General features: G+C 38.4%; 51 protein-coding genes and 4 long non-coding RNA genes across 101 annotated transcripts in view; 27 read left to right on the top strand and 28 right to left on the bottom strand.

The window, feature by feature from the left end:
• The window catches only part of supt6h (SPT6 homolog, histone chaperone and transcription elongation factor), a 17,347-nt gene extending 4,565 nt beyond the window's left edge, over positions 1 to 12,782 (top strand). For both annotated transcript variants that reach the window (XM_082140520.1, XM_082140519.1), the window contains exons 10-37: positions 245 to 334; positions 435 to 577; positions 657 to 805; positions 889 to 999; positions 1,207 to 1,336; positions 1,483 to 1,633; positions 1,989 to 2,143; positions 2,259 to 2,451; positions 2,551 to 2,690; positions 2,887 to 3,004; positions 3,114 to 3,190; positions 3,277 to 3,412; positions 3,511 to 3,648; positions 6,017 to 6,184; positions 6,287 to 6,414; positions 6,517 to 6,724; positions 6,894 to 7,041; positions 7,192 to 7,334; positions 7,434 to 7,574; positions 7,715 to 7,910; positions 7,995 to 8,233; positions 8,855 to 8,968; positions 9,092 to 9,216; positions 9,296 to 9,408; positions 9,491 to 9,565; positions 9,682 to 9,860; positions 9,958 to 10,154; positions 11,396 to 12,782. In XM_082140520.1, the coding sequence (XP_081996646.1) occupies positions 245 to 334; positions 435 to 577; positions 657 to 805; positions 889 to 999; positions 1,207 to 1,336; positions 1,483 to 1,633; positions 1,989 to 2,143; positions 2,259 to 2,451; positions 2,551 to 2,690; positions 2,887 to 3,004; positions 3,114 to 3,190; positions 3,277 to 3,412; positions 3,511 to 3,648; positions 6,017 to 6,184; positions 6,287 to 6,414; positions 6,517 to 6,724; positions 6,894 to 7,041; positions 7,192 to 7,334; positions 7,434 to 7,574; positions 7,715 to 7,910; positions 7,995 to 8,233; positions 8,855 to 8,968; positions 9,092 to 9,216; positions 9,296 to 9,408; positions 9,491 to 9,565; positions 9,682 to 9,860; positions 9,958 to 10,154; positions 11,396 to 11,585 (4,095 nt within the window). In that variant the 3' untranslated portion in view covers positions 11,586 to 12,782. The remainder of the gene's footprint in view (positions 1 to 244; positions 335 to 434; positions 578 to 656; positions 806 to 888; positions 1,000 to 1,206; positions 1,337 to 1,482; positions 1,634 to 1,988; positions 2,144 to 2,258; positions 2,452 to 2,550; positions 2,691 to 2,886; positions 3,005 to 3,113; positions 3,191 to 3,276; positions 3,413 to 3,510; positions 3,649 to 6,016; positions 6,185 to 6,286; positions 6,415 to 6,516; positions 6,725 to 6,893; positions 7,042 to 7,191; positions 7,335 to 7,433; positions 7,575 to 7,714; positions 7,911 to 7,994; positions 8,234 to 8,854; positions 8,969 to 9,091; positions 9,217 to 9,295; positions 9,409 to 9,490; positions 9,566 to 9,681; positions 9,861 to 9,957; positions 10,155 to 11,395) is intronic.
• Positions 12,783 to 13,027: 245 nt separating this feature from the next.
• Positions 13,028 to 17,796, bottom strand: rab34b (RAB34, member RAS oncogene family b). Its single transcript, XM_082140534.1, has 11 exons — positions 17,566 to 17,796; positions 17,383 to 17,490; positions 17,029 to 17,111; positions 16,719 to 16,784; positions 16,462 to 16,563; positions 16,317 to 16,381; positions 15,555 to 15,606; positions 15,385 to 15,466; positions 15,109 to 15,199; positions 13,975 to 14,082; positions 13,028 to 13,481 (listed from the first exon to the last, which is right to left on the bottom strand). Exons 2-11 carry the CDS (start codon positions 17,434 to 17,436, stop codon positions 13,423 to 13,425), a joined length of 762 nt encoding a protein of 253 aa, XP_081996660.1. The 5' UTR covers positions 17,437 to 17,490; positions 17,566 to 17,796; the 3' UTR covers positions 13,028 to 13,422.
• Positions 17,797 to 17,856: 60 nt separating this feature from the next.
• On the top strand, positions 17,857 to 20,095 carry rpl23a (ribosomal protein L23a). The gene is made up of 5 exons (XM_082140379.1): positions 17,857 to 17,940; positions 18,567 to 18,747; positions 19,039 to 19,215; positions 19,749 to 19,818; positions 20,034 to 20,095. The coding sequence occupies exons 1-5, from the start codon at positions 17,916 to 17,918 to the stop codon at positions 20,046 to 20,048; spliced, it is 468 nt and encodes a 155-aa protein (XP_081996505.1). The 5' UTR covers positions 17,857 to 17,915; the 3' UTR covers positions 20,049 to 20,095.
• A 1,336-nt stretch (positions 20,096 to 21,431) lies between these two features.
• Positions 21,432 to 26,018, bottom strand: tlcd1 (TLC domain containing 1). Its single transcript, XM_082140378.1, has 4 exons — positions 25,428 to 26,018; positions 24,392 to 24,474; positions 22,975 to 23,057; positions 21,432 to 22,013 (listed from the first exon to the last, which is right to left on the bottom strand). Exons 1-4 carry the CDS (start codon positions 25,631 to 25,633, stop codon positions 21,630 to 21,632), a joined length of 756 nt encoding a protein of 251 aa, XP_081996504.1. The 5' UTR covers positions 25,634 to 26,018; the 3' UTR covers positions 21,432 to 21,629.
• A 2,911-nt stretch (positions 26,019 to 28,929) lies between these two features.
• nipal4 (NIPA like domain containing 4) lies at positions 28,930 to 34,754 on the bottom strand. Its single transcript, XM_082140377.1, has 6 exons — positions 34,488 to 34,754; positions 32,529 to 32,786; positions 32,180 to 32,236; positions 32,004 to 32,094; positions 29,973 to 30,133; positions 28,930 to 29,891 (listed from the first exon to the last, which is right to left on the bottom strand). Exons 1-6 carry the CDS (start codon positions 34,537 to 34,539, stop codon positions 29,293 to 29,295), a joined length of 1,218 nt encoding a protein of 405 aa, XP_081996503.1. The 5' UTR covers positions 34,540 to 34,754; the 3' UTR covers positions 28,930 to 29,292.
• LOC309477212 lies at positions 30,140 to 31,878 on the top strand. The gene is made up of 2 exons (XR_014198577.1): positions 30,140 to 30,677; positions 30,737 to 31,878. It is a non-coding gene; the product is annotated as an uncharacterized lncRNA (long non-coding RNA).
• Positions 34,755 to 39,543: 4,789 nt separating the features above from the next.
• On the bottom strand, positions 39,544 to 96,719 carry gria1b (glutamate receptor, ionotropic, AMPA 1b). Of its 4 annotated transcripts, none has more exons than XM_082140521.1 (16): positions 96,352 to 96,719; positions 96,065 to 96,199; positions 87,244 to 87,483; positions 72,248 to 72,432; positions 70,320 to 70,373; positions 68,684 to 68,842; positions 68,206 to 68,373; positions 66,824 to 66,928; positions 66,357 to 66,467; positions 63,476 to 63,682; positions 61,966 to 62,432; positions 50,934 to 51,144; positions 49,567 to 49,814; positions 47,472 to 47,586; positions 44,437 to 44,571; positions 39,544 to 42,762 (listed from the first exon to the last, which is right to left on the bottom strand). In XM_082140521.1, exons 1-16 carry the CDS (start codon positions 96,479 to 96,481, stop codon positions 42,604 to 42,606), a joined length of 2,829 nt encoding a protein of 942 aa, XP_081996647.1. In that variant the 5' UTR covers positions 96,482 to 96,719; the 3' UTR covers positions 39,544 to 42,603. The 4 variants fall into 4 exon arrangements, with proteins under 4 accessions (XP_081996647.1, XP_081996648.1, XP_081996649.1 ...); XM_082140522.1 differs by lacking the exon at positions 47,472 to 47,586 and adding an exon at positions 46,852 to 46,966; XM_082140523.1 differs by having other exon boundaries at positions 50,946 to 51,144.
• A 95,015-nt stretch (positions 96,720 to 191,734) lies between these two features.
• Positions 191,735 to 194,887, top strand: LOC309476818. Its single transcript, XR_014198381.1, has 3 exons — positions 191,735 to 191,864; positions 193,601 to 193,728; positions 194,869 to 194,887. It is a non-coding gene; the product is annotated as an uncharacterized lncRNA (long non-coding RNA).
• Positions 194,888 to 205,870: 10,983 nt separating this feature from the next.
• eif4ebp3 (eukaryotic translation initiation factor 4E binding protein 3) lies at positions 205,871 to 211,090 on the bottom strand. Its single transcript, XM_082140548.1, has 3 exons — positions 210,558 to 211,090; positions 208,859 to 209,011; positions 205,871 to 206,348 (listed from the first exon to the last, which is right to left on the bottom strand). Exons 1-3 carry the CDS (start codon positions 210,688 to 210,690, stop codon positions 206,317 to 206,319), a joined length of 318 nt encoding a protein of 105 aa, XP_081996674.1. The 5' UTR covers positions 210,691 to 211,090; the 3' UTR covers positions 205,871 to 206,316.
• Positions 211,091 to 211,380: 290 nt separating this feature from the next.
• Positions 211,381 to 270,156, bottom strand: ankhd1 (ankyrin repeat and KH domain containing 1). Of its 6 annotated transcripts, none has more exons than XM_082140513.1 (34): positions 269,726 to 270,156; positions 245,687 to 245,840; positions 234,625 to 234,781; positions 234,193 to 234,355; positions 233,152 to 233,299; positions 232,751 to 232,984; positions 231,886 to 231,980; positions 231,553 to 231,790; positions 231,157 to 231,348; positions 230,959 to 231,068; positions 230,761 to 230,848; positions 229,025 to 229,152; positions 228,774 to 228,917; positions 228,481 to 228,583; positions 226,697 to 227,569; positions 225,687 to 225,820; positions 225,419 to 225,530; positions 225,183 to 225,328; positions 224,936 to 225,078; positions 224,607 to 224,820; positions 222,146 to 222,321; positions 221,889 to 222,051; positions 221,657 to 221,752; positions 221,441 to 221,557; positions 221,147 to 221,312; positions 216,085 to 216,589; positions 215,641 to 215,796; positions 215,275 to 215,424; positions 213,502 to 215,165; positions 213,052 to 213,228; positions 212,697 to 212,951; positions 212,348 to 212,523; positions 212,055 to 212,219; positions 211,381 to 211,966 (listed from the first exon to the last, which is right to left on the bottom strand). In XM_082140513.1, exons 1-34 carry the CDS (start codon positions 269,987 to 269,989, stop codon positions 211,907 to 211,909), a joined length of 7,866 nt encoding a protein of 2,621 aa, XP_081996639.1. In that variant the 5' UTR covers positions 269,990 to 270,156; the 3' UTR covers positions 211,381 to 211,906. The 6 variants fall into 6 exon arrangements, with proteins under 6 accessions (XP_081996639.1, XP_081996640.1, XP_081996641.1 ...); XM_082140514.1 differs by having other exon boundaries at positions 213,064 to 213,228; XM_082140515.1 differs by having other exon boundaries at positions 234,193 to 234,340.
• LOC309477332 lies at positions 254,615 to 255,308 on the bottom strand. Its single transcript, XR_014198608.1, has 2 exons — positions 255,169 to 255,308; positions 254,615 to 254,744 (listed from the first exon to the last, which is right to left on the bottom strand). It is a non-coding gene; the product is annotated as an uncharacterized lncRNA (long non-coding RNA).
• Positions 270,157 to 271,154: 998 nt separating the features above from the next.
• On the bottom strand, positions 271,155 to 275,187 carry LOC309477318 (deoxycytidine kinase 2). Its single transcript, XM_082140533.1, has 7 exons — positions 274,927 to 275,187; positions 274,242 to 274,357; positions 273,938 to 274,131; positions 273,690 to 273,837; positions 273,466 to 273,581; positions 273,278 to 273,377; positions 271,155 to 272,288 (listed from the first exon to the last, which is right to left on the bottom strand). The coding sequence occupies exons 1-7, from the start codon at positions 275,018 to 275,020 to the stop codon at positions 272,262 to 272,264; spliced, it is 795 nt and encodes a 264-aa protein (XP_081996659.1). The 5' UTR covers positions 275,021 to 275,187; the 3' UTR covers positions 271,155 to 272,261.
• A 1,632-nt stretch (positions 275,188 to 276,819) lies between these two features.
• Positions 276,820 to 280,958, bottom strand: cd248b (CD248 molecule, endosialin b). Its single transcript, XM_082140525.1, has one exon. The coding sequence runs from the start codon at positions 279,971 to 279,973 to the stop codon at positions 277,934 to 277,936; it is 2,040 nt and encodes a 679-aa protein (XP_081996651.1). The 5' UTR covers positions 279,974 to 280,958; the 3' UTR covers positions 276,820 to 277,933.
• A 15,913-nt stretch (positions 280,959 to 296,871) lies between these two features.
• Positions 296,872 to 300,205, bottom strand: LOC309477588 (CAAX prenyl protease 2). The gene is made up of 2 exons (XM_082140863.1): positions 299,205 to 300,205; positions 296,872 to 297,821 (listed from the first exon to the last, which is right to left on the bottom strand). The coding sequence occupies exons 1-2, from the start codon at positions 299,361 to 299,363 to the stop codon at positions 297,627 to 297,629; spliced, it is 354 nt and encodes a 117-aa protein (XP_081996989.1). The 5' UTR covers positions 299,364 to 300,205; the 3' UTR covers positions 296,872 to 297,626.
• Positions 300,206 to 300,353: 148 nt separating this feature from the next.
• adssl (adenylosuccinate synthase, like) lies at positions 300,354 to 306,095 on the top strand. The gene is made up of 13 exons (XM_082140528.1): positions 300,354 to 300,615; positions 300,910 to 301,012; positions 301,224 to 301,292; positions 302,628 to 302,678; positions 302,839 to 302,905; positions 302,988 to 303,095; positions 303,259 to 303,340; positions 303,428 to 303,554; positions 303,698 to 303,852; positions 303,949 to 304,073; positions 304,754 to 304,851; positions 304,994 to 305,143; positions 305,282 to 306,095. Exons 1-13 carry the CDS (start codon positions 300,397 to 300,399, stop codon positions 305,332 to 305,334), a joined length of 1,407 nt encoding a protein of 468 aa, XP_081996654.1. The 5' UTR covers positions 300,354 to 300,396; the 3' UTR covers positions 305,335 to 306,095.
• Positions 306,096 to 306,248: 153 nt separating this feature from the next.
• On the top strand, positions 306,249 to 308,391 carry LOC309477330 (snake venom vascular endothelial growth factor toxin VR-1'-like). 2 transcript variants are annotated; one of them, XM_082140547.1, is made up of 5 exons: positions 306,249 to 306,469; positions 307,152 to 307,191; positions 307,362 to 307,549; positions 307,653 to 307,713; positions 307,954 to 308,391. In XM_082140547.1, the coding sequence occupies exons 1-5, from the start codon at positions 306,317 to 306,319 to the stop codon at positions 307,968 to 307,970; spliced, it is 459 nt and encodes a 152-aa protein (XP_081996673.1). In that variant the 5' UTR covers positions 306,249 to 306,316; the 3' UTR covers positions 307,971 to 308,391. The 2 variants fall into 2 exon arrangements, with proteins under 2 accessions (XP_081996673.1, XP_081996672.1); XM_082140546.1 differs by having other exon boundaries at positions 307,653 to 307,729.
• Positions 308,392 to 308,544: 153 nt separating this feature from the next.
• On the top strand, positions 308,545 to 316,078 carry stx5al (syntaxin 5A, like). Of its 2 annotated transcripts, none has more exons than XM_082140529.1 (11): positions 308,545 to 308,648; positions 309,357 to 309,585; positions 309,740 to 309,810; positions 311,026 to 311,081; positions 311,168 to 311,238; positions 311,336 to 311,452; positions 311,542 to 311,598; positions 311,693 to 311,774; positions 311,867 to 311,964; positions 312,057 to 312,178; positions 314,879 to 316,078. In XM_082140529.1, exons 2-11 carry the CDS (start codon positions 309,376 to 309,378, stop codon positions 315,036 to 315,038), a joined length of 1,044 nt encoding a protein of 347 aa, XP_081996655.1. In that variant the 5' UTR covers positions 308,545 to 308,648; positions 309,357 to 309,375; the 3' UTR covers positions 315,039 to 316,078. The 2 variants fall into 2 exon arrangements, with proteins under 2 accessions (XP_081996655.1, XP_081996656.1); XM_082140530.1 differs by lacking the exon at positions 308,545 to 308,648 and adding an exon at positions 308,712 to 308,975.
• Positions 315,853 to 332,222, bottom strand: LOC309477328 (protein RD3). The gene is given in 4 exon segments (XM_082140544.1): positions 315,853 to 316,988; positions 316,990 to 317,049; positions 319,251 to 319,546; positions 332,111 to 332,222. Coding segments are annotated over 3 exon segments (621 nt in total). The 5' UTR covers positions 332,111 to 332,222; the 3' UTR covers positions 315,853 to 316,723.
• kcnk4b (potassium channel, subfamily K, member 4b) lies at positions 325,291 to 338,576 on the top strand. The gene is made up of 8 exons (XM_082140526.1): positions 325,291 to 325,828; positions 332,970 to 333,078; positions 333,257 to 333,518; positions 334,674 to 334,794; positions 334,943 to 335,103; positions 335,494 to 335,680; positions 336,775 to 336,914; positions 337,234 to 338,576. The coding sequence occupies exons 1-8, from the start codon at positions 325,438 to 325,440 to the stop codon at positions 337,879 to 337,881; spliced, it is 2,019 nt and encodes a 672-aa protein (XP_081996652.1). The 5' UTR covers positions 325,291 to 325,437; the 3' UTR covers positions 337,882 to 338,576.
• Positions 338,577 to 339,454: 878 nt separating this feature from the next.
• LOC309477317 (hatching enzyme 1.2-like) lies at positions 339,455 to 345,454 on the bottom strand. The gene is made up of 9 exons (XM_082140532.1): positions 342,041 to 345,454; positions 341,858 to 341,876; positions 341,534 to 341,596; positions 341,099 to 341,239; positions 340,897 to 341,014; positions 340,184 to 340,362; positions 339,975 to 340,056; positions 339,752 to 339,879; positions 339,455 to 339,629 (listed from the first exon to the last, which is right to left on the bottom strand). Exons 1-9 carry the CDS (start codon positions 342,188 to 342,190, stop codon positions 339,622 to 339,624), a joined length of 888 nt encoding a protein of 295 aa, XP_081996658.1. The 5' UTR covers positions 342,191 to 345,454; the 3' UTR covers positions 339,455 to 339,621.
• A 956-nt stretch (positions 345,455 to 346,410) lies between these two features.
• esrra (estrogen-related receptor alpha) lies at positions 346,411 to 365,124 on the top strand. 2 transcript variants are annotated; one of them, XM_082140179.1, is made up of 8 exons: positions 346,411 to 346,870; positions 350,847 to 350,957; positions 355,074 to 355,487; positions 355,863 to 355,979; positions 356,115 to 356,228; positions 356,391 to 356,558; positions 359,736 to 360,005; positions 361,863 to 365,124. In XM_082140179.1, the coding sequence occupies exons 3-8, from the start codon at positions 355,079 to 355,081 to the stop codon at positions 362,114 to 362,116; spliced, it is 1,332 nt and encodes a 443-aa protein (XP_081996305.1). In that variant the 5' UTR covers positions 346,411 to 346,870; positions 350,847 to 350,957; positions 355,074 to 355,078; the 3' UTR covers positions 362,117 to 365,124. The 2 variants fall into 2 exon arrangements, with proteins under 2 accessions (XP_081996305.1, XP_081996306.1); XM_082140180.1 differs by lacking the exons at positions 346,411 to 346,870; positions 350,847 to 350,957 and adding an exon at positions 351,244 to 351,540.
• A 2,768-nt stretch (positions 365,125 to 367,892) lies between these two features.
• prdx5 (peroxiredoxin 5) lies at positions 367,893 to 373,552 on the top strand. The gene is made up of 6 exons (XM_082139987.1): positions 367,893 to 368,050; positions 369,311 to 369,445; positions 372,223 to 372,354; positions 372,463 to 372,501; positions 372,711 to 372,775; positions 373,184 to 373,552. Exons 1-6 carry the CDS (start codon positions 367,958 to 367,960, stop codon positions 373,287 to 373,289), a joined length of 570 nt encoding a protein of 189 aa, XP_081996113.1. The 5' UTR covers positions 367,893 to 367,957; the 3' UTR covers positions 373,290 to 373,552.
• Positions 373,553 to 373,683: 131 nt separating this feature from the next.
• On the bottom strand, positions 373,684 to 383,655 carry nxf1b (nuclear RNA export factor 1b). Its single transcript, XM_082139984.1, has 21 exons — positions 383,426 to 383,655; positions 381,480 to 381,735; positions 381,218 to 381,392; positions 381,018 to 381,101; positions 380,814 to 380,918; positions 380,523 to 380,603; positions 380,367 to 380,436; positions 380,181 to 380,269; positions 379,868 to 379,975; positions 379,673 to 379,782; positions 376,082 to 376,118; positions 375,855 to 375,926; positions 375,714 to 375,769; positions 375,517 to 375,624; positions 375,368 to 375,426; positions 374,962 to 375,077; positions 374,839 to 374,881; positions 374,667 to 374,736; positions 374,380 to 374,562; positions 374,213 to 374,273; positions 373,684 to 374,111 (listed from the first exon to the last, which is right to left on the bottom strand). The coding sequence occupies exons 1-21, from the start codon at positions 383,457 to 383,459 to the stop codon at positions 374,073 to 374,075; spliced, it is 1,956 nt and encodes a 651-aa protein (XP_081996110.1). The 5' UTR covers positions 383,460 to 383,655; the 3' UTR covers positions 373,684 to 374,072.
• An 80-nt stretch (positions 383,656 to 383,735) lies between these two features.
• bscl2 (BSCL2 lipid droplet biogenesis associated, seipin) lies at positions 383,736 to 389,571 on the bottom strand. Of its 2 annotated transcripts, none has more exons than XM_082139986.1 (11): positions 389,330 to 389,571; positions 388,290 to 388,869; positions 388,022 to 388,103; positions 387,498 to 387,641; positions 386,497 to 386,631; positions 386,307 to 386,404; positions 386,074 to 386,203; positions 385,892 to 385,973; positions 385,724 to 385,798; positions 385,537 to 385,602; positions 383,736 to 384,810 (listed from the first exon to the last, which is right to left on the bottom strand). In XM_082139986.1, exons 2-11 carry the CDS (start codon positions 388,604 to 388,606, stop codon positions 384,611 to 384,613), a joined length of 1,329 nt encoding a protein of 442 aa, XP_081996112.1. In that variant the 5' UTR covers positions 388,607 to 388,869; positions 389,330 to 389,571; the 3' UTR covers positions 383,736 to 384,610. The 2 variants fall into 2 exon arrangements, with proteins under 2 accessions (XP_081996112.1, XP_081996111.1); XM_082139985.1 differs by having other exon boundaries at positions 386,062 to 386,203; positions 389,330 to 389,570.
• Positions 389,572 to 390,722: 1,151 nt separating this feature from the next.
• Positions 390,723 to 396,449, top strand: gng3 (guanine nucleotide binding protein (G protein), gamma 3). The gene is made up of 3 exons (XM_082142153.1): positions 390,723 to 390,895; positions 392,550 to 392,649; positions 394,580 to 396,449. Exons 2-3 carry the CDS (start codon positions 392,551 to 392,553, stop codon positions 394,706 to 394,708), a joined length of 228 nt encoding a protein of 75 aa, XP_081998279.1. The 5' UTR covers positions 390,723 to 390,895; position 392,550; the 3' UTR covers positions 394,709 to 396,449.
• Positions 396,251 to 397,996, bottom strand: banf1 (barrier to autointegration nuclear assembly factor 1). Its single transcript, XM_082142152.1, has 3 exons — positions 397,846 to 397,996; positions 397,022 to 397,201; positions 396,251 to 396,927 (listed from the first exon to the last, which is right to left on the bottom strand). The coding sequence occupies exons 2-3, from the start codon at positions 397,145 to 397,147 to the stop codon at positions 396,781 to 396,783; spliced, it is 273 nt and encodes a 90-aa protein (XP_081998278.1). The 5' UTR covers positions 397,148 to 397,201; positions 397,846 to 397,996; the 3' UTR covers positions 396,251 to 396,780.
• A 3,353-nt stretch (positions 397,997 to 401,349) lies between these two features.
• Positions 401,350 to 406,035, top strand: slc3a2b (solute carrier family 3 member 2b). Its single transcript, XM_082141076.1, has 9 exons — positions 401,350 to 401,504; positions 402,481 to 402,718; positions 402,833 to 403,017; positions 403,265 to 403,438; positions 404,175 to 404,263; positions 404,388 to 404,533; positions 404,748 to 405,057; positions 405,152 to 405,208; positions 405,303 to 406,035. Exons 2-9 carry the CDS (start codon positions 402,504 to 402,506, stop codon positions 405,645 to 405,647), a joined length of 1,521 nt encoding a protein of 506 aa, XP_081997202.1. The 5' UTR covers positions 401,350 to 401,504; positions 402,481 to 402,503; the 3' UTR covers positions 405,648 to 406,035.
• A 1,369-nt stretch (positions 406,036 to 407,404) lies between these two features.
• On the top strand, positions 407,405 to 411,464 carry calm3b (calmodulin 3b (phosphorylase kinase, delta)). 2 transcript variants are annotated; one of them, XM_082141080.1, is made up of 6 exons: positions 407,413 to 407,743; positions 408,576 to 408,606; positions 409,018 to 409,161; positions 409,237 to 409,343; positions 409,436 to 409,571; positions 409,825 to 411,464. In XM_082141080.1, the coding sequence occupies exons 1-6, from the start codon at positions 407,741 to 407,743 to the stop codon at positions 409,851 to 409,853; spliced, it is 450 nt and encodes a 149-aa protein (XP_081997206.1). In that variant the 5' UTR covers positions 407,413 to 407,740; the 3' UTR covers positions 409,854 to 411,464. The 2 variants fall into 2 exon arrangements, with proteins under 2 accessions (XP_081997205.1, XP_081997206.1); XM_082141079.1 differs by having other exon boundaries at positions 407,405 to 407,743; positions 409,018 to 409,343.
• A 558-nt stretch (positions 411,465 to 412,022) lies between these two features.
• Positions 412,023 to 531,956, top strand: pcxa (pyruvate carboxylase a). Its single transcript, XM_082141057.1, has 21 exons — positions 412,023 to 412,370; positions 417,043 to 417,190; positions 418,035 to 418,219; positions 420,360 to 420,525; positions 421,484 to 421,629; positions 421,864 to 421,981; positions 423,671 to 423,822; positions 436,885 to 437,003; positions 452,281 to 452,443; positions 478,022 to 478,204; positions 510,811 to 510,955; positions 512,982 to 513,071; positions 513,613 to 513,834; positions 514,862 to 515,018; positions 516,618 to 516,858; positions 517,061 to 517,310; positions 523,330 to 523,574; positions 526,151 to 526,330; positions 527,957 to 528,205; positions 528,368 to 528,508; positions 529,614 to 531,956. Exons 2-21 carry the CDS (start codon positions 417,043 to 417,045, stop codon positions 529,863 to 529,865), a joined length of 3,552 nt encoding a protein of 1,183 aa, XP_081997183.1. The 5' UTR covers positions 412,023 to 412,370; the 3' UTR covers positions 529,866 to 531,956.
• Positions 493,820 to 506,021, bottom strand: lrfn4a (leucine rich repeat and fibronectin type III domain containing 4a). 2 transcript variants are annotated; one of them, XM_082141060.1, is made up of 4 exons: positions 503,280 to 506,021; positions 502,239 to 502,742; positions 499,324 to 500,988; positions 493,820 to 495,652 (listed from the first exon to the last, which is right to left on the bottom strand). In XM_082141060.1, exons 3-4 carry the CDS (start codon positions 500,964 to 500,966, stop codon positions 494,608 to 494,610), a joined length of 2,688 nt encoding a protein of 895 aa, XP_081997186.1. In that variant the 5' UTR covers positions 500,967 to 500,988; positions 502,239 to 502,742; positions 503,280 to 506,021; the 3' UTR covers positions 493,820 to 494,607. The 2 variants fall into 2 exon arrangements, with proteins under 2 accessions (XP_081997186.1, XP_081997187.1); XM_082141061.1 differs by lacking the exon at positions 502,239 to 502,742.
• A 13,987-nt stretch (positions 531,957 to 545,943) lies between the features above and the next one.
• fkbp2 (FKBP prolyl isomerase 2) lies at positions 545,944 to 548,294 on the top strand. Its single transcript, XM_082140512.1, has 6 exons — positions 545,944 to 546,094; positions 546,633 to 546,793; positions 546,873 to 546,985; positions 547,189 to 547,235; positions 547,342 to 547,377; positions 547,910 to 548,294. Exons 2-6 carry the CDS (start codon positions 546,635 to 546,637, stop codon positions 547,969 to 547,971), a joined length of 417 nt encoding a protein of 138 aa, XP_081996638.1. The 5' UTR covers positions 545,944 to 546,094; positions 546,633 to 546,634; the 3' UTR covers positions 547,972 to 548,294.
• Positions 548,147 to 554,185, bottom strand: ppp1r14ba (protein phosphatase 1, regulatory (inhibitor) subunit 14Ba). The gene is made up of 5 exons (XM_082140511.1): positions 553,996 to 554,185; positions 553,670 to 553,866; positions 549,695 to 549,778; positions 549,384 to 549,416; positions 548,147 to 549,248 (listed from the first exon to the last, which is right to left on the bottom strand). Exons 1-5 carry the CDS (start codon positions 554,039 to 554,041, stop codon positions 549,165 to 549,167), a joined length of 444 nt encoding a protein of 147 aa, XP_081996637.1. The 5' UTR covers positions 554,042 to 554,185; the 3' UTR covers positions 548,147 to 549,164.
• Positions 554,186 to 576,727: 22,542 nt separating this feature from the next.
• slc8a4a (solute carrier family 8 member 4a) lies at positions 576,728 to 634,189 on the bottom strand. 2 transcript variants are annotated; one of them, XM_082141058.1, is made up of 9 exons: positions 632,433 to 634,189; positions 632,081 to 632,170; positions 611,981 to 613,340; positions 610,739 to 611,253; positions 584,050 to 584,156; positions 581,619 to 581,743; positions 581,084 to 581,183; positions 579,972 to 580,244; positions 576,728 to 578,121 (listed from the first exon to the last, which is right to left on the bottom strand). In XM_082141058.1, exons 3-9 carry the CDS (start codon positions 613,280 to 613,282, stop codon positions 577,742 to 577,744), a joined length of 2,802 nt encoding a protein of 933 aa, XP_081997184.1. In that variant the 5' UTR covers positions 613,283 to 613,340; positions 632,081 to 632,170; positions 632,433 to 634,189; the 3' UTR covers positions 576,728 to 577,741. The 2 variants fall into 2 exon arrangements, with proteins under 2 accessions (XP_081997184.1, XP_081997185.1); XM_082141059.1 differs by lacking the exon at positions 632,081 to 632,170.
• A 994-nt stretch (positions 634,190 to 635,183) lies between these two features.
• Positions 635,184 to 637,479, top strand: bada (BCL2 associated agonist of cell death a). Its single transcript, XM_082141081.1, has 4 exons — positions 635,184 to 635,600; positions 635,775 to 635,915; positions 636,028 to 636,251; positions 636,359 to 637,479. The coding sequence occupies exons 2-4, from the start codon at positions 635,783 to 635,785 to the stop codon at positions 636,446 to 636,448; spliced, it is 447 nt and encodes a 148-aa protein (XP_081997207.1). The 5' UTR covers positions 635,184 to 635,600; positions 635,775 to 635,782; the 3' UTR covers positions 636,449 to 637,479.
• Positions 637,480 to 637,984: 505 nt separating this feature from the next.
• Positions 637,985 to 642,499, bottom strand: LOC309477711 (putative oxidoreductase YtbE). The gene is made up of 2 exons (XM_082141078.1): positions 640,324 to 642,499; positions 637,985 to 638,945 (listed from the first exon to the last, which is right to left on the bottom strand). Exons 1-2 carry the CDS (start codon positions 640,340 to 640,342, stop codon positions 638,056 to 638,058), a joined length of 909 nt encoding a protein of 302 aa, XP_081997204.1. The 5' UTR covers positions 640,343 to 642,499; the 3' UTR covers positions 637,985 to 638,055.
• A 154-nt stretch (positions 642,500 to 642,653) lies between these two features.
• Positions 642,654 to 646,358, bottom strand: LOC309477710 (uncharacterized protein). Its single transcript, XM_082141077.1, has 2 exons — positions 646,233 to 646,358; positions 642,654 to 645,050 (listed from the first exon to the last, which is right to left on the bottom strand). Exon 2 carries the CDS (start codon positions 644,967 to 644,969, stop codon positions 643,971 to 643,973), a length of 999 nt encoding a protein of 332 aa, XP_081997203.1. The 5' UTR covers positions 644,970 to 645,050; positions 646,233 to 646,358; the 3' UTR covers positions 642,654 to 643,970.
• A 2,659-nt stretch (positions 646,359 to 649,017) lies between these two features.
• Positions 649,018 to 683,757, bottom strand: mark2a (MAP/microtubule affinity-regulating kinase 2a). Of its 13 annotated transcripts, none has more exons than XM_082141062.1 (19): positions 682,669 to 683,757; positions 668,825 to 668,980; positions 666,638 to 666,691; positions 666,212 to 666,260; positions 665,844 to 665,909; positions 665,005 to 665,075; positions 664,630 to 664,686; positions 664,266 to 664,502; positions 664,070 to 664,189; positions 663,046 to 663,184; positions 662,463 to 662,575; positions 661,373 to 661,493; positions 661,158 to 661,285; positions 660,971 to 661,059; positions 658,155 to 658,292; positions 655,958 to 656,212; positions 655,148 to 655,174; positions 651,704 to 651,742; positions 649,018 to 650,680 (listed from the first exon to the last, which is right to left on the bottom strand). In XM_082141062.1, the coding sequence occupies exons 1-19, from the start codon at positions 682,717 to 682,719 to the stop codon at positions 650,245 to 650,247; spliced, it is 2,346 nt and encodes a 781-aa protein (XP_081997188.1). In that variant the 5' UTR covers positions 682,720 to 683,757; the 3' UTR covers positions 649,018 to 650,244. The 13 variants fall into 13 exon arrangements, with proteins under 13 accessions (XP_081997188.1, XP_081997193.1, XP_081997197.1 ...); XM_082141067.1 differs by having other exon boundaries at positions 651,704 to 651,739; XM_082141071.1 differs by having other exon boundaries at positions 663,082 to 663,184.
• A 4,197-nt stretch (positions 683,758 to 687,954) lies between these two features.
• On the top strand, positions 687,955 to 700,774 carry LOC309476847 (uncharacterized protein). 3 transcript variants are annotated; one of them, XM_082139982.1, is made up of 5 exons: positions 687,955 to 688,250; positions 690,138 to 690,195; positions 692,334 to 694,495; positions 695,191 to 695,496; positions 695,796 to 700,774. In XM_082139982.1, the coding sequence occupies exons 3-5, from the start codon at positions 692,350 to 692,352 to the stop codon at positions 696,059 to 696,061; spliced, it is 2,718 nt and encodes a 905-aa protein (XP_081996108.1). In that variant the 5' UTR covers positions 687,955 to 688,250; positions 690,138 to 690,195; positions 692,334 to 692,349; the 3' UTR covers positions 696,062 to 700,774. The 3 variants fall into 3 exon arrangements, with proteins under 3 accessions (XP_081996108.1, XP_081996107.1, XP_081996106.1); XM_082139981.1 differs by having other exon boundaries at positions 690,138 to 691,475; XM_082139980.1 differs by lacking the exon at positions 690,138 to 690,195.
• A 1,879-nt stretch (positions 700,775 to 702,653) lies between these two features.
• LOC309477301 (N-acetyllactosaminide beta-1,3-N-acetylglucosaminyltransferase 2) lies at positions 702,654 to 705,744 on the top strand. Its single transcript, XM_082140508.1, has 2 exons — positions 702,654 to 702,948; positions 703,607 to 705,744. The coding sequence occupies exon 2, from the start codon at positions 703,610 to 703,612 to the stop codon at positions 704,933 to 704,935; it is 1,326 nt and encodes a 441-aa protein (XP_081996634.1). The 5' UTR covers positions 702,654 to 702,948; positions 703,607 to 703,609; the 3' UTR covers positions 704,936 to 705,744.
• A 1,145-nt stretch (positions 705,745 to 706,889) lies between these two features.
• On the top strand, positions 706,890 to 717,153 carry sart1 (spliceosome associated factor 1, recruiter of U4/U6.U5 tri-snRNP). The gene is made up of 20 exons (XM_082142081.1): positions 706,890 to 707,398; positions 707,883 to 707,937; positions 708,104 to 708,159; positions 710,644 to 710,770; positions 710,882 to 710,987; positions 711,091 to 711,168; positions 712,487 to 712,586; positions 712,748 to 712,890; positions 713,517 to 713,723; positions 713,808 to 713,911; positions 713,992 to 714,146; positions 714,276 to 714,400; positions 715,346 to 715,510; positions 715,596 to 715,706; positions 715,795 to 715,882; positions 715,970 to 716,060; positions 716,154 to 716,289; positions 716,372 to 716,461; positions 716,708 to 716,829; positions 716,910 to 717,153. The coding sequence occupies exons 1-20, from the start codon at positions 707,137 to 707,139 to the stop codon at positions 716,926 to 716,928; spliced, it is 2,340 nt and encodes a 779-aa protein (XP_081998207.1). The 5' UTR covers positions 706,890 to 707,136; the 3' UTR covers positions 716,929 to 717,153.
• A 1,093-nt stretch (positions 717,154 to 718,246) lies between these two features.
• Positions 718,247 to 727,491, bottom strand: hif1al2 (hypoxia inducible factor 1 subunit alpha, like 2). 3 transcript variants are annotated; one of them, XM_082142084.1, is made up of 15 exons: positions 727,132 to 727,491; positions 725,211 to 726,517; positions 724,831 to 725,057; positions 724,625 to 724,755; positions 724,454 to 724,538; positions 724,272 to 724,348; positions 723,621 to 723,796; positions 723,419 to 723,525; positions 722,890 to 723,037; positions 721,858 to 722,015; positions 721,700 to 721,773; positions 719,986 to 720,233; positions 719,817 to 719,889; positions 719,319 to 719,436; positions 718,247 to 719,237 (listed from the first exon to the last, which is right to left on the bottom strand). In XM_082142084.1, the coding sequence occupies exons 2-15, from the start codon at positions 725,225 to 725,227 to the stop codon at positions 718,972 to 718,974; spliced, it is 1,905 nt and encodes a 634-aa protein (XP_081998210.1). In that variant the 5' UTR covers positions 725,228 to 726,517; positions 727,132 to 727,491; the 3' UTR covers positions 718,247 to 718,971. The 3 variants fall into 3 exon arrangements, with proteins under 3 accessions (XP_081998210.1, XP_081998208.1, XP_081998209.1); XM_082142082.1 differs by having other exon boundaries at positions 726,232 to 726,517; XM_082142083.1 differs by having other exon boundaries at positions 726,410 to 726,517.
• Positions 727,492 to 728,717: 1,226 nt separating this feature from the next.
• Positions 728,718 to 740,699, top strand: dpp3 (dipeptidyl-peptidase 3). The gene is made up of 18 exons (XM_082141024.1): positions 728,718 to 728,862; positions 730,694 to 730,994; positions 731,074 to 731,163; positions 731,266 to 731,403; positions 731,486 to 731,560; positions 733,584 to 733,674; positions 733,790 to 733,923; positions 734,049 to 734,179; positions 735,873 to 735,931; positions 736,348 to 736,542; positions 736,638 to 736,750; positions 737,171 to 737,263; positions 738,176 to 738,238; positions 738,352 to 738,476; positions 738,553 to 738,673; positions 738,760 to 738,939; positions 739,674 to 739,836; positions 739,960 to 740,699. Exons 1-18 carry the CDS (start codon positions 728,792 to 728,794, stop codon positions 740,100 to 740,102), a joined length of 2,286 nt encoding a protein of 761 aa, XP_081997150.1. The 5' UTR covers positions 728,718 to 728,791; the 3' UTR covers positions 740,103 to 740,699.
• Positions 740,700 to 740,701: 2 nt separating this feature from the next.
• Positions 740,702 to 749,386, bottom strand: rin1a (Ras and Rab interactor 1a). Its single transcript, XM_082141023.1, has 11 exons — positions 749,116 to 749,386; positions 746,278 to 746,469; positions 746,063 to 746,177; positions 745,847 to 745,919; positions 745,660 to 745,751; positions 744,073 to 744,635; positions 743,491 to 743,989; positions 743,105 to 743,413; positions 742,130 to 742,261; positions 741,878 to 742,044; positions 740,702 to 741,758 (listed from the first exon to the last, which is right to left on the bottom strand). The coding sequence occupies exons 2-11, from the start codon at positions 746,464 to 746,466 to the stop codon at positions 741,444 to 741,446; spliced, it is 2,454 nt and encodes an 817-aa protein (XP_081997149.1). The 5' UTR covers positions 746,467 to 746,469; positions 749,116 to 749,386; the 3' UTR covers positions 740,702 to 741,443.
• Positions 749,387 to 749,967: 581 nt separating this feature from the next.
• On the top strand, positions 749,968 to 757,091 carry rbm14a (RNA binding motif protein 14a). 2 transcript variants are annotated; one of them, XM_082141046.1, is made up of 4 exons: positions 749,968 to 750,046; positions 750,932 to 751,295; positions 751,378 to 752,227; positions 752,342 to 757,091. In XM_082141046.1, the coding sequence occupies exons 2-4, from the start codon at positions 750,947 to 750,949 to the stop codon at positions 752,622 to 752,624; spliced, it is 1,482 nt and encodes a 493-aa protein (XP_081997172.1). In that variant the 5' UTR covers positions 749,968 to 750,046; positions 750,932 to 750,946; the 3' UTR covers positions 752,625 to 757,091. The 2 variants fall into 2 exon arrangements, with proteins under 2 accessions (XP_081997172.1, XP_081997171.1); XM_082141045.1 differs by having other exon boundaries at positions 749,997 to 750,158.
• Positions 757,092 to 757,268: 177 nt separating this feature from the next.
• actn3a (actinin alpha 3a) lies at positions 757,269 to 770,763 on the top strand. The gene is made up of 21 exons (XM_082141022.1): positions 757,269 to 757,727; positions 763,093 to 763,207; positions 763,746 to 763,865; positions 763,997 to 764,083; positions 765,010 to 765,097; positions 765,371 to 765,449; positions 766,130 to 766,211; positions 766,301 to 766,386; positions 766,499 to 766,591; positions 766,725 to 766,955; positions 767,067 to 767,214; positions 767,319 to 767,469; positions 767,571 to 767,679; positions 768,278 to 768,418; positions 768,646 to 768,828; positions 768,956 to 769,090; positions 769,192 to 769,371; positions 769,532 to 769,678; positions 769,779 to 769,844; positions 769,984 to 770,142; positions 770,247 to 770,763. Exons 1-21 carry the CDS (start codon positions 757,599 to 757,601, stop codon positions 770,403 to 770,405), a joined length of 2,688 nt encoding a protein of 895 aa, XP_081997148.1. The 5' UTR covers positions 757,269 to 757,598; the 3' UTR covers positions 770,406 to 770,763.
• A 379-nt stretch (positions 770,764 to 771,142) lies between these two features.
• slc29a2 (solute carrier family 29 member 2) lies at positions 771,143 to 775,948 on the bottom strand. Its single transcript, XM_082140763.1, has 13 exons — positions 775,843 to 775,948; positions 774,812 to 774,854; positions 774,567 to 774,645; positions 774,348 to 774,481; positions 774,084 to 774,223; positions 773,792 to 773,926; positions 773,278 to 773,375; positions 773,017 to 773,095; positions 772,796 to 772,929; positions 772,553 to 772,652; positions 772,391 to 772,476; positions 772,083 to 772,282; positions 771,143 to 771,919 (listed from the first exon to the last, which is right to left on the bottom strand). The coding sequence occupies exons 2-13, from the start codon at positions 774,841 to 774,843 to the stop codon at positions 771,808 to 771,810; spliced, it is 1,329 nt and encodes a 442-aa protein (XP_081996889.1). The 5' UTR covers positions 774,844 to 774,854; positions 775,843 to 775,948; the 3' UTR covers positions 771,143 to 771,807.
• Positions 775,949 to 778,673: 2,725 nt separating this feature from the next.
• cfb (complement factor B) lies at positions 778,674 to 788,258 on the top strand. 2 transcript variants are annotated; one of them, XM_082140715.1, is made up of 18 exons: positions 778,674 to 778,826; positions 779,082 to 779,282; positions 779,817 to 780,002; positions 780,314 to 780,487; positions 780,610 to 780,705; positions 780,847 to 780,980; positions 782,707 to 782,857; positions 783,280 to 783,411; positions 783,689 to 783,781; positions 783,973 to 784,110; positions 784,491 to 784,585; positions 784,768 to 784,900; positions 785,013 to 785,145; positions 785,236 to 785,315; positions 785,485 to 785,597; positions 787,121 to 787,250; positions 787,408 to 787,457; positions 787,994 to 788,258. In XM_082140715.1, the coding sequence occupies exons 1-18, from the start codon at positions 778,766 to 778,768 to the stop codon at positions 788,165 to 788,167; spliced, it is 2,274 nt and encodes a 757-aa protein (XP_081996841.1). In that variant the 5' UTR covers positions 778,674 to 778,765; the 3' UTR covers positions 788,168 to 788,258. The 2 variants fall into 2 exon arrangements, with proteins under 2 accessions (XP_081996841.1, XP_081996842.1); XM_082140716.1 differs by lacking the exon at positions 779,817 to 780,002.
• Positions 788,192 to 790,589, bottom strand: LOC309477454. Its single transcript, XR_014198642.1, has 2 exons — positions 789,489 to 790,589; positions 788,192 to 788,695 (listed from the first exon to the last, which is right to left on the bottom strand). It is a non-coding gene; the product is annotated as an uncharacterized lncRNA (long non-coding RNA).
• Positions 790,590 to 792,316: 1,727 nt separating this feature from the next.
• LOC309477145 (complement factor B-like) lies at positions 792,317 to 797,974 on the top strand. The gene is made up of 18 exons (XM_082140294.1): positions 792,317 to 792,430; positions 792,896 to 793,084; positions 793,194 to 793,379; positions 793,520 to 793,693; positions 793,782 to 793,877; positions 793,979 to 794,112; positions 794,306 to 794,453; positions 794,568 to 794,699; positions 795,174 to 795,266; positions 795,395 to 795,532; positions 795,716 to 795,825; positions 795,978 to 796,110; positions 796,194 to 796,332; positions 796,424 to 796,503; positions 796,847 to 796,947; positions 797,148 to 797,277; positions 797,436 to 797,485; positions 797,638 to 797,974. Exons 1-18 carry the CDS (start codon positions 792,370 to 792,372, stop codon positions 797,809 to 797,811), a joined length of 2,268 nt encoding a protein of 755 aa, XP_081996420.1. The 5' UTR covers positions 792,317 to 792,369; the 3' UTR covers positions 797,812 to 797,974.
• Positions 797,975 to 798,927: 953 nt separating this feature from the next.
• On the top strand, positions 798,928 to 808,708 carry bbs1 (Bardet-Biedl syndrome 1). 2 transcript variants are annotated; one of them, XM_082141039.1, is made up of 17 exons: positions 798,928 to 799,064; positions 799,395 to 799,471; positions 799,578 to 799,612; positions 800,880 to 801,152; positions 801,515 to 801,561; positions 801,699 to 801,737; positions 803,230 to 803,302; positions 803,397 to 803,528; positions 803,669 to 803,775; positions 804,288 to 804,408; positions 804,495 to 804,653; positions 804,755 to 804,824; positions 804,915 to 805,073; positions 806,084 to 806,217; positions 806,305 to 806,439; positions 807,151 to 807,237; positions 808,241 to 808,708. In XM_082141039.1, exons 1-17 carry the CDS (start codon positions 799,033 to 799,035, stop codon positions 808,325 to 808,327), a joined length of 1,767 nt encoding a protein of 588 aa, XP_081997165.1. In that variant the 5' UTR covers positions 798,928 to 799,032; the 3' UTR covers positions 808,328 to 808,708. The 2 variants fall into 2 exon arrangements, with proteins under 2 accessions (XP_081997165.1, XP_081997166.1); XM_082141040.1 differs by having other exon boundaries at positions 798,941 to 799,064; positions 799,400 to 799,471.
• A 2,091-nt stretch (positions 808,709 to 810,799) lies between these two features.
• Positions 810,800 to 822,854, bottom strand: LOC309477688 (calpain-1 catalytic subunit). Of its 3 annotated transcripts, XM_082141027.1 has the most exons (22): positions 822,310 to 822,854; positions 821,671 to 821,933; positions 821,461 to 821,530; positions 821,152 to 821,270; positions 819,616 to 819,749; positions 819,354 to 819,522; positions 818,204 to 818,287; positions 818,031 to 818,116; positions 817,859 to 817,933; positions 817,268 to 817,428; positions 817,026 to 817,186; positions 816,617 to 816,628; positions 816,245 to 816,456; positions 815,386 to 815,425; positions 815,228 to 815,293; positions 815,093 to 815,150; positions 814,877 to 814,941; positions 814,698 to 814,766; positions 813,578 to 813,656; positions 813,365 to 813,481; positions 813,189 to 813,247; positions 810,802 to 813,084 (listed from the first exon to the last, which is right to left on the bottom strand). In XM_082141027.1, exons 2-22 carry the CDS (start codon positions 821,920 to 821,922, stop codon positions 813,058 to 813,060), a joined length of 2,115 nt encoding a protein of 704 aa, XP_081997153.1. In that variant the 5' UTR covers positions 821,923 to 821,933; positions 822,310 to 822,854; the 3' UTR covers positions 810,802 to 813,057. The 3 variants fall into 3 exon arrangements, with proteins under 3 accessions (XP_081997151.1, XP_081997152.1, XP_081997153.1); XM_082141025.1 differs by having other exon boundaries at positions 810,800 to 813,247; XM_082141026.1 differs by having other exon boundaries at positions 810,800 to 813,247; positions 821,671 to 822,854.
• Positions 822,855 to 828,120: 5,266 nt separating this feature from the next.
• pacs1a (phosphofurin acidic cluster sorting protein 1a) lies at positions 828,121 to 847,459 on the top strand. Of its 7 annotated transcripts, none has more exons than XM_082141015.1 (24): positions 828,121 to 828,824; positions 833,375 to 833,462; positions 833,545 to 833,634; positions 833,827 to 833,952; positions 834,495 to 834,639; positions 834,806 to 834,897; positions 836,319 to 836,411; positions 836,882 to 836,941; positions 837,411 to 837,571; positions 837,884 to 837,977; positions 838,946 to 839,029; positions 839,159 to 839,271; positions 839,949 to 840,099; positions 842,120 to 842,224; positions 842,417 to 842,523; positions 842,727 to 842,881; positions 842,995 to 843,105; positions 843,243 to 843,360; positions 843,444 to 843,486; positions 843,753 to 843,798; positions 844,221 to 844,362; positions 844,482 to 844,714; positions 844,942 to 845,061; positions 846,320 to 847,459. In XM_082141015.1, the coding sequence occupies exons 1-24, from the start codon at positions 828,646 to 828,648 to the stop codon at positions 846,436 to 846,438; spliced, it is 2,775 nt and encodes a 924-aa protein (XP_081997141.1). In that variant the 5' UTR covers positions 828,121 to 828,645; the 3' UTR covers positions 846,439 to 847,459. The 7 variants fall into 7 exon arrangements, with proteins under 7 accessions (XP_081997141.1, XP_081997145.1, XP_081997142.1 ...); XM_082141016.1 differs by having other exon boundaries at positions 828,122 to 828,824; positions 836,319 to 836,402; XM_082141017.1 differs by having other exon boundaries at positions 828,124 to 828,824; positions 839,967 to 840,099.
• A 3,092-nt stretch (positions 847,460 to 850,551) lies between these two features.
• Positions 850,552 to 857,967, top strand: LOC309477635 (immunoglobulin superfamily member 11). Its single transcript, XM_082140939.1, has 6 exons — positions 850,552 to 850,717; positions 851,395 to 851,549; positions 853,176 to 853,374; positions 856,691 to 856,846; positions 856,921 to 857,043; positions 857,229 to 857,967. Exons 1-6 carry the CDS (start codon positions 850,654 to 850,656, stop codon positions 857,426 to 857,428), a joined length of 897 nt encoding a protein of 298 aa, XP_081997065.1. The 5' UTR covers positions 850,552 to 850,653; the 3' UTR covers positions 857,429 to 857,967.
• Positions 857,968 to 859,319: 1,352 nt separating this feature from the next.
• LOC309477680 (pecanex-like protein 3) lies at positions 859,320 to 884,465 on the bottom strand. Of its 2 annotated transcripts, XM_082141007.1 has the most exons (33): positions 882,529 to 884,465; positions 880,090 to 880,298; positions 879,774 to 879,879; positions 879,635 to 879,674; positions 879,420 to 879,515; positions 876,251 to 877,963; positions 875,400 to 875,699; positions 875,254 to 875,311; positions 875,037 to 875,178; positions 874,640 to 874,951; positions 874,488 to 874,520; positions 874,225 to 874,396; positions 874,019 to 874,129; positions 873,463 to 873,554; positions 873,267 to 873,376; positions 873,059 to 873,164; positions 872,881 to 872,973; positions 872,513 to 872,663; positions 872,288 to 872,432; positions 871,935 to 872,112; positions 869,609 to 869,717; positions 869,169 to 869,298; positions 869,005 to 869,063; positions 868,693 to 868,908; positions 867,269 to 867,522; positions 866,530 to 866,760; positions 866,322 to 866,425; positions 864,814 to 864,961; positions 864,345 to 864,575; positions 863,962 to 864,236; positions 863,702 to 863,868; positions 863,206 to 863,600; positions 859,320 to 862,223 (listed from the first exon to the last, which is right to left on the bottom strand). In XM_082141007.1, the coding sequence occupies exons 1-33, from the start codon at positions 882,679 to 882,681 to the stop codon at positions 862,062 to 862,064; spliced, it is 6,801 nt and encodes a 2,266-aa protein (XP_081997133.1). In that variant the 5' UTR covers positions 882,682 to 884,465; the 3' UTR covers positions 859,320 to 862,061. The 2 variants fall into 2 exon arrangements, with proteins under 2 accessions (XP_081997133.1, XP_081997134.1); XM_082141008.1 differs by lacking the exon at positions 879,420 to 879,515.
• Positions 884,466 to 891,152: 6,687 nt separating this feature from the next.
• Positions 891,153 to 1,152,228, bottom strand: part of nrxn2a (neurexin 2a) — a 390,641-nt gene continuing 129,565 nt past the window's right edge. For 2 of the 3 annotated variants that reach the window (XM_082141011.1, XM_082141009.1), the window contains 18 exons: positions 1,132,087 to 1,132,388; positions 1,128,199 to 1,128,243; positions 1,124,998 to 1,125,159; positions 1,119,097 to 1,119,523; positions 1,116,842 to 1,117,225; positions 1,114,978 to 1,115,181; positions 1,111,664 to 1,111,690; positions 1,103,771 to 1,103,890; positions 1,102,012 to 1,102,393; positions 1,096,289 to 1,096,479; positions 1,086,534 to 1,086,707; positions 1,085,150 to 1,085,272; positions 942,048 to 942,229; positions 913,235 to 913,406; positions 909,906 to 909,995; positions 906,122 to 906,450; positions 896,721 to 896,799; positions 891,153 to 894,123 (listed from right to left, as the gene is read on the bottom strand). In XM_082141011.1, coding sequence (XP_081997137.1) covers positions 893,333 to 894,123; positions 896,721 to 896,799; positions 906,122 to 906,450; positions 909,906 to 909,995; positions 913,235 to 913,406; positions 942,048 to 942,229; positions 1,085,150 to 1,085,272; positions 1,086,534 to 1,086,707; positions 1,096,289 to 1,096,479; positions 1,102,012 to 1,102,393; positions 1,103,771 to 1,103,890; positions 1,111,664 to 1,111,690; positions 1,114,978 to 1,115,181; positions 1,116,842 to 1,117,225; positions 1,119,097 to 1,119,523; positions 1,124,998 to 1,125,159; positions 1,128,199 to 1,128,243; positions 1,132,087 to 1,132,388 — 4,184 coding nt within the window. In that variant the 3' untranslated portion in view covers positions 891,153 to 893,332. Of the gene's footprint in view, positions 894,124 to 896,720; positions 896,800 to 906,121; positions 906,451 to 909,905; positions 909,996 to 913,234; positions 913,407 to 942,047; positions 942,230 to 1,014,104; positions 1,015,651 to 1,085,149; positions 1,085,273 to 1,086,533; positions 1,086,708 to 1,096,288; positions 1,096,480 to 1,102,011; positions 1,102,394 to 1,103,770; positions 1,103,891 to 1,111,663; positions 1,111,691 to 1,114,977; positions 1,115,182 to 1,116,841; positions 1,117,226 to 1,119,096; positions 1,119,524 to 1,124,997; positions 1,125,160 to 1,128,198; positions 1,128,244 to 1,132,086; positions 1,132,389 to 1,152,228 lie in introns of those variants that run through there. The other variant, XM_082141010.1, reaches the window with a different exon arrangement.

Here is a 1,152,228-nt window from a genome sequence, read left to right as displayed (position 1 = left end):
TAGTTGTTATTTCCTTACACGCACACAGGTGCAGAATGCACATGCTAGTTGACAGTTGCCTGTAGTCCTTTTGGTGTGTTCAAGCTCAGATTTTTGTTACAGATGCAGCCGACGCAAGGCGACAACAGTCGGCTTTAGTCGCCGCTAGTTCTTTGACGTCGGCTTGGTGTGTCACTGCCTTTAAACTTACTTGATAGACAGATCATCTGGCATTAACTTGTCCCTTCTCTCTTCCATCCTACAGGTTCCCTTCATTGCATTCTACAGGAAGGAATATGTGGAGCCAGAGCTGAACATTAATGATCTGTGGAAGGTGTGGCAGTGGGATGAGAAGGTAAGGGCCCAAACAGAATGTTCTCAGAATGCATTGTGGTTGCTGCTTTTTGTTTTAATTTAACAGTTAAATGTGTCTGTTTATGCTGTCCTCTCTTCAGTGGACCCAGCTGAAGACCAGAAAGCAGAACCTGACACGTCTTTTCCAGCGAATGCAGTCTTATCAATTTGAGCAGATCTCAGCTGACCCTGACAAGCCACTGGCTGACTCGACTCGTCCCCTAGACACTGCTGATATGGAGAGGTATGAGTACCTACCTAACAAACTTTCTAACATATTATGCTGTGTCCACAGCAGTCACTTGTTTCTTCTGCTTTGACAGACTGAAAGATGTCCAGTCTCTTGATGAGCTGGGAGACGTCTACAACCACTTCCTGCTCTATTATGGCCGAGACATTCCTAAGATGCAGAATGCAACCAAGGTTAACAAAAAGAAACTGAAGAAGATCAAGGAAGTGTCAGAGGAAGATGGTACAGCCGTGTTTTCACTGAATGAGCCAAGTATGATGTTCAACCATACATTAGACTAACACCGTTTTTTTTTTTTCTGCTAGGGGAAGAACCAGAAGTGGAAGAGGAAGAGGAAGAAGAGGAGCAGAAAGGGCCTGATCTGAAACAAGCCTCCCGTAGAGATATGTACAGCATTTGCCAGAGCGCAGGCCTTGGTGTGTACATCCTGCAAATATAAATAAGACTTAACAATATATGTATTTTTGAACAAAAAAATGTCAGAAATATGTTCTATATTATGTAAATTGGGGGAATTTTTTTAAAGTTATTATTTTAATATTGTATGTAATTATATGCAGAATATATAATGACAATGCAACTCCTTGAAAGTTATGAATTCATACACACTTTTTTTTTATTAGATGGTCTTGCCAAGAAGTTTGGTCTGACCCCAGAGCAGTTTGGAGAAAACTTGCGAGACAGTTATCAGAGGCACGAAACTGAGCAGTTCCCTGCAGAGCCTTTGGAGCTGGCCAAGGACTATGTGTGCAGGTAATGGATCAATGAAAACTTGAAAATGTATCTTATAAAAAAAAAAATCCTGTGATACTCAAGTATTTTACCCACTGCTTTCTGAATAATAAGTTTGCAATTTGCATATTTATTCATAAATCATACATTTATTCATGTTTTCATAGCCAATTTAGCACCCCAGAGGCTGTTCTGGAAGGCGCTCGCTACATGGTGGCCATGCAGATTGCCCGTGAACCGCTGGTCAGGCACGTGCTCAGACAGACCTTCCAGGAGAGGGCCAAGATTAACATCAAGCCAACTAAGAAGGGAAAGAAGGTTGGTTCTTAGGATTTACTGACCTACCTTATATTATGCAGAAAGTGTCCGTTTTCTACCATCATTTTATTAACTGTTGTATTTTTGTTTATCTTCTACTCTTTTGCTTAACCATATTCATCAAGGAAAGGGTATTAGCAAAATAGCAACTTTCCCATCCCAGCAGAGTTCTGTTGTAGTTGAGCTTTAGCTAGAATGAATTCTGTTGATGCATGTAGGTATTGTTATTGCTTTGCTACAGTGTTACCGTAGTGAACTCCTATTCAAACCCAGACTGAACTGATGTGCCAGTGACTGCATTGTTCGCTCTTTTGTCAGTAATTCCACATCAGCTAATGTCTGTCATGTTTCCCAGGATGTGGATGAGGCGCACTATGCTTATTCCTTCAAGTACCTGAAGAACAAGCCTGTGAAAGAGCTCAGTGGAGATCAGTTCTTGAAGATGTGCCTGGCTGAGGAGGAAGGCCTGCTCGCCATAGACATCTGCATTGACCTTGTGGGAGTCAAAGGGTATAGTTGTGTCCTGAACATTTTAGCTTGATTAAAAACCTGGAAACAATTCATGCGTTGTTAAGGATTATATACAAGAGGTACTAAGAAGTAACATTTTTTGTCATCTCTACAGGTATGGAGATCAGACATACTTTGATGAGATTAAGCAGTTCTACTACAGGGATGAGTTCAGTCACCAGGTGCAGGAATGGAACAAGCAGAGAACACTTGCTATTGAACGTTCCCTTCAGCAGTTCCTGTATCCACAGATGGCCAAGGAACTGAAAAATAAGCTTATTGCCGAAGCCAAGGACAATATTGTTAAGGTGCCACATTGACATTTCCTTAAAAACCTACCCAACAGTTTCTGTGCTGAATTGTGGGCTAAAACATATTGATTTGTGTTTCTTGTGTCTGTGGTACAGTCTTGCTGCAAGAAGCTGTATAACTGCCTGAAGGTGGCTCCTTATCGACCTGATCAGCAGGTAGAGGAGGACGATGACCTTATGGATGAGTCACAAGGAAAGGGTATCCGTGTACTTGGGGTGGCCTTTGCTACTGGCAGGTACATATTTGTACTAAGTGAGAGAATACTTCACTTGATTTTAAATAGGGATGCATCAGCACCACATCGGTTATTGGCAAATATTTGGTATTTAATTTGCGTTAAGGTTCACTAAATCTCACTTAAAGTGAATCACACTTCAGCGAATAACACTAATCGTTTAATAATTTGTTGCTATGTTCTTGTGTTTCTATAGAGACACACCAGTTTTCTGCTCCCTCATCAATGGTGAAGGAGAGGTTGTGGACTTCCTCAGGCTACCTTATTTCCTTAAGAGGAGAAATGCATGGAGAGAGGATGAAAGAGAGAAAAAGGTGAAGAAACAGAAGCCCTGCAAACCATTTACTAATTACCATTTACCATTTATTAACTCAAGTTGATTTCAGTATTGTGGCTTTTAAAACATATGTTGTGTTTCCATAGCTTCAAGACATTGAAAACCTCAAGAAATTCCTCCTTAGTAAGAAGCCACATGTTGTTGCAGTTGCTGGGGAGAATCGGTATGTTTATTGTTGCTCCTTTTGTTTTAAAAATGCCATAAACTTTTATTGGGCCACATGTTAATCCTGTTTCTGGATGTGTGTAGTGATGCTCATATGGTGTTGGAGGACATCAAGCGCACCATCAGTGAGCTGGAGCAGGACTCCTCTCTGCCTGCGGTGGGAGTGGAGCTGGTGGACAACGAGCTGGCTATGCTTTATATGAACAGCAAGAAGTCTGAGGTCAGTGTAGTGCGATAAAAACAAATTTGACAAATAAACTGTTGTTGAAGGCTCTATACCTTTCCTAATGTTTCTTTCACATGCTGCTCTTCTCATAGGCGGACTTCAGAGACTACCCACCCCTGCTTCGGCAGGCTGTGTCTGTGGCTCGCAAGATTCAGGACCCCCTAGTGGAGTTTGCCCAAGTCTGCAGCTCCGATGAGGACATCCTGTGTTTGAAACTGCATCCCCTACAGGTACCAGCCCATTCTTTCATCTAATGACTTACTTTCTGCCATTTATGCTTAAAAACATGACGGGATTAAACCGATAAATTATGTCAACACGTCGTTCCACTTCCAGCCCTATTAATTACTTCTGAATTAGGGCCCGAGCACCGATGGTGTGAGGATCCTCTTGGAATTGCTCCGTTTATTCCTCATTGTATTTGTGTAAAGCCTTGCAATGTCTGTCAATGTTATTAAATTATTTTTTTTTATTTTTTTTGCATTTCTATGTAGTTTTTAATGTATTTTATTTGTTTAATTTTAGTTCTTCTTTTAGATTCTCATTCTTATCAAACATTTATTTTTCTGTTCATTTTTAAGGTCCCATATATGGTTCATTCTCAGAGATATTGGGATCTTAATGCGACTCCATGTGCAAATTGTTGAACTTTTCAAATATGGGTAACTTTTCAAACAGCTGATGCTTATTGTATTTAAGGAGGAATGTCTGAAGAACAGATAATGTTAAAACTAGAAATGTCTTCTATCAAAACTAGGGATGGGCATGATTAATCGACGATCAATAATTGATCGTTAAGAATTTCGTCGATCACGTTTATTTGTTATCGATTAAACTAATGCAGGTTGCGTTGCGTAGTGTGAGTCTTGAAGCAATGGAATTAATTTTAGCGCGGAGGTACCTGTGCATCCCGGCAACGTCAGTCCCCTCAGAGCGGGTGTTTTCGGCGGCTGGACTGGCTGTCACCAGGTTGCGGTCGCGTCTGATCCCAGATCATGTCAACATGCTTATCTTTCTCAACAGAAATCAGTAGACTGGTGCAGAAGTTCTATGGGAACTTCATGCGTTTTCTCAGATCGGATAGCTATCTGATTTATCAAAACGATTCCATTTACACCTGGTCACATAAATGTGTTTTTGCAAAACGGATATAAATCCGATCTTGAATTCCCGCGCTGTATGCATATTTAAATTGTTGCACGTCATCGAAAGCAACTGATATGAGCTGCATTTTATTGATCATCAGCGAAAATTTCTAAATCAAAGACCGCAACAAGATATTGCGGCAACAGCTCTGGTAAGATCATTTCGGTTCTTTACTTTTAATGAAGATGATTGTGTGTTGATGAATGACTTTCACTTTGATTTGCGATAGTTTGCACGTTGGCTTGATGAATAGATGCTCATCTCTGGTGATGCGTATTGAAGTAGCGTCGTCATATCTGGATATAACATGACATATAGCCTATAACACGCTCTCACACGTTTATTTCTTATCATTTTTGGGATAAGTCAAATTTGCATATGTGGTTTCAACAACCAGATGCATTTACTCTTGTCCAGTTTCGTCTGGAATGCGTCTCAGATCTCCTCCTGAAGTGGTTTGAGCGATCGGATTTAAATCCGTCTCGAATGCGTTTCGGAGGGCATTTAGATTTGGTCTTTTCACGACCGGATAGCTATCCGATCACAGAAAACGGATGAAGTGGCCATGGGTCTCTGTTTAAGAACGCCGGCTCGCAGCTGCAGGTTCCGCTGAGCACCGCAGGAATCTTCAAGTCTACCGAACGTCCAGTTTCACTGCCACAAGTTGATCTTCTTGTAATAAAGATCTCATCGAGGACAAACAAACTGTATTTTTGTATTTTCAGTGCATTTTTAATTTATAAAAAGTTAAAGAAATAATGAATTTCAATATAAAAATATTAATGATTAATCGATAGTCGATCGTTAATTCTCCCGACGATCGACTAAGAAAATTTAATCGAATGCCCATCCCTAATCAAAACAACTGCATAGAACATACCAATTTTAACAATATTTCAGTGCCAAACTGAAATGGTCAAGTTGAGGCACATTAATTTGCTTTCAATAGTTTATTCATAAGATTCTATAATTGAATCAATCTTAGAGAAAATTGGAAAAAGGGATTTTGTTTATTTTTACTGAATCTGATGAGCATGAAAAGTGTCCATTGGCATATAATGCAACAGAGATTGCTTAAGTCAACAGATTTTACTAATAGACCTATCAATCTCTGTAAAAATGAAATGATACTGCAATACTTTTGACTACAATGTCATTTTCTCCCCCCTGTAATGTGGATTTAGATTTTATGTGAAAATTGCCATTTTGAACCCCCTCTACAAAATAGTGGATTACTCAGTCTTTATCCATGGCATTTAATATTTTGGCTTTCATCACTATTTATGGAAGTGTTTCTTCAGATTCTTTTTTTTTAACAAAATAAAAAATTAGATTTTGGGGCTTCTGGTTGAATTGACACAGAATGACCCTATATTAAGATTTTTTTTCAGGTTTGAGATGAAGGCTATTTGTGAATCAATTCTCATGTATTATCATTTAAATGTTATTCAGGAGCATGTAGTGAAAGAGGAGCTGCTGGGCGCTCTCTACTGTGAGTTTATAAACCGGGTGAACGAGGTTGGTGTGGATGTGAACCGTGCCATTGCTCACCCTTACACCCAGAGCCTAGTCCAGTACATCTGTGGCCTTGGATCTAGGAAAGGCTCACACCTGCTCAAGGTGAGAACACTCACTTTTGGTGTTCGCTGTTCTCTATTTGTAAGATATTTTGCTAGAACTAAATGCTGAAATTATCTTCTGCACCTTCCCAATGTTCCTCAGATTCTTAAACAGAACAACACTAGGTTAGAGAACCGTACCCAGTTGGTCACCATGTGTCATATGGGACCCAAAGTTTTTATAAACTGTGCTGGCTTTATCAAGATCGACACTGCCTCTCTGGGTGACAGGTAAGATGCTAAACATAATGTGTGTGAATGACCACCAGCTCACTCTGAATTATGCTGCATACTGCCAGACGAGATGAAAAAATGTCTTCTTTCACTCTGCAGCACTGACTCCTACATTGAGGTTCTGGACGGTTCCCGAGTGCACCCTGAAACGTACGAGTGGGCGCGTAAAATGGCAGTGGATGCTCTAGAGTACGACGAGTCGGCAGAAGATGCCAATCCAGCCGGAGCGCTAGAGGAGATCCTTGAGAACCCAGAGAGACTGAAGGACCTGGATCTGGATGCCTTTGCTGAGGAGCTGGAGAGACAGGTGAGCTTTGTTTTGGTCTTAATTTTGGATAGTATGCTTATGTTTGTTCTGTTTGCAGGCGCATTTATCCAAAGCTACAATCGAGGAATACAGCATAAGCTGTTCAACCATATACTTGACTGAACTAAACCTTTTTCCTGTAACCATATACATTTTTTCTTTCGTTCAGGGTTATGGCAATAAGGGAATTACGCTGTATGACATCCGTGCGGAGCTCAGTTGTAGGTATAAAGATTTGAGAGCCCCTTACAGACCTCCCAACACTGAAGAGGTCTATAACATGCTTACCAAGGAGACACCCGAGACCTTCTATATTGGTAAATACTACCTGAACGTTTTGATCATAGAGTAAAATATAATTATAAACCTACAGATTTACATATTTTATAGTGTTCTGTGGTGTTTGTGGTCTCTGTCCTGATACTGTTGGCACAAAAAAATATGTTTGAATCTTATTGCACATATAGGTAAACTCATCACCTGTGTGGTGACTGGCATCGCTCACAGAAGGCCACAGGGTGAGAGTTACGACCAGGCCATTCGTAATGATGAGACGGGACTCTGGCAGTGTCCTTTTTGCCAGCAGGACAACTTTCCTGAGCTCAGTGAGGTGGGAATCTTTTGTTACCTTTCAATGGATTGAGATCATGGAAATTTTAGCTTTTGCACATTTTGCCAAATGCTCATATCATGATGTTGTTTTTCTCAGGTGTGGAATCACTTTGACAGCGGCTCCTGTCCTGGTCAAGCCATCGGAGTGAGAACCAGGTTAGATAACGCCGTCATGGGCTTTATCCCAACCAAGTTTCTTAGTGACAAGGTGGTCAAACACCCTGAGGAGAGGGTCAAGGTGAGCTAATCTCAAATTTCCTTTCTTTACTTTATCTGTCATTCATTTATATGCAATATACATTAAATATGTCGCCCTACAAAAGATCTCGAAGTCTGAATCTCCTTTTGACATACTTATGCCTGGAACTCCACTTATAGGTTGGCATGACTGTGCACTGCCGCATCATGAAGATTGACATCGAGAAGTTCAATGTGGACCTCACTTGTAGAACATCTGATCTGAGCGACAAGAACAATGAATGGAAGCTTCCCAAAGACACCTACTATGACTTTGATGCTGAGACAGATGATGTCAAACAGGAAGAGGAGCTTAAGAAGAAACAGCAGAGAACCAGTCAGTATTGACAAAACCTCTTTTTGAGAGCATTTACCATATTTTCAAGTGATGCAGGTATGACTTTCGTTTTCTTTTCACTAGCTTACATTAAGCGTGTGATCGCTCACCCGTCCTTCCACAACATCAACTTCAAACAAGCGGAGAAGATGATGGAAACCATGGACCAGGGTGACGTAGTTATTCGACCCAGCAGTAAAGGGGAGAACCACCTGACGGTCACGTGGAAGGTGGCTGATGGGATCTATCAGCATGTGGATGTGCGTGAGGAGGGCAAAGAGAATGCCTTCAGCCTTGGACACACTCTCTGGATCAACAATGAGGTGAGCTGTTGCTACATCTTGCACATACATCACCATTGAAAGGTTTGGGGTCTAAACTAGATTTTCAGTTACAGAAATAGTAATCAAATGTAAAATATCTGTATAAATATAGATGAACCCTGATTAAAGTTATTATTTTTTTCTGTCTGTTGTTTGATTAAAATATAAAAACAGACAGCGGCAGGAATATTAGGCTGCTGCCACTCCTAAGAGTTGCACAGATCCAATACACTGTTACACATGCATTTTATTTATCACGTATTTATGTTCACTTATGACATAACCGACTATGTTTACGATATTACTCGACGTGAATAATTTTGTGTGAATGTCTGTTCAAGCTCAGGAAGATGTGAAAGAGTAACTTTTTTTGTGGAAACTGATACATTGGTTTCAGGATTATTTGATACATTGAAAGTTCAAAAGAACAGAAAACATTTGTAATACTATAAACGTCATTACTGCCACTTTTGATAATTATACTGCATTCTTGCTAAATAAAAGTATACTTTTTTTTTCTTTCTTTTTTTTCTTGACCCTGAACTTTTGAACTATAGTGGAGAAGCACAATTCGTTCATGCAGTATATCTGAAATCTAATGGTAGTCGTGGTTATCTGCAGGAATTTGAGGATCTGGATGAAATAACAGCCAGATATGTGCAGCCCATGGCTGCGTTTGCACGAGATCTGCTCGGCCACAAGTACTTCCACGACTGCAATGGAGGTGATAGGAAGGTATGTTATAATTCTGAGGAACTACCATTTTTCTGTTCTCTTCATCTAGATATATACTATGAAATGGCCTCTGCAAATTGTAGATGAGGAGTTGTTTATTTATCCTTTCTTCCGTTTGTACAGAAAATGGAGGAGCTTCTCATAAGGTCCAAGAAAGAGAAGCCGACATTCATCCCCTACTACGTTTCAGCTTGTAGAGACCTACCGGGCAAATTTCTCCTGGGTTACCAGCCTAGAGGGAAGCCGAGGTAACGCTCACTACCCAACCAGAACAGAGCACTAGACACGTCAACATTTTTTTAATAGCGCTTTGCTTTTGTTTTGCAGGATAGAATATGTAACCATCACTCCAGATGGCTTTAGGTACCGGTCTCAGGTATTCTCTACGGTCAATGGTCTCTTCCGCTGGTTCAAGGACCACTACCAGGATCCTGTACCGGGTTAGTATTCTCTATCTAAACCCCAGCTCTGGCCTAGCATCATTATTATTCCTTTTAATGCAGCGTTGTTGTCTTTCTAAAGGTGTTACACCAACCAGCAGCAGGACGCGAACACCAGCATCAGTGAACGCCACACCTGCCAACATTAACATTGCGGGTATGTCAGACATGCTGACTTCTCATCTGAAATCAACAGGGCTTTCTAAAGCTTCTCAAATGATTCTTCTCATGAATGTATTTTAAAACGCATACCTGTCATACCCTCACTCTCAGACTTGACTCGAGCCGTCAATGCTCTTCCACGAAACATGACATCCCAGATGTTCAGCGCCATAGCGGCGGTTACAGGGCAGGGCCAGAATCCCAACACAACGCCGGCCCAGTGGGCCTCCAGTCAGTATGGTTACAGCGGCGGCAGCAGTGGAGGAGGAGGTGGCAGCAGCAGCGCTTATGTACGAGACCTGCACCTATTTGCTTCTTTATCATACTGAGTCAAAACAGAGCATGCTAATATTTAATATTCTTTCCTTGCCTTTCCATATTTTCAAGGTATTCGCAACGCCCCAGCAGCCAATGGCCACACCTTTGATGACGCCCAGCTACTCTTACACCACACCTGGCCAACAGCAGGCCATGACCACGCCCCAGTATCCCAGCAGTACACCACAGTCCTCACACGGACACCATCAGCATTCGTCCTCCACTCCATCGTCCTCGTCATCGAGAGTGCGGACGCCACAGCCCAAGTGAGTGCTACTGCTTTCTTCAATACACAGAACCTTGTTAGCCACATCACTCAAGTTTCTCACACAAAGTTTCTTTTATGGAGAGGTGTTCCAATCTCTCTTCCATCGCACTTCAAAGAAAATTGGCCAACCAATAAGATTCTGGTTTTGTCGCATGACCAGAGCTGTTACTTGCAACTACAAGTTTGTGACGCTCATGAGTATTTGGCTAAGTGATAGTTAATGACAGAGAAAGAATCTGGAACCGGGTCTCTTGTCTCCGCACTCATGTATTTGGTGTGGTTTGATAAACACCATATCAAATACAAAAAAACCGAATGGCATTTGAAAGCGTAAATACTGTTTGACTTCCGTTTTGAATCAAAGTTACGCAATGCTTTGTGTACCAGATTAACTATATTTCTGCATTTCCATAAGCACCATCTACTTTCAGAGTATGAATTTGCATTTTCTTTAAGCCTGTGACATTTTTTACGCATTGGAAATTTAATTTCAGTAGGAATCCACATGTTCGGGGGTTTTGCGCAAAAACGTTTCCTACACAGATTTTGCTAATGTTTAAGTTTGTCACGTCAATTTGCTGTGCTGACCAATAGAAAGCTGCTTGGTTTTGTTATGGCAGTTTAATTCACTAAACAATCATCTTTGGCGTAAGAGACAGTCTGGAATCAAATGATCGTCAAAAAGTAATTTATTCTTGCAAGAAGGCCCAGTTGCCACACAGAAGTCACAAGTGTACAGTCTGTGGAACAAGTGCGACCAGGAGGGAGGGGCAGGCCAATCTTTATACTCTGTTATTGTTATCTTCCAAGGTTCTTTAAACTCCAGAGATGGATAAGACACCACCAGTGATCCTATTATACTGAACTTTAGTTTAGCTTAACTTACAGCCTGCAAGTCCTAAATTGGACAGCCCTTTGACCTTAGGGGTCAGGGCTTCAGCCTTCAAAGCTCTCCCCCTCTTTCTCCTGCTTCGCAGGCGTTTCACATCAATCATTATATCACATAGTCAGCAACACACATAGTAGTCAATCTAGTGTATGTTAATGAAAATCAAAGTAAGTAATGAAAATCAAAAATCTCCCATTACAGTTTGAAAGAGACTTCTGTGTGAGAAGCGCTTCATACATTGCTATGCAATTGACAACGGGCATTTCACAATATTTTTTTCACTTTTTTTGTGTGTGTAATTGTATTAATATGGGGTACGATGTAGTAAAACTCATCTGTGTTCCCTGCAGGACAAGTTCCCACACTGCCGTGGATTGGGGTAAGATGGCTGAACAGTGGCTGCAGGAGAAAGAAGCTGAGCGGCGAAAGCAAAAGACGCCCCGCATGACACCCCGACCTTCACCCAGTCCCATGATCGAAAGCACGCCCATGTCCATCGCAGGAGACGCCACTCCCCTCTTGGACGAGATGGACCGATAGGAGGAGAGAAGGAGGGTGCTCAGACATCTAAATATAAAACCCAATCCATCCACGTCCCATCTCACACCCTACGTCTTGCTCTTTCGCTGCTAGAAGTATTTCTTTGAGTCATTCAGAGCTACTGATACAATGACAAACACTTGAAACATGATGACAAACAGATTTAGGAAATGGACCTACAATATAAGTTTGTCACAAGGGTTTTCTTTTCTTTTTTTAAGTGTGTGCAGAATGCACCCCCTTTTTCATTTTGTTTTTTAACTAAATTTAAAAGGAAAGGCTTAAAGCATGAGACGCTGCATGATTGTGCCCATGGGAGTTGGTATTCAATTCATCGTAAGATCATTAGTTCAGGCCCACTCAGAGAGCTTTTCTTTTTGTATCTGGCTTAAACATCTAAATAAAACCCTGTTTCAGTATGAACCAGAGCACTGTAATGATTCAAAATCTGTGTTCTGTTGAGCTGTTACACAAAACTCTGAGAATAAAGCACTCAAGAGATTTGTAAAGCTGTTTAGCTACACGTTTATCTACTCTAAAATGAAGTATGTGACTTCAAAAGACATCTTGTAAATGCCATGTTTTTGTGTGGACCATTACAGTGATCAAAACGTATGCATTTTAAATTCTACACTTTGAAAAATGATGTTTTTAAGGTTTGCTGAACCCATTAATTTTGCTGTTCATTTTTGAAGCTACAGAATCAGTTGTCACTGCTAATAATGTGCTTATACAAGTAAACTGAACTATTGTGCTATAAGGTATTGAGCTTTTTCAGTTTGGATGCTGTTTGTGTGTATGTAAATGCATCTTTGCTGGCCAGACCTCCTGAAGGTGTTTGCACACATGCTGTTTGCTTTGTCTTCTTTCCTTTATGTACAATCCTATGTATCACTATAGACAAAAAGTGTGACATTTAAGCAAAGAGAACTTTATGAACAGGCTCCTTATACTGTGAAAATAATTTTCACACACCAAACAGTTATTCGTATTATGACTTCCCAACCCCCACAACCCATTTAGTGAATCTTCCAAGCTCTGGGAAGAGTTTCTGACCTGATCATGTGTTCTTTTAGCACCGAGGCTGCACTATGCCTTTAGGTCAGGAAGTGAGCTCCAAGTGTCTGTTCTGTTCAGTGTAATTTCACTGCTGACATCCATTTCATTTCTTTCTTTGATAAAGTTGTCAAAATTAAACTTCTGATTCAAGTGTTTTTATTTAAGTAGTCGGTTTCTTATCCGTCTATACTTATTTCAGTTAGTAAAGAAGAGGTTTGAGTGTTTGTATTGAAGCTTCAGAACTTAATTCATTTCAGGCATCTGTGATTTTAAGAGGTGGCGTTATTCCCTTTTCCATGTGACATTTGTTGGAATTTTAATGCCTCTGATGCTTAGAGACTACCAACAATTTCTAATTTATTTTGACAGAATCCATACTTAAATACTTTTTTAAAAATGTTAGCCTTTATTGTCTCATGAATCAACACTTCAGAACAGAATACAACGCTGTATACATGTTTGTCGAGTTGCTCATTTTTGCTTCGCAATTTTTGCTTGAGCGATTTACGTCCAACAATCCTTCCATTTAGCTCACAGTGGGAGTCTTGTGTCCGAGCAGACGGCAGCAGAGCCTGTGGTCATGAGTCTTGGCATATGTATCATATTAGCCAAAGAAACGCATGATGCAATGAAAACAAGGGCTGCATTTACAAAAAAAATCCATTCAGAACCACCAGGAGGGCTTTTAGTGACCTCTTAAGTACACTGCATTCTGTATTCAAGGATCACTTCAATTCCCATTTGATCAGATCCATTGAAACATGTTACATATGTTCAGTCAAGGACAGCAGTTTGATTGCCTCTTCTTAAAATTTCCATCACAATTATTAGAAATTTCTGTGGAGTGAACAACATATTTCCAACTGTAAGACAATATGACCATGGTGAAAGATTTTCTTGGTAAAACAAATACAATTTTTAAAATAAGCCCAAAGGGTGAATGTTAAACTTGTTAAAGGAATAGTCCACCCAAAAATTAAAATTCTGCCATTATTTACTCACCCTCAAGCCTTTCCAAACATGTATGACTTTCTCACTTCTGGGGAAAATAATAGATCATATTTTGACAGTTTTGGTTCCAATTGAAGTCCATTATTATGGTCAAAAATATATAATGGAAGTCAATGGGAACCGAAATTGTTTGGTTACCAACATTATTCAAAATATCATCTCAGAAATATATATCAGAAAAAAGTCATAAATGTCATACATGTTTGAAATGACATGAGGCCCGGGGTGAGTAAATCCTTACAGAATTTTCGTTTTTTGGGAGCAGGCATTTTAAGACATTTGTGATACATTACTTGGACTTTATAGAAAAAGAACTTACTGACAATATCACCAACTTGTCTAGAATTGTTCCTCTCCAGCTCAGATAATACAGTCGCCTCAAACGTAAGTGATGCAACCCGGAGGAAGAAGTCTCTCACACTTTCCCCTATGGAGGACGACAGAAATTATACATCTGATGTCATCAAAAATATGGAATCATTTGGAATTGTTGAAAGAAAAAGAAATCTCTTATGTTCACCAAGACTGCATTTATTTGATCAAAATACATTAAAAACAGCAATACAGTGAAATATTATTATAATTTAAAATTTGTGTTTTCTATTTTAATAAACAATTTAAATGTATATTGCCATATTCCTGTGTTTTCAGCATCATTACTCCAGTCTCCAGTGTCACATGATCCTTCAGAAATCATTCTAATATGCTGATTTGCTGCTCAATTATCAATTATTGGTGCTCAGTTATTAATAATGGTCCTTATTATTATTATCAATGACGATTACAGTTTTGCTGGAAACCATGATCATTTTTTTCTTATATACTGTAAATTTATTTACATTTATTTGAAACAGAAATGTTACATTATATTACAACATCATATATGTCGTTACTGTCACTTTTGAACAATTTAATGCATCCTTGCTGAATAAAAGTATTAATTTATGTATATACAGTATATTTTTATATATATATATATATATATATATTTTTTTTTTTTTTTTTTTTTTTTTTTTTTTCTGTTTTCAGCATTGATAATAATCAGAACTATTTCTAGAGCAGCAAATCAGCATATTAGAATGATTTCTGAAGACTCACGTGACACTGAAGACTGGAATAATGATGTAATGAGAAAAGACTGGAGTAAAAATGCAGCTTTGCCATCACAGGAATAAAGTACATTTTAAAATATATTAAAACAGAAAAAAATATATAAATGACATGATAATATATTCAGTAGGTTATGGTGCTACAAACCCTCTCTTGGATTGGGCACTGCAGTGGTGGTTTTATACAGACAAAGATGTTTAGTGAGATTATTGCATTTATTACAACACTTCATTCTAGATAGTATTGCAACCTCACAATATTTCTGGCATCAGCTTAGACATACCAAGTAGTTTGATGGCATTCAAAACCCCTGCTGTTAAAAGTCTTTAACACTTTACTGTACCTGACAGGGCAGAGACGGCCCAATATTCTGCTCTGATCTCTTCAGAGAGTCTAACAGCCTCTTGCTCCATTTGGGCCAACTGATCTGGGTGCTATGGAGAGAAATACTCACCTAGACTCAAGGAAACACTATTTTGGGATTATCAGTACAATTTTATGCATCCACATCCAGTTTTTCTTTAAAAGGTTAATGAGACCCCTCTATGCCAACATAGTGTGAAAGTCGCAGTGTGGCCATGGCTTTTAATATCTTACAGGTGATAATTTGATAACTCACACTAAGATCCTTCTTGGTTCCCACGAGGAAGAGGAGAACACTAGAAGGGTCATTGTCTCTCATGGCATCTTCAAGCCACTCTCTGAATAAACAGACAGGTGAGAGAAAACAGACATGATTCATGACTATTTAAACATGTGTTTCAAACCAAATAAGTGATCATACTGTACCTCGCATTATCCAAAGAGTTATAATTGCTCAGGTCAAACACAACGATGATGGCTGGAAACAAAAGACAAATGGTTTTTGCACAATCCACAGCAAGCGTATACAGCAAGCGTTAGTGTGTAATGTTGCTGTCTGAACATAAACAACATCTGTAAAGTTACGACGCTAAAAGTTCAAAGCAAAGGGAGATATTTGCTTAAAAAAATTTTTTTAAGGACTACAACAAACGGCTGGTAGGGACTACACGACATTCCTCCCGGGTTAGTGACATCACCAACCCTAAAATGTACATAAACCCCGCCCCCGGGAACACGACTTATAGATTATCATGACCGAATATGATAATCAATGACTAGAAGATAACTACACATAAGCTACCTAAATTCATCAACTAACCATTCAGAAATGTTGTCTACACGTTGTCACTTCTTCTTGAGTCTCTCCATCTTTGTCTGACTCCGGTTTGAACATAAAAGGCTAAAAGTTTTTGGTGCATGTCTGTGTGAGGTAAAAGGACAGGAGCTGTTGAAGCTCCGCCCCCTGTGCCGGGAGCAGCAGCTCATTTGCTTTTAAAGGGACAGACACAAAAACTGTGTGTTTTTGCTCACCCTCAAAAAGTGTCAATTTTAACATGCTATTTAAAAATATCTGTGGGGTATTTGGAGCTAAAACTTCACATACACACTCTGGGGACATCAAAGACTTATTTAAGAGGTTGTGAAAAGGGCATTATACCACCCCTTTAATATAGTCTGTTTTATTACCTTGAGCTCCTCTGTAGTATGTGGATGCAATACATCTAAATCTTTCTTGACCTGCTGTGTCCCACCTGCAAAGGGAGAGAGGTCCATGATCGAAGGATGCAACCATACGAATGACTGTTAAAACTATAAAAAACACAAAACTCACAACTGCAAACTGAAGGGCACCCCGAGAACCTCAAATCTCTCCATCTCAAAATCCACTCCAATAGTCGCCTTGTACGTCTTGTCAAATGTGTCTTTGCAGAATCTTCAGGTCAGAAATATTAACAATTATAGTTAATCAAGCTGTTTGTAATTTATTTTTACGCACTGTTGGGATTCATTTAGTAAAATGTAAATGTATCAGTAAAAGCACTATGAGATCTGAATAGAGAATAGTACATTAACATTACAGACTCTCACCTATTTATTAAACAGGTCTTCCCAACTGCTACATCACCAACTACAATGACCTTGGCTACATTCAGTCTGAAAATATAGTGAACATTTACAATAAAATAATGTTCATTCATGCTGCACTGCGCATTTGTATCACATATACAATCTAAACCAATCTAGAGGGTTTGTGTGTGAGATTTTGCCTACATTGTGGGGGAAATGGCTTAATAAATGTTAATGGAAAATATCAAAACAACTGGGTTAATGGAAAGCCTCCACCATAATAGCAAAACATAATTGCATGTGTGTGTGAAAGAGAAAAAGAGTAACTTACCCTGATTTCTGTCCTTGACATGCCTCTCTAACAGTAATATTAAAGCCATCTTTGGTGTGCACTGCAGCGTCCCTTGTAAAGTACTGAATAAATAAACCAATATAAATTAGTTAGGTTAGGCTTTAAAAAATGTAAACAAAACAGCAAAAAATATCGTTTTACATAATAATCTGGTCCAGTTGAGTCTGGTTTATAGAATTACACTCAGTGGGTAATTCAACACAATAATCCTCTACTTGTTAAGTGTTGTAATTCTGAGAGAGAGAAAACTAGGGAGAAGTATAAAGATGTGAAAGTATATAGATGTGCATTGAGACAACATTTAAAACTAACTAAAAATACAGAAAGTGTTACCAAAGGGAGTTCACAGATGATCCTGTCTCCTTTCACAGGGGGTAGAGAGCTCATCGTGTGAGAGCTTTAACAACACCAATACAAACACTGAACCATTCTGTCCTGTGACTAGTGGGATAAACAAACATAAAACATTAATAAACATATTAATAAATACAAATAAAATAATTTTTTACAACTTACCTAAAGGCAGAAGTAGCCTATTTTATACTTTTCTAAATTCGCATTAGGCTATTATTTAGTCGACACATTGTTGTTAAGGCAACTATTAATTTGTAGGCTATTAGGTTAATTTGCGGCAAATGCATGAAATATATAAACAAGTAGGCTAGTCGTATTAAAGTTTTACTGCGTGACTGTGCTCAACACAAGCACTCTCGCCCCTGCATACTGTGGCGGCGCTCGATATTTACAGTGCGCAATTGAACTACAGAACCCATAATGCCTAGCGGTGTTCTCGCGATGACTGCATCTGTTAACGCGAACCCCTGTGATATACTGAAGGAAACCCTTCTCGTTCTTCCTTTCCCAACATGGCCCCGAAGGCGAAGAAGGAAGGTGCGTTCGTTTTATAGGTTTTACATTATAAAAATAAAGTTTATTCTGATATATACATCTACATTTTCGCCTAGATGTAGTTGATATAGTTATGTTTGTGTCTAGTGGTTTTATTGGGCGAATGGAGTGAAATAACATTGGTTTTAATTCAATAAGTGCCGGAGTGAGACGTCCTTAGTCGGCTTGGCGGTTAGCAAGCTAACATAATTGAGCTGCATGCGCTCTTAGTGCGTCATTCTGTTAGACTAGCCGCGTGTTAAAACTATTAACCAGTTGGCATAAACTGTTTTTTTACCTTCCATTTGAGTTGAACGGAGTAAAACACAAGTATGACATCTCATTAGCTTGTCATCGTTAGCTAGTAAACACACGTGGCTATACATATCCATCCATTTCTTATTCATTATCAGTCAGTTTAGTGATTTAAAGAGTCATTCACTCAGCCTCGAACACGAAATCATTGTTAAATATCAGCATTTTTATGTATTGATGCATTTTATAGCTGCTACCTTAATATTCATGTAACGTTACACTGATGTGACTCTGAAAGTCCATTACCTTTCATAATAAAGCAACATAATGCTTTAGTAATATTGTATGGTCATAATTTGTAATTCTTTCTACAGCCGTCCCGGCCAAGACTGAGGCCAAATCCAAGGCCCTTAAAGCCAAGAAAGCTGTGTTGAAGGGTGTCCACAGCCAGAGGAAGAAGAAGATCAGGACCACCCCAACCTTCCGCCGGCCCAAGACCCTGCGTCTGAGGAGGCAGCCTAAGTACCCTAGGAAGAGCGCTCCACGCAGAAACAAGTGAGACCCACATGCTATTTTCTGCTTTGTGACTCCCTTAAGTCCAGAGTGCATTGTTACTTTGCTGTGTTGAATTATAGTTGACGAATGTCAGATTGTCTTAAAACCAGATGTTTTAGGATGACCAGATGGTTTAGGATGCAAATGATGGGAATTGCGATCAAAGCATGAAATTATGTGATTACAAATTTTTAAAACGCTGATGCATCCTCATTTCAACATTGAAAAAGTTGAAGCTAAAGCATACAGTGCAGAGCTTGCATGAGTTTGACATCTTTCTCATTCTGCCAGGCTCGACCATTATGCCATCATCAAGTTCCCCCTGACCACTGAGTCCGCCATGAAGAAGATTGAGGACAACAACACTCTGGTGTTCATTGTTGACGTCAAGGCTAACAAGCATCAGATTAAACACGCCGTCAAGAAACTGTACGACATCGATGTGGCTAAAGTCAACACACTGATCAGGTAGGTTTGTTTTTCAAGTCTTTTAAAGCAGTGGTTCTCAACCAGGGGTCCGGGGACCTCCGTGAACTTCCAAGGCAACCTCAAGATGACAAAAAAAAAAATTTGCTTAAACATGCATTTTAGTCCTGGACTAGCTTAAGCCTTTTCTGTGAAACCAGGGTTTAAAATGTCAATGCTCCCAATTTCTGGGAAAAAAAGTTAAAAAAAACGAAAGAGTTTGGTCAATTACAGCATTTCTGACAATATCTGAAATGGACATAGACAATATCTGGAAGCCTTTGAATATTGTTGCTAATAGAGGGGCTTTGAGTCCAAAAGTTTGAGAACCACTGTTTTAAATCAATGCTTTTCTTGCCAATGAAGTCTGCTAGAATGATGGTCATTGTGGGAGACGCCCTGCTGTGCAATGATGTAAAGATAATCATTACTCTGAAATTTGATGTTACCAAAGGAACCTCTGATGCACAGGAAGAGCATTGTCAGATTTGTGAAGATGCGATGAAATGTTCTAAATGCTTTATTACTCCCTGCAGGCCTGATGGCGAAAAGAAGGCATACGTTCGTCTTGCACCAGATTACGATGCTTTGGATGTTGCAAACAAGGTGAATTTGTAAATGTGATGTTCACACGTGTATCAAACAATAGATGTATTGTCAGTTTCATGTTGCTAGACTGTCAATCTCTGCAAATGATGTAAACTTTGTTTTTGCCTGAATAATTCTGATGCATTCAAAGGAACCACTGATGCTCTGTCGTCTTTCTTTTGTGAAATGTTTGTGCTCTGAACTGTGCTGATTGTCATCTTCTTTTCTTACAGATCGGCATCATCTAAAGTGCTCTTGGTCAGATGTACAGAAGAATAAATGTTTGTAAAAACTATTTTTGTTGTTGTGGCTTCATTTGTTTGCATTTAAAACGAGTTTAGAATTAATCTGTGGTTTGAGAATTTGGGTTTTTTTATACCCAAAAATGTTCGTTTATGTAAGCTAGAGCATCAGCAGGTTTATCTGCTATCATAATTTAATCATTAATTTAAGATGTATTAAATGTCAGAATTATTGGTGCAGCCTATTGAGTGCAGGGCACTTAGGGTTAGGGCTAATGTTTTTAGGTTGATCTTTAGGGGAGAAATTAAAAATGGCATAGTGACTTACCTTAAGTTTTCCTTGTTGTGAGGAGAAATGGAGGTTACAAAATATTTCAGTTATATCAATGCAACAAGCCTGAAAATGGTTGACTCCTGAATTAAATATGAAATGCAAACTCAAATGATTTTTGCATATAGTAATTCGCTGTCCCATTCCAAACTCTTTTATTGTTGAACATTTATTTGCATTTTCTTAAATATATTCATAACAGCCTGGGAAAGGTTAACTAATTCTGTTTTAATGTAAAGCATTTTCAACATTTTGTTTTTGCATGTTAAATTCTTAATAGAAAAAAAAATATATATATCTATTTGAATGAATGAACATTCCTACCATCATGTGTTCAGAGAAATATGAAATGGTGCTCCATTTCTGCAGAACTGAGTTTGCTGAGAGAGCTTCATGCCTAATACATAATTTAATAGGACAAATACTTCTGTCATTTGATCATTTTCTTTGAAGGTTGAGTTCCCCTTCAGTGCTCTCTCAGAAGGAATTTAAAAAGCTGGTTTAAATTTCTGCATTTGGGTGCAAAGCTTGATGTCAGTATTACTTCAGATTAGAATCTGGCAGCTACAGATACCATTTTGGGAGAATGCTTTAACAAACTGTTAAACGACAAATTATTTGAATTAGCGAGTTTAAATTAAGATGACCCTTGCCTTGGATGCACTACAAACATTTATTTTCTTAGTATTGTTTAGTTTCCCAGTATAAACATCTTAACAGTCGTAAATCAAGATACATTAACATGAAATGCAAAATTACATTATATATTCATATATAATATAGTCCTGTTTTCTGAAAAAAATCTGGCAGTGGGGAAAGAAAGAAGTTTATTTTTCTTAACCCATTGGCAGAATTTTTTTCTTGTTTTTTGCATAAATACATTTTATTTAATTTTTTAAGAAAATATCAGACTTGTCTTAACGTCATTTTGTTCCTCAAGGAAATGCTTCTTTTGCAATATTTGTACTGGAAAAAAAGGCAAAAATGCTAAGAAAATCACATTTTGCAGTGTAAAACCCTTTTGTAACAGATACTTAAACAATTGGCTACCATGAATCTTGAGTTTAAATTTGTTTATTGAGTGTTTTAAACATTTTTTTTATTGTAAATATGTTTTATTCTAACATGTTTTAAATGTCCCTGATTGGCCACAGACTGTGTCTGGTGAGGTCTGTCTGTTCAGTACAGATATCCTATGGATAAATGTTGAATGCAGCCTTTGGTTTATGGACCGATAGACATCAGCATCTGTTAGTTTAGTCCTCAGCGAATTTAGGAACGCTGTTGTGAGGACGCCTCTTGTTGAAGAAGTCTGTTCGGAGGAGGCGGTAGAAATAGATGAGAATCATAATGTTCATTAGCATCATGGTCATCAGGAAGTAGAGAGCATGATCCAACGACGAGAAGTGATATATGAGGTACCAGGTGAGGTAAAACTGTGCTCCAAGCCGGAAGGTCACGTAGGTCCCCACATTCAACAGTTTGTTAACGGTGTACATGAAAGAGTTTTGGGCCACCTTGGCCAGTTTGAGCAGTAAACGTGTGTGCAGGAACACGCTGTTCACCTCCACAAATAAAGCCACCACTGCACCCGCCACATACTGATGTGTGAACACGGCGTACAGGAAACACCAGATCACCTACAGGAAAAGATACAAGAGACACCCCAGGTGAATAGGGGGAAAAATCAAACCAATAGATTTCCCCAGTTGCTTGATTACATAAAGAATTGTGAACATTTTATACGTTAATGGAAATGTTTAAATATTCAATTATCGAATTAAATATATACTCATTTGAATATATTTCCACAACAGAAATCTGAAGATTGGATAAAGCAATATAGGCCTACATATATATACATGCGGGAATGTATTTAATGTAGTATTTTGTGGTTATGTAGAGGGAGTGTATTTTAGGTGTTTTCTATTCCCCTAGTCTGAAACAACACGTTGTGGAAAGCCATTAGGCCAAAATGTACAAGTACATGAAAAACAATGTTTTTGCCTGTAGTCTTTCAACCTAGTTTGCTGTAGTAAATATATAGCTACGTGTATGAATTAAGCCAATCTTAGTGATAACTGAGTAACACTTTCAAAGTGTTTTAAACTCTTTATTTGTTGCTTATAGTGCTTATGGTGTCTTTCTGGCGGGATTGTTTGTCATTATTGAACATTGTTTCAACTTGCTATAACTGCATGGATTTATTTCTTCAGGATGAGGCCTTGCCAAATAAGGAATCAAGTACAAAAAGTAAAAGAAACTAACACACAATACTGTATGTTCAAAGTACAAAAGGCCAATTTCCTTGGAGTATACTGGGAATGATGTGTAATCAATCATTGTGTCTGTACACACACACACACACACACACACACACACACACACACACACACACACACAACTTCAGGATTAAGTTTGAGCCCCCTCTAATCTGTGTTCAAAATCAATAACTCCATTGCTTTGTTCTGAATCTCAAGTTTCTTCATCTGGAACAAGTTGTGACATTATCCAGGTCTAAATAATAGACTTTTTATGACTTTGCCTATAGCACTTAAAACATTTTTCATGGCCTTGTATTGCACCCGTGTATTGACTTACCATAACGTGGTGAAGTAAAAACTCCCAAGATGCTTTTGCGTACCCACTAAAAATAATGTCACCAGCATCCTGAATGAAGTACCCTGTTGAAAGAGATGAATGCTTAATTAATTGACAAAACCCTTAACATATTTTTTTTGTTGTTGTAAGAGGGTTCCATTTTACATTTCAATTGAATTTTACAATTTCCAGCCCGTGTCGCTGTATGTGAATCAGGTTCACTGTAGTGTCCCTCAATCAGTGTCAACGTTTGGCACAGTTTCTATTATCAGATGAATCTCTGGGGTTTCAGTCCTTTCAGCATTGTTTGTACAAAACTTTTTATTGACTATAATTATCTTTTAATTAATAAAAGTTTGGGGTCAGTTTGAAAGAAATTAAAGCAATAAGCCCCTTGAAGCCGTGATTTACTGTGAATTTAGGCACGACGCGGAGCGGCTTTTATAAATACATATATTTATGCTTCTATAAAACGGTTAACTTTACTCCATAAAAAATATTCATTTTAATATTTATTTTATTCATAGAATAAACACCAGCAACAAAAAATTAGCGTTATAACACATGTATTCCTCCGCCCAGCAATGTAGTTCCAAAGAGGTTGCCAAGCAACACGTGCAGAAACGAAGAATCACAAACGGCAGTTGCACAGTAATACTAATGTAAGGCGGTCACAGTTATGTTTGTTGTGTAATATTTTTGTTAATTAATTTGCAACGGGTTCGAACGCGGCTTAACCAATCAGAATCAAGGACCGGAACTATCCGTTTTATAATAATACTTTTATTCAGCAAGGATACATCAAACAGATCAACAGTGTTAGTAAAGACCTGGGGGATTGTTTCACAGTTTCCACAAAAATATTAATCATTAACTGTTAATAATATAAAATGTTTCTTGAGCACCAAATCAGCATATTAAAATGATTTCTGAAGGATCATGTGACACTGAAGACTGGAGTAATGATGCTGAAAATTCAGCTTTGCCATCATCACAGGAATACATTATTTTTTATATTTCACAATATTACTGTTTGTGGCCTACTGAAATAGCCTTGGTGAACTTGAGATATGTCTTTCAAAAACATAAAACAAAAAACAAAAAAAACATTAAAAAAAACTGACCCCAAATGTTTGAATGGTTATGTATAATATATGCATACATAACGTTACACATCTATTCTCACATGTACAGTATATATAATATACACTGTATGTATGTATGCACAGCTTTAAGGTGCTAATCATTTTCTACGCCATTATTCCAAAGACATGAGTCAACAGCTTAAACTCTTATCATTAGATCAGAGGCAGGACATTATGTTCTATATGCTTGAACACACAGGAGAACATGAGCATCACATAAACAAGGTGTGAGCTGCATTTTACTGTATGGATATGATGACGTGTTTACTGACCAGATGAGACGATGACTAGCATGTAGGCTGAAGGGGTGTAGGTTGAGTGGATTTCATGCACCATCACAGGATGCTGAATAATACTGTCGGCACACACACACAGATTCATGCCCGATCAAGATACAACAGACATGTGCTCAGTAACAGACACAGTTCACATGAGTTCACACAAATAATCAGATAGAGTAAAAGAGTATGTGGCGTGCTCTCCGAGGGAAGGGCCCAGAGCTCGGAATTTGGCTCGAACCCAGAGTACTCCCTCGTAGCCCTGGCTGGGATAGGAACCAGCCAATAGAGAGGAGTCGGAATGGCAGAGGGATGCAAAAAACTGTAGAGGAACATGTATATGATTGGATAGATCATTTGAACTTGTTTCTCCTGGACATTGTTAATAAAACATCATAAAAAAGAGTGAAAAAATCCATTGCTGATAGAAACTCTTGCTTGGGTTGTGGTATGAAGTGATTCATACTCTGTACAAAATTACAACACCATTATTGTCCATCACTCATTCTCTCAATCCATGCCGGTCCAGCAGGTTCTTCCTGTTTCTAAACCGAAAGATCTGTAACTAAAGGTTAAGTGCTGTTCATAAACATTCAAAAACTTGTGTTTATTCTTACACAGTGCTATTAGTACAAACTAGACAAAAATGTCAAACAATAAACAAGTTATTACGATTTCAACACAACAACTATAATATGCTTTGATTCTGTATGTACTGTGCCGTGTCTTATTCAATATTTTGCCTTGTAAAAATATTTAAACATCCTTAAAATACACTAAACGTACTACGACAATTAGATATTTTTTATTTTTAAAGTTTCATTAAATTGTTCAAAATTTTAGATTCTAAATAATAAAACCTGTTTTGAAGAATATATCAATATATATATTGAAATTTTTCAATTGGAATTTTTTGCTTTACAGAGTTATTTAGATGCTAAAACTGCATTTAAGTTGTGTGGTGCTTTGTTGCTCTTATTGTAAAACAATTCAATGAAAAAAATGAATGAAAACTAAAAGTGCAGCTCACCAGGTGACGGCCCAGATGCCGGTAAGCAGTGAGTGGACGAGTGACACTGAGAGGTTCCTCCATTTCCACGTCTTCCAGGGGTCTGTGTCCACAATGCCGGGGCAGGGCACAGTCTGCAGGAACTTGTGAAGAATCCTGAAGGTCACAGAACAGAACAAGACATACAGGGCTGGATGCTTCTGGACTTCATTCAGCCATGTGTCCATCCTCCACACTTTGTCCTGTGCCTCTCCCTTTCTCGGACAACGAGTCCTTGTTATGCTGTTCCCTTGCTGATCTAAACTTTCTGTGCCCTTTCCAACAGTGTCCACATTAATTGCAGTCAGATTCTTGAAGCGACGCCCGTTTTCTTCCACTTTTTCCTTGAGTCTCAGGCTCTTTGTATCTATTCTCCACCTTCTCGCTCTTTTCTCCACGTGCCGGTGCCTGTCATAGGTGTGGTATCTGTCACTACCTGTTTGTTCAACACTGATTGGCTGATGATGAATATATCTGTGGTACAGTTGCAACAGGAAATTATGGTTATATCTCTTTCCCTTGAACTTTCTGTGTCCATCTCCCTGTATTCCACAATCCAGGAAAAATGTTCCGTGCTTGCAGTGATGCAGTTGTGTCAAGTGTGTGTGTGTGTGTGTGGGAACACAATAGAACAATAGAAGCCATTTAAACTCACAGTCATACTGCTGTCCCTAATAAAAGAAATGGCCTCTGTCCTGCAGCTGGATCAAATGACTTCACTCACACTGTCACAACAGGGAGGAATGGCTTACATAAAACACTTTGTTGTGTCAGTTGTGTTATGGGATAAAAACTCTGCCACAACTCAATTCATGTTTACTGGCCAAATGTTTGATGAATTTGACTTAACACTGTGCTCAATGTCATATAAAGTGGCCCCAAAAGTATTTGGGCATCATTTGGGACACTTTAGTCCAACATAAATGTTTAAATGTCACTGCATTAGATGCAAAATGTAAAAACCAAGTGGCATCTGTGAACAAATGATGCAAAAAAAAAAAAAAAAACTTTACTTTTTCTCAGAAGTAACTTAAATGTTTAAACAGTTCAGACAGGTCTAACCTTAACCCTTAGGATTTAAAGGGATAGTTCACCCCAAAAGTACACTCCAATTTGTAAGTCGCTTTGGACAAAAGCGTCTGCTAAATGACTAAATGTAAATGTAAATGTAAAAGGAATATACTGTCATCATATACTCAGCTCAAGTTGTTCCAAACTTGTAAACATTTATTTCTTCTGTTGGACACAAAAGAATATATTTTGAAGAATGTCGGAAACCATCAGAGGTAGACAAAGTACACAACTTCCTTACTTGAGTAAAAGTACAGATACTACTGGTAAAATATTACCCCGTTACAAGTAAAAGTTGTAAGGACAAATGTTTACTTAAGTAAAAGTACAGAAGTACTTGTTTTTAAAAGTACTTAAGTATCAAAAGTAAAAAGTAAATGTCAATGCATTGTTTTATTATTGTTGCATTGTTGTATGTAATACTTACTGTAGGCCTACCTTATGCTTCTGAATCTATGCCTGCCTACCCTCATATCAATATCAAATTTATTTATAACACAGTTCCAGTAGTGGGATTGAATGTGAGATTGAATAAGTGCACTCAATAACGTCCACAATGGTTCCTTCAAATAGTGGCCTATAAAAAAATTAATAAAATGCTTTTACTATTAATATGTTAGCCTTACAATGTTAATATGTTAGCAAAACAATGACAAAATTCACATTTAGAAGACCAAACCCAACGTTGAAAATGAAAATCAGGTTGATGTCAGAATCCAACGTCAGATTGACATAAATCTCCAACGTTGGACAGACGTTGTATTGTTGTTGAAAATGAAAATCGGTTTGACGTCAATCCGACTTTAATTTCCAGCCAAAATCATCCCCTGACTGACGTTACTACTTTCTACTCAAGGACCTTGACAGAATTGTAGTGGAGTTGAAGTAAAAAGTTTCCAGAAAAAATAATAATCAAGTAAAGTACAGATTTTGGTTATAAAATAAAGCCAGATTGACGTCAACATCCAACGTCGGACAGACGTTGGATTTTAGCTTTGAAATGAAAGTCGGATTGACGTCAGAACCCACGTTGGAATCTGACATCATCCTGATTTTCATTTTCAACGTTGGGTTTGGTCTTCTAAATGCGATTTTTTTCATTGTTTTGGAGCACACTACCTTATAGATAACAGTAAGGCTAACATATTCATACTAAAAGCAAAAAAACGTTTCTTAGAAACTTTAAATAGGGGACTAGGCCTATTTGAGGGACATTTGGGTGTCCGAAACCACTGTGGAGGTTATTGAGTGCACTTATTCAATCTCACATTCAATCCCACAACTGGAACTGAGTTCTAGACATACATTTTATATTGATATGAGGGTACGGGGCGATTTCGGACACAACCAGTATCTGATTAACGTGAATATTATTAGGCTACTAGTCTTCTCGACTAGATGTCATTCTTTTTTTTTTTTTTACCTTGTAGGATGTTACAAAAGAAGTCCCTGTCAGAAGAAAGAAATGTATACAGGTTTGGAACAACTTGAGCTGAGTATATGATGACAGAATTTTTCTTTTTGCGTGAACTATCACTTTAAGCATCTTTGCCCCCCTTTTTTACTATCATAGCAGCACTAAGCACAGTGAGCAATTTGATTGGCTAAAAGAGGCAAACTTTCGGGCACACCTATGCAAAACTCTGTGTAATAGGTTGTTTAGGCAGTTTGGAGACCTGAATGCCTGAGTGATGATGTGGGACTGTCTGGTGTGTAGAGTTTGCCATCTACTGGTGAAACTGAGAAAGACAATTTTGCACTATGAGCTGTTGTTCTTGCAATGACCTATAGGAGATTAAGATTTTAGGTGAGAAATCTGCATGTGTGGTGCTCCAACTCCTTTGACTGTGAATGAATACTAGAGCACAGAGTGAAAATAATAAGAATTCTGTACCCTTTACTTTCAAATATATTTCATTAACATTCAAAAGTTTTATTCAATATTTTTCTTAATGTTCTTCTTCCTGAGTATTAATAACCTGAACTTTAAATTCTAATATACAACAAGATTTTAATGCATTTGACTAGGATTTCTCAGAGAAATGTCATTGTAATGATTAATTCAAACAGTGATCACTAAGTGTAAAGGTTTTTAAAAAATAAATACAAATAAAAGCTTAAAAAATCGTTATCTAAAAGACTTTGATCTTTTCAGTTCAAACCAAATGGTACTTTAGAGACACAGACGCCAACTGTCACACAGGCTCCAGTTCTGTTGACAGAGTCATTTGACCCAGTGCTCTTCAGGTCAATGATTTAAAATGTAAATACAGTCTTCTCAACTTGTCTCTCCTGATGTTTGGAGCTATCCGATATACTGTACAGGAACACTGGCAGCACAGTCTCAAATAACCCACAATGCAGAGGATGTCTGTTTTCAAAGCTGAATAAATATAATATGGAAAGTCAGGTGCTGAATGTGATACCGCTTTATAGTAGAAGCAAAAAAGCATTATCAAATTAGCCAAAACATTCAATAATAGTTTAAAAAAAAATGTTTTGAACTTTACACCTTCTTTCAAGCCAAACTACAATAAAATCTGCTGTGTCATGTTCTGTATATGCTGTTTCAATCTTTAAATATTTCCAAGTTCATTCAATCACAACAGCAAAATAATATATTTTTTTGAAGAAAATGTCTGCGTCATCACTGTACTCGGCAGCAGCCAATCCAAACTACTGTGTCATGGTATAACAGCCTTCAGCAGAGGAAATGAACGATTAAAACAGTGAGGATATTACTAAACTGCATATTCCAAATATATTTGATACAATATCAGCTGATGATGAAGACTCTGGGCCCTTCCTCTCTCATGGGTGGCAGGATGTCTATGTTCTCTATGAGGATGTGCTTGTCTTCCCTCTTCGACGGGCTCGGCTGACAGAGATTGCTCCTCAGATCTTCAAAAGATATGTTCAAGTCTTTGAAGAGGTGCAGCATGCTCACCCCGACCACGATCACCAAGAAGCCCCCGATGGTGCCCACCACATCCACTCCTGACATGGCTCCCCACTCTTTGAACAGAATCACAGAGGTGCTCAGGACCACAGTAGTGAAGAAGACGTAGTAGATGGGGTACACCAAGAGCGTATTGAAGGTGTCTAGTGACTTATTCAGATAGTTGATCTGGATGATGATGGATCCGATTAAAGTCAGCAAAAGAATCCAGGTGAGAGGGTGACGGACCACCGAAAGGTCGGAGAACATCGTGCGGATCGCAATGCCGAGGCCCTTGACCGAGGACACGGTGAACGCTCCGAGCAGAGAGCAGATGCTGATGTAGATTAATATGTTGGACTGACCGAAGCGAGGAGAGACGTAGAAGATTAGGATCATACAGGCGACCAGCAGGATGCTGGCAAACACCAGAAAACCTTCAGGAGAAGCAGAAAAAGACGTTGTTATACATGACAACGTGTTTTCGGTTCAGTAACTAAAGGTATCGTAACACTAACCAGGATCTAGCAGTTTCTCTGTCATTTCTGTAAGCGTCGTCACTTCTTCTTCTTCAGGTGCATGTATGACCATTAAAGTGCTTCCCAGTATGCTGAGCATGCAGCCAAGTTTTCCTAGCAGATTCATTGTTTCTCCGAACAAGTGGGAGGACAGCACTGCACTGAAGAGAGTAAATAAACATTAACATTAACACCTTTCCATTTAGTTCCAATGAAAACACCAGAAAGAAACAAAAAAGGCCATTACTAGAATTCACTCACACTGAGAGAGGGACATTCGAGGGATTCAACTATGATCTTGTAACTTCAGTAGGTAAAAGATCAGTGCATGAGATATTCTTAGTATATGTTTATAATAATGATAATCTCATGATGAACTGACTGTTTGTTATTGACATAGTCAATTGACATGTTCTTTAAAGGAACACTCCGACTTTTTGGGACTTTAGCTTATTCAAGGTATCCCCCAGAGTTAGATAAGTCCATACATACCTTTTTCATTTCTGTGCGTTCTGTAAGTGTTATTTGACGCACCCACCGCTAGCCTAGCTTAGCACAAAGACTGGATGTAAATGGATAAGGTAGCATACTAATCCCAATAAGTGACAAAATAATGCAAACATTTTCCTATTTATGTGTTGTGATCTGTATAGTCACAGCGTGTACAAATAACAAGGCTATATGAGACAGAGACCATTTTTAATCGTATAAATACTGGGAACTATATTCTCACTAGGCGTAGGAGCACAGCTACTTGGGCGGAGTGGCTACTTGGGCGGAGTGATTAGCGCAGCACACGAGACGCCCTGTGGTGAGGAGCAGAGAGTTCGTTTGTTTTGTTTACGGAACCATCACCAGGGCGTCTCGTGTGCTGCGCTAATCACTCCGCCCAAGTAGCCACTCCGCCAAGTAACGTTAGCTGTGCTCCTACGCCTAGTGAGAATATAGTTCCCAGTATTTAACGTTATACGATTAAAAATGGTCTCTGTATCATATAGCCTTGTTATTTGTACACGCTGTGACTATACAGATCACAACATGTAAATAGGAAAATGTTTGCATTATTTTGTCACTTATTGGGATTAGTATGCTACCTTATCCATTTACATCCAGTCTTTGTGCTAAGCTAGGCTAGCGGTGGGTGCGTCAAATAACACTTACAGAACGCACAGAAATGAAAAAGGTAACTTATGTATGGACTTATCTAACTCTGGGGGATACTGTGAATAAGCTAAAGTCCCAAAAAGTCGGAGTGTTCCTTTAAACACATATAGATAGTATCTGTTAAAATGACATTTGCCAGTGAATTGGAAATGATTCGCCATCATTTGGACCTCTGACTCTGTTAACCCTTAAATGTTTTTCAAAAGCGACAGTGAAGATAATTATTATTTTACTGAAGATTTCGATAAATGCTGCTGTTTTGAACTTTCTATTTATCAAAGAATCCGGAAAAAAAACGTATCACGGTTTTCACAAAAATATTAAGCAGCACAACTGTTTTCAACATTGATAATAATAATAAGAAATGTTTCTTGAGCAGCAAATCAGCATAGTAGTATGATTTCTGAAGGATCATGCTGAAAATTCAGCTTTGCCATCAGAATAAATTACATTTTAAAATATATTCAAATAGAAAACATAATATATTTGATATTGCAATAATAATTCACTATATTACTTTCTTACTGTATTTTTGATCAAATAAATGCAGCCTTTATGAGCATAAGATGCTTCTTTCAAAAAATATTACAAATTCTTACAGACCCCAAATTGAAAACAAAAGCAATGTTTCAAAGACAATATGAAAATATGAAACTATCTTATTTTAGCCAGAAATTGTTGAAAAATTACATTTAATATTCATAACTCCACAATCCCACAAGCGTCAGTACTATAGCATGACTAGGGTCTCAGCTGGGCCCTAGCTCAACTAAATTTGAATGAATTGCACAAAAAATATTGCACTTCAGGATGTTTACCATTATCTACACGGTTTGTTGGCGAGTGTAAATAAGGGTGTGCCGTTACCTGATAAGAACACTGAGAGCTCCTAAAGGGGTCACCACTGTGGCTGGAGCAAACATGTACGCTGTGAAGTTTGCTGCTTCACCTCCACCCACTTCAAAAGAAAAGCAGGATGTTAACTGAGTCTGTCAGAAATCATGAAAGGATGATGATTTACAGTTGCTTTGCATTGGACTTACTTGTCAAAAGGCCTCCCCACCACATCCAGTCCTTCAGGTACCCATGACCTCCTTCAGCTGAACAGGCATCAAAAAACATTTATTAAGGATCATGAAACAGAGCCTGCTGGTAATTCTCTGAGTATTAGCTAAGCACAAACAAAGAAGGAACCGGTTTCAACCAATTTCGCAATTGCTATTCAGTCAAGTAAAATAATTGTCATTGAATCAAATACCTTCATATACATAACTGGTCACTCTAACGGTCTGAACATTGAAGCATAAACATCAAACAAGCTTCAATTTGTCAGAATTTGATGGAGCTTTTAATGTCTTTGTATTATGTAAATACTGATGTAAATGACCTGACCTGCTCTCGTCTCCCCAGTTCCGGCCAAACGAAGCAATGCTTTCTTTTTCAGGATAATACTTCCACCTATGAGGAAAGCTGACAGCACGGCCAGCATCAAGCCCATCCAGAAATTGAAGTTGTTCCATTTGTCAATGGCAAGAACTGCTGTGTTGACTGTAGAGTTTTTATTGTCAACACTAAAAGACGTGTTGCCAACACCCGAGTCAAACACACAAACAGAAGCAAACGTGGGACAGAAGATCCTTATTACTGAACCTGATCAAAAGAAGAAAGAAGAACTGAATGTTACAACAATAGGCTAAATTGATGCTTATGCTTATTCATATTACATATATATTTTAGTGACATGAAACAGCTAAATCAACATTGCTAAAACAACAGCATTTTGTCCTTGAGAGCATGACAAAATAGGGCAATGAACGTACTACAGTTAGTCATTTTGTTCATTTCTATTTCACATTTTAAAGTCTATGTATGTATATATGTATATATATTAGCCTATTTACATTTTAGTAGGTTGAAAATGACAGAATTTTCATTTGATTTTTATTCAGGTTAATAAAGGATCTAACAACAGCTACACAACATAGTCAACATACACAACCGTCACGTTTAGGTCTTGTTTCTCATTGTTTCCTTTGTTCAGTGTTGGGTCTTGTTTATGTTAATGTTGTATGTGGTTGTATTGTAATTCCTGAGAACTCCCTTATTTTTTCGAGTATTAAAGAGTTTTCTATTATATCCTTATCGTTATGCACTTCATTGCAGCCACTCAACCCGTGACAACAGCTACTTTAATGACAACCATAATCATCATCATCTGATTTCTAGCATCTACATTTATAAAGCACTTTTTAAAAGACGGTTTAAGTGTTTAAACCAGTTACTCGGTTACGTAGTGTTTTATAGGTAACAATGCAACCAAATTTCCGGGCGTAAACAATCATCTGTCATTAAGTGAAAGGCTGACATACATGCAATAAAGAATGTTTGTCCTTTAAACAAGTGATATCATATGTTAATAAAGAGGATGTCATTCAGCGGTAACACTTTAGAATATTGTTCCATCATTAATCAAAAAACTACACAGGAACAAATGAGAAATGCAATATTAACACTCTAGTAACTACTATCAACTTACAAGAAACTCTGATTAACGAATTAGTAAGTAATAGTGCTTAGTTGAACGAGTTAGTTCACTATTAGCTAATTAATAACTACTTTTTTTTTTCATACCTCCCAGATGACTATAAGAACTACAGGTTCATATTAACATGAATAATGCATAATGTATAATTAATTCTAAAGTGAAGGTCATGGTAACCCACTAGTAATGACTCATGTATTACCAGATCCTTTCATTTGGATCAGTACTGTAAAGTGAAAAGCGTGATAACTCCTATCCAATGATAAGTCATTGCAAGCTTTCAAGGTTTCAAGTTTTTGGATAGTAATTACTTCCAATGGATTTGGTAACACTTGAGTCATTACTAGTGGGCTACCATGATGTTCACTTTAAAACCATGATCCAAATAATTAGTAGTTCCTTTAGAAGGATGTAGTAACACTTGAGTCATTACTCCAAAACCGTACAAAAACCTCAACCGTTTACAATGACTTCAGTCATTAGAGATTTATCATGTTTTTCCACTTTAGAGTACTGATCCAAATAATAAGCAAATCCTTCTGAAGGACTTAATAATTAGTAATAATTCAAATTAATTATAAACCTGTAGTAGTTCTTAGCTAGTTCTCTGGGAGGTATCACAAAAAAATAGTAGCCTAGTTATTGATTATAATAGTGAACTACCACATTCAACTAAGCATTACTAATTTGTTAATCAGAGTTTCTTGTTAGTTAATAGTAGTTACTATGTTAATAGTGCTTTACTCGTTTGTTCCTATTAAGTTATATTACTTTACGGTAGTTACTAAACAAACAACAAACTCTCTTACCATTGGTACATGAATCGGATGGCAGGTGTATGTCTTTCATTGTATTGCTCATTAAACGACGGGTTAAAACTTATCGAAATAAAGCCATTTAAAAACAAAACAAAACCATTATTTTGTATCAGAATAAACTACGAAAGGAACATATTTCTTTCGTATTTCGCCTCGGTTCATCTGAATTCGCCAGAATCAACTTTCTGCATCGGTGCCATCCGCGTGCGTAAATTCATGGAAGATATGACACCTGAGATGCGCGCGCACACGGACACGAGCAAAACAGGTATCTACTGCCACGCCCGAGCAGCGCCTCGTCTCACGTAATAACGCGCGAGCCTTGTCAACAGGAGTACACAGTAATAACCTTCCTTGTATTACAATACACGGAACTCAAACACGTACAACTTCCTATTTAAACATGACATTAATATTGATATAGGGGGAAGACATGATGTTTTGTCACAAATTTTACAATGTAAAGTATATTGTAGGATAAATCATATTAAATTGAGAGTAGGCCTATAGGCCTATGTTTTGAATTCATTAATTTTTTTTATTTTATTTATTAATTGAACCTGTCAGACACCTGATACTGAGGTGGTGATGGTGTTGGCTGACATAAGAAGTTTCTCCCTTAAAGCTGGAGAACCAGTTTGGCTTATAACGGGTTTGAACAGAGATGAAGAAAGATATTCTTTTGATCACAGTGAAGTGTTGTTTATATATTGAAGAGACAGTTTTGCAGGCTTACTATATTTTGATCACTGCATGGCCTAAACTCATTAAACTTTAATCTCTCTCTGTGCTATTTGATATGTTGTTTGTTGTTTTGCAATGTTCCTCATTTCGTTTAGAGAAGGATCGTGATATGCTTGATCACTGGTTGTTGTACTACATGCAAATCAATTTAGACACTCGTTGTCCCTCCAACATTTCGAGAACACGATTGGTGTAACCTGTTAGAAGGAGATTTGTAGGCAGTTATTCTGTTGCCCCTGGTGTGTCAGAATCTTCTTCTTCTTTTCTTTTTTTAAAATAGAGCACATGGGGCCGTTGCAGACCGCCTGGAGACTGGTTACCTAGAGCAAGTGTGCTCACACAAAAGTCCCTAGCCACTGGCTACATGATAACCTCGTGTTTAACACAACACAACGCAACACAACAACATTCCCAGTTGCAAAATGCAAAAAAAGAAGAAAAAAAGGACAAAATATTATGGTCAATTCTGTAAATGCCCAGCTGATGTCACTGCAGACTAAATGACAGAAAACACAGCTTCAGCCTTGCTATTCAACTACTGTCGAAGACAAAATCATCTAAAGTCAAACCAGGTGATAAAATTGTCTTGTTGTTGAGAGATCATCTTTAAACGATCTATTTTAAAGGTCACATGGGGTGGATTAGGGTTTTGTTCTGCTCTGCGGCTCCATCTAAACAGAATGTTTAGTGTGATTACATGAATAAAAGAAGGTGCTGAAAAACATTTTAAATTCATTAGAATCCAGACCGGGGATAAACAAGCTATGTTTAAGCTGTTTGAGTTAAAAGGGCCAACGTCAGTTCAGTTTCATTCTTCAGCTGTAGAGTCTGTCAAATCAATACTCCAAATGATAGATGCTTGAGCCTATAAACCTGTCATTTTATTTCTCCTCTTTGACAAACAACGCAATCCTGTGACATAGTTGTTGGCGTGGTCCCATCATACCTTTCCTCTCCTGTCCATCTATTAATGCTCATGCAGTAAAAGATAAAATGTCAGATTAGCCAGAGATAGAGAAGGAAAAAACATGTCACTCATAGTAATACACTGCTTTAATTTGTCAGTGCATGCTCTATTTTCAAGATGGCTTTTGTTCAGTGTGTGCGTTGCACTAATTACCATGATCATTCAAAACGCAGCACTACTCTTGCTTGCAGCCTCCCACACGAGCTCTGAAAAACAAATCATACTGCCACACAGACAGATGCACAGATGACATCTACTCTTTTAGGACAGATAGGTATAGCAAACATAATTTCAATAACAGAACAGCACTGGATGAGGTTATTATTAGCAGGTCAGATGGCAATGCCAATCAACATGAATTAACATCATTAATGACAAGGGCACTTGACAAATTATGGTCGTTAGATATCAGACCTCAGTGTGCTTGTCATCCATTGGAAGTCTGATGTCTGTATTGGTGACTTTATTATGCATAAACCCCCCCTTATGAATCGCATGCAGCTCTTGGGTTAGATAATCAAGTCTTGTATCTTTAAACGCTATGCATCCATGAGTGATCATTACTAAACACGCTGAAGTTGGACACTTTGATATTAGCATTCATGTTTTTGTTTTCACTTAGCTCAAATGATCTGAAGGCAATCTGCTTGTTTGAATATGTGAGAGGGAGAAATAAATGACATGAAAAACAGCTTACGGACAGAAGTTGGTTACACTGAGGCTCTTTCCCAAGTTAAGGCATGGAATTGCATGGGTTGGCATGGCAACCGTTTTAGGAGAACTGAGGGGGTATGGGGGGTGAGGTTTTGCTTACAGAATGATGAAGTTCTGAGTGAGGCATCAGTCTGGCTTATAACAGCCCTGTGTTGCAACCTTTCTAATATAGACATTTAAAAACGGGTTTCAAGCCATGATATGTTGCTATCACTTTTTACACTTAGTGCATTGCATTAGAGATAAAATAAAATCTTATAAAATGTCCAATCTTATAAAACTATACAATGATAATATTGAGTTTGGCTTTTTAATAGTTTAATATAATATATATGCACGCACCCTGCCCCGTTTCATGCTATGGAGAGTTGGACAGACGTCAGTCATCACGCACTGCAACCGAAATTCATTATTATTGTAATGTTATGTGCTTTGAGACATGAGGTAGTTTAACGCCATTGAAAACTCTGCTGTGTGCGTTCATGTGTTTTGAAGAAGGCGTGGCTTTGGAGACGCTCTGAAGTGAGGGTGGGATATTATGCTTTCAAAGCTAACTTGCTATTGCTAGCCACTCTGAAAATTGCTTACCCTAACTTTTTTGACAATGATAAGTGTGTTTCAAACATCCACCTAAATGATATTTACGATTTAAACATGATCTCACAGGGGCCAGCCCTATGTTCCCACAGCCCTATGTTCCCATGGCCCTATGTTCCCACATTTCTAAGAACATTTTTTTACAGAAAATTTGGAAAATTAGGCCCAATGTTCCCACAGCCCTATGTTCCCACAACCATATGTTCCCACAGTCCTATGTTCTCCCCTATGAAGGGTAGGTTTTAGTGCTTGTGCTGGTACAGGGATAGCCCAATTACATCCCAGAAAAGTCTCCCTCCTGTGAGGGGTAGGTTTTAGGTATGTCAAACAATCAAGCCTAATTCCCCCACGAAGGGTAGGTTTTAGTGCTTGTACTGGTACAGGGATAGCCCAATAACATCCCAGACAAGTCTTCCTCCTGTGAGGGGTAGGTTTAGGTATGTTAGGGTTAGGGTTAGGGCTGTGGGAACATAGACATGCTCCCATCTCACATTTGATTTTAAAAGGAAATGGATAGGAATTTTGGGGATGCTAAATTCACCCTGCAACAGAAGTGGTAAAGCAAATTTTATAGGAAGGTTATGGAAAAGCAATGTGAACTGTATTGAGCCCAATAAATGTGACACACCATTTCAGAATATTCACTTTAAAATTATTCAAATTACAAACCTTGAGGCTTTTACCCCCCAGAATGGTGTAGTTACAACATCTACCAGCAAGGGCTAACTGTGTCATACTAACCAGCCAAACCATGACCATTAATTATGCACCTCCTTGGTAAATACATGCGTGAATAGCATAATTAAAGCTCACTCCTGCACACACACATGGTTTCTGAGGAGGCGAGTCTGCTTATGATTGTGATACTCTGTTCTGTTCTGTTATTGTAAGTGACTGTGGATTGTCGTGTTTAGAACATTTGGGGAATTTGTATAATTTTTTTCTATTCTGATGCATTTAAGAAACTTTGAGAGCAGGACATGATTGAGTGATAGAGAGCAGGATGTGAATTAATATGTGAAATTCAAGTTTTTCCAGAAGTCTAATAGACTTTATTCACAGCAGCACCATCTTTGATTTTTAACGGGAATGAAAGCGAGCCTGTGAGAGATACATATCTTCAGTGGGTTGTACTGTTATTTAATGTGTTTTTGGATTGCTCTGCCGATGAAACACTGCAAAAATATCTTTCTAGTAAATTTCAGTAGACGAAAAACCTCCAGACATCATGAGCTGTGGAAAATTATATAGCTTTTTACAGCGGATTCCATTGAAAACACGGTATAAGTCTATCCCTCACTGCCTCGCTTTCATACCCGTCATGGCGCTGCTCACAATAAGGTCTATAATGACTTCTGTTTTGTAGAGTTTGAACAAATGGTTAGATAATGTTTTCAATTCTAAATCCAAGCAGATATATGCAGACATGTCCAAGTCTTTAGTTTTGCAAGTGTTTCGTATGCCAATTGTCGTTTCAGCTGCACCAAACAGAACTGCAGCTCAAGCTGGGTCTTAAATTTAGACACCTCCTCAGTAGCCATACAAAAATTCTCCGCTTCAGCTCTCAGAGATGAATGCATACCTGTAGGCACACAATTAGCTGAGTTCAGATAGTGCTGAATTTCTGAACACTTGCAAATGCAAAAGCACAAAAGCCTCTGGCACTTTATATGTCTTGAACATGAGCTGGGAGTGAGTGAGTGAAAGGCCAGGCCTATGGGGGAAACAGAAGGAAGAGAACAAATGTGGCATTTATCGAGATCAATACAGCACTCTGAGAACCAACAGAGCTCAAATAAGATGTTCTGAATCAGTGCAGCTCAGTCGTGAACATGAATTCATCTGATGATGACGTTGAGCAGAAAGACAGAGATAGATCAGATAGATCACTTGGCTGTAGATTCAGGTATCATTCATTCTTTAAACATATGCAAACATTAACTGGCTAAGAAGAGAGAAACAAGAGAAAATATAGACTTACTGTATATTAAAAAAGCAAATAAATTGATAGAATACAAAAAAGCGTTCAGTAAGAAAAGTTTATTTCTGAATACTCCTCATCAACATGTTGGTTCTTGTCATTACATCTTGCTGCTGTTTTTAAAAGGTATTTTGTGAGGTGAATGTGAAAAAGAGGAGATTTTTGTATAACTAGGGCTGTCAATGTGATATGTTGATTTAGTGTAAAATAAGCAATAATAAAATAAACAATGAAAAGACTTCTGTTTCCTGATTGACAAACCAATTGCAAAATTATGAATTATGGACTGAGCGCTTATGTTCAATGATATGGAAAGAAACAATATACTGACTTATTGACAATATATAAATGACTTTTTGTAAATTCTTAACGCTGCCATGCCACAACAATGTTGTATTTGTAAACAATTAATGAATTTAAAATTCGTTTTATTTCTCAGCACACATGGAAATACACAGTATGCTATTAATTCGATTAATTAATCAGCATATCGTAATTCATTCGATTAAAATGTTTAATCGATTGACAGCCCTATTTAAAACTAGAAGTGCGAAACCAACAAAAAACATCTAAAATACAGAATTTCACTTTAAATACAAGACCAGAAATAATTCAAAATATAATCAACGAAACAAATAACCCATATAATGGAAAACAAAGGCCACAAAGTGCCGTTTTGTCAGCACAAATGTTCCACGTCATGTCATGGTTGATTCTCTCTACTTTGTACAAACGGAATCGACAATAAAAAGGACAGACGACGTAAGGACTGCGGAAAGTCCACTGGCAAAGTATCGAGGAAGGATACAAACAGAGAAAAGCTCCACCACTGAGCCTCAGAGAAAGTTCTCCTGTATGGCTGAATGAAGATCTTGTGCTTAGAGTATTGACATTCAGTTTTACCTGTGCTCGTTCAAAGTATCTGATAATCAAGTCCATTAGAGCTCATCTCATCCATCTCGCATCCTGTTCTGTGCTTGAATCAGTGCGTCCAGTCTGGTAGAGAAACACAAGGCCTGATGTGGCACCTCCAAATTCTAAAAGTCAGTTTAAGATGCAATAGGTTTGAGTATCATCATTTGCTAATGACATCATTTCTATCATGTCTATGTATCCAAAAGTGTTCATTTTATTGGAGCATAAAGCAATGATTGTAGCAAACAAGCCGTCGCCAGCGTGCTTTGTTCCTCTCAAATGGACTGTTAGAGTCAGGCTATTAATCTCACAGCACGAGCAATTTATGTTGTTGTCCCTGTGTCCGCTATTAGGCGGATTTCCATAAAATTCTTTTCATGGAATCGTTGTCTACGTGACAATATTTAAACTGTTATTACAATGACAATATTATTACAAACAGAAGTTTTAGGGTTTCTAGGTAGACGGTCTGCTGGGTGCTCATGCTGCCCTTGAATCTGTTAATACTGTCACAACTTATTCGCCGTTCAGTGTGGGAATGATGTACTATACATATCATCAGCTACTTCAAAAGAAAAATGTCATGTACACCAGGAAAGGAAGACTGAACGGAAGTGGCACAATAACAATAAAACAAAAAGTAATAAAAACAAAAAGCGTAGTCTACACCCCCTTTCTCTCTCTGACGTTTTTAACTCTCAGACTCTATTGAGCAGCATGGATAGGGGAAGCGGTGATTGATCCAAAGTGTTCATAAGTAAAGGGTGAGACTGTGAGCTACAGCAGTAACAATGACAGGACTGGTAATCAGCCTCTCCGCACCTATGGAAGAACTCACCTTCCCTAGAGAGGCTTGCCAATCAAACCCGTTGGAAAGGAAGACATTTGTAGACTGTGCAATGAAGCTGACACACTGATGTAGCACACTTCCTAGTTTTTCCTGGGACGACATCAAACAAACATTCAATTCATTCATAATTTTTTACTTAAAGGTGAAGTGTGTAATTTTTTTTCAATCTTAAAGTGATAGTACACTCAAAAAATGAAAATTGCATCATCATTTACTCAACCTCATGTTGTTTCAAACCTGCATGGCTTTCTTTCTTATGTGGAACATAAGAGAAGATATTTTGAAGAAGGTTTCAAATTAAGTCCATACAATGACAGTCAATGGAGAGACAAAAACTAGGGTTGCACAATATATCGGCCAATATATGTTCCTTTTTAATGTTAGCGTTATCAGCCCGATCAGAAAATTTGGCCAATGTATTAAAGCTGATAAATAATGGAATATTTCCTTCAGCTGAGACACTTCAGATGCACACTGTTTGCCATTATAGTTTTGAATCACTTCAAAAAAGAATAGGGGGGGGGGGGGGGGGGGGGGGGGGGATAGAAATCAGAAAGAAGAAATAGAAAGTCATACAGGTTTGGAATGACACAATGCTGAGTAAATGACAGAATTTTCATTTTTGGATGAGCTATACCTTTATGATACTTTTTCCTTTCCCAGATTAATATGCAACTATTTAGTAAGCGCTATGCACTATGTGCATCCTAACCCACCTGAATGGGGTGGGATGTTTGTCTGACCAATGGCAGACAAAGGTTATTATTTTGCAATTCTGCTTGGTGATGCTAGTGGCACAGAAATGACACACTTCATCTGAACTACTTGATAAATAATGATGTGTAACTATGGTTGAAGAAAAATGTTGTGTAAAAATGTTCCTCTTACAGAGATGGAGTCAAAGATATATCATAAGGCAGAGGAAAAGAATAAAATAAGCACAACTGGAAAATTGTGATTTGGGGGAAACGAGACAATAAAGAAACATTGCAGTTAAATTGTCAGTAATTTATGAGATTGAGGGACAACTCAGTTTTCTCAAAAAATGATGCTTCATACAAAAACACCTCACGCATGGTCTCCTTCTCCTGCACCAGAGAAATCCCCCCCCCCCCGAAAAAACAAAACAAAAATCAAAACAAAACAAAAAACACATCTTATTATTAGAAAAGTAATTTTCCTCCATCCTTATCTAAATTCATTTGGAGCTCAAAGTGTGTCCATGAATCCATTTGGCAGTACTTTAGTGGCAGGTGAGCTGTACGCTGCAGTGTCTCTCACATCCTCTCCCACTCTTGGTCTCCTGATGTCCCCTGATCTCAGAGAGGCTGATGGCCGTTTACATCCCAGTGGTGCTGAGGCCCATGGCGGCCGCCTGGCCCATACATGGCAGAGTCTGTGCCGCTTTGGGGAAGTCATGGGCCATCACGCGTCCGTTCTCACCTCCGCTGCCCATCCTGGTCAGAGTGGAGCTGAGCATGGCTGCGTCAATGATTTGCTAGGACAAAAAAAAAAAAAAACACAAAGAAGCTGCTCAGCACATTGCACAGGCATTGCAACACAAACGACAAGAGAGAGCTTTTTTAAAGCCGGCTAACTGTACTCACCAGCTCTGACCTCAATTACGCGTAAACATATTTCATTTGATCTAAGGATTTGCTCCAGTCGGTACAGGCAATGATTCATGATAAGAAATGGTGAAAAATAACAGCCATCAAGTGCAGCAAGGATGAGACCAGTGCCACACTAACTTAAAGCCACTCTCTCATGTAGCAATTTTACATAATGAAACCCTGTAGGCTTGAAACTGGAGCTAATGATGTGGATGTTGGCTTGCACATCCTTGACGAATAAATGATTTAAATCCAGCACACTTCAGTGGATTGCTGGGGATTATGTTGCTCAGGCTCATGCAGACTAATTGGCCTGCAAGCAACAGCGATTTGTTGCTGTGATATTTTAAATGTGGCTGTTATGCGATTGTAATGTCTTAACACTTGAAGAATGAAGAAGAATGTCACATAGCGGAAGAAGACAAAAAAAAAACAAGGTGAAATACATAACAGTGTTAAACTTAAAGGGATAGTTGACCCAAAAACTAAAATTCTGTCATCGTTTACTCTCCCTCTTGCCGTTCTCATGTTTGTTAACTTTTTTTATTCTGCAGAACACATATTTTGAAGATTCTTTCAATTATTTTTGTCCATACAGTGAAAGTGACTTTCAATGACTTTCCTTGTATGGACAAAAAAAAGAGATTTTTCTAAATATTTTCTTTTGTGTTCCACTGAAGAAAATAAGTCATATTAGGTCTATTTCGATATGTCCCACCAAAATGTACTGTTTCAGTAAGAAATACATAAACACAGGAAAAGAAAACGTACTCAAGTTATCATGGCAATCTAATCATTTTAAAATTGCGGTCACACTTTATATTAGGTGGCCTTACTTAACCATTTGATAAAATTTACGCATGTACATACATGTTGTTGCATTGTAATTACATTTAAAGTACTTACATTTAAATAAGATTTGTACTGTTAACTTTACCCCTAACCGTAACCTAACCATAACCCTACCCTACTCCTAAACATAACCATTCCTCAAACTCATTAGCAGTAAATGTGGGAATTTTCAGAACAACATGTAGTTACACAGTAAATCCATAGTCTTGTAGGTATTTAATGCTATTACATAGAGGTTAAGGCTACTTAATGTAAAGTGTGACCAAAATTGCGGTTCCTACATGCTGTCTGAAAAAGATATTTAGGCAACGCTGTGTTTCGTAAACCATGTCTTAAAATTACCTCTCAGATTTCCCTTTGAAAGACCTTAAATTAAAATGATGAGTCACCACATGGGTTTGTGGGTAATTAAATCTATATAAGTCACTGTATTCTTCTTAATTTTGTAAGCATTTGAGAGCAATGTGCTCCAGGATTAGAGAGAGGCGCAGTGGGTGGTATGATGTTTACACCCACCCACAATTACTTCTTAAATGCCAACACGTTCCTCTGCCAGATCCCCAAGAGGAAGTGAGGTCAGTATACGATAGAAGTTATAAAACAATATAAGTGCCAAATGCAAAGCCCATAATTAAATGTGGATGGATCTACATACGGCACTATACTGGGCTGTAGATGCTAAATGGGTTATAATGGTTTTTACACACCTTCATCCTTCGAGACTCGATTCTGGATTTGTAACAGAACTCAACAAGGGCCACCAGCATGGCAAGCCCAAGCCCACCAATCAGAATGTAGAAAACTCCAGCCACATTACTGAGGCTCAGAGCGCTGGTCTTATCCTGCAGAGCAGAGACGACAATCAAACACTCGAACTGTGATCTGTCACACAAACACATTAACACACACAAATCTACAGGACAGCAACAAACATAAATGATCTCTTTCTATTACAGCTATTCAATAAACACACAACATGATCTTTACAGCTATAAGATATAATGTACACTTAATGTACACAACCAAATCTAGACACTTATACATTCGCTATATATTTATATTATGATAACTATGGTATTCATTCTGTCACAGTATTTAAAATTAATCAGCAATAAAAAAGAGCTGCCTAAATCATGCAAACGCATGCGTCAGCTTGGAACAAACAATCTTTCAGGAATTTCTGACTGTCTTGGCATAGTGGTTTCAATTTGAACAAATAATTATAAATAAACAAATAAATAAATAAATAATATGAATATTTAATAATAAAATATGAATAAAATCAAAGATATCTCCCTGTTTACATTTGAACTATACCTCTGAAATAAAATATATAGTCCTTATTATTTAAAAACATGCAGGTATAAACCAAGTTTTTTGTCTTGTTTATAGAATTTCTTGGCTTCTGTGTTAAGAGTTCTTGCCCAAAGGTCATTACTGAGACCCTTTGGCGTCTCTCTCTGTCTCTGGTGGCAGAGACGTCACGTCAGGGGTGGTGGGAGTCAGTGACATGCATCTGTTTGGTGACCGTATTGAGGTCTCATCCATTGGCATGCACATTGTCTTTGGACAGAGACAAGACAGCATTGAAGGACTCTAAGGGAAAGAGCAATCCTGTTAGAGGGCATTCCATGGCAACGCTTTTCTCTCCAGACTGCCATTTACTCATGCTGAGATGAATGGGTGGCTTTAGGCTTTATATGTTGCTGTTGTTATGAGGGGGAGTTTAGGAAGAAGCAGATACCATGGGGGAAAAAAATACCGAACAGCAACTATACTGAGCACCTCAGTGTATCATATTGGTTTTTCTTAATTATTGAAATTCTGTGGATTTTTTTTTATTGTCCATTTAATGTATTGTCCATTTAACATGTAGGCCTATTGGTATAATTCCTCTAGAATAAAGGCAAGGTCGGAATATCTCTTTGCTAATTACTTGTATGGCTTCATGTATAAATTCACTGGAGTAATGGAGCTGAATTTTAAAGGGATGGTTCAGAGTAAAATCAACCTAGGGTCCTTTGCAACATGACCTCGAGCCAAACATTATTTTAAAATAAACTCCTGTACATCAGGAGTTTATTTAAAAATAATGTGCCATACAAGTAGCCATGAAGCCATACAAGTACAGAACCTATTTGTACTACCGTAAAAGTTTAGAATCATTCTGGGCATTATTAGTAGGGTGATTTACGAGATATAACCTTGGATCCATTAGCGCCTGCACTAAGCCGGCTGATATCTCTAAATAAGCTCTAACTTTAATAATGTTCGACCAAGGGAAAAAAGGCTTCTGGGGGGTGTTTGGCTCGAGGTCATGGTGCAAAGGAGCCTAGGTTGATTTTACTCCGAACCATCCCTTTAATATACTTATGAAATTAGCATAATTCAAGACTATAATAGTAGTATTCTGATGTAATGTAAACTAATTAAGATTAGCTACTCTTCAATATTAATATTTCTGACCTCTCTTTTCTGAAGTATAATAGTTTATTAATGTTATATCTGAATAATAGTTTAAAACAGATGTGACTGCTAATATATTTATATATATATATATATATATATATATATATATATATATATATATATATATATAAAATTTACTTCATTCATTTATATAATAACATTTTATATTTGTAATAATATAATGTAATATAATATAATATAATACAACATAACTCTTGGACCCAGAGTCTGATTTTATCCTTAAGCAAGTTAATTTATTGATGAACACATGATTTATGAGTGAAGAGGTTTGAGTTTTCCACATGAATATGTACGTACGCACGGTTAGAGAATGCGACCAAATGAGCAGGAAAAGCTCAATAATTTGTAAATGAGGCAAGCTCAGAACCAAGCACTGAAGTGAGTGAAAAAAAAAAAACGATGTTGCCTATTTCTATAAATACACCACAAGCATCACATCTATTTTGTAATGTGGGAAGTAATAGGGGCCAGACAGCAACATGATGACAGTGCGCACAAGTCTCTTTGTAAATGGCAGATTGGAGACAGAGCGTTGGCTGTGGTGCGTGTTTGAGAGAGAGGAGGACAGGGCCTTTAGTAAAGCACTAAAGCTGTATCTCTAAGTGAGGGAAAGGACCAATGAGTGAACTGACCTTTCTGGCGGAGTCCTTGCTTCCACACTCCCCCTTATCGTACCACCATTTGTTTTTCAGTTTGTCTAAGACGGCTTGCTCATTGAGTTTCAACACCGCTAGGTTTACGGGGATTCTTCAACCAGGAAAATAACATAAATAACATTACCCATGTTATCTTATGTTATTCAGCATTTAAGCAAACATACCATAATTACTTTTTGATGTGTTCTACATGTCTACAGATAAATAGAAAACAAAACAAACAAAACAAAAGCAGAAAAAAAGGAAAGAACAGCACAGTCACAGAGTTTGAAAACTGTCACTGCCAAAGTGATATGCATTAATACTCCATCTAGCTTTTGTGACCTTTCTCCCTACTGCAAGATGTGTATTACTATATCACTTTGGGTAACCGGCAAAAGAGATCGAAAACACTCGGATTTGCACAATTTTGAGTATGATACTCAATGTTATAATTGACTGTCAATCATTTAAACGCCTCAGTTGCATTAAACAAAAAACGAGTTGGAATATGTTCAAATGGTGTACAACTGCAGCCGAGGTGTTTGTTAACTGAGGTTGCCGGTTACCCCCCCAAGGTGGTGGTTACCCGCTGGATAGCTCATATTGGGGCTGACCTTGGAATCACCTCCTCCGCTGCCACACTCTCCCTTGTCGTACCACCATTTGTTTTTCAATTTGTCCAACAGGCCCTGCTCGTTCAGTTTTAACACTGCCAGGTTTACTGGGTTTCTTGAAATGATAATAAAATAAGCTGGGTCAGCATTGGTGATATGATACGGCGAGGCAGAGGTTGTGTCAAATAAAAGTGAGTCTATTAAGTCGTAGAGGAAGTGAACAGAACATAAAACTGATCTGACTGTATGCCTGGCTCTGCTGGGCTTGTTGATGTAATATTAGTTGTCTTGTGTTGTGCTAAAGTGTAAAAAAAAAAAAAAAAAGTACTGTGACCAAATTATGAGAGATTTTACTGAGCAAGACCTCGTATTGTGGGAGAGGAAACGGGACGAATTAGCAATGCTCTGGATTTAAGCCCTTTGTCACAGCGTGGTCTGCGTAAGAGGATTCCCAGATAAAGTCAATATTACTGTAGATTAGCTCTGGAAAATCGAATACGCCGTGGTTGCCTTCCATATTTTGGGAAATCCCAACACTGCAATCAAACCCAGAGCGCTCTTAATGCGGCCCATTCTCATATGTGTGGCGGTGTCTTTCTCTGTAAAATCCCTGACTTCTTTCTGTACCCCTCGAGACAGGGGGAGAAAGAGGCCGATGTGCTTATGGATGACTAAAACAAAGCCAGACTTCATCCATGAACGTTAATCTGAAATCGGCAGAGTACACAAGACAACAAGGATGTCAGGGAGGATAATGATAGGTAAAACCATCACAACATCTAAAATGGAGCACATGAGAGGAGAATTTAGGAGAAAGATGGTGAAAATGCCAGAAGTTGATGGTCAACATTTACGTTCATCAGCTTTGGACTAGTAGGAAAGAAACATTTGTGTTACTGTTTGAAAGGCCTTTATGAGTCATAAGAATGCAATTTAAGTGTCTGTGAGACAATATTTTAGGTGTATGGGATACATTAAAGCGGATAAATGTTAAAAATAAATTGCTTTTTTCTATTTATCAAAGAATCCTGAAAAAGTATCACAGTTTCCACAAAAATATTAAGCAGCACAACTGGTTTTCAACATTGATAATAATCAGAAATGTTTCTTGAGCAGCAAATCAGCATATTAGAATGATTTCTGAAGGATCATGTGACACTGAAGACTGGAGTAATGATGCTGAAAATCCAGCTTTGCCATCACAGAATAAATAACATAAAAAAGAAAATGATTATTTTATATTGTAATAGTATTACTGTTTTACTGTGTTTTTGATTAAATAAGTCTTGGTGCAGTCAAAAACATTAAAAAAATCGTACCGACCCCAAACTTTTGAACAGTAGTGTATCTGTATTGTTAAATGGAGTCTAGATGTTGAAATCCACTCTTACAAAATGTTTTCTATACTTGAATGCTACTGAACAGGCACACAGCTCTAATTCAAATCAGAGTTTAGCATTTAAAAAAGCACAATGGGCTTTGTGGGCCGCTTTGGTCATTATTCTCAAGGATGTGTTCTTTGAAGTATGTATAAAAGAAAAGAAGTATTGAAATGCATTTAGTCAATGTGGTGAGATGCAAGTATGAGACGTGATAATAACACATACACATTAAAAATAGCGATCTTGATGATAGAATTATGATAAGCAGGAGTATACATTTTGTGGTAATGAGAGTTGATGGTACAGAACATAAACAGACAATTATAACTAATTTCAGTCAACACATAAAATCAGAGGTTACAGAGGAGATTCTTCTTTGAAAAATGATAAGCTCGGTCCTACAGAACTCTTAAGCTAAGTCTTATTTAACATTAGTTGTGGCTACTTTATTACATTAATTTCAAAATAGACATTTTAAAGCTGAAGTGTACAATTTTTTGGATACTAAATACTTTGGATACTTAGAATTGTCTATGCATATTAACCTGAATAAGGAGAAACATTTTAAGTTAGCCATTTGTAGGAGAAGCCCTTACACTCTTGTAATGCCTTCAGAAATCTCTCCAATGTAAACTCTCATACTTTTAACGATTCATAATCATTGTCAAAAAAGAAAACATTTTTGGTTGAAGTATTAGGGGGCTCAGGTGTACCTCAAGGCGGATCCTTTGGGTGTGGCTACTCCATAGCCCTTTGAGTCCAGGTTTCCTCCCACCTTCATGGTGTCACATGGTTTGCGCTGTTCAATGTATTCATTCATAGTGGATTCCAGCAGATAAGCATACTTCCCTTTGGACTTCCTCACCCGCACGACACCGTCGTCTGTCGTCTTCACAAATACAGAAGGCTCTGCAGACTTCATGTAGGACCACATCTTCTCAAACACTGCGATCTTTGATCTCTGAGGAAGGGGGTAATAATGAAGTCAGGTTAAGAAGTCCGATTTCTGTGTTTGCCTCAATATGTTTGGTGTACACGATGCATCGATCAAAGGTAATAGTTCAAAAGAACTGCTGTTTTGAAAAAATACACTACAGTTTGGGGTATTAAAAAAAAACAAAAAAAACTTTTATTCTGCAAGGATGCATTAAATTGATCATAAGTGACTTTCATAACTTTATAACTTTACCACTATAACTTTATAACTCTATTTTAAATAAAAGCTTCTATTTAAAAATTTCCATACCTCAAAGAATTCTGAAAAAAGTATCATGATTTCCACAATAATGTTAAGCAACACTGTTTTTAACACTGATAATAATAAGAAATGTTTCTTGAGCAGCAAATGCTGAAAATTCAGTTTTGCCATGAGAGAAATAAATTGCATTTAAATAAAATTTAAATTGCAAATAAAACAGTTATTTTAAATTGTAATAATATTTCACTATATCGCTGTTTTTACTGTATTCTTGATAAAATATGTGCAGCCTTGGTGAACATAAGAGACTAAAAAATCTTTAACCCCAAACTTTTAAACGTAGTGTACATGAATAAAGTTTGAAAGATGTCGATTATAATTGAATAACATCTTAAAACATCAATTTCTGGCTTTTCCTCACATAAATCTGCCACAAACAGTCTGTCTATATACTCCCACACAGAACTGAAGATAGCAAATATACCACGTGAAACACAGACATAGACGGAAGGCGTCCTTCTTCTTTTTTACATTTCTAAACTTGAATTTAAAATACACAAAGTACCTGATATCGTGGTCCTTCAGCGTGTCAATTCAGGACATTTAGATTAATTCTGTTTGTATTCTTGGTGTATGGATAAAATGTGCAAAAATTTTACGTTTAGCTTCAACAAAAGCTTCTCACCATAGTAGTACTCTCATATTTGTACCTTATCTTCTCCAAAGGGTGCATATTAATACCTTAGAGGTGAATATTGGTACATTGAAATATTAATATGCACCTTTTAGTGGTAGATAAGGTACAAAGCTAAGGCACAATCTTTGAGAGTACTGATAAAAGCAAAATTTTTGCACATTTTGAATAAGAGTATAGTAACATACTTTTTCTCTTACCCTGAAGAACTCTTTGGTGGATCCTCCATCCAGAGTTCCATAAGCAATCTCTGTTTGCTTGGCTAGATCCTCGGCACTCTCAATGGGTGACACCATCCTTTCCACAGTGAGGAAGGCAGCCAAATTGGCTGTGTACGAGGAGATGATAATCAGAGTGAAGAACCACCACACACCTCCAACTATACGACCAGAGAGAGATCTGGGGGGTACAGTTTAACAACAAACAGGTGGTTAATTGTCTGGAATATTGCAGTGATCCCTATCAAATTAGACTCATTATGAAGTGTCTGAATTTTAATATGATTTCCATTTCTAGCTGTGCACACAGTGGAAAGATAACAGATTAATTAATAAATGAATGACTTTATCAGCAGGCATATATGATGAAAAAAGATCTTCTTATTGGCCAATCTAGTCATAAATCAGATCTGGATCAGAGTTTAAACAAAATTAAAGTAATTTACAGTCTTTGTATGGCAGAATTTAATTATCATCACAGCTCGAAATGTCTGAAATATCACCTATATATGAGCTTAATGAACAGACCGGATGACTGCTGAAGTTACAATAAAACATCTTTGTAATATATAATTGTGTTTCTTTCCTGGAAAGGAACTGGATGTAGTCAAACTGATCCTGAAACTGAACAGTTTTATGAGAGTCGGTATGCAAGAAAAATTCACAAGTTTTTTAAAATAATTTCCCCAAAGCCTAAATTAAAAAAAAATAGATGTTATTTTTCATTTTGAATATATTAAGTTGTGCAATAACATCAACATCAAAAGTGATAGAAATAAATTAAAAGTATGAAACTTAAAAAAAACTAGTTAAACATTAAAAGTTGACTTTTGCTTGTATAACTAATAACAATAACAACAGTAATAATATTTTAAAAACATGATATAACCCCCTCATGCTCTTTTTCCACAAGATATGACTTGGTTTGATCTCTGACTTCTCTATGCATAGGCTATGTTTATTAATCTGACTGTCCTCAAATGTTATAAACATTGTTCATCTTTCACTGCTCCCTTTGAATGAAAGTCTTAAATTTAATCAAAGATCCTGTTCTGCCAAGCTTGCACTAAAGTTCTGCTTTCCAATACATGCTGCGCACAATTCCGCCCTTTTTCACTTTCAAGGGAAATATACATTCTCTTCACAGCCTCCAATGATATTATCAGTTATATTAAAGGGGCCCATAAACCACTTTGAATTTTTATAGGGAAGCAAAATGTCCTGCATTACAAAGTTGTTGGAACATTGTTGGAATGTTAATAGATCCAAAACAAAAATTATAGTTCATGCTTTCTAATAAAAGTCTGCATTCAACTTAACTGCCATTAACAGAACCATACCTTCTATTACCTTGGAAAAAACAGCACACATTTAACTTTAGCATGTGAAGAGTTAAGTAAAATGACAAATGGATGAAAGTTATTTGTATATGCAGGAAAATTACTTGGGAGGGTCTTACATTTTGTAAAAGATTATTTGATCAACAATACACTATGAAACAGTAATATTTGTGAAATATTATATTACACATTAAAATAATATGTTCCTTCAGAAATCATTTCTTTTGCTGATTTGACGCTGCTCTTATTTCTTGAAACATTTGTTATTATGATCACTGTTGAAAATAGTAATAGCTTAATATTTTTGTTGAACAAAGAACAGCATTTATTTGAAACATTGAAATATTCAGTAACATTATAAATGTCTTTACTGTAACTTTTGATCGATATAATGCATCCTTGCTAAAAAAAATTAAAATTCTTTAAACTTTTGAACTGCAGAGTATTTTCAAACAGGAATGACTTCATTATGTCCTACAATATCAAAGATCACAATATTTGAGAGGTTTTGAACCAATTTAATGTGTCCTGCTGAGTAAAAAAGTGTGTGTATATATATATAGTATAACAAAAAAGGGTAACAAATAAAGTCAAATGCCACCCCTCAAAAATTCTGGGTCTGTCTCGACTCTCTACCTAGCCTGGGAAAACCCAGACAACTTCCGGCAAATTTAGATTTGCTCTGCAAGTAGTCTGGCAAAGAGCTCATTCAAGCCCACTTCTAATCCGTCGAAATCGCGGCACTAATCAGAAACGTTGGGGCGGGCTTTACACAATGACGATCGCTCTGATTGGTTTTAGGTCTATCCAATTGCGCCCAGAGGCATTTGAGCGACGTCCGTTGGTGAAGCGCACCAACTTTTAAATGCATTATTATATTCAAATTGCAAACACATGAGGACAGTCTCCATGAAAGACCCACTGGCAGATGAACGTGCTACTACATTTCTCTCAGAAATGGTAGGAAATTAAATTAAATTTAATAGAGATTTTAACTGTGACAAGATGATTGACAGGGCAGTTTACGTGACAGGATGCACGCGACAGATCCGTCCGATAAAGATGACGAAGTAGTATGTCCCAAAGCTTGCCTACTTTTTTGCTACACATTCAAAAGTAAATACCTTTTCTTCACAAAAAGAGTACATACTTTTATGGCGTAGTGTAACTTAGGCGAATTGGGACGCAGCATATGGCTTTACACGATGACGATCGCTCTGATTGGTTTAGGTCTATCCAATTGCGCCCAGAGGCATTTGAGCGACGTCCGTTGGTGACGCCCCTTTGGAAATGAGTTATTAATGAAGCTTTGCCAGACCATAACTCAGTTACTGCTGAGAATGGTCTGGTTTTAACCAGGCTACTCTCTACCTACTTCAGCTTAAACTGTCTCTCTTTCTCTCTTTCAGGTGTACTCTGCTCATCTCTCTCACCAGACCTGTCTCCCTATTTTCACATTTCTGCTCAGCTGTGAGGAGTGTGTTATGAAGTTGACTTCCATTCAGTCTGTCAAACAGACGAGTGCAGCTGTTTTGTGAAGTACGTCCACCTTTGTAACCAAAGTCAGTATTGTGTTTGCAAACAAAATTATCGCCATAAAATCATCATTGTTGTATCTGATCTTAAAAAAGCAGAATAGCCTAAGGATATCTGTATCTGCATTTTCATATGTCAGAGGTCATGTAACACCTTTAAGAAACTATTACGGGGCTCAAAAATATTTGAACACACACAACTTGCACATTAGAAGAATACCATGCAAATCCCCTAATGAATACTCAAAATGAATTATCAATCTAATCCGGAGAATTTGGGTCACTCCTACACTGAAAGCAAAGTAAAAGGTTCTCGTGGACAAACACTGTTTCAAACACACTCAATCACGTCTCCATGGAGACACGGCGACTCACAATAGAGCTGTAACTAAAAATAATAGTCTCCTTGTCGTTCTACATTGTAATGCTGCAAAATGTCCGTTCCATTACAGAAACTTTGAAGCGCGCTGTTGAGAACGTTGTGACATGCTGATCATCTCTTCGTACTCTGGTGTCACAGTTCAGTTAAACACTGCAGAACATTTCCAAACACTCGGGATGGCAAGGTCACCTCGACAGTGGGAAAGGCCCGAGCAAGACCTCCCTCCAGGCTTCTGTGTATGTGTGTTTGTATTGTGAAATTACACTAATGTGCTTGTGACCTAAACGTAATGTGTATGTGACCTGCTAGTGTCATTGCGTATGGAAGTGTTTGTAAACCGGAGAGTATTTTTGTACGGGGGAAAGGGAATCTGGACAAAGCTGAAGTGACAGTCGGAGGCCCACGGGAGGAAGGGGGCACCACGGCGCCTGGGTTGAACTGTCATGCTCGCTGAAAGCCTGATGGTCTGACCCCGCACAAACACAGACACAAAGACACACTCCACATCTCAAATAATGTTCCTAAGGCACACAACATGTATCGCTTCCTCGGGGTAACTGCTCTCTCTATTTCTCTGTCTCACACACACACACACACACTTCTCCGTGCTCATATCCTGGAGTGCTCTTGGTTTATTCTTCAGCAGGTGTGAACAGACAGATCATCGCCTCCAGGCCAATTTAACTCGTTGGAAAATTCATTGGGCCTTTATGTGACAGCTTTCTTAGGAGTCACATCTACACCATCCCTCATGGTGAGTACTCTTCATACCAAGATTCACAGTAGTAGTTCAGTAGAGGTCATTCTGTCTACAGTAATGAGGGCACTGGGTTTTACTGCTGAAAAAACTGACATCTGTGGCTAAAATTACTTAAAGGGACCGTGTGAATTTTCCAAGGCGTCAATGTTTGGCTGGTTAGCACGGCTAAGTTAGCTTATATCATACTTCCTGGTGGTATTTCAACAAATGTAAAGTTACTACACACTTAATTCAAATAATGTAAGTTTCAGTGATGCAGACCAAAGAAATTAATCACATTAATGAATCTAGTACCGGTAGCACTTTTTCTCAGTCCTGTTGCCGATGTACATGCTATGTACTTATTATAGTAATTACAGTCAAAACTAGGTACTAACCCTGAACCTACCCCTAAACCTAACCTTAACCCATGAAGTTACCTTTACTTAGTATTACCTAGTACTTTCTTAGGTAAGTTAAGTACACTAAGTACACACAAGTGCAGGTACTGTTAAATTAAGGTAAACGTGATTTCACCAAGTACAACATGTTCTTGGATCAGCATCTTTGTTGATCCTAGAACATAGAACAACATTCCAATCAACAAATCAGAAGTTTACAGTTCATGTCAAGTAGGGCTTATGTCACGATATCAGATTTTTCACTACATGGTTATCGTGGCCAAAAGAATTCATGATAACGATATATTGCGATATCTATAGAAATCTTGCAAAAATATAAAAAAATAATACTACCAGTCAAATTTAAATTAAAAAGATATTATCTTATTTTTTTACTATTATATACAGTGATAAAGGCTGTCGATTGGCTTTGTATTATAAATACATTATCCTTATGAAAATATCAGACATGACTTGAAGAACACAGTTAAACCATAATACTGTAGCAATGGTGTGTTAATTCTCTTCCTGTTAAATCAGTCAAAATGTCTCTATCTGCGTTTTATTCAGCCAAAGTGATCGCAAATATTTTTCTCCATATTATGGATTTCCTGGAACTTATTACTCATGAGTCTCACTCCGGAATCGAGTATGAATGAAACATAAATTATATGTAAAAGTTTAACGCTCCATAATGCTCACATCGTCTTATTTTGGGCAAAAATGGAAAAAAATACTAAACATAGGATAATCCACAAGTTTTTGTCCAAATGAGCACACATTTGCACTAAAAGCACAGAGGGATTCAAAAGGATAGGGGCAGTCATGGCCTAATGATAAGAGAGTCAGACTAGTAACCTGAAGGTTATGGGTTCGATTCTCAATACCGGCAGGAAATGGCTGAGTTGCCCTTAAGCGAGGCACCTAACCCACAAACGCTCCCCACTGCTCTGGATGTGTGTGTCCACGGTTTGCAGCGTGTGTGTGTGAATTCTCTACTTACTACTCCTATTGTGTGGGGCCAAAACTGTAAGATAACGGAGGCGGAGGTGGGTGAATAGGTTGGTGGTTTTGCCCCCTTTTGCGCTCACTGTTGATTGGCAGGTGCAGACTGAGGTAATTAACGAGTTTTAATCGGAAACTCACGGAATCCATAAAACTTCCACACTGGTGAGCTAACTTTCTTAGAGTGCGGGTAGAGTGTCTCGTCTGTCATATCCCACAACATGCATTTATGCGGCAGTAGCAGCTGCGTGCTGTGACTGCTTGTGTTTTATGACATGTGGCAACCAGCAATAAGGTGCAATACCGCCACCTACTGTTCGTTGGGATGTCAACCAGATACTGGCGCTGGATTATTTACGTGTAATATTATCATACACTAAAAAAAATGATTAGTTGAAATGAATCAATTTTTTTATCGTAAGTGGTTGCATTCAATTGATTTTATCTACATTTAAACAAATGCATTAAGTTGAACTTAATCAATTTTAGTTCAACTTAATGCATTTGTTTAAATGTAGATAAAATCAATTGAATGCAACCACTTACGATAAAAAAATTTATTCATTTCAACTAATCATTTTTTTAAGTGTATGTTTACGATTCATTTGAAATATTACGGTTATCGCCAATACCAATTAACATGATAACGATTTTTCATTTTTTTAAATATCACAGATTACGTCAATACCGGTATTTTGTGACTCCTAGGGCCCTATCTTGCACCCAGCGCAATTGACTTTGTACACCGACGCATGTATCATTCCTATTTTGCACCCGCGCAAAGCGGACTTTTCCCTCCACAGAAGCACGTCGGTAAGTTAGGAAATACACTTGCACTTTGATTCTCTCATCTACACAGAAGCAGCAGTTTTCATTTTTGCAAATCATACATTATTACGATAGATAGATAGATAGATAGATAGATAGATAGATAGATAGATAGATAGACAATTTATTATAAAAGCATACATCTAACTTACACATTTACCCAAATTATCATACGCCTGTTTAACCGAAGTTAATTTGGGTGGGTTTCTCCATCCTCAATGTCCCTGACGAGAACGTCGGTCTCCTCGGCTGTGAACCGCTCCAGGCGCGCGCCTGACAAATCCGCCGTTATAATAGGAATCCGCTTTAGAACAAGCGTGCCTGCTCTTAAAGGGAATGTGAGATGTCGCTCTGATTGGTTTATTTCACGTTACTCCCAAACCACACCTATGAATAATGAAGCTACTTCAGACCAACCCATTTTAGATTTGCGCCTGGCGCAAGAGTCATTTATCCCGCCGGGAAAATAGCAACAGTGCCCAAGACACGCCCACAAAGTTACTTGCGCTTTGCGCTTGACACTTGCGTTTCAGATCGTTAAAATAGGGCCCCAAATGTCAAGTTTAGGCTTAGGCAAGGGTTATGTGCTTCTACATCAGTGCTATTCACCTATCATTTCCCTCTGAGTTTAGGGATAAGTTATGGGTAGGGATATGAAAGTTGTTCCAGGTCCAGGATCAACAAAATACATTGATCAAGGAACATTTCTTATTTGTCAAAATCACGGTGACCCTAAACTAATGTTACAGCACTCAAGATGTGTGCTTCAAATAAAGCACACATCTCTCTGCAGACGAACACAGGCAGTTTCAACTAACAGGTGTTTTTTAGCAGTCAGAATCTAAAAAGACAGTTCACATAAGCATACTGTTTACATAGCCTAGCTGCTGCAACACTCAAATGTGCTATGAAATGCTACAGTGTTGATGCTAGTGGACGTGACAGAGATAGTGAATTATATGCATAGTAAACAGTCTGCAATTCCCACTTCTGGGTGAACCACTAAAAGAGGAGCAGCAATCATACCGTGTCGAGTTAATTTATAAACCATCAGAGCTGTGTCAGGCTGCTGGGCTTCAGCAATTCTCTACTCACATTTTGCGCTTGCTAATCATCTGTGCCATCTTCTCATGAGTTCAGATTACGGCACAGCTCGAACCAAGTTAATTGCTTTGATTGCCCGTGTGCTTACTGTAGCTTCTCTATTTGCTACCGGTCTCTAGAGACGTCAAAGAGACTTTGTTTTTGGCACCTTTATAAGAAATAATGAATTAATGAAATTCCTTCATAAGCACCTCATCAGAAACTAATCAGAATCAGAAAGGCTAGATGAGGTAACTGGGATTTTTATGAAGCAATGGCACAGATGAGCTGGAGTGAATAACAATGTGAACAGTCAGAGCTCTGAGTGGCAGCTCTGACATTTGTTGAGGACAAACACATTTTCTGTCAGAGATAAATACTGTAAGCAGCCTGGTGCCTTCTGTCTGGCCAACACAATCCTCATTACCAAAACACTCATGCCAAATAACTTTTCTTTTTTTTTCTTTTTTATAAAGGATTCTGAGATGGTTGACAAATAGCCTCACATTACAAAAAAAAAAACACACAAGCACCTTTATGTAAAACCATAACCACCGGTTTCACAGACAAGGCATAAGCCTAGTCCCAGACTAAAATGCATGTTTGAGCTGTTTTAACTGAAAGTAACTTGCATTGACAAATCTTAAAATATGTCAGTGCCATGTTTTTTTCTCAAGATGCACATCAATAATTTTTTTTTTTTTTCTAAAGCAGGTTTATAAAAGCTACTTAAAAGCCCTAATTAAACTAAGGCCAAATCCTGCCTAAATCTAAGCCTTGTCTGTGAAACCAGGCCCAAGAGTATTAAAAAGTTAAAACTATTACAGACATAACTGCCCACCAACACGAAAACAAGCCGATTTGATTGCATCTGTCATGGAAATCTTTCTGCCATTTTGAATTCTCAGAAAAACCTACTTTTTCAAACTCCTCCTAGACGGTTATTCCAATTTTCACGAAAATTGAACCAGATCATCTTCAGACCATGCCAACAAAAGGTTATGGAATTCAAGTTGATTCGTCAAACCGTTCTCAAATACAGCGCAAACTAATTTTACGTAGCGCTTGCGAAAACAGACTCAAGGCTGTATCTCTGCAACGCTTTATCGTATTCAGACAAAACTTGGTACATGTCATCACAAGCATGACCTGAGACGACATGCTGCGTTTTGGCGCAGCGCCACCTACTGGTCCGGATATACGAAAAATGGCTATTTTTGCTTATAACTTCTGAACGAATTGTCCAAAAATCATAAAAGTGGTCTCGTTAGATTCAGGGCGTCATGCGGAGTGGACTAATATCTAATTTTCCCATATCGGCCATTTTGAATTTTGTACTAAAATGCTGTATTTTATGAACGCATGAACGTATCATTATGAAACTCGGTATGGGTCATCAATACAATGTCCTGAAGGAGCCTGAGAAGTTTCGAACCAGCGCTACCTAGTGGTAAAATAAATTTTTCAAATGCTTATAACTGGTTGTGGTTGACTTATTTTCACGCGAGTCATCTCCTTAGGTTCCTGAATCCTTGCCAAGTCCAACGATACCAAACATGCTAGGTTTCGCCTTACTGTTTGTGTAGCGTTGTGATTTAGCGCTTAAAAAACATTTGCCGAAACCACCGTAGGAAGTTTGGAAACATAGGTCGTTTGAAAAATGCTAACACCCAAATGTCAAAGTTTTGATAGTAAGTGGCAAAAAAATCCAATCAAAGTCACCCATGGGTCATTCATATAAATGTCTGTAACTCTAAAACAAAATGAGATATTTGCACCAAATTTGACACACACATGTATGGGCTCACTCTGAGAACACATAAAAAAGCGGAACTGCACCACTTGGTGGCGCTATAATAGAACAAAACAAGGACATTGCCATTAATTACAATATAATATCATGATATTAAATGCTACACTTTGCGAATGCATTGTGGCTCTTCAGCTATCAGGTTAACCATAAGCTACATTAGCATTAAGAATTTTTATTATTAAATTGTCATATTTATAAAGTTGTTCTAACAACAACAACAATAATAATTATTATTATTATTGGATTTTTTATAGCCTAATGATTTAGCCACTATGATGTAAAAAAGTGTTATCACTGTGTGTAGTAACTGTTATCAGATTAGTTATCATTAAAAAAAATTAAGAATGCATAAAATATACTTCTGGAGGCCATGAAAGATTGGACATGTTTCCTTATCACTGTCTAAAGCTCTTAGGTAAAAAGAGCATGATGATTCAGTTCCATGTTAATTAAATCTAAGACTCTCTAGCCATAAAATCCAACTAAACTCCCTCACGCATTGAGAGCAGATCACAGAATTCCGAATTATTTCATAACGGCCTCATTTCTACCCAGAACTTCAGCATTCCTCCTTTAGCTCAAAGGGGAGGTGAATAATTTTTCCATGGAAGTCCTCAGCTAGCATGGAGAAACACTGTCAAGCTGAGTGCTCTGACTCAGACAATCACATCTGTCATGAAACGCTCTCTGGCAGTGTAATCTAATTTGAGTGTGTTGCTTCCTTCCCTCAAGCCAAGGATATACATGTCCAACCAAAATGTCAAACACTAGCAGAGGAGCCAGCACACCCAGAGGCTCAAGGCCAATCAGCACATAATGAGGCTAGAAGACCCTATCAGGGGTGTCAGCACTAGCCTAACCATTGGTTACGGTTATACTTTCCTCATGACTAATGCTAAAAAAAAATGGTGAGAACAAGCGTCAGTTCAGTCAAAGAGACAGCGCAGAATCAAATAAGGTGCCAGGAGTAAAAAGGTCAGGGAATTTTGAGCCTCAGGATGATTCCTACATCGGATGATTCCACAGAAACATGTGACATAAACAGAGAAAGGTTTAATACTACTTCAAAACAAAGACCATGAGTGAAATTTGAGAGGTAGAGACAGAAATACACTTTTTTATTTGTTTCATCTTTTTAGATGCATGAGCTATATGTTTTCAAGGCCTTAATTAATCAGGCTTTGGTTCTTTAATATTGAGTGCACCAATTAATGCCACCATTTAGTGGCTCTGTATTGTTTGGATAATTACTAAAAACTTCTTAAATAATGTTTTAAATGTGTAAATGAACAATTAGACAGCCAAAAATATAAAAAATATATTTGCAAATATTTAAATCACAAAACAATATTGGATAAATATAAATGGCATATATAACATCAACATAGTTATATAGTAATATTATATTATAAAATACATATTTATATTATAAACAAATGGCCATTAGTAGTAAATGTTATTGTTGTAGTACATTGATCATGTAGTTAGTATATATCATAATAATAGTTATATGTCAAAAAGCTGAAATAAAAAAAATAGTTCTGCATATATGTGATCAGACAACATCAAATCTGTATCTGTATTGGTCATAAAAATCAGTCAATATCTAATCTTTACCTTTAAAATCTTTAAAATTATTAAATCTTCTATCTTAATATAACCTGAGAATCTTTTCATCATGATGTGCATTTCAGATGTAGTTCAGGGACGGTGTAATGCAGCAGGCGATTAAAGAGATCATCTTTATTTTACAACCCATTTTCTCTCACACAGATGTTGTTTGTGGAGTATGAGCCAAATGAAAAAGTAGCAGTGGAAGATGAAAAAATTATGACAATGCTGATCAAAATGGCTCTTTTTTTTCATCGCCACCTACCTTGGAGAGATATCACATCCTTGCTGCATAAAGGCTCCCAGGGAAAACCACAGGCTGTTGAAGATCCCAAACTCATTGTTGTGTTCAGGTTGCTTCTCCTGCTTCTCCTCTCGCTGATTCTGATTTTGACCGTGCTGATTTGGTGACTGGTTGGCCTCTGGTGACGGTGCTTGGTTCTGGTTCTGGTTTTGCTGCTCCATTCCATCCTCTTCGTCATCTGCGTGCCACTCATACGGACTGAAGCGACTCACCAAGAATAGCACCACACTCACGCCAATGTAGGCAAACACAATACACATCCAGATCTCGTACGCTAGTGGGTCCAGGAAGGAGAAGACACCTGGCTTGGACTTTGTGGGCTTCTTGATCATGATGGATATACCTAAGCTCATGAAGGGCTTGGAGAAATCGATGACCTCCTCTCTGACCAAAGTGATGGTAAGGGGGGCAACAGCTACGTCTGCTTTCTACAAGACAATATGATTACATCTTTAAGGATGGATAGAGTGCCTATTGACATTCAAGCATAACATTCATGTTTTCAACAGCTTCTCAGAAAGTGATGAAATCAAACATTCAGAATGTGTTTCATGAAGCTTTGTGATCCAGTTTGCATACAACAAGGCTGTTCCTCTGTAGGTTTTCAGAAAACACTAGAATTACAAATCAAGCGCAAACCAACAAAAAGATTTTCTACCATTTTAGAAGCAGCTGAACATATAAATAACTTCAAGTGTTATGAATCACCACAGAGTCAGTTCTACTCAATGCTGCATCCTCAAGAGAATCCCTCATACATTACGCTTCATAATAATGCCATATTTTCTTCAAGCAGAAGAGAAATCTAACGAACACCGCTTGACAACACTGAGCTGGAGTGTTCGCATTTAGCCCAATAAAGACAGACTACATCTGACACTGCTTAGCATTCCAAAGCCAATAATGCTGCAGCCTTAGGGTAAAAATCCACTGAATAAGAAACGGAGTGCCTACAAAAGCGAACCTCACATGCATCTAAGTTTTGCTATTATAAATTATATCTATTTGCCTTCGTTAGCAGTTATAAGACTCTTTGTTATGTTGCGAAATTGCCAGAAAGTCAGACATTGCACTAACATGCTCGGACAGTAGAGAAAAACTACTTCATAAGTGATGAGACAAAAAACTTTTGTTCAACCTGAGGCATTGAGGTTCGGACACACCGTGTGCTGTTCTCTTTTCTGCGGCACTCTTTGCCAGCTTTGCTACTTATTTCGGAAAAGATTCCTGTCACTGTAACAAATCTTACCTCCAAGGAATGGATAAAAATGCAGCTTTAAGCCAAAGTGAATCTTAATGTATGCTAGAGACACAAATTTAATATGTCATGTCTGTAAAATAAAAATAAAATAAAATGATAAAAAAATAAAATAAAATAAAATACAGACAAACACGAAAGGTTAAAATAATTAAATAAATAAAAATCCTTACAACACAGAAATGACAACAATCAGAGATAATAGCTACTTACGCCATACACTAATTCTCCAACCATCCCATTCCACATCAATGTCTCTGCGTCTCTGGCTCCATACTTTCCGTCTCCCACGAGTTCTAGCCTGTAGGAATAGCCAACGTGCTTGGCGATCTCTGCAGCCAGCTCCACGCAATATCCCTCATATCTGTCATTCCCCACCAGCTGCTCATGATTCTTCTTCAGCATCACATATGGAGATTCCTAAGGACGAAGAACATGTTTCAGGTGCAGGTTATTTCCCTTTTCGTGTGGTAGCATGGGCCAGATCAGTCTAGTTGTTTGGTTAAGAGGCTTGAAAGGAAATCTTGCATCAACTACATCAAATGTTTTCTGCATTTTTCTGCATATTTCTTGGCTTATAAATTATTGAAGAGTTGCATTTCAGCTCAATCATATAGAATGCACAGAACAACATCAACTGAACAAAACATCCAAAAACCATTTAGGTACATGTACAGTACAGTATATATACTAGGGGTGTGACGAGATACTCAGCTCATGAGACGAGACGAGACGAGACACGAGATTGGGTTCACAAGAACGAGACGAGATGAGATTTGTGCACAGAATTTTTAAGAAATCCTCAATGACAAAATTCATGACTGGAAAAATAGTCTGCAGGTGCTATTTGAAATGTTTTAATTAATCATCTTGTAATGAATGTCATTTCAGTTCTACATTCTGAGTATGAATTATCATATGCATTGAAAGACAACCATATCCAAGCACTGTAAAAGGTTTTGCCACAAACTCAACTGACTGGCTTCTCTTCAGACCTTATACATGAATTATGAGCTTCCAGAACTTCTGATTGAGGCTGTGTGTGACCTCCTTTCCACAAATTGAACAAAGAAATAAAAACAGTATAAATAAATCAAAATAAAAAAGTTTTTTCTTAGTCTTAAGTGCAAACAATAAGTAAAACCATAATAAAAGCACTCTCTCAATATTCAAAGTGCTAAGAGCTAATGGCACAACTACAACTACACAGCCTAAGATAGGTCTGATATTGGAAGACAGGCTATTGTATGTAGCCTAATTTGCGTGCATCAGGGAGCTTGCATTTTACTTTCGCTTTCAAATACGTGATCACACGTACTCTGTGTATAGGGAGCGGTGGTGCTGAGTGCGCATTCTACAAGAAAAGACATTTATCAGACACTTAGGCTCTGTTGCACAATGAATCCTCCATCATGGTCTTTCTTGTCAGTCATCTCGCCTTGCTCTCGTCACGTGATTAGTGAACTGTGATTCCCGCTGAACTGTGTGTGACTCTGCAGCTTGTACTGGATGAGCAAAGGAGATGTTTATAATAGATTACAATTAAGACGACTGTTATCCAACTGAAATTAAATGTTTTTTACTTCATTAAAAAAAGCTAAACGACAGCGGAGGCAAAACTTTGCAGTGTCATATTCTATGCTAATTTCAACCTCACGATCCGTCATGTCGATATCGCGAGACAGCTTTTCACATTTTAATATCGTGAGATCTTGTGGCATGAGATCTCGTCACAACCCTAATATATACTTACAAGTACATCTATGAAATGTGTGTAAGAGGAAACACACTACTATAAAAAACAATACAAATCAATACTCCAGCTGCCTAACCACAGTCAAAGAAGACTCCTTAAGGGAAGAGGGTATTTCATTTTGGAGTTCCAATGAAATAAGATCAATAGCCACTCAAAACTCTCGAGTCAAACCTCAAACTGTGCCCGTAATGAGCAGAACAGTAAACTCAGCATGGTTCAAAAGATTCACACTACCTCTCACCTTCCTGAAAGGATGGTGATTCACCCCAGAGGCAAAGAACAAACTCTTCTGAGAGAGGGATCATGTGGTGACAATCTTTGTAGAATTTGCATCATTTCTTAGTATGAAACAAATAATAACCTACTAGGAGCACAAACATATCACAATGTACACTGCGACAGTAGTGTTGTTAAGGCTTTTTATGTCTTTGTTGTATGCTCTAGCAAGTTTGTGGCTACAGAGTAAAATGGGAGCGAATGGACCTGAAGGAGAGCAGCCCAGAACCTATTTTAAATATAACTGAAATCCATTTCAATCTTAGTTAAAAAAAAGTAATAGCCATGGTTATTATAGTTAACTGAAACTAAAACCATAAAAATGCTTGAAATCAAATATTTCAAAATCTTAAACTTTTTTTATTACAGCTAGATTCCAAGGCAGCATTTCTCAATTTTATTTAGTTTAACTTGATTTACAGAAATAACTCAAACTGAAATAAAAATGAATATAAACTATATACTTTAGATAAAAAAAAGAAAACAACAACACTAAGACTCTTTATCTCTAACTATATATTGCAAAACTTTGACTTAAATATCCTTTACTTTTATTTTAAACTCACTCAATTACCCTTTTTTATTTTTACTTTGAGGAAACAAGCCATATAAAATGCACAGACAGCTATAAGCCATTTGTAGTTTAAATGAACTGGTAAAAATTCATAGCCTTGCAAAGCAATATAGGCAACCACTGGAAAGAATGTGGGTTGAAACTATCCGTTTGGATAACCAAAACAATCATGTTCATAATCCTGTTTAGTGAGAACTGGTGAAAAAAATGTGCACACTTCAGCTTAATGATACTCACCTCAGGATCATTATGTGCTTACAAACACAAATTGGAAAACATGCACACCATTTCATCTTGATGACACTGATGACTTGTAATCCACACTCATGTGACACATTTCCAGATCAGAACAGAAAAAGTAAGAAGTCTGAAGAGCCATATGGCCCTATCTTTTGAATTACGCTTTAAAAGAAAAATGGATAAAAAGCATAACTAACTGTAACTCTACTATTTTTTCATAACAATTGTAGTTGTATTGAAAAACTCACCAGGATGGTGGTGACTACGTAGGTCCGGTTTTGCAGCCCGAATGACTCATTGAGTACGTTGGTGTAAGTAGCTGTGTTCACATATTTCTCATGTTGGTTCCAGTAGCCCACCTGCAGGCAGAAGGGAGGAATATCACAGCAGTGCACAGGAATTTCAGAGACACTATTTTTAGAATGTTAAATATTCATATTGACGGCTTAAGAGGAGCTGTAATCACATGAAATGCATACACGGCTCTTTAAGCCTTCCTGTGACTAACACTTCATTCGCTTTCACCACAGTCAGTGCTAAAGTTTCAGGCACAACCTCAGGTTAATCATCACAAATCAAATTTCTGTCAGGAGAATATCAAGCACTGATGCATTTACAAATTTTGAGTGAGATGTAAGAATGTTCGGTTATTGGGATGCATTGGTTAGTGTGAACCCCATTTGTGTGCAAGCCAAGAAAAAAAGATTTGATTTACTTTCATAGGTCCATTTGGGCCAAATTCCATCACACTGACAGTGAAATTGGTCCGATGTCCTTTGTCATTAAACTGAACATGTCCTGTAAGTCCTTCAAACTGCACCTACAGAGAGAATCACACATAATCGTTTTGTTCATAATTTCATTTTAGCACACACAGAACTTGATCAGATTTACATTTTTTTACAAGAAGCCAAATAACAGTTATGTTTTGGCTGCATTATTAATCAAAATAAAATTTAAATCGCCATATGGCTTAAGGCGATTGGCAAATCGCAAAGGCTGTGATTTAATTAAATAAATATATGCACTACGTGTTTCAGATTGAAGCGCAGCACCGTGTTCATTTATACACAGTAAATGCTGTTCCACTCAAACTCATCTTTGCATGTGCTCTGAGTTTGGGATGCTTATAACATGCATTTGGGAACGTAACATGCACCAACTAAAATAATCACAAGCACAGCAAACTTGGAGCAAAAAAAAAAAAAAACTCAACTATATTTTTCCCATTTCCCATTTTTTTCTGTGCATTTTAAATGCTGAATGGCCAGATCTGGGTGATCAAATAGGCTCTGCTCAAGCCCCTAAAAACTTTTGGTCTTGAACCAGAATCCCAATAAGAAAAGAAATGCTGACAAGGAGTTTGTCTAAAATGTTGGGCTGTAACTAATGATTATTTTGATAATCGATTAATCTGTCGCTTATTTTTTTATTTGATTGATTGATCAGATGAAAAAATCAAAACATTATTATACTTTAAAATAATTTTTTTATTATTAAAAATGAATTTTAATCCATTATATATATATATATATTCTACTGCGCTCCGTCTGTTTGACGCGTATGTGCGCACCGGCGCTCGTTCATTGAAGTTTAACAAGACTCGCTTGTTGACAGAATATGCTAAATGGAAATACTCGCGGGACTTTCTAACATTTACAGATAAGGATATAACCATAAAATGTAAGTTATGAGCTGAGGAAAACAAGAGACTGGCTGATGTTTCCGAGCACAGCGCGCAGACGCCATGTTTCAATATCGATAATACTCGATTTTATCTATTAGCCTTACTAAAATGATTGTATTCACAAACAACATATCTTTGAATGATTGCCGAGAATTTCATCAGATAACCGATGAAACAAAAGCAGCTTGTGATTGCATAAACACGTTGAATCAAATTAATTTGGATGTTAAGATGACCCTGATGCTTTGTTTGTGGGCAGGTTATATAGAAGCGTAGTGTGTTATTTCATCATTCGATCCTTAAGTCTGTAGAAATACAAGACCAGTTCTGAGGTTTACAGGTCCCCCGAACAAGTACCAGGTCTGGCATGAGAACTAGCATTCTTTTGGTGTAAAAAAGGGGCTGGTTACCTGTTGTAAAGCTCTCTGAATGTCGATGCCCTGGCCCCAGGGTGCAGGAGGGTTAGCCAGACACTCTCCTGCATTCCCTCTGCGAGATATATCAATGCGCTGCTTTCTCAGGTTCTGGAAAGCAGTGGCCATGACAGTCACCCCATCATACGTGAGTGCTCCAGTGTACTGAGACGTTCCACAGACACAGGTTCAAAATGAAAATTTAGGGAAACAAGAAAGGAATTTATTCACAACATTTGGATTTCACAGTGAGTATCATGCCCTGCTGAAAAGACCTGCATATGTTGGTATGTTTGTTTAGTTTAAGTAGCAACATTCCCTTGATCAATCATCTTTACCTCTAAAATGCATTACCTATGCTGGATCAAAGTGGGAATTCAAGGTCTTTTCAGCAGGATACATAGCTTTTTAAGTCCATCATGAGAACATTTACAATTATATTTTTATGACTCATATTTTTAAGACCTTGCTTTACCTTGAGCCTCCTTTTGGGACTTTTCAAGTCTTTACTGTCAAACACCAGCCAGTCCTGTATTGTCCTGCTGACAGTAGGATTAGTGTAGTTCATGAGCTGGAAGCCTGTCACATTGGCACCTCCCTTCCTGAATTCTGTGAGATTAAGATCCAGAAATCCCTGAAGACAAACACATCAAAATCTCCATTTATTCACATTTATTCACATACCATTGTGTAACATAGAAAGTTTCAGGACTTTGTGTACTCTAATGAAAAAAGAATAAGCTAGAGTTAGAATCTATTGCAGCAATAAGTAAAAATTTTACAGAAAAATTGTCAAATAGACCTACAAAACACAAAATGAACCCATAATTAAAGTCAGAACACTTTTTAGACATAATTACATCCTCTTAGACTAAATCTTATAAAAATACCCAAGGGCTGTATGGTTATCAGTATAATATTACATGGATACAAGAGAGTCAGTGTTAAAGTGCTAAAGCCTGGGACACACCAAACTGACGCCAAAGAACTAGCGCTGATGAAAGCCGACTGTGTTGTCGCCTCGCGTCGCCTTCGTCGGGGGGAAAAGCCGCACTTGAACACACCGAGATAACTACTGCCGACTGTCAGCTAGAATGCGCGTTCTGCGCCTGCGTGTAAATGAGACAACTGTCTATTTCTGCAGATATTCGTCTATATTCGTCATTCAAAAAGGGAAACCGACGCTGCAAGGAACCTATTTGCCAAGGAACACTCAGGTAAGATGACGTAACATTAGAACAGCCTTCTATCTGTACTGTTTTGACTTCTTTGCTCGCTGTTTTGTTATTATTCTCGTGCACTGACTTGTTCACTAAGCTGAACAGCCAATCAGAGTTCCCTCCTTCACCGATGGCCCGACACCGATTCAACATGTCGAATCGGCCGAAAAAAAAGCAGACGAAGACCAATTTCTGCCGACGGTGCAGAACACACTGAGAAAACTTAGTCGGCCGACGCACAAAAACTGCCCGACGGCCGTCCGTCGGCTTGGTGTGTCCTGGGCTTAATGATTCAGTGACTGACATGCATAGACATACATAGCATGCTGGGTAAATATCATATCTGTGTAATAACAGCTAATTGTATCTGTGTTTGTGTGTATCTTTGCTCATTTGGGTGTCCCATGCAGCGATGAACCCCAGGGGACTCTATCATGGAAAGTGTTGCATCCTTGCTGCTTTCATCATAACTGGTTATGGGATGATATCTTTTTTTTTATCATTGCTGAATTATGCACTTGGCAAAAGAGTGTTGCAGTTTGGAGTATTTTCTTTTCTTCCTCTCACAGAACCCAATTATAAATTTACAATGCTTCCTGTGAAGTCACAGTTCATGAGTGCTGTATTACAGTTTCTTCAGTCAGCCAATTAAACTATTATTTTGCTACTCCGCTGAACTGCTTAATGCAGAGTATTAATTATATTAAAACAGAAACTGAAATAGAAATAGAAATATAAAAACTGAAGCTAGGAATAATAAAATAAAAAAAAATGTCTGAGCGTTCCCTTGCGATTCCAGTCAATGTGCAAGTGGTTAACCGACAACACATCTTAAGTAGCCTCAAGGCTCATAGTTCATTTATGCAGTAAGAGACAGGATGCTTCACTTACCAGGTTTGCTAGAATGTAGTGATAGTTCTTCATGTTCTTTTTTTGCGCTGCAATCTGAAAGACAAATGCAACATGCATGAGAGCGTAAAAGAGCACCTCTCCCTCACCATCAGCTAATGGCAGGCCTCTTTCATTCAGCGCCAGTTAAAGTATCATTTTTAGCCTGGCTCTCTAAATAGAAATGAATAGGTTCGGGAATAGTCCCATCATTCGAGACTTAATTGTACACCCTCCAAAGCTCACTGAGTGTGGAATATCTGTGATCAGAAGGGGCAGTCGGAACTACACGAGAAGGAAGGGAGGAAAGAAAGATTTGGCATCTGTCACCATGGGAAGTCCAATTATAGGACTTAATGACTACATGGGCATGAAGACCACAGGAACACCTGTGAACAGCAGCGGGCCTCTGGAAGCACACCGCCAGGGTTAATTGTATCGGATACTGATTTCTGATCATTTGGATTGGCAGTGGTTTCTTTGAGATCTTGACAGTCTGGATGGTGATTACTAGTGAGAAGAGTAATTGCCTTGGTGTGCCTGAAGGAGGAATTCATTGTTTCTCAAATCATTTTCTCGCCTCTCTTGGAAAGGCATGACGTAACTTTAAAGTGTACAGAAATATCACCTGCTTTTTTAAGACGACATGTAATGTTCTATAATTAACTCAACATACCATTTCAAACTGTCTAAAAATGAACTGAGATGTCCCCGAGTAACTTATTTAGCCAATAAAGTCCAGAGAATACACTGCATTATGAAAGATAAAAACAGAAATGTCCTCCTAAGAAATGAAATGGGGATAGAGCAAATAAAATAAATGCTTGACAGAGGAATAAATGTAAAGCAGTACAGTGTTGTAATAGGAAGCATCTTGATATGTGTGATAAGTCTGTTTTTTTAACGTTAAAAAATAATTCAGTGTCCTGCTTTTCTAAATGTTAAGGTCAGATGAAATTCCACAGAAGTTTCCACCTTTTTCGAACAATGAATTTCCATCACATTCACTTGTGACATTTGCCTGTCGATTGTGATTACTAGACAAATTTGTTTTTATTTTAATTATTTTAATAAAAAAAACAAAATCTAATATGCTGATTTGCTGCTCAAGAAACATTTATTATTATTATTATTATTATCAATGTTGAAAACAGATTTGCTGCTTTTTTCTGAAAGATCATGTGACACTGAAGACTGTAGTAATAATGCAGAAAATGCAGCTTTGCCGTCACAAGAAATAAATTACATTTTTTTTAAATAATTCAAAGCATTAGAATCTTCTTTTTTTTTTATTGCAATGTTTCCAAACTTTTGACAGGCACTGTAATTTTATAAACATAATAAAATTATAATTAGATATGATTATATAAATAAATCAATAATAATATTATTTATTTAATTCAATTTATATAAGTTTTTTTTCTTCAATGGGCCTCATTTACTAAGCATGTGTATGCACAAATTTGTGATTTAAATCTGCATACAAATGTTTTCAAAAACAAATCATGATTCATTATTAACTTTCGTTCTAAAATTTATTCTAAATTTACGAAAAAAATGTAAGAACAACTGAAACCAGTCCTATGCAAAAATCACATACTCTTGGTGGCCTTATAAACATGTTAAGATGACATTTTAAACATAGATAAAGATTTTGAATATATTTCATCATATATATTTCATATATATATATATATATATATATATATATATATACACATACATACATAGGCTATCAGTAAAAAGTAATAGCGTTATAGCTAATTGTTTTATTGAAATTATTTACCTTGTTCCCTCAAAATCAATGCAGAAAATTAAAAACTGTCAGGGTCAAACACCTGGTTATTGGTTCATTGTATAATGCACTAGATACAAAAATGAAACGCTTTCCTAATCTTTGTTCAACCCTAAGAAATGTATGAAGCATTTACCAAGTTTAAAATGGAATTGAGTCTCTCCAGCTCACAGTCCAGAATGATCTTGTACTCCTTCTTATTTTCCAGATCTTGGATGGTTTTCAAGAATGCCGCCTCTGTCAGGGTGTCAAAGTTTATGGATGTCACCTGCCAGGTCTTCTCGGAAGCAGTGTCCAAAATCTTCTGCAGCACTGTCAGACCTTCAAAAACAAAAACAAAAATCCCAATAAAAAGACTCATATGTCTATAATTGAATATTTCTAACAGGCATCTGCTTGCATTGATGCCACATTTGTTGCAGCACAATATGTTGAAGCATCTGTACCTTTTCAAAATATCAGTATTTTAAGACAGTGATGCAGCTCTATGAATATCACTTTAGTGAGGTACCGTACTGTAACATTCTGTAACATTCAAAACCCACATGCTCCGGTGAGTCACATACTCCTGAGGAGAAGCTCTGTCTCTACATTCAGCAGGGGGTCTCCGCTGTTCTGCTCCAGCTCTGATGAACATCTGCTTTCATATAACTAAGAAACTCCTACTTAGAATTTGGACAGCTAAACACTGAACTTTAAATGTTCCTTCTTCAGCTTAGAGAAAATTCTGGGTGTTTTTGTGAGGAGGAGGACCAGTAAAGACGTGTTTGAAGTTGTTTAGTCTGGACACATTTAGAAAAACCTTGAGTGATCATAGTTAAATAAAGTATTTAGATATGTAACCTTCCTTTTTTTCACTAAACAGTGCTCTACCATTACTTCTAGCTTGCTTACGCCTGATTCTCAGCATCACATCCTCTTATATCCTTGGATGTTTTTCCTCTGGTGCTTATCTTTTCAAGGAAAACAGAACCTCACGTTGAGGAACTGCCTTTTGTAATCCGGTAGATCAAAGCCACTACCACCAATTGTATAAATTGGATATCTATGCTTTTCTTAGAGGAAATTAAACCATTTGATATTAATGGACATTACTCTGCTGAGAGTCAGCTTTTGGATGGCTTGCTGTGAATTTCATTAGAACTGAACAACATATTGTACTGTATGTCTCTCGCCATGCAGAGATGCAATGTATGAATAAACGCACCATTTCAGATCATTTGACTTTTTATTTCAGGCTGTTTATCAAGTACCTGCTTGTCTGCATGTCACGTGATGGCATCTTGCATTTTGAGAGAAACTAATAAAAGAAAACGACTGAATGCTCCTCAAAAAGGAACTGTTTGAATCTGACAGCTTTTTTTCCTGTGTATCAGACACATTGATAGGTAGTTTAATGAAAGATGATCGTTCCTCAGTAGCATTTGTATTCTTAAGGTGAGTGCTTTCCTAGCCTCCTCAGATCTATTGATTTTAACAATTAATTGAACAGAATTAAGCAAATTCCTCCATTTATTAGACTGTTACCTAGGTCAATGACAAATAATAGTTTCCCAGATAAAGTAAAGTAAATTAGTTTTATATACAAAATGTAGCAAGCTTTCAGAAATGTTTTTGCATTCATGGTTTTATATGGTTTTGTTAAACATTTATACCACTTTCAACAAAAGTTTAAATTTAAACTTTTATGACATAACATTACGTAAAAAGTAAATAATACTTAATTAATGATTACTTGAAAAACATCATTTTAATAAATAAATAGTTTTAACAAAACATAAAACATAAATCCTAAGGAACGGTAATTAAAGATTATTCCAAACTGCTTAAAGGGATAGTTCACTTTGAAATTAAATTTTGGTATGTTTTAGCTTACCTCAAGGGCATCCAAGATGTAGGTGTCTTTTTTTCCGCAGTAGTTTCAATTTTGCTATTTTTAGGTCAAACCGTTCTTGTCTGTCAGTCATATAATGCAGGTCGATGGTCACTGTCTCAAAGAGCATGCACAGAGTCCAAATTAAAACAATTCCCCATCGTCCAAATTAAACAATTCCCCATCGTAAGTACACATTGATGGCCCAAGACACGAAACGAGCGGTTTGTGTGAGAAAACGAACTGCGAAACCGTAGCCAATGCGACATCTAGTGTATATATCTATACCCGCCCGCGCTCTCAGATCACTCGGACGCAGCTGTGTTCAAGAGGTAAAAACGATATCAATACTGTTAGTTTTCTCACACAAACCGCTCGTTTCGTGTCTTGGGCCATCAATGTGTACTTACGATGGGGAATTGTTTAATTTGGACGATGGGGAATTGTTTTAATTTGGACTCTGTGCATGCTCTTTGAGACAGTGACCATCGACCTGCATTATATGACTGACAGACAAGAACGGTTTGACCTAAAAATAGCAAAATTGAAACTACTGCGGAAAAAAAGACACCTACATCTTGGATGCCCTTGAGGTAAGCTAAAACATACCAAAATTTAATTTCAAAGTGAACTATCCCTTTAAGTCATAAGGTTTTTTTTTCAAGAATTGAATCCATTTAATGAGGATTCCCTTTCGTCAGCAGGGAACTCCGACGCCTCGTCGGGGGAGTTCCCCTGACGAATTGGGATCACGCTAGGGAGCCAATTGCCTTCGAGAGAGTTAACAACGAGCCAATGAAGAGAAACTGAATTGGCATGCAATATTTGCATTCCGCGGCCCGCCTACCAGCGCGGGTATAAAAGGCGGAAGTAAACATTGCGCAATGCTTATCGCCTCAGAGCCGAACAGGATTCAACATTGAAGTTTGCTGCTGTTTCCTTCACCTGAGAGCTTTCAAAAAGAGTTTTTCACAACGAGTCCTCTTCAAGGAAAGAGTCCTCTCTCTGCCGGTGTTACAGCTCTCATCAGCGATCGCCGCTTCCTGTTGCCAGCCGTGCTTGTTTTGAGTAAATCAAAAGCCGTTTTCACGGCTGGTATTGAGTGCCCACACGGGCTTGCAGTTTCCCCGTGTGTGGCCGCGGTGGGTCCCTGTGTGCTTCGGCATGTAAAAGAGAGGTTTTCTCTCTTTCCTAAAAGAGCTTTTTCGGGCGCCTTGCGTCTTTGTCTACGTGACAAAGATGTCATCTCGGCCGTGCGTTTCTGGATGCGGTAGACTTCTGTCGCAGGGTGATGGTCACAAATACTGTGTCTCGTGCTTGGGCTTAGCGCACGCAGAGGCAGCATTTGTGAACGAGTCATGTTCTCATTGTGGGAACATGACTCTGGCGGCGCTCCGCTCAAGACTAAGAATCCTTCAGCAGAAACTTGCTGAGGGTGTCCCTTCAGTCTACACCCGGTCTAGTTCGTCTGCTGGTTCAGTCCAGCAGGCGGCTACTTCGGTTGTGCCTGTTGGTGAGCGAATGAGGGTTACAGTGCGGAATATCTCGCCAGGTGAAAGATCCTCACGAGGTTCCCACAGCGCCGTTGCCATCAGTGCCCCCGTTGGAGCCGCCCCGTGCGGTTCCGGTAGTCTCCTTCGGGGCGCCACCTGACGATGCGATGTTATCGCTGCATCGGAGGGAGAGCGGTCATCCTCAGGTGACGACTCGGCGGGTCTACCCCCTTCGGGTGTGGTGGCTGCGGTCACGCCGGATCCTGAGTTGGCCGCTATGCTTGCCCGGGCGGCCGCGAAGGTCGGGCTCGTGTGGAACCCTCCACCGTGTCCCGAACCTTCGCGGCTTGATGATTGGTGTATCGGGGCGGCCCGCGCTGGTTCTCAGCGTCCCGCTCCGGTCCCATTCTTCCCGGAAGTGCATGAGGAGTTGACGAAGTCATGGACGGCACCTCTGACTGCCAGACATAGACCGACTCATTCCTCCTCCCTCACCACCCTGGATGGTGGAGCGGTGAAGGGATACGAGGGAATCCCCCCAGTGGAGCGATCAGTAGCGATGCAGTTGTGTCCGAAGGTCGCTTCCACTTCGCGGGGTGCCCCTTCACTCCCCTCCCGCGCCTGTAGATTCTCTTCCGGTCTGACCGCGAAGGCCTACACGGCGTGTGGAGAAGCCGCTTCCGCCCTGCATGCCATGGCGTTGCTTCAGGTTCACCAGGCCAAAGCACTTCATGACATGCAGCAGGGTGGTCCCGACCCAGGGGTGCTGCAGGAGCTGCGTGTGGCGACGGACTTCGCCCTACGGGCGACGAAAGTCACCGCACGTTCTCTGGGACGGGCGATGTCCACTTTGGTGGTCCAGGAGCGCCAACTTTGGCTTACCCTCGCGGATTTGCGAGATTCAGAGAAAGCCAGGTTTCTGAATGCCCCCGTATCCCGAGGGGGCCTTTTCGGCGACGCGGTGGGGGACTTCGCCCAAGAGCCCAAGAGTTCTCCATGTCCTGCCCAGAAAGCGGACTGCTGCTGGTCCGTCTTCTGCGGCCAAGGAACCTCAGACTGCTCGTCGCCGAGGGCGCCCTCCTGCGGCCCTCCTCCTCCTGGGCAGCAGTCTAACCCCAGGAGGCGGGGTGCCGGTCGCAAGAGGGCTCCCCCGCCCGCTCAGCCGTCTTCGACCCCCAAGAAGAACACCAGGGGGAAGAAGCGTTCCTGAGACGGGCGACCCGGAGGACCGAACAGCTGCTCTTCAGGAGGGGGCCTCTGCTCCTCTCCTTCCCCCGGGGGAGGGCCGGGTGGAGAATCCTGTGTTTGTTCTTTCTGTTCCGCCGCCGACCAGCCGGTGACAGCCCGCAGCAGAACACTCTCGGGTCTTCTCTGCCGTCTGTCCCTCGGTGGAAGCAGGTAGGTGTTGTTCAAGTACACACTCAGACCCCGCTCTCGGCCGCTACAATGCCACCGGAGCCGTTTCCCTGCCTTCCGCCTCGCTGCCCCTCCGCGGGTACGCCGGCGGTGCGGGTGGGCTCGTTGCGGCAGTTTCTCGGAGCCTGGCTAGCGCTCCCGAGGCAGTCGCACTGGCTCATTCGCACCATCCGGCTCGGCTATGCAATTCAGTTTGCACGCCGGCCTCCCAAGTTCAGGGGCATCCACTTCACCCGTGTGCGTCCAGTGGATGCTCCTGTCTTGCGGAAAGAGATCGACGCCCTGCTGGCGAAGGACGCGATCGAGCCGGTCCCTTCAGCCGATATGAGGTCAGGGTTTTACAGCCCTTACTTCATTGTACCCAAGAAAGGCGGTGGGTTACGGCCAATCCTGGACCTGCGTGTATTGAATCGGGCCCTGCAAAAAAAACAAAAAAAACAAGCTCCCGTTCAAGATGCTCACGCAGAAACGCATTTTCGAATGCATCCGTCCGCAGGATTGGTTTGCAGCGATCGACCTGAAGGACGCGTACTTTCATGTCTCGATTCTTCCCCGACACAGACCATTTCTTCGGTTTGCTTTCGAGGGTCGAGCATATCAGTACAAGGTCCTACCCTTCGGGCTGGCCCTGTCGCCCCGTGTCTTCACGAAAGTCGCGGAGGCAGCCATTGTTCCCATGAGAGAGCAAGGTGTTCGCATTCTCAACTATCTCGACGACTGGCTCATTCTGGCGCACTCGCGGGATGTGTTGTGCGATCACAGGGACATGGTGCTCCGGCACCTCAGTCAGTTGGGGCTTCGGGTCAACTGGGACAAGAGCAAACTCTCCCCTGTGCAGAGGATCTCTTATCTCGGTATGGAACTGGACTCGGTCGCCCAGACTGCGCGCCTCACGGAGGAACGCGTCCAGTCAGTGCTCAACTGCCTCAAGTTTTTTCGAGGCAAGTCAGCGGTCCCACTGAAACAGTTTCAGAGGCTCCTGGGGCATATGGCAGCCGCAGCCGCAGTAACGCCGCTCGGTCTGTTGCATATGAGACCGCTCCAGCACTGGCTTCACGATCGAGTCCCGAGGTGGGCGTGGCAGAGCGGCAAGTTCCGGGTCAAAGTCACCCCGCACTGTCGCCAAACCTTCACCCCTTGGTCGGATCCTGGGTTTCCACGGGCCGGAGTGCCCCTAGTCCAGGTTTCCAGGCATGCTGTGGTTTTCACAGATGCTTCTGCCAAGGGCTGGGGGGCCACGTACAAAGGGCATGCAGTCTCGGGTCTGTGGACGGGGCCCCAGCTGCATTGGCACATCAACTGCCTAGAGTTGCAAGCAGTACGCCTAGCTTTGTGTCGCCTCAAGGGGTTTCTCAGACACAAACATGTACTGGTCCGTACGGACAGCACTGCGACCGTTGCGTACATCAACAGACAAGGTGGTCTATGCTCCCGTCGTATGTCGCGACTCGCCTCCCACCTCCTCCTGTGGAGTCAGAAGCATCTGAGGTCGCTTCGTGCCGTTCATGTCCCCGGGGAGCTCAATCGTGTGGCCGACGAGCTTTCACGTCGGTCCCCCCTTCCGGGAGAATGGCGACTCCATCCCCAGGTGGTCCAGCTGATTTGGCGAATCTTCGGAGCCGCACAGGTAGACCTGTTTGCCTCTCCGGACACGACCCATTGCCAGTGGTATTACTCCCTGACCGAGGGAACTCTCGGCACGGATGCCCCGGCACACAGCTGGCCCCCCCTCTACGAGGCGCCTCTATGCTCTGAATTGGAACCTGTTCGTCGGCTGGTGTTCTTCCCACAGGGAGAACCCACGAACTTGCCCGATCAGAGTTGTGCTCTCCTTCCTACAAGAGGGCTTGGAGCGAAGGCTGTCTCCCTCCACCCTCAAAGTGTATGTTGCTGCAATATCCGCACATCACGATGTAGTTGATGATAAGTCCGTGGGGAAGCACAACCTGGTCATCAGATTCCTCAAGGGTGCTAGGAGGTTAAATCCACCTCGCGATTTGCACCCTGTACCCTCTTGGGACTTGACTTTAGTGCTTAGAGCGCTTCAAAGTCCTCCCTTTGAGCCTTTGCTGACAGTCGAGCTTAATATCCTGTCCATTAAGACAGCGCTCCTGTTAGCATTGGCTTCCTTCAAGAGGGTGGGGGATCTGCAGGCATTTTCGGTCGACAAATCGTGCCTAGAGTTCGGGCCTGGCCTTTCTCATGTTATATTGAGACCCCGGCTCGGATATGTGCCCAAGGTTCCTACCACTCCCTTCGCGGACCAGGTAGTGAACCTGCAAGCGCTGCCCCAGGAGGAGGCAGACCCAGCCCTAGCTTTTCTCTGTCCCGTCCGGGCCCTCCGGGTTTATATAGACAGAACGCAAAGCTTTAGGACCTCAGATCAGCTCTTTGTTTGTTACGGAGGCCAGCAGAAGGGGAAGGCTGTCTCCAAGCAGAGGTTAGCCCACTGGCTAGTGGATGCTATCACCAGGGCTTATGAGTCCCAGGGTTGCGGGCTCATTCCACTAGGAGTGTTGCCGCTTCTTGGGCTCTGGCACAAGGCGCCTCGCTAACAGACATTTGTAGAGCTGCGGGCTGGGCGACACCGAACACGTTCGCTAGGTTTTATAGCCTACGTGTGGAACCTATTTCCTCCCGAGTACTCGCTACGGCCAGTAATTAGAGGGAATAGGTGTGTCGGCTTGCGACGCCATTCCGTGAGCGGATACGTGCGTCTTTTGCTCCGTTGGTTACCCAGCAAACGGCTAACCTCGTGAGTTCCTCCATCATCCCCTCCGGTGCCAGGCGTTGCGGACCGCCGGCACCAGGTCTGCTACCTTCAGTAAGGAGTTGCTAGTAGACTGGGTGCCTTTTCCAGTGGTCCCTGCGGCGACCCATGATTGCCACGTGCAGTTCAGCCGTGTCTTCCCCTTGACAGACTCATTCTGTCGTCCCTGTTGAGTACGCTCCTCACTCCTCCGGACTGGGACTACCTTCAAGGACTGCCATATGTTTCACTACCCTACGTGGTTAGTACATGTGTGTATTTGAGGGCCTTCCTCTGGGCTGCCTCAGCTTCCGCAGCGTTCCCCCCCCCCTTATTATTTTCCTTGGGGATGGGCACGCTTTCCCAGTGATATCCAATATCCACTGATTGGGTCTTGCGGAACAGCAGTGTGATTCCCTAGCTAGCTCCCGCAAAATTTTTGGAAACTGCTGCAGGGTAGCTTAGCTGGGCGCTGGAAGGGGCCAGCACCATGGCGTTTTGGTAGGGATCCCAATTCGTCAGGGGAACTCCCCCGACGAGGCGTCGGAGTTCCCTGCTGACGAAAGGGAACGTCTCGGTTACGTATGGTAACCCTCGTTCCCTGAGTCCAGGGAACGGAGACGCCTCGTCCCGTCGCCATGTTGCTGTACCTTCGCGGAGGACTGGACACTGTTCGGCTCCTCAGCGAAAAGCATTGCGCAATGTTTACTTCCGCCTTTTATACCCGCGCTGGTAGGCGGGCCGCGGAATGCAAATATTGCATGCCAATTCAGTTTCTCTTCATTGGCTCGTTGTTAACTCTCTCGAAGGCAATTGGCTCCCTAGCGTGATCCCAATTCGTCAGGGGAACTCCCCCGACGAGGCGTCTCCGTTCCCTGGACTCAGGGAACGAGGGTTACCATACGTAACCGAGACGTTTTTTTTTACTTTATGCCACAAAAAAAGAAAAGAAAAATGACTTATTTCAGAAATTATTATTATTCAAACATAGCAAATTTTTTTAAATGGCTATTTTAAAATTCCTCACAAAATGTCAGTTTCTTCAGCATGAATACTTTTATATATTTTATTGACCAATGTCTTTAAATCCCCACCAATAACAACAAATAGAAAACAAAACGCTGCTAAGTGCCACTACAGTGTTAAATCGAAAAGCAGACAGCATTTAAAAGTCATCTCATCAGTAATACGAATGCTGATCAAAAGTGATATACTGTGTTTTAAAAGAGAACTGGGTGGTCATTTATTTTTATTTTGTTTGTTTATTTGACAGGGACAATTGTTACACATAGACAACCGATGCCGTGTACATAGGGCATATAGCGTAAAACTAGTTTGCGGCCCGCGTCCTTGGTTAGGCTTTTACATAAAATAAAACCATCCAAAATAAAAAAACATACACAATCATCACAAGAAACAAAACTGTGAGTTCTGGTTGCAACTTTAGATCTATAGGCATGGTGTTCCATAGATGTGCACCTTTCACTGAAAAGGATGATTGACCCACAGCAGTTCTGCATCTCCGAACTCTACAGTTCCCACTTACTGCCCCTCTGGTCTTTACCCCATCACTGCTGTATTTTTCTATCAACTGACAGATTACATCAGGGGCAAGGCCATTTATACACTTAAATACTGTTTTTATAAATGAGAACTTTAAAAAATTATCAAAACTTAACAAATCATACTTCTGAACAATTTGACAATTATGCCATTTCATTGGTTTCTGATCCATCACTTTTAAAGTTTGTTTATATAATGACATTGTGGGTTTAACAACTGATTGAGAAGCCTGACCCCATTATTGCACAATAAGTCATATGTGATAAAATCATAGTATGCATATACATTTGAGCTGCTTTAAGAGATATACATGGTCTTATCATACGAAAACAGTTCAAATTTGTCTTGCAGCACTTACCAATTTCAAAAGACCATCTCATTCAGTCATGCTGACCATGTTAAGTAAGTTCCCTGTCCCTGTCCCTGTCCCTGTCCTTTACATAGAGGAACAGGATCAAAGCCTGTGCATTTAAAAAATATATATTTTCATAATTATGATCCATTGAAACAACGATCAGCGTTATGATAAGTTTACTGGTCAATATGAAGGACGAATTCTGCAGGCAGCAGAATTTCAACTTCAAAGACATCAAATCTCCAATTCAACCAAAGGCAACTGCTTTCAAAGCAAAAGCTAGATCAATGCGGACACCTATAACCACACACATCAGTGTTCGAGCAGCACAAATGTAAAAAAAGAAAACCGCAAAAACAAACGACCAACCTCCTAATAAAGCCTGACTATGCATTCAGTGGAAAATTAGGGCATGCAAAAGTTCAGCAAGTGAGATGTTTTAATGCAATCTAGCTGGCACATTTAAATGGGTCAGGAAAGCAACATAAACTCAAAGATATTAATCCAAGACAACGTTAATAAGCCAATTTATGTCTTTAAATGAATTTGCATTTATTGTGAATGCTTGGTTGCACTTTCTGTCATGGGTTTGGCTAATAATTGGTGCTGTCATCACATTTGCTCGTACATTACGGTCCAGTCTTCAACAAGGATTCTTGGTGTTAAAAAAAAATTATGCATTTTGCTTCATTGTCAAAATATGTATCAAAATTTGTCCATTTGTGTTAACACCATGTCTTTTGAACAGCTCTTGCATTATTTGTTTTCCCAAATGGAGCAAAAAAAAAGGTTTTGGCACAGAGTCAACAATATCTAGAGATGAGCAGATAGAAACATTATAAATATAGACACTGATCTTGGCCCACTGCATTCTATTAGCATAATATGTTAACAATGCATATCATTAACTAAAACAAGACTACAATCTGGACTGCAGCAAGCGTAGAAAGATACACTTAGGTCTCTGCATCATATTCATTGAAGCTTTTGTCATTAGGATGAAATTTTGTATAATTTTGCATACTACCTACACTCTTCACTTCACTGTTGTCAATATTAGTCCAAAGAAATCTTTCATTCCACACCTCTCTGTAAAATAACAGATTTTCTAATTATAGAATCAGTACTTGGATTATTATGCAACAGAAGCCAGAATTAGGTTTGTCATTGAAGGAGCGGTGAGACAGCCATTGCATTCACTGGCATTCATTAAAAGACTGTATCAGATTGCCTTTCGAAACGCCTCTACAGCCACACCAACGCTCTACCCTCTCCTGACGCCTGCATCTTGGCAGCTATGAAATTGTCTCGTGCCACAGAGCAAACCAGCTTTATCTCCCACCGAGCAGCACTAACCCCCAGATAAGAAGGAGGGAGAAACGGACAGTGCATTCTGTCCGTCTCCTGTTAGTGTCGTGTACCGCCACTGCGCCGTGGATGATAAGGCAGGAAAAGGGAAGGAGATGAGAGTATGGATTGTCTTGGAAGAGCAGAACTGGCTTGATATCACCTGTTCTCTCTGTGCTTCTTCAAATATCTCACGTACAGGAACAAATTGAATTTCCCTCCATGTCCTTTTGAGTCCAAAGCAGTGTGTTTTACTCGCCTTCTTCAATAAAGCCGGCTGTGTGTTTAAAGGCCCTAACTCTATTATCTGGGTCTTTGAGGAGATAGCGCACATGCGCCCGGCTCATCATGCTTCAGCTTGGTAAACATCTGTGTGAGTTGGCAAGGGCAGATTTAGGGGGTTGTGATCACTAAACTGCTGCTAGCTCCACAGATGATGCTCGTCCCATCTGCAACGGCTTTGAGATGTCATCTCTGTGCACCTTGACAAATGACGCAGTAAACATTTTAATGTGAGACCAGGTTATTGTAGCAGTGTTTACGCATGGTAACAGAGAAAACACAACACCTCATCTCATTAGACTTGAAGCATTTCTAAAGGTTGGACTATTTTAACCATGACATGTTGCATTTATATAAAAATGCAGCACGCTAATTACAGCACCGCCATAAAAAATAAACATCTAGATGAACATGTCAACCTAAATAATAGAAAAAAGTTATGCTGAAAACAGTGATGCACAAGCACTGGACAAAGACGACCATCTGGATTATGTACATTAAAAGAAATATGGCTGAATTAGGAACGTATGGTATTAAAATTCCAACTGATTACTGATAAGGAGAGTTATTCATGTTATGGGTGATAACAGATAATGGCCGATATTAAAATTCTATATTATTTTGTCTAATAGTATAGAAATAAATCACAAAAAACTAAAATCAGTCTTTTAAATAATACAAGTGAAATTACTCATCACAACATTATAAGTACACTATGAAATATGGATATTAATTTTGAGATTAAAGATTACATTTAACAGTGATTAAAATTATTAGTGTCGAGTGTTAGACGACAGCAAACATAATCTAAATATGAAAATAGAGGAAGCACACTTAAATACGTATTGTAAAAAATAAAATATTACAAATTTCTATCACCGCTAACCGATATGTTACCAATATACTATGCATAAAATTAATCGGCATGTCATATAAATAATTTGATTAAAACAAGGGAAAAAACAGACTCTCTGACAAATTTTGTGTCAGCAAAGACAAAGTACAGTTAGGATTATATCCACCAGTTCAACATATGACATGACATAAACATTTCACACACACACACACACACACACACACACACACACACACACACACACACACACACACACACACACACACGTTACTTAAAAGGTTTAAAATAACCTGGAGACTGAGTACTGCTGTATCTAGGCAACAGGAGAGCAGTGGGGGCTTCTAGAGGTAGTAGTTGTATTTGTGTGTGGATAAAACACTCAGTGACCTTGTGTTCCTAGTTCAGTACTGGCAAACATGTGAATGTGAATCAATAACATGTTTCATGATTGAGATTTTAAATTCCCTCAGCTTTATATTAATCAAAAGTGGGGTGTGGGGTGTAGAAAAATGTAATATTGTGTAACATTATGGGGGGATTCATTTGTTATTTGCACATGCTCTTTGTGTTGTTTTAGTGCTGATTCACTAAAGGAATTATGCAAACCAGATTATGCACAAATGCTGCCACAAAATCATCACTGTGCAGCATCTCTCCACCACTGCAATCCAGACACCTAACTCTTTAAAATGCTCGACTACACCATGCATATGGATATATGGCCGGTTATGACGTTTTTCTCCATCCTTGGATGAGTAATTCCTGCCATAATGAATAGACAATGCACACAGATACCTGTTTTAAATGAAGTCCTGTGTACCAACTGCTTCCTGTGAATGGTAATGATGGGATGGGAAGTTAATTTCACCATGCAAACAGAGCTGTTCAGTTTGTAGTCTCAAAACCAGGAAGAGAATTAGCATTTTCTAGTCATGGGATCCCATGGGAACTTCCTTTAGGTTTGTAGATTAGTATTTAACTTTAGTAAAACAAGGTCTGCACTTAAGATTATTTAACAAGTCCATTTCATCAGGCCTGATTTTTGCATGTTGATACAAGTTTATAAAAATGAATTTATAAAATGGAATTAGGGGTGTCACGATATACTGGTATTGACGATAACCGTGATATTTTGAAAAAATTAAATATTGATGATATGTTAATACTACAGTATTGCCACCCGCCATAAAACGGAAAAGAAAAAGATGACGACAATGGCGCAAAGAGATGGGTAACTTCAACTGGAACACAAAATCATGTCGTCGGAGACAAAAGAGAGACACTCTTTCTGTACCCAAAAAGTTTGCTCGCCAATGTGTGAGTGTTTTGGATTACTTTTAAATTGTAGTCGGTTACTGATTCCACATTTTTCACAGAAAATTTTAAGGTAATATAATCAGACTACTTTTTGATTACTTTTAGGTTACTTTTGACATAACTTGTTTATCGTATTGAAAGTAAATATGTTAGGTCAAAGGTTCAGCTGACAAATAAAGTTATGTGACATGAATTTGTACATTTGTGTTTGAAAGACAAAAGCTTTACAAAGACAGCAAAACAATTATTCAAATAAAAATGAATGTGTTCGTGAGTTGATTAGATATGCAATGTTGGATTGTTGAGAAACATGCTATTAATTCAATAAAGTGAAATTATTTCTGTAAATCCAGTGGTCAAATTCTGTGTGGGTCTCAGTTTTCAGTGATAGTCACATGACGAGTGGCTGGTCTGAGGCCTGGAAAACCTGAACATATAAAAGGATACATATAAAACGTATAAAATTAGGAACAATTTACTGCCATTGTGAGAATAACGTAAGCATGTAATCAATAAAAAAGTAACTGTAGTCTGATTATGAGTATTTTAAAACATAATCTAATCTAATTACAAGTACTTAATTTTTTTTTTCTGATTATGTAATCCAGGTTACATGTAATCGGTTACTACCCAGTACGGCTTGTCAGCTAAAATGTGTGTTTGTTTGTTTTTTTACTAAAATTACATGCTATGTAGTACAGGATATTTTCATCAAAAGACAAAAACTATATCTTAAACAAAAAACTGCCGCAAATCACTACAACTACCATAAAGATGTGAGTTTACATACTTGAGGGAATGGATAACTGTTGTAGTCCTAATATAGAGCCTTCAGAATTCACAACTGAGGTCAGACTGTGTATAATGTATGCTGTAGAACAGAACATTAAAGTCTCTTCAAGTAGCCTAACATGAACCACAGACCTTATTTTACTCACAAATGGAAGACTGTTATTCTAAACCCCCTTTGGGAAATTCCCAAGGGAAGCCATGGTGAATTAGTCTTCCAGGTTGGTCTACAAATTGATTTCATGACTGAATAGTTCTATAGCACTGAGTTTTGTGAATAGGGCGCAATCAATAATGAGCCTAATTTACATAGAAATGAGGCATGTTTGTGCAAAAAACAATGACATCATTTAAATATGGCGCAACGCTATTCCAATGCGTTTAGCACCTGGTTAAACTGGATTGTGGGTGGTTAATGGATAGATGCAGGAATACTGTGCACGACATTGGCACAAATGTTAAATGGATTCGCTCACTTCCTATGGTCTGATGCTCTCATTTGCATTGCACGGTTCTGGTCGTGAGGATCCGTAAATGATCGCAGTAATGATTTAGAGTTATTCTCTAATGACAACATGGCAATTTGATAATGATTGGATATGGTAAATATGATGGAGCACCACACACGTGTCTCCACTCACAGGAGATATTATGGTGCAGCCAGCGCTCCTTCATACTTAAATCACAATAGAAGATCTTTCAGTGAACTTCAAACTGATTATAAGAACAATCCTGCAGGAATCAGGGAGTCATAAGTAAAATTATTACACCCGAGGCACTGGAAATGTCAAAGTATAACCCTATTACAAGACAAGCATGAGCACCTCAACAGGATTATAACAAATCATCACCTTTTTCAAACTTTCCCAGCAATATCCTCTAAAGCTCCTAAATCACAAATCACTAAATCATCTTCGTGACATCCCGAGCAACCTTACAGAGTATTACAACATTTAATCACAACTGCAACTGCAGTGGCAATGCAGATACAGAAAAAAGCAAATGAAATATTTACCTCACCCTGAAAACTTATAAATTCAGGTTCCGTTATTGTACTTTTGAAACGGCACGTTAGCAAGATAAAAAGCCAACCTGAGTCCGAGCTGTACATGTAGACGAACTTAGTCCACTTGTAGTGCTCGACAAGGGCGATCAGAGCATCCTGGAGCTCAGGTCTCAGCTGGATCACAAACTGGTTGTTGGTATCGATGGGGAAGCTGGGTGTGACGAAGCACACGTGCAGAGCGCCGCAGAACGACATGAGCATGTTCATGGTCTTCCTGTCATACAGACCAATTATGGCGTAGACTCCTTTGGAGAACTGTGAACAAACTGGGAAGAAAACAGAAGAAATGTAAGACTAATGTAATGGACATTAGATTTGGATTATAAAATGCATTTTTGAAGAATGTGAAAGTAAGTTGTAAAAAACATTTTTTTTTTTAAATGCTGCTTTGGAACTGTTGTGATAAGCAATATGCAAAGTGGGTGAAAAAAAAAACTATGAAAAAAAGATACAAATGTAAATATTTTCCAAATCATATTTTAATAACTTGGCCTGGCTTTACAGTGACAACATACTAGCCAATTATATATTTTTAAAAATATATCATATTTCAAGTCTTTATAGTTGAAAATAATTTGTTTAATTTTGTAATTTATTTTTAGGAAGGGGTTCCTCACAAAAAGCCTGGTCATATTTAGAGTGCTTGGCATTAAAACATGAAAACCTCTGGGGGGAAAAAGTTAACATTTTGTTTTAAGGATGTTTGGGTATTTTTGCTACAAACAAACAAAAAAAACAGCTGATGCAACTGCATATATACATCTGAATTAAAACATCAGCTCATCGACAATATAAAACTTGTGAAACATTCATTAGCACTATACTGTACTTCCAACATCTTTCAATCAATACCCAGGGTTTACACAAGAAAGCAAGTCAATATGTTATCTAAAGTTCTGTCATGATCACCCCCAAAGCACTTCCTCTAGAAAAAACAAGACCTCAATATGTCTTGCCCTGCATTCTTCTTTGTAATTACAGTGACAGTGAAACCTCCACCCACCAATCATCTCTCCTCCAGCCCCCTCACAGCCGGCTAAACCCTGTGTGCTTCAGAAGCACATGGCAATTGATTTGTATTGCAGTACTCCAGAAGGGGGTCCGTTTCATTTACTTGTGAGTCTTTTGTTACAGACGGTGTCAAATCTGGGTCTTCTCAAACAGAAAAGCTCCAGAACACCCTGGAAACATTGAGCGTATTGAATTTCCTACATTTTCACCTCAACTCCAAACTGTATCCTACTTCGTTCCCTTTACTTATATTCTGTAATTATATAAATGTTCCTCTGGGACATTTCACTGCTCCACTGTCTTTTTTAAACCCTTGTACACTGCATTCATTAATAATAATGCAGGCGTTTTTAGATCTAATTATTGCGCATTTATTATAAAACTATATGAGAGCCTTGCTTACCATAAATTTAAATCTCAGCAGCTAAAATTCAAAAGTGTTTTCAAGCCAACACCTTGCATTGGTTCCAGTTATCGTATAATTCCAGGGAAGATACGTGCCATTTGCATTCAGACATTGGTTCCCTGGGGCTTCGAGCATGTGAATGAGGGATGTGCCACAGTTGTGACATTCTTCAGCTCCAAATCTTCCCCTTAGGCGAGCAAACTTTCAAATCAGCCTCAGAACACAACCCAGAAGGCAGATAGCTTTCTCTGCTATGCATCTACAATAGCATGCACTATTTAAGCTTCATTCCCCTATAATAATGACCCTCATTCTCCCCTCCACAGCACTGATAGTGAGGATTGACAAAATGTACTGTCACTGCGAGATATGTATCTTTTAAAACAGGCGATAAAGAGTCAATGCGAGGCTGCACAATGCATTTATCTCAACCATTTGGAAAGATAACGCAAGATTTCTGTGTGCACATCTTCTTTATCAGCGTTCTTCATGCCTACCGCAGATAAAGTGTGTGTGTGTGTTGGGGGGGGAGTCGAAAAGAACAACGCATTTTTATGTAGTGCTGTTTGGAAGGAGTATCAGGGTTTGAATCTCTGTGTTCGGGTACAGAGCATGTGTATGAATGTATAGTCGGGTTGGGGAGGAGAAAACAACTTTTCTGCCTGCGGTGATCTCCACGATGCTGAAAGATGTTTGTGACAGGTGGGTCCAGTATGAGTGATCTCGTCTGATCTTCAGTCACTGCGGTGAAGATGAGAAGAGCTCTGCTGCATCAATCTGTTCCAGCAGCCTCTGTTCTCCTTGCCTTAGGTTATTGAGAATCTGAGGTAAAAAAGGGTGTTTGAACTGATGTGCAGTCCTAAGGGAGCTGTGACATGGCTGATAAACCAAAATGGAGACAGGAGCCATTTGTGCCAGCCATGGTTAATCAGAGATGCGGTTTTATGCTGAGGATATTTGAACTAAAATGAGTCATTCCTGATGAAGGTATAGTTTACCCCAAAATTTACATTTTGGCATTAGTAACCTAACCCTCATGTCATTCTCACACTTTCTTCATATGCCGTGAAACCCAAAATGCAGATTTTAGGCAGAATGTCCAAGCTTCACCATCTGTTTTCCTAAATGCGGATAGTGATTTTTACTGACAAGCACCAAAAATGACAAAAATAAAGCACCATATAAGTGATCCATATGACTCATGCACTATATTCCAAGTCTTCTCAAGACATACAGTACTATACACTCAAAAAAGTGTAACAGGCAATCGTTACCTTAAAGGGTTAGTTTACCCAAAAATGAACATTTCTGTCATTAATTACTCACCCTCATGTCGTTCCAAACCCCTAAGACCTTCATTCATCTTCGGAACACAAATTAAGATATTTTTGATGAAATCTGAGAGCTTTCTGTCCCTCCATTGACAGCAACGTCATTGCAACTTTCAAGGCCCAGAAAGGTAGTAAAAACATCGTTAAAATAGTCCATGTAACTACTCTGGTTCAACCTTAATATTATGAAGCGACGAGAATTAGGGCTGGGTGATAAAACGATAACGATATGTCTCGCGATAGACACGTAATCAATATCAATAAAAAAAAATCAATAAAACATTCGATTATTTGGGCGTTGCTAACACAATGCTAAATCATAAATCAGTTGTATGTACATTAACATTACAATGTCCAGCAATCAATTTAAATAGTACATTGGGTTTAATTTGGGATTTAATGAGGTCTAATATATGTTGTTAGTGGTGAAAATTTTCACTGAAATGGTCCAGTGGCAGTACTTTTGCCAATCGTGTCAGAGATTCTGGGTTCTAATCCGCACTCATATACGTTTTTTTTTCCTCATCAAAACCGATCATGTTTATCAGTAGTTGTATATCAGGCAGGGACACGTGCATTTTGTTTTGTAATTTCACCGGAAATTTCAGTATCCACGCCACTGATTGCAGCAGCAACAAGCACTTTGATCACTTGATTTCAAAAACAACACATTTCAGCACTAGATCGCCTCTTATTTAACAAACAGACTAAATGAATGCTCTGCTAGTTAACTGGAGATGTTTTATTTATTTGCACCGGTACATTCGTGCCGCGAGATGTTTCAAAAGTGGTGGGGACAATATCGACCTTAGCAAAAAGTGGTGGGGACATGTCCCAGTCCCAGTCCCACCCGTCCCACCCGGAAATTTCGCCTATGAGTCTGACTGTAGTCAGACCAATGTCATCTGCAAATTATGCAAGACAGTCGTCGGTTTCTCTATGTTTATATTTAACACTTTGCATTGTATTACACTTTATTAAGCATTTCTTATTTATTCTTTAATTTTGCATCTTAATGTTAAGAGATAACTGTTAAGTGTTCATTGTGATTTTAGACTTATGTTTACATTTTAATTATTTGAGTGTTATCCATGGTTGTGTTGACATTTCTGCCTTTATAACTGAGGGGATTATAATCAGAGGAAGGTTAAGTTTAAAATAAAAATGTTAAAATGTAATATATTTTTCTCCTGGTCCTTATTTTAAATAGGTCATAAAAAATATCAATAATTATCGATATCGACAGATATGAAACACTTATATCGTGATACAGTTTTCAGACATATCGCCCAGCCCTAACGAGAATACTTTTTGTGCGCGAACGGGTTTGGAACCACATCAGGGTGAGTAATTAATGACAGAATTTAAATTTTTGGGTGAACTAAACCTTTAAGGAGCAATTTCTACCTGATCTGACCTCAAAATGTAGTCAGGTTAGTAAATATAGTTAGATATTAATTATTATTTTTTCCCCCCATTTTTTCTCATTTTTGGGGGGATAGCCTATGGTGGTTACGGCCCTGGAACACACATGGAACGATAATTTAGAGAATTCTCTCCTGAAGCTTGACTGTGTGTATGTGGGCAATACCCATTATTTGTATAGAAATCAGAAGCTTGTTCAAGATTTCCTTGCATGTTTCACAAAGAACATAATACAAGGTTGAAATGTCATGAAAGTGAGTTAAGGTCATTTTTAGGTAAACTGCCCCTTACAAAAGAATGAAAAGGTGGCAGCTCATCCTGAATTCTGTAACATTAGGGCCCAGCGTTTCACTGAAAATACCTAGATCATTTCAGAGATTACAGCCAAGCGGGCTTTTTTTGTCACCTAACAGAATCAGATTTTATCCCTGGTGTCCTCTAAGCGGCTTGTAGCCTCAGTCTTTGCAAGATGATATATTTGATAAGGTAAATTTTTATCACTGTATCATTCCAGCCCAGTGAAGGTCGGGGAGCATGTAGCCCTACAGGCACATATCCTGAAATCACCACTGCTAACCTCAGAGCCATTCCCTCTGAACTGCATCCAGTTCCTAACGGCTAATGAAGCTAATGACATACCCGTCATCTATGATCAACGATCAAGCATCCAAAGCTTACTGGTATCAAAAAAGCCAGTCATATTTCACAATGCATCATTTTAAATCCGTCTAATGGCTGGACGTCCTTGCTAATGAATATGCAGCTGATGCTAACGTGGCTACGGATATTCAAGTAGGAGCTTATTGCCTTTAAAGTCTTCCATCACTTGTATATAAAGCTTCAAATTAAGGCAACCACACAGGTAAAAGCTCTTCAGAGGTCTATGTGAATTCCACAGGGAAGAGACACAAAACAGTGTTTGTTCCTGAACTCGCTGTGACATGAGCTTCAATGGGTCTCTTTGGAGCTCGCCTGATTGACATGCTGTGGACATTTGGCCCGACTGCATGTCAATGTGATGAAAGGACTGATACATGCTGAAAGGAGGACCACGGGGCCGAACGGGACTAATGCCAAAAACTGACTGTCATAAAGGCTTGTGATATGGCAAAAGCAGAAACGTTCTTAAAATAATTCATGTATGGAAGAAAAGGGAATCTGTCCTATTCACAACAGACAAAAGCCTGTTTGCCAGATTTAAAATGATGTGATGAGGGGTTTTATTCAACTAGAGAGGCGAGAGGAGAAACACTCATCACCATCATGACAGACGTTGACTGGTTATTTCAACTGTCTTGGAGAGGTCGACGTACTGCATGTAACTCACTATTCATCAGTGCAACTGACAACTCAAATCAAAGGTGCATGCAATTCTTGAACATGAATATTGTATGGCAATTTTCATGTGGTCGGATATTCTGTTTGAAAACTTCTAAGGGCCCAGACAATTCTAATAAACTGTTTACTGTGAAGTAATGTGCTGCATTCCAAATGAAAGCTGAAATATAGCATTCAAACCGATTGAGATCATATTAAAAGGATAGTTCACCTGAAAATGAAATTTCTGTCATCATTTACTCACAGTCACTCTTAAACCTGGATGACTTCCTTCTGCTAAACACAAAATAATGATTTTGAGGAATGTTTCAATGTCTCTATTGACTTTCATTGTATGGACACAACTTTTTTCAAAACTGTATCTAGACAGGTTTGAAGCAACATGGCAGTGAGTAAATGATGACAGGAGGCTCACATTGCCCTATATAAACATACTACATCATGGGACCTCTATAACTGAGCTTTAATTTCTGTTCCCATCAACACTTTCACTATTCAACTTCCCTGTCCTGAAGACATTTTCAGAACAGTATTCTAGGATATGTCCACTGCAATCTAATCTTAACACTCCAGTAGTTTTACACTGTACAGTGTGTTGCCATTTATGTAGGATAAAGCCCACTATTATGTGGTAATTTGGGGAACAATTTTCCTTCCCCAGAACACCTGTCCAACTCCAGCTAAATATTGTCAATTCCCTCCCACCTAAGTGGATTTTTCATGATAACTCCCTTTGTGGCTCTGCTCCCACATGCATACATCAAAACCCCTGAAAATAATCACTTTGGCTATGATGCAATGAATAATAGATTAAATGAATCTATTTGAGCTGTGCTAAACGGTTACTGTAGCTCTTCAGAGTTAAGGCATCTTCGGCAACTGGTTCAGGCGCATATCTAAGAAAATAAGAGTCTGTACAGCTCTGTGTGCCATTTCTGCCATGCATGTCATCTATTTTAGTATTGTAAATATGATAACAGATAATGATTCACAGTTATGGGAACACGCCTATATGTCTTATTAATAAAATATAAAACCCTTACATGTGTTATACAAAGAAATATACATTTTTTCTTTGCTCTTTTCAGATTATCTGACAGCATTAAAAAATTTAGAAATGCAAAGTCGTACACTATAACAGATTTCAGCTGATCTGATTTGCAGCAGAAACGCATGTGACCACATTGCACTTGTAGTATAGACGCTACTCTGTCATGATGTCAACCCAGACAACAGCAAAGGACCGCACACTCACCTGTCAATCAACCATTGCACTAAAACAGTGGTTCTCAGTCTCAGCTGACCACTTGTGATTGGATCACTCAAGACGAAAGCTAATTCCAGGTGTAAACAAAACTTAAGACGGCACCATTGCCGAGGTGAGCACATTAAGAGTAAACATGCTGTTTTTGAAGTACTCAGCTATCTTCAATGGCTGTTTATGTTAATATTTTAACGTAAACGGCAATTACTAATCCATCTGTCAATTATTGGGCAAAAATGGACACTGAAGAAAACAGTGTTGAAACAGGCTTGAAATGATAAATGTCTGCATTACTGTATTGCCATTACTGCTGGTATTTTTTAACAAAAATGTACTCAACTCTCCACAGTTTTCATGAACATATCAATCAAGTGACAAAAACACTGATTTTCTTTTGTTCTGTTTCTTAAAGACCCATTCATTGTTCTCTATAGTTCTGGTTTTTCTTCTTGCGGCAAAAGAGGAAAATGATCAAATTATAATCAAACTGAATTTGGTTGCACTTTCTGCCACACAAATTGCTCAAGTGCTCTTGGGTTCTGGGATGGTGTATACAGCGATTAGAGGATAAGACAGCAGCCATACACAATCGCCCCAGATGAGCCAACTCTCTGCATGAAGATGTAATTAGCTCCATATAATTACTTTCACACTTCCCTGTGACAAGAACATACGTACTCAGCCCTTACGTTAAACTTTCCTTTGATAGCCTCCCAAGACCCTCTCCGATGTCACCCAATAAAAATGCCTTAAGGAGTCCCCTAAAATGGAAAACATCGCTGCAGCCCCAGTTTCTTTGCTCAGCTTTCAAGTAAACAGCATACTCTGCTTTGAGGCGCTGAGACTCACTTAAAAAGGCACCAGTGATGTGTACATGAGAGAGGTTTATCACACGTACTATCTGGGAGAGACTATATAGCCCATATGACTTCTCTGAACTTCCGATCAGTCTACTCAGCTAGTGTCGAAGTATCTCAAACATCTGAAATATTTTCTCTCTCTTCATCAGAAGCTGTCTGCATGCTAAGCTTTATGTTGTACGACGCTGGCAGGGTTGAACACAAACATGGAAAGGTTGCATGTGTCAATCTCAGACATCAAAGGGCAACATTTGTGATTGACAGCCAGCTGAGACAGGAATGAGGATGTTTTCTCTGTTCAGCTTGTCTAAAAATGTTCAAATTAGCAATACGTTTCATATTCCAATTCATGACAGAAAATATGTTGTCTAATCTGTTAAAAAAAAAAAAAAACATGTTAAATGTAACAACTGTGGTGCCAGAAATTTGCTGTAAAAAATGTGGTGATGATGCTTCAGGCAATGTTTCAACAGAAATAAACTAAAGCCAAAAATAATGCATTAAACAACATAAAATGCATATCCTTACAAAACTGATAACAAAAATAAGCGGAAACATAACTATTTAAACTATTTAAAGACTTATATAAAGATTTTATTTGACAATAATTTACTGGAAAAGTAAATGTATTGCCTTGTTAAATATAATATTTTGTACAATAAATAAAATGGTGATTTAGGCAAAAAATAATAATACATGCACCGTTTTGTTCAATCTAATATAGCCTAAGTATTAAAGTATTTGGTAAGGTAACTGCATTTTTACATTTTCCCTTAAAATGACAAAAAAAATTTAAATTAAGAAAACATGATAAATGCATAAATCTATTTTGTGAACACGTAAAAAGCACATGAATATGAAAGTAGTGAAATTAAACAAACTACTGTGGCAAATTGAAATGAAGCATCTGGAAATGTGAAAAAACACCATTGGCTCCTGTCAAAATCAACCTCAGGTGTTCTAGAACATTTTGCCAGCTTTGCAGTTCCACCTGACAGTAATCCAGCTGGGTTTAAGACTATTAGTGAAGACACGTTTACAGCACGTTTACTTAACTAAGCCTGCACTATTTCACTGGCACAAATCATCTGTGCAGAGTCGTAAATTTAGCAAAGCAACAAGGTTGATAGAAACAGGTCGCGTGCGCACTGCAGAGATTTGGCTTTGGGAAGAATAACAGACCTATGACATATATATTAATACAGAACTTACAGGCGTATGTCATGGCGAAGCTGCTCCCCGTGTCCACCATGTCCACTTGTGGTACCAGTTTAGGAACATCATTGTGTTGAGAGAGCGCGAAACGGAACACGTCGTATTCATGGGAGTCGGTTGGAAACAAACCTCCTGTCGAGATTACAAAAAAAAGTAATTCAGGGAAAATAACAGCAGAATGGGAATATTTAAACCCAAATGGTTAACTGTACCTCACCCTGTGCGACTGAAACTTTAAATCTCTGTCAGGACACGGTTATGAACAATAGCCGCCGAGTACTCACCTATGTTGATGTTACTTGGGAAACTTGAACATGAACACAACCCAAGCAAACCGGTTAAGAGAAAGACGAAGCTTTGCCGCATATTTCCGTTTGCATTTGAGAAACTGACGAAAAGCCAAATGCCAAACATATATGTATATCCCAAAGTCTTTGCCTCTTCACTCACACTGAGCCCATAGCGGTAACACAGAGCCAGCAGAGCGCAGTGAATCCCAGTCAGTCCTGTTGGCAATAGCGGTGGTGAGTGAATAAGCGCGTCTCTGACAGCTCTACTTACAAATGAACACAACACTCTCTGTAGTGTCAGCAGAAGAAAGAAAAAGCGCTCTTGATCGCTTTCTTAACATCACCGCGCGCTCCCGCTAGCTCGTTACTCTACTCAGAGTAGAAGAGCATATGACTGGGGGTAAACTTGAATCCGTGCGCAGACTGTACCATTTTATTACAGCACGATTTTCTCCAATTTGCAAATGTGTAGCTATGTAAGATTATTAGCTATACATCAATTTAAACTGCACAAAATATATATATTGGGAGTAGAGGAGCCTCGAGTCTGATCAGTTAAAAGCTTCTGATGTTATCCAACAAGAAATCAAACACACCACTTTTTTTTCTGTATATGGATGCCAAATATGAATATCTGAGGGGGATTTTTTTTTTTTTTTTTTACATTTAAAAAGTTCTTAAAAATAAAATGTCATCATAGGCTACATATAAAAAAACGTTTTTTTTCCCCAAACATTTTGAGTTGACTATGTCAATGTCAAGTATAGTCATCAAGTAAAAAATAAAAAAGTAACACTTTCATTGCACTATTAATTTTAATTAATATTATGAATCTTTAACTCAAATTACGCAAAATTTTACATTTGCATCTAGAGTAAACAAACAGGCAATTGGTTCTTTTAACTTTAAGCCACACTGAGTTTGGTAAAAAAAAAAAAAAAATCAACACATCTCATCAGTTAGGTCATCAAGACAGTTATCTATCTTGCCCCTTTAGATATCTTCCCAAATTCTAACCAATATAACTAAAGGAAGGCAATTATTTTTCTCTCTATGCAGGTTCATTACTGCATTGAATAATCACCCTGACCCACCATCTCTTTTCACAAAACAGTTTATTTTGGAATTAAATCACATGGCTAAGCCCACAAAACACTCCACTAAAATGAAATAATGCTATGAAACCCCTCTAATGAATCTGAGGTTCGTATAATTGCATTGCACAAAAACAGCAGAGAATGGAATAGATCGCGACTTTACCATTCCATGAATTAATAAATAATATAATGCATATTGTATTCACATCTATATTACATGTAATGCATTTCAGACTGAATCTGTCAGCACTTTCTGTACTTAGGCTTTTTTACACTGTTCCAATGAAATGTACGAGCAAAAACATGGCCCTTATATATACAGATTCCATGTTTTTACACCTAGTTTCTACACCTTTTATCTAATTCATATTCAGTCATCCAAGTATGCTCTTAAAACTACAGTGGTTTAATATAATCATAACATTGGGTTGAAGATGAGGGCTGTCCACTGAGATTAAATATATTAACAGTGACATAGCCCTATATAATTAAGACGGCTTCATCAACTTCAGGATGTAATGACATTAACATCCATGACACAGACCAATTATAGTGTGGTGGAGCTCCAGTCCCCTTGGCACACCAACAGAAGGAGGAACTCCTACTATTCCCATGGTTTTTTGTGTTGCACTGGCGAGTGCTGAGAAAATGCCTAACGCGAATCGGGAACACAAGTTTCTTCAAGTTAGTTGAAACAAAAAAACAAAACAAAAAAATGAATTATTGAACACCCATAAATAAAACATTAATGTTGTAAATAAAATAAGTGAGGTTTGCTATGTTATGTTATGTTATGTTATGTTTGTAAACTGGGGGGCTTCAGAATTTAATTAGCTTTGTGACAATGTCAGTGTAATTTTTAAAACACATGCATTGAAATTTCTTCTTTTTTTGAGTTAAATGTAAATAAAACAGATAGGATAGGATTGGTATGATGTACACTACAGTGTGATGCTATATATGTATGTATGAGGGCCACACGAAGCTGGGCCTGGTGGATCGAAACACTACGGAATCAGAGCAGCACATTTACATCCTGGTTACAAGAGGATCCATCCAGATATTCTTGTAAGCGCTGGAACAAATATTAATGCTGCTCTTTGATGTTACTCCACATCTTAGAAAATCAGCTAAGAATATGTACTGTCAGTGAGCTTAAATCCACCACGCTTTATGATTGTCCTAATCTTCATTCAAATACCTGTGAACCAGATTTAGAGAAGAGAAATGCACATTCAGCTTTTTCCCAACAGCATCCCTATCTCCTAGCGGTCTGAAGAGCATTTCTTGGTTTATCCATAGGCACTCGAGCATCTTCTGAGAAGTCAAATTAACCTGACAAAGCATTGTTAGTAATCAAATCAATTGATCCTGAAGATCTTAATGCTAATGAATAAACGGTGCCAAAGCTATATTGGATTTTAAGTGAGAATAAATAGCCAAAGCTATCCCACATTAAAAGTGCTATGTATGCAATTTGTCCTGAAGTTCACAGCAATTCTTTGACATAAAGGTACAAGTGAATTAAATATTTAGTGAGTGAATAAGGCAGCACAACCTGAGGTTAGTTGACACTTACTATTACAGAAGCCTTGATTGTGCACTTGTGTTCTTAAAGGGGGAGTGCTCTCAAAGAAAGACCCATTTGAGCTCAGGTACTGCCCTCAGTCCAGAATGTTTCTCTCCCCATTAGTTGTTAAAGGTGATGAGGCATAGCTAATTCAGCAGCACTGGAAGTAACATTTGCGTCTCCATTATACCTTAAAAGCTTTTCACCTTTGGAAGTCAGACAGTGAAGCGAGAGGTCTTTCAACAGGAAGCACTGAAGCCATTACCATCATTATAGAACAAAGCTCTGTGGAAAGGGGGGGAAAAGACGTCATTCATTTCATTTTAATTTGGCCAGTGTCTTAACTGTCATGCACAGTTTTCATGAAAGTTAAGGGAAGAGGCAAGTGTTTGACCCAAAAAGATGAGAGTGAGTTATTTTTTTGAATAAGGACTATGAAAGATTTTGATTTTGTGTTCTGTACACTCAAACATAATTCTGTGGCAGAAGTTAATTTAGTTGGCTGCACCCTGGAAACGAGTTTTCTTAACATTAAATTAAATTGTGAACTCTATTCAGATGCCTGGTGTAGCAGCAACTAAATTAATTAAAACAATAAAATTAGACGTCAAAGTAACCCAACTGGATTTCTTGCAGTTAGCTATTAGGGGTGTAACAATATATTGTGTCACAAAATATCGCAATACAAAAATGCAACAATATGTATCATGTATAGTGACAATCTGTATTGTGTATAGTTCGCCCAAAATAAAAAAATTACTGTGTGAGAAAAAATTCAAGTTTACAGAGTTTTAGTGTCAGCACTATTAAACTATATATAATGTTGAATATAATGTATAATAATGAAATGGGGGAATATTTGTGGGTCCTGAAAATGCCAAATGTCTTTTTTATTTACCAGTAAAAAGTGGCCTACATTATTTTAAAGTTCCCATATTGTCAAAACTGAAATTTCCTGGCTTTTTTCATGATAACAGAGGTCCAGGGGCTTTGAAACTACCATATAAGTTTCAAAACAGTCAATCCACAGACAAATGCACACAGCCTGCATAAAGTAGCAGTGCCTTTTAACAAGCCGTTGTGACTTCCGTATAAATGTGATGTCAGAAGAACTACTCAGTCACCGGCCGCCTTCAGTCCCACCCTGAGCACTGACCACCGTCAGGAAACTACATCACTGCACAGGCTTCCGAACAAAATTAATAATAGAGAACAGTGGCTAATGTTTATTTATTCAGAAACGCCACAGCAATGTAGTTCGACCACCATCTGTTCTGCATATTTCACAAGTGACTGCTTCGTCAATCAGGCACAGTTCAATGCCGGTTTTTCAAAGAAGCTACTCCTCAAAGATGCTGCAGTCCCTATAGTTCATAGTTCTCTTACGAGAGGTTCTCTCGTACTTGCGTAAGATATCTTACGCTAGGGGAAAACCTCTTTTCCTTGAGATATTGAAGCCAAAAATTATCCTTAATTTTGCAATAATGTAAAACGCATTGCAGCAGCATGCAGACATGGGCGAGACAGCTCGCACGCCCATAGGCTGCTCTGCGGCAACTGCACCAGCCTATCGATAGAGGCCCCTCATGACGTCAGAACCAATGAGGGTGCTTCGCGCCCAATACGTCATGTCCCGCCGAAAGCGGGTGGGGCTAGGGCTATAAATACGGCCCCGAGAGGCTGGTTTGGTCAGTTTTTTATCTCTTCAGCGAGCTACGCATCGCTGGATCCTGAGAGGAAGCCGCGCCGTCTGACTCAAGCACCCAGCGGGATTTATCTGCATCTGAAGCTGCCGGTCGACAACTCGCCGCCTTCAGTCGCCGTTCCTGCTGACGCTTTCCGGCGTACATATCCTTTTCTCTGCTACTGTGTTTTGTGTATGTGTGTGTGTTCGCCGCCGCGACACACACTCTCATTGCACTTTTTCAAGACGCCCCTTTCCCCCCCAAACCGCAAAGCTCGCCGGTGCGCCCGCTTGCCTTGCCTGCTTGGAGGATGATACCTGCTCTCCCTCTGTTCGAGCCGCGCAAACCGCGCCGTTCACAGGGGATGTCAGGAGCGGACGGTCACGGGGCTAGCTTTCTCTCTCCCTCTGTTCGAGCCGCGCAAAATGCGCCGTTCACAGGGGAGGCTGGAAGCGGACGGTCGGGGTTAGTTTTTCTTTACGTACAAGAAAGCTACCCTGCCTCTGCGCCCCATTCACGCGTCAATCACCAGCGAAAGGAGAAAATACTGTTTTAGTCCCGCCGAGGCTGGACTGACCTGAATTTTCTCACACATTTCTCAGTTCCCTGATCAGGCGACTGGAAATATAAATACTGCAGCGCCGGCAAGCAAACGCCGAAGAAAACATGTTGACGCTCTTATATGCTCGTGCATCTGAAAGCCTTTGTGTTCCCCCCTGTGGCTCAGTGGCGGAATCTTTGGTTTTTCACACGAGAAACCGGTGTTCGAATCTCGGTCTAACGGCAGATTAATTATGCCTCCAATGCTTCGCTCTGTCAGTTCCCTGAAAGGCGACTGCAGATGTGCATTTTGCAGCCAACGAGCGCGTTGTACAACCCGCTCGCCTGCACCCAAACACCGTTTCTATGGTTCCCGTGCGTCACTGGCGAAAGGAGAAAAGAGCGTTAATGTCCCGCTGCGGCCGGGACGAATTCTATTTCTCACACATTTCTCATTCCCCTCTGAAGTTCAGGCGACTGGAAATGTCATACTGCAGTGAGCGAGCCTGTTGTAATGCACGCACGCCTGCAGACAAACGCCAGCATGTTGACGCTTTCTGTTTCTATGGCAACTTCTCGCTCGTTCAGTTCCAGTAAATGCGACTGTTCCAGTGTATTCTGCAGTAAACAAGTCGGCGACACAGCCCGCTTGCCTGCTCACAAACGCCGCTTTACGGCTACCCAGATAAATCCCATAGAGTGTATTTTCTGGTGTTCCGGCCACGGCCGATGGTGTTATGAGTGTAGACGAAATGCCCACTGCCCAGTGCTCATTCCTACACAGAAACACAGCCCGTTGACAGGGCTCGCGCACATGAAATCGACCCAGATCGATTGCGCATTAAATGTGGTAAATGTGCCCACTGCCCAGTGCCCACAAACACTACGTTCTACATGTCTCAAGGTTTCTGCAAAACGAAACCAACATGCATTCGCTCTGCTCAGGCAGACAATGCTCTCAGTGTTGTAAATGTGCCCACTATCCCACGCCCACATTCACACATAGACATGACAGGTCTTACGGGACTCGCCCAGCCCTCCCCCTCTCGGTTGACCACCGCAGAGGAGTCGAGCGCGGGCAATCTGCCCGCTGTTATCAGCGCGCCCCCTGCCTCAAATGTCATAAGCGCGACGCTTATGTTGCAGCACACTGAAGCCCCTCTGTCGCTGAGCGACCAGAGCGCGCTTCGCATTCAACCCCTAGCCATTCGTGCAAACGCATGGGCAAGGCTACCCGGGGTTTCGAAGTGGGTGCTAGACATTATAGAAAGAGGCTATTCGCAACAGTTCGGTCGACGCCCGCAACGCAAAGCGGCGCGAATCGATACTACGGCGAAAAAGGAAGTAGCACACCTACTTCGGGCCGAAATAGCGAAGTTACTGAGCAAAGGGGCTATAAAACCCCTATCACAAGCTCAGAGCGAAGGGGGCATGTACAGCAGATATTTTCTGGTACCCAAAAAAGACGGGGGTCTCAGACCCATTTTAGATCTAAGACGACTAAACAAAGCACTTCTGAAACGACAGTTCAGAATGCTCACGACCAAGAAAATCCTCTCGGAAATTTGCCAAGGGGACTGGTTCATGTCGATAGATCTGAAAGACGCTTATTTTCAAATACAAATAGCGTCACGTCACAGGCGATTTTTGAGATTCGCCTTCGAGGGCCAGGCATATCAGTACACAGTCCTGCCATTTGGCCTATCCCTGGCACCTCGCGTATTCACGATGTGCATGGATGCAGCGCTCGCCCCCCTCAGGCTCCAAGGCATACGAGTGCTGAATTATTTGGACGATTGGCTGGTTCTAGCTCGATCACAGTCGGAGCTCATAGAACACAGGACCATATTACTCGATCACCTCGAGAATTTTAGGTCTCACAGTCAATTGGGCAAAGAGTTCACTGTCTCCCAGTCAGAAAATATCTTTTCTGGGCACAGATCTGGACTCGCTGTCTATGACAGCACAGCTGTCGCCGCAGCGCAGACTAAGTATTCAGCGCATGACAGAGATTTTTCGCCACGCCGCTTATTTAGTCCCGCTCAAAAAGCTTCAAAGGATGCTGGGTCTCATGGCTTCAGCATCCTCAGTGCTTCAGCTGGGTCTGCTTCGCATGCGCCCGCTGCAGTATTGGTTGAAAGCGCGCGCCGCGCAGAGCTTGGACCTCCGGTCTCGCGCGCCTCAAGGTCGATCAGAAATGCGTCGCAGCTCTGAAACCTTGGACAGTGACCGACTGGTACCGGTCAGGTGTAAGCCTGGGGACTTCCTCGAGTGTGAAGGTGGTGTCTACAGACGCCTCAACCTCGGGATGGGGAGCGCTGCTCGAGGGCAGACCGTTATTCGGCCAGTGGTCGGAACGTGAAAAGCTTCTGCATATAAACTGCCTGGAAATGATGGCAGTCGACAACACGCTGAGGCGCTTTTGTCCTCAGATAAAAAGACACCACGTCTTGGTCCGTTCGGACAGCATGTCAGTGGTGGCTTATATAAATCACCAAGGAGGTATCAGATCCAGAATCCTTCACAGGCTGACGGAACGCCTCCTGGTCTGGGCTCAGCACAATCTGCGCTCGCTCAGGGCAGCGCATGTGCCCGGCCATCTGAATGTGGGACCAGACAGACTGTCCAGAAACAATCTGCCGACAGGAGAATGGTCTTTACATCCACAGACAGTCAAAATGCTATGGAGGACATTTGGCAGAGCGGAAATAGACCTATTTGCGTCTCAAGAGAACGCTCATTGTCAGGAATTCTTCTCCAAGAGCAGGGATGCGCTGGCTCACGTCTGGCCCTGCTGCCCGCTCTATGCGTTTCCCCCTGTCACGCTCCTACCCCAGGTGTTAGAGCGAATCAGGGAGAGCGGATGCCCAGTGCTACTCGTCGCCCCATTTTGGACAAACCAAGTCTGGTTTCCAGTCCTGATGCAGCTGACGAGTACCGCCCCGTGGCCGATACCGGTGAGGAGGGATCTCCTCTCGCAGGCGAACGGCTCGATCTGGCATCCTCGCCCGGAGCTTTGGTCCCTACATGTGTGGGCCATCAACGGGTACCTGTTAACCTCCCAGCGGGAGTGTTAAACACGATCACGCAGGCTAGAGCTCCATCTACGAGGCGGCTCTATTCCTCAAAATGGTCTGTGTTCACTAGCTGGTGTACAGCGAGTGGCACTTCACCCTCACGCTGTGGGGTGCCGGAGGTTCTCTCCTTTTTACAAGAGCTTCTGGATAAGGGCAGAACCCCATCCACGCTCAAAGTTTATGTGGCGGCCATAGCAGCGTTCGCTGAACCACCGCTTGGCCAGTCATTAGGAAGGAACGATCTGGTCATTCGCTTCCTTAGAGGAGCTAAGAGGCTGAACCCTCCCAGACCACCCTCAGTTCCCGTTTGGGACCTTTCCACGGTTCTGGAAGCCATGAAAGGTGCCCCATTCGAGCCAATACAGTCAATAGACCTGAAACTCTTGTCTTTCAAAACAGTGTTTCTTCTGGCTCTCGCTTCAGTGAAGCGCATAGGGGATTTGCAAGCGCTCTCAGTGAGCGCGACGTGTATGAAGTTTGGGCCGAATGACTCGAGAGTCATACTCAAACCAAAGCACGGATATGTTCCTAAATCCCTCAACACACCGTTTAGGGCACAGGTTATCCCCCTGTCGGCCCTGCCGGTATCTGAAGAGGAAGGGGACGCAGGCTTCCTTTGCCCGGTCAGGGCGTTAAGATACCTATGTGTCTCGCTCATCTGTTTTCAGACAGACGGAGCAGCTCTTTGTTTTGTTTTGTTCAGCGGACGTTCTAAGGGACTAGCTGCGTCAAAACAGAGTCTATCCAGATGGATAGTTGATGCTATAGCGCTAGCTTACACATCCAAGGGCCTGCAATGCCCGATAGGTGTCAAAGCGCACTCCACAAGAGGCATGGCCTCGTCGTGGGCTTGGTCCAGTGGGATTGCCTTGCAAGATATCTGTATGGCGGCAGGCTGGGCCTCCCCGTCTACATTTATAAGGTTTTATAACCTTGAGGTTCCCGCTTTACAAGCTAGGTTGCTCTCGGTTTAAACTTTCAGTATTGCCCGCCCGATCCTATCGGCTCAGGATGCTGAAACCGCTAGAGCGTCGATCACTGATCGTATGTATACTTCTGTGGGCAGTGCGTAAGTCCCCCATATTTATCAGTCCAGGCCGTGTTCGCCCTGGCTGTGTGGAACACTTGATATAATATGCTCTTATCAGAGCTCTATATTACAGGAATGATGCTATTCTAGCCCCTCTTCCCGGATTCTCTGTGAGTCCCTTGTGATTAGGCACTATATGAGCCCCGGGCACCTGCCCTTGGGACTTTAGTGTTATGTCTCAAGCACGCACGGCGTTTTACACTGTGTTCCCCTAGCGTAAGATATCTTACGCAAGTACGAGAGAACCTCTCGTAAGAGAACGTACTCGGTTACTAACGTAACCTCGGTTCTCTCTAGAAGAGGGAACGAGTACTTGCGTATCTTGCCGTGCATGCGTCACGTTCTGATTCGCTTCAGCGATGAAAAAACTGACCAAACCAGCCTCTCGGGGCCGTATTTATAGCCCTAGCCCCACCCGCTTTCGGCGGGACATGACGTATTGGGCGCGAAGCACCCTCATTGGTTCTGACGTCATGAGGGGCCTCTATCGATAGGCTGGTGCAGTTGCCGCAGAGCAGCCTATGGGCGCGCGAGCTGTCTCGCCCATGTCTGCATGCTGCTGCAATGCGTTTTACATTATTGCAAAATTAAGGATAATTTTTGGCTTCAATATCTCGAGGAAAAGAGGTTTTCCCCTAGCGTAAGATATCTTTCGCAAGTACTCGTTCCCTCTTCTAGAGAGAACCGAGGTTACGTTAGTAACCGAGTACGTTTTACAAGTTTACCATGGGCGTCAATTGCAGCATATGTTCTCGCGTTCTGTGGGCATCTTTGCACATTTACCAAAAGTAGAGGAGAGCGGGGCACAAAGTAACGCTTTTTGACTTTCTCAGTTTGTGTAAATCTACTTATGGATCAGAGTGTTTATTTTTTCCCACATTAATTTCCCACATGTCTAGTACAATTATGTGTTTTTGTTTTATTAATACAGTATATACTTTTTTCTTGATATACCCCGAAAGAATGGAAGTGAAATGTGACAACATGCCCCATAGGTGGGGTACATTGTAACATGACCATATGACAGCTTAAAATGTTATCTGATCTAATAAATAAAAAAATACAAGACAAACTAAAATATTTTATAAATAAAATACAACTATTAACTTTTTCATATAAAATAATGGCATTTTTTAATAATTAAATATAAACTCATTTTTGAGTTTTGACTACGAACACAGGAAAACACAGCTATACAACATAGTTCAAAACAAATAAATAATGAGTAATTTCTGAACATTGACTCTCAGTCTTTTTTCACCTTTTTCTCATGTTTTCTCGATAGAATTAATAAAAGTATAGAATATAATAGCATATTTCTAATAGGGGCACATTGTAATGCAGTGTGACAACATGCCTCCCCTGCACAACTGGGATTTAAACCCAGCTAGTGTCTTCTGCTAGTTAACGAAGCATTAAAGAACTATCTCAAATGTTAAATAACATATTGGAGATTAAAATAATATCAGATTTGTCTAATTTTAAATAAATGTAACGGGTCCCGGCCATGGGTCCGCTAGCAGATGTATAGATACTTCTGGTCTAAGTGCTCTGGAAATATATTAAATATTAAAGAGAAATCAGTGACGCAGGAACACAGTTGCTCATTCTCCATTAACTTGGATTATGAGCTCATCTTGCTCTGCGCATCGCTAAATGTCCCCGTGTGACGCTACTCGCGATTACTGCCACCCTGTGTCCATTTTAGGAAATACATGTTGTGTGCTTTTTCCGTACTCTCTCATTAATATTCAATTATATAAATCAGAATAAAATAAAATACTATTGCAATAGAAGGAAAGGAAACAAAAAGTAAAATCTCAGCAAAACTTATTTTGTGAGTGTCACATCCACCCCGACAAACAAAAATGGCTCCCGACATTTTCCCATGAAAACAAAACTAACACTCCTACTCTGTTTGTTGTCTAGTAAATGTGTGTAGTAACGGGCATGTAATATGTATAAGGCATGTACATATGAGGTGTATAAGCAGTAGGTAAAATGAACTGGCTATGCATATGTGGCATGAAAGGTAGGGGGGGTGAGGTAGACTGTGAGGAAATAGACTCTGCATGGGTTTGTAATGAGGGTTGGCCCAGTGACTCATAAGTGAATATCGGCCTCGGCCTTCTCTCTCTGGCTGACCTCCTAACCTCTCTGTGTGTCTCTTCTGCAGGCCAAGCCATAGTAGATGGAGAACTCTGTCTTTCCTCTTGTACTTGCTCCTCATGTCCATTTGTATCTTCAAGCTGAGATAGGTAAGTATTCTCAAGTTGTTCACTTGTCTGTGATTCCTCTCCCACTACTTCCACTTCTCTATCCATTGAGCTTTGTTTATCCTGTTTTTCAGGATTTTTTTGTTTGTGCTCTCTTCCAGGTAGGGTTGCCTCACCCGTGTGTATGTAGTCTCTTACAGGTGTCTCTCGTCCATCTGGTAAGTATGCGTCCATCGGTTCGGTTTCCCTCATCAGTAATGTATCTGGACATTCTTTGTGGGTCATGGTCAGTTTCTTTGGAGTCCGACCAGGCACTGTTGTAGGAGATGACTTTGGCACCGTACTTTGCTCTCTCCCAGAGGCCGCTGATCTGTCATGTCCAACTTGATCGTTTTCCTTCCTGACTACAGGTGTTCTCAGCCAATAACCTCCTATCCACTCATCCTCCTCATCAGTGTCCGATATCCCATCCTTGTCAGCAGAGTTTACCTTCTGTTGAGGCTGCTTTTGCCTCTGACGGGGGGTTACAACAGAGTCAGCTGGCTGTGCCGGGTTTTCAACAGGCAAGTCATTCACTAACAGCAGCAAGTTTCTGTGTATGGTTCTGTTCTTTGTATTTGAGTCTCCCTCAGGATGAATGACATACACCGGATTGTCTGAGATTTGCTCCTTCACCACATAGATCCTCTTCTCCCAGTATGAGCGTAGCTTGCCGGGTCCACCTCGCTCACCCATGTTTCGGACCAGTACTCGATCTCCTGGTTTAAGGACCACGCCCCTCACCTTTTGATCATAGTAGGACTTGTTCTTTGCACTTGATGACAGGCTGGATTTGTTGGCAATCTTATACGCTTCCGTCATCCTTTTTGACCATTTATCCACATATCCTTTGTGTGTCACAGATTCGTTGTTTCCCAATAATCCAAACAAGAGATCCACGGGGAGACGGGGGTGTTGCCCATACAGCAGGTAATGAGGTGAGTATCCGGTGGACTCGTGGCGAGTACAGTTATATGCATGTATCATTTGTGGCAAATGTTCTTTCCATCTCTCCTTTTCTCTGTCTGTCAATGTCCGTAACATTTGCAGCAGTGTATGGTTGAACCTCTCAGCAGGGTTACACTGTGGGTGGTATGGAGATGTTCGTGAGTGTCCGACCCCTGACAGCCGTCCAAGAGTGCGAAACAGATTGTTCTCGAACTCACGTCCTTGATCATGGTGGAGACGATTTGGATAACCCAAACGAGGTATGTAGTCATTGTATATCCGTTCAGCTGCAGTTTGTCCTGATTTGTTTTTGGTGGGGTAAGCCTGGGCAAATCTGGTAAAGTGGTCTATTACTACCAGAATGTACTCATAGCCTCCTTTGCTTTTTTCCAGATGTAGGTAGTCAATGCAAACCAGATCAAGAGGGGAAGTAGAAGTCAGACCACCCATTGGCGCACGTACATGTGTGGTGGGTTTCTTTTGCTTTATACAGCTGCATTTCCTGGTGACATACTCCTCTATACACCTCTTCATGTGTGGCCAATAGAAACGTTCTCTGGCGAGATGAAGCACACGTTCAGTGCCAACGTGTCCCATGGTGTCATGGAGATGCTTTAGGGCAACCGGCCGATACTTGGTAGGTAAGACTAACTGTTTTCGCTCTGATGTTTGGCGGTACAGGACTCCATTCTCCACATGTAGTTGATTCCACTCATGAAGAAGCTTGCGAGTGAGCCCACTTACTGAACTTCTTACCTCATCAGTAAGAACATTATTTGCCTCTTTCAATCTAATTATTTCCCCTATTCCAGGGTCCTCTCGTTGGGCTTTTGCCAGCTCTTCATGGCTTATTTCGGGCAAGAGTGAATGAGGCTGTGGTATCACATCAGCCGAGGAGGTGTAAAGTGCAGCTATCCATGCTACATCTTTCTTTTGGGCTGCTCGACCCCCTTCCCAAGTCGCATGCAGCACCTCCTGAGACAGCTCCTCCGTGCATGTAGCTATATAGTTGTCAATATCTAGTGGGATGCGTGAGAGCGTGTCGGCATCTATATTGTTTTTCCCAGGTCTGTATTTAATATTGAAGTGGAACTCTGACAATTCTCCAACCCAGCGATGTCCAACTGCATTGAGTTTCGCAGTGCTCATGACATAAGTAAGCGGATTGTTGTCAGTGTAAATGGTGAAATGTGGAGCATAGAAGAGATAGTCTCTAAATTTCTCACACACTGCCCACTTCAGAGCAAGGAACTCGAGTTTTCCGCTGTGAAGCCGGTAATTCTTCTCCGCCGGTGTCAGAGTTCGTGATCCATATCCGATGACTCGCATCTTCCCATCTTGTCGTTGATAGAGGATTGCACCGAGTCCTTTCTCCGATGCATCCGTGTGTAAGACGAATGGTTCCTCGAAGTTAGGGTATGCCAGTACTGGAGGTTTGGTCAGCATACTAACAAGTCTTTCCAAAGTACTCTGATGCTCACCTGTCCATAAGATGGGTGTTTTGGACGGAAGTTGTGGACCCTTGGACTTGTGGTGATGTGGAAGAGGTTGGGGCATGGAGGACTTCACTTGTAGCAATTCATACAACGGCTTTGCTATTTTGGCGAAATCCTGTATGTAGGAACGATAGTAACTCAGAAAGCCGAGAACCCGTCGGAGGTCACCAACTGTTTGGGGTGTTTTGGTTTTTAAAGCCATCACTGCCTCGAGGTCTTTAGGGTCAATTCGAACTCCCTCAGCCGATACCAAGCGTCCAACATAGCGAACCTCGTTCTGGAACATTTCGCACTTCTCTGCTCGTAGCTTCACTCCATGATGCTGCAGCGCTCTGAGGACTTTGCGGATCACGTCCACATGGTCACTGAAAGATCTAGAGTAGCACAGAAGATCATCCAGGTACGGGATGCAGCACTCATCTCTCAGAGAGCCTAACATTTCCTCCATGCTCCTTTGAAACGCTGCGGGTGCGTTAGATAGTCCAAACGGAATCCTTACCCATTCGTAAAGACCCCAGGGGGTGATGAAGGCTGTGAGATGACGTGACCCTTCTGCCATGAACCCCTGGTGGTAAGCTTTACCTTGGTCCAGTATGCTGAACATGGAATATCCTCCTAGCGTGTCTATCAAATCCCGTATTCGTGGCAGGGGATGTCTGTCGGGTACGGTCTTTTGATTCAGAAGACGATAGTCTATGCAAAGACGAAGTGTGCCGTCTTTCTTCCGTACACACACCACTGGTGCAGAATAGGCAGACTTAGATTTCACTATCCAACCCTTCACAAGAAGATCTTGAATGTATTCTTTCACTTCTTTAAACAAAGGTTTGGGAATGGATGTGTATGCTCTTTGCACCGGAATATCGTCGTTGAGATTGATCACCATCTGTAGGTTTGGGATACAGCCAAGGTCATTTCCGTCTCTTGCAAAGGCGTTTGACTCCTCGTGAAGCATCTTCCTAGCAGCCTCTTGCTGTTCTTCCTCCAGATGGTCAAGGCTTACAGGTGGGTCCCACAGTGGTGAGTCTGAGTTGCTGTCTTGAGTGGTGGTGACCTGACTGATAGTCGCTGCAGGCTGTGACCTGTCCAGGATATCTCCCTCCACCACATTTTCAACACGCTGCAGGATCCCTAAAGCTGTTCTACGTGGTATTGTGATGTCATGGTTGGTGTTATTACCAATTGGGATGGTGACATAGGGCTTTGTCGGGTTCTGGATTTCAAACAACCCTGGCCCTGTATCCCACTGTCCAGGAGATAAGCTATCTTCATCTGTCTCGAACAACATTAGTCGGGTGGAGGCGTCCATGTTTGTAGCTGTAGTGTACTTGATGTCAGTATCAGCTAATCTTGATGTCAATAGAACATGTTGTTTTAGACCGATCACACGATAAAGGAACTGTTGTGGTGTCTCGTTCTCGTCTTGCTTCGTGCACATCAACTCTTGAAATAACTCTGTGCTGTTTTTTTCTCTTAGGTGAGTTTGAAGAAACCCCTTGAGTTCAGTCACTGTCATGTCGTCTTTGTTTATCAACATTTCTTTGAATATGCCTGGTTTCATGATTCTCAGCACACCACGAACAATCTCTGAATCGGGGAATCCTTCTTTGATTCTATCATCAATTTGTCTACAGACATTATTGTAGCTAATGTCTGAAGATTGGTCACCGATCTGTCCGCCTTGCACTTTGAACTCTCTCCGAGGCAGGTAGCTGAGTTCCCTTAAGGACACCATCCCCTCACGCGTTGACTGAGAGACAAGTTCACTCGGTGGTTTTCTGTCTTGCTGTTGAAGAGGGCCTGAGGATTGGGTTAACTGTGCCTGTGGCGATACAGCATGTGTTGGTAAGCACTGCATGAGTTTCTTACTAACCTCTTCATAGCTAGCTAGCACTTTAAGTAACTCAGCGTTAGCTGGGTCAGGTGTATTTAACATGGCTGCTCCTATTGGGCCTGAATCTAGTTCAGCAATATCACTAGGTGACGCAGCACTAGCTAAGTTGAATGTGTGGTGGCTCTGTTTGTGGGTGTCTGTGGTGTTTTCAGGGGCTGTTTGGGTAATGACTGAACCTTCAATAAAATCAACACGGTCATCTAGCTTACCCCAACCCTGCTCAGTATGTAACTCAGAACCACCTTTTACATTTGACATCGACACATCATCATCACAACATTTCACCACATCGTCAATAGCGTCTTTCAATATCAACAACTGAACCATTCCCTCGTCCTCCGTGTCAAGTAACTGCTTACTGTACATGAACGAGTTGATGTAATCGTAACATCCTTCCTCGTCTCCCTCCACAAGCTCTGACTGGTCCTCGCTCGACACTGGCTCCACCGCTCTGGCGACCTGAAGAAGCTCTCCAGCTGACAGGGTGAGTAAGCTTTTCCTAATGTCCCACACTAGGCTTTTCCTCCCACCACGCGACATGATGGCTTCTCGTCTCCCCACGGCTAGCAACACAATTCGGCGATGATGCAGTCAGCTCCGGATCGTAGACCTCCACTCGTTCGCAGTTCAACGGCTGGACAGGGTTAATCACTGGTCAGCGTTGTCATCATTCGGCTCCCGCTCCGCTAGGTGGCGCCGAAGGATCCCGGACGAGCCCCCAAGAATCTGTAACGGGTCCCGGCCAGGGGTCCGCTAGCAGATGTATAGATACTTCTGGTCGAAGTGCTCTGGAAATATATTAAATATTAAAGAGAAATCAGTGACGCAGGAACACAGTTGCTCATTCTCCATTAACTTGGATTATGAGCTCATCTTGCTCTGCGCATCGCTAAATGTCCCCGTGTGACGCTACTCGCGATTACTGCCACCCTGTGTCCATTTTAGGAAATACATGTTGTGTGCTTTTTCCGTACTCTCTCATTAATATTCAATTATATAAATCAGAATAAAATAAAATACTATTGCAATAGAAGGAAAGGAAACAAAAAGTAAAATCTCAACAAAACTTATTTTGTGAGTGTCACATAAACACAAAAAATAGAGATGAAAAATTTACTTAAGTAAGAAATTTACTTTTGCTATGGTTTAATAAATGTGTATGGATATCTTTCAAAAAAAAAAATTTTGGCGCAATTTTTTCTCTATATAGTGTTGATATGGCTACTAGTAAATACACCAAGTTTCGTCATGCTAGCATGTGTGGAAGTATTTAAAACAAGTGTGTTACAACTAGGCCCGCGTTGTGCCCCGCACTCCCCTACACCACAAGTTACAGCTTACTGCATTCGGTGTCTGTCTGCTAACGTTACATTATAAAGCAGTTAAGTGTTTCAAAATCAGTGTATAACTAACTATTAACGTACATATTTGGGAGATTTAAATCGAATTTGACAACAACAAAAAAAGTCTGAGTTTAGACAGACAGTTTAAATTAGCGTTAACGTTAAATCTGCGTGCAGAATTGATGTAAATGCTAATTATAATACTCTAACAATAACGCCGAAAGTAAGGAGGTGGTTTGTCTCCTGTCGTCGCCGATTCTGGGTCTGAGTCCGTCTCGAACATATAAGGCCGGATAACATTTCCCTCACCAATGTCCATCACTACAGGTGTTTTATTTACCTTACTTATGAGCATCACCAAGCCAGGGCAGGCTACAGCATACATATGACCCTAGTTACCTGTGGTTGACCTGACCGTGCGTCACTCAGAAAAAAAAACAGGCCAATCAGAAGAGAGGCTCATGAATATTAATTAGAAAGGCCAAAATCTACCTGTTCCTTAGTAGAGCTCCTGAGAAAGGAGCTGTAAAAATGTATTTACTTATACCGCAAATATATATTCTTAAGGACATCAAAACCTAAAAATACAACTTCAGAAAAGTGTACAATATGGGACCTTTAAATATATCTAGTCAGTGAAAGAGTGCAATAATATTTGTCTAGTATTATACTGTAGTGTGTAGTAATATAATAATATGAAAACATGACTTGAGTTTCTGGGATGTCAAATTAATAACAACCCTGCCTTCAAAGTATCAGTCAGTTATCTTATGTAAAAAAGTTTTAGTTTAAAACAAGAAGGATAAAACCTTAATTTAAACCATAATATAAACAGCATGTGTGCTTGAATGCAAGTGCTAACTGAAATAGGTCATGTTTAGCATCTTCCTGACCAAACTAGGAGTTGAATGCTCTCGTTTCATGTTTGATTTCCCTGTCATACTGCACATCCTCCGAAATGTTCTGTTAATCTTTACAAGCGAGCAGGGATGACAGTGTACTTAACAGGGCACTAGGAACATCAAATTATGTGGCTGATGGAATGAGACGGATGCAGCTTTGTCAGCATTACTCCAGCAGGTGTCATTCTATGGAACATGAGGCATGAATCTGGGCGACTGCACAGGCTTAAAGGTGCCAGAAGCCATTTCTGTCATTTTTCTAACTTCCACCAGACTTAGCCACTGTATTTGACCACCCTCCATCTCTTCAATTATCCCCAAATGTTACCCAATCCGATAAAAGCAAACCTGAACATATAAAAAGCAGAGAAGCACAGATTTTCTTCTGATTAATGTATTAAAGAGGCCACATTATGCCTTTCTACAAAGTTTTGATTTTGTTTTTAGAATAGTTTTATATGCTTGTTATAAAAAAAAGTTTACATATTTTTCATTGTTGCACCACTATGAGTAACTCTCTGTTTAGTTCCAATCTCTATGAAGCCCCTCCTTCACAAAGCACAATGTGCTCTGATTGGTCGGTTGGTCCAGTGTGTTGTGATTGGTCACCCGTTCGAGTGTGTTTTGGAAATGTCACGCTTCTTACCATAACGGCGCGTTTCAACCTTAGACTGTTAAAAAAGATGGACGACGCACCTTCACTCTCTTCCATTGTAGAAAAGTGAAGCCGCCAATGTCCCAATATGGCGCTGACATCTTGCGCTGATTACGTAGACTCTGAGCCCGAGTATGCGCAGAGGTGAGCATGAAGTGGAGCCGCAGTATCCCCGCAGTAAGGCGGCCCTGCGCACACTCTTGCAGAATCAATTGCAAGCTCATTATGTCGGTGTGAAATAAACAGTTATGTAAATGTAGAAATTAAAGCTCCAATCTCCTTCTGAGGATCCCGAAAAAAAGTCAGTTGGTGCCTCAGTAACTACTTCGCACTCGTAACATTGTGTTAATGGTGCATGTACATTTTAAATAACCATAACTTGCAAAATTTTCTACCGATTTTCAAACGGTTTGGTTTGTCATAAACGTCAGAGATGTAGTTATGACACTGCATACTTATCAATAAATATAATATTATATATTTAAACATGTTCAAGCATCCAGAATTATAGCCACATTTATAACATTTGTAAGAAACCAAACCGTTTGTAAATCCGTCAAGATTTCAGCGAGATAAGAGGATTTGTGTTCGTGCTGATCACTCACCTTACTTCAGATACCACAGAGCTCGCCAGAAAGCTTCCCTGTGACAAGATGGCCGCCGGTGTGATGGCGTTCGAGACTCCGCTTTAAGACATCTAGCCTTATATGGATATCTACGGAGGGGAGTTTATGTGGATAGGCCCTCGTCCCCTCGATTTGTACTCTTCAAGCAGCTCTATATCCCACAATTTAACCCAATTGTGACATCACAGATCATGCTTAACTGTAGTGTATGATAATGAGAATTATGAGAATTAATCACATAATAGTGTATAATATATTAATTATGTTGAGATTTAATCGCATAATACTTGTAGCTACCTTATGTTCACAGTCAAAGTTTATACTATATTTACATCTTATTTGGTGTAATTTTATTTTTCTTCAAAAACTTATATGCATTATAGAATGGTGCATAAAACATGAAAAATCCATAAGTAAAAAAGGGGTTTAAATAATAAATAATTTCCATCAGCTTAGTGCTTCCATTTAAACCTTATGGACATGTTCCGCCAGAAGTGGGCACTCGTGCAACATAAGCAATGACGCACATCCGAGTCCACGAGACAGAGGGAGGTTAGCGAGTGAAGGGCATCAAAATGTGGAGTGGAATGCAGCCTACCAAAGTAACTCAGCCAGGCCTCACCCCTTTTTTAGCATTTGCTTTGGGCGGGAATTATTTAAATGAGGAATACTGTGATGTTTACTCAAGACTACATTCAAGGCGTTTCAGGGAGTTCAGCTTTGTAGCTTTGCAGACATGTTTCATGCTCAAACAGCAACATTGCGCACTAAAGAAAGTTGAACATGTAAAAAAAAACAAAAAACTTAACTGGTCATCTTTAGATCAAGCATTTTCTTTATATTTTAGCAGATATTTGTCCATAGTTTGGCAAAAGTACAACAGAGATGCTGAAATCACGATAAAGATTACCAAGTGAGGATTAGCAGAAAAGAAAAATCAGGCAGTCAGCATTATTTTCATATGTATCATTTAATTCTTCATTAAGTCTATTCGCTCTCCTTTTGTACTAGCTCAAGGCACCCTAAAACAGTAGCCTTGTTCATTTGTCAGCACTTTAGTCTTGTTACACAGGATGACGCACAAAGAGATAAGCGTGTAAAGGATCACTTCAACGCATTGCAGAATTGAGAGGGCTATGTGCAAACTTGGATCTGCCTTTCCTACTTAAATCATCCTTAATTGCTTTTATTTCAGTTGTCATAGCAACTGAGCAGCTCTTTTGTGGGTTCGGTGGGGTTGTAATGACTCTCAGCTTTATGGGTCGACAAACATACTGTGAAGTGCAGGAACACAAGCACAACACATCAAGGGCTGAGAGACTAATGGGCCGAAGAACTGCTGCGTGTGGAGGAATGTGAAGACAGGCTGGTCTTGGTTTTGAGAGACTCCCTTTACAAACCTCTGTTATTTTATTTGGACCATCATTTGTTAATGTGGTAGGTAAAGAAACGTACAGTGCATCCGGAAAGTATTCACAGCGCTTCACTTTTTCCACATTTTTTTATGTTACAGCCTTATTCCAAAATGGATTACCCACCAAACAATACCCAATAATGACAACATGAAAGAAGGTTGTTTGAAATCTGAGCAAATTTATTAAAAATAAAAAACACAAAAAATCACATGTACATATAAGTATTCACAGCCTTTGCCATGACACTCAAAATTTAGCTCAGGTGCATCCTGTTTCCACTGGTCATCCTTGAGATGTTTCTACAACTTGATTGGCGTCCACCTGTGGGAAATTCAGTTGATTGGACATGATTTGGAAAGGCACACGCCTGTCTATATAAGGTCCCACAGTTAACAGTGCATGTCAGAGCACAAACCAAGTAGATCTCTGAGACAGCATTATATGGAGGCACAGGTCTCAGGCAACTTTCTGCAGCATTGAAGGTCACAGTGAGCACAGTGGCCTCCATCATCTGTAAATGGAAGAAGTTTGGAACCATCAGGACTCTTCCTAGAGCTGGCTGCCTGGTCAAACTGATCGATCGGGGGAGAAGGACCTTAGGGAGGTGACCAAAAACCCAATGGTCACTCTGACAGAGCTCCAGCATTTCTCTGTGGAGAGAGGAGAACCTTCCAGAAGAACAACCATCTCTATAGCACTCCACCAATCAGCCCTGTATGGTGACCAGAGTGACTCAGCCCTGAGTGACCAGACGGAAGCCACTCCTCAGCAAAAGGCACATGACAGCCCGCCTGGAGCTTGCCAAAAGGCAAGGACTCGCAGACCATGAGAACCAAAATGATCTGGTCTGATGAAACAAAGAATGAACTCTTTGGCCTGAATGGCAAGTGTCATGTCTGGAGGAAACCAGGCACCGCTCATCACCTGGCCAATACCATCCCTACAGTGAAGCATGGTGGTGGCAGGGACTGGGAGACTAGTCAGGATTGAGGGAAAGATGAATGCAGCAATGTACAGAGACATCCTTGATAGAAAACCTGCTTCAGAGCGCTCTGGACCGGACATCTTCCAACAGGACAACGACCCTAAGCACACGACCAAGATAACAAAGGAGTGGCTACGGGACAACTCTGTGAATGTCCTTGAGTGGCCCAGCCAGAGCCCAGACTTGAACCCGATTGAACATCTCTGGAGAGATCTGAAAATGCCTGTGCACCGATGCTCCCCATCCAACCTGATGGAGCTTGATAGGTTCTGCAAAGAAGAATGGGAGAAACTGTCCAAAAATAGGTGTGCCAAGCTTGTAGCATATACTCAAAAAGCCTTGAGGCTGTAATTGGTGCCAAAGGTACTTCAACGAAGTACATGTATTGAGCAAAGGCTGTGAATACTTATGTGTACATGTGTTTTGTTGTTGTTGTTGTTTTTATAAATTTGCAAAGATTTCAAACAAACTTCTTCATTATGGGGTATTGTTTGTAGAATTGAGGAAAATAATAAATTTAATCAATTTTGGTATAAGGCTTTAACATAACAAAATGTGGAAAAAGTGAAGCGCTGTGAATGCTTTCCGGATGCACTGTATCAGCAACATAAGAAAAAAAGAAAAGCTGTGATGACTTTCACCCCCACTGTGTCTCTGAAGAACATGCAGCTTGAAACCAATATTACAAAGTGATGATACAAAACTGCTGGTTGGAGCCGAAAAGCCCAAATGCTCATCGTATTTCACTGGAGTCCAATTAATACTGCACGGAGGAGTCAGCATTTTCTTGGCGTTAAGATACCAGCTTGGTTAATTCAATGAATTATGATTCATAAAAAAAAAAAAAGATTAGCCAAAACTGCTGCAGCTTTGGACTTTCACTAATTGCAATTACTAACTCACCCACTGCTTATTTGAAGAACATATTGGCATGACATAAAACAGGTGCGGTTTACTGGCAGGAACAAGTGCTGAAAAGGGTGAATATCAGAAGAAAATATTTGTATGTATATATATATAATTAAATGTATTAATATTTTATTATTTATTATTTTATAAAGATTTATGATATTTTCCAAAAGCTCTATTACAGTTTTTTCCTATTGCTAACGCACTAAAATGACATGCACAGCACAATTATTTAAACTGACACACAGAGAGCAAAATCTCTTCTCAAGTCTCCAAAAGTCTAAACAAATGTTCTGCTTTACACACATTTTGCAATTCAAAATGGCACTTTTTAAAAGCACTGAACACGTTTCTCTGCATAAGACACAACAATCTGACATAAAGTCAAATGTTTGCCATTTCAAAACACTGCCATTCAAAATGACACTATATGAGGTAATTGGCCAATACATGTGCCACCTGGCCAAACACCTCAATGGTTAACTGTTAACACTTCAATCTTTTTCAGTTTACTGTTTTTTGTGAGCATATTTGTGTTCAGTCCAATGTAAATGTATCTGCTGTGCATATGTTGCACTGACTTTTTTGGTAAAAAAAACCCCATATTTTCACCAGTATGTGTGTGTACCTGCAAATATGTCCGTCCTTGTGAAGAATCTGAAGAATTTTCTACAATTTGAACTATTTTAGTATTATGGCAAAGGATACTAAAGATGAGAGCGCTTTTCATTATGCCCAACAGTGTGTAGTTGGTTAGACAAAAATCTGGTAATATGAATGAAGTGTGTGCCATTTCATAACAATACGAAATATTGCAATATGTGCAATAAAGTAACTTGACCTTGAACTTGATTTCATGCAAAAGTTTGATTTTGATAATGATATAGTTTTGGTTGCAGTGCTTCATTTTGCATGATATATTGGGTATTTTGCAGTTTGGGTGTGTGGTTTTGTGAATTGTGTTAAGTATTTTGATAAAAACCCAGCCTAGTTTGCAAAATTGAGTTAGCAATTGGGAACAACTGTAACCTATACTGTAAAATGGGCTTTTTACATACTTAGACGTACAGTTTTGCATGGTTTTATACTTTAGGTCAGCATAACATTTCTGGACCATTACCACAAAGCATGACACTTTAAAAAAAATTATAAAATATAGAATGTTATAGGCTTTACCAGTGTCAACAGTTAAGAGATCAAAAGTTCACATGACAGCCAGTTATGAAGACATTCATACAATACACATGTAATTGGAGAGTTTTTGTGCATAGTGCCATGCACTATTTTAGATTAAATTAATGAATGGTTACAGGACATTTAGAAAAGGTGATGGCTAGTTCTGGTTTTATTCAATTGGAGACCATTGATAAGCAGGCCGATATGCTCATGGGATGGCTACAACTTTAAGGATCTGTCAGTAAGGCCAATTAGAAAGCTAGCAATGGCACTACTGAGAGTGTTTTTATGCTTAGTTCTCCAGCCGCCTCCAGCGAAGCTGTCAGCCCTGTCTGTGCGATAGATGGGCTCGAGCACACCTACAGTCAAAGTTCCAGATCCTTCCCTCGGTTACCTCTCCGCAACTTCTGCTACGCTTGCATATCTAATGCATAATGCATTAAATAATGTGATGAATAATTTGTAATCTGACAATTAGTAATGTGTTTCTCGGCTGAAACCAGAGGATGAAGCCCATGTTGAGGTGATGTTATTTTTAATGTTATTTTATTCATGAAGCAACAAAATGCAGAGTTGTGCAACCAAAAAGGGGAGAGACCAATGAGAAACTTCCATAAAAATGAAAAATGCAAAGCAAAGTTGCCATCTAGTCTGTTGGGAAGGTAGTACACACACACACAATGGGTGAAGTGTGTCTTCAAGAGCTTTCTTCATGCATCGGCGGTGTCACAAAAACTTCTGTGGCGGTGGAACAGATAATGTGTCTGAATGCATTATGCATTAGAGTACACATACAATGAATGGTAGTTGTACAGTATACGCACAGCAGATTCAGACATAGACCACATTTCAGCTATCATTATTACATCCTTCATAAAAGCTTATTAATAGAAAAAAAATACTTTTGATCTTAGCCATTTTTATCATTTAACTAGGCCTATATACTGTTGAAACAGACCTTTATTCCATTAAAGAGAGTGTGTGTCCTAATGATTTGTGTTTAATCTAATCCAATTTGCATGCTCAACAGTGCAGAATGCAAACAAGAGCAACACAACATAAGCTGTGGTTCAGTCACTTATTTAAACCTTGTTTTTTTCTCAGCCGTTGACAAAAACACAGTTCAGACATCTCTCACAACTCCAGCCACGGTTCAAGACATTTGTGCATTGCAATATGTTTTTGTTGCTCAAGAAAATAAGAATGTCATTTTTTGCACCCTTTTGTTTCTTTATTTTTTTATTTATCTTATTTTGCAAAGCTACAAAAGCGTGTGTTCTCTCACATAAATATACTATAACAAACAATCTGTTTGTTTGTTTGTTTGTTAATTTAAAGGTACAATATGTAAGAATTTTGCATTAAAATATCCCAAAATCTCAAGGCCAGTGTTATATATTTTGTTAAGTTGATTACTTACAATATCCCAAATGTTTCCAACTATTTTTAAATCGTGAGAAAATTGCGATTTTAACCAAGGAAACGGGGCGTTAGAGCAGGGGGGAGCTGGGAGTCGCCAGTCAATTGCGTCATATCCGCGTCACCCTCGGTTTCCGCTCGTACTGTGTGGAGTCCTGGACAAATGCGGAAGTTGTAGTTGTAGCGTCTATCAAGCTACAAACTTTAGCTTGTTTCTTGCAGTCGTTATGGGACACAATTATTCTTTACCGATTGCAGCTGGTTCTGTCGACAAAGCATGCTTAATTTTATATTTTCCAAATGTAGCATTCGGTAATAGTTATGTTTATGTAAGGAAAGTATTATTGCTTTAGATTTGTGTTTAGTTTATTGACATTGTTTATCACGTCTGGTGTTTATGGCCATGTAAATAAACATAGCATGTGTTATACATAAAGATGAATCAGTATTTTGGCAAATGATGTGGGCATGTTCGAATGTACTTTTACAACAATTGTTTAGAACATGTAAAACTGCGCAGCGTTATCACAACAATGAATTCAACAAATACAGTAACATCTATGAAGTATAAAACCTTACTTTTCATGCGGTTAATTCATTTTAATGAAATAATAGTGTGATGAGGTTTAATTAAGAGTCAGGAAGGAAGAAGACGGGTCGTTGTGACTGGGACTCGTACTTTATTAAAATAAAGCAAAACAAACAAAAGCCGCGCACAACGCGCATTCACCGTGGCAACCGCGACGGCACAAAACAGTTCAAAAATGAGAGCTCGGATCCACCGGTTTTCTTCCTCTGCGTCCAATTTTCTCTCCAGTCTCTCTCTCGTTCCAGCGCGGCTTATAAGCGGCCTCTCCACGCCGATCACTGCAATAAGACACAGGTGCATTTGCACTTGACCTACTTGCTCGTCTCTTCTCTCTCCCATCACAGACCGCGCTGAACCACGCCCCCCTCGCCACAAAAAGCATGTCATTAAACGCAACATTTATAAAAATAGAACTTAGCCTCATCCATGAACATGATTTTTCGATTCCCGTCTGACTGATTTACATCCACGGTGGAGTTTAAAACGACAGTTCCCATCATTCCACGCTCCTTCACATCGTCATCAAGCTACGCCGTTGTTGTTGTTTGGAATGTAGCGCCCTCTAGCGGCAAAAATTCTTGCATATTGTACCTTTAAGTTTAAAACAGGACAGTCTCATGGTTTTTGCTAATCTTTGAATGGGAACTAACTTTTTTTTTTTTAGCAAAACTGCAACTTGACAACCAGTGATCAACTTGCATTTTCATTGTATGAAACGGGGCAGATCTGACATTTTGTTCCCAGTGAAAAAGGCATATGACTTTGGAGCGACATGAAGGTGGGTGGATGATAACAGTTTAAAAAAGTTTAAAAAACGATCAGTGGAAAGTCCGACAAGATGTTTGAAAGTGTTATGTCAGCAACAGCATTTTAATTAAACTCTGTTTTCACATACTGTACAATAAAATCAAAAGATACAAAAATCAATTTGCCGCAAAAAATAAATAAATCTTAGAGTGATGTTTGAGTGGGCATGACACTTCTGAAGCTTGGTGTTAGAGAAGGACCACACACTTTCCTCCTGCAAATTCCTCAATATTTTAGAAAAAATGAAGTGATTAAACAAGCCTTCTGCAGCCTAATCAGTTTAATTGGAGCATGTGTTGTATAATCAGGTCATTAAAACTATAGATCATCTGTCATGTGCTTCTACTTCTCCAATTGTGATCTTCTTTCTAATCTCTTCATCCACAGCAGTTTTATTCCTGATAGTTCTGCATTCCAGAGAGCTTCTAATTAACAGCATTAGCAAGCATGCTTTGAAGTTAATTACACTTCCAGAGACCCATTACTGTACACAACCTCCAATATAGCGTCATGCCTGTTCCCATTCACAGAAATATTCCTAGTTCAGCACAAGTTAAGCTTATCGACAGCATTTGTGGCATAATAGCGATCACCACAATATATATCAGTATAAATAATTAAATAATTATGTTTCTTCATTTTATGGTGGTTGTCAGTATATTATAAAGATACAAAACAGATTAAAACAGATAGTACTTCAGTAGACTGGTATATTAACATTATATCAGCCACTTTTTTCAATCAGAAAAACCTAAAATGTTGCTTCCTTATATTTTGACTGTAAAGTTCTGCAACACAACTGCTTTTTTTCTTGTTTTTTTTTTTACAGTGTATACGTGTCCCACTGAATAGGAGGGACAAAGTGGAAAAATGTTTTGTTCTAATCAACATTATGCCACAAATGCTGTCAGTTGAGCTTCACTCATAGTGACTTGGACTGTTCCTGTAGGAACAATAGACTGAAACAAAAACACGTTCTGTTTTCACCCCGTTTTTGATTACTGTAAGAAAACTAAATGAAATTTCCCCATGGTTTAAAGTGGAGCTACTCATTAACCTTTTGAACGGTCAGCTGTGAACTGAGATTTTAAAAGTGGTGACCACAGGGAAACTTGAACTTGAGGCTTTAGTGAATTCTGTTCAAACTCGGAGGTCTAATTAGCTCTTGCTGAACAGTGCTACTGGCACTGTGCATTAATGCTCAAAACGCTTTTCTGCTAAACTCTTGTTTATGTGTGTGTGTGTGTGTGTGTGTGTGTGTGTGTGTGTGTGTGTGTGTGTGTGTGTGTGTGTGTGTGTGTGTGTGTGTGTGTGTGTGTGTGTGTGTGTGTGTGTGTGTGTGTGTGTGTGTCTATATGAAAGCACAACTGACGAAAGGCCCAGGGCAGAACAGAAGCGCCTCCCAGCTGTGAGCCCGTAGGCTGGGTTGCAGAAGCAGCATTGAGCTCCTCTTAACCGTCCTCCCTCTTCTCTTTCACTCTCTTCTTTTACTTCTTTATAATCTGTATGTCTTGGGGGTGGGCTGGGGCAGTGGGTCCCAAAAGTCTGAAACCACTAGGGAAAATTCTTATATTCTGCAGCTTTCTAATTTAATGAAATAACTTTTTTAATTACACATTTTATTATTAGCATAACTTGAGTGAAAGTTTAATTAAGAATTGAACATCAATTTCAGAATATTTGCTTTATAACAGCCACACTTAATCTAACATGAATTGGACTAATCATCATGTTCTCCAGAATGATTTGAGAATGATTCAAAGAGCACCTTCTGCTTTAATCGAAGCGGGATCATCTTACCATCTGTACAAAGGATCAATGGCATCTCAGATTTTTGGACCCTATTGTATATCTCTGATCCTTGTGTAACAGGTCCTATTCAAACCGGGTCTCCGGCGTGGGAGGCGGGCGTGATAACAAGGACGCTAAAGACCGCAGCCGATATAGCATCATTCGCTAGCGCCTCTTGAGGCCAGGGGAGTGAGGTTTACGCACACAATTCTTTCTGGCCTAGGACAGTTACACTTGCTAAAAAAAAAAAGAAGAAAATATTAATATTTTATAATTATTATTAATATTATGTTCCCTGCAAATACCTTGCTAATAATTGTTTACAAACTAGGTCTTTGTGTATGTAATTTGATTGGTTTTATTTATAAGATCACCTTCATCTGTCCTGTGCCCTTTGAATATATTTAGTGTTGTCAGATTTTGTAGAGAGCGCAAAACTGCACATCGCAGACAGGTACCGAGCTGTTCGTCATCTTTCGCTTCATAGAAAACAGATGGATGATTTGAGAGAAAGTCTGTCAGACCAAATGATGAAAATGAAGTTAGGAGGGAAATGCCTTCCGCTGTTTTTGCATTTGCTCTACCCAGCTGTACAGGGACAGATTGGTTAAATTGGGTTAAGGGTGTATTTTCACTCAAAGTCTGTTCTTGGAAGTCTGAAACTGCTATTTCTTGATGCCATTTAGTCAAAGGGCAGTACGTTACTTATTTTTGTGTTGTGTGTCGAGCTGAGTGGAATTTGAATGAAACTTTTTGATAATTTTTGTATAAAATATAATAATCTCATTCTAACGTGATTACGTAATGCGTGGCACATCGCAGAGCTAGTGCAATATGAGCATTTGTGGTTAAAAAGTATGTACATTTTTATTTTATTTTTGAAAATGACAGATCATTTCACTAGATAAGATCCTTATTCCTCGGCTGGGATCGTGTAGAGCCCTTTGAAGCTGCATTGAAACTGCAATTTGGACCTTCAACCTGTTGAAGTCCACTATATGGAGAAAAATCCTGGAATGTTTTCCTCAAAAACCTTAATTTCTTTTCAACTGAAGAAATCTTGGATGACATGGGAGTAAATTATCAGGAAATTCTAATTCTGAAGTGAACTAATCCTTTAATATTTTTGTGGAAACCGTGATAAAAAAAAAAAAAAAAAAGATTTTTTGAAAATAATCTATAAATGTGTTCATAGTCACTTTTGATGTACTGCAAAAAAAGAAAAAAGAAAAGGCACATGCCTGCATACTCTAGGTTGAACAGATAATTGTTAGGACCATGCAAGAATGCCTGCCATGCTTCATTTAAAGAGGAACCAAGACTGGAAAATCATATGAATCATGTGGCATATGAAGATGATTCCAATTAAGGAACATATCCTTTGCACTTTATTTGGCTCATCAGCCTCTGTCAGATGTAATTTCCTTTCAAGCCATCTGCATACAAGTGAGTTAATCATTTTTACCTCTGACAAGGAAGATTTGCTAAATAGAGACACCTCTCGTCATACAATGCATGAACACATTCATGAATCTGAATTTAGTATTCATAGTCCTCACTCTGCCTCTCATAACCAGCACATCAAATGAAGGTTTAAAGTCAACCTCAAGGGAGCTAAAAAGGACATTACAAGAACAACTGCTTATGCATTTAAAAGGATCTATACACACAATTTATTATAGTGCTGAAAAGAAGATATTTACTCTATTTATACCTCATCTATCATCTTCCTATATCCCACAAAAGAGAGCCTACCACAAGAACAAGCAGCTGTCCGCCTTGTGAAAGCTTTCCTGGATTGTGTCTGATTTGAGTCAGTTCTTTGGGCAGAGACCCAGGGAGAGACAGTCTTGTCTGCACAAGCATGTGGGACGGAGCTGAGTGGGCTTTCAGTCACGGTGAATTGTCACAGTGATTCACCCTTGCAGCTCCGCCAAGCACGGTGCTATCTCTTCTCCACAGTGCTGTATTCAGGACCATGGACAGGGACAGTCACAGTAAGACAGTAAGACGTTACAATGGGCTGCCAAATCAGGAGCAAGTGTGACATTCTTATGAAAGAAATTCCAAAATGGAGTATCTTCCATAGGGGGTCCTATTCTCATCAAGCAACCCACTGCCGGAACACAGGGTGGAAAAAAGACTTTGTGACAACAGCTGGCCCTGTCTGTGTGTTGGCAGATATACAGATGTCGAATTTGAGCTTTTATATTCTAGTGGCAGACCAGCTTATATGGTTTTTAAAGGGTCTCTTTGGTAATATTTCGACTGAGGAAAACTTTCATAAAGTCTTTGTTTAAAGCTGAAATGCCACTGGTGTCAACAAATGGAACTGCTAGAGATTATCACATTTAAAAGATTTTCTGAATTAAGTATTTCCTACAGCAGTAGCCAGTTGTCTATTAAGATATATTTTATTGTCTTTTTTCTACAGGGGTCAAACTGACCCTAAACAGAAGCGAAATGAGTATGGAATAACAGTCACATTTATGAAACGTGCATGTTTACTTTATATGACAAAATAATTAAGTAATTGAGTATCAATAACTGTTAAATGAGGTCAGAGGAAGCTTAAAAGGAACATAAGAGGTTAATTTTAAGTATGAATACAGTATATTAGCCTTACTGTAAAGCTAGTGTACTCCAAAACAATGACAAAAGTCTCATTTAGAAGACCAAACCCAACATTGAAAATGAAAATCAGGTTGATGTCAGAATCCAACGTCAGATTGACGTTAATCTCCAACGTTAGACAGACGTTGTATTGTGGTTGAAAATGAAAATCAAGTTCTGACGTCAACCCGATTTTCATTTCCAACCAAAACTGATATTGACGTCAACTTGACGCCGGCTTCTAAAATTTTACTTAAGTACAGTACTCAATTAAATATACTTTGTTACTGTCCACCTCTGAATATAAGACGTGTAAAGAAACTAAGAAAAATTAAGGTAAATATACCTTGAATATAGGGGTGTAACAATAGGCTATATCGCAATACAAAAAAATGTAACGTGGATTGCGACAATATGCATCACATTACCCAAAATGAATGTTTAGACAGGTTTAATTTAGCATCAAATATTGTAATGGAAAATATGGTAAACACGGAAGGTCACACATGAGCTTTTATGTAAATGTAAAATAAAATGCTTTATTCAATAAAACACAATATTTAAAATGAATGTGTGCAGTCAGTGACTGAGTGACATAATTCTGTATTTTCAGCTAAGCAGAATCATGAATATTTCTATTCTGGTGTCATCATTTCCCTGTGCATGGAGTAGAAGGAAAAAAGTCCAAGCCTTTTCAATTCCATTCCTGATGTAATACCAAATTTAGCATTTTTAATAAACAGTTAACTGTTTCTCATGTCTAAGAAATAATCATTTTAAAATGTAACTATATTTTGGCTTTAAAGTAACGTGTGATCAGTCTTTTGTATCGAACTGAATCATGACACAAGTGTATTGTTACACCCTTAGTAAATATCACATGTGAGCAGAATAATTTTTTGTTGTATTTCCAGCCAAGCTGTAAATTTAAAGTGTGCAAATATTATTTTTTAATTATATGCTTCTTTAAGATACATAAAATGCTAGTTATGAAATTAGCCTTAGCAAGACAAAAGAGTTCAAAAATGTCATTTCAATCACAGATTTTTGAGATGTGGTGGAAATGACACTGTGGTGAGAAATTCAATTCATTAGTTGAGAGTGTGAAAATTATGATTTAAGAGTCCAGAGAGCCAAAATTGCAAGTATACTAATAAAAGATGTCAAAACATCTAAATGTCATTAAAAAAAAAACTGAATTATGAGTTAAGGCTTGGCTGTAAGTATATTTGCTCAGTTTTAAAAGCTCCTCCAAAGTTAAGCATATGCTCCTCATGGACCCATTTAAGTGTCTGTTCACATCAAGTCAATTGTATCACGACTCCATTCTCACCAGAACACATTTCTCATTTTACACTCAAACACTCAGTCATGTTAGCATTACACGTCTGTTGTTAAGATCAAAAGTGTGTGCATTTCCCACTGGATTTTTTTTTAGGACGGAATCCTGCTTTGATCCCCCATTTCCTTCTGTCAGCAGATTCTCCCCATCTCTGTCTCTCTCGTTCTCTCTCGCTCAGGCAAGTCACACAGAGAAACAGACAGCATAGCATGATCGCAATAAGATTATAGATTTGCTGGAGTAGAATCAAGCCTGTGTGAAATTGTCTACAGAACAAACAATTCCAGAGAGGATGTTCTCCAAATGACTTCCTCTGCACATGAGTTCACAAGCAACCTGGCAAATACATTATGTGCATGCAAAGAACAAATGTAGATGCTTCTGATAGCTTTGGGTCATACTCGGTTTCCCAAGCTTAAACTGGTAAAGTAGGATTTCAAATGTAAAACTATAGGTACTCGACGCTGCGTCGTAATGTTGACGCTATGGGAATGCCCCTTGCGTGACCAGTGTCTGATGCATGTGTGAAAACACGGCAATTGATTGGCAGATGACAGGCCTATGACATCACAAGAAGCACCCGTGAGTATAAAAGGGCGCATGCCTTGGACGTCATCAGCCTTTTTGTCTTCACGATTCGCTTGTCTAAGTGTGTGAGTGTAAAGGTATTGCCTGCATGTAAGCTTGATAGCAGAGTGAGTGCTTTCAGCTCTTGAGGGAACTGTATATGCATGAACTGCGAGGAGTCGTAGTGGGGAAGTCGGGTTCAGGTTAATGTTTACAGAATAGCCTCCAGTTCGGGTCGGGTTTGGGTTTGTAACAAAGAAAAACTATATAGGCTATAAATATATATAGTTTGCGTGCCATGTGCTTGCCTACTTGCTGTGTTGTGACCGAAAATAAGAGCACGCGAGAGAGAAAGTATGTGAGCAGTTTCAGCGCCGCCGTCCTCCTCTGTTTACTGTGTTGTGACCGAAATAGTGCACGCGGGAGCACACGCGCAAAACAGTTTTGTAAAATGATATATGAATCATTTTTATTTTTCAGGTTGGGTTCGGGTTTAAAATATAACTGTAATGGTCGGGTCAGGTCGGGTCGGGTTAAATGATTTCAGGTATGGGCCGGGTTCAGGCTTCAGTTTAAAGCCTGTGCAGACCTCCACTCCCCGCGCTGTATTCTCTTTGCCAATACAATACTTGCCAATACTAGTTACTCAGCTCTTGAGGGAGCTCAATGCATTCACTATGACGGAACACGGTGAGAGAGCTCAGCTCTTGCTCGATTCTTTTCTTGAGAGATTAGAATCGACTCGTCTGCATCTCGCAGCTCGTGCTCCGTGTTTCCTTGTGCAACGTGGCAGTTTTGAACAGCTGAGAGCAGCGTAGGTCAATGTTTTTGGCTTCTTCAGACTGCCTGTGAGACGGTCCGTCATGATTGAAGGATTAATATGTAGCAGAGGTGGAGGAAACATTTCTCTCACGCTTTATATGCCTCCAGCTATGCCAATGTTGGGGTCGGCTTTCATGGACCCGCAGGGTTTTTCCTATGGAGAAGTTTAAGAACAGCTCTATTGCAGATATATTGGACATAGTGGATCTAGGTAACACATTTCCTAAGGTCTGTAAGGAGTATGAAGACAGAGTATAAAAGTTGCATTGCGCTGTGGTGGCCTACTCTCTGTCCTCTTCACTGGAGCTATGGGAATAGGCAACCATTAACTGAGGAGGCTAAGGATTAGAGCTTAGTCCTCCTCTCCAAGCATTTTTGGCTGAGAGTAGGATTTATAGGCTCCCCTCTGTATGGGTTGCTGTTAATAATGCCCTTCCTCGAGAGGTCACAGTGATATGCCTTAATTTTGGTGCTAGCTCACTATGATTGTGCATATCTTCACAGCTTAGTGAGGCAGGCACTTGTGTAGCATGAGGAAGTGGGTTTTTATGTTCCCATAGCATCAATATTATGACACAGCGTTGAGTTCCCTCAAAAGGGAAAGTCTAGATTATGAATATAACCTGGGAACTAATGATAAATGATGAGGTTCTAAGAAACGGATAATTTTGTATTATTACGATGGATAAACCCTCTTGAGTTCTGTGCTGATGTAATATGGTCCTGATAAATGGGCACTTGCTCATCCTATTACAATACAATGACTCTTAAAAATAAGCATATTATACATATATTATTAGAAATAGCCACCGTAATAGAACATTATTAAGAACAATCAGGTTCTTACAACAGTTTATAATTACTCATTAGTTCCCAATAAATAAAAACATTAATAAATGATGTAGAAAATACACAAATATCCTTATATTTCTCTTCAACTATAATCTTTCTCTAGTACAAAAAGAAAGTAACGATTTTGGACACCAATCAGTCATGATATAAACTTGGCACAGGGGACTAATATCATGTTTAGGAACTTGGTTGGAGCGAAAATGTTTTATTGTGAGCGCTGACAGTCAGAGGCTGTTGTCATGTAATGGTCCATCAGTTCCTTATGTGGGCCTTGGTAGAATTAGCTATCCAGGACAGGCTGCTGAGAAATGATCTCAGATGGCCATATGCAGCGACGCACACACCTAACAGAGCAGATACAAAAAAGAAAAGAAAAGCTTCTGGCATGCAAGAACTGCCAGTCAGTCTTTTTTTTTAATGGTGTGATTAATTGCCATATGAGTTCTGTTTCATCACACATGTAATTAGGAGTCAGACAGTAAATCAACTAGAGTTGATTTACATTTGTTTTGATTGTGGGAGAATGTATTTAACTAAATATGTTTAATGCATATAGACAAATGTATGAAAAGTATTGAGACATCCAATGTGGAAAAACACATGCAAGTATTTTCTTTCAGTATCAGTTCTTTCGTCACATACTCTAAAATGTGTTAAAAGAAACTGAATTTATCAAGTCGTTGGCCCTGCAGCCTGAGGCTCTTATACATTTTTAAAGATGTGTAGGAAGGGTGATAATTTGTTCGCAGTGTGTGTTCACAAAGGTATCTGTTTTACCAACTAGAGCCAATAATTATGTCATTATCGCTAATAGCACCATTCATAACTTGGATAGCAGTTCAATTTGGGCTGAGACATGTTTCGTTTCTGCTTCTGTCTTTTCCCATCTGCAGGTAGAAGCATGCCAATGAAATATAGCTATTTCTAAAGTTGGCAAAATGAAAGAAGGAAGTGTTCAGAACATTTTTGTCCAGATTATTGGCTCAAAGCTGATCATGTAACTGTCACAAAATAGGAAATCCTTCATATTTGTACAATACTTCCGGAGTAGTCTGAGCCTGAAAAGTAGATTTTATATAAAACATATTAAATATATGCCATATCAGCATAAAATTATATGCAAATGATGTATATCAAATGCTATATTAACAGAAAAAATGTAAACTATACCACCTTATTTTGAGTTCATAAAAGCTCAGGTGAGTAAGAAACACTCAACAAACACGGTGAGTAATGTCTTGTCCTGTTATTATCATGCGTCGCGTCTGAATACGTTGTTGTTTTTGGAGCTCTATCGATTTGATTTATAATTCTTGATTTTTCTCGCTGCCTGCTGTGAGTGTGTCTGCTTCGGTGCTGTAAGCTCCGTCTTAGCCTCGTATTTCCTTGTTTTGAACCATCATTTACTACAATTTCTAGTTGTTTATATTACTACGAAATACAGCTTACCCAACCCTGACATCGCTAGCTTACGTTACTACTAGCACAACACGCTAGTAATTCGCTAGCCTGTAAACACGCCACCCGTGTGCGCTCAGCTATTTTTATTTATTTATTTTCTCTCGCGCGCTCGCGCCTTTGAGTTCAGAAAAGCTCAGGTGAGTAAGAAACACTCAACAAACACGGTGAGTAATGTCTTGTCCTGTTATTATCATGCGTTGCGTCTGAATGCGTTGTTGTTTTTGGAGCTCTATCGATTTGATTTATAATTCTTGATTTTTCTCTTTAAACTCGCTTACAACGAACATTTTCTACTTTTCCTCACTGAGAAGCACTAATGTTACTGCTCAAACCTCATTGTTACAACGCGGACTGTTGAGCAGACGCGTCTCAAGCCTATTAGTGATCCAACGCTGCATACTCTTAAAGGTTACGTCCGTGGATCACGGCTGAACGCGTCTTCTCCACACTCACTTATAAACAAACATTTTTTTTTTCGCCTATCGTGCGTCTACTCTACACCCCTACCACTAAAAAACCTAAAAAACCTCATAGTTACAACGCGGACTGTTGAGCAGACGCGTCTCAAGCCTATTAGTGATCCAACGCTGCATACTCTTAAAGGTTACGTCCATGGATCACGGCTGAACGCGTCTTCTCCACACTCACTTACAAACAAACTTATAATATAAATTAGTATTAATATTGATAGCATCACTGGTAGCTTCGTTGCTAACTCACTGTCCATCTGTTAAAATGGCGAATATATCAGATGTAAGTAGTCTACCGCTTGGTGCAGGTGAGGACACATTTGAGCTTCACGCACTGCAGTCTGAGCTGGAAGCTGTTGAGAAACAGATCCACAACCTTTTATTGAGACAGGCCGAGCTGAGAGACCGGTGTTTGGCTCTTGAAACATCACGCGCCGATGCACACAAATCAGTGTTTAACGTTACTAACCCGCTGACTCCGACCGCGTCTACTCCGTGCGTTCCTCAGCATCGGTCGAAATCAGCCATGGTCTCGTTCACTCCGGCTCCAACACGCCACCACGAAGCCTGGGTGGTTCCGCAGCGGAAGACGCGAGTCAGGTTTAGACCAAGACTTTCTCCGACCCTCCCGGTTTTCGAGTTATCGACACAAAACCGCTTCTCCCCTCTACGCGAAACAGAACGCGATGCTGTGATCATCGGCGATTCCATCGTTCGGCATGTACACGCTACGTTAGGTAAAAGTAAGGTGCAAAGTCACTGCTTTCCTGGTGCTCGTGTTTCTGAAATCGCTGCTCGCGTTCCCGAGATCCTGAACGGTGACGAGCGCGTCGGAACTGTGGTCCTGCACGCGGGAGTGAACGACATCAGGCTGCGCCAGACGGAGATTCTGAAGAAAGACTTCAGGAATCTAATCGATACGGTACGCAGCACATCGCCTGAAACAACGATCATTGTGTCAGGACCGCTTCCCACGTACCGACTAGGGCATGAAAAGTTCAGCAGATTATTTGCGCTAAATGAATGGTTAATGTCATGGTGCAATGAGCAGAAACTGCTCTTTGTAAATAATTGGAATCTGTTTTGGGAGAGTCCTAGGCTTTTCCGTGCTGATGGCTTACACCCAAGCAGATTCGGAGCGGCTCTTCTGTCAGATAACATCTCCAAAATGTTAAATACCCTTTGACTAGTAACCAAAAGTCCAAATCATAGTCTCTGCTGCACCAATTCAACTGATATAAATACTAGTGTAGAACATTGCATAGAAACAGTGTCTATTCCTCGTTTAGTGAGATCAAATAATAAATCTAATGCAGGATCTAGGAAAAATCTAATTGTTATTAAAACAGAAAATGTTGCTATTAGTAAACAAAAACTATTTCTAAAGCTAGGTCTTCTAAACATTAGATCACTCACACCTAAGGCAGTTATTGTAAATGAAATAGTCACAGATAATAGCTTCGATATACTTTGCCTTACTGAAACCTGGCTTAAACCAAATGATTATTTCGGTCTAAATGAGTCTACTCCATCTGGATACTGTTATAAGCATGAGCCCCGTCTGATTGGTCGTGGCGGAGGTGTTGCAACCATTTATAAAGATATTCTAAATGTTACCCAGAAAACGGGTTATAAGTTTATTTCATTTGAAGTACTTGTACTAAATGTTACGCTCTTAGATGTTAGAAAAACATCCCTATTATCTCTAGCCTTGGCTACCGTATATAGACCGCCAGGGCCTTACGCTGATTTCCTAAAAGAGTTTGCAGATTTTCTCTCAGACCTATTAGTCAATGTCGATAAAGCACTAATTGTTGGAGATTTTAACTTACACGTAGATAATCCAAATGATGCGTTAGGAGCTGCGTTTACAGATTTATTAAATTCATTTGGGGTCAAGCAAAACGTCACCGGACCAACACATCGTCTTAATCATACACTCGATTTAATTATATCACATGGAACCGATCCAACCGATATAGATATCATTCCACAAAGTGATGAAGTCACTGATCACTACATGGTAACTTGCATATTACGTACTGCTGTAATATGTCATGCGGCGTCGCGTTATCAACCAGGCAGAACAATCCTCCCATCCACCATAGATAATTTCTCAAATTGCTTATCTAATCTGTCTCAGCTGCTGCCTGAACCCAAACAAACAGATGAACTAGAAGAACTAACTAGCACTATGAGCACCATTCTCTCTAGAACATTGGATGTGGTTGCACCTATTAAATTAAAAAAGGTCAGAGAGAAAAATAAAGCACCATGGTATAACAATCCTACGCATGTTTTAAAGAGAGAAACGCGTATTTTAGAGCGTAAATGGAAACAAACTAATTTAGAGGTCTTTAGAATCGCGTGGAAAGACAGTATGTCACGTTATAAAAAGGCCCTAAAAGCGGCCAGGGCTGAGCACCTCCGCAAACTAATAGAAAACAACCAAAACAATCCAAGGTTTTTATTTAACACCGTGGCTAGACTAACAAATAAACAGACGTCACCCGAACAAAATATCCCGTTACAGTTCAGTAGTAATGATTTCATGAACTTCTTCACTGAGAAAATAGAAAGCATCAGAACCACAATTGTAAACGTTCAATCTTCAATCGCGCCTTATAATTCAGCTTCAATTATCACCCCGAAAGAACAATTACAGTGCTTTACAACTATAGAACAAAAAGAGTTAAATAAACTTATCACTTCATCTAAAACAACAACATGTTTATTAGATCCTATACCAACTAAACTACTGAAAGAAGTGTTACCTGTAGTGGAAGATCCTCTCCTCAATATTATTAACTCGTCTTTATCTTTAGGTCATGTTCCAAGAACATTTAAACTGGCAGTTATAAAACCTCTCATTAAGAAACCACAATTAGATCATAATAATCTAGCAAATTATAGACCCATTTCAAATCTTCCATTTATGTCTAAAATATTAGAAAAAGTGGTGTCCGCTCAACTGGGCTCTTTCTTGCAACAAAATGAGATCTATGAAAAGTTTCAGTCTGGATTCAGACCGCATCATAGCACTGAAACTGCGCTCGTTAAAATCACAAATGATTTACTTTTAGCTTCTGACCAAGGCTGTATCTCAATACTAGTTTTACTTGATCTTAGTGCTGCGTTCGATACTATAGATCATACATTACTCTTAGATCGACTACAAAATGATACTGGTGTTCAAGGACAAGCACTAAGCTGGTTCAAATCATACCTATCTGACCGCTACCATTTTGTCTATTTAAATGGAGAAAAATCGATCATAACTCCAGTAAACTATGGAGTGCCGCAGGGATCTGTATTAGGCCCTCTGTTATTTTCAATATATATGATGCCACTTGGAAATATTATAAGGAAACATGGAATTAGTTTCCATTGTTATGCTGATGACACTCAAATATATATTTCATCACGGCCGGATGAAAACGCAAAATTTTCCAAATTGACAGAGTGTGTTAAAGATATAAAAGATTGGATGACCCGTAATTTTCTTTTATTAAATCCAGACAAGACAGAGGTAATACTTATCGGTTCAAAAAACCGCCCACAAAACCTCGCACAATACAACTTTAACATCATAGGATGTCCTGTTACTTTATCCTCTACAGTAAAAGACCTGGGTGTTATACTCGATTGCAACCTGTCTTTTGAAAATCATATTTCATATGTTACAAAAACAGCATTTTTCCACCTTAGAAACATTGCTAAGCTACGTAATATGCTATCAGTTTCTGATGCAGAAAAGTTAGTTCATGCATTCATGACCTCGAGACTGGATTACTGTAATGCTTTACTAGCTGGTTGTCCTGCATCCTCAATAAACAAGCTACAGTTAGTCCAAAATGCCGCCGCTAGAGTTCTTACTAGATCAAGAAAATATGATCATATAACACCGATTTTATCATCACTGCATTGGTTACCTATAAAGTTCCGTATTAATTATAAGGTATTGCTACTGACTTATAAAGCCCTAAACGGCTTAGCTCCAGTCTATTTAACGGATCTTTTATCACCCTATAATCCATCGCGCTCTTTAAGATCACTAAATTCAAGGCTTTTGGTCATACCTAGGATATCCAGAACCACCAAAGGAGGGAGAGCATTCTCACATTTGGCTCCAAAACTCTGGAATAGTCTTCCTGATACTGTTCGTTGCTCAGACTCGCTCTCCCAGTTTAAAACTAGATTAAAGTCGCATCTCTTCAGCCAGGCATTCATATAATCCTACAGTTCAAACTACAATCCGGCCTCTAGCTCATAAATGCCAGAGGAGAACTGGCCCCCGACTGAGCCTGGGTTCTCCCAAGGTTTTTTTTCTCCATTAGGTCACCTGATGGAGTTTTAGGACACCATTAGGTCACTTGATGAAGTTTTTCGGTTCCTTGCCACTGTTGCCTTTGGCTTGCTCAGTTGGGGATATTTTGGGGATATTTAATTTAATTTTATCAATCAATAAATTCCTCTTGAAACAAACTTTGTTGTATTATTTTAATTTAATACTGTGAAGCTGCTTTGATACAATCTGTATTGTGAAAAGCGCTATACAAATAAACTTGACTTGACTTCACTTGACTTATATATATACCCGTCTTTCGGATGAGACGTTAAATCGAGGTCCTGACTCTCTGTGGTCATTAAAAATCCCAGGATGTCCTTCAAAAAAGAGTAGGGGTGTAACCCCGGCATCCTGGCCAAATTTGCCCCTTGGCCTCTGTCCATCATGGCCTCCTAATCATCCCCATATACTGATTGGCTTCATCGCTCTGTCTCCTCTCCACCAGTAAGCTGGTGTGTGGTGGGCGTTCTGGCGCAGTATGGCTGCCGTCGCATCATCCAAGTGGATGCTGCACATTGGTGGTGGTTGAGGAGATTCCCCCCTTCTATGTAAAGCGCTTTGAGGTCTCAGAAAAAGCGCTATATAAATGTAACAAATTATATATATATATATATATATATATATATATATATATATATATATATATATATATATACTCACCTCAAGGATTATTAGGAACACCTGTTCAATTTCTCATTAATGCAATTATCTAATCAACCAATCACATGGCAGTTGCTTCAATGCATTTAGGGGTGTGGTCCTGGTCAAGACAATCTCCTGAACTCCAAACTGAATGTCAGAATGGGAAAGAAAGGTGATTTAAGCAATTTTGATCGTGGCATGGTTGTTGGTGCCAGACGGGCCGGTCTGAGTATTTCACAATCTGCTCAGTTACTGGGATTTTCACGCACAACCATTTCTAGGGTTTACAAAGAATGGTGTGAAAAGGGAAAAACATCCAGTATGCGGCAGTCCTGTGGGCGAAAATGCCTTGTTGATGCTAGAGGTCAGAGGAGAATGGGCCGACTGATTCAAGCTGATAGAAGAGTAACTTTGACTGAAATAACCACTCGTTACAACCGAGGTATGCAGCAAAGCATTTGTGAAGCCACAACACGCACAACCTTGAGGCGGATGGGCTACAACAGCAGAAGACCCCACCGGGTACCACTCATCTCCACAAATAGGAAAAAGAGGCTACAATTTGCACGAGCTCACCAAAATTGGACAGTTGAAGATTGGAAAAATGTTGCCTGGTCTGATGAGTCTCGATTTCTGTTGAGACATTCAGATGGTAGAGTCAGAATTTGGCGTAAACAGAATGAGAACATGGATCCATCATGCCTTGTTACCACTGTGCAGGCTCGTGGTGGTGGTGTAATGGTGTGGGGGATGTTTTCTTGGCACACTTTAGGCCCCTTAGTGCCAATTGGGCATCGTTTAAATGCCACGGCCTACCTGAGCATTGTTTCTGACCATGTCCATCTCTTTATGACCACCATGTACCCATCCTCTGATGGCTACTTCCAGCAGGATAATGCACCATGTCACAAAGCTCGAATTATTTTAAATTGGTTTCTTGAACATGACAATGAGTTCACTGTACTAAAATGGCCCCCACAGTCACCAGATCTATACCCAATAGAGCATCTTTGGGATGTGGTGGAACGGGAGCTTCGTGCCCTGGATGTGCATCCCACAAATCTCCATCAACTGCAAGATGCTATCCTATCAATATGGGCCAACATTTCAAAGAATGCTTTCAGCACCTTGTTGAATCAATGCCACGTAGAATTAAGGCAGTTCTGAAGGCGAAAGGGGGTCAAACACAGTATTAGTATGGTGTTCCTAATAATCCTTTAGGTGAGTATATATATATATATATATATATATATATATATATATATATATATATATATATATATATATATATATAATATATATGACGAAATAGAGTTGGGTGGTGGTCAGCAGGTGTAGATCCAGGACGCTGGATCTGCTGTCGAGCCCTCCCGAGGTGTTGTGGGCTTAAATCGATGAAACACCAAGGAAGGGGGGTGCCTATCTGATGACCGGCTGTAGCCACAAAACTCTTGTATTAATTGTTGAGAGATGTAGCCAAGCCTTGAGCTGGCCCAGGGAGAAGTACGGTGCTTGAGAGGAGGAGAGAGCGATACCACTGGCTCACAGATGGGGCAGGGCAGAGTACCTGTAAAGGTGGGCCAGTTGCGATGATCACATCGTATTTTGCATATATATATATATATGTATATATATATATATACACATATACATATACATATATACATATACATATACACATATATATATATATCATATATACACACACACACACACTACTGTTCAAAAGTTTGTGGTAAACTTTTATTCAGAAAGGATGGACAAAGTCACCATAGTGATGCATCAGCTCTTCTTGTCCAGAAAATCATAATGAGTTGCTTATATAGCTCTCCAGTCACTAATATACTGCAAATGTTTTCCTGTGACCACGTGTAATGAGAGTTTCTGTAATAATAATCACCCAGCTGAGCTGTTTACCATCCTTCATTATGAATATCACACCAAGAGTCTTTTCATCTTCATCAATGCTGACCCACGAGAGAGCCAGGAGTCCCTTTTTGGAGAAACGAGGAGTATCTCTGATCCGTAATTAAAAACTTCCAGAAATTTTTTTTTAATGAGGACATGAAAAAAATTAAAAAATAATAATTTTTTCATCAAACAAAGATTATACTCAGTTTTAAGGGTCATTTCAAATTAAAGCAAAGATCAATATCTTTTACCATTTTTGTATGATGGAATGAGAATGTTTTCCAGATGTAAGTACCATTGTTGTGGCACTGTGTACTTTATGCAATCACAAGCAAATGCATTATTCACCCAATGTATTATTCACATTAAGTGAGGAAACGTTCAGCAGAGTACAAAGGTACACAACTTCAAAGCTCAGCCTTTCCCAGCATGCATTTCCTATGATGTTATGGAGTCTTCCAAACTGAGGGACTGCTCTGGACAAAAGACTCAAAATAATTTAAATTTAACAAAATATTTTAACCGCAATGGATTTAGAACTGCAAAAAAACAGAATGTGCTAAGTGTCTTTGACTTGACTATACCGCAGAAAAGCCTATGTTGAAGCAGTCAAGCAATAAGAAATAGATCCTCATGCTACCAGATGGAAGGAATGAGTCTTGCCATCCTCTCTTGATGTTGTACAGTATTTATTCGTCAGAGCCCATTACAACCTCTGTGGAACGATATGTGGGACATTTTAACTCAGCACAGCTTTTAAGAATAGATAAAACTTACAATCATTGAGCTACTTGAAGGGTAACAAACAGAAGAGAAAAAAAATCAATTAAAGCACTCTAATGCACTTCTTTGGCAAAACAGTTCCCAGTCAAGGACTTTTGAAGCATAATTCTCCTGCCATAATTACCTTTTTGTTTATGATGGCTGTTTCTCCTCCAAAAATGACTGTTGAGAACTCTTAAACACCTTTCCTCTTCATTAACATGCAAAATTCAAATGTACAGATCTGACTTGCAAATGCTGCCATTTATATTCCCTAATGTGACCAACATCACAGTGGTGTTTAAACAGCAAGTACAACTACAAAGGAAGCTCCCATTACAAAATATTCAAAGGTAAAAAATGAAGCAAGAATGATGTGAAGGTCATTATCATGTTCTGCTTGATTTTAACCAATATATCCCTTTAGTGCAGGGCCAAACAGCAGGCACACTTTCATCTCAAACAGAAGCCATAAAGCAGATTACATTTTAAAATGAGAACTTGTGGCATCATCCACATCTAGAAAATACAAATCTCTGGCTACAGTGAAACTGAACTGCTGAATGTGGCATATGTCGCCAAACCCGCCACATTCACTCAAAAAAATAAGCTGTTGAACTAACAGTCTTAATCTTTTCCACGAAAATGAATTACATTTTTCCAACAAAATGTAATTTGTTTGAAATGATTTATTGTAATCTTATTGTATGAACTTAAATTCATTTAGTCATTCCTGCTAGATAAAGTTTTGTCAAGTTGACTGCATTTAATTTTTGCCCTGCCTAAAATCGCCAACATTATAATTTTAGCTATTTTGACTCTACAGTTATTTCCAATGATAGAAGCTACTCGTGTTCAATCAAATTAAAACCACTTTTTACAGAGTAATATTGAATATTACTTATGCAGGTCTGCGAAAGAGGTTTAATATAGTGTATACTGAGTGTCCACAGCCCTCTTCTGCATAATGGTAACCACAAAATTCAAAAATATTACAGAAAGTCCTCTAAGTTTCTAACACTGAATATTAAACACTAACATTAACTAACAACATCTTTCCATTTACAGAAAAACACATAAAATAACACTTTAATCCCTAAATTTACCCTCCTTGTGCAGTCCCTTGCAAAGGATGCTGGGAACTACAGATGCACTGCCCAGTTAGTTGTCAACAAAAATTATTCATGTAGTTTTCACACAAATTAATTAAGTAAACTTCAGTTTTAAATATATTAGGTTGATTGAACACAATTAAATTAAGTTGTGACAAAATATTAAACAATCGTGTTACTTTATCTTATTTTAATTTATTAAATTTAACAAGAGGCAAAATTAAATTTTTTGAGTGTTGGCTCATGCAAGATTATGGATGTAATGGATGTTTACTTCATTCACGACACGAAAGACAACATTACACCACATTCAAATTAGTCTTGTCTTTAATAGGAATGCATTAATATTAAAATGCTGGTCTATACTGATCAGCCCATAATTATTTTTATGCAATGACCAACAACTAATAAACTTGAAATAAGTTGAAAACTGAAATTAAAATTAGCCTACTTAAGCTAAATAGAAATACTATTTTGACAGAATGGTTTGATGAACATGATAGTGAAGTTGAACATCTCCCATGGCCTGCTCAATCACCAGATCTAAATATTATTGAGACACATTTGGGTGTTTTAGAGGAGCCAGTCAGAAAACGTTGAAAACGTCACTGTGAAGGATTTGTGTCTGTCATTTCCAAGACAAAGTGATGCTGTATTGGCTGCAAAAGGAGGCCTGGCTTACACCATACTAATAAATTACTGTGGTCTAAAACATATATACCCTCTCTAATACCAGAAAGAAAATCTCGGATAACCAATTTGGTTGCACTATTGTGCATCCCAAGTAGTTACAGCAGCAAGAACCTTTATTTATAAATTTTTTTTACAGTACTAGCAACTCATGGAAGTTTTCTCAAGAGCATTTTAAATGCCTCATGTTAAAACTAAAAATTATTCTTGGTGTTCCTTTTCAGCCTATGTGCATTTCTGTTTACATGACAGAGAGACGGAAATAGGGACGGATGGAGCTTCCTGAGTCACCAGTAGTTTTTAACCTATTGGCCCCTCCACTTTTACTGTTTGTACACCTACTATGTGCTCTATATTCTCTACAGAGCATAAATGCTCAGTTGACTAACAGGATTTCAGAGCCTGTCCAAAGCTGATGTGTGTGCATTTCTCCTTCTGGTGAAATATAAGGAATCGTAATCGAGAAAGTGTCTGGGAAAGCATTTCTACAGCAAGAAAGTGCCACACATGCAGAACACCACTCACTTATAAACCCACTGAGACCCCAGTGGAGCTCTAAACGCTCAAACAAGAAAAAAAAGTCGACATGAAGGAGTCCTGCTAGCCTTGCATTGTGTTTCGTCCAGCCTTGACTAAAGTTAAAAAAAAAAAAACAGCCTTAGGTAAGAGCAGTAGAACGCCAAGATGCCACAGAAAATAGAGGCACTTCTCTTTACTTAAAGCCCCCCTGTGGTGAAAACCAAGTTTTTAATGTTGTTTATATGTCTATGTGGTGTTTTTAATGTGCTTTAAGACAAACCATGTGCAAATTCACAAGTTAACACCATTCCTGAGTATTTTCTCTTTAAAACTACTGTGATCTAAAGACAGTTTCTGAAATCGCTGGTGTTTCTGACATCACAAACTACCTTGTAACCAATCACGTCATTAGGGGGCGGGCTTTAGCATATCATTAACTATTCTCTGAAGCAGTGGAATCTCAAGAGAAGCCAGGTTATCCCGGTATATTTTTCTGTTGATCTAAAAAATCGGGTCGATTTAGCAATATACTGTAGCGGGTGAATTATGTATATGATGTTATGATGAACTATATGCCTTTCTCCACTAAGGTTCTATGAAGTTCAAAACGTTTTTAAGGATACTGATTGTTAAAAGGCAGTTGTCTAACGCTGAGATGGTGAACGGGAACATGGTTTGTGTAACATTAGCAGCACATTATAAGTTGTTAGATAATGTAGTCATGCAAAAGGCTAATCGTATAAATTACCATTATGTGTCCGACATTGTAAAGAGCGATACCATTGTGCAGCGTTTACCTCAGTATTTTGACAGAGTGAATCTCTGAGCTGGTATGAGTGAATGCAGGCGGGGCTAATTTGCATTACTAATTTGCGTACACTAAATGAAGCAAGGGTGCAGAGTTACATTCAAGCTATTTTAACGCATTAAGAAAAAAAAATTCACAGGAAGATCAAAGATGAGTTTTAAGAGATAGAATTATTGACTACAGGGAGACTTTAAGATAGAGAATTTTTCAAAATGCACCAGACAGTGAATAAATAATTGTTTACTAGGGCTTTTCCTCAGGCAATTCAGTTCTCTTCTCAACTTAGTTTTGCATTTTATTTGCATCTTCTTCTTTTTTTCTTCTTTTTTTTTTTTGCTCTCTTAATATTTTACCATTTTCTTGCATCTCATGTTATATTTATGTGAGTGTTTATGTACAGAGCCCTCAAAAATGTTGGAAACACCATAGGTTATAACAATATCAGCTACAGAATATGATTCCACATTCCATTCAGTATATAAAAAAAAAATGAATCCAGAACACAGGAAAATAATTGTGCTATTTGGAAGTGATTGAGATGATCTCTGACTGTCATCACTAGCTAAATCCAAAATCCTGTATCAACTAGTAGCTACAGCCACTAGCAACAAAAAGCATCTTAAAAATGTAAATAAGGGAAATGATCAAATTTGTCAACTATTTTAAAGAAAGTAAAAGTCCATTAGCTCCCGCAGTAGGCCAAGTATTAGAAATACATGAAACAGTTTGGCCTTCTGCACATGCTAATCTTATGCGATTAGCATTCTCAAAGCACAAGCCACCTGAAACCGGACTGAAATTTCAGCTTAAGAAGTTCAGCGAATCCTCTGGCAGACAGTTCCTGGAGCCGAGTCAGCTCTCTGTCCCTCATGTCAAGCCAATGATAGAAAGTCAGAAATAGTGGAATCATAACAGGAAATGGAACATCTGCTGACAGCATGACACATCTTCATCACCAACCCTCAGAAAATCTGTCCGTGGAGAAGTGAGAACTAAAAAGAGTGCAGCGATGCTCTCGACAGCCAAAAAGATCACGGAAAAGAGATGGAAAGATGAAGTCCAAGAGCTGCCAAAAACCATCCAAACGCTATATTTGACAAAAAAAAAAAAGATAAATAACCCCAGAGATGTTGTTCTAATGGCTTTCCCACATTTTATTTTAGAAGTGTTACAGCACTGCTCACAGATGGAGAGGGGCTCCCTGTGTTTTGTTTTTTTGTGTCAGGAGACATGGTGCCGTTCAGAAACATTTCCTGACATGACTGAATGAGTAATAGGTTCCTGAGCTGCCCATTCCCTTAATCCATATTTAGCCTTACATTTGCAGACTATATTCCATAGTGCTGTTAACTATCACAGTTAATGCTAATTTAAACCCACAGGGACATCGCCACCTGCAAATAGACTGCTAAATGCATGTGACTAAAGAAGAAGGCTATTTTATACACCAGCTATATGTTTTATGATTTTAAAATTCAAGTCAACAATAATTTTCTTGTTGGTGGTGATAACGGTTAAAGGTGCTCTAAGCGATGTCACACGTTTTTTAGGCCAAACATTTTTTTGTCAGATACAGCAAACATCTCCTCACTATCCGCTAGCTGCCTGTTCCCTGAACACACTGTAAAAAAATGCGATCTCTGTTGACAGTCCAGGCTCCACAAACGGCAAGAAAAACAAACTGGCCCAGCCTGGACAAACGAAACATAACAAACAGTGTTCCAGCCAATAACCGACATGAATGATTTGGGGGTGGGGGTTGGGGGGTTAGTGCGCGTGCACATGAAGGGGGGTGTGGGGAGTGGAGGAGAGAGAAGCATGAAGAGGAGTTAGCTAGAGGAGAAATGTCCTAGACAACGACAACGACTAACGTTAAAAATTTATAACGACGGGATGGGGAGGAGGGAGGGTCGAGCTAGCCTCCGTTTTGTTTGAGAATACTTTAAACGTCAGCAAGAAGTGACTTCACCCAACCTTTAAGTAGCCAATATTAAATGTATATACTATTTTGTGAAAATGAATTAAAAATAAAAGGCTAAAAACTCAAATTATTATTTAAAAGTAAATTTAGGCATCACAACTCAATGTACAGTATGAGAAATAAATATTCATTCATGTTCATTACATTTTATGACACTAAACACATGCATTGTGCATCAGCCCATAATTATTTTCATGTTCAGGTAGAAAACTGATAAATGTAAAAAATCTATATAAATTAAAACTAAAATGCTAAAAACTAAAATCAGTAATTTTGAATGATACAAGAGAATTTAGGCATTGTAACATTATAATGTAAAGTATATAAAAAATTTAAAAAAGGATATTCACAAGTATTCACAATGTAACTGAGCATTTCATGACTAAATTAAATATCCAATAAAAATCTAAAATATTGGCCGATAACCTATATGGTGCCTACATGTTGTGCAGCCCTATATTTTTGCATGGTCTATAAAAATCACCCCCAAAATCATTGAAAAATAGCTAAGGAAAGAGTGAAAAAAAATTGGCATCTGAATAATTTGAATTTTTGCTTATGCCACACGCCACAAGGAGTCAAACGTGTGGATGAAGTTTGCAGCACGAATTAGTTACCGGCTAAACCAATCAACAAACATCCTGAAGCCATGAAGCAAAACTAACTTTGAAGACTGAATTATCGTATGCTGCAGTGTCACAAACCAGGTTTAAGAGATTATTCAAATAGTGAACAAGTGTCTGAATATTCTTCATAAATATCCTTCTAGACATTCATTTGTCAAGCTTTGACTCTTAAATGATTTTCTGAAAACAGAAAACATAAACAGGGAAGGTAAAGATGAAGCAGAATTACATAACTTCATCTATGTTCTACTTATTATGGGCTTTATGCCAAACGTCACATGAACAAACAGGAAAACCGGTCTCATTTTATCTGCTTGTAGGTGAAAGTGTTAACAGCAGTACAAACTTACAGAGATATCCATGGACTTTAAGGTAATCATCTAACCGAGCTAGATCTTTTAATTTTTGCAGATTTATTCATTTTAAATGTCTAAATGTTAGTGAAAAAAAAAAAAATTGTTTATGGTCATCTTTGCTTGCTCCTTTGAAGGCATCTTGAAAACGGCTATGTAACGAAGCACATACAAAAGACCTGAACCAGAAATGATGCAACCTGTTTTACAGAATATGGAAGTTTTGGCACATAACCCCTATTCTCCTATCCGCAAGGATGCAATACTCCCTTTATGGACTATGAAATTATGATTTTTATGAAATCGTGAATTGGTTTGCTCCTTTATTTCTAAATATCTCTAATTATTATTTTTTATTTTTTTGTACATAATTATCTAGAATGTGGGGTAAGGGAACTGATTATCTTTGCATACAACACCTGTGAACTTTTTTGACTTTGAAATATAATAACATATGATCCATAGATGAGATCTAAAGTAAAAAAAAAAAAAGAAGATCATATACCCCACTCATTAAACAACTTTAGTCACATGAGTGGGAGGACGATGTAAGGGAGGGAAATTTATGCACTATTGACAGAGGGAACGCAATTTCATCCCTGTTCTCTAATGACTGTAATCAAGAACCGAGAAATATGGAGAGTAGGCCATTTCAGACATGCTTAATTATTGCTCAAGGTTAGTTATCCAGTTAATGGGACATTTGGGATATAAAGATGGTGTAATATGCAGTGATTCTAAATCTAATATTATAACTTGTGTGGGAACAAACAGATGCATTGCTTGTTTTCAACTCATCAAAAAATATTAATAAACCATTCTGTTTGTCCTAATTGCTTGGTTTTATTACATTGATAAATTGCATTGAATTTGATATTCGGGTGGTAGGGATTAGAGAGAACGCCGCTTTTCCCCAAGGAAATATTGCTTACCTGGCTTATTTACCATTCGGGAAAGACAGACAACCAATCGTGAGTTCCTCAGTACTTACCTCATTAAATATTCATGGACTTTGTATAGGAAAGCAAAAACTCTACCGCAGTGTTTTGAGGGGATCCATTTGAAGAACAGCGACTTCAAACGCAACAAACTGGGGTGATGATGCGACACTATTTTGTAGTATGTTTCCGAACACTTAAGACATCCAGAGAGGATTTGCATGGCAATATTTCCAAAAACTCGAGCGCACGTCGTGAATTGATTTCATTCAATCAACGTTACTGATCTTATTAATATGTAAATAAGAGCTTTAACTCAAAAGGTATGAAATCTTGAAACAAAACAAAAAACAAAAAAGACTAACCCACATTAAAGTAGGCAGGCCCATGAACAGTGTGAACTAATATTATATATGTTAATTAATAATGCATTTTCTGTATGGAACAAGTTCTCTCATTTGAGCAGTTCCTGGATCACCTCTACTTGAACTAAACCTGCAAACCTTTGCGATGTTGACTGCTAGTCTTCTTTGCCCATCTTTTGTAGCCAGCAGGAGGGAGACACACAGTAGTTCTGTCAGTGCACTTTGACCAGCCTTTGACAGGAGCTTGCCCCGTCTCTCTCTGGAAGCAGAGAGTTCTTCCGAATCGTCCTACCCTGAACATCAGTTCTGCTGAGGTCTTTTGTGATGCCTCAGGCTCAGGCATTTCTGCTGTCAGTCTCATCAGAGTCTGCAGACACTCACACATGTTTGTTTGGGACTTCCTGGATGCTTCTGTACGACTTTGTTCTTTTAAAAATGTTCAGTTTAGTTGTTGTTAGGGAAACTTTCTGACCACTCTCACACTTTTTGAGAACTGACTCTGCAATTCATTTCTGAATACTGAAATCTTCTCAAAGGCCTGTAAATCCAAAACTTTATTGTCGTCTGCACCACTGCAATGCATTTTAGTAGAATTTGTAAATGGTCTTAAAATGCTGGATGTAGATGTTACTCTACAGTATTATATTGCGTGTGTGGGTATCAGTATAGTGAGCAAGTGAGCAAAAGGGTGATGTTGTTCAATGTGTTTATAGTGTTATAGTTGTTATGTTTACTTGCTTGTTCTCTTTTCTGGTTCTTGTTCCACTTTCCATTTTCCTCTTGCAGATTCTGTTAAATAACACTTATTAACATCAGTGATGATGACACCCCTGGTGTGATTGGTCAGGGAAAATGACACCCAGCAAACACTAAACCGGCATTACAACTAAACCTCCCTTCTCCTTATTCAGTCTGCTGTTGTAGCTTATTGTTGTCTTTATGCTTTGTTTGAATGGCAAAGAGCCTTAAGTTTGGTAGACTCCATTAAAATTCTCAATTGTTTTTCCTTCGTTGAGATTGTTGTAAACAGAAGTAAAAGGTGGCCGTAAGGAGTGCAATTTGGGGGCTGGGTGCAATTTTCTTTTTTAGCAACATTGTTTTCACCTGTTGTTTGCCAGAAAGGTATAGATGCAACCATAGTTTCCATTTATTTGTGTTTTTCTCTTAATCAGTAAAAAAAAAAAAAAAGATTTCCCCCATATCAAAATTGTTTTGCAATTTTCAATAAATGGTTAGTTTGGCTTTGCAAAACCTCACCGTGAACTTGAAGTGTTGGAATGGGAGAAGGGGCTCAGACTGCAACCTTTTTAACTTCTCCCCGACGCTAGACTGGAAAGAGAAAGGATGGATTTGTTATTGATTGGTGAAAACTTGCCAAGGACAGGCATGACTGTTCAGACAGTAAGCTGACAGGAAATGAAGACCAGGAGGACATAACTCTCTTAACAAAGTCACACACATGCACATACTCATTTATACATTTATGGGATTACATAATACAAACATCAGGTGATCAGGACAAACATCACTGATTTATTAAATATGACAAATCCTTAAACCCTTAATTAAACCATGTCAAGCTCACACAGTTTTTATAAACAACCACTCCTTTCTAAGGTTAAACCACATTTATATTTGAATTATTTGAGCTAATTCACTCTTTTCTCAGTGGAATATTCAATTTTTATCCGTGCATCTCAAAAACATTATAGGCTAGCACTCTATGGGGAAAATGCTTATGTGTTTGGAACAGGGTTTAAAAGTCAATTTATTGACTTTTTTTATTGACTAAAATGACTTGTCGCAGGTCATTCGGGTCAACAAAATGCCAAGCTGTGAGTGTTGGCAAAATTCTGAAATTTGGTGGGTCAATGCAGAAGCAAAAAGACTCATGATGAGTGTCTCATGAAGAGTGGTAACCATAGCAACAAGCATCCAAAGACGAGTCCCAGCTGAAAATCAAAGTTCTCTTAATGTGTATCATCAGAGAAAAGCACTCTATCCCACAAAAATCTGACCAACGCTGACTACAAGCATGTCTGAGTGAAGTAAATAAATAGTGCACATTAATCACAATTGATGATTAAAGCATTTCACGGCCCAGAAAAATAAAAGTTTAGCATTCATTCTCACAAATTTAGCCAGATTTGATATTGAGGATGATGGTATAAATTGAAAAGTATATTCTTTGTATTCTAAAATGTATGCATTTGATCAATACTGTCATTGTGACAAACTATTACAACTCACTTATTTGAGTTTCATATTAAAAACGGTCAAAGGCCACAACAACATAAGAACAGATCAATCCCAGACTTACAGAACAGGTCTAAACAGGTAAAAAGGAGTTTTATCCTTTCGACCTCATTGATTTATCACAAAAGCCTCTTGGGAATTTGATGAGCTGGCTACATGTACAGTAGATGGGAGTTTTACCTTACAATGTGGCTAATCACAAAGAAATAATGCATTTTTACTCATTAGCCTGGCAGCTTAAGGCTTAAAATTATTAACTTTTTAATATAATCAAGAATAACAGTTGAGCGGATAATATGATGGATTTGGAGCCTAACGTTTTCTGTTATATCTGCTCTACTGATATACGATGCAGGTAAGGTGTAAAGCATCAGCATGCAATGCATTTTTATGATATTAATTAATTTGCTTATATTATACAGTGGGGGAAATATTTGATCCCTTGCTGATTTTGTAAGTTTGCCCACTCACAAATAAATGAAGGGTCTATAATTTTGATGGTAGGTTTATTTTAACGGATAGAGACAGAATATCAACAAAAAAATCCAGAAAATCATTTTATAAAGGTTGTAAATTGATTAGCATTTGATCGAGTGAAATAAGTATTTGATTCCCAATCAACCAGCAAAAACTCTGCCTCCCACAGATTGGTTATGTGCCCATGTGGAACACAGATTAGTCCTGTCACTTTAAGAAAGTACTCCTAATGTCCTAATGTCAGTGGACACCTGTCCACAGAATCTGTATCTTCCATTCCAACCTCTCCACCGCCATGGGCAATACCAAAGAGCTGTCAAACGTCAGGGACAAGACTGTAGACCTGCACAAGGCTGAAATGGGCAACAAGATCATCAGCCAGAAGTTTGGAGAGAAGGAGACTTGTTGGTGTGATTATTTGGAAATGGAAGAAATACAAAATGAAAAATCAATCGCCCTTGGTCTGGAGCTCCATGCAAGATCTCGCCTCATGGGGTAAGGATGATCATGAGAAAGGTGAGGGATCAGCCCAGAACTACACAGTCCACAGACCACAGTCACCAAGCAAACCATTGGTAACACACTATGCCACAATGGATTGAAATTCTGCAGTGCCCGCGAGGTCCCCCTGCTCAAGAAGGCACATGTATTAGCCCATCTGAAGTTTGCCAATAAACATCTAATAATTCAGAGAAGGCTTGGGAGAAAGTGCTGTGTCAGATGAGACCAAAACTGAGCTCTTTGGCATCAACTCAACTCACCGTGTTTGGAGGAAGAGAAATGCTGACTTTGACCCCAGGAACACCATCCCTATAGTCAAGCATGGAGGTGGAAACATCATGCTTTTGGACTGTTTCTCTGCTAAGGGTACAGGACGACCTCACCGTATTGAAGGACCTCACCGTTCAAGGCCCATGTACCCTCAAATCTTGGACGAGAACCTCCTTTCCTTCAGCCAGAACACTGAAAATGGGTCGTGGATGGGTCTTCCAGCATGACAGTGACCCAAAACATACCTCCAAGGCAACAAAGGAGAGTGCTCAAGGCACATTAAGGTCATGGAGTGGCCTAGCCAGTCTCCAGACCTTAATCCTATAATAAATCTGTGGAGGGAGCCGAAACTTTGAGTTGCCAAGCGACAGCCAAGAAACCTTAAGGATTCAGAGAGTATCTGTACAGAGGAATGGACCGGACCAAAATCCCTCCTGAGATGTGTGCAAACCTGGTGACCAACTACAAGAAATGTCTTACCTCTGTGCTTGCCAACAAAGGTTTCTCCACAAGTACTAAGGCATGTTTTGCTTGGGGATCAAATACTTATTTCACTCACTGAAATGAAAATCAATTTCGATCAAATGCTAATCAATTTACCTTTATATAATGTGTTTTTCTGGATTTTTTGGGTTGATATTCTGTCTCTATCTTTTAAAATAAACCTACCATCAAAATTATAGACCCTTCATTTCTTTGTAAGTGGGCGGACTTACAAAATCAGCAGGGGATCAAATAATTATTTATAATTATTTCCCCCTCTGTATAAGGATGAAAGAAATTTGAGTTCACCCAAAAATGAAAATTCTTTCATCATTTAAACCCTCATGTAATTCCAAACTTTTTTGTGACTTTCTTTCTTCTGTAGAACACACACTGTAAAAAATTATTATTTTCATGATTTATTGCAGCTTTTTCTTTCGTCAAATCAACTTAGATAATAATGTGGTTCAGATAACATCATATTTTGAGTTTCTATTTATTAAACCAATCTCCTTCATTGTGTTAAAGGGATGGTTCGGAGTAAAATCAACCTAGGCTCCTTTGCACCATGACCTCGAGCCAAACACCCCCCAGAAGCCTTTTTTCCCTTGGTCGAACATTATTAAAGCTAGAGCTTATTTAGAGATATCAGCCGAATGGCTTAGTGCAGGCGCTAACGGATCCAAGGATGTATCTCGTAAATTACCCCACTTATAATGCCCAGAATGGTACCAAACTTCTACAGTAGTACAAATATAGGTTCTGTACTCATAAAACGAGGCATTGGAAAGTTTGTAAGTACATCAGGAGTTTATTTAAATAACACTTGCCTGATGGCTCATGCTACCGCTAACCCGGACGTCGAAGTCACTTCCGTGATTTGGGAAAAGCACGTAAAAGTCCTGGCAGAAAGCGATGCATAAGGATGCAGTGTAACAACGCCCAGTTCCAGGAATGCACTAATATTTGTTGGTAGTACCAGTTTGCAACAATTATTAGTTAACACTAAGTTGTCAACACTTCGGAAAAAAATGATAATTTGTCGTTACACTACATCCTTATGCATCGCTTTCTGCCAGGACGTTTATGTGCTTTTCCCAAATCACGGAAGTGACCTCGACGACCGGATTAGCAGTAGCATGAGCCGTCAGGCAAGGTTTATTTAAATAAACTTTCCAATGCCTCGTTTTATGAGTACAGAAACTATTTGTCCTACTGTAGAAGTTTGGTACCATTCCGGGCATTATTAGTGGGGTGATTTACGAGATAAAACTTGGATCCATTAGCACCTGCACTAAGCCATTCGGCTCATATCTCTAAATAAGCTCTAACTTTAATAATGTTCGACCAAGGGAAAAAAAGCTTCTGGGGGGTGTTTGGCTCGAGGTCACGGTGCAAATCAAACTAGGTTGATTTTACTCCGAACCATCCCTTTAACAAAAAATGTTAATTTCAATGAACTCAAAATTTTAAGGTAACCAGGCAACTTAATTTTTTAAGTTAAACCAACAATTACAGTGAACATACACACAGAGCTATTTTGGAAACTATCTTTTTTTTCATACAATGAAAGTCAATAACAATATTCAAAATATCTTTCTTTTGTGTTTTCTCTTATGTTTCACAGAAGAAAGTAAGTCGTACAGGTTTGGAATTAGATGAGGGTGAGTAAACAATGACAAAATTTTCATTTTTGGTTGAACTATCTCTTTAATGTATAGCCAGTCAATCATTATCATATAATGGACCAATTTTAATAATGTCTTCTTTTGTCTAATGTTCTAATGCTTCTGAAACTTGCTACTTAAATTGTGAGCGAAAACTCATTTGGCCGCCCACTCACTCCATTAACACACAAGCACAAAGAAATGTCCTACTGATACAAAAATCCCCGCTTTTCCTTTTCTTTGTTATTGCTTGGATCATGTTTTTAGTCTTTTGCTTCCTGTAGCCTCTTCCCATAATCCTTTGTAGTTTGTCTGTCCAGACTGCTACTATAATGAAGAGAAGAACTGCGGGAAATGCAAGGAAAGACCATTATATTCCAGTCCGAGATTAAATAAACATCCGTGCTTAGGTCTGAAATGCAGCAGCTCTGCCACTGCCAGATAAGACATCACTGTCAAAGATGTTCTGTCACACAAATGGAAATGAAGACATTCAGAAAGCTTACTGGATTGTGCCAACAGGAAAAAACAGTGCTGCATCTAAACGAGTGAATAATAAGTGTCTGAGCGGAGAGTGTGGATAGCGCTTCAGTGGTCATTGATTTAAACAGCCATCACCAACAGCACCAGCTGCAACCCAATAATTGAGTGGAGTTGAGAAGTCGTTCACATTCAGGCCTATTTGAAGATGTTTTAATGGATAGACGCAGATGCAGTTTATTCCTACAGCGGTCAAACTGTGGAACTGAGTATACAGACTTGGCAGCAGGTGGTAATAGTGTGTTCAAAAGAGATTTAGCAGTCCATAACATGACTAGCGGAGCTGCACACTGCAGTTAAAAAAAGGCTCTTTGTGTCAGGAAGCAGATAAGACGCTCCTGATACCACCACACTGTTCTTCTGGGAGTTGGAGTTGATACAAGGCAGAGAATAGAACGGAATAACAAGATTGTATAGAATTGAGAAGTGAAGATTCAGCTTCTTTTCATCCCACAAGAAGTTGAACTGGAATTGGAATTGGAATGACAGGAGTAGAAATTTGCTCAATTTCACAGCCTGGTATACAAAAGTAAATTTTCAAATATGATGAAATATTTGAACTAAAAAACAATCTGTCTATCTGTCTATGTGTCTTTTTAGAAATTCGCTTCTCTTATCATAAGAAGACTCTGAAGAACAAAGCTGAAGTGTGTGTTGCACGCCGGCCGCCTTATGTCTGGGGGAGTGGCCAGACATGCAAATTCCACACACCAATTCCATTGGCCTTTTCTGAATAATTCAGAGGTATTTGGGGCTCCCAAGAGTGACCTCTCATGTCCGTATTCCAACATAACATTGAAAGTGACCGACAGAAAGGAAACCAATGTTACTCACTTATGAAGCAGAAACAACGTAACCTCTGCTTTTGTTTTCAGGCCTTCCCGCTTAGGTCTCTCCAGTGCTGGAAAGCTTTTCTAATATCAACGTGGGTCCTAAAGCTCTTGCCTGATCATAACCCTTTTGTAATGTCAACTCTGTACAACTCTTTTGTAATGTCTCTCAGCCGTCTGTCTTTCTACAGTCTTTCTTCAAATCTCCATCTTGCTCACTCTCTCTCCTCCCCTCTCAGGGTTCTGTCACTTCTGTCTAGTTTATATCTTGGTTTGGTGACAGAGCTCTGACACTCCCAGTTTGTCATGTGTTTGTGTTATAGTCCTGTTTGTTGTGAGCACATGGCTTGTCTTCTGTTTCCTTGTGCCATGTGCTCTCCTGTGATTGTCTAGCCCCTTCCATCTTGTTACCTGATTATTGATTCATTTTCCCAACCTGCCTTCCCTTGTTACCCTCTTTTGTTTGCTTCCCTATGTAGTCTCCCTGTGTTTGCAGTCCTGGGTTGGCTCGGCCTGATCCACTTTCAACAGCGTTTCTCAGAAATCGCTTACTTTAGCTTGCGTGAAATATATGCCCAGTTTCAAAAATACAAATATGTGAAGTGAACAGAGCTTAGGGACATTGACAGCAGTGATATTGCTTAGAAACAAATATTAGAAACTGTCTTTACATTTGTCTACATAAAAAAAAATATATAGCTACTTATTAGCGGTGAGCTGACATGACTTTTAAATGATGTTATTCAGTGAAATTAAGGATTTGGAGCTTAGGGAAAGGTTTATTTCATACTTTTTTTATAACTTTTTTAAAAGTTTGTCATGATTAATTTTTCATTAAAGCAGTATGAATTTATTTTACATTAGAATGTTATAATTTGAATTGCAAATCTGCATCCTGCTTATCAATTCAAATTCAGGAATTGAATTGGAATTTAAAAGGCATTCTCAATTCAGTTCTGAATGTCGCCAAAGTCTGAATGGGATGAGATTTCGGTCCTCCGGTCATAGTCAACAAGACACACAAGTCACATTCGAAAGACATTTGCTACACAAGTCTCAATCCCACTTGAGGTCGTCTATAACAGTATTGATCTGGATATAAATAAACCCTCTCTGGCAGGCATTTACGTAAGCTGACATTTGTGAGGATCAGTGACAGTAGATCATAGGTCATTCACAGAGGACATCAAAGCTAATGTAGTCATAGTCACATTCAGTTTCAATGTTTGTCACCTATTCATAATTGAGGGCAGCAAAGACGCATCTTTTCCTTTAAAGCATCTATTAAAAACTTCATAGAGATTTTGCAAATGGCTCCTTAAGAACTCATTTAGGGCTTAATTGAGGGCACAAACGATTTCCTTTCCCCTCGCTGAAATTCAAAGCGCGGTTCTAATTCAGAGATGCTTTTCGAAGCTCAGACGGGGAGGAAAACTGACGGCTGCTTTATCTGTGCCGTTTCAGTGTGACTGTAGCAGGCATTAATCATGTCTGTCAAGTCATGAAGGCAGTGCTTAGAACGGTGAGGAATGAGAATGCTTCATATGTTAGGTGACATTCATTAAGTATTAATACAAACTATGCAGAATCTATGAGGGCAATTTAAACAGAATGACAGCTGTGAGCCACTGGGAATCCAACTGCACAGTACAGTGTGTTCTGCTGTACATTCCTGTGGGCCTGAACTACAATATCAGAGGTCACCAATCCAGATCCAAACTTGGGATTGGTTCCATTCGGACTGCAAATCAATTCTCTTAATTTAACAGAATTTCAATCATGACAACTCTTGGAATAGTTTTAGCATGTTATTGATCTTGGCGGAGTAGATCTGCTACTGCTGTTGATTATTGCTGCTGCTGCTAAAGAGCAATGGACTTGCTACTGCTAATAGATACACAGATACACACTGCTGTGCGCATGCAAAATATGCTGCTGCTTCATGAATAGACATACATAAATCCCGTAGCAGATCTAGGCAGGTGGAGATGGGGGAGGTGGAGGGTTTCAGATGAACCCTGAACTCTGCAGGACTAGCTTACAGTAAATCACTATGAAACAGACTATTTCAATGTTGGGCAAGCAATCTCATTGGCTGCAGGATCAGCAGAGGCCAATAAGCTTGTGCCATATAATGCTGTGATTGCTTGCAGATTGCATGCAAAGGTCCAGAATGTGCCATCTAGAGTTTCATGAAAAGTAGATATTATAAACTCAGCATTTCTTTTCTCTAAACTGAACAGTTTACACTGAAATTGCAACACAGGAGCTGCATCTGAAGCAGTGAACACTGCAAACTTGACTTTGTTTTTCAGTAGTGCAACAGTACCTCTACTGCTTTAAAAGTATTACAGATTTTCCAGTAACAGGATACTTTTGGCAAGATTCATTATTAATGTTAATTTATATTCAAATATTCATATTTAATTTAAATGTATTGTTATTGTTTATTAGTATTGTTATTATTTATTATTATTATTAGTTTTTGTCAATTGATTTGTTCAGATAATTAAAATAAATGTCAAAATAGACTTACGGATTCATTGCATGTCCCGGCAAAAATAACCAGTTTAGAGTCTTTTTTTTATTTATTTTTTTATAGTTTTATCCGTTTTATTTAGTGTTAAAAAAGTTTAATGTTGTCATAAATAAGATTCTCATTGTTTTCGAGTAGTATTTATATTAAATAGGCTACTACTTGGATCAGCATTGTTATTGTTAACTAAAACTATAAAAAATCCTCCTTTTTTTGGTAATTGAAATAAAGCTGAATAAATATTAAATGAAAAACGTTAAACTTAAAAAAATATATATATTAAAATTATAAATGTTGACATGGGAACTAACTGAAATAAATAAGTTTATGCTGAAATACTAAAACTAAAGTGAAAACTGAATATATAAAATAAAAGCATGTAATATAATAGTATATAAATAATACTAAAATAACACTGTTTTAATTACAAAAGGGTATATAATCTAAAAAGATATTGCTCCCTTAATTAGCTTCGATGGGTTTAGTTGATTTTGTCAGTGGCCTTCAGTAGCTAACTACTTGAAAAGTGCACTTTAACTACATCAGATTATGAATTGCTTCAAATCTACAATGTTTCACTGGACTTTTTTAATGTAGTGAAACAGCAGAAACGTATAAGCGGTTGATTCTGCTGCACTGTTTATACCCCTGGCATATACGGTGGCTTTACATACAAATGAACTGGACTTTTTTTTATCACTTTCTCATCTTTTCTGTGACTTTTAACTCCATTTCCAAGCCGAGGCATTTGTCACAGGCCACAGCAATCCGAGCGTTATCTCCCCAGAGGCTCAATGTGTCCTTAACTCATTGGCTCATTAGGTAAAACCCCTGCCCTCTGGCTCAGAGAAACATGACATGAGACAATCTCACACTCCACCGTCATCTTTTCAAGCCCTCCTGTAATTAAATCTGTCCATGCTAATCACAGCTGACCGTCACCATGACAACACACAAGGGGCTAATTATGGTCAACATGAGTTTAACTGCAGGGCGCACTTGCAAAGTTTTGGATTCAGGCAGTAAGTACCGACATAAATTGCATTACAGCTGTGGTCTCAGGACATGGGAGGGCAGCGGTGGCTGATTTTACTCACTCAATGTCTATGAAACCATGCATTAAAACTCAGATCAATGGTCTCAGCTTTTGTTATGCAGCTAAAACAGCCAAACAGTGGGTGGAAGGGGCAGTTTCGTTCAATTATTTCGCTGGGTGACAGAAGTGCTGGTAATTTGAAGCGCTCATTCCCAGGTGCAGCATACAATCAGATGTAGAGATATGTCACTCATTTCTATATGGAAAGTGCAGCTCTCCACGCCTACTTCAGAGAACATGACCTTCAACGAGAAGAACTGCATTAACAGGTCCTGGTTATTTCATTTTTCTTCCTTACTTTATTCATTATCACACAGATCAACGTTTGCATAGGTTTTTCTAAAACAGTTTTATTTGGAAAGTTTGGGAGGATTCTGTAAATGTATTCAAAGTTGTTTAACTGCTTTCATATTTCCTCTAGCTTCTCCGTCTTTAATTTCAGCAATAAGATTGATAATTTGAGGAAGCAGCTCTCATTCATTCATGTTGGAATTTCCAATTCCACAGGACATTGCATTGGAACTTGAATTGGAATGATAGGAAGAAGAATTTACAGAACTGCAATTAAAAGAAATTCCACACAACAGGAATTTGTCAGAATTTAGTTCAAAGTAAAAGGATAAAACATATAATTAAATCATTACTTTTGACTAATCACACCAAATTATTTATGTCACATTTTTTTTCCTCAATTGATTAAAATAGACATCAAAACACTTTATTTTTGTTGTTATCTAGAACAATACCATTTGATCTAAATAATATATCTCTATAAATAAATGAATATGTATTAATAAAGCATTGTATTAATACAAATAATAATTATCATGTATTATCCTTATCTGCAATACATTTGTTAACTTTTGTTAACATGAACTAACAATGAAAAATACTTCTAAAGCATTTATTAATATTAGTGTTAATCTCAGCATTTACAACTAAAATAAAAAGTTATATCTAAAATTATGGTTCTGAGCAAACATGAACTAACAATAAGCAGTTTTAATTTAATGAGTAACATTAATAAAGATGAATAAATACTGTAACAAATGCATTGCTCATTGTTAGTTACTGCATTATCTAATATGAGTATAAAAAAAAAACTAATTTTGAGTAAAAAGAATCACTCGTCTCATCTGTCTTTAAAAGCCAATGAATAATTCTCATCTCCCAACACTGAGAATGGAGAGATCTGTATTACTATTGGACAATACGTTAAGACGAGAATAAGCTGTAAGATGGGGTTTCAGATGAGTTTGAGAACTGCTGCTAAGTAAATAGTTTGTGAAGGAACAAAAGGAATGAGGAAACAGACAGCAGGTTCATTCAGGGATTGCAAAGATCAATCAAAAACAACAGAGGCCTGAAGATTTGAACATGGCTGATTTCCCTCCAAAAAATGAAATCTTTGTCTAGCTGTGAGACTATGAATACAAATAGAGGCACAGTGCATTTCATTGGTCTTTGAGACATTTCTCTGGAAAGTTCCTCACAGAAAATGAAATATATTCCAATGGCATAATCCATAGAATATTCTACTGAAGTTGGAATGCAAAATATCCAAGTATTCGAGGCTGAAGATGTGGACCAAATATAATAGTTTAAAAAAATAAAACATACTTAATATATTTAAAACTTCATTTATTTAATACTTATGGTGTTATTCTGCTGGAGGACATGTGAAAAACAGTGATGTACAAGTGGGACACACGTTATGATACATGGTGCTTAATATTTATGCACAGGGACGTGACTCGCATATATATTTCAAGAGGAGCATACAGGCCTGTCTCTGTTTATCTCTCTCTCTTTCCTTGCATTTTGCTGCACTTGTCATTTTACAAGTAGAAAGAGAAATGTGAAAGTTAATCCACAAGGTGCTGTCATTAATATGTTGGCAAGAGTTCGATTTACAATTCTAATGTGTTGATTTGCACAAAATCCTGCTCTGCAGAGATATTATAGCCGCAGAAGTCACTGGAAACCAGAAGCAATGTATAGAATGGGTAAGTTGGCACTTCTTTGATCAGCACAACAAAGGAAATAGCGCATTCTGCTCAGTCATGAGGATGATACGGGCTGTTTATAGCGAGGCAGTAAACACGAGACTAACTTAATCTCATGACATCCCTCTCTGACTTTCCCAGCTGCAGACATTTAAATTTTTTATGTTTATAAGCCACTTATTGTGTTTCTACGTTGACTTCTGTCCAGAAAGCCAGTCATGCTCTATTTACTGAGCAGTATGAACAGCGGTAGCTCTGTGATCCTCTGCTCTACCTCAGGGCCACATGCTGCCCTCACAGAGCTTCTGTTCACCAGCTGCCTGCCTGGAATGTGATAGTAGCCTAGGCTGCTTTCTCAGAGGACTTGAGCCCCGCAACATCTGTAACAGCTTCAGCACTGGAGAACTCAGGTGTCAGAACATTTAAAACCACTTCTCTGGGGTGCATAAGGAAAAATAGCACAGATGAAACCTGCAGCAAAATATTCCTGTCCAAAATGAAATCACAGAAATTTGTTTCCAGGTCTCCGTCTTGGCTCCTATGTAGGTTTTTTGTTTCATCCCAACAGTGAGGGAAATAGGTATGATAATTACAAGAGGATCTGAAGGCAGCTAAAAGGACGAAACTGTTTGTATGAGCTACTGTAAATCTTCACTCTATAGAAACAATTATTCCTTCTTTCAGTTAATGGTTCCTCAATCCATTCATGAACAATGTGTGCAGTGTGCCAGGGTGAGTTATCCTTCAGAAAGAGGCCACTTCCACCACTGTCATGAAGAGGTGTCCCTGTTCTGCAACAGTGTTTAGGCACGTGTCAATTTTACATCTTCATGAATGGCCGGACCCAAGGTTTCCCAGCAGAACATTGCCCAGAGCATCACACTCCCTGCACTGGCTTGTCGTCATTCCACAGTGCATCCTGGTTCCATCACTTCCCCAGGTAAACTTTCGACAGTGGATATGGTTCATCATAGGTACTCTGATTGGTCTGCGGCTACTGAGCCCCATATGGAGCAGAGTGCGATGCACTGTGTGTTGACACATTCCTCACAAAAATCATAATTTAAATTTTGTGTGACTTCTGCCACAGAAGACCTTCTGTTGGCTCGGACTAGCTTTCGTTGCCCTTGTGCATCAATGAGCCTTGGGTGCTCAACACCTTTTTGCCGGTTTATGGTTTGTTCCTCCTCGGACCACTGTAGGTAAATTGTCACCACTGCTGACCGGGACCAACCCACAAGTCTTGCCGTTTCAGAGATATTCTGACTCTGTTGCTCTGCCATAACAATTTGGCCTTTGAAAATCTTTATTCATGCCCATTTCTTCTCTATCCATCATATTTTCTACAACAAATCGTTTGCTTACCATCTAATCTACCCAGAACTTGACATGTGACCTTGTTGGGAGATAATCAACTAAATTTGCTTCACCTATGGATGGACATAATGTTTTGGCTTGTCAGTCCCCCTGTAGTCAATAATTGTATCCCTTAAAACTCATCTTTGATCACCAAAACATTTTTACCTGTGAAAAAAAATTCTTCATGCCTTAAAATAGCTTGAATGTAATTCTACACCCTTGCTTTATTTAGTATTCGCAGATCCATAATTTTGCAAATTAGCCCCTCCTCCACTCACACAAGCTCAGAGATCCACTCGGTTAACTTTGCTGTAAATGGAAATACTGGTTTAATTCAGCCATATATGATTGAACTAGAAACTGATTCAGAGAAAGTGGAAAAGTGAATTATACAGGCTCGTCTGTGGCTCAACAAAGTCAATGTATCAGAATGATGTAGTTAATGATATGCTAAAGCCCGCCCACACGTTGATGTGATTGGTTAGAAGGTAGTTCGTGACGTAAGAAACACCAGCGATTTCAAACCGCGTTTTTGAGACTGTCTTTGGTTCAGTCTGCAGTTTTAAAGAGTAAATACTCAGCAATGGTGTTGACTTATGAGTTTGCACATGGTTTGTCTTAAAGCATTTTAAAAACACAACATAGACATATAAACAACATTAAAAACGTGATTTTTCACCATAGATAAATTATTGTATTTACATAATTCATATTCAAAATATATTAATATGATTTGATCTATTCATACACCATACACTTCTAATGAAAAAGAAACAAACACCAACCTCTCATTGCTGGGATACATAGCCCTCACTGCCAGTCTTTATCATCTTTCCTATACCATCACCAGCTCTAAAAGCCCACTCTGTAATAAAACCAAGTAATACAATGTCAATGACACCATAGAGAAATTAGCCTATATCTAGTTGATACAACAGAGCATAAAATAGACAGGCATGATGGGACCACAGTCCACATCTATGATCAGAAAGTCCCACTGGGATCTATTTCTCGGTCTTGAATTGTGCTTATGAAGACGGCATGCGGTTACTGCACACGCAAGATACGGGCGACTGAACGAAGATGAAGCACAAGGACATTCGCTGTCATGGATTATTGCTACTCTACAGGGGATGATGCCCTACATGTGACCTTAGAACAATGGAGGAATAAAAAAGAGAGCAATGGTTTAATGCAAACATTAGCTATATGCTGAAATGCTCTACATCACAGTGCTATTGTTATAACAGAAATGCAGCCACAAAACTCCCTGTTGAAGAAAAGCATGTCATATCAAACATGTCAAAAGCATGTCCCAAAAGCATGACATGTACAAGCGTTTAATCTACACTGTCAGTTGACATTTTAAAAACCTTTATATTTGTACAATCATAACAAGGGGGTTTTCGCAGTGATGCCATAGAAGAATTTTTGGTTCCCCAAAGAACCTTTCAGTGATCAGTTCTTAAAAAAAACAAAAAACATTTTCAAAATATTTGATCACTATAAAGATCTTTTTGTAGAATGGAAAGATTTCATGGATGTTAATGGAACCACAGATGCTAATATAGAACATTTATTTTCAAGAGTATCAGCATGCCACATCTACTATTCCTCGTTTAGTGAGATCAAATAATAAATCTACTGCAGGATCTAGGAAAAATCGAATTGTTATTATAACAGAAAATGTTGCTATTAGTAAACAAAAACTATTTCTAAAGCTAGGTCTTCTAAACATTAGATCACTCACACCTAAGGCAGTTATTGTAAATGAAATAGTCACAGATAATAGCTTCGATGTACTTTGCCTTACTGAAACCTGGCTTAAACCAAATGATTATTTCGGTCTAAATGAGTCTACTCCTCCTGGATACTGTTATAAGCATGAGCCCCGTCTGATTGGCCGTGGCGGCGGTGTTGCAACCATCTATAGAGATATTCAGAATCAGAATCAGAAAGAGCTTTATTGCCAAGTATGCTTGTGCATACGAGGAATTTGTCTTGGTGACAGTAGCTTCCAGTACACATACAATACAAAGTGACAAGACAAGTGACAAGTAACAGGTATAAATAAAAAAATAAAAAAATAAAAAAAAAGATTATAAATTATAAATATATATAAAGTTATAAGGTGCTATAATGAAATGTCTGAGGGAAGTATTGCACATGTTTGTTCCACAGTAGGGGAACATTTAAGTGTTCATGAGGTAGATGGCCTGGGGAAAGAAACTTTTCCTGTGTCTGGTTGTTTTTGTGCTCGGTGCTCTGTAGCGTCGACCAGACGGTAACAGTTCAAACAGAGAGTGTGCTGGGTGTGACGGGTCCAGAGTGATTTTGCGAGCCCTTTTACTCACTCTGGATGAGTGCAGTGCTTTGAGTGTGGGAAGGGTAGTGCCAGTGATTCGCTCAGCAGTCCGAACTATCCGCTGTAGTCTACGGAGGTCGGTTTTGGTAGCAGAGCCGAACCAGACGGTGATGGAAGTGCAGAGGATGGACTGGATGACAGCTGAGTAGAACTGTACGAGCAGCTCCTGTGGCAGGTTGAATTTCCTCAGCTGACGCAGGAAGTACAGTCTCTGTTGGGCTTTCTTCACAATAGAGTATATGTGAGTGTCCCACTTCAGATCCTGAGAGATGGTGGTGCCCAGGAACCTGAATGACTCTACTGCAGTCACAGTGCTGTCCATGATGGTGAGTGAAGGGAGTGCAGGGGGGTTTCTCCTGAAGTCCACGATCATCTCCACTGTTTTGAGCGTGTTCAGCTCCAGGTTGTTATAACTGCACCAAAGAGCCAGCTGCTCCACCTCCTGTCTGTACGCAGATTCTCAATGTTAATCAGAAAACGGGTTATAAGTTTATTTCATTTGAAGTACTTGTACTAAATGTTACGCTCTTAGATGTTAGAAAAACATCCCTATTATCTCTATACGGCTACCGTATATAGACCGCCAGGGCCTTACGCTGATTTCCTAAAATAGTTTGCAGATTTTCTCTCAGACCTATTAGTCAATGTCGATAAAGCATTAATTGTTGGAGATTTTAACATACACGTAGATAATCCAAATGATGCGTTAGGGGCTGCGTTTACAGATTTATTAAATTCATTTGGGGTCAAGCAAAACGTCACCGGACCAACTCATCGTCTTAATCATACACTCGATTTAATTATATCACATGGAACCGATCCAACCGATATAGATATCATTCCACAAAGTGATGATGTCACTGATCACTACATGGTAACTTGCATATTACGTACTGCTGTAATATGTCATGCGGCGCCGCGTTATCAACCAGGCAGAACAATCCTCCCATCCACCATAGATAATTTCTCTAATTGCTTATCGAATCTGTCTCAGCTGCTGCCTGAACCCAAACAAACAGATGAACTAGAAGAACTAACTAGCACTATGAGCACCATTCTCTCTAGAACATTGGATGTGGTTGCACCTATTAAATTAAAAAAGGTCAGAGAGAAAATTAAAGCACCATGGTATAACAATACTACGCATGTTTTAAAGAGAGAAACCCGTATTTTAGAGCGTAAATGGAAACAAACTAATTTAGAGGTCTTTAGAATCGTGTGGAAAGACAGTATGTCACGTTATAAAAAGGCCCTAAAAGCGGCCAGGGCTGAGCACCTCCGCAAACTAATAGAAAACAACCAAAACAATCCAAGGTTTTTATTTAACACCGTGGCTAGACTAACAAATAAACAGACGTCACCCGAACAAAATATCCCGTTACAGTTCAGTAGTAATGATTTCATGAACTTCTTCACTGAGAAAATTGAAAGCATCAGAACCACAATTGTAAACGTTCAATCTTCAATTGCGCCTTATAATTCAGCTTCAATTATCACCCCGCAAGAACAATTACAGTGCTTTACAACTATGGAACAAAAAGAGTTAAATAAACGTATCACTTCATCTAAAACAACAACATGTTTATTAGATCCTATACCAACTAAACTACTGAAAGAAGTGTTACCTGTAGTGGAAGTGTCACGTAACGGATGAATATGAGACGAGGATTCAAATGCAGAGGAATTTATTGATGACATGCAGACAGGGTAACAAACTCAAAAAACACAGAGCTCCAGGAACACGCAACAAGGACAACGAACCAGCACAAGACTACAAACACAAGGAGGCTAAATAGGGGAACAAACAAAGGAGGGTAACGAGACAAACAGGTGGGAAATTAACCAATAATCAGATAACAAGATGGGAGGGGCTAGACCAGGGGTCGGCAACCCAAAATGTTTAAAGAGCCATATTGTACCAAAAAAAAAAATAAATAAATCTGTCTGGAGCCGCAAAAAATGTAAGCCTTATATAAGCCTTATAATGAAGGCAACACAATGCTGTAAGTGTCTATATTAGCTTTATTAGCCCCCTAGTATCAAAATGATAAGTAGCCTAGGCTACAAATACATAATGAGCATTCATGATTAAATGTTTATTTTCCCTGCAGCGCATCCTGGAGAGAATGACGCACCACGTGACTACTCTACGATGGTGCTTTAAGTTTAACTTCCATTATAATTTTAATGTATTACGTTTTATTTATTTGTGTATTATTTTTACAACGTTGAAAAACTTTAACCCTTTCACACGTAAGTTTAAAATATTCTGACTGACCCCCCCAGCGTGAGTTTTTCAAGGCGACCGTTATTTAGAATGTGTCACTTTATGGTTTCCAAGGTGACGCGTCATTGCGTGTCACGTGACACACCGCAGCAACAACAGAGCTGAATGAATGATGATCTGCTTTTATGTCATTTTTCCTTTTTATTCAAAATATTCACACATTTGTTAGATATGGCATGAAATATCTGATATTCCGATTGTCAAATATATGCAAGTGGAAGTGTTTTGTTGTTTAAACACCTTTATAACGATCGCGTTAGTTGAGCTGTATGCGCTGCCATCTTAGTTTGTGCCGCAGACGCAGTTCAGAGAATCGGATCTGTTGGATTTACAACACGTGAATGCATCCACTTCTCCCGAAATACATCAAAGTAAGTGGCTGGTGAACTGGGAGAAGAATAGAGTAAACTTTAAAGTTACTTACACAATGTATATCTGATATGAATAAAACGTGTCTAATTATAATGGAAAGGATTATTGCCTCTTCCTTTAACATGCAGTGTGTATTTTACAAACTCTAAATGTATTGTTTTTTTAGTACTTATATGTCTGAAACCTAAAATAAACATTATGTGGTTGAAAACACTGAAAAGTTGTGATATATGACAGCTGAGCGCGCCTGTCTCTGGCTCAGCGCCAGCCAACGCGCGAGAGCACATTTGAATTTAGCAGTTGATCACGTCATGCACTGACTGTTCTGATCACACCGATGCGATCGTACGTGCGAAAGGGTTAAGAATGTTTGTCATGTTTTTCCTCCTACAGAAATTATATTAAAACAAAAAATATTTTTTCCATTTTCATATTTTTTAAAAAGCTCCAGGGAGCCACTAGGGCGGCGCTTAAGAGCCGCATGTGGCTCTAGAGCCGCGGGTTGCCGACCCCCGGGCTAGACAATAGACACGAGCACATGGCCCAAAATAACAAAACACCCATGTGCATAACAAGACAGGACAGGCATGTGACATTACCCCCTCCCTACGGAGCGGCTACCAGACGCTCCATAAGGGACGGGAGGGACAGACCAGGTAGGGACGGGAGGGACAGATCAGGTAGGGACGGGAGGGACAGACCAGGTAGGGACGGGAGGGACAGACCAGGGTGAAACAAGGGGAATGGACAGTTCAGAAGGCACACAACGTTCGGGAGACCAGGGCAGAGCAGACAGTCCATCTGGCGGCCAAGGCGGAGACGACAGTCCATCTGGCGGCCAGGGCGGAGAAGACAGTCCATTGGCCGGCCAGGGCGGAGACTCTCCCTCGGGCGGCCAGGGCGGAGACTTTCCCTTGGGCGGCCAGGGCGGAGACTCTCCCTCGGGCGGCCAGGGCACAGGAACAGACACCACCGGCTCAGGCTCAGGAACAGACACCACCGGCTCAGGAACAGACACCACCGGCTCAGGCACTGGAACTGGCACCAACGGCTCAGGCACTGGAACTGGCACCAACGGCTCAGGCACTGGAACTGGCACCAACGGCTCAGGCACTGGAACTGGCACCAACGGCTCAGGCACTGGAACTGGCACCAACGGCTCAGGCACAGACACCTCGGGCTCAGGAACTGGCACCACCGGCTCGGGCTCAGGAACTGGCACCACCGGCTCGGGCTCAGGAACTGGCACCACCGGCTCGGGCTCAGGAACTGGCACCACCGGCTCGGGCTCGGGAACTGGCACCACCGGCTCGGGCTCAGGAACTGGCACCACCGGCTCGGGCACTGGAACAGACACCTCAGGCTCAGGAACAGACACCACCGGTTCAGGAACAGATACCACCGGCCCAGGAACAGACACCTCAGGCTCAGGAACAGACACCACCGGTTCAGGAACAGATACCACCGGCCCAGGAACAGACACCACCGGCTCAGGCTCAGGAACAGACCCAGGCTCGACTGCGGCCATCTTGTCAGGGGACACAGGCTCGGCGAACGTGACGTGTACACTCTCGGCGGTGGCCATCTTGTCCGAAGACCCAGGCTCGGCAGGCGTGAGGTGAACAGGCTCGGCGCCGGCCATCTTGTCTGAAGACACAGGCTCGGCAAACGTGACGTGAACACTCTCGGCGGCGGCCATCTTGTCCGAAGACCCAGGCTCGGCAGGCGTGATGTGAACAGGCTCGGCGGCGGCCATCTTGTCTGAAGACACAGGCTCGGCAGGCATGACGTGAACGGTCTCTGGCTGGGCAGACGTGACGTGAACAGTCTCTGGCTGGGCAGACGTGACGTGAACAGTCTCTGGCTGGGCAGACGTGACGTGAACAGTCTCTGGCTGGGCAGACGTGACGTGAACAGTCTCTGGCTGGGCAGACGTGACGTGAACAGTCTCTGGCTGGGCAGACGTGACGTGAACAGTCTCTGGCTGGGCAGACGTGACGTGAACAGTCTCTGGCTGGGCAGACGTGACCTGAACAGTCTCTGGCTGGGCAGACGTGACCTGAACAGTCTCTGGGAAACTCTAGGATCTTGTATAGTTTTTCGAAGTAATCCAACAGAGTCTCAGCTGCTCTGTCTATCTCAGACTGCACAGGGACCTCCGAGACTGGGACCACTGGAACTGGGATCACCGGACTTGGGATCACCAGAACTGGGACCAACGGAACTGGGACCACCGGAACAGGGACCACCGGAACAGGGACCACCGGCACAGGGACCACCGGCACAGGGACCACCGGAACTGGCATGGAGGAAGTCTTCCTTCTCCTCCTCCGTTTCGGGACCACCGGAACTGGGACCACCGGACTCGGGGCCACTGGAACTGGGACCACCAGACTCGGGGCCACCGGAACTGGGACCACCGGAACTGGAACCACCGGACTCGGGATCACCGGAACTGGGACCACCGGAACAGTCACGGAGGGGTTCTTCCTTCCTCTCCTCCGTTTCGGGACCAGCGGTGAAGGCTTGCCTTTCTGCTGACCGTCATCTGCCATGGTCCTCTCCTCCTCCATAGTCCTTTGAGCACATCTGGCGAAATATTCAAACAAGGAAATTGAAGATCCCTTATCCTCACCAGAAAAAATTTCACTCCGCTGAATCCACATATTTGGCTGGTTCGTTCTGTCACGTAACGGATGAATATGAGACGAGGATTCAAATGCAGAGGAATTTATTGATGACATGCAGACAGGGTAACAAACTCAAAAAACACAGAGCTCCAGGAACACGCAACAAGGACAACGAACCAGCACAAGACTACAAACACAAGGAGGCTAAATAGGGGAACAAACAAAGGAGGGTAACGAGACAAACAGGTGGGAAATTAACCAATAATCAGATAACAAGATGGGAGGGGCTAGACAATAGACACGAGCACATGGCCCAAAATAACAAAACACCCATGTGCATAACAAGACAGGACAGGCATGTGACAGGAAGAGCCTCTCCTCAATATTATTAACTCGTCTTTATCTTTAGGTCATGTTCCAAGAACATTTAAACTGGCAGTTATAAAACCTCTCATTAAGAAACCACAATTAGATGATAATAATCTAGCAAATTATAGACCCATTTCAAATCTTCCATTTATGTCTAAAATATTAGAAAAAGTGGTGTCCGCTCAACTGGGCTCTTTCTTGCAACAAAATGATATCTATGAAAAGTTTCAGTCTGGATTCAGACTGCATCATAGCACTGAAACTGTGCTCGTTAAAATCACAAATGATTTACTTTTAGCTTCTGACCAAGGCTGTATCTCAATACTAGTTTTACTTGATCTTAGTGCTGCGTTCGATACTATAGATCATACATTACTCTTAGATCGACTACAAAATTATACTGGTGTTGAAGGACAAGCATTAAGCTGGTTCAAATCATACCTATCTGACCGCTACCATTTTGTCTATTTAAATGGAGAAAAATCGATCATAACTCCTGTAAACTATGGAGTGCCGCAGGGATCTGTGTTAGGCCCTCTGTTATTCTCAATATATATGATGCCACTTGGAAATATTATAAGGAAACATGGAATTAGTTTCCATTGTTATGCTGATGACACTCAAATATATATTTCATCACGGCCGGATGAAAACGCTAAATTTTCCAAATTGACAGAGTGTGTTAAAGATATAAAAGATTGGATGACGCGTAATTTTCTTTTATTAAATCCAGACAAGACAGAGGTAATACTTATCGGTTAAAAAAAACGCCCACAAAACCTCGCACAATACAACTTTAGCTGGTTTATTAGCTGGTTGTCCTGCATCCTCAATAAACAAGCTACAGTTAGTCCAAAATGCCGCCGCTAGAATTCTTACGAGATAAAAAAATATGATCATATAACACCGATTTTATCATCACTGCATTGGTTACCTATAAAGTTCCGTATTAATTACAAGGTATTGCTACTGACTTATAAAGCCCTAAACGGCTTAGCTCCAGTCTATTTAACGGATCTTCTATCGCCCTATAATCCATCGCGCTCTTTAAGATCACTAAATTCAAGGCTTTTGGTCAAACCTAGGATATCCAGAACCGTCAAAGGAGGGAGAGCATTTTCACATTTGGCTCCAAAACTCTGGAATAGTCTTCCTGATACTGTTCGTTGCTCAGACTCGCTCTCCCAGTTTAAAACTAGATTAAAGTCGCATCTCTTCAGCCAGGCATTCATATAATCTTACAGTTTTACAATCCTACAATCCGGCCTCTAGCTCATAAATGCCAGAGGAGAACTGGCCCCCGACTGAGCCTGGGTTCTCCCAAGGTTTTTTTTCTCCATTAGGTCACCTGATGGAGTTTTAGGACACCATTAGGTCACTTGATGGAGTTTTTCGGTTTCTTGCCACTGTTGCCTTTGGCTTGCTCAGTTGGGGATATTTTGGGGATATTTAATTTAATTTTATCAATCAATAAATTCCTCTTGAAACAAACTTTGTTGTATTATTTTAATTTAATACTGTGAAGCTGCTTTGATACAATCTTTATTGTGAAAAGCGCTATACAAATATACTTGACTTGACTTGACTTGACTTGACACAACTACAAGCCAAATATACTTTGAATATTAATTATACTTTTAAGTATATCTCGATCAAAAGATTGAGTACAAGTACAAGGCTTTTCTCTCAGTATAAGTCAAGTACACTTAAGTGTAATTTAAATATATTTCTGAGAAGTACATAAAGTATATTTTTGAGAAGTATATAAAATGTAGACTGAAAGTATTCTTTCTTATTTTCAGTTGAAAAGAAGTGTACTAATAGAACACTTTAATAAACTTTAAATTATTATTATCGCTGTATACAAGATCAGGTTCAGTTCCATGCTCATTTTATTTACTCTATAAGCTATTCCACATGAAAGCTTGTTACTATATAAACATGAACATGATAGTTTATAAGACAGTGTGTAATATTATGTTTTTAAAAAAGCATTTAATAAGCTACTCAATCAAAATAGTAAATACAAGTCCAAGCCAAGAATACTTAGAATACTTAATTATACTTTTAAGTATATCTCGATCAACAAGTATAGGCCAAATATACTTAGACTTTTCTGTCAGTACAAGTCAAGTATACTTAAGTGCAATTTGAAGTATATTTCTGATAAGTACATAAAGTATATTTCTGAGAAGTACATAAAAAGTAGACTGAAAGTAAACTTTCTTATTTTTAGTTTAAAAGAAGTATACTAATAGCACACTTGAATAAACTTCTTTTTCGTAAGGGTATAAATGTTATATATTTAATTCATATTATACCTAAACAGATAATGACTAAATAGATTCTGGAGACCACAACAAAAAATGTGTGAAAGTTGCACATTTTTTAGGAACTCAGTCAAAACAGTTCCTCTTCTGACAGGAAGAAGAACCTGATGGAAAGGCGAGACAAAGCCTCTGAAAGCTTCAATGGCGGTTTCTCACACTTCAGATTATCTGAGAACTTTTATGACAAGGCAGGTATTCATCTAGAGAGAAACGTTTTGGGAGATTTTGCAATTACTATTCAGGTTTTGTGTCTGTTGTCAAATTTCAAATTCTGAACTCGCCGCTATTTTGTTGTGTTTGCAAGCGCCATGCAACCAAAGCAAAAATGGTGACGGGGAGCTGTGGTGAATGTTTTGATGATTTAAGCAGTACGGCAATGTTTCGAGCATCTTTCCCTTGAGAGAGATAACAGAAAGTGAAATGAACAGCCTCTTAGGCACAACACAAACCTGACCGTGTGACATTTCACACTTTTGCAGCTGTCATTGGGTGTAAAGGGAACAGAGTATGAAAACTTCAGAGTTGCTTAATATACTGAATGTATAATGAGAGATAGTGAGAGCAGAATTTCAACAACTTGAGAGTCTAGGAACATTTTAGGAAACAATTTCACAAATTTTGCTGATATTTAAGAAAACTATAGTGATATTGCATTAAGTGACATATTTATAAATCATTAGCCAGCAAGTGGCTAGCTAGATGAAGCAAGATGTTCAAGCACGCAAATCTCATCATTTTGGCAAAATAGTTTTAATATAAAGTTTTTTGCTAGCCTTGTTTTGGTTTAGATTTACTCTTTTTTGTTGCAGTCAGTCTTATTCTTTCAGACTCAATATGTGCTTCCATTTATAAATATAAGATGGCATATCCCGTAAGATTGTTGTTTTCATATTCTCCCTAATACTCTGAATAGTTTTGTATCGAGTATATATATATATATATATATGGCTCTGAAGAAGATCACTGTGGGTGCGGATTTACAGTATATGTATTTGTGGCTAAAAGTTGTCAATTCATTACAATTAAAAATGACTACTGTATACTGTGACTCAAGTACGTCAAGTAGGCCTAAATATTTACCTTATATACTTCAATTACTGTGTATTTGTAGTATAAAGTTTAATGCCAAAAGGAGCACTAATCCCCATTTTTTGCAATCCAATCCAAACATTTTTATGGTTTCCTGAGATATTATCCATTCAAAAGTTTTCAAGCCTGGTTATCTCCAGTCAGCTGGATGATATTTCGTCCTTATCACATGCAAAAAAAAAAACAGAAAAAAATCTATGCACCAGAATGAATAAATATTTTTGAAAAGAAATTAGAGAGCTCCGATATAGACCTACTTGTGCATCATTTTATGAGTTCAGTCTCACCCACAAGCATGCAGATGACAAATTAAATGCAACACTCTGATTGTTCCTCCTCCTTTATTCATATCTCACTGGAAGCATACTGTTCGGGAAGCGAGATCAAAATGGCTCCACTTAATCTATGCCTCTGAAAATATTTCCGAGAAGCCTTTGCCGAAGCTTTCAGCATGACTCAGTCACCGCAGTCCATTTATACCATCAAAGTTGATCCTCTCAAAGCACGGTTGGAAAGAAAAAGTCAGCGTGCAGATTTGTAGCAGGAATACTGCCTGTAAGGTGCTCGTATGTGCAAACATGTGTGTAGCTCTGCATCAAGACCAAAAAGGACTTTATGTACCATTTTTGGTTGTTGTTCAAGCTAAGTAAAGAAAGCAACATAGCATTTTCATCCCACTGAAACTGCTCACATGCAGAGTTATCGGCAAATTCAACGTCTGTCTTTTCGTAGTACAATATGTAATTGCTGCTGACCCCCTCATCATTGATCTGTGAGAATGTTGATGAAAAATGTCTAGACTCCCCTTTGTAAACCTTATGATTTCAGATTATTATAGTTAACCCAGCCATGAAAATTCAATAAAAAAGAGGAATAGCAGCATGTACTCTGTACTGAAATTGGTGCCTTCAACTTTAATGACTCATCAAATATTGTCTAAACAAAATGGCTCCTTCTTCGCAGACTCTCAGTAAATCTGTGAGAAATAGTCTTCTGTGCACCAACTGAGCCATTTATTTTCATTACCTTAATCACCGAATCAATAGAGTGCCAAATGGCCCACATTCATCTCAGCAGAAAATAATATATGGTCTTACATGCAAATACACAGCATTGCACAAGGCACAACCAGATTAACAGCACAGAATGGAAAATGATTTGAGGTGTACAAGGAGGCAGGGGCTAAACAAACATTTTGTTTCTTTGTTGACAGAACTGTGGAGAGGCATCACTCTTTTCAAATGGTTTCCTGTTCGTATATTAATAACAGTACCAAGCGTGTAGGCTAAAAAGGAGACAGGCTAGTGCCTAAAATAATCATGAAAATGTTATTACTGGAGGATATGGTCTAATTCCCAGATGAAAATGAACTGAATTAAGGTGTTCCAAAATAAAGGGACACCTTATTTAGAGTAAAGAGAATTGATCATAAAAGTGAACTGTGGATTTTTGTTTGGGTAAAATGAACACAGAAATTATTGAATTATTCTGTTATTGAACAAGTAAATTAAAATGTGTTCCTGCTCAATTAGGTGTACCTACAATGATGATTTAATTTTGAGCAGTCAGTCCAGTTTGGCAGGAAACCTTAGGTTGCGTCATTCATCCTTGTGTGTTATGTCATGTATGTAACTATACTCAAATAAAAGAAAAAAATATTATATTAATTAAAATTTTAGCTTAATATACATAAAAGTAAAAGTTTTATTCTTGATCAAGAGATTTAAGGGGTCTTTTATGCTTTATCACTTTTTCAACTTTAGTTAGTGTGTAATGTTGCTGTTTGAGCATAAAAAAGATCTGCAAGGTTACAAAGCTCAAAGTCCACTCCAAAGGATGATATTTTATTTAACAAAATTCACTTTACAAGAACTACAACAAACCACTATTTGGACTACAACGTGTTTTTTCCGGGCTTTGTGAAGTCACAATGTTACTCATTTAAATAATTCCCGCCCACGAAATAAGCAAAAAAGTGGGCGAGGCCTGGATGAGCAGCTGCTAAGTCAGAGATGCTGTTTTTTCCACCCCTTTTCCAAAACTCATTTGTTTGACCTTCCAAAGGCTGATAAACTTTGATTAAAATTTATTTTAAACACTGTTCCTAAACATTATAATCCCAATGTTTATCTGTGTGCAGCACATTTTGAGAACAGAGAACAGCTTCTAGAACCTAAGAGAGTATACAATTGCAGGCTACGCACAAAAGCTTCTCCTGAAATGGAGCAGTTCCCAATGTCGGGACAATCTGTTGTTTGTGGATCACAACTTGTAAGTATGTCTCATCTTTTTTGAATAAGAAACAATATCAAGACTATAAAACTCATCTAAACTCTGCGAATCACAACAAGCGTATCAGTGAGAACACTCGTTCAAACAGCGCACACACTCAAACCTGACTGCACATCACTGACTTTATTGATTCTGCTTTTATTCGTAATGCAATGGACCGGTCAACAGGACATAAATTAAGCCTTTAAAGAAAAGGGTTCTTGGGCTGAACTTACACAACACTGACAGTGGACTTGCGCTCAGGAGTAGCTCTGTTTTTTTTTTGTGTTTTTTTGAGCGGCTGCGGACAAATTCTTTCGACGCACACACAATATTTTAAAAACATAATTTAGCCCACTTAAAGTGTTTATTACAAATAAATTACTAAATGCTAAAATTGAATAAATGTTAATGAACAAACATTTGCGTTGCATTTACAATTCTGTGAAAACAGCAGCACCGCTTAACTGGTTTGCACCCAGTGGGATTATAGAAAGAGTAAAAATACGGAAAAATATTTAAACGGGTTGATAGCGGGATAGCAAGGTAAAATACGGGAGAATCCTGGGAAAAATGGGAGGGTTGACAAGTATGTTATAACCTACTGACGTTTCTCTGACGGCATTTGTCGCATACTCGCTTCTTAAAATGGCGGAGGGAGGCAAAACACAAAAGCGAGTAATACAAAAATACACCCACTATTTTAACATTTACAGCGTGTGAGCGTGTGCGTGTATGTATGTTTACGAGCATGTGCTTCTGTGTGCGAGGGTGTGCGAGAGTTATTGTAACTTAAGTACACTACTTGACAGTTTCATGTGCTTTTAGTATTTTCTAGTGTTTATTAGTTCTAAATGCTCCTGTTGTCTGCTATTTTCAGACTTAAGTTTTGTTTGATGTTTGCTACATTCAGGAAGTGTACTTTCTTGGAGCAGATAGAATAAAAAGGGAGTTCATACATCTGACTGCTTGTATTCATGAAAATGTAGCCATGTGCAGTAATATTGAAAATTGAGGATGCAACTATATTGAATCGTGAGACAGGTGAAGATTCACACCCCTAGTAAAGCCCTGACTTCATATCACCTGGACGGACAGGCACTATTGCATCCTTTGCCAAGAGGGCCGAAATCTCTTCTTGCAGGACAGAGGTGTCTTTGCCTGCCACCGAGGTAAATAGGATGCTGCTGATGCAGGGGGCACCTGGTGAACTGAATCGCATAGCTGAGTCTAATTTTACGAATGAGCCAGCGGGATTTGCTGGGAAGCGCTAGCCAGGCTCCCAGACTCGGCGCGAGCGGCACCAGAGAGACAACCAACATACCTGCGGAGGGGGCAGAGAGGAGGAGCGCGGGGCCCAACCCGGGAAATGTAATGTCCCGAAGTAGAGGCAGTGAGTATGGTGTGACACTTACCTGGCTCCAAGGATCCCGCCAGGAGGTGGCTAGAGATGAAACCTGACTTCTTGGCTTGTGGCAAAAGGGGTGTCGAGGCTGGGAGTGAAGAAGCGTAGCATCGCTCACTGCTAGACCACACCCAGTATGATCCAAAGATTGGGGAAGCTGCTCTTTTATTGAAAATTTGGGCCAGCAGCGGAACAGAAATAAACCTCTGGGGGAAGGAGTGTTGCGATCAACACCTCCTGGTTCAGACCAGCTCCTCCATCTCTGGGTCATCTCATGGCCACAGGGGGATACCCTCGCCGACGAGCAGACTGGGGGCCAACCCTTGGCGAACACAGATGACACAGATGTGTCTGACTGTGCGTTCACACGCATCTTGCAAACAGACAAGCGGATTTCGCCTCAGACGCGCGTCAATTTCGCTTCAAACTTATGCTTTTTACGCACGTCAATTTTGCTCTGGACGCGCGAATGGATTAAAAATGTTCAAGCATCCAACTAGACGCGGTAGATGCGAATTTGACGCGCTATTCGGGTTTGGTGATGTTGGCTGATGTTGATCGAGCATTCATCGAGAGAGTTACCGCATCGAAGCGAGGATCACCCTTCAGGACACCAACTATAGGCGCTCTATCCCAGCTGCAGAGCGCCTGTCCATCTGTCTTCGGTTAGAAAATGTATTTATTTTAAATACAATATATTAAATATTGAAAAACTATCCATGTTTTTCAAACTGTGGTACGGATACCACTGTTGGTGCTCTTTCTAGTGATACTCACTAGTATATACTCACTTTCTAGTGATACTCAGTTAAAGATACAATATGTAATTTTTTTCGGCGCTAGGGGTCGCTAACCACTTACAATAACAAAGGCGTAGGTTGATGACGCAAAATTTCCTGCGGAATTATGGAACTTGTCGTCAAGCTGAAGGATCTACTAATGTTTATGGATGAGTGAATACATTGATGTTTTTATCATGACTGTGGTTTGAAGCAGGGCGCGATTGCTAATAAGAGACAGGTATCAGCGCCACACGCGAGCCTCGCGGATATAAAGGAATAAGGACATTTCATTTCACCAAACTACCCGCAAGTGCTGAATTAATACTCACACAGGTTAGTTTATTAGACAAATTAAACTTGTGAGGTAACGCAGCACTGTTTCTACATTATCACACTAAACTGCATTTGAGTGTGTTGAAAGTTATAATGTTATTCTATGTGTTAGTTTGGCTGTATGAAACTAGCAGTAAGCTAGATCAACATTAGAATAACCTACTGATCATATTCTAACATTTCATCATGTTGAGCTGAATAACATTGATTAGTTTTATGTACATTTGCTCACCTGTCTAATAAAGTACATGTAAGAGCTCTGTCAAGTCGAAGTTAGTTGCAGACGTGGAGCTCTCGGCATCTCGGCTTGCCATGATCCATAATGTTTGAACGAAACAACAACAACAGCGTGAGCGTGCCGCTAAACATAACGCTGTTGTCCACGTCTGTCGCCATGGTTACTGTGGCAGTACGAGCGGAAACCAGGGATAACGCGGATATTACGTCAGTGACAGGCGACAAGTGAACAGGGATTCCGGGACGGCCAATTATTTAAAATTGGAATTTCTCTGAAATTAAAAATCTTTGGGAACTTTTGGGATATTGTAAGTACACAACTGCAGGAAAAATATCACACTGTGCAAGTGATTTTGGGATATTTTATTATAAAATTCTTACATATTGTACCTTTAACTGCTATATTGAATATTATATTCTGCTATATTGCTATATTGCTATACTCCATTTTGAATGAGTGACTCCGGGCGGGAGTTTATCCCGTCACTTCACCACGTGACAGCAGCAAGTAGGCTCCTAATTGGTTAACGCGGCGCGAACAGACGCCAAAGTTCAGATTTTTCAACTCGGGCGTCAGACGCGAATTTGCGTCAAAAACGTGTGAATGCACAAAAAGCACCAAATAAAATCATTCACACGTAACGCGCCAGACGCGAATGAGGCGAATTCGCATCCACTGCGCCGCGCTAAATGCCTAATTCGCGCCGCAGGACCTCCAGACGCGTGTAAACGCGTCTTTACATTGACTTAACATTGAAATCACTCGCGACAGACGCTCTATTCGCGTTTAGTGTGAACGCAGCATGATGGTCTCTGTCTGCTTTTGGACTGCCAAGAACTGCTGTGCAAAGTCCTCAATGTCAAAAAGTGCATTGAGAAAGTGAGAAGGGGCTGAACCTTAGCATCCCACTTCTCTGCAAGGTTCAGCCAGAGATGGCATTCATGGACCAACCCCGGCTCAGAACTACCCTCGTGCATTTCTTTAAATGTGCTTTGGCCTGATGTACTTGCAGGATGGCCATCGCATGCAGGGCGGAGGTGGCTTCTCCACCGGCACTGTAAGCCTTAGCAGCCAGGGCTGACGTCAGCTTACAGGCCTTGGACGGGAGACACGGAAGGTTGTGACAGAGGTGCACTACGAGAAAGCGTAGTCGTCAACTCTGAATCTGACTCAGCGTGAGCGACCACCCCAGAGCAGGGAAGCTCAGCCTCGTCTTCATCCCCAGAGGGCAATAGCCCACTCTCTGATGTAGCTATCGACATCTGGTCCCCGGCCGGAGTCCTAAATGACACGCAAGAGAGATCTTCCAGCAAGAAAGTGGATGCGTTCCGCCATCTTATATACTCATATGTACGGGGGAGTGGCTTGTCATGCAAATTCCACTTGACAATTTCATTGGCCATTTTTCTAAAACTCAGGAGTGTTTTGGGCTCACAAGTGAGACCTCTTTTGTCAGTCGAAATAATGTTGAACGTGACTGACAAAAAGGGAACTGTACAAAACATGTGAAAGACATTATTACTGTTTAGAAAAAAACCTACTAATAACAATTTATGCATAGCCCATTGACATATTCCCTTTAAGAAAATATTACTACATTTCAGTTGCTGCAGTCCTGGAGCTACAGACTTCTGCAAAGGCAAAGCATATGCTCTCCTCAGAAGTGCATCTTAGCCCATCTGCAGGCATGAGGGAACATCTTTATTCTGTGTGTGCTCTATCTGTAGCCATAGCTGCAGGGCAAAAAAAAAAAAAAAAATGTGCCTACCAACAGTACCCCAACAAATGCTCAGCAAGTACTGGCTTCATCAGAAAGTTGCACATAAACGCTGTACAAAATTATATATATATACTGTATATGTATATAGCGAGAGAGAGACAGAGAGAGAGAGAGAGAGAGAGAGAGAGACAGCGAGAGAGAAAGAGAGAGAGAGAGAGAGGTAGAAGGAAGAGAGTAATTTCTTTAACATAAAACTTAATAAACCCCTGTAATTTAGTCACTATATAAACAGATTATGTGAACTCCATATATTACTATGTTCCAGTTTGGTACCAAGTTAATTCCCCTGTCACTCACCACATCAGGATTACTGAGCACCTCCCCCTGGCAGACTCGTCAACGTTTCTCCATCAAGTCAGTTTCACAGTCTAAAACAGTCATTTTCTTAAAGGGAATATATCAATCGCTTTATGCATAAAGTGACTTGAAGTCAAAACACTAGTAGTTTTTGTCTAGCATTACCTTTTCATATGTCTAAAGGAAGTCAAATGTTAATAATGTTGGAGATCATACAGTTTATACAGTTTAAATGCTGCTGTCATTAAAACAAAATACAAATAGACATTCTAAAATTCATGCACTTTTAAGTTGATAATATAATTTATAATACACTTTTGTATTAAAGGAGAAAAAATGCAAAAAAGAAGCATTTTGACTACTGGTATTTTTTTGGACCCCATTACATGTAAACATGTGTAACACACACAGTTGCATCTATATTAAAGAAAAGCAAACCATATATGGTCAGCATCGAAGAGGGAGACGGGCCGTGGCACCAGTGAGCCTGATGGATTTCTGAAAAATATCACTAAATTGGCCTCCCTCATTCCAAATTACAACAAATGTCCTTCCAATTGCTCGTAATCTGGAGGTCAGGCTCCGGTGGCTGTGGTAATTGGGTACATGCGATTTAGGGCAGAGTGAGTCTAAGCAATTCAGAACTCCAATTCATCTGCTTATATTCATGTTGGTCTACCAGGACAGTGCCAGAAAACCACAGCATTCAAACGCCATTTACCTGGATTGAAATTAGATTATGCAAGATAAAAAACATAGGTTTGAAATAGAAGGCCTACCAATTTTGTGACCATTTATTTCACATTTCTAGTTTAATCGCTGACAGCAGAAAGAAGAGTCAAAGAGTTGGTTTACTCACAACGCATTTTTGAGTTGCGCTCCATCTGAATTGCACCATTCCACCGTTTTGTCAACATACTGCACATGTGGAGTAAAAAAAAAAAAAAACTTCGAAAAAACGTTCAATAGACAAAAACTAAAAAAACAATTCTGAGTTGTGAAAATTACGTGATCTAAGACCTTAGAGTGCATGCCACTGTAAAGACTGTCTATCCTGCACAGTCTTGTTTTCATCTACGTTAAATTCAATTTGGTGTCTAACCTGATTAAGGTCTGTAATCCGGACATACTTGTACATTTGTCATTATCATGTGACATTATCATGTTATCCTCACCCATGGCCTTATGGGATAGTACAGTGTCATTGGATGCACAATTTAGTATCTCACCGGAAGTAGTAGGTTATCCTGTTACTTTTTGCCTATTGTTTTATGAATGCTGTAAATTCAAACATACTACTATTTATAGGCTATAGCAGGGAAGTATGCATATTTGGATGTATATATGAGTGTGAAGTGCCTTAACACCCTGCAATCTCGTCTCGCATTTTTAAAGGAAAAGACGAGTTCTGTATAAAAGGCACCTGCAACCACACGCAGCCTCTGAGTTGACTGATGTACAGCTGCTTTATCATACACCTGTCAACATGTTTCACAATATAATATGAGGTCTATATTTCACACACCCACACTTCTTCCTGTCATTTTTCAAAAGGATTGCCTTCTTTGTGATATTATAGTTCATTGTGGAAGTCAGATGAAAAATGTGGTCCAGTAGGTGGCAGGAAGTTCACTGACACTTGGGGATGATAGATTTTTGAGCGGGGGGTTACAAATCTGTTTTAGCAGTCACAGTTTCCTCTCTTTCCCTTTGTCTTCTCTCGAAGGACCCTGATGTTATAACCAGTGGTTATGCATATTGCACAAAAATGCAGCTGAAAGGTATTGAGCAATGGGCTGCTATGTTTCTTCATCACTGTCCCTGTAGGGCCTCCTAGAGAGCTGTGACGCTGAGTCATTTTGATTTGATAATAACAGCCATAGATTCTTTACGAAGTGGGCGTCTTAATTTTGAGTCACACATTTGTGCTTTTGAATGCTTTTGTTTTATCGTTCTTTGAGAAGGGTGGCCTTTTCCTGCCATCTTTCAAGTCAGACTCAGCAGTGCTTATGAATAGGATTGAAAGGCACAGAAGGCAGCTTCCTGAAACAAAAGATTCCTGTGTGACACTAATTTATGCCCTCATTATAACATTCATGCAAGTTCATCTAAGCCAATCTAATCAAACCCTACTAGGATTTATATAATGGCAATGTTTGTGTTATTATTCTGTGGAAAATGTGAAATAATGTAAACTCCAGGGAGATTTGAATAGGATGTCATGGTGTCTCTCCTTCTCTTTTTCTCAGTCCCTGAACATATTTGCCAACAGACCATAAGGCTCTCCTGGGGAAACAAAGGTAAAACTCCTGGGACCTTGTGTTTCTGATGTTGCCACACACCATCCCTGTGGGTATTTTCTAAGAACAGATGTTTCTGTGTTAGTGCATCAGCTAAAGGCAGTTTGAGCAACCAAAGGACCTTACAGCTGACCGTAAACAAAGTTCCTTTCAGGCAAGTCATTTCACTCAGCGGCCATCTTTGAAACACCTCCCAGGCCGCTATTTCAGTCGTGCAAGTGTCGCTATATCTCTTTAAATGGGAAAACATCAAATTATCCAAAGCTGTTCTCCAAGCTTATGATTAAATTTCATTGTACTCACCAATGAAATCTGACAACAACTGTCCAATAAACTTTGTTTCTAAACGCTGAACCAGCCAATGTACATGCGGAGTCCTAGGCAACACTGAGATTGTGTCCGAAATCATTACCTTTAAATTGGGCACTATTTGAGGGGACAGCCATTTGTTGTGGTGTCCGAAACCATAGTGGACGTTATCGAGTGCACTCATTCAATTCCATAATGCACTGCAATAACGAGTGTACAACCGATGTACATTCAACAGCTAGAGAATAGCCATAATACACTGTAACGGTCACACCGAATGAATTCCCGCATCTGACCAGAAGATGGCGCCAGCAGCTGAATCATCCATCCATCCATCCATTTTCCAAACCGCTGGTCCAATATGGCTACATAATATCATACAGATATAAATTCCTTTTTAATTGATTATTAAAGGATGTTTTACTAACAAAGTTCAGGAGTACCACGTTCAAATGATCTACCCAATCAATACGATTGTAGGCTTATACTGTATGAATAGCCGACTCACCTTCGTTCCTTGACAGTCTTTTCTACATCACTCCGCCACCCTGACGACTCACTATCAGCTAGTTACTATCCCAGCCAGGGATATGGGGGAGTACTCTGGGTTCTGGCCACATTCCAAGTTTGGAGCTCTCCCCCAGAACAGCACGCCATACACATACTCATTTAGTATATAATTATTTGTAAGTGTGAACTCGTGAAATTGTTTAATTTAAGGTATAGCGGAGGATTTTCCCGAATTTTAGAAAAGAACCGCCCTCTCCACTTTTTGAAAAAATGCACATGCGCAACACTCTACCTGCTCCCGAGAGGGAACGCCTATTAAACGCTATGAAGGGGGTGGATTGGAATCCACTGCTGCTTCAATGTACATGAAATGAGTGATTATAATCAAGGTATTAATTAATATTTTTCGTTCTAAATATCAAATGAGTTGAATGACTTCTCTGGAGATTTTATTTTGTTATTGAAGTTACAGTGTGATCACTGAAATGTTCTTTTCATGTATTCTTTTTAATGTCAGTATTTGATATTTGAATGTAGTAACAGTGCTTGCCTATTTATCCCAGCTTCCAGAAATTAAATAGGAACTGGTTTTGTGTTTGAGTGTGTCTTCAACGTTCAAACAAATAGGGGTTATTGAAGTCTATTGTTTAAGGGACCATTTGTCAGATAAAGCCTATAGTTTCCATTTAGACTAAAGTGTCATATCCTGAGAGAAAGAACTTGTTATCTTGATGTTTTGAGATGAGACTTCTGTTTATAGTTAGAGCCTTGCCAAATCCAACCTTGGAAAAGATGTGTGTCGGTGTGTGTGTGTCAGTCTTCTTGCTTACAGGTTAAGGAACCACTGGCATTATTGGAGATTGACTGAGTTGTTGTTCGGGACATGCTGGCACCCAGCACCCAGTCACGGCGTGCCTAACTTCAGGGTCCAAGTGTCAGCGGCATAATCTATGGAGATATGCTTCTGTCTATCTGTATATGTGTGGAAAATTACTTTGTTTATCAATTAGCCAATCAGAATCATTCAACCTGTAAGCAATGACGTAGCTTAGTCCTTGGAAATGGTATAACTGCTGTGATCTTTGTAACTGTAAGCGGGGCGGCCTACGAACTCCTGTGTGAGTCTTGAAGCTGACTTCTGCTGATGAAACTGCAAACTATCTTCAGTAAAACTTTTCTTCAATTTTTTATAATTCTGACTCCGGGTCTTCTTTCAAACATCTAGTCCATGGGTCCTAAACTGTTAACCCCCAACAGCTAGCATCGCTAATCATAGCTTACATTAACTTTTACTAGCAGTGATTTTAAATGGATTTCTCCAAATAGCATGCCAAACTTTACATGTCGAGTAGAAACTTCGCGACTGAGGCATCGGTGGGAAGCCCAACCTGTGCTTTTAGCGCACGCCAGCGTGTGAAATATTCTCCCAAAAACACTCTGGTCTTGTTTCTTTCTTCAGAGGCCTTTCTCTTCTTGTCATACAATTCGTAGACACTTTTTCTCTTGCGACCCTCAGACATTTTGAAAAAACCCGGTGAGAACGGCGAGCTTCAATGAATGGCTGAAACCATAGCTCACCACACATATACACCTGAAAGTGCGCATGCACAGAAAGGACGAGCACGTACGACGGCCTTACGTAAACATATCACCAGAATGATTGACAATTAGGAGGATCAATAGTCTTGATGATCCACCCGGAAAAAGAAAATCCTCCACTATACCTTTAAGGTTTATACATGCAAGTTTTCATGACAGAGCTCAAGATCAATATTTTCATTACTACTGGGGCTTCCAGTTTGCTAAGTTTCAAAATGATTATTAAACAGCAAGTACAAAATACCCAGCAGTGGGCAGCCATTTGCAGCAGCGCCTGGGGAACGATTGGGGGTTAGGTGCCTTGCCCAAGGGCACCTCATTCGTTTCCTGCCGGTATTGAGAATAGAGTCCGAGAGCTTCTAATGGCAGCTGCAGTCATGCAATGACTTTACCAGTTACCAGTAATGTAATACTTAAATGTCCTAATTGAACTATAGGGCCTAATCCCAACTTTATCTAAGCCCTGTCTGTGAAACCAGGCCTTAGATTTTATAAATGTGCCCTGGTGTGCATCTTGAGACAAAACAATGGCAGTGACATATTTTAAGATATGTCAGTGCAAGTTACTTTCAGTTAAAACAGCTCAAACATGCATTTTAGTCTGGGACTAGGCTTAAGCCTTGTCTGTGAAACCGGAGGTTAAAGTATCTGATTTTAACAGTATTTAAATATTTTACTAGTGCTGAATATATACGGCTCAACACCTAAGAGACATGCCAGTGAAAACAAGAAACAGTTGACTTGTAAGGAGAGCAATTACATGTTTTTTTCTAAAATCTAAATAAAATGAAACACCTCAATATTGCAATAAATCAAGGTCGACACAACACAACAGCCTGCTAATGCCCTTGCATTGAAGTAAAAAATAAAATAAAATAAAAAACATTAAATACATTAAAGTAGCCTTGATGACAAGTTTGAGCAAAACACAAAGGAGTACCTTCAATGTCCTGTAGATGGCAATATCACTTCTTTTGTAGCAGAAATAAACTGCAGCAGAAAAAGTTAGGTGCCATGCAATATGTTACAAGTAATTGCATTACTCATCATCACAAATGTATTGGGGTAAATGTTACCGGCCTCATACCTAGGGGATATCTGGGCTGGCAGCAAAGGACACACAGGCAGTGAAGCACTGTGTGCACCTATGAAAACACTGTGAAACAATAAAAGAGACAGACGAAATCAGTGTCATTCCCTTTTTACTTCTGAGATCATAAAACAAGCATTTCTTGAGTTACATACAAAAATAAATTCATCTGCACATTAACTGACATCGGACTGATATGAATCATATGTACACAAAAGGTATATGAATACATACACACCTGTATTCCTTAGCCTGTCTCACATAAAGGCAATATATGAGTTACATATGGGTGCTCGAGCCCCTGCCCTATTTCAAAATTAATCAAAAGTCATATCAAAAGCCATTTCGTTTTAAAATGAAAATGCACTAGTGTAAACGTAGGTATCCCACAGTCTGCTCGGGAACCGATGCACAACCGGTTCTTTCAGTGAGTATAGCCTATGGCTCGACGGCAGGAAAAATAAATAAACCAAACAATTTTTAAACTTTTTTTTTTTCAATAATAAAAGGTTTTGTGTCGATTCAATTAAAAATCCACATATCACATATTTAAAAATATTACATAATTCATTGAAGCCTGTTTGTCATGTATAATACACCGACCAATCGTCATCTGGCACAACAAGTTCAAATTTCATTGGACAATGTGAAGTGGAGCGGTAATTTTCCGGTCATTTATCATTTGATCATTTGAAAATTACATGGACAGACGAATTTACATTTATGAAGCGATCTGAATCTGCGTCGTTGAACTAATGGATGTTAATTGACTACAGAGCACTGCACAAAACCAGCACCAAAAGTAGCAGTAAGTAGGCTATAGTCACTTATTTAATCTATATTGATAGCCTACATCGTTTACCAGTTGATGAAACTATCATAGTTTGTTAAATGAAGCCCTGGGCCTACAGGCCTATTATGTGAAGTGTAGGCTGACAACAACACGCAAAATGGGGACTTTATTATTGTAACATTTTTGCAGCAATAGTATAATAGTACAGGACTACTGGTCAAAAAATTTGCACACACACTACTATTTTTTTTTTTTAAGAAGTCCCTTATAAATGCGCATCAAGCCTGCATTTATTTGATCAAAAATACAGAAAAAATGATTACAATTTAAAATGTTTTTCTATTTTAATATACTTTTTAATATCATTTATATCTTTGATGCAAAGCATATATGCCCCTTTTTTACATTTGAGCCCCTGCCCCTGCAAATCCTTGCTTTACACCACTGCACTACATGGAGATCGTAAAGCACTTTCGGTTACACTTTATTTTAAGGTGTCATTGTTACTGTGTAATTATATATTTAAGTACTGAGTAATAATAATTAACAACATGTACTTACTATAGGGTTAGGGTTGGATTAGGATTTGGTTGAGGGTTAATTGCATGTAATTATGCATAATTTACTCTTATTGCTATGGTAAGTACATGTAACCTATGTAACAAGGACACTGTAAAATAAAGTGTTACCGCACTTTCTTGTGTTTCATACTCAGATTCAGATTTCAGAGTAGGATTTTACCAGCTAGAGATTTTAACTTTTATTTAGCCAAGGTGTCTATAAACCCATGTTCTGATTGAAAACGTTGTCGTAAGGGAGAAAGAAAGGTCTGGTGACCGGGGTGCCATATTGAACCCCGGGAGAATTGCAGGTGAGTGCTTCTCTCCCGTGAGCCAGTCACGAGTTGTTTCCCAACAAGTGCCTTACTCTTCAGGCATAGTTGGGAAAGAGATGTCTGAGTTACTGCAGGCAAATCACCCCCGTTACTCCAATTGACAGGAGATGAAGAAAGACAGGATGCGTCTCATAAGCAGGGGGAACATGGTGTTATTTGTCAGGCACAATGCAGCATTGTAACGGAGCCTTGCACTACAGCACTTATGTAAACCTCCTTCACATCCACAGCTTGTTTACGTAACAGTGCGCGAGAGAACGCACCTTCAGACACAGACTCTGATCTCTCATGCGCTCAGACTGCTCGTCTCCTTTCAGCCACTAAAAAAAATCCATCTGAAGACAGCTGGCCGTTCAATACTGTTACAAACATGTCCAGCCTTTGACACATTCTTGCACAAAACCAGCCTCTTCACCATTTCCACTCTGCTTTTGTCCTTCACAGCCGTTTGCATGTGACTCCGTCAGACCTGGACGGCGTGTGCAATCCCTTTGTCATGAGTTCCATTAGTACACAGTTGCCATGACAACTGGCTCTTATGAAAGCTCTCCACGGTTTCCAAGGATGGATGTTCTATTGGCTCTTTTGAGATTTAAACGAAGCTTTTTGGCGCAGACTGACTCGCACGTCAGTGCTGCCCTAGATTAGTTTAAGCAGCAGAACGCTTTGTGATTCACACCTGTTAGCTGTTTTAAATCTGTTTGAGCCATTTCAGTAGTACAAGGTCAGGAGAGTTTTTAATGCTAACTGAGGTACAAATGAACAGGAGTTAACGGAACAGTCCAGATTAGGTAGACTACTAGTTAAGGCATTTATGGTATATGTTGATTACCACAAAAATACTTCTGGCTTGTTCTTTGTTTTCTTTTTAAAAAGTTTTTAGTTGTTTCTGTTTTTTACGCATTATGTTGGCAATGAAAAAAAGTTTAACACTAAAATCATGCAACATGCATATTTGTTTACTTCTTGTAGCAATACTTTTGAAACAGTGAATATTTAACCATTTACAGATTGGCCCCGATCATTTCCATTGTAAGTAGGCCTACCTCTGTAACCCAGATTTTTCTTTTTGAGGGTCAAGTCGAAATACATTTTTGTGGTAATCAACATTATGTCACAAGTGCCACAATCCTGTATTTCTGACTTTCTTCTGCAGAACACAAAAGAAGATATTTTGAGAAATGTCCATACATACAATGGAAGTCAATGGTAACCAACATTTTTTAAGATAGGCTAATCTTTTAGGTTCCACAGAAGAAAGAAAGTCATACAGGTTTGAAACGACATGAGGGAGAGTAACTGATGACAGATTTTATTTTTTTTGGTGAACTTTAACTTCTATATTCTCTAAGGCTACAGTTGCACAAATAAACAGGGTTCTTTTGATGTCCATGAAATGCTCACTGAGATTAAATTGTTTCAGAGTAATTGTGCCAGAACACAATCCTTCCAGCGTTGAAACCTATTCATGTTTTTTTAATAGGTTTAGCTGAAATAAGCAATTGAAATATTTGTGGCAGAGAGCTGGCGGTTAATAGGTGATTCGCTTCACTGCTTTGTTTGTGAACGTTTGTTTCTATCCAGCACTCTTTATTGATGCCAGCTGCATAAGGCCGGCTTGTTTCATCCCAGCTTTAAATTTTTTTATACATTCCTATGGCTCTTTTATTACTCTGTGATGAAGACCAGCACTTTAAACTCCCATAATGCACTTAAGAACTTGCATTTTTGTTTCCATCTATAGGCTACTGAATTGGGCCTTGGAAATGTAATCCCATTTACAAACCAATGGATGAATGGATCAACCAATGGATAAAACATCTGATTTCAGGTCTGGAGCTTCTATCTGCATTAAGTGTGTGCAGGTGGTTTCTGTGTTAGTTATATTAAGCATTATTTCATGTCCCTCCTTTTATAATCTGCCATTGACAATTTTAAAAAAGGTGATTCATGGACGTATCAAGTTGTTGCTCTTGGAGTTTATAAATCACTTTTTAAGATGCACTACAGACGACACTCTCAATGACGATGGTTGATGTTGTATGGATGAAGAGGTGCAGGGGTGGAGGCAGGGTTCATGTGGGAAGTGGACTTTAAAAAGGGTGAACATTGCAATGCTCTGTTGAGCACAGCTGCGGCACGTCGAGCGGCAGCAAGGAGGAGGAAAGGGGCCGATTTTTCTGCAAATGTGAGGACAAATCTCTTAACGCAGCCCCAGGGCTTTTATGGGGTTATTCAAAGGTTATGAATAAACTCTCTCTCCATTCAACTCTTTAATTGTGACTAAAAGTCAGTCGGGTCGCTATATTCAGTCATTTGCCGTTGGACCAGCTGTCCACAAAGCAGATTATATTGTGAGGATTTTTGCTTGAACATGAAAAGCATGTTCCATTGTTCCAGGATTATAAACTTGGAGTTATTTGGGTCATTTTGAATGTGCAAGTTTAAGAGCAATGAGCAATGCTAAACAATTATATGCAGAGCACAATAGATTAAATCCATCACCTTAATGATTTGGCCACCTCATCTCCCTCTACTGGCTGGCTGTTTTCCCAAGGGCTTCACCCACACCTGTCATTTCAACCAAAGACATGTTGAACTAATTGGTTCTATTTCATAAACTGTAAATTATACCCTTTATATGGGGATAGTGAAGCGAATCTCAGTATAGATGATGCACATGCTGTGTAACAACAAACAAATGATACTCCCCAACACACACACACACACACAATAGCTCAACTACAGTTTTCTCAGATTGAGTCTTTCAATACCAGACGTTGAAAGAGTGTGTGAGCTATGAATCGTAAAGGGCAATGGTATTTACGAAGATTCAACTTTCAATGAAAAACACTTTATCTTAAATCCTTCCCACATGTTCTAATGCATTATTTCAGGAAAATGTGCTGTGGTGATTATGCGTAGGTGAGCACAGAGAAACTTACATTTCTGTTTCTCTGGATCCATCTGGTGGTGAGAATGGAAAAATATGTGTGTGTGTGTGTGTGTGTGTGTGTCTCTCTCTCTCTCTCTCTCTCTCTCTCTCTCTCTCTCTCTCTCTCTCTCGCTCTCGCTCTCTCTCTCTCTCTCTCTCTCTCTCTCTCTCAGTGTCAGCTGCCATATCACCCTGTAGCCAAAGACTGGTTGGAAATCCAGGTTGCTGCTGGAAGAGGTGTTAGTGAGGCCAGCAGGGGGCGCTATCCCTGTGGTCTTTGTGGGTCCTAACACCCCAGTAGTGATGGGGACACTACACTCTAACAAGCACCGTCCTTCGGATGAGACGTTAAACTGAGGTCCTGACTCTCTGTGGTCATTAAAAATCCCAGGATGTCTTTCGAAAGAGTAGGGGTGTAACCCCAGCATCCTGGCCAAAATGTCCTAGCCCAATGGCCTCTATCCATCATGGCCTCCTAATCATCCCCCATGTATACTCATAATAATGTAACTTCTGTTGCTGTTTACAGCTATGGGACTATTTTTTCCAGCGGAAGGAAGGCTTTTAGTGATTTAAATTTACTTTATAAAAGTTGCATTGATACATAGTTTTTGGATTTAATATTTTTTATTGTATGGTAACTGTTTTATGAAAGCAATAAGGTACTCGAGGCTAGTGCTTATCATGAATAAGTCACGGCTGAAGGGGTTGCAGGCACTCAAACTAGCCTGGTAACCAGGCTAACAACTAGCCTGGTCCTACCAGACTCTCGTACATTTCATTTGTACAGAGAGTCTGGCCACTCCCCATACATACTACCGGCACATCCGGGAACTTAACTGTCAATTTTGTCACCACCTCTTTTTTTAAACATGTCAAGTAATTATATGTCCACCCTGCCTGCCATAGAGCATGAAAGATACATCCACAAACTTAATTTGGTCAATTTAAAAACATGTCCCTTCATTCTCCCAGCGTCAAATTGGTGTAACAACCCCACCCAGTGGCCAGAGGTGTCTTACCCGGACATGTACTCGTACCTCATCGAGTCACCAGGTAAGCCAGTGAATGATTTTACTTTGTTTTTTAAAGTAAACATCTTTAAATGTATATATTGTCTTTATATTTAGAGTACTGAGTGCACTTTTCTGTCCAGCCATACAACTAGCCTAACTTAGCTTTCAATAGCATCATCCGTAATTGATGGCAGGTAGCCTGGGCTAGTTTATAACGGACATACACTAAGACAGCCCAGCTGTTATCTATCTAAAATAACACGATGACCATGATAGATTGTAAAATATTGGAGTTGTGGGAAGCTTACATAACTTAAACTGTATGTTTAAGGTTGCTAGTGTCCTGCTTTCTAATCAAGCTTGAGATGTCATGCAGTACATTATTATTGAGATAATATTGTTCAAAAATGTTTAGCCTGTCTGTGCTGTGAAGAGTAGATCATACTTTATTTTAATGATGGTGGTGTTTCATTTATAGGAATTTACATGGCAAGTAAAATGAAAAACTACAAATCATTAGAAGCGTGCACATTTTTTATATGAAATATTGTCCGTAAACATAAGTGCAGTGGTGGTTCTACATTGAATTACACCCTGGGCGAGACCCCCTTCGAGCTTGTCCGTTCCATTTGGGAGAGACCCAGAGGTGAACTGTCATCCACGGCCAAAAACCGCTACTGCATAAGTGTGTGAAGATACAGGATCCCACAGCCTCCTGTTGCTGTCTTCTCAACGTATCGCGCTGCAGCCATAATTGCCTTCTGTCCGGATATTTCTTTTTACATGGCAAAGCAATGAATAAAAAATGTGGGGTTTTACAAACATTATTGGTGCACCCAATCACACAACAACTCTTTGGCATGTTGTTGTAAGGTTAGTCCACTTCCTCGATTCGATACTGTATGGCGGTTTGTTTTCCCCCTAAAAGTGGGCGTGAATCTGTTCAGAGACATTCTATGACGTTGCGCCGGTTGTGAGTATTGACAAGCGTTAACTTCCTTGAAGGCGGGTACTCTGTTGAAGTTTAAAACTATTGGATCTGCCCAGAGCCACTCTGGATCTGCCATAACCAATCGCTAACATTTGGTTGTGACGTATGTCATGAAGAGCGTACGTCATCGTTCTCAGCCACTCCCTCTGTTCGCTGATTGGACCGGTTAAAAATTGGCCAGAGAAAACCCGTGAATATACTGCAAACCCAGACGACGTTGGCCCTGTCCCAAATGCCACACTTCATGTGCACTTGTGGACATACAATGGCTGCCGCGTGTGCTTGTCCGTTAAGTCCGTGAGACCGTAGGGTGTCCCATTTGTCATTTTAGGTCTCAGAAGGGTGTTCGCGAGCTATGCGGTCGATTTGCACCCTCGATGCACACTTTTGACTTCTTCCCGACAGTCAAAACGACGTTACGTCACGAAAGTGCGGACTCAGAGGAAGACCGCGAGTGTTTAGGGTGCCATTTGGGACAGGGCCCTACTGAAGAAAAATGAAAATTGAGCGGAAGTGCTTTGGAGGGCGGAGCCAGGCTAGCTAAAAATGCTTTTCAGCCGTGATTATTCACGATACAGCCTCTTGTACCACATTGCTCATTGCATAATGTATTCAAAATGTATAAAAAATGTAATGCTCCAAATAAAATCAAATTCAGATAAAGATGCTGAAAGAGATCTGATTTCTCTAGGCCTTCTGAAAGGTCAGAGGTCTGTCTCTTGGTCTGGAGAGCAGGAACAGCTGTGTGGTGCTTATATAGATCTCTGGTCATTTCCTCCCTATAGGGATCAGCTCAGACACAGCTGCTCTGAGGCACCATGCGTCTAGTGTTGGATGACTCTCTCTGTGTATGGGACACAGCAGCTGAGCCGGGACACACACACCACTCTGTGGTCTGAAGCAACTGGTTCATGTATGTACACACTAAACCTTATGTTTGCCCAGAGAGTCATGCAAGTCGAGACATCCTTTGTCTGAAATCATATAAAAAGGGCCACTTACCAAATAAAGCAAATATTTATTTAGATATGTACATATACACACACACGTCAGGATCCTGTCACCAAACTAAGAACAAGACCAATCAAGGTGACAGGATCCTGACACTCATCTGTTTGTCTCGTGTTTGTGTGAGTGTACGGCTTTGGGGTTGTTCTCTGGGCCTTGCATGTTCGAGGGATGCTGTCTGGACCCTGAAACTTCGGTCTAGTCTTGGTTCAGTTTTGGTGTCGGGGTCCTGACTTAAGATTAAATTAAATTATATTATATTCAACCAGAAAACATTGATATATAATCATAATATTTAACACTACTGTTTTTGTCTTTCTTTCTTTCTTTCTTTCTTTGAGGTTGTCCACTCCCTGAATCTTTCACATAATTGTGTCTCATTTCCCTAACTGAATAAAATCTGCTACACCCCTCTGCATGTGCAAGGTCAGCAGATTTACAATTTGAAATCTGCCCCTCCCTTCCAAGTTCATGAATATTTCATGGCATGTGAGGGTAAAAGAAAGACAAAGGGGGGTTGTAGCCAATCAAATAACCCTGTGGACAGTGAGGCGGTGTAACCCCCTCCTCATCCCACATACACACGCATAAGGCAGAACCTGCTGCTTCATCCACCCACACTTTCTCCTTCAGCTCTCGTGTCCATACACACTGCATCACGGTAAGACTTTCTACACTCCAAACTTCTGGATGCGTTTAGAGGTGTCTTTGTGTTCTTCTACTTATTTTCTGTGAGAGAGAGTCTGAATTGTCAAGAGATATAAAGTGAGAAGCAGAGAAACGACTCTGAGAAGCAGAGCACAGAACAAAGACAGAGGCGTGACATTCCCAGTTCCCAGAAAGAAAGGATGATCAACAGTCATCAGACTTATCAGACTGGCAATGGTTATTAAGAAATATGTTCCTAAATATAAGCAGCTGCATTTTCTTATTGATTGAATGAATGATTATATTTTTACACAATTAATATAAAAAATAATGGATGGGACTAAACAAAAATAAATGTATTTGTGTAAGTAATATTACACTTTTTTTTTGTCTATAGAGTAAAAACATGGCTGACAAACCCAACATGACGGAAATCACATCTTTTGATAAAACTAAACTCAGGAAAACAGAGACCCAAGAAAAGAATCCCTTGCCAACCAAAGAAAGTAAGTATCTGATCCCGAAACAATGGCTAAGGATGTCATTGTGATTATGTTAAGATCAATGCATTGTTTGGTTTTTGTTTAAATATATTGTTTATGTCTTGATTAAAAACTTATAATGACAGTTAGGTTCAGCAAACCTACTGCATGTGAAATTATCTAGAACCATGCATTATTTCCCATAATTGTATTTGGAAAGTAATCTATAAAAAATATTGGTAAAATGTTACCCCTTTAACACGTAATTCATTAAGTTGTTTGCCTCCTTTTGCTTTGTTTTCACAGTAATGATACTCAAGTGATTTCACTTATTTTTCTCTTGCTCTAGAAAATAAAATAACTTCAATCTTAAGTCACTTCAAACACTTCTCTGTCTTTCTTTCTGTAGCTATTGAACAGGAGAGGCAAGGAGAGTCCACGCCGTGATTGATGTTTGTAACTGAAGTCACACAGCAAGGAGTGAATTGAATGGCTGAGATCAACAGAGAAGAGACTTTGAGAGGAATCTAACTAGTATCTGATATGTATTTGGTTTTATAAATTTGTTTGTTTGTTCGAGAATGAAATAAAAATGTACGGATGTGTTTCATGGAGAGCACGGAGAAAACCAATAAAATACTTCAAAAGCATGACGAGGTGGCCGAGTGGTTAAGGCGATGGACTGCTAATCCATTGTGCTCTGCACGCGTGGGTTCGAATCCCATCCTCGTCGGAAATTAATGTTATGGTTATATAATTCACCATAAACTTTCGAAACATGAAGAGGGGTTAGAAAACGGGTGTATAAAAAGAAATGAATCACTGGTAATTCCAAACGTATATTCTTAAGATGTTTTAATCGCGTTGTATTAGCAAAATGCGTCAATAAATTCTTGGTAACAACTAACAACGCGTCTCCCAACCAAACGAATATAGGCATTTATTATTTAATTTTATAAGTAAAATAATGCATTCCGAACTGCTGACACAGCGCCTCGTTTTACCACTAGATGGCACTATAGAACAGGAATAACACTCTCTGCCATGCACAACTACTGCAGCTATTTATTTCTAAATGTAGCTTGGCCTATAACTGTCAGTTTTGGGTAAGTTACTCAAAAAAAAAAAAAAAACGAATTACTTACCACTAATTACTACTAATCTTCAACAGTTTACATTACTGTACTAATTACAAAAAAATATATAATTTTATCATTAGGTTACATTTTTTTATTAAATCCACTATTGTTTTATTTAGAATTGTTCTATAGTCTATCAATACAGTATTTCATGCAATTACATCAGAATTAATTGTAATTAAATAGCAGAAAAAAATAGGAGTAATTCCTTAGGCTACTTTACTTTTTCAAGGGATAAAGAAAAAAAATTACAGTAAATTAATTATTGTAATACATTACACACAATACTGTTAACTATAAAGTATTAGTGAACAGTTACATGCTATTTACAATTAATAGCCTATTAAATACTAATTTAATATTTTGACACGGTTTGTCCTGCATTTCAGCTGTATTTTAAGTATAGCTACCATATGGATACAGTCAAACCAAAATGTATTCAGACACTTTCAACATTTCTCACATTATCACAGTTTATATGCTATAGTTTAGAAAATGGTAATAATGATAATAACTTAAGAGTTATCAAATCAGTTAATATTTCACTGGTTTTGGCCATCCTTCTGTTAGACTGTCTCACAGATGAATTAGGTTGAATAGCTGTCAGCTGTTACATTTAAGTACACAGTTGGATTACACAATTTAGGTCATGCAATTACCAATGCTTAAAGGGTTAGTCCACCCAAAAGTGAAAATTCTGTCAGTAATTAAGCTACTTAGTAAAGACAATGTTTAAAATGACTACAGTGGCTCAACCATAAGTTTATCAAATGACGAGAATACTTTTTGTGCGGAAAACAAACAAAAATAATGACTTTATTCCACTATTCATTTTCTTCTGTGTGGGCCTCTGATGTGAGTTTAAGTAGTGTAACAGCGCGGCGCTTCTGGGTTGTACGTCCGAACGTAGGCTCACTATTGGCCGACTCTGGTCATGTGTGTGATGCGTGTGATGCAGGCTGCGCTGTTGTTACACTATACGTGAACTCACGTCAGAGGGTGAACGTTCATTTTTGAGTGAACTAACCCTTTAATGCTTAATTTTGTTCAGCTGTGGTGTAATTTTTGGGAATAGTATGTCACTGTTTACTTTATTTTGCTATCCTCACTTTAACTTGCATGAATTAACTATAGTGTCCTGCACCCACTACTAAAAAAAATATTAAATACTAAAAATACCCTTGTTTAAAAGGTTTTACATGCTAAAGAAGGTCACATCAGGGGATGCAGTCTGTTTAGCTAAAAAACAAAAAACAAAAAAAACCATGAACATTCCAAATGGTAGTCATGAAGTATCAATCAAACTCAGTACTGACAACCAATCTGACGCAAATTACTGTAAAATAACTTGAGAGAAAATAAATCGGCATCAGCTGGTGTAAATATTAGCCTACGTTATGCCGGTTAGACCAAGTCACAAAGAACTTCCAGGATTGAGTCTCAAGGTTGAGGACCAAAAGAATGATAAAGAGTGTTAAACAAAACAACAGGTGGTTTTGTGTACCAAAGACACTATCTGCAGGTCTTTCACTATTACTGACATCATGCTTTAGCCAAACTGGCATTGAGCCAGTAGTGTAACAGCAAGATTATCAGTAGGCTATAACAAAATGATCTAATTCTAAACTAAAAGAAAAAGTTGTGTGACGGTAACCAAAAAAGAAACATGCGGGAAAAACAATCTGCAGATCGTCATGACCTGGTCAAGGAGTTTGGTTGGTTTAGGTTGTAAAATGTCACATGCTCCCTAAAAACTTTGTTTTGTTGTTTTAATAATAATAATAATTAAGACATGTCCACTCACATTTATTCAAGGTGCAGTGAATATAGGCCTACAGTTGTGATTGAAATTATTGATGAACAAATCAAACACAACAAATGTTTCAATTGGTTTCCCCAAATTCAACTGAAAATGCAACCTTTAATGATTTCTGCAGTCTCAAAATTATTCAACCCCTGGCAAGTATATTTAGCACTTAGTAGAACACCCTTTTGCTGGTATGACCTGCTGCAAACGAGATGTATATCCAGACACCAGCTTCTAGCAGTGTTTCTTAGGAATCTTAGCCCATTCCTCATGAGCAATGGCCTCCAGTTCAGTAATAGTCTTGGGTTTGCGTGCTGCAACTGCCTTCTTCAAATCCCACCAGAGATTTACAATGAGAATCAAGTCAGGTGACGGCCACTGATGGCCACTGTTGAATCTTCCAGGACTTTTTCTGCAACCAAGCCTTGGTGGAATTTGAGGTATGCTTGGGATAATTGTCATGTTGGAAGGTCCAATGACGCCCAAGCTTCAGCTTCCTCACTGCCGGCATGAGGTTTTCTCCTAGGATTTCCTGATACTTCAATTAATCCATCTTGCCTTCCACACACTGCAGGTTTCCAGTGCCAGAGGATGAAAAGCAGCCCCAGAGCATCACCGAGCCACCAGCATGCTTCACTGTAGACAGTGTTCTTGTCACGATATGCTTCATTCTTCTTCCTGCAGATATACCGCTGATCCAGAGGGCAGAAAAGTTCGTTTTGTTTCATCGCTCCACAGAACAGAATCCCCAAACTTCTGTGGCTTATTTATATGATTTTGAGCAAATTGACGTCTTGGAGTTCAATAGTATGCGTTCAGTACGTGCCTTACTGTGCAGCTGAAACCTCAGTGCCCGTGGCCACCAAGTCTTGCTGCAGGTCGTTTGTAGTCACTCGAGGGTTTTTCTGAACCTGCCTCAGAAACTGGTTGCAGACGTTGATAACTTCCTTTTTCTGCCCCGTCCCTGTAGTGTAACCAATGTTCCTTAAAGGGTTAGTTCACCCAAAAATGAAAATTCTGTCAGTAATTACTCACCCTCATGTTGATCCAACCATGTAAGTCTTTCGTTCATCTTCGGATCACAAATTAATATTTTTGTGATTAAATATGAGAGCTGGATTACTCCTCCATTGGCTTTAAGGGGGCCCAAACTTGTCCGTCCAAAAAAGGGCCGTGAAGAAAATGTTTAAATAGTCCATGCCACTACAGTGGCTCAACCATACGTTTCTCAAGCGACGATAATACTTTTCGTGCGAAAAAAACAAACAAAAGAATTATTCAACTATTCATTTTCTCTCTTATAGGCCTCTGACGTGAGTTCACGAGAGCTCCATGACGCATGCGCGAGAACTGAACTGACGACGGTCTTCTTCTACTACTACTTGTTACTGGCTGCTCACTCCTTCGGAGTATTACCGCCGCCTAGGGTACAAGATAACGTGCTGGCATAGCCGGAAGCGCTAAACTTTGTTTACAAGCAGGTGAACAAGCGCGCGCGGTATGTAAGCTATTGAATTCGACATTGATCGTGCTTTTGGTCTCGCTCTAAGTAATTGTTTACAATGGTTAGAAAGTGTGCATTTCCTAGGTGGCGGTAATACTCCGAAGGAGTGAGCAGCCAGTAACAAGTAGTAGTAGAAGAAGACCGTCGTCAGTTCAGTTCTCGCGCATGCGTCATGGAGCTCTCGTGAACTCACGTCAGAGGCCTATAAGAGAGAAAATGAATAGTTGAATAAAGTCGTTCTTATGTTTGTTTTTTTCGCACGAAAAGTATAATCGTCGCTTGAGAAACGTATGGTTGAGCCACTGTAGTGGCATGGACTATTTAAACATTTTCTTCACTGACTTTCTGGACGGACAAGTTTGGGCCCCCTTAAAGCCAATGGAGGAGTAATCCAGCTCTCATATTTAATCACAAAAATATTAATTTGTGATCCGAAGATGAACGAAAGACTTACATGGTTGGATCAACATGAGGGTGAGTAATTACTGACAGAATTTTCATTTTTGGGTGAACTAACCCTTTAAACTTTGAACTTGCAAACTTTGCTTCGAACAGTGTCTCTAGGAACATTTAGTGCCTTCGCTATCTTTTTGTATCCTGTTTCTTGTTTGTGAAGGGCGATGATATCTTTTCTATTTCTAACATGCAGTCAAACATGACACTGATCAAACCTAGCTAGTTCAGGTATTTCATGTGTTCTAGCTCAAGCACACCTGAGGGCTGTTATAAAAGACGCTAACAAAGGCAGGGATTAAACTCCAACACCCGACTTGAATGAACCTAACAAATAAATTGTGGCTAAAGCGGATTCATAAAAGGATTCAATGAAGTTCACGCAATCCCACTAATTTGATCCAGGTTTATCTAGTCTAGATAATTGCGTGTGCACGTGTTTCTAATTTTAGTTAGTGTGTAATGTTGCTGTTTGAGCATAAACAACATCTGCAAAGTTATGACGCTCAAAGTTCAAAGCAAAGGGAGATATTTTATTTTACAGAAATCGCTTTTTAAGGAGTACAACAAACGACTGATAGGGACTACATGAGCTTCCCCCCGGGTTAGTGACATCAGGAACCCTAACATTTACATAAACCCCTCTCCCAGGAACACGCAAGCAACAAAGGGGGGGTGAGGCAGTGTTGAGAAGAGGAATAGCACATTTGGGAATCTGCTCAATTCGTCACATGGATCAGTCTTTTCACATTTATTGCAATACAGTACATAACACAAATGCAATAGCATGTCACTCTGTAGGCATCTTACAACAGTTCCCACACTAGCGATGTATAGATTATCATGACAGAATATGCTAATCAATGACTTGAAGATAGTTAACTCCACATCAGCTACATAAATTCATCAACTAACCATTCAGAAACGTCCTGTTGCATTCTACATGTTGTCACTTCTTCTTGAGTCTCTCCATCACTGTTGGATTTCGGTTTGAACATAAAAGGAAGAACATTTTCTGACTTTTAAGTGCGTGTCTGTAAGCTGCTAACACATGAGCTCAGGAGGCGCCCGCCTCTGTGCCGGGAGCAGCAGCTCATTTGCATTTAAAGGGACACACACAAAATGCTCACCCTCAAAAGGGGACAATTTTACCATGCTATAAAAAAATTTATAAATTATAAAAAACAAAAAAATTAATCTGTGGGGTATTTTGAGCTAAAACTTCACATACACACTCTGGGGACATTAGAGACTTATTTTACATCTTGTAAAAAGGGGAATTATACCACCCCTTTAAGCAGCCCTAGAGGTCGATCATGGATCAAATCGATCCACCATCAAACAGCATATATTTTGTGCTGTTTTATGCGTTTGAGACATGGTGTTTTCCTCAGTGCAAAAATAGGAGCGCAATAATTCTGACTAAAATATGCATTTTGCTTGGAAAATGTATATGCGATATTTTATAACACCAGAAATATCTTCTAACTATAATAATTTATCTTTAGGATGTTGAATAAGTTGCAGTGAACTTACAGCTCATTACACTCATATAGCATATATTTTATAGCCTACTTAAAATAATAATAAAATTGAACAGAAGTAATTCAGGGAAGACATTTAAAAAAAAAAACAGCTATATAATAAAGATACAAAAATATAGTTTTGGGTATAGGACCTATGCTACTTAATAAAGATGACTTATTTAGAACGCTGAGAATTACAGCTTTTAAATCAATAATAGTTTTTTAGTTTTTTTGGAGAAAGCAAAAATCCCCAGTTTTAAATGATTGGTTAGATTCTTTCTAAAGTACACTATGGAGAGGATAACATGAAATTAAGAGCAAAAGTAATCATTTTGAAAAGATATGGGCAACTCTAAAATCAAAGAATATTCCATAAAATAAAGGAATACATATTACATTAATTACTTTTTTATATAACCCTCCCTCCCTTTTAATTATTTTATTTATTTATTTATTTATTTATTTATTTAATATTGTTATTATTTGATATTTAAATAATATTACTTGAATAACTTATTAGGAATTATGTGTCATTATAAGAGTTTGATATAAATAGGCTATGTGAATGTTTAATTTTTATAAATTTTTATTAATATTTAATCATTGTCTTTTTTCTCTTTTTTCATATGTAAAAGTGTAAAACTATGTGGTTATTGTTCTAATTATGTGTTTTTTTATGTGTTGGTTGGTACTTTTTAAAAAGTAGAAGAAAAAATAAGGCATAATTATTGGGGGGACATATTATGTCTTTATGTCTTTAAAGGAACTGTCCATTTGTATGATTGTGTTAAATGTGTTTGAATTGAAAGACACAAAGTACATAAAAAATAATATATATGCTAAAATATTTGTTGTTGGACATTAGATGTGCCTTATTTAGAATTTTAAACCTACAAGTAAGTGTATTTTTATGATAGCAATAACTGTAAAGGGACTGTTGTAATGGAGTAAATCAAATGTAGGCTAATAGCCAATTACTAAGCTCAGATTCATCTTACCAGTTAAAATTTTGTCTGTGCTTTTTAAATTATTTATTTTTAATTTTGTGAATTTAACATCTGCTTTAAAAAGCTTTTTTTTAAAGATTGTGATGTTCTAATGTTCTTCTAATAACCATAAAAAAGTACTACAGCTGCCAAATAAACCCAGAGAGAAATGTATTCATAAATCTTTAAAACAATCGAATTAAATCTTGGGCACAAAACATTCAGCCAGTAAGACAGGAAATATATATATATATATATATATATATATATATATATATATATATATATATATGTACACAATGGTAAATGTTACAAGACATAAAAACGCCAATAAATAGGCGACCTTGAGTGTCCAGAAAGGCGCCAAATAAATAAAGTGTATTAATTTATATTGCATAATATCAATTGTTTATGTAATTATATATATATTAACGTGTTAAATTATATTGCAATATATACAGTGGGTACGGAAAGTATTCAGACCCCCTTAAATTTTTCACTCTTTGTTATATTGTATGTACACACATCACCACATATTGACAGAAAAACACAGAATTGTTGACATTTTTGCACATTTATTGAAAAAGAAAAACTGAAATATCACATGGTCCTAAGTATTCAGACCCTTTGCTCAGTATTTAGTAGAAGCACCCTTTTGATCTAATACAGCCTTTTTGGGAGAGATGCAACAAGTTTTTCACACCTGGATTTGGGTATCCTCTGCCATTCCTCCTTGCAGATCCTCTCCAGTTCTGTCAGGTTGGATGGTAAACGTTGGTGGACAGCCATTTTCAGGTCTCTCCAGAGATGCTCAATTGGGTTTAAGTCAGGGCTCTGGCTGGGCCATTCAAGAACAGTCACGGAGTTGTTGTGAAGCCACTCCTTCGTTATTTTAGCTGTGTGCTTAGGGTCATTGTCTTGTTGGAAGGTGAACCTTCTGCCCAGTCTGAGGTCCAGAGCACTCTGGAGAAGGTTTTCGTCCAGGATATCCCTGCAACCAGTCGTCCTGTCCCTGCAGCTGAAAAACACCCCCACAGCATGATGCTGCCACCACCATGCTTCACTGTTGAGACTGTATTGGAGAGGTGATGAGCAGTGCCTGGTTTTCTCCACACATACCGCTTAGAATTAAGGCCAAAAAGTTCTATCTTGGTCTCATCAGACCAGAGAATCTTATTTATCACCAGTGCCTTGCCACAATTCTGTCTCTGAGCTCTTCAGGCAGTTCCTTTGACCTCATGATTCTCATTTGCTCTGACATGCACTGTGAGCTGTAAGGTCTTATATAGACAGGTGTGTGGCTTTCCTAATCAAGTCTAATCAGTATAATCAAACACAGCTGGACTCAAATGAAGGTGTAGAACCATCTCAAGGATGATCAGAAGAAATGGACAGCACCTGAGTTAAATATATGAGTGTCACAGCAAAGGGTCTGAATACTTAGGACCATGTGATATTTCTGTTTTTCTTTTTTAATAAATGTGCAAAAATGTCAACAATTCTGTGTTTTTATGTCAATATGGGGTGCTGTGTGTACAATAATGAGGAAAAAAATTAACTTAAATGATTTTAGCAAATGGCTGCAATATAACAAAGAGTGAAACATTTAAGGGGGTCTGAATACTTTCCGTACCCACTGTATATATATATATATATATATATATAAACATTAACATAAACATTTCATATACAATATAATTGAACACGTTTGTCTATATTGTCTCATTTATCATTGTAGCCTTATTTAAGTTGATTTTAAATAAGGCTTAGCCTGACAGTTAGCCTGCCCTGGACCAGGTTAGTTTGCCAGCATAAGTTGCTGAGTTTGAACTATTTTAAGTTTGCTATATGAAACAGAATCAACCGACAATAAGTCTGACTAACCAAAATAAGCCTGGCTTGTAATCTAATCTTGTTTTATGGGACAGCCACAGCCCTCTGATGCAACTAATGAAGCCCTTGATCAGTTGCATCAGGTCTGCTTGAGACAAAACCTGTTTTGCAGATTTTTGCTATTGTGAGGGATTCTATTCAGGGGAATCAAAATTCATTTTTGAGACTGTAGAAATCAGTAAAATTTGCATTTTTAGTTACATTTGGGGAAACCACTTGAAACATTTGTTGTGTTGAGCTATTTCAATTCATTTGTTTGATTTGTTTATTGCAAACAGCTGAAAGTCTGTAAATTTGGCAAATAAACCTAATTTGCAATGGGAGTTGAATATATTATGTTTTATCCGATGGCAACATCAAAATGATATTTGTCGTCATTTCATTTAAACTTTTCTTGAAAATGGTCTAAAAAAAAGATTTTTTTATTTTATTTAATTTTAAATCATATGGAAACAACATAGAGAGTACATTACTTTTCTTTTTTCTTTATAATGGACTCATAAAGCCTATGTCAGATCCATTTAACAGGGAAAACAATCATGTAAGTATCATTCTCAGACACGTTTCGTGCATGAGAAACAAACTGCTTTCAGAAGGACTGGCTAGGTCATCGTTCAGGGACAGAATATTGCCCTGGCAGCACTTAATTATCTCGCAATATCGACAAAGTGGCATTCTAGGAACAGGGATGTGTGTGTGGCCAAATTCTTTCATGCTTAGGACAAAGTGCGCAAGACTTTCTGTATTGAAGGTGGTAAGACTGAGAGAACATTACACAAAACAATGGATGGGTGGAAGTTCAAAAGAAAACTTCTTGACATCCTCATTACAGCTAATAATATTTCATGTATGGGAACATGTCTTATTCTGCATCGTCATTTTAAAAATATTTTGGTTTATCCAAAACTAAGTTAAATGCAAAAGGCACCTTAACCACGAACAACAGCACTGCTGATATTACAGGTGACCTGTCTACGTTACAGTGACGTGAAGGAGTCCAATTAACTGATCATGTTCCAAGAAGTTTTAATTACTTTGCCTAATCTCAAAAAATATGCATAAAAATATGTTACAGAGGAACTTACATCTGAAGTCAATGGAGCCTATTTGTTTCAATAGTACAACAATATGCATGTTAACATGATTTTAGTGTGAAAAGAAAATGCTTGCTAACCCTTTCTGTGTAGTTATACCTAATTTTACAACTTTTTGCTTGTTGCTCTGGACAACAAAACACCTAAAAAATAAATAAAATGCTTATAAAATTATTTGAACTCTACAACTCATAATAATAAAAAATTTACAGAAGAATTAATGTAAATTCCTATCTGCTTTTACGTCCTACAAAAGTTGGGGTAGCACTTTAATTTACAGTCCTTTTTCCCCATATACATACTATATACTTATTTTATTGCAATATCTGGGTAATAACTAGGTACCAACCCTGAACCTAACTTTAACCCATGTAGGTACCTATATTAACCAGTACCTTCTTAGGTAAGTACACTATACTAAAATGTATATATGTACATATAAAAAAGTGCAACCAAAGATGGCCCCATTCATTACTTTATTTTTATTTTATTTTAAAGTAGTATGTATCATTTTAAAAACTTGAAGACACAAGTTTTATTCAAAACATCATATTATATCCAGAGAACAGTTGATTTTTGGCATTCTGGATTTTCATAAATGCCCCTCATCGGGTCATAATTCCATTACAAAAATGAAATAGCTGCATTTGAAATATTCTCAGATATTACAAATGTAGATTACATAAAGTCACCTTCCGAACTGTTAAAAAAAGGAAGGCACTGAAGTGCAGCTGAAACAGAAGCTGCATTTTCAACATACTACTATCCACCAAACTCAAAATGCTCCTCCCCACAACAGAGACACACTTGCTCTGAGCATTTCATTATTTAGGTAGAGTAAAAATAAAGCATGGAGGCAATAATGAAGGGATCCACAGCTAGTGTGATCTTCCCTCAGATCATGAGCACTGGTAGAACAGGCTGAGACAGTCCATCTTTCCACAGGGGCTGGAGACATCCATCATATATCCATCACAAACTGGCTGTCATCAACTGAGAGAGAGAGAGAGAGAGAGAGAGAGACAGAGAGATTGAAAATGTGATCTCTTCTTTAAAAATCCTTTGAACGGTGTCACCCCCGTCACACAAAGCACAGTACACCCTGTGGACAGTTCCCTGATATGGAAATCAGACTTGCCAACAGTGAGCAGGTCAGATGCATTTTTGTTTGCTTTTCTCATGAAGTGACTTCACTGACACCAAAATGTGACCTTGAGCTTAGAATGGAGAAGAAAAACAAAAGTGGAACATTTTCAGTTACGTTTTCATGAGTATAACTTTGAGTATCTACTCCACCTGGAAACATTTGTAGTTTTTATTTCTTTTTATGTTATCTAGATGCATTTATTTACTTAAAAATACATTAAAAATGAAAATGACTTGAATACACCTCTTCAATGTTTTTCATTTTTGAATTAATTATTTTGATCGGGCGAATTCTGGTAGATTGGGACACGGTGCATTTGAGATGAGTGGGGAAAAGTGTTGAAAATAATTGGGGGGGGGGGGGGGGGCTCATTATAAGAATGACAGTTTAGTAGTTTGGCATAATGTTTTATTACAATTTCAAATAGTAATAAAACTATAAAATGTAATAAAACACTAAAAAGTCACGTGCGATATAAAGGGGACCAGATTAAATACTAATTACTAAAAAAAAAATTGAAATATATTTAAAAAACTTTTTCTCTTAAATAAAATGTTTAATGTGAATACATGAATGTTTGATAGTGCTGTGAAATTGATAAATGACGCTTAATCGATTTCTAAAATAAAAGTTTGGGTTTATATAATATATGTATGTATATATATTATATTTATATTATATACACACACACACACATATATATATATATATATATATATATACACACATACACACACACACACACACACACACAGTACTGTGCAAAAGTCTTATTACTTTTTTTTAATATATATTTTATTTCAGTTAACATTTATTATTTTAAGTAAAGAGATTTTTTTGATAGTTTTTGTTAACTATATTAACACTGATACTAATAATGTCTATATATTCAATAATATGCCTCAAATAATGTTCTTAGTCTTTCCTTCCTGTGACAGGGCATCACAGACAGAAGCTAAAATAGTTTACTTTAAATTAAATGAAAATTTAATTTAAAAAAACATAGTTTGTCACAGTAAATCACAGTAAGATGATTACATGACATGAGCAGAACTCTGCACTGATTATTCGCTAATAAGGATGATTATACCACACTCAGATAGGCATACAGTATGCATGTTACTGGCCATTGTTTTAATCTACTCACATCAAATTCAAAATACATTTTTATGGACGCAGTGGATATTATTCGGCGCGGTGATGAACATCGCAATAGCCTAACGTTACCGGGTTTTCATTTGCTTCTGTCACATTCTTCACACCGTCTGGATGAAGATACGGAGCAGAGACTGAGCAGCGAGTTGTGTTGACAGAGTTTAGTGATTTGAAGAAAAAAAAATCAGAATAATGTCATGGAGTTCATTCATGAAGTTGTGTGAACAACACACGGCATCCGTGTACGTCCGCGCACATGCGCCCTTTGGTAAAAATGTGATTTAAGGTGTTTACATGGCCGTTTATCGCATTAGTTTGATCAGCATTAGTTAATAAGCATTCGCTTGGCATAAATGTGCGCTATTCACTGATTGTGAACTGATCTGAAGCGATATTGCGCGAGCCTGTAGAACGCACAACAGCGCCACGTTCAGGGATTGAAACGTGAAGCGCTCACATTTATTTAATGAAATCATAGCCTTTTGAAGTTTAATAATCACATTAGGCAGTATCGCGATTTATGTTTTTTCATCCCCAAAATATAAGATTCTTTAAAAATGATCTCTTGTTATACCAAGGTATTGAAGACTTTTTATGATCATTTAAGAAAACTGATCCCATTTTTTATTCGCACATGTGCTCCAAACTACATTTTACAGTTCGCACACATCTATTTTTAATCGCAAATGCGAGTGAAATGGTCGCACTGTAGAGCCATATATATATATGTGTATATATATCGATTCATCGATTTGACAGCACTGATTCTTGATTATTCTTTTTTTGAAAATGAAAGGTTTTTCAAAATCAAATGAAACCAGCATGGGTATAAAGAGTAGGCTACATTTCTGAGAATCCTTTTTAAAGATCTTTTCCTTATCCTTATGATCACTATTATTTGTCACTGACCCATATAGGCTACTATACAGAAGTTCACACAAGACTTTATCTGTCACATACTGTATTCCAGTAGACAACCATAACGTGCCATGCAAGTATATTTATCGACTTGCAGCAAGAAGAAAGTATATACATATGCAATCACTTTAAGGACATGCTTAAACCGGTTCCTCATGCTTTTGCTTGAGGCTGTGGATTTGGAAATCGAAAATGGTATACATTAGGCCATATGTGAGAGACGTCAGATGAGGTTATTTAAAAAAACAAAACAGAACATGCTTCTTAGGTCAGGTGGAGTTACCAGATAGTTCTTTGCTGTCATGCTCCTGCTCTGCTGGTTGCAGTGAGGGTCTGGTGACCCCTGGAATGTGGGGGAGGCAACAGGGTGGGGTGCGTGCGATTGGGGAGTTTCGACATTCCAAGAGAAACTTTCGATCATAGATTATGCGAGTTCCTGCAGGGAAAATACCAATATTAGTTTAAGAGGTTCAGCCTCAAAAAGAAAAAGAAAAAGAAAAAGAAAAGGGGAAAAAAAGGAAAAAAGTTGGCACAAGTTCATAGCATTCTTTGCATCAAGGGACTTTATTCCTGCTGTGTTCTGTTTGAAAAACATGTTATGTCACCGAAGTGAAAGCCTATAGTTTGTTTCAGATCATAATGGAGTAATAGAAACGGGGTGAAGAACTGACTAGGGTGCTTTCTAAATGCATGCAGGTGAAAACACTCATAAAAACAAGGTGCCCCTGTTTAGATGTCCTGTAGTAACCCAAGCAGCAAGAAAATTTTGCAACATCACCCTTTGCTGCACAAAGACCCAGCGTGATTGGACAGACTTTGCTCTGGCTCTATTAACAATGTCTAAAACACTGATTAAAATAAGCAAGTTTCAAACCCAAAATAAGAAATTAATTAGTTCTTAGATACAACTATCTTTTCAAGTCAGTTTGATTTGTTGGACATCTCCTCTGGTAACCCAAGCGCACACGAGATATGGTTCCACTTCCAAGCAGGATGTGTTTTTAAGAAAAAAATTGCTGTAACTACAAAGTTGACTGATGGAATAACTTGCTTAGTCTCAAACATTTCTCCATGTAAGCTTTAATAGCCATGTGATCAATATTGGCAATTAAAGTGGTACAATATAGTCTGTCTGGGTGTTTATTCTGCAGGAACTTGAGTTCTGTGTAGAAGTTTTTTTTTTTTTCATGCCATAATTATTTTTTAAATGGTTTTATGATTACATTTACTGTTAAGAACCGATTTTACTGTTTCATCTTTGCCCAACAAAGACTACACATACATTTTATAACATACATTTCAAACATTTCATTTTCCACACAGTGTGAAATAAACAATTTCAATATTCATTCTGAATACAAAATTACTGACAATTGTGTGCCATCACCATAACCAACAATCCCGCTTCTAATAGTTCTGCAAAAATGTATGTTAGCACAACGTTACTTATGCGAAGACGACAACATCTTCGATGTCTTGTCATGACGATGACATAGGAAATTATTTAAATTAGTTAAATATTATTACATATTTTGTAATGTAGGCTATCATTTTCGATCAAGGTATTATTGTGTCTACTTTTAACAGCACGAAAATGTGAACGCGAACATTGTGTTTGTGATAGCCTATTTAAAATTGTATTCAGCAAAGGAGTCAAAATGTTAGAAATTGTCATTACAACAAAATTATATTGAACAGAACAATACAATGTTTGATGTGGTGAAAATGACTGATGAAAACGTTAATGGATTTTAGAGAAGTTAAATGACAGTTCTCCTGTGATGCACGAGTAGAAGACAACAGACCGCTCGCTTGTAAACATCGTTTTGCCTCTGTTCTTATGATTGTGCAGTCAAAACGATCAGCGAACGTCATAAAAAATAAAAAAAGAAGAGTGCTCGAGCAACGTACATGTGCAAAAACACACATAGCAAAAGTACTAGTTCAAAAATATTCAAAACATTAGGTCTACATGATCTCACCCCCAGGAGTTGTTGAAAACAGAGTTCCTCCTGGAGTCTGACTGTAGCTGTCCGGGAGTGGAGACCAGCTTTTCTCATGGATGGAGCGGCTCGGAATCGGGCAGATAGATGAAGCTTCGCAGCTGGTCGACATGACTGAACCTAAATCTAACTCGGATCTTTTAATGAACACACGCTAAAGACTTGGTTGATCTGGAGTAGCGCTGCGTGTCTGTGCGCTACACATGTTGGGACCCTCGAGGGAGGAGATTCTCACGTGCTGCCAACGATCCAATCAGGCCAATCAGAAAGACAAATCCACCTCCTGACGACAGCGCTGAGGCCCTCTGTAGGGAGCAAGTGTTTAGAGCCATTTCATAGAATGTAAACTCTTCGAACTGCACGAGGTTTTCTGAGTGATTCAGTTGAGCACGTGATATGAAAACAACTATATGACAAAATGTGTGCTGTACTAAAAGCATGACTTTTCCACTGTACATATGCTTCCTGTTAATGTTACGGATGCCTCCCCACATTGGCAGTGCATCTTAGCATTTTCCTGCATGAAAACGTGTTTTATATCCCAACAGTCTTTTTCTGTTTTACAAGATGTGCTGCCCTTGTGCTAAGATGTCTTTAAAGTGAAAATGTCATCTAGTAAAATCATCTTTATTTGGACTTACCATCCAAAACTAGTTTTACTTCTTTAACCAGTAATATGCAATTTTCCTTACCATATACAGATGCAATAATAGATTGCCTATTGCAAGCATTACCATTCTTAGATTGTCAGTGGTTACCCATGAAAAATCAATTGACATCAAAATAACTTTCACACACCAGATACATTTCCAACTTTTTATTGAATATTAAGGTAAATATTTCACATTAATACAGGCTACATAAAGTAGAGCCACTATACGACATGAAATTTACTCTCATTTTTAACCCTTTTTTCAGTATGTAAACAATTATACAGGTATTTACCACTCTAAAAGGTCTGATTTCATTCTTTACGCAATCATCTAGGTCTTGGCCAAGTATAAATAGCGCACTGTCCTATTGAGCCCTGCCGACCAAGAACACTTTTACGTGGGGCTTAAATGTCAAAATGGCTATACTACTCAGAATGTATCCTGTTGAACAGGCAATCGATTTGTTCATAGACAGTGGTAAACACGTTAAATCCCACACTGGATTCTTTCTTTTTAGTTAGGCACATCGAGGGTGTCCATCTCTCAAATTTCTTAACTTGTTTAACATTTTTGGGGGGACACATCTAGGTTAATACCACGTCTCAGTAATTAGGTAATTATCTTGTTCTTTTTAACGTGTTTCTTGTTACTGCTCCTAGGCCTCTCGATCACTGTTTAGTTGACATGATTCAAATGCACATTTCCCACATGTGGGGCCCAAGTGCCTGGCCATACCTGCAACAGCAAGGATTTCAAGAGTTAGACAACAAATGGGGCTCTAATTTGCAAACACATTCAGTTGGGGCCAGCTAAGAGCAATTACCTGCTGTGGGTCTGAGTTCTCAGCAGAGTTGGGAACAACCTTTAGGATGGGATTCCAGGCAGGGTCAGAAGTGTGAAGACCATTGTATACAGGGCCTCCAGGACCCTCCGCCATCTGAGGATGAGGAGGGATCATCGTGCCACCGTACATTGACATTGGCAGCCCCTATACAGTCCATAAAAAAAAAAAAAAAGATTTGTCAGTGGAGCTACAAATTAAAATTCTCCTTATTGAATGAAACTAATAAAACAAACCAAAATAAAATTCTTAAAGAGAGTCTCTGTACAGTGTACCTTTTGAAAATCCATGAAGTTGGTGGGCATAGGTTGGTGAAAAGTATTAGATGGAGCCACAATCCCAGTATCATCTCGCTCCATTGCCTGGTGCTGAGAGAAAGCTGATGGCTCCTGCATCTGCTGGTGCATCACTGGCCCTCCCATTAGGGGCTGAGACCAGCCTGACATTGTCTCTGTGAAGAACAGACATATTTATTAAGTTCTTTAGATCCAATACCAACTCTCCACATTTAGTGCAATTAGTTATACAAGCGAAAACAATTGTCACTGAATATGCAAATATAGTCCATTTCGTAACATGTAGAACAATTCGTGAATGCCTATTACATTTCAGTCATAGACTCACCGGAGGCACTGCCCACTCCAAAAGACCAGATGCCACCCTGTCCAACTGGTGGGGTGTAGCTGGTGGGCAGCATGGTGTGGTTGACAGAGCCAGTTTGCCGGATGCGGGCCAGGCGCTCGGTTCCAATGGGAGGGGGCACTTTGCGGTCCTGCTGGTTGGAGCTACTTGCTTTTGCCTGGATAAGAGCAGGAGTCACCGTAGATGTGCAAAGAGGTGAGGATGCCCCGGAAGACACGGAGGGCACTGGAGACTCACCTAAAATCAACGAGAAATTAAGTGACCATCAGAATGAACACGAGCACTATAGGTCTTATAAAACGTGATGCTGTGTTTGGTGCATTTGCGTTAAAATAACCTCTTGACATACAGGAGGTGGAGGCACTCCAGGGATGGGGAGAGAAGTGCTGACGGCTGAAAGAGGGGGTGCCCACCGGAACAGAACCCTGCAGGAACACAGGGCTAGCAGATATGCTTGTGGTAAAGCTGGTGAGCGCAGTGGATGAGGACATGGAGTTGTCCATGGGGTGTATTCCTGTGGAACATAGTGAATAGCATTACTCAAGAGGATTTGACCCCAATCTCAAAACAGATGCAAGGTCATCAGCAATAGTGGTGTCCAATCCTGCTCTTGGAGGGCCACCTTCCAATGGAGTTTAGCTCCAACCCTAATTAAACACAGCCGAACCAGCTAGTTAAGGTCTTCAGAAATACTAGAAACTTCCAGGTGGTTTTGTTGAAGCGAAGCTCCGAAGGAAGGTGGACCTCCAGGAACACGATTGGACATCCTTGATTTAAAGGCACTCACCAATGGGACTGGAAACCATCCGCTGTGAGGTGCAGCGATACCCTGGAGCTTTTGAGCCATCAGGAGGCATGACATTTTCCATCTGCCCCATTCCCCCTATATAGGCATTAGGTGGGCCACTGTAGGGCTGCTCCGACGGAGTACGTGTAGGTAGATGGCAGGCACCCCAAACCTGGTTGTTGCCCACCTGGTTGTTGTCGAAGATGCTGCTGAAGTGATTGAAGAGAGCCGCAGGGCCAAAGTTGGGGGGCAGTTGCGCTTTTCCACTGTGGAGGTGCATTTGAGAGCCGTTTATCATGCCCATGGTGGAGGACATTGGAAGTGAGGGAGGTGGCATGCCTGTCGGAGCCAGGTTTGGCTGAGGTGGAGGCTGTTGTTGTTGCTGCTGCTGTTTGAGGGGCTCCTGTGAGGCTCCCTGAGGCACAAACACAGACTGCTGCTCTTGCAGGGCCCCTGAAGCCATGGGGTAGTAGGGTGTGGGTGGCTGCATGCGGGGAGTCACGCCAGGTGCAGTGGGGGTGGCGTAATGAGGTAAGGTGCTGCTGGTATTAGTGACTGTGCTGCTGCAGGTTGGAGGTGGCAGGCGTGTGACAGGGTGAGATGATCCTGGCTGAATTGAGGAAGAGGAACTGGATTCTGAGCTGGAGGTGAAGTGTGATGCAATCGGCTGCCGGCTGTCAGGCTGTGCGGTTAGCATCGATGGGCCTGAGGGAGATGAAGTGAAGTGCAGGGGAGCGGAGGGGCTGGGCCCATCAGATGGAGCTCCTGTGGCAGGTGCGGCGAGCTCTGTGACAGGCTTCTCTTTAGCAGGGGTACTAAGGGTGGCCGGCTCTGGCTTGGGGGGAGGATTATGCTGTGGAGGTGGAGCAATGGGCGCAGATGGAGATGGAGGGGTCGTAGGGGTTGTGGGAGCACAGCTGATGGGAGAGGGAGCCACTTGCGCAGAGGGAGCGCTGCTGCCGCTAGTGGCCACAACAACTCCACCCCCAGACCTGGGCTCTGTTGAGAAAAGCTGCTTCCTGACAGAAGAAGGCGTGGGGGTGTTAACAGGTGCGGTACTGGTGGGAGAAGTGGTGGAAACAGTGGGAGTCGAGGTGCTGGACACAGAAGCAACAGGATGCTCAGTGTGGGCCGAAGTAGAGCTGCCGAGACGCAGTGCAGAATTACCGCTGTGTTTGGGTGAGCTGTTAGCACTACCAGGGCTCACTGGACGCACAGGGAAAGGACCCCAAGTGTTGGGAGAGGATGAGAAAGTGCCACCAAACTGCGCCATGGGCAATCGAGGGTGGCGGATCTGGTTCATAGTCTGTGCTGCAAGAAGGGCCAGCTGAGGATGAGCATAAGCAAGTGGTGGCAAAGAAACGAAGGGGGGCCTGACACCTGGTGCCATACTTTTGCCTAACTTGCCAGCCTGCTGAGCCGTAAAGTTGGTGGAGGACTGGAACGACATGCTGGGGGAGGGCACTACAGATGGCAGGCCTTTTGAACTGGCTGCAGTGGTGCTTGTGGCCCCAGTGGAGGTTGTGTAGGTGGAGCTGATTTTGGTGTTGGCGCCAGGCGGCCGGATGTGGTTACGAGGGATCAGGTCCTCTAGCTCTTTGGCTGGGTCCTGGATCAGCGCATTGATCAGCTGCACCGCATGCCGTGTGGACTCTGTGCCACCTCTGCAAACCAAGAGAGTGAGCATATGTAAGAAATCCAAGCAGGGTGAACAATAATTATTATATTTACAATAATTACTAGTGTCTTAAAAACTTTCAGCATAATTTTTACCTGATTGTGATCATTCTTTCTCCATTCTTGTCCTTCTGTTTGTCCACGTCAATGTGTGCACCTGTAACGTCTTGGATGGCCGTAATGTTGCAGCCACCTCTACCCATAATCCGAGACACCACAGAGGCAGGTACAGAGAGCTTCTTGGATCTAAGGGAGAAATGGCAAAAAATTCAATAACTCAGTGCTAGGTGTTTGCCAGGACATTTCAATTTGAGAAATGTGTTTAGCACATTGCTAAATTTAAGGATCTTATCCCTATATTTCTGAGATATTTTGAACCCTAGATATGGCTTACATCCTTGCTTCAAAGTAAATAATTTAGATTTTTTTCATCCTGTTTTATGGCCTAAAAATGCACCTCACCTTCGAACCACCTCTTTCCATCCCTCTTCTCTCTTCTGGCCTCTCTTTGGGCTAGTGAGATTCATCTTAATGTTGGTCGAGGTGACTGGCAGTGAAATGGTCTTGAACGAGCAAGGCAGGGAACTGGGGGTCAGGTCACTGTTGAGGTCATGAGATCTGTTAAAAAAGGGAATAGAACAAGAAGTTTAATCATCTCCCCCCAAATATTTTTAGCAAAAATCTGCAAAATGGAAATGCAATAACTTGTCAAATAATTTGTCAAATCACTAAAACAAACTCTTCCTACCAAAGCTCAAGTAAATAAACAACTTTGTGAGATCTGTCAAAGGCCTGTAAGTTTGCTAAGGTAATGATGAAAATTTGCATTAAGGAACTTTGTCTTGAACTGCACAATGATAAGTGTAGGTAAGTGGTAGTGGCAAGCAAAAGTATATTAACTCTTACCTCTGCTGTGGTTTGGATATGGACACCGTGACCTTCTCCTCACGACAGCCTGGCAGCGATGGCCCCTGTCTCTTCTCACTTGCGATGTGGAACTGGTTAGAACCTGCAAGTACTGAAGGGGCAGAGAAGGAAGAGGACGATGATGAAGGGAGGTCAGCGAGCTCCTGACTCTTACTGCCATTGCTGCTCTCACTGTTGCAGTCGGTGCTATCTAGATTATCAGAGTCGCTGGTTCCTCCCGGTGCCCCACCCCCTCGAGGTTCTCCGTGGATCTTATTTTTGTCTGCTTTCTGCTGTGCCAGTGCCACCTGCGGGTCCTGAAGAATAATGGGTTCACTAGGTGAATCCTTGGTCTTGTTCTTTTTGTTTTTGCGATTGGTGCTCGGAGTGGTGGCCACATTGGCTCGCTTTTTGCCGAAAGTGTTAGAGAAGGTTGCGGAGGTGGCGGAGATACCGATGGTTGTGGTGGTGGTAGCACTTGGAGGCTCGATGGGAACCTCCACCTCTGCAGGATAAAATGATGACAAAAGGTTATTCATGTAAAAAAGCTTTTTCGAAAAGGAAATTTAGCTGAAAAGCATTTAATGGTTATTGAAATGTATTTAACACATCAAAATGCTAGAAATGCTACGATCAAGATTTTTGCAGTTGACACCGGCTACCGATTTTTTGTCATCATGAATGCCCGATACCGACTGTTCAAGCTTTATATAAGTGTCGTAAGCTCTCTGTTGATGGTGAAAGATATACATACCCTGAAGGCATTTTTAATGATTTCAAGTGGCATACTTAAATGTAATGGCTTATAACTCTACAAAAAAAAAAAAAAATAGAAGCTTTAATAGAAAAGCTTTAACATTTTTAACATTTGTTTAGAGGTTATTGTGTTACTACTCTGCTGAGATATAAGAATATAAGAACTTACGTAAATGCCATAAAGCATACAAATATTTAGAATTACACAGAATAAGTAAAAAGTAATAAGATCCTGGTTGATGAGTGATGATCTTCCAGGGCTGTTTCACCTGTGCGCTAGTATTCTATGGCGCACGGTAAATCAAGTGATTGATCCAACCCAAGCGTGCTCAAGCTGTAAAACCGTGTCCGATTGGTCTCGACTCATTGGCCCTCATTTATCAAAAGTGCGTACACCAAATTTCCAGCGTACACCTGGCGTACACCCAAAACCACGGTGACTTTGAGATTTATCAATATGGACGTTGGCGTACGGCACGCTCAAATCCTACGCCAGCTCAGGAGGTGGTGTACGCACGTTTTGAGTTAGTGCGGAAATGCGCAGAAAAACAATTCCTAACACCACAAAACGCACTGACAAACTAAAATATATGATATATTATGACCCACTGTAAAAAACAAAACAATATAGTAATTATAAACTTCAGTGTTTATTTTTGTGCAACATGGACTTCAATGTTTAATTTGTGTGACTTTACCAAAGCATTTGATTTGTAGGCATATGTATTCCTTCAGTTGCGACCGCGCCTGTGCGCTTTACCTGACGTTTCAAGCCTTGTTTATACTTTCGCCTGGCTCCGCAGCGCGAGTCTCCGCTGACTGCGCGCACCTCCCCAAACGGACGAGTTATATTCTATACTCGACGTGCTCGCCGTCGTACTATTCTTTGAAACGATGGTTAGGCCAGGGTTAGGCCCGGCAGGTGCGCACGGACTGGGTTCAGTAATGAAAGGCTTTCAATGACCAAAAAATTATTCAGACTGACAAAATAATAAAAATGACATTCTTCTTTTAAATAATAATAATACAAATAATAATAATAACGACATTCTTCTTCTAAATAACAATAAGCGTCATTAATAATAAAAATCATAATAATAAAAATCATAATAATAATAATAATACAAATTGTCATGCAATTATTCATGTGAATGAATGGTACTCCACATCATATCATCACTATTGTACACCCCAATACATGTGAGGTGATACGAAATGAAATGCTAATCGTTTCAAAACACTTGCTGTAAAATAATGCATTTGCTCATCCAAGTTTCTCTTCTTTGCCGTCTTCCGTGGCATAAAATGAGGGCGTGGGGGAAGCGGAGACTTGAATATATAGGGGCGTGTTATTCTAATGACGATCGTTTTCTGCCGTGGCATTTATCAAGGGCAGGTATTGCGTACACCTGGATTTCAAAGGTACGCACAGCTTCATAAATCAGGCCGTGAGAGGAGTGCAAGCATAATCTTACGCCAACATATACGCCTGTTTCTACGCAAGAATGATAAATGAGGGCCATTGTCCCTACCCACCATACTCAACATTCAGATCATTGGTTGAACTTTCAAATGACGTTAGAAAACTATGGAAGCTTATGGGTAGCAATATTCAATTTGAAATGTAATATGTAAAATGGCAATGCATTTCTGTATTTAAATTAAAATTTTCCCATCATTTGAGCAACGTTTGGTGTTAATTAAAATTAATTATAAAGTTAATTAAAAATTAAAAAATTAAAATTCAATTATATAATTTACATTTGCCATTTCATACACTAGTTTTAATATGTAAATTGAATACATATTTTAACGCTTTATAAGTTGCAAAATTAAAATTAAAATGTATTACAGAAATGATTAGATATGTTTAACATGTTCAAGCAAAAACTGGCAAAATTGTCATTTAAATGTTATTTTTTCTTAATTGCATTTACACTCTCAGTCAAGACACTTGCGATTGCATTTCCATTAAGTGTCCCGCAATGAATGTAGCAAAATTCAATGTGCAATTTGAAAATGCATTCTGAGCCGATCCTGTCAATCACTGCGTGAAGGCGTGGCTCGGCAACAGGTAAACATAGGCTTTGGTGCGTATTTTGAGGTGTTGGAAGGAAACACGGCGGCGGCAGAGCTGATACGAGCGTTAAATTCACTAGCAGATGAAGTGGAGCGTGGACAGAGAAATGTATTCCTGAAGATTATTACGCGCCTGCAGGTGATAGAACCAGTACGAGGTTGGACCGTCTGGGTCTGGGAGAATATTCTGCCTATCAAGCGTCGACACCCATGTCAACATTCTGCTGCGCTACTGTTGTCTGATGCTGGACTGTGTTGATGTTTTCGTTTTGTATAAAATATTATCATTGTCTGATACATGCTTATCTTTATTCTTATTAGCCTACTATTAACTGTAATACCCAATAATGTTGGAGATCCTAGTTTTTCCTTACAAATGCATAGGCCTATTACTCTGAGATCACAAAGCTCCGTTGGTATTCGGTATTAATAGCTACCAAAAAATGTGACCGCTCTTTATTTATTTATTACTGACTGTATAATGTTCAATAAAGTGACGAATGTGATGTGTGACCATCTCTGTTTATTCAGCTGTATAATCATAAAATATGAGGCATACATGCGAGTCCCTTTCCTTTTTATAAAGCATATTGATAAGGTATTAATACATATGTACATGGTCACGTGACGTCATCCTCTATAATTCAGTGTAATATTTTAAACAACGAAGCAGCACACGAAACTTCTTTAACCGGCACAAACTATCGCACAAACAAACGAGACTATTTTGGGTGAATGTGGAGCAGGTAGGGGGGCTGAGTGACCTCAGAATGATATAAACAAATTTTTTTGTAATATTTAAGAAACCGAAGCAGCACAAAATAAACGTTTATCGGCGCAAATTAGAACAAACATGGTGAATGTGGACTAGTTTGCTGACGTTTTGCATTGGATTGGGGGCGGGGCCAACTTCACGCTGTGATTGACAGGGCGGGGTGGGCACGTGATCAGCTCAGAATGCATTTTCAAATTGCACATTGAATTTTGCTACATTCATTGCGGGACACTTAATGGAAATGCAATCGCAAGTGTCTTGACAGAGTGTAAATGCAATTAAGAAAAAATAACATTTAAATTACAATTTTGCCACAGTTTTTGCTTGAACATGTTAAACATATCTAATCATTTCTGTAATACATTTTAATTTTAATTTTGCAACTTATAAAGCGTTAAATTATGTATTCAATTTACATATTAAAAATAGTGTATGAAATGGCAAATGTACATTTTATAATTGAATTTTCATTTTGCACCAAACGTTGCACAAATGTATGGGAAAATTTTAATTTAAATACAGAAATGCATTGCCATTTTACAGATTGCATTGTCATTTTGCATATTACATTTCAAATTGAAATTTGCTACCCATATGCTTCCATAGAAAACATTGCGTCATGATCGCGATGCAATCAGATCCTGGAAGTCCTAGAACTTTAGCCAAGCAGCATGTCATGTCAGTCCGTGAGGATTTTCTCAAGATCTACGCATCATTTTATATTGTGGGCTCATTTGAATCGAGACAACCAGCTCTAAATAAAGATGAGATTTACTAATGTTTCAAGAAGTTACAAAGCAGAACATGGCGCAAAACTCTCATCTGTACACTGCTTACATGGCCGTCAGTGGCAACTTTTTATGGTTTTATGCAATCGCAAAGCACATTAAACAGTTTTAAATATCAACTTTTAAATGATCAGCTACAACAATGTCACACCATATTAAAGAGCGTCAAAAAATAAAATTGTGCGATAAAAAACAATTCGTGATCAAATTGGAAAGGAGAGACTGTTTCAAATTAAAAGTAAAAAAGCTTATTACATTTATTGGATGAGAGATTCACTACAAATAATGTTTAGTGAAGTTTTGTTCACGCATAACAAAATAGCATAGACTAAAAGATTGATCTTGGGATTTAAGAAATTATTTTGTTTAATCAAAATGAAGATACTGAAATTGAGAAATCTTTTATTTCAACCTAGCCATAGCATTCACACAGATGGCATGTTTTTTAGCTTATCCACATGTGCACAAAATAGACGAGTCAAACACGGCATCGATAAAGCGGCAACTAAACGTCGCTGATTTTGGCACTCCAAAAATCTTTTTTTGCTGTGTCAACATTTCAGTGCATCACTAAAAAGGTGGACATTTCTTTCATAAAAAACAACAACAATAAAGCTGAAGATTTCTATGATATCTGGACATAAACCAACAAGTAGTTCCTCACCTTCTGCAGAGTCCTCCTTCTGATCCTCCATCTCACAGAACACTTCTTTCACCTTTGCCTCCTCTTCCTCCATCTTCCTCTTCTGCTCTTCCTTCTTTTTCTTGCGTTTCTCCTTTCTCTTCTCTCGCTTTGCTGCCAGAGCCTGCTTTTTGCTTTCTTCACGAGACTGTTAAGAAATCATTTGAGAAGAACAAAGTTCACCGTGATGCGCCATGCCGCAGAATGTTGTGACTTATATAAAAACCAATTAGTTTGCTCAATAGTTGGTCTAACTGGTCATCTGAAGATACAAACCTTCTCCAGATCAAGCTCCTTAAGGAGAATGCTGGCGTTCTTGTTCGCCTCGGCTGCCTGCTGATCTTTGGCTTTGACAATGGTTTCCATGCACTGATGACATTTCTTTAGCAGTTCCTGCAGAGTGGACACATCAATTAATAGCTTCCTCAAATCATGCAAACAGCCCCCTAAGGGTATATTCCAAGGCGGTCTTTGCGTTTGGGTCTTTTATACCTTATCTGCAATAGTTGCAATGTATCTCATGCACTCAATGTCAGATGGGAACTGGTTTACTTCCTTCACCAGGTACTGGACCACTTTTACATGGCCCTAAAAAGGACATATTACAGTGTTTTATGGCAGTTTATCATTCTTTTTCAACAAAAGAGCAGCACAGCATCAGTGACATTCAGTCATAAGCAGAGATATCCATCAATCCTATGAACAGCATTGGCACACCGCTCACCTTGCGGAACGCTGCCATGAGGGGGGTTATCTTGCGGTTGTCTGCTGCATCCACATCGGCTCCAGCCTGCACCAACAGCTGCACCACATCAAAGTGGCCACCGTTAGCAGCCAGCCACAAAGGGGTGTTCCCCTTCTTATTTCGCACGTCAATGTGAGCCCCTCTACATTAACAGAGAAGAAAGAGCAGCATGAGACACTACAATCTGAAGAGAGGACTGACTGGTACTGAACACTACCAGAGTTTTAAAAACATACCTGCTGATGAGAAGCTCACAAAACTTGTAGTGGCCCTTGTCTGCAGCAATGGTGAGGGCGGTATCACGAGAGGAGGGAACTGGAGGGGCATTGACATCAGCCCCTTTATCCAACAACACACGGCCCACTTCAGCATATCCACCAGACGCAGCCTCCATGAGAGGGGTGAGGCCAGTCTAGAGGAAGGAAAGGCCCCCTTTACCATTAAATTGAATATTAAGGTAATAAACATTCTGCAATAAAATCAACACTTGCCAAGTTTTCAACTTGCATCTTTTAGACATCTCTTAAAGAGTTATTTCAAAATATAACTGCAGATTTTTATCGCTTAAGTTTGTGTTTTTTTTGTATCAACTGACTACAATTTAGCCTTTTTTTCTTTCGTATGGACTTTAAAGACAGACTATTTTAAGTTTACAAAACAATAGTAAATCTATTCTCATGCACATGATTGGGCTGCTTGATATATATATTGAAATATCGCAAATGTACAAATCTTGATATGCATATTGCAGTGTTACCAATCCTGGTCCTGGAATGCACATTTTAGATGTCCCCCAAATCAAACACACCTGATTCAATTAATCAACAAGTTTTGGGGAGTACTGTAGGACCAGGATTGGGAACCACAGGTATAATCACAATGGCTTATGATGAATGATTTTTTTAATACTTTAAAAAGTTACGAAAGGTTTTAGGTTGACGCAGATAGAGAATTGACTGGGTATGCAGCTTTTATTTAAGGTTTGTGTGCATGGTTTTGTGCACTACAATGACGTATGCGAGAATCAACAAGCCATTGTGGCGCACTCAAGGCAAACTAGTCTGAGGGTGCTGTCACACTGGCAGCTTACTTCAAAACGGGGCATGGTTCGCATGAAAAATGGTTATGTGAAAGCTGTCATGTGGACCCGGGAGCGTATTGGGGTACCAAACCCAATCTGCTGTCTCCTCAAAAGAATCCATTTGCAAGCAGCAGAAAGCCACCTTTATAAAATGTCAACCGTAACAGATTTATTTTCTGTGTATACCGAGGCATGTAAATAAGTGGGTGTGGTTAACTCACGTGCAGCGTGAGTGAGACTGAGACACTGGTAAAAGACAAACGAGCAGATCAGGAGGATCCACAAAGGAATTACGTTTTCTAAAGGGTTGTTAATAACGTGATATTTTCAGTAACGTATAGCGTATTTAAGTATAGTAAACAAAACACTCATCAACTTTTAGATGAACTGCCCCCAACTGATTGATATTAAATACAACTCATAGGTGCAATTCAACTTTAAATAGTGTTGCTGAATAATTTTTCAATCTCATGTTATTGCTTTACTTCATCAATCAGTTTATAATTTCTGAATATTTTAAATTGAACTATTCTATTCATAATGAATTAGTTACTTCCTTTTAATTTGGTAGGATATTAGTAGATACTAGTTATGTTTAAATGTTTTCCCGGTACATTTTTGCCATGTCTGCTTTTAAAGGGCTTGTTTTGTTCTGTTTGTGATATCTGGCAACCCGTCACCTAAAGCTTTAAATCAAGAGAGGTTCAGAAGTGTCAAGTTCATAAGTGACTAGGAGAACAGCAGTATGAAAACCGAACAGCAGCTACTGTTAGTGTTGACTAAGTAGTGTAAATTATACACACCTTGTAACTGTGCCATTATTTTACATAGCTCGGTGAACACCAACACACCGCGCTCCATCTCTCTCAGTGCGTGTGCACGCGCGCGTCTTTTGCATCAGTAAAATGCGATCGGTTAATTTGAGTGACAAGTTGTAATCACGCATTGAATCGAAGCAAGATTTTATCAGCTGTTTCAGTGGCCAATTGTTTGGAGTTAGAAATATATAACTCGCGCTACATATTTAGTAATTTTGCCTCAGATACAGGATTATACATTTGCTTTAAAAAGCAGGTTGTTCATTACCACGGCAACCGCTCGCATGTCATACTGAATGCGAGTTTCGTGTTTAAAAAGTAACTATACATAAGATACAGAAAGATGCAGATAACTATACATTATTTAAGGTTATTTCTATTTATTACGATATTGATATATGAACTGTTGTTGTCAAGTAAGCTTTCATGCTTTCCCCGCTCCTCTAAACTGTAGCCTACGGGTGCCGCACTGCTTTGGTTGACTGCTGCGCCTTTTCCCCCGAAAATATCATGTTAACAACAACCCTTTAGAAAACGTAATTCCTTTGACGATCCTCTTGATCTGCTTTCTCCATGTTTCTTTGACAAATCTCACTGTGTCAGTCTCTCGCACGCTGCATGCGAGTTAACCACGCCCACTTATTTAAATGTCGCAGTATACGCGGAATGAAAAAATCTGTTACGGTTGACATTTTCTTCCCGCGGTAACGATATATACCGTCATACCGCCCAGCCCTAGTGCAGCCCTACTCAAGGACCTCACTGCTCAAGTAACAATGTGCTAAAGTGATTACGGACCTTGGCACGGTGTTCCACGTTGGCCTTCCTGTCCAGAAGCAGGCTGACAACCTCTGCTCTGCCTTGGAAGCAAGCCAAGGTCAGTGCTGTGTTACGATTGGTCTCAATCTGTGCATTGATATCAGACCCCATGTCCAACAGCAGCTTCACTGCAGGCACATGGCCGTTCATGGCCGCCAACATGAGCGGAGAAATGCCCAGCTTACTGCCAGTCCTGAAAGAGAAACGAGAGAAGAGATCAAACAAGAGAAAAAAAAAAAAGATGCTTAATGCTTCCTAATACAAGTCTTAAGACACCTGATTAAACCAATAGCAGCAGATGTTCTGACCTCGAGTTGATCTCAGCACCAGCATTCAGAAGGATCTTGATGATGTTGACGTAGCCCCCTGAGGCCGCCAAGCTGAGCGGGGTGTAGTCTGAAACGTTACGGTGCTCCTTATTAGCCCCGCGAAGCAACAGCAGTTCCACCACCTGTAAAGATAGCGATAAATTAACAAACTTCCAAGTCTTTGGGGCATTTTGGAGAGTTTAAAAGCTTATCTGGTGAAGAGGTGGAGCTAAAACTGTTAGGGTACCTCTTGTCTTCCACCTGAGCAGGCGAGGGACAGAGGGGTGTCTTTGGTCCTCTCAGACTGAGCTTCAATGTCCCCTCCCTTGTCCAGCAGGATCTCCACCACACCCACATGGCCCGCAGTAGCCGCTAGAATTAGGGGAGTGAACCCTGTCGGCAGACATGAAGAGCAACACTCAACATCTCTGTAAACGTATCATACAGATAAGACTTCACACAACAAATTAAGGAGCCTTTTACCCTTCTTGTCCCGGTGCTCGATGTTGGCCCCACGTGCAATGAGCACTGAGACAAGTTCTTCATGGCCACCTGCACAGGCCAGGGTCAGTGCCGTGTCATGATTGCTCTCAGTCTGAGGGGGAAAAAGATGAAGACGCTTCAATATGTCACTTAAAGACAAATATGGATAATTTGATGCAAAGTTTTACCATGTCTACAAATGCTCACAGCAGTCATTTGTGTTATATGATTGCTGTGGTCATGTTAAATGTGGAGAAGATGGTCTTACATGTGCGTCAATGTCCACTGAGGGATACAGAGGGAGCATGGAGGGTGGGGAGACTGTGTTGATGGGCGTCTGTACGGAGGGCTGAGGGGAGGGCGAAGTTGTAGTGTTTACCACAGGCACTCTGCTGTTCACAGCTGCAAAGACAGAGACAGACCAGTGGCATTTTAGTATTATTAATATACTATTTTAGTATTTATTAACATTTAAAATTAGCTTTAATTTTTCATTTTGTTTAGAGATCTTTAGTAATCATTTGTATTAGGTTTTGTTTTTGAATATTTCTCTTTAGCTTTATTTTTAGTAATTTTAGTACTTCAACAAACTTATTTCAGTTAGCCAAGGAAATTTCTAATTTTCGTTTAACCTTTTTAGTTTTAGGTTTTTCGTCTAATTTTTTGATTTTATTCCAGCTTCACTTACCAAAACAATTTAAAATAGTTTAGTTAACAATAGCAACACTTGATTCAGACACATTAAACAACAGTGTCTCCTGCAATAATGTATCCTTGTACTAAAATCACTACAATTGCAAATAAAAATAAAAAGCATATAAAAATGAGGGGAAAAAGAGGAAGTTGGGGAAGGACATTCCCTCATCCCCTTTTTTATACTCCCAAACATTTTAGTTTGCATTAAAGTTATTAATCATGATAAGCTATTTCTAGTCAGTAGCAGCTTATATTAGGGCAGGATATTCTCATTCTCGAAAGCTTTTGATTGGCCATAAATTCATTTACAACCATTTGTGGCCATCACTATTTTTGGTGTGATTTCCCAGGAGAGAAAGATTGAATTTTAAATGTGTACATCTTCTAAAAATATAATTTAGTCAACTTTTGGGAGTAGACTAAAATAAATATTGTCAATCATGCATAAATGTTAGTATAATCATAGTGGGCCAAATGCCAAAAGACTGATTAGTAGCCAATAGGAATTTAGGCATTTCATTTCTTATCACTGGTTGTCATCCTGAAGGGACGCAAAGGCAGCCCTTGTTGCAGTGAGCTTACCCGCCATGATGTCATCAAGCGTATCTGTGAGCGTTTGTGCGGGTGTGGCGACCATGAGTCCATCGGGTGCCTGTGTAAGAAGCCCCGGCCCCAACCCTGTCAGCTGCTGACCTAGCAACACCCTCTGCAGGTCTGGGCTGCTGCTTCCCGGGTACTCTGCGTTACTGAAGTCTGTGGACTGCTGCAGGGCCAGAGGCTGGATGGGAACGAAGCTGGTCAGCAGAGGGGGACTCTGGAGGGCCTGGTTCTGAGGTGGTGGAGGTGGCGGCGGCTGCGTTGCCTCTCTGTACAGAATGGTATCCACCTGTGGCAGCTTGGCACAGTCAACGTCATCTTCATACTCGTCCTCATCTTCATCCTCCTCATCCTCATCATTGGTAGGGGTGGGCCTGTGGTCCTCCTCTCTGCAATTAACCTCACTTTCGTTGTCAGAGCCCAGCTGTGTGGCCTGCAGGGGCAGGGGGGTGCCGGGCATCTCCACCCCTGCCGCCTGGCCCAGCTCCTCCTTGAGCCCCTTGGTCTCCATATATTCTTTGGTGAACTGCTGCTGCGTCTTCAGCTGCAACTGCCGCTCCACCTTCTGCAGCTCCTTCAAGATCTTCTTCTTTTTCTGCACCTGCTCCTCGCGACTCTTCTTTAGCTCCTCGATCTTGTCTTTGGTGAGCGGCTCACCCTGGATGAGCTCGAGTGACTGCAGCTGGGCCTTCTCGATGGCACTGATGCGCTGGCCCAGCTCATTCAGCTTGCCCTCCGTCTCCTCTACGATGCACTCCAGAGGCTGGTACGAGTGAAAGGGCGGCAGCAGGTCAGCGTCTAAGCCACCCGAAGCCACAGAGTTGCTCTGAAGGGAGCTCAGCCTTTGTTTGGACGCACCTAAGAGAAAAACCAAACTAATGCTCAAACCAAAAAGCTGATATTAACCAGACATCATGCATACAGTGCAACTCATCAACACAGTCTAGTTATTCTACTCAACTGAATGCATTTCGATACTCATAGGCCCCTTTTACACAAGAGATTAACAAAAAATGTATATCTTAAGTTTTTTATCTGGACTGCAGTAAGACTTTCATTCCAATACATCTAAAGCATGAGAGCAGTGTCTGTTGTTGAGAGCAGAAGAAACAGCAACACAAACGCTGTAGCGTCATGTATACAATAATGTGCAGCGTTAATAAGCATGCATATTACTTTCCTATCTGAATATGGATGGCAAAAATGCACTTGCATTTACAACTACATCAAATATTCAAAATCTAAAACCATCTTCAAATGCTTAAGGTGATCCTGTCACAATGCATCTAGAGTGCATTGTGTAAGCTGGCTTTTAACATGGCCAAGCATTATTTAATTGTGATATGATCACAGAAAACAAAGTGGATTCTTCATTTGTGAAATGGCAGAGAATTGATACAATAACAGTTCAGAAAGGCTATGTTCACACTGTCAGTCCAAAAACAAATATTTGTGTATCTGACTGGAATCTGATAAATAAGTGACTGTCCTTATGTATTGCAACTGTTCAGATCCGATTTGTGTGTTATGTAGCACTCTTTAGTTTTCCTTCTTTCATTGGTTTCTATGGCAATGATGTGCTAAAATACACTTTTTTGCCATTCACACATGCTAAGTATGATTGGATTCTGAACTGGATATGCACAAAAATAATATTTGCACTGACAGTGAACAATAAGACTATAGCCACTTTGATAAGTGGTACGTCATCTTGAGCAAAACATCCAGTTGATTAGAATAACTTTACCAGAAATTCTAGTCAAACTAACCTTTGCTTGTAACGGGTGGGGGCGTGGGGATGGTGGAGGGCACTCTGTCTGGCTCCTGGGGGGGTACCACCATAGCCAGGGCTTGGAATGGGACTCGAGGGGCCTGCACGTGAAACAAAATTGACAATCTATTAAAGAAAACTTTAAACTATTATATAATATACATTCGTGTTGCATACACTTGGCTCTCAATATATTGGTATTTTAATCTCTCAAAGCATTAGGTAAATTAAAGAGGGTAATTTGTAGTGATGCTTAGACTGTTGGATAGTGTAAAGCATGTTTCTGCTCACCTGAGAAGTGTCATGAGAGGGCGGTGTGAGTTGGGACATGTCTGGGGCAGGGACTGACAGGATGTTGTTTGGGTAGTCTAGCAGGTAGGACACCACATTAGTGTGACCACCTTTAGCAGCTTCAATCAGCATTGTGGAGCCATCCTGTGAGGAGAAGAGAAACTCTGATTAACACAGGGGACTGACCAAAGTTTGTGTGACCACATATCATCCGTTAGCATCTGGGCAGTGTCATTCTCTGGAACCCTCACCTTCAGTCTGTGGGTGGGGTCAGCACCATGGGCCAACAGCAGCTCCACAACAGCCAGATGGCCCCCCGCACAAGCCAGAGAAACCACTGTGTGATCATTGTTGGCTGTGGCTCTATTAACATTAGCACCTGCAGACAAAAGTGTGTGGTTGAATTTTAAAATACAATGTAAAATAAGAAACAAAGGGGGCAGAAGCTAACATAAAAATGTAATTTATAGTGGTTCATCATTTGATGGTTATAAAAATAAAATAAAAATCGCTGGTATCCCAAATGTCATAACCTTTATTATAATGCATGGTTATATGGGCCATAAACAACAAAAACAATAGCCGTGTTCCAAATGACGCACGATACACTTATCCACTATGTACTCAACCATGTAGTGTATGAACTATGTTTACGTTTATTTTGTCTTTTAACATCGGAGTCTGAACGTAATTAAAGCTGCGACGGTTAAGTGTCCAACGTTTCACACTTCGTTTTTCCGGTTAAATAAGTCCATCATCCGGGTACTTAAAGTGCACTTTTTCTTTTTATAATTTTCAGTGTCAATGCACTACTCACACTATTTATACTACAAAATGTACACGATTTGGTACACCAAACTGGGCCAGAAGAAAAAAACCTTAGCGTTGAGCACTGAAATATATAAAAAAAAGAAAACAGCTAGTTTAAATTATGTTAATATTTCACAAAATTTCATTGTTTTTACTTTATTTTGATCAAGTAAATCGAGTCCTGTTGAGCACTAGAGACTGCTTTGAACAAACAACTTTTTAGCTGTATTTTAATGCGACAAAAACAGTGATACTCAATTGTTTATTTGCAGTTGGCCTGTTTACACCTGGTCACTTCATGCGTTTTCACGGATCAGATGGCAATCCAGTTGTGAAAAGACCAGGTGTAAATGCCCTCCGAAACACTGAGACAGAGTTAAATCAGATCACTCCGTCAGGAGGCGGTCTGAGACTCATTCCAGATGAAACTGGAAGTGTATAAATGCAAGTGGTTGTTGAAACCACTTATGTAAATTTTACTTCTCCGGAAAAGTAAAAAAAATAAACGTGCGAGTGCCCGTTATAGGCTATATGACACGTTATAGTCAGATATGACAGCGCTAATGCAACACGCATCGTCACGAATGAGTAGCTAAGTATCTCTTCAGCAAGCAGATGCGCAAACTGCCACAAATTAAACAAAGTCGCAGACGCTCAAAACACAATCACCTTCATTAAAAGTAGTTAGACTAAATGATCTTACCGGTGCTGATGCCACGCTCTCTCCTATTGCGGTCTTTGATCTTGATATTAGCTGATGATAAATAAAATGCAGCTCATATCTGTTGCTTTCGTTGATGTGAACTCCGTTAAATTTGCATATAGCGGCGGAATTGAAGATTGGATTTATATTCGTTTTGTGGAGACACATTTATGTGGCCGTGTAAATGGAACCGTTTTTAACAAATCAGATATATTCGATAAGTAAAAACACATTAAGTGTTTTTACTGGCCAAGTGACCAGGTGTAAACAGGCCCAAACTATAAGCTCATGACCTTAAACATTTAACATTTAAGTATTTTTCTACAGCAAACTGGTGTCCCTGATGAATGTTCCCTATGCTGATTGCAAAGACCCAATTAATTGGTGATGAAATTCATTATTTTCATCATCATCATACATTGTCCATCTCATTGATTGTTTGTTTCAGCCCTAGTTTGGGACGTCACAACTTGCCTTTGCTGATGAGAAACTGCACAGTGCACAGGTGTCCTGCTCTGGCTGCTTTCATCAGTGGAGTCCTGCCCCCTTCTGATTCATGTTCCTGAGAAACAGAGACCAGTCATCTCTAAACAGGCTTTAAATTGTATAAATCTCAAAATGAAAACAAATCTAACAAAAATGCAATCATGGTAAATCAGGATATCCACAAACCAGGTCAGCCCCTGTTTGCAGCAGCACGTCGGCCACATCCGTGTGTCCATTCTCACACGCATATGTCAGAGCTGTGTCACCCGTGGCTGTTGTGGCATGGACATTAGCTCCTGAACAGAGAGAGAAAAGTCTGTGAACACATTATGTCAGATGCAGGAGAAATACATTTGAAGAATTACATCTAAAGCAAAGCCTTACCTGCAGCCAACAAGTATTTGACCAGTTCCAAATGCCCCTCCTGTGCAGCCTCCATGAGTGGGGTTGAGCAACCCAACTCAATGTCCGCCCCAGCTTTGATGAGGAAATCAGCCACCTCTAGGAAACCTCCACAACATGCTAGAGTCAACGCAGTCTCCTGCGTCTCCTCTGTCTGAGCGTTAATATTTGCACCTAAAACCAAACAATAAAGACCAATTTTCAGTTCGTGAACAAGAATGAACTTGAAAAGGACATTCAGATTTTTACAATTTTAACAAACCAAGCTTTGTATTTCTAATCCATTCCTTTGAGATAGTATTACTTTTTTAAATGGATTCTGGTTGTGAGACTTAAATCCTAAGAGCGAAGTCTACGAAACTGAGATGACCCCAGTACCTTGTGCCAGGAGCAGTGCTACCATCTCTTCATGGCCCTCACGAGCTGCCTCCATCAGTGGAGTGTAGCCCTCATCATTCACTTCTTCCAGGTTGGCGCCCCTCTCGATCAGAAGTGCTGCCAGCTCCACGTGACCCCCGCAGGCAGCCAGCGTTAGAGGCGACTCAAATGAGTCTGCAGGCATGTTTACCTGTGCCCCACTATCCAATAGCAGCCGTGCCACCTCCACATGCCCATCCTACACAAGACAACCATGAGAATAACAACTCAAAAGACCAGCACAAACATCAGAGGAAGTACCTACGAGACTGTGAACATAAAAGCTGGTGTTACCATGCAGGCCTCCATGAGAGCAGTGTGCATCTCATCTGTCTTGTGCTCCTGGTCGGCTCCTGCTTCTAAGAGAAACCGGACCATGTCCAAGTGCCCTGAGGAACAGGCAGGATAGGGTCAATATCACTCCAAAATGTACCAAACTGGTTGGTTTCATAATATAGAATTCAGCATACTATTTCAATTAACAGAATTTACATGCACATCATTGTCCATATAAGGTATTTATTCTGGTTAAGTCTTTATTATGAAAGGACAGAAATAACACGCTCCACAGATATTGGAATATTCCAGTAGACACGTTTAGGGATTCTTTTAAATGAATAGAAAGTTTAAAAGAACAGCATTTATATAAACCAAATATTTTGTAACATTTTGTCTTTACCGTCACTTTTGATAAATCTAATGCATCCTTGCTAAATAAAAGAATAACTTTCTTTTGTTTTAAAAAAAGAAGAAAAAAAATTACCCTACTGACCTCAAACTTTTGAACAGTACTGTACACAGCATATTTCAAATAAACTAAGATATGAATTGTTGTTTTTTTCTTGCCATTCTCTACTAGAAATACTATTTATTACAATGCCATTAGGCAAATTGTTCTTGTAATTAATTATCACCCAGATTTACCTTTGTTTCAATGTGCAGGTAAACATGAATAATCAGTTACAGTGGATTTTCTGAAAAAGCTTTTTACAACATACAAAATTCAGATTAATACAGGCATATGGCTACTTCTTCATTCAGATTTCTAAGCTCTTAGTCTGATTGTTAGTGCATTAACCTGCTTCCCTTAACCAGAATAAGACCATTTTCTGATTATTATCTTATGCATGTAAACAGTCTATGATATAATGAGACGCACCTTTATAGCAGGCGAGTGTGAGTGCGCTCTCCTTAAATTCGTTGGAGTGTGTGTTGATTCCAGCGCCATACTCCAGGAGCACACGAGCGACCTCCACGTGGCCTGCACTGGCAGCCTCCATTAACGGAGTGTGACCATTCTCATTGTGATCCTCAATGTTAGCACCCTCCTTCAGCAACACCTTTACTACATCCAGAAAGCCTCCTGCACACGCATACGTCAAGGCTGTGTTACCTGCAAGAAAGGGAAAGGCAATGGATGAACAAGGTGTGTTTGCAAGCATGCATTTGTAGGCTAGCACAAGAGAAAATGTCCTCTACTCTTTTTGGTCCATTTCAGCCCACTTTCATTTGACACTGTTGTTTTTATTTATTACAAAAAATTGTTGTATATTGTTGTACCTGTCGAGGACTGTGCGTTAACGTCGGCTCCGTGCACTAGAAGCAGTTTGACGATGTCAACGTAACCACCGCTTGCAGCAGCCATAAGTGGCGTGATGTCTCCTTTGATCCCTCTGTCCTCCACGTTAGCATGCATGGCCAGCAAGACCTACAACCCCAAACTCAAATCAACAGACATTCTTCTCAGATAACCACAGTACATGCTTCAATTAAAATGAAAGGTAAAGCATGCAATTTCTTCACCACTAACAGCACCATTACCAATGGGACGATTGGTCTGGAAATAGGGTGTTAAGTTTAGTTGTTTTAAAAAAAAATCTTTTACAAAAATTTGAGGTATCAAGGTATAAATAATTAAGTATAGTAGCCTTGATAATACTTAATATAAGAATCTCATAAATCATGAGATAATAAACAGCGACTAGCCAAGACAAATTTATTTGTATAGCACTTACAATACAATTTTCAAAGAAGCTTTACAAAAAAATCTTGACGTTAATGTTTATAATATCTTAATATCGTCATGCCTTAGTCGCATATAGAAGACAAGAGCTCGGCGATAATATAGTTTACTTTTGCGACAATACAAGCAGTTGAGATTTGCTATACAGTATATATCAAACTCTGTGAGTGTTCAGAATGCATGTGGATAAAGTTGGACAAACTATACATCTAACGTTATATATATATAGAGCTAAAATAGATATAGACAGACGTGACAATATAGATATTCATTTAGCGATGATATAAATAAATGTTGCCGAGATTTGCCAACTACCTGTTTGTCTTGAAAAAAAATGGCAGAAGGGATTAAAAAAAAAAAAAAATGTATTTAGTTCAATGCTGCTTCAAGTGCTGAAATTACACACACAACCTTAACTTAACATTTCAATAATTTTTTTGATTTTAATAATTTTTTTCTTTTAATCATTCATGCATTTGACAAAAAGTTGTTTTGGCTGTTAGCAACTGAAAAGGAAAGCTTCAGGCTTGGAAGTTTGGTAGCACAAAACACTAAGTGTCCGAGTCTGTACACGGTACCTGTGCAAGCTCATAGTATCCAGCTGAGCAGGCCAGACACAGCAGGCTCTCGCCCTCCTCTGTGTGTTCGTTGACGCTGCGTCCCTCGTCTAGCAGCTTCCGCACCGCATTCACGTCGCCGTCCGAGCAGGCCTCAGCCAGGCTACGGCTAAAAATAACCAGACTACTACAATTACTGCGACTGTGCAGGCGAAGCTAAGCTAACTACTCTAACTCAAGGAGGAACAAGAAGACTCATACAGCTGCTTGTGTCTAATTACAGAGGTTTCAAATATCAAGTGCACTTTAAACATTCAGACAAAGCTTAAAACACATTTAATATTGCTCAGCTTTTAGCTTTAATGTAGTTATTCTTGCTGGTTGAACATGAGTGTTGCATCATGATGTGTGGGCACAGGAAAAGAAATTGTATGTGTGAGAAAAGATGCCTACTTGTCGGCCTGGCTGGCGTTGAGTGTGTTTTCGGCCCTCATGCGGGTGAGGGCGGCGGCGGCCTCATCCAGCGCGCAACTCACCGACGACGTCAGGCGGCGTAACACCTCTGGATCTGCAAAGGCTTTGCCATCGGCAGTGGAGAGTTTACCAATGCCTGTAGCATCCAGCCCCACACCAGCACCACACGCCATCCAGCAAGAACAAACGCATCCATGGTTAGTACAGGCCCAACACACTCACACACAGGAAATACAACGGTCGGTTAGCCAAATTCACACCATGCAGTTTTAGTCATGTATAAACTTATGTCTAAAACTAAATTTCAAAGCTCCCACAGAGTTTCAGAATGGCATAACACTATAAATGCTCAAACAAATTATAATGATTTTCCCGTAAAATAAATGATATTTATTAGAGGTTGACCGATAATGCATTTCGTTGATACCAATAACCAAGGTGGGGAGAAAACAATTTCCAGTTTACTGGATGCTAGATTTAAAGTCCATATTTACTATGTTATTTCTATTGCCTTTATGCCAGTAATGGGTCAGAGACTCAGTCCAAAATGCATGCAGTGTATTGTGAGAATAAAAATCCCCAAAAGTTGATTCTGTTCTCAATGTGATTACTAACTTTAAAAAGTACAAAAATACAGCAGACTTGTATTCTGAAATATTTATGCTCCCTGCGGCACTCAAGCAGATAAATGGTTATCAATAAACAGTGGTGTCCCTATCGATTGTCAATCAAGCATGCTGCAAATAATTTTGACTATGTCATTTGAATTTTTTTTTATAAAAAAGGCCAATTGAGTCAATTTTTATTGTGAAATTTTAAGTAGGCTGTAAGTGCAAAGAAGATTGCATAAATGCGTCTGTGTGTTGAGTAAGTGTAAGGCCTTGAATCAATAGGTAGGTGTGTGTGTGTGTGTGGTGAGAAAACAGGAGGAGAATAGCAAGCTTATATAAACCAGGGCTGGGTATATTCTAATATTCTAATGAATAGAAATATTCATTTTAATATTCAGTACCAATTTCGATACCAAGGCAAAAAACTGCCATAAATACTGCCATTTAGATACTTTTAATATCTAAAACTTTTTGTCCAAGTCTAAGCAAATCAAAATTTTCATGCTGCAAAATTATTTTAAAATACATTCTTGCTTTGTAACAAGAATCCATTTAAATCGAGTGGTTTAAATAGGGATGCTAACGATAAATCTAGTATAGATTATTTGTCGATAATTTAATCGATAAAACTTCTCGTTGATTAAAATAGATCGTTGATTAAGCAAGGTCATGCGCATGCGTGGCGCTCAAACGCAAAACACGTAGACACAGAAAAACAAAGCGAGCGCGTCAAAGTTATGTTTGGCACCATTTTACTTAGGCTAGAGTTATGCCTTCATTACTATAACTTCATGATTAAGTAGGTAGTAATAGTGTGTTTATTTTGTGTATACATACACAGTATCTCACAAAAGTGAGTACACCACTCACATTTCAGCAAACATTTTAGTATATCTTCTCAAGGGACAATACTATAGAAATGAAACTTGGATATTTTTAGAGTTGTCAATGTGCTGCTTGTATAGCAGTATGCATTTACTGTCCACTGAAAATAACTCAACATACAGCCATTATTGTCAAAATAGCTGGCAACAAAAGTGAGTACACCCTAAGTGATAATAGCTGTATGTCGTTTAACCATGTAAAGCCACATGCCCTATTCATCATGTTCATGTTTTTGTCTGCTTGACAGGACCATACAAATTTGTGTATCTTGTATTAGAGCAGTTAAAATTTGTGCTTTAAGTACAATTCTCTCATACTGACCACTGGATGTTCAACATGGCACCTCATGGCAAATAACTCTAAGGATTTGAGAATTAGAATTGTTGCTCTCCACAAAGATGACCTAGGCTATAAGAAGATTGGTAACACCCTGAAACTGAGTTACAATACAGGCCAGGGTCATACAGAGGTTTTCCAAGACATATTCCACTCGGAACAGGCCTCGCCAGGGTCAATCAAAGAAGTTGAGTCCTCGTGCTGTGCATCAGGTGCAGAAGCTGGCTTCAAAAAACGGACGCATGAGTGCTGCCAGCATTGCTTTAGAGGTTGCAGAAGCGGAAGGTCAGCTTGTCAGTGTTCAGACCATACACTGCAACAAGACGGTTTGCATGGCCGTCGTCCCAGAAGGAAGCAGAACCTCTTCTGAAGCTGGCTCACAAGAAAGCCCGCAAACAGTTTGCTGAAAGCAACCTGTCCAAGAGCATGAATTACTGGAACCATGTCCTGTGGTCTGATGAGATAAACTTGAATGGCTCAGATGGTGTCCAGCATGTGCGGTGACGCCCTGGTGAGAAGTACCAAGAAAATTGTGTCTTGCCTACAGTCAAGCATGGCGGTGGTAGCATCATGGTCTGGGGCTGCATGAGTGCTGCTGGTACTGGGAAGCTGCGCTTCATTGAGGGAAACACGGATCCCAACATGTACTGTGACATTCTGAAGAAGAACATGATGCCCTCCCTTCAGAAACAGGGCCAAACAGCATGATAATGACCCCAAACACACCGCCAAGATGACAACTGCCTTGCTGAGGAAGCTGAAGGTGAGGGTGATGGAGTGGCCAAGTATGTCTCCAGACCTGAGCCCTATTGAGCACCTGTGGGGCGTCCTCAAGTGGAAGGTGGAGAAGTATGAAGGTAAAATAGTAGCAAAACTCGAGAGCACATAGATGTGAATTTGAGAATTTGTACTATAAATATTCGTACTTGTACATAAACATTTACACTCACAGCTCCAATGTGAAAACCTGTAAAATAAAAATCTGAAGTTGAATGTTGAAATTTGCACTCGCAGACAATAGTCACAAACCTGTATTCTGAATCTGAAGCTGCAGACAAGTAGACACAAATGTGTAAAATGCCATTCACAGAAATACAACGACAGACACAAACTTGTAATGTATATTTTGCGTTTAATCTTACGTTCACATTCGCAGTACTACCTAAAATAGGCACTTGCAACTTCTCAAATCTGTCACTGCAATTAAAAATTTCGCGCCTTGACTTTTGCTACTCTTTTCGCGATATATCAGGTGCAAAACTAACTTGTGCACTTGAAACTCAGAGGCGGCGAGAGAGAAAGGGGGGCGGGAGTGGGGGGTTCAAAGGAGCCGTTTTATTGGTTGGCAGCTAGCCAATGAAATGGGACTTCGATGATGTCACGAAACCCGCGTGCACTGAAACGCTAACATGGCTTAATGCATTAGACTGATATTAAAAGAAATAAACGATATTATCAAACTCAGTAAACACAATGCTTATAATGCATACTACAGAAAAGCAGATGAGCACAGAATATGACGAAAGAAAGCAAATGTGTGTTCAGTGCAAATAAACTTGCCTGTGTTTTATTAATAATGTAACGAAACGTGTGGGTTTTTTTATTGTTTTTTATTTTTTATTTTATAACTGTTGGTCCATTAAGCCTCATTAAGCGTTTTCTTGGTTTTCTATGGGAGGAAAACGTACAATTAAACGCGTTGCGTTCATATTCTGTGCTCAATTGCTTTACTGTAGTATGCATTATTGTGTTTACTGAGTTTGATAATATCGTTTATTTATTTTAATATCAGTCTAATGCATTATATGGACGTTTTTTCCTAACATAATTAAAATGAAAATTCAAATGGTTAAAAAGATCAAATAATAAATCAAAGTATCAAAACAACTGATCAAATGATAAATCAAATGGTCAAATTATTAAATAATAAATCAAAATCTACATAGCATTAAGCCATGTTAGCGTTTCAGTGCACGCGGGTTTCGTGACATCATCGAAGTCCCATTTCATTGGCTAGCTGCCAACCAATAAAACGGCTCCTTTGAACCCCCCACTCCCGCCCCCCTTTCTCTCTCGCCGCCTCTGAGTTTCAAGTGCACAAGTTAGTTTTGCACCTGATATATCGCGAAAAGAGTAGCAAAAGTCAAGGCGCGAAATTTTAAATTGCAGTGACAGATTTGAGAAGTTGCAAGTGCCTATTTGAGGTAGTACTGCGAATGTGAACGTAAGATTAAACGCAAAATATACATTACAAGTTTGTGTCTGTCGTTGTATTTCTGTGAATGGCATTTTACACATTTGTGTCTACTTGTCTGCAGCTTCAGATTCAGAATACAGGTTTGTGACTATTGTCTGCGAGTGCAAATTTCAACATTCAACTTCAGATTTTTATTTTACAGGTTTTCACATTGGAGCTGTGAGTGTAAATGTTTATGTACAAGTACGAATATTTACAGTACAAGTTCTCAAATTCACATCTATGTGCTCTCGAGTTTTGCTACTATTTTACCTTCATAGAGAAGTGCCATGTGTCTAACAGCCAGCAGCTCCGTGATGTAATTGTGGAGGAGTGGAAGAGGATCCCAGCAACAACCTGTGCAGCTCTGGTGAATTTCATGCCTTGGAGGATTAAGGCAGTACTAGATAACAATGGTGCTCACAAAATATTGACACTTTGGACAGTTTTGACATGTTCACTTAGGGTGTACTCACTTTTGTTGCCAGCTATTTTGACAATAATGGCTGTATGTTGAGTTATTTTCAGAGGACAGTAAATACATACTGCTATACAAGCAGCACATTGACTACTCTAAAAAAAATATCCAAGTTTCATTTCTATAGTATAGTCCCTTGAGAAGATATACTAAAATGTTTATTGAAATGTGAGGGGTGTACTTACTTTTAAGAGATACTATGTATGTACGTATGCGTATAGACAGATTTATCTCATATAGGATGCATTTGGTTAAGAATTTAATTTAATTTACAAAAAAAGACAATTTACAAATTACAAGCACAAATAAATACAATAAAATAAAAATACAAGTGAAATGAGTGCTTTACCTAAATAATGTTAGATCTAGCTGAAAACCTTAAAGGAATACTACAGAAATTAAATAAAATATAATGTTTCATTGTATAAATTAATTAATGATCTACCGTGGGAGGTGTATCGCTGTTTTTCAGTTCGGTTTGAATATCATTATACCCCTATAAATTATCATATCTTTTGTGGTCAAAATTGACCGAATCAACGTGCATTTGATGGGTTGCCTGCAGAGTATGCTAAGCAAATCATGCTACATTACTGCTGTCCTCGACAATGTACCTTTGTAAAAGTGGTGTTTTAGCACTTACTAACATGAACAACAAATATAGACACGGACTGGGCATGGAAAACAATTTAAGACTCAAAATCTCTGTGTGAGTTCTTGTTTTTAATGTTGATAATATCTTAGGCAAAACGAGCAAGAAGGCAATTTGTCCCGGAAATCCACACGATTGCAAATGTGAAAATTTTATACAACAGTTCAACAAACAAAAGGTCATATTAAGTGATGTATATTTTAAACAGTATTGTCAATATTGTTTTCTCTTTTTTGCAACAAAATAATAGATCAAATGAAAGCCACAGCAGAACTGTTGTATTTCTCCAAGAAACAGTGGTGTTTCGTTAGTGAACGAATCTGCAGCTTTAAATGAATCATGAGAGTCAATGATTCAATGACCCATCCATAAATACAGACGTGTTAAAGTGAGGATAAAAATATAGATGACAGCGGATCTAGACACAGCAAACAGGATTAGCAAAACATACAAAAAAAAGTCTTAATTTTTGCTGAAAGTTATAAAGGCTATTTTCGGCAGAAATCGGTCGACCTCTAAACTCTGTCAAACAAGGGCCATTTACGCCTTGAAATGTGTATGTTATGCACCACTCCCAACCCTCAAATTTAATTAGCAGGTTGTTTTTAATTCCACCTTGAATTTTCATGAAAACAGCTGTATTTGAGCATATACCACTAGCCAACTGTACAGTGGTAGATTTCAAGTGATTTAACCTCAACCAGGAAGAGCAGTATTTGCTTTCCTATGATGACGTAAAACAGATAATGCTCGTGGTAGCAGGTAAAACACGTGGTATAGATGTGTTCAGTCACAATAGTGTGGTTCAGGTGGAATGAAAACACGTCATAGCATGTGTAAACAGTAGGTAACTTATGAACAGCATAACAGGCGCACAATTAAGAGCAAAATAGACAAAGCACACAGAAACAAACGACCAGACAGAAAAAGACACACGTTCACAAGCTCTGCACAGATGGAAAAAGCAATAGTGATGCTCATGGACACAGATGAAGAAACACACACAGAAAGTACACAAGTGTACTAAAGGCCAGTGCTGAGTCATGAGCGATGGTGCTGCTGCTGTATGGAAATCCATTGTTGCTACTAATCTCCCCTTTGGTTCCTCTGCGAGATAACTATCCGCTCACGGGGCAGGGCAGGCTAGTGTAGAGAATCAGGCCTAACACGCTGGGCCTCACCCAAACCAACTCATCCCGAACAAACACACACAACGGCACAACACAGGCTAGCTCAACAGAACATGGCACCAGTTTTCTAGTTTATAATAAAACCATTATAAAATGTTATGCACATTGCACACAAACCATGTGACACTGACCCTGAGCCCATCAGCACTTGTATGCAACAAAAGCTCACAGTGAGCCATAAGGAGAAAACACACTACAGAATGTAAAAATAAACCGGTTTAAGGATTTGCAGGGCTATATTAAGTGTTAGCTGTATACAGGTATTTCTGTGTGTGATCTCAAAAAACCTCTGTGCTGTTCAATCAGTAGTAGATCTATATATACTGTAACCGTGAGCTTTTTAGCCGAGAGACCCAGATACAGCGCTTGCTTTTTGTTCGTAATAAAACAGATTAACATTGTGGCTGCACTCTGTAGTTTTGAAAAAGAACTGCTTTTTTGTTAGGGCTGCAACTTCTTGCAAATATTTAGAAAATCTATCAGTCTGTTATAGGGGTGACCCCGAATAGTCGAAGATTCGATGCTTCGATAGGAGGAGCCTGATTCGACTACCGATCTCACGGTCGAATCTTCGCAGGGGTGTTATGAAACGAGGATCATGCCACTTTGGCTATATGAGGGCGCTCAATGTCTGATTTCACATAGAACTAGCTTTTATGTAAATACGTTAATATTCAGCCTATTATGATAATGCTGTAGGCCTATATAAAAATGTGCAAAGAAAGAAGCTTTTAATAAATATTTTTTAACGTGCGTGAATAAATCCAAACACCCCGTGACAGATTTAAGTTTCACTTTCAATCCGTGACCGACAGAGGAGCGTCTTCGCGGCAAGGATTTAAATCTTTAACAATGTCTGGGATAAGAAAATCTAAAGTGTGGATGTACACCATCAGAAAGGATATTCTCCAAGGCTGGATTTAGCATCAGGAAAACCATGATCGCACTTCTGCCGGCCAACGTTAACATGTTTCACGCATAGACTGGGTTTCACGTTAGAATGTATTTTATCCGCGCGCACAATTTGAAAAGACTCCAACGGACAGACAGAGTGAAAGACGTTCAGGATTTGTTCTCTCGATCAGGTACAAGTGATTTCAAAACTTTTCAGCCGGTTCTAATTTTATTTTTGGATGCTGTGAACATTATTAGCTAAAAAGACTGCCTCTCCAGTTTAGCATTTATTGCTGTTTCTGCAGTTAAAAAGACAAAGTTGAAAATTCTGGCTACTATCGTTATTTTAATAATTTCTTTATTTTTATTTTATTTATTAATCTGTCAGGGTTATCTAATCTAACTATTTGTGGCTTGTGTTTTGAATATATGTTCCCCTGCACTTTAGGCATTTTGCACACATTTGCTCCTCATCCTGTGACTTGAATCTGATTTATTTCGTTTTGTATTTTTATTTATTCGAAAGGTATATTCTGTTCTAATTTAATTTAGTAAATTAATTGTTTATTTTTTCGGTGCATCGATGTTGTGCTGTAGGCTGGCCTGCTCGCACAGGTAATTTAGCCGATTTAATTTGATTTGCATGTGAAATGCAAATCTGCAGTGTGGCCTTTCTGGAGTTATTTATGTTATTTCTTAGTTTTATTGATCAAAAATGTTTTTATACATTTTCTTCTATATCTTTGTGTGATTTTCTGTACATCGCGGCTTTGAAACGTTAAAGCCCCGCCCCAATACACATGATTCGACTATTAGTCGACTATAGGCAAGACATGACGATTCTGATTCGACTATGAAAATCCATAGTCGGGGACAGCCCTAGTCTGTTACAACCCTCTACAATGGCAGTAAATAACTCGCATGAGAACAAATTTCCAATGGCTAGTAAATTGTACAATTTCAGATGCCTGTGAGTTAGAGGCAAAAAATAAGTTTAGTGCAGACATAATTTCATTGCTGCTTGGCTGATAGTGCCCTCTGTTGCTTTCTCTCACACACATGCAATGTGATAGAAAGAGAAAGACAGGGCCTACACATGCGACGTAAAGAGAATTGATGCGCTAGATCTAAATGCAGGGCTTGACAAGGACTGCCCGATGGCCGAGAGTTGACAGAACTGTCACTGTCCCAATCGGACCAGTGCTGCACCGTAATGAAAGTTTATCATTTGCACGTGTTAAGCCTTGCCAATTTAAAGGGGTCCTATTACGCCCTTTTACGAAGTCTTGATTTTGTTTTTGGGGTGTACTAGAATATGCTTTCATGCTTGATTGTTCAAAAACACTTAAACATTTTACATTACAGCTCGTCTCTCCCCAGTCTGTCGCAAACCTTTCAAAATACGAAACTGCTGTAATTGGTTAGCTAGCCCAATGTGTTGTGATTGGCAGCGCTTAGCGCGTGTTCTGGAAATGTCCTGCCCCTCCATAACTGCGAGTTCTTCTGCTCTAGTGTAAATATAATAGATGGCGGCAATTTCAATTCAATTCGAGCCCGACTCAGCCCCTGACAATGTTGCTGTTAACAAACAAGAGGATCGTCCAGATCGGATTTCATGCACCGACTGTGCAAGCACGGATTCATAGGACGTTTCAGAGTGGTATGTTTTTCTTATACATTATAGATACGATGTTATCCAACATTTAATCATGACATTTGTCGGAAAACTACAAACAGTAATCGATCACAAAAACATGGTTAATTCTGTTAAATAAAATGTCTCTCTTTGGAGTGGACTTTGAGCTTTGTATCCTTGCAGATCTTTTTTATGCTCTAATAGCAACATTACACAATAACTAAAAGTTGAAAAAGTGAAAAAGCATAATAGGACTCCTTTAAACATTCAAGCGCAAGAAGATGCGAAAATAACTCGCACATCCGAAGCGCACGCCCAGAAAGCCGCGTCTTGACAGCATGCAAATACTGAATTGATGCGATCGTGTAAGAAAAATGTCCATATTCAAAACTTTATCAACTAAAATAACTAGCTTCCAGCAGACAGCCTTACAGATTTAGTCCAAAAGAGTAACCCTTGAACTTGACGCACACAGTTGCCCAGCCCTGTTTGTTTGAACCACGAGAGGAGTCAAAGCTTACGCTACTCCTACATCCTACGTCATGCATCGTCAAGTGTTACTCTTGGCATCAGTCGACTTGCATAGGCCATCTACCGGAAGCTAGTTATTCATTTTAAATATGCACATTTTTAAATATACTCTTTATAATATACTTTTTTTTTTATATAAAAAATTAAATGGTGGGTCTCATAAGTAAATATAATTTATTCTGAAGCAATATTCTCAGTGTTCTATCAGCTTTTACATACTTAAATCTGCATATTTGTGATATTTACCCAAGGGCGTTATTTACCTTTATTAAAGGCCAATTTTTTAAACCTTATTAAATATGTCATATTTCATGTCAAATTCTTACATTTGATCACTGAATTCAGTTTTATTAATAAGGGCTGTTATCAAACAAATTAATTTACACTGTAAAATTACAACTGTAATAAATAATGTTATGAGATTGACGTTTAAACAAATGTAAAAAAAAAAATTAAAAGATACTTTTAAACATGAAACTAGGTGGCGGCAAGTGACGTCTTAATAAATTAGTCATTGAGTCATTCATTAAAATGATTAATTCAAAAGGCTGAATCATTCAATAACAAAACACTACGCTGAGTGTTGCTTTTCTTTTGTAACTATTTCGTCAGTGAAATAGAACAAAAAGCGTCAATATTGCATCTAAAATGTAAGTAACTACATATTAACTACTTGTTTATTAAACTATAAATTCAATCCAACATTTGCAATTCAGTAGAACAGCTCCCTTAGTCGTGTTATGTTACTACATACATACACACACACACACACACACAATAAGTCATGCTATATCATATGTTGTAAATAATAAAAAAACTCATTTAGAATTTTTACTTCAGTATGTTTCTTTGAGTTTGTGTGTGTTGTTACACTCATTTGTTTTGATTTCTCCAGTCTCTCACAAAGAGACAGGCAGCGCTAGCCTCAACAGCGCACGACCTTGCTACCAGAAATACACTATCCATTACCAATCGCTGTTTACACTGACTGTAATAAGATCAGAATCATTCTCACGTTTCGGGCTAGTAAACTTCTTTCACTTGCCACTTTAAAAAAATCCACTTGTCCCGGACAAACAGACAAGTGTTAATGTCGAGCCCTGTGTTCATTCATGATTTTTTTCGTGCTGTAAAGCGGAACAGGTGATCAGTTCATGTGCGCTCCGCACTGCCACTTGCTTGAACTGAGGCTCTACAGCGATCTGTGACTGTCACGCAACATTACAGCGCAGAAAAAGATAGCGACAGATCGAGAGACGTCTATGGTCTCAGTCCAGTCTCTGTGAAATTAGCCAATTTCCAATTTTTATTGTGCTTGCAATTTCAATACATTTTCTGCAGTCCTTAATTTTAGATTTATAAATATTTATGATTCTGTGGGGATTTTTGTGACAAAAAAAAAAAAAAGAAGCCATTTGAAGGATCTCTGTAACAGTTTGCTCTAAATCCTAAAACACAAGAAACGAAAGCACGCCTCATGCTCAGCACTGTGAAGACATGTTAAATAAACAAGTGTGAGCACATGCATGCAGAGACACAGGATAAATCTTTAGGCTTAATGCGATCACATCAGGGTTGGCCGGAGGATGTACCTGCTGCTTCGAGTAATGCCTCGAGCCGGGCCTGTGTTTCTGGGTCTACTGTTCTGAGGTCGGCTCCGTCTGCTGCGCTGGATAGGAGAAGCTCTGAAGCTGTCTTTAGTACGGGGTTATCCAGATCCTCCTGGTCTAGTATGAACGATTCCACCTGCATGGAAAGAGTCAGTGTCAGCAACTGTCTGCTTATGATATTTGCCAAAACAGAAAAGAAAAAAAGAAAAGGATGTGGTCTTGCACACATTTCTATATACCAAAATAAACTCAAAAAGCAACTTCAATTAGTCTGAAGAAGGGAATCTGGTTTTAAAAAGATTATCTTCTGTGAAATGGGCAGCATTTGTGTCTATCAGAATCTGCAAACTGTGGCCTGAATTGTGAAAAATGAATATGGCCTGCTGTGCTCCAATGAACACAGCGACTCAAGTGCTGAAATGATACAAGAGCTTCACACTGATCCTCAGATACAAAGTAGTGCTGCACGATTAATCGTATCGCAATCGCGATGTCAAGCCTACGCGATTATATGACGCAAAATGCTGCGATTTTATATTAAATAAACAAATTAGCGCTGTTAACGCAATTAACGCAGCATCTGTTAATTTTTGGCATCCTTTGGCTAGTGTTACATGATCCCGCTCTTATTCATGCAAATGATTTTAAACCATTCATGCGCGATAAGACAAAAAAGAACGCGCTGTCAGTGAATGTCGTCCTGACACACACACACGACCCACAGATAGACGCGCGCCAGTATCAAGTTCTCTTTCGCGGTAGAACGAACACACATGTATGCCAAAATGAACGCGCTGCCTGTGAATGTCCTGACTGTGACACACAGAAAGACTTGCGCTAATATCGTACGTGCACACAAAACAGTATGACCGAATACAGTTCTCTTTCGAGCTTGAACGAACAATAACACACACAATTATGCCAAAATGTCTTTTTGTCGAGTAACTTCATAACATAAGAGCAGTCTTATGATGAACGTGAAGAGTTGTGACTCGTGAGAGAATGAGGCGCGTGTGAGATCCGCATCTCTGACAGCAGCGGCTGGTCTTAAAGGGACAGTACACAGTAGCTGTCGCTAAAGTTAATCAAAGAACAAAGGGAACAGAGAAAAACACTCACTGCTCTTGACTAAATAACTTTTTTCCTTAGATTATCACTAATCTGTGTGTGCATTTATTTTCCTTGAGAACCAAGCAAGTTGACTCATGAAACCATTTGTTTATTATATCGCATATCGCAATATTGACCTCAATTATCGCAATATGACATTTACCCCAAATCGTGCAGCCCTAATACAAAGTAAACCATACCCTCACTAACACCAGCACATTTCAGTTGTTTCTGGTAAAGAAACAAAACCTTTAGTCACACTTTAGTCAAACTTCCAGTTGAATAAATGACATTGCAAGTTAAATCTGATTAATTGGCATATCAACATTTGCTGAGGAAAGACTCTAAAGTAAACAAAAGCATTGAATAAACATGACAAAGTCAACATATGCCCATATTGGTACAATATGGACTATATGCCAGAAACGTTTGTCAATCTGTCTAAGGTATATATGATGTTGTATTGCATCTGAATTATTATTAATTGTTTATGTAAACGCAGAAAAAAAAAAAAAACGCATTTTGGTCGCATTTTTGCTGTATTCTTAAACGCTGTCAAGTTAAATGTAGTTCATCTTTGAATCACACGTCTCAACAACCCTACATTCTTTGTAGAGACACCCGACGTTCTTTTGCACTCTCCAGCTGTCTTTGAAAACAAAATGTGACCTGTGCATTTAGCTCATGCATTTTGTATGTGTGGTTTGATGAGGTGTAGTCACCTATAGTAGCAGCTGAAGCATTCACAAAGCATGCTTAAGCCCAACGAATACTTCAGTTTTGATGCAAACACTTAAGCCAAAAGTATACTTCCCTTGTCCATGTTCCACTCAGTCATCGGTAAATAATGCTGATGTCTGTGCACAAAATCAATGTGCAGCCCAGTTTTTGTGTCCATGTGGACTTGCCCGCTCAACTGTGCAGAAAAAGTAGTATACTTGAGTCTTTAGGTTATGCTTATTACTGCATTACAAAGTATAGGCTACTCCATATAGAAGACGAACGTACAGAATACATGCGGTTAGGCATATGCTATTGCAATTATGCACCTTAAAGTATGCATTAAAACCCAGGTACACTTGACGCTTTGAATGAAAGTCAGGGGGCATGATTAGACATGCTGATTTAAAAAGTGTTATTAAAGTCGTGAATAAACAAAAGTAGTGGCAGATCTTTTCTTTTGTATTGTGACATACACAGGGTTGCTGTACACTTTTTAAAGTCAAATTTAAGGCTTTTTAAGACCTTTTTAAGACCTGAAGAAATCAAAATTAATACCATACATTAGGGGTGTGCAATATTGACAAAAATATATCTCGATATTGTTGATGATAATTAGATGATATTTGACTGTTTTTGTTCTGGTGCCATGGCTGGTTTAGGCCTGTTGTTGACAGCTGACTCACGAAGATAATCATATTTTTCATATTCTATGCAGTGGTCAGTTCACAGCTGCAGTGACCGAAACTAAAAAATATTTTATTAAGGGGCAATATTTGCCACCTTAAATTGATTTCCAGGGCCATTTTCACCTATATATGGACATTTTTAGATATATGTATCACCTTTTATGTAAAATTCTAACATTCAAATTAAATTCTATTAGAATAACACAATACCACTGTTACCAGTCAAATTAAATAATTAAATCAAAAGCCATCTTTACATTGCAGATGTGACAGAAGCAGCATAAGAACTGGCATTAATACATTTACACTGCATTTACAAATGCATAAATAAAGCTATGAGATTGTTTATTTTTATTCAACATTTAAATATGAAATGATTTCTAATTTTAATGTTTTAATTAAAGGGTACTTTAAATATGAAACAAAACCTGCCAGTAGGTGGCGGCAAGTCACTGTCTTAAGTGAGTCACTGTCTTAAATTCATTCAACCGACTTGTTCAAACGGCTGATTCGTTCAGGAAAGAGGGGTCATTGAATCATTAAATTGATTCGTTCACAAAGCACGGTTTTCAGTCCCATGATATAAATAAGAAAAAAACTAATTTGGGGTCATACTATAACTGCACACATTACGCAGTGAAAGCACGACGAGTGACAAATACGATGTCAGCTCGCAGTGCCTCGCACATCGCTAAAACAATTACAATATCAGCATAGACAGACAATACATATCGCACACCCCAACGCACAAAAAATTTACTTACAATTGAACTTACATATACCCATTTTCTTCTCTCCTCCTTTCACGTGCAGGAGACAGACATAATATGTTGCCGCAAATTATAACGTGAACAAGCAAATCCACAAAGAAAGAACAATAAAAAAAAAGTACGCTAATTACATAGTTTTAATTTGGAAAGCATTTAGATAGGCCTATGTCTAATTCAAAGGGTCTTCTAAAATTTCAGCCAATTTTATATAGCCTTAAATTTAAAAAAAATCTAATTTAAGACTTTGAATTGTAGCGGATTGAAAAATGTAGGACTTTGTTCTATCCATCAGCTGCTGATTGGATTGAGATATTGGCGTTGCACTGAAAAATAAATGCAAGCTCGCAGTTGATTGTGGAGGAGTTGACTAAATTGTTGGAGAAGTCTGGCAATAAAACAAGAACGCTTATCACGCTGTCATGTTCTCACAATAAAAGAGTAATTTAAAACTACAATTAACTGTCTGGTTTCAACAACTTTCATTTCGGAGCAAAGAATCAGCCTTTAAATTTAAAAGAAATAAGATTTGACATTTATTGTGATAAGGGCAGTAACAACTTATTGATAAAAGAGATAATAATCGATAATGAAAATCGACAACGAATGTCAATAGATTAGTCGCGTCTGCCCACTGTGCACGGAAAACTTACGCCAGTCGCAACAAATTACAGCACTGAATAACGCATTTCTACGGACAAAATGCATCTAAAAATAGTGGAGGAAACTGAGTGAGCTGCTGCTGGAAAGGTATGTGATCCAAGCTCCTGCTCAAAACATGAGAATTATTTATTTTAAGCTTCAAGCTAATGCATAAGCGTGATGTTTAACATGGCTTGCCCAGTCAGGCACCTTGACAGATGCGTGTGCGGTTTAATGTGTGATGTTTCCTCAGCGCATAACTTTAATTTGATCATTATATCCTTATCTGTAAATGTTACAAATTCAAGCAAGTATTTCCATTTTGCATGAAGGCTCTACCTGACAGTCCTGACAGTTAAACTTTAGACTTTACTGAATGAGTCCCAGATTGCGAAAGGGTGCATCAAACAGACGAGATGCATTAGAGAGGGAGACTATTAAAGGGGTGGTATAATCCCCTTTTCACAAGATGTAAAATAAGTCTTTGATGTCCCCAGAGTGAGTATGTGAAGTTTTAGCTCAATATACCCCACAGATATTTTTATATAGCATGTTAAAAATGTTACTTTTTGAGGGTGAGTTTTCGTGTCTGTCCCTTTAAATGCAAATGAGCTTCTGCTCTTGGCACAGGGGGGCGGAGATACAACAGCTCATTCTTAGCAGCTTCGATTACCTCACAAAGCGACATGCACTGAAAATTTCAAAACCTTTTAGCCTTTTATGTTCAAACCGAGTCAGAAAAAGATGGAGAGACTCAAGAAGTGACATTATGTAGACAACATTTCTGAATGGTTAGTTGATGATGTTATGTAGCTTATGTGTAGTTATCATCTAGTAACATTCTGTAATGATAATCTACAAATTGCTTTCCCGGGGGCGGGTTTATGTAAATTTTAGGGTTGGTGATGTCACTAACCCGGGAGGAATGTCGTGTAGTCCCTACCAGTAGTGTGTTGTAGTCCTATAAAAGCGATTTCTTTAACCCTTTCACACGCAAGTTTAAAATATTCTGTCTGACCCCCCAGCGTGAGTTTTTCAAGCTGACCGTTATTTAGATTGTGTCACTTTATGGTTTCCATGGTGATATGTGTCATGTGACACACCGCAGCAGCAGCGCTGAATAAATGATGGTCTGCTTTTATGTATTTTTCCTTTTTTATTCAAAATATTCACAAAATGTTAGCTATGGCATGAAATATCTGATATTCCGATTGTCAAAATTGTTTTGTTTAAACACCTTTATAACAATCGCGTTAGTTGAGCTGTATGCGCGATGGGCGCCGCCATGTTAGTTTGTGCCGCAAACGCAGGTCAGAGAATCGAATCTGTTGGATTTACAACACGGGAATTCATCCACTTCTCCCGAAATACATAAAAGTAAGTGGCTGGTGAACTGGGAGAAGAATAGTCTAATTAGTAAATAAATGAAAACAAATTAGAATAGTAAAATGTCTAATTATAATGGAAAGGATTATTATTGCCTCTTCCATAGACATCAGTGTGTATTTTACAAACTCTAAATGTATTGTTTCTTTAGTACTTGTGTGAATTTATATGTCTGAAACCTAAAATAAACATTATGTGGTTGAAAACACTGAAAAGTTGTGATATATGACAGCTCTGAGCGCGCCTGTCTCTGGCTCAGGGCCAGCCAACGCGCGAAAGCACATTTGAATTCAGCAGTTGATCACGTGATGCACTGACCGTTCTAATCACACCGGTGTGATCGTACGCTCCAGGGACCAGCCTAGACTGATCACACCGGTGTGATCGTACGTGCGAAAGGGTTAAAAGCAAATATCTTCCTTTGCTTTGAACTTTGAGCGTTGTAAATTTGCAGATGTTGTTTATGCTAAAACAGCAACATTACACACTAACTAAAGTTAGAAAAGTGAAATAATCAACCACCACTTTAAAGGTGCAGTGTGTGATTTTTAGCGGCATCTAGTGGTGAGATTTGCGAATTGCAACCGGTCAATAACTCGCGGCCTTTCCTTCAAATTGCAAACTCGAATGAGAAGCTACGGTGGCCGACGTAGGATCGGAAGATGTCGTCGTCTGAGTCAGCAGAGAGTAGCAAGTCAAGCAATGAGGTTTCTCTATATTATATTTTATATTAAATTATATTTACTTAATTATTCAGTAAAACCACATGTTATTGCGATTGTTATTTTTACTTGTTTATCATTGTGTTAGTCTTTTATTCACTGACTTTACCATAGCTTGTTTCCATGCTAGTTAGTATAAGATAAGAGCATCAAAGCAGCTAACTTAGGTAAGGGGAAATAGCTAACGTTACGATGTCCGAGGCGTCGTTCAGACAGCATGTTTTTCTCCACGTTTGCCGCGTCAGGGGCAACCTGAGTATTCTGCTGCGTCTTTTTCTGCTGCTTCTCATTCAAGTTAGTGACGAAACGCGCTCTGTAGGGCTCTGTTTGCTGTCGGCTACGGTAGAAACATGACGTCACAGTATGTCGACCTTCATAGAAGGGGGTGGCCGCGGTTATGTAGATATAAATGACTCATTCTAAGGTAATAAAAACATAACGGTTCATTAAAGCCTGGTTCACACGGGACGATTTTAAAATTGTCGGCCGATTTTCCAAACCTGAGAGACCCCACACACGGGTCTAACAGTTTTGGTCGTACAGTGTGTGGTGCGCAGCCACACGGCAAAATCAACATCACACACGAACCGATTTGACTCCCGAGCATTCCCAGTTCAGACGGGAAATCTCGCAAAATACCTCGAGATCAAACGTGACTTCAGAGTAAACAATCATGGCAGACGAAGAGGATGCAGTGTCGATAGTTTGTAGTTTGTTTTTAACCGAAAAAAAAACGTTATCAAAAGAAAGGCGATGATCTCTGACGTCCACCGGACTTTCTGGTGCGCGGCTGTTTTGATTATGTTTCCCGGTGCTTCCTCGCCGTTTCGTCACCTCGCTTTCTGATTGGCTACACTCCACAGTCCACAGGCTGCGTGCTCGGGGGACACCACACACACGAGAAGAAATCGGGCCAAATAAATCCAACATGTTGGATATCCCCGATTTGAGATCGGAGCGGTCCCGACGTCCTTCCGAGCAGATGAGAGCAGCCTTAACACACCACACACGGCAGGAATATCTGATCAGATTATTTTACGATAATCGGAACATCCTTAAGATTGTCGGAAGGGGTGAATCGGGGCTAAAATCGGCCTAATTATCCTGCCGTGTGAACCAGGCTTAAGTGAGGTCTTTATACACCACTGAAAACATAGTTATGGATCTTATATTGCATTTCTGTCAATAGATCCTCAGAAATATCACACATTGCACCTTTAATATTCAGCACAAAAATATTCATTTTTGCAGAAACGTTAAATTTAGGTTTAAAAGTCAACATGTAATTCAAGTATTTTATGAGAGTGGCAACTGTAAAGGGATAACAGCGTGTAATTAAATGTAAAACGTTTCTTACATTTACAGGATAAAGAAATGACAGTAACAGGTTCAAAGTGAATGTGTGTGTTCCTGCAGAACATTCCTCTTATCGGTTAACAGTTTGTGTTTTAATTTTTCTTGATTTATCTTTATTATCCTCATTTTTAATGTAGGAATTTAAACTTTTATTTTGCTTTATAGCTCTTTTGCATATAGCATAGATATACAGTGGGGAGAACAAGTATTTGACACTGCCGATTTTGCAGGTTTTCCCACTTACAAAGCATGTAGAAGTCTGTGATTTTTATCATAGGTACTCTTCAACTGTGAGTGACGGAATCTTACAAAAATCCAGAAAATCACATTGTATGATTTAAGTAATTAATTAGCATTTTATTGCATGACATAAGTATTTGATACATCAGAAAAGCAGAACTTAATATTTTGTACAGAGACCTTTGTTTGCAATTACAGAGATCACACGTTTCCTGTAGTTCTTGACCAGGTTTGCACACACTGCAGGAGGGATTTTGGCCCACTCCTCCATACAGACCTTCTCCAGATCCTTCAGGTTTCAGGGCTGTCGCTGGGCAATACGGACTTTCAGCTCCCTCCAAAGATATTCTATTGGGTTCAGGTCTGGAGACTGGCTAGGCCATTCCAGGACCTTGAGATGCTTCTTACGGAGCCACTCCTTAGTTGCCCTGGCTGTGTGTTTCGGGTCGTTGTCATGCTGGAAGACCCAGCCACGACCCATCTTCAATGCTCTCAAACACGGCGAGTGGAGTTTAGACCAAAAAGCTCTATTTTTGTCTCATCAGACCACATGACCTTCTCCCATTCCTCCTCTGGATCATCCAGATGGTCACTGGCAAACTTCAGACGGGCCTGGACATGCGCTGGCTTGAGCAGGGGGAACTTGCGTGCGCTGCAGGATTTTAATCCATAACGGCGTAGTGTGTTACTAATGGTTTTCTTTGAGACTGTGGTCCCAGCTCTCTTCAGGTCATTGACCAGATCCTGCCGTGTAGTTCTGGGCTGATCCCTCACCTTCCGCATGATCATTGATGCCCCACGAGGTGAGATCTTGCATGGTGCCCCAGACCGAGGGAGATTGACTGTCATCTTGAACTTCTTCCATTTTCTAATAATTGCGCCAACAGTTGTTGCCTTCTCACCAAGCTGCTTGCCTATTGTCCTGTAGCCCATCCCAGCCTTGTGCAGGTCTACAATTTTATCCCTGATGTCCTTACACAGCTCTCTGGTCTTGGCCATTGTGGAGAGGTTGGAGTCTGTTTGATTGAGTGTGTGGACAGGTTATACAGATAACGAGTTCAAACAGGTGCAGATAATACAGATAATGAGTGGAGAACAGGAGGGCTTCTTAAAGAAAAACTAGCAGATCTGTGAGCAGGAATTCTTACCGGTTAGTAGGTGATCAAAAACTTATGTCATGCAATAAAATGCTAATTCATTATTTAAAAATCATACAATGTGATTTTCTAGATTTTAGTTTTAGATTCCATCTCTCACAGTTGAAGTGTACCTATGGTAAAAATTACAGTCCTCTACATGCTTTGTACAGGGATGCAAATACATGTATGGTCAAAAAAGAAAGAGGTTATCGAAGCCCTCGCCCCCCGGCAAATATCCAGATACTTACATAATTGTGATGAATTTAATCCTTTGTAAGTTATCATTTTGCAGTGTAAGATTACAGTTAACACCTTTAAATATGACATAAATGTATTATGTATTTTTATTAAACTTAGTGAGTGTATAAATCAGCAGCAAAAAGTAATTCTTGAGAAAATCTGCACAGTAATTTTATAAAATCTAAACATGTTAATAAAAACAAATTACTATTAGTACTCTTATAAAATTCAATCAGGCAATCATACATTTCACAATTTTATATTTATATATGAATGTCAAGAATTCAGAAGTGTATATATTTATATAGCCTACACTACACTGAAATAATATACAATTAAATTATGCTTATTTTAAACGTATTGTGCAGGCTGCGGGAGGCGCCGAAAAGCGCGCTGTTTGCAAGTAGGAAAACCTGCAAAATCGGCAGTGTATCAAATACTTGTTCTCCCCACTGTATTCACTACATATGTTTTCATAGCATTTAGTTGACACATTTGTTTGAAGGACAGCATTAAGCAAGATGTGGAAATTTGCCCCCAAAAAAGGAAAACTGGGCCTTTTTTTATCCGATTAATCTAAGAAATAATCAGCCAACTAATCGATAATGAAAATCGTTAGTTGCAGCTAAGGGTGGGGGGGGGGGAACGATTCTTGCATTGCGATGTGGACGTGGACGATTCTGAATCGTAGTATACTTGACACAAATGTCAAAAAACGATTTTCTAAATGTTACTTGATAACGTAATGTTGACGGAACGCAAAAGGCAAAACTTCTGTTACATACGAGAAACATCAAATGAAACGAAACCGCGCTATCCGTTTGAGCTGCGCTATGCAGCACGAGCTCAGAACAGGTTTACCCATGGGCCGATCTCAATCACGCGACACTAATTACACAGTGCTGGGAGATCCAGTGAGAAAGCGTTTGAATTCACTGCAGAATTAATAACATCGCAGCGAGATCTAATTGGAAGCATTCAAATTTGTCACAGAATTCTGTAATAAACCACACAAGTCAGATCAAACAGCGCTGACGTGGAAACCAGGACAACCTTGAAAGCTTCCACCAAACTCGGAAAAGGCAAAGCAAATTACAAACTCTATCGCCAAATAAAATATTTATATAAATACACTAAAATATATTGGAAGTAAATTCATTATGGATCATTACAAATACTTTGCTTTAAAAGTACCAAGTAATCACACAGTGAGAAAAAAGAAAATCCTGTAAAGAAAAAAAAGATGCAACGATAATCGTTTTATCATCGCAGCCCTCTGAATTGTAATCGAATCGTGAGGTGCCTAGAGATTCCCACTCCTAGTTGCAACCCTAGTGATAATTATCGATAATGACTGATATGAACATTTTTATTGTGATAAATTTTTTTTGCCCATATCTCCCAGCCCTATGGTGCATATGCTAATTTTAAATCGCAATAAACAGGCATGTTTATTTAATCGCATGTACTCTACAGTTACCAAAGTGCGCATATGCTTGTGCAGTTCACGGATGACGTGTCACACTCCTGGAGTGGTGTGCAGATTCAATTCAACATGGTGGTGAAAAAGGCATCACATTTTTGGGGAATGTTGACAGCAGCATGAATATAGTGCAGTATATTCATGGTCTAAAACATCAAATTGGAGATATTTTTAAATGAGTCAAAAAAATAAAAATAAACTGATGCCGAAAACCAAAGAACCAGCAAAGAGCTTGTGCTGGAAGAGCTTGAAGGTAGAGCTTAATATTCTCAGCAATAATCAGAATAATGAAAATTGCATGTACAAAGGAGAGAAACGTTTTGAAAAGGTCATCTAAACATCTTCCATCCTTAATTCTGATTATTGAAAATAATTACATTATTGGTTCACATGTAAACTTAGTAATTGTGATTAAACATTGCATGGCCAATTTTGTTTTTTTAATTAAATGCATACATGGATGAATAATTTACAATAAGATCTTTAACATGCATTTACAAAACAGAGTGAATTTTCTTGGTGACTTTAAGGTGTTAAAATGCCTATTCCATGAGCCTCTACAACAATAATGCTGCAGCACATGGTGTGTCCCCTTGAACAGGGACAGGTAATTACCACAAATGAGGGCACTAGTCACAAAGTTCACATCAGCCACTAGGCCTACCCCTCTCTTAAACGCAGCTGGGAGAAAAAGCTGCATGCTATTTAGGCCCTGAGCCTTTCAGCCTTTGAATTACTGTAAGCATTAAGATGAGCTGATCAGCGGGTTTCCCCCCTCCCTCTACTCTCCCTGTGCCCTTGACCTCCACACACCTCTCTTAACACCCGCAGGGAGGGTAGGACATCCCACACTGTGAGGTACTGGGAGGAACTGGACTGCTTCTTAACGTAGGCAGAAGCACATTGATGGCTACCAACCTGGGCAGGCTAGACCAGCACAGTGATCTCAAAAGCCATCAGAAGAGTTTTCAGAAAGTACAGGTATACCGAAATTTTTATTAGAGACAATAAAAACAACTGTGCATCAAAACCACTTCTCTTTCCTGGTTAAAAAAAATTAACTTAATTTTCAAAAGTCAACGAATTTGCGACAGCTGAATGTACATTTGACAAGCCAAACATGCAAGTTAAGTAATTTAAGCCACAAAATTAACTTAATTACACAAAATAAATACAATGAACTACGCAAAAAGCATTTAGAACTTCTCCAGCACATTTTACCCAAAAACCAAACATAGTTCACCCCTTAAAACACATTATTACATCTGTTAAAAACTTTGGCTGTCAGTTTGGAATATTAGAAATAAAAACATTGACAACACACTCATGGACAATCAATGAATTCAATAAATACTTGCCGGATAAGAAATAAATTAAATCAATAAAATCAAAAAGAGATATTTTACCTAAAAGTTACCTAACTTGAAACTGATTAAAACCTGTCGAATAAAAATGTTGATGTCTTTCAATATGTTTTATCAAATTTCCTTCAGTTACTGATTTTAATAGCAATTTTATCAGTCCTATCTGCAGATTTTGTTAGTGAACATCCTTCAACATGTTGGTTTTGACAGACATTATTTTTGCATGAAGTATGCAATCGGATTCTGACATTCCTGAATTTTTTTTAATTCTCGACTGATTTTTTTTTCCATAATTTTGTCAATAGATGAACTGTTAAATGAGTGATCTTGAGATGAGACAAGATTCCTAAACTTAATTTCCATGACTGTTCCAGTCATTTGTGATACTAGACTAAATAAGTCACAATTTTACCAAAGTTAAGAATAATATAAATACACAGCGGTGTCAAAGCATCTCCTAGCAATAAAGCCACAACCTTTAAAACTTGCATGGCAAGTGAGAGTTACAAAAGTTCAGCCAGGTCCAACTCAGCAAAATTGAACTCAGATCCCATGACGGTCACAGACCAAGATAGATAGATAGATAGATAGATAGATGTACACACACACACATACAAACTCAAAAGTTTGGAGACTGAGATTTTTTGTTTTTTAAAGTCTCTTTCAAAGCTGACCAAAGCTGAATTTGATTTAAAAAAAAAAAAAAAAAAAAAATTATATTGTGAAATATTATTGCATATTTAAAATAACTAATTTCCATTTTAACATTTTATTCTTGTGATGGCAAAGCTGAATTTGTCCAGTCTTCAGAGTCCCATGATCTTCCATTTAACATTCATTTTATTCCTGTGATGGCAAAGCTGAATTTCTCCAGACTTCAGTGTCACATGATCTTTCACAAATCAATATAATATGCTGATTTGGTACTCAATAAATTAGTCTTAATTATCAATGTTGAAAACTGCTGTGCTGCTTAATGTTTTTGTGGAAACCAGAAAACATTTTTGTACAACATGGGACATGAATCTTTGAATAGAAAGTTCAAAATAAAGTAATTTACAAGAAGGTTTTAAAGTACTAAAAAAAGTGCCCAATGAGATCTGTGCAGAGCTCGTATAATGCTACATGAACTTTGGCCATCACTCATACAAGGGCAGATCAAGTTCACTGTACTACTAATAATAATTTAAATACTCAGATATGATGTGAGAGAATCACACACTCCATAGTATATGTTTTGCCCATGTCTTTGGTTTTAACAGGAAACTTTCAAACATCAATCAAATAAATAAATGTCCCTCCCATTCATATCAGATATTATATCTAACAATGCAGAGTAACCTTGCACGAGTTTTGTTCCTGTGGTCTGCCACAGAACCCTTCAAAGAAAGTGTGACATCTGAGGTTGCTCAAATAATGCCTTTGTTTTTGAAATGCAAATAGAAAAGACAAGCATGCTTAAATAATCCAGTTGTAAACACTTGCTTCATGTAAATGGAGCAGAAGGCATTTGACGTGCATGAAGCATTCAATTAAATTCTGTTAAGCTAAAATCTGTTTGTTATTGCCAGTATAAACTGTTGATGAAGTTCTAGACTACCCTGAAGAAAATGCATCAAAGTTTTATCAAAAATATTAAGCAACACCACTGTTCTCAACATTGATAATAAGATGAAGAAGAAACATTAGAATGATTTCAAAAGGATCATGTGACACTGAAGACAGGAGTAATGACCGTTGGTGCTTGGACCCTAATAAATCAGCAAACTTAAGCATTTATGCATGCAGCCAACAAAAAACAAGATGTGCGGCGATTGTCATGTCAACCGCTCTGATGCCTATTCTGCACACTTTAGTACCGTATTCCACCCACAGTGGCAGAAGGACGCATTTATTTTACAAGCATTAATGTAAATGAACAAGATGAAAATCTTGTATTTTCTAAGAGAAAGAAACTATACTCAATTTCAAACCTTACAGAACAGTTATACAATTCAGGAGACCTTGGTTCCTGCCAAAATCTAGGAGGCCACCACCAGAAACACTGCAAAACACAAAAAAATATTCTGGTTGTTCTTATAATTATGTCAAGAGATTACCCTTTTTGTGTACTGAATAGGGGTGTAACGATACACGTATTCGTATTGAACCGTTCGGTACGAGGCTTTCGGTTCGGTTTTCGGTACGCATTTTCAAACCGAACAGTTCGTTGGACCATTTTTCCTGCCGACCAAAATTTCGTTATTTCAAATGTAGGGGCATTGCGCGTGGCAAGCGCACTCATAATGTAAGAGACGCCGGCGCGACCACAACATTGCCCAACATCAAATGGCAAACGTAATGCAAGCGGAACGAAACTGCTCGTTATTGTGTGGTTGAAGGACCGTTTATCAGTTTGGACCAGTGCAGCGCGAGTCGATCGTGATCATGCGACACTTGTTACTACACAGCGCTAATAAGAGATCCAGTAAAGAAAGCATTTGAATTCGCCACAGAAGTAATAACATCGCTGCGAGATCTAGTGAGAAACATTCACATTTCTCTGTTATTAACGGATCAAACAGCGCTGACGTGGAAACCAGGAAGAAACATTGTGCCATGAATGAACTATCCAGTGTCCACAGATCAGCAACATTCACCATGGATTTACTGTAGTAACACTAACTGCAACCGTGGAAGTTTGGCAGGAATAGTAGGCTATAATGCCTTCAAGTAACATTACGTCAGTTTTATTTTGACATTATAAATACAATTGCTGCCCTCAAATGTTAATCTGAACTTAAATAAACCTTTGTTTATAACTACTACAATATTACATTTCCTTTTTTCCAAGGAGCTGTTTTGTTTTATATGCTCCTAAGAAGAGTCAATTATAGCTCTAGAATTGCTCAAAGTAAAAAACGATCATACTTTGATGTTAGTTTTAATTTTAAAAAAAGAATAAAAATTAAATCAAGGAAATTTCTCTGGCATTTCTTTCTTTTTGCTGTATCAAATGTACCGAACCGTAACGAACCGAACCGTGACACAAGTCTATCATATCGAACCGAACCGTGAATTTTGTGAACCGTTACACCCCTAGTACTGAAGTTTCAAGACCAAGGAACTGGGAGGGGTCATACAATTTCAGATGAGATAAATATGAAGGACTGCCAAAAGGAGCTGACCCAAAAAGCAGGGTGAGTAAGGCAGCGAGGCCGGGCGTGGTCAAAGCAGAGAGCCCTTCTGCAGTAAGAGTAATTAAAAGCATACAGGAGCATTTGAATGTGCAGAGCTCTGGCGTGGCTGGAATTGTTGTGCTCTAGTCTCAGACTCTGGGAAGCATTTGTCTCAGGGTGTGAGTGAGAGAGAGAAGGAGAGAGAGAGAGATGAGGGCGAGACCAGAGGCTACGTCCAAACAAGTGACTCTCATTACCTCATCTCTGCACTGAGGGACAGACTTTGCGAGTGCTACACTTCCAGCAAGAGGCATGAACTGGAGGAGGTGGCACAATTCCTTTATTATTACGCACAAATACCTGACATGTCTGGTGGTTGCAGACAGGTTAAGGGCTGGTAACCCTAAACCATCATGAAAACAATAGGATGACTTGGTGAAATCAAAAACACTAGCTCATATTCCTACGTCTTGAGGTGTCGTTAAACAAAGTGCTTTTACTCAATATCTTGAGATGGGAAAAAAACACAAATGACAGGGAAATTTTAGCCATGCATGCAGGCTACCTGGCAGAGAGACTTCTGACAACAATAACATACAGTGTGTAAAGTCCAAAACAGCAACTCGTACAACGGTTCTGCACAACATATGACCCGTGTCTGCCAGGTTCAAACTACATATACAAACTAATCACAGCATATTTATCTGCTTGTGTTTTGAGGTCACATGTAGATGAGGAAAATCAGAGGAATTACATTTAGTATGGACATGCTCTTCAGATAAACACAGAATATCTGATAAAAAGCCTGTGTAAGGTATTGGTCTATCACATGTGTATACTAAAGGAAACATTCTCCCCAAAAATGTAAGTTTAGTCATTATTCACCATGTTGTTCCAAACCAGTTTGATTTAATTTCTTCTTCAATTCATAGTTATTCACTATTAATCTCAGCTGCAACAGATCCTAAATTACATCTCCATATTTATATATGGCACAACAAAGCGTCACAACAATGATGCAAGATATTCTTGGTTCTTGTGAGTCTCTCTTAACTGATCATGATGTGAGAAATATAAACAGGCATATATTTAAAATCACACAGCTGATATTGGAGAGCTGAAGACGACAATATTACGAAAATAACTTAAATTTCAGTCTGTTCTTCACACAACGTTCTAACATGACTTTAGAAGACTGGAAATATAGCGCATTAGTCATATAGACTTTTTTATGGTATTTTATGGGTTTTTATTATTATGATTTTTGAAGCTTAAAAGCCCCTGGTCACCTTTCGCTTATATTGTATGGAAAAGAGCAGCGTAAACATCCTTTCTAACATCTCATTTTGTGTTCTACAGAAGACAAATTCAATCTGGTTTGGAAGAACATGAGGGTGAGCACTTTAGAATCAAATTTATTGAGTTGGATAAAAAGGGCTAGCAATAGTGAGTGGTGCTGGAGCTGTGTAATATTGTGCTTATATTTAGGCTAAAGGTAGACCGATTCATCGGTTTTGCCGATATATCGGAATCGATAGTTGATTGGTGGAACTATCGTTATCGGCAAAAATCCATACCGACAGTTTTTCCGGGTTGCGTCCGTTGCTGGAGCGGCGTGCAGAGAAGTGTGCAGTCATTACACAGTACGGGAGCGCTGAGAAGAGACTGCTGGTATTATACAGTACGAGAACGAACCATCACTGGCACCGCGTGTTGTTTTTTGTAACACGTGAGGCTGCTCGCAGCACGGAGAGCGCTGACACTTCAGATGCGCATTTAAAACACTGACAGCAAAACGGTATGAATACAGGTGTCAGTGCTTTCTCTCCTTCCATGCAATAGATGCACACCCTTGAATGAGCGCGGCTTTCTAGTGCATTTACTTGAACTTCTTAGGTAATACCTATTGTTTAACCCATTTGAGAGGCGGCCAAAATCAGAATTTAAAATGGATTGAATAAAGCTCTACGAACATGACGTGCGATGCCGCGCTGACTGACATGTATGCACATGAATCACTGTCACACGCACAAGCTCAGAGCAATATTGTAAGTTACTGCATGATAATACATTTTTAACTAGCTGAATAATAATGCATCACGACACACAGTCTCACTTTTAGTTATGTCTTAACTATTATAGTATTTCGAAGGGCAAAAACATGAACTTTTAACTATTGGCTTTACTTCAAGTCAGCTGTCACTGTAGCGCGAGGCCAGTAGCATATAGCATTACCTCCTAAGCCTGAGCAAACTCGAACACGTCGAGCTAGGCGGGCGTGGTTTCAGCTCCACCCACGCCTCGCCTCTTTGACCATATTCTGTTATCCGGGAGTGATACGCGGCCAAGATGGCGACGTCCGGCTACGCTCACTTTAGGCTTCAAAAACGCTCTTCAGAAATCTACAGGTGAAGTCACGGACACTACGTCCATATTTTTTTTACAGTCTATGGTTTATATCCAGCTGGTCACTTTTATGCATTCATTAGCCGGCAAAGTTGCATGTTTAAAGCTAGTGATGTGATTGCTTTCTCAACGTGACTTTTTTCTGCGCCGAGTCGAAGTGCTCCCGAGTCCCAAGTGCTATTCCGCATTACATTATAGTTATCCTTTTTACCCGCTTAGAAAAGCGCCACGTTTTATTTTGTCTCACCATACTTGGTTGTGTAACTACTCGTGTAACTATTTAAATAGGGAAAATGTGGAGGTGTTTGGTCGCTTTTAACTTCATCTCTGTTTGGTCCCTAATGAATGAACTAGGCTAAGCTAAGCGCTATCAAAGTGTCGCCGTGCGCCAGAGCGATTGAGTGCACGCACTGAGACGAGAGAGGTATGCATCAACTCGTCTTAGTTAAGGGAATAACAGTTTAATATGAAAAAAAAGGTGGAGTGTTCCTTTAAAGATGGCCATCTTTAAGCATAGCAGACTCTTTGGATTTATATGAAATGGTAAAACTTTACAATAAGATAATATTTTTAGAATTAACTAAGGTTATTAAATGTTGTAGTATTGTCTATTGTTAGTTTGTTCATTTCAACATTTATAACAGTTTTAATATTTATTTGATCTGTTAACGTTAATGTACTATGAACTTACATGAATGATCAAGGTACGCTTGCTCAAGGTCAAAGTCTTGCTCAAATATTAATACATGCTGTAAAAAAAATTATATTGCATAATGCATTTAGTTCATGAAAGCTAGCTAATACATCCTGGTTAACAAATGGGACTTGTAAAGTGTTACCTATGAAATTTACGCATGTTTCTTGGTTACAGCTAAAGAAACCTGTAATATTTCAATTTTTGTATTATTTTCTGTAGAATTCATTCCGTAGAACTTCTCATTTTAATATATTCACATTTATATATTTATTTAATTTAGCACATTTCAGTTCAGCACTGTTTTACGTGGAGTGTCATGTTTTTTTATTTTTTTTATCCAGTATCCATTTTAAAAATATCGGTTGATTAATCGTTTTCGGCACGTACAGTCAAACCTAAATATCGGTCAACTTCTAATTTAGACTACTTCACATAGTTTCTAACATACTACGGTGCATGGCTGAAACAACTCAAGTTTTTAAAGAATCATCATAAACTTGAACTGCACAAGATGATGAAACACCAACTACACCGTTACATATGGATAAAACTGGCAATGCAACAGAGAACTTGCTTTCTTCCGCATAAATAGCAATGAGAAACTAACTCTTGCACTTAAATACACTCTGAACTACACAATAGTACAAAAACTACTCAGAGAGGATCATATACAAGTCTGATACAAGTTTAATTAAGTCTATTGCCATCTGTTTCATTAATGGTAATATTTTTTATTTTTTTTATCACTTGCCGTTTTTGAATGAATTACTTCAGTATCTTTATTATGAATCAATTTATATTTAATTCATACAGTGAAGACTATACAGTGTTTTTATTTTTACATTTTATTCAATTTCTGTAGTATTTCTTAAGACATGTCAAATAAAACTAGGCTACTGTACCTGAAAACTAGGGATGTCAACGATTAATCGACGATCGATTAATTGTCGATAATACATTTAATCGATACAACTTATCGATCATCGATTAAGCAGGTCTTCATGCGCGTGCGCGCTGCTCAACCGCGAAACATGTAAAGCCAGCGCGCCGGAGTTATGTTTGGGACCATTTTACACCTTCATCATGACTATAAGTTTGCGTGTGCATTCGCAGCCTTTTGTTTTGTGCAAATGTAAGTTGTAATACTGTTTATTTTCTGTAGGCCTATCTATATCTGATTGATCTCATATTGGATGCATTTGGTTAAGAATTAACTCTGTAGTAAAGCGTCAGCTTCAGCGCGCGCAGCTCAAACGGCAGTGCACGACTAATAATGACTATTGAGACTGTAATATTACATAACATTATAAAGATTACAATATTGTAATAAAACATTGTGAATTATTTGGGTTTAGTTGCCGTGTCGCGTTGCTCCAGGAAGAGCGCGTCCACAACATGAGTAGTTCTGAATGAATGGCACGTAACTTAGTTCAAGTTCACTTGTGCATGAATTTGCGTCATTTTGTGCAGATATAATTTGTAATATTATGTTTATTTTGAATATATCTGATTAATCTCATATAGGATGCGTTTCTTTTAGATAAATAACGTGCTAGCAAAGTGCTCCAGTTTAACGGTAGCAGATTCATTCAGCACGTGCAGTTGTTCCAGGAAGAGCGCGTCCACAACAGTCACACTAAGCGCATATGAGGCGGCGTTGGTGACAAATTGTATTAGTAGTTATATTTGATTATTAAATAATTAATTTAATTATCAATCACATCGAAACATTTTACAATCCTACTAGCCCTTTATTTATATTTAAAACCATTCTCATTGATTTGGTGAGGAACATAGCGTTTTGAGCAGCATTTGCAGACCCTGTCATGCTGTCATAGCCACTGCAGTAGAGGCATATCGCAGTATTAAGGCTAACGATTAATCGATTAATTGATCGTTAATTTAAACGACGATCGATCATGGGAATTTGTGAAAATTGACATCCCTACTGAAAACCTTAGTTTAGCCCATTTAATTTGTATATTTTTTCTATTGTAGGCCTATTTGTACTGTTGTTTATTTATTTTCATTTTATTTACCAGTTTTATATTTGCAAAAAATCGTATTTTTGTATCAAGAATTTAATTTATGTACTAAGTAGTTTTTCTATTTGTCTCAGGACCGCCTTGCTTTATTACAGAAGACTGCCAGTCATTTGAGTAATGATTGCAGTCAGCTTAAATGGCATTTGTTTACATTTAATTCAGTGATTTTTTTTTTCTTCTAGACCGATTAAACTGTCTACCGCAGTGAAATAAGTAACAAAACAGTAAACTACAATCAAATCCATACATATATCAAATCGAAATTACTCAATTTAGATTTTTTTTTTTTTTTTTTTATCGTGACCTCAAGAATTCATGAGGTACTAAAAGATTCCCACCCCTATTAAACAGACACCAAAAAAATATGTTGCACTAGCCAGGATCTAAACAAGAAACAAGGTAGAGGGATTGCCAGGTTTGTATACGATTATATCTACAGTTTTCCCCAAAGACAGGGAGTTAACATGTAACGACTGTAGTTGACTCCCTCTTCAGAAAGCAATATGCAATTAATTAGAAAACACATGCTGTGTCATAGGCCACAGTCATGTGAATGGTCTTGGTCATTAAATGTGTAAAGAGAAAAACACACACACTAACAAACGCTCACAAGAAATACCTTTTTATGTTAGGAGTTTCCATAAGTCAAAAATATTATGGTGTAAGGGTGTTCATAAGACATTAAGATAAAAAGATGCTAATGAGAGATTAAGTAGAGGACAAGGACTTAAAACTCAGTAAATGCAATGCAAACTTTGATACTAAATGTGTTTTGTTTTTTTCTATTCTCATAAGAAAAAGTATTTTGACATGAGGGCAGAAAAGGGCAATTGTCCGCTACAAGTATGCTGCTCTTTTCATCTGACTGACTCGGGTATTGATTTAACAAAGAGTCTCTGAATGAACCCAGAACATCACTTCTGTGCCTGTTAATATATAGGACATATAGTGGGTGTCCACATGTTGACCAATGTGTGAAAAACAACAACACTCACACGAAGTGATTAGAAGAGTGTAACCATACAATTTAAATTGTCTTTAAAATTTCCCATGACCTTTAACATTATTCATTTTCATACTTTTCCCCAAGCATGCAAATCGCACTTTTGAAATTCCCTAATATTCCCAGAACCATGAATATAGCTTGCAGTAGAGGCCTATATTAAGAGAACAAATCACTGTCACAATTTAAAGTGACACAAATAAGATAAAAGGCTCAGTATCTGAAACTGACTATGCAAATGTATGACTACAGACAACTGCAGAATTCCATGTAGAACTAATACAAATCAAAAAGAATGTCAAGAACTTAAATGTACCTAAAAAATTTAGTTGATTCGTAATTTAATGAATGTAATGTAACAACTTCTCACATGATCCTGCTTCCAGGTCAGATTGAATATCCTGATTCAGCTATACTTTGGGTTACAGAATGACTAAACTTGTTTTTCACATACATGATTACATTTCTAAACATATAATATAATTTTAAGTCATAAAGCATAGAGCAGACTGACTCATGAAGCAGAGTGACCTAACAGGAAGTTCATGCAGAGTGCCGGATTTCGTGGGAATGCGGGCCCTACCTGAGCTTGTCATCATCTCTGTGTACCTCCACTGACTTTAATACCCCTCCCCCTAAATTCCAAACAAATACCAACAACACATGGGTAGGGGGCAACCATTACAAGTTATAAAAGGCAACAACAGACACACCCCTGTACTCCAGACAGGGTGGGGGGGATCACATGCAGCTCTGAAATACAACGGTGTATGTATGTTTGAAAGCGTTTCAGCACAGCTTACTCCCCGAGAACTTCATTTGACTTCAGTCATTTACATTGAAACAGGCCTACGGTTGCTCTGCAGCCAACAACGAACGCGTTCATATTTTTTTTAAACACTTCACACTTGGTTGTGGAGCAAGTGTGCGATATACCAATAGACACGATAAATAAGAATAAATTTGTCAACCGGTAGAGATTGCGGTTATGCTCTCATGATATGCTTCGTGAAAGTCTATCAGTTGTATGCGTTTTTAAGACATGCCAGTTAAATAAAAAAATGGACACACAATAAAACAAAAACGTAAATAAAATGGAAGTAGTAACATATTGTATTCCATTATAGTAATGTACATCCAAGTGCAACGGATAAGAGTTTTTTTTGGGAGGAGACGGTTTTTGATATGTGGCCGTTGCACAAAATCTTGCAGAAGTGGGGTTTATGTTGAGTAAATGATTGGAGAAGACCAGAGAGAAGTCTGTCGTTTACGCCGGAAGATCCAGATATGAATAAAATAGAATCTGTTAATAGAACAGAATCAGATGAATTGTTCACAATAAGATCTAGAACATGTATTTAGAAAATAGACATGATGAATTTTTAAAAGTTCAAGCGATTTTATACAGATCAAGCCCAATTTGCCACAAGAGAGGACTCAATTTGGTTTTCACACACGATAGATCAACCTGAAAAACAAGTAGGCTACCGTTTACTTAATTTGCATCTCTGTTCTATAATATTTATTTGTCCTACAGCTCATAATTACTTTTATGTAAAAAGTCGTCAACTTTACTGAAGCTAGTATTATTTTTTGTGGTGAAATCAAATTTGGTGTTAATAATTTCAAAACTATCTAAACTTTTGATATCGCAACAACCTAATTTGAAGCAAACTATATTGTGATACATCACCCACCCCTACACGCATGCATTAATTTTTTTTATCATGCAATTATTGCATGGCAAATGCAGGTCATGTGTCAACAAAAGGTAAATCCATACAATCCTTTGATCAAAATTAAGAATCAGACCATACCTCTGGCAGGCTGTTTGAGTATTGCAAATGCTTGAATAAAGTGGAAGCATACACTTGATTCTATTAGAACTTGATTCTATTAGACGTTGCTACAGTTTTAGAAAATCTTCCTAAGTGGGATTGATAATTATCAATCTACAGGACCCAACAGGTGCATCTTGATACAAACCCACATGACAAGTAGCCCTGAAGCCCAGCGCCACACTTCATGATCACAATGGCTAATGATTGTCCCTCTGACATCAAATAATAAATATCTAACCTTAAAGCTTGTTGTTTTAACATTTGCGTCCCATGAAATGACAGATCCTGCTGTGTGGATACATTTACATGTCTTGAGCATAAGTAACGTTACAAGTGCTGACACTAAGGTAATGTGAACGTTATAACATCCTGCATCTACTGACACAGATGTCAGATCTAAGTCAAACCTTAAGTTTACCAACACAGTGCAAAGGCCTGGCGAGGCTCCGTCACGCAGATAAGCTTTGCTAAAAAGCTAAAATTTCCAGCTAATATTTAGATACGTACCAAGAGCCACTTAGCCTCCCGGCTAGCGATATTTCTACATCCTTCAAAATGACTGTCACTAAGACGCGACGTGTGATAAGTTACACTTTAAAGGCGTAAACTAAAGTGACAAGTGGTCGAAATCGGTGAAATTTTTTGGGATGGCTAACTAGCAGACGATGGCGTTGCCCCCTGATGTTCTCTTTAGGCCCAAATCGCCGCCTTCATCTGAGCCCGTGCTAAGCTAAGCTAACTCGCCTGAATATGAGCTATTTAGAAACGCAACTGGCAACGTGGGTCGCGCGAAACGCTACTGAAATAGTTGCAAACGGCGCTCCGCGCAAAGGTGTTGTTGTGTAAATGTTGTCAAAAGTGGGACATGATAAGTCGGCCTCTTTAGATGAGGTGATTAATTCCAGGGTTTTGGTGGGTTGGGAATGAAGCCTATTAGGGCTAGCAGGAGTTAGCATGTGAGCTAGCACACACACACTCTCTCTCCACTTTCCTGCAGGCTGACTCGCTCTCACCTCAGACACCTCATCCTCGTCGCTGCCGGATCCGGGGCCTGACGATAACACCGCGGCCGCTGTGAGTTTGAAATCAAGTCTGTCTGTGGTGGGCCCGCCAGCCTCGCCGAACAAGCGGACTTTCTTGCCACCAAGGCCCCCGAGTCCGGCTCCTGGTGTAGCTCCAACCCCCATCCCTAACGCAGGGGAACGCGGAGTCACCGAGTCAATCTCGTCCTCGAAGCCGTCCGTCAGCATTGCCGTCCCGGCTACTGCATCCTGCATACTTTCCTAAATAATACGTCTATTTGTGAAGGTAATGTTGTCTTTTCACTTTCTTTGGGGTTATATTGTTATAAAATAATTACGTTTTACTTCAGAAAAATCCTCAAACTCTCCTGAAGCGAGAAGAGAATCTCTTTCCCCCAAGCCATTAACTTTCTAACAACCTATCCTACTTCGTTCCATTTGTGTATTGTCCCGCCCTTGTTCAAAATATGCGTAGGTTATTGGGCGCGAGAGTTAAGTACTGGAACCTGATTGGCTGCAACGCACGCTACTCAAGCGAAAGCACGCGACGTCAAGGTTGGTTTACAAGAGGGCTTTAAGATTTAACGCCAGGAAACATCCTTTAGTAAAGACGATTGGACGCGGGCACGCTTGTCACAAATTCCCGCCCTCTCGATACGCCTATTTTTGTCTTTATCGAGAAAGTAGAGGTTAATTTGTTTCAGAATCATATTTAGGAAGTTTTGTACATTTTCGAGGTGTCATGTTTACAGTAACGCAGTGCTAAGATGCATCAGATTAGTCGGCCACTAACTGTCTAATTATTTAATAAGTATAATATCTAATGTGTTGACAGTTAAACGTGTAGCTGTCATCTCTTTGCGTCCGATATTAAGCAACTCTTACTATTTAACATGTTAGGACAACTGTGTCAATAACATTCTGTTTAGAGGAGGGCGCGACCGACCTGGGTGAAGCAATACCCGGATTTCTCTGGAAGATTTCATTATGGGACTTGTAGTTTAATTTTGATTCGTATATAATATTGTACACAAAGGATAATATCCTTCTTTTCTGGGAAAATCGTATTTTTTTATAGGGATTTTTTTCACATTCGTCTGCATAAACATATTTAGCATCTTATGCCACCTGGATTCATTTAAAAATATTTATGATTCCATGGAATTATTTTTATGACTCTATGGAAAGCTTTTTCTTGGCAGATAAAACTGAAAACTAATTGGAAGTTATTCAAAATCAGATAACATTTTCTCCTGCATTAGAAGCCAAATTCAATGTTCACAATAAACTCTGTTTAGATAGCAATTGTAAGCTGAATAAAGATTTTAGACTTTAATCATTTGACATACTCAATTTTGAATGTGAAAGATTAGAACAATTACAAGACAGTAGTTTAATATTTTTCAATAACAGACAGTGGTTTTCAAATGACAGACAGTGGTTTAATATTTTTCAATAACAGACAGTGGTTTAATATTTTTCAATAAACAATGTGACATTTTAATATTCTAAATAATAAAACTCAGTTTCTGTTTACATGTGAAAGGTTTCACTTGTCACTGGTTTCATCACTTGTTTCATCTATTTGCACTGCATACATTGGGTTTATGAGTGAGCTCATAATATCATTTAAAAAAATTAAGTTTCTTCATACTCTTCACTTTGAGTCTAAAATATGAATATGGGCCACATAACCTTAGTTTGACATAGGTACATGCCACAATTATGAATCCTGTTCATGATTACGGTATTGCAAATGCATTTCATTGTTTCTCATGTCAAATGAGCTGTAGGGACATGTGTGCATGACATTTAAAACAGTGATACATTTCTTCAATTTTAAATGGGTAAACCAGTCTGAACATAGATAAAATTAACCTTGAAATTGGTCATAACTGAACTGCCTTCACTGACCATGAAAGCCGAAAAATTATGAAACCAATCTTCATTTTAATAATGAACTCAAAATCACAGAATGAGCCAGCAGGTCCTCATTACTGAGTGAGTCAGCATTCTGACAGCCTGAATTACAGAGGTATAATTACAGGAGTATGAAATATTTAAGAACAGAGAATATCTAGATGCATTTTTGAGATTTTATTTATTGCCACAGCTTTTCAGTTTGGCCTTTCCTATGTCTGTGGGAACCCTGTAATATTAACTTTAATATTTCCCCTTAAGGAATAGTCTTCAGGCTTAATGACAAAACTTATATAAATACTAATCTCTGCACTAAAAGCCAATGGTCTAAAATTGAACTGTATATTTTGTTTGTCCAAAAATGTCCTGCACTTTACACATGACGTCCTGTCCTGCTTCAGTTTCCATTGCAGAAGAGTAAAAAAAAGAAAAAAAATGGTGTAAAAAATGAGGTTTTAATGCTATAAAAATACATATGTACAAAAAGCTTAAAAAAAAAAAAAAACACAATCATAAATTCATTCAAATAACCAGAGACATGAATCCAAAATACTAGTGAGGAATCACCAATGTACATCATTCACACAGATCAATTTACATTTTGAGGCTATAAGGAGCTTAGAAACTCTTTCACCTGAAAGAAAAGAAAGAAAAAAACATCAAATCATGGCAATTCTAAAACACTTTACTGATGGGCCTGTTTCACACTGGATGAGTAAGCAGAGCATTTTTTTCCCCAGCGCCCATGTTAAAGGGGTAGTTCACCCAAAAATGAAAATTGTCATCATTTACCCTCAAGTTGTTGCAAAAAGTTGTGGGGCATCATTGACTTCCATAGTATTTTTTTTTTTACATACTATGAAAGTCAATGGTGTCCCACAACGGTTTGGTTAAAAACATTTTTTCAAAATATCTTCTTTTGTGTTCAGCAGAACAAAGAAATGTATAGGTTTGGAACAACCTGAGGGTAAGTAAATGATGTTTTTTATTTTTGGGTGAACTATCCCTTTAACAAATTTAGACTATTCACACTGAGGCAGCTTGTAGCAGGAGCAGAGGTGCCGCGATCGTTTTGGCATGGAGTCTATTTATGCTACGCCGCTCACGCTGGATTAAAGCCACAGTGCATTGTTCTTATTCAAAATAGACCTGAGTTCAAATTTCACCACAAAATCATATAAGTGAAGTGATCTATGTTTCACAATCACCAAATAACAATCAGCGCTGTGAAAAAAGTTAATAAAATACATGAAAACATTGCCAGGAGTTTTTGCCCAAACTTCAAAAGCCAGTTTAAATTATAAAAACTAGTGGTATCTTAACGATAAGATTACTTTTATCATATAAACTACATATATACAGCATGTTATATGAATGTGTGTGTGGGACAGTAGAAGAGGAACATTGTTGCATCGCAGCAGAGTTTGCTGCCCATCATAAATCAAAGCACATGAGGAGAACATTTGAAAAACATTACAGAATAGATGATACTCGTCTGTATTTGCGGAAACACAAGCCGCGGTTCAGCTGCACCTCCGCTCTGCTTGTGCATCCAGTGTGAAACAGGCATAAAAGGCAAAACTCTTAATGATGGCATTTGTCCACAGACCCATATATACGTACCTTGTCAATTACACCTTCTTGCTTAATTCTGTCATTTTTAAAATCCTCATTAACATCCAGGACCAGTATTGGCAGGTCTTTAAGATACTCAAAATCCAACCTGTATACGACAAGAGATCCATTTAGATAATTAATCAATGAAAACAGCTGAAATACAAGTTTTACCACATATTAAGTTGACCACTAACTTTGTGGTTCGGTTGGACAGCCAACACTCGTGCTTATAATGCAGCTTCTCTAAGTATTCCAGTGGAATCCCCTGTTCCTCCTCTCGCCCTCGGAACTGAAGGCGCTGCATACACCTCTGCAGATCATGCGTTAAATCAATGAATCATAGTATATCCTTACATAATTACATCACTTTTATATTACTACAGGTGATCCATTCAACATGTAAGGAGCTGCTAGATACCTCGGGATCAGCACGAAGATAGATCATGGCGTCCAGCTCAATCTGGGACTCAAACTGAGTGAGGAGCCACGAATGCCAGTCTTGGTAGATGGCCCACTCGGTCTCATTCAGATCTCCAGACTCAAAGAGGTTGGAGGCAAACACATATCTGGAGGATTAAAAACATTAAGACTTTTTCAGTTCAATACCATTTTACATGTCTTGTTTTATTGTCTTATAAATGGTTGCGAGAAGCTGTTTGTATGTACCGATCACTATAGACAGAACGCTCAAAGAACTGGACCGGTTTCTCTGCCTGCTGAAGTTTGGCAGAAGGAGGCTGAAGCTGTGAACGGACACGACTCAGGCAGGCGTAGGTCTGGAATGTGTAAGACCAGCGACTGGGCTTGTCATATAACATCTGCAGCAGGTTGCCTCCACTCTTCTGGGATGTGCTGAGCTCCTACAAGGTTTGAATGGGATACATTATTAAAAGAACTTCAATTACCATTTGAGACTGAGTTTGAATACACTCCTTAATAAAAACATATTGTATACAGACACATACTGTACCTCATACTCGTTCTCTGTGGTTTGTACATTGCACCACTTCCCAATGGGCTCTGGTATGACCTCCCATTCCTCTGACGCCCGATCCAACAACCGCACAAAAGTTGACTTCCCGGCCGCTGTTGCACAGACATAAAGGTTTTAAAATTCACAATACCAAAATAAACAATCATAACTTGTGTTGTCTCATAATTGTCAAAGATTAAAACATTTCCTAGATGTTTATATTAATTGCCAGGAGAATGCTTAAACCAAAAATTATAGCAGTATGACATTTTAGGTCATAAATGTTTTTGTTTTTTTTAACTAAAGCCTGGTTGTCATGGCTCTGCAACGTTATGAAACAACATCCTTTAGTTGTCAACCGTTCTTTGATTTTTTAATTTTATTTAAGATTTCGATTTTTTTATTTTTTTTTTAAATGCTATGACCTAACATAAGGGAAGTTTGATGAACTATTTCAAAACAATTCAGTCATAATCCATGGTTGTGAAGCCTCACTCTACAAAATAGAGTATTTGGCGCCAACAGCACTAACGTTACTGTATAACAATACAAGAAAGCTCTCGTGCACATTACTAGTTCGCTTAATAATAAAAAACCAAGGTGTTAAAAACACTTACATAATATATTAAGTGCGTTTTATTTTATGTATAGTGCTATTATTTCGTTGATTAAAGCAACTTACCAATGTTTCCCTCTATTGAGATCTTCAATGCCCTTTTTTCGAAACTGAGGTCAACGTCGAAGCTTGAACAAAATCTCTTGGGAGGAGTAGCCATTATCGTATAAAATACTTACATAAATCAACAAACCACTTGATTTGTTTTATTTATTTTTTTAAAGTCTCTAAAACCAGCTTAAATGTTCCCGTGCGCGCCGAAACAGTTTGAACTGCTTGAAATTCGCGGCAAGCTTCACATGATCAGAGACGCGGGGAAGGGCTCTATAGTACTCACTGTGTGATTGGCCAAGCCTACAGAAGCCGCTGTTTCATTGGTTGTGACGTTTACAGTGCGCTCAGCTGCGGCTGCCTTCCCTGAGAAGTTTCCTCCTGTTCTTTATCTAGTAAACAGAGACTAGTAAATGCGAGACAACGTTAACCTTTCAGATCTTTAAAATATGTAAACCTCGATTCAAATGGTAAGTGATCGCAGATGTGGACAGAGAGATCCACATTTTAGATAGATGATATATTTTAGATAGATCAATTACACATGGATAATATATTTAATAATAAATAATAATAAAATATTACACAATTAATCGTTTTTTAAGCTTTGAATATGCTAGATCTAATAGTGTCCATATAAGTTACGATTTGTTTTTTAAAAGCATAGGAATTGAGTAATGTTATATAGGGTACTATTATATAAATGTAATATCAGTGTGGCCAGTAGAGGGCAGCAGGGGACTACGGGAACACGAATGTCAAGCTAAATTTTCATTTTTCAACCAAGTTAAATAAGTGATACTTTTCTATTGTTAGGTATTTAACTATCACGTACAAAATGAAGCAGTGAATAGTCTCTATATCTTTCAGATAGGCAGTCAATGACATTAACAGTTGTTTGTGAGTTTAGTCTATTGTAGTGAAATAGTTTGAATAATTTGCTGTACCAGTGTCTTCAAAGGTTTTCAAGAGCAGTTTCGTTCTTTCTAGAATGCGTTTTTCTAATTGCTAATTTTAATGTCTGTTTAGTGTTTACTAGAACAGTGTTGTGGTAGCGATTTAGCAACATCATGGAGACAAAGGTGCTTAAACAATCATTTAGTAAATGAAAGGTTTAATATTTACATAAAATGTATACAGTAAAGTTAAATTGAATGTGCGACATGAGTTACATATGTACTTTTTATATATAAGCACAAAATGGCTTTATTTATATGACGAGGTGGCCGAGTGGTTAAGGCGATGGACTGCTAATCCATTGTGCTCTGCACGCGTGGGTTCGAATCCCATCCTCGTCGAAAAGTATGTTTTTCAGGAGATTGTCAGTATTGACATAGCAGGCAGTTTTTAATCGCTATTTGTGCTTGTTGTGAATACGCAGGCCACAAGAAGTAATTAGGTAGGGTTTTTTTTTTTTTTTTATCACTTTTATTTACATGCTAGCTGGCAACAAAGGATTCCATTCATTATGCTAAGCTAAGCTCACGCCGACCCTGTCAAACTAAAACAATGCATGCACTGAGACAAAAATGCATTTGCCCACCTATCTAAATGTGGGAAAGAAGGTGAATAAGCCCTATTTCAAAAAACGGTGGAGTGTTCCTTTAATGGATCAGCTTCCCATAGACCAAATGTAGACAGAAATACATTATGTAACTGTTAATGACAGATTTTTAAAAATACATTCAGACAAATATGTCAGCTGATCATCTAGTCAGTCATTAGATAAAAATTATTCTGCTAACTCCACATATAACAATCCCTAGACAAACTGACCCTGATTTTGCTTTCATGCTTTTGTTTTTCCAAAATGGCTTATAGCACTTTTACAAAAAAAATGTCAAAGTGTGAAAAATAATCTTTTGAAAACAACACATGATTAGGAAAAAAAAAACTTGTACCATAACATAGTGCAAGTTCAGCTTTATTAAAATCACGTTAGTTTGTATAGAAAATAACTCAAATGTCATACAGTGACAGCTACTGGTGTGTCTGTGCTTGTACAACACAAAACAGCCAAGCCAGCAGTCATTCTAGCTGATATCACTGTCACAGCAGTGGGAACTGGGATGCTGAAAGTGCTAATCAAATTTTATTAGCAACAGCAAGAAACATTAATTTTAACACTAGTAAAACACCTTTTGATTAACACAAAATGAGAATAGTGAGATACAGTGAAAAACGAATTTGTTGATGAAACAAATGTGTGTTATTATGGATGTAATATATAGGCTACTATTATAATGGAGTAATAACAACAATAAAAAATATTTTTGCCATACGTTTTATTCTTTTATTTCATTTACTATTTCACTGAAGACATTAGTGTTTTGTGCTTGAACTGTTTCTTTAGTTTCATGACTATTACTGGTCTGTTCTAGGACACTTTTCCTTTTTTCTGCCTTAATATTCAAAATAAAAGTAACATGGACCTCTCCAGTATTACTGTATGTCTGATCCAATTGCCACAATGTTATAGTAATATAACTTGTGCTGGATAAAATGAAGGGATATTAATTGTAAGTTAAACTGATGCACTCAGATCTGTTTAATTTCTTATGTGTAAATGTCAATGATTGAAAACAGTTGTCTGGGCAAACAGTTGTAGTTACATACCTCACTGTTTGGGGGTGCTGTAGCATAAGCTATGACTGAAAAAAAAAATTTATCTGTTGATATTTTTATTTTGACTTGTAGGCATCATAAAAACTCTCATTTATTGTATCATAAGAAAAATGGATGCATGCTAAATTCTGTTTGCTATGTCCTACTTTGCACAAAATGTCTCTGCTCCACTTCCATTTGGAAAGAATTTATGCTTTTTCAAATCTTATTAATCATCTAAAACAATGTCTGAAAGTTATATTGTGCATCTAAGTGACTATTTTGCCCTTATATCCCACAGGGTCCTACAGAATACCAAAGTGACAGTGTGATCACACCAAAACAGCTTGACGAAGTCCAGGGTCATTGCTGCTTTTTTAATACAATAAAATAAAAAGTCAAGTTAACTGAACATTACTCAAGCTCGAGATTTTGCTGTGCTTGACTTTTCAGTCTTGGAGGTGGTTGTCCAGCGGTAACAGTCTGTCACGCTTTTGCTCCGTGGCTCTACAGCACAACTTGTGCAATAAACAATACCTAATGCTAACATGACCACAAGAAAAACACACAGTGGTACCAGCAGTGCCACAAGCAGCCAGCTTTTGTCGTGTTTCTTTCTGTCCCCTGGACGCTGTTCTGTTCCTGATGTATCTTCTGGTATTTGTGATGTTTCAGGAGTGAGCATGACAAAATCCAATTTTCTCTTAGGCGCAGATGTCGAAGCCATTGAGGGTCCTTTGTCTTCTGAAGTCCTTAAATCTACTGTATCACCAGTTGCTATTGATATTTCCTCCTCATGTGCATCCTCTTCATTTGAATCAGCTGAAGTTGTAGTATCTATCAAAAAGTTAGGCGAAGGAGAATTTGAGGATACATGCTCATTTAATTCAGGTTCCTGTGTAGCTACATCTCCTTCCTGGGTCTTCTCCGTAAAGCTCCAGCTCAGATAAGTTGGATGCCACTCCATGCTTGGGGAATCTGTTAGCCACTCTAGAGGGCTGGCATCTGTCACCAGTTCAGGCAAGCTGGGATCAGTCAGAGTTGCATCATCTGATTCGACCATCAAATGTTCATCCTCTTCGACTGGCCGACAGTAGTAGTTGTCCACTTGCAACATATAACCCTCCTCACAAAGACACTCAAATCCACCTTCGTAATTTCTGCACACCTGATCACAAATGTCTGGAGTTTTACACTCATCAATATCTTTGCATTGATCTGGATCTTCTCTGAGTGGAGAGAATCCCTCGTGACAGCGGCACGTGTAGGAACCAGGCGAGTTCTCGCACAAATGATCGCACTTTCCTTCCATGCATTCATCTACGTCCACACATTCTCCAAACTCAGACGGAAGGTATCCCTCGTAACATCTACACTCAAATGTACCAGGTGCATTGACACATTCCTGCGGACATGGTTTCTGCAAGCACTCATCTATATCAAGACAACTCTGACCATCACCTGACAGGAGGTACCCATCAGGGCACTTGCATTGGTGACCCTGAGAAGTGGATTCGCACTCAAACTCGCAGTTGGCACTGTGGCAGGGGTCCGAAAGCTGGCAGGTCTTTCCATCCTCTCCCAGAACATAATTCTCGGAGCACTCGCAGTAGTAATGGGTATCTGCGTTCAAGCAGTAGTGCTCGCATCCTCCATTGTCCTGTTCACACCAGTCCCTCGCAGTGTTCAAGCAGAGCGGTGCATCCTTCGACCAGCCAATGCTCCCATCCTCCCTCAGCATGCACAGAACTGACTGGTCTTCCTTCTCGTTGTCAGGACAAGGAAGAGTTGCCACAGACCCGAAAGGAATGTGAGTAAGAATAGTACTTGCCAGTTCAAACGGGGTGGTGTACAGTGCAGGACCCCCTCCTTCTTTTTGAAGAGCTGGGCACATCCCTTGGTAGGTGTAGCGGCAGAGGAATCCTTCCACAGCCACTCCACAAGACCCATCGAGCCATTTGAAGTTGTACTGGTCATTGCCACTTTTGTCAGCTGTGTTGTAGGTAATGACCACACAACGATGAGCAGCACAAGCACTGGGTAAGTCATCGCGTTGCCAGTTCGTATACTGCGTTTCCTGATCCCCAGTGATCCAGGTAAAGCCCCTCAAAGGACGCGTGGCCGAGCACTGCCGAGGCTGACGCTGAAGGCCAATCCACAGCCTGATTCGGGGTCGGGGGCCACGTCTAACCCCGGACGATAGGAGGTCATGGATCAAAGAAGCTTCTTCTGGTCCTTTCATAGTAGCCAGGTTCCCCCCTTTATCCTTGCAGCTCCTCCAGGACTCCCGGAACGTCTTGCGCTGGAGATGAATAGAATAGCATCCCTCTGCATTGCACACACCATCCTGCTCCTGCAAGCTTTGTCCCATGACTCCCTTAGACCAATTCAAGTATAGAAGAACAAAAAAAAGACAGGGATATGCAGCACAGCATTTTCGAACAGTCCTGATTCCCATAACTTTTTTTTTTTCTGCAGCTGAGCTATTTCTTGTTGTGGCTGTTAATCTTACTTGTTGGCAGGGTTTTTTTTTTTTTTTTTTTTACCTAATCAAATGTTTAAATTTACCTATGAGCTCTTTCAAACCTCTGGTCTATTTCAAACCTCTGGTCTCTATGGTTAAAGGGATGACTTTTGTCTGCAGTCTGTTTGCTGCAGAGAGACAGAGAAGGAGGGTACAGGCGTTTGTTATTAGAAGAGGGGGCGGGTAATGAGTTCACTGAGTGGTGGGGGGAGATTCGGCCTGTGGCTTTCCCTTGTGCCGTATGGTTTTCATAACTCTGTTTAAGGAAATAGTTTGTGACCCTGCCAACAAGTCCTCCCCCAGTCCCCCCATCCTCCACTCACTCGTCCAATCACTACAACAATCACCATCACAAATCCATCCATCCATCCAACCTGAAAACTTCATCCTGGGTCATCCTGATCAGATTTTACATTTTTTCCATTCTTCTATGGTTCATTTTTGCACAGCTGCTCAAACAGTTTTTCCTTTTGATTTTAAGTGAATTTAGCATACTTTTTAATATAAAATTATTTTGTTTAATATAAAATTATTTAGAAGTAATGGTTTAAAAAATATGTAACTTATTTTGTATAGCCTATTCTGTCAGTAACCAAGCTATATTAATGCATTAAAAGTCCTTTTCACAATGGAAAGCGACCAAACATGATTAGAGAATATGCAGGTTTAATTCAGTGTCATATATGGGGTTATTTATGTGAAGTAAATGAGGAGAAGATGGTTTGATAGCAAATGTTTCTTTTTGAGAGTAATATTTTTCTTGACTGGCCATTGTAAAAATGTCAAAATGGGTTGTCGTACAAGACTACAAAAAATGAAACTTATGCAGTTATTTTTTGTCGTTTTCTCATGATCAATAATTCATTTTCACGATTAATGATCTCAACATAACAAAAGTTTTCTTGTAATACATTCTATAACCATGAAATAAAAATATACTGCTATATCATGATTTATCATTTTTATTTCAAAGCAATATAAATAAAAATAATATATAGTGCTTAAAATGTTTTTGTTACCTCAAGACCAAAGGGAAATACATTATAATTTCTTTCTGAGACATCGATCCACAATGAGCACATGGATATCAGATGTTGCTATCAGTAACCTTCACCAGTCCTTTAACAGTCAGGTAACTTAAGCAAAGGTCTCTTCATTGCTATATGTCATCTCAGTTTCAATTACAGCACTGCAACTTGGAATAACCACACTCTTGGTCCCCACAAACACCAAATAATAAACCTTTCTGAAATCCATCCCCAAAAAATGTCACCTAGCCTAAATTCCAATTTAAACAAGTCTGTCCAGGTGTGGACTTTCTAACTCGAACATACTTGACCAAATTTTCCTAATACCTCATTGTATATGGATAAAATAATTTAATAATCTAATAAAAATTGACATTGAAGAGACAAAAGAAGCACCACAGATGAATTCTGTAAAAACATGGATGAATTCTTTCAATGAGAAAAAGAAAATTCAGCAAAAGAGGTGAATCTTGGTTTTGTTTATGTATCCTCCAGAGACACTAATCTACATGGGCCATTTTTTCCTCCTCAATTCTCAGATGTTGAAACACTCTCCAGTCTGAGAACACATCTGCCTGCATTTCCACATTAAATATTGAGATTTGCATCTTTGCCTGTGCAAGATAAGGCTTCTTGAATGGAGATCAGAAAGACTGGATGCTTAAAGCACCACAACTGCTTGTGTGTTTCATAGGTTGGAACATTTCTATGACAAGCACATTAAAACGGATTCAGCTGAACAATTTTTTCCACCACATTGAGAAACGATGTCAGTAAAACAGACTGAATATATTGCCAAATTCACTTCATTTCAGCAATCAAAAATGTACAGCTTGAAGTTCAAACGGTCATTTTAGAACCTTTTTGTATTTACAGTTTTGTCTGTAGAATATGATAGTAATCTTTATGCACCCTAGGCTGGCTAAAACTATATTAAAGTGATAACTAATGATGATTACAGCCAATTCAGTGTGTGCACAGCTTTCAGACAGGCCTGCTATGGTCAGTCATAAAAGGAAACACTTATATCAGATTGGCCCTCTCCCCTGACTACATCCACCATTTGGGAACCACTGCATTTACCAGATACCAGGCTATGTTTTTCTGGTTCATTTAAAAAAAAAAAAAGACAGTAGGCCAATTCAAAATCTAAGCTGTGTTATCCAAATGCGGAGCGGTCGGATATCGTCATCATAAACCCCGCGACAATAAATGAACACAGCACGAACTGTGATGATTCGCGAACAAATGACTCTTGTGAACTGGTTCTCGAAACAGCCTCGAACTCACTCAGTCAGCGAATCGTTCAGAGCGATTACTAAATTCATGATTTACTCTCTGAACAGCTTGTCATTTTTCAGGTATGGCTATAAGCCTACGTCCGACTTTAAATGAACCGGGAAGTGTTACTGTGATGGCATACATTTAGCCTACTTTAGGTTCTTGAGACATAGCCTATTCATCAGTCTTTTTAAACTAGCAAAAAGGACATAAAAAATCGTATGAAACAAACAAAGTAGGCTTATATTTAGCCTATTTTACAGTATCCAATTGGAACAAATAAAAAAATAAAAAATCATAATTTAGCCTATATGTTTATATGGTCTATATTGTTATTTGTTTCTGAAAATTGTAGGCCATACTACTCAGTCAACAGCTACAGTGTTTAACCTATTAAAGGCAACATTCCACATCCCACTGCCGAAGCTTCAGATTCCATATGACTAACAAAGGATGTTGTTTGTATGTTTGCCCCCAGCAGAGCATGAAGGACCCTGCCCGATGTATACACACAAAATTGATGGTCCCTAAGGGAATATCCTGCTGAGGAATGCTTGGAAATGGGAGTTAGTAATTTTGGAAGGGGGGTTCTTTTAACATCCTGTCTCCCATTTTCTCAACACCCTGAGTTGAGAGATCAGAAAACCACTAGAGATGTCTGCACTAGTAGTAGTAGGAATCTCTGCTAGCCTCTCTAGCCATTGATGACCTTTAGCTCATGAGGTTTTCACATATAAACAGGAAAATACTGCTACATTGATTCTTGGGTGGTTTGGGATGTGCTCTTTCTGTGTTTTTTCGATTCAAATGGGTCGTTTGGGCTGTTTTAAAGGGTTTGCAGGAATATACAACGCGTGTCGTTTGGTGGAGAGGAGTTTGGAAAAACTGGAAGCTTATGGGCTGTTATGTAATTCTTTTCTAATTCAGTACACAGACCGAGCCTATATTTCATTCTGTCATCAGTTGTTCCAAGTCAGAGGTTGTAACCAACATCGAAACGCTACGTATACACTTTTCCTTTATTAGTTCAAAATGAATCATCATAGTTACTTATTTGATGAAATATCAATAAAACACACATCTGTGACCTACACTGTGGAGAATAAACCAATAATTCTTCTTTCTTCACTACTTTATCCATGATAAGCTTCTCATTTTTCCATATTAGATCAGATTCTTGAGAGCAAACTAACATTTACAGAACTCTGAACATTTATTTTCTTATACCATCCTTTTTTTCTCCCCAGTTTTTATTCTTTAGACATCTAGCCATTTACCTTGGCCTCGTCCATCCCTCTCTGGTTTTTCATTTGTGACTGTAGGAGGCTTTTGATCTATAAAACCGTCTTACTCAGGTCCTCAAGCCAGGTATGAAAGTCTGCAATGACTTCTAGTTTCTTTATTACCTCAGCCCCTCTTCTAACTGATGTGCATAGCATATGCTGGCCCCGTTACGACTGATCTAGTTAGCATCTGTTCATTCTCTCTGTAGATTTGCTTACTTAGACTGAGAAACCTTCACATTCCACTCAGCTTTCTTCCCTGCTGTGATCGAGGTCTTTGTTGCGGAGTCTTCAGCAGTGATGCTTTATGAAAAGAATCGAATCACAGACGTCTCTCTGAATAACGCAACCTGACTATGGTCTAGACTCTAGACAACCCAAAATAGTTTGTAAAGGCCAAGATATAAAGAAAAACTCAAGTGTTTGGTGTCTGCTGGTAGTCTATGATCTTAAAGTCCTCAAAATATCTCATTGGTCCCCTCGGAATAAAAGTGCTTGGCAGGCTTAGTGTCTGGTTACATTGCTAACAGAAGTATCACTATGTTGAGATCACATGTTTCTTCTGCTACTGCAAGGCTCTAAGCAGACTCCTTCTGGAACCCTCTAATGTTTGAAAAATTCTTGATTCACTGCCATCGAACACAGTCCCTTAGTATTTAGCAGAAGCTTAACTAATGTTTTTTTTTTTTTTTCTCATACCTATTATGCAATAACATATATCTGTCTACACACAATTGGACCATACAGGGAGCAGTAAAGGACACCAGGTGAGGTGTAAGGGTTAATGAAAACGATCTGGAAACCCCCGGTGGGACTGTGAGTGGTATAGATTAGGGTTTCCATAGCTTTTTACATCAGGCAGACACTTTTATTCAAAGCAACATTGTTTTCATTTTATTAGTTCATGCATTCCCTGGGAATTGAACCCATGACCTTAGTGTTGTTAGTAGCACACTCTAATGTTTAAACACTTTTTCATGCTAGGTCCTATATAGAGAGGTATAATAAATCTTGAGACCCACCATGAATGGTTTAGAACACATTTGATAGAAGAAGAATATATATATACACGTTTTTATATATATATTCTCTTTCCTTGTCATATTATAGCATTGGATAAACTTACTAATGCATTTCATTGCATATAATGTATACAGAAAGGTATATAAACGAGGACAGAACAACGACATGACTGTGCATACAGAAAAAAAAGTCTATATTTCTGCTTTGTTGATGGCAAGGCAAGTAAGAGCAGCTATATTCAAGTGCCTAATAATGCATTGGCCTTGCAGTTCAGGAAGCGAGAAATACTTTTATTCAGAAGCCAATCTGACGGATTCTATGAGTTAATTAAGTGAAGCATTAATTTGAAGATTTTAAACCTGAGTTCCAGAGTTCCTGATCGATTCAATAAATATCCAATTAATAAGAGATTACAGCTGTCTCACTAGGTGCGTTTAGCATTGTATTCCGATTGAAATATAAAGTGTCCATGTAAATGTGTATGTATGTGCATTTTTGTGTGCTGCTGCATGTGAGTAACGCCTCCTCCAAAAACAAGAAACACTGTCGCGATCTGCAACACACTTGTGGTGAGTCATGTCAGAAAAATGTAAATTCAAATTATGGCCATCAACAAATTCATCATGAAACAAACTGGTTCATTGAATTTCAGAATTTTTCCTCTGGTTTCACTGACAACAAGGCTCAAACCTAAAATATGTCAGTGCCATTGATTTGTCTCAAGATGCAGACCAGTAATGTTTTTTTTTTCTAAGGCACGTTATAAAAGATAATCCAAGCCTTGTCTGCAAACACTTTGCGCGACCTACCCGAGCATCACGAGTCACATCCCACTGTTTGAAAACCGATGATAGGCTATATCATTCTTAAACAGTTGGCCGTGAGATGTCAAAAAGGGATAAAAGAACATAAAATCTGCTTTGTTATGGCCTTTAGCTCCTTTACCTAACACATACAGTACACCTTAGACACGTTACCTTGAAGCATATGTGTCATCCAATGAGCTTTATAAAAACAAGGTGTTGAGTTCATGTGTGTACAGATTTAATAGGTTCCATCGTTTATTTATTGACTCAAAGCGGCAAGGCTCTCGAGCGAGGCCGACCCAACAGCGGCCTCTGAGCAGGAGGCAGCAGCCACTCATCATTCATTAGACATCCTGAAACTATTAGTCAAAACCACATGGTAAACGAATTCAGCAGAATGTATTCCCAAGGATATTTCATCTTGAGAAAAGGCGACTCAATTACCATTAAAGTTTTCCATCTCACCGGGCTAGCCCGTTTCTGTAAAGGAGATATTTGCAAGGGCTCTGACCATCTTAGCTGTCTCCAACTCATTCTTGAATTACTCCCAACCCTTTAAAAAGAACAACGGTGCAGTCACATGTCTACAGGAGACAATGCACAGACTCCTTCGTTGTTTTATTCAGCCTGTTTAACATTGTGAAGCGGATGGTTTGAAGACAAAGCCACATCTTAGGGAACATTTAATAAGTTCCAGTTATCCATGTTTCAAAACATGGAGAAAAATGACAGGGTGAACTTGAGCAACATTTGTTTCCTTGCACCACACATGTATTATCAAATGTATGGTCTGTGTTAAACATAATATGTAAAGCCATGAATGGAATGTTGTGGGTTTTGTGGAATTCAACGTAACATGATATGGGAAGGCATAGATAGCAAGCTCAGAAAGTCTTTGCTTTTTCCATTTAAAACAGGACTTTCAAAATTTACTTTGGCTCTTTGATAAAACAAAACAAAAAAATGCAGTTGAGGCAGAACAGACGAAAACTATCAAGATCTGTGTTAGTTTGTGGCAAAAATAGTTTTAACATCACAATAACATTTGCTGCTCACAGACAGGAAATCTGGCCATCCTGTAATTACACCGAAAATCCCCTTTGTTGTCTTTGAAGAGAAAAAAAAAAAAATCTTTTAAATCGCATTAAATTCCCTCGTGTCCACTTATCTGTTTGCTTGTACACCGAGAAAATGGGAAATCATGAAACGACGCTAAAACACAAAATAGTGTTTTTCATACAGTAGTAGTAGTTTTTCAAAAGTAGTGCTCTTATCATACATCACACTGTATAGCTGTGAGATCCTAAAAAATCTGCTGTAAGTCTATGCACGGCCATCAGTGGAAAGTGTAGGTAATGTTGGCTTTCTAAACGGGATAATCAGATCCCTTAATGAAGATTCCAGGGCTATCAATGTCTTTCTAACTCTTCACCTTGATAATAAACGCAACAGACTGTCAGACGTAGCCAGGCAGACACCTGCTTATGAGGGAGAAGGGGGCAAGAAGATTTTGAGCAGTGTGAAGTGGAAAATGAATTAAAAGATGATCAGATATTCCATATTTCGCCAGCTAAATTGCTACAAAAGAGACCAATAAAGAGGAAAAGGTCTGGAATAGGAGGAGAGAGAGTCATGATGACAAAACTCTCATTATTTCCATGATCTCTGGCTGTCTAGCTGGAGGCAACCCACTGACCTCAAACAGACTCCAATAATCCTCTTTTTCAATCATTAAAACAATATGTTCTTCCAATGGAAGTTTCTTAATATGCTTAACACTACTGCCGTTCTTATGCTGCATGTAATTGAGCTTCAGTTCAGAACAGTCAGTCATTTTTTCTTCATCTGTGTTGGTGGATACTTATTTCTGCTCGTGGTTATTAGAAAAACAGAACATCTTCCATAAAAAATGGCAAATAAATCACAGTTGTACAAAATAAATCGATACTTGGTTTCAGAATACACCTACTAACACCATATTTCACCAGCACTGATGGTTTTGTCATTGACACTGCCAGTGGAAAACCATATATTCGCATGAGGCCAATGAAACGCATATGTGAATATATAACGGGAGAATGGTGAACACATTAACAATCGGCATGGATTCCAGGAGGCAAGATATCCTGGGAATGCTTCAAAGTTTCAGAACACAATGGCTGCCCTCGGAATTGCATTAGGCCCCTGACCGCAAAAAGTCAGCAGCCGGTGCTCCTGAGGGTGACAGTTAATTCATCATGGAAAATCCTGGAGTCACAAAATCTGGATTTCTTGTAAAGCTTTATAGCCGCTGCCTGATCTCATTTTATGAATATATGCTACAATACAAAACATATAAGCAAACTCTCTTGGCTACTGAATGCCTTCAGTCCTTCACACCTGAGGGTCAATGTAGATGAAGCAAAGGGCAACAGTTTTGTTTGGAGAACGGTAATAAACCTCAGACAGCCCTGCCGCGTCCCACTGCGCCTATCTTGTTACAGCTCCCAGATACGGTGCGTTTGGGTTTCCACCAGGCCTCAGGAGGACCCTGGAATTAAAGTTTCCTGGAGCCTCAGTCTTCCTCAGCCGAATCTGAACTATTCGGAACACTCAGAGGAGAAAAAAGGGCTCAGGTTTTTCATCCTCAACGTCGCTGTGCTGACACGTACTCTAAAGTTTCAGATACAAAATCTGTGGGTTTTTTTGGGTGGAAATCCTTTTTGTTGAACATCAAATGTTGTGTTGTATTGATTGGCAATCATTATTGGAAGACTGACAGCTGCTGATGCCCACCATATGGTTTCAAATCTCATACAGTCAAACCCCAACATTCCACAGAAATGTGTATTTGGGCAGGAGCTGCCGTTTGGAAGATTTCTTTTCACTGTGACCTGAGAAGTTATATGGCAACAAACACAGGAGATATTATTTTTGTATGTGCAGGAAATGTTTTGCACTAGTACATTTTTGGAGGGTGTCAAATCATTGAAGATCCCAATCAAACAAAAGAAGATAGATCCAAAATAAACAGAATGCTTGTTAGAAGGAAGATGCACAATGCTGATTATAGGTCCAAACCCCAAGGTTATTTTGAAAGGCATAAATGAGGAGCACTCACAAGAGAGAACTGTACGGGACTTCCAGTTTCAGCTCTTTGAGTCTGTTTGTTTAGTTATCTACATGTCTCTAAGGGGATGTTCTTCATACACTGGTCATCATCACCATAACTAAACTATGAAAATAGAAACAGAGTAAGCAAACCTTAAAAGTGCACTAAAGACAACGTTGATGATTTATAAGTTATATTGGGCTGCGTTTATATGATAAAAAAATACAGTACAAACAGTAATATTCTGAAATATTATTGCAATTTACAATAACTTTTAGAATGTCATTTATCAGGGTTGTCATTTTGAAATAAAATAAGAACTAAAACTAATAAAAATTGTTTCATTAACTGAAATAAAACTGAAATAAAATAAAATATAAATATTAGATGAAAAAGCAACTTGCCTTGGCAACTAACTGAAATAAAGTAAGTTTAAAGGGATACTTCAGGATTTAGCATTAAGCTTTGTATTAGTAGAAAACCTGTAGTATTTTCGAATTACCGTGCTTTCCACCCTCATATCCCCCTGAGATGAGAAATTTCGGTATTTTTTGTCTGGAAAAAAATCCTCCGATGACGCAAAAATCGTCATTTTGCGTCATCTGAGGATTTTTTGGCCAGAGGCTAAAGACTACAGCCAGTAGGAGGGGCTGTCCCGCATGTTTTCAACCAGCCCATAGAGGGTGGGATCTCACTCACAGAATGTAAGGTTACACATAGTATCAGCCGTCTTTCTTTGGAAGCTAAGCTAGCAGGCTCTTGTTCTGTGGAGAAAGCTGAGTAGTAGGGGGGTTACCATCCTCTTTTTCCAAAATGTCCGGGATTCGGCTTTTGCTTTCTGCAGTCGCCATTCATTGTTTACATGCACACCTTTTGTTTCAATCTAACTGAATTCATTCCGATTGGTGAATCTGATTGTAGTGTTTACATGAACGCTAAACAAGTGATCGGTTGATGTGCGTTTTAACATTGCTAAGAAAATTCCCGCTCCTCCGTGAGAGATATGAGACCGGAGCGTCTCAGTAATCACGGCACCGGCCTCTCATCGTTCTCCCGCGGCCCTCAGCCTCGTCCTGCTCGCCACAGTAAACATAATGAATGGCGACTGTAGAACGCAAAAGCCGAATCCCGGACATTTTGGGCGATCTCAAAATACTGGGCAAACTCGTCACGGAGTCTCACTAGTAGCCTAGCCGCCTTGTTTTAAACTGCGCTCTCGGTAGGCGTGGCTTGGGAGTGGCCTCCTAGGGCAGCGAAGCAAGTGCATTCTGGGAGTTGTTGTCTTTCATCCACATAAGCCAAAAATAAATTTTCTGGCTTTTCTCAGTCTAGAAAGCTCCAAATTCAAAAATAATTTCACATTTCTTCTACATAAATGACCTATTTTAAATACACATTCATCTTTCCAGAGGTGAAGTATCCCTTTAAGATACGAAACATGAAATCTAAAACTAAAAATAGTAATAAATTAAAAAACAAAATTTAAATACAAAAAAAGAACATGACAAAAGCACATAGCAAAATTAATTAATATATTACATTCAACTTAAAATGACATTAATAAGAAAACATATAAATATAAAATATAAAAATAAACCCAATAAAAATATTCTTAACTCTCTGTTGGTAACCCTCACTGTCCATTGTATCCTTAAGAGCCTTCTCCAACACCACAACCCAAAGGCGTCAATCCTTCTTCGATCGTTTTTTTTATTTTATATATAGTCCAGCTTTCACATCTGTATGTTGATATAGGAAACACAATTGCTTAGACTAGCCTGCATTTGGTTTAGAGGTTGATGTCTTTGCTCCTCAAGATTTGGTTCATGCTCAGCATTGCATTACGTCCGAATGAAATTTGGCGACTTATTTCAGGTGTGCAGTCGCCGGTTTGGTCAATCATAGATCCCAAGAAGCAGAAGTCCTTAACGCATTAAATTTCTTCTCCATTGACGGTTACTTTAATTGCTCCTGTTCCGGTTGTAAAATTGTTGTCAAATTTTGTCTTTTTGATGTTCAGTTGGAGTCCCATCTTTTCACTTTCCTTTTGAATTTTTATTACAAGGTGGTTCATCTATGGTTTTTCTGCTAATAAAGTTGTAACATCAATGGAAATTATTGATATTTCTGCCGCCAATCTTCACACCTATTTCGGATTCTTCCAGACCTAATTTCCTTATGATCGTTTCAGCATAAAGATTAAAGAGAAATGGGGAGAGAATACAGCCTTGTCTCACACCTTTTCAATTTAGAACCATTCTGTATCACCATATGTGTTTGGACTCAGTTCTTGAAGTACCTTCCATAACTTGTCATGTTCAACACAATCAAAAGCCTTGCTATAGACAATGAAGCACATGTATTTCTGATATTCATTACATTTTTCAATGATCCACCGCAGATTTGCTATGTGGTCACGTGTGCCACGACCTCAGTCTGCGAGTCAGGTAGTTCTGTTTCTATGATTGGGTGTAGAAGGATTAGAAGGATTTTGCTTGTGTGAGAAATCAAGGCTATTGAACGGTAGTTGCAACAGTTCCTTGCATCGCCTTTCTTTAGTACTGGTATGAAAACTGATCTTTTCCAATCTTTTGGCCAGTTCCTGGATTCCCAGATCTTTTGGCAAATTGCTTTGATGGCCGCAGGTGGAATAGGACTCAACAATTCTGCTGGGATACAGTCAAAACCAGGAGCCTTGTTCTTTATTAATTGCTGCATTGCCCATATAACTTCTTCATTTAAAATTGCTGGTTCTATTTCCACTGGGTCATTGTTAGGTTGTTCTCTATTGCTAGTGCTTACATAAAGCTCTCTAATGACTATAATGTCTTGCTGGTCAGTCAAGAATCATCCATACTTGTCTTTTATCATTCCTTTACGGGCTTGAAAGAGAGTTCGAATTTCCTGACCTGTGTAAAGAGATCCCTGGAGTGACACCTTCGACAACCCTCATCCAATTTTATGCAACTTTGCTTCCAGTGTGACTCTTTGTCCTTCCTTGCTGCTCTTTGCTCTTCTAGTACTATATACACATCAGCATCTGGTTTTAATTTTAACAACATGACAGCTGATAACTGCACTTTAACTGAATGAAAGAGAAATTAAAAAATTAGAAAGAGCCACCGAGCTACACTCCGGTTTGAAAACTATTATCACAAAAACACAAAGAAATGAAACATGACAGTCATTAACTTAGCATCTAGGCTGATGAATGTGTGGAATATGTTGAGTCTTTTGCATGAAAGCAAAATGCTTCATTTACTGTCTTTCATGCCCCAGTCATGTTTTTTTAAGACTTTCAGGTAGCCTACATTTCCACCATTTTCTGCCATTGGCTCAGTTTTACTGTACCCACAGAGGCCTGTGATTTTGTTCCCCTATATGGAACAAAATCACAGGCCTCTGTGGGTACAGTAAAACTGAGCCAATGGCAGAAAAATCCATCCAGTTCCAAAACGAGTGGCACAATACAGGTCCCACCAGATGACCTGATCATTAAGAAATTGAAGTCTGAGATGAGACACAAACCAGATGACACTGTATTTATACATATCACGGAAACTCGCCTGTTCTGATGAATATGAAGGCAAAAATGGAGGTATAAGTGAACTGGAAAGTTGAAATGATAACATGTCATGAAGTGTTAGATGAGACGACATCAAATGTTAGGCATTTTAAAGCATTTACCTGCACAAATTAGGATCTCAAATACAGTGTCTTGTCCAAAGCGAAGCTGTTCAATGTCAGTGATATGATGGAAATGGGTTATGTGGGACAGAAAGAACACAGGAAAGTCAGAACATATAATGGAATATTTAAACTCCACATTCCCTGTCACGCTGAGTTTTTAATCATAATCACACCATGTTCGTTCATTGGCCAGAGGAGAACTGGCTCCCTGATTGAGGTTTCTCCTAAATTTCTTTTCTCCATTCTGTCACCTGAGTTTGGGTTCCTTGTCAGTGTCGCCTCTGACTTGCTCAGTTGGCGACACTTAATATTCAGCAATATTACTGATTTGACCGCACTGACACTATTGGATGAGAACTCAACTTAGCTGGAATTATATAGCTGAATTAAACTCATTTCATAATTGATGTACTTTACACTGTTACTAAACTGAAAGGAATCAACACTGAACTGATTTCAACTGAATAATTACTGTTTAGTAGGGCTGCACGATTTGGGGAAAATGTCATATTGCGATTATTGAGGTCAATATTGCGATTGCGATATAATAAACAAATGGTTTCAACTTGCTTGGTTCTCAAGGAAAATGCACACACAGATCAGTGATTATGATAATGCAGGATGTGTATTGTGACTGTCAAAACAATTGGTAACTAAACAGAAATTTGTTAAGTTTAGTAACAACATGTTACAATGTTTACATCATGGTACAATGACTGTAGGTTACTGTTTTTATTATTGTTTGACACAAATTTCACAATTTCAATTAAAATCTTGTGATTTGATTCCGATCTTGAGTCAATATCGATTCATTTGGATAAATATTAGCTACAGTAGATACATGTTAAGATAAAAATATCTCACCTAATGCTGTAAACATACACCCTGTCAGCTGATATTATTATTAAAGGTTAAAAATAACAACTCAAATGAAATATAATGTGGTTTTTACTAGGCTATAATAGCAAAGTTACAATAATATAATTTGTGTAGCCAACTAACGTGCTATTAAATGGCTTTCCTGTAACGTTATGTTACATATTGTTCTCCAGCTGTTAATGACCTCTTTCCGCGGTTGAAAAACACTGATTGATCGATATTATGTATGAGGCATAAACATTTTGGTAAGTTGTACTGTATCTTAAAGAGTAAGAGATGTTCGGTTCACGAGGTTATTATAGTTTTGCATTTTTTAATTAGTTTGTATTTTAATATAATTTTCAAATTTCCTATAAATTTCAGTTTAGTTTTAGTTAGTTAGTTAGTTAGTTTCATTAATGGTTTTGTTAGTTTTAGATTAGTTTTTATTTTGTTAACACATTTATATTTAGTTTTTATATATTTAGTTTCAGTTTTTGTAATTATAGTTAAGCAGAGTTAACATAATACTTCCAGTAAAAGACATTTAATTTAGCAAAGTTTAATGTTTGCAGTTGTGCAAACCTCTTAATAATACAAATAAAATAATTGTTTGAGATTGAACAAAGAACCAAACAAATTAACTTGAACTTCATTCATGTTAAAGATGAAATCTTGTTAAACGTGGTGTATAAGAAAAAGAAAGAAAAATATGCATATGATAATTATGATTATTCTTTTATGGTTATTTCTATGATTAATCTTTTCAAATATTATTCTTGTATTGATCCATTTATGCTTTTTGTCTATTGTATATTTTATATCATATACTTACAGTTATACTCGTATTCATGACATTGTTTACTTATACTCTGACAAATGTATGTCTATTTGTGGGTTAGACATGCTATTTGTTTTTTCCGTTTTCTCATCAGTGTGGTCTTCTGTCTAATCTTGTTGATTATTAAGTTTCACATGAGATGGTTATCTTACCTGAAATTAAGGTACAGCTGTTTTTGCAAATGGATGTGTGGTGTGAGAGTCCATCTGCTCGGCATCATCTTCACCTGTTCTCCGCGCTGCACACCGCAAAAAGTCACGACATGACCATAAGCGCCACACGTGCCACTGCCTAAACTGAAACTGACTGGTCTTCTTTTTATTAGCGGTGTAGAAAATGGGAAAACGTCTTGGAAACGGATGTAACCTTCGTTCCCTGAGTAGGGAACGAGACACTGCGAATTTCACTATGGGAACACCTTTGGTGTGGACGAATGTCTGAAGCCCTTATACCATCACGCCAATTTAATTGGCCAATAACGCTTAGCACCACCCTAAGAATACATCACGTATGCGTCATATTAGTGTGCTGCGCGCTATTTCCTTAGATTCCATGACGAAGGAAGCACTATTCAAGTATGGGAAGGTCGGTATCGCAGTGTCTCGTTCCCTACTCAGGGAACAAAGGTTACATACGTAACCGAGACGTTCCCTTTCATAGGTCTCTCAACACTGTGAATATCGCTATGGGAACGATTGTACCATAATGCCTTCACATACCTGAGAATGGCTGGAAGACCGTGGAAAGTGTCCACTCAAGCAGATAAGACCTGGGATCCGGGAGCCATCCTCACATCCAGACCGTAGAACTTGATAAAAGTGTTCAGAGACGACCATCCTGCCGCAACACAAATAGAGCCCCAAAGAAGAGCCCCTAAAAAGAGGGATCTCCGATCTACGCCACTGGGCTGAGCGGTCGACATAGATCTTCAGTGCCCTGACCGGGCAGAGGCCGTGCATAACTCCCAGTCTCCGAATCAGGAGGGGAAAGAGCCTCCAAAACCACTTGCTGGGAACGAAAAGGGGTTGAGAAGACCTTAGGAACGTATCCTGGCCTGGGACGCATCAAGACCTTAACCAGTCCCGGGGCAAAATCCATACAGGAAGGGCTGACAGAAAGAGCCTGCAGGTCCCCTATTCTCTTAAGAGAGGAAAGGGCCACCAAAAGAACTGTCTTAAGAGTCAAAAACTTCTCTGACACAGATTCTAATGGTTTGAACGGCTGACCTGCCAGACCTTCCATAACAATGGCAAAATCCCAAAAGGGAATGAATTTGTACAGGGCGGAAAGGCCTAAGCCGTCTCGGCGGAAACCCCTCCTATTGTTACATGCTCTGCTGAAATAGCCGCCACGTACACCTTAAGAGTGGCCAGGGTCGCACCCTCCGAAAAACGACTTTGCAGGAACTCCAGTTTTGAACTCATAGGGCAATGAACCCAGGTCACGAGAGGCCTACGGGGCTGGGCTGGGGCGTGGCTAGTCAAATAGCAATCGTCCAACTTTGACTGGGCCTGAGTTTGAGCAGGCTTGCTGTCCCAATCCAGCCCCAGCTTGTTTACAGCACGAGTAACCACGTCTAACAGCTTGTTATAGGACGGAGAAGTGCACTTTCTCCTGAGGGAGAGAGCCACACAAATCGCCTATAAGCTCTTCAGAATCAGAGGCCGCCGTAGACAAAACGTCATCGTCGTCGAACCGGCCACAACCGAAAGAAATCGCATCGCTTCTGGAGTAGGCCGCAAATCGGCACGAACGAAAATGATGGGGTCCGAGCCGTGCTAGTCTGCGAGCAAGCGGCTCGGGGAGAGGGAGAGAGAGAGAGAAAGGGCGAATATTCCGTCTACTCGCTCTCCATGCGCTCAAGCTCATAATCGTCACCCCAAGCATCCATCTCGTGCAACCGCAGAGATGGAGAGGCGAGGGTATGACGCAAGGCCTTCTTTCCTTAGTAAGCAGGTGAGTCTTGATGCTTGCAACCGCAGAAATGGAGAGGCGAGGGTATAACGCAAGGCCTTCTTTCCACAGAAAGCAGGTGAGTCTTGAGCGCAAAACTTTCAAACACATGCTATCACAGTGACGACAGTCAGATAGGCCGTTAAGCCCCGCCTGGGCATGTTTAAAGGGGTGGTTGAGTGTGATTTCACTTTTCTAACTTTAGTTAGTGTGTAAAGTTGCTGTTTGAGCATAAACAACATCTGCAAAGTTACAACGCTCAAAGTTCAAAGCAAAGGGAGATATTTGCTTTTAAAGAAAAGTACTACAACAAATGGCTGGTTGGGACTACACGACATTCCTCTCGGGTTAGTGACATCACTAACCCTAGAATTTACATAAACCCCGCCCCCGGGAACACGCAGTCCATGTTGAGAAGAGGAAAAGTTGTTGTATAAGAGTACATTTGTGAGTCAGCTCAAACTTTAGCATCCATCTTTTCACATGCAATAGAAAGTCACTCTGTGTGCATCTCACAACAGTTCATATATGAGCAATTTATAGATTTATCATGACAGAATATCCTAATTGAAGATAGTTAACTCCACATCAGCAACATAAATTCATCAACTAACCATTCAGAGATGTCCTGTTGCATTCTACATGTTGTCACTTCTTCTTGAGTCTCTCCATCCTTATCTGACTCTGTTTAACATTAAAGGCAGAACAGTTTCTGTCATTTTAGTGTCTGCGTGAGGTATCAGCAGCTGCTAACAGACACAAGCTCTTGAAACCCCGACCTCTGCAGCAGCTCATTTGCATTTAAAGGGCCAGGCACAAAACGGTGCGTTTTTGCAAACCCTCAAAAAGTGACAACTTTAACTTGCTATATAAAAATATCTGTGGGGTATTTTGCGCTAAAACTTCACACACACTCTCTGGGGACATCATAGAAATATTTTACATCTTGTGAAAAGGGCATTATACCACCCCTTTAAGACCCAGACATTGCACGCACCTGTCATGAGTGTCTCCTCCTGCGATAGCCTGTCACACGGGTCGAGGCATTAATTGAAGCTCATTGTGTCCGCTTGAGAGGAGTGGTAAAACTGCTCTGAATTATAGCAAAGAACACGACAAATACGAAAATACGCTTCCTGAAGGAATCAAATCTGAGGAAATAGCGCCTAGCACACTAATATGAAGCATACATGACGTATTTTTAGAGTGGTGCTAAGCACTATTGGCCAATCAAATTGGCTTGATGGTATAAGGGCTTCAGACATTCGTCCACACCGAAGGTGTTCCCATAGCGATATTCGCAGTGTTGAGAGACCTATGAAAGGGAATAGCTCTCAGAGAGAATGGGTTGTCATGTCCACACATGCATTTATTTATTTCATAAAATCACAGCATTTCATAATTGCTTAGGCTTGACATCGCGATTGCGATATGATTAACCATGCAGCACAGCAGTACTGTTTAGTAATGTCTTTTTAGAGCTGCTTTAAAGCAGAGTTGAATTCTGTTTGCATCATTGAATCTTATTTTCCTGTTTATCACTGTAAAGATGCTTTGACACCATCTATTGTATAAAGTGCTATATATAGGTGAGGTGACTTGACTTGATTAAACATTTCTGAACAGTTATACAATACCTTTTAAAAGCATACACACAAGCAAGCCTACATTCACTGCTTGTTATTAGAGCTCGACATCGCCATCTGCTGGAATATTTCTACATTATTGTCTTGCTATTTTAACTTACCCACACTGAAGAAGAGAGGACTGATGAAGATGGCAGCAGTGGGACCGATGCATTTCACCAACATGGGAATCATGCACGCTCGAAAAACTAACTTCTCTGTTAATGGAGCCACCACCTGGTTCCTAAACCATCGTAAATCTCTCACACTTGCTCCAAGACCGAGAATCTGCTCGTGAGCAAATATTCATGATTTATGAGAGATTTTCTTTTTACATGTATTATATATATGTATATATATTCGTTTTTATATTAATTTTTTATTCAAATGTTTTATTTAAAACATTCAAATTTTTCTATATTCTAAATATATATTCATACTCACTCAAGGCTGTTTTAACATCATGAAAAAGTCCTCTTGGGCTCTCAATTGCCAATTGGGTCAGAGGTCCAAGGAAAAGCACATGTGTTCAAAATAAATAAATACAATATATATATATATATATATTCAAATCTAATGTAATGCATATTTGTTATGTCATGAACAATGTGTTTTAGTTTCAGTTGTTAAATAACATTTCAAATAGTTTAAATTCATTTTTGACTGTTTTTATGTCAGGCGGTAGATATGTATATGTATATACTGTATAGTGACATGGAAAGTGTACCGACCTAGTACCCATACTTGAAATGAGCAGTTTTTACCAGTATTTCAGAGAGATCTACAAACCTTTTCACTCTGCCACTACTGTTATTACATTGCCAATTCAGTTGTGCCACACTGACATTTGAGAATATACAAATTGCTGGACAAAAGTTTTTCAATGATCATAACAGCTTTAAAACTACTGATATTTATCACATTTGTTTATATGAAAGGTTTCAAACTTAAAATGATGCCATAGTATTTAGTTTAAAATTTGATATTGTTATGGTACATTTTGGGGGTTTAAGATTACAAAATATAAAATGTATTATTTAAATGTACTAAAAATGAATTCAAAATAAATAGATTTAAAGAATAAAGTGATATATGTCATGAATTTATCAAATTATATTTTAAAAGGAAATAATGCAATTGGACACAAAAATATGCACATCAAGTCATTGAGCCTTATATAACACACACACACACACACACACACACACACACTATGTGTGTGTGTGTGTGTGTGTGTGTGTGTGTGTGTGTGTGTGTGTGTGTGTGTGTGTGTGTGTGTGTGTGTGTGTGTGTGTGTGTGTGTGTGTGTGTGTGTTATATAAGGGTCAATGATTTGATGTACATATTTTTGTGTCCAATTGCATTATTTCCTTTTAAAATAATCTGATAAATTCATGACATATATCACTTAGTAATATATGTGTTTTGGGGGAAGTGGGACAACTAAAGAGAAGACAGCAATAACATACTATAGTGAGTGTCAGCGGCAGCAGAGTGGCAGGCACAAAACCCTCTAGACGAATGCCCAGCAGGGCCCACAATGGTGGACTTGGCTGTAAAAGTCCAAACATACTACATCATATTAAATTAAATTAAATAAACATTTAATTTATATTAACTTACATTTATAAATAAAAAAAAGAATACTCTTAACAATTGAAAAAGTACCTGAATATTGAATTATGCATAGATCTCTCTGGCATATAGCTCACACTCACCCTGATGTAATGCCAGTAAAACCTGTGGTGAAACAGCTGACACACACAAAACACTGGTGAAACGCCTTTTTATTGTGTTTGGATGATCCCTAAAGAATGTACAGAGAATATGACATAATTGAAACATTTTAAACTGCAACTTAACTGTTCTTCAATTAGAGAAATAAAAGCCCAGTGCTATAACAGCTCTATCACTACCTGTACACTACCATACTCCCAACATACAAACAGACAAGCAGTAAACAACACATAACAGATATCCAACACTCTCCTTCAAAAGTCTCTGAGAGGGTTTTGATTGATAACATCGTCCGTTATTCCAAAGAAACATACTGTCTGCTGTCTGAAAAGTAGATAATGAGCATAAGCTGCTTGCAGTTCATGAGTAGCCTCCGTTATCAAGCTCGAGCAAAGCAGTGGAATAGCATGTTTTTTGTCCAGTTTATGCATGTCTTCTCTTGGCCAACTATACTTTAAACAACTGACTAATTAAAAATGTTTTAATAGCTGAAGTGGCTATACACTTTTTACTTTTTAAAATGCAATTTACCAATGTTTGGATTTGCGACCTCTGGCTGTTTTTAAGAAGTTCAGAGAGTCAAACTTGTTTTCATATTAAATAAATATTCCGATTTGTTTATATTAAATACATATTCAGATTACTAGTTTTACTAGATCGTGAAGAAGTTTACAGATGTTATTATGGTTGAACAAAATAAGCCTCAGCCAAAGGGAATGTCAGTATTAACAATATTAACATAGACACAAACATTATTTACAAGTAATAAAAAAAAATTAAAATAAAAAAAAATGTTTTTGTTATGTTTCCATAAAATTTACCCGCCAAAATACTATGTGAAGCAAGATATGACAAGCGTCTAAAACTGCCAATATCAACAACCTGGAAAAAAAATAAAAAAAACTTAATTGAGTTTCATTACAATAGCATGAGTCACACACTCCGATTTAATTCCGATATTTTTTTACAAGCATGCATGTGTTAATTCATTCAGTGCAGGTTTCAAGGTCGTGTGTTTAAACCACCGAGTCTTTTGTTGTTTTTGGCTACCGGACTTTTATTTTGAAGGCCAATCTCGTGAGCTTCCCTATTGCAGTAGCGTAGCCGCTTTTACGCTATTCTTCAGACTCACACACTCGGCATGGCTGCGGATAGCACAATGTCTAATGGTCAGGAAACGGCCTCGCTGAACGGTGAACCCGTGCTCAAGCGCTCCAGAGACAGTGTGGACTCGCTGCGGATCCTGCGGGAGCCCCAGAATAAAGTGACCGTAGTGTTGGGAGCTCAGTGGGGAGATGAGGGGAAAGGGAAAGTGGTCGACCTCTTGGCAATGGACGCCGACATTGTATGCAGATGCCAGGTGTGTATCCAACCGCGCATCAATTTGTGTTTATAAGAGTTTATGAGCAAACATTATGTCTGTGCTGTCTGAGGATTACGTTTATTGCACAGTTTAATTGAGGTAAAAGCGGAAGTGGCAAACAACCAGTTTCAGAAGACGCATCACTAACCTCACAATGAAGCAAAGTTTCCATTATTGTTGTCATCGACACTTTTTTTGGCGGCAGGACAAGTGATGCAATGTTTCCTGCGGCTCGGTTTTTATCTTATCGCGATATTTGCGCTCATGTTTGCATCAACTGTGTGTTATCAGGGAGGAAATAACGCGGGACACACAGTGGTCGTGGACTCGGTTGAGTACGATTTTCACCTGCTTCCTAGTGGCGTTCTCAACAAAAAGGCCATCTCATTTATTGGTATGTCTTGTTTGATCTTCCTATTAAATAACATGTTGCATTACTGCCCCCTAGTTTTAACTAAGTGCTCGCTGCATTATGTATTTTATAACTCCCCATTAAAACTCAGTCATTTCTCATTGCATTTTTCTCGTTTCATTGTTTGGGATCGGATGTTAACCTTTGACCTGCTGTTGTGATTGTTGAGATCCTTTCTTGTTCTGTCCCACAGGAAATGGTGTTGTGATACACCTGCCAGGACTTTTTGATGAGGCTGAGAAGAACTTGCAGAAAGGCGATGGTAAAATGATCAGTTTATGGAGTGAAATACACAACAATGTTAAACATGAGGTCATTGTGATATAATTTGCTTAATGCATATTCCATGTATTTAAGATGCCTGCATATCAGGGCTGGACAATGTCGCTAAAAATGTATACCTTAGTATTTTTGCAAATGAAAAAGAACAACTATTGTTACAAAGTACGTACAAATGGTCACAATTATAATCTGGACCTAGTGGTGACCAAGTACTTTTGTTTTAGTAAACAAAACCAAAAGGAACATTTAAGTCATATTTACTTAACTTAAAGGTACTTAACGTGCAACGTACAGTAACGTATAACATACATTATAATAATAACGTACAATATAAAAACATGAAATATACAAATATGAAAATTATCTAAAAAGTGCAGTCTTCCTTACAAAAAGCTGTGGTTGTTGCAACAACAAAGTCAGTAATTTGTAGAACAAAGAAACATGGAGCTTAGAAGCATTACATAGAACAAGTAAGTCTATTAGTTTGCAAGACTTAATGCACAGATCTATTCTGACATACAGTATCAGATTTATTTGTCAGTCGCGATGATTTTCACTGTCAAAATATTGCATTTTTTAATTTAATCCTGCATTTAAATAAGGTTGTCAAAAATTCTGCAATGTGTAGATAGTAGCATATATAAGTATGTTTTTTAATGTATTTTTTTTTAGCTCTGTTAGATGAAGTGTTAATGCTGTTTTTTACATTAACCCCTTTGCGTCAAAGATCGCAGTCGGCCCCAGATCATCGTTGTTCAACATTCACTGCACGTTAAAACATACAAAAACTTTTTGTACTTGATCTGAAGTCGTGAATAGGCAGTTCTCCGTGCATAGACATTAGAGTGCAGGAGAGTTATAAGGGCCATAAATAACTTCATTAGCATTTTTATTAGCCTTCTCTAAAAACACATAACATGGTCTTATGAAATGATTAATAAAATGCATAGTTTTAAAGACATAATCCTCATATTTGAAATGAAGCATGACCCCACTTGTGGCTTCACTGTAATTGTGGTTATATGGTGTTTTACTACATTTATGTAATATTTTTATACATTTAAAATTATATTCTTAATATTTTTATTTTTATGTTTGAGCTTATATATCTCCACACTAATAACAGTCTGAGTAATTCTGAGTCTTGAACTGTTAACTCTCATGTGTCAGCTTTTTAAATATATGTTGATTATGTGTCTATCCAGAATGACTTGTGAGCAGCAACTTTTTTTGTCATATATGCCCCACTTGTCAAAATGGGGGGTGTCTAGTAAGGGGTTAATGAGTTTTATTTTTTTGGCTTTGTTTATTTTAGGACTTCAAGGGTGGGAGGAACGACTGAAGATATCTGACAGGGCACATATTGGTATGGTTTTGTTTTGATTTCATGAGGCATTGAGTAATTTTGCCTTATTCCAGATGACATTGACTGTGTACTGTACTATGTTTTGTCACGGAAAAATAAAAATACCAGGAAACTTATATCTATGACATTAGAATTAGAGGTGTTCTCTTTTTCTGTGTAGTGTTCAACTTCCACCAGGCCGTTGATGGGATACAGGAGCAGCTGAGACAGCAGCAGGCAGGGAAAAAGTGGGTTTTCTTTTTCTTTTTTTCACTTATAACAGCTCACATTTGCAGATTGATATTGATTTCACCCTGCTCTGTTTTACAGTTTGGGCACAACTAAGAAGGGCATTGGACCTGCATATTCCTCCAAAGCAGCACGTAATGGACTGAGAGTGTGTGATCTGGTCTCAGACTTCTCAGTATTTGAGGAAAAGTGAGCAGCATGATAGATTTCTATTTAATCTTTCAGAAAACTACTTGATTACATAGAATTCTGTGTGTTGTTCTTAACAATCATATCTGCTTTTGTTAGACTTTCTCTGTGAAAATTAGGACTTCATGAAGACATATAAAAACTTGTAAATATCTCGCTGCAGATTTCGGGTGCTGGCTGGTCATTTTCAGACCACATATCCTAACCTTAATATTGATACTGATGCTGAGCTGGAGCAACTGAAGGTGATTAGCATCTCGGCATCTTTCAGTATGTGTTCAACTTCTAAATCATGAACCTGCCCAGTATTATTTTTTCTATTTCACCCACAGGGTTATGCTGAGAGGTTACGGCCGCTAGTAACTGATGGGGTTTATTTCATGCACAAAGCCCTTACTGGACCAAGCAAGAAGATTCTGGTGGAAGGAGCTAATGCTGCTTTACTGGATATCGATTTTGGTATGAATGGCAATCCCGCATAAACGGGAAGATCCACTGGTGTGCTTTTAAAATGTTTTGACCTTGAGGACAGTGGAATTTGTATTTGACAGTGTGAATGATACAAATGTCGTCTTAACATAGGATGTTTCCATCTCTCTCAGGGACCTACCCATTTGTGACCTCATCAAACTGTACCGTCGGAGGCGTTTGCACAGGCCTTGGAGTCCCTCCGTCTCACGTTGGCCGTGTGTATGGAGTGGTGAAGGCCTACACCACCAGGGTGGGAGTGGGAGCATTCCCTACTGAGCAAGATAATGTGAGTCTGTGTCAGGGTGTGTCAGTGGGTAAAACTTGTGACATATCTTCACATGTATTGTACTTGAAATTGAACATATTCTCTCTTATTTTCTAGGAAACTGGTGATCTGCTGCAGAGCAAAGGGAGGGAATTTGGCGTCACAACAGGCAGGCGGCGTCGCTGTGGATGGCTGGACCTGGTTTTGGTTCGCTATGCCCACATGGTTAATGGTTTTTCAGCGTGAGTTATGTTCAGTGTGTTAAATTCACTATCGTTCTAAAATTTGGGCTCAGTAAAAAATTTTGAATATTTTTGAATGTCTCTTTTGCTCACCAAGGCTCTTTTTTTTTTTTTTTTTTTTTTTTTTTTTTATATAAAAAAAAACTAATATTGTGAAATATTATTACAATTTAAATGAATGGTTTTCTTTTTATTATATTTTAGAATATAATTTATTTCTGTGATGATAAAAGCTGAATTTTCAGCATCATTACTCTAGTCTTTAGTGTCACATGATCCTTCAGAAATCATTCTAATATGCTAATTTGCTGCTCAAAAAAAACATTTCTTCTTATTAATGTTGAAAACAGTTGTGCCGCTTAATATTTTAGTGGAAACTGTGATACTTTTCCCCCAGGATTCTTTGATGAATAGAAAGTTCAAAAGAACATAATTTATTTGAAATCGAGATATTATGTAACATTAAAAATGTCTTTACTGGCACTTTTGATCAATTTAGTGCATCCTTGCTGAATAAAATCTTAAAGCCTCAAACCTTTTGGTAGAGTACAAGTGGGAAAGTTATTTAATTATAACAGTTTTAACCAGTTTCTATTTTTCTTTGTTGTAGCTATTACAAAGATTGAACTTAAGATTTGTTCAGTTTAATTTAACAACACTTTTCCTTTTGTTTCTCTCAGCATTGCACTGACCAAGTTAGACATTCTTGACACATTGCCAGAAATAAAGATTGGCATAGCTTACACAGTTGATGGAAAGCCTCTTCCCAGTTTTCCTGGTAAGTTATCAATTGTAACACATTTTCAGATTTGTCACGCATTACAATGATATTCACACACATTACAATATTGCCATGCTATTTATCATTTACTAGCATAGACCTTTTCTGATAATGGAGAGGTAATATTTGTATATTTCAGCAAACATGGACGTCCTCACAAAGGTTCACGTGACTTATGAGACGTTTCCTGGCTGGTGTTGTTGCACTGAGGGAGTGCGCAGTTTTGATGAGCTGCCATCACAGGCTCAAGCTTACATTCACTTTATCGAGAATTTCCTGCAGGTGCCAGGTAAAAATACACATACTATTTCATTTATTAATTTAGAATGTTTCAGCCACTGACATATGCAGCAACAGAAAGACATATATCCTACTGGCATGCTTAGAAATGACAAAATTATCATTAGAAAATGTTTTCTCTTTTTAGTGAAGTGGGTGGGTGTTGGCAAGTCAAGAGAGAGCATGATAAAGCTGTTCTGACGAGGGGAACGGGAAAGACTGAACTTCATTTGATGGTCTGCCAGGACATCCGTCGTCATGACTGTTGGAGGACCAGAACTTTCTTTTATGCATCAGCGCTGAGATTAAGACTAACCATGGGTTTAAAATCCACTGAATGTTCCACTCAAAGTGAACACCAGCATTGTGTATAGAGGTCAGGTCTGAGCACCAAAACCCGCTTCCCTGCATTCGTAATTCCTTGACTTGTACCCATTTGTTTCAAAGCACATCCCAGAGCTGCTCAGAACATACCTCTGTCAATCACTCATAGTTGGCTTAAGTTTGTCTGAAAGTGATGAATTGCAGAACTTCAGACTGAAGGGCGTCATCATTTTATTGTATATTTCTTAAAATCAAACTTAGCACTCTGAGCATTTAAATTACCATATTCATTGCTATTTGGTGGATAAAACCAAACTTATTTTTAAGATGGTCATGTACTGTTTATTTTTTTTATGTAATCAAGTGTGAGGGGGGCAGCGTTAAATCTTTTGTTTTTAATTCAGTGTTTGTTAAGATTGGTTTGACGTGGTTTGAAATACCAAAAGGGACATTCACACACAAGTGTTTGTGATATTGAAAGAAAAAAAGGCACTGTTTACCTTCTGTCAGTGATTAGTGCACTCAGACACAGCTTTTGAATCTATGATCAAGTCACACATGTACAGATATGCATTGCATTCCATCTAGTGCACAAACTCATTTGCTGCTGTTTTTTGAAAAATAAAGTGCAAAACTAATTATGGTTTTAATTGTTGCTGCTTTTGTAAAAATTTTGTTCTTGATTTGATTTTTCTCCGGAAAAACGAAATGCATATATTCTGTTTTTGTTGACACTTACAAAATGGAACTATTTTAACGCACTAAATGTACCACATAACAGCAACTTGTTTAAAAAGGAAAGTAGTTATAAGGTAAAAAAAATTCTCAGGAAATATTTAGCAATATCCGTTATGAGGATATGGTGAGTAACAGTTCCATCGGGAAATGGGTAATCTGTATTATTAGACTAACATTTCTCGAGAGCTCCAGACATTCAAGTAAAGCAATGTGTGTTTTTGTGTGTGTGCTCTATCTCGTCCTTTTCCATCTGACATCTGAGATGGACGATCAGGTAAAGTTCAACAATTCTGAATCTTTTTAAGACAAAATGCAAACATTTACTACAGGAACATATTTTATATATTCAATTTCGATTGTGAGTAAATTATAATAATTATTTATTGTCACTGTGTGAGACTTGCTTTATCCAGTTATGTGTAGTTGTAAACACAGCGTAATAAGTGTTTGGGTGATTGACGTTTAATGCTGGGTTTTAAGCATCAAACCCAGTTTAATTTAATTACACTAAACTGTCATCAGTTTAGTGTAATAACAACAGTCGGGATAGATGTAGACATACTTATCTTAATTTGTTCAACTTTTCAGTAAGTCTCTGTTTTTTTTGGACCATACACCCTATTAATAAATTAGCATAGCCTACCTATATACCACATGTACTTAGCTATATAATAAGGTTTAGGGTTAGTTTTGTAATTATGCATAATATTCTGTTATTACTATATAACATATGTAACAAGGAGACTAAAATAGAGTGTTACCGAAACCGAACACAAATGTGTACGTGCGAATTATGACAAATCTGAGTGACTCACCTATTGGTGATTATGAAAATGACTGCCAGCACACTGCAAAAACAGTTGGAATTAGTTCATCAACATTAGCCTAGTTAGTAACCACGAATAAATAAAATAAATTACGTAATTAACCCAATTGTTTTATATTTAACTCCACAGCATCCTCACAACCAATATATCAGTCATAACTCTACTGAAGGTATCTCTCTCTCTCTCTCTCTCTCTCGCTCTCTCTCTCATTGGTTTATGTTTTCTTACTGAACAGTTTTCAACAATGCTTCTTAGAGAACTCAAATAGAGATATTGAAATTGCATCAAACAGATATATCTGTCATTCATTGTGTTCTCCATTCAATCATTCACTTTTAGCAGGGATGGTCTATGTCAACAGCATCTGTAAGCCACGTGAAACTTTTGTTAAAGTTGAGCATGAATTCCCTGAGGTGATGCACAAAGGTGTGGTTCCTCCATGTGTGTCTGTGCAGCGCTGTGGAGGCTGCTGCTCGGATGAGGCTATGGTGTGTGTCAGCGTGACCAAACACACCACCACGATGCAGGTACGAACAGAAACATAGTGTATATGGAAATGTAATTGATTCAGTTCATCATCACATAGGCCTATCTGTTCCTCCTCTGTTTTTTCCCCCAACAAAATTACAGTTAATGCAGTATGACAAGAATGTACATGGTGAGATTATTGAGCTGCCTTTTGTTGAACACAGTGAGTGTCAATGCAGGTAATGCACAAGTCTATGACTTCACATCACAAGCTATTATTGCCGTTTTTGCTGAACTTAAACTTTCATAGAACTTCCTTAAAATCATACATTGCATACATTTACTCTCTTAAACATTAACTTTGCGAATGAAATAAAAAGATGTGGCCAAGTTAACTTCTCATGGTGTTTAAATAAGAATAATTATCATCATTATTATTAATTATTATTTTTCTTCATAACAGGTCCAGAGATCAACTGATGCTTTTTTGAAACAGCTCAGTCATAGTCATGACATCATGATATTGTATTAATTATTTTATGCAATTATTTAAGTGATTATTATGGACAGTTGAAAGTATAATTGACAACATTACTTAGCCTGTATGTTTAAGATTATGTAAAAACACTGTTTTGTTTCTTTTGTTTTTCATCTAAGAATAAAAGCTTATCTGATTGTCTTGAGTAAACGGTGGGTGGAGTGAGTCCACTTATTTGTGGATTTGTCTGCAAAATCCACAGATGCGTGAGGGGATTTATAAATGCACAGAAAGCGGTTCACAAATAAATGGAAGGCAGAGTTGTGTTTGTAAAATAATAAAACATTTGTAAAAAAAAATATTATTTGCAAATCTCATTGTATTTATTTGTGAATTTGATATTTTTTTGTGAATCTCTACACTTATTTGTGAATATTAATCTATTTATTTGGAATAATGCAACAATTCTAACCCCATAATTGACTGATTTCAGTGACCATCTGCATAACTTCAACCCACTAACGTTACATCTGCTGAGATTCAAACATAGCGCCACCTTGTGTTGAACATAATAAGAGATCATTTCTTTTAAGGAATACGTGGCATTGACGTCAATATGTGTGTTAAGACCCGGATATTATTCACAGCCTGCACTGTTCAGCCATCAGAGAGGCAGAGTGGTGAGAAATGAATCCTTATATCTTTCAGCTCACATGTTGTCATTTCCCCCTCAGTACCTCAGGACTCACGTCAGCGCTGCTCACATATTCAGATGCGTGTGAAGTTTGTTTGACCGATGAAAGCATCTATAATCACACATTCTGCTACATAGCTTAGCAGCTAGCTAGAGAATGTCAGTCAAAGAATATCAAAATTATTGCAAAAATAATGAGATACGCTGGTGACGCTGTCATACTATCGTATTCTTCTGTTTTTATAACGGTGACATTACGTAGATGATACAGGACCATCACAACTGTAGAGTAGCAGGAGTCTATAGACATGCTGTAAGTAGGCTAGACAGCAGTTTTGAAGAGAGATATTAAGTTGAAGTGACAGTTAAGACATTGAAAATGTTACAAAAGATTTCTATTTCAAATAAATGCTTCTTTATATTCATGTAAATATGTATCATGGGCTCCACTAAAACATGTAGCACTGCTATCAATTGATAATTATAAGAAATTTTCAAATCAGAACATTATATCATAGACACATTCCCCTGTCTGGATGCTCTCTAGGTTATGAGACAACCACAGATGCATAATTTAAATGATAAAACAAGCATCTGCATCAGAATCATTTGGCAGAAGAATCAAAGTGAAATGAGGTTAGTTTTGCTCTTAATACACTTTCACCTTGATTGATTTCTCTTTGCCCCTCTTAAGGTGATGAGCTGGTGCATCGATGAACGCACGTCGCCGTCACGGTCCTAAAGGCAGCCAGGACGGGGTGTACACTGGGCCTTCTCAGACCCAGTCCCAGCTGGTCCAGCAGCTGGAAACCCCCCTGGCTGTCCCAGCACCCATTGCCCCCGCCATAGACACATTCAGCATGTCCTGCCGAGACCGTACCAGCGAGTTTCAGTCTGTGTGCAAGTCCCTGCTGGGGAGACAGGTGCAATAACTATTGATTCATACGGTCTGGGAACCTGCGAGTGGCTAATGATAAGTTCAACTATATAGTTTCCTTTTAGTGGAGATTGTGTTCATACTGGTGGTAGCATGAGTTGAAAAAACCAAAGAAATTTTTTTTTTTTGTCCTCTTCCAGAATGGAGCACAGCCTGTCAGAGCCGTCAACAGTGCAGTCAGAGAGCGGAGTGAATTCACGCTCTTTGCTAAGTGAGTAAAACAAATTCTTAATCACTCATATACAGTTCAGAAGGAAAGCTTGGATTTACCTGGTTTCTGGAATGGACTGGTCATAAAATGTAATCTGATCTTCAAGTAAGTAACAGCAATACACACATGCACAGTCTGCTTAAATCAATAACACACATACAGTTTCAAGTGTTTCGTGAATATAATTTTTACAAATATCATGAATTATTCTTCATTATATTATTCTTAATATCATTTGATATTTAAAGTGACAGTTTTGAATATAAATGTATACATTACTGTTCAAAAGTTTTGGGTCAGTAAGAAGTTAATTTTATTCAACAAGGAAAGTAGCAGGAAAGACATTAATAATGCTACAAAAGATTTCTATTTAAAATAAATGCTGTTCATTTTACCTTTATATTCATCAAAGAATCCTGAAGAAAAAAAAAATTCCACAAAAGTAATAAGCAGCACAACTTTTTTCAACAATTGAAAATAATAAGACATTTTTCTTGAGCACCAAATTAACATATTAGAATTATTTCTGAAGGATCATGTGATTGAAGACTTTGGAAAAAAATCAGCTTTGCCATCACAGAAATAAGTTACATTTAGTTACATGTATTAAAATAGAAAACATATATTTTAAATTGTATATATTTTTTCACAGTTTTACTGGTAGTTTTGATCAGTTAAATGCATCCTTGGTGAGCATAAGAGAGCATAAAACATTTTAAAAAATCGTACTGACCCAAAAACATTTGAATGGTGGTGTACATATTTTTTCTAAGAAGGAATAGAAAAAGATTACTACGAACTATGGTTTTCTTTTCAAGAATTACATTTCTTTATGACTTCCATTATGTATATGGACTTTATTCAAAGCATTGTAAGTATGAGATGCATTTTAATGCATTTGTCTATAAATCAATAGATCTGGACTAAATAAATAAATAAATGAGCATCATGTAATTGACCCAAAAGTCAAACTCAAAACTTATGAATGATTTTTCTGTTGTTTTTTCATTGATGTTGAAGATCAGATCAAATTTTATGACCAATTTCCTGGAAAATCCAGAGAGTTCGCAGACTTTTTCCTGCAACTGTATTTAGCATGGGCACCAAGACGCTGCATTTGACCTATAATTTATTCAGACCTACTTAAGCTTTAATGGTCTGTGTTATTTCATCGACTTGGCCTTATGACAGATATTGACCGCATCTTATTAACAGGCGAATTGGAAGAGACCTCAGCAACACTTTTGCCAAGTTGGAGAAGCTCACAATTCGTAAGTATCTTGTATCCCTCGCCATCTCACACATGTATCACAGTGGACTGTTTTCGACGTGTAACTCAATCTGTTTACATCTGCAGTTGCCAAAAGAAAGTCCCTTTTTGATGACAAAGCAACTGAAATTGATGAACTCACATACATTGTGAAACAGGTTAGGGTGATTCTTCCTTCCCCTTCGCCAAGGACACATTATTCTGTCTGTCCATTTCATACTGTAATCTGATTCATAACGGTCTTTGTTCATTCAGGACATCAACAGTCTGAATAAGCAGATAGCTGGCCTGCAGGAACTCGTTCGATCACGGAGTGGACAGAATGGCAGACATCTTCAGACACATTCCAACACCATCGTAGTCTCATTACAGGTATTAACCTCTGGCCTTGGTGCTCAATCACTAAGTAAAGATGTCTAGTGGATTTTCGCCTGGAATGAAATATTGTTTTCTGTTTGTAGTCCAAACTGGCATCGATGTCAAGTGACTTCAAGTCAGTATTGGAGGTCAGAACAGAGGTAATTGATTTACTTGTCTGGTGTGGGATGCTGCATGCTAAATTGTGGATCGTTTTTATGATGTTTGGGCAATTTTTTTTTTCTCTCTGTTTAGAACTTGAAGCAGCAGAGAAGTAGACAAGAGGAGTTTTCTCAGACTCCTGCCCCATCATCCTCTTTCCATGCCAACAGCTTCAGTAAGAGCGTCTCCACTCAATTAAAAGCTAAGACAACGTCCGCCTTTATACATTCATGTAGTTATTCTTCCCTTTTGCTTCTCTTTTAACAGACAATTCAGTTCTTATGCAGGACGACTCCAAGAAGACAGATATATCTATAGATATGGACCTCAACTCCAGTCAGCAGATGCAGTTAATCAATGAACGGGTATTATTTGTTCAGCGAGTGTGTTGTACAGTACAGCTGCAGGTAAACTCATTCAAATGTGTTTGAATCACTGTTGATATGTGTCTGTTTAGGATTCATACATTCAGAACCGTGCAGACACTATGCAGAATATAGAGTCCACCATTGTGGAGCTCGGCTCCATATTTCAGCAGCTCGCTCACATGGTGAAAGAACAGGAAGAGACCGTACAGAGGTAAGGAAAACAAATTTTTTATGTCTGGAAGGATCTTATTTGATAGGTTCTTCACCAGACATTTTAGATGTCTGCTCCATATTTTCACCTATACCAGTGTTGTTATTGTTAACAAAAACTTGCAAATCGTTTTAGGTAATTGAAATAAAGCTAAAATCAAATAAACTTAAACCGAAATGAAATAAATTAAAGCTAAATAGATGTATTAAAAAAAACTAAAAGTAATAAAAATGACAAAAGCACAAATTAAATGAAAACTGAAAATATAAGAATAAAAGCTATTTCAAAATATTAAAGGGGGGTCCTATTATGCCCTTTTACGAAGTCTTGATTTTGTTTTTGGTTGTACTAGAATATGCTTTCATAGTAATATTTGTATCATGTGTACAACAATATATAAATTATTTAAATGTGGAACATTATGACTTCATAAAGCCTGGAAAAATCCCGTTGCAGTACAAACGAGTCGTTTTTGTGTTCCTGAAAAGTGGATTATATTAAATAAAATATCTCCCTTTGGAGTGGACATTGAGCTTTGTAACCTTGCAGATCTTTGTTATGCTCAAACAGCAACATTACACACTAACTAAAGTTGAAAAACTAAAGTTAAATACTTTAAAATTAAATACTAAATAATAATAAAATAACACTGACCTATATCCAGAAATGTAGGTCGGATTCAAGCACAAGCCTTTTTCTATTTCACATTTTCAGTGTCTAATCAATAAGCAAATGTGTTTTTCCCCATTTTATTCCATTTGTGGTCAGGTCATCATGGTCTATGACCATAATGAAAAGCTCTCTGCCATTGTAATCGGCACTTTTACTGCCTCCGTAACAGTTAGCCTGCAGTTCCTTCTGAAGTAAATGGTATTTGCTTTACAGTTGATGTAATGGTTCAGGTTGTTTTTAATATGCCAACATACTGACTCCAGTTATAAATCTTCCGACATACACTACCATTTAAAAGTTGGGGGTCAGTAACTATTATTATTATTTTTCTTCAACCCTGCTCCTAGAGACAGCAAATACATACGGTCTGAGTAGGTACTACACTTTCATTTACTTCATGACTGTTAAAAAGGTATGTTCTATATAGTATGATTATGGGTGTTATGAATGAAATTCGGACATACTGTATCCGCCATGTTGTTACAGTCACGTGAACTACCACTGTCACTGCCATTCATAAAATCTCTCCCGTGGACTCGTGGGACAGTAAAGTGTCCATCAAATACACACTTCAGAATCTTGGCTGAAGTAGTTGCTCATCCGGGGACTTTTTTTTTTTAATACCATGTATTCGGACATACTACTCTTTTGGTGTACTGTTTTGCGCATACTATATAGTAGGGAAGTATTTGATTTCGGACGCAGCTACTGTCCTGCAAAGTTTATTTCCAACCTGCTTCAGCACACTTGCCTGAGATTTTCAAGCGATCCTGAAGAGCTCGGGTATCTGGTTCAGGTGTGTTTGATTAGGGCTGGAGCTGACCTCTACAGGACAGTGGGGCTTCATCCGAAAGCTCAAAAATGCTGCCTTCGGAGGATGCATTCCAAGGTAGGAGGGCATCAAGGCACGTCCGAATCCAATGTTAGCTTCGCTTCCTGTCTCCTGAGATACCTTCATCTGATTGATTTTTGAAGGCAGCATAGACATATCCTTTGCTGCCTTTGATATCCCACAATCCTGAGCTTTACATTCTGTGACAGTTGAGCTAAAAAAAGAAAGATGGCCTCTGAAAGTTGCGGGTTGGTGGTCAGTTTGTCCAACGTTTTCCACTTATGATGTCATTTTCTAGCAAAAAATTATTATTGTAGTAATAAATATTATTAGTTTTCACCAAAGCTTTCTCTATTTTTCTGTAGATCATTAAACCGTTACACTGCCTCAGAAGTCTGTCCGAAATCAGTTTTGTGAGGTTCCTTCATTCGCAAACGCTGCCTGAATTGTCTGATAGGGCAGCGAGGCAAGCTTTCAGACACAGCCTGGGTCTCCAGGATCAAAATTGACAAAGACTTTTATAATGTTACAAAATAGTTTTAATTCTGTTTGATCAAATAAATGCAGCATTGGTGAGCATTATGAGACATACAATTTAAGGCTTTTGGTCATACCTAGGATATCCAGAACCACCAAAGGAGGGAGAGCATTTTCACATTTAGCTCCTAAACTCTGGAATAGTCTTCCTGATACTGTTCGTTGCTCAGACTCGCTCTCCCAGTTTAAAACTAGATTAAAGTAGCATCTCTTCAGCCAGGCATTCATATAATATTTTTAATCTTACAGTTCGAACTACAATCCGGCCTCTAGCTCATAAATGCCAGAGGAGAACTGGCCCCCGACTGAGCCTGGGTTCTCCCAAGGTTTTTTTTTCTCCATTAGGTCACCTGATGGAGTTTTAGGACACCATTAGGTCACTTGGAGTTTTTCGGTTCCTTGCCACTGTTGCCTTTGGCTTGCTCAGTTGGGGATATTTAATTTAATTTGATCAATCAATAAATTCCACTAGAAACAAACCTTGTTGTATTATTTTAATTTAATACTGTGAAGCTGCTTTGATACAATCTGTATTGTGAAAAGCGCTATACAAATATACTTGACTTGACATAAAATGTAAAAAAAAACGTACCGACTCCGAAAAACATTGTATGAACAAAAAGTGATTCTTTCCATTGCACTTCTCTCTTCCCTGACAGAATTGATGCTAATGTAGAAGACACTCAGCTGAATGTGGACCTAGCGCACACAGAGATCCTCAAATATTTCCAGTCGGTGTCCAGCAACCGCTGGCTACTCATCAAGATGTTCCTAATCCTCGTCATCTTTTTCATTGTCTTTGTGGTTTTCATGACCTGACGTCCACTTTTAAGAGAGGCAGATTTGAGGAATCAGGGAATTCTCAGTATTTGAAGAGTGAAAGGGGCTGTTGTCTCTTTCTCTTTCTGTCTTTTCTCGGCTCTTTCTATGCTCACAGGCTGCTGACCTCTCTTTTAGTGATCTTTTTCCCAAAATTGGTGAATTTATAAGAGCAGTTGTCAGTTTGTAGTCAATTTAAAATAGTCGATAAATGTTTAATTTATGCCTGTCCATTTCGATTTCAATTTAATATGTTTGGTATCTGTAGAGAAAACTCTAGGAAATGATTTCCCATATTTTGGCTTTCTAAATCAAACAGATTACAGAGAGATAAAGCCCGCGATCATGACATGGATAAAAAAAACCACTGTTTTAACATATTCTGGAACATCGGATCAATGTGATTAGCATTAATCATGGTATACACCTTCAGACACTACTTCTTCTAAGACCTTGTCAGGCATTTGCATTTTTTTCCCCTCTCTTTTGTCTAAATATACTTTTAGAGTGGACTATATGCTGGGGTTTTTAACAGAATCCCTCTTATATTCTGACTGCTGCAGTTAGCAATCAAGCCATCTCAAATGACGGTAATGCTTCTACAGTTTTATGGTGAATCTGCCTAGAGGTTTTGACGTGTATTCTTTGTATTTTTGATTTTGGGATCGATTACCATTGTTCTAAATAGAGATCTGTATTTGGCGCTAGTGGCCTTTTCCAATTTTGGTCAAAGCAGAGAAATGCTTTTACATGAAAGTTGAACATGATTCAAAAAGGAATTAAAAAAAAAATTCAATGGATGTTTTAATCATCCTTTACAAGCTTGTTTGTACATTAATGTTCAGCTTGTTGAAATTTCTAATTGTATGGTCTTGAGGTCCATGAGAATACTGCTTTCCTCAATGTAAATGGTGTTTTCTATAGAATACATCCATTTGTGTTTAACTGAGACATTGTGATTGGAGGAAAGTTTTACCATTTGTGAAAAGCATACTGTAAAGATTTAAAAAATGGAAATAGAAATGTATGCTTTATTGTAATGTCTGTTTGTCCTTTTTATTTTCTACAGTAGCATATCTGGTGCATAACTTAAAATTCATGAGATTACTAATAAAGTTAGCTGTTTTTAAATAGAGGACAAAAGTGGCATTTTCAAAGTTATGATGTTTAGTTCTTGCATTTGATAAATATGCCACATTTAATAGAAGGGAAGCATATGAAAAGTTTGTGGTATATCAGCAAGACCATGATGTAAATTGCTTGAAATAATGCCAGTAAACCTTTTATCCACAAAAAATATTAAGCAGCACAACTGTTTCCAACATTGATTATATAATAAGAAATCAGCATATTAGAATGATTTCTGAAGGATCATGTGACACTGAAGACTCTAGTAATGGCTGCTCAAAATTCAGCTTTGATATCACAGGAATAAATTACGTCCTAAAATATATTTAAATAGAAAATGTCACATTTGATGGAATGGAAGTCTACAAAAGATTCATGATGAATCAGCTAAGACCATGCTGTAAAAATGCTTGAAATACTGCTTGAATAAGAAAAATATGCCAGTAAAGCTTTCTTCCATTATAACTGAGGAACAAGCAATGCTATCAAACAATCTGTGTAAAAAAACAGCTAGTTGCCAGTATCATAAAGAGTTTTCTATTCCAAACACAGCGTGTTCAGGTCGGTGCTCTTTCTTCCACTACACTGATATCTGGCATGCTCCTGATCCTCCTGTTCCTGTGGATATTGTCTTCATCCTCATCTTCCTCCTCGGGTAGCTCCTCACCGTGCTGTCCCGCTGTGACCCTATTCCAGAGCGGGTTGATGCGGAGCCGTGAGCGCAGGTTGATGACAGACATGCTCTTACTGCGATTGGCCCGAGTCTTCTGCGCTCTCTCCCTGGTTGCCCCCTCCTCCACCTCGTCCAGGTAGTTGCAAAGAACGGAACAGACGAGACACCTCAGTCACATCTGGCTCTTCCTCTGTCATCACTTTCCTCAGCCTAAACAAAACATAAAAGCAGATTAAATCTAAAAGATAATTCTTCTTGGTCACATTTGAAGAGGTTTGTGTTGTAATCGCATTTAAGTTCAGTCTTTATAATATTGTTATATATATAAACAGTAACCATAGGCTAATTGTTTTGTTGCAAGCCAATGTGATTTTATTTGATTACTTAGCCTATTTTAGTTTAGTATTACTATTTTAATTGAGTTTTAATTTGAATTTGTTTTCTAGAGTGTTTATAATCTTCTTTGGTGTTCTTTAGCAATTGCGGTAACACTTTACAATACGGGTGCACTAATATGCATTAATTCATGCTTAACTAATGCACAGATAATCATGTGTTAATTTATGACTCATGAAGAACTAAACCATTAATTAATGATTACTGCATCAGCAACTAATAAAGATTCTATATGGTTAATATATTAAGTAATATATGAATTGTTATTAATTAAATGTGTCATAATGTCTTAATTTCTTAATAATATATTTGATTAACTAAAAGGGTAAATTAATCCTTTAATTAACACAATTGGTCAAAGCAATTTACTTCAACTTCCAGTTGTCTGCTTTAAAGGTATAGCGGAGGATGTTTTACTTCCTGGTGGGTAACCTATACTATTGGTCCTCCTAATTGTCAATCATTCTGGTGAATCAATCAAACTTTTCAAAAAGTGGAGAGGGCGGGTCTTATCTAAAATTTGGAAAGATCCTCCGCTATACCTTTAATTAATCATTTACTAATGATTTGCAAATGTATCATTATGTTATGACTTGATTGACTTGACACATGATTATTAACTAATTGTTAAGTAATATGCCATTTATGGGGTTTGACAGTTTGCACATGCAGTGAATGTAATGTCAAAGAATGTGTTTGAAGGATGGGTGAGTTGGGCTGCACACAAATATCATCACACCAGAATCTGAACTCCTGACCGCTGTTACACTGTTTAAACTGGACGAGACCAGCTGTCTACACTGGACATGACAGACCATTACAAGTCCATTTGGCCTTCGTAACAGAACTAGCACAAGAGCTCGGACTACGCCAGAAATAGAGTGTGGCATCAGTTTACTGTCGGGGTTTTGTTGTGTAGCGTCGCGCCACATCCAGTGTAGTATCACTGACTATAATGGACGTTCTATTGTCTTTGTCCAGTCTAGACACAGTGTTATGAAGTAGCAGTGCTCGGCCGCATGTTCTCAGTGTACCACGACCTCAAGCTTAACCTGACATAGTCCTGTGCATGAACAACAAGGTTCATCGGACTCAGTGAAATCTTGGTTGTAGATGGTTGGAAATTGAAATCCATGGCTTAGTGTGGATGTCAAAACCAAAATGGCATATTACTTAACAATTAGTTAATCATCATGTCACATGATTCATGTACCACAACAAGTAAAGTCATAACATAATGATACATTTGCAAATCATTAGCTAATGATTAATTAAAGCAGACAATTCAAATTTGAAGTACATGACTTCAACCCATTGTGGTAATTAACGCATTCATTTACACTATTAGTTAATAAAATATGTTATTAAGGAATTAATACATTGACACATTTAAATAATAACAATTCATATATTACTTAATCATTTAGAATCTTTATTAGTTACTGATGCAGTAATCATTAATTAATGGTTTAGTTCTTCATGAGTCATACATTAACACATTATTATCTGTGCATTAGTTAAGCATGAATTAATGCATATTAGTGCACCCGCATTTTAAAGTGTTACCGCAATTTCAGTACAGCAATTAGCCTACAGTAGGCCTACTTATGGTATTGAAAATAAATTTGTAATTTTTTTATTCATGTGCCCTCATAAACTTTCATCAAAATAACTTCCCCTCCCTCCTCAGCCTCTGATGACGTGTTTACTGGCGTGAGGGCGGGACAACCTGTCACTTACATGTGATTGCAGCAATGGCAAATCACAACGATCCAATCAATTCCCGATAGACAAATCCAAGTCCCGCCCTACATTTCTTCGTGTTCGCAAAGCTGTTTCACTCCTATTAACTCAATAGGGAAGAAAAAACCCGACTTCCATTTCAAGCCGACTTTAAAAACATCGACGCCCCTTACAGTAATTGTAGGCTATGATTCACAAACTTTGCTGTCTTAGTTTTAGCATTGTTCAGTAAAGTGTAGCCTGTATTTTGTTCAGTAAAGACGTAGGTGTACCTGAGAATGAGGGGACCGCATTGGGAGGGAGGGATCTTTGCACACAGGTCCTGGAGCTCCAGTATCTCGCCAGGTGGAATCTCGTAGGAGGACTTCGGTGGAACTGCAGCCAGCCAGCTGTAATCCACACAGGAGCCTCGCCTTCGGTTCTCCGTCGCCCTCTCCTGGCGGAGACGCTCAGCGCGCTTCACTAAAAAGCCCAACTCGAACAGCAGCATTTTAGTTACCAGTTCCTCAGGCGAACGCTGACCGGGAACCTCGGGTTCCTTGGAGAACACTGATAACCAGAGGAACATCTGAAATGGTAAAGAATTGTGAAGTGTACTATAAACCAACTATACAGCGATCACTTGCGCGCCAAATGTGCATGCTGACGATACACAAACTCCTGGTTATGGTTGCCTATTCAAAATATGAATAATAAATGTCACATAAAAAAACATTTTCCAAAAATTGGTTCAAGAGTTATGGGACTTACATTCTCCTAGATGTGCAAAAGGTTGGTGATATTCTCACTGGAACTTTCCATCAAATTGGTCTGAACTGTTTACTCAGGAGTGCTTGTTTAAAACCTACAGCACACGTCTTTATCACATGGCAGTCAGTTCTGTCCCTCTCAACACCAGATAAAGGGCTAAAGATAATCCCTTATGATAATAATCTACTGTAAAGCCACATTTCAGTGGTTCATCACTTGCAAAGGAAAAAACAACTTAGTCTAAGTAAACTGTCCTTCCACACATGTAAACCAATTTGATCACAAACTGTTGACCGGTGACAACCACATAGTCATTCTGATGGAATATGCATGAACAGGATTACACAACTATTACACAACGTAGAATTAGATCCCAATCCTCTGAATAAACACTGCTTAGGCCCCCTGCTGTCCTTTTGTACAGGCGAAAAAATGATATGAAATCAGATTAGCAACATAGAGAAATATAATAGCTTTGCAGCTCTCATTTTTCAGACATGTCTGTAGCATAATTCATCCCATTTTCCTTTTACAGAGGAAACTCAAGTTGTAGAGTATGACATAATACTAATATTTGTCAGAACTTGACTTTCAAACAGAAGAAGCTGGAGATCGAAGTTAAAATTGATTTAATTTCTTGTTATGATCCTTATACCACTGAACTTCTCCTTTGGCCTCCTGTCTCCCCACTCTTGTTAAAAGCCCTGGGAAATTGCTAGGATTAGATTAATGTGTAATGTAAGAGTTCTTAAGTACTGGTGTTCAGAGAAGAGCTGCCACTCCGCATGTGTCTGTCAGTCTAGGAATGAGGAAAAAGCCAACTCAGCTCATTTTTTCCCAATGATTTCAAACTTCCTGTCATATCTGAACAAGTCCAGGAATGTGTGTTTTTAATGGATAATAAATGGAGACCTTCTAAATTATTTATGGTTTTAAAAAAGTTTTTACTTTCTTATTTTTACTGCTTTTCGTACATTTGTTTATTGAAAATGTGCATTTAGCCATGGTTTTGTTTGCTTGCTCAAAAGTCATTTTAAAAACCACAATGAAAATCCTTTTTTTTATTATTATTAAAAAGCTTTTTTTTATGGGACAGAGGACACAACCCGTATTCCTTTCATCTACTTTTTTTCACACTCACTTCCATCTCTGCAAATTCAGTTCCTGCTAAAATACCCGTCCATTAGATTTCAATCAATTTTGGCGTTTTAAACCAGTGACTCCTCTCCCATCCGTTCTTCTCTGTTAGGCATTATCACATTGCTTTCTACAGTTACAGTTGCTAGTATGTCCCTTTCATATTTTATCTTTAAATATTTCAGTGTGGACTTTAATGTGAAAATGATATAAACACATTATTGAGGGAACGGAAACTGATACTGGTAACTTCAACCCAAAGAAAAAAAGCACGGATTGTCCCATATTTCCACAGTTGATAGGAAGGAACTTAATCTGAATTAAGAATTCATCTGTCATGAAATCAGTGACAGATCTTGGAGGAAAATTATCTCTCTAAACATTATTATAACTTGCATACTTTTTTAACAGATAAAACTGAAAACTTCCAGAGATGAACATTTCCTCTGTAATTCAATGGAGTAAGAAATGAATGCTTATTCTCTAGTGCATTTGTATTTAATCCATGATTATATGTAATATATATATATATATATATATATATTTCTCTATAATAATAATAATTTATAACCTATCCCAGCATCTCAGGGCGAAGGCTATATTAATTTTAAAATATTAATAATAAAATAATTATAATTACAATAATTATAATTCAATATGAATAATAATTATTATTATTATTATGGTAACACTTTGAATTGCAATGTTACACATTTTCTGAGCAGTACCTCCAAAAATTCATGTTTCTTTTTTTATAATAACTCAGTTCTTATTTAAACTTAAGAAAAACAATGTTACAAACGTATATATTCCTTATATAGAAGTCACTTTAGGTATAAGTGTCTGCCAATTTATAAATATGTAATGTAACTAATGTAAAATTACTTTATTAGAAATGAGGAATTATGAAAAATAACTTAAACATTCCCTTATTTATTAAATTATTTACAAATCATATTTATTTATTTAGTTGTTCAATTATTCACAACCCTTTTAACTTTTTTTTCACATCATCTTATTATTGTCTCCATAAGACTTATAGCAAACAAACACCCCTCCCTTCCTGATCAGTTTTTATATTTATCCCTCAGTATGTTGTCACCATAAATCTGCCATATGCATCTGTTCAGGACGCGGGTCTGATTTATCTCGGCTTGCCTTTGAGTAATAAAAGGCCTCCATTGCTTGTGGAGCCAAAAATTTGAGACGGTGATCCAGAACCTCTCTCACAAATTACACTGAGGGATCAAAGTGGGTATAAAAGTTTATTTAGAGAGTGCAAAATGAATCAAAGTCTTGGTCAGATGGCATATGAGGTCTATATCTATGTCTGCTCTTAGAGAAAAAGAAGAAAGACTTATATGATTGGTATTAGAGGTGCTCATTTGCTGTTACCTACACTATTCAGATGTGTTTGGCAAAAATCATTCTCCACTGAGAAAGAAAAAGACAGAGAGGCCTTAATGGTCTTTGCTGAAGCATGTTTTTTTTGTATCTGAGTCCAAGTCTTGTTAAAATGAGTAAAAGCCAAGTGTATTTCATCTCAAGCACAGATGGCACCTAGCCCAGTGTAAACAACACCGCTACATCAGTTAATTGCAAACTTTGTGCTGACAAAGAGACGACTGCACCGCTTAACCCTGTGAAGAATTATTCAATCACAACTTTCCTATTTCTTATTCAAAACAAGAATATAACCATTGGCCATCCATTCAACAGTGTTTCCCTACACTGCTACGAAAGGCTCCAGCATCTATCTATCTATCTATCTATCTATCTAACAATATAAGGTCATGTCTAGAAACAGTTTAAAGATTGTCAAAATTATGACAGTGGATTTGAATCTCGATTGAGATATAATGTATTTTGAGAGAGTTACAGACATCTGTCCACTGCGATATAATAAAGTTGTAGATATTTCAGATGAACTCGGTGCATCATCACTTTCAGTCGTCATAAAAAACATATAAAGAGGACTGTCAAATATAAATAGAAGTAAAGATCTAAGGTCATCATACATGGTGTTTTGGATGTAACATCACACCCTGAATAACTGGCATGGCTAACACATTTTTTTTATTTTTTTTTTATTTTATTTTTTTATCTATCGCTAGGACACATTTCTCATTACTTTCCAAAACTCTTCACACAGTGTGCACAACAAAGTCTATCTGGGCTAAACTGAAGATTATTTATCATTTCTTTGGCACAAAATGCATTCAATGACTACATCTTTCAAATTGCATGAATACATTTCTCACTTAGACACAACCACCAGCTAAACTCTATATACCCACAGGCCAGTTTGTATGTTTGCATACTCTTTTCAAAACTGTTAATCTTAAATTCAAAAACCTACATAATACAACATTTAATAAGTCAGCAATTTGCTAAGTTTTTATAGTAAAACCATATTGACATATATTACAAATCTAAAAAATGAAATGCAGCTGAAGGCCTACACAGATGTTAGTCTTTCATTTTCAATACTATCCATACAAAAGAGGAAAACTTATAGGAATAATTTTATACTGTAATGTAAACATGGACAATGTAACATGCACCTAAGTGATTTCTAAACAGAGAATGTCATTCTTGTTTTGTAAAGAAATTATTTTTATTTTTATTTTTTACTTATATTTTTATTTAGAACCACAGCATTACATACAATACAGTATGGCATTGGGTTTTAACATGTTAGTCCATTATGTTTCCACAATATTGACAATTCTTCAAAACTTAATTATATCGTACACATTATACAGAGAATGAAAACAAATACACCTAGTACAGGGGCAGAAAAAAAAATAAAGGAATGGAGGAAGGCAGAGATGAACACAGGGTGGATATGACAGTATAACTCATGATCACTGGAGTATTAAAGGCATTACAGAGGCCCACCTCTTTAAGAAAACAGTTTTCTGAAGTCGTAATGCAAATGTGATTTGTTCCATTTCAAACAACTCTCATACTTTTTGAATCCAAGTGTTGTATGATGGAGGGTCAGGTTTTAATCATCTGCATGTAATACACTTAATGGCTGCAATGAGTAAAATTTGTAATAAATATATTTTAGCTCTACCCTCAAGGCCCTCTGGACGCACACCTAGAAGGGCTATTATGGGGTCTTCTGGGATTTCATAATGGAAGATTTCTTTAAGGGCATCAAATTTATCTTTCTAGTAATTTCTTAATTTTGGACATGACCACAAAATATGGGTGTGGTTACCAACATGTTGGCCACAATTTCTCCAGCACTTGTCTGAGCAGGATGGATTCCATTTTGCAATTATCTGTGGAGTTCGAAAAAATCTGATTATTATCTTCCATTTGAATTCCCTCCAGACATTAGAGTTGGTCACAAGATGTACCTCTCCACAAGCTTCTGTCACGGTTGGTAGATCCGCTGTCTCATTCTGGTCTTGTGTGTTTCTGTTTATGTGTGTGTCTCGTTTGCACTGATTGTTTCGTGTGGGCGTGACAGCTGATTATCATCATCAGCGGCAGCTACAAACCATCCAGCCAACCTATTTAATGCCCTGTCTTTCGTCTTGTGTTTGTCAGATCGTTGTTTGAAGCTTCCCGTGTTCGTGCCTGTTCCCGTATTCCTCGTGTTTCCTGTTTCACTGGATACCGGATCGCTTCACTCCCGTTCTCACTGCTAGTTCGTCTTCTCCACTTCACTCACTTCAGGATCGTCTCAATCCCTGCGTCACGCTCTCTGTGTTCCTGGTCTGACCCTCGGCTTGGAGAGATCCTCTGGCTGCTCTGTGTTCTTCATGTTCTCTTTCTGCCTGTTCTGAGGTGTCCTGAGTGAACTACTGTTCAATAAACATTTATTGCACTTGCTATTGCTTCTGTCCTATTTATCATTACAGAACGATCTGACCAACCATGGAAGCAGCAAGCGCAACCTCGCTGACAGATTTCATCAACCATAGCGTTTCCCGGATGGATCAGCAGCAGGAGAGCATTTCCGACACCGGACGTGCAGTTCAGGCGCTCGTGACGCAGGTGTCCGAGCTCACCCAGCAGATCCAAGAACTAAGCATTCCCACTGCGCCGCCCACACCGCCCGTTCCCCCCGCCGTACCAGAGCTGAGTCATCAACCAGAACCACGCCTACCCGTTCCAGAGAGTTATGCCGGTGAGCCGAATTTCTGTAGAGCATTCCTTACCAGATGTTCGATGCATTTCTCGCTGCAGCCCAGAACGTTTGAGACGGAGGAGTCCAAAGTGGCCTTCGTTCTCACGCTACTTACTGCAGCCTTGTGGGGAACGGCGGTGTGCGAGAACCGGGACCAATGCTGCGCCTTGTTCCACGCACTAGTGGGGAGAGCTCAGCTTTCCCGGGAGAAGAGAGAAAGGCGGAGGTCCCATGGACTCTGCCTTTACTGTGGTGGCTCTGGACATTTTTTACACTCTTGGCAAAGAACAAGGTTGAGGCTACTATCGGGTGGGATCTCCGCCGGGAAGTCCTCACCGTCTACTCTCCTTCCGGTAAGACTGAGATGGGCCAACAACACTTACACCTGTCAGGCACTTCTGGACTCCGGAGCTGAGGGTAATTTTATGGACCTACATCTTGCGCACAAATTACACCTTCCTATCACGCCTCTCTCCCACCAGATCTCCGTCAGTGCTCTTAATGGTCAAGAACTCCCCAACATCTCACTTACTACTGCCCCCATAACCCTCCTCACCTCCGGCAATCACACTGAGACCATCCCCTTCCTCCTCATGGACTCCCCTGTTGCACCCATTGTTTTGGGCCACCCATGGCTGGTGGAGCATAATCCCCGTGTGGATTGGGGCTTGAACTCCATCGCCATGTGGAGCGAACACTGCCACGAGTCCTGTCTTGTGTCTGCTTGTCCGTCTGTGTCTGGTTCTGTGTTTCAGGAGAAGGTAGCGGATCTGTCAAACGTGCCCGTGGAGTATCTGGACCTGAAGGAAGTGTTCAGTAAGTCTCGTGTTGCTTCTCTCCCTCCGCATCGTCCCTATGACTGTGCTATAGATTTACTGCCAGGTAAGTCTCCGTCTAAAGGCAAACTTTACTCTCTTTCTGTCCCTGAGAGGGAGGCCATGGAGAAATATATTTCTGATTCTCTAGCAGCGGGGTTCATCCAACCTTCTTCTCCTGCGGGGGTGGGGTTCTTTTTTGTTGGAAAGAAGGATGGTTCTCTGCGACCTTGCACTGATTACCGAGAGCTGAACAACATCACGGTGAAGAATACTTATCCCTTGCCGTTGATGTCTTCAGCTTTCGAGAGGTTGCAGGGAGCATCCATTTTCACAAAATTGGATTTACATAACGCATATCATTTGGTTCGCATCAGGAAGGGGGATGAATGGAAAACCGTGTTCAACACCCCCAGGGGGCATTTTGAATATTTGGTTATGCCGTTCGGTCTGTCCAACTCCCCAGCGGTTTTCCAGGCACTCGTCAATGACGTGTTGAGAGACATGGTTCATATATGTTTACCTGGATGACATATTGATTTTTTTTATCGGTTTTAATATTTTTTCTTCGTCTCTCCAGGAACTCTGCTTCAGAGGTTGCTAGAGAATGGGCTTTTTGTCAAGGTGGAGAAATGCGCTTTTCGTGCACAGTCTGTTTCTTTCCTAGGCTACATCGTCTCTTCTGAGGGAGTGCGTATGGACCCTGACAAGGTTGAGGCTGTGATAGATTGGCCAAGTCCAGATTCCTTTAAGGCCCTACAGCAGTTTCTGGGGTTCGTCAATTTCTATCGGCGTTTCATTCGCAACTTCAGCCAACTAGCCGTGCCTCTGACCGCCTTGACCTCCCCCAGAGCAACGTTCAGGTGGTCCGATACAGCCGAGGCTGTTTTTACCAACCTAAAGAGCCGCTTCATTTCGGCTCCCATCTTAGTCGCCCCTGATCCCACACGTCAGTTCGTGGTAGAGGTCGACACGTCAGAGGTGGGGGTAGGTGCAGTTCTTTCCAACGCGCTTCCTCAGACAACAAGATGCACCCTTGCGAGTTTTTTTCCCATTGTTTATCACCTGCCGAACGTAACTATGACATTGGTAACAGAGAGTTGTTGGCCGTCAAGTTAGCGTTGGAGGAGTAGCGTCATTGGTTAGAGGGGTCGGGGGAAGCTTTTATCGTTTGGACCGATCATAAGAACCTTGAATATATTAGATCTGCTAAAAGACTCAACTCCAGGCTGGCTCGGTGGGCACTTTTTTTCGTGTCCCTCAGTCCCTGCGTCACGCTGTCTGTGTTGCTGGTCTGACCCTCGGCTTGGAGAGATCCTCTGGCTGCTCTGTGTTCTTCGTGTTCTCTTTCTGCCTGTTCTGAGGTGTCCTGAGTGAACTACTGTTCAATAAACATTTATTGCACTTGCTATTGCTTCCGTCCTATTTATCATTACAGCTTCCTCCCAAGTTTCAAGAGGAACTGTTTCATTAATTTTGGCCTCCCATTTTTCCTTGATCTGTAATGTGTTATTTGAATTCTTAGTCAAAAATAATAGATAACCTTTAGAAATGATTTTTTTTGACCGCACGTCCAATTTGTATTTCTTTAAAATAAACTTCTATTGGGGAGGGTTTTTAAATAATTTCTAGATCCTTATGCGTTGTGAGGAAATGTCTCAGTTGTAAATATCAAAAAAATTCAGACCTTGGGAGTATAAATTCATTTCTTATTTGTTCGAATGATTTAAGTGTGTCATCATGAAATAATTGGTGCAGATGGTGCAGACGTCCATATTGAGACCACTTTTTGAAACCCACGTCTGTACGAGATGGTGCAAAGTCATTAAGATAGCCAATGCTGGCTGCGGATGAGATTTTCTTAGACAAACCAAATAATCTTTGTATAGTTCTCCACATTTTTTAATTCACCCATGGAGGCATTTTTAATTATACACTGGAAAATGGTACTATTTTAAGGGGCATGGAACGGAGGCTCTTTTCAATATTGATCCACCGGGTTTGTGTGTCTTCTCTCATCCATGAAACCAGGGGCCTCAATTGAGATGCCAGAAGTAAAAACCTAAAGTTTGGGAGTCCCAGCCCGCCATTTGTGTAAAGAAATTTTATAATATAAAAGCAAATTGTATAATGCTGCCTGTTGTTTGTGTTTTTTAGGTCATTGTTTTATGAGTGTTATGGACGAATGAGTATAGATTTTTGTCATGTAGTGTTTTGGTAGTTTTAGTGCATTGTAGTGCTCTGCCAAACTGAAGGTTGGTTCGGAGATCTGTGTGAAGAGTTAAAAAAGTGACCTATAGTATTGAGAAATGTAGTAGCGATTGTAAAAAGAACTGTAAAGGTCCTTGCACACTCCGAAAGTCCGAAATTTTCACATGCGTTTTTTCGTATTTGTGATTCGGTGGCTCTGAATTGTCAAAACACCATTAAAAGGCTTTCTACGGATGCGAAAAAACGCAGAAAATCGAACCTGATCCCAAAAAAAATTATGACGGACGAAAGTTTCGGAGGCAGCGTACAAGCGTGATTGACATAACGTGAGGTATTTATTTATTAACGTATTTATTTTTTAACGTGCGAAAATTTCGGACGCAAATTGTGCAAGGACCTTAAATGTCAACGTTAGAGGTTTAACACAACTACTGTTTTCATCTGCTGAAATCCTCTCGCACCTCCAAAAGGTCTCAGGTAAACTGTCACTCAATGACTTGTGTGAAAGAATCTCTGTCAGCAAATAGACAGTTGACCTGCATATGCAGCCATTTAATTATGTTTGTGCCTGACTGTTGAGAGAGCTCCAAATGAGCACTAATGTTACAGTAGTGCTCATTACACTATCACTGCCCACAGGGGGATAATCCTTCCCACGCTTGTTAACATAGTCTCTGGCTGCTGACGTGACCTTGTAAGTCATGCTTTTTGGTGTGAAGAGGGGTGTTTTGGGCACGAGCCAGCGACAAGAATGCAGAGACCTCTAGCAGAAGCGATGGTGTTGCTTCCTCTTTGCAGCAGCAACATTAGTAGCCTTGTGATACATCATCATGAATAATAGAGAGTTTTTGATGGATTCCTTATCTGGTTATGTAATGGCCTTATTGGTGATGGCTGTAGTATATTAATGTTACACAAACGTAGTGTTTTCCCCTCTGGCTTCGAGCTTTCCTTTTTATCTTAAACAAAAACCTCATTGTTTTCGACTGATTAATAAAAGGTGGTGATACACATACAATGCTTCATTGTCACGTGTGACTATCATGAGAAGTGTAACTCCATCCCTGGCAGGTCTGAGCATGTGGCCGCTGGCATACAGCTCAGAGAACCATGCAACGTCTGCAATGCTACAGCTGCACTTCTCAGTAAGTTATGCACATTAGATACTCTCATGCAGACACAAGCATATGGGAAGCGTGTGATAGAAGGAGAGCAAAAGCAAAGGAGGGGAGGCTGAAAAAGATAGTTTTCTGTATTTCAGCTGTTTTGCACTTCCTACTACTACTTCTTCTATAGCAAATATGAGAGACAGTCAGCAGAGGTTATGAAATATACTGGCCAATATAATGTGTGAGTGACAAAAAGCATACTGTGATCAAAACTTGGAAGTTTTTCATCTTTGTTTTTCAAACAGCATTATCTTAATAGGTTAATGTTAATTTATAAATAAAAAAAAATCAACAAAAAAAACAAAAACAAAAAATAGTATTATTTCAAATGTATAAATTGTAATTAGTTAATGTGTTAATGAACATGAATTAAGAATTAATATTATTATTTAATATAAAAAATCACTTAAATATATACAGTGCTGGGTAGTAACTGATTACATGTAATCTGGATTATGTAATCAGATTAAAAAAATTAATTACTTTTAATAGGATTATATTACGTATTAAAATACTTGCGTGTAATCAAACTACAGTTACTTTTTTATTGATTACATGTTATTCTCACAATGGCAGTAAATTATTCATAATTATTGATTCCCCCCTACTACTTTTTTATCTTTTAAATGTTTCAAAGACTGTTTATATAGCCTACGTTCAGAAGTTCTTCCAGGTTTGTGGAAAAACACACACAGACCAGCCACTATTAGTCATGTGACTATCACTGAACACTGAGACACACACAGCATTTGTCCACTGGTTTTACAGAAATCATCTCACTTTAAGAAGTGTTTTCTCAACATCGCAACAGTGCATATCTAATCAGCTCCTGACGAACACATGAATTATTGTTTGATAATCACTCAGTGAGTCATGTAACCATGTATTGCTGTCTTTTGGAAGGCTTTTGTCTTTCAAACATTAAAATGTACACACTCACGTCATTTCATATTTACGTGGAATGCAATGCAGTAGCCTACTGTATACACATAGTAGAAGTTATTATCTTTGTTTTTCAAACCTCATTTATTAAAGTAGGTATTAATGTAAATGTATGAATATGATTAAACAATAATTGTACAATTACCTTATAATGTTCATCTATAAAAACTCATCGTGAAGTGTTTCCAAATAATCATCCAGAAGAATCATCTATTTAGATGTTTAGTATTTTTTTGTTTTGTTTTTGAGTTTATGCACACATGTCCCCATAATGGCATTTCCGAGTGGAAAGTAAACCCATCCATTAAACTGAAATAAACTGGGCCAGGAAACGAATGATCCGAAGGGAAAGACCAATTAGCTGATCAAGCTCAGAATCTCTGCATCGACCCCACCCTTTCCCCTTTTCTTTCTTTCTTTCTTTCCTCTCTCTCTTTCTCCATCCTTTACTGTGGTAGCCCTTCCCTGCTCCGCTGATCCCACCCTCTCCCACATACACACACAAACACCCTCACAAACATGCTGACATTCTCGCGTACACTCACTCACTCTCTCAGCTCATTGAGTACCTTTTCATTCTTGGACACTTAGCAACAGTCTCTCTCCACCACACACACATTCACTTTACACACCCTGTGGAAGGAATCCTGCAGTTTGCGGCTGCAGTTCTCTGGACATGCCGGACCGTCTGCTCTGAGGTGGGAGATGGGCTTGAGAGCTTGTGTGTAAGAATCTGTTCTTGATTCCTTCTGTAATATTAGTGCTAATGTGAGCAAATGTTGCTGCCACATTCCTGCATGGAAGTTCATTCCCTCCTGGTGGGTTATGTGATGGTCTGTTTGGGAGATTTATTTACAAATGCAATGTTTTGCATACATTTCTTAAGGGTACATTTTGAATTACTGTGCATGAAAATTGAACTGTTAAGTTATAAGTTTAGTGTACTGAGTCAAACCAAATGGACTGTATAATTATAAAGATGTAAAATAACATATTCATGATAAAATCATCATGTTATCACGAAAATGATTTCAAAATTATGCATACTTCTTCCAACAACTAAAATATAGCAGTAATAGGAAGTTGTGAATTAAACAATACTGTAAGTGCATTGGAAATTTACATTCAGTCTGTAGAATCGAATTGCATGGGTGGTAATTATATATTGGCTATTTTGGGGAGATTGCCTTTGGCTTGATTAATTAGTAGATCTAATTGGCAGAATGTCTGTATTTGCTGGTTCGCCAGAGCAGTTTTTATTGTGAGCTTGCAACTACGCAGTCAGCAGATCCTCCAGCGCTCCATATCAAACTCTAAACCCAATAACTGCCACAGACATTTCGGCCTCCTGACATTTGAAGCTTCTCAGATCACGCACACATACACATTTGCACGCACATGAGGAGTTAGCCCTACACTCATAAACACAAATACTGTCCTCAATATAACCCACAGCGGATACCATTACAAATATCTCTTGATACTATAAAATAAAAATATTAGAACTTGGTCGCACAACAAGTGATATAAATATGGGAGACCATATTTTTGCAATAGCTGTTTGATATAGTGAACAATAAAATTACTTTCAGAGAGTCAACCAAATAGTGAAGGTAGATTTTAATTAACTGAAAGCTTGAACTGTATTTTTCATTATATATTTAGACGGGAAGGTTGTCACAAGTGTTTTTAAATTTTATAAACGTATACATTTGATTAATTATTAAACCATATATATATTGTAAAAAAAATTATTGTTGGTTTAACTTAAAAAAGTAAGTAACTTGGTTGCCTTAAAATTTTTAGTTCATTGTAATTAAAAATGTGTTGTATAAACTCAAAATATAAACTCAAAATTGACAGCCCTTATATATATGAATTCTTATTCATGATACTTTTCCTTCACATAATCATTTATCCACAACTTACACGGTCTTAACAGACTTTAAAGTGCTTCTTACCCTCACTTTCTGTAATTTGATTCAGCATAGTTGAGCTCATATTCTGTATTGACAAGAATCATCTTTAGAATCGTTCTGAGAGTGAATCGTTCTCCTTGTGTCCCAAATTCACCTCTCTGTCCTGTTAACAGGTTTGGTTTGCCTAACAGCTGGTTAATGGACTGATGTTGTTCATTTAAGTAACACAGAAGAGATAAGTGTTTTGTTTTGTGAGTTTTGTTGACTGTGAAGGTGCAACCTCTGTGACATGACGGGAGCCACCTGGCCCTCAGTGTGATTCCTGTCAATATAACCGTCCACCAAAATCCAAAAATACATTTGTTTAAAGTTAGGCAAGCATTCAGAGCAGCTTCACAGTGGGCACCAGGGCTTTGTGTTTTATGTGTTGATGGCGTGCCATCAATGTCATTTCCTTTAAATCAGCAAAAGGACCTAAAAATAGACTTCAACAATTCATGTATGGTTTATAATATATATATATAACATAAACAATATCTACACTATGTTACAAAATATTTCTGTTTCGAATAAATGTTGTTCTTTTGACTTTCTTTCAAAGAATCCTGAACAAAATGTATCACAGTTTCCACAATAATTCCATGGCACAGCTTTTTTCAACATTGATAATAATAATACATATTTATTTTGTACTAAATCTGCATATTAGAATGATTTCTGAAGGATCATGTGACACTGAAGGCTGGAGTAATGATGCTGAAAATTCAGCTTTTGCCATCATAGAAAACTATAGAACTATAGAAAAAAAATAGTTATTTTAAATTGTAACAATATTTCACAATATAACTGTTATTACTGTATTTTTTAAACAAATAATTGCAGTCTTTTTTCCCTCAATCAGATCACAAGGTCGAGGGGTTTCCGTGTGGGTACATAACCAGAGACTCTATACTTAGCAACTGCCACAGACGGAGCTGGACAAGCCGGAAAAGAGAGAAGGAAAAGGACAGGTTTGTGGTTGAACGTTTCCTTTGGATGAAATTCTGAAAGTATAGACCAACACCCATATTGCAGCTTTAATGGGTTAGACCAACATCCTTTGTAAAGTTGTTTTGTTGTCATGCTTAAGCTTTCACTGTGAAATGATAGCAGCTTTCTTTAATGGGTTCGGCTGGTTTTGCACTGCAGTCTCGTCCCCAGGAGGACAAGCACCAGAAGTGGAAAGGACAAGAAGCAAACAGACTCTCGCAGACGTTCAGCTATGAATTCCACCACGCTTTTATTCGTCCTCACTGGGGTGCTCCTGTACTTAGTGATGGGGGCTTTGGTGTTCAATGCCCTGGAGGCTCCGAATGAGGAAAGCCACCACGTCCAGCTGCAAACCACCCGTCAAGAGTTCCTGGGCAACTACACATGTGTAGATCCTGACCGCCTAGAGAACCTGATAGTGGTAAGTATTGTTGCAACTGACAGTTATTTTTTAATCGATTAATCTGGTAAATGATTACTTCAATTAATCAGATTTAAAAAAAACACATTTTCATTTTATATATACTGAAAAACCTATTAATGTTATCTATCCAGTGTTCTCCTCTAAAAAAATTTCAAATTGAGGTCTATGAAAACAAATACAGGTAACACTTTAGTTTAGGGTCCAATTCTCATTATTAACTAGTTGAATATTAGCATGCATTACTAGTATATTGGCTGTTTATTAGTGTTTATAAAGCACATATTAATGCCTTATTCTGCATGATCATATTCCACACATCCTTTAATCCTACCCAATACCTAAACTTAACAACTACCTTACTAACTATTAATAAGCAATAAGGAGTTTATTGAGGCAAAAGTCGTGGTTAATAGTTTGTTAATAGTGAGAATTGGACTCTAATCTAAAGTGTGACCGAAATATAGATGAATGCTGTACATTATATGCACAAAAAAGCTTAAAAATATAAACATTACATTATAAAAAAAATAAACAACTGTATGTTCACAGAAGTTTAAATCACTGTTATTTATTGTCAATATTGTCAATTTGAATCCATTTGATTTTGATATTTTTTTATTGCAACATTATTAGTCAACATCATTTCACTTTGTCTGTTTGTCTTGTGTTATTAAGTACGTAAATGTAACGGAGATTGTCAGGGCAAGCGTAATAGCCAAAGCTTGCATGAATTTACATATAAATATATTATGTGTAGATTAAGCGCTCAAGTATAAAACACACAAACCTGACAGGGCAACTGACATGCAATGAGCCTCTTTGAAGGGTTTCATAGTTTCATTTCAACTTGCTTTTGACAACTTGGGGTCGTGCATGTTTCCCAGAGCAGAAATTTCCACAGAAATACGTTTCATTACTGTAAAATGACATCACTGGCAAAGTTCTCCATGCACAACACACAGACCCGTTTATTTGATAATGAAATTGTTGATTATTTTCATTATATTATTATCGAACAGCCCTAGAAGTAAATATTAACTTTAAGAAAACTGCAACACTGGCTTGTATCATGTAACATTAAGTTAAAACAATAGGACATATCCAACTTTAATGTCTAATCTCTTTTCTCTACCCTTCATTGTTTCTATATAGACGGTGGCAAAGGCTATCAGTGTTGGAATTGACCCCAACAATTCCACCAATGCCACATTCAGCACCAGTTGGGACCTGGCCAGCGCTTTCTTCTTCTGTGGCACCATTATCACCACCATCGGTATGGGATTGCCACATCACTGGCTGGACACACCTGCATGTTAAAGCCAGAACCTGGCCTGGCCTCTGCATTCTGGGGATCATTGGCACTGTGAAATGTTTAAATATATCTGCCATCAGATCACAGCAAGTGTTTGTCTGTGGTCCAGGTTATGGGAACATCTCTCCAAAGACAACGTGGGGTCAGTTCTTCTGTATCTGGTATACACTGGTGGGCATTCCCTTGTTTGGTTTTCTGTTGGGTGCAGCTGGAGACCATCTGGGGACATCACTGAGGAACGCCATTGCTAAAGTTGAAGCTCTTTTATGGGTAAATAATGATGAATACAAACATAACCTCACAGGACAACTGTTAACATTTAAAGAGAAAGAGTTCACTGAATGACCTGGGAGACATAGCATGGAGACAAATATTTAGTTTAAAAGCATCTAGAAATTGGATGTCTATTTTTCAGCCAATATGACAAACATGTATGGAAGTCCATTTCCACTTCAGAGTAAAAAAATAAAACAGGTACTTCTGAGATAAAGTTAAAGTTTCTTATAAAATAAAATCAGATATAAAGTTCCCCCCCAAATTATTATTATTTAAGAAATTATTATTTAGGCTTCCATACACATTCCTGGCTCTTTGTCGCAATTGTTCATTTCAAGCTTATTATGAATTTTTTCTTCAGTCTTCCTTATCTTCTCCATTCAGAAGTGGAAGGTGAGCCCAACCATTGTGCGCGTCATCACCGCTGTGCTCTCCATCCTGCTGGGCTGCGTTCTCTTCGTCTTTGTGCCAATTTTAGTCTTCCAGAGGGTTGAAAATTGGACTCTGCTAGAATCAGCCTACTTTGTGGTCATCACCCTCACAACTGTGGGCTTTGGAGACTATGTTGCAGGTACACTGGATGAAATCCTGAAATGTTTCCTCACTTGTTTCCCATGTAATGTTTCCTCACTTGATGCTTTGCAACAGTTTAAGAAGTAGTTTGCATTTCATTTTGAGATTTACACCTGTAAGCATCTGTCTTGTCTCTTGAATTCTTGCTCAAGATGTTTACCCTCAGTGAAAACCTCCTTTTTCCATGAAACGTGATATTAAAACACAAACCCCTGCAGTCATCCTGTGATGGGCGTTTAATGGGTTGATCTTTTTATATTAATGGTTCAAATCTACCACTGACCACATTATTTATCAGGCCAGTTTGGTTTGGTTTTCAAATGGCTGAACTGAAACTACAAAGTGACTTGCAATGCTAAACATCTTACCTATATTTTACATGAAACAAAAGGATATTTTATCCAAAATGCAAATTCTGTTATCATTTACTCAACCTTATGGCATTCCAAACCTGCATGACTTTCTTATGCAGAACACAAAATAAGATGTTTCAAAGAATATTTCAGCTTGACTTTAGTATGAAAGTCAATATGACCCAAAACATTCAAGATCCAAAAAAGGACACAAAGGTAGCGTTAAATTAATCCATACAATTTGACTGGTACATTCCATTCGAAGCCATATGATAATTGATGAACAGATCAGAATAACCTTTTATTCAATCTCAAATCAAATCACAGACTACATAAAATATGGCGACACAAACCTCAAACTTCACATACTGTCAAAACTTAATGGTTCTTGTTCATCACTTGACCACACTTTTGAGGTTTGTCTCATCATTTTTGTATTTGTTTGGATTAATCATTGCTTTGATTTCATTTCAGAGTGAATGAAAACACTACATTTATGTCAATCTTGGAGCTTGAAAGTTTTGGGTCCCATTGATTTTCATAATATGGATAAAAACAGTTGAAATCCTCCTCAAAATATTTTCTTTTGTGTTCCACAGAAGAACCAAAGTCAAACAGGTTTGGAACTGCATGAAGGTGATGACATGATTATAGAAATTTAATTTTTGGGGCGAACAATCCCTGTAATTTGAATAAATGACTTAATCTTTATGTATTTTTTTAATTTTTTGTCCATCAGGTGATGGTGAAGCAGGTGAACATCATTGGTACAAGCCTCTGGTGTGGTTCTGGGTTTTGTTTGGTTTGGCCTACTTTGTGTCCATTCTTTCCATGATCGGGAACTGGATTCTGGTTCTTACCAAAAAAACCCGAGCTGAGGTAAGCCTATGATTAAATCATGATGTCAAATAAAAAATTTATAACCAAATGTCTTGTTTAGAGTAGTGTCTGGTCAAACTCCCTGGTCAAACTCAGCACTGCAACTCAAATGGGGTTATTAATTTCTCTCTCAATTCACATCCCTTCTATCTTCATGATAACCTCCCTTCCATTTTCCCTCACACCCGTAATTCATCTCCACAACTCCTATTAACCTAAAATCTGTATCAAATTTCAATCACTCTGCTCCTGGTGACATACAAATCTCTCCATAACTCTCAAGCCTTTCCATTTCTCCTGCCCTACTTTCTGCTCTAAGATGGAGGAGTTGAGAGCACACGCCTCAGACTGGACTCAGAACATCCAGAACATGTCTGTGGATTTCCGTGTGCCCGGAAAACTCGAAGATCCTTTCAAGCGCAGCAGGCGAAAGCGGCGTCACAGGCGCCACAGACGCAGCGGCAGTCAGGGTGAAGCCGGAGAGGACGGGAGAGAGGAGAACAAATCTGAATCTGGCTCCTACTCTGGTTCATCGGATGAGTCGGAAGGCAGCTCTGAGTCACATTCGGAGGTGACCGAGACAGAACGGGTCCCAGTGGGAGAGGGCGGCGGCGGCGGTGGCAGTGGCAGTGGCGGGGACGGAAAAGATTTAGAGAAAGAGGAAAAGCTCCATGCCATACCCAAAGATGCCGTCCTCTCTCAGCCATTGGATTACTTTGGGGAAAATCTTGCGTACATTGACGAGTCCTCAGATGCAGTGAGTGGGAAGATCCACCTGGACCCCCTGCTGGATGTACCAGAAACGAACCCAGCTTCAAAAGACAGGCCCAAAAGGAGACGTCAAAGGAGACACTTGAGAAGGGATCAACAGAAACCCAAGACCCCTCAAACCAGTCCAAATGAACCAGAGAATAAAGCGACAAATGGAGACATTGAGCAGAAAGACCCTCCCACACCAAAGCTGTGAGTTTCCAGGTGTTTATGGGGTTTGCAGTTCCTCAAAAAAGCCTCAGTCCTCCTCTTTAGCTTTAGGATATGCTGTTCCACTGTGAAGGCATCTGGCATTATTCTCAGATTTTACTGGGACAAAAAAAGAAACTGTCCACGTGCCTAAAATGAGAAGAGGGGAAGAAGAATCCGGTCTTGTCAAGTCTTAGCATGAGTAACAGCTTTTAGGTTACACTTTATTTTAAGGTGTCATTGTTACGGTGTAATTATATATTTAAGTACTGAGTAATATTAAGCAACACATGTACTTAATATAGGGTTAGGGTAGGATTAACATGTGTAACAAGGACACTGTAAAATAAAGTGTTACCACCTTTTATTGGGTAACCTGATAGAGGCCTGATAAGCATTAGTCATTCTGTGCAGGAAGGCCATCGTGATCAGACTCTTAGTGCCATCTACTGGACATGACTGACTCGTTTGTTTATGGATGCGCTGACTGTCAATGAATGTTTTATTCTGTGTGCCTTTCTCTCCTTTCCTAACGTCTTAATAATAAAGGAATGACAGCTTGATACTAATGTTACTAATCCAACTCAGTTGAGGCTTACAGCTCGAGTTCCTCAAACTGTAATCTTGTTCTATCACTGGTAAATAACATTAAGCTACAGTAGCCTGTTTCTTTCTCAAGTAAAAAATAAAAAATAAAAAGGAGGTAATTTGGACTTTATTTCTCATAATTGTGACTTTTTCCTCATATAATTTTATACACACGGCACTTTATATCTCACAATGTGACTTTCTCATAATTGTCTTTTATTCTCACAGTTGCTAGTTTTTCTAATTTGTAATTGTGGCTTTATTTCTCATAATTGTGACTTCATTTCTTAAATATATCTTGTAATTATGACTAACTCCCACAATTGCTACTTTTCCTTGTAATTGCAGCTTTATTTCTCAGAACTATGACTTTATGTCTTACAATTGACACTTTATATCTTACAATGTGACTTTTTTATAATTTTATTTCCCTTAATTGCAATTTCATTTTTTCACATTTTTCATAATCTCGTAATTGACTAAATCCCACAGTTGCTACTTTGTCTTAATTGCAACTTTATTTCTCATAATTGCGACTTTATTGCCAATTGCCAATCTTAATATCTCACAATGTGACAATTTATCATGACTTCAACCTTATTTCTCATAATTGTTACTTTTAGCCTCACAGTTGATACTTTGTCTTGTAATTGCGACTTTAATTTTCATAATTGCGACTTCATTTCCCATAATAGCAACTTTGAATATCACACAATTGTCCCTTTATTTTGCCATATATCTCATACTTGTGACTTTAAATCTCACATTTGCTACTTTCTCTTGTAATTGCACATTTATTTCTCATAACGCAACCTTACATCTCACATTTGGAAGTTAACTCCTTTTAATTGTGGCTTTTTTACTCTGAGGCAGAAACAGGCTTTCATAGAGACTACTCATGAGTGTGGTGTGTGTGCGCATTTTCCCTTAACTTGTTAAGTATCTCGAGGAGTTCAACCCTGCTAGGAACTAACACGAAACCACATCAGGAGTCATTCGTAACAAGGTTTATTGCAATTCAACACTGCAGTCAGTCCATTACATTTATGTGGTCAAGTTACAGACAAAGGAGGAAGGAAAAGATGTACTTCGCTTAAACTGTGCCGTAATCCTTTGATTTAGTCACTGTCAGTATTTCACTGGGGTTTGAGTCTTTACTTTAAAGAGCTGCAAGTAAAAAAAACAAAAAACATTTTACCCTTATTCCATCTGCATCATAGTAACTTTGTGCAGTCATTACAGTCTAAAATACTAAATGAGACTACTGTACATGCGTGTAATGTACTCACCACACTCATAGAGCTTGTTGATCTTCTGAATGTCAATGTTAGATATTTCCAGCCTCTGTCCGATCTGCACTGAAGGGTTAGGAATAGGAGTGATGGTTTCCTTCCCATACTGTATGGCGAAGGCTGTCCTGCAAATGGAGGGTGAGAGTGAATTCCCATGAGAATGTACTTTATATATCTGTCCTGAAGCATGATTTCAAAAGTAATATGGGTGAAGTTTTACCTTCCATAATGCATGATTGAGTTGTAGTCATAAGGGGTATTCAGATTATTTGTGTCCTTCTTCTCAAAGTTGTATGCAGATGCTGTGCAAAGGGCAAACGAGTGTTCATTGTTACTGAGGTTTTCATTACGCAAAAATAAAAAGATTGTTTTTACTCAACAGTGTTTGAGATTTACTCAATCCGCACACATCCACACACATCTTCTCACCTTGTGGAATATTCTCCCAGTTGATCCGGACGTACTGGTCTCTGTCGCTCCTGGTGTGCTCGTGGTGGAACCCCAGAGAATGGATGAGCTCATGCTCAATGAGCCCGTGAGAGACACAGCCGTCCACAGACAGAGACACCTGCTGTTTCCCTCCAGATCTCCCTACAGTAGACCAACAACTGTAAACAAAGGAATATATTTACACTAAAATTGTCACAGCATTACAATACATGTCTGGTTAAACTCTTTAAATGTACACTACAGTTCGAAAGTTTGGGGTCGGTAAGATTTTGTAATGTTATTGAAAGAAGTCTCTGCTCACCAAGGCTTCTATTATTTGATCAAACATACAGTACAATTGTGAAATATCATTTCAAATTAAAATAATTTCCCTATATATTAAAAAGTTATTTATTTCTTGTGATGGCAAAGCTGAAATATAATGATCCTTCAGAAATCATTCTGATATGCTAATTTGCTGCTAAAGAAACATTTCTTAGTATTATCAATGTTGAAAACATGCTTATTTTTGGTGGAAACCATGATATTTTTTCAGGATTTTTTGATGAATGTACAGCATTTTGAAATACATATTTTTTTATGACATTATAAATGTCTTTACTTATCACTTTTGATCAATTCATTCTTGCTTAATAAAACTGACCCCAAACTTTTATAAAGTATATTCATTATTTAGGCGTGGTCAAGCTCACCCTAGTAGGTTCTCAATGCTGAGGTAGTCCACTTGATTGGTTCGTGGAACAAAACGGACGCAGGTTTTTGCAGCGATGCTCTTCATTGCGGTTTCAATCAGTGCCTTCTCATCGTTATCTATCATAATCGCCAGAAATTGTGTAAATACGTCACTGGATTTTGATGCCGATCAACATACAAGGATTTTTTCTAATCACTCACAGTAGTCATTAGCAATGGTGTATGGCACTTCAACCGTTTTAGATGGGGATTTTGGCCATTTGCAGTAGTCATTCAAGCATTTCATAGCATTCCTTGTTTTGGGTAAGGCTATATCTCCCTCCAGAAGCACGTCACTGATCTCTGAATCAAAACAAAACAATAAGAGTCAGATCATTTCACTCATTTAACTAGGGAACTCTCAAAGAGAAAATGATGTAATGATGTAATGCAATGATTTATTATATTATAAAAGACATACATGTATTTTAACTGTAAAAATATGTAGCTTATAGTTAACATTTTAATTAATATTAACATATAGTCAAAATGATTCATTGATTCAACCAGGAAAATTAATTCAATTATGCAAAGCCAGGTCAGTGTTGATTCAGTTCTGACATATATTGTCATAATAAAGTAGTAAATAACAATCACCTTTGTTTGCCTCCAGAATTCTTGAGGAAATATCCATATCGTTGTGCTTCTCAGACTGGATATCTGAACAAAGAATGACAAAATTAAACCATACTTTTGAATATTTTTGTAATTTATCGATCTAAATCAGTGGTCCTTGGTATTTGGGATCCAAAGTATTGCATATGTTGTATTTGTCATTAGTTAACACTACTGATTCAGATCATCAGCTCATTAACAGAGTCGAATAAATCTCTCTTATCTGAATGTGTCTGATAAGAGAGACATACAACATGTGCAATTCTGTGGTTCACAAGAACGCAAGAGGGTCGAATAGAAAGTCACCTTGACCAGTGGGCAGCATCTGTGAAAAGAGAAGATACAGAGTGAGTGTGTGTGTGTGTGTGAGTGAGTGAGTGTGTGACTGAGTGAGTGTGTGAGTGAGTGACTGAGTGTGTGTGTGAGTGAGTCAGTGAGTGAGTGTGTGAGTGAGATTGTAAACTCAAAACTGAAAGGTGTAGCTTGTACCGTAGCAGGAAAAGCTTGAGAGAGATTTAGCAGCACAGCTGAGATGGAGAAAAGCAATATACAGTCCATTTTCCCTCGATGTGTCTCAAAAAGGATTTCTAACAGAGGGGAACTGTGAGGGAGCTGAGCAGGAACTTTTATAGAAGACATCTGGGAGTGTCCAGCATTGGGGTTAAGGTTAAAATCAACACAGATCACTTGAAAAGATCGGAAAAGCTTTTAGCATGAGGTTACATCAGCCTCACCCATTACAAATAAGATTATATTTGTTTGTTTCAGATTTAGACTAAAATAGCAACTTTAGGCCTCTGCAATCTTGCATTCTTGGTGACAACAAAGTCTTTCAGACGGCCATATTGCTGTATTAAATTAAAACAGTCTAAATATGAGCAAAAAGTTAATTTGATGTACACTATACATAGTTATTAAAAGCAAATCAGCATATTAGAATGAGTTCTGAAGGATCATGCGACACTGAAGACTGGAGTAATGATGCTGAAAATCCAGCTTTGCCATCACAGGAATAAATTACAATTTAAAATATATTCCAATAGAAAACTTTTATTTTACATTGTAATGATATTTCATAATATTTGTTTTTACTGTATTCTGATAATACAGTATTTTTACTGTAATTTGGACAAATAAATGCAGCCTTGGTGATCATGACAGTTATAAATATTTGATTTACTTTATTGATAAATACACTCACTTTTCCATATAAATGCTAACAAATCTACACAGAATGTTTCAAACCCCATATGCAGAATATATTCTGCTAAAATCATACAGCCAGATTTACTGAAAAGAATAGCTTGCACACTACCATTTACACCATTTGTTTGTGTTACTGCATAAAAGATTATATTTCAAACGATCATGTAGATAAATTGTTTTGTAATGCATTCTCATCAAGTTCAGCTGGAAAAAATTGGCTTATTTTGCTTATGTATTATTATCGCTAACTTTAACAAGGCCTCTGAAATGCGAATACACACCGCTTTTGTGCATGAAACAGGCCTAATATCATATACGGTCGGAACATAAAATTACCCTGTAATTCAAAAACAAAAACTTGCATTATGAATACAGCTGAAACATCTTGAGCAACTGTGAAGGAAACAAATGTAATCCGACTCAGTGGGTGAGGTTGCCATAATCCTGTGCTGAAAGCTTACCTTAAAACCCTGTGAAGTGCTCAAATAAGACTTCACAGCAAATTGCACTCAGATCTTTTCGGTTAATTCGGACAGGATCCCCATTCACTGTAATCACATATGTTTTTAATTGTAATTCTTATTTTTTTTATTTTTTTTATTCTATGCATTCTTCTTTTGTAGACAGAACTTCACTGAACTGTAGCAACCATCAGTCCCTCTCCTGAACCCTCAGAAACAAAATGTAGGAAATGTCCAAGTCTGTAATTTAAAGTCGACATAAAACAGAAGTTGGAATAATCTTTACATCCTTATTGTGATGTATATCTGAATGAAACAACAACAAAAAAATGAAAAGGAAAAAGGACTTGATTTTGTCCATTGAGAATTGATTGGATCGTTGGATCGCTATTGGTCGATCTCATGATTAGTGACAGGTTGTCCCGCCCTCACGACAGTAAGCACATCATTAGAGAAGAGATGTCGCTGCAAGAGGGAGGGAGAATATATTTTGATTAAAGATTACAAGGGCACATGAATTAAAAAAATTATGAGCATGGATAAATCATTTATAAAAGATACTGCAATATTCCATTCAAATGGATTTATTTCATGATTTCATGGTGACTTTAATTTCTATGAATGTGGTGATTAAGGTGATCTGGCAGAGGGAGAATACACACAGCTTTCATGTGAAATTTAGTTTTTGCTCTGTTTATTCTGGCATCCTAAATAATTAAATCACCTTACATTGCACAATGAACATTACAAAATTATTTTTGACAACCTAATACCACGCGTTGTCCCTCCTTATTGCGTTATTCTTTGCATTTTTATTTCTCGCTGATTATCTTGGCATCACTGAACACTGTTATCTCTTTTGTTGCTACACTACAGGAGCTTAAACTGGGCCACATGCTCGGATGTCTCAACTTTCGTGCACGGAAACATATGACCTTGTGCGCGAGGACACTCTGTACATAGACGTCACTAGTCGGCAGACTGGCACAATCCACTTATCTGCTGAATAATCACATCACCGCTAGATGGTGCTGCGGTGCGTCTGCCTGCTTACACTGTGATGCAATTACACCATTCGCTTCTTTTGAGGGGTTCATTCATTATAAAGCACTCTAATCTATACAAAATAAATAAATATGAAGAATGTTTTGTGTTGCATTTAAATCGAAATGGGTAAGCAATCAAAAACAGAATATAGGCTACAAGTATACTAGAGCCATCATACAGTTAGCCAATATTAGGAATGATATCCATAACTTTTATGACATAGGCCTATATAGGCTACCCCTTTTTACCATAAACTAAAACTACAAAGGGTCGTTATTAAATATCTCACCAAAGGTTCCTCTCATGTTTAAAATAACCGGTTGTATGAGTATATAGTATCAGCTGTTGTCTTTTTGAGGCTCTTATATGTGTGTAGTTGCTCACACCTGTTTCTGGGGTCATGACCTCTGTCAGCATTCCAGAGCACCGAGGTGTGACCTTTTGTGGCAGAGCAATAAACCAAATTTACACAAAAGCCTCTGTCGGGAAAGATCTCATGACACTCCGTAAAAGTTGTAAACCATCTAAACGGTGACAGGGCCGTTCAAATGAGGGCATGTGAGGAATCGTGCGGTAAAGGAGCTCCTCCGTGTGAAGAAGAGCTTCACTCAGACAGGAACAGAATGCGCCAGAGCGCGCGCAGCTCGGCTGAAATGCAGCGTAGGCTGCGTCGGGGAATGACCTTCAATTCAAGGTCGAGTGTACGTTCTCAATGACAACAGGAACACTAGCGCTTCCTGTTTGCTTTTTTAATCGTTTTTCATGCAGCACGCCGTTGCTTCCATACAAATAGGCTACACCACACATCACATGCATGTATTTTGTTCTTGTTAGTGTTCTTAATAGTCTATTATACCGTCTCATTTCAATTAATTTTACAAAACGGACAGTTTTTCAGTCGTGCTGTGTGAGGTGCATTCCTAAAATAGACCACTGTAGGCTAATCATTTCCTTAACACGAGACTCTTTTCCGTTACAACAGCATTGCGCGGCTTTGAGGCGCGACGCTCTCAGTGATCAGGTTACGCGGATTGTAGTCGCTCCTTCTTTCTCTCCTTCTCTCTCTCCGCAGTCACTGTGAACTCTGCGCTGCTGGCCCACAGCCCATAACTCTAGTAGGAACCAGCTGACTTTATGGGAGGCCTAGAGCAGTGAGTTGGGTCAGTGTCACAAGACGACTGACATTTTCCATGCCATCTAAAGCGTTGTTTGATTTACAGCTCTGCCTTTTGAATTTAAAATATATCTGCCTATATTTTATATTTCATCAACTGATAATACAACCTGACCACTTCTAAGTAGTAAAACAAAAGGCTACATGATGACATTTAAACGAACACTGACTCACAAAAACACTTAAACATACACGACACTGAAATTATTCCGTAAAAACATGAACTAAACAACATAAAATGTGACATAGCCTAAAGCAGCATGTGTACATAACAGATAACAAAATAAGAAACATAAGGTGATAGCCTAAATTATAGCCTAATGTAGGCCTATATTTATTATTTTACTGTGGGCCTATTTACAGTAAAAATACATGTATTGTCCCATAAATATAATTTTCATCCACACTTCCGCTAACCACACGGTTTAGTGTAGAATTCGTTCAGTTTATCATTAAATATGATTTTCCATAAAAAATAAATAAAAAATACACTGCGCGTGCACGTGAAAGACTATTCAACTGGGTTCTGTTTATAAAGGTTGTATTATTCGCTTGAAAAAGGTGTCACATGTTTTAAGGTCCCTTCATAAATAATTAAACAGCGAAATGGATAAGCATCAGTACAATTAGATCAGCAGCCGAACTTTATAGTTTGGGACGAGATCCAATGTTTTATTCTCAGCTTCGACGAACCCCGTGGGAAGGCCGAATTATTAATAGTCACGAATCATGGCAGTTATTAAATGGCCTCTGTTTGCACCGAGCTTTGTTTCATTTACCCTTCAATCAGTTACCAAAATAGCCCGGGATGTAAGACATCTGAATAATTGCTTCGGATAATAGATCAAAAGTGTGTAAACTCGTGAGTCAGACATACAGTAGGTCAACCTCTCTTTATTGTTTAAAGCGCTGCTGCTGACGCTCGTGACGGAGGCGCGAGGACGCGTGATTGGAAGCGGGAGTGGACGTAACGGAGAAACAGCAGACGCAAGAGCAGAGAGGGAGGAGAAACAACGAGGATATACGTAACCGGGATCTCAGCTGTATTAGCGGAAGACGGGATTCAGGCTTCCAGTGACAACCGAAACAGCAATATGAGGAACTAGTCCTGGGAAGAGCGAATCAAACATGGATTAAACATACGCGCTTTCTCAACTGACTGCACTCGCGCCGCCATTCATTCAAATTATCGAGTAGTTGCATTGATTTTACGTCACATATAGCCTACCGTATCGTACGTAGTACAGCACCAGAATTGCTAAGTAAGGTAGCCCACCTCAGCAAATAGGCAGAGTATCTGCTCTTTAAATCCCAGTTTAGGACAAGACACAGTGTTGTAATTTATGTGATAGTCCTTTGTAGGATTTACTGTTTTGCTCACTGGTTTCCTTGGTTGTTTTCGAGGCACCAGCAATGTTCTCTGAATTACTGGTAAGTATTCAGCCAACCGGCATCCAGCAACGCAGTATCCTTTATTTTGTGCGTTTAATGCTAATGCGCTTGTTGTGAACCTGTCAGATAATCATGATACTGTCGCCATACAGACCATCACTGGCAACTGTCGCTACCGATATTTCCATGTTACGCTCAGCAGTAAAAACTTTACACTGTAAATAGGTCAGTGTGTTCTGATAGTTTGCTGTTTGAACGACTACTAACAGCACCGAGAACATGTCTTAACAGATTTGATTTAGTGCTTAACATTTGAATTCGCAGACTGTTGCTTAATCGTTGCATATAAATGAGCATTATGCGCTTCTTACTGCGATAAAAAGGGGGGGAAAGTCCGCAGTAACACTTTGCAGCACGCTGACCTTGATCGAGTTGTCCCCTGGCTCGTGCATTGTGTCAGCGCGTGAGATTTTTACCTCGGACTCTAGTACTCGAGACATGTCGCATTACCGGGTCCAGCATTTCTGAAAACAAACTAGCCTACCTGAAGCGACAGATCTGCTTATATTATTGTACACGTCGTCACTGACGTAATGCAATTGGTACAAGAACGTAGTAATTTTATTTGGCTTTTAAAAGTCTGTGGGCACTCAGACTTGGTAGCAGTGGTTATGTTTATCAAATGTAGGCTAATCAAAAGCTGTACGTACTTTACGCCTCACAGGCTTAATCGTTTCCCACATTAAAAAGTTTTACACTCAAAGAAATAGTTTATTATTTCGAAAGTTTAAACTCAGTTTAAAATGATGTCCTCTGACAAGAGATGAAAGTCACCATGAAATCAATATGGACCATTCCTATTTTAAATGGAGATATTGAAGTGTTTATTAAAAATGATTTATCCATGCTCATCATTATTATTATTTTTAATTAATGTGCCCTCGTAATCTTTACTCAAATACAACTTCCCCCTCCCTCTTGCACTGGCGTCTCTCCTCTGATGACGTGTTTACTGGCACGAGGGAGGGTCAAACCTGCCACTCAAATGAGATCACAGCAACAGCAAACCACAAAGATCAAACGATCCAATCAATTCCAGATGGACAAAATGGACATTTGGAAAAAATTAAATGGACATTTTATTTAGATATACGTCACAATAGAGAAAAAAAATATTATCGCAACTGATAACTATCGTAACTCTTTTTTTTAATGTTGATAAAAGCTGATTTGTTTTATATGGAGCAATTTGGGGGAAGACATGTTGAGATCACGTAATGTGACCAGCCGAGTCTGTAACATCCTTGTTATTGAACATTTTTGGAATAAATTTATAATGGTTGAATCTGCAAATAGCACATTTTTAGTAACTAAAATCTCTGTGATTCTGCATCTTGCCTCTAGTTATCAGTATAAAGCACAAACTTTACTTGTTTTTTTGTTGTTGTTTTTTACGGCACTTCGGCACAGTAGAACGCATTGCCTTTAAAAGTATACTCCCATTTTATAGTGTGCGTGAACACAGGTGCTGGACGCATGCGCGCTAGCAAGTTTCATCCTTTGTCCAGTGTCTGCGCTTTTTCTCTCCGAAAGTTATGAGAAATTCAATAGGCAGCTTAAACTAGAGTTGCGGTATCCCTGAATCTCTCTCAAGGCGCATGTGAACTGTGAGCACAGAGTACACACGGTTAGAAAAGTCGGGCCTCGTGTGTAAAAGACGCACGTACTATGCTGATGACGAAATTTGTGTCTTGTGCACTTTATGCATACAATAGCGCACACGTAAAAACCAAACGTTGCAGGGCTTAAGTCCAAGATGACTGCCATATAATCAGCACAACAAAAAACTAATCTAAACACAACTAAAGTTTTAGCTTGAGGCAATTTTTGAAACCTTTTTTAACATTTACATATGAGTCTACTGTATGGGTTACATATGTGATTAAATTCTAATGGTAGTGTATAGATACTTTATAGAAACTGTCTTTGATGTTCCGGTTGACCACTAGGCCCCTCTTGGATGTGATTGGGAATCTCTGCTCTTAAGAAGTTGTAATCCAGTTTAGCAATCAACCCTTCAATGGTCAAGGCTCACTGAACAAGGTCACCTTTTGAGGTCTGCTCTGACAGTCTTTGCTCTGCAGTTGCATGTATGCATACTGTAGTCGAAGTTCAAAGACTAACACACAGTACTTATCTCTAATTTCTCTGCTGAGAATTAGATTTACATAGTAAACTTTACCTTGGAAATCAGTTGATCACTGCTATTATGCTTTAATTTTACACACAGCACCACCTGACAACTATACTTACTAGGGCTTCACGATATATAATTTTAGCATTGATACTGCAATAACTTTGTTGCTTTAACAAAGATGAATTATATTACATTTATACAGTGAAGACTATGTAGTGTTATTTTACACTTGATTATTCAATTTCTGTAGCTGGATACTGTTAGACTTGCCTGAAAAACATAGGCTAAAGCACTGTTTATTTCATTTGTATCTTTGTATTATTGTATTTATCTATGCTTGTAATTTATTATTTTATAAGCAGATTCATTCCCCTACAAAATCACTCCAATCATTCTTTCCAAATAGAGCTATTCATCTGGTGAAACGGTTTCATATCGCAATATATATGGCAGAAAAACAAAATATCGCAATGTCAGTTTTTTTCCAGTATCATTCAGCCCTATTACTGACTACTGTGACTAGTGTAAGAATAGGTTTAATTCTAAAAAGTAGAGCTGTTCTTAACTAGTGTACCTCAAAAAATAAATCAGTAACCTTAAATGATAGAAAAAAAACCAAGTAGAAATCTTTAACTAATGTTACAGTCCATGCCAACAACAGCATTGAAGTCTAAAACAACTTTACTTTTGTACTTTTAAAATGTGACAAAGACATTGTTCATTTAAAACATAATTAATTAATGCTGTTAGTTACACCATATCTCTTCATAAGCTACCTGTTATTTCAGTCACTGAAAGATAAAATGTATTAGTGGAGTATATTCAGAGGCCACAAACTGTGTTAGTTGTCTCTAAATATAATGTAAAAAAAATTAAAGTGAAAGTCTATGAATACATTTTTGACTCAGTTTTCTGTAAGACAATTTTACCTGCTCATAGTTTTATCAATGCACATTTAATATCTGAATATATATATATATATATATTATTTTATTTTATATCAAGTAATGAAAATGTTTTTTATGGTTTTAGTTTTAGTTAATTAACCCTGCAATTACCCATATCTCTTTTATAAGAATTGTCTCTCAGCCGTGAAGCACATTGTGTTTGCTGTCACATAGAGCCCTTTTGGAGTTACTGTGCCCGTCCTTCAAACCCCTCCAGTGACTTTGACCTTTGGAATGTGTCAGAGAGCGGAGGGGGGAGGGGGAATGTTGTGTGCAGCAATCATATGAGAGTATCCAAGAGTCCGAATGCGTGCCGAGATTGAGTGAATGACAGTGAGCAAGACCAGAGAATGGTTGCATGGGAGAAAGACAAAGAAATGGTTTCTCTCTCAGTCAGCATTTTGTGCCTAATGGGGAAGGTGGTGAGGGGTAAAACATGGATACGGTGTAATAAACACACAGATTAATATGGGGTACAAATCAGGCTCTTATACAGCCCTACTAGAGGTTTGTGTGACATTGACCAGGACTGACTCATTTTCAAAAGAAAAAAACAATGCAAGACCTAATGCTGCTGAGACCACATTTACAGCTAATGTTGTCTCTGATTAAATCTGGCATTTTTGTTGGATATCTGCAATGCTTTTATGGGAGGTTTAATTTAGCGAGGTTTAGTTTCGAGAAGAAGATGTGGTTCAGACTAATGGTGGTTTCGGTTTTGTTTATTATTTAGCCACTTGATAGCAATATGTGCCTCTGCTGAAGCAATACATTTTATGAGGCCTTGTTTTGTAATGCACATATCTGTCATGCATATTCAGTCTAATATTTATTGTGTTGATGTATCACTAACTTTCTCTATTCTTGCCAGGGTTCCTGATACCCAGTTTGAACTGACCTGCAGTCTTCTGACTCCAAAATAAAGTGGGAAGATTTCCAGCATACACAACAAGACTAAAGACCTTTGGCTTTTAAGCAAAAGGTAAGCTAATTGTTCTCTAAAAAGCTTTTTCTCTTATTTTTATTCATACTCTGATTATTTTAATTTTCATATTATATCCTATTTAAAGCATGTATGTAATTTAAAAATATAAAGTTTATTTTTAAGTAATTAAAAAATAGGGATTCAGCTGGGAATAGTTGCAGTAAGATGTATAATCCTAGATGTTTGTTTGAGTTCAGACCTGTATTTTGAGTCGCTGATTTTTCTCTTACCCTTTTCTGTCTCTCATTACATCAAACATTAACATATCTGGCTTTATCAATCATTATTGCATGGTTATCTGAAATTAATATATTTTGTACATAATGTGTGTGTGTGTGGCTGCATATGAGCAACTCTCCTCCTTCCTCCTGAGGGCAGCCAATGACTCATGACACGTTTGTCAGGGGGAAAGTGAAGTTCAAAGATGCTCATTGCTAACTAAACTACGCTTATTCAGGCATGTTTAAGGGAACACAGACGGATTTATTTGTGTGAGTCAATGCATAGCTATTTTTGGGTACATGTTCTCCGGTAGAGACGTTTGGAGGAGGTGGGACGTATCTTGATCTTGAATGAGTAGGTAAGTTAGCGAAAGCTAAGCTAGAGAACCATTTGGCTGATTCTTATGAGAGCAACACAGAACTGGCCTTTTAAACATTCTTAAGGGGGAATAAAAATGCAAACGAGCATAAATACGGATGTATTTAGAATTTGTAAGCTTTACAGACCAGACCTATAGGAAACGTTTGATTCGGTTGATAAAGTAGCAAAAACAGCACACCGAATATAGCTGTTTTTATATTCAAAATTTGCTTTGAATTAATCATTATTTAGTAATCTTTTTAGTGAACCGGGCTGACTCGGTTCGAGCAGTTCTTGAGTGAACAACTCATAACTGTCATGTCCGATTCGTTTTGAGCAAAACCGAGTGATTTGATGATAAGATTTGACTTACGTGTCGAAAAGTAAGTTGCTTTAAAACGTACTGGAAATATATTTACGAGTTGTTTGTAAAATAGTTATATCAACAAGCAAGATTTGGTTTTAATAAATAGCATTAAAACGTAAACTCAGCCGAGAGGAATAAATTAATAGTAGCCCATGTAAATAAAAGGTTTCAGGTGACTTTGTTTCCACGTGTTGCTGCAACAAACTGATCTGGGGCATATCAATTATGATAAGCTGTCTTATTGATAAAACGTAATAAACAGTAATATGTTGCTTTTCTGGAGCGTTAAAGCATGAAATATGCCACGCCGTGATGACACGGACCACGTGATTACGTAATAACGCGATGACGCAAAAGAGCGCTAAATCGTTTTGAAGCGGTTCTTTGAAATGAACTGGTCGAAAGAACCGACTCACTGTTGGACTTCTCATCACCTCATCAAATTTCTCACCTTTTGAAGTCCACCTTTTCTATGTAATGAGCCGCATCGGAAATCGCACATCGGTGAGGTGTGACACATTTGCGTGAACTTCTGCGTGAACGCCCGTGCGTGATGATGTTAATGATGATGATGGAGGTTGGCACCACATGATTCGTTTGCCCCTTTTCCTTTGTAGTCTGTCATTTAACAGTTTCATGTGTTTGAACCGGAACGTTTCTCCATATCCGGTTCGTTCAGTTTGATGAGGGATTTTGAGATCTCAGCTTGTCCTCACCATGAGCGATTGGATCATTTACCTCCTGTGAAGCGGCGCGTGTCCTCACTGTAGCCACGTGATTGGGTTCAGTAAAGTGCTCAAAGAACAAGGCAAAGCTAAAGAATGAGACCAAGTGACATGTAAGCGTCATTACTGTTACTGTTGATTTCCTTCACACACATTCATCATATAAATACCATTCTGTTGGTATAGGTTAAATTCAGAGTTCAAATTAATGTAAGTGTGGTAGAGGCAGAATGAACATGTTTGGCAGAAAGTACAGTGGACTTGGAGGCAGTGGGGCACAGTTACATTCTGCACACTCGCCAAAGTTGCAACACATCACATCCAACCAGGTGAAAGGGGAATAGTGTCTGTGTGATATCCGCTGAGGACAAATTAAGGGGGAAATGTAGTTTTTGACCATAATCCGAGTGGCAGAGAGTCTATGATCATGATGTGAGTCCGTATATGTGCATTAACCTATATATATATATATTTCAGAAGCTGCTCAATCTGAAAGTCCACAACCCCAGTATTGCTCCAGTAATCATGAGGAGCATAAATCATTGCTGGTTGTGTTCCCTACTTGGCAGTCGTTACGCATCTTGGGTAATTTTTTTTATGTGCGATTGTGATAGACCCCTTTTCTTTGTCGCATACATTTTTTCGCATAAAATGGCAAGATCAGCAAATTTAAGAAATGGCATCATAGGGCAGTTTATCCCCGAGGGGGGTTTATGAACTGTGGGTACCGTGGAGCGGTTAAGAGTCTGTAGGGCATCTTTTGTGGAGGTATAATTAGACGTTTGGTTCCCTCTCCTGGATTAATGACCCTAATCTGGTGTGGACTGAGGCCATGGCACTCGGATTATGGACAGATTTGTGCAGTACTGTTCAAAAACTGTTCAGAGTCTTCCCAACATAACACTGCTTGAGAGTGAGGACATATAGGTGCTTGTTCGTCTCTGGGCTCGAAGGCTGTTTGCTTGCTCAGCATGCACCTGCGTGTTAACAAAAAGAAAAGAGCAAGGATTACTGAAAAATAAACAGTAGTCCCCTCTTCTGTTTGCCATTTATTGCTTCTTTACAAATTCTTCTTTTAAATTAGACTTGCTGCATTTACATTGTAAGGCCTACTGCACATATTCAATATTTAGACACGCATTTAATTTTTTTTGTCCTGTCTGTTTACATTCACTTAAGACAGTCTGATTGTGTGCATTAATGACCTGACAAGATTCCCAGAGGCTGACAACAGCACAGTCTTGGATTGAGTTAGTTTTTAGCAGTAGTCTTCACAGATTTAATATGGGGTGTACTTTCTCCTATTAAGGGGAGGTGGTTGTTCTCAGTAACAGTAATTCACTTTTCCATTATATTTGCCCACTTAAAACAATTTCCGGTGGCTTTTGTACTTTTAATAAGGCATTTTTTTTATGCTAACCTTATCAAATGTCATGTTGTCAAATTTTTGAGTGCAATCAAAAAATTTGAATAAGACTATAGGGCTGTTACAATTATGTAAATACTGTTATAACATTATTTTTTTTTTAGATATCAAATAAAAATTTTTAATATGTAAGTTTGAAATGATGGGGGGGGATGAAATTATAGGCTACTATACAACCGCAAAAACAGATAATATTGTCTAAAATGTAACTCACTTAAAGGTATAGTGGAGGATTTTCCCGAATTTTAGAAAAGAACCGCCATCTCCACTTTTTGAAAAAATGCACATGCGCAACACTCTACCTGCTCCCGAGAGGGAACGCCTATTAAACGTGTGTACGAGAGATGTTTACCGTGTCTGCGCGGTGCGTGACTTGTGCCAGGGCTAGCATTGCTAATCATAGCTTACATTAACTTTTACTAGCAGTGATTTTAAATGGATTTCTCCAAATAGCATGCCAAACTTTACCTGTCGAGTAGAAACTTCGCGACTGAGGCATCAGTTGGAAGCCCAACCTGTGCTTTTAGCGCACGCCAGCGTGTGAAATATTCTCCCAAAAACACTCTGGTCTTGTTTCTTTCTTCAGAGGCCTTTCTCTTCTTGTCATACAATTCGTAGACACCTTTTCTCTTGCGACCCTCAGACATTTTGAAAAAACCCGGTGAGAACGGCGAGCTTCAATGAATGGCTGAAACCGTAGCTCACCACACATATACACCTGAAAGTGCGCATGCGCAGAAAGGACGAGCACGTACGACGGCCTTACGTAAACATATCACCAGAATGATTGACAATTAGGAGGACCAATAGTCTTGATGATCCACCCGGAAAAAGAAAATCCTCCACTATACCTTTAATATTAACTTGAACTGTTGTATAAAATCAGTATCACATTTGCACGCGTTCCGATATTCGGGAAAAATAGCATTCTTTCTTGACCTCATCAAGACGATGATGATGATGATGAAGTTAAACTAAAAAGGTCCCTCATTGTCTCACATATTTCTCCTCAGGTATCATGTCTTCCAGAGAGCGACGCTCCGACCTGTACATAAAGGCTGAACCCAGCAGTCCTGAGGGAGGAGGAGGAGGCGGAGGAGGAGGAGGAGTAGGCGGCGGCGGGAGGACCAGCCCGGGAGGAGCGTCCTCAGATTCCTCTCAGAGTGCAGGAGGGGGTTCCAGAGGAGAAGGCGCTGGCCGCTACTCCCCGCCCCTTTACACCCCCGCTCTACGTTGCCATTTTAAGGAGGAGGGTGCAGATGGAGCCGAGGAGGGCTCCACCGGCAGCGGGGGAGGCCGCTGCAAGTATGCACTAAGCACGCTTCCCAAAAGGCTGTGCCTGGTGTGTGGAGATGTGGCGTCTGGCTACCACTACGGAGTGGCTTCATGTGAAGCCTGTAAGGCTTTCTTCAAAAGAACCATACAGGGTGAGCATGTCATACTGTGTTACAGATTCACTTGTCGTTACAGATAACTTGTAAGTAAGCCAAGCCCGCTAGTGGTCTGAATCAGTGTTTCCTGCTCCCCTTTAGTCATGTCTGACTCAAATTAAGCAATAGCGGTTTTCCCTATCATCGTTTTTGAAAGTATCATTACTGACTGGTTGATCATATGACATTTAGATATTTAAATAAATGTAAAAACTATATTTTAAATAATAATTGTATTATTGAATGATATTTATTGTTTATAAATATCTAATATTTTTTATAAAGAGCAAGTGGCTTCTCGCTACAAAAACCTAATTCTATAGGAAACACTGCTGTGAACTCTTGTGTGACGTCTTCACCTCCATCCAACAGGCAATATTGAGTACAGTTGTCCCGCCTCTAATGAATGTGAGATCACCAAGCGCCGCAGGAAGGCCTGTCAGGCATGTCGCTTCACCAAGTGCCTCAAAGTAGGCATGCTCAAAGAAGGTGAGGTGGCACCTGGCCAGCACAACCAGTCCTCTCTTTTACGATACCGAAGTACCTCACAGTGTACGGTGTGACCCACAGGCAGTGCCAATGCCCTAATCCTCTTTCTGTGTTTGGTGTGTGCGTTCGGTGTAGGAGTCCGCCTGGACAGAGTCAGAGGAGGACGGCAGAAGTACAAGAGACGCCCAGAGGTGGAGAATGCCACGTACCAGAGTGCACCGATACCTTTAAGAAAAGAGGGAGAGAAGGGTAATAAAAAATTATTTGTTTATTTAATTATTTTAAATGTTTTTAATGACCATTTTATTTTTGAAAAAATTGCTCGCAATTATATAATTTTGTACATTTGATAGATAAACTTTGGCTTGACTTGATTATTTAGCTGAGTAACGTTTATTTTGTTTCTCTCAGGTTCATCCAGCATCATTGTGTCTCATCTGCTGGTGGCGGAGCCAGAAAAGCTGTTTGCTATGCCAGACCCCTTGCAGCCCGACACGGCCCAGCGCACGCTCACCACTCTCTGTGATCTGGCCGACCGGGAACTAGTTGTTATCATCGGCTGGGCCAAGCACATTCCTGGTAAGTGAGTGCAAGGAGAGGAACTGCGAGATGGTTGGCAAGGAGACTGTTCTGGTGTCGAGCTACAAGTTTCTCACTCTCCTGTTACTTAAATTAAGCCAAAAGTAAAACTACCACATAGTTATGCCTTCCGCGACCTTTGACAACATGATTCACTGCCTGATTCATATTGCACATGAAACTGGAATGTACTTTTTGGATCCGGTAAGCTCTTCTTTGATTTATTGACTAAGGGGTTAAATGGTTTTATATCAGTTTGCCTGGAAACATAGTATTTTAGGGTTAATATGGATTTGAATAAGGTTAAGAGGATGAAAAAAAGTCATTGGATTTGGTCAGGAATCCCCTGGCAAAGTTTACCAGTTAAGTGGCATTACATTTTTTTTTTTTTTTACAACTAGTATTGTTAACTTTTTATATATACGTATATATTTGCATATTCTGCTTTGTTAGTCTGGTGTTGGTTTGTTAATTAGTCTTATTTCCTGCAGTTTTTTCATGGTGGTGTATTATTATGGCTTAATCTATCTGAGATAAATTGCATGCACTGTGAACTGATAATGAAAACATAATGAACAGTGGTTTTACGTTGGTCAGACAGGCTATTGACTGAATAATTAGCAATATGGACCAGATCTTATGAAGGGCTCATTTTTTCCACTAGAATTAAGTAGTATAATGGTACTAATTTTAGCAGCAAAGGTCCTCTGCAGTCTGTGCCGAGAGTAGCAGACATCCTCTTTTGAAATATCCTCTTTTGCTCTGTGGTAAAAAAAAGAAAAGAAAAAAGAAGTTACTCATCATGTTTACTCATGCAAATTCTTGTTCTTCTTGATCTTGATCTAGTTATACTGATGCTTTTTACTGGGAAAAGTGTTACTTACTAGCCAAATACCACTAATATACTTGCCCCCGGTTTCATAGACAAGGCTTAAGCTTAGTCCAAGACTAAAATGCATGTTTGAGCTGTTTTAACTGAAAGCAGCTTAACTGACAAATCTTTGTTTTGTCTCAAGATGCAAACCAGTAATTTTTTTTTTTCTAAGGCACATTTATAAAAGGCACTAAAATGTCCAAATTGAACTAAGGCCTAATCCTGGCTTAATCTAAGACCTGTCTGTGAAACCGGGCCTTGGCGTTTGGAAGAAGAGCAGATCAGGGGCACGTTCAAGCTCAAACCGGTGGGCAGAGTTTTGCTTCGGTTTCCGGGTTGTCAGCCCTTGGTTGTCAAAATGTCAGCCCAATCAGCAGCAACATGTATATAAACCACGCGGTGTTAACGAGACAGCTCGCACAATGGGTCCAAGTAAAGTCGTTTACAAATGTGTTCGCTGCAGCTCGGTATACGCAACACTTGAAGATATTAGAAGACATGTTTATCGTAAGAGTTTTATAGTAAAAATATAGCATATCAACAGTGATCAGCAATAATGATAAGCCTAATACTCACAATAAAAATAATACGTCATATAGATCATAACACAGTCTCGGAGGTAAGAAGTGGATTATCCTTCACCTGAAATGTTTGTCTTTTCATCCTGAAATGCGAGGCAAATGTTGATCACCATAATTAGGAACCACATTTTCCACAAATCCCTTCACTCGATTGGGATGTTCTCTTTTATTCTGGACGGCAAGGACAGTGACTGTAACATCGAGTGTATTTTGCAGTATTAAACACGCATTTATACCGATTTCATCAGGCTCTGAAAATTCTTCAAAAAGAACACGAAGAATGGTCTTCAGCTGCCATAATTGCAACTCTTGCCTCATCAGAACAACTCACCACTATTTCCGTTTAAAAAAACGTTTTGCAACTTTTTGTCGGAGCTGAACGCAGCCCAGATGCCAATAGACCTTATTCAGAGCAGCGCCATGACGGGTATGAAAGCAAGGATGTGAGGGATAGACTTATACTGTGTTTTCAATGGCATCTGCTGTAAAGCTGTATATCACTTATAATTTTCCACAGCTCATGTTGTCTGGAGTTTTTTTTGTCTACTGAAACTTCTTAAAGATATTTTTTCAGTGTTTCATCAGCAGAACAATCCAGAAACACATTAAATAACAGTACAACCCACTGAAGAGATGTACGTCTATCCCTCACAGCCACTTAAGATGGCGCTGCTGTGAATAATGTCTATGTGCCAATAACAGGCTAACATTTCAAGAGGCTATGACAATGCCAGCTAGAAAACAGTAGGAGCTTGTTAATCAATGATATTTGATGTTTCTCACATTTCTGCACTGCTGGAATGTGCTGATCAATCACACCTTTCTGCAGAGAACAGGTGCCTAAAGAAAGATTATAATTGAAGGGAACTGGAGCAGGTGAGTCAGAGCTACAGTCAGAATGTGGAAGACTTTTCTCCTAATTGCTGTCCGAGCTCAGTCTTGGAAGGAGCGAATTCAAGTGCTTTAGTCAGTCTCTGGCTATTTTCAAGACCTCCAATTTTAGAGCACTATTGTGAGTGTCCACTGTGTCTCTGTACTCATCATCAACAACTCTCATGCTGCTCTCCACACATCTCTCACTGTGCGTGTCCACTAGATCTGAGATGAGCAAGCCTTTCTTAGTCTCTGTAGGAGGTGAGCAGCTGGCTTGCTCGGGGTATTATGGCATTTACATTGTCAAAAAGCTGAGAAATGTTCAACTTTATGCAAACAAGTGGTGAAAAATGCCAATTCTGAGGTAAAGGTCTTGACATCTGTCATAAGCTTTTCAGAATTTACCAACTGCTGGAGTTTTGCATCATGACGTATTACTATATTGAATTCATATTTCAAAAGCAGTTTCTCAGAATCTGAATGCCACTTTCAATACCAAGTCAAAATAAATGAGTTATAATTTAAAATACAACAATACTATTAAAAACATTATAACAATATGAATTAAAACGTCATGTAGCTTTTCTCAATTAAGTGAAAATTGCTTCAATTTTTCTAAAATAATTATTCAGTAAACAGTAAAGTGGTTTTCTCTTTTTTGTGTAATACATTTTTTTTTATTATTAATATTACTGACATAATAGACTGGCAGATCTTTTTGACCATCCTTGCATTGATTTAAGACAAACTGTCTGTGTTTGTGCAATTTGAGCATTTTTTTTTTATTAATTTTTTTTTGCACCAATGGACATGTATTGTCAAGCTCTCTCTTTTTCCTCCCTCATCCAGGCTTCCTCTCTCTGTCACTGGCTGACCAGATGTCCGTGCTGCAGTCGGTGTGGCTGGAGGTGTTGGTGTTGGGGGTGGCTTACCGCTCTCTCGGCTGCGAGGACGAGGTGGTGTTTGCCGAGGACTTCGTGCTGGATGAGGAGATGTCTCGTGTGGCCGGTCTGACCGAACTCAATGCTGCCATCAGTCAGCTCGCACGCCGTTTCAGGGCCCTGCAGCTGGACCGCGAGGAGTTTGTCATGCTCAAGGCCATCGCGCTCACCAACTCAGGTGCGCTTCCTGTCCAGATTTTCCTATTAATGACTCATTCATTCCGCTTCTATTTTTGTTCCCTGACCGACTGGTTACCCTCTGATCAAAACCCGCCTGACCTGACTGAGTCACCCAGTAATTAAGACCAGACCATATTCTGTTTTGTGTCGTAAACGTACCTATCTTGTCACTGTCTGCTTGTACGAATTCTTCCCCCACCTGGAAGAACCCATGAAACTTTTGATTACTGTAAATAATAAATTCAACCCTCGTATCTGCTTCACCCACAGAATCTGTATTTGTTATGCAAATACTGGGAGTCGCATGCTTTGAATCTTGAACACACCCAAGACCTCTTCCTTATGCCTCACAGATCTGTGTGTACATGCTAAACATTAACCCCCACCAACAGACTTATCCATGGGTCAGTGACATTTAGCACAAGTGACAACAGTTAATAATTAGCACAAGATTATATGTATCAGATTATTTGAATTGTTGTTCCAAACCTGCATTTGTAACTGCTTCTCTCAGTAATCCTCATAAAGCTAGACTTGGGGCAGTCAGAATTTCTTCGAACATCACAACAAACCGAATATGATGTAAAGCTCTTTCATTATAATAAATCACAAAAAAAATATACACTAACGTTCAAAAGAGTTAGTATATTTGTTTGTTTTTAAAGAAATTCATACTTTTATTCAGAAAGGATGCAGTAAACTGAGGTATGGTTCTTGCCCTGATTTAAATCTGTAATGTTTAGGTCCTCTATTCGTCAAATGTCTCCACGACTTTCCAATTCACCAAACTTGATCTTTCAGGTTTACATCTACATAATTTTATGCAAATTTTGCATAAAATAGCTGGATGGAAAAACCAAGATACAAAAAATGTCCCCAATGCACATACAAAATTTAAACATTCACTTGAGGTGGAGACATGTTTTATTTCAGTTAGAAGGTCTGTGCATAAACTATGATGGAATCACATTACTAGATAGGAAATTACTTAATTAATTTCCTATGACTGAATAATTTGCTCTGAGAAGAAAAGAAAATATTGTTCTGGTCATTTAGATATGCCAAAATTATTGGCTAATAATTGATACATAACTCCAGATAAAGCATCTGTGACCAAATTTCATCAGAGGGTTTTGTCTGCTCGCTATTAAGTCACATGTAATTTATTCAGGGTTCCCACACCTTGGTTGACTTCAAATCCAAGGACCTTTCAAGGACTTTCCAGGTCCATTACCCTCAAATACAAGGACTTAATGTGGGGACACATTTCAAGAGAGAGCAAGGTTACATCGTTTCAGCCTATTTTGCCATGTTTCACGCTGTGTCTGTGAAACATTGAGGTATCATCGTAGTAGTTTCGTGCACATTTGAACGTCATGGCAACGTACAACACAAAGTACCTCGCGCGGGAAACTCTTAACGTAACGTGTAAATGCGCGTAACTAACATAAATCAAGCAAGCTAGTATGCATAGGCCACAAACTGTTGGCGAAATAACACATTAGCGGACTGGAGGGAATTTTTTCCAGAAAACTTCTTGCACAAAATAAATTCAAGCACTTTCAAGGACCTGTATCTATGTATGTTTACTTTCAAGGATTTCAAGGACCCGTGGGAACCCTGTTTATTATATTTAATAAAAGTAGCTTCAATAGTAGTTACTATTTCTATTTTGCACTAGTGTCTCTGGAAGTCAGTGGCTATTTTGTTCTCATAAACACTTGGGATAGAAATGTTTGATTTATTCACAAACTTTTGCAGTCTTTCACATAAATTAATTAACACCCTCACTAGAATGACAATGATTTATTTAGATATGATGGTCTAAACACTCGTCCTCTTCTCCTCTCTTCAGATTCGGTGTACATTGAGGACATGGAGGCCGTGCAGAAGTTACGGGACCTGCTGCATCAAGCTCTGCTGGAGATGGAGGTCCAGCGACGCCCTGACGACCCCCAGCGTGCCGGACGCCTCCTCCTCACCCTGCCCCTCCTCAGGCAGACCGCTGGCCGGGCCCTCACCACCTTCTACAGCATCAAGACCCGCGGCGGGGTGCCTATGCACAAACTCTTCCTGGAGATGCTGGAGGCCATGATGGACTCACCCTAGAGAATAAACGACGGATGAATGAAGGATGAAGAAAAAGGGCAAAAAGTTTGCCCAAAGTCTTTTTGCGAGCGCAAGGGCTACAAGAGCCAAAAGAGAACTTTTTTGGGGGGGGGGGTTGAATATGAAGAAGACGCTTTGTTTAGCTGTCCGCCAGTACTGCAGTCTTTCACATCCAATCCTCCTCCTCCATTTGATTTCAATGGGTACCACGTCATCATAGGCTTGGGTCAGTTCAGACACTTCATATTTATATCAGTCAGTGTTAGGTGAACCACACACAACGTGTAATTCATTACTGTAAACTCAGAGAAATTTACGTGCCAAGGGCGCCTACTGAGACTGCAGCAATATGAACTCTTACCTGAATCATACGATTCAGTGATATCTCCTCATTTACTGATAGTAGGCCACCAATCACTACAGTTATAATCAAGCGATTAAGCTTTCTTTCTCTCCTTAAATTGGTGCATAAAAGGCACTTGTGTAAAGTTAATGTCTTTTATAATGCACTCGCCATACTACAAGTGCTATCTAACTTTGTCCCGCTAGCTTTTTGTGGAATATGCAAAACATAAGTCAAGACTTACTGGAGAAAAGACAAACTTCAGTTTACTGGTGTACACTGGTACTGCAATTACACTGCAACATCATATTACGGAAAGCAATATGAAAGACTTCATGACCCATTTGATGTCAGCCATTTAAAAAAAAAAAAACGAGAGAGGCTGCCCTGCCACGTCCTGCTTTGAAACTAAATTTAGTTGTGAAGTAGTCGCATAAGAAAGACACTTTTTTTTTTTTGATAGTAGAACATTTCCAAGAAAAGCAGGCCGTCCTTTGTATAATAGCCAGTTGTTTTAAAGATTAACATCATCGTTTTGGGATATGGACTGTGTGAACAGGAGACCATGGGTACTATAAATGCTGAACTGAACCAACAGTGCGTCTAAATCAGGGTAAACAGGGAGTTTGTTCCTCCTGTAGGCCACTACTGTAGTTTTTTTTTTGTTTTTTTTGCTGTGATCATTTGTTTGGACGCCTTGGGACCCTTCCGGGGACGTCCTCGATTCTTCGGATGACACTGGCCTGCTTGTGACCGATTGAGCCACTTGTCAAGCTTTTTCATTCGTTCAGAGGAAAGATCATATTGCGTATAGTAATCCTCCATTTATACATGGACGCAGTCGGACAGTCTCCGTCGTTCTGTGATATTCAAAGTCAAACTGAAAGCCTCTGTGGTGTAGAGCAACATTAAATGCAAATTGGAAAGCCTCACGAGATGGGCTCCAACAGAGCCGTCGCTTCGAGACTCTTCGTTGGGTTCCTTTAAGACATGTTTGCGTAGTCTCCTCATAGTTGTTTGTTTGCAGACGCTCGTCTGATATTATATGCAATCATACTCCGTTTAGAGTGCTACAACTCCGCTACCTTTTATTTATTCTACACATGTGAAAACAGGAGGAAGAAAAGCCAGTTGCCATTTTGGCCTCTTCACCAATTTAAGAACTAAAAATGAAAAGCACTGATGTGCAGAGACAGACCTCGGAGGTCACGCCACATTTTCAGGGTGATTTTCACTGTATGATGTTTGCAGCAATGATTGTATGAGCGCTCTGAAAGTGGTTCACTGCAAATACACGCCATAGACGCTGATGAAAGAATATTCCATGGTTGATATTTATGATATTTTCAGCTCAAGACTAGTTTCAATCTGGGTCTGCAGAGTTTTAGCCCAAAATACTTTTACAAAATACAAAAGACGTATTGTGATTCAGGCCTTTTGGATGATCATACGAGTTGCTGTCGCTCATTCTGTGCTCATGGCATGATTTTAGTTTTTGGTTTTCCATATACTCTATGAAGCTTGGCCTCAGGTTTGGTATTGAAATAAAGCAATTCATTTGGGAGATTGTTATAAAATGTCTGTTTTGTATTGAATTGTTTTTTTAGATTTCTCTTTTTGTGGTTGAAATACTAACTTTAAGGCATATGAAAGCCAGTGGACATTATATTCCTGTCTTTTTTTTGTGTGTGTGTGTGCGTGTGTTTGTGTGTGTTGACATTTCTATTCAATATAGTATTGCAGATTTCAGGCACTAATATACGTGTTGATCACTGCAAAACTTCCTCTTTCTCTCTCTTTTCTTTAAAATACTGCCAGTTTGGCTGTTATGGGAATTTTGGTATATTTCAATAAACTCAATATCATTTTTTGATTCAATCTATATGCGTTTATCAAAGCTAAAATACAAGTTTTTTCCTAACATTTCAGGAAGTTTTTTTTTTCCCTTTTCTTTTATACACAGGAGTTAATGTCTCTCCTAAGTGGTTATTGGGATGTCATGATTTGTGTACATAACCACGAATGATTGGGTCCATTCAAAGACAGCTGTAAAATATGTCAATGTTTGTGTCAATAATAACTCTAATATAATGATGATATTACAGTAGTGTTCATAATTGTAAGCATTATATAAAGCCATTTTGTCTGTCAGACTTAGAACATAACAAATGATTGAGAGATAAATTAAATTCATGGCTAGGTGTTTTTGTGTGTCTGTGTATATTTATGTAAATGAGCAATACCAGAATTTACCAAAATGTTTGTTTTCACATTTTACTGTATATTCATATACTGTAAATCAAACCTCAACAGTAACACTAGTGATAACAGTCAATAGTAATAATACGTACAGTAAAGAGCAAATCAATATTTGTATTCCAAAATATTGTATTTAAAAGATTAAAATCTATTTTTTACTCAATTTGCGGATGTTTGTTAATATTATTGTTCTGGTATTTGTTTTGGTTGAAGTCAAATGATTGTAAATGTCTGTGCTTTGTTTCCTTTTTGTAAAGCTCAGTGGTTCAGCAGTAGTAATACACTTTGTTCATATTGAATCACTGTGAAGAGAAAGCAAACACTAAAACAACGGGAAAAAAATAGAGGTATTTTAAAATATTGTCAGTGTCAATGTTTTTTGTAATAAATTAACAAGCGTCAGTCATCACTTGTCTTTGGATTTCTATGTCGTTTGTCATTATCCTGTCTGTTCTTTCATGTGGTCGAAAACAAATCGTCATTTTTTTTTATTCAAGACGTGTTTAATAGGAAATCAGTGAACATTCATGTAAAGTCTTTGGTCCATTCCATTGTTTTCATGTTGTATGCAAAGCTGCAAATTGTGCAAGTAGTATTTCAATTGATAGATAGCTCCCGTTGTTTGCAGTTACTTTAAAAGTACATTTATATAAATTGATCGATTTTATAATTCGCTTCGTACCATTACACAGATAAATCACTTATCTAAGTGAGTCATACGGCGAAGTAGTGCAAACTGAAATAGTATTATTGGAGAAACATCTCAGCAAGCATCACACCACCTGCATTCATGTAAACTCAATACTGCCCCCGTGAGGTTAAGTTCTGTATAACCTCAAACTCGTGCACGGGGAAACAGCGCCATCGTGAGGCCATTTCGGATTCAGAATCAGTGTGAAAAACAACTAGGCCTGTTTTTAGTTTTAGTTGCGCTGCTGGGAGCCGTTTTATTGATAAGATCCTGCATAAAATAACCCAGTAGACATACCAGTTACTGAACAATATTTAAGATTCATTTAAAAGATTTAGCAGAAGACTGATTCTGAGTGAGTAATATTTTTGAGTTTAGCACTGATATTGTGTACAATTCAATGACATAACTTGCTAATGAAAAAGTAGCCTTCGATGCTTTCCATTTCGTGTTAATCACATACCATCATTCTTTAGTAGCCTAATATAATACAGTACAATGATGATAGTTTTCCAGTGTTCTTTAGACGTTGGAAATTAAAAAATGATGGTTTCAGCTGAGAAAAGTCATTTTAAAAAGTCTTTCATGAAGGGAAAATGGTACAGCACTAACTAATGCTTGTTTTATCCTTTAGGGAGACATTACAGATGACCAGGATAAAAAAATAAATAAAATTGTTCTGCATAGATTATGTCAAAATGATCTTATGAATAAACCTGTATAAGTATTTCCAGCATAATTTATTGCAATGCATATTGCATTAAAGGATATGAAGCAGTACACATTGATCTTTGATTTTTCATGATTTAGACAGATTCCTCATGTAATGTGCCAATTTCCCCCCACAAACATCACAGGTGTCCGGTCCACTGCTTAATGGGCTCCCTGACTGATGGCACCTTTTAAAAAAATTACTTAAAACAAATATTATTGGCCCTCCTGACCTGTGGGTATAGCTAGAAAAAAAAAATCCCCCATTTACTCCGTTCGGCCCTGCAGACATATTGCGTAAAAGCTTTATTCTGTCAATATATTTCAATATTCAGTTTAAGGTGAGATAGTGCATCATTAAATTTAATGCATCATTGAATTAGCTGAAACCGCCTTATTGCATCATGTTTTATTATTGCATAACTCAAAATACAAAGAAAAAAACTACATCATCCTCCTTCCAGGAAATAAACTCTTTAAGGACAAATTAAAGTCAGTAAGTCTTTTTTTTTTTTTTTTGTCAGTAGATGATCCACCTATTAGGATTAATAGCAGCATTAAAAACAAACACACACATTGTAATCTTATTTGACCTTGAGCTCAAGGCTTGTAATGCCAAGTGCCAAAACTCATTAAAACATCATTAACTGTAACCTTTCTGAAAGCATAATTATATCCAAGCTTAGTTTAAAATGTAGGCCACATTTTAAAAATGCTGGACAACTTTCAACCCTTGTTTGGGTCAAATGTGACCCAGGACCACAAAACCAGTCGCATGGGTCAATTTTTTTAAACTGAGATGTATTAAAGCTGAATATATAAGCTTTCCATTGATGTATGGTTTGTTCGGATAGGACAATATTTGGCCGAGATACAAATATTTGAAAATCTGGAATCTGAGGGTACAAATAAATCGAAACATTGAGAAAATCTCCTTTAAAGTTGTCCATTTATGTTCGCGATTGTGCTGCATTCACTCACAAAAAATAAATGTTTTATATATTTCGAAATATCTTCTTGGAACATAATCTTTACTTAATATCCTAATGATTTTTGGCATAATAGAAAAATCGATCATTTTGACCCACATGTATTGCTGGCTATTGCCACACGTGCGACTGATTTGGCTGTCCAGGGTCACATGTAGGCCTATGCCGCCTATCACATTATGGACAAACCCTTTTTTTTTCTTTTTTTTTTTTTTTACAGTTTTTAAACCCAACGGTTGGTTTAAGTGTTTGAAATGTTTGAACTGAACAGTTAGTTAAAAATGTTTACGTTTTTTAAACCCAACGGCTGGTTTAATGTTTTAAAATGTTTAAACCCAACGGTTGGGTTTGTCGGTCCATTTTTTACCCAAACATGGGTCGAAAAACAACCCAAGCATTTTTTTGAATGTATTCGAGATGGCACCATAATTTATTAACAAACACATTCATTCTCGAAAAGAATTCCTACAGAAATATACATTACAAAAACACCTGTTTCATAGAACAATAAAAAACAAAACAAATACTGTTGCCTATCAATAATGACAAGGGAAAACGATGTAATTCAGCTGAACAGTGAGGGAGTGTCTTTTTGTTTGTTTCATCCTGCAAAGTAGCCTAGTTAATTGGTAAAGGTACTTACTGTCATAATAACAGTATATTATCTTTATTAGAGTAATAAAGTTAATAAGAAGGAGCAGTCGCAGATGAGCAGGTGCTTTGACTAATATCCCTGTAGCGGGTTGGGACTTGGGAGGAGGAGAGGCGGAGAGGCGGAGGCGTGACGGGAAGGCTGGAGGAGTGCTGTGTTCCTGGAGGCGCTGCTGGTTCAGTCTGTATATAAAGCGATGATTTCCACTACACTACTACAGAAAGGCGTCCGAGCCGCTCACAGTATTAGACTGCTGCACTCCACACGCATCTCCAGCATGCCGATCAAGGTAAGAACTTTAACCAGGCACACACAGAGACTGGACTGCATGTCGTCGGCTTTTAAAACATGACCATGGCACTATTTGCGTCGCACGGTGCCGAAAATAAACGCATTAGATGCTTCTGGATTACTGTGGCGGCCATGAGTTTTTTTTAAATGCGCGCATGTCACAGCCTAACATAAACACGGATGTGTGTTCGTGATTCTGCGTGAGCAGAATGACATTTTCGATGCAATTTCCTTTTCCTGCATATTATTCAAATATGTTGTGGCCGATCAGTTAAAGTCAGATATTGGTGAAGGAAGTAAACTATTTCCTTGTAGGCCTGTGACGCGCAACGAGAGAAGAACGGGAGCGTTCGCGGTTGCGCGCTTGCAGATCCGATGTTTTACATTATAGATTCTTTAAAGTATCCGTACATAATCTCAGACTGTTTTAAACCAAATGTGGAGTTCAATTGATCGTCATTTATGTACCTCAAGAACTTTACCAAAATTATATTCTGATATGCTAATGTGCGCACTGCGCAGTGTCATGCACGCAAATACAAAACACAGTCATGTAAAACATGTTAATATAGATATTAAAGAGGTTAACAAAGCATGTTTACACTTTATACAAATAAAATTACAATATATTTTATACTGTATGTATTTATTATTATTTAATTTTTTTTGCTAGAGAAAAATCACAGAAAATCACAGAAAATGTCCTAATTGTCCCATATTTTAGTAGCACACTAGCAGGGTTACCAAAATTCATATAAAATAATATAATATTTGGTTTGACCTCCTACACTTCATAATCCTTAAATATTGTTCCAGGTCCTTGTTAAGAGTAAGCCATGAAGGAGTTCCCATGTTTGCTGGACACACATTGGCTGCTTTTGACTATTGAGTTCAATGCATAAAAAATACATTACAATTTTAGCTTTTGTATGTAAATTCATATGTAGGCACAGCTTATATTTCTAGAAAAAAATAATAATTTCATGCATTGAAGGACAGGAATTAAGATCATAAGTTTTTTAACATCACAAGAATCATTCAGTCAAGTGTGTCCAAACTTGTTGGTGATTGTGGTGACAGCACATGATATCTGAAACTGAATGAGTTGTTGTCATCAGAGCTCTGGTGTTTGTGTTGCTGTGGCAATGAGTTGACTCACTAATAAATAATGGATTAAGAAATGAATCGATTTGATCAGTTTTTTGTGTGTGTGTGTGTTTAATGCTGTATGATTCATGCTGTTCTTAACTTTTTTAAGGTTGGTCAACATCTTCCCGCTGTGGAGGTCCAGGAAGGAGACCCGGGGAATAGCATCTCAATGGCTAAAATCTTTAAAGGCAAAAAGGGAGTGCTTTTTGGCGTGCCAGGAGCGTTCACTCCTGGATGTTCAAAGGTACCAACATAGGATCTGCTGGAATTACTGCTGCCAATTATTATTCAGTTTTGTGATATATTTATATATACAGGGGTTGTCAATGAATATGAAACACCTGGTTTTAGACCACAATAATGTATTAGTATGGTGTAGGGCCTCCTTTTGCAGCCAATTCAGCATCATTTCGTCTTGTGAATGACAGATACCTTCACAGTGGCCAGAGGGATTTTGAGCCATTCCTCTTCCAGAACGTTTTCTGACTTGTTCCTCTAAGACACCCCGAAGTGGATCAATAATATGTAGATCTGGTGACTGCGCAGGCTATGGGAGATGTTCAACTTCACTTTTATGGTCATCAAACCATTCTTTCACAAGTCTTGCTGTGTGTATCAGTGCATTATCATGCTGATTCACAGCCCTTCAGGGTACAATGTTTGAACCATTAGGTCCACATAGTCCTCCAGAATGGTTTGGTAGTTCTTGGCCATCAATTACATTAAGTAGGTAATGCCATGATATTGCAGCACCAAACCATCACTGATCCACCGCCGTGCTTCACTCTGGGCAGAAACAATCCGGGTGTTAAGCCTCTTCTGGGCTTCTTCACACCGTTACTCCAACTGATGTGAAAGACTGTAAAGGTGGACACATCAGAGAACAATACATGTTTCACATTGTCCACAGCACAAGATTTGCACTCTTGGCACCAATGAAACACATTTGGCATTGGCACGAGTGACCAAAGGCTTGGCTATAGCAGCCCGATTATTCCTCTAAGTGAAAGTGACACGTGACGGTAACCCATACTTGGAATTTGACCTCTGCATTTAACCCATCCAAGTTAATGCACACACATTAGGAGCAGAGTAGTGAGTAGTTAACACACACACTGCAAACGTGGATACACACACCCAGAGCAGCGGGCAGCCTTTAGGGGTTAGGTGCCTTGCTCAAGGGCACCTCAGTCATTTCCCACCGGTTCTGGAATCGAACCAGCAACCTTCGGGTTACCAGTTCAACTCACTAACCACTAGGCCATGACTGCCCCCGTAGTCGAGAGTTACTTGTGTTGGATGTGGTTCGTCCTACATGGTGGTATGCCGACATTACCCTGGATATCACACCTCTCAATACACCAGTGAGACCCGCACCAACAATTTGTCCTCTTTTGAACTCTGATATCATGTCTCCCATTATTCACGAGTTCGCACTCACATATGATCAGATGGAGTCATAGGATCTGTGCATTAAAATAATACATTACAATAATAATATGTATGATAATATGTGCATTAAAAATACATTACTGTTAACTACAGCCAAAGCTAAAAAGCTAAAGTTGCTAAACTATTTTCTTTAAATTATTAAAATATAATGATGCTTAGTAAATCAATAATATGAAACAGAAGCTGTGATAGTTTTTTTTTTTTTTTCTATTCTGACATATATCAGAGTGAAACGCCTTCTTGAACAAGACAAAATGCAAGGCGGGTAAGACAAAATGAGTCATTTTGTCCATTGGGAATTGATTGGATCGTTGTGGTTTGCTATTGGTCGATCTCATGTGAGTGACAGGTTGTCCCGCCCTCACGCCAGTAAACGTCATCGTAGAAGAGATGTCGCTGCAAGCGGGAGGGGGAAGTTATTTCGATTAAATATTACAAGGGCATGTTAAAAAATATATTTTGTGCACAGATTAATTATTTATAAAAAATACTGCAATCTTTCATAAAAATAAAACAAGAATTTTGATTTCATGGTTAATTTAAAGGGATAGTTCACTTTGAAATTAATTTTTGGTATGTTTTAGCTTACCTCAAGGGCATCCAAGATGTAGGTGTCTTTTTTTCCGCAGTAGTTTCAATTTTGATATTTTTAGGTCAAACCGTTCTTGTCTGTCAGTCATATAATGCAGGTCTATGGTCACTGTCTCAAAGAGCATGCACAGAGTCCAAATTAAAACAATTCCCCGTCGTCCAAATTAAACAATTCCCCATCGTAAGTACACATTGATGGCCTAAGACACTAAACGAGCGGTTTGTATGAGAAAACGAACAGTATTTATATCGTTTTTACCTCTTATACACAGCCATGTCCGAGTGATCTGATCTGACGTGTACGCAGACTGGTGCATAGATATATACACTAGATGTCGCCTTAAAGACATTCGTTCCAATGAACTGCCGTAGACAAGGCGACATCTAGTGTATATATATCTATGCACCAGTCTGCGTACACGTCAGATCAGATCACTCGGACATGGCTGTGTATAAGAGGTAAAAACGATATAAATACTGTTCGTTTTCTCACACAAACCACTCGTTTCGTTAATTTGGACGACGGGGAATTGTTTTAATTTGGACTCTGTGCATGCTCTTTGAGACAGTGACCATAGACCTGCATTATATGACTGACAGACAAGAACGGTTTGACCTAAAAATATCAAAATTGAAACTACTGCGGAAAAAAAGACACCTACATCTTGGATGCCCTTGAGGTAAGCTAAAACATACCAAAAATTAATTTCAAAGTGAACTATCCCTTTAATAGCTTTATAATGCATTAATATAGTACTATATGCATGTTATTAACGGCCAGGCCTGAAATACGACACTCAAGTGGTCCCTGAAAAGGTTGACGACCCCTGTATAATAACAAGTTTGTGAAGGAAGTATAATAAACCTAATTAGGTTGGTTTTAAATGACTGTGTGCACATCTCTTTTCATTCTATTACTGCAGCACCCGTATCACAGTCTCTTGTTTGTCTTAACTCTGTTCACTGTTGTTTTCTCAGACTCATCTCCCAGGGTTCGTACAAATGGCTGGAGACCTGAGGGCCAAAGGTGTGGATGAGGTCGCATGCGTGTCTGTTAATGATGTGTTTGTTATGACCGCCTGGGGAAAGGAGAACGGAGCAGACGGCAAGGTGGGAAAACTCTCCGCCCTTTAATTAACCTGCTTTTTACTAAAACACAGTCTAATTAGTCTCTTTAAGGATTATCTATTGAGTAATTATATGGTTGATTTATTATAGGTGCGGATGCTGGCTGATCCCACAGGAGCGTTCACAAAGGTGACATTTGCTTTTGAAGTACCTTCATCCATGGACCATTTCCAGAATTTTTATGCTGATCAATGCATAGCACATATTATAGATCTGGATGCGTTAAAATCAGGAAATATTACAGGATTAAGTGTTATTTGGCTTAAAAATGCTGTCCCAAATGTTCAGTGCTGTTTTAGATATTTATAGATATTATAAATCTATTTTTCTCTATAAAGGCTGTGGATCTCTTCCTGGACAATGATCACTTGCTCCAGGTGCTTGGAAATTTGAGGTCTCAAAGGTGAGATGATGGTCTTCCTGAAAAAAAAAAACATGTCCCACAATCATGATTATCTACCTTATTCTGCAATATTGAAGTAAGCTATTTTCTGTGAATGTGCGAGACTTCCGATTCATTAGCCACTACATTAGTGTATTTATAATTAACAATTACAAGTTTGCAACATCAAGCAGCATAATATAGTGTTTTTGTACAGCTAAAATAACTGGAAGCGAGTTCAAGTTTCAAATGGCCACATCTGCCATTTGTAACTTGATTACATTAAAAATAAGGGGACTAGTCCGACAAAATGTGAAGTTGGAATCTACTCTATTTCGTCAGTCTACTTCTCATTTTCATGTGAAATTGAAACTTTCACTTCTCAGTTGCCTCTGCTGATCCTGGATGTGTGTGTGTGTTTTTTTTCAGGTATGCCATGCTGATTGAAGATGGAGTGGTCAAGAAGCTAAATGTGGAGCCTGATGGGACAGGCCTGACCTGCAGCTTGGCCTCAAACTTTCTCACTGAGATTTAAGTTAGCAGTTTACACTGTATATAATCGGTCACCCTCCTGTTATCGACCCGATTGCCCATTTATCATTCCAAAAAACAGTGTAATGAAAATTCCCAACAATCAACACTATTGTACATGCTGTAGGGAAACCTATGCGAGGAACTAACTTGTTTACTTGGAGCGCACAAGTTTGGCTGTATCGCACACAAATGCCTGGTTCTGATGGTTATGTTGTATAACATGTAATGGTTACCCAGGCTGCAATAAATGTTTTCCTCATGATACACACATGATGTAACTGATTTTATGATGGTACCTTCACCTTTTTGGTAGACAGAAACATTATACTAAACGGTTTCATATTTTCTTTAGCTGTGGTCACAGTAAAACACAATTAAATTTTCAGTCTAGTACATAAGATCATAATTAATATTTATTTTACAAAACACAACAAACAATGAACACATACTTTATTTGCCAAATCTGTCCTATATTGAACATGACAACAGTTAAAACTTACAGAAAACTTGAACCACAAAGTTGGTTTGGGGGAGGGTGGATATTCACAAAAAAAAAATATTTTATTTTTTTTCTTCATTTTGTCTTAAATGTTTGCTCTGTAAACCTTTTATTTTTAAATTCTTGTGGATAACTTTCTTTAAAAAAAACAAAGAATTACAGGGAAAATAAAATAAGACCAAAAAAACTATAATAATAATGACAGATTTTATTTTAGATGGGAGGATAGCTTTAGGAAGGCACCTTGTGGTTCAGAGTTTCCATAAAATCCCCAGCAATAACTCCTCATTTGACAAATGCAACATCTGGGATCTTTCCTTGTGCCTATAAGAGAAGAGACCCTTGTTAGATGAATGCAGGACACATGATCCTTTGTTCTAAAAGATTTACTGCGAACCATGAGAAAAGGGCACTGGCGGTAGTACCTTAAGACCGGTGAAGATCTGAGCAGCTCTGTCAAAATCCCAATCATTGTCTTGTAGGCACCTGAAATAACAAGCAAATCTGACCTTAACAAGCTGTCCATCTTAGTATGAATCTAGAAACAGTACGATATCTAGTAGAAGTAACAAACATGTATTTTAGTCCTTACTTTTGAGACCATTCTAGGTTCATGCCAGACTTCAGGGAGAAGGCAGTAAGCATTTCTTGTTGGGTGGCGGACAGAGTGGGCACGGGGCTGCTGGACGGTGTGGGGGCGGGAGCAACGAATGCACGGCGAATTTCCTCTGTAGTGGCGTTTCGAACGAACAGCTCGTCATTCACAATGCACAGACTGAAAAGTTGAAAATAGGTTCCAATGATGATATGACCAATGGCACATATTTAAGGCAAACATTTTTTATAATTTTTTACAGATTTTTATAACCAAGATCTTACCCATTTCCAGCAGGAACAGCAATGAATACTCGAGAGAAGGCTCTGTATGATTCTCGGGATTTACCGTCCACTTAAAAAGGAGAAGAGGGGGGGAAAAGAAAAATGAGGTTGTGTACTGATCAGCTCAGAGTAAAGCTCCCAACTCTGAATCATTTTAGATAGAGGAACTCACTTTCTTTGAAAACTCCACTGACTGTAAATGCCAACAGTGTAGCCTGGAAATGACAAGCAATTAGAACCGGAAATCTGAATGTGAAACATGAAACCAGCAAACTGAACCACAAGTTTCACTCACCGTGTAGGTGTTGACATCTACAATAAAGGAGGCGATGTCGTGCTGGGTTTTGGGGAGTTCGTTCAGGAAAGCCACCACATTTAATCGTGTGTGTTTAATCAACCGAAACCGTGTAGCTGAAAAGAAAATGGCAAAACTCATCACAGAATTCAGGACACAAGCAAAAGGTGCGGTCACATTTACAGCTGCTCAGCAAAATCCAGTTATTTCAACAGGAATATGTGCAATCGGGAGTTTTACGTGATGTCGAAAGTTGGTACAACACATTTTAGTTACAGAAAGCTGCCCGAAATGTGATCACACCTTGATGTTGCAAAAACTAACCCACAGATGATAGTTTCTACAAGTTGATAGAAACTCGGAACAGAGACTTTACAGATCTTTAGATTATTAAACAATTACTTACTGGGGTCTTTCATGCGCTTGAGATTGCGACTGTCTTTCTGGTATTCCCCTAAACTACTTCTGCAGACAAAAAGATCAACACTCACTGTTTAGTAGAAGTCAATAGCGGTGATGATGACGATGATATAGCATAGAGAAAGTCTACTGTACTTTGAAGGGTTCTGCGTGATGAAGGGAATGCTGAGGGAGAAAGTTGCTCCGTCATGGTAGCCGTCCAGCAGGGGCTGTCTGTTTCCTGAGTCATATATGCTGTAATACCTGGAGGGTGATAGAGGGTGAACATTTTGATCTGAATGTATTAGTTCTTACATGCATGCATCTATTAAGACCAAAAAAAAAATACATACTGTTGCAGGAAGCAATGGATGATGTTCTTGATGTCTTCGGAGCAGAAGTAGCTAGGCTGTGTTCAAAGTAAAAGTGAGAGGTTAATAAGTATGAAAGTCAAATATGGGCGTCTCAAAGTGAAGAACAGATCGAGACCAAACCTTGCAGGGAGGAAGAGTCGCAGGAGCGACCTCTAAATCAAAACCAATGGGAGGCGGAAGGTCGTGTCCATCCTGTTGTTTAAACAATGAACAGACAAACAATGTGTCTAATATACAATTAAGCCAATGAGAAAATGTGTGACATTTCAATTATTATGATTACAACACTTGTTCTCAAACAAATTGCGTTGGCTTACACCAACAGATAAACACTGTGGATTTCCTACCAGTTTGAGCAGCTTGGGGAATCGTTCCCGTATGGCACTGTCCAACAATCACAAAGACAGAATAAAAGAAACAAGGTTAGTACAAACTGCACATGTGCCAATGAAACCGTCACATAGAGACACTCAAAAACTTTAGCCGGGCCATCTTAAGTGCAGGACAAATAGGTAAAGAGTGTATTCAATCAGAGAAATATTTACTTACAGATAATTATCCATCAGGCTTGAGATATTGCGATACTGTGAATTTATTTTCATATAAACGTTATGTACACTACTACTCAAAAGTTTGTAGTCGGTACAATTTTTAAATGTATGCACACCAAGGCTAGATTTTTTTTAATCAAATATAGTAAGACCAGTGATATTTTGTGAAACATGTGATGTGAAACATTACAACTTAAAACAACTGATGCAAAGCTGAATTTTCAGCATCATTACTCCAGTCTTTAGTGTCACATGATCCTTCAGAAATCATTCTAATATCCTGATTTGCTGCTCAAGAAACATTTATTATTATTAATGTTGAAAACAGATGTACTGTCTGCTTTATATTTCTGGCAAATCGCAATACAATATATAATATTCAGGATTCTTTGATGAATAGAAAGTTCAAAAGAACAGCATTCATCTTTTGTAACATTATAAAATGTCTTTACTGTTGATCAATTGAATGTGTACTTGAATAAAAGTTTAATAATAAAGCTTTGAAGAATAAAACCTTTTGAACAGTAGTGTATGTAACCAAGTTTACATCAACACCAAAAAACAATAACCATTCGTTTAATTTGAATAAGTAGTGAAGGGTTACTGAATACTTGAGCAAGTTTGTCGTGTACTTGTGAGAATAAAAAACATGGGCATCTGAGCCATGCCACCAATGAGCCAATCACAGCCCTGCCCCAACTCCCTCCCACCCCGGCACATGGTACTTACCCATCCACAATACTCACCACTGGTGCCCCCTACAGGCCGAAACACAGACACAAGCAGGCTGGCAAACGATGGGGGCAGTGGGGTGTTGTGAGGGGTAGAGTTTGGTGAACATTCACACCATTCAATCAATCAGTCAGGCAGTAAATAATTTTTTTTGCACAATTAGGAAGTGTACCCAGTTGAAAGGGTATAGTTTAATGTACTTGGACCAGATCTGACTCCCTGTAATCTGGTAATACTAGTGGGTCTTACTGGCAAAACTCTATGGGGTCCTGGTTTTGTTTTTTTTTGTAAAAAAAATGTTTAATCAAATATCATCAGGCACTGACATACAGGTCGACAAATACTGGCACGCCGAGTTAACTAAAATGCTTGTTCATAGCGTGCTTCAATATCTATGAAAAAATGATGCAGAACCAGGCTGCTCAAGATGACAATAAGAGAAATATGATGATATGAGAAGCTATTACGAATTTAGGGGAAAAAATAAACGAACAAAAAAATTATATAAATAAATACATTTATATATAATAGACCTAATTGTGAGTGAATGCGGCAATAGATATGGGAGGGGAAAATAAGTGTTTGGACACTAGAGAGGTTTAAATTTATGGATCAGCCACAGAGAAGACAGCTATACAGTGAGAAACCACACCAAAAGAGTGGGAGTTAATAAAAGGGGTCAGATGTAAATAAAGAGTTGAACCCTGAGCCTCTGAACAGATCATTATATGATCAAATAAATGAACGGTATAAAGGTGTATGGGTTTTATGGCCTACTTAATTTGGACCCTTCTATTAAATTTAAGAACAGCAGGGTATTTATTCAAACAATTAATTAAAGCTATATTTGAGCCCAGACACCTTACGTTTCTGTTTCCTATTTACTCTAATTTGTACTTCAGTCTATTTGATATGAATATTTGAAACTTGTTTCCTGTGATCCTCCTCCAGTATTTTCCTCTCAATGTTTTGTCTTTGACGTTTTTTCCTCCAACATGCTCTAGGACGAGGATCATGAAAGTGGTCAGTCTGACCAACTATCCTCCACCTTTGAATACAGAAACCGAGAGAGACGAAGAGAATTGCCTCTACTCTCATTTTTCATTTTGCAACATGCAGCAGAGCTCATGTTTCTGAGCAGTGCTTGGCTCAAGGTTTCTCTTAAAAACCTTCCCTCTCCTTCTCCACCCATGGCATCTCCTCGCGAACAACTCTTCATCTTCTGTGATCGTTCTTCATCTTCAAGACGTTGGCTGTGGCCAGTTTTGCGGCTGTGCCTGCCTTAGGTTGTCCCTGAATCATGAGGTGGGATCTTACCCGTCTTTGGCTAACCAGCCTCTCACTGGCCAAACAGCATCAGCATCACTCCAGGTGTCAGACATGTGCAGGGCGGGTGGAGGGAAGAGGGTGCCAGCATTTTAGAAAGGTGGAGGTCAAATGTACTTAATCGAGCATCATCTCCAAGATTATGTTCCATCCTTCTATGCCAACTTATCCATGGGCATTCTGGGAGGTCACATGATGAAGCTGCTGCTGCTTAAATTGAATTAACTACTGAAGTTTAAACTAATGAAATTTGCAATGTGCTAAAATGCTAGCATATTTACAATATGCTAAAAAGACAATCGGCGTGTTCTGTGCTAAAAGCTACAGGGACAACCAGGTGGGAACAGAGAAAAGAGTGTTTGGGGGGGGGGGGAGCAAGAATGAAAAAGCAGGTGTGAGAAGAACCATAAAAAAGAACCAGAGGTGTTGACAAACTTGGTTTGTAAAGTTTTTAAGCTGCTTACTGGATTGCCACTGGAACACGAACAAATAAATATTAATCACATCACATGCCTGATGATAGTGGAACTAGTGGAAAATAACCAAGTGCTCACTGGTCAAGAGTTAATACACCTGTATATTAGACAGGACTGAATGACTCTGGCGGATGGGATTGTTTTTTTCTTTAGAATAACATGCAATGATTAGGGACAATTATTAAGAAATAGCTCATTGTTTTCAAGTGTGATATTTTTTTAAAAAGAACACTTTCTACTAAGACTGTCCTTACAAATGTCACATCAGCCTCCTGTCGGGCAATTGTTATACCTACAGAATAAATTAAAATGCAATGTGTATTTTTAATGTTCAACACACATTATATGTCTGCCTCAAATTAAGCTATTAATAATCGCCATGTTTTCTAGGTGTATTTTTAAGCACACCGGGTTTTTCTGTTTTTGTTAATTGTTTTGCGTATTGATACAAATGTCCATGCATATGCATGCTTTCATGTGCATAAGCGCACAACCACACAAACCCTCAAAGATTTTATTTCAGGCCTGAAACATACTCTACGCAAGTACGTAACAGCAGACACTGGGCAAGCTAGATTTTGTGGTGTTGTGTCCCTAAATTGGTCACATTGCAAAATGTGATGCAACATGTATGCGTTGCATAATCAGTGCTGCCAGAGTGCTTTAGTGGACATTAGTGCAAACAATTTTTCTCTTTCATATCAACCTCTATAGTTTGAGGCACACAGAGGCTTGTTACTGCCGAGTAATGTAAAAGCACATTTGCAAGTCTTGTGCTTGACATTTGTGTACTTGTGTATAGTATTTTTCTTGCTGTATGTTCAACAAACAACCAACAATTGAGAAAACTAACCTGACATAGTCAGCCTGGATCTTGAAGTGGCCACACAAAGGATTTCCCTCCAATGAGAGATCCACCAGCTTCAGATCTCTCAGTTTATCAAGTTCTCTCTCTGTCTTCAGCTACAAGATGACACAAATAATGCATGACTAAGAAGACTACAGGAGGAAAAGGTAAATCTATAGGTATCAGACAGCATACGCATACCTCATTGTGTGATAGATTGAGAATCTTCAGGTTGGGAACCTTGTTGACAATATCTGCCAAGTCATCCAGCCTGTATAACCGGTTGTTACTCAGGTTGAGACAAACCAGCTGTGAATGAAAAAATAAGATTTAATTGCATCTGTAGAGTTCATGTACACTACCTGTTCAAACATTTGGGGTCTGTCAAAATTTTAAACCTTTAATATTATCAAATATAATTGCCATATCTTGCAATATGAGTACATGCCTGCTGAGCTTTTTAGAAGAAATTTCTATTTTCAGGCAATCATACATGTAAATTGTAATTTCTTACCTCAGGAATGTTCTCCTCAATTATTTTGATAACTCCCAGCATGGAGTTCCTCCTATTTAAAGTGACCTCAATATTTTGAGAAACCAAATCTACCAGAAAAGGACCAACATTTTAGCAACATCCCACAACAAGCCAAGCTGAATAAGTGTTTAAGTTTGGAGAAAAAGGACTGTATGCAAGTCAAACCTGGATCGACTCTGATGTTGTTCAGATCTAGAGCCTGCTGTGATCCGTCAAATCGTTTGGCCATGCATTGCTGCAGAAGACAGTCAGGAATATTATACATAAATTAATTTAATGAGAACATCCTCTTGAAGGCCGCTGCAGGTAACCATCACTCACCTTCAAATGCTCCAGATCCGCGGTCTTCAGATCAGTGTAAATCAAAGTGGGCGGTGGGCAGGGGTTCATAACAAGAGTCACCTATCCAATTCAACAGATTAACACTAAATTAGATTGTCAAACCAATGATTAAACAAGAATTTTACACAGATCTGCACATGAAACGCATAATTTAATTTTTTATGGTTAGTATTGTAGAAAAATATCATTAGAAAGATGACTAAATGCATCATAAACACTGAAAGATTACGGAAATGGCATCAGGTTTAGTGAAAAATGTTTTTTTATTACCTTATATCCATCTTTGTCTGTTATTTTCCGTGACACTTTAAACAAGGCATTTGCAGTAGTGGAGTCTTCAATATAAAACTGGGCCTTGTTGCCCTCAGTGTGATACTATGACCAAAAAAGACAAGACAGAACAGATTTAGCAATTTTACATATCGGTACATTTTCTATGGCATGCTGAGGAAATATATTTTATCGTAGACTTACCTGAACTGCATGGAATGGCATAGAACATATGTTCTGAAGTGAAGTCAGAAGCCAATCTTTGTCGTATTTCTTCCCGAAAGGAATCTGTGGTCAGATACAAATACAACCACAATGCCATTAGGTCATAAACATGCTTTAAGTAAATCTTAAAATGTCAATAACTGCTTAATTCATGTGCTATTAATGTCTAATGTACTAACAGTCATTTTAAACCAGTTCTTGCGACTTCCATCAGTACCACTGCCACCTCCACCTCCTCTGCCTCTGCCTCCATATCGATTGCCACCTCTATCTTCATTTCCACCTCCGCCGCCACCTCGTCCACCTTTGCGATTGCGTTCCTCACGGCGATTCTGTGGCCGGCCATACGGATTGCTGAAAGTATAAAATTTTGTCTTTTGTACCGTGATGGTTACATAAGAAAATATGTCTAAGTATGCTGCATGCATCACAAGAGCTTACTATCTGCCCCGGGAGCCGCTGTCTAGCGGACCTTCCGCCATGGTCACATCTCCATCATCATCATGCAGTCTCGACCGGGGACCAGGGCCACCTCCACCTCCACCACCACCACCACCACCTCCTCCACCACCACCACCACCATTGTAACCGCCTCGATGCCTTGGCCGAGAAATCTGATCGCTGTACAAGGGGGCTCTGAAAGGGCCTCTGCCTTTACGATTGCGATGCTGTGGTCCACCGACACGGTCATCATGCTCTGAAAGATGCAAGATGAAAGAGTCAAAGGTGTGAAAGCCTGTCTTTAACAAATGCGAGTAACGTGTCGTAACTCCTGATCAAACAAGTGCAAATGTGCCACTGCTTGGATATTGGCTAAAATGTCATTTTTGTTGCTGGAATAGAAACAAAAAAAAATCATTTCACACTAAATTGCACAGCTATACCCCTAAAAATTTAATATTTTAGAAATAAATGGTGTGTTGGTATGCTGGACAGAATACACACTAGTACAATGTGCTGCTCGTCTTGACGTTTTTAAAAATTGAGGACAGTAGCGATATTGTTGTTATGAAATAACAATAAATAATAATATTTGCTGACGGAAAATGACCGTAAATTTTCGGTCTTGGTGAGTATCCTCTAAACACAGTCGGTTATGTCTTAAATAAGCATAAATCGCACGTGACCGTATAATGAACACAGGATCCGTGCACTAGCTCTTAAAGGGACAGCAGCCATATGTGTCTGTCATTCATTTGGTTGTCAAAACAACAAAACATAGCTTTCATTTTAAGGAATCAGGATTAATAGCCTATGTATTTAATTTAGTCAGGACTAAAATACTACCCAGTGTTATTTTACATTTGATTACTTTATTCAGTCTCTGTAGTATTTCTGAATACTAGTGTTAGACCTACGCAAAAACGTTTCTCTTTATTGGTATCTTTATTCTATTGTATTTATTTGTGCTACTTTTTTCAATTTAATTCAGATTGAAATCAAGCTTCCTTGTGTTGTGTAAAGAACAAAATTACCCCATTGTAAAAAATGCAATGAGTGAGCATACATTTAGGCGAGATAAATGTAATAAAAAATAAAAAAGTCTAAATTTCCCCCTCAAATTAAAAATCCCCCCCCATAAGAATCACCTAAGGGGGGATTTCCCCCCCATTTTCCAAAATGAAATTCAGGCCCTATGCCTGAGGCGGGGAATATTGTACAGAAGCTTTCTATAGAAATTGATTGACCTCTTACACAAATGTTTTTTTTTTAGGTAACCAACTAAAGTTAGTCACTACAGAGGAAAGCATCTGTTTTACAAGACTTTAACCATATAAAGCTGTATCAAATTTGATATGTGAATTTATAAAGATTCTCCAAAGAAGACATAACGTTAGCCTATTGGGAGAAATGGAGTGACAACTTCATATAAAATTACATTGAAATTATGTTATCACCTCCTCGAATATGAGCTCCATATTCTCACTATATCACACTATACGCGCCAAAGAGCCTGCTGATGTATCAAATTTGATAATAAACAAAAACATGCAATCTTTGCTAATATCGCAGCAGTTTAACATGACCTCAACACATATTGTCACCACGCGGTCAGATTCAGTTCACCCTGCTCAATTTTCCTTTAACAAAATCCCAAAATAAAACACAAAATGCGGCTAAATCAACCGATATAATGAGTTTATTGTTTGTCTAAACTAACTGCTAACAACAAAAACACATTACGCCCCAACAAAAACAAAAGCTAGCTGGCTAGAGATAACTTATGTAAATGGTAGAGTAACGTTACACGGCAACAGACCCCATAGAGCTACAAAATTGTATTTGGGGTTTAACAAGATCGTGAATAATCTTACCTAAACATCATTAATGATAGAGAATTGAAATGGGTGTAACGTTAAGCGTTTTTGCTAACGTCTCAAACTTACCACTATAGTAGCGCGAGCCGTCCGCTGTCGCCATCTTTAAAGAAGGCTTTTACGCTGCTATTTAAAATATAGGACTTCCACGTGTTATTTTCCTATTTTTGTATATAAAAAGAAATCAAAAGAAATTAAGATAGACGCTTTGAAAGCCTGTGAGATCAGAAGAGATTCTTTCTTGACAGTGTTTTGTGAGAAGAAGAATCCGTCTCAAATTGCAGCTGCGCCAGATTCTTCTTCGAACGCTCAGTGGAAGTTTACAGAACACATCATCGTTGCCACCTAGTGACAGCCAATGAGTGACGATGGGAAACAATTGCTTTAAATCTCCGATTTATTAAATAAACACAACAAACATCAAAGAAATATAGAGCAAAATATTAACATTCTTCTATTCCATAATAAGCTACTGATATGCTTAAATTTGCTACGCAAATGAATAAAGCAGATATAATAGTGAATCTTTGATGACAATGGACAAATAGGCATAAACCACTAATATAATTTAATGAAATAAATATTTTAAAAACCCTATATCCTTATATAGTAGTATTAGTATTCCATGTAGAGTTGGAATATTGTTGTATATAGTAACAGTAATAATAATAATATATATATAAAAAACACTTCTGTGTCCTCTACTTATTTTCCATAATATGTAACATGGTTCTCTTAAAATATGTTTTGCATTTTCAACTTTAGCATTAAAATAATTGAAAGTGGGGAAACAAAATAACTTTTAATATCCACAGAGGTAAAACAGAAGTGCAAAGCCACATTAAATATTTTGTATGACAATCACAGTGCAGAGGAATGTAAAGAAATATGAATAAAATGGAAATGCTGACGTATTTTACCCACTCAGTTACCCTCTACATGCAAAACTGTTGTAACAGAACCACAGACCTCAGCAATGACACATTAAAGCATGGCAGGACTCTAGAGGTGACTTTTAAGTCCTATAGGAAGTATTCAGGTAAAGGAAAACAAAAGCAGCAGAGCATGAAATTCTGGTGAGCTTCACATCAGCACCATGAGGTAAACTGGTTTCCAAACGCATCAGAAAAATTCTTATGGTAATACTCATTGCATTGCAAAAGGAATGTCTCAAATGTGCTAGCTACGAGTCAAAGGAGGTGTTCTAATGTAACAGAATGCATGTGCGTATGTGGTTACTCCAGAGTTCGGAGCTCAGAGCCTCATCCAGGGTCCATGCCTTTGTCTAATGCTGTTGTCTGAGGACTGTGGTTGGGCTGTTTCTTCTTCTTGAGTCCCATTGCCTATTCCTGCTGCCCTCTGCTCTTGATCTGGGTCCTCCTCACTCAAATTGGTCTCTGCAATACGAGGAGCCTCGAGGAAAATGGGAGCTTCATCGGTAGAGGAGTCCTGAGCTGATGGCAGAAACATTAACCAATAACCAATGAGAATGGACTTGCAAAAAACTACATTCATTTTTATGCTTTTAATTTAAATAAATGCTTTTATTCAGCAAGAATACATTAAATTAATCAAAAGTAAAACATTAATATTAGAAAAGATTTACATTTTAAATAAATGCTGTTCTTTGATAATCATAAGAAATGTTTCTTGAGCAGCAAATCAGAATTATTTCTAAAGGATCATGTGACTGAAGACTGGTGTAATGATGCTGAAAACTCAGATCTGCCATCACAGGAATAAATTGCATTTTAATATATATTAAAGGAGAAAATTGGGTTATACTTTATTTTAAGGTGTCATTGTTACAGTGTAATTATATATTTAAGTACTGAGTAATATTAAGCAACTACATGCACTTACTATAGGGTTAGGGTAGGATTAGGGTTTTGGTTGAGGGTTAGTTGCATGTAATTATGTATAATTTACTGTTAATACTATGGTAAGTACATGTAACATATGTAACAAGGACACTGTAAAATAAAGTGTTACCGAAAATTGTTATATGACATTGTAATAATATTTCACAATATTACTGTTTTTACTGTATTTTTGATCAAATAAACATAGCCTCGGTAAGCATAAGAAACTTTGTTCAAAAGCATTAAAAAAATATGACCAACCCCAAACTTTTGAAAGGCAGTGTATCTTACTCATATGCTTTAAGTTAATATTTTTACCAGCTTCATCTTCTTGCAGCTGATTCAGTTCTTCTGTCCCGATCACACTAGGAGTGTCCAAATCACCTGCACAAACAAACATGATTAGCATGATTCATCAGTGACTTGATCACTGCATAGAATTAATTTTATGCAAAGAATGGATTACAAAAATCTACATTCATCACATTTCCCTTTTAACGTTTACCTTTGTTTCGAACTGTTTGTTTGGGTTGTTGTGGTGAATCTGGCAGCTCACTGGCGTCTCTTCCATACGTAATGACTGGGGGACAGGCAAAGAATGGTGTATTAGTTACTGATCTGTTCGATTGATGTGATCAGGTGTGTGCGGCTGTGAACCGAACGGTGTTCTTACTAGGAGTGCTGGAGGATGAGTGCATGCGTTTACGTGCTTCTTCCCTCCTCTGCTGAAGACGTGTTGAGTCTCCCATCATCACCTATGTATGCAAACAGACATCTGGAATGCATCCAATGGAAGTGTGATAGGATGAAGGTTGAATAGATTAGGCAGAGAGATGATCTTACCCTCACTCTGACCTGCTCGGGGGGATACAGCCCTCCCCAGATGAATTGCAGGTAACTGAAGAGCACAATGACGCTGAGGAAGGTGAAGTTACTCGCCACCCCAACGATTGCAGACATCACGGGGAAATTATACAGGAGGTATCTGTTGCAAGAGGGAATAACATTACAGGATGATAAGGTAGAAGCATCATTTGATGGAACATGAACCATCAAATAAACTGATACCACCAAACAAAGTCAAATACCTAATGCCAGTGAAGTAGGCATGGATCCTGAGCTGGGCAGAATAAATCTGGACCCTGCGAGACTGAATCTCGATCACAGCACCGATGGCAGGTTGGTACTGTGAAGGACAGATCAATATAATGAATGCCTTTTGTCTGAATTTCTTTTAATGACAATTCTGTCAGTCTTGTTCATACTTTCCAAACTTACAAGGTCCGATTTGAAATCTGGGAAGAGCTCCACTTCGATGAGCTGTTTCTGCTCAGACACACCTGTGAGCAGGAGGGGCGAAAACAGCAGCGTGCTCATGGTCCGCAGCAGGTATGAACGGTAGTGAAGCATCGTCTGATGAGAACAAACAGGGAACAAGTAATTATGAGTCAAACGGCCAATTAATGACTGTCATTACAATATAAAAAACGCCCATGAACTTTAGTGTCACACGATCCTTCAGAAATCATTCTAATATGCTGATTTGCTGCTAAAAGAAGAGAAAAAAAACAGTTGTGCTGAATAATACTTTTGTAGAAATGGTGCTACATTTTTTTCAGGATTCTTTGATGAATAGAAATAACAGCATTTATTTAAAATATAAATCTTTTGCAACATTACAAATGTCTTTACTGTCACTTTTGAATACGTTTAATGGGTCCTTTCATGAACGTCTTTAAGTGTATACAGACTGATATAGGATATTTAATTGCGCAGGCTCATTTCTCCTATCTTTACATTGTTACTCGCAAGACACAACCCCAATGATTTCAGACAACAGGACAAAATGATTGCAGGAAGTACATGTTGCAAGAAAAAGGAAGTAGTGTATACCGACTATATATAGGATATTTAAATGTTCATGCTTATTTCCCCTATTTTTATATTTAGATTATATTTACCATCATCTAAAGCTCACTTAAAGTTACCACAAATAATTAAAAAACCTAAATAATTGAATAATGCTATTAAATGTAATCTCAAGAAAATATCAATCATACTGTCCATTTTAATGCCTAAATTCACTTCTAGAATTTAAAATGGTTGATTTGGTTATTACTTTTAAGCTAAATAAAACCCATAATATAGCCTATTTGATGCACGACTTGGAAAACTACACTTATGTTTAGCAACAACTGACTCGCAAAATCGTATAAATCAGCCCAATTATCCATACAGAATAAACAACAGAGAATTTTGGGTGAGCGGTCTTCACTCACGGAGCGGACCACCGATTGAACGACTGTCCCATCAGTGGTATAGCAGGACATTTTGACCATGAACATGCCAATCTGTTCGTTAATAGGAGATTCAGGCATTTCCAGCTCCAGAGAGATCCTGTAGGCCTGACCGGACATCATCACCTAAGAGAAAGAGTGAAGCAAATAAAATTAGCTGTAAATATGACAGAAAATCCATTTTTATTCTCAACCAGTAATATTAATAATTTAACATACAAGTATTATATTTTTTCTTGTGCATCATTAATGGGCTTGTTACATAATGTAAACAGCAAAGCTTTAAAGGGTCATTTAGGCAAACCCTGTAAAAACATGTCTATAAATTGAACAGATGATAGGTGAGGCCCTTTTCTACTAAAAATAACTCATTTATTTTTCAGGAGCAACTTCAGTCGTGCTTTGGTGGTGTATCCCCCAAAACATATTGACATTCATACATTTTTAAATGTGGCTTTTAAATGTGGCCCTTAAATTATGTCACTTTTAGTGGGACTCAGATGTACCTGGTCTCTTCCATTCTTCAAGAGCGAGATGTTAGCCGTGGGGAAAGAACAGAGGACTGAATCTGAAGCGTCGCAATCTGTCCTGTTAAGAGTGAAATGAAGGAGAGAGGAATCAACCACAATGCATTACGAACTCTAGTAATGCCTCTAACAGTATTTGTTCATTGGACCATACTAATTAAGGACTCAGTCGTGCGCAAACAGCCTGTTGTCAAAACTAGACCAGAATATTCCTGATCGGCCCTTATGTGTCTGTACCGGTCTGTACCTGTAGTAGTAGTGAACTGGTGTGGAGAAGCTCACGCTGGGCATGTAGGAATAGTAGAAGCTTCCATACAGGAAGATGGAGATCCAGAGGAGAAGCACCAGGACACACGAAAGAATGGCGACTCTTAGAAGCGTCCTGCGAGCTCTAAGCAGGGTCACCGCTGCCACATCCTGGAGCCAAAGCAGTAACGGTCCCATCGCTGCACCCATAGCCAGCAGTCCTTCAGTTTCTCGTCCAGATGAAGGTCCTCTAGTCTCACGGTGTCTGCCCAACAGTCCTCCCACTGCTGACAAAGGCGTCTGTCCCGCTTTACTCATTCAAACCACCTCACACACTATCCAATAATATGTCCCGTCTGCATCACTACATCTAATAATGCTTGTTTTCTACAGAGAGAATTAATGGTTTGAAAATACAGTGGGTTAAAATGTATTGATGACAAAAGTAGAAAATTAACATGTATTCAGAAAGTCGTATTTGGATCTATTTGTTGTTCTGTGACTGAAGGTATGATGTGCCAGTTTCTTCAATTTACTTTCCCACCGTTCGTCTGTTACTGTCAATGAAGTCATAGGGTGCCCTAAAAAAGAAGGAATAAGAGAAAAAAAAGTCAGAATAAAAAACACATTGAATATATTATAATTGAAAAGTAATTATAACTATACAAAATAATAATAATTAGCACCATTTATCATTTTTAGGATGAAAACACGACAACTAATCCAGGATGAATCATAAAACAAGACTCAATTTATACACACCCAAGAAAACAAATACACACACACCTAACTTTCTCTATTCTCTTCCTCTGTGGAATTGCCTGCAATTAGTGCTGCATGATGTATTTTTGTACCTTTGACAGCCTGACTCGAATTGAACAAAACAATAATCCAGTAAAATAGGAAATAATATGTGTAGTGTCACTTCAGCACGTTCTTTACATACGACTGTACCCTAACTGTTGACTCCATTTCGCAGTTTCACTGTCTTGACAGCTAACGTTAAGTACATTACATTGAAAAAAAACCCGGCAAACTCACCTTCTTTGATTAAAAAACACGCCATGGACAAAACAAATAACTACGCTTCAGAATAAACTGATGAACAACTCCAGTGGACCGACCCCTCTCTTCCTTTCGATCTGTTATGTGCTAGCGTGACGCTTAATTTATGCATTTCATGGCAGAGGAAATGATCTCCAAATGAAATGTAATCAAAAACAAAAATATTCGGTTGTCATCTACTATCTATAGATCAGTGAAAAACAGCCTTCAGTGTAACTCAGTTGCGCCCCTGCTGGTGTGACAGAAACATATGTACGGCAACCGACGAGGTACAAAGTACAACTGTCCGATGCGTTTGCGTGTCAGCGTTGGTTTGCTTAGTGCTGCGAATTGTTACAGAAAAGTAAAATCCCAAATAAAAAACATTATCTAATTTTTTTGGTGATTTTTATTCATTTAGACTTTAAATACATATCTATCTTTACCTAAATAATAGGAAAAGGGTCAATGACGTGACACACATTTTAGAAAAATACAATTCATAAATGACTTGAAAACACCTAAACACCCTAAATTGAATTAAATGTGTTGTTTATTTTTGTGTTATGTCTTTGTATATTACGTTATAATAATAGGCTAATAATAGAAATAATAAAAATCATCATCATCATTATCATCATCTTCGGCTCCGTCTGTCCCAAACTATTAATGTTTGTTGAAAATGGTATTACATTTTTTTTCTTAATGTAGCCTAGCTTTAAAGCCAACATGAAGACTGATATGATTTTTTTTTTAACCAGATTTTTATCAACCATCAAAAAACAGAATAAAAATCATCATAAATTGATTATTGTTGAACACCAATCTCCCTTTATTCTTTCTTTCTCCACCAAATATTTCAGATAACATTATTCTCATTTCTCGGGAGGAAACTAGGGGGCAGATTTGCAACAATGTGAATGTGACATTAGAATGAATGCAGTGGGAGGTGGGAGGGTGGAGTGATGGTGGGGGCTATAAGATCTTAACCAGGGTGGGACAGACCACCGAGTCAAAATGGTGCCACAGTACAAGACAAAAAGAGGCTGAGACTGCAGCAGTTCCCATGGTAACAGAGCAGAGGGAAGGCTCACTTATTCCGGAGGTTTAGCAGCATCACCGGCAATGAACAAAATAAGCATTTCATGCTATCAAATATTTAATGATAATTTTGGCAATATAAATGCATCTTACTAGATTTAATTCTTCATACACTGATTTTCATCGTTGCATTTTCCTCCCCCCCTTCCACCACCCCATGCTGCTGGAAAGGTGGTATGAGCCGCCCCACAGAATAAATCATTCCAATAGGGCCCCCCTCCTCCTGGTTGGCACATTCCACTCACTGCAGAGGGGCGTTTTATGTATGTACCAAGAGAGTGGTGTTCATTGTAGCAGAATTGCAGTGCACTGGACTGTACAGAACTGGGTAGCATCCACACTGTGTATGAGGGTGCGGTCCGGCTGCACTGAAAGCAACAGCACGGGCAGATAGAGAGAGAGAGAGAAGGAATAAGAAAGAAGAGGAGGGAGAGAAATCACCACAAGAGGAATTCAGCAAGGGTAAGAAATAGAGTGAAAGGGGGAAAGGGGTAAAAAAAAAAAAAGGGCCCAGAATGACAAAAATAGACGAATACACTCTGTGGTCTTTTTTTATGCTTCTTGCTCTCCGTTCACTCTCCATTCTTCTTTAGATCCTTTTAAAATGCATTGCTTTAATTTCATTTGATCAATTTAAACACATTGCATATTTTTTTCCACATCATATTTAAGGGTCTTCCAAATGATTAGCCTACTGATATCTGTTTGAGCATCAGTGATTGTCATTTATATATCTGGCCTAGTTTCTTTTTCTTGTATTCCCTTTTCTGTCTGCAACATGTGATTTCCACTCTACAGATGCCTAAATGTATACATTTAATCAGATAACATTCAAAACGGCTGGTTTTTGTGTGCTATTGCTCAGAATAATATGGTATATTCCTTGTGGTGATGGATCCCTGTAAGCATATCCTATGTGGAAAATGGGGCTGGCATCCCCCAATACACTGCTGAAATCCTATTTTCAAAATCATTAATGCAGACCATTTTAGGTGGATATATTGATATTTGATGATTATGAATAGCTCTAAATCTATTTAAAAAATGACTTCTGACCATCACCTGGAAATGAAGGGTTTCAGGATGATGAAATGTGTTGCTATCAGATTATTGCATTCCAAGGTGAGGTTTTGGTTTTCTAGGGCAGGAGCTTTTAGCAAAGCAGTAGTAAATGATACCAAGAGAGGAAAGACAGGAAGTGAATGAGAGGGTATGAGAGTCCTGGACCGCAGGAAGATGCTTCCATTAGAGAGTAGAGACTGTGCACTATCAACAGAATCAGTAACACTTTACAGTAGGGTTTCATTTGTAAACATTAGATAACAACATTAGTTGTAAGTGACCTGAGCTGAACAGTGAACAGTTTTTTTTATTTTTTTATAATGTTAACAAGGGTTAATAAATAACAAATGTTTTGTTCATTGTTAGTTAAAGCATCAATTAATGTTAATGAATGGGACCTTATTACCACAGAATCTGTACATAATGTATCCCCTAATTCTCTGTATTAATAGTACATGAATGTTAGCAGATTAGGATGGCAAAAATATTAGGGATGCATATATCGGTATCGGTCGATATATGTTCATTTTAATGTTATCGTTATCGGCGCGATAATAAAATTTGGCCGATATCTTATAGCAGATAAATAATGGATTATTGACTTTAGCTGAGACCTTTCAGATGCACACTGTTCGCCATGATGTTTTTGAATTGCTTTGAAATGTGATTGGAATCACTTAAAAAAAGGAAAATAAGGTTAAGTGCAACATGCAAGCCTGTCATTTAGGCTACGTAAAATTACAATGAGATCATTATAATTGTGTGCTTATTTTATAGGGGACTTATTTTTGTAATCAGGCTTTCAAACATTATATAAAAATTCAGATTTAGGTTTATCGGAAAATGTATCGGTTATGCGCTTTCAAATATACAGAATTATCGGTATCTGGCAAAATTTTCATATCGGCGTATCATTAAAAAATATACTTTTGTTGGATGGCTTATATGATAATGAACTTCTTAAACAAAATGAACAGATGCCTCATGTGCGTTTTTGTATTTTCAAAGAGATTTTGCATTGACGTCTGTGTAATTTTGTGGGTGTATGTGGCAGGATGAAAGGAGACACCGCTGTGAACAGCACCATGAGCGTCGGTCAGGCCAGGAAGCTGGTGGAACAGCTGAAGATTGAAGCCAGTTTTTGTCGAATCAAGGTGAGGGTTTTCATGCAAAAACAACCGGGAAATGTGGCAAGCAAGAATCAGATCAGTGGTAATCCTGCATGCCTATGAATGTGCCTTTTTATACCAGCCTGTACGTAGCAGACTAATTTGTATCAGATGTGATCAAAGATCTGGAATCAGGTTAATAGGTATGACCTATTTCTACAATCCCACGGTAAAGTGTGTCCTACAAGTACAATTTGAAGCATTCAACAGTCTTTAAGCGTTGACCTCAACCTTGCATTTCACTCATACAGTTCTATTTGACCTAAAATGCTGTTTTAGCCCAGAAATGAAACTGCAGTGTATATATTAAAGTATTAAAGTGTAGTTATTCATCATTTACAATTGTTTTTTCATGCACTGGTCAATTGATTTTGGGCTATTTTGCTTCCATAACATTTCTTATCTCAGACTACAGTGGAAAAAAAAATCCATAATACACATTTTGAGCGTTTATTTTATTACACTTTATTTGTGTCTGTAGTTTTCAATTACAATACATATCTTTAAAGGCTGTTTTCTCAAAATTAGTTTTTTCTCCTGCATTGAACCAGAAATCTCCACTTTAGTAGCACTTACATACACCAAACTTCCAGTTCCAGAGCTATATATTCAGAAGGTTTTTACAGAGGGTGTGTTGGGGAAAGTTACTTTTAAAAGTAATGCACGACAACAATGCACAACCCCAACAAAGTGACTAATTGCGTTACTTGTTTACTTTTTATGGAAAGTAATGCGTTATGTTACTTTTGCATTACTTTTTCTTGTGTAGGCTGGGCTTGTTTTGTTTTTTAATAACAAAAACAAAGTTCTGTATTTGACAAATGTAAAGGCCCTTTCACACCAAAAGTGAAATGAATAAGCCTCAGGCTGAAGGAAATGCAAATTCACGTCTGTACAGTAGAGGGTGCAGCTCAAACACACCTTTCAGCTGCATGCTGCCATTCTGGATTGCAGAAGAAAGTTCAACACTCTTACTTCAGCAATAAAAATAAAAATGGAACGCAAACATGATGTTTATCTAAAGTCATTTTTGCCTATTAGTATGGTTGAATTGGATAATCAAAGGTCAGCAGCAAATACATTGGTTACTAAAGTGAGATTAAATACATAAAGTATATTGTGTAATTTAACATCTAATTGTTAGTTTTCTAATTGTTAGCAAGTTTGCATTTCACTGTTTTTATTCATTTTAAGGAATACTGAATCTATTTTTGTGCATGGGAGATGAGTTAATTGCTCACCTTTAGTCTACAAAAACCATCATGTTTACACAGCGCAAACAACGTCTCTGCACTTACTCATGATTTCTCTCAACATGGGGACAGGAGAGGTGTCAGTCTATGTATAGGAAAACAAGTAACTTGGATTATTTATTTGAAAAAGTAACTGATATTTTCTTGTAAATTTAAAAGTAATGCGTTACTTTAGTTACTTAAAAAAAGTAATCTGATTACATAACTCATGTAACTGATAATGCGTAACGCCCAACACTCCAGAGGGATTGTTGTTCATATATAATTTTTGGTGAAAATTTATTTTTCTGTCTGTTGACAGTATTTTCTGATTTATGGAGTGATAAAAAGAGATATCCAAAACCTCCTCTGAAATAAACTTTAACCCTAATATGTTGACAAAATTAAACTGGAATGAATTTTGAACTTGGCTTTATACAATGTTCAGACTTGAGTGTGGATTTAATTAGATTATGGCTTATTTGCATATTTAGACAACATTTTATATAAACCAGTGATACAAAACAATTGTCTTAATGTACTGTTATTGATCAACTGGGGAATTATGGTGATATCTATTACTTCATTTTTTTACCCTATTCACTTGAGGTTTCTTGCTTGAAAATCAATTGCTGTCCGTGTGCTTTTAAATTGGCCACTGATAATCCATCCTGTATTCTTAGGTGTCAAAGGCAGCAGCAGACTTGATGGCCTACTGTGATGCCCATGCGATCGAGGACCCTCTCATCACCCCTGTGCCCACTTCAGAAAACCCGTTCAGGGAGAAAAAGTTCTTCTGTGCTCTCCTCTGAGCAGGACACAGGACGGGCAGGATTAGTCTCATTCAAAAAATAATGATCATTTACGCACATCACACAACACAACACTCGACAAGACACCACACAGCAAAATAATTCCCAAAATAAGGTTCAATAAATGCAAAGTGGTTTCTAAATTTCAGAACCCCAAAATTTAGAAAATCATGTTTGTGAAGATATTTTTATCCTCCTGTTTTTTTTTCTTTCTTTCTTTCTGGGAAACCCTGTTCCTTTCATTAAGGGGACAAAATAACATCAAGATCAATGCAAATGGATTAGATCATGACACACTGATACATACATATGCAAGCACACAGTTTTTTAATCAAAAGGGAAATAGGTGTGGGTCTGAATATTTCAATTTCAAATTTTATTATATTCGAAACATTCATTGCGGTCTTCACATAGTTTACTATGGTGATTTACTAATTCTGTATGTATATTTTGATTTTTTTTTTATGTTTTGTTTGAGGTGGCAATGTATGCTGGTAGACAATTCTGGTTAACTGGTAGAGCTTTTAAAGTTTAGATCATTGTGAGAAAAGTGCGAATGCTAATACCTACAGTACATAGCACTCCTAAAGGGGTTTGTAAAATGATATTTGTCCTAAAAACAATTAAATTTTTCCTGGCCACCTGAACAAGGGGTATCTAGTCTCTAATAGTTCAAAAGATTATCATCTTAGTTCATAAGATGAACTGGTGAAGAAAAATGTCGAGAACATCTGTCAAATACTTGTGGTCCAAAGTAATGAATTCAAATATTGCAGAATCCAATGAAGGAATGAATAAAACTTTTAAACATCACACGTATGTTCATCGCTTATTGAGATTTAGGAGAAAAATTAACACTACAGTAATATTTTAAAGAAATTAATACTTTTCTGCGATGACAGATTTTATTGAAAAATCAAGTGACTGAAGAATCCTAATTTTTTTTATCATGGTTTCCACAAAAATATTAAGCAGCACAACAATTTTCAACTTTGATAATATAAATGTTTCTAGAGAACTAAATGAGCATATTAGAATGATTTCTGAAGGATCATGTGACACTGAAGACTGGAGTAATGATGCTGAAAATTCAGCTTTGCCATCACAGGAATAAAGTAGATCAAAAAATGTATTTGTAATTTCACAATATTATGTTTTTACTACAAGACACTTGAAAGAACAGTTTTAAAAAATCATTTAAACGTGTTTTAAAAAAAACTAAAGTTAAACAAATGCCTCTCGATGAAACAAAAACTCGAACAGGTACTTCCACTTTGTAACAGCACGTTTAGCTGGATTAAAATGTTTTTCATTCCACACACTCACAACACACCCTATTAATTATAACTTTTGAGATTTTATTCCAAAAGAACTAAGATGCAAAACACAAAAGTTAAAAAATGGTCTTAAAGCCATGAAAACATGTATCAGTTTCATTCAGACAGCATTTTAAACATCAAGGCAGCAGATGTCAACCAAGACGAGAGTTTAGTGGCTACACTACACAGAATGATTCAGCCCACGCATCTTCAGGTACACATGCACGGTTAAAACAAATCCATATTTTTATTAAGGCAATTTTGGGGTTGGGGAGCATTAAAAACCATATGGCATCATTATGCACAGGATCCTTTGGGTAATACATATTAGAGAACAGTGACAAGTTCATAAACCTTAAACTAATTAGCAGTGTGCCACATTTTGGACATCAGTTAAAACCTGCAAACGGCATCATAATAAACAAAGTGGGATCTGTGTTGCACCCAGTGAATATGTATTTTCTCTACTGCACATATGTAGTCTGGAACCGAACTGCATGATGAACGGATTTTTGGATAATTTGCGTTATTCTGTGAAAACTAAAGATCCAGTGTCAATGTTTGAACACAAAAAAGGACCAGTGATCTAACAAGTGTACCCATCTAGAGACATTCTAGTGTTCCTACAATTCTGGACCAAGATTTAATATTGATACATCCAAAAAATGATGTCAGAAAAGTCTAATTATTATAGTGAGGTAAATGTATTCAGATACAAGGGGGGAAATTAAAGTATAACAACAGAAGAGTCAACTACAGGAATGAGTCACACCACTCTCGCAGACAGCCATAACAGTCGCCTTGCTGTTTAGTGTTGGCTCCACATGTATCCTTCAACCATTCCCGAAACAACTCCTCATCTTTCCTCAGAACCAAAAACTGTCCTAGGACAACATATGCCTGTAAGGAAGAGAGAAAAAAAGAAAAAAGTAGTGTAAATTTAATGAACATAGGGCCGACTACAGTAAATATGAAACATCTTGGTAAATCTCACCTTGTCGAAGCCTTTATCTTCCAATCTTTTTCCAAGAACTTCCCCAATTCCTGCTAGTGCATTCACGGACTTCTCCCCCATGGGTTCGGCCACAAAGTCCTTGTGTTTTTGTGATGTCGACGACATGGTTGATTTGTATTAGGGAGGGTTGTGGGAACTCAGGTTTACTTTCTTCAATGGCTTAAAGAGGAGAAACAAGATAATATTTATGTTAAAAGGCATGATTTCATAAGAATACCCCAAAACTAACTGTACACAAGTCTAAAGAAAATACTACACACTGAATGTATTAAAACAAAGAAAGAAAAACACCAACTCAACTCCAGATGTCATACTTTGTAATAAGTTTTAACTATTGTTAATATGCAAATGTCCCTATCTTACCTTAAAAATCTATATTTTTGACAAATAAGCGTATTTCCTACCAGACAGATATGAGCACTTCATAAAATCCTCGTGTATTATATTGTAACGTCACCGGACACTGATAATGGAAAGTGAAGGCGAGCTACTGAACTACTGGGAAAATGAAAGTGAAAACTACACAACCACGGCGAATTTTATAAAACCGTAAATAACGCGACGGAGAGATAATAGTTCATTAATACATGACGATGAAAATAAGCAGTTCATAAGAGTGAATTTTCTCAATTTACACGTTTGGGGGAATGGGGGTCCCGCCTCATTTCTTCGCGTTCAGCGCTACACAACGACAGCTGACATTAAACTCTCAATTAAACATAAAAACAATCAAAGTGGCCAACGCAACAGTATAAACAGTGTATATAAAGGAATTTGAGGCTGCACCATATTTTACATCATACCTGGACACTTTTATCGAGAAATGTCGATCCTCATCCGCAGACGCCGCGCTATTCGCAGACTCAATGCGCCCAAAATAACTCACACAGCGACGCTTCCTGATCCCGCCTTTAGAACGAACATCGTCACTTCCGCTCATATGAAGCTGCTGTTCAAAGAGACACTGACCCCTGGTGGCTCCGGCTGTATGGTGGAAATCAAAGAAAGGGTTTTTATTTTATTAAAAAACCTTTACACATAGCAAATATGCGTTTTCGCCGTTACCAAAACCACAATATTTCCAAGCAGCAAAAACTGAAGGATAATAATAAATGTTCTCCTCAATGTCTATTATTATTATTATTACTATTTTATCGTTGTTCAAATTTATTTAAAAAATATATATTACACGAAAAATTCAGTATTTTTTGTTTTGGCCAAGCTTAAAAGTGTCCGATTCCCTCTCAGTTGAGCTGGTTTAAACTAGTTTTTTAAATTTCTTGAATATTGAAATAACTTAACTTTGAAGTACATTTCTATTTTATTATCACAGATTATTCTCAGCATTTTGGAGCATTTGCCAAAAATTCAATATCACTACAAATTACTAATATAAAAGTACTGCTTATCTTGTAATGCTCTTTCATTACCAGTGCTCAGGCAAATGTATGATCTTTTGGAGAACTTGACTTCACATTGCGCAAAACATAATAAAGCACAAATACATACATTTTAACCATTTTGCACACGGTGTATTATCATTGCCTGCTGTTTTTTAATAAATCACAAAATAGGGCTTAAGGATAGCATTGTATTACAAACAATTATATTAATAGCACTAGCAAATGAAACTCAAAGTTTGAAATAATTAATAAATAATTAAAATTCTATTACAATATCAGCATATTATTCTTAAATCCTTAATTAAAGCAATAGGGTCTCTGAAGAAGTGAATATTTTCATTTGAGTATCATGCTTTAATAAGTGTATAGTTAAAATCTTAGTACAAATTGTCTGCAAAAACTGTCAAGGTCTGGAAGAGCGCACACTTCTCACATGAACACCAGGGGGCGGAGATACATACAGAACACTTCCCAAAACAGTGTGCCTGCCGATAAATACATTTGTATGTCATGTAGAAATGTGTGGAAAATAGTTGTTGTTTTACACCAATCATTTCTTCATCTGCACTGATTCACACATTTTTTTTTTTTTTTAAGCACTTTATTTGGTTAGTATGCCTACATTTCAGAGTATTTCAGATGTCTCATGCTGGTCATGCGTAACCATCATGATATGATCATGAAGCAAGGCCTATATATTCTCACAGGCTACAATCCAAGAATTGGTGCTGTGAATACTTGCCTGGAAAGGAATGAGGGCACAGCATGCTGACTCAAACGGGCATGGTCAAAAAGTGTCTTGGCATTTGGAAAAGGTTATCCTGTTAATAAAGCTCTAACTGCTGCACCACAAACCAGGTGGTTTAAGTTAGTTTTGTTGAACTCATTTTTTTTCTTCTCACACTTAGCCTACTGTATATTCACTCAAGGGTTTGTGTAATATTGATTGGCTTAGTCCCTTCCAGGATGCTTGATTGATTTCTGGAGAGATGATCAAGGAAAGTGCAAATTAGCACTTATGCTCTTTTGTTCTCAAGTTTTTATACTCTCACATCTTCTCTGAGTTCATTAACACATACTAAGGAATGATGACATGATGTATTATTGATAAGAAGCCACAGTTTATTGTTAAACCAAAAAGAAGAAAATGTTTGTGTCTGCTTGTAAGACACAAACTATGCACCGCTCAGAACTATGTGTCCTTAATGAGCCATGGACACAATGTGCTCTGAAGTGTTTACATGATATCTGAGACTGGATGGGAGGAGCTTCATTCTGAGTGTTACGCTCTAACTTATGCTCACTTACAGTATGCCTCTCTGTTTGAAAAACAGAGCACTTATAGTGCTCTTCAAACATGCAGACAATTACACAATGAACCTTTGTGTTTTTACAAAAATGATAAATTAACCCAATCAAACAGATGCTCGTGTTAGACAAAGTTATGGTCAAATATTCCATATTATCTCATCAAAATACCAGCACGTGTTCTCCTCACTGTTTATGTCTGCTGTTAGATCATATTTCAGTTTTCCTGAGGGGTTCTAGGAGACACGTGAAAGCACAGTCCTCTATATGTTGTGAATGTTTTTCTGAAGCACGGGTCTGTACCGCATTGAATGGACATTATTTATCAGTAGGAGCACATGAGGATAATAGAAGTTAATAAAGAGTTTAAAACTATAAGGATTTTATACATTTAGATTTTTTTGTTTATTATAATTTTTTTTAATCTGTGCTCTTGTATTTCTTTTGCTGTTTCATCAAACTACCTGATTGATAAGGCATTATTACTGTACTCCGTGTCTATTGCAAATTCAAATAAGAGTTTTGGAGCTGCATTTAATCAGGCTTAGCTGCTTAAATGACCAAAGCACATAATTAGGGTAAAGGTTAAGCAAAACATTTTGAGCTATTTTTCACTTAAGTGGTCTTTTTATAATAGATTAAAGAACAAACAAATTAAGCTACACTATACATATAAAACATATAAATACAGCATGGTTAAAATATAGAACAATTTGGGTAAGTGGTAGACTTTGATTGAATAAAGAACTGAAGAACTAACTAAACTGTACATTGAGATTCTCGTTTAGTTTTTGTTGTTGTTGCTGTTTCTCTTTCTAGGAAAGAAACTCAATACATTCAACCAACCCCCCAAAAACATGTTTATGGAGGTCTTGTACAGTCAACAGGGAGGAGAACGAATTAGTAATGACAGCCTCCTTTAAGGTGGACTCTCTAAAATGCTACAAAAATGGATTTTCTGCTTGAAATGCAGGTTCACGTACTACAGAATTGACAAAACTGAACATTGTTAAATGAATTTGTTTGTTTTCTCTATACATGCCACAGATATAATACTAGTATTATATCTGTGGCATGTATAGAGAAAACAAACAAATTCATTTAACAATGTTCAGTTTGTCAATTCTGTAGGGATATATATATATATATATATATATATATATATATATATATATATATATATATATATATATATATATACACACATACATACGTAGGCTATATATAATTCTAAATAAAACTGCTTCAGATTTGATGCACTCGATTCACACCGTGGATGATTCGTAAGCGAATCGTTCTTTTGAGTCGGATATTTAGGGGTAATTATGGGATTTGACTGATGGAGCGAGAATAAACTTTAACAGACCAAAATGTAGCAGAAAATACAAATAAAATATACTGGAAATACGTTCTGGATACGATTATATTACTTTCTTATCATGATGCAAAGGAACAGGTTCTTTGAAACGAATTGTTCAAAATAATCGATTCGTTAAAATAGTAGAATTGTTGGCTTTTTCCCTAGTCCTAAAGCAGGTTTTGTGCTGTTCCCCCTTAAATGTGGGCGGAGACACGTGTACGCGTACCGCGTGCGACTCAGAGTCTTTTTGCGCTATAAAAACCTCAAGCATCACTACTGATACTGTGAATACAGACTCGAACGGTACCAGCGAGCACAAGCAGGGTATTTCTTATTTATCACAGATAATTTAAACGAAGAGTTCATCATTATTCCAGTGTAACGTTAACTGGTAAGATCTGGTCTTGTTTCAGTTCAATTTTGCGTAGTTCCTAAATTTGCCAACATCCTTGATATTTGCGAGCCGTACATCATGGTTTATTCATATTTAAAAGCACTATTACATTGGCATGTTTCTGAGTTAAATTGTTTGTTATTCTTTAACCTGTGTTAATTCAGGCTGAATGAGTCAGTGAACAGACAGGCTCAAATAGAACTGGACCAATCCGGTTTACAAAATGTCGCGCTAACGTTACCATTTACATCAAATGTACAGTTTCCTTTGAAAACTACTGCTTTGAACGAATCGATAGTGTAATATATAATTAATGCTCACAAACGCTCCATTTAGCCCCACGTCGGTTATATTTATATGTATATTTTTAACTAGATTCGATGAGCGTGGTTCTGCTGACCTGGCACCCGGCATTTGGTTGCTATGTCTACGGTCACTGGAGGTTTAATCTGGATTAACTGTTGTTTTGTCTAACAGAGCCCAAATCTTTCTAGTCTACCAAAGAGCCTTGGTGTACTTGTCATTTTGGGTATTAGTACATCTGTTATACATTTTTTTTTAAATGTTTTTTTGTCGCCATCTCCGCGTGAATTGATTAGGTGATGCAACGTTCAGCGTATCTTGCCTGAATGCGTGTCTCGCCCATGACGTCAAACATCTGCTTCCTCCTCAGCCTGTAAATCTGGTTCCATAACGACAGCTGATTCCGAAATCTCCCTTATACCCTCAAATAGGGCGTTATTTGAGGGGACAGACATTTGTAGTGGTGTCCAAAACCATAGTGGACGTAACCAAGTGCACTTATTCAACCTTACGTTGCACTGCAATAACGAGTGTGCAACCGATGTACGACCAGTGAGCAGTATTATTATTAGTGGACTAACGTAGGGAATAGTGAATGAGGGTTTAGGGGGGCTATTTTGGATTCAGCCCAAGATGTGCTTGCTGCTAATGTAATTAAATTTGTTTCCAGGACATTAAACATAAACTGACAAAATGAGCAACGAAAATGAAGTGGATATGAAAGATGTGGAGCTCAATGAGGTGGAGCAGGAGAAGCAGCCCATGAGAGAGGGAGAGGCTAGAAATAATTATGCCATCTCGCCTGTAAGTGAGAAGAATGGCATTGTGAAGGTGAAGATTCCAGATGAGGAGACTAAATTCACTGGATTATCCAAAGAAGAACTCATGAAAGTAGCCGGAACACCAGGGTATGATGCGCACCATGGCTAAACCTCTTTTACTTTAAGTTATATCTTGGTGTGTATTTTTCAATTTTTTTAGTTACTCAGATGATGTAATCACTGTTGTCTATTCTTGAATAGGTGGGTTAAAGTCCGTTGGGCACTTCTGATTCTCTTCTGGCTTGGTTGGCTGGGCATGCTGGCTGGCGCTATTGCCATCATTATACACGCTCCTCGATGCAAGCCCCTCCCTGAGATGAACTGGTGGAACTATGGACCACTGTACCAGATTGGAGACGTGAACGCCTTTAATTCAGACCTGAAAGGTAAAGACTCCATGGGCCAACACCCAATCAACCGAAATGATCTATGTTAAGGAGGGAGTGTTAATGGGTTGCAGGGTTGGGTCAGTTTGGGGATTAAATGCGGATGTCAGGCTCTGAACATGTTCAAACTCATAGTCACTCTTTCCTTATGCTGCTGAATCGACAAATCTGGTACAATGAAGTTAGGATTAACATGGATGTGGTCTGTGATCTGAATATCTCCCTATTTATTCTCTTTTACCCTCAGGTTTGGCTGGAAAGGTTCAGGCATTGGATGAGTTAAAGGTGAAGGGTCTTGTCATAGGCCCGATCCACGTGTCCAGTGCCGACAAGCCCGAGGATCTGAACTTGACAGAGATTTCTCAAGAGGCTGGTAATGCGTCGCAGTTTAAAGAAGTAATCCAGGCTGCACACAAAAGAGGTGAGCTTGAGATACTATTTATCAAAGAATTCTGAAATCTCAGTTTCTACAAAATATAACAAAATATACAGTTGCTTATGTATGTGTACATGTACAGTGCTCCAATTTATTAGACCACCCGTCATAATGAGGAGAAAACACAAATATTTTAGGAATCTGTCGAAAACTTTAAAATTTTAAACTTTAAATGTTTAATTTGTTTAAATGTTTTTATTGTCATTTAATCTGCAAATAATTAATGTAAATGAAAAAAAACAACGTAATATTTTGAATGCCGTCCTTTGGCCTTGATAACAGTTTGCGTTCTTGCTGGCATTGTCTTTATGTACAGTACATTTCCACAGTCTCTGTTGTTATCGACCTCCAAATAGTTTCTAGTTGTTCCCAAAGACTTTCTTTTGTTGAAACTTTTGTGCGATCTATATTTGAATCCACTGAATCCCAAATTTGTTCAATAGGATTCAAGTCCGGACTTTGACTTGGCCAACTGTGACTAAAGAGCTTACACGTACTGGTGGATTAACCATTTCAGAAACATAAATTATTTTGGTAATCAATCACCAATACTGTCAGTTTTGGGCAGCTGTGGCACAAACCTTACATTGGATGGTTGTCTAATAAATTTGTTAAGCACTGTATATACGCATATGCATGTGTGTGTGTATTTATATTATATTATATTTTATTATATTATATTATCTATATCTCTCAATTAAATGTTTGTGTTTACCCCTAGGTATCTCTGTTGTCTTGGACCTTACCCCTAACTATAAAGGAGAAGAGCCCTGGTTTGACAATGATGCTGTCAACTCTTTGGAACTTGAGGTATGATTTAGATTGTGAGCAATAATAATAGATTCTTTGTCCAATAATCTATGTTGTCACTTGAATGAACTTGATTTGGGTACTTGAGTTTCCAGAGTAATAATTATGATCCTTGTCTTTGTAGCCTGCTCTGAAGCACTGGCTAGCAGAAGGTGTAGACGGATTCCTCTTCTACGGTGTGGAGAAGGTTTCCACTGCAACCCCATCCCTTTGGAGGGACGTTGAAGACCTTTTCCGCAATCAGACAGAATCTGATGGAAAAACTAAAAAGTGAGCACTCAACAGTTGATTTTTATTTTTTACTTCATGAATGGACTTAAAGATTCTTTTTGTGAAGTAAAGGAGCCACCTTGTGGTCGTTGGGAGCAACTTTTACAAACTGAACTCCTGTCAACGGGACTTTGAAATTGTATTGCTAACCAATTTGCTCCATTTAATACATTTATTAAATAACTTCAACCTTACTGACTTTTTATCTTTCCAGGGTCTTAATTGGCGTTACAGAGAAGTCCTCTCCTGATGACATAGCTGCTGTGTTGAACAAAACTGGTGTTGACCTGCTCCTCACTGGTGCTCTAAGGTCCAGGTCTGCTCTGGATGTTGCCCATTCTGTTGCTCACTTGTATTCCACTTACAATCAGACCCAACTGGCTTGGAACATCGGTGGGCGTATCGCTGGACACCTGGCTTCAGTAGTGGGGCTTGACAAACTCAAGTTGAGTCAACTGCTGCTGCTCACCCTGCCTGGCACACCAGTGTTTAATTATGGGGATGAGATCGGACTGGAAGATGAGGTAGGTCAACTGAAGGTTTTTGTCAAAAGTAGGCAGCAGGTCCGAGTGCTTTTCAAGAGCAGATCCTAAAATGTTGTGTTATTCTTCCATTTAGTCTACCAAAAACCCAACTATGGTGTGGGACTTCACTAACAGCACTGTGATTCCAATGGTAAGGCACTCGTGCACACTGCTAAATCTCCAGAGTTTCATCATTCAATATTGTGTCCTTCAGTTTAAGTAAAATGTTCATGTTTGCTTTACAGAACATTCTGGGACAAATGAAAACTTTACGTACATTCTTCAAGACTGTGAGTGAAAAAAGATCAAAGGAGCGCTCTCTGCAGCATGGAGAATACTTGCCTTTGTTCAACTCGACCTTCGCCATGGCCTATGTGCGAAGGTGGGACCAGAACGAGCGCTACCTTATTGCACTCAACTGGCACTCAAACGAAACGGTCACTCTTCAGCTGAAGCATGCTGAGATTCCTGAAAAAGCTACAGTAGTGTGTAGTACTGATGATATAGATGTTGGTAAAATGCTTAACCTTGCACAACTTGAGGTGAAGCCAGAACAGGGTATAATGCTGAAGTTTCCTTATACATCCTAAAGACTTACTTTAAATTCGTAGTAAGTGTGGGGACATGGATTTGGCCGTTCTGTTGCAATATTTGTCCTTTTTAGTACATAAACACTGACATACAGCATCAGATTGTACTAATACATACATCACATGCACTGCATGACTACTAAACATAACTTTAAGCTAGTAGTTGTTTTTCTGTTACATAGAATACATTCCATAGGAAGAATTATTTTTAATTTAAACCTTTTTTATATATTATTTTTAGTTTTTCAAATGTAGTGCAATTCTGCACACGGAAAAGTGTTCACGTGTCCTCGAGTAAATCTTAAATGGCTGTTTCTTCTATGTAATTGAAAAAAAAAAAAGGCATGAAAATGAAAGGTGTGGACAATAAATTAAGTGGAGCAATTCATCTTTGTAGTTTGTCATTGTTTTATTTCAGGTAGGCTTCCCTCATCTATTTTCATAAGTGTTGCCAGCATAATGAGATGTAACGGAGACATGGTTGAATTATTAAAATCTACCGCCATAAAAGGGAGCAGCACTCATTGTCTCCAGCATAGCATGATATCAGGTGTCTCTACTGATGACTTCTTTATTTAGAGCTATTCATTATGCATATAGAGAGCTCAGTCTCACCTGGCTATTTTAACTCATTACAGATTTACAAACCCCTGCTGAGATCGGCTCAGAGCCTTGAGTGATGAGGGAGATTGTCTCAAATGTATATGAGGTCTGAGAGAACAGACCTAATGGACCCTTTTCACAGACTGTGATGAAGTGTTTTAACAGTCATCAGCATCTTTAATCCAGCAAAGTTTTTATATTTTATCATTTTCATTTTAAAAAAGTATGTATATTTTTAACACCATACTTGGTATTTTATTAACTTTGCAACAAATTACAAAAAAACTAAAGCTCTTTTGAGGTTGTTTCTAATACAGCAGCTGTGGGAGTGATGGTAAAGTTCAATTGAATGAAATGTCTTTCTCTCTTCTGACTGCCGTTATCAATCTCTCTCTATTTTTTCCTCTTTGAAAGTTGTGAAAACACTATTGTGGAGTTTTTCTTTTGCTATTTGAGCAAATGGGAACAGATATTTTGAATGTAGTCTCTCATTCACCACTATAGAAGTTTACCCAACTATGACAACTTCCACTTCTGAGAACCCTGGAAATGTGAAAAAGGGTCTATCATCACAAGAAACAAAGGCTCATCAACTGTCTTCTCAAAATATATTTCTATAGTTTATATCATTTGTAAGTTGCTTTGGATAAAAGCATAAAAGCATCTGCTAAATGATTAAATGTAAATCTAAAAGGGGAAAAAATAGATACTTGAAATATTACTGATGAATGAGTTATTTTCTCCTTATGTCCTCTACCTTTTCACAACTCACTTTTCTAGGTCAATTACTCATTTGGGACCACAAATCTGACCAAGAACCTCCACTTTTAGGCAACGCGTTGTGTTCCCTTCAAATGGTGTTTTTTTATTTAAACTTTATTTCTCTAAATAAGACATTCAAAATCACAGTACTGATCATAAAATGGGCGTATTTATAACAACAGACTCTAGCTCTGACATGCTGCCAGTCTGCAGCACTATCTGATTCTGCACTACTCGTTTTCCTGCGTCTGTGTCTTTAAGAAGTGCACTCATCGAGGACTCCCTGACGCATTGCAGGTGGCTGAAAACCAATCAAAATACGTTTCCTAGGTCAGCTGACGAGTGCCATCAGACTTCTATATATAAACTCTCCGGCACCATCCATTCAAACCTGAAAGCCACCTTTGAATGCTATGGCTTTTGAAAAGAATAATCATAAATTTACGCTGTACAATATATCGTTTTTATAAACTAAAACGGGAAAGTTTCTCTGTGCTATTTGGAGTTCAAACATTTTGACTACGTGGCGTAGGAAGACCATAGTAACAGCTTTGTTGTCAAGGAGTGCGACGTCCCACTTTGGACCGAAACACTAAGGCGTAGTAATATTGAAATTTGGGCGCACAGCAGCAGAAGATAGTGCTTGACAATCGCACGGGCGGAAAGCAAACGCTTGGGTTTCCATTTTTTATCTGCGTAAAGAGCAACGTAGTTCACACTAAATTACAATGGTAAGTAAGCCTTTATATCACTTTATTCTAATAGTAAAAGTGCAACGTTGCTACAAAAATGGCTGAGCGTTCACGGCGAAGTGATAGGTGTGAATGGGCTAGTGTTAGCTTAGCTCCTCGCGAGCTAACCGTCATTCTATTGAAAGAGCGCGCGAGCTCCCGGGCTAACGTCACTTAAACGGGTTACACACAGTTTTCATATTTCTTAGTGTTGAGTAAACGGCTTTATCGCTTGCCGTGTGACGTTTGCCAGTGTTTCCTATAATTGCAATTAGGCGCGAGACATTTACAGCATAAAATGTGCTATTCTAGCACATCCTCCTTGACTTGATTCCTTGTTGCTAGCTCGCCTCATGTCGGCGTCAGCAGGCAACAGTTTGAAAATATATGTACAAATCTCGATGGTTTACAGTAGACGGGACCCGTATCGTCTCTTGTGCAAAAAATAGTTCAAGGTTTTTATAATATATCGGATCGGCCACAACATGCTAGTAACGTTAGTTTCCCACAACATGCGCACTAATCCATTCAGTTGGCCTATAACCGTGAACCTCATTATAGTAAAAATAAAAAATGCAAATACAGTTAAATGTAGCAACGTAACGTTAGTCTGCTGTGACGGCGTTTTGTAATTTGCAAATTCACAGAGCCCTGAGTTAGGCGTTGTAGTCATGAATGACATCATCAAACTTGTAAAACAAGCTATCACGTGTTAGACACGTTCCTTTCAGTTTAACACGCAATAAATAAAGTTAAGCTTCAGACTGAAATCTCAGTGCTATCTGGCTATGTTTATAATAATTAACTGTTTTTGTGTGTATAATTTCTATAGGCTGATCAGCTAACAGAGGAGCAGATTGCTGGTATGTAAGATTAACCTTTACCTTAAAAGGATAGTTCACCCAAAAATTAAAATTTTGTCATTTGTCATCTGTCATTCGTTTAGTTGTTCTAAAACTGTATGAATTTCTTTCTTCTGTTTAACAAAAAATAAGATATTTTAAAGATTGTTTGAATCCAAACAGTTGATGGACCCCATTGACTTCCATAATATGGAGAATAAAAAAATACTATGGAAGTCAGTGGGGTATCATCTCAATATCATCTTTTGTGTTCAGCAGAAGAAAGAAATGTATACAGGTTTGGAACAACTTGAGTGTGAGTAAATGATGCCCAATTTTCATTTTGGGGTGAACTATCCCTTTAAACCAACAATATGATTTGATGATAATTGTATAGTATTTAATTCATTATCTGTGCTTCTTCTCCCCCAGAATTCAAGGAGGCCTTCTCCTTATTTGACAAAGACGGTGATGGTACCATCACTACTAAAGAGTTAGGGACTGTCATGCGCTCTTTGGGCCAGAATCCTACAGAGGCAGAGCTTCAGGATATGATCAATGAAGTTGATGCTGATGGTGAGGAAACCCTTCCACAGATAATGCCATGTTACTGTAGCTCTTCTCTAAATCTTATCTTTGTACCCCCCTCAGGCAATGGAACAATTGATTTCCCAGAGTTCCTTACTATGATGGCCAGAAAGATGAAGGACACAGATAGCGAGGAGGAGATCAGAGAAGCGTTCAGAGTTTTCGATAAGGTAAAATAGGTTTTCTTGGAAGCATGTTCTCACTTATTGAAAAAAAAAAAGGGAAATAATATTTTCCTCACTCAATGACTAATGCTTTACAGGATGGAAACGGTTATATCAGTGCAGCAGAGTTGCGTCATGTCATGACAAATCTGGGGGAGAAGCTTACAGACGAGGAAGTGGATGAAATGATCCGGGAGGCAGATATTGATGGTGATGGTCAGGTCAACTATGAAGGTATTCCACATGTTAATGTCATTGATGCATAGTGTTATATATTTTTATTTTTATATATGCAAGTGTGTATTGTCTGCTTAACTCCCAAGCTTGTGGTTGAGGTATTTAGAACAATTCAAGGGTCAAATGTATTATGGCTTTATGGATCATGGCTTAGTTTGTTGAAGTTTGTTTCTTGCAGAATTCTTGTGTAATCAGTTTGTAAAGGTTTGCACGTATATCTAATATTTGTTTCCCCCCCCCAATTTTTCAGAGTTTGTCCAGATGATGACAGCGAAGTAAAACTGGAAACCAAAAGGAGCACAGCAGACCAAACAGTGGGCAGCACTCTCACTGTCAACCTTCAACAAGCATTCACAACCCAATATCTTACTCCTCTCCATTTAGTTTTGCTCTCTTCTACTTTCCATTAGTTTAAACAGTCCCCTGCTCTGCTTGTTTTTACTTATGATCTTCTGTAATCTTTTTCCTACATTATCTGGTTTTCTTTGGAAGAAAACATTTACATGCACAACAAAGTTTAAATCTTGCATATATGATGGTGATAACAGCAGTGTAACACATGTATCAATATCAATATTTTAAAGATTGTGACATACTATATGGACAAGAGCAATGCATGCTTTGTTTACGTTTGGCATGTTTCTGTGTCTTTTGTTTTTCTTCCCAGCTTGCCTCTTTTTCTAACTTGCTAGTTCTCCTTTAACTGCATGTTTCTCATGCAAGCTCTGCTCAGTGGTCTTAGAACTGTATGGTGAATAACCATTCATGGATAATCAGGGGCTTTATATAACAAAACGGCTCAAACTTCCATGTCATAGTGTGATTGTTTTTGTAAGTGTAGAACTGTGTGTCTGAGCGAGTGCTTGTAGTTGGATTTAAAGTGGAGCCACTCAGTACAGTTTACGTTTTGGTATAGGGCTTGTTCTTTAGGGACCGCATAACTAATGTCTACAAAAAAAAAAAAAAAAAAAACCTTAGACAAACCTGTGTAGAATAATCCAGAGATGGTTAATTGGGGACCAATTATTTCAGTTAGTTTGCTTTGCCCCTTTTTTGTATTATTTGAGAGAAACATGGGGGGAAGTTTTTAACCTTCTTTCCAATGTCAATTTCCTCACTAATTTTACTACCCCAAAGCAATTGCCACCTATTTTGTTCTAGACTGGTGTAGAGAGGTTTAATGTTTGGTTTGAGCTCTATAAGTGTGGAGTTTTACTGAAGATGTAGAATATTTTCACCTTAATATACAGTCTTACATTTTGATGCTGCACTTGGTGTCCTAGTCAGTGGACCATTTCTATCTAGGGAAAAATATTAAATTTAAGCTGTGTGCTGATTCTTCCTGCAGGCTGTTCGATATATTTGTATACATCCATAGCACCTGCATTTTATGATTTTTTTTTTAAAAGAATTTTTCAGAACCAATGGCATGCTCTCCCATGGTCCTGTAGTTGTGGTCCATGCACAGTGGCAATTGGGATGGTGCGTAATGCTTGTCAATCAGTTAGACAGTGTCTGCTGTGTTGGTGCAGCAACTGCTGCCTTTAAATGCAGCTTTGAATGAAATCCATTTTTTTGTAACTGTATAGACCGTTAAACAAACAAATGGTTAAGGTTAAATGGCGTATAATGGTAGAATCACATACATTATGGTGGTAGTATTGCATCTTCTGCCCCAATTCTTAATTTATTCTACTGTTATGTTTTTTATGACCTTTATATGTTGTTGTTTTTTCTTCCTCTGAGATCTAAGTTTACGGTCTGGTTCTTTTTTCTCTCTTCCTCTGCCCATAAGGTAATATAGTAAAAAAAAAAAAAAAAAGGTTATGCATTCCATTGCAGAACTCTGGTTTTCTTGCTAAATAAACATCTTGGACCTCTGTTTCTAAATTACCTCTTTTTGTTCATAACACTGTTGCCTATATAACTGTAAATCTGCATGGGCTTATTAAAAATAGTGTAAGAGAGACAGAAAAGTGCATTTGATGTATATCTATTGTGTTTATTGTCATTTGTTTGCACAAGACAATATTAGGCCTTATTTTATGATTTTGAATCACATTACATCAATTAAAGGGTCAGCATGTCCACAGCATACCACTTAGAAACTAATACATACAAACAAACACATACATTGCAAATATTACAAACATATTTTATAACTTTGGGATGTGTAAAATTAGAAATGAGTGAGGGTAACAGAAACGTCCACATGACAGAGTCTGCAGTAATTATCCATCTGTAGTTTTGTCCCGTCATGAAACTACAACACCCAAGCTTTCCCCCAAACGTCCAATACCAGCACCTGTACAGAGCTGTTGATGATTGACGTCACGCAGAACGAATAGGTCACCGCCGATTTCAGCGCCAACCAATCCCATCAATGACAAGTGAGACGTAGGCGGGGACGCCAGTCTCAGAACATACACCAATAGTTTTCCAGTATACAGATGGGTGGTTTATTGATTCAAGAAAAAATGTTGCAACTGGCCAAATACTAAAAAGTGTTCAACTGATTTGTGGCAGGACAAGCCAACTCAGACATACTTCGGCAAACAATTTTAACGAGTTGAAAATCCAGCCGGGAATCTGAAGCATTCGGCTGCGAAATAACACCCTGTCAGGAGATGTAAATAAGCGAGTTCAGGCGAGACGCATTTAGTTACTTCGCTACGTACAATTGATATTCACTGAACTTACGCAGCGAGGATTTTACGTCTTCACGTATTCACGTTTCTTCCTCAAGGAACAGGATTGGACCCCAGAACGCCACTGCTGTGAGACAAGAATAAGAAGGTAAGACTGCATTCTCGCATTTTATGTTAATCGGATCAGATGAGATGATACAGGCGTTTTTTGAAACTGCTGTCGTAACTTATGCTTAATATTGCAAGTATGATGAGCACAAGTTGCTGCCCTAATAAACACTAGCCTCTTGATATGTTAAGTTGAGCTTATTTCAATGAACAGACAGTCGTGGCTTCTGCAGTAAATATTTATGAACCGTGTTAGAGTTTTGAAGTCGTCCAGCATGCGATCAAAGGGCATTGCACTCACGCTTTCCTCTGTTTGCTAACCCATGTGCCAATTGAATGAATCAAACTGGACAAGATGATGGAATTACAACATACTTACACCAATAGTTTGTCAGTAAACAGATGGGTGGTTTATTGATTCAAGAAAAAAAAAATATTGACCTATAAACTATTACCAAACATAAACACTTCATGGCTGCACGTCCGTTTAGAAAGGAATGTTGAAGCTTACTAATGGGAAATGGTTATTCATTGCGCAGCAAGTTCAGGTTCACTTTTAAATTGGCAGCTGTCGATGACAGTTTAACGTCCATCTGTCCAAGTCCAATCCCAATCCAGGAATGACAGTGTCAAACTGTCCCTTATGATGCCCCAAATATTAATAGGGCAGTTTACAACAAATAAAGAAATGAACAGTGATTTGGACATCAGTAACATGATTTTCGCTATATGGAGGTTGGAGGAGGAAGTTGGCTGAATTATAATTATTTTTCACCATTTTAATCTTTTAAAATATTATATTACTATAAATATTATCTTTTATATTTTTTTTGTTGTGCAGCTGCCATGTACATTAATATCCAGGTTTTATTTGGTTGTTTGAGCAGATTCAGCATAACTTTTATGTCCCTTTTTTAATTATTGTACATGCAGTTTTTATTAATTGAATTGGATTCCAGTTCACATGAATTGTTCTATATTTTGTTATATATTATACACAGTTACGTAACACTGAACATGTTTTATGAAGAGCAGCAGGTGTCTGATAATATGACACTTATGAACATCTTCAGAAACCTGATGACTCTTGAATTCTGGGATATATTGGAGTCATCATCATCAGCCACATGGTGGCAACCGATGATGTGCTAAAAGCAGCAGAATCATGCAGACTGCCTGTCTTTTCATCCCATTTCACATCTACCATCTTGCCATTGCTTAAAATATACAGTCATGTGATGAAGAAATTCTATGGTTTTATTTATCAGGCCATAATAAAAAATAATCTGGTCTTTAGCAGGTCTTAAAATGAAGTAAATACAACCCAGATGCAGACAACACATGACCTACTGTATTAGACTGTCATTATTTAAAAAAAGCCAAAATGGAGAAACTATGGGTGACAAACTAAGTACATCCAATGATTCAGTTGCTTGTAGAGACACTTTTAGCAGTAATAATTTTAAGTAATACTTTTCTATATGAATTTATCAGTCTCTCACATCGTTGTGGAGGAATTTTGTCCCACTATTCACTGCAACGTTGCTTCAGTTCATTGAGGTTTGCAGGAATTTGTTAAATACACGGCTCTCTTAAGGTCCTGCCACAGCAGTTCGATCGGGTTGAGGTCTGGACTTTGACTGGGCCAATGCAAACATCTTGATTATGGCCCATTTTTTGGCCAAGCTTTAGATGTCGGACAGATGGCCTCACATTTGACTTCAGAATACATTTGGTATACAGAGGAGTTCATGGTCGTCTCAATGACTGCAAGGTGCCCAGGTCCTGTGGCTGCAAAACAAGCCAAAAATCATCACCCCTCCACAACTGTGCTTGACAGTTGGTATTTTTTGTTTCTCTGAGCAGTGCATGGTCGGACCTTGAGGTGAATTTGCTGAGTCGTCCACTCAGATTGGCAACTGTCTCGAATGTTTTCCACTTGTGAATAATCTTCATCACTGTAGAATGATGGACTTGTTTGGAAATGGCCTTATAACCCTTCCTAGATTGATGGCAGCAACAATTGCAACTCTAAGTTCATTGCTGATGTCTTTCCTCCTTGGCATTTTGTTAACACACACCTAAATGCTCCAGAACATCAAACTGCGTGTCAAACTTCTACTTTTATAGAGTTGTTCACGCTTGCTGATGATCAATTAATCAAAGACATATTTGATTAGCAGCGTCTGACTGCTATTTACCCTTTTAATTCCTGTGGAAGCAGTAAGAGTGTACTTTGATTGTCACACATGGCTTCTCCATTTTGGCCTAGTTTTTGTTCAATAAACCATGACACGGTGTAATATGTCATGAGTTGTTGTTCATCTGAGGTTTTATCTACCTCATTTTAAGACCTGCCAAGGACCAGATTATTTTTTTATTATGTCCTGAAACGTAAAACCATAAAATTCAAAAGGGTGTACTTTCTTTTTCACATGACTGTATATGTTCATGCATACATTATGAGTGACACACAGACTTCTTTGTAAGCCTTGTTTGTGGTGCATTTTGGGATTGGTATGATCCAAGAAAAAGGTTTATTGCATGTTTAAATATTGTATTGCCCTTATGTTTTTGTGTAACAGGTAAGTCTCTCATAATGGGTAAGAAAGATGTGGCAGAATGAGTGAGACCAGAGGATATATTCTGGGCTTGTTTTTTTCCTCTATTGTATAGGCAAATAAATGGCCCTGTGTTCTCATAAGTTGGGCTGTGAGTGAGTTTGTAAGTGGATCTCTGTGCATTGCTAAGGTTTACTTTTGAGTAGTAGAGTAATTCTTTTTTTTCTTTTTTATGGACCAAGCCTGCAGGCTGTGCCAACATACTCTTGGATTAAAGTTTTAATGCGAATGTTTCACTTAATCTCTCAAAGCCACTTGCTTCTACACAGTCAGGAGGGATATTTTGCATAATTTGCAAAATTTGTAACATGATGATGATCATTTTGCTACCAAATCACACCAATTAACCCCTCTCTGTTTTACATGGCCCAATTCACATACATATTAGAATGCCATTCCCACATTGTCCCATCTCCACACAGTCATTCACATAAATGTGCTGCTATTGTTTACAGCAGCTTCAGATTCTCTCCTCTGCAGTGCAAACCTCTGCAACCTCTTGTATAAGTGTCAGGTTCTCTCTCTCAGGCAGGACACAGTTGCTGTATTGTTGTGATTTTTGGCAGAGGAATTCCCCTTATTCAGGAGAAGACAAGTATAACAACAGTTGAACTTTCCCGGAACCACAGAAGAGTTAGAGTGAAATTGGACACCTTAAATATGCTCCCATGTGAAATCAGCCGTAGCTTTTGTGATTTGCAGATTAGAAATGAATCTAGGGGCCATATGCTGTGCAAATACCTTTCCTTTGCAGTCGGTAGACTTTTGAGCATGTTTTTGCGATATCCTCGAATGTAATTTAGTATCAGATGCATGGGCAAATATAAACCAGGTGTGTTTGCTAGTTCTCCCCACTCCTAAATTAATTGATAATTGGAATTTTCAACTGGTTTTGCTTCAGTACATTGGACGTCAAATGACCCATCACATTACCAGAATGGCTTATTGTAAAAAAAAAAAATTATAGTTTTAAAAATCTGCAAAAATTATTAACATGACATGGGATGAATAGAAAAATCGAAAAATTATGTCTAACACAAAATTAAGGACTAACAATGTGCCAAATGTTGTATTTAGGAAGGTATTTGTTATATTGTTATTGTTACAATATTGGTATCTGCCGATGTAGGATATTTAATTATGCATGCTTTGTTCTCCTATTTTAACATTTATTAGTTTGTCATAAACTAATGCTCAATTAAAGTCAATATTAATAAACTCTAATAATTTAGTAACACTGTTAACGTCTGAATGAAATACATTTTCCCCATCTTTTTTCTAAATGCATCGTAATGATATTTTTGTGAACGATTCATACTTGTTCATATAACATGCTGTTGTTTTTTTAGTCTGGTTGAAGTGACCAAACCCAAACCCCCCCCCCCCCCCCCACATCCACTCGGAATGCAAATTTGTAGCCCCCCCGAATGCGATTGGGCTAGTTTTGGGTGTGTTTTGATGAGAAATTGAGTCAGTTTTGTTGCGCAACCCTGCTTTTATTGTCTGTTCTGTAGTCTTTATAGCCTTTTGTCTCCTGCGGCTTCAGAGTCTCTCTGATCCTTCAGTGTTTCCCACAGAGTTTAATCAGTTCTGCTGTTGTTTCAGGTGTTCAGTGTCGGCCTTAGAAGCTTTGTCCACAGGCAATATGATCACGATATAACATTGTGTTTTTGTTCTGTTCGGCCCTGTGGGCACTTGACCTTGTTCATGTTTTTCAGTATGTGTGGATAAGCTTGAAATACAGCTTTTTTTTTTTAAAGACAGGCTTGAGTATCTTCTCACGTAGGATATGCCAGTCTTCTTTCTTTGTCCAAGTGCTTGTGGATTTGTCTGTTGTTCTATTTTGCAGCACTCATTTACTACACAAGGCGTATTCTCCTGTTGTCCCATGTATTATTTTCCTTGACCTCACTTTCCCTTTAGTTCGAGTGTTGACTCTTGTTATCTCCAGAGCTCCTGTGTGAAACACTTGCAAGGCTAATCCTAATCACTTTGGTTCTTTACAGATGCAGATAACACTCAATAGATATCACTACCGGAGCATGAAGGAACTGCTTTCTGTAACGCCTATCTTTGGCTCTCGTTCTCTAGATGCTGCTACAGGTGGGACTGGGAGGACAGCGCTCTGCCCTGGGGCTGTTAGCCATCAGGAGGGTGTGGATTATGACCCGCTCCGCCCATACTGCACCGCAGACACTGGAGTACAAACCCATCAAAAAGGTCATGGTGGCCAACAGAGGTGTGTCAGCAGCGGCTGTGCTCTGAATGTGGTACTAGCATACTAGCTAGTGGTACTAGCTGCTAACTGTTAAACATTATGTGATACAGTTATTGAAACATTAATTTGACATTTAAAAAAACAGATTTTAGTTTAGATTGTTTTATTTTATTTGTAGTATTGTATATATTTTTCAAATTACAGGAATATAACACTTTAATAAATATATAAATAAACCATTCAAATTTTATACAATAGTGAAATAAAAAATATTTGATAAAAATTATAAAAAATCCTGAAAAAATGTAGTTTCCACAAAAATCTTGCGGCACAAAAAGCAGCACAGCTGTTCTCAACATTGATAGTAATACTAAATGTTTATTGAGCACCAGATCAGCATATTAGAATGATTTGTGAAGGATCATGTGACACTGAAGACTAGAGTAATGATGCTGAAAATTCAGCTTTGCCATCACAGAAAATATAAAATGTTATACATAAAAAAAATATTAAAATAAAAATAGTATTTTTATTATGTTACTCGTTTACTGTATTTGTATCAAATAAATGCAGTTTTGGTGAGCATTAGAGACTTCTTTCAAAAACATTACAAAATCTTACAGACTTACAACTATTTTTAAAAAAGTAATAATTTTCTGATTATTGCAATCAGATCGAATTTTAAAGTTAATGCATCCATAAAATACGGTTTAAGATATTGTTTACTGTAGAAATAACAAAGGTTGTGTCCTATTCTGAACATAACCATTCTCAGTCTCTCTGTCTTTTGTCCTTCCTCTGTAAAAGACATGGTATGAATGAATTGTACACTCATGCATTGTAATTCATGAAACGCTCTTTGCAGGAGAGATTGCCATCCGGGTGTTTCGGGCATGCACAGAGCTGGGGATCCGGACAGTGGCCGTCTACTCTGAGCAGGACACAGGTCAGATGCACAGACAAAAGGCAGATGAAGCTTACCTCATCGGCAAGGGGCTGCCACCTGTAGCGGCCTACCTGCATATACCAGACATCATCAAAGTGGCCAAGGTCAGACTTTTCTCACACTCGTGTGGGTTCAGTAAAGATACTCTGTGAATCCTCTGTACAGTAGTTCAGTTTTCAACTTGCATTTTTACATGGTTTTTCACTGGCTTCAAGCGCAAAAATTTGCCTATATATATATATATCAAATAAAATAAAGATTTTATAATGTTATATTTACAATTATAATTTGACACTTTTTTTTATTATGTTTTGGAGTATGTAGACTTTTACGCTCATCAAGGCTGCATTTATTTGATCAAAAATACAGTAAAATCAGGATATATTATTATAACAATTGAAAATAACAGTTGTAATGCTTAATATTTTTTGTGGAAATTTATTTTTAAAAAAGTCAGGATTCTATGATGAATAGAAACTTCAAAAGAACAGAATTTGAATTTTTTCCCGTCACTGTCAATCAATTTAATGATTTTTTGCTAAATAAAAGTATTAATTACTTTAAAAAGTATTGTTCCCAAACCTTTGAATGGTAGTGAATTTAACATTTTACTTTAAAAATATTTAAAATATATTATTTATTGTTCTTATGCATTTGTCACACACAAATACAGGTATTTTTTCATCTAATAAGTTATCGTTACTAAGAAAAGATTCAGTAATAGCTAGAAATAAAACAAACACTATAATTATTCAGGAAACTCCAAGACAGCAATAAATTAAAAATTATGTAAATTGTTACTAATTGGTTTGTTATTTTCAACCCATTCTTATTGATACCACCAAAACGCTCCAACACCATTCTATGCCTGCAAGCAATGTGATTTTAATTGGCTGAATCGACAACCAAATGTCACAGAAAACCAAATATTTGAGTATGCAATAGGGTAAGGGACATTTCCATCAACTGACTCTGTTTGTCTCAAAAACCAGACTGTTTGCTTCAAAGCAGCAATGTATTCACAAGTTTTTAACACCTGCGAATTTTGTTGTTTATGTGGTGAAATGGTAGATTAGGATCGCGTGACCTCTAAAGTACACGTACAGCCTGCAGTGATTGGACAGATAGAGCACAAACAGAGGTGCTAAGAGCAGTAATTGCACGTAATTATTCCTTCTGAAAAGAGTTCAGAGTCTGCTGCCAAGAAGACAGGGTAGTGTAGCTGTAAAAACCCTCAACAGGCGGCTGCTCTCCCACATCTCATTTTCTGATTAAATACCTCAGGCAACAATCAATAGACAAGCTAGTCAGTTATTGGTTTAATCAATAAATAAACAAACATACTGCATCAATTCAACACTTTACCTCATGTGTGCCGAAAAAAATGTCCTATGTTGTATTAGGTGCATGAAACATTCCTAACATCTTGTTATGACTTGTTTAAGAGACAGCTACATCAGTTAACCTTAAAAAGAGGTCGATAAACAAAAGGTTTTCAGTCCGTTGGTGAAGTTGGGCTGTATTCTTGGAAGGAACGGAAGTCACTACTGCTATTTAGCTGATAATGGAAAGAGCTGTATCTACAATATTATGACTCAAAGTAATGAAGTACAGGGTTACTGGCAACACTAAGGTTAGGTCATGGGTTTACTCTAAGTCTCAGTGGATAAAAGCTTCCGCTAAATGTGTAAATGCATTGGGGGGAAAGAAGTCTCTTTAAACAACAGTTTTCTATTTTAATACATTTTAAAATGGAATTCATCCCTTTGATGGCGAAGCAGAATTTTCAGCAGCTAATCTTCAGTGTCACATGATCCTTCAGGAATCATTCTAATATGATTTATTTGCTCAGGAAATATTTCTTTTAATTATCAATGTTGAAAACCGTTGTGCTGCTTAATATTTTAGTGGAAACCCTGATACTTTTTGCACAATCATTTGACAGTTATTTGACCAAAATAACATTTACTTAAAATTTCTAACAATATAAATGTCTTTACTGTCACTTTTGATCAATTTAATGCATCCTTGCTGAATAAAAGTAGTAATTTATTTAGAATTTTTGGTTTTTGTTTTACATGTATTGACCCCAAACTTTTGAATGGTAGTGTATATGAATCTCCTCTTTTTACAAGTGTTATCACTTGTCATTCTGAATAATAAATGTGATAATACCGCAGTTATTTGAAAATGGGTTTTTGGGGATTAATCGTGACACAATACTTCACATTATGTGTCTGGCAGGAGAATGGCGTAGATGCCATCCACCCAGGCTATGGCTTCCTGTCAGAACGAGCAGATTTTGCCCAGGCTTGTATGGATGCTGGGGTACGTTTTATCGGCCCCACCCCAGACGTGGTGCGTAAGATGGGGGACAAAGTTGAGGCTCGTACCATTGCCATCAGTGCAGGTAAAGCGTTTATCATACACCATGCTCTCTCTCATCACAATGTATCATTCATGACATTCATTCATTCATTCATACTCATGACAAAGTATTCAACTGTTGTTGACTAGAGTGCAAAAGTGCCCGTCCACTTTTTTATTGCCTTGGTTCCTAAAGTATTTTCCCCTAGGGATTTTTAAAAGGTCTTTGTTAAAGAGCTTATAAGCCATAAGCCATGAACCAGACAAACCAGCTATGAGGTGAATCACAACATTACAAACTTTGATTGGAACCAGAAACTATTTGAAAATTGGACAAAAAGACAAGGGTAAAAGACTGCAAGGTGCAGTAAGCGATTTTTGAAAAGCGTGTTGAAAGCGTGGGGTGTGTTTGTTTGGGTTGATTTGAAATATCAACAGTGATTCTCAGAAATCGCTTACTGCACCTTATCAGCTTTAATGAGGAAAAGAACTGCAATCCCATGAAGCATTGCAAATGATGATCAAAATAAAAATGTAAATAGAAATATGAAACATTTATTTTACAATAGTTGCATTTACTGGTTTAAAATGTTAATGTTTTCTGTAAAATTGATCTGAAAATGTTTAACATTTTTACTGTACTTTTACAGATTTTTTTTTTTTTCTGTAAAAATGACAGGCTTTTTTACAGGGTAGATTTCAGTTACTTGGCCTGTATGTTTTGACTCTATTTACAGCATTTTCAGTGCTTCATGAGAATGAGTGGGTACTAAAATGTTCTTTTGGGGCGATTTGCTCAGTTCAGTTCTCTTATTATTATAATCTCTGGTTATTTCATGTAGAAAAATGATTTTAAATGCTTTTTAAAATTAAAATCTTAAATTACTAAACCTAAATTCGTCTACTAAACTAGTATTGTATCAATATTTTCATGGTACATAAAAGAATGGCATTGCTACAGTACATGTCCAAAAAAATTGCTTTTTCTGGTCATCCTACAGGTGTGCCGGTGGTACCTGGAACAGAGGGTCCCATCTCATCTTTGCAGGAAGCTCAAGAGTTCTCCAACAGCTACGGCTTCCCGATTATCTTCAAGGCTGCGTACGGGGGCGGGGGCCGTGGGATGCGGGTGGTCAAAGAGTATGAGGTATCGTGTCTGAGAGTAACATTATTTGTTGTGGATTGGAACACATTTAATCTTTGCTCCGCTCCTTCAAAGAACCAGTTGCGAGCTTTGACACTGGAGGGCTTTTAAATGAGCATTAAAGTGAGGCCCTTGTGTACACTTTAGATTTGTTTGCTGTTCAGTTAGTGGTGCTGTATGAATTAGTGTGCTGGGTATTTGCACCGGGTGACCCTCTGGCTGTGTGTGTGTGACCAGGAACTAGAGGAGAACTATCAGCGAGCGTACTCTGAGGCCCTGACCGCCTTTGGCAATGGAGCTCTGTTTGTGGAGAAGTTCATTGAGAAACCCAGACACATCGAGGTGCAGATCCTTGGTAAGTGAGTTCGATTGTGTTGGGCTAGTCTCTGGACAACAACTGCAAATCAAGTATTCTAATATAAAACATTTTAAAAAAAGTTCAACCAATAATGAACATTCTGTCATTTACTCACTTTCATGTCATTCCAGACCTGTATGACTTTATCTACTGTAGAACACAAAAGGATAAATGTTGCTCTTTTCCAAGCATTTAATGTGAAAAAAGGTCTTAATCTTAAGAAAAAGGCACAAAAGTAACATAATAGTGGCCCAGATGACTTGTTTGTTATATTTCAAGTTTTTTGAAGCCATTTAGTAGCTTTGTGTGAGGACAGACTGAAATTTAAGATAATCTTTCCTTTCAGTGGTCTTTTAAACACTGACTGGATCAGTAGGTATGCTTACATTCACTAATTTTCATTAGTCTGATTGAATGGAATCCAGTTTCAGATTTTGAGAGTTCTGTTTATATATACCCTAAACTTTGCAGTCCGATTAACATGTCTCTACATGTTATACATGTGCATTACACAGGTATTCAGAACCAAATATCAGCACATTCACAGTGCCAAGTATTTGCGGTTTTAGCAAATATGTAGCAAACATTTATGCCTGGTTTCACAGACAAGGCTAAAGCGTAGTCACACACTAAAATCCATATTTGAGCTGTTTCAACTTTAAGCAACTTACACTGATATATTGTAAGATATGCAAGTGTTTTGTCTCAAGATGCAGGCACATTTATAAAACCTACTTACATGTCCTAATTTAACTAAGGCCTAATCCTGACTAAATCTAAGCCCTGTCTGTGAATCCAGGCCTTGGTCTCCTCTACTGACCAGTTCAAAAGACATAAATAAACATGCACCCATTTGGAAGACATGTAAAAACATTTGCATCATGGCACTGCACATGTGCACAAGGTATATTTGAATAAACTGTTTACCATTTATCAAATGGGTAATTAAATAAATCTGCACCACCCATTTCAGCCGAATCGTAATTTCATTCAGATCGAGCTCAGTCGAATTGATTGTTTACATTTCAGTCTGATTGAGCTATCAATCTGATTACAAACAGAGTATTAGGTTGCATGTAAATGAAGGTAGTGAGTTTACCCGCTCCGTCCAAACTTTTGTAAGGTGCAAGGTGTGAAATGTCATGATTTCCAGTGATAATATTTCAAAATATTATTATATGGCTTCAGAAGAAATTTTTGTAATATATTATGGTGCTTTTTGAAGCTTGAAAGCTTCAGTCCTCATTCATTGTAATTGCTTGCAAAAGAACAACCAGGACTCTTTAAAATTTCTCCTTTTGTGTCCCGATGGAAAAAGTCACTCGGGTTTGGAACGACATGAGGGTGAGTAAATGATGACAGGATTTTTACTTTAAATCTGTTCCCAGACATCGTCATTGAAGAAGTGCTCAAAACCCCCAACAACAAATTAGATTATTTAAATAGATTGTCTGGCATTTAATTAAAACATTTTTGGATATTTGTATGTAGCACACTGATCTCAACAGTGAACAGAATGGTGCAGTGCTCTGCTGCCAGCTAATTTGCATAGTGTCTATTGATCTGTTAAATGATTGTGTTTGTTATATTTTGGAGAAATACTAGCAGATGAGTTTGTTTACACTGCCAGATGGGTTTAAGACTTCAGTGTAATGCTCAATGAGTTGATCGGTCCATTGTGTATAGGCGATAAATACGGCAATGTCATTCACCTGTACGAGAGGGACTGCTCAATCCAGAGGAGACACCAGAAGGTGGTGGAGATCGCACCCGCCTCACAGCTGGACCAACACCTCAGAGACAGACTGACTGCTGACTCCGTGAACCTCGCTCGACAGGTACAACACATCTGACAGATGCCGGCATTGGCTTTTTTCCAAACTGTATGCAAATGCAGATGTTACTTTTTAATTTCAGTTATTAAACCCAAAACACCCACTTCAAATCTAACCTGTTTTTTACAGTTTTTGTCTTTGATAAAGAGATCCTTTGAATTTAGTCAATATTTTGTCATGTCATATACATTATTTAAGTCAATTTACTGACTAATTTAGTTGAAAAGAGCAAAATAAATATAAATTAATATTCTAATTTGATAAAATATAATTTTATCTTAATTACTATTAATATTATTACTTCTTTACCAAATAATATTATTTAAATATGTAACATGAATACTGTACTTGTTGTGAACAACACATATATTTAAGCTGTAATATTATGTTTATGTTGTGTATATCTGATGCGTCATCGGATGTGTTAATTAACCTGCTCACAAAGCGCTTCAGGTTACGGGTGTTTCACTGTTCAGCTTCATCTTGCACGTGTCTTGCAGGTGATTCCCAGATATTGACTGTGATTGTATTGTTTCAAACAATCATATTCTTTCTAGATTTTTCCTTAAAGGGATAGTTCACTTTGAAATTAATTTTTGGTATGTTTTAGCTTACCTCAAGGGCATCCAAGATGTAGGTGTCTTTTTTTCCGCAGTAGTTTCAATTTAGATATTTTTAGGTCAAACCGTTCTTGTCTGTCAGTCATATAATGCAGGTCTATGGTCACTGTCTCAAAGAGCATGCCGAGTGATCTGATCTGACGTGTACGCAGACTGGTGCATAGATATATACACTAGATGTCGCCTTAAAGACATTCGTTCCAATGAACTGCCGTAGACAAGGCGACATCTAGTGTGTATATATCTATGCACCAGTCTGCGTACACGTCAGATCAGATCACTCGGACATGGCTGTGTTTAAGAGGTAAAAACGATATAAATACTGTTCGTTTTCTCACGCTCGTTTCGTGTCTTAGGCCATCAATGTGTACTTATGATGGGGAATTGTTTAATTTGGACGACGGGGGATTGTTTTAATTTGGACTCTGTGCATGCTCTTTGAGATAATGACCATAGACCTGCATTATATGACTGACAGACAAGAACGGTTTGACCTAAAAATATCAAAATTGAAACTACTGCGGAAAAAAAGACACCTACATCTTGGATGCCCTTGAGGTAAGCTAAAACATACCAAAAATTTATTTCAAAGTGAACTATCCTTTTAAAAAGCAAAACAAAAACATTGATAGTGTATTGTTAAAGGAATAGTTCACCCAAAAATTTTAATTCTGTCGTCATTTGATCTGTCAACCTCAATTTGTTTCAAACCTTTATGAATTTCTTTCTTCTGCTGAACACAAAAGAAGATATATTGAAGAATACGAGTAACCAAACAGTTGATGGACCCCATTGACTTCCATTGGGGTCCATCAACCAAGTGTTATTTCTTTTGTCATATTTTCTTCAACAGTATGTTTTACGTAAAATCATTTACTTGTCGTCATAATGTTTTTTTTTTTTCCCAAACGCCAGCCAGTGAGGAGGAAGTATTTTAGAAAACAAAAATGTGAAACAAAAACCTAAATTTAGGTCTATTGCAGTACATGAGAATACAGTACACTGAATTAGACAGCAGGTGGTGCTGCTGTGCCATTGGATTGAGAAACATAATCAAACTTTTCCATTCATCCATTTCACTGCATAAACGTATGGCAAGACCAAAAAATGGTTTATTGTTGCAGCAGACAAGCTGTTAGAGAAACACAGTAGCATCTGCCTTAAAGTATCAAAGCTCCTAAAAATCTCAATAGCAATCCATTATTTTGATTGATAACCGGTTTCGACCGCAAAACTATTTGTGCTGTAACCTCTTAGTGCTTTCCAGATGATATGCAGATGGGTCTTGGCGTCGATATGTGTTCATTACACATGTTTTTTTTTTTTCATATGTTCATCTGGCTGACTCTCATCTCTGTATGCCAGTCTGAGCAAGCATATGGAGTTCCTGCACTGGCATTTGGCAAAGTTTGAACCCCTCAATTGTGATTTTTAATATTTTATCAGGAGGATATATGAGAAAGAGCGGTGGTTCTTTTTTGGAGGAGATTTTTGCCACCAGGTTACAAAAAATGATGGGTCGATCTGAAGATGCACACAACCCATGCCAATTATTCCTTTAAGCTTCTCCCCTCTTGGTTACTGTTTGCTAACTCTGTCTTTGAGACATTATATAAAGCTTGTCAATGTGATTTCTCACGTAAACGTGATTTTCAGTAATATATACTCATAAAGGGGTATAAATGGATTGGATTTAAATTGGCTGGAATGAATAAGGTCTTTGCACAGCATTTGTATCTGCCATTTTTTTTATTTTTTGAAAGAAATTGTTAAATTACATGGTAATGTGATTAAAAACAGAATTGAGGCAAATGCTTAAAGCATTTTGAGAGCAAAAAAAGCTACTTTTGAAAGAGATTACAGCTGATATCATTAGTGTTAAGTGCCCAGAACGGTTCTTCAACAGACTCACCAGCACTGTGAACTCTGCTTTGACCTGAATCAATAAGTAAATGAATTAATGTTAACAAAGTAAGGTTAATTTACTTCTGAGCAAATGTGGCGGGTGTCCTTATTGCTTATTACTCGCTCATTTGGGAGTAAAGGCTGACATGACAGCATGCACCTGTCAATATTTATTTTAGTTTTGGAAAATGGTAAAAACTACCATTTTTATCCTCTTGCTAATCCAGTAAAACAAAATTCATCAATTGCTAACATAATATTGATAATTAATGTTTTAGACGTGTTTCTTTTATAAAACAAACTACTGACCCTTTTGCTATTTACACAGTATTTTGCTCCTAAATCGCAGTCTGCGATTTATCATTTGTCAGTCTGATTTTAGCGTGACATTTATACAAGTTGAAAACACAAGCCAAACTGACAGTTTCTAAAATCTAAAGTGCGACTTCTTGACAGGCGGCTTCTGCTACGTTTTTGATCAAACGCCAGTGAAGACATGCTGTATATGTCAGATTTGCAGTAAGTCATTTTGGATAATTTCTGCCAATTGTATAAATGTAAAAGGAAACACCCTGTTGTCCTCGCATGTGTTCTTCATCTCCAGTGTGTTTACGTTTGACGTTTTGAAGCGTTTGTGAGTGACAGTGGAGGGTTGTATTTAAAAAGAGAAAGTTATTGACTGATTATTGACGTGTTCCTGTGCCGATGAACTGACCTCATGAATGAAAGAGTCATTCTAAACAGAAAGAACAGAGTTTTTATAAGAAAATATTAATTATTCTCGGACTGCGTGAAGATTGATTTGAATTCTCCGTATTAAAGGTAGGGTAGGCAATTCTCAGAGAGGTTAGCAATAGCAAGCTAACTTTGAAAGCATAAGATCCCACCCTCCCTTCAGAGCGTCTCCAAACCCACACCTCCTCCAAAACACGTGAAAATACCTACAGTGACAGGCAGGTAGGACATCGTATTATTGCATTCGGATCAAATGCAATGATTGGACAAATATTTTATGGTCCTAAGCCTTTCAGAGATGATATATAAACACGTGCTGGTCAGAATTATTTGCCCCCTTGGTAAATATGATCAAAGATGGCTGTAAAAAATAACTCTTGCAAAAAATCGAACCTTTCCTTGAAGTAAAATAATAGAATTTTCATTTTTGGCTGAACTATCCCTTTAACAAATGATGGAGAAAAGGGAGCAAATGTCGTGAGGCGGATTTGAACTTGCAACATGTTAGACATGTTAGACTCAACGTGTTAGAGCATTAGCTCATTTTCACAAGTGGTTTCAGAACCCCGCTTCACACTGGAAATGTAATTCATTTCATAGTTGGTAGCAGTTTTTGCTGTTTCTGTTGACTTGTTTGTGCGAGCGTGTGTAATCATGTCCTATGTGCCTCATTGCATGCCTTTCTTAGCACATCAGTCTGATGAATCACAAACATGACATTTCTTGCGTAGTATTAATAACGCTATTACTATTCATGAAAGTTCTTGCACATGGTGGATTTTTCCTAGCAATGTTCAAAGACATTTACATTTCTCAAGCAATTTTAGATATAGAGTTCCTGAATAAACATGCATGATTACGTTCGGAGAGGCTGTAATCAGCTGCCACATTGAAGAGATTCATTCAGTGTGTTAAGTGTAGAGTTACTTCCACTTCTGAATTCAACAGACACGCGTACAGATAAAATACAGCGTCGATCACCCGTCTTTCACCCCTTCTGGACTATCTGCTGACAGTTGTTAAGCATTCTGCAGAATATGAATGCATTAGCATTTCTGTGCGTGCGTGTGTGCGCAAACGAGAGCGATGGAGTATTGTCTGTGTGAGTGTGAAGTGAGGAAACTTGGTGAATGAGGGGAGAGAGAGAGCTAAAATCTCTCCTCCATCTGTTCTATCATATGGACAAGGGAAATAGAGAAGATGGCCTGGCTTTCAGATTTCTCAGAGCAAGCATTAAAACCTCATTTGAGCTTTTGACATGTTCCCTTAGACGCTTGAAGCTCCCTTCAATCTCATTTTCTATTGCTGAGTACAGCTTTTCTCTTAAGAGCAGCGGGATGTATCCCTCTGTTCTCTCACCGTTGGCTCCGTCTTTAATGTCAAAGAAAAAAGAAAATTCTCCCTGGCTCTTTTAATTGTCTAATTCCGTTTTTGAAGCGTGGCAGAACGTTCACTCGACTCTGTAAGAATGAAATGGCATATCACCATCATGTTTAATCATTAGAAATGTATGTCACAGAAATAGAAATGTCATGTGTGATAATGTTTCCCCTTCTTTATGTTGGGGCAAACATGACTTGAGCTGACATTTAGCAGACATTCAACACTGTTTCTAGCACTAGCCATAAGAATATGAACTGGGTCATTCTTTGAGACGGTGATTTTTCTTGTTTGATAAGGTTTAATTCTCTTAAGTTTTTGGTATAATTTTAAACATTGTTTTAAACAAGTTGTATGCGTAAGTGTTAATGTACCACCTACATTTTTTACATATTCCTTTAAGAAAGGTAACAGATTTGATAGTAACAGGGTTGACATTTTTGCTAGTTTATTATGCTCAAGGTCATGAAACTAAAAAGCATTTTTGATAATTTAGTGCTGATGTTTAAAAATGTTCTACTTGTAACAAGCCTTTTTTCCCTTGGTCGAACATTATTAAAGCTAGAGCTTATTTAGAGATATCAGCCGAATGGCTTAGTGCAGGCGCTAATGGATCCTAGGTTATATCTCGTAAATTACACCCCTAATAATGCCCAAAATGGTACCAAACTTCTACAGTAGTACAAATAGGTTCTGTACTCATAAAACGAGGCATTGGAAAGTTTGTAAGTACATCAGGAGTTTATTTAAATAACACTTGCCTGATGGCTTATGCTACCGCTAACCCGGACGTCGAGGTCACTTCAGTGATTTGGGAAAAACCCGTTAAAATTGTGACCTGTACTCCCAAAAATAATAAAACATAAAAGTGAGTGGACTTTATTTAGTGCCATTTACTTTCTGAAAGGACAATAATGCCATAATGACAGGTTATATATTTATTTAAACATTTGTTTTTCTTTTTGGAATAGTTTATTACTTTTAAAAGGGGAGAAATATCAGGCAACGGCTGATTTAAAAAAGGCGGATTTGAACCTTGGTCGCATCAAAAGCTAACGCCACCGGCCTTTCTCTCTAAACCACTGCTCCTTTCAGCTGGATTTCTTTTGTAATTTTGCCTGCCTCAATTAGATATTGGTGGGCGGAGTTAGTGTAAATGGCGTCTGCCAACAAGGTGGGCTGTTTGCACTTGGTGTAAATAGACACTCTGGAAATATTATTATATTACACACACACACACACACACACACACACACACACACACACACACACACACACACACACACACACACACACACACACACACACACACACACACACACACACACACACACACATATATACATGCATATAAACATATATACACTCACACTATATATACATATAGAGCAAAATAAAGTTGGAAAAACAAAATAGACAAAGCATATTTAATTAGTGCTGTCAAATCGAGTAATCACGATTAATAGCATCTAACAAGTGTTTACATAATGTGTGTATATTATTAAATTTATATATATCATATGTCTGTGTGTGCGCATGTCTGTGTATATGTACATAACACACACACACACACACACACACACACACATACATGTGATGTCAAATCGATTAATCGCATCTAACAAAAGTTTTTGTTTACAAAAAAAATTTGTATGTATATATTATATTATGTATATTGGGTGGATGGATACAGTGGGGAGAACAAGTATTTGATACACTGCCGATTTTGCAGGTTTTCCTACTTACAAAGCATGTAGAGGTCTGTAATTTTTATCATAGGTACACTTCAACTGTGAGTGACGAAATCTAGAAAAAAAAATTGTCACATTGTATGATTTTTAAATAATTAATTTGCATTTTATTGCATGACATAAGTTTTTGATTACCAACCAGTAATAATTCCGGCTCTCACAGATCTGTTAGTTTTTCTTTAAGAAGCCCTCCTGTTCTCCACTCATTACCTGTATTATCTGCACCTGTTTGATCTCGTTACCTGTATAAAAGACACCTGTCCACACACTCAATCAAACAGACTCCAACCTCTCCACAATGGCCAAGACCAGAGAGCTGTGTAAGGACATCAGGGATAAAATTGTAGACCTGCACAAGGCTGGGATGGGCTACAGGACAATAGGCAAGCAGCTTGGTGAGAAGGCAACAACTGTTGGCGCAATTATTAGAAAATGGAAGAAGTTCAAGATGACGGTCAGTCTCCCTCGGTCTGGGGCACCATGCAAGATCTCACCTCGTGGGGCATCAATGATCATGTGGAAGGTGAGGGATCAGCCCAGAACTACACGGCAGGACCTGGTCAATGACCTGAAGAGAAAGAAAACCATTAGTAACACACTACGCCATCATGGATTAAAATCCTGCTGCGCACGCAAGTTCCCCCTGCTCAAGCCAGCGCATGTCCAGGCCCGTCTGAAGTTTGCCAATGACTATCTGGATGATCCAGAGGAGGAATGGGAGAAGGTCATGTGGTCTGATGAGACGAAAATAGAGCTATTTGGTCTAAACTCCACTCGCCGTGTTTGGAGGAAGAAGAAGAATGAGTACAACCCCAAGAACACCATCCCAACCGTGAAGCATGGAGGTGGAAACATCATTCTTTGGGGATGCTTTTCTGTAAAGGGGACAGGACGACTGCACCGTATTGAGGGGAGGATGGATGGGGCCATGTATCGTGAGATCTTGGCCAACAACCTCCTTCCCTCAGTAAGAGCATTAAAGATGGGTCGTGGCTGGGTCTTCCAGCATGACAACGACCCGAAACACACAGCCAGGGCAACTAAGGAGAGGCTCCGTAATAAGTATCTCAAGGTCCTGGAGTGGCCTAGCCAGTCTCCAGACCTGAACCCAATAGAAAATCTTTGGAGGGAGCTGAAAGTCCGTATTGCCCAGCGACAGCCCCGAAACCTGAAGGATCTGGAGATGGTCTGTATGGAGGAGTGGGCCAAAATCCCTGCTGCAGTGTGTGCAAACCTGGTCAAGAACTACAGGAAACGTATGATCTCTGTAATTGCAAACAAAGGTCTCTGTACCAAATATAAAGTTCTCTTTTTCTGAAGTATCAAATACTTATGTCATGCAATAAAATACAAATTAATTACTTAAAAATCATACAATGTGATTTTCTTGAACCGTTACTCACAGTTGAAGTGAAAATTATGATAAATAATAAATGATAAAAATGGCAGACTTCTACATGCTTTGTAAGTGGGAAAACCTGCAAAATCGGCAGTGTATCAAATACTTGTTCTCCCCACGGTAGGTAGTAGGTAGGCAGATAGATAGATAGATCCAGATAGATAGATTTATCCAAGTCCTCGTTAATAAAAACGGAGGATGTGGCATTGTTCTCTCTGACCTTCAGAGCTTTCGCCATTTCATGCTTCGGGTTTTTGTTCTTCTGTACTGGATGCCTGTCTTTTTGTCCCTTTCTGTTCTCCGAGGGCTTGAAGCAATGCTTACTGGCACAGATTTCCTCTCAATAGTCAATTTAATTTTTACATTCCGTTCTCCATGCTGACACAATGATGTTTAGCCTTGTAATTTGTCCTTTTTTGTCGAAACCCCTATCGAATGGGTAACCATGTTGTCATGGAGGAATGAATATGTGAGAAGACTCTCTCAACCAATTATGTTACATACATTTTGTTGACCTTGTTCTTCATTGGCGTGCTGCTTGAATTGTTGCGGTCACTGCTTTTTTATGTGTTGTGTTTGTTTAGACGTCCGGGTGGGAAATTAAATGGCATTAACATGACAGAAACATCTCCCCTGTTTTAACGTTTTTTTTTGTTTTATGGCAGCTGTTGCCATGGAGACAGCTGCTCTACCCACGATGCCTGAAGCACAGGTTGGGGATCACAGCCTTGATGTGGTTTCAGACCCACAGTCAACACTCACTGTCATAAACCCTGTTTGCGTGTGTTTGAGGCAAGCTGAGGTTGATTGTGAACATAAAGCATTTTCGCTGCTAGTCATCAGTAAAAGTCGAGGGTATTTACATAACGCTGATTAACTTCAGTGATTGCGTCGTCGTTCTTCTGTCTTCTCTGCTTGTCAGAATCTGTTTCTCACCGGCACTACTGTCTCTGTCTTGTTCATGCTAGGATGTAACGAAATCTACAAAAAAATTATGTTTAAAAGAACCCAAATGTCATTTACTCACCATCATGTCCTTCATATTATTGACTTTCTTGTGTGAAGAACAAATTGTATTTTTGATATAAGAAGCTTTAAAGTCTCCCTGTAGTCAATAATCGTATCCCTTAAAACTCATCTTTGATCACAAAATTACATATTTAAAAAAAAGTTTTTCCAGTGAAAAATGTATTCATGCCTTAAAATAGAATGAATGTAACTCTACAGCCTTGCTTCAATTAGTTAATGCGGACTCATGAATATGCAAATGAGCCGAGCCTCCACTCACTCATACAGACTCGTCTACAAGTCAATGTATCAGAATGGTAATGCGTTTTTATGTATCGCTCTTTGCAACGTCGGACACATAACGGTAATTAATATGATTAGCCTTTGGCTTGACTACGTTATCAAACAGCTAATAATGTGTTGCTAATGTTACACAAACCATGTTCCCGTTCACCATCTCGGAGTCAGACAGCTGCCATCTAACAATCCTGGAACAATGCTTCCTAACCAACTTTGAACAACTCGGAACATCAGTGGAGAAAGGCATATAGTTCAATCATAATGTTGTAATATGCATCATATACATAATTCACCCTCCATATTGCTAAATGTACACGATTTCTTATATCAACAAAAAGATATACCGGGATAACCTTGCTTCTCTCCCGATTCCCCTGCTAGTTCGCTGTTAATGATATGCTAAAGCCTGCCCCCTCGTGACGTGATTGGTTACAAGGTAGTATGTGACGTAAGAAACACCGGGGATTTCAAACCGCGCTTTTGAGACTGTCATAATGCTTTGAGATGGACAAAATGCTCAGCAATGGTGTTGACTTATGAATTTGCACGTGATTTGTCTTAAAGCACATTAAAAACACCACATAGACATTTTCAACACAGGGGGACTTTAAAGGAAAAAATGACAAACAATTGATTATTATTTTCTTTCTTCCATAAAACACAAGAGATTTTTAAGCTGTCAGAGCATGTTTTGAATATGAGGAAAATAGATTTGATGCTGTGATTTGATAAGTGATTTAGACCGTGAACCTGCAAAAACTGTGAAAGCACTGTTTAAGTAGTTTATGACTCATATGACCCATATTCCAAGTCTTATGAAGTCATATGTTTTTGAGTGAGAAACAAACTGAAAATTCATTATTCACTGACACTCATCCTCACACCAAAAATGTTTTCAGCGGGTTTGATATAGATCCGAAACAACATTGTTTTTCTCTTTCACGTGACCAACTGTGAATTAATTTACGTAGAGTTTGATTTCTACACCAGAGGAAACATTATCGGTAAACAACGACACATTTTTCAGACTGTTCCTCACGAACCTATCAAATTACTTCAGAAGACTTCAATATAGCCGCGACAAGTAGTAAGCGCTGCTTTTATGAAATTTTAATGCTGCTTTTTTGTCATTTTTAGAGCTTGGCTGTATAAAATCACAATCCACTTTCCTTATACTAGAGAAACATTCTGTCTAAGATCTCTAGATTTGTGTTTCATGACAAAAATAATATGGGGTTTGGATGACATTTGATGGTTTTATGGTTATACACAAAAAAAAGAAGAAAAAAAGTAACTGTCTTCAAAATAACTTGGGAAAAAATTTTTACTCAAAAATGTGGTAAAATGTAATATTGTGAAATCACAAAATTGTAAAAAAAAAAAAAAAAAAAGTTTTCTGTTTTATTCTATTCCTGCGCTGGCTGCTGAAATTTCAGCTTTGTTGTTACTCCAGTTGTGAGTGTCACATGATCCTTCAGAAATCATTCTAATATGCTGATTTGCTGCTCAAGAAACATTTCTTATGAATTTTGAAAACAACAGTTGTGCTGCTTAATATATTTTTTTATGGGTTTATCTGCTGTTTCTAAACCCCTTATTATTTTTCCACTAATTTGAATTTGAATTGGGCCGTTTCCCTCTGATTGTTGGTCCAGCTCTGCTCAAGCCCTCTCTCTGTTTCTCTCTCTCCTTTCAGTCATAATTCCATATTTTGACTCTTACATGAGAACCAACCCAAAAAGTCCCTCCATCTTTGACCTCTCCTGTCTTTTGTCATAGCCTGTCAGCAGACCCGGTTTATCCTATGGATGTTGTGAAGTAATTAGAAATTGTATCAAGCTGTGAAAGTCATAATTACTCATCTCTCTCCCTCCTTCTTTCTCGCCCTCTTTAGTCCTCTCAGTGGAATGCCATCTGTCCTCCTCTCTTGCTTTCCTTCCTTTCCTCCTCTCATTTTACCCATTTAATTGCCTGTCTGTACCTTTCTTCTTGTGGGCACTGTGCACTGTCTTGTTTATTTTCATCTCTATCATTGCGGCATCTAATAGTTTTAATCTGCTCGCCGTATTTCAGTGTGTCGGAGTGTGAGAAAGTGCTGAGAATGATAGATGTTCTCAAGTCTGAGTGTACAGTCTTCATGTCTTCTCGCGGCCTCACAGGGCTTGCAAGATTTTCGAGCGGGTGTGAGTATGAATATCAGCCAGGAATTTGAAGGGTTTGTTGTTTGATCTCAGTCTGTGTTGGCAGCCAGTTATCAAGGATGTTTTACTCTCCAAATACTGTGTGTGTGTGATTGTGTGTGTGTGTGTGTGTGAGAGAGGCAGTGTGTATCCATATTTGGCAGCTGAGAATGGCTTAAGGACGAATTGGATTGCATTCCTGCAAAATTTGGGGACAGGATTATGGAACCTCCTATTGGGCTTTATGTGGTGTGTGTCAAGATGTGGCCTAGTAAGAGGCAACCTGCTGTCTCTGTGCCTTTCTAATAATCCACCCTTACCACAATGTACCATAATTTACACTAAAATATACCACAGTTATAATAATTGCTGAAATAAAACTGGTAACATGGTATTAGACAAAATTGTCATAAAAATAAATAGAAATTAAAATTAAAATACGATAATGATTAACCAAGATTTTACAGTAGTAATAATATTTGTAGTTGTGCTTTCCATGAATAGCATACATTTGATGTCCAATTATTTTAAAGACACAAATCCAGTTTCAGTTGGAGAGAGAATTGGATATGTAAGATAATATTTTATGGAAGTTTGTTGTAAATGTTAAATGCATCTGTCAAGCTCAACTGTTCGACCTTAAGTTATTGTACAAAAAATTACAACTGACAAACACAAATGTTTATCTTTAATGGGAACGAACATTTTCTTCTTCATAACTTATTCAGTTATGGACCCGAGGTTGGTAACAAGGTTGCAACAAATGCCATCCTCATATAAAATAAATGACAAACAAAGTCATAATGGCATGTATAATATTTAGTTTGACCTTCTGAGGCAGACACACAACATTTTCTGATGAAGTATATATTTCTTAGCACTTAAAACCCTGTTATTTAAAAAGTGTTATGTAGGCCTACCATGGTTTTTCCTGCATTCAAAACATTTTGATGGCCACCAAAATTAATTGGTGTTCTGGAAAAGATTTATTTGATCATTTAATGTGACGATACCTGCCATTCTGCAGTACTGGTACCCGCTGATAGCTGGCTACTTCAAAATGCTCCCATGAGTGTTTGTGTAAGCGCTCTGTGAAGAGTGTCAAAGGTTTCTATTTACAACAAGTTTTTGAAGCGTTTATCTCTGAAGCAAATCACAGAAATATCTGTTGAGCGTGTATTAATCCACTCTACACCGCTCAAAATGGCTGAGTTTTGGTTAATCGTGAGTTCTGCACGCTTGTGAATCCTTCAATTATAACCAACAAAGTATAAACACAATGTCAATAAGAGATTTACTGCACAGCGTAGACAGTTTATTGATTATAATGGGAGTTTAGGGCAGCTTTGTGTACCTGTCCTGACAGTGATATTTTTTTCCTGACAGTGAATTATATTCATGAATGAATAGGATAAGTTAATATAACAAACTGTTTCTTTGCATTTATTTTGGATTTATTGTCAGTACTGGGCTCACAGTTCACATGGATAGGATACTTTGTACTTTGTGTGTGTGGATGGCCACCAGTGAAGACCATTTTTGACCTAGGAAAAACCCTGTGTGCGCTATTTGTGGATTTTGCCTAGAACCTGTGTGGTTTGAAGGAAAGTATGAAAATCCATGTAGATAACAGTTTAAGGGCCACAAATATCTAATTAGGCATTTTAAACACTAGGGCATCACACAATTTACCAAAAAAATAAATAAAGTTATGTTTATAGTATTTTTGACTTTTTGTTAGGATATCAAATTTTTCATAGCTCAATCCATTTCCTCTCTTTCCTCAGGTCAATTATGAGAACGCAGGCACAGTGGAGTTCCTGGTGGATAAACATGGTAAACATTACTTCATCGAGGTCAACTCCCGTCTGCAGGTGGAGCACACAGTTACTGAGGAGATCACAGAGTAAGTGTCTCCCGTCTCTGTTTGCCTGCACATCATTAAGATATCTCTGACACACACACACACACACACACATTAGGGCTGTCAAAATTTTAAATATTTAATGGAATTAACGCAGCATCCATTTTCAGTAAAACATCCTCTGGCTTGCGTTCTTATTCGTGCAAATGCTTTTAAACCATTCAAGTGCGTCAGACACAAAAGAGAACGTGCATTTTACTAGCACGTCTGTGAATCTCTTGTCTGTATAACACACATGCGACTTGTGTGCACAGAAAGCCGCTTCAGACAGTACTTGAATGGACAAAAAGACACAAAATTATGTAATTTTTGCAAAGACAGTATTAAATGAGTTAAATTAAGTAATGAACAAAGAGTTGTGAGAAAATGTGTGTCTGATCCACGTCATGTGTGGCATTTCTTAAAGTGACAACAGCCTAATAAACCTGCTGCTGTCTGTGATTAATGTTAACCAAAGAACAAAAGAAAAAGAGAATCACTCACTGCTCTTGACTGTATAACATTTGTAGCTTTAATAAGGATTAATCTATATTTAATTTATTATTTATGCAGCAAAGACTGTAAAGTGTGAACCTGTTAGACCTACCTGAAAATCTTAAAGCACTGTTTATAAGGTAACATGGGTCAAAAACGTTTTGACAGGGCAAGTCAATATCTGAACAGGTCTGACTAGGCCAATAGAAAAAATGTAGCCCCGATTTATTAAAGGGCACAGGTAAATGTTCCATTTATTATAATGGGTTTAAGTTCACTTAAAGTAAAAATTGTTATATATATTTTTTTAAAGCCTAATAAATGTTAAAATGTATAGCTTTCAATTACACTGTAATGCTGAATGGCTATAATTAATGTCTAAAATTAAGAAGAAGAGAAAAATTCATAGATTCCTCATTATTGGCATCTGTGTTACTGACCTTTCAAAAAAAGATGCCATTAAACAAATATTTATATAGGCTACTGTCTTTGTTTTTTCTACATTAATTTGAAGATTAAATGTGAAATTATGTTCAGAAATTCAGAAAAATGTGCGATTAATTTGTTACATTTTTAATTGATTGACAGCACTAATATGACTGGCATATATATATATGTGTGTGTGTGTGTGTGTGTGTGTGTGTGTGTGTGTGTCTGTATGTATATGTGTATATATGTATGTATTTTTGATCACCTGACTGTCTGGTCTGACATTTATTCTGAGAAGATCCCTCTTTTTTTTTTTCTTTTTTTTTTTACAAAATAATGACTCTGCTAAATATTCGTTGACATTTATGAAGACATTTTGTTTGGCCAAATGCAATTAAACTTGCATAACTGTGGGGCGATGTTCAGCAGCCCTATAACACTAATTAACACTCAAAATTTGTATTGTACTCCGGCTGTTAAAATGTCAGTGTGGAAAAAAAAGAAGAAGTGCAAGACATCATCATCTTAGACCCTTTGAAACCTGTAAGATTCTCAGTGGGCTTGTATCTAAAAACGAATCCCTCCTCATTTTACTAAAAAACCCAGATAGAAGTGTGTCTTGGAGAGAGGAGAGAAGTGCTTTGTTGTCATCTTATTCATCCCAGAGGCAAAAGACGCCAAGGAGGAGAGTAAAAAGTGGTAGTTTATATGTAGTGTGTGGGGGGGAGGTGATTTTTCTAACACATTTTGATGCCAACACGTTTTTTATTTAATATTGACTGAATTTATATTGTGCTTATAAGGGTAAAATGATTATTAAAACTTAAAGGATTCATTTATATGTTAGAATTTTAATTATGTACCCATGCACAGTCATGTGATCCTGACTTTTCTGGACGATTTCCATCTTTGCTGCTGGTTCAGACTTGGTGAATTAGTAGAGCGTGACTGCCTGTGCGAACGTACCAGGGTTCTATTCATTATAAATGTCCATCTTGTCACATGAAATTGAGGCTGTCAGCTCGCAATTGGCATTGCGTGGCAACCCAGCTGTGAGAGAGAGGCTTTGGAAACGCATATGACTGTAATGAACTTGATTTCCAGCTCTCTAGCCAGCAGTGGGGCTTGTACGCCAAGACCTTCACCAGCAGCCACCTTCTGTTCCTCATACTGAGTCACTCTACACCCCACTTGCTCTGCTATCTAGCTGGCTTTTACACTGGTCCGGGATCAAGTCTTCACACACGCTTCAAATCTGAAACTTGACCATTAACAGCAGGTCAGATCGAAACATGACTGTTCATATTACGCCAATGGCAATTGTTTCAGTCTCACAATATGTATAGTTTAGTATATGTACTATGACACATTAAAGGCCCACTGAAGTGCCTTGGAACGCACAGCTTTGTATGATGCGTTGACATAATTTCCATTGAAACTGGAAGTTAAGGCGGGACATATTAAATGGCTCCTCCCCCTTTTCAAATAGCCAATAGCGTTTAGTTTACCTCACAGACTGCAAGTCGTACTTTACAGCGCCATGGAAGCGAATCTGAGCGCTGATGATACGTTGAATTCTAGAGAGCATTTGATTGGACAGAAGGTGAAGTCCGCGGTGATGTCATAAAAATCCGTGATCCATTTTAGTGGAAGTGAGAGACTAAGTTTTGAATGCTTATATCACCTAAATGCAATTTGTCATTATTTTGGAACACACCAGCTTATTCATAACCTTAAGGCTGACATATTCATACTAAAATCTAAAAAAACTTTTTTTATTATAATTAATTAAATTAATTACAATTTTAATAATAATTTTATAATGTAAAATAATTATTTTGGCACATCAATTAAAAAAAATTGTGATCATTTGAAATATTTTAGACATTGTGTCGGGGGTTCATAAAGATAAATTGTGCTGAATATAATACCAATGTGACTTGATGTGAAAAGGCAACTGTGAAAAACAAATATAATGATATATAATACAAATAAAATAATCGGTGCATAAAAAAAACACTGTAAAAAGCAATTACCAAAATTGGTGTGAGCTTATTATACACTACGAGTTGTACGATTTTTTTGTTTTTGAAAAACAGTCTTACCAAAGCTGCATTTATTTGATCAAAAATACAGTAAAACAATAATACTTTCGCATTTATAATATACCATTCCATTACAGCAGATATTATTTATTTTACTAAGAGAACACCTGCTGTTGCTATATCCCTCCATTAAGCTGACTGAAATTTGCATTATCATATGGCTTGTATTTTTCTTTTAAAGCTGTCAATGCCAGACGGGTTTGTTAAAGCATGTGAATGACAATAGTGCTTTTTCGGTTTGTTTCCTTTGTGTGAGAAGGCCTTTAAAGCAAGACGAAAGGGTGGGATTTTTTTTATTATTTTTTCTCTCTCCTGACAAGCCATTTCAGACTCGAGTAACAAAAGCCTCATTCTTCCTGACCCTTCCTGCCAATTACTCTCTCTTTAATCACTGGTGTGTTGTGTATTGTTGATCCTGAGACAATCATATTCAGCTGTGTATTTGTATGCAGCTGGTCTTTCCTTTGTACCCCAGCCTCATTCTCTGTGTCTGATATGACCTTCATTTGGGCACAGTAATTAAGATCAATTACCCTCTGTCACTCTGTCGCTCCATGCCACTGGCAAGGTAATAAAATATGCCAGCTGCCCATAATTACCCATCATGTTTTCATAATTTGATATCTCCTCCATCTTTCTGTCATTCCTTCGGGTCAGAAAGTCTTAGGACAGTAATAAGAAGATGGCTGACCACAGCGAGAGTTGGTGGTAAAATACAGTTTATTACTAAATTGTTTCTGTCAGTGCTGGCTTGTTGTTTCCCAGTTGTTCTCTGACAGTTAAATGATATGACACAGTCCTGTCTTATGCATATTGCACACAAAAATGGCTGATTGGCTCCCTTAATTAGCAATTATCCTGTGACATGAAAGGCAGCAGACAGGGAAAAATGAGTCACACCTGGAGAAAATCTGGCACTGGTTCAACATTTACTGTAGTACAATAACATTTGTTAGTATAATATACACCTGAGCTAAATGCAGTCATTTTTGATTGTGTATTGTCTTTTAGAAAAGGTTATCTTGACAAACCAATTATGTTGATTTTATATATTAGGAATTTTCATTTAGTTTTCTTAATTTACTATTAAATATACAATGTCTTTATTATATTATATTCAAATTGTAAATGTACATTTAAATCAGCATTTATAGGCTAACTGGACCATGCTAACCAGCCAAAGCATTACCTTTTGACCAGAACAAGCTTCAGTGTGGTCCAGACTTTATGCTGATACTCAAAATTCTGGCTACGCAAGACTAACTCTCCCCATTTCTCCCAGATTATGCAGAAGTCTGCAAGTGCATGGCAAAGAGTTGATTGAGTGCTTTGAAACGCAAAGTTGAATGTTGTTGCCCAGAGAGAAAAACAATGTGGTGGTCGGAGGAAGAGATGCACGAGAGATGGCGGGGTTTTTTTTCCGGGTTTAATAAAATGACTTAAACGTCACACTCGTCCGCATACATGGGGATTGAGTGAGGGGAAAAGTATACAAATAAACATTCAACTCAGGTCACAAAATATAAAAGGAAGAGTACAAAGGTCCATAGAGCGGTTATCTCTTCTCCTCACCTGTCGAATCTATTACTGACACTCAACGCACATTCGCAGTTCTCATTTTACCTCAGATTACCATAAAAGCACAAAGTGACCGTTACAGCTTCAGTTCTTCACTCACTGCCTCCTTCCACTCCTCACTGCTGTGCAGTTATGCCGTGACTTCATGCTCATTCTGCATTCATGTTTGTTTGCTCTGTATGTGTGTGAGAGAGAGTGTGTGTTCTTTGTGTTTGCGTGTGTGTGAGTGCGCTGTCTCTGGGTGACCCTGGTAATGGGTTTCTAATTACTTTGGGTTGTTGCTAAATTGCAGCTGCTCATTTGTATTGGTCCATTTTTGCAAGAAAGAGATTGGACAAGGGCATTAGGGGGCTTGGAAGGACTGAGAGATGGAGGTGCAGGAGAGAGTGAGAGAAAGACACGGCGAGAGAAAAACATGATGAATGAGGCGGATGAACTTTCTCACCCAGCAGGGGATCGGGCCGAGATTTTAGCGCGTTGTTGTAGGGTGTTTTCTGCAAGCTTATCGATTTATTTTTTTAATGGACAGGCTACTAATGGTATAGATCATTATGGGACGTGCGAGATGCCAAAAGTTTTAAGGGTGAAAGTTAGCTGGAGAGAAGCCTTTGTAATTAAAGGTCAAATATGAATTTGAGGTTAATGGCGAAGGAGGAAAGAAACTGATTGATGTGAAGTTATTTAAGCTGAATGTGGACTACCCACACCATCCCGTTGCTCTCTCCTGGAGGGATTTCATCCCTTTGTGGGTTTGGTCTTATGACCTTTTGCTTATAGTGTTGCATCAGATAATGGAGTGCTATTCACTGTCAATGTGATTTTAGTTGTTTGGATTTGTTGTGGTATTGACGTTTCCTTTCTGATTTGGCTCTGAATGGACCAGATAAAAAAATAAAAAAATAAAAAACAATGGTTCCTAGGGGTCCCTTGAGAGCCCTCTATGTGATGACAGAGACTTGATCCGTGCCAGCATCCCTCTCCAGGTGTGTTTGTGTGCGTTACCTTAGCTGCATGTAACCATATGCTGATCCGCTCAAGCACTTTGTCAACAGTGGTGTGTAATGATGCTGTTTAAACAGGCTGGTTGGACCCGACACCTGCACACACTTATGACCAGAGATAAGATGGTGAGGGACAGTGTTCCTACGAAGCTGCACATGCGCTCTTCTGATGTTATTCCCCTGCAGATACTTTCTGCCTAGCGTTCTGCCTATAGCATTCTGCCTAGCGTTCTGCCTGATGTTCAGTCTGCCTAGAGTTCTGTCTGTCGGGCTGTCTTTCTTTTTGTCTAATGTTCTAATGTTCTGTTTGTTTGTCTATCTAATGTTCTATTTGTCTGTCGGATGTTCTGTCTTGTCTAATGTTCTATTTGTCTGTCTGTCTAGCTATCTTTCTGTATGGGTAATATCTCTAGATAAGATTATTTTAATTTATATTTATATTGATGTTAATTATTAATGTAGTTATTAATATTTTAGTTAAATTATATACATATGATTTGGATATATTTTAAATATAAAATACCTATAGTAGATGTGTAACATTCAACATAGTAACTATTATATGTAACCTTAAATATTTAGTGTTTACATTTTTATGGTGTAATGTTCATTTTAGTTCATTTAATTTTTTTATTTGACTGATTTGTTGCATTTTTCTATCCCTGCACTTTTATATAGGGTTAGGGAGTAGATAATTGAAACTATCAACAATGTGTTCTATCAATATGTTATTTTAAAATAAAAATAAATTGTGTATATATAGACAAACAAACTTAACTTAACAATGGGTCAATAAAAATTAAAAGGAGATCTTGATGAGGGTATGTTGCCACACCTTGTGACTCTTTGTATTCTTGGTATTCAAGTACTCTTGGCTTTGATACACAATTGTCGTCATGTATTGATTTATTTAAACTCTGGTATGATCCTATTCAGCAACATTGGTAGATATTAAACATTATGGGAGAACACACACACACACACATTCAATCACACAACAGCACAGTGTCACTCAGGGGCTCAGTTTGTGTTGTATGACTGACTGGGATTACTCCACTCCCACATCATTTCTGCATATGCTGCTGCCTGGCTTTGGCAATTAAAATGGAATAGAGAATCAGACTGAATATATTAACATGGCTCCCCCACCTCATCACATAGCAGCTCCCATCACCATTCTCTTGCTGTTTGCTGCAGTCGGCTCTGTTCTGCTGTCCTCCTTTTTCTGTCTGCTCTCTTGTTTCCTCTCTCTAATGCTCCCAGTCTTCATTGTTTGTGTCTCTCTTCTGCACTCGCTCACTCTTTCTCATCTGTCTGAGTGTTGGCTGCTGAAATGCTCTGCCATCTGGAGAAGTAAAGGGGACACAATGGCAGTTTAGGGGTAACTAGGGATGGCTCGATACCACAATTTTGGTTTCGGTACGATACCAGAACCTAATACCTCGGTATCGATACTAAATCGATACCACAGGTGACAAATAACCGGCCTCAAAATTTAAGTGAATTGAAACTATTTTATTAAAAAACACTGCTTGAAACTCTGCAGTACCGAATATGCAAACAAAAAGTATCAAAATGTAAAAAAAAAAAAAACAGTCAGGGAACATACAGTAGCCTAGGTTAAATTTTGATTTTGGAAAGAAAAGAAAAAACCTGAAATGATACAATTAAAATAGGTTAATATCTATAATAATAAATTAATATAGAATAATAATAGAATAATGAAATGACATGTTAACCATTAGCTGTCAACAGAGAATTATCAACATTTATAGCATTTATTCATCTTGGTTTGAGTACTGTTTGGGTTCATATTAGTTTAATGCATTGCATAAAGTAGGCTAATGTTAACATGCTAAACATGTATTAGTATATTTAAATAATAATTACTGATTGATCTAGATTAATACATGTTATAATACTGTTAGGTCAGGTTACCTAATGAATGTTGACAAATGTAGCTTAATTGTAAAGTGTTATTCTAACATTCATATTAGTAATATCCATATTACTACTATTACTCTTTCTCTCTCGGCTGATTCCTAGGGGTCGCCACACTAGCAATTTTACTAGCACTAATACTAAAATGAATATTACTAATCTCTTTATTCATTCAAATTCAATTAATATATGATTGTTTGAATGTACAAAAATTATGAGACCTAAACTTCATTGGTTCTAGCGTGTCATGCAAGCACATTTGAGCTTTCGTGTTTACCGTATCATATTTAATTGATAAGCTCTTATGTATGTGCGCTGATCAGTGTTGTGAATAGAAGTCTAAATTAAATCAGTTGAATGATGCTCACCTGTCGATCTCTGAACTCTTTGAACAAGTCAGGATGAGCAAGTGACAAGTGCTTAGCCAGACTGTGTTGCCTCCCGTGGCTAATTTAAAGCAGCGTTTGTAGAGTGGTGCATTGAGGTCTGTTGCTTCACCTTTCTCATTACTTTTGTAAGCAAAGTAATGCTATATTTCACTCCTACTGCTCTCTTTATTTATTAATTTCGGGCGTGTAGAATCATAGACAGTATGTGTAGAATGAGCTTCATCTGTTTGATCCATCGTGTTCCTCCGTTGTCACGTTTGCCGGTTTTGCGTGACCCGCGTCAACTTCGAAACAGCAGCGCATCAAATACCGAATTGAGCAAAATTATGATATTGTACCGTTTGAAATATAATATATACCGGTATTTTTGCAGTACCGGTATACCGCGCATCCCTAGGGGTAACAAGTATGTGATGGTGTTGGTGTTTTTTTTTTTTTTTTGCTTGTAAATGTGAGTTTTACCTTTTATTGACCAGCTCGGTGATTTATTAACGTGGTTCACTTTCATAATAATGTGAAACAATAACTTAAAAGGATTACTGCAATATTATATGAACAAGCTTTGATTCAGTCAACATCGCCAACCAAACTCCCGAAAATACACAATATCCTGATTAAGACAGCAGTACGTTTCAACATCTCCCATAGATTTAGAAGAGAATTTCATATTTGTTCTATAACTAACCTGTTTTAAAAGCATCAGAATGAGATGAGAATTCACTAAGAATGGCGTTTTTAGCAATGACTCATCTATAACTCTTATTTCCCTGGCATGCCTTAAAATCCCAGGCAACAGTGCATTATGTGGGATAATACAATAGACTGTGGCTGATAAATGAACCATTTTTAAAAGTGTGTAATCAGCATCTCTAATCTTCAACTGAAATGCAATCTGAATTTAGCCTGGATGCCAGCCGAATTTAGCCCCGCCCACAACATTTGAGGTCAGGAAGTTCGGTCTGGACTTTAATCCGTTGTGGAGCAACTATGCTTGAACCAGAGCTGTTCGGACCAATCAAATTGTCAGGGCGGGCTTTTTACGATGATGGACAGATGATCAACAGTAACGTAATCATCCACATCACCAAAGAGCGCTTGGGTTGAATTCGTTTACAACAAAGAAGGCTGCCACTGGAGAATTGAGATGTGTAGATTCCACCATCGCGTCTGTTATAGAAGATATCAACAGCGCATTCATTTTAATAGAGGAACAGAGAACCGCAATTTCGAAAGTAATTTGTCGATCGGAAAGATGAATGAAGAACATGCGTCACTTACTCCATTGCTCTGATTGGTTGTAGGTCTATCCTACAACAGAGTGCAGAGGCATTAGACTTGTTCGACTTCATGCAGCTCTGCGCAGACTGATCGGCGGCTGACTTGAAGCAGTGCATGCCGGTTAGAAATTTTGTCCGCTTTGATACACATAGATATATACACTAGATGTCGCCTTGGCTACGGCAGTTCATTGGAACGATTGTGTCAATAGAGCCGCCATCTTGGAACAGGGGAGCCCCTCCTCTTTAATGCATCAGCGTCAATGTAGGCAAAGGTCTAACAAAGGTCATGAATGCGATTTTCTAGTTTTTTTGGGTTCGTTCCAACGGTCAGACATGTATTTATCATTGAGTCCAGTGAAAATTTAAGGTTTTGAAATTAAGATAATCTACTTCTTTTTCAAAATATAATGCATAGTGCTAGTAGGCCTAAGTTTATTAGTCACATTCTTCCACTTGAGTAAACTTAGAATGAACTATCGCTACTTACATGCAAAATGGCTACAGTGGTGTGACTATACATGTTAATTTAAACATTTAAAGGGTTAGTTCACCCAAAAATGAAAATTCTGTCAGTAATTACTCACCCTCATGTTGTTCCAACCGCGTAAGACCTTCGTTCATCTTCGGAACACAAATTAAGATATTTTTGATGAAATCTGAGAGCTGATAACTTCCGTAGGCTGCTAGGTGGCCCAAACTTGCTGGCCCAGAAAAGTTATTAAAGAGATCGTTAATATAGTCCAAGTGACTACAGTGGCTCAATCTTAAGTATATCAAGCGACGAGAATACTTTTTGTGCGCAAAAACAAACAAAAATAACGACTTTATTCCACTATTCATTTCCTTCTCTCTGGGCCACTAGTTGGTTCGCGTAGTGTTTTTGCGCTGCGCGTCACACACATGACCAGCGTCGGCCAATAGTGAGCCTACGTGGTGACGTGTAACACAGACGCTCTGCGCAAAAACACTTACGAGGCCCAGAGAGAAGGAAATGAATAGTGGAATAAAGTCGTTATTTTTGTTTGTTTTTGCGCACAAAAAGTATTCTCGTCGCTTGATATACTTAAGATTGAGCCACTGTAGTCACTTGGACTATATTAACGATCTCTTTAATAACTTTTCTGGGCCAGCAAGTTTGGGCCACCTAGCAGCCTACGGAGAAGTTATCAGCTCTCAGATTTCATCAAAAATATCTTAATTTGTGTTCCGAAGATGAACGAAGGTCTTACGCGGTTGGAACAACATGAGGGTGAGTAATTACTGACAGAATTTTCATTTTTGGGTGAACTAACCCTTTAAATTGTATTGGTTTATTAAATATGACACACAAAGTAATTTGCAGGTGGAAGCAAATAAAAAATTTGAGAGGAACATAATGTGAAAGTTAGATAGTTGAGGTGCCAAAGACCGTTTCATCTTTTCTTTATTCCTGTCTCGCAATACTTTTTCCACATTAAATAAGTATGTACTAAAGTAGTAAATACATCTTAAATAGCTAAACAGTTGACATTTTCACAAATTCCAGTGTCCTTCTACACCTCCACACCTCCAGTTTGCAAGGAAGAAACAAGCCCTTGAGCCCACTGTATCCTTGTGCAAAACTTTGTTCTATGTATAATAATCATGGATGTACTGTTTGAAGATTGAAGATTGACAGGGAGAGGACAGGCATACTATTAGACTGTACTTACAGGTTACAAGCGCCACACTGGTTTTTTCCATTAAAAGGTTTGAGTACAATCGGTAAAAAATCGAGTAATGCACATTTCATACGTATTAAGCAGAGAGCAGAGCAGTCTGTTTTCTTTCATTTTGAATTGTTCTGTTTAAAAGTAGGCTAAACATTTCAAGCTTTCTATATATTTCTCAGGTCTGTGAGACAAGTAGGCTACCTTATACGCTGAGTTTAAGTTCATTTATGAGAAGAGCTCCAGTTCACTCGCCGGCGCCTCTGTGTCGTGATTATCTATTGTCTGCTATATTTACTTATTTATTAAATCCAGGCAAATGGTTCATGAAACATTGATTTAAAATTAAGATACAATTAATTCAAAACAAAATTCACTTTAAAGAAAGGCAGCAGCGCTGTTCTGTTTGAGGTCTCTGTGAAAGTTTTAAAGCAGTCTTTTAGTGCTGCTTTCAGAGCGGTCACATCCATAACCGAGAACTGACACGTTGTTTTTTTCCCTCATAAATGCGAACACGAAAAATAAAATAAAATTATTATAATGGATTTTTGTTGGGTCAGACCCATTTGTTAGCGATGGGGGGGCCGAGACTGAGAGACTTTTTTAGTCTAGGGGGAGGGTCACCTGTTGAAATCAGCGTTACCTAGCTACTTCCTATGACAAGACCCCTGTTCCAAGATGGCGACGGTTTTGACGCATGCTTAGAACCCCAAGGTGAAATCTAGTGTATATATCTATGCTTGATACACCACCGACGCCACGTGACTGTGACGTATGCCATCAAAGTACCGCAAGAGCGATTCAAGAGTAGCCGGAGAACTCCGCCAGCGCAGCTTCTCAAGAGCGGCTGCACGAGCTCTGATGACGATACAGCTGTTCCACGATTGGCCGGATTCACCGCATGACAACGATCCCGTGTGTTTCGTGTTTATTCAAACACCTTTAGTTCCTCTAAAGCTCACAAATCTGTTTTTTATAACATTAAACACTCTTTCCATGTAGTTGCGATGTCATATTGTGCCATGTTTATCAAATTAAAACTGATTAAAAAACGTAGACTCCACTTCATTGATAGTAGCTTATGTTGAACTTTATTCTTGTTCAAACAGACGCTGTATGAAGCAGTAGATAAAGTATTGAATGAAAATGTCTCTGAAACATCTGTGTATTATTTGGCAAATATTGCATTTATTTCACTTCAGCTGTGGTAAAGTATGCAAACACCACGTGAGCGGTCACTACGGGAACCAGAAAATGTCCGACTTCACGTCTCCGTTTGCAGCTCCTCCCCTTCACACGGCTATTCTCGCCGATCGGTTACATCCAGCCGCAGCCGATGTCGAACACACCTATTTTAACACAGCCCAATGGAGCAGTATCAGACTCATATTCTGACTAGAATATGAGTATGACGACGTCAGGCTAATATGAACTGTATCTAAGCAGAAAAGTTGAATACTAGTGTTTGTGGCTAGGACTGGCCGGTATGTATGACATTTTATATTTATATTTATATATATATACATACATATAAAAATATAAATAAAATGTCATACATACCGGCCAGTCCTAGCCACAAACACTAGTATTCAACTTTTCTGCTTAGATACAGTTTAGATTAGCCTGACGTCGTCATACTGTTCAGATTGCATTTCAGTTGAAGATTGGAGATGCTGATTACACACTTTTAAAAATGGTTCATTTATCAGCCACAGTCTATTGTATTATCCCACATAATGCACTGTTGCCTGGGATTTTAAGGCATGCCAGGGAAATAAGAGTCATAGATGAGTCATTGCTAAAAACGCCATTATTCGTGAATTCTCATCTCATTCTGATGCTTTTAAAACAGGTTAGTTATAGAACAAATATGAAATTCTCTTCTAAATCTATGGGAGATGTTGAAACGTACTTCTTTCTTAATCAGGATATTGTGTATTTTGGGGAGTTTGGTAGGCGATGCATGTTTACTGAATCAAAGCTTGTTCATATAATATTGCAGTAATCCTTTTAAGTTATTGTTTCACATTATTATGGAAGTGATTGAAGCTTTTTGGACTTGGATTGCTATGGGATAACATATAATAAGGATCATACACAGAGTCTTTAGACAACATAGTGAATATACAACTTTTATAAGCTGATTGTTTATAAGAATCACAAAAGTTATCTGCTTAAAGTCACCATGACATCATTGCTGACTTCAAATCTTTCTGTATGACTGTTCAATCACTGATTCTTTCGAATCATTCACTGAATCCACTCGAGTGTTACTGTTGACGTCTGATTTGCTTAAGCGTGTGTGTGTGTATCTTCAAAAGAAAGACAGAACAAAGAGATTAATTTTGAAAGGTTTCAAAGCTGTATACTGTATTTTTGTCAAAAACATCAGATGAATCCCATTCTGTATTCTCAATTAATTCTTAATATAAATTCAGTGCTAGATTTCTCGAGTTTATAATAAATATTTGAATTTAGATTGTGTTGACACTGTGTGACAGGCAAATAAGGAAAAACACATTTTGTGAGTAAATAGAGGTTGCATAATACATAATTGAATACTTCTGAATCCAAAAATAAGTCATCAAGAATCCCTTTTAAATTTGTTCAGTGGATTTCTGAAAGATTAACCAACATTGAAAGCTGTTCTTAGTAACGCTATATTAGCACTAAAACTTTTAATGTTGGAACCGTTTTAGCTCATCCACAGTGATTTACCCTGTCATTTCAGTAAATGCAGGGACCGTATTTGTGAGTTAAGTGTGTTGATCAGGGTCGATGAAAAAGCCGAATGTTTTCACCTAGTTTGGATTCAACTTGCAACCTCACTGTTTGCCACTCAGACCCCAAATGTTTCCTCTGATAAATGTCATTTTAACTATTGCACATTGATCTGCTGAAGTATTTACACAAATAAAATAATAGGGATAATCCATTAAGCTGATTTTGATGTTTAATTTGGTCATAACAGCTGCAAGCTGAAATAATTACCAGAGTTCATGTGAGAGATGTTATCATTAGACGCCAGTGTCATAAAGACACATGCGTGCAATATTCAGAGCCTGTTTGTACCATTGTTAAAAAATAAATGAGGCCTAGCGAGATAATGTTGAGAGCTGTGCAAACATATTGCCTTTGCCACCACCATGTGTGTTTATGCATATAAATATATTGCCGTAGTGTTATCAAAAGCATGCTGTGCGATTTATACATGTTGGCCTTCGAGAAATCGTACATTTTCAAAATGCCTCTGTGCCAGAGATAAAAAAAGGCAGACACTTTGTAGCATAAATTATTGATGCACAACATGAAAGCAAATACTCGCTCTTCTTTTATTGGTTAAAAATATTTCATGACCCACTGGGTGCTTTCACAGTTTTTGTCTTGCGCACACACACTAGCACTTAGCAATTTGATTATTCATTCATCATAAAGAGGATCATCTTGAAGTTTTAGCCTTGCAGCTGTTTGAATGCCTTTTATTCCTTCTGATATGGTGAAAGAAAGCATTAGTAGTTAGGAATAAATACCTTGTAGCGTTACACTTACATGTCGACATTGATTCCAAACAAAAGGCTGCGGGTTCGCAACTCTGACAAGTTTCCATTCGCTATACATACATCTTTTCCCAAATTAGTCAACCCTGGTTCACCCCTTCTCTTTGCGCCTGTAAGAAGAAAATTGACCCGATATATGACGATGAGGATTTGTGGGACATGAGGAATGAGTTCAGTGAATCTAGGGTGAGTAAATATATCACTGTGATTTATATGGCTCTTAATAAATCCAACTTTACATTGGGGAAAGCACTTATCCAATAAGATGGCAGATTCAGCCAAATGTAGCCAATCAGCCCTGGAATAGCCTGGTTCATTCAATTGAGCTGAGGGAGTGATTTAATTGTGAAGTTATTGAGGCTGGAGTGGATCAGGGCTAGTTGCTAGCCCTGAATCTTGCGGGCATTTCCTGTTTGTATGTCGTTGAGTGATTCGCTTGTTTCCTTCTACAATCCACTCATCCCACTCCTTGTCAAGCGAGTGCAGTGTTGTGAAGCGGATTGCTAGTTGTCAAGCCTGTCTAATAGAAGTTATTGGAGCAAGCAGGCATCTTGCACGTTCTCGCCTCACCAGTGTGAATATTGTCTCGCCGTGTTGCACCTGCTGGAATGTCAAGCAACTGAGAATGGTTTGAGTGAATCTGTTGTGATTCCAGATCGCTGAACAGGTCTGGTCTGATAACGTGCACTTTTCTGGAGTGATAAAGTGTTGGATGTGATCGTTGTGGCTATGGGGCCTGTGGCAGGGTGTGTTTTTGTTGTTTAGCAAATGCAATATAACCACTGTCTCTGTTTCTCTCTCTCTCCCTTTCATCCAGTGTTGATCTGGTACACGCTCAGTTGAGAGTGTGTGAAGGTCGCAGTCTGCACGAGCTGGGCCTGAAACAGGACAAGATACGGATCAATGGCTATGCCATCCAGTGCCGTGTGACCACAGAGGACCCAGCACGTGGCTTCCAGCCTGACACGGGAAGACTGGAGGTAGGTTAACATCCTACATTCAACAACTGAGCACGCACAGCTCCCCTCAGCAATGTTTCTCTATCTCTATCTCTATCTCTATCTCTATCTCTATCAACAATCGGTATCGATGATCAATGCCGATTATATCCTGTCAATCAAAAGGGTGAGGTCAGTGTGTGACTGAGACTGTGTGTGAGGAAAATCTCTCGTGTTGAGTTAGTTAAGGCAAAATAATGCAACAATAATGCATTAACAGCTAAAAACAGCTACTTAAAAGCAGAATCTATTTGACCCTATGAATCACCGGTAGTTCAAACCAGGGTTGCCAGATCTGCAGTTTTTCCCTATACTAAACATTATTTGTAGCGTGCCTCTCACCCAATAATCGCAAATAGCTCTGTGATTTGTTACTTCTAAAAAGAAACAAAGTGTCATCTTTCAAATTCTGTTCATTTTATCACAAAATTCAAACAATAAATGACGTTTTGACGCTCTTAAATGTGACGTGACAGATCACTGTAGTGCCTCAGTTCAAGCAGCAGCGTGGAGCGTGAGTCTATTCTTCCACTTTAATACAAATTATATCTAGAAAAACATGCATGAATATCAGAAGGTAAGTTGAAAGTTACAGTACAACTTACCGAAATCCGTATCATGTCTCATGTAATCACTCAATCAGTGTTTCAACCGTGGAAAGATGTCAATAAAACTTGCTTGTGAAGCTTCAAACTTGCTTGTGAACAACATCACTTAATGTTGCATTTACCTGAGGAAAGTCATCCGTTTGTTAACATTTCAGCTTTTATATGAGTGTAAATATTATATCTGGAAATAAATAGCAGTTGAACATAATAGCTCTGTTGTTAATTTTAACCTCTAATATTATAGTGTACCAAATGAGAGAGTTTTTATCCATAAGAAAAAACAAACTATCGGCATTGGGCGATATCATTAGTAATTACATGTTAGCTTGGTCTCTCTTTTTTTTCTTTTTTTTTTGGGTGAATACCAGTACAGGTACAAGACCTTTGCCCTATCCCAAATGGAGTACAGTACCAAAATGTGATGTGGTCGCTTTTGATGATTCAGTAAGCATGCTCATTTCTCATTGAACACTGACTCCCACAAACAAGTCCAATTCGCCCCTGGGCGTGCTGGTCTGAAAACGATGTGTGTTCAGGCGCATTGTTGACGCGTTGCTATTTTGAGGCGTCTGAAATAGACTGCGCCACTGACCAACAAAACCTGGTCTAAAGTCAATGGCGCAGTATTTTATTGTTATTTAAAGGGCGCATTAGTAATATGCGCCTATAGGCGGGTGCACAGCGCGCATACACTCTGCTTATTACACACACAGGGTAATAACTACACACATTTCTCTCTCTCTCTCTCTCTCTCTCTCTCTCTCTCTCTCTCTCTCTCTCTCTCTCTCTCTCTCTCTCTCTCTCTCTCTCTCTCTCTCTCTCTCTCTCTCTCTCTCTCTCTCTCTCTCTCTCTCTCTCTCTCTCTCTCTCTCTCAGCAGCAGCAGCAGCAGCTGTCAAAATAGCCAGATTTTAAAAATAACAGGATTACAGTGTAAAAGATGAATATTGTGTACATAAAGATATGGTGGAATCCGGCTTGTCCCGTAGATGGTCTGCTTGCACGCTTTGACCTTGCGTAAAAGCAGATCTGTTTCCTCTCTGAAGAAGGGTTCAGTGTTTCCACTTACAGGAAAGTGCTACGATAATGCTTATTGGTCTTAGTCACAATTTAGTAATTTTGTCTTTCATAATTTGAGTCTAGTTTTAGTTGACTAAACTAAACAACTTTTAGTCATTACGTTTAGTCAAACTGCAGTTACCGATATTAATTTTGATAGCTATTTTATTTGTAGTCTTTAGACAGAAAATGTCATTATAATTTTTCTCTCTTGGCCAATTCAGTTAAGCTTAACAGGCTGTATTGACATTGCACTCTTCAGCAGTAGCACTTGTGCAATTCTACATATCCCTTTTCCTTAGTCTAGTGGTTCTACAAATTTTTTTGGAGATTTTTTTAGCCATTTAACGTCCTTCTCCGTACCCCCTCTCTTCCACTTAGACTGCAGTCACACCTTTTCCATTAAGGGACAATATTTGCCCCCTTTAATCAATTTTTCCAGTAATTATTTTACGCTCGATGGTGTTTTAAGCCCCCAATGGCTCCTTAGAGGCAGCTGGGGATGGGACGGTATGAAAATTTCATATCACGATAATAGTGACCAAAATTATCGTGATTATCAATATTATCACGGTTTTGTTAAAACGAGATGAAAGTGTTCGAAAATAACTGATGCTCACACTGAAAACATTTCAACTTCAAGTTTTATATTCGAAAATCAACAAACAACAAATAAAACAAGCAGCTCTATGCACTTCTTGAAGCCAGATTATATTCTGTGGCATTTCCTTCATTAAAATGACCGTCGTCAATAACAACGCATTATAACACAGGCGCACATGCATCACAACGGACGCGCACGCACTCTCTAGTTTCATTCAAATACAACTTGCCGTCTTGCATCTCCGTTTTCGATTGTATTGAAAATGAAATCAGAGTTGATTTATTGTTTACTGAGTTTGATAATATTTTTGTGATCATGTAAGATTTAAAACATTAATCTGCCTTCCGCCAGTCCTTCTCGAATAAAAAAACAACAACATTGCGCGCTGCGCCTGCGCCAGCCTGTTGCTGGCTGGACAGGATTTACAGTGAGTTACTAAAATCGCGATAATCAAACACGGTTTTAATGATAATTCAGTTTTAAACGATAATACTAACCGTCTGTACATTTTATCGTGGTTTATAGTGAAACCGGTAATCGTCCCATCCCTAGAGGCAGCTAACCCTACCCTCAACCTTAAACCTACCCATCCCCTCGCTGCCTGGAAGGCGCCGTTGGGGGCTTAAAACACCAAACACCATTTTTTACCTTTATAAATACCTCTATAAAATAAATAATGTTTTAAATAAAACAATGTTAAATAAATATGCAATGATGGTAAAAACGAAGTGATACTTTTAAATATTAAATTAAAATCGCCAGTAGGTGGCGGTAAGTCACTGTCTTTGAGTGAGTCATCGAGTCATTCATTCATTCAGTCAATGAGCAATAAGCCTACTGACAATACGGTTTTAAATGTAGTACATCACTTAATGTTACCCATATGTTTGTTGAACTGTTGTGTAAAATCAGTCACATTTGAAATCGTGTGGATATTCGGGAAACATTGCATTCTTGCTATATATAATATAATACAATTTAATATAATATATATGCTACATATAATATAATCAACATTAAAAACACTGCTGAATATCAACCTGCATTTTGATCGCAGATTTAGTCGCACAAACAGCGCAAGCGGCTCGCGACAGAACACAGACCGACTGAATGACACTTTAATTTAAGTAGAAAATCTCAAATGAAGATCGCTGAACTCCAGCTTACTTGTCTGTGTTTTCAGATCATCCGTGCTTCTTCAGCTGTGTAGAGAGAGCGCGTGCGCATGGTTGTGTTCTTTTAACAGAAAAACTTTGACTGGAGGTTTAAATTATTGAAATCTGCGAACCGTAAGCATAAATGCCCGTAAAAACAGTCTGTAATGTCTTGTCTCCTCCTTTATTTGACAAAAACAGGAGGTTTTGGTCAAGTTTTTAGTTTTTAAACATTTCAGTCTCGTCTTTTTTCGTCAACGATATTGCATGTGTTGATAGTCACAGTTATCGTATAATGACGTGGGTGTCGTCTCTCATCGTCTTGTCTTAGTCAGGGAAAAAATGGTCGTCAATGAACATTTTTCGTCATAGTTTTCGTTAACAAAATTAACACTGGAATGGAAGATTGGTTTATTGATTGCTCTGATTGGTTTATTGCTTGTTCCTCCCAAAACACACCCATTACTCCTTAAGAGAATAGAGAGAACTCCTTTAGACAATGCGCTGGGCGCGCCGACCATTTTTCATAGCACTTGTGCCGTGCGCTTTAGACCATGCTCTTAGATCGTTAAAATAGGGCCCTACCACTCTGCAGCTGTGTTTTTCTGAAGTGTGTACCACCTGCGTGTGGTGATATCGCAGAGTTGTGAAATTATCTGAGATGCTGCGGACAGAAACTTTTACCTTTTGAGGCTGTATGGAAATGATTTGCTTGTGGATGTAAAATTGAACAAATATTGATATCAGCTTTCTGTGCCCAGTCACTGTTGAGCCGCTAGCCTCACATCTGTCTAAACATCTCACAGGCACAACACATGCCTTCTATTCACACTTGTGAGTCAGTTATCTGGTTGAGCTGCAAGGTTAACCGAGGTCTCTGAGGGTCTCTGATCAAGATCTTGCTCGCTAGAAGTGTCTATATTTATATATTCGACAACCCCGTACTGTCCAGATGCATCTTCGGATGCGCCGTGCCTGGGCGAAATCCATCTAGCCACAGGGTCTTGGCTGTATCAAAAGAGAGCTGGATCACTCAGATAAGCATGCTCTTCCATTACCTTTAGAAAAGTGTTTGGCTCTCAGCTTCAAAGACTGACGTGGACATCCTGTGATGTTGGAAGAATGTTTCCACTTAAGATGCATGTGGATCCATACTGATGGAGAGATGAAGGGAGATGCAGAGAACTTGGGCGAAGTTTAAATGCTATTGTCTGTCTATGCAAGAGCTAAAAAGCAGTGAAAGAGAGCGAGAATTCCCTTAACAGAGTGTAAGTGAGAGAATATGAGATGGTGTAAGAAGGAAAAAGAGTTGTTGAGAATTTGAGCTTCCCTGATTTAGGAGACGAGAGCTTCAACATCCGTTTAGATGTAGTGGTGCAAGGGGTATGCATTGACTAATAAATGGCTGAGAGCCTAGACAGATGGTTGGGAAAGATAATAAACCAGGGTCCAAAATTAACACTCACCATGACACTTAAATGACACCAAAAACAATCCAGTTAGTCTGTAACTTTATTAGGACCTGCAAATAATACAGTATATTTAAATTGTACGAATGATGCCCTGACCCTTCAAATCAACTTACTACAGACAATCTCTGTTGCAACTTCTTGCCAATGTTGCAGTGTCTCGTGATTTTTACATGAAAATATCAAGGAATAATATTTTGTATAAATGGGTAAATATATTGCTGTTAATTATAAATGAATGTAAATGCATATATTGATTTCATATTCTTTTATTTTTTTATTGAAAACATGTCTTGATTATATTTTCTCGAGTTTTACAGTTGTAGTTCTTACATTTAAACATTTTGAATCTACTTTGCAATAGCAAATACATGAATACATTGAATATTGTAAAATAGCTTGAATATAGTGAGATGGATACTCTACCTATTCGAAAGTAAGATTATAGAAGAAATTAAATGTATTCAGCAAGGACACAATAAATTGAGCAAAATTGACAGTAAAGACATCTATAATGTTACAAAAGATTTCTATTTTAAATAAATGCTGTTCTTTTAAACGTATTATTCATCAGCTATTTTCAAAATTGATAAGAAGTTTCTTAAGCAGCAAATCAGCATATTAGAATGATTTCTGAAGGATTGCGTTATACTGAAGACTGTAATAATGCTGCTGAAAATTCAGCTTTGCCATCATAGGAATAATATTGAAATATTTTAAAATAGGAAACAGTTAGTTTAAATTCTAATAATAGTTCTGAGTTTTTTTTTACTAAATCCTTTAAAAAAAAAACAAACAAACATTTTTTTACCAACCCCATTTAAGTGCGGCTATATATAGCCAGGTCTAATTGGCAGTAAAAATTGTACTCTAGGGTAAATCTTTCTTGTGACCAGAGATAAAAACTAGTGAAAAAAAGAGGAGAAACAGACACGGAGAAAGGTACTGCTATGAAAGAATAATCAGCCAAACGTTAGATCTTCTCCCATTTCAGTATGTCAACACAAGCTCTCCTGTGTTTGTGTGCAGTGGCGACTGATGTGAAAATAAGGCTGCAGGTAAAGAGAAAAGAGTCGCTCTCTCGTTTCCTCTGTCTGCTTAGAGGTTTCTCCTCACTTTCTGACATGTCTGATGTCGTGTTACTGAGGCAGAAGAGGGCGGGCGGTGCACGGGTCGGCCAAGCTCTTGTTTTGCAGGGAAAATGAGTGCATAATGGATAAAGTGAAGTGCCGGGATGAGAGCATGCAGGGAACAGGCACTGAGAGCTCTTCTGCGCTTTTGTTTCTGTGGGATAAAAAAAAATGGCTGTTATCTGAGGGTTGCTCTCTGTAATCAAATGAGAGCGAAGGAGAGGAGAAGGTAGAAGCATTTAGCATAATTTGGTGCATCAGAGAAATTATGTTCTGTATATGGGCAATTCACATCTCATATTTGCTCTAATTCTTCATATATGAGGCTTGGATGATTTATACGTGTAGTTTCAGATGTAAACCTTTATAGGGTCTGGGCTTTGAACGCAGAATTTATTGAAGCGTAGCAATGAAAAGATTACAAGCCTCTTTGATGGTGGTGGAACTCGTTCAGTCCTTGTGTTCCATGTTTGTGAGCAAGTGTTGGTTCATTAACGCTTCGGCTCTCGCTGGCGCGCTGAGAGAACATAATGCTGATGAGGAGAATCGAGTGATTTGCATTATCATAATAAACATAATTATGTTGTTGAATGTGCTGATGGTAAATACTGCTCTGGTGGAAATGGGAGTCCATAATTCACGAGACGGAGAACATGGAATTTCAGTGTGCAGAAGTAGTTGGTGATTTGTGTTCCCTTTGGTTTCTGCACCTTAGCTTCTTCCCTCACCAGTCATTTATGTGACTGGCACTTTCCAAGAATTGTGTGTGTGTGTGCATGTATGTGTAAAACGGAAATCGTTATAATTATAATACTCAATTATATTACTACATTTTATATGTGGTATTATTTTCACTTTGTTTTGTACGTTTTATGTGTTTTTTGTTTTCAAAATATTTCTCAAAATGGGTAACGGGTTGCAGATTTAGCCTAAATGAAGGTGTCACTCAGTTGGGACTTGCTAGTTTGGGACCAGTTTTTGATAATCTTGATTTCTCATAAGTTGAAGAATTAGTTAAGTTATAGTATGCTGTCAAAAATAGGGCCAAAATGTATTGTAATTTTTTTTTTTTAGGTGTCACAGTTGTAAAGAGTGTTACCTGAGTATAAGGGTTAATAATCATGTGGTAACAGGGTTGCTCAGTTAAATATGATGTTTTTGGTTGATTATTTTTACTACAAAATGTATCAAAACAAGTTCATTACCTTAACAGCAATACAACAGATTATGACACTGGTGTGTGATTTTTAACTGTTGAATACAGTGAAGGCCTGTATTCTAGACCAGACAGATTTTGGCCAGTCCCACGTCAAGAAGTGATAACGTGAAACAGGCCAGAATCTTCTAAACAGGCGTGATGCGAGGAGGATACAGACATGTGATGTCTTTAAAAGTAGCTGCTTTTTTCATATAGGCTATTTTTATGTTAGATAAGAGTTAATCTTGCATCACTAAGAGTTCTCACAATTTTTTTTTAATTTGTGCCTTTAATACAAGTACCCTATTAATGTAAACAAATGCTTTTGCTTTTTATTTCCTCTCAAAATGGCTTCATATTGACCATAGGTTAATATGATACTGTCTTGCTCATGTTGAGCTAGGCCCCTTGCAAAGTTAAAATATTACTCGCCTGCAAAAGGCCACCAGCAGCCCTCTGGTCATTGTTCTTACAGCTTCCAATTAAAGAAAATAAATGGAGGATGAAATTCCATGCTGAAAAATTTCTGGGAAAGATTCATGCCTCCTAGGTAGATGTAAAGCATATGCTGATTTGTGTGGCATCGCCTCAGTGGCTCTGTGGGCATCTCTGGAGCAGATCTCCATGACCACAAGCCTTTCATCTTTCATCCTGCCTGCCAATAATACACACAGCTCCCTGAGAAAGAGCCATCTCGCGTCTTCCTTTATTAGAGAGGGAATGAGAAAATATTGTTTCCTACTCCAGATGGCTGGCGCGAGACTTGTCTCCTCTCGTTTACGTGACATGCTCCTCTTTTGTAGATTGTAACTGATGACGGTGCATTTCCTCGCCGCCCTTCACCCGAGGTAGACCATACCGACGATGGCGTTCCCTCGCCACAGCTCTGTAGGAGTCTGCTGCTGTCTTATTCGGAGACGCAAACTCCCTCCGCCGCCACGCAATTTCAAACAATGCAGCTCCGTCATGTCACATTGCCAAGCTGTCATTTCCAGACACGTGCGCATGGAGACGCCTGGGGACTGGGTGTTAGACATTGGTATTCTGGAAACAGCAGCAGCGTCGCAGGCCATTTACAAACATTATTGGAGAGGTGGCAAAAAAAAAAACAGAACGACGAGTGGAGTGTAGACACGTCTGAAGACATGCCTTTTGTCACTACCTGATGTTCGATTACACACATTCAATGTGCTACAGGCTGTAAGTTCAATATGGATGACTAGTCAAATTCACCTATTGTTGAACGGTGATAATAAACCGTTAGTTGTTATCTAACCTTCTTTGAGATGGTTTGCCCGAAAATGAAAATTGTCATCATTTAATTCACCCTTATGTTGTTCCAAACCTGTATGACATTCTGTCTTCTGTGGAACACAAAAGAAAATGTTTTGAAGTTTGGAATTTGACCCCAATTACTACTTTTGCATGAGCAAACATTTTTAGATTTTTTTTTTATAATAATCTACTTTTCATTTTTTGTTCCGCAGAAGAATGAAAGTCATACAGGTTTGGGATGATATAAGGGTGAGGAAATGATTGACAGAATTTTCATTTTTAGGTAAACTATCCATTTAAATATCCTCTGGGGCTTAAGGAGGATCATGGGAGTCAGGCGTAACAATCATTTTGGGTATTGGTTCAACCTGCCGTGCCATGAAAAATAAATGCTTCATTTTGGCTACTGGCTCTTTGCAATATTATTCAGTTCAGTGCAGCGCTGATGAACAGTGATTTATAATAGGACCTTAGAGGAACACTTACAGCTCATAAGACTGGAAATGGATCCAACAGGAGTTCTGAAGCCTCAGGCATCCAGTTAAAGACCGGCTGATTGTTCAGCAACACTACTGGCGCGGTGCTCAATACTAACACCCAAATCTCATCCCAACTGAAGAACTGAGACGATGTAATGAGGTGGAGCTGATTTTGCTGCCTCAGGGTCTGTAAGTCTCACAATTAAAGAATTCCTAGTTGTTCAAACTTTAAAGACAGAATATGGGTAAACTTTATAATAAGTTTACAGTAACAAAGCACTTATAAATCAACTGCAAACTATTAGTTTATAGTTAATTAATAGTTTATAAACTAGTTAATACATTGATAGACTATACACAAATAGTGAGGAGTTCATTCATTGTCATTGTAATTAACAAAGTGTTATTGTTTAATTAGCTCATATGTAGAGAGTTAGAAAATGCTTTAACAACTAATTAACCATAAATAGTTATCACTTTACATTAGGTCATGGAAAATCTGAAAATATCATTAAGTGTATTTTAACAACGTGACATAATGAGCATTTGTGTGTTTTTCATATTGACAGCATTGTTTTTTAAGTGGTTTGATAGGCTTAATGTATTTGTAAACATTAAGGAACTCTTAATACTAATGTTATTAATGTCCAATAAATGTTGGTTTAAAGCACTTAATGACAATCTAAGATATTCCATGACCTGATCTAAAGTGAGAACTATTTATAGTTAAGTTGTTAAAACATTATCTAACTTTTTATATATGGGCTAATTAAACAATAATAATTTGTTAATTAGTGACAATGATTGAAAAACGCACTGTTTGTATATAGTCTATTAATGTATTAAATATGGTTTATAAACTATTAGTTAACTATAAACTAAGTTTGTAAATTACTTGTAAATATTTTATTACTGTATACTTATTATAAAGTGTTACCAGAATGTTTTATCTGAATATAATGCTGAATGTCTGTTATCTAAAGCTGATGATGAGTCAGCACCATCAGTGACCCAAAATCCCATTCCTAGGATAAATCAAAAACAGTGGTTTAAAAACTAGCAGAGGTCATTAATATTCTCATAGTTTTATCTGTAGGAGGCCAAAGAAGTAGCCTGGAAATCCAGACCTAAATCTGAAAGATTAATGGTCTGGCGTCGACTAATGAAAATCGGCCAGCTCGAGGGGCGGCACCAAGCATGCATTTGAAAATCTCACTGCACGCAATTGGATAACACTACAACCAATCACAACAATAAAACCCTATATGCTTAGCTACCAGCAGAGCTAACTGGTAGATTAGACTCTTACCGTATCCGGTCGGCAAAATAGCAAAAACGTCCTTGTGGCAAAGGAACGATTTGAGCTCTGTCTTCTGTTCCTGTTTTAGATAAAAAGCCAAGTCTAACTCGTTCATTGTAGCGGCCAAAGCCGTTTCAAACAACTGGTGTTCATCCATAGCCATCTTGCAATGTTTACTAATGACTTTGACGTCACAGCGCTGTCGTCATCTGTTTAGCTCGCCTCTGGCCCGCCTATATCAGATAACCCGATGTGATTGGTGCAGCTCAGATCGAGGGGCATATTTAATGAGCATCATTACTCGACGCCAGAGTAACTCGCTGAGCAAATTCAACTTGTGCTCTCACGAGAACTCTGGATTACCAGGGTACCAAAGAAGACAACACATCCCAAAATTATATTTATGTAAATTAAATAGTCCTTGTAATCCCCACAAATGTGTGTTCAGAAGCCACAAAAAGCATTTATTTCCCTGAACAAAGGCCGCCTTCAAATCTTTGAGAGGATTTTAAATGCAACTTCTAAAATGTTTGTATCTTTTGAGAATTAAGATAAGTGCAATTATTGTAGATAAAGGAGTTTGTTTGAAATGTCGTGGCAGAAATCGTGCCTTCACATGTCTAAATAACGCCTTCCACTGATGATTTACTTTAAACTTTAACTCTGTCATCTGCCAACCTTTTATGTTTCTCCAAATTCATAAGAATTTTTTTTTTATTCTGTGAAACAACATATCAGATCTTTTCCATACAACAAAATTGCACACTGACGGTCAAGCTCAGTTGCGTTTTTCCTTTGTTTAATAAAAAACTATATATTAGGTATGGATTTTTTTTAACCTTTTACGCTAGCAAAAAAGTGTACCACTAGACTATCCCATCTTATCTTTAAATAAAGAAATTCACCAATTGTAAAAGTTTTGAAATGTTATAATTTTTTTTTAGATATAAAGTAGCTTTTTACCTAAAACCATCTTTAATTCATTATTTTGACTGGTCAAGATGAAACCTTGGTGTTGGAGCCATTTTTCTTGAAATTCAGATAATGCCAATAAGGTTTGCAGATCTTCTCCTCTCCTAATGAGCTCCTTGTTCGATAAGAATGACTATCTACCCAGTGTAAACTGAGCAGCAGAATCCCTTAGAGATAGATCGATTCAACTGAGCTGCCCTTAAGTGAAGAGTTTTTGCCATATCCTCCCAAATGTGTTTACTAATTCATTTGATCCTGAAGAACCTGAGATTTCCCGAATGGCCTTTAGACATCTGCACGGCCGTGGGAGACCTATGTCTTGGCGTTAAATCATGACCATTGAGACTAACTCCATGAGCAGTTTGCTGTAAGTAAAGAGATGCTTTTTCTCCTTTTGCTCTTGTCAGCAGTTAATGGCTCATGGGGCACTAAAACCCTTCCAGCTTCATGATAACACCGCCAAGAGTAACACAACTAAATCTAGCACAAAATGAAATTCAATACCTCAAGCAGGTATACGGTGTGTGCTCTCGTGTACCACGTGTGTGTAGACACTCGCACAGATATGTTGTACAAGAAAAGGTTTTTGAAGGATCACGTCTGCTGATTCCTGGTTAGCCTGAAGCGTTTCTCTGGGTATGGGCGCCTGCAAGATTTCTTAATTATACTAGTTTGACCTCCAACGCACTGTCTGCACCCTTGAGTTGCCTCAAACAGTCACTCCTCAGTACTTTCTCTCTTTTATGTGAAGCAGTTTGTCACGTCCATACCAATAAGAAACAGCTGACGGCTTCTACACATAAAAATGGCTTATAAAATGGCATGGAGATTTCTTCCTGCAGGTTTTATCATATTCAGATGTAGTTTGGCCTAGAAAATACTTGGACACTTAAGCCACACTTAAAAATGGATTTCTTCGGCGTGTTAAGGTAATGTGTAGAGATTTAGGATAAAAGCTTAAATGCGTCTGCTTGTGATAAGAAACGGAATAAGCTGGTGTTAGAACTTTGTATATACAATCCAAAATAATCTGCATGCATTTGTGAATACTTTCCCCCCCAACTCAGTATTAATGTCTGGATGTTGTGAATATTTCTCCAAATGACAGCCAACATGAAACATGTTACTTCCAAAATGTGACACATTTTAAAGTGAAAGACAAGACTTGATTATATCCTTTGGGAGTTGATTGGATAATGAAAAAAAGGCTGTTTCATGCATTTTTCAGTTTGATTACAGTTACAAAGATAGGAAGTTGCAAAAAAGAAGAAGAAAAGGTTTGTGTAAATTCTTAGATTTAATGTTGATTTCTGTGTTATTGGGAAGATGGGATTAAAAAACTTTGGAAACTCTAACTTTTAACTTTTTTTTAAATATTAAATTGTTTTTGCCCGTTAAGCGTGTTGGCTGCAATATTCATAGCTCAGCTAAATAAGATGAAAGTGTCTCAATGCCTCCGGTGCCCGCTCTTCTCTGTTGATGTCTTGACGTAATGCTGGTTTGGGGACAACAGGTGTTTCTGGGATTCTGGGAGTAATGTGGTGTACATGCTGTGCTCCATCTTCCAATACCGCTGGAATGCTTTTGACCTGTGTTTATCTCAGTAGGTTTAACTGATGAGGTTATTTTGAGCACTTATTTGACATTCAAAGACTGTGTTATTTCCAGATATTATTTTCTTAGCTGGTTTTCTTGCTCTTAAGATTTGAAAAAAGAACACTTTAAATACCACCTTAGCAACATTTAATACCTTCTTTGCAACATTAGAACTGAATTGAGATTGCCTTTTAAGTTTAGTTCCTGAATTTGAATTGAGGTTAGGATGCAGAATAGCAATTAAAAAAAAAGTAATACAAACTTTGAATTTTGGCTTGATAAAGCCTTTTATAAAGGTTGTGAAATTTGAAAATGTATACTACTTGCATAATGCATACAGAACAATAAAACATTGGATAGACTGATAGATGTAGACGGATGGATGGATAGATGAGAAGTAGACTTGAGACTACTGAGATATAAATAGGTAGACGATAATAGAAAAGGTAGACATAGATGTAGATCGGAAGATAGATGAACATCAAAATGCATCAGGCGGGGAGGGAACAAACTGTGGGCATTCTGAGGATAAGACTACAGAAGTGATCAGACCACTGAACATAGTTTTTTGCTTCACGTTATTAATTTTGAGAAAAGTGCTGGCTTTGATCATGCCGGAAATAATGAGGAGTGAATGTAATTCATCTGATCTATGTGGAGACAAATTGGATGCATCCAGTGGAAGCCTGCAGTTCATGTGAAGCTCTAAATCTTAAATCCCTCATTGTTACCCCATAAATTACCTTGTTCTTCCCCTCTTTTAAACGCCTGCTATTTCTATTGATCTAAATTTCTGTCTCATATAAATGTGGGATGTTTTGGGCATCATGCACAACAGGGAAATGTATTTTCAGCCGGTGACAAGTGTATTTCGTCCGTCTTCCTCTTTGAAGCTTCTTAAAATTCTCTGTACGTCTTCATCCATTTCCCTGTATATTCCAAAACATCTCAGCAGATTACCTTGGTTGGGCAGCCTGTCATACAGCGGATATTTTGTGTCCTCGGGTAATTCGTTTGTTGAGACCTCCATTTCTTTGGTTCCATCATGCCATCACCTCGCTGAAAGAGTATATTTCAGTCTGCCCCTGAAATGAAATTGAAAATTTCCCATTTACTGAATTGTGTTGAAATGAACATGACTTCCTTTTCGTCTGCCCTCCTTTCCTGCAGGGAGGCCCAATAGGTAGGGCTGGGATTTAACTATGATTGGCATTTTATTCCTAATAAAATATGCTGCAAAATCAGTCCATTTGTGGAGGTAATGAAATCCTTCTTTCTGGCACATCCCAAGACTTTCTTTTACTTATGTCTTCGTTTTCCCCGCAGCTCCTATTTCTGTTAACCCCCTTCCCATCCTCCTCTAGTTGTTTTTCAGTTTTTTTTTCTTCTTTCCCTTCTATTACTCATTTCTCCCACTGCTCCTCGGGTCTATTGTTGTTTGTGCTTTCTAATTTTCAATTTAGGTTTGTGTTCCTCTTTTGTCTGTTTTTTCTTCTCGCTCCACCTCCAATTTGAAACATTTCTTGTTTTTCCCCTTCACATTCTATCTCCCATTCTTCTGTTTTTGTTTGTAACATCTTTTGTTGTGTTTCATTTTGTGAGTGGTCCTCTACAAATCACTGTTTCAGTATTTGCAATTTTACATCATCTTGACTGCTGGAATTACTCCTCTCTCTCATTCCCTGGTGAATTGTGGTTCAGCCGGAGCGGTAAGGGCAATTTTTATAGGAGAAGCCGGTGGGTAATGTGCAGGTTTGTCACACGGAAATCATACACATGCAGAATATATGTGTAGTTCGAATATATGTGGAGTGCAACCTCCTCCGGCTACCTTAATTCATGGGTTCATTTTTTTTCTCCACTTGTTGTGATTACTCTTTTGCTCTCTTTTCAGTTCTGAGTTAGCACACCATGTTTAAATTTTCTTTGCTTTCCAAGTCAAAATCCCTTTCTCTCTCTCTTATTGCTTTACTGTTTTGTGGCTGTGTAGTCCTATTGGAACATGCTGACAACCCGTCAGAACACCTTAGCAACTGCATTGCAATGTCTTGGCAACTACACATGGTAGCATTGTGCTGGTGAGATATTTTGGGCAATAAGGAACACAGTAGCAACCACCTAGCCTGGGAAAACCCAGACAACTTCCGGCAAATTTAGATTTGCTCTGCAAGTAGTCTGGCAAAGAGCTCATTCAAGCCCATTTCTAATCCGTCGAAATCGCGGCACCAATCAGAAACGTTGGGGCGGGCTTTACACAATGACAATCGCTCTGATTGTTTTTTTTTGTCTATCCATGTGCCCTCAGAGGCATTTGAGCGACATCCGTTGGTGAAGCGCACCAACTTTTAAATGCATTATTATATTCAAATTGCAAACACATGAGGACAGTCTCCATGAAAGACCCACTGGCAGATGAACGTGCTACTACGTTTCTCTCCGAAACGGTAGGAAATTAAATTAAATTTAATAGAGATTTTAACTGTGACAAGATGATTGACAGGGCAGTTTACGTGACAGGATGCACGCGACAGATCCGTCCGATAAAGATGACGAAGTAGGATGTCCCAAAGCTTGCCTACTTTTTTGCTACACATTCAAAAGTAAATCCTTTTCTTCACAAAAAGAGTACATACTTTTATGGCGTAGTGTAACTTGGGCGAATTGGGACGCAGCATATGGCTTTACACGATGACGATCGCTCTGATTGGTTTTAGGTCTATCCAATTGCGCCCAGAGGCTTTTGAGTGACGTCCGTTGGTGACGCCCCTTTGGAAATGAGTTCTTAATGAAGCTTTGCTCAGTTACTACTGAGAATGGTCTGGTTTTAACCAGGCTAGCAACCACCCCAAGCACTTTAGCACTGTACCAACAGCCAGTCAGTATACCTTAAAGATGCAGTATGTAATATTGACAGCTAGTGGTTTAAAAATATTGGAGAGGGTTGTTTCCACTACCCCCTTCTCCTTAGACTCGACGCTCACGCTGGTTGCCAGTTTGAGAACATGCAACAAAGAATGAGCACAATGGAAGGCGACGAAGCCTTACACTTTAATTTAAGTTGATTTTTCCACATTTTAATATGCCCTTTGGGCATTTTAGATGGGATACAGAGGTTTTTTAGGTTGGGTAGAATCTGCGATATCTGACCTAGTTTGTTTGCTGGCTTCCGTGGCTACAATACGCTGTTTTCTCCACCAACTGGCAACCCAGGTATCGGAATAATATTGGGTAAATAGGCAGTGGGCGGGATCACTCAGACCAAAACAAAAACAGACATTCCGACACGGAACGCACATTTCAAAGTAGAATAGCTGGAGCATAGTTTACATACTCGTTTCTCTAAAAAAAACAAAGAAGTATGTAAAAAAAAAAAGAAAGACATACAGCTTTGGTTTAAAAACCAACCTTTAACAATTGCATTGCAATGCCCTGGTAACCATACACAAAACCCTAGCATTGAGCCGGTGGGTTTTGGCTCCCAAGGGTGGGATCTTTTTGTCTAGGTCAGTAAACAGTCCCCTTCCATCCACCCAGAACACATTTACAATACAATTTATAATTTAAAATCTAGCTTTTTTGCCTCTATCTCTCCTTTTGGACAATTTTTTTTCCTCAGTGCACGTCAGCGGGGTGTTTAAAACCAGTGGAGGTGTGAAAATGTGCTCCCATGAGCGTGATGTTTCATGGCTCTTTCATGTGCATGCGCACGTGGCATTTCCGGTCCCATTGCCACAGGCTCCTTTGTCGCATTTTTTTTTCATGACGTCTGCGAATGTGTAATTCTGACACTGCTCTTAAACTGCCAGCACTCGCCTCTGAGGACATGTCCACAACATGAACTGTGTGCCTTATGCTGGCGCGATGGAGGGATAATGGAGGAGAGTCAAAGAGGGATGGTGTCTTCCCTTGATGCTCTAATTGCTCGGCGGCAGTCACAGCTGGTTTGGACTGTTGCCATGTCACTGTGATTTGTTCGATCTGTGAGAGCTTGAAAGAATCAGGGTCCAGTTTTTTGTTGTGGATGGAAATGCCAAATGTTTGTTTTAGAGTGTGTGACTCAGTTAAACTGAACACACTCAGTTTGCATCTGAAAGGGCTTGTGTAAACGGTGCAAAACAAGCTCTGCAAAGCTCATCCTTATTAACTAGAACATTTTATATTTTGTAATAATGCATTTAAAACTCCCTTCAGATGTTTTTTTTTATCCTCCGCTCAGTGTGGGTGATCCACAACCGCACGTACAATTGCAGAAATCACATTCATTTTTCACTTCATGACATCAAATCCAGCTAATCCTCTGTCTTAGGAGAAAAATGAAGCCCTTGTGATTGAAGCGGGGCAAACTTCTCCTCTGCTGCATGAGACGGCTTTGAGCGAGCGCTCTTTAGTCGTACCTTGGAGGCTCTGGAGGTCATGACCCTTTCAATGCTCTGTGCTTCCTCCCTCCAGAGAGACCAGGAGCGCTTACAGATGAGGCCGACAAGTCCGTGTGATGTATTTTTCAGCACAGTGAAGCTCGCACACGCTCCTTTTGGACTTGTCAAAGTGCTGGTGTGTTTCTTCTTGACCCCCATTTGGGGAAAACAGGCTAGCATGACCAACAAAACAGGGGCATAATGCTAAATGGGATGCTGGGTATTGTCAAATGTTTATAAGGGGTAGAAATGAGAAGTCTAATAAAAGAGTGTTAGTAAATCAGTTTGTTTGGATTATTTATGTCAATGAATTGGTATTTTTTTTATTACATTAGTCGCATATGGACTAATAGATACTATTCCAAATAAGATCAATAAATGTTTTTTTAAAAGAATTTGACATTTCTATTCACCAATGACGCATTAAATTTGTGACAAAATTGTTTTTACAAAAAAAGATTTCTATGTGAAGTAAATGCTGTTCTATTAATCAAAGAACCCTGAATAATATATAATGCTTATATTAGGTTCCACAACTGTTTTGAACATGGATGATAACAAAGACTACAGAATAACACAAGACGCGTCACTCGTATTGTTTTGAATAGGGAAAAGTGCTCAATATGGCGGAATAAGTCCCGCCTTCTAAATAAGAGCCAATCGCAGATTGGTAAAGTCATCGCGTCACTGCAGCTGCCTTTAGAAGCTCCGGTTCCTATAGTAATAGTCAGACCCGTGTTTCCACTGCGTATGCGCATTACCTTGATCCTGGCTGAAATATGTCAAGTTCTGTCATGATTCGAGCGTTTAGAAACAAAATTTATGAGACAGTTGTCCGATTTAATTGATGATTTCAAATATGAAATTTAATCGTAAGCTTGGCGAACAGTTTTGGAGAATTTGATGTTTCCCCATTCAAAGAGATAGGAGCTGCACTTGCATGCTCGAGAGGGGTTTCAAAGATGGCCGCAGAGTGAAATGACTTGTCTTAAAGGGACTTTGATAATAATAAATGTTTCCTGAGTATCAAATCAGCATATTAGAATGTTTTTTTAGTTTTTTTTTAAGGATCATGTGACACTGAAGACTGGAGTAATGATGCTGAAAATTCAGCTTTACCATTGTAGAAATAAACTACATTTTAAATATATTAAAATAGAAAAGTAATTTTATAACATTTCACAATATAACTGTATTTTTAATCAAATACATGCAGCTATGGTGAGCATAAGAGACTTTCAAAAACAATAAAAAAATCTCACAGACACAAACCTTTAAACAGTAGTGTATTGGCTGATATAGAATATTTGGTAACACTTTACAATAAGGTTCATTAGTTAACTACATTAGTTAACATTAACTAATAATGAACTGCACTTATACAGCATTTGTTCATCTTTGTTAATGTTAATTTCAACATTTACTAATACTTTATTAAACATTAGTTAATCCACTGTGAACTAACATGAACAAGCAATGAACAGCTTTATTTTTATTAACTAACATTAACAAAGATGAACAAAAACAGTAATACATTTATTGCTCAATGTTAGTTCATGTTAGTTAATACATTAACTAATGTTTAATAAAGGAACCTTATTGTAAAGTGTTACCCAATATTTTATTGGTTTATTTCCACTATTGTTTTAATTACTGTTGCTTTCATCTAACGCTTACCGGTACTTGAAATCTTTAAAACTGTAGTAATTAAATGAATTTTAAACACTATTAAAAGTAACCTTTAACAAATCTCAAAATAAATATCCATTTTTCATACTGCTTGTGCATTATAATGTTGTGATGCCTAAATTTAAATTCACTTTTAGAATAATTTTTTTTTTAGACAGAATAGTACAGATTTTAAATATCTGCCATCAGTTATTGGGAGTAACATGAAAATAAATTATAAGTATATTATAGTAGTTCAAGTAGAGTTGATGATTCACGTAGATGCATGAGCTACATGAGGTTATCCAGTTTATTCCCCGCTGGGCTACCACAATTAGTGTTTGCCTCGCAGTGGGATGCTAGGCAGACCTCAGGACAGACATGTGCAGTTAAGCACCGCAGAATAGAGATGCTAACATAGACTCCGGGTAAACAGATCTGAGGCTGTTGGGGAAACGGGGGAGGTGAAGTGACCTACTTAAGAGAGAAGGGATGCTGTGTAAACACGAGGGAAAGAAGGGGTGGGTAGGAAAAGACCAGATTGGCAGGTGACGATTTTTTTTTCTCCCACTTGCCGTAGCAACTTGAGAGCGCAAGCAATGCGCATGGATCACCGCGCTGAACGTGCTCTGTGTATTTATACACATGTATGTGTATATCCCACGTTGCACCAGCATTCCCAGATCACGACATTTCACACCTCTGATTCGATCTCCAGATGGAGTGAGAGACATGTGCCCAAGCAAGCGCACACACCTGCACACTGATGAGCAGGAGCCTGTGGCATTACTCACTGTAATGTGGAAATGTCACTGCACACTCGCACACAAAAGCGCATCTGCGGCTCTCACACAGACTGCATTTACCCTGATAGATTTCTGTCTCACCAGGCAACCAGTGCCCTTTCTTCAGGTCACATCCGGTAGGCCGGTGTCTCACCTCTTATTCTCTAGCATCTGCCACTTCTAGTCATACTTGACCTCTGCCATTGAATACTAAGCCAGGAGGGATGGACTGAGTATGGATGGAATTTTTCTGGTGAGCTAGTCTCAGTCAGTTTTTATTTTTATTTTTTAAAGAAATCTCTTATGCTCAACAAGGATGCATTTATTTGATTCAAATTTTAATGTCATTTATTCCTGTGATTTCAAAGATGGATTTTCAGCATCTTTACTCCAGTCTTCAGTGTGACATGATCCTTCAGAAATCATTCTAATATGTTGATTTGCTTTTCAAGAGACATTTTTTTATTATTATCATCAATGTTGAAAATATGTTTAATATATTTGTGGAAACGATACTTTTTTCAGGATTTTTTTCCAAAGTAATTTTTTTAAATAATTATAATTTATAATTAAAAATTGTAGCATTATAAATGTCTTTACTGCCACCTTTTAATAAGTTGAATGCCTCCTTGCTCAACAAAAGTATTACTTTCTTTAAAAACAGTAAACAGTAATTATAAAAATTCATTCTAATTGTATCACATCTTGTTTTTTCAAATTTTGTAGTAGTTATAGAATGTATATTTATAAAGATCAATAGCTTTAATGTACTGTAATTAACCACTTTTTGTTAGTAGCTTTGAGTGTTGAAAAGTAATTAAACTTTAATTAAAAAATAAATCAATTATGAGTATCTTGGCAAGCTAAAGTTTCAAAGTAGCTTCTCCAAACACTCCACTACTCTGTAACTCAGTTTTATGGGATTGAGTCCACTTTAAATTCCAGTCACCACTCTTTCTAAAAAATGATTTGTGATTTTCTAGCTCACTATGCTATATTGCCCTCCACCTGTTCTGCTGCTATCTGTCTACACGAGTCTCCTTCATGCTACGAATCAAACATGAATGTTATAATATCACCGTACAGTACACTGCCAGTTAATCAAGTCAGTAAAATCAAACTATCAGATCTGTGAGATTTATTGTAACATTCTAAACACTTGACCACTGAAACCTTTAACTATGATTTTTTTCTTTTTTAAACACACAATATGTAAGTTGTTTAAATTTACATGATGTACAAATTTGTGCTGTTTTTGTAATGTAAAAAGGTTGTTTTACATGTCAAAATTCTTCAATATTTATAAACTAGGTGGGTATAATATGCACACATGATGCAGTGGGACGTTTTAGTCCCAGTCTGTTTTTTGCCAGAAGGCAAAGAATTTCTGCTCTGAACTCCATATCATGCATCTTCTTTTAGATAAGACAACCTTTCAAACTAAATCAGATCTTTTTTTTTTTTTTAAAGGAACAATTTTGATTAGGATGACATGCTCAAAGACACGATCTTCCATGCGTCAAATTTCATATTCCCTCCGAGATGAAACAATCGGGTGAGCGTTTCTCGCTCATCTCCCTCCTGTGTTCCTGTGATGGTTTTCTGCCTGTTAGAGCATGCAGGGTTGCTAGGAGCTCAGAAACTGTGGCATCTCTTTCCCTCTATTAGCATTTTTCTCTTGCCATCTCTGAAACTCTACCCTTCACCTGCTGAAATCACTCTCTCCTGCTGTCTCCCTGTTGTTCTCTTTCATGCCTGAGTTTCAAGAAGTGACTCTAATAAAAGTCTATAGGCATGTTCCAGTCGCCCAACAGTCCCCTGCAAAGACTTCCAGGGTATTTGACCACCTTAAGCAAGATTCCACATCATAGAAAGTTTATATATTTAGTCACTGTCTGTTAAAGACATAGGGAGCAACTGGATTTCACCACTATGGAAGTATAAATGGTATTGTCTTTGAGTGTTTCAGTGTATTTTTTTAACAGTTTGTGAACCATTATTTAAAGTTTAGAAAAATGCATAAACAATAACACTTCGTAATTCTATTTTATTTTGAGCGTGCCTTGTAACCATGTAGATATTTGTGAGAGACGATTCAGAAGACATTTACTTTGGTGCAGATCCTGAACCATATCTATTTGAACCTGAATACACTGAAGATGAGCTTGAATAGTTACCTGGGGACTATTTTCAGGCGCTGCGTAATATCATTGCACCTGCTGCACTCATGGTACGGCAGCAAAGTTCCTTGATTATTACGCAGGAATGAGAGTATATTTCCTAGCCATATGGGCCTAGAAATTCGCAACTTTTCATTTTCCGTCAGTCTTAGTACACGATATAACTACAGAAGAGTCAAGTTTTAAATAGGAAAAATATCCAAACTCTTTGGTCATTTTTTTGAGAGAGATGCTAACGGTCTAATCAGATTCAATGATTTTTTTTTTTTTATTGTAAAGTAAAGTTAAAAAGAACAGCATTTATTTTAAACAATCATTGGTTACACTTTATTTTAAGGTGTCATTGTTACAATGTAATTATATATTTAAGTACTGAGTAATATTAATTAACAACATGTACTTACTATAGGGTTAGGTAGGATTAGTTGCATGTAATTATGCAACATTTACTGGTATTACTATGGTAAACACATGTAACATATATCATATGTCATATATCATGTAAAATAAAATGTTACCGAAACATTTTATAACATTAAAAATGTTGGTTGCACTTTATTTTACAGTACGTGTCGTGTACTTGGTGTACTTGCATAAGAAAGTACTGGGTAATATAAGGTAACTACATGGGTTAAGGTTAGGTTTAGGGTTAGTACCTAGTTATTACCCAGTTATTGTAATTACTAGATTACATAGTATGTACATGGGGAACAGGAATGTAGAATAAAGTGCTACCAAAATGTCTTTACCATCACTTTTAAACAAATTTAAATGTACTTGCTGAGTAAAAGTAATCTTTTCTTTTCAAACAGAAACCCCCCCAAAATAGACTCAATTTGTATTTATGTACACCTGTATATTGTCACCATACCCAGAATCCCGAAGTGTTTGCACTGTTCCAAATGAACACATTTTGTTGTGATCATCTACGCAGGCCCTGCTCTGTGTGAATGCTGTGTAGGGACCCTGTGAATTAGAACGCAGCTCAAAGTTTCCCTCCTCCTTTTTGTTTCTCAGCATGGCAGGTAGAGGCTTGTAATTGTATTTAAAACTCTCATTTGACTCAAGCCCCTGGTGGTGAAGGAGACAAGCATCAGTTTCGGCATCCATTTGAGCCTCTATTCAAAGCTTCATAATTGCCACCAGCAAGAAAGAAACAGAATGAGAGATGAGAAGAACAAAGAGAGAGAATAAGACTGACCCATGCAGAGCTTTGGCCTGCCTTCCTTCCTTTTCAGATCTCTTTGTGTCACACACTTCCTCCAGAAGTCTTGCTGTGACCCAGATCAGTGGCGCTTCAACAGAAATCCTGTCCTAAAGCATCTGTCTGATAATGAAAAGCCAAGTACACAGCTTTGGATCGCTGTTATGGCTGCCCTGTCTCATTTTTCTGAGCAAAGCTGAGCCGGATGGATCAGCATGGAGCTTGTCGGATAATGATATGATGGTATTTCTTGTGTTTCTGCTAATTTTTTTGACTGTAATTGAAATGAACGCTAGTTTTTAAAAAGGCAGCGTGAATTCTAGTTTGCAAAGTTCTGAAATGTCATGATATTCAACAAGAAAAAATATAGTGTGCACTGTGAAAAAAGATTTTTCAGTAGTTGTAAACTAAAAGATTATTGGAGTACATTTTACAAGAAAATACGGTGTGGGAATTTCTTTTCTTTAGCTTAAACTTTTTCATTACCAAGTACACTTTCAAGAAAGTAAACGGCATCCATTTTGGTTTCGTGTAGACTTCTCGATGATAACAATTTTCATTCACTCATTACATGCATTCAGGGTGTAAATGACAGAAAAATGCTGTCTTATCTCTGTGACGGTCATCTCACTGGGTGGCAGAAGCCATTAACGGCGTCAAATCAAATTTCCACTCAATTTGAGTGATATCAAATTACTTTTTTAGATTGCCATGGCGATGCTTGTATAATCTCCGGTGGATCTACTGTTCATTAGCACGTCTTATGTCATAAGTGGCGACACAATCGATGTTGAGCAATCGCAGCCATTACCCAAAGTGCAGCTGTAATAAAGCCAAGGCATTGGCTTCTTTTTCTATTTCTGTTTGTTTCTCACGTCTCATTATATCCCTATTTTAACACCCCACCCTTACAATACCTCCGCTGATGCCTGGATCTCTGCTGCGCACATCAATTTTACCGTGCTGATGATTGTAATGTGGATGCCAGAGGCTGAGACAGAGCACAATTCCAACAGTAAATGACTGCTGCCAGTTGGCTGCAGTGTGAGTGTTTTTGTGTGCATGTTTGTGTGTGTCAGTGTTTTTTTCCTCAATTTGTTCTTATTGCCTGCACACTCCCCTGAGGTACTTGTGTTGACAGTTGCTCTATTTTTGCTGGATGAATGTTTGTACAGTTCAACGGGCAGCTCTCTGTGAAATGTTAGATTTTCAAATTGTTTTATTTTTTTTTTATTTTTTTTAACCTTCTGCTTTGGTAAGCGACTGAGGGCCGCCTCCTGTGCCTCACCCTGAAGAGCTGTTTTGTTAAATCGCTCAATTGCACCTTTAAACACTGCATTCAAACCCTTCAATCCACACGACATATGTTGTGATCATGCGCAAAACATTTCAACAGCCGATTTTACCGGTTCACCTTTTGAGTAACTACGCCCATCATGGCACTTATCCAAAATACCCTGCCCCTTGTGTGTTTATTTAGGGAATATTTGGTTCATTTTTATGTGCTTTCTGAGAACAGTTTAGAAGAGTGCGACTGAACACACTTCACCGAATTGAAATGCATTTAGCAGAATCAGCTTAAAAAATACTACCTTTGATGTTCACTAACACGGACCAACCAGCTATAAGCTTAAAGTGATGTATTGGCAACAGTAAAATGAAAATAAGATTTTTTTTTAAGTCAGCTGAAATGTATAATTATTTTTAAATAATTTGACACCTAAATTTTTTTTAGAAAAAGTATTATTTAAATTAGAAGCCCAAAGAACAGAAAATCATGGCTTTTATGTAACTATTAATGTAGTAGTAGTAGTAAATTATGTATTATTATTTAAGTAATATAAAAGTAATCATATTTTTGTAAGTAATTTTTTTGGGGAAATTAAGTAGATTAAGTAAAGTAATTTTTGACAATTTGCATTGCTGCAACTGTGGCTAGAAACGAGCAGAAAATCATGACCTGGCTTTTATGTAACAGTCATTATTTATTTTAAAACACAAAGTCAATTAATTGCAAAATTAATTAATCATAGAAACATTTTTCATTTTTTATATTATGTTAAAACAGTCATTATTTCAGATGTGCAGGGAAAAATTAATTAGCTGAAGTGGCTGTTGAAAGGTGTATAAAAACGGAAGACAACAGATTCTTCCATTGCTGTCAGCTGTATTGATTTATAAAGGGAGTGATTTAGTGAGTCATGATGCATTGTTTGCATCCAGTGTGTTATCTATAGACTATTTTCAAGAATCTGAAATTACTTTTCCTCAAGTGTGAAAATAAGGTGTAAAAATAAAAGCACAAAGTAAAGTGTCAAAATATAAAGGTGGTTTTCTTGACCATTTAGAATATTGTCTTCCTGAAGTCTGAAATTTTGGTTCTTTCAAGTGCAGTCCCTCAAGCATGTACATAAAGTTTAGTCCAAATCTGTATTCTGACCATCATCTTCTTTCCTCTTTGGCAGGTCTTTCGCAGTGGAGAGGGCATGGGTATCAGGCTGGACAGCGCGTCTGCCTTCCAGGGTGCTATCATTTCCCCTCATTACGATTCACTCCTGGTGAAAGTCATCGCCAGTGGAAAGGATCTGCCGGCGGCCTCTGCCAAAATGAGCCGAGCATTAGCAGAGTTCCGTGTCCGTGGGGTCAAGGTAAGGCTTTTCTCGACAACAGTGCTTGCATAAACGATCTGGGGCAGCACGACTGCGATCAGATTCAGCATAGACCTCTGGAAATCGATTCAGTTGCACCTTTAAAGGTGCTGTGGTGTCAAACTGAGATTGTGTGTGTTGTGCTGGTCAAATAGATTTTTAGAGTAAATGTCATGCCTTTAGTCAATTACTTTAGAAAAAAAAATCAATTACAAAACTTAATTTATAAATTAATATTCACCAGGCTTTGTAGTTTCATGACCTCGCCCTTTTATAATGGCTGCTATGCTCCTCGTGAAAATGGTTACTTCCCATGAAGAAGCAAGCACAAAAGGCACGATAAGCCTGACATGACAAACTGAGTAAGAGATCAGATGAGAAGTGATTTTTTTTTTTTTTTTGTGACTGAACCTATGGATTCTCTTTTCCCCTATTAAATGTGTTGTTCTTTTGAAAGGCATCTGAGCAGCAGACATTTCACGGTCTTGTCACCCGTCATGCTGGCTGCCATCTGAGTCTCTGATCAGACCTTGAGTGAGCTAAAAACATTTCCACTTTTAAGATCTTGAGCTTTTTTTTTTTTTTTATCTCCCACACGTGCAAACCTGAAAATGCTGGGTGAGTCACGTGAGACCATAGATGGTAACACACTCACATAATATAGTATTTATCTGCATAATGTGATCAGAGTTGGAGTGATGGCACTAATGGCACTCTCGGATGAAGGGTGCAGACCTTACCCTTTTCTGATGTGCCGGTTTCGGAGGAAGGGAGGGGTGCGGATGGGAGAAGTTGTCATGGAGTGTTTGCGCTTAATCAGCCTGAATAAAATAAATGTGTTTACATAAACCATTAGGGAAGGAGCTTTCCTGTAAGCGTCTTTAGAAATTCGTTTGGGGGGTATTAGGAGAACCTATCTTTGTTTTGGCTGCTTTAATCGGGGAGTTTTATTTGGGGATGAAACAAGGATATAGCTCTAAAGACTAGTGAGCGGCCCATAAAGGGAACATTTAAGGCATGGTTCACTGAAAAATGAAAATTCTGAACTGAAAATATATAATTTACATGATTCATGTAATGTAATTCGCAGTTGTCAGTGTGACGAGACTAGGGCTGTCAACGAATATTCTAAATTCGAATATATATTCGAATAGTTTTAAAAAACAGAAATTCGAACGTGAAAATTAATATTCGAATGTGAATTTCGAATATGGAAAAACACGCCCGCGGAAGCAGAGGCGCGGCTGTCTGCTTTGCGAGTGGGCGCGCGCGCTGCCTGAAGCCTTGTTTATACTTTCGCCTGTCTCCACAGCGCGAGTCTCCGCAGACTGCGCGCGCACCTCCCCCAAACGGACGAGGCGTTTATACTCGACGCGCTCGCCGATGTACTATTCTTTGAAACGATAGGGTGCGATTCGCGCTCGTGCGGACGCGTCGAGTATAAACCAGACTTGAGGGACAGGTCACGAGTCGCACTGTCTAGCACAGCGTCACTGCTGAAAGTTGACAGTGCACTAAAAGACAATGGAATAAATTGCAGTCAGTTTTTCCTTTTTTTAATACAAGCACCAATAATGTAAGTAGCCTTTTTCTTTTTTAATAGCACTTTATTTTTTATGAACCTCAGGGTAAAAGTTCTTTGTTGTCACATTTCTCGGAATTGTGTGCCTCATTTTATTTAAAGTTAAACAGAAAAGTTCCATGTTTACCACAGCTCGCTCGGAGCGTTCAATGTCGGTTCTATACTGTAAAACTTCAATTAATGTTAATACATTTGTTTCAATCACTGAATGAAGCCTGCTATATTTGGGGCAAGAATCGCGACCTTAAATTGCTTGCACAAAACTCTTGATCAGCACACAACATGTGCTTATTGTTGTTCATTTAAACCGTTATGAGCAGAGAGAGCGTGAGCGCGAGGGCGCGAGAGAGAGAGAGAGAGAGAGTGCCTGCGAGTGAGCGAGACTGAGGTCTGCGGTCTTGGCCATTAGTTTATTTACTTGGTTTTGTGTTGGTAATACATTGTCGAATATGTTTAAACTTAAATTAACTACCTATACAAGTTATGTATGTCTCTTTGTATTAATTTGTCCTGTTATTGACGTAATGCGCGTCATTGAAAAAATGCGCAACCAGATGTTCGAATAGTTCGAATATTCGTGTGTTTTTTAGAGGGAATATTCGAACGTCATTTTTGAGCAATTTTGACAGCCCTAGACGAGACCAACATTAATGGAGCCGTTTTTGGCAGATTAAGCATCAGATTAATACTTAATATGCACATATTGTGAATGAAATGAATAAACGTGGTTATCAAGCTTTCCTGGTAGCCTTCAGCAAATTCACTTGTGTAATGAAATGATTTATAAAACACTTAAAAAGTAAAATAGATATCAATATCAATTGGCCAATTGTGTACTCTCTTCACTGACTGAAAAATGAAAAGACGGCATCAATTAAAGCTCAGCTTTTGGATGGGAAGAGAAACGGTTTGAAAAAGAGACTGATAGAAAAAGAAAAAGAAAGGGAGAAGGTGACCGAGAGATAGTCAGGCCTTTAGTCTGACTTCACAAAAACTGAACCACAGTGAAAAAATGTTTTACCTTTAGGAGTAGAACAGTTTGTCACTGGGCAGTATCCTCAAAAGGACATCTTCAAATTAAACTTTTAAAGCGCATGTAAATGCACTTAAAAACAATCTTAATTATGAGGTTCCCTTTCAGTTAGGATGCTGCCTATGTAGGCAGTGAGGCAGCTCAGAAGGTTTTGTGTGTCTCATGTGAGGGGAGACATATGCATTTGAAGACATGAGCTTTGAAGGGTCGGCCATCAGGGAAGCTTTTAAAGCACTGCATCGTTTTTCCAACCTCTTAGTTTTTCCTCCTAACACATTCTCTCTGTCTCTCTCTCTCTCTCTCTCTCTCTCTCTCTCTGCCTAATCTCCCTCCCATCTTGCCCTATGCACAAATCTTAAAAATTGCTCCAACGTGACTTAAAATACCTTTCAAGATGATTTTTTTCTTTCCTCCTCCGGAAAGATCTGCTGTCCATTTGCTCGTGTTTCTCCCATCTAAATTCCCCTAGAGTAAAGTTTGAGACAGAACAAACTCCGAAAATTGCCTTGCACTGACTCTGTCATTCCACCCCAATATTTATCTTTACGCCTCTCTGCACCTTGCGCTCTCTACAATCAGGAAAGTCCTCGATTACCCTGCGGGCCGCATTCCCAAGCGTGACTAGCGAACCTGGCCTCGGAAGAATTCTGAGAATCACTTCAAGCTGCTGGGCGTCATGGCCGGAGCTTGAGCAGTGCCGCGGCCTGCCTGTTTTTAATGAAGACTGATGAAGTGCGCTCCAGGATATGCGTGAAGTTCAAACCTCTCCTGCTGCCTTAATTTACAGGCTTCCTCTTCCTTCCACATTTGATTAATCTTGTCTTCCGCATTAGCACACCATGTTTTTTTTTTGCATGATCGCTTACACTATTTTTCTGTCTCTCCTTTTTTATTACTTCCTCTTCCTAAACTTGTTCCCGTCGCTGCACTCGGCAGGAGGGAGGCCGTTCTTCTCCTTTGGGGCTTGGGAGCTCCCTTGTTTTTATTAGGCATCTTCAAATAACCAATTTATCTAGTACCGCCACCACAAGATTTAATTAACTGTTCAAATAATGGATTGTGGTTATGACATCCATTTGCAGAGGTGGAATGGAGAAACCAGTATCTCTCTATTATTTTTGGGAGGGTGGTTGCTTGCCGAAGATCTGGATCATGACTAGTGGATGTATTGGACATCAGAAGTAGTAACATAGGACAGCTACTAATCACTAATTTGTCATTTCGATTATTCTTTTATTCACAGTGACTTACTAGTGGCCTTATTACAATGGTAGGGTGAGGGTGTGAATGGCAAAAAAAAAAAAAGAAGGATGACAGTGTTCGATGAATCTTAAAAGTATTTACATTTCAATGGCATACAGCAGTATCAAACAATGATTTAGAAGTTAGATTATAAGTTAGTTAGAATTCGACTAGACGTCTTTGCCTGGGGAGGTTACCATAGCAACAGCAGGCTGCTTGAGCACATTTTGTTAGGATCCGTTGCAGATGGTACATGAAGAAAACAAGTATTCTCATTATTTATCACTTTGTTATAAATTTACACACCAGAAATATATCTCAAAACCATTTGCACTGGACAAACCTCAACCGACCATGCCCAAAAATTAATTGGCAGAAATATTTAGAGGTGTAACCCAGATTGTTAGCATTTACATGCTACTTTTGTCCAAAGCAACTTACAAATGAGAAGAACAACAGAAGCAGTTAAACCAACAAAAGAGCAATAATATGTAAGTGCTGTGACATGTCCCAGTTAGTCCAGCACAGTACATGTAGCAAGGTTGTTTTTTTTTTAACTAAGAAAGTATATAGAATAGAAATAGAACTGTTCGTATTAGTATTAATGGGGTCAATGCTTTCTTGAAAATGGCTAAGTCAGGCAGGTCATTCCACCTGCAGGGAACAGTCAAGGTAAAGGTCTGTGAAAGTGATTTTGTGCCTTTTTGGGATGGCACCACATGGCGCTGTACGCTTGCAGAACGTAAGCTTCTGGAGGCCACATAAGTTAGCAGATGTGTTTGTCCACACTGAAAGTGTAAATGCTGTGTGGCGCAACAGTCACAGGGCATCAGGACATATTTGGTGCCTAATATACAGGTATGTAGATGTTGAGATGTTATTGTGGGTTTGGCTGCTGTGGGAGGTTACTGTTGCTGGGGCTGTTAAAAACTAGACACAATCAGATATGGCATAAAAAAAATCACTTTTCTCTCCTGTTCTTTCTCATTCATTCCCTTTTAAAAGGCAAACTTTCCAGGTGTGATTTTAGCATCATTCAATTTCTGCAATGTGATTCTTTGTCTTTTACCCCTAAAACTGTATTTTTTTTGTCACAGTGTGATAATGGGCCCTATTTTAACGATCTGAAACGCAAGTGTCAAGCGCAAAGCGCAAGTAACTTTGTGGGCGGGTCTCGGCGCTGTTGCTATTTTCCCGGCGGGATAAATGACTCTTGCGCCAGGCGCAAATCTAAAATGGGTTGGTCTGAAGTAGCTTCATTATTCATAGGTGTGGTTTGGGCGTAACGTGAAATAAACCAATCAGAGCGTCATCTCACATTCCCTTTAAGAGCAGATGCGCTTTTTCCATAGCGGATTGCTATTGTAACGGCGGATTTGCCAGGCGCGCGCCAGGAGCGGTTCACAGCCGAGGAGAGCAACGCTCTCGTCACGGCCGTAAAAGAGAGAAGTTACATTGAAATGGAGAAACCCACCCAAATTAACTTCGGTTAAACAGGCGTATGATAATTTGGGTAAATGTGTAAGCTAGATGTATGCTTTTATAATAAATTGTCTATCTAATTATCTATCTAATTATCTATCTAATTATCTATCTATCTATCTATCTATCTATCTATCTATCTATCTATCTATCTATCTAAATAATGTATGATTTGCAAAAATGAAAACTGCTGCTTCTGTGTAGATGAGAGAATCAAAGTGTATGCTCGTTGTGCACACGCTACATTGATTATGGCCAAGCATGCGCCCTTAAAATAGCATATGAATAACATGCGCAACGCGCCATTGACTTTAAACTATTTTTTCCTGGTTAGTGGCGCAATTGTTTTCTAAACCTGCAAAATAGCATGAAGGAACGTTTGCGCCGGAACACGCCTCCTCTTTGCGCTGAACCGCCCCCGGAAGCGCAAGTCTATTTCTTAGTTAACCGACGTGCTTCTGTGGAGGGAAAAGTCCGCTTTGCGCGGGTGCAAAATAGGAATGATACATGCGTCGGTGTACAAAGTCACTTGCGCTGGGTGCAAGATAGGGCCCAATAGGTAGCTGTTGTGTTTTAAATTTTAAATGATTAAATTATATATGCCTAGGCTAGACCACTTCTTCAAGGTTTGTGACCACAATCTTTGGCTATTCAAAAAACTCATACACTCATTCATACTCTGTCACGCCATGGGTAGCTTTTGCATGTTGTGAATTGCTTTGTTGGCCATTGTAGAATGCTTCAAAAGCTGGGAACAGTGTTCTGGACAGATGTTTAAAGAAACAGGCTCTTTCTTTCACAAAAAATCTCAATTAGAAACCACATGGCATATCAGGAGGCGAAACCATTGGAGCCAAGGCTATGTTCCTGGTTCTAAGGGTTCTCTGTGATTTTAAATAAAAGCTTGAATGTTTCATTATGTTTTCTAGCACTGTCCTGCTGACTTTGAAAGGCTCCTGCTGAGCAAGCCAAGTTTAATGTAGATCTAAAAGAAGTCGTCATGTTCGCTGAATATTTAGTTATTTTACTGTCAGTCTCCCATGCTTTGCTGTCTCTGCTCTTTCTTTCTGTCTTCCTTCCTTCATTCCTTCCATCCTTCCATCCTTGCTTCCTTCCTTCCTTCCTTCCTTCTTTTTCCGCAGTGCCTCTTCTCTGTAAGGGCTGCTTTTATATGATATCAAGATATGTTCATCACTGTCAGGAAGTTGAGCCGTGTCAAGAGCCTGGAGGCTGTATTGAAGGAGGGTTGAAGCTGTGGAGAGTGAAAGACATAGTGAGACTGTGGGAGAGTGTCTCTGCATAAAGGCTTCAGACGAAGACTGATGGAAGCTGACAAACATTAAGAACCCTAGAGAGAAGGAGGGTGTATGGAGTAAGAAAAAAAAAAAAAGAGAAGCTCTCTCGCTCTAAGTAAATATGTGAAATTGAATGAGGACGCAAACTCAAATACACCATCCTATTCTCCCTGGAGAGTCAGTCTGAAGTGTGTTTGTCCTTTCGCAGTCGTCATGGCCTTTTCCCCTTCTATCACAGTAGAGCTGTACTTCTTTAGTACCAGGCACTTGCCATGAATATTGTACAAAATAAGGATTGAACCTCTTAAAGACATTTTTTTTTCTTTGTCAACAAATCGTAAACATCAGGAGATCAAACTAAATGTTGCATAAGCCGTTTTATTTTCTCTCTACTTTCTGTGAAGTTAGCCATTGTTACAACCCTGTTGCCTAAATTTGAGAAGTTCAAATGCAGTTTAAAACCCTGCATACATATTGCTACTAAATAAACACTAAACGTAAACAACATTTCTAATATTAAAAAAAAAATGCTAGTACGTGTAACTGGGTCGTAAATGAAGCTGTCGCATAGTGGTTAGCTAGTTTGGGATCAAATGTTGTACGTGTACCATAAAGTAACGAAAAATAATAGTTTGATCATTTTATTCTTGCAATAACTTGGTTAACAGGCTTGAATTGTTCATCCTGACGAGATTACATTTCTTATCAGTTTTATAGATTTTCTTTTTTCATGAAACTGATTAATAGAACATTCAAAAACAGCATTTATTTAATATAGAAACCTTTTAAAATTAATGTTTTTACTGTCACTTTTAATCAATTCAATGCATTCTTGCTTTATAAAAGTGTTAATTTCTTTCAAAACAAAAAAAACAAACATAAAATCTACCTGAACAGCATCTATTAGATCTCACAGCAACAAACACAGGATTTGTGCCTCTAATGCTTAAAATACAAATAAACATTTACCTTAATTTGTACCTCATTCATGATAGTTTTGTCATTGTCTTCTGGAAAAAGAAATCCAACTCTCCGTTGGATGTTTTCATCCATGATGGATTCTTTATAATGCTCCATTATTACTCTGCAGTCGAATGGTTACTGAGCTAGTGAGCCTTCTACTGGCCATAAAAGAGAGGATTGGTCTTTACTTATAGCATCATGTGACTCATCTGTGCAGCATGACACTATATTTTCAATATCTTGCCTTATACTTCGATGAAGACGATGGTTTGGCCGTCACTTTGTGCAGCATTTATGGTCACCAGTGGACATGTACAACACATCTCAGTGTGTCTGCGTCAGTTGTTGCTTCTAGTTGATTATGAGGTAATGGAGTTGTCTAGTAAATCACAGGCTGTGTATAGTGTAAGTTTTGCCTCTGTCGACTTCTCTCATCATTACTGCTGAACAAGCCCTTCTAACGGCCTAGAGGTGTTCTCGTCAGAAACAGCCGGGTGCCTCCAGCTAGATGCTGCAGTTCTCTCATGAGGATGCAGTTTCTGGTATCAGGGTGTCGTCACTTATGATCCTCAATACTTTTGGAACACTTTTCCTCAGAATTGCTGGTTATTATTGGTTCATCGTTGAGAAATGGAAACGAGGGTGGAAAAGTACATGATCAGTTTTTTTTTATTTTTTTATTTTTATTTAACCTTTATTTAACCAGATGATCTCATTGAAATTTAAAACCTCTTTTTCAAGAGAGACCTGGCCAAAATGGGATATATAGATATAGATAGAGATAGAGAGAGATAGATATATTTTTAATATATCGAGATATATATTATCTATATTATATATCTATATCTATATTTTATATATATATGTATATCTATATATCTATATTATATATCTATATTATATCTATATACCTATATATATATATCATCTATCTATCATCTATCTATCTATCATTTTATGCGTAAAACAATTTGCCATCTATGTAACACACATACTCAATTAAAATATATTCTCTGAAAATAAATAATAATATACACTACCGTTCAAAAGTTTGGGGTCAGTACTTTTTTTGGCTTAAAGGTGACAGTAAAGACATTGTAAAAATATTTCCATTTCAAATAAATACTGATATCTTGAACTTTATGTTCTTCAAATAATCTGATATCTTGAACTGAAAAAAAAATTATGGTATACAATTAAAGAATTAATTACATTTTTAAAACATTTATATATTTTTTTTATTTTTTTTATTGTAATTTCACAATATTACTGTTTTTACTGTATTTTTGATCAAATAAATGCAGCCTTTCAGGGTGAGCAAAAGAGACTCCTAAAACATGAAAAAAATATTTTGCAAGGTAGAGTAAATATATCTTAAGATCATTAATTTTATTTTTGCACTTTTTTTTGTATTTTTTTAATGCATGAGTTCATCTGAACCTTACAAAGATAAAGAAAAGTCTCAAATAAGAGAGAGGTTTCCCAACACACTCCAGAATGCTCCAGCTGTGCAAATGTGCACAGCTGGAGATGCCACGTGAATTACAAGTCCTTATAAAAGTAGTTGAGAGCATGTGTGTACTTGGATCAAAAAATCTGCGGCACGTTCAAGCTCTCACTCGACTCCATGAAAAATAAAGGAGGTGCACACAGGAGAACAGAATCAAAGGTTGAGGAACAAAGAGTCAGCGTGAATAGAACATAGCACCTCACAACCTAAGAGACATTACTTAATGCTTTTTCAAAGTCCTGGCTAGCGGCACTGGCAGCTGAGGCCTGTTATGAATGAGAAATCTTGCTACTGATGAAGAGAGAGCTACTAATAGTGAGAGTGAATGCACCCTGGGGGTACCCGGGAGGGCCGAGGGAGCTGACAGCTCGAACCTCCAACAGAAAAGCTCCTGTCAGACTCCCACACTCGCCCTGTCCCAATGGGAAGAATGGTGGGCCTTGAAAAGAGTGGGAAGGGAAGAAATGAAGGAGAGAGCAGACAGAGGTTACTGGGTATTTCGTTGCTGGCAGGGGGGATAAGAGAAGGGGTGGTTGGAAAGTCACGGAGGTGGTGCTCTTATGAAAGCTGTCTCTCTTTAGTTCCCTTATCCTTTCACACTTCTCCAGCCTGCTTAAATAGATGGAAAAGCGGGAACATCATGACCTACAGGCAAAGAGAGAGGTGAGCAAAGTCAAAATGCATGCTTAAGTGTTCTCTCTATCCTTTGCGTTTGGTGTTGGGTTTCTGAGAAAAGAGCCCAGACAGCAGTGGGGAATCAGAGGAACACACTGTATGTTTCAGATCGTATTGAGCACAGCTCTAGCAATGACCTGGTCCTTTTTCCTCAAAATAATACAAAATTAATAACCATTTTTGTTTTGTAGAGTGAGATTTGTATGAAGCAACAAATTCAGCATATGTTTTCTCATATTACTTTTATATTTTATTTATTTTTTAAATTATTTTATTTAACAAAGTGGCATCAGCAACCCTTTTATTTCCATAATGAGACATTTTTGTGAAACAGAATATATATATATATATTTTTTTTTTTTTTTTTCTCATATTACTTTCATTTGGTCTTTTCTTTTTTGGATTCGTTTTCACTTTTTTTGTTGTAGTGAAGGACTAGTTCACCCAAAAATTAAAATGATATATAATTTACTCACCCTTAAGCCATTCTAGATTTATATGATTTTCTTTTTTTCAGCCAAACACAGTTATATTAAACAATATCCTGGCTCTTCCCGGCTTTGTAATGGCATTGAATAGTGCCCCAGTTTTTGAATCTCCAAAAAGCGCATCCCTCCATCATAAAAGTAATCCATATGACTCCAGTGGGTTAATAAATGCCTTCTGAAGCGAAGAGATGGGTTTTTGTAAGAAAAATATTCATATTTAAAACTTTATTAACTATAATCGCTGGCTTCCAGCAACATCCGTATGTGCTTTCACAAGAGATTCGAGTTCTGGAAGGATGACCTCTGAGCCTCTGTACCAGCCTGGATCCAATATTCCTGGTGCGGAGATTCAATCTAACATTTTTGGTCAGTAGGATATTGGCACAACATTACCAACCATTTTTTGTTTAACAGGGATATTAAACACTTTTTTTTTCTAACATTCTCTCTCTCTCTTATCTCTTGCTGAAGCAGTGGTAGTCTATTTGTTAGTACCATTAGCACATGCATGTGTGCTGTTGCTAGCTAGAAGTTAATTGCAAGAGGTTTGAGGTAATTTGATGATTCTAATTTTAATAGTTTTAAGCAATAAAGAGAAGTTACAGTTACGCAAAATATTTGAATGGAGTGTAGAGTTCAATTGTCTTTCTTTTTAGTGAACTCAAATGAAATATGTTCACAGTACTCATAACTATTGCTTTCTAAACTTAAAGGGTTAGTTCACCCAAAAATGAAAATTCTGTCAGTAATTACTCACCCTCATGTTGTTCCAACCCCGTAAGACCTTCTTCGTTGGAAACACTTCGGAAGATGTTTATTCCACTATTCATTTCTTTCTCTCTGGGCCTCGAGTTAGTTCACGTAGTGTTTTAGCGCAGCGCGTCTGTGTTGCACGTCACCACGTAGGCTCACTATTGGCCGACGCTGATGCGTGTGACGTACAACACAGAAGCGCTGCGCTAAAACACTACGTGAACTAACGCGAGGCCCAGAGAGAAAGAAATGAATAGTGGAATAAAGTCGTTATTTTTGTTTTGTTTTTGTGCACAAAAAGTATTCTCGTCGCTTGATAAACTTAAGATTGAGCCACTGTAGTCACTTGGACTATATTAACGATCTCTTTAATAACTTTTCTGGGCCAGCAAGTTTCAATCCCTTAGAAGCCTATGGAGGAGTGATCCAGCTCTCAGATTTAATCAAATATCTTAATTTGTGTTCCAAAGATGAACGAAGGTCTTACGGGGTTGGAACAACATGAGGGTGAGTAATTACTGACAGAATTTTCATTTTTGGGTGAACTATCCCTTGAAATGGATTTATGCAATCAGTTTACAAATATCTTCCACATATCAAAATCATTTTCTCAGAATATTTTATTTTGTGTTCTGCAGATGAAAGAAAATCCGACTGGTTTGGAATGACGTGAGGGTCAGTAGATGATGACAGAATTAAACATTTTGGGTGGACTATCCCTTTAAGAACTTCATCTTTATGAGAGTATAGCTAGCCCTCTCTGTGGATACTGTAAATGTTAACCATCATGTGTTTTGTGGTGGAAACCCATAGTATAGTAGGGTTAGAGTTTGGCTCTCAAAGGACTGAAGTTGCTTAGGCTGCGTTTTTGTGCGTGTTTGTGCATTACACTAGCTATCGTCTTGTCAAGAGACTCTCAGGAGAGAGAGAGAGAGAGAGAGGAGGGAGAGCTCAGCTGCTGCAGCTGCAGTGGAGTCATCACAGCCAGAGAGAGAACAGGCCAGCTCTGTCTGCATCACTGCTCCTGCATGCATGATCGGCTAACCACCTATGTGCCAATCAGTAGGTTTTAATTGGGTAAAGGAGGGCAGAATGTTGCCTGTAGCAATCATACGGAACCGTTCCATCATCTCCTCCGTCTCCTCCTCCCTGTGCGGCCCACACCGTCTTTCATGCAGTCAGAGTTGTGTGCTCTTCATGGAGTTTGTAAAGACATTTATGCTCTCTGGGGGTGCTTTGGAAATAAAAGGCATGCTCATGATTTTAGACATCAGGCTCTGAGAATAAAAGCACTGGTAAAAATTAGACCATTCGATTACTATGCGCTGTTCCTGACTGGACCTAGGTATCACATCTGTGTGAAGTTGTGCTTTTCCCGGGCAGTTTTTGCAATCTGCTTGGTCTTCAATCACACTTTCCCTTTGATTATAAATTAATTCTTTCATCTTCAGATTTTCCATCTTTAACTATGCCAATGAAATGGAGGTCTTCACAGATTCCTAGTCTGTAGCTCTGTTCCAGACTCTAGTGAGCTACTGGATCTATGGACCCTACTGGAAAAAAACACTTAAAGGGATAGTTCACTTTGAAATAAAATTTTGGTATGTTTTAGCTTACCTCAAGGGCATCCAAGAAGTAGGTGTCTTTTTTTCCGCAGTAGTTTCAATTTTGATATTTTTAGGGTATAGATATATACACTAGATATCGCCTTGGCTACGGTTTCGTTCCAATGAACTGCAGTAGCCAAGGCGACATCTAGTGTTTATATCTATACCCGCCCGCGCCCTCAGATCATTTGGACGTGGCTGTGTTCAAGAGATGACAACGATATAAATACTGTTCGTTTTCTCACACAAACCGCTCGTTTCGTGTCTTAGGCCATCAATGTGTACTTACGATGGGGAATTGTTTAATTTGGACTCTGTGCATGCTCTTTGAGGTGGTGACCATAGACCTGCATTATTTGACTGACAGACAAGAACGGTTTGACCTAAAAATATCAAAATTGAAACTACTGCGGAAAAAAAGACACCTACATCTTGGATGCCCTTGAGGTAAGCTAAAACATACCAAAATTTTATTTCAAAGTGAAACTATCCCTTTAAAACAGCCTAAGCTGGTCTTAGCTGGTCTCTCAGGCCGATCAGGCTCGTCTGTTGGCTTTAGAGGGAATTGGGCACTTTTTAGCTACTGGAAAACCAGCTAGACCAGTGGTTCCCAAGAGGTTCTGTTTTACGACCCAGATTTTACATTTCACAACAAATGATATATATATATTATAGCACTATATACATACATATATATTGCTGGGTGGTGACTGATTACATACGTAATTACGTTACTGCATTACGTAATCAGATTCCAAAATGAATAATTTGATTATATTACGTTTTAAAATACTCGTAATCAGACTAAAATTACTTTTTTTTTTATTGATTACATGATTACATGTTATTCTCTCAATGGCAGTAAATTATTCATAATTCCTTGATTCTCCCTACTATTTTTGTTTCATCCATTAAATTTTCCTTTCTTAAAAACCTTACTCCTTACATACGTTTAGAAGGTCTTCCAGGTTTGTGGAATTGTGGCCTATAGAGGGCACAAAACGATAATAAATCTTTGAAGTTCACTTTTACGCTGCATTTCCAACAGTTAAAATGACAAATAAATGCATACTCCGAGAGTGCTCCACCAGATATGTTTGATTTTACCATCTGGATGCTCAAAATTGATCAGTTGAATGCACGTTTTTATACAGCTTATTATACACGTAAGTTAATCGCCGTTCTAAACTAATGTGCTGCTGCATTGTAAATCACACACATACAAGACCGTAGCTCGCATATCATGTGCAGATCGAGCACACCCAAACACTCAGGAGCGCAGAAATGTATTGTCAACACTGTTCTGTGATTTACCAATAAAATTGTTTCGAAACTGAAAAGTTCTAGCATATATTTCTTAGTAACTTAAACCCACAGCTTCTCTATTAATAGAGAGTGACAGGTAGAATTAATTCACACGCAATCGCTCTCTCACTTATGCATTCATATAAATGTTATCTTTGCTACTTTATCTGTATCTGATTTAGAACGAGCAGAAATCTGTGAGAAATATAACGACCCAAAGACAAAAGAACTCCTAAAAATAAGCTGTTTTGTTGGAGCAATAGCCTTGTTGGCAGCACTGTGTCATATATCATAGCTGTGCACAAGGCAACCCGCGTTCGAGTCTCAGCTCGAGGTTCAGACTTTTTCAGTTGAAAAATTAAGTCATTCAATCCCTAATATACATCCATACATACATGCATGCATATGCACACACACACACACACACACACACACATATATATATAATATTCACATATGTAATATTTAAAATAGGTTCTTATTACATATTTTTCGACCCAATTTGTGACCCATTTTTAGTTCTCGACCCACCACATGATAAACACTGAGCTACACAATCTTGACCGGGCTGGGCGACCATCTAAGACCAGCTGTCTACCTTGCTGAAAACCCATGTAAACAAGCCTAAGCTAGTTTTCTGGTCTTACCAGTTTTTTTGTGTGTTTTTTTTAGATGGTTAGGCAACATTTTAAGCCACAATAGGTGAACCCCCTTCATTAAACTATTTTATTCAGTATTAAAAAGTATCAATTAATATAGAGTATCACAAAGTTATTAGCTTACCATCATGTTAATGTCAAACTCTATTGGAATTAACTCAATCTTTAAGCATTAGACAGGGCTCTTAAGCTCTTTATATGAGTAGCGCTATTTGTTTGGCTTGTATGAATGGCTTTAAGTCAGACTTGCATTTTGATTTAGATGTTAACTTAGAAGGTAGCAGCTGATGTATAGAGTAGTTAGTGAAGCAGCTCGTTAAGTTTTAGGAAAGAGCGGAGATTGATTTAACACACATACTGGGATTACATAAACACGCATCGATGTATGCATATGCTCTCTCTCCATATAATGTATCGGCTATAACCTGAGCTTTAAGGACCATTTGCGATATCCGTTGTAACAAAGCGCTTAGCATAACACAAACCAGGCAGACAGGAAACCTCCCCCAACTGCGCCAATGTCCTCTTTTTCTGGTCCACACCTTCACCCCTGCCTCTTTCCTTTCATCTTCGTCCTGTTTTCCTCCTCTTCTGTCGACTGTTATATAAAATAGTCTGTAGTGGGCTTGACACAGCAGAAATGTAGAAATATTACAGGAAATTACAAGCTTCATCTTGAAGCCTTAGCTCATATAACACATTACTACTTTGATATCTTGCAGATTAACAGACCTTGTTGTTGATGTTGTTTATTATCTGAAATTAAATCTCCAGTTAAGTTAGCTGAGCTAGAATTAGTACACTAGAGACATTTAAGCTTATTATCCTATTTGACATTTTAATCAGGTTTTTTTGGGGGCTGTATGCCGTGCTGCCTGTCAACTGCAGCACTCTAGTTTTTTGGTTCATGTGCCATATGGCTTTTTATTCCAGCTTCTCTTAAGCAATTAACCTTGGAGCTATCATATCAGATGGATCTCAATTAGAGCTTCATTACAGCTTCATTCCACAATACAGAATATCATTTTTACAGAACAGCGTTTTATTCTTTTTATGACTCTGGAAAAAAGGCTGATCAGACAAGAACAATTATGACTATTCAGACCACTGTTGAATGACATTTGAACAAATGGTTACCCCGTTCTTAACACCAATGTATTGAAGTGTTCTGAGAGTCCCACTCCTTCCATCTTTTCAATTCATTGAAAAACATATCCGTTTGAAAAAATTTAAAGAGTGAAGAGAAACTTTACAGCATATTTATATTCTTTCTCTCATTAGAAGGCCCATCCATGTTGTGCTTCTTTGCAGCATTGTATTTCAACAGATAATGCAATCTCTCTTTGGGTTTGAATAGTTTTTTTTGTTTTTTTTATTTTTGTGTGATATTTACCCCCTTCGTTTTTCAGCTCCTCATTAGCATTCGAATAGTGTTTCTTCTACATAGAGGCTGATTTATTCCAGAATGTATTAATTGGTTAATTAATCTTGTTGAAACAGACGCTTTAGGTTGTAATCCCCCATGCCTTGGGCCTGTTGTAAAAAAACAAGCCTGTCCTTGAATCTCATTTCTTCAAATCCTACTTGTCATTCTTTGTCTTCACATAATTTGATTTTGAGCCTTGTTGTGGCTTAGAATAATGGCGGTCATCAAATGATAGCCAATCCTTTGTGTCTGGAGCATTACATCTCATCAATTCTGCCCTCCCCTGATAATTTCTTATCTAATTTTTTTTTTATAGTTCTCTCTCACTGCGTTTGTTTGTTTGTTTGTATCAGCCTTTCTTAGGCGAATCTTTCTTTCACAATCTACACCACGCTTTCCTCCAGGTCTCTTGGATTGACGGTCATGCTACTGTTTGAGTTTGAAGTCGTGTTAGAGTTGGAGTTGGAGGAGTTGTTAGAAGTGAAGGCATGTAGATAATTTTGCGTTTGGCCGTTGCCGTACTGCTCGCTGCTACCCGTGCTGGATGTGCTGGTCGTGGAGGCACAGTGGACAAGCATGCCATGTAGCGACTGGCTACGGCGGGTCCAGATGACACTCAGCCGCTTGGCGTAGCCGTAACACGTGGTGGTGGTGGTGATTTCACCCACATCAAAAGAGCAGCTACGCTTGGTTTTTAGTGCCTGCCTCAAGTCTGAGCCTCCTTCCCTTCCGTCATCTCCATCTTGTTTCAATGCAAGCGAGGCCAAGGCCTCTCTGTCCATGTCTCTGTCTTTCTCCAGAGGTTTCCGCAACTTGAGCCTACCTGCTCGCTTTTGTGTCGGCATGGGCAGTGTGTTACTTGGAGAGTAGAAGAGTGTCAATCTCTCACTTTCTGGTGTGAGAGGACTAAAACATTTTTCCCTCACTGCCCCGTCACCCCTATCTTGTGTGCCATGGTGTGGCTCCGGGCTCTGTTTGGGTTTTGAGAGAGAACTGTGCTTGTGTTTGTCTTTTGTTCTTTGGGCCAAGACTCCGTTTGGCAACGCCACCATCATCATACTGTTGTTTCCATTTGTCTGGGCGTAAACATCCACCCCTTTGGCTGGCAAGAACTTGCCGGGCCTGTTGGCATCATCCCGACACTCTCCGCATACACGATGGCGCACCATCATGGCCACGGTGAAGACCAGAAGGGTTACTACCACCACACCACCCACCATCACTGTCAGCGTGCCGCCCAGGAAGTGAGCGTGCAGAGAACGGCATTCTGGATAATCCTCTTTAGTGCTGAACTGGATGCAGCCCAACACCTTTGTAGTAGCCAAGGAGGAGATGCCATCATCGAATATGGCCAAGACACACAGGCTGTAGTCCGCTCCTGACACCAAGTTTTTCAGCAGGAAACTATTACTGGTTGGAGGCAGAATTCTGTAACCAAAAATTTTTAAAAAGGAGAGACTTTATGAGAAATTAAACATATTGAGGAGAAATGCAGCCAGAAATGCACCAAGCACAATAAGGTGAACTTGATGGATTTCAAAGCTTTTGTAGTGAAAATGGTCAGTCTGACAACCAATTAAGCATTTTTACATTAAAGCTGAGAGGTTGCTGACATGCTTCTTGCCTGAAGGAATCCTGCCCACACTAGTCTTTACAATCTGGCAGAAACTGTGTCTATACAGTACTCTTTAATAAATTTCATTGACTGTCCACTGCATTTGCTTTGGCTGCTTGGTATATGTGTCTGTAATGAAAATGCTTTGAATGGCTACACATGATTCAAGTTCTTTAATTCACTTTACTTTGAGAGGCAATTGGGGTTTACAGCAGAAGGACCTTGAACAATTTTAATCTCTTTTGCTCTGGTTTCAATAAGCTATTTCCCTCTTTCCTCTTCACATTCAATAAGCTTTTGTTCAGATTCGTCAATTTTATTTTGACTACACTATCTTTCCTTGAGTATCAACCTCTGTAAAAAGGTGTGTAGTGTTTTTGTGCTGCACTGGAAGGAATCAAATACCGTGTTCACTTTCAAGTTGACTTGACTTATTTTTGAGCTCAGTGTGTTACTGCATATCAATGAGATATCTGCAAGCTTATCTGCATATAAAATTTCACAAATCTAATGGATCATTTGAATTACAAGCTTCACAGGAAACGTCTTCATGATATGCTGTTAATAAAGCCCTTGATTTTCTCCATGATTCGTGCTGGGCAATGATTTTGAAAAAGAATTTAAATAAAATTCTCCCGTTATTTCTATAGAATGGTTTGCATTTTGAGATCAGTTCAGGTCAGATGTATGATAGGGATTTTTTTTTAACCTGAACTATTTCCTCAACTTTATATTTAAAGGGTCATGAAACTCTAAACTAAATTTTCTAAGATTTTCTAAGTTATTTGTAGAACATCATAGAAGAAAATGTTACCATAGTATTAATAATAGTTCATTTTAAGCTTTTTGCACTATTTTCATCTTCCGGGTTTAAATTAGTCTTTGTGTCAACGTCACAGGACGTGACATTTTCTTGTACTATTCTACATCAATGACTCATCGGTGTCTCATAATTAGTCATGAGACTGAATGTCCTTATCCTATGAGAAGACGCCTCACTTAAAGGGATGGTTTGGAGTAAAATCAACCTAGGGTCCTTTGCACCATGACCTCGAGCCAAACACCCCCCCAGAAGCATTTTTTCCCTTGGTCGAACATTATTAAAGTTAGAGCTTATTTAGAGATATCAGCCGTATGGCTTAGGGCAGGCGCTAATGGATCCTAGGCTGTATGTCGTATTCATGACAGCATGCGTTGATTTCCTATGACAGGCGCTTCAAACAGATCACAATACAGTAAATGTGAGATGCATTAATGGGTCAAAATGAGTGTTTGATTTTGCTTTTGTAAGTGTTTCTGTGTCTCATAAGTTATCTTCCATAGATTAGTCTTTGACACAAATGCGATTCATCCACACTGTGAGTGTGACTGGCCCAATAACTGATCAAACAAACATATATACGTGTATGTGTGTGTGTGTATATATATATATATAAATATAAATAAAATAATATAAAAAAAAAATTTATGCAAAGCTGTGCATTTGTGCGTTAAATTATAGCTGTCACGGGATATGTAGGATGTATTTGTGTAATTTACGGTGAAATTACAAAACCATGTATAATATATATTGTGTTACGTGTAATGGAAAATTGCAACATGCATTTGTGGGAAGCTTTGATGCTTTTAACTCAATGAGAGGGAAATAAAACTGTCAGAATCAGAAGCCGTTGCTGTGTTGTTGGTCCCTCTCCCCCCTTCACTTCGCATCTCACCACTCCTACTTTTGTAGCATTTTTCAAAACTGTGGTGAGAACTGACTGGTGCAGAAACAGCCAACGTGTCACATCTGATGCTGAGACTAGCCTTGCTGTTACCATGATTTTTTTCTGTGGTTATTGACATTATGCCACAAATATTGTCAATAGTGCTTAACTTGTAATGAATGTGGAGCATTCCTTGAATGTGCAAAAATATCTAGGAAAAAGTCTATCTCTGTAGTTTAACGATGCAGTCAAGGTGGCCAGTCAAAGTATAATGTCTGTCTTCTGGCCTTGAGTGGCTTACTGTGTTTACTCTTACAAATTCCTGCATGTTGATGGGAATAGCTGTAGTAACAGGTCCATCATGAAGATGCCTGGCCTCCCACTCATCCACTTCTCTGCCTGCCATCACTCAGCAACTGCTGCTACTTCTGCTACCTTCATCCCCCTCTCTTTAGCCCATCCTCCTTTATCTATGTATATTTCTCTCCTTGTCTCGCAAACATGCCCCTCACCTTCACCATGCATTATTGATCCCAATCCCTTGAAATCCCACTGCTCCTTACATTTGTTAAGCCTTCCTAGATATGTCCTTACCATGCCAGAATGGGTTCATGTGTGTGCATGTGCAGTGTATATTTTGCTTTTATAAGCTCCCTTCTGAGTAATTGAGTGTTTATAGCTGAAGAGCTCTAGGAAGGTTGCAAAGGGAAAGGGAAAGGAAAAGGTAATGAGAGGAGAGAGTGAGATAAACAAATTGGATCATAAAATGAAGGCTACCATGGAGGAATTTCTTTGTCTGAAGTAGGATTTTTGAATTCAAACTGAGTTGTTTGTGCATCCTGATACTGCTGCACAGTATATAAAAAGTAATAAAAATACATCCATATCCGTGATCAGTAGCTGAACAATACCCAGATGATGTACTGCATCTGCTAAGATTCTGAGGTGTGCAAACAGTGGACACTCATTATCCCTTGAGAGAACAGGAGCTGATGCTGTGTCAGATTCAAAAGATAATAATGTCCAAAAACTGTGAGCCAGGTGGCTTTTTTTTTTTTTTGTGAATGTACTGCTTGTACCAATACATTTTTTTCTTATTACATTTTACTTGTTAAACAACAGCCAAATAAATAGTTTTCTTGTTCATTGTTAGTGTGTCACAGGACACGGAACACAGGACAACATAGCAGATGTTTTATGTCTGGAAATGTATTTATACTATAAACCTGCATGCCAAAAGAACATCAAATGTTGAGAAGTTCTTCACTGAGTTTAGTACAAACTATAAATGTATGAGAATTTGGACACTACTACTGTGGAACTACTATGACTCCTCCCAGCTGTCTAAGAAGAGTCAGTGTAAGCAACTCTCACAGCCCCTCCCATGTGACCTGCCCCATCTCTATCTCTTTCTTCCTCCATTTAGATCCATTTCACTCTTCCTGATTTGCTGTGACACCATCTTCAAATGTGTAGGTTTTTCCCTTTTAAAGGGTCCATCTTGTTTTCCCCAGAGTCAGCAGGTCCCCTCACTCAAGTGCTCTGCTTTCTTTACCCCTCCCTGGCTATAAATAGCTGCCTGTATCTGTTTTAGCCTCATGGCTCAACTTCTTCCCTCTGCTTTGGGATATTTTCATCAGTATCTGAAGCCTATAATCCATGAACATGAGCATCAAGGATGTTTACATGTTTACTTGAAATGCATGAAAACCAACACATCATTTTCTTTTCTTTTTTTGTCAAAAGTGCTGCAAGATCAAGAAACATGATATCCTTACCTATATACAAGTGCGTCGTCAGCAGTGCTATTGTACTGGATCTGATACATCCACACCAAGAAAGGCATTGAAGATCGACCCATTTTCCAGCGAATCTGAGCTGAATTGGATGTCACGCCTAAAACTGCTACCAGCGTTTCTGCTCCTCCATTACTGCTTCCGCTTCCTCTTCCTCTTTCTCCGGTATCTCCCTTGCCTCCAGTGACATTCCGTATAGTCACCACACCAGTTCCTGCCCCTTCAACCCCTCCCCGCCCACTGCTAATATCAGACGATCCAGGGTCTCTGTGGTTGATAAGGGATATTGTACCATTACCTCTATGGGGAAGAGGGATGATCTTCAATTCTACCAGAGCTGTAGATTCCCCTGCAGCATTGATGGCAATGCACGTATAGGTGCCATCATCTCTGGCACGTGTCACCAAAAAGTCCAGCGTGCCATTGTAGTATGAACAAATGCGACTGGAGTTGGCCACAATACGGTCATCTGGTGACACCCAATGAATAACTGGCTCAGGGTCACCAATGGCTCTACATTTAAGTGTGGCTCTTTGACCCTCCAACACCCACAGCTTGTTGGTATTACGGGTGATCAGTGGTGGCTCACACGTGAACTCTTCCTCAGGGATGGACCAGAAGTAGCGACCCGCCAGATGAACAGGTGTGGCACACGTCTCCATGTCATCTTCCCGAATCAGTCGTCGTAGCCACAACAGCTCACAGTTGCAATGCAGGGGATTCCCCCCAAAGTTAAGGCTGGTGATGGAATTGTATGGTGTTGGACTGACAACCCCAATCTGGGATCTGGAAAACAGTGGATCAGGGGGAAGAGTCTGCAATCTGTTCGAGGTCATATCCAGTCGAGACAGTTTGAAGAGCTCACTGAAAGAACCCTCAGCAATCTGGTCTATTAGATTGTGGTCTAGATTTAAGGTGTGCAGGCTAGCCATATTCTGTATAGATTCCCAAGGAACCCTGCGTAGGTTGTTGTAGGAAAGGTCCAGATCTTCCAGAGTCAATAGGAAGTCATCAAACGCATCCACCGAAACATCTGTGAGCTGGTTGTTGTTGATGATTAGATGCTGAAGGTTAACAAGACCTGTCAGATCCTGAGGTCCCACCACTGTGAGACGGTTGGTGTCCAGGTGAAGTGAACGCAGACTCTCCAGATCAGCAAAGGCCAGTGGTTTTAGAGAATGGATGGTGTTGCGTGACAGTGTTAGGTCAACTAGTCCTGTCATATTGGCAAAGTCTGCACCTCCCACTTCCAGGATGTAGTTGTCAGCAAGACGGAGCTCCACAGTGCGGCGATCAATGTTCGGTGGCACGAAAAGCAGACCTTTATTCACACAAAGTGTGCTTAGAGACTCAGATAAGTTCCGACACACACAGTGGATGGGGCAGATGGACACCATGCCCCATGTCTCCCCTGCCAACACACCTTGTCCACTCTGAAGCAATACGAAGCCTAGGAGACTCAGCCAGAAAATTGTTGATTGTGGCATGGGACAGGGGCGGACATTTATTGGGCTGAAAGGGTTAGAGGAAACATGATATCTCCTTGACTGGATCCATTTTGAGTTGCCCTGTTCTTGCAACAGATTGGTTCCTCTAGATGGACTTCCTGGTTCTGTGCGTGGCATGGTAACCAGGTAGTCCACAGACCTGTGCAAAGAGAACAAATATTAGTGACTTCAACTCATAACTTGAACTGAGAAAAATTAGGACTTTCTGTCTCCCTCAATACAGGGACTGCTTTTCCATCCACTAACCCCCTTCACAAATGCGGTTATCCATTAATTGCCACTGAGACTTAGAGACAATGTTATGTCTAGTCGCTCATCCAGTATAAGCTCGCTTCATCCAACAATGTATCAAAGAGGAGCTAACCGTGAGTCATGTCTATTTGGTTCAGATTAATGATTTACCTGGAATCAGTTGTCAGTTGTTTGGATTTTAAGACATTCATCATGTGCCCAGCAAGTGCAACAAGAACCTTAAACTTTTCCCCTGTTTTGTGAGTGAAAGAGGGACTCAATTTGGCTGCCAGGGACAAACCCCAAGATGATCAGTCACATTCTAAGTGATGAATGCCTTGGCTGTCTTCTCATCGCAGATGTGAGATTGTGTGGCTGTTGTTGTGGCTGTGTGTGCAGACAAAGTGTATCTATTTACCCACGTCTTATGTCCTTTTGTTTGTTCTCCTCTCTGCTGCTCCCTGTTCTCCTACAGGGGTCTGATTACTCCATTAACCTGATACATAACTGTCTGTGTGTGCCTGCTCTGTCGCACACATGGGCAGAAGCAATCCAACCAGTGCAAGGAGAGTAGGGAGCGACACAAGCTGCAACGAGTGTGTAAATGAAGTTTAATTGCTTTCACAAGAGTGAATACCTGTGTTATCTAATGTACCATTGTCCCTGAACATGTGCAAATGCTTGACTTGGTTTAATTAATCCATTAGTCACCATCATCAAATATGTGTTATACTGTGATGGTGTAATGCTAATGCTTCTATTTGTTGTCTACGTGATTTTGGCCTGTTCATCTCAGTCTTACATAATGGCTCCAATGTCAGTCTCGTAAAGCAGTTTTTTTTTTTTTTTTTTTTTTACGAGTTTGTGCAACTGAGAATGGGTGAGATGAAGAGATAAGATGGGGCAGCATTGAGAGTAGTTATATTCTATAAATAACCATGTGCAATTGGCTCAAAGCTGTATGTGTGCAAAATTGCTATAAAGAATGAATACCCAGTGGAATTTAGATTCAATGTGCTGAATCTGGAATTACACACTGTAAATATCCTGAAAACAATTGAGAAACCTCATGAGGTCCTACCTGCCAGCAGTAGGTTAGTTTGTGCAGGGAGGGAAAGGAGAAAACGACAAACAAAAAAATACTGTAATTTTTCATACCTGTTGTGTCTGTTTCATCAAGATTTAAAATGGTTTCCAATCCTTTCAGTTCTTTTATAGACAAACTGCCCAGCTAGTCCCATTATTGCTTCAGATGAAAATCCAGAAGTGAAACACTGTAAACACTGTGGAAATATTCAGATGTGGTGAGGGTAGATTTGTTCCTCATAGTTAATGACCAAAAATCAAGATGATTTAAATTTGATCTGTGGTCAAATGGATGAATTACGGTCACATCATGACTGCCTTGCCGTTCTTTTCTTCGCCATGAGTCACTCTGCCCAGTTTCCATAATCTTCTGTGAACCTCAGTTAAAAGTAAGTTGGCTAATTTTTTTCTTGATTTTCATAATTTTCTGCATTTCAGGAAATGCATCCAAATTCTCCTTCACTTCACAGCATTTTTAAATTCAGACTCCAGTGAAAGCTTGTTTTATTAAAATCTTCTATTTGCAAAGGTGCTTCCAGTAGCAAGTGCTTCCAATCCATTTAATCTCAGAGTGAACTGCCAAAAGAAACAAAAATATTTAACCAATATTAAAAGCTCCCATTCTTTAAAATAAAAAGCTCACATCAGTTTCTTTTTGTTCTCTCATTTCTCTTGCATAGACTTTTAGCTCAGATGACACATCTTAAAGCGGAAAGCATGTTGTGTATCATTCATGTCTGTTTGCTGATGTCAGCGTCTTATACTATTGAGGATCCTAAATTAATTGATTCTTCCTGTAAACTGGCGCATTAAAGCAAATAATCCAATTAGACCTGCTTTCAAGCAGACCCTGTGGGTCTGACTGAGCCAAATTTGTCTGTGTATGTGCGTGCATGCACTCTTGTCTGGATGGACCTGAGGTCTATAGACTCATTTTCACTGCACGATTACCTCCTTTTTGTTTTCTTTCTCTGTCTCTCTCTCTCTCTCTCTCTCTAATCCACCCTGAACTGTTATTCTTTCTACTCTGTCTTAACTAACTCCAAATCTCTGTCTCCACTCCTCCTCAGCCTCTCCTAAATACCTAAAGGGTAAAGGCAAACATATACCTACCTTTTTTTATTTCCAAATTCCTGCTTGTGTCCATCCGAGATAACTGCTGCCTTTTCCAGGGGTCCCTTTCCCTCTACATCTCAGGTTTGTCCAAGAGGGTTTTTGGGTAGCATCCTCACCCCTTGTTTCTCCCCCGACCGCTTCTTTTGTTTTTACTTTTGCAAACGGTCCCAGGAAACCCTGCCCACAAAGTAGGCAACCATTACCTACAGCCACGAAGAACTATTTATATGACAGTGCTGTAGAGTCCCAGCTGATGTCGCATATTACCATCAATCAGTGCCTTGTTTTTGCTTTTTCGTCCTGCTCTGTATTCTTGAACTGCGCGAGTCTGTGATTTGTTGGTTTTGATGCAGGGAGCAAGCCGATGCGAGCGTTTGCAACTGCAATGTGTCTGCCACAGCAAGGGCAGAGTGAGCGTGAGGGAGGGAAGAGAGAACGAGAGAGAGCGAGAGAGAGAGAGAGGAGGGAGGGGGGGGTGGAGTGGTAGAGCCTGAAGCAGTCTTGGCTCTCGGTATGAAGAGAGAGATGAAATGCAAGGGTAAAAATGGCAGAATGAGAGTGCATTGGCAGACAGGGGTATGGGGCTGGATGTGGAGAGGAATTGCCCAAAGTTATATATATATATATATATATATATATATATATATATATATATATATATATATATATATATATATATATAAAATCTCATTATATATCATTAAAAACAGATACTGAAAGAGGAGCTGATTTGGAGAAATCTGTTTTTAAAAATGCATGTGTTGTTGAAGGTGGGTAACTCTGAATTGCCTGGGTGGGTGATTCTGATGCCTTTGACAGGATATGACATGGTTCCACCCCATCCCCAAAACAGCATAGTTGACTGTCTGAATTTTTTTTTCGTATTATGATAAATTGATTTAAAAAAAAAATGTAAAAATGAAATAAATAAACTGCATAAATGGATAAACTTCCAGATATAAATAAAACAGTAACTGCTTTCACAAATGTTCAATTTAACTAATAATGAACTAATAATGGGCAAGTTTTATCAATCTAGGTATGTTAATTTAAAAATACACTATGTACTTTGTTAATACATGTTTATTCATAATACATGAAGTAATATTAACGTATACAACTTTTCAAATTTATTAGTATACACTACTGTTTAAAAGTTTGGGATTGGTAGGATTTCGTTAATGTTTTTGAAAGAAGCCCCATAGGCTGCATTTATTTGATTCCAAAATACAGTAAAGCAGTAATATTGTGAAATATTACATTTTATAATAACTAATTTCTATTTTAATATTTTTAAGATATATTTTATTGTGATGGCCAAGCTGAATTTTCAGCAGCCATTATTCCAGACTTTAGTGTCACATGATTCTTCAGAAATCAACCTATTATGTAGTTTAATATTTTTGTGGAAAACATGATGCATTTTTTCAGGATTCTTTGGTGAATAGAAATTTACAAGTAACAGCATTTATTAAAAATATAAATATTTAGTAAAATTATAAATGTCTTTGTCCCTTTTTGATTAATTTAATGCATGAATAAATTTATTAATCTCTTTTTATGGTTGTGTATTTAAAAATAAACATTATCCAAGATTAATAAATGCTATTAATAAAGAGTTGTTCATTGTAGCTATAAGGTTAAATAATGTTAACAAAATGAATTTTATTGTAAAGTGTTAGCCTAAAATTAATGTCTTGGTCCAATGGTATGACTTGCTGTTGATGCAAGTGGTCAGTGGTTCAAAACCCACTGTCTGTACTAAATCATGAGAGAGCTGTTCTTATAAGCTGATCTGTATAATCATCTTATGAGCGTGAGGCTAATGCAGCGTTACACAGCCAGCAAAGTTGAGAAGTAGAGAAGGAGCCAAAGATGTTCAGTCCAAGTTGCACTTTTTCTCAGTTTCTCATGTTCTATCTCTGATTCCCATATTCTTAGTTTTTCTGGGCTCTGTGATTTTAGGTGAGCGTGAGTCACTCACAGTCTTTATGCGGGTCTATATATAGAGGCCCAGGCACAGCTAAGCGGGCCGCACGCAACATTGCCAGAGGCCCGCTGTAGCCCAGCTCCACACACTTGGAGCAAGTAACCAGTGGGCTCAGAGTCTGCTAAACCTCACTGCGGCTGACGTATCAGACTCCAGATTTGGCTGGAGAACCAGTATCAGTCTTGATTCAGTTAAATTTTGTCTCCGACTATGACAAATCATGAATAATACATTTAAGTACCATAAGATGAATGACAAAGATGAATGATTCATGTGTGTATGTACGTTGCACCTGGATAAAGAAAGACACTGCAACTGCTGGATCTAAACCACAACTAATTGCTGTGAAAGAGTGATTCCCAAGCAGGGGTGCGTGCACCCCAGGGGAAACCTAAGCGGGTTACTGTAAGATTTTGTTTATTATACCTAGAGGAGAGAATTTAAAACCTAAAATATTAGAGCTGTAACAAAATTGGTTAAAAACAAAACAATATGTGTGGTTTGACTTTTTGATTTGAATGCTCAAAGTAAAATATAAACTATCGTTTGAATTTTTTTTTCATTTGAATTAAGAAATTAATACAAAGATGCATTAAAATGATCAAAAGCGACAAAGACATTTACATTGTTAAAAAAAAGACAGTGTAAAATAAAATACTGTTCCTATCAAAATGCTTTCTATTTATCAAAGAAACCTTGGGAAAAATTTTTTTAATTAGCACAACAACATTTATAATACATGTGAGCACCTGTTCAGCATATTTGAATGATTTCTGACTGGAGTAATGAAAGCTGAAAAATTACATTTGAACAAATTAAAATAGAAAACTGTTATTTTAAATTGTAATTATATTTCACAGTATTACTGTTTTTAATAGATTTTTTTTATCAAATAAATGCAGCCTTGGTGAGCATAAGAAACTTCTTATCCAAAAGATTTAAAAAATACTGAGCGGTAGTGTTTGTGTGTATGTATATACACTATATTCCCAAATATGCTTCAAACACACAAAATGCAAACGATGAAAATCTGCAATATTTAAATAATATAACAATCACTGTTTCAATTTAAGAATTTAATCTCATGTATTTCTCAAAGATGTTTTTGCTGTTGGTGCCCTTCTCATTCACATTTGTACAAAAGATATTTCATACTGGTATATATTGATACTGGTTGATAGTAATGAAAAAAATAAAGATAATCATTAAAATAATACAAATGTCTTGATTTTAGTTAACGCCTCGTGGATTTTGTTTATTAATAAATTAGCTGTCAGGTCTTTTCTCAGTCGATTCCTCTCAGAATTGTCAACTTGTGGAAGACCTCATTATAATGATAGGTTTTATAGTATTAATTTGATGTAATGTGAATATAAAATGAATAAAGAACAACACATTTCTAGTTTGATGTTGTTTAAAGCATATTTGAGCCTTTCTAATGAGGCTGTGGAGACACAAAACGTTGGGAAGCAGAGTAAAGGACTTGAGATATCACCACCATGGACAGTCAAACTGGTTAAATCTGTGAGACTATGTTGTGATATTGCCATCTGTACTTCCATCTGTCTTGTTATACAGGTCCCATGGCTGGATAGTTGGCAATGTAACTGCTCATTTTAATCTTGATTTCTTCGATGTGGCTGCTCCTTATTTCTAAATGTACAAATCCATACAGGTAGCCATGAAAATATCCATATATTCTTCTCTCTGCTTAAATGTTAAAGGAGTCATATGATGCGATTTCTTGTTTTCCTTTTTCTTTAGTGCGTTATGGAGCTGTTTGGGCTTGTATAAGAGCTGCAGAGTAACAAAATCTCAAACACAAAGAGATATGCTTTGTAAAACATTATTTTGTTCTTTCTAAAACTTCGTTCAAACACGCCCCCACAAATATGTGTCAGTGTGTGGGGGCACAGTTACACACCGCCCATGTATACGCAAAGAAAGAAGGCGTAACTTTTATTCTCGCTGTTTTATTGTTGCCGCCGGCGCCTCCATGTCGTGGAGATGCTGTGTTTTTCGTTGCGAAAGCCAAACTACTTTTTTTTGGCCTTCCAAAAGAGGGCACAAAACAGTGGTTAAGCTTTATTTACAACACTGTTCCAGAACAGTACAACCAAAATATTCGACTGTGTGCTGCGCATTTTTCGGAGGACTGTTTCCAGAACCTGGGAGAGTACAAGACCGGCTGTGCACAGAGGCTAATTCTAAAAAGTGGGGCAATTGCATCTTTGCAAGTACAGTCTGGCGCTTCTTACTCAGACACAGCCTGTTAATGTTTTCATATTTTAATAATTTGCTACTGACTATTCAAACGCAAGTTTTGAGCAGTATAGAGTAACGCTTGTTTGTCGTTTCTACGATCACAAATGCAGACATGGTTTTATGTTTACATAGTGTTCTCACTCCCGTGGCGCGCGGAGCGACGCCTAAAAAGACAGTAGGCTATAAGTCTTTATAATCAGTAGTTATGTCCCCAATGAAAAAAAAACCTTACCAATCTGATATGTTCTGGTCCAGTCGTGCTGGCAAAGTTGATCGATCAGCTTGGTCATCTGCATTTTCCGGATCAGATTCGGGCTCAAATTAATAAGGTAGTAGTACCAGGGTAATACCGACATTATCACCTGTTATTAATTGCTTTGGGAGCTTTAGGAGCAACAATAATGTACGGTATGTGTAAAATAATGACTTTTTTTTTTTTTTTACCTAAAACCGCGTAAATACATTGCATTAAACCAAATACACAAAATAATGTTCTTTTTAGAACCGTCATATGACCCCTTTAAAATTCCAATGTTTTCTCTCTCCCACTTCCCTAACTTCATCCAGCCAGAGCTTGTGGGCATTGAATTGTTTCTGGCAATAGCCAGTGGTTTACCACTAAATGGCACTGTCCAATCAAAGCTGTGAAAAGACGTTTCCTTCACCAGCAAAGGAAAGCTCTTCATTATTGTGGATTTATGTGCATGCTTGTCCATGTTCTTCAGCATCCTATGGTTATTTTTATTGAACATGTGAACAGGATGTGGTTGTAGAATCATGTTATTGAAAGTCCATTGTTTGCCCTGCTTTCCAAAAACCATTGTAAAATAAATACTTTCTTAAATTTTCTTTCCTCAAGGCAACATTGTGCCATAAAATTAAAAAGTGAATTCATATCATGCAAAAAAGCAAAACAATAAATGTAAACATTAAATTGCATAGCCAACAATGGGAAAAAAACACATTGATCTTTTTTTACGCATTATAAATTATAAAAGTTCTTTATTTACTTGTTGCCTTCAGGAAACATTGTTCAATTGCACATCCTTCTTGGAAATACTAATATAGTTATCTGCATAATGGGGAGTATAATAATTGAGCTTAAATTCATGGGTATAATGCAGTAACATTAAGATTGTTCTCACCAAATTAGCTTCATGTTGAAAGTGGAAAGTGAAAATAAAATTAATGTGAAGGCCAAGTATGGTAACCCATTTATGGAATTCGTCCTTTTCATTTAACCCATCCAAATGAGTGCACACACATTAGGAGTAGTGAGCAGTGAACACGCACACACTGCAAACCTTGGACACACACAAATGGAGCAGTGGGCAGCCATTTTGCTGTGGCACCCGGGGAGATTTGGGGGTTAGATGCCTTGCTCAAGGGCACCTCAGTAGTTTCCTGCTGGGTTTGAGAATTGAATCCGCAACCTTCGGGTTACCAGTCTGACTCTCTAATCATTAGGCCACGACACATAACATGTTGATGTTATGGCCAATTTTTCCATTTCTATTCATGGAAACGATTAATGATTTAGAGGTTGTCTTGGTGCAGCGAGTCAAATTTGTTTGTTGCCTGGAGGCAGCTCAGTACCATTGAGGGTTAAACTTGCTGCCTGTTAGCTACAGTGGTCAAAATGATTTTTCACTACAGATGTGTGCATCTTATTGTTTGAGTAAAGTCTGTAGCTTCGTGCATTTTGTCTTACAGCTATACATTTACTGAGCACAACATTAAGGAGTTCTTATTCTCCTCCATAATGTGTCCGTGTGAGAGCTACAGACAGTTGAGTTTGATCAGGGTTGGAGCTAACTCTGCAGGACAGTGATCTCAAGGGCCAGAGTTGAGAACCCCCGGTCCCGAATATATGGGAACCCTTTCAATAGAGTTTAAAAAGTATCCCAGCATGCACCTCTTGAAGTTGGCTGAGAGAATAACAGAGCTGCAAATCTAGAAAGGGTGGCATCTCAAATATACATTTTAGATTTTTAGCAAATCTTTGTTTTCTACATAATTCCCATACTTTCGTTTTCATTTCATAGTTTTGACGACGTCACTATTATTATAAAATGTTGAAAATCGTAATAATACAGAGCAAGTAGATGTGTCAAATTTCTTTGACTGGTATATATCCACATTATTTTTCAACATAGAGCCAAGCTATATCCTGTGAAAGACTTGCGATTCATTAGCTCTGTAACTAAAGAAAAAAGTGCATTATACAGTAAAACTATTTGCACAACAATCCAGTGTTTATGACTACTATAATCAATTAAAATATTTTGATAACAAAAATGGCTAGGTGAATATAATGTGCTGTGGAATGTGTACAGGTTTTAATTTTAATTTAAATTTTTTAGAGGAATAATGTAAAAGTTTGGAATGAGCAGGAATTTGGAATGCTATTCTCCTGCAGTCAGAAGAATCTGGGTCAGAGTGCTGGCGGATTAGAACTGACTCTTTCCAACTCTCAATTCTTGGGAGAAGATTTGGACTCAGTCTCTCTTTTGTTTTGTTTTTTTGTCTTCCTCATCCTCGATATTTTCTTCCTTTTTTCTCTTAAGGTCTCTGCTAAACCCTTCTGTAGGGAAACAATGTGTGATGTATATGTATATAGGTGTCAGGGGTGCAAAAGCCAAGCAGCGAAACTATAGTGCTTCAATTAACACTTTGCTGATTCTGTTAGTCTCACATTCTGCTCCCTTTCCAACTCACTATCTCTCCAATCATTTTCCGATTTCAGACTCTTTCTTCCATGTCTATCTGAACCTTTATTATTTCCCCTCCTCCTGCTTCCATCAGAGTCCAGTATCGACAGTCTGGATAATGGGTTCTGGAAATTTCTTCATGTTCAGTTTTAGCTCAGAGTGCTGCAGGAACACATGTAGCAGACTATATAGAGAATACAGGACTTCAGATGGATTGCTTTTCAACCCATGATATGGAGTTGTGTCTTTGTGCTGTTACAGTGAGCACAGCTTACTCAGTGACCCAAGCCTAATTTGCACACACTCAAAGGCAGGTTTGATAGTGATGGAAGGGAGTATTGAGTGTTTAGATAATGGTATTGATTTTAGAACTGCCTACCGAATAGCCCATCTGCCCTGTGTAGAACCATTAGCACCTAAGCTCAGAGTGTGTGAGAACACAGTCTTGGATTGGTCTTCATCTCTCAAGAGCTTCCCACTCTTGGCTCTCTGCAGCTCTCAGCTCATCAGTTCCTCAAAACTAGTTAAAAATGTATTTGTCTGCTCTCTTTTCTCTCCCCAGACAAACATCCCGTTCCTCCAGAACGTGCTGAGCAATAATCAGTTCCTGAATGGGACGGTAGATACTCAGTTCATCGATGAGAATCCAGATCTCTTCAACCTCAAACCGGTGCAAAACCGAGCACAGAAACTGCTTCATTATCTAGGTAACCTTAATTTGAACAGGATGATTCAATGAACAAATTCATTCACAAATGTGTTTGACTGAATTTAAATATGCACTTTTGTTTTGTGACATATCATATTTTATATTTATTGATTGATTTCATGAGTGGTATTAGGTTTTTTTTTTTTTGTGTGTGTGTGTCAGAAATTAACTTTTGTTTCGCCAAGAGGCACTTCCTCCCCTGGAATTGATTTTCAGAGGCATTTATGAGTTGTTTTTTTTTTTTTGTTTTTTTTTTTGCCATAAAACACACAGCATGCTGTCGTTTTATGTCAAATACCTCAATTGAATTAATTACATTCTCAAGATATGTTAAATATAAAATCAGATCAAGTAGCTGTAATTAATGCACAAGATGTCATCACACAATAAACAATCCTGCAAGAGCATTGATTGCACTAATTTAACTAAACACGTTGATTAATAGGCTTACAGTAGAATAGAATATATAAATATATTAAACAAAATCAATATAATGCACAAGGATCATTTTTTTGACCACACATTTATAACATCTACGCCTTTTTTTCACTTTTTGCCTCTCCCTAGTTATTTTCTGGTTTTAATTTCTTTGTGTAAAATGATAAACATTATAAAATTATAAACATTACAAAACTACTCAGTTTTTCTATTATGAATGTTTAATATCAATACAACTAATACAAAGATAAATATAAATAAAGTACATTTTAAAATTACTGCTGTTAATCGATAAAAAAAATTAACTAGATTAATCACACATTTTTCTCCGATTAATCGCGATTAAAAACACTTACGTTTTTCATAAACGTTTTTATACGTTTAAATATTTTATGTAATAATTTTACAGTTAATCTCCAAATTAATGTAAAAACAACAGTATATTCAGTATATACTTGTTTAATGGCATCTTTTTAAGTCTTATGTCTTTTTATGCCAGTATCACTGATACTAATTCAGCTACTGATGTTTCAATGAAATTAATAAAAAAAGAAAAAAGTTCATTATTGCCATTCAACAATACAGTGTCATTGAAAGCTATTGATTTTTTAAAAAACATTTATTAGGCTTCAAAAAATATAACAACTTTTAAGTTAAGAATGCTCTAATCAGGATACTCGACAAAACAGGCATTTTGACATGATTGTGTTATTGTTCGTTCAAGCGCGAAAGAGAACTCGAGTCTGTGCGCAAGATACTGGCGCTAGTCTTTCTGTGCGTCGTGTGTGTGTCACATATAGACTGGACATTCACTGACAGCATGTCCTATTTTGTCTTTTCGCGCTTTAATGGTTTGAAAGCATTTGCATGAATAAGAGCGTGATCATATAATGTAACGCTAGCCAAAGGATGACAGAACAAAACAGATGCTGTGTTAATTGAGTTAAATATATTTAATGCGTTAAACTGAATTTTTTTTATCGTATGCGTTAACGTTGTCAGCACTAGTTAAAATATATGAAAAAAGAAAGTGGTTATTTTAAATTGTAATAATATTTCACAATATTCCAGTTTTTACTGTATTTTTGATCAAATAAATGCAGCCTTGGTGAGCATCAACTTTTGAACGGTAGTGTACATTTGAACAAAAACATTTACTTTACACCATCCCTGCTCTCAGCAGCCCTTTACAAAGTTTCGAGTCAAGGCAAGAGCCAAAACCTTTAAAGTAATGTGGGCTGCGCAGTTTCCATTCCACTTGACCCATCCACTCAGTGTATTATACCACTGAGTGGATGGTATAAAATCACTTTCTCTGACCTTTACCATGTTTCTTTACCACTGTTCCCTGCTGGTGGAATTATCTATTTATAAAAAAATAAAATAAAAAAAACATTTACAAACTGGGATGGGTCATAGCACTTGCATATTGTTGTCCTATTGTTAGTGTAACTGCTTATGTTGTTCTCATTTGTAAGTCGCTTTGGATAAAAGCGTCTGTTAAATGAATAAATGTAAATACCAACAGAGGTGGATTTGAAGCAGTTTGTACTTTTTGTGTGTGATTGCTTTTGCTCGTCATTCAGGGCATGTTATGGTGAACGGCCCAACTACTCCAATACCTGTCAAGGCTAAGCCTTCCCCCATCGATCCGGTCATCCCACCAGTACCCCTCGGTAAGAAACGCACGCACTTACCTTATCTCACATTCACACACTGTCAGTTTCTCACACTACAAACTCAGTATAAGCTGCCTTTGCACTTAGTTGCCGTGATATTTCATTGATGCACTGCAGAAGCCGTGTTTTAGAGTATATTTACGTCTTACAGAAGGTGGTCATAATTCATCCTTCCCCCCACAGTCTCTCATGAAGTTATCCATGACTATATTATTAATCTACAGCGGGAGGAACATAAAATTAAGGCATTTGTTTACAAAAGAGCCCCTCCACCATGTTTTCATTCACTTTTCACTTCCATCTTGTGCGGATTTGTTTGGACATGTGCCGAGAGCGAAAATCAGTTGTTTTGCTCTGGGAAAACTACATTCTTTCTGGGTATTATGTCTATTAAGATGCATGTTGTTGTGCGTTTGTGTCTATGTGAATAATAGCGCTGATAAATTTTTGTTTTTTTCTTTGTAGTCCTACGCAGTGTGGTGTTTGTGATAATGTCTGTATTATTAATTGGCCGTGTGTTTGTGTACGCACTCTGCAGGTGAGCCACCAGTGGGTTTCAGGGATGTGTTGCTGAGAGAGGGTCCAGATGGTTTTGCGAAGGCGGTGCGTGCCCACCAGGGTCTGCTGCTTATGGACACTACGTTCAGAGACGCCCACCAGTCCCTCCTGGCCACTCGCGTACGCACTCACGACCTTAAACGGATCGCGCCTTTTGTGGCTCACAACTTCAGCAACCTCTTCAGCGTGGAAAACTGGGGAGGTGTGGTACTAGTTAGACACTATTGTTTTCTTTCCTTCCTCATGCTTTCTCTCTCTCTCTCTCTCTCTCTCTCTCTGTCTCTCCCCTTCCTCCCTCCCTCCCTGTTTTTTGCCTTACTGCTGTGCATTCTTGCAGATAACCCAGCCTAATATTCTTTAGCTTGACTCACATATTCCCCTCATTCCAATTGAATAACACAGAGCGATACCTGGTTTTGATCGATTCTGGATCCTTTACCGAAGTCTTGCAGTACTTATAAGGAATACATATTTGTTAAAAATAAGAACAATTCCATTGTCAAATGGTTAGATGATTTCGATAATAAATACGTTTCAAACTAATTTTTTTTTTGTGTGTTTTTGAATAGAGCATTTAATGACTTTAAATGAAAAATTTGGCCTTTACTATATAAAAAAAACTACAACTAGCAAAACGTAATGTATTTTTTTACCTTGTCATATGAACAACCAGTCAGCAGTGTTATTAAAACTATAAATAAAATTGGTAATTGAAATTAAGCTGAAATGAAATAAAATAAAAGTAAATGCATTTATCTAAAATATGTTTGTTGAAGTTCTAAAATGACTAAAACTGGAATAAAAATAAATTAGATAAATAGAAATATTAATAAATCTAATAAAAATGACAAAGCATGTAACAAAATTACAAAAAAAATCAACCTCAATTAAAATGAAAAATAAAAATATAAAAATTTAAGTAATTCAAAATGTTAATAAATAGTATAATAATATATCATTTAATAAAAAAATAACTCATAATTTAGCCTTTATAAATGCCGAATGACGCTGTTGCATTTGACTTACAGCAATGGTTACACAGGATGTGTGTAAGTTACGTTCGTTTCTGGAATGAAAATGTGGAAGTATGATTCCAACGGGAAAGTGCTTTACATGCTTCAATTAAAATCTGCTACACTAATGCTGGATGTTCTGATTCTCTTATTTATGTATTTATTTTATTTATTTATTTATTTTTCTTTTATTTATGTCTTTTTCTTTTTCAACAGGTGCTACGTTTGATGTGGCAATGCGTTTCCTGTGTGAGTGTCCCTGGAAAAGGCTGCAGGAGTTGAGGGCTCTGATGCCAAATGTGCCTTTTCAGATGCTTCTGAGAGGTGCCAACGCCGTTGGATACACCAACTACCCTGACAATGCCGTCTTCAAGTCAGTCATGTGCTATCTTACACCACAACCTGCTTACAGTCTGAATGAACTTCTCAAATGCTAATCTTTTTACAGACGGGAATCCCAAGGAATTGAATGTTCTGGTTCAGATTACACTTACAGTAATGATTCTTTTTGTGCTTTTGAGGAAGCACTTGAGGAATCAAGTGGGGAATTCTTCCACATCTGCGGAAGAATGCAGACGTTAACAAACGAACGGAAAAATCATTGGGTTCTGACTCTGGCCCTAAGCACCATTCAGATGGCTTTTAATTCGTATTAGAATGTGGAGCTGGGGAGCATTACTGCTCATTTAATGGCTTTGTTTCAGACCTTCCATTAAATGGCTGCTACCAATTTTTATTCAGCATTTCCAGTGCCAAAATACACAAATGTAAATCTTATAGATAAAAAAATCTTGCATAAACTCTTAGCAAAATAAGCTAATTACATTTTACTTAGTCCTAATACTTGCTTAAGATAGAAGAGCAAAGCTAACAGGAATGTGACCATGTGTATTTCTTTTAAACCTAAAAAAAGTATTTATAGGCTATTATAGTATTTATTAATATTTTGAATTAGCTTTTATTTTTATAATATCAGTTTTTATTTTTATTTTACTTTCAGCAAAAAATTTTTTTACTTATTATGTTAAAGGATAAGTTCACATTAAAATTTAAATTAGCCCATGATTTACTCACCCTCAAGCCATCCTAGGTGTATATGACTTTCTTATTTCGAATACAATTGGAGTTATATTAAAAAATATCCTGGCTCTTCCAAGTTTCATAATGGCAGTGGATTGCAACCAACAGATTGAAGCTCATCCATCCATCGTAAACGAACTCCAAACAGTTCCTGTGGGTTAATAAAGGCCTTCTGAAGCAAAATTATGAGTTTGTGTAAGAAAAATATTCATATTTAACACTAGCTTCCGGCCAAACGGCCATACATTGCCCCTACTGCGCAACTTACGAAATGTATGACTTCAGAAGTAGCGTAGTGCGTGCGTCACGGCGTAGCGTAAATAGCGTCAGCCGTACGTTGCATTACTCGCATAAGTTGCGCTTTTAACTTAAGTGGAATCCGTATGTTCGTTTGGCCGGAAGCTAGTTATTTTACTTTATAAAGTTTTAAATATTAATATTTTTATTACACAAACTCATCGTTTTGCTTCAGAAGGCCTTTATTAACCCACAGGAGCCGTTTGGAGTTCGTTTACGATGGATGGATGCACGTTTTTGAGCTTCAATCTGTTAGTTGCAATCCACTGCCATTATAAGACTTGGAAGAGCCAGGATATTTTTTAATATAACTCCGATTGTTTTCGTCTGAAAGAAGAAAGTCATAATATTATACACATTAAGATGGCTTGAGGGTGAGTAAATCATGGGCTAATTTTGAACTACTCCTTTAAGTGCTTTTGTCATTTTTTATTAGTTTTTATAAATATTTCTGTTTAGCTTTTAAGGTTTTAAATATATTTTACGTTTAAGCTTTTACATCAAATATATATTTTATTTATTGTATTTTATTTTATTTTATACCAAGAATGATATCAGTGACTCATTACCATATAATTTCCTCTGTTTTTGTTAGGTTCTGTGAGGTGGCCAAAGAAAATGGTATGGACATCTTTCGTGTGTTTGACTCGTTGAACTATCTTCCCAACATGCTCTTGGGGATGGAGGCAGCAGGTGCAGCAGGAGGTGTGGTGGAGGCGGCCATCTCGTACACGGGCGACGTTTCTGACCCCGCGAGGATGAAATATTCTTTAGACTATTATCTCAAACTAGCAGATGAGCTGGTCAAGGCTGGAACGCACATCCTTTGCATTAAGGTAGTGGTTTGTTTATTTTTATGTGGTTTTTTTTATCCATTTGTCGGTTTTGTTAACCTCAACTCTTGCTCACTCTTTCATCTCGACTGCTGCTCCCACTCTGCCTCCACCCACACATAAAATACCACTGCATCACTGTCTCTGTTTGTTTATAGTGCACTTCTCTTACTTTACTTTCTCCTTCTGTCTTTCCGCTCTGCAGGACATGGCGGGTCTTCTGAAGCCGGACTCTGGCCGTTTGCTGGTCGCCGCGCTAAGGGACCGGTTCCCAGACGTGCCGATCCACGTGCACACTCACGACACCGCAGGGGCTGGAGTGGCGGCCATGCTGGCATGTGCAGAGGCCGGAGCAGACATTGTGGACGTGGCAGTTGACTCCATGGCAGGAATGACGTCCCAGCCCAGCATGGGTGCCATAGTGGCATGTGCCAAAGGCACCAAACTCAATACTGGTGAGGACTGTCAATCAAACTGTCTTGTTACAGCTGATATACAGTATATTATATTATTGACAGATGGATGGATGGGTAGATGGGTGGGTGGATGGATGGATGGGTTGGTGGGTAGAGATGGATGGATTGATGGACCGAGTGAGAGAGATAATAGAACCGCTGGGTATCCCCAATGTGTCACCTCACTGGTCCAAAATCTCCACAAAACTGCACACTAAATTAAACATCAAATATGATCATATTGACTTTGATTGTTGTGTGACTCAGTTTTGCATTCAGTGAGGAAAAAAAGTTTGTTGCTGGCAACTTTGTCTCATCCTGGTTAGGACATGGTGTTATAGTGATAAATTGGTTATTTTGTTTTCTGTGCATAAAAAACAGTTCCTCATTTATTTTAGTTTGCCTGGTTTTCCATGATACAGCCCATCACTCGTTTTCCAGGTCATGTGTTAAAGGGAACATGATGTTAACATTCTTCCTCTATCATAAAAGCTATTATCATGTCTTTATGCATGAGAAAAATTACTCCTCACCCTTCGTACCACAACCCAAAATGCTCTTCATGGTTTTTAATATTCAACACACCTGTTTTACACTTCTTCTTTTTTTTCAACTGCTGTGCCTCATTTCATGCAAATGCTCCCACACTTTTATTCTCTTAATATTTCTTTTCCCTCCTTCATAATCCAGTTGTGAATGAGGTCATGGGAAGTCAGCTGAAAAAGGAAGAAAAGCAAACAGAGCAGAGCAGTAGTGGTAATGAAAGTAAGGAAAAAAATTATATCACGGCATGGCCAGTCAGCTACGGAAGGAGTAGAAGAAAAAGAAAAATGATGTTGGGGTGAATGAAAAGAGTAGAGAGAGAAGGGTCAGAGCGGACCGACATCATTTGGATGTTGGTGGCTGACCTATTGACCTTTCCTTAATTGTGACATTACTGTGGCTGCTGGTGCTTAACCTTCACTGATGAGTCTCATGCCCCGTTGGGCCATCTCGCCGTAGGGTGTGTGTGTGTTTGTGGCCAGAGACTGTGGAGTGTGGTCACTCTGTGGTGGGCCATCTGTCCAACCACGGGTCACTGCATCACCTGCCGCTGTAGTGACCAATGGCATAAAATCTACCTTATTAAGGCTGATTCAGGTTGTGAACATTTCTGTCATCCTAAAGTTGGGTGTTGACTGTATAATTAACTTCAAACATGCAAGAGTGCTGTTATAGTGAATATCAACATGGCTGTGATTCAGTTGTTGAAACTGATTCCATACAACTAGGGATAAATTGATTTTAATATTCTGGTCAATACTGATGAGCTGATAATTATTTTAATGTTTTGACCAGTATTAAAATTCAATACTATTTTCTATCATTTTAAATTATACAAGTGAATTTAGGCATCACAGCATTATGATGTACACTATGAAAAAATTATATTTTCCTTCTGAGATTTACTGAAGATTGCATTTAACAGTGTTATTCAGTTATTAGTGTTTGTAAAAATCTAAATTGAGTGAGTGTTAGAAGATAAAGGTAAAGGTAATGTAAATATAAAAATATGTTAAATGAACAATTGAATATTCAATACTGATCAATACTGATAAATTAAATTCTCTAATACCTTCTGATAGCTGATATGTTTCTGATATATTATTTTACATTGCAAAATGCATTCAGTAAATATGCTTTTTTACTGTATTATTTAAATAAGTCTTTGCTATATCTAATAAACAGTTCATTGCAGCATAGGGTATTTACTATATTTATATATAGGTTTTATTTCAGCCATTGGCAAACTTTCTTTCTAATGTTGTTCAGCCAAATCAGAGAAACGGTTGTAGCTTTTATATACGCTTAATTTGTTTGCTGGGACAATGTGAACTAGCCTTTACAGTAGCTCTCACACTGTTATAATATACCGTACAGGATGTGTAAGTTCACCCAAAAATGAAAATTCTGTCAATTACTCTCCTCCAAGCACGTAAGACTTTCGTTCATCTTCAGAACACAAATGAAGATCTTTTTGTTGAAAAAAGCTTTCTGTCCCTCCATAGACAGCTGCGCAACCAAATTTTCGGAAGAGACTCGGTCGCTTTATATGATGAACAGATTGAATTTAGACTTTTATTCACATATAAACATTGATCAGCAAACATAAACAGAAGCTCAACCGAACCTGCTTGACGCACGAGAACCTCATTGGTTCTTACGGAAGCTCAAACGTGCTGCGTAACACACAAGAATGAACTTCATTGGTTCTTGCGGAAGCTCAAACGTGCTGCGTAGCACACAAGAATGAACCTCATTGGTTCTTGTGGAAGCTCAAACATGCTGCGTAACACAAGAATGAACCTCATTGGTTCTTGCTGAAGCTCAAACGTGCTGCGTAACACAAGAATGAACCTCATTGGTTCTTGCGGAAGCTCAAACGTGCTGCGTAACACACAAGAATGAACCTCATTGGTTCTTGCTGAAGCTCAAACGTGCTGCGTAACACAAGAATGAACCTCATTGGTTCTTGCTGAAGCTCAAACGTGCTGCGTAGCACACAAGAATGAACCTCATTGGTTCTTGCGGAAGCTCAAACGTGCTGCGTAGCACACAAGAATGAACCTCATTGGTTCTTGTGGAAGCTCAAACATGCTGCGTAACACAAGAATGAACCTCATTGGTTCTTGCTGAAGCTCAAACGTGCTGCGTAACACAAGAATGAACCTCATTGGTTCTTGCGGAAGCTCAAACGTGCTGCGTAACACACAAGAATGAACCTCATTGGTTCTTGCTGAAGCTCAAACGTGCTGCGTAACACAAGAATGAACCTCATTGGTTCTTGCTGAAGCTCAAACGTGCTGCGTACAGGCTGATTTATACTTATACGGCGGACCTACGACAATGTAGGCTACGCGTTGGTTTTCATTTATACGTCTGCGTCATTGTCCACGTTGACGTGCAATTACACATGCAGAGGGAGCATGTGAAACCCGAGGGATGGGTTCTAGCAGACCAATCACAGCGCTTGCAGTCCACATAGAATTAACGAGTTGTTAAATTAAGTTGTTACGTTACATTGGTTCTTGTAGAAGCTTAAACGTGCTGCGTAAAACAAGAATAAACCTCAATGGTTCTCGCACATCAAGCGAACAGGCTTGAGCTTCTGTTCACCACAACTGATGTGCGAGTTGATGAATGTTTATATGTGAATAAAGGCCCAAATTAAATCTGTTAATCATACAAAACGATCGTGTCTCTTCAGAAAATTTCGGACTACATCATTAAATTCATATGGATTAGTATTACGATCTCTTTATGAACTATTTGAAGCATCAAAGTTTCAGTTGCGTAGACTGTCAGTGGAAGGGACAGAAAGCTCTTTTGTGTTCTCAAAATGAAAGATCTTCATTTGTGTTCCAAAGATGAACGAAAGAATGACATGAGTGTGAGTAATTAATGACAGAATTAAAAAATTTGGGTGAGCTAACCCTTTAATATAATTTATTAGCACTTGCTAATTAAGCTATTCAAAAACACATTAAGCACAGAGACGTATGCTGTGGCGCTCACATACCAGAAATCCCTAATGCTGTTTCTATGAAAGTCCATGCTTTATCTATAGATATACAACCCCCCCTTCTGGAGCTCCACATCCCGTGGGCGTGTGACTTTGGCAGTATGAGATGCATCAGAGCAGTCACATGATGAGGAGGTGTTCACACTTTTGTTGATTCAGTTTTATTCCCTTAAGATTCAGCCGTACCCCCTCATTCTCAGTACTTCACGTTTCTTTGGTTTTCACTCCAGGAGGTGTTTCCTAGGTAATTGAATTGTTTTTGGGTTGTCAGGATTCCTGTGGCAATGTTATTGTAGTCTCTGTCTCTCCACACACAGTTTTGTTGCCATATGCAACATCCAGTATTAATCACCTGTTTTCAGCTTTTTAAAACAAGCTGCTGTATGTGTTGATGTGAAAAGGAAGAGACAGCGCTGACACATGCTCAATTCTTATTACTCTAGAGTACACAAAGCATTGATATTCCTCAAACATGCCATTTGTTCTCTCCGCCTGAACCTTTCAACATAGACGAAAAATGAAATCTAAGATTAAAATATGTAAATCTCCCCTTGACTTACATTGATAGAATGTTCACCAATTATAATGTGATAATTGTATTTGCATAGTGAATTCTGATCAGCTACAACCCAGTGTGTTTATAATTTAGAAAATGTATAAAATAATATAAGAAATAATATTTTGCAATTTCAAGCAGCATACCAAGATGTTTTTGTATAGCTAAAAAACTAGAAGCGGATGACACCAGAAGCCTCACACTTTCAGGTTACAAATGACCTTCACCTCAGAGCCCACTCACGTTCAAATATCACATTACGTTACAGCTGACAAAAAAAAAGATTTAGTTTGTTGTCGACTAAATAACATCTTTTAGTTAACTATATGCCTATCCATCCATCGGCTATCTATCTATCTATCTATCTGGCTATCTATCTATCTAGATATCAGATATCTATCTAATATTTATAATCCATCTATCCACCTATCTATCTGTCTGTCTGTCATATCTATCCATATTCTGTTCTGCCTATTCATCCATCCATCTAATATTTCTAATCTATCCATCCATCCTTCCACCATCCATTCACCATCCATCTATCAACCCATCCATACATACATCTTATATTTCTAATCCATCCATCTATCCTATATTTCTAATCTATCCATCCATCCTTCCTCCATCCATTCACCATCCATCCATAAACCCATCCATTCATCCATCCATCCATCCGTCTGTCTGTCATATCTATCCATCTTCTGTTCTGCCTATTCATCCAATCAGTCCATCCATCCATAATTTATTGAATTTTTAAAGCATTGACAGGTAATTGCCAGGACACCTAAACATATACTTTTCAGTCTGTTGTGTTTCCCATTTAACAGGCGAAATAAATCCCTATTTTACAAACATTTCCACAGTAAAGGATGCAAATTCAGAATTGTATTGAAAAAAGGAGAAAATAAAGGTTTAAAGTTCCCCTGCGAAAACATGCCAAGTTGTCAGTGAGGATTTGTTGTGTGAAACGAGAGATTCCAAGTCTGTCTGTCTGTCAGTCTACTTGTTAGTCTATCAAGATGGATTGATAGACAGATGGATAGATATAACATCCTGTCATCTTGCCAATTCTCCTTCAACTTTCTCTCTCACCTTGTCATTTTCTAATCTGCCTTTCTCGCTCTATCAATCTCTCATTGTACTGCTCCGGTCCCATCGTCTCTTTCTCTCTCTCTCTTCTTCTGTTCAAGCCAGTTCATCACGGTAAAGGCCGTGTGGCCAGAGATCGATTCCCAAGCTGACTGACGTGTGCTGATTGATCAGTCTTCATGGGGAGGAGCTGGACACGCTGCTTTTACACAATAACATCAATAGCGTCTAAATAGCTTGTAGTCGGGGTGGCAGCAAGAAAAATGCTTGCGAGCGATTTTTATGAGGGCGTTGTCATGAGCCCCTGCAGTCGCTCTCCGGTATAACGGGTGCGCGCACACGTTAGAGCGTGTTTGTGCGCGTGTTATCTTTTGCACAGGAAAACTATTGTGATCACAGCGATGGGCAATTAGTGAGGATGAGGGAGCCAAACGAGCATGTAAACTCTGTTGCAAGTGGCGTGCCTCATTGATTGATTAATTGACTGACTGCTGCTGGTAAATGATGAAGCCGTGAGTGGCAGGAAGCAATCTATGCTCCGCCACCAATTCCCTGCTTCTACCACATACAGGCCCCTGTGTGCTGAGCTTTCAAGGACTGATTAAAAGCTTTGGAAGAATGCCTGATTAGCCGGTGCAGTCTGTTAAAGAGACGACGACTTTCATTATTTCTGATTAAATATTAATGTCAGACAGTCATTTGTTGTGCTACTTGTTCTCAGATTGCTTATTCCTCTTGGTAGGCTAATGATCTCTCATCCTGTCTTTCTTTCCTCTTTCGTTATTTCTCTTTCACCCACAATTCTTTCTCAGGCATCTCTCTTGAGAAGGTCTTTGACTACAGTGAGTATTGGGAGGTGACCCGAGGCATTTATGCTCCATTTGACTGCACCGCCACCATGAAGTCTGGGAATTCGGATGTCTATGAGAACGAGATCCCGGGTGGCCAGTACACCAATCTCCATTTCCAAGCACACAGTATGGGGCTGGGGAACAAGTTTAAGGAGGTGAAGAAAGCCTACGCAGAAGCCAACAAACTGCTTGGTGACCTCATCAAAGTGAGCAATTCTCTTTATTTTCATATTCAAACCTATTTTTAGTTATTTGTGATGGATTCTAACAGGATGCAACAATCAGGTTGTCCCATTTTTTATTTTTTTTTCATAGTGAAATTAATCTTTAGCAATAAAAAATTTACTTTTGAATATAGACCTACTATGAGCTCAGAAGTTGTAATATACTACTTAAAAAAAAAAAAACTTTAAAGGTGTTAACGTTTACATTGTCCTGTGAAACTTGGTGGGCAAAATCATTACAATACCAATCCACATGATCGGGAATCATTCTCCAAGCATTCTCCAAGCAACGGATTCAAGCTTCATGGTTTGAAAGTGACTTCTGTGTAAACACACTTGACCTTTTTTGCCCCCAAATTTCACTGTGACAGCACCTTTAGAGCTGAATTTACGGTGACAAACTATACTACCCATAAACCTGGATTGACTCATCATAGATGGGGTAAAAATTACTGCGAAAAAGTGGTGAACACGGACTCCCATGAAGCATTGTGCATATATTTGTATATATCAGCTGAATATTTTGCAATACACTTAAAATATATTGTATGTTATACTTATAAATTACTGTAAATCAGTAGTTTTATATTGTGCAATTGCTTTCAATGCCATTTTTTTTTTTTTTTGATGAATGTTGTAGTTTATAATGTAGTAGTTCTTCACGGAGCTGGTTTTGTTTTTTCATGGAGCTATTTTTTTGTAGAATTCTTTATTAGAAATTCATTTGGAGAATTGCAGCGTTATTCAGAATTAATTCTAGAATTAAGGCCGTAAAAAAGGATGGCGTAATTTTTGCACTATTCTGTGATTGTCAGACGAGGACTCAGGTCAGCTCATTTCTCATGAAATGCCATAATGCTTTTAAACATGATGACTGGAAAATATCAAAAATGGAAAATATCAATGCAGTAGTACATGAAGTGGATGGTGTCATGATGAACCCTTTTAACCCTACATGCGTGGTATTGCTTATAATTATCCAGATCCTCATGAGTCTAGTCTTTATATGGTGCCAAAGACACCACACCTTTTTGATAATTATTTCCTCAGTTGTTATATTTCACACGCTTGAAAACAGAGTTGTGATATTGTCAAATGATCACGCTCTGAGTCATTCCTTTTATTGTTACTCGTGTCCTGTTCCTTGCTTGCTAATATTAATGTTAGGCATGTTCAAAAGTATTGTTATAATTTGAGTTATTTTGGTCAAACGTGTAGCACCAATTTCCCCTCTTACAAAAACATTAAGTTTTTACTACACTTGTCCTTGTTACATCTTTAACAACTTTAAATCAAGTTTTATTCATAAAATGTAAGAACTCTAGGAATAATTTAGAATATGAACTGCTGTAGAAAATGTTTTGATCAATATTAATGTGATGTGCAACCACAAGTAGTCAGCTAGAGACTGGATAGTGGAAATAAGTGGTTAACCAATATTCAGTATGGCTCTGTTTACTTAAAATCCAATTTTATATTCTGTACTTCCTGTATAATGTGAAATCCAGATTTCCATTTTTAGATTTCTACTCCATAATCAGTCCTTTCAGAGATTTAAATCAGATTTCCCCCCTTCATTGCACTTAAAGTATGAGGCCAATCATGAAATTTGAGATTAGCAAATAAGTGCATGCTTTAGATTCATGAAGAAGTTCTTTTTCTCTCTTGCTCCATCAGTGAATGGAATATTTAAGATTGTTCATATGCCGTAATTGTCACTTGACCGTCACAAACGTGCAGTTTAAATCGCCTGTATGCAACATTCTCCCTGGTTAAATAGGGCTTAATTATCACCCCTTGCACTGTAAAGGGTCTCACCCTCACTCTTGAAATCTGCTCACGCTCACAAGATCATGAGCACCGTGGACCCGAGAGCTCCACTCTGAATCACAGATTTAATTGCTCGTTCTCCTCTCTCTTTCCTCCTCCCTCCTTCTCATCCCTCTTATTCCGTTGCAACCGTCTCAATCTCCAGATGAAATTGAATAAAAATAACTTGGCAAAAAAAAAGGGGCAGAAAGGAGGAGTGAATAAATAATCCTGTCCCTGTCTCCTATGGCCCAGAGACAGATCAACTGGGAAGAGCTTTAAGGAAAGCTTATCTGTTGTGTTTCAGAGAGGCTCTGACTGATCTCCTCCAATCAAAGGCGTCTGTGAGCGTTTGGTCTTGCCTTGCTGCTTTTCATTTCCCTGGGCTTAATTAAATGATCGAAGATAGTCGGCTTTCTGTTCTCGGGGTCCCCTCGCTGTTAATATTGTCAATATCGAGACTGAGCGGCGCGCTGCTTAACAAGCGACAGTTAGCGTTGGGTTTCATTAGCGCCTCTCTGTTCTCTCTTTCTCACATTTTTCTCCCTTTTGTCCTTACGACGCAAATGTTATCTACTCCCTAAGCCATGTTTCTGTTTGCTACTGCACTTCGTCTCCTCTCTTACTCCTAGTTTAGATTGGCTGGTTGGGCTGGTGGAGAGCTGAGATGTATCGATGGAGGCCTAAGCAAGCATGTCTTTTCATTTCTCACTTTTATCTGTCCTTCTCCTCTCATTCCCTCCGTTCAGGTGACACCCTCCTCTAAGATTGTGGGCGATCTGGCACAGTTCATGGTGCAGAACTCTCTGACTCGGGCAGAAGTGGAGGAGAGAGCAGATGAGCTGTCTTTCCCCCTCTCCGTGGTAGAGTTCCTGCAAGGACACATCGGCATCCCCCACGGAGGATTCCCGGAGCCCTTCAGGTCAAAGGTACAGCGGATTTATCACTCAATCTGTTGAAATACAACTAGTGTGACAAGATACCTTATTAAATGCTGTATGGCTATTCATTTAAATATGTTTTACAGCTGTGGTTTTTAGTGGGTATAGTTCACCCAAAAATGAAGATTTGGTCACCATTCACTCACCTTCATGTCGTTCCAAAACTTTTCTCTACTGTGGAACTCAAAACATTTTTTTAACTGTTGTTGCCTTTACAATTAAAGTCAATGGGATCCATTGTTCTTTAAATAATATTCTTCAAAATATCTATTGAACACAAAATAAGTTATGAATGGTGTTTAACGTTAAAATTTAAGGTAGCAACTTGGCAGGATTTAGAACTGAAGGTTAAGTGTCTTGGTTAGAACTAGTGGTTGGAGTTGGTGAAGGTGTAAGGTTAAAGGTTAATAATGATCTGTGTATGCATTTCACACAGTGTTTTAGTTTTTTATATTTGATTTCAGTTATTTGATTTCAAGTAATGAAAAAAATAAATAATTGTAAATGGTTTTGTATGGTTTTAGTTAACTATAGAAACCCTGTTGTCAGGGATGTGTGACCAACACAGGACTAATGTTCAGAATCCTATCCTATTAGTTTAATAATTTCGTAGCCATGGTAAAAAAAAGAATCACAAATTAAGATAGAAATATGGAATCAAGATATTCTGTGGGGGACAGAGGTTAGGATGAAGGTAATGTAGAAGGGTCAGAGGGAGGATTTAGAATCGATTGTTGTAAAGTTGAACCCGAGTTTAAGTCTCTGCTCGGCTTGAGTTGAGATCAGAAAGAAGAGAAAACCCAGTTGCACAAATACAAGTTATTGAATATCTCTGTGGTGGGCAAAATAAGCTTCAGCTCTTTCACTGAAGAGTTTCGGTTGAAGAGAGGGTTTCTCTGTGTATCTTTCTACAGTCTCTGGAGTGCATTAACACTGTGTTGTGCTTGTCAGAGATACGTAAGGGAAAACCATGCCATTCCTTTTGTCTTGAACGCCCCAATTACCCAGCAGCCATTCCTGTGCAAGATTAGCTGTTTCTCTAACAAATGTGTCTCACACCAGAACTGAACAATGCTTGTACTAAAGCTTTTTTGCGCATGCAAGTATGAAGCTAATTTATTTACAATGTCTATTTCAGAATTTGTAGGCCATCTGCTTTGCATATATTTTAGATAACAAACACATTTGAGCAACTTGGCACTGACCTTATTTTTTCCCCATCTGGTTTTTTAACATTAATATTGTTCATAATTATGCAAGCGATTGTTTGCTTGTATAAAAAATTGTTTTATTTAGGTCTGTGGTGTGTATTCTGAAGTCTTTGCTCTACAGAGTAAAAATACAGACATTTCATCATTTCAAATGTAATTATTCACAACTTGAATTCAACTAAATGAAGCAATAGGGAGAGATTAATCCTGCTTCTGGTAATGATCGGTTATAAATATTCCTGGATTCTGTGTGGGTCTTAGGGGGATTGCGAACGCTCTACATCATCCGCTTACGAGCAGCTTGAAAATTCAGTGTAGCACCAATATTTGAGGAAATGTACGTTTATTGTCTATTCAGGCACCTGCTCTTTTCTCAGGCTCTCATCACTTATTTGTGGCACAGGTTTTGAAGTCTCTTCCTCGTGTGGAAGGACGTCCTGGAGCTACCCTGCCTTCCTTGGATTTCCAGGCCTTGGAGAAGCAGCTGCAAGAAGCTTACGGTGATGAAATCACCCCTGAGGATGTGATGTCAGCAGCCATGTACCCCAAAGTGTTCCAGGAGTTCAAAGAATTCACTAGAACCTTTGGGCCTGTGGATTGTCTAGACACTAGACTCTTCCTGGATGGACCTAAGATTGCTGAAGAGTTTGAGGTGGGAGAATTTCTTTTAGAAAGAAATTATTAAACTGAAGTAGCCTCACATTTTTATTTGCTGTTACTGTGCCATAAATCTTCCTGTCATCCATGATCCATTCCTACATTCCAAGCATCAGTTCCTTATTTCCTGTGCTTGTATCTCTGCTGTCTGTCTCAGGTGGAGTTAGAGCGAGGCAAGACGCTTCATATCAAGGCTCTGGCTCTTGGAGACCTTAATAAAGCCGGTCAGAGAGAGGTGTTCTTTGAGCTCAATGGTCAGCTGAGATCCGTCCTGGTCAAAGACACCGTGGCCATGAAGGTGTGTTTCTGAATTTTACTTACAACTTTAAATATAAGGGATTTTTCTTCCTCCCCTTTTAGAAAGTTGGTCATGTTTTTTGGACCAGTTGATTGAAGGTAGAAACAGCTTGTTTCCTAAACAGAGTTAAAAGAAGCAAATTACATAAACAGCGTAAAAAAAAATTGGTACATCATGTGAAACCAGACAGGCTTATTATAGTTTCACATTTTTAGTTTAGTTTTTTATTTCTATTTTATTTTCAATTTAGTTTAGGTTTCCAATGCGTTTTCTAGTTTCAGCCTATTTATTTTTTATTGTAGTCTTAAGGCTAATGATAACTATTTTGGTGTCCACAATATAGTTACAATAACATTCTGTTTATTAGGGATGCACCGAAATTAAAATTCTGGGCCAAAACCGAAAATTCAGGATGCGAACCGAAAATAAATAATAGATTAATAATCAATTAAATAATCTAACTTGTTTAATGATCAACAATCCAAAAGCTAATGCTGAGTTGTACAAACATTTAAATTGCACATTAGGCAGTTTTTATATCAACTTTTTAATAACTGAATTGTTTCTACTCCAGTTGGTAAAATATAAACATTTAAATGACAATAAACTGTAATAACTTTCTTTCATGACATATTTATTCAAACATGCATTAAATAATGACAGGTTAAGTAAAAAATGAATAAGGTATAGTGCCTATATTTAGCAAAATGCTCTCTGGAGTTATTTTTTCTGCCTAACTAATGAGTTTATGGACATTGAGTAGCTTACTTGACGTAAATAAAACGTTGTGAGATTATATTGCCTACAAAGCTGCTTTATTGACGTCTTTCCCTGATATAAACACTGAGTCATTTCATGAAACAGGATTCATTTCGATAAGTCGTGATGTATCTTTCAACATACCGTCTGGTGTTCACCCATGTTTATTTCATGCTGTAACTAACTATTAGTAAAGAGGAGATGAGATGATCGGTTCACGTGCGCTTGATCCGCGCTGGCGCTTGAACTGAGGAAGAATAGGAATAGAATACGTGCGTGTGCTTGCGTGTGTGTGTAAATGAAACTGAAGTCCTGCCAACCTATATAAATTTTCTTGGATTTGTAGGAGATGCATTTCCACCCTAAAGCCCTGAAAGACGTACGTGGGCAAATTGGAGCTCCTATGCCCGGTAAGGTGGTGGAGGTGAAAGTGAAGCAGGGCCAGCAGGTGGAGAAAGGACAACCGCTCTGCGTCCTCAGCGCCATGAAGATGGAAACGGTGGTGAACTCTCCTCTCTCCGGCATCGTGGCCAAGATCTACGTGTCCACCGACAGCACCCTGGAAGGAGATGATCTTATCCTGGAAATCACTGAATAGATATCATGAAGGCCAACAGCAGGAAACATCACCACGGCCAATCCCTGCAAGGCTAAACACACAAACTTTAGTGACACACACATATATAGAGGCTAACACCTTTTAGTAGAAGCTTATTTTTACAGGATCTCAAAAAATTATGGATGAATCTGAAAAAGCTTATACTTTCCAGCTTGAATTCTTTGACTGTTGTGTTATATGTGCTTTTGTGATCCTCAATCACTTTAATTCATGCGTGATGAGGATGTGAGCTAGTGTTATTCTGTAGACAGAGAAATGTTTGTCAGTCTTTAATTAGTATTATTGAATGTAGTAAAAACTATAAGATTTACACTGAAAATATAGCAAGCAATAAATTAACGACAGAACGAGATTTAATTAGTTGAATTCCTAAGTCTCATTGTTTCGTCACTTTAGTCATGATTGTTTACATAAACTAAAAGCACTAAAAATCTGAAACAATTCTTACAAAATCATATGCACAAGCCGTCCCTTATATATAGAAGTCTTATGTCAGAGATCATCTTACTTGAATTACTAAGCGAATGCAATTTATTTCAAGACAAATTGCCGTGTCTCATATACCCAATGTTTTGACCAATGGCCTTGCTTGCTTTGCTGGGAACGTAAGTGCAGGAATGGATCCGACCCTGTCTCCTGAGCCTTACACTTGAGTTGTATCATGTAAAGGTGGAGAATAGTTACCCAGATGTTTTGGGCTGAAGTGAGCCCCATTGAGCCCAACGAGGATCGATGAGTCTATATTCAAGAGCACTTATAGACTCCGCGGCAGCTTCTGCGCATATTGAGTTGGAACGTAGACTTTAGGGGGAACGTCCTTTTCCCAGGGCTCATCTTGTGCTTGTGTTCCAATTGCTCTCAGTCTTAATGTGAATTTATTTCACTGTCCTGTTACATTCCCCTTAGCAGCAGATGCCTCGTGGCTGGTGTAATGACACTGAACGGCTGTATTCTCCACCTTTCTTTAATTTCCCTTGTTGAACACGATTGATATAATTCGTAACAGATAATCAGAGGTTTTATTCAACGGCATTCAACTAATAGAAAGCACTCAGCCTGAAATCTAAGATCTTTTGCGGCAAACGAGGTCCATTGGGGTGCGTCTGAAATGGTTTTAGCAGTCTCAACTCAAAGTAGACCAATTCTTCATGAGGACCAATAGCCTGCAACGTGGATATTTTCTTGCTTATCAAAACATCCCAAGGTGGAGACTAGAGCACATTGCTTTAACTGTGTGAATTGTACAAGCCCATAAATGTAATGATCGTCCCTTCAAATGGATGTTGCCATTAAAATGAAGCTAATGTTGTTTAGATGTCGATTTTAGAGCACAACACGTCTGTGGTTGGTTCTCTAAACAATCCATCTCATCACCACAGTCATATTTGAGATTGTTCCTCTGTGTTCTTTGACAAATACATCTCAGTTTACATGAGTACAGTGCTAAGGAGTTGTGATAGGCACAAAACTAGGGAATTTGTTGTGAGAGGGAAGATTCCTGTTGGCTTTTGGACTTTAATTTGGTTCCCATATCATGTATGGGGCACTGACAAGGTGTCTGAAAATCTCTGGAGAAATGTTCAATGCTATCAGTTCTGACAGTGCAGTCAAGTCAGTGACCCTTGCGGCAATTCTGGAAGTTTTAGAGTCGAGAAGTGGTTGACGCCTGGCTTTTTTATGCTGCAAACAATGCAGTATGTAAGTTGTTAAATGGGTCATGCATCGTCTTACTGTAGCATATGTTGCTGATGCATATCTACTTGGCACATTGTTAATTCAAACTGGGTAAATTTACAGGGTAAATATTTCTGTGCATAGACTGTTTGAAATTGGGAAAGTTCTGAAGGGAATTGGAACTAATCTGTGTGACATTTCAGATCTGATGCCTTTAATAGCATTCGTTATCTTTCCATTTGAAAGTCTTTATTTCTGTGAAGTTCATCTCTTTCGATCTGTTTTGATAATGAGAATGATATCATGCAAATACTAATGCACCATACTCTTGTGTGTTATTTTAGCATTGAAAATGTTGGAGAAAATATATAAATAAATAAATAAATAAAAGTTTAACAGGCTGTCTCCTGTGTCTTGTTTGATGGTTGATATTTTAGCACATAAATCAAAACTTAAACACGTGGTGATGCAATTGTTTCGATTTATTCTCTCAAGGAGTCGATATTCACGTGAATACACAAACCACACGTTAAAAATAGCTTGACATGATGCTTTTATGAGTCATTGTTTGAGTGGGTTCCATTCAGATCAATATCTACAATCATGGGATCTCACATGCAGATGACATCACATGCCTCCAATAAACTCTGCTTATTGATCGTCCGTCTGCCTGCTACATGTGGCTGGGAGAAACCATCTGTATAATGGAAGAGATGGAATAATATAAGATCCATCATGTGAATAATTAAGTTCATTAGCTTCTTAGAGTCTTATGATTGGGGATAGTCAGCCTGCCAATGATACTGCTGACTGATGGCTCCATATTGGTGCGCTTGTGGCAAAACGGGATATAGGATTGTGGGATAATGTAGGAGTGATGGATGAAGCTCCCCTGTGCATCCATATGCTCGTTCTATTCTGGCAGCAAGAGTGGGGTGAGTTGATTTGCTCAGCTGATGGATTGATATATGTGGATGAAGCTCTGCAGGGTTCATTTATGTTGGTCAGTCTCGTATCTGATGTATCTCATAAATATGATGACAGTGGGTGTGTTTAATTAGAGGGAGAATGACTCAGAAGCATTAAATAAAATCTAATTTTAGAACTGTTTTTTAATTTGGACGTAACACAATGACCCAAATGTAGGTTTGAATGTGGCATACGTCCTTGTAAAAACACAGTAGATTAAGTCTTTATTAGCTCCTCGGCAGGATCAGAGAGTTTAGCTTGTCATCTCGTAGTTATTCAGACACTTTGGCAGTCTTATCAGCAGATGTACAAATCAATGTTCCTTGCCAGTGCCTGTCGATCCCACAATCCTATTTGCATCGCCCAGCTTTCATCTCTTTTTTTACCCTCTCATTCCTTCACACTCTCTCGACTTGACTGTTTCTCTCTCGTTTTCCACTAGTCTTTTATCACTATAACCCTGAAAGGCCGCCGTATTATTCCACGTACATTCGGGCTGTTAGAGCTCTGTTATCATGTATTCAAGGAAAGTATTGGAACCCTTGTCTACACCTGGCTGTAGGTACAGTGATGAATTAGATATGAATATTCACAGTCTGGTCCTGCCACTCTGTAATACCACAGTGTCTCCAAATATTCATAAGCTCTGTAATTCTGGCCTTTTCTCCTTGCCTTTGGGGTTATCCTACACATCCCTCTTGCATAAATCAGTGAGTCTCAATGAAGCCACAGTCGATTCCAAAGTAGTCCTGCAATGCTACTGTCCAAAAAGCCCTTTAAAAATATAGAATTTTTTTGCTTGTCATCTAAATGTACTTTCCTGTATATCTCTGTATTCATACAGTAGACAAACAACACACAGATGACAGATTTTCTGCTGGAAATTTGAAGAATGCAACCATGTTCCTTAAGGTTTACACTTTATTGCGATGGTCCACTTTGGACATTCTACTAATTATGAGTAACTTTGTAACATCATGTGAACTAACTCTCATTAGAGTAAGTAGACAGTAGTAGACTGTTAGGTTACGGTTGGGTGTTATAGGTTTTGGGTTGGTATAAGTTAATGTAGTTGTGAAGTTACTTATAATTAGTAGTGTAAGACTGGAAGAACTGGAAGAAAGGGCAACTCTCTGAGAAAACAAAGGAAATTAACATTTGAACTCTCTCTTGTGAAGTTAGCATCACCATTTGAGATGCAAGTCTCACCTCAGATACATCTCTTTCCCTCTTCCCCCACTCCTTCTCTCTCATGCTGAGATCACCAAAATTCACCCAAATATCTATATGGTTTAATGTGAATAATTATCATACTGTATTATACATGTTTGGTATCATTTAAAATGTCTCAGTTGTGACTGGTACAAATGTCTCATTCCCAAAGAAGTAAACCAAAAGGTAAAAAAGTTCTTAAGAGTTTAGAGATAACTTGCACACAGAGGAGGGTGTGTCTCCAAAAGGTGTAAACTCTGAATGCAAATTACCATTATTAGCAAATATTTCCATGTGAAAGAAGTTTCTATCTATATAAAGAAATGCAACGAGAGGCACAGGGCGATTCTATAACTCAGATCAGCCCATAATGTTGAAGGACCTCAAAGACTTCAGCATTATGTATTTTTTCTAAATGTCAGGTTTAGCCTACATCTTTTACTTTTTATCTCTGAGCATATTGGTGTTATTGTATTGATTATCTTCGAAATGATTATGAAATTGGCATGATACATTTACCTGACATAATAAATTGTTACATTCATAGGATTCGTATGTTACCGCAAGTCTGCGTCAGATTAGTGACTACTAATATTTGGCACTAATTCAAGTGTACTTGGTTTGCAAAGACAAAAAGTGAATTTCCGTTTAGGACAGCAAAAAATGCTGCTTGACCAACCTAAATTTGGGTGTCTTACCTCTGTTTTAATTTAATGTTCCTTTAGATAAGTGTATGTGGGAAACCACGGCATGGCCAATCCAAAGCTATTATGAGAGAAGTAAAGTTGATTGACTTATCTGTAGTAGTGGCCATACCTCTGCCTGAAGTAAACGTTACGTTAAATTCAAGTGTATGTAATTCCATGTGGGTTATACCAAAGTATCTTTGTTTGTGTAAGCGTGAATGCAACCCTCTCAGGTATATAGCCAATTACCTCTGTTTAGTGACCAAACTGACAAGCTTTTGATCGTGAGACCTGCGTTAAACAGAAGGCACCTCAAAGCGGCTAGGCTTCCTAATATGAACAGGTAAAATATAAGTAAAGATTTGAAAAGAATAATCAAATGTGCTGCTAAACTATTTTATAAAAGTCCATTAAACTATTGGCATTCTAACCTAAATTCAAGGTCGTGATAAAATGGAGTCAGATGGAAGCTTAAATGGAATTAAATTACTTTGCCACGCAGAAAGACAGTAATGCGCAGAGGCCTTCACCCGTTTAATCGGAAACCGCCATTGGACCAATTTAGACGGGCTTACAGTAGAATGTCTGTGAACCATCAAACAAAGTGTTACCTATTTAAGTTATTTAACAGCTTAGTAAATTTCAAAGGAATTATGGTTGTATCTTACGTTTTGAGTAGGTTTTTTGTATATTTGTTTTAATGCAGTGCTTACAGTTAAAAGCTGGCAAGCTGTCAGAGTGGCTAATGAATATTAAATAGGTGGCATGGCAGTCACCCTGTAGTCGTAACTGATTTGCCGAAAAGCTGCTAAGTTGTCAGCATGGCTTATGCATATTAATTAGATGGCGTAGCGTTCACCCAGTAGTCATAACTGATTTGCAGAAAAGCTGGTAAGTGGGTGCTAGTCCCATTGGCCAGGCAAAATGAAGCTTTTGAAATATAATTATTTTTATTTCCCAAAACGTGGAGAGGACAAACTTAGAAATGCCTACAGACAGCTCATCAGTAGATAGTGTTTTTTTCTTTTTTCTTTTTTCTTTTCTTCCCCCCATTTCAGTGCAGGCCTATACTATGAAAGTAGGTCTGGGTATTCGGGCACAGCCTCCTTGTTTCATCATGATCTTAGGTTTTCTGGGAGTTCTTCAAAATCCATCAGCGAGATAACGGCTGTTCACCTGGAAATTAATCCACTGCTTCCATCTGTCCGCCTGAAGATCTGACACTGCCTCGCAGCTCTTTGGACTAGCTTTGGTCTTTCTGTCTGTCCCTTGCGCTGAGAGGAAGGTGATTATGGAAGTCTGCGTTTGGTTGGAGTGAGATTCAGTTTGTTTCCTCTCATCCTCGGGGGCAGCTGGCAGTCGAGTCCACTCATCCATCCCTCTACTGGTGGGCAGGCAGCTCTTGTACCGCTGGGAATTGAACAAGCTGTTTGAGACCAGGGCTCGACTCTTGGTCCTGCTCTCCCATGCCTGAATCTGTAAACCACATCCACTTCTCGTGTTCATTTGGACTTGTGCCTTGTCATCATTACGTGCTTGATTTACATGATCGGAGGGCTGCAGGGCTGGTGGAAAGACAGAAACCCTCTCATTGGATTAGTCTGTGGGCACATTGCTACCCTGTCGAGTTAAGGCAAGGGGCAGAGAGAAGCTGCCTCGACTCAGTGGAATGCAAATGCCTAATTGGCTTCATTTGTATGGCTTGAATATGCAGCCATTTGCTTAATTTGCCTAGTTGAGTGTATACAGTCCAATTTGCAATCCTTGTTTATGTCTTATGGAAGAGAAGCTCTCACTGTGATGAGAATATAATGATAGTCTGATTGGAAAAGGTCATACCTTATGAGTTAATGCTGCCTCATCCCAGATACGTAGCTGACAAGTGGGAGTTATCGGCAGAGATTCGGTAAAAGGTCTTTGATTGCTCTGCAGGTCCTTGTGCTTCAGATTCACAGTTTATTTCAGGAACCTTTTGTCACACTTATGTCACATGAGTCTGGATACACCACATGCAGATATGTCACTAAAACGGTTAGGGTTTGCATTATATGGGTAGAAAGGTGGTTCTAGAGCAGTGGATTTCAACCTTTTTGACTTCAAAGGCCTCCCCGATGTTCACAACAAATGTGATGGCTCCGCCACTCAAAAAAATTCTCCCCAATAAAATATTTTAGAGCTTGGTATAGCTGAAAAAATACATAAAGATACAAACCTATTTTTTTTATAACAATAACCAAATACGAAGAAATATCTAGATTTTTAGTTGTTTTAGCTTATTTTAAAGTGGTTATGATATGCATTGTTTTATCGTTTTATAATGTTTCCTGGAGTGCACTTATAATGTTAGTATGGTTTTTACAAATGAAAAATTGTCATAATTTTTAAATAAAATGCATTTTTACTACACTGATTTTAGCCCTCTGATTTAAACGCTCTGTTTGAAGGGGCGTGTCTGCTGTGAGACTTCAGTGCCCACTGCTGTGATTGGCTAACATCTGTGCATATGAAATAAGTATTACATGTGGAACTTTCTCAAAAACTTAAGCCCGTTTTTACTATTACAGCTCTCAAGATTAACTAATCGTGAAAAGTGTTGATTATAGCATTATATTTAGATCTATGGCCTTATATTTAGATTGTGGCATGAAAGGTTGCAGTGATGAGCATGTAGCCGATCATAGACATGTTGAGTGCGTGAATGCAGTGTTCTCATCATTGTAACTCGATTTCTGCACACTAACGAAAGCTTTCATCATAATTAACAGTGCAAACCATGGTGCAAACACAATGTAAATAAGAGATTCGTTGATTAAAACAAGAGTTTTGAGTCGATTGTAAAGGGGGTTCCTTGATTGCTTTCTATATATAATTTAACCACAGTTTAAATAACATTTTATTTTCATCCTACTAAGAGAAACAATGTGAAGTTGACCGTTTAGTCACGGGTTGATTTACTGACACATAGACAAAGAACCTCTGACTGTACATTAATCATTAAAGGGTAACTAAACCCTAAAACAACTTTTTTTAGTTAATGATCTGTAAGACTGGGGCTTTATTAATGCTGTTCATTGATTCAAGTAAATTTTTTTGACATTTGGGTTTAAAGTGTTTTAATTCTACAATATATGGTGTAAAAACATCTGAGTGCTGCCCTCTTCAGGTTGAACGGTGGCTACTGCAGTTTAATTTGGATGAGACGTGGATGAGACGTTAAACCGAGGTCCTGACTCTCTGTGGTCATTAAAAATCCCAGGATGTCCTTCGAAAAAGAGTAGGGGTGTAACCCCGGCATCCTGGCCAAATTTGCCCCTTGGCCTCTGTCTATCATGGCCTCCTAATCATCCCCATATGATTGGCTTCATCGCTCTGTCTCCTCTCCACCAGTAAGCTGGTGTGTGGTGGGCGTTCTGGCGCAGTATGGCTGCCGTCGCATCATCCAAGTGGATGCTGCACATTGGTGGTGGTTGAGGAGATTCCCCCCTTCTATGTAAAGCGCTTTGAGGTCTCAGAAAAAGCGCTATATAAATGTAACGAATTATTATTATTATTATTAATTTTCCTATTGGAAGTTGTAGTACCCTGTGACGTCAGAGGGTACCAGCTAACCACGCCCTTGCCTACAGAGAGACGCGTCTCAGATGCACGCCCCCCCCTCCGCTGGGCTTTGCCCACTTTTCCAGCATTTTTCAAATATTGCCAGTGGGTGGAGTCAGGCTCTGACCAGGGGTTTAGTTACCCTTTAAATATCATAAATCACTGTGTTAATTCTAATGCCTTATCTGTGACCAGTTTTAATGTTGTGGCAATACTGTCGAGTCCATATCGTAAAAGTCTGTTTGCAAAGCCTGCGCCGAAATTGCAAATGATTTACCAAAGAATCCACAGTGAACAAACAAATAATGCTCTACTGAGACATTCACAATGATGAAAATATATAACCACTTTCCTAGCATTAGGATCAGAGATGGCAAAAGTACACACATCCTTCACACATCCTAGACACACATCCTAGAAGTACAGATACTCATGTTTAAAAACAGACTCTGGTAAAAGTTGAATTACGGACTACTTTTTTTTTTACTCAAGTTAAAGTAAAGAAGTATGGGCTCTGACATGTACTTAAGTAAAAAGTAGCCATTACTACTACCTGTTTTAGTGTCAGGCTGGTAACTGGACCTCACATCATATTAATACAATAATACAAATTTAACTTGCATTTCAAATTTTGTTAGCTAGTGAATGTATCCAGAATGAAAAACCACCAGGGCCGGACTGGGACAAAATTTCAGGCTGGGAAATCTCACTCATCCAGGCCATCCCATACACCCACAACAAATTCTGAAACCACGGACAACCCTATTTTTTGTATGGCCATCACATATATAAGGTTTAAATCCTTAGGCTGGGGCCATGCAAAATAATATAACCTTCACTTCAATTTTCCTTTTCAGTCTCTTCATTTTCCCTGATATCGCTCTGTCTCTCACTTGTGTGTGTGTGTGTGTGTGTGTGTGTGTGTGTGTGTGTGTGTGTGTGTGTGTGTGTGTGTGTGTGTGTGTGTGTGTGTGTGTGTGTGTGTGTGTGTGTGTGTGTGTGTGTGTGTGTGTGTGTGTGTGTGTGTGTGTGTGTGTGTGTGTGTGTGTGTGTGTGTTTACTTTTTTCGCAAATTTTCTTGTACCTGTCACATTTCATCAGCATGTCTACTGTTGTGAACAGAACTGTCTCCACCTTGCTGCAAAATAACCACCTCATTGTTATTTGTTTGCACATAATATACATTTATTTAAGTTTAATTTAAAGTGTTACAATATGAACATGTTATTATTTTATCTTAAAATGACTTGCCCTAGATTTAACAAAACTATATTTTCTAAATTGCCTAAATGTCAAAATTAGTGACAATATCTTTATAGAAAAATCATAATACTAAACATGCATTATCATGAGTCTTTTTTTTTTTTTCTTATGAAATTTAACCATGGTTTTATTATAGTGTAGTAACCATGTTTTTTGGGTGGATTGATTACCTCTTGTACAGTTTTACTACAGTATAAATTCCATGGTTCAACTATGGTTTGTGTAGCAAAACCATGGTTAATTTGTGGTTAGCATGGTTTAACTAAAGTAACCGTGGATCTTGGTTTTATATTAAACCATCATTAATTTTCCTAAGGGTTGTGTTGTTGTTTGCCCTAGCTCCCTCTAAATCTATTATAAACCCGTCAGTGAGCGTGACCAAAGTTGCAGTGATGAAGTAGGTGTTGATTTTCTTCTGCAGAGGTGGTCTTTTACCTATCTATAGACACATTGCACAACGGACTAATTTTTGAACTAATTCCATTTGGACTAACAAGGAAGTTTCCAGTTCTGAACCTTACAGGATATGCTTAGTATGTCAAATGTCAAAAGCTAAAGGAAAATCTTTTTCTCAGTTCATGACCCCTTCAATGCTTGTTTTGTCTTATTTTAAATAATTTAAGTCATCTTGAGGCCCTCAAAATTAAGTTAAAATCTCTGGTCCCCTGATTGAGAACCACTGTTCTAGGGGGTCTGTGGAAAATGTGAGAGGGAAAAAAGTTGTATTTGTAGAACTTTAAACGTTAACTCTATAACAGCTTTGGAATAATATTCATGGTGAAAAGCACTATAGAAGTAAGTATGACCAATTAAAAATGTTTATTCAGGTTTATACATCTAGAAACACTAGAAATATTTTCCAGACAATATTTTATTAAGTTGCTTAGTGACAGTACAGAAACAAAATAAAGGCCTATTTTTTATTATATTATTAATTTATTAAATTATTCTATTAAATTTATTTATTTAGATAAATATAAAATAAATGCATCTCATTTATAATTAATATTATTAAATTAATTAATATTATTTAATTATTATTAAACCCAGCATGAAATGAAAATTCGCCCATCACCCTATTCACCCTTAAATCACCCATATTTAGTTGTTTTAGATCTTATTGTGAACGATTCATCCATGTATATATTTACTTTTTTCATCAGCTGGATCTTCCAGTGAAAACAACAGACTTACCTCTGGAGACGAATGCCAAACTTTTCCAATCACCCGCCGCCACTGCAAGCTCGTCCATCTCAGAATCCAATAAACAACTGATGCATAGAACCAAGTCCCGTCCTACAATTTATTTTAAATTTTTCATATAACTTGTATTTCATTGTGACTTAAAATAAAATGATTATTAAAGTGTATCCCTTGTGATTGGATTGCTTAAAGGCTGAGGATAGCCGCAGATACTTTTGGCCATAAAATAGTATTTCAGAGCCACTGAAGCAGATCAGTGTCTCCGTGGACTGCATTATTTCTCAAGATTTTGAAGAGGACATCATTAGCACATTTATTATCACGAAGGGCACAGAAGGCAATATGCTTCCTGCACCAGCCCAGTAAATTCAGTCTCTCTCCGCCAATAAGATTTTACACTTTTATCATGAGGTACTCTTACCTGATTAGTCACGGTCTGCTTTGGGCCATGTTGGTTCACTGCGACAGGAATGTGAACCATATTACAGATCCTGCGTCACCTGTGTCTAATCAATGACTTGTACAGCTCCATTACTCACAATAACTACCATTGACCTTCCTCAATTTCTGCTTGTATTTACCTTCTCACTATAGCACTGCAAGTCTGACTCTAACAACGTCTGCTCAAACCTCTTCTCATCTTTTCAATTGTGCATTATATTTACACAGTCTGTGCATAGTTACATTTGCTGAAGGCATTTTACAAGTTCTGATTAGTTTGGAAATTGAACAAAACAAATTACTAAAACACTTCACTTCATACCCTCCAGTAAAAAAATAACTCTTGTTCTGGACTGTTACATTATTTCACCATATAGAGAGACAGAGCACATTCAATTGCCAGATGGGATTTAATGGTTGCTTTCATTAAAATGCATCATGACTCCAGAACTTGATTAGTCATTCGCAAAGATGTGTTTGTGCTGAAAGGGTCATTTTCTGCTAGCTCGTGCTTTCACCGTGTTTAGGAAAACAGCATTGTTGTGATGATGTTCATGGGTTTTCTAGGTACTGAAGCCTAATACAAGAGGCAGAGAAACACAAAAATGCCTAATGCAATAGAGTGCAACAGTAAGGTTAAGGAGGTAAAAATCCCTTTCACTTTCTTCATAAAGAAACAATAATGTATAAAGCTTTCAAAACTGACTCACCACAAGCTCCAGGAATATGGAATTAAATATTCACTTGACATTATGCCCTATAAGCTCTATAATTTTCCTTATAAATACAGTGAATATGCTTCCCACAATCCAGTCTTCCTACACTCTCAAACTACCTGTATATTTGTATAACTGAATATTTTCAAATAAACTCTGCAATAATCCCTCATATTTTTATTTTTTATTTTTTATGGTTGTGGGTTTCTTTTTAATTGTATAGGCCTATTTAATTTTCAAATCAAAGTTTGTATGTTGTGAGTCATCGCACAATGCGTTTATGGTTTGGTTCGTGACATGAACACATTTCTTTTTTAAATCGCTATGGTGAAAAATAAAAAACCAAGGCCACTGGAAAAAGCGAGCAGTCGCTGTTGCGTTCGATAAGGAGAACATAACACGAAAACTTTTCTAGTAAACATATACTGAACCTGGGAAGTTCTGCTTTTTCACTTTGAGTTCTGCTACATTAAGGTACAAACTTTCATATGCAAGCACTCAAACAAGCACTGTCCTCAATGTAGAGCAGCATTCAATTCTCAAATAAGATATTAACACATTGTCGAGGGAATGTAAAGTCTTCAATTAATTTTAACCAACAATCAATCTGTGATGGCGACATTTGGTAGTCACAGCATGATTACTGCACATCTGCTGAAGCCTGTAATAATTTATTCATTTAATGCAACACGCCCGGCGGCCATAGATTGAGTTTGTTGTGATTTATCGGGGCAGTAAAAGACAGTTGAGGGGGAAAAAGAGAAGATAATTTTGGGGAGAGCAGCTGACTCATTTGCATTCAGTCCATCTCACTGAAACAAGCCACAGGAGAGAGAGTCAAATGATAGAATGAAGAAGGCTGTCTGCCCACCTTTGGTCACCCACAGCAACGGAAATCTTTTTTATTGCGGTCACATACAGTACAGTCACATGTGACTCATGGGATTGAAATGAGAAACCTTCAGACAGAGATGAATGAAGTGATTATGATGATGCTTTTGTTCAGGGTGGAGGTTGCATATGTGCCACACTCCCTGAGAAGATTTCTGCCACTTGTAGTTTTAACTCTGTAAAGCCTGTAGTGAAATATGTTTATTGAACAACATACAAAATATATTAAAGGGGTACTTCACCTCTGGAAAGATGAATGTGTATTTAAAATAGGTCATTTATGTAGAAGAAATGTGAAATTATTTTTGAATTTGGAGCTTTCTAGACTGAGAAAAGCCAGAAAATTAATTTTTGGCTTATGTGGATGAAAGACAACAACTCCCAGAATGCACTTGCTTCGCTGCCCTACGAGGCCACTCCCAAGCCACGCCTACCGAGAGCGCAGTTGAAAACAACAAGGCTAGGCTACTAGTGAGACTCCGTGACGAGTTTGCCCGGGATTTCGAGATCGCCCAAAATGTCCAAGATTCGGCTTTTGCGTTCTACAGTCGCCATTCATTATGTTTACTGTGGCGAGCAGGACGAGGCTGAGGGGCGCGGGAGAACGGCGCGAGGCCGGTGGCGTGATTACTGAGACGCACCGGTCTCGTATCTCTCACGGAGGAGCAGGAATTTTCTTAGCAATGTTAAAACGCACATCAACCGATCACTTGTTTAGCGTTCATGTAAACACTACATTCAGATTCACCAATCGGAATGAATTCAGTTAGATTGAAACAAAAGGTGTGCATGTAAACAATGAATGGCGACTGCAGAAAGCAAAAGCCGAATCCCGGACATTTTGGACGATCTCGACGGCCGGACATGTCCAGGAAAAAGAGGATGGTAACCCCCCTACTACTCAGCTTTCTCCTACTACTCAGCTTTCTCCACAGAACAAGAGCCTGCTAGCTTAGCTTCCAAAGAAAGACGGCTGAACTATGTGTACATTCTGTGAGTGAGATCCCCCTATGGGCGGGTTGAAAACATGCGGGACAGCCCCTCCTACTGGCTGTAGTCTTTAGCCTCTGGCCAAAAAATCCTCTGATGACGCAAAATGACGATTTTTGCGTCATTGGAGGATTTTTTCCAGACAAAAAAAACTTAAATCTCTCGTCTCAGGGGGATATGAGGGTGGAAAGCACGGTAATTCGAAAATACTACAGGTTTTCTACTAATACAAAGCTTAATGCTAAATCCTGAAGTATCCCTTTAAGAACAAAAAAATGTTTTGCATATGTGGTGTGCCCCAATTATATTTTCAGCGCTGGTTGTAACTGATCATTGTACATGTAAAATCAGACAATACACTTTTCTAATGATTACAGGATTACATGTTATTTCCATGATGGTAGTAAATTATTCATAATTCATTGATTTCTACTTCTTTGTTTTATTTTACATTTTCTTTTCTATAAAAGACTACTGCTTATATACGTTCCGAAGATCTTCCAGGTTTTTGGAATTGCACACACAGACCAGCCACTATTAGTCATGTGACTATCACTGAACACTGAGACACACACAGCATTTGTCCACTGGATTTACAGAAATCATTTCACTTTAAGAAGTGTTTTCTCAACATCGCAACAGTGCATATCTAATCAGCTCCTGGCGAACACATGAATTATTGTTTGAATAATCATTCAGTGAGTCATTCAACCATGTATTTCTGCCCCTGGAAGGCTTTTGTCTTTCAAACACATAAAAAATTTACAAATTCACATAATTTCATAATTACATGCAATGCAGGGATTCCCCAACTTTTGTGTCAGTTGAATCTCTTTGACTTAATATATTTACTTAAAATAAATACCCCCTAAATTTTGTATTAAATAAGTTAGGTCAATAATAAAATTAAGTCAATAATAATAAAATTAAATTCATGGTTCTCTGATATTGGATAATAGTCACATGACATGCAGGTAAACATTAATCTTTTTTTTAGGAAATCACATGACATGCAGGTAAACAATCTTTTTTTAGGAAATGTTTTGATTTATTTAAAATTATTTATTTTAATCTTAATTGTTTTAATTATTTAATACTTAATAGCTTTTCATTAAACTCACGAACCCCCTGCAGTCTGGGAAACATTGATGTAATGTAGTATTTAATTAACTTCATGTTGTTGAAGTATGGAATATATTTTCATTGTATTTTACATCAATATGGTACAAGATTATCTTATTCAAATCAATGTGATAAACGAGTTAGGTAAAAAAATAATCTAAAAATATCTAATTTTCATTGAGGGCAAATTATTTAGAGCTTGTTGCTATTGAATACAAAATATTATCAGCACTTTTGTCAGGCATGGTATAAAGATATTTATAACTTATATAACTTATAGCATTTTGCAGTAGGCCTACATTATACAATAGCTACATCTCCTTTGCTCACATAAGACCAGGGTTTGAAATGAACTTTTTCACCCACCGGCTAATTTGGCTTCTAAATTTTTAAGTTACCGCCCATTCAGAACTTCTACTAGCCAAAAAAAAAAAAAAAAAAAAAAAAAGAGAGAGAGAGAAATTAACTATTAACTATGGTCACATCTTATATTAAAATTTGGATTTCATACATTCATTTCTTATTCAAACAAAATCCTGTCATTTAGCAATTAGTTTAGCAAAAACTCTGTTTTAGGTGGACAGTTCAACACAGTACAAAGAACATGTAGGATGTTGGGAAATAGCAATGTCTTTTCTGTTAACCAAATGCTTTTTAATCTTCACTATTGCTTAAATAGCAGTGAACAAGCACGCCGTTATTTGTTGCTTAGTGACGTGTAAACTCAAGTAAGCCAGAAATCCGTAGAATAGATCACGATGACTCGCTTACACGAATTTCCCCAGCAAAGTAAACTAACACACCAAATTGGCTAGTGATTTGACAGCGTTACCCGCCAAAGTGAATTTTTACCCGCATTTGGCGGGTTGGCGGGTGTTCATTTAAAACCCTTAAGACCTATACTTTGCAGTACACAAAAAAGATTTCCTAACTAATTTCACTCCTCATCTTCATTAAAACGCTTTTCTTCCACTACACAAATAAAGATTTCCTAACTAATTTCACTCCTTATCTTCATTAAAACGCTTTTCTTCTTAAACGCTTCTTCTTAGAAAATAACATTGTAAACGTGTTTTTAAAGTTTATAACAAAGGTTTAAGCTCTTGTATGGCAACAAATAAGAAAGTAATTCATGAGGAAATAGCGCCCCCGTGTGTGCAATCTCCTTCATCTGAGCGGGAAACAGAATAAAAGTCCCGTTTAACGAAACCCGTATTTCCTTGAAGCTACCTATAATATTGCCACGTCTTGTTTGTCGGCATAGTATTAAGGTAAATATCCAATGCATTAAAAATACATTTGGTTTTCTTTTTTTATTTCTTAAACCTCTAAAATAATCTGACGTACTGAAATTTGTAATGATTAAAGGAAGCCACGCTCGCTGACGTCACTTCCTAATGATAGACTCATTCTGAGATTCGGGACGGACGAGTATATTATACAGGTAATGTATCTTTTAATTAATCAGTTAAGCATTCAGAGGACTGCAAAAAGAAAATTATCCCTGGCGTCTCTCTTTACAGGCGACTAAATCTATAAAACACGATACAGTTTGCGAAAAATCCTAGTAAACATGGTTCCTCAGAAAACCGTAGCCGTCATCCAATTAACTTCCTCTAAAATAAACCCAGCACGTTACAAAAACTGGTATGATTATCTTTTGCTAGTTAAAATGCACCTTATAGATTACTTTAAGCCTATTAGAGGCTTAAAGCCTGTTTTAATTATTCTTATTTCTTTTTATTATTTTAATTTCTTCTATGTAAAGCACTTTGAATTGCCATTGTGTATGAAATGCACATGAAATGAAGTGCTATATAAATAAACTTGCCTTGCCTTGCCTATTAGAGGTCTACTGATTCTGACGCAACTATTTACTGAATCAGTTAAACGATAACGAGCCTGCGCATGAACACAGATTAACACTCTTACGGTATATTGTAGCGGTCCAAGATTAATTTCTGTCGTCTTTTTTTCCACAGACATGAAGATGAATTTGTTATTAGCGGTCACTCTGATGTCCATCCCCATGGCACTTGTGCAGGGGGGTGAAAAGAAAAAGCTGCAGATCGGAATCAAGAAAAGAGTGGACAACTGTCCTATCAAGTCCCGAAAGGGAGACGTGTTGAACATGCACTACACTGTAAGTGTCATACTTCTCTGACCCAAATGTTATTCATCCCCAAAAATGTCTTATTTTAACTGTCTTTTTTTATGTGCAGGGGAAACTGGAGGATGGGACAGAATTTGACAGCAGTATACCAAGGAATCAGCCCTTCACCTTCACTCTTGGCACGGGACAAGTCATCAAGGGCTGGGATCAGGGTTTGTTGGGGTGAGCAGCAGTTCTTCTGCATTTCCAGATCTTAACTGTATTAAATATATTTGCATGTGTCGGTGCTGTGGCCTAGTGCTCTGCAAATGAGCTCCAGTTTGACGTCCTATTCCCTTTCTCCATGTGATTACCTGTCATATCTTTGCTGTCTCGTTTTATAAAAAGCCCATTTAGCATGTGTCGTTCCTTTTCTTTCCTCTTAGGATGTGTGAGGGTGAGAAGAGGAAGCTGGTTATTCCCTCTGAGCTTGGTGAGTATGTTATGGAAAAGTAATATGTCTCATATGTTTAAAAAAAGAAAAGAAAATGATTTTCAGTCCATATTTTAAGCATATATGACTGTTTTATAAACTACAGGTTATGGCGATAGAGGAGCACCACCTAAAATTCCAGGTAAGATGATGCACAGTCCAATCCAACATTGAGTCTGATATCAAGCACATTAACACTTTATATTTTTTCTAGGAAGAAAAAAGACTAAAGCTTTACTTGTTAGGGATCTATAGCAGGTCTTTCACAATAAAAAAGTATATGCAATACACCAGTTAGATAAAAAGGAAACGTGAAGTTAGTTCTGAGAAAATATCTAGCAAATATCCTCGCTGATGCCACTTTTTTGTTTGTTTACACAGTGACATTTATATACTTTTAAACGTGGCTGAAGGGCCTCAGCAAACTTTCAAATGAATACATCATTAATACATTTAATATTATTCATAAAATAAAAAATGAACTTAATTGATTATGCCAAAAGAAATTACATAAACATAAACTCTTGCTTCTGTTTATTTCCCACTTTATTTTAAAAAGCTGCTGTCACAATTATAGCAGAGAATATTTTCAAATATTATCTTTGAAAATTGTGTTGGACAATGGTGGACCACATTTTGTCTCACATTTGAAATCTCTGCTGTTTTTCCTCTAGGTGGAGCCACACTCATCTTTGAAGTAGAACTGTTGAGCATTGAGAGAAGATCTGACTTATAGTGACAGATCTGTGGGCCCAAACACTGCTGTATCTGCATAGCAATTTCAGGTGTTAAAAGTTAAAGACCTTTTTCAGTTATTCAAGAGGTTAAATAAACAGAATAAGCTCGGTAATCACACTTTCAGTATGTTTTTTTGATGTTTACCTTTCTAGAAAAAGAATGACGTCGACATGTATGTAGCACCATTCTTTATTTGAGAGCCTTACTACATGTATTTGGTTGTGAGAGTGCACACAGTACAGTTTTTGCCATTCCAACAAGTTCTAAACAGTTTCTTAAAGTGTTCACTTGAAATTGAATAAACGTTTTATTTACAAAAGATATGCGGGCTTTGAGCTTGATTTAGTATTGACCTTGGGCCTACACCACCAAAGCATCTTCATTCATAGCCTTCATCACAATTTGGCATAGTCTTCTTTTTTGTAAAGTTAGTAAAAATATCAGATGTAACAAATTGGCAAATTCACTCAATCAGTATTGCTACTCTTCATCCTTAAAGAACTTCAAACTAGTTTAATTTTCCTCAGTCAAATGATTTTTAAAAACAGTAGTACTAAGCACAGACCTTTTGTGTGTGAGTGTGTGTGTGTGTGTGTGTGTGTTTTTCTTCCTAGAAATGGTAGATTAAAAATGGCTTACAAAAAACACAAGTTCACAATTCTCATCCCCCTCCCTCTTCCCAACTTACATCAACACACCCTAAAATCTGAAACCCTATATCTAAAACTAATATTTTCTGGCCTGCAAAAAATCGTTTCGCCCCTTACGAAAGACAGCAGATGCGAGAGACCGTCGAAAAAGGGGGTACAAAGAAATCAGCTTTGTTCTAACTTCCTATATGATTACAGACAGACACATCAAGCCAAGTCACGAGGCTGAAAAAAAAAGTGTATTAGTGAACAGTGTAACCGTAACATTAACCATTTGATTCCTTTCCCTAAATCACCACAGGGGTTTTAAGCTAAAGGGACACTACCAAACTCTCTACATGTAAGATATGCTGAAACAGTACTAAGACGAAGTAAAAACAGTTGGTCAACCTGTAGCTGAGGTTGGCTTGGCTGGGCTCGTATCATTGATCTCCGTTTGACAGACGCTGTGGTTTAGTGGTTGGGTCTGCATGCCTGCATCTCTCCTCTGGGTTTGGAGTGACAGGTTGTTTTTGTGGTGGGGGGAGGAGCTGACATGACCTCATGGTGTCAGCTCCCCTTTCTTCTGTGGGGTGCTCAGTTTCTGCATCCCTCTGACCTTCTCCAGCAGCGCCGCCACAAAGTCCTGCAGGTGGCCAGAAGGAGAATTAAGGCGAGAAAAAGCACATTTCTCTCCAGAGACTCAATGGCTCGGAGAATAACACGACTTCCTGTAATGAAGTTAATTGCTAATGCTATTAATATTCCAAATGAAACTTACATCATTAGGCTTATAACAGTCGACCAGCAGCATCTGAAAAACAAAAATGGAAATGGAGACTTAATGACTTTCAGACTAATCTGCTGTTTTTCCAACTGTGTACAAATGAAAGCTGACACAAAATGATGAAATAAATCTCCTGCTGAAGCGTCAAGTCTTCAAAAAGAGCTTGCGACTGGAAGGATTACTGTCAAACCACCTGCAGATGACGCTTTCTGGAGCGCAATTCAGCAGAGAGGGGTGAAAGTCTTGTGTAATGTTCTTAGGGGGAGATATCTGAAGCGAACGGAATCTAGTAAATCTGATTATACCTTCACTCGAATGGCTCTCTCGACATCACTGGACAGATCCAGAAGCTCATCCACATCTATTTCCAGCTCAGGCACCTCATCTTCCTGCAAAATACAGAACCACTGATGAGAGATGTTAATGGGGGCTCCTGTGATAAAGAGTGAATGTGAATAATTCACAAGCCACAGAAAGGCGGTCAGATCATGAACTTATGGAAGCTTGTTTTAAAGATAATTGCCACTTTTTACAGTATCTCACAATTCTGACTTTTTTCTCACACAATTGTGAGTTTACATCTTGCTATTCTGGCTTTTTCTGACTTGCGAGAAAAGAAGTCAGAATTGCAAGATATAAACTCAATTCTGGCTTTATATCACGCAATTATGACTTTAGAACTCGTCGCAATTGCGACTATATCACGCAATTATGACTTTTTAACAGCACAGAGGAACAATATCGCTGGAATCACTTTCATAATGATATTTTTCCAGCTGATGAACAATAAAACATTGACAGCCGATCAGAATCCATTCTGCTATAAAGAGCTCAAGCATTTAAAGTGACAGATGATAAAACTGCACCACGTTAACTCATCCTTACCTCGGGTCAATTCTGACCCGAAACTCAAATTTCTTTTTCTTTTTTTACATTGACCCACAAGGGAAGGATTTGTTACAGAATGTGAGGAGAGGATGAGGGCTAATAATAAAGAGAACGGAAGTGGAAGTCAATGGGAACTGAAACTGGTAACCAACATTCTTCAAAATATATTCTATGTTCTACAGAAGAAAGAAAGTCCAGGTTTGGAACATTTTTTTTTGTTGGACTATCTCTAAGGTACTACTATGTGTCTTTTAGTGGTAGAGAAGATAAGAAGTTATCCCTTTAAGGAAACTGCCCCAGTCACAAAGCATTTTTCATCTGAGAACAGAAATTAAGCCATCTCTGGCCTTTGTGCATGACATCCTCTCTGCACAACAGGATGGGTTGATCCTCATGTCCATGTGCGATTTATTGTGTGTGCATTATGCTTGTGACAAAAACAATATCCATTCACTTCCTGTTGGCTTACAAAGACAACACCACCATATCCACACCATGCTGTCTGATGTCTTATTAGATTGAGACACAATAAGTGAATGAGAGCACAACCAGAGCTTCAACCTCTGCTGTGTACAACTCCGGATTTTTTAGTCTTATTGCAGCTAGTTTGCAGTCACAGAAAGGAGCTTTCCATCAGAGATTTACTCTCATTTTGCTGTTTCCTGCAGTGCTATTTTGCTAGTTTATGTGTGCTGAGGAAGACGGGGGAGGAAAGTTGCTGTGGAGGGAATTGTCGCAAGTTTTTCTTCAAGTGTATGTGCTGTTGCAGTCATTAAGAATCAGGTCTGTTATAAAACCCTTCACACTGACCCATTTTGAAGAGTCGCTCTAGCACACTACAACTGACAAAAGCTTCCCAGTGGTGCTACTCGTGAATTAAAACACTTTCTCCTGCATCTATTAATCACAGTGATCAGCTGGAGGTCAGTGCACCACATTCATTTAATATTTACAGACTAGTGCAGCACTTCAGGAGCCAGTAATAGGACTGGGAAGTGCATAGCATTGGCTCTTTAGAATACTTCATTCTGACTGGTCAATCATGGCATTCTGAGGCCAAATCAGGACACATTAATGTGGATTGCACAGGCCTACTGACACCTTCTTACCTTCTCCTACTAAAGAGTGCATATTGATGCCTCTTCCATCATTTTCAGTGGGTTTATACATTTATAGCTGTCATGGGTTTATACATTTATAGCTGTCATGGAGTTATAATATAGCTATACAATTTTCAGCTTTTATTACAATATATATATATATATATAGTACAAATAAAAATATTAGATCTAATTATAAGTAATTGTATGTGTTTTGGACAGTTGAAATATTGAGTAAAACACTGTCAAACCAAATCAGGCTAGCAGAAAATAATATTATTTTACATACTTTTGTATAAAAACTGCAAAATGTATAACTGACTGATGTCCCAGGCAACCGATTTCCTACATTCTAATTAAAGATACACTACCATTCAAATGTTTGGGGTCAGTATGGGTTTAAATTTATTTATTTTGATTGGTTGTTGGTGAAAGAAATTAATACCTTTATTCAGCAAGGACACATTTTATTGAGAGTAAAGACATTTATAATGTTACAAATGTTTTTTTCTTTTTCTTTATATTCAAAGAATCATGAAAAAAATATGTTTCCACAAAAATATTAAGCAGCACAACCATTTTCAACACTGATAATAATAAGAAATGTTTCTTGAGCAGCAAATCAGCATATCAGAATGATTTCTGAAGGATCATGTGACACTGAAGACTGGAGTAATGATGCTGAAAATTCAGCTTTGTCATCACAGGAATAAAATACATTTGAAAAACTATTTCACAATATTACTGTTTTTATTTTGTTTAAATAAATGCAGCCTTTAAACAAACATTACAAAATCTTACTGACCCCAAACTGTTGAACAATAGTATAAATACTTGTGTATGTTGATTCATTTATTTACTAAGTAGCCAAGATCACCCAGCCAGATCACACACTTGCATTTAAATAATGTGAGCTCAGTGAAAAAAATGTCCAATGTACACCTGACTGTAAAACACAGCCATTATTGGCACAACATTGTCTCAGTGCAGTGGTGTGTGGAAATGATTTGAAAGCCACAGATCTAACCATTAAACAAAAATACATTTGAGCTTACCTTTGTCCGTGCTACTCAGAAAAAAGGCCACAATAAAAAAAATGTGATTGTGTAATTTGTCACTGTGCATCGTTATCCTCTTAGGTACAAACATAACATTTCTCTTCAGTTTTTGCTCAGGGCATTCTAAACATCAACCTAATTGGACCAAACATCGCTGAGACTAGCAATATAATGGACGAGTTCTCCTGTCAGACCACATTAATATATGAATAACCTGTGGGATTCAGAAGACATTTCCCAAGTCTAAATATGTGTGCTTCTATTATCTTATTATTATATGAATATTATTGTAATTTGTAGTATTCTGATATCAGAAACCATTAGTCAGAGTTAATACGTATCACCAGAAAAGCAGGCTTTCAAACAAATACAAAGGATTCAGGCTACTCTGTATAGTGTCAATGAGACAAAGCGAAATGTGAATTCCCAAAGCCAGATTTTAGCTCAGGATGAGGCCTACCGCTGGGCTGAAAAGCGCATACAGAACAATCTCATTTCAAGAGCTGCCTAGTTTTACACCACATAATCTAGGTCAGTTATATTAGCCCTGGAGGTTAAGTCAAGCTCAAAGTGAAGCATGCTTTGCATGTCTGAACAGATGACATCATCACAATGGCTAGAAGGGTGATCCCAAACATCCCAGGGGGCCAAAAGAAAGACAGAAAACCCATCCTGACCAGTGTCACCTACTGTATATATGTAAAATAGACATCAAAATCCTAATCAGCAATATCTGGGTTTTGTGCATCTGTAGAAATAAATATATTGGGATTGGAATCCATGTCTTTGTTAATGCAGCTGGAGCTCCATCCTCATATAGATCCGTCACATTAACAAATAAGGCAAGCCCACTTTTCGATGAAATATGAATAGATGCATTATGCATAAAGGAATCATTAGGTGCTCCAATTTTTTTTCCTCGCAGCACCTGTCCAAGAGGCTCACCTTTGTTTTATGGCTTTGTCTGTAGTTCTATAATGCCACGCCCTTCCATGTGTAAATGCATAACCATAAAATCAACAATCGATTCAAAATAAAGACAAAGAATTGAAAGATGCCATGCTACACTTAATAATCTATCGATTTATTAAAGCAAGGCAACTATCGCGCAAAATGGACATGACAAATGGAGCGAGGGGGATACCGGTTCACGAGGACTGTAAAGAAAGAGCTGTCATTCCTTGCAACAAAGGATTGCACGCGGTCAAAGCAATGACAGTGTTTTTTGTCCTACCTCGCAGTCGTACAGATTCATTAACTGGCTAACTATCCACTCCTCCAAATTCAGCCGCCTCCTCAATTCTTTTCTGTCATATTTTACGGTCACTCGTCCTTGCTTCTGTGGCACTTCTTCTTCGGTACCGGGAGGTGTTTGAAAATAGACCCGGGGCTGAGGTGTCGTTTCCGGACTCGTTACCGCTGCCATTGTCCCTAATAAAAGAAAGCTGAGGTGGTTTAAAGGTTTAATCAATTAGAGCATCAATTCAAAAGACAGAGCTGGTCATGTGCACAGCATGTTGCAAAAAAAGTGCCGGCTCCCTTTTCTTAAATGGAACAGACCTTTTGGATTGCAAGGAGTCTGCAACGGTAGATGGGGATCAGGCATACAAGGAGCTTAGAAAGCAGAAGAATTCATCAGACTAATTGTGTGGCCGTGGTTTATCAAAGTCCATCTTCCCTAAATCGCTCCATCAATTGTCACAGAAACGTTAGTGGGCGCCTCCAAGTGTCCGCACTGAACGAATCATTCGTTTGAGTCGGATCTTTTCAATGAATCGGTTATAGCGGTTCACTAAAACGGACTCTATCCAGCAACTCACTCGGAACTAGCACAGCACACAGTTACCATTTTTTACACTATACAACTTGTATCTTACAATATATATATTTATATCGCATAAATAGTAATATGTAGTATGCCTATAATGCTGTCACTGATGCACGTGATGCAAACGTCATTTGACGGATGGGGTGAAAAGTCCAAGTGGTGCTTTCCAAATAAAAGATATGTTACAAATAAAACATACATACTGGATGCAGATTGACTATAGGCTATGACTCGGCAAAAAAACACATTATTCTTTTTAAACCAGATATGCAAATGAAAGTAGGCCTGTGTACCTTAAAAAAGGTATAGCAATATTCAATAGCAAGACAGCGCTGATCGGTATTTGAACCGCTACTTTGAAACGAATTGTTTAAAAGAACCGAATCGCTAAAGAGTCGGACCTCCCATCACTATAATACCACCACACAACGTTCCCTTTGGTCTTAATGCAGGCTGTGCCTAATGTTCCAATACATTGATTATTAGTTCACATATACATTTGCATAATTTCAGGCACCGATAGCCTGTTGTTAGATCTTATAGCCTACTGAAATGTTATTCTCCCCATTTGTCAGGCCACCCCTCTTTCCTGTATGTGGACTATTCCAAATCAAATATCCTGTGCCTTCTCTCTCTCTCTCTCTCTCTCTCTCTCTCTCTCTCTCTCTCTCTCTCTCTCTCTCACACACACACACACACGCACACGCACGCACATTGTCGGTTATGCCAAGTGACCCTCCGTCTGTCTTTTCATTTCATCGTAAAATGTGTATTATGTAATTTATTCAACCATAATTGGTTCATTCACTCTAGTAAATCGCTATCCTTTCTGCATCAGCTGAATCTGAATGGGTCCACTGCCCTCAAGCTATTTCTTTGTCCATTTACAATGTCCTTTTCCTTTATTATTATTTGATTTGGTTATTCATTATTCTTATTGACATTAATGGCTACATATATTTCTGATGATCTAAAACACCAGATTAACTGTATTTACTAGGCTATTACAATAGCCTATAAATTATACAATAGCCTATAAATATTACCATAAGGACACAGTGAAATGTTTTCATCATTATGTTGTAACATCCATTAATTTCCATCCATTTAACTTAGTTTCATCTCAATGTTCTCAATCAGTAATGCAATTCAGAGGGTCGAAAAAGTGCAATGAAATTAGGGTTCATAGTATTTGAGTAGGTTACTATTAAAATGAATAGTAAAATTCGAACAAAACACGAATACATTTACAGTAATGTAGCCTACTTACAATGGAAACCAAAGAGGCAAGATACACTTAGTGCATCACATATTTTTGGTAAAGCACTTTAATCTTCAGTATTTTCCCAGCTGTTATGTTGTTTAAATCCTAAAGTTTGATCCAAGTCCTTTAGTGCTTTATGAATAATTATACGCTCTATTATCACAACCCATGATCCTTTTCTGCTATCTATGAGGAGATACGTAAGTTTACAGGTTTACTTTTCACTAGAGTTTAAGGATTTGACACATTCTAATTTGAATACTAATAATTATAATTAATAATAATTCGTTACATTTATATAGCGCTTTTTCTGAGACCCTGCTTTTTTTTCAGCCCTGCTTAGCTTCAGTGGGCAACCAGTCTTGGGCTACAGGGTGATATGGCTGCTGGCTAGATTAGAATTAGTGCATCGCAAATCATCTCTCTCTCCCTTTTTCTCTCTGTCTCTCGCTCTCTCTGCCTGTGGCCTCATCAGGAGCATATAGGCTCAACAAGTTTTTTCAGATGTCTCGGTCCTGGGCCAGTCGTTCAGCTGCCCCCATGTGTGGCCGATCCTCCTCAAGTCTGGCTACAGATCACACGACAGGTTGGCCCATCTTCCTCCTCCCTTAGGAGTTCCAGGTGGGGGCTTGCCTTTGTGATGCTGTCTGCAAGGCTTGCAGGTATGTCCAGTCCACCTCCAGCATCTTTGGAGGATGCAAACTCTTCCACAGGTTGGTGTTTTGTTCGTTACCACAGTCCTTCGTTGCTGATCTTGTCTGGCCAACGGATCTTGAGGATCCTTCTGAGGCAGGTGTTGATGAAAAACCTGGATTCTCTTTATGGCAGTGTTGGTGGTTTTCCAGGTCTCAGCTCCATACAGCAAGACAGGCTTCACAGTGGTGTTGAGGACCCTGGTCTTGGTATTGATGCTGATCTCAGAGGAATGCCAAACGTTCTTCAGTTGGAGGAAAGCTGCTCTCGCTTTGCTGATTCGTGTTCTCACATCCGCATCTGTTATCATGCCTGTCAATTATGCTACCAAGGTAAGAGAAGCTGTCCACTTCCTCTAGCGCCTCCTCTCCAAGCGTGTTGGCCGTTTCTGGCTGTGTTGGTCTTTAGTGCCTTGCTCTTCTCTCTATTAATGTTGAGACCTAGGCTTGCTAAGGTATCTGCAACGATGCTGGTCTTTTCCTGCATCTGTTGTTGGGTGTGAGAAAGAAGGGCCAGGTCATCAGAAAAGTCGAGATCCTCCAATTGTGTCCCTAATGTCCACTGGATGCCATTTTATTCTGAGGTGTGGATTTTTTCATGACTCAGTCTATTGCCAGCAGGAACAGGAAAGGTAATATTGAACAGTCTTGCCTCACTCCCATTCATACTAGAAAGTAGTCTGTGAGTTGCCTGCCATGAACTATCCTGCAGGTTATCCCTTCATTAGTGTTTTTGATGATGTTTGTGATCTTTTCTGGCACTCAATGGCATCTCAGTAGCTTAACAGTAGTCTATCCACGCTGTCAAACGCCTTCTTATAGTCAATGAAGTTGACGTAGAGAGGCGAGTTCGACTCCAGCGACTGCTCCAAGATAATGCGTAATATTGCAATCTGTTCAGTGCATGACCTGCCCTTGTTAAAACCAGCTTTTTGGTCTTGCAGTTGAACTCTGTTGAACACTTTTCCTGGGATAGACAGTAATGTTATCCCTTTGTAATTTGAGAAACAACTGAGATCGCCTTTCTTTGGCAGCTTGATGAGGTACCCTTGATGAGGTACATCAGCTTTCAGCACCTCTGCAGGTATACTGTCCGGTCCTGCAGACTTGTTTTTCTATAACTGTTTGATGGCACTGTGGATTTCTTCCTTCGTAGGTGCACTGCAGACAATTGGTAGGTCACTGGCGGCTGGCGGGATGTCTGGTGGGGAGCAGCTCTTCAAAATGCTCCACCCATCTGTTCTTTTGCCCTTCCTCAACTGGCATCATTCTACCATCCCTGTCTTTTACTGGTCTCGCTGGCTTGGCAAACTTTCCTGAAAGTTTCTTGATGGTAGAGTACACAGGTCTCGTGTGTTGCCTTAGTGAGCTGCTTCTTCTCTCTCTGTTGCCAGCATCTCTGTGTAGTTCCTTCTGTCTGACCTGATGCTGTGCTTGACGTTTTTGTTTGACACGTACATCCTGAGGAGACCTATGAAATTTCTTCGAGATGCATACATGGTCAGTCTGGTTCTCCGTCAACAGGTCCGGTGATACCCAAGTCGGCTTGTGTATCCTTCTGTAATGGAAGAAGCTTCCTCAGGTTGCTTGTGGCACACAGGTTGGCGAATCGCTCCCTGTTGTCATTCATCTCACCTAAACCCTGCTACCCCATGATCTGATATGCCCTGATATGATTGTAAAGCGCTTTGGGTGTACAGTAGTACATATGAAAGCGCTATATAAATGCCTCATTCATTCATTCATTCATTCATTCATTCATTCATTCATTCATTCATTCATCTCCTCGTAGCCCCTGTTGCCTCTGCCAATCTTGGAGTTAAAGTCACCCAAAACAATGATGATGTTTTGTTTGGGTCAGTCTTGGATGATGGTCAGCAGTCTGTAGAAATCGTCCTTTGCCGACTTGTCTCTGTAGTTTGTTGGGGCATAGCACTGGATCACGTCCAAGTTGATCCTCCTCTTCTTTGCGCAGAGGGAGGCTGACATGATCCATGGGCTGTGCACCTCCCCCCAAGGAGCGCTCCCTGGGCTGTCCTCGACAGCATCAGGGCACACATTGAGTGTGTGGCGCGCCATCTCAGCCTTCTCTGGCCAGAACCACTCATGATTCCCAGGATGGTGAGGTTGAATCTCCTCATCTCTGTGGCCACTTGGGTTGTTTTGCCAGTCTCATACATGGTTCTTACATTCCATTTCCGATGGGGTTGGTGATCCTGGTGGAGATGATTGTCTTTGCGGCTTCCAGATGACTCTGGCTTTCACTGCCCGGTGTCATACACCTTCCATTTGGAGGTCCATCCTCTCCCAGGGCTGTGGTGTCGGTTGTTTTGCCTCTTGGTGTTTCTGTAGCAGGTTTTTTTTTTTTTTTTTTTTACAGGAAGGGGGTGTGCATCCGCATTTCGGGGGAAAGTGTTAACGGTAGTACAAACTGACGGTGATATCTATGGACACCTGTCTATCAGCTAGAATTCTGACCCTCAAAGACCTGTTAGTCTGCCTTTAAAATGTCCACCTCCACTCCATTTATTATCCTAAATTAGATGCACCTGTTTGAGGTCGTTAGCTGCATAAAGACACCTGTCCACCCCATACAATCAGTAAGAATCCAACTACTAACATGGCCAAGACCAAAGAGCTGTCCAAAGACACTAGAGACAAAATTGTACACCTCCACAAGGCTGGAAAGGGCTACGGGGAAATTGCCTAACAGCTTGGTGAAAAAAGGTCCACTGTTGGAGCATTTACATTTACATTTACATTTAGTCATTTAGCAGACGCCCTTATCCAAAGCGACTTACAAATTAGGACTAAATTCAGCGAGTCATCATAAAGAGGCAAAAGCAACAACAACGCAGGAAGTGCTCAAAATACGAAGTTCAGGTATTATTCAGAGTAGCATAAGCCTGATAAGTGATGTTTCAAAGGGAAAGGAAAATTATTATTTTTTTTTTTTCTATAAGGTTAAGTGCTCACGGAAGAGATTGGTTTTCAGCTGTTTTTTGAATGTTGTCAGGGATTCTGCATTCCGGATGAGGGTGGGGAGAGCGTTCCACCAGCATGGAACTGTAAATGAGAATGTTCTGGAAAGTGATTTTGTGGCTTTCTGTGATGGAACCACGAGACGTCGCTCGTTGACCGATCTTAGGTGTCTGGTAGGGATGTAGACTCGTAGGAGTGAGTGAAAGTAGGAGGGAGCTGAGCCTGTGATAGTTCTGTAAGCAAGCGTCAGTGCCTTGAACTTGATGCGAGCAGCTAGAGGTAGCCAGTGCAGAGAGATGAACAGAGGAGTGACGTGGGCCCTCTTGGGCTCGTTGAAGACAAGACGAGCTGCAGCATTCTGGATCATCTGTAGGGGTTTGGTCGCACATGCTGGGAGTCCAGCCAGAAGGGCATTGCAGTAGTCAAGCCTAGAGATGACCAGGGCCTGGACGATAAGTTGTGTTGCATGCTCAGTTAGGAAAGGCCTGATCTTCCTGATGTTGTGCAGTGCAAACCTGCATGATCGAGCTGTCTTTGAAATGTGATCTGTGAAGGTCAGCTGGTCATCAAACGTTACTCCAAGATTTCTGACCGATCTTGATGGGGTGATTAATGATGACTCTAGCTGGATGGTGAAGTCGTGCTGTAGAGATGGATTGGCAGGGAGGACGAGAAGCTCAGTCTTTGCCAGGTTGAGCTGCAGGTGATGTTCCTTCATCCATGTGGAGATGTCCGCCAGACACCTTGAGACCCGTGCAGCTACTGTGGGATCATCTGGTTGAAAGGAGAGGAAGAGCTGTGTGTCATCAGCATAGCAGTGGTAGGAAAAACCGTGTGCCTGTATGATGTGTCCCAGTGATGTGGTGTAGATGGAGAAGAGGAGGGGACCAAGAACTGAACCCTGGGGAACCCCTGTGGTCAGCTGATGTGCTCTGGATACCTCGCCTCTCCATGTGACCTTGAAGGACCTACCTGTGAGATAGGACTCAAACCAGTGGAGTGAAGTTCCTGTGATGCCCAGTGATGAGAGGGTGGACAGAAGGATCTGATGATTCACCGTGTCGAAGGCAGCAGACAGATCCAGGAGAATGAGGACTGAAGATTTGGAAGCAGCTTTTGCGATCCGTAGGGCTTCTGTGACTGACAGTAATGCAGTCTCAGTTGAATGTCCTTTCTTGAAGCCAGATTGGTTGACATCCAGCTGGTTGTTTAGAGACAAGAAGGATGTTAGTTGGTTGAAGACAGCTCTTTCAAGTGTCTTCGCAATGAATGGTAGGAGAGAGATAGGTCTGTAATTCTCTACCAATGATGTGTTTAGCGTTGGTTTTTTGAGCAGTGGAGTAACCCGAGCCTGCTTGAATGCTGTAGGGAAGGTGCCAGTGTGGAGGGATGAGTTGATGGCAATCATTACATGGCACCTTTGGTTTCATGGCACCAAACGAGCAATCATTAGAAAATGGAAGAAGCTAAACATGACTGTCAATCTCCCTCGGACTGGGGCTCCATGCAAGATCTCACCTCGTGGGGTCTCAATGATCCTAAGAAAGGTGAGAAATCAGCCCAGAACTACACGGGAGGAGCTGGTCAATGACCTGAAAAGAGCTGGGACCACCGTTTCCAAGGTTACTGTTGGTAATACACTAAGACGTCATGGTTTGAAATCATGCATGGCACGAAAGGTTCCCCTACTTAAACCAGCACATGTCAAGGCCCGTCTTAAGTTTGCCAATGACCATTTGGATGATCCAGAGGAGTCATGGGAGAAAGTCATGTGGTCAGATGAGACCAAAATAGAACTTTTTGGTCATAATTCCACTAAAACGTGTTTGGAGGAAGAAGAATGATGAGTACCATCCCAAGAACACCATCCCTACTGTGAAGCATGGGGGTGGTAGCATCATGCTTTGGGGGTGTTTTTCTGCACATGGGACAGGGCGACTGCACTGTATTAAGGAGAGGATGACCAGGGCCATGTATTGCGAGATTTTGGGGAAAAACCTCCTTCCCTCAGTTAGAGCATTGAAGATGGGTCGAGGCTGGGTCTTCCAACATGACAATGACCCGAAGCACACAGCCAGGACAACCAAGGAGTGGCTCTGTAAGAAGCATATCAAGGTTCTGGCGTGGCCTAGCCAGTCTCCAGACCTAAACCCAATAGATAATCTTTGGAGGGAGCTCAAACTCCGTGTTTCTCAGCGACAGCCCAGAAACCTGACTGATCTAGAGAAGATCTGTGTGGAGGAGTGGGCCAAAATCCCTCCTGCAGTGTGTGCAAACCTGGTGAAAAACTACAGGAAACATTTGACCTCTGTAATTGCAAACAAAGGCTACTGTACCAAATATTAACATTGATTTTCTCAGGTGTTCAAATACTTATTTGCAGCTGCATCATACAAATAAATAGTTAAAAAAATCATACATTGTGATTTCTGGATATTTTTTTTTTTTAGATTATGTCTCTCACAGTGGAGATGCACCTACGATGACAATTTCAGACCCCTCCATGATTTCTAAGTGGGAGAACTTGCAAAATAGCAGGGTGTTCAAATACTTATTTTCCTCACTGTACATGCCTATGACGTCAACATGACATTTGATGACGTGATACTATAAATTGTATACTAGCCTACATTGTCTAGTAATCAGTACGATTTTTTTTTTTATGTTGTTAAGTCTCCTATTCTCCCTAAGGCTGAATTTATTTGATTTAAAAGCATTGTGAAATATTAGTAGGCTACTTAAAATATAACTGTTTTCTCTTTTAATGTATTTTAAAATGTAATTTATTACAATTGTAATTGTAATATATTTAAAATTGTATATCAAATTTTTTATTTATTTAGTAAATCTGAATAGCCATTACTTCAGTCACATGATCCTTCAGAAATCATTCTTATATGCTGATTTACTGCTCAAGAAACATTTCTTCTTCTTATTATTAGTGTTGAAAACATCTGTGCTGCTTAGTATTGTTATGGAAACCTTGATAGATATTTTCAAGATTCGTTGATGAGAAATAGAAAGTTTAAAAGAACACAATCTATTTGAAATAAAAAATGTACCCTATCAAATAGAATTTAACATGGTCTTTAATGTCACTTTTGATCAATTTAATGCATCCTTGCTGAATAAAAGTAAATATATATATATATATATATTTTTTTATCTTATTGACCAAAAATGTTTGCACAGTTGTGTACAGCATCTAAAACCTCAGTGTAACACTAGAGGGCAGCATGTGATCGCTTTACTTCAGTGAAGGGTGTCGCGCGAACCACACTGCTGAGAAGAGGCCATTATGTAATGCAGATCTTTTGTTTGGAATTGTAGCTGCTTATAAAAAAAAAATAAAAAAATAAAAAACTTACAAACGAGATAGCAGTTTGACTTGTCACAAAAAACACAGTGTTCTTCACAGATGAATGATTCAAAAATGTAATACATATGCAGATTTAGAACAACTTCAGCAATATGAAAACACCAAATGCATTTGAACTAGTTCACAATGAATAGCATACAAAAAGATCCACTCAGAATCATCCTCTAGGATCCAATTAGAGTAACTTCCTTCTGTTTACAGAACAAATTTTAAAGCAGTAAAACCCGATCTGCCAAACACAGTTGTATCCTCTGTTGTCTGAAATTGCCTGTTAATCAGTTTTTATATTTCTGCTGCTTCTAGGGCAGACCCTGCTGAAATCGCAGCCAACAAGGCCGTTATCCTTCTTTTTAATGCACCGTGTAATTGGTTCAGTGGCCCCTGTGTGCCACACGCCAGCTCTGGATTATGAGCTCTGGGTCCTGTGGGCCTCCCTCACACACTCTACAGTCACAACAAAACCAATCGAAAGGCAGAACCGAGTGCTGGTACATGTTGCCTTCTCCAAACCGTTTGGGATTATAATGTTAGTGTTTGAGATGAAAGAGCCCTTCCAAACAATCCAACTGCAACATTAAGTGTTGCATAACCACTTGCCATTGGCTCATTCGCTTTAGGTATTGGATAACGTTCAAATTGAGCATTTAGTTCTCTTTCTCTATATTTACCCTCAGCAAGTATGAGCTGTTTAGGAGGGGCACAGTTGGACATTTTCCAGAGAAGTGTGGCTTTTTAGCATTAATCTAGTCTCTCTTGAGGGTCTTGTTCCCTCCTTTGAGGACCTGTCAGTCATGGAGAGAGCAAAGACCATTCTGTGCGGGGTTTCAAGACATTCATGTTAAGCCCTGACAGAAATTAACCAAAAGCTTTCACACTGTAGAATTTCCATTGAAGCTAAGCAGAGTTGGGCCTGGTCAGCACTTGGATGGGAGACCTGATGGAACTAATGATCGGAGATGTCCAGTGTACATCACCAGAGAGAATTTTTCGAAACTCGAAATTGATCTTATTGATTATGATTTTGATTGATTTTAAGAATTATGAGGTCAAACATGCATGGGTGAATTGATTGATCACAATGATAGTTGTCGCAGCAGTGTATAGTTGTCATTTTCCTTTTGTAGGTATTTTTCTAGATGTTATCCATGTTTTATGTCTCAATGACATGCAAGCAAACAACCAAATAAAGGATTTCAAGAAGGAAAAAAAGGTATTCACTTCCTTCCTGTCACATGAGGCTGTCAACTTCCTACCCCTACTTCCAGGAAGCATGGCGAAGGCAAACCCTCCCAAAGAAAGGTGATTTTCATGTTACTAAAAAGTATTTTTTGTTGACACACACACACACACACACACACACACACACACACACACACACACACACACACACACACACACACACACACACACACACACACACACACACACACACACACACACACACACACACACACACACACACACACACACACACACACACACATATATATGAAGGTCTCTATCTATAGTTTTTTGTATACTTAGTCAAAAGTACAAGCGCCAACTATAGTTGCCGGTGGGCAAATGCCTTGTAAGTTAATATCATGGGGAAATGGGGTATATTGTGTTAATAGGTTAATAAATCAAGGTTATTGGTCTTGTTTAGTGCTTTTTGCTTTCATAATATCCTACCTAAAACATAACTTAACCCTTTAACTGACATCTCTACTGTACAGTAGACCATGTAAAGAGGGAGACAGAGATCTCTCCTTCCAAAGGCTGGTCCTCCAGCGCCATGGGATGAGGCCACAGGGGTATGGAAGAAGGTCAGTGTTGGGCTCTGCAATATGAGGCTGCCAGATTTGACAACTTGAACCACTGGCCCCACAACACAGGGAGAAAGTAGCCTACATGAGGAGTCGAAAATGTGATGGACGCACTTCCTTTGCATGCGAGAAATGCACATATAACATAACTTCCCATTCCGAATGTCTTTTGAAAGAAATTGGTATTTGTTATTTGTTTGGGTTGTTTTGTTATATAGATGTAATTTTTTTTCATTCTATTTTATTTTTATTTATTTATTTTCATTTAACTTTTTGACACACAATGCCCTGTTTGGGCAACTTAATGGCTGCCCTTTGTTCTACACTATGTTTCACCACTTTAAGACAAATGGATGTGTTGTTTGTTGTGTTTTCATATTCAAGAGATTATAAACTAAATGCAGCTTTTTGGGGTTTGCATCGAATGTTCTTCGACTTTTATTCATAATACATTTGTTTATGAATAAAGATTGATCTGTTGAAATCAGTTATTTTGAGTTAGATGCCAAATGTTCTCCTATTCAAATTTTACATTGAAGGGGTGCATACATCATATTTGCCCACAATTTTCAAGAAAAAAGAAAACCTGGGGAAAATAAATGCAGAACATGTTCACATAGGACCCTATTACAGTACAGTAACACGACTATATGCCTGAAACCATTCAGAAAAATTTGGCCACAAATGGTTTTTAATAGCATGCTTTGTGTGAATTTTAATTTCATGCAGACCTTAAGTGCACCTGAAGCTTACACGCATTCAAGTCAGAAAATGACACAGAAGTGTTTCTATAGCCTAATTTTTATTAAAACATTCCGCAGAAGATCCATCTCGGGTAATCCGAGCACAGGTGGTCAAATTAACTATTCTATTTAAAGTCATCATGAAATCAAAATGGGAAATTCTTATTTTATATATTTCAGTGTACGTTATAAAATATTTTTTTCGTGCACATAATTTTTTAACTTCCCCTTCGCTTGCGCGAGGGCGGGTCAACCTGTCAATCACATGAGATCCCAGCAATGGCAAAACAACGTGATCCAATCAACTCCCAATGAACAAAATCAAGTCCCGCCCAACATTTTTTCTAGTTAAAGAAGTAGTTTCACTCAAATATGTTCAATAGGGAAAAGACAATTATACAAAGGCAAAAGAAAAGACTAATGCAACTTCCTTTTCATGCCGGTAACGGTTGCTGCTGGAAGAGGTGTTAGTAACACCAGCAGGGGGCGCTAGGTGCCAATATAGTGATGGTGAATGCTAAATGAGATGTTAAACTGAGGTCCTGACACTCTGCTATCATTATGGGCCTGTCTAAAATGGCACACTTCATATGCACTTACGATCTTGTGGACTTACAATGGCTGCCGCGTGTCCGTTAATTCCATGAGACCATGTGTCCCATTTAGTCATTTTAGGTTTCAGAAGGGTGCTCGCGAGCGCCCCCTTTACGGTCAATATACGCGTTCCCCTAGATACGCACTTTTCACACTGAAGCGAGCTCCGCAGCAGACTTCTTCCCGACAGTCAAAGTGACGTTAGGCTATTCATAGAAAATTCATACTGTCTATGGAAAATTCGTAGGAGGACCGCGAGTGTTTAGGCTGCCATTTGTGAACAGGGCCTATGAATCCCAAGGTAGCTAGCAGCTACTTCTCGAAAAAGGTTTAGAAGATTTTTGCCATTTGGCCTTCAAATATGGCCTATACACGGAATAACATAGGCTAGTTATCAGTTCCTCACCTTTCCATTGATATCTATGTGATGGGTTTTCTGACATCACATCACCCTAGCCTAGAAGAGATTCCTCCACTCTCTCTGCTTTGAGTGTGACAAATATGTAGGCTACTTATTCAATTTGGCTGATGCTTACACACTACAACCAATATACTTTCAAAGCAACAAAACTGTTTAGATGGAACAACCACCTCAGAAAGCCGGAAATGTGATGCTCTGTTTCTCAGTATCCTAATATTAGAAAGCTCTGGAGCGTTCAGTAAGAATACAGTGTTAGTTTGCACTATGTGAATCATCCTCACCCTGAAGTGACACTATATGATGACTAACTTGCCTGAGCTAGTGATTCAAGAAACAAGCTTTTTCTCTCTCTCTTTCTCTCTCCTCCCACCTCGCTTTCATTTTCTTCATCGTTTTAATTCAAACTGGGCTTTCTGTGACAGAAAGGGAATATTGTACATATAATTACAGACTCTGAATAAAGGGGAAGGTTTTTTTAAATTTTTTTTTTATTTTATAACAAGAATTTCTGTTTCCTGCAAAGTGCTGTGGGATTTTGAGCTAAATTAGTGAAATTGTTTATCTGTTGGTTAGATGCCAAGGTTTCTGACCCCAAGCTAATGCTTAATTTGGAAAAAAAATCCCAAATAAATTAGGCTGTAAGCTCTCAATTAGCAGTTATTGTACTTTCTGCGCATTGAAAGACATAGAAATGTAGTTTAGTAGCTATCCTGGGTGTTTTTTCTTTCCTGTTGGCCCTGCCATCAATCCTGCCGAGCTCTCTAAAGTCAGATCTGGCTGTGAGATATACAACATGACGGCTATAATTGGCCAGAGTGGAATCCATTTTCTGTAACAACTGTGGGTGAGTTCTGAGGCACGGTGTGAGCTGACCCCACTTCAGCCCGTCTCTCGCCACGGCCGCTGATTGATGACTCGAAATTGCCACTGTAATGTTTGTCACTGCAGCTGTGTCTTTTTTTGTCTCCCCAGTGATCTGAAAATAGAGCTGTGGATTGCTAAGACAGACTGTCACTGAAAACAATGAACATATGATTCCTCATCGATCAAGAAGATTCTTGATCTCACAGAGAATTTTTAAGAAGGTGATTCTATGAACAACAACCATCAGCATCAGCGTAGACTCAACAGGTAACACTTCATTTCCTAGTGGGATAGAAAGCGCTTTGTACCTGCTGTCAGTGTTAATGTCTTGTCCAATTAACCATATTAATCCGTAGCAGACGCTTGTCCGTGTACAAAACAGTTCAGATACTGTTGTTAGTAGGGATCAATTTGAAAAAAATGAGCCAAAGATGGACGTAGAAAGACTGGAGGAAGAAAATAAGCTTCTCATTTCTTTTGACTGCCAAAATGTGCTTTAAAAGTTCAAAGGAGTTCAAAGGATCTCAAGTGTAGAGCGACGCTGTTGTTATGGGGGAAATGTGCTCCAGTTTAAATGCATTATTGAACACTGGCCTTTGCTTTCGCTCGCTATTTCTGGTTTCCAATAAATATTTCTCTTTTTTATTGCATTTTTTCTCTCAACTTTCTCCACTGCATAAAACACTAGCTCTCTGCAAAGTCATAAGTCTTAAAAATAGAAATACCCTGGAAATGTTGACATTCTTTTTTTGACATTAGGTGATTTTCAGGAGAGAATGTATGCTAATGTTTTTCAAGTGGGAATAGGTGGGGAACAACATGTTTGAGAGCCACATAATGGAATGAATATGGAAACATGAATGGAATTCTGGGAAATGGGAATGTGTTTTGTATGTTATGTTGTACGTAAACATTTACAGTTGACATAAGAAATAAGTAGCAAACATACGTTTAAGTCAGAGTGAAACGGATTATTGAAAAAGAAAAAAGTGTAGAGCACTAAGTTGGTTCTATTCTATCTTGCAGTTGATTTTGGGTGGGGTTTAAACACTGTGTGATTCTGGCACGCGTCACCAGAGAGATTCTGCTGGTTCACTGGACAGTCGAGTTATGATATTTTGATTCAAAATTACATGGTCGAAACAAATGTTTAAAATAGAAGTCAAGTCATCTTCATTTATATAGCGCTTTTAACAATGTAGATTGTTCCAAAGCGGCTTTACATTGATAATAGGAAAATAATTTCCTAAGAGATTGTTTTGGCTTTATAGCAGCTCTAGAATAAAGTTATTGTCCAGCTAAAATTAGTTTTCATTGATTCACTTCCGTCGTAACGATCATTAGTTATTAACTTAGGGGCTGCTAACACGACCCCGTTTTAACAGAAAAAAAACACAGACGTACAACACAGAAGCGCTACTCAGTTACACTACGTGAAAAAACTCAAGGCCCAGAGAGAAGGAAATGAATAGTGGAATAAAGTCGTTATTTTTGGGAGAACTAACCCTTTAAGTTCTTTCTGCGCAAACTTTTAAAAAACGTGAACCCGTGAGAACGCTGATGGCGTGCACATGTGTATTACGTGTTCAGTCTATAGGTATGCACGTTTGAATGTGTGCGCAGGCGTGTAGTCCTTCCCTACAAACCAACCCTCAATAAACTACTTGTATGGCCTTAAAATTTATAATACAGAATTTATCCCGACAACGCTTTATCTGTAGAGAGGTAAGGAGGCCTTCACAGGGGAGAGACTAGTTGACACTTCAGGACTGCGTTGTTGTCGAGTCCAGGCGCAGGTCCTTCATCAGATCTGGATACGCCCTGGATCCGGCGGACTGCGGTAAACCTCGGGATAAACAGAGAGACTATTAGCGTAGATGCCATTCTTCTTATGATGTAACGAGTACCTAATCTATGCAGCCTAACATTGAATTATAGAAGTCTATAATGTATTATGTGAATGCTAGGTCGAAGAGATGTGTTTTTAGTCTAGCTTTGAACTGACAGAGTGTGTCTGCTTCCCGGACAATGTTAGGAAGACTGTTCCAAAGTTTTGGTGCTAAATAGGAAAAGGATCTACCGCCTGCAGTCGATTTTGATATTCTAGGTATTATCAACTGGCTGGAATTTTGAGATCGCAATAGACGTGAAGGTCAATAATGCGTTAAGAGCTCGCTTAAGTACTGCGGAGCTAGACCATTTAGTGCTTTGTAAGTAATCAGCAACATCAATATTTAAAAATGTACACAATGTTTAATAGGGAGCCAATGCAGTGTTGACAGAACAGGGCTAATATGGTCATACTTCCTGGTTCTGGTAAGAACTGGAGCTGCTGCGTTTTGGACCAGCTGTAATTTGTTTATTAAGCGTGCAGGGCAACCACCCAGTAGAGCATTACAATAATCTAGCCTTGAGGTCATGAACGCATTAACTAATTGTTCTGCATTTGTCAATGAGAGCATATGACGTAATTTAGATATATTTTTAAGATGGAAAAATGCGGTTTTACACATAAATAGTTGAATTGTTCATAATAATTTCTATAACATGCATACAGAAAATAAAGTTACAGAAGACAATAATATAAGAGGAGATCAATTAGTAAGATCAATTAATATTTTAATTATTCTTTTACTGATGGCTGGGCTTTTTTTTTTTTACAGTTGAAGCTTTTTTACAAAGAAGATCACCAGGGAAATTGCAGCATGCAGTCTTATTACACACATTTTTCTTCTTGCGGTCCAGTTTTAGAGCAAACTCAACTGCAGTAGTCCTTTTGCTCTGCCTATAAGTAGATGCTTGTCAGAATGTTTCTTTCATGTAGTTCTTGAGCAATAATAAAGCGTGTTATATTGATTTTACATCTCATATTCTTTCTCTAATACTTGCTAAGGTGTTTGTAGCTCTTCAAATGAACAGGATTTTAAAAAAACTTCTTTTCCTCCTGTTCTTCCCCTATGGGGGTTTCTGTTGTGTTGTTCTGTTCTTGTAATTTACATTCTCCACTCCGCAACATTTCCTCTCCACTGTCTTCCTCCTTCGTTTCTTTTCATCTAATGACTGTTTTGTACTACTGTGTTGTTCATCGGTCTGCAGGGGGATGAGAGAGAGTCAGGAGCCATCTGTCAAACATTCAGGAGAACGCAAGAGCTCCAAAAGAAGTATCACCATTCAGGCATTGATTTGTTAAGGGGGTCATATGATGAATAATCAAGTTTTCCTTGTTCTGCTGATATAAAAGAGCTTTATGTGCTTTCAAAACACTAATTCCTGTTCATCAGACACCTTGGAAACTCCTTTAAAACTTCAAAGATGATCAAGTTTTCTTAAAAGGATAGTTCACACAAACCTGAAAATTCAGTCATGATTTTGTTCCTAACCCCATGACTTACTTTCTTCTGTGGAACACATACAAATACAGTGAGAGTAAATGGGGACCAATGTTGTTTTGTGTGCACTGAATTTCATTATACATTCTCAGAAAAAAGATACACCTTTTCTATGTGTAGGCTACTTTCTTAATTAAAGTGTGCCTATTATATAAATGGTACATATTAGTAAGTTTTGAAAGGGTACCACCCCAGTAATAGATTTTGTTATAATGTGTATGGGCAAAAAAAATCGAAATGTTGTTAAAATATCTACATAAACATATTTATCTTAAACATACACAGCCCATAAGAATATTCTTAAATGCTCATTTTGTACTTTGCAGTTAGATATTAGATTATACAGCTAATTAGTTTGATATGAAGGCCAAGAAAAGTCAATAAATAGACTTTTATAATAAAATTATATATTCTATAATAAAATATAATTATATTAGCAGAGGTGTTGTGATTTCTTAGTCAAAAAACAAAAGCCCCTTTAATAAAGAGTTAAAAAGTCTGTTAGTAATATACAATTCCAACTTTAATGTACTCAGTAATAAATTAAATAAGAAACAAAGTTTTACGCATTACAAACAGAGACTCATTCTCCATCTTTTGGCAAAATACTGTAGTTTCCCTTCACATTACAGCTTTAATGAGTTCACATTAAAATCACAGCCTTTCTCCCTCACACACTTTTAGATAAAACATTGAGAACATACATTATTTTGTTGTTGTTGTGATGATAATGATGATGATAAAGTACTCTATGCAGCACTTGAATTTTTTTTTTTTACCCAAAATATAAATTTGTCTCAATACAGAACAGATCTCAAGACAATAATAGTGTCATATAACTAACAAACACTTGGCTTTTTTAAAAAAACTAAGTCTTTTAAAACAGTAATTTATCAAATAGCAATACATACAAAACCAAACACAATTCATTTATTTTGTAAATATTTCAATGTTTGTGATTAAAGAGAAATGCAATATTATGAGACGAATGCACACACACAGAAAAGACATGCTTTAAGATTGAAGTATCATAAGAGAGCACATGTGACTCTCACACGACACAAGCACTCTGACATACAAGAGTCAAACAAGCATGCTTTGATGGACTATGAATATTAGATATTCAAGGTCATTTTGTTTATGCCAGGGTATTTGGGGAAGTTGTGACTGATTTATGATCAAATAACAGTGGACAGGCATGGAAACACACTTAAAAGGACAGAAAAACACAACAAAATTATTTACTTGTCCTTGTGTCCTTAAAATAGCACAAAAAAGCACACAAAAAAATGGGTTTTGGAACTACATGAGGGTGAGTAAATGACAGAATTTTCATTTTTGGGTGAACTATTCTTTTAAGTGTGTGTCTACGCACATCTTCTGTTATATGATCATAGATCCGCCACAATGCTTTAGGCTAAGTCCTCAAAGAATGGTCCTTCCCGGTCCACATAAAAGATTTTCTAGAGGGATATGCTCTCATATGGTAATTTCCTTCAAGGTTATCCACAGACGACTGAGCATTAAACAGGGATTCACCACCATAATCCTCTATAGTTTGATGCAACTATGACAGCTACATTTGAACATGTTTACCTCAATAAAATCAATCACTGCTCTGCTCTCCACAAAGCAAAACGCTCATTTTAATATGAGGCAAAACTCTAAGGGGTAATTTAAGGTTCTTAATTGTCCTTGAATTCGGGTGGAACTTATAAGTTAATTTACCCTGTGCGGCCAGATAAAAGGAGAAAGACAAGCGTGACCTTATAAAGTAATTACAAACCAACCCACCCACCCTAGAGCACTGACACCAGACAACATAATGACAGAAAGACAATAACTCTTTGAGACATCGCCTAGCAACAAGAAGCACTAAAAATACATCACTCTGTGCTTTTTTTTTATATGGTATCATTGGAATGTATAAATACACATATGCAGGTTTAAATGCGGACGTATGTATATCTGTTTCGCCAAACTGTTGCGTCACGCATTGCATTAGAAAGTGAGCGGAGCACTTTTTCATAGAGGCTGACAGTGGATTTGTTGGACCTCTAAGTTCTATCTTTCACGAAAATGGAGTGCTATAGCAGCCCGGCCTCTTTTAAGCCAATGGTATCGTCATAACAGATAGCACCCTTCTAAAGTGGTGCATTTGGCCATTGGCGTCATTATAAATCAGGTAATGGGACTGTGCATTCCCTCTTATCATATTTCAGAAAGCTCTTTAAAAAGACTTTTATTTAGTGCATTAAAAAGTGATGCTCTGGTCTACTGGGGCCCTTAATAAGGAGCAACACCAGAATTTCCTAAAGCTATAACTTTCCGTTTCCTATAGCATGTGTCCCAGGTCGGGCCAAGCAGATGGCTGATAGCTGAGAAAATGGGACACATTAAACCCTTGTAAACAATTATGTAATATCTGCAAACTGAAACCCATAATCACTGTATCACTTAGCAAAGAGGAGTTTGGGATGAGAGAGAGAGAGAGAGAGAGAGAGAGAGAGAGTTGGGCTAACTTAGCTAACTTAGTTTAACTCCTGGCAAACTGGAAATGAACCAAGTCTCATTAGTTAAGGAGCAGATGGAGGACACCGAATAAAGAGAGCAAACTAAAATTGAACTGGAATCATATCTATTATACATTAACCATGCACATAAACACAAATTAGGCAGCGGCAATGCTATCAGGAGAGGTAAGCGCTTGGATAATTGGATACGCTCTGGATTAATGTGGCGAAGGTGAGGGGATCACATTTCACAGGTAAAATGCTCATGCTGTGCATGAACAATAAATAAACTCACTATTTTCACTTGACTACAGTGTAAACTCAGTGACTGACCTACATTGTATGGCCTAGAGCAGTGATTCTCAACCTTTTTTTGGGCCAACTATCCATTATCCAGGTCCCTTACCGCCTTAACTTTATTACAAGATATATTAATGGAGATGAGAAATAAAAACCCGCCCTGTATGATCAGCTGTTCGGCCGAGCTTTCGATGTTGTTATGGAAAGGCCGAAGCTGATTGGTTGGTTTTTGTCACATGACCTGCTGTGCGCTTGCGGTATTCTGAAAAATGTAGATGTTTTCAATCGACCGCGTTGCTTCTATTATGAGCTACTTTTGAAATAACGAATTTTGTGCGAAAACCCGATATGTTAACGGCCCCTGACTGGTTCGAGTCGGCACTCGGCACCACTGCGGAGTAGCACAGTACCAAGACACCTGCAATTTTGGTTATTTACTGCTAGAGCGCCAAAAGTTACAGACTGCAGCTTTCATATATAATTAAAAAGCATTTCACTAAAAGTCAAATAACAGATTTGATTTGCCTGAACAGTGGGAATATTATTATCATAGTTTTCCAGAGAGCAAAAAGTCATCTGAAGTAGAAATTAGCCTACATATCAGTGTATATCATTGTTAACGAAATGCAACGGTTACAAACATTCAAAATGTAATTAACAGCAGCTGTACCGCGAACAGCCAGTCAGTAAACAAGAAGCATTCTTATAAATTATTTTCAACGGAGAAAATGAACAGGGAAAAAACATCGAATTCAAACTTTCAAAATTGATTTGAAAATTAGTGTGAGAGCCCTGTGCTTGATGTTTTTCTGCTAATTTCTTTACTGCAGGTTGCAGAGGCGTTAGTTTCAGCCGTAGTGCGCCTGAGGCATAGCCTGGAAATCCAGACCTAAATCTGAAAGATTAATGGTCTGGCATCGACTAATGAAAATCGGCCAGCTCGAGGGGCGGCACCAAGCATGCATTTGAAAATCTCACTGCACGCAATTGGATAACACTACGACCAATCACAACAAGCCCCATACGCATAGCTACCAGCGGACCTAACTGGTAGATTAGACTCTTGCCATATCCGGTCGGCAAAACAGCAAAAATGCCCTTCTTGCAAAGGAACGATTCGAGCTCCGTCTTCTGTTCCTCTTTTAGATAAAAAGCCAAGTCTAACTCGTTCATTGTAGCGGCCAAAGCCGTTTCAAACAACTGGTGTTCATCCATAGCCATCTTGCAATGTTTACTAATAACTTTGATGTCACAGCGCTGTCGTCATCATCTGTTTAGCTCGCCTCTGGCCCGCCTATATCAGATAACCCGATGTGATTGGTGCAGCTCGGATACAAGGGAATATTTAATGAGCATCATTACTCGACGCCAGAGTAACTCGCTGAGCAAATTCAACTCGTGCTCTCGTGAGAACTCTGGATTTCCAGGGTACCTGAGGCATGCAAGTCCAAGCGATTGCCTATAATCTTTTAACAAGAATAAACACATATGAACAATTAAATTATTATTGTATTATTAATAATTTTTTAACTATCTTGAAACTATCCAAGCAGCGTTTCGCGCTCAGATGTGACGGCGGAATTAATACATTACCAAAATGTGATTACAGAATATATTTAAATTATCCATCAAATTGTCATTTTCTCCTTAAAGTAATGCCTGACCAGTAAATTACTTGGTGAACAAAGAAAACATTTTGTTTTCTAAAGGTCATTAGTTAATGCCTAAAAATGTAAGTTTTACCTTATAAACAGAATTTAGTTTAATTAATTGTATTATTTAAATATTTAAATAATATTGATGATTTATTGAAAATATTTGAAAATATGTGGTTTAGTGGTTCTGAAGTCAATACTTTTTTTAATGGCTTGTTAACTTTCCATTCCTCCGCTGCGTGATGCTCGCCACCACCGGATTGTTGTCAGCGTGAAACACATTTTTGAGCACGTAAATGCTGATTCTTGTCAGTGCTGGATTCTAGTCAGTGCTTGAGCGCGGGTCTATGACTGGAAAAATAATAAAGTCGTTGCAAAAGAAATGATACATAGCTTACATGTCGCATTAAACTGCCAGATTTTAGAATGTTGTAGGCAATTATTTTGCAAGTAATTACGTTTAATCTTGTCTTGCCTGGATCTTTGGTGTAAACTCGTGAACGCCCGCCATGAACACCTGAACACCCCCTTTCCAAAAACCTTGCTTCCAACACCCATTTGCCATTGTTCTCTGAAAGCCCCCGTTGAGAACCACTATAGAGATATTGTACTGTTGATATCAAGGCACCCATGTTGTGTTCACACACAACCACATGACACAATGCCTTTGATAGCGAATAAAGCTTAAAAGCTTGACACAGTGAAACTGTAGAACATAGTTCGGCACGACAGGACAGTCTGCTCTCTCACTGCATGATTTAGGACCAACATTATGAGAACGAATGTACCACATGGTCATGGAAGCTGCACCCATTTGTAGATTAATGGATGATGGGAAAAGATTTCAAAGCTCACATGATGAGAGCCTGAAACTCCTGAGTGTGGCAGTGACAGACACAAAATTCATACGAAATTCAACATTTTCATACGTTAAGACACTCATATTCATATACAAAGACTTTGAACACTGTTTGACAGATTAGCGCACAACACTCATATATTTCGTCTAATCCGTTGCACTCGTCCTTTCAAGTACATGCTCTCATACACATACAGCCTACATTATTTCCCCACATAATACGTAGTTGATAATAATAAATATCAATAAATATCACATGAATAAACACTAACACCTTGGTTCTTATGTCAATGTCACCGTTAAACTATTTCTTTTGGTCTCCGTTCAACTTCTACCACTAATGATGTGCCATGCAAAATGTGTACCTCTTCTGGTTTTGTTCACGTTCAACAAAAATAGCCAGAAAAGCATGAAAAACAAATCTTTCTTTTCTTCCTGCATTCCTTCTCTTGACTTCATAATTAACTTTCAGTAGCATGATAAAAAATAAATAAATAAATAAAAACACCAGCTTTACAACACCAGTATTTGACATAAAAAAGTAGATGTTAAGAGGGTGTGACATGTTCTGTCAGGGGTGGGGTCATTTCTAAAGAAGGTGTGGTATATATAATATTGGGGTGGGGCCAAAGATAAAGAAGTGTGACTAAAGAATCGTGGGCAGAGTTGAAGTTGAAAAGAGTGTGGTGTAGGTAGTGATGGGTCAGGATGAGAGGTAAAAATGTGTGGTATTGATAATGGAGGGGAGGGGTCAGGAGTGAAGAGGCTGTTTGTTTGTTGTATTGGGAGAGGGGTCATATGTAAATAAGATGTGGCATATATAGTTTGGGGGTGGAGCAGAGATGGAGAAGCGATAGCACATGTAGGGGGAAGGGTCATATGTAAATAAAGTGTGGTAATATTGGGGTGGGGCCAGAGATGAAAACGGTAGGCTTGTTCGACTTGAACCGGCGCTGCACAAACCGATGGGTGAATGACATCATAATACCGCGAGAGCGAATAGAGAGCAGACGGCTCCTTATGCTTTTGAATTGCTCTCACGGTACTTTGATGTCATAAACCGATCGGTCTGTGCAGCGCCGGTTCAAGTCGAACAAGCCTCATGTGGCACAGGTAGTGTAGTGGGTGGAGTCAGAAGTGAATAGGGTGTGGTGTATGTAGTGATTGGGCAGGGTCAGAGGTGAAAAAGATGATGAAATATTGGGGACGGGGCCATTGGTCAAAAAGTGCAGTATAAGTAGTGCTAGGGCGGGGTCAATGATGACAAATCTGCAGTATAGAAAACACTGAGGCAAGGTTAGTAGTCAGGAAGTTGAATTATTATTGGGGGAGAGGTCGAAGTCAAAGTAGGTATAGGTAGGTATCATTGTGCGTGGGGCAGAGTCAGTTTGAGAAGGCTCAGCCTTCACTGCATCACTTGAGCTGAAATTATAGTTGTGAGAAATGAAAAGTGCTAGTGTGGTGTGAAGGTCTATGTGGAGCTGCAGAAACAGGCGAGAGAAGACACATGAAACAGAGTGTTCATGTCTTAAGGGTAGGTAGAGGTGTGAAGCATTCCCAAATCTCTGCAGTGGGAATGAGTCTATTGAATGCGACTGGGAGGGGAGCAAAAAATTATAGAAGAGGGATTTCTGAGAGAATATCGAAGTGAGGCGTAAAGGACCATCCTTGGAAAAAAACAGCACTGAAGCAAGAAAAGCGCTGAGGTGGCTCTCTGGAGAGCATTCTGGAGAGTGTTGCTGTCTGAATATCCAGGTGGTGGCAGACACCATGTAAGAGAAATCCATCTATAAAGAGAAAGCTTGTGCATGAAACCACACAGCCTCTATCATCCTTCACTGACACTCATCTAGATATTCACATCAGTGTGAGCGAAAGGATGCAAGTTCAATTTCAACAATGATAATTACCAGTAAGAACAGATGTAAACACTAATTTTAGACTTCTCATATACACAAAAGCAGAGAGGAAGAATGATGGGGGTTGTACAGTGGAGTACATCTTTCTTATGAACTTTCTCAGAAGCCAGGCACATGGCAGTAAGCCTCCAGCGAGGACAGCATGATGTAGATGAGCCACATCACGAAGAAAAGGAACGCGGTGAGCAGCTTGGCGGTTCGCGGGCCCCCCAGCTCGCCCCCAGATACAGTGGGCCGGCGGCGGTACAGTAGAGTCACAACACACAGCAGTGCCATGATGGTGAAGAGGGTGACGGAGAACGCCAGCGACCCAGGCGGGACCATGAATTTTTTGCCCTGACTGTTCCAGTACACGGCAGCGATGGTCCACGCCACTCCGATACCCAGGAAGACGTTAACTGCATTACTACCCGTCACATTTCCAATGGATGCATCGGCGTATTGGTCCTGGATGGCTGCCACCTTGCTGGCAAATGTGTCTGGAGAGGGCAAAAAAAAGTCAGAGAGAGAAAGATGAAAGAAGGATGGTGAGAACTGGAAGAGCCCCAAAGGGCCATTTTAATGAAAGACGCTACTTTCATAGTTCAGGACAGTATTTGTCAACCCTGTTCCTGGAAACACACCAACGGTAAACATTTCAAACACTTCCTAACACACCTGATTCAGCTCATCAGTAGAGACTTCAAGCCCTGAAATGGATGGGTCAGATAAGAGAGACCTCCAAAATGTTTACTATTGGTGTTCCTTCAGGAACCGGGACGGGAATCACTGAAGGGTGGTCGCAATTATGTTTATTTGAAGTATCAACTTTGTCTCGAATTGTTCTCCTAAAAGCCCGAATGAGAAATACAAATAAAAAGAAATGAGATCATTGTTGACCTACTAAGAGTATAGATGTACTACATGATAAAATGAATGTTAGCAATTCGGTCTGGGAAGAACTTGATGAGAAATGTTTGAGCGAGTTCATATTAAAATATCTGACTTTTGATTGTAGACTTTGGTATTTTGAAAAATCTGAGCACAGTTATTGAACTCTTCTGAAACTCGAGAGATAAACATGAGATTACAAGGGTCTTTTTATTAGAAGAAATATCTGACAGCAATAGACAGGTTAAACCAATATACCGTTAACAAAAGAGAAAGAAAAAGTGTTATGAATCTAAGTTTTCAGCCTAACTTTATTGAGTAAGCTGCATAAAATTTTTTTTCACAGCGCAGCCAATGTAATTTGATTGAAAAAAAATGAATCTTATGAACTAGTTCTTTTAGTTAATCATTCAAAAAGACACACATACCAAGGAGTTACCAGTTTTACTAAATGCTTTACCAAATGAACTTGCAAATTTTCAAAAATCGGTTTTTTTTACACTTGCAACTTCATTTACACATTTACAAAATGTTTTTTTTTTAATATATATATAATTTTACCTCCATAAAACATATAATCAAATTATGACTACCAAGGCTCTACCATAACTTTGAAAAACCAGCCATTATTTATTTATTTTTTATCACTTTTGCATAACAATGTGTATATTGTGATTTATACATTGATATATATCATTATCAACCAAAATGTATAAGAATAATGTGATATTAATTTGTATTTATATCACCGACCTCTTATAAGTTTTAGTAGTATGAAAGTTAAGCACAGTTTGCTCTCTATTTAAAGGGATAGTTCACCCAAAAATGAAAATGATGTCATACTTTACTCACCCTCATGTTGTTCTAAACCTGTATGAGTTTCTTTGTTCTGTTGAACACAAAATATGGGTTTTGAAGAATATGGGTAACCAAACAGTGAACTATCCCTTTAATCTCACTGCTGTCTAGAAGAAACAACTGAGATATGAAAGATCTCATGGGAGATTTGTCTTTCAAGTGGATCTTTTCATTATGTGTGTTGGAGCTTGAGGATGGTTTGACATACAGAGCTTGAATATGTGCAGAATCATTCCATCCAGTCTATTGTGGCTAATGCCAAGACAAACAAACAGATCCCCTGTAGCTCCAGAGCAAATCATGTCCTCTAATTAGTCCACATAATTAAACAGTCTAAAAAACCACAGCACTCGCACAAAAGCTGACTAGGGCCATAATGGAAATATAAATTAGAAAAGATTTTGGAAGCATTAACAACATTTTAATAGTACAGTATGTAATGCTTGAATATTTGACCGAATACTCGATTCTGATTGGTTTATCATGGCATTCAGGTTTGTCAGGGTTTATTTTTTGATAATGACCCGATGACTGTACGTTATCTCTTACTAATCAGCTACATGCTATTGGAAGGACATCTGATACACAAATAAACACTCACCAGGCACAGATGTGCCCAGGGCCACAAACACCACAGCTGTGACTGAGTCCTTCAGGCCAACTGTACAACCAAAGTGAGATGCCAGATCTCCAGTAAGAGCAGTTAGGGCCCCAATGAGCGTGATGGAGACAATGAAGCAGGCCCATCCGTTCCAGTACTCCGTGGGTGGAACGAAGGCAAACAGAACCTTCCAGAAAACCGTCAGGAAGTGCATGATGTAATCAAAGCATGAGGGCAAGCGTTCCTCCCCACTCTCTTCCTCATCATCATCGCCTATGGAGGTAACCAAAAGTATATAGTAGGGTTGCTCGATAATAGCAAAATTTGTTATCGCCATTTTTTTTTTTCAGTATATAATATATATATATTTTTTTTTTACAAAAACTAAAAAAATAATGTAAAAAATAGAATAAAAAAAATATACACACACTCACACATACATTTAAATAAATAATAAAAATTACAATTTAAAATAAATTAGACTGTTATAAGTGTGCACCAAATTTATAACAAAAGACAAAACAAGAGCATCATTGTGAAACGCAATGAGGCACAATATTTAGTTTTTATCTCAATTTTCTTGTTTTCATAATTGTTGGAAGCCAAAATCATAACTGAAAATAATATTTGATTGATCGCCCAGCAGTCTGGAGCAAAGTAAAATAATTAGGGGAAAAAAGGCAATCAATTCATAAGAATTCAGGCAAATAAAAGTTTCCGATTTTGAAGACAATTTTATGTCTCGCTCCACACAAAAAAAAAAAAATTAAAGATTTACTTTTAGACAATTTTTACTCAGAAATTGCTAGTAAATTTCAGGAAAAATTACAAAGAACAGCAAGCACTAAAATAAATGTGCAATTTTTACTTAAGAAGAATAAAATTAAACTAATAATCCAATTTTTTTTTTTTTTTACAGTGTACATTTATCATTAAATATCTCCTGCTTGGCTGAGATTGAGTCACGTCACACAGAATATTCACATTCAGTGTGGACAGACAAATTGGTTGTTGCTGGCAAGGTTTTATACAAATCATTTGATTGAATATAAATCATTTGTGTGGTCCACAGGCTTCTATTTGAGCATGTATGAGCACAGAGAGACACTGACCTGCACTGACAGTCACAGCGCTGACAAACTGTTCTCTCCAGCTACTGCTGCCCACCACCAGCGCCAGGTTAGTCTTCTTTATTAGCTTGTCGACGGTATTCTGCAAAAACACACAAATACACATACAACACCAAGAAGATCAATCAAACCTAAACTCACAAAAATGTGTCCTTGTAGTAGACAAGATTTAATATGACTCTGTCTCGTAGGCCAGTGAGCACAGAGGTCTCAACTAAACTGATTTCAGTGAGGTAGTGGGCGTCTATGCACAACCCCATCCGAATTTCATTTTCTCCAATGTCATACTGTCCTAGCCATTTGCTTGTTTTGCATTCAGAGGGCTGCGGATAATCTAAGAGGGAGTAACACAGTGTTTCCACCCCAAATCTCTTCTAAATCCCTGAGCTACCTGACCCCAGTGACCTCCAGTATTGAGGCTGTCACCATGGGAAGGCGGAGGTAAGGATTCAGATAAATTGAATGTGAGAAATTGAGCAGTATTGCTGTATTGTTTTTCCTGATTCACACGACTTACCTTAAACTCATAGGATTCCTCTATGACCACCTCCAGTTTGGTGTGCTCTCCCAGACTTGGGCACCCCATCTTGGCCACCTCCTCTTCCTCAGCCACCACCGCCGGTTTGTTATCATTAGAGTCCCCTGTCAGCAGAAGATACATTGAACATCTACTGAGCTGTGTAGAGTTTGCACATGTATTACAGAGCTGAAACAGTAGAACTTCACTAAAGGAATTTCGCAAATAAAGTAACGGTTTAAATGAGGCCAAAAAATCAGTTTTAAACACAATTTTCATGCTCATTTTTCCATCTCGCAGGCCGTAGAGGATGCAGCAGACTGCAGTGATCTGGCATACTTGGGTTGTGACTGTACAAGTTTCCAAAATAAATCAGTAACTTTTACTAAACTAAAGCCAAAATAAATTTCTATGAATGTGTAATGCTTTAGTCTAGATGATGATAAAGATTCAAAAGGTTCCAAAACAAAGGTATTTATTATAAAAACGAACTCAAGTAATCCACAGATGATGAACAGGTAACGTGACAGCGTGTAACACATGACAATACCGGACCATGAACTGCAAACGAAGAGGAACTTAAATATACAACGATAACGCACTAAATGATGAACAACAGGTGTGCAGATAATGAGTGTCCATAGAAACTGATAACTGGCGGGTCCATGAAAATGAAACTAAAACAAACAGAACGTATTTTTTTGCCCCAAAAAACTATATTCAGATTAGATTTTTATTTCTTACTGTTACAAACTAGGGCTGTCAATCAGTGTTGTTTTATCATTATTATTAATATATTATTATCGTTTTATTAATATTTTAAATGAGCTTTTATTTTTATATTTTCGATTTTTATTTTTAAGTCTTCATCTTATTAGCTTTAGGGCCCTATTTTAACGATCTAACCGCATGGTCTAAAGCGCCTGGCTCAAGTGCACTTAGGGTGTGTCCTAATCCACTTTTGCTAGTTTAACAACAGGAAAAATGGTATGCACGCCCGGCGCATGGTCTAAAAGGGTTGTCCCTATTCTCTTATGAGTAATGGGTGTGTTTTGGGCACAACGTGCAATAAACCAATCAGAGTCTCATCTCCCATTCCCTTTAAAAGCCAGTTGCGCTCGCGCCATGGCGGGTTGCTATTTACATGACGGAATTTGCAAGCAGAAAGACTCAACACGTCTCCAGAAAACAAACGGAACTGCTCGTGCGCAACGTTAGAGCGCGCAAGCAGAACATATACGGGACAAGCCGGATTCCCCCATATCTTTATGTACACAATATTAATCTTTTACTTTGTAATCCTTTTATTTTTTTATATTTAGCTAGTTTGTGTGCTGCTGCGCGTCCCTGTGTGTGTAATAAGCAGAGTGTATGTGTGTTGTGGACTCGCCTAAAGGCGCATATTACTAACGTGCTCTTTAAATAACAGAAAAAAATTATGCGCCATTGACTTTAGTCACTCTATTTCAGTCTAACACACCTCGTTTTCAGACCAGCACGCCCATGGGCGCACAAATGGGCGCAAATGCATTTGCTATTTAAACAACGGGGCGCAGGACGTGTAAATGATAACTGCGTAGGGCTGAAACTAGCAAAAAACACTTGCATCGCACCTGGTGTATGATAGGGCCCCCAGTAATTTTAATATTTAAACTTCAATTTTAAGTCTTTCATCTAATATTTGTATTGTAATATAAATATTCAAATGTTGAAAATGTTTTCAAAAATTACTGCGTTAAACATATTTAATTTCAGTTACCTTTGAAAGCCCTAACAAGGCATTTTGCGAGAACTATTTAAATAAATATCTCAAATGTTCTGTGGTCCACAGACTGCATTGTGAAAAAAAACACTGAACTAGATTGTGGATGAATAGTGAACTGCATATAAATGACAAATGTTTAGTGAATTAATTCCTTTGTGTTTATTATAATCAGTTGCAATGTATCATGTTGCAGTAGCGCTATATATAAGCAGGAAACAAACACATCACTTTGTGTGTTCTAGAGAAGCGTTGAAGAGACTGAATGTCAAAAATCATCAAAAAATGCTTATTTATAATTGGATCCCATAACAGTGCAGCAATTTGAAGAGCATGGGGATGAACATTAAATTAGAGCAGTTAGTACATAATTAACGTGCAGAAATGGCCTAAAGATATTGCTTCAACATGGCCGCTTACACTGCGACCAGTGCCTGTTCCTACTCTCCCGTTATAACAATCACTCATTCAATCACTCAAGACCACAGTCCACTGTCTCCCATTATTCGCTCAATTCGCACAAAGAAACCTTTCAATCAAATCTGTTCCTGAATTATTCAGGGATAGATGTGAAAGCTATTAATACAATATTAAACAGAGACCCAAATCTGTATTCTAATTCAAAACCATAGAACTCTGCAGATGGATGTCAAAAGGAGATCCACTGACCGTGTTTCTGCCCGATCTCCAACAGCACCGGCTCCCCAAGGTGGATGGTGAAGGTTTTGTTCTTCTCATACTCCTCATCGTCAATGACCTTCACCTCAAGGATCTTCCTGTGTTGGACAAAGACAGAACATTTTGATGGCTCAAAGAAACTTTACAAACAAAGTGTGTTACAAACTCCCAAGTGAGTAAGTCAAAGTTGGCAGTGGCAGGAAAAACGACCTAAAATTGTTAAAGCAGATTATTAAGAAACATTGGTATAGCTATGCAGCAGCAGCCATTGACAAAGACTTGGAGAAAGAGCTGAGGAAAGGCAGTGGAAGAAAGGGGCTCATTCATGAAACACAAGCAGAATGGTTTTCTGTGTAAATCGTTCGTAAAACCATTCTTATGTAGATTGTCGCTTTCAGTTCAATGCAACAATTGATGTAGGAATGGATTTATGAATGATTTACACCTAAATTCATTCTGCTTGTTTTTATGCATGAAACCCAAAGAGTGTATGCAACATTCCCTAATATTCATTGAATGAGAAAATTATTGAAAAAAGGTCATGAAAACTTAATGCTGTGGGCATTTTTGAGTTTCCTGCATTATAGAGAAGCTGATTCCCTCAGAGAGGCAGGAACATGCAGCAGACGGGGCTATTGTGCTTAGGAAGCAGGTGGTTAGCCACGGCAAATCACCATTTGTCATTATTAGCAATTAGAACACTCAGAACATGGTTGATAAACACTGTCTACAGGAAAGCTTTACAACAGCAACAAGGGGAGAATTTAATTAATTTAGCAAAAAAGATGGTGGCACACAATCACGGCAGTATATCATTGTAACCATGGCTGTACGCAGAGTTTTAGAAATACAGAGGTCCAAAAACCGAGCTTGCTTGAGGGTTTGAGCGCCCCAGAAAATGTTTTGATTTCCTATCAATGTGCAAGATTGGATAACAATAGCTTTAAACCATGTCAGTCTTTTTCATTTTTGTCTGTATCAGTGAAATTTCATAAATTCATTAACAAAAATTGCATTTGGGTTTGGAATGACAACATTTTAATTGGTAAATGTTAACAGAATGAAAAGGTGAACTATCCCCTAGACACTATAGAAAGTAAAAAAGGAGACGTAAATATTAAGACTGTAGATGTCTCAGCTGAGTTAGACATTATTTTGCATAACTGTGCAGATTCAGTGCAGAAACTGAAAAAAAGAAGAAAAGAAAATTAGTTTTGTCTGCGTGTATCCAGGCTAATCCTGGATATGAGGACATAAAGGAATAGAAGTGAACTGAACTCAAGACTGTTTGGGACAGAGCTCATGGATAATGACAAAGGTTTGTTAGGCATGCTCAGGTATATCTGCATTTGCAGTGTAAACACACGGTCCCACTGCTGTTTTGTACTGTAATCCCTCTATTACATGTTAGCACTAATCTTCTCTCTGCCCACTTCTCTGTGCTTTGCAGCCTTCATTGGCCAGACGTGTGTGTAATTAAATTCATTAGGACTTGTTCTTTATTAATTAGCCCACCGTGCTTATCTTACATGATTGTAACACGTGCATGCCTTAGCACATCCCATCCCCCATTTTTGCCTTTTTTCTCTGTATCTGCAGTTCTCCTGACTACATCCCAATCACCCTGTAAACATCTTGTCTACACTATAGTGTGTGGCAGTGCCATACAATAAGCTCAAAAATATTAAATACAAGGAATAGAAAATAGTGTTGGAAATAAGCAGTCGCATCATCATTTATTTATATAAAAAGCAGAAAGTTCAACATTTCTGCCAGTTTGTGCCACTGAACCTATAAACATGTCCCCTTTCCAAAAAAAAAAAAAGTGTGGTAAAATGTAAAAATTACCGACAGCTCCATTAGTAATATATTATATCAATATAATATACAGACACAGTAATAATTATATATACAAATATTCAAAAATACACAAATCAAAACTGAAAGTAATGTAGTAATATTTCAAATAAATACTGTTCTTTTGAACTTTCTATTCATTGACGAATCCTGTAATATCAGAATGATTTCTGAAGGATCATGTGACACTGAAGACTGGAGAAAAGATGCTGAAAATTCAGCTTTACCACACAAAAAAAACTTACTTTTAAAAATATATTAAAATAGAAAGCAATTGCTTTAAATTGTAATAATATTTCACAATATTCTTGTTTTAATTGTATTTTTGATCAAATAAATGCAGCCTTCCCAGACAGCAACATAATGTCGGCCCATTTCCATCTGGTACCTGTGGAATCCGTAAAACAATAGAAAATGGAGTCTTGAAGCAAGGATGATTTCCATGAACCAATTGATCCTGAACAGTTCTGAATTTTGGCGTTCGCTTGTGGCTCTGAATTGTCAAAACAACTCTAAAAATGCTTGCTACATATGCAAAAAATGCAGAAAATCGAACCCGATCTGAATTTTTTATGACGGACGAAAGTTTCAGAGGCAACGTGTAAATGTGATAGACATAACGTAAGGTCGTATCTATTTTTTAACGTGCAACATTTTCGGATGAGAATTTCGGACTCAGTGTGCAAGGACCTTTACTGACCCCAAATCGTTGAAAGGCAGTATACATAAAATAAAATGCGGTCAGAATCAATTCAGATGTAGTTTGATTAATACTTCACTGCGTTTACAGCTGCAATTATAAGTATAAAGATGGTTCTTGTGAGATGAAACTGTTTTTTATTCTGGTTGCTTTGGCCTGGATGTTGGAGATAAGAAGATCCACACAAACAGCAGGATAAGGACGGATGAAGATAACGGAATGCAGGAAGCAATTAACCATGACGCCAGGCATCCACAGTAGCGTCATCTCTGTGACCAGGTAACTATGCTAGCTCTCAGCTGTAATTAGATCCATTACTCACTGATGCAAACACTCCCCACCAAAGAAAGAGACAGATGTGCATAAACAAAAAAATCAACAAGGGACCTTAATGTGGTCTGAAACTCACACAGCTGCTCACTTCCAAATCCTATCCACTTCACACTCACATGCACAGCCTGTACGTATTCTAACAGGCATGAATACACACACTGCAGCCATTCAGCAAGCACTGAAGTTGTCATGGGTGAAATTCACAAATTTACACACAGCCACACACATGGTGTCAACTCAATAATAAGTGAGCACATTAACAGTGTTTGCAATAAAAATATTCGCTCCATGCACTGGGCTCTCTCAAGCTGAAGAGGGTCTTTATGGAGCGCGTGTGGGCTGCGGAGATGACAGGGCGAGCGCAGGAGGCGGAACATTAAAAGCTCGGTTCTAAATGAGTCATTAAAAGCACCTTCAGCAGCGCGGCGCAGGTAAGATTCTCATGCATTCACACGGTAAGGCGAGCGCATTAGGCAGGTGTACACACTGCATTGTGTAGGACACTAAATTATGGGGTTGGCATGGCAACAGGTAGCTAGAGTGCGGGGAATGATAAAAGTATAGGCCTTAGGCAAAGGAAAGACAGAGACGGAGTCAGGGAGGAGGAGGGAGAAGTAGCGAGATGGTGGCAAAGTTAAAAGGGAGGAGGACTTACATTTAGAAACAGAAATAGAAAGGTGAGGCTGATAAAACAGCGGCCTGTTTTCTTAAATGAACGTTAATGCATTCACGTTCTGAAAGTTACAGACGCAGGGGTAAATACAGCAGCCAAACTATCAAAGGAAGCCCTGTAAGCATAAATGAGGAAGATCAATCTCGCTTTCATTCTGTCTGAAAAATATATACACACACATTCACACAGACAGAATGCTTCACAAATTCATGAGACTGCATGGGGCGAGGGAAAGAGACAGAATAAAACACAAGGAAAAGCTCTGTCATGCGTTCAGATAGATGTAGATGAAGAGAGACACAAGTGCAACTGGAGAAAGATAAAGGAAAGGAAGAGGAAAACACATTACAGGGGATAGTTCCATCTGATGCCGTTCCATAAGGAGCAAAAAATGAGCAGTTTTGGTTGCCTTTTCCCATGCAAATGCAATGTATAGGGACTTTCAGGCTTCGTAAAAGTGGTCCATAGGACACATGCACTACATTCAAGGGTGTAAGCACAGATTTGAACTTAGTGTGTGCTCACGCTAAAATCCATTCCACCGTTCATATTTCTAACAGTCTTTGACATGGAAAAGCACTACGTCAGGGTCTAAGCAGACATGCGCATTTTTACTGTAAAAATGTAGCCTACTGTAGTAATTTGCAATCTTGAAATTTGAAAGCAATTCTTGTCGCTCAACATTCTAAAGTAAAGGATTTGGACGTTGACTGGTGCTTTTTTATATGTTAATGACTTTAAAGGGATGGTTTGGAGTAAAATCAACCTAAAGTTAGAGCTTATTTAGAGAAATCAGCCGTATGGCTTAGTGCAGGCGCTAATGGATCCAAGGTTGTATCTCGTAAATTACCCCACTAATAATGCCCAGAATGGTACCAAACTTCTACAGTTGTACAAATAGGTTCTGTACTCATAAAACGCGTCATTGGAAAGTTTGTAAGTACATCAGGAGTTTATTTAAATAACAAATTAAGGGAATTTTGTTGGTAGTACCAGTTTGCACCAATTATTAGTTAAAATTAAGTTGTCAACACTTTGGAATTTTTTTTTTTTTTTTTTTTTTTTTTATATACTGGCTTTCTGCCAGGACTTTTACGTGCATTTTCCTAATCACTGAAGTGACCTCGACGTGCGGGTTAGCGGTAGCATTAGCCATCAGGCAAGTGTTATTTAAATAAACTCCTGGGGCCCTATTTTAACGATCTGAAACGCAAGCATCAAGCGCGAAACGCAAGTAACTTTGTGGGCGGGTCTTGGGCGCTGTTGCTATTATACCGGCGGGATAAATGACTCTTGCACCCGACGCAAATCTAAAATGGGTTGGTCTGAAGTAGGTTCATTATTCATAGGTGTGGTTTGGGCGTAACGTGAAATAAACCAATCAGAGCGACATCTCACATTCCCTTTAAGAGCAGGCGCGCTTGTTCCATGGCGGATTGATATTATAACGGCGGATTTGCCAGGTGCACGTCAGGAGCGGTTCACAGCCGAGGAGACCGACGTTCTCGTCAGGGCCGTAAAACACAGAGAAGTGACATTGGGGATGGGAGAAACACACCCAAATTAGCTTCGGTTAAAGAGGTGTATAATAATTTGGTTAAATGTGTAAGCTAGATTTATGCCTATTTTTTCACATCTTCATGGACACAACAATGATTTCCCTCATGTGTTAATATTTTTCCTTGTAATAATGTACGGTTTTCTAAAAATGAGAACTGCTCATCTGTGTTTAGATGAGATAGGCAAAGTGCATGCGCGTTGTGCACACGCTACATTGGTTATGGCCAAGCATGTGCCCTTAAAATAGCATATGAATAACATGCGCAACGCGCCACTGACTTTAGACTAGGTTTTTCCTGGTCAGTGGCAGAATTGTTTTACTCCGTCCGAACCATCCCTTTAATTAGGCTGCATTTACAAGGTGGAGATCTGAAACCATTCAACTGCGTGTAACCGGTTCTACTCGACCCACTCCGCATGGGATTCGAACCGCGGCCTCCGTCGTGGGAGGCGGCAACTCTAACAAGGAGGCTAAAGACCGCAGCCTCTAGCGTCAGTCGCTAGAGCGCCTCTTTGAGATCAGGGTAGTGAGGTTTACAAGCACAACTCTTACTGGCCTACAACAGTTACACTCACCTCCCTAAACCTCACCCCCATCCGGGTTAACGGGACCAAATGTAACCGGTTCTACTCGACGCTCTTCCGAGCAGATTAAATACATTTTAGTATCATTTTCAAATTTCCTATAAATTTCAGTTTAGTTTGCTTCAATGTTCGCTTCATTAATGGTTTTGTTAGTTTTTATTTTGTGAACATTTATATTTAGTTTTTAAATATTTAGTTTCAGTTTTAGTAATTATAGTTTAGCAGAGTTAACAGAACATTTCCAGGTAAAGACATTTAATTTCAGCAAAGTTTAATGTTTACAGTTAACTTTTGTGCAAACCTCTAAATAATAAAAATAAAATAATTGTTTGAGATTGAACAAAGAACCAAACAATTGCAACTTAAAAGTATAAATGTAAAAATTATTAATTCATGCTCATTCATTTTAAAGATGAAATCTTGTTAAACGTGTTGTATAAGAATTTTTATTTTTTTTATGGTTATTTCTATCATTAATCCTTTCAAATTATTCTTGAATTGATCCACTTATGCTTTATGTTTATTGTATATTTTAATATCATATACTCATAGTTATACTCATATTCATGTGTTCTACCAGACCAGACATTTAGTTTACTTCTACTCTGAAAATGTATGTCTATTTGTGGGCTAGATATGCTATTTGTCTTTTCCGTTTTCTCATCAGTGTGGTATCCTGTTTCATATGTGTTGTATCTTGTTGATTATTATGTTTCACATGAGATGGTTATCTTACCTGGAATTAGGGTACGACTGTAGTACAGTTGTTGGACCCCATTGACTTCCATCATAGAAAAAAAATACTATGGAAGCCAATGGGGTCAATCAACTGTCTGGTTACCAACATTCTTCAAAATATATTTTGTGGTCAACAGAAGAAAGAGACTCGTACAGGTTTGGCACAACTTGAAGGTGAGTAAATGGTGACAGAATTTTCATTTTGGGGTGAACAATCAATTTAAGCTTTTTGTTAATAAATTAACTCAAGATATATTCTCTTATTATCTTCTTACCTTACAATTATGCTTCTCTGGTAAATTTCTCTTGTTTTAAGGAATTCATTTTTTTGCAGTGCAGAGAGATGGGAGCTAAAATTATTGAGAGAAATCGAGATAAAGGACAAACAGACAGATGAACAGATAGCATAAGGTAGAGGTGATTAAATGGCTCGTAGAGGAAGTGGTTTCTGCTGTGGGGCGGCAGACAGCTGCACTGGACACATGCTGGATGAAAGCAGATTGTTGTTTAGCTTCAGGCTGAAACACAAGCACCCATAACATCATCAGTCCTCACAAACGGCAACACACAGGAGTCTTCATGCTGATAAAGACTGGTTAGTGCTGGTTTGGTGCTGGCCAACCAGAATAACCATCCTGTTCACCAGGAAAATCTAAATCTGAGTCTTTCAGTAAAGCTAGTTATGTAGTCAGGTTGGGACTGAAGCAAAATTTCCACTTTTTGGTCCACCCCCCAAAAAAGAAAAGAAAGAAGAAAAAAATATATATATTTTTAGATTAACTAATTCTTTAAAAATTCAATTTCTCACACAAATACACAACAAAACAGCATTTCCAGTACTTCAACCGCCTTCAACACCAATAGGAGATTAAATGTAGGGTAGGCAATGTTTTTCATAAACACTTTTTGTTATACTGGTTGAAACTCTTTTCACATCCTGATCAATCAATAATAGAAGTGGTCTAAAATACACACAAATTTACATTTATCTGCTATGGATATCTCAGGACCAAAAAAAAAATTCTACCTAATAGTCCTACCTGCCTGTCAACATATGTATTTCCATACATCCATACTCAGACATCACACGTCATCAGCATTTCATGCTATGCAGAGTTGTAGACAGACGTCAGTCACCGAGCGCCGCAAACAAACAGCAGCCACCTTTTACAGTTCCTCCTGAACCAAAACAACCAGCTTATGCAACGTTCACAGTAATTAACAGATTATTGGCGTAACCGTGATTAAAAGATGGCAACCCGTGACGTTCTACTCGGAGCGGTTGAAGTTTCTATGGCAACACTATCAACGCAGAAATTAATCTGCATGTCAGGTGGTACAGGTCAGAGTTCTTTAAGTATGTTAATTATTTTTGTAATGTTATGTGCTTTGAGACATGAGGCAATTTATTGCTGTCTCTCGTCTCGTGATGCTTTGCAGACTCTTCTCTGGCTGTGCGAGTTCATGTGTTTTGGAAGAGGTGTGGGTTTGGAGACGCTCTGAAGGGAGGGTGGGATCTTATGCTTTCAAAGCTAGCTTGCTATTGCTAGCCTCTCCGAAATTGCCCACCCTACCTTTATCAGTTTCCTTTTCACGTCCTTCATAAATTCTCCTCCATTTTCTTTCTTACTTCCTCACTGTTGAGAAGACTTTCTGGTCTGTGTGTAAGAGACAAAGGCCAGCATGGACTGAAGCACTGCTTTTTGATGCAAATAGAGGCGCTCCTGAAGGTGAGGCTTGCATTAGACTTGACCTGTAAATCCATTAGCATTTGACAGATAAAATAAAGTACAGACAGTGAGCACTCTCACAGAGCGGCTGGTCCAACATAATATGATGAAGCTGAAAAGTATTTTTTTTTTGGTGGTAAAAAGTTGAGCAATAAAACAATTTGTAAATCCCTTGGTTTCTATTAAATTTTTCAATGCAGAAGTAAACTATTTCCTGTTAAAATGCGTGACTTCCAATTCATTAGCAAATAGTTAAATAAATGACTAAAATAATTTTGTGCTACAACCAGTGTGATTACAATTGCGTTTGACAGATAAAATCAAGCAGCATAACAGACTGGTTTTTTTTGTGTGTGTGTGTGTGTGTGTGTGTGTGTGTGTGTGTGCAGCTAAAATAACTGAAATCGAATGACACCTGAAGCCTCACACATTCAAGTAACAAATGGCTGCACCCGAACTAATGTTAAAAACAAGGTGAATTCGTGCAGCATTGTGCTGCTTTGTCCCACCCACTACAAAATCTTATTGGTTTAAAATCCTTAACTTGACATTGGCCTAATTGGCTGAGACTATGCCACATTGCATGTTGTGTACAGATAAATGGTTTCTCATTGGCCGTATTTCAAGTGTGACCATAAATACATAACACCATGATTTTTCTGCTGGTAATTTACAACACAAAGCTCTATGAACTCATTTCTCACCAAGGCCAACACAGCGAGAGCCGCTCAGAAAGTGTGCCAGACACTAATGAGAGGTTAAAAATGAATGATTTTACAAAAAAACACACTCAGCAAATGTTTGTCAGCACCTAACAAAGGCACTGGGGTGTCATGGCTTTCTGCTTTCATAAATACTTGACTGGTCTGATCAGACCCTTGAGAAATTCTGTCTGTCTCTCTCTCTCTTTCTCTGATCCCCCTTCTCCCCTCCTCCTTTGCGTCACAGTTTGATGTCTTTGATGTGCGCTTTAATGAAGCGCAGCTGGATTAGCCACCGCTCCAGATGCTAGCTGCTATATATTAGCATGCTTATCTCTCCTTTCCTATCCCTAATATCTGTGAAACATTCACGTTCACACTGCTGATGAGAGTATGCCTCTCTGGTCTCATGAAATTATCAATTACAGGGAATGAAAGTCAAGATGGAACGTTTTCATCCTTTTCCCTCATGCTACATCTCCGTTTTTCGTTTTCCATCACTCTACAGGTCTGATTAGGTAATCTGTTCCACTCATTCATTAACAATTGATTGTGTTCATCCCTGATCTTAATCTTCACCACACTAGCTTTGCTTTTTGGCCTTGGTTTTGTTGTGAGAAGGCAGTGGAAAGTCTTGCTTTAATGAATATAAGTGACTGGTGTTGTAGATGAGCTTATCATGTCTGTGCGAAGCCAGCATGGTTGATTTACCTCTGAGAAACAAAATGGAGAATTTCAGAGGTTCTCAAGGGATTCTATCTTTCGAGGGGAGCTTTTTGAGAGGAATTTGAGGAAAATGTATCCTGTTTAGATGGTTAGAGCTTTTTCTACCTATAACCAGTGCTTAATTTGAGCTGGATCCTGTTCCGGAAAATGTCAGATTTGGGATTTTTGTCTTATGTTATTAAATGGTCCGGCATGAGCAAGTGCATTACATTATGACAGTACGTGCAGTGAGACAGAGCGAGCACAAGTTTATCCAGATGTATTTGGAGGTTATGTTTTGCTATTGGCCCTCAACATATATATTTTTGACCAATCAGATATCTTAATTTCAAAATCACTCTTGGTTGGTGCTTACTGCTTATTGTTTTGCGCAAAGTGAGTTCTGATCAAAAAGGAATCCAGAGAAGCCGGAACTGCACCCCTGCTGGACGACTAATACTAATCAGGATAACGGGAGACACAAGCAATGGGTGTTAGATCAGTTATAATTAAACGTAATGAAAGAGGCAATGACATTGTCGGATATTGTCAGAATATCACTGACCAACTGAATGATATTTGGACTTAATGTAGACAGAATACGTGACTGAATAATACACTAGGGTGTTGGGTCATGCAGAAACTTGTGAATGATGCTCTTATAGTTGTGCCATCACCGTTTAGTGACGTCATTGTATGTTCCGGGAAAACTGAAGTTGTATGGTCAGTTTTGGATGACAGCTCACAGCGCAGAATTGTTGTTTTGGAAAATTTACAAATTAAGCACTGCCTATAACCATATTCACTCCTATAGGCAGCACCATCAGAAACACCAATATATGAACAGAGAGACGTCCCTCAGGGCCACAGTTCTCTGTGTTAGACAAATCTCAGTGTCAGTGGTGAGATTTCTTTCTTTTTTTAGTTCTGCTTTTTCAGTTCACATTCACCTCAAACAACCTCCTTGTATTAGCAGTCTGTAACTTGGGCAAAAGATGGAATCAAACATGCTCTACTGACAAAAATGGAATATTGAATTTCAAGCTGATGCAAAATACTAATAATTATTTTCATGTTGTGAACTTGTGACCCATAACCGAAACAAGGCAGAAATTAGATATCTACACTACCATTCAAATGTTTGGGTTCTGTACGATTTTTTCTTTTTGAAAGAAGTCTCCTATGCTCACAAAGGCTTAATTTATTTAATCAAAAATAAAATAAAAACCCAGTAATATTGTGAAACATTTTTACAGTTTAAAATAACTGTTTTCTATTTTATCATGTTTTAAAATTTAATTTATTCCTGTGATGGCAAAGCTGAATTTTCAGCATCATTACTCAAGTCTTCATTGTCACATGATCCTTCAGAATCATTCTAATATGCTGATTTGTTGGTCAAGAAACATTATTATTATCAATGTTGAAAACAGTTGTGCTGCTTAAAGGGATACTTCACCTCTGGAAAGATGAATGTGTATTTAAAATGGGTCATTTATGTGGAAGAAATGTGAAATTATTTTTGAATTTGGAGCTTTCTAGTCTGAGAAAAGCCAGAAAATGTATTTTTGGCTTATGTGGATGAAAGACAACAACTCCCAGAATGCACTTGCTTCGCTGCCCTAGGAGGCCACTCCCAAGCCACGCCTACCGGTAAGAGAGCGCAGTTTAAAACAAAAAGGCTAGGCTACTAGTGAGTCTCCGTGACGAGTCTGCTCGGGATTTCGAGATCGCCCAAAATGTCCGGGATTCGGCTTTTGCGTTCTACAGTCGCCATTCATTATGTTTACTGTGGCGAGCAGGACGAGGCTGAGGGGCGCGGGAGAATGATGAGAGGCCGGTGGCGTGATTACTGAGACGCACAGGTCTCGTATCTCTCACGGAGGAGAGGGAATTTTCTTAGCAATGTTAAAACGCACATCAACCGATCACTTGTTTAGCGTTCATGTAAACACTACATTCAGATTCACCAATCGGAATGAATTCAGTTAGATTGAAACAAAAGGTGTGCATGTAAACAATGAATGGCGACTGCAGAAAGCAAAAGCCGAATCCCGGACATTTTGGACGATCTCGACGGCCGGACATGTCCGGGAAAAAGAGTATGATAACCCCTACTACTCAGCTTTCTCCACAGAACAAGAGCCTGCTAGCTTAGCTTCCAAAAAAAGATGGCTGACACTATGTGTATATTCTGTGAGTGAGATCCCACCCCCTATGGGCGGGTTAAAAACATGCGGGACAGCCCCTACTACTCCCAGTAGTCTTTAGCCTCTGGCCAAAAAATCCTCCGATGACGCAAAATTAAGATTTTTGCGTCATCGGAGGATTTTTTCCAGACAAAAAATACATAAATATCTCGTCTCAGGAGGATATGAGGGTGGAAAGCACGGTAATTCAAAAAATACTACAGGTTTTCTACTAATACCAAGCTTAATGCTAAATCCTGAAGTATCCCTTTAATATTTATGTGGAAACCATGGTAAAAAAATTTTTTAGGATTCTTTGATAGAAATTTGAAACAACCTGAAACTTTTGAACAGTAGCGTATTTGTTACACTAAAAAAAGAAACACACTAAAAAACTAAAATAAAAGTGAATTTAGTCATCACAACACGATAATGGACAGTATAAATTATGAATATTCTTTCTGCAATGTGCTTTTAAAAGCCTATACTGTTGGTATGAGAAAAAAATAAGTGCTCATAATAATAGAGGAAATACTTCTGGGATGCTAGACAGTCCCTGAAAAACTGGTTAGAGAATAGAGCTCAGAGAGTTTGTGTGTGTGGTCTTAGTTTGCTACCTAACAGTAATATTAATGAAGGTTTTATTACTTTTTTAATAACTCAATAAAATATTAACGTACAAACACACAGCCCTGCCATCCTTACAGAAACTCACATCTACATGCTCTTAAATAGAAAGCTTCCAAAGAGATAGTGCTCTTAAAAGAGCACTTAGGACCAATAATCTAAATCTTAAAATAATTAAATATGTACAGTATTATGATCAGATAACTAATAATTGTAAACAAAATAAAGCAAACAAAAAAAGGTAACACTTTAGCTTAGGGTCTTATTCTCACTATTAACTAGTTGCTTATTAGCATGCATATTACTAGAATATTGGCTGTTTATTAATACTTATAAAGCACATATTAATGCCTTATTTTGCATTACCATATTCTACATTCCTTCATCCTACCCAATACCTAAACTTAACAACTACCTAACTATTAATAAGCGGTAATTGAGATTATTGAGGCAAAAGTCGTAGTTAATAGTTCGAATTGCACACTAAACTAAAGTGTGTAAAAAAAAAAAAAAAAAAAATTTCCAGCCAATAACTGTTGTTTTTATTTGTGTTAAATTGTCTACACTGAATAAGTTCTAGACATGGGGTGAATATACAACAATTCAATATAATTACCACATGTCAGTGAGAAAGAAAAAGAAAATTCTTTTTAATTATATTTGGGTCTAAAACCCATTGAAATGGTTGCAGAAGAACAGATCCCTTTTCATCATTTGGTTTTAAAGTAGCATAGAGAACGTTTGAGAATTGTATAACAATATTGCATGCTGCTTATTAAGAACTAAGAGAGGAGTAGTAAAAGAGGGAAGAGAGAGGTTGGGCTTTAGGGATCATCTCAGTTACAGAGACAAGACTCATAATTACAGGAGGAGTGTGTGTGAGAGAGAGAGATCTGAGATATGATAAGATGAAGAATGTAATTAATTTCAGCACAGTTCTCTCTCTTTCACTGGAATCATATACTCCTGTAATCCCTAATTGTTTAACTTAAACCATGTGGGCGAAAGCCAGACGGGTTACAGAAAGAGCATGAATATAAAAAAAGAAGGGGGTAGTAGGTGGGGTAGTTGCAAGAGTTAATGTCTATCCATCTATCATTGTTTTCCTTCTTGCCTAGTATTACAGGAAAATGTAAATCACACGCATCTGTGCATGAGCGAGGCCTCATTATGGTGTCTAAGATTCTATAAGATGCTGGAAATGGGGACTATATAAATAACCGTATGAGGTGGGCAAATCTATTATCACTGGGCAGTCTCACCACAGAATTGCACTTTATTGGCGGATTGTATGCAAATACATGCAGCACGTTAGCAAGAGATTCATTCTGTTTCGGATTCAGCATAAATCTGCCTTAATCTCTTCCTTGCTTTCTTGTCTCCTGAAAATGCTCCTGCATCACAGTGGCCTGGAAGAACAGAAGCTTCAAAGTTCATGCTGACAGGCTCAAAAGAACCTGTGATGAAATAAAGATGATATGCGATGGAATAGTCTATATTTGACACATGACATGTTCTTGCATTCTACAAGACACAGCAGAGAAGAATCTGTGTTTTGAAAAATGTGCAGTTTTTAATGTTGATGGAATGGTGCTCTGGTGACCAGATTTATTACGCATTAAACTGGAAGGTATATACTCTGAGATTATATAGTATATGCACTACTATTCAAATGTTTGGGGTCAGTAAAATATACATTTTTTTAAATTAATACTTTTATTCAGCAAGGATGCATTAAATTCATCAAGATTAAAAGTGAAAATCTTACAAAATTTCTTCTTTTCGACAAAATGCTGTTATTTTGAACTTTCTATTCATCAAAGAATCCTATGTTTTCACAAAAACAGCACAACTGTATTCAACATTGATATTAATAAGAAATGTTTCTTGAGCATCAAATTCACAAATTCAATGCCAATTCACTCTTGTTCCTTAAGGCTACAAATGGCGCTGCTGGTTTCTTGTGATAGCAAAAGCCACAATTAGAGCATTGTCAGTTTAAAATGTTTATTGCTAGCAAATCTAACGAAAACTCAACATTCTACGCAAAAAAAAAATTGAGACCTCACATCTGTTCACCCATGCAAGAATGTGCTTTGTACAAACACCCCTTAGTCAATTTTTAACTAAAACTGTTTGCTAAATGCATAAAAAAATGCAAAAAAACAACATTTAGTCAAATACGGTAATAATCCCTATTTGTGTGCAAAAGCATTTCATAACATAACAGCACTATGGCTCCGAGCTGAGAGGTATTAACCTAATTAAAGTATTTGTGTCTTATGTTTGTGTATGTCAGTGCCTGTCTGTCTTTGCAGCTTAAAGCAGCACCAGTGGCCTGAGACGGACGCTAGTCCCCAGTCGCTCATTACAAGCTTCTGTGAACCGCATCACAGCACACCGCACCGCGTTTCATTTCTGCACCGCAGGTTTATGCGCACATGGAGAGCTGCCACCAGGGAAAAACAAATAATGCTGGATAAACAACTGCGCCGAAGAGCGAAGGATACACAACAGTGTAACTCTGTTTCACACGTTGGCACGTACCGGCTGTGTCATAGAGGCCCAGCCAACGCACTGACACAAAAAGCATTTTTGTGCGTTAAATAGATGCGTGGGTGTCGGGATGTGTTTTGAAGCGAGAGTGGGCTACGGGGCTGTGGGTGAACATGCGAACGCGTGGGACGGTAATTTACGCCTGCAGTTTAGCCACACCCAGACAGAAAAGAAGTGTGTGGTAAAATATGGTAAGAGCGGAAGATGAAGTACATAAGCAAAAAAGATGCCCTACGGTTACAAAGTCTCATTTACAGTGTCACAGTCTGTCCAATGCTCCCCTGTAGTCACGTTCCCTCTTTCTTTCTCTCCCTAATGACCCGTGGGAGGATGTCTATTTCTATCCGCACACTGACACGGACACACACACGCAAAGCTTTGACTGACAAAAAGCACAAATCCATTTCCAGCTTGGTTGAATGTCATTCTCTTTGCTTGCACACATAATAGGATCATACCCAGAAAAAAAGAACGAGGAAGAGAGAGAGAGAGAGAGAGAGAGAGAGAGAGAGAGAGAGAAAGAAAGAAAGAGAGAAATTGGCATGTCTCTTGGTTTCTAAATGATTAATTTAAATGTTCAACTCACACGCATGCAGTCGTAAAGAAATGCTCCAGATACACAGACCTGGCATTAAAAATGTCTGTGAGACAAATCTGGCGATGACGAACGGCAAAGAAGAGCTAAAAAATAAAAATGTCACGTAAGAAGATGAAGCAGAAGACTTGGATAAATTGAGAGAAGATGACAATCCTCGGATGTGTGTTGGAGGAGTGGGACCATTTCTAGCTCCCAAGCATTTCACCACATTCCACATGCAGAATGCTAGAGTTTAGAAAATAGAAATATCAGTTTTCATAGATTCTAACTGGCAGCAGAACCACATTTGAGGAAGACAGTGGTCTTACAGATGCCAGATGGCTGCTAAATAAACATATACAGCACTTACATTTCAGAAGCACTGCTTGAACAGACCATCACACTTTTATATAAGGAAATCCACACACTCATATTCAGGACACTCTATAATGCATGTCCGTAATACACAGGCAATGGAAGAGTGTAGCCACCTTTTCACTCCAACAAACGACAAATCGCTATTCATTCATTTCCAATGGAAAGTAGTACAGGAGCAACATGGAATTTCAATCATGTGCATATGCACTATTTTCAGATCCGATTTTAGCTTTACGTGTGTTGAAATTTTAGTTTTAATTTTTACTTTTGCGGCTAGACTGTACGCGACACACAGAGAGCGATAAGTGAGAAGTATAACTATTTTTCCACTAAAATGTTCTTCTTTAAACACTATTTCTGTAAAATGGGTGGTTATGAATATTTATGTCAGAAATTTTTTTTTTATGATTGTTAAATGAATTTTAAACTTTCCCTATAAAAAAATGAACACGCTCAAATCTATAAGCTTGATTTCATAAGATAATGGTGCTTCAAAGCACTGCAAAATCTAATTATATTTATGTCTGGGAAAATTGCTCGGCTTCAAATCTAAAATAAGACTCTAAAGTAATAGGCCAATTGAGGTAAGCCATACGATTATCTTCATTTCAAAAAATAGAGAGAGGAAAACAGAAGGATGATAACGTTAAATCTGAAACACTTACGCCATGCCCCTGATAAATTAAAATAGAAACTAAGCTCTCGCTGCATTGTTCTGCCCCCATCTTCAAAGTACTGGCATGGATATCATAATTGTGCCGTGCTGTTCATGATTCATAATTCAGAGCTGGGGTTGGTGGGAACGATGGATGGAGATAGGAGGGGGAAGGCAGAGAAAGGGAGGAAGAGAAGAAAGATTCAAAGGCAGGCATGATGGCATCGCTGTCATTGCCAGCTGGAATGTGGTCATTACTTAAAATGAGTCCTTTTCCTCAACAAAATATCCCCATCATATAAACCATCCAGCCAATCAAAGTGCTTTGTTCGCAGTGACACATATAGTTGCAAATGAACAGTCCTAAAACCAAACTAATGTCATAGTAAATATCCAGAACATCAGATGGTCACACTCGGGTGTGAACAAGGGTGAAAATGACAGCCGTAATGTTTCGGGAGAGGTGGCGGAAGAGACTCCATATGTGTGGGGCACTAACTCAGGGTTTTGAGGGGACACAAGAGCAGCTGGGCTTAATCACTGGATCTCACTTCTTTGATCACTAACTCTCTCTCTCTCTTTTCACAGGAAACTGTGGGGTTATGGGCAGTTGCAAGTCGTTCTGTACAAGCTGCTCTTCTCTAGCAGTGTTATCTTATGGTCACACGCAAGAACAGATTCATAGAATTCAGATTCCTTCCTTTTATTTTTGGCCTTTTACAAAACAAAACAAATACAGTAGAGATACATAAGAAAGCTGGACTCAAACACGTGAGCATCAGCAGCTATTTCACACCTTCAGCCACATATATACACTATCGTTCAAAAGTTTAAGGTCAGTAAGAGGTTTTTTCTTGAAAGAAAAAAAGAGATGAATGCTTTTATTTAGCAAGGATACATTAATTGATCTAAAGTCACAGTGAAGACATTTATAATGTTACAAAAGATTTATATTCCAAATAAATGCTTTTATTTTAAACTTTGAAAAAAGGTAGGTTTCCACAAAAATATTAAACAGCACATGTTTTCAACATTGATAATAATAAGAAATGTTTCTTAAGCATCAAATCAGTATATTAGAATGCTTTCTGAAGAATCATCATGTGACACTCTGAAGACTGGAGTAATGATGCTGAAAATTCAGCTTTGTCATCACAGAAATAAATTATATTTTCAAATAGATTTAAAAATAAAACAGTTATTTTAAATTGCAATAACATCTCACAATATTACAGATTTTATTGTATTATTGATCAAATAAATGCAGCCTTGGTGAAAATAAGAGACACTGATTAACACTAATTATTTTTGCAATTCCATCTGCCTCTTTTAACAGCGAAGACACTACACACGGTTAAGCAGGTCACGTGATCTCAACATGGCGGCCTCCATAGGGGGAAATACATTTTTAGGCAACCAATATGACTGGCATTTTGGGAGAGCGAACATGATTTTAACACATCTTTCAAGTACTCTTCTTTTATTTAAAGGTAAATCTTTTTTAATGATGAAAAATGACTGAATGCCTCTTTAAAGATTATGATGTTCTTCAATAGTGATCTTTCTGAACAACACATTCATTCTCAAACATTCATTCACCTCGGCCCTCCATTTCCATTGATCTGCTTCCCGCTTTGTTTATATCCTAGTCTGTTTGTAGAGGCAGTGTGAAATTAAACAGCTCTCTCGTTCACTTTCTGATACCCATGGAGATGGATGGAGTGATGAAAATATGCTATGGGAAGCATGACAGAAAGGGGTAGAGGTGAATAACTGGAGGAAAATGCTTAGCGTGACCCTTTAAGATGAGCTGAAATAGGGATCTAATGAAAGTACTGGAATTGGTTCCCCTAATAATAATCGCTATATTGTAATTCATTTTTATGCTAATGTTGCCATATAATACTTTGATGCTGACATTTCTTGCACTTTGCACACTCCTCAAATATGCCTCCTTCGGATCTATGAAACCACAGAAGACTTGGAATATATTTTCATCTTATTGGCTGCCCTTTGCTGATGGCCAGTTTCCATAAAAAATCCAGTCTCTGATTGCATATTAAATATTTTAAGTGAAAAATTTAAGGTGAATAACAAGACATAACAGGATTAAAGGGATATAATTTCATGTAGATGCACTAATCTGATGGTGAATTGCTGCGCCTGAAGGCTTTCTGAATTAGAGTGAATTTAAAGCCATAGCTTATGGTGGCAGCATTAGCAGAAACATTCAAACATTATGAGCTTGGCAGGGCTTCACCAATTTGTATGTGTGTTTGTGAAGAGAAGTGAGGTTGATGAAGTGGTACAAGAACTTGTTTTTCAACAAGAAAACAAGCAGCAAAATGCTAATCAGTGCTGTCACTATCTGGAGAAAAGATTTGCTCCATTTAATCTCTATTTCCCCATCTTAGGAAAAAAATGACACAAAGATGCTTTGTCTCCAGTTGAGCTTCCAGAGAAAAATCTTGCATGCTTCATCCAATGGCAACAGAAATCGTCAATTATTAAACCGCAAACATGTCTGTTCGCATGAATACGCTTATGCATGTTCTTGCATGTGAGCATGCATGCACTTCATGTTCAACCACGTAAAGAAATCTTCTGTGCAACCAGTTAACCCCAAAATGTTGCCATTTACTCACACTCATGTCATTCTGTATGAATTCTCTCTTGCATACACAAAATGCGCAAGTAGTTCATGCGTATTCATGGAAACAGACTCTTGCATACACAAATTTAGCTAAATTTGCAAGTAGTTCCAAAGCATTTTGAAAGTGACACACTTCCTGCAGCCTATTGGTGGCGTTATGACTCACAAAAGTAACATCCATGTGATCGGCCTCTTACAACAAACATACAGACAAACTTACAACAAACTACATCAATGTATGCAGAAGTTATAACACACTTCCTGTTTTTGCCATAAATTTGTTGCCTTGCCACGGCTTAACCGTTTGAAATATCAAAAATCTAGCATCCTTTCAATTTAGCATCCTCAATGTCTTGGCTTCATGCTGACCGAGTTCGGTGAAAAACAGATGAATACCCTGGGAGAAGTACATCAAATTCCAGAGCATGCATTTTTAAAACAACCAATAATAGCCGACTTCTTGTTGGGTTGGTGTGCAAAAGTAGTTTCGGCTCAATGAGATCTATAAGTGTATTAAGTTTGGTTACTGTAGGTGAAAAGGGGTGCACTACAGAGCCACTCAAATACGACCATTTAAAAGGTTGCGACCCACCATTAATGCCACAATCTGGACACACCCCTTTTGCTCGTGACCCTTCACTAAATTTCATTAAATGGAAAAGAACGATCTTCTTATTTGTTCAACAGGACAAATAAAGTTGGGCAGGATATTCATTTTGGGGTAAGCTGTGTCTTTAAGCATTTTATAAATTATTATTAAAATGAAATGAAAGCTTTAGCAAAAGTTCTGCCGGGAAGATTCAACTACGTCACCTATTGCCTTCACTTCTATCCAATCTTATTCTTATGCTCACTGTATAAAAGCTCGGTACTTACACATGTTGAGTTCGCAGATACTGAAGCGACGATTACCCCCATCCTCCCCACCACCACCAGGATGGTCCTGTCCATACCTCCTGGGGGGGTCGGCTGCGCCCCTGCCTTCGTCTTCAGGCAGGAATTGCAGATCCGATACCCTCGGATTATGCACTATGGACGGGGCCTACGCCAAATGACTTTGTATATTATCAGCTTGCTGAGCTGTCAATAAATGTACGATTTGTTGAAATAATTCTCCCGAGTCTTTCTGGTAGAACTAAAATAAAAAAATGCAAATCTATATAACCCATAAAGAGATTTAGCAGTCAATCTTTAAGGATGAAGATACATTACAGAATGTGTTTTTAAATATAGTCCTAAGGCTTTCCCACATGTTTAAATCAGTGGGAATGTTCAGCATGCAGATTGTTTGTGTCAGGAGGCTGGGTCACTATCGATTCGTCACACCCCACAAACTCTCAGAGCTGACAGATCCCGCTCATATCGATTCGCTCTTTTCTTTACTCATGCAGATCATCATGTAAGCCTCTGCAGCGTACATGTTTTCAGCTTTCTCTGAGAGCAACGCTTACATAAGCGCACTCATAGCCCACTTCACACCGCTTCAACTCAATTTTCTTTGGCATGGATTCTCATCTTCTTTTGAGAACAGAAGAACAAACAGGAAAATAACACAAGCAGTCACATAAACATACAGTGGGTGCGGGGGAGAGGGTGAACTGATCATCCTGCAATCGCTGCTAAGGTTTCTGGGAGTGTTTAAAATTCTCTCTATATGTCATTCTTCTCAAATGGCAATGAATACACACCAAAATGCACTCTTGAATTTCAGCCCAGTCCTTACTGATCCTCATTAGCAGCTTGAAACGCTGGACCCCTTTACTATCTCTCACACACACACACACATGTACCAAGAATCCCCTGGTCTGCTGCTGTCAGGTGTCAGCTCTCTAGAATTATGACTGGAGTGGGAATAAGAGTTAAGCTTCTGTTGTGCTGTTAGGCAGAGGCGGTTCATCTGTCTGATCAGCAGAAATCCACTGACAAACACACTCATATCCATATGCAAATGCACACAAATGCAAACATACAAATATAAACCAATTCAAAGCAAACGAAAAAGCAATAGATGAACTTCAAAGCTGCTAAAAACAGACGCTCACATGCATTTCTTTGCCCACACATGTGCAAACAAGCTTTGAGCATGAACGCAGGCAACCGAAATATATATGTACAAACTAAGAGACTCATATCTGCAGTCAGATCCACCCACACAGACCCACAATACACAATTCCACACCACCTCCAATATGCTCTCATGAGTGATCACACTCATCTAGGGATGGGAATTGTAAGGAATTTAACGACTGTCGTTATGATTCTGAACAATTCTGGTTTCTTCAAAGTTACATTAATGATTGAGCATTTCATTTTACATTCATTTACACAAAATAGAATAGAACTTTGACATCGATGATTTATCGGTTATTGGCCATACAGAGTTACAGACTGCAACTAAAATGGCTGCAAATGCACAACAAAATTTCAATTCAAGGTGTAACATATAGCGACAGATCCTTTCTTCTGTATTGTGACGTACATCCGAGTGAAATTGTCTATTTTCTGACTTTCTGTTCACATGACTGTGTAAATAAGGATACATATGCACATTTTGCTGTATAAACGAACAATGTTTTTTAATTCTAATCTTTTTTTATTTTTTATTACATTTTTTTTATTGGTTACTGTTCTACATTTAGGGTAAAATTGATAGGTTTAATCAAGGTTGAAGTGAAACTTTGGGTGACATACGTATATACTATAATATAATTAATAATTATCAGTTTATCGGTATTGGTCAGAATCTTAATATTGTTGCATCTTAGTTCATAATTTGGTCCCATTTTTTTCCGGTTCTGGTTCTCAGATTCCAACTCTGAACACATGCAAAAGTTTGTATACGGTACACGGTCATTCACCCACCTCCAAAAATACTCACACACACTCTTCAGAATCAACATACACTCACACAGGTCAGATCTTTCCATGATAGACAACGCTTTCAGTATGACACATTTCATGTAAAAACACACACACACTCCCACACGGTGCTTGACTTCTGTAACCCTCTCTAGTTGCCCAACACACTGAACAGCATGAGTGAACTGTTCAAACAAATCACCCTCATTCTACCTTCCCTTCCGCCCGCGCACCTGCCTCTCACCTCCTCTCTTTCTCGTTTTTATCTCTTTCTCCTCTGTGAATTATAGCTTGTGCTTTATCATCACATCATGGTTTAATTCTGTCCATCCCATGATGCCTTGCACATTATTTTGCCTCTCTTCATTTCGTGGTCTCTCACTTTTCAACTAATAACTTCGATCGAAGCTTCTATCCATCCCTTCCCTCATTTCTCATTCATTGTGCTCCGCTTCCATCATGTCATATTGTTCCCAGTCCAATCTTACAAACCAGAGGAATCAGGTGCATCATGAACATATTGTTTTGGAGGGAGCACCAGTGGCAGTCTTAACTCACTTTGTGCCTTTGGCGAGATAATTTAGCATGCAAACGGAAACATGATGAAATATCAATCTAATGTTCAGATTTAGCCAAAAAGCATAGAATACACTTCTTATTCTGCAACACATCTTTCTGGAAAGTGTTAAAAAATGGCCATCAACACAGTGCTTTTCAGTGAACAAAACAAAAAAACAGTGAAATTTTGACACTTTAGCTGACATTTTTGCAGTACAAATACTCCTACAATGGCCTGGAAAATATTACTGGCACCCTTAACAAGTAGAGCAGCAGTTAAATTGGAAATGGGGTGTTATGATTCTTGGTTTTGCCGTGAGCAAATAGGGGTGCATTTAGTTGCCATTCTAGAGCCATTCAAGTCTATTTATCCCCTGTTTATAGGAAATAATTGTATTAAAATTACACTTAAAGCAGACTATTATCCTCTAATTAGCATAACCAGATAACCAGATGCCCCTGGGCTCCAACATTACGGTCAAAGTGTTTCAACTTATGTTTACCACAGGCTTTATTATCCACATAAAAAATAAATAAAAAATTATTAAACCACATAGGAAAATCTCAAAGGAACCAGCGCTAAATTAGTCTTCTGGGTTCTGACATCATACCTGCAGCACTCTATTAGACATTATACAGAAGATGAAAAAATAAGTGCCAACAAAACTTTCCTGGTCGAAATGTGACGTGTGTACAGGTATGCTATAAACACCATAAATTAAACATAAAGTAGTCATAATTCATTAGCCGTAGATCAAAGCAATCGCTTGGTATGAATGTGGGCTATTCGGTGATTGCAAACTGTTCTGAAAATGTGAGTATGTAAAATGCGCAACAGCACCGCGTTTTTACTTTGAAACATGCAGTGCTCACGTTTATTTAGTCTGGTTAAATCATAGCCTTTTGAAGTTTATTTATCACGATAAAACATATCGCTATTTCTGCTTTTCCGTCAACAAGTTCGGTTTGGAGTCCTGAAAATGTACAGGTGTGTGAGTTTGTTTATAGAATGCAGCTGTCACTGCTGTAAACTCCCATATATATAAAAAATATTATTTTTGTGCAGCTAGTTGTCCCCTCCCCGTGTAGGTCCCTGGGCTTCAGACCATGGAAGCCAGTGCGTTAATGCGCCATGCTAATTAGTACAAAAATAGATTTATTGCTCATTCAGTTAGTTTAAATGGTGAGAATTGCTACCTGTTTTTGTGACAAGAGTGGAAAGGTACCAATATTTTAGTGGATATTTATTTTACATATTTCTGTATACATGCATTTTATAAAAAAGAAAAAAAAAGAAATTGATACTTTAATTAATCAAGGATGTATTCAATTGATCAAATATTACAGTAAAGGCATTTTAAATGCCTAAACTAAGTACTAAATAACTACTGTTCTTCAAACCTTCCACACTTCATTAAGCAGCACAACAAATCTCAACTAATTATAATAGTGATGAGAAATGTTTTTACCAAATCATCATTATTATGGATCTATGTGGATCCAAAATTATTTGTATCTTTGAAATGTGAGTTCTGGATTGTTCTAAGAAAGAAAAAAAAGGTATCCTTGGGAAGTAAAAAAAAAAAAAAGAAGAAAAAAATGTCTGGAACCCAGTTCCCTTTCACACTAAATATACCACCACTTTATCCTATCTTACACTTTTTTTGGGAAGTTGCATTCAATGAATATGTCAGTTTGGCATGCCGCTTATTATGATTGGAAATTCTCCATCTTGGAATGCATGAGCTTTTGTCTAATGTCAACGCAGTCCATCCATGACTCACAATGGCCCATTCACCCCAACATCTATTTAAGTTGTTTACCTATAACCTGACAAGCGGTTTACAACAACTGCCTCCCTCTCTCTGCTGCCAGCATGTTCTTTTCTACAGTTGACCTGCTCACCTCAGATCTGCAGCAGCGCAGTGTGCTTGATGTGCAGGTCAGTATCGATTTTCAGGATTGAGAGAAAACTCAGCAGCTCTATCATTCTCAATCTCCTCCTCTCTGGCTTTCTTCCAGACTTCACACATCTCTTCAACTTTATCCCTTGTTCATCCGTTTTCATGTGAGGCTTATAGATTTCTTTCTGCCTTGCTCTTATCTATTTGTGTTCCTTTTTTAGTCTCGGGGCCTGTATATGCATACTGTGATCATACCAGGTCAACAGGGTACATCTTTAACGACAATGTAGAAACAGTCAAACACGGATGTAAATGCAATCTACAAATAAAAATGTTAAGATATGGTCTGCATCCCATTTAGCATTTTTCATTGACACTGTGATGGACTTGAAATGAGGAGCCACAGTCCCCAAAGTTTGGGTTTTTAATGTAAATTCATGTTCCAGTTTCATTTAATGTTTACATGGTTTCTGTGTTAATAAAACACCATTAAAGGTGCAGTATGTAATATTGACTGGTTGCCAGTTTGAGAACACGCAACAAGAACAGGCGCAAAAATGGAAGGCGACGAGCCTTACACGGTAAAGCCGGGTGCACACAATTTAGCAAATCCTAAAAGAATCCTCTGATCCTAGGCTAAAATATGAAGTCTTTGAACGTTAGTTTGACATGTTCACCGACAGTCGATTAATGACCGTTGCAATAAAATTTTATCCCCGACGAAATTCTGGCAGTGTCCGAAGATTTGACTCACAGTCCTGCAGTGTGGGTTCTCCTAAGACGACCGTCAAATTGTCTTCGTTTTTCAAGACAAGCCGTGACCAAAATTAACATTAGAGATTTCTTTGTAGTCACCATTACTATCCTGCGTGTAACGCAGTCAATTATTGATTGATGATTGATTGAACACCGGACAGGTTTTCTTGCGTGCGTCCGTTTTTAACGCATCTTGACTTCTGAATGAAAGGGCCCTTCACAATAGATAATGCTTTACAATGAACTCTTAGAGAATTACATATGGCAATTTATCTGTTAAATAAAATACCTTACTCGCCTGTTGAGTGATAAAAACGGCATCTCCACGTTGCTTTTACAATATTTAAGACCTCCACCAGTTTGACCCCTTCAGGTTAATTTGCTGTTGTTAATAGGGATGTCGATTTACATAAATTCCCATAATCGATCATTGTTTAAATTAACGATGAATTAATCGATTAACGGCCAACACAAAATAGGTGTTGCTTTAAAACTTAGAAGCATGGCTTTACAATGAATATGGGAACATGACCATCACTTAACAAGCGCTTTTAAGTTTGCTGACATTAGAAGTGCTCTATTTTCATAACGTGAAAAAAATAACTGCTTCACATGAAAAAGTGATCTGTAAATTTATCGTCCATAACAGATAGACTTGTGTCACATTGAAAGGTCTCAACTGGCAGAATATAACGGTATAGTTTGGTCTCTAACTGAAACAAATATGCCTAAGTATTTGTATTAAAAAGTGTTGCAGATGCACATGTAAACAGTATGTATACACAATTTGTGCCAAGTTTTTGTTTGTAAAGTAGATCACATACCATTTCTTAGAGTCTCAAACAAGCCCAAACACAAGATAAGACAATACGTAGATGACAGAGTGACATGACATGCTACTGACACTCTGGAGGAAATTTTCTTTAAATTCTTTAAATTATTATCTACAATTTATCAACCTTTTATTAATCGTTAGCATCCCTAGTTGTGAACATAATGGGTGAGCATCACTGCTCATTTAGGCTACTGTCTCCTTTAAGGTGACTTTTCACCTGTATTTCACTATTGAATGCCAAAACACAATTTTAAGATGTAGTTTGTCCAAGATCTAATGTTCTGTCTTAAAAATACTTAAAAGTATGTACTTTCCCAGCTCTAGTGATTAGAAGTATGCAAATTTGGATGCAGCCATGAGCTGACAAGGATGACTTGATTCAGTCTTGCCTATTCGAGGACACAAACATACGCTCTCTGCAAACATCTGGTTCAATCAGTGTTGGCAGTGACAAAGAGCATCTTGTCTCCTTGAAATCCTCCTGTGCACACTTGATAAATTATTAGTTAAACATATTCAGAGTTGTAACTCCTGAAAAATATTTAACTTACATGGTCTCATCATTGAGGAACTCCAGTTTGCCAGCCACCTCTTCATAGTCTTCTCCAGCTTTGGCGGTACCCTCTGTAGTGTGGAACGGTACTGCCACCTTCCCCCTCGCTCCAGATGTTCTGTGCACCTTCACCTGCATGATGCCCACGCTTTCACTCACTCGTGTGGCATTGTTCTCGAACGTAAAGATACCCGCGTGGTCATCATCGTAAATGGTCACCGTGGCAGTGTGCGCGTTACCCAGGGCAGCTTTGGGAGGAACGTGGCTGGACCCTGTAATGCTGTTGCCTGGAGACACTGCATTAGGGTCAAGGATGGAGACCTCGGCACGGTGGACAACTCGAGGGTTGCTGAGATGTACGTAGAAATGCTCATCTTCCTCGAATATGTCATCGTCAATCACGCCGACTGTCAGCTCCTTCACCGTCTCACCCGGTTTAAAGACCAGAGTGCCATCAGCGAATTCATAGTCTGATCCTGCGTTAGCAGTGCCATCCTCTGTGCGATAGTCAACCTAGATACAGGAACAGTTGTCATACAGCTATATTTTTTTATATTTAGAAGAGTGACAATATACAGTGAGTAAAAATTATTCTCATACATACAGTCTGTTAAAATGTAACTTTTAAGAGAGGATGTGTGATCATTAAATTCACAAACAACAACAAAAAGGTTTTAAGCCAGTTATTTATATCTTTAGCTGTAGTGTATCAATAGGAAATATCAGTTAAAATTCCTTTTGCCATTAATTGTAATAATCCAGTGAGTCTTATTATTAATCATATCACATAATAATAACAACATGATATACATTTTTATCATTGTTGTGTTATTATATTTAATAATAATAATAAATGATAAATGTTGTTATTATTAGTCAAATAAAATAACATAATCATAATAATTTTTTTATTTATAATTATTATGTGTTGTTAATATTAATATTATAGTATATTTTGAACTCTTATCAAAATCACGCAAAATAATTGAATATAACTTGAACTTCACAGTTGAAAGGTTTATATAATAAAATGAGCTAATCTGAAGTCTGTTAAAATAGTGTCATTAAATTGCTTGTCTCTTAAGTGCTGTAATTATTTAAAATAGCTCTGAGAGTACATCCTTGCTGCTGGGACTCGTTTAGGTTTCTGGCCTCAAAATTATATCACATCCATATAATTAAAGTACAATAACAGCAATATAATCACAGTACTGTTGTGTATAGACAGTGGAATCATTACCTTAACAGTGCAGCCACTGTCTCCACCATGTCGGGTCACGGAGAGCTTTAAGGAGCCGCAGTTCTCAAAGCATTGATAATGGGAGGGCTCAAACTCCAGGTAGATGGTGTGAGGGTCCTCTTCCTGGGGATTAGCCTCATGGCAGCTCACAACCTTCCTGGCCTGGTCTGCAGCATGCTTCTTCAGAATGTTGCCCGCTCCGATCATCATGCGAGTGGCCTGGATGCGATAGAAAGCTCGACTCTTCTGCTGTTGCACCAGCACTTGATAGTTTGCCATCTCGATCAGCTGCTCCATGTCCTTCTCCGGGTGTCTCTGCTTGAGATCCTTCAGCGTACGAGCCATCTCCCTCCTGGCCTCCTCTTCCTCCCCTCCACCTCCTCCTTCCTCCACACCAGCCAGCATGCCATCAAGTGACTCTTTGTGGTGGGAATTGGCACCTTGACCGTCCATCTCCATATCCATCTTGCTGAACATGCCGTCACCCTCCGTCTCAATGATGATGCCACGGTTCTTGTCAGCACGGTAGCGCTTGTGGACGTATTTGTAAAAGAGCAAGCGACGGTCTGCGATCCAGGCCTGAAGCACACAGATCGGAAAGAAGAGAAACGTAAGGACGGCCTCCCAGACTTCCACCACACCAGGAGAGAAGACAGACAGGATCAAGTACAGCCAAATGTAGGCGAAAATGCTCCAGGCTGCCGTCACAAAGAAGACCCTCAAGTGCTTGATTTTTCGCACCTCACCGTCTGGGACCACGTAAACACAGATGGCGATGATGATGAACATGTTGAATGCAGCGCTGCCCACAATTGTGCTCGGGCCCAGGTTACCAGCCTCAAACTTGTGTCCGCAGACCTCAATCACGGATAACAGGATCTCAGGTGCAGACGATCCCAAAGCCATGAGGGTCAAGTTGGACACGGTCTCGTTCCAGATGCGCACGGTTGCTGTGGTGGTCTCGCCGTTGGGTTTCTTGATTGTTATCTCTTTCTCTTGAGACGTAATCACCTCGATGGATGACATGAACCGGTCTGCGATGATGGACATGCCTAAGAACATGTATATGAGGGCCACAAAGTAGACAATGGCACGTGCCACCTTGTCGCCCACTGAGGGGTTCTGGGGGTTCCAAACCGGCAAGACGACGCCCTCAGAGCAGCTGTCCTCCCCTGAACAGTTTCCTGTGCTGCTGTGGGTTGTGTCGCCACCGGCCTGAGAGAGATGAGTGAGGCCCGAGAGGAAGATCAGGAGGAGGAGAGAGGAAAGGCAAGGAGTTGACGGAAGGCGCAAATGAAGCATGGTGGAAGTGTAGTAGTAACTGTGTCCACCAGTCGCAGAGTTGACGATCAATAAACCTCTGAAACACACAAAAGAAACAGAATATTCACTTTCGGTGAGATCGATAATTTCAAAAAGGACCTGTTAAGTGTATCTAAATGTGACATATTATTAAAAGTTTTAATGATTCAAGCATCACCTGAAACACAGATATAGTTCAGGATCATGCAGGGAGAATGAGGTTTGCTGTTTGTTGCAAACAGAGTTTCTGACAGCACAAGACAGCTTGCGTCATGGTGAACTCTTAGAGAGTGTGCGTCTTACACAAGATAGCCAACTCTATAAACAATATGATCATTCCTGACAAACTGTACACATCTGTTTTGGATGTGTTTTGCAAAGCATTTTCTTGATTATTACAAGAAAGAAAAACATTACAAAAACACAACAATACCTCATTTAATGTAGAAATCAGACCTCATCCATTTTGCTCACTCAGTCTTTAGTAGATGAGAGTCACATGTGAAAAATATGTGAATAATCAGTTTCCAAGGTGAATATAAAATATATGTTGTTGGCCTGTTATATAAAATAATTCACAATGATATTTTTAATGAACGTTTAAATTTTTTAAAATCTCGTCTGCTTTTACTATTTTCTGCTTTCTCGCATGTGCTCTTTCTCTCATGCAATGATCAAGGCCACCACTTCAATGATCATATAGACCTTCCACACATTAAGACATATACAAGCAAAAAACTGTTTGACTGCTTTATTGACAAAACGGCATTTGACGGTGCGCACAACAAAAATGGCGGTGTGTTTTTGTAACTTTGCACGCGGCTCTTCTTCCGAAGATGCACAACCTCATATTGAGAGATTGATGTTTTATACACATGTTCTTATATCCATATATTGTCAGGGTTCTGTCACATCTGTCTTGTCTTGTCTTCTGTCCATGAGAATTGTCTTGTGTGCGGGGCATGGTGTTCGGATCCCGGCACTTCTGTCTAGTTTGGTTTCGGTTCTGTGTCGGGATTCGGACATTCATGCTCCATGTGTTTTGTCTTTTGTTGTGAGCACACGAGAACAAGCATGAATGTCCGAATCCCGACACAGAACCGAACCCAAACCAGACAAAAGTGCCGGGATCCGAACACCATGCCCCGTCTTGTTGTGTGAGTGTGCGATTTCGAGTTCGCTTGGGCCATACACTCTTCTGTCCATGTGTGTTTTGTGTAGCACGCGGTTTATGTTTACATTCATTTTATTTAAGGGCGCCTTTCAAGACACTCAATGACACCTTACAAACAATAAAATACATGAACAATGAATATAAACATGAACAAAAAATTTAATAAAAATACACAAAGGCTATGTCAATCAGAATAAGCTAATCTAAAAAATGTAATTGTTTTAAGACATGATTTAAAAATGTAAAGACTAGAACTATTTCGTATGTCTTGAGGTAAGGTATTCCAAAGACTCGGAGCAGTAAAACTAAAAGCTCTGCATCCCATGGTGGTCAAACATACAGATGGTATAACTAGTCATAGTAGAAGAAGACCTAAGAGATTGAGTAGGTGAATACACATGAAGTAGTTCACACAAATATGAAGGTGCTATATTATGGAGAGCCTTATAAGTGAAAATAAAATTTGCATTAAATTAATGCAATATGTTTTGTTTGATCACGCAGGTAATGAGTTCTCATTAGCTGCGTGTTCATGTCTCGTTTTGTGTGAGCACATGGCTTGTGATTGTTTTCACTGGCCATATGCTTGTGTTTTAGTCATGCTTGTCATTTATGTTTCCTTGTGCCATGTGCTCTCAAACCTATTGTCTAACCCAGCCCATCTTGTTACCTGATTATTGATTCATTTGCCCCACCTGTCCTCCCTCGTTACATGCCTTGTTTGCGCCCTATTTATTCTCCTTGTGTTTGCAATCCTGTGCCAATTGTGTTCGTATGTACACCATCTATAGTCCAGTCCAGTCCAGTCCAGTCCAGTCCAGTCCAGTCCAGTCCAGTCCAGTCCAGTCCAGTCCAGTCCAGTCCAGTCCAGTCCTCGGGGTAGTTTGTTTGTGTTTTATTATTATTTATTTCATTATTATTATTATCATTAAAAAGCCCATCATTTCTACATGTTGAGTCCTCGCTTCGTCCCTTCACCCTACCCTGACATATATTTTTTTCTAATGTCACAAAGAATAATCTCAAGATTAACACATCTCTTATTTGGTTCTTTTGGTAGCGTGGGTTTGGAGAAGTGTAATAAAAACAAACATTGTCATATGTGTACATTACTGCTTCCTGATGGTTTAGAGGACAATTACTCCGAGTTGCCCCCTGTTGTTTAAAAAAATAGTACAACTGTGAGCGCGTCAAGTATAAACGCCTCGCCCGTTTAGGGAGGAGACCGCGCAGTCAGCAGAGGTTCGAGGTGTGGAACTGGCAAAAGTATCAACAAGGCTTAAGTCACACATTCACACACATTCGTATCTCTGGCTGCTTTGAGATACATGAGATCATCTTCCGCTAAGAGGATGTGTGATGATGCCTGGGTTGTCACGCAAAGTCTAGGTCACATCCAGGTCATTAATGTGACAGGATAATGTGACATAGGATAATCTTTGTTAGCATATATGTGAGTAAGGTCAGACCCCACATTGCCCCTTTGAAAATGCAGATGATGCACATGATGCAGATGTGCATGGCTCAAACTAGGGCAGTCTATTTAACATAAGTTAATTTAGTGAAAGATTAAAACATTTACGGAATGAATCATGCCCCTGACACGTGCATAAATTACAAATATATTGAAATAGAAAACAATTCTTTTAAATGGTATGGTAATATTTCACAACATTACTGTTTTTACAGTTTTTTTAAAATCAAAATAAATGCAGTGTAGATGCATCCTTTTTAAATTCTTTCAAAAACATTATAAAATCTTAACAACCTCAAACTTTTGAACGCCAGTGTAAAATTTTATGGCACAAATGTTCAAAATGAAAAATATATTATACACAAAAGGTGTTTACATTTCTAAAGCTATGCATATGTAAATACACTTCATTTGCTGCCAATACATCCATATTTTATATTCAGAGCATATCCAAACATACAAAAATATAAACATTTAATTCAAATACCTATGAATACAAATGAGAACAAGCTGTAAAAACAGATTTAAACAAATTAATACACAACAACCAAAGATGTCCATTTAGACTTTAGAGCATGTTTACTCACCAACAATTTAAAAAAATAAGCACAGACAGAATCTGCACTGTGTGACTAGCCCCTAAGTCTAAGACTTATGGAAATAAGACAAATAATATAATATTTAAGATAAATACATAATAAGAGAGTTCTAAAGCCACTACGCAATTTCTGTTTAATGCATTCCTCTACCACAATATTGTAACATAATTTATTTATCTTTATTTAAGGCCTTTCTCAACAAATATTGCTATATGAGATTAACTAAGATTTATTCATTGCCATATGACACATTCAACTGACATTTTTAATCATTTGACAGCCCCAACACTGACACTCAAACATAATATGACACGTCTCAGCACTGCCTTAATGCTTTGATGACATTAGCGTGTTCACCTACCCTACCCCTTATGCACTTTCCTGGGCACAAATCATGCACTTGGCATCAAGCATGCTCCCCCACTATTGCCACACACGATGCCAGGCCTATAAATAGCACTGAGGCTGTTTCCTGAGTCCTTAGCATGAGCTCTCAGCCAACGGTGCCTATCAAGAGTCAGGGCTTATCTCGCACACCATTTGGACTGTATCTTATTAATTTCCCATGAGAGAGCATACAAGCAAGCAAATGTGAGAGGAAGAACAGAACAGAGCACTGCATGGCAGTGTATACCATCCTGCAGGCAGAGTGTTAGAGGGATCTACAATTGATGGACACAACAATCAAGAGGCTGATTGCATTAATTGGAATATGCAGAGCATCCACACCACGGCAGCATGGCTAGCGCGGGCCGCAAGGCTAAAGGAGCAGTGAGCAGCACTACAAAGCCCTCAGTTATATGAGCAAGCCTGAGGATAAGGAACACATAACCCAGTATGAGCTACTGTTGACAGCCTAGAGGATTCATGCACACTCAGAGGAAAAGAGCACACATGGATTACGATAGCATGATAATGTATGGCTTCTGATGCCTCAAAAGATTGCCTCATTTAATCAGGTCCCCAAACTTACTTTCCTGGTCAGCCAGATTTATAAGAAAAAGCATACTGATCATAGTTTTGTTTGTGAACAGCATGGCTATTCCAACCTGGTCTCGTGAAAACTTGTAATAATTGGTACGTTTAGTTGAAGTCATACAAGCTGGGCTGTACAACGTACAACCAAAACCAGACCACGATTGTCATAGGGATTTTTTTTTTTTAAGTTTCACATTTTCCCCCAATTCAAGTCGTACAATACAGTGTCGTTTCTTGAATTATTACAAGTTGTCATAAGAGTGTTGGTTATGCTGGTCAGCCAGTTAGAGCAACACTGGTCAACAGAATAAGTTTCTGATTCTTTTGCAGACTTACAAAAACGGATACATATCAGATGATTATTAAAGAATACATCAAGCCATCTAATAGTTCTTGCCAAAAAAAAAAAAACACCTCATGTACATGCAACAGTCTGAATCATTTCAAAGACATCTGTCAGTGTGTGTGTGTAGCCCAGTCTGATCTAAAAATGCAGTGTTTAGCTCTCTGGCTTTTATAATCTGCTGTGCGCAGTCTACTGGGGATTCATTCCACCTGTGGCTAATTCCCATATTAACAAGACAGCTCTCCATATTTTTGCCCTGACACTCTGCACACGCACTATGAACACACTATGCCACACTTGTGGACAGTTATAAATGATTAAACAAGCTCAACGGGGTCTTTCAGCTTATGGTTTATCAATATGGCATGTGCAAGACTACTATCCTGAATGTCAACAATGCTGGGATTCAGCTACAGGTAATCACTGATATTTTGACCACTTGATAGCAAGTGTGATATGGTTTTTTATACAACAATTCAATTAAGAAGAAGTTAATATTGCGTAACTGACATTTCACACACAATATTGTGTTGTGTCATTAATGATGGAAAATCTCATCAATGGTGGGGGAAACATATTTAGTTCATAAGACCCAATACATTAACCAATGCTACATTTATTGTGAGGTGTTACCAATAAAGCGTACTGTATAACCGTCCTCAGTATGATACAGTGTTGCCCAAAGAATCATAGAGAATGAAAACTCTTTTGTTAAGAGCTCACGGCACTTCATTTGTATCTTTATATTTCTAGACACCAAAAATATGGTCCCCCTCAGTCTTTTCAAAACTAATTTTCTTAGCACAGAGTTTTATGCTGAACACATCCTGTAAAATAAGGCATATCAAAGTCAACTATAAGTAGTTTCATAAAACAACACAAATCCTCCAGCTAAGCCTGACTGTAATAGTTTCTCTTCTAAGACAAAACAGCACACATTTAAAAAAGATCAAATTTATGTAACCGATAAAGTTGTTTTGAATATGCCGAGTGATTTTAGCAGACTATTAAATCCTTAATCTCGCTTAAGGCTTTTAGCGGTGGTAAAATATGAATGCTTTAGAGTCAGACCCTTTGCCCAGAGCGTAAAAACGGTCTTTCACTTTGAGGGAGAGTAGACATGTTCAGTCTCCCGAGGTGAAGGGTGTAGAGAGAAAAAAAGCGATAAAGAAAAAGAGAAAGACTGTTTAGTTGAAATAGGAGAAGATGGTAGACAGACTGACAGGTAACAAAGCTGGAGTGTCAGAATGGAAAGGAGGAAGAATACAGACGAAAAGGGAACAGAGGAATAACAGAGGCAAAAAGTTTGAATACAGTATTGGTTAAGGTAGAACAGGAGGTAAAAACCCTTTCTATCTAGTTTCAAATCAAGCAATGTCAAAACTTCAGTACTGATGGATTCACTATCCACTCACCCCAGATATCTGCATATCTAAGCCCACATGATTCTCTCAAAGCTTTCTCATTAATGCTTCCATATTTCACCTGCCTCTAGCCCACCATTTGATTACTATTCCAAACACTGTAACACATTTAAAAAGACAACACTTATACAGTTTTTTTGTGATGTCTCATCTGATGAAAGAATGTTTAGAAGTTGTGATGAATATAACAATGTCACTCAGAATCAACTCAAAAAATCTTAAAGGTCCTAAAACAGTCTTCTGTTTCTTTAAAAAAAATTAAATGTCCTGTGTTTTCCTTGTGATTTTATGATCAGGACATTTAAGGTGAGATTCACCAATAAAGATTTCTCAGTTTGAGATGATTATTAACAAATTTGTCAATATTTGTCCCTCCATCCTCTTCCTTTTCCTTCCACAGCAGTCAATATTTACCAGACATCCCTCGATCTTAATTTAGCTTCCTTACAGGAATCTCCCCCAAAAACCATCCCATTTGAGTACACAAATGGACAGTTTAACAGTAGTGGATGTGAGGCAGGGCTACGCTTATATGAAACACAGTGTCACTGAGGACATCTGCTCAAAGAATCATTATGGCTCCTCCTCATTCATACCTGTAAATCAATGTGCAGAGCAGTTTGGGGCTTTATCCAGCTGGAATGAAATCTTTTCTGATGTGATATAAAGCTGCAGAGCCACATACGTAAGAAAGAATGTGTTTTCTTTAAAATGCCAAATTCGCAAATGGCAGTATGTGCAGCCATAACAAAGACATAACAATGATGATCAATTAGGACCAGTGGTGGCAGGCGGTCATGTTGCACTTCAGAGATGTGTGAGAGAGCATGACACACACACACACACACGGCCCAGCATGGGGAATCTGTGTCTCACTACTAGCGCACCAGACCCAATTAGGAAACAAACTGAGAAAAGCAGCAGGTCAGCTCGATGTTTAACAACACAACCATCATTATTACCTCCCATGACTCCACGATCAGGCCTGAGAAAGTCCTTCATTTCCATGCTCTCCTCTTTCATCTGTTCCTTTTCTCCTTTATGTTGCAGGCCCTTTCACGCTCCTTCGACAGGGCATGTCATAATTGGCGGGAAATTAAGTCAGTCTTTTCTAAGGATGGTTTAATGTCACTGGTGTCACATTTCATTGTTAAGCGAGTGCTCGTTCGACTGGCTGCGGGCGGAACGCGGACGTCCTGTATTCCCACATCATCTTTCTTATCTCTTCAGGATGAAATGAGAAGGACTCCTACAATAACGGCATAAGCTAACAGCATGATTTCATAAAGAAAAAAACTGTGGAGAGACAACCTGTAGTGTAGAAACGAATAATGTGCAATTATGTAACATCAACAACATAAAAAAAAAGTTAGATTCCTGTCTAAATTCCTGTTAATTAAAGTTATAAAGGTTGCAAATGGGATGACAAATTGTAGTTGAAAAGAAGTTGAAATTCAAAGAAATTCATGAATCCTAATTGTAATTTTATAAATAGGCCAACTGAACACCCGATGATAGATAGATAGATAGATAGATAGATAGATAGATAGATAGATAGATAGATAGATAGATAGATAGATAGATAGATAGATAGATAGATAAATTGACTGACCGACAGATAGGCCGATAGATAAACAAACAGATAGACAGACCAACCGTTAGCGAAAATAGACAGACACAGACCGATAGATAAATAGACAGACAGATAAAAAAAAATTCAATTTCTGTTTTAATTTTTCTATTATGGCTTCTGTTAAGATTTATGCTTCACACTTGTCACAAATATATCTTAAAGAGTCTGAAAGACTCATAAAAGCCACATAAAAGCCAGTGCAGTTTCTCAAATTAAACACTGAATGAACAAGATTAGCAAAAATAAATCCAGTTGAGTCATTTGGTTAAGAATGATGCTACTTCATAAGCATCACTGCACACAGAGATTCATTGACTGTCTGTGGACTGATTTAAACAACACCTTCTTTCATTTTACGAACATCTCTATAATCAAAGGACATGTTACTTTTTATATAAGGTGTGTAGTGAGATGAGAAGAATGGAAAATAGGACATAAAGAAGAGGAAGCAGAAAGGATAGAGAGAGAAAATGAGGAAGTGACACAATGTGAGATGGATGGAAAGAGATCTTAGTGAAATCTCAAGCTTTGAAGCTCCTCATACTGGAGGGCAGAGATGGGGAGGGTGGGCAGTGCAGTCAAAGAATTTACGGCTGTAATGAAAGAAATAACTTCAGTATCCAAACACTTAAAAAAACGCACAGAGGGCTGTAATTATGAAATAACACGATTATACAAGACAAAAAGTGCACATATTCTCACAAAAACACACAACATTTACATAATCATGCAAACCCCACAGCTCTACAATTCCTTGCATATTATGAAGTCTAATTTTATAGTCTATGCAATCATTCTCCATATGTTTGCTGGAAACAGATCTCATCAGTGCCTGAGAGTGCCCACGTTTCCTTTTCCTTGACATAGTCTAGTAGTTTTCCTGCTATCTCACCCTATTGTGAGCCACCACACGCGTCGAATCTGCCATTTAAATGGGTCAGCCTCCTCTCCTGTGGACTGCAAAAAAACATGAAGATTCTCCCACCCTCAGATCCCTGCATATTAACAACTGTCATGTAGCGCTCTCTCAATACGCCGCCCACGTGTCCACGTACGCATCAATATTCATGAAACGTGCAACATTGCTCACACACGCCCTCTGTATTCTTAACGATGGACAGTCAAATAAACACGGCATATGTGTGAGCGGACCTTTTTGCGCTGCGGGTTTATCCAGATCGCAATAGTTCAAGTAGCCTCTCGCTCTCCATAAAGCATTCATCACTCTCCTGGTGGCTTTGACAGGAGGGAAGTCGACGGGCCTAAACCAGCAGGGAGTCATCCAGTGCTTTAAATACATAATAAGCAGGGCTGTAGCAGAGTAAGCAGGAGCTCTGTAGGGTTTGTGAGAATGATTGACGGTGCACCTCGGTGTGGAACAGTATAGATCTTTGGTTAATGGTATGGTGTGGTTAAAAGCAAATATGCTTTTTAGCATAACTGTTTGCTATTGGTGAGACAAATGCGGCCTAAATTACCCAGCACCAGACATTGTTAATCCAATCACCTGCGCTGTAAATGTCATGTGACTGATCACATTGGAGCCGCAGGAGAATGACATCACAACCATGCTGATACGGTGTTGATGGCACCACAAGATAGTACACAGTCCCAAACAGTGCAATTTTCATTATCAAAAACTGCAATGAAAACTAAATGAACTGAAACTTTAAATCTCAGGAACCTAACAATGATAAAGTGAAGACTAAAGGAAACTAAGAAAAGTAATAATCTAAATATAATAACATAAAATTCCAAACAAAATAAACTGTGATGTGAAAAGCGACTGGGGAAAAAATTTAATGTAACACTTTTAACAGCCCTTGAAATAAAAGGAAGACATATCTGTGATTTATATGCTTATTTTGCTACTTTCAAATGTCAGTCAATGGAAAAGGATGCATTTTGGGTCCAGATGGTGTGTATGGCATCTGACAGCAGAGGCTAACTGGTCCAATGCTAACCAGCCAAGCTTCAACCCCTTCAGGCGAGACGCGTTAAACTTTAAGGTGGGCCAGATGAAGTTTCTAGTGATTTTTAATGACATGTCTGCCATAGTCTATTCAGAGCCAGATCCGTCAACAAAGCCATAAATGGTCAATGTTGTCATGTATTGTTGCTATTGATGAGCCATTGGCAAATCAATGTCTTCCTCAAGTTGGTCTTGCATGACCGATCTATCGCCTCAGAGTCGGTTCCTGTGGATGGCATTTTCTGCTGGGTGAATAGTTTCATTCTCGTTAAAACCAATTTCCTGCACCTGTCATCTTTCTCATTTCAACCATGGGCACTCTGGAAAGGTCGCCTACTGTGGACCCTCAACAGGCAACATATGGCATTTGCCAGCCAAAAATAATGCCTGTGTCTCTTTATTCCTCCAGTCTTAGCTCCTTTCCACATAGTGACATTTGCCCCAGGCAGCCTCTCTGCTTGTCTCATGGTGTGACAGTGTAGATGAGGCCGTATACCCACAAGCCCCCACAAGGCGACCCTCTCTCCATTCACAATCAATCATTCATACATAGACCAACATGCCACGGTTTGCTGCCAAATCTCCCAATGATAACATTCACACAGTCTGGATCTGGTTCACTTTTTTTCTTTTAGTGTCTTAAGTTTAATTGTGCAATTACACATCACTAGAGCCAGTGTGAGCTCATTTACACATGGCCAAGCATTTCGAATGGCTCTATTTTCAGATACTTTGTAGGATTGCGTCAGGAAGAATTTGCTCATGGGTTAAGACAGACTGGCATTTTCTCATCTGTAGTGATGTATTTTATATACAACACTTCTCAAATTTGATTGGTCAGGTGGTGTGATATTTAGTCCAACAGCACTGGGACTTTTCACTGTTTTTATCACACCGTTTGTTTGTGTTTGTTCCAGACAGACTGTCAGTCTGTGCACTAGTGGTGGGGATTTTCTTTTTGCAGGTTACATTGTTACACCAGTAGGTGACTGATTTTATATGTGTGTATGAATCATTTACTCAACTGATTTGTTCAGACACACTTATACATTAAGGAATGAGGTAACAAAACAGTATGTGAAAAGAGTAGTATGTCTAAATTCATAGTATTCATAAAGTCCAAAGTACCTGGATGAGAGATTCTGAAGTGCACATCCAAATGGACACTTTTTGAAGTGAAGTGAAGCAAATGACGCTGGTAGGGCACATGACAATGGCAATATGTTGAATGTATTACATCTGGATTACATTGATGCTATATTCATACTACATAGAGCATAGATAGAGCATAGAGTACTTTTTTTCACAGCCGCAAAGAACTTATTCCAAAGAAGTACTTAATCAGGGACCAAGCAATTTCAAACGCAGCCACAGTCTTTATAGTAAATAATTGAATCAATCAACCGAATCAATTCATTCAAAAACTCATTAATTTTGGAGACAGGTAACAGCTAATTCTTCGTTTAGAAGTATTTTCATTAGTGGAGCAAAACAGACAAATGACTGTAAGTGTCAATATTGTGTCTAAAATGTACGTCCCTTAATAAAAGGTAGTTATAAAAAAGAATACCGTGGTTAATAAGCAATAATCACACCTGTATTAGTGCTGTAATCTCTGCACATGTAAATACAGCATTCTTATTCGTATAATACTGTTTTAGCGTAGTATTTTATAATGAAAACAAGTATATTTGATAATGAATCCTGATTAACTTCTTGTAGAATCTGATTTCACACCAGTGGTGCTTATTCATTTTTGAAACATCTACACTGGACAGAGTTTGTCCAAAAAAAATCGTTTCTCAATAAAAGACAGTATGTGTCCATTGCTGTCATGTGAATTCTTCTGTCTGGTTATCAGGAATTGTGAGAAAACCCACTGAAGGTGTCAAGTCAAGTGTGAAAATTTTCCCATAATTCCAGCACCACTGTCCATGAAAGAAGAAAAGAAAAAGGGTCCAAAAACCTGTTCCACCTCCTAATTTACATTCATGCTGTGGAATAGACAGGGGAGCACAAAAGCCCCATATTCCATCTGAAAAACCTTTAGCATGCCATCATGGGGATAGAGAGGAGGATAGAGTGAAAATGAAGTGATAGAAAACAACATCACAGTGCTTATTCTTTGAAGAATTCAGATTTAATTTGCACTTATTAATCTGCAGGTAGGAATCATTGAGCTCCTCAATTCCCTTGTTCCTACGACCCAGTGTAAAATCCCGGGTTTGCAAACAGTATTTTGACTGACGTGTGGCATATGAGGTATTTACTTATCATTCAAACAGTTCCTCATCAGCCTGTTGCAACAGTTACACAAAGCCCCAAAAAGCTTTGAGACAAAATCACCTTGAAACGTTGGCAAATCCAAAACGTTAGCAAATCTGGAAGAATTTCCTTTGAGAAACTTGGTTACACTTTATTTTTAGGTGTCATTGTTACAGTGTAATTATATATTTAAGTACTGAGTAATATTAAGCAACTACACGCACTTACTATAGGGTTAGGGTAGGATTAGGATTTGGTTGAGGGTTAGTTGCATGTAATTATGCATGATTTACTGTTATTCCTATGTAAGTACATGTAACATTATGTAACAAGGACACTAATAAAGTGTTATCAGAGACTTGTTTTTACTCTTGAGCAACATAAACTAATTCTAATGAGAATTGTTTCAGAATCATTTCACCATATTAAAGAGTTAGTTCACCCAAAAATTCTATCATTAATTTCTCACCCTAGTGTTGTTCCAAACCCGTAAGTGGTAGTTGCACAGCTGTCATTGGAGGGAAAGAAAGTTCTCAGATTTCATTAAAAAGATCTTCATTTGTGTTCCGAAGATGAACAAAAGACTTACGGGTTTGGATCAACATAAGGGTGAGTAATTAATGAGAGAATTTTCATTTTTGGTTGAACAAACCCTTTAATGTAGATTTAGCACCCCGGACAGCGACTACAGCACCAGATCTTCTTACAACTTGCCATGGTCACATATTACAAAGCATATTGTATATAATACTTTTTAATATGCGTGTAACTGTAAACAAAACAATTCTAACCATACAGGAACATTTCTTTTTACCATTTCTCCTGATAGTGTAATGAAAGTATGGGTGTAAAACTGGCCAGCATAAATATAACAGGTTAGAAAGGTATTTAAAGACTCTAAAAGCTGAATAATAAAAGGGCAAATGCAGTAGATATAAATAGTGTTAACACTAGAGGAGCAAAAGGTAAAACATTTTTTGGGTAAAATCCAATTGCCTAGCTAGTCTTTGATGAATGGGACACAATAACTAGTCCACAATTATAGGAGCGCTCTCTGGAATGTTTGTTTTGGGTTACTCCCAAAGTCCCAATGAATCAAACTGTATTTAATTAATGTTATTATTTAATTACCCAGTTTTAGCATTCATTACAGGATGTACAAACACAAACGTCACAGTCAAGCAACCAGAAGTAGGTTTGCTTAAAATATGCATGATTATAAACAGAACGAGGGAAGGAAGGAAGGAAGGAAGGACAAAGGGAAAGCAGGAGAGAAAGAATAGAGAGAGGATAAGCCTCATGAAGCAACTTCAAAATGCAAATAATTAGCAGAAACCTATGAGAAGTTATTATCAACATCTTTGCAGAGACACCCTACAAACCCCATTCCCTGCGTCACAAATGCTACAAGCAAAACAGCGTGCTGATATTAAATCTAAATTGAAGTTCCTGGATGAGGGCTGGCACCTTGAAAACAAAGAGGTAGATCAAAGGCATTTTCCTCACATCCAGAATTATCTTGCTACATTAGCCGAGACACTTACAAACAGCAATTATTAATAGTGATGGAGGTCTTGATATATATTGTATAAGGCTGATCATATCAGTGAACCAATTTGATGTTTCCTGGGCAGAGAATATATAAACACCATACAACCAACTACAGAGGTGATATGAGCATTTAAATTAATATAAATAAAAATTCTTGAATTATATTACATTATTTATATAATATTAAGTATAGAAATATATATTAAAAATAAAATATATAATAAATATAAAACAGCTGGTGAGACAAAGCATATAAATTAATGAAAATATATAATATAAAATTATGTTGCATTATATTTTATTTATATAATGTAGATTTATGTAAAGTATTAACATGTATATAAAGTAGATACATGTATAATATACCTGTATTAAAATATGTACAAAAAAATTATTAAAATAAATATGCATGTAGTAATTAGTAGTAGACCTACATTCATTTATTCTAAAATGTGAGTTGAACATTGTAGTGAAGTGTGCAATTTATGCACCAAACAGAGTTGCAATCTGTCTGCTTGAAAGCCCTGATTGATCCATGGGTGCAAGTTTAGGATGGGACAACCTGTTTGATAATCAATAAAAGACAAAGAATATGTATATATTTTTGCCCAATTAGCAGAGTAGAAATTATACACTTCAGCTTTAATTTAAACCTTATATACGCCTAATCCACTTTCTGTGGTTCAAGTTTCTCAGCATGAACAGTCTCGAGTCTACATGAACAGTTTTAAATAAATTTCCTAATTACATGCTGCCAGAATCTTAAAAGCAAGAAGTCCCATTTGGTACAGCCAATGTTACGTGACTGGAATGAGGTGCTTTTGTTGGAAGTATTTTGCTTTTGCCAAACATTTTGGCAAATTTGAGACAGGCAAGAGTGTTATTTAGGAGAGCTGTGGATTCCTCCTTGTTTTTTGTCCCAAGTGACCTCTCTGTGTCTTGTGCAGCTCCTTATTTCTTTAGCAAAGGTGAAAGATGTATACAATCTGAGCAGAAACATGAGTGTACTCATTCATTCTTGCCATACTGTTTTTTGCAACCTCTTTGAGGATTGTTGCTGTAGTAATTTTACTTTGTGAATGGTGTTGTGTAATCTTCAGGTACACATTTTCTAACTGGCCACAGGTCCTTAGCAATGTTTTTACTTTTTGTAGCTTCTTTAGCATCAACACCTTCTCTAGGGTCTTCATACATTTCTTTTGATCATGCCATGAGTCTTGCTATGAAGAGGCACTCCTGAATAGTGAAAGGAACATATTTTGCATACATTGTCTAGGTATGCACAACGGTCTATATTCAACCTGCCATATGGCCAAATAACCCGGTGAGGTAATATGGCAACAGAGGAAGTATTTTACACATAGGCACGTGACGTGAATGTTGTTCCAAAAGATAACCATCTTAATTATGCAACTTTGTATTAAGAGAGCTTTGTAATAATGTCAAATTAAACGGTATACTTTAAAGTACATATTATTGAATCATTATGCTTTAATAATCTTGTCATGCTTTAAAGAAGTGAGCTTATTTTTATGTGTTGACTAACATACTAAAGCACATGTAAAGTACTTGATTATAATTGAACTGTAGTGTGTTATTCACTATTACATTTAACAAACAAATGATTCTCACTCTAAGGCCCTGTTTACACCTGGTATTGCGTTTTGATCGATCGGACCACAAGTAGACGAGGGAGACACATCCTCGTTTACAACCTGGTGTCTCTTTTGTCCACTTTCAACCACTTCTGTCGAAGAAATCCTGATTTATGCGAGGGGAAGGCCTATGGGGGGTAAATAAATGTATGGGCTTTTTCAGATTTTTAGATCTAATGGACATATGACCTCACGCAATTTATATATGAACGCGCCAGGAGACGACTGAAAAACATACGGAGAGCAGGAGCTTTCGTTTCTGCTCTGACCGCCGCAAGACCAAGCCGAAATCAGGAATGGTGAGAGAACATTGCGCTTGGTACGTTTTTCATCTTCAAACTAAACTTGGGTCTTCAATCGACAAAGTTTAAATCCCATCTGGCTATCGCGCTTCCCATGATGTTTACGCATTAAGTCAGTAGGCGGAGGAGAGTAGGCGGAGGAGAGTAGGCGGAGGAGAGTAGGCGGTCTTTTGCGGAAGTTTGAATGCATTCACCAAAATAAAAAAAATAAGCGTCTACACCAAAATAGCAATCCGGTCGAATGCGCTTTTGACTACCTCTGGAAGTGGTCGAAAGTGGACAAGCTCAAACCGTGTTGGACCCCGTTTACACCTGAATTTAGTGTATTCAAATTAAGATATTTTGGATGAAATCGGAGAGTTCTCTGACCCCTCCATAGACTGCAATTGAATTACTACTTTCAAGGACCAGAAAGGTAGTAAAGAACAAAAATAACGAAGATCACGTGAACAGCTTCGGCCAATAATGAGCCAGCGTTCTGACGTGGAACTCGGAAGCGCTGCACTGTATTTACAACGTGAACAGCGTAGGAGACTGACACAGACGAGAAGAAATTGTTGAATGAAGTCGTTATTTTTGTTTGTTTTTATGCACAAAAAGTTTTCTCGTCGCTTCATAAAATTAAGGTTGACTGTAGTCACAAGGACCATTTTAGCGATGTCTTTACTACCTTTCTGGGCCTTGAAAGTGGTAATTAAATTGCAGTCTATGGATGGGTCAGAGAGCTCTCCGATTTCATCAAAAACATCTTTATTTGTGTTCCGAAGATGAACAAAGGTCTAACGGGTTTGGAATGACATGAGGGTGAGTAATTAATGACATTTTTGGGTGAACTAAACCTTTAATACCAGGTGTAAACAGGGGTGTCCAAACCTGCTCCTGGAGGGCCACTGTCCTGCAGAGTTTAGCTCCAGCTTGCCCTGGAAGTTTCTAGGGCTGTGTCCAAAATTGCCCCCTATACCCTTTAATAGGGCACTATTTGATCGGACAGTTGTAATGGTGTCCGAAAAGACAGAGAACACCTATAATGCACTGTGAGAGTCGAGCACCGAATGAATTCCGCGTCTGACCAGAAGATGGCGGCCACAGCTGAATCATCCAGCCATCTATTTTCCAAACCACTAGTCCAATGCATAATATCATACAGTATAAATTGCTTTTTAATTTATTACTGAATTGTTTAATTAAGGTTTATACATAGTTTCCATGACTGAATCAGCCAGTTTGCATAGTTTCAAATGATTATTAAACAGCAAGCACAAACTATGCAAATGCGGCAGCCCTTCTGGCACACTCATTGTCCGAATTCACTCGCTCGTTTTCATTCACTCCCTCAAATATAATAGTGGACTAATGTAAAGAATAGTGAATGAAGGTATAGGGTGAGATTTCAGACACAGCCTGGGATGTCTAAGACCTTGATTAGCTGGTTCAGGTGTATTTAATTGGGGTTGTAACTAAACTCTGCAGAACAGTGGCCCTCCAGGAGCAGGATTGGACACCCCTGCTCTAAAAGGACTGAGGAAAAAGCTACAGACAAAAATATCTCATATTAAGGCTACATATTTATATTATCTATAACACAGCTTGACAGAGCTTGCTTACCTCAATTGCGCAGAGAGACTTGAGAAGGGCAAGATATTTTAATGGTTCACTTGGCTGGATTTTACAGTGCTAATCATTTGTGAGAGCAGGCGAGCTGTGGACTGGGGTGAAATATGAAGGCTTTAGTGATGGGCCCCTGGCTCTACTTTAATAATGGTGGTTGAGCTGCAGGTGGAAGCGAGAAGAACGCCGTTTGGAGGCTTTGGATTCTCACTGAGGAGGGTGATACAAAAGGGATAAAACATAGACGGCCGGTAGATATAAACACAAGTGCACTAAAAGAACCTCAGATTTAAAACAGAACTTTAAGCCTGCACACACAAAAAAGGTTTAAACATCCAATTTTCTGGATGTGTTGCAGACAGTTATACACATAATTCTTGTGCCACATATGGAGCTCTCTGGACAGACTTGCAGGCTTTACAATCCAATGGAAACTCATGCTTGCAACTAAAATGAGCTTTGAAATCTTGGCCGACATAATTCACGTCTTCCGGAGCTTTCCGAACAAGAGGATGTACAAATATTCAGACACGCCACATAATGAAAGGAGCAGCAGCAGTAGAAACAAACCACTTTCTAAATTCCGCCTTTAGCAAGAGTAGGATTATTTTCAGTTCGCCAGAAACATTAAGATTAGCTCAAGCTGTGAGTAATGGTTCCAGGCATTAGGGGAAAGGAAATAATGCCATTGAAACCAAGAGCTACAACAGGAGAACACATAGCGGTTTACAACTAGAGAGATTCAGCCAGACCTGACTGAAGCTAAATCAAGCCTTCTGCAAAAAAACATGATATATATAGTTCTGATCGCATGATGTTTTTTTACCACATGTATTGCTATTGACACACTAAGATTCTGGCACAAAATTACATATTTCAGACAATTTCACATCGACCTAAGTGAAAATGGACAGGACTGATTTGAAACACAAGCTGCAGGAGTATAATTTGCCTACAGTCTGTTTTGTTGCGGTATAATTATATAACAAAGGAAATTAAAGGCGTAATTGATTTCCCTTGTGAGGATGGCATTTTGTGTGTCATATGAGAGCAGGTCTATCAAATGCGTATCAAATCCTCTGTTTGTCAAAATGGCCATCTGTTATATTTGCTTCTATGTTACTTCACCCAAAAATAAAAATACTGCCATCATTTACTCATCAAAACTTGCATGACTTTCTTCCTTCTTCTGAACACAAAATAAGAAATGAAGAAAGTCTGTTATCTCTGTTCTGCATAAGAAAGAAAGTCATAGAGGTTTGGAACAACATGAGAATGAGTAAAAGATGACAGAATTTAAATTTCTGAGTGAATTATCCCTTTAAGAATACTTGAAAGCAACAACAACAACAAAAAACAGCACACTCCTGTACAAAAAAAAAGAGGAAAAACATGCCAAAATCAGCTAGAGGTTTCTTACGCATCACGTAAACACTGTGGAAGAGAAATAAATCTGCCCGGAGTAGAGGGGGAAATTTTCATTTACATGTCTCATTTCTACCCCACATGGGTTTATCATTTTTTTTTATCTCAGTCAATGCATTGCATGTGGAAACTGAGGGCTTCCCTACATACCACAGCATACTGGCATATCATATTCTATGTTTATCTGAAACAGGTGGGCTGCCTCTGTAGTGAGAGTCGGAGAGCGTTTCCATGAGAACTGTGCCTGCTATGTATTCACAGCCAGTATGAAAACTATGTTCTACTAGTTATGCGGGGTAACTAGAAAACATTTAAGAGAGAATGACAGCTACGTACGCAGATAATAGTAACTCAATTGAACCGGTTTAGTACAAGAGTAAAGTCAATCTTACCTGCTCTGACAGACAAATGTACGTTAACAGAGGTTCATTTTGTTGGGTGGCTCCTGTATGGGCTGTGAAATATGACACGCAACTTTGTACCTGAAAAAAAATTACGCAGGTTGAAATTGGAAATGTCTTGAATAAATATGAGATATTTGAACGTGGGAGTTTCGTTTCATAGAATCGTCTATTTCATTCTGACATCAAGTAACCTGAAAACATGGAGGAGGATGCACGTATATTACTCATTTGTTGCAGTCAGTTCGCTTTCTTTGTGTATTAAACCTACAGTCAGGTTGGGAGCAAATTATACTGTATTAGTTGCATTGTAATGTGGGGTGGTGAGTAAATTCGTACTTACGGTGACGGTGTGTGGATTCCTGTGGACACTCGCTGTTGACTTGCTGTAGTTCGGTTTAATTCACAGTGAATGAGCTTGGTGCGCGCGACTCATGTCTCCATGGAGCAGCGGTGATGCGCGCGCGCTGTACAGCGGTGCTGTTCTTGATTTGACAGTTCAAACAATACAAAAAACTAACATAAACACCCACAATCCAATCAAGTTGTAGACTCGAGGCGAGACTGATCTTAAGAAAAGAGCGTCTTAAATTCAAGATGAGACGTGAATTAAAACCTCAATTTGAATTAAAAAGTGATCGACGAAAGATCTTCGAGCACCAACTGCACCCCATTCACATAATTCCAAACACAATAGAAAAATATCAATCGCATGCTTCCAGCAATGGCATTTTCGGGGTAAAAAATAAAAAGACTGCTAAAAAATAGTCTTTCTAAAAAAAAGCGGAGACTATATTGTACATTGGGGGGAAAGAGAGAGAGAAAAATATAAGGATTATCAGAGCCGCACATGGACGTGTGGCGCCAGAGGGAGTGAATGAGAAGATGTTAACTATTCGCTCGCATCAGCATCAGCCTCGCCATGAGGATGGAGGAGACGGGCGGAGTTTGTTGGAAAAGGTAATATGGAAATTAACACTCTGTTTTTCTTTTCAGCCAACGGATTCAGCAGAAGAGCGAAAAGCGCTTTTTTTCAGCGGCGCGTGGACTGCAGAAAGAGGGGAGGTGACATTTTCCTATACAGCGCGTGCAGGTTTGCCAGAGTGTCGCTGGCAGCAGGCATGGCGAGCCAACACCGGACGATAAATCATCAAATTGGCAATGATGTAGCACAGACAGACATATTAGAAATGCTAATTATCTTGGCTAGAGTGTAAAAACACGTGCATATCAGAAGGGCTTCATTTAATTTGAATCAACGTTGTAGGCTACCCTCTGATCCCTCTACTGGTGACACGTGATTCAATAATGACACTTAGCAAACAATAACTATAGTGGTTCAAAGGTGAACAGCAGTTTTATTGAATCTCGTCAGGTGTAATAAAAGTTATTTTTAATTTATAATGTTTAATGCAAAAATATCCTCTCTATACATATATTAAAGAATGATAAGGATGATTTGAATAACTACTCCTTTGGTACTAGAAATCCCAGTCATCTGAAGGCAAAGTCCCTCTTGGTTGTGCACCAATATTGGTGTGCTGAAGGCCCACCAAAAACATCTTAAACCAGCCTAAACTGGTTTGCTGGTCTTCGACGGTCTCCCAACCCCCCTCTTGGCTGATTTTAGAACTTTTAAGTCACCAATGTAACAGAATGGCCAGTTCTGTCAGGACCACTCTCGTACAGTTTGGATTGGCGGTATGGTTCTGTTCTGGGCAATAACTCTCTATGCATCCATGCTGCTTAGCATGGAAAAGAGCTGGGAGAGCAGCAATAACCCCCCTTTGGGTAAACAGAAACAACATGAATGTATCGCAGATATCGTTAATGTCAATATTTGAATGTACAACATAATTCGAGAATTTGGTCTGATTCAAAGGGGAATCAGAATACCAAATCCTGACTGGACGAGAAGAGGAGCTGGGGATGGAGGAGGGTAATTATCACACGAAGGAGCTTATATGTATAAAGTGATAGGCGTTGTATATAGGTAGACATGGATCAGCTGATGCGAGCTTGACTAGCGTGACCTGCCAGAACTAATGCTACACTTGATCTCAAACCTGCTAAGGCCAGCAAACCTGGTTTAAGATGGTTGTATTTTACTATTTCTGCAGCCGGGTCACAACAATGAAAAAACCTAACAGTATAAACAATAAAATAATAAGTGGAAGGACCTTTTATTTATACTCTGCTGTACCTGTGTGTCTCCATGATGTTGTCAATGAGGAACTATGTTTCTATCTAACTCTTTACCAGCACAACATTATTTTTTTGTTTTTGTTTAGAGCAATATTGCATCCCTAAATTCCGTTGGTATGGCTAAATTACATAGAGTTTTTACACATTTTATGTGTTAATTGCTACAAAAATGAAAAGGAGAACAGCATGTACAACAAACACAGACATGCTGTGTTGTAGACCTAGCAAAAAATATATGAAAATATCTAACATATGCAGCAATCAACACAGCAACAGGTCCTATTAACCTATATATTCTGTGTTCTGCAGGCATGAGTCATATAAGCAAAGAAATAACCAACTTCTTCCAATGACTCAACAACACAGGTCTCTCCTGCCATCTACAGTTCGAACTGAGAAAATGCACATTATATGACCACAACAGAATTTTATTAGCATTATATCAGTACACTGTACTGCAAACCATTCAACGTAAAGGCCAAACATAGATACGTCAAAAACTCTCCATAATAATTTATTCATAATTGAGCAAGGCATAAACTCCCCGTGACTGATATTGCACTGAGAGCTGCACCACTAAAATCACTCAGTTTTTTCTAATGCCACTCTATGCAAATAAAATTAAACGGTGCGTTTTTTTGTTGTTTTTTGTGTGCAAATTCTCTCGCGACGGCGTCCTCAAGCGCACGATATATATCTTCCCACGCTTCCGCGAGACTGGGGCACGTATGAGGTAAACAAGTCACGGGACAGCAAATGCTCGCGAACCCCTATCGCAACAGTGACGTTGCATCAGAGAGCGCCCAAAACACCCTAGCAGCGGGCTGTGATTGGCTGATCAAAGAGGGCGAGCGCCGTCTGATTGGCTGAGAGCGGAGCACTACTGTAAACGACGACGGACAACAACAATATCGGAGCCGAAATGAGATCATCATACACACTGTAGCGATAACAACAGCCGGACTGGAAATTTGGCACGCTACTACTTGCGGCGAGAAGACAATCACTCCGACTAAATGTCACGAAAAACAGGATCTTTTTTCCATTATTTTTTGCCGACGACGTTTTCAGAGGAGCTTGACTTAACCTTAGGAATATGAAACTTATATAAGTAGCAATTACAGCTATTGTTGTTGTTTGGGTGTGTCACATGCCATGAGGCAATTAATATATGTTGAGAACTGGAGAAGCTACTCGTAATCGAACCGGAGATAAGACGGAATAACATCTAGTGCCACAACCAACTGAGTTCCGGTGAGACGAACACATTCAGATCTATTGTTCTGGAATTCGTCCAGATCCACAGGTATGTATTTAGGAGAACCAGTGAATATTAATCTTAATGTCAAGAAATTCATTTAATCATTGAAAACCTCGTGTTATTAAATGTTCTTCATGTAATACAATAAGTATTAGGTAATTAATTGTTTTAACACCTTGAAATTCCAATATTAATATCCTACTACTCTATGTTCACCAGCTCTCACAATGGATAACACATTGCATGACCATCAAGATGATGCCAGCGCCTTGGATGGCAAAAAGCAATCACATCTGGAAGAGACAATCAAGAACCATGGACAACATCAGGATCAAACCTTGCCAAACATTTCTCCTCAACGTGAGAACTTTCAGACAACCACACACGCCATTAAGTATCAGGAAATGCGTCATATATTGACCTAGATTGAACAAAAAAAATGATCTTATCATGTGATCACATGCTTTTGCAGGGCGTGTGCGGCTCTATTCAGAGTCTCAGGTGTATACAGTCAGCCGCTGGCAGGACGCAGAGCCCCAGGATGGAGCATCGGCGGAGGAGAATGGAGGAGCGGGAGATGGACTTCCATTCAGAGGTCGTTCTCAATCTGCTCCTGCTGCGCTGTGGAAAGCAAAGAAGTACGGACGACAGCTGAGGAGAATGAGCGATGAATTTGACACGTGGCTTGACAAAGGGGTGAGCTAGCTATATGGTACACTGAATGCAGTTATATTTGATAGGTTGTCAGCTAGAGGCCTTAAATATGTGAAATCTTACATTTTAATTTGTTTTGTCGTTTCTAGGATGTCAAAAGAGTGAACAGCCAGAAACAGACCTACAGAGGATGGTTCTCATTCCTCTGGAGTTCCAAAGAAGAGGAGGGCAGAGAATGAAGGAGTCATGCTTTAACGTGGCTTTACACACTTAATAACAGTTACCCCGAGAGCTGCTCTCAGATGAAGGCTAGTCTGATCACCATCATGGCCTTTTTGTAATACATGTGCTCAAGCTACTGCAAAACCAATCTGAGAAAATGGTAAAAGTGCTGTATCACGTTTTACCACTGCAATAACGTACGTTTAATTAAAGGAATTGTCAGTGTTAATTCAATTTGACAATCTCAAAAGGGACAATCTCTCCTAAAATATTACAATTCATTGGACAATCTTTCTATGTGTTAATTTAAAAAATAAAACCTCTATTTAAAACTATTTATTGATATGTATTAAGTTCATATTTGGCAAAGAAATGTGTTCTATGATGTATTTTATAGATTGATATATAGACGTGCGTTTTTGTTGTACTAAAGGCTGGAGCTTGCAAAATGTAAATATATTTCAAGGACTGTGACGCCGGATAAAGTTGTAAGGTTAGTGACGGTAACAATAATACGGGTAAAGTTATTTCAGTTCATTTGTTGATAAATGCTACATCTCAGGTTTGTTTGTTTGTTAATGCCAAACCATTGTGGTGAATAACTAGTAAGAGTGGATCAAATCAGTTGTTCTGCCATCTTTTATGATGAATATACGTGGATATGTCACCAGGAAAACTGAACAATTTATTGAATTGATACTTTCATAGCTTTGCAATTCATCACTGCCTTTCATGTACATATTTCTTGATTGTAAAGTTGTCTGTTGTCTCTATTGGATTTTTCCTTTATATTCCATCTGCTGGTCTTGTATGTTAAACAACATTCAGTTTCTGGGGGAAGCAAATATATGCAGATGGACAACACAAGTGCTATTTCTGTACTATCAGTCTTGCTGTGCTTTATGTGCTTCATTCCTTTTTAAGATTCTTGTACATATTTATAGCTGTTTACATAGATTGAGTAATGTTTAAATACTTTTTAAAACAATCAAGTTTTTATCTTTTTTTCTATAATTTTGTGGTCAAAATAAAAGATTTTCTGGCTGAAGATAGTGTCATGTTTTTGGGTCAAAAAGGAAAGATCCAGTTTTAAACTGTTCCAAGTTGTAGAAATGTACTCTTTGTAATCTTGGTTTCGGAAAACTTCTGACATTTTCAAGAAAAGTGGAAGTTTAAATAACTAATTTGGTGTAACCAAAATGTTTCCATACACCTTTCCATTTCCATGAATATATGTGACTATACATCTTAATGTTCCTTAAAGTAAAATGTTTCCCCCAAATATCATGAAAAAAAAAAAAAAAAAATGTGTAGTAAGTCAAACCACATTATACAGCCTGAACTAAGATTGCATCACAGCAAAAAGGTCAATTATATTACCTACATATAGTGCATCCAATTGTATCACCCATACATTTTTGCCTTTCAATTCAATTCAAAAATAAAAATTTATTTAGTTTCCCAAATAAAAACATGATAATCATTGGTGTATCCAAGTCGTAGCCTGTATAAATACCATTTTTAATGTTTCTACTACAAAAAGCATCACGTCATTGACTGTTTACAATGATGATCTTTATTTTTGTTTTATCATTTCTTATTCAGGAAATTGTCAAAGCAGGGCTTAAGCTATTTTGCTAGAGTCACGTTTACAAAACCTTGTTCCACAATTCAGGGCATCCAGCCTCATTATATCCATCTCACTTAGCTGGAAGTCAAACACCTGTGCATTCTCCTGCACTCTGCTTGGCTGCGAGGACCGAGGCAGAACTGAGATGCCTTGCTGCACAGCCCACCTCAGGAGTACCTGGGCAGGGGTCCGACCACAGCTCCTCACTATATCCACTACCTCTGGCTCCCTAAGGAGAGCTCCTTTACCCAGAGAAGAGTAGGCCTGGAAGTGAATGCCTGTCTCCATACATAAATCCCTCAATTCCCTCTGGATCAGCTTCGGTTGACACTCTATCTGAAGGACCGCTGGGGGCACGCGGCAACTCATGAGCAGCTCCCTAATGTGCTTTGTGGTGTAGTTTGAAACCCCTATGGCCTTAAATCGCCCACTGGCATAGAACTCCTCTAGGGTCGCCCAGCTCTGCACCCGATACTCTGAATGGCGGGAATCCCCTGGGTCAAGACCCTCCATCCCAGGCCAGTGCACCAGATAGAGGTCGATGTATTCACAGTCTAGTTGCTTCAGACTCCTCAGGCAGCCTTCCTTTGCCCTCGGCCCATGGTCTAATGGGGCAAGCTTGCTGATGATGAACACATCTTCACGGCTTAGACCATACATGGGCAACAGCTCTTTGAGGACTTGCCCTAGATATGCCTCATTTCCATAGACAGCACCTGTGTCAAAGGCTCGGTATCCTGCTTGAAGTGCAGAGCTGACAGACCTTTTCAGCTGCTCAAGATCCTGTAGCTTGTATGTGCCCAAACCCAAAAGTGGCATCTGTACTCCTGACTTCAGTGTTACTGACGGTACCATCATTTTTATAATATTGCAAAAATTCAGCCCTGAAAACATTGAAAATAGTGTTTATTTAAAGAAATTTGGCACCAGTTTTTTGTCTAGATGGTCAACACAACACTTAAGTCACAATGTAGCAGAAACAGCGACACATCTTTTCTTCTGTATTGTGATGTACATCCGAAGTGAAACGGATTATTGAAAAGAATGTAGGACGGGAACTTAATTCTGTCAATTTGGTTATTAGATGGAGGCAGATCAGTATGGGAGCATGCAGTCGATTGTAAGAAAGGGGATGGGTATAGGTGGACTATTTGGAGAAATACAGTGCTGGTCAGAATAATTTGCCCCCTTGGTAAATATGATCAAAGATGGCTGTAAAAAAAAATCTGCATTGTTTATCCTTGCATGTAATCACAATCCAAGAATGTGATTTCCCCCCCACTTTCAATTCTTTTACTTCAATGAAAGGTTAGATTTTTGCTTCAAAAAAAAAAAAAAAAAAAAAAAAAAAAAAAAAAATATATATATATATATATGTGTGTGTGTGTATGTATGTATGTATGTGTATATATATATATATCAAAAGTATTAACAATGTAGATTTTTTTTTTTTACAGCCATCTTTGATCATATTTTCCAGGGTGGCAATTTTTACAATGATTTTTCTCCTCAGAAATGCATGATATAAACTCACAACTCTGTCTTTTTCCTCAGAATTGGACTTTATAAAATCGCAATTGCAACTTTATATCTCACAATTCTGAGAAAAGTCAGAATTGCGAGATATAAACTCGCAATTGCAAGTCTATAACAAGTAATTCTGACTTTACATCTCACAATTCTAACATTTTATCTCGCGATTTCTTAGTTTATATCTTGCAACTGTGAGAAAAAAAAGTCAGTATTGTGAGATAAAAAGTTATATTCTGTGGTGGAAGCAAGCTTCCACAGAGAGTCTCGTTTCAAAGAAAGATCGAGTTGTAACATTTAAAATAAAAATTACAAGGCCAGAAAAATATGCAAGGATAAACTAACATGCATAAAAAATAGATGGGTTGATTTTTCATGTCATGCCAACATTCTGAGGTAGATTTATTCCCTAGATCTTTGGCTTGCTTAAGAGTTTAAATTTGAGTTTAATATTAGTGTTGAATTTAGCTAACCTTTAAAGACTGATTATGTTGCTTATAGTCATGAAGAGTAATAACCAACCACATAATCTTAACATTATGCTAATGCAAATAACGAAGCTATTGCTATAAATACCTTCTATAGCAGCACCATTTGCTACTAGTAATAAAAAATGACAACGTATAATACGTAAAAGTAATATCAGAATCTTAGAAATGCGACCAATTACTTTTGTATATTGGTGTATATACAATTATTTTTGTGTTTTAAGTTTTCGAGGTTTATACTCACGCACGTAAAGCAGAATCATAGAAAGTGGTCAGAACGCTGTTCAAATTCAAACAGAAAGCGCGCCAAATCGCCAAAGGATCCACGTGCTCCTACACCACGTGACATCATACATTCACTGGAGCTGTTTCCTGGGTGCAGCAGGGTTCGCTTTCGGGCATTTGTGACGCTGTGGTAATTTGAATGGTCAGTTATTTTGTAGAAACTGGGGGCAGAGATGATTGCAGAACTGTGCAGAACAAGCTGTGCAATGAGGCAAACAAATCCACGACACAAGAAAATTATTAAATAACCACCATGCTGCCTTTATTCACCAACAGATATTCCCAAACGATTTGAGAAATGGGCATTAGTGAGCATTAAAGAAAAATACTAAACATTGAATCAGTTATCTGCATAAAAGCTACTACACACTGCATTTATTGCACTCATATTTACACTACAAAGCTTGTGAAAGCCATCAAACAGCGATACAGTGAAACTGACAAACAATGAAGAGCTAAATCAGATTGTGCATTTCCTTTTGGATAGCTTTGCGTTCTTCTCAGGATTTCGTTTATTGAGGTTATATAGTCCTGAACTTAAGTTACTTCTTAACTAGTGCTCTTTTGTGTTATACAGACCAGACCCACATGTCCTAACCTTTCACAAGTACACATTTGATCTGCTGTCACAGGATATCCTACTCAAACCCAATGAATTCACTCTATTGTCTGCATGAAAATCATCATCAGAATGAAATAAAATAATAACCTTATGTTAGTTTTTATTTGGGTCATTCTCAGGAAACAGTACAAAGTGCACTATACATTTCCAGGAATTTTTTGTTTTTCCTTATATATATAGCCATCATATATTACAGTCCTGCACCACAACATTCTGAATAATGGTTAATAAATACAGGGTTTCAGTTGCAGATTCTTTTGACCACTACCCTTGTTATAAACAGGTGTTTATAGTCTTGCAAAGCACCAGTAGTTAAACTCTAAATCACTGCATAATTTCAGGCCAAAGTAATTTAGAAGATTGGAATTTATGCAGTCCTACTTATAAAGTGATGAACGGCAGTACAATCATTACTTTTAAACAATGGTAGAGGAAAGTAAAAGGGCCAAAGACAATTTCAGATTTTTTTTTGTTTTTGTTGGTAAAAGATAAAAATCTACAGACAGTAAAACCATATTTTAATTTAAATAAAAATAAGCATTTTCTTTATTCTACATAACTCATTAAAATATTCAAGATCAGTCAAAATCTATTACACATGACCAAGTTCAGTACCCAATCAAACCAATATTAAAATCACAAAATTAGTACACAAATGATTACCCTACTCATGTCTTCAGAGATGTGTTCATATTTTGTTATCTTTTACTTTAAGTTATATTTATCTATTTTATTAACTTAAAATGTTGACTTTTTTTGGAATCTGTTCATTAGTTCATAACCTCATTTTGGTCACCATGCCGAATAAAAGGCAACTAATAAAAATGAGGACTTGAAAGTTGCTTATTTGCACTAAATCTAACGGTAATAGATGAGTAAACTATAATAATGGATGTTTTGTTTATCATTCCCATTAGAAACACTCGTTTAAGAGGTTTTAAGCTGCTGACTGGAGTATTTCAAGTTCACATGAGGCCTGTATTGAGCAATGCATTTTGTTTTAAATTAACCATAGAATCATAAAAGCATGTAAAACTGTTCCTCCTCCGGATAGAGCTGATTATAGAGATAACTTCAGCTGTGTTCCTACTGAAAGGCTGTGAAGAGAAAGATTATATATACATATATATAAAATCACTTTAAAACAACTTGACGGACATCACCTGCACCGACAATCAGAACAAGGTGTTTCATGGACAGTTTCTAATAATATCAATGAAAAAACAACAAGTCAAACAGTCTCTGCTAGCACATGAATACATTCAATAACGTGCAACATGACAAGGAGAACAAAAGTCCAAACAATCCAGCTTGAAATACTACTTACCTTAACTTTTAACTCACCCATCCTGATGAACCACACAAAGCTTCAAGTTATTCAAAACAGAGTATTGAACATTCATTCATCTTGGACAGGGGTCATTTTTGAACAAAAAAAAGAAGACAAAAGACTAGAATTTACTGAGGTTTAAATTAATGCCTTTGTCCTTTTGTATGAAGGGTTCAAGCGGAAAGTGCAGTTTTATTACGAATCTATTTGGCACTTTACTTCACCCATTAGAGATCAAGTCAAAGGACATTTGTATTACACGAATGATAACGTGACCGAGTGAGACATGAGGTAGAAATTAAAGAGACTCAATTAAAAACGAGTGACATGAAAAGCGTTGCGTCTAAGTCAGTCGAAATTTTATTCAGGCGGCAAGATGACAGCGACTGGTAGAACATGAATCTGTTTTCATAGGGTTAAATCAAAACAAGCATAAGTTTCGAACCTGCTCGAGTGGACAATATCATAAAGAGAGCGGTTTCGGATAAACAGTCGAGAAAACAGGCTTTTTACAAACGTACATTTTAAACAGAAGTGTACGCTAACAATAGGCAAACAGCAGTAGTACAAGTAGGACAGGAAACAATGTTGAGAATTCAGTAATATTTTCAATCACAAGCACGTCCATTATAATGTGATGCCAAAATAAGTCTCTAATCTTTAAAAACTTTCTCTGAGTCTGCGGAGTCGGCAAATCAGCTATTTGTCTAATACAACGTGATCTCGAAATACAGTGTAGAATTGATTCAGCGTTGTTTTTAATTTATTAGGCGGTCGGCGGCTGGTCGGTCGTTCGTTTCCTTTGACCGATGGTCCTAGGATGCGGCGGCGGATCCGAAAGTTGAGCGGCTGGTGGATGCGATGTGCTCGGTTAGCCGGTAGGATGTGATTGGTTGATCAGTCAGTTAGCATACAGCCCCGCCACAACCACCTCTTTACCCATTTCCTCTCTGTTCCTTCCCACTGGTCTCACTTACATCCAGCATTACTTCTAACAACATAGCAAGTTAATTTGCCAACATAAAGGTAGTCCAGAGATGAAATTCCAAAAAAATAATAAAAAAAATAAAGAGACAGAATTAATATAATTTAGTTACGAATACCAATAATGAAAATTCAAAATCTCTCCAAATTAACTTGCCCGACTCATGCAAAGGACAATGACAACACTTGAATATTCCTAAATACTAAACAGAAAAAAAACCCCAGGTAAACATTTAACACGACAAATTTCCTGTTGGGTAGGCTATGCATGTTGAAATATCAATGCAAAAAATATATATATTTATATATTCAAGCGATCTTTTGTATTTAGTGCATGCCAGAGTAAAATGAACAAAAAAATGTGATATGCCAAAAAAGAAAAAAATTTAAGAAAATACTCAAACCGATATGGCTGGCAAATATAGTACAACATAACATGCTATAAAACTCTGAAACAGGTGTATTTAACTTCCTATTTGCCGTTCCTTCATCGGGCGGACGTAAATCTATTAGTTAAATGAATACAGTATTAACTGATTAACCCGTTATCTAAAATAGCTACAACGATCACATAATATTACAAAAATTCACCCCTAACTCCCTGAAGTTACGCCCCTCTTAGATTACTTGGCTCCTCGATAATAAAAAAGGGACGGACAAACTTCAATGCTTAGTAGCTACGGCTGAAGCCATTGCTGTACTTGTCCTCCAAATAATCATCCTTATCAAAGCCTGAGCCGAGAGAGTAGCGATGATAGTGGGAGGAAGGAGCAGCGGAAGGGGGAGGGGGTGCTGAGCTAGCGCCATTGCGGGCAAAACCGCGGGCAAAGCCAGCAGAAGAGGGTGGAGGGGGAGGCGGAGGCAGGAGAGAGCGGCGACCGCCGAGAGGGCTGCGCTCACGGTAGTAGCGCCCGGCGAGAGGTGGTGTGACTGGTCGCTGAGGGGGCGGAAGGCGCCGTTCATATGGATCCCGTTCGTAAAAACGCGGGGATGGGGCAGCGTACGGGTCGTGGCGAGGGCCCCTCTCATACACATCACGCTCGTAGTAGGCGCGGGGCGGCGGCGGTGGGAGAGGAGGTGGTGGAAGTCGGCCACGAGGCGGATAGTAGTCACGGGGCGGCGGGCGTGGGGGGAGAAAGTGAGGATGATGGTGTGGGTGAGGTGGATAGTGATGCGGGGGGGGAGGAGGATAATAGTCCTCCTCTCGGCCGTTTCTGGATGGGTTACTGCGGGAGAGGGACACAAAGATCTTTTGGCCCTCCAATTTGGAGTGGTTAAGCTCTGAAATGGCCTCCAGAGCCTCGCTTTCCCTCTGCATGTGAACAAATGCGTAATTCTTCACGATATCGCACTCCACAACCTTGCCAAACGGCTGGAAGAGCTCCTTGATTTTGGCGGCGGTGACGCCTTCGGGAACATTGCCCACGTAGATCTTGGTGGCATTGCGTACCTTGGTGGTGGCATACTCGACGGTGATGCGAGAGCCGTTGACCTCGTGTTTGTGCAAAGCGGAGACGGCCTTTTGCGCCGCCTCTTCCTCATCCATGTGCACAAAGCCATAGTTTTTCAGAATATCACAGTCAGACACAGGACCATACTTCTCGAACAAAGCACGGAGCTCGTCTTCGGTGGTCGCTGAAGCTACATTGCCAACAAATATCTTCACCATTTTGGACAGGAAAAACAGCAGTGTGTTTTGGAATCAGTCTTTGGTTGATTTGCACGTGCAAGGTCTCAAACAATGAAGTTCCTAAGACAAAAAACAAAGTCACATAAACAGGCAAAAAACAACCTACAGTAACAATAACTTTAGTTCAAGCAAAAATTTGAAATACAAAACACAGGTAAAACCACAACTTCCCTGCTGCCATTAAGCATTTTCCCATTGGTATGTATTAACAATTAATGGTCACGCATACTTGAATCATAGGAATACAAGTCGAGATATTATGTACCTACCAATTCTGTTAGGGTTTAGGCCTATATAAATATAGGAATTATTATAACAGAATGGATTTTTTTACAGTAACGACCGTCAAATTCTACCTTAGTCATCCCATTTATTACATGGATGTTTAAATGCATAGATAGAAAGGTTAAATTGAGAGTAAATTAATTGTTGTTTTTCCATGTAGAGTAAAAACCAGAAAGACAGAACATCAGCACAATGCAATTAGCGATGACTGGTTGCCTGTATATTATCACGCTTATAAATCACACAGCTACTGAGTAAATTAAGTAGTGAAAGAACATTAAGTTAAATTATATAAACATTTGCATAATTACTACATAGCTCTGAGCTAAATGATACAGTTTAGCTAGCACGCTACAAAATTAGTTTACCGCTGAATAAACACGGTTGACCAATCAGAACAAAGTATTTCAGAGCGTGCGTAATATGGGCAAAACGGTTTCACTTTCAGGCTAACGTTATAGCGTATAGAATTAGTCGATTTCAAACACGATTCACACTCTATTTGTATCTTGTTTATGTGGTCAGCGTGAATTTGACTGAATGACCGATGAAAACATTGTATCTTTAACCTCTTATTTAGTCAAACTGATCCACTGTATCTCAATCAAGCGATGACTAAAGCTATCGTGCTAACGCTAGTATATGCTAGCACAAGACTAAGGAAGTAGCTACAAAAGTCCGGCGAGAAAAGACTGTATAATCATTACGACCCAGTAACAACCGCAGACAAAATAATCTCACATTGTAAAATAAATCAGTGCGATTAAATTACGATATTCTCGGTTCACATGAGGACGACGCTCAGGATAGGAGAGAATATCGGACAACAGAGTGAATACATTTTCTGAATTATGATCAATTAAACGGTCTTGTCGTACTTCTTACACACTCGACGAGTGAAATACCGAGGGAACCCATTTAAAGTCTCTATTAAGAATTGTAATCTTTAAAACTCACCTTCAACGCTCAACTATACCGAAGACATGAGCTAGCTCACTGATAATGTATGATGACGGAGTCAGTACCTCGTTTGTGGTTGGGGCCTTGGGGGAGGGTCACATGCGCGGTGAGGCGTCTAGAGTTAGCGCCTCCTACCGATTGACCCCAGTTAGTGAAGGGAAGTCCGATTCATTTCAGCGAACCGGTTCTTTCGAACAGTTCATTTAAAAAACTCCATCAAAATGATTCAATTACTATTTTACGTAATACGTAATCACATTCTCCCTGACATATCTGCGTGATCCATTACGTACTGTAAAACGTTGAAACGACAAATAAAGCTTTACAAAATTAGTTAAAAAAAAAAAATTTCAAAGCTGATGTAATGCATATTTTTGAGTCATGAACAATGTGTTTAAAGAAGTTTCAGATAACGTTTCAAAGTGTTTACATTTATTTTTTAACTGTTTTTATGTCAGGTGGTATATAGGCTATGTGTAGTTGTACCACATGACATGGAAAGTGTACCAACCTACCCATACTTTACACGAGCAGTTTTACCAGTATTTGAGAGAGATCTACAAACCTTTTCACTCAGGATCACGTTTACTGTTATTACCTTGTCAATTCATAATAAAAGAGCTATGTTTGCAGTTGTGCCACCCTGACATTTGAGAATATAGCCTACTAATTTGATGGACAGAAGTTTTACAATGATCATAACAGCTTTAACACTACTGGGCCCGTATTCATAAAGAATCTTAATGCAAAGAGTAGCTCCTAGTGACAAAATTCTAAGAAAATTCTTAGAAATGTGGGCGTTTACTCTTAAAATTAAAGAAAAATTCCTAGTAAAGAAAAAAGTAATTCAGAAAGCATCTTAACCCTTAAAAGAGGTCTTAAGGTCAAAATTGTTAGGAGCACGGACGAGGACTTTTAAGAGGCTTAAGAGTTTCTTTAGCAGAGGAGAACATGGCAGAAAGAAGAGGGAGAAGAAATGTGTTGCAGACAATGAATAACAGTGAGTTAATAAGACGCTATAGATTAGATCGTGCAGGGATCATGTTTGTGACAGATCTTATTAGAGACACGCTAATATCTCCGAAACAGCACAGAAATGCCATAGCGCCAGAAATGAAAGTCACTACATTACGATATTTGGCAACTGGGAAAATTCCATGTTTGATACATTAAAACCAACATTAAAACCAACATTCAAACCACCACTTAAATAGACATGCCAGCAATCAGTGTAATTGGAAAGAGTGGAACATTTTTATCATTCTAAGCCAAGCAAATACCTTATAGGAAATTAACAGCATGGTAAATAAAATAAAAAGGATTTATATACACATATATAATGTGTGTGTGTGTGTGTGAGAACGGTCAAATAGGAAAAATTACGCATGTAATTTCAAAGTGAAGGCTTAGAATAGACCCTATACTTAAAATCACTTTTTTTTTTTTTCTTGGACAACCAACCAATCACAGTCTTCAAAAGATTGTGTCATACATAGCAACGGGGTCAACCCCGCCTCCTCACTAAGATGAAAGTTTTTGTCTTTTCCTTACTCAGAGTTGCTCTCAGATCAGTCCCGAATCGCTTTTAAGCTAAGACTCCTACGTAAAAGTTTTTAAGCTAAATTAAGAGTTTTCTTAGAGGATTCTTAGAATCTTTATGAATACGGGCCCAGATCTTTATCAAATGTTTTTCATGAAAGGTTGATGCCAAAGTAATTAGTTTTAAAATAAATAATTAACACACCATTTTAAGTAGTTTTCTTAGTCTGTTCATTTGTTCAGACAGTTGCACCACCTGACATTTGGGGGTTTTAAGATAACAAAATATAAAATAAGTATTTTAAATGTTCTAAAAATGAATTCAAACTAAATAGGCATTATAGAATAAAGTGATATGTGTCATGAATTTATCAAATTATTTTAAATAGAAATGACCCAATGATGTTTACTCAAGCCGTAAGTATATTTGATATTAATCTCAGTAGGCTACATTTTCTATTCGGCTACTGGAGTTGAGTAACTTACCTTTCACCCCTTCACTCGAAAACCGCTTATTTCGAACAGATTCAGTGAGATCCGTGAACGGCTCTTTTCTTATCCGACTCGGAATAACGATTCGATTCACGAAACGGATATCACTATCACAGATGTGCACATGTCATGTGTTGCATCCGGTGTCATTTTTTCTTTCTTTCCTTCCTCGGATTGTTCAAATCAGTTTACAAATAAAATCCCAATTATTTGAACTAAACATAGCCAATAACTTTGGAACTCAAGACCTAATTTTTTCAAGATTTATCATAAAACTTTGCTACTTTTCTAACCCCTTAGAGCACTGTCATTTTCACATTTTATATATTCGTTCAGTCAATCTATAAAGATTACTGCATATCAGCTAGGATAAGCATTCCATTAATAAAAGAGACTAAACAATTTACTAATATGGATTAAATCTGCTGCTGGGTTAAGAAACAGTTTTTTTTTTTTTTTTTTTTTCTAGCATGAAGAAACATTTTTCAACAAATGAAATGGGCAAAAGTTGATATTTGGAACAGTATCATAAACCAAGAATAACCGTTAAGGCTATATGCTTTAGCATCTGTAATTAACATACATTTTATTTAAAATGTAAAGATAATAATCAGATAAATAACATCTGATACTAAAAGTACACTAATTATCTGTTAAGCATTGTATAATGTTAAATATTAATGAAAGTGTTACCCTACCAAAAAAAACCACTTAAATTAGAGACTAGTTAGTTTCCAAGTGCTCTCAGGTGGAATGTTTTAGAAAGTAAATAGTTTTATTTGTATTGCACGCTCTTTAAATCAATTAAAGAACAAAAGCATATTTCAAATGTTGTTTGAAGGTGAAACAAAATAAAAATAAAAACAATACACTAAAATAAAAAGAATATTGTTCATAAACAGTTGAACACAAATCATCCAATGTCTGGTTTATTCATATAATAATATTAATAATTATCTTCTCCAGAGAAAGGCAACGAAACACAGACTTATTCCAGTGCAGCAGATTGGATCCAACCAGCAAGTCTTAATTACACTACAATCCACCAATAATTACTTAATTGGCCCTTAATTAGTTTCAGATATATAACCCCTGCAATAGAGGAAAAAAACAAACAAACAACAAAAAACTAATTGTCTGGGCATAGAGTGCTAAGAGGTGATTCACCTCCAGTGCACCGAGGGTTCAAGTCAACACTTCCATTTCAGCTCAAATAAGACACTGTACTGTGATGTAGAAATGGGGCAGAAGTTACAGATTAGCAACCACACCATTGGCTAGATCAGAACCAATCAGAGCATGAGTGAATATGAAAATTCAAATTATGGCTCTACTGAATGTGCCTAGCCATTTGGGTCTCGATTTTTTGTTGTACATTCAGAGCATAAAACAACCAATCTCTCCATCTCAGCTCATCACAGCTAACCTGGAATTGGAAGCAAGATCAAGTAATGTGGTTTAGTTTACCATTGTTTGTTTGGGGATGAACAAGGAATAAGGACTAGGGTATTGGGGGGAGTTAGCTACAGCTTTCCATGACAGTAGCTGGTTTGCATTTGTAGAAGAAAAAAAAAGATTCACTGGCAAACAATTCCAGTTTATTAACGCCAACCTCTTCCCGCTCTCTCTTAACTCTTTCTTAGCTGACGACAATTGTGAGGTCCAAGAAAAACCACAACATTTGAACGAAATTGCCAAAAATAAAGATGACAACACAAAGTATTCGAGGAGGGTGAGAAAGGAACAGAAAACCCAAACCAAGACAGAACACCTCCCCCAAAAAATAAACCCCTTGAAAAATGTCTATATGCACAAATGTCCCCCGTGAACTTGTCTTACACCTTTACAGCCTCGAGACTCTTCATTGCTGCCGTAGAGCTCACAACTCCAATGATTTTCCTCACAGTGCCTCCTCATACCCAACATATGGGCTCCAGCCGTTCCACAAGATCTTTTCACACAAAAACGATCGACTTCCTCACAGTTTTAGCTCATTGGCAATCTTCGAGGCGATGTTCTTGAAGGCGATGGATGTTCCGGAGATCCTCTTGAAGCGCACCCCGTTGAGAGAGAGGCGAGGTAGCTTGCACACCTCCATCTCCCACTGGACGAAGTCGTCGTGCGCAGGGCTGCCCGAAACGCAGAGGAGCATGAAGCGCTCGCGTAACTCGTACTCGCAGCTGTTGGAGTCCAGAACTTTCCGGATCTCCTTCATCATTTCGTTGGGCTCCATGGAGGAGGTGGTCTTCATGCTCCAGGTGAAGCGAAGGGAGCGTGGCTTGGTGTCCTTGGAGGCCTGGGTGGATGAGGGTGTGCTGGACGCTGGAGAAGAGGAAGAAAAGGAGTCCTTGTTTTCGTCGCCGGGCAGTCCCTGGGTACCTTTCTCCATCTTGTCAGCTGGGCTCAACATGGGTCTTTGTTGAGAACGATGAGAGGAGAGAGGCACAAACAGGAAAATGAAGGTGAACACAAGGAAGACAAGCAAATGCAAATGATAACAGACAAAGCTTGGTTGATTCAAGCTGTAACATCTACATAATAGATCTTCTGCTTCAACACATTAAAATTAAAATCAACATGATGAAATGTTTTTATAAATCAACACAAAACACCAGCATGGTCCCATGGTGGAAGACTACAATGCAGTCAAAACAAAGTCATCCGCAAACTAATCGGACATCTGTAAGGTGTTTGAGGGAGTAAAAAGAAAAAAACGTATGTAAATATAATAAAACACTACATGGGTGGAAGTGTTGACCTATTTTCAAATTCTTGAATTCTTGTTTGTATATTAAAGAAATGCACTAGTAAAAGTTTGGTGTCAGTAAGATTTTTATACTTTTATCCAGCAAGGATACATTAAATTGTTCAAAGCTGACAAAGACATTTATAATGTTAGAAAAGATTTTTAACTTTCTATTCACCAAAGAATCCTTAAAAACAAAAATCATGGTTTCCACAAAACTATTATGCAGCACAACTGCTTTTAACATTGATTATAAGAAATCAGCAGAATGATTTCTGAAGGATCATGTGACACTGAAGACTAGAGTAATGGCTGCTCTAAATTCAGTTTTGCCATGATATGAATAAATTACTTTTTAAAATATATTAAAATAGAAAGCATTTTATTGTTTAAAATTGTTAAAACATTTCATAAATGTTACCGTTTCACTATTTTGGATCAAATAAATGCATTGGTGAGAATTAGATTTTCAAAAGCATTAAAAAAAAAATCATAGCGACTCTAAATTTTTTAACAGTGGTGTACATTTGATTGTCTCAAGTTGCAAGTCATCCAATTATAAAAAAGAAAAAAAAGAAAAAAAGAAAAGATCAAAACATTTTAATCTTTAAATGACTCCACGGTCTCATTAAGTAATGATTCAGTGATTTGAGCAGTACACTTTGAGATTTTTATTAGTAGTTGTCCTCACCTGCTGGCCTCATCTCGACCCTCTCCCTCATACGGACTCCTCAAAGAAAACCAACAAGTTTAGTCCCTCAATTCAAGTTCTTATTGGTGCTAGCTAAGTATTAGTCCTGTTTATGTAGATTTCATTATCAAATTTATCATCATCAATATCCTGTTTAAATCAGTAAAATGACCAAAAGGAATTTAGCAAAAGCCATAAAGCATCTTTTTACAGTCCCTTCACCAGCTTCTGGACAAACTTTTCCTTTTAAACTCTGAACCTTAGGCTCAACACACACTCGCATAAGCCACTCTGTACTCCGCATAAAAGTGCACAAATGAGCAGACAAGAGCTAGAAGACCAACATAAGGATATACATATCCATTTTCAAAATGGAGAGAATATCTGATGTGACAAAAACTGTTAAAGTGCAAGTTCGGATTTCTTTTGTGTACTTTCTGCTGGTTGGTTATGTAAGAGCATCATTTAAAAGAAAACCCAAAGGAATGAAAAATGTTCATTAAAACCCAACTGCAAGATTCAGAGTAGTGCCTAGTGCAAAACTACCAGGAGTCCCACTAAACTTAAATCCCAAGATTGTCTGTCAAAGATGAACTGTAAAAATGAGTATCTGTGGCTGACATTTGATGTAAATCATAGCCCAATAATTTTGTCTACTCATGTGCAGCTGAACAAGTGACTTTAGGGAGGTGTGTGTTGAAAGATGAAGTTGAACGGGGAGACCAGCCACCTCCAAAACAGCGCAGCACGAGAACGAAGGGACAAAAGCAGCACGTCTGTTTTAGTGCAGCCATATAAGAATAAGCAGTAGACCGTAAGAGGAGAGAAGCAGGAGTCACCCTATACAACCCTCACCATGAAAACACGACTGTCATCCTCTATTTACACTGCCAGGCTCTCTGCAAACCATGAACTTACCCAACCTATTCAAAATCAAATGTCAAGCTTTGGGTGAGTGTTTAGTTCCCATCAACAGAATATAAATCAAAAAAGAATTTGGTGCCTAGTACTTTTAATATTTCACATCTGTCTGAGGGGTCTACAAAACGGATAAGAAAAAAGAATGTAACAATTCTTGGTCTACTTACCTAAGCATTGTAATAATTGCATTATACCTTTAACAACAACACTTTATTAATACAATAATAAAAGTAAGTTTCTCCGCTAAGCCGTAGCTTGATGACGTTGTGAATGAGCGTGGAATCATGGGAGTTGTTATCTTCACCTCCACAGCCGATAGAAAGCAATCCGACATAACTCAGGCAAAAATCATGTTCATAGGAGGGCTAATGTATTAGAGTTTTATTAACGTTACTGTGGTATGAAGCCAGGCAGGGCCGAGAGCCTGGGATATTTTACTTTGCTGTTTTTTTAGCATGCTAATATGCCACTGTCGCTCCTTTTGCTTTGTGGTTTATTTTACGATTAAAGTTGTGTTTAATTTTCACCTTCTTCCCTGAACTTTGTTACAGTAGCAAAGTGCTGCAAGTGCTGAATTACTATTCACACAGGTCACTTTATTTGACGAATTAAAATTGTGGGGTAACGCAGCGCTGTTTTACGTGGTCAAAACAATCATACTAAAACACATTTGAATGTGTTGAAAGTTATGAACGTTACTCTCTGCATTAGCTTGGTGGCTGGCGTCTTTGGTGTTTCCATGGTTTCTACGAGGGTAACACGAATATGACGTCATTGACAGGCAACGCAATGACACGGGCCATTAAACTGGTTAAAATTGCTGATTTCTTTGGATTTCAATATTGTTGAAAACATTTGGGATATTGTACACAAGTCAACAAAATATATAACATTGTTCTGGTGGTTTTGGGATATTTTAATCCAAAAATCTTATATATTGTGCCTTTAATGAAGGAACCATTTATAACGACACTAGGTTTTTGAAACACTTTTTGATTTAAACAACCAGTCAGAAACTACACTGATTCAAATCTCACAACACTTAAAAGGATAGTAAACACTAAAAATAAGTAATCTACTCGCCCTCAAGTTCTTCTAAACACAAGAATCTTTAAAACACCAAAGATGATATTTTTTACTAAACTTGAGAAAGTCCACGCAACCAAAACTTAAGGTTCATAAAGTGAACGTAAAAAGTAATCCATGTAAATCAAACGGTTAAATGCAAGTCTTAATCGAGACTATTTTATATGAAGAGATTTGATTTAGGCTTTTATTCATATTTAAACATTGATCAATGCTCATAAAGAACATCAAATATGGTAAAAAGAAGCTCAAATGTATTTGCTTAAAGCACAAGAACCAATGAGGATTGTTCATAAAAGCATGAAAGCATGTTTGAGCTTCTGAAGAAGCAACAAGGTCTGTTCTTGAGCAGCAAGCACATTAGAGCTTCCCTTTACCATACTCGTTCTCCATGTACGCGAATTGATCAATGTTTATATATGAATAAAAGTCTAAATTAAATAAGTTCATCATATAACACAAACGTGTCTCTTTAGAAGATTTGGACTAAATCGCTCATTTGAAATCTTTCAAGTTTCATTAAAACATCTTCATTTGTGTTTTGAAGATGAACTTCAATCGTTATGGGTTTGGAACGACATGAGGGTGAGCTAGCTAGCGTTCAAGCAACCCTAACAGTTCTCTGTTCATTTTGAGTTGAACATGACAAAACAACTTCAAGTCAAGAACAGCCGAGTCGATTTTAACGCACCAGTCTTTGACGGATTCATTCAAATCAATCAGTTCATGAGTCATTTGTTCATGAATCAGACTACAATTGTCACGCTGTATGTTTGTTGTGGACAGGGCAATAGAAAGATGTGTTTTGTCTATTTATAGCAGCGCCCAGTCTTTCTCTTTCATCACATTAAATTTAGACTGCAAGCTTACCATTTCTTTCCCCTAGGCACTGTAGATGTAGATATAGCTGTACATTTGAGTATTTTAAGTAGATGTTCAAAGAACCATTAAATTAACTGAGCATCGAAATCATTTAGTTTTAAGGGTTTTATCAAGAGTTCAGTCCTTGTCTAATGGTCTTATTTTGAAAATCTACAAACACCTGACAAACTTGGAGTGTATCACACTGTCATTTAACTGCATTGTAGGAGTGTAGCCATGTTGCATGATTACAGTACAGACAAGGGCACAGGAAGACCATTCACAAGATCTGCGGAACAATGTACATGACCGGACTCCATGAGTTCATATGAGAGAGGAACGGGGTGTAATGCAAATAAAAGAGGGATGTGTTATTCATCGAGGTAAGACAAGGAAGAAAAGAGGGCTGGCGGAGGAGTGAGTCAGGCAATGAACGCAGAGCATTAGTAAAAAAATAATATGAAAAGATATGCATATGGAACAATAATAAATGTTGACAAGACATCACAGAAGGAATATAGAGCACAGGAAAAAGACATTGTCTTAAGAAAACGCAAGGGTAGTGTTATTGCCTACCTTCTGGGAAATCTGAATGAGAGATTTCTACAAAAAAAAATTAGAGAAAAAAGGGAAAATAAAGTGTTTCTCACATGTGCATGAACCATTGAAAAAGCTCTCAATTAAATACTTCCTGTTTGGCTGATAGATTAAATGTTTTTAAAAAGTTATTTATGAACCCAATGAAAGGTTCTTCTGAGCTTTAGTGTTAGCTGGGGGGCACTAAAAAGGGCACCGGTGATTAAAGTCAGATTAAAGAATGGGAATTGCAATTTATTAAGTTACAACAGGGCTATTTAGGATCGCTGAAGAAATTGTGAATTGTAAATGCATTGCATGAATGATGGATGTTAGATCAGGGTCAGGTTTGCAGGGTTCCCACACATTTTGGCCAATGTATTTCGAGGACTTTCCAAATCATTTCTGATTACCAGATAAAGAAGTCAAAAAAAATTATAGATTGTTTAGGCAATTAAATTAGCATAACTACAAAAACAGAATAAGATGTAGTGAATCTCCATGACTTTTCTAGGCATGGAAATCACTCCCAGATATTTCTAGGTATTCCCTGACTGTGGGAACCCTGGATTTAATGTTAGTTATCCATCAGTTAGCATCTCTCACACTTAAAACCATCTCTGCTACAGCAGCCCTTTGTTTCAGAGTTCATGATCATAGCGATAAAAAATAGTGCCAGTCCAAATCATTTCGTCCTGAAAGAGGGGAGCACTGGTGAGAGTAATGAGAACGTGTGCATGTGTATTGCTGAACTCAATATTTCGCAATTGCAAGTAACAGTGTCGCCATGTGGACCAATCATAAACTCACCTGCGTACAAATTTGGAAGTAAACTTGCTGAAGATACCCGTCCCGGGACGGCGCACCTGGCTGTTGCCATGGGAAAGGGAGGGGGAGGCAGAGGGGTCGTTGTACGCTGAGGCTTGCTGGTCTCGTGTGGCTCTTTGCTGGCCAGCGTGGAAAGTGCTTCTGCTAGTCACCCCTCTGGGGAAGTTGGTACGGTCAGCCATTGAGGAAATGTTCTGAGCTGAGGGGGACACAACTGGTGCTCTCTGGTTGGCTGTGCTGTTTTTTTACAAAGAAGTTTGCAAAGGTGAAAAGAGAATCGGTTAATACTTTATTCAACTCCATTTTAGCATCCACTAGAACACGTCAAGGTTAACAGTAAATTTAAGCCACTTGTTTTCAACATGCAGCTTCAATAATCAGGCACTAAAAGAACAAACAGGCCATTTCATTATGCTAACAACTGTAGCTCTTGCTGCTAATGCACTGATGACAGACAAATTATCCTTGTGGAAATGAACCAACATTTAATTTGAGATTGATTTTAAAATGTGATGGAATAAAATCCAAGCATGCACATGCGTGTGAAATCCAAGTATAATTCCACCATCAGCCCTTACTGTACCATGCCAGACATGTGACAATCCACAGGCTTAAATCACATTAGGACCACATTGTTTTTTATTTTATTTTACAAAACCATACAATAGGTAATAGTTTAAAGGTAAAGTGTGTAACCTCTGCATCACTGTATCATATATTGGTCAATATTATACACAATATCAGCCAATACAAGATAATTAACTGTGCCGCTCATCTGACCTATTTTTACATTTAGATTACATAGTAATCCAATGCTCCATTAAAGTTAAACTAACTTTAAGTAAACAATTTGAATTTAATAACAGTTAAATGTAATCTTCAGAAAATGTCTAAATGAATACATTTTTCATAGTGTACATTATAATGTTGTGATTCAAAAATGTACTTGTAGCATCATAAATCACTACAGATCAAAGTTTGGGGTCAAAAATATATATTTTTAATTAATTAACTTATTTATGCATAAAAATTTCTCAAAAGTGACTAAAGACATTTATGATGCATTAAAAAAATGTTCATTTCAAATCGTTGCTGCTCTTTTGAACTTTTTATTCTAAGAATCTTGTAATCTTGAAAAATTATCAACATAAAACATTTGTTTTCAACTCTGATAAGTTTTCTTAAGCAGCAAATCAGCATATTAGATATGATTTCTGAAGGATCATGTGACACTGAAGACTGGAGTAATGATGCTGAAAACTCAGCTTTGCCATCACAAGAATAAATTACATTTTAAAATATTAAATCAGAAAACAGTTATTTTAAATTGTAATATTTCACAATATTACTGTTTTTACTGTATTTTTCAAAGGTAGTTCAACGATAGTTCTTATCGGTATTGAACAGAATTTTTATATCAATAAATCCCATGTTTCCAGAGTACAACGGTATTTAAAATTTAAGGAAAATCTACAAATGCTCAACTTAGTCTATCCACATTAAACTGGGAACAAGTATTTTAACACAGATTTTTTTTTTTTTACACACGTCACCCCTAATTGTTATCATGCAGCTATTACCAACAAATAACAAGACTCAACAACAACAAAAAACTCTTTACGGATGAAGACAAAACCCTTTAAGCATGCATACAACTGTCTGTGACAGTCCCAAAATGGAACATGCAGTGAGACAGGTTTTAGAGGATATTAGTGCACTGTCTAGTTTGTCTGCAGAAAAGAAGGGGTGGAGAAGGATGGGGCGGCAGACCTAAAAGACTACAATATGACACCAAGCAATGCGACAATACATGCACAAGTGAAGGAGGATCTTGCATGAAAAGACAGACATCTAGTTAAAGCATGCATGTGAATTATGGGTTAGAAAGGAATGAGCTGGCAGGTATGTGACGTAGACAACGTGTGTTTACATGGAGGGGAAAGTGAGATGGCGAGTGAGACGGTTGTATTATTGTGGACAACGAGTGAGAGAAAAGTAGACAGGGTTAAAAAAAAAATGTGTTCAGGGCCTTCCCCTCTCTTTGCTTGACGAATTCAGTCTGCGGATCTCATGTATTCCAAAAAAACAAAACAAAAAAGCTATCATACGACTTTACTCGTCACTAGTTCTTGAAGTCGAATCCTCCTTCGGAATAGTTTGGAGTTTGGCTGCCACTTGCCTGGGGCGATGTGCATGGAGGTCTGGGGGGCTGGGGTGGGCAGAGGTGGACAAGGACTTGTGGTGGCGGGTGCGGGATGATGCGGCGAGCACCGCAGCCGCTGAGGCGGTGGAGGCGCGGGACCCTGGAGTGTTCAGGCTGGGGGAAAGATGAATAACAGCCCCCACGTACGGACATCCCCACGTACAGAGTGGAGGGAGGTATGGGTGAGGTTATAAAGCAGATTCAGCAAAGATGGGATGAGGGTTGAGAAAGTGATGGAATTAGACAAAAGCACACACACACCAGGAGATAAAAATACAACACTGCGTTGCGATAATGCAGGTTTGGGCTCTATTTTAGTCTATTCTTAGATCTATACAGATCAAAGCTAGTCAGAGTTGGATCAAACTTGCATTATCACTGGAAAGCTCGCTCTGTTCATCGAGTGAGAATTTGAAATGAGATGCAGTGATGATCAAAAGCGTCTGACAGTATAAGCCACATGGGCATGATGTGCTTTTAAAAGTTACTCGCATAAGCTCAATTTACGCATTTTCATTTGCTTCTCTGCAACTGACCTTGCGCACACATATAAAACTCTTTCCGCGTCAGCATTCTGACTGCGCTGCCGCTTGTCACCTCAAGCTAAATTAAACATTCATATAACAAGGCTGCTGTTTTCGGTTTCCCACATCTCTTCTCTCGGTAACCTGATTATTTGGGTCAGGCAAAAATCACTAATTCCAGATTAAGGGATGAGATTGACTACATACCAATCAGTGGTAATACGCCAGTGTGTCTCAGTATCTAGAGTAAAATCAATAGTCGACGTACCAATAGCAGTGATGTTTCTTGATTCTCGATAGTGTCCACAGTTGAAAAAAGCAACTGAACACACTCCTTTATTTAAAGTTACATATTACAGGGTTCCTACTCAATCTAGGCAATGTAATATTTTAGAGCAGAGAAAAAAAAATTAAAAAATAATTCACTATAGATATTTCTATGAATTTTCAATACATTTAATGATTTTTTTTCTCAACTCTACTCCATTACTGGAATGTAAACATCAATTTTTTTAATTTCTCAGTATTTCCAGGTTTTAGATGACTGTGGGAACCGTGACATTAACATGATAAATTCAATGTAATTCTGTACAGAAGCGGTTAATAAATTCAAAGTAGGTAGTAGAGTAATAAGTAGTTTTCTCTTTTCAATCTGCTAATCTAATAAATATGAACATAAGCAGCATGAATCCATACCATAATGAAACAGATCAGACTTTTTTAATTTTAGTATAAATTTGGTAAAATACATCACTAATCTGCAGTGCTCTGACGGCTGGAATTCACCATAGTAGATATTTATGGGAACCTTAATGGGAACCATTAGAGAAAACTGAGGTGGTTTACAACATAGGCTTTATCGACAGCATCTGTGGCACTCTGTTGATTACCACAGACAACAATTCTCACTTGTCCCTGAGTGTGTAAAAATTAACTAATGGAGTTACAATAGTTGGCATGCTGCCCAGAGGACATGTGCAGCTTATATTTCTGTAAAAAGCACTTACATTGTCTGCTTGAACTGTACAGTTATCCAAATAATTTTTCTAGGTGGATGGAAATCTAGTTATCAACATAATTCCGGTGGGTGGAGCAAAACTTGTGTGTTTACTGAGAGAAAGTAACCAGATTTACTGTTTAGTTGGTCATATTATGGATTGAATGATATAAGGATGTAACTTTAGACAAGCAGGGTCTGTAAGAGATTCTAAGACACCAGTCTTATGCTAACGTACTACAGTTTAAGCTTGGGGTCAGTAAGATTTAAAAAAAAAAAATAATATTATCAATAATTTATTTATAAATTGATCAAGAGATATTATATACTGTATATTCTATATTTAGTATATATATATATATATTTAAAAAATCCATTTCAAATAAATGCTGTTCTTCTGAATTTTCTATTCAACGAAACCTAAAGAAAAATGTATCAAGATTTCCTACAAAAATATTAAGCAGCACAAATGTTTTAAATGTTGATAATAAACGTTTCTTGTAAAACAAATCAGCATATTAGAATGATTTCTGAAGGATCGTGTAACATTGAAGACTGGAGTAGTGATGCTGAAAATTCAGCTTTGCCAGAACTGGAATAAATTGCAGAAAGTAGTTAATTTTAAACTGATAATATTTCAAAATATTAACAATGTTTTAGTGTATTTTTGATTAATAAAAGTCTTAGTGAGCACAAGATACTTAACAACAAATAAATCATAGTGACCACAAACCTATTAACATAAGTGTTATGGTTATACACTTATTATTGAGAATATACTTGAGTACATAGCTGTAAGAGTTTCCCTGAATGACGAGTCAAACTTATTGCCTGTGATAATCACAAGCAAGCCACCGACAGACATTAAGTTGAAAATACCCTGGAATATTATTTTATTGTATTAAAAAGGAACCCAAACTGTCAAGCCTTTTTAATCATTGCTCTCTTTTAATCTTTGGATTCATTCTAAGTTCCCGAAGGCGTTGCAAATCTAGCTGAACAGATTTCAGCTTCGGCTGCGCTCAAATGTGTGCAATTGTCAACGTGTGAATGTATGTGTGTGAATAACAGGATTATATTTCCCATGCTGGCAGGGCAACAGCCTGACAGAATGAGTCGAGAGCAGAGAAGCTTTCCAAGTCTAAATATACACATACGCGCATACACTACTTTTAACACCAGTCCACTTTGCAGAAATGAGTCTGATAGGCTCTTCCATGTGATCCGTGGCTGGAAAGGAAGACTGTGCATAAAGAGGAATGTGGCAGTACCTGTCCTTGCCGTTCTGTACACCTAGAGTGGCTCTCTCAGTGATTGGAGAGTTCCTGCTGCGGCTGGTGCCTGAGGATAGGATGCTGTTCTATACGGCACAAGGAGAGCAGAAATGGAAATCAGTGACGTGAGCTCACAACCCGGTTGCCTATCAGTCATCAGCTCCTCAGGGGGCTCTGTACTCACAGTGGAAGGGGTAGGAGTTTTCTTATGTTCTCCGGAGATCAGCGGGCTGGGAGGGACTTTACTGGAGCTGCTTGAACTGGCGATGTGCTTACTGTCGCCCTGAGGTCGCTTGGTGGAAACAGAGGAGCCTGTGGTAGAAAGAGAAAATGTTTGAGATCTACAAACCAAGAGAGCCAGTGTTTATTGTGGCTAATGACCTGCGAAATGATGCTTACTTTGGTCTGTGGATCTGCGGGACTTCTGATTGGAGGTGCTGCGTTGTCCCTTCTGAGAAGGTGAATGGGCGTTGTTTGTGAGGTCAGTGCTTAGGCGGTGCTTTATTGATAGTTCATCCAGCTAGGAGGGAGAGATAAAAAAAAAGGGTGTAAAGACAACAAACTTTTAACATTTATGTGCTCATCGCTTCAAATCTGCATAATTACAATATAAAGGTTAATAACAATTGCTATTAAAAAACAGGAACAATACAATTTGGTTCACATGTCTGTTCCATTGTTTATCTCATGTTTAATGAAGCCTCTAAAACAAAACCATATATATGAAGAGCTGCATGATTAATTGTTTAAAGATCACTATCTTGATTCAAACACCCATACGATCTTATTCCTAAATGACAAAGATTCGCCTGTGTTAGCACTGCCGCTGAGCAAGAGAGAGTAGCTGTCATGTATAGGTATGAAACAGCTTGACAAACCGTCATTTCAACCACTCAGTATCATTATTTCTGTCTTACAGTTCGGATATAAACACTGATGTCTACAGTAGCGATCAAAAGTAAGTCACATTTTGAAACTTGACGCTTCAAATAAAGATTGTATCAGTTACATCGTTATGCCAGTAGGTGGCAACAGGTGACTAAAAAAAATGTATTTGTCATTGAATCATTCATTCAAGAAATTCGTTCAAAAATGCTGATTCATCCAGTAGGCATAATGAAACAAATCAAGTCTTTCTGAGTGAGTCATTGAATCATTCATTAAGTCTATTCAGAATCGTGGGAGAACAGTGATCTGTTTTAAAAAGAAAAATCGTGATTCACAATTTATCAAGAATCTGCACGCTCTAATATGAATCGTAAGGTGCCTATTTTAATTACTACTTACATAAATTCTCTGCATCATTTGCTTAATATAGCAGTTTTAGTAAATAAAATGGACCAAAAAAAAGAACAAATCAAAAACAAAACAAAAACCAAGAACAAAAACAACAACAAAAAATAGAACAAAAACAAAGATAAAAAAAAATTACCGCCCTACAAAATACATGCAAAACACAGATATACATAAGATATTTAGAGTAACATACCTCTGAGTTCCTATAGTCCAGTAATAAGTAAGTTGCCATGACATCATTGTATTTTTGGTTGATAAGGGAGTCTTGTATCTCCTCTAAAGAGTATCCCATTCGTAGCATAATATCTGAGGACACAGATCAAAGGGTTAAATAAGTAGGAGCCCATCACCTATGTCCCAATATTCTGGTCACTATATATGGCTGAGATTCCTTCAGAAATGCAATCCACTTGTCAAAAAAGTATGACTGCTTAAAAATGCAATGACATTTAGGGTATCATTTATGTCTGCAGTACAAATGGTGCAAGATTTTTTAATACCACATTTTATAAGTATAATAACTATCAAAATAAACAATAATCATGCAAACCATTCTTAAACACAAACCATAAAGAGATAAGAAAACAGGAAATTTGAAAGCGTTAGAAAGCAGGAAAATCATCAGTCGTTGCTTTAACTCACAAATAAAGATGCTCAGATGAGCTGCTGTAAGGAATTTAGATCCAGTCCCATCACCAAGATTTATTACCCAATCATAACCCATCTCGGTCTCAAATCCCACCCACAACCAAAGCCCCGGGCCACGTCTGCCCCACCTCTCTTCCAACCAGCTGCACTGATGGAGTGCTGACCTGTCCTCTTAGGGTCCTTGTAGTCAGGTTGGGGTTCGATGTAGGGCTTCATCTCGTCATCCTCATGGCCCACGTTCATCCATCGGTCCTTCATGATCTGCTGCTGAGTGCAAGCAGAAAGAAAGGGCACAAAAGTGAAGACATCATATCAGGTGGGGAGTAACGTAATGCAAAAAGAGTTGGCCTTTATGAAGGGGATGCACATAGTCAACTGAGGGCAGCACTTCAAAGTCACATCACACAGTGCTGAAACGCTGAATCACACCATCAAAAACATATCAATCTGCAAACAGTTGTTTATGCAGAGTCTAAGCCTCAGAATATACGCCCACAGGCCCTTCATGAACAGTCTGATGCATATTGCACACAAAAATAGCAAAAGCTGGCTAAAATCACCAGACCTGATCGGCTGGCTTTTATGTAATTTCCAGGAATCAAGGTTTAAATCAGTCCATTGTGTTTACCAGGTAGCTGCACAAGAACAACTGGATTTACCAGGGTTTGAGAGGTTCATAGGTATTTAATCTTACATACTATATTTAAAAGGCTCATTCATAAACAGTATTTTATGTATATACAATGTGGGTTTTTTTCCCCATAAATTATTTTCACAATGTTTTTGCATATGGACAAAGTTACAATCTGATTGGAAATCATGCATAATATTAAAATATTCTGCTCAAGAACTTTTCTGTCATGTCTCATTTGGTTTATTCATTTGGTAATGGTTTATTATTTTACATTTTGTTTTGTTTAATAGTTTTAAAGAAATTCATTTTTGATAGATTTTCATATTTTAAGATTGAAAGTCTAGGCCCGCACAAGGGTAAAACAATAAAACCTATAAAAAATCTGTTTTAATAAAAAAATCAATCCCTAAGAAACACAAATATATTCTTGCTCAGAATAAGCTGCAATGTAGACCAGACTCCACACCAATAGTTAAAAATCAAGACAAGATTACTTAAGTATTTATGCCTGTACAAACCTCAAGGCTCCCTCTCTTGGTTGGGTTGAGTATGAGGAATTTCTTCAGTAAGTTCTCACAGTCGGTCGACATATAGAAGGGAATCCTGTACTTGCCCCTCAAAACGCGTTCTCGCAGCTCCTAAGAACACCAGAACACAAACATTCAGAATATAATGCAAAGCTGTTGACCTTTACTCCCATTTCTCTGTGCTCACCTTTAGGTTCTGTCCATCGAACGGCAAAGAACCACTGACCAGTGTATACAGTATGACCCCAAGACTCCAGACATCCACCTCAGGCCCGTCGTACTTCTTCCCCTGAAAGAGCTCGGGTGCAGCATATGGAGGGCTGCCACAAAAAGTATCCAGCTTGTTGCCCAGTGTGAATTCGTTACTAAAACCGAAATCTGCAATTTTTATATTCATGTCTGCATCCAGGAGCAGGTTTTCAGCCTGTAAGCAAGAGAGGATCTTTAGCGATTATGTATTTAGAAATGAAACCAACTTGCATCAGTATAGAAGACTACACTCAGAGGCAGAGGTAAAGACATAAAATAGTGTGAAAATATATCTTGTGTACCTTGAGGTCTCTGTGGACAATGCACTTCTGGTGACAGTACTGCACTGCTGACACAATCTGCCCACACACAAAAAAATATCATAAACAATAGCTTATATACAAACTGACTGCTAAAACCATTTGTTTGATGATTTTAAACAATATTGAATACTGTCTACTCGTGATCGGACCAACCATACCATCAAGTGAACGGTGTTAAATTTTTTTTTTTTGGAAATGATTCTTTAAATTCAGACAAACCCAAACACCACTGATGTTTACAGCTCCTATGGTGCTTTGTATTCATGCAACAGTGATATCAAATATGCACAAGTGATATCAAATATGCACAAGTGAGTGAATAAAACAAACAAACAAACATGCGCAGCCTCTCACCTGTCTAAATTTGGCTCGGGCCTCTTTCTCTTTCATTCTGCCGTGGGCTACGAGGTAATCAAACACCTCACCTGCAAACCAAGAAGAGGAACAACAGTCACGTTTAGAAAAACAGATTCACAAATTGGGAAGCTAAGCTAGGGTCTGGCTTTGGTGCGTTTAAAGCCGCTGGTACTTTACTATAAATCGATACATTGGGAAACAAATAGGTGGCTGATTAAAATAAACTACAGCCGTCATTAATTCAATATTGATACTGTTGATGATGTGTACGTGTTGGGATCTAAAATTTGTTTGCATGACGTACAAAGTTGAATATGTGGGTGCCAGTGTTTCCTAAGGAATGTTGTGTCTGCAGTGGGATGTTTTTGCAGCTGTCATCTGATGATCTTAATGTTTGTAAAAAAAAAAAAGATATATGCCATATATATGGCATAGAAAGTGCAAATTACTTACATTTTTGTTAACATCCCAGTTAGATTTGATTTATATCCATTACAGAAGGCTTTTAAAGAATCTCACGCATAGATGCATTCATTTTTACACTTCAAGTCACACTGCCTAAATCACTGAACTGTGCTGAACAGCAGCGCTTTTTAATCCGGGTCAGGCACTGACATTTGAAGAATGAAGATAGAGTACCCTGGTAAATTTTGGTATTTAATGGGGACAGTGATCAGAACTATAGACTGAGAGCCAAATCCTGTCTACAGTAACTAGAGGCATTTACATAACAGTTAAACAATCATAGCGCATCAGAGAGAGAAAAACAGTACGGGATGTAACTGGGTAAAAAAAAAAAAAAAAAGAGGTTAAAATGGGTTCGGGAGAGCTCTGACCTCCGCTGGCATATTCCATCACCAGGTAGAGAGTCTTCTCGGTCTCAATCACCTCAAATAACTTCACTACATGAGGACAGAAGAGGGAAAAAAGGAATGTAAGAAAGGTTCAACTCACATACACTATTTGTTTTGCTTTATTTGCAATATTCAGCATTCTGAATGAAGACTAAAAATCATTTTGATTTGGGTTATTCCCAAGAGGTTTTACGCTCACCAAATCCAGTTGCACAGAAAAACACTGACATTTGGACAAGGATTAATGAACCCAAAAAAGGGGGAAAAAAACAGTGGGTACTGCCAAAACTGGAAAACTGGAGACTCAAGCTGAGAGACTTAAGGGCGATTTGTCTGTCAGTTAAGCTCACCAATATTTGGGTGATTCAAGACCTTCATGATCCTCACTTCCCGAAATAGCTGAAAAAGGAGACAGAAGATGTCAATGTGTTGCAAACAGATGATGTGTTTGTCCTTCACAGAGCATAAATATTTCAAGCTTGTGCACATGAGTAAGATGTGGTTAAGAACCCTTCACCACCAAACTACCTCCCCCCTCCCCGTCCCCCTCTCAAAAGCCAACCAACCCTTTACTTCAGGAAGTATTTGAGCCTAATTTCCTATAATTAACTGCCATGGGCCCTAAAGAGAAAAGGCTTTGCGTTTTGAAAGTCACAAGGCAACAGGAAGAGAGACAACTTAACAGGGGTGGGAGAGTTAAAAACAAAACAAATTTACCAGTAAACTTCTGAAATTAAATTCTGACCTCATTAACCTTGAGGAAGGGTCACACTCACCTTTTGAAGACTGGATGAATTGAGCTGAGTCTTGTCTATGATTTTCACCGCCACCTGATCGAGAGGGTAAAGAGTTCAGTTAGGACAAGCGCAAGGAAAAGCCTTGAGGCGGAAGGCACACATCAGCTTTGGTCTGCATTTATACAGATCACAATCTCACATCATCAGGAAACAATTCACGGCGCATTGAGATTACAGCGTGCCGAGTGCACACACACGCAAACCCACAGTTTTCATCTTTGTCCCCCTCTTCTCTATCAAGTGCGTTATCGGTGTCTCAGACACCATGCAGTCCCATATTAGCAGGCAAGGGGATCCAAAAACAAGCCGGATGTAAAGGGTATTGTAGCATGCACCAAAGAACATCTAGTGGAGGATTCAGAGACATTTAAAGAGTCATAAAACCCTAAACCAAATTTTCAGAAATGTACGTGTGTTGAACATCATATAAGTAAATGTTACCTTCGTCAGTTTTGATTGTAGGAGAAAACTAGTTAATTTTAAACCTTTTTGTGCCATTTTCAACTTCCAGGTTTAAATTTGTCTTCGTGTACTATAGTATATTGATGACTCCTAGGTGTCTCATAATTATTCATGAGACTGCGTGTCCTTATCCTATGAGAAGACCCCTTGCTTAATTATTCATGACAGCACAACGTTGATTTTCTCTGACAGGCGCTTCAAACAGTGAGATCACTTACAGTAAAGTAAGTTAGAGATGCAATAATGGATCAAAAACAAGTGTTTGTTTTTCCTTTGTAAGAGTTTCTGCTTCGCATAAGTTCTCTTCAATAGATCCTGAGTCTTCGACACAAACGCGATTCATCCGCACTGAGCGCGTAACCGGTCTTTACGGCCCTTTAAGTGATCAAACGGCTCAAAATAAGTCTCAAAAGTTAAAGACGCAACAGTGTTTTCATATATATATTTTTGATACAGAGGAAAAAAAGCGAATCGCTGTGCATTAAATTATAGCTGTCACAGGATATGTATGTATTCGTGTAATTTACAATGAGCTTATAAAACCATGTGTATATTTTGTTGTGTGTAATAGTAATTTGCAGCGTGCACTTAAGGGAAGCTTTGATGCTTTTAACTCATTAAAAGTGAAATAAAACTGTCAGAATCAGAAGCCGTTGCTGTGTTGTTGGTCCCTCTACACCCTTCACTCCGCATCTCACCACTCCCACTTTTGTAGCATTTTCAAACTGCGGTGAAAACTGACTGGTGCTGAAAGTCACGTGATCAGCTCATTATGCAGGAATTGTAAATGAACAGCTGCATTCCAAACACGCATAGTATTTGTACGATATAACAGATGCACCTATGTATTACTATTAAAACATTAAAGCTAATTTTCTTCATCTCAGCTGGATTTTAATCTCATGTTGAAAAAAAAGGAGTAATAAAGCACCTTGAATTTGTGATGTGACGGAAGCAGCAACAGATCATTTCTTGTGAAATATGAAAAATTTAAAAATTATTTAAAAATAAACAAACATTGGGCAGGGACTTGGTTCAATTTGCTGGTCGTTGATTGGATGGCGGCAGATGTGAATGTGAGCTTGCAGTTGATTGTAAGCAGAGTTTAAGAAGACAACTATTGGAGAAGTCTGGCATAGGTAACCAAAGAGAAGACTGTTGAATCATGATATTTCAATAAAATATTTTTTTTAAACATGCATGGATGGATTCACAAAAAGATCAATAATATGCACCAAAATAGGGTGATTTTCTATTACATGCTGACCTTATCAAAATAAATGTCAGAAAACATATTTTATAGGATTTCTTCACTTTTTCTAAGTTGTGTAATAAATTAGCAGTGTTTTAAATTAAAATATTTGACAGTGTTTGTAAATTAAACCCAATAACCTGTGTGCAATAACCAATACCAACAATACTACAATTGAATGTTATTATTAGGAAATATATTTCTACATGCTCAAAAGAATATTCTTATCACTAGTGAAGTACACACTATGTTAAAAAAAAATTTCAGGTTTTACTTTAAGATCTGAGAGGCGTCAGATTTGAGCTAACAACTGAGTTGCATATTTATCATCATCTGCATTTTGGAGATCAGATAAATGATTCAAAGACATTCCACTCATCTGACAAATAGCATGCCAATTAAACAGCCAACGGTTTTTGCCTTTGGGGGTTAAACTCAAACTCAATCCTCACCTCTTTGCCAGTGAGGACATGTTTGGCCAGTTTGACCTTGGCGAAGTTGCCTTTGCCGATGGTTTTCAGGAGCCTGTAGCAGCCGATGTGGGGTTGCTCGTCTGCTGTGGAGAGGGGCATGATGCAGCGCCCTCCGGACTTTGAGTCGGAGTGAGACTACAAAGGGAGAGAGAGAAAAAATTGTTTAGGCCAGTGTTTTTTAGTTTTTTTTTGTGACTATTCCAGACCACAGTTCTTCACCTGGGAACGGTTTTGAAAGTTGAACTTAAACGCACAGATGGGATGTTTGCAGAGCACTGCATTAATAATATCCTTATCAGAGCTCAAGTGATTCTGATTGGATAGGACTGTCGCCAGTCACCATCTGATTCTCACACCAAGCAGACATGCAGAGAGGCAGAGATGAAGAGTGAGGTAGAAAAAGGAAGAGACTGTGAAAGAGAGCAGAGATTAGGGATGCACAACAATTTCATCAGAAATCATTTTTGGTTTTTGCCTGAGAGAAAACGGTCAGAACATTTTGGCCAAAAATGAGAACGGAAAACCCTTTGACATTCAATAACAGCTTCACTGACATTAAAAAAGCAGATTCAATGGTTCAGGTTTACTCAAGTAAACAGCGGCTGTTGATGGATGATACATAGTTGGGAAAGAGGTTGTGTTCAACAGTTGTTTAAACACCTCTTCAGACAAGCACAATGTCTAAAAGCCTAAAGAAGCAGATTGCAGTCAATATTTAAATGTGACTGCATATTCAGTTTATTTTTGCATTTTCTAGCTGTTTTAAAGCCCAAATAGCAAACTTAACCTACTTTGTTCAACTTTTTGGTTATTAACACAATCCAATGATTGCACAAAGCATACAAGTCTATCTTCTGTAGCACATCAGATGAATTCTGTCATACAAGAGAAACATCTGAAAATATACATTTCTGTACAAATATCACCGACCATTATGGGCAATGATATCACTACTACTGCTCAAAAGTTTGGGGTCAGTAAGATTTATTAATGCTTTTGAAAGAAGTCTCTTATGCTCACCAAAGCTGTATTTGTTTGATACAGGGGGAAAAAAAAACGGTCAAATATTATTACAATTTAAAATAACAGTTTTCAAATATATTATGTTTTAAAATGTAATTTATTGTAATATCTTAGACGCCATCTTAGGCCATCTGTGTGACCGCTTTGGGTGTGTGAAAAATATATTGCGATAATTATCATTATCGTTTTATCACCCAGCCCTATACTGAAAATGAGTTTTCGTTTGTGTTCACGCACTTGAACTGATTTATTTGACAACGCTTGTCCCAAGCGTCTTTCACACTGGCCTTGGGCAATCGGACAGTTCTTATTGTCGAGCCCTGACTACAATAACATCTAGGCTCCAACTAAATAAATTAAAGAGAACTTCCGTTATTCCAAGCAAAGGCTAATTTAAAATGAGCACAATCAGTTTGGTTTTCAGACCAGAATTTTCAGTTTCAGGCATTTTCATTTCAGTGCATGACCAGCAGAAGTAACAAAAGAGAGAGAGGTCACAGAACAGACAGCAGTCAAGGGAAAAAAGAAGAGGAGGAAACTGATGGGGAGTGAGTGAGAGAGAGTAGTGTTTGACCATGGGAATATCTCTTGACTGGTGTGAGGTACACTCGGTTCTTTCTGCGTTAATTGGGGAACAGAGCATCAATTGTGGCCTGTCCCTGTGTATGAGCTCACATTAGAGCTGGCTTTTGAGGACAGGCTGTTGTCCAGTGAGGTGAGTACATCAATTCAAACAGATACTCTATTGTCTATCGTCACACATTTTCAAAACAGTTACTGCTACCACGTTTATATTAGTCTGTCCCTGAAGTCTGGCTTGTGTCCGTAGTACGTCAGTGTGCAAAGGGTGCCCTTTGTCTATGGATGAACATCTAAAGAAACTTAATTTCAAATCACATAAAAAAGCACCGGATGAGGTCTGTGATATAGTTGACGCATCTTCCTGATAACAACCTCGTAGAGCCAGATTAATTCACTTCTGCTAAACACACCCGCCATCACTGGTGGTGAGTCATTCAGGAGTTACTAAGCACATCACTGATAGACTCTAAAGTGCTATTTAAACATTACACAATGGTCATAACACACAAAAAAAAACCTCCATTATTTGGTGTAAATAGTCAGAATGCTACACAGGCAGAAAAATCTGCAAAGATAGTCTTAGATAAAAAATAAATAAATCATTCAATAAATTGAATATACTGTATACAAAAAAAAGCAGACTTAAATTATTTCAAGCTCTACATGGCTAATATCAGTTAGTATTTTTATAATATAACAAAGAACTTTATACATAACAGTACTTTTGAATAATTCACAAAATGTATAATGTAAACAAATGTTTAAAATTGTTTAAAATGTTTAAATTGCAAAAAGAACAACTGTAAAGTTCAATAATAAAGAATCAGAACATTTATGACCCGTGCTGGGTCATAAACTAATGATTCTCGATGGCATGAGTCTGAACTAATGAAATGTGATTTTCAAACTCATGCTGATGGAACAAACAATCTTACTTGCACTGACTTACAGATCCGAATCATGCGCACAAAGACACTTCAGACAGCGCGCGATGCCAATATGTACACAGAATTACAGTATTTCAAAATATCTGTCTTGGCGAGTATTCACGCAAATTATCTGTTATGTCATAAAGGGTTAGTTCACCCAAAAATTACAATTCTGTCAATAATTACTCACCCTCATGTTGTTCCAACCCCCTAAGACTTTCGTTCATCGGAACACAATTTAAGATATTTTTGATGAAATCTGAGAGCTGGCTCACTCCTTCATAGACTTCTATGTAATTTCATTCTGCAGGCCCAGAAAAGTTAGTAAAAACATTGTTAAAATAGTCCAAGTGACTACAGTGGCTCAACCTTAAGTTTATCAAGCAACGAGAATACTTTGTGCGCATTTTTTTTTTTTATAACGACTTTATTCAACTATTAATTTTCTTCTGTGCGGGCCTCTGACGCGAGTTCACGAGAGCACCACGACACATGCGCGAGAACTGAGAAGATGATGCAGATGGGTCTCGATGTAGTGTTTAAAATGGTTCTAAATGTGGATTTCCTGGATGTACAAATCGTGAGAAACCAACGAGAAAACGTAAAAACGCCTTACCAATGCCGCAAAATGAATGGCTTACCTTTCACACTTTCCCACCAAATGATCGTGAGTGTCATGTTCTCAGTTCTCACGCATGCGTCGTGGCGCTCTCGTGAACTCACGTTGGAGCCAACCTTTCTTTTGCTTTTGGGGCAGTAGTGGTGTACGTCTTGAAGTTCTGACATGCGTTTAGTGCACGCGCCTTACTATGCAAGCTGAAACCTCAGGTAGTGTAACCAATGTTCCTTAAACTTTGAACTTGCGAACTATGTTTCCAACAGTGTCTCTAGGAATATTTAGTGCCTTCGCTACACTGTAAAAAGTGATCAGTTGCCTTAAAATTAAGAAAATAAACTTCATGCTTAATCGAAAAAATTAAGTAATGTGGAATTGTCAAGTTCACATAACTTAATTCTTTAAGTTTATTTACTTAATTTTAAGGCAACGGGTTTACTCAATTTTTTTTTTTCAAGTAAGTGAACTGAACACTTTTTACAGTGTATCTTTTTTAGGGGTGTAACGATATTCGAACCGAACCGAAAAACCGCGATACACCACCCACGATACGAATCGCGATACTCTCATGGCGTACCGAACACGCCCGCCCCGCCCCCTGCTGTCCCGGCTCATTGGACCTCATGTCTTATGTGTACACAACGAATACAGCGTTGCCTAACCACCATTAACCACATTTAATCGCAATAAGCTCAGTGTTTTGTTACATTCGATAATAAGCAAGGTGTAATCTTTCAAATTCTGTCTATTTGATGACGAAATTCAAACATTAAATGTCGTTTTGGCGCTCTTTGATGTGGCGTGACAGATCACCGTAGGCTACTAGGCTCCTCATTTCAAGCGGCAGCGCGGAGCGCGAGTAAACGCGATTCTCTTCCTCAGTTACAGAATAAACATGAATGGACACCTGAAGGTATGTTGAAAGATACAGTATACTTACTGAAAGGCATCATAACTCGTGTAATCGCTCAGTCAGTGTTTCAACAGCGGAAATATGTCAATAAAACGCTTCTTTTTTCACATAGCTTTATTTACCTCAGGCAAGTCATTCAGTGTCCACAGCTTGTTGGTTTGCTAAGGAAATGAACTCTTTCACTAAATAAATGCACTATATTAGCCTATATATTATATTTTACTTAACCTGTTAATGACATCTTGATTATTTTATGTATGTTTAAAATATCTGTCATGAAAATGACAGCAACTGTGTAAATTATTATATTTCAATAATAAATTAGAGTAAAAACATATGTTAATGTAAAAACTGCCTTATGTGCAGTTTACATGTTTTCATACAATTTGTTACTTGAGTGTTGATTATTATTATATCTAAAAATAAATAGCAACTGAATTTAGGCTAAAAGTCTTGGCTCTGTTGTTAAGCTTTAATGTTATAGTAATGTGCAAGTAAGGGCTCCTATATAGTTTACAGCATTAGCAGATAATTAGTTTTATCCTTGCGAAACGTTTACTTGTAATTGAATTAATTTAAAGACAAGGACACAATTTGTTAATTAAATTATCTGTTTAAAAACAAAAACAATTTTAGCTTTCTAAACCCCCCACTCCACCTAAATGAACCGAACCGAACCGAGACGTCAAAACCGTGGGACGTACCGAACCGTCAGTTTTGTGTATCGTTACACCCCTAATCTTTTTGTATCCTGTTCCTTGTTTGTGAAGGGCAATGATATCTTCTCAACTTTTTGGATCAATCTTTTGACTTGTTTCTAACATTCAGTCAAACATAAAACTCAACAAACCAAGCCTGTTCAGGTATTTCATGTGTTCTAGCTCAACCAAACCTGGTGCAACTAATAAAGCCCTTGATCAGTTGCATCAGGTGTGCTTGAGACAACACCTGTTTTGCAGATTTGTGTTGTTGTGAGGGATTATATTCACGGGGTTGAATAATTTTGACTGCAGAAGTCATAAAATGTGTGTGTAAATATACAAAAATATCTATTATTCTATATATTGTAAGATTATTTTGTAAGATTTATTTTCCATTTCAGTGTGAAATATGACCCAGAATTTTTTTTTGTGCGATTCACCCACTTATAGACAATCAACTTCACACAAACAAGTTTGCCTCCTCTTCCTGACAAAAGGGAAGTGTAATGATACTGCAGCGAGTGAACGTCACAATGAGCTGATGTACTGTAAGGGTCTGCAGTGAGATTAACACTCAATGCACACACAAACACAGCTCTGACCTTCAGTACAGCAGCATTGCTGCTCAGACACTGATTTACACATCCATCACCTAACCAAATCTATATCGCTTCAACACAGATGCAGCAAGGGAAAACCAACAGAAGTAAAAAAAATAAACCACAATAAATATAACACCTAAGAGAGAAAAGGCTAGACCTAACAACAAAGTCAACACACATGCAACACGAAGGATTCAAAAACAGATAGAAAGAGCTAAAAAAAAAAGAAGGGTCTCAAGAGATATTTTCAGAGATTAACAACTTTTTACTTGAAATAACGTACTAAAAAAATGCTGAGATGCTGGAAAAAACCAACAAACATTGACCAACAATTAAAATAAAAAAAAATAGCGCAGAGAACATGTCTTATGCGAACAGCCCTCTAAGTCATAAAGATGTGGCTCTGTCATGTTTTCAATTTTGTTTATGCCTAACATAAAGAGAAAATAAAAAAATGCCACTACTTTCAGCAAATAATCTAGATGAATGTCCAAATACAACATAAAACAGTGCATAAATCTTGGAAAAAATCCTCACAGAATGACAGGACATGCTAACTTGGCTAAAACACTTGGCTATAACTCTTTCTGGGTCACACAACATGCTGTCCGTGCTTGTACGCACACTGACACGAGAATGTAAGGTCTTACATGCACATTACAAAAACAAATGGTACAAGAATTTATACTATAAACCACCTGTACTTTAATGACCACCTGTAATTTAATTTCAGTGTCTATACTAATTTAATTCAGTCATCAAAACAATGTACCTCTAGTTTTTAGCTTCTGGGTCCATAAAATACCTTCTGCGAAGAGTTTAATCTAAAGGCTCATGACAGAAGTGAGGACAGATACTCCAGGATGGTTTAAAAAAAAAAAAAAAAAAAAACAGCGCTGATAGCAGTAGACGAATAACCCTGAAGACTTCAGGGGCCAGGAGGTCTCTGCCTAAAATAAGACCCACATGCTGATCACTCTGGGGGTCCGAGCAGGGAAAAGCAGCTTCCTCACACACTGCGGCATAACAGGAAGTCGAGCTAATTCCCGGAAGTACAGTGATAGAGGAGAGTGAGAGAGAGAGAGAAAAACGCCAAAATGATTTGGGTTCCAGGTCATACACAGGAAGCGACGTGTCTGGGTTTGTCAGGAGGAGTGGCTGGTGGAGCAAGACAAGGCTTCAAGAAGCCCTCTGGAAACGAAAGCTGACATGCCCGGACAGCTGGGGAACAAGACAATGGAACGGATTGGAGGAAGACAAACTGCAGACTGAGCCCTTCTGAAGGTTTCTCCAGTTAATCTGATCCACTAGAAATGAGTCAAACATACAAGAACGCTAGATGAATGATGTCATTGCAGCCTTACTTATGTAGAAGAGGGACTACATTTTAAAGGAATTGAAGAGATTAAGGAGCTTACTGTAAAAAAAAAAGTGGATGTTAGATTCAATTATTTCAGGGATGAGCAATGAGCATTCAACAAAACTACAATCAGAACATTGAATTATATTAATCACTAGAGTAAATACCACTGGAGAATTAGGTTGGCAACAAATTATGACTGAAGCTTTACTCTACAGACAAATAATAATAAAAAAAAAGATAAAAAAATGAACCTAAGGAAATTAAAGTAGAAACCTAATAATTTAAATAAAGTCTTGTAAGTTGGTCAGATTTACATTTTAAACTATTGGAATTTTGAATAATTGAAGAGCATGTATTAAATAAAATTAGTATAAAACATTTAATAAGAGAATAGGCCTCTAAGATCATTAGAAATGTTTTATTTGGTTATTAATCCATATTTTTCAGCTTAAAAAATATTTTAAATACAATTGTCAAAATTATCACTTAAATGTTATGTTATTCATTTAATCTTGACTTACCAATCATTATTATTATTATTATTATTATTATTATTAACTACTAATAATTATTATTTTAAACCCGTATGAATGAACAAAGTAAAATAAGGTAGATAAAGCCTTTTAAGCTGGTTATATAAACAATACATTTTTGACATGCTCAAAAATAAAATGAGAAGAATTAGAGAAAAGACCTCTAAGATCATCTGAAAAGGTTTTTCTTAATTTACTCTCTATTTTTCTTAGCAGTGTATAAAACGATACCTTATTTAAAATTAAAACTAGGCTACCGGTCATTTTAATTGTGTCTTATTTTTATCTAATTGACATGATTGACTTAATCATTACTCATAATTCAACCACTGATAATTATTTTTAAACCGTTTATGACTCATTTTCACATTTAAGTAAACTTCTTATATCAAGATTAAATTTGGCATGTTAGGAGATCAGGGTAATATATTTCTGTCCTGTGTGATGAGGTACTCCAAAACTCTCTGGACTCTCCAACCATGTTCACAGTGTAATACAGGAAATTTTGTGAGTCAGCCATGAGTGTAGTAATTGTTTTAGTCAAAGATCAATGAACGACTCTCCCAATAATTTTTACAAGATCAAATCTTGGACATGAACACACATTTACAGCTTCAAATCGATTTCAATTTGTTGCCTCTGAGCTGAAACAACCTGCATTCGGTCTATGTGCATGAGCACGGTCCATCCCTTTATATTGGGTCTCTGGAAGAAAATAAATGGTAGAATCTGAAAACAGAGTTCTGCCGTGATTTCATGACAGCATCTGCCCAAATCAGTGCCGTTCAGTTCAGTGCCACACCCATCAGTAAACATCCATAAAATACTCATTATTTCTGCCACAGAATAGGCCAAACCAGGTGGAATCCTGCTCATTCAAAGACTAAATAAACCCTAAGAAATGGACCGATGCTTATCAATTAAAACCATCTTTACAACCAAAGAAAGAAGGCAGCATACAAACTATGTGCTTCCATTGTGCTACAGATGAACTAGCTCTACCTGTCTCCTAGAAAAACCAGTTATGCCCAACACCTTTATTTCCTTTAACCTAGTACCAGTGGGAAAACCAACCAGATGATCCAGCTCCAAATCTACAATACACAACACAACCCTTCATTTAAGCCATTCCACTACAAGACTTAGTTAATCAGGACTTGAGACTCCTCATTATGTCATCAGTCAAACCGGTTGGAGTTCTCCGATTCCTCAATGAACAATCTGAGGGTGTTCTAAGCAAGATTAGTTTCAGTGTTTGTCACCACTGACGTTTATGGCCTAGTTACAGAGGGCCGATCACAGACGTCAGAGCTGACAAACATTCAGGAGGGGTTTGTTTTATTGGGACAGTATGTAACATACAAGCCAACTAAAAACCATTATTTCAGAAAATGACTGAGGTGTCACGGTAGTGCTGCTAAGATTCGACTGCATTCACCTTCATGGCGTAACTCTGAAGTTTCATGTTGCTATGGAGATCTCTTGCTCAAAATGTTCTTTTCATTGTATATGCTCACCTCAGCCTTCGGTCTCTCTTCTAATAGAGACCTGCAGTTGACATCTCACACACACACACACACACACACAAGGAAAAGTGGGGTAAGACGTGTCAGTGGGTAAGCCGTTTCATCTCCTTAACGGTGCATAATTTGTTTGACTTGTAAATAAAGAGATAATCACATACATTCTACATGGCATATAAAAAATATAAAAAAATAAAAGCAAAATCTATATTTTTTATACAGCAATTCACCAATTATATGCATTTAATGTTTACAATAAAACATTTCTATGACACATAATTACAAAAATAAATGCTATATATATATATATATTTCCAAATGGTGAAAGTGGGGTAATGTGTGTTAGAAGCTTTGGGGTTAGCAGTGCAAATAGCACAACTAATAGTATTTCATAACAGTATTTCCTAGGGCAGGACCTAGCGCACTATTTTTTGGTTTTTCTTCTTCATTCGTGCTCAATTTTATTTAACATAAATTGCTAACATATTGACAAATTACTTAATTAACCCATGTACAACACAGCTTAGAGTTGTCTCACATTTTTAAAGTCACATTTCTATGGCCCTACACTACAGACGTGTTAATCTAATTTCAGATGAGAGCAAACATCCTGAAATTTCTCATTCTTTTCCTAGAAGACAACATCAGTAAAAAGTGGCACATCTTACCCCACTCTCCCCAATATGTAAACAGAACCAAACAAGTTGGCTGGGAGGCAACTTTGTCACGGTAGTGTCGGGAAGGTCCCATTGGTTAAAGACCAGCTACACATGGCGCACACGTCCTACTGAATTGCCGGTTTTTAATTACAAAAGCTTGAAGAAATTTCAGGTCCGCGTGAATGACTAATATCTGACTAGGATATGAAAACCACCCCGAAGATGCAACGCAGACCCGAAAGAGGACACCGATTGCGGGAATGTTGCTGAGCGACAGCTCACAACCACGTTCAACATCGGCGCTCTGTGCATTAGAAGGTCAAGGAGAAGCAGTGGCTCCGAATGAGGGTAACTGTCTGAGACGCTGGGGAAAACAGCAGGGTAGACTGGCACAAGGGGGAGGGGGAAATAAAGGAGGGGTGTGAGCCAGCTTGTCATTTATCAGTATTTTTATCACAACATGACTATTTCAAGAGGAGGGAGGTAGCAGCCAGTACACAAATAGACGGCAGCTGAACATCCCCCCATTGGTGAAATGCTACATCGCTTCAGACTTAGAGAGACTGAGATGCCCGTGTCAAGCTCAAACTACAGGTGATCTGCTACAGCACATGACTGAAAACATTTAAAGTCAAATGAGAAAATGGTTTTTTTTTACGAGACTAATGAGACTAAAACTACTGAAGCAGGGCTCGACAATAAGGACTGCCCGATGGCCCGGGGCCACCGTGAAAGAGACTGGGGCCAGTTGATGGAACTGTCACTTGCCGATCGGGCAAGTGCTGCGTCTTCAGGGAAGTTGATAAATTGTGCGTTTTTAAGCCTTGCCAACTTATATTCAAGCGCAAGCAGACGCAAAAGTACCCACGTCTCTCAGTTCGGTACTCCACAAGACTGGCATTTTGACATAATTGTATGCGTTCAAGCTCAGGGAGATGTGAAAGAGTATTCGCGGGCGGAGAGAGGCGGTGCCCAGAAAGTCATGTCTCACATCGTGCGAATAACTGTAATAATAAGGGTTCTCAGATTCTCCCCTTAGGTGATTCTAATGGGGGCATTTCCAGACATTTATTTTTATTACATTTATCTCACCTAAATGTTTGCTCACTTGTGTTTTTACAATGGGGTAATTTTGTTGCTCAAGAGTTTACACAACCCAGTGAAGCTGGATTTCAATCTTTGAATTAAATTGAAAAAAGTAGCACAAATAAATACAATAGAATAAATGTACAAATGAAATTGAGATTGAGAGAAATAAAGATAAAAAAAAATGTTTTGGTAGGTCTAACACTAGTATTCAGAAATACTACAGAAACTGAATAAGTAATCAAATGTAAAATAACACTGGATCGTATTTTAGTCCTGTATAAATTAAATACTATTATACTAAAATTGGTAAGACTTAAAAAGACGTGCAAATGATAAACATTAATGACGATGCAACATTTGCACAAATGAGAATTCAGCCAACTGTCTCGACTCCCGAAACGAGAGTCTGGTATCGCCGCGTGCAGCGCGCTTGACGCTTGCCTAGTGCAACCCATTTTGAGAAAGAGAAAAGACGCAGCACCGCTGAATCACTTAAGCGGTTTGTGAAATTGCGTCTTGCTGAAAGTTTTAAAATGACTGATTTGATTTTATAATCTGTGTGGATTAATTTACTCATACAACCTACATGATAAAGGGAATGAATGTTTCTGCATCATAAGAGCAAGAGCTGCGGGAATGGTTCAAATTATGCGCAATACCCATATAACCCGTGCCGAATTTCGAGCCTTTATTATTATTAAAGTCCGTGAAAATGTTGGCAGGGCAAGTAAAAATTTGAACCACTGGCCTGGCTGGACCAGTAGAAAAAATCCTTAGCGTTGAGCCCTGTGAAGGATAACAATTCAAAATCATGATTGTTTTGTAGGAAATATTACACAAAATTGTGATTTTCTCCCATGACCTTCCAGATCCATAAGTATCTGGTTAGGTAAGGCTTGAAAAACACATTGTGCATGAAGATTAACTAAACATTCAAAATAAAAACACACCTCCAATGACACTCCCCAAACCATGCCCGACTGGAAATGCCAGTCCAGACTGAAAGGGCTGCGGGTCACAAATCTTTGCCCACATAAACAGAGCCACAACTCCTAGCATTGCTTAAGGAGTAAATAAAATAAGTCTTTATCTGACCTAAAAAATAAATAATTTACACGGAGAGCAGCCTGAGATGATTAAAATCATTACACTACATGCAGGCCAAACAGATTATACTCGATTCCCCCAAACCACAAGAAAGGTTCTTGAGGGAAAAGTGCTGACCAACCTTTTCAGACTGCAAATCACAGGACGAGTGGGTATGAATTAGCAAGACACACATTTCGGCAAACATTTCATCTCCACTATAAACAAACCTTACACTCAAACTGACTTCAACTCAGTCTCATGAGATTTCAAACTGCAAGCTGCTTACTGTTCGTACAATTCTGCCAGTGAGTCACTGAAAGAGGATCAGTCTTTTTGGTTAAAACTGACCTCAGAAACAAGCTATTAGTGTTCCTTCCATGGGTTTAAGACCATTCAAATTATTTCAAGTTTCAAGATCAATGAGCTCAGTTTAAAACACACCACTTATATATAGGCCTATTTAGTATAAACTTGTGACAACACCAATATTACCGATAACACAGGGGGGGTTCTCTTTTGAATGCATGCAAGCTTTTAACTTTCGCTTTTAAATTTGTGACCTTACTTTATGTATATAGGCATATAATTAGCGGGCATCAGGGAACAGCTATCAATATGCGGGGTATTAAATCGCTTTTGAATGCACGCTCACTTTTTACTTTCTTTCAAATTCATGTTCACGCGTAGGCTCATCTGTGTATAGGGAGAGGGGGTACTGACCACACATTTTAAGATAAGATATTTGTCAATGATGTTGCACACCAAATCCTCCGGCACCGTCTTGTCAGTCATCTCTCCTTACACTCGTCACAAGATAAGTGAAATCTGACTCCGACTCTGCAGATCGTGCTGTATATGGAGCAGAGCATCTGTTTTCCAACTGAACTAAATTATTTTTATTTCTATGAAAAAATTAAAAACGACAGTGTGGGCGGAGCCGCAGTGGGCAATTAATGTAATCGGTGTATGGCCGAACAAAGAGTAACGCCAGTAACAGTGACTTCCGCGGCAAGACTAGTACTTACAACCATGAAAAATAAGCTGGAAAACTGATGTACAATTGGTTTACATTTAAACACATTTTTAAAAAATTACTGACCCAACTTCACCCAAAAATTGCTTTATAAAGTAGTTATAACTCCAACCTACAACTACTATAAGTATATCCCACTGTTATTGTCATACATATAGTACACCCAGTCATCCACATATATAAAGTTGGATACATGCGTACATCCAACTTCATCCGCATACATAAGAGTATACTTTGTGTAAAGGGTGTTGATCATTCCATGAAACATTCCAATCAACCAATCAGATTTGAGGGACAAGTTTACAGTTTATGTCAAAAGTAGGCTTAAACCCAAAGGTTAGGTGCTTCTACATCAGTGTTATTCATCCATCATTTCCCTCTGATTTTATGGGTAGGGTTAAGTTTAGGGGTAGGAATACATTTTTTTGTTGCAGGATCAACTAAACATGTTGATCCAGGAACAAGTCTTACTTGGCAAACGTCAGTGACCTGTGTAAAGCAAAATAAACTATATAGCAAATCTCAACTGTTTGTTTGTTTATATATTGTCGCAAAATGTATACTGCAGGCTATATTATCATAATTTTCTTTAAAAATCTGCATTGAAAATGTGTATTCAGCAAAGCGCTATACAAATACATTTGACTTCAAGTAAAAAGCAGAACAAGGCAAATACACATCTAGGCTATACAGAATTTACACTGAATTCCCAACCACTGAAGTTGCAATGGAACAGAAAGTAAACTGGTGATTTAGCCTATATCTTCTCAAACACTAACACAAGAAATCATGACAACATATCAAAATAATATCTAGAATGAACTCGACATTTTAAAACAAGCCTCTTCTACTTGTAGTAAGGATGAAAACTATTAGTCAAGAGTGTTGTGTGGTTTCCTGTCTGTACAACAATAATAAAACAGCATTTTCTTAATACGTCGTTTTACAGTAAAAAATAAGCAGTTAAAGAGGTTTTTCCCAGTGCTGATAGTTAAACTAGAGAATCATAAGCTCCTGTAATTTATTCTTGCTAACCAGGCCAAGATCTGACATGACAATATAGTAATGAAAGAAAACTTCTTGTTATACAAAGTAAGTAATGTGTAAACGAACTAAACTTAACTAGTAAATGGGTCCATGTCTTTGAAAACAGATGGATTAGACTCACCTGGCCAGTGGAGTGGTCAATCATGGGTAACAGTGGTGTCCTCGTCGACATATTCTGAGGTTGAATTTGACAGTTTATTTTCTGAAACTGAACGTGTTCACAGCTCTCACAATTCAATCAAATGTGGCATCGGCACAGCACGATGAGAAGTGTCCAAAGTCCAACTTGAAAAGAGATCCTGAGCTCGGTGTGAGACCCCCAAACCAGCACTGATTAGTAAAAAAGTCCTGTCCTTAAGTCATAGTTTGTTTAATTTCGACAGGAAGACGAGTTTGACTGAAAACTTTCGACAAACCCTATCGGCGGGTGTCAGCATTGAATGTCAACTTCCTATGTGATTTTCTGAAATTAAACTAGTGAGTTTTCGTGGGAATTACAGCATTAAAACATAGTCAGATTAATTTGAACCCGTCAGCTAATGAAATACAACAATATTGTTCCCAGCACAAATGTGCAAAATCGAGTCCGAGGACTCACAAGTTTTATTAGGCCGGGTGGCAAAAGGGTCCTTAATGTATCCCTAACTATAAATGTTCGGCTGTATATTATTGTGCATCTGTAATGTCAAAACTTATGTCCTGTTTTTCGGAAAGACACATGGAAGTCCCACTTAGAACACACAAAAACTTTAGGGCAAGTTATTGAGCTGCTCCTTCCAGTTAGCCAACTCAGCAGCGCTCAGATCAGCGTTACTCCGAGCAATGATCCGTCATACAGGTGTCAACACGTCCATATCAAAACCAAATCAAACACTTGATATCGTCTCAATGTGACAAACTAACGATCCAAGCACAAAAACATCGCGGAGCTGCTCCTATACTGGCTCTCTGCGCCTCTGAAAATCACATCTAACCTGCTAACGCGCGTTAGCTGGCCGAGTGACTTCGAAAAAGTCGCTGATATTTTGACAGTATGATTGTAAGAATATGTCCTAACCGTGGCCCGGTTGTGAATGGGTGTAAATTGGTCGGTTCCAGTCCGTGGTACGCGACGAATTACATCTGTGAGCCGTGAAAAGCTGAGCAGTCGGGCGGTCACGACTGGTACCGCAGCAGCGCCCGGACGCCAGTGTTGTTTGCGTTCAAGAGAAATGTGAAACCAGCCTGTGGGTCGACTTCCTTTGCCTAACTCACACGGAGCTTTAAAATAAAAGTCTTTATGGTTTTAAAAATAAAGTATAATATGTATATTCGACAAGCAAAAAAACGTTTTTTTTTATTATAATAACGTTTTAGGACATAATCCTATATGTCAGTTGTTTTGTGTTAAGTTAATGAAAAAAAAAAAAACAGAAAAGAAACAAACTCTGAATTGAATTGTGTGTGTGTGTGTGTGTGTGTGTGTGTGTGTGTGTGTGTGTGTGTGTGTGTGTGTGTGTGTGTGTGTGTGTGTGTGTGTGTGTGTGTGTGTGTGTGTGTGTGTGTGGTCCTGTTAAACCCTACATTGTGGGGTCAAAATATAAAAAAGGGGTCAGGGTTGTGTTTAGGGGTAGGGGCAGGGTTAGGTGATGGAATATACAGTTTGTACAGCAAAAAAAATTGTATCAATGTCCCCATAAAACATGAAAAACCAACATTGTTAGAAATTATACTGAGGCAAGCAGTGGGGCCGAGAGCCTTGAGAACGGAGCGGGTCTCACAGAGAAGCACCTGAAGGATAAAAGGAGGAGTGGCTACAGTGAAGGACGAGAGAGGACCAGGCCTAGAATTGTCAGTTGCAGTTGTCCGTGAGGGGCTGCTGCTTTACTTTCATTTTGTTGTTTGTTTATTTTATGATTAAAGTTATGTTGAACGTCCCCTGGTTCCCGCCTCCTTCTTCCCTGAACATTGAACCTTGTTACAGATACGCTCACATAAAATGAAGACTCCAGATCAGTGACCATAAGCGGTTTTATTCTACATAGGATGGGTTCCTTCATGGTGGTTACCATGTTATCAATGAATAAATGTATCATGGATGACAAATACACCTGTGAATAGATTATTTTCTACTGTGTCATCCAGCGTTTGCATTTGTAATTCTGCACCAACAGTATATAACTGCCAGTATACATTTATATATCATATACAGTATACATTATATGAGGCAATGAAATGTAAACATAAAAATGAGTGCACCTTTAAAGTCGGCATGAATTGAAAATTGCGATAGTCTTTTCTTCACTATTGTGACGCATATCCCATTGAAACAGCTTCTCGAACAAGAAAAAATGTAGGACAAGACTTGATTTTGTCCATCATTGTTTGGATTGTTGTGGGGCAAGTTATTGTACTGTTGTGGTTTGCTATTGCTTCTAATGTGGAAGACAGTAAACACGTCATCACATCAGAGAAGAGATTTTACTGCAAGAGGAAGGGGAAGATATTTTGATTCAAGTTTACGAGGACACATGGACTTACCGGTCGGGACCACAGTACCTGGATCAATAATTTATCTGCCGATCTCAGATTCTTTACTGCCTGGTGCGGAATAATAAGATCTGACAGAAAGGAGGGCGCGAGACCATACAATTTTTTCAAAACTATTAATAGGGCTTGAAGTCAATCCAAAATCTGATAGGTATATTGAAGGGATGTTAGAATCAGGGTGATTCTGTCCCTCTTTCTCATACTGGTCAATTGTCTATCAGTGGCATTTTGAACCAGCTGCAATCAATTCACCAATGACTGAGACTGAGAGAGTCCTAAATACACCACATTACAATAGTCCAGTCTGGATGAAATAAAAGCATGGATGATCGTCTCCAAATCTCTAAATGAGAGCATAGGATTCATTTTAGCTAATAAGTAGTAGAAACTAGTTTTCACCACAGCACTAACTTGTTTTGCAAAATTCAACTCAGAGTCAAAAAATACACCCAGATTGTTTGTGCATGGGTGAACATCTCTGGAGAGTGGCCCCAAGTAGCTATAGAGATAAGTGGCGTAGAGCTAAGAGGGCCAAAAACAACATCATCAGTTTAATTGGAGTACATTCTTAGCCATCCAGCATTTTACATCATCGAGACACTTGAAACAGGACTTATCAAGTGGATGTAATGGGACACACAATTGAGTGTTGTCAGCATAACAGTGGTATGTGATCTCATATTTCCTGAAAATAGAGCCCAAAGGTAACATATACAGGGAAAATAAAACAGGACTCAGTATGGATCCTTGTGGGAGCCCGTATGATAGAGGAACTGAAGGTGATGAATGATTACCAATTTTAACTGAAACAGACCTATTGGAAAGATATGAATAGAACCAGAGTAAGACCATGCCGCTAAGCCCAACCTCATGCTGTAGACAATCTAAAAGAATACTGTGATGGATTGTATCAAAGGCGGCGGTTAGATCGAGCAGAATTAAAATAGCGGAGTTACCCGAATCCAAAGTGAGCAAAAGGTTATTTGTCACTTTAAGGAGGGCGGTTTCGGTGCTATGGCGAGTCCTAAACCCCGATTGAAATTTATCATGAAGATTATGATCATAGAATGCAGAGAGTTGAAGAAAGACAATCTTCTCCAACACTTTAGACAGAAAAGGTATTGTGGAGATGGGTCGAAAATTCAGAAATCAGACGGATCAAGACTTGGCTTCTTCAGAAATGGCCTAATCACTGTGTGCTTAAAGAAGGAAGGAATAACGCCAGTTCTCAATGAACTATTCATGATGACAGTCAAAACAGATGGGCCAATCACACCTTACACCTTTCTAAAAAGACGTGTCGGCATAATATCAGCTGGTGAGGTAGTCGGTTTCAATTTTGAAATGAACTCTATCAATTTATTAAAATCAATTGGATTCAAATTTGTTAACTGGACATTATTAGGGGCAGGGTTGGAAGAATTAGAAGCATGATAAGCACTAGGAATACAAGAATATAGAACCTCGTCTTATTCCTGAAAAAATCTAGAAATTTTATTCACAACTGGATGTGACTAGCATCTGGATGTGAAGAAGGCCTAAGGTTAACCACTTTATCAAAAGCATTAAGCAGTACTTTTGATTTATGTTAGCTGCTTTGACAGCGCATTGATAGGTAGACAGGCGGTTCTTGACAATCTTCAAGGAGACATAGCCTGTCTTTATCAAATTTCATATTTGCATATCAAGATCAGCATATCAATATCAAATGTATTTCTAGAACACTGTTCCAGTAGTGGGATTGAATGTGAGATTGAATAAGTGCACTCAATAATGTCCACAATGGTTTCGGACACCCAAATGGCTGTTCCTTCAAATAGTACCCTATTTAAAGTCTCTATGAAAAGTTTTTTGGATTTTAGTATAAATATGTTTGCCTTACTGTTATCTATAAGCTAGTGTTCTCCAAAACAATGACAAAATTCGCATTTAAAAGACCAAACCCATCGGTGAAAATGAAAATCAAGTTGAAATCGGGTTGACATCAGAATCCAACGTCAGATTGACGTCAATCTCCAACGTTGGACAGATGTTGTATTGTGGTTGAAAATGAAAATCGAGTTGACGTCAGAAAGCAACGTTAGTCAGGTTCTGACGTGAACCCGACTTTCATTTCCAACCAAAATCCAACGTCTGTCCGACGTTGGATGTTGACGTCAATCTAATGTCGGGTTCTGACATCAACCCGACTTTCATTTCCGACCATAATGCAACCTCTACAACCAAAATCATCCCATGGCTGGCGTTACAACTTTCTTCTAAAGGACCTTGATAGAAATGTAGTGGAGTAAAAAGTATTATATTTGTCTTTCAAATGTGGTGAAGTTAAAGTAAAAAGTTTCCAGAAAAAATTATACTCAAGCAAAGTACAGATATTCAAAAAGTGTACTGTACAGTACTCAAGTAAATGTACTTTGTTACTGTCCACCTCTGCAACAGAGTTTCTGATCATGCCCTTTCACTGGATAGTGAATGAAGTAATGAACACTTTGCTGCCATCTCTAGGCGTTTGGTGGGATCAAAAAAAAAAAGGTTTAAAGCAAAAATAATGCACTTTTTCAGTGTTAGTGAGGAACCATAACCATAATCTCAGTTGCATGTGATTCTGGGCCCAGGGCCCAAGCTCAACTTGCTTTTTGCCATTTTAAAATTTCAAACTTATTTAAAAATGCAATTTTCTTCATGACAAACTGGTTATCTTGTAAAAAAATTAAATAAAAATAAATAAATAAAAAAGGGAAAAAAAGAAGGAAAAGCATGTTTTGCTGCAGCTACGTTATTTGGGCAGCATTTCGTCACAATTTGTTTGTCATTGGTCTAGGATGATGTCATCTTCACAGAAACCCCGCCCCCCACATAGCGCGCTGTCTCATGCACACGCACAGTATACAGAAGCGCACATTGCATTGCGCTGGCGTACCCATTGTTATTGTGTTAATTGTCCATACTGATGAAGTCAAACGTGTTGAACAGTATGAGGATAAACTGCCTGCATGTCACATACTGATGGACATCACTGGATTTGTAAAGTGTAACCCGTACATTAAGGCAGACCATAGATAACCGCAGCTATGTAAATGCCTCGCGGCACTGGAGCGGTATTGTCGCGCGGAGAAACACAAGGATCTAATTTATCACAAATAATGACGATACAGCGGATGTACAGATTATAACGTAAGTCATTTCTCCTCCTCGTTTTATTTTTGAGGCCTTCAAATGCAATGATGTATCTCTGTGTTTCATGATAGCTTTAAAATAGCTACTTAATATTTTATTTTCAACAAAATGTCGCCTAGTGAGTAAGTGCGAGCTTTATTGCAGCTATAGTTTATATTAAAAATCCATTATAATAATACAAATAGTTAATATTTTGGAGCTTAAATAAACGCACCAAAAAATCTCCGCAAAACGCTCGAATTGTAATGCAAATAACCTACATTTGAAATATAATTGGCATAATTTCTCTAAGCACTTATATTGAAATTGTAGTGAAACTGAGCTTAAATGGCGAAGAGATTTGGGCTACAGTAAAAGCGCATCCGAAATGCCATCAGCATGGCCTAACAAGTGACAGTCAATACTCAATACAGTTGCAAATATGTAGCGGACGCTCTTGTTTTCTCTTTCATTGACTAGTTTAGGCCTAGATAACATTGTGTTGGTAATCATTCTTCTTTTTGTGAAACATCTATGTAAGCGTTTGTTCAGACGTCGCATTAAGCGCAATGCTTGGTCAGTTGTAGAAACATTAGAAACAAAGGCTCCTGATTACTGTGATCTCGCTTTCCAGTGAGAGTAACTGGAAATCCAGGAGCAGTGAACGCAATGACGTTTGACGATGCGCGAAATCATTCCACTGGATTTCACCTTCTTATCCTGTTAACCTTTTCCCACAATTTTTATAACGGCTTAAAACAATGCACTAATTTCATTAGGCAAAGAGTTGAGCAAGCCCATGCATCTGTCGCAGACTGTTGACTCCAGTAGTGAATGTAAAACATGCCTGGATATCCATGTTAATGTACCCCTGCAAATGTATGCTAAATACATTAATAAAGTGAATAGGCCTATATGGTATGAGTAGCCTAATGATTGGAATGCTTGTGTTGGCTATGTGGCCTTTAATTTGTTTGAAAAGGCTGGTTATGGCGTCACGAAATGACGACTTAGCTCATGAATCATAATTAGCCCAGGTTATGCACAAATAATTTTAAATGTCACAGTTTTGACAATAATCGTATATTTGACAAAACTTCAAAATTCTAATTCATTCACTCATTAGGCTACATATTGAATTGGAGAGTGATTATTCTATTTGACCAATTCAAATGACAAATTTAATTTAGTAACATACGTAACTCCTTCACTTACACTTTCTTGTCACACTATTTTGTAGGTCACTGGATATATGACCAGCAGATGAATATTGAATATAACTTGTTGATCGAGTGCTAACATTTCTGCATTCAGTATTAGGGGCTCTGTGATTTAATTCGCCTTAATATAGCTTTTAATGAAAAAATAAAAATAACTAATTCCATTACCTGTTTGTCATCATAAAACTGAAACTTCCTCTTACTCTATATCAGTATTACATCCCTGTCACATACGATTTTATAAAGTGGTGGGGACAAAATCAGCAATGGCCATGATGAGCTTTATTTTTTTTCTTTCTTGCTGTATGTCAGATGTACATGTTTTGTTTTCATGGTTCAGTTATCATTTTGCCCCAACATTACTGTATTTATACAACCACACACTGTTCTTTGTGGTGACATCAGTGAAACCTGATCATTGTTTGTAACTGTGTTGGTGCTCAGTCGGTACCTGAGCTCATCGATGCTGATGCTGTACATCTCTGACAGAAGCACATGCTGATGCCCAAGCGTGTGCTGCTGCACGTGATTCATTGCAACAACAAAAAAACTTACACATGTGGTTTGTGTGTGAAATACTGCTGATAAGGTGTTTAGTAGTGAGTTAAAGTGATTGGAGTGATGTTGACTTGCAATATGACAAATCTGGGTCAATGTAACCACCCACCCCCCTTCACCACCACAGGCTACAAAAGGCAAGACTGAAAAAAGCAAAGAGGATGAGGATACCATCACCAGGCTCTGTGCGTGAATGTATGCATGTGGAAATAAGAGCATGGTGTGCTGACTCTGTCCTCGGGTCACTCTCTGTGTGTGTGTGGCTGTTGTGTTGGGGTATATGTCTGAAGTGCTGTTGTGCATGCCTCCCTCCTACACGAGGTCAATCCAGCCATGTCACATCCTGTAACTGTCCTCTCTGTGCTGCTTTATATTCTCTTTTACACATACTCACACACACTTTTTTCATTCTCTCCTCTGTTTTCATCCTTTGGTACTTGATTCTTTAAGGAATAAAAATGAAAATTCTGTTATTATTTACTCATTCTCTTGTTGTTCCAAACCCATATTACTTAGTTTCTTTCCATGGAACACAAACATGAAGGCGATTTTCCATGTTCTTTTCCATGCAATAACTAGACTGTAGAAAGACTGAAGCTTTTTTTGCGTCATAAAGAATGCAGAACCATTATAAAAATTGTTAAAGGGTTAGTTCTCCCAAAAATAAAAATTCTGTCATCATTTACTCACCGTCATGTCATTCCAAACAAGACATTCGTTCATCTTCGAAACACAATTTAAGACATTTTTTATAAAATCTGAGAGCTTTCTGACGCTTGACGCTTGAAAAAGTTCTTAAAGACATCGTAAAAACTAATCGATATGAATTGAGAGGTAGTCTGAATTTTATGAAGAGACTCGATTGGTTTATATGATAAATAAAAGGAATTTAGGCATTTATTCACATATAAACATTGATCAGCAAACACAAATAGAAGCTCAACCGAACTGATGCGCGAGAACAAACCTCATCAGTTCTTGTGGAAGCTCTAACTTGCTGCGTAACATAAGAGAATGAACTTCATTGGTTCTCACATGTCAAGCAAACATGCTTGAGCTTCCGTTTACCTTAACTGATGCGTGCGTTGATGAATGTTTATGTGAACATGTGATAAATCATATGGATTAGTTTTATGATCTCTTGATTCACTTTTTGAAGCATAAAGTGGTAGTTGCATAGCTGTTAATGGAGGCACAGAAATCTCTCAGATTTCATAAAAAATATCTTAATTTGTGTTCCGTAGATGAACGAATGGCCAATGGGTTTGGATCGGCATAAAGGTTAATGATGACAGAATTTTCACTTTTGGGTGAACTAACTCTTTAATATAACTTGTACACTATATTCCAAGTCAAACTAAAAATTAAGTCATTATTCAGTCTTCATTTAGTGCAATTTCTTGAGCAAAACACATTTTCTTATTTTGTGCACCACTGAAGAAAGAAAGGTTTATGGGTTTGGAGGGTGAGTAAATGATGACTAAATGTTCATTAATAGCTTATCTATTCCTTTAACCTTCTCATTGTCTTTCCATTGACATTCCATAATGTCTAATACAAATTTTTCAAACTGTCATTATTTAGAATAATTAGCTGGTCTACTCTGCTCTGTGGAGGGGTGATTAGTGCAGCCATCAGATTATATCTCTATTATTAGACAAATTCTAACATTATTCCATTAACATTCCATTACAAATTATAACATTATTCCATTTACATTCCATTACATGTTTTACTATAACGGATGTCTTCAAGATAAACTCTTTAAATGCCTTATTAATCTCTAGCAAAACAATGACCTCTCTTTAACAGTCAAGTAGACAAAGTCGATATGTTGCAAGACAATGATGATAACCAAGAATATAAAATTTGACATCATTACAAAGCTACCCAATTTATACAATTCTTTACATGGTTTGCTTAGTGCTTGTAATGATTATTTTATGCCTTTGATAGATGTGAACCCCTGGCATTTATGTTAACAAAGGTAATGGGTCAGAAAGATTTTTCTGTTACATTAGGATTTGTCTTACTGACAAGTCTGTGATGTACCCTGTGTGCTGTTCTTTATTGTTTGACAGTGTTTAATTATAAGGAAGGTTGTGAATGACTAACAGAAGACTGTCTTCTGTGCTTACCTCATCACAATTGTTGATGTAATTCTGTGTGCTGTGACTAATATTACTGTATGCACAGTACTCACATAATGTATGTCGTCTATGTGCACATTTCTAATTTATTATTCATTTCTAATTACACAAGTACCAAAGTAAATGAGCACTGATTAATTTGCCTTTTTTCTCTCTGCTTCCTAACCACGCAGCTTTGCTCAGCCCCAGATGCCTCCGCTCCCTCTTGACGAGCGTATAGTGGTTATTCAGCGCCCCAAAAGTTTGGCATTGCGTGTGGCCTCCCCACCAGCCACATCACAGTCTTCCTCCCACCGCCCAGCCAATCACAACGAGCCCCCACCCCGCTTACCACAACCCCAACTCCAACCACCCCGTTCCTATCCAAGTTCCAACTACTTGTCTCTGGAATGCAATCGCAGGCAATCGTCCCATGTTCAGAGAGATAAAGGAGAACGAGGGGCTCCCTTTGAGGGCAGTGGTCACAATGCTAGCCATTGTCACAGCAATGGGATTGTAACTTTAGGTCCCAGACCTCACAAGCACACTCATACCATTGACATTAAAGTGTCTTTAGACCAAGGTGGAAGAGGAGGATCTTACATAGACAAAGGCCGCAGCAGTAGTCTTACCCGAAGTGGAAACATCAAGGGGAACAGGACTAAACGGGTGTCCCTGCACTTGGATTCAGGGCAAGGTGAAAGGAAATGCAAAGGAAAGTCTTCCGAGTCAGTGGAGAAGCACCAGAACCATCATCAGAGTCAAAACAGGACTCAGCACAGTATCCATCATCCAAACCAACTTACAGTCTCTCCTGGAGGGATCTTGGAATTTGTACCTGCCCAAAGACAGCAGTCAAAATCCAAGCCAACCAGAGAGAGAGATTTGTCATCAAAGTCTTGTCCTGCAACTGCCAGCTACTCATTGCACAGTGAGAGGGACGTATCATCTTTAGGAAACAAAGAAAACTCCAAACTGGGACCCGGCCACCAACTGCCCCAAGCCCACAGCCTATCCCGTCACCACAGTTCAACCCCATTACCCCATGCTGCCATCCTAAGCCCTCACTACCCTGCTGTTCCACCCTCACTCCCTTCCCGAGCCCCTTCCTCCTACCAGCAACCCCGTCCCTCACGCACTAGAGAACATCGTCCCCAAATTCTTCACGCTTTGCCTCTCTCTCCTACTTCCTCCCGAGGAGGCTTCCCCAGTCCTGACCACACATGTACTATTGACTTTTCCCACCCTTGTGGCTGTTGGAGGTTGGTGCGTTGTAGAAGAGGTAGAGGTAACTCTGCTGGCTACCACGGTCGTAGTACAAGCTCGTCCTCTTCGTTTTCCCACGCCCAAGGAACAAGTGCTGCCAACGGAGGTGGCGAAACCATGGGATTGAAGACTTTAGGAGGGTGTCTGTCTACTGCTTCCACCACCAACACCTCCTCTTCAAACAGCACTGTCTCTGACTGTCGAACAGGGCTGCTCAGACCTTTAGGTTGTGCATCCTGTTCTGGAGAAGCTGGAGGATTTGAGAGCCCTGCTGCTTTCCGTAAGAAGCTGGTTGGAGGTTGCTTACCCTGTACTCCCCTGTCCTCATCTGCACCTCTTCGAGCACTCCAGAGTTGTGTCAGTGGGTGCAATCCCAAAGCAAGCCAAACTGGCAGCTCCACATGCAGCTACTGCAGTAGTGACCCTATTGTAGTGACCTTTAACCCACACAGAGGGAATCCTCCCAACATGGGCCGTAATATTGGAGCACATACCATGGGAGGATACCAGCCTGATGATGACGATTACAGTGTACGCACAATCTGGCCCGAGGAGTTAGCAAAGAAGATGACTCGCTCTAAAACCCAACCTATCCACCATAATGCAGGGATTAGCATGGGCTCAGGAAGGACTTGCATGGGCCAAAACCAAAATAGTGGTAATGGCGGAAATCCTGTAATCCTTGACTGCCGAAACCTTATGGAGTTCACTCGCTCCCAGTTGACAGATCAGGCAGGACGACGCAGGCTCCAGCAAGGCAAGATGGCGGTTTTGGACTTTATTGGTTCAGGGAATAGTGGGGACCAGGGCAGAGATTCCCTCAAGAGGCTATGGAACAAAGGAGCAGATGCTTGCATGGGGGACGGCAATGGGTTTGATGACGAAGTGCTTCCACAATCCCCATCCCTACGATCTCCTTCTCCAAATTCCCCTCCATCCTTCTCTCCCCCACCCTCTGCTCCTAACACACTTATTAAGCCCAAACCCAAACAGAGAGAGAGGGAAGGTGGACACACCTTACCCTCTGCACAGTCGCTCCACTTGGTCCTCAACTCACTCAACAGAGAACAAGATGAGGAAAATGGACGAGGTAAAGATGCTAATCTGCAAGTACACAGCAGGTTGAGTGACATCTTTATAATGTGTTGTTAATGATTGACCACTCAGAGAGATGAGCACAATCTCTTCACATTGATAATTCCACTTGAATGTACTGACCTTGATTTCATTTTCTCATTTTCCATTAGGCTGTACGACTTTGTGCACTGATAGTATTCAAATTAAAATGATAGTTCAGTTAATCTGTGGGGTGCATAATCCTCGTTAGTTTAGCTTCAAAAGATCGCCAGAGTGACATAACCCATGATGCTTTTGTAATGTAACACAAGTTCAATCGAAATGTTTTTCTGATTAAACCCTTTCTAACTTTAAAACTTTTTCATAGATTTTAGAAGGTTTTATCCTCTCTTTTATGTCTTATTGAAAGTCAAAAATTAAGTTTTGTGAAAGAACTAAAGGATAATAGCCAATCTATGGGGTGGGGGGGGGGGGAGAGTGATGAGACTTCAAACAGGAAAGATAAGGAGGATGGATTTCTTCTTACATAAGAGCTTGATGACATTATACTCTGTGCCGTATTTAAATGACTGAAAATAATCTAAAAACATTAAAATCCTTTTCCAGCATACCAGCACACCTCTCTAAGATGATCACGTAGAGTAAATTATTTAACAATAGAAGAAAGCAAATGTAAGCAATAGTATTGTTTTGTTTTGTTTTTGCCAGTGCACCTTTCCCTCCCTCTTTCCTCCTCCCTCCCAGCGTCACTGTCTGAGGAGAGTGTGATGACCCCAGATGTGGAGAATGCTGTGATCAGCCCCATCCTCCCTTTCCTTTTTCTGGGTAACGAGAGAGATGCAGAGGATTTGAATCTACTGCTTCGTCTCAACATTGGTTTCGTGGTCAATGTCACAACTCATCTTCCCCTCTACCACCTGGACACAGGCTTGGTGCGTTACAAAAGGCTCCCTGCTACTGACAACAGCAAGCAGAACCTGCGACAGTACTTTGAAGAGGTTTTTGAGTTTATCGGTAAGAGAACTTGTCAACTCTTTTATAATTTAAACATTTACAGACCCTATGAAATGGCTTGTCAAATGCAGTTTTCTGTTCAGTTTTCTGACTTTCTTATTGAAGCAGGAGGTGTGACCGGGATTGTCCCTTTCTTTTTTAAATAGCCTTATACCCTTTAGCGAAGAACTGCAGGTGGTATTACAGTGTCAGGACATTCTGTCATTCTGGACCAATCTGTGTAGTGCAGGATGAGTCCTCCATATTTTTGGTTTGTGTTGTTTTTGATGTGTCATACTTTCTTTTTTTTTTTTTTTCAGAGGAAGCGCACCAGTGTGGGCGGGGCGTTCTTGTGCACTGCCAAGCAGGCGTGTCCCGCTCAGCGACTATTGTCATTGCTTACCTAATGAAGCACACCCTCATGACCATGACTGATGCCTATAAGTATGTGCGGGGTCGGCGACCAATAGTCTCCCCCAACCTCAACTTCATGGGCCAGCTGCTAGAGTTTGAGAGAGACCTCAACTCTGGGGTAACACCTCGCATCCTCACCCCCAAACTGAGTGGCCTGGAAACACAAGTTTAAAAGGGTGGACCAAGAAAGAAAAAATAAAACAAGAGGGGAGAAGAAGATAAATAGAAGATGGAATTAATGAAGAGAAATTACTGGATAGAAAATGAGGGTATGATTAAAGCTGTTTAACAAAAGCAAATAGTTGAGATGATATAAATAACCAGAAGATGCAAGCAGTTTAAAGGAAATAGAGAAAAAGAGTTTTTGGTCTGTTTTAATTGAAGTACCTCCGCTCTTTTAAATATAAATAGCACTTATATTGTTTGGAAAATTGATATTTGACCTACCCACCCTGATACTCTGTTAATGATGTGCCAAGTTTTAATTCAAAATAACTTAATTCACTTCAATTATTATTGTATTACTACTATCAAGTTTGGTTAAATACAAAAGTTATATAAGATTATTTGGGGGAAAACAAATGCAATCAATGTACTCTATGGCTGTCAAGCACAGAGACTGTGAGATGTGTTGAGACTCTCAGAACTGTGACGTGCATCACATTCGAGACCCAAGAGCTGTAGCAAACTTCAAACTCCTTTCCCACTGTGCACAGAACTTTTCTAGACAGATTATTTTTGATTTGGGAGCTCATTTGAAAGTGCTTTTTTGGGTTACATTTGCGTTAGCTGCATGCCAACTATTTATAAATTTCTCCACTGACATGAAGATTCATTTTGCCTTTGATATTTTTTCGATACTGCTATTTTTGTTACTTGATTTTACTTCTTGAATCCTTCATCTTAGTGTCTTTGTGTGGGAGGTGTGCAATAGAGACTGATGTTGATGTGGAAGTGGAACTGATTTAATTTATTTTTCGCTCTGACATTGTTTCACTAATGGACATTTTTCATGGGACATGAACTAGCCACTATAATGGCAGATAAAATCCAAAAATCATATTTTTTCTATTTCTTGCTTATGATATTGGACAGAGGGCAGTTTGTATAAAGCACTGTGTAATGAAAAAAAAACATGTTAAAAGCAAAAGTGCACAATAGACCATACAATAGTTTTTTTAATTATCTTTTTTATTTAACTGACTAGTTATTTAACTTTGTGCAGGCAGTGCAACGGCTTAAATTTACACATTTAATTAGATTTTTGTGCTTTCTATGTCTTATTGCTGTCTTTTTTGTGCTGCAAATGGTGTTTTGAAATTATGAGGAGAAAGATCATGTTGAATCGAACGCAAAACCTATTTTACATTTTTACTAAGGGATATCTACACTGTTGATCACTGTGCAAAATTACTGTGACTGGATTGGGCCAAGTCATCATAATGAATCTCTCTCTTCAGTATGGTTTGAATTTGCATTTCAGAATTGCACATCAAGGTGACAAGTAGATATTTTTTAGTTTATGCAAAATCAGCAAAGTACCACGACGATAGTGTGCAGATGTAGCTAAAACTGTGCTTTCTGTCATTTGGTATTCAGTTCAAGGCATAAGAAAAATGAACACCCTTATCCTTTAATGTCGGCACTATTTTTAAACACCCTGCCTAATTTGAACATGATCAGATTTTAGTGCTCTCAGGACTGTAGGCAAACAATCTGGTTTTGTATTACGTACCATAAAGGAAACCAGAGCCCCTTCCTCCATTTGAATTCTTCCTTCATTTCCCTACCTTCGTTTTTCTTTCTCTATGTTCTCTTAGAGACTATGCATTGTTATTGGAATACATTCTGTGGAAAATACTTGGTTCACTCAGTTCACTGTGAAACACATTCTTCTTCCTGCATGCTGTCAAGTTTTCAGCCTTGGTCCCTGAAGCCTATTCTCATCAGTCTTGACAAGCGATGAGTTTGTCTGCCATTTCTGAGCTCTTATCTGCCTCACTGAGCCATTGGGCCTTCACACACCACTGCTGTGTCTCCATTAATTTACTCTGCCCAGCAGTGCATGACAAAGTATACTATTTTGCATTTCAGTTCAAATATGCTCCAGTTCAAAACCCCCTATAGTACCTACAGTAAAGACATGTATAGGTGTCTTCTTATAGGTACAAGACCACAGAAATGCCCCCAAAATCTGTCTGATCCACCTAAAGCCGGGTGCACACTGTACGATTTATAATAGTCCTTTCTGACTGTTGCTTGTTAGACTGTATGAATATGATTCCAGCTGTAAGCCATGTCACACAGTAGGATCTCAGCTGTCATTAATGTCAAACTGTACGGCAGTCAAGACGTGTTAAAACGGACGCACACAAAAAGACTCGTCCAGAGTTTTACATCATCAATCCGTGACACGTTCAGTGACATGAGCTGCATTTACATGTGGGATAGAAATGGTGACTAGAAAACAATCTCTAGTGTTAGTATTGATCATGGCTTTTCTTAAAAACCAGAAGAAACGAAGATGTGTTTGTGGAGCAAGTGGTGGTTGTTTGTTGTCCTCACTAATTGCGTCATGAGGTTCTGCGCTCCTATTGGTTTTTTATTATTTGCCACACTGCATGACTGCACCTTAAAACTTCTGACACTGCCTGATTTTTGTAAGATTTGATCGCAATGGCTGTCAGCGAACATTTGAAACTAGCGATCAGAGGAATATTTTAGGATTCAGAAAATTTGACTCAGCTGGCCAAATCATGCCTAAAATCATACAGTCTGAACCCGGCTTAAGATGGCTGTTATGAACGACCAGTGCCATTGCTTTGTTATTTTAGAGTCAGCTGCTGCTTGTATTTGTCACACCGTGACTAGCTGACTGTTTTATTCTGTCTCTTTCTGCTGACAGTGCTTTTGTCTGACACTGTAGCTTGATTATGCCCAGAGGAAACGATTAGGTAAGCAACACCTAATAAACAGGTGTCAGTTAGTTGACAGAGTGCTGATAAATCAGACAAATTCTAATCTAAAAGGCTGGATTAGGCAAAATTTTTCATTTAAGAATCGGTATCCCTTTAGTTCCTGAGTTTGAATTTGGTTTGAATTGACCACATGACACTGCATATTGAAATGACATGGAGGAATTCAACACAGAAATTTAACACACAGTTTACAATACATGCCCTGGCGAAATTAACTTGTGACTATTTTCATTGCTAAACAGATCCTTTGGTATCTGGCATCAGGTATCTTCTTCTTCCATTATTTCTTGTAACATTTAATTTACCATTTCAAAAAACTGCCAGATCCCCCCACCCCATCCCCCATCCCCCATCCCTCATCCCTGCATGAGTAAATGTATAAAGTGTATTATAGGCGAAAAAGTAATGCCAGGGATGCCTTTTGGTACAATAACCGTCTTCCGAGTCAATGTAGCACCTATCAATGGAAAGAAAATTAAGCACTTGGAAGTCTTGTAAATGTTTTGTTTTGGATTTGTTTTGCTCTGTGTTATATCTGTTTGCGCAAAAGTGTATGTGTGTGTGGACACAAGAAGTGAATCTGTGTGTGTTTGCTGTGTGCTAGACATGTTGAGACACGAGAGTAATGTGAGTTCAACCTTCCTCCATTTCTATCAAGAATCCCAACCTCAGGCCTGTCAAATGTCCATTGGCACAACTCAAGCTTCGCTGTTAGCTTGCATTTGTCAATGCCATGAGCCACTGCTGTATGCCTTCTTTAACCTAGATTTGCTCTTCCAGACATTGGGGGAAATTTTACCTCTTTGTACATTCAATCATACCTTTCACTGTAGAAACAAATACCAGAATCACCTGGCAACACTGAATGAATAGCGCTGGACATCATAGATTGGGTGAATTGCTGTTGGCTGTCCACATCTTGAGAATCTCAGTGTACGAAAGCTGAATTTGTTTATAAAATGTGTGCAAAGCGTTGAAACTGGATACTATATATGACCAGTGTTTCCTGTGTTGAATAATCTTATATACAATATATGGTTTGCACATAGAAATGAACTAAATGTAAAGTTTTGTGTAAAATTAGTTTGGACATGTTGTAAATTTGTGAATTGATTCTTTCTGTGACTTTATTCATGTATGTAATGCTTTTTTTAATTTTAATTATTATTATTACTATGGTTATTATTATCTAATTTTTGTGCCAAATATTGACATGAAAGTTGGCTTTGAAGGTTGGCATCTTTAATATTGACAAAAAGAAGTGCCCTCTAGGATAAAACAAGTTTGAACTGCTCAGTCTTACCTTGTTCCCCGGCGATATGATGTTGTCATACTCTGTTACTGTAACTTTACACTTTACCTGCAGATTTTCTTACCTAAACTAAACTGCTAAATTGCTCATTGAAGATGTTATATTTTCACATGTTCATTTTTGTTTGATCATGGCAATTTTATCAGTGACTCTTTGGATAGAGGTTTATAGAGATCCCTCAAGGGTTGAACTTTGATGTACTTTGAATGCATGTTGCTCCAAACTGACCTTCCAGTCTTCTCTCCCCTTCCTACTGACTCAGCCGTTCTCCCCTGTGAGAATTCAGTGCCCGCGCTGCTTCAGAGAGAAGACGGACATGGCAGCCTGTGTTGGATTGACCATATACTTGTGTGTACTTCAGTTTATCACTGACAAATGATGGGGCTTCATCCTTTTTCCTGTTTAAAATTTTACTGTGAGAGACTGTGATACTGTTGTGAAGCAAAAACGATTAAAAGTGTTAGACTGATCCTTGCCGGTAATGACTATGAGAATAACATACCTCTAAAAAAAATATAAAAAGATCGGCTTGTTATAGAATTATTCATCGATATGATGTTCTTGCAAAGCTAAAATGATTTGTCGAATAAATTTTTTTACAACAAATTGGCTATACTGCAGTGTTTCTTTTTTTATATTGCTTGTGACACGAAACAAATGTGGTATCTTGTTGCATTAGTCAAACACTCCCATAAGCCCACCCTAACCAGGATCAGTTCATTCAGAACCAGGGATGTTGGTTTGGAAATTATTGGTTGTTAGTCAATGAGCTGTCAGATTACCATTGACAAATCAGCAGTGTAGCCCACCAGTTACATAATTGTTAGCAGCTGTGTTGTGCGACTGCGCTGTGATTTGGCACCCCAAGGGCTTGGATCAATAGTCAGCATGGTCTAATACAGGACACCTATCATATCAAAGTGAAACCTAGGTGCTGCTCTCTCCGGGAGAGACCTCTCTGGACTCGGTTTGCATTGGCTTTTCGGCGGCGTCCTTGTCGCAGTCTAATCTACTCCTCCTATAGGGATCCCTCCTGTGACCGCCTACTTGCAGGCCACTTCAGCGTTAACGTCAAGATGATAGAACAAAGCTGAAATGGTAGTGTGCCTGAGAGGGATGAGGAAAGAAACTGGGGCAAAGGCTTTTAGAGTGTGTGTGGAATCGTGTGCACATGTGAGAGGCCAGCATAAGAATGCTCAAGGCAACGCTGCTGATCCGTGTCCCCAAAATCCCCATGTAATATTGGTGAAACTTGATGACTCAATTGTGTAGCCTGGTCTTGAGGGCATGAAAGTAGAGTAATAAAATAAGTGCAAGTTCTCTTCTCTATAATAATTAGACGATGATAACTGTACAACAGCTAGCTCCAGTTGAATTTGATTGGCTGAGGGTTGTTCCAAGAGTGTTTAAATAGGCCAGACACATACTTAACACAAGTAAGCAAGCATTTGTGAGTGCTTGACCAGTGCACCAACACATTTTGGAATGCAACGGTGTCGCTAGAATCTAAAGCAAGGCCATACAATCCAAAAGACAGACTACTAGTCTATTCATCAGTGGTGGAGACTTTTCAGTGAATCTTTCTGCAGGTTAGGCTACATAGTTAATTCAGTAGGTGAATAAGTCATTGATTCAAATGATTTGTTCAAAAACATTGATTCTTTCAGAAACTAAAGTGATTGTGACTGAATTCGGAATAGCTTGTTACTACTCTCAATATTTCTCCCATATCATTGGCACAGAGTATGCTATTTTGAATTCAGCCGGTCTTTGAGTGAGTCAGTGAATCGTTCATTAAGGGAATCGTTCAAATCACTGATTGATTCAGGAACAAACACCCCTAATGTGTGTTGCACAGGGATGCAAAATTGTATATTCTGCTTTGTTTGAAACTATTTTCGTTGGAGGAGTAAAAACAGACAAGTAAATAGCAAGCAATATTGTGTCACTCAGCATTGACTTCCTGTTTATTGAACAGTTCTATAAAATCAAAATCCCAATTCCAATCGTGTTGTTGTTTTGCTGCAGGTAATCACATAATTACCTCCACATAATCACAGTCATGCTGATATTCAGGCCAACAGCTATCTCTCATGTGATATTTCTCAAATCTATATTCTTTGCTTTGCTTGCAAAAATGACTTAATCATTCTTACGTAATGATACATTTGAATATCTCCGATAAGGAAGAATTCAGTCTTTGTGATTCAAGGCACGTTTCACTAAAGCTCCCTGGAGTCAACAAACATGCTGCCCAGCAACACTTTTTTTTTTTAGGTGTAGACTATAGGAAGCATCACTGATCAAGCAAGAACACATTGTAAGCTCAACATTTCTGCTGAAACTGACAGGTAATATCTCAGTCCAGGCGTTTTACAAATTTCAGAAGGCCTGTGGGTATAAAGCAGGGATTATGCAAAAAGGCTTTACATGTAACATTGGTGGGTGTGGCTTATCTGCCACCTCAAATCATCTGTGACATGCAAATGTTGTCATTTAGTATCTGCACCTGTGAAGACATTGAGAGGCAATCCTACTCTATGGTTTAATTTCAACACCCCACCACCAGAACCAGGATATAATGTTTGCACAAGAAAAGGCCAATTTAATATTTACACATTCCTGACGCTATACACAACCAGCATGGAAAGACACCGGGGACCTCTGAGGACCTGTCAAGAAAGAATGGGAACTGCATGGGGAGAAAATTCTAGATAACTGACAGACGTTTACTACAACCATCAGAGAAACTGAACCTCTAATCTGAAGGTATTGTGAATGACTTCTCTACAGTATTACAGAGGATTTTTGTAAGATAATAAATTATCTTTCAGTTATCTCACAGTTGTCACTTCAGCTAAAAAGGTATAAAATGTGTTTTTTAAATTTAATTAATGTTATGTATTATTACTAATGCATTGAGTACATTTATCATACACTCATACATACAAGTATGTCTGAAATATTATGAAATCCCAAATGTTGTGGGAAATAGTTTTCCCTGTAGAAATATTTTCCTGGTAAAAGAAAAGAAAAAGAAAACATGGAAAAAAATGGATTTTTTTTTGCCATCCCAGATTAGTGTACTTCAGTTGCCCAAGGGAAGATAAATTAAATAGTGCTGTAAGCAAGGCTTTCCATATGCAGAGTAAATGTTGTGGTCTTAAAGTACATGATATAAATATCGTGGGCGGTAGGATGCTATGGATGTTGCCTAGTCAGGCGCACATAACGAGTCTCACGAGGAAAAAACCATGGAGATGGATTTCTTCAGAGACTTCCTCCTAGTGGCAGAAGCGCTAGTATTTTGCTCTAATAAAAACAGCTTGGCCTGTCAGAGCTTTCTCATCTGTAATTCACTGAAATTTGATGGGGTGTATTAAATATCCATTTACACTACTTCTCAATGTTTTCCATTCTCTTCCAGTCCATGGCACGCTCCAGGTGTAATGGAAAGATCCTATGTCTGTGTCTCTTACCTTGTGTGATGGTAAGTCACCTGTTGATCTACATCATGGTGTCCGTATTTGTGGCCGTCTCCTACTCCCCTCCTCTACCGCAGCTGCCCCTCCATTTCATTGCCACCGGAGCCTCTGTAAACTCGGGAGCTCTTGCATCCCATCCAGTTCAGCCCTTCTGGAATCTCAGACTAGAGGACGGGGCACTGTGGAACCGCCTCCAGCACATTTGGGACAGAGAACACAACCCCATATTGAGAGGTAACTGCACAAGGTACAAATGTCCAAGCCTTGATGCAATACAACCCCAAGATATGGGAAAAACTGGTGCTTGTGAACAAGACAAGACTTGGGCGTCTCACCTGCCCGATTTTAACACCCTTCCTGAACAAATGAAGGATTTTGTCCTGTCCATGCACTGTAGGCGTTATGCTATCCTTGTGGATCAACCTAACCTGTTTTTCGGGCAGGACTCTGAAACGCTGTTCCTTCTGATGGCGATTAAGTCACAAGTTGGAAACTTTGAGAACAGACAGGCCATACGAGAGACATGGGGAAGGAGCGGCCGGATCCAAGGGGACGGCAGAGGAAGAGGCTGGTTCATACGCACTGTCTTCTTGCTTGCGAGGCAGGACACAGATACAGGGCCTCATCCGGACCTGAGTGCCCTATTGAAGTTGGAGAGCAGCACCCATAAGGACATCCTGCAGTGGGATTTCAAAGACACTTTCTTCAACCTCACCCTGAAGGATGTCCTCTTCTGGGACTGGTTTTCACAACACTGTCCTCATGTCCATTTCATTTTCAAGGGAGATGATGATGTGTTCGTTAGGACTAAGGCTCTGCTGGACTACTTAGACCATGTTAGAGTACAAAAAACACTTCAAAATAAAACGAAAGGATGGGACGATTTCATTGTAGGGGATGTTATTGCCAATGCCTGGCCCAATCGGCAGCCTTTTACTAAATATTATATACCCGAAAGCTTCTATAAGGGAACATATCCCGCGTATGCAGGAGGTGGAGGGGTGGTTTACTCTGGTGCTTTGGCCATGCGTCTGCAGGAGGTCTCACGTTGGGTCAGCTTGTTTCCCATTGACGATGTTTACTTAGGAATGTGCCTTCACAGGCTCGGCGTATCCCCCACTCATCATTCGGGTTTCCTCACCTTCGACCTTCCAGAGGATCTGCGGGAAAAGCCGTGTGCATATCATAATGTTCTCCTAGTGCATAAACGCACCCCAAAAGAAATGATAACTCTGTGGAAAGAGCTGCTGGTTCCTCCACAGGAGTGCTAGTGTAAAGCAGGGCAGCTTGTTCATGAATTCAAATGAAGGTAAATGATGCAGCTGGGACCCAGACTTCAGAGTTATTTTCGTTTTCACCACAAGGTATTTTCAATTGGGTGTGTTAATTTGCATAAAAAGGCCCTTGTTTTTCTCTGATGTTGGGCTGTGTGTGCAGTGGTCATTATGAGAAGGTCAAATTAGGATGGCAAGACAGCAGACAAGCTAAAAAATGGCATTGGAAGTCACAATGGCTGACTTCACAAGAGAAGGTTCTTGTGGAACGGCTCTTGTTTTATGGGAATAAGAATGAATATAGTGGACAATTAAGGAGTCTCTTGTTATTTTTTTATTTTTAAGATTAGAAGTTTGTGGCCCAATTAGGATCTCATAATGGAGCAAATCAAAAACTGTCATGAACATAATTCCGCTTTGTATTTAATTAAAAAGCTATGGAACTGCTTTACTATTTTATTTGAAATGTTTCAGAGGTTTGTTTAGAACGTTTTTAGACAATTTTTTTACACTCGTTATCTATATTTTTTGCTCTGTTTGAGTTTTTCATAATATATGTCATTTTGCTTTGTTTTGCAAGAATTGCCAATGTGGAAATGGAGTATCTGGACTCCATTTTGGAGAGGCAAAATGATCTGGATGCCTGAACACCCTACAGACATTGTCATATGGTTTAGGCCTTGTGGGCCCAATTATAGCCTGGTGTTGTTGGAGGCATACTGAATTACAACAACAAAACATAATAATGGGAAATAATTAATGACAATAATTAATAATGAGCAATGTATTATTTGTTTGATTGGTCATAGAATTTAGGCCTACTTTAATAATAAAGTATACTTTAAATGTTTGTGCATTGATCCGATTCATGTAATTGAATGGTTAAGAGCATTTTTTGATCTCAGAATTTCATTGTTTGTTTCATTTATTATTATAATCTCTGTGTTTTCATTTGCCTTGAATGGCTCACTGTCAATTTATGTTTATTTTTAATAGTGGAAATGGCCCTCTTCATTTTTGCTTGATCAGAAAGTCACCTTCATCCTCCAAATGTTTGTTAGTAATAATGCCAAAAGAAGCTTGTATATTCTTACTCAAGTAAAGACAGACATTGAAGTAAAAGATGTTAACCTCTATTAGTTAAACTGTTGTTGTTTTTTCACCAAAGAAATTCTATATATAAATATATATATATATTGTTTGTGTGTGTGTATTTATATGTATAACACATATATTATATAAACAAACTTTTATTTTAGAATTGACTAATTGCAATTAATTGATTTGACAGATAGATAGACAGACAGACACATATATCATTTTGAATTTATTAGAATTCACACATGTATACACATATATTACATAAACTTGACAGCACTGATAGACAGACAGAAAGATAGATAGATAGACATATATATAATTTAGAATTTATTAGAATTCTTTGCATACAAATTATATAGGCCTATTTCTGTGTTCATCTCTCCATTCTTTCAAGAATAATTTGTATTTTTGTGTGGAGTTTCTCCTCACCTCAATAAGGGTGTGAGGTAGGCTACTATTTAAAAATGCTTTAGAAAATGTATTGTGAATAGTGCTGAACTAAAAATCTTTCTCTTCAAGCTCATATATCTACCATTAATAAATTGAAAACATTTTATAGTATAGTCTTCATAGTATTTTACAAATAGCCTAGCCTATTTGACTTTATTGAACGGTTTAAAAGCCAATTATTAATTTAGCATTTTGCGAGTTATTAGGTTTAGCCTACATGCTACAAAAAAGTTATTGTATATAGTTATTTCTCATTATATTATTCTTTTTTTTTTTTACCGAAGAAACTCAAAAGTGTGGAATACTACAAGACTGCGTTGTACAGACCAACAGCTTCCATACTAGTAGGTGGCGCTGCAACACCCTCTTAGTCCATTTAACCCGGAAGTTGTCAGAGCAGCACAGCGTTCATCAAACGATTACATTATTGCGGTAGTGATAGTCGTGTTTGTTTGGTGTTTACATTTTTCAACAAAAATAAATGCGAAATAATGCGTTAAAACCCCGATAATAGAATCTGGACCTGTTACTGCGATGTCTTTGTACTGTTGATATTAGGTAAATAGTTACCTCTTTGCCGTATTATTATCGACTAAAGTTCATTAGAGAAACGCATAAAGCACATTTAGTCCGTAAACAGAACCGACATGGGTTCATCAAAGAAACACAAAGAAAAGGAGAAAGACCGGGATCCCGAGGATCGGCACCGTGAGCACAAGAAACACCGTCACAAGGATCGAGACAAGGAGAAGGAAAAGGACCGAGAGCGAGAGAAGAGAAAGAGATCCCGATCCAGAGAGAGGAGCAGCCGGGGAGCAGAGAGAGACAGAAGCGGTAAAGGAGAGAAGAGCAGTGCAGAGCCACGAGTCAAGAAAGAGAAGCTTGATCCTGCTTTCGAGGACAACAGCGGTCAGTCGTCCTGTCCACACCGTAGTTTCTGACAAACTACCATAATTACTACAGTAAAACTGTGTCTGCTACACTGTCATCAAAATCAAAATGTAGACGGCATGTTTGAGCCTTATAGTTATAGGCCCGGTTTCACAGACAGGGCTTAGATTAAGCCAGGGTAAGGCCTTTTGTTCAATTAGGACATTTAAGTAGATTTATAAACGTGCCTTAGAAAAAAAACATTACTTATGTGCTTCTTGAGACTAAACAATGGAAGTGACATTTAAAGATATGTCGGTGCAAGTTGCTTTCAGTTAAAACAGCTCAAACATGCATTTCAGTCTGGGAAACCAGCCTTCATCTTATCCTCATTTCTTAATAAAATTCACCTTGGTAGCCCATACATTTCTTTGTCCTACTACATTTAGGCCTATGGCATGCAATAATCTTTAAGGCCTTGACATTGTACTGTATTCATGTACGTCAACATTTTGTGTTGCAGAGCCAGGTCCCAAATCTGCTGGTGGTGATGCTTCGCTCAGCATTGAAGAGACCAAGTATGTAGTATACTGTCATTTGTAATTATGAGAGGGGAATGTATAATTAATTAAAATACATGTATGCTGTATATATATATATATATATATATATATATATATATATATATATATATATATATATATATATATATATTAATAAATACTATTACTCTTTGTTTTGCAGTAAACTGAGGGCCAAACTAGGTTTAAAACCCCTTGATCTCAATGAAAACAAGAAAGGTAAGAATTTGATGGTCATGTTACATCAAACTGCTGTTTTATACACTACTGTTTAAATTTTGGGGACAGGAAGATTTTAAAGATCAATAAACTTTTATTTCTAAAGACTATTTAACACTGAAAACGGAAAACATTTTAAATATCCACAATAAATGAACAAAACAATCAAAAACAATAAAAGCAATGGACTCTCAGTCTTTGTTAAAGGGTTAGTTCACCCAAAAATGAAAATTCTGTCAGTAATTACTCACCCTCATGTTGTTCCAACCCCGTAAGACCTTCGTTCATCTTCGGAACACAAATTAAGATAGTTTTGATGAAATCTAAGAGCTGGATCACTCCTCCATAGGCTTTTAAGGGATTGAAACTTGCTGGCCCAGAAAAGTTATTAAAGACATCGTTAATATAGTCCAAGTGACTACAGTGGCTCAATCTTAAGTTTATCAAGCGACGAGAATACTTTTTGTGAGCAAAAAAACAACAAAAATAACGACTTTATTCCACTATTCATTTCCTTCTCTCTGGGCCTCGAGTTAGTTTACGTAGTGTTTTTGCGCTGCGTGTCTGTGTTGCACGTCACCACGTAGGCTCACTATTGGTCGACGCTTGTCATGTGTGTGACGTACAACACAGACGCGCTACGCTTAAACACTACGTGAACTAACTCAAGGCCCAGAGAGAAGGAAATGAATAGTGGAATATCGTCGTTATTTTTGTTTGTTTTTTGCGCACAAAAGTATTCTCGTCGCTTGATAAACTTAAGATTGAGCCACTGTAGTCACTTGGACTATATTAACGATGTCTTTAATAACTTTTCTGGGCCAGCAAGTTTCAATCACTTAAAAGCCTATGGAGGAGTGAGATAGCTCTCAGATTTAATCAAAAATATCTTAATTTGTGTTCCGAAGATGAACGAAGGTCTTACGGGATTGGAACAACATGAGGGTGAGTAATTACTGACAGAATTTTCATTTTTGGGTGAACTAACCCTTTAACAAAAAAATGCACTTGAATAAATACCAAAAACAATAAATAAAATGGATGTAAACAAAATTGCACTTCAAAAAATATTAAACATTAGGCTCAGACATAAATAGTGATACATTCCATAACAGGCAAAACTGCCAGTTAGGACCTTTGTAAACAAACAAACAAATGGATGATTGTGTTTTAGGTGCATGAATGTTTGTTGTGTTACCGCTTTTAGCGTTTCTATTACAGATTTGCGCAAAACTTTTGTGATTTTCTTTTTCTAAATATCGCTAAAAAACTTTTGCGAAATGACGCCGTTTCCATTAACCGATGTTATGCGACTAAAACGTAATTTTTTCCCCTCGCGATAAGTCATTCCAAAAATCATGGCAACGGACGTTAGTAGGTTTATATATATCACAGCCACCGCACTAGACATTCTTATTATTATTAATGGAAAGAGACGGAGGCCTTTAAGTGTGTTATCCAAGCATTAATGGCCAGGAAAGACCCTTATAGGCTACTGCGGCACATATGAGGTGTTTCTCACTCATTTCTGCTCCGAGGTCTTGATTGTGGCATTTCTTTGAGTTTTAGAATCCAGTATTCCTGTAATTCTTTTGTATTTTATGAATTTAATAAAGAACTCTGTCTCGTATTCTGTCCAAACACACCGTGCTTTCTAAGTCAGGTGACTGTAAATGCGCAAAAACGGTTTCCATTGCAGTTTTGCTAAATATTTCTTTTTCGAATTGCCTGAAAAACCACCTCATGCGAGCTTAAAAACTGACAAGAGGGTTCACTCCTCCTACGCTAAGGAACCGAGAGTTGTCATCCAGTCTCTTTGGTAGAGAGAGAGAGACGAGGAAAACAAACAAGCATGCAAATGGAAATTATCGCGGCCGGAAAAATGATCGAGCTTTTACTGTTTTTACTATTACAGCTGTTGAGATGAACTAATTGGCCGTTGATTATAGCATTATATTTAGATCTACTCTCGTCGCATGAAAGATTGCAGCCATGAGCATTGTAGCCGTTGATCTCGTCAATACAACTTGATTTTTTTACTCTCACGAATGCTTTCATCAGAACTAACAGTTCCAACATGATGCAAATAAGAGATTCATCGAAACATCGTTTTGTCAACTCCTTTGGCGAATGTTTCCTGAGTTGCAAATAAGCATATCAGAATGATTTCTGAAGGATCATGTGACACTGAAGACTGGAGTAAAGATGCTGACAACTCTGCTTTGTAATCACAGGAACAAATGAATTTTTTTTATATATTAAAATAGAAAAAAGTTATTTTAAGTTGTAATAGTATTTCATAATATTACTGTTTTTGTTGTTTTTTTTTGTTTTTTTTTTCATCAAATAAATGCAGCCTTGGGCACAAAGAGAATTTCAAAAACATAACAGATCTTTTTGACCCAAACTGTAGAATGTTAGTGTTCGTATTTGCTTTATTGTATGCATTGCTTTGAATGTAATCTTATTTTGCTGGTTCCTCAGAGACTGGAACCAAGGAGGAGCCCCTCGTGGCTGAGACCATTAATCCTGTCCATATCAAACAGCAGGCCGAGATTAGAGAGAAACTTGCTGCTCTCAAAGAGAAGCGTCTGCTCAATAAGAAACTGGGGTAGGATATTGTTCCCACCTGCAATGGATAATAAAACTTTCAATATGTTATTCAAACTAAATCAAAGGCTAAATTGTACTAACATCCGTCTGTTTGTTGTGTTGTTTTCAGGAAGGTGAAGGCGCTTGGGGATGAGGAACCATGGCTGGACGACACAGCAGCCTGGGTAGAGAGGAGTCGCAAACTGGCCAAGGAGAAGGAGTTGGCGGAGAAGAGGGTGAGAATAGGCCGTTGTGGAGACAACCAGATGGCTAGCTTTGTCTCGCTTTTCCTTTACCTGTGTTTTTATTTTGTCTTCTGTGTAATCCCTCTCTTAACAGGCCAAGCTCCTAGAGGAGATGGATGAAGAGTTCGGTGTGAGCAATCTGGTCGAGCAGGAGTTTGCACAGGAAAAGAGGGTGTGTGAGCTTATTGATACTTTCTTGCTGTCTACCCCAGTCAGACTTTTATTCAGCTGTTCTCAACCTTTTCTCAACTCCCAAGTGTCCCAAGACAACATTTTAAAGGCAACCTAAAATATTTCTGGTACTTCTGCTATAATGAAAAATCTACTCATTTTCAGACTTGCTGGTTATTAAAGGGATATTTCACCGCTGGAAAGATGAATGTGTATTTAAATTGGGTCATTTATGTATTAGAAATGTGAAATTATTTTAGAAGCTGGTAGACTGAGAAAAACCATAATTTATTTTTGGCTCATGTGGATGAAAGACGACAACTCCCAGAATGCACTTGCTTCGCTGCCCTTCGAGGCCACTCCCAAGCCACGCCTACCGGTTACAGAGGGCAGTATCGGAAGAAATGATACAACTAGGCTACTAGTTGACTCGAAACTGAAAAGACGCCATTTTATCGTGAGATCCCACCCCCTATGGGCGGGTTGAAAACATGCGGAACGAGCTCCTACTACTGGCTGTAGTCTCTAGCATCTGGCCAAAAAAGCCTCAGATGACGCAAAATGACGATTTTTGCGTCATCAGAGTTTTTTTCCAGACACACAATCCAGAAATCTCTCGTCTCAGGGGGAAATGAGGGAGGGAAGCATGGTCATTCGAAAATACTACCGGGTTTCTACTGATACAAAGCTTAATGCTAATCGGTGAAGTATCCCTTTAATGTCATATAATATTATATAAATATTATATAAAATAAATGTAATTCTAGATCATTCCAGAAGCTTCAATTGGTTTCTACCCAATAAAATATATCAGAGATTGGCATAACTAGAAAATTATCATACTCATTAATTTTCATTACTTAAGATTGTATTAGTGTACGTGACTTTTCCACGTTTAGAAATCCTCAAATACAAGTTTTCCAAGATAGTGGCAATCCTGGTCTCTTAAATAAATGTGATGTTTGTTGAGAGGGTATATTAAAATAAGAAATATCTTGATGTTTAACTGTTTTAGTTTACTATAATATTTATTTAGTCTTATTTTAAATAATTTTAAGTCATCTGGGACCTTAATCAGCAGTGAGAGGAACTAGCTTTGATCATGTAACTGTTGTTTAAGAAAAGGTTTCTTTTATTTATTTATATATATATGTGTGTATGTGTATATATATATATATATATATATATATATATATATATATATATATATATATATATATATATATACACACACACACATACATGCATACATACATACATACAATTAGTATTGCATATCCATTTATGTATTAATTCAGTCTAGCTGTTTTCTTAACCAGGACTCATACGGCTCACGCCATCTCAAAGGGCTCAAGGTTCAACACAAGATGGACTCTTTCAGAGAGGGAGAAACGGTTGTCTTAACTCTACAAGACAAAGGTAAGCTAACATGATGATGGTGAGGGTGGGGAAATGTTCTGTTGCTGTAGATGAATAAGCATCTGCTAAATCACTGACAGCACCTACACACACACTCCTGCACCTACACACACACTCCTGCAGGCACACTCACGGTTTCTCTGTGTGGGTGACTTTCACAGGTGTTCTGGAAGAGAAGGAGGACGTGCTGGTGAATGTGGGTCTGGTGGACAAAGAGAAAGCAGAGAAAAATGTGGAGCTGAAGAAAAAGAAGCCAGATTATAAACCTTATGAAGAAGAGGAGAGTGTGGATGACATGCTCGTTGTAAGATCGCCTTTTAACTTTGAAATTTCAAATTCGCTAGATGCATTAAAATATATTTTGGATGCTTTCTCACTAGCACTTTTTGTGCTCAGCCGGGTTTGATTGACGTCAGAGTTTGGTTGTTTGGATGATGTGAACGCTGTTGTCCAAACTCAATTGCGCACCCGTGATCCATACCAGAGGTCGCATAAAAAGGGTGGTCTGGTACGCTTCATGTGAGCTCTAGTACGGTACCCTGCTGAAACAAATACAATCGTACTAAAACAATTTTTGCGTTACATTCGCGACAGATAGACGCAAGTGCCATTATGTGCTGATGCTTTGGAAACAAAAACAAAGGTTCTCAAAAAAAAATCAAGCAATCGAACTCTGTTCCGGACCGGGCAATCAAACCAAGTGTGAAAGCACCCTTAAAGAATCTCACCTGGTAACACATTAGCACTTGACATCACACTGCCTGAACAGTTTGCCTGAAATTTGGCATCACAACATTATAATGTAATAGTTGAGGCAATGAGCAAAAAAAATCTCCACTATTAAAATACTACTGATATTGGCTGATAGCACTGTGTGCTTCTGTCTTTCTTAAACGTAACATTCTTATGTCTTCTTTTAATTCTTTCCAGTTCAAGCCAAAGTCTGTGCTGTCCAAGTACGACGAGGAGATCGAGGGGGAGAAGAAGAAGAGTTTCAGGCTGTGTTCTGGAGGTTTTGTCGGGGGTGAGAGAGAGCGAGAGCTGCAGGCCATCAGAGAAAACCTGCACAATCAGGCCCAGTCTCTGGACATGCCCTCTCTCAGCCTCGCCACTGAATACTACACTCCACAGGAAATGGTGAGAAAGACGTTTGTTTAAGTGCACTCGGTTTTAAGTTTGATGTCATTCGATGACTGATTGTTCTGCCGTGTGTCACATCAGGTTGGCTTTAAGAAGACCAAACGCAAAGTCAAGAAAATCAGAAAGAAGGAGAGGGCTGGTGACCTCTTGATTGACGACACTCGAAGCACAGATTTTGGCTCCAGGTAAAGCCTTCACTTGCTTGCTGTTGAATACTACAGCGACACCACTGTTATTTCAACCTAAAACCGGTTCTGGCACTCAGGTCTCGAGGTCGAGGTAGAAGGCAAGATGAGGAGGAGGAGGAGGGGGAGGGGGCAGAGCCTGGATATGTTGCTTTGGAAACCAGCAGCAAGCCCAGGGATGTCCTCCAACAGTCGGATGACATTAGAATGGCTGACATGGACATTAGTGATGAAGGTAACAGAACTTTTTAATGATTTTTCGTTTTCTGAAGACCTCTTTTTCTGTCTGTGGGGCTTCCCTTTGAAATTCAAATGAATTGCATCAGTATTCTCTGCACTCACTCTTTCTCCTTGTCTTTCCCAGAGGACTTTGTCTCTCCAGAGCCTACTGCATTTGAAGAGGATGAAGCTGAGCAGGAGCTCCAGAAACAACTTGAGAAACAGAGGAAACTCAGGCAAAAACAGATGCTCAAAGACTCAGGAGAGAGGGTCAGCACTATTCACTTCTGAAGCAATTCTTCTGCAATGCAGATAAAAATCCACATTTTTATTAATTATTCAGACGAGTCGGTTTTTACAACCCCAAGGCCATGTTTTTTTTTTTTTTATGGCAGTGGTTGAGTTATAAAACATGCACTTTTGCAGCACACCTCCCATCTAACAGATATCGTTGAATCAGTGGCAGATTCTCACAGCTGACCTGCACGACACACACTTGGGGCCAGATTTACTAAACAGCAAATTAGCGTGAGAGTGCAAACCCATAAAAGCACCGATGGGAGTGGAAAATTCTGCGTGTGATCTACTGACGGCACTCAAATGAAAGAACACAGATGCAGCCGGATCATTTCCACAATGACCAACGCAATCTACCAAGAGCAACGCAAATTAGCATCTGGTTAAGGACATGCTTTTTTGGGCGTTAAATAATGGCGCAAATACCAGTAAATTGACTAGTGCGATCCTTAGTAAATCACCTTGCATGATTAATTTAAATACTCTCCTTCCATAAATTTGGCATCTGAAAGGGAAACTCCTACAAATGCATATGCAATAAGATTTTATCTTTGTCTTTAGTAAATCCTGACAGTAGTTTTTTTAACACCAAAAGAGGGTTTGCGCTGATGCAAGCTGTTAGTAAATCTGGCGCTTTATTCGCTACCATTTAGCCGCATCAGTTTTACAGGGTTTCACCCATTGTGAAATCTTTGACTGTTGATCCATCTTTAAAAGTGAACTGACTTTAAAAAGGGAATTGCTTTTTTCCATGCAATTCCCTGTTGAACACCCCCCCCCCCCCCCCCCCAATTGAATCAAGTCAGTGAAATTGCAAACGTTAAATGTAACTAAATACTACTTTTTTTAGATATGTATTTTGAATAATTAACAATAAAACATTTATTCAGCTGTTTCTTTTGTACGTGATGTTTTCAGGTGGCTGAGCACATGAAGCAAATGGAGATGGCAGAAGATGACGAAAATGACCCAGACAAAAGGAACAACATTGTCTTCAATGCCACCTCCGAATTTTGTCGTACTCTTGGAGACATCCCAACCTACGGGCTGTCAGGCAACCGAGAGGACCAAGAGGATATTATGGTACAAACCATCCCAACACTTCCCTCTTGTGATATGTTTCTTCACCTGCAGGTCTTGATGATTTTGATTTGTTTGGGTCACACAGGACTTTGAAAAGGATGTTGAGAAAGAAGGAGGTGGACAGTCAGACTCTGATATGGATGACAACGTGGGCTGGAGCACTGTCAACCTGGACGAGGAGAAAGTCCAGGCAGATGTGAGTCTTCCGCCCACCTCATCGACTGCAATTCTGTTGGAATGTGGAACCTTTTCTTTAACATGATCTTTTCTGTTTTCTATTATAGTTCTCAACGGCATCCACAACTATTCTGGATGAAGAGCCCATTGTAAACTCTGGTCTCTCTGCTGCTCTGCTTCTGTGCAAAAACAAAGGTGAGAGATGAGCCAAATCTGATTTTGAATTAGAATGGGTTATAATGTCTGATTTATTAAAAATGTATATTTATTTAACTCTTTCAGGGCTGTTGGACACACAGATGCTGAAGGTGGCTCGTGTCAAAAACCCAAAACCAGTTCTGGCAAACGATAACTACTGCATCGAAGACAAGATGTGAGTAGATGTAGAAATACTTTCCCCAGTGGTTCTTATTAAAAAAAAGAAAAGAAAAAAAGCCAATCCTATTTCCTTTTCATTCTACTGCAGGAATATTGATGACAAGTACAGCAGGAGGGAGGAATACAGAGGCTTCACTCAGGATTTTAAGGAAAAGGATCACTATAAGCCTGATGTCAAGATTGAATATGTTGATGAATCTGGTCGCAAGCTGACCCCTAAAGAGGTTTGTGCACGTGTGGTTCTTCACCGATCACGTTATTAGATATCACTGCTACGAGTGCTCAGCTTCATGTGTCGTCCTCCAGGCTTTCAGACAGCTGTCCCATCGCTTCCACGGGAAGGGTTCTGGCAAGATGAAGACGGAACGGAGAATGAAAAAGCTTGAGGAAGAGGCGGTATGTTTTCTTAACATCGCCAAGCATATTAGAACATGCAGCACCATTAAACTCGGCATTAAATGGAAGTTGAAATTAGTCTTTTCTTCCCTATTGTGATGAACCAAAAAAATGGAGGGCAGGACTTGTCCATCGGGAATTGATTAGATTGTCGTTTGTCGTGATGTGGGTCTTTTTTGGTGTGTATATACCACCATCTGTCTTGTCAAACTATTAAAGGTTTTTTTTCCCCCATTGTTTCTGCAGCTGCTGAAGAAGATGAGCAGCAGTGACACTCCTCTGGGAACCGTCGCTCTTCTGCAGGAAAAGCAGAAGTCCCAGAAAACTCCTTACATTGTGCTGAGTGGCAGTGGGAAGAGCATGAATGCGTACGTATTCATTCACCATTTCTATTCCATTCTATCTATATTCTGGTTATTAATTGGTTTTTATCTCCCTCTTTTCACAGGAACACCATAACAAAGTAAATTTAGATTCTGGAACCTTAGAACAGGCCTTTCACAGAAGATTTCTCAAAGAAAATGTACTCGTTTTAGCCGTCTCTTAAATGAATAAAGTCGCAACTAGTGATGTATATACAGACATTGTCCTGTGTGTGAATTTAAATCCCTTGATTAATTTCGTGATTCAGACAATTTCCTGTAGAACACTTTTATTTTTTCTTCATTAAAAACTGTTGCGATTTAAACTGATCTAATATTATTCATGTATTATTACAAGCATTTTTGTTTGTTTTGTAGAGTTTGTAAAAAAAAAAAAGTACAATGTACTTATTGTGTCCATGTTGTATTTTAAAACACTTGTGCTTCTATTAATGTGTGAAACGGGTAAGGTTAAGGACCGGTTTGGTGGTGTGGTTTGGTTTAAGGGTGGGTTAAGGTGTAAGGGAAGGCTCAACAGTCTAATTATAGATGTAATTACAGAAATTAATTATATATGTAATTATATGCAGGTATTTTAACAATGAAATTACAATGAAAAAACATGCATTTACACAATAAGTGCATTGCATCAAATTAATAATTTAAATAAGTACATATTAGTTAAGGACACCTAATATAAAGTGGGACAAAAATATGTATTATGAATGTACTATAAAATAAGTGTAGTGCCAGTAGTTCTTAGCTATTGCTGTTCTTTGTGTATTTTAATAACTCATACCACAGTGGTGTTAGATGCTGCATTCCCATCTATTGATGTGGATCAGCATGACCTTCTATGAGTTTACATAAATTACACTAATACTATTGAGTTTTAGACCGAGGTCTACACACTCATTAATTCCCTTACCCGTCCGACAAAAAATGAAGCACCTTGGGCATTAAATACAAATATTTCCACCTAGTCTAAGCTGTTCATTAGCGTGTTTTGTGCTGTTCGCATCACCAAACAGCACTACACTACTAGCGTATCTAAAGGGGCAGCAGCCAATGAGCATGAGGATTCTCACCGTGTCCACGGTTCAAGTCATTTCAACATGTGGGTGCAACATGCATCATTAAAACTTTATATATGAAAAAGTAAGAGTACTCTTGGAATGGACACCATTCGGATGACGCTTCTCACACACAACATTTTCTTAATGTGTAAACTTTTAAAATTAGCACCAAACTATTATGCATCTTTAATTGGTATGTTAATAATGTATTATGAATATTGTCTTTTTTCTGACTGATAAGATGGGAACAAGATGTAAAGGGAACAACTGAGAGTGCAAACACACTGGCGATCAGATTTAGTAAAATTATGTACATAAAGCATGAAAAAATATGAATCAAGACATACTTTTGTGAAAGCGCAAACAATACGTTTTTATTTATTCATAAAGGTTTCTAGAATATGTTGAAATACAACAGAGCAATGGTAGAAGACGCAAGACCATAATTACATATACAGAAGTGTCCAAAAGTGATATGTTTTTAACGACACTACAAGTTTGAATAAACCATCAAAATATAAGGAAAATATTTTATTGTTTTTAAATATGTAAGAACAAAACACTTAACGTGGTTGAGGTATTTATCGGACAAAATTATTTGGCGAAAAAAGGCGGACTACAGCTACAGGTTTTATTTTACTATACAAAAAAGTGCACAGAAAAACAAAAAGCTTACATTGACTATACAACATAATCAGTCATTAATATTTAATATTAATAATACTTTTTTTGCATGTGTTCTAAATGATGTCCATACAATTTGGCATGTTTCATTGCGATATCACAAATAAAACAATTGTCTTCAAGCACAACTATACAATATACTTACAAAATCAGTTACAATTATTAAATAACATTAACATGTAAATGTTCCTAGGCTGGACATAACTTTTGGTCACTACTGTACTACTTATGCTGTAACTTTAGAAAAGAGTCGTTTATAGCACAAAATCCAAGCTTTGCTCCAAAACTTTACTCCCATCCCATCACGGTTTTAGTAATGTACACTAAGGCAATGCTTGTTGGTGTTGATTACTGGCAAATATTGTCATCATAAGACTTGTATTTTGTATCAGCACCAAGGTACTCTTGAGGCCACTTGGTCCAGAACAGCTATAATTTCTGTCCCTTGGAGCAAATATGATGTGGGGTCAAGTGGAGCATTGACCTCACACTCCCACCCACTCAAAATAGGTAGAGTCAAAGGTGCTGGGTCCGTTTTTACATCAGAATGGTGTTTTCTGTTCTGTGGATGACGCATTGGATTCTCCAGAAGCGATCTGAACTTTGATCCAAGTGGATTCAGACCTCTGCGACATGGCCTCGGTATTGATCCATCTAGTGGAAATAAGGAAAATGCTCTGTGTCTAATATAAATTGAGAAACTATTGTTTTATTGAAGTCTGGAAGCCATCTTACCAATGTTCCAGTATGTTCTGTTGGGTTGTTGTGAAACTTTCAGTGCATCTTCCCTCCAATTATATGTCTTGTTTTCAGTCGAGAATAGTTGATAATTATGCTGTTTACAATTATAAACCTGGAGGAAAAAATTCGTCCAATTACTTAACTTCATTTGAATGTATTTTCAGGGTTGTTTAAACTCAAAATATTCAATTAAAAAATTCAAATGCAATATGGAATATTAAATATTATCTTATACTTTTATACAACAGTTGAATGAACAATTGAATTTGCACTAATTGAGTAATTTGTATTTTAGATACAATATTGCTCAATATTTTTACTCAATTTTGGAAAATAGTTCCAAATTAAGTCTAAGCATAATCAATGGTTGAGCATCTCAAAGCAACATACAGTGGCGCTTCTGTGCTGAATGAATCCACCAATCAAATTGAAGGACCGGAACTAACTGAAATATAAAGGGAATTTGCATGCACATGAACACAGTGACAGTACCTTTGAAATTCTGTTCACAAGATCTAAGCTTTCATTCAACTGCTTGGCTGTTATCAGGTTAGTATCAGCGATCCTATGACAAAGGAAATATATTTTTTATTAACAGACTGCAAAATGTATAAAGACTATTATTGTACACCAGAAAATGACCTTTGCTTATTAGACATACTTGTTTGTTAGAAAATAACGACTGACACTTTGTTGGGTATGTGTCAGGCTCTTCGTAGGTAGAAAGACTTTTCCCTCTGAATTCTGCAACCAAGGGTCCAGTTTTTGATGTGGACTGTTGAATGATGGTCCACACACATTTAGTTTGTTGTCATCCACCGTCCCGTCTAAAATGGGAGTTAGCAGGAAGTCCTCTCCGTGCATGGGAATGTATGGAGCCAGACTTTCCAAGTCTAACTCACACAGATCCTACAGTAAAGCACAACAAATAGGAAGGTTTTCACAATATGTACATTAAAAATGTGTGGTCAGTATTTTTTTTTAAAGAAAAAAAAAATGTGTTCAGCATGGATGCATTTCATTGGTCAAAAGCAGAGGTGGACAGTAACAAAGTACATTTACTTGAGTACTGTACTTAAGTACACTTTTTGAGTATCTGTACTTGAGTATTATTTCTGGAAACTTTTTTAACTTCACCACATTTGAAAGACAAATATCATACTTTTTACTCCACTACATTTCTGTCAAGGTCATTGAGTAGAAAGTTGTAACGTCAGTCATGGGATGATTTTGGTTGCAGGGGTTGCATTTTGGTTAGAAATGAAAGTCGGGTTGACATCAGAATCCAACGTCAGATTGACTTCAACATCCAACATCGGACAGACGTTGGATTCTGACATCATCCCGATTTTAATTTTCAACGTTGGGTTTGGTCATTTGTTTTGGAGCACACTAGATTATAGATAACAGTAAGGCTAAAATATTCATACTAAAAGCCAAAAAACTTTAAATAGGGCACTATTTGAGGGGACAGTGTCCAGAACCATTGTGGACGTTATTGAGTGCACTTATTCAATCTCACATTCAGTCCCACTACTGGAACTGTGATCTAGAAATAAATTTGAAATTGATATGAGGGTAGGCAGGCAGGCATAGATTCAAATGCATAAGGTAAGTATTACATACAACAATGCAACAATAATAAAACAATGCATTGACATTTACTTTTTACTTCTGATACTTAAGTACTAGTACGAGTACTTCTGTACTTTTACTTAAGTAAAAATCGGTCTTAAAACTTTTACTTGTAACAGAGTAATATTTGACCAGTAGTATCTGTACTTTCACGCAAAAACTTTTACTTGTACTTTTCAGTTGTGTACTTTGTCCACCTCTGATCAAACGTGACAGTAAAATTTTTATAAATTAAAAAAGTTAATTTAAAATAAGTTATAAAAAGTTATATTTAAAATAAATGTCGTTGTTTTAAATTTTGTATTCATCAAAGAAAAAAAATCACGGTTTCCACAAAAATATTATATAGTACAACTGTTTTCAACATTGATAATGTTTATTGAGCATTAAATCAGCATATTAGAATTATTTCTGAAGGATCATGTGACACTGAAGACTGGACTAATGATGCTGAAAATCCAGCTTTGCCATCATGGGAATAAATTATATTTTAAAATACATTAAAATAGAAAAAAGTTATTTTAAATTGAAATAATATTTCACAATAAACTTTACTGTATTTTTGATAAATGAAATTCAGTCTTTATGCAACATTAAAAAAATCTTACCAATCCCAATCTTTGGAACAGTAGTGTAAATATGTTTGGTCTACGAGTACAGTAATAATTCAGTACCATTGTGTATATATCAAAATACTATGGTATTAACATCTAATACCACAGAACATTAAGGGTACTCACACAATTGAAATTGCAGCACTCTTCTGTATTATGTGTGATCTCTCTGCAGCCATGAACTTCCTGTATGTCACCCTCTGAGCAAAAAGACAATTCATCATCATTATAACTATTTTCAATTACATCATATCCTGTGATATTTTAATATCTGTTCATTTTACCTCTTTGCTTTAGGAGTATTGTAGGAATACTGTGCTCAGTTGATGTGGTTCTAAGGTCAAAAGGCGCAGGATGGGATTCTGGGTAAAGTGAATCCTTTGGCTTCAGAACTTGTTCTGTCTGCTCCAGTAAAAATGCTAAATCAGGCTGCTCCACTCCACTACAATATTATGAAGTGAACAAATACATTTAAAAAAAAAATAAAACAACATAACTTCAGCCTTTTACACATTTAGGGCACATTTACACGACAACAATGTACTAAATACGGAAAAGTTTTTCCTTTGTGTTTTTCACGTACAGAGGACACCGTTGTCAAAACTATCCTCCTTTACACGGATTCACAAAAATGACAAAAATTGCTGTATTATTCATGCCAGGCCAGTAGTCAGTGATGTCACTTTGTAAGGAAACACACTAGGTGCCTATAGACTGAACACGTAATGACGACACTGTTTTCACAACTTCGCGTTTTTGTCAATACTATAGAGACAATAACTGTAGAGTTTTCAAAAACTTGCACTTTGAATCCCATTTTCAAAAGTTTTCGTTTTTTAAACGTATAAAAAGTCTTCCGTTTTAAGATGAAAACTGTGTCGTGTGTAAACGGCCCCTTGGGATAAAAGTGTCTTCTAAGGAGCCGTTTACACAACAGTTTTCAACTAAAAACAGAAAACTTTTATGCGTTTTGGCCGTTTATACACGACAATGGTGCAAGCGCAAGTTTTTGAAACCGATACCTTTATTGTCTCTGTGTAAACTACAAAAACACGTATTTGTGAAAACGGTAATGTCATGCGCCAACTACAGGCCTGGCATGCATAACACAGTGTTTTTAATCATTTTCACAGATCCGTGAGAACGGGGATAGTTTTGACAACGTTGGCATCAGTTCGCAAAAAAACATTATACATTGTTGTTGTATAAACGTACCTAGTAACTTACAATACATTTAAGGTATAGTTTCAGTATGTGTATTTCTTGGGAATTTAACCAATCAATGTCCTTGGCATTGCTACTGGCAATTTTCTAACCTAAGAATGTAATTGATGCAGACGACACACTCTGGCACACCAGTACAACTGTTGCACACCACTGACGCGTCCGTCTCTGCCCAAACATAGCCACCATGCCTGTGCAGCAGCCGATATTTCCCAGTCGACACCTGACCCGTGGAGAGCACTGTTCCGGACAGATATTTGAACATTATTAAAGACAGAAAGAAAAAAAGAAAAATTGTCATCATTTACTCATTCTCATGTAATTAAGTTCTTTCTCTAATAGAAAAGAGTTTAAAATAAAACATATAAAATAAAATAAAATGGCCATCCATGTTTTGCTGCCTATGGCCTGAGGTGTTGGGTTTCAAGTGGTTCGGATAAAATAAAATAAAATAAAATAAAATAAAATAAAATAAAATAAAATAAAATAAAATAAAATAAAATAAAATAAAATAAAATAAAATAAAATAAAATAAAATAAAATAAAATAAAATAAAATAAAATAAAATAAAATAAAATAAAATAAAATAAAATAAAATATCTTTGAAATAACAACTCTTACAACAAATGTGTGCCTTGCGGATTTGCTGGCAGTCAGATGGATGATAGTACTGGTACACGGATTGACCCAACAACTCTGTGTCTCGAAAGCCGGTCAACTTCACAACCCTGAGCCAAAAAAGAGCTTCAAATATAAAGACGACTCAAAGAGGATCAAAGCAGTTCGCTTTTTGCACTTGAAAGCTGCATGCGGAAGGTTGTACCTTGAGTGGCAGTAGGTGAACTTCATGTCTGGGCTGTGTACGCTCATAAACGTACTTGTATTCAGCGCTGCATCCACTTCAGTGATCTCCTGCATGGGCAGAACCCTGCACTGAAGAACTAGGCAACTGGATCCAAGTGTAGCCAACGTCTTTTTCTTTCCAGTACAGTGAATAATCTTCAGACAAAAGCAAAGATTCATTACATTTAATTCATTACATTTATATAGCACTTTTCTACTCAAAGCGCTTTACATATAGGGAGGAATCTCCTCAACCACCACCAATGTGCAGCATCCGCCTGGATGATGCGACGGTCACGGCAGCCATATTGCGCCAGAACGCCCACCAAACACCAGCTTATTGGTGGAGAGGAGACAATGAAGCCAATCAGTCTATATAGGAATGATTAGAAGGCCATGATGATGGATAGAGGCCAATGGGCAAACTTGTCCTCGGTTTAACGTCTCATCCAAAGCATGGTGCTTTTTTTTGACAGTATAATGTCCCCATCACTATTCTGGGGCATTAGAGCACCCCTGCTGGCCTCACTAACACCTTTTCCAGCAGGAACCAAGGTTATAGCTGCTGGCAATATGTGAAAACAATGTGGTCTTTTTACTTTTGCAAACAATTTAAAGAAGCCTTTCTTACTTTCCAAGGAGTCAGCTTCTGATTCATCACATTTTTTATCCTGAGGAGCACTTCACATTCCTGCTGTCCTTGGTTTCCTGAAATATCAGCAGCAAATCAAATCACCGGCACTAGTATAAACCAGGCTAGACCAGCATGGAAATTTATGGTCAAAACTGGTCTTTCCAGCAAGAAGTGCTCACCCATCAGTCTTGTGAGGATGTCTTTGACCTCCATGTGATCACACGGATGCAAGAACTCAAACAAACTCCTCCCGATGCAGTCCATCTGAAAGACAAACGTTTGGGATTTAATAACAATGCCAGTAAAGTCATTCCAAGTTCATGCAATTCATTTAGTTTTAGTGTCATCACCTGGTTAATTCCAGTGTGTGTAGTTACGCCCTTAGTGGTGAAGATGACCATGCCATTCAAAGACAACAAAATCACAAACCCTCCGAGGGCAGAATCTAGCAACTCCCTCTCATGAGATTTAGCCGATACTCCTACAATCACAATGTTCTTTAGAAAACTTGCTTTCTTTCAACCCGTGTTCTACTTTCAAGCCCTTTTCTTTCTACCTGGTGAAGGAGGAGAGGACTGTGTACAGTTGTCTGATGTGTTCAGAAGACCCCTCAGGTGAAGGTAAGCGATTGTGAGGCGTATGACTGAAGCTTTGTCTCGCTGTCCGTCCATATTCGGGTCTAGAGGCAGAAGAGCAGTTAACTCCTCGAACAGCTGACTCTCCTTCTTCCTTCTGCTCCGCGCCGCCAAGCGAGAACATGTTTTTCTCAATTCTGTGCAGACCCTGTATTTAAAGTTATGGTGAATTTGAACAACCACAAAAGAAATGATGAAGCATTTTTACATGCAAACATTTTAAATGATATTGTTTTAGTTGAATGAGCACGCTGCTGTTGACCCGATTCTCAACTAGCGTCATTCAGAGGAGGGAACATACACTAGAATCATCATCATTTTCACTGAAGACAGAGGGCAGCACCGTTACTGATGGAAAAAGAGACGTCATGACTGCGTCACTTTGTCTTATCACTGCCAAGCGTAGTTGCCTGCAGCTTCTGATACAATGCCATGTCTTCTGATAATGCCTCCCCATGTGCATATGCTTTTACATGCTTTTTTTTTTTGTGCCTGAAAATGTAAATAAATAAAGGTAATAATAATTGGTCAAATAATTACTGATATTTGCTGGTGTAATATGAAACTCACTGTGCATTTATCAAATTGTTTTCTTTATTATTTATTTATACAATTATTTTCTCTGCTATAGCTTGTTTCCTGCAATCTAGCTTTCTAATGAGACTGACATTGTATACCACGAATATTGTTGGCTCTGTAACGACTGCTTTTGCTCCAAAGTCATTTTGGATAAAAATGTCTTCTTTTAATTTATTTTCATTTTCACTTTATTTATTTTAATAAGAAGAATGAAAACATTCTTAAAACTGAAGGAAAAGGGCACTTTTAAGTATATTGACTATCAAGTGGCATGCAAATTATTGTCCAAATTCCTCTGTTAAACTTTTCAAACTTCTCAAAACTTTTGCATAGTGCCTGGCTGATTTGTTGTTTGGGTATTATCTGAATATTTCATTCATTTGAAAAAGATGCATGATAACTGATGGAAATTGACAATCATTTGCATGCTACCAGAAAGTCTATGACTACATTTAGTTTATTTAAAATGTTTGTTTCCTTCCGTTTTAAGCATTTTCATTTTTTGGAGATAAATTAGTTCAAGATATGAAACATTTTTAGTATGTACGTCTTGTCCCAGGTTAGTTCTAATGAATGCATTAGCACTATAAAAAAATTTAAAAAAAATTTAATATATTTGTAAAAGCAGCTTCAGTGGAATGCAGACACTAAATCCACAGTGTTTATATGCAATATTTGTTGTGTACAAAATCTTTTGTATTTGCATGTGACTATCATGGATTAAGATTAGTTTTTGTACTCACCTTCTTTTCTTCGGCTCCATGAACATTTGCTTTCTTCTAGCTTTTCCATGGCACTCTTCTCTCAGTGGATCCCTAACCGTTTCCAAATGCTTTGAGGTCATTTTAATAACTTAAGATGACTCGAGTGATCATGTGCTCATGTCAGGCATGTTACCAGGTGGCATGTGGTCATACTCACTGTTTGTAATCTCTGGACATACTTGTGTTTATACCCATTTTCTCTGTAGAAGACCCTCCCTTCATGTTCCATGTGACAGTTGGCCATTAATCACCAGTAGGTTTGCATCTGTCAAAACAAGATGGTTTTTTACTTTTCTGAGAACTCAGATCTTGTAGATTTGGTTTTGGAATAACGGCCACTCATGATTCTAGGAAAACTACTACCAGTTTAAAAAAGATTGCATACATTAATCCATATAAGCAATATATAAGAAAAATCCTTTTCTTATTTCCTGTGTGCTGGCAGTCAGCTAAGATAAAGACATAATTGCTTTTGCCTCTTTATGATGACTCGCTGAACTTAGTCCTAATTTGTAAGTCGCTTTGGATAAGGGCGTCTGCTAAATGACTAAATGTAAATGTAAATGTAAATGACACTATCATATAAATACAGACAGTGTCAAGAGGTTGTGGCACTCACGGTTACATATTCCAGTCATTCAAACAAAGCACAAACACACATTTAGGGGTCTTAGTAGATATTTTACAATTAAAATAATAAGAAAACACTTAAAATAATCTATTAACATTCTTTAAAACATATGGAATTAATAAATACAACAAATACGACACATTGTACAACTAGTAAAATCTCGAATCATGCGAAAGGGCCGCTGAGTAATTTTAACACCCAAATCAAATCCGAAACTAACAAAGTTGTTCAAATGCTTGAAACATTACCTTCAAGTTAAACACTCTGCACATGGATCGCTGAAAACCATGTTTGAGTTTGGGCTTGTAATAGTAGTCCATTGTCTGTTGCCCAAACATATCTGTAAGGATAAATTTCATAGTTGGTATCACTGCAGATGAGCTCTTCATTTTCATGTTGGTCCTTTGATACTTTTCCATGCACATTACTTTATCTCTGAAATGCAGATGAATGTATCTAACTTGAAGCATATTTTGGTCAAAGCAAATATTAGAACCAAGGTGGAATCACAGGCATCTGTAAACAAATTCCAAGAAGAACTATAAAGGAATAAATTGTGCAAAATAGTGCCTGATTTGCTCTGTTCTCCTTCCCCTCTGGTTAGGAGAATGAACCTACAGGCAACAAGCGACGTGCCGCCCCAGTAACCTGTTGGATCTATGTGATTTATTGACATTTGCTTTCTGTGATTGGCTTGCTCTAAACCACAGCTTTGTTCACTGAGATAATGCATTCTGCTCAGACTACTTATTAAACAAGCACATATGCATGTCAGTTCTGCTATAACCAACTATTTTGTTTTGCTAATTAACTAGGTGTTGTTTTTTTACTAATAACAAGAGGTCTTTTTAATCTGCTTATAATGTTAAAGGACATCTACATTATCACAACAAACAGACATTTTTATTTCTATTATTAGATAGATATTACATTTTATTAAAATTTGAGCATTTGACATTTCACCTCTTTTTCTCCTCTTTGTCACTCAGAAAAGCTGAGTGTTTTGTTTTGAAGTGGCTATTGAATTGTGTATTGTTGCTGATGACGGTTCATCGGCAGGTGCTTGACCCGTTCAAAACAAGAGGTTACTATCTTCTCATCTGGCGCCACTGGGATCCTGTTGATGCTTAGATTCCACAATGAGCTCCATACCCACCCTTAGAAGTGTGCAAATCTCCCATGGCCGGAATAAACACTGGGCTGATTTTAATGTTTGGGAATTATGCTTCATTTTTATGATAACATTCTATCAGAATAGTAAGGGGAACAGAAATTGATGGAATTTCATGAAATATTTCAAACTTGAGGAAAAATAAATAATAATACTCATAAATGAAGTTCATTAGCAATTTTACAGGTTTTAAGTATGAATTGATGAATTGATATATTTTAATAGTTTTATCTATTTTATTTAACTCTATTTGGGCTGGACTATTTCATCCACCGGCATTATTTTATACCTAAAAGTATACTTATTCTCATCTGGCAGTGACAGTCAAGAAAGCAAACCACAGCACAATAAACAAATAAATGATCCTGGGTGGTCAAGATGCTGTTTAGACAATGCAGATGGACAATATCCTGTTGACAGAAAGTTTATTTTAGAGTGCTGGGAAATGAATTCCTCTTAAGCACTTAAGTGATAAACACGTCAGTTTAAAAATAAATAAATGGCTAAGACTGAATCCACTGATACGATAAATATATTAAATAAATAAATACATTTGTATAATAATATATTAATACATTAATACAATACAATAAACATAAAAAAGAATCCCCTCCTACAGTTGCCTTCATTTTCAATCACTCGAAACCTCTTTTTCACCTGCTGTTTCTATTGGATCTCACGCCAGTCAGTTATCTTCCCCGTCGTCTGATTGGCTGAGGGGCGGATCATTCCATTGAATGAGTAGCGGAAGTAGATTCGGACGGACCCTCGCTGCTCATTTTGACAGGAGTGAACACACACAATTCAGGTATAACTTGTGTTACATGCTGTTGTTAATATATGGGATATTGTTTAAAGAGAAAGTATATGTTCGCTATTGTAGATGATAGGATATTTGTATAGGAAAATTATTTCATATTTGTTTGCATGGCACAGATTTGCGGGATTTCATTGTCTGATTTCCTGCAATATCAAGTGTGCTAACGGCACTAGCTGATCAGTTAAGTCCCAGAAGTGAAAGAGAAACTCACCGTGTTCATGCTGATTCACCTTTCAACCGAGAAGCCAATCTTTTGACTGTATGTCTACAGATTTAACGTTAACGTTACATATCCAAAAGTATCGACTGTTAACTCTCGCAATTGACACTGTCCTCACGCTCTCACCGACAGACGAGACAGACCAGGTTAACAGTTACTTTTGATATGAAACAAAGTCTCAGCTTTCAAATTATGTCAATTTTATTACGAAATTCAAATCATAAATCCGTTTTGGCGCTTTTAAATGTGACGTGACTGATCGCCTCAGTTCAACAAGCGATCTGCACGTGAACTGATCATATTTTACTCTTTACTTACTGTAAATAAACACGAATGAACATTAGAAGGTACAGTACAACTTACCTAAATGTATAATGTCTCATGTAATCGATCAATCAGTGTTTCAACCGCGGAAATGGGTTAATAACAGCTGGAGAACAATATCATGTCAGTCACACGTAACGTTACATTTACGTTAACGTTACTTCAGGAAAGCCATTTAATGATCATAGCACGTTAGTTAGCTAGAAAAATTAACTATAGTGAGGATCATTTTGCTAAATATTTGTACTATATTGCATATTTTATATTTTTACTCCTATCATTAAAAAATATTATAACATTATTATAAAAAACACATTATATTAATTTGAGTTTCTAATTTTAACCTGTAATAAAAAAACAGCTGACTGGCCTCCCTGTATGTTTACAGCATTAGCTAAGATATTTTTTTCCCTTGAGAAAAATTAACATTTATGTAGGCCTAGCTACTGTACCTGATATTTAGCCAAATGAATCAAGATTGGAATCAAATCGCAAGCTTATGAATTGAAATCGTGAAATTTGTGTCAGGCACTAATACAGACAGTAAGTTAGGCTACAAGTCATTGCACCATGTAAACATTGTAACATGTTGTCTCTAAACTTAATGAAATTCTGTTTAGTTACCAAATGTTTGGACAATTTCAATACACTTATTGTGATGTAAGGTTTCACACACATCCCGTAAAGATCCCATCAAGACACGTGACATAACATGTAATGCAGACATTTTTTGTCCTTCCTTTGTTCCTTGACGAACACACACTTTTTATTTGTTCCGTTGAAGCACACAAACTTTCTACTAAGTTAATATGCAACGTGAACGTTGATCTGCATTTAAAACACCTGGTCAAAGAGTCACACGATAACTACGTCAGTGCGACGACACGTGTCATCACTACGACATACCCCTTATGGCACTGGTCCTGCCTTTTGTTCACACAGGGCGTGGTCCGGGAATGATCCCGGCAATGTTACTAGGTCCCCATCCCGGGATCGATACCGGGAACAATCCCGGGACGTGTTTGCATTCACACCAAAGGCACTCTAGCCATTCTATGGCAATTTTCTGGGATCAGGAAATTGTGTGAAAGGGTCTCAAGCTTAAAAAGTTGGCAGCCCAATGGCTTTTATTAACCGTGTGTGCGAGAGAGAGACAGAGCAAGTTCAGGATGCAAAGCTATGATGAATCCCCAATAAATTATAACCAGGTAATTTTGTTCTTTTGCATAGTAGATATTTAATTAGTGACTCCTTCATGCTTTTGTGAATTTTCAGTGGAGAGCGAACAAGCTGCCTAAAGTTTGAAATGGTGGACTCTCAGTATTACCTCCCAAATGACATCGGGATCTCTGCTCTGGATTGCCGGGAGGCTTTCAGGCTGCTGTCTCCCAAAGAGCAACTGTATGCACACTACCTCTCTCGAGCGTCCTGGTACGGTGGCCTGGCCGTGTTGATCCAGACATCTCCTGAGTCTGCCAACATCTACGCACTGCTGCAAAAATTGTTCCGTGCACAGGCGCCACAGCAGCTGAAGGCAACGGCGACTGCAGCTGGACTGAGCGCAGAGGAATATCAGGTGAAATGACCTGTTACGAACACCAAAGTTATCATCTTCTCTGTGTTCATTGTCGTAACAAAGTTCTATCGCATTCTAGGCCTTCCTCGTATATGCTGCTGGGATTTATGCAAACATGGGGAACTACAAGTCCTTTGGGGACACCAAATTCATCCCCAACCTACCAAAGGTGAAACACTCTACTTGATATGTCCCATGTGTAATAGGTCATACTTGTATGCAACATCCCAACAGTTTTAGTATTTGATAACTATGCCTTTATTATATGCAGGAGAAGTTCAAGGCTCTTGTGTGGGAGAGCCTGGTGTTTGAGGAGAGCCCCAGCGACATAGAGGCGCTGTGGGGCTGCTGCTCTGAGCCCCTCTACTCTCTAGAAGACAAGGTGAAACAGCTCGGCCTGGGTGACAAGGTAAAAGATAAAAAAAAGTAAGACACTTTTTACAGCTTAGTCTCAGGTTGATGTTATACTATTCATTACTATTCTCTCCTAGGGGATCACAACTTACTTCTCAGGGAACTGCTGCTTAGAAGATGCAGAGTTTGCCCAGAAATTTCTGGACTCCAAGGTATCAACTTTGTTTTGAAATGTGGAAGATATTTTCTGTGAATATGTGAGACTTCCTATTCATTAGCTGCTATAGGTAGATAACTAGAAGAATGACGAAATGGTAAAGCTGTTGGTAAAACAATTTGAGGTACAAACTAGTGTTTATAATTACCATAATAAATTAAATTATGACAACAACCACCACTTTCCAACATCAAGCTGCATAACAGACTGTTTTTGTACAGCAACAAATACTGGAAGAAAGTGACACTGGAAGCCTCGCACATTCCTAACAGCTCTATTGCTCCTCAGAGTAATATGAATTAATATAGTGTATGACACGTATATAATATAACATGTTTCATAAAATATTAACAGAAATTATGTTCCGTATTTGTAAAGATTTATAGATATTTGTAAAGATTTTTCTTAAATTCCTGCTTTAGTTATCATTGAAAACATTTGATACGATTTTGAAGTCCTTAATTTTGATCCCAGGGAACACACATACTGGCAAAAATGTAAATACATTTAGAATTTAAGCATCTGCCAAATGCAGATATATATATTTTTTTGTGTGTGTATATATATATATATATATATATATATATATATATATATATATATATATATATATATATGCAGGCACGTGCACACATAGACATCAAAGGGGGCTTGAGCACCTGCCCTTTTTATTCCTGGAGAAAAAGTGCCCTTTTTTCTGGGGTGTTTTTTTATTTTTATAATATATATTCCTGTTTGCGCACAGCTTCCCTGTCAAACAAATATATTTATTGAAGAATAGTATGTCTAAATATCAGGTCAGGAGTTCTGAAGCGCTCTCTCTCTCTCTCTCTCTCTCTCTCACACAAAATATTGATTTAAAAGGGAGTTTATTGATTTAAACCCGATTGTATTGCTTCCGCTAAAAAAAATAGTCTGTTCCGTCTCTTCGGTTAGAATCCTGTGAGTCCATAGCAACGCTCTGTTTTTCATGGCAACGGTCTGTTATACTCCGCACAGCGGTCTGTTATCAAGAAATAACACACCGCATTCTACATTGGAATTCAACCAAGCCATGTAATAAAATAAGTTAGTAATACAATTTATTTTTGTATTTTGTCAATCATTTTTGCAGTGATTTTTTCAGTAAAGTTAACAAAATAGCAGCAACAGCCCTCTTCAGTTTAGAGTGAATATTTGTGTTGATTTTAAAGTGTTACTGTTATGTATTCTGATAACACCAAAATAATTAAAATGATGTAGTGCCTTGTGCAAAAATAAACAAATTATTAGTAAAACACGCCCCTCTGCTTGATGCAGTTATTTAGATTATTCTAAATATATACTTGAAACTAGTAGCATAGAAAATGTTTTCAAAACATGCACATTGTGGAATGGTTTCCTTTGCTGCTCTATAATAGTGAATACTAAGGAGACCATGGTTTCTGTGTGAACTGATTATTTTGTAGACATCTTTTGAAAATGAAACAATTGCGTGAGTTTGAGGAAGATAAAATTAATTAACTTTTTTTAATAAATTTTTTTTAAAGGAAGTCAGAGTTGCGTTAATATATATACTTTTTTGTAAAAAAAAAAAACTAATTATGAGAAGTGCCCTTTATTTCACTTGAGCCCCTGCCCCTCAAAATGTCTGTGCACGTCCCTGCTGATATGTACATACAATAAGGTTCATTTAATTAACATTGTTGAATGCAGGGTGTCATGAGCTAACAATGAACAATACTTCAACAGCATTTCTTAATTCAGGTACATTTCTACAAACATTAATGTGTTTACCATTTCAGGTTGTATAAAATTAACATCTGTTAATGTGCTATGAAAAACATGAATTAACATAAATGAACTAATCTAAATTAATAAAAACTGTAAAAGTATTGTTCATTTATTGCTCCTGATAGCTAATTTTAACCAAATGAACCAGATGTAACTTGATCTTGTTATATCCTCACTGACAGCATGAATGAACTATGTTCCCTAAATATTCGCTCACATTTAGAGTACTCTGTCTGTCCTTGTAGAAACTGAGTGCCTACAACACCCGTCTGTTCAAGAGTGAAGTAGATGGCAAGCGGTGCTATGAGGTGCGTTTGGCATCTGCTGAGAAGGCGGGTGAGTATACAGACCAATTTAAATCCAGTTTATATGTTGTGTATTACTTTTCATTTCATTTGAGTTTTTTTTTCTTTTCTCCACTATTTTCTCTTTTTTTCCCTCCCATCTGCAGACTGCTGTGATGCTGACAAGGGTGGTGAAACTTTTTGTGGTAGATATGAATTTGAGGATGCTGTGTTCAATGTTAAGAGGGGCGATTATTCCTTTCTTATGGAGAAAGTGTGTCAGAACTTGGAAAAAGCCAAGGTATGACAACATTCAACTTGAAAAAAAAACACTGAATCAATGATACTTTTGGATGTGAAATGAACAGGATGACCATTTGAAGCATGAGTAAAGCTGCTGATGTTTTTGTTTTTGTTTTGTCTCAGGCTCATGCAGCCAATGAGAACCAGAAGAAGATGCTGGAGGAGTATATCCGCAGTTTCACCTATGGTTCGGTGGAAGCCCATAAAGAAGGGTCCCGTTATTGGATCAAAGACAAAGGACCTATTGTGGAGAGGTGTCTAACTCATTTTTAACAGACCTGTGGCCTTTTACACAAAGCTAATTGAACAAACTCTAAGTATAAGAGTAGGTTTAAAGTTGACAAAACCAAACAAATCCAACCCAGTTTAGATTCAGCAGTTTCACAACACTTGTAAATAAATGTTCTTTGTCAACTCAGGTTTGATCCCGAGTTTGTTTAAAGGGATAGTTCACTTTGAAATTAAATTTTGGTATGTTTTAGCTTACCTCAAGGGCATCCAAGATGTAGGTGTCTTTTTTTCCGCAGTAGTTTCAATTTTGATATTTTTAGGTCAAACCGTTCTTGTCTGTCAGTCATATAATGCAGGTCGATGGTCACTGTCTCAAACAGCATGCACAGAGTCCAAATTAAAACAATTCCCCGTCGTCCAAATTAAACAATTCCCCATCGTAAGTACACATTGATGGCCTAAGACACGAAACGAGCGGTTTGTGTGAGAAAACGAACAGTTTTTATATCGTTATTACCTCTTGAACTCAGCCACGTCCAAGTGATCTGAGAGCGCGGGCGGGTATAGATATATACAATAGATGTCGCCTTGGCAACGGTTTCGCAGTAGCCAAGGCGACATCTAGTAATGTCGGGTTTAATTTGGACTCTGTGCATGCTGTTTGAGACAGTGACCATCGACCTGCATTATATGACTGACAGACAAGAACGGTTTGACCTAAAAATATCAAAATTGAAACTACTGCGGAAAAAAAGACACCTACATCTTGGATGCCCTTGAGGTAAGCTAAAACATACCAAAATTTTATTTCAAAGTGAACTATCCCTTTAACTGTTTAACTGTGCATGCACCTGAAAGCAACAGCCAATCACACGAAACACGGAGAGCGCCAGTTTGATTCACTTCTCACAAGAGTGTCAGCGCAGTTTAGTTCTCTGCTGAAGATGATGTATACAGAGATTGTTATAAGACATATTAATCATTTAAACACATTTACAAGGCAATAAGAAACACTGCTGCTGCTGAGAAAGTTTGAAAAGGCTGCTGAAAGAAAACATCTATAACAATTATTTTTTTTAGGGTTTACAATGAGCTTAAAAGAAAATAAGCAAAGTCGTTTTAAAAGCTTTATAAAATCTAATGCATTTAAAACAAAAGTTGATTGATTTTTTTTTTCCGGCATCTTTGCCTTTATGCAAATAGTACAGTTGTAGAGAGGACAGGAAGTGTGTTGGAGAGAGAGAGAGAGATAGGGGGGGACAGGATTGGGAAAGGGCCATGTGCTAGGTTTTGAGATCATCGGCTCAGATGAAAGCCTTGTGATTTTTGTCTCTTAATTATTTTACTGTGTAGTGCTTTAATTTGGAGCAAGAGATATAGGAGGGGTGAATTTACTGCATTAGATTAATGCCACTTTGCTCACAGCTGATTGGTTCAGTTTTGGTTTGCGATCTCTTACTCTGAATGTAAGTAAGTAAGTAAGTCTCTTACTCTGAACATGTTTTAAAGCATGTTAGCCTTGTAGCATTAGTTAACATGGTGATGAACACAGCTAAAAACTAATACATAATTTTGAACCCCCCAAAAACAGAGTTTGTAGCCACAGGCTATTGATACAGGCTTAAATGTTTGATTTCATTGTTGAGCTAGACTTATTGTTCTTTCCCATTTGGAATTTCTATTACAAACCTTTTTATTTTATTTATGTTTTATCAGTTACATTGGCTTTATTGAGAGCTACAGAGATCCATTTGGCTCAAGAGGTGAATTTGAAGGTAAGATCAAATATTTTTGGGTAATTTCTTGTCCAGATCTATTCATTTATTACAAAATACACGTAAAAATGTAATTCATACATACGATTGCTTGAATACACCTCATCTCTGAATAAAAATAAATTTTGTTATTATAATTAGTCTCATTAAAATAACTAATCTAAAAAAAGATTAGTTTGGAATAATCTTTTATTTGTATTATTATTTAATAATATAGTCATAATAATATTTATGATGATGATTATTATTATCTCAACTTTTTGTCCACCAAATCAGTGGTGCAACCAACATGCAAAAAAACATAGGAAATCATTTCACACAAATTGCTCAAACAACCAGTAACTGTTGTAGATTCCCAGTTATGACTTCTGTTTCTCTCTCTCTCTCTCCTTCACACTTATCATCTTGCCCAACAGGTTTTGTTGCCGTGGTGAACAAGGCCATGAGCGCTCGCTTTGCTCAGTTGGTGAGCTCGGCCGAGGTCTTGCTTCCAGAGCTGCCTTGGCCTCCAGCCTTTGAGAAGGACAACTTCCTCAAGCCAGACTTCACCTCTCTGGACGTACTCACCTTCGCCGGCAGCGGCATCCCTGCAGGAATCAACATTCCAAACTGTGAGTCCTCTGAACTGACATGGATTTTTCCATATGCAGTCAAATTTGATTGATAAATGTTCTATGAGAAGTTTTAACCATTTATCTGTCTGTAGATGACGACATCAGACAGACGGAAGGTTTCAAGAACGTGTCACTTGGGAATGTGCTGGCTGTTGCGTATGCCACGCAGAAAGACAAGCTCACCTTTCTTGAGGAGAAGGACAAGGTATGGCTGATGACGGCTGTCTGTAAGGTTGTAATGCAGGGGTGCCCAATCCTGTTCCTGGAGATCTACCTTCCTGCAAAGTTCAGCTCCAACCCTGATCAAACACAACTGAAGCAGCTAATTAAGATCCTCAGGAGCACTTGATAATTACAGACAGGTGTTTGATCAGGGTTAGATCTGAACTCTGTGGGTAGGTAGATCTCCAGGGTAAGGATTGGACACCCATACCCCCGGTTTCACAGACAAGGCTTAAACCTAGACCCAGACTAAAATGCATGTTTGAGTTGTTTTAACGGAAAGCTATTTCCACTGACATATCTTAAAATATGTCACTGCCCTTTCTGTGAAACCAGGCCATGGTTTAATGAATCAAACATGTTGCAGTAGAGGTTCAGAGTGGTCATTTTTCTTCCTCTGTAGGACCTGTACATCAAATGGAAAGGGCCTTCTTTTGAGGTGCAGGTTGGACTCCATGAGCTGCTGGGTCATGGCAGTGGGAAGCTCTTTGTTCAGGTAGAGAAACACAAGCAGATTTTTATATATATATATTTGGCTAATTACATCAGTTAACATGAACTAACAATGAAAAATAGTTCTAAAGCATTTGTTAATCTTAGTTAATGTTAATCAAAAATGTTTAACTAAGACTAAAATCAAAGTTTTGTCTGTTAACAAGTTAATAAACTACAACTAACATGAACTAACAAAGAACAGTTGTATTTTTTATTAACTAATGTTAACAAAGATGAAGTACTGTAACTAATCTATTGCTCATTTGTTAGGATATATTAATGCAATAAATAACCTTAATTAATGGAACCTTATTGTAAAGTTTTACCAATAAATGTGGTTCTTTTGAACTTTCTTTTTATCAAAGAATTCTGGAAAAAAAATGTATCACTGTTTCCACAAAAATATTAAGCAGAACAACTGTTTTCAACATTGCTAATAATAAGAAATGTTTCTTGTGCAGCAAATCAGTAAATTAGAGTGATTTTCTAAAGGATCACTTTATTTCAGCTTTGCCATCACAGGAATAAAGTACATTTTAAAATATATTCAAATAGAAAACTGTTATTTTAAATTGTAATAATATTTCACAATATTAATAAATAGACTTCTTTTACATCATTTACATTTTTTATTGATCCCAAACTTTTAAACACTGGTGTGTATATATATATTTGAGTAGCATTTATAGTTCTCCTTACAGTACATGCTTTTTTCCCCCTTCTTTTTTCTTCTTCATTAAACCACTTGCAGTAATTCTTCTGTTTAGCTATGAAGTTGTCTAAATTGTCTTTTTAGCAGAGCGTCTGCTTGGAGCTGAAACTCTCAATAGAACATAGTTGTTTTGAACCCAGAACATTTCATGAATACAAATGTTTCACAGTTTCTTCATCTTATGTGTTTGTATTGAAACAGGATGATAAGGGAAAGTTCAACTTTGATGAAACTGTTGTACGTAATCCAGAAACAGGGGAACTGGTGAGTTGGTTACCTTGTCATCCTGTTCATTACTGGATTCAACTGTGTTTTACCCTCTTTATGAAACCTTGCACTGCCAATCACAGTCATAAAATGGACCTTTCGACTTTCAGATCTCGAGCTGGTACAAGGGCAGCGAGACATGGGACAGCAAGTTCTCCACCATCGCCTCGTCCTATGAGGAGTGTCGGGCTGAGTGTGTAGGTCTCTACCTGTGTCTCAACAAACAGGTGCTCAGGTGAGTCACTGAACTTAGTCACTTCTGTATGGATTCACTCAAGATATAAATGCTGAGCAATTTGTGTGTGTGGCAGTATTTTCGGGCATGAAGGGGAGGATGCAGAGGAGGTGGTGTACGTGAACTGGCTGACCATGGTGCGTGCTGGCCTTTTAGGCCTGGAGTTCTACACGCAAGAGAGCAAGAGCTGGAGACAGGTGAGAATTAGATGTGTGCCTGTCCAGAAATTATTACTCTTTTGCTTGATTATCTTCTCATCTTGACATTGTCCTTGCTGTCATAGGCACACATGCAGGCCCGGTTTGTGATTTTGCGGGTTCTGCTGGAGGCTGGAGAGGGGCTGGTTGGTCTGAAGGAGTGCACGGGGACAGATGGACGACCAGACGCTGTCATAACACTCGACCGCAGCAAGATCAACACAGTGGGCAAGAGCGCCATCCAGAGGTTCCTCTGTAAACTGCAGGTACAGCCAGTTTACTGTTCAAACGGAACTAGCGTTCTGCTAACTAAATTATACTGCACTGCATACACTAGCCTACCTGTTATTAAAAATAGTATGAGAAACAGAATACATTATGCAATAGAAAACGTTTCCAGCAGTAGTATGACCACATGACATTGCATTTTAGTGAGTTATTTAGAAATAAAAGGCTTTATATATATATATATATATACACATATATATGGCTATAGCTGAAATAAAATGTAAAGTTTTATCAATATTTTATTTCAGTTAATGTGAAGTATTTTTTCTTTATTATTATAATTTTTTTACTCTGAACTGAAGGGACGTTTACACTACACTTTTCATTCCTTCCATTGACTTCCATTCATACGCATATGAATGCTGGAGACTGGAAAAAGCTCATGTGAAAAAGTTTGGCATTTCGGTGCGTTCCAAAAGTTCATATTACATGAAGACGTGACCAATAGAAGATGAATAAGTCATGGCGAGAATTAAAAGAACACACATATTTTTTGCATTAAAGTGGAGTAGATTGTATTTTTACTCTCTGGATTTATTATTATTTGTTATATGTTGAATTTACGTTTTTATCAAAACAGATGCCGCAGAATGTGATGTCATATCACGACCGTTGCCATGTCCGTAGAACTTTCGCGTGCTCAAAGTCTAGTGTGACTGCAGCTTGATGGAACAGAAACGAGCTTCAATAATGATTTGCTTTTTTTGTAAAGGTGCACAAGGCGACAGCCGATGTGGAGGGAGGAAGGGCTCTGTATGAAGGCTACTCTGCTGTAACTGCTGACGGCACCCACGATTTCCTGCGCCTCAGAGAGACGGTTCTGCTCCGTAAGGAAGCTCGTAAGATGTTTGTCCAGGCTAACACCTTCTTCAAAGGTTTGTGTTTAGCCTCCTTCCTTCAGCCATATATTAAAAATTACCATTCTTTGTATGATCAGTGACAGAAACACAGATACACATATACACAAATGTAATAATGTGCTGCTGTTTGTGTTGTAGATGACGCTGTGAAGCTGGTTGAGTATGAAGGCAGCGCTGAAGGGCTCATCCAGTCCTTCGTTGAACGCTTCCCAGACGATGCTGAGGAGGTAGAGGCCCAGCTGCTGGAAATGACCCGCGCTGATTCCACCTGCTGGTGCTGAGAGGACACAGTGCTGTGGAAGTCCTCTCAGACGAGTATTGGACCACACTGAGTCACAGCAACTTTTGGAAATGAACAAAAAGCTGCAGAGTGCACAAGGAAGGGACTGGTAATGATTATAAAACCATTCACATGTAGTAGGAAGGAAGAACCGCACTTAAACACAGGAACATAACCCCAAGTGCTTTACCTTCCCACAATTTTTCTTTCTTTTTTGTCTATTCACTTCTAAACAAAGGCAATTCTGATATGAGCTTTAATTAGAAATTTCTGTTCCTGCTTCGAATCCGACCGCAGCCCACGCTTCCCACATAGGCATGTGAAAGCGCTGACAAGAGTGAACTTGCTGTGTGAGGGCGGTACTTATGTAATCACAACACATAACACACTTTCTCAACTTACTTTAAAATGGAAACATATTCTGCGCTAACTACAGATCATATCTAGGGTAGAGTTAATATGCTGATTCACTGTTATCTAGGAGAAATGGTTGCATTCATTATTAAGAATATAAGTTGTTCATTTTTTTACAGGCTGTTCAGTTCCTCAAAGTGTGAAAATCAACAGTCCCTACCAAATAAAACCAATTATTTCCGAAGATATTGTATTGTTGTTTACTTTCAAAATACCAAAACATTTGTACAATGCATTTCATATAAATATTATCATGATACAAGGTGAACAATAAGATAATATCCAGTAACTCATTACTGACCATCTCATAAATGAGAAATTTACATAACTGGTTAATTACCCACACAGTTTTTACATTAGAAAAGACTAAAAGGGGGGGAAAAATTGAAAACTAAAAGTCGGGATAATGAATCAAGTCATTAATAACCAACATATAAGAAAATTTTAAATAATATAACAAGAGGAAATGCCTTATAATTTAGCCCAATGACATCTCACACAACACCAGCTGAACATTATCCATAATTACCAGTAATGGACACACAAGTTTTCAATTTTGGTATCCCACAGAATCTTTCAGTCAACTGTTCTTCATATAATTCTTTTTATTTCTTAAGAACCCAAGATTTTTTCTTAGATTCTTAAGAATCTAAAGAACCTTTTTTACTATAAAGAACATTTTGTGCAATGAAAAGGTTCAGTGGATGTTGAAGGTTCTTCATGGAACCATAGATGGCAATAAAGAACCTTTATTAGAGTGTAATCTTGCAGTCAACATTAAATTAATTCAGTGAAAATACTGCTCAAATCATTTTTGAGCTCCATTACAAGCTTATTATTATTATTATTATATCAGCTTTTATGTGACAAACCAGGCATGCAATATAAAATACAGAATTTGCTATGACAATAAAAAAAAAGCCCTATATTATGAAGCCTCCTCTGTGAGATCGACTGCACCCCCTCTGTTCAGCTTCTGGGAACTTTCAGCCTGATTGGTCACCTGGTAAATAAGGGGAACCCCACTCGCGCCCATGCTCTGCAGGTCTTGAACCTGGGCGTTGGACGGAAGAGGTGTTAACTCCCCGTCTTTCCTCCAGTACAGGCTGTAATCCTCCGGCCGGTCCACCCCAAACTTCAAAGCACAGAGCTGAGCCATAGCCTCACCGTCGAGCGCAGTCTTCCACATTAGAGTTTTCACTATGCTACGGTCATCATCTTGAAACAGCACCTTTATAAATCTCTGTGGCATAGAAACAACACATAGAGCTCTTGTTTTTTGTTGCTACTTTTGATATAAACTTTAATGCACGATTCAGCAAGTGATGATGTACTTTGGTTTGTTCAACCAGTATATCTGACCTGGGGCAATTGGTTGTCTTTCTGATTTGTGGTTTCGTTGCTCCGACGCCGACTCCATGCTTTCAGAGACTCTCTGGCCTGGTTTGTGAGGCCGTTGGGTGGCACATCCTCTGGCTGACTCTGAATCAGACTCAGACTGGCATAGAGACTTGTCAGATAGTAACCCCCTTCAAGACAATAATAATAATGATTAATAATAATACAAATAAAATAATAATAATTAGCTAAAGATTCCAAAGTATTTATCCATACCTTCTCCTGTAAGCCAAGAGCTTTCCAAAAGCTCCATCATATACTCCACCTCCAGAGAGATCTCTGGCATATTGCACAGGACCATCACATAGGATAGAGCGGGCAGGAAGTCATCTGCTCCAAATTCCTGACCTGATGTTTAGAAATACAGATAGCAAGGACTCATTACATTGATCAATAGTGACAGTAAAGACATTTATAATCTTGCAAAAGATTTCTATTCCAAATAAATGCCATTTTAAAGGATTATGGATTTGAAGGATTATGTGACACTGAAGACTGGAGTAATGATGCTGAAAATGCAGCTTTGCCATCACAGGAATAAATTACATATTAAAATATAATAAAATAGAAAACTCTTTTAAATGTTAACAATATTTCACAAATATTACTGTTTTTACTGTATTTTTGATCAAATAAAATGCAGCCCTGGTGACCATTAGAGACTTTTTTCAAAAACATTTTAAGTCCCCCTGTGGTGAAAACCCAGCTTTTGATGTTGTTTATATGTCTATGTGGTGTTTTTAATATGCTTTAAGACAAACCATGGGCAAATTCATAAGTCAAACACCATTGTACCAGTGAACCAAAGACTCAAGACTCAAAAACGCGGTTTAAAATCCCTGGTGTTTCTGACGTCACAAACTACCTTGTAACCAACCACGTCAACGTGTGATCGTCAATGAGTGGATCTCTGAGCTGGTGTGAGTGAGTGAAGGCGGGGCTAATTTTCATATTCATAGAACCGTGTATACTAAATGAGGCAACGGTGTAGTTACATTCAAGCTATTTTAAAGGAAAAAAAGTTTCAATATGTAATTTTGGTGATCAAAGATGAGTTAAGGGATAAAATTATTGACTACAGGGGGACTTTAAAAAATATCTTACTGATCCCAGTCTTTTGAACGGTAATGTATGTGCACAAATAAATTGACATGTATATAATAAACCAATGCTATTTAAGGTCTTCCTTACCTGATTTGTTTTTCATGGCTTTGTAAATGAGTTTGCAGATCTGCAGGAGTAGCAGCACTTTGTCAATGGGTGAGTAAGCCCGCTGCATTAGAGTCAACTTGTGCTTAATTTTCTCAATGCCCTGGGCGTCAGGAACGCCCACCTGAACCCCAAAGAGCTTCTGGGGTGAGGCTCCTTTGGCTCTTTGCAAGCTGTCCGTCATTCTCTGGAAGGAACCATCTTGTTTGTGCAGGGTCCGAAGAGCCGCATCAATCTGAGGCTTGAGAGGTTTCAGCACACAGCGGAACATGGCTTTCTCCAGCGCTTGGTCTGCACACAGGAAAATGTTTAACTTGTTTGAATGATACTGACAACAGGATTACATTAAATCATTCTGACTTAAATACCTTTCTCGTTCTCAGTCAGAAGAGTTTCGATTGGAGGTTCAAGCTCTCCACACTCCAGAAGGAACGCTTTGGCCTGACTGATGAAGAGACGCAAATCCTGCAGCAGCTGTACAGGAGAGTTCAAGCACTGGGGCTTCAGTGCCTCTCTCTGCTGCCTCAGGAAGTCCTGAACCAGAGCGCCAAACGCCATGCGGCGATCACGAGACAGGTCCTCCACCATCCGCGACACTCGCTTCTCTGGGGCGAAAAAGGATATGAAGGCGGCGCTCATCTTGCGTAGGGCGGACATGGACTTCCTAGGAGGCGACATAACCGGGTTGCTAGTTCCTCGCACGAGGGGAGGACGCTCGGGACTCTCCTCAGTCTCGTCGAGGCTGCTAAGCGAACTGCTGCTGTCCAGCTCACTAAGGGACGGAGCATGTCGCTGTTCCAGAACAAGCCCTTCCTCCTCATCCTCGTCTTCTTCATGTCCTTTCTGCTCCAGGATTTTCATCTGGGCCTAAAAGCGCAAAAAGACAGTCATGAAAACACATAAACTAAACTAAAATGTCCCGTAAAATCAGTGCTGAAATGTCTCAGTACCTTCTGAAGAGCCTTGGGCATCTGATAGTCGTCTTCTTCAGCAGTGGGCGAAAGAGTAGGGGTGACCATGGTCTTCTTCTGAGACACTACACAAGGTTGCATATAGTCTGTGGCTTCCTGCTCAGTCTTCTTGATAGCTTCCTCGCCAGCCTGAACTGCAACAGGTGGGGTCGTCTGTTTTAAAGCTTTTAATCTTGCTTTGCATTTGGCTTTAGCCAGTAACGGTGGTGGAGGTGGTGGGATGACAGGTGGTGACAGGGGGCTGGAAGTTTCAGTGGAGACTCGAACCTTTATGCTGGTTTTGAAATGATGACGTCTGCGCATGGCGTTGCGACCAGGGTAGTCTTGTAGGAAGAGGGGGTTGACGAAACACAAACCTTTGCCTCCCCCGTAATTCAGCTCACAGGGACTCCGTGTTTGAATTGGGCAAAGCTCCTGGAATGTGGTGGGGTTTAGGTTGATGGGCGTTGAGCAGTCTTCTGGGCTTGGAGTTGGGGGCAAGAGTTTGTCAGCGGTAGGTTCATTACGAGGACCCCGGACATTTAGGTGGGAATTCCAGAACTCTGTGGAATACAAAAGGGCATTGAGATCATGATGAACATGTTTTATGATGGATATTAGCTGACATTGATGAACTCTAAAATCGTTTGAGTGAACAATAAATTATCGTATCAGTCATTGGATATAGTGATCGATAATTAATTAAATTTCATTTCCACTATTTTTAGATTAAACTTAAATATTTAAAGTAATATTTACTTTTTAAATATTTATTTACATTTAAAAACAACAACACTTTTTTCCATACTATGAAGCCATACATATATATATATATATATATTAGTTATGAAGCCGATAACTAATATATATATTAACCAACACAACTGTTTTCAGCATTATAATAAGAAATGTTTCTTGAGCAGCAAATAATAATATTATTATGATTTCTGAAGGATCATGTGACACTGAAGACTATAGTGAATATATAATATATATATATACTATAGTGACTATAGTGAAACATTTTTTTTTATAAAAATAAATAAATAAAATATATATATATTCACTATATATATATATATATATATATTCACTATATATAGTGAAATATTATCAAAATAACTGTTTATAATATAATTTAAAATTGAATTTATTCCTGTGATGGTGAAACTGAATTTTTAGAATAATTTCTCCAGTCTTCAGTGTCACATGATCCTTCAGAAATCATTCTAATATGATTATTTGCTGCTCAAGAAACATTTCTTATTATAATGCTGAAAACAGTTGTTGTTGGTTTATATATTTTGTGGAAGCCGTATTGCATTTTTTTTTTTTTTATGAATAGAAAGTTCAAAAGAACAGTATTTAATTGAAATGTACATCTTTTGTAACATGATATATTTCTTCACTATCACCTATCACCAACTGAATACATCTTCACTGAATAAAAGTATGAATTTCTTTTAAAATTTCTTTGCTCTACCTATAATTCTGGGATTGGTGCAGCATGAGCATCATAAAATGTCCGACAGAAAGCGCCTTTCAAACCTTCAATTCATTTCAACAGATAATCAAAGTTGTACCTACCCACACCCATATGAGAGATTGACTCCAACTGTTTGTGTGAGGAAGCCTTGGCTATTGCTTCAGGCAGCTCCAGAGTGAAAGGAAGCACATCCCTAAAATACAGATCCACAATAATGGAATAAAAATATCATATTTATGGAGTGCCTTGCTGTTGTTGTAGATAGAACATAGTAAATACTAATCATACCGACTGACACAGTAGAAGGCAACGAGTCTGCACAGATCTGGGAAACTGATAGCTGAGCTTTCCAAAGAAAAGGCTGTTAATGAAAAGGAAATGGTTTAGTCACCGAAAGTCGATAACTAATGTTGACATAAAATTTACAGAATAGTATGGCTAACTCATTGCTTACTTGCTTAAAATGAATTCAAGATGACATGAGTAATTTATTAACAAACTCACCTGAGTCCTCTTCTCGAATGACAACCTGTTTAATGAAGGACGGCGTGCTGTCATCTGCCAGCCGGACGCACAGCATTTTTTTCTGTGATGTACTGGACTTGCGCACCAGGAACGTCTGCAAGGTAACAAAAGTTTCCAAGAATGTTGTTTAAGTTTGATTGTAGGCTTAACTGTCTCTTTTCAAAGCAGGTGGTGCTTGGAATGTGCTTGCTCACCCCGGGGGGCTCACGGCGCAGGATGTGTAGAGCTGTAGCCGAGTTACCGGAGAGCTGGAGCCACACAGGGTGCGTCAGCAAGAGCCGGTCCAGTACACTGATGCTCCTCTGGGATCCTCTCTGTGGACAAGCCCGCCGGTCCCCCACGGGCCGAGAGTCAGGATAGTCGTACACAGGGTCACCCTGCATCTTCTGAACGACAGTGAGATCTCAACTCCTTTGACAATGAATCTCTGTTTCTCCTCTTTGTGAATGTTCACATTGGCATTTGACAAAAAAAGGAAGTTCTGACCAGTTTTGGAGGATGTCTGTTAGTCAGTGACTTAGACCTGTCTTACAGTAAATTATTCATGTACACATCTTAGTTTTTTCTCATGTGTGTTTCTCAAACATGTTGTCACTGTTTTTCCTAGAATGGCTATTTTCACACAATCATGTGCCTACTTATTCCTTCTGACCTTTGCTTTTTCAATGGCTATGGGAAACTCCCTCGCTGGCTCTGTTTTTCTCCCGGCCATGTGAGAACGGTGTGTCACAGTCTGACTAATACCACATCTCTACCGTTTTTGTTCTGCATTCACACAGACCATTCAAAAAACACTTGCATTGTTCTTAAAGACGAAACAACAGAAGCATCATTTATACCAAATGTGATGCAAGGTGAAGAGGAACTGAGAATTACATTTTCGAGAAGTATTAGTGTAATAAAGGCATTTTATCATGACGTGAATCAGTTCTATTTTAAAAAATATAGGCTAAATAAAATAAATACAGGAGTGGATGCATTATTTGAAAACTTTCTTTTTTCACTGATACATCTTATATAATGAATGAAATGAACACTCTTTAGTATCTAATGCTGACTCTTAAAGTAACTTGTTCACTAGTTGAGTGAGGTTGGGTAGCAGGTTGACTCTGTGTGGGCCAGTGTGGAATACTTTTTGGCAAGAGCTAATGGCTGCTATGGCAACAGAGGCTTACATATTCCACTGGGCATTCCTACCCACGGACACACACACGCCTCCACTGTTCAAATTTAGGAAAGGCCAGGTACCTTTTCCAAAACTTCATACAAACTAGGCTCAACTGAGAAGAACTGATAAAATGTAGTCTAAATACTTTTGAATGCAAGTGAATGTAAGTGGCTTTTTGATAAAAGTGTCTGCCAAAATGCATAAATGTAAAGTTTTGGTTTTTTTGCAAAAGGAAAATAAATAAGTATTATTATATTTTTGACGTTACTTGGAAGATAAAGAACATATGGGTAAAAACTAAATTAAAAGAGTGATATATTAAAACTTTCCTCTCAAGGGACTATTTGGTTCCTTTTAGAAAAAAATTCTCCCAGAATGTTGTAGATTCATTAGTAGGACAAAAGGCCAACTGAGATATGTCTCTAATAATACTTTCTAATTATATTTTAACATGTCTGCTTATGGGGCAATAAAGTATGAAATGTGAAAAAAAGAAGAAAAAAAGGTGTGGCCTTTTCTACTAATACTTTAAGTGGTCTAACCACTACTTGCATCTTGAATATGTCTGAGTGTACTTAATTAGTAGTTGACTTAATTAGTACTTAAAAAGGAAAGAACATTTCTTAAATTCATGATTCAAAAAGTTGATATTTGCAAAACATATATTTTTTAAATATCATCAAGTTTTTAAGTCATGAGTCAAACAACATTTTCTTTGGGTTACTCCATTTGACATAAACAAAATGTTTAAAACGTGTTTTTTTTAAGTAATAATAATTTTAAAAAATCAAAATAAGGGATGTTTAATAAATAAATTAATATTGTCCTTCTCGCATGACAACAACGTGGATTCCTGGTTAGGCCACACTACTTTTGATTTGGCAAAATTTATTTGGCATAACTATTTTTTCAAAAAAAATAATAAAAAAATGCTGTAACAAATAATAAGAGAGTATGCCAAACACCTTAGGCCAACATCTCTACTGTCCTTATCCATCCCAATGGTGAATCCAGTTTTAACGGATAAATAAGGGCGGGGAAACTGTAGTTTCAGAGCTCTGAAATGATTGCTGCCTCAGTCTGGGCATGAACAGAGCAAGTCCAGACTGGTGAGAAGGAAGCCTTTAAGTATGCACTGGGAAAGAGCTGCTATTATCTCTGTTCTGTAATGCAGGCTGAGGTTTTTTAATTGTTGCCTGAACAAGATATTTTCAGGAGCTGTAACTCGATACAGCACTAAAGGGAATGACAGTGGATATATGTCTTTTTATTTAAAAATATATAAAACGTCCTGTATACAGCAAGTAGGCCTACTTAGATACTGCACCATTTTTATATAAAGACTGGAAACAGTATAACCAGAGTAATGGGATTTATAAATAGTAATTTACTAATGATTCAACAACAACAACCTAATAATAATCATAATAATAATAACAACTATAAACAGATGAATGTGTTTAAAAGAATGTAACTGCTACAAATGTACGTTATAAAAGAAACATACTGAAACAATATAATTTGACAGCCCAGTCCCCAAAATAGATGTGTGTGTGTGTTTATATAGAGATTAGTATTAAAAAAGCATCACAATACGTGTAAAATAGGAGAATGCAATAGATAAATCTTGACAATGCGAATCTTTGTCAATATGATCAGTGAAAAATATTTATTAAAAACTTCGTACAATCTTCTTTATTTAAAAATAATAATCAACATCTCACACTTTTGTGACTAAGCGCGAACTTCCTCAATCAGTTCTCTAATGTTTTACTGTACTGTAAATATAACCTGGCACTAAAACACTATAGTCATCATAACACATGACCATATTTAAAAGAGATAGAGAAGAAGAGCCACTTACCTCTTCATCAGTCGCTGCTATTCAAAAAGAACAAACTACACTACTTCGTGACTTTTCCCAAAGTGTCAGATCCATTAAATGCTCTGAATTACTTTTGGAAATGTGGAAAGTCCGGGAATATATAATTAGGGGGGTTTTTGCTTGTTATTCCACCATGCACACGTTTAAAAAGATACCAACAGGAGTCTGTGTGAAACTGTGATTCACACTGTCTGTTTCGTCTTCTCGTACACATGTGTTGTTTCCAGGCGAGCGCGTTCTCGTACATGAGTCGTGTTTCATACCTGGGCATGCGCATGCTGTGACGCGCTATAACCATAGACTGTAAAAAATAGGCTATAACATACGACCACAAATAGAGAGAAATATAATTATATAATTTATTGCCCCACGTCCACATTCCCACTTTGAAATTAATAATAACAATAATAATAGCCCTAGTGGATGTCAGCTTCCACATTTCCTCTTTGAAATTAATACAGCGTCGTCATAATGACTTTTCAGCTGAAACCTGGACTAGTTCATCTTTTTAATATTGCTAGTCAGATTATAATAAATAGACATTACAATAATCACTTGCATACCGAAATATATAGGGTTTAACAATTTGATGAACAGATATACAAAAACAAAAAGAAAACACAGACACGCACACACACACGTTGGGTTTCCATGTTTTATGGGGACTTTATATATTTATGAATCTGGCAACCATTCTGTTTATCTTTGTGCATCCCATGCACGTATTTCCAATACTTAAAAAAAAGAAACGTTTTTCCCATAGAAATTGTGAACGTTCCCTATTTAAGTATAGCCTACTACTTTATAAATTCCGGATCCGTCCACCTATTATTTGCACTCGCACGGACCGGACGACTGTCACACCGTCAAACAGTCGGGAAACGGATATGAAGTCTGTCCACCGCGTTCGGTAAGAGAGAGGGTCGACAAAACATTTTTGTCCTGTTGATAACTTAGCGCTTCGACTCTATTCATTAGCTTTTGGTCGTATTTGTTCCCGCTTCCCCTGAATTGTTTTAACAGTGAGTATGATGAGCGTTCATTTTTGTATTTCCTTGTTTATGGTTGCTAACAAGCTAGCGCGTGGCTAGCAAACTACGCGCGTGCTAATTATGCGAATTTTAAATTCCTTTAAGGCTTATATGAACACAAATGTTGCGTCTTATGGGCCTGGCAGGTGCGAATGTTTCGAGGAAGCTGTTTAAAGTCAGCTGGCTAGCACTATGCGTGTGAATCACCGCCAGTTGTCATTAGCTAAACTCGGGTGAGCTCAGCGCTTTCTAGAAGCTACTGCGCAGCTCAGATTAGCAGCGCGTCCCCGCATCTGGCGGGCTACAATGTTTTTTTTTTTTTAATAACTGTAATGGTCTGAGATGTTTGCATTTTTCCTTTTTCTGTTGTGTCTATCCCTCCATACGAGTGGCGATATATGGGACTTTTCACTCAAAACGCGTTTTTGCGGTTAAAAATGCGAAACGCAGGTTAGTGGAATTAATAAACCACGCAAGGCCTAGAGACGCGGTTTTTAATGTTAACTTTTTGAACTTAGCAAATTATTTAAAATAAATATTTAAAGCACAACGGCCATACATATTTACCACATTTACAAAAAACAATGGAAAAGTAGGCCAGTGGAGTGGATAATGCGTAATTTGATTTGCGGTGTCTTTATTCAGCTGATCCGATTTAACTTACGTTTGATAAGCCCTCCTCAAATTTCAGACCCGTTTAGTTTTAGTATGAATTGGTTCTTGCCGCCAAAAAGTAAGAAATAAGGCTTCTTCCCTATTTCTAGGTATTCTGGGGTGCAATGGACGACAGCAACGCAGTGAAGCTCTTTGTTGGGAATCTGGATTTGGAAACCACACAAGATGACCTAATAGCACTTTTTGCCCCTTATGGAGAAGTGGTGCACTTAACTGTACTGAGGCAGTTTGCCTTTGTCCATCTGCAGGGAGAAGGGGCTGCTGACCGTGCCATCCGTGATCTGAATGGTCGAGAGTATCGTGGCCGGAGCCTTGTAGTTGAGGAATCCAAAGGGAGGCCCCTCAATTCCACCAAAGTATTTGTGGGGAACCTGTGTGCTTCTTGTTCAGTTGAAGACCTGTATGAGCTCTTCTCGGCTTACGGCAAAGTTCTTGATTGTGACAAAGTAAAGAGTAAGTGTGTTTATAATACACCTGCTTTGTGTCAGTGCATAAATATTGGCGTTATATGACATTACAACTTGTTCTCTTGCAGCAAAGCTCTCCTCTTTAACAGGCTACGCCTTTGTGCACATGGAGCGCAAAGAGGATGCAGATCAAGCCATTGAGGGTCTTCACGGGACCTCATTTATGGGACGTCCGCTCGCAGTGGAGCTCTCGAAGGTACAGCAGACCACAAACAAGGTCCCTTGTGCCAGCTGTGGTGCGCATGGTCACTTTGCAGGAGAATGCCCAATCAACAGGCCTCCCATGGAGCATCACCAGAGTCAGGCTGCTGTCTTAGCTGCAGCAGCTGCCGCCGCTGCTGGGCTTCCTCTTCAGGTGCAGCAGAGTGTCCACAACTCTTTCTACAACACTGCGAGCACTGACCCGACGTTTGCAGCTCTGAAAGACTTGACCACTTCCAGGGTTGATGGCAAACCTGTCAGTGCCGCAGTCTACGGGGCCCTGGCAAGTCAAGTCTACAGTGCTGTCGCAGACCAGGTGCTCAGCTCGAGGACAAGCCAGGCTAGGGATGGCTACCCCACTGAAGGAGAAGCTCCTCCGGGCGCTACCGCAATTAACCCTGCCTACGGAGCAAATTCCTCTCTGTACGGTGCCAGTCCAGCTTATGGGACCATGGGAGGCACAGAGCCTGACCCCCAAGCCATGTTTGAAGCCGCTCGGGCCCGATTCTTTGAGCAGGGACAACAAGTTTTGGCCGAACAGCAGGCTGTGACCAAATCCGACCGAGACCGAAGTCCAATACGGCGCGCGGCCCCATTACTGCCTGACCCGGTTCCCCAGCCGTTCTCCCAGACACGACCCAAACGACGGGCCCTGCTCCCAACACCACCTGGTGGTCCAGAATTGCCTGCAGTTAAAAATGGAGACCCAATTGCAAGGTAAAGGCACCCTAAATGTTTTGCTACATAATGATATATATAATATTTTATATGTATGTATATGTATGAACAATATGAATTACATATACAATATTTATTCTTTCTCCATACCAGGTGCTATGCAGAGTACTACCAACAGTACCAGCAGTTCCAGCAGTACCAACAATACCAGCAGTACCAACATTACCAGCAGTACCAGTACAGCTATCCGCCGCCTCCGCCACCACCTCCTCCGATGCCCATGGTGCCTCCAGGCCCAATGGATCCGCAACAGATGGCCGCCCCTGGCACCACAGCTTCACCAAGAGTGTATGAGCCAACTTCAGCACACAAGGAGCCCCTCCTACGCCATCCTGATTACTCTCACCAACACACATCTGAGTCCCCATATCGATAGCCTCCATTACATGAGTGTGTGCACACGTGTGTGGCTGTGAAAATGTGTGCGTGCGTCAGTTTTGGTCCTACATGACAAAATAAACTGGAGGAAAGGGATAAATTGAATTATTTTAGTTTCGCAGTTATCTTTCCCCTGCATAATGTCAAATATGTCATTATGTACAGAATGTACAAGTTTACGAGGCCATTTTGATTCTGAGCCCCTATCGTTTTTTCCCCCTTATTTTTTCAAAGTGCTCAGAATTACATTAGCTGTCAGTTTTATAGATAAAATACCCTGACCGTTGTGTCAGGTCAAACATTCTCTGAAGTCAAATGACTGTGCCTTGTAAAAATAAACCTTTTTTTTTTGTACAGACTTTTGTAAAACTAAGTACGCCAGCTAAGGTACAGTTTTATTAGATTCATTGTTCAGCAAAGGAGCAAATCTCAGTCAAATATCTTAATCCAAATTGTTGTCAGTATATTGTATTTGGCTTAGACTGATGTTACATTTCACAGCGACTAGGAAGACAGCATAGTTTAGATTGAATATAAAGAGGACCTGTGTGACTGAAGTCTGTGTGTGTGAGAGTGAGAACACAATGTTAACAGTTTGGCTGATCCCTTAGCTTACATGAGCACCACAATCACATGCACATCATACTTATTTTGTATAGTCCTATTTGAGTAAGGGTGGTGCATATGGATATATTTAGGTAAATCTGCACCAAACAAATCCTCAAATCTGTACTTAAACGCTCTAACCACTGCCTCACTAGTGCAGATGGTTACGCCTGCCCAGTTCGACTACAATAAAACTGATATTAAAATCGCCTGTCGCGAAAGAGAGGTAAGAACAGATTAACTGCAAAAGGGACACCTTTAATTTGTCGCTCGATAGGCATATTCAATGTTCTAAATGTTTTCTATTTGGATACCTATATTGACTGAATGAGTTCGAGATGTCGTTGTTGCTAAATAGCAAACAGAACTGGTTCTATAGCCTGCCAGTAGCAATTATGCATGTTTTGCAGGATTTAAAGAGCAAACGACTGCCATCTCTGGCCTTGCATCGTTCTCTTACATGGACAGAATACTTGGGAGTATTGACTTACTAGTACGGGTGGTAACCCCTCAGATGTCTTTAAAAGAGAATGAGTTTTTTTACGTTCTTGTCTCCTTTGAAAGTAGCCCCATGCAATTACTATTGTTTCTCTGACCATTTATTTTGTTCACATTATTATAGTCTCTTTATTATTCGAGTCATGTGAAGTTATTTCAGGGGCTTTGGGGTGGAAACACTTAGTTATTTAGGGTGGCGGGGAGGGGGGGTGATAAACTTTTTCAGGCCTGACATATAGTTAGTTAAGGCAATTGGTTATAAGAGTGAAAAAACAGTGAAGTGCTTCATACAATTGTATTTTTGTTCTTAAGTAAAAAAAATGTGCTGTCCCAGTTTGAGCATTTTAGGCAATTCAATTAAACATACATGTTATAACATTATAAACTGAAAGTGTGTGAATAATTCATCCAGGTTAAAGTCCATGTAACTAGTGCCAGAAGTTTCAAACTTTTGTAAATGTATGAAGGGAATCTACCCAAAAATTCATACTATCTGCAATAGATGTTTTGCTAAAATTTCAAAGTGATACAGATGTAATGACAGTTGAGTAGCTTCCCTTCAGACACAATAAAAGTGAATAATGATTGAAATTGGAAGGCATGATAAAAAGAATGGTTTGTTTAATCATGTTATGTATGTCCTCTTTTCCTAGAATGCCCCTCAGGCAGTCTTCAGTCTTTCATTCCAAAGAAATATGGTGGGGTACACACACAAATCTCACTTAGCACACGTAACCCATTATCTCACCACTCTACATTAAAATTCATCTCTTTGATTACACTTCACAGGCAAACAACCACTGTAGTGTTAATGTTCTCAATTTGATGTATGATAGAATGGAGATGGAAAGGTGGTGGCGGTGTAGCTTTTTGCAGCACACCAGGACTCCACACAAATTATTCTACACAGTAAATTGTCTGTTTTGTATTATTATAAATAGTGTATGTCTTGTTATTATTACTGCTGTTCCAGCCACATTTTCCCTTTTCGCTAACTACAGCTAAAATGGCTCCCGGGCCTCAGGACGCCAAGTTGAGCATGACGGGGGAAGAGAATTAGCGCCCCACAATGCCTCGGACGTGCTCCCCACTAAGGTAAAGCCATTTGCCCCCAACCACGCCTGCACCTCGATTATACACTTCCCCATGATTCTAACACGCCTACTAGAGAGGCTCAGAACAGACCCACATCAGTTTATACTGACAGTACAGTCAACACAATGGGGATGGCACATATTTTCTGCTATGTGGTTGGATCAGTGCCTATTGTGGGGGAATTGTGTTGTTGTTGTTGTTTTTTTCTTTAAGCCTGGAGCAGTAGAATCAGCTTCTTTAGCTTCCCCAAAATGCTCATGGTTTGGTATTTTGTCTGAAACTTAATTGGTAGAAAATATAGTTATTTTCTGGGTTATTTGTTGGATTTTTCATATCTTTTGAGTAAATTTTTTGCCCCAAATTCTCATGATAAAAGGTTTTAGTGCCTTTGAGGTTTGTTTTCTGGCAGTATGCTTTCAAGTCAAGCTGGAAATAAATTTCCAAGTGTTTTCTCAAGTAGTTAGAGGGAAGAATGGCTGACATTTGCCTTGGCTTGTTCTCTGGCATTTAGTCTTTTTGAAGCACTTCCAGTTGGCGAGATGAGGCGCTCCAACTGTGTTTGAATACTTAAGAAGGGTGCAGAGCTGTCCAAAAGTAGGGCAATGATCTCGTAGGTGAGTAACCAATGCGTCCAGCTCACATCCACCTCAACTTTGTCTACTACCACCATTTCAGCCTCACAAGATCATAGATTCCACTTCAACACACTGATTTTAGTTTTAACTCTAAGAGAAGGGTTATTGATTCAGACATCTTCTGCAAATTGCTCATAACAGAAAACCATACATTTTTCAGTTTTTTTCAGTTCTCTCAGGGTAAAGATTGTGCATGATTGTGAATGTTGTCCACATACAGATTTGAATAAGCAAAATAAACTCTTTCCGCTTTAAGGTTTAGTTCACCCAAAAATGAAATTTGTCATTAATGACTCGCCCTCATTTTGTTCCAAACCCGTACTTCATTCATCTTCAGAACACAAACTAAGATATTTTTGATGAAATCCGAGAGGTTTCTGAACCAGCCATTGCAGCAACATCATTACAACTTTTATGGGCCTTGAAAGTTTAAAAGACATAGTTACAATAGTCCATGTGACTACAAGGGTTCAACCTTAAGGTTATGCAGCGATGAGAATACTTATTGTGTGCAAAAAAACAAACAAAAATAACAACTTTATTCAACAATTTCTTCTCTTCAACGTTGTTCCGTGCAGCACTTCTGGGTTCTACGTCAAAATGGCAGCTCATTATTTGCCAGCTCCAGCGTCGGCATCACGCGCATGCGTCGTGCTCACGTGAACAGCGTTGGCCAATAAAGAGCCAGTGTTCTGACTTCGAACTCGGAAGCGCTGCACTGTTAACTATGTGATTAGCGTAGGAGACTTGACATGGAAGAGAAGAAATTGTTGAATAAAGTAGTTATTTTTGTTAGTTTTTTGTGCACAAAAAGTTATAGTCGCTGCATAACATTAAGGTTGAATCATTGTAGTCACATGGACCATTTTAACAATGTCTTTACTACCTTTCCGGGCCTTAAAAGTTTCAATGATGTTGCTGTCTATGGCTGGTTCAAAAACCTCTCAGATTTCATCAAAAATGTCTTAATTTGTGTTCCGAAGATGAACAAAGCGCTTACGGGTTTGGAAGGACTTGAGGGTGAGTAATTAATGACAGAAATTTTTGGGTGAACTAACCCTTTAACATGGGGACCATCTGCTTCAAATTTGTCAAATTTATTTTGTGGGTATTTAAAAGCCCTTGTTTAAGGTAAGCCTATTCAGTCAGTCACTTGATACAAAACTCTTTCCTATCTGAAATCAACAGTTTTTCGAAGTCACGGTTTGTGCATTCCTTTTAATTATCAAAAAGGCTTTAACCTCAAATCTTTAGTTCAAATTTTAGAACACTTTACAGTTGATATATATTGATATGATACATTGATTTTGTGTCTTTTCACAACCTTCCAATGACTTAAAGCTTCATCTATGATTGATTTAAAGGTGCTTTGAAAAGCTGGGCAGTGGAGCATTATTTGTGGATAAACTATGATTGTAGATAATCCAGAACTGAAATATTCAGTGATTCAGGGAAGTTCAAGTATCATTGATCCTTTTTTCTAGGTCTGAATGGGCAACTTTCATTGTGGTCTATGTAATTGTCTTAATGTCTGAATCTGAATCCAAACGTTTTTTATTTGCAAACTGGCTTTAGTGCCATGATCTTTGTATTTTCTTCTTGTAAAGTTCAATAAATGATGCTTAAAGCGATTCATGGTCTTGTTTTATTCATTCATTCATTTATAATTTTGTCTATTTTCATGTTCAATTGATTTATGTATTGAGATTGTCTCCAAAATCTAAATGCATAACAATCTAAACGGTACAGTCACTTTTGCTTGTGCGTGAGACCTTACAAGCGATAAACCAAACTTGCTTGAATCTCTGTATCTCTTATGAATTTAGTTTAGGAACGTGCATTTGTTTACTTAACTCACTAATCGAAGTTAACTCTTTTCATTCTGTGCCGTTCTTAAATCCCGCCCATCACCTTTTAAGAAATTAAGTTGTGACCAAATACTGCAGCAGTTAGTCACTCATATTGGGCGCCGTTACTTGTAGAGTTTGGGCAGCAGCTGTCAGCTCATCGGCCGGTGAGAGCAGGGTCTGTCTTCTCTCCAAACCCTCACGGGACTCCGATTGTATGTTGAATTAAGAGGTAAATAATTAGGTTGTGTAGGTTGAGGGGATACCAAGCACCCCAGGAAAGACGGCAAAATGACAACGATTGAAACGCAAGTGCAATATAGTTCTTACATGATGACGACTGAGGAATACATGACCCAAGAAAACGACTGGGATCGAGATCTGTTACTGGACCCGGCCTGGGAGAAGCAGCAGAGGAAGGTCAAATCTCACTTTTTAATTTTCTTTATAAAGGTTTACGTAAAGTGAATTAGTGTACAGCCAGTAGAAAATAAGATATTAGATTATATACAAGTTTTAATCGTGTTTTAGTCTACCTTATGGACTGAAAAGCAATATTGTAAGGTGAAAAGACTCTTAATGAAATGACTTTACATAACACTCGGCTGTATCAGCACTGCACTGGTATCGTTGAATCTGCACGTTGTATACCGCTTTGTAACACGGACCAATCAGCTGTAGCCTTAAGCAACTCGAATGATTGGATAATGTTGTCTAACTTTAATTTCAACCATTGATTAAAAATAATTAACTAAAAAAATTGAGTATGATAATCATAATGCTATCGTTACTGCAACTAAGTAAACATTGGTTAAAAATTAATTTAAATGAGGTAACGAGAAATGTTCATTTATGTACTGTCACTACTTACTCAAATATATAACAAATATAAAAAAATCGAATCACATATATTTGTATGTGAAATCGTTTTACTTCACTGGAATTGAGAATCTTTTATTTGCCTGTTAATAGCTTTATTGAGCAGAAATTAAGTAGACTACTTGCATTATAGAGCACCGTGCTGCCCCTGCATTGCATTAGACAACTACACTAAGTGACAGTAACAGCTGAACAGATGAGGCAACAGTTAGAAAGAAGAGTCAGTGTTCAAAATGGAGGAAGTGGTTAAGCAGCACTGAGAGCTGCAAATAGATTCTACAACTAAAAATACTGGCCCCATTCTGTCCCCTTAACCCATTAATCCAAGGGTTCCAGTTTGTTTATCATCGTCTGTTGATTGTAATTAAATGACTTGAAGTTCATGTTGAGAGGTTTTATATTTTAATAAGCAAGGATTTAACATGACTGAGTGCACTCACTACTGAACTGAAACTCACATTATAGTTTTGTGTTTTTCAGATTGGTAGGTCAACTTGGTCTAAAAAACAAAGTCTAACTCTAAAAAAACTGGCACTTTCCATGAATAGGTTACAAAATATATCCTGATGGTGCTTTACCTTAAAAAAAAAGAAAAAAAATCATCATCATCCTCAGGAGGTCAAACTAAATTGTATAATTTGTTTTTCATTCAGAGTTTTGCAACCCCATTGTGTAATGCAGTTTAGCCCAGCCACTTAAAACTAGCTACTATTTTCAATTATGTTTGCATTATATGAAATTATGAAACATAATAGTTCTCCCAGCACAAACAACACACATCATTGCGCCTTTAATGCTTAAAAAAATAATTTGGGTAAAAACCCGAAGTGAACCATTTCAAAAGATATGCTAACTTTGTGTGTGTGCTTGCTATGCCAATTACTTGTGTAATTTTGTATGTCCACTGTATAGGGTGGTAATGTTTGGGGTTTTGCAGTAGCATTCATTGTTTTTGTCGTACTGTTGATGTATTTTTATGTGTACTCCTGGTAGCCTAACCTAGCGAACACGTTGTGGAAGCTGAAGGGGATCTAAATAAAGCTTGAACACAATTATTTTTGCACTTAAATGCGAATAATTGTCAATGCAGAACTGTCACACTGCACAATTCTCTTCACAAAACTTGACTCGATGCTGATATCACAGGCTTCCTTTTACTTTGGTTTGTTATTCCTGTAAGTCTTCCTGCTTCAGTGAATTACTTTTTAAACCTAAGCATCCTTGTGTTTTTCTTGGTCCCTTTGCCACCTGTTGGGACTAGTTTATTAGAGAACTCATCTGTGCAGTTTTGCATAACTTTAATGTGTCAGATCCTGCATGGACCATTGGGCTTTGATAAAGAGAGAGATTCTGATTCTGAATGTTTTATTTTATTTTGATTTTTTATAAATTTCTATGTTGTGTCCCAGAATTATGCTACTCTCCTTGCCTGTAAAGTCATCAGTTTGAGCCATGGTGCATGTAGTCCAGGCCTCATCCATTACCTGCATCAGTTACATGGAAAATGTCACTGAGTTCTCCAACATGAGAGTTTCATGGACACTTCTTTGGTCTCAAAGTATTGCACTCAAAGCACTTTTTTAGCACTAATGCACAGGTATGCATATTTCATCAAATTAAATGTGTATTTCGTCCATCTTTTTATGAGATCTGCAAATCAAAGTCAGAGGAATTGTTCAATTTTCCCTGTGGCAATAGTGCCACAGAACCTGAGGGTTTCAGATAGGTGTGCACATTCTTCAGGCATACGGTAGGGGGTGTGGGTAGAGGTGGGAAATGGTGGTGGTGGGGGGTGAAGAAAGTCATGAGTACGATCGAATGGCAGTTGCTATTCCAGAAGAGGTGTCCTTGTAGGGGAGCTTCTATAAACTACCTAATGAAAGCATGGGGGTGGGAAAGGGGTAGTTAACTGGAGACCAGGTCAGACAGGTAAATTTATTTCAGGCTGGATTTGACTTTCATGGCCGTTTAAATGCGAACAATAAAAAAGTGTGGAACATATAATAGGACAATAATAATAATTGGTTGCAGGTCACAAGTTTCTGTTGGTCAATCCCCTTCCCAGTCGAGCTATTGATTTCCACTTAAGGTGTCTTCCATAGGTTTTATACCACCTTAAAGTTAACGAAAGGTGCTATGGTGTATTTAAATAGCTTATATTGCTTTTGCTGTGCAAACAAAAGTCAAATGCAATGCCATAGCTAGGTTATAGCTTTAAGTGCCAGGCCTTCAAACTGTAAATATCATGTTACCCAGAATCCTAAGTTCAGCCCTTTCACCTGAATGTGCCTCATCCCTACAATTTCTCACAACCACATTTATTCCCTCTATAGCTTCTGTCAGTAATTATGATGTGACATCCTGGTCAAAACGTAAGGAAACATAAAGGTATTTTTAATAGTGTCGATTGCAGTGGCGTTATACCTTTACAGCTGGGTAGTGTTCCCATTATCTAACTAAAACCATAAAAATTTAATAAAAAAATGTAATAACAAACTTACTTTATTTCAGCTAGTTGACCAGGCAAAATTTCTCATCTTTTTTTGTTGAAGTACTAAAATAACTATAAAATACTTGAAGTACTAAAATAACTATGACTAAATAATTTAAAACTAATAAATAAAATTAGCTAAAACTACTAATAACCCCCCCACAAAATTACTAAAATAAAATGTAAGTGAATACAGAAAATATAAAAAGAAAATCTAATTCAAAATATGAGCAAAAATCATCTGTAGATCGTAAATGATCTGTTATCGGCTGTTGTCATCCCCCAATAAAAACAAGACTATAAGGCTTAGGTGAAGGTCTTTATTGGGTAAAACATTTGGGTAACACTTTATGGTTACACTTTGTTTTAAGGTGTCATTGTTACAGTGTAATTACATATTTAAGTACTGAGTAATATTAAGTAACTACATGTACCTACTCTAGGGTTAGGGTAGGATTAGGATTTGGTTGAGGGTTAGTTGCATGTAATTATGCATAATTTACTGTTATTACTATGGTAAGTACATGTAACATATTGTAACAAGGACACTGTAAAATAAAGTGGTACCCACTTTATTTGTTTCCTTGTTACACATGTAGTTACTATTATTATTATTATTACTACATAATTACTGTAAATTATGCATAATTGCATGCAACTAACCCTCAACCACACCCTAATCCTGAAGTAAGTGCATGTAGTTAATTATTATTACTCAGTCCTTAAATGTATATCATTACACTGTAACATGGACACCTTAAAATAAAGTGTAACTAATATTTGCAATAATCCAACTTTTTTTTAAGGGTATATACTTACCTGTAAATGGATCAATATAACCAAATATGCAAATGTATTTTGTTTATTAAAAAAATAAATGTTAAAATAAAAAATGGATAAAAAAATCCAAATATGCTGTGGTCCTTTAATTTATAAAAATATCCAATAACATGTAGAATTCTAAATATCTGTGTGTGCATGAGTCGATGGGTGAATTGTCTTCATTTTAAACTCTCCTGTCATGATAGCATCGAGGCTGCAGTCAGCTGACTCATAAATGCAAAGCTTTTGCACAGATGCATGCATGGTTGAAATGATGATGTAACTGGAGTGCCATTGGATCGCAAGGCTAAAATGACGGCTCAGTGATCGAGACTGTATTTGCTGTGGTCATCATAGTACAGTATCAGAAATTAGAACAAGAACCTCAGAACAAGAAGATTCAGGAAATAAAATCAGTTTCAGTCTGTGTGTGCTTTATATTTTTTCAGGCTATTTTAGTTAAGAGTTTGCACCTTCTAGTCTCAGTTTCTTAGCTTTAAGCATTACCCTTTCATTAATACTCAGATCTGAAGCTATTTAAAAGCTATTAATCAAAGCTGAGTGCTTTGTATATGAAAAATATCTGTCAAAAGGATTACATGCAGATTTTTAAAATGCCTGATTGATTTAAAGAGTTGATAAATCATCACTGCTAAAGATATAAGCCTGTGAAAACGCAATGAAACCATTACTGACATGCCAAGTTATTTCTGTACGACCAACCTGTTGCTTGACTAAATATTTATTCTCTCATTCGCAATGTAGTGAGTTCAAGGACGTCCAAGAAAAATGTTTAATGTTCCTGGTGCTCATACTTGGGTGGCCACTAAAATAATTGCGAAATCCGTGTTATATCATCCAACTCCAATTTAACACAACACTCAGCAAAGTGTATTGCTTTTGATGTTAATTGAATGTTTTATGAGTATGTTTTATATACAATAAATGGGCCCAGCGCTGTGGAACATCAAACATTTTCTTTCGCTGTAGTGTTTTGAGCGTCTGTTCCAGGAATGCTGTGCTTTCAGCTGTCTGCTGGTGTCTCATGGCTCCCCGATATAGCTTCCTTCACTCCCCCTTTCCTCTTCCTCCTCTTCACCTCCCCCTCCCACGGGACACAGGCTAATTTTGGTGATCTTTGTCAGAGGAGGGGTGATTTGAAGGGTGGCCACCTGCTGCAAAAGAGTCTCCACTTCCAGCCTTACATCAAATTACGTTGGTCCTTGGCATTCTTCAGTCACCTTATTCGCTCTCTTTCCCCTTCTCTCTTACGCTGGGGCTCCCAGTGAGGCATATACAGTCAACACTGTTTATAGATCCAACTCTATGTGTAGGTCAGGGTCAAAAATTAACCTTTGCTCAAGGAAAAAATGCCACCAAAACAAAAAATGCCACCTCAGATATTTTAAATGTGGGAACAAATGGCTTCATAGTACCATTTTATTTTGTTTTGATATTCTATTGTAAGCCTAGGCCTGCTCTTATGCATTTACAGCCATTTTCTTTATTATTTGATGTTACAAATTATTTCAAGAAAAGGGATGTCATGCTGTATTTCTATATGACCTATATTGTATTTTTTTTTCCCCTCAGACCTTCACTGCCTGGTGCAACTCTCACCTGCGTAAGGCAGGGACACAGATCGAGAACATTGAGGAAGACTTCAGGAATGGACTCAAACTCATGCTGCTGCTGGAGGTTATCTCAGGTAAGCGTCACACTTGATCTGTTGAATATACGTGCTCTGTGTCCCATATCAGTGTTCTGTTGGCCATTGGCCAATATCAGGTTTGCACTCCTGAAACAATCTGGACATTAAATAAGTATACTGACATTAAATAAATATCCCCTTCTGGATCATTGATTGGGACGGTGGGAGATTACAGTGAACAGTGTTGCACATGTCATTTGCAAGGTTAAGTGTCATAAACACATTAAACAAAAAAATGTAAATAAAATATTATGTATATTAATTAAATACTATTATAAATATTAAAATATAAAAATATAGCATAAGCTTGAATTCTAAAGACCCTACAACAAGTTTTTTTTTTTGCAGTACTGTGTGGATTTCCTCCCACTTTTATATTATTTTCCTATTGGATTTGTTTTCTGACCTTATAACTTTTTCATGTTCCCAAATGTAGCTAATGTAAAGATGTTGTTACACTTCCCCTATTAATACCCTCACATGAAGCAAAGGAATATACATGTACTTATGAATTGATTTGTGTGTGTGGAATCAGGTGAGAGACTCCCTAAACCAGACAAAGGCAAAATGCGTTTTCACAAGATCGCCAACGTAAACAAGGCCCTGGACTACATCAGCAGCAAGGGAGTCAAGCTGGTTTCCATCGGTGCTGAAGGTAAGGATAAAAACTTCATCTCCTTCAGATTCTCTAATATCGTCACCGTAAGCCCCTCTATTCTTGTCCATTTCCATAACTTCACTCTTCTGTCAAGTGAAACAGTTTTTTCTGTCTGTTCTGATTTGCAGAGATTGTGGATGGCAATGCGAAAATGACCCTTGGGATGATCTGGACCATCATCCTGCGCTTTGCAATCCAGGACATTTCAGTGGAGGGTGAGAGACTCCAAACATTTGACACATTAGCACCTCTGCGCTCTTGTTTATTTAAAGGCCCACTCATTTTGTTTGTCACACTGGTTGGTTTGAAAGTCGCTTTGAACTTTTATTGACACCAAGTAGCATAGATGAGGCATCGCTCAAAAGTAAGTTTTTATAGTTACCACCAGTGCCATTGTAGAAGTGATTAGTATTTGGCTTAGTATTAGTAAATTTACACCTGCTCACAACCACACATAAATGCATGGAATACAGGAAGGAAAACATCTGCATAATCCATGTTATTATAGATTACTATTATTGAGAAAATCAGTAGGCCTTTTTTTCCACACTTAACACTTTAAGTAATTGTGGCGAGCAGGGCTGGTCCGAGAGCCGTGGGAACGGAGTGAGGTCTGTGGCGCAAGTGTTAATGAGCGTCACCTGCGCGCCACACCGGTCTCGAGTCCCACTGATGTCACTTCTCCTTTTATTCTTCCGGAGCTCCTCCATGGGACTCGAGAATGGTGTGGCGTGCAAGTGACCCTCATTAACACGTGCGCAACCGGCCTCACTCCGTTCCCATGGCTCTCTACCCTCCCCTACTCGCCACAGTAATTGTTGTAGGCATGTTGGCCAATAAGTCTCTTTTATATTTCTGCAATATACTGGAGTCAAATCTGAGAGAGGAGTTCAGAAAAGACTAGTTGTAATTTTCATGGAAGGGGATTATGCTGAAATGACTGGAATTCATTAACATACACGTTTAACTGTCAAATTTGAGGTTTACGAAGCATTTGTGAATCCAGAGGCAAATTCCCATTTAGGAGCAAATTGCTTGAATTTACTCATATAAACGAAAAGTCAAATGAGCGCATCTTTAAAATGAAATGTTGAAGGGTAAGGTCAACTGACCTGATGATCCACTGACCTGATCCTCACAGAGACCTCTGCTAAGGAGGGCTTGCTGCTGTGGTGTCAGAGGAAGACTGCCCCCTACAGGAATGTCAACGTGCAGAACTTCCACATCAGGTGATTCCTGCTTTACTCCTGTTGACCATTGGAGAGAACAGCATGTTGGCTTATTTTCACTATCTCATACTCCGTTTAACCGATTACAGCTCTTGTTATTGTGCACATGTGTACATTATCTCTGTTAAAACTCATCTTCGCATTACCCATCATGCTTCTAAACTTTCACCGAGCACCTCTGCACAACACTTATAATTTTGTTAATCATTCCCATGACTATTTTCTTGTTCTTTCTCCATGTTTTCCTCCTTTTGCTTGTGGTCTGTGTCTCAGTTGGAAGGATGGCCTGGCTCTCTGTGCCCTCATCCACAGACACAGACCTGACCTCATCGATTACGCCAAACTGCGCAAGGTGCCATCACCCCCTTTCAGTCACTCTCATCATGCATGTCTGCCTTCTTTTTTGTTCATTAGCTATATGTCCATTCATCTGCTGTTTCAAACTTACCTTTTCACTCACAATATATCTGTCATCTTTGACCTGTTTGTAACTAACGTTGTCTCTTGGGCTGTGAATGCACTGTTAATTGCTTCTAAAAAAAAAAGGAGCTGAATTTTACACAAAAAAAATTAACACTATTTTTCTTATTTAGAGTGGAGAAAAAGGTCTCATTTGGTTTGTTTTTTTATTCCATGAAATTCTTTAAAGTATTTCGGTTTAGCATTGTACATGAATATGGTTATCATGGTATAACTATAAATCATGGTAGATATCAAAGTGCCATGGTATTACCATCTGACATCATATTTTTTTGTAAAGAACTAAATTTATCTAAAAAAAAAAAAAAAAAAAACTGAAATGGAATACATTTTTGCCTGTTTAATGATGTCACTAATGGTCTGTAGTGTATAAAATGGCATGTTCCACATCTAAAAATGGTGTTTATGATGTAAATGAGTATGAAAATTTTGCCATGATGGTTAATGATTAACTGTCTTTTCTTGCAAAGTTCCGTTGAGGAGTGTGGAAAAAGTTTATTTTGTTTATCTATTAATTCTTCATTGAGTTTCTGGCTTTGTCTGCCATTGCAGGATGACCCCATTGGCAACCTCAACACTGCTTTTGAGGTAGCAGAGAAATACCTTGACATCCCTAAAATGCTTGATGCAGATGGTACAACCTCTTGGAGAATCATACGATTTCATTTTTCAAAATGTAAAAATAAAATGGTTTCCCGAATAGTTTGTTTGTCTCCATTTCAGATATTGTGAACACTCCGAAACCTGATGAGAAGGCCATCATGACCTATGTGTCATGTTTCTACCATGCTTTCGCTGGTGCAGAGCAGGTATGGGAATTCTTCTGGAGATGAACATCTGTATAGGAAGGAGAGTCGCTCCTTTTAGAATGTAATTGCCCACCTTATTTTCCCTTTTGTAATCAGTCACACTGTCCTCCAGGCTGAGACAGCAGCTAACAGGATTTGCAAAGTATTGGCTGTGAATCAGGAAAACGAGAAGCTGATGGAAGAATACGAGAAACTGGCTAGCGAGGTGAGAACACTCAAATTCTCTATTAGATGTACAATATTTTGTTAATTTCTACAAACATGTGCCTGCTAGTCTTGGTTCTCCCCAAGGTTTCTTCTTCAACCCACTTAAACATACACTTACATTTTCTCTTCAGCTTCTGGTGTGGATCCAAAGGACCATCCCCTGGTTGGAGAACCGTGTGGCCGAGCAGACAATGCATGCCATGCAACAGAAGCTGGAGGATTTCAGAGATTATCGTCGTGTGCACAAGCCACCCAAAGTTCAGGAGAAGTGTCAGCTGGAGATAAACTTCAACACCCTGCAGACCAAGCTGAGGCTCAGCAACAGGCCTGCTTTCATGCCCTCTGAGGGCAAAATGGTTTCAGTATGTGTTGCTCCATTTTTCTTAACACACGTATATGGGGGCAAATGACCTTGGCTTTCAAGTACCCCTATAGAGTTGAAAGTATATTCTACCCGCTGTCCCCTTCTGCAGGACATTGCCAATGCCTGGAAGGGTCTGGAGCAGGTAGAGAAAGGTTACGAGGAGTGGCTGCTCACAGAAATCCGTCGTCTGGAGAGACTGGACCACCTGGCTGAAAAGTTTAAGCAGAAGTCTACCTTGCATGAATCATGGACCACAGGTATTAAGCACACATTTTAGTCAGCCATTTGAACTCTACTTTGACAACTGACATATTCCTCCTCGTTTTTTCTCATTCTTCTCGTTTTGTAATGCTCAACACAGGAAAGGTGGAGCTGCTGTCTCAGAAGGACTACGAGTCAGCCTCTCTGATGGAGATCCGTGCTCTGATGAGGAAACATGAGGCTTTTGAGAGCGACCTAGCTGCTCACCAGGACAGAGTGGAACAGATCGCTGCCATTGCACAGGAGCTCAAGTAAGATAAATCCACCTCAGGCCCCTTGAAATAAGGATAGTACTTTCTTACAGATTTTACTGTAGGTAATGAAAATGAAAATAAAATACACTGTTCTTTAGTGAACTGGACTTTTATGATGCTGCCACCATCAATGCCCGATGCCAGGGCATCTGTGACCAGTGGGACAACCTCGGCACCCTGACCCAGAAAAGGAGAGAATCACTGGAGGTACATGTATATGATAAAACTCTTCCCCAATTGTCTATTTCTTGAATTGAGAATGGGGTAAAAACCAATGTAGATTCTACTTCCAGAAACATTAAGACTCTTTTGCATGTTTAGGCAATAAAGAGTTAGCCTGGAAATCCAGACCTAAATCTGAAAGATTAAGGGTCTGGAACGGCTAATGAAAATCGTCCAGCTCGAGGGGCGGCACCAAGCATGCATTTGAAAATCTCACTGCACGCAAATGGATAACACTACGACCAATCACAACAAGCCCCATACGCTTAGCTACCAGCGGAGCTAACTGGTAGATTAACTGTTTACTAATAACTTCGATGTCATAGCGCTGTCGTCATCTGTTTAGCTCGCCTCTGGCCCGCCTATATCAGATAACCCGATGTGATTGGTGCAGCTCGGATACAAGGGCATATTTAATGAGCATTATTACACGACGCCAGAGTAAACTCGCTGAGCAAATTCAACTTGTTCTCTCGTGAGAACTCTGGATTTCCAGAGTAATAAAGAGTATGAATAAAATGTGATATTTACAGTGCATAAAGTGTGTGGGCTTGCTGTAATCTTTCTCTTTGCTTTGCCATAGCGTGTGGAAAAGCTTTGGGAAACAATTGACCAGTTGTATCTGGAGTTTTCCAAGAGGGCTGCGCCCTTCAACAACTGGATGGATGGAGCTATGGAAGATCTGCAGGACATGTTCATTGTGCACAGCATTGAGGAGATTCAGGTGAAAGACAAATGCTAAAGTTGAAGGAATGCTTATCTTCCTAAATAAGATTGTGTAACTGAGCTTCAGTATCTTCTCAATATGTTTTGGGCCTAGGACCTTTTTGTAGTTCCCTTAAATCTCACTTAACTTCTCTAATGATCCCCTTTTTCTACCTTCTTTTCATTGACTACTTACTCACAATGTCTTAACATCATTTGGTTCTCTCCTGCTTTTATCTACCTCAGAGTTTGATCACAGCCCATGACCAATTCAAGGCGACCCTACCAGAAGCTGATAAGGAGCGCTTGGCCATCATGGGCATTCATAATGAGATCCTGAAGATAGCTCAGACGTACGGGATCAAGATAGTGGGTGAGAATCCCTACACTGTCCTCTCTCAACAGGATATTAGCAACAAATGGGAAGCTGTGAGTACTTTACAATCTATATTTTACAATTTCAGAATAATCAGCAATAAAAAATGGTTGAACATGGAGTCATTTAAGCTCCTTTCAGCTTTCCCACTGAGAAATATTGCTTCCTTCCCAACAACAGGTGAAGCAATTAGTCCCAATGCGTGACCAGGTGTTGCAAGAGGAAGTGGCCAGGCAACAGTCCAATGAGAGGCTGAGGCGCCAGTTTGCTGGTCAGGCCAATATCATTGGACCCTGGATTCAGACCAAGATGGAGGTGTTTCACCATACACCGTACTCACATTTAAAGTTACATATTACATAGTGTGTGAAAACTAAAACGGAAATATCTGAAATAATCTTCCTCATGGTCAACAGGAGATCAGCCATGTGTCAATTGACATTTCCGGTTCCCTTGAGGAACAGATGAACAATCTGAAAACATATGAACAGAACATCATTAATTACAAATCCAATATTGACAAACTGGAGGGAGACCACCAGCTCAGCCAGGAGGGACTGATCTTTGACAATAAGCACACCAACTACACTATGGAGGTACTGACGACCAGCTATTTTCTATTCATTCTGAAATGTATTTCCTCTTTGAAGTGTCAAGTGTCATTAGCTAAGGTGTCTTACATAGACGTCCATTTCCATCAAGTTCCTTTAATCTCACCTTACCTACAAGGCATGTTTCCTATTATGTACATTTCAGCATGTCCGTGTGGGATGGGAGCAGCTCCTCACCACTATTGCCCGCACAATCAATGAGGTTGAGAACCAGATCCTGACCCGTGACGCCAAGGGCATCAGCCAGGAGCAGCTGAATGAGTTCAGAGCCTCATTCAACCACTTTGACCGGGTTTGCAATACATGGAGTCTTTGGTTTCTACTTAGAATACACATAGTTGTGCAACATTGTCCAAATTGTAGAATAAGCACCTCAAATTTTGTATTTGCAGAAGAGGAATGGCATGATGGATCCTGATGACTTCCGTGCCTGCCTGATTTCTATGGGTTATGATCTGGTGAGGGCATTTAGTCCTGGTCAAAATATGACTGGCAATTTTTTTTTTGCTTTAAAATCATCCAGAAATACCAGGGCACAAAATCAACTTTCTCTCTAAGGAATTATTTCTCATATAAACCCACCCTTTTTTTTTTTAGGGTGAAGTTGAATTTGCACGCATTATGACTCTGGTGGACCCCAACAACACAGGAGTTGTCACCTTCCAGGCCTTTATTGACTTCATGACCAGGGAGACAGCAGAGACTGACACTGCTGAACAAGTTGTGGCCTCCTTCAAAATACTAGCTTCTGACAAGGTAATTCCAGACTAAGAACCATCACAAGAACCTGTGTGCTTTATGAGAATCTGCTAAATATGGCTCCTGTTGTCTAACCATATATTTTTTACTACATTCTGCAGGCATACATTACAGTGGAGGAGCTGAGAAGGGAGCTGCCCCCAGAACAAGCCGAATACTGTATCAGCCGCATGACCAAGTTCATAGGCGGTGATGCTCCCCCAGGCTCCCTTGATTATATCTCCTTCTCCAGTGCCCTGTATGGAGAGAGTGACTTGTAGAGCCCTTTGTCACATCCACCACCTACAGTATACCCTTCCCCTAAATTCATGAAACCCTTAAACATCTAACTCCAAGAACAATGTCAGATGTAATGGATGGCCTTGCTGCAATGATTTGGTCCTGTGCGTCACCAGTTGATATAACATGATGAGGGACACCATCAATTGCTGTTTGATCCTTGTTAGTGGTCTGTCCCTTATGCGGTGAAAAGTTTTCATAAGCCAGTAGGGATTGAAGAGTACAAAAACCTGTCAGAACATCATTCTTCACATTGACAGTTATTAAGAGACATCTGCTCTCCCTTCATACAAATGGCTTACATTTTGGAGGAAGAAAAATAAATGATCCTAAAGAATATCACATTTTGTGTATTTTGTTGAATATATTAGTGCTATCAAATCGATGAATCCAACATAAGTTTTTATTTATATGTGTATGTATATTTATATACACACGTATATATATATATATATATATAATAAATCTATATATGTACATGCACATATTATATAAAGAAAAACTTATGTTAGATACAATTAATCAACTTGACAGCACTATATATATATATGCGCATGTATCTGAACTAAATGAAAACATCAATAATATATGCTTAGTGTATTTCATTGGTCTTGAGTGCTAATATTAGTTTTCCATTATGCATAGAATAGTAATGTTGCTCAGTATGTAAAAACTGACAATTCATGCTAAGCCCACAAAATTCCACATAAGGCACCAGCAAATCTAATCTTTTTTTTATTTCTATACCGGGCTTAAGCTGTTACCGACAAGTCAGAGTGACTAATCACATGAAGCGTTTATATTTTTACATTTTATTTATAAAAAACACACACACAAATAAAAAAAGCATACAAAATATAAAAGGTAAATAACTGCACCAAGATACAACTTAAAAGATTAAAAAAGTGAAATATTCCCTTAAAAAAACATCCTATGGAAATGTAAAAGTGAAAGGAAGGAACATAAAATACCCCATAAGATTGAGATAAAAAGTTTATAACATCTATGGCAGGGGTGCCCAATCCTGCTCCTGCCGATCAACTGTCCTGCACAGTTCATTTCCAACCCTAATCAAACACACCTGCCTTTAATTTTCAAGTGATCCTGAAGACCTTAATTGTTTGCTTCAGGTGTGTTTGATTAGGGTTGGAGATGAACTGTGCAGGACAGTCGATCGGCAGGAGCAGGATTGGGCACCCCTGATCTACGATATCTAAATTTGTTTCTCCTTCTTTCCTTCATGAGATCTTCAAAATCATGGTTATAAAGTGCTATAAAGTCCAGAGTATACTTGAATAGAGCAAGGAAAAATAAATATACAAAGGCCTCAAGACAGTTCTCTGAGTAATAAGATAACAGCAGTGTCATCTTGTGAGATTTTCCCTAAAGAATTGTTTTAAGGCCAAAGGAGAGAGCGGCACCCAGAGAGAGTCCCAAAGCCAGGAAGAAGGTCATCAGAGCCCCTGCTGTCTCTGCATCTTTAGGCCTCACCAGCCTAGATAAAAAAATAAACAGAAGAGTTTGTGGGTGTTCCGAGAAATATTATGTGGGGCAATGGGTTGAAAATACCAGGAATAGTGACACACAGAATTAATGTACTATTTACTTAACCCAGTTGATTTTGAAAATATTTTTGTGTTATCTTTAAGAGTACTTACTGTGGAGCATAGCTCATGGAGAGGCAGGCAAAATATCCACTTGTGATGGCAAACAAAGACATGCAGATAATATAAGCCAAGTCATGATTGAAAAAGACTGGAAGATAGGAGCGAGGCTGAACGTTGCAGAGCATGAGGGCAGGAATGAAAGCTACCCGTAATACCACGAAAAGAGGGAATAATTTACTCTTCATCGAAGGCTGGGAATTTGGGAAAAGAAAAATTAGATGTTAGATAAAGAATCATTTCCAAAAGTAATCATTATCATAGCACTGTATTGTGTTGATACAGGATCCGATGAGACTCACCCACTGAAGACGAGAAGTGAGACTTCTGCCTATCCAGTCCATCACATTGAAGACAATGAATGAACACAAAGGGATAAAGATGTTCTCTATAAGATGAAAAAGGATATAAATCAAAGTGCTTTGAAAAGCATAATGCATAATTATAATCTTTTGTAGACTCACTTTCAAATAAGCCAGACGATTCTGTATTTACTGTAATTGCTGGGAAAACGGACAGTGTGACGGCAAACACGCATGTCACACAAAATGCCATCACCCATATCTAAAAAAAATGAAGTTAAATAAATTATTAAATAATATATATCCAGATATTTACTATTACTTGTCTTAAAATAAATGTACTACATTTTTCCTGAGGTTTGAAACAAGGATGCTGGTTATAATAACAAAATACTTTCAGTATACCTTTTTGAAGACCTGTGGCACAGTTGACTTCTCCTCAGGTTCTTGTTTGAGCTCATTCAGCTTTTTACATGCTTCAGCTTCACCAATGTTATAGAATCCATTGTCAGCATCATCTAACTTCATTTTATCCATCTCTGTAGCAACAAAAATAACACAAAAACACAGTGATTGTCTTTGCTGTAGTTTGTCCAAACACTGGAAAAATTTGCAATTTGACATACCAGATCTATCTGCTGGTGGCTCTTTCTGTGTCTCTGCAGTTTTAGGGGACACATTTTCCAAATAAAGTTGGGCAAATCTCTGAAATATAACAAGGAATTTCATTTATACAAAATAACATAAATAATCTGAATATTGTTAATGCACTATTATCATATTTTAGAGCAATTTTCAAATGAGCAGTAAATGCTTTTATCTGTGTTGTTGACCCTCAACAGTTAAATGACAAGTAAATAGAAATCATGATGGCCTAAGGCACCTACCAGATGCGGAAGTATGAGATAGCAGCACAAAGTAAGCAGAGTGGCGGCACAGGGGGTAATGAAATATCCAAGGGCAGAACTCTCAGAGTCGGTTTTAACTAAAGGAGGCATAAAAACCTAACTGTCAGCATAAATGTTTTTCTCTCAGAGTTTTAATAAAAAGCCCCTCGTATTATTTAGGTTCATGTAGGCATGGTGTGGAATAGGGCTGCACATTAGAGGCCTGCATGGGACTGTTTTTTTTTTTTAACCCTGCTCCCGCAAGGTGTGTTTCCCTCCCTCCCGCCCGCATCCACAAACATTCTGTTACAGCTTAAAGAAATTGTGAAAAAATTACAAACATTAGTAATAATTAAACTTATGTTAAATGTTCAGAATAACAGAGAAATTTTGGTTTAGAATTAGGGTGTCTGGGTTTATTTTTCAATAGCAACCAGCTGGATGTACATTATCCTCTTATTTAGAAGAATATGATTTTTATCATTCAATTTGTAAGGAGTTTGCAGGTACTTACAGATATTCGATAACAGCATGGCAAGACCCGAGAAGATTCCTGCCACCGCCTGTCCACTCATAAACAGGGAGCTGAATCTCGGGGGTAGTTTACTGACCAGACCAAACAGACTACCTTGCAGAACGGCCCCAAACACTGAGAGAAACAACGAGGGGAGTTAGATTTGTCCACTGATTCACTCACTGAAAGATGCTGAAGTAGAAGTGGAGTGGATCTATTTTAATACTCTATTCAATATGAAGTGAAAAGGTAAATGCGAACATATTGTAGATGTAAGGCATAAGAAACCTACTGTTAATAAACCAGATTGTTGCCATGGTAATGGAAAAGAAGTGGTCCTGGTCCATCTTAACTTTCACTAAAATGGCCGTGAGAATGAAGAGAAGTAATATGAAGACCATGCTACCCGCAATCCGCATCTTCTCTGCAATGCTACATAAAGCAAACGAGAACAAAATAACTCATGATTATAATACGACCTATACACCTCTGTACCAATACAACACTACGACATGCAAAAGTAAACAAAATTAGCTTGACTGAACCAAGTACTCACTGCTGGTATAGAAAGGAGTTGAGAAGTGTGAATAGCAGCAAGGGAAGCTGAGCTAGCAGCACACTCATGTTATCAAACATATATGGGTCTGACTGTGAAGAATCTGTACCATTTCTCAAACGGTCAGTGAAATACTGCAAACAGAAGAGAATGGAGGATGAGCACATGAAATTTAAAGATAACCTTAAGTATTAATCAGTAAAAGTATGTCTGTCTTACATTCATTGCAGTTATGAAGAAGTTCCATGGAAGCAGAGTTCCCATTCCCAACAAGAAAAAGATAACAGCCACAAGGCCACTGTCAAGGTTAGAGAGACAATTATGCTAACATCATGTCATAAACTAAACAAAATGAATGAAAGTTAACATCTTAATATTTTTCATGAATAATTCAGCATGGCCATGATGCCAATTGATTTTCTGTTCTCTAAATCAGTTGACATAGGCATCAGAACTCCACTCACTGCTTATCTGATGTCCCCTTACAAATCCTCATTTTGAAATGTTCTGAGAGGAAAAAAAGAAAAAGAAAAAGTTAAATGTTTGTTGTTAGATCATGATCAAGTTAGTGACATCAATACACAACCATATAGCACTGATTTTATATTACTGTACTGACATCTACAGGAGTTGTGGGTGAAGTAGATACCAGAGGCGTGGGTGAATTTTGCAAGCACTGCTTGTTTATTAACAGAAACTGTTATTGGTTTTAAATACATTTAATTAACCATGATTTGTTTTGTGATTCTAGAAGATTCTAATTCAATAAAAAAATATTGAGAGGGAAACATTTGATTTCAGTTTACATCTTGATGTTTGTGTTTTAGCTTCATAATTCATTTAATTTTTATATAATTAAATGATTTAAAGTCATCCTGTGGCTGAGGCCCACCAGTAGGAACTTGTTTAAATTATTACTAAACTCATTCCCGTCACCACCAAAAATAAATAAATAAACGCGGGAAACGTCTTTCCCGGATGACGTAATAATCATCAGTTTCCTCTGTCAACTTGAAAATCCCGCGTCAAGTGCAGCTTCAACGACGAACTACTTAAACTATCGTAACGTTGATCAGTATACTATTAATGTCTAGTTCTTGTTTAATTTATTGACTTATAAATAAATAAAATAAGCATTTATATCAAATCAAATATACACTAAAATCATATACGTTAATCATAAATATTTTCAATTTTGTTAAAGATACTAAAAACCTAGTATCCTAAACGTGAATCACCCTTCACTCAAAATCTGAAATCATATAACTTATGCCCAAACAATACCTGCTCCCTTCTACATCTGTCAACCAACTTTCCAATGGATTTCGAAAAAAGAAAAGAAAAAGTGAAAGAGACATTCGAGCAATTACTGCTGCTATAAATAAATATTGATTCAGTGACTGCACTGAAATAGAATATATTATTCTAAAATTCGATGCGTTCATTTAAAGTATTTTAAAAACAGAATATCCAGTATATTAAAATAAATACTCACAGAGTCGTAGACACACGTCGTCTTTCCTCAAATCAAGAAGCGGGCATTCCGGGCAAGCGGCTGAAGCGCGCACTTTTTTTGAAAGTCCAGCCCACCTCTCTCTGTAGATCTCATGGGAGAGTGAGCCAATCATTGTCAGGTGACGTCACACACAACAAACCCACGTGTCTGACAAAGTCAGATAGAATATGGTGTTTCTCAAAACGAAGAATGCAAAGATAAAATAAATAATTTTAAACATCTTATTGTATGCCTGATTTGCTGATGATTCAATTTTTTTGACTGATATCAACAGCACTAATGAACAGCTAAATGCACCGCTGACAAAAATCGTATGATACTTTTGAGACAAATGAACAACACAAGCCGCCCATTACAAAATATTTTAATTTAAAGGCAACACAACGAGGATTAAAGGACAAAATGAGGAATCGTCACTCAAAAGCACCACAGCTGCACAAAAAATAAAGAGGAAACAGTCGTAAACTGGTATACAAAACAATAAATTAGGCGACATCTATGCACTTACATCTATTAGGTGACATCTTAGCCATGCATTTACATTTTAATAATGGAAAGTGACCACTCCAGGGCGATCTACAACTGTGTTGTGCTGCTGGCATCTGTGGGACACTCAGCGAGACACAGATTGACAAGTTCAAAGTTCCAAACGCTTTGCTCTGCCCTTCCTGCAGTGTAAACAGCGGCAATATGACTTATACACTTCGATTTACACGGTTAAAATATTCTTACCGTTGTCTCTATACGAGCTGGCATCTTGCCTACAACATATCGTTTTGAGTTTGACATATCGTGTGGTTCTGTGTGATTTGGACAACTTCAAGTTACGCCCACTTCCTGCCCCTCTCTTGCAGTCCGCAGACAGACCTATGAGACAGACCCATCTCGAGTGGAGGGTTAACTTAGAGTTACGGTTACGCACAAATTACATCGAGGAAGATGGACTTCACGCTCCGACCATGGCTCTGCAGTGAGCAGCCTCTTCGTCTATGAGTCGCTTCTTCATCCGTGTTAGTATTTATTTTGTTTTCAGTGTTGAAACAGCTATTAGGAAAATACGACATGTTTTTAATCATTTTGTTTATTATTAATATTTTATTAACAACTATTTAATATTGTTTAATATATTAATAAAGTCAACACTCATATAAGCACAATATAATCCACTACGATTTTTTTATACTGCAAAAAGCCTGCATATTGATCATACATACATGGTAGTATTATTATTATTTTTATTATAATGAATTTATTGCAACACTTCAATATGTGAATTATAATCTCAGAAAACTGAACACATTTTTAGCGTTATCAGGCTTTTATCAACGGAGTTGCACACGCTAACTATACATTGGCATGCCACAAGACGGCACTGTTTTCAAAACTCCTGATGCTTCGAATCTTTTCCCAGAACAATGAGAGAAAAGCTTCGAAGCTTTAAGAGGCTTCATTTCTTAGTCCATCCCTACCAGACGTCGGAATATTGTGGATAGTGGCGTGACCCCAACAATTGTTTTCCCTTACATATCCACTTATCCAGCCCTTTTGATATAAAAATACAAACGCATTTTCACACCAATTAGGACTTAGGCTTACTAATAATTTTACATTGTCAGTGTTAGAATGCAAACACGGAATTAAAAGAGCTTAGATATGCAATCAGTCAAATTCTATTTAAAAAAAAACCCCTCAAAATTACACTTTTTCAAGAAATCTAGAAACAGAGCAATCAACAAGATCAGACAAAGAACTGAAAATTAGGACTATATAATATAGGCTACAAACTCAAACCAATCAAAGAAACGTGGTGTCAAAACGTAATCAAACCACAAACAACTACACTGTAAAAAAATTACATGATCAATATGTTATGACAACATAGGTTTTTAAATTGCTTTAACTCAATTTTCAACTTTTCTTTTACAAGTTATACAAGATTCCACTCATTATTTTAAGCCAGTTTAATGTAATTTAAGTTTAAATGACTTTAACTCCAAGTTGAGTGTACTTTAAAATTTAAGGCAGCAACCTTTTTTTTTACAGTGTATGGTAACACATGCAAACAAGGAAACAGAAAATTAAAAAAAATTAAAACCATATCAAAATTCTACAGAAACACAGACTTATCATGATATTCCTTTCTTTCTCCTTTGTTAGTCTTTCTTTTTCTCTTGAAATCAAGAGTTATAACACGTTCCATGAAAATAGGCCACGTTTATTATTACCAGCAAAGTCAATAACAAATGTAGGCTATTTAGTTCCAAAGATGAATCTATTGCCCATAGCTAGCTTTTACAAAATGAGTTAATTGTTAGTTTAAAATGAAAATAAGTGTTTTGCATCTGTTTGTCATAGGCCTGACAACAGTACTAAAGTATTTTCCCTCCATCTACCAAACAATGTCCCGTCATATACTTTAGTTCTTTGATAATATACCATGAATTTATCTAGTTAATATTCATGTATTAAGCTGGTGTTAATGTATGAGGCAAGCAGTTTAAAAAAGTAGTGTTCTCAAATGACCCCTTGAGTTTGAGCTGCTCTCTGGACCCAAGAAATGCAAATGATTGTGGTGTTTAACTCTAAAAATATTCAGTATTCCCCAAACAAATGTGCTGTTTTCTACATCTGTATATTTGATGAAAAATTTCAAACAGAATCCATGATAGTTGGAGATGAACATCATTTTATTTGTGATTTTTGAATATAATGATGTACTGATGACGGTTATTATTTTGTTTTGTGTGCCGGGAAATTGATTTGCTTTATTTGACTTAAGGTTAAACATTGACCACTGAATGTAAATAAAATCCTCTTGCTGACCCCACTATAAAAACATGTCCCCTGGTTCATTTGCTTCAGTTTTTATTTTAATCTAAACTGAAGAACTGGAAAAAACAGCATGGAGCGTGAACAGTGGTTGAATTGGTTAATGCTTGCAATGATATGTCCTCTAATTGCAGGTAAGTCTTTTTGCTTAATCAGGATAAATACATTCTGAAATTTAGTGACAAAACGTCTTTTAGCATGAAAGGCATATATTAAAAATGAAGGTAGGCTACTTTTAAAGACTTTGTGATAGACAGCTCACAAAAAAATCTCATCTAAATCTGTATTTTGGCTTATATATATATATATATATGCATTTTCTCTGGAAATGAAACCGCAACAAAAGTTATTTTTCTTGTGACCTCCTCCAATGATCTGATTGTTTCTAGGTGCTCCATCCTCCATGTCCAAAAGACACGTATCATGTCCCGAGGAGAATCTAAACATTGTTGGAGGGAGCTATGTTCTTTCAGGGAGTTTTCTAAAATACATCTGTCCGGATGGATATTACCCATCTCTTCAGTCACGTCATTGTCAAAATGAAGTTTGGACCCCAAAGCTTAGTGCCAGAAAACCCCCAGAGTGCAAAAGTAAGAAACAAGACATTATCATGTGGGTGAACGTGATTTCACCAAGTACAACATGTGCCTTGATCAACAGCTTTGTTGATCCTTGAACAACATTCCAATCAACCAATCAAATTGGAGGAATACGTTTAGAGTTTATGTCAAGTTTAGGCTTACAAACCAGTTTAGGTGCTTCTACATCTGTGTTATTCACCTATCATTTCCCTCTTATTATAGGATAAGTTATGGATAGGGTAGTTTTTAGGGATAGGGGATAGGGTTAAAAGTAAGACTACAGTTTTGGACAGGAATGTTGTTCCAGGATCACCAAAACATGTCAATCCAGGAACATGTTGTACATGGTGAAATCACGTTCACCCATATGGTCACCGTGATTTTGAGTCATTATATCATGAATAAATGCTGGACTATTTTGAAGCAGAGTTATATATATATATAATTTTTATTTTTATATATTTATATATATATATATTTTAATCTGAAGCTATTTCAAAACATCTCTTCTACAGTATGTGTTTATTCATGCTTTTATTCTAGAGATCACATGTCCCAATCCTCGTGTTTTGGAGAATGGAGAGGTATCCCCATTTAAAGAAAGGTACTATGTAAATGACACAACCACCTACTCATGTCATTCCGATTATAAGTTCCGTGGCTCGGCGGTCCGTGTTTGCAAGCCTAATGGGAAGTGGAATGGAACCACACCAATCTGTGGACGTGACTGTGAGTAATTGCCATTATTTTCAGCAGTTTCCATGAACTAATAGGATATAAAAATGCTAATTTAGTTCCTGGTCTAATATCTCTCCATATATCAGAGTCCTTGAGTTTAGCTTAAAAAATGTTGTACTGATGTGTGATGTGTATTCTGTTGCGTTTTTATCTGATGTCATGTGAGTTCAACACAGTTTCATCAGAAATTTCATCACAATCATTTCAAATTTCATCAGAAATTCCTCTCCATGCATCTGCCTAGATCAAATGGAGATCCACAGATCTTCACTTCAATTTGTCTTTTTGTTACTTCCTCACAGCTGATCACTGTCCTGATCCTGGCGTTCCCCCTGGTAGCAGTCGAACAGGCCACGTGTTTAACATTGACGACAAAGTCACGTACCGCTGTGACAGTAAATTGACCTTGATTGGTTCCAAAGAGCGAGTCTGTCTGGATGGTGGCCAGTGGTCAGGGACAGAGCCGCAATGCTACGGTGAGTCTTCTGATTGGTACATTGAAGCTCCAAAATAATGTGCCTTGTATGGACTTGTGTTCTCAAAAATGTGGCTTTTCTGGATAATGCACCTATAATGTTGTTGTGTAAATATTGTGCAGCACATTTCACATACGACACCCCAGAGGAAGCGTCAGAAGCATTCAGCAGTTCTCTAAAGTCAAATCTAGCAGTTTCTCAACAGCATGAAGGAGAAGGTACATTTGTGTGGTTTAAAGCCTTAATCATATTTATACACAAACGCACACGTTTTTTCATCGTCATTAATAATTGGCGTGCTCAGAAAAAGAAAATAATGTGAATCCATAACGTGAATGCCTTGTTCCTTCTGTCTTCAGATCAGCAGGGGAAGAAAATAACTTTGGATAAGGGTGGAAAACTTGATATCTACATTGCTTTGGATGCATCTGACAGCATCGATGAGGAAGATTTTGACAAAGCAAAAAATACCATTAAATTGCTTATAGATAAGGTATGTCCCCCAGAGGTTGATGTAATAAAGTTGTAAGACCACTTATTTTTTAGGCTACTGATGTCGATAATGAAGTTTTCTTAAATTGTTCTAAAAGCAGTCATTTAATTGCTGTTCATTTTGATGTTAAAGGTTCTGTAAAAATTCATCTGTAAAAATACCAATATTTGAAAAGGAAGCATTACGATTGTGATGCTGTCAATAGGGAACTTTTAACCTCACATTCTTATTGTAAGCCTCCAATATGAGCCTTAAAGGGTTAGTTCACCCAAAAATGAAAATTCTGGTCCAAACCTGTAAGACTTTGGTTCATCTTCGGAACACAAATCAGCATGAGAGGAGACCTATATATACTTAGTTAGCCCACACACACACACACCTATGTTCCTTGACAGTTTTCGAGTATGGAGGGACAGGAAGCTCTCAGATTTCATCAAAAAGATCTTAATTTGTTTTCCGAAGATGAACGAAAGTCTTACGGGTTTGGAATGACATGAGGGTGAGTAAATAAAGACAGAATTTTTATTTTTGGGTGAACTATCACTTTAAGCCTTGAGTATACTTCGGTTTTTAAGCATACGCGAGGGTCCACGTACCGTGCACGTGATGCAAATTTTGTCACCACCTGATTTTTGTTGACTTTGTATGCGTAGGTTGCACATGCGCATTGTATTTGTTTTGCTCTAATCAGTTGTTCCACAACATGGCAACACTGGTTGCCTATTAAGTAAGTAGTTTACTTTGGCCTTTGATGTGTTTCAAGAGGGGAGTAGTCCCCTACAATCCACAGTATACTCTCATTCCGTCACGGTTCACAATCCAAGCAATTACCGGAGGATGAAATCAAGTCGAACACTGAATTCGATCTTAATGAAAATCCTTTTTCACATAATGGAAGCAAAATGCATATGTCGTTTCACGTGGACTTGAACTCTTTATGTGTTCATGCAATCGTTAAAGTGCCCCTATTATGCTATTTCAAAGTTTCCTAATGTTGTTTTGGAGTCTCCTACAAAGGTCAAAAAAGGGTTTAATTTCCTCATTATATACACTTGCACATCAACACATTTTCAATGAATCTCAAACGACTCGTCAAATGAATCAATCTCTCTAAATCCCGCCTTTCCACAAGCTACTCTGCTCTGATTGGCCAGACAGCTCAGTCTGTTGTGATTGGTTTATCGCGTACAGCGTGAATGACTGATGTGAATGACTGGTGTAACATAAACGTTGGTAAAACAAATCTTGATCCATGCTTAATCTTTCCTCAAAATAGTGAGAATGACAGACAATCTGCATTAATATACACAGTTATAGATAATAGTGGCCCACAAACTGATTAGCAGAAGTATTTAAGTAAGACAGTGATAATGTGAGTTATCTACACAATATAAAACTCAAAACTAAGTATTATGACTGGTTTGAAAAACAATTCATTTCATTGACTCAGAGTCGACTCTTACTTTTGAAAGGCAATAACTTTATATACAGTGCACTTTCAGATTTAAAACTTTGCAGGATGTTGTTCATTCACTTAGAGCTATGTTACACACTACATGAAATGTCATTTTCAAAAATCCGTAATAGGGGCCCTTTAACATCTTGATATTTTGTTGTTCATGCTATCATTAATGCTAACATAACCACATTTCAATCCAGCATTTTGATTGGATAACCGAAAGATGGTGAATTCCAAATCTGAATACTTATTGCTCTTTCCCAAAAGATTAGTTATTACCAGGTCTCCCCAAACTATGAGATCCTGATATTTGCTACGGACGTTCACCGGATAATCTCTATGAGGGACTTTAAAAGTACTAAAGATGATAAAAGGCTAATGAAGGTTGAGAAAGATCTGTACAGTTTTCATTATGAAGGTAAGTACGCATTGTATACATTGAAACAGTGATATTTAGAGATGATAATTACAGAAATATGTGCCATGCCAAAATAGTACATTTGGGGTACAGCAACTTGTTACAGTTAATTTATGTAAGTGAGGAAAGCAAGGTGTCTGAATACATTTTGGAAGACTTGTGTATATATATATACAATATGTAGAGTAACAATTAAACAAATCATATATTCTTTTTAAACAAAATCCCAATTCATGTTCTAATTTAGAATAATTTGAATTTTTTAATCTTTCAATTTTTAGATTTAATGTAGTCACTTGCTTTTATAATTATTTAGTTAATGAGAAACTTTTTAGAAAAAAGTTTCTCATTAATTTACTGATTGTAAAATTTGTTTATATTTGTTTATATTTGTAATATCTCATATGATGTTTTTGTGACAGATAAAGGTGATCGCACAGGTACCAATCTCGCCAAACTCTATTCAGCCATTTATGAGAGCTTGGCAATGGAGGAGCTCAACGATACAGCGACATTCCTTGAGACCCAACACGTCATCATTGTGTTCACTGATGGTATTTACATCTATTCCATTCATAATTTGCATAGCCTACATAATGTCTTTTTTTTTTTTCTATGTAAAAAATGCATAAAGTTTCCTGTTAGGATTGTTTAGGGGTAGAGTTAGGGTTAAGGGATGGAATATACAGTTTGTACAGTATAAAAATCATTATGTCTATGGAAAGTCCCCATAAAACTTGAAGACCCAACAGGCATTTTGCCATAAATTAGAGATCAACTTTGAAGCAAATATTCACTGTAATTTATCTCAATTGATCTCCTACTTCATAGGTCAAGCAAACATGGGGGGGAATCCTATACCTAAAGTGACCAAGATCAAAAATCTCATCATCAAACATGATCCAAAACGAGAGAAGAAACTTGGTAAGCAATGAATTTTATTATTATTATTATTATTATTATTATGAAATCAAATATTTAGGACTTGTAGTATTTTTCTAAATATGTCTTTCATTTACAAGCATTATCATCAGGGACAGCAAAAACTGCACATATTGATTTAGAAGACTTTATTATTGATTTCTTATTGATACGAATGTGTCCTCTCTTTCCAGATCTTTATGTATTTGGAGTTGGAGAGGATGTGAATAAACAAGACGTGAATGGCTTGGTGTCACAGAGGGACCAAGAACATCATTTCTTTATCCTTCCAGACTTGGACAAGGTGCAGGAGACGTTTGACAACATGATTGGTACTATAATTTATGTTTAATATAGATATACATTGTTAGATATTATATTTAGAGATTTATAGATATAAATTTCCTTCCTGCTTCTGTTCAATTCAAACATGGTGCCTTTAGATGTTTCATAGCAGGTTTGACACCATTGACGGAAATTGTCATTAATTCTCGTGTATTTGTATGTGAGAGAATGCATTAGTTTGAATATGTGGAACGGACAATGGGGTATTCTTAAAAATGTCTACTTAGTCATACAGGTTTGGAACTACATGGAGGTTAATGAATGTTGACAGAATAGAGAACTAATGCTTTAAGCATTGACTCAAGGAACCTCTAGTCTAGTTCTTATCATGTAATGAATGATTGTTCCTATGTACCTCCTTACACAGATGAGGGCACCAGTGTTGAATTGTGTGGGATTCATCAAAACTATGACAAGACGAAACGGAGTGCATTTCCCTGGTTGGCACAGATTCATGTTGCTGTAAGCATAACCTTTTTATCATATGTATGTCTATATATAATTATAGATAGATTCATGTGTATAATACTTCGCTCATTTAAAAAAAAAACACACACACACAAGAAGAGGCAAAATAGACATGCAAGTTATATGGCAATAGAGATGAAGCACGACAACATCTATCTTCTCTGCTCTTCATGTAGCGTCCTCCACAAGGTTCAAACTGCATGGGGTCATTAGTTACCTCAAGTTACATCTTGACAGCAGCTCATTGCTTCAAAAGCGGAGACACAGCTGATAAGATAACAGTTACTCTGGAAAAAGACCTGAAAGCAGGTAATGTTATGTCCTGAACTGATACACCCATATTGTCAGATGATTTATGAAGAAAAATGTGTTACAGCATAAATCTTATCAATGACGTTTACTTGTCCTTTTGCATTTGTAGGAGTGGAAAAATTCATATGTCATCCTGAATATAACATCACAGCAAAACAGCATTTGCAAATAAAGGAATATTATGAATTTGATGTAGCTCTTATACAGCTGAAAACAAGTGTTCAGATGAGTGCTAATCTACGGTGAGGAGTATGTAACTTGATGTAACTTTATTAAGAATAATAAAAAAAAGGCTGAATTAATTAAAGAACATCATGTGCATCTCTGTACAGACCTATCTGCATCCCCTGCACCAAAGAAACCAATGGAGCTCTGAGACTTTCAGACAGTGAAGGGACGTGCAAAAGACATGGTAAGGTACCAGATAAGACATCTGTCACAAGACATGCTGCATGCATATTAGAATCCTATCAAAAAGTGTTAAACATGAATTAAATGTAGATATATTAAACATGTGCCACTGCTTATACAATGAAACATACCAAACATAAAATGTCATACATTTTTTGCATTTGTTACAGAGGAATTACTAATGAGCAACGAACTTGTGGATGCTTCTTTTACGTCCAAAATGGAGATCAAAACTGATGTACCACGAAAAATAAGAAACATCAAGATCAAGCGTGGGAAATATGTAATGATTAAATTTTTTTATTTCTAATCTGATGTGTAGTAATTGAAAAAGTAAAAAAAAAAAAATTATTCCAGTGCATTATGAGTATAAGAAAGCAACAAACCTTTAAAGGGGTCATGACATGTTTTTTTCTTTTCTTTTATTATGTTCCCTTAGGTGCAAATATAGTATTACTATAGTTTTTTGGACAAAAAACGTTTAAAATGGAGTGATTTATGAACTTTTCCCACCCTGTTTCTCATGCTCTGATTCAAACAGTCTGTTTTGGGGGTGTTTCCCCTTTAAGAGTTCAGTGTTAACACCCACTGTTATGATTGGCTAACGGCAGTGCCTATGCATCATTTGTTAACGCCCCCTTGTCAAAACGTGCGGATTTTGCGGAACTGTGTTTACCGTTACCATAGTAACGGGTGATGCGTGCGAGGCGATGGCGATTGCAATGATGTTTAAGTCGGAATCAGAGGAAATGAACCATCAACACAACTAAGAATGCATCAGCCCGTCCACATAGAAAGTGTGAAACTATTTTGTCAGTTTGACAGCCTACATCTTTTAATAGCCTACGGGGCATGAACATGACGGTCATGAAAACAATAAGTAGGCTAAACTAAGTAAAAACACGGTGATTATTCATAATGAATTAAACTGCAATTAACGTTTTAAAAAAGTTTTAAGTTTTAAATAGCCTAAATTACTTACAGTTTGCGTCGTCGTTGTTGAGCCCAGAATAGTCCACACGGCCTTATCTTGTACAAAAGTTTTCTGGCAAAGCCAGCATACTGCGATTGTTCTCAACTGTCACTCATCCTTTAAATGTGGAGAACACACGGTTAGCTAAATTAACACTGCCGTGACTGGGACGTCCGCAAAAAATAAACTGCATCCATCTTCCCCTGACGTCTGGATCTTTCAGCAGCGTATATTATTCAAACATGTTGTTTGTCCAGGAACAGCACATCTGCGTGACATCGCAATATTCTTGTAAACAGACCCACTCGCTGCACGTCGACTGAACACATGTGAAGCGAGTGACAGGGGTGCGATGATGAAATGAGGCTAGTTATCTTGCGCTTGAAGCGTAGTAGTCTACGCTGGAGGCGGTCATATGCAAACGACTGGTACGTCACTTCGTACCGTGACGTCACTTCATACCATGGATCCAGAACGAGCTGTATTTAGAGCTTGATTAAATAAATGATTCGTTTATAATGGGGAGGACGTCTTAAGCTATGAAACTTGCAGGACGTTTTAATGGTACAAAGACCTCTTATATACCAAAAGATCAAGGCAAATTTGGTTTCTCATGTCATGACCCCTTTAACTTTGATTTTATGGGGCCTAAATATCACAAAGTTCATATACAGCACAATCATTTGCTATAGGACTTGAATTTCATTTAGCCATTTAACATTAATTATGTGCAATATGCGTCAGAAAAGGTATTATTTGAATATATATATATGTTCAAATACCATTTGATCCACAACAATCTAAGAACACTTCTTGGTGTACTTATTCTTTAGCGGGATGCTTGTGTTGAAGATGCAAAAAAAGCAGTAGGAATCAACGTGACAGACGCAAGAGATGTAGTTACAGACAATTTTCTGTGCAGTGGTGGTGTTGAACCACAAACAGATCATGTTGCCTGCAAAGGTATGTTTGATTTTTGCCATTGTGACAGCATCTTATATTTATCTCTAATCTACCACTTAGGTCATAACGTTGGTTGAAAACATTCTAATCAGAGATCTGAAATGAATTGATATAATTCTTATATAGTTCCTTGTGTCTGCATGTCATTTTGTAATAGGTGAATCCGGTGGGGCCACTTACATAGATAAAAAAGGTCGAATGATTCAGGTGAGATTTCCATTTCCTGTTGAAAACAGTATTGGTGATGTGGCTGTGAAGTCTCGTATAAAATGGCTCTTCAGGGAGGGGACGCCATTAAATAGGGGCGTACCAAATGAAAGTGAACACCTTCATGAAGGGCCCTCCCACAAGTCCGTCAGTGAAGGGTACATGCCATGCTCACTTCAAAGGCAGTAATTTTACCATTTATGGTCATATGACTCAGGGTGGTGAGTCCTCGTGATTGGATGGTTTGGTATTTGTTTTGTTTTGTTTTCACATATGAAGTTTAAATAAGTTATGTATAGGTAAGAAATACATTTAAATGGTAGAACTGTTATGTTATTCGATTAGCAGCAGGGTCCAAAGAAAAGACAGCAAGTTTTGAAGAGCAGAGAGGAAACTCTCACACATACACACATATATAAAGCCATAGGGATGTTCACTTCCAATTGGAATTTGTGTGTTACAGGGTGAATTTAAAGATTAATTTGAGAGAAGCTGAGAAATAGGAACCTTTTTTAATATCTGTAAAATTTTGATAGGTTGGTGTCATAAGCTGGGGAGTGAAGGACATCTGCACAAAAGGAAATACGGACCCCGTTTCCCAAGCAGACACCAGAGATTACCATACAAATCTTTTCAGTGCTGATATACAATCATTCCTTAAAGAACACCTTGGAAATGATGTAATAGGCAACCCTCTAAAGTTCTTCTGAATGTTTCACACAGACTGAAACTGTGTGAGTGCAATCTGAGAAAACACTTTGATTAATTTTAATTGGTATATTAAAACAATTTTAAGTCAAATAGCTGGTCTTTGTTAAAAAATTTATCCAGTTTATTATCAACAGTCTTTCATGTATTATTCTTTTAATTGTATGTGTATGTTATGTCTATGTTTGTGCAAGACTATCTGGATGTCCTACAATGGCAAGCAGGGGAGTGTCAGTCTTTTTTTGTTATTTTGTTTGGTGATGCCAGTGGTGCAGAAATTGTGCGCTGCAAATGTAATTACAAAATAATGACCATGCACTGACACAGGAGTATATATTTTGAAACACAGTGCTTTTGGGCATTGTGGTGAAATAAACCTACAAATTGCTTAGTCTCTGTGCACACGCACACGCACACAACCTTTAATCACTTTCATTTTTAAGGCTTGATATAATATTGTTTGTTCTACGCTCTGATGATCTGCACATATATTTCAAAATGACAACAAAATTTGATTTTTGATTTATACACTGATAAAAATGATTTTGTGGTAAAGTAAATACTAGCCTACAGAAAAAAACAATGTAATTTACATGAAAAAGTTAGTTCAGGCAAGAGTTAAAAAAAATTAAGTAAATTCTATATTAGTACTCAATTCAAGCGTGTAGAAATGAAAGCGTAAATATCAACGTTATAAAATTAAGTAAAATTACTCAACTTTTCTGATACTGGTGTTCCCATCATGCACTGGGCCTTGAATAATTAATGAGATTGATTTTTCACTGTTTTCAAACTGTATTTACACTGTTTCATCATTGTTTTTGTTGTTAGGATTAGTAAAGTGCCATTTTGTGACATTTGGAGTTCATTTTCTACTCAAAATGACACATTCAAACACAAAAACGATCCATCAAATGTGACTGTCATTGTGTATTGTCTACCAAGTATTGAGGTCTCTGCGTTCACATGACGCTTAACATCTAATGTGTAGATATGCTGTATTACACAATATCAATTGTATTATTACTTAAGCACTTTTAAGTAAAGCATATACTTAATTCAATATTGTATTGTTGGAGTGAAATGTATTGCAAAGGAAACTTCAACTAAATAAATATTACTCAACCTTTTACTAGCCAAGTTAAAATTACTTATTTTATTTGTTATTTTCACTTAACTTAGTTAAGTAGAGTTTACTTAATTCCATATGTGAAATTTACTTTAAAAATATGCGTGTGAAATTTACTTAAAAAATATGTGTGCAAAAACTTGCCAAAGAAAAATTTAATACATTTTACTTATTGTTTTTTTCAGTGTACTGACTTCATCAGTGCTACATTCTGACTTGCAGTATTACAATTCACAATTTGTTTCCATCTGTTTTGAGAATGATTACAAACTGTAATAAAAGCCTTACAGAACATCACTGCAGTTCCCAGTCAGCTCATTTATGGCTGAAGTATATGAAGGTTACGTCCTACATGAAAAATGACAACTATGAGTCAGACACAGACCCCTGGACAAAGGAAAACATGTGACACATACATTGTCTGATGAAGCTTTCATTAAAATTGTTCTTTCTTTTCCCGCAGTTTCCATAAAGTAAGTTTCTAACATATTTCTAAGCAAGGCTATTATTACAGTAAAATATTATGGGAAGTATAATTATGGAAGATGAGGAGCAAACTTTGTGAGAAACCACGACTCGGCATCCCATTCTCCACATTAAGTTTAATATATTAAATTGTTATAACAGCATTAACATGCTTATTTTGTAAATTAATAGGACACATTTTTGGAAGTATGAATTTGACAGTCTCATCTCAAAGACACCAGATTAGCAGTGCCAATTAGACTGCAATTTGATTATGTGAAACTTATGTAACTTATTGAAAATTATAAATCATGCAAAATAAAACTGGACAAAAAGTATAATGCAGGAAAAATTTTAAAAAGCATAAACCATAAAATGGAGGTTTGTATGATAAGAATACAAATAAAATAAGACCTGTTCCCTATTCCCATTTCTTCTTTTTCTTTTTTTTGTACTAAACCAAAATGTCACAAATTTAGACTCTTTATTCACAGAAACAGTCAAATTCTTGGTGAGTGCATGATAACATTTTCAGGAAATTGTTTATGATTGCAACAATGTTTTTTTTTTCAAGGTTTCATCATAGTGATTTGGGTGGTGCAAAATCAATTTCACAATGCAACAATTACAAAAAATAAATGTAGGCATATAAAAAACAGTATACCAAAGAGACAACATTAACAGCACATTGCATGTTAATATTTTGCTTTGTTTAAAGGTTATTTGTTTTAAATAAGTCAAATCCTTTCTCATATAAAATGTTGACTTTTTATGTGATACAATAAGGCCTAGTAACAGTGGAGATCCTGGTTTTGCTCAAATAAACTAATGTGGAAGGAAACACACAATATCCTTTACTACAGTGACATGTTTATACATAGTGTGGATTTAAATGTTCTATTGTCAATATTACCATGAAGACAAGAATAACAATATCTCGGCTACCTCAGAAATATTGCATTATATTACACAACATTATCTCTATTGAAGATGATGCTGTGACATGAGGTTTCTGTTTTAGGAGGCGTTTACATGACACCATTTTCAACAAAAACAAACAAAAAATAAACGCTTTGGCCGTTTATTTACTCAACAACGGCGTTTTGGAGGCCGCCTGAAAACGCAAACTTTTGAAAACGTGTTTCAAAGTCTAAAGTTGAAAAAAATTATACCATTATCATCTCCATGTAAACTACAAAAACACGAATTTGTGAAAACGGTGACGTTATGCATATTACGTGTTTAGTTTGGAGTTGGGTTTTTTTATTTACAAAGTGACATCGCAGACGACTGGCCTGGCATTAATAATACAGTTTTTTTAGTCGCATAGTTCCGGGTGAACAGGTATCGTTTTGACAGTCATCTGTATGTGAAAAACTTTTTTTGTTTTTAGTAGCTCAGTTTGTATCTCCTTTTACCTTTGTTAAGGGATAGTTGATGGACCCCATTGACTTCCATAGTATTTTTTTTTTCCCACTATGGAAGAAAATGGGGTCCATCAACTGTTTGGTTACCGACATTCTTCAAAATATCTTCTTTTGTCTTCTACAGAACAGAGAAACCCATACAGGTTTAGAACAACACGAGGTTGAGTAAGTGATGACACAATTTTCATTTTTGAGTGAACTATCCCTTTAGCTCTTGTTTCCTAATTAGTAGGCTATAAATAGCCCTCATTTTCCTCCTTATTAATTTCTCATCTGTATTTCCTGCTCTCTCTTGGTCTCCAGTGTGTTTTTTTTTTTTTTGTTAATAAAAGTGACTGCTGTAAATAAATGCTGCTTCTACTCTCCCTTCCTGCAACCAGCGTTGACAGATGTAATGTTGGTTCACTATTTAATAAGTCCAATTTTATCTCAAATCCAAAGCCCATTTCTTTTTATCCTTTCATTGTTCTTCATTTCCCCATTCCTTTACTTTATTTAATTTCAACCAATGTAATCCTAACTGCGCCCTTTTTGGGCATAGACGTGAAAATGCACTATCCAGACATAAATAGCTGTAATTCATGAATGCTTTTGAATATTGACCTTAGGTTGGTATCTTTTAAAAGACAATCAGCAGAATGAAAGTGTAAAAAAGTTATAGAAGTTTAAGTTTACTGTAAAACAAATGAACTGTAGCCTACTAAACATTTTTTATTTTATACAAAACATATATTTTACTCAATAAAATTTACTGTAAAATTGCTATAAAACGAAAGCAATATGTCAAAGCAAAAAACATTTTTTTTCTATTTCTTACAGAAATTACGTAATGATTCTTGATAATTGATAATTAAATAGAAGTATGGAAATTTGGGTTAGAGAACATTGCAACACTTATGTTGAGTTGAACTCAATTTTCAGCCAACACCCACTAGGCCCACTTTGCTTCTGTAGTTTTTAAAAAGAAAAAGATATAACTTTTCACGATAATTTTCCCATTTTTAAGAGAACTTTATACAGTTTTCTATACTTTATAATTTTTGAAATGTATAATCAAGTAAGTTTTACCTTGACAAAGTGTTTGACAGATTAGTTTGTGTCCAGTCACTCCCTCTTCGCTCTATAAATATGTGGCCTTCCTCGGTTTTTGTTTCACTTGCTTTGTGAACCTGACGAGAGCATCATGGAGTGTGAACCGTGGCTGAATCTGTTCATGCTTGCAATACTGTGTCCTCTCATAACCGGTAAGTCATCTTGCCTTGGCTTTAACCATCAGAACCATCAGGGTTTTTTCTCAATTTAAAAGTTTTGTTTAGCTGTTTAACTGAAATGCTGATTTGAGGGAACGTTTCCTATAAACACATCAAGAGATGCATTAAACAGCTAATTGATTCCTAATTTCACATTTAATAGTCTGTAGTCTATAGTCCAAAGCAATAGTCCAAAATGAGTCTATAAATGATTTATTGTAATGTTTAGACATAGATTTCTCGAAACTTCAAAAAGCATGATCTTTTATGATTTGAGCTTAAAAAGCACAACTTTTATTTGATAAAGCATTGTGAAATAATATTACAGTCATTTTACTTGAAAAGAAGGTTTGGGACCCAGAATTCGAAACTATACAGCCCTACCGAAGGGTCACACTAATGTTCAGTTTACAGTGTTTTCTTGCAACACCCTTTTTATCCATCTGATATTCCCCAAAGGTGCTCCATCCTCTAATTTGTGCTCTGATGAGAATCTCAGTATTAAAGGAGGCAGTTTTTCTCTCTCAAGAGATGGGAGCCTTGTAATATACAGCTGTCCAGAAGGCTATTACCCAACCGTTACAATCCGTCGCTGTGAAAGGGGAAGATGGAACCCGATGCCCAAAAGAAAACCCCCACAGTGCAAAAGTAAGCAACACATTATGAGACAAATACGATCTTACTCTTATTCATAACTGAAAACACAACCACATTTTCCATTTCAAGGCTACTCACAAAACCATTCCTTTTGTCTCAGAAGTCACATGTCCTAATCCTAGTGGTTTTGAAAATGGAGAGGTGTATCCATATTCGACAAAGTATTTCGTGAACGACACAAGCCACTACTCATGTCATTCAGGCTACAAATTCCGTGGCTCAGGGACTCGTGTTTGCCAGTTGAATGGGAAGTGGAGTGGAGGCACAGCAGTCTGTGGAAGAAACTGTGAGTGAGAAGTCTCTCTGTGCTGTATAGTGCAATACAAAAGCAGTAAATTCAACAATTTCCTGATTCATGAATGCCCTACAAATTCGATAAACAATTGTCCTTAATCTCTTTAATTATCTGTTCCTCTTTTCAAACAGCTGATCACTGTCCTGATCCCGGCGTTCCCGCTGGCTCTACAAAAAATGGCAACAGTTATAACATTGACGACAAAGTCACATACTACTGTGACAGAACATTGACTCTGGTTGGTTCCAAAGAGCGAGTCTGTCAGGATGATGGCCAGTGGTCAGGAACAGAGCCAGAATGTTATGGTAAACCTTCCTCCTTCCTGTTCAGAGTGCATTGCACTAATTTCACTGAAAGTTCAGCTTTGCTAATGTTGTTGTTGTGTAAATACAGCTGATTTCACATACGACACCCCAGAGGAAGCCTCAGAGGGTTTCAGCAGTTCTCTAAAGTCAAATCTAGAGCTTTCTAAACAACATGAAGAAACAGGTAGTCTTGTGCAACTCACGCTGCCTTCTTCCTCTGCAAGACAATATATACTTTTTTTTGTCACCACAACTTTTTTGAACGAAACCTGTTCCCTGTGTCAGATCAGCATGGGAAGAAAATACAAGTGCAAAAAGGTGGAAAACTCGATATCTACATTGCCCTGGATGTATCTGACAGCATAGATGAAGCTGATTTTGAAAAGGCAAAAGATATGATCAAAACACTCATAGAAAAGGTATATGAAATAAATAGTGTGTTGATAACCATCATTTCAACTGACTGATTTCATTTTTCGATATTTCTGCCTAATTATGTCCCATTAGTATACTTGTGCACCATTAGTGCACACATTAATGTAATGTGTTATATTTTTTATGTAACTACGCATGAACATAATAAAGATTTGATCCTATGCTCATTACCAACAGATCAGTTATTACGAGGTCTCCCCAAACTATGAGATCCTGATTTTTGCCACTGACGTTTCCCTAATAGCCTCAATGAGGAACTTCAAGAGCGGGCAAGGAAATAACCTGGAAAAAATCCTTGAAACACTGAAGAATTATAAATATGAAAGTAAGTGTTTTGTTTCAGTATAGTAAAAGTTAAAATGCATTTGTTCAGCGTTGTACAGTCTGAGAGTCTTTAAGGACGTATGTTTTAATATCCTGACGTTTTTGTGACTAACAGGTAAAGGTGATCGAACAGGAACTAATATTGCCAAGGCATATAAGCGCATTTTAGAGAGTATGAAATTAGAACAGGTGATCAATGAAGAAGACTTCATGCAGACCCAGCATATCGTCATCATGTTCACTGATGGTATTGATGACAATATTTTTACTTGGTGGTTACCACTGAAACTGTTAAAGGGATACTCCACCGAAAAATGAAAATTCTGTCATCATATACTCACCCTCATGTTGTTTCAAACCTGTATGAATTTCTTTCTTCTGCTGAACAGAAATGAAGATATCTAGAAGAATATCAGTAACCAGACAGTTTTAGATACCATTGACTTCCATACTATGGAAGTCAATGGTATCTAAAACTGTCTGGTTACTCACATTCTTCTAGATATCTTCCTTTTTGTTCAGCAGAAGAAAGAAATTCATACAGGTTTGAAACAACATGAGGGTGAGTATATGATGACAGAATTTTCATTTTTCGGTGGAGTATCCCTTTAAAGTGTCTTTTGTTCTTAATGTAAAAACAATACAATTTTCACAAATCAGAAAAAAAGTAAAGTAACTAAAGCTCTACATTTACTATACTTTACAACATATTTGTCTTTAGGTCAGGCCAACATGGGTGGTAGCCCAAAAATACCGGTGAACCAGATAAAAAATCTTGTGATACAAAGTAATCCTTCACGAGAGGACAAACTTGGTGAGGAAGAACATGAATGATCTTTGAGATTAAACTATAGAACATTAACAAAAAGTAGAGCAAATTTTATGTTTAATAACTCAGTTCTATTGTTTAATTATTGATATATTGTTTTGTTTGTCGTACAGATCTGTATGTGTTTGGGATGGGAAATGACGTGCATTCTCAGGGCATTAATGATTTGAAGACTGATCGGGGAAATGAGAAGTTTTTCTTCAAACTTAAGGACTTGAAAGGACTGAAGGATACATTTGACAACATGATTGGTACTTCATTATGTGTCTTTTCCATTTAGGAACACGGTTAGAAATATAGGCTAAATTTAAGATAGTTATTGTCCTCCATATTAATTTCAAAGCAATATATAAGTTAATATTAATATTTATAAATTAATATATAATTATTTAATATATATGTTTCTCATGTTCTCCTTGCCTCTCCCTTAACAGATGAGGGCACCAGTGTAGCATTATGTGGACTTTACAGAGATTACACTGATGATGATTCTCCGTCCCCTAACCGCCGTCAATACCCCTGGTTGGCAAAGATCAGTGTGACTGTGGGTATCCCTATAGGGATATATATATCGTAGTCTTATTTCTTATTTAAAAATCCATTTAAATAAATAGCTTAGCATCACCACACTAGTTCTATGAACATAATGCTAAGTTTTTGTTGAATTATAACGTTCATTCTCTGGTGATTTTGCAGCGCAGCAATGGACAAATCTCTAACTGCATGGGGTCACTAGTCACCTCGACCTTTATCTTGACAGCAGCTCACTGCTTCAAATTTGGTGACACACCGGATAAGATAACTGTTGATATTGGTTCAAATACCCGAGGTAATGTTATGTCTTCAATCATATCATTTAGAACATGTATAATGGTGTAAATCTCATCAGTGGTGTTTCCTTTACTCTTATAGGAATAAAAGTGAAGCAGTACATACCTCATCCTCACTATAACCTCAAAGCAAAAGTGCACATGGGAATACCCGAATATTATGAATTTGACGTAGCTCTTATTCAATTGATGGAACCAGTAATTATGGGTCTCGATCTTCGGTGAGGAATGCAGCTCATGCGTCATTTTACGCTACTAAAAAGTGTTAAAATAGTGTAATGAATGAATGACATATTGTGTATGTCTGTACAGGCCAATCTGCATCCCCTGCACCAAGGAAACCAGTGGAGCTCTGAGACTTTCAGATAGAGAAGGAACGTGCAGAAAACATCGTGAGTTTCAACAGATATGCCAGAAATGCTGCATGCATATTAGTTTTGTGGATACTCTAAAAATATGCTGGGTTAGAAAACAACCATTTCTGAATTATTTGGCAACCCAGAGCTGGGTAAAAAAATGACCCAATAAAATGACCCAACAGGCTGTACCGCATTTGGGTTAAAAAATAACCCAGCATGTGTGTGTACAAATATAGTAAATATATAATGTTATCATTGCACTGCCACAATTTATAGTTTAAACACATTGTGGCAGTAGAAAATATATGTAGCCTATATCTTGTAACATTGCTAAAATACAACATATATTTTATTTACATTTGAATTGCTTTTACAGAGGAAGTGATAATGAGTGCAGACACTGTGAATGCTGCTTTCATAGCTGAGAGGGAGAACAGCATTAAGAAGAAGTTCATCAAAATCAAGCAGGGAAAATGGGTAATGATGTGTTTATGCTGAAAACCGGGTTATCCTTTGATTATTCTCCTTATATTTGTATTCATTTGTGGTTTCATTACGTTTATACAGGGCTTGATTGTTTTTTTGGTGGATCTCAAAAGGGAATGGACTTAATAGCAATAGTTTAATTAAATGCATGCTTACCTCAACAATTAAATTAATTTGTCCTTTTTCTTCAGCGGGATGCGTGTGTTGAAGATGCCAAAAAAGCTACGGGAATTACTGCGCAAAATGCTGAAGATATCGTTACAGATAATTTTCTGTGCAGCGGTGGTCTTGAACCTACTAGAGATGATATTGCCTGCAAAGGTACGTTTGATTTTTGCAAGAGTGCATAATATTTGGCTGTAATCTACCATTTTTGGTGTTGCTAGAATCATCAAAATGTCATATAACAACTGCTTATCCTTAGTAAATTGAATTTGCTAAAATATCCAAGCTCTTAATGCTGTGCATGTCATCAACAGGTGACTCTGGAGGGGCCAGTTTTGTGGTTCCTGGTAATCGAATGGTCCAGGTGAGGTTTTGAATAATTTTTCATGTTTGTTGATTCCTTTTTACAGAATACTGAACTATTTCAAATCACCTGCATACTTTTCTGAAGACTTAATAGCTATTCATGTCTATTTTAAGAGATGTTTGTTTTAATATCTGAATAATCTTGGACAGGTTGGTATCATAAGCTGGGGATCGAAGGATCTGTGCGCGGGCAAAAGGGACGCTTTGTCTGATGCAGAATCCAGAGATTACCATACAAGTCTGTTCAGTGAAGAAGTACGCTCATTCCTTGAACGCTACCTAGGAGATGGCACACTGGGAACCCCTCTTACGTTCTTGTTGTGAACATTGTTCAACAGTAGTTCAGAAATGTTGTGTATGCCTCTCAGTTAAATAAACATTTCTATTGTCCTTTCCTACTTTGAACTTTGTGGCAATTTGTAAGAAATGTGACACAATAAAAGCATTGTGTAGGCTAATAATAAAAAGCAATAACATATTAATTTAACCTATATGTTGTTTTTGTCATTTTGAGTTTTAAATTATAGTCCAGTGGAAGTAACAGGTGTGGTTAATTAACATTGAATTGAATGAATCAGGGGCTGTTTACACAACACCGGTTTTATAATTTTTGTATGCGTTTTGGCGTTAATTTAGGAGGCCCGAAAACGCAAACTTTTTTGCTTCAAAGTGCAAGATTTTGAAAACAATACCATTCTCGTCTCCGTATAAACTACAAAAACGGTGATGTCATGCGCAGATGGTCTATAGACCTTATTCAGAGCTGCGCCATGACAGGTATAGCGAGGCTTTGAGGGATAGACTTGCCTTTCCTTTTCAATGTCATCTGCTGTACAAAGCTCCTAGAACACTTATAATTTCCCACAGCTCATGTTGTCTGGAGTTTTTTGTCGACTGAAATTTCTTGGAAAGATATTTCTGCTGTGTTTCGTCAGCAGAACAATCCAAAAACACATTAAATAACAGTACAACCCACTGAAAAGACGTAGAGATCACTGCCTCGCTTTCGATTATTCCCATTACAAATCAAAGATGCGCTGCTGTGAATAAGGTCTAGGGGCGTAGTTTTTCTTTACAAAGTGACATCGACAACTATTGGCCTAGCATGAATAATACAGTGTTTTTAATTGTTTTTGCGGATCCGAGTGGGATCGTTTTGACAATGTTGTCGTCATACTCAAAAAAAAAAAAAAAAAAAAAATGGATGCAATATAATAATGTAATGTTCATTGCTAGATAATATATATTTTTAAAAAATCACAAAAAAAGTTTATAAACATTTAGATGTTTTTAAATATGTATATATATGTTTATAATGTAAACGTAATATAATATAATATCATATCATATAATATAATAATGTGTTTTTTTTTTATTCGGAACTAATTATTACAACGAACCTTTCCTGGAGGAAGCATTTTAATGTAGCGACTTTAAGCTCTTCCGCTGGAGTGGTTGCTATAGGAACGAGGAAAGCCGATCTGAGGATTACATGATTTTCACTGCCTAGGTTAATAAAAAGCATTTGAAAATAGCAAAACCGTCATGTCCTCTGTTTCCCAGGAGCTGAAAGACACGTGAGTAGTTATGCGTATTTATGAGGCTTTCTCCAGAAAATAGCGCGTTAAAATGCGATTGGCATTAGCATGTTGATATAGCAAATTCGATTAGCTTAGGATTTTCTTGAAAATATAATAAATGATGGCCAATCCTTTTATAATAGGAGTAGAGCTGAGCTTCTCTGATTTGCTCAAATATGGCGGCACAATAATACAACTGAGTTGGAGTGTTTTCAAATCCTGTGGATATAAATACATTCAGATGTAACATTACCGATGGTTTTATAATAAGATGCTAGCCTGTTGGAAGTAACGTCAGTAAGTTTCCCCTGTGCTCTTGTACGTTAGTTCAGTGGCCAGTTCCAAATGGCTTGATGCCCACTATGACCCAGTCGCCAATCTATACACCTTTTCCTCTTGCATTGGTAAGTCCCTTGAGTCACATGAACTCTCACAATACATATCTGCAGTTTAGCCTGCAACTAACAGTTACCAATCTCACCAGCTCATTCTTCCTGTTATATTTCACAGCTCTCTCAGATTTGCATGGAGATGGTGAGAATAAGGTGAGTGTGTGTTTATGGCATTGTGTCCCTTGTGAGAAAGATGTGTGCTTATAGTTCACCAAAAAATTCAAATTATCCCATAATTTACTGACCCTCAAGCCATCCTAGGTGTATATGACTTTCTTCTTTCAGACAAACACAATCGGATTTATTTAAAAAAAAAAAAAAAATCCTGGCTCTTCCAAGCTTTAATGGTACCTTAGATTTTGAAGCGCATGGATCCATCATAAAAGTAATCCATACGGCTTCAGGGTTTTAATAAAGCTCTCCTGAAGCGAAGCGATGGGTTTTTGTAAGAAAAATATCAATATTTATCAATTTATAAACTATAATCACTGGCTTCCGGTAACAAGAGTGACATATTGATGAACGTGGAAGCACAGAGGATAGAGCAAAACACCGGTCTCGAATTAGGAGTCTTAAACGAGAATTTTTAAAGTGAAATGTTGGAGGAACTTGAGTTTGTTGCCCAACCCTATTTGTTTGAACCAAGAGAGACTTCTACTCTCAGCTAAGCTTACGCTAGGTCACTCGTCGGGTCAGAGGTCACTCTTCAGCCGGAACTCGACTCGCATACGGCCATTACCGGAAGCCAGTGATTATAGTTTATAAAGTTATAATTATGGATATTTTTCATACAAAAATGCTTCACTTCAGAAGGCCTTTAATAACTCCCTGGAGTCATATCGATTACTTTTACAAGGTATGGATGCGCTTTTTTGGACTGCAAAATCGAAGGTACCATTCACTCCCAATTATAAAGCTTGGAAGAGCCAGGATATTTTTTTATATAACTCTGATTGTGTTTGTCTGAAAGAAGAAAGTCATATACACCTAGGATGACTTGAGGGTGAGTAAATTATGGGTTAATTAAATTTTTTGAGTGAACTGTCCCATTTAATATATATCAGTACATTTGACAGTACATTTGAACCATATTTCAAAGACAATAGACATAATTATAAAATTACTTATAAATATGTACTTAAGTAGGTAAAAAAAAAAGCGAATTGCATTTAATATAAATTTAAACTGTAATACAATTTTAATTTAATTGTAAATAACATTAAGGGTATGAAAATATTACATTCAGTAAATCTATTATTTAAAAAAAATATATATATATATCCATAGAAGTAATTTTAAAAGTATGAAGTTGAAGTTGAATGTTTTTTTTCCAAGAAGTTACCTTTTTATGCAATGGCAATAATCCATCATTGAGAAATAGACTGGCAATAAAGAGTGATTTGAGCTGTCTGTGTACCAGCTGGTGGTGGGTGATCTTGGCACAGGAGTGTGTCACATGAAGCTAAAGGTGTACCGTGGCACTGGTCTGTTGAGTGAGAGCACCCTGCTGGACTTGCCCACTGGACTGGTCTCCTTCCTCATGGACCTGCATGAGCCACGAACACCGGCCATCGCCGTGGCCTCTGGTCCCTTCATATACGTCTACAAGAACCTGAGGCCCTACTTCAAGTTCACGCTCCCTAGTCTAGAGGTGAACCCTCTGGAGCAGGACGTCTGGAGTCAGGCCAGGGAGGTGAGCTGTTCATATCACACATTCAGCTCTATGCATTGAGTGAATGAATGAGGCATTTATACAGTGCTTTACTACTGAACACCCAAAGCGCTTTACAATCATAGATGGGGTCTCTCCTCAACCACCACCAGTGTGCAGCACGGCAGCCACAGTACAACAGCACTAGTGCGCTCAATACACACACCAGCTATACGTGGAGAGGAGAGAGAGAGTGATTAAGCCAATTTAGTGGATGGGGATTATTAGGAGGCCATGATTGATAAGGGCCATTGGAGGGAATTTGGCCAGGACACTACATCATGTCGTGTGTGAGGCTGCCATATGTTTACTGTAATGATTACTGGATGTGTTTTGACTCTTAGGACATGATTGATCCAATGACCCTTAAAGAGATGTTAGAAGGATTAAGGTGAGTTACTGTATATATTTAGTGTTTTGACCCAATACACTGCAGTTGTAATGGCTTTTAGAGTACAGCCTGATACAATACATGTGTATTTCACAGTTAGAGTACTGTAGATAATTGTATTGTTTTCTCTTTAACAGGGACAAAGCTGAAATTCCACTCTCTGTCAGATCGCTACGGTAAAAACTGTTCTAATATTATATGTAAGGAATAATTGATGACAGGCCGTTGAATTATTAGAAAAATAATGCACACCCGAGGTGGTAATGCGGTCACGACGCGAAGCGGAGTTGCCGTTACACCTCGGGTGTGCATTATTTTTCTAATAATTCAACGGCCTGAAGTCAATTATTCCGCTTATACTACAGTTACCACACCTCGAAACATTGTTCAGATTATGTATTTCAAGACGTTTGTAAAGTTTTTGTCATCAAAACGCTCTTGTATGTAGGACTAATTTCTTACGCATCTAATCCCATGCCTCCGTTGCTAATTCCAAAACGTCATTTCAGAGTTAGTAACGGAGGTTTGAGCCGCTGATAGCAGACTAATGCTGGGGTCACACGACTAGCTGACACATTCTCTGACTGTTTTCATCGACTGCAGCAGATTTTAAACACCGACTTTGAACACAGACTGAACGCGCTGAACACGCGTTTGGGCATGATCAGTCATAAGTATCAAATTACATTCATAACCGGCCTTAAAGTGTGTTCCCGGCTTTATGCAGTTATTAATGCAGTTATTAGAGAGAGATGTTGCAATAATGAGACAGAAAAGCATATGTGCGTCAATATTATTATTTATTTATTAATTCAATCTGTTTTAATTAATTCGTTAATTCTTTTTTTTTTTTTTCTATTATTGACAGATGACAGTAGACTAGCCAAATAAACGAAACCCAAAGCCCTTTTAACAAGTAGGCCTATCAATAATTATTTATTTGTTAAATTATCTGCAATAAAAATCCGTGCTGCAGGACTATCCATTTATTTAGCCTAGATATTCAGTTTAATTTTCTATTGATTATAGATAGGACTTTATAGTTTATTTATTAAAATTAAACTGCATGTTTCTATTGATTGTGAAGCTAGACATTGAAAATTGCAGATCAAGCGCATGGGGCGAAATGCTTTTTCTTGTTATGAATTGTATTCTATTTTCCGTTATTACAGTTGACTACGCGAAGTGATATGGAACTGTAATGCGGTCAAGACCTGCCTGGAACTACTTTAGCCGTGCGTTTCCCTGAAAATAATGCACACCGTAGAACGTTCGTCAACCAATCAGATTCAAGCATTCAACGGCCCTGTAGTATAACTGTTCATATTATAACCTTATTAAGATTATTAATGTAGTATATTAATTATATTATAGTGTATATATATATATATATATATATATAAACAATATATACTATTAATATGCTATAATAATAAGGTTATAATATCAAAAAAAATTGTTAAAATATTATTTTTCTTATTTTTTAAAAAAATAAGCAAGTTTCAAAACTTGGAATTGGTTGCCTCAAAATAAATCTTTATATAAAAACAATTATTTAATATAAAATATAAACCTTTGGCAAAGTGATATGGTACAACCAACATGCAGAAAAAGCTTTTTTTTCTTTTTATCTATTAATTAATTGCTTTTCTTGTGTGATTTATTCAGGTTCCTCATGCTTGAGCCACAGGAAATGGAGAGTTTTGTTCATCTTTACAAAGAGCAGCCTATACGTAGACAGGTGCCAATATCGGAATACATATACACAGTCACTCACACATAGATGGCCAAAAACAATTACAGTAGCATGGCTTTTGTCTCTTTGTTTGCCTCAGACGGTCATTACCTGTATAGGGACGTTGAAGAAGAACATGGCAGATGAGGATGCAGTTAGCTGCCTAGTGATTGGCACAGAGAACGGTGATGTTTACATATTAGATCCAGAAGCCTTTACCATTCTCTATAAGGTCAGCACATTCATATCTGCTTCATATGTTTGTAGTTTCTGGTTTTTAATATCAGTGAATATCTAGTTTAAAATGACTTTACATGTAGTTCTAAATAAACCGATTTCCTAAAAAGAATGAGTTTCCCTGTGTGTTTTCAGATGTCACTGCCTAGTACAGCCACCCTAATGGACGTGACGGGTCAGTTTGATGTGGAATTCCGTATCACTGTGGCCTGTCGCAACGGCAACATCTACATACTACGCAGGTAACTGAGTGAATTTAAACTTATTTACACATTTTTGCGGTCCAAGATGGAAGAACTGAGGATTTTCAAAACTTCAAATCTCAAAGCACTCAAAACTGGACATGATGAGGATGTCCGCTGGTAAAATACATGTAAATACATTGTAAATGTGTTTTCATTAAAGTTTCATATGTATTTTTAATACCTATATTACCTGACTTTATACTTTGCTATTCTGACTTTTTCCTTGCAGTTGTGAGCTTATATCTCGCGGTTCTGAGTGACTTATTTTCTCTGTATTCTGAGTTTAAAAGTCAGAACTGTGAGTTTGTATCTCACAATTCATACTTTTTTTCTCAGAATTGTGAGATACAAACTGGGAATTGCGAGAAAATAGGTCACACTTGTCACTTACCTTTACCTTTTTTATTCCGTGTCGGAAGCAAGCTTGCATAAACCTGTGATAACGTTAAAAAAGGCCAATAAATAGGTGAGCAACGCTCACTGCCATTTTTTTTTTTTTTGCCTTAAAGGGATTCCCCAAAGCCCAAATACTGCATTGAGCTGTCCTCTCACCCAGTAGGACTGGTGAGGATGGGAAAGAATGTAGTTGTAGGATGTACCGATGAGACGCTGCATGGTTACACTCAAAAGGTATGATACATGTATCCATGTCTGTCACAATAACAATAATGCCTCAAAAACTGATAATGATAACTTTCTAATGAATTCTCCTGTAGGGGAAAAAGCTGTGGACGGCTTATTTGCCAGCCCCTGTTACCACCATGGCACTGATGGACCTCCCCACACGAGGATTCCAGGCTGTACTGGTGGGTCTGGCCAACTGTGAAGTACACATGTACAGAGACAAAAATCTGATCAGCACCATCAAAACACCAGTAAGTACTGTCATGAATTCAATGGCATCATATTGAAGTGTGAAGTTGAAGTGTCCCTGTTGTCATTATCATTATCAGAGACTTTAATTTCTGTCTTACAGGACGTAGTGACAAGCATTTGTTTCGGGCGCTATGGACGGGAAGACGGCACTCTGATAATGACCACCAAAGGTAGTAACTTATGTTACATGGTAGATAAAGCAGTTTTACGTCAACTGTAAGATTGGATACAAAGCATTTCAAATGTTTTTAACTGTCCAGGAGGAGGTTTGATTGTGAAGATCCTCAAGAGGACGGCTGTGTTTGATGACAGAGACTCGGCCCCTGGACCCCCAATAGCCCAGAGCATCCGCCTGAACGTGCCCAAGAAGACCAAGCTCTACGTGGACCAGACTTTGAGAGAGCGTGAAAATGCAGTTGGTTAGTGATGAACCAAAATAAATTTTTTTACAGAACCACCTAAACAGAAATGAACTCTTTCCCCACCATTGATGGAAATTTCTGGCAATCCATGTTTTCACTGTTATACAGTAGGGGCGCTATTACACATCTTCTGAAACCGTAGAGAATCTCTGGATCAAAGCACAGACAGAAACAAGTGATAAAAGCATTGCTTACGCACATGTAGAATAACGCCACCATCAAACATTAAACCACATATAAATCAAAACTGCCTAACGTTACAGAATGAAATGTCGACCCAGGATGAGCTATAGGACTGTGCAAGCTTTGGGAGTGTTGATGGAAGAAATCTACATCTGTTTTGATTATCGTTCTGAATTTTCTCAACTTTTTGTTCTGAATGTTTCAATGATTCAAGTGTTGATAAAAAAAAGATTGCTTGTAGCTAGAATAAAATGTTCTTTTTCTTTTTCTTAAAGCAGAGGCTCTGTTATTTTGATATATTGCATGTTCAGCTATTCATACAAAAAAAAATTCTGGTGACCTTGAATATTTCAGATATTATTCTAATATGCTTATTCGCTACTCAAGAAACATTTCTTATTATTATCAATGTTATATAATTATCAATATTTGCCTATTTAGCATAATTTTTGGCCAAGGTGAAAAGTGTCCGCCCACACATCCGACATGTTTATCTTTTGTATTTTATCCACGTTTTGTGAATAAAATAGATGCTGACACAGTCAAAACACGCCACTGAAGAAGCGCTTAATTAAACGTCAATGTTTAGGTCGATGGCTCTCCAAAACCATTTCGACTGAAACCAAAAGTTCGTTTTTTTGCGTGTTTCAGACGATTGTTTCCGTTTGATGAAATTTCGGTGCATCGCTACAATTGGACCGTCTGTGAAGCAGCATTCACACAGTACTAGAACAACTGAGATAATTTAGTCATTTTAATAACCAAAGGTGATGGTGTAGTTTTCTGTTCTTCTGTATTAGCCTCTTGTTGCTTTTTCTATGCAGCCATGCACCGAGCTTTTCAGATGGACCTAAGCAGGCTGCGTCTAGCTGCAGCTCGCGCTTACGTCAAAGCCCTGGAGTCCAGCCTCGCGCCCATGTCTGCGAGCCTGACCGAGCCACTCAAGATGAACGCAGTGGTGAGTTGTGCAATACTGAGTGCATGAACAAGATGAAACCGGATGACCGATATCGATCTCCACTTCTGCTTTCTGTTCCTGTGCAAGGTTCAAGGGCTCGGCCCATCCTTCAAGCTCACTCTGAACATCCAGAACACTGCAGCGTCTCGTCCGGTCATGAACCTGGCCATCAGTTTTCTGTATGATGAAAGTTTGTACAGCATGAGGACAGCCTTCTTCAAGGTGACCTCAGCTGAGCAGTTTCATGATCATTATTCTTACCTGAAGTTATTAAAGGACAAGTTCGGTATTTTACACTTAAAGCCCTGTTTACAGGTCGTATCTGATGAAATAGAACGGTTAAGATTAAAATTTGGACACATGCTGCTGTCCCCCCCACAATGGTTGTCTATATGCACTGGAAGATTCCGTCCTAAAAACACATTAAACTTTCGTTTACAAAGACGTGAAACTCACCGAGAACATGTTCACTGATATGTTCCCTCAAAAATCGCTGAAAAAGATGCTTTCCAACAGGTTTTATCGTAGTTTTTGTCCAACTCCATTGACTTAATAGGACGTGCTGTGAGACCGCAGCACCTTTACGGTATTACTCCGCCGCTTCTTCTTCTGCTTCTTCTGTGTATTCAATGAAATGCCCGTGGTTTGCTTGCAATTGGCAAAGGTGCATTATCGCCAACTGGGCTGGAGTGTCTATTATTCAAGCTCTCAACAGAAGAATCACGGGTGTGACGCGTTTGGCAAAATAGGTCCACAAAAGCGAAATAAACCTAAAATTCTCGGGACAGGAGCATGTGTCCAAATTTTAATCTTAACCGTTCTATTTCATCAGATACGATCTGTAAACAGGGCTTTAAGTGTAAAATACCGAACTTGTCCTTTAATGTTGAGGAAATGTTTTACTGAAAACAGTGAATTGTTGTGTGTCTGTAGATTCCCCTACTGGTTCCAGGACTGAATTACCCCATTGACACTTTTGTGGAGTGCTTGAGTGACAAAGGCATCTCTGACATCATCAAAGTAAGACTCTCACCCAGTTAGAACATCTGCAGTTAGAATATTCTGAATGGCTAGAAAAATATAAAAATTGCACAATATACCAATATTAGCCCCAAAGTTTTATAGAAAACTGAATTAACCATTTTATTTACAGAATAATAACTAGGCATCGCTCACATACATATGATGAAGTGACAGTAAAGACTTTCATAATGTTACAAAATATTTATACTTCAAATGTTCCCACAAAAATACTCAACATTGATAATAATACGAAATGATTCTTTAGCACCAAATCAGCATATTCGAATGATTTCTGAAGGAATGATTTTTTCACTGAAGACTGAACAGGAACAAATGACATTTAATTACTATTTAAAGTCCCCGTGAACCGGAAGTTGCAAACGACTTTTCTCCAGTGTTGTGACGTATTTCCAAGTGAAACGGAATATTGAACTTTTTTTTTTTTTTTTATAGCAGGGTTTTACTTTAGCGCTCCTCCTCTCCATCTCTGCTAATAGCAGACTAACGGTTAAGCGTTTTCAACCCAAGCCGTCAAACTGACGTCATCAGAAAAGGAACGCCATTTTATATTGTAATAATATAAATATATATATATTACAATATAAAATACCCATTTCTATTTAAATATATTAAAGTCGACATGAAATCAAAATGTATATATAATTTTTATTTTATTATTTTTGATCAAATAAATGCAGCCTTGGTTTTAATAGACTACTTTCAAAAACATTCAAAAAATCTTATCGATCCCAAACTTTTGTATGGCAGTGTGTGTATAAAATGTAGGTAAAACAGTGTTTATCTAAAATGCTGTGGCATAAGAAATCTATTCATGTCTACATTTGCTTGAACTGAATATTCTATTATCATTCTATCACTGTTGCCACCTCAAAAAATAGGAGCATGATGCCCCTGTACAGTCTCATGATGTACAACATAAATGTTGATTACTGTATGCATGAAATCAAGCCGATGTTTGTTGTTACGTTTCTGATTTCAGGTGTTTGTGCTGAGAGAAGGAAAGAGTGCTCCTCTCCTCACCGCCCACATCAACATGCCTGTGAGTGAAGGACTTGCACTGAACTGAGTCGTGTCGTCTAGCCGAGCTTCACAGGCGTCTTCAACTCTTGCTGTGCTCCTAGCAGCAGCATTAGTTAGCAGCGAGGCTTCTCCACGGAGCAGCCTGAAACGTCACAGGAGTAAAGAGAAGCTTGTGCTGGCCGTAGAGCCGGTGCTTCCTGTAGTTTAGATCAGGATTGAGGGAGGCGTGTCCTCACAGGCAATACCTTTTAATGGATAGTGACTGGAGCCTCTGATTGACAGCTGTGAGGCCAAGTGCTCCATAGTTTGGATGTAAGAGTTGTTCTGATGTTTATTTGTGGTAGTCATGTATATTTGTATGTAAATTCATATTTATTATTCCTGATGTAATGATCACACACAAACTCAATTATGAGGCTTTATTGACTTTTGTTGTAATATGATTCATAACATAATCAGTGTTATGGTTTATGAGGGTAATCTTGCAAAACCATTCAAGGCAGAGCAGTAAGTAAAATATTAGGTGTGTCCCAATTCATATACTTATGCACTATTCTATGACGTTCTGTAGTATAAATAGTGTGAAAAGCACTTTAAATACCCGGATGATGCACTTAATTAACGGAAAAATGAAGTGTGGAATGTTTGACACTTCATGCACTCAACTGTCGCATCAGAGGGGCATCAGAATACAATGTTGAATGACAAAATAACCAAATGAAATTCATACACTACATGGTTAGTGCACAGTGTTTCATCTGGGATACAACTACTATTAAAGCACACACATGAAGAGGCACAAGAGTGAAAGGTCACAGGAGAATCTCATGTAAAGGGCAGCCAGAGCTGTTGACGACTGACCCTTCGCTAAGCCCCGTTACTGACCAGTCCTGCCTTAGCAAATGTTGCTGCTCACCATATTATCAGACAAGCTTTTGCTCATATTCTGTATGTCTATGGAATTCCAATGTGCTTTAAAGATTTTAACCGGGTTTACAGGTAATATAAACAGTGACACGGTACCAAAAGAGGATACAGACAATATTTTTCCCCCTTTTCAAATATAAAAACAAAACAGCATCAGTAGTCACATGGAGTGGGGCTTAGCGAAAGGTCAATTCATTCTCTCCCTCTATACAGTGCAACAGTGCCATCCACTTTTTCAGAAGTATGTTTTCCTTTCATTTCTCCCATAGGGACTTTAAAAAAAAGTTTTCGTTAAAGCGTTATAAGCCATGTATCAAGACAACCAGCTACAAGGTGAATCATAACATTACAAACTTTGATTTAAAGCAGTGGTTCTCAACCTTTTTTGGGCCAGCGCCCCCTATCCAATATCCAGGTCTCTGATTCATCAATCTGGTGCACTTTGAGTTCAAAATTAAAAACTCCAACCCATATTCAGTGTGCAAATTAAACAAAAGAAAAATTCAAACCTCTTTTAGTTGTGTCTGTGTACATTACACTACTACTACATAATAGTTATAATATTACTACCATGACAGTAATAACCATGTCATTAAAGCGGTAATGTTTGCACTTAGGTTTTATTACGCATTTAGGACAGTATTGCAAGAAGCTGCTTACATTAACCTTACTTTCAAAAAAAAAAAAAAATACAATCATGATTTTTCATGAAAAATTATGTTAGAATTGTATGCCTAAAATACCTTGGTATCAGCTTTCATCAATGGTATAATTAATACAATTACAATTAATTTGGTTTGTCGTGATTCATTTGTGTTCATAATCAGTAAAAAATAAAATAAAATCTTCTAACAAGAATAAACATAATGAACAATTAAATTATTATTGTATTATTAATTATTTTTATATCGTGAAACTACCCAAGCAGCGTTTCGCGCTCAGATGTGATGGCGGAATGAATAACGTTACATTACCAGAATATATTTCAATTATCCATCAAATTGTCATTTTCTCCTTACTGTCTAGCGAGTTAACAATAATGCCTGAGCAGTAAATTACTTGGTGAAAAAGAATAAGAAATAATATCAAGTCGTCAAAATACAACTCGTCAAACGTGAGAACACTCATTTAAACAGCATACACACACACGAACTTGACTGCACATCATATTTTTGACATTATTGATACTGCTTTCAATCGTAATGCAATAGAAATGAACACAAAAAAACCTGCCTAGTGTCTACCTACAACACTAGAGCGGCTGCGGATGAAGGTTTTTTTTTTTTTTGAGCGCTGTTGACGTATTCTTTCACGCGCACACACAATATGACATCACACTCTGCGCATATGTTTTACAACATAATTTAACATATATATATAGTCCTAACACTTTTTAAATAGCCCACTTAAAGTTTTTATTACAAATAAATTACTAAATGCTTAAAATGAAAAAAAGTAAATGAACAAAAATTTGCGTTATATATTTAAACTTGTGAACACCCCCCTTTCAAAAATCTTGCTTCCAACGCCCCCCGTTGTTCTCTGAACGCCCCCGTTGAGAACCACTAATTTAAAGGTATAGTGGAGGATTTTCTTTTTCCGGGTGGATCATCAAGACTATTGGTCCTCCTAATTGTCAATCATTCTGGTGATATTTTTACGTAAGGCCGTTGTACGTGCTCGTCCTTTCTGCGCATGCGCACTTTCAGGTGTATATGTGTGGTGAGCTACGGTTTCAGCCATTCATTGAAGCTCGCCGTTCTCACCGGGTTTTTTCAATATGTTTGAGGGTCGCAAGAGAAAAAGTGTCTACGAATTGTATGACAAGAAGAGAAAGGCCTCTGAAGAAAGAAACAAGACCAGTGTTTTTGGGAGAATATTTCACACGCTGGAGTGCGCTAAAAGCACAGGTTGGGCTTCCCACTGATGCCTCAGTTGCGAAGTTTCTACTCGACAGGTAAAGTTTGGCATGCTATTTGGAGAAATCCATTTAAAATCACTGCCAGTAAAAGTTAATGTAAGCTATGATTAGCGATGCTAGCGTTTAATAGGCGTTCCCTCTCGGGAGCAGGCAGAGTGTTGCGCATGTGCATTTTTTCAAAAAGTGGAGAGGGCGGTTCTTTTCTAAAATTCGGGAAAATCCTCCGCTATACCTTTAAAGCAAAAAAGTAATTGAAAATAAAAAAAAAACAATAAAAAAAACGTACAAAACAGCTTTAGTGATGGGAAGACCTACAATCCCATGAAAAATTGCAAACAGCATAGTCAATTAAAAACGATGGAGAAATGTGAAACTGCTCATTTAAAAATGTTGATTTTATATATATATATATATATATATATATATAAGCAATATGTTTTAAGTGTATTGCAAAATATGACCACATACAAATATTTAAGCGTTTTGAGAGCGCAGGGAGACCGACTCGATTACATAATTGGCAGTGCTTCATGGGATTGGGCAGAACTAAATTGATCTTTTGGCATTTCGACTCTGGTGGAATTTTCTATACTGCATCATGGGTAATGTAGTTTTTCACCACAAATTCTGCTGTTAAACAAGATTATTTTGAAACTAAGTATAATGCAAAAATGCAGGCTAACGGCCCGTTCACACCAATGATGATAACTATAAAGATAACGATATAAATATATTTATAAAAATCTTTCTCAAGATTAAAGAACAGCAGAGTTCACACCACAGCGTTGGAATCACTTTCAAAAACGATTTTATCCCTTTTTTATCCGATGATCGATACAAATATTGACAGCCAATCAAAATCCATCCTGCTGTAATGAGCTTGAGCATTTAAAGTGACAGACAAGCACGTGCTTCTAATAAACAGAACGATATCATCCGCTGGTGTGGACGCTAATATAGTTATCTTTATAGTTATCGTTCTTGGTGTGAACAGGCCTTAAGGCTGTTTAAAGGTTTATAAGTTATTAAAAATCAATTTCCCTATGGAGAAAACAAATGGAGTTTTTACTTCCTGAAACCCAACTGTTGCACTCTATTTCACAGTTATAGACTAAACTTTTTACTCAGACTAGGCTAGTCATTGGCATAAGTACAAACGTTCTCTTTGGCTCAGATACTTCTAAGTTTTGCACCATATCTTGCATGCTTGTAAGCTTTATTGTACACTACCATTCAAAAGTTTGGGGTTGGAAAGTTGTTTTTGAAAGAAGTCTCTTCTGCTCACCAAGGCTTCAATTATTTGATCAAAAATACAATAAAAACAGAAATATTGTAAAATATTATTACAATTTAAATGATCTGTTTTCTATTGTAATATATTACAAAATGTAATCAATTCCTGTGATGGCAAAGCTGAATTTTCAGCATCATTACTCCAGTGTTCAGTGTCACATGATCCTTCAGAAATCATTTAAATAAGCTGATTTGCTGCTCAAAAACATTTATTATTCTAATGTTGAAAACATTTGTGCTGCCTAATATTTTTGTGGATTTTTTTTTTTTCAGGATTCTTTGATGAGTCATAGTTCAAAAGAACAGCATTTATCTGAAATAGAAACTCTTAACATTATGGAACATACATTTTTGAACTGTCACTTTTGATCCATTTAATTAATCCTTGTTGGCCTCAAACCTTTGAACAGAAGTGTAAACAAAAAAACAGGTTCACTGCTTTTTCTGAGTATATTCTGTAGTATCTCAATATTTGCTTTTCTTTCCTAAATCGTGCATTTTGCCATATACTGCTGATAGTATGAGTGCTATCCTGCTGGTCAGGCACTTGCTTCATAAACACAACTGAGGTTACATGAGGCATGTAGTAAAGAAGATTTGGGACTGAGGAAGCAGAGAGGACAAGGAACATCCACCTAAGCAAACATAGTGAGGGTGATCCACTATAAGACAAGAGGGAGAGAAATGTTGCAAACATATATTACTGAGCCACAGAGAGACATTTGCTTTTTGAAGTTCTCATTACTAATGACCAGTTTAGACCAACCTGGGAGAAGCTGAAGGATACCAAACCATCTTCATCAGCGTCCATTGTTTTAAAAGTTTCTGTTGGAATAAATGTGAACTCTCAACACATCTAGTCCTGCTGAATTTTGATGGGTTACAGTAATTGCACTGTGAAAATTATCATAAAAAATTGAGTTTTCTACTTGGCACACTTACTGAACATAGTCTCGAGGCGGATCAGACAGGCCACAAAGTTGTCGAAGTCCACGTTGAGGTCTGCCTTTGCATAGCGCAGGATTATCAGCTGGAACAGGTTGTTGGTTAACTTGAAGCCTTATTGAAGCATAAAATCCCAAAAGTCATCATAAACATAATTTACCACAGTAATTATAGATGTGCTTTTTAAAGAGTGCTGTATGTGGCAGATACCTGCTGATTCTAATGCCAGACGCATTTCATAAGAGCTCATTGTGCCAGACTTGTCCAAGTCAAACTTCCTAAACACAGCCTAATGATTTATTGAAGAAAAAAAAAATACTGTCAAGATCTACTCTACCATTCAAAAGTTTGGGGACGGTAATATATATATATTTTTTTAAACAGTCTCATGTTCAACAATGCTGCATTTATTTGATCAAAAATACAGTAAAAACATTCATAATGTGAAATATTAAAATATCTGTTTTCTATTTAATGTAGTTTTAAAATGCAATTTATTTCTGTGATATCAAAGCTGATTTTTCAGCATCATTACTCCAGTCTTCAGTGTCACATGATCCTTCAGAAATCATACTAATCATATACCAATTTGCTGCTCAAGATTTTTTTCTATTCTTATTATCAATATTGAAAACCGTTCAAAAGAACAGCATTAATTTGAAATAGTAAAAACTTTTGTTAGAAAATATTTCTGTCACTTTTGATCATTTTAAGGTGTCCTTGCTTAAAGTCCCCCGTAGTCAATAATTTTTCATAAAACTGATCTTTGATCACCAAAATGGCATATTTAAAAGTTTTTCCTGTGAACATTCTTTTTATTCATGCTTTAAAATAGCTTGGATGTAACTCTACACCCTTGCTTCATTTATTATACGTGGACCCATGAATATGCAAATGAGCCCTGCCTCTACTCATACAGGCTCGTCAAGTCGATGTTTCAGAATTGTAATGCGTTTTACGTATCGCTCTCTACAACGTCGTACACATAACGGTAATTAATATGATTAGCCTCTATAAACGTGTTACTAATGTTACACAAACCATATTCCTGTTCACCATTTCAGAGTCAGAAAGCTGCCTTCTAAAAATCAGCTTCCTTAGAAACTCTTTGAATGCTTAGGCCTATAGTTCATCATAACATCGTAATATACATAATTTCGATTTTTCATACTATATAGGCCTATAGTTCCTTATAACATCGTAATATACATCGTTTAAATTTTTCTTATCAACAGACCACTGCTTTGCAGGAGTTAATGATGCTAAAGCCCGCCCGCACGTTGACTGGGTTGGTAAAACCATAAAGTAAGCATAAAATGTAGCCACTGACAAGATATCGTTTGATCTTCTCCCAGAGCACATGGAAGTCGGTCAGTCCAAGCTTTCCAACACCAGTTGTCTTTATAGCAGGTCAAGGTTTGTTCCAAGACTTTAATGCATACTATTCGCATGCCTTCAAAGTGGACAGCAAATGCTAACATTCATTAATGTGGAGTCTTTAAAGGATACATCCATAAGATTTATCATGGCTCGACAGGCCTCTTTGTCAAATCCGTCAGTTTTTATATCTTTATCTGTAAGAAGAACCATAAATAAGGTCATTTCATATATCAGTTCAGGGAATATAAAAGGTTAAATATGACCTTAGCTTTATTCACAGCATATGTGACACGTTGTCAATTAGCAAAACTGAAATATGCGTTACGTGTCCATTAGCACACTCACGTTTGCCAACCACCCGGTTCAGAATCATCTGGAGTTTGGACACATTGATCTCCATTTCCTGTAGAACAAAGTGAGTAATCAATGAAGCTATTGGGCATAACAGCAACCCATTAACAACACTTCCTGCTGTCTTACCGGCCCTGCCAGCTTTGCGAAAAGTGCCTTAAAGCCTGCGTCAATGTCACTCTCCTGGAGTGCAGGCTGCCATAGAAACAACACATTCATTAGCAGCGAAACTTCCCAGTATTCATCTATGTGCAGTGTTGTTAAAAACATTTCACAGGGAAACTCACCTCCTCCGGTACATCTGCTGAAATTTCCTCATCTAGCTCCCTATAGTGAAAGAACTACATTTTATTTTCTCTCAGAACCATCCACAAGAAAGATGGGTTATGGCTCGCCACTTTGTGCCAAATTTCATGACAAAAAAACACACATTTCTCAATGCAAGATTTAACCATCCGAACATGCAATAATATTGTGAAAAGATTCAGGGAAACTTCTGTTAAATGCAAGGCAGGAAATTTCTGTTAAATGCAAGGCAGGAAATTTCTGTTAAATGTTTGTGACCTTCAAGCCCTCAGATGGAATTGCATGAGAGACCATCATGTTACTGTGTTAAATATAATCACATGGGCTCAGGAGCACTTTGAAAAACTGTTGTCACTTAACACAGTCAAGTTAAGAATAAGTCTGCATCAAGAAATGCCTCTCGAATCTCTATTACGCAAGGTCAAGGCTATACATCAATTCAATGCAGAGATGCAAAAAGTTCTCTGGGCTCGAGCTCATCTCAGATGGTCCAAAAACAGTGGAAATTTGTGCTGTGATCAGATTAGTCCACATTTCAGCTTGTTTTTGGGAAAACGGACATTGAGTTCTCAATCCCAAAGAAGTAAGGGACAGTTCATACTTTCATCAGCATCTGTCATGGTATGGGGAGCATCAGTGCAAACAGCACGGGTGACTTGCATGTGTGTGAAGGCACCATTGATGTTTATTTAATTGTATTTCTAACCATTTCAAAAATGTATTACTGCTTCATTAAAAATATTATATTAAACAAATTCACCATTCTGAATCTGAATAGACTGTATATTATTTCTTCATTTGGAAAAAAAAAAAACATTACATTCTCAAATGGTCACTCACTGGGAGTCAGCAGCCTTTTCTGAAAAGACCCTCAGCACAAAGTCTCCTTCTTTCTGGGGCTCAAAGGTGGAGGGGACGATGATATATTCCCCTGCTGGCAGGCAGAAGCGCGAGCTCACCTCTCGAAGGTTGATGTAGAGCTCGGAACGAGCGCTGGACGTGTGGGTGAGGAAAAAATCACGCTTCAGATGCACACCCACCCTGCCCAGATACTGACAAGTGGAGGAGATTCATATCACTACACGCATATCATCAGCTATCGGACCATGTGCAGGATCTCTCAGCGTTACGCTATCTAAACTAAGAATCAATCTGCAGTTTAGGCACTGATAACAAAAGGTTTACCTATGTTAAACAATGCTGATCTCGTACCTCTTTTGGGACCTGTAAGATTCAGAAATAAAGTTTAGAAAAAAGAATAATTAATAATAAGTATGCATCTTTCAGTTTTTCTTTATAATTGGAATCACTATTTTAGCAACCTATAATAATTGTTACGTCCAGTAATGTAATATAGGGAACAGTGGGGCTAGTTGTCACACATTTTATGCCAGTGAATATTTCTTAAAAGTTGACTTTCTCTATAAAACATACCTTAAAGCCTAATAGTTAGTGAGGTAAAGCCCATGTGACAACTTGCCCCAGTCTCCTCTATAACATGGAAATATATTTAACGAAACAAGAGTTTATTCCTGATGCATAAAAAGCATCTTAAAGCTGATTGATTCTTCAGCAATTACTCTATTTAGTTACTTGTGCCCATATCAAATGAGTTTTCTACCTCATAAACGGCAAATCCAATCGTCTCCATGTCTTTGCCCTCCCGACGTAACTTTCTGCGATTCTTCTGCATCAGGGCCACTAGAAAAGTGCATTCATCTTGATTTTGGATATCTGGTTCCTTCAAGACTATTTTAAACTGAGGATTGATCCAAAATGTTGCTGTGTAGAGAGAAATAGACTTTAATGTGAGAGCACTGTCACTCATATCAGCTCACAAGCATCCTTTCATAGAGAACGTGCCTGGATAATTCCTGCAGCCGCCAGCAGTGCTTCCTCTTCTCCATTCACCAGGATACAGGGACGTGTTCCACTTCTTCACCTCGCTGCTCTGTAGCGCATCCGCTGTCAAGTTACAGATCTCTAGTCTGCTGAACTCTCGCATGAAGTCACTGAACGACATCCTGTGTGCGGGGGAGTGAACAATACTTATATTTAAAGCGTAAATTGATAGTTCAGAAGATATTGGGAAAAAAATGTCAGTGCTCTATTTGTCCAAACAATGAAAGTCAGTGGGGTCCAATGTTGTTTTGGTCCCCATTGACTTTCATTATATGGACAAAAACATTCTTTTGGACACAAGGGGAGTAGAATTTTCTTTTTTGGGTGAATCCCATATTTCATATTTGTGTGTCATATTTTGGATGACGTGCCATAGATGTCCTTGTTGTGTTTAAGTTGTATTTAACACAGTAAAATTGCAGTAATGGTGCCATAAATATTGAGCAATTAATTATTCCTGTTTAATATACCACATGTGTAACTATTTAAAAAGTAATATGCAAGAGAGGAACAGATTCCATTGATTAAAAAAATACTGCAAGAAACATGTACCAGAATTCTCCATCCTCTTGGCAGTTGTGCAGACGGGACCTTACAGATGGGTCGATTTCACGCCATTCCTTTGACCTGAATTAACAGATGGTGACAGTATTCAGCAAAGCTTTCTGACATTATTCATTAATATTTTAGGAATAATGTTCCCTATTCACATCATTCGTCTTACTCATCACTCCATGGCCCCATCCACTCCACTTCTCCCCAAGGGTTTCTGATGCGCAACAGCTTTGTGAGGTTTCTTCTGTACTCCACCTGGCCAAGGCCAACAGATTTACATCTGCCAATGATGAGTTGTCTGTGATTGGTTGAGTTTCTTGTCAATCAAAATCCAACACTCACCTCCTCCACTCCAGTAACGGAGTAGGCGTGACCTTTCACTAGCTTTTTAAAGGTGATAGCCTCCATGTCAAAGAAACTTGTAATCTGAAAGTGAAAATAAAATAAAGTTGAGTACTTTTGAATATATTAATAACAATCTAAATATGAGAATCTAAAGTTAGGTTAGCATGGCCTCTGCTGGTAGATGCTGAAATTACTTAAAGGGATTGTTCACTTTGAAATTAAATTTTGGTATGTTTTAGCTTACCTCAAGGGCATCCAAGATGTAGGTGTCTTTTTTTCCGCAGTAGTTTCAATTTTGATATTTTTAGGTCAAACCGTTCTTGTCTGTCAGTCATATAATGCAGGTCTATGGTCACTGTCTCAAACAGCATGCACAGAGTCCAAATTAAAACAATTCCCCGTCGTCCAAATTAAACAATTCCCTAGATGTCACTAGATGTCGCCTTGGCTAATGCGAAACCGTAGCCAAGGCGACATCTATTGTATATATCTATACCCGCCCGCGCTCTCAGATCACTTGGACGTGGCTGAGTTCAAGAGGTAAAAACGATATAAAAACTGTTCGTTTTCTCACACAAACCGCTCGTTTCGTGTCTTAGGCCATCAATGTGTACTTACGATGGGGAATTGTTTAATTTGGACGACGGGGAATTGTTTTAATTTGGACTCTGTGCATGCTCTTTGAGACAGTGACCATCGACCTGCATTATATGACTGACAGACAAGAACGGTTTGACCTAAAAATATCAAAATTGAAACTACTGCGGAAAAAAAGACACCTACATCTTGGATGCCCTTGAGGTAAGCTAAAACATACCAAAATTTAATTTCAAAGTGAACTATCCCTTTAATCTAAAGCATTTCTCTCCATTGAAAGTCATTCAAAAGTATTATGTTATCCTGTGATTATATTATATTATACTATATAATATGACTGAATTATATTTATTTGAAGGGCTCTAAAAAGCTCGAAATGGACTAATATTTTATGTATCTGAATTCAGGCTGATTGGGACACTTTGTGCCATTGAGATGACTGGGACAAAGTTTCCCAATCAACCTGAATTCACCTAGATGTTCAAGACACAGACTTCTCCAGATATTACAGACTGATTGGTTATTGGTTATGTTGTTCCTGAGCACTAACGTCTATCGAGCAGCCCATCAGGGAGCCTCTCTCCACAGCTCTTCTGATGATGCTGAAGAGGTTAGGTGGAGCTTTTTTCAGCTCATACATCTCCGTCACTCCACCGGTGAAGTCCTCAAACCCCTCAGACGTGCAGCCTCCGGAAAGAGCCTCGTAGCAGCCGTTCAACCTGTCACATTCATAACAACCAACGCATTACACAACCAAACAAGATCCTGGTCTGAAGTCTACCTGTGAAAGCGTATCACTGAGGCCTTCTTACTTTGCATAAGCCTTCTCCACCAGGGCGCTCCAGAACTCTGCTCCCTCGGCTGAGTGGACGAAAAGTAGCTTCCCATCTCTGACAGGCAGTCGGTCGTCAATCACCACGTCCACCCAGTCCCCGAACTGCCAAAACTAGAAAACCCAGTAAGAAACACATTGGGTTTAATGCTGCGCTCATATCATGTCACAATTATTATAATTGAAAGAATGACAAAAAGGCATCAAAGAGTCTACTCTGAAGCTTTGACATCCTCTTACTCTAGATTTGTTTCTGTGGAAATGTTCACAATGCCTAAATGCATCCATGTCTGACATTGATGACAATTAGTGATTTTCCAACTTTTCAACTTGTAATTACGAGTTTGACGAAGACGTGAATGTTTTTTTACTAGTGAGGAACACGTAATTATGATAATACTGACGTGGCATGAATGCAGCATTAACCAGTGCAAACAATGTGGGGATGGGTGTATTATATTTTTGGCATTCACATGATGTCATCAAAGTCATGTCTATTCATCAAAGAATCCTGAAAAAAATATATGATGGTTTTAGGCAGCACAACTGTTTTCAACATTGATAATAATAAAGGTTTCTTGAGCACCAAATCAGCAAATTAGAATGATTTCTAAAGGATCATGTGACACTGAAGACTGGAGTAATGATGCTGAAAATTCAGCTTTGCCATCACAGAATAAATTACATATTAAAATAATTATAAAATTGTAATAATATTTCACAGTATTAGTGTTTTACTGTATTTTTTATCAAATAAATGCAGCCTTGGTGAGCAGAAGAGACTGGTAGTGTATATTATTAAACATTTGTTTAAAAAAAAAAAAGATAAATAACATCTTTGTTAATTTTTCTCTCTATGTAAACATCAGTTCAGTAGGTGCTACTGGCTGTACTCCAAGTCTCTCTGCAGCACTAATGCTCTGAACATTACACGCATTCACTGAGTGACTGAGCCTAAATGGCTCCTGGCTGGACAACAGAAGGGGAATTTGGCAGAGAGGAGTGAGAGATGTGGCCATTTCATTTTCTGGGTGAGGCTTGTATATATAGTCACTGCAGCAGACAGGGTGGGCTGAGGTTTAGGGACTGTGGCTTAAAGTAGATCTGCTGAGCTATGGAGAATCAAATGGAAGGGGAACAGATCAGTTTACACGCTGCTTTGAAAGGAAGGAAATGTTTGGGATTTTTCACAAAAACCAGGGCTCGGGAAATGTGTCAGAAGATTAACTAACGGGTTCTAAATGTATTTACTTAAATAATGGTAAAATATTCATTTTCTTGTGTGACTAAGTGTATAGATTACCTCTAAATGATGTCTCTCTTTTATAGGTAATTGTAAATTATAATTACATTTTAATCGTAATTAAAAGAGCAATTTGGCTGGTCATACAATCATATATATTGTAATTATATATATATATATATAATTAGACATTTATAAAATTAGAGTCAGAAATATAAAATAAAAAATATTACTGGAAAAAAACTTAAAATCTGAATGTACACTGCTCAGTACCTGAAAGTGAAAGATTCCAGCATATTGTTGATGGAAGCTCTGGCCATGAGGCACCACCCGATGCAGCAAGGGTTCATTGAGGGTGAGGCACGCAATGGCAGCCAGCAGCCAACAATCTCCTACAATCAATATATTGAAAAGAAATTAAAAAGTGTAGTGAAACAGATGGAAAACATGCTTCATTGCTGCTTCAGCAACGTTATCACAAAAACATGCACTTTCTTGTGAGTTAATTGGCAGGAAAGCATCCATGCCATGTTTTTTAGTTCTTCATTGATTTGATTCTGTTTTAGTAGATGCTTGTTTTACCTAGAGCTCCTTGGCAGATGTCTGTGCGAGTGGCCCCATCTACGATAAAGTGTGGATCAGTGCAGAAATCCTGGGGTACATAGAGAAGACCTATGGGTCAGACAGGGCATACAAATGACTGGATCGTCTCTGCTTATTGATAGATAAATAGTTGGTTGGTTTATCAAACAGTGTTATTTTTTTTACTTTTTACTATTCTAATATTCTCACCGTCGGCCTCATCCAGCGAACACCTTTGGTTTTGGCAGAGCCGGGGCCCAGCTCTTTGAATCCTAAAGAAGACTGCTGGGCTGGGAATGTTTCATCCTCAAATAGACATCCACTCTGAAGGCAGCGGTCACGCAAGTATTCAAAATCTTGGCCCAAAAACTTCAGGGCCATATGGTTCTGACCAAATCCCTCATTTCGATCCCATTCACTCCTCAAACGAGCAGCGATTCCCGTGGCACAAATTTGCTCCATCCTGGAAAGAACTGTCAGGGACACTCAAAAAAACATATGGATCACTGCTACATCACATCACTTTCACATCAAATTCACTATTCCTTATTTTACAACAAAGTCTAAATCCAAAGTTTATCACTTTGATCAATCATAGCAGCCACATTATTAGCCTATTATTTATTTATTATCATATCTACCCCCAAAATGTAATTATTTAGAAGCAGATGTAATGTAAAAACTGAACTGGAAATAAAAATCAGGGGAAGAAATCCTTCCACTCATTATGTTTATATGGTTGGTGGTTAAATATAACACATATACAGCTTGATATTGACAACCACTTATGAAGAGAGTGAAAACATTTGACAACGACAAGAGACATACTTATTAATTATTGTACCTTACCTTAAAACGGCACTCTCCAAAACCTGTTATGACTGTCCTTGCAATGAGGTTCTGTTTAATTAACTTAGCCTATATCATGTTAGGCTTGTCCCAGCATGTAAAGGCTGCTGAAAAGACTGCAGTGCGGAGCGCGCGCACGCGTGTGGTTCCGAATGTTACTATTTACTTTGAGACAAGCAGTTATATTCCTCTAGAGGGCGCAAGGGTGCTGGAGACATTTGCAGATCATTATTACATTAATATTTTAGTCAGGGACCGATACATGACACACACAGGAAAATCGCCTGAAATAACAGATTTTATTTTATTTTATTCAATTTTAAATAACCTTATTGAAAAGGTAAACGACTGACAAACGCAGACAAAAGTAACAGATTACATGTGGCAACAACGTTACTGCGCTATATCTGCAGGAAGCCATTCATTTGGACAATAGAATAATTTAAATTATTATTTAAACCCACTGTACATTAGCAGATTTCAGCTTCAGCGTTGCAGATTAAGTGACTGCGGCAGCCAGTAGCTAAAGCTAGAATGTGAAGTTACTACCATCTACAGGCGATTACAGCTGTAAACACTAGATTTTTTTTAAGGTTCTAGGGAACAAGAGTGCAGTTTTATAAATTCTATATCTATTGTGCTTCATAATTTAAACCCAGAGTCTAAAGCAACTCAAAGGCCTACCGAAAATATAAAACAGTGCTTGATATGAACTGGGCATACACTGTTCTGACAGTTAAGGAACACTTATCCTTTTACACTCTGATTAAGATTCATTTGAAGTAGTTGGCTGTTGTTGAGAATGCATGTCAGGTTGACTGCCAAAGCTTTGGTCAGCAGGTGTTCTGGAGCCTCCGGATCTGATCTCAGATCTGTTGTCGACCTGGTGAGAAGGTCCACGCTGTTCATCATCTCTGGATGTTTCTCGAAGTGATCCTGGAGAAGAAATGCCTGAGATGAGTGAATCACTTGAAGAATCAGAATCAGAGTGGTGGTCTGATCTCTTCCTTTTCCATTCTCTGCTCTTTCAACTGCCAGAAGTGTTTCTTTTTCTTTTAGCTCCCAGTCTCATCTCAACCTAACAGCTTGAGCTTTGGTCAGAAGGTGTTCTGGATGCTCCAGATCTGATCTCACTGTTGTTGACCTGGTGAGAAGGTCCAGGCTGTTCATCATCGGTGCTGGACGCATTAATTTGTGATCCTCCAGATCTGATCTCAGAGATATTGTTGACCTGGTGAGATGGTCCAGGCTGTTCGTCATTAGTGCTGGACTCACTCATTGGTGTCTCCACACGTTCTGGCGGTTGGCTATTAATATACACTGGATAAAATGCAATTTTCAAGAACTCACCCGATGCGTGCAAAGCTACAGACCAATAATCTGCATTCCAGGCCAGCATGGAGAGCAATGGATTGTTTTCAGGACCATGTGTCAAGGAATACTGAGCAAGTTCATTTATAGATCTTCGAACCAACCAGATATATAAACGTGGCCCTGATAACAGTTAAATGACGGGGTATGCGTATTTCTGGAAGAGTCCTCTGGACATCACCTTCTACAATTGTTGCTTGGATCACACACACACACACACACACACACACACACACACACACACACACACACACACACACACACACACACACACACACACACACACACACACACACACATACTTATATAAATAAATATATATATATATATATATATATATATTGTGTTGTTTAAATAAATACCACTGATTTCACGTAACATGAAAATAGTGTCACTAGATCCAGGACAGTCTTTAGAAAGCCATCAGAACCATCTGCATAAAATAAGATTCACAGCCCAGCTTTAACATCAGACCACACTCATTGCATTCTCTATAACCAAGTTTCACAAGTTCACATGTTAATGAAATCTGATGTAATATTTTAATGCGTATTTGGCTTGCTGTCCGGGGGGAGGGCTCCGAGCTCGGAATTCGGCCCGACCCCAGAGTACTCCCCCCTATGAATGTATAGCTCATAGGAATCTATGAGTAGACCCAGCCGAAAGTGAGGTGATGGGGTGGTGGCGGGATGCTGAGAAATTAGTCATGAGACAGGAGGTAAGGGAAGGCTTTATTTATACTGGCTTCTTCTTGTGCTGATTGGATGATTACCTGAACATGCTCCTCCTGAACTTTGTTACATAAAACTTCATTAAATTGTAATATCCTCAAGACAATAAGAACAGGAAAGTAAATAGACAGCTTTTTATAATGTACTTTTTATAATGAAACTCCTCAGTCTCCTTCTCAATCATTGTCAGTTATGCTGGAATAGGAAAACACTGTAAATTGTCAGACACAGCCTCAGTGTAGAATAGAATACACTGCCTGCCTGTTATTTCATAAAAAGCATATTAAATTGCATGTAACGTTCAAACTATACTTTGTTGTTGCACAACCTCAACACTTTGCTTGTTTAATTCTGTCCAATTGTCATCTGAGGCATAATTAGGGGCCGAACACCGAGGTGTGAGTAGCCTCTTGGAATTGCTCTGTTTATTATGATATATTGCATCTTTATCCAGTTTTAAAAAACATTATACCACTCTATTTACAATTTTTTTCTAATTGAAAATGGAAGGTTGAGCACATTGCATTGTCGGATATGAGAAACTGTAGCTCATACAATATGAGAAACTTTCCACTTTCCACTTTCCACAAACTTACCATGGTTTTCCAGAAAAGCAAAGGATTTTTTTTTGTGTGTGTGTGCTTTTGGCAACTGTGACGTCTCAGAATTTTTTTGTGTTTAAGTTATGGTAAGCGAGACATTCATTTCTGAATAACGGTAATCCATATGGGCCTATAATAACTAAAAGTAACATTGCTAAAGTTATTTATTTATTTTAGTTGTTAAGTTACATTTATCTGTTCAAGTATACTGCTGTCCCCCTCAGATTCATTCATTTAAATACACTTGTTTTTGTTTCAGCTATAGACAGCTAAATGACAACAACACAGTTCTCAATGCATCCAAATACAGAAACACTCTGCAAATACTCACAACGCACATACGATTAGGATGTTCAAATAAACAAAAAACTCACCTTTCAGGTCATTGACAACACCACTAACAAGTAGACATTGAACAATAAGCATGTCACAGCCAGGTTGGTCACTTAAAGCATAATTAGGATGGAAACGCCACTTTTAAGATTGACTGTATTTTCGTTTTCGGTCAAATTGCTTTTTGAATGGGAGTGCTAGGGGCACTACTATGATAACATCCAAATCGCTATTTTTAAAACACTAAGAAGGCTCGACACAACATGAAACTTTGCTCGAAGTGTCACCAGGGGCTTTACTTATGAACTCGAGCATTGACTACATTGTTTGTGTACACAGAGTTTACTAAAAAGAAAGGTTTTGAACAACTCACTGTAACTGTTGTTGTCTCCGGCCGCCGGCATTTTGTCAGTCAAAAATAGTCTATCTATAGTCGGGAATACGAAATGGTAATACAGCTTTTACCATTTCTGCAGTACAGTTTTCTGTATGCATAGAATACCTATTACATTTGCCAGAATACTGTATCTCACAACGCAATTTGACAAATAAACCAAATCATCTACAACTTTTCAATCTCCTTCACTCATTATTTGATGAGACTGCATAAAAGTAAGACATTTTTATACTAAATTGGATTGAAATGTAACATAATAATGAAACAATAATAAATTATTGGATATAATGATAATAATGATACGAATAGATCAGTGTTAATGGGGCCAAAAACATACCAAACTTTTTTTTTATGTTTATTTTTCCATAATGTGCTGTTTTAAATGCTATCGAAAATAGCAAGCTGTGTATAGTATGCAGTAAACTAAAAGAAAAAATTGTCAAACCTTCCCGTAGCACACAGTTGGACTTCTCCTATCATTATGATATGAATGAGGGACAATTCATCCCATCACATCTGTCACAACTCACCTGTCATCTTCTGTAAATGAATCACCTGCTACTACAGGCAGGAATCTCTGACAAACATCTAACAAGATGTCATTTCACAGTGTATCTACGTATCATAAGCTTTCAGTTTCATAGTCTGGGCTCCATAAAATCCTTTGTAGTTTGGAATATTTAATTACATTTTTACCTAATGCCCAAAAGAGGGCAGCAAAGAGCTGTAATAATTTGACTGTCATTTGATTTGTGGTTTAAAATCTTGCACAACCTTTAGATAAAGAATCAGAATGATCTTTGATGGAAAGCTCTTGGATTTCCTGTAGTCTCCAGCGCTAGATATTTTGTGCCAACAACAGCATCCTACATGTGTTTGTTTGTCTGGGAATTCTGGTGTCTAATTACGAGAGATCATATCAGAGACTAAAACATGCATGTACTTTACTCAATACTATTTTGTTCTTGATTTTGCTTGTCATTACAAAATTCCTATCAATGTATGTATTGGAAGTGGGAACGTGTATAGTAAAAGCACAGGCCTTAAAATCCAAGACAGTCTGAAATAGAGCAGACATTATAACCTTTAGGGAATACTTCTATTCAGCTTCAGCTTTATCCGTAAAGATTGAAATGTAGAAAGTGTAAGGAACTCGGAGCTCTTTTTGATTGATCCTTGGCAGCCTGCATGTTTCGGGACTCGATGTCATGGAACTTCACTTCTTTCATGGCTCCAATCTGTCAGGGAGAGATAAACTACAAATGGTGCCAGTGTGGGTGGCTGCAGTGTTTTAGGAGCTGCCACTACCATTATAGATTCAAGTGGGTTGCGTTTTAAAAATAGATAGATAGATAGAAAGACAGTAAGAGAGGGAGATTAGAGCTTATGATTATGACTTAATTCAAGTCACATTTATTTGTATAGCATTTTTCACAACAGGCCCTATACATATCGTTTCAAAGCAGCTGTATAGAAAATGCATGTCTACATTACAATTTAGAGTTATCTGTTACCAGAGGAGACTGTGTTCAAGTAATGCACACAATAATCACACAATTAGCTAACAAAATATTAATTTTAGGCAGAAACAGTGAGCTCATTGAAGTACTTATTACAAGTTGTGAACATGTGATTACAAGATATAGAAAATGTAACATTGGTGCATGCTGATTCAGAGTCTGAGTCCTCTCGAGTCGTCTCTTCACAGGTGTTAGGGCATCTAAAGTCTTTAAGAAGGCTGGATCCAAACTGGTTGGCGTACTCTCTATGGGCATCCTGATAAAACAAATGGAATGGAATTAGCGTAGCTTCTGTTCATAACATTTCAAGCAAAGATAATCATATGCATTTGATCTGATATAACTGGAGTACAAGGTTATGAGATGCATTATGTGAATGCTTGGCAAAAGAGATGTGTCTTTAATCTAGATTTAAACAGGGAGAGTCTGAGCCGCGAACATTATCAGGAAAGCTTAGGAGTCAAATGCGAAAATGCTCTCCCTCCTTTAGTGGACTTAGATATCCTAGATACTACCAGAAGTCCAGAGTTTTGTGACCCTTAAAGAGCGTGATGGATTGTAGGGCGATAGAAGATTGGTTAAATAGCTACACAGGACAGGAGCTAAACCATTTAGGGCCTTATAGGTCAGTAGCAATACTTTTTAATTGATGTGGTCCTTAATAATCGATAGGCCCACGGAACTTAATATTGTCTGTCATTTCTTAAACATTTAAGATGGTTAGTTGATTTTCGCAAGTGGCCAAAATCAGTCAACAGACTAACCAGGTCATCTAAGACCAGCAAACCATCTTAGACTGGTTTACAGGGTAGCCTAGTTTTCGTGGTAACCTGAAAATAAGCATTTTTCAGACACTAGCCTAATGCATAAGGTAGACATTGACTAATATTGTGCAAATATGACAAACAGCAGGTGCTAGTGATAATTCTTTAAAAAAAAGTTAGAAAACAAGTTTATGTTTTTGTTTCTTATTTCGAATAGCTGACTTTAATAGTAGTGGACCTAATGCTCTGTAGTAGCCTACACTACAAGAACAAGAGACCCGTTCAGTTTTGTTCCGTCGCGTCACTAGCTTGAAGTACGTGCGTCTTTAACGAGAGGCGTTGCTTTACTAGCCTATATGTTTTTAAAGAAGAGATTTCCGCTTCCTGCTGCTGTTTTAAACGCTCTATTGATCACAACAAGCCGGAGAAGCACTGAACGCAGCAGCAACTGAGTGAAGTGTCCTATATGAATCCACCGCTAAGCGGAGGCGGGAACGTTAAGAGGCTCGTGCCATGAACGTGTCATCATCATCATTCAAAAAGATTGCAGGCACGAGCGAGTGTCTAAACTGAGCGAGTCCAGTGGCAGCACACACAGATCCCGAGACTTCCTTCAGCATGTCGGAGCGCGGAGGTCTTCAGCAGCAGCAGCAGCAGCAGCAGCAGCAGCGAGCGGGAGCTCCGTCTCCACACCTGCAGCATCTCAGGACGGTCACGATTTCTTCGGGTCGCCCGGTTCAGATGAACCTGTTCGCGACATGGGAGATTGACAGCTCCTCTCCCAGCTGTGTGCCCAGGTATGCCGCTTCTCACTTACTAGTAGACACATGCGCTTTTTTGTTGTACAGCAGCAACCGATAGAGCTACTTTGTATCAGAGTAAATGGTTAATCCCGATCACGCTGCTGGAGATCACATGAAACAGTGGTTTCTTACTTTAGACAAGGGGGCTTTCAACCTTCACACACCAGAGACTCTGCAAAGCCGTTTCAACATAGCCAATATGTAGCCTATATTTGTTACTTGTACTTGGCCTATTTTTAAATTACTGTTGAGAAATTCGTTAAGTTCACTTGTAACTGTCATTAGATAATAGTATTTAGTTTAATAGCACTGTAGGCTATATTTAGTCAAGGCTACTCATTCATTAGATACTAGCCTTTTCTCCGAGTGACTATTCCAGTAATGCCTTGTTTTTATAATTTACCAGAAAGAAAGTTGTATTACTCAACGTATATATTAGTAGATAACACTTATTTATATTAAACACTCATTTGTAAGTCACTCTGGATAAGCATCTGCTTAGTGAATAAATGTAAAATGTAATGTATGTTGAATATGAATGCCACAGGAGCTGCAAAATCATTTCAAATTGATTGAAATATCATATACTGTATGCACCCCTAGGGCCCCTGGTTAAAAACCCCTGGCTTTTGACAGTTACTGTAGCTGATACTGATTGCTGATCTTTTTGCATTATGTTCTAACTTTTTCCTGTTACTTACTTCCTGTTACTTTTTCCTGTTACTTTTTTCCTTTTACATAAAAAGTGTACTGAACGTAAGCAGTCCGTTAAAATCAACACGTCCTTGGAGCCGTTAGAGTGAAAATGTCATTCGAGGTGGTTGTGATATGGAAATAAAGAGGAGGGGCTTTGGGATTATTTATGCAGGGAGTCTTGAAAATTGTCCATGAAGATGCAAAAAGGCAGACTGTAAAAGTGGCCAGCAGAGAAGAAAAGCAGAATTGGAGTGACAGACATAGAATAAAGAGTATTACTCAAATATGAAGACATTTTTAAACTAGTCTCTTTCTATGACACTGCCTCCATAATGCTTTCAAAGGCTTTTGAGACTCTTTAGGCATTTAGTTTCTTACTTTGTACTTTCCATTCAAATACGTCAGTACTTCTGAATGTAAACTCTAAATGGATGATGTAGCATATTGTGCCATTAGAATCTTGCAGATGATCACTGAAAGGTGAGATGTGTTTCCGATTCTCCCCTCCTCTCCCAATTTTATTACCTCTGTGCTCTAGAGTTACACTCTAATGCACAGGGACAGACTTGTAAGTGAATTAGACCCGTTCAATATAGTTCACTTTGAAGAGCGGATTGGGCTCAAGCTGCTATTATGTATTAATGTCTTTTCTTGATGTTGCTTTTAGGTAATGCAAGGGCATTGGATGCCATCTGTAGCTTAGAAATAAAAACAGATTGTAAGTGAAGATATATAATTGTATTATACACAAATTTAGTTACTAGATTCAAATATACACAGCTCTGGAAAAAAAATTAAGAGACCATTGGAAAATTTGCAGTTTCTCTGGACTTACTATTTATGTGTTTGTGTTTGAGTAAAGTTAACATTTTAGTTTTATTCTATAAACTACTGTCAACATTTCTTCCAAAATTTTAAGTAAAACCATTGTCATTTAGAGCATTTATTTGCAGAAAATGACAACTGGTCAAAATAACAAAAAAAAAAAGATGCTATATTTTCAGACCTTGAGTAATGCAAACAAGTTTATATTCAATTTTAAGCACACGGTACAAATGTTTTAACTTAGGAAGAGTGTCAGAAATCAATATTTAGTGGAATAACCCTGATTTCCAATCACAGCTTTTATGTGTCTTGGCATGCTCTCTACCAGTCTTTCATATTGTTATTGGGTGACTCCTGGTGCAAAAATTCAAGCAGCTTGGCTTTGTTTGATGGCTTGTGACATTGTGTCCTACCTCTTGATCACATTCCAGAGGTTTTCACTGGGGTTCAGGTCTAGAGTTTGGGTTGGCCTTGACAGGTTCTTGATCTAGTGGTCCTCCATCCATAGCTTTATTGGCCTAGCTGTGTGGCATGGAGCATTGTCCTGCGGGAAAACCAATCTTTTGAGTTGGGGAACATTGTCAGAGCAGAAGGAAGAAAGTTTTCTTCCAGGATAACCTTGTACGTGGCTTGAGTCACGCGTCCTTCACAAAGACGGATCTGCCCGGTTCCAGACAAATTTCACAGTGGGTGCCAGACACGATAGGTTGTAGGCCTCTCTAGGTCTCTCTCTAACCATTAGAGGACCAGAAGAGGAAGGTTATCCTGGAAGAAAAACTTGCTTCCTTTGGCTCTGATGATGTTCCCCAACTCAAAGAGTGGGTTTCCCCACAGCCAGGACAATGCTCCATGCCACACTGCTAGGCAAATAAAGGTGTGTGTGTATACAATATATATACAGTACAGGCCAAAAGTTTGGAAACATTACTATTTTTAATGTTTTTGAAAGAAGTTTCTTCTGCTCATCAAGCCTGCATTTATTTGATAAAAAATACAGAAAAAAACTGTAATATTGTGATATATTATTACAATTTAAAATAATTGGTTTTCAATTTATTATACTTTAAATAATCATTTATTTCTGTGATGCAAAGCTGAATTTTCAGGATCATTACTCCAGTCTATCACATGATCCTTTAGAAATCATTCTAATATGATGATTCATTATCAAAGTTGGAAACAGTTCTGCTGCTTAATATTTTTTCATAACCTGTGATACTTTTTTTAGGATACTTTGATGAAGAAAAAAGAAAAAAAGAAGCAAAAAAAAAAAAAAAAATACACTACTGGTCAGTAATTTGGGGTCAGTCATTTTTTTTCTTTCTTTTTTTGAAATAAATCAATACTTTTATTCAGCAAGGATGTGTTAATTGATAAAAAGTGATAGTAAAGAAGATTTATATTATTAAGATTTTTTTTTTTTGTTGAATAAATCCAGTTCTTTTGAATCTTTTATTCATCAAATATATTAGGCAGCAGAACTGTTTCCAACACTCATAATAAATCAGAATATTAGAATGATTTCTAAAGGATCATGTGATAGACTGGATGTCACATGTGACACTGAAGACTGGAGTAATGATGCTGAAAATTCAGCTTTGCATCACAGGAATAAATTCTTTTTCAAAGTATATTCAAATAGAAAACTATTATTTTAAGTTGTAATAATATTTCACAATATTACAGTTTCTTTCTGTATTTTTGATCAAATAAATGCAGGCTTGATGAGCAGAAGAAACTTCTTTCAAAAACATAAAAAATAGTAATGTTTCCAAATTTTTGGCCTGTACTGTATGTATGTGTGTGTGTGTGTGTGTGTGTGTGTGTGTGTGTGTGTGTGTATATATATATATATATATATATGAATATGAATATGAATGAATAAAAATATATACTATAAAGATAATTATAACTATAAATTGACATTATTGTATTGCAGTATTTTTAATGTTACTTTTATCTTAGTCTTCATATTGGTTTAGATACACATCTATGTAATTCCTTACAATGTTATGACAATGTTCTTCTCCTGTCATTCTGTAAAAATACAACCTGTCGAAGAAACTGAATGAGCCAAGAGCCTGAGTGCTGTGTCACTCTAAGATTTATTACCTGAGTTTAATATCACCAATGCAGTGTTTTTGACTTCAGGCCAAAAACATCTCAGCACACCTTGTGGAGATGTATCAGAGGACAACCCAGTTTTTGGGACATTGCATTCCTTGTCTGTTACAAAATAGAGTTAACTTCAGATGTCCTGTGTCAGGAGGAGTGGAGAAATTAACTTGGAAATGATTTTCATTCCAGCATCCATTATTAGCTGTCCTTAGATCACTAGCAGGATATTGAATCTCCAGTCATGTTTGTTTTCTGTACATGTATTTTATAGATTGATTGTTCATTTTTTTGGCATGAAACTATTTGCCATCATTTACTTGCCCTCATATTAATCCAAATGTGTATATTGTTCGTTTTCTGTGAAGAACTAAAGTAGAATGTTAAGGAATCACATCTTAATTGACCGTTCATAATTACATCAAGCTCAAAAAGGGACAAAAAAGGCTCAAAAGGGTATATTTTTGAGTAAGACAAACAAAGGCACTATGGCAAAAGATCTGTGTGTAAACAAATAAATTCTCCTTTTGTGTTCCACAGAGAAAAAAAAAAGTAAAACATTAGTAAGTTGTCCACAAAACAGCACACGTGTGTGGAACTCCATGAGGGCGAGTAAATATCATTCCCTTTAATTATATGAGGAGGCACATTTCAATTTGTAATTGTGACTGAGAGTGACATATATTAAAAACCATCATGGCACTTCTCACTCACTGCACAAAAGGTCACAATTGCTGTGTAGAATTTTAGGTGAAATGCCAGCCAAAATTGCATCTGGGGTTTGAGGCCAAAATGTCATCTCTGTATGGTAAACTTGATAAACCAGCTTGGGGACAGATTACTCATTCAGCTGCCATAGCAACTTGTCCTCGCAACAACGTGTGCATCTCTCTTGTTTTCTCTTGTAGACTTCTCAGTCTAACTCTTAAAAAATTAGTGATTTTGAAGGAGCTGGACAGGGATCTCACATCGGTGGTCATTGCAGTTAAACTTCAGGTAAAAAAGTGTTTTTTTCTGGTTGGCAAAGAAACTGCTTAATCTATGTTTAGGTAACTAATGATTATAAATATCTCTTTAGGGCTCAAAACGCATTCTGCGGTCAAATGAAATCATGCTATCCTCTGCTGGCCTTACAGAGACTGATCTTCAGCTGACCTTCTCTCTTCAGGTTAGCTTTGTTTGAGTGCATTTTGGATGAGATTAGTACTACATTGACATTTGCAAATTTAATATTATGGGTTTGTTTTGATTAAACGTATTGGAAGTCCTTTAGTGACTCTTCCCTTCTGTTTAAATGAATTGGATTCAATTAGATTAATGTTCATTCTTCAGTGCTTTTTCCCTTCCATATTGGCTTCAGTACCCACACTTTTTGAAGAGAGATGCCAACAAGCTTCAGATTATGCTCCAGAGACGCAAGAGGTACAAGAATCGCACCATACTGGGCTATAAGACCCTCGCACTAGGTCTGATAAATATGGCTGAGGTGAGGAACCGCAAAACCCTACACATCCAGTTTGGCCACATTTTTGTGTGATTCTAGACTGCTTGTTTGAAAGAAGTCTCATATTTAAGCACAGGTTTGAAAAATGCTTCTCAAAAAAATGCCATATAAGACATGGAAGCTGCTGTAGGAGGGCGGAGAGAAATTTCTTACAAATGCATCAGAAATCCACAGGTCATTTTGTATCTGTAATTTAATGCCCAAATAAATGCCAAGACATTTGCATTTGTACTATGATTCAGTACATAACTGACTGTTGAAAGCACATCCACGTCATCTCACATTATTATTATTCATTTCATACCAAGAAGAAGAAAATATTCAAAAAAATCTCGAAATTAAACCAGAATAAAATGTTAAAACGCATATCTGTTTTCAGCACGAAAGCAAGTCAAACAATATGTTGAATATATTTTGCTGCAAACATATCTACATTTGAACAGTGTAATCATTTAGCAGATTTGTTTTGTAGTTTGTTCGCTTGTCTTTAAAGCTACTTCATGGCTTTTGTTCCCCCTCTGTAGGTGATGCAGCACCCTACAGAAGGTGCTCAAGTGTTGTGCTTGCACACGACGGTGAAGGACACACCGGTGCCCGTTGCTGAGATCAGGGTCTATTCTCTGTCCAGTCAGCCCATCGACCCAGAGGGACCAAAGTCCAAGCTATCCGGTGAGTTGCACATGTTGGTCATGTATTTCAAATTGAACAAGCTAATGAGAAATTACAAAAAGAGGTCAAGCCTGCTCTTTTACTTTTGAGAACACTTTCTGTAAGTTCTTTAGCGAGGCCTGCTCTGGTTTAATCACTCGCATGCTTCCCGTTTTCTGCCTTTCAGATCGTTCACCAGACATTGATAATTACTCTGAGGAGGAGGAGGAAAGCTATTCGTCAGAGCAGGACGGCAGTGATGATCCTCTACAGGGGCAGGTGAGGCTTGTGAGGCTTGTGAGATTGATTTTGATGTCCAGCCATCTTGCCTATTTCCGGTTTAGTGAATTACGCTGTGCTCAGAGACTGAAGTGAATCTGAAGTCAGATCACTTAAGAAACGCACTGCATGGTCTTTGTGTCGAAAAAAATATTATCAGATAAGAAGTGTAAGAGCTTATTAATTGGTGTGAAGACCCTCTAGCAAAAGAGAGGAAATATTATATGAGGAGGCACATTTCGATTTGTAATTGTGACTGAGAGTGAGAGTGACATATATTAAATGGAAGCAAAATGGAAGATTAGTATAATATAGTATAATAGATATATACAAAAATTCTGTCATCATTTACTCATCCTTATGTTGTCTCAAACCTGTATGACTATGAAACTGAAAAAAGAAGTTTTGAAAAATGTTCATGCAGCTCTTTTCCATATAACCCATACCAGTTGTTGATTACCAAGAAAATCCATTCATTCTCCAAACCGCTTATCCTTTAAGAAAATTTTTTTTAAAGTGTGTGTGTTTATATACTGTATATATTTATATATATATATGGGCTATTCATTTAATTATTAGTTATGGAAAATAACATGAAGGTCATCTTACATTTCACAGAGTTGATTGATGACGAACATGCAGGGCAACAACTTGCTGCATGATGTAACCCATAGAATGCAGTTAGAATGCCCCTAAAATTCAAGATATTAGGGCAAAAATGCCCCTGTATGAGTTTGTCTCATATTTAAATTAAATCATATGATATCGCTAAGCAGTATCACGCGAGTGATGCTTTTGTCCCGAATAGCACGAGTGTAAATGTGATATTGATTTCATACAACAGTTCAATAAATAAGAAATTAATTATTGTGTTATATTTTTGACAATATTGTCTGTTTTTGATAAGATTTGCCAACTAATATATTACCTATAAAGCCAGCACAGAACTGTTGTTCATCTCTGAACAACACAGCGTTTCTGAATGAATCTGCTTTTTGAGCTAATTGAATGAATGAATGATTCAATGACTTATTCATTTAGACTTTTACTGCCACCTACTGGCAGTTTAAGTTTCTTATTTAGAGTATCATTTCATTCAATTTTTAAAAAAAATATTTTGGCAATAGTTTGTAGCCTAAAAGTTTGTGTAATTAATTCTATATTGAATCAAATAAAATATTTCTTTCTAAAGCTACTTTTAGTAATGTCTATTTGATGCTTTTCTCATTTAACACAATAATGACTTTAAAGTATTTTTATTTAGATGTATTAATTGCCACATAATGTAATTAAGGAAATTATTTCTTAAATTTTTTTTATCACTTGACAGTCCAAAAAAAAAAAAGTTTCTATGAACTGTTATTGTATTCAAATAAGGTTTTTGAGGTGGTTTTAAAGCTTGATTTGTCCCTTTTGGGCAGTACCTCTACGACGACGAGGATGAACTGAGGAAAAAGAAACCTCGTCGTAAACTCCCCTCCACAGCCTCCATCACCAGAGCTAACGTAAGTGACGTAAGTGATCTGTCCAGAATTATAAAACAAACCTCAGAGAACCAGACCAGCTTTCTCTGTTTCCATGTTGACTCAGGCTTTGTCAGGCTGAACAACTGCTCATTTCTCCCTGGGGCAACTGATGTTCTTTAGATGTAGCAGTGATTGCAATAGGAGCTGCTGCAATTCTTGCAATCACATGGAAACTCTTGGGATGGGGCTTCTGAGCACATTAACGTGATATCTGCTTCCTCCTCTCAGATGCTTTCAGAAGTCTGTTTTGTGTTCCTGCGTGCTTCGTCTTCTAGCTGACAAGCCTTCGCCAGTGCTCTGTGCTTGTTGTGACAGCTTTTTTTCCCTTCTCTACTTGCTGCTATTTTTGTTCCCTGCTGTTGCTCAACCAGATTCGTGTTTAATTTGTGTCTGTTTGCTATTGTTGCTTATGACTCCCCCGCTTTCTGTCTAACAAGGTGTTTGTGTTTTAAATCCAGCAACCCAACATCAAACAGAAGCTTATGGCATTGGTGAAATGGTTCAAAGTGTCTGATGAGGTAATTGCATCCTGTCTCTAAATTCACACGCTTTTTTGGTGAAGGTCTTTTCGCTTCTGTTTCCGCCCAGGTTTTCCTTTAGAAATTGATTTGGTCATTTAGAACAGTACAAATCTTCATTAATGAGCAGTTAGGGGTGCATCTATATAAAAATTCTTTCAGATACAGATAAGCTGGTCATTATTTTCATGTAATGTTTAATAATCAATAAATAATAATACATTTATCTAAAAAATAAATAAATCATTTAAAAAAAGTAAAGTTTTTTTAAGTGTTATTTGTGTTTTTAAAGAGTACCATTTAAGTTTATCAGATGATGATAAAGGTATTCTAAATATGGTAATTGAGCAGACCCAATAAATATCCTATATCAGGCGATAAAAAAAATTGAATGTCGTCCGATAACCGATATGGTACCTATTTATCGTTCATCTCTATCAGTAATCGATGGGTAATATTATGAATGTAGGTGGGGTTCGGTTTGGATCATGTGTCCCAAGAGCAGATCCGGGATGTGGAAGAGGACCTGGATGAGCTCTATGACAGTCTTGAAATGTACAACCCCAGTGACAGCGGCCCAGACATGGAGGAGACGGACAGTATCATCAGCACCCCCAAACCCCAACTCCGGTACATCATTCACTGGCTAATATTTACTATTATGGCACCCACTTTCAGATATCGATTTAATAATTTTGCTTTGCATTAAATGGATTTATACAATAGAGATAGCCAATAAATATAGTGTTGTTTTTGCAAAAGATTCTGGTATATATTGTATATGAGAAGAAGCATGTACACGCAGCATATTCCACTCAAATGTAGAAATAAACTGACAAAAAAAAGGAGCTTTTTCAGCCACATACTGAGTGGGCAAACTGCCTACATCTCAGCTTTCTTATTCTGACCCTGGGTTTTTGTGTGTGTGTGTGTGTATTTTAGGCCATTTTTTGAAGGCATGTCACAGTCCAGCTCTCAGACGGAGTTTGGCAGCTTGAATAGTAGGTGCAGCCGCAGCAAAGACAAGCTGAGTCCTGTGAGTGACCTTCAGAGAGAGAGGACCTTATTTTAGCACTGCGATTGAACTTTACTATGATTTGCCTTATTATGGTGCTTGCCCACTACAGCGGTAAAACTCTGCTTAGTGTCGCTTATAATGCCTCTGCTCTAGGGGATGTCTGTAGCGAGTGTGTTTAATCTGGGGGTTTTTTTTCAACAGGGCAATATAATCATCAGAGATTCACACGATTACATTTGGAAATTGGCTAGCTTTGATTCCAAATGCCCCAAGTAAAGATATCCTGTCAATTTTGTAAACGTTTGAAAACCCAGCCAGTAAAATTGCAATGAAAGCTTTCAAACTGCAATATTTAACATACATGTAACAATTGCAAAGTGTACAATGTAATTTTTTTTTTTTAAATGTATGCACTAAATCCACCATAAACTCAGGCACAAACTGCATATTTTTAAACGCTCAAGACAACCGTTACAACCTGAACCACACAGCGATTGGCTGCTGCCTGCATTTTTCCCTTGATATTTGCATAAAGTGGAGAACTGCCTAACCTTTTGACAGTCACGCCCACTCTCAACGCTTTCTCCGGTCCGCTTTCAATCCCACAATGCACCGCGTGAGCGTGAAGCTCAACTTCCATAGGAATGAATTGAAAACACTCTGCTCCGCTCACTCCTAAACAGTGGGCACGCACCATTACTGCTTTTTACTGCTATTTTGGCAATTACTTTTAATCAACTGACTATGGTCACATTAACTATATGAAAGTGTCTGAATACCTTTTATCTTAATTTTTTTTAAACATGTTTTCCTTTTGTGAAATATTTAGCTGTTCTTTTTTCAATATACATGTCACTCGCTCAAATTTGTTGTCTAGTGTAATGACATTCATACAGTTTTAACTGTCTGTATACATTTTGGTGCCACTGTACGTCTCATTTCTTTTCAATTCTCTCTCTTTCCCTCGCCCATTCTTTCTCCTGAAGAGGAGCGAGCAGACTATATGTGGTAAAATCCAGCGTTCCCCCAGTGCGCAGCTGGATGAGGCTTTCTCAGAAATGGACACGCTGGTGAGCCTGGTTGCACCTCTTTATATGCCCCCTTCTCACTTTCTACTCCTCGCATTCAGTTTGTAGTGAATCCACTTTTGTCCTCTGTGAGCCTGTGAACTAGTATTTATTGAGAAGCTTATGCTATAGGAACTCAATGAAGTGGAGGTTATAGCGGACGGGACCCCTAGCATCACTTTATCAGTGGCGGAGAGGCCCCGGACCCCACAGAGGAGCAATAGCACTAACATGCCATCTCCTAGGTTGGTATTTCACATAAAACCTGTATTTAAAGTGATGGTCCACCCAAAAATGAAAAAGTTGATACCCAAAACGAATCGGTTCCCATTGACTTTCCATTTGTATTTTTTTTTTGTCTATACAATGGAAAAGGAACCAAAACTGTTCAGTTACCAACATTCTTCAAAATAGCTTATTTTGTGTTTCACAGAAGAAAGAAATTCAAACAGGTTTGGAACAAGACAAAGGTATGTAAATGAAAACAATTTTTATTTTTGTGTGGACTATCCCTTTAAGGGCTGTTCGCTATGAAGCATCAAATGATAGAAATGTGTCAGCCGATAGAGATTTTTCCATGCTAATTTGTGATAAGTTATGTAATCTTTTGGTTTTATTCCATCATGTACCAACCAAAAAAAAGAAAGAAAATAATCATTTGAGATGGAGTAGCTTATATAAACTAAAATAATGATTGCCCTTAATATATAAACAAGTACTTGCCTTTCTTGCTAAATTAACTGCATTGTTAAATGTACTGTTACGGCATGATATAAAATGACTCATACCATGAAATTGTGTGTAATACTGCCCACTCCTAATGTATTCTATGCACAGACTATGTACATAGTTCCTTGTTCATTTAGACTTTTGTGCACATATTGAGAAAAAAATGGAGTGGATAGTAAATAAATAAAAGCAGCTGTGACATTATCTCCAGGCTGGATGGCAATCATACACCTAAACAGCGGCGAGGGACCCCTATGAAAGAGAGACAGCTGTCCAAACCGCTCAGTGAACGCACCAACAGCTCAGACAGTGAGAGATCACCCGAGCTCAGCCTCACCCCTCAGGTAACAACACACACACACACACACACACACACACACACACACACACACACACACACACACACACACACACACACACACACACACACACACACACACACACACACACACACACACACACACACACACACACACACACACACACACACACACACACACACACACAGCTAGCACTTACAGCACTTAGCCAAGAACAGCTGCCTCACTTTTCTTAAGTTGCTCTGACTGAAGTTCAGTGGAATCAATAAACCCCCAAGGGCTATTTGCTCAGGAAATTGTGTGTTTGTGTGGATGTGAGAGGGCAAAGCAGAGAATATGGTGATGCATTTGGGCCGTTCATGAGGATTAGTGAGAGGGGGAAGTGGGTGTGTTGCTAGAGGAGAGAGAAAGAGAGAGAGAGAGTGGGCGATAATTCTCCTTATGTAACTCTGTACACATGATTCAACACCTAGTTCATATGGCGGTTCACTTTTGTGCAGAGGTGTCAAAACATACTCAAAGGCCATTGTGATGAAGTGCCATTTTTAATTCTGCCTACACCATACATTCCACTTAATCATGTATTTTTGCTGCTGACCATCTCTGCTGCTTTTTATCTAATGTTTGTGAGAAAACATGCGGTTCGTGAGACCAAAATAGCTGTTTCTGAGTCACCCACAATACGAGAGCTCTTAAAGGTGAAGTGTTTATTTTTTTCTATGTAATTTTTCAAAGTACTTTCTCTTATCCCAGTTTAATGTCCAGAGATGATTGTAAGCATGCTATTCCTAAATTGATTTCCTGCAATGTGTAGGTTCAACATGTCAACTGAGGGGGAGGTTGGGGAAGGGGGGAAGGGGGAGGTGGGGGGGCTTTATGGATTGGGTACATTCATTTCACGCATTTGTGATTGCTTTTGAATGCGTGCTCACTTTTCACTTTTGCGATTTTGCTCGCATTCAGCGGTACGGTACGGTAGGGGAGGGGAGGGGAGGGGAGGGGAGGGGAGGGGAGGGGAGGGGAGGGGGGTGTTACAGTAACTAGTTTGGCTCCGGACCTGGACTGTCTGTTTGATAAACAGTGGAAGACACAAGCTGTTGGGTGTGTTTTAGCGCTGGCACAAGATGTTAGTATATCTGGCCCTATGAATGTTATTTCTACAGTAACGGTAGTATTTATCTGATACAAAAACAATCTCAGGATCTCAATTAGAATAACATTTAAACTTGAACAGATACATTCATTTCAAAAACATTTCTTCTGAACAGTAGTTTCAAACGTTCAGCATTTATTTGATTAAAATGTAACCGTAAAAACAGCAATATTGTGAAATACTGTTTTCTATTTTAATCTATTGTAAAATGTAATTTATTCCTGTGATGCAAAGCTGAATTGTCAGCATCATTACTCCAGTCTTCAGTGTCACATGATCCTTCAGAAATAATTCTAATATGATGATTTGCTGCTCAAGAAACATTTCTTATTATTATTATTGGCAATGTTAAAAACAGTTGTGCTGTATAATATTTTTGTGGAATCCACAATTCCATTCGATTCTTTGATGAATCGAATGTTAAAAAGAACACAATTTGTCTGAAATAGGAATCTTTTGTAACGATGTGAAAGTATTTACTGTCATTTGATCAGTTGAATGCGTCCTTGCTGAATTAAAGTATTTATTTTTATTTTTAAAAGTGACCCCAAACTTTTGAACAGTGGTGCATTTACATTGAATAAAACTAATAAAATAAGTAAAACATTAAATAACTGAGGCAAAAACTATGATAATTAGCAGTAAAATATGCCTTGCAATAATGAACCAAATGAGTCAACGAATCGTTTATTTGCGTTCATAAACTGTTCAAAAGAACAAATTCAATAAAATTAAATTAACAAAGCAGCTTATCTGCTGTCACTCTTCTGTGAAGGTAGTTAAGTTAGTAGCGTCACTATGATGTTAAATACTCTCTAACACCAGAAATGAAACACTGCACCTTAAAATGCTAGTCTGAGAAAATGTTTTCAGTCACACTTCTCTTTGCAGATGCCGAGGAAGATAGTATATGACCAGCTCAACCAGATTCTGCTGTCTGACAGCACCCTTCCTGACAGCCTTATCTTGGTGAACGGTAGCGATTGGCAAGGACACGTAAATACCATTCCACTTCACTTCCTGTGTGCCTGTGTCTGACCTCCCTGCACACAACTTAGCCATTCTCTTGTGTTCAGTTGATAACTGCTTTAATCTGAACCTCTGTGAATATGTTTCATCAGTGTATCAGTGCATATTGATGTTTTTATCCATTTTGAAGTAGAGAAATATGACTGTGTGTGTCTGCAGTATGTGGCTGAGCTGCTGCAGGGCCAGAAGCTGCCGGTGGTCTGCACCTGCTCAGGATCAGAAATCCAGGCCGTCCTTTCCGCCCTGCTCACACGCATTCAGAAATTGTGAGTGTAAATGGTGGAGTCAGCGAGAATAAACACAAATGTGAAACGACATGGTGATATGTTGGATCTCATGATGTTAATATTCATGGTTGTCAATGTGAATCACATAGTTGATCAAAGATTTTAGCATACAAACAGCATGTGCTTCTACCAGTTCCTGTTTCTGCTGTGTGGTGCATATTGTTCCTTCTTTAATTTCACAGCTGCAACTGTAACTCCATCATGCCCAAACCGGTGAAGGTTGTGGCGGTTGGAGGTCAGAGCTATTTAGGAGCCGTCTTGAGATTCTTTGTCTCTCAGCTCGCCAACAAGATGTCTGACTGGCTCAGCCACATGAAGTTCCTTGTGGTGCCTTTAGGTGCATATAGATAACCTCTAAACACAATGATATTTCACATAAAAACTGCAAAAGCTTTCCAAAAAAAACATGGGAGTTAAAAAAAGTTCAGGCTGTATCATGTGTCTCCACAGGCTCTCACCCCGTGGCCAAACACCTGGGTTCTCTGGACAATCGCTACAGTTCTTCCTTCCTGGACAGCTCATGGAGAGAGTTTTTCAGCCGCCCAGAGCCTCCCCAGAATGGTAAGTAATGCATTTGTTTAACCCCAGTACGGTTCATGTTTAATCTCGGAGTGCAATGCCCCATTTCTCTTTTCTGTGCACATTGAGATGTATTATATTGACGATTGTTCATAGGATTTGTTCTTGTATCTCTTCAGCTTCTTCCTCTGCTGACTTCGTGGATGTGACTGGACGCATTCTACAATACATTAACGGATCTGCAGTTACTCATCAGCTCCCCATTGCTGAGGCCATGCTGACCTGCAAACAAAAGATGTGAGTGAGATGATTTCTATCATTTCAGATATTTTGTATTATATTTTATTTGATGTTTTTTTGTTTTTTTTTTACTGTTTTAGGCAAGATGAAGATTCCTACCAAAATTTTGTTCCTTTTGTGGGTGTGAGTACATTTTTAGTTAATGTTACACTACCATTTAAAAGTTTTTGGTCGGTACAATTTTTTCTAAAGAAGTCTCACCAAGGTCTCAGAATTCTTTGATTTATAGAAAGTTCAAAAGAACAACATTTACTGTTGTAACATTATAAATGTATTTACTGTCACTTTTGATAAATTTAATGCAAATTAAAAGTATGAATTTCTTTAAAAATACTTTTTAACACTAGTGTTTTAATTTCTATGATATGATTCCTTTTTTCTTGCAACAGTTGGTTAAGGTAGAGCGATTGGTAGAGCGTAGCCCAGGATCTTCAGGTTTGTCTAATTTTCTGTCCACAAAAATTCACCAGTAATATTGTATTACCATTAGGGTTGGGAACAAAGAACCAGACAGTGCAACCAGTGTAGTTTGATTCCTCAACAAGTGACTTAAAAACATACATTGGAACCAGTGTGGTCTGACTCCCAAATGAAGGATTCTGAGTTGGTTCTTTTTACTAAACATGCAACTCACCACTAAAGTTAAAGGTGCACATTTTTTAGTTTTAGCAATAGTATTGATAGAACAAATGAATTTAATCACATTTTTGCTGTTTAATGTATAGTTAAACCTTTATTAGATTAGCCAGTTATTAATAGCAGCAAGCATTTATATTCACTTATATATCACTTAGCAAAGAAATTGCATTTGTCCCATTATTGTAGTTTTTTCTCCAAATGTTTATGACTCATTGTAGGTGGAGATTGTGAGGAAGGTTTGGCTTTGAGCTTGGCAGTTCCCTCGACGTCTCCACCTGCTCATGTATCTCCCACTGGGATGATGAAAGATTCTGCAACGCCTCCTCCATCACCCTCACTAAGCGGACTGGCTGCTCTAGGGTTTGTGTACACTATTGAACAGAAATCTGCACCGCTTTGCTGTTTCTCACATCGCTATGGCTTACATCTGTTAAAAATGCTAGCCTGGGAAATCTGGTCAAACTGATTCTGTAATCTAGGAGCCCCAACATGTCTCATGGCGTGGATGCGATTGGGCTGCAGGTGGATTACTGGGTGTCTGCCGGGGTTGAGAAGCGCAAAGACGGAGAGCAGAGAGACAATAAGAAGACTTTGAGGTGTGCGTTCAGATCCTTGCAGGTTAGCCGACTGCCCGGTTTCGGCAACATAGAGCTCCAGCCTGGCTCTAACACCATGTCCATGACTGTGGTGACCAAGGAGAAGAACAAGAAAGGTGAGATTGTTCACTGAATTTACAGAAAATGCACATTTGTCCTTTTGCTAAAGATCCCTTTGTTTTCATGACTCTACAGTGTTTTTCATCCCTGCAAATTCATTTGACATTTCTGCTCTCTCTCGCCCTCGGCTCTCTTTCTTTCTTTTTTTTGCAGTGCTACTATTGTTGATAGTCTCCGTATGTATCCATATCCACACATATTTACTAATTTTGTCTGTCTTCAGTCCCAACCATCTTCCTAGGGAAGAAGCCAAAAGAGAGAGACACAGAGTCAAAGAGTCAGATCATTGAAGGCATCACCAGACTCATCTGCTCTGCCAAGAATCAACAAACCAGTCTAAGAGGTACTTGCCAACAGAACGCAAATTAATTGAGCAGTTTTTATCGCCTGTTTACTTTTGTAATAACCCAGCAAACATTGGTCCGATGGCAATGTCATGGCCCTGGCCAAAAATAGTCGCTGTAGGACGGCATAAATCGGTAAAAATATGTAACACAGAACAGATAATGTCAAAGATGTCCATTTAACTTCTATTTTGGAACTATTTTTCAACCATGAAGGGACGTGTCAGTGGGACGTCTTTTCAACGGTCATAAAACGTCCAAATGTTTGCGGGGAATGTGTCTAAGACCGCATTTACTTTATATGGTTCAAGTCACCAATTTTTTTTCCTCCCATGTGGCACAGATTAGATATGAAACATGAACGTGTAAGCAAGAAAAAAAGCACATGGATTCCGATATTCTCAGATCGGTTTCAGGCCTCATTCATATGTGGACATAAATCTGATATGAATCGGATACATGTCGATGAATCTGCCATGTAACTGGACAGATCATATATTCCCTTGTAAATGCGAGTTGTACGTCATTGAAAGAGTGGTGATGACATCAACTCAGGTGGACACCAACTGCGATCACATGACTCTTTTCAGTGCCCAGGCTGCAACAAGGGCTCCCCTTTTTTTTCTCTGCCGTATGAGACCAATGTTTTGCTGACCTTTAAAGATGGTCAGAATGCAAAAGCTCGTAGTATCATTTTGTCTGCGTCTATTGCAAATCGCACCATTTTTACTTCCTTCTCGGCCTAAGCTTTTCCGGGTCAGTACATCTACCTTTTTTCAATTTTAGCTGGTTGTCAAAGAAATCAGAATTGGGCTAAAAACCTGCAGTGTAAATGCAGCCTTAAAGATTTAGATACGTTAGATACCAATTACGTGAATAAAAGATTACTAGTATCTAAGGATTTAACCAAATATTCCAAATTTATGGGGTCAGTGGTAAGTTTAAGAAGCTGTCATTGGAAAAACCCATTGTTATATGACCACTAATCTGAACATTAATGTCTATTGATTGAGAAGTTCAATAAAAAAATGTACCTTCATGAATTTTAGAATGTCTTCGTATTTGTTTTGTCTACGCGATCAATGTCACACATTTGCTTATTTTAACAGTGACCTATAATAATGCAGAATCTTAAATATTTCATATTCATTTTGTTTTAAATGACAAAATTCAGGTTTAAATTCGCTTTTAAATGTCTCAGACATTTGGACCCTCTGTATGTTAATGCACTTTACTCACGAGATGGACGTGTTTCAGTGTCTGTAGATGGGATGGAGTGGAATGATGTGAAGTTCTTCCAGCTGGCGTCTCAGTGGCCCACTCATGTGAAGTACATTCCTGTGGGGCTGTTTGGGTACAACAAACCATCTTCCTAGTGACCTCTGGCTTGGGAAATAACATGGTAAAGTTTGCTGACCCTGCTTGTTTTAGCCTTCAGATGGAATAGAGGGCTAATTGTTCACGAGTGGTCATGCTTTCCTGTACACGAGAGATACTTGAGCCATAGTGGGAGCTCTTGAAATTCTCATCGTTGATCAGTGGGTTGATTTGATCTTGTTTTGACCTATAGAGGGCCAGAGCAGACAGAAAAAGACTTGAGGATGGATCATCAGTGGGTTGAGATATTATTTATGAACCTTTTCTATCAGTGTTTTGTCTGCTGTGCGATTCATGACGCAATAATATCCCAATATTGTATTGAGTTTATATTTAAATGGTACTTGATGTTAGTGATTTAAAGTCCTCAGATTTATTATTTGTACCTTTTATTGTACAACTTTAATGTGATTAGTGCTAATTCACCTGACTGAATCTGACATCCAAAGCTTCTCAACCTTTAAGATACTTTATTTTTGTCTATGTATGAAATATTCTACTGTATAAAATATATATTTGCTGCTTATGTAATTTTATCTATATGTATGTAGTAATCAAAGCATGTATGTATATGTGCTTACATCAGGTTTTGTCTAAGCTGCTATTGTCACCTAATCCATTCCACTGTGGTTTCTGAGTTTAATCTCTTTGTTGCTATTAATTTATTAATCTGCTAACATTACTAAAGGTAATCACTGGCATTTGTTATGCCATCCACAACAAATACGATTATTTGTGATAAGGGTAAACATAATATGGTCTATTTTGTACATTCTAAGTGACCTGAGACCACGTTTGAAAATTGTGAACCATTATTGCCTTTCTAAATCTGTCGTTCACAACCTACAGTTGTTAGTTTGCATGATGCAGTATATTGATCAGTATGATTGCTGTACACGTGGTTATTTTGATAACACACTCTACATGTGAAAAGTCAGTATTGTATATTTTGGTCTATAAAGCTTGGTATTTTGACATTTGCAATTAACTGCAGAAGTAATAAATCTATTGTAACTGCAATCTCTCTGTTTCAGTTTACTTTCAGTTAGAATGTTTGAATGCTGAAAATGTTGTGTTTGTAAGAAGGGGGCTCATAAAGTTCATCATTTAAAAAAGTGTAATATAGATTAATTACAAATTGTAGTCAGTTACTGATTCCAAATTACATGACAAAAATTGTAGTTCATAAAATTGTCATTTTAGGTTATGTATTCTGATTACTTTTAAGATTACTTTTGACCTTTTTTTCACATTGATTTTTATAGGATAATCTTGTAGCACAGTGAAAATTAAAAACACAAAGAGAAACAAGATATATTCTGTTCTTTGGTATCAACAACATGAAGTACATTACGACAGGGTTTCCCAGACTGGAGTTTATGATAAACGGCAGGGAGTTTGTGAGAACCGTGAACTTTTATTGTTATTATTATTGATTTAATTTGATTACTGACCTAACTTATTAACTTGAAATATAAGGGCTTACTTTAATTAAATGTATTAGGGCAAAGAGATTCAGCTGACATCTGCATTGCATGTAAATATGAAATTACATGAATTTGTAAATTTGGATGTGTCTGAAAGACAAAAACAGTCCAAAGACAGAAATACAAGGTTAATTCTGAGATGATTTAAATCCAGTGGTCAAATGCTCACTGATAGTCACATGACTAATAGTGGCTGGTCTGTGTGTGCAATTCCACAAACCTGGAAGACTTGAAAGGAACATTTTAAATTTAAGTAGTATCAATGAATTATGAATAATTTACTGCCATTGTGAGAATAACATGCAATAAATAGAAAATAACTATAGTTTGATAAGTATTTTCAAATATAATATAATCTTATTACAAGTAATTAATTTTTATATTCTGATTACGTAATCTTACGTGTAATCAGTTACTACACTCACTAATGTATATAGTATAGTGCTGGGTAGTAACTGATACGCTATATAGAGATTTATAGTGTTAGAAAAAATTATATATTTTAAATAACATTCTGAAAAACTCACACAAATAATAAACAGCACAACTATTTTCAACATTAAATCAGCATATTTGAATGATATCTGAAGGATTATGTGACACTGAAAACTGGAGTAATGATGCTGAAAGTTTAGCATTGACAACACAGGACTATACTGTATATATATATTTTTTGTTTAAATTCTATTCATATTTCAGAATATTACTGTATTTTCTTTACCAAATACAGTGAGGAAAATAAGTATTTGAACACCCTGCTATTTTGCAAGTTCTCCCACTTAGAAATCATGGAGGGGTCTGAAATGATCATCGTAGGTGCATGTCCACTGTGAGAGACATAATCTAAAAAAAAAAAATCCAGAAATCACAATATATGATTTTTTAACTATTTATTTGTATGATACAGCTGCAAATAAGTATTTGAACACCTGTCTATCAGCTAGATTTCTGACCCTCAAAGACCTGTTAGTCTGCCTTTAAAATGTCCACCTCCACTCCATTTATTATCCTAAATTAGATGCACCTGTTTGAGGTCGTTAGCTGCATAAAGACACCTGTCCACCCCATACAATCAGTAAGAATCCAACTACTAACATGGCCAAGACCAAAGAGCTGTCCAAAGACACTAGAGACAAAATTGTACACCTCCACAAGGCTGGAAAGGGCTACGGGGAAATTGCCAAGCAGCTTGGTGAAAAAAGGTCCACTGTTGGAGCAATCATTAGAAAATGGAAGAAGCTAAACATGACTGTCAATCTCCCTCGGACTGGGGCTCCATGCAAGATCTCACCTCGTGGGGTCTCAATGATCCTAAGAAAGGTGAGAAATCAGCCCAGAACTACACGGGGGGAGCTGGTCAATGACCTGAAAAGAGCTGGGACCACCGTTTCCAAGGTTACTGTTGGTAATACACTAAGACGTCATGGTTTGAAATCATGCATGGCACGGAAGGTTCCCCTGCTTAAACCAGCACATGTCAAGGCCCGTCTTAAGTTTGCCAATGACCATTTGGATGATCCAGAGGAGTCATGGGAGAAAGTCATGTGGTCAGATGAGACCAAAATAGAACTTTTTGGTCATAATTCCACTAAAACGTGTTTGGAGGAAGAAGAATGATGAGTACCATCCCAAGAACACCATCCCTACTGTGAAGCATGGGGGTGGTAGCATCATGATTTGGGGGTGTTTTTCTGCACATGGGACAGGGCGACTGCACTGTATTAAGGAGAGGATGACCGGGGCCATGTATTGCGAGATTTTGGGGAACAACCTCCTTCCCTCAGTTAGAGCATTGAAGATGGGTCGAGGCTGGGTCTTCCAACATGACAATGACCCGAAGCACACAGCCAGGACAACCAAGGAGTGGCTCTGTAAGAAGCATATCAAGGTTCTGGCGTGGCCTAGCCAGTCTCCAGACCTAAACCCAATAGAGAATCTTTGGAGGGAGCTCAAACTCCGTGTTTCTCAGCGACAGCCCAGAAACCTGACTGATCTAGAGAAGATCTGTGTGGAGGAGTGGGCCAAAATCCCTCCTGCAGTGTGTGCAAACCTGGTGAAAAACTACAGGAAACATTTGACCTCTGTAATTGCAAACAAAGGCTACTGTACCAAATATTAACATTGATTTTCTCAGGTGTTCAAATACTTATTTGCAGCTGTATCATACAAATAAATAGTTAAAAAATCATACATTGTGATTTCTGGATTATTATTATTTTTTTGATTATGTCTCTCACAGTGGACATGCACCTACGATGACAATTTCAGACCGCTCCATGATTTCTAAGTGGGAGAACTTGCAAAATAGCAGGGTGTTCAAATACTTATTTTCCTCACTGTAAATGCAACCTTATTTCAAAAACAAAAAATCTTAGCTCCCCCACTTATGAAATATAGTGTGTTAATAACTGCCTTTATATTTTAGGAAGGGGGTCATCCAAAGGGATCATAATATTTGTAGGTCTGTGCCATAAAAAACCCTGATTTAGCAGATGCTTTCTTATTCAACACTAGGGACATGTAAACTATTCACTGTGTGTGGTTACAGGGGATACAGAGCGATAGAGGGAGGGCAGGAGATAAAGGGAGAGAGAACGAGAACGAGAACTGCCCCCCTTTGATGCCCAATAACCCAGTTATGCCTGTCCAGTCAGAGCCAGGGACTGAGGTTTGAAGGGGAAAACACACTGACCTGTATGGAGGAAAGCACACACGGATCTCTCAGAGATGGGCTGTACAGGATGGAGACTCCTCTGGCTGGCCTGCTTGGTGTCCACTTTTCTGCAATATGGTACGTGTTGATTTTATTGTTAACATTAGGCTGTTAAATATGGTCGGAAAAACCTTGTGACTTGGGGAGAAGAACATTTACGCAACTGAAGAGAACTGTTGCTCGATTACTTGAAGACAGCTGATTTTAACCAGGGTTTTACATACTGTAGCATACCATAACAAGTCAATATCTCAATGTTTTTCTTATTACAAATCCTTTTGAAATCAGTCCATTAGATATGAAATGTTTGAGTGAGGTATAAAAAACAATGATAATTTGAGCATTTTTAGAATTGGTGTTTAATGTTACAATAATTGTAGTATATGTAATTTTGGTCAGTTTTTTAGAAGAATTGAACCCCATTGTTCTCTCAGTTGGTGTATTTGTCCTTGCCAATGCTGTCAGCTGTAATTAAGGCTTTATAGTCACTTTGCTTCCCCCCCCCCACACACACACACACACACAAAGGCCTGGGGGTGGCAGAGCGGTGGGGGTGGGACTCATCATTACAGTAATGAGACAACCATTGAGATGGAAGGAGAGAGGTTGAGAGCTACACAACCAAACTCTAGAATAAACAGGCCTGCTAGTGATTTATCATTGCCAGTTGTTTACAATACGAAAACGGCCTCAAATCAAGCACAAACGTGCATTAAAAATGACCCAGCTTGACTGTTTCCCTCCACCCCCTCCAGGTGCAGTCCGGGTGACGGTGAGGGAATCTGATCTGGAGGTTGTGCGGGGAGATTCTGTCACACTGCCGTGTTCGTTCTTCACCATGATGCCCTTGTTCAGACTCAGCATCATCTGGACTCTGACCCCAGTCTCGGACCCTGACTCCCCCACACAGGTGTCACCCATATACAACAATCAGCTAATAGACCTAAAGGCCCATTCACAGCAAGATAGATAATAACTATAACCGAGCTCTAAAAATCACTCAAAGAGACTAGTGGAGTCCACACCACAACTAGTGACAATGACATGGAATCACGTTTTCATAGCGTTTTTTCTTCTTCACTTAATGAACAATTAAAACATTGACAGGCAATCAAAATCCATCCAACTTTAAAGCATGCAAAATAACATACCATAGAATAAAAATAGCATTATTATCCTTCTGTCTGGATGCTTATAGTTATTGTTATATAGGTTGTGTCTGAAATAGAATTCTCTCCAAGAAAGTACTTCTTTTGAATATGTAATTTCTTTGCGACCATTAAAAAAAGTATGTTCTGTAAAGTATGAATGTGTGTAGTATTAATGTAATCTGGATGCACTGCATTTGCTATGTAGTCATTATCATGTGACCTACCAGCGTCAGTTGCATAGCTTCATTGCCATTCGCAAATCCTCTCCAGTGGCCTCATGGGATAGTAAAGTGTCCATTGGACGCGCGTGCCCTTCAGAATCTTGCCGAAAGTAGTCATCCGGGTACTTTTCACCCTATTGTTTTATGGATACTGTGAAGTTGGAATTCTGTTTTTCAACTACTACAAGGCATTATTGAAACAGATTAAAATGAGGCTGGGAGGGTTATAAGGTATAAGTCAAGTCCCTATTTCAGTATTCAGGGCACTGACTAGGGAGTCAGCCATTTTATGTGCTGTCTCAATCGTAAAATCCTTCCAGTCTACTGGAATGTTCTCTCCCTAAAGATTCCACAAAGTATGCAAATTGGGATGCACTTCATGTTCCCTTATCCGGGAATTCTGAAGTGCTAGATGGGTAGTAAACATATGAAATTTATAACTACATTTTGTCTAAAATGTTGCAGGGATGTGTAACAAACCAAAGTTTTTCGTTAAACAGCATAAAAAAAAAAGCCTACCAGTGACGTTTTACAACCTGTAGTCATGTTGTTGAAAATTTAGTAACCAGTGTCCCGATGTGTAGTAGGCCAGGGATTCCCAAACTTTTTTTGTTAGCCAAACCCCTTTGACCTAAAGGATTTCCTCAAGTGCCTCTGAGATTTTTTATAAGTTATTTAATAATTTAACAACACATGCATGTTCACAGTTCTCTGATTATACATTTTAATTTAAAGTGATGTATTTCAATTGTATGATTTAATGAATAGTTTTACATCAATTCACGGACCCCTTGAGGTTTCCTCACAAACCCTTTGGGAAACCCTGTTGTGCTCAACATTGATTAACAAGCTAGGGAGCTTCAAACGCACCCCTTTTTTTAACAGTCTTTACAATGGCAACTTAACACAGTATGGTGCTAGATCATATATCATTTTTGAAAACTCAGAACTTTCATAACAGTTTTATGAAATTTTTGTCCATTGAACGTGTTTGGAAAAATGTTTCGTCAACTCAACCATTGACATGTTGTTAAACCTACGATCAATTGAACACACTGTACTTCTATCCCTCACAGCCTGGTTTTCATTCCTTTCAAACATGAAATCTGGTGCTAGCTAGTTTGACTAAGCTCTATAAGGACTGATATCTCTCTTGTTGTGCAGGTGATCGTGTATGATCAAGGGCAGGTGATTGAAAGCCCTTCATTCATGGGCAGGGTGGGCTTTGCTGGCATGCCCTGGAGCGCAGACATTATCTTGAATTCCACGTGGGTGTCTGACGCTGGAGTCTATCGCTGTGTGGTCAGCAACCCACCTGAGACAGGAGACCCTGGAATAGGAGAGCTCAGCCTCACTGTTCTGGGTATCATACATCACACAGCATCTGTCTTTTATAAACACCCAATTTTTACACTGAAAAATTTACTTAAATATATATTAAAAAAATTCTATTAAGTAGCCTAACATTATTATGCATTTCCCATACCATTAAAAATATTATTGGTTTATTTATTTAATTGTAATCTAATTTTATTTATATGAATCAACATTTGTATATATTTAATCTAAATTAATGTAGGCTATATTAATATTATCAACGAACATTTTTTTTTCAATTGATTTATTTTAATCTAATTTATTTAGTTGCTTATTTTAATCTTATCATTTACTTATTTTATTACATTTTTTCTTAGTTTTAAAAAAAGAAATAACGGGATAAAGGAACGCTTAATGGCGTCCTCTTCCCGAAGTGCCCTTCAGGGTGCAACAACGGCGTTTGGAATTTGACCTAGATTCACTGTTTTGCATTGCCGCCTTGAACTTGACAACGCAACGTGTCTGGTGTGAGGCATTTGGAGCTTCATCAGCACACAGAGAGCGCACTAATACTCGTATTTACGGACAATATCGTACTTTGATACAGTGAAGATTATGCATTATTTTGATTAAGATTATGTGTTATTTTACGTTTGATTATTGAATTTCTGTACCTTACTATTAGACCTGAAACACTTGAAGCACTTAATTCTTAGCACAGTTCTTTTGTCTTCAATAATGTTTTAAATTGATATCAGTTGGGCTCGTAGTTTTACTGTGGTATACAAGTTGGAATCGAGAATTGTGAAATTTCACTGGTATCTAATTTTGGTAGCTTATTTAGAATACAATATTAGGTGTAAATGAAAAACTAAAAATGATTTAGTTAATTACTCACCCTCATGCCGTTCCAAACCCATCAGACAAATGAAGATCTTTTTGATGAAATCTCGAGAGCTTTATGTCCCTTCATTGACAGTCTACGCAACTAGCATTTTGACGCTTCAAAAAGTTCATAAAGAGATCATAAAACTAATTCAAATGAATTGAGCAGTTCAGTCCAAAATGTTCAAGATCTCTTTATATGATGATATTTAATTTAGGCTTTTATTTACATAAACATTCATCAACTGTTTGCAGCGCAAGAATTAGCGGCAGTAGAGAAACTTCCAGAGGAGTGTGAGGCCTTCGACTTCACTGCCAATGACAGGAAGTGCAGGAAGAGACGCCGCAAGGTACCTGAGAAGTACCAGCTGGGAGAGAGAGAGAGGAGGAACGAGAGGTGAAGATCAATAAAGGAGGCAGTGATAAAGATGCGGCTGATATAGACAGTAACACTCAGCCTTGAAAAGATAAAGAAGAGAGGACGTGTACACCAGAAAAAAAGAGAGTTGCACAGTTTGGAAAAGTGAGCTTAGGGAAGCTGGAGAAAAGAAAAACAGGAGAGAAAATGTAAGGAACAGAAGATCATCACAGTGCCAACACCACATCTTGTGGAGTTCAAACCTCTGCATGCTACAGTCAGATCTTCCTTCTTAAAGCCAATAGAGGGAGAACTACCAATGCTTCCAAGTGTCTCCGGACACCTCGCTCTACCAGACGCTCGCTTCAAACCCCTGCCGCCAGTGACAAAACCACCGTGCATCCTCAGAAACCAGCTCTAGCACCTGAAGATGTGTTATCCCTGCCATGTTCTCCGCTTCAAGTGGATCCTCCCAAAACTGTTGGCGAGTCCTCCATGTTCCAACAAAGTTGTTTCCCCCCGACGCTCTTCATCCAAGATGCTTCCATTGGCGGTTCCTCCACACCTCACTCCAGCACCTGATGAACTGTTTTCCATCCAGTGCTCTTCATCCCAAGTGCGTCCTCCCAAACCACAGATGCTTCCATTGGCGGTTCCTCCGCATCCCACTCCAGCACCTGATGAACTGTTTTCCATCCGGCTCTCTTCATCCCAAGTGCATCATCCCGATCGACTTCCTCCGAGCACCATTCCTGCACCTGATGAAGTCGTGGCTCCGCTTTGTCCTCCCAGCCGAAAGCCTCAGCCGTTCACTCCTTCCCCGTTTGAGCCACCTCCACAATTCATGCTGGTTGATATAGAGGATGAGGAGAACGAGTATGTTGGAGTACACTGGGAGGACCATCCGGGTCAGTGACTTAAGTCTAGAACGCCCCCAAACGCCGGAGGCTGAAATGAAACCGTGAAAGATGGTTCCATGGTTGGAGAAGGACAGCGAGGTGCAGGAGGAAGCATGGGCGAGCGAAGGGGTGGAGGTCCAGGGATTTGAGGAAGGAGACCCCAGTGAAATGGGAGACTCCAAGGCCATTCGGATGATGCCTCTCAGATCGATGAGCTCACAATGAAGCTCTTCTGTGTCGCCTCTCCTGACAGTCCCAAGAATGAGACCCAGCACAATGTGAACGTCCAGAAAAAGTGCAAACGAAAAGTGCTACTTGTTCTGTTCACCTGGGCAGAGGAGAAGGCCAAGAAAAAGGAGGAGAAGAAAATAATCAAGGAGAAGGAGCGAAGAGAAAAATAGTTGCTGCTTGAACGCTACATGAACGATGAAGAACTTCTGGATCAACAAGCACAACCGCAACTACAACTCCTAATGCAGATCATCGACCCTCTTCGCCTTTAACCTGTATAAATAAATAAAAAGTCAGCAAACTAAAAGTTCAAAGATCCATGACTCTTCCTGACTATTAAAAAATAAAACATTTAATATGAAGTGAATCAATTTGAACTAATTAGAATTAACCTAGAACAGCAGCAGAAAGTGAATCATTCAATGCTGTTCATTACAGAGTGAAGTTCACAGATCAATATATTTTCTCTGATGTGGATCCTTCCAATCCATCACCCCCATGCTCGTCTTGGCCACCCCCATGTATAAAAGTGTAGTTCTGCCTCTGATTGAAACATGAAATAAACTTACTCCTGAAGTTAGTCCATAAGCTGTTTGGATCTGCAGGCTGGTCTGTGTTTTGTAACCTGGGGCCTCATTTAAAAAACGTGCATATGCACAGATTTGAACTTAGAGTGTGAGTAGCGTATGCTCACAATTTCAAAATCATTTGCGATTTATAGATTTCACATCTGGAAGAAAGGTGTAGGGCTATGCAGGTCTTTTGTGCTCATGTCAGTTCTCAGAATCACACGTTCGTAACATTTGAGAAATGATCGCAAGATTAAATGTAGGGCAGTTAGTTTCTACATAACATTTAATAAATGAGGCACCACGTTTCCACAAGTTTGTGCAACATTACTGCTATACTTTACACAAGTTGAACTCTTTCCAGTTTATGGACTACTTGTAATTCAGGTTTCATAACTCTGTGTGTGTGTGTGTGTGCAGCACCCCCATCACTCCCTGTGTGTCTATGGGAAGGAGACACAGATGCTGGGGGCAATGTGAGACTGTCCTGTGGGGTGGTGGAGGGCTTTCCCACTCCACAGGTGATCTGGGAGAAGCTAGAACCAGATAAGACTACACTGCCAGTGAACATGGATGGTAAAACATTTTTACACAGGTTTTTGAAAAACATCAGACATGCAGAAACTGTTTCACACCCTTATGTGTCGCAGACGACATGACGGGCTCTGTCCACATCGCCAATGTGTCTGCGCAAACCTCGGGCCTTTACCGCTGCTCAGTGACCAACCCACTAGGAACTCAGCACTGCTACATTAACCTGTCTGTGTACACACGTAAGTCTTTCTGTACTTTTATGATTCCTTTATGGTGCTTTTGCATCTGTATTCATTGTGATTGCATGTATAAGAGAGACCAGAGCAGTCTTCAAAACTTACTTTGTGTTCTGCAGAAGAAAACAGGTTTGGAACGACATGAAGGTGAGTTGATGACAGATTTTCTTTTTTTCGTGACCCTACAGCTCCAGATAATTCCCCAGGCATCCTGCAGGGGGTGATGTTGAGTCTCTCTATGGCCCTGCTCTTGCTGGCTCTGATGGTGCTGGTGCTGTGGCTCCACCGTTCGGCACAGGAGAGCAAATGGAGGATCAGCCATGAGGACGACGAGTGCTATAATGAGATCAAATACACACCCGCTCTCATTAAACGCTCCTTTGTCTGAGACGAGGACAGGAACTCACAACTGGATCATCTCTGCACTAATCTCAATGTAAAGTTTCTGTCAGACAACAGAAAAGAAAAGATCATACTTCACCTGACAAAAAGTACTTAAGTGCTTAATTGCATTACAATTGTCCTAAAGACTACGGTAAACAAATAGTTTTTTCATGTGGGAATCAACAGCATGCTCCAGATGTTATGAAATAGATCTTAATTTGCATTTAACACACCATATTACTTTAAAGGCTGGTTTTAAGCTGCACAGTCTCAAGACAATCAAGTCACTATAAAAGTTTTGAGTTTGGTCCTTTGGTAGAGGTGTATATTCTCTGTGGAGGGACATTCTTTTCAGTCTGTCTTCTGAAAGGGACATTCTTTTCAGACAATAAAAATGTAGATACATGCACTTTGTTCTGAGCTAATCCTCTTCAATGATTCCTTGAGATATTACAATTTAAAATATTAATATTTTAAAATGTACTCTATTCTTGTGGCAAAGCTGATTTTTTTTAGCAGCCATTACTCCAGTCTTCAGTGTCATACTATGGCCCTGTCCCAAATGGCACACTCCGGACTTGTGGACTTCCTCAGAGTCCACACTTTGGTGACGTCATGTAGTGCAGACCTATAGGGCCCTTGGCGCGAGTCCACGAGGGCGCATTGAGAGGTATTTTTGGGACAGACTCGATCGGCATGCCGGAAATAACGGTCTGGTTGTTGTTGGACAGGAGAAATCACATTTTTGCGCTCCGACGTCTTATCTGCATGTCCACTACACAGCCTAATTTTACAGTTCTATATTTTGATATTATGCATATCACCTGGGCATTAGACAATAGATAAATCATGCTTATTTAAATGATGTATACAGTTGTACATAATACATAATGTTCCATTTGAACTAAGATTACAATTTTAAAACATAATTTAAACATATTTTTTTCAATTTACAGGTTTCAATATTCATACTATGTTTACATATGACTCAGTAAAGCCCTGCCATTCGGTTCTATTTATTTAATGAATCATAATGCGATCGTATTATTAAACACGCTATTATTATGTTTGAGACATCAACCACTGGTCGATGACCATAATGTTTGTATAAACTGTAGGTAACAACTGGTAAAATGTACATTTAGGTCATAAAAACAGTAATATTTTCTTCACAGCCATGTCAACAATTATCCGTGAGTGAAATCTCCTCCCATCTGTTGTCTGATTGGCCTTTCGCAAGGATTCCTGGGTAGTTAAAGTGCGTGGAGCCTGCATCTATGCGGGCTTCGTGGAAGACCGCTTCAAGGGTACAAAGGGGGCGCTGCTGAGCACACTTCAGAGCGGTAAAATGCTGAATGGGACGGCCTACGGACTCGTAGACTCAGCGAGCACGCGCAATTCAAGTCCACGAGACCGAAAGTCCGCATGAAGTGCGCCATTTGGGACAGGGCCTATCATTCAGAATTTTAATTTTAATTTGTAATATCTCACAATTTGTATTTTGATCATATAAATATACCTTGGTTCGCATAATAATGGACCTCAAACATTTAAATGGTAGAGTATATGATATAGATATACATATATATATATATATATATATATATATATATATATATATATATATATATGTGTGTGTGTGTATATATGTATGTATGTATGTATATGTATAAACAGGCAATTTATTAAATTGCTATGATTAATTTAAAAATCATAATGAACTAAACAGCTAATTGCTGAAATTACTCACTTGCAATGCTATTGATCCAAATCAGCATTAACATGACTTGAATAGTTTGTGAATTGATTTTACCACCCTCTAAAATCTTGACACAACATTTAATACTGGGGGGGAAAGACCAAAGACATGAACAAAATGACCGTTTTGCAAACAATAACACAAAAAAGCTTTAATTTAAATAGGAGGGGAAAAAGAAAAATCACATAAAAAAAACTGTACATAACTTTGAATATTGAATAACAGTTTTTAAATAAAACAACCCCCAATATAACTAATAATAATAAAAAAAAAAATACAGGATGGTGTACTATTTTACAATAGTTGTGCAAAAGCAGTATTAACTGATTCAATTCCCCAGACTTCATGATTCTATGTCGAGAGAGAGAGTCGGACCCCTCTGCAAGCACAGATACACCGAAGCGTGACTCTCCTAAGACTCAAAGTAGTGTCCTCCATTGAAAAATAACCAGAAATCCAATAATAATAAAATAGATTTATATATATTTTTAAATATATTTATATACAAAACATGCTGTACATATATGGCAGAGATTGGTTAGATCCCTTTTAAATCACTGACACCCAAGACTATCCAGTAACTTGTGCTTTCTCCCAGTAAGAGAAGTACTCCCTGTTGCTTTGGAAAAGTTACCCTAAAGATGAGAGTAATGGTCCTGATGGAAAGAGAGAAAGAGATCGATCGGCCTCGAACCAAACGCTCAATAGCTATTAAAGGTGAACGAGCCGAGTTTGCTTGGCAGACTTGAAATGACCTAGAGTGTGACTAGGCTGCACGGTTCGCAGAGAGACTTCATGCTTAGTGTTCAAACAACGTGATATGGTCTGTGATGGGCAGAGAGACTCTATATACTTTCAGTGTTATAAACCTATTAACAATCGGTGGTTTAAGTGAGTATGAAAAAGTGAGCATGATCAAATCGGTGCAAACTGCCTCTTACTGGCTCTAAACGAAGCTAGAGACTCAAATCACATCAAAACTTGATATTGATTGGACCGAATCGTCTGTTTTGAATGTGTCAGCACTGTAAAATGAAGGGCCGCTCAGTAGAGAAACGCTTCGATTGTTATTTTGCATGAACGCATTACTCCAAAGAAAAATCTCCAGCAAAAATCCTTCTTTTTTACTCCACCTGAAACCCAGTCAAACCGTAAGGCACCATTTTCTCATGGCGGCCCCCACATGCTGACTCTCAAACCATATCCTTCAACGCAAAGCTTTTTTCAGAGCACAGCTCAGCCGTGTCAATCATTTTAAGCTAGGAAATTATATATGGTGAAGAAGCATTGAACCGGCTTTCTGAATCTGAAAACCACTTTAAACTGCTCACAGGATATTCCAAGCTCCTTTACATCGACACACCGCAGCTATTCCAGGCTGATGTCAATGGTGTATTGTTTGACTGTGAGCATTTGATATGTTTGTTATTGTAGAGGCAGTGAGTGCCCTGCTTTCCAAAGCAGGCGGTCTGAGCTTCGTTCGCCCAACAGCAGATATATAATGACATCTACATTTCCAGTTGTATTACACACAGAGAGGGAATTTGCTTGTCACAATCAGGTGGATTCAAGAATGGGGGGGGGGGGGGGGGGTGCTTACAGTTCACTCATGTCCAGCTAGTATCAGCACAATCAATTAAAAAAAACAGCCACTCCATCCATCTTCATTTGAGATCAGCAATCAAATAAATCTTTGTCTTTAGAATCGGTACATCTTTATTGTTTTTATTCCCCCATCAAGTTCTTCCAACTAAAACGCTGGAGTTTAGAAGTCGAAGCAGTAGTTAGTTCTATTAGTAGTAGAGGGGGTGGTGCAGTAGCAGTAGTATTGCAGAGAGGGAGGCGCTTGCAGTAGCAGGAAAAAGCCTGACGGGGAGGCCATGAAGCCCTCACGTGCTCTGGCCCACTAAATCACCAGAGCCCATTAGTTAGGCAGCAGTTTAGGAATTAAGAAGGTAGTCTGATTTCCTGTGGGATGTGTAAAGAAATAAAAGAAAGAGGATGGAGAAAAAGACAGACAACCTGATGACTTCTATCCTGTCCCAGTTGTCCTACACTTCACCCCCAAAACTCAGGCCCTTCCATCCTCACCTGAGCTGGCTGTAAACTACGTAGGGAAGTGCGCATGAGAGCGAGTACATGTGTGTGTATTCAAGTCTTATCCCTGAAGCTCGCTGAAGAATGGTCGTGGTTGTGTCATTTAAGAGCGTGAGGCTGTCTGATGGGCCACCGACGTGATCGAATGTCTTTTCTGGAATGTGTTCGCTATGAAATGATAGCTCTGTGAGAGGGCATTCAAAATCGAGTCCTTTGGTCTTGAAAGGACGGTGGCTGATTTGGTGGAAAGCTCTGGGCTTTGATCGGAGGAAGATTAAAAGAAAAATCCTGCACAATACAGCTGACGCAGAGGGTTTGTGGATGTTTAGCAATGGACTGGATGCTTGAGGGTAAAAACAAAAGCTTGAGAAGGTTTAAGGCTGCTACAGGGGAGAGGAGAGTTCCCTTTTTGTTACTGCTGGTGGTACAGGTCACAGATTTGCTTTGATTAAATGACCTGAACCTCCTTTTGTAAAAAAAAAAAAAAAAAAATCCCTTAAGATTGCACAGACTGTCCACTTTTTTGGCTTATGGGCCTGGAGGCCGAAACAGTAGCCAAAGAAGCTTAGGAGAGCTCAGTCCAGAGTTCATTACTTACGCTGCACTCTTCTAGTGTGCTTGCGTATCTGGTGATGTGTTTAAGTATACTTGCGAGAAACATCCTAATATCTGCAGAACTGACCGAAGATGCTTTAATTCCTCCCAGCTCTCTCGCTCTCTGGATGGTGAGGATGACCATGGGCTAGTCTGATCCAAGCTGTACCTGTCATGCAGTGAAGGCTCAGCGGAGGTGCTCAAGTAAAGGCAGTTCTGTAGATTCTTCCCGTGCACTGGGCGGGTCTGATGATGTAAGGGGCGTGGTCTCAGAGGGTACGACTGCGCCCACTGGATCCAGTGTTGGGCTGACATCAATGGGCAGGACAGGAAGGGGAGGCTGCGAAGGCTAGGAATAATACAAAATGTAATGGGTTAATTTTTATGTATATACACCAAAAGTTTCAGGTTGGAAAACATTTGAAAGAAGTCCCTCATGCTCACCAAGGCTGCATTTATTTGAAAAGAAATTTTGTACAACAGTAATTAGGGATGCAATGATACTTTTTTCATTTTCTAATTAAAACTGTAGGATCTACGCGTTTCGTCTAACCAGAACGCGTAGATCTACACTTTTAACTGTTTTTAATCGATTTATCCCAGTTAATTAAAGGCTTTTTACTTCACCACGAGAGTGCCTTTGAGTATTTCATCTTCATAATTTGATGTCTACCTCTACCAGTTTATCCAATGAGCATCAGTGGCGTAAAGACACCTGTGTCAGCACTCTCTGCCTCTGTAGTTTTGTAAGATCTTTACTGTCACTTTTGATCAATTTAATGTGTCCTTGCTGAATAAGAGTATATCTTTTTTTCAAAGTGTTATTAATTCAGAAATATAAAAAATTGTGTGTGGTCTTGCACTATATGTCATTTTACAACCTGTCATTATAAAAAGTAAACTATCTGATATTTAGGGTGCTTTCACACTAGCATTTTTGGTGCGAACATGGGTTCGATTGACATCAGAAATCGGTTCGTTTGGCTGATGTGAATGCTGTTTTTCGAACTCGAGTGCGCACCAGAAACCGTACCTGGTACAAATATGCTAAACACTAAAGCTTGACCGTGTGTCTGTAACGCACTTGAACATACCTCCTTGGTACTCGCGTGTTACACACGGACATTTGAGCTTCTACTTTTCATTTTAATGATAGTTGGCAAACCCACGTGAGGGGTGCATTTTTCGCCACCTACTGCTTCGGCAACAAATAAAGGATCTGGCTTAGGATAGCCAATACCGATCAGTAAAAAACAAAAAAGAAAAAAAAGAAACTTAATCTGCCCTGATGCGATCCTTGAGATCGGCTCGGGACACCGCTAGTCTTTTACCTGTGTGCGTATGCTCTGTGATGCTGAACCATCCCCTTCCAATACTGCAGGTCCGTTGAATCCTTTCCTCCCTGGCAGACTCCATTTGTTATACAGGGCCTCATAGTGCAGCCCGCTGCCCTGACCCAGGCTTAGGCCCCTCTGAGACACCCTGTGACTTAGATTGTCCTGCAGGCTAGTGGGGCAGAAGCGATCTGCAGGTGGAAGGGCCACTGAGCCACTGAAAGACAGCTGGGAGCTGGACAGGTGTTGCCCCAAAAGCCCATGGATGGAAGAGGTGCGTTGCAAGGAGCTAACCAGCCCTGCATCCATCCTGCCCTCTGATTGGCTGAGCAGGGCAAGTGGGAGGGGCTGGGGATGTAGCGGCCAGGAAGGTCCAACAGGGTTGTCAGTCCCTTGAGAAAGGAAGGGAAGAGTAAGACTAAGACTGCACACATCATTGCTTTATTAATTGGAGGTGGACAGTGACACATTAACTGAGAAGCAGGCGTCGTACCCATCAAGGGCTGTAAAGTAGTGGGATGAGGCTGAGGGATGCTGGATGTTGTGCTCTGTGGAGGATGAGCTGCAGGGTTGTTACTGATAGAGGTAGAGCCACCACCACAGTCTGAATCCTCAATGTTCCCTCCACTGTTACATCCGGCACCACAACCCTTCTGAAGCCTGAAGACAGCAGAAAGAATATACATAAATAACAATAGACACCTAAAATGTGATGTAACACGGCAGAGTACATGCTTGTTCTCGACGCCCGACCTGTCCCAGCTGCTGATGAACCAGGTGTAAATGTTGTGGGGACTGACGGGGCCTCCCCAGACCGAGCGCAGCTGGACATGGGCCCCAGCATAGGATGTGGTGAGCGGGGAGACGTAGATGGGGTATCCAATGGGCTGATCACAGGACGAGTTAATCATGTTCCTCAAGGCTTGCTTGGCATTCTGGATGCTTCCGCGTTCAGGATTCCGGTTCCGCAGGAAGACCAGCTCCTGCTGCTGTCCGGCCCACAGTCCGCGCACACACTCCCGGTTCACCTGAAGGAAGCACCAGTGAAAGAATAGTTACAGCAATGTCATGATAAAATACATGTTTACAGTCAACAGAATATACATGCTAATAAACAGGCTTCTGCTGCAAAGTACCTTGATGACTCTGAAGCTGAGGAAGCGTTTGTTCAGCATGATGATCTTGTACTCGTCGCTGCCGTCATCCATAACGTGGCGGAGAGCGAGCAGAGAAGGCATGTTGGCCAGGATAGCGCTGCGCCAAACAGGGTCACCCTCGTGAGAGATCAGCATTTTCTCTTCATTAGCTGTGATGGCATCGTACAGCACCACTGGGTCCTCATACTCATCAGGAGAGGTGAAGTGATCCTGTGGAGGAAAGGACAGAATGAACAAAAGACAAAATTAGAATCCAGCATTCCAGAGAGCCATTTTATATAAATAACTGCATCATCATCAGACTACTTTTACTTTATACAGCATGTGATGTGAACTGTAACTCACCAAAAGTCTATTTTAGTACAGGCTATGAAAATATCACTGTGTTACCCCAGAAACCTGAATAATGTGTGATATCAGTGGGGATAGATGAATGCCTCAGCTGTACCTGATGCAGTTTGAGGGACATCCGTACACCTGGAGCTACTACCCTGTTCAGCAGGTCCATGTCTGCAAAAACCCACTCGTCTCTGGGAGAGGTGATGCGAAAGTCACCCTTGAACAGGGCGTGAAGGCCATAGAGAAAAGGCTCCAAACTGAATGCATAAAAAAGAGAATCAGTGCGGTTACATCAACAAAATTCCACTCACAAAAATCTCATTGCAAGAATGCCATGTTTACATAAATGGTCAACAAGACTTTGTTAGTTATAAAAAGTTGGTGTGCCAAGCAAATGCAAAAGGCTGATAAATGTTTTACTTTAGGCAAATGAGCAGTGCCTATGCACCAACTAGCAATATGAGGTATAGGTATAACTTTAGTTTATTTTAAGTTTACTCCGGTTACACGACTCATCCGTGAGGCTGTAGTGTGTAAGCGTCCCAAACCTCACAGATGTGGAGAAGATCAAAAGTATGGCTACATTTCAACAGGCTCGATGCCAACAGCACAGGATGCAATATTTGCGACAAGATAATTGCTGCCAAGACCAGCAACAACAAATCTGATGAAGCATTTGACAGTGCATGGAATAAACTTAAGAGCAGAAAGTTGCTCCGTCTTCGACTGCAAGAAGAACTGAAGCGCGTCACATAAATCGAAACTCAGCGTAAAAGTTGCTCAGCGTATAGGTTACTTGCCTCACAGATATGAGATATAGGCATATAGGATGCTTGAAATGTCTAACAAATACTCTGCTTATGTAATCTAAATGAAAGGTGCATTTCTCTCTATAGGGGCACGCACACACACGCATTCACTATACTGCGGAGATGACGAGTCAGCAATGTCAACTTCATCTTTGCAGCAAACACTGAAAACGCAGAAAATACTAGTTCATTAATAAACAACTAAAATGTCTCCTTGCTATTTTTCACGACACATTCATAATCATTAGGCTACTTTTGCCAGTGAGAGGCATATATTCCGCCCCCCAGTGGCCTATATGAGTCTTTGAGTCTGTAATAAGTCAACAAACTGAAAAAATAAACCCAAATTTATTTTTAGGTAATATGTAATGTAATCTTGTTAAAACGGATTTCATAAAATTTCATAAAAACCGGTATCAATGTATTTGCATCAGAAAAAAATTAAACGATACCCAGCCCTATGTATCGCATAAAATTAGGCACTGCAGAGCTCCCCTGCTACACCCATACGCTACCTAATGCCCAAAAACTCTGATGCAACATTCTGATGCAGCTTGGGCCCTAATTATGTAGAATGTTGCTTTTTAGAAGCAGTAAACATCTTATTTAACAGGTAATATTATGTTAATTGTATTCAGACATCAAATAGCTAAGACTAGTTGTATAGCCCACAAATAAAAAATTAATGCATGCAGCAGAAGAAACACCGTTCTGTAAAAATGCTGAATGTGTGTACGGTGCATAAGCCCACAACTTATGATATTTAAATGATTTAAGCAAACACGCTGTAATCGGTTTGAACACTTACCTGGCTGACATGCTGTGGGAGGCAGTGCCCAAAGCTCGACGGCCCAGAATACATAACCCAAAACAGAGTGTGACCAGAGGGGAATCCTTCTCACTCTCAACTGGCTGTAACAAAAAAGAAAAGAAAAAACAAAAAGTTACATCTTTCACTCCCAAATAACCAGACCACAAGTCAGCAACTGTAAACAGCAAAGCTGTCTTTAAAATACCGTTTCTCTGCGGCTGTTGCAGTATTTGATCCACTCCAGGTACACCAGACAGAAGGAAAAGGGAGTGATGCCGGAAGCACGGTGGTCGTAGTCTTCATCTATGTTCAGGTTGAAGGTGGGGTCACTATCCACATAGGAAGGGCTGAGGCAGGGCCGCAGCGCTTCCTGCACCGCCTCGTTGGCCAACCACTCCTCCAGTTTGGGTGAGCGGCTCACATAGTAGATGATACTCTGTGGTGGAGAGACTTGGATCACTGCTCTGTATCTCAGTAGCTACGTTTACATGGGCACATTTAGTTTCAATCAGAATGAAATCATTCCGAATGATGAATCCAAACAGTGTTTACATGAAAGGTAAATAAAGTGATCGGATTGCTGTGCATTTATACGTTACAAGCTTCAAATGGGATTTGATCTCTTGACATGCGCAAACTGCATGAATACACAGAGTGTCCCGCTGTTGGTGCATAATAAACATAATCCTGTCATCGCTTCTTTTTTTTGTTTTAACAGCAGACTTAATATTTATCTATTTCGGGTCCTAATTAGGAGACAACGAGGACATGATGCTTTGTGCCATGCTGCTTATATTTATCAAGCTGTAAAAACGTCCCGTGCGCTCAAAACAAGGTGTCTGTGGATGAGAGTCAACTAGTGCGATTACAAACGGATTATTAGGGTCCATGTAAACACAGATACTGATGGTTTTATTTGGGTCTTTCGTCTGATAGGAACTGACCTTGACGTAATATGTGATGAGAATCTTGCGCAGGTCGAACACTTGAAGCATGGAGGCTGCGTTGTTGTCGCTAATGCTATAGCCCTCCAGCACATATTTGGTGGCAGCCACTTCCCAGGCCAGCCAGCGCTGACCAAAGGCCGCATTGAAAGAGAGCATGTGGGGGAGATGACCTGGCTCACAGCAGCAACAGCCTTCATCTTCCTCCACCCCTTCAGTGATCGCCTCCACCTCCCTCTGCTGGCAATACGTTCCTGAAAACAGTCATTCAAGAAAAGAGAAAATGAAGAGAGGAAAATACACTGTTCATGCCTCATGGTAAATTAGTTGCGGTTCAGTATCGGAAACCTTATAATCGCACCAAAACTATTTTAAACTATTCGGTTCCACAAAAGGTTCTTTATAGCAGAAAAGGGTTCTTTAGATTTTTAGAATGTTCTTCACGCCAAGTAAAAAATATGGTTCTTTTAAGATCTGTTGACTAAAAGGTTTGTTGAAAAAAAAAAAAAGGATTTTTTATTTATTTTATAAGATGGGCACAGGCACAGATTTTTGTGATTATGATTCTACCTAGTCAGACAATGTAAAACACACATAGTATTATATGAGCAACCAGGCAAATGTTTGTGTGAGTTTTTGTGTGTGAAATGACTCGGGACACACCAAACCAACGCCAAAGAACTAGCGCTGATGAAAGCCGAATGTGTTGTCGCCTCGCGTCGCCTGCGTCGGGGGGAAAAAGCTGCACTTGAACACACCGAGAGAACTACTGCCGACTGTCAGCTAGAATGCGCGTTCTGCGCCTGCGTGTAAATGAGACAACTGTCTATTTCTGCAGATATATGGATCTATATTCGTCATTCAAAAAGGGAAATCGACGCGGCAGATACACAAACCATAAACAAAGCAGTGCATGCTTGCCGTTTTGAATATCAATCCTGCTAAACACTTTCTTTATTCCACTCTGCTCATGTTAATATTGAAATATTTGCCAAGGAACACTCAGGTAAGATGACGTAACATTAGAACAGCCTTCTATCTGTACCATTTTGACTTCTTTGCTATTATTCTCATGCACTGACTCGTTCACGAAGCTGAACAGCCAATCAGAGTTCTCTCTCTCACCGACAGCCCAACACGGATTCAACATGTCGAATCGGCCGAAAAAAAGCCGATGAGGACCAATTTCAGCCAACTGAGCGGAATCGTGCAGAACACACTGAGAAAACTTAAGTCGGCCGACGCACAAAATCGTTTTAGCGATTTAGTGTGCGTGCCCAGTTTTTCTCTGTAACCATTTACAAAGTCAGCAAGTGAACGATGCCTAGTGTGTTTAAATCGAATTAAGATCAGATTTTAAGTCATGTAGTGTATTCCAGCATTTAAGAAAAATTGTGCAGTCCCTTTTCTGGAACACAGCTCACCCCTGAACTCCAAGCCTCTGAGCTGGAAAGTGACAAGCCCGTTGCCGATCTCAATGATGTGTACGAGAGCATTGAGGTAGTCGGAGGCGAGGATGAAGCAGTCTCCTGTGCTGTAGTTTCCCCAGCGGCCAAGCAGAAGGTCCCCACATAGCGAGTGCTGCAAAGAGCGTGTCAGATGCTCATAGAAGATAGAGTTCAAGTTGTTGTCATCAGCACCTATTCAAGCAAGCGATAAAGGCAGAATTAGAGGACAGATTAAAAGGAAAATACATAGATGAAAGGTCTGTATTAATCAGGTACAATATCACATACCAGGGTTGCGGTCCAGCTGTGTGGCCAGACGCGTATTAGAGTGATCCACCCGTTTGGTGCTGAAGGACAAAATAATATTTAAGGGTTCAAGTCACGTCTTCAAAACTTTTTTAATCAAAACAAACAACGTAGCTGACATTTGCATGATATTTCTGAAGGCTTACTTATAGTCTCTCTCCCAGAACTTCACAGGTCGAGTGTAGGAAGTAACAAAAACGGCACTGCCTAGCACAGGGTTGAGGGGAGTGGAAAAGAGAGCTGAAAACACAGCTTGCACAAACAGCATAGCAGAATCTGAGAGCAAATCAATGTTAAGGGACATTTTCAAAAAACAACTGTATAGCAAGACATTGTAAACATACTGAATGTGAAAAAGAAGTGGGGAAAAACAAACAAACTCAGTTATGGACAAAGCAATAGAAAAAGTGTGCAAACTACCTAAAACAGCTGAGGAGGAACATGTGAAATGTGGCCCAGAGCAAAACCAATAGTACAGCTGTGCTATATGAAATGGCAGCACTCCCACTGGGCACATGTTAACACCAGGGTAAAGTTGTGAGATCAGCATTCAGGTCTGTGTGAGAGTAACGCTGGTAAAGGATACGGGGAACAGCAAATGGCTGAGCGAAGGCATGGAAAGCAGAACCCCATGTGATCTGCCAAGGTGCAATGTAGGTCAGCACAAAACGCAGCTTAAACAGCAGATCCCACATCTGCTCACACACAGGAGAGATGACAGCAACATCAGTCTTGAGATTCACACTCCAGCAAGAGTATAAGTAATACAGTACATACAAACATTTAAAAATGTCACTCAAATAGAATGTTTATAGGGAATATCTAATTGACTTATTTTGGGATAACAATTACACCAGAATTAACTAGTAAAAAAAAAAAGTGTGTTAAAATGATGGTGAAAACCTTAAAAAAACGGTAGCCAGTTCAATGACTATAAACGCTTTCCTTATTATACATTAACACATCTAAATTTTAATCTAGATGTTTATAAAAAACAACAACAAAAAAACATCCGAAGACATGTAATGCTTCAACAATCTACATACACTACCGTTCAAAGTTTAGAGATTTTTTAATTAATGCATTTCTTCAGCAATGACATTAAATTGATCAAAAGTGACAGTAAAGAAATGTATATTGTTACAAAAGATTTCTATTCCAAATAAATGCTGTTCTTTTGAACTTTCTATTATATGTATGTTTTCCTCAAAAATATTAAAGGGGTCATGAATTGAGAAATCAAAATTTCCTTGATTTTTTGACAAGTCATTGTACTATAGAACTATCCTGGATGCTTCAGAACTCAAAACAACTCGTTTTAGATTTTGTCACATTATGACATAATAGTGCGATGAAAGACCACCTTTGCAGAACAAAATAAACGCCTACTTAGCCCTGGACACCGATTTGTGCATGTCCTATAGTAGTAAATACGAGAGAGACAAACACAGTATTACTCCAGCCACAAAACGATAGAGATGCCTCTGAGGATTACAAGACATTTTGCAGTGACAAGTAGAAATACAGTCTTTGCATTGCTATCCTTGTGATCCTAACATAAAGAAAGTGTGGATAAACTATTATTAAGTTCCAGTCAGAACGTGTCAGTAAGACACTGTTCATTTGTTCGCTTCATTTTACTGCAGAATAATTTTTAAACAAGACAGTTCAACAGGCTTTCAGAGAGACCGAAAATAAAAGATGATGCAGTGACGACTTTATTGGATTCGACAGCAATATCGCAAACACTCAAGTGTGAGTAATGTTTTTACCATGTGGCTCTATTGCTTGGTCTGCTACAAATTTTTTTATATGTACTGAGTATTAATACTGTAGCGGCGCGAAAAAAACCTGGAGAATAGTTGATTAGCAAAGTGATTGGCTGTGCTTTCCTTTTCTTCTGCATTTATGGGGTTAATATGGGGACTTCCTGGATACGGAAGGAAGCACATAGAGAATGCTGTTTTTGTTATTGTTTTGACCGAAGCCATTCGCTGTAATCCTGAATAAAAGCTTTAATGAGCGACATCTGTTTTGTCATCAGTAAGACATTACAACACGCTTCATTTTATTTAAAAAAACACTGCAAATGAAAATGTACGCATTTTTCACTTAACCAAAAAGGATGAATCACAGCGCCTCTAAGACAAATAATGGTACGTTCATAATTCTGTTTACACTAAACTTATCCTGTCACAAAATTATCTTCTCAACTATAACTGTGGTAACTCATACTTAAACTTTATATGCCACAACCTACATAATACTCAAATGTTTCATATCGTTGGAAAATGTTTCAACTATGTAACAAGATTATTTTTTTAAATATCAATTGAAATACCCAATCAAAGTAGTGGGCGTTTACTTCCAAGTCTTGAAAGTACTGAATTCCCCGTTTTTTTTAATGTAAAAATCTTAACATTATAAGTGGACATTATAAAAAAATGCAGCTCATGACCCCTTTAAGCAGCACAACTGTTTTCAACATTAATAAGAAATGTTTCTTGAGCACTAAATCAACATTTAAATTATTTCTGAAGGATCATGTGACACTGAAGACTAATGATGCTGAAAATTCAGCTTTGCCATCACAAGAATAAATTACATTTTAAAATATATTAAAACAAAATAGTTTTTACATTTTAATCTCACAATTTACTGCATTTTTGATCAAATAAATGCTGTCTTGGTGAGCATTAGAGACTTTCAAAAACATAAAAAAATCTGACCAACCACAAACTTTTGAATGGTAGTGTACATAGAAAAGGTGGAACTGGTGATGGAAGAACTAGATTGTGATAATTAGACCCCTTGCATAACATTATAAGTGGACTTGAGGGACAGAATGTAAATGTTACAAGTGTTGAAATTGGCTTCTTTAAATCTCAGAGAGATGTGACGTATGCTCAGACCTTGCTGAAGAGGATGGACATGCAGTAGTAGTCGAGGAGGAAGGTCTGTGAAAAGCGCGGGTAGTCGAATTGGAAGAAGAGGGCGGTGAAGCACAGAGTGACATACTGCTGAGACGGGACACAGAAGGATGAACGAAGAAGCTTCATCCCAGCCACCGAGATGAACAGAGCACGGCCACTAAAGAAACAGATAAAGGATACCATTTCACTGTGCAAGTCTGAAAATCTAAAGTCTGAGACCACATTGAAAACCTGGGATACAAAAACTTCCAAAACAACAGAGTAATATCAGCTAGTGTTACGCTTCACTCTACACTAGGACTCCTAAGGATTCTGGATGATCTTGTTCTTACTAGGCTCCAGGTTTGTCAGGGTTTTGGCTGACAGTGTGAGCTTCAGTGGTGAGGGAGTTGAGCACTACAGCCGGGTAGATGAAATACTTCTCCACACACTGCAGCCAAGCATACAGCTTCTCAAACCACATGAGCTGAGCAGCATCTGAGACAGAGAGGGATCAGTCCATCACACTTGTTCAGATTTTCAGGCATTAATGCGTGCGTGTTGGTTTGACTACTCACCTCGGACCTCAAACTGGCTGTATTCTCGAGATCGCAGCACAGGGTGGGCTAAGCAGAACCAGGGCAGCTGTTTGCGGAGCTGAGGCAGGAGGTAGTGTGTGAAAAACCCCACTACCCCTGCCAAGATGTACAGGACGAAACTGAGGGCAGGCTAAAAAGTAGTGCAAAAAACGCAAATTAAAAGCGCAATGATTTAGAAAAAATGTTTATGGAAATTAATTTCTTGATTTGCTACACTGAACGAGACTTCCCACCTTTACAAGACTATAAATGATGTTCAGTCCTTGGATTATAACTAGGTTCTTTAGCAAGATCTCACAATGAAACCATTAACATACTCAAAATCACATTCTGAAAAGCCTACTGACCTGCAGAGCAATAAAGACAGTGCTGGCACTAATGGCAAAAGTGATAATGGCCATAAGAGGGCACATGACCAGGTCTGAGTGAAGAGTCTCTTTCTGCAGAGTCAGAGAGGGGAGCCATTTAAAAACCATTAGAACACTTATTTAGCAAAAGATAAATGCAGATGGAGAGAGCTTTTACCACAGAGTCACGCAATTTCTCTGGAAGAGGGTCTTTAATCTCTAATGGTGGCTCTTCTGGTGTTCGGCTCTCCAGCTCTGGGAAGAACTTGGAGCGGACCAGAGACCTGCCCAGTGAACAGTGTAGAAAAACATGTTAGATGCCAATCACAGAGCTGTTGAGGAAGTGAGATGATTGGGAAGTCTACAGCATGTGTGGTGAGGCTGACCAGAGGATGGTTGGGTCACTGCTCTGCCTGCTCAGATGATAGGACAATGCCAGAAGGAGGCCACAGAACACAGAGAAGAGCACCGGGACATGTGCCTCTCCCCACGGAGCCTACACAGACACAATAAATAAAATTAGTAAAGGAAGCACTGATAAACACAGTTGGTTGTAAAAGAGACAAACAGCATCCCACTTACATTGATGGCACCAAGGCAAAATCCATAAACCAGAGCTGCCACCAACATACTGCGCAATAGACTGTAGACTGAAGACAGGGGGCTTGTGGTGGCTGAAACACAAATGACACGAGCTCATACTTACGGTGCAATAATATACATGTTATATATACATATGTTTTATTAGTAAGCCTGCTCCCTGTGAATCAAACCAGTTGAACAGGAACAGCACAGCTATAGAAACACTGTACTATAGGGTTCCATTTGTTAACATTACTAACAATTAACTAACAATGAAAAATACTTCTAAAGAATTTATTTATTTCTCAGATAATGTTAATTTGAACATTTATCAATACATTAAAATTCTCTTAATCTGTATAGGTTAATATTTAATGGACATGTCTAACAACTGACATTTGTATTTATTACTAATGTTAACAAAGATTAATCATTACTGTAACAAATATATTGCTCATTGATAATGTAAATGAAGGCATTATATAACGTTAAATGATTGGACCTTATTGAAAAGTGTTACCGCTATAGCATTAGTAATGTATAATATAGGCCTCACCAGTTCCACCGAAAATGTGCATGTCCACCTGCTCCAACAAACACATGAGGAATGTGTTGACCTGAGGTAGAAGCCCAAACAGGAAGATGACGGGAAAAGAGAGGGTGAACACTGCAAAAGAAAACATTTGAATTATTACATTATTAGATTATGCACAACTCAAACAGAGGTTTAACAGAACTGGCTTTGAATGATAGTGAACAGACCTATGAGCATGTCTCTAGCACAGAGCAGAAAGTGGGCAGAGAAGAAGGTGACCCCATAGAGGGTGAAAGGCAGCATACTGTCCAAATTGCCGACCAAGTCAAACACCCAGATCAGCATACAACACAGGCAGAAATACACCGGTCGGCTGTACACGATGATCCAGTTATGGCCCTGCAATGAAGACCACATCAAATGAGATAGGCTGGTCTTTGACTGTGAAAGTCTAAGAAAAGAGAACACTGAAAAACAGCCATTTACTCACATGCATTGGAGATGCTGCATCAGGCTGTACACTCTGAAATGGACAAGATAAAACGAATTAATACTGGACACATTACTATCTTTTGACGATCAAGAGATGGATGGAAAATAAAAAAAAAGGACCATTTTAAAAATGCTAACTCTCACACTGACCTTTAGCAAGGAGTACTGACAGCTGGCAATGACTAGGCAGAACTGGAAAACCCAGATGTCTCTAAAGAAGCCCTGGAGAAGAAGCAGGAAGCCAAGGAATGCCACCAAGCTGGCCAACACCACCGCAAACACATTCTCGCCAACTCGTCGATTCCTGTCCAGTAAGGCCAGCAATGCTAGCCTGTCGTAACGAACTCTTAACCATTTCCCCGGCAGCACCCAGAATCGGTAATACTGTTTAGGCTTGGCCTTTTCCTCAATCATCAGCGTGTTCTCCTGGGATTCGTGAGGGGACTCGTGATCTAGGTCGAACTACAAACAGAAAAAACATCAACACAATCAGCAGGATTGTGAAATGGAACATGAGTTTTGATGATGTTGAAGCGTTAAGTCTCACCTCTGGCATATCCATAGGCAGTCTGCGAACCTGCATACCCTGGAGGACCACTGGTCTGGGCTGCAGCATGGACAGCACCGGCGCCACCTCCTGGACATCATTGGAGGTAAAGCTGGAGGACTGTGACTGTCGCTCTCGCTCCCTGAGCCAATGAAAACGTGTCAAACACTAGGAGACTTCTGAATATTATCCCAATGGTACAAGTTTTAAGACTTACTGGACTGGGTCCTCATATCCTCCACCAGCAGGCCCAAAAGTATATGACCTCTTTACTCCTGAAATTAGATCATTTCAATTGAAGAAACAAACTAAACCAGAATTAAATTAGTGTTACAAGTCAGTGAAGCACAAATGATTCTTTACCACTCTCATCAAAAAAGTAGTGCACAGCTCCCTCTGAGGTGTCGTCAAAGGTCGATGCCTCGTGAACACCACTGCGGGGCAGCAGCAGCAGAGATGAGGCGGCGAAGTGCAGGGCGGAGGGGAGCGTTCGTGTGCGGGAGTGAGAGGAGGTGCGGACTCTCTGGAGGTCCTGTAAGCTAGGAGGGGAGCCCATGGCAGAAGGGGGTGGGGTGGGGTTACTACCAGCATTATGTCGCCTGCGAATGGCCTGTGTCCTCTTCACACTGCTCACAGAGTCACGTTTACTTCCCTCGTCTGGGGCTACATGGGCAAAAAGCAAAAGGCAAACAGTTTTAAAGGCCAAATAAAATAAATGAAATATTAACTACAGCAGAAATCAATTAAAATAACTTATACAAAAATATTATTAAAAAGGAAAAGTGAAAATTTTTTGAAATTTGAAATTAAAAAGATTTATTCTTTTTTTTCAGCCTAATGAGGGTGAATAATGTGTGTCTTATACACCATGATAAAAAAAAAAAAGAAATCACTTCAGCAGAAATTATTATGAGTTAATCAATTAAAAGTACATACAAATAATTACTGAAAAAGTAAAATGTAAATATAATATATTAAAATAAAAAAAACATATATATATATATAATATATATATATTTTTTTTTTTTAATCTAATGGTTTTTCCAGCCTAAATATTGGGTGAATATTATGTGGTATGATGGTCTCAAACACCATGACCAAAAAAATAAAGAGCAACATACCACAGTAAAATCCTATGCATGGTTCTAAATATTTTTGCACATCTATGCAATGCAAGAAAATAAGTGCGGAGAACGAATCTGTTCGCTCCTCACCTCCTCCTACTGCCCCCTCTTCCAGCAGCTCTCCTGCCCTCCAGCCCGTCTGGTTGCCAGCCCAGGAGCCCCCAAGTGAGTCTATCCTATGATGTATCCTGGAGAAAGCCTCTGAGTGCATCGTCCGAGCCTCCAGGTCTGATTTAGAGATGGTGAGTGGACGTGGGGCAGGATTGGAAGAAGGGGGTAAAGGTAGCATAGTAGATGCAAGGGTCCCTGTGTTGTTGGAACCCCCACCGGCCCCATCCATGCTGAGCACTCTGGCATGAGTCTTGGCACTGGCTGTGCTGGCTGAGCGCTGAGCACTGCGAGAATGGGAGGGACCTACTGCATCAGGCTCCTCCCCCTCTCCAGGGCTAGGTAACTGACTGGGGCCAGGCTGGGACGCATTCGCCAGATCAGGGGAGTAGCAGGAGGTAGAGGAGCTCGAATCATCATCTTCATCATCGTCTTCGTCGTCAGAGCTGAAGCGACGTTGGGATCCAAGGCTAGAGCCTGCACTCATATCGCTGCCATCGTCTTCGTCGCTGGAGTCCTCGAACAAGCTCTCGCTGTAGGCTTTGGCACCCAGCCGACTGCGTACAGGGATGTAGTCTCTGTGTTGGCCACGGTTTTGGTGCCGTCGATAGGAGCCACAATCGAAACTGCTACTGCCAGGAGCACCTCGTTTGCGTGGAGCTTTCCTGCGACCGGGGCGGTGACCCACACTGCCCCCGGCACGTAGCAGCTTCAGATCTTTAGGTCGCACCACCTGCTGCTGAGCTTGCAGAGATGGTGGCTCTGCTAGGAGGTAGGACGGGGCAGAGACCGGCAGAGCAGGCTCCGAGCAGACCAAGCCCAGTGCCAACCCTGACGGTACAGAGCTGGCCTGGCGTGGAGGAGGAAGGGGGGGTATAGGGATGCCATTGTCAAGATCGCAGGTCTCAGAACGCCCGCTGCTAGATGGCGAAGAGTCCTGCAAGGAGGGCTGTGCAATGTCTGAAAACAAAGGGGGAAGGTCCTCCCCCTCCACCAGAGTTCTGTCCAGGCCCTGCCCAGAGGAGAGCTCTTTGGAGGGTGAGCGTAGCAGCACGCTGTCTGACAGGTCATCTGTGTCGCTGCCGCCCTGCAGCACGTCTCCAGGCTGCTGATAGGGGCCTTTACCCTGAGGCAAAGCTGTGGACGCAGCGTTAGACACAGGTTTATGGGTCTGGCCCAGCGAGGGACTCTCAAGCTGTGTTGAGTCTGTTTTCTCACTGCGGTAGCTACTGACCGTACTGAGAGTTTCTCTGTCTGTGGCTGCTCCACCTCCACTAAAGCAGCTGTCAGTGGAGCCAGCAGCCAGGGCCACTCCAGTGCGGCTGCCTGGTTGCTCAGCACTGGGGGCAAAAGTGACAGGGTCGAGGCCCAAACCCAACAAGTTCTCGCTTAGTTCCTCGCTCAAGCTACTCTTGATAAGAGGGCTGAGAGGAGCATCTCCCAGGCTCTCAGAATCAGCTGAAGGCCCAAGGGGGGAGTAGCCTCCTAGACCCTCCCCATCAGGGCTCTGCTGAGATAGCTGCTCCACACCCCCATTCTCCATCTGGTCCTTCTCATCTCCATCTTCTTGGCTGGAGGGGGACGGTGGGATGGAAGGACAGTTTGCTGGGTGCAGGGCACTAAACCCTCCAGACATTACATCACTCACACCAATTAGGCCTCTGTAATCCACAGCCAGACAGGATGGTGCCACACCTGCAACGACAAAAATCGTCCAGTTACTACTAAGCAGATAAGCGATGTTTAGAAGTACACATAACTTGATACTAGTAACAATCTAAAACAAATCCAATGGTTTTAAGCTATCAATTTATTCAGTTAACTTAATTTATAAGATTTCAATATCTTGTAAAATTTTGCAATAAACATGCAACAAATTATTTAATACATATAATCAGTGACTGTAAACTTTTTGGCTCCAAATTAAAGTTTATAATGTTATGGTTCATCTCACAGCTGGTTGGTTTAGATAAAAGCTTTTTCCTTAATAAAGTTGTGATGAAATGGAAGTAGTGACAGATATTGTGACATACATTTATAAAAATAAAATAAAAACTCTAGTATGGTGTTCTATCCATCAGTTGTTGATTAATATTACCATGTGGGCAAATAAACAGCACCTAAGTTTTGATAATTTTGATTAAACGGGTCCAAATTATTTTTATTTTTTTAACATAACTTAATTAAACATTCACAGCAAGATCTTAAACAGGCATTTACAAAAAATAGATAAGTGAATTTGACTTTTTTGAACCAAGGATGCTGAAAATATGGGTTGCCACTGTAGCTCTCTGGATTGGAAGTCTAGGGCAGTGTTTCCCAACCACTGTGCGGCAGTACACTTGTGTGCCGTGTCAGGTTGTCAGGTGTGCCGTGGAAAATGATCAAATAATAAATAAAAAGAATGCTACAAATAAGAATATATTATCGCTGTCAGGCCGAAACCTTGCATTTTCTAGATTTCATTTTTGTTTTATAAAATATATGTTATTGGTCATCCTTTACATCTGCATGTGGATTTTACAAATATTTAACCAATAAAAAGCATTTAAAAGAGGTTGTGACTAAACCTTGTAGCTCCATCGGCTCCTCAAATTGTCAGTCAAACCTCATAAATCCACTCGCCACAATTTAGACTGCCTCAGATGCGGCTGTGCCGGTGACGAACAAAATATCTGTCATTCGCTGGTCAAAAACCTAGTAACTACATGTGAGCTTGATTTTCATAAAATGTTAATATTATAATGAAACATGCAAGTGTCTAACCATTTATAAAAAGTGTTTAATAAAAAAAAAAATACAAGGTCTCTGCCAGACAGAGATAATATGTAAATTTGTTGTTTTATCATCACCAACAACATCATATATCTACCTATATGACCTTATTGTATTCCTGCCTGACTTAAGCTCAAGTTTCACATTAAATGTGAGAACTACTTTTAATATAATATCTAGATCTAATTTGCCTTTGAAGCAATGCATGTTTGTGAAATATTGTTATATATTTACATAGAGGTGGGCCGTGGGATTTTTTACTTATCAAAACTGTGCCGCAGCAAAAAAAATAAAGAAAAAAAGTTGGGAAACACTGGTCTAGGGAACTGTCCAATGCAACACTAATGTAGTGAAGCAGTAAAGGGACAGTTCTTACTAGTGTTGTCCTGAGAGTTGTGTCGAAGGATGTCTCTATGTGCAGAGGTTACGATCACATTATTAGTGCCCTGCTCCTGCATGAGCTCCTTAATATCTGAAATTTTAAAAATGATAAAAATCAGAGAAGAACTGAAACAAGCATACCAGTTCATGTTACCTATTTGGTGTTGTATGTTTTTTTTATAAAAAAAAAAAGCAACAACAACAACATACCCTTTGGGACTCCAGGGTCTTCAAGATGTGGTAAAAACTCCTGAGCAAAAGAAAAGAAAACAAGTCAGAGGAAATTCCAACGAGTTAAGGAGAATAATGCTCAAGGGCATGTGACATTTGGCATTAACAATATCCTCACCGACACCTGATTCAATCCAAACAGCGAATGCTGGGAACTGCAGCGTACAGGAGGGGTGGAGTTCACCTTTCGGAACACCGTCATTTCCACACCGACACCACTGTCCCTGTAGGCACAGGCATGCCGACATGAGCCAAAACTGACTGTGACTGCTCGACACCATCAACAGATGTCAACCAACAACAAATCCCCGAAGAACACCTGACTCAGTAGCATGATGCTTACAATGCTCTACAAACTGATTCTGTCTACTAGCTGAATTGAGCAATAGATAAGTGAAAAGGAAAAAGAATGTAGTAATGTAGATACACTGTACCTGTGTTGGCTTCCGTCGTGAGCGCCAGAGCCTTCCTCTCCTTCTTCCACTCTATGGGGGTCAGTGGCAAACGAGGCCTGCCTCTTCTCCACAATCTCGCCCAAGTCAAACATGGCATGTAGTCGGAAATTCACTGCTTTTATGGCCGTGAAGAAGGCCGCTATCACAGCGCAGTACACACCAGCCACCACTAAACTGGCAGGAAGGGCCTGAAAGAAAGAATGTGGGAGAATCACATCAATGTGGTTGCAACATTACAACCTTATAACCTCAAATTCATTTCAGAGACTGCATCTTATGTAGGCCACAATGCAATTTCATAATGCGCTTGTGTGCAAAATAGGCTACAACATAGACTACCGGTCAAAAGTTTTAGATCGGTAAGATTTTTTATGTTTTCTGCTCACCAAGGCTGCATTTATTTGATTAAAAATAATTTAAAACAATTACAATTATTATTACAATTTAAAACAGCTGTTTTCTATGTGAATATATAGTAAAGTGTAATATATTCCTGTGATCAAAGTTACATCATTACTCCAGTCTTCAGTGTCACATGATCCTTCAGAAATCATTCTAATATGATGATTTGATGCTCAAGAAACATTTCTCATTATTATTAATGTTGAAAACAGTTTTTTAAATTTTTAATTCAGGAGTCCTTGATGAATAGAAAGTTCAAAAGAACAGCATTTATCTGAAATAGAAAGCTTTTGTAACATTAAACATTACCTTTCAAAAGTTTGGGGTCAGTAAGAATTATTATTTTATTTTTGGGGGAAGAAATAAAAGAAATCAATACTTGTATTCATCAAGGATGAGTTAAATTGATCAAATGTTACAGTAAAGACATTTATAATGTAAGAAAAGATTCTATTTTAAATAAATGCTGTTCTTCTGAACATTCTATTCATCAAAGAATTCTGAAAAAAAATTACACAACTGTTTTCAACATTGAAAATAATAAGGAATGTTTTTTAGCATAAAATCTGCATATTAGAATGATTTCTGAAGGATCATGTGACACTGAAGACTAGAGTAATGATGCTGAAAATTCAGCTTTCATCAGAGGAATAGATTACATTTTAAAATATATTAAAATAGAATATCATTTTAAATTGTCATAATATCTCACAATATTACTGTTTTTTTTGTTTTTGTTTTATCAAATAAATGCAGCCTTGGTGAGCAGAAGAGACTTCTTTTATAAACATAAAAAATCTTACCGATCTAAAACTTTTGACCAGTAGTGTAATAGTAAATGTATTAATTTATGCTATATCAGCATATAAGTATTTTCATAGCAAGAACAGTGTAAATAAATAGATAAATTAATAAACATTAAAAATGACATGACAGACAAATATATATATATATATAGGGCCTAATTAGATGCAATTGGCATAACACCGAGTAAAATCATTGATGACATTAAAAGCTGTAAAGTTCAATAACATGTTTAATGGTCAACTTAGGATTGTTACAAGAGCAACAAGACGGAAGATCACCTGATAGTGAAAAGTATCACTTGCAATGTCATAACATGTCATGTTTATCCACAAGCTTTTCTGTATTATCATCAAACCGGTTGCCACACTGAGAAAATGGACGCAAAGGAATGTTTTTATTTACTGATGTAATGATTCTTCCTTGTATATCTGATCGTTAACATTGATTGTGCTTGTAAGGTACTAACGTTCTGTAAAACTTCAAAACAGGCTGTTGCCTTGAAGGAACTTTATTGAACTTTAAAACACTGCGTTGACTTGGGGTCTGTAGGAAGTTTCTTATGCTCATCAGGGAAGAATTTGTTTGATTAAAAATACAATATTAATACAATTTAAAATAACTCCTTTTAATGTATTATAAACAGTTTGTTTGTTTTTTTTTGATGATGAAAAAGCTGCATTTTCAGCATGCAGAAATCATGCAGAAACTGGCGATACCTCCAGTGACGCATATGATCCTTCAGAAATCATTCTAATATTCTGATTTGGTGATCAAGAAACATTTATCATTATTATCAGTGTGCTTGTGCTGCTTAACATTGCTGTGCAAACCAGGATTTTCTCATGAATAGAAAGTTTAAAAACAAAACAAAAAAACAACTACAACTAAAAGTAAAAATTTATATAATTTTTTTTTTTTTTTTACTCTTACACAAGGTTTGATGTTATCTTGGTTCTGCTTCATTGAAACCACTTAGAAAAGACATTCCATAGAAAATATCCCTGAAGCAGAAATATCTGCAGAGCTGTCATTCATCTTGACAGTTTCAGAAAGATCTTTCTATAGTAAAGCTTGAGATCACCATGTAAGGAAAGTTTCTCAACATGAGTGACACCTAAATATTTCAAGCTCTTGGATTCCATTAGTATTATTACATTTACATACATTTTTCCAAGAACATGTGCCTGGAGAATTACTGCATGAACTCACCATGTACAGAAGAAAGGGGAAGGCCAAGAGGAATATCCAGAGGTAGAGATGAAAGCAGTTCGAGAAGGTACTCTGATGAGGGTCAACGTACCATCCTCCGGTCAGAGAAGCCCACACTCCCTGCCGCAATATCTGAAGAGCTTGAGAGCCCATCTTCTCGCTTCGGGACGAGACAACCCAGAGTTCTTGAAGTTCCCTTGTCAAAGTTTCTAGTGCGGTACTTCCATTGGGAACCTCAGGATGGACTTTCTCGGACTGGTAATGAAAAGGCTGCCCAAAAAGTTAGCAGAGAGTGAGACGATCCAAAACAACTTCAGGCCTGTGTTTTTTCAGCATCAACTGTTCTTTTGTAAGCTCCTCCAGCAGACCCCTGTTTGTAGTGCAGATCATCAAGAGTTTTTGGCACAACTGTGACCCAAGGGCTACATGAAAACATTCATCCTGAGGAATCATCAAAACTGCTTGGTTTGGTTTCTTTACGACTTCCCAGCACTTTAAGCAAACACAATCCCAAAAATAATCAAGCTGTTCTGATGACATACTTAAGATCAACAGGCTATTTTGAATATGGTCATTTTAACCTATCTGTGGCATGATAAGGCATGAGACATTTGTCTGATTTAGATAAAGTAGCCTAATGTGGGATTTCTAGAAAATACAATTAAGAAATCAAGTTTCATTTAGGGATATCGTATATTTAACTAACTTTAGAGATGTCAACAGATATGTATAAGATCACTGAACAACTGCAACTATTTCAGGCAATGTAGAGAAAGACAGGCAGTTATTTAGTTAACGTCTTCATTGGCTTTCTAGGCTTCTGTAACTATTGCAAATATGGTAGACAGCTCCAGAGTCCTGAGAATTCAATTTCTACTTTTTCTGAACAAATCTGTAAACCTGTCCCGTTGCCAAACAAAAGATATGCGTATATGACACCGTTTAGAGTTTTATGTCTTAACTGACTGCTGATTTATTTTAACCTATAGTCATCTCCGTCCAAGCCTGAACAGTCATAGTAGTATCCTTTCAACTTTTCCTTTATGGCAGAAGCTAATCTCTAACGTTACATCTGGAGAAGGAAAAACACTGAGCATCCTCGGCAAACAATAGTCGTTTGAATAAACGAACGCCGACAAATGTCTCAGTGGATTTGGCTTTTAACCAGCACAACTTCAGCTAATGTTAGCATAGGTGTGTTAGCTTGCCTAGAGCACCTTTGAAATTATATTGAGTCTAAATAAAGACAGTAGAGAGATTAATGTCCATGAAACGTTCCAATATCACGTCAATGAAAACGTTACCAGAGTGCGAATATTTTTAGAACTGTAAACAAACCGTGCGTTTACACAGCAATGGCGCTAACGCTGACAGCTGAACGACTGGATTTTAGACTGAATCAACCTGCTGAGCATCAAATCAATCAGAAAGGGCGCAAATATATTAAATGCAATCTATTTTCTCAGTTTTTCGACTTAATTTGACGTATATCTGTCCTCTCACCGCTCAATATCACCTGACACTCACTAGCCACACCGCTAACATGCTACAAGCAGTAGTGAGACACCTCTGACTTTGGCTTAAGTGTTTTGTAGCAAAATTTTGAGCACTCTTCAACTCAACGTCAACATTCCATGGTTTTTCTCGGCAGGGTCTGCGTTAATTCCTCCAGAAACGAGAGAAGGAAAACCACAGGACGGCGAAACTGAACGCGAGTTAGCATCGGCTAACGGCAGCACTGATTGCTTCCTCCTTATGACGAAAATAAAAATACAAAAACACAAACAGACCGCAAAATATCTCTACGTGGTCACCACTTCAACCATTTCCACGGTAAGTCCAGGGCCGCTGTGTAAAAACTCCAGCGAGAAAAGCCCGGAATGTGAGCTCGCTAAGTTCCAGTGTCGAATCGCTTCATTCACACAGGTAGCAAACACCCACCTACAGGAAGAGAATTGATTCTGCAACGCGATTGGCTACTGCGGTTAACCCCCACCTGCATGGACGGAACTGATCCTTCAATGCGATTGGCTGCAGCAAATGTTTGTCATTCAGTGGACGAATGATCGTCAAATCAATGATGATTTGATTAATCGATATGTGACAGACATAACCTTTTTCTGTCAGGTTGCAATTATTTAATTCAGGCCTCCATTCATTCATTTCAAATTACATCAAAGTTAATATTTTCTTACAGTAATTTATTTAAATGATTTTTCCAGATTTTTCTTTTCTGGGACACTTTTTTTCTAAGTGACCCAGTTAATCTTTGATAAAGTGAGACAGGTTTTTCAGGCAAAGTGAGACACTTTTGAAAACTTTTCAGATTGATTATAAATATTTAATCATAATATTATCATGAATCATAAATCATGTCATACAGTTTGGATATTCCATGATTACATCATGTTGTACTTGTAGTAGTCTACAATCTCTTTGATTCAAGGGCCCCCCACTGTACCAAATATTGAAGACCCTCTATATATAATATAATATTAACAATATCCATGTATTATTCACAGGGACTGGTATGACCAGAAGCTTCAAGAACTATGTTCTTCAATAAAAAACACTGGTCAATATACTCTAAGTTAGTTTTACATGTTTTTTTGTGGGACCGTGCTGGTGATTTATTGCCATTGGCTGGTCCAAGTTGATCTAGATGATGGATTAGATAGACTAACATCTGGTGGGGTTAAGACTGACTTGGTAGACCTTAGTCAGGCTGATAAAGGCTGGTAGATCACCTAGTACCAGTAACAAACCAGGTTCCAAAATCCACTGTGACCCACCAAGCTGATGTAAAGTCCTATCTCACAGGTAGGTCCTTCAAGGTCGCATGGAGAGGTGAGGTATCCAGAGCACATCAGCTGACCACAGGTGTTCCCCAGGTTTCAGTTCTTGGTCCCCTCCTCTTCTCCATCTACACCACATCACTGGGACACATCATACAGGCACACGGTTTTTCCTACCACTGCTATGCTGATGACACGCAGCTCTTCCTCTCCTTTCAACCAGATGATCCCACAGTAGCTGCACGGGTCTCAAGCTGTCTGGCGGACATCTCCACATGGATGAAGGAACATCACCTGCAGCTCAACCTGGCAAAGACTGAGCTTCTCGTCCTCCCTGCCAATCCGTCTCTACAGCACGACTTCACCATCCAGCTAGAGTCATCATTAATCACCCCATCAAGATCGGTCAGAAATCTTGGAGTAACGTTTGATGACCAGCTGACCTTCACAGATCACATTTCAAAGACAGCTCGATCATGCAGGTTTGCACTGCACAACATCAGGAAAATCAGGCCTTTCCTAACTGAGCATGCAACACAACTTATCGTCCAGGCCCTGGTCATCTCTAGGCTTGACTACTGCAATGCTCTTCTGGCTGGACTTCCAGCATGTGCAACCAAACCCCTACAGATGATCCAGAATGCTGCAGCTCGTCTTGTCTTCAACGAGCCCAAGAGGGCCCACGTCACTCCTCTGTTCATCTCTCTGCACTGGCTACCTCTAGCTGCTCGCATCAAGTTCAAGGCACTGACGCTTGCTTACAGAACTATCACAGGCTCAGCTCCCTCCTACTTTCACTCACTCCTACGAGTCTACATCCCTACCAGACACCTACGATCGGTCAACGAGCGACGTCTCGTGGTTCCATCACAGAAAGCCACAAAATCACTTTCCAGAACATTCTCATTCACAGTTCCATGCTGGTGGAACGCTCTCCCCACCCTCATCCGGAATGCAGAATCCCTGACAACATTCAAAAGACAGCTGAAAACCAATCTCTTCCGTGAGCACTTAACCTTATAGAAAAAAATAAAAAATAAAAAAATAAAAAAAATTTCCTTTCCCTTTGAAACATCACTTATCAGGCTTATGCTACTCTGAATAATACCTGAACTTCGTATTTTGAGCACTTCTTGCGTTGTTGTTGCTTTTGCCTCTTTATGATGACTCGCTGAATTTTGTCCTAATTTGTAAGTCGCTTTGGACAAAGGCGTCTGCTAAATGACTAAATGTAAATGTAAATGTAAATGTAAATGTAAAATGGTGTTCGAGCAGGGACAAAGACTTAAAAGGGTGGTATAATGCCCTTTTCACAAGATATAAAATAAGTCTTTGATGACCCCAGAGGGTGTATGTAAAGTTTTAGCTCAAAATACCCCACATATATTTTTATATAGCATGTTAAAATTGTCCCTTTTTGAGGGTGAGCAAAAATGCACCGTTTTTGTGTCTGTCAAAAAATGCAAAGGGATATTTCACCACTGTGTATGAATGTGTATTTAAATTGAGTCATTTATGTAGTAGAAATGTGAAATTATTTTAGAAGTTGGTGCCTTCTAGACTGAGAAAAGACAGAAAATGTATTTTTGGCTCGTGTGGATGAAAGACAACAACTCCCAGAATGCACTTGCTTCGCTGCCCTACGAGGCCACTCCCAAGCCACGCCTACCGGTTACAGAGGGCAGTATCGGAAGAAATGATACAACTAGGCTACAAGTTTACTCTAAACTGAAAAGACGCCGTTTTATCGTGAGATCCCACCCCCTATGGGCGGGTTGAAAACATGCGGAACTAGCTCCTACTACTGGCTGTAGTCTCTAGCCTCTGGCCAAAAAAGCAAAATGACGATTTTTGCGTCATCAGAGTTTTTTTCCAGACACACAATACAGAAATCTCTCGTCTCAGGGGGACATGAGGGAGGGAAGCACGGCCATTCGAAAATACTACCGGGTTTCTACTGATACTAAGCTTAATGCTAATCGGTGAAGTATCCCTTTAAATGCAAATGAGCTGCTGCACCCAGCACAGGGGGCGGAGTTTTTCAAAAACTTTTAGCCTTTTATGTTCAAACCAGAGTCAGACAAAGATGGAGAGACTCAAGAAGAAGTGACAACATGTAGAATGCAGCAGGACATTTCTGAATGGTTAGTTGATGAATCTATGTAACTTATGTGTAGTTATCTTCTAGTCATTGATTGGCATATTCTGTCATGATAATCTATAAATCGTGTTCCTCGGGGCAGGGTTTATGTAAATTTTAGGGTTAGTGTTGTCACTAACCCGGTGTGCGGTCCCTCCCTACCAGCCGTTTGTTGTAGTCTTTAAAAAGCAATTTCTTTAAAAGAGAATATCTCCCGTTGCTTTGAACTTTGAGCATTGTAACTTTGCAGATGTCGTTTATGCTCAAACAGCAACATTACACACACACTAAAGTTAGAAAAGTGAAATCATAATCAACCACCCCTTTTATCTAAAGATTTTTTTGTATTACTTTTTAAATTGCAACAAACATTTGCAATGAACTTCGATGATCTGTTCCACTTGACCGAAAAAAAAAACAGTTCCATAGAAAAGCAGTGCCTAACTGCGTTCAGAAGTCTATCATTATCACAAAATATTAGCATAATAATAAAAGGCTGAGAGTATAAAGCTTTTATCTATCAGAAATCTACCAAAAAGCATCAAACTTTTGCATATTTCACCCTACATTTAACTTTGGACTGTCAAAATAGATCAATGCCATTTCTGCTCATCTGACATTTTGATGACTTTTCATCATACAATGGCGCAGAAAGCTAATGCTAATGAGCAAGCTCGCTGTTCAAGTGTCGTGGCTTCTGCCGCCTGACGAACAATCACTCTCAAAATTGCGGGTTCCGATGCCAAAATATAGAGTTTATTATCAGAGGTACAAACAACTATTATTTATGATCTCTTTTTTTATATATTTTTTATAATCATTTTTTGTTTTAAGAAGTGGACAGAAGGCCCCCAAACTTTACTAATTGAAACAAGGGGCCTATAACCACATTTTTTTTTCTCTATTGTCAAAACGAGAGGATCAGTTTAACATATTTTTTTCTGTGATGGCAGTTCACCATAGTGAACACTTACAGGCCTACATAAATACGGTATGTGTTAGTAGAATAAAGAAATAATATATAATAGTAGAATAACTTTGGCTATATTCACATTGATTATGCTCGATTCTTTTATATTCTGATTAACAAAAATATTCCAAACGAGGAGATACCTTTGTACATCCCTATTTTATTTTTTAAATATGTCAGAGTAAATGTTGTTTTATTGATTGATTACAAAAGTTACTTGGATACAATTCAAGCCTCTTTCTTTAAAAGGTAAAACATTACAGCAAATGTAATAGTGAAGTGACATCCTCTGCAGTTAACCGATACTAGATAGTGCAGACACATTAGGAGCAGTGAGTAGTGAACACACACACACACACACACAATGCAAACCGTGGACACACACACCCAGAGCAGCCATTCACTGCGGCGCCTGGGGAGCGATTGGGGGTTAGATGCCTTCCTTAAGGACACCTCAGTCATTTCCTGCAATTAGGACTACCAAACCATTAGGCCACAACTGCCCCAACAACATGTAATGGTGCAACCCAGATAGATTGATGAATGAGTGGATGTAGACAGCAGATGGCAGTCTCACGCTTCTGCAGGTTTTTGCTTCAGTCTCAATCCAGTGGCATCACAACTGCCCATTACTGCTCACGGTCTGTTAAATCTTCGCCCCTCTGTCTTTCCAGAAAACTATTTTTTGAGTGAAAGAGCATAAAACGACAGCCTTCTTAGAAAATACAGCAAAGGAAAGTTTCAAATCTTGCTTACCTATCACTTTCATTTCAGTGACATTTGGTTTTAATGCATTTCCTTTGGCAGGACAGGTGCACTTCCAGAAATGAAACTTGTAGTTTCATCTACTTTGAAGGAAAAGGGGCAGCAAGTCGGCTACTAAATTATTCATCAAATCACAAATCCAGGGCTCAGAGTTCAGAAAGATGTGGAGAAGAATTGACATCAGAAGGTGCTGACAGGTTTTCCTTGTCTTTTGTTCTTCAGCTTTCTTAATGTGGGTTTTTGAAGATGTTTAAAACTAACTGTGGCAATAAGTGATAGACCTTGCCTTGCTTTCAGTTTCAAAGCTTGTGTCTTCTATTTGAAAATCACTAATTATTTCACACTATTTATTGATTCATACATACAAGCCTTAAGGCTGTCTTGATGTTAGTTGGGTCTTATCTGTGGAGACCATAAACCTGAATGGCACAGTCTCTAACAAGCTCTTGCTTATCTATCTATCCATCCGTATTCCTTTTGACTTCATCCTTGTGATTTGCATGTATTTTAAAGGTTTATTTTTACATCCGCCAGAATATAATTGAAAACACAGCAGCTGACTGAATGAAAACACTCATTTAACTAAATGCTGTACTTTAGGGGTGGTGGCGCAATGGATAAGACACATGCCTTTGGCGTGAGAGACCCGGGTTCGAATCCACTGTGAGACACCAATGTGTCCCTGAGCAAGACACTTAACCCCTAGTTGCTCCAGAGGCGTGCGACCTCTGACATATATGGCAATTGTAAGTCGCTTTGGATAAAAAGCGTCAGCTAAATGAGTAAATGTAAATGTACTTAAGTGTATTTTGTGCATATTGACCAGACACAATTTACTCCACTAGTTTTACAATAGACCCAAAATAATGATCAAAACAGAAGTGTGTCATTCATTGCCAGCTTTCATCATTTGAAAGGCTCGCTCAAGATATAGCTTTATCAGTCTGAATCTTTTCCAAAATCAAGTTTCCTCTTATTCCAGGAAACTGCTCTCCATAAACACACTTTTAGCTCCAGTCTTTAAATAGCTCAAACTGTACTGCAGCGTGTATAGTTAGCTGAACAAGTACCTGCAGAACATAATATAGAGTGGGTGCAGAGAGAGGGTAAAGAGAATGCGGGGGCCGCTCTCCTTTCAGATACAAGACCATTAAAGAAGAGTGTTGTTTAGAGGCCTGTCTACCTCGATCCGAGCAGTGTGACAGCAGAGGAATCTGAAGACATCTTTGTATTAGCAGTATGTGGAGTTTTCTGGGGTAGGAACTCATCAATATATAAGACCAGATGATGAAATTGCCATGTAAGACAAGGGCTTGACTTCACAGCGTGAGAGTTCTTACAATGGATAAACCTTGATTTTTAGGCAGGAAAGACACTGGGAAATAATGGTTCTCCAAATACCAGTAGTCTAAGATGACACCGTTTATATTCAGTTATAAATCTAAACCTTTAGAGAACAACAAATTAAGTGAAGATTTCATCACTTAATCACTTTTATGTTGTTCCAAACCCGTATGACATTTTCTACTGTGCAACATAAAATGTAATATTTTGTTCCTTATGCATGCTTTTTACACAATAGAAAAAAAGTCATACATTTAGAAGAATACTAACAGAATTTAGATTTTTTTGGGTGACCTACACTACCATTCAAAAGCTTGGTCGGTAAGATTTCTTGTGTGAAAAGTCTTTTATGATCAACAAGACTGCATTTATTTGATCAAAATGCAGTAAAAACAGTAATATTGTGAAATATTCTTTCAAATTTGAAATAACTGTTTTCTGTTTTATTACATTTAAGAATGTAATTTATTCCTGTGATGGCAAAGCTGAATTTTCAGCATCATTACTCCAGTCTTCAGTGTCACATGATCCTTCAGAAATTGCTGCTTAATATGTATAACTCGTTAAGACAAACATTTTTATAAATAAGAGACCACACTAAACAAATCAGTACGAAGTATAGAACCAAGTGTATTTTTCCCTCTGTCAATGTACACATATTTAGATTTCATCTCACAGTAACACTTTACAATTACATTAAGAACGGGAATATACTTTGACCAGCATAGGTAAATGACAATTATATCTTAAAAGAACAAACAAAACAAAAACACAAACAAAATAAATTGCCCTGTCGATGACGTAACAAAAAAAAGTAGTATGTAGTAATGGAGGTATGGCTAGTGGTAATGCTTCATATTTTACCAAATTCAATAAAATCCCAAAACATTTTTCCCCCCAGAATTTTACATTTGAAAATCACTTCATAGTTGAAGTAATATCTTTTCTTATTAACGTTTTTTTTTTTTTTTTTTTTGCAGAGAAATGACTAAACAAAAACCTCTTTGTAATAACAAGGAATGTCAATTCAGTAAAACCATATTTTCAAATGTGAGAAATATCTAGACAGTATACTGTGTTTTTTTTTTCTTCCTTTTTTCCTCCTTTCCAGGAGGTGTCCTTAGATACAAAAGTCTGGACACAGGGTTGTGCTGCTTTATCCATAAAAGTCTTGTCAGTTCACTCTTTTACGCTCTCCTTCAAGGTTTGGGAGGAGGTGAGCTGGCATTCTGATGAGAACAAGTTCCTTTTTTTTCCCTCCTAGAAGAGATACCACACAGTTCTCAAAATATGATTTCGCCTCTGTTCTCCTTATCCTGTTTGTTTCAGTGTCTGTAGTCTCATTCGGATGGGTATTGGGCTGTAGTTTCACACCATAGAGAATATAGGAGGCAAGAGAAAGAATTCTCGTAGTCTTGCGTATATCTTTCTCATGCCGGAGGACGAACGAGGACAAACACTCACACACACACACAGGCGCACATACGCATACGTATCGTATGCACGATACACACAAACCTGTCTCCTGAAGTGTTTTCAGCAATGTCCTGTATTTACATAGATACATCTTTTGTCCAAGCTGATGTTCAGTTCAGGACAGTCTCGCTTTCTGAGGTCTCTTTTGTCTGCGTCGTGTTCGCCCACGGTGTTATGAATCCCTCCGGGTGAGATGAGAGTTATCAACTTCATGTATTTCATATCAAAATACTCTCATGGACAGCTGAATGTGAATGCATCATGCATGGAACACAATTAGTAGCCTAACAGATCACAATGTTTCGACACCATGGAGAGAGAGAGAGAGAGAGAGAGAGAAAAAGAGAGAGAGAGAGAGAGAGAGATATGCCTTTTGTGGGCTTTTTAAAGTTCTAACAACCTTCTGAGCCTTTCTACACCCGCTGGTGGAGGTGTCGCTGTCAAAGCAGGCTTCGCCGTCTGATCTGCGATTCTAAGTGAGAACGTGTTTATGAAACCATGGCGGATGAACAACAAAAAAAGAATTAGATTAATGTGTTTCATGACAGGGACAGATAAATCCTAATTTCTACACCTGACAAAAGATATCCGAGTGGAAATTAATTCAAACTCTTCTGGTATTTCGGCTCTAACTGAGAACAAAACAGAAGATGCGATTTTATCCGCTGCCTTTTCAACTGAACACGTTTTTTTTTTCACCCTCCAAAAAAGGTGTCAGATTTAACATCTCCACAAGAACTGATGGGAGCATCTGCTTGTCTCATGCAAATAACTAACACAATCGGCTTCTGTTCTTCATAAATTATTACAACGAGGGCCAGTGAGCATCTTGTAGAAGATCTCAATTTCATAGCTCTATGAAGGTATTATTAAATAAACGTTCAGGAATAGCACCAAAAGCTTGTGTGTGGAGACATCAGTTAAACCGGCGGCTTTTCTCTCCCTGTCCATGGTGTTTTGTTACTCTCCTGTGGAGGCCCAGACCACGCAAAACATACATTTTTAATCGCAAAGAGGGCATTACATCATCTGGAATGTAATGGAAGAATTTCTTTAGACATGATAGAGATAAAATTACATACAACAATGGTTTCGCAAAGACAGCAACGAAAGGAGGATCTTTCCATTAGGGCCTTTCTCCTCATTCCCTACGTCCATATCTTTCGGTGGCAGAAAAACTTTTCGGAGAAGTAAACAGAAGATTGTGTGGCTTAAATGCTTGAGGATGCAGAGGAGGTGATTTAAAGTTTTAAAATCCTCAGCACACTTCCTGTCTTGAACCTCCTCCTCAGTCTGTCTTGCGCGCTCGTTCACTCAGACGTAATACTCCTTGTCTTTGTTCTTCTTGCCCTTGGTGGTCGTTTTGGCGATGGCGGCAGTCGTGCTCGGCGTCTTCTCCTTCACTACGGCACCGTTGCTTTCGGAGCCCGAGTTGCGGCTCTGGTCCACCTGATAAGAGCCTTCGTCTCGGTTGCGGTACTTGTACATGGCGTAAAGGAGGATGAGGATGCAGAGGGCGGCAGCCGCCACGATGCCGACCACCATGCCTGTGGTGCTGCTGGACTCCCTGATCACTTCCACGGCGCCCGGGCGGGCCTTCTCCATCAGGTCGGTGGGGTGAGCTGTGGGCACATGGGGGAAATCAGGCGGGTAGGTTAGACCTGGAGTGTGACGGGAGGACGGGGCAGGAGGCAGGAGCACCTGGTCGCGGGTGTTCATTTTGCCCGCGGGGATGTGGAGCTGGTTGGGGTGGGTGGTGGGGGCGGGAGGACGGTGGTCACCTGGGCCCTGGCCTCCGCCCTTGCCCACGGCGGGGGGCGGCGGCAGGACTGTCCTGTCCGTGACCATGGGGGAGTTTTTGTAAAAGTCCTCGTCATCGGACTCCGTCATTTCTCCGGAGCCGAAGGCCGACACCTCCATAGGGTCGCCGCAGTCCTCCTGGTCCGGAGGGCACGGCGGACGGGGGTCGGACAGAATGAGGGACTCTTTGGTGGTTTGGAGAGGGGCCAGGGAAGTGGGAGGGGCGGGGATGGCAGGGTAACGGGTGGCCATGGGAAGGGGGTCTTGGGTGTCCACGGTAATTATGGGCAACACAAGTTCACCTCCTAGGATGAGAGAGGAAAAAGGGTGAGAGGAAGAAGAATTAGCGAGGACTCGACAATAGCTACATGTGTACACACACGTTAAATCTATTTGTTATGTGCAATTTATTCTAGGAAAAAGATTCTACACACTATTCACATGAAAAAAAGCTAAAATATTTTTTAAACCTATTCATATGGCTAACACAAATATGTCTAGATTACTCAAATAACATCTAAAAAAGAACCAACTCATATCTTGAATAGCTCTTGGCTCTTCTTTGGTTAAACAATATAGCAAACCATGGAGTTTGGGTCACTTACATCAACAAATAGGCCGCATGATTTTTGCATGGAAAAAAAGCAAATTACAAAAAACAAAGGTGTGTAAGATGGTCCCTTTAAAACACAACTTTTCTCCCCTTTATACTTTTTGACACACTCATCTGTGCTCTAATCCTTCATCTAACTTGTATAAATACAGATGTCCCTTTGCAATGATAAAATCCTCTGCATATGTGCATTCTGTGATAAATCATTTAAATGCTGTGTCTCAAAACTTAGTAAGCAGTAATGCCTATATAGGGAATCATCTTATAAATCTTATTACAAACAAAATGGAAGATCATAAGTTGATTTGACTAATATGAGATGCTCTTTAAAGGCAGAACTTCATAAAAAGAAACTAACATGGCACTCAAACAGTGACTCAACTGACGTGCACGAGACTCGTCTGATTTTATTTAGCATGTGGTTGAGCTAACCAAAACACTGCATTTTAATTTTATACACTGCTGTTCAAAAGTTTGGGGTTAGTATTTTTTTAAAGACATTTTTTCAGCAAGTATGCATTAAATTGATGAAAAGTGACAGTAAAGACTAAAATGTTAAAGAAAATAGATTCATATTTCATATAAATGCCGTTCATTTGAACTTTCTATTCATCAAAGAAAAATATTCCATATATATTTCGACAAAAATATTCAGCAGCACTGTTTTCCACATTAATAATAATAATAAATGTTTCTTCAGCACCAAATCAGCATATTAGAATGATTTCTAAAGGATCATGTGACACTGAAGTAATGATGCTGAAAATTCTTTAAAACATTTTAAAATATATTTAATTTTAAGTTATTTAAATGGTAATAAAATTCAAGTTTTTTACTCTATTTATGATCAAATAAATGCAGCCTTATGAGCATATGAGACTTCTTTCAAAAACATAAAAAAATCTTACCAACCCCAAACTTTAGACATTTTTTTGATTTTTTTGAATTATTATTAAAACTTTCATTTTAAAACATTTCTCTCAGCTCCATCCTCTTGAATGAAGCTTGTCACATCACATTATGGGACAACCTTATCCATGAAGGAAACAAGCTATACGGCTTTAAATTACATGTACAATGAGTTTTTTTTTCAGTTTTTCAATGGACAATTTGAGATTTTTTATTTTTGTCAGGAGGACTCAAATGATGTCCAAACAAGCTAGGCAGGCAGCTGACTAGATTTTGAGACCTAGCCAAAAAATAGGACTGTTGTACCAATTATTTAATAAGAAATGTCTAGGTTAAAACATTTAATTTTCCAACATTTTGTTCAACTAAAATAATCTGAAATGAAACCAAAGCCTTGGACAAATGTCAAACAGCAACAGCTGACTCTCCAGATGGGCCATCATAAAGAACTCAACCACTCAATGACACTGAATGATTGCAACACTGTACAATCACAGGGGCAATAGCTGAGCACAGAGTATTAATTCCATGTACTACATGTGCAACACAGTTTGATGTCACACATAATTTACTGATACAGTATATAATGACCAAAGTGGAACTCAACGATGGAGTGGAATGACCACTTAGCGTTATGAATAGCCCAGATAGCAGGAGAAGGCCACCCTTCAAGAAATATAACCCTTAGCCTAAACGTAGCAAGCAACTCATAATTTATTTCCTAAATGACCAGATGAGCTCTTTTTTTTTTTTTTCATAGTGTCTGTAAGGTTAATATGGGGGAATAGTGCTAGCAGATAAGCATTATGGGAAACAGAATTCAGTAAGTCTGAAACAAATGATAATGTAAAAATTATTGGTTTTAAGGTGACGTAGTTACATTAAACTTACTCAAATAAGTACTGAGTAATATTAATTAACTACATGTACTTGCTATGGAGTTACGGTTAAGGTTAGTTACTTGTAATTATGCATAATTTACTGTTATTACAATAGTAAGTACATGTAGTAACATGTAACTACGTCGTCTTAAAATAAAGTGTTACCAAATGACATTTCAGATCCAACTGATGAATGTTATTTCCTGAATATTTGTAAAACATCATATTATGTCATTTTATGGAATAGTTTCATCTTACATTTGAACTTAACAGAAATTTTACAAGGTCTTAAAAAAAAAAAACTAGTTGAAGCTCAAGCCGGAATTACACTGAGGAATTATCTATGGAACTGCACTACATCCAATTGGAATATTGGATAATGTCATTAAAAACCTCTCCTTAATGAAAAAAAAGTCTTCTATTTAAGACAGTAGTTTGAGCATCTGAAGCTTGTGTAGGTCTGTGTGGTTTCAGTGCTGCTGTACGTATGTGTACTCACCAGTGCCAGGCTCACACTCCTCCAGATCCTCGTCATCACTGGGACACTCGGCTGACGCCACCAGCAGGTCATCTGAGTTCTGAAAGAGAAGACAGAATACAGGTTCTTTTTCCAAGTCTGGAGGCAGATTCCATTTAATCTGATTTCTCCACAACCTTGAAAGTTGTGACAGTAAGCTTTCGTCATATGTGGACACTTATGTCTCAGGGGTTGATGTTTATTAAAGCTAACAACTTTCAGCTTTTTTTTTTTTACACAATAAATCTTTTTTTTTTTTTTTTACCAACTTTTCAAATATAGTTTTGCCCTAGACCCAGACTTTCATAAACTATGAAAATTCACTATAAACATATGAATTATTAAAAATGTAAAACTATGACTATTTAAACAAAAACTGGAATAAACAAAGAGTTTCAATATTGATATCATAGGCACCGATTTATGATTCTGCCGGTGGGTGCTCAGATATGCTACAAATACCCCTTACATTTTTTTTTAACACAATCATTACTTAATACTCATACTAGTTTTTCAAGAATGCAGTCTTTATCTGCATGCAATGGTGCGTTTGATGAATTCATTAAACAAAAGCAAACGAGACATAAACACATTTTTATTCACATATTCTTCCAGTGAGTGTTGTCTTAATTACTTAAAGTTAATTGCCAAGTTAATTACTTAAAATGCAATTTATCAGATGCAAAAAACAAAAACAAAACAGAAAGCAAAAGCTTTTCTATCAGGTTGTTATGTCGTAACGCTAAATATGGTCCAATTTAGAGAGGTTCCTGAATTTCAATCACTTTTTGATTGGTTAAAATCAGAGAATATTTTCATTCAGAAGTGTTTAAAATGTCATTTCCATCACATCTTAAATTATGTGGTGGAAATGACATTTTAAAACACTGTAGTAAAAATACTCATGACTTCCAGAAAATCTTCTGTGATGCATGTTCACGGTTTTGATTGTTCTAAAAGCGTCTACTGTTGAAGAAACACCCATTGGTTGTGGAGGAATTTATCCGATGCTGTGATGCTAGACCAAATGGCTTTGCTGCCCCTTGGTTTGACCTGAGTTTGAATTAACATTCCCGACTCATACCTCACATTCATAAAACATGTAATTGGATCTGGGCCATGACTGATTTGGACCCATCAGTTTGTCCTTTCTCATCGAGAGGTCAGAACAATTTCGCTGTTCACTCGTATGGGCATATTTATCTGTTTGCGAGGCTGGGAGGCATCGACAGAATGAGACTTCCCTTGCGATCGCTAGATGAGGTATATGGAGGTATTCATTGATGGTGACACCAGGTTTTGCATTTGTGCTCTCTATTTTAATACACACACAAACAAAAGACAGAGATAGCTTTTACATATGCATATAATGAAAACCTTCATGGTAAACCATTAAATAGGTAATGCATGGTTTCCATGATGTGATTACTGAGATAATACGTTTTAACCTCTTCATTCGAGACCCGATAAGATTCTGACTTAATGTATGCAAATATGCTTCACATCTGCATTTAAATACTGATAATTTTGAGCAAGATTGACGTAACTGAATTGGCCTGCAGACAGTCTTAATTGGTCTGGCTGAAATAGGGTCCGTATTGATCTAGTCCCCATTTTGTTAGTGTTTTTCTTGTCCTCTGACTTTTCACTATTGTCAGCTACAAACATTCTGAATTGGCCAGAGTTAAATTACTTTCGAAAGTAAGCTTATTGAGGAAAACATTCTGTTTCAAAGGCTTTCCATCATATCAGCAATGTTATTATGCTTTATTTACACCAAATAAACAAAACCATTTCATGTCCTCAACATCCATCAAATACTGATGTAGCTGAATTCTGCTGAAACGAAAAGACGACAAAGATGTAAATGTACAGACAGCGCCATCAGGGTTATTTTAAACAAAAAGCCTACCTTTGAACGATTAAAGCATTTACTGAGACAAAAGAAAAGCTAAGATGAATTTGCTTGGTTTTTGAGTCTGATTTACAAATATTAAAGACTCTGACATTTCCAACCTCTAATTAAAAGACGCATTGCAGCATTAGTTTTGCCTGACTGCGTTTATTAAAGGATAATTAGCGCGCTTCTTATCTGCACTTTTGCACAATGCCTGTGTGTTTAGTAAGACAAGTTTATTAAGAACACTGGAATTGCAGGTTGTTTCTTGATACGTTCATACATTCCTTACAAATACGCCATGACTAATTTTTTGATATGACAAAAAGAAAGTCGAGGGCACTTTCAATATCCAAATCCTGAAAAGGGAAACAGTGTTATGTCAGCTTGATCAAGGGCTTACTTAACATACACTATTGGCACAATTTCCAAAACGCTGCAAGAGTTCTTACGTGAGCTGTGATTTACGTGGAGTCACAAAGGTTCACTTCAAATGAAGCACAAATTTGAGGTCGTGGAAAAGCAATCTTAGATCAAAAGATTTGAGTTGCTGGATGCATGGACGCTTTGATACAAAACAGCACAAGCCGCTGAAAATGAGGCTGAAATAATTACATATGTCTGACCCTGCAGCTCTGACTGATTTTCAGAACACTTGATTTGAGTTTGCCCTTCAAATATTTAGACATTCAAGGTCTGATTTGAGCTGCCTCGCTGCCTTATAGAGCAACCTAAATGTCATTGAACCTTTCTTACATAAGCAGAAAATCGACATGCTACACACAGGGGCTTCGGTCAGGGGGTAATAGTGGAACTATGTAAAAGGTGCCCTCAGGGAGGAGGGGCCCACAAAGATATATTGATAATCCATAATATCATCATGACAAAATTGCATAGTTATAATAACATGCTATCATTAGGAATAACATTTCGCAAGACTCAATTTTCCATCCGTAAAAATGAGAAATGTTCTTTATTTGCCTTGCAGCGCGTGTCCTCCCATGTTAGCGATCCCCCCATAAAAGGGAAAGTGGTTTGGTCTTGTTCCCTTTCGAGTTGGTCTCTCAACATTGCGTAATAGCTTACATTTTGAGAAAACTCCTTTATCCCAAATTCTTGAAGACTGATAATCATGCTATTGCACTTGCAGTAGCCAATGGTGTCCGAGCGCTCTGGCTGTGGGCAGGCCAAGCCGCTATACAGCAAGTACTGGGCTGCGTTTCAGTCCACTTTTAGACACGCACTTGCGAACTTCCCTAAGCACTTCCCCTCGGCGGAATCCCTGCCGCCATTTTGAAGTGTGTTCCATTTCGTGAAGTGGACGAGAGAAGTTTATATGGACAGAACCTCGCTCCCTTTTTTGACCAAGGGAGCGAGTCTACTTCATATGTACACTTCAGGCAGCTCCATATACCATAATGCAACATGATTGTGAAGTCAAAGCATATTGCGTTTAATTTACCTCACCACAAACAACTCTATGATATATATATATATATATATTTTTTTTTTCAACAACTCAAACACATATATACATATAGAATGCTGCATTAAACAATTTCGTAAGGGAAAAAATTAAATATTAAATCAACCCCATAGTGGATTCTAAGTGATCAAGGGCTTAAAACGTTCCAAATTCAGCTTATTGCAAAGGTTCCGCCAGTATTGGGCACTCATGCAAAGTAAGCAATGACGTACATCCGAGTGAACGAGACGGAGGGAAGTTAGCGAGTGAAGGGCATGACAATTTTGGAGTGGAATGCAGCCCTGAGTGTCAATAGGGGTTATGTGCTACTTAACTTCCGTATTCTGTAAAGCAGATCGCATCGCTTCCGGATCAGGTCTTTTGTATGTGCTTCGTGAATTTTTTTGCTGTTTTACTCAAGATAACTTAAAGGGGCGAGCAAAGATAAGCATAACCAATGTCGCTCGCATATGCAGATTGATATCTAAAAGTTTTTTCTTCTTCACACAAACATTTATATATTTAAATAGAATAAATGCCAATAACGAAGTGAACTAGGTAGGTTTGCCGATTACCTAGTCCATAGATATCGGCGTCAGTTCTTACTACTGTTAACACTTTCTCTGACAGGCGGTGAGACCAGTGTTCCGGTTTGGTCATGTGACGTTCGACATATACCCTATTGTTTCTGAATCTTTCTCCTTCATGCAGCTATATGCTGTCTTTAAGAAGCCACCTTTAGTTCACCATTGAGGTACGCTCTTTAGCGGACAGTGCCTGGATTGCCGTCCCCTGCAGTGTTCTGGTGAGTATGACATCTCTTATAGGATGGAAACGGATAAGCTGTCAGGATCGACTCACAATTGATTTAAATAGTAACAATAGCATGTTGCTAAGTTAATGATGAAATATGTTTGATTTCAAATTTCAAGTTGATTTCAATTGTGCAACGTTAGCATATTGCTAAACAAACAACAAAACATTCTGCACAGGATCGAATTACAAATGATTTTAATTCTGATATTAGCAAATTGCTAAGCTAATGATGAAACACTGCATGGATCGACTCACAATTGATTTAAATAGTAACAATAGCATGTTGCTAAGTTAATGATGAAATATGCTGCAAGTGTTCGACTCTCAATTGATTTCAATAGTGCAACATTAGCATATTGCTAAACTAACATCAAAACATTCTGCACAGGATCAAATTACAATTGATCTTAATTCTGATATTAGCAAATTGCTAAGCCAATGATGAAACACTGCATGCATCAACTCACAATTGATAGCAATAGTGTAACATTAGCATGTTTCTAAACTAAAAAAAAACTAAAAAACCTTGCATGGTGTCGACTTTACAATTTATTCAAAAGTAGGCTATAACATTAGTATTGAGGGAATGTATTGATGTCACTTTCCCGCCAGAACACAACCCCCTCAGTCAGACTGAGTGGCAGAAGAGCTGCTGGGTGACTGGATTTAATAGAGGAAACTGTGAAAACGCGATTAAAACAAATGATTATCAGTTTAAACTAAAGGTTGGACTCGATTTAGTGTTCCTTACAACTTACCAAAGATCCAATGATCCATGGATATTGAAATGCAGCCAGGAATCGTGTTTCCTGACATTTATATGAGCCTGATTTTGAAATACATAAAACAATTTTGCCTTTGAACGCTTTATATAAATACAATATAGGTAGTTCTAAATCCGGGTGATTACTCATATCAATGTTATATATATCATAATATCATCCAGCTCTAAAACTTGTATAGTTTTTTTGTCAGTGTTTATTTACATCCAATTATGCTTAACAAGCCGACAACGCACGTGGTCATGTAAACGCGGAAACACGTTTTCTTTTACCGGAGTAAGGTCATAAACGGCTTAAGCATAAACCGGTCGACACAGGTAGTTTTTTGCCTCTTACTCCGATTTCGCACGGTTTGTAAAAGCATTAACCTGGTTTCTGTCGGCTTATTGAACTGCGCATGTGTGAAATGTGACAGATTTAAACACATCCAGACAGAGCGAGCATTTTGCAGGAAAGGAAGAAGGAAATTTATCACAAACGCAGACTCTTTCATGACCCAGAAAATTATAAAAATGTCCTCTCATCTTGTGCAGCGAAAGTAGAAGTGGTTCAGTAAAAACGCTGCATCTGTGACTGCATGAAAGGATAATATGTGACCCTGGACCACAAAACCAGTCACAAGTAGCACGGGTATATTTGTGGCAATAGCCAATATGGGTCAAAATTATCGATTTTTCTTTTATGCCAAAAATCATTAGGATATTAAGTAAAGATCCTGTTCCATGAAGATATTTTGTAAATTTCCTACTGTAAATATATATATAAAAAATATTTTTGTGAGTGGATGCAGCAAAAGCACGAACATAAATGGACATAAATGGATTTTCTCAATGTTTAGATTTTTTTGAACCCTCAGATTCCAGATTTTCAAATAGTTGCATCTCGGTTTTGTGGTCCAGGGTCACATATACGAGCTGTAAGTTTCCTGCTGACATGTTGCAAGCTTTATTTAACATCACAACCGACATAAATGAAATACTCTAGTCAGATACGCAAATGATTGTTTTGTTGTCACACAGGAGCATGGCCTGATTTATTAATAAATTCATGTAAACTCGTCGCTATTTACTTGCGTTGTCATGGTTACTGGTTTGCATGTAAACAGCGGAAACTGGTTATTTCAATAAGCTGATATTTGTGAGTTATCAGCTTACTGTGGTGCATGTAAACTCAATGGTAACTGCAAATCCACCTTTCGCTGCCTGGAGTCAAGTTGTTTCTATGAATTAAAGCGATCCATTTTCTTCTCTGTTCTGTAGCTTTCGGCAGTCTGTAAAAATATACTTCAGATTTCTTGTCAAATGTTGTTGTACAGTCAATCGCAAAGTTCTTTCCCGTGTAAGATGTGTTTTTCGCTGCATTCGCGCTGAAAACCAATGCTGATTGATTTCAATAGTGTGTGACATTAGCATGTGTTCTGTGCAGGATCAAATCAATTGATTTCAATAGGGACATTAGCATATTGCTAAGCTAATGATGAAGTAAGTACTCTGCATATTATCGACTCACAATTGATGTTGGTCTTATAAACATAAAATACAAAGATAACTCAAATATTGGGTAAAATAATCTATTTGAACTACACACATATCTAGAGAAATTTTCTTTTAAATGTCTTTTTTTACACAGTGAATGTAAATATAGTTCATAAAGGAATAAATTTGTAGTCTAGACACGTGCTATTCCACATAAATGTCTTACTCATCTTGAGGAGATGAGGAGAGGAGTGGTGCACTGGGACTTCCTCAGCACTAAGCTGTCTCACTCAAATCCCCATTTCCATGCTATTGCTTTGTACGACTATTTACACCCAGAACAGCACGGATTAAGAGTGATTCACAGCTTGCACGTGAGAGAATCTGTGTTCGTCCTCAGTTGCGCTAATGTTTGCTTCTAGTGGCTATGGATCTTGGCAGATTCGCTATGATTGACACTGATTGTTATTGAGCTTGGCCTTTATTCTTATCAACGTGCATCTCCTGATCAATGGAGTTGAACACCACATGAATAAAGGCTGACAGTGGGGGAGGCAAGCGCTGCTAACTCGCTACCAATATGTGATGAATGGGGGGCAGAGACAACACAGACATGTCAGATATGACTCTCAATATTCTCAAAATTAATAGCCTTGTGCTCCAGCATTTTACAGATGCTGCTTGAGGATAAATATATATAATTTTTTAGGCTGTCGATAGGCATGAAGAATTGCTGGGCTAGGAACAACAATGGCCAGTCTATGCTTTAATGCCAAGAGAGAAACCAGCATGTTAAGTAGGGTTGGGTACCGAAACCCGGTTCCAATAGGGAACCGGTTCCGACGTAAACGGTAGTATCGAGACCGAATAAGAACGCAACTTTCGGTGCCTGATTTCGGTGCCTGACTTTTTTCACCGCCCCCTATAAAACATCTCGCGGCACGAATGATCCAATAACAAAACATCTAAACAACATTAAATGATCAAAGTGCTCGTTGCCGATACAGTGTTTTCTCTTGTGGCTCGCGCACACCGCACTTTCTTCACTCGGACGCGCGCTTCAATACGTTGCAGAGATCGATCTATTTATGAGGCGTCGTCTATATGAGTATGTGCGCGGAGAGTTTGTGTGTGTGTGTGTGTGCTCGCGTCTCAGATGAGTATGTGCGCGAGTTTGTCTGTGTGTGTGTGTGTGTGTGTGTGCTCGCGTCTCGGATGAGTATGTGCGCGAGTTTGTGTGTGTGTGTGCTCGCGTCTCAGATGAGTATGTGCGCGGAGAGTTCCGCGCGTCTCGTGTGTGTAGAGTTTATGTGTGTGTGCGTGAGCAACTTTAGATGTGACGTTGTGCATTTCATATAGTTGGAGCATTCAGCAGTATACATGTATGTGTGACTACTTAGTATATGTGTATGCAAGCGTTTTATGTGTGCGTGAATGAAGTTCGATTTAAGCCCTAGACGGCGCCTCATATCTATTCGTTCTGGTGAAATCACAAAATATAGCCTAATGCACACAAAGTGTCCCTGCTTGATATACAACCACTGATGAGCATAATCGGTTTAAAAAAACAACAACAAACAAACAAACAAAAAACTACGAATGCGGATTAGAACCCAAAACCTCTGACACTCTTGACTAAAGTTCAAGTTCAGCTGCAGTGTTCCTCTTCGGGTAAGTCTAGTATTTTAATGCCAACTGCAAATCTTGCATATCAAGTATGAAGTATATCAAGTATATTTATATGAGGCTATACTATGTGTGTTAAATATTTCTGCTCAGTGTCAGATATTTCTCTGTTTTGTAAAAGTCTATAATACGTAATATAATATAAATATATATAATATATATAAATAATATGAGAAGACAACATTTTTATCTTAACTTAAGTGTTTTCGGCTACATCAGTAGCCTTTTAAACGGCACAATTTTTAATTTAATCAGAAATCTTTTTCAGAAAACACACACAGGTATTATTTTTTTGATAAAGTGTGTGCGGTTTCATTTTCTTAAGTACCGGTTTAAGAACCGTTTAAGCACCGGAACCGTTTGAAAAATACAGAGTAGGTACTGGTATCGGATAAAACCCAACCAATACCCAACCCTAATGTTAAGCAAATAAAACCTTACATTTACATAAATTGTGAGCTTGTCCAGAAATATCATGGCACTGTTAAAGATGGCCCAAAGTTATCTAGATGAATAAGACAGGGTTCTATTGAAATTGTGAGAATGATTTGTGATAGTCTTGGATACGCTATATTGTTTTCTAGTTTAAAAAAAAGAGAGCAAAAAATGGTTTATGAATTTGAATAAATTCAGTTTTCAATATATATATTATACAAATTTAAAATATACATTTGTGTAGCATTTTTTAACCTTGTAAAACTAAAAATATATTTTTTCCAGACACATATACAGTACACATATACATTGTACGGTAAAATAAATGGAAATGGAAATCTGACAAGTGAATAGAAATTTAACTGTTCAAATGTTTGCTTTCATAAGAATGTATAAATGTTTGCTTTCATAAGAATTTCATAAGAATGCTCAAAATATGTTTCTTGAGGCTTAGAAAATAATGACTTCAGAAAATTGCAGGACCGTTCAAAGGAAATGTGACTAGTAAAATACTATGTGTGGGAGGAATGAAAGGGAAAGTCTATGTGGGGGAGATATATCCTGACACATGCGAATCTGAGGTTTATGATTCTTCTCCTTCAGGGCCTTCCAGATGCTGAGTGACAACTCTTTTTCAAGCAATAAATGACAGATTCTTTTACCCCAGTTTGGTTTGTCCTGTCAGCTCTTTTATTGCCGATCACCAACTGGACATCTTGTAAAACAAAACTCTTTATAAACGCAACATCATCCCTCACATTCAAGAGAAACAGGCCAACAAGAGGGCCGTCTCTGTATGATGGCAATCTCCACCATCCCATCCTCACCTGTGTAATACTGTCCTTCAGGCTGGGAGAGCGCTGTCTACGGGTGGTGGTGGTGGCCATGGTGGTGGTGGTCTCCATTATGGTGGTGGACATGTCTGCCGCAGCCGGAGGGGTGGCTGAGGTGGTCTCTGTGGACAAGACGGAGGGTGCATCCCCAACCAAACGCAAGTTTCCTGCCACCTGCACATTCGGATCCCCCTCGGCCGCCAGTTTCAGCACTTGCAGCCCGTTATAGTACAGGCCTGAGATATGGCCCTGGAACGGCCGCCCCTTATCCTGACCTCCCACTTTTATGGCTGCCTGGCTGTTGAAGATAGTCAACTGCCGACCTGGGATGCATCAGAGAGGAGATGAAGAGAGAGCAAGAGAGAGAGAAAGAGAGAGAGCAGTACGACAGTAAAGAGAGACAGAGAAGCAAAAAACGACCATCAGTACAGGCTGTTTTTGGCGTCACAGGTAGGATGTGTCTAAATCAGCTGATAACACTTTTAACATTTGAACCTGGTGATGGAAATCTCCAATTCTAATGGCTGTCGTTTCTGACCCGGATAGTGCAGGAGACAAAATGTTGTATTAAACATGATGTCAAAGATCACTCCCAGAGCCTGAGGTGGCTCCTCTATGAGAGGAGGAATGGAAGAGCCCTTATCATTATAGAATAATGGCTGTATATTATCATTTGAGTCTCATTAAACTAGCAAGGCTTGAGCTGTGGATAATGAACTGAATGAGGAGGACCAAATTGGAAAACAATATTTATGAGTATGTAAAGAGTTTTGGATATGTTTTATTCAGAGACAGATGCCTTGTTGATGATAATCTGCATGAATACGTGTCATCTGCCAGCTCAAATGTTAATGTGTCACTGAGGCAAGAGGAGTATCTCCTCCAGCCCCACAAATAAACATACATAGGGGCGCAGACACACATAAACACACACACACACTATGCCTCTGCATTAAGGATTTCGTCCCCAGAATCTCCATTGTCACTGAGTCATTTTGCATAGAAAATACCACTGGTTGAATTGATCATTTAGTTGATGCTCAGGAAAATAAAAGGAATCTGAATCAATATTATGAAAAACTTCAGTGCTGCAACAGGTAGTCACAGCGCTAAAGGTTTGATTCAAGTGGTTTTGAATTATAATGGTGAATGTTAAGCAATCGGGCCAAACTTTAGATATAATTAAATGCCAACAAAACCTTCAGAATTACTACTTAAAGAGGAAAAGGATGGTTAACTCAAAGTGCCGTTTCCTTTGGCCCCTAAGTGCTGGACTGCCGCCATCCATTTAATCCTGATGAACAGGTACTCTGACACAGCTGATTATGAAGTGGGCAGTTGTTATTCCCTCTGTGAGAGCCACTTAATGTTTAATGAAGGGTTGCCATTTAACACAAGTAGGGTCTCAGTTTTAACAGTTGAAAATAACCAAGTTTGACATGAGAGCCGAGATAAAAAGACCATAACCTCTGAAAGGCATGTTGTAATAGAGTGGGAAGAAGCCAGATGGCCACTTTCCACTTGCACGTGTACTTTTATTGTACAGTGTAACAATTATTCTGATTAATGTGTGACATTAAGGACAGTTGCATACGGTGACATAATATAAAGTACCAATGAGAAAAATATGATATAAATGCTCTCCTTATCATCTCTGTGATAGTATTGCATGGGACTTACAGTGGCAGTTCACCCAAAAATGAAGATTCTGTCATCATTTGCTTACCTTCATGTTGTTCCAAACCTGTACAAGTTTCTTTTTCATGTAAAGAAGACATTATTATTTTATTTTTTTTAAACAAATTTGTATTTTTATGTTAGAACTGTTTTTGTCTATTCAATGAAAGTCAATGAGGACCAAATTGACATTGGACTCCATTGACTTTCATTTCATTAAGAAAGCAATGAAAAGACATTTAAGCTATTTATCAGTGTTCAAAAGAACACTTTTAGGATAGTTTTTTAAAATATAACTTTTTATTCAGTTCTCGTTCACTGGAATATAGCGATCAGGACAGCATCTAAAATGTCTCCTTTTGTGTCTTGCGTATGTTTGGAACGACATGAAAGATTTGAGCAAATAACGACAGAATATTCATATTTAGGTGCATTAATCCTTTCACTGCTATTTAAAATGTGCAATGAGATTTAATTTTCTCGCATGTCTGGAGAAAAGGCAAAAAAGGTTTTCCAGTGATTAACTCAAGGTTGGACAGATCTTTTCTTTGCATATAAATGTACGAGAGCCAGTGACAGAGGTTAGAACATTTAATGGAGGAGAATGAGGAGACCAAAGAGCCTTTGAGATACAGAGCATGAGGCAGACACAAATTTCTCACACAAAACCCAGTCACCACAGTCATACAGGACACAGACCTGATGTATGAGGGCTTTGTGTCATTATCATTACTTATAGATTAGAACTGATAAATAATTACACATGTTAAAGGGACATTGTAAATCACACATGAATGTGCAAAGGCTGACAGCAATTTTCCTCTCATTTGGCAACGAAAATGTCTTTCATTAATATTTAGACTGTTTAACCCTCTGAGTTAGTTTCGATTTAGGGGGGTTTAAGACGGAATTAGCTTTAGTTTAGTGCCCTATTTATATCGAGCGGTGGAAATCAAATCATACTAAGAGGAAATACTCATTGCATATATATATATACATACAATCATATATTGACAAAATATGTTAGTTGGATGCACAAGGGAGAGCTAAACATCTGAAAATGACTTTTAGACAAATGTAGAACTGAACTTTGGATCACGTTATACTCTGCATGTTATTGAGTTCAATCAACAAAGGTATGCAGACCTAGAAAGGTCAGTTTTCCATTAAAAAACAGTGCAAGTGTATTTGTTTTACACTTAACATTTAGATGTGATGTTAGCTCAGCACATGAATAGAAAAAGAAGTTTGCATATAGATGAAAAAGGCGCAACCAACCAAAAAGTCTGATAACTTACACATCCAGTAGAGCATTACTGCCCAATATTCTTTGATAATGTGCTGACGCAGGTGTCTGATATCGTTTCTGCACTTTAATAACTGAGAAGGTTTCTTGGGGAAAACCAAATACCATGCAGGATTCATCTGTTTACAGATGTCTCACGGGTCCAAAGATAACTACACGGTTGAGTTTTAGACTATTAAGCAAAAGGTCCGAATAACATAATATGTTTTGTTTTCATTAGACTCAAAGGGTTAAAGGGGATTTTGAAACTTTATTCTGATTTTAAGTGTTAGAATGACAAAAAAGCAATAGTCCCTTTAACTGCTTGGGGTTGGAAAAGTTAATTATATTTTTCTTTGGTAAGAGTTAGTGTTTTTTTTTGTTTTTTGTTTTTCTTTTAAATCATCTTACTTCAAAATTAGCGAAGTCAGAGGGGATCACAGAAGGAAAACATAAGACAGCAAGAAAAATAAACTATTTACAGACAGTTGTTGCAGTTATGGTGCGTTGTTAGAGGTTAGTCAGGGATTATGTTTAAGATTAAACCTTTATCTCTGAAGTGGTGCAGTTCTAACTTAAGAATATGATATGAAAAGCACAAGCCAAATGGAAATGACCAATTGGATTTAGCTTGTATGTGGGCAGCCACAATTCACAGTTTGTTTTGGCCCACTGTATGCCAATGCAAAAGGTTTGATTTTTTGGGAAGTTTATAATTCAAAATGGCTCGCAGCTTTGCGGTTTTAAGGGAACTGCACCTCTTACAGAGCCTTAATAAGTCATTAAGTCATTGTTTAATTAATCCATTTTTATTACCTTTGTCGAGTAGCCACTCGTCAACTACCCGACCAAGTCTGTATGGAATTCTTTGCCTGGCTATTGCAAGCCGTTCATTATCAATGTTCCCTTCAAAGAATTTAGAGAGACAGATAAGAGGTTAATATCTGGAAGTTCAAGCGTCACATGGTTAAAAACATGGCAACAAGACTATCAAGTTTAGCAAGTTAGGAAGTCTAAACGAGCTTTATGCTGGTAGTTATGTTGTTTTAAGGTGGATTGCACTTAGTTATTAGACAGTTTAGAAGCTTGAGACTAATTAGAGCATGTTTAATTCTGTTTAGAAAGCTTTGAGGACATATTTAGTGATCGTTTATCTTCTAGTTTTGGTCTGTTAATTGTGATGTCATCTTAGCGAATAATACTTGAGGAAAATTTCATACAATCAATAGGACAACAAAGATATCAGTGATAATGTCACATATTATAATGTGAAGCTATACAATGGTAGTGTTAAAACTGCTCCGGAAGACATTTTCTGGTCTCTACAAGAAATCAAAGTGTGAACAATGCAATCAGTTCTGCATCTAGTATCAACATCTTGAGGTACCTGCATAAATTAGCAAACGTGTAATTATAAAAAGACACAAAAGCTGTGATCGATTCGGTGTCATGGCTGCCAGATAAGAGACCGTTCCCTTTTTCTGACAGATCCCTTCATCAGAGCTAAAATGAGCTTGCGGGCCCTGTTACTCACTCAAAAAAGAACAATCTCTTAATTTCACCGTTTTCTCTTCTCTGCTCTCCACCATTGTCCTGTCAAAATCCACGTTATCCTAATACCTATTATTACAATGGCTTGGTCAATATTTTTGACACGCAATGACGTTTATGTCTTCTAAAATATCACTATATAACTTTGCAGCGGCTGTGACATTCCCAGAACCATTCCTTCATCAAATTCAGTACATGGGGCAATGACATATAAGAGTGTTCATGATAAAGAAAAATGTAAAATCTTTAAAAAATCGACTTCAAAGCATGTGCCAACTTCTAAGAAAAGAACTCTTTGAATTCATGTTGTTTTCATACAGTATGATTTAAAACCTTTTTTTTTAATTTTATTTTTTTTATAAGACTTAATTACCAATTTCAATAAAACTCAACATTTAATGACCATGTGACATGGTGTAATAGTAAATACATAGTAAAAGTAAAAATAAATGAATGAATGATAGAGATTCTAAGAAATAATAATAAATCAAAATATCAGATTAGATATTAGAGATCAGATTACCCCCCCTTAGAAATGTAAAAAAAACAATTTTTTGGTTGAAAAATATGCTCATCCTAAAAGAGGTGTATTTAATAGACAACAAAAAAATATGAGAGTAGCGCCATTGACCCACATACTACGAAAGTGCAGAAATTCAGACACAGCCATTAATAAGTCATTTTGCAGTTAAAACTATTCTTTCTTGAAGGAAGATGTTGGTATGCCATGCGTTAACAGATTTTTTTTGACATACCACATACTGTGTCATGTTCCTTCTGTGACAGCCGTGTGAGATACAAGCCTTTCCGTTCGCCCTACCCACCCTGCAACCTGAATGAGGGCCAAACCACCCACTCCCATAAGCCTGTTAAAAGAGCTCATGTGTGGCATATTCTGTGCTGAACCTTCAAAGAAAACTTGAAATAGGTCTCGTCCGTGAGTAAGCGACAAAAAAAGGAAAAACAAACCAATCAAGTCTGATGGATTGCTATTCACTGATTTTCACTAGATTCTTATTTATAAGGCAATGTAATGGTGTGCTGAGCAAAACACGGAGGCGAGCGGTCAGTTGTGCCTGTGTCCGCAGGGAGCAACAAATCTGCCACCGGGGAACATATCCGGTTATCTAATCCTCCGTTTTAATTAACTGAATTAATCGAGCCCGCTAATCTAAGAGATACACAGCCAGCTTCGTTTACACACGTGAGCTTTGCGAGTGTTGGATGACACGCAAGACCAATATCATCGTTTTTAAATCCCTGGGATGACAGGTGCCACATAAAAGCCGTGCCATTCCATTTAAATGCGCATAACTCAGTTTTAAAGGAAGCATGACATGACTGTGACGACTTTGAAGCTGGGCTTTATCCCTTCGCTTTGGAAAGGCCGCCCCATCTGACTCTCACCTCCTGAGGGGGCTTAGGGGAGACTTGGCGGATGGGAAGCCTATGTCGCAGCAGTAGAAAACCAATTTTCCCTTTCAGAAATCAGACGAAATCTCAAGCCCGAGCTGCAGGGACGCAGCGCCATTCAACCTCTGGCAATTTCTAAACAAGACCCCACACGCGGGGGTGGAAGGAGCATAGCAGGTGAGCAGAGGCGCCGCTTTATTTGGCTAGAGCTATATTTTTGCAAGGACTTCTTGACGCTGCACTAACCTGGCGTGAAGCAGCACATCTGAAAAACCGATTGAAAAAAAAAAACGAGGATGGGAAAGACAGGATTGCTATTAGAGACGGAGAAAATGTCTTCCTGTGGAACAGCATCTATGAGAGGAAGGCAGCTCCCTGAGCACACAGTGGGGAGAGAGAGAGTTTGCTCAAGTTTAATTGGAAAGCACACAAGGCCAGGGGACTGCAGAGCGAGATGTTTGTATAGGACGGGGACGGTTCACGGGAACGACTACTGCAGGGTTGAGATCATCAATCAAGGCTTGTTACAAAAGTTTAAGGCTGTGCAATATCAGTTTACGGCGCCGACTATACCACAACTTGGGATATGCGAGGGTACAAAGAGCAACCTGCGAGAGGTGTTTTGGCTAACGCCAAAAAATGAAAGCGCGCTTTGTGGTTCAAAGTTCGCACGCAGTTCATGGATGGTGGATCTTCACAGGCACAGAGACACCTTCTTCAGCCCGCGTAGAGCAAAGCTGGCTGAAGTTGAGAACTGTAAAGGATCCAAATCCATCTCGGGCTGAATGTATTAGGCAAGGCAGCTTGGGGGGAAATGTGTCAATTTGCATTTGTTATTAGATTGTGCATGCGGTGGTTATCTAGGCGCTGCATGTGGTGACTCATAAATTCTCTGGGAAGAGTTTGAGGGTAAAAATGGCGCACTTCAAACCTAAATAATTTGCATTTGAAATTATAAATCAATTTGTACCCCTCAATAAGGCATGCCTCCAACATGGATGCAAATCCAGGCCAAGGGCTTCAAACAACGTCCCACTGATTTGCGAGTGGAAATATACAGTGTCTCTCTCTGACCCCATGTGTCCAGTCCCAGGGGAAGCTGCTCCCAGTATTTCTACCAACCACACGTGTAATGGGATCCCCCCCGCAAATGGCTTTCCCCGTCCTCCGCGGGGACTTACCTGATGGGAAGCGCTCAATGACGGGCTGGTTATCCACTTGGAGGGTGGCGTTGCCACCGCTACGTGTAAAGCGAACCACGTGGTACTTGCCGTCGTTCACGGTAACAGCAGGCTCATCTATGGTGATGTCATCTGTGCCCACATTGAAGATCACACCGACCTTTCCTTGTTCCTGTGTAAGAATGGACAATTTATTCATAGGTGGACATTGAGGCTGAGTCATGATGGTTGACTAGTCGATAAGTGAGGTTGACTAGTTTACTTAGATAGCAGGAACATTTGATCTTGTGTACTTTTTGTCCAAATACACTTTTTCACTATCACCAATTTATTTAATCCTTTTTAATAATAATGTCCAACAGCGTGAACAGATACATCACTCAATCTACATCAAAGAATGTATATTCTTTTTTCATTGACATTGTAGTGGAAACAATAAAATAAAATAAAATCCTTTGTCTTCCAAAATGTATTAACTAGCATTTAAAGCTGCAGTCCGTAGTTTTTCCTCTTTGTCGCCATCTCTGTTTGAAATCTGCAATTGCAGTTATTCGTGGAATTATCAACTTTACGTGGGTTGTGCCTCGGCACGGCAAAGATGAATCCAATGTTTTGAGGAGAATGTGGCTGTCAGTCACCGCGACGGTATGGATAATGTCATTTGGAATCACAGATTCTACTTTTTGGAAGTATGTCCAACATAAGAATTTTCACCAGAAAATGTCGTCTGAACAAGTAAGTAACATTCACTTGTGTTCTGACCAACTAAGAGGAAAAAAGCATTGCAGTAAATCGCGCTGATTAAATCTAACGATCGCTTATCATATCACGTCAAACCGTGCAAATCATACATTGTTCTCAAATTGTTAATGTTGACAACATCAGCATTGCGTGACTACATTTAATGCCCTTCCGATATTTATCCTTGTTTTCGCATGGGTCTCATTTTTTCTGTAGCCACTCTGAAGTCCGAAGTCTTTTGCATTTTACAACGGGTGAATCTCTAGTTGTCACTGGTGATTGTCGTTTGAACCTTTCTGGATCCGCCATCAAATTGCTAAGTTTAATTATATCAAGTGCTGTGAGAAAAGGCTATAAATCTCCACCTCCAACATCCTAACACGCAATATAGCCTACTAGCCGAGACTCCTTCTTTATGTGTACAGATGTGACGTAATGATGCAAAGACATGCTCAAATTTCCTGTGGAAATACACCAGTACCACTGGAATTAAAAACATTATTACAAGCTTACCGTTTTGAATCGAGCTAAGGAAAGCAAATAGTTTTGAACACAGGCTGGTTATGTACTTGCTAAAAATTCTGTCAGGACCACTACCGTCAAATATGATTGACAATTAGCATACAGTTTGGATTGGCGGTATGGTTCCGTTCTGGGCGAGAACTCCCTGCGCATCCATGCAGCCTAGCATGGATAAGAGCAGGGAGAGCAGCAATAATCCCCCTTGGGGTAAACAGAACAGAACCAACATGAAAATTTGCAAATATATTTAATTCAAGATTTTAAAGTACAACCTTATTCGATAATTATTCTGATTCAAGGGGAATCAGAATGTCAAATCCTGACAGGGCGAGAGGAGGAGCTGGGGATGGAGGAGGGTAATTAGCTGGGTAAAAACGCGATAGCTGCTGCTGATAATACTGAAGGAGCTTATATATGTATATGGTGATAGGTGTCGTATTACTATAGGTAGATGTGGATCAGCTGAGGGTCAGCTGATGCGAGCTTGACTAACGCGACCTGCCAGAACTAACGCTACGCTTGATATTTATTTGGGATAATTTTTCATCTAAAAAAGTTACGGAATGCAGCTTAATGTACCATAAATGCACACAATTATATTTTTTTGACATAAGTGAATAAAATTACAACTTGTTTGGAAATGAAAAAATTAAATAAGCCCCTGTGACATGAGTCCCATAAGTTGAAGAAACCACCATATACATGTATTTTTTATATATATATATATATATTAGAGAAGCATTAATTAGTGTGCTGACAGCTAGACAGTTTGCAAACGCCCCCTACAAAATGTGTATGATTGGGTTCAGGTGAACCTGAAACAAGGAAGCCCTGCAATTAAACAGGGCTTTCTTTAAGACCAATTAGTTGACTAGTTGTTCAGGCAACCACCAACAAGTTGATTTTGAAAATATATAGTTTTTCACGTGGATATAACAGTTAGATATAACATGCACCATCACAAGACCTAGTATTGGATATGACAATAAAATGAAATGAATGATTGCAAGAGCGATGGGGAATATCTTGCGAGCAAAGAGAAACATCTGGTCATGGTACAGTGGCTCACCCTTGGGAGAGGAGCTCAGCAATGTCCTTTGTAATGCAGGAGGGGAAATGGTGTGTGGCTCCATGTTTTGCATTCATCACCGCTCTTTCTCACAAAGGCGCGCATACACACACACACACTGACTCGCCAGCTACTGACATCCTGACATGTATAACTACTGACAGTTTCCTGCTGTTTTTTATTTTAACAGTGATTCATTCCCTCTCAAGAACACTTCCACCTGCCCCTAGCCAACTCTGGGTGGCGCACTTTAACGTTCAACGCCTCAAAAATGCTACCTCGTTCTTATAGTCACATTGTTAGGGTGTAACATGTTACTATTCCACAGATTTAGCATGGGCCACTATCAGTCTCTGGAAACAGCATCAATAAAAAAGTGCTTTGTGTTCTCTGACAAAGCCACGGATTGATAAAACTTCCACACATCTTCAGAGTTTGGATATATTCCTTCCTTCCTCTGACCTCCACTGACAGGTTCTCATTGAGATGCTGATGTCTGACAAATATCAAACAGAGCATGAGGTGAATGCAGAGTGTGTTCTGGAGTCTAAAGGGCGGAGATAAAAAACTAGCGAGTGTGTGCTAATGCTAGTCTGATATTGACATCTCCTCACCATACCAATGAGGACTAATCTACTGAATGAATACACAAGAGGATTTTAGCCAAATGTTAAACTATACTTTCATACAAAAGTCAAGCTAAAAAAAATAACAACAACAAAACAAAGAAGAGAATGTGAAAAGTTATGTTTTCATAGAAAGACAAATAATCGAATGAATTTTCATGCTGGCCCAGCCTGGTTTTTGCTGGATGCTGATTGATTCTTACTGGTTAAACAAGTTAAAATGCACACCAGTATCCAATACTGCTGTAGGTACTTCAACAGCAACAAAGAGTAACTGAAATTGCCCCAAAAGAACTAATTCAATTTGAATGTCAGTTCAAATGCACTCTGCCGTTACAGACTCACTGTACCATCACAATCCATTTTGTTTAAGTAAATCCAGGTAGAAGAATGACAGGAATGAAAAAGGTTTTTTAACAGAGAGTTTAATGCTTCAGTTGTTCGGATGGAACCATGTTATGAAACACTTCATCAGTCTCCTCACTCACCATTTTGCTCTATTTTTCATTTGATTTGAGATACTCTTTTCTAGTCATACGATACTGGGAGCAAAATGTCTCACTCGGTATGAAAATCAACAAGATGTGGATAAAAATGCTTGACTTGATCACAAAAATAAGGGCATGACTAACTATGACAGAGGAAGCCAATTGACAGGCAATTATGAATTTTACATTTGGATAAACTGGACCTCTTTGCAGAAATATAAGAACGATGAATGAGACACAGTTAAGGGCCAGATTTACTAACAGCTTGCTCCAACGCAAGCCCTTTTTTAGCGTTAAAAAACGACTGTTAGGATTTACTAAAGACACGCAGTGAAAAATTAGCACTGAAAGGCGTGGACGGTTATTTTTCCAGCTGACCCTTTTGCATATGCATTTGTAGAAGTTTCCCTTTCAAATGCAAAACTTATGGGAGGAGAGTATTTCAACTAATCATGCAAGGTGATTCACGGTTTGCACTAGTCAATTTACTGGTATTTGCGCCATTATTTAACGGCTAAAGAAAAGCATGTCTTAAACCAGATGCTAATTTGCGCCGCTCCTGGTAGATTGCATTGGTCATTATGGAAATGATCCGGCTGCGTCTGTGTTCTTTCATTTGCGTGTCATTAGGTCTCCCGCTAATTTGCCCTGTTTAGTAAATCTGTCCTTAAGTCTTGAAGTTTTGAAGTGTCCTCTAAAGAACTTTAGCTCAAAATCCGCTGTCCTCAGCAGGAATTAAAGACAGAAGGAGTGAGTGTTATTTGTTAAACTCAGCTGTACAATGCAGCTTGAGGACTCACTTGAAAGATGAAGCACAGAGATATTGAAGGACAGAGTGAAGAGATGAATAACGGATCCTTTATTTAAACTGCACAACCTGTGGCCCCAAGTAAGGGGCCGATTGGTGCCCTAAGTGCACAATGACCTCCTAATCTCATGGCCATAACAGACGGCCAGCAACAGGCTAATGCAAGCTATCATTCATAGAGAGAAAGAGAAATGAGTGATTTATGATCCAGGGCCTCTGTGTTTGATGCAATACTGATGATGCATATGAGTGAAGGGCATTGTGGGTGACTAATCTCTCTAGAGGCCGCTGCTACTGAGGCAGGACAGAATCACCTGTCAACAGGCTGTCACTGCTGACTAAAGTGCAAAACACCTGGCTTTAATGCCCAGATGTCAAACATCTGGAAAAACAAAATAAAACAAAACTGACAGAGGGATTTTTTTTTATAAAGGGCAGGAGATAATGTGAATAAAATGCCCATATAAACAAGGGCAGAGAAGGATACATGCTCAAGGGTGAATTTACTGAACAGTTGTGCCACAAAAACCTGCATCTTAATCACAAGTGTAATCTACTTTAGCCAGACACAACCTGCACTGATTTAGCAGTAGTTTGCTGCATTCTACACAATCTAACACAATTAAAAAAATTTTTTTTTTTACATTTGGATTTTTATTATTTTATTGCGGGAGTTTTACACTATTTTTAGAAAGAGACACTGTAACAGCTTTTCATAAAAATATACTTCTGCCTCTATAGTTTAGAAAGGACAAACGTATCATCATGTCTAAGGGTCCATGGCATCTATAGGTTTGAAAGCCCCCTGAATTAATGTACACTGCAGCAAACATAACAGCATTACAGTTTAGGTAAGTCATAAACAGAGCACATGTAACTTTTGGTGAATATAATCTCCCACACACACTGCAACAGTCAAACTGTCGAACAACACACTGATTTGCCCTTGCACTGTAATAAAGCTCCTCTCTCTCTCTCTCATATGGCCTCTCAAGCACATCAGCCCACTGCTCCTATCTGACCCAGGTCTGACCACACACGCATTGAGCTGCCACATCTGCTGCAGCTTCTATTTGAGCTTGGAGAGTGCGGAGTGTCTAGGAAGGAGGTGGAGCATTATGATAGAAGCTGATGAGGGCAGAAGTTGAAGGAGAGGACAAAATCATCCCCCTCCACACTTTCACTGGCCCCATGCCCTGTGGGTAACCCCATTGCTGCTTTAAAATGGATGATGTCCTCCACACAAGGTGAGTGAGCGAATGGAAGCCAGTGGCGATTCTAAGAATGTTATTAAAGAGGGGAAACTCAGAGGGGCTCAAATGTGTAAGAAAGGGTCAAAAATATTCAACATTTTAAATAGTGCCTGCATGTCCCTTGTTGCCTGTCAATGACGTAATATCCGCGTTATCTCTGGCTTGCGCTTGTACTGCCATAGTAACCATGGCGACATATGTGGACAACTGCATCAATAATATTTCTAAATAAATAAATAAACTCAATTTATTTTTGACTATTTTGCAGTAAATGCTCTCTAAAATTTTCAGGAAACAAAATTTTACATAAAACAAATATATATATATATATATATATATAACGATACTAAATGAAACTTTAGTAATCCCATTAGTCCCATTTAGGTCCCATTAGTAATGTTAGTTGCATTAGCTAACATTAACTAATAATGAGCAATACATTTGTCACAGTATTTATTAATCTTTGTTAACATTAGTTAATAAAAACACAACTGTTCATTGTTAGTTCATGTTAGTTTAAGTCCATTAAATAATATTAACAGATTAGATTAATATTCAGACAACATTGGATTTTAATAATGTATTAGTGAATGATGAAATGAACATAACTTCAACATAACACAAGATTTAAAAAATTCTGTAAAAGTATTTTTGGTAACACCATATAAGGTTTCATTTGTAAACATTAGTTAATGCATTAACTAACATTAACTAATAATGAGCAATACATTTGTTACTGTATTTGTTAATATTTGTTAACGTTAGTTAATAAAAATACAGCTTTTCATTGTTTGTTCATGTTAGTTCACAGTGCATTAACTAATGTTAACAAGATTTTAATAAAGTATTAGTAAATGTTGAAATTAACATTAACAAAGATTAATAAATGCTTTATAAGTGCAGTTCATTATTAGTTCATGCTCACTAATGTAGTTAACTAATGTTAAAGGTGCAATGCGCAAGTTTTTGAGTTTTTGCAGAACTATGCCCCCTCTGGCGAAAAGCGAAACTGCAACCAGAGGTGTGCACGCTCATGGACCACACGCACACGCACGCTTGCACGAGCAACTGATAAACTTTTTATGTAGCACTCCTGTAAGGGAGCACGTTTATCAATAAACAGTCAGACGAGATGCTTCATATCCAGAGTTTTTACTTAGAATGAATTGTGGCAATAAATGAACAATTATTACACTCAACAATGCATGAGCTCTCTTATTTATATAATGTTATACACAAGTGCATGAGCTCGTATGTACTTCCTCTTTAAATCAACGCATCCCAAGTTCACCGTGAATAAATGAGTGCACTTAAAGTGGTGCGCATCCTAAAACAGCGACACTCTCTATATTCACAAGCCCCAATCTCACATAAAACACATGTGACAACACAGATCATACATCGACCTTTAACTAAACAGGGCAATTTATATAAATTCAACCGTATACATTTAATCACCCTACCGTTACATACACACATGGACGATTTGCGCGCGAACCGCGTGCTCCCAAGCTGATAACTCTAGCATTTTACATTGGATTCGCCCCGTATCGCACTTCACCCAATAATACAACACAATACCTAGCAAAAATACATTTAGCCAACTAAAAGCCAACTGAGGATCCCTTTTGAGCCCTAGAGCAGACCGGAGATCTCTCCATTTGTTGAAAGCCTTCCCGATGTTGACTCTCGTCTTATTCCGACGCCTGTCTGACTCCAATTTGGCCCTTTTGGTGGCACTAGACAAAAGTTTTCTTTTCTTTGTCTTACGTGCAGTTTGCGTTGGGGTTTGGAATGAACTACAAGCCGGTCTCTTTGAATCGGAGAATGGCGGCGAATACACAAACCTGCCAGACATAGCCAGGTGAGCGTGAACGCGCATGACGTCACGCCCAGTCTCAAATTCCGTCCCGAATCCCTCTTATTTATTTTACTGTACAGGATTATAGAGGCAATCGTAGTGATCAGAGAAGGGCTCATTCAGCCCATCAGGCAATTGTTTAAGCATGTATGGGTTAGATAAACGGGTATTTTTAACATGAAATGTTGCGCAATGCACCTTTAACTAATGAACCTTATTGTAAAGTGTTACCGTATTTTTCATTGTTAGTTCATGTCAACTAATGTAGTTTACTTCTGTTAACAAATGAAACCTCATTGTATTGGTCACATTACTTGCCACTAGTACTTGGGATAAGGGTTAAGTTGGATAGAGCAGTTTTGTTCTCCTCCTGAGTGTTTGGCTTTCAACGACCTATTGAGCGTCCTGCCATTGACTGCCAGGTGAAAGCTCCTGGTTTTGAAAAGCTTTGCTAGACCTCACCAGAAGTCATATTTCTCCCACTATCCCATGTTGGCCCAAACCTCACCAAGACCAGCTACACTCTCCTTAATCATTTTTTTAAAACCCTTATAAAGGATTTTGTAGGATGAGTGCTGTTCAACATGAGGAAGCTCAACACCTTTTGTACCATTACAGCCCAGCAGGACATGATTTATCATGGTTGTAGAGCTGCCAGAAGAGACGGGATGGCCCAGACGCAGACATCTGCTCGCTGCTTAGTTACTGTATCACAGATACTGCGGATAGTCTGGAGAGATGGGAAACAGAGACAGTGCAGAGCTTTGCAGTATTGCTTAGATGGTTTTTTTTGTTTGTTTGTGTGTGTGTGTATGAGAAACGAATGGGCGAAATAATACTGCTCAATATGGCAACTGTAGAAAGGGAAGCCTGTCTTTCATTTAAAGAGCCAATTGTTTTTTTTTTATAGAGGCATTATCTGTTTCTTTTTTTAACTAGAAAGCATTTGCATTCGCTTGACCAGCCTAAACTACATGTTGTATTATGATTTGAGCTGAAGAAATTAAACCTATGATAATCAATGCTGCCATAATGTATTGCTGATTAGAAACATACGATTGAAATTAAACATATTGACACAGTTTTGGAGATTTCAGAGTTTTCCCCATTAAGGGACTATGAGCTACACGTCTAGTCTAAAATAGCTGAGCGAACTGATCCGCCTTAATGAACGTGTAATGAAGTTCTGATGGTGTTATGTTTTAATATCTTGCCAATAGGTCATATATGAAATCTGAATCCATACTGGTCCTGTTGTCCCTCAACATTCCAATTTCTTTTCACTACCCATGTGTGGGGGAAAAAACAGCCATCAATTCTAGGATTAAAAACATGATGAATACACACAATTTCTACTGATTGAAATCAAGCGATCAAAATGTGATATCAACCATCATGCCTCACGAAAATACACACTTAGCCTGTATGCTTCAAAGCACTTCATAATGGAGATGCCATTGTTTTCAAAATCACTGTTTAAGGATCGCCTCCTGCTCGAGACTGCAAGAGGTTAGCATCCTTGGCACAAAATGATGGCTGCTTCAAAACCACCCAGAGGAAAAATAACCAGCTGGGAAAGATTCATTACCTGTCAGCATTTACCTTCCCAGAGAGCCTATGACCACTATTCAACTCAGCATCTTGAGACAATAGCTAAAAAATCATCCTAAAAAGACAACTGGAAGCCCGCAGCGATTCAACTCCAATCGAGGCAGACAACCTTGTTTTGTGGCGACGTGTTTATGTTCTCTCCCTCTAAAATGGAATAGCCCTCTTTTCATTTGCATGAGTGCTTTGAAAACGCCTGCCCTACTTTCTGGAGGAGCAAAGGCGAGGTAAAGCGGAGGAGACAATGACTATTAAGGAGGCTAATTTTGAATAAGAGAGCCTGTAAACCCTTGAGGCAAATTTAACCACAGGCTTTTGTTCTGGCAGTTCAGAGTCTATCTGATAAGAGACAGGCTGCTCTGCATATTACCGATAACACTAATTAAAGGTAAACATGTCTTCCCGATCGGTGTGTGGAGGGTGGGCAAGGAGCGTCAAGCGAGGGCCAGCGATTGTGACCTTTGGCTGTGCTGCTCTAACGCATGGGCTCACCTGTCTGTTTACCCACACACACTGCGGGCTAATGGGAGTCACTGAACATGACCTTCACAGTCAACCGGAGTGGGCTTAAAGAGACAAGTGCCATTGTTCTCTCAGGGGATTTGATTTTTATGCACTGGGTAATTTGACTAAATGAAATGAGCTCAAAATCCCTCTACATATCAAATCATTTGTATTTGGTGTCTAATAGTTCAAATTCTGCAATGCATTTCCTTAAAGCTGCAGTGTGCCATTTTTTTTGTTGTCAAAATACTTTCTGCTACCCCAGCTTAAAGCCAGCATTAAATGGAAATTCATCTATTTTCTAAATGTTATTGATCTTATAAAGGGTACGCACGTGATGTCACCATCGGCCACAGTGATTGCGGTTACGCCCACTGATGGTACAAAGACTGAGTGGCAGCATTGGTTAAGCATGAATCCCGCGAAAAACACACAAAACACATCTAAAACGGGAAACCGTTTTGAGATTGACTGTACAAATAGATTTGACAAGAAATCTGAGGTGCCATTTTTACAGACTGCCGACAGCTACAGAACAGAGAAGCAAATGGATCGCTGCAATTCACAGAAATAACTCGACTCCAGGCAGCGAAACGTGGATGTGCAGTTATCATTTTGTGTCAATATGTTGAATTTTGAGGTAAAATCATGCCCTATATATTGTATTGACAACTCATCAATTAAATATTTACTATCTTATATTATGCATAATTGGATTTTTTTTAAATAAACACTGACAAAAAAACAAACAATATGACGATATATATGACACTGATATAAGTGATCACCTATACTGTATTGTGGAAGCTCAAACGTGCTGTGTAACACGAGAATGAACCTAATTGGTTCTCACACATCAAGCGAACATGCTTGAGCTTCCGTTTATCATAACTGATATGTGGGTTGATGAATGTTTATGTGAATAAAAGCCTAAATTCAATCTGTTCATCATATGAAGCGATCGCGTCTCTTAATAACATTTTGACTAAAAAGCTCTATTCATATGGATTAGTTTTATGATCTCTTCATTAACTTTTTGAAGTGACAAAGTGGTAGTTGCGTAGACTGTCAATGGAGGGACAGAAAGCTCTCAGATTTCATAAAAAATATCTTCATTTCAGTTCCGAAGATGAACAAAAGTCTTACGGGTTTGGAACAACACGAGTTAAACGAAATCTCATATTTAAATGTTTCACCCATGTGTTTTGTAAATGGATGGTCTAAATCTTATTGTGAACAATTCATCCATGTATGTGTTTGCTTTTAACTTTTGTTTACCTTGTACTGTTTAATCAAACTGTCATAACTCAATCTTCCGTTGAAAATGACAGACTCTCTGGTGAAGTATGCCGGACTTCTCCAAGCATTTAGTCTACTTAAATCCTGACCCTCCACAATCAACAGCAAGCTTGCATTCATTTTTGAGCACCCATATCTCAAAATCTAATCAATATATCTAATATTTTACAAATAGAGTTTAAATAACCATTTTCTGCAGTCCCTTAAAATGACACAAGCTATACCTTTAATTCCATGATTAATTATGATTGACAAACATACATGTGAAATGAGAATACTGAAAAGGCTTTGATATGTAAACATAGGCTGTAATACGTGAATTATGGCAATGACGTCATAACGTAGATTCCTGAACAACCTGTTTTTTAAACCATAGTTTTATTTAGTTTATGAAAATTGAGTCGTTAAACTACAGCTGCATCCGAAATTGCATACTTCTTATTACGCATACTTCTTATTACGCATACTTCTTATCGCGCAAATTTCTTATCATACTTGAAAGAACAAACACAAACAAAAATCGATCAAACTGCCCATTTTGGTGAGCATTCATTTAAACAGTCTGTTATGTCTTAAGTGAAAGTAGATAGTTTGGAGAAAATTTTATTTGTATCCATGTATTAATTCTTAAAGTGACAGTAGCCTAAACCTGCTGCTGCCTGAGTCCTTAATGTTAGTTCAAACAACAAAAGACAAAGAGAAAATCACTCCTTGCTCTTGACTGAGTAACTTTAGTAGCTTTAAAAAGGTTTTACACAAGGAAGACTATGCACTGTTATTTTACATTTGATTACTTTATTCAATTTCAGTAGGTAGCATTTCTTAGCATTTGTTTCTAATTTACTGACTCTTAGATTTTAGTCGACTAAATCTATTGTAAAATCTTATGATATTTAGTTGACTAAAACTAGATTAAAACTAAAACAATTCAGTTGACTAAAATATGACTAAAACTAAATGGCATTTTAGTCAGAAGGCTATGACTCAATCAAAATTTGCTGTCAAAATTAATAAATACGGATTCATACTATATAGGACATGAATGGGCAAATTCTGCAGGGCCACTGTCCAGCAGAGTTTAACTCCACTCTAATCAAACACACCTGAACAAGCTGATCAATGTCTTCAGGATTACTAGAAAACTACAGGCAGGTGAGTTTTTATCAGGGTTGGAGCTAAACTCTGCAGGTCAGTGGTCCACCAGGACTGAAGTTGCCCATCCCTGAAATAGAACATACTTTATTGGCATTCGCAAAGTAATTACTTTTTCAGAATAAGTACCTACTACTCAGAGTATGCAATTTCGGATGCAGCCAAGAGCTGCACCGTGGCCATATGTCTTGAAACCTTTAGCTTCATGTTAATGGCAGCTTTGGGAAATGGGTGCTACAAGAGTTTTCATTAAGATGGCGCTCTAGAGGTAGATGACTGGGACTCATATTGGCCACATTGGCTGGTAATGAAACACATCCTTTTAAGTCTGGATGCTGAAAAAGCTTTTCACTAGAGTGCATTTTTATTCTTGGCATGTCCCACATAAAATTCCCGTCTTTTTTTTTCTGCAGTTGAACGCCCTGCCACAATACAGCCTACTCTTCTGGTACTTTCCTCTTAATGAGCTGCTCTGTTTTTGTGTGCGACGCGGATCTGATGCAGGAGCCCACTTGAATGCAAAGTTATTAGCTACCCTCTCATCTGGAATAATGGAATTTATTTTTTTCCATTACTAAACTGCCCTTGTCATTTGCCGTTTTGGGTTAGTGTTCTTGAAGTTTCATGACGACACTGTCTCATGAGATTTTCAAATGAAAATGCAGTGTGGCTACAGGCCGCTTTGTCACGTAAAGTGTCATGACCCGTGACTTTGTGGCTGCACTGAGTCAGACCTCCTAATGTGAGGAATGAAATGGCCTTAATCCACTAGACTACGTCTAGACATCTTGCTGCATGGCCCGGCTCTCCCCACAGGCGACCAATGTGACTGACTGTTGGTAATAGGACAGATCAACATTTTTTGCAAAGAGAAAACAATCTCATGAATGGTAAGGCTTGACAGGAGGGCTCTAGTTGTCTCGGTGTAAATGAGCTAGGCGTCCAAGAGACCCATCTTGAAGAGTGAGTAAAAAAAATTATTTGTACAAAACAAATGAGGCCCCGGTAAGTTATTGAAATTCTGGGGAGAGGATGGAGAAAACAAAAGGATAGACGGATGCTATCCTCAGTGCAGCAGAGGAAGAAGAGAGGAGAGAGTCTAATTAAAGTCTGGGCACAGGATGAAGGACTGACTTGTGACTAATCTAGCCTGAAGGCACATCTCTATTGCGGCATGCACATGGGCAAGACGCTGCAAGCAAAAACAGTCTTGTGGCCTGTTTATATTGCAGCGCATGTTAATATTGCATTGAGGAGAAGCAGTAATTGCAGGTTAAGGTGGGCGGCTAGGGAACAGGGGGAGCTTTGAGGAGTGGGGGGCGGTGGCTACAACTGCATAGCAATATATTCACATTCTCACAAATTAATACCGGTAGGATTCAGGGCCGGAGTAAGATATTGTGGTAACAGTGGACACAGCGGTCTGAGGGTCTTCCTACCCAACCATGCACTCATCTCATCCCGTTTGCAGTCTTGTCCTGACATCTTTGACCATGAAAACCTTTACATGGCCCTACAATGTGCTCTTGGATCTGTGCCCAAATTCCCAAATGGAAATTCTGGCCCTGATAACACTTTATAATAAGGTTCTATATGTTAACATATGCAGAATGCATTCATGAATAATGCATTAGGGTAGTATGAGTTTTTTTTTTTACACAGCATTTATTAATCTTAGGTGAACTAAGTAACTTTTTTTACCTTAAACGAACAGCTTCGGAGTCATTGGAATAGTTATATGACTTTTTTCGGGTGAATGGTGGTCGTCTCGCACCCCCCAAGCGCCTGTGAGCTGAAAAACCACCCTTGCAACTTTGGGCCGGCGGGCCAAAAAATCTGCTAAAATTCTGTCATTATTGCGCTCCCTCACGCTGTTCGAACCCGAATGAAGAAGACGTTTTAAAGAATGTCCCATCTGCTTTGATGTCGTTGATATACTAGCCTCTGGTATCTGAGAGTCGCCAATGAGTTTTTCGACAGTGTTGTCAAATATCTATTGCGAAGCTGTAGGGGGAGCTCTATAGAGAAACCTGCGAGCAAAAAGCGAGAATACAGCGAAGAAATTCCCGAAACTGCATAGCCCTGCTTTAATGTTCATTTAAAAATAATACACCTGTTCATTCAGCAGAAATTATAGAAAGAATATATGTAGAACTTAACCAATAAATTGATTTGAACTAATAAAACCGTATAGTAAAGTGTTACCAAAATAACAGATTTTCAAGAAAGACAAATCCTCACAGAAAACATCTGTGATTTAACATGATTCTTTTTAGTTATCATCTATTTTCCGCCAAAAATAATTCAAAAGCAAATCACAATGCACCAGATTTAAAGGGATAGTTCAACCAAAAAAGGAAATTCTGTCATCAATCACCCTCATGTTGTTCCAAACCCATAAGATCTTTGTTCATCTTCAATACACAAATTAAGATATTTTAATGAAATTTATAGAGCACATCAAATATGGTGAACCATATAAATGTCAATTTGACGCTCGAGAACAAACTTAATTGGTTCTTGCGTCACACAAACATGGTTTGAACTTCCGTTTGTCAAATTTGATGAGCTCTATGTATGTATTGATCAATGTCTACATGTAAATTAAATATGTTCATCATATGTGATTGTGTCTCTTTAGAAGAGTATTTAACTAAATTCATACATACTGTATGTATTACTTTTATGATCTCTTTATGAATCATCAAAGTTTTGGTTGAATGGACAGGGACAGAATTCAATTTTTTATTTTTTTATTCCTTTAACTAATTAGTGCTGCCTGTCTGTACCAATCTATTCCACAATGCTCAAGTGTTTTAGGTGGTTGCTAGGGCATTGCAGTCGCTTATAATGTTTTTGTGAATGATTTTAGTGCATGTTATGCGGTTGCTAGGGTATTCAGGGTGGTTGCTAGGTGGTTACTTAGTAGCTCAAGCCAAAAGAGCCCGTTCCCATAGTCTCTATGATATTCTCTGCACTGGAAAGGGCTCAGATTCTCCTTTAATTCAAGTCAATCCTTATGGTTGCAGGTCTCATGTCTGTAGCAAAAATGTTTTAATAATAATGGCAATATATAATATTACTAATGAAATCTCTACTGTATCCAACACACGTAGTTTCATATGGTCTTAAGGAATCAACATTAATAAGCTTCTGCAGGGAAAAAGACCAAATAATCTTATCCACAGGAAGGATGAGGAATGTCACCTTGTATTCCCCCCCCCCTCTCAGTGTCCTTTATGCACACAAGCGCAACTCTGCAGTACTGCCCCAGGCAAGATTCCCATTCCCCAAAGGCGTGCCGTCTCGCATTCAGAGCGCAGTTAGAGGCTACGGCGGGTCGGGTTCTGACAGTGGCCCTGCATATCGGACGACAATAAATCATCCGCCTGCACCGGGCCCGTGGACTGGGAGCCGAGAAGGCACATCCTCTTTATTTAGACCTTTTCTGCTGAATCTCAACAAGGATAGCAGAGTGAATGTGATTCGGAGTGCTGGAAGGAGGGTGAGATGATTGGTCGGGGGTGGGAGGAGATGTAGCAGAGGATTGTGGGATACATAGGTGGGACGAGACATCTACAGTGAGGCAGCAGGGTCACCTGTGTCGCTTTCATTGAGTAATCACTCTGCAATAGCTTCGGTTAAGAGAGTCTGATATGGAGTAGCAACTGCGAAGTAGAGAGTAGGTCCACAGGACTCTCCAAACCACTTTGTCAATGTGAGAGTGACAGCTAGAAGGACCGTTCACACCCACACACACTCAGACGCATACACAAACACTCTCACAACCAGAGCACTGCACGTTATATACAGGAAAAGGGGCTACAATTATATAGAGTATCACCAAAAATTATTTGGACACAATGGCTACACTTAAAATGTACGAGTATCACTGCATTAGATAACAAAATATCCAGATTCAGGATCTGCATTACTAGTTCAAGTGTTCCACTTCCAGTGTTGTAATTGGTAACTAAAAATATTAACTAAAACTTACGTACTGGTAATAGTTGCACTTGTGTGAAATGATGTACCGGTACAGTGTATATATATATATATATATATATATATATATATATATATATATACACACACACACACACACATATTTAAGTATCATTACATGATCATTCAGGTGTTTCATGTGCATGGGAGAGGGCATTCCCTGCAGAGCTCTTTTGGTGAGATTTGCTCCCTGCAACTATCTGATTGGTGGAATTTTCTGTACAGCATCATGGGTAATGTAGTTTTTCACCACAAATTCTAAAAACAATCCCAAAACAATTATTTTTTAAATAAGTAGAAATAATGCGAACTTCAACAAAAACATATTCTGTACCTTTGATTAACAACCTCTAAGCTCACAGCAAACCTTTTACTTGAGAAAATGTGATGAGACACAGGTGGATGTTCTCATGAATTATTTGTTTGAATTGTACATTTACAGTGGCACTTAGATGTAGATCCTGATTGCATAACAGTATTGTGTTATGACATTTTCAGAGATGCGTACTCTAAAATAAGCATGGCACGCCCCAAGCATGTCGCAAAATGAAAAACAGTGCGAACACATTTTCATAGAAAGATTGAAATAAGCATTCATGCATTACTGATGTGGGATGTTTTGGTTTGTCAAAATAAAAAGGTCTCATTTACAATATGGCCATGGGGCATTTTCTAAACCTAGAAAACATAAACATATAACTCACTGTAGAATTACCTTACAGTAATTTTTTATGAAAAATGTTTATGGTAAATGTCAAGGTAAAATTTCTATAATTAGACCTAGGCATAGATACCAAAACCAGTACTTGAGTGCTCAAAAATTGCAATGATTGCTAATGAAAATACTATAATTCTGTGAATTTAATAAAATTTTTTAGCTCAGATTTATTAAAGGGCACCTATTATGCCCCTTTTCACAAGATGTAAAATAAGTCTCTGATGTCCCCAGTTTGTGAAGTTTTAGCTCAAAATACCCAACAGATCATTTTTTACAGCATGTTTAAATTGTCATTTTTTGGGGCTCAGAAAAACGCGCCGTTTTAGTGTGTATCCCTTTAAATACAAATGAGCTGCTGCTGCCGGCGTAAAGGGCGGAGCCTCACGAGCTCATGCTCAGAGCCAGGACAATCTCATCTGATAATATCAAAACAGAAACTCTCAGTAGCGGTGTTCATTTCGACCCGGAGTATATTATATTTTTAATTTGACAGACAGCATTCTGTACTATATTTTTTGTTAATAATTAAAATCAATTTTGAAATTCTTTATTTTAAATGCATGTAAATCTATATTTTTTATTTTAAATGTCACTTTTATAAAAATAATCACATTAAATTAACACGTTAAATTGACAGCTCTAGAAATAAGACCTTTGCACCAGAGCACAAAAGAGATGCACATATTTTACCGCAGTACGTTCCGGAGACAGCAAGAGAAGAGCTTGATATATGTCCTAGGCATGTTGAACGAGGCATTTCAAAGGAAAGGCTAATCCATCAATCGCATGCAAAACACTTCTCGTTTCAGTCTTCGTGTCATGGTTAAGTGCACTGAGGCACACATCCAAACCCTTTCTTCTCTACACTCCTTACATATTTTCTTCGGGTACCAAATGCATCTGCATTCATTCGGAGAAGCTGAAAATATCTCATGTAAAATGTATAAAGCATGAAGTCTTTCAGGAAGTTGCTAATAAACAGGAAGGCAGCACAGGCCTCGTGTTCTTCCTCCTCACTAGATTTAGCACTGGAATCACGCATCCCTGCTGCACAATTTATCAAAGCAAATTTATGAATCAATTGTCATCTCTCCTACTGACAAGCAACTGAGCTCTCCCTCAAACGGCTTGACAAATGGAACGCAAAGCTATAAGAACAACGTGCTGGAACTGCTTTCCAGAGTTAATATCTTCTTCATGGTAGATTATGACCAAATGCAGCCTTCATTGGGAGAATTGGACTCACTAGAGGTCAGAAAGATGTGTGTCATTCAGCATACAACAAACAGCTCTGCAAATGCCTCACAGAATCCATTTAAAAAACGTTATATATGCTGTATATGTTCACTAACCGTCCTTGGGGAGAATCCAAAGTCCTTTACACATCAATAAGGATTGTTTTGGCACAGAAATCCCACTTTAAGCCACCAAAGCTCACTTTGTTAGTACATCGAACATGTCATAGGCCACATACACACTGGGTCATTCTCAAAATAAGGTGAAAAATATGTTGTTTAAGAAAAGAACCACCATATAAGCAGTCTATAACCTAATAGTTTATTAAATATTATTAAACGGCTTGACTTGGTATTGTATTGTTTTGCATTTGTATTTTTTAATTGTTTAAATTTGTCAAGTGCCCTTGTATACCCTTCACTTCTAGGTAATTGTCTGTTTATTTTTTAAAACAAATTTGTTTTCCGGGGTTTAGCTTTAGTGCACAGTCAACCAAGTGTGTGTGCTCGACAAAGGAAACAATAAAAAACTGAAAAAAGTCGGCACACCAAGGCTCTAAAAATGCATGAATGTAATAATAGACTCTCACACAGGTGATGTTTTGAGCATGCAGGCTCTTCATCAGAAAAAAAGCGAAACAAAATAATTACTAAATTCTTCATCAAATATAAATAATTTGGAAAGTGCATGTCGTGCTAGGTTAAAAACCTGCATTTTAGAAGTGTGACAAAATAACTCCCACAGTCAAAGTTCAGAGCAAGACAAGGTGTGGCAGGACTGCATTCTGTACACTCCCAAAACTTTGCAGTGTATGTGTCCATAGTTCAGTGGGCAAGACGATGAAGACAATTTGCTGAATAACTCAACTCTTTTCACAACAATTGCACCTTTAATTACCTTTAAAAGGCACACACTGCCTTTTGACAGATTTTGCTTCCTTTTTTTTAATCACGGCACATCTGTCTAGGGGATACACACCACTAAAAAGAATGATTTCCCTGAGGTGTGCTGCCGCCCCTGGCATCTGTTCCATAGCCAAAGTGCACCTCGACCAGTCAAATGCGAGATGGATGGTGCAGTGACGGAGCTCTAGAGTTGCTGCACTGAGCCCAGCCAAAATGGCCCATGAAAAATACTGTCCCATAGGGCAGTGTTTCCCAGCCACAGCCCCCGCAGTATGACTATAAATATTTTTTTCTGAACATCATCATTTAGCATTATCGTTAATATTATTACAATTCTTCACTTTTAAACTAAAACACATTCAATACTGTGGGAGAAATCTCAGCAAGCATCTTCCCTTCAAACTGATCCATTATATATATCATTTTGAAAAATGTATCTATACATTTAAATATAAGTAATATATCAATTTATCTAAATATAAAATCTAAATCTAAATATATCTTGAGAAGTATATGTCAGAAGAACTTGTCGAGATAAGGCTGTTCTTGGGTCAACATGAGCGCTGACTGCAGAGATCGCAAGGAAAGACCTTTGTAAACTTCTGAGAAAAATGTCAAATAGGTGCTATCTTTAGAAATAAACTGCAGATTTGAGGTTTAGACAACTACATTCTCTCCTGAAAACTTTTAAAAAGACATTCCGTGACAACAACGGTATTCTGAAAATTATAAAGGCTTTTCACTTACGCCTATGCTGCTTGCTGGGAGAAATGCTGCCCGTTTAGACGGTAAAAATGATCAGCACTCCTGGAAGGCCTCTCAGCCAATCAGATTCAAGGGCCTGAACTAACTGTTGTGTGTGTATATATATATATATATATATATATATATAGGGCCCTATTTTAACGATCTGAAATGCAAGTATCAAACACGAAACGCAAGTAACTTTGTGGGCGGATCTCAAATCTAAAATGGGTTGGTCTGAAGTAGCTACATTACTCACAGGTGTGGTTTGGGCGTAACATGAAATAAATAAAACAGAGCGTAATCTCACATTCCCTTTAAGAGCAGGCATGGCGGCTTGCTATTATAATGGCGGATTTGCCAGGCACACACCAGGAGCGGTTCACAGCCGAGGAGACCAACGTTCTCGTCGGGGCCGTAAAAAACAGAGAAGTGATATTGTATGAGGATGGGAGAAACCCACCTAAATTAACTTCAGTTAAACAGGCGTATAATAATTTGGGTAAATGTGTAAGCTAGATTTATGCCTATTTTTCCACATCTTCATGGACACCACAATGATTTCCCTTGTGTGGAATATTTTTCCTTGTAATTATGTATGGTTTGCAAAAATGTCAACTGCTGCGTCTGTTTAGATGAGAGATGCAAAGTGTATGTGCGTTGTGCACAAGCTACATTATGGCCAAGCATGCGCCCTTAAAATAGCATCTGAACACTGTGGCGGAATTGTTTTCTGGAACTGCAAAATAGCACCAGGGAACGTTTGCGCCGGAACACGCCGCCTCTTTTCGCTGAACCGCCCCCGGGAGCGCAAGTTCATTCCCTAATTTACCGACACGCGTCTGTCGAGGGAAAAGTCTGCTGTGTGTCGGGTACAAAATAGGAATGATACATGTGTCGGTGTACAAAGTCAATTGCGCTGGGTGCAAGATAAGGGCCCACAGGGTTAGTATTTTCACCCCCAAAAAATGGTTTTACACCAGTTATTTATTTCATTTGCTCTAGTGTGTCAGTATGAAATATCAGTTTACATTGCCAAACACTCCTTTAATTGTAATAATCCAATGAGATGTTTGTATGCACAAGGAGTCTGACAACAGCCGGTATGATCTGATCTCACCATCATCGAGTCTGTCTGTGATTACATGAAAAAGACAGAAAAAAACTGAGACAGACTTCAGAAGAACTGCGGCAATGTCTCCAAGACTCTTGAAGAAACCGTGCTGCAAAGCTACCTGAAAAACTATGTGCAAGTGTACCTAGGACAAAAGCTGTTCAAAACGCAAAGGCTGCTCACAGTAAATACTGATTTGATTTAGTTAATAGAAGTTAATTGATAAATAAAAAATGCAGGTAGGTTTCTTCAAGCGTCTTGAAGACATTGCCACAGCTCTTCTGGATTTAGTCTGTCTCAGTTTTTTCTGTTTCTTCATGTAATCCCAGACATGAAGGCTGTTGTCAGACTCCTTGTGCATACAAAAGTCTCACTGGATTATTACAATTAATGGCAAAGTGAATGTTTGTTAATGTAAACTAATATTTCCTACTGACACACTACAGCAAATTATATAAATAACTGGCTTAATAATTTTTTTTGTGGGTGAAAATACTAACATGTCTAAGACTTTTGCACAGTACTGTATATATATACACATACATCTGCCTGGAGTCTTTATAAACACAATATGTATATTGCTTTTTTTTTTATTAGGTATATTTGGTACAGTGTAAATGCTTTTATTTCAATGTCTTCATGTCAGTTATATGGTTGATTTCCTAGTAGCCCTTCTTTGGGAATCACTGACACGTCACAATCCCCTGTATAGCTAGGTTGGCGCAGTAGACAGAAACTGATCTTTGAATAGAGAATAGACTTATATTCAATTTATAAAATGATTTTAATCTGAGGTGAAGGTTGGCGAGATCATATTAAAAAATATCAACTGAATTACTCATTTCCCCTCGAGAAAGGAATACAGAATTTGCCAGCAAAATGGGTCTGTGTGAATATTCTTATAAGAACAGTTAAACTATTCTTTTGTGCTCTACTCCTGATTCCCTTCCATAGAGATCGCCTTTGCCACAGGGTGCTTTCTAAAGTTGCTTAATGAAGAAGGCTTACAGTGGGCTGTGATTGACAAAGGCCAATTTAATCTGCCTATTAGTCAAACACACGGTGGGAGCAGCTAATTGTGGTGGGAGGCGCTCCAGCTCCTTCGTTTTACAGTGCCAGAGATCTTTTGTAGCTTTAAATGATGCAAATCGAATTGTCTGAAACATCTCTAAGCTTTTGTCCTGTTATACAACAGCTAGTTCCGGTCTGAGTGTTGTTTCAAGAGTGCTGATATAACAGATCAACAGCACTGAGACTTTTTCTGTCACTCCACTTGTTAGTGTTCATTTTAGAAAGATTGTCAATCTGTGCATTAGTGGTTAGGATTTATTAGTCACTCTTGCTGTAGGTTGTTTTAATGAAACAAGTATTAAAAACTGTATTTATGAGTAAGTGATTGAATCATTTAACTGATTCATTCAAACATACTGATTAAAAAAAAACTCTCCCGTGGCCTCATGGGATAGTACAGTCTTCATCAGATGCGCCCTTCAGAATCTCGCCGGTACTTTTCACCTTATGGATACTGTGAATTCGGACATACTACTCTTTTCACACACAGTTTTTCACATACTGAAAGTATTCATAGTCGGATGCAGCAACTTTCTTAAAGAGTGAGTCCTTAAATAATTTGTTCAGGTGATTCGTTCAAACACACATTACAACGTATTACATTTATTAACATAACAATGTTACTCTCTTTATGAGCGAGACATTGAATCATTCATACAACTGTTTTGTTCAAACAGTGATTTTCTCAGGATCGCTGTTGTGTTTTTTTTATTAGAGATGAGCAATGGTTAATTCTGCTGTGTGTTCAAGTAAGTAGATAAGACAGTTTGGGGTGTGAGTGTGTGCAGTTTATTTGTTGAACAAAACGTCAAAGAATCGTCAAGTTATTTTTATCACAGGCATTATAAAACCCCACAGGAGAATCTCGAGGCAACCAGTGGCGAATTAGTCTTCCGGGTTTTGATGTCATCCCTGCACCAGGCTGAATCACAGGAACTTCAGCAGAATCTTACCGTTTCTGTATTATAATCATGTACCAGTGAACAAACAGAAGCACATTGGTAAGTACAACTGCAAATGGCCACTCAAGCATCTGCCATCCAGTCTGCGTTCTCTTTTTGATGTCTGGGCCAGCTGGCAGAGGGCACCAGGGTCACAAGTTCACATACCCAGCCATGCTGATGTCACGACCAATGGGTCACAGTCTGGGTGGCGCCTACACTCCATTTCAAGCCCTCTCTCCAAGGTGTTCGGTTAACATGGCCACCAAGACCATAACGCCCTATTAATCCATCACTTTGTGCCACTAACAGGTGGGCAGGTGAACCCTGGGGCCACCTCAATGCATGATGCCAGCAAAACGGAGGAGGCCAGAACATTGGTTCAGATCGATACGCACCCACCCAGAATACAAAATAAGTCTGCTATTCATTACAAGCCGTAACAACCCCTAGCTCTGTCTCATTCATCAGCCTGAGCTGTTTCTGCTCAGCTATCATCTAACCCCAGACTCTGTGGGTGAATAAACGATGCTACAAACCCAAGCAACATCATCAGAGAGAGAGAGAGAGAGAGAGAGATAGAGAGAAAGAGGGATGAATCGTAAGAGAGAAGGAAAGGGAACACCCTGAAGTCAGCCGCCTAAGGGCCGCCGGGCTCTGCTACGCCCACCGTAGTCAGTCATTCCATACATCTGTCATGCTCATGACCAATTGGATTATCTGTCCTTGGTTGTAATTTACAAGCTCAAGTAAATCCTGCTACATGAAGGACAAATTTTGAGGCGTAAGCTGAGTTGTCTTGAGAGCAGCGTGAAACCTTGCATGCTATTTGCCACGCCTCTCCTTCATAACTCGCCGTTTATGTCTACCATAAAGTTTACAGACTCGTTTTTATATACAACCAAATATTATTTACGACACAGGCCAAATCATGGAGCGCTGTAATCAAGGTTGATGCCATCGCTTGGACCAGTTTAGTGAGGACAGAGGCTTTTTGATATAGCGTTTCCTGACCTGTTTGTATAACATACCCACATCGGTAAGGCTCAAATATGCTGATAGCTTTTATCAGCATAAACAATAAACAATTAGTATAAATGATAAGGGGGTCAGAGGAAAATTTAAAGAAAAAAAAAATCACATTTACATTATTACTGTACATAAAGAAAGGTTGAAAACCATGCAATCAATTAATCCTAACATTTTTGGTTAATTTTGTAATTAATTCTATTGCTAACAAACAGTGATTAAGACGGATTTTGTAAAAAAATTGTTTTTTTATTTATTATAATTATATATATATATATATATATTTTTTTTTACATTTTTAAAGAGTATAAATTCATCTTTGCATATGAAAATACATACAGTGCTGGCCAGAATGATTTGCCCCCTTGGTAAATAAATAAAAAATAAATCTGCATTGTTAATCCTTTTGATATTTTATTTTAAAAAATTGCAAAAATCTAACCTTTCATTGAAGTAAACGAATTGAAAGTGGGGGAAAAATCACATTATGAAATAAATGTTTTTCTCCAAAACACGTTGGGAACAATTATTTGCCCCCTTTTATTAAATACTTTTTGCAACCTCCTTTTTCCAAGATAACAGCTCTGAGTCTTCTCCTATAATGCCTGATGAGTTTGGAGAACACCTGACAAGAGATCAGAGACCATTCCTCCATACAGAATCTCTCCAGATCCTTCAGATTCCCAGATCCATGTTGGCGCTTCTTCTCTTCAGTTCAGCCCACTCATTTTCTATAGGGTTCAGGTCTGGGGACTGGGATGGCCATTGCAGATGCTTTGTTTTGTGGTCAGACGAAACAAAAAAAGAGAGCTTTTTGGCAGCAAACAGTTAACGTGGGTTTGCTTCATACAGGGATAAAAAGTATCCCATGTGTAAAATGAAATACTCTGCAGTATCTTTAATGATGTGGGCCTAATTTTCTGCCAGAGGTCCTGGGCATCTTGTTCAGATACATGGGATCATGGATTCGATCAAATACCAACAGATAAAAAATCAAAACCTGACAACCTCTGCTAGAAATCTTATAACAGGCCATGTTTTACAGTGTTCCAAAAACAAACATCAAAATCAAAACAAAAATGTGTCACTGAGCACAAAACCAAGCATCTGCAATGGCCATCGCAGTCCCAGACCTGAACCCTATAGAAAATGAGTGGGCTGAACTGAAGAGAAGAAGCGCCAACATGGATCTGGGAATCTGAAGGATCTGGAGAGATTCTGTATGGAGGAATGGTCTCTGATCTCTTGTCAGGTGTTCTCCAAACTCATCAGGCATTATAGAAGAAGACTCAGAGCTGTTATCTTGGCAAAAGGTATTTAGTATTTAATAAAAGGGGGCCAATAATTGTTCCCAACACATTTTGGAGAAAAACATTTATTTCATAATGTGATTTTCCCCCCACTTTCAGTTATTTTACTTCAATGAAAGGTTAGATTTTTGCATTTAAAAAAAAAAATATATATCAAAAGGATAAACAATGCAGATTTATATTTTACAGCCATCTTTGATCATATTTACCAAATAATTCTGACCAGTACTGTATGCTGCCTTGATATGTTAAAATCACAAAGTATCTCTTTGTGTATCTCACAAAGTATATTCTACCACAAATGTCATTCATGAAAATACATTTTTCTACATAACATTGTATGTATACACTGTATGTATGTGTGTATAAAGTATATATATATATATATATATATATATATATATACACATACATTTATTATTTAATTTTAAAGGAACACTCCACTGTTTTTGAAATAGGGCTTATTCACCTTCTTTCCTACATTTAGATAGGTGGGCAAATGCATTTTTGTCTCAGTGCATGCATTGTTTTAGTTTGACAGGGTCGGCGTTAGCTTAGCTTAGCATAATGAATGCAATCCTTTGTTGCCAGCTAGCATGTCGTGAGTAAAAGTGATATAAAAAAAAACAAAAAAAAACACCTAATTACTTCTTGTGGCCTGCGTATTCACAACGAGTACAAATAGCGATGCAGATTAACACTAGGCGATTTCCTATGCAGATATTGACTTGGGACTATATTAGGGGGAAGCACAGGCGAAGCACTGCTACTTGGGAGCAGAGATATCACGCCCAAGTAGCAGTGCTTCGCCTGTGCTTCCCCCTAATATAGTCCTTAATATATAAGTCAATATCTGCCTAGGAAATCGCCTAGTGTTAATCTGCATCGCTATTTGTACTTGTTGTGAATACGCAAGCCACAAGAAGTAATTAGGTGGATTTTTTTTTTTTATATCACTTTTACTCAGGTCATGCTAGCTGGCAACAAAGGATTCCATTCATTATGCTAAGCTAAGCTAGCGCCGACCCTGTCAAACTAAAACAATGCATGCACTGAGACAAAAATGCATTTGCCCACCTATCTAAATGTAGGAAAGAAGGTGAATAAGCCCTATTTCAAAAAACGGTGGAGTGTTCCTTTAACATTTATATAAAACATGATTTTGTTTTCTTTCCTTAAAAACGAACTGTGTTCAGATCTACAGGTGTAGTAAAAATCTCAGTATGAGAACACATTTCCTCCACATTGGGAATCACCGTTCTGATAGATACCAACACAGAGAATAAAGCCACCAGAAAGGACAAAAAAAAAATCCTCCACAGATCCATCCTTCAGCCCATAGAATGGGAGACTCTTGTGCTTTGTGTCTGTGACGAGAGGAGGAAGTTTCTGAAAACAAGCCCCAGTCTGTGTCTGGCAGAGCAGCTGCTCTCAGACTGTTTATGGCTGTGCTGCCATGGCGGCTCACAGTGTGAAAGTCGACAGTTCACGCTGAATTAATTATTCATTCGGAGGAACCTTATTAAAATGCATCTTTTTTTACTCCCTTGAAATATAATTGCAAGTAATAAGCCAAGAGGTCAACGAGGCATTTACAAGCTTGATCTACCGTCATACTATCTCAGCCCTATGTTGTTTTAATAGGCTAAATTAATATGAAAGGGCATGTTGTTTTCTTTAGAAACTGTTTAGCGATTAATGATTCCATCATTTTTGGGGTAATTTTCTCCTATCTGCCTGGGTGGGGGAGGGGGTGTGCTTGGATCTTATCAAGGAGAATTGAATGTAAGGACATAGCTTCTATTCATCATTTGATCCCTGAATATAGCTTCATATGTCTAGAGCCCCTGAAGCGTTCTCTGAAATGATTCAACTTAAGATTTTTATCCAAGTCAATTTGCATCAGTTTCTCTGTCAGCAGTTCCCAAACTGAGTGAATGGAAATGGCAAAGACTACGTCAGTAGCATTGCTCATACAAAAGCCTCCAGACAAAATACATACCAGAGTTTTATCACAGCAGAATTAATGAAAGATGCATTCACACATGTCGGAATCAGAGCCGGTGCCAGGACACATGAACTGGGCGGTGCATTCATATGTCTTGAGGGGGCCATTCGTTTTTCCATTTGTTATTCAAAATATTCCTAAACTTGTTAACTATATCATGAGCTATCTGATACATTCCGATTGTCAAATATATGTAAGTGAATGTGTTTGTACACCTTTATAAAGATCATGTTAGTTGATGGTAGTTTGCACTGCAATTCAGAGAATAGGATAATTTCTCCCCAAATACATAAAAGTAAGTGGCCGGTGAACTGGGAGAAGAATACAGTAAACTTTATAGTTACCTACCCAGTGTGTAACTGATATGAATAAAACACGTTGTCAAATCATATTTGAAAGGATTATTATTGCTGCTTCCATAGACATCAGTGTGTATTTAATAAACTATAAATGTTTTGTTTTGGGCTAGTACTTAATTTAAATGTCTATTCAAATGTCTGAAACCTAAAATAAGCATTATGTGGTTGAAAGTTGTGATATATGACTAGTGCTGAGCTCATCTGTCTCTGGCTCAGGGCCAGCCCTAAGCACGAAAGCACATTTGAATTTAGCAGTTGATCACGTGACGCGCTGAACGTTCTAATCAATCCGGTGTGATTGAACATGTCAAAGGGTTAAAGTTGATCGCGCTTTGGAATTGGCGGTGGAGGGACAAATTGAAACTGAGGGGGCACATATCAGATCTGAGGGGGCAATGCTTCCTTTTGCTCCCTTCTAGTGCCGGGCCTAGTCATAATTATCGTAATTACGAGATTCCGTTTGTAAAAAGCTTTCACATCCTGTAATTACATTACAACATTACTTGTGCCACCTGACTGCTACAATGTCATGTGTAAACACTCGAAATGGCAGTAGCTTCAGTAAAATGTAGTTAAGCAGTTATTTTATAATTCATATTATTGACTATTGTTAATGTCTTAATAATGTAAGAACAATCTAAATAAAGAATAAAAAAATACATACAATACAGTTTAATGTAGCTAATTCTTTTGTCCCACTAAATGAGCAATCATTTTATTAATAAGGCATATGAATAATGACTTGTTTCATGTTATATTGTGGTTTTGTCTATTGATATTCAGATTACAAAATTTTTTATTTTGGGACTTAAAGTGTTGCCATAAAAATGCATAATTCTGATTCAGAGGATGTGAGCAGCTCCTAGTAGAACGGCTAGGGTTGTCATCTAGAAATGATGGTTATTACGACATGGCATAAATGCATGGCATAAAATGTACGTATGTCAGTAGTAAGTTTTAGCTCTGTATCATGTTGCCAGTAAATCTACAAACATGTGGCTCCCAAAAGAAGCTGTCCTTTTCCCACTTGAGCATTAGTTTTATAATATAAGAATCATAATCAAATATTGTACATCAAAGATAATTATTATAAAAGCAATATATATTATTTTTATAACACTATTTTTTATTATTAATCACACTAAACTATTTCCTGCTTAAAAGAATAATAGTTATTATTGTAAAATATTGTACATAATATATATTTTTTCACACTATGTTTTTACACCACACTAAACGTCAAATTGACAGTAAAAAAAGAAGTCTTCATAAATCTTCCAGACTGTAATGCAGCCAAATCGAGCTGAAAAAATGGAATACACTGGAATAAAAAGACACTTGAGCCACCTGTGTGTTAATATAAAGCCCGCAGGGGACTGTAGGACAAGAAATATCCAAATTAAGAAGCCTATTAGAGCTTCAAACTGAGCTATGATACTCACAATGTGCAACTGCAGGTAGTCTCCGAGGCCCTGGCTGCTCTCCACCTGCACCAGGATGGCATCACTCTGCTGGGTGCTGAAGCCCACGGCCAAACGGTCCGCCCGGGTGCTTGGCCGATCATTGGGTGCCCAGGTGTATGTGATGAGCGCTCCTCCTCTCCCAAAAATATACGTGGTCCCAGCTGCCAAATAAAGAAAGACATTAAACATGAGTTAAACGTTCAATTATGTTGCGTGAGACAAAGGAAAATAAGAATGAAAGTGAATGAAGATGTAGAGCAGCACAGCAGGAGGGATGTGAATGTGAACGTGTGAGGCAAGACGAATGCTAAAGAACCATCTCACATCACACATTTTTTGCACTGCCTCATATGAGATAAAAGCATCTCTGTCTTTAATAAGTTGCTATCTGTTCAGATGTGCGGTAAATGCTCATTTGCATTGTTTCCTTAGTGACAAACGACATGTTCAGGACTGCCATTTCAGACACAAACATCCTGCGTCAATTTGGAGCTGAAATGCCTACTGGCCTTGAAAAAAAGGGCCCATTTCAGTGTGAACTTCAACTTCTTGCCCTCTTGTTGCTCTTGTTCTTCACTGCATAGTTGGGCGCTAATATTTCACCGCAATTGGACATGGCATCGAATCACAGCAGCTGTATAGAATTGAGGGTCTGAAATGGAGCCAGTGCCGTGCTGCGTCAGCTCGGTATGAAACCACCGCAGGGCGGGACGGGTGCCCGACATGCTTTAAACTGCCAAGCTATCCGCACTGAAACAGCCCTAGAGAATGAACCTGGGCAACAGCGTGGACCGATTTGCCAGGGTAAAACGAGAGGTTGTAATGTGAGCTGCCTCGCTGCTGAAGCAACAATGGACTGCGTGAATAAAGTCCTGCTATACTTAATGAACAATGCAGGGAAAGACATCAAGAAGGTTCACAGAAACAAGAGACAAAAAAAAAAACAGCAATTAAAAAGTATGTTTTAGACCCTTTCTTTAACTTCAATTTTCTGAGGTATTTTTACTACTTAATACCTATCTCATTTAAATGAAAATAAAATACATCTAAATTATAGCTTCAGAAACATGGCTGTCCTAGAAGATTAACCACAGGTAAACTTCTTTGACTATGTACCTGTTCCACTAGGTCTTTCCATTAACACTTTCCATTTTGTTTGTTTTGCCTCTTCCCATTCATCCCATTGGACAGGACTTCAGACTGACACTGACACATGTTGGACAACTACATACATCAGATGAAATGGACGCGAGTTGTTTTGCGAGTTGTTATTGGGTTCGTTCTGGCGTGTGGAGATCGGATGCTGCATTGCGATGGCCTGCCACACTTTTTTTTCTTCTTGTGTATCCACTTTTGAGGTGTTTTGCTTGCTTATTGGATTTCATCCTGGACTATGTCTTTAAATGCATTTTGTGTTTGATGTTATTTTTAATGTTTGCACTAGATCCACAGTTTTTTTTTAAATGTAAAGTATAAGATGAATATACTTCATAATCCATTTTAAATTGTTACAATGTTACATGTTGTTATACATTTAAGTGCTGAGTAATATTAATTAACAATATGTACTTACTATAGGGTTAGGATAAGGGTTTGGTTGAGGGTTAGTTGCGTGTAATTATGCAAAATTTACTGTTATTACTACAGTAAGTACATTTAACATATGTAACAAAGACACTGTACAATAAAGTATTACCATTTAATAAATACAATAAATGTTAATTGTTTATTCATGTTACTTCACAGTGTATGGCACCTAATGTTAACAGGCAGAATTATTTATTTGAACAATGTGCCAGTTTGTATCAATAATGTATAATGTAAAATTATTAATTGTTTGTTTGTTTTAACTACAGTCGTTTATTAATATCAACCAATAAATCATGAAGGTAAAGTGTCATCAAGATGTTAGATTTTAATTATATTTAATAAAAATATTCCTAGGAATTTTTTAAAGCAAGAAATTAGAAAAAAGAAAAGAAAACAAACTTACAGGCCTGGTTTCACAGACAGGGCTTAGACTAAGCAGGATTAGGGCTTAGTTCAGTTACGACATTTAAGTAGCTTTTATCATCATTCCTTAGAAAAGACATTACTTATGTGCTTCCTGAGACAAAACACTGACATATTTTAACAAGTTGCTTTCAGTTAAAACAGCTCAAACATGAATTTCAGTCTGGGACTAAGCTTCAGACTTGTCTGTGAAACTGGGGCACAATGTTTTGCTTGAAAAGTGCTTGTGCTCTCCTTATAAGCTTATGCTACATATTTTATCTAATAGAATGACATTCAGACATTTTTAAGAGAGGCTCAAGTGACATTTTTTCAAGACATTTTTAAGGGTCACTCTACGCTGGGTTTTAAATCGCATTATTAAAAAGCTCTGCTACAGTATAAAGTGACGTTAGGTGCTCTCCATTTGTTTCCGCTCAGCATCTGCTACAAGTGCAGGTATTTGGTCATCATTGGTATACTGATATTTGGGTTTTCTTAAACGCCCTCCCAACTGATTAATGCTTTGCTAAATGACTGATCTTCCTCTTTTTCCTCAAATCTCACCTAAACACCAGGATGCCAAAGAGAAGCCACCTGTCATTCCTGGCGCTTGTGTTCGTCTAAATGAGCAAACAGAGGAGGTGGGGGGAATGTAATGAAGTGTTCTGGCGAGTGGTCCCCTAGGTGGGATGTGGGTTACAGAGTGCTGAACACCTGCTCATGAAAGCTGCTAGCTAACTTGTTGAGTTTGGGTTGTCACGCATCACAACAACAGTTTGAACTGCTGAAATATGAGGAACGGTTATAACGAAACGCTAAAACACATGGGATCAATCAAGCTTATTTGTTTGATTGGAGCTAAAGTGTCTGTTGTCAGCAGAGTCCAAAATTAACACCCCCCCAAGAGCTCAATGCGAGTAAAATTCAGTATTGGCTATTAAGCCGATTAAAGCCGTTTGCCAGTAACTTAATTCAGAACGGCAACATTTTAAATCAAATTATAATAATTACAGTCTGACCTCACTGATTTAAGCGGCATATCATTTAACTGAAGACCCACAAACTTCTACTTCAAATGGAAAACTTAGTTTATGCCTGACACATGTGGAATATTTCTCATATTAATCCACCCAGATGAAAGTATCAGGAACAAAACCACAATGTGTCCTGTCGTTTGTGACAGGCGCAGTTTCACTGAGAGACGGATACTGACTCTTCTTATATTATTCTGTGAAAAAAACCAGCTCAATAATTCCAGTGTCAAGGTGATTTAAATATATATATATATTTATAAAAATTATGCGAAATACAGTTTCATGGCTGTTAAGGAATATTTATGGCTGGGAATTTTCTCAAAATACTCACCATTGGCAGTCGGGTTGTCAGCCTACTTCTAGACAACCCATGTGACTGCGGTGGCCCAAGGAGAGTTTTTTTTTTTTACCGGACGCTTAGCCTGACGTTTCACAGCAGAGGTGAAACTAAACCACTGCTATCATGATGCAATCAGAAAGTCTATGAAGTCTCCAAAACAGAATTGATTTCCTCACTCTGAAGGAATAAGAATTTATCGGCCTGGTTATTTTCTAAATGTTGCAGCGTGATTCCACTCTATATCATCGAATCAATATCACTTTATATAGGCCTCTGATAATGTTGTCTGCCTATATATACGCCTTACATGGGTTATGACCTATACTCATTTATCTGCCCTTGAAAATTATGACATTTAATCATTTGTGCCATTTTCTATATGTGAAAGAAATGATCCTTTATTTTTTTGCAAATGAATATTTGCTCATGAAAAGAGGATGCAGATATGAAACATTTGAGCCATTACTGTGCACTCAAAATATCTGTATTATTTTGCGATTTGGCTCTTTGTTATGCTTTAGTGTAGTGGAACAAGCGAGGGCTGGTGCATTAAGTTCCTGATAGGTTAAGCATTTGTAAACAGTGTTTAATTCTATAAATACACTGAATGAACTGTCCACACACACACACCGTCTTTAGGGGAAAAATTCAATTTTCCTGCTTCAGTTACTTCCTGCAATTCAACTAAAAAGACTTGCCCTGTGTATTGAGCAAGATAAAACCAGTTCCTGAGCTGTGTGCCATTTAAAACCACCAAATCACAAAACAACTTTTATAATCCTTACTGTATGAAACAGGAATTTTGGCCAGGATATTGAAGGGCTTGTGCCTTTTTTTAGGCTGTAGTTCTCACAGGCATGTATCATGGCTGTTCAAAAGTGTTTTGAAGGTGGTATTATTTGAAAGTTTTTACATACAAATATTTATTAATTTGAAGGAATAATGTTTTGCATGATTCCGTTGATTAAACAATTGAATGACTCACTCATAAAGGCCATCACATGTTTAATTCTAAATGACCACTAATTTGGAATAAATTAACTCGGAGACAGTCACTTTTCAACACCTACTGGTGATACAATGTAATATTTATATTCTCAGATTAATAAATATTACAGACGGTTTTCTTATGGCAATATCACGACTCTAAACCCTGTGGTATAAAAGGAAAACAAAAATAATTTGGCTACACCACCTCCCCGAAGAACAGTTGAGCAAAAAAGATTTATTCTTGCTCTCTTCATGCAGGTTCGAAAAAGGTTTTACATGTTTCTTCTTTTCAACAAGGCAAACAGGAATCTCCAATAAAGCATTGGGATTGGATTTCACTGAAGGCTCCTGTGAGATGCTGCGATTAGATAAGCTGTGTGTATGGAGGATAAAGGGAAGTGAGTTAAGGAGCAGTGTAGTTATTTGCTGTATGTTCCCAGATGCCCACAGAAGGAGAGATATTGGAATCATGTCCACTGGATCATGTGTGGACATGATATTCCTTACAGTTCTGGTAATCTAAGTCAGCCGTCTATAGACAAATCTAGACAAAGCCAGGAGATGACACAACGCTCCAGAGTTATTTGTGCAAGATTTCACATAATTTTAATGAATTATTCCAAGTTATCGAGTGATTCTGCAGTAATGTGTTAATGAGCATTACTGCAGCAAGGGTATAGCGCAGAATATTAATGAAAGAAATAGCTCATTTTATTGTCTTTGTGCTAGTAGAGTAGTAGAGACTAGCCTACTACATTCTTTAAATGAATGATTTTATTCCACCACGTTTGTGTAATAATAAAGTAAAGATATGTGCTTTTTATATATGTGCTAGGCCTATGCTGTGCTCTCAGAAAAAAAGGTACGAAAGCTGTCACTGATACCTTCAAAAGGTACTAACTGACCGTAGTCAGATTAGATGCCATATTGAATTTAAAACGGATGAAATCAAAAGATGAAAACAATGGCACCCAATGTATAAAGGTCCATCATTTTTACAACTAAACTTTTAGAACTGTTTTTTTTTTTTTTGCAATTTTTGCTAATTCAGAATGATTTACTTCAAATCATAATGAAATTGTAGCAGATTCAAATGACATGAATTTTATGATTTTTTGGTAGCACTTGATTTTACAGTCCTGTTCCCCATGTACTTATTATAGTAGTTACAATAACTGTGAGGGCGGCTCGACAATAAGGACTGCCCGATGGCCCGGGGCCAGTGTGAACGATGCTCGGGACAGTTGAGGGAACTGTCACTTGCCCGATCGGGCCAGTGCTGTAGGGGTGTGCGATATATCGTCTATGATATTTTAATTGTTGATTTAACGATCTGACATTATCGAGTATGTCCCTCACATTACAAAAACACACCCATTGCATGCATACACGACTAATGTTACGTGATGTAGTCTGGTAGATTAGACTAGCGCGCGTGCACATTTAGAGTGTATGTTTTTACGGCGTGATTTAGTCAATTAATAATGCCCCCAGATTCAAGATAAGTGGCAAAAATGCCCCTGTATGTCTTATATAATGTAAATCATTTAATATAGTTAACCTATATTACATGAAGAGCACCGTTTTTCTCCAAATATCAGCATGATTACAAATGTGACATTGATTTTATACAACGTACAGTTTATTAATCAAGTTAATATTAAGTGACTTACATTTTAGACATCAAATCTCCTGTTTCACATCATGGATGTACTGCTGACAAATCTGCAGCAACTGCGTGATGCTATTATGTAAATATGGACCAAAATCTCTGTGGATTGTTCCCAGAATCAATGCCACGAAGAATTAAAGCAGTTCTGAGGGCACAATGGAGTCCAACCTGATACTAGCAAGGTGTACCTAATAAAGTGGCCAGTGAGTGTATTTTCCTCTAGAAAAAAATAATATATATATATATATATATATTTATAGCCATACTTTTTCATGGCCTGGAAATCACAATTTTTTATTATTTTAATTCCCTGATGTTACCAGGTTTTCCATGGTCATGTCTAGGAACAGTCTGGTGAAATATCAGGACTCCTGGAAGGCCTCTCAGCCAATCAGATTCGAGGACCAGAGCTAACAACAGCTAATTTACTGTATATCAGTATTTTATCTCAGAAATGAATGTTTTTCAAATAGCATATTACTTTTTAGTAATCTCCTTTAGGGGATAGTTCACCCCCAAAAATAACATTTTGTCATTATTTACTCACCCATGTTGTTCCAAACCTGTATGAGTTTCTTTCTTCTGATGAACACAAAATCATTTTGAAGAAATTCAAAGAAAAAAGAAACACAAAATATATTTTTTTTTTAATGTTGGCAACCAGAGAGTTGACGGTAGCCATTGACTATAGTATTTGGAAGTCAGTGGCTGTATCTTCAACCGTTTGGTTACCAACATTCTTCAAAATATCTTCTTTTGTGTTCAGCAGAAGAAAGAAACTCATACAGGTTTGGAACAATTTGAGGGTGAGTAAGTGATTTTAATTTTAATTTCGATCAAAACATTTATTTTTGGGTGAACTGTCCCTTAAATACAGTATAAAATGCTTCTAAAATAGAATGGAAAGTAATTAAGCGGAAAATAAAGAAAATAATAAAAGATAAAAAGATCTTTCCTCACTAGATGTGGACTGTATGCCAAAAACAAACAAGCTGCCACTTTTGGGACAACTAGAACATTTTTGTCGGATCCATCCCAAGCATTTTTTTCAATGGATTTGATTAAACTGATTTGCACTTTTTCTCTTTCACTGGGTGTTTAGCTGCATTAGATAGTTTTGAATAATTACTTGATGAATTTAAAAATACATCAGAAAAAAATCTTTGTGACTGATCTATGATGTATATTTAATTGTAACTTCTTTTTTAAATCATGCATAGCCCAGACTCCATAGGATTCATTTCCTATTTCCTAACACAAATGTAAAATCAAGTCAGTTCAAATATACAGCATGTAGTATGACTCACATACTCGTCTTTAGTGTTTGGAGAGTGATTAACCTTTCGGATAAGTTTGCCTGTCAGTCTGGGTACTGGGCTCATCAAGGTAAATGTGAACACCCATCATTTGTGGTTCATTAAATCTACGTGTTCAGCCAAACCTAGATGCTTCTGACAAATCAAATACCTTGCAGCACTCCCACAGAAACCAAGTTAAAGTTTCTCTAGTTTGAATGGTCCAGGGAAATAAAACCGTACAAAAGTAGTTTATAGTATATCAGATTTAACTTCCCGTTGGCGTGAGTTACAACACACGTATCTGCATGATTACAATACTATGAAATGGTAAAAAAAACTGGCCAGACATGTTACATCTAGCAGTCACAATGCAAAATCTGCAAAGAAGAAACTGACGCAGTCTACTTAGCATTCGTTGCAGACACTCACATGTTTGCAACACAATATTTGCTTCTCTCCCACAAAACCATTCCACGGGTGCCAGGGTGTATTAACCTCCTACATTACGCAGGATAAACCACACCGGATTTACACTTATTTTCTCACAGTGTGGATGTAGACTTTGAGACTTGATAAGCAAGCTCTGCAGGCTAAGAACATCCTGCACATTTCAAAAAGGAACAGCAAATATAACATGCTGGAGAGAAATTAAAATAAGTCTAGGGATGCGAGAACAACCAAATACAATCTTAATACTAAATAAGTCCTTTTAGCATTATTGTGGGGTCTGTTAATAGCGACAATGCTATTTACAGTATAAAAAAAGCAATCTGAAAAAGCTGCAAGATTTAATTGAAACCACAGGACCTGGAATAAATTTTTTATGGGTTGTTTTCCAAAGCTGCAAATGAAATTCATTTTATGGTGTGGACCAATAATAACATTCTGGGCTCTCAGCCATAACCATAAATAAACTACACGACATTTGAAAGAATAAATATGAAAATATCATTTTTTTTCTTCTGTGGGCATTTTCTGATGTCTAATCACAAAGGAAGCAAACAAATTAGCAAAACTTACTTTCACCTGAACATTGGTGTTTTATTTGGAAAACTTCTCTAGATTACCATATTACCTTGGTTAATCAAATCTAAATGACTTTTTAAGTTGACAGTGTGGATGGAAATCAAATGAAGACACGTACCCTGCAGTCAGACTAACAGCCTAGCACTGAAATATTAGCAATTTCATGTAATTGCAGAAACCTGGCAGTGAATTACTCTCAATGCGAGACGCTTCGGTGGGGGACTGGAGTTCCCTCTGAGAGGTTTTTTTGAAGTTGCAGGCGTCCAGTTTCCCTCAATTTGGTTCAATTTGAAACTGTTGGAAATGTTTTGAATATAAATGAGAGTTAAAGACTGTACTTTACCAATTGTACATATGTGACATCTCAGTTCTCTTTGCATTAGTTAAAGGTGCAGTATGCAATTTTTCGACGTTACGACGTTCACATTTCAGGTTTAATACATAGAAGCATCTATATAGGAGTAGGTTGATTCCCTCAAAAAGTGTAAACATTGTGTGTCTGTGGCGCTATCAAAATACTGCTGTTTTCTTGAATATCCCGACCAGCAACACAGGCTCAACCAATGGTGTGAGTTTTGGGCGTGGCTATCTATTTCTAAATATACCTTTTTGGGCTATACAAGCTATAAAGTCATTATTTAATTTGATAACCCTTGTGGTATATATACAGTGGGGAGAACAAGTATTTGATACACTGCCGATTTTGCAGGTTTTCCCACTTACAAAGCATGTAGAAGTCTGAAATTTGTATCATAGGTAGAGGTCGACCGATTCATCGGTTTTGAGAGGACGCATGACTGTTTGGATTTATATGAAATGATAACACTTACAATAAAATTCCATATGTAACATTAACTAAGGTTAATAACTTCTGTATAAGGATTGTTCATTATTTGTTAATTAACATGTACTAATACATTTTTAAATTAAGGTTTTTATTTGTTAACCATAGTTAATGCACTATCAAACTAACATGAATGATCAAGGTGCAATTGTATTGCTCAAATATTATACCGATCAAATTTTGTTACTTTTTTATTCATTAAGTTGGCTTGAAAAATAACAGTTTAATAGTTACATTTTGAATGTAACTGGTTTTATTTGTTATTTAGAGTATTACTTTTTGTTTCAGTTTGAATGAATGTCTTTTATTGACTTCAATATTTATTCATATTATATATTTATTTCATTTAGCATGTTTTCATGGTTCAGTACAGTTTTATTATTTTTATAATAAAGTTCAGCACTGTTTTACTTGGAGTGTTATGTTTGTTTTTATCCAGTATCAATTTTTAAAACTATCGGTTGATTAATCGGTTATCGGCAAGTATGGCCCAACCTAGCTATCATTATCAGTAAAATCCACTATCGGTCGACCTCTAATCATAGGTACACGCATTCACCGTGAGACACGCAATTGACACTTTTCACACGCTCTCACGCCACACATCCATTTTCTCACGCACAGAAAAATCGTGAGGCAAAGAGGACACGGAGACCGACAGACTAGACAGAGCAGGTTAGTTATGTATAGTACTCTTCAACTGTGAGTGACGGAATCTAAAACAAAAATCCAGAAAATCACATTGTATGATTTTTAAGTAATTAATTTGCATTTTATTGCATGACATAAGTATTTGAAACATCAGAAAAGCAGAACTTAATATTTGGTCCAGAAACCTTTGTTTGCAATTACAGAGATCACACGTTTCCTGTAGTTCTTGACCAGGTTTGCACACACTGCAGCAGGGATTTTGGCCCACTCCTCCACACAGACCTTCTCCAGATCCTTCAGGTTTCGGGGCTGTCGCTGGGCAATACGGACTTTCAGCTCCCTCAAAAGATTTTCTATTGGGTTCAGGTCTGGAGACTGGCTAGGCCACTCCAGGACCTTGGGATGCTTCTTACGGAGCCACTCCTTAGTTGCCCTGGCTGTGTGTTTCGGGTTGTTGTCATGCTGGAAGACCCAGCCACGACCCATCTTCAATGCTCTTACTGAGGGAAGGTGGTTGATGGCCAAGATCTCGCGATACATGGCCCCATCCATCCTCCCCTCAATACGGTGCAGTCGTCCTGTCCCCTTCGCAGAAAAGCATCCCCAAAGAATGATGTTTCCACCTCCATGCTTCACGGTTGGGATGGTGTTCTTGGGGTTGTACTCATCCTTCTTCTTCCTCCAAACACGGCGAGTGGAGTTTAGACCAAAAAGCTCTATTTTTGTCTCATCAGACCACATGACCTTCTCCCATTCCTCCTCTGGATCATCCAGATGGTCATTGGCAAACTTCAGACGGGCCTGGACATGCGCTGGCTTGAGCAGGGGGACCTTGTGTGCGCTGTAGGATTTTAATCCATGACGGCGTAGTGTGTTACTAATGGTTTTCTTTGAGACTGTGGTCCCAGCTCTCTTCAGGTCATTGACCAGGTCCTACCGTGTAGTTCTGGGCTGATCCCTCACCTTCCTCAAGATCATTGATGCCCCACGAGGTGAGATCTTGCATGGTGCCCCAGACCGAGGGAGATTGACCGTCATCTTGAACTTCTTCCATTTTCTAATAATTGCGCCAACAGTTGTTGCCTTCTCACCAAGCTGCTTGCCTATTGTCCTGTAGCCCATCCCAGCCTTGTGCAGGTCTACAATTTTATCCCTGATGTCCTTACACAGCTCTCTGGTCTTGGCCATTGTGGAGAGGTTGGAGTCTGTTTGATTGAGTGTGTGGACAGTGGTCTTTTATACAGGTAACGATTTCAAACAGGTGCAGATAATACAGGTAATGAGTGGAGAACAGGAGGGCTTCTTAAAGAAAAACTAACAGGTCTGTGAGAGCCGGAATTCTTACTGGTTGGTAGGTGATCAAATACTTATGTCATGCAATAAAATGCTAATTAATTATTTAAAAATCATACAATGTGATTTTCTGGATTTTTCCAGAACTTTCTGGAGTTGAAGTGTACCTATAATAAAAATTACAGACTTCTACATGCTTTGTAAGTAGGAAAACCTGCAAAATCGGCAGTGTATCAAATACTTGTCCTCCCCACTGTATATAGACTGGGAAACATCGGGAAGAAAAAAGCTTCAAGAAACCTTAAGGAATGTGTTTATTCTTTATGGGGTGATATCAATTTTGTAGTGTTCACTCATTATTATTGTAGGCAATGTGACAGCTTTACCTGAGATAATAAGGTTTTTTATAAACTTGTCTGGCTCATTGATGCTTTGCAAAAGCAACACGTCAAGCACTGCAGCTGTCAACTCTGTTTAACCCAAGTTCAGATGAGGATAAATGCCTCAAATTCAATTACAAAAATAAAAATGTTTTTCTATCGAATCAAGGAAACACTTGCTAAAAAGTGAAAAGAGGGGTCAGATTAAGCTTTATAACTTGCATATCTACGAGGAATGGGTAAATGCTACAAGAAACAGTTGAGGCTTTTGATGCTCTTGCTGCTTTGCTGCAGAACTGAAAGCCATATAACTTATTAAACTTCTAGGATCCACGGTGTCCTATTTTTGTTGGCAGCTTCGATAAACAAATCAGTGCATTCCCACCAGGGCTCTGTGCGTGCTCCAGAATCCCCCACCATCAATTCACAACACAGTCACAAACATCTCAGAACTCCATGCAATGAAAGCAGAGATGGAATGCACATTTACAAAAATACCAGGAAGGGGAGCTGAATATGTAATGGTAAGATTATAAACACCTTATTTAATAAATATATATATATATATATATATATATATATATATATAGAGAGAGAGAGAGAGAGAGAGAGAGAACAAACATATCACATACTGTGTGATTAGAAAAAAGGTGAAAATGAGTTCTAACACTCATTGTCGCCTGGTTTCACAGACAAGGCTTATACCTAATCCCAGATTAAAACACATATTTGAGCTGTCTTGCATTATACTTATATTAAATCCTAAAATATGTCAGTGCCATTGATTTGTCACAAGATGCACTGTAGTAATGTTTTTTTTTCGAAGGCACGTTTAAAAAATCTACTTAAATGTCCTAATTTAACTAAACCCTGGTTTAATCTAAGCCTTGTCTGTGAAACCAGGTCTATATGTATAACAGATCTAAGTCACTCATAAGATGTCATGATGCAAGAGAAGTTTCACCGATTAGTTTCACTGATTCACATAATATTTTAGCTACTGTAAAACCAACATTAGAAAAGAAAAATCTACAAACTAGTTAAGCGCACTAATCCATTAGACAATTGGTGGTGGATGACTATCAACTAGTGCAATCGATGCTGTCTTTGTGATCTTCATGAATCTTTTGTTAGCGGCATTCTATATGTTAACATTTTCTTCACAAACCTAATAGAGTCTGAAAAGAAGAGGTGTGGAGGAAGAGCTTATGTCGTATGATGAAGAGCATAACATTAATGTTCAAAGCCCTTAAAAATCTCATTTAGCCATCAGTTGGCAATGCTTTCCAGCTTAAATGGGTTGTGAATCCAAAGTGATTTCTGTAATGAAACACACTAACAATATACACCATCACACAGCTGATGCACTTTACAAGATTAATGAATACTGCCGTTTTCAGGAAACCAAGAAACACACACAAAGATAACATCAGAAATCTCCGTAATGTGGCTCTAAGCATGTAGGGCACAATGGCACACGTGAAATGTTCATATTGTAACAAAGTACATTCTGCACATATTCTTCTGAAGCATATTCGGTGTCTGACTATTAACTTACCTTTATTTCTATAAAAACAAGTATTAGTTGGAATTTTAACAAATTTATAAATCGGGCTCACTATCCTCATTAACACAAAACAAAGTACTGCTGATATTATTTGGAAATATCTGAAAAGAGCATAAAAGAACTGACGATGTTTTGTGGAGGTAAAAGCTTATTTGGATGAATGAAAGTTTTTTTTTTAGAGAGATGCTACATTAGAGATGAGACAGTTTCAGGCAGAGAAACCCAATTCAGAAAACATTTAAAGAGCTCTAGACATGTCAGCCCAATAATGCTCCGGCCTCTCCAAAAGACTCACTGGCAGACAACCCTGAAATGTCCTCTAATCAGCCCTGACACCCATTTAAAGGCCAGAGGAAGACAGAGTTGGTGAATAGAGGAAAGATATAAGATTGCAGAGCTTAGTAAATCATAATGTAATATAAAACATTTGGACGGAATCATTTCAGAACATGTCAAACATATTAAATTTACAATTGATATCACATTTAATCCTGCTGTTATTTGATTAAACAGGCCTTTGTTGTGAAAAAGAATAAAGCAGAGCTCACATACACAGCTGTTAAACCCTGTTACAGCTCTGGGAGCTTGTATTATTTTCGATTAAGCATTTGGTTTCGTGCTCTATATAATTATTTATGGTATCAGAGCAGAGACTCTGCCTCCAGCTAAAGTGAAGATATTAACACTTACATATTTCATACACTTAGAGAGCATGTATAATGTCGACTTCTACAAATGTGAATATCAAATTAATGTAAAAAAATATTTTGTACCTCTTCTTGTTTTATAATTATATTAATTATATATTGTACTCATTCTAATTGTATGACTCATATCTGCCTTAAGCTTATTAACAGTTTAATAGCTCGTCCTTTTTTTGTTTTTTTTTAATTAAAATTGTATGATCACTTGTTTAATCTTATTATTGTACATTTAATTTTTATATACAGTCTGTCAGAATTAAATGAATATTTTTTTTTTTATGTTTTGGATTTGTTTGTAAAGCCCCTGAGATCTTATACACTGATCTTTTTATATAAATATTATAGCATATAGTATTTTTATATATTATAATAATCAGAGTGCATGACCAAAGCAATATTAATATACTGTAAATAAAAGTTGCTGCCTTACATTTTTTAAGTACAATCATCTTGGATGTTTAAGTCATTTCAACTTAAATTATATTAAACTGACCTTAAAAAATTAGTTGTACTTAAAAAGAAAAGAAAATAATATTATGTAATATAAAAACATGTTGTCATAACTTGTTGATCATATAATTCTTTACAGTGTACAAGTAATGATGCATGAGTGTATATCATACAAAAACTAATGACATCCACATTCATGAATATGTAATATATAAATATAATATATATTTATAATTGACTCACCTTTAATTTGAAAGAGAAGCAGAAATCACACCAGGGGACCACATGAAAGACAAAAAAAGATAGAAGAAAAAAAAGTTAGAATATTGAACAAAATCTCTTTCACTTTAAAATATGCAGGATGTTTAGAATGTGCTGTAAAAACAATTCAAATGTTTTAATATGTTTATTATGTTTTATGAAAAATATATATATATTTTTACATATGAAAAATATAAATATACATTGGCTGTTAGAAAACAAACGGACTCAATTAACTAAATCTTTTCCCTGAAGTTTCAGATGCTCAACACTATTTCCCACTGCACCACAGGCAACTGACTTGTTTTCCACTATTAATGGTGGTCAAATTAAACATGATGAAGGTAGTAAACATCCCGACAAATGTTTACCCTTTTTCAAATCGGACACCTTTTACAAAGGTTACTAAATGAATGCATGAGCCTGTATTAATGAGAAAACAGCACAAACACCTTAAAGCACCGTAACAGTCCCACGACATGCATTTAGCAATTTATTGCAGCTATTGTCCGGGACATGAATGAGAATTAATGGGATGATTTAATTCATGTGCATAATTATTAAAACATGTCATTCTAAAAGGCAAGATCTTCTGTATTTCTAGATTTTTGTGAATGATTTTGCGTTATCTCCCCGCTTTAGAAGCAACTGGGAAAAAGGGCAAGCGTGTGTGCAGATGTGTCTGTGTGGGTCTATATGGAAAAGTGCAAATTTGAGGCCTTTTTTCGAACCTGAAAATACAAGTCTGTCTCAATTTGCATTTTAACAAAGGCTTCCTGGGCTGTTGAAGGTGTTACTTGTTTCAGCTGATGTTGCGTTTTTGTGCCGCGCTGTGATTCTTAAATGGGTCATCCGAAACAGAAGAGGGGAAAAGGAGGAGGTCCTGTTCTCCCCCGCCCACTCTCTCTCTCTCTCTCTCGCTCTCTCTCTCTCCATATACAGAGCTAATTAGGCATCCCAGCTCAACTTCTCCTCAGAGACTTCTGTGCACTGCCTTGCTTGTCTCTATCCAGCTCAGTCATGAATAATTACTCTTTTGCTGGGATCTCCAGCCCAGCTTGACGGCAGGGGCGGAGACGCAGCCAATGAGCTTACTGAGATTCCAAAATAAAATCCACTCCCTCTCTCTGCAGTGTAGCTGTGAGTTTTCATTATGTCATTTCAACAATATCTATCTAACAGGCTTTTGTTCACAATTCTGCATCACACAAACAAAACTAAAAACATATGACTCGCTTTGAAGGCCATTCATAGAGAGCCAAACTGTGACGTTGTCTCCCCTGTCAAAACAAGCCTGGGACGCTGAACGGGTTGTTCATAATCGTTTGCAGGTCGGCCCCCGCTGTTGTTCAGCAAACAGAGTTGTCAGCATAATGTTCTCTCATTCTCATGGGACACATTTCTGTTCAGTGCTGTTCACCACCAACATATTATAACTGATTTTACCTCCAAAAGCCATCTTACACTTTTTTTTTTTTTTTTACTTTAAAATGGACACACTGGGATGAAAACCAAAATTGAAAATGCTTTTTAAATCAGCCGTTGTTTTTTTTAAAACACAGTAATAATACTAATAATAATAACTTGTGAACCGTATATTTTTTATTGTGGATAAATGGTGATTGCACACCGTTTTTTTTAAACGATATAACAGTTTCTCTTCATATTTTCAGCCTGTTTTCTCTTTTGGGGCAAAAACTGAAAATGGCCTTTCCGTGCAGATTATTTTTAGCTGAATTTATAGCGCATCCCTAATATTATTGCAAAACATTACCTCTTTCTGTACACAGATGTGTCTTAATAGCCACACAGTGTGTGCGTGTCACAGGATGTTTCCTTCTCGGCTGCCCTAATGCTTTCTGACTCAACCAGTTGGCTCCAGATCCTTTGACCTCACCCCAGGCCCTTCCGCTGGCTTTCAAATTAGTTTCAAAATTAGTATGCTATTTTTTCCACCTGTGCTATTTTCTCCTCCTGTTATGTTTTTGTCAGGACTTATTGTGTCCTCTGGGAACAATTACTTCAGCTGAAAAAGGCTCGTCCCCTGGGGCTGTTTTTTCGAGCCTCTGTTGGTCAGAGGACACGCTAAACTGCTGGAATGTCCATCGACGTGCGACAAATTTTCAGCCTGGGGGTTTATCATGGCTTAAAAGAAAGGAACGGCGCTACAGAGTTTTGCAGCCACGCTTAGCGTGAGCCATCGGTTCTTGCCGGTTGTCTCTTTGAGGCTGCAATTTGATGGAGAAAGAGGGATCGAAAAATGGCCTTGCTACCAGAGAGAAATACTACAGTAAGTGCTTGTCACAAAGAGCTCTTCTTTGCCGCCAGTCCACCCCTCGATGGGAGAACCAATTTAGAGCCATTTTTTCACCATGCACAGATGAAACAATCTTGCCTTTTTACCCATGACTGTAGTGTGCATCAAAATGGCTAAAGATGAAAATGGCAGGTTTCACATGGGCACTCTGGCCTACTTCCTATCAGCGGCCCGTGTGAAATACGCTTCTACGACACGGATAGCCTCATTCCCGCTCCATTCCTCCAGGTTGCCACACGTCCAAGAGCACCAGCCTGACACTAGCATGACAAAAAGCATTAGCTCACCATGAAGAACGCATTACTCCAAAGAGCTTAGGCTTTGTTCACACTGCCATAGTAATGACTTAAGACATATGAAAGTAGTTAGTCATTGTGGAACAGACTCTGCTCATGTCCATCAACATCTTGCCGCTGCGCTAAACCCATAAGCCCAACCAAAAAATGCTGAATATTCACATGATCCTTTAAGAATTATTTGAACACATTCATAAAAAAACACTTCAAACTCCATATGGATGTTGGTCTGTAAAGACAGGTTATACACCCCTCCAAAAATAGTCATGTACACTGGTTTCGAAGTCACAGTTTCCGCACAGCAGAAAACAAAACAAAACATGTTTATTTTTGTTTTTTAGTAAACGGTGGTTTACTGAACAAACTATGTCTGTCTTTAAAGGGATACTCCACTTTTTTTGGAAATAGGCTCATTTTACAACTCCCCCAGAGTTAAACAGTTGAGTCTTACCGTTTTCGAATCCATTCAGCCGATCTCCGGGTCTGGCGGTACCATTTTTAGCATAGCTTAGCATAGATCATTGAATCGGACAGGACCATTAGCATCTCTCTCAAAAAAATGACCAAAGAGTTTCGATATTTTTCCTATTTAAAACTTGACTCTTCTGTAGTTACATCGTGTACTAAGACCGACGGAAAATGTAAAGTTGCGATTGTCTAGGCTGATATGGCTAGGAACTATACTCTCATTCCTGCGTAATAATCAAGAAACTTTGCTGCCATACCATGAGTGCAGCAGGCGTAATGATATGAAAATAGTCCCCAGCTCGGTAACTTCCAACATGACCGGGACTAAGTTTGTCTAACCTATTAGACCTATTTTCAGGAGCTGCTTCATATCATTACGCCTGCTGGACCCATGGTATGGCAGCAACGTTTCTTGATTATTACGCAGGAATGAGAGTATAGTTCCTAGCCATATCAGCCTAGACAATCGCAACTTTACATTTTCCGTCGGTCTTAGTACACGATGTAACTACAGAAGAGTCAAGTTTTAAATAGGAAAAATATCGAAACTCTTTGGTCATTTTTTTGAGAGAGATGCTAATGGTCCTGTCCGATTCAATGATCTATGCTAAGCTATGCTAAAAGTGGTATCGCCAGACCCTGAGATCGGCTGAATGGATTCGAAAACGGTAAAAATCAACTGTTTAACTCTGGGGGAGTTGTAAAATGAGCCTATTTCCAAAAAAAGTGGAGTATCCCTTTAAGTAAAAAAAAAAGTCTGTAAACATTGCTGCAACTGGCAGCAACACAAACTGCATGTTATGATGCTGTTGTAATTGTGGGAAGAGATCTGAAGTGCTTCAACTTTTGGATGAAAAATATATTAGCAGAATATTTTTGAATAAGGTTAGAATTATTGTGCTCCCATTTTAACCCACTCAGTCTATTTGACGCGCATGCGCATTCGTTCATTAAAGTCTGCGAAGTTAAGCGTAGACTCGCTTGCTGTCAGGATAATCCTTTGTGTGAAAAGGAAATGAATTTGCGAATTTGTGACAATTAGAGGTAAATATACAACCGTAAGATGTAAGTTAAGTAGAAAACTATATCGAATTATATCGATATAAACAATATTGTCCCATCCTAGGACGCATGTTCAAGTAAGCCAGATATGCACAGATTCTGCACAATACGCTGTATTTAATATATCATGATGACTCACGAGTTGAGTATTTGCGCTAAATCTGTGCAGATTTGGTTTACACGAACTTCCCCAACAAAGTGAGTAAACATAAGTAAAACTCCAAATTGGCTAGTGATTTGAGTTTTACCCGCATTTGGCGGGTTGGCAGGTGTTAATTTCAAACCCTGATTGTAATTGCAACAGTGTAATATTTCAGCCAACTTGATTTGTTTGTTTGCTAAATTTCCTTGTGAATAACTACAGATTGTATATTTTCTATTAGCTATATTTTCAATTAGCTTTTATTTGTCTTTAACTTTATCTGGCAGTTTTAAATGCCAATTTGCTTCTAAAGGAGAGGAAATCTTGCAATATATATATACGTTTTCAAAACTTAAACCTCAATAGCGGTAACAAAACACAACATTCAAGTAAAAGATGAGCTAATTTGTGGATATTCAGTCGGTTTCACATCTTTGAATGTGAATCGCTTTTAATCTACGTTTCCATGAACTGTAACTAAAAAAAACCCACTGATCTCTGTCACCGTTTCATGCGTCTCTTCTTTTTCCCTTCATGCATTTAGAAGAAACTGCACTGCATCTCCTTCTTTCTACCTTTCTTCTTTCTTTCCTGTATCACAATGTTCCAGGATTTGCTCGGTTTTTGTATTAACAGGCTGTCCTGTCTTGAAATTAATTCGTGACATAAATGTCACTGAATGCCACCAGCATAAAAATCAGCCCAGTGTTTTTGAATCCCGGCACAGCATGGCTCACATATGCTACGGTACAGGGGCAAATTTGATGTGATGCACGTCTCCTCCTCTTAAAAGGACATGCAATACCACATCATGTATGACAGGAGGTCGAGCGCACAAAAACAAAATGTACTCAAAGACGAAATACATACAGTTGCAAGAAAAATACGTTAACCATTCACATTTAATTACCTACATTTTAAAGTCTTTATTGGACACCAAGTTAATATTAAATGTGCAGGGTGGAAAAGGTATGTGAACCCCTGGAATTTAATTTCAGTTTGACCCTATCAATAACCTCCAGCAGATGTGTCCTGTAATTGTGGATCAAACCCGCACAACGGTCAGGAGGGATTTTGCACCTTTCGGTTCTGCAATATTCTTGTGATGTCTGGTGCGAATCGCTCTCTTGAGGTCAAGCCAAAGCGTCTCACTCGGGTTGAGGTCAGGACTCTGACGCGGCCGTTCCAGAAGGCGTATTTTCTTTCGCTGAAGCCGATTTACTCCTGTGCTTTGGGTCACTGTCCTGTTGCATCACCCAGCCTCAGTTGAGCTTCAAATGTCAGACAGACAAGCTGACATTCTCCTGCAATTTCTTTATAGCCTCTTCAACTTACTTTACAGCTAGCTTGAGGTTGTGATGTCGGTAACTCTTAGAAGAAAAGGTTGTATATAGAACCTTAAAGGGTCCTGTCAGGGGCTTCATATAGACCATTTTAGGGGTTCCCATCATTTTATGGATTTAGTTTTAATTAATAAAATTTTTTATAAAAACATTTCTCCTTACACTCTAAAAAATCTTGGGTTATTTTTTCTACCCAAATCCTGGGTTGAGCCTTTTGGGTAAATTTTTTGGGTTCTTTTTTCAGTGCTCAGGTAGTTTTTGTGTTACCCAGACCCTGGGTCAGATATAACAACCCAGGGGTTGAGTTATTTATTGCAGACTTTTTGCGACCTCTTCAGGAAAGAGCAGTGCAGCTCCGTCAAATTGGTGCGTGTCTTCGGTAAAATACAGGTTTGTGTCAGGTTTTTGTATCTATAAATTCGTTATTGTTCTGCATATTGTTTCATTTTATGCAAAGAAACATACAGGGGCGCAATGTGAGTCACCTAAATGAGTGTCGCATCGGTCTTTTAGCGTGATGGAAACGCCTGATGCCTTGTATAAAATTGTATGATTTTATTAAAAAAAAGATACAGAATATATATATATATATATATATATATATAAAGTTTATAGGATTTAAGTTAATCCGTAAACATTTATTCATGTATAAAGTAAAAAAAAGAAAAAGAAAAAGAAAAAAATTAGAAGCTAGTACCACAGTAAAAATGAATCAACCCAGTATGATTGGTTAAGTCAACCCAATTTGCTGGGTAAAATTAACCCCAACAAGTGTTCTATCCTATATTTACCCATCCCTTGAGTTGAAAACAACCCAAATTGGGTTGTTTTTAACCCAGTGTTTTTTAGAACCGTGTGTATAGAACCTTCTGGTATAAAGTGTTCTTTAAAAGTGTGTCAAGAACTTTTTTTTCTAAGTGTGTGTTCTTTTGTTCCCCACATATTGTTTTAATTTAGTGTCATCTGTCCACAGAACATTTTGCCAGTGGCATTGAGGAACATCCAGGTGTTCTTTTGCAAAACAGTTACAGCATCTTGCACAAACAGATGTTTTTCTTTCATTTATTTGATTTAGTCAGTGTTCATAATGTGTTGATTTGCACTATGCCTGCTTGAGTAAAGACGTCAAATGACGGGTGTAAAACATGACCAATCACAAATGCCTATGTTATATCAATTAGCAAACATGCAAGGGATTTGCAAAGATCAAAAAACACACAAGCTTGTTTTTTTTTTAGAAGACTTTAAGTGGGATATGGGTTGGTTCAGGGGACATGAGTCACGACTCAATCCCACGGATGAGAACACGGTTGAAGAGACGGGATCAAAGTGCTTTAAGAGGATCCTAAAGGAAAATACAATCTTCACAGGTCTGCTCTCATAATATCTTCCAGATTGCATGCGGACCCGGATAGTCGGATAACTCTTGATAGATCTCACGCCGGTCAAATGAGATGCTGCAAGTTTATGACATTTTGAGATTGAGGGATGATTCACAAAACAGATGTGACACTTATAAATAAAACCAATGTCTTGATCTTGAACGACACACAATCTGGTTCAACTCAAAAGGTGCTAAATAGCCTACAGAAAGCTAATTTGTTATGTTTGTTTACATTTTCTATTGATCACATCAGCAGTTCTTCATCAAATTATGGAGAAAATCGTTATAACGGAGCATATATCCTGACAAGCACTTGCAATCGAGCACATTTTTGACATTTTAACGGTGTCTGGATTCCAGTGGTGGGCGCGTTTACATCCTTACTTGATTTGTGTAATTCCTTTAGTGACTTGAACGCTAAAACAATGCAGATGGCGTATGCAAATGGCATGGTTTAAAATGAGTTATACACACACGACATGTTTCTGGATCAAGAACAAGCAACAAATGCCCTCTGATCTCAGGGTAAGGGTTAGGACTGTGACTGCCTGATAGTGATGTTTTTCCAGGAACACGTCCTACTTACACTGCATTGTGTGGGCTTGCGCACATGGAGAATCCACAAATATATTCCCAGCATTTTGCATAACCGCAGGCCATTGTTTCCACCATTAATGTTTAGCATCTCTTTGAAGAGCAAAGTGAACGCACTGTTTCCTGTGAGGGTTTGATAAGTTCCTGCTTCTCGCCACTGCAGGTAGGGATGTGCTGGGCCGTGAATCACAATAGGATTGAGCTCGCCGCAGTCAGTGACGACAGAGGATCTCGATTAACAAGTGTCCTCTCTGTCAGCAGTCTTCAGTTCTGCTGGGATGAAGGGAAGTGGATCTGCGCGCTGACTAGCACCTCAAGGGCTCTGGGACTTCAGCTGTCTGCGTGAGGTTAGATATGATGAGGACACAGTCCTCGCGTTAAAAAGCTCATGCCTACACATCTATTTTAAGAGCCCGAGGGGAGTGTGAATGCTCAAATTCAACATATTTACGGAGTCGTGTGAAAAAATAGTGGAAAAGCATGCCCAGAGTGGATGAAGGTAGTATGAAGTTTGGAGAGGAGACCAAGGAAACAGGACAAAAGTGTGTACAGTGAACTTTAGTAGCACGGTGTCTCAAGAAAAAATGACTGGTTCAACAAAGTACATGCATTGACACTTATTTGGCTGACAAACAAATACACTGTATGCTGGTCAATTTTTGGATGAGTGGGATGTTGAGTTCTTTTGGAAAATGCTGTTTGAAAAAAAAAGCTATATTCAACATTCATTTCAAATTAACCATTTATTAATTGTTATATTTAACTATTAATTTTATATTATATTTTTAAATATACAATTTTTGTTTTGTTGTACAAATTTAACTTCTTTAATATTTGCATATACTGTATATATATATATATATATATATATATATATATATATATGCACACACACATTTATATTATTATGTATGCATGCATAATAATAGATAATTTATATCTATTATTATATATTACTAATTTATTCCATAAAATTACTGTTAGTAGAATCAGTAGTGTTCAACAGATATTGGAATTCTTCAATAGACCTACAATCGGGAAACAATAATTGTTTAATTCCTTACATTTACCATCCCTACCTTTTTCACAGTATAATCAAACCTCCAGATCACAAAATAATGCCAAACGTGTCAGGAATGATTTAAGATTTTAGCAATTGAAATGACAGGCTGGTTAAGATGGGTTTGCTAGGGGTAATGACTTTTCTGATTTACATTGCGGCAGAATTCCTTCTTTTTGTCACTAGTGTACATGCAAATAAGATGGAGTTGCTATTTCTAATTAGCCTCTCTCATTTAAAGTGAATTTAATCAGGCAGTGGTGCATAGGCTGCCTTTGCATTCCCATCGCTCCGCTCTCTCCTACTTGGGCTCTGGTGTAAGATCAGCTATCCTAATCTAATCCATATTTATAAAATTGCGGACCGGTCTCAGATTATAATTAAAGGCTAACACCCCCAATACCATAGTGTCAGTAGTCTCAGCGCATGGAGTCAGGATAAGATATCCACAGCTGCAGTGCAGGAGCACAACAGCTGGCTCTGCAATTACCCAACAGTAATTGCCTCTGGGTAATCTGCACAGTAGAGCTTCTTTGTGCTTGACTGTGATTGGTGCAGACATGCAGCAGGTTAACATCTCATGATGCTTTAAAATTTGATGGAATTTCACAACATGCAAGCAAATCACGACTCGCATTTGAAAAGCGGAATTGGACGCTTGCAAAGGTAAACCTATTCCAGGAGCCAAAACACTGTGTACACATCAAATGGAACAAGAGCATGAATTTATGCTGCATTAAAAAACAAACAAAGAGAAGGGACTTTACCTTCACAATTCAGAAGTCCACCGCACGTCACTGCAATTGAAGATATCTATTGAACACTTGAGAAATGTAACTTATGATTTGTTGAATGCCATCTCTCAGACACTTCCAGACTATCCTCTGCACTCAAATGATGTTTGACAAAGTAAGCTGCCTGCTGTGAAGAACATCACATTGTGTGAATATGAATGAGCATGTGAGCGTTCGTGTGCGCCTGCCGCTCGTCGCCTAATGACAGCTCTCTTCTTAGTCCAAACTGTTGCTGCCTGTCATCACTCACTATTACGTTCTGAATCAAAGACTTGTCCTTTTGAATTCTATATTTGATCCATCTTATCAGACTGCCTCTCACAAAAGACTCAGTCGTTTTAAAGAGATAAAACCTTAAATCTTTATCAGAGAGACAGGAGTAGAAAATAAAATATCCCCCGAACGTGTTAGCTATCAGCTTCCGGCGAACATCTAGAAACCTTATTTTCAGGGGCAGTTTACATTCAGCTCATCAGTGAAGGATGTTAATTGGATTATAAATCACAGAAGGATAATGAAAGAGATGAATTACGCCGCAGCAGATTTGACGATGCAGCGATATGCATTCTCAGAGCAGAGGGGCTTGAATTATTGTTTGAGCAATAAGCCCCCAATTCCAGATAATGGCGGATTACACAAAAAAATATGGCATCTAAAAGCGAAAGAGAGTAAAATGAGTGAGAACGGCCCTGTTCTAGGGTCAGTGGATATTCACAGCTTAACCCAGTATGTGTCCTTTGATGATATATTGGAATACAATACACTTTAAAAGGGTCACAACATTTTGCTATTTTATTTGAAGCACACTTTTTACACCAAAACTCAACCGATGAATACACAACCATTTTCCACCCTCTCTCTGACCATCTGAATTAAAGTTCAGTTTTGGTGTTGCTTCTCCTTTAAGACTAATGTAAATGCCCACTGTTCTGACTGGAGTTTTTGCATACAAATTGCATATCAATGCACCCGCCTTGATGCATTTTTGGAAAGTCTGCATGGTGAATAATGGCAACAGGTTTGAGTCAGAGTCTGACCCTGAACCATTCCCGCCAACACAAAGAACACAAGTTTCATGACATAAATCTCAATATTATTGGATTTAAAACTAAAAAGGAGCTGTGTCAGCAGTTCACTAAACTCATGTTTTAAGTTCGCCTACAAATTCTTTGAGCACATCTCCATATTCTGCTTTGTTTTCCGAGTTATGAATATTACAGAAATACTCTGCACTTGTTACTTCTGGATGGAGGAAAACTCTGACCACAAGGTCAACAAACACGGTTGTCTGCAGGACCGAGAGTGAGCCGCCTTTGTTGAATAAGCTACAACATTTAGATACTAAAAGTGCATAATTTGTGCTGACAGGTAGGTTTTTAGGTCTTTTTTGTTTTACTGTTTTCTATATCCATCATACAAATACAAACTACACTGTAAAAAAAATGTTTGACGTTGTAAATAAAACAAAGTATTCTCTTGTAAAACGTACCTCAATAAACTTGAACTCAATGTCTTACCAATTTGTACAGAAATTCTTTGTGATATTTCCTAGCAATTTTAAGTGAATACTGTTTCGATACCGAATTGTTTTCAGTATACTTATGCAGACAGACAGATAGATAGGCAAACAGACAGATAGCTAGATTGACAGAGAGACAGACAGATAGATGGACAGAAAGACAAACGGATAGACAGACAGACAGACAGACAGACAGATAGATAGATAGACAGACAGACAGACAGATAGACAGACAGACAGACAGACAGACAGACAGACAGACAGACAGACAGACAGACAGATAGATAGATAGATAGATAGATAGATAGATAGATAGATAGATAGATAGATAGATAGATAGATAGATAGATAGATAGATAGATTTGTAGTGGTAGTCAGAGCTCTTTGCAATGGTCAAAGTCTCTTTCATGAGAAAATAATTGTGCATCCAGGGGCCCTGCGATGCTCTAGAGGTGAGAGAGTCCATGAAAGATAACTTTGAAAAACATGAGTCGATAATTCACTCTCTCCTTTCCCTTTTCTCTGACTCTCTTTGACATTCACATAACAAACACAACCTACCTGACAAATGACCAGGAGAAAAAGGAGGATGACCCCTTCTTTTCCATAGAAGCCCACCCTAAAACTTCAAAAGCATATCGACCGGCAATTCCTAAGTTCCCTATTTCCCTGTGTCCATCAAAACAGATATAAATATTTCACCTCCGCCTGATCCAAACACACTCTCTATAACCTGCAGACAAACTCTCCCAGGTTTCCTCTACATACCACAATCACAGGCCTTTGAAGTGTCATTCATGGCGTGGAAATGCAAGCATTTGCTGCTGTGTTTGATGATCAGTGTGCTTGCTGACATACTGCATTCAACCCATAATGGGAGGCATTCGCTTATAAAGAAACAGCTTCTATTCAAGCATTTTTCCCATACATATACACTCACGTGCAAAACACATAAATTCTGCATTTACACACACACGGCACTCTGTCCTATAGCAATGATAATAGGAGAGTGTTCGCTGCAATAAATCATGCCGTCCATGTAAGACATCTGTCAGTGTGCCTCTATCTGTCTATATGCCTCTACATATTGCATATTCAGTAAACCAGTCAAGGTTGTGACCAAAAACAAGACGTCTATTCTCAAATAAGATTCATGTATTGAACAAATGCAAATGAGGTAGCAGAAGAGAAGGGAGGGAACGTTCATTACGGGATGCTTTCTAGAGAAGGCAGTGTTGCTGTTGAGCTCTGCTTTAGAATACAGATCAATACTGAATCGAACACTGCATGCTACCTGGACATGATCAATGCGCTGTAGAGCTTTCCAGTAACAAGATACTTTTTTTCTAAAGAGTAGCACAGCCAAATGTCTTTTTAATGTCATCGTGTTTTTCGCATGCAGCTTTATAGCCAAGCAAACTAGTGAATAATCTAATTTATAGAATTGTAAAGTCCAATTCGTTCTAATGATGTAAGATACAAACGGGTCACAGATTAAAGTGTTAAATTTAGTAATATTTATATACAATTATAGAATTTAGTAATATTTTGAATAGTACTTCAACTTGCTGGTCATTTAGTTGCAATTGCAACAATACAAGTTATTATAATTTTTTATTTTTTTTATTTTGATCTAATATTTATATTTAATTTCAGCTTTTTTCCAATTATCGAAAATTATAGTTTTGGTTGAACTCTATTATTTAATGTTGTTATTTAAGTTTGATGTTGTCACCCTAATTGAGACAAAATTCATTCACTTAAAAAAACATCATACAGCTGTGATTCAATTCTAAAATCATAAAAAGCACAGCATGTGATGTTTGAACCTCTTCATCAGACCTAAGATGATGTGTATATTATGATTATATTACCATAAACACTAACGTCACATGACACACAAATCTCGCAAAAACTCCCATATGAAGCAACTGCAAATAAATGGGGTTTGTATGAAATATGCATATTCCCTTTAGACATCTCATATTTAAATACATACATTAAAAAATAAATCCATATAAAATACATCAAGAGAAAATAGTCACAAAATAGTCACAAGATGAGTGAAAATAAAAAGTTCGTCTATGCAGGAAGCAACACAGTTCAGCATTTTTGTAAATAATAAATTACATCATTGAATAACTGTATATTTAAAAATAGTTACACTGAATATTTAAAAGATACTGCATCAACTATTTTGTTATTAGCTTGTAGCTTTTTCAAAAGAGTTGAAATACTTTAAATTATGAGTGGCTCGTAGCTTCTGATTCAAAGTAGCTTCTCCTGCATCAATGATCAATGCGCACTGCCAGCCAGCCCAGCCACAAATATTTTAACAGACACTAAAATATAAAATACAACCTTGTGAAAGTTGCTGGAAAAAGACTTGCTCACCATATCAACATACTGCTGGCAAAAGAATAGATCAACCCCCCCATATTATTAGGAATGTAAGGCTATTTTTCTCCTTCCCTGAATTTGCCCTACCATAAATAAACTGCCAAGGTAAGGTGAAGTGGTGATATGTAGCCCTGATGGCCCTCAAAACCAAGCTATTGACAAACTACGGGAGAGGATGAGAAAATTACGGGCGAGGGAGGGAAAGCAGGAGCGAGAGCAAAGCTCCTACGCGAGCCAATACCTCCGCCTCTCCCCACTCGTTCCCTTGATAAATAACAGACCTGGATGAGAATACAAAAAGAGCTTTCCCCAGCAAACTCAATCTCACTTCTGCAGTCTCCAGTGGGATGTACAGGTATTACAGAGCCCTCTGTGCTGCTTAATAGGGGGAGAGGCCTGGCTGGATGTGTGTCTGACAGCTTTTTGGAACGTTTGACTGAGTCTGACTCAGGATTTGAGCAGCGTAATGTCTGCATAACACAGATTGCGTACAAGCAGGTGAAGTGCGGAGGGAACATGTAGAACAGCCTATCATCCAGCTGTCCCGACTGGAATTAACTCTGCGTTTTTATTCCGCTCACAACCGACCAAACATCAAGGCTTTAGAGAAGACGAAGGTCAACAGGACAGTCTTCCCTCTGCTAGCTTTCATCTGCAGGCAGCTGATGCAAACATAGATTTCACTTTTCTGGTCACATCTCTTGTAGTTCTGCAGATATTATATAAACTGTACCAGCTCTGGCATACAGTAATGAATGAGCTGCTGTTTTAGACTTTCTTACAGTGAACAAAACAAAAACAAACATTAAAAGAATACTGAATGCGGCTTAGCTTAAAGGGGGAATTCACAGCTGGCAGGATGGGCTTTCTGTCCTTTCTGTCTATGCAGTAAAAACGCAAATTCTTTGAAAAACAAATTTGTACTACACGACTATAGAAAACAGAAAAAAGGGCTGTGGCGTTCCCTTTTACCAAAAACATTAACACCCATAATGCCGATCCTGAAAAAAATGCTGAGTTTTGATCTGTAACTTTAATAAAAGCCCTGAATCTGTCATATTTTGGTATAAATATTATAAAAAATATAAATATCTGTTATATTATAATATTGTTCCTTGTAAAAAAATTAATTTAAAATAAATAAATAAATATTTATAATATATAAATATATATATTTATTTAATATTTTTTACAAGGAACAATATTATAATATAACATATTTATATGTTTTATATATATATATATATATATATATATATATATATATATATATATATATATATATATATATATAGTCAGAAGTTTTAGATCGGTTAGATTTTTTATGTTTTATGTTTTTAAAAGAATATTTATTTGATAAAAAATACACACACACAAAAAAACTATAATATTGTGAAATATTATTACAATATAAAACAGATGTTTTCTTTGTGAATATATAGTAAAGTGTAATTTATTCCTGTGATCAAATATGAATTTTCAGCATCATAAGTATATAGTATATGGTTAAATGGTTAAAGACCGGTTCAATGCAAGCATTGACATTAGTCAAACAATCACTAACCAACGGAAAGCGCAACGCGAGTGAGCACGGATCCACTTAAGTCATTGATTATGGCCTAACTTAAGAGGCAGCCATGCACTGAAGTGTGAGATAACTGTAGTGAAGGAATTAGAGCAGAGCTTCTGCCATACACATGCACATTTGCACGGTGGGAATGAAGGAATAAAAACACATACCTAAAGAAATTCAATCAATTTAGCTCTCAGCCCTCTACCTCTTTTAAATTCAATTAACTCTGATAAATGCTCTGGGCCTTTAATTAAAACAGAAAATGGCAAAGCATTTATTTAAAAAAGACTGCGTACTACCAAGTTAATCCTAATCATAACCTCAAGTCATTTGCGCAGTGAAACTTTTAATTTTTCAGGAGAGGCCAGCTTGGATCATCTATACACAAGGTCTAATATAACATCACAGTTTAAATTCAGTTGATAAATAATTACTACCTGGATAAAGGGCAGGGGCTTACATCCGCTGGCTCCCCTTTAATCACTCACTGAAAATTATTTTCAAAAAACACTTGGGAAAGAATCAGATTGTTAATTACTGAAAATCTCAGCTAAAGCTAATTGACTAAAAGGTCAGCCGAGAAATGAAGGCATCTATCATGTGTCGAATGAGCCTGTAAATCCCCACACAAATGCGTGCTTTCTACTTGTTTTATTTAAGGGTGTACTCACACTAGGCACGGTTGCCATGAACCGGGCCCGAGTACGATTGTCCCCCCTCCCCACTCCCCCTCTGGCCTGCACTCACATAGGGTTTCAGCATTCGTGCCGGAGCACGCTTACTTCATTATGGTGCGACGGTTTCGGGATAAACAGGAAGAGCGGCGCTCTCACTGAACACAATGGAGTCCAGTACGGTTAGCGCTCACACTGCATGCGAACCGCGCCCGAGTCCAACTGAACCGTGCTCTGGCCCACCTCTTCCAAGCGGGCCAGGGCCGGCTAATCGAGCCGCGCCCGGGCACGGTTCGGAGCACTCACACTAGTCAAACGAACCGCGCTTTGGTGGTCAAACGCACTCGGGCACGGTTCAAACTGGCTAGTGTGAGTACACCCTAAAAGAGCAACTCTGATCTTAAAGGATCAATGAGGATGGATGCTTCGTAAAGGAACAGTGTGTAATAAGAGCGTCCATTTTGGGAAATAAGCTGGAATGGGATAATGTGCTATTACTGTGTTCGGTTCTTAATCACCCTAAGGGGACTTATGTTGACTTCTGCTCACTGTACATTATTTTGCTTCATCCACGGTTTCTTGTCAAACCAATTCATTTATCTCCTGTGAAATGGTGTTAAAATCAATTTCATGATGGATTTTGCACATTTCCAGGTACTGCAGTACATCAGTGCAGGCTAAAATAACTAAATTACCTAAATGAAAGCAAAATGTCTAATAAAGTTACCTATATTCATTAGTGTTATTACTGTTAACAAAAACTATTAAACATCAAGGTAACACTTTACTAAAAAGCCTTAAGTATAATGGATTATAAATGTATATATATTTTCATAAATAAGTGTACCCCAAGTTAAAATGCATGATCGTATTAGCAGATTCCTTGTTACATTTGAAATTGGTTGTTTGTCATGTTTTAATACTTTCTAAAGATGTGTTCAATGAATAGATAAGTACTATAATGTATTATAAATGTGATTACAATGACTCATGAGACCCTGCAGTGCATTATAAGGTGCATAAAGTGCATTTATAATGCATTATTTATAAGGCTTTAAGTAAAGCGTTAATAAAAAGTTTTCGCGACTGAGATAACACTGATATAAAACAAAACAAAAATTTGATGGAAAAACTTAATCTTAATAATCCATAAATGGTTCCTTGGCACTTTAGTTTAAACTTATTGGCCAGTTATATTTCCATTGGCTACATTTTTCAGTATATAAAAAGCTTAACTAAGCTCATCGAGTCAACATACCTTACACTGATACAGAAAACCTGAACGGTTGAAAAGGCCAAGCCGTGAACCGATCGGCCCTGAATCAAAAGCGCAGTCATTGGCCATGGGGACATATGCAGCCTGTCTCCATGAGTGTCCCAGAGGGTGTTTAATGGACAGCGTCCCCTCATTAGAGCACATCTCCCACTGTTTAGCAGAGCAGGTGCTGGAGAAGTACTGTTTATGTCTCGGTACAGGCCTGATGAGGTGCTCTTTCCACAGGAGCGAGATCTGCAGATATGACAGCTAAACTTCCCTGTTCTCCGGAAAGCTGCTAATTAAAACAAGCTCTTCACTTGTCAGACTGGAATGGGATTTTCCCAGCTGTTGCAGGAGGGAGGAATGGAGAGGAGGCAGAAGAATAGGAGGGAGGGGGGCATTGATTTGTATGTTCAGGGGGCTGAACAGCTCTCCTTGCTGATCTCTAGCAAGTCCTCTCTAGCGTAGCAAAGCTTTTTGGTGTATTGTGCTTGCTGTGCTGTCAGCATTTTATTGCAAGCTAATGAGGACTCGCTGATCCCTTCCTGATGTGTCATCCAAAGATATACATTATAGATAATAGTCTAAGTGCCATTCAAAGAGTGAAAATCTCTCACTTGCTTTCATTACAGCAGCAATGATTCAAAGAGCATCTAGTGAAAGAACATTTGATCATCTGTACAAAGAGTCACATGATAAATGATATGAATACTCATTTGGTAGCGACCTTATAGTGCATAATGTTAATTAATTTTTGTCTAAATTCTTAGCTTTAACGATTTCTTTCCAGGATTAACAAATAATGTTCATGTATATACATACATACAGTGTATAAAAAAGTTTGGGGTCAGCAAGATTTCTGGTAACACTTTAGTTTAGGGTCCAATTTTAATTTATGCCTTATTCTGCATGATCATGTTCCACATCCCTTTCAACCAAACAGTTGGTGAACCCCATTGACTTCCATAGTATTTTTATAGCCTACTTAATTTTAAGGCAACAGGTTTCCTCACTTTTTTTAAGTTAAGTCAACTGATCACTTTTTTACAGTGTAACTTACCAACTATTAATAAGCAGTAATTAGGGGTTTATAGAGGCAAAAGTCATAGTTAATAGTGAGAATTGTACCCTAAACTAAATATCAGGATTTTTGTGCAGATTAACGTCTTGGAAGGGAGAGCTGGTTATGTCTTAATGGGTCGCGTTTCAGTCACAAAACAAACAGTAAAATATACCAATGAAAACAGTTTTATTCAGAATTTAGCTTCATTAAAATGGGCACAGAGAGAGACAAACTAATGTAATAATAAACAATAAATGTACATTTAGCATTTTCAGAAGAGCTGCCCTGTCATGCAAAAATCTAAACATGTTTGTGTTAGTAAATTTCTCAGTGCAAAGAAAGAGAATAATGGGAACCTGGTATTTCTTTGTTTTTTCTATTGTGTCTAATAGACATGAACAAGTTCTTTGAAAAACATCTATGACCTTTGAAACATGTCTCGTCTTCATGCTCTATGTTGACTATGGTTTCAATAATAAACATACATTTGCATAAAGCATCCATATCTGTCCATGCCCATGTTGATTTAGAGTATTACAAACTTGAAAAGTTTTAATTTAAGGTACATTTAGAACAAATAAAAAATGTGCGATGAATTGCGATTAATCGCGAGTTAACTCATGCCAATCATGCGATTAATCGCGATTACATTTTTTAATCGATTGACATCCCTAATATATATATATATATATATATATATATATATATATTGTAAAATAACAAATAAAATATTATTCTGAAATAATATTATTACAATTTAAATAACCTTTCTATTTTAATATATTTTTTAAATGTAATTTATTCAGCTACTCCAGTCATTATTCCAGTCTGGGGCTCAAGAAAGATTTCTTATTATTTTTGAAAACAGTTGTGCTGCAATACATTACAAGAGACCACAATACAACCTTTATTTAACAGAAATCTTTTATAGCATTAGAAATGTCTTTACAGTCATTTTTGATCATTTTAATTATTATAAAAGTATTAATTTCATAAAAAACTGACCCCAAATTTACATATTACATATACTGTACATATACATCTATACACATATATAAATTAACTTTAAAGCAACATTATATGTTGATAAAGTTAATCAAACTCTAAACATAGGGTACATGAGCAATACCCAATTAGATATTAAGCATTAAATATGCAATAATGACTTAATACATCTAATTATAAATAATACGAAACTAAATAGAATAATATTGGCAAATAACTAACATGGTAAATATTGTATAAAACATATTTATATGATTACTTATACTCCTTTGATGTTTAGTGAATGTAGATATTTAGGGACACAACATACTATAAGAAATCCCATAACACTAAAAACATTTCAATTTGTGTGTGAGAATGGCACAAATCTATACAAACTATACAAAAATATAGAGTGGTCATGGGAAAAATGCCACTCTAATAATCCTTCTTTTAAAAGCAGAACGAAACACACGCATTAAAACCGAGCGACTGTGACTCCTGAATGTAATTACTGCCATCGATTTGCAATTGACAGTGAATTTCAGCTATTAATTAAGCCAAAGTCTATGCAGAAGCAGCAATGGTCAGATAAACAATACCCTGCAGGCAGGGACAGAGAACCTGGTCGCTCATCGATTGGGTGGAAATGAAGCGATACATCTGTATGTCCTCAGATGCGAGGTGCTTATGAGTTGCAGCTCAGCAGAACTGCTTCATGATGCAAAACCTCTCTATTGTAAAGAAACATCTTTAGGAAGCAGAATCAAATTCTTGGCCTACTACAATAAGCTCCCTGACTGCTATAATGGGTGCTAATGTAATCCCCGTAATGTAATGGGAGGCAGGCATACTTCAGAGCGGAGTCTCGTAAGAACAAGCACACTTGGGCTACAGTATGTTCACACTGCAAACCTTATTGCTCAGATCCGATTTTTTCGTTTGGCTGTTCACATTATCTTTTAAATGTGGTCAATATCAGATTTCGAGTGTGAACTGGTTACATTCCTGAACTGACCTGCATGTGCCAAAGGACCATAAAAAAGATGGAACGCATACCGTCTCACGGATGTAAACACGGAGGTTACTGAAGTCAGCACAGCACAGCACAGCATGTGATGTCACTGTCGGCCGGAGTGACTGCGGTTCCACCCACTGAGTGGCAAAAGGACTGAGTGGCAGCATTGGTTTTCAACGTGAATGCAACAAAACACATCTAAAACGGGAAATAGCTTTGAGATTAACTGTACAAATAGATTTGACAAGAAATCTGAGGTATATTTTTACAGACTGCTGAAAGCTACAGAAAAGAGAAGCAAATGGATCGCTGCAATTCTCAGAAATATAAATGTGAGGAAACACGATTCCTGGCTGCATTTCAATATCTATGAATCACTGGATCTTTGGTAACACTATCGAGTCCCACCTGTAGTTTAAACTGATAATCGTTTGTTTTACTCGTGTTTTCGCAGTTTCCCCAATTAAATCCAGTCATGCAGCAGCTCTTCTGCCACTCAGTCCGGCTGGGAACGTGACGTCAGTGCATACCCTCCATTTATGTGTTAATTTATAAGGTTATGTGCCACGGAAGCCAGTGAATTTGTGCGCTGGTGATAAGGAGGGCGCAGATGAGGATAAGGAGAAAGAGAGCAACACATTTCTCAGTTTTCCTCAAGCTTTGCTTGTATAGAGCTTTCACTGTAATACTTGACAGCTCACTCTCCATCCACTGACTAACTTCGCTGCCATCTTCCATCTTCAAAGAACCACCGGCATGTAAAATCTGAATTCTGATATGACAGTTTAGACTGCGGTTTAGGACCACATAGTGGCCCAAATCAGAATTTAAAAGATCAGATTCCATGTGGTTTGTGCAGTTCAAAGTGTTATATATATAAAAGCAGATCTGAGTCGCATATTAGAAGAATTTTTGGGGGGATTTGGCCCACTTTTTCCTGCAGTGTGAACATAGCCTTGGAGGCCCACACCGTCCGAAGCAAAAGCACACACTTCCTCCTCTACACTCTCTTCTAGATGAGGTGTAGGAGGACATCATGAGAGAGCACTAATGAGAGAGAAGCTGAGAGCTGGAGGTTTGAGCTCACTCTATGTTCAGCAACCACTGGCTGAAAGCTTGAGAGCCCCCACTGTGTGAGCAGCAATTAACACCACTCCTATTGGGCTCTTCACAGTGCAATGGGAAGCAGCAGGGGTTTTCCATGGTGCCGGAAAGGAGCTGACAGCAAGCCAGGAAGAGATTGAAGTTTTCCGGGAATACTGCTCCTGTGTTTCCTTTTACACCTCTTTGATGTCTGCCAGGGATCAATGAAGGATGAGAAAGGTAAGGTATTGGGCGCATTACCTGTGTTTGGGCTTAGTATGCATAAGTATAATGTACTCCAATAAAGAACTCCATTATCTTCCAGTGACCTGTCACAAAGCACCACATTTAGAATTATACAACAGAATCCTGCACGTGTGCAACGTAGACCAGTCTACCTACATTTACCTTATGTAACTCAGGCAGTTAAAGTGACTACTGCTTCTAGTGTCGAAAACAAATGGAAACAAATAGGATATACATATATTGTGCTTTTCCGGATCAAATGTCATGTCATTGAACAACGGTGGACCGTATCTAGAGCAGGAAGGGTGTTTTAGACACTGACTCATTAAAGGGGACATATCATGCTAAATCCACTTTTTTAGCCCTTAAATGCATTTTGTTGTATATTTGGAGTGTTTAGAAGTACAGAAAAGTTGAAATTATTCTCTTCAGGTGCTTCTTCAGATTTTTCTGTTCTCTATGACGTTTTTTGAACTATTACGTCACGGTATTTGCAGCGGAACTGCCAAATAAGGACATCGACTGCCGGCCCAACACTTCCAGCAATCCGCCATTTTTATTTCTCGCTGCAATTTTGAGGTCCAAGCTAAAGGATGCAGAAGTTACGAGAGGGTAAGTTAAAATGTTCGGTTGTTGGATGTAGTAACCCACACGCTTCATTACACAGTCTAATGTAGATAAACTGCCGCGCTTGGGACAGGGAGGATGTTTAACTGAAAGAACGAGCAGAGAGAGAGACATGGTCGCGAGCGCGCACTCTTCGGAGCCAGGCGAAAGTGTAAACAAGACTTCACCGTCTCCAAACTAGACGCTGTCTTGCTCTCTCTCCCTCGCACATATTAATCAAAATAAATCGACACGGTGGTAAAAGGTCGGAAGACCAAAGTTTCAATACAGTAACACACCATTGCGATACATCCATATGAAGACGTTGTTCTGCTGGTTCGTCGTCTTCATTTTCATCTCGCTCCGGCTCCGACTCGGCTCGAACATGTAAGGCTGGCTGGACAAGTCTTCCGTTGTTGACATTTTGTTAATAACGTGTGAATGAAACGTTTCTGTGCCGCTAGATAATCGTATCTCTGCTATCAAACTACAAAAATGGCCGAACGGGGTGGAGTTGAACCGAGTGTCACCGTTACAACCTGGAGAGGGGGCGGGGTATGAAGTGTCTCAATTGTATTTAAAGAGACCGCACCAAAACGAGTTGCTCTCAGACGCACATCAGAAAAGGGGTAGAAAAGGGGCCTGTGGAGCTATAATAATGAGGAATTCAGACCCAAGCATTGCAGTTCCGCTTTATATAGACCACAAATGTATGATTTATATGTAAAAAGGAACAATTTAAAAGCATGATATGTCTCCTTTAAATGTTATAATTTTCTTTGGTTTCAGTAAAGTAACAATGTAAAAATTTGCATAATATCATGTTTTTTCTTACACATTATAAATGCATATACTATATAGCAGTGTTTATATTTTAGGAAGTCGGTCCTTCACAAGGAGACCACCACCACCACCACATTTGGGGTTTCTTGGCATCAAAAAGTTTAAAAACCACTAGATATATATAATGTGATGCTATAATAGCTTTAGAAAAGCCTCTAACAAAGCTTGAGTTGAGCTGAAGGATGTGTATTCCAACAGGATGCATCTTCCATGAAGGAAACATTTCTTTTTTGGTGCAAAACATTCTGTGCTTCAACGTAAAAGTGATTTCTGCTGTCCTTACATGCACACATCGCTCTCTGTGGGGAGGATCTAGTCATTCTTTAAGTAGTACCCTAGAGTGAAAACCGTTCGACGTCTTCCCGAGGCGCGCGTCTTCCGAGGCCTCATCACCCTCTAAGGCTTTTCTCACTTCTTTTAAATTCCTCCTGAAATTCTGACATCATTTAAGTGCCACTTCTTCACAAAACACCTGCCACAGCTCCTTTCACAGTGAGATTGCCTTCGTTCCTTGGCATTATCGTCCTTTTGTAGTCAGGTGTATGTTTGTGCGTATGTACGGCCGCTTAAAATGACTGCTTTTATCAGTCTTATGGATGCACTCTGCTAAAGTGAGGCGACCAATAAAGCGTAGTCACGGGTTAATGAATATCCTGGCTTTGCTGATGATGGGGAACCGAGAAAGCCTGAGCACACTTAACCTACGGCCTTGCTCAGTGGCATCCGTCCCGCTCCTAATGTGCATCTTTGCCCATGGAACTGGCACATTTTGTTCTCGCTGCCATTACAGACTTGGAGCGAGACCTGGCTGAGACCCAGTTGTAAAAAATACCATATGCACTTCAGAGCTTCACTGAATCGACTGCAAAGAATTTAGCTATACGACACTGAGCAATGCTGACACAGTACATACACTGTCCCGCTGTGAAGGACATGTGAAGGGTGGAGACTTGGAGTTCTGCTCGAGCGTTTAGATGAACTCTCACAGTAGGCTTGTGCCGAGCATCTTCCAGCACCAAATGTTCAGTCACATGGACATTCGGCCCCTTCCCCCCCCCCTGAGGACAATATGTTCACGAAGAAGAAAAGGTTGACAGAGAATATAAGGAAGAGGGAGAAACAAAGAACGAGAGAATGAGAGATCGACAGGGTTATACAGGGAGAAAGAAAGTGAGTGAGGGAGAACGAGCGACAGGAACAGACTTTGACCTTCTCTCTTTCGAAGGTGCACTGCTGGGACATGATTCAGTCGGTCCCACATTTGCTCACGCTGAGCCTAAGGCCCAATCGATTACGATCGAAGTAGGTCATCTTCTCCTCCTGTAGAGCCTGGACTCGAATGTTCCCCTTTCTCCTTCTTTCTCCTATTTTCTCTCTCCCTCCTCTCTACAAACCTTTTTTTGGCAGGCACCACGTGTCATTGAGCAACGGTGGACTGTATATAGAACAGGAAGTGTGTTTTGGACACTGCTGATCCAGATCAAATTTTATTATTTGCTTTGGTTTCAGTACAATATGAAAAGCTAATTTTATCATGCTTTTTCTTACACAGTATAAATGGGTCTTTATAGGCTACGCGTACTATATATAGCTGGGTTTATATTTTAAGAAGTGGGTCTTTCATAAGATCACCACCATGTTTGGGGGTCCTTGGCATCAAAAGGTAAAAAAACAAAAAAACTGGATTATATAATGTGGCGCTACAATGGCTTTAGAAAAGCCTCCAACAAAGCTTGAGTTGAGCCGAAGGATGTGTATTCCAACATGATGCATTCACCATGAAGAAAATCATTTTGATTGGAAGGCTGTTTTTGTCAGTGCTGGTCCAGACAGGAAGTGAAAAGGAGAGAGTTTGGCCAGCACATCCCCTTCCCACAAGATGGTCTCCACCACAAAAGCACGTTATGCAACCTAAGCGTGCATTAACTGTATAGATAAAGGAACCACAATTTTTGACTAACCGCTGTGTGGCTTGTTTTGATATACAGGCATTTAGGTTGAAGTTGATTAAATAGGCAATCAAGACATGAATTACTGAGCTCTTTAGATCAATTGCTGTAATCCTGTTCTTCATTATGGATACAAACATGTAAACAAAAACAAAGCTCTATCATTTCTGAAAGGAGCGGTGATGGCACGAGCACCCAAAGGAATGAGGAGATGTAATACCCCCGTTACTAATAAACACGTCGTCTCTGTGGTTGAGTGATATCTTCTATATTAGGTGCTTTGCTACAGGACCAAAATTCATCATCTTAAAGAAAAAAAAGAAAAAAACGCCACCAACAAAATGTCTTTTTTAAATTCTAATTAAAAAACATAATAAGTATACACTACTGTTCAATTTTTTTTTATGTTTTTGAAAAAAAGTCTCTTATGCTCACCAGTGCTGCATGTAATAGTGTTATAATTTCAAAGTAATAATGTTACCATTTAAATGAACCGTTTTCTATTTTAATACATTTTGAAATGTAATTTATTTCTGTGATGATAAAGCTGAATTTTCAGCATCATTACTCCAGTCTTCAGTGTCACACGATCCTTCAGAAATCATTCTAATATGCTGATTTGCTGCTCAAGAAAAATGTCTTATTATGATCAGTGTTGAAAGCTTTCATGCTTCTTAATATTTCTTTGGAAACCATGATTTTTAAAAAAAATTATTTGATGAATAGATTTAGAAATATTTTTTAAAAATCAATTTAAATAAAATAGACTATTCATTTCTTTCAAAAAAAGGAAAACAGACCCTAAACTTCGTTTTGTACATGGTTTTTCATGAATAAGCCTGTCAAGCAACCTTTTACCAAATAAGATGAATTTGCACCTAAGAGTTTGATTAGTCTTTTATCCAACTTCTATGCCAACAACAAAAGACAGTAAGCATTTTTTTTCTTTATTTTTACATTGCTAAGCCTATTTATTTTGCCATCCTAACTAAACACGATTAAACGCTTAGGTGCATGTTGTTGTTTGCGCTTAGCATTGTTTTTTCCTCCCTGTCAAGAACCCAAAAGACCAGCGACCCAATTTTGGCTTGCAGTCACTGGTCTGTATAGTCTGTATTTCTCAAACGACCTTTTTTAGCAGTCTCCAAAATTAAATGATTATAAAATGCTGATTACATTTTGGCAAGACTGGTAGAAAAATCAATTCTCATTTAATGGAAGCCCATTTTTCTTCTCCTATGCAGTCTATTATGCTCCAACGCATTAAAGTAGAACATTCGACACAGACGATGTGTCAAGTTTGAGGAAAATCAAAAACCGCCAACCTTCATCCCTCATCAAAAAGCCAGCAAAAACAGATGGGCGAAATCAGAAAAACAAGCTATTGTCAATCTCAAGCGATCACATCAGTTCCTTGAGAACACATGTTGTCTGAGTGGTGCATGGATGAGGCAAGTATGGATGAATTAGAGAATCCATTAGTCCAAGAGCATTGATGCAATATTGGTGTGTGTGCGCGTGTGCAGAAGGACATGCTGGCAATGTGATGGCCACGGGGTCTGTCTGAAAGAGATTAGGCAGCCCAGACCACGCTCATACATTTGTATTCTCCACAGCCCCTCTTCTCCTCAATTGAAGTGGAATCACACTGGAAGCAGGACGCTCTTCTCTCCCAGTCAGAATTGGGTAAGAGCCTGCCAAATGCATTGCGACAGGCCAAATGAATTTCAAGAGAGAATGGAAAAAAACCCCACTTTACTTTTACAGAGAGTTATGGAAGATTGACTACAATATTTGTGTTCCACACGTCATTTCATTTAACATTAACTGGCCCCTGTCAGCCATAATGTTTGAGTTATTTGTCGTGCACATGTGAGAGAGCACTGTTTGCCCGCTGGATGGCATTTTTGCAATCATCCATATTATTAATGTTACTTTACCATCTACTCTGCGCTTCGCCCCTCAGCATGACAATTCGAAAATGCATTTGGTAAGAGAGCCATGCGGGGAAACCTATTCTGCTCCAGCTGTGTCTATAGAAGACGCCTGTCCTTGCTGGATAACCTGAGCATTGGCTTCCTAACGCACAAAGCAAGCGAGATGACTGCCGTCATTCGTCATGTGCTCCCTTTCACTGCGCTGGGTTTCTGTCTCCGAAACAATTCTTGGATATTGTCTGGAGAAGACCGTTTATTTCATTGTGAGACATATAATATTGCATATTACAATGAGATGTGTTCCATTTCCGCAAGGTACAGTATGAGCGACGTGGGCTGTCTTGCAGATGTCTTGCGGACAAAACTCATGGGCGGTGTAAAAATAGACCCAACTGCTGCCTGACAAGCTGGAGTGGCTCTGTGGAATTCAACGCTTTGCTTAAAAAAATAGCGAACTGCCTATGGTGGGAGCATTTTAAAACAACAGGTGGACTTAAGGTACCTCCTTTTGCCTGATTTCTGAGGGAAATTAAATCCCTTGAAGCCCAAAGTATTCTTCTGTTTTTATACGTACGTGAGGGTCCACATCACAGGCTGTAAACAAAGATGGATAGTGCGTATCTGCTTCCTTCCACCGCAGAAAAACGATTGCGTCATTGCGGTGATCCTGAGGTGGATCCGCGGAATCAAGGACCTGCCCACACGTTACACCCTGTGTTTTTTTAACTTAAACCAAACTTATTGGAAACATGAACGCTTGAACATACTGTACGTCTGCGTGATAAGAACTACCAAAAATGGCTGAAACGCTCTTTGGAAATTTTTTTTGGAAATGTAATTGGATGCTTTAGTTTGGCTAACGTCCCATTCGATAACATGGGGAGACCGGGGTTTATGACCTATACTCCAGCCAGCCACCAGGGGGCGACTGAAATACTTTGCTTCACATATTAGGACTTGGACGGCACACTAGGTCCGCCTACAGTGTGCGTGATGCAAATTTCATCATCAGAATAGTATGTGTATGCATGCCGGACGATTTTTGTAACTGAGGAGGTCACTCATGCGCATTGAATTTGTTTTGCAGTAATCAGTTGTTCTACAAGATGGCAACACTGGCCCGGGCCGTTGATTCACAGTAGAAAACAAAACAAAAGAGACGGAACAACAATAGACGCTCGCATTGTTAAGCGCTTGTGAGAGGGAGTTATGAGACAGCCGCAAATTTAGTTTAAAAGAGTACAAGACATTTTATCGGTCATAACTATAAAAATATATAACAATAGCGCTGCCTGCGTTCGCTCACACTATCAAATGGAGTATACTTTGCTATGCATTCAACTGTACACATACGGTATACTATAAAAAAATAAGGAATTCAAAGTTATGAATAAAACGAGATGATTGGAGTATGTTTTACAAGAAAATACTATTTAAGTCTTTATACTTAAAAATGTCACATTTAACTCAATGTGTTATTTGGCAATTCTTTGTAATTCTTTGTGGAATTTACTAACAATTATTTTAGTGAAAATAGTTTCTACTCTAAAAAGAATTTAGTGAAGCGTACACATAAAATAATGAAGTAATCTTTGGGCTTAATGCACAGTGGAAGTCAGTCAAAAGTATGTATGTATACAATCAGGGGTGTATTGCATAAACTGCAAAGGCTAGTCTTACTAGTTAGTCATCCGTTTTTTCTTCAAGATTGTTCATGATTCTTTTTTAAGTCAGTTACATAAAAACGATAGATTGGTCTAATTTGATACCGAAAAGTAAGACTGATTACCCCAAACTAACAGTATCAACTGTGACATAGTACAGGCAACATGTTGGTGTTTTCCTGTGACTAACAACATCAGCCGCGTTACTGTTCCTTGGCATCCTTGTCATTTAAAAAGTCAAATGTCAGCTAAAAAAATATTTATTTTAAATATATAAAATGTGTATTTTAAATATTAAACTTTGTCATTCAAAAATGTACACACACATATATATATATATATATATTTTAGCTGACATTTATTAAGTATTAATTATTTCATTTCAATATTTCAAATGTTTATATTTTAAGCATTTATTTAAAAAATAAACAATAAAATATTTAAATTGAAATACAAATAAAAACAACAAGTGATAGCCAAGCCCCCAGTGTGCTTTGTGTGAGGATCGATGAGTCTATGAAGAGTGGTCTTAATCAGTCACTTACAAGGTTCCCTGACCTCAGAAGGCAGCTGTCTACGTAGGCAGCATGCAGCGAGGCAGCTCACTAGGTTTTTGGAATTGAGCTAATGTTTGATTTTCTCTCGCCCTGCAGCCAGACAGCGAGTGAAGAGGAGGCCAATCGGAGAAAGCGTCAGAAGTACTTCAGCGCTGCCTGCTCTTCACCTACAGTTTGGAAGTACAGCAAAGTCTGTACGTGTCCGCATTTACGCTTGAAATCATATTAAGTATCAAACTTTTTATCACGTTAAAGATGGGTCATGACCTCCTCAAGATTCTACCCACACATATCTCCAGCACATTCCACACCATGGGAGATGAATCATTTCTGCGCTGCATTCAGCAGCAGTCCAAGGACGGGTTTGATTAAGCCTTTGAGTGACAGCTAAGGGTAATGAGGGACGCCTGATGGAGTCGGGATGCCATTTAGAAAGAAAACTCCCCGGTGACTGACAGTGTGTTTAGATCACCCCCTCCTAAATGGTGTGGCCACCGTCTCTAGAGCTGTTAATACATGCAGGTGGTTAAAGTGGTCTGCTAAGAAAAGGCCAGAAGAGGAACTTCTTAGTTCTCATGCTGGAGTTACAGAGGTGCTGAATGTAGTTTTTTGGTTGAAATTTTTCTCAGGAACAAAAGCATTGTTCGATACTATAAAGTTTTATATAATATACATTGGGGAAAACGCATTACAAGTAATGTGAGTTACGCAATCAGATTACTTTTTTTTTACGTAACTACTAAAGTAACACGCTTTTAATTTTACAACAAAATATCTGAGTTACTTTTTCAAATAATAAGCAATAATGACTTTAGATAACCATCACATTTGTGTTTAACTTTTTTATTTATTGCTGAAGCAAGTGTAAAACTCCTGCATTCTGGATTCTTCTGCAATCCAGAATGGCAACACAGCTGAAAGATTAGTTTGAGCTGCGCCCTTTACTGTACAGGCGTGAATTTGCATTTCCTTCAGCCTGAGGCTTATTTATTTCACTTTTGGTGTGAAGAGGCCTCTACATCTGCCAAAATATATATATATATTTTTGTTACTGAAAAAACAAACAAGTAAGCCCAGCCCAGGTGAGGAAAAGTAACACAAAAGTAACATAACATTGCTTTCCATAGCAAGTAACGCAATTAATTACTTTTTAAGGGAGTAGTGCAATATTGTATCACATTACTTTTAAAAGTAACTTTCCCCAACACTGATAATAAGCATTATTATATGATATATACACAATTGACATCACATGAATATCTATGATAGAAATACTAAATATAATTGTTTACACACGAACGCACGTATATATTAACTGAGCATATTAAATCCATTAACTATTTTAAAGTTAACTGTAGTAATTGTTACAAAGATGAACTTGTTATTTTAAGTTGTTAACTTCAAGTCATGCAAAGACAAATGACAAATAACCTCCTTCTACAGCCCTAATTTCTCTTCCCATTCCTCCAGCTTGCATCCCACACCCACACCTTCTTCACTAAGCAACGAGAACAAGGACCATCAGAAGGTGTGGGTACCTGATTTCTTCTCATTTGCTGTCACAGATGGATATCTGCAAACTGTCCATCAAAATCTCCAGGACTACGGACAGATCGCACGTACCCCACACGCTGGAGCTACGTGAAACAGAAATTAAATGACCTGCACATCTCCTCTCAATTAATCCTCTGTCTCGCATTGTTGACAGTCTTTTCGCTCCATCTTTGGGCAGGTCTCTTGTTAAAACCCACTCCCCGCTTCCTCTCTCATTATCGATGGGGATCTACTCGCAGCTCACTTTCTCTCTCTCTCTCTGACTGGGCCCCTGGAGGCTGACTGCAGCTGCAGGTCTCTCGTCCTTTGTTTCTTATACGCACTGCGAAAAGGCACTTTGGTATGCCGCTCAGTTCCAGGCCCTCTTTCTCTTGCTCTCTTGCCTGACTCAGATGTCCCCTCCCCTCTAGAGTGGGGAGATGAGCCAGGGGAAGAGCAAGGCTTGGGGAGGGGGACAGATTGTACTGTGATCACATCAAAAACACAAGAACACCACCATACTGGCCTGGGAGAAGTGCCACTCTCCTCTCCCTAAAAAAATGCCCATGATTTGTGGTGTCAATGATTCCAGTGAAGAACCAGTGACCAGAAAAAAGCCCCAAGGTGGAAAACAGACAAGAGCGTGGCTTCCTTTAAAGTCACTTTGAAATAAAAATGGTCAATTCTTGTTTGTTTTTTTATTATAGAATACTGCAATATTTATTATAAATTACTTATGTGTGCACATCATTATTTTGAAAAATTCATGTGCCATTGTAATCTTTAATAAAAAAAACAGCAAAAATATCTCTTCTCTGATGACGTGTTTACTAGTGCGAGGGCGGGGCAACCTGTCACTCACATGACATCACAGCAATAGCAAACCACAACCATCCAATTAATTCATGATGGACAAAATCAAGTCCCACCTTACATTTTTTTTCTTGTTCAAGAAGACGTATATTTCACTTGAATATACGTCACAATAAGGAATAAAATACCATCCTAACTTCCATTTCATGCCAACTTTAAAGTCTAGCTGATGACTGTTAAGACATCACATAGCAGAAAGAGAAAGGTCACAATTTAGTGGCTTAAATTTTCAACTAAAAATGATTTTCACACGGATTTACTTGATATCCTTGCTGAATTTTTTTTTATTAAACCAGAATAATATAGACTGGTCTTAGCTCACATTCTTATCAGCTAAAAAGTGCCAAAACCTCTCTAGACTGGTTTAAGATGACCTTTCATGCATTGTGTAATGTACCTGTATGCGAATGTAAACAGTCTGCAAAGTTGTAAAGTGCATTATAAATAAAGTCAAGACGCTGTGCTCTCCGCTGTAAAAGTAAATTTGGTTTATTTTCACTTCCAAAGGATGAGGCTATGAAGAATCAGTGGTTAAAATTAATCTTTACCACAATACCACAGTAGTATAATCCCAAACTTATGTTGTGCTCCCTTCATTTTACTGACGACTGCTTCTCAAATCTCTGAGCTCACTGCGGGATTCGCAAAACGCTTGCTCTAGAAAGATGGGTCAGTAACCGGTTTATCTGAACCAATTTGCTCCTCAGAATCACAACCTGTAAGTATGACTAATTATTGATGTATATATTTTCTACCGGTGTTCAAAATACGTAGTTTTGTGTTTTATATAGTGTAAGTTTCGGGCTAACCGGATAACTCACGTTATTACTGTAATTACTGAAATACTTCTGCTAAGCAGTTGTGGGCCACTATTACCTAAAACTGTGTCTATTAATGCAGATTGTCTGTCGTTCTTACTATTTTGAGTAAAGATAAAGGATGGAGCAAGATTTGTTTTACCAACGTTTATGTTACACCAGTCATTCACGTTGGAGCTCGGCTAATGTATGCACCGCTATACAGTTCCCGCATGTGTGCACCACAATAAATTAGAAAAATACACATTGGTTTATTGATGGACATACACTTGTTAATGCTGATGGTGAGGAATTACAGCTGCAACATCTCATAATGTACATGAAACTGAGTAGCGTATCACTGAGAAACGTCCTGCTCGAGTCGTCCTTGCGATGGAGGTTCAGGTTCAATAACTAGTTCTTCCAATGTTTCATCATCGGACTCGCGCTCGGATTGATATGGTAAAATTGACGTCATCGTTCGTTACTGTCTTCAGTTTACAGTGTACAATCGCTGAGCTGTAGGAAGCCTCCGGATGGAGCTGAAGTTAAGTTATTGCAATGGCCGTTTTTGTTTTCGACCGCGCTGTGCGTGGTAGACCAATCACAACAGACTGGGCTGTCTGGTCAATCAGAGCAGAGTAGCTTGTGGAAAGGAGGGATTTAGAGAGACTGATTCATCCATGGAGTCGTTTGAGAATCATTGAAAAATGTGGTGATGTGCAATGTTTATCATGAGAAAATGAAACGTTTTTTTTTTAGCTTTGATGGATGTAAACCTGTTGTAGGAGACCTTTTCAAAACAAAACTAGGAGACTTTAAAATAGCATAATAGGCGCACACTTTAAGTCTCGACTTCTTCATACTGTTTAAAAGTTTTAGTCATTGATAATAATAAGAGATGTTTGTTAAGCAGCAAATCAGCATTTGATTTCTAAAGGATCATGTGACACTGAATACTGGAGTAATGATGCTGAAAATTCAGCTTTGCCATTACAGGAATAAATTCTATTTTTAAATATACAACAAAAATATTGTTACAATATTTCACAATACTACTGTTTTTACTGTATGCTGATCAAATAAAATCAGCCTTATGCCGTGACCATAATTAACTTCTTTCAAAAACAATATATTAAAGCCTGTAGCTTCTGTAACTGACCTTGGAAATATAATCTAAAATATTTCATATGTGCTGACACGATAGAATCAACGAGTTAGAATCTAATTAATGTATGTTGTTCTTGATGCGAGTCCACGTCTGTCACATGCAGCAAAACTGCAGAAGTTGCCAAAATGCATTGCAAGGAGCTGAAGCGTGGCGCCCGCCACCTCTGAACGAATGGCAGTTAATGCAACCTGACAGCCTGGACTGGGGTTAGGCCCACCCAGGTACATCTGGGGCTTGTAGGAACAGCTTGGAAGAGAGGAAATCGCACTCCAGGGAACCCATAGAGCATAAGCGCAAAAATGGAGCAAGGGAAAGAGAAGAGGGAGAGAGAGAAAGATAGAGAGATAGAGTGAAAGAGGGAGAGATTGGGGTAGAGAGAAATACAAGGGAGGAGATTGTGTCTCGAGTTAACGTTTCCTTATCTTGACAGGAGCTGTCCGCATGTGTGGTGCTGAAACAAGGCACATGGTCACCAGAGCCATTCAAAATCCCATTTGCAGCGCTGATGGGGGGGTAACTGAAATAAACTGAGGGATCTCCACTAGGATGAGCTTAGTTTAAGTCACCTGGTTTCAAAAGATCCACACCGCAGCAATTTTGTATTTATGAAGACTAACCACACATGTATTTCTGCTCAGAGTGACTCTCGTGTTAAATCAAACACTAGTACATTGAGAATGTTTAAGAATAATCAAGTTTACAGATGATTTTCAAAACACTGAAGTTAAGTGGGGATGACCACAAAGGTTGACTAGTAATATGAAAATGGACTAGTAGACTCATTTATCTTCATTTATTCTTCAATATATTTTGCTTTTTTTTTATTTTACTTTAACATTGTTTAGTGATGCTTTAACATTTTAGTGACATTTTAACATTGTTCTTGCAATATTTTGACACTTTAGCAACGCTTTAACAGTCTTAGCTGTGCTTTAAAACTGTTTTAGCGAAATTTACATTTAACAATGCTTTAATATTTTGTTTTAGAAATGTTTCAACATTGTTTTATTAACATTTTAAATTTATTTTTGTAATATTTTTACATTTTAGATGTGCTTTGACATTGCTTTAACAGCAAGCAAAATTAACATTTTAACAATGATTTATATTTATTTTTTAAGTTCAAATATTTTAGCAATGTTTCAACATTGTTTTAGCAATACTTTTACATGGTTTCAGCTATACTTTAACATTGCTTTAACATTGTTTTAACAAAGTTAACATTTTAATGATGCTTTAACGTTGTTTCAGCAATGCTTTGACATTGCTTTAGCGTGCTGACAGTGAACTGCGCTTTATCTGTTAGGAATCACATTATGAAATAAATGTTTTTCTGTTCTCTTTACAATTATTGGCACCCCTAGAATTTTCATTAATATTACAAATATTTTGGCAACCCAGGGAGACTAGGAACATGAAATTGTCGAGCTTTGATTTCTTGTTTCAAAGGAGTATAAATATTAGGAAACACAAAGGCCAAATTATCTTAATCATCCATCACAATGAGTAAAACCAAAGAATATAGTATTGATGTGCAGCAAAAGATTATTGAGCTTCACAAAATAGAAAGTGGCTGTTAGAAAATAGCTAAAGCATTGAAAATGTCCACCATCAGGGCAATAATGAAGAAGATGATGTCACAAATCTGCCTGGAAGAGGACGTGTGTCTATAATTGTCTTAAAGCATGGTGAGGAGGACAGTTTGAGTGGCCAAAGACCCTCCAGGGATCACAGCTGGAGAATTGCAGAGATTAGTTGAGTCTTGGGGTCAGAAAGCAATAAAAAAAAAAAAAAAAAAAAAAAAATGTAAACAACCGCTACATCCACACAGTCATGTTGTTTGGGAGGGTTTCAAGCAAATTCCTCCCCGCTATTCCAAAACCAATCTCCAGCATATTCAGTTGTCAGACACGAATTGAACTTCAAAAGGGACCGGATTCTTTGGTCAGATGAAACTTAAAAGCTTTTTGGCAGCAAACCCACCAGATGGGTTTGGTGCAAACAGGGATAAAACAATACACCATGCCCACAGTTAAATGTACAGCTGGATCTTTAATGTTGAGGGCCTATTTTTTTTTTTTGCTGGAGGTCCTAGACATCTTGTTCAGATCCCTGGTATCATGGATTCTAGCAAATACCAATGGATAAAAAATCTAAAACCTGACATGCCTCTGCGAGAAATCTTATAATGGGCTGTGGTTGGATCTTCCATCGGGACAACCATTCAAAACAAACATCAAAATCAACACAAAAATGTGTCACTGAGCACAAAATGAAGCTTCTGCCATGACCATCCCAGTCCTCTGACCTGAACCCTATAGAAAATGAGTGGGCTGAACTGAAGAGAAGAAGCGCTAACATGGATTCTGTATGGAGGAATGCTCTCTGATCTCTTGTCAGGTGTTCTCCAAACTCATCAGGCATTATAGGAGAAGACTCAGAGCTGTTTTCTTGGCAAAAGGAGGTTGCAAAAAGCATTTAATAAAAGGGTGCCAATAATTATGGCCAACGTGTTTTGGAGAAAAACAAAACATTTCATAATGTGATTTTACCCCCAATTTCCCCCCACTGAAGTTTCACTTTACCTTCAATGAAAGGTTTGATTTTTGAGAACTTTATGAATAAAAGATCAAAAGGATAAACAATGCAAATTCATTTTTACAGCCATCTTTGATCATATTTACCAGGGGCGCCAATATTTCTGACCACGACTGTATGTACTGCACACGTACATGAAAGGGACTAGAGCAAAAATGTCTGTTTGTTTCCACTTCGCTTTTAAATTCATTACAAATGACCACAGTGCAAAACTTGGTCCTTGAATATTAAACACGGCCTAAGAATCAAACAGGATAAGTGAATCTCCACACAGATCACAGGACTGTTGAACTTGGAAGACCGTCTGAACCTGTCCCAGTGCATGGAGCAGCAGCGCACAGAGCAGATGGATAAAAAGGAAATGGATGAAATAATAATGGCGGCCATAAAATATGCAACGCTAATGCGCGAGAGCTGACATGTAGAAACCGGTGTGTGAGTGTGGCTGAAAACGGTGGCTGCATTAGTCACAAGGCTCTCGGGTTCCACCTCCCAATGCACTCTGGGAGGACTGCCACTGCCTGAAAAGAAAAGCATTAAAATAGAATGAGCCTCGAGCTCTCTGTTGAGCAACAATGCTTGTGAGCCATGTTTACCTCTCAACCCAGCTAATGTATCGGACTGAGATTTGGAGAGATTTCAGATTCTGATTTTATGCAATGGGTGGTCTGTGGGGCAATTCATGCCACATGACGCAACGGCTATGTTAAATCACAGCAGTGCACGCTGTGTGCTGCCAATAACTTTACATAGTGAGGCGAATGCACATAAACGACAACGGCTGTATGTTTAGCAGTAAGAACCTTTCAATCTGAGTCTTTGGCTTGCTCTTGTGAATAAAAAAGACTGAGTGATGTTTTTAGGCTACGCTGTGTGCTATTTTCCACACTGGAGTCCCTCTCAGGAGCATATCACATGAATCACATGCATTCCTGCTAGTAGTACTGAGCTGGGTGACAGACTTTTAGAAGCTTTTGTTGCTTTAATTTTTAAATACAGAGACAAAGAAATGCATGCACTCTACTCAGTGACGACGGTTTCATTTGCTCTGTTTCTCTCTCAAAACAAGCATGAATAAAATGTAAAAAAAAATGCATTTCACCAATAAGTTGGGGACATTAGAGAATCTTTAAGGGGCAGTTGTTTTTTCATTGCATCATTACCAAATTAATGTTAAACTGAAGGTCCCGACATACATATGGCAAAGTTCTTTTGCGTTCTTCGCTTAGGAGTAAAAATAATTACTTCAAAGCAATAAACTTTACAGTAATAAACTTTACGATCATGAATATGTCAGAATTGCAACTTCAGTTTCTACAATAAAGCAGCTCACTAGTGTGTTTTTACTCGCGGACATCTGACCTCGACAGACTGCACAGAACAAATGAACCGGAGACGATTTTCGCATCAAAGATGGCGGAGCCACACCTACCTATTACATCATCGCCACAGACCAATGGCAGTTTAAAGGTGTTTATCAGCCAGAGCGAACTTTGCATCAACAACATTTTTCGAATTCCCGAAACAATCTTTGGCCTGATTTTGTTTGAAAGGATGTTATTCCAAATTGTTTTTTTTGTTGTTTTTTTTCACTTGAAGGACATAGTGCCCTAAACAGCCATTTTTTGTTTAATGTGGCTAGTTTTTGTATGCATTTAAAAATCTGTATTTATTAATTTATAAAATATGTGGAAAAACATTTATATATATGTATTTTTATTCGGGTAAATAAAGAGACATTAAAAGTAAGGTCTCTTTAAAAGCAAAAGCACTCTCCTGCTGGCAGACAGAAACAGAGTGAATCAAGTTCCATTTGTGTGGTGGAGGGGCACTAAGAGAGCAGCTCACCTGTGTCTTAATATTTCCATCAAGCGCTCTCTCTCTCGCTCGCTCGCTCTCTGTCTCTGCCTCTTTTTTCTCTCTCATTTAACTTAGTGCAGTGTTCCAAAGGCAGGTATGGAGCCCCCAGGAAAGTAATGTGTGTGTGCGAGTCAGACACACACACACACACACACACACACACACACTCTCTCTGTTGGAGGCACGTAGACTGATGACTCAGAGGCCACTATGCAGCAGAACAAAACAAAAGAAAGGGAGAGGGAACAAGAGAGAGAGAGAGAGAGAGAGGGGACCAGAACACATTGTTAGAGAGGAAAAAGGCCCATGTCAAGAGGTGTGTCTGTCCCTCTTTGTGCTGAGAACCGACAGAAAGAGAATAAGAGGACAGGAGAGGTTAAGTACCTGAAAATCTCCTCACACAATGGCAGTGTGATTTGATCTGTCTGAAAGGCACTGTTGTCACGGCTGTGCAGACGAGGAATGTCAAAAGGAGTGGTAGTCAGGTACCAAGTCAATACTAAAATTAAAAAAATGGAACAATACCAGTCTTTCTACAGCATTGATTTGTTGCCCTATAATACCTGAAGAAAGCTATCCGTTAGTATTGCCACTCTTCTCAACAGCAGTTGGTCATTTGGCACAAGACATTTTGAGACTTGAGGTATACATAACATGTGACTAATTAAATAATTTTTATTATTAAAATAAAATGCAACCAAATGTGTTCCCCAATCCTTATATACATCCACTGACTGCCATGAAACAAAATGTGCATTTATACAATGGTTTTAAACTTGTGAACCTTGCTAATATATTAAGTACTTTTTGCATAAAAAAAAACCATCCAGATGAAAAGTTTAAACTGACCAGTCATGTTTCGTTATGGTTAATTGGATGTTGAAAAATGTCAAATAGTGTAATACTGTACTTCCAATTTATCCAGTTTGATTAGCAGATTTTAAAAACAATTTTGCTAATTAATCTAAAACGAAATATAACTGAAGTGTTTATTCAATTTAATTAAATTGTGAAGCATTTACATAAAAAAAATAGGGCCAGATTTATTAAACAGGGCAAATCCCATAAAAGCGCCGACAGGACTTGCAATTTCTGCAGGTGATTTACTGACAATGAACACATTAAAGAACACAGACGCAGCCGGATCATTTCCATAATGACCAATTCAATCTACCAAGAGCAGCGCAAATTAGCGTCTGATTTAAGACATGCTTTTTTTGGCCGTTAAATAATGGCGCAAATACCAGTAAATTGACTAGCGTGGACCTTAGTAAATCACCTTGCATGATTCATTTAAATACTCTCTTGCCATAGATTTTGTGTCTGAAAGGGAAACTCCTATAAAATCATATGCAATAAGGTCAACTGCAAAAATTACACTGTCCACTGTCCTTTTCAGTGCTTATTTTTCCACTGCGTCATTAGTAAATCCTGACAGTATTATTTTAATGCCAAAAGAGGGTTTGCACTGGAGCAAGCTGTTAGTAAAAGTGGCCCATAGTAGGCTTTTCTGGGCCTATATATCAATGTTACTTAATTTGAAATACATATGAAATGTATATTTTGAAAAGATAATTGAATGAGGCAACTGAATGTTCAGTTTTTTGTAATTATGTGTTGCTACTCTGTCATTCATTCTAGAAATCACATAGAACTTATAAAAGTTTGCTGCTTGAGAAGCCGTAAAAAGCCTTTTTTTATTAGAATTTCGGCGATGAAACTGGTAGAATTGTTTTTCATATGAAACCTCATATGATTTATTTTCTTGGTATATATTGAAAAAAAATACCAAGAATGAATTTCATGAGTATTTGTAGCTACTGCAAAAGTGATGATTAAACGCTCAGTCTTTAATTATAATCTATAAATATAATGTTTTTGCTCCTGAATAAGGAATGGCTCCATTGACCCTTATAGGCCCACTAAGAATGCACTGAACCTCATATAAAAAAGCTTTAGCTGAATTCACTGTGCTCAGAACACATCTTTTAATTCATGAACTTTGCCCAATTATTTTCATTGTGGGGACCAACTGTGCATGCTGAGGCCTATAGGGACTAGAGAGGGCATAAAATAAGTCTCACAAGCTTGCTGCGTGACAAAGAAATATGGGGTTGATAGGAAGAACCTGCGACAGAGATGAAAAACAGTCCAGGTAAATGCTTAGTCAGAAAAAAATTGAGTAATAGAGATGCTGTAGGGTAGACTTTAAGGTATAAGAGATAAAAACAGAGTTAGAGGGACTAAGATTTAAGAAACATCCAGATAAAAAGTGAGACTGACCAGAGTTATGTTCAGTTATGGCTGATTGGATGATGAAAAAGTTCAAATATTAAAACTGCATTTCCCATTTATCAAGTTTAATCGTCAGTTCATGAACAATTAAGCTGATTTAAGTGTTTAATAAATTCAAATGTAAAGGAATCACACACACACACACACACACACACACACACACACACACACACACACACACACACACACACACACACACAAAAAAAACATAATGGACTTATTTGGATCACAGTTGGGGTTATGTATTATTCTAAATCTTTCACGTTTGCAATTAAAAAAGTAACATATTTTTGTCTGTGCTTGAATACTAATAATCTTCAATTTAATAACCACTTACTGGAAGACTATTCACATCTAAGAAATAAAGTTTTGGGCAGCCTTAAAGGGGCTATATTTAAGAATTTTCACCAAGGAAGATAACTATATAGTTCTAAAATTCGTTCTCAATATTAAAGAATAGCAGAGTTCACACCACAGCTAGTGTGTAACATTGCTGGTGTGGAACCTAATATAGTTATCTTTATAGTTATCATTCTTGGTGAACAGGCCTTTAAGCGCTTTTTTATTGTCAAAGTGTGAACAAGCTTGTAAAAAAAAAAAAAAAAAAAAAAAAAAAACCTTCCCAGACTTCCTAAGTTGTGGAAGACTGTAGACTGATTTTATGTGAAGGACTCGGGTCCTCGAGAGAAAATCTTCTGTTAGCTTCTCTTCCATTCTATGAGGATAATGCCAAAAGAGCTATTCTGTCCTGTAATGTCAATGTGTAATGCAAATAAAAGGTATTAATTCAAACTAGTCCTACATAGCCAGATCTATATAGTCTATGTTATAATCAAACTATCATAACTGTAATTTTCAAGGGAAAAATGAAAAAGAACTATGCATTGAGTCTCTTGTACATTACAATATGTGACGTGTGTGAGCATGAGCAATACGTTGCTGGCGGCAGTTCACTTAACGGCCACAGGTGTCGCTAATAACAAGGGTTTCTGATTTCTACATAATAGCCCCTTTAATAGGACCATTTATCCTTTCCAAATTTTAGTTACAATATATATATATATACAATACAAATCAGCTACAAAACTGAATAATCTTTTTAGCCTTTATCATTTTCATAAATAAACAACTAAATAAAACATACATACATATATAAACATAGCTATTATGGTTTTAGCAATTAAAGATAACAGAAATTATCTGGACATCACAAAAGTCAAACTTAAATCTTTCACCAACATGTGCACTATCACTGCAGCATTGTTTAGATGGATACCACATCTTTAATATTACAGTTCAATTTCTACTTGCATTGCATCTTTAAAACATGAGCCTTAGTGTTGTGCTGCTTTCACACAGCAATATGTGCCATGGCTTCTATATAAAGCTCATCATTATGTCGCCTTCACTGTCACATGAGTATCAAGGAGGCAAGCTGCGTCAAATATATGCAGAGCAACCTGCACAGCGGAGGCTCTAAACACACAGTGATAATATATGCAGAGCAGATTTCCTCAGCAGGGACAGGAGCTCGGGCTCTGAATACAGCCTTCTAAGCACCCCTGCCTCCCTTCTTTAAGATAAGGCACACAAACCAACCTTAACACAACGTTCAATCTCTTCACAGGTTTGCTCACACTCAGATAGAATGAGAACTTACTTAGAAACAGACACCTGCACATTTTGACATGGCGAAGTCTGTTCTTTGAAGTTGTGGTTTTCAAAGCAGTTTTGTTTATGTCGTATCTGAGTCGGCATACATAGCAGAACACACTAATGATAAAAGTCACTGATATGTTGATGCTGGAAAGACACCAGAATTTCAATGTCAGCTGAAAATTTCATAAATTCTTGTCTGAAACAGATGTGCACAGACAATTATACTTTAACAGATCTGATTTCAGAAACATCGACAGAGCATGTACATGAATTGGTACACATAAAAAAAAAAAAATGTATGTATACTTTAAAAAAATAAATATATATATCACTTATTTAAAAAAAACAAAAACAAATCTGGATCAATTCACATGCTCTGTCAATGTTTCTGAAATTAGATCTGTTAAAGTATAATTCTGTAATAAATAAATAAATAAATATTTATTTGGCTATTAATGTTTTAGGTTTATTTAAAATATATATTTATATATATAATTTTCTTAAATAATATTTGTATTTATAACAACAAGATCTCTGTTTGGAATAGTTAGTTTTCCTATATAGTTGCCATTTAATCAGAATTTTTAAAATTGAAAATTGCACCAAATAAAATTAAATATATTTAAATATTTGAATCTCTTAATTATTTATATATATATATATATATATATATATTATTTTATTTTTGTCAATTCCAAAAAAACGATGTGCTAATTTAAAATGATTAATTTCAGTGTTTGGCTCAATGTGTCCACAGCTTTATTTCGGCCAAGAATTTTCGGCACCAAGACTCAATGTAGAAATGTGTGTCTACTGTAGCTGTGAAAGAGGAGGACAGATTTTTGTCTGTGCAGAATATGGGTGAATAGTTTCAGCGTCAGCACAGAACCGCCACCTAATCAAGGCACAAGCTTGGAAAGAACGCGCTTCATCACTTGGCAACAAAACGTGAAAGCACATTTACCAAACAAAGCCTTTGTTTCCCTCCTCAATATCGTTGCAGAAAGAATAAAAACGTTACAATTACCAGGCACATCTTATCATTAAACACCTTGGAGGAAAGAACGTGCATAAAATTTTGGACAACGTTAAGCGGCTCAAGCCAATTTCCACAGTGAGTGACTCCGGTCCAGTTTGGATGGAAATATCCTTGTATAATTTCATTAGTTTTTCTAGGGGATCTGTAACGGGTTAAAGCCACTGCCAGACGCCCCTCGCTTCATTGGATTCAATACATACGCCTGTCCTCAGGGAAGCAGTTTGCGACTGCATCATTGTTCCACCAGTTGTTATTATGATACAAACAGTGCTAGATTTGTTTTCTGGCATGGTTCACCAGTCACGGTGTCCGTGGCTTCACGACTAATACATTTAAAACAAGGGGGGGAATCAAATGTGTATATTCCTAGACCGAGATTAGATATTTAAAAAAATAAAAAGATAATGTAAAAGTAATTGCTTCAAACACAAGACTCATCCAATCAAAGTTCAAACAAACTAAGAGACGCTGTGAATTGCTTTCTAAAATTAGAACATTTTGAAGTGTTATAAATATTCCGAAAGAGTGCAATCTTTTTTTTTTCAGGGAATAATTGAAAATAACTGTAGTACACCAGGAGAATATTGAAAATGACAATTGAAACCAACAACAAAATAAATGCTGCATGGTGAACGTGCAATTACTTGACTAGAAAACCGAGAGAGAGAGAGAGAGAGAGAATGAGTGAGTGAGTGAGTGAGTGAGTGAGTGAGTGTTTCAGGATATTCTTGAGGGCCAAAAAGATCCTCTTGGGTAAAAGACAACAGCTTCAATATTTCAGTAAAAGTCCTTCAATAATAATGACACCATTTCTCTTTTAACTGCGCCGATACCAATAGACCTTGAGGTACAAAGAGGGGAAGAGGCCCTGTGACGTTGCCCTGGGGTATTTCAAAACTCCTGCCAAACACAAACAGCATCCTCGCTGAACCCGCAGGCTGCCGACCGCATCCTCCCTCTGCGGAATTGGAGATGGAAAAGAACTCTTGCTCCTTCAGGTAGGGACCGTCTCCACAGCAACCAGAGGATCCAGGAGAAAAGGAAAATGTATTCTTTCCAGCGTTGACAAAAGAAAGCTCTTTGAGAATTGCTATTATTTTGACTACTAAAAGCCCATCACATCACAATCTAAACACTCGTGGCCCATGTACAATGCTATTCTAGACTGTTGCTGTATTAGAATATAAACGTGTAGGTTTATTATAAGCTCATTCGTGTCAATCCCACACTCATCGGTTTGGACTGAAAAACCGAGTGCATTCACATAGTGTACAGTGTATAGTGGAAACGGGTCTTCTGATCTCGCTCCCTAACGGTTGCTAGGTTACAAACTAGGACATGGCTTGACACATGCCGGGGGGGCTACGGCTGATTTCATCAAAGTCTATAGCTCTCACATCTGTGAAATATGCACAGCGTTCTTAACTTTAACTCACATGCATATCAAAACAAGTCGAGCGGCAGGCTGATTCAATCTGGCGAGCGTGAAGAGAGAATACTAACCGGGAATATGCAAATTGGCTAAGCAGGAGAGTTTTAATTTGTGGTGGTGACAGTTTTCTCAATGCATTATTCTCAGAGTGTCTATGTGTTGTTGCTTACGGTGCAAGAGCACTGCTGCATTGGCTGTTGGTGTTCTATAACAATACAGGAGGGCGTAATCAACAGCTGTAAAACTGTATATCGCTTCCAGTAGTTTCATCACTAGAAGTAGACAATCTGCAGAAAGCTATTCACAACTATTGCTATAAGTTTTTTTTTATATATTTGTGTCAGCAAAGATTACATAAGCTAATGCAACTGTGCCAAGGAGAAACACTACCTTATTCATCAACCAAAACCGAGACTGTAAAAAGTTGCTGCCTTAAATTTTTAAGTATAATCAACTTGGATGTTTAAGTCATTTCAACTTAAATTACATTAAACTGGCTTAAAAAATTTAGTTGAATCCTGTACAACTTATAAAAAAAGTGGAAAATTGCTTAACTTATTTTGATGAGTTAAAGCAATGTAAAAACATACAGTATGTTGTCGTAACTTATTGATCATCTAATTTTTTACAGTGCAGGGAAGGGTTGTTACAAATTACACAGGCTCTGAAGTACCTCAATGAAATCCATCATTAAAAAGGTATGAGAATATGGAACAACTGTGAATCTGCACAGAACTGGCCTTCTTCCTGAGATAAGAATAAGTCCATGAGTAAAGAAGCTCCAGTCCGACATGACAGATGGGAGAAACTAAGTATGAGATAATAATAGCATTCGAAAACCTTGCTTGTACGGAGAGTTTAAAAACAAAAGCTACAGGATTTTAACCCATAATTGGACTGGAGATTCCCCAGAAGCATGAATAGGTTCAGGATTCAAATTTAATAATTTTTTCTGTTTTTAAATGAATATTTCATTCAACACTGAGAAATATAGATAACTATGATAATTAGCCCGATTTTAGCAGCGTCAAGCAACTTTTTAGAGTTTCACACCATTAGCTTAACGTCAAACTAAAGAAAATCCATGGTCATTAGTCCATGTTTATTTTTATTTGTGAATTGAAATGAGGCAGTGACAGAGGTACAGTCTGTCCAATGCATTGTTTTTGTGTACCTGGTTGTCAATCATGCAGCTGATGCAACATAAAAAATTTTTTTTTTAAAAATCTGTTGACAAAAATATGAAAGAAAAGAAAAGTGCAATAATATTAAACAGACTGTATAACTGTCCCTTAGAGTCTCATTTCCATTTGGAAGAATGTGAATATTATCTATGTATTGTATTATGATGCTTATGTAGAGTATTCGGTGTCAGTAACTTACGAGTTTCTATGACTGTTAGGATGCTGCCTTAGAAGTCAGCTGTCTATGTAGGCACTAGTGCAGTAGCCCACTAGGTTTTGGAACAGAGCTTTAGTGTCTCATGCTGGCACAACACACATCATATCACACTGAGAGTGTATGAAGCTCCGGGGATGCATTTCTGCAGCAGGGACTGGAAAACTCATAAAGATGGATGGAGTAAAGTCCAGAAAAATCCTCAGGGAAAGCAGAGATATGTAAGAGAACTGGGACGAAGGATCTGAAACAAACAGTAAAAAGTGCCACTGGAAAGGTATAAAAACAAAAGGGTTAACTGTGTTGTACTTTCCCATTCCACACCTAGAACTCGATCCGGTCAAGTATCCATGGAAAGGCATAGAAAGTGCTGTTTGAAAAACATTTAGCTGATATTGCAAGATGCATTTCAGAAAATGAAACTAACCTGAAGACAATCACAGCAGGTGTGAATTACCCTGTATTATCTCCTGCGTAGGAGGTGTGAACTTTTACATACAATATTGTCTACTTTTTATATTTTACTATATTTAGTTTTGTTTAGTCAGTGGTGTAAATTCAACTTTTGAACATTTGAAAATCATTTTAAACCACAAGAAGTCTTAAATAATAGTTTTGACGCTGTGTGAATAGCTAGTTGAAGAGAAGTGGCCACATTCATCATTAATGTAAGATAAGTCTTCCGTTACGTTGTTTTACTCCGCACTACTGCAAGAACATATTGTCCTCTGGACTTTGTGTGTAATGACTTGAAATGTTAATCACACCAATGCTGACATTTGCTTGTAGTGTGAGCATGTTGTGATAATCATAGCGTTAATATATGAAAGTGGATGGATTGGTAATGTTTAGTACCATGTTTATCTCTTGTGATACAATGCAGATATTTATACATTATTCACTCACTCACTCAGTTACAAATTCCATATATAAACAGCAACACTGTGAAATATTATTACAATTTACTTTTCTCTCTCTTTTTTTACATTTTAAAATGTAATTTATTCCTGTGATGTAAAGCTCAATTTTCAGTATCATTACTCCAGTCTTCAGTGTCACATGATCCTTCAGAAATCATTCTAATATGATGATTTGCTTCTCAAGATTTTTTGAAGAAGTTTGAGTAGTGCTGCTTAATACTTTTACAGAAACTGTGATAAGATTATTTGATGAATAGAAGCATTTAAGAAAGATAGAAATCCTTTGTAATATTATAAATGTTTTTCCTGTCACTTTTGATCAATTTAATGCATCACTGCTGGATAAAGGTATTCATTTTTTAAATGTTTTTTTGAACTCCAAACTTTTGAATGGTAGTGTATATATACTTGGAGTGAAAAAGCACGCACGCACGCACCCACCCACGCACGCACGCACACACACACACACACACACACACACAAGTTTAATTTGCAAATGTCATACAAATGTCCTGCGGAATGGAGGCTTGCATTCAAGCTCAAATGCACACGCTTGCTTAATAAGATGGTCACATTGCCTGTCCCATATGTCTTCTTCAGTGCTGCTGCCCAAAAGTCTAATCTCACCCATTCTGTCACAGATTGTCCCTCTCTCACTTCATACTGAAATAACCATGCACTGCACCTAGAAAACAGGTCTGATATTTTACAGAACTATGTAGAAAAAAATCAGTAAAAATTAGGCTACAGTAAATGCACTCAAGTTTTTATTGTTTAGGCATAAATGACTAAAATACAAGTTTACCGTCACAGCTGAAAAGGAAACAACGGCCAGTTCCAGGGTCGTTAAGAGCGTCTAATTAAGCCATTTGCCTTGTGCGACAGTGCAGTAGTAATTGCTGCTCGGCTTTGACAGTACTGTTGTATATTCGCTACTGAAATTAAACCATGTAATTAATTGGACCAACACAAAGTGGCTCACGCTGGCCTCTTTCAGCAGGATGTAGGTAATTAGGGGATTGTGATAAACACGGAGCACCCTCGAACGGTAGCTCAGCGGTCATGGTGCTTATGAACCATACGTTCAAACGGCTCCCTCTGATTGCCCGCATTCACCAAAGCATTCAACACAATCGTCATCAAATTGCACCCTGCTCAAAAGAAAAAATAGCCTGCTCTTCAGGTATCTAGCGATTATCTTGATCTCTAAATAGTGCGCGACACTGCAAAAACAGCACCTCGGCTTCACACGCATGCAAGCAGTCACTCAAAGCCAAAGGTGAGAGTCAAAAGTGAGTGACGAGGACCGGGAAAGTCTGCATGTACGCGCAGCAAGAAAAGCGAAGGCGTTCCAGGGAAAACGCTGGGCTGATTGCACGGCTCGAGTGTCTCCTGCAATCACGGCTAAAGGCACGGCTGATCTGATTACGTCGCTGTCACTGATGATTTCTGAGAGGGCTCGAGTGTTCTCCCGCAAAGAGTGGATCCCATCCGAGGAGCTCAAGAGAAAGGCGAGAAAGCGCTTTGTAATCCCGCTGAACGCGAGTGCCGACCACTTGCATTTAAGAGGGAAGTCCATTTGCTGACCTGACTAAATGAACTTAAAATGTCCTATAGGAGAGTCTTTTGACTGAGCTTCTCTTTCATTTGATGGAACAAAGCATCAGATTCAATAACAGAAAATTAAAAAAGGAGATCTGGGAAAGGATGGTTGCGGAATACGCTCGAGAATGTAGGCCAATATCTCTAATGATGATTAAAAGAAGCAAACTTTGAAGGTGCTGCCGGCTGAAAGCTGATACATGGTGAAAAACGAACAATACGTGGTAAAGATCAAAGAGAAGAGTGAATGAAAAATAATGAGAGAGCAGTGAGACTTAGATTAGGCAGTTGAGCAAAAATGTGCGATGGCAAAATAATGAGAGCAACAGAAATCCAGGCCCAGTCAATCCGAGGGGTCGGTTAACTGCAACACGGGCAACAATGACTCTTAAATCATCATGCTGAAGTGCACAGGAAGCATTTCAAAGCCTAAAAGCAGCCGTAAATCACAGCAGCAATCGCAGACAGCAGGGTCACTTCCTGTGTGTATTCAGCACTGCTTCCCATATGAGTCCATTGTACTGTAACTATCAGAAACTTCTGATTTACATTCTAGAGCAAGGTCATTTGTGACACACACAAAAAAATATAATTTAGCGCTGTCAAACGATGAAAAAAAATAATCGCACATTTTTTTCTGTAATTCATTGCAATTAATCATTAATATATTATTATAATGTGATAATTTCACATCTCAGCTCCATATTAATGTAGAAACAACAAACACAGTAGCCTATTTAAAAAAAATATATATTTGTTTAATGCATCTTTTTATGAAAGAAGGCCAGTGTCACTGATACACCAATACTGCTACTAATGTCTCTATGAAATTGATTATTTCTCTCAATTTTAGCCATTCAATATAGGCATTCAGCATTACAGTTTCACTGGAAGCTATATATATTTTTAAACATTTATTAGGCTTTAAATAATATAACAACTTTTAATTTAAGTGAACTTAAAACAATAATCAAATAAACCCATTATAATAAATGTCACATTTACCTGTGCCCTTCAATATATCAGGGCTCAATTTTGTCTACTGGCCCAGTCAGACCAGTTCAGATTTTTACTTGCCCTGTCAAAATGCACAAAAAGTTAATGTTTTCATTGTTTTTGACCTATGTAATCTTATAAACAGTGCTTTGAAGATTTTCAGGTATCTGACAGGTAGGATATAAACAAAAATTGAATAAAGTTCAAAATCAAACACTTCACAGTCTTCACTGGACAAATTATAAATTAAATATAGATTAATCCTGATTAAAGCTACAAATGTTACTCAGTCAAGAGCAGTGAGTGATTTTCTTTTTCATTTTTCCTTTGATTATCATTATTGACAGCAGCAGGTTTATTAGTCTGCTGTCACTTTAAGACTTGACACACATGACATGGATCTGGCACACATCACATTTTCTCACAACTCTTTGCGTTCATTTAAGGCTTCACTTAACTCATTTAAGACTGTGCTTGCGAGAATACTCAACAAAACGGGCATTTTGGCATAATTTTGTGCGTTTTTGTCCGTTCAAGCGCTGTCTGAAGCGGCTTTCTGTGCGCTCAAGTGTGTTTGTGTCACGTGAATGGTTTAAAAGCATTAGCATGAACAAGAGCGTGATCATATAATCTAACGCTAGCCGAAGGATGACGGGGAAAAACGGATGCTGCATTAATTGCGTTAAATATTTTTAACATGTTAAACTGAACAAAAGTTAAAGCGTTAATTTTGACAGCACTATTATAATTATATAACATGACATTTTCTAGAATGGCATTCATAATTACTAAAATAAATTATTTAATTTAACAATATTAAATGATGAAATTATGCGATTGGTAAGACAAAAAAACAGTCCCGCCCCCAAACTCATGTCATTGGTTGAGTCAATGCTATTACTGTAAGTCCAGCTCAAAAAACATCGCAATTCCATATGATTCCACTAGTCGCGCAGAAATTACACACCTTTTAAAACTTAAAAAATGCAGTCAACAACTCTACATTTCTTTCTATATTTGATTTTAATCAACCAAATTCGGACATAAGTGTTCAGATTAAGACAGACTTTAGAATTCGCTTTCAACATTCAATTTAATGGCCATGTTTTATTTAGTTACAGACACCCGCGGGCAAAGCCGCACAGCAGAACTTCTTATGCACCATCAGCGGAGTCGATTGGGACACTGCAGCGAGGAGATCTGGCCTCATAGAACATTTGGACATTTTGAAGTTTCAATAATCCACTTTTTCACGGCAAAGCCACAGAGAGAGCAGAATGCTGCTGCAATTCCCCTTATGCAAGGGCATGAATCACACGTCTGCCGCCAATATTATCATCACTGTGTGCTCGCTGTGCGCTCGTCTATCTGTGAAATTGTGTAATCCTTGGAGATATTGCCAGGAATAATTTTATTATCTCTCTAAATAGCAAAATGAGCTGTATCCAGTTCTTTGCAATGTCCCATTCCCCAGTCTTGCCAAATGTTGTTTAAAAATAAATGTGCAAAACTTCTGTAAACATGACCGAGATATATGATTGTTTTAATTTTTTTAATTTTTAGTCTTGCTCTGAAGTCTCCATTTTTTTTTAAAGGAGAAATGCACCACAGCCCATTTCAGATCTCCGATAAAAACAAATAAATGGATACCAGCGATTTCAGAGGCGTCTCCATTTTCCGAGGCCAGGCCGTGTTGTTTCAGGACGAGCGCCGGGTTGTTCTCGACTCTGTCAGGGGAGAAACGAATGGGCGGATCCCGGGCTTGTGCATTTCAGACCTGGAGATTTGGGGCTCCACTTCTCACCACTGTTGTTTCTGCAGTTCAACACCCTCTACAAATAACACTCTATTCTTAGACGGACATCACAGAGGTGATTGGCTGTCAACAGCTAACAACTGCACTGCTTATTTCGGGAGGCTTGACAGGAACAGTTTTTAATTAAGTATGTGGGTATAACTTCACAGGTTATGCAGATTACAGATATTACATTTATACTCTTCCATTGCTGCCTGTTATTATCATTAATTTGATAGAACGGTTCATATACTTTCCTCGCAGGGGGAAAACACTCTGGGAATTTAAGATGTTTCATTGTGTAATGAAAAGCCAGGCTGTCAGGTCTGGGATATAATGATGGCACATCATCAAAGTTGTAACACATGGCTGCACTAAGAACTTCATTAAAAATTATGAGGCCCTTGATTTGTGTCATGCAGTGATGCTCTGGCTTAAGTAGAAATATGGGATTTAGATGGTTAAAGTTGGATTAGCCAAATTTTCTTGTTTGTGCATCTTTGTGGACCAATACACTTCACAACACAAAGCTATCAGAACTCGTCAAGGCCAATTAGCTTTCCAAAAACTATTACTTTTTTAATTTCTCCAGGATATGCATTTAACAGTTTACAAAGTTTACCAAAGAGATCCATAGATAACATTCTGTTTTAAAAACCTACAAATACATATAATTATTAATTTATATAATTATTAATTTATTCAAACTCGTCTAAAACGTTTGTTATCTGTAGTGCTGAGGTCAAGAATTAAAATAATTAACATTTAAACTATTTAACTGACAAACCACCATAATGTCCAAAATACATCACACATATCCTCTTAGGCCTGAGCATTTAAGCCAACACAAACTTGTAGAAGGTAAAAAAATATATATATACAAACAAAAATTTTCTTCAGGGTCCCCACCTTTTGACCAATGAACTGAATGTATTATCACTTATTGCTTATTGGATAAGGATTTTTAGTCAATTAAATACTGAGTGCAAATTGATTATTAGTTATTAGATTATTAGATTTGATTATACATTAGGCCTACATAGTGTATATTATATATTACATGGCCTATTGTATATAATAATTTTTCTTATGCTCAACCAAAAGTAACTAATCGACTTGAACTTGAAATAGCTCTTTACGAATATATATTATAATGTAGATAGATACATATATAAAATATGCAATGTAATATAATGCAATATACATTTGCAATGTGAATACTATATAATGTACACATATATACGCTGAAACAATTTGACATTTTACTCAACTTGCACTCCATCCATCCATCCATCCATCCATCCATCCATCCATCCATCCATCCATCCATCCATCCATCCATTGTCAATTAGATATTTTCAGAGGAGCATAACAAAAATTATTATATCAAATATGCAATGTAATATATAATATAATGAATACACAAATGCATTAACTATAATAATTTCCATGATTTTCCTAGGTTTTCCATTGACTGTAAGAACTCATATATATCAAAGCTGTTCTGTATTGTATAATGGTTAGATGGGTTGGCTGGACAGAGCGCTGGTCATATAGCAAAGTCAATGGGCTTCTTTTTTTTTTTTTTTTTTGCTACAGCCCTGAGATGGTTTTTGCCATGGTTGAGCTAGTTTTAGTGCAGGTGTAAGAAGAGGAATCCAGGCAACTAGAGACTGATTTCACCCCTCACAGCTCACAGCATGGCTGTCTCCCTTTAGCAAGGGCTTGGGTGAGATCCAGACCGAGCTATTTCTCCTCAATGTCACATTTAGTAAAACACACACCACAGGTCTGGAACACAGAGGAATGGGAGTAACCTTAACCCTGCTGCTGCAGTTACCGAGCATTACTGAATCCGCTATTAATCTTAAAGCAATTGTAGAGCCTTTCTGGAAGGTGTGGGGACCAGAGCAGTGCTTTTAGACAAAGCCAATATTTTCATTCCAGCTTGAATGTTCACATTTCTTTTGGCCAGCACAACCTCAGCTTCAACATCTGACCACTCACAGGGTGCCAAGAGCTCAGTGGCATAAGGTTTGCTCGGTCCAAACCGCAGCCCTCTAGTTTATTGCCTAACTGCTTTGCCCATCACATTGATTGGACTGCATTCACAGGTCTATTCTCAGAAGCGCTGCTGAAATGACACATGCACTTAAAGTGATGGCTCTACATCTAGTCGCTTCTTAGAGGAGGGGAAAATTGTGAAGAACTTTTGTTTTCAATAACACTGGCAGAACAGAGAACGAAGAGGTCACAGAGAAGTGCTTTCTCATTACTGGCCCACATTTAGGCTATTCAGGGCAAACAATGGATCATTCCCAAATCACAGTGTTTTGAGTCACTGATCAATTATTCCTTATTGCCCCACTACACACTTTTTGTGCAGCAGTTTAGAGCTCTACTTGGCGACTGTAATAGATTGCGGCTCTCGCTGGAGCAAACTGCTTTTGATGGGGTCCAATCTATAGTGTACACACCAGTGATCCACAAAGGATAGCCCCCTTTTCACCGGTAAGGGGACGCATCCATCATGGCTTTCTCGAGTGGCTGTGCATTAGGAGATGCCCTTGCTCAGATCAAGTTGCGCCCTTGAGCCTCACACAAAAAACGGATGTTTGATCTGGGAACTGTCCAAAGAAGCTGCATCTTTGCCGTATAAGGCAATGACAAGGGAAACCCCATCAGCATGCAGGGGCAAACATGAGCGAACAAACAGAACCTGCTGCTTGTCAAACATTACACCTCCATCAGTGCATGGAGCTCTGGGTATTAAGGGGGAGAAGGGGGGGGGGGGGGGGGGATGTGGAGGGTCATGCAGCATTTCAATGAGACAATGACAAAAACAAGATGGAGAGAGAGAGAGAGAAAGACGCGATATTAGACTTCTGCTGTGGGCAGATAATCAAATAAAACTGTGGAAATCCATCAGGCCGTGGGATCGATGGATCAGTGGGTCAGTGCCATGGCAGGCGGCCTGCAGCTGTGTTGTCAGGGGCGACGGGTGAATGATTAAAGGTCGAGGGGCAAAAAGTTGAAGAATTGTGACAAGTGTGGAAAAAAAGTCACTGCTGGATTGGTGTGCCCAAACACAGGTCAAAAGTAAACAGAAGCAAGACATACAGTATTTACTGTGTGTGAAAAACTGGAATGATATTAATCCAGTGCAAAACGAATAATTATCACTATTATTAATAATAGTTTTTACTTCATGTACACCTTTAAACAGTATTTTAAAATGTACTATTTATGTTTTGTGTCAAATGTTTCAATGAGGAAAAAAATACTAAGCCCGCTTTTAAAATGAAATGAAAAACAAAACAAAACAGGGAACTGTGACAAGCCTGTGGAATAAACACAAAGTGCATATGAGTGCTGGTTTTCAGCATGTCAAGCAGAGAAGTGCTGTGCCAAGGGCTCTTCAGATGGCATGAGATGCACAAATGACGAGCATTGTCTAGAGCAAATGTCAACGGCATGCGATGGAGACATGGGTCTGCGTGGTGTGACAACTTTTTTCATCCTTTCATCAGCTCGGCCCTTGTACACCTGATTGACTTATTCTACTAATCTACATATCAATTATATCAATTATCTCCACCTTGCTGGCAGGGGAGCCTTGAGTGATGGGATCTGGCAGGATGTGATTATTGGTCAGTGGGGGTGAAGGTTTCCAGCTTGCTGAAGATGCTTTAGAACTGTATGGAAATGCAAAAAGCTCACTAGGAACCAGTGCAGTTATATTTATTGTCCATTATAATCATGCATAAAATTTGTTGTAGGTATAAAATGCTCAGTGCATCAGAATGCATACAATATACGGGGACGAAAATGACATGATTTCCTGCCGCAAAGTGCTGGAAAGGACCTGATTCATGTCCATGTTGAATGAAGGGGCGGAATTTAAAAGTGTCTCTGAGTCATACAGTCATCAAATTGATCTGTCAATTTTGTAACCAAGCTGAACTTTATCAGTCGTCATTGCATCAGGGTTGGACACTCTGACAGCCACATTCAGTTGCGGGACTCCGGTAATGGCTGTGGAGCTGTGGACAAGAGTGGTGATGTAATTCACGACGTGTCGGCTCCACCTCGGCTCTGTCAGGATTGCCGGCCCTGTTTCCACGCGATAAGGACACTGAAAATTCATTGCATATTTTGCGGTAGACGGATGGGAGGGCAGGTGAGATTAATGTCGAGACGGAAGCAGTGAATCGGACTGACAATACCAGTTGTAATGAAAAACTCTGAAAGGGCCATGATTCTGGTAACAGTTGCCTTGATGATCCCATTACTGTGCGGGATCACATTCCCCGTTGAACTACTTGTCATTGGGGATGAAGGACTGATCCGTCTAACCCGCTCTGTTTAAAAGGATCATTTAGCACTGTCCTCCCAGACTCTTCAGATGGAAGGCTCGGCTACTATAACTTCGCTTTGTGTGGGAGGTGACACATTGATTGTGGCTATCCAATGTCCCCACTCTCGTTGCTTCCCTCTTCCACTAAGTGTCCAAGAGCCGTAAACGTGCCCTCACTCAGAGACAAAAACAATGCATGACCGCTTTACTGATGATAAAAATCAAAGTCATCTCGTTGGTTACGCTCAACATCTTCGTTGTGAAGGTTAAGATACAAAGTTACAATTAGAGCAAGTTTTGTGGTAAAATCCCTTAAAAAGGTATGGAAAGGCAAGTAAGTGGTATTTCACCATGGAGAGATGCATGATGCCCTGTTCAAACCAAATTTTAAACATCAAAAATGCGCAGTTTGCACAACACAATGCATCTTTATGACTTCCTTCACAATGAATCCAAATGTCTTTTTTAGCACTAGTCAGCACTAAAAATGTTTTAGTGTGATTTTTTTGTTGTAAATATGTTATACTCTCAAAGTCATTACTTTGGACTTGGTGTGAACAGGACTTAAATTACATTAAACAACTGTTAATTCTGCTTGATTAGCCAAGATACATCCCTAGAGTGCTGATGTACAATACAGTACAACAGAGTAATCTGTGTTTACAGTGTTCCAGATCTCAGTATGTGAGAGGTAAGGGGCGGAAGGAGAGATGTGTGAGTTTGCCTGCAGCGAGGAAGTAGTTTTTTGAAGGTCACAACATCTATGAAATTGACAATCGGTGGAGCTCTGCTCTTCCATCTCTTTACCATATGGATCTGTTCTTTCATTAAAATAATACTTTTATTACTATAATCAACGATAAAAGACTAATTGATTAATCAGCAGCTTTGTTCCTCTGTGTGCAGCAGTAAAGCAGATCTACACTGACTGCTTTGAGTTCATGCAGATGTGAAAACACTGTGCAACTGGCAATACTGAGCTCTGTTAAGCTGCTCTGTTTCATACAATGCTGGTTTGAGGAATAGCAAAGGCAAGTGTCTGTCAAACTTAAAAAAAAGTTGAACAGCCTTGTGCGACTAATAACATCTGTATTTGACTTCATTTTAAATATATAGTACACTATCTTTCAAAAGTTTTGGGGCGGTAAGATTAATATTAATGCTTTTGAAATAAGTTTCTTATTTTCGACCAAAATTTTCGCATGTTAAGAAATAAATATGTCAATCACGTTTACACACTGCCTCTTAAACTCTGATTTTCTGTGTTTTTTGCATCCGTAGCAAGCATTTTGAGAGGTGTTTTGACAATTCAGAGCCATCGAATGTGAATTCGAAAAAAACACATACGAAAATTTTTGACTCAGTGTGCAAGGACCTTAAGGCTGCATTTATAAGATCAAAAATAGAGTAAAGCCGTTATATTGTGAAATATTATTACAATTTAAAATAACTGAAAATAACAAACTGAATTTTCAGTAGCCATTACTCCAGTCTTCAAAAAAATCTTCAGAAATCATTCTAATCATTCACTTGGTGATCAGCAAGCATTTCTTGTTATTATATAAACACAGACACACATGCATGCTTGTTAGAAAAAAGTTTTTGTTAGTAAAAGAGATTTTATTGTCATTTACTGGGTTGTTAATCTCCCACCGTTTGTTTAAAGATGATTAAAATAACAGTAGAAATCAGCATCAGCATCATTATTGATTGGTTATTACAATTATTCTTTTTTTAATAATCTGTTCATCTCAAAAAATGGTGGCAGAATGACATCCAAATAAATCACAACACAAGCTCTGACCTATCATAGGAGATGCAGGACCTAAAGCATAATCCAAAAAGCACAAAAATAAATGCTTTAGCAGCTAGAAACTCCAGCAGGTGATTCAAACCTGTAGCACAGGCCAGCTATTCGAATGTGAGGATTATCACTGGAAAATGACACGCTTATTGGACACTCAACATATGCTAGAGCTCAGCAAAGACAGGTTGTCAATGCTGCACACAATCTTTGATTGACACAGGTGTCAAAAAAGATGCCTGACAAGGAGCAGTGGCGAGGCAGGACATGAAAGGAAGCACATCTGGCCCACACTTTTATCCATCAAACCCATCCTTCTTCTGAAACTGCAGTGAGTGCAAAGAGCACAAGGCCACTCCCCATGCGATCTATTAAGGCACAGATCAAAGCGCGCACGTGACGTACTAAGCGAATCTCAGGGCATGCACACACATTTCAGTGTGCTGTATCAACAGCCTGCTTTCCAGTGGAATAATTCTCCTTAATCAAATCAAAGCTTTTTAGAACCACTGGGTCTAAGCAACCCGGTCGATAAAGAGGAAATGCTGAATAAATGGTGAGGGCTTACCGTGGCCTCCTCTCGTGAGGAAGGGCATCCTGTTGATGTTGATGGGTATGGTACCATGCTTGTTATGGAAGTGATGGACATGGTGTGTGGTGCTCAGGCTGGAAGACACACGGGCACTGGCTGTTCTGTCCGGCACCGAGGCCAATAAGGCCAGAGATAATGCAAGTCTCCACAAAGAGCCAAGGCCTAGCCAGCTGCCTCTGCCACACTCCCAGCCCAGCAACACCACCTCAAGCTTGGGGCAAGAAGGCCCGGCGTAGGCCCTTCCACACCCCATTTGTCCCACCCGTTGGAAAGAGTACATCTCAGAGAGCGGTGCCCATGTCAATCATTATCCACGGGTCAAGTAAATAATGCAGAAGAAAACAATGCTACCCAAAGCCAAGAGGCTTTCACAGTAGGTTTCCAAAAAGACGATAAAATCCTCAAAAAGAAGAAATTCCTTTCAAGTATGGCTTCAAAAAACCAAAGGGGAAAAAAAAACAAATGGCCTGTTCCTCCTGGCTTTTATGCTTGATGACCATCAAACCCCCCCCCCCAAAAAAACCAAAAAAACCAAAACAAGGAAGCTTGTCTGCAAAGAGAAGGAGGGCAGGCTCAATCGAGTCGATAGTCATCTGCGCTGCAACTCCCAAAAGCGTTCTAATCACGGCCGCATGAATCAATATTTCTGGATGCAGATTTTGCGACTTAATTGAAGAGAGGAAAAAATGCTCCAGGTGGAAGAGATGCCGGGAGGCGTCTCCCTTTGAGTTTCCAGCCTCAGGTACGGCTTACACGGCTATTTAGACCACTCTCCCTCAGAGGGCAGCTCCTCTATCACGCAAGAGGAGATAAGAGACATCCCGGTGGCTAATGGATTATTCTAATACTGATTAAAAGATGACAGGAAACAGAGAAAGGAGGAAACAGACCGAATGAGACTGACCCGGGCGTGACGGAGAGCTCACGTTTCCTTTTCACAGACGGAGAGAAAAAGAGACTTCTGCTGCAGCATGGTAGAGGGAAAAATCAGCAAATAAATAAATAAAGCCAGCTGCAGACGCAGCGCAAAGCTTCTCCGCTGTGTGCTCCCTCTAGAAGTGGAAGACCTGGAGCGGAGCTGGATCAGTTTTCCAGCACCATCCTAGATCACTCTCTTGGATTCTTGTCTCTGCCTCTGATGCGAACACCGTATCGATTAGCACTGCATTTTATCCCTCTCTTCTCTTCTTCCTCCCCCTTTCCGATAGGCATTCACTTGCTAATGTGCTTAGTCTGACAGTGTTACCAGCAAAATGCCCCTCACAGCCGAAGTGTGGACGACCAAAATCCGTACGTGCGCCGCTGTGCTGAAATGCATGCTAATTCAATTAAGCTCCTTGCGATCCTCGATAGCTCTTCTCCCGGGATTGACAGGACAGAGAGCAAAGACTGAGAAAAAAAAACCCCAGAAACAACAAGCGTTGCTTGCCGCAAGCGTGAGGTGCAAGACGCGCGGTCCTCTTTCTGGATGCTCAACCAGAAACTGCTACAGAGATGGAGAGAGAGAGAGAGAGAGAGAGAGAGAGAGAGAGAGAGAGAGAGAGAGAAGGAGAGGAGAGCGGTGCAGTGTGTGACTGAGGAAGAGAGAAAGAGAAGGGAGGGGTGCGCAGGGAGCGGGCGATCGTAGTGCATAAGCACAAATGCAGACATAGAAAGAAGCCAAAAGATGGAGAAGAAAAAGGAATCAGTTGCACGGCAAAGACGCAACCAGGAATACAAATTCAGAGTGCAGCGCACGCTCACCACAGCCTCTGAAACCCACCAGCCCCACACTGCAGAACTTGACCAGTGAAGATGCTGTTTATTCCAGCAGTGATAAATAAAACTGCTGAAGAACGAGAGAGTTTTAAAAAGGTGTTTTTGCATTTTGCAAGCGGTCTATTTTCAGCAAATGTGGAAATCACACTCAGGAAATCTGAAAAGTCTTGCTGGTGCCAGATGCAACCCACCCCCCTGCAACCAAGATAGCAGTAGTTGGTTCCCCGATCTTGATGAATAATTTAGTACCAGGCAAAATTTGACGGCAAATGTCTGCCACTGTCTTTCTCTCACATTTTCAAAAACAGTTCAATTCCACACTCATTTATTTAGGTTGTTCTATTAAAATATGTGTTTATTCATACAGAATCATTTACTACCTACAAAGGGTCCGACAGATATTCAAATTAATTCACATGAGTTTGACTAAAGGCTCATGAGATCAAATTGTGGAGTTTTGTGACGCAAACATGTTAGATTTGAGACAATATTACAAACTAAAACATCTACTAACATACTCCTAAATTCTGGCGAAAATTACTTTCAATAGACACACACACACACACACACACACACACACACACACACACACACACACACACACACACACATACACACACACACACACACACACACACACACACATACACACACACACACACACATTTTAGTGCTGCCAAATCGATTAAACGCGATTAATTGGATCCAACATAAAAGTTTGTGTTTATATAATATAATAATATATTATAATATATTATAATATATATATATTAGTGCTGGGCAATGATACAAATTTTTAATCGCGATTAATCGCATGATTTTCTTGCGATTAATCGCATTGTTACGAGCAAAATTTAATAATGAATTCTAAAGTAGTGTATATAGCAGATCTAAATGTACTGCTATATACACAAAAGTGCAATAACATGTGGTTTGCAAAAACTTTAAACAAATAGCCCAATGTGCTTTTACCAGCAGTATTCCCTTTACACAGTAGCAATAAAATATTTCTTGTAAATCTCAACTTAAACATCAATGTAATCAAATCAAATATTAAACCAAAGCTATTTGCCACTGCCAGGGCATTACCTTTTATCTAGCTTGTTAAACAAGGTGACCATCAGAGTCCTGTTTTCTTGTGTTTTTTTTTCTTTTTCTGAACAGCTATCAACAGGTATCTTTCATCAGGGAGCAGCAGAAACAGTCAGTGTTCAGTAGCAAGTTGCCCTGTTACTGTGCGTTCACACCAAACGCGAATAGCGCATCAAATTCGCGTCTAGTTGGACCGCGCCGCGCTAAACGCCTCATTCGCGCCGCAGGACCTTGCATTGACTTTAACATTGAAATCACTCGCGCCAGACACTCTATTCGCGTTTGGTAGAGTGAGGAGAAGTGGTCGAGCACAAGGTGCAGCGACAAGCGAGTGCGTTCCCGTGAAACTGTCGCGGTTGTGCGCACACGCCCGCCCACTGCCGAAGTTGAATTGTCTTGATCTTTTTGTAAACGACGTGCCGCACTAATCATTGGAAGAGAGACTGATCCTCGCTGTTTGTGAGTTTCCTGAATCTAAATAGTTATCAGGACATCAACAGGAGGGAATTCACATGGCAGAGCATCCCGGTGAGCAACGGACTTTCAAAATAATAATAGGCTAAACTGCGTTAACGTGCGATAAAAAAATTGTCGGCGTTAATTAATAAATGCGTTAACGCGATAATAACGCGTTAACTTGCCCAGCCCTAATATACATATATATATATATATATATACATATATATATATATATATATATATATATATATATTGCTTCGTATACCACAGATTCTGTAGTTAAATGTGTGTATATCAATGAATTCCAAACATTCGTAAATAGGGCACGCTCATTCATTATTAGCCTAATCCCTGCTCATGTCCAGGAATGCTGTGGAATCTTCTGGACTTCCTTCTCGGGTTTGGCTCCAGTATATTGCATAAATGCTAAAGAGACTAATTGGCCATATGCCTAGCAATAAATATTCAATTATCGTGTGTCCACCAAAGCATTTTTAGCCAGCTAAAATATGCCTGGTGCTCTTCTGAAAACGGCCAACTGGTGGTGCTTGAAACCGCTTTGCAAGTGCAGCGTTTTTACAGCTGAGATACTTCGGTTGATATGTTACAGAATATCCATGGCAGTAATGTGTTAATAGTATGTAATTTTAAAGGATATTACTGAATATAAAAATGCAGTAACAAGCAATATTAACTTCTCCATTGTTGTTCAGTTGTTGTACAAGTAGGATGATTGGTCGGTGTAGTATTTGTCCCGCCCCACCTCCACTGTGATTGGATGGCTGGGTAGACCCAAAGTTGAACAGTAAAAAAAAAAAAAAAAAAAAAAAAAAGATAGGGCAAATCAACTCAAGATAGGGCAAATCAACTTATTATGGTATATAGTGCATCAAAATGCAATGTCATCAGTTTGCCTAAATTAGAACACAGAATGTTCAGATGTGTTATGCACCATTTACACATAGTAGGGAGCTGGTGTAAATTTCTGTCGTACCAACTAACATTTTGAAAATATGAACATTTTCGTGAATTTACGTCAGAGCGGTTTGACGAATGATTTACTGTACACAAATTTAAATTCTGCTCGTGTTTCATGAATGAGGCCCAATGTCTTGTTCTGTGTGTTTTGTAAATATATACGGAATATGCATACACATAAATACAGCCAAGTCATCTTTATTTCTATAGCGCTTTATAAGATTGTTAAAAATACAATACAATACAATACAGATTGTTTCAAAGCAGCTTCACAATATTAACAAGTTCACTCTGCTGTAATGCAGCTCTACCAAGCCAATAGTGCCATTATACAGCTCAAGTCAGTTGTTGTGTTGATTCAATTTAGTTCAATAACTGTAAAGTTCATCAATTGTGCAACAATTGTGCATACATACTATATAAATAGTGTATTTGTGCACATACAGGTGTGTGTGAGTGCTATAACAAACTCCTGTGCACACTGAACAAGCAAAATACACAAGATAGTAATATTTTACACTTGTCATATCCGTGTGCAGTTTGCAGTGGTGGAAAGAGTACAAAAAAAATTGTACTTAAGTAAAAGTATTGCTACTTAAGTAATAATTTACTTGAGTACAAGTACTGAAAAATAATATGACAAGTAATAATAATAATAATAATAATAATTCATTACATTTATATAGCGCTTTTCTCGGCACTCAAAGCGCTTTACATAGAAGGGGGGAATCTCCTCAACCTCAAGTAAGAGTAAATAAGTAGTTTGCTTAAAAACTACTCAAGTAACTACTTTACAAAGTACTTTAGTATTATTTTTCAATTTTTACCCAAAATGGGGAGATGATAGCGATATGGAGCGATAAACACTCATGTTATATCTGTTTCATTCATACTGGAAGCCCAGTACTGATTTCATACCTCGTGCAGAAAGTCCACAAGTGAGATTCATAGAAGATCTAAGACTTTTTCTATGTACACAAAAGGCCTATTTCACTCAAATATTGTTCATAAATCTGTCTAAATCTGTGTTAATGAGCACTTCTCCTTTGCCGAGATAATCCATCCACCTCACAGCTGTGGCATATCAAGATGCTGATTAGACAGCATGATTATTGCACAGGTGTGCCTTAGGCTGGCCACAAAAAAATGGCCACTCTATAAAATGCAGTTTTATCACACAGCACAATGCCACAGATGTCACAAGTTTTGAGGGAGCAGGCATTTGGCATGCTGACTGCAGGAATGTCCACCAGAGCTGTTTCCCGTGAATTGAATGTTCATTTCTCTACCATAAGCCAAAGGCGTTTCAGAGAATTTGGCAGTACATCCAACCAGCCCCACAACCGCAGACCACATGTAACCACACCAGCCCAGGACCTCCGCATCCAGCATCTTCATCTCCAAGATCGTCTCAGACCAGCCACCTGGACAGCTGCTGCAACAATCGGTTTGCATAACCAAAGAATTTCTGCACAATCTGTCAGAAACCGTCTCAGGGAAGCTCATCTGCATGCTTGTCGTCCTCATCGGGGTCTCAACCTGACTGCAGTTCGTCATCGTAACCGACTTGAGTGGGCAAATGCTCACATTCGATGTGTCTGGCACTTTGGAGAGGTTTCCCTTTACAGATGAATAACGGTTTTCACTGTACAGGGCAGATGGCAGACAGCATGTAGGGCGTTGTGTGGGTGAGCGGTTTGCTGATGTCAACGTTGTGGATCGAGTGGCCCATGGTGGCAGTGGGGTTATGGCATGGGCAGGCGTATGTTATGGACAATGAACACAGGTGCATTTTATTGATGGCATTTTAAATGCACAGAGATACCGTGACGAGATCCTGAGGCCCATTGTTGTGCCATTCATCCACGACCATCACCTCATGTTGCAGCATGATAATGCACGGCCCCATGTTGCAAGGATCTGTACTCAATTCCTGGAAGCTGAAAACATCCCAATTCTTGCATGGCCAGCATACTCACCAGACATGTCACCCATTGAGCATGTTTGGGATGCTCTGAATCGGCGTACACGACAGCGTGTTCCAGGTCCTGCCAATATCCAGCAACTTCGCACAGCCATTGAAGAGGAGTGGACCAACATTCCACAGGCCACAATCAACAATCTGATCAACTCTATGCGAAGGAGATGTGTTGCACTGTGTGAGGCAAATGGTTGTCACACCAGATACTGACTGGTTTTCGGACCCCCCCGGACCCCCTCAATACAGTAAAACTGCACATTTTAGAGTGGCCTTTTATTGTGGCCAGCCTAAGGCACACCTGTGCAATAATCATGCTGTCTAATCAGCATCTTGATATACCACACCTGTGAGGTGGATTGATTATCTTGGCAAAGGAGAAGTGCTCACTAACACAGATTTAGACAGATTTGTGAAAAATATTTGAAAGAAATAGGCCTTTTGTGTACATAGAAAAAAGTCTTAGATCTTTGAGTTCAGCTCATGAAAAATGGGGGCAAAAACAAAAGTGTTGCGTTTATAATTTTGTTCAGTGTAATAGAAGAGGAGCTTCAGTTTGTTGCACAGCCCTATTTGTTTAAACCGCGAGAGGCGTCTAAGTTTACAATCCTCCTACAGCCTAAGTCATACATGTGTCACGGGTTACTCTTGTGGCGCAATTTGCGTAGTATGCGTAGGGTCGTCTGGCGGAAGCTAGTTATTTTAGATTATAAAGTTATAAATATTGGTATTTTTCTTACAAAAACCCATGGCTTCGCTTCCGAAGGCCTTTATTAAACCACTGGAGCCGTGCAGAGTATTTTTTTTAATCATGAATGGATGCACTTTTTTTTGCACATTTTTTTATATAACTCCAACTGTATTTGTCTGAAAGAAGAATGTCATGTACACCTAGGAGGACTTGAGGGTGAGTAAATCATGGGCTAATTTAAATGTTGGGTGAACTAACACTTTAATGCAGTGCTAATCAACATAGCCTGTATGATAGAATTTAATCAAATAATATATTCTCACTTTGTGTTAAGAAGCAACATGAAACCACAGAAGTAATTTCAAACACACCTGACATGTATTGTGATTTTGGAGCAAAACATGATATTAAACTCATAAAGTAAGCAAACTTGTTCTAAGCAAACATACAAGCTTTCCCTGTTGTCAAGAGCAATTGTTTTATTACTAATTTTGAAAAGTAAGTCCAGGTAAGATCATTTGAATGTTTTCATTTGAATCATTTCATAATTGAAAGCAAAGAAGGTTAAGTGAGAGGTCCGATAAAAAAAGAGAGAGATGTACAACAGTATGAATAAAAAAGTGCCAGTAAAAAAAAAAATAATTCAGCTCTGTACATTTAGTTTAACCGTATTGTTAAAGAAGGCAAGCTTTACCATTCAATTGAACTGTCTATGTTTTTAAGACACTTACATTCTTCTTGCTCCGTCCATGCAATAACTGTGTCTATGTTATGAGCCAAGTTTTTCAACTGCTTAGTGCTCTGGTATTGGTATATTGTCTGGTATATTGGTATATCTGGTATATTATCAATGGGATGACCCATTTCAGGAGTTGCCATAATTAAAATTTTAAATCAGAATATGAACATAGCTCACTTACATTCACTAAAATATTGAAACGTTAGCGATACTGATTCAAAACACGAGCGCCAGTGATTGAACGTCAAAGCGCGGTTTGAAGTCCCCGGCCCACAGCCGAACTGGATGGTTGGTTTTGCACCCGAGTCAGACCTGTCAGTTATTGGCTGAAGCGTTTCAGACCTGTCTGTTATTGGCTGAAGCGCAGGGCTCCACCGCAGTAGTTTGAAAAGTGTCTGTCAAATGTCAGCTCGCCCTGTTGCTCTGTCGGCACCTTTGTCAAAGTACTTTGTACTTTTGGTGAAAAATAAAATGTAGCGAAGTTGAATACTTTATTTTTATAAGTAAAAGTACCACAATTTAATTATACTCAATAAAGTAGAATTTTTTTTAAAATCTACTCAAGTACTGTAACGACTTGGCTAATCATTTAAGAGTTAAATAGTTTCGAATAAAGTGTTTGTTTTTGCAAGATATGTGTGATGCTAGCAGATAGATAGATGGATAGATGTAGACACCCAAATGACTTACAGCTCTTGGTATAATGGTAAGAATTAATGGAGGGTATCGTGCCTCTGCATGATGCTAACCAGTAAAATAATGCTAAATGACAAGTATGTTATGGCTATGACGTAGCTAAAACTTCTTGTTTCGATTGGAAATCTATTAAAGCACCAATGAAAACTGTACTTGCCCGGTGTTACTGGTAAAAGTTTTTGATCTGTAAAAATATATGGACACTACAAATGCTGATCGTTCCATCAAAGTATGTGAGAAAGAGAGATAGAGAGAGAAGGACTGAATCTATGCTCCATACATCAGATAAATCACCCAGGATAGAGATCTCAGTTGGGATTGCCTTGCCGGTTGAAAGGACGTGTGTGGAAAAAAAGGCTGAACAGCAAAGAGCCAGAGCCACCTTTCATGGTGACAGGAGGAGAGAAGCAGGTCATTACTCAGACACAGGGAGGGAGCGAGGGGGGCTGACTGCCGCCAATGAGCTGGGTTGATTGAACAGAATGGAGAAGAGGAGGGGGCAACTCTGTGTCATGGCAAACAGTGGCCAAGTCTGTAAATCTACAACGTCGGGTGCGGCTAACGGCCATAGTTAGCCACACTGTCGACTCTGCTCAAATGAACATGGCTCGTCGAGATTTAGCCCCGGGGCAGGCCGAGAGAGATGCCCGTCCCACTGTAATCGATTCTCATTTCTCTGCAGACCGAGAGCTGGAGATACACAGGAGATAACCTTGAGATCAGGTGACACGCAAAAACATCCATACCAAAGGATCTGTAATGCAGCGTCGAAAAATAATCAATGATGGTAGTCGCCATTTTCTATGTAGAGGTGGAGAGATACATGCAGCTCCGGTTGCGTAATGAAGCCTAGATAACCTCAAAGACTGATGATGATGAAGGCTGAAGTGGAATTAGGGCGCCGGTAATTCATAAGAGGTGTCATCAATTGTCAGTGTGGTGGATTGGGGACATTCTCCTCAGCGGCGATGATATCTTCATGAGGGTTCTCAGAGATGAAAGACTGGTATTAATCAATTTGCCAACCCTGGGGTTGCTCAGCACGATAAGAGACGATGATATCTGGGCTGCGCGCACTTTGGGTGCGAGGCGTCCCTGAGTTTAACCATCTTCCACCAGTCAGTCTAAGCTATTGGCCATCTCCTCTGCACACAGCATGCTGGCCGACTCAGAGTCGCATGCGATAAAGGTGCTCACCAGGAGGCGAAGCACCAATCATGTCCATTGTGTTGGCTTCACAACCTGAAAAACGTATGGTATTAGAACACGCTGCTGTTAGCAGACTAGATGGAATAAATAAAATGGCCCACTGTCCACTCTTACCAACGCATATATGTAATACGTGTAATATTCACAAAAAAAATACCATAAATGCTTGTCATTACATTTGAAAGTACACCATGGGCCCTATCATGCGGCAGGCGCGACGCAAGCGTTTTTTACTAGTTTCAGCCCGACACAGTTATCATTTTCACGTCCTGCGCCACGTTGTTTAAATAGCAAATGTATTTGCGCCGACCTGGGCGTGCTGGTCTGAAAACGAGGTGTGTTCGGGCGCATTGTTGGCACGTTGCTAATTTGAGGCAACTGAAATAGACTGCGCCATTGACCAACTGAAACCTGGACTAAGGTCAATGGCGCATTATTTTTTTGTTATTTAAAGGGCGCATTAGTAATATGTGCCTATAGGCGAGTCCACAACGCGCGTACACTCTGCTTATTACACACACTGGGATGCGCAGCAGCACACAAAGATGCCAAATATTAAAAGTAAAAGGATTACAAATTTAAAAGATTCAGATTGTGTACATAAAGATATGGTGGAATCCGGCTTGTCCCGTAGATAGTCTGTTTGCGCGCTTTAACCTTGCGCATGAGCTGATCCGTTTGCTCTCTGGAGACGCGTTCAGTCTTTCCGCTTGCCAATTCCGCCATGTAAATAGCAATCCACCATGGCGTGAGCACAACTGGCTTTTAAAGTGAATGGGAGATGAGACTCTGGTTGGTTTATTGCACATTACGCCCAAAACACAACGATTACTCATTAAGAGAATAGAGACAACCCTTTTAGACCATGCGCCACGCGCACAGACCATTTTTCTCGTCGTTAAACTAGCAAAAGTGGATTCGGACACGTCCTAAGTGCACTTGCGCCCTCTGCTTTAGACCATGTGCTTAGATCGTTAAAATAGGGCCCCATATTTCAAAGACAATAGAAGTAATTATGAAATTGATATCAAATTTAAAGGTGTATTAAGTCCTACTTAAAAACACTCTTAAGTTAAACTAATTGCAGTTAATATAAATTTAAACTATACTACATAAAATTGTAAATAACAAACATTACATTCAGTTTATTCTTTTAGAGTATAATATTCAGTAAAAAGTACTCTTTTAAAAAGCATGATAAAGTGTACTTTTTTTTCACAAGGGGCGGCATGAGGGTGAGTACATGATGACAGAACTTTCATTTTTAGATGTTCATTTCATTTAAAATACTTTAATATGCAGAGACAACTGTAACCAAGCCATTTGTACTGTCGGTTGATTTCGTCAACAAAGCAAAAACTGCAACATTAGCTTAACCAATCGCTTTTGGGAGAGGACTATCTGTTTGCCCAAACAATGAAAGAGGGAGGGAGTGTTTGGGAAACCTGCTTTTGCAATTCCACTTCCTGACAATAGCGGCACAGAATTGACTCACTTCACCTTTAAATGCTGTCGCCCACGTTAGCACAGCTTTTTTTGTTTATGCTGACACGCTAATGACTAGCTTATTGTAACATTCCCTGTTGGTCTGGTGGATCGATCTCAGACGCTATTGAAGAGCCTAGTTTATTCCTTAATATTGTGTAATTTGTGATAAAAACCAACAGTGTAATGAGTGTGTGGGGATAAACAACAGGAAGAGAAACATCATCTGCACTTTCCTGCATCCTGAGCATTTCCACCCAAGACATTTGTGTAGTAGCCCTCGGGGAAGATGAGGCCGGATTAATAATGGCAGTTTTGGTATAATTACTCATAATGCCTGCCTCCTCTGGAACTAATGGCCCGCGGTTGAGATATCTGCTGGATTTAATTCAACTTAAAGTGACAGCACCTCACATTGCTCTTTAGGGGAAGGGAAGAAGCCCAGTGTGAATACACGCCTGGCTGCACCTAAACGCACTCATCCAAAACCACTGCGGTGCAAAGATCGTTTGACAGGTTAAGAAGATTGCATTGCCTTTTAATCTGGCCATGGTAAGTTTGTGTTTGAGATTTCTGCCATTTCAAAGGATTCTGTTCTAAAATCAGATATTATGTCTTGATTTATGAAAACGCAGACTATATTTTTCCTTTGTCTGCGGCACAAAAGATAAAAGGAAGGTATTAAGAACTCAGGAAATGGCACGAGTGCCATCTACGAGTGGATTCTCTCTTATCAGAACAAATTCTGCCTGAGCCAGTTCTGCTCTTGTCCGCTGAGAGTATATTAAAGCAAACAATATTAAACCAATAGGATCTGGATCCTAGGACCTTAAAGCACATATATATGGTATAAAAGATGTGAGATCCAAAGCATATGAAATTCTCCCTTAAGGTAATATAAAACAGAACAGAACAGAACAGAACAGATCAGAATAGAATATAGATTATTTTTGCTGCTTCCTAAGATACCTTGTTTTGGCTAAATTCTAAGGCAGTATGACAAATCCTTCATAGATCAGCCAATCCCAAAATGCACTGCAACTCACTCTGTAAGATGGTGGATGAGGTGAGAAAAAAAAAAGATTACAAGTAAACATCTTTTCACATGTGTGTGCACTACTGTTCAAAAGTTTGGGGTTAGTAAGATTTTTCTAAGAGATTAATACTTTTAGTAAGGATGCATTAATTTGACTAAAAGTGATATTTAAGACACCAATTATTTCACAAAAGATTTATTTTAAATGTGCTTATTTTGAACATTATTTTCATCAAAAATACTGAAAAATGTATTAAATATTAATCAGCACATCGGTTTTCAACATTGATAATAATAAGAAATGTTTCTTGAGCAGCAAATCAGCATATTTGAATGATTTCTGAAAGATCATGTGACACTGAATACTGGATAAATTATGCTTAAATTCAGGTTTGCCATCACAGGAATAAATTACAATTCAAATATTTTGATCAAAATAAGTGCAGCCTAGATAAGCATAAGATAATAAAAATCTTACCGACCTCAAAATTATGAATGGTAGTGTATTTTTGACTCAATATGCTATTTGACACGAATGAAAACGAGGATGTGAATTCTGTTCCAAAGGTACCATCGTGTTGAATAACTGATTTATGAATAATTAGCAATAATTACTAATTACTAATAATACAGTAAGTATATGACAGCTACATGTAATAATAAAATCAGCATAAATTTGACATGTCAGTGATTGGATTAATTATTCTACTTATGAATGATAGTGTATTTTTATGCTTAGAGTATAGTTTCATTATCTAACATTAACCTAAAAACTTTCATTAAATACTGACAGATATCAATAAAATAATTCATTGTAGTTAAGCGATATTTGTGCATATTTTTATTAAGTTCACGCAGTTAGCTTAGCAAAATTCTGACATCTCATTACTGGAATCAATTGTGATTTTTGTCTCCCGGTATAGCGTGCTATTTATGTGGGACATGGCCCACATGTCAATACTGCCAATGTAGGCATTCCAAAAATGGGGTTCCATTATGTTTCTTAGGATGCTGCCTTAGAAGGTTGCTGCCTATGTAGGTAGTAGCTCACTATAGGTTTTGGACCAAAAAAAAAGAAAGAAAAGAAAAAATGTGCAACTCTGGCAAACATTAACCTGAGTGGGTAATGGTCTGAAGAAAAAACAAACTGCTCATACATAACAGACGACAGACGCAAGAAACCATAAGCATTGATCAGACATACACGGTTCCTCATCTGCTTGTGGAACATACAGTGAGGAGTGTGTGAGAAGAAGCAGGCCTGCCCACATGGTGTCAGTGCACCAGGAGCCTCATCATTCATAGTGGGTGGCACAAGAAGGGCGAAGAGACTCTACGAGCATGTGCACGCACTTAGGTAGGTGGGATTGTGTGTGTGTGTGTGTGTGTGTGTGTGTGTGTGTGTGTGTCTGGGGGCCAGGTGCCACTAGAAATGAACCCAACCATCTGTGACAGAAATACTTCTTCCCATTATGTGAACTGTAAAGGCCCACCTGTGCAAAAGCCAGCCCTTTTGCAGTGTGGGATCCACTCCAGGAGCAGTAGGCTTTAATTTCAATTAGGACAGCTCACACTTGTTCTCAGTGCCAACATTGGACAGATACATCTGAGGGCACAGTGTTAAAGGACCATCTCCGCTGAAGCATTTAAAGAGCGAGACACCAATCACTGTGCTTTTCTTTGAATTTTGGTGAAGGAACTCGATAGGCTCAATGTTCAATTTGACACGAATGAAAACGAGGAAGTGAATTCTGTTCCATACATATCATCTTAGGTAGTAGGTCTTTTTTTTTCTTTTTTTTTACTGGAAATTTACATACATTTCATCAGCTGAACTAACCTATACAGACGTTGACTGATTTTTGCCAATGTTGAATAATTGAGACAAAAATACTGATTTGTGAATAATTAGCCACTACATTTTAAAGTATATGACAACTACATGTTAAATCGGCAAAAACCATAAATAAATTCCCAGCCTCATTTTCATTTACAATTCAAGGTATTTGTTTTTATTCTGCAAGGACACATTCAATTGATGAAAAGTGAAAAACACACATTTATAGTGTCACCAAAAAAATAAAAATAAAATATGGATCACTGTTTTTTACAAAAATATTAAGCTGTTTTATGTGGTTTTCAACATTGATAATACTAGAAAATTGTTCTTGAGCACCAAATCAGCATATTTGAATGAATTCTGAAGAATGAATCATGTGACTAAAAGGATCTGAAGGATCATGTGGCTAAAAAAACCCCAGCAGATTGAAATAACTTACATTTTACAGATACTTGATTTGTATCTGATTTGCAGATCAGTTATTTTAAAATGTAATGTATTTATACTGTATTTTTGAAATATACGATTTTGAAAATCGGACGGGACTACTGTGGTTTTCAGGGGGATGTTAGAGAAATTTGTTTTACTGACGTACTTTGCGATTTTAATTCCGTCTGAATCTGCCAAGTCTGTGTTTTTCTCATACAACCTCTGTAAAAATTCCAGAGCAAATGACCTGCTGTTTTTCAGCAAACTCACCTGTCCTCTGAGAAATCTAATCCTGTCCGAATGTGAAAGTTTGTGATTGGTGATATTGTATTATTATTCCCCTCTTGTGTTTTTGACCTACCTAAGCTATCATTTGTGCACCAATCTTCCGCATGCCGCACCTTTCAATATGGATGGTATCTGACGAAAAAATTTAATAATAAAATTAATACGGAGAGCAAGATCGCAGAAACTGCAAAGACTGGCCATTTTAACATCAGCGTCAGGTATTGTAAGATACTTGTCTGCTCACTTACTTTGGTTTATAATAAGCCGCCAGTAAGATGTCTAAATAATAAGATTTTTATAATAAATTAAAATTATATCAATACATATTTCATTAAAAGGCATTTACGTAAAGCGCGCAACCACACCATATGTCTAGAAACGCACACTTCCTCCTCTGTAATAAAAATGGAGATATTAGTCCTCTACAAATCGGTACATGAAATCACAGACATCGGGGGATAATAATTCTAACTCAAATGTAGTTTAGAAAACTAGTCCCATCTGAATAGAGCTTTTGGTGAGCATAATAGATTTCTTTCAAAAACATTACACAATCTTACAAACCCCAAACTTTTGAACAGTAGAGCATGTCAAATGAAATGTCTAAATATGAATGATTCATATTTGTATTTTTTTTTAAATAACCTGAACAATGCTGAATGCCACATAATAACATGCCTATCAAAAATCATGAACAAATACTAAGCTTCCAGACTGCAACAATGTTATGCCAGACAAGAGGAACATCAAAATAAAAGTAATTTCTTTAAAGAAAAAAAAAGAAGAAGAAAGAAATCTGAATTCCCAGAGCCCTAAACATCCTTTGCTTATGCCAGTCACATCCTGAGCTCATAACCCAGGGTAGGACTGTCATCATCGGCCTTATCAGATGCTGTATAATCCTCTTAGGTTGAGGGGGGAGGAGGTTTATATACTATATGCAAGCTGTGTCTCATCGTTTACCCCTTGATGTGATTAAGCTTGAAATAACTGAGCCAATTTTATGGATATAGGATCAGTCCTATTTGCCGTTGTGAAAGTTGCATTTGAGAAGGAAGCTCTATGGTGGGTGCATGGACTCGTCCGTAGGTGTGGTAATGGAACCATCTAGTATTGATGAGATATTTTGTTACATCATCCGAATTATTTTGGGTTTCAAAAAGAAAGGCAAAATTGTGATTTCTGAATAGACTAAAAAAAAAAAAAAATCCACGTCTTTTTTTTTACATGAAACATGTATGTGACTAATTTTCAAATGGGTTTTATGCCATAAGCAATGCCAGAATTTGAGGAGGCATGTTTATGGAGTGGCTGTAGGTTCCAGTCAATTGGCAGTGAATTGAAATTTTCTCTTCCTTGATCATTTGAATTTACTGCTGTGGATCACAAATACCGCTGAAAAGCCCTCGGAATTATCTAATAAGCAAATTACTTAAATGAATCCGCTTAGAGGTGAGAGATTAAATCTTTTCATGTGGAACATTCGGTAATTCAAGAAGGCATCTGAAACCAGCCAAAGGCAGGTGCTGAGCCAAGATAGAGCCAAGCTCACTCTTAAACTCTCCGCACTGTTTACAAGAGCACATCGTACTGCTGCACAGAAAGATGATCGGGCTGTCAGATAAAGTCCATTGATTCATGCTCCTTCTGTAGACCAAAACTTCTTCAAAGAGTCGGGTGATATATATAAAGAGCAAAAGAGCAACTGCTGTACTATGTAGTGAAGTATAGACTGTACAATTACACACATAAAACACTGCATAATTTTATACCCTGGGAAAATTACTTCAAATAGTCACAGTGGGAAAGATGAATCATTTGCAATATAAAATAGCCAAGATCTTTGGCATGACTTATAGAAAATGAGTCTAATATTATGGTGCTTTTTTCATTTAAAACAGACACAGTGGAACGAGTGCTGACAACTGTCAGCGAGTTTCAACAAACTACCAATGCAACTCAACCACGCCTTGTCCCTTTATTTTGCGTATGCCTTGGGCAGGAATTATTTAAATGAGGAATATGACGTGTCTATCGGGACTATGATGACATGTACCTTCCCGGAAGAAAACTCCAGATTGCAATCGAGGCATTTCAGAGAGTTCAAAAACAGTGCTTACTGATATAGAGAATAACTCCCTTTAAAGACTTTGTAACTTTGCATACCTTTTTCATTCTCAAACAGCAACTTGCACACTGGAGTTGAAAATGTGAAAGAGCATAATAGATCTTTAAATTAAAATACTAATCAAAAAAGAGAGTAAACGCATTCAAGGCATGGTGGGTTTAGAGGGGCTGCTATGGTAATGATTCAGTTTGCAAAGACACATGTAAAAGTCCAGCAACACTACAGAAGCACAACAAAATGATCTATTTTTTCAGCCTAAAAAAGTAATAAATCACACATAACCCAATAAAAAGTGATTTACCTGAGTTTTGAATGTAAGCTTGCAGTGTGTATTGAATGTTATGCAATAAAAAGGCAGTGTACCATGAAATAATGGCAAAAAAAAAAAAAAAAAAAAAACCTATTGACCTGTACTAATGGGCTGAAAATAAAAACAAATATACATGTGTCCAGTCCATTTCATAATCCAATGACTCCAATGAACCAGTTGCTTTTAGTGAATTAAAAACATACAGCATAACAAGTGTAGCTCGATTCACAAAGTCTAAAAGAAACACCAAATCAATCCTCATATTTGAGGTCTGAATCTATGGATTCTGTCCAGTAAAGCGAGTGAGCTAGCAGTCCATATGATGCTATGTGAGCGTATATGTGAATATTTACCGCTGGGAAAGCAGCCTGCACCTGATTCACACATTTATGTTTGTGTGTTTATGCGAGGGTGGACGGCCGAGGGCTGCGTGCGGTGGGTTTGTCAGCCAAGGTTCAGCCTGCAATGGAGTCCAGTGATGTGTAAATCAAGTGAAGGTGTAGCTGAGGGCCAGCTTCGGACCGGCAAAAGTCCAGTTCAGCTTGGCTGAGGAGCAGGAGATTGGACAACCTGTCTTAACTGCCGCCCTCCGGACATCATCCAGCCCACTGACATTGCGGCGAGGTGACAAACACAAGCCGGCCCAAACAACCGCAATCATCTCCGTAATGGCCTTGTCCACAGTGGCCCACGCGCTTGCTAGCTAAACTAACCAAGACATAACTGCACTGCAGTACAGCTAGTGCCTGAGGAGAAAAACGATGCCTGTCTTTCCTTAACATGGCCGGGTTTCTACGCCAACTGAGGCAACATCTTGCCATTGACCTGTGGAAGACATTCTATCCATCTCACGTTGGGAACAGCAATTGCTAAGTGCCAGGGCAGACCCATTCATAATCAGTCTGAGCAGATCACCGCTAATGCTAAGAGTGCCGGAAGAGGGATGAGGAGAGCTAGCGTCACAGAGGGTTCATTCATCAGGCACCTGCAGTGGGTCTGATACTGATACTAAAATACCATTCCTCCCAGGCCCGGACTGTGGGGGTGTGCATGATGGATGCACTAGAAATACTGTTCCCACTCCACAGCAACCACACACAGCCCACAGCTAACGGAACGTAGGCTGTGCCAGGGAATGGCTTAAACGCGGCCGAGTCGTCGAATATGAACACACAAATATTACAGTGCTGCCAAACATTTTTCTTTAGGGAACTCCCAAAGTCCAATTAGTAAGGCTAAAGCACCCGTTCATCATCAATTAATATTACTTGCAAATCTCACCATTCCATTATCAGTACTAATACTATTCACTTCAAATAAAAACAATCAATGGGAGTGTGGATGAAAAGCAGATTCATCAGGTCTTCTCTCACTTCTGCCCCTAATGAGGCACTTTGCTTGTTTGTCTTTCACAGGTTTGGACAGTTCTGGAGGCAATCAGAGAGCAACTTTACAGATGAGTAAAGAGGCACTATTTTCACATTTACTAAAAAAGTTAATTCTGACAGACAGACAGACAGACAGGCAGACAGACAGACAGACAGACAGACAGACAGACAGACAATGTGTGCTTTATAAGTACTACTGTAACTGACAGCCAATATCCTAGTAATACTGTATGCATGCTAACATGCAACTATTTGATGGTGAGAATTGGATCCTAAACTAAAGCATTGCCCACTACTTTAACGACAAGGTGATGTAGCTGTTGTGGAAAAAACTAATAAAAAATACCAGTCAAAATCGTTCTCCCCACCGCCAAGTTTAAAGTTCCCGCCCAACAACTAGAAAACTATTATTTACGATAATTCCGATAGCACGTGAAGGCAGCATTAGTCAAAAAAAGAAGAAGATTGAAACTAAGCTGCAAAATGGCCTGTTCTGTACTAATATTACTTTAAACATATATTAATATAATAATATTATTATATTATAACATTTACAGTATTATATGTTTATAACGGAATGTAATTAACATAACAATATTAATATATCATATTGTTCTACATTAGAATTTATTTTAATATTTTAAGCCAGAATTTCTGTTACCTCTCCAAGTACTCCCAACCGAATTAAGTACCTGGGGGTACACATACTCCCGGTTAGAAATAATTGCTTTAACAAAATTTCAAGAATAATAGTGTTTCCACTCCCACGTAACCAAGTAACATTTATTAAAAAAAAAAAAACAGATCAAGTCACCGGTACACGCTGTCTTATCATGTAGGTGGCTGAACACATAGCAGCTCCCACAATTCCCAGGTGCTTCCCACCCCCACCTCACGCCGAATGGTGCTGTGCTTCTGCAGTGTCAGCTTTCTTTGCTCCTTTCATTTCCTCCCAGTGTCCTCCCTGGCTTAAACCTCATCCCTGATTGGCCGATCATTACCCGGCCTCCATCAATCACACGCCTCTCTCTGATGGAAACCGCTCAACACGCCGCTTTCTAACAAACTATTGGCAAGGCTGTCAAGAACAATGAGGGTCACTGGTCTGTGACCATGTAACCGCGAGAGCGAGGCTGCAGGGAAAGGACGCTGCGAAGCGAATTGAAGCTCGCCAGGCTATTGTGTGAGGTTACAGTCATGCATACGATTATTTGCCCACAAAGCATCTCCATAGTGCTGATGGTGGGTTTGAAATGTGCGAGTGGGAGGAGGTGAGGGCTTTGGGCTGCTGCTGTCTTTGGCTCTGCTGTAAACAGCCCTGGCTAGACTTCTCGCTAGCAGGCACGGTGAGTCATGTCACCTAGTGGTGCACACAAACACATTAACTTTCCAATTAAAGCCAACCAAGGTTCTCTGAAGCACCCCTCCTCACGCTGGGCCCAGAGTTGGGCCAACCTCATCCCAAGGTTTTTGACGTGAGAGGAAACGAAGGGGACAACAGGAAGGAACAAGTGAGTCAGAGGCCGAACAGAGGACGACTGGAGTAAAGATACCACTATAAATGGGGGGAAGGACGGCACAAGACCCACTGGGCAGGTGTCCTCATTGCTACTCATTTAGAGTAGGGCAGAGCTGAGGGTTGCTCCTCTGAAACACTCCATCAAAAAAGCCATCGGAGACGTAGATCTATCTCATGCTGGGATATTTTTAGGTCGCCGTCAAGGAACAGCACCTCCTAGATCTATGATGTGTGCATCAGACTAAAAGATTCTGGTGACACTTTAAAATAAGGTTTTATTTGTTAACATTAGTTAACATGAACTAACACTTCTTCTGCAGCATTTATTCATATTAATCTCAACATTTACTAATACATTTTTAAAATCAAATCATGTATTGTTAACATTAGCTAATGCACTGTGAACTAATATGAAAAAAATATATTGCTCATTGTTAGTTCATATTAGTTAATGCATTAACTAATGTTAAGAAATGAGATATTTTTGTAAAGTGTTACTAACACTATATGTTTTCCAAGGCATGATATCCTGCTGTTCCATTTTAATTTTAATAACACCCCAGTTACACATTGTGCATATAGATAAATAAAAATGTTACGGCAATTTCCTTCTTTTGTGAGAAAACACTTCCCCACCATATATGGAATATTCCAGCTTTCTGTGTTTTCACTGTTATACGGTAGGGTGTGTTTTGATCATCATTCTGAATCCCATTTGGATGTAGTCTATTTTTCTCAGCTTTTTGCTCAAAAAGTTACTTTTTTCATGAAACTTACCTACATTCAAGTGTTGATAAAAAAAGAATGCATGAAGCCAGAATAAAACAGTTTTTTGTTTAAAAGCAGAGGCTATGCTCTTTCTTTTGATATATTTCATGTCCAGATATTCATACAACAAAATATTCTGGGGGGTCATGAATTTTTGTTAAAATTGTCAAAAACGCTGAAAAAAAAAAAACGCTGGCAGTGAAAGAGTTAACTCAATCTGCTTGCAATCATGCCATTCTTTATAGGGCAAGTATCAGTAGCCAATGAGCTTGCTGCTCAACCATCCCTGTCAGCATTTGCTATATAGCAGTGCAGTGCGCTTTCAGAAACCCACCTTCCCCAGCTCCACCTGTATAGATCTGCTACGGGTAATTGTCTTGCTCACAGCAGCATGTTGGGTGTGTATTGGCAGTAGCAAGACCTGTACTTGCTCTGCAGAAGCAGCAGCAATGAACAACAGCAGGAGCGTGGTAGATCTATTCCACCAAGACCCAATATATCAACATTGTCATATGCATTACCATGCCAAAGACTCTGAGAGTTGTCATGACAGAACTATATTTATTCTGTAAATCCATTCTTAAGAAAATAGTACCATTGATTTTAATGTGACAACTTAATGTTTTTACAAAATATTTTCACAAAAATCTGCCAAACAGTCAGATTTATTTTTTATGACCATACAAACCTTCAGATGGTCAGATTCTAATATTGTGATTGTTCAAAGGATGGGCAGGGCACCAACCGCTACACATGCCCAGGAAAAGCACAACATTTGACAGCCATTTCACACATTATTCACACATTATTATTTCTTCTGGTGTTATGAAACAGCATCTGTCATATTCTCTCCATATTACCTCACTGTGACTGGGTGAGACAAGTTTGTGGACACCAAACAGACGTCACTGACACGCAAATGTGGGCAGTCATGCATTCAACAGTAAGTTATAATATCAATCCGTTATATGTGAATATGATTAATCATGACCAAGCAGAACTTAGGGGTTTGGGGGCCTATGGGCTTGACCTTATGTTTGGGCCCCTCCCATGCTACAAATGACCTTAACTAGAATATCAGTATGGAGTTGCACAAAATGCACAAAAATTTGAATACGCTTTTGCGGTTCCAATTAATATTGCAACATGCCTAGCCTAGTCAAAGTTTGGATGTAATATAGTCTTTATAATCCAAGTAAATACGGGATGTGCTCTCTCAGTTGAGAGAAGATCAAAATGCCTGAAATAACACTGAGGAATAAAGCCAGAGATGAACAGTTTTTTTCAATCTATTGTCATATCTGTGTCCTCTTAAGTCAGATTCTTAAATTTATACAAACAAATTCAATAAGAATAAAAAGACACTGTATGGCTATTACCAATCAAATGAAATCAGTAACAACAAAATCCATCTTTGGATTTACACATACTGTTTAATGCAGCTCATGACATGCATGGATTTACACTGCAATTATAATTATAATTTAAGGCTAAAAGCTTTAAAGGTGCAGTATGTGATTTTTAAAAATCGTTGTTGATATTTGAAATCAACCCAAACAAACACACCCCTCCCCTCATTGCTCCGCCCTCAAAATGCACAAACACACAATACAAGAGTGTCTCTTTTATTATAGCAGAAGGGAAGCAAAATAATACTTCGCGAAAAATAAAGTGAAGATGATGAACGAACAACAAGGAAGCACAAAAATACAGTACACAAGAATATATACAAGCAAGAGTTTGTTGTTAGTCTCCGGCAGCACAGACTAAAAATGTTACTCACGTATGGACAAAAACAATGCAACCTCAGCATCCGTTTTCAGGCCTTCTTGCTTAGGTCTCTCCAGCGCTGGAAAGCTTTTCAAATATTAATGTGGGTCCTAAAGCTCTTTTCTGATCATAACCCTTCTTTTTCCAGTGATATTCCTCAGACATTTTCTCTTTTGTAATGTCTCTCAGCCATCTCTCTTTCTGCAGTCTTTCTTCAGACCTCCCTCTTGCTCTCTCTCCTCCCCCATAACGAATGGACACGCCCCCTACTGCTGATTGGCTACAAGTTTGTTGTGGTGCTCAGTCCGATCCACATTCAACAGTGTTTTTCAAAAATCGCTTACTGCACCTTTAATGGAGCTGTTTAAAGTAGCCATGTGATCACAAATAAATAAGAGCAGATGTGATTTAATATGGGTGTCCTCCTGTGTGAAATAATGATAAATACCAGTTCACGCTGTTTGATTATGGCCTCTTATGGCCCATGCTCGCATTGGCTTGACAGTGGAAATGCAGCTAAAAGTTTCTGACTGGCATGCAATTGTCAAATTAGAACAAAATGTTAACCTAGCAATAAATGTAATAAATTTCACAACATCTCAAAAGAAAGTAATGGAATTTAGTTTATAACATTACTGTTCCAATGTTTTGGGGTTGTAACATTTAATATTTTTGAAAGAAGTCTCTTGCTCACCAAGGCTGCCACTTGATCGAAAATACAGAAACATTTTTATATTGTAAACTACTTTTTCGATTTAAGAATAGCATTATCAATGTTGAAAACATTTGTGAAGCTTATTTTGATAATGCCATTCCTAAAGGTAGTTTACAATATATATTTTTTTCTGTATTTTTGATAATATAAATTATATATATATATATATATATATATATATATATATATATACTCTAAGTGATCATTTTTATCAAGCTCATATATTTAAGTTCAGTAATTTCACTTAAATGGCCATGCAAATTACCTATTAATTGTAATTGAAGTGAAATTACGGAACTTACATATACGAGCTTGATAAAAATTATAAATTTCAGATGACATTTAGAGGCTTTTGCATCTGAACTCTTCATATATATATATATATATATATTTTTTTTATTTTTTTTACTCATTATACATATTTCCAGGATTCTTATATGAACAGAAAGTTCAAAACCATTTATTTGAAATAGAAATCTGAAATAGGAGCATTGTGAAAGTCCTTACTGCCATTCATACTGTAAATGGACACAAATCCCGAGCTGCTCTAGACGAACAGAATTGTTCTTTTGTTACCTGCAATTATGCAATTGAATAGCTACACAATGTAACAGAAGTAGCATTTTCATGGATCTGTGTTCACATATGTGAAAAACCAGTCACATGTTGCACGGGTTTATTTGTGGCAATAGCCAACAATACATTGTATGGGTCAAAATTATCGATTTTTCTTTTATGCCAAAAAAAAATTAGGATATTAAGTAAAGATCATGTTCCATGAAGATATTTAGTACATTTCCTACCATGTATAAAACATTTATTTTTGTGAGTGAATGCAGCACAATCGTTAACATAAATGGACAACTTTAAAGGCGATTCTCTTAAAGGAGAAGTTCACTTTTGAAAAAACTTTTGCTGATAATTTACTCACCCCCATGTCATCCAAGATGTCCATGTCTTTCTTTCTTCAGTCGAAAAGAAATTAAGGTTTTTGATGAAAACATTCCAGGATTTTTCCACATATTATGGATTCCATTGGGACCCAAACGGTTCAAGGTCCAAATGACAGTTTCATTGCCGCTTCAAAGGGCTTTAAACGATACCAGACGATGAATAAGGGTCTTATCTAGCGAAACGATCGGTCATTTCAAAAATAAAATAAAAAGTTGACGTTTTATAAGCACAAATGTTCGCCTTGCTCTGTTCTGTGATGCGCGTTCGTGACGTCACGTAATACGCAATTACGTTGAAAAGGTCAAGTTTGATGTGTTTACAAATGTGCGGAAGGAGGACCATATAAACATTTTCAAATGTATTTGTGTCAGTTTATCGTTTAAAATGCCCATTTCGTGTGCGCATCCTGAGTGTTTTAATATTAAAAAGCCAAAAAGAACATTTTCTTCAATTTTTCAAGCGTGACCTTTTCAACGTAATTGCGTATTACGTGACGTCACGAACGCGCATCACAGAACAGAGCAAGCCGAACATTTGTGCTTATAAAACGTCAACTTTTTATTTTATTTTTGAAATGACCGATCGTTTCGCTAGATAAGACCCTTATTCATCGTCTGGTATCGTTTAAAGCCCTTTGAAGCGGCAATGAAACTGTCATTTGGACCTTGAACCGTTTGGGTCCCAATGGAATCCATAATATGTGAAAAAATCCTGGAATGTTTTCATCAAAAACCTTAATTTCTTTTCGACTGAAGAAAGAAAGACATGGACATCTTGGATGACATGGGGGTGAGTAAATTATCAGCAAAAGTTTTTTTAAAAGTGAACTTCTCCTTTAATGTTTACATTTTTTTGCACCCTCAGATTCCAGATTTTCAAATAGTTGTATTTCGGCCAAATATTGTCATATCCTAACAAACCATACATCAATGGAAAGCTTATTTATTCAACTTTCAGATGACGTTTAAATCTCAATTTCAAAAAAATTACCCATGTGACTGGTTTTGTGGTCCATGGTCACATATATTGTGGAACAGTAAATGTGATACACCCTCCTTGTGAAGCAGCGCGTGCTTTCATGTAGCAAAGAACATAAATACCACCAAAACACTGTGAAGTTTCCCTTCCCCTGCTCTCCAGAGCATTACATTAGTCCTAGAAATCCTGTAGCTAAAGGGATAGCAGCCTTCACTTGGCTTTTGCATCAACACCTCGTCACAGTCTATTAAGAGTCTGATTGCCAGGTAATTATTATGCTCCCAAATTAGATCGGACCACATTGAAACTAAATTAAATAATCATGCATTAACAGTTGCTCATCCAATGGGATGGCTGTACACACACATTAGGCTGATGCCAAAGACGCGTCCATAAAGGTAGAACGTGGAATCCCTAGGGCTTCGGTTGATCACAAAGCATACACTGTACTCTGACAAAGTAGATGACATCAAAAATGCTAATGAGGATCTTGAAATTAAAATGAATTTGGAATTAAAAAACGGCAAGGAGAAAGCTGAACGTCTGAAGAATATGTGCACACGCTACGTGTCTTAAAAGAATGTGACATTACATCTCACACCTTATAATTTTACACTTAAAATAATTATGACTCATTTGAAACTTGCTTAAGGAGCGTAACTACAGGAATGACCCGAGGTAACAACAAATGGATTATAAATGGAATTGCTGCACTTTCCTCTTCTCCTGCTGTAACTTAAGGTCAGATGACAGGCTTGATGCAACGCCTTTATGCATAATTCATCTGTTGCAGTCATTTGTATGAGACAACCAATGCTATGAATATACCATTACCTTGATTATAACTTCATCTGCAATGAAATATACCGCAGTGAGCAGCGGCGTTATTCACTATGGCCTCCACACAGGATCATTTTTATTATTCATTGGATTGAGTAAGCGTGCTACTGGGGTGATCCATAAAAGCTATCGTGTAAGGAAGTTTTTCCTATTTTTGCTGAGTAAGTGGCTAAGAGGCCTGTTTACGCATAATGACCTGTATGTGTGTCTACAGGAGAGACGGACAGGTTTGTGCCGTACCCAGAGAAAGACCAAATACAGCCAGTCACATTGGCTGAGGTCATTCCAGGGAGTCGCACTAAAACACCCTTTTCAGATCTGCTGCTCTGGCATAAGCATGCTATTAAGATGAGCAAACGGCAAATATAGGTTTTTTATTATTAAAGTGCACAACCCTCCCCCACTATGTAGAACAACAATACGTTATTGCCAATGTAGAAATACATATACAACATAAACTGTATCCCAACACACAAACTTTACAATATGCAAAATCAAATAAAAAATGCAAATGCATGTGAAAGAAATATATGCTGCCGTTCTGTTTGGGGTCAGTGAGAGTACTTATATATATATATATATATATATATATATATATACTTTTACTCAGAAAGTGTGCATTAAATTGGTCAAAAGTGACAATGACATTTATACAAAAAATATTTCTTTTTTTAAACTTTGTCCTTGTAAACTTTGATGTAAACAATCTATCACAGTTTCCACAAAACTATTAAGCAGCACAACTGTTTGAAATGTTTTTTAGAACAGCAAATCAGCATATTAAAATGATTTCTAAAGGATCATGTGACACTGAAGACTGGAGTAATGGTGCTGAAAATGTATGAATTAAGGCGAGAAACTACAGCTGAATAGGGTAAACATTTTAACTAGCAGATATCACCATGAAACTTTCCCAGTTGATTACCTACAATTAAGATGAGAAAAAAATGTATTACAAGTTTTCTGTTATTTAATGTTTAAATATGCAGATTAGACAATATCTAATTAAATATGCGCTAATTTGCATATATATATATATATTAAAAAAAAACGAATTCTGAGTATTGGATAAAGCCAGGTTAAAAAAAATTTTTTTATGGTGTTCACATATTAGATGGGAAAAAAATTTCAGAGGGATTTATGGATATCTACTTTTGTTATCCTGTAAATCCGTATATACTATTAATAGCCTTAAAAAAAAAGATTTTTGCCATGTTTTTTGGAATAAAACGTTATATAAATCAAGCTAGGAATAATATATTTACAAATCCCTCTGTAAATGTCTTCATAATATAACTAGGTACAAGACTGGAAAGTTTGGTGTATATGGGTGCTACTGAAGTGGAGATTTCGGACTTGGGAGTATGAGAGAAAAGTCATTTTGAGAAAACGGGCTTTAAAGATTTATCATCAGCCAATGACATTGCGCATTCAGTGCTTTTACTTTCACGATTGGTTGCTGATAAAAAGGAAATGACCATATTTGGATCCGACAGGATTGTGCAGCAGAGAGAGAGCTTTCCAGCGGTGTGTGTGATGACAGGGTGCAGACAGCGATCGCGGAGCAGCATGTTGATTAAGAACGCCAACTTTTGTTGAATTTATGAGAAATCTACAGACGCAAACAGACAAAGTGTTGTAAAATAAAGACCTAAATGTGTATTTCGGACTTTTTTTCACCACAAGTCTGAAAGAAGACATGTAATTGAAGACAAATATCCAAAAATCTCAAAATTGACCAGTAAAAAAAAACAACAACGATGTTTTTGCCTGCCGTGTCTCGCCTTAAGAGGAATAAATTGCATTTTTTTATTTTATATTAATCGTTAGATTTGCTTTGGATGTATAGTAACTTGGTAATGTGGCAATAAATAAATAAATAAACCAATGAGTTTAAAGATAATGTGAGCCAATGTTGATGGAGAAAACTTGTTAGGAGAATACATAGAAGAAAAAAAAAAGTTATGTTAATGATTGCATGTTATTGGACAATAATACAAAAGTTGCAGAGGTAAAAAAAAAAAAAAAACACTAACCACAACAAGAATAAGATATATGAGACACATTGCCACTACAGAAAAGAAATATGCTGATTAGTATCATGGTTTTCTTTTGAGGTACAGCTGCTATTTTTTATCATTAGCGGACATATACATTAAACATCCATCGGATAGAATTACATTAATCTGCTTATGTTGCAGGTTGCAGAATGCATGTGTATGCATCAACGTCACTTTGAGCGGACAATATTTGCACCCATTTCCCCAGTGATTTACACTAGCGGGAGCCCGTTTGGAAGAAATTACCATCATGTGATGTTTTATGATGACACATTAGAAATCAAACGGAAACATTTCAGAAAATTGACAGCTTTCATGACAATTATATATGGAGAAAGGTGCTAAGGTTAGTGCATGTACATTACACCTTGAAAATGTACACACTTGGGTAACAGATGATCAGCCTTGAGGGTGGTCAGCCTCCACAAACGCTGTATTTACTTCTGCTGCTCTCCATCTCATATTCGCAAGCAGTGCCGGTAATAAATTAACAGCTCAGAACTGGACCATTTCCTGTTCCCCTGCATCCCGACGCTGGGCTGAAAGGATTTCTCCCCTCGGTTGCCGCAGCCTGTGGCTTATTATGCTGTTATGAGTCCATTCAGAGAAAAACTCTGCTGTTAAAGTGATTTAGCAGGATGGCTTGGCAGAGGTGAAAGGAAACAATACCGAACTGTGCACCAGCAGCACCACTGTGCATGACTCCACTTGGCCTGCTCCTATCCTAATGTGGCTCTACTAGCTTGAGCCCTCCAAGCTATTAGATAGAGAGCACATTTCCCCACTCAGCTCCTCACAGAATCTATAATGAGAGCTGTAGTGTATGAGGAGATGGCGGTTTATAAATAGACTCACGCACAAACAAACAAACATCTGAATGAGCATACTGTATATTGTTTCCGAAGAGCCCAGCTTTCCTACTGCAGACGAGATGGGGCCAAAATGAAACGGCACTGCCAGTAAGCGCACCTGGCGTTCATTTCACCTTGTCACCACTGACATAAAGCCACCATTACGGACACCCACCTGGTTCCAAGAGCGCATGCACATGGTCCTGTAGGCATTTGTGCACTAAGGCTCTGATTTATTAGAGGTTTGCATGAATTAAAAACTTGATGGCACATAAAAAAAACAAAAAAACAAAAAAAAAACATGCAATAGTCTAATGATTGGCCAATCAAAGCACAACTTGCCAGATGTTGTAGGTTTCCTTTAGTGGTGGTGTCTGTGCAAATGGGTAAACTACCTATATGAGTTTGTGGCTAGTGGATGGAACTGTCACATTGTAAATACAATCCATTACTGCTCTGTAAGGGGACAAATATATGTGTGAATAAATTTATATACACACACACACACACACACACACACATGCATACATACATACATATTAATAAATCTGAAAATAATGTATTTAGAAAAATAAAATTACAAATGCAAATATAAAAGTACTGTATGAACAGAAATTCATCAAACTTTCAGAAATTGTGCAAAACAAAAATCCTTACTTCCGAGCCTTGACAAAATCATAACAGAATTTATTACCTTGTTGTTGTACTAAAACCAAATTCTTTTACAAAATATATTTTTGGATATAAATCATGGTGCAATGATATCAACATATAATTATTTCTTTCTTTGTGAATTATGAATCAGGCGATATCGCCCTCCATTACACATTATCCCAATCAGCTGCTCATCACGCAGAGTGAGCTTTCAGAGCTGAATGTAAGATTAAGTCACATAAATAAAGACTAACAAATAAATAATAGGTATTTTAGAGACAATCAGCCAATATATAAGTGTTTATTTGCTTCTTAATTTGTGTTTATTAGTTCTTCTTAATCACCTGCAATAAGTCCATATTATTGTGATTCCAACCTGTGTTCCCGTCTTGTGTGTTCCTGGACTTTTATGTTATTTCCTGTCTTACTCCATGTTTTGCAGTTCCTTGTTACTTTAATGTTGATTAGTCTCCTTAGGTGTTTCTTATTAGCCACGCCCCTTGTTATCTCGTTAAGCTTGTTTGCCTGTGTACATATTATCTGTCAGTAGTTGAATAGACATTCCCTGGTTTAGTATGTTTCATCCCGTTCTGTGTTTTCGTCAGTTACTTTGTGTTCACACTTTAATAAATCTAACCTGCACGTGAATCCGTTTCCCAGCCTGCTTCTTTGCCTGTCTCAAATGTTACACATATATCATTTATATAATTGCATGAGCTCTTTATTATAAATCTTTATTATACCCTTTCCTTCATATTTTAGATAAGGAGCAAATAGTGCAACATGCCCCATTTTGTTAACAGTTCAAGGCTTTCCCTGCATTTTCTCGGACACTCCTTTAAAATGCATTTCATGAAATAAAAGCTTCAGTTTCAGAGTGTCAAAATAGACTCTTCAGCCATCCTTGTTGTTTGGCTCAGTACATTCATCTACTACAGCACACAGTTGTCATTGTGAACCTGGAGGATGTAGCCTTGGGTTTTTAGAAATAAGACATTTCTTGTGCTTGAATGGCATATTCACAGAAAAGCAAAACATTACTTAAGCTACGTACTGTAGATGCTTCCCATGGCGTAGGGTAAAAAAAAAAAAAAATTGATGAGCAGATACTAGATGTAAGTGGCTGTAATTTCAGTCAGATTACATTAGCATTGGACAATATATTAAGAGGAACACATTAGTGGAGGTATGAATGGTATTTTATTCATCTACTGACAGCCATCAACTCACTAGCTAACAAAATTTAGAGTAAATTCCAGTGCATTTATATAAGTACAGAACGTTGATTCCTCATGTGGTTTTCTGGGGAGTGTTGAAAGATTCACTCCGTAACCGTATCAACTAAATCTAGTTGACCTCCACCACGTATTGCTTTAAAACGTGGAAAATGTTGGTCCTTAGCTGCGCACATCACAGCCTTGACACTGCACTACACAGTAAACTCATTTCTCCAACACATCGATAGAAAATCTGAAGTGCAGAATCTACAGTGCATTTCTGTTCTCGCTCTCAGTAAATCTGTGTATAGTTTATCAAAAATAATAAAAAGGAAGGTCAAGGAGTGTTTTAACACATGGTGGGTTGTAAAATAATCAGTTTGAACCAATAAAAAAATAAAAAAAGAGCTACAGAAATAGAATCACGACCACCTAAGTTGACCATGAATGATGTCTCTATGAAAGAATATAACACATTTAACGATTTTGAGACGCATAACTCTTTCCCCACCATTGGAAATTTCCGTCATTTGTGAGAAAACCCTTCCTCGACATTGACAATTTTTCAGCTTTCCCTGTTTTCACTGTTATATGGAAGGGGGCGCAATGGATAAGACACATGCCTTTGGTGTGAGAGACCCGGGTTCGAATCCACTGTGAGACACCAATGTGTCCCTGAGCAAGACACTTAACCCCTAGTTGCTCCAGAGGCGTGCGACCTCTGACATATATAGCAATTGTAAGTCGCTTTGGATAAAAGCGTCAGCTAAATGAATAAATGTAAATGTAAAAATGTAAATATGGAAGGGGGCGCTATGACACTGAATCTCCTGATAAAAACACAAGTGAAGACGATACAGAAACAATCGATATCATATGCATATGGTAAAATAACACAATCACCAACATTAAACAGCATATAAATCAAAACTGCCTAATGTTACTGAATGAAATGTCGACCCAGGACGAGCTATAGGACTGTGCAAGCATTACGGGAGTTGATGGACTAAATCTACTCCATCTATGTTTTGATCATCATTCTGAATATGATCCAAACAGTAGTCTTTGACAACAATGTGATTTTCTCAGCTTTTTGCTCAAAATTAGCTTTTTTATGAAACTTACCCATATTCAAGTGTTGATAAAAAGGAATGCATAAAGCTAGAATAAAACAGGTTTTGTTGTTTAAAAGTAGAGGGTCTGTTCTTTCTTTTGATATATTGCATGTTCAGGTATTCATAAAAAAAAAATATTCTGGGGGCCATACATTTTTGTGAAAATGATAAAAAAACGTTTGCCATGGCCATTTTTTAAAGCTGGTACTCCCCACTCCCCTACTCTTTCAGTAACACTCCACTCACATGTTCTTAGTGCTCAAGTTACTGTAATTTTCTCCTCCTCTTGCTTTTGCGGGTTGTTAAGCACATATTGTGGTTGCAGGGGGCCGGAGGACTGGTGGGTGCACGTGTGTTTGCTTATTTTGGCCACGCTGGAGGAACATATGCCCTGAGCCGCCACACCGTCTTCAACTCATCCCCAGCATGCTCGACCACACATTCTGTATGCTTCTCCCCACAGAGGATTTCATGGCCAATTGAACTCTCTCAGAATACATTACACTGCCCCAGCATGCATCACACACACACAATGAAAACACACACACGGAGCGTTACAACTGCTGGCAAAATCTCCATTATTTGAGGGGGTGGCGATCGTGCACCTCCGTGGGGTGTGCAAAAAATGGCATCAACACCACACCCACATGATGAAGAGAAAAGAGCTGTTAGAAATGAGGGTTTCAGAATTGCTGGTCCAGTAATATATTCAGTACCTCAATATGCTTTCTGATAATAATGGCCTTTTCTGTCTGTAGCATTTGTTCTGTTCCAAAATCAAGTGCACTGCATACCAAGGCAGTAATTAAATGACAAATACAAGTACAAGTTAATTGGCAACACTTGTGACATGTTGATCACAAAAATTAATTTGAGACTTCTTTTCTTTAAAAACATCTTGCTTGCAGCAAAACACTTACAATGGAAGTGAATGAGGCCAATCTGTAATTGTTAAAATACACGTTTCAATAGTATAGTTACAAAATGTAAACAATGTGCGTGTTAACATGATTTCAGTATGAAAAATCACCTACTGTACTAACCAATTCTTTGCGTTCACTCCCAAAATGTTTTGCGTTCCTCTGAGAAACTATGCATTCGCTCACGAAGAACACAAAAGTTTTGCGAGTGGACGCAAAGTTTCTCAGGTGAACGCAAAAGTTTTGCCGAGGGAACACAAAGGTTTTGCAAGCGAACGTATTCCTCCCATCTCATTTTTTTTTTCCACCACCATGTCCCTCCGTAAGTGATTAACTCTATTGAAGGCAATTTTGATTTAAGTCATATGATGGTTTTATGAAACCTTAACAGGGAGCTAAGCATGTAGGCAGTAGGCAACAAACCAGTTCACTAGGTTTTGAAACCGAGTTTATATGTTGTGTTGTAGCATTTCACATTTGTGACCCTGGATCACAAAACCAGTCACATGTCACACGGGTAAATTTGTGGCAATAGCCAACAATACATTGTATGGGTCAAAATTATAGATTTTTCTTTTATGCCAAACATCACTAGGATATTAAGTAAAGATCATGTTCCATGAAGATACTTTGTACATTTCCTACCGTAAATATATCAAACATTTATTTTTGTGAGTGAATGGAGCACAATCATGAACATAAATGGACAACTTTAAAGGCGATTTTCTAAATTTTTTGCATCCACAGATTCCAGATTTTCAAATAGTAGTATCTCGGCCAAATAGTGTCATATCTTAACAAACCATACATCAATGGAAAGGAAAGCATATTTATTCAGCTTTCATGTGATGTATAAATCTTAAGTTCAAAAACTTGACCCATGTGACTGGTTTTGTGGTCCAGGGTCACATTTGTACAGTGTCACTTTGAATAACAGTCTAAATGAATAAATGTAAATGTTACGTTTTGTTGATTTATTCAGCACATTTCCCTGTGCTGAACATGAGTTCAAAACATTTTGAGATTATCATCAAACCAGCGAATAACACCGAAATGAACTCTGAAAACAATCTGGTCCAACAACACTGTAGCTTTTCTATATGTACATTTGTTTATAGAGGTATGCTGTTTTCAGTATAACAATGTCACTCTTTCAGTACTCATTTTAAAATGGATTTAGGCAAATTTCTTTTAGTTGTCTTTCATTGCGTTCCAGTGATTCTATGGTGCTGTGAAGCTGGAATGTTCACTGCTCCAAGGCCTCTTAACTAAGAGTGTATTTTTCGCACAGCACTGCAGTTTACAACAGGCTCCACGCTTGCACCATTAACTGGCTACTGTGCTCATTAGCTTGACAAAATAAGGGGCCTTGACATTTTCCAGCCCACACAGTAATGTCTACGCCTCGTAAACACACAAACACACACACACACACACACACACACACACACACACACACACACACACACACCCGCCGCCGCCACTTAATCTGGCCATCTTATTTCCGAGGGCAGTGGTCTGAGATTATAACGCTGGTATGAGGAACATTAAGGCTGTGAGTCAGAGAGACAGCAGATAAGAGAGTCGAGGGAGAGCAGTCATCCCTCATTTCGTAGATAGGGCTCTCATCGCTGGGTGACTTTTGCATGGCAGGTATGGCACAGTCGTTTAAGTTCCTCTCCAATTAGCACCATGCAAAGGGCACAGGAGCAAGCACTTTTTGATGCATTGTGTGCGGGCGCTGAGACGGCCTTTGATAAATGTTTGAGGTAGATGAGGATTATTGCCTTTTAATGATCCTTTTAATAGAGTCATGTCAACAAAACATTATTAAAAAAACAAAACAAAACCCACTTAAAACCACTGACTAAAGCCATTCTCTAAAAATGAACTGTGCCAAGGTTATTTGCATGCACTTTCTGCAGTGTTTTAACATCTATCTAGTACATAATGCACACATTTCGATTTATAATAAATAAATAATTAATATATATACACACACACACATATATATACAGAGTTTATAACAGTAAATAGTTAGTATAACTATACAGTTAGTTCGTTTTTATATAAAAAATTTAAGTATAAACATGAATAATACAAACTTGTATGTATACACACTAGGGGTGACCCCGAATAGTCGAAGATTCGATGCTTCGATAGGAGGAGCCTGATTCGACTACCGATCTCACGGTCGAATCTTCGCAGAGGTGTTAAACGAGGATCATGCCACTTTGGCTATATGAGGGCGCTCAATGTCTGATTTCACATAGAACTAGCTTTTATGTCAATACGTTAATATTCAGCCTATTATGATAATGCTGTAGGCCTATATAAAAATGTGCAAAGAAAGAAGCTTTTAATAAATATTTTTTAACGTGCGTGAATAAATCCAAACACCCCGTGACAGATTTAAGTTTCACTTTCAATCCGTGACCGACAGAGGAGCGTCTTCGCGGCAAGGATTTAAATCTTTAACAATGTCTGGGATAAGAAAATCTAAAGTGTGGATGTACACCATCAGAAAGGATATTCTCCAAGGCTGGATTTAGCATCAGGAAAACCATGATCGCACTTCTGCCGGCCACCGTTAACATGTTTCACGCATAGACTGGGTTTCACGTTAGAATGTATTTTATCCGCGCGCACAATTTGAAAAGACTCAAACGGACAGACAGAGTGAAAGACTTTCAGGATTTGTTCTCTCGATCAGGTACAAGTGATTTCAAAACTTTTCAGCCGGTTCTAATTTTATTTTTGGATGCTGTGAACATTTTTAGCTAAAAAGACTGCCTCTCCAGTTTAACATTTATTGTTGTTTCTGCAGTTAAAAAGACAAAGTTGAAAATTCTGGCTACTATCGTTATTTTAATAATTTCTTTATTTTTATTTTATTTATTAATCTGTCAGGGTTATCTAATCTAACTATTTGTGGCTTGTTTGAATATGTTCCCCTGCACTTTAGGCATTTTGCACACATTTGCTCCTCATCCTGTGACTTGATTCTGATTTATTTCGTTTTGTATTTTTATTTATTAGAAAGGTATATTCTGTTCTAATTTAATTTAGTAAATTAATTGTTTATTTTTTCGGTGCATCGATGTTGTGCTGTAGGCTGGCCTGCTCGCACAGGTAATTTAGCCGATTTAATTTGATTTGCATGTGAAATGCAAATCTGCAGTGTGGCCTTTCTGGAGTTATTTATGTTATTTCTTAGTTTTATTGATAAAAAATGTTTTTATACATTTTCTTCTATATCTTTGTGTGATTTTCTGTACATCGCGGCTTTGAAACGTTAAAGCCCCGCCCCCAGCCCCACCCCCTTACACATGATTCGACTATCAGTCGACTATAGGCAAGACATGACGATTCTGATTCGACTATGAAAATCCATAGTCGGGGACAGCCCTAATACACACATACTGTATAAATATACACACACACATAAATACATTATGCAATTTAGCATAAGCATAAAATAACAATTAAATTAAATTATAGAATATATAAAAAAAAATTATATGTGGGGGGGGGGGGGGGGGGTCTTTATGGAAGCTTATGGGTAGCAATATTCAATTTGTAATGTAATATGCAAAATCACAATGCAATATGTAAAATGGCAATGCATTTCTGTATTTAAATTTACATTTTCCCACACATTTGTGCAAAGTTTGGTGCAAAATGAAAATGAAAATTAAATTATATAATTTACATTTGCCATTTCATACACTAGTTTTAATATGTAAATTGAATACATATTTTAACGCTTTGTAAGTTGCAAAATTAAAATTAAAATGTATCACAGAAATTATTAGATATGTTTAACATGTTCAAGCAAAAACTGTAGAAAAATTTTAATTTAAATGTAATTTTTCTTAATTGCATTTACACTCACATTTAAGACATTTGCGATTGCATTTCCATTAAGTGTCCCGCAATGAATGTAGCAAAATTCAATGTGCAATTTGAAAATGTATTCTGAGCTGATCACGTGCCCACCCCGCCCTGTCAATCACTGCGTGCGTGAAGGCGTGGCTCGGCAACAGGTAAACATAGGCTATGGTGCGTATTTTGAGGTGTTGGAAGGAAACACTGCGGCGGCAGAGCTGATACGAGTATTAAATTCACTAGCAGATGAAGTGGAGCGTGAACAGAGAAATGGTAGTATTTCCGAAGATTATTACGCGCCTGCAGGTGATAGAACCAGTACGATGTTGGACCGTCTGGGAGAATGTTCTGCCTTATCAAGCGTCGACACCCATGTCAACATTCTGCTGCGCTGCTGTTGTCTGATGCTGGACTGTGTTGATGGTTTCGTCTTGTATAAAATATTATCATTGTCTGATACATGCTTATCTTTATTCTTATTAGCCTACTATTAACTGTAAAACCCAGTAATGTTGGAGATCCTATAGTTTTTCCTTACAAATGCATAGGCCTATTACTCTGAGATCACATAATATGACAAAGCTCCATTGGTATTCGGTATTAATAGCTACCGAAAAGTGTGACCGCTCTTTATTTATTTAAAACTGACTGTAATGTTCAATAAAGTGACGAATGTGATGTGTGACCATCTCTGTTTATGCAGCTGTATAATCATAAAATATGAGGCAGACATGCGAGTCCCTTTCCATTTTATAAAGCATATTGATAAGGTATTATTAATACGTACATGGTCACGGAATCTGACGGGTCAAATTCATCGACCTAGCCTTTTTTGGGCGAATGTGGAGCAGGTCGAGGGCTGGTGACATCATCGTCTATAATTCAGTGTCTAATATTTTAAACAACGAAGCAGCTCACGAAACTTTAACCGGCACAAACGATCGCACAAACAAACGAGACTATTTTGGGTGAATGTGGAGCAGGTCGGGGGGCTGGTGACGTCATCGTCTATAATTCGTTCTAATATTTCAAAAACTGAAGCAGCACAAACAAAACCGGCACAAACCGAACGAGACTATTTTATTTGGAGCATGTGGCGGGCTGGGTGACAGAATGACCTATAAATATTCTTTTACTATCTAAAAAACAGAGGCAGCACACACAAACAAAAATTACAGCACAAACGAAGTAAAAACGATTGAGCCTATTTTGCCGACGTTTTGCATTGGGTTGGGGGCGGGGCCAACTTCACGCAGTGATTGACAGGGCGGGGTGGGCACGTGATCGGCTCAGAATACATTTTCAAATTGCACATTGAATTTTGCTACATTCATTGCGGGACACTTAATGGAAATGCAATCGCAAGTGTCTTAAATGTGAGTGTAAATGCAATTAAGAAAAAATTACATTTAAATTACAATTTTGCTACAGTTTTTGCTTGAACATGTCAAACATATCTAATCATTTCTGTAATACATTTTAATTTTAATTTTGCAACTTATAAAGCGTTAAAATATGTATTCAATTTACATATTAAAACTAGTGTATGAAATGGCAAATGTACATTTTATAATTGAATTTTCATTTTCATTTTGCACCAAACGTTGCACAAATGTATTGGAAAATTTAAATTCATATTGCATTGTCATTTTGCATATTACATTTCAAATTGAAATTTGCTACCCATAAGCTTCCATAGGTCTTATGTTTCGAACAATACTGTAAACTCATCCAACGTACAGTATTGGGTGTACCTGGGTGTATCTGCATAGGGTGCTTTCATCACCCGTCATACCTGGTTAAGTCACCGCTCATGTATAGTCACCTTGTGAGCTGCGTTGACTTGCTGCCTACATAAAGTGTTCCAAATCAGTCGATTACGAGGTTCCTTGTCAGTTAGTTGCTACCTTAGAAGGCACCACACTAGGCAGCACACTAAGTTTTGGTACAGAGTTCTTGTCTAGAAGGCCCACTAAATGCCTTGGTTGCAAATAACTGAAGTGCAATTGCAAAATTAGCAATTCAAATCTGGAAGGCTGAGCTCTTCACGTAGGTCAGTGTTTATCACTTTGTTTCCTGCTTGCCTGAGCTTTGACAGGTGATAAGAGAGGAGAGTAAAGAGGAAGACAGGCCGATTACAAGGCCGGAGTCATGCCAACAACATCCTGACAATGGCGCAAAAAATACGCCACTCAGATGGAGAGAAAGAGCCTGAGAAAGAGAAAGAATAAGATAGAAATGTAGCACAGCAAGAGCTCTGTCCATCTTGAGAAGGATGAAAAGAGAAGTGTGACTGTCCCTACAGCTCTCCAATAAAGAAACTCACCCTAAACCCGGCTCAGTGTGTGTAGACAAGTGGGGGACCGGCTGATGAAATCGACCATAAACAAGCCTAAACCAGCAGGCCTCTGCACACCAGCAGTATGAGATGGGGACAAACATCCTGAAAGAGGTATATCTAGCACACACACACACACACAAAACACACTCTATATTCTCAGCCACACCGTTCTGCAGCAGATCTTTGGGCAGTGTGCTGAGGTGCTCAACAATTCCATAATAACAGATACATTTATGAGATTGATTTCTTTGGAGGCACTTTGTTAGTTCGGACACCTGGGAATGGCATTGTGTATGTTTCATTGTGCCCCTCTGACATATTTATACGCAGCTGTGATCGTATTAATGGGAGCACATAATTCTTCGGAGGGCCAGTATTTGCTCGGTGAGTGGACTGAGAAATGGACCCTGCCTCGAAGACGCTTCAACCTCCTCCTATTAAAATCAGAGGATGCAAATCACCATTAGCTGTGACCAAAAACTGATACACGCCACCTTAACAAGCAGTACGGAGGTAGGCACATTTCAATGCAATTTTGGCACAACATCCTGATATGAGTCAGACAAAACAACACAAAAGTTTATGCATTCGAAATAAAGAAAAGTAAAAAAAAACAAAAAACAATATGTACCAAGTTTAAAAAAAAAATATTCTTTGTATTCATGGTAGTTTCATATGGCTTTGAAATACTTTCATACTGTTTTCAAGAAAAGTTTCAGTTTAATGGCTGAAAAATGTCTCCCCAGGAACTTGGGTCTTTGGGGTGGTACTCTAGGGTCTAAATGAAGTTCAAGGTAAAAATTTCCCCCTCAGAAAGTCCCTGCTCACGAGGTAGTACTTTTTCAAAGTGGTGGGACTTAGGTGTTGAACATGCAGATTGGTTGAGTTCACGCAGCATTTTGATTAGTTGACTCCACATTTATTTCCAACCACCATTTTTAAAAGTCTGTTGCAGTGCGTGCAGTAAGAGTTGTTTGCTATTCGAATCAACAATGGAGTTTAAAAAATAAGACAGATAGACCAACAACGAGGTTCAGGCTTTATTAAGCTTATATGCGGAGGCCAAAATCCAGCAGGAACTGGAAATTTGCATGCAGTCCCACGTCACCGGACTAATTTGATATCTTCACGGTACTTTAGACTGTGATGGAAACGCAGAAAGCAACCGGTCTGGGGGAAAAAGTATAATATTCTCAATATATATTTTTCAAGGTAAACGTTTAAATATCATGAATTTATTCATTCATAAATACTATGGACATTTTACTGCCTGAACTAATTTTACATTGTCATTAGGATTGGGTTTTGTTTGAATTTTAACGATAACGATTCTGCATATCGGTTCCGATTCTTAACGATTCCTAACTTCGATTCCAATAAGGTAAAAAAATAAAATAAATTAGATATACCGATTTTTATTTTATCTGGACACTTTTATCTTGACATTCTTAACTGTATGCCAAAAAAAAAAAAAAAAAAAATTTTAATACAGATTTCTTTCTTTCTTTTGAAGCAAATACAATTTTAACTTACAAGCTTTATATTTCTTAGGAGGTCCAGAAATGCTGCCTGTGAAGCCTTTGAAAGATTTCGGGCATAGCCCAGGTGTCTGACTCTGTCTGAATGATGGCATCAGTATTTAAGGCTCTCAGAGGCCAGCGCCTTAGAGCGTCCCTTCTACTGTTCAGCTCCAGAAAGTCTCCAGTCAATAGTGACTTTCTGACCATCACGGTGGATAAGAGCTGATTTATCCTTTCCTCTTTCTGTTTGTATAGGCCCACTAATGCCCTGCTCTAATTTCTCGTTTGTAATAATGATCAAAAACCAATTACAGTGGGGGGAATAAACACAGCCGAACAAAGCCGGCCATCAATCACCGCACGTGGGGCGTCACTATTTCTACCTTATTCAGCTAGAGCGTGAGCGTGTGTGTGTGTTTGTGTGTGTTTGTGTGAGACTTTGAGCTCCTTTGTGCTGATGGCGAGTCGGGCCTAGACACCCATTGTTTTGAAAGATGATGTCTACGTTGTTTTCCACTTGGTTCAACACGTGAGAGGGTTATTAATTGAAAACAAGAGTGGAGCTGACTTCTGGAAAAAGATGCACTCAGCTTCTACATGAAAAGCCAGCGAAGTAAGATAAATCTAATTCCCACAAACTACTGATTCAAAGCGCTTTTGACAAGCTGGCGTGGCTGGATACAAGCATAATATTCTATCACCAATGCAATAATGTTTATTCACATCCATTTACTCGTTTGTTCTTTACTACAGTTGATTTACCACTTCTGTTGACCTTCTAAACAGCAGATTGTGAGGCGCTAATGCTGTAGAGCGTGGCAAGACACCAAGTCATACTGAGAAAGGCAATATTTGTTGGTAAAACAGCATACAGCTGTGAATCTTGGTCTGGCAGAGCTTTTTATCCGGGCTTTGTGACATGCTCCACTCATGTAAGGTATTGGAGGATTCTTTGTCTGTTGAGGTCATACAGCCTGGTTGTTATGACAGACCAGCTAATCCACTTTGTGAACTAGTGTCAGCAAACATGTAAGCCTATGGAAGGACAGAGATTTTGCCTTCTCAAAAGTCTGGTTAAAAATGTGGTAAGCTTCTAGAAAACTGATCAGAATCGCTGGGGATGGTAAACGGAGCAGCAAATATTGTATTATACTCCCCTCAATGCATTGCAAACAAATATGCTGTGTGTCATGATATGACTTGCAAATAAACGCAGTTAACGGAAAGCGTCAAAAGCTTTAAGCTGCAATTTATCTGTCAACAAAACCAGCACTTCTGAAACTGAAGTCCACGGATCCAGGCTCATCTCAGATAGTGAAAAAAAAAAATCCAGAATTTTAAACAAATATCTCAGTGAATAAACACGGCTTTCTTATTATAGAAAAGAACATGTACACTAGCGCTGGTCAGTATAAGGATTTTTTATTCAGAAATGAATCATTAAATGTACAAAAGATTTCCATTTCAAACAAACACTGTTCTTTTGAACTTTCTACTCATCAAAGAATCCTAAAAATCAGACTTCCCACAAAAATATTACGCAGCACAACAGTTTCAACATTGTTTATAATAAGTAATGTTTCCTTAGCAGAAAATCAGCATATTAGAATGATTTCTGAAGGATCGTGTGACACTGAAGACTGGAGTAATGATGTAATGACAGTAATGATAATCACATTATTACTGTTTTTAACTATTTTTTGATCAAATAAATGCAGACTTGATGAGCTTAAGAGACTTCTTTCACTTTTGACCCCCACATTTTTAAACTGTAGTGTATACGGACAAACACAAACATATATTCTCCTCAATATGAGAAGAATGCCAAATGGCATTTCCATGGTAACAACTTCTCTTATTGGTGGATCATCCACAGCTGAAATCTTACTGACTTATCCTCTACAGAAGCATGTATCATCGCTTAATGTATAAAGCTTTCAAGGCAAGCCAACCATGAGCTCTGAGGTTAATCCTAAAAATCTATTTCTCTATAGACACGTTTTTTTACCACCTGCAAAGAAGAATATGATTTTTATAAAAATAAATGATTTTGTATAAAGACAAACACAATTTACGCTGAAATCACAGTGACTTACAGCCTCTACAAAAGCATATATCATCACTTAACAACCTCAGAGCTCATGGTTGGCCAGCTTTATACAATATCACTATATCTACTTCTCTATAGAGAAAACAAACGGGATTTTTACCTACCTGCTAAAAAGAAAATGCAGTCAAAAATATTTTTTGGTTGCTTATTTTTGTGTGCATATGACCACAAAATCCAATTTACGCCACATATTAGTTGAGACCCAAACTGCAGCTGTTTTATTATTACTGTTACTATCTCTAGTGCTGAATTTTCAAGTCTGACTCAAAATGAGCCAATAATGGGAGATCCCCTGAGCTTGAATCTGTGCGCAACTGATGGTATGAAAAGTAAGGTACTATTACTAAATTTTAGGATTTATTACTGCAAATGAAAGTCATATTTAGGCCACGGCTGTCAGTTGTTTGAGAACTAAATCGTACTCGGTTACTAACGTAACCTCGGTTCTCTCTAGAAGAGGGAACGAGTACTGCGTAAGATATCTTACGCTAGGGGAAAATCCTTTTCCGCGAGATATTGAAGCCAAAAATTATCCTTAATTTTGTAATAATGCAAAACGCGTTGCAGCAGCAATGCAGACATAGGCGAGACAGCTCGCGCGCCTATTGGCTGCTCTGCGGCAACTGCAGCAGCCTATCGAGCGAGGCCTGGCGTGACGCCAGACCCAATCAGGGCACTTCGCGCCCGCTGCGTCACGTCCCGCCGAAATGGGCGTGGTCTAGGCCTATAAATATCGCTCGCAGGCAGCTATTATCTGGTTTTTCATCATCGAAGCAACCAGAGCGTGTGCATGCACGGCAAGATACGCAGTACTCGTTCCCTCTTCTAGAGAGAACCGAGGTTACGTTAGTAACCGAGTACGTTCTCTTACGAGAGGTCTCTCGTACTGCGTAAGATATCTTACGCTAGGGGACCCAATGTAAAACGCCGTGCATGCTGAGATCTGACACCAAAGACCCAAGGGCGAAAGCCCGGGGTACATATAGTGCACAATCACTCAGTGAACTCACAGAGAGTCCGGGAAGAAGGAGGGGTGCAGCCTCACTTTTCCACATAAAGTAGCGTCGAAGGGACGCGAATTTCATCATACAGACAGGGCGGGGTACGGCCTGAACTGATGGGAAAGAATGTGGGTCTTACACAGTTTGCCCAGCTTTAAACTGTCGAACATCGAGCTGTGCTCAGCAAACGCAGCATTCTGAGCTGAACGCATCAGGTCAGATAATACTGGTAGTTTAGACCGACAGCAGCCTGGCCTGCAGGGCGGGAACCTCTAGGTTATAAAACCTTATAAATGTAGACGGGGAGGCCCAGCCTGCCGCCATACAAATATCTTGCAAGGCAATCCCACTTGACCAGGCCCACGAAGAGGCCATGCCTCTCGTGGAATGCGCTCTGACACCCAAAGGGCACTGCATGCCCTTGGAGGCGTATGCCAGCGCTATAGCATCAACTATCCATCTGGATAGGCTCTGTTTCGACGCGGCTAGTCCCTTAGAACGTCCGCTAAACGAAACAAAGAGCTGTTCCGTCTGTCTGAAAACAGACGAGCGAGACACATAAGCTCGTAATGCCCTGACTGGGCAAAGGAGGCTCGCGTCTCTTTCCTCATCAGGGACCGGTAGGGCTGACAGAGAGATAATCTGCGCCCTAAACGGTGTGTTGAGGGATTTTGGAACATAACCGTGCTTAGGTTTGAGTATAACTTTTGAGTCATTGGGCCCAAACTCCATGCACGCCGCGCTCACAGAGAGCGCGTGCAGATCCCCTATGCGCTTCACTGAAGCGAGAGCCAGCAAAAACACTGTTTTGAAAGACAGGTGTTTTAAATCGATTGACTGCAAAGGCTCAAATGGCGCACCTTTCATGGCTTCCAGAACCGTAGAAAGGTCCCATACGGGGACTGAGGGAGGTCTGGGAGGATTCAGTCTCTTAGCTCCTCTAAGGAAGCGGATGACTAAATCGTTCCTTCCTATTGACTGACCAAGCGTTGTTTCTGAGAACGCTGCTATAGCCGCCACATAAACTTTGAGCGTGGAGGGGGCCCTGCCCCCATCCAACAGCTCTTGTAGGAAGGAAAGCACCTCCGTCACATCACAGTTTGTGGGTGACACACCACGGGCTGTGCACCAGCCCGAAAACACTGACCATTTCGAAGAATAGAGTCGTCTTGTAGACGGAGCTCTAGCCTGCGTGATCGTGTTTAATACTCCTTTAGGGAGTCCAACATGTACCCGTTGATGGCCCAGACATGAAGGGACCATAGTTCCGGGTGAGGATGCCAGATCGAGCCGCGGGCCTGTGAGAGGAGATCTCTCCTCACTGGTACTGGCCACGGGGCAGTACTTGCTAACTGCATCACGGCTGGGAACCAAGGTTGGTTTTTCCAGAACGGTGCTACCAGCAGTACTGAGCATCCTTCTTCCCTGATCCGTTCTATCACCTGAGGCAGGAGAGAGACGGGGGGAAAAGCATAGAGCGGGCGGCGGGGCCACACATGGGACAGCGCGCTCCTGCTCTTGGAGAAAAATTCTTGACAGTGAGCGTTTTCTTGAGACGCAAACAGGTCCACTTTCGCTCTGCCGAATTTCTTCCACAGCAGTTGGACTGTCTGTGGGTGTAGGGACCATTCGCCTGCCGGAACATTGTTCCTGGACAGTCTGTCTGGTCCTATATTCATGATCCCTGGCACGTGCGCTGCTCTGAGCGAGCGCAGGTTGCACTGAGCCCATACTAGGAGGCGTTCTGCCAGCCTGTACAGTTTCTCGGATCTGATGCCGCCCTGGCGATTTATGTAGGACACCACAGACATGTTGTCCGAACGGACCAAGACGTGGTGACCTTTTATTTGGGGACAAAAACGCGTCAGCGCGTTGTCTACTGCCAGCATTTCGAGGCAGTTTATGTGCAGGAGCTTCTCCCGTTCTGACCACTGGCCGAAGAACGGTCTGCCCTCGAGCAGCGCTCCCCATCCCGAGGTGGACGCGTCCGTGGACACCACTTTCACCCTCGAGGAAGTCCCCAGGCTTACACCTGATTGGTACCAGTCGTTCGCTTTCCAGGGTTTCAGAGCTGTAACGCATTTCTGATTGACCCTGAGGCGAAGCAAACCGGGTGCCCACGCTTCGCGTGGGACTCGCGCTTTCAGCCAAAACTGCAGCGGGCGCATGCGTAGCAGACCCAGCTGGAGCACTGACGATGCTGAGGCCATGAGACCTAGCATCTTCTGAAATCTTTTGAGCGGGACAGACGCGCCGCAGCGAAAAGAGTTCGCTGTGCGTCGAATGTCTACCGCGCGCTGTTGTGATAGTCGCGCTATCATGGATAGTGAGTCCAGTTCTGTGCCCAGGAAAGATATTTTCTGACTGGGTGACAGGGAGCTCTTCGCCCAATTGACACTCAGACCCAAATCCTCGAGGTGATCGAGTAAAATGGTCGTGTGTTCTATGAGCACTGCGCGAGATTGCGCTAGAATCAGCCAATCGTCCAAATAGTTCAGCACTCGCATGCCTCTCATTCTGAGGGGTGCGAGCGCCGCGTCCATGCACTTCGTAAATGTACGGGGTGCTAGGGACAAACCGAACGGCAGGACTGTGTACTGATATGCCTGGCCCTCGAAGGCGAATCTCAAATATCGCCTGTGACGTGACGCTATCTGTATTTGAAAATACGCGTCTTTCAGATCTATTGACACAAACCAATCTCCTTGGCGAATCTGCACAAGGATTTGCCTGGTCGTGAGCATCCTGAACTGTCGCTTCACAAGCACTTTGTTCAGCTGCCTTAGATCTAGTATGGGTCTGAGACCCCCGTCTTTTTTCGGTACCAGGAAGTATCTGCTGTATAGCCCTCCCTCGCTCTGATCTTGAGAGAGAGGTTCTATGGCCCCTTTGCTCAATAGTTTCGTCACTTCGGCTCGAAGTAGATGTGCTACTTCTGTTTTTACCGTGGTCTCGACGCGCGCCACATAGCGAAGAGGGCGTCGGCGAAACTGCAGCGAATAGCCTCTTTCTATAATGTTCAGCACCCACTTCGAAACCCCGGGTAGCTTTGCCCATGCGTCTGCATGGATAGCTAGGGGTCGAATACGAAGCGCGCTCCGCTCGCTCAGCGATGGAGAAGCTTCGGTGTGCTGTAACACAAGCGTGTCGCTCGTGACATTTGAGGCATGGGGCGCGCTGATGACAGCGGGCAGATTGCCCGCGCTCGACTCCTCTACGGTGGTTAACCGCGAGGGGGAGGGCTGGGCGGTTCCCGTGGGAACTGTCATGTCTATGTGTGGATGTGGGCGCGGGACAGCGGGCACATTTATCACACTGAAAGCATCGTTCGCTTGCGTGAAGCGAGTGCACGTTGGTTTCGTTTTTACAGAAACCGTGAGACATGCATAACGTGGTGTTAGTGGGCACTGGGTAGTGGGCACGTTCACCATGTTTGAAGCGCAACCGATCTGAGTCGGTTTTATGTGCGCGAGCCCTGTGTGACAGGCTGTGCTTATGTGTAGGGATGGGCACTGGGCAGTGGGCATTCTTACTACACACGAAACACCATCGGCCGTGGCCGGGACACCAGAAAATACACTCTTTTGGGGATTTATCTGGGTAGCCGTGAAAACGGCATTTGTGTGCAGGCAAGCGGGTGACAGAACCGACTTGTTGGCTGCAGAAAACACTGGAACAGTCACATTTTCTGGAACTGGACGAGCGAATAGCTTTGGTGTGAGTCCGGCCGCAGCGGGACTGGAACACCGTCGTTTTCCTAGCTGTGCTAGGACGACTTCGGGGCCTCGGGCTTCACCGTGATCCTAGGTCGCGAGCCGCGTCCTGCGGGGCGGCGACCGGATGAGCGGGAGCGCGGTCTCGCGCTTCTGGCCTGGCGGCGCTGTGAAGTGGAGGCAGTGGACGGTGGCTGTGGCTGTGAGCTCTGAGCAGACGGTTTCGCACGGCCTGCTGCAGAGCTGGAGCGCTTCGGGAGGAAGTGCTTCATGGCCTGAGACGCTTTCTGTACCTCTGCGAATCTCTCCGCGAAATCTTTGACGGAGGATCCAAAGAGGCCTGTGGCGGAAAGCGGGGCGTCGAGGAACGCGGTGCGTTCAGACTCGGCCATTTCCGAGAGCGTCAGCCAGAGATGTCTCTCAGACACGGTGAGAGAAGCCATAGTCCGTCCAATGGCTTGCGCTGCGGACTTAGTAGCACGAAGAGCGAGGTCCGTGGCACTCCTTAAGTCCGGCACACAGATCGCGTCAGGTCCTTCCTCATCCAGCTTACGGAGGAGATCGGCCTGGAAGATCTGGAGCGTTGCCATGGTGTGCAACGCTGACGCAGCTTGCCCGGCGCGGAGAAAGCGCGGTGGAGCAAGCTCGACGTCGTGCGGCAAGCTTTAGAGGGCAGGGCCGGCTTAGCGCGCCGTCCAGCGGAGGGCGGGCATAAGTGGGCCGCTATCGCCTCTTCAACCGGCGGCAGCGAGAGGTATCCTCTGTTCTTGGCATCGTCAACGGCGGAGAATGCCAAAGAAACAGCAGGACGCACTCTAGCAGAATAGGGGGCGCTCCAGGACTTGGCGACTTCTTCGTGTAACTCAGGAAGAAAAGGCGCCGGTCTGGACACAGGCGAAGCGCGCTCCCCAGGCAGGAAAAATCCATCCAGCCGGTTGTGAGCGGGCTGCTCAGGCGAAGACCACTCGAGGCCGAGGCTCGCCGCGGCCTGTGCGAGTACTCGCATGAGTTCCGTCTCAATAGAAGCTCTCTTGCCTGACGAAGTGCGGGCAGGGGGTGCGGGGTCCTCAGAGCCCGCCCAATCCTCACTGCCTGACGCCAGGATAGAGCAGGAATCATCCTCTCCCAGCAGGGCTTCCTCATCCGCGATATCAACGGAAGCGGCGGCAGACGGCGGCCGCTGTCCGTCAGGAAGCGAAACAGAAGAAGCCGGGGAAGCAAGCGGGCGAACCGGCGAGCTTTGGCGGCTGAGGGAGGGTTCCGGGGCCCGCTGGGCACGGCGCTTTTTACGGCGCGACGCCGCGGCGGGCGGGGGAGCAGTCTCGGTGAAGACGGCTAGGCGAGTCCTCAGAGTCGCCATTGCCATCAGCTCGCAGTGAGGGCATCCGCCGTCAGCGAGCGCGAGAGCTGCATGTTCCTCACCCAGGCAGGAAACGCAGATCACGTGGCGGTCCCCGTCGCTGAGTGTGGCTCTGCACGAGCCGCAGGAAGGCATCTTTAAAAAGACGCTAGCTCTTTTAGAAATGTGTGTCGCGGCGGCGACACACACACACAGAAATACAGTGCAAATAAAAGAGAAGGATATAAGCGCCGGAAAGCGCAGCAGGAAGGCAGGAAGGCGGCGCGGCCAGCGACTTCAGTGACTCGTCCCGCTGAAGGTGCTCTCTCTCGACGGCGCGGCTTCTAATCCAGCTCCAGCGATGCGTGTGCTTCGCTTGAAGGATGAAAAATCAGATAATAGCTGCCTGCGAGCGATATTTATAGGCCTAGACCACGCCCATTTCGGCGGGACGTGACGCAGCGGGCGCGAAGTGCCCTGATTGGGTCTGGCGTCACGCCAGGCCTCGCTCGATAGGCTGCTGCAGTTGCCGCAGAGCAGCCAATAGGCGCGCGAGCTGTCTCGCCTATGTCTGCATTGCTGCTGCAACGCGTTTTGCATTATTACAAAATTAAGGATAATTTTTGGCTTCAATATCTCGCGGAAAAGGATTTTCCCCTAGCGTAAGATATCTTACGCAGTACGAGAGACCTCTCGTAAGAGAACTGCTATGTTTGCATAGAGTTCTTCTTAAAGTGTTAACACATTGTGACATCTGTTTTTACACTATGTTTATATTTGTCTACAGACATTTATTTTTTTCTCAAATTTTCTTCATGCTCTATGGTATATTTAGTTATTTTCACTTGTTTGCACACTTGCAAACAAGTGAAAATAAAACGTTTTCTTACTTGCAGATCAATACATATTAAGTGTCTGCATAATCTTCCTTATTGACTAGAGCTGGCTTCTTAAATTCATAATGATGTCAGACTGAGCTGTTTCCTATTTAAGCTCTATCTGTGTGTCTAGTACATTATACATTTTGAGCAGTAAGATGGAGTATATATAAACTAATACTTAATACTTGAGAATATTAAAAAAATCTAGAACTTTACTCTTAAACATATAGGTTCCAAAAGGATTTTTGGTAACACTTTACAACAAGGTTCATTAGTTAGTAATGTTTAGGGGTGTAACGATTCGTTTTAACAACGATTCGATTCGTATCGCGATTCGTGGTTGTCGATACGATTCAAGGACGATATTGGTTCATTTAGAACGATACGATCCGAAACGATTCAGTGACTTGAAATCGATTCAGTGACTTTTTAGCCAAAAATTCTTGTAAGGGAATCAGGTATCAATTACTTATGGATATATAAAAAAAAAAAGTAAACAACAATTAATGTCAAATGCATTCACATTTTGAATAAAGTAGGACTGCACGATTATGACAAAAATTATAACTGTCGATTATTCCCTTGAATTTGTAATTGTGATTATTAATTACGATTATCACAACATTGAATGATGTTTTGAATAGTTTGGCCATGGGACCCACATTTCCCCATGGTCATCAAGCCGCGACCCACCTTTTTAGGAATTATATAGGCCTATTATTATATAATACATTTGTTTACACAAAAATTGTTGACACACAAGTTCTGTCCCCCTTTACTTAACATACAAAAAAAAAAAAAAATGGTAAGAATATGTCAAATACTGATAAACAGTAGGCACTGCGAGGATAAGCTATTAAATAGCAATCCCAAACTAGTTTTTGTTAATACAATCTTGGTATGAGCCACCACAGTCATATAAAAATATACAAAATAACCAGTAGCAGCTAAGTGGCATTTTGTTATGGAAACAAACAACAGTTAGGCTACCATGGTGATACACAATACTTAGAAGAACTGGTAAAGAAACATGGAAACTGCTCATGATAAATTGCAACACACATGACGTACCAATAACGTAATTTATTGGTATTTTACTTTTATTTCTTAACTTACTAATTTACGACGTTGCATTCTCATATGTCTTTTGCGCTTTAGTGAAGTGATACAGCGCGCTCCGCCGCATTTGCGGTGCATGTTGTCGCGCTGCTGCTGGCGCGTCACGCATGGCGATCACGTCACAGATAGGCAGACTGAATCGAGTAACGTTTAACGCCTTTATCATTAAAAGTGCTAAGAAAAAACATCCATATAAAATCCAATGCGTTATTTCCTAGTATCGATACAATCAATTCATTACCTTTTAAAACGATGTTAGATCGATATATGTCGTCCGGAAGGCCAACTTGCCGAGCACAGATCGATGTAGTTGGATCGTCGGAATATAAATCTATACATCGATCTAGTTGATGAATCGTTACACCCCTAGTAATGTTAGTTAATGATAATACCGCTGTTCATTGATTGTTCATGTTAGTTCACAGTGCATTAGCTAATGTTAACAAATACAACCTTTGATTTTAATACCGTATTAGTACATGTTGAAATTAATATTAACTAAGATTAATAAATGCTGAAAGAGTATTGTTCTTTATTAGTTCATGTTAACTAAGGTAGCTAACTAATGTTAACTAATTAACCTTATTGTAAAGTATTACGGGGTTTTTTGTAGAAATGCCATAAAATAACTATTTTTGGCTCCCCAAAAAACCTTTCAATGAACAGTTCTTAAAAGAACCACTTTTTCTAAGTTGTGAAAAAATATTTTACTATATTACTATATGTATACTTTTCACTATAAAGAACCTTTTGTCCAATGGATAAGTTCCATGGATGTTAAAGGTTCTTTATAGAACCGTATGCCAATTTTTTAGTGTTGTGTACTTTCACTGAAGCAAAGTTGAAAAGGAGTCCTTAATACTTTTACTGGAGTCATATTTTATTAGGCTGTAAAAAGTACAAAGTAATCTGTAATTTTACTCAAGTACTTGATATGTGTACTTCATCCAACCCTGCCCAAACCTAACAGTGTATTAACAGTCTACTAATACTTTAACTCTAATGTAATTGCAAATGATACTTAAAGTTAGTAGAATATCTGAAGTGTTTAGTTAAGCTTAGATTGTTTAACAGTTTAATACGGGTCAGAGTTCCTCTGCACATTGTAATCAAGGAAATTTAACCTACAGGTCAGGGTTGACAGCTGACCGATATTTAATCTATGTAGATGCCAACCCTGTTCCCAGAAGCTGATGAGAGGGCTCTTGTCGGGCCCGACCTTCGATAGTATTGAACAACTATGATTTAATCAGACCTTGGAGGAAAAAGACACCAGAAAGTTGCAAAAATGGATTTAGAAATGAAACAGCCGCACTAATTGTTATTCCTTCGACATGCGGCTCATTTATTACTTTTAATTGAATTGCTTTATCTAGAGCCTGTTGATGTTTCTGGAATACAAATCTAATTTGATCAACATAATTGAGGCACTGATACGTTTTCAAAGAAAGAGCTGTAATCATTTGAGTGAGTCAAATATGTAAAATAGTCCCGGGTATCCAACACACCCTTCGTATATCTCTCTGTAATTAAAACTCAGACACCTTCGTTTCAGGTGTATTTGTTGCAGTAGTAGTTATTTCCTGTGCGACTCGCGCCTGTCAATAACTGCTACATTATTCGGGACGGAGCTGATGCTGTGCAATCCACCAGCAAACTCACTCAAACCCCTGGAGGGAATATCAACTAGCATCTCTCTCCCTGACCAATGGACCCATAGGCAGTAAATAGCCACTGATGGCCCGTCTTCCTTTTAGGCGAGGGATTGAGAGCCCTGAGCACTGGATCAGGTGTGAGCAGCGCCCACGGATCCAGGGTGATGTGGTTGAGGCGTATGAATATTTCAAGCTCTGCTCTTGCGGAACAAATGATCTCTTAACACAAACACAAACAGACTCGGCAGATGTGTGGGTGTCAGTATGATCACCTCTGTTGGTGTGTGCTTTCATTGTTCATGCATGCGTGGCATACGGTGCAAGAATTCCTTTTGTGCGATAATGACGCGCGAACGCGTGTGCGTGCACCTGTCAATTGCAGCAACATATTACAAACGTGTAAGTAATTGGCATGTTAAGCCTCTGCATTTTGGCAGGCGAGTCCTGTCGCCTCTTGGGAGGAGACCGAGAGAGAGATTGAGAGTGTGAAAAATGGAGACGGTGAAGGGTAAAAAACTGCAGACAAAAGGGTTGGGCAAAATTCTGATCAGGCTTCCTTTAGTTCATCAAATTGGCCTTATGCCACAGGATGCTGAACTGGAATGACATAAAGAGGAATTTTCTGAGATATTATGTCATCATTTATTCACCATTATGTTGTTTCAAACCGGTATAAGTTTCTTTCTTCTGCTGAACTAAAAAGAAGATATTATAGATACCAGACAGTTGACGGTAGCCATTGACTTCCATACTAGAAAAAATATATAAAAATAATACTATGGAAGTCAATGGCTACCGTCAACTGTCTGGTAATCGACATTCTTTAACTTATATTCTTTTGTGTTCAACAGAAGAAAGAAACTCATACAGGTTTGGAACAACATAAGGGTGAGTGAATGGTGACAGAATTTTCATTTTTGGGTGAAATATCCCTTTAAAAAAAATTCAACAGCCAAACAGTAAATAAATTCCATTACTTGAAGACTTTGGCAGTAAAGTAGGGAATTCTGGGAAATTAAGAATTATTCCACAGTAGTCCATAAAATAAGTTATTTTAGTTGATAAAGTTAATATATTTAAATAAAATTAACATAACATGGCTCGGCAGTCAGAGGACAGAAACTCCCACCGCCGCAGTATTAGAAACACACCCACAGCAGCATTAACTAGTTTTTTGTAATTTGTTGCAAAGGTGATATTATACTAAGTATAGTGTTATAAATGAACATACCGGTACATTTAAAAAACTTTGCAGGATTTACAATGCTGATGACCGTTAAAACGCGTCATCATAGTCTGTGAAAAGGGTCCACTGTCTCATCTTCAACCTTAGGGCTGGTCAACTCTGGTTTGAGGTCCACTGTCCTGCAGCATTTAGCTCCAATCCCAATCAAACACACATTTCCAAGTAAAGACTGTTTGATTAGAGTTGGAGCTAAACTATGCAGGATGGTAGCCCTCCAGGAGCAGGGTTGGCTACCCCGTTCTACACGGCAATGAAATATAGAGTTGAAAATGCAACAATATAGTCAACTAAATGGAATAAAATCTGTTTAACATTTGGATTAACCTTTTTTTTTTTTACAATCAACTCTGATAATGATAACAGTATTGGGTGAAAAAATATTTCTATATTACAGTTTTTCTCAATTGCTAAAACACTAAAACCCATTGGCTGAACAAAGTTCTCAGTTGCCTGAACTCATTTAGCTAATTGTGCAGTCTGTTGTCAATACCTTAAACCATTTCACATGGTAAAACACAATTTTTCACTTAGACTTTTCAGCAAAACTCTAAACACATTCTGCACTCTAATGCACATGTCATCCATACTGGTAAACACAAGTGGCAACAATCAAATACAAATAGAGAACACACGTCATTGATTGAACAAAACCACTCAAAACTGATTTAACTTGTTTCAAATGATGTGACAACCAATATAAGCCAGTTCAAAGAGCAAACAGGTTGTTGAAGGTGGGAAGGAGAAAGTCTGAGAATGGATAGAAGAAACAATGTGAGAGGACGAGGACGAGTGCGTATGCGAGGTGGGCGGCGAGGAGGAAGAGGAGGAGGAGGAGGGCAAGAAAGGAGGAGGGACAATATTGCTTGTGATGTCGACGGAGTGCTCTGGCCTGGCCTGACCCAGCCCAAAGACAAGAAGCAGCACACTGATCACATCTTTACTCCTTTGATTTTTTTATTGTATTTTTGTTTTGTATTACCCTTTTAGTATTGTATACTGTAGTACAGTGCATTGTAGGCTGTATACTGTACAATGGACAAATTGAATGGCCTGAACATTGTGCTTTCCACTTTGTTAACAGCACTGACTGCTCAATAGATTTTGACTGGTTGCAGGTTCATATCAACAAAGAACAAGAATTACAGTATCACAGAGACAAAGGACACGTTTGTGAGATGCAGGGTACAGTACTGTAAAAATAGGGGTACAAGGAGGAGGAAGAACAAAAAATAAAATTGCAAAGAGCAAAGCAGAGTAGTAATGTCTGATCATTTTTGAGCTACTATGATAGAACATGTTTTCATTCATCAATAGACAATGATATGAAAAAAATATGAAATTTGTTTGAGATAAAAAAATTTACTTCTCCCTGAGATTTTTTTTTACTTTTTTTATTTTTTACTTTTATCAAGTGCAGTCATACAGTATGTCACAAATGAACTTTTTGATGGTACAGTAAGGTGTCACAGGTAAGTCTACAAACAGAATAGCAGTCCATAGATATCTTTCGAGAACTATATGTTTTGAACAATGTGTTTTCTATTTTTTGGTGTATTGTTTACTGACTGCTTGATAGTGTATATCATTTTGATCACTTGTTTATGATTTGAGAGCAGTGTCTGATTTTGAAAGTTTCATTTTGCAAGAGTCGTCAGAGGTTTTGTAAATAGTGCTTGAAGATGAGGTTTTGTGTTTAAATGTTTTCAGAAAATGGAGCAAGGTTTCAGAAATTGTGTTTTAGCAATTGAGAAAAACTGTAATCTCTATTATAAGAGACTAAAGTGTATATAGCTTGTGGTGTGTGTGTATTACAAATTGTAATAATATTTATTACATATAAATTACCATTCAAAAGTTGTGGTTCAATCAGACATTTTTTTATGCTTACCAAGGCTGCAATTATTTGATGAAAAATACAATAATGCATTTATTCCTGTGATGGCACAGATTCATTTTCAGGATATTTACTCCAGCCTCATGATCCTTCAGAAATCATTCTAATATGCTGATTTGCTGCTCAAGAATAATTTCTTATTATTATCAATGTTGAAAACAGATCTGCTGCTAAATAGTTTTGTGGAAACTGAGATAAAGATAAAAAAAATTCAGGATTCTTGATGAATAGAAAGTTCAGCCATCCTTGCTTAACAAAAGTATTTATTTATTTAGATCCCAAACTTTTGAACGATAGTGTTTTGCAAACATTGATTAATATCATTGAGTGGATGCAATGTTTATGGATTTATACATTTAAAAACACATTCTCACAAGTCAACAGGAGACAGCAAGAGAGAGAGAGAGAGAGAGAGAGAGAGAGAGAGAGAGAGAGAGAGAGAGAGAGAGAGAGAGAGAGAGAGAGAGAGAGAGAGAGAGAGAGAGAGAGACAAATGCGTTGCTTCCAGCCCTTATTCGGCTGGTGGAACTGAGTGTAAAATGAGTCATTACACAGTGCAGGGGCACAGGGCGGAACACAAAGGGCTGTGGAAAAGCTGCTTAGCATGCAACCCGTGTGCCGCCTAAGTCCCACCGCTCTCCCAAACATGGACAGGCTGTCACTGCCTGAAGGAGACCTGGAGGAATGATTGCTGTCCCCACTATTCACACAAGACACGCAGAGGAGCTGGGACTGCCCAGGCTCCCCTCTCCTAGACCACATGGCTTCTGTTCTGTTGCACCTTACAGAGGGAAACCATGAAAGACTGCTGTTGTTGTTTTCCCCGCTAGCCGTGAAATATAGGCAATCAGAGAGTGTGTTTACCGCGTACCTCTGTTCTGGAGCTAGCAAAGACAAACGGCTATCAAACGACCTGTTGTTTTGTGTGCAAAAGAGGTATTGTTTCGGACCTGACAACAACGCCCATGTTCGGCTCTTATCCGCGCTGCCAGGCGCACGAATGGATGCGAGCGCTTACACACGCACACAAATAGCCCTTCATCATAACCGCTGGTACCTCTCCAGAAAAGACTAAGGGCAATCAGTCACATTGCGGCCAGAAAAGTGTCAGAGTTTGAACTGGACCCGGACAGCAGCGAGAGAGAGATAGTCAGCGCTCAACAAGTGAAGCTGGCACTGCCACAGAGCCACAGAGAGATAGATGGATGCTTGAGCGAGGGCATTTAAAATTTAAATTTAATGCCGCCCAGGGCCAGAGGCGGGGACTTCACAGAGAGAGGATGCAGGTGCTTTGGGCTGGCGGTGAATCACAATGCATCGTTTAGGAGAGAAATGCAGCACTTCTATAGCTTCGTTTATTTTGCTTGAGTTTGGCCTGAGGTTTTTTAGCAGGATGTCAGATGGTTGTGTAGGCCTACGTGTGTGTTCGGTGATGTGATTAGAGATGGTTTGAGATGATCATTTGTTTCATGGATGATACAGTTCAGTGTAATTGTCTCGGTTATTGAAGCATGCGTGTCTCGTCATGTAAGGGCAGATGCAGTATTAGCTTTACTAGCAAAAATACTGACAAAAATGTTTGCTGACTGAGCTATTTGACTCAAATAGCTTATGACTCAATGAAAATTAGTCAAGGCAAAAACAATCAGTTACAAAAAACAAAAACTGACAGTGTGAACGTTGCCACTGGATATATTGTATACACACTCACACACTATAAATGACACATATTTACAATAACACATATTCGAGAGCTGTACGATTAATCATAAAAATAAATAAATCGCAATCTCAATTCAATCACCCAGGCGATCTCATTCCTAAAAAAAAAAAGCGATTTTCCTAAATCTATTAAACAATTGAAAATTATGATTACAGAGATTCAAAACTGTATCGGCGCTGCCGCTGACCCAGAAAGAGTAGTTGTTAAACATAAGTATGAAATGGCTTCACAAACATTATTTCTGTCTTACAAGTATTCAAATGATCACTGAAGTACTGGAATAAAAAATGTCTACAGTAGCGATTAAAAATAGAGTAAATTACCTTTTAAAAGTAGCTTGACGCTTCAGATAAAGATTGTATAAATGACATTGTTACACAAGTAGGTGGCGACAAGTGACTGTTTAAAAAAAGTATTTGTCATTGAACAAATATTCGTTCATAAACACAGAATCATCCAGTAATGAAACGGGCGACGTCTTTATGAGTGAGTCATTGAATCATTCATTCAAACCATTCTAAATAAAATATTCTATTCTAATATATATTTTGTCAGTCTAGTATTTTGTTTAGTTGTCTATTCAGAATCGTGGGAGAATTGTGATCTCTATTAAAAAAATTATAATAATCGGATTCTCAATTTATCCAGAATCGTGCACCTCTAATACACTCCAATGTTTATACATTTAAATTAATAAATGTTTATACATTTCCTAATATGTTAGAACATTTTGTGCACGTTTTGTCTGTTACAATTTGACATATACACTGCTGTTATCAACTGAAATTATATTTTTGTTGACTAAATATGTAACTTTAGTCAAGACTAAAATGAATGAATATGACACGATATACACAACATTCAAAGGACATTTTTTTGTCAAAAGACAGAGGAACAGAGGAAAAGAGAGGAGGAGAGAGGAACTAAAACGAGGGGGGTGGAAACTCTCCTCTGCTATGAAGCAGATGGATCGAAATTAATTTAATGTACGGTATGCAACTGGCTCATTCAAGCGAGTGATCTGTAATGTGGAAAAAGGGTGACGCCCATATTAGCCTTAGATAGCCTTTTGTTCATAAACAATCTATATCCATATTTATAAAACAATAGAGATAAATGATCACAAAGCATAGGCATAAAATGACGGGAAATAAAGCACACCTACATTACAGCGAGTCGCATCTTATTTGGAAAACACAAACATCAATTAAATTCTTCCCGTGGCTCTCTGAGCAAATGGTACATAACCATAACCGAGATGTGTCTGGACGAAACTGCCATTGGCATATCAGAGCTGATGCAAGATTTTACTGCCTGTTCATGCTGTGTTTGGACATTGTTTACAACCTCTACAAGTATGCTGATGACATATGCCTCCTTCTGAACACTGCAATACAAGGATGAATACAACCAATTATGCTACATCAAACAAATGATGCCAATAATATGCTACACAAAAACACAATATGAACATTGTTAGTGCTGCAGTCAAACTAATGATTTTGCCCTTTCATTCTCCTCTTATAATTCACTACTAAATGACTTTTTTTTTTGGCTCATCACAACATGTCCAATTTTTACAATTTAACAGTTCCTTCACAATGCAAACGTGGAATAACAGCAGCTCCCGAAGGCAGCTCAGGAATCATCCATGTTACAATATTCTGACAGTCAAAGGGAAGCAACCTTACTAAGGTAAACCACATTTTATTAATAACTTTCACAAACACCGCAGACACAAGAGGCTGACTTGCTTCCAAATTTAATTATGTGCAATACATTGTAATTATGTTTAGAGAACACGCAAATGCAAACATCTTTTAAGACAATAATAAATTCCCAGGAATCAAGCATATAGATTACTCTTTCCCCTAGTTTCACAGACAAGGCTTCAGCTTAGTCCCAGACTAAAATGCATGTTTGAACAGTCTTAACTGAAAGCAACTTGCACAAACATATCTTAAAATATGTCACTGCCATTGTTTTGTCTCAAAGATACACCAGTAATGTTTTTTTAGGCATTTCTAAGGCATGTTTATAAATCTACTTAAATGTCCTAACTGAACTAAAGCCTAATCCTGGCTTAGTCTAAGCCCTGTCTGTGAAACCAGGCCGCAAAGTAACAGTCTGAGATTATTCTGAGCCAAACCTGTGAAAAACAAAAGATATTCTGAAGAATATTTCCACTGTTTTTGTCCAAAACAACATTGGACCCCATTGAATTTCATTGCAAAGACACAAATAGGTCTGAAATGACATGAGGGTGAGTGAATGATGACATCATTTTAATTTTTTGGTACTACTACCCGCTTACATTTCTCACAAACAGCTATGGATTCAGCAGACTTGGATTGACAGTCCTCGATCACCATTACTTTTCATTGTACAGAAAAGAGCAACATTAACATTTAGCTAAACATCTCCTTTTGTGTCACACAGAAGTCAAACAGGATTTAAACAACATCAGAGTACGGTGAACTGTCCCTTTAAGAGATTATCTCTTTGTTCCTGAGAAAAACTGTAACCTATCTGTTGGCACAGAGTCGTTTATTGGCAGAAGTAGTTTATTAGTTGTATTTTCAATAGCGGAACAGCATACAAGGCCACACAGGAAGTATATTCATCTCAATATTTAGTGAACAATTTACCCTTTACATGAGGGGTGAGGTGGGACCTGAAGGAGGGAGGGCGGGGAATGAAGTCTTCAATAGCTATTAATGATAGTGACATTTAATAGAAAGAGAACGGATGTTTATGCTCGCCTCTACTTCAGAGGGTGGAGATAAGAATGAACGAAAGCCAGAGAACGAGTTTATAGCCGTTTCGAGTGTCTGCACACAACCTGCATTTTTGTTTTTTCACAAAAATAAAGCATCTGCTTTACAGCAAATGAACTTCTGGAGGTGAGATGAACGTGCAAGCTGTCTCTTTTTCTCTCACACAGCCTGCGGGAGAATTCATACACTGGGGAAGAGAAAGAACTGAATTATGGGGCTTGAATTTGCTTGAGAGTGTTTATGGGAAAGAGGGAGGGGCAATTCAGACTAAAACTATACTTTAGCTAAAAATGACAGTTGTACTCGCCCTCCTCATATCATTCCAGAAAAAAAAAAAAAAAAAATCACTAAAACATATATTTTGTTTCTAAAAACATGGGCAAGGGCAAGTAGGTGTAAAGCATTCCATGAAATCAGAACAATCCTCTTGCTCTTGGGCTGTAAACATGTGCTCACAATAAAAGCCCTTTGGCAAACATCAGACGCTACGCATCCGCTGCTGTGCTGACGTGCCGTTTTGGAGGCTTTATCACATTTTCAAAGGTTTGACTTGGTGCCATCAGCAGCACTGTAGTCAATGTGACTCGCACAGGGAGTGGGTCGTTAGGTGTGTGCGAGAGCGGGCACGCGTGTTACCTCATTATCATGTTTTTTGTAGGAGGAAATGATGCGTAGCCAGCAGAGCAGCACATTCTAGAACTGCTGCTCACCAGATGACATTGGAGGCTGACTGGCCAATGTCACGGTTAAAGGTGATATCAAAGACAGGACTTAAAAAAACCCCAATCAAAATCCATTAAAAATAAAAATTTGAAGGTAAGTAAATACACTGTCATTCAAGGATAAATTTTGAGGATAGCAAAATTTGTAATAAAGTGACAGTGAATATATTTATAATGTTACAAAAGACTTCCATTTCAAATGAATTATTTTTGAACATTTTATTCATCAAAGAATCCTGAAAAAATTTATCATGGATGTATCACAAAAATATTAAACAGCACAACTGTTTTCAACAATAGCCCTTTTCACATAGTAACCAGGTAAATTACAGTAAAATGACCAGAATGACTTTTCCATTAAATACACAAAATGTGCTGTAAACACAAGCAACGCCATTCTGTCTATTTACCAGTAAGATACCATTCACACATCAGTACCAAAATACTGGTAAACTCCGTGATGTCAATTACCTGATCGGAAATTACCTTTAAATGCTGAGCCGTTTTTTTAATCCACCTTGATGAGGAGAAGCACTTTATTTTCACTATCTGACCAATTTGACTACTTTTTTTTTTACTTCTGGGTGACAGCCATTAAGGGGATGATAGCACAGAACGCGCTTTTGTTCTTAAAAACATGACACATAATAGTTATTAATGATGAATGGAAACGGAAGGTTTTCGAGCCCAAGACACTGCTAAATGGTTAGATATCCGTCTAGCATGCTTACATAGAAAAACAATTAAAAGCGGAGCTTACTGTAAACCGCTCACGCAGACCGTTATGATTGGCCCAAAGCATACTTCTTACGTCAGCGCTTTCTGACCTCATGCGTGCTCATACCGGTAATCCTGTTCTTTGGTCACATACAGCATTATACCAGTGATTTAATGGTAATGTAACAACTTCTCATATAGGTAAATTGCCTGAAAACATGATCACACATGATCTCTTAATGGTATTTAACAGGTCATTTAACTTTTGAACGGCAGTGTACGTTTTATTTTTGTCTTTTCTTCATTAGCAAGAAACAGGACATGCCACGGCATCTAGATTGGGTAAAAATGAATGACCAAAAATGAATGACCAATTTAGGCAGAAATCCTGGTAAATTTACATACAGTTCCATTAAACTGTAAGGAAATGATAGAAGCAAAGGTTAATATATGATCAGTTTTTTTTGGGGCTGTAAAAGGGACAGTGTAAAATTTAAACATGTAAAATTGTATATAATTGTGATATATTAACATTAAATTGACAATTAAAAACAAAAAATGGAAAATGATTATTTGAAAGCAATACTGGTCAAAAATCGACACTTATATATTATATAACAGTTCTTGTTGAGGCCTAGCAGCAAAATGTAGGAAAGCAAAGGTCTAACGTGAAAACTACAAACACACGAGAAAAAGAATCAAATTTGCAGTGACCTACAACATATTTTTTTAATGAATATGTCCTCTCTTGATTGAGCCAGCTCATTACACACACACACACACACACACACACACACACACACACACACACACACACACACACACACACACACACACACACACACACACACACACACACACACACACACACACACACACACACACACACACACACACACACACACACACACACACACACACACACACACACACACACACACACCTGGTGGATTGCTAATGAGAAAGTAAACACTCTAGCCAAGGGACAGAATATAAAAAAACGACATGCACCACGTGTGCATTTCAGAATAAAGAGAGCGAGAAATGAATGAATTCACTCCCTTAAACGGAGATTGTTACCGCTAACAAGTTTCAATCATGAAGGCGAATGAAAAGTCCTTACTGTGAATTCATGACAAATTGTGCATGTAATTCTACGAATGAACCATGTATGGTGCTCTAACACCTCCAAACTGAGCAGCAGGGGAGGAAAAATATGTAAGAAAAAAAAAAAAATCTAGCACAAGCTCATACAGTGTTTTGCCTGTGGAAGTTGATTTATCTGGTGTGCCAGCACTGAACAAATATGGCTATGGGCTGAATAAGAGAGTTGCTGAAAGAAGAGACCAAGAGAAAAAGAGTAAAAACATGGGAATGCAAGGGTGAGAAAAACTGCAAAAGTGCAGAAGACCCACATGAAAAAAAGTGTTTGAAAGCCAGTTTATGACTGATACTTGTTCATCACCTCTTCTCACTGTGGTGGTGACCTGTGCAGCAGCAAACTATTCAATGTGTGAAAACTAAAGACACCTAAGTTTGATACTGCTGCACACTTTTCTGTTGGCTTTTTTTTCCAGCACTGAATGGTTATTTAGGAGGGTTATGACACCTTGAGAAAGGATATCCGTTAACATTCCCATTCATCTGAATGTCAACTGCTCAATTGATGTCAACATGGAAACAGTCCATTTAATGCATTTAAGAGCCCTCTAAAACCATCTACTGTAATGTAATAAAATATTTGTGACTTATATATTGCTTTCAAAAAACATTATTTCATCACAATACACAAACATTTTTGAATAGCCGTCGCTGGAGAGAGAAGCTTTTTGGATTCAGATGGTTTTAGTTACAGCATCTACCAGTAGATGTTAGTTATGGGGAGCATTTCTACATTTCAAAGTTATCAGCAATTGACACTAGGAGGAGGATGAAACATGCAAAAAATCCCATAGACTTGCACTGAAGGAGAGACCTAACAGTTAAAGTGTTTTCCCGCCACCAACATTTTCATTTTTCTCTCAGGCTACTGACACCAAACACAGCGCATGAAAGTCTCTGTACAAAGCATATGAATATTTAATGCAGTAAACACTGTTGCTCGGGAACCAATTTTTAAAACCCAGGGTTAGAAGTGGTGCAAAACCTTTTTTTAAATTACAAGTGTGAAAAATTGCTTTGAAGGTTAAAAGCGGCCTCAGCCCAGGGTCGAAAAAGACATAACCCAGAAAATCCCTATAGAGACTTGGTAACTGGCTCAGTCGACTTGGACCAGTAAGAAACCAACCAGGCCCGCATAGCAATGTGATAAATTCACTCAACTGTATAGCAACTCCCTGGCAACCATCCACAGCACATTTTGCAGAGAAGCAACATAATTGAACATGCAACAGTCTAAATTCCCAAACGCTGTGTTGTGCCTCCAGAATATTCTAGTCTGTGTGATATAATGAGGGAGAAATTAATATCTCCCTACATCAGACAACTAACCCTCATGACAGGTCGCCCAAAGGTCACTAAAGGCCACGGCAAATGCAGACGCCGTATCTGATAATTGGTGAGGCGGGAGTGCTTGTGTTAAATATAGGAATTTATACATGAACCTTCAGAACAGGGTTTCACCGCAAACCAAAACAAAGGGGGGTGGTGATAATATAGAAATGTTTGTTATTTCCTGTTTTGATTGTGTCACAATTACATCTGTTACACTAACAAAGCAGACCTGTCAAGATTAAAAAGATAGACAGACAGATAGATAAAAAGACAGACAGACAGACAGATAGATAAAAAGACAGATAGATAGATAAAAGACAGACAGACAGACAGACAGATATATAAAAAGACAGACAGATATATAAAAAGACAGACATACAGATAAATAGATAGATAAAAGGACAGACAGACACACAGATAGATAGATAAAAATACAGACAGATAGATAGATAAAAAGACAGACAGACAGACAAAGATAGATAGATAAAAGGACAGACAGACAGACACACAGATATATAGATAGATAGATAAAAATACAGACAGACAGATAGATAGATAACAGACAGACATACAGATAGACAGTTAGATAGACAGACAGATAAAAAGACACAGATATATATATATATATATATATATATATAAATAAATACAGACATACAGATAGATAGAGAAAAAGACAGACAGATAGACAGATAGATAGCTAAAAGACAGATAGATAGATAGATAGATAGATAGATAGATAGATAGATAGATAGATAGATAGATAAAAGACAGACAGACAGACAGACAGACAGATAGATAGACAGATAGCTAAAAGACAGATAGATAGATAGATAGATAGATAGATAGATAGATAGATAGATAGATAGATAGATAGATAGATAAAAGACAGACAGACAGACAGATAGATAAAAGACAGACAGACAGACAGACAGATAGATAGATAAGATAGATAGATAGACAGACAGACAGAAATATAGACAGACAGGCAGACAGATAGATAGATTAGATAGATAGACAGACAGACAGACAGACAGAAATATAGACAGACAGGCAGACAGACAGATAGATATAAATATAAAAAGACAGACAGACAGATCGATTTTTTTTCAGCCTACCACAACGCTCCATTACTACCTCTGAACTCTCTGCCGCACAACTAATGTTGTACTCAAGCCAAACCTCCTTCAGAAAATCAGGCATTCTGAAAGACGGCTCACTAAGGGTCTTTTGGATGTTTTCAGACACTCTGTGTAATTACTCGCCTCCCGGCACGAGCTGCGAAAAAATAAATAAAAGGGAAGCAGTTGGACTGATAGTGCTCTGTATATAAATACCATTCATTTGATTGTCAATTTACAGGGTAAAATGATACTGCAAAATGTAAATTGTTATCAGATCAAAAAAAAAAAAAAAAACTGAAATCACTATGAATAAAGGTTCCCTGATTTCTGATGCCGTTTATTTGCATGCGTTGTGTACTCCCATTTCATTAGAGGAATTATGCAAATAAGGTTGCTGCGATCTGGCAAACTTTACTGGGCCTGTACTGTACAGAATCATTCCACCACTGTGATCCAGACACTTTAAAATGCCTTTAAATTGGCAAAATTGCATTTGTCTACATGGCTTGTGTGGATATCACCTTTTTTCCATCATTTGACGAGTTACTGCTGCCAAGATCAACAGAAATTGTACACAACATCTCTTGTAAAGGAAATGACTTGCACAGGCAGTAATAGCGCAACATCAACTGCACAATCCCTAATGATCCTAAACTGCAGATAAATTTTGTCTTTGCACCAAAAAGAATAACAATTACACAATGTCAGCGCATTTAACAGCTGGTTAAACTTGATTGTGTGTGGGTAGTTACTAAAGACTCTTTTCCACAATAGGGCCAAATTGTTTTTGTTGTGAAACTGCAGCGTTTCGTGTCTACTTCGGTCTAGAATGGACGTTACCTCAAGGACACAATAGGCGTTATACTGTAGTGAACATTGGAGAGATTGTTATGGAGAATGATCACATCACACAGAAAGGTAAAAGTTCCCAGACAAGCAACAAGGTACATTAACAGCATCGAATGAATATCGATTGAAATCGTATTCCATGCTCAAGTCAAAATGCAACTGAAATCGTTGCTCACAGTGTTAAGAACTGCTCAAACTGAAGGTGGAAAGTACTTTAAGATGGTTACTGCAATTAAACAAGTATCCGTATATGGCCAAGTTTGAGGATTTGTGCAAACATCCTACCAGGATGAACTGAACATGCAGGTTCAACTCCATCTTTCCTGCAGCGAGTACATCTCAATCAATGCCAGCAAACTAAAAGCAAGAGAATGAGTTGCAATGAACTGTTGGAAACCCGCCTTAAATTTGTCCTAATTCTGTCAGAGTCTACTCTCCCATGTCACCGACTGAGTGACATCCTCCAAAGCGGCAGCTAGAACAGGGTGACGTCTCAGTCTGGTTGTCTAAAGGATTGTGGAAGCGTGAGATGTAGGCTGCTGATTACGATTCTTCCTCGGCTTCCTTCGTGTTGACATTTCACCGCGGAGCACCGTCCTTATCCCCTCCAATTACTCCATCCCTTCCTGCTTCTGGACAGGGGGTGACCTTTCAATCTCCTCTAAATATCTTATTATATGGTGTATCTGCTTTTTTTAGGCTTGGCAGGACCTGCTATACAATTACAAGACATTCACGCTTTGTTTGCTCTTTAATGAAGCGATCAGGAGTCGGACCGGCAGCCAGCACCTTGGGGCCTGCCACGATGTCACATTGAGGGAGTGGTTGCCAGGACCGCGGGCAAGTGGCTGTTAAAGTCTGGACACCAGTGGAAGAATGGGTAGCAAAGAGAGACCGAAAATAGGGGCAGGAGATAATGTAGACTAAAGCCTTGTTTATACTTTCACCTGCTCCGCTGAGTGTGCGCGCTCTTCCCCAAACGGACGAGGCGTTGTACTATTTTGTATTACACTTCACCAAACTCACGCTACTAAAGAACCAAAGAATAGTGTAAAACCTAGTAAACCTTGAGATTATTACTTGTTACATTAGAACAAAATATATTTACATGAGAACATACTGTATGCATAAAACTAAATTAAACAATGACTCTTAAATATTTTCAAATTTTCATTAAAAAAAAGAAAAATTCATGAAAATGTTTATTAAACATTTTACTACAGAATACCCCGCATACTGATAGCCGCTCCCCGATGCCCACAAATTATAGGCCTATATACAGAGAGCATGTGTGACGGCAAATTCAAAAGTGAAAAGCAACTGCACACAACACCCATCCCAGGTGTTATTGGTAATACTGGTGTTGTCGCAACTTCGCAAGCTTAATTACCGGTGTGAAAATTTCCCCACCGTGATATGACTAATGTAGACTGAGGAATGTAATGGTCAAAGACGAACCTTGACTTACAGCCCAGTACATCTGGAAAAATTCAACTTCAAAGTAATTTCAACTGCTGACTGTGAAAATGCAGTAAATATTATTTTTTATTTATTTAAAATTTATAAAAAATGTGCTTGGTCCATTTCAACTTTTTTTTTGTAATTCAGAATTTTGCCACAAATGCTGTTGACAGATCTTAATGTGCATTAAAGCCATGCAGAAAAATACCTTTAAACAAAGCCGTTGATACAAAATAAACAATCAGGCTTAATCAGTGTTTTATCTTTTTTTTTTTTTTTTTTTTTTCATGATTGATGGCAACTCTATCAATATTGATGTTGATGTAGAGAGAAAGGTGGAGGATTTAATGAACCAGATCACCCAGACATGTTATATACTTCTTTTTTTTATTTAATTTTTTACTTTTTTTGTGTGTGTGTGTGTGTGTGTGTGTGCGCTGTCATTCACTTTCCTGCTTAAAGAGGCTTCTTTGAAACCAATCCGATTTCATGCTTATTGGATTTTACTTCCCAGGTCAGGTCCCGCTTTTGGTGACCCATATATGTCAATTCCATATCCTGTTCTCTACTGGAGCACGTCCAATTGGTAAAAACCTATATTCCATACAAGGAACCTTCCACCAGGAATCTGAGGGTTATCTGGATCAATTGACCCTGGTATCCTATTGGCTTTCAGAAAATGTCACCATGAAGGATTCATTTGTATGGTGACACCAAGAACTGTTAATTTTTCTCTGCTTCATGTAACAATACAGAACTCAGACAAATTACCCCCCCCCCCCCCCCACACCCCACACCCCCCACACCACACATGAAAAATGAATTTATCACAGTTTCCATAAAAATAAGAAACAGCACAAATGTCTCATAGTAGAAGTACTTTTAAAAAAGTCACTAGTTTTCTTTATGTGTAAAACCTTAGAAATACTTTGTGAACCATTAAGAAGAAAGAGCATTGTTTAAAGTTTTGCCCAACAAGAACAATTACCTCTGCAAGGAAACGTTGCCCATTTTATGTGCAGGGCACGACAGAAAAGTCTATGTAAAATCTAAGGTTGGCTGAGCAGATGCTTGCAGAGAAAGGTGAGAGTAGAGTCCAAGGCTGCGAGGCAAAACAGCAGACATGAAAGTGCAGCATCTATTTAATTTAATGGTCACCGCTGGAGGGTCTGGTGTAAGGTACAGAGGGATGGAGTGAATCCTGAATGAACAAAGGAAGTAGGAAAGAGCAATCCCTTAAGACTCACGGGGACCTGTGCTGTGTCCTTGGACAGGGTTCAGGATGGGTAACACATTACAAGCCATTTAATTAGACCTTGGGTGATGGATGTGACCGTTCACAGGAAATCAAAGCATGAAACATAGATCCAGCCACTTGAATACGCTGTTCTACAACATAGGACATATGCAATACAACCTGGGATATTCCGGTGGGATTTGTGTGACATTCGATGCGTATGTAGAAACAGTCTGGGAAGGATCGGATGACTGTCTGCGGCTCTCACATTTCTTGTTACTAAAAGCAAGAGTGCTAATAAAAGCGCTCGGAAGTTGTTGAAAATGTGCGAGATGTCACACAGGCAGCAGGCGTAATTTGTGCTAATGATATTCCTAAATAATCTACTCTAATTACTGAGGTCAACCAAAATTATTCTCCCCATATGTCTGCTGTCTGGAATAAAAAAAAAAAATGTATGAGCGTGTGTGTGTGTGTGTGTTGTAGAGGACAGGCTAAAAAGATGACTGACTGCCTTTGTCACACTATTTGAGGAAGAGAATGAGTCATGCATTAGTGAAGCTGCTCCAGCTCTCTGTGGCTGCCCACCGGATTTTGTGTTGATCGCGTGAAAATGACTTTTGAAGGATTGTATTTTTTTTTCACACCTGCAGCCTGGCTCCATAGTCTTTCATGTGGATGAGGATGAACAGGTGTGCTACTGCTGCTTTAGCTATACAAGAAGCTTAGTTAATTCAAATCGTCTGTCAATGCACCAAAAAGCACCAACACTTCCATGAAAATTCATCTACGGATATCCAATCAGATGACAAGAAATGAAGACCATGAATGATTTTGTAGACTGTTTAAATCAGGACTTGCCTTGTGTATTGTCAGTTTAAACCACTTTTCAAACAATAATATTTGTGTTTATGTACAGTAATTATGACTATGGGTGAATCGAGTATTAACTGATTGACTAAATCACATTCGAATCGCATAATACAACATTTAGATACAACACCTAATACCACTTTTAAATACTGGCCTCCTCTTTCTTTTCTGATAGATGTTTATATGTTTGTTTGTTTTCAGAATAATATGATTAAGCAGGTTTATGAATCTTTCTCTGCTAGTGTATGAATATAGAGCCTTCACTATGCTTCTATGACATTGCCTCCTATGTCGATAAAAGATCATTATCACTTTGATAATGGAGATTGAGATGTTTTACGGTATTGCAGGTATGCGGTGCTGTGAAATAATTGTCTGAAGTGTTAATTGAGTTAGCGGTGCAGAAGTTGTTTTGTACTCTCAGATCTGCTGCATCGACAAACTCCAAACGCCGCTATAGTTCATGCATAATGAATTTGGCAAATGTTTACACATGCTGCTTGTATACTGGTCACTTTTAATTATTGTACTGTATAAATAAGCAATGTAAACATTTGATGCCTTATTCACACTGATTCTAGAGATATGAAATCTGTAAATGATTAGCTTCATTTCCGATGAATTAGCTTGCCACACCAGTCAATGGGGGGTGAATTGAGAAAATGTAACTTCAATAAATATTTTATGATTTAATTGTGTATTTATAATTATATAATACAATATAATACAATATAATATAATATAATATAATATAATATAATATATAAGCAATAATTAATTCCTTTTCCTGATATTTTTCAAATAATACAACGGCCTGTCATCAATTATTCCTTTTATTCCAATTAATCCACTTATTATATAGTGTACTATTGAATTTAACTACAATAAACAGCTTATTTAAATCTCTCTAGGTGTTTAATGAAGATGTTGTTTAAAACCATCCAACACACTTATTTGCTACATTTTTTATACATAGGGCAGCTCACCCTATTTATCTTCATTTAGCTCGTTAGGCTGTTCTCCAGAGCATTATTGTCAAAAATATGTGGATGTTATTAAAGAAAAACACAATCTGCTTTGTGAGCGATGCCAGTGTCTGTTTGAAGGCAAAGCACAGTCAGATTTTGTATTGCAAGTACAGCATTAAAAACCCACAGTTCCACCTCCAAACTTTGGTGTAATTAAACATTTAAGATGCAACCCGAAATCGCATATCTTCCAGCCTTCAGTTCAGGGGTCACTTGAACCATTACTAGCTCTTTATGAACATTATCTTGTGGCCCTCACTAATTAGAGTGTTCTGCCTTATCTGCACATTAAAAAGACTGCATTGCGGCGCACCATCGTTTAGTACTTCAAACACTTAGCTCAGAGATTATCAAAGGAGAAGCCTTGAACGGCTTATTAATGTGGCCAAACAAGCCTCTTTAATAAAGCTGTTTAATCCCTACTAAAGAGCAAAACGGTACTCACGGTCACTGCAGAGGGGACCACCGTATGTCGTCATAGTGCAGTCGCAGGTAAACCCCTCCCACTGCTGCAGACACACTCCCTGATTGGAGCAGGAGTCCTCCATGCAGGTCGTGCCGGGGCCGGCTGAAACAAACAGGAAATGGGAATCGGTGGTTATAATCACACAGACGATCAACGGTTTCTACACTTACACAGGTTTCCAATCTCACAATGTTCCCTGTCATCATCATGATGACAGCAACAGGAAAATGTGTGGACAACTTGGCACTGTATTTGTCTACAGAAATCCATTAAAACAGACTTAAATTTGATAGCCATTTTCAGTGGGGAACATCAGCAGCTGTATTAGTATCAGTGATGCTGGCCCTCATTCATTCAAATATGTCATTAAATAAGTATTTAAAATATACTGTCTTTATGTTGTTTCTACATTAATTTTGAGATTAACTGTGAAATGATTACATTATAAAATTAAAAACGTATAAAAACTTGTTTTTAATCGCAATTAATCACAGAAAAAAATGTTTGATTAATAAATTTTTTTTTTATCGATTGACAGCACTAATATACACATATACCACATACACACACACACACACACACATATATATATATATATATATATATATACACATATATAAAATATACATATATACACATATACATATATACACATATACACACACATATACATATATATATATATATACACACACATACACACACTAATAGGTCCTTTACATACAATCTACAGGCAATCGCATAATTTTTGCATGGCACAAACTGACTGGCCTTTGCTGATCCTGCAGCCAATGAGATTGCTTGCCCAACATTGAAATAGTCTGCTTCAGTGTTTGCTGTAGGCTAGTCATCCACCTCCCCTAGCTCCACCTGCCTGAATCTGCTACGGGATTTACGCAACCGTTCAAATGTTTTAGAACAGTAAGAATTCGATCTCGTTTTCTCACCAAGGCTGCAATTATTTGATCCAAAATACAGCAAAAACAGTAATATTGTGAAATATTTTTTTTTTACAATTTAAAATAAGTGTTTTATATTTGAATATATTTTAAAATGCAATTTATTTCTGTTGGAAAAGCTGAATATTTCAGCATCATTACTCCAGTCTTCAGTGTCACATGATCCTGCAGAAATCATTCTAATATGCTGATTTAAACAGTTGTGTCAATTGTTTTTAAGGATTCTTTGATGATGAATAGAAAGTTCACACACCCCATAATAATCCAATGTAAAAAAAAAAAAAACCTTGGTGAGGTGTGTAAGAAAATTGAAATAAGGTGCACCCTGATGCTATACAATAGATAAAACAGATGTATTTTTAGGTAAGGGTCATGTGTTGTGATCAGAGCAGCAGTATACTAACCTTCACAGCCTCGCTCCACTTGGCCCACACGGTGCAGAGCATCTGCGATCAGGTCAGGGAGTCTGCCATTCAGGTCAACTGAGGCCAGGCAGCCCTGGTAGCCATCCCGCGATGCTATAAGCTTGGGCAGACTGTTGTACATGCTCTTCCCCACACCTCCAATGTACAGCTCTCCTATACGACACACAGAGGAAACACACACAGTTATCAACACACATCACCATGTTTAAGCACCATCAGCTGATTAAGTCTGAACATTCCAACTGGGGCTGGATGTCTGTCTTTTAAATAAGGCAGGACTCAAGGATGATGGTGTTGCATTTGAATTTTTCATCATGTTAGAGCTTCATGAGGTGGGGTAATCCTGTGGTACTCTATGATGAGCTGAATATGTGTGGTTCTCTTTTCAACTAATTCCCTGCTGATGAAGGCTAATACCAATGAAGCTTTGATGTGCAGAACAAAAAGAAAAACAGGGTTGTCATAAAACAGCATATAATTATGTAACTTCAAAGTTGCCCTTGAGCAACTTTGAGAAAGAGAACATGTGGATAATCATGAGAAGATGAAGGAGAAGGGAACTCCGGTGCAATATACAGACACTGCTCTCACTATAGCCTCCGTTATGATGCTCATCTGTGGTGTTTGGGTGTAGGATTGTGCTCAGACGGAGATTTGGGAAAGCAGAAGAGAGGTGGAGAATTAAAATGACTTGGCTCTTCATCACAGAACAGTATGTCCCTGCGTCTGGTTCTTAAAAGCAGACTGATGCAACAAGGAGTCAATTATCTATATTTATAGCTAGGATTGAATATTGTGTGCATTTAGGTAAATTCTATCCAGTTTGAAATGATATATACACACACACACACACACACACACACACACACACACACACATATATATATATATATATATATATATGCTATTTAAACATATAATATACATATATAGCATTTTTTTAAATATTAAACAAATGCATAAAATGTATACTTTTTTTAAACAGAGCTTTAAATAAATGCTTGTTAACAAAACTAGGCAATAATAGCAACTAATAATGGCTTATAATAATAATAATAATACAGTACATTTTTATTTTACATTTTTGACATTACATAATGAAAAAATGTAATATAATTTTTGGATTTACAATTATTATTTTATTTTTATGGTGTCATAGGACATTAAATAACCACAAAGGGTGATGACTACTAATAAGATAAAATAACCTAAAACATAATGTTCTTTGTGAATAATCTCCGTGAACTTACCACTGCTATTAAAATAACCTATAGAAATTGCTGTGTGGTTAGGAGAAATGACATAGCAGCTAGTGTCTATATAAACAGACCCACAGTTATACAAGTGTGCTGATGTTATACTTAGTCTCTGTTGTGTTGTTTAAGGTACACACTGCTCTTTCATTCTACACTTATTATTTTATTCTTTCATTCTGCAAATATACATTGCGGAAAGCATCAAAGATGTCTGGGGACCTTTTGATAAACATTCACCAGGCAGTCCATGTTTAGAGGGCATTGTTTGCCAGTGAAATGCAATTTCCAACTGAGCTCTGCTGGCAAGACAGGCAATTACACGTTAAAACTGACAAGCAAGAACACATATGGCAATTTTCGTCGTACGTTCGAAGAGTGCGCTCTCTCTCTCTCTCTGATTGTTTGCTGAAATATGCTCTTTTTCCACTCCAACTGAATAAGCCTAATTAGACCATCATTAAAAGCCCCATTCATCTAAACTTCTGCACTTTCATTTTATCTCACCTCACTACAGATAAATTGTATTCTTTCGTTCTAACTTTCCCTTTCCATTAAGAGTCCCTCAACCTGACTCTCTTCAACTAACAACTGTAATTGTCCTCGGTGCCTCTTCAACGGAATGAACGGTCTTTCCTGACTGGCTATAGCTCCGCCCTTTCGGATACTGATAACATAATCATAGCCATTTTACAATTCACTGCAACAGGTGTTTACTGGCTGAATGTCAATTGAGCTTTTAAAAGCACTGAAGGTCAAAGTGCATTCAGCACAGCACAAACATTGAATCATAAATTTCTCATAAAACGTCTATAATTAATATTATTCTTCCAGTGAGTTTAGTCTGTAACTCCTAATCCACTGCATGCAGTAGTTTTCATGAAGGAGGTACAAAACATAGAACCTGAAAAAAATGACTTTCAGACAAATGGTTTGTGAAAGGAGGTGCTTAACCTTCAGAAAATGTTCAATCAACCTCTAGGGGTCAAACTAAATATTATATGAGGTATTTTAATTATTCATTCATATTTTATTCATTTTATATGAGGCTTGCAATTTTGGAAATCCTGTTACCAAAATTTGGAACGTCTAAAAAAGTATGGATTTTGATTGAGATGAATGGGAATACTAATGGACCGTTTTCTACAAGGATAATAGACCTCTTTGATTAATATATATATACATTTTTAACCCACTGTTAGCAATTCCAGTGTAGTTTTTTTTTTTTTTATAAATAAATGAATATGTATATATATATATATATATATATATATTTTTTTTTTATTTTTTTTTTATTTTATTTTTTTTACTACACTGGAATTGCTAACAGTGGGTTAAAAATGTATATATAACAATGGGTTACAGATTTATTAAATAAATCATTTGATTAAATTGATACATTTTTATATGACTCCAATGTCTCAATGCAGGGCTCAAAAAACATAAAAATTATAATAAAATAAATTCCCTTCCCTTAAATTTACAAATGTTGTTCCTGTGCCAGCACACAGCACCGAATCCACTGCCACACTCAGAAGAAAACCTCAGTCTGCTTCACACAGAATAGCCCATGCATGGTTATTAGCTCTGTATGTCTCAGTGTTATGCAAAGACTATTAAGCAGACTTCAATCACAATATTCAATTATACACCCAATAGTTTTTTTCATTAGTCATTCAATGGATGGCTGGGCAGCAAGAGCGCGGAGCTTCTTTTGTGGACGAGAGGGAGGAAAATCAATTGCTTTCATATGAAGGAACTGCAGGGAGATTGTAAAAATGACATCTCCAGTCATGCGTCTCTGTTGAGCAATGACGAAGCAATATCCCTGCTGGATAAAAATGGAAGACGGCGGAAAGCAAAAAAGAAACGCTTTTGGCTGTGCTTCATGACCAGCAGCCTGACCAGTGGATTAAAGCTCCTATAAACGCTCTCATTACACACTGTACTGCTAAAGCCTAGACTTTCCCATCATGAAAAGTTCTTTAACATCATGTTTAGGATTGCTCAAGGAGGAGCACTATTACTAACAAACACCTAAAGTATTTAGGTCACAGACATTTATGCCAGACACGAATGATATCCCAAAGCATTGAATAGATATTGAAGTATTGAGAGAGTGCCATTACGTTTCTAAGTGTAGAATGAACATAGGAACATTAGGCTAGATGATGCTAGGATGTTTGCAAGAACGCTGGATGCTACTAGGGGTGCAACAGCTCAAATTGCTCACGGTTAAGTTTGCATCACGGTTTTAGGTTCATGGTTCGGTATGTGCTATGTTAAAAAAATTAAAATTAAAAAATAATCTTTGTTTTAAAATAAAGAACAAATAACAAATAATCTAACTACAAGCAACAGCACAAATAAATACAATATAGCAAATATACTCATAAGATAAACAGTGCTTTTCAAGTTTTTTAGGTAGTTCTAACATTTGTTTTCAGGTATAGAAATTGATAAAAGTAATCAAATGTAAAATAACATTGCATATTTGACTATAAGATAAAGAGTAATCCTTATTAAAGTTACAAAAGCTATTCAATCACGAGCAGTGAGTGATTTCCTTGTCTTTTGTTTTTTGAATAACATTAAAAACACAGACAGCAGGAATATTAGGCTGCTGTCCCTTTAAGACATAATGCACAGACACAAAATACTGATACTGTTACACATGAGTTGTCTTTCTCGACTGTATAAGTTCACTTAAAGGGACACTTCACCCATTTGCATTAAGCTTTGTATCGTTAGAAACCCAGTCATTTTTTGAAGGGTCGTGCATTATTCCCTCATTTTCCCCTAAGACGGGAGAAATACGGATTTCAGTGTTGCAGTTCCTGTTTATGATGTAAAAATCGTAATTTTGCGTCATTCTAAGCAGGAAGTCCCATATCTTTGTAGTGGGGTTGAGACTACAAACACTAGTGGGGGTGGGACCCACTCACGCTACAGACCTATTACAGGATCAGTGGCTGGGACTTCACTTGCAGAAACTAAAAGCATTATCCGCCATCTTGTTTGGAAGCTAAGCTAACAGGCGCTGTGGAGGCAGATGTGAAGTTACAACAATGGTGGAAGGTACTCAATATGATGTGGAAGAAGAGGATTTCGAAAGTCTGAAGCTCGAATCAACCGCAATATAACGAAGAGCATCTGAGGCTGATGGAGGAACAGGAGGCGGCCGCTGCTGCTTCTGCAGCCGAGGCAGAAGACCTGCCTGTCGCGGACGAGGAGCCCGGACTGGCTCGAGCTGGGGCGGACTGGTGGTGCCTGTGCTCTCACTGTGCGCCTACGGACACAGAGATAGAGTCCGTCTGCTGCAAAGAATTTCAACAATGCCAATTTCTCCTGGACGAAATCCCTGAATCAGACGAGGACATTGACGTTTGTGTTGTGAACTAGATTATTGGGAGTAGCTTGTGGAGCTGTGCAATGTGGTGCATTGTGGGAGTTGTTGTCTTCCATACAAATGCGCCCTAAAGTTACTTTGTCTTTCCTCTGTCAAGAAGGCACCAAATTCGAAATGTATGTTACATATATGACCCACGCTAGGATACTCATCAAGACGGACATGTTGACAATTTTTGTGTGAATTTGTCCATTCAAGCGCAATACTTGAAAGAGAACTCAATATTTGCGCGCTGTCTGAGACGTATGAGTGCAAAGTCTGCACACACACACACACACACCCCTTCTCTCAGCACGCACAAGTTCTCTTTCCAGTCTTGCTCTTGAATGTTTAAATTGGCAAGGTTAAATTAGTTTAGTTTAAACACAGATAGCAACGCTGTTAAGGTCTCGTCTTAACTGCTTAAATGACTGGTCATGTTCGAACATACGGCACTCGCATTGAACAAAGTTTACAAAGAGTGACCGTTTTGTTCATGTTTTTTGATTATCGCTGTTGTAATGTATTAATGGGGAGCCAGCATGTGTTAATGCTAACATACATTAGTGAAACTATCTGTTTTACGCGTTGCCGTTTTCATCAAACCATATTATAGATTCGTCATCAGATTTGAGATCAACCGCGGTGCAAATGTGTGCCAAACTGTGGATGGAGAACGGTACGGTTCGGTTCTATATAGAGAACCGTTACACCCCTAGTTGCTACAGTGTTGTGTTTTGTACAGGTGGTTGCTTGCTGACCCAACTGAAGAGTCTCGATGATATTCTGTTTTTAGATGTGGCTTGGATCTCTCCTTCAAACGTAACTCAGTGCAAGCTTGCCAGGCAAAAATTGTGTCTAATTGCTTAGAAAAGTAATAGCACACCTCTCCTTAAAAAAGAGGTAGATTTGGGGGTATAATTTGTTCGTCTTTTACTCCTGTTGCCAGGTTCTCACTGTGATATAAAAATGAGTGTGTGTTTAGGAAATCTTTTCCTTGACTGAACTGGCCACCAACAGCTCATTAATAAACTCATTGACATTCACATTTTATAGCAACACCTGGATTTTCCTCATGCCAGGGGGAACAGGAAAGCAATTCGATTCCAAAGTCAATAAAACAAATATTCAGAAAACATTTACAGGGGCTGGATGGCAGTTCCTTGAGGGAAAAAAGAAAACTCAATTATCGGACAGCGTGGAAATTCGCTCGTCACATATGCTCATTTCAACACGCATAACAGGTCAAGCTTCACTTTCCACTGGCTCCCTCACAGAAAACAACACCACATATCAGCACCTTACCGTCTGAGGATGTTCATTTTACACTTCACAGAAGAGCGCTGGACCCTGGGGATTGTTACGCCACTCTCCATTCTCTCCAGCATAATTGCTTGAACAATTACAACTGACACGTACTGCGAAGTTGCTCTTTTGAAGTTTAAAGGACCTGTTCTGGGGCAGCCAAATAAAAAAAAGAAAGACCTTGGAGCCTGACAGCAGGAGTTTGCACTTTATGGCCTTATTTGATTTGGCCTTTATTACTCTTGTACTTAAAGTAGCTTGTTGACATACAATTAGATTTTTTTGTGGTGGAGACTTTGTAGCTTTGAAGCTTTTCCTTTCTTGTCTTTATCCGAGCATCATGGTTAAAGAACCAAGAACATTTTGCAAAAAAATATATTTTGTAGTGTATATATATAATAAAAAAAGAAAACAAATTTAAACCTTCAAATAAAAATAACATTTCCTTACACCTGTACACATCTGATCTGATAAGTCTTGATTTCTGCTGTGACATTCAGATGGTAGGGTCAGAATTTGGCGTAAACAACATGAAAGCATGGATCTATCCTGCCTTTTATCAATGGTTCAGGCTGCTGGTGGTGTAATGGTGTGAGGGAGATTTTCTTGGCACACTTTGGGTCCCTTAGTACCAATTGAGCATCGTTTAGATGCCACAGACTACCTGAGTATTGTTGCTGACTATGTCCATTTATGACAACAGTGTACCCATATTCTGATGGCTACATCCAGTAGGATAACGCACCGTGACAAACCAAAAATCATCTCAAATGTAAGCAAATATCATTAAATATTCATAAAATATCATTCATAAACATTATTAATTATCCCTACTATCATTGTGAATTAATATTTATTTCAGTTTCTGTGCAGTTCCTTTGTTCAAAGATGATGAAATTATTATTTTTTGTGACATTAACACATTAGTTGACTTCTAGTTAACCAATTCTAGCACATTTTAGTTGTTTATCATTAGATATATAGTTAGACTATTTGAAGTTAGCTAACGTGAGCAACACTTAAATAACCAGATGCCAGTGGTCATATTTTTAACAGTTGTTAGTCTTTATGCCTTATCTTATCTAGCCCCTCATTGGATATATAGTCCTATAATGAAGTGTTTTGTTTAGCACTATTTTAAACTTTTTTTCTTGGAAAAAAATTGCTTCAGAATTTGCTTGCATTAATTAATATATTCACTTGTTGTGTATGCTTATGTGAGTATCATAAAATAACATTAGGATGTGAGTAATTAACCTTTTTAAATTTAACGTTTAAAAAAAAATCTTAACTTCTAAAAATCTAGTTTTAATGTCTAAATATATATTCAAATACAAAACCTAAAAAAATAAAGCAAGCAATTATATTTTCGGCAATACTCTTTTGAGCACATAGGCCTATGTATATGGATGTACATTTATAAAGAGCCATATAGGCATCTAGTGGGTAAATGTGATGGCATTAAATATGAACATTACAATTTAAAATATATTTTTTTCATGTTTTTGAAAGTAGTATCTTATGCTCACCAAGGCTGCATTTCTTTAATCAAAAATACAGTAAAAACAGTAATATTGTGAAATATTATTACAAATTAAAAGAACTGTTTTCTATTTGAATATATTTTATAATGGCATTTTGTCACAGTTATGTTTTTCATGGACTTTTAGTTTGTATCCATTAGTCACATGTATTCATTTGTTTGAGTTTCCCCTCACCCAACAGTTGCCATGGAAACCTTCATCACAGTTCGTCATTTAGTTCATCACCATGTGTATTTAAGTTCCTCACCTTCACTCTGTGTTTGTCCGGTCTCGTTTATGTTAGCGTGTGTAAGTTGTGCTCGTTCTAAGCTTTCTGTGGATTATCTTTTGGACTTTTATTAAACTCCGTGTTTTGAATCATCTTCTGCTTCTTCGCCGTCTGCCTGCACCTTGCTCACACTTTTATTCCTGTAATTTCGAAGCTGAATTTTCAGCATCATTACTCCAGTCTTCAGTGTCACATGATCCTTTAGAAATCATTTTAATATGCTGATTCGGTGCTCAAGAAACATTTATTAATATTATCAATATTGAAAACAGTTGTGCTACTTGATATTTTTGTCAAAATGGTGAAACTTTTTTCTGGATTCTTTCTTGAATAGAAAGTTCAATGAGCACCATTTATTTGCATTTATTAAAGCATTTGTTTAATCAAAATCTTTTGTAACATTATAAATGTCTTCACTGTCAATTGATCAATTTAATGCATCCTTGATGAATAAAAGCATTATTATTTATTTTTATTTATTTTTTTATCTTGCAACAAATGTTTGAATGGTATCATTGTTTCCACAAAAACGTTAAGCAGCAAAAACTATTTTCAACATCGATAATGCAGCAAATCAGCATATTATAATGATTTCTGTAAAATTGTAATGATTAGAAACGTATCTGAAGTAATGATGCTGAAAATTCAGCTTTGTCATCACAGGAATACATTTCATTTTTAAATTTGTTAAAATAGAAAATAGTTATTTTACTATTTCACAATATTACTGATTTTTACTGTATTTTTTTTATAAATAAATGCAGCCTTGGTGAGCATAAGAAACTTATTTCAAACATATTGAAAAATTGAAATGTTTCCAAAATTTTGAACTATAAAACATCTCATTTAATTTACAAAAGAAATGGTTCCAATCTATCGCATTACTAGAATCAGCAGAGAAAAGCAGCAGACACTGAGAAAAAAAAAAACTTGACAAATTCTCATTACATCTACTTGTTCCATGGTTAGATTATGTGGTCTTGACAAACAAAGTGGATTCTGTTCTCTTTTTGTGAACTTGTCTCAGCTTTCTACAAATGTCGACTAAGACACAAAACTAACGATTGCCTTCCAAGATTTCTAATAAGATGCCAGTGAAAACTCAGAATAGTGAAAAGCCTAGGATATTGCTATGCCAGCAGCTGCTAATGTCTTTTCAATCAAAATATTTCATTTCAACACACAAGAAAAGAACTAAATATACATGAGATTCATATTCGTACATTTTATGTGAAATAAAAGTTTGTTTTTGTGCCCAGAGTCAAGCAACACCTGCTTAAGATAGCAAAAGCAGGTTTGGAACCACTAAAAATTATGCAAAGTCATTGGCGTGTTGTTGTTGCTTTTTCTCTTTCCCCTGTAGGCGCTCCTCTTTGTTCTTCTAATTACAGCAGAAACAGTGAAAAACGATAGCAAAAGTGAGAAATACTGGAAGGTAGATTTCAGAAGCAACATGATTTAAACAAGGAGCTGGGAGCAGTGTAAATACCCATCAGGAAATATACTCATTAAAGTTGAATGCAAGAGTTTAAAATCAAACCCAAGATGAGCATAACTGCAAATATGTATCTAAGCGTACCTAAGAATGAGACAACAGTCATAAGACTTGAGCCTAAACAATCAAAGTGAGTGTAATTAAAGTGGAAGAAAGATATGTTATCTTAGTCCCACCCTCATGTCATTCCAAATGAAAAGAAGATATTTTGAAGAATGCTGGTTCCCAAATTGTTACAGTTGGTTTCCATTGACTTTCATTGTATGGACAAAAAAAACACTGAAAGCAAGTCATACAGGTTTGTAGTGCCATTAGGATGAGCAAATGATAACAATATTCAGTTTTGGGTCAACTACCCATACTATTGCATACCTGTGTGCATATCACTCAGCCAACGAAACCAAAACAGTGGACAAATTACAGTATGTCAAATTTTCTGAAATGATTCTGAAATTTGTGAAAATCGAGAGGAAATAAATACCTTTCAGGTCCAGGTTGCGGGCTCCATTGGAGTGCTGCGTGACCGTGCGGGAGTCGATCTTGAGCGTGTGCACGTTGCTGTCATCGCGGGACACCATCACATTGTGCCACTGGTTGTCATTGAGCGGCTTGTCGGAGTTGCCCTTCATGAGCGACGGCCCATTGCCCAAGTCAAAAACATAATGGATGTACCTGCAATACATCAGTTCCCCTGTCAATCACACAGCCCAGTGGAGTCAGGCAACCCTCTTTAGGATGACAATACTGCCTTTCTGCTTCCAAATCAATATCTGTAATAAGGCTTGAAATACTGGCACAGACAGTCTTCTAACCTGTCAGAAGCTCGGTGTGCAGCCCCAGTTACAGTTTTCAGCAAAGTGTTCCTTAAAATGCAATACACTGTTGCTCTATATATCATATTAGACATTATTTGATGCTTTGAAATTGTTTGTGAGAAGATTCCATTTCACATATTTATTTCAATTTAAAGATTTTATACTCACATTTGCCAGTGATAAATGCGCTTTGGCTGATAACTAATATGCCAAAATTAGTCGTGGACAATATATAGCTACCATATCAGTTGATGTTCTGGAAGTAAAAAGGGCATTTTAATTTTCTCCATAGAGAATCTGATCTTTCGCAATAATCGCAGCATAGGCTCATTGGAAAAACGTGTCTTTACCATTTTTGCGGCTTAAATGAACACTAGTGGCAGCAACACAGCAACAAATTGTATTTCTTTACACACAAATTATAAATACAGGGGAAGATTATCAATTAATGAATATTTATTTTTATACGTTTCCTTGCACATTACTATATTATGACCTCAAAACACTTACCATAGAGCATGATTTATAAAAATAAAAAAAAAAAATTTTTAATGTCTGCATCACATAACCAGCTCCATATGTATGGCTTTTCCCGACATAGTAAACTTGCTTGGGAGTTCACCTAGTACATTGTTTGTTTGCTTTTTTGTTTGTTTTTTAAAGATTTATTTTTGGTGTTTATTTAGCCTTTTATTGGATAGGACAGTAGCGAGACAGGAAGTGAGGTGGGAGAGAGAGAGAGAGAGAGAGAGAGGGGGGGGGGGTCGTGGTCGGGAAAGGTCCACGAGCCGGAGTCGAACTCGGGTCGCGAAGCCCAACGGCGCTACATGTTGGCGCACTTGCCCACGAGATTATCGGCGCCAACCACCTAGTACATTGTTGAAGTTGCAATGTGGAACGCTCGGGTACGAGTCTCGTGAAACAATAAGTCACAATAAAAGAGCTCAAATACTTGTAGAAACGAGTTACAATGGCATGGTTGCTTCAGCAAATGTGTTTCATGTTTTTTTTTTGTTTTTTTTACATTTATGCATTTGGCAGACGCTTTTATCCAAAGCGACTTACATTGCATTTCAAGGTACACATTTACATAATTACATGATCAATTCTTGCTTTCCCTGGGAATCGAATGCAAGCGCCAACGCTCTACTGTTTGAGCTACAGGAAAGCTGAAAGCTAGTATAGCTGTTAGGTTTATTTTCAAATACAATAGAGTACTAAATTTTTAGTGCCACTAACAGAAATGTCCAAACCTCAACGATATGTCCAAACACCAAAGTAATACAACTTTTCCAGATTCAACTTTCAACAGATCTGTTTTGAATAAACCTGAACGCCACTCACTAGACCTTTCGATTTCAAAGTGTTCAATTTCAATATAATTTTACAGAAATGTCATCACAGGCACCTTTTATCATCAAGCCTGGGTTGGATAATCCACAAATCTTTCAAGAAAGACCTAACATAAGCTTTTGAGGTTGTTGAGTATTGAAATATGCCTTGAGAGAAATCATCTTTTATCATAGAATTGAGACTTTCAGCAACAGAGCTCAAGTGTGACTGCAGCAGTAGTTCAATCCCTCATAAGACTACACTGTCTCGTACCTTTTTCCACTTTTCAAATACTTTTTTGCTTCCAGATGAATACTTTAATATTGTGATTCATCTCTGAACTGTTTGTTTGGCTTAGAACTCTTTACTGAAGAATTGTCTGAAATGCCTAAATGTGAAAAATACTTGCAGAACTAAGACATTTTCACACTCTATTCAAACCAATGCCAAAAAAAGTTGTAAAATAAAAAGAGTGGTCAATACTGACAAGGTCATGGAGATAAACAGTGCATTCCTAATATTTATTCAAACTATAAACATTTGATTTTGCAAATGCTGGTAATTGCCCTCAGTTCATGCATCAGGATACTGCAGAGAGAGAGAGAGAGAGAGAGTGCTCTCATTAGCACTCTCTCATTTTACATGCTTGTGCAGACTCCGGTGAGAGGCAAGGCCACCTGCTGTCTAATTGCTTACTGAATAACTGGCTTTCTGGACCACTGCGGCTGAGGAAGTTAAACATCTGAGGCACCTTCCCCTTTGTCACTATTCATTTCTGCCCAATGGAATAAAATGTATAGAGAAAATCAGGTTGTTGTACCTGCTATGTTTGGCATAGGCAGTATGATTGAACTGAGAAATCTTTTACTGGGCTGGTAGGAAAAATAACTGATCCGAGACTGCGGATCTCCCACGTGGCTGCTTTGGCATGTGGGCTGGGAACAGAGTGAGCTGCCAATTAATAGAATACCGTTAATCAAATAACACTTACATTACATGTGATTAAAAGTTGCTCTTTTTTTTCATCAAGATCACCAGTGCTTACTTTATCTTTTTGAAATGGATTTGCACTTTTCACGTGAGCCGATTACAGTATCCGAGGCTAAGAATATCAATCCACGCAATCATTCCCCTAAAATCACTCTTGATTGACAAGCAGAAACAGTTGTCTCACAGTCATCGGGCGTATGCTTAAACGTCAAAAAATAACTCAAGCTGCTTCCAAGCAGATACTGATCAGCATTTACGCATAACCAAAAGCAACTCATGCAGAATTTGTTTAAATTTAAATATGGCCTCTATCCTGAGATGATTCATCAAGCGATTCTCCTCCTCGTACCTTTAACTAAATGCCAAGGAGACAAATGTGCGAATCTTATAATGCGACTTGACTCACCCTCCCACGGCTATGATTCACATCCAAGTAATGCCTCTTTACTAATCGCAAACTTAAACGCGCTGTTTAGCGTGGCGGCTTAACTTCATCTGGATGTCTCTCATATTTTATTGTGTTAAACTAGCTGCTTACATGTTCTCCCTCGAATATCTGCATCTGCTGTGTCTTCTGGGAGTTTTTTGCAATAATATCTGCAACTCACTCTTCTACAAAAACAAGTGTGTGTTAGTTCTGTCGGAAAAGGCCTTTGAGCTTCGACTCTCTCGGGACTGATATTTGTATGCTAAAGGATTATGTTGCCAACAATCTGTGTAGTGTACTGAGTCTGAACTTTGAGCTGTCAGTGGGAATGTCTCAGTATCCTTATTTATATTATCATATGGGTGGTAGAGTAGAAGAAAATACTTGTTTACCATCTCAAGGGCTTTTTCTTCCTGTCAGTGGTTCCTATAGAATCGTACCCACTCCCCAAACGGTTCAAACCCATAATTGAACTAAAACTTACAATGCTAATTTGGTAACATACTGCAATGTTTTAAAGATGTTAATTATTCCAAATAATTTAAAATATTAGGTCACACTTTAGATTACGGTCCAATTCTCACTATTAACTAGCTATTAATAACGACATTTGCCTCAATAAACTCCTAATTACTGCTTATTAATAGTTGGTAAGGTAGTTGTTAAGTTTAGGTATTGGGTAGGATTAAGGGATGTAGAATAGGATCATGAAGAATAAGGCATTAATATGTGCCTTATATGTACTAATAAACAGCCAATATCATAGTAATATGTATGCTAATAGGCAACTTGTTAATAGTGAGAATTGGATCCTAAACTAAAGTTAGCAAATGTTTATTACAACACATTTTTTTTGTGCAAATGTTTGTTTATAACTGTTCATATATGCAAATGACTATAACTGCACATTGTCATATGAACAACACTATTCTGTACTGTATGAGTTCAATACTTTTTGAGTCAGATTTAGTGAAGGATTCATCAGACCTTGACCAAAACCTTGTGAACCATCTTGCTGCAGACTGCTTACATAGACAGCTGCCTTATAAAGGAGCATGTTAACTGAAACAAACTCAACCTCAACTCATTTTCAACAGAGTTTGACTAACAGCACTCACTAATAAACATAAAAAATTCATAGAAAATGTTGCAAATATTGGGTTAAAGGCTTTTCGTTTGCATTTGGCCAAAACATGAATTCTTAGTAGGCAGCATAATTAAGATGCCCACCTTTTGGAAAAGGCTTTGCTTTCTGAGCCCCATGACACCTTCAAAAGCAGCTCACTAGGTTTTGGAACAGAGCCTGAGATTTTTTGGGGGGAAAATCCTTAAACAAACGACTTCTAAGAGTCATTTGTTCCTGAATCGGACTACTCATGCTGTATGTTTTTGAGTGCAGCCAACAAAGAAGTGTTGTCTTAGCATTGTTTCACAATACGCCGTCTTTTTCATCACATTCAAATGAGACTGCAAGCTCACAATTCAGAGAATAATATAATTTCCTTTGCTGTAGTGCTGTAGAATGGTTCAGGAAACTTTGCTTTTAGCTAAGGTCTCTTTCTCGTTGTCTCTCAGGAATCAGGCTTTCCATCACATATAGCTCTTATAAGGCTTAACTTTTTATTGCACTCTAATTTCATCTCTCTCTCTCTCTCTCTTCTCAATCAAGTAGTTCTCAGCGTTATTATTTCATAATACCCTGCCTATTTCTGAAATTTCTAGTTCCTTATTTGTGCAGTGATGTTCTGAAATCTTCTATTCTAATCTCTTCTTTATAGTTCCTGTCTTAACTTCATAGTTTAATCAAATGGCTTTTATTAATATGATTTTAATGATTAATGCTGTTTTTAGCAATCCGAGTATGGACAATAGTGATGCGCTCCTCGGGACTAAGCCATAAAGTCCTTTAATAATGAACCGATTGTATTCAATGAGCTTTTCCTCTGATTGGTTTGATGCAGCAGAGGGCGGAGTCAAATGCAGTATCCTATATTTTTGCCATTTAAAGTCCACACGAAATCAATTGATGATAATAGTTTTCTTTCCTAAGCACAATTCTTATTGAAACTGGACCGTTGAGCAGAATACTTCTATTTTTTTAATGCAGGACGAGGGTCTTTTTCACTCTAGAGCGCATTTGATTGGACAAAATTCTGAGTAGTGCAAGATGAGTCATCAATATTTTTGGCACATTTACACAGTACCAAAAAGACTGTACATCAGTGTTGTTATTAATTAACAAAAAATAAAAAATAAAACATTTTCATTAAATTAAATTAAAAGAAACTAAAATAAAAATGTATATAAATAGATGCAATAAAAAAAAATAAAGGCTAAAACTAAAATAAATAAAAATAAAATTAAATCTGAAAATATAAAACCAAAAGCTATTTAAAAATAAATAAATATATAGTATATAATTATTACTAAAATAACACAAAAGCTATTTCAAAATATAAATATATAGTATATAACTATTACTAAAATAACACTGTTGCAAATTCTAAATGTGTATATCTGCTAAAAGGCAGTTTTGACAAGCTACAAAATTATAATTTTATTTTAATAGGGTCTTTAAAAACATGGTGCAGGAGTATAATCACAGGAATACAATAAACTTCTTTTTCTTCACCCACTCACCCCTTCACAAGCTCAATCACGATAAAGTCACTGCCGTCTCCAGAGTTAAACAGCATCAGACCATCGGGGCTGGTGGTCTTGAACTGGAAGAAGAGGTGCATGGAGGCGTAAGCCTGCAGGGTGGACAGCCCCACATAGCTGCCTCGATTCCGAAAGCTGACCGGGTCGGCCACGATGCGGCGCATGCCGAAGCGGGCGTTGAGCTCGCAGTAGGAGATATCACCATTCTTGCACTGGTCTAGGTACGGCATGCCATTGAAAGTGAGGCCCTGCAGGTGGCCGATGAAGTTGGAAGGCATGACTGAGATAAATCGCCGCTCGGTCATGATGCCCGTCTCTATGTGGTGGAACTCCAGCTGCGTGTGTGCTCCGCTCATCTGGCCTGTGGCGGAACCAAACACGCTCGATTAGTCAGGTCTGGGAACTGAAGATATTAGGGAATGGCGTGCTGCCTGAGCCCATCCCAAGGCAAGTACAGCTTTTGATGTTCAATTCAGAGTTGGATGTGCTGTAACGCTGAACTTGCAATGTGCAAGATGAATTTTAACCTGAAAAACTGTTCTATATATAATCTTTCAGTTTTCACCACAACGAAGAATGGATAACATGCTGTCCAAACTAGGTATGATGCAGCAAGTCAAGCAAGCCAATGTATACTGAATGTGAAAATCCGTGAAGATAACTTCCTATAAGAAACATACTGAAATTCAAGTCATTATTCACTGAGAATATTGAATTGTTCATAAAATGAGTAGCAATTTGCAAACAAACTATTCTTTCGAGTCACACTTTGGCAGTGGATTGGATCATTTGGTTCACAAAAGCAATCTGAATGATTCATACACAAATTGGAAACATTAGAATTCACAATGAGGTGCAAGAATTTAGACCAATTAGATTTCATAGTTTCACAGTAGGCGGGGCCACCCAGCCCTAAGCTGGAGAAAAAGAGCGATCGTTACTTTAATGGATCACACCTGGTTAGGATACAGTAAGCATGTTTGCGTTCACTTTAAAAAGTTTAATTTCAGTCCGAAATGTTTTCCTTTTTAAATTTCATGTTCATATTATCTTGTATATACACCATTCAAAAGTTTGGGGTCAGTGAGATTTTTTAATGTTTATGAAAGAAGTTTCTTATGCTCACCAGGGCTGCGTTTAATCAAAAATAGAATAAATCAACAAAAAAACCTGTTATAATATATTTTAAATGTACTGTCATTTATTCCTCTGATGGCAACATTGAATTTTCATCAGCCATTGCTGCCGTCTTCAGTATCAAATGATCCTTCAGAAATCATTCTAATATGCTGATTTGGTGTCCAAGAAACATTACTTATTATTACCATCAAGATTGAAAACTATTGTGCTGCTTAGTAATATTGTGGAAACTTTGAAAAGGAATCTCTACAAGGATTCTTTGACAAATAAAAAATTCAAAAGAACAATTTAATGTAGCATTGATGCAAAAAAAGTATTATAAATAATAACTTTCAGGATTCTTTAAATAAAAATTTCAAAAGAACAGCATTTATTTTTAATTTAAATCATTTTTAATGTTACAAATGTCTTTAAATGTAATTTTTTTTATCAATTTAATGCATGAATAAAACTATTAAATTCCTTAAAAAAGTTTTTACTGACCCCAAACTTTTGAATGTAGTGTACACAGGCATATTAAGTTTGAATCTCGACTCTATTATAACTGTGATAATTGTCCATGTGTCCATATACAGTGTGTGTGAGGTCTTCCGCTCACCCTCCACGGTCACATTGTCAACAGAAAGCTGCAGGCTCTTCCCACGGCGCACCACCTTCACAGAGTGCCACTCATTGTCATTCAGCTTATGCCCTGCGAACAGAGTCTCCGGTCCTTTACCTGCAAAGAGACAGGGCCAAAGTCACACACCGCTGCAAGCTTCCCGTCTTATCAATACAGCACAGTCTACCTCACAGGCCTGGTGCTCTCACTCACACACACGCACAAATACAAACACGTACTCAGAGTGAACTGACAGGACATATCTCCTAACTCAAACGTTTCTATAGAGTGCAGACAAGCATACTGACACTCACGAGCATACAAGCAAACACACTGATTTACATTTCACACAACCACGCGCCCACACAAAACATACGCACCGAGACGCTCCTTAAGGAGAACCGTGACGCGCGCATATGCTGTTCTTCTAATACTTTCTGTGAGCCTATGTGGGGTATATATATAATGTATTCTTTACAGAACCAGTATTGAAATGCTGGTCAATACAGATATGTAAGGTGACCAAGCAAGCTCAATGCACTGCGACTGAAGAAAACACATGCAAATAGAAAACACATGTGCTGCAAATACTCTGTGAGATTTTGTAATGTTTATGTAATTAGTTTCTTATGCTAACCAGAGCTGCATTTGATCAAAAATAGAATAAAACAATATTCACAATATTGTGCTTTACTCTGCAAAGTGCAAACATTTCACAACTACATGAAGACCCAGCAATGTATTCATCTTTTGAATTAGCTTCAGGTCATCATAAACTAGTTTGTTTAATTCTAAATGATGGCGCTTATAATTCAGTTAGTTTTGCCATTCTGCGTGTCTGTTTGGTGATGTTTGTGCATGATCGCACACCGCGTGAAAACGTTTCACTGTGCTGACGTAAAATCTGATTCTTGTGAAAAAGCATTATTGCCTCCTTTGCCTCCTCAGAGAAAACAACCTTGCTTTTCTTTATACAAATATGAATTTAATGTCCTATAATTTTGTGGAAAAAAAAAGGCTTTAATGACATTCCCAGTATGTTTTAAACTTGTTTAGAGTTAAATTCAATTTAAATGATAGACTACAGCTGAGATGGCAATTGGTGCACTTGTTTAGGATAAGGGTAGGAGTATTTCAAATATTTAATATGAGATAGATGTAAGTATATATCACCGCCTTTATAATAAGATTAAAAAATAGATTATGCTAATATTCAGCTGTTTAAAGGTAAACTATGTAACTAACTTCATAGATTAGTTGTCACAATAAGTGAGAAAGGTTCATATCTCGAACCTCTAGGTAATCACCCGTTTTAAAAAATAACGCCGATCAGAGAAGAGTCTTCTGGCAAAAAGAGAATCAGAATTGGCTTGGCTTGTCAGCGATGGCGAGAACTGAGGGATTTTAAATATTGTAAAAGCAGAGATGGTGTTTTTATGACTCAACAGGCGAGTACGGTATTTTATTGAACAGATAAATTCCCATTTGTAGCTCTCAAATAGAGTTCATTGTAAAGCATTATCTACTGTGAAGGGTCATTTCATTATGGGTTGTTGTAAAGCTGTGCTGGAATTTATTTTCACAAAAGTTTGTGTCTATTAATGGGTAAAGCTACAGTAACGTCTTCAGCAAGTCAGCTTAAGATCCTTTCCATCTAAACTTGTTATACAGTCAATGGGTCTCATTCACTAAGCACAACATACAAAGTTGTATGTGAAATGTGCGTATATTTAAGAACGAAAAAACTAAATTCATGTGTGTACGAATGTGTTGTGAATTTGGCGAAGATTTTTCTTCTCATGTGCGTACAAATACGAAATAATCCACCCAATTATTAGTGAATGAGACCCAATGTCAGAATTATTGGCATCCTAGGTAAATATGATCAAAGGCGGCTATGAAATAAAATCTGCATTGTTTATCCTTTTGATATATTCACAAAAATCTAACCTTTCATTGAACAATTGAAAATGGGGAGAAAATCTCTTTATGTAATAATGTTTTTCTCTAATACACATTGGCCATAATTATTGGCACCCTTTTATTAAATGCTTTTTGCAACCTCCTTTTGCCAAGATAACAGCTCTGAGTTTTCTCCTATAATGCCTGATGAGTTTGGAGAACACCTGACAAGAGATCAGAGAGCATTCCTCCATACAGAATCCATGTTAGCGCTTCTTCTCTTCAGTTCAGCCCACTCATTTTCTATAGGGTTCAGTTTAGAGGACTGGGATGGTCATGGCAGAAGCTTCATTTTGTGCTCAGTGACACATTTCTGTGTTGATTTTGATGTTTGTTTCCAACCCATTATAAGATTTCTAGCAGAGGCTGTCAGGTTTTAGATGTTTTATCTGTTGGTATTTGACAGAATCCATGATGATTCCACAAGAAGTTCAGGACCTCCAGCAGAAAACAAAAAAACAAAAAACAGGCCCACAACATTAATGTTCCAGTAGTATATTTAAATTGTACACATAGGGTACTTTTTGCCCCTGTTTGCACCAAATCCATATGGTGCTTTTGCTGCCAAAAAGCTCTTTTTGTGTGTGTTTCATCTGACCATAGAACCTGTCCTGTTTAAAGTTCCAGTCGTGTCTGACAACTGAATATGCTGGAGATTGTTTTTAGATGAGAGCAGAGGATTTTTTCTTGAAATCTCATATAAATTGTGGTGGTGTAGGTGCCGTTTGATTTATTGATTTATTTTTTTTGGCTTTTTGACCCCAAGACTCAACTATTTTCTGCAATTCTCCAGCTGTGATCCTTGGAGGGTCTTTGGCAACTCAAACTCTCCTTCTCACCGTGCATTAAGACAATATAGACACACGTCCTCTTCCAGGCAGATCTTTAGTTGATTTAACTTAATTATTGCCCTGATGGTGGAAATGAGAATTTTCAATGCTTTAGCTATTTTCTTACAGTCACTTTCTATTTTGTGAAGCTTTTTCTGCACATCAGAACTATATTCTTTGGTTTTACTCATTATGATGGATAATTAAGGGAATTTGGTTACCTCATATTTTATTTAACAGGAAGACATGGCTGGTCAATTTTATTTTCTTAGTCACCCTGTTGAGCTAAAAAAATTAAATATGAATGAGGAAATATTTCAGCGATATTTAACTTCATTATATGACTGACAGACAAGAACGGTTTGACCTAAAAATATCAAAATTGAAACTACTGCGGAAAAAAAGACACCTACATCTTGGATGCCCTTGAGGTAAGCTAAAACATACCAAAATTTAATTTCAAAGTGAACTATCCCTTTAAATTACAGTAAATAATCACTTAGTAATGAGTTACACGCAACACTGATAACATTCACAACTACACTATGTGTGATTGTTAAAAGCACATTTTCATTTTTTTCATTTGCAGTTTCCAGTTCAGCTCTGCTATTGACTTAGTAAATATGCTCTTTGTTTTTCATTTAAATTTGTCACTTATAAATACAAACCACATTGATTCGGTGTCTTTAAATATTGCTTCAAAAAAAACTATTGAAAACAGTTCTGCTCATTATAACACAGAGTGACTGGTGATGCCTGAGCATTAGTGTGTAACAGGAGACAAACGCATTATACTAAACTGAATTGAAATGAAATTGAATTGGCCCTGGGTATGTGTATAATCCTAACAGGCTCAGGAGTTTTATGGCCGAGGAACACAACTGCACACAGGTTTAAAGTGACAGTACACACACACCAAATCCATCTCAGACCCTCAAGAGTCCAACCACCGACACGAAACCAATCGGCAGCAGTGAAAGTTTGCAGATAATATACTAAAGTAGTGGTTTTGAGCCTGCTGCCAGGCCACTGCGGTCCGGGTTGGCGTGGGCTCAGAGGTGCCTGGGGTGTGCGTGGAAAAATGGGTCAGGCCGATGCAGCTGCCTCAGTCTTCATGGCGCTTCAAAGCCCCTTAGACTGCACTGCTGGCTACTCTAATTGGCTCTGTTGGAGTCAACAGACCCTCCGAGGAACAACGTCAGCCTATTTGCAGGGGTGTTGTAGCACTCGGAATCTGATCAATCTTCCACGGATGACTTCGTTTAAGCAAAACATCTGTTTTAATCTGGTAGGCAATCTGTTTGGAGCTCAAAGGCGCACTATAGATGCAGTACTGTCCATACCTGCGAGTAAAACTCCTAATGATCAGGTACGTGTGACACTCTTTGCATCGGAATGTGTCGATGTCATATCACCCTCTAATTAGCTCTTCCAGCACTGAAAAAAAACCTCCAGAATAAGCGAGCAGGAGGCAGAGCGAGGGGGAGTTGCCTTTCTACACCTTCTGGCAGCTTGTTAATTAAATTTAAATCGTTGCCCATCCCTGCTTTTAAATCTAAGAGCGCACGCGTCGATTCGGCTCGGCCTTGTGTTGCTCAGCATTACGGATGAAACTGCGACAGCATAAAGGATTCGAGCGCAAATACAACCTTTGACTGTAAGCAAATACGAGTTAGAACAGTGCTAGATATCAAGAAATGTTGGATACAATGCAGATCTTCATATCAAACTTTGATGAATAGCTTCATGCGTTGGAAAGGGTCAAATATCCATCAAAACCTAATGTTAACTTAACATTAATCAGGGATTTCTGCATGGTAACGTCATCTGAATCTGCTTCGTATGACGTGCTAAACTGTTTAAAATGCACATCATGGTGAGGAGAAAAAAAAAGACTTCTAACAGATGGCAGAGGGCCCTAATTGGGTATAATTTACTTTAACTACCAGCATTTCTGTCTATTTAAAAGTCAATTAACATTTTACTGTCATTAAAACTTCCATCAGTCTAAATATGTTTGACATACCCATCAAGTTAATATTGAAAGTGTATAGGGGACTGTGAAACACTTTCACAGGTTAACATATCAAATGGTCATGCTCGCCTGATTATGAATGTACTTATCCACATATGACCAAGCAGAGATTCATCATCCCATGAGCATTATGCGCGATAAATCGGCTCCTAAATAGCGGGAGTGCCATAAAACGTAATATGTGTCATCAAATGCGTTTAACGTAGTTTGTAACATTTTTGATAAGGATGTTACCTTCCCTAAAAAGGGATGATTTGTAGATTCAGTCCTTCAAAAAGCACTTGCTTGAGACTAAATCTGATGCTGTAATAGATGGTGTTTGTTGCCACCTGGTGGTGGAAACTGAGAATGAATTCATGATATGTTAATTAGAACAGGAAAGTTCCAGTCCTGGATGGTCAATACAGCACTTCACTAGTGCTAGAATACAGTAACAGCCAAATCTTACAATACATATAATATATAATTTAAATGTGTTGTTTGCACTTTATTTTCATAGTTGAGGCACTTGCAATGAAAATAAAAAGGGCCCTTGTTGGGAGGATTTATAAGCAGAAACGTGAAGCTTATTATATTATAAAAGCATTTATTTGAGCTGTAACATTCTCATTATTTTATGATTGCTTGATGGTTTTAGGCGTTAAAACTGCATACATATTTAAATATTTTTGCATTAAAATCATGTTAACTCATTGTTTACATCTTGTGGCTATCAACAGTATATCAACAGTATTGTTGAAACACTGGGAATTTTAATGTTTAAAAATGTTCTCCATTCACGTCCAGCGTAAACGCTCCAGTGAATAACTCGGATTTTTGCTTTTTCAAAGAAAAGAAGGGACAAAATAGTTTGAGGAAGTCATCATTACACCACATTATACTACTGTCAAATGAGCTTAACTTGGGGAAATATGTAATATTCTGTTGAATATTGTGTAATTGATACCTAAAAACATAACCTAAGTATCCAAATATTTCCGAATGTGTAGATCTTTATGAACAGTGGGTGCAGATTCTGTGTGGGCCTACTTACTGCTTAAATGTCGTGCGTAATGCCTCTACAGTTCATTTAAATGAGCACATGACGCATCATGCTCTGATACATCTGTTTTTCATTGGAATTATTATAACATTTATAATGAAAAGCATTCCACAAATCCATATTTGTTGAGTCATTATCACAGTTGAATGAACGATCTTTGATGACGCATTTGAATGGTGAACTTAAAAATGTTCATTATGCAAAAGATTTTCATGCTTTTTTGGGAACCGTGTCCTGAAGCACAAACACCTACTACCTCATGACTAATGAAGTACTAGAGAGACAAATCTCACAATTAGAGGCATAATTTACATGAAAATACTGTATGTGGCATGAAATTTCGTAGTCTAGAATTTCTTAAGCAAATGGAAAAAGCTTTAATCCTCAAACAAAGGAAAAAGAGGATGAGGTCACATACTGTAGCCGCGTATTTTATTTTTTTTACAATCATGAAACCGAAAACAAAACATATCCAATAACACATATTTTTACTCAGTTATTTAAATGAGGACATACTACTGCTTATACTGTATAAAACCAAGTGAATAAAAAATTTACCACAATTAGCTGATATTATACTTTTATACATTATCTTACCCAGCTATTTACCAAATATATACACACACAACCATTTAAAATTTGGGGTCAGTAAGACTTTTTTAAAAAGAAACTAATGCGTTTATTCAGCAAGGATGCACTCGAGGATGATCAAAAGTGACAGTAAATATATTTATAATGTTACAAAATATTTTAATTGCGATTAAGTAGCACTTAACTTTTTTCAACATTGATAATAATAATAAATGTACATCAAATTAGCATATTAGAATAATGTCTGAAGGATCATGTGACAAGACTGGAGTAATGATGCTGAAAATTCAGCTTTGCCGTCACAGTAAGAAATTACTGTGAAAATAAATCAAAAAGTTTCATACATTGTAGTAATGTATTACAATGTTACTTTTTACTGTATTTTTTTTAAAAAATAAATGCATCCTAGATAAACATAAGAGACTTCTTTCAAAAATCTATATTAAAAAAATGTCCAACACCAAACTTTGAATGGTAGCATATATTTAGAAAAAAAAAAAAATTCATGGCAAACTGTGAGCTAATCTGCAAGTAGAATCACTAAACCGAAATGAAACAATATACATGATAGATAGATCCACTCAATTTAATAAAAGCATTCCAGTGAGTAGTTTAATAATTATAAACAATACTACTGACAAACCTAAACCTTAACTCTACTCTTAAAAATGTAAATAATTATTAGAATATAAAACTATTTTAGTTAATTGTTTTCCAAATGAGGACATCCCTAAAAGTTTTTGTCAGATTTAGCTAACTTCTGCAGACAAATTTGTTTCCAATCTAGCTAAACACACATACACATACATACACATACACACACAAATACACATACACATACACTTACACTTACACTTACACATACACTTACACATACACATACACACAGTCCTTTGGTCTCATACTGAACATAACATTCACACTACTTACCTTCAGAATCACTGCACTGCTAAATACTGATGATTGCACCGTTTCCCAACACATGGATGTAACACTGCTCAAATACAGGCAATGTTCAACCTCACGCCTGATTTGGCAAATGAAGATTTCTTCTTTTATTAAATGGTTTATTATCGTATTTTCCTTATGTAAAAGAGTCCCACAGGGACATGAAACAGACTGGAGCAGTGAGAAACATATGGTGTTGAAATGGAAACTGTTGAGATGGTTATGCTTAATTTCAAACACCGCAGCAAATCGGCAAATTTTGCGTAACAAAAGAGATTGAGATTGAGGGAACGCAAGAGAGGGAAAGAGTGAGAGAAAGAGAGAGGGATGCCAACTGGGAACATGTTCAAAAGAAAATCTGTTAACGGTGCAGGAAGACAGGATTACGAGGGAGGAGAAGAAACTTTGGATGAATTGGGGCTGAGCATGAGAGAGAGAGAGAAAGAGACAAAAATAGCATTGCAGATAAAAGAATCACTTACTAAGGTTACAGTCTATCCCGATACAATCTGGTGGGAAAGAGAGTGAGATGGTGAGATTTAAAGGAAAAGGAACTAAAATTCAAAACCACATCCTTCAAGGTTCAATCTGCAGACATATAAACAATTTTTGCACAGAGTCAACCATCCGGGGACAAGGTGAGAGTCAGAATGGCCCTCTCTACAAGGGCCCACACCCCACAAACGGGACGAGAGACAGCACATTTGAGAATCACCTGGCAATTTACAGTTTACTGTATACACACACAAAACATTGTATTTAGCCTGTGCTTTGTCTCCTTCCTGTATGTGGGTGGTGCCAGTATGACTGTAGGCAAGGGCAGTCTGCACCATCAGCCAAGAGCTCTTGCTTTGTGTAAAAAACAGGTCATCTATGAGCTAAACCATATACAGTGCAATATTTTCAGCCTTTTGATATATATCTCAATATGCTTTCTCTGAAAAGGCTGGTTTTTATATTTATAAATCAGAGGATGGAAAAATAGCTGAATATTGTATACATGGTAAAAGCTTGCTAAAAATCGACCTAAAAGGATTCAATAAATGAACAAAAATTATATTACTTTTCAATTTCATGAACCAATATGTTACACTACTGTTCAAAAGTTTGGGGTTGGTAAGTTTTTTATTTATTTATTTATTTATTTATTTATGTTTTTTTACTTATTTTTTTTTTATGTTAAGCCCACCAAGACAGCATTTTTTATTAATGAAAAATAGAGTAAAAACAGTAATGTGAAATATTATTACAATTTAAAATGGCGGTTTTCTATTGTAATATATTTTAAAATGTTATTTATTCATGTGATGGCAAAGTTGAATTTCCGGTCTTTAGTGTCACATGATCATTTAGAAATCCTACTAATATGTTGATTTGGTGGTCAAAAAAACATTTATTCTTATTTAAAGGTATAGCGGAGGATCTTTCCAAATTTTAGATAAGACCCGCCCTCTCCACTTTTTGAAAAGTTTGATTGATTCACCAGAATGATTGACAATTAGGAGGACCAATAGTATACTGTAGGTTACCCACCAGGAAGTAAAACATCCTCCGCTATACCTTTAATATTGAATACAGTTGAGCTGATTAATATTTTAGTGAAAACTGTGATAAATATTTTAGGATACTTTGATAAAAAGAAACAACATTAATCTGAAATAGAAATATTTTGTGGCATTATAAATGACTTTACGATCCCATTTGATCAATTAAATGCATCTCAGCTAAACTAAAGTACTAATTTATTTATTTCAAAAAAAAGAAAAGAAAAAAATGTACCACATACTTTTGAATGCAGTATTACCTACATACACTTTCAAATCAAATATCTTAATACATCTTTGAATGACGACTCAATTGCTCAAATTGCTAAATCTGATAATGAATTTGATGAATCATGGCCATATTGAATATATTCACAGAAATCAATCTAATTTAGCAAATCTAATGCCATTTTTGCATCTGAAGTTTAAATTAAGTAAAGAACCAAGAGAGGAATCAAAATTATTTGAATGGCAGACTCATTAGAAAACTTAAGGATCAATAAAAAGAACATTAAAATCATCACAATATTCATATCAATTTTACAGCAGCACAAAAATCATTGTGAACCCACCTAGACTTGATCTCTTTAAAGATTTGTTTTAAAGAAGAATCTCTGATAATATAATTTGAAGTTTGTTATATTAAGTGGTATTGTTAAGATAAAGTATTTACGAATAATCTTTGCAGGCCAAATGTCCAATTCTCCATAAAAAAAAAAAAGAAAGAAAGAAAGAAAGAAAGAAAGAAAGAAAGAAAGAAAGAAAGAAAGAAAGAAAGAAAGAAAGAAAGAAAGAAAGAAAGAAAGAAAGAAAGAAAGAAAGAAAGAAAGAAAGAAAGAAAGAAAGAAAACGAAAAAAACGTGCAAACATTGAGTCGGATGATTATATGACTAAAGACAGATAATAACAGAGAATAATTGCTCCTATTGAATAGTGCGAGCACTCTTGGCTGTGGCGAACTCTCAAGCTGTCAACCGCTACAGAAGAGTGACCACAGACAGCCAGGGACCTGTCTCACTGTCACGCTGCTCTAAGACAGAAACACTAGCTCAGACTCGACTCTCCAGTGGACTGTGTCTGTTTGTACAGAAGATTACAGACAGTTCCAGTCTGAGTCTGAGCTGAGAGGACAGTGAGAGACTTTAGAAGAATTACAATATGGTTCTTATGGTTGGGGAGATCAGGGGGCAATTACATTTCTTCCATCACAATCAAGCTAGACTGCTAAGACTTTTTCAAACGTGTGATCGGTAAAGTTCTCTTTCTGCTTGAAAAAAGGAAGTGTGATTGTTTTACTTTTCATATTTTGATTTTAAAGTACAAGAATTTCCTTACATATACAAATATATATTATACACACACACACACATACATACATACATACATACATACATACATATACATATATATATATATATATATATATATATATATATATATATATATATATATATACACATACATATATATACATATACATACATACATACCTACATACATACATACATACATACATACATACATACATACGCAATAATGCAATATTTCATCATGGCTGTGAGGTTAATGGACAAATATTATTCTAGATACTGTATAAAATAAAAACTACATGACTGAATTAAAAGTCTGAATCTTTAACAATCTTTAAGTATCTAGTTCAAGACTATCGATTAGAGAATTATTGTCTAATCAGGTTATCACACTATTTTTATATTAAAAATAAAAATACACTATATTTTTTTTAATAAATACCCTTTTTTATTATTAATGGAGTTATTAATGGGATAATATAATTAAATATGATAATAAGTATTAAAGTAATCATATTATTGCTTTGAGATGTACTCTTCTTTGATACATAGGGGTTTAATATTAAAGTTAATTGTATTTATATATATATATATTTCAATATTATGATCAAATGTTTTTTGTACCCTAAGATAGCAGTTAGAAAAATGTAGGGAAATTGAAAATTATATAATTTCCCCTCTGTCTCCCCTAGTATGTCTCAATGTGTCTTCTAAAGAAAAAAACTACATGGGTTGGTCTCTCTGGCTGTCTGCTCTGAAAGCTGCAGAAAAGATAGCCATTGAAGGCTGCAAAGGCGAGAGAGGATGAGAGAGAGAGAGAGAGAGAGAGAGAGAGAGAGAGAGAGAGAAAGATGAAGGAATGAGAGTGAAATGCATTCTGGGAGCGAGTCCAGACTTGTTCTACGAGTGCCTCGCATTCAGAGGTCAGCGGTGAAAGGTTACCTAGGTTGACGGTGAGTCTGACCCTTCCCCCGTCCAGCTCCAGGCGCAGGGTGTCGGCGGACTCTTTGGAGGTGGTGGCCATGAGCAGACCGTAAGCCCTCTGTGACATGAAGCGCAGAGACACGTCCTCAGCCTCAGTGTGAACGGCGTGGGGCATCAGGATCTTCAGAAACATGCTGCCGTCATAACTCAGCACTGCGGACTCTGAGAGAGTAAATCAGAGAACACAGGTCTCAAAAATAAGGATCTTTTCTGCTGACCCAGTTGGGACAATAGTTCACATTTGTTAAATATAGCCACATATTTATTTATTTTTAATACATATTTTATATACAGTAGTTTTAAATAAAAACAACAACAAAACTACAAATGTAACTCCATAATAGGGATGTGAAAATATATCGTGTCACAATATATCGCAATACAAAAATGCAACAATATGTATCATGGATAGTGACGATGTATCGTGGATAGCTCACCCAAAATAAAAATTACCGTGAGAAACAAATTCAAGTTTTCAGAGTTTTAGTGTCAGTACTACATTAAACTACTATATAATGTTGAATATAATGTATAATAATGCAATAGAGGAATATTTGTGTGCCCTGATAATGCCAAATGTCTTATATTTAAAATAATATTGGCCACTTTTAACATATCTAGTCAGTAACAGAGTGCAAGCATATTTGTCTAAAATAATTCTGTATTTTCAGCAACAGAATCATGAATATTTTTGTTCTGGTGTCACCAATTGTCCTGTGCATTGGGTTATCAGTACCAAGTTCAAGCCTATTCATTTACACCCACAATGTAATATCAAATTTAGCATTTTAATCAACAAAACATTTTTGTTAACCTTTTACCATGTCTTGGAGTATCGCAATAATATTGAGTTCAGTATCGAATCGTGACATAAGGGGATTCGTTACACACCTACTCCATAAAAATAATAAGTTTACATATTAATTGGTCATATTAATATTAAATTATAATTTTAATTAGTAAAAATGTATAAAAAACTTAAATTAAACACAAATTAAATGTAAAAAATATATACTGTACATATTTTATTATTATTATCAGTAGTAGTAGTAGTAGTAGTAGTAGTAGTATTTGTATAATTATTATGTGTTCAATACCCACGGTTTCATAGACAAGTCTTATATGCTTAGTCCCAGACTGAAATGCATGTTTGAGCTGTTTTAACTGAAAGCAACTTGCACCGACATATCTTAAAATGTCACTGCCATTGTTTTGTCTCAAGATGCACACCAGTATTTTTTTTATTTTTTTTATGCATATTCATAAAATCTACTTAAATGTCCTAATTGATCTAAGCCCTAATCCTGGCTTGATCTAAGCCCTAATCCTGGCTTAATCTAAGCCCTGTCTGTGAAACCAGGCCACACAAGTAATAAAATAAAGCCATAATAATTTCTGTTAATTCACTTGGCCATTTGGTCCGTCACTAGCTAGAAATGCTACATGCTAATAATTTCCTTATATTAGTATAACAATTACATTATTTGCCACTCATAACTACTCAAATATCGTTTGAAGTGTATGTGCACCTTTGCTGAGTCACAAGTAACATGTCTGTGGTGGACATTGGGTGGTCACATTGTAATTCTTAGTGACAGACAGCAGAGGGCAGGAGAGAGTTAGAAATGACACCGCAACAGCAAACAAAGGTCTAGGCAGGTGGGATCTGATGAATAGAGCTGAAGTGCAGCTATATCTCAATATAAAATATATGTGTGAAGCACTGAAGCCTTGCACTTCTTTATGAGAATGCTCTCATCGGTGAGAAGTAATCCAATGTTTAATCCTCCTTCCCTACTGCTTTAAGCCCTACTTTCCTCACCCATCTCACAGTTGGCACCCAGATATCCAGTTCCAGTGCAGTCGCAGACATGGCGGTTCCAGCCCTCGCGGCAGCGGCTCCCGTGGGCACAGGGCTCCGAGCTGCACCTCCGATGCGTCTCCCTCGTACAGAAGCTGCTGACACCCGGAACGCTCTGAAGCTCCGCCAACCGCCGCAGGTCTTTGCTGCGCCCGTCTACGAAGAGGTCCCGCACACAACCCACAAAGCCTAGCCTGAGGCGGGCGGTCCACACCTCTGGCGGGAGAGGAAGACCGCCGCTGTCCTCCGGCAGACCCCCCAGATACATTTCGCCATCGAGATCGAGGATCTCACTGCCCTCGTTGGTGGAGAAGGGCATGCTACGGCCGTTAACGGAGATGGAGCCTAGGAGACCGGAAATGAAGATTTAATAAAGATCAGTGCTCATCTGCTTGTGAACCTATACACATCAATGTTTAGAGCCATTTTAGTCCTATTTTTAATAATAGGACTGTCAATTGATTTAGAAAAATAGAAAAAATTTATTGGTTACATGATATGTTGATTAAACTGTAAATTGTCACAAAATCATTTGCTGAATGTTGCCTGCAAGGTTGTGCATAATTCAGAATTGAATTTACAGTGCCTTTCCCGTACAATTCAGTTCCTCGATTTGAATTGAGGAAGCAAACATTTTTGAATTTGGATGTAAGTGCATAGTCTGGTAATACCAAACTCTGCTACTTCGCTTTGCTTCGAAGGGCATAAGGAAGGACATAATTGGGCTCTGGAAGGGCATAATTGAAAAGTGTTTTCTTTCTCGCGGGGGGGGGGGGTTCCAATCATTGATTACCCGTAAGCCAATCACATAACGTTTGGTTATGACGTGTGTTATGCGCCTGCTTAGCCGCATAGAACTTCCACTGTAAACACATGTATGATGCGAAAACAAAACCATCGAGCGAAATACCGGAGTGAACATGGCTGTGAACGACTTTTGCAGATTATGTGAAGTAAATCTACGCATCCACGGTACAATCAGCGTCTATACGTCACGGCTCTCAGCCCGCCCTCTGTTCGTTGATTGGCCGACTGTTTTCAGGCCGGAGGAAAACTGGGAGATAGGTCGCTATCTCAGACTGAGTACAGAAGCGAACTGAAATTGAGCGGAAGTACGAAGTCTGACGTAGTCAGGCTAGTAAGTGCAAATAAATTAACTGAAATTTAAAGACACATTTTAACTAGAAAAGCTAATTTTGTCAAGACAAACTTTGAATGTTGGCTTGATAAAGCCTTGTTTAAAAGTTCTGAAAAATGTTTGATTGTTTGGTGTTTGATTATTTTATGGACAGGGAGAACGATAAAACGATGAATAGAAGGAATGAACAATTGACAGAATGACTGACAGAAACGAAAAACTGAATGAACGGCATACAGAACGACAGACTGAACAATAGAGAGACAGAACAATAGATCGGACGACAGACAGAATAACATATACTGTAAATAGAACAACAGATATAACGACAAACAGAACAATAAATAGTTGGACCGATCAATAGAATGGCAGATAAAGTGACAGAGAAGGACAAACAGAAGGTGAAACAGAATAGACAGGATATATTAAACGGAACAATAAATGGATAGAACAACAAAAAGAATGATAGATAGATAGATAGAATTTGACTTGGATTATAAATCATTCAATTCATCTTCCTGTGGTGTTCAAATTTACACTCATGAACTGCATAACCCTGGTTACTTGTAGTAGCAGTTAATACACTGTTAAATTGACAACCCTAGTTAATAATTAACTAAAACTAATTTAATTAATGGCGCTACAACTGATCCCTGAAGACTTTCATTATGGTAACTCGTGAAATCAGTGTAGCTGCTGTACAATAGCTGCCACAAAAGTTTTCTTTTTTTCTTTCTTTTAAGTGAAGTTTCATTAATTTAGCATTAGCAATCCATGGTTATTCCTTTTTTTCCTGAGCTCAGCAAGTGGAAAGGTCTTCAACCTCTTCCCCCGGGATTTGCAAAATCCCATGCCGGCCCTGCTGCTTTAAAACTGTGAAGAGTTGAGCTCTTACAGTAATGAGATGTAATGAGAGGTGGAAGAAATGGAGTACAGTGATTTAGCAGTTTGTGAAGTATGCATATCAGATGGACCCTCGGCCGGCAGAATGAAAAAGTGCTTTAGTCAAAGGGAGCAGGTTAACAACACCGTTTTAAACAGGAGAATAATGTGTGTGCTGATCTTGCAGTATCCCAACCTTTCCTGCCCTCTCTCTGGAAATCCACGTGGCACCATTCCCCGTCATTGACCTTTTTGTTCCCCACTTTCATCTTGATGCTGCCGGAGCCCATGTCCATGAGCAGGTAGAGGAATCCGTCTAGCAGCTCCATGGCGAAGAAGTCCACCTTCGGCGCGCGATCTTTGGAACCTTGTGGCTGCCCGTGGCTGAACAGCAAGAGGCCGTTGGGCTCGGTGCTTCGGAAGTCAAAGGACACGGAGCCGGTTTTCTTGGTGTTCCAGCGTGGGAGGGTTACGTAAGCGGTCGGCACGTCGAAACTGACAGGGTCTAATGCGGCGACATCCTCGCAGCGGAAGGTCAGGTCGCCATGGAGGTTGACCTTGGGGTCACGCAATTCAGCCAGGCGGGAGAGCTCCAGTCTGAACTCATTATTGGTGTAGACCACCTGGGATGGAGGGAGAGAGAGGGAGAAAAAAAAAAAAGTACTTGAATGCTAACAGGGTGGAATGGAGTAGCACGCTGCCCACTGGTACAAACAAACTGCAGCTGATGCGTGTACCTCTGGGGCACGGTTTTCAAGTCAGTAAACACAGCAGTCTCTTTAAATACTCAAAGCATGAGTGGATCACATAAACCTAGCGACCCCCATCCAGAGCGCTGCAGACAAACCTTGGCTAATCGATATTCTTTTTCATTAATATGATGAATCATCCTACGCTAACATTAGCTCTGCGATGCAAAAGTTAAGTGTTTTTCTGAATCGCACGCGTAAACAGTGCATATATTAAGTGATGATCGAGGATATGATGTCTAGCCCACACGTGCCACGGTACAACACAAAGCAAAACCGCTCCGAAAAAACCATTCCTACAAACACATGCATTGTGAATGTGTCCCCAGGGGTGGATTTTCGTTTTTTTTTTTTTTTATCTCCGTCACATGTGCTGTCTCTACAGCCAGATGGGCGAATCAGCCCAGCACAGCAAACATGCTTTTCTTTTTTACACCAGCCTCTCTCTCTGTCCGAAGATGATGACTGATGCTTTGTTGCTGGGTGTGAACTTGAGTGTCTCTGAAAATAACACAAGACGGCCATATTTCTCGTCAACCCCCATGACAGAAAAATAAAAGGAGAGGTAGGAGCAAAACAAGAGGTGCCAACTGAGCGAGGGAACATGAAAAATGCAATTATTGGCAGAGACCAGAGACAAAAAAAAATAAAAAATAAAAAATATCTGAGGGATCTATTAATGAGAACGTTTCAAACCATATTCGACTGCACAGCCTAACCGTCTGAATCTTCCTGCTTCACTATTACGTCTTAATCTTCCTGCTTCACTATTAGATTAAGATACAGGTCTTTAAGCATTCGCTTCGGTCACACTTTAGTTTGGGGAACACATTCACTAGTATTAACTATGACTTTTGACTCAAAAAACTATTATTAGTTAGTAAGGTAGTTGTTGTAGTGGTTATATTTAGGATTAAGAGATGTAGAATATGGTCATGCAGAATAAGGCATTCATATGTGCTTTATAAGCAGAGCCGTCCTTAGGGCGGTGCAGCAGGTGCAACCGCACCGGGCCCCACATTTGAGAGTTTATCAAGAGAGTCTATTATCAGCTTGCGGTAATAATAGACAGCTTAATATTCACAATATTATTCATCTGACTGCATTGACACCATTGTATGAGAACTGAACTGAGCTGGATGATGACATCACTGTTTTCTCCAAAACTGCTGTATAGAAAAAAATTACTTAATTAATAAATAATGATTTTTACAACCAAAATGAATCAACACTGAACTTACTTTAGCTGGACAAAGACAATTTTCTTCTAGAGCTGCTGTACAGCTGAAAAAAAAAAAACAGCTGTACAGCTGTTTTCACTGTAAAGCTGCTTTGAAACAATCTGTATTGTAAAAAGTGTTATATAAATAAAGGTGACTTGACAGCAGCGCAAGCTCAGAAGTGGTTTACTCTCGATGACACCATTACTACACAGCGCTGGGAGATCCAGTGAGAAAGCATTTGAATTTGCCGCAGTATTAATAACATCGCTGCAAGATATAGTGAGAAGCATTCAAATTCTCTGTTATAAACCATATCAGATCAAACAGCGCTGATGTAGGAACCAGGAGAAATATTGTGCCATGAACAAATAACTTATAGAAGTCTTTAACCCCTTCCTCATCACCCCCAATTTTGGCAAGTGCTGCATACATGACATACCCAAAATAAAGAGGTTACTGCTCATAAGTAATTCTGAATAGAAACATAACACACATACATTTAGAAAGCCAACCCTTGAGAGTTTATAGTTCAAGACTCAAAATTAACCAGACTGTTATTAATATTGAGATATATAAGCTCAAACATATTTTGAACTACAATAATCCGGGATCACCAGTGATCCCTGACTGGTAAGGGGTTTTAATTTAATGAAGCAACGCTAAAGGCCTATTTATACTTCTGCGTCGAGCTGCCGCCGTAGCTACGTCGTAGGCTGTGTGTAGCGCGCGTACCCTTCGGTGTACCCTGACGTGCACCTCTCCAAAAATGTAACAACGCGTCAATTCTACGCGGACTCAAGCGCTGTGATTGGTCTGCCAGAACCCCTCCCTCAGGGTTTCACATCCCAAGGTGCGCGTCAACGACGCAGAAGTATAAATTAAAACCAACACGTTGCCTACGGCGTATAGGTTCCGGCGTAGGTCCGACACAGAAGTATAATGAGGCCTTAACTGTAACCATGGTATTGTGGCAGAAATAGTTGAAGGATTTTTTTATACATTATTCATCTCAGGGTTCGTACAACCTTTTGAGAGTGAAATTCAAGCACTTTTCAAGGGCTTTCAAGAGCTTCACACATTTTCCAGCACTTCAAAGCTATAAATATTATCCAATTTCAATCTTAGGTTACACTTTATTTTAAGGTGTCATTGTTACAGTGTAATTATATATTTAAGTACTGAGTATTAAGCAACTACATATACTTACTATAGGGTTAGGGTAGGATTAGGATTTGGTTGAGGGTTAGTTGCATCATGTAATAATGCATAATTTACTGTCTTTACTATGGTAAGTACATGTAACATATATAACAAGGACACTGTAAAATAAAGAGTTATCTAATCTTATTTCAAATGTGATGATTTGTAAACCTAAAAGTTTAAAGATGTAGGAACATAAAAAATTAAATAAAAACATGAAATTACCATTATAACCAGTAGAAGGCAGCAGAGGAGCACTTATTGACTTAGGTAAGTAGGAAGTCACAGTAATTTTATAATTAAATAAAATGTATGATTAAAAATCCCCCCAGTGCTACAAAATCAGGTGCTGATGCCACCATTTGTAAAACTGAGGTCCAAATCCGATTATTTGTGTATCCGATTGGAATCTGATATAAAATGAATGGCGTCCACATTGTGTATCGCAATTGTTCAGATTCGATTTGTGTGTCCATGCCGCTCTTTTGTTTTACGGAATATCTGCATTGGTTTCTATGGTAATAACGTGGCGTTGGCAAAAACAACAACAGCAACATGAAGGGGTATGCAAAACACATGTTTTCTTATTATTTACCATGACAACGTGTAGCCGGCGCGCTGGACTACTGCGTCTTTTGAGGCAGCAGCAGAAACATACGAGGCTGGTATGCTTGGCTTTATTCTGTGCTGTCATCTCCACCAGTTTCAAAACATGTATCTCTTATACTGTCATTTTCTGCTTGTCCAGCACCTTTGCAACAACACAACCTTATTTCTGCAGCGACTTTCAGCATGTTTCCTATGACAACGTCTAACGTTTACGTTTTACGTGGCGAGAGAGTCACATAAACCATGCGAAATCCAATCAGAGCAGTCAAACTGAAACGGATTTCCAGAAATGCAATTTGAATAGGATTTCCACCACATATGGTTTTCGCATTTCATGTGATTTTTTGTTGTTGTTGCAGTTCACACTTGCTAATTCTGATTGGATTTCAATCGGATATGCACAAAAATCGGATTTGGACTGACAGTCTGAAGGTAGGCTATAGTGGCACCAGTGCTACTGTTCTCAAAAGTTAGTCTGGAGGCCATTTTAAATCTCCTTTTTTTTTTTTTTTTTTTATAAACATTCAATAAACAAAAACTGCAAAGAAAACATGTAGAAAATTCAAACAAATTAAGAAAATTGATTTGTCTTTCCACCATGCTGTAGCAAAGGTCCAACTTCTCATCCAAAATGGATTATCCAGTAAGTTATCCCTGAAGCTCAAACAGTAGTGCATAGTGCTAGCAGCTCCAATGTCAAAGGTTCACTTGCCAGGGAATGCATGAACTGCAGAAACATATACCTTGAATTCAATGGATGTCAATTTGGTTTAAAAAAAAAATAATCTTGTGTGTCAATTTTTAAGGGGCGTTACATTTTTCAAAATGAGGGACAGCTAAATGTAGTTTTACTGCAATGAACTGAAAATGTATGCTATATATGTCAGATTACTCTCACTTCTGTCTAGTTTATATCTTGGTTTGGTGACAGAGCTCTGACACTCCCGGTTTGTCATGTGCTTGTGTTATAGTCCTGTTTGTTGTGAGCACATGGTCTGTCAGGTGTTTCCTTGTTTCATGTGCTCTCCTGTCGATTGTCTAGCCCCTCCCATCTTCCTACCTGATTGATTAATTTGCCCCACCTGCCTTCCCTCGTTACCCTCTTTTGTTTGCTTCCCTATTTAGTCTCCTTGTGTTTGCAGTCCTTTGCTGGTTCGTTGTCTATGTTCCCTTGTGTTTCTTGTTCCTGCAACAGTCCAGTTGGAATTCCCTGATGCCCGTCTTATTTTCCCCCAGGGGGTAGATTTCGTTTGTATTTAGTTTTTTTTTATTACTTAATAAATACCCATTGTTCGTGCACTTGAGTCCAGTCCTCGCTCCTTTCCTCCAATCCAGACTGTGACAATATATTGACAAACTGATAAAAGACACTGTTAAAAAGTTTTAATTGTTGGATACAGTTGAGAAGGTCAAGACCTCAAAGATATTTGATTGTTAAAAACTAGCTGATTTTCATATTAGGTTGATTTCTGTAAATATTTTACCAAATATATAGAATAGTTCTCAACAAAAAGCATGGGATTTGTACCCCATTATGAAGTCGCAGGATACCAAAGTGTACCTTATTTGTGTAAAGTGCCACCAGTGATTTCAATGGAAGATCAAAATATATATTTATTTTCAAAGGCAAAAAAACACAAAAAAACCAAGGCTCACCAAACATTACAGCCTAACAAGGACTTGACAAATGACTTGAGAGGGTATATATATACCCTGACAAACTAGCCTAATTAAATGCTACACAGGTAGACGCAGTCAACATGGGGGAAAACATGGACACAAAGTACCTGCACAACAAAAGAGCAAATGAAAACGAAAGAGCGATGAGACAAAATCAAGACAAAACAGACTCCCAAAATCGTAACAACGTTGTAGATGTTTAAGTGTTTCTATCAGAGGCACGATAAGGGAGTGAAGAAGTTGCTGCTGAAGAGGGACTGATACTGACTGTACGGTTGAGCAGGTAGAGAGTGGTGATTAATAGAGTCCGGGGTCAACGAGACAGAGATGGAGAGTCTGGGACAGTCGAAAGGGGATCCATAGAGGAAATCAATTTTTAATTTGGCTGTCAGGATAGTAAAGCTGGAACTTCAACGGTATAGACATGACATAAATTATGGGACATGCTCAGAGGGGTGCGAATGGACACGAAAGAGAGAGGAGAAAGGAAAAGGACAGATAAGGAAGAGATAAAAGAGGACAGAACGCTCGCCAAACAAAGAGAACATTAATGGATCCCGAGAAACCAGGTCTTCTTTGAGGTGGTCTCGACCCAAATTCAATGTAAAGAACAAAATGTTTCAGAAGTGTACTTACATCTTTAAGGCAGCCCATGAAGTTATTGCTCACGGGAGAACCGGGAAGATCCGCGGTGTTTGGACTGCCGCCCACGTAGAAGAAATCATCTGAACCCAGCATGGTGTAGTCCTCCTGGGTGTAGCCAGTGGTTGTCAGCAGCCCGTCCACCGATATCGTCACCTGTTTGCATAAAAGCCACGGAAGGATAGAAAAGAGAGGGGAAAGAAACGAGAGAGGGAACGTGGGAAATCTTTTGATTAAGAAACACCCGCAAACCTTGTTGGCCTCAACAAGTACCTCTACTAAAAAACTGGTCTGTTTCACGTGGGGGTTCCTCTGGTTCTCTATGCATACGTTTGCAAAGGGGGCAACCCATTTTTATGTCTGCTATTGCTGCTTTCTGACAGAGAATGCTGTCATGTGTGCTGGACTGTGCACTAGTCAGTGTTGGAGAGGAGAGACAGGAAGGGAAGGTGTATGGCGTTAGGAACTAAGAGGAATCACTATATGTTGAGTGGATTAGCAAGTGATGTTAAGGGTGACTGTGCAGATTAGTATAAAAGGGGGGGATTCAGACACAAAAATGGTTGTTAGTATAACAGAGGTTGCATTTATTCATGTTTGTGGTCAGTTCTGATCAACTTCTAGATTAACTGCACACATTTTGTAAGAGATGTATTGAAAAGAAATACTCTGAAGGTGTTTGGGTAGCGATAGCTTTAAGATTGTTAATACACAAGCCATGCATGATGGTTAAGACGTCTTAGGCTACAATTTCAGGACTTAATATGGTTAGACTAAAGAGTCATTTATGATTTCTCTAGAGCAGAATTATATTTATAACATTTGTAAATGTTAATACTAAAGTGTGGAAACACTGGCAGACATCCAAAACAGGTGGTTTTCTTACAGTATTAATAAATGCTCAGGGTTGAGGCGTTTCCATGCCGACAGAGAGAGAGGATTCAGATTTCATCTCTAATGTCGTCAAAGATTCTGTGAACATTATTATTACTGTGGACAAGTAGGCAAAGCTGGAAAGAATGCAGCTTGTTTGATGGAAATTGTAGATGGTTTGCATTGTCCTGAAATTGAAACCTAGTATTTTGTCTAAAAAAAAAAAAGAGCAGAGAAAGCTAAACATGGAGGGGAAAACAAAGCCCCACCAAATAATAATGATAAAATAAATCAATGTACAGCACCACACAACAACAACAACAACAACAGAAAATAGTTACCCACACATGCAGTAGAAGCAAATTATGCAGGTGCATAATGGCATATAAGCTGCGTATTATATATTTTTTAAAACGGTATCCGAAGCACAAGTCCAGTAATATGCAAACATGTCGCACATGCTGTATAAAAAGTGCCACGTCATCGGCTACTTAAAGAACTCAATGACAAAAATCTCGACAACAAAGATGTACTCTTTTTCCACAGGAAGAGAAGGGTAAGGGGAGGTCAGTCTTTTCTCTGATCTCTAGACAGAGGGTTAATAACAGCTGTATGGCAGCCGCAATCATTTTTATCCACTTCTGTCATTTTCCACTTTCAATTCATATAAACAGTGAGTGTTTGTGCATAAGCAGAACACCTCCATTTGTCTGCCCAAGGTCATGCTTTTTAGATTAAGTGTGAGGCAGCTGGAAATTAGAAAGGACTGTCAATGGCATGTTACATTCTAGCATTGACACAATGTGAACATCTAAACAAATTTGATTTGCAAAATAAAACTGCATAGAATCTTGTCTCACAAAGTAATTTATCTCACTCAACATCTCTGTAATGTCTATTTTTCAACAGTCAGATCATATTTAATATTTATTAAGTTTAGTAAATATTTGAAATGAAATGGACTCTTCCATTTCCTTAAGATAATATATAGAATATGTATTTACTTGCAAACAAATACGGAAGATTATTCACATCACCATTCATACTTATAAATAATAACTTTACATTATTCAGTACTTCAGTTAAAAGCAGTACTCAAAAGAATGATACATATACAAACCATTTTTAGTCAAGTGTAAAGCCACTGAAAAACAGTGGATATGTGCGATTGAATACGTTGAATTCTATTAATTGGAGTCAAGACATTGCTTGGTAACCAAAACCAAAACTAAATAGCTCCCATTATAATCAACAAATCTTCATACTGGAATCGTCTGTCAGCAGCAAAGTTTGAAGAGTAGACTATAATCGTCATCTTTTTTAATTTATTTTTTATATTGAATAGGGGAAATACAGTATTATGTTATTAAATGTATAAAATAATAGACATTAGTCATACCACCTAGCACTAATGATCTTTACCATTTTAATGCTATATAAAATATATCTAAGTAAATGCTCAGTAGTTGCATCTACAGTTCAAATAAAAGCCTTCATTGCCCTTCTCTCCTGTTATTCTTGATTAACTTGAGAGCACTGCATTTTAAGAGACGTTTCTACGCAAAAACACACTTATTAAATGCTACATCATACAGTGCACCGTAATCTCTGTATGAAATGCTGCAACATTTAATAAAAGCAAACATCAAAGGGGGAGAATGAGGGAAAATGGAGCAGGTGGACAGAAACGCTGCACAAGAGCTGCAGTCAAAGGTTTGTTTTTGATTGTAGTTTTTTTGTTTGTTTTTTATATGAGAAATTATGAAATGCTTTGAAAGAGCACCCACTGCCCTTTTACTTTGACTGACACTGGGCAGTTTGTATTTTATATTGACATATCATTTTATGTAACTGCTAAGTTTGTCTGTTCATTACCTAAAATACCTGACCTGCAAAGTGTTATTCCAAGGAGATGGTTTTTGGAGCAATATTTTAGCATTTACATTTAGCATAAAAATATGTTTTTGTCAGTAAATATTCTGTCTGAGAAAACAAACCCAGTGGCTCAGACTTAAGTCTTGCGCCTGCAGCAGCTTACAGCATCGTTTATGCCCACCGTAGAGAGCCAAATAGGATGCGTTATTAATGGTAGAACTCATACAACAAAAAGCATTTTAATAAGAATATGGGTGAGGAGGATTATGAGTGGTATATAAAAAAAACAATGTACATAAATTGCAAAAAAATGAACTTTTGCATGGCACCTGGGGATTGATACCATTTTTAAACTTTTCTTTAGTCGTTTCTGCACAGTAAAAGCAAAAAGAGATAAAAAAAAGAAAGGGCCAAACCAAACTAGACAAATTAGAATGTGATATCTACCATATAATGCAGTTTGTTTACCGTAGGGAGTCCAACCCCTGCGCGCTTCAAAAAAAGAAAAAAACAAGGGAGGGAGAGTAAAATTACATAACATAAACTCCACAGAAGCTTTAAAACGATTGAAAAAATTATTTACTAGCAATTTTAAAGCAAGTTTAACCATACCACAAAATGACACTAATTTCTCCGCCCTCCATTAGAATATATCTTCCCAGGAAGAATGAGAAAAAAAAAAAATCTGTTAAAATCTGTTATTATAGATCCAATTTCTTTGGACACTGTCAACGGCAAACAGATGGCTCACATTCCATGGAGGTTTTCATGTTAGTATTTGAAGGGGTAAAGGCAGAAGATAAACAATGACAAATCCACTTAGAGGCTTCAGTGTTAGTAAAAAAGAGAAAGATCAACTAATCTGTCAAACAAGATGGTTTAGGGAGGGTTTTGAAGGAGGGATCTTGCAGAGGCAGCAGCGTTAGAGTAAAGAATGACAGCAGCAGTAGCGACTCACTCATTATTTAAGGTAAATGAATGACAAAACAAAAATGTCAACACCCGTTATGCGCTCGTTTATGCCTGCTCGGTACTTCAATAATTTGTCGTGGCAGAGCAAAAATACAGCTCATTTGTTAACAGATGCAAGGTGCACCCTCGGCTCTGTAAGCAACACTTGAGCTAAAGGTTACGGCAGTCAAATGGAGAAATAATCAGCAGCGGCGGCAAAAGCGAGTAGGCACAGTGTGTGTCTATACAATGCGCACTATCATATAATCATATTTCAGCAATAAAGGATTGAAAACAATCAGGATAATGACACTGAAAAAAAAACCAGCCTCGGCTATGAACGCTGCCTTTAAGGCTGTGGTAGAGGGACCCCTTTACTCGTAGGTTAAATGATTAATAGTAAACATTCCCACTTCTCCACAAGATGGAAAGCTTGCTGAATGAAAAGAGATTATTTTTTTTTTTTTTGCTGGCGTAATTGGAGCATATTCACCATCATGGATTTAAATCACAGGCAAAACAGAGCGGTGCAGTCTGGACTTGAATGGAGTCTAATCAAAACACTCCTCTTCAACAGGGACTCGCACATACACACATCCGTAGTTAGTAACAACTGGAAGGTAATTATCACCACCGTCTATGTCTGGAAGAGCATGTGGCTTTATGGTACTTCAATCCTGCAGTGAAGATGATTCCTTGAAGCCCTCCAAGTGTCCGACAAAAGAAATATTTTGCACTCAAATCACTGAAATGAACTAATTTCGGTGCTTATGAATGTAAAACATACATCCATTTTACAATAAGGGTTACATATTAGCTTAGTTAAATCTCTGACGGCTATCAATGTAAGGTGGACTAGCTCCAAAACAACTGCCTGGTCCACTGAAGCACCCGTGAGACTATCCGATTCCAATTAAATCAGGGCTTTGTGCAGTTCGTCTCAGGGTAAATTCCATTCAAAAGTGAGCATTCATTTGCACTTGGAGTGAGTACTCTGACGGGTGTAGGGCAAAACTCTTACGTGTGCCCATTTGGGACAACCCACACAAAGTCAAATGTCACTTTGACTTTATTTTGAGTCTGAATGTTATCTGGATAATGGCAAAAATCTGCTTGGGAAACTTAACCTGTTTAGACTGTGGTAGAGAAAAAAAAGACACAAACACAATGAAGCTGTAAAAGAGTGAGTAAATGAGTTTTTCTCTTGTGACATTTAAATGTCCCTGAATTCCTAGGTAGTCCCATTTAGTCACTTGCTAGCTTTCCCAAGACCTGTAAAAGCTTTAAAAACATAATAAGTGGGGTATTACTGATGTATTTTATGAGTAAAATGTGAAAACACATTTTGAGTACATGCAAAAATAACACTGACTTTGGACTATGGACCCGGAAGTGCAAAAATGCTAACTAGTTCCCTGGTTTTAGGATTAGTGCAGCACACTATTGTCTCTTCTTTTGGCATTTGGTGAAAACAAATGAGCAATATTATAAACATTTCTAAATATATAGGGGACATATTACATTTAAGCAACAGACTTAAAGTGCCCCTATTATGGTTTTTATTATTCCCTGTCATGCAGTGTGTAATATAGCTGTTTGTGAATGTAAACGTTCTGCAATGTTGTAAAGTCGAAAGTGCACGATAAATAAAGTTATTGTCTCCAAAAAGAAAGAGTAGACTCTGAACCGCCTCAATGAGTCATCTGTAATTTGAATCCCACTGTGTTACGGTTCTGCGTCACTAGATAAGACATTTGCATTATGCCCGCCTATATTGAACAACTTGTCCCCTCCTCGTCATTTTACTGACGACTACTTCTCAAATCTCGGAGTTCAATGTGGGATTCGTAAAAGCTTACTCTTGAAAGATGGGTCAGTAACCGGTTTATTTGGAGCAGCTTGCTCCTCAGAATCACAACCTGCAAGTATGATTAAATAATGATGTATATATTTTCTACCGGGTGTTCAAAATACGTAATTTGGGGTTTTATATTGTGTAGGTCTCCGGCTAAACGGATAACTCAAGTTATTACTGTCTTACTGAAATACTTCTGCTAAGCAGCTGTGGGCCAATATTACCTAAAACTGTGTCTATTAATGCAGATTGTCTGTCGTTCTTACTAATTTGAGTAAAGATAAAGGATGGAGCAAGATTTGTTTAGCAAAATGTAATGTTATTGTCATTCACGTTAGTGGTCGGCTAACGTACGCGCTGTTATGATACAGTTCCCGCATGTGCACCGTAATAAATTAGAAATAAACACATCGGTTTATTGATGGACATACACTTGTTAATGCTGATGGTGAGGAATTACAGCTGCAACATCTCATAATGTACATGAAACTGAGTAGCGTATCACTGAAAAACGTCCTGCTCGAGTCGTCCTTGCGATGGAGGTTCAGGTTCAATAACTAGTTCTTCCAATGTTTCATCATCGGACTTGCGCTTGGATTGATATAGTAAAATCAACGTCATTGTTACTGTCTTTACAGTGTGTACAATCACTGAGGAAGCCTCCGGAAAGAGCTGAAGTTCAGTTATGGTAATAGGCATTTAGCTGTAGCCGCACTGTATGCAGTAGACCAATCACAACAGACTGGGCCGTCTGGCCAATCAGAGCAGAGCAGGCTCACGGAAATGAGGGATTTAGAGAGACTGATTCATCCGATGAGTCGTTTGAGAATCATTGAAAAATGTGGTGATGTGTAATGTATATTACGAGAAAATGAAGGTGTGTTTTTTTTACCTTTGATGCATGTAAACCTGCTGTAGAAGACCTCCAAAACAAAATTAGGAACCTTTAAAATAGCATTATAGGGGCCCTTTAATAAAAAAAAATTACTTCCATGAAGTTCCCTTAGCTAACGACCTTTCCTAAAAGAATTTGGTTGCTCACTTTTGTTTGGAACGACCCACAACTAGTGCAAAGACCTCCCACAGTGCGCAAAAATGCAGTCTGGAATTCACCTTTTATAACAAACAATACACTCTTGTGGTCTTGGTATGACAGTATTTGAGGCTAAAATCATAAGGAACAGCAGTTATTTCAGAAAAAGCACATTTTATAACTGTTTAGATTGACTTTAGATTTTTCACACTAACACACAAAATGATCTGATGGATATCACTGAAATAGCTGTCCTGAAAATCACATTTGCCTTATTGAACATCAAAAAAAAGAAAATCTGCTTGTGACCTCCATGTGTTGACTCTTATTATTATAGCTAGCGGAAATCGCTAAAAACGGTTTTAAAGACTTAATATTGCATTTGTACATCTACTCTACACAATAACACAAGTTAACTAAATAACGATTAGCAAAAATATCGGTAAGATCAAATGAAGCACCCAGCGGAGCCACGATGCGCAAAGGTGAACGTTACCTGACGCAGGTTGCGGGACACACGGACAGCATGCCAGGCATTGTCGTTGAACTTGCCGTCGGACGGCTCCACCAGAGCCTCGAAGGCGCCGGAGCCCAGGTTGATGACCAGGCACACAGCACCGCTTTTCAGAGACAGGTTGACGTAGTCGGCGGACTTTCCGGTGTGGAGGAGGAGGCCATTCCGCTGCAGTGTTCGGAAGGACAGGGTGATTTCATCGGTGCTGCTCTGGATGGGCTTTTGGGACAGGTCGTAGCTGAAGAACTCATTACCCTTGAATGTGGCCACTGACTCCACTTGGCCTTGTTGAAGGGAGATAGAAAAAGGCAAGGGAAGGTCATTAGAGCTGGGATGGATGTGGACAAAGGGTATGAGAAATGATTCCTCTTTACATTCTCTGTGTTTTATAGACTCTCAAAAACCCAACCAAACATTTGTGGATGAACAAGTGGAAACAAATAATTAATGAAATGGCAATGAAAGTAAAACACTCATAGCATGTTTTACAACACAGAAAGGTTCAGGCAGGACTTGAGCCTGATGTGATTTTTACTAATGAGAGGATTAAGGCTACTGGCTCAAATGAAGCATAAACGAACCAGAAATTAACAGTACAAGACAGCTGCAAGCATGAATCATTGTACATCCCTGTGACACGAGAAAATCTCACTGGATTAGAGCGAATGCTTCCTTATTCGTGCTTCACGTAGACGTGTACCACAGAGGTGAGTGATGTCACACATGTAAATCAGCGTAATCTCCCCGAACGCCGTTCGCATCAGCTAATCGTGAAGGTCATTTATACATGTAAAGCTTTCCGTCCTGAAATTAAACTGCGAGAGCGCAATTAACGAGCTGAAAACGGGCTGTCAGGAATAATCTGAAATAAAACACAGCCGCACTTTTGAAAAAAGGTTTGATTTGCAAACGCCACTGTGAGATGTGAAAGATTTGATGAACGAGGTAGAGTTTCAAAATACAGTCATTAAGAAAATAGGCGACTGAGGAGGAAGCTTGTCAAAATATCTCATCCTCCTTATTTTAGATTATTAAAAACCAGCACACTCACAGACAGCCTGTTAGTTTTTTACTCTTTTTTTTTCTTTTTCTGGCCTTATGTGCAGCCTATACCCCCTGTTAATCTAGTGGGATGTGCAATGCTACATATTTTCAAACTCAAATAGTTGGTGGACTTCCTTGCTTAAGGTAAGGAGAAGCCATTAGCCTAGTTTTGGGTTAACCTGACAAGTTGGGTTAATTGGACAAGTTTAAGGCAGAGTGTTTACATAAGACTTGTTCAAAACAGCTAGACTGAGCGCAGTGGAAAATACAGAAATCTCCAGCAGTGTTAATAACATCAATGTAGGGCTGGGCGATAAAACGATAACGATAATTATCGCGATATAATTTTTCTCGATAAAACAATATCAAGAGTTCGATAAATGTTCGATAACATTTATGCGCCAAAAGCGGAACGAAACTCATTTGAACCGCGCGGCACACGGACCATTTATCCGCTCGGCTCAAAGTCCAAACGGCAGCGCGTTTACTCTGATCGGTCTCGGTCACGAGATCCAGTGATATAAACCAGTTTAAAGGCAGATGAAACAGTGCTGACAAACAGGAGCAACACTGTGCGCAACGATACAGTCAGAAGGCTTTTCCGTCTACAAATTCCCATCATTTACCATGGATTTACTGTAACATTAGCCTAGTAATATTAACTGCACCATGAAATGTGGGATATGCATATTGAATTGTGTTATATTATTAATGTAGACAATGTATTAAAGGACTAATGGAATTTAATTACAGTATTTAATAATGTTTTTAGGCTACTGTTTTTCATACAAATACCATAGAAACCATAAAGTTACATTTTGCAATGATAGTGAGGTGCTTTAGGCTATGCATGGTTTTATCTGTGCTTATCATGATCTAAATGCATGATACTGGATAACCAATGGTTAATTTTAATAAATCTCGAACAGTCAGAATATTACATTTTACCAAATCAAAATTACACATGCAGAAACTAAGAAATACATTTTTCTATTAAGATACTTATTTTGTTAAGGAAAAATGACAAATGTTTGAATGTTCTACCTCAGATGTGTGAAATGTTCACCTGTTTGGCAAGTGTTTCTCATGATATGTTCTGACAAGGGTAGTTTAAAACCACAATTAACGCACTGGTTTCTACAACTTTCACTTTGGAGCAAAAATCTGCCTTTAAACTTGAAAGAAATAAAGATTTTACATTTATTGTGATAATTATCGATATCGACTGATATAAAAAAAATATATTGTGATAATTTTTTTGGCCGTATCGCCCAGCCCTACATCAATGAAATCCCAGTTAAATCATGGTGATAATTAAACAATTTAAGTAAAAAAAAAAAAAAAAAATTGTTTTTAATATTCCAGTCATGGACTGATCCACTTGAGCTAAAGCTAAACAGTGAATTAACATCAGCAAAGCGCTTTCATAACAGGTTCATTTACTCACCCAAACATCTCATACACTGTATGATGATTATTGATTAGATAAATACACAACATACACTTTCTTCAAAAGTTAGTGGTCAATAAGAGTTTTTTTATGTTTTTGAAAGAAGCTCACCGAGGCTGCATTCATATGATCAAAAACACAGTAAAAATAGTAATATTGTGAAACATTATGAAAAGTTTTCTATTTTAATATATATATAAAAAAAAAAGTATTCCTGTAATAGTAAAGCTGAATTTTAAGCATTATTACTCCAGTCTTCAGTGTCACATGATCCTTCAGAAATCATTCTAATATGCTGATTTGCTGCTCAAGAAAAAAATTCTTCTTATGTCAAAGTTGAAACATCTGCTGCTTAATACTTTAAAAAAAAACTTTTTTCAGGATTCTTGGATTAATAAAAAGTTCAAAAGAACAGTATTTATTTGAAAGAAATTAATATATCATTTTAACATTTTATGTCTTTACTGTCACTTTAGATCAATTGAATGCATCCTAGCTGAATAATATTACTAACTTAAAATGAACTAAGTTACGTGCTAGGGACAATGTGAGTCACATTGTGAATATTAATATAACTATTAATACATAAATGTTTGAATATTTGGATTTTAATTTGGACTTGTCAACTAAAGTGTTATTTTTCACAAACCAAAATCAAGTGCTTTTTAAGTATTGTATAACTGACTAAAATTAATTAATATAAATTGACAAAACACTGACATTTTCACAATTCTAACTTTTAACAACAATCATTCAAACTGTGTGACAAGTAATGTACAGTGCCACTAGCATAGCACACTAGCTTAGCTTATAAACACATAACCACATAAATTCTTATGGCTTTTGATCAGGCATCGCAAAACACAACCCCCTGGGGTCTTAGGCAGACTCGATTCAACGGGAGGAGCAAACTGTTTATGACACAGGATGTAGTCATTTTTCATTTAATTGATATACGTCTACAAAATCTATCAAGTCTATCCACTGACGCATCCCAGACAATCATGTTTTACAGCACCAGTATTGCAATATTCGTCCTTCAGATATGCATATAACCTGCGCAGCTGCTAAAAATAGTATGAAATATTCCATTCCAGGTTTAACCACCAGAGCATAACATTAATTTGAAGACTTGTGATATTTCATCAAGCAAGAAGGCTCAGACCATCAGTTAGGAAAGAAACGATTGGGCACGAATCAACCAACCAGACATCTTCACCATGGAAAATGTGACCTTGCAAAATTACAGCGGGAGAATCTTATCATAGTGCCACTTGGTTCAGTGAAGAATAAACAGCCAGAGCGTGTTCCACAACAAGCAGACCTACCACGTAGCGAGGAACTCTTTAAGAGATGACAGAAACAAAGCCCCCGCTGAGCTGTGTGTGCTTAAGTTAGTTTTTATTTTTTTCTCTTCAATTTCTCACTGACTACAGAGTGACGCAAAGAGAATATGACCCACAAAGCTCAGGGCTGTGACTAAGTATAAGGTAATGTTTCTAACAATAAACCGACGTGACATGATGGGACTCGACAATATCAGAGAAGCTTTCAACTTTTCAAAAGTGCAGTCTGAAAGTGCCTCAGATGTTACTGCTGCAGAAGCAAATGTTCTCAGATAGTAACAACACTTCTGACAAATGAATCGTGACTCAAATATATTCGCAAACCGAAAGCTTTGTTTGCATTAAAGGCGCAGTTAGCAACTTCTTTCATGGAATTGAAATAGATACCACAGTCAGATTTCTTTTTTAGCCCAACATAAGACTTTGAGGTGATCTCTGCCTGTCAATGGTTTCACACATTTACAGGGAAGCCCATTCTGTATATGGACAGCAGAAAGCTGAGAGTGTGACGAGTGGATCATTCAAGTTTAAACGGAAAATTCAGGTTCTTAAGCAGTTAACAGATGTTAGTTTGTCAAGCAGGAATTATATTTTGATCCCACTTGTTTTGACAACTTTGGCATGATATATACAACTGTATCTTTGTAGGGTGGAAACTGGAATGGAATAGAATAGTTTTTCATATGGTCTCTCAAAGACCACATGAACCTCATCCATGAATTGAACATCCATAGTGATGCATTTAATAACTTATTGTGACTTGATTTTTATCAAGAACTTGGTTGGCAGGTTAGAACATGATATTATTTGGTCAATATTATATCATTGGACACATGAACTACATCACCACAAGATCATTGCAGAAGCAGAGAATGTTATTACATTTTGATGAAATATTATGAATAACATGCAATGATGGATCCTGCACAACACTAGGGATATTTATTAAAGGGATCCTATTATGCTTTTTTAATGATTCTCGTTTAATAACATTCTTAAGTCTGAATCAGATTTGAATTGGTTTGAAATTGAGACCATCCTTAATATTTACATCTGAGCAGATGAAACTCGCAGTTATGGTAAGGGGCGTAACATTTACCAAACACGTGGTGCCAATCACAATCAGTGCGTTCGAGCCAGACTGGGAGAGAGGTGCTGTAATAATGTAAAATATGTGGAAAATATGTTTTTTTGAACAATCAAGCATAAAAGCATATTCTAGTACACCCCAAAAACAAAATCAAGACTTCATAAAAGGGCATAATAGGACCCCTTTAAGAAAGTGAAGAGGGTAAGTTTTGATTTCAGGTTGTCTTTAAGTAGTCAACAGGTGAGAGGATGATTTGTCTTATGATGGTATGTAATGTTTGATTATAAAGTTGTTGTTTTTTTTGACCAAGGAGTAGTTTCAAGATTGTGTTGGAACAAAGCAGTCCATTAATAAGGGTTATTTATTTTACTACTCGCCTGGTGGTGACCATAAATCAGTTTTTTTGTTTGTTTGTTTTTTACTCTCAGCATGCTCTAAAGGCCCTGCCAAATGATTTTCCATAAAAATAAAATAAAATAAATAAATTTGTATATGTGCATAAAAAAATAATAATTAAAAGCTATAAATTCATACTGATGTCATTTTCTTTAATAAAAATTTTAGTGAGCTAGACAATAATTGTGTATCTTTTGTGTCAATTGTTTCGCAAAAAAATTAATAAAAATTCAGTTAATCCTTTAAACCAAAAGTTTAAGTTTGATATTCATAAAAACACATGTACGTGACACAAAAGGGGGAGTGACAGTTTTGTCAACTGGCCTGAAACTCTCCAGCTCTCCAACATGCATTAACAGTTCACAAATGGTCTAACAAGCAGGTTTATCATTAAGTTTGCCAGTTATACATGTATCTGCTAGTTCTAAATAATACATATTCATATTCACGATGGTCTACATTTGATCAAATGGAGCAAACACACTCCAATGTTGGAGCATTAATGACTCTCTCCTTGCGGCCAAGCCAGAGGAAAACGAACCAAAACAACAAGCACTGGAGTTACCCCTTAACACAGAGCCTGTAAAGCCAGCTTTAGTTATGTGCAGATTTGTGGTGTTGCTGATGAGACGTCTAAATCTTCATGTCCAGCCTCCGATCTCTGACTTCAAAAGAGAAGAGAGAAATAGACAGCGTTTACCCCAGACCCTCAGAGCGTGCTGACGGGATGCTCTCTGTGTAGGCTGGAGCAGAATAGCCTGATTTATTTACTTAAGACTCTTTTGTGTCTTTGATATGACAGGACTGGAGCAATCAGTTCTTTAGGCATCAAGACTTACTGTCATTACGCACTAATGTTCATGTCACTGATATGAAAACACTAACACTAAATGAGAGGGGGTGTGAAATCAACAGCGACAGACAGGGAGAAGGCAAAGAAAGGCAACGAGGTTATGAGCTGGATAGAGAGAAAAGGAGGGAGGACATGACATGGATTGCAGAGACTTATGATCAAACCAGGGGTGGGAGGAGAGAAAAAAAAATCCATTCACAGATTAGTTCTCCAACGACTCTGGATTACAAAATTTTCATAATCAGAATTATAAATTAATTATTAACAATTCTGTTTATTGAAAAAGCAACTGAAGGTCAAAACATTTCAGAAACAAAGTGTCATTCAGTGTGCAACGCTGCAAAAATGGCATTGAGGACATTTACTGATTGGGGACAGACTCAGACTACATCTGAATGAAAAAAACAAACAATTTTTCAAAAACTTTGGCTGCTAGTTAACATGAATGGGAATTATGAATAATGTAACAATTCCAGTTCCAATTATGCATAAGGATTCATAGTACTAGATTTGTAATACTTTTTATAAGTAAAAAAAAAAAAAGAGAGATTTTCAATATAATAAATTTTAAACAAAAGGTGTATTAACATAATACAGACTTTACAGTCTTTTAAAAATGGCATAAATCCAAAACTATATAAAGCAAAAATGTCATCACGATTTATAAAATACTACAGACATAATGTATATTTTAGATACTGCACCTGTTGTCAAATAAAGAGCCATAATGTAAAAAATAAATAAAATAAATACAGAGTAAAATTGGCAAAACTGTGGCTGCCAGAATAATTATGTAAAAATGTAAACATTTACAAAACAACCTGTAAATTTTACAATTTAACTTGAAAAGTTGTCAGTCACAGCCAGCATTTTTGATAATTTTCACAAAAAATGTCATGATGACCCCCAGAATATTTTGTTGTATGAATATCTGAACATGCAATATAATCAAAAGAAAGAGCAGAAAAAAACGAAAAAAAAACTTTTTATTTAACCTTCATACATTCTATATCTGGATAGGATTCAGAACAATGATCAAAACATAGATGGAGTAGATAGAGTCCATCAACTCCCCTAAAACTTGCACAGTCCTATAGCTCGTCCTGGCTTGACATTTCATTCAGTAACATTAGGCAGTTTTGATTTATATGCTGTTTAATATTGATGATCACGTTATTTTACATATGCATTTGATTACAAATGATATCGATTGTTTCTGCATTTTCTTCACATGTCTTTTGATCAGGAGATCCAGTACTCTTTAAGACGACATGTCATAGCGCCCCCTACCATACAACAGTGAAAACACGTAAAGCTGGAAAATACCGTCAATGGCGAGAAAGCGTTTTCTCACAAATGACGGAAATTGTCAATGGCGGGGATTTACCACAAGAACAAATTTAAGCCGGCAAATTCGACAGCCCTTTTCTGCTAAGTTAGCAAGGCCATTCTGCTACTAAAATCTGTTTTGTACTTTTTACATATACTGATAAACACCATAATAACACAGGAGGCAAAGCGAAAAGCCACATCAAACGGATCAAAGTACACAGTCCATGCTGTATGTTTTTAATTCACCCAAAGTATCATCTCAGAGGCAGTCGACTTCATTTTATTTAATCCAAAAACCGACCAATGAAGTCTATGAACAGTTTATGAAGTCTGCTGATTTGTCACTGTATATTTGTACTATGTGATGCATACTAATGATTGATGCTGTGTTTTTGTTATCTACTTGTACAGCGACCTTGAGCTTGGGAAAAGGCGCTTAATAAATAAAACGTATTATTTTTATTATTATTATTATTATAGTTCAGAAGATTTGAAAAAAGGTCTACATCTAAATGCATCGAGGACTGTTTCCGGAATCTAACTGTAACTCCTTTAAAATCGAATCATAAGGTACAATTCCCATCAAACATTACAATTGAAACCCTTTTTCCTGCAGAAACCACTCACTTCCAGATAACAGGTGGTCATTTTTATAGCATGTGGATTGTACCAAATTACTACAGGGTGTTGAACAGAAAAGCAAGTAAAACAAAAATTGAAGCAATTGAAAACAATGATGATGATAAAGTCCCCAAAAAATAAGCAGACGGCCGATGGGAGAAAAGACACAGGCCGCACTGTAAAGACCAACTGAATGCTGCACAGTGGGAAGTAATGGCAATCAAAATGTAATCTTGAGAGTGTTATTATTCCAGCAAACTGTGTCCTCTTATGAGGCTCTCTCCCAGCTCTCGTCACGACCTCTCCCTCTGCCTGGTGGAGCTCAAAGTGCGGATCTGAAGCAGACATGTCCAATTAAAGATACACACACGCTCCAACCTCACTGCTTCTGATGAGACAACAGAGACAAATACGACACACAACTCATTTTTAATGTCATCTGTGGCAGTGTGTTTATGTGTCGCTTTTTCTGACAGGTTGGTTGGTCTCAGATGCTTGTGGAGAGTGAGAGAGAAATATCAACAGCTGATTAAGTCAAGGCCCTGCAGCAGCCGAAGCCATTTGCATTAGCAGATTAAACATGGCTATGCGAGAGAGGGGAAGCGGGGAAAGGCATATCTTTTGGAGTTAACTGTGCTATTTTCCCCTGCGTGCTGACAGAAGAGGAGACTGGCCATGACAGTAATGTGTGTCAAGGGACACTGGCATTCACTGGAGTTATAAATCAACAACAATAAAACTAGGCTCTATGTTTGCAGTGGGAGAACCCTGGGCAAGATAACACACGAAAAAAAAAAAAAAAAAAAAAAAAAACATTTACATAAACACATTGTCGTTTTAGTTTAGCATGCAAGGGGACCTTTAATAATTATTACATTTATTATATTATATATTTACACATACAAACACATGTGTGTATTTGTGTGTGTGTACATACGTGTGGAAACAATATATATATTGATTTATTCAAAATCCACATGCCTCATTTGCTTAAGACCATAATATTTAAGGTTTAGCATGAAATCAGGATCTACAGTGTACCTAACGGTACTGCCTACACAAACATGAAGCGCACAATCTAGATTCATATGACGGGCATGTATATGCACTAGCTCGACGTGGAATGCATATGGACTTAATTGATTTGTGTGAGAAATAGAGCAGAAATAAATTAACAGACGTTTCCCCAGAGGAAGATGACAACAGGCTCAAAGCAGAGTCTCACTGGTCTTTACTGAACACATCTTCTCCTCCCCAGCCCTATGGTGTCATTAAACCTCATCTTTAAAATATTAAAAGCACCCACAGGCCGCTTTGCTCTGCATGATTTCACAGATAAAATCTGTCCTTAGAGGAAAAAGTGGGGCATTGCAATGCAAACCGCATGTCACCATATTGAAGACTATTGCCAGCAATCTGATCACAGAGCTTACAACAACTGTTAAAAACATATACATTTTACGGTTTGAAATATACATAACGAACATTAAATTGAAGGTAATTCATCTTAAATTGATGTTTAAAAATCAAAGCAGAGTTCAGAAATAAATTCAGAAATAAATTTGAAAATGCCTTTCAAATTCTCAATTTCTGAACTTGAAACAAACAAGGTGTATACATTTAAGTAGCCTATTTAAAAAATAAGAATATATAATGCAATATATCTGCTTCTCATTTTCAGCATAAAATATCCATAAAACATGTTATTATAATTATGTTACAGAACCTCATATTTTCATTTAAAAAAAAATAGAAATGTTAATTATTTAAAATATCATCTATGCAAATGTATACTAAATTTATATACATATTCATTTCATGGATAATCTCATTTCCTAAAATGCTCTTTACTCCCAACCATTTAAATGGATCTTGGATCTTTAAGATATAAAATCACTAGACTAGATTAAGAATGTCAATATTTATTTATTTACTTTCCTTAATATTTTTTACCTGAAAAACAAACCTGAAACAAAATTTATGCTGTAGTATGTCAAAATTAAAATTGGTTTTGCTGGCTCCGTTTGTTTTAACAGTTTTGAATTACTACATTATAGAAAACGTCTAATCAGTAGTGACTGCGTGACTGTTTAAAATCGCATTGAACTGCAATCCCATAAATATCTTATTATGTCATTCCAAATGAACATCCTGTGGCCAGCATCCAATTAGAATCAAATTCCAACGCATGATCTGAAAGTAAGCCAATTCTTAAAAATAAAAAAATTCCCAACCCTGTATCACAGATCAACCACAAGAATCTTTCATATCTTTAAATGCCAGTTATATAATCCACCAGCAACAATCTAAAATAGAAGAAAACAAACAGTTTGCCATTTAAATAAATCAACCATCATATCTGATTACAGTAAATAGAAAAAGGTTTGGTTTTCCACCAGAAATTTTCACTTGCAGAGGACCTACTACGCTGAACACTATAAATAAAAGTCCCAATCGTAAATTCAAATCCCTCTCTCTCACATTTTGTCCTGCACGGTCATAGACATTCAAAATATTTGTTCCACGCGCAGCCTTGCTCAGCACCCTTGGTAAAGCCCCGTATCTCCAAAGCAATTCATCTCCCGCTGTAATGCAGCATATAGACTCGCAAATAGGTTATCCCTTGATCTGGACTCTTGCTGCAAAAAAAGATAATCCCTGTCACAGGCCATGGGCCTCTCATAAATAAAAGTTAATAAGGAAAAAAAAAAAGAAGAAAAGAAAACAAAGGGCCAATTTTGCAGTGATGCAATCTAGTTGCAAAACAATACAAACTGCTCTGGCAACATCTGATTCTTTCTTTGTACAACGGTGTTGTGTTTAAAAGCAGGCAAGAACAAGATTCCATTCCTGCTACATCCCAGCACTGTCATGTGACTTTCTCTTGGGGAGCTTCAATTAACAAACCATCATTATCGTCGCATATTTCACAGGGAGGAGAAATGATTCTCACAATCGCAGCCTCAAGGGAAGATCATTATCTGTCGAAAGTGAACAACCTGTGCAATTATTTTTATTCCAATGGACTGGTACCACTCGCTGTTTATCAGTTTAAAACACTGGAATACACACACACACGTACAGTTTCTCTCTCTCTCTCTTATATAGAAACAATTTATTAAACAATTAATATATACAAAATGTATAGCACTAAAACTAATACAATTATTTAGTTTAGTACTATTAATTTAGATTTAAAATGTTTTGATAAATAATGAAAAACTATAAATACGAGTAAAACTGCATACAGAGTTTGATCATCATGCTGACTACCAATAACTTCATCTACATCTACAAACATGTAATATTAACATTAATATCAACAACTTGGAGATGTTTCTATCACAGCAGTGACGATTGTAGACTGGAAATCAATGCTCAAGGTGAGGCTTTTCTATATTAGAGAGATAGTGAGTGAGTGAGAGTGTGAGTGTGAGTGTGTGTTGTGTGTGTGTGTGTGTGTGTGTGTGTGTGTGTGTGTGTGTGTGTGTGTGTGTGTGTAAAGGAGGGGGCAGGTGCTGTGGTTTTGTCCTCTGAACCTGTCATCACTGTGGAAAGCTAAAGAGATTCTGTGACTGGCAGAGGCGCTCTAAAAAAAAATAAAAAAAAATAAAAGGTTTCCAGAAGTGTCGAAGGGTAAATGGAATTTCTGATCACGGCAGACTAAAAGTGGTGAACCGAGAGACAATAGAACTGCCTCAAACAAAGCTTGAGCAATCATTGCACTTCCTGCTCCAAACAGCTGTGTATTATTGCACATCAAGACTGTGTGCTACCAAGACAAACCAATGAACACATGATCAATACTTCATAATAGATACGCATTAAGCATCAAAATGAACATTTACACAGTTGTAGTTTAAAAAAATGGAATCTACAGGTCTTATACTGTCCATCTACAGTATAACTACCACATCAGGAAAAACAAGGCTAAACATATTAATAAACTTATGCTGCTACAGTACCACCTTTGTGTACTAAATATTTTAAGCTTATCAAAAAAAAAGCTCTGTTAACTTAGCAACATGCTAACATCAAACTATTGAAATAAATTATGACTTAATTATCCTAAGAAAAGTGTTATTTGTGTAGCGTGTGCGTATATACAGTAGTTGCTGCCTATGTAGAGCATTCCAAATTAGTCACTTATGAGATTGTCATTGGTCCATGACAATTAGGATGCTCCCTTAGAAAGCAGTTTACCATGTTTTAGAACAGAGCACATGTCTGTAAACCAAATATATTGACAACTTTGGTGTAATGCAGAGCAACATGTCAGTCACTCTCGTCTGCCTGTTAAGGTGGAAGCAGTTCTCAAACAAATGTCATCTCCACCGCAGGAGCAAACATCAGTAGACTGACTCAGATGTGCTGGAGAGATGAGAGCAGAGATGAAACGGGGAGATTCCACACCTCACAGCATCCACACAGGCTTGTGTCATTAGCAGGGACACAACCGCCTGTGTGCCGGTTGCATAAAGCCATTGTAGGATGACTTGCTGAGGCTTTGAAAAAGGTTCTACAAAGTAAGTGGCGTAGCTTGTTTGCAGTAAAGCCTGTTGTGATTAGAACATAACCATCTGATCGCGATGATGTGATCTAATCATGAATGAGATAACCGTGTATGTGTATTTCAGTCACAGGCTTAAAAGGATCGTTCACTCAAAAATTAAAAATTTTGTCATTAATTACTCACCCTGATATCATTCCAAACCCACAAGACTTTCATTCATCTTTGGAACACAAATTAAGATCTTTTTGATGAAATCGGAGACCTATCTGTCCCTCTGTTTAGTTTCCCTCTGTTTACAGTCTACGCAACTGCCACTTTGACGCTTCAAAAAGTTCATAAAGAGATCGTGAAACTAATCCATATGAATTGAGCGGTTTAGTCAATTTTCTGAAGAGACATGATTACTTTATATGATGAACAGATTGAATTTAGACTTTTATTTACATATAAACATTCATAAACGCACATATCAGTTGTGGTAACCGGAAGCTCAAGCATGTTCACTTGATGTGCGAGAACCAATGAGGTTCATCATTGTGTTACACATCAGTTTTGAGCTTCCGCAAGAACCAATGAGGTTCATTCTCGTGTTACGCATCACTTTTGAGCTTCCGCAAGAATCAATGAGGTTCATCATTGTGTTACACATCACTTTTGAGCTTCCGCAAGAACCAATGAGGTTCATTCTTGTGTTACGTATCACTTTTGAGCTTCTGCAAGAATCAATGAGGTTCATCATTGTGTTACACATCACATTTGCGCTTCCGCAAGAGGTTTGGTCTCGCATTTCAATCAAGTTCGTTTGCGCTTCTGTTTATGTTCACTGATCAATGTTTATAAGTTATTAAAAGCCTAAATTCAATCTGTTCATCATATAAAGTGATCCAGTCTCTTTAGAAAATGTGGACCAAACTGCTCAATTCATATAGAGCTGATAAGTCCCGCCCATCCGTAAAATCCCAAGTGGACCTCTCGGTTGAAAAATCGTCAATGCAAGTGAATGTGAGAAAATAATTATTTTCTGGTCCCGTTTGAATTGTGCCATTAAAGGGATAGTTCACTTTGAAATTAATTTTTGGTATGTTTTAGCTTACCTCAAGGGCATCCAAGATGTAGGTGTCTTTTTTTCCGCAGTAGTTTCAATTTTGATATTTTTAGGTCAAACCGTTCTTGTCTGTCAGTCATATAATGCAGGTCTATGGTCACGGTCTCAAAACACAAGCACAGAGTCCAAATTAAAACAATTCCCCGTCGTCCAAATTAAACAATTCCCCATCGTAAGTACACATTGATGGCCTAAGACACTAAACGAGCGGTTTGTGTGAGAAAACGAACAGTATTTATATAGTTTATAGTGATCTGAGGGCGCTCGCGCATCCTGGTGTGTGACGTGTACGCAGACTGGTGCATAGATATATATACACTAGATGTCGCTTTGTCTACGGCAGTTCATTGGAACGAATGTCTTTAAGGTGACATCTAGTGTATATATCTATGCACCAGTCTGCGTACACGTCAGATCAGATCACTCGGACATGGCTGTGTATAAGAGGTAAAAACGATATAAATACTGTTCGTTTTCTCATACAAACCGCTCGTTTAGTGTCTTAGGCCATCAATGTGTACTTACGATGGGGAATTGTTTAATTTGGACGACGGGGAATTGTTTTAATTTGGACTCTGTGCTTGTGTTTTGAGACCGTGACCATAGACCTGCATTATATGACTGACAGACAAGAACGGTTTGACCTAAAAATATCAAAATTGAAACTACTGCGGAAAAAAAGACACCTACATCTTGGATGCCCTTGAGGTAAGCTAAAACATACCAAAAATGAATTTCAAAGTGAACTATCCCTTTAATGTGAACATATGTTGTCTGTGAATTTTTTACAGTATATTGTATGATTCTTTGGCTAGCAGTTGACTACATGTCGCCTATGTGACATCACCCCATAACACATTTTCCCTCCACTTGTCAAATCACGGTGCTAATGCTGCGATAATCTATGGAGACAGATCGAGATGCCTGTGTGTTTTGTACCCAAATGTCACCATTCAAACCAAATGGGCTGTTCTTTCTTCAGATTCCCGTCTGATGTAAAAACTAGAGTTGTAGTCCACAAAGTGCTCTCACACAAAGTCTAACCGTATCAAACTTCTACCCGCTAAATTGTAGCATTCTTCACACGAAAAATTATATAAAAAATTCACAGACAACATATGTTCACATTCATGGCAAAATTCAGACGGGACCAGAAAATAATTATTTTCTCACATTCACTTGCATTGATGATTTTTCAACCTAGAGGTCCAGTTGGGTTAGCGGAAGGGGCGGGACTTACCAGCTCTATAGATTAGTTTTACAATCTCTTTGAAGCGTTACAATCTCTCTTGAAGAGTCAAAGTTACAAGGTTACAACAAAAGCCGCATTCTCTACATGCTTTCTACCATATCCAGGAATCCCACGTATTAACCCCATAAATGCCGAAGCAAAGGAAAGACCAGCAAAGCATAACTATCACAACTATTCTCAGTTTGAATTAGGGCTGTCGCGATAACCGCAATATCGCAGTACCGCGCCACTGACAAGCCAACCGCAAAAAGCTAACCGTAGCAACCGCGATATTCGCGTGTTTTCTTTTTTCATAAGGCTATACCCTTCTTGTTTTGAACTTCGTGCATGTGTATTGAATGTTATATAAGTTAATAATGGTGATTGGTACAGAGGCTTCGTGGATTTGCACTTAAGCCTAAACAGACAGTGAATGAGAGAGATCGACTGAGCGCGTGCGATTACCTGCGGCTGTCTTTGAGGTCGATTCAAATTCGTGAAAAGGTTGCCGTGTCCAAGGAAAGTTAAATATTTGTCCTGTCATCCTTTTAACGTTTAAAATAAAGGGTATTTACCATGAATGGCATCAGCGACAGGCTCAGCGCTGGTCAGCATCCACAGCGCGAGGAACTCGCAGTCGCGGGAAACAAAACTCAGTGAGTCACGCATTGAATCAATGCCATTTGTCTCTATTAAGTGAAGCTTCAGCGTTACCCATGCGACGCATTGCTGGTCAGCTGAGCATTGAAAAGTGGAGCTCAAAGTTAAAAAGAATTAACCTTGTTTCATTACTATCTTTTAATGAATCAATCAGCGTTTTTGAACGTGTTGTTGAATGAATGGTTTAATGACTCACTCAAAGACGGTCCGTCGCCATAATAACTGCGCGCTGAGTGACAGGCTTTCAATGCGCAGAGAAGCTGTTTAGTTTCGGTTTATTGGTTACTGAAAATGTACTCGTTTTTGTGCATGCTGACTACGGGTGTAAATCGGACAGTTCATCACGATACGATACGATATCGATTCTCTCAGCCAGCGATACGATATTTGCCGATACCTCAAAAAATTATGCGATACGATTACGATTCGATTCGATTCAGGGCGCATCGATCGATTAATCGATATTTAGATATTATGTTCACACAACCAGTTTAGTTTTTATGCAACCAAAATATATAACATGAACGTTTAATTAAACTCTTTGAAAATTGCACACCTTCTCCCAATTGGGACATTTACAACAGAAGAGGTCATTTGCAAGTACTCCATTCTTGTTCATTTTCATAAATCATGTTTTTTATTATTATTGTGCAAATATCAATCAAACTGCAGCTAGGTTGTTTTGATTAATAATAATAATAATAACTTAAAAAATACAGGTAAATTACAAAATTAAAGTTAATTGAAAGTGCTTTAATATGTTAAAAGTTTTATTTTATTTTTATCAGAGCAGATACATTCACATTTCATCTTTCTGAGTCAAACAAAACCAAGTAATTGCTATGATAAATAATACAACACTCGGTTAATCTTTGTAACGTTAATCTTCTCAGCTGACATAGACGCCTGACAAACTTTGTTGTTGTGATTAACGTACACGCAATACAGTGAGCTTTTCCCTCACCACTTTACGAGCTGCTTTAGTAAGGTTCCGTGAAAATGTTTCAGCTTTTATTTTCCTTTTACGCCCCGAAGAAGATATCACGGGTTCATCAAGTTCATTGAAATTATCCATCCTCGATCACTTTTAGTCAGCTTTGACGAAACTCCTCTTAGCTAGCGCGTCTTTGACATCTGACCTGAATACTGCGCGCTGAGTCGCTAAAACGGACTTATCGTGTTGTGTTCACCAACAAGGGTGCGACTGCTTGTCTGTTTCTGCTGTAAAACATGAATTCGCGATGCCTTGACAGCGGACAATACCGGCTTTTGTGAAAAAAACTTGTTTAGGGTTCAGTCAGTCTTGTCAGGCGTCTATTTCAGATGAGGAGATTAACGTTATAAAGACACACCGGCAGACAGTATGGTTGGTGAGTAAACGAAAATGTGCGCTTTGGCGGAAGGATGTTACGTGAGACTGTGGAGAGTGTCAAAATAAAGGTGTATATCGATATTTTACGTATGGAATCGATGCATCGTAGACGTTATCTCGATGCATCGATCCATATCGATGTATCGTTACACCCCTAATGCTGACCACATCGTAACACTTATTTATATAGCAACAAATAAATCAAAATAAATTAATAAATGCAGTAAAACCGCATATCGCGCTATTTAGCCACTCAAAATTACCGCAAGGGAAAATCCTTCACCGCGACAGCCCTAGTTTGAATGCGGCGCTACAGTATAAATACTCTAAATAACAAATGATCTGTAACAGACCAAGCAACCATGGTAAAAACATTGCTCGCACTTGTGTGTTTGCGACATTGCTGTCGAATCCAATAAAGTAGTCACTGCATTATTTTTTATTTTCAGTGTCTCTGAAAAGCCTGGGGCGAACAGTGTGGGGCTTATCCGCAGTAAAATTAAGCAAACAAACTAACAGTGTCTTACTGACGTGTTCTGGAACATCTTTTTTTTTTTTTTTTTATCTACGCTTTCTTAATGTTAGAATCACAAGGAAGGCAATGCAAACTGGAACCGAAAATAAATAATCAATTAATCAAGCTTATTTAATAATCAGCACTCATAGCTAAAACTGAGTTGTACAAACATTTAAACTGCACGAGGCAGATTTTATATAAACAGATTTTTTTTTTTGCTCCAGTTGGTGAAATATAAACATTTAAGTGACAATAAACTGTAAGAACTTGTTTTCATGACAGATGTATTCAAACATACACTAACAGGATAAGTAAAGTGATCCGTCACGCTGTATTAAAAACGACATTTACCATTTTAATTTCTTAATAAAATCGAAAGTTGGGACTTTGCTTCATATTAAAAGTAACAAAGCTTCTTGCAATTGTTGGATGGCACATCACAAATGTTTAGTGAAGTTTTGTTCATTCATCAACAGAGGGAAAAACACAATTTTAACTGCGAGACAATCCTGAAGAAAAGAGTTGCACAATAGATAAACAATAGGGAAAAGATCTTTTAAGTTTTAGGTTTTAAGAAACCTTATCATTACTGATTAAAATCGAGAAATTACTATTGTCAATCCAGAACTAGTGTCCACACAGCTGACATGTTTAATTGTTGTAGCTTATCCACGTTGTGTGCACAAAATACACGCTGAGCAAAGTCAAAACATGGCACAAGAGAATCGCTAATTAAACACCTGTTTCAGGCACTGATTTCGGCCCTCCAAAACCATTTCAGCCCAAAACCGAAAGTAATTTCAGCCGAAAAATGTAGATAGCTGAAATTTCAGTGCATCCCTAGCCACCAAAAACAACACAAACCCTGCAAAAATATTAAAAGAATTTAAATAAAAAAATAAAGTATTAGGCTTTCAGTGATGAGGAATGAAAGAGGAAATAAGCATTTATCTATATTGCTCCTGATTGAGGCTGAATGTGTTGAGTGTACTCTCTGCCCACACTAACAGTAATCAATAGGCAACACAACGAACACAATGAACCCGTCTGAAGTGAATCATGACTCCCTCACAGTCTCGAGATAGGTATCCACTTATTCATTAAATGGATAAAGAAACAAATTTCACAACATTATGAAAACATAGTTCCCCCCCCCCCTCCCCCTCATGCTGTGATCATTTTAACCATGTGGTGCGTGGAGTCTATGACAGATTTTAGCAGAAATTTCAGAGTGTGACTTAATGTCTATACAACCATGGGCAATTGTAAATGATAAATTACAGATTAACCTCTTAATATGTCAATGGGTTATCACATCATAAATTCAAAAAGGAACCAAAAAGTGATGAAGAACCAAGAGTAAAAAAATAAATATATATATATATATATATACATACACACACAGTATATTTACCATTATCTTTATAGCAGTAGACAAATGTTACTCTTCAGTGGGGAAAAATATTGGAGACGGTTTAAGGATTTTAGTTTAAGGAAAAACACAATTTTTCCAGTGAGACTTAAATCATGAATCAAAGGGTTGCACTACAGATAAACAATGGGGAAAATATCCTATACTCTCTCAAAATTCTTTAAACAAATCAAACATTTAAAGAATACCATTTGCTAAAAAACAATACAAATATAATACGGCAATTGGTAACAAAAATGATATGAAAAACATATGATTAACAAAACCTAGCAAGCTACAGATAAAATGCAACTGTACTGAAAAAATAATACATTAAATAAATAAATGTCATGCTTAAAATGTCATGAAATGTCACATGCAAAAAAAACGAAAAATCTTGGTCCAAAAAAACAGGCAGTTTTTTTCTTTAAGAAACATATAATTTGTAGTTTTGTTGATTTTGGAGTGAAATGCGGCCTGGATGTTTCCTGACAGTTTCAGTGCAATTGGCCCTCTTATCTCAGTGAATAAATGCGCTCTTGGCCGATTTGACAATCTGATTGTCACCAAGCATGCAGCCAATCAGGTGACCTTTTCAAAGATCAGAGCGCTTGGTTACGGCTGCATTGATTAATGTCCTCTTCAGAAGGTGATCTCTCAGAGAACCCTAAACAATGTCAACCAATGACAGTGTCACTACCACCATCTGCTGCTCTAGAGAATAAAAAAGCTTCATCAGCAATCAGAGGGTTAATATTATAACAATAGAGGCAAAAAAAAAAAAAAAAGTCCTCCAAGGTCATGTGAAAAAGAGAAACCTTTTTCTTCCTCCGGATCCCTTGGATGGAGAAATGGCGTGGCTCATCCGAAATGGGTATGCTTTGTAGATTAGGTTTTGGACTAGCTCTGAGCCCTGACCTTGCCAGCAACTTTGGCTTGGATTTCTACACGGATGAGATTCAGGGAGGAAAGAGGCACGGAGATTTACTTGCATTAATTCACCTTAAAAAAATGCAGACGGTTTACTCGCCACAGCAACAACAGCTGCGGGTACCAAACCTCTGTGGTGAAGGCGGAGGGATCTCATATTCGTTTGTTAGTTTGTGTTTAGTATGCAGCACATGACTTTACAATCAAGGAGCCTACAGTCTCAGGTGAATAAGTGTGTAGTGGTAAAAGGATT

This window comes from Leuciscus leuciscus, assembly GCF_965113295.1.
Source record: "Leuciscus leuciscus genome assembly, chromosome: 16".
In the NCBI taxonomy this organism is placed as follows: Eukaryota; Metazoa; Chordata; class Actinopteri; order Cypriniformes; family Leuciscidae; genus Leuciscus; species Leuciscus leuciscus.
Note: the sequence above shows the minus strand (reverse complement) of the source record. Positions and strands in the feature narration are given on the sequence as shown.

Coding starts and splice junctions, on each gene's coding strand:
- hif1al2 (XM_082142082.1), bottom strand. CDS start 726,332: ATGACCTCAAAGCATTTGGAAACGGTTAGGGATCCACTGAGAGAAGAG. Junction 725,058..726,231: donor ATGGAGCCGAAGAAAAGAAG/GTGAGTACAAAA, acceptor CTTTAAATACAG/GGTCTGCACAGAATTGAGAA. Junction 720,234..721,699: donor AGTGCTGCAATTTCAATTGT/GTGAGTACCCTT, acceptor GCTTTACTGTAG/GATCTGTGTGAGTTAGACTT.
- LOC309477145 (XM_082140294.1), top strand. CDS start 792,370: ATGGAGTGTGAACCGTGGCTGAATCTGTTCATGCTTGCAATACTGTGT. Junction 794,454..794,567: donor GAAGAATTATAAATATGAAA/GTAAGTGTTTTG, acceptor TGTGACTAACAG/GTAAAGGTGATCGAACAGGA. Junction 796,504..796,846: donor AGGAACGTGCAGAAAACATC/GTGAGTTTCAAC, acceptor TTGCTTTTACAG/AGGAAGTGATAATGAGTGCA.
- actn3a (XM_082141022.1), top strand. CDS start 757,599: ATGACAACGATTGAAACGCAAGTGCAATATAGTTCTTACATGATGACG. Junction 765,450..766,129: donor ATTACGCCAAACTGCGCAAG/GTGCCATCACCC, acceptor CTGCCATTGCAG/GATGACCCCATTGGCAACCT. Junction 766,956..767,066: donor CTGAGGGCAAAATGGTTTCA/GTATGTGTTGCT, acceptor CCCCTTCTGCAG/GACATTGCCAATGCCTGGAA.
- cd248b (XM_082140525.1), bottom strand. CDS start 279,973: ATGGGAATCAGGACTGTTCGAAAATGCTGTGCTGCATATCCCTGTCTT.
- LOC309477330 (XM_082140546.1), top strand. CDS start 306,317: ATGGTGAGTAACAGTTCCATCGGGAAATGGGTAATCTGTATTATTAGA. Junction 306,470..307,151: donor CATCTGAGATGGACGATCAG/GTAAAGTTCAAC, acceptor TTAACTCCACAG/CATCCTCACAACCAATATAT. Junction 307,192..307,361: donor CAGTCATAACTCTACTGAAG/GTATCTCTCTCT, acceptor ATTCACTTTTAG/CAGGGATGGTCTATGTCAAC.
- ankhd1 (XM_082140513.1), bottom strand. CDS start 269,989: ATGCAGGATGCAGTAGCCGGGACGGCAATGCTGACGGACGGCTTCGAG. Junction 231,069..231,156: donor CAAATACTTGTTGGCTGCAG/GTAAGGCTTTGC, acceptor CTCTCTGTTCAG/GAGCTAATGTCCATGCCACA. Junction 212,524..212,696: donor TGGAGTGGGCAGTGCCTCCG/GTGAGTCTATGA, acceptor TGTTCTTCACAG/AGACAATGTCAGGCTGGTCT.
- LOC309477318 (XM_082140533.1), bottom strand. CDS start 275,020: ATGGCTACTCCTCCCAAGAGATTTTGTTCAAGCTTCGACGTTGACCTC. Junction 273,582..273,689: donor ATCTTCGTGCTGATCCCGAG/GTATCTAGCAGC, acceptor CATGATCTGCAG/AGGTGTATGCAGCGCCTTCA. Junction 272,289..273,277: donor AAGAAGGTGTAATTGACAAG/GTACGTATATAT, acceptor CTTTTCTTTCAG/GTGAAAGAGTTTCTAAGCTC.
- cfb (XM_082140715.1), top strand. CDS start 778,766: ATGGAGCGTGAACAGTGGTTGAATTGGTTAATGCTTGCAATGATATGT. Junction 782,858..783,279: donor GTACAGTTTTCATTATGAAG/GTAAGTACGCAT, acceptor TTTTTGTGACAG/ATAAAGGTGATCGCACAGGT. Junction 784,586..784,767: donor TGGCACAGATTCATGTTGCT/GTAAGCATAACC, acceptor CTCTTCATGTAG/CGTCCTCCACAAGGTTCAAA.
- gria1b (XM_082140521.1), bottom strand. CDS start 96,481: ATGTTTGGCATTTGGCTTTTCGTCAGTTTCTCAAATGCAAACGGAAAT. Junction 70,374..72,247: donor TCAATTCCATTTTAAACTTG/GTAAATGCTTCA, acceptor TTTGTCTTTCAG/ATTGCAGCGCAAAAAAAGAA. Junction 49,815..50,933: donor TCTTCAGGGTAAGAGAAAAA/GTATGTTACTAT, acceptor CCCCTTCCTCAG/AGATCAAAGATCGCAGTGTT.
- bbs1 (XM_082141039.1), top strand. CDS start 799,033: ATGTCCTCTGTTTCCCAGGAGCTGAAAGACAC. Junction 803,303..803,396: donor AGCAGCCTATACGTAGACAG/GTGCCAATATCG, acceptor TGTTTGCCTCAG/ACGGTCATTACCTGTATAGG. Junction 804,654..804,754: donor TCAGCACCATCAAAACACCA/GTAAGTACTGTC, acceptor TCTGTCTTACAG/GACGTAGTGACAAGCATTTG.
- calm3b (XM_082141079.1), top strand. Junction 408,607..409,017: donor AACAGAGGAGCAGATTGCTG/GTATGTAAGATT, acceptor CTTCTCCCCCAG/AATTCAAGGAGGCCTTCTCC. Junction 409,344..409,435: donor CGTTCAGAGTTTTCGATAAG/GTAAAATAGGTT, acceptor AATGCTTTACAG/GATGGAAACGGTTATATCAG.
- rin1a (XM_082141023.1), bottom strand. CDS start 746,466: ATGCAGGGTGACCCTGTGTACGACTATCCTGACTCTCGGCCCGTGGGG. Junction 745,920..746,062: donor CATTCGAGAAGAGGACTCAG/GTGAGTTTGTTA, acceptor TTTCATTAACAG/CCTTTTCTTTGGAAAGCTCA. Junction 744,636..745,659: donor AATCTCTCATATGGGTGTGG/GTAGGTACAACT, acceptor TGTATTCCACAG/AGTTCTGGAATTCCCACCTA.
- tlcd1 (XM_082140378.1), bottom strand. CDS start 25,633: ATGGACACATGGCTGAATGAAGTCCAGAAGCATCCAGCCCTGTATGTC. Junction 24,475..25,427: donor GGCATCTGGGCCGTCACCTG/GTGAGCTGCACT, acceptor GTGTGCCGACAG/TATTATTCAGCATCCTGTGA. Junction 23,058..24,391: donor GCTAGTCATCGTCTCATCTG/GTCAGTAAACAC, acceptor CTCTTTCAACAG/GGTACTTCATTCAGGATGCT.
- mark2a (XM_082141062.1), bottom strand. CDS start 682,719: ATGTCGACGAGGACACCACTGTTACCCATGATTGACCACTCCACTGGC. Junction 665,076..665,843: donor GATGGAATATGCCAGCGGAG/GTCAGAGCTCTC, acceptor CTTGGTTTGCAG/GTGAGGTGTTTGATTACCTC. Junction 661,286..661,372: donor CCGCAGATCCACAGACCAAA/GTAAGCATCATT, acceptor TTTCTACCACAG/GCTCCTCTGTTTCCACCAAG.
- bada (XM_082141081.1), top strand. CDS start 635,783: ATGGATAACACATTGCATGACCATCAAGATGATGCCAGCGCCTTGGAT. Junction 635,916..636,027: donor GCCAAACATTTCTCCTCAAC/GTGAGAACTTTC, acceptor ATGCTTTTGCAG/GGCGTGTGCGGCTCTATTCA. Junction 636,252..636,358: donor ACACGTGGCTTGACAAAGGG/GTGAGCTAGCTA, acceptor TGTCGTTTCTAG/GATGTCAAAAGAGTGAACAG.
- pcxa (XM_082141057.1), top strand. CDS start 417,043: ATGCTGCTACAGGTGGGACTGGGAGGACAGCGCTCTGCCCTGGGGCTG. Junction 478,205..510,810: donor TCCGTGTCCGTGGGGTCAAG/GTAAGGCTTTTC, acceptor TTCTCTCCCCAG/ACAAACATCCCGTTCCTCCA. Junction 528,509..529,613: donor AAGACACCGTGGCCATGAAG/GTGTGTTTCTGA, acceptor TTGGATTTGTAG/GAGATGCATTTCCACCCTAA.
- prdx5 (XM_082139987.1), top strand. CDS start 367,958: ATGATTTCCACTACACTACTACAGAAAGGCGTCCGAGCCGCTCACAGT. Junction 369,446..372,222: donor TCACTCCTGGATGTTCAAAG/GTACCAACATAG, acceptor TTGTTTTCTCAG/ACTCATCTCCCAGGGTTCGT. Junction 372,502..372,710: donor CCACAGGAGCGTTCACAAAG/GTGACATTTGCT, acceptor TTCTCTATAAAG/GCTGTGGATCTCTTCCTGGA.
- lrfn4a (XM_082141060.1), bottom strand. CDS start 500,966: ATGCCACGCACAGAACCAGGAAGTCCATCTAGAGGAACCAATCTGTTG. Junction 495,653..499,323: donor GACGACGCACTTGTATATAG/GTAAGGATATCA, acceptor TTTTGGTTACAG/AATTCTGCCTCCAACCAGTA.
- LOC309477317 (XM_082140532.1), bottom strand. CDS start 342,190: ATGTCTTCTATAAAAGTTCCTGCTCAGCTCCCTCACAGTTCCCCTCTG. Junction 341,240..341,533: donor AATTCTGGAGGCAAACAAAG/GTGATTGTTATT, acceptor GTTTTGATTCAG/AGATCAGTGACGTGCTTCTG. Junction 339,880..339,974: donor TCAATCATGCATTATGGAAG/GTAAAACTTCAC, acceptor CTCCATTTGCAG/GACAGCCTTCGCCATACAGT.
- adssl (XM_082140528.1), top strand. CDS start 300,397: ATGGCTGCGGATAGCACAATGTCTAATGGTCAGGAAACGGCCTCGCTG. Junction 302,906..302,987: donor CAGCAGCAGGCAGGGAAAAA/GTGGGTTTTCTT, acceptor TCTGTTTTACAG/TTTGGGCACAACTAAGAAGG. Junction 304,074..304,753: donor ATGGTTAATGGTTTTTCAGC/GTGAGTTATGTT, acceptor TGTTTCTCTCAG/CATTGCACTGACCAAGTTAG.
- eif4ebp3 (XM_082140548.1), bottom strand. CDS start 210,690: ATGTCGACCAGCTGCGAAGCTTCATCTATCTGCCCGATTCCGAGCCGC. Junction 209,012..210,557: donor GTTTTCAACAACTCCTGGGG/GTGAGATCATGT, acceptor TTTTCCCTGCAG/GAACTCGCATAATCTATGAT. Junction 206,349..208,858: donor TGACAGCAAAGAACTATCTG/GTAACTCCACCT, acceptor TCTCTCTCTCAG/TTGATGACAGCCAGTTTGTG.
- bscl2 (XM_082139985.1), bottom strand. CDS start 388,606: ATGAGTAAAGCGGGACAGACGCCTTTGTCAGCAGTGGGAGGACTGTTG. Junction 386,204..386,306: donor GCCTACTTCACTGGCATTAG/GTATTTGACTTT, acceptor CTCTTGCAACAG/ATACCTCCTGTATAATTTCC. Junction 385,974..386,061: donor CCGAGCAGGTCAGAGTGAGG/GTAAGATCATCT, acceptor TTGCATACATAG/GTGATGATGGGAGACTCAAC.
- slc8a4a (XM_082141058.1), bottom strand. CDS start 613,282: ATGCTTCATTTGCGCCTTCCGTCAACTCCTTGCCTTTCCTCTCTCCTC. Junction 581,184..581,618: donor AGGAATCCTATGAGTTTAAG/GTAAGTCGTGTG, acceptor GTGTTTTTGCAG/AATACCGTCGACAAGCTAAT. Junction 578,122..579,971: donor CCTGGGCACATCTGTGCCTG/GTGAGTGTTTAT, acceptor TGCCCTCTCCAG/ACACATTTGCCAGCAAGGTG.
- slc29a2 (XM_082140763.1), bottom strand. CDS start 774,843: ATGAGGATTTGTAAGGGGACATCAGATAAGCA. Junction 773,376..773,791: donor CATGCTGTTATCGAATATCT/GTAAGTACCTGC, acceptor TGCCTCCTTTAG/TTAAAACCGACTCTGAGAGT. Junction 771,920..772,082: donor TCCATGAGCTATGCTCCACA/GTAAGTACTCTT, acceptor TTTTTTATCTAG/GCTGGTGAGGCCTAAAGATG.
- kcnk4b (XM_082140526.1), top strand. CDS start 325,438: ATGGACCTACATCTTGCGCACAAATTACACCTTCCTATCACGCCTCTC. Junction 333,079..333,256: donor AGAGAGAAGGAAAAGGACAG/GTTTGTGGTTGA, acceptor TTTGCACTGCAG/TCTCGTCCCCAGGAGGACAA. Junction 335,104..335,493: donor AAGTTGAAGCTCTTTTATGG/GTAAATAATGAT, acceptor TTCTCCATTCAG/AAGTGGAAGGTGAGCCCAAC.
- LOC309477301 (XM_082140508.1), top strand. CDS start 703,610: ATGGCACGCTCCAGGTGTAATGGAAAGATCCTATGTCTGTGTCTCTTA.
- esrra (XM_082140179.1), top strand. CDS start 355,079: ATGTCTTCCAGAGAGCGACGCTCCGACCTGTACATAAAGGCTGAACCC. Junction 355,488..355,862: donor CTTCAAAAGAACCATACAGG/GTGAGCATGTCA, acceptor TCCATCCAACAG/GCAATATTGAGTACAGTTGT. Junction 356,559..359,735: donor CTGGGCCAAGCACATTCCTG/GTAAGTGAGTGC, acceptor TCCCTCATCCAG/GCTTCCTCTCTCTGTCACTG.
- banf1 (XM_082142152.1), bottom strand. CDS start 397,147: ATGTCGTCGACATCACAAAAACACAAGGACTTTGTGGCCGAACCCATG. Junction 396,928..397,021: donor AAGATAAAGGCTTCGACAAG/GTGAGATTTACC, acceptor TCTTCCTTACAG/GCATATGTTGTCCTAGGACA.
- sart1 (XM_082142081.1), top strand. CDS start 707,137: ATGGGTTCATCAAAGAAACACAAAGAAAAGGAGAAAGACCGGGATCCC. Junction 714,147..714,275: donor CATGGACATTAGTGATGAAG/GTAACAGAACTT, acceptor TGTCTTTCCCAG/AGGACTTTGTCTCTCCAGAG. Junction 714,401..715,345: donor TCAAAGACTCAGGAGAGAGG/GTCAGCACTATT, acceptor TGATGTTTTCAG/GTGGCTGAGCACATGAAGCA.
- LOC309477680 (XM_082141007.1), bottom strand. CDS start 882,681: ATGGGCTCTCAAGCTCTTCAGATATTGCGGCAGGGAGTGTGGGCTTCT. Junction 864,237..864,344: donor TCAGCTTCAGAGTCATCAAG/GTACTTTGCAGC, acceptor TGCTTCCTTCAG/GTGAACCGGGAGTGTGTGCG. Junction 863,869..863,961: donor TTCATCAGCAGCTGGGACAG/GTCGGGCGTCGA, acceptor TGCTGTCTTCAG/GCTTCAGAAGGGTTGTGGTG.
- gng3 (XM_082142153.1), top strand. CDS start 392,551: ATGAAAGGAGACACCGCTGTGAACAGCACCATGAGCGTCGGTCAGGCC. Junction 392,650..394,579: donor CCAGTTTTTGTCGAATCAAG/GTGAGGGTTTTC, acceptor CTGTATTCTTAG/GTGTCAAAGGCAGCAGCAGA.
- rab34b (XM_082140534.1), bottom strand. CDS start 17,436: ATGAGCTCTCTACCCCCTGTGAAAGGAGACAGGATCATCTGTGAACTC. Junction 16,564..16,718: donor AAGACCTGTTTAATAAATAG/GTGAGAGTCTGT, acceptor TCTGACCTGAAG/ATTCTGCAAAGACACATTTG. Junction 13,482..13,974: donor ACAAGTTGGTGATATTGTCA/GTAAGTTCTTTT, acceptor TTCACTCCACAG/AAATTTCTAATAATTGTGAT.
- stx5al (XM_082140529.1), top strand. CDS start 309,376: ATGAACGCACGTCGCCGTCACGGTCCTAAAGGCAGCCAGGACGGGGTG. Junction 309,811..311,025: donor GAATTCACGCTCTTTGCTAA/GTGAGTAAAACA, acceptor TCTTATTAACAG/GCGAATTGGAAGAGACCTCA. Junction 311,775..311,866: donor TTTCCATGCCAACAGCTTCA/GTAAGAGCGTCT, acceptor CTCTTTTAACAG/ACAATTCAGTTCTTATGCAG.
- LOC309477588 (XM_082140863.1), bottom strand. CDS start 299,363: ATGTTTCAATTATGTCATATTCTCTGTACATTCTTTAGGGATCATCCA. Junction 297,822..299,204: donor TATATGCCAGAGAGATCTAT/GCATAATTCAAT, acceptor AAATCATGAATA/TTTGCTCACGAGCAGATTCT.
- fkbp2 (XM_082140512.1), top strand. CDS start 546,635: ATGAAGATGAATTTGTTATTAGCGGTCACTCTGATGTCCATCCCCATG. Junction 546,794..546,872: donor TGTTGAACATGCACTACACT/GTAAGTGTCATA, acceptor TTTTATGTGCAG/GGGAAACTGGAGGATGGGAC. Junction 547,378..547,909: donor AGCACCACCTAAAATTCCAG/GTAAGATGATGC, acceptor TTTTTCCTCTAG/GTGGAGCCACACTCATCTTT.
- ppp1r14ba (XM_082140511.1), bottom strand. CDS start 554,041: ATGCCTGATCCCCATCTACCGTTGCAGACTCCTTGCAATCCAAAAG. Junction 549,417..549,694: donor AGAGAGCCATTCGAGTGAAG/GTATAATCAGAT, acceptor TTTGTTTTTCAG/ATGCTGCTGGTCGACTGTTA. Junction 549,249..549,383: donor ACTGTTATAAGCCTAATGAT/GTAAGTTTCATT, acceptor GGCCACCTGCAG/GACTTTGTGGCGGCGCTGCT.
- nxf1b (XM_082139984.1), bottom strand. CDS start 383,459: ATGGCGACAGCGGACGGCTCGCGCTACTATAGTG. Junction 379,783..379,867: donor TCAATCTATCACACAATGAG/GTATGCGTATGC, acceptor GTCATCTTGTAG/CTGAAGACAGAGAGAGAACT. Junction 375,427..375,516: donor ATCACGCAGAACCCTTCAAA/GTACAGTAGACT, acceptor TTTTGTCTGCAG/AAGTAGTTTAGGGGAATACC.
- rpl23a (XM_082140379.1), top strand. CDS start 17,916: ATGGCCCCGAAGGCGAAGAAGGAAG. Junction 17,941..18,566: donor CCCGAAGGCGAAGAAGGAAG/GTGCGTTCGTTT, acceptor TTCTTTCTACAG/CCGTCCCGGCCAAGACTGAG. Junction 19,216..19,748: donor AAAGTCAACACACTGATCAG/GTAGGTTTGTTT, acceptor TACTCCCTGCAG/GCCTGATGGCGAAAAGAAGG.
- slc3a2b (XM_082141076.1), top strand. CDS start 402,504: ATGAGCAACGAAAATGAAGTGGATATGAAAGATGTGGAGCTCAATGAG. Junction 404,534..404,747: donor TCTGATGGAAAAACTAAAAA/GTGAGCACTCAA, acceptor TTATCTTTCCAG/GGTCTTAATTGGCGTTACAG. Junction 405,058..405,151: donor AGATCGGACTGGAAGATGAG/GTAGGTCAACTG, acceptor TCTTCCATTTAG/TCTACCAAAAACCCAACTAT.
- nipal4 (XM_082140377.1), bottom strand. CDS start 34,539: ATGAGCAATACAATGAAAGACATACACCTGCCATCCGATTCATGTACC. Junction 32,787..34,487: donor ATCCGATTCATGTACCAATG/GTAAGAGAGTTT, acceptor TCTTTTGATCAG/GTTCAGTAATAAGGATCTTC. Junction 32,095..32,179: donor GTGGGGAGGCCTTTTGACAA/GTAAGTCCAATG, acceptor TTTCTTTTGAAG/TGGGTGGAGGTGAAGCAGCA.
- pacs1a (XM_082141015.1), top strand. CDS start 828,646: ATGTCGGAGCGCGGAGGTCTTCAGCAGCAGCAGCAGCAGCAGCAGCAG. Junction 834,898..836,318: donor ATGATCCTCTACAGGGGCAG/GTGAGGCTTGTG, acceptor CCTTTTGGGCAG/TACCTCTACGACGACGAGGA. Junction 839,272..839,948: donor ACTAACATGCCATCTCCTAG/GTTGGTATTTCA, acceptor AAATAAAAGCAG/CTGTGACATTATCTCCAGGC.
- LOC309477635 (XM_082140939.1), top strand. CDS start 850,654: ATGGGCTGTACAGGATGGAGACTCCTCTGGCTGGCCTGCTTGGTGTCC. Junction 851,550..853,175: donor ACCCTGACTCCCCCACACAG/GTGTCACCCATA, acceptor CTTGTTGTGCAG/GTGATCGTGTATGATCAAGG. Junction 856,847..856,920: donor ACTGCCAGTGAACATGGATG/GTAAAACATTTT, acceptor TATGTGTCGCAG/ACGACATGACGGGCTCTGTC.
- LOC309476847 (XM_082139980.1), top strand. CDS start 692,350: ATGCCTCCGCTCCCTCTTGACGAGCGTATAGTGGTTATTCAGCGCCCC. Junction 694,496..695,190: donor AGATGAGGAAAATGGACGAG/GTAAAGATGCTA, acceptor TGTTTTTGCCAG/TGCACCTTTCCCTCCCTCTT. Junction 695,497..695,795: donor AGAGGTTTTTGAGTTTATCG/GTAAGAGAACTT, acceptor TTTTTTTTTCAG/AGGAAGCGCACCAGTGTGGG.
- LOC309477710 (XM_082141077.1), bottom strand. CDS start 644,969: ATGGTGAAGATATTTGTTGGCAATGTAGCTTCAGCGACCACCGAAGAC.
- LOC309477688 (XM_082141026.1), bottom strand. CDS start 821,922: ATGGAGCAAATTTGTGCCACGGGAATCGCTGCTCGTTTGAGGAGTGAA. Junction 819,523..819,615: donor GTGGAGAAGGCTTATGCAAA/GTAAGAAGGCCT, acceptor TGAATGTGACAG/GTTGAACGGCTGCTACGAGG. Junction 814,942..815,092: donor GAACCGGGTGGTTGGCAAAC/GTGAGTGTGCTA, acceptor TTCTTCTTACAG/ATAAAGATATAAAAACTGAC.
- dpp3 (XM_082141024.1), top strand. CDS start 728,792: ATGAGTAGCGGAAGTAGATTCGGACGGACCCTCGCTGCTCATTTTGAC. Junction 730,995..731,073: donor TGAGCGCAGAGGAATATCAG/GTGAAATGACCT, acceptor ATCGCATTCTAG/GCCTTCCTCGTATATGCTGC. Junction 737,264..738,175: donor GTGGGAAGCTCTTTGTTCAG/GTAGAGAAACAC, acceptor GTATTGAAACAG/GATGATAAGGGAAAGTTCAA.
- rbm14a (XM_082141046.1), top strand. CDS start 750,947: ATGGACGACAGCAACGCAGTGAAGCTCTTTGTTGGGAATCTGGATTTG. Junction 751,296..751,377: donor TGATTGTGACAAAGTAAAGA/GTAAGTGTGTTT, acceptor GTTCTCTTGCAG/CAAAGCTCTCCTCTTTAACA. Junction 752,228..752,341: donor AATGGAGACCCAATTGCAAG/GTAAAGGCACCC, acceptor TCTCCATACCAG/GTGCTATGCAGAGTACTACC.